Here is a 1055850-nt window from a genome sequence, read left to right as displayed (position 1 = left end):
GGGGGGGGGGGACAACACACAGTAGGTGATAGTGGCGGGGGGGGGGGGACAACACACAGTAGGTGATAGTGGCGGGGGGGGGGGGACAACACACAATAGGTGATAGTGGCTGGGGGGGAGGGGGAACAACACACAGTAGGTGATAGTGGCGGGGGGGAACAACACACAGTAGGTGATAGTGGCGGGGGGGGGGGGGACAACACACAGTAGGTGATAGTGGCGGGGGGGGGGGGGGAACAACACACAGTAGGTGATAGTGGCGGGGGGGGGGGAACAACACACAGTAGGTGATAGTGGCGGGGGGGGGGCAACACACAGTAGGTGATAGTGGCGGGGGGGGGAACAACACACAGTAGGTGATAGTGGCGGGGGGGGGGGGAACAACACACAGTAGGTGATAGTGGCGGGGGGGGGGGGGAACAACACACAGTAGGTGATAGTGGCGGGGGGGGGGGGGAACAACACACAGTAGGTGATAGTGGCGGGGGGGGGGGGGGGGACAACACACAGTAGGTGATAGTGGCGGGGGGGGGAACAACACACAGTAGGTGATAGTGGCGGGGGGGGGGGACAACACACAGTAGGTGATAGTGGCGGGGGGGGGGGACAACACACAGTAGGTGATAGTGGCGGGGGGGGGGGAACAACACACAGTAGGTGATAGTGGCGGGGGGGGGGGGGAACAACACACAGGAGGTGATAGTGGCGGGGGGGGGGGAACAACACACAGTAGGTGATAGTGGCGGGGGGGGGGGGAACAACACACAGTAGGTGATAGTGGCGGGGGGGGGGGGAACAACACACAGTAGGTGATAGTGGCGGGGGGGGGGGGGAACAACACACAGTAGGTGATAGTGGCGGGGGGGGGGGGGAACAACACACAGTAGGTGATAGTGGCGGGGGGGGGGGGGGGGGACAACACACAGTAGGTGATAGTGGCGGGGGGGGGGGAACAACACACAGTAGGTGATAGTGGCGGGGGGGGGACAACACACAGTAGGTGATAGTGGCGGGGGGGGGACAACACACAGTAGGTGATAGTGGCGGGGGGGGGGACAACACACAGTAGGTGATAGTGGCGGGGGGGGGGGAACAACACACAGTAGGTGATAGTGGCGGGGGGGGGGGGGAACAACACACAGTAGGTGATAGTGGCGGGGGGGGGGGAACAACACACAGTAGGTGATAGTGGCGGGGGGGGGGGGAACAACACACAGTAGGTGATAGTGGCGGGGGGGGGGGAACAACACACAGTAGGTGATAGTGGCGGGGGGGGGAACAACACACAGTAGGTGATAGTGGCGGGGGGGGGGGGGGAACAACACACAGTAGGTGATAGTGGCGGGGGGGGGGGAACAACACACAGTAGGTGATAGTGGCGGGGGGGGACAACACACAGTAGGTGATAGTGGCGGGGGGGGGGAAACAACACACAGTAGGTGATAGTGACGGGGGGGGGGACAACACACAGTAGGTGATAGTGGCGGGGGGGGGGGGAACAACACACAGTAGGTGATAGTGGCGGGGGGGGGGACAACACACAATAGGTGATAGTGGCGGAGGGGAACAACACACAGTAGGTGATAGTGGCGGGGGGGGGAACAACACACAGTAGGTGATAGTGGCGGGGGGGGGGGTGGGACAACACACAGTAGGTGATAGTGGCGGGGGGGGGAACAACACACAGTAGGTGATAGTGGCGGGGGGGGGGAACAACACACAGTAGGTGATAGTGGCGGGGGGGGGGACAACACACAGTAGGTGATAGTGGCGGGGGGGGGGGGACAACACACAGTAGGTGATAGTGGCGGGGGGGGGGGGGGACAACACACAGTAGGTGATAGTGGCGGGGGGGGGACAACACACAATAGGTGATAGTGGCTGGGGGGGGGAGGGGGAACAACACACAGTAGGTGATAGTGGCGGGGGGGAACAACACACAGTAGGTGATAGTGGCGGGGGGGGGGGGGGAACAACACACAGTAGGTGATAGTGGCGGGGGGAACAACACACAGTAGGTGATAGTGGCGGGGGGGGGGGGGACAACACACAGTAGGTGATAGTGGCGGGGGGGGGGGACAACACACAATAGGTGATAGTGGCTGGGGGGGGGAGGGGGAACAACACACAGTAGGTGATAGTGGCGGGGGGAACAACACACAGTAGGTGATAGTGGCGGGGGGGGGGGGGGGGACAACACACAGTAGGTGATAGTGGCGGGGGGAACAACACACAGTAGGTGATAGTGGCGGGGGGGGGGGGGACAACACACAGTAGGTGATAGTGGCGGGGGGGGACGACAACACACAGTAGGTGATAGTGGCGGGGGGGGGGGGGACAACACACAGTAGGTGATAGTGGCGGGGGGGGGGGACAACACACAGTAGGTGATAGTGGCGGGGGGGGGGGAACAACACACAGCAGGTGATAGTGGGGGGGGGGGACAACACATAGTAGGTGATAGTGGCGGGGGGGGGGAACAACACACAGTAGGTGATAGTGGCGGGGGGGGGGGGGAACAACACACAGTAGGTGATAGTGGCGGGGGGGGGGGAACAACACACAGTAGGTGATAGTGGCGGGGGGGAGGGGAACAACACACAGCAGGTGATAGTGGGGGGGGGGGAACAACACACAGTAGGTGATAGTGGCGGGGGGGGGGGGACAACACACAATAGGTGATAGTGGCGGGGGGGGGGAACAACACACAGTAGGTGATAGTGGCGGGGGGGGAACAACACACAGTAGGTGATAGTGGCGGGGGGGGGGGAACAACACACAGTAGGTGATAGTGGCGGGGGGGGGGGGAACAACACACAGTAGGTGATAGTGGCGGGGGGGGGGAACAACACACAGTAGGTGATAGTGGCGGGGGGGGGGACAACACACAATAGGTGATAGTGGCGGAGGGGAACAACACACAGTAGGTGATAGTGGCGGGGGGGGGGGGAACAACACACAGTAGGTGATAGTGGCGGGGGGGTGGGGGGACAACACACAGTAGGTGATAGTGGCGGGGGGGGGGACAACACACAGTAGGTGATAGTGGCGGGGGGGGGAACAACACACAGTAGGTGATAGTGGCGGGGGGGGGAACAACACACAGTAGGTGATAGTGGCGGGGGGGGGAACAACACACAGTAGGTGATAGTGGCGGGGGGGGGGGAACAACACACAGTAGGTGATAGTGGCGGGGGGGGGAACAACACACAGTAGGTGATAGTGGCGGGGGGGGGGGACAACACACAGTAGGTGATAGTGGCTGGGGGGGGAGGGGGAACAACACACAGTAGGTGATAGTGGCGGAGGGGGAACAACACACAGTAGGTGATAGTGGCGGGGGGGGGACAACACACAGTAGGTGATAGTGGCGGGGGGGAACAACACACAGTAGGTGATAGTGGCGGGGGGGAACAACACACAGTAGGTGATAGTGGCGGGGCGGGGGGAACAACACACAGTAGGTGATAGTGGCGGGGGGGGGAACAACACACAGTAGGTGATAGTGGCGGGGGGGGGGACAACACACAGTAGGTGATAGTGGCGGGGGGGGGGAACAACACACAGTAGGTGATAGTGGCGGGGGGGGGGGGGACAACACACAGTAGGTGATAGTGGCGGGGGGGGAACAACACACAGTAGGTGATAGTGGCGGGGGGGGGGAACAACACACAGTAGGTGATAGTGGCGGGGGGGGGGGACAACACACAATAGGTGATAGTGGCTGGGGGGGGAGGGGGAACAACACACAGTAGGTGATAGTGGCGGGGGGGGGGGGGACAACACACAGTAGGTGATAGTGGCGGGGGGGGGGGGGACGACAACACACAATAGGTGATAGTGGCGGAGGGGAACAACACACAGTAGGTGATAGTGGCGGGGGGGGGGGGGAACAACACACAGTAGGTGATAGTGGCGGGGGGGGGGACAACACACAGTAGGTGATAGTGGCGGGGGGGGGAACAACACACAGTAGGTGATAGTGGCGGGGGGGGGGGGACAACACACAGTAGGTGATAGTGGCGGGGGGGGGGGACAACACACAGTAGGTGATAGTGGCGGGGGGGGACAACACACAGTAGGTGATAGTGGCGGGGGGGAACAACACACAGTAGGTGATAGTGGCGGGGGGGGGGGGGACGACAACACACAGTAGGTGATAGTGGCGGGGGGGGGGGAACAACACACAGTAGGTGATAGTGGCGGGGGGGGGGGCAACACACAATAGGTGATAGTGGCGGGGGGGGGAACAACACACAGTAGGTGATAGTGGCGGGGGGGGGGAACAACACACAGTAGGTGATAGTGGCGGGGGGGGGGGGGAACAACACACAGTAGGTGATAGTGGCGGGGGGGGGGGGGGGAACAACACACAGTAGGTGATAGTGGCGGGGGGGGGGAACAACACACAGTAGGTGATAGTGGCGGGGGGGGGGACAACACACAGTAGGTGATAGTGGCGGGGGGGGGGGACAACACACAGTAGGTGATAGTGGCGGGGGGGGGATGACAACACACAGTAGGTGATAGTGGCGGGGGGGGGGGGGAACAACACACAGTAGGTGATAGTGGCGGGGGGGGGGGAACAACACACAGTAGGTGATAGTGGCGGGGGGGGGACAACACACAGTAGGTGATAGTGGCGGGGGGGGGGAACAACACACAGTAGGTGATAGTGGCGGGGGGGGGGAACAACACACAGTAGGTGATAGTGGCGGGGGGGGGGGAACAACACACAGTAGGTGATAGTGGCGGGGGGGGGGGGAACAACACACAGTAGGTGATAGTGGCGGGGGGGGGACAACACACAGTAGGTGATAGTGGCGGGGGGGGGACAACACACAATAGGTGATAGTGGTGGAGGGGAACAACACACAGTAGGTGATAGTGGCGGGGGGGGGGGGGGACAACACACAGTAGGTGATAGTGGCGGGGGGGGATGACAACACACAATAGGTGATAGTGGCTGGGGGGGGGAGGGGGAACAACACACAGTAGGTGATAGTGGCGGGGGGAACAACACACAGTAGGTGATAGTGGCGGGGGGGGGGACAACACACAGTAGGTAATAGTGGCGGGGGGGGGGAACAACACACAGTAGGTGATAGTGGCGGGGGGGGGGGGGGGGAACAACACACAGTAGGTGATAGTGGGGGGGGGGGGGAACAACACACAGTAGGTGATAGTGGCGGGGGGGGACAACACACAATAGGTGATAGTGGCGGGGGGGGAACAACACACAGTAGGTGATAGTGGCGGGGGGGGAACAACACACAGTAGGTGATAGTGGCGGGGGGGGGGGGGGGACAACACACAGTAGGTGATAGTGGCGGGGGGGGGGGAACAACACACAGTAGGTGATAGTGGCGGGGGGGGGGAACAACACACAGTAGGTGATAGTGGCGGGGGGGGACAACACACAATAGGTGATAGTGGCGGAGGGGAACAACACACAGTAGGTGATAGTGGCGGGGGGGGGGAACAACACACAGTAGGTGATAGTGGCGGGGGGGGGGGGACAACACACAGTAGGTGATAGTGGCGGGGGGGGGGGGACAACACACAGTAGGTGATAGTGGCGGGGGGGGGGGGAACAACACACAGTAGGTGATAGTGGCGGGGGGGGTGAACAACACACAGTAGGTGATAGTGGCGGGGGGGGGGGGGGGACAACACACAGTAGGTGATAGTGGCGGGGGGGGGGGGACAACACACAATAGGTGATAGTGGCTGGGGGGGGGGAGGGGGAACAACACACAGTAGGTGATAGTGGCGGGGGGGGGACAACACACAGTAGGTGATAGTGGCGGGGGGGGGAACAACACACAGTAGGTGATAGTGGCGGGGGGGGGGAACAACACACAGTAGGTGATAGTGGCAGGGGGGGGGGAACAACACACAGTAGGTGATAGTGGCGGGGGGGGGGGACAACACACAGTAGGTGATAGTGGCGGGGGGGGGAACAACACACAGTAGGTGATAGTGGCGGGGGGGGGAACAACACACAGTAGGTGATAGTGGCGGGGGGGGGGACAACACACAATAGGTGATAGTGGCGGGGGGGGGGGGAACAACACACAGTAGGTGATAGTGGCGGGGGGGGGGGGACAACACACAGTAGGTGATAGTGGCGGGGGGGGGACAATACACAGTAGGTGATAGTGGCGGGGGGGGGGACAACACACAATAGGTGATAGTGGCTGGGGGGGGGGGAACAACACACAGTAGGTGATAGTGGCGGGGGACAACACACAGTAGGTGATAGTGGCGGGGGGGGGGGGGGAACAACAACACACAGTAGGTGATAGTGGCGGGGGGGGGAACAACACACAGTAGGTGATAGTGGCGGGGGGGGAACAACACACAGTAGGTGATAGTGGCGGGGGGGGGGACAACACACAGTAGGTGATAGTGGCGGGGGGGGGGACAACACACAGTAGGTGATAGTGGCGGGGGGGGGAACAACACACAGTAGGTGATAGTGGCGGGGGGGGGGGGGGACGACAACACACAGTAGGTGATAGTGGCGGGGGGGGGGGGACGACAACACACAGTAGGTGATAGTGGCGGGGGGGGAACAACACACAGTAGGTGATAGTGGCGGGGGGGGGGGGACAACACACAGTAGGTGATAGTGGCGGGGGGGGGAACAACACACAGTAGGTGATAGTGGCGGGGGGGGGAACAACACACAGTAGGTGATAGTGGCGGGGGGGGGGGGACGACAACACACAGTAGGTGATAGTGGCGGGGGGGGGGGGGACGACAACACACAGTAGGTGATAGTGGCGGGGGGGGGGGAACAACACAAAGTAGGTGATAGTGGCGGGGGGGGGGAACAACACAAAGTAGGTGATAGTGGCGGGGGGGGGGGGGGGACAACACACAGTAGGTGATAGTGGCGGGGGGGGGGGGGACAACACACAGTAGGTGATAGTGGCGGGGGGGGACAATACACAGTAGGTGATAGTGGCGGGGGGGGGGACAACACACAATAGGTGATAGTGGCTGGGGAGGGGGGGAACAACACACAGTAGGTGATAGTGGCGGGGGACAACACACAGTAGGTGATAGTGGCGGGGGGGGGGGGAACAACAACACACAGTAGGTGATAGTGGCGGGGGGGGGGAACAACACACAGTAGGTGATAGTGGCGGGGGGGGAACAACACACAGTAGGTGATAGTGGCGGGGGGGGGGACAACACACAGTAGGTGATAGTGGCGGGGGGGGGGACAACACACAGTAGGTGATAGTGGCGGGGGGGGGAACAACACACAGTAGGTGATAGTGGCGGGGGGGGGGGGACGACAACACACAGTAGGTGATAGTGGCGGGGGGGGGGGACGACAACACACAGTAGGTGATAGTGGCGGGGGGGGAACAACACACAGTAGGTGATAGTGGCGGGGGGGGGGGGGGGACAACACACAGTAGGTGATAGTGGCGGGGGGGGGGACAACACACAGTAGGTGATAGTGGCGGGGGGGGGAACAACACACAGTAGGTGATAGTGGCGGGGGGGGGGGGACGACAACACACAGTAGGTGATAGTGGCGGGGGGGGGGGGACGACAACACACAGTAGGTGATAGTGGCGGGGGGGGGGGGGGAACAACACAAAGTAGGTGATAGTGGCGGGGGGGGGGAACAACACAAAGTAGGTGATAGTGGCGGGGGGGGGGGGGGGGGGGGGGACAACACACAGTAGGTGATAGTGGCGGGGGGAACAACACATAGTAGGTGATAGTGGCGGGGACGACGACACATAGTAGGTAATAATGGGGGGGGGGGGGGGGGACACACATAGTAGGTAATAGTAATAGTGGGGAGGGCACATAGTAGGTAATAGTGGGGGGGGGACATATAGTAAGTAATAATGGGGGGAATACATAGTAGGTAATAGTGGGGGGAGGGCACGGACACATAGTAGGTAATAGTGGAGAGGGGGACAAGAACAAACAGTAGGTAATAGTAGCGGGGCAGTACTCCATAAAACACAACCACACTGTCCCCTCTCCTTCCCCACACACACACAATCCTGACTGGGTTGGGTGGGCGGGGACTGTGGACCGGAAGCTGAGCGGTGGCCGCAGCGGAAGTGTGCTCAGGTGCTGGAGCCGGTCTTCTCATATTGTACGGAGCACGCCGGGAAACATGTCTAATCCGAGCCCGAGCAACAGGCCGTCCAACCCCGGCAATCCGCGGGTGTTCTTTGATATAGATATTGGAGGGGAGCCAGGTGAGAATGAATGGGCGCCATCTTCATCACTCCGACAAGTCAGTGAATAGGATCTCCCTGATATATGTTGGGAATCTGTAGATGTACTGTGGGGGACACAGGCCCAGCATCGGCCTCTATGCGAGGGACTGGTTGGGACTTGTAGTCCTTGTGCCGGTATCACAGGGTGAAGCCTATAGTCTGCACGCTGCCATGTGTGTTTCCTGCCCTCCATTGTGCTGTGTCTGTTCTGATCTTCAGTGTAGGGACATGCTGCATTGTGTGATAGGTGAGATCCTCAGTGTAGGGACATGCTGCATTGTATGATGGGTGAGATCCTCAGTGTAGGGACATGCTGCATTGTGTGATGGGTGAGATCCTCAGTGTAGGGACATGCTGCATTGTGTGATGGGTGAGATCCTCAGTGTAGGGACATGCTGCATTGTGTGATGGGTGAGATCCTCAGTGTAGGGACATGCTGCATTGTGTGATGGGTGAGATCCTCAGTGTAGGGACATGCTGCATTGTGTGATGGGTGAGATCCTCAGTGTAGGGACATGCTGCATTGTGTGATGGGTGAGATCCTCAGTGTAGGGACATGCTGCATTGTGTGATGAGTGAGATCCTCAGTGTAGGGACATGCTGCATTTTATGATGAGTGGGATCCTCAGTGTAGGGACATGCTGCATTGTGTGATGAGTGGGATCCTCAGTGTAGGGACATGCTGCATTGTGTGATGAGTGGGATCCTCAGTGTAGGGACATGCTGCATTGTGTGATGAGTGGGATCCTCAGTGTAGGGACATGCTGCATTGTGTGATGAGTGGGATCCTCAGTGTAGGGACATGCTGCATTGTATGATGAGTGGGATCCTCAGTGTAGGGACATGCTGCATTGTGTGATGAGTGGGATCCTCAGTGTAGGGACATGCTGCATTGTATGATGAGTGGGATCCTCAGTGTAGGGACATGCTGCATTGTATGATGAGTGGGATCCTCAGTGTAGGGACATGCTGCATTGTATGATGAGTGGGATCCTCAGTGTAGGGACATGCTGCATTGTATGATGAGTGGGATCCTCAGTGTAGGGACATGCTGCATTGTATGATGAGTGGGATCCTCAATGTAGGGACATGCTGCATTGTATGATGAGTGGGATCCTCAGTGTAGGGACATGCTGCATTGTGTGATGAGTGGGATCCTCAGTGTAGGGACATGCTGCATTGTGTGATGAGTGGGATCCTCAGTGTAGGGACATGCTGCATTGTATGATGAGTGGGATCCTCAGTGTAGGGACATGCTGCATTGTATGATGAGTGGGATCCTCAGTGTAGGGACATGCTGCATTGTATGATGAGTGGGATCCTCAGTGTAGGGACATGCTGCATTGTATGATGAGTGGGGGGCTTTGTGGAAATAAAAAGCACGTGGGCTACACTAGTCTGTTATCATTAGATTGCAAGCTCCTGAATCAGAAGAGTGTTATCTCGTATATATTATTATTATTATTATACAGGATTTATATAGCGCCAACAGTTTACGCAGCCCTTTACAATATAAAAGGGAGACAATACAGTTATAATACAATAAAATACAAGAGGATTAAGAGGGCCCTGCTCAGAAGAGCTTACAATCTAATAGGGTGGGGCAGGTTGTACAAAAGGTTGTAACTGTGGGGAATGAGCTGTTGTAAGTGGTAGGAGATCAGTTAGAGACGTGATAGGCTTTCCTGAAGAGATGAGTTTTCAGGGATCGCCTGAAGGTAGCAAGAGTAGGGGATAGCCGGATAGATGGAGGTAGCGAGTTCCAGAGGATGGGAGAGGATCTGGAGAAATCCTGGAGACGAGCATGAGAGGAGGAGATGAGAGCTTGAAAGCAGGAGGTCTTGAGAAGAGCGGAGAGGACGATTTGGGTGATATTTGGAGACAAGATTAGTGATGTAGCTCGGGGCAGAGTTGTAAATGGCTTTGTATGTTGTGGTTAGTATTTTGAATTTAATTTACTGGGTGATTGGGAGCCAGTGTAGGGATTGGAGGAGAGGGTTGGCAGACACTGAGCGGTTGGTAAGGTGTATAAGTCTGGCAGCAGCAATTATGATAGACTGAAGAGAGGATAGCCTATGGAGAGGCAGGCCAATGAGAAGGGAGTTGCAATAGTCAAGGCGAGAGATAACAAGGAAGTGAATGAGGAGCTTGGTGGTTTCATATGTTAAAAAGGGGCGAATTTTAGAGATGTTATGGAGGTGAATTCTACAAACTTTATATACATAGGTCATCTCATGTTATTTCTGTATGTGACTCCATAAGGGAGATTCTCCCTCGCTTCCTATCCCTCTGCTGGCCATACAAGAAATGGAAGGCGGTCCTTTCCAGGACAAGAAGGCACAGACAGCAGTGATAAGTGACCCAATTCTCCTGGTAATGTCATGGTTTGTCTCCATTGGACAGAACTTTAGTCCTGAAACAAGTAACACAGATGGCAGTATAAAGGAAAAGAGACTCTGACCTGGGTGGGATCAGCAACCACTCAGTTATTGCAGCTATGACAGGGCTCAAAATTTCAAGTCCAGAGCTACTAGCCAGGCCTCAAGAGTTACTCGCCACCAATTGCCCCACCGAACTCCAACACTGCCCCACCCCTATTTCTGCCCCATAAACATGCCCTCATAAATTATCTCATGAAATGACACTTAAATGTTTTATGCAGAATTAAGTTATAAATATTAAAAACTTCACCCGTGCCAACCAATGCTGCCTCGCCTGTGCCCACCATTGCAGCCTGGATTTGCAGGGGAGGAGAGGAACAGGAGAGCCGCCCGGATGATCAGAGTTCGGGGAACACAGCAATAAGAGCTTTAAATTCAATTGCTATATGTTCCCGCTGCTCGCCGTCACATATAGCCCCACCCCCTGGCCAGAGAACTTTGATAGATCACCCGTCCTGGGATTAGACGGGTGATCTGTCTATCAAAGCTCCCGGCCAGGGGGCGGGGCTGTATGTGACAGCAAATGCAGGGAATATACAGCAATTGAAATGAAAGCTGTTGTCGCTGTGTTCCCCCACGCTCTGATCATCCGGGTGGCTCTCCACTCTCTATCCCTCAGCGATCACTAGGAAAAGGACTCCCATTCAATCCGCCTCCCAGAGGTGCTCCCCCCCGCTCCCAGGCACAGGCAGCGCTTCCTCGCCAGCCCTCAAATTCCACTCGCAAAATGCGATGGGTACCTCACTTTCAATGCTCACGTTTCAGCCACCTTGCTCTGATTGGTGGAGCAGTGGAGCTGCAGTTGGTTGGCAAGTGTTTACCTGGCATGGTGTACTGCTGCTGCAACTAATGGGGGGACAGTGAGGGCTGAATGAAGGCAACATATGGGTGCTGCTACGACTTGGGATGAGAAGTGGTGAGGTCCTTGTTGGGTGTCATCCACACTTTATCGGTGTTACTAGTACTGACCCCCGAAACCACCCCACGCATTGCTGTGACGGATTGAACTCAGCCAGGCCAGGGTTGGATTAGGGCTAATATGTTCTGACCACAATACAAACAGCCGGTTTGTGGTTTTTAGGTACTGTGAAACATATCAAGTTCTCTCTTCCTCCATGCAATGCTTCAGCACTGACTGATGACAGGGCAATGTCACATAAAGTTTTGGGGAGTGTGAATATCTCAGTAAATGTTTGCTTGTTCAGCGAGCTGAAATCTTAGCTGTCTTGGTGGAGAAGAATAACTTCCCAGCAACATGAAGCCTTTCTTCATTTCTGTGCAGCTCTGTTCAGCTACCAGGAAAGAAAGCTGTGTTAGTGCCTAACTGGCTGAGCCTATGCTTACTTTTTTTCTACTGCTATAGCAGCACTGGATCAGTTTCCAGGCATGGAGGATTAAGTTGAATAATCACCTATACCAAATTTGTCAATTACAAGGCCCGCTGGCCGAATCCGGCCCTTGCAGCCAGAATGTGGTGGAACACCATTCCGGCTCTCACCCTCTGCTCCCACTCCCTGCTGTCACTTGTAAATACTGAAGCCTTTGCTCTCAGTGGCTCCCAGGACTCACAAATCCTTGCAAGTGCTTATGGCGTGGCTCAGCAGGGACAGATCTTCAGAATCTGAGAGAGAACATTCTCCTGGCGAGGCAGAGGCACCTACACAGGGAGGTACTATAGTTGGGCTGGATAGGGGAGAGAGATGTGAGGAAGCACACCAAAACCCTGCACTCTGTACACAGTGCACACCCCTGCACTCTGTAGGTAACATCCCTAAACCCCACACTCTATACATAGCGCATACCTGAACTGTGCATTGGGCACCACATGAACTGCACTCTGTACATAGCGTGCCCCTGAACTCTGTGCTCGTCACACTCCTGCACGCCATATGTAGCGCACCCCCAGATACAACCGACCACAGTGAAATTTGATTTTGACAGCCCTGACCCAAACCCTGTAGGTCTAGGTTTTTTGCTTCACTCCCAGGATCAGTTTTTGGGAAGTGGGGGGATAGGCGAGATGAGGGGTGGATGAATGGCAGGATCTCCCCTTTGTCCATTCACAGAACACCTTGAGAGGAAACGGGAGAGTGAATAATGGGATCCTTAAAGTGGATGTAAACCTCATTCATGAAATCTGACCTGGACACATATATCAGTAGTGTTACCTTATCTCTCTTTTGCTTATGGTAACAAAGGGGAAAAAGTGAGTTGCACATCTAAATTGTGGCATTATTGCCAGAAACCCATAATAGGCATCAGAAATGTGGATGCTAAAAAACAAACAATTTTTCTAACAGTTAATAAAATAATTAATAGTGATGGCTTCGATAGCCAGTTGTATTTTTTTGAAGACATATTTCTTAGTAAGAGTAGTATATGGCAAAGGGAGTTTATGGTCTCCTCCTAAAAGTAAGAAAAGTAGAAAAAAATGGGGAAATCAGCAATAAAGGGACTAGTGAAATTTTGAGAACTAATTGTTTAATATTTTTAAATAGAATGTTGAGGTTGACGAGTCTGTTGTTTTCCTGACTGTGCGTTATGGCTCATTATAATTCTTAGATGACCATCATAATTTATAGATAATGTTTTTTTTTCTTTTTTTGTTTGTTTTTTTTTTAGTTGGTCGCATTGTGCTGGAATTGTTTGCAGATGTTGTCCCTAAAACAGCTGAGAACTTCCGCGCTCTGTGCACTGGGGAGAAAGGTATAGGGAAGACAACAGGAAAGCCTCTGCATTTCAAAGGATGTCCTTTCCATAGGGGTAAGTGTTTATAAAGGAAGCATTTATTAATTGAAATATGCTTTATCAATATATGCTTACTGTATCTCAAAAACAGCGTGTTTATGTTTTTCTTTAAACTTTTTTGTTTTTTTTTTAGTTATTAAGAAATTCATGATCCAGGGGGGAGATTTCTCTAATCAAGATGGAACTGGTGGTGAAAGTATATACGGAGAGAAGTTTGAGGATGAAAACTTTCATTATAAGGTAGCTACAGTATTACAAAAACAGTTTTTCTATTAATATACGCTTAAGTCGCCTTGTCTTGTAGGTAGACCTACATTGTACACGACTCTAGTTCTAGTTGTTGTTGTGGGCAGCAACACATTTATCCATTTACCAAACTTCTCATACATAAAGCTGTTATTATTTTAATGAACATTCAGATGATGTTGCACCCATTTGGATATATGCAACATAGTCACAGCAACTTTGAAAAGGTTACTGTGCTATTTTGGTGCGACTTGAGTGCCAGAGAATGTAAAGTTGCATCAAAGTCACAATGGAAACTGCAACTTTGGCATTACACAAGTGTAAACAGAGCCTAAGGGCTCTTTCACACGGGGAGTCCGTATGTCCGTTTTTCATCCTTCCGTTTTCGGATGAAAAACGGACATACATGTATCCCTATGGAGCGTCGGATGTCAGCGGTGACCTGTCCGCTGACATCCGACCCGCTCCGATCCGAAAAGTGTAACGGAGGAAAACCCTACTTTTCCATCCGTTATCGGATCGGGTGACGACGGACTCTACGGTCCGTCATCATCCGATCCCCCATAGGGGAGAGCGGCGCTCTGACAGGTCCGTCGCTGCACAGTGTGCAGTGATGGACCTGTCATCTTCCTGCTCAGTGGGGATTGGCGGAGCGATCCCCGCTGAGGAAGCGGGTGTTCACGGGGCGGATCATCACTGATCACTGAAAAATAAAATGCATTTATTTTTATTTCCCAAAAGTGAACTTAAACTTTAAAGGCATTACAATCAGCATTCCAGCCAGTCAGCTGTTACTTTCTTCAGGGAGATGTAATCAATGACAGATCCCATATTCTGTCAATACACATGTCATTTAAGTCTGTGGATACTTTGAGACAAGAGCAGGGGCCTCTTGTGAGTTGCGCTGCAGATATATGGATTACTAATTTAATTCCTAGTGGTGTTTAAAAAAAAAAAAAAATGCAAGGTAAATGGAAGTCAGGGATGTTTGGCAAGGTGATTATTTTTCTAATTGTATGTTGTGTTTATTTCTCTCTTCAGCATGACAGGGAAGGCTTGCTCAGTCTGGCTAATGCAGGACCAAACACCAATGGCTCTCAGTTCTTCATCATAACTGTGCCAACACCTCATTTAGATGGGAAACATGTTGTATTTGGCCAAGTACTTAAAGGGTATGGCATTGTAAAAATGCTGGAAAATGTTGAACTTCAGGGCGAACTGCCTAAGAAGGTAAGTTGCCAACCGTAAGCATTTCTAAAATAAACCTTGCAGTTTTAGTGAAAGTTTATACGAACGTACAGTAAAACCATCAGATAAAAGTGAGAATGGAAATTGTAACCTTTTTTAACCCCTTCACTACCCGGCCATAGTCAAATGACGTCCACAGATGGGATCTCCCATTCTGGGTGGACATCATATGACGGCCTGGGCTTCCCGGCCGTCTAGGGGCGCGTGCCCGCCGCGTTACTCGGGACCCGGTGTGTGTGCCCGTCCGCCGGGCACCCGCGATTGCCCGTTAACCGGGCCGGACCGTGGATCTGTGTGTGTAAACACACAGATCCACGTCCTGCCAGTTGAGAGGAGACCGATCTGTGTTCCCAGTACAGAGGAACACTGATCGGTCTCCTCCCCTTGTACGTCCCCGCCCCCTACATTTATAATCACTCCCCTAGGAAACATTTAACCCCTCGTCTCCCCCTAGTGGTTATCCCCTTCCCCGCCTGTCACATTTATACAGTAATCAATGCAATTTTATAGCATTGATTGCTGTATAAATGTGAATGGTCCCAAAAAAGTGTCAAAAGTGTTCGATGTGTCCGCCATAATGTCGCAGTCACGAAAAAAATCGCGATCGCCGCTATTACTAGTAAAAAAAAAAAAAAAAAAAATGCCATAAATCTATCCCGTATTTTGTAGACGCTATAACTTTTGCGCAAACCAATCAATATACGCTTATTGCGATTTTTTTTTTTTTTTTTTTACAAAAAATATGTAGAAGAATACGTATCAGCCGAAACTGAGAAAAAAATTAGTTAAAAAAAAATTGGGATATTTATTATAGCAAAAAATATTGTGTTTTTTTTTCAAAATTGTCGCTCTTTTTTTGTTTATAGCGCAAAAAATAAAAAACGCAGAGGTGATCAAATACCATCAAAAGAAAGCTCTATTTGTGGGGAAAAAAGGAAGTCAGTTTTGTTTGGGTACAACGTCGCACGACCGTGCAATTGTCGTTTAAAGTGCGACATTGCTGAAAACTAAAAAGTGGTCAGGGAAGGAAGTGGGTGAAAATGCCCTGTATTGAACCAGTTAAATGAACATTTATTCAGGTCCGCACCAGGACGTGTAACCAGTCTGATGGTAGGGTGGTCAGTGCTGAAGACCTGCTGTGATTGTCAGTCCCACAGAATCCTTCTGCAGGGACTTCATGGCCAGTGGCTTGGCATTGGAGCCTCTACATCAGTGGTTCTTAGCTCCTGTCCTCAGGACCCACTAACAGGTCAGGTTTGCAAGATAACTGAAATGCATCACAGGTGATATCATTTGCTGCTCAGTGATTGCAGTATTCTAGTCTGCATCTCCCCCAAGGTAATACATAAAATCTGGCATGTTAATGGGTCCCGAGGACAGCAGTTGAGAACCACTGCTCTATGTAAAGATTATAAGCGTTAACCTTTACATTTATTCTGTCATTACTAAAGTCTACTTTTTTTTTTAGTGGTGATCCAGTATAACTGTAGTTGCTACATTATGCTATCTATAATTGGCAGGTTTTGATATAGAAGAAATTGTGGCTTTTACCTAATCCTAGTCTGTTTTTGTTTTGTTTTTTTTTTTGTCCAGCCGTGTGTAATAGCAGAGTGTGGAGAGTTCAGAGATGGAGATGAAGTGGTTGTGGCTCCTCCAGATGGCTCTGGTGACATTCATCCTGACTTCCCGGAGGACTCTGATGTCGAACTAAATGATGTATGTAATTTATACAATTAACTAAATCTCTTATAAAAAGTATTTGTCTGGAAAAGACCCATATATGTAGATGGGAAAGCACTACATATTATGTACATGTGGCTTACAGTTTGCTTAGAATTAGAGCTGCACAATTCTGGCCAAAATGAGATTCCCTTTATTTTTTATTTATTAATTTTTTTTTTGCTTGGCTCAAAGTTAACGATTCTCGCAGCATAAAATCTTTCACGTTATACAAAAAAAATTGGGGTAACTTTACTGTTTTTTTTTTTTTTAATTCATTAATTTTTCCCCAAAAAATGCATTTAAAAGACTGCTGTGCAAATGCAGTGCGATATAAAATATTGCAACAACCACCATTTTATTCTCTAGGGTCTCTACTAAAAAAAAAATATAATGTTTGGGGGTCCTAAGTAATTTTCCCTAAACGTCTTTTAGAACAGCTGAGAGAGTGGTTCCTCCCACTTGTCGACAGGAAACACACCTCCACCAAACTTTAAAAGGAGGCTCCTTCCCACATGTTGCCAGTTTTTGTGTTTCCTCCGGTAGGGAACACTTAGTGGGGAGTCGGGAGCTCTCAAGGTGCTGTCCTGAGAGGCCAGGCTCCCTGCTCCACCATTTTTTTTTTTTTTTTTTTTTCCTTTCCCTGCCTCAGAGAGAAAGTTCCTCCCATTTCGACAGGGTGACAGGGTGATGCAGAATCTGTTGGATAGGCTCCTTCTCCCTCGTCAGTGCTTGGGGAGAGCTGTGATTGCTCTAAGGGTTGCCGCTTCCAGGCAACGGCGAGTGATGGCGGACATCCCTTTTTTTTTTTTTTTTTTTTTTTTTTTTTTTTTTTTTTCAGGTCGCTTTTCTGAATGCCGACGCCATCTTGGGATGGGCAGCCAGAGGACTGCATCTGCCGGAAGTGAGGTGCCAGAAGTGAGGTACCAGGAAGTGGGGTACCAGGAAGTGGGGCGGCATCCTAGGAGCGGGCGCATGGCGTAATTTCCAGGGGGAGGAGGGAGAAACGGGTCTGGTGCCTAAATTTCCAGTTCCGGTCTGACGCAGAGGCGCTAATGGAGTCCACAACCAGCGTTTAGCCACATGCATCGTGCTGCAGTACCAGGATGGATTTGGGAACCGCAGCAAGTGGGACAGGCATCAGCAAGACCCAGTTAAGGGGCAGATGGGTGCTCTGCTCTAAGTTACTTTGAGGTCTCTCTCTCTCCCTTTATCTCATCAGTGGAATTTGAGTTTGGTTTCCCCCTGGTAGTATGGCCTGTATGGGCACAGGAGACTTTGTTTTCTCACTGTGCACCTGTGGTGACCATATTGGAAGAGTTCAGGCTGACTCGCTAGGATGGTTTTGTTTTTCTGTTCCTTTTTTCCCTTGTCATGCAGGCCAAGAGCTCTGACCTGGGGGTTAAAAGAAAATGCCCTTCATGCAAAATAAAACTACCTGAAGGCTGGAAAAAGACACTGTCAAGCATACATTAACTCTTTAGTTAAGGAAGGAGGCTTCTTCCGCATGCAACAGTTTGATTGCATCAGTCAAAAAGGAACTGGATGCCACCATTCATACTTTTCGAACTTCGCTCACAAATCCATCCTTAAGTCAGTTGTCCACCTCACAATCCTCTCAGAGCTCACTGTTAGTCCTGGCACTGGAGGCTGAAGTAGGTCCTCATAACCAGGAAGGACATTCCCCCTCACATTCTAAGGAAGAGTCCGCGGAGGACGACAAGGTGGAAAATGCACTTTCTAAATATAAAGTCTTTGGAGCAAGTAGACTGCCTACTAAGGGCAATTTATGCTACCTTGGGCTTGGAGGAAGAGCGAAAATAATCGTCTTTGCATGACAGGATGTACGCAAGACTTGGTGTGCCCAAAAATCTTACTTTTTCAGTCCATGCAGTAATGACTGAGACAAATAAGAAAGAATGGGCTGAAACAGAAAGAAAGCCTTTCTTCCCAAGGGCCCATAAAAGGAGGTTCCCATTCGATGAAGATGCAGCGGCACTTTAGAATAAAGTTCCAAAACTAGATGCAGCCTTTTCTCAGATTTCAAGATCAACTGATCTGGCATTTGAGGACATGGGGATTTAAAGGACCCCATGGATAAAAAGATGGATCAACAGCTTAAGAGGGCTTGGCAATCCATCATGGGCAACCTCAAACCAGCAATGGCGACTACTGGTGTCTCTAGGAATATGGAATATTTGGGTGCATCAGCTTAAAGCTCATTATAATCGCACAAGAAATTCTCGATTCCTTTACGACTTTGTCAGCAGCTGTAGCTTATGTTTGACGCATCAGCAGAATCTATTAGGATGACAGCAAAAGCCGCAGCCCTAACTAACTCAGTTAGAAGGGCGCTGTGGTTAAAAACCTGTCCGGGAGATGCAGCATCCAAAAACAAGCTATGTGGGGTCCCATTCTTAGGGGACTTGTTGTTCGGCCCTGATTTGGATTCAGTTCTTGAGTGAACTGCAGATAAAAAGAAGTCCTTTCCTGTCAAGAAGAAAGAAAGCCGGTCAAATGTTTTTTAAGGACTCGGGAACAAAGTAACAAACCTCCAAGCGAAAAAGAAAAATCAGGGCAGAGGGGAAAGACAAAGGAAATGTCCTTTTCCATCCTCCTGCGTTAGCCAGCAAACGCAATGACAGCCTGTTACAAGTGGGAAGAAGGCTTCAAAATCTTCTCCCCTATTGGGCAAGCATGACAGAAAACCAGTATATTCTGAGCATGCTCTCCCAAGGTTACAAAATAGAATTTTCGGATCACCCCCCAGAAAGGTACTTTGTAAAAAGCCTACCAAGAGATGCAATAAAGGGCCTGGCTATGAAGAACCTGTTAAAGGATCTGAGGCAATAAGGGTTTGTGACTCGGGTACCACTGGAGGAACGTTATCAGGGATTCTATTCCCATATATTTCTGATTTAACGGAAAAAAAAAAAAACTGAAGTTTTCGATTAATCCTCAACTTAAAACCACTAAACGGATCAGTCCTATACAAGAGGTTTCGTATGGACACTATCTTCATGGTCAGAAAAACCTATTGACCAAGGAGTGCTTCATGGCATCGATCGACCTAAGAGATGCCTATCTGCACATCCCTATAGCCCCTCACTCTCAGAGATTCCTAAGGATGGCGATAAACATGGAACGAGGTGCTACATATGCAAGTCAAGGCCCTTCCCTTCGGCCTTTCTTCTGCCCCGCAAATTTTTACAAAGGTGATGGCAGAAGCCCTTGAACCTCTCCGCCTTCAAGGGGTCGCAGCAATACCGTACCTGGACTACCTGCTATTCTTTGCCCCTTCGAGGGAGAAATTGTTAGAAGACCTGCGCAAGGCCCGCAGTCATTTAACCTTGGGTTGGATTGTGAATGTTCAGAAGTGAAACTTCAATCCGGCTCAACAAGTACAATTTCTGGGGTACCAAATAAGCTTAGTGGAGCAAAGAATTTTTCTTCCAGAAGAGAAAAAAATTGAAGTCCAAAATATCATAGCTATGCTACAGACAAATCAGGAAATGTCAGTCAGAAGGGTTATGTCGGCCCTAGGAACTTTAACCTCCACTATGCCATCCATTCAGTGGGCAAGGCTACATTTCAGACCTATTCAGAGTTTCCTCCTAAAGGCATGGAACCACAGGACATCTTTGGACGCAAAGGTAAAGATTCCCACCAGAGTCAAACGATTGCTTTGGTGGTGGAGAAATCAGGCAATTCTGTCAAAAGGCCTACTATGGTCATTCCCTATAGAAAAAGTGGTGAAGATGGATGCCTGCGTGTGCAGATGGGGGGCCCACTTGGATCAGAACTTAGCACAGGGAGAATGGTCCCGGTCCGAGGCAAAAAGGTCCTCAAATTGGAGGGAACTAAGAGCAGTCTCCTTAGCATTGCATGCCTTCTCTCCAATCCTCCAAGGTTTCCATGTCCAGATTCTATCAGACGAGGCCACTTCCATACCCTACCTGAACAAGCAGGGAGGCACAAGAGGCAAAACTCTTCAGTTGCTGGCATCCTAGAGTGGGCGGAAAATCATTTTGCTGTCCTTATCTGCAGTCCCCCTCAAAGGCACACTAAACGTAGTGGCAGATTTTCTGAGCAGGAGACTGATTCAGGAGGCAGAATGGAGCTTGAATCCAGAAATTTTTGCAATGGTCACCAGAGCCTGGGGCCATCCACAAGTGGACCTGTTTACGTCAGAAGAAAATGCAGAGCTCCCGCTTTTCTTTTCACCGAAACACTTCTCAGGGGATAGCTGCCTTAGCACATTCTTGGAACTTTCACCTGATTTACGCATTTCCCCCGTTCCAGCTAATTCTGTTAGTATTGAGGAAAATACAAACTGAAAAGGTGTCTGTAAACCTGATTACTCCATTCTGGCCAAAAAGAGCTTTGTTTACTACCCTTATGCAGATGGCAGTCAAACCATTTTGGCAGCTACCTCTCTGACAAGATTTACTTCTGCAGGGTCCAATACATCACCCGAATGTGGCCAGTCTAAGCTTCACCACCTGGTATCTGAGGAGACATTGTTAAGGGACAAAGGTCTGTCCGGACCCTTAGTAACCACTTTACTTTCCAGTAGAAAGACAGTAACTAGAAGCATTTATGCTAAATATTGGAAGGTCTACAACTTCTTGTGTCGTTCGAGAAATAGAACTGTAGAAAATTTGGTGTCGGTATTGGAATTCCGACAAAATGGCACAGACAAAGGCCTTGCAGTCAGCACACTTAAGATGCAAGTGGCCGCATTAGGAGTTTTTTTTGGAGAGACCAGTCTTTTCTGAGCCCTTGGTGACAAGATTTTTTTAAGCAACTTACTAGATCTAGACCAGCTCCAACTAAGCATTTTCCCAAATGGGATTTATCAGTGGTCCTACAACCCTCACAAAGGAACCTTTTTTGAAACGTTACATGCAATATCTCTAAGGAATGTAACCATTAAGACTTAATTTCTAGTTGCAATCACATCGGCAAGGAGAATTGGTGAACTGCACGCCCTATCGGTTGAAGAACCTTTATTACCCATCTACCCAGATAGGATTATACTTAAAACAGATCCGGGGTTTTTACCAAAAGTAGCGTCAGTTCACAACAGGTCATAGGAGATCATCCTACCAACCTTTTGCTCAAACCCTTTTGGCTTAAATCCGCTGTTCTGGCAGCCTACTCTCAGTCGGGGCCATCTCCCCTGTCGGGAATTCGAGCACATTCTACCAGGGCTCAGGCCACTACATGGGCAGAAAAATCTGATGCCACCCCAGATCAAATTTATAAGGCGGCTATGTGGTCAAGTTACTTAATGTTTGTCCGTCATTACAGACTGGATCTTCTTTCAGCAAATGATCAGGCTTTTGGCAGAAAGGTCCTGCAGGCTGTGGTCCCTCCCTAGTTGGTAAGTCTCGTTTATCCTCTCAGGTGCTGTCCTGAAAGACGTTTAGGGAAAATTCAAGTTAGACTTACCGGTAACTTGTTTTCTAGGAGTCTTTCAGGATAGCAACAACCCGCTCTTATTGTTTTATTTTATGCTGTGACTAACCATATTCTGATTATGTGTTCCAGCTTGGGCCGGAGGTTCTTTCCTACTACTACTACTACTACTACAGCCTCCTTTTAAAATTTGGTGGAGGTGTGTTTCCTGTCGACAAGTGGGAGGAGCCACTCTCTTAGGTGCTGTCCTGAGATGAGACTCATGGAAAACAAGTTACCTGTAAGTCTAACTTGAATTTTCTAGCAAAAAAAAATGATTTTAACTTGCATCCAACAAATATCAGAAAAAGGTTTAGTGTTTAAGTGGTTTAACTTTCCTCATTTTACACATCAAAGTGTATTGCTTTGATCTGAAGGTCAAATGTTACAATGTTTATACTTCCACTGTTAAAGAATGTTGTGAAATTTGGCAGACTGCCTGGTTTCGTTTTTTTTTTTTTTTTTTTTTTTTTTTTTTCCCATTTCCTTTCTTTTGATGGCTGTCAGCTTCAGCAGAGCAGAGAGAATTCTCTGCATAGAAAGCATAGGGAAAATACTTTAAGATCACAAGGGGGAAAAAAAAATTGTGATAACGATTAATTATGCAGCTCTACTTAGAAAATGTATTCTACTTTCTCTGCTTAACAGGTTGAAAAAATTGTCAGTATTGCAGAGGATGTGAAGAACATTGGGAATAATTTATTCAAGTCTCAGAACTGGGAGATGGCAGTAAAGAAATATAATAAAGCTCTAAGGTATGTTGTGATATGCAAAAAAAAGTGCTCTTACTGCTTACCAGGATATTTAATGCATCCTTCTAATTTGTAATGACTATCTTGGGTGTAATTGGCAGATTTTTGTAATCATTATTTTACTCCCCATAGTGTTCAAGCATCCAGTTCTGAGTCTAAATAGAACTGCCATCCTGGCAGTTGCCCCATATCTCAAGCACTAGAATAGCTTGTGTTTAAACACTTATGTTTCTGCAGTAAGCTAGTGCAGCCTGTTTGGGTAAGTACTATATATACATATAGTTCCCTGCATCTTGGATCTAGCATTGTGGAGGTTCTTTCACTGGCTTGAAATCAGAACTCTGGTGTTGGTGTTTTGGTTGGTGGGGCTGGGTATCAAATTCTACATAGCACCCAGCATAAGTATTAATTCCCTTGCCATTTTCCATATATTGAGTGTTTGACCACAATAAGAAAAAATAAGTATTTTAAAAACTTTTAGTTTTAAAGGATAAGTTTATTTTTTTATTAAATGCATTTATTTGCAGTTTAAAAAAAATGTGCATTTTACTATTTTATTATTTATTTATTTATTTATTTATTTTTTTAAATTTCAAGCCTGGAAAGCACTGCACCAGCATTCAGATATCTGATGCCATGCAGGTCTCCTGCAGACTGTCAGTGTGAGCTGCCTGCCCCATACATCATACGGCCAGGTAGAATCCACAGCACTGTGGTAGTTCATTGAGAACTACAAGCTGACAGCCACAAAGCCTGTCAGTGCTTGTAGTTTATTGATTCATAGGGATCTGTGAATCAATGACGCGCCCATTTGGGGGGACCCCCACACTGCCACGCTCTTTGAATTGTGACAGCGAGTACGGGGAGAAGATCCCCAGCTTGCTGCCACAAAGAGGGGGGTGGGGACAGAGGGGTCTGATGCTGAATGTGTTACATATTACACCCTAAATATGGGTGTAATATGTTCAGAAAGGTGAACTTATCCTTTTTAAGGCTGGGTTCACACTGATGTGGCCGCGGGTCTCATGCGTTGTACAGCGATTCAAGTGCGAATCTGGTCCAAATTTTTGCCTAAATTCGCACCTGAAACTGAACCAGAGACGCAAAGGACCCTTTTCCAATGCGGACCACGGCTGCCCCGGAGCTGTGTGAACTGGCTCTATTAAGTGCCAGTCACAGTCTCCTGTCATGCGTATTGGATGGGGGGAAACCCGCATCCAATTCTCATAAATGTGAACCCGGCCTAAGTTGTAAGTCAATTTAAAAAAGAAAAACCTAGGTGCATGTGTCCATTATATAGGTCTTCTCAGTACAGTGTTCAGTCGGGACCTAGGGGCTCCCTGGGCACATAAACACTCTGAACGTGAATGAAAGCACTTACTAGCACCACAGATATCCTCCGGTTTACTTTAGACACTTTTTATGGCATAATTGCAAACTGTCATTTTTAATGTCCAATTTCCATTTTAATATTTTCTAGATATGTAGAGAGCTGTAAAGATGTCACCGGAGATGACAACATTTCAAAGTTAAATCCTATTGCTGTAAGCTGTAATCTGAATATTGGAGCTTGTAAGCTGAAAATGTCTGACTTCAGAGCTGCAGTCGAGAGCTGCAATGAGGTATTTTAATTATAACAGCATTACACAAACTATCCTGGGAAAGCCTTGTTTACTGAACTGTTTGAATTCAAACTCTTTGATACGGTTCAATTAGTCTTTTCTAAACTATGGGACTGCCAATCATTTATTACAAAGGTGACAAATGTATTATTTTGCAAAAAATCCCCCTAGGATTGGGACTTTAACAGACCACCAGACCCATTCAAGTAAAAAATATTGTTTTATTGATCTACTTAAAAAAGACGTGAAAGCGTCTATATTATACAGTATATTAAAAAATCAGAAAATCAAATCAATACATCAATAGATGTGCTAGCACCCACAGAGCCACTCACCCCCTTGTGAGATCTCCATATTAGAAGGTTTTGGCACTGAGCCAACCATGATGGGACTGTTCCAGGATATTGTTCCTTCCGGCATGCAGCCGATGCATAACAGGTTTCCTTGAATGGTTTTTCCTCTAGCTGGCTCGTCTATTACCCGATCTGACATTATTCTTTCAACATATACACTATCCTTATTTTGTTGGTCTGGCACAAATGAACATATAACTTTTGATCTGAGGGGCCATGAGTGCTACATGAACATAAGGTAATTCCTAGAGAATCTATACATGTATACATTATTTTCAACTCTCAAAATCCCTGATGAAGGTACCAGAGCTACCGGAAACGCGTCGGGTATCGGGGTACATCACCCCCATGAGAGCACACTAACGATTGTAGTCCTGTAGTTTTTTTTCTCTGTTCTTGACTATGCCTCCATGCTGTATGGAATGATTTTTGTTTGATTTTCTTTTTCTGTTTTTTTAATATACTGTATAATAGACACTTTCACGTCTTTTTTTAAGTAGATCATTAAAACAATATTTTTTACTTGAATGGGTCTGGTGGTCTGTTAAAGTCCCAATCCTAGGGGGATTTTTTGTTCAACTATTTATTATATAGGGATGGGACCACCACACTCCATATTTGTCATGATGGAAGCCCCTCTCCTTGCAATGTATTATTTAGAAGCTGACCAGCTTCTATTGAGTCAATATGTGCATTTAAAAGAGCATGGAAAATGTTCCACCAATCTAAAACCATAGTCCCTTATTTTAAGTGCAGTGGCTCCCTGGATTTCTCACACCATGCTTTATTACATAGGTACAGTCACTTTTTTTGGGGAAAAAACACAAAAAAAATTAGCCTATAATACCCAGACACTATTAGTGAGATGCTAAATTATCCTATAACAAACATCCTACATCCCTGTAATCTGTGGTCATCCCACTACGGACTCCACAGCAGCTGTAATGAAGATCAGCACGTTACTTCTCCATTGTCCTGTACTATCAATTATTGTCTGCATGGAAAGAACCTGCAGTTACTGTTTTAGAGAAAAATACCTTTTGCATGTTACATTTTGTGTTTTTTTTTTTTTTTTTTCCCCTCAAGGCTCTTGAAATAGATCCCTCTAACACAAAGGCACTTTACAGACGAGCCCAAGGTTGGCAGGGATTGAAAGACTATGAACAAGCACTGGTAAGTACTTTGTTATCTGTAGGTTTACAGTGCATTTCCTGTGAAAGGTGTGATGACTGATTCCTGTTCTGTTGTAGGAGGATCTTAAAAAGGCACATGAGTTGACCCCAGAGGATAAAGGTATATTTAGTTTTCCTTTTACTTTGTCAGTGTGTGTGTAGAACTAACACTAAATGGAGAACCTTATGTAATTGTTAGCCAAACCAATTGAGGTTGGTTTAGTTTGGGTGTTGATTTTGCCTGATCTAGGTAATTGCATACACAATTTTCAGTGGCAACATTGTCTATATGCTGAGCTACTAGGAAGTCATGTCCTGTGTGATTTATTGTATTTAAAACTGTACATAACTGGTGCATTTTCCACTGTTACACCCTTTAAAAAAAATTTCAGTGGGCCATAGCCGAATGACGGCCACAGCGCGGACCTCAATTTCCGGGAGACCGTCATAGGGCGTCCTCCCCTGTGCACGCACCCTGCAGGGCGCGCAGTGCGTGTGCTGTGATCACCGAGTCACAGAGACTCAGATGAACACAGATCCGAGTAAGGGGCCGATCCCGGCCCCTTGCCTTGTGATCAGCTGTCAGCGAATGACAGCTGATCACATGATGTAAACAAAAGCTCGGTAATCTATTTTTTTTTTTTCCTCACGCTGACAGCGTGAAAAGAAAAAAAAAAGCCGATCACCAGCTTGTGTTAAAGGGACATCGGTCCTGAAGAGGAAGGGAGGCACATATGCCTCATCTGTGCCTGTCAGTGCCACCTATCAGTGCCACCTAGCAGTGCTTCCATCAGTGTAAGCAATCGGTGCCCATTATTGCCGCCTCATCAGCGTACATCAGTGAAGGAAAAAAATTATCTGTTTGCAAAATTTTATAACAAAATATAAAAAAAAAAACTTTAAAAAAAAAAAAAAAAAAAAAGTCGGTCTTTTTCAGTTTTTTTTTTAACAAAAAATAAAAACCGCAGAGGTGATCAAATACCACCAAAAGAAAGCTCTATTTGTGGGGAAAAAAATGATAAAAATTTCATTTGAGTACAGTGTTGTATGACCGCTTAATTGTCATTCAAAGTGCGACAGCGCTAAAAGCTGAAAATTGGTCTGGACAGGAGGGGGGTTTAAGTGCCCAGTAAGCAAGTGGTTAAAGCAGAACTCCAGGCCTAGGGGGAGGATAGGAGGGGCAGAAAGGCACTAGCAGGGGCTGAACTACAAAGACAACTGTAACTGTAGTCAGTGGTTTTTAAAGGGAACCAGTCACGGTATAAACCAGCGTTAGGAGGTATACCAGACTTTGGGCCTTTTTAGCCCATTAGCATGAAGTCCAGGTGTTTTGGCAGTTGACATCTGCTTGCTGCACAGGTTTTGGGGCACCTGACAAGCTGGAGTAGAATGGAGTAGACACACCTAGGGTATGTTGACTACTGCAGCTAGTTTAAGTACCATTTCCTAGGGCTGGCTGTAAAGGGAATTGCTACATCAACCTTTCACTTTAAACCGTTCCTTTGGGCCAATGATCTGTTTTCTTTGCTAAATGATGTAGCTATTTATCTAGTCAATCATTCACAGGAAAATACAAGGCTTCCTCTGATTGGAGATGTAGGTGGATGATGTCATGATCTCTGCCAATCAGAGGAAACCTTGTATTCACTCCATACGTACAGTTTATACAGCGCTAACAGCGGGTGCATGAATTTGTAGGGATACTTGTTTGTTTGGGTCACCTTCTCCCAAGTTAACTATTTAACTGCTTGCCGCCCGTCATATAACAAAGTGACGGCGGCAAAGTGGTTTCAATATCCTGACTGGACGTCACATGACGTCTTCAGGATATTAAGCCGCTGCGCGCCCCCAGGGCGCGCTTCGCAGCGATCGTTGTTGCAGTGTGTCACACCGCAACTCCATTTAGACGGACTTCTCTTTACCACGTGATTAGCCGTGTCCAATCACGACTGATCACAATGTAAACAGGAAGACCAGTTGATTGGTTTTTCCTCACTTGCGTCTATCAGACGCGAGTAGAGGAGAGCCGATCAGCTGCTCCTCTGACAGAGGGCTGTCTGTGCTGATCGATTATCAGCGCAGCCCCACGGAGGATGCCCACACTGGACCACCAGGGATGTCACCACCAGGTATGCCACCCCGAACCACCAGGGATTCCAATCAGTGGTCACAATGGGCATGACTGGCAGGCATTATTTGGCACTGATTGGCATCCATTAATACTATACATTATAGTACATCCGTGCCGCCTATCGGTGCCCATCCGTGCCTATGTGTACCCATCAGTGCCACATATTGGCACCCATCAGTGCCGCCTTATCAGTGAAGGAGAAAACTTACTTATTTACAAAGTTTTTTAACTGAAACAAAAAAAAAGACCTACTTATTTACAAAGTTTTGTAACTGAAACAAAAAAAAAACTTTTTTTTTTTTTTCAAAATTGTAGGTCTTTTTTTTTTTTTATTTGTTTAGCAGAAAAAAAAAATCCTGGAGGTGATCAAATACTAGAGCTGCACAATTAATCGTTAAAAAATCGTGATCTCGATTCACCTCCCCTGACGATCTCTCCTGCTGAGTTTGACTATTCTTTCATATAAACAAGTGGAGAGATTATCTGCTCACTCAGCTGTCAAAAAAAAACATCCAGGCATTCTGCCAAGTTTAGAACTTGAAACATTGTATCTAACTTCCTTCTTAGATCAAAGGGATAGAACTTCTCTGTGTAAACAAATAACCTGGGCAATCTGCCAAGCTTTAAACAACGTGTAAATGCAGGAAGTTTAACCACTTAAAGTCTAAATCTTTTTCTGACACTTCTTTCTTAAGTTAAAATCAATATTTTTTGCTAAAAAAAAATTACTTGGAACCCCCAAACATTAGAGATAAAATATATATATATATATATATATATATATATTCTAATATTTTATAATATGGAATAAAATGGCAATTGCTGCAATATTTTATGTCGCACTGTATTTGCCCAGCGGTCTTTCAAATGCAATTTTTTGGGAAAAAATACACTTCAATAAATAAAAAAAAAAGAAACAGTAAAGTTAGCGCATTTTTTTTTTTTGTTTTAATGTGAAAGATGATGTTACGCCGAGAGAATCGTGGGAGAATCGTGATCTATCCTCTAAGCAAAAAAATTGTGATTCTCATTTTAGCCAGAATCGTGCAGCTCTATCAAATACCACCAAAAGAAAGCTCTATTTGTGGGAACAATATGATAAAAATTTAGTTTGGGTACAGTGTAGCATGACCGCGCAATTGTCATTCAAATTGCGACAGCGCTGAAAGCTGACAATTGGTCTGGGCAGGAAGATGTATAAGTGCCCTGTATTGAAGTGGTTAAAGTGAAAGTAAACCTGGAGCTAGGCTTTAAAGTAGAACTAAAGGCAAAACATTTTTCTCATTTTGGTTAAAGTAAGGGAGGCTAATGATCCCTGCCAGTTTATTTCTTTGCTTATTTGTCCTATTGGGGAGATTTCCCTTCACTTTAGCCAAAACAGGAAGTGAGGGGGAATCCTCCAAATTGAGGGAATCCTGGTGGTCACCAGAGCTGGTGTCTTCATCCCAAGTTTGGGATTTGCTTTCACTCTTGCTGATAACTGTAAAAAGGAGAAATAGTGAATTTCCCTAATGAGGACACAGCGAGCAAAAAAAAAAAAAAAAAAAAAATATATATATATATATATATATATATATATATATATATATATATATATATATATATATATATATATATATACACTTTGCATTTTTATACTGTAAAACCTTGTCTCCGTGCCACACAATAATAGTTTAATCCCATGTTTGTGGTAGTATGATTCTGCTTTTATGTAGGGCAAACCATTTGGAACTCTGAGCAGGTTTTGATATGTTGCCAAGTATATAATGTAATTTTGGTCTCTGACTTATTGGGAAATGTTGCTATAGATGATGGATTGCTGTCATCGTTTTCCTACTGCCACAGTATGTTCTGTCCTTTCATTTGATCTCTGTTCTTGCAGCTATCGGCAGTGAAATTCTTCGGGTCAAGCACAGAATCAAAGAACAGAAGGAAAAAGAAAGAGCTGTCTATGCAAAAATGTTTGCATAAATATGTTAATAAACCGGGCATGCAGTGTTCTGAAATCTATGGTATCTGGGTGCAAAAGAGCTGTATGAGGCTATACCCTGTGATATTAAACCAAAAACTTTTTCATAGGTTTTCAACACAGGTGTGATGTTTCACCTAAGTGTTATTGACGGTTTACATTTTTTGGCCATCTTTTAATGTTTTTCTTTTGTGACACTGCATGAACTATGCAAAAAGTGATATGTGCAGTGTACCATTTAATTTGTGATTTTGGCTTCTGTTAGTATTGCTTACTAGTCTTTATTATTTTGTGTGACAGTGAAGGAGCGAGGCTTATTGTTTTAATGTGCACCTTTTTAGAGGGCAACAGCAGTTCTGTGTTAATAGCATAATGTGATTTTTGCTCATAAACTTGAGTAAAGATTAAACCTGTTACTGTCGTTCCTAATAAAGACTGTTACTGCTGTATGGTTTTTTTTTTTTTTTTTTTACCCCTGAGTGTGCCAGATTTAACATGACCGAGTTTCAGCTTATCGATGTTTCAAAGGGATATCAAGGAAAAGGGTTTACACCTGAAATAACAGCAGTACATTTTATAGTGGTTAATATACTTATTAACCCCTTTGGTTAAATGGGGATCTGTGTAAAAACTGGTATTTGTGTTTAGCAGGGGACTGCGTACTACAACTACAGCATTTAGACTTATCCTGCATGACTTGCAGTAGGGCCTAACAATGTTTATCCATTTGTCTATCAAGGTATGTTTATTAACGTCATGGTATACAAGCGGTTAATCACCCCGGTCACACTGGTGCGATTTGACAGATCCAAATCGCATAAGTCGCACCCTATTGTCGGCGATGGAACTGTTTAAAATTGGTGTGACGCTGACTTTGCAGTGCTGCACTGACTTAAAAAAAAGTTCCTGCACTATTTTTGCAGATTTTAGGTGCGACTTGCATAGACATCTGTGCATGAAATTGCACAGATGTCAGTCAAGTCGCACTGACTTGCGGCTTTAAATTCGTGCAATTTCAAAGTTGGATTTGGTGTGACCAGGGGCTAAATCCAGCAAGCTTGGTACTGACTTTAAGAGCCTTCTGATAAATGATTGGGTGGCTCTAGGGCTGTATCTGGCGTTTAAGTGCAAGTGTCGTGGAGAAAAAAAAAAAAAAAAATCAATAGAAGGATATCGATATAGAAAGAGTGGGTGAGCTCAGCGCAGAAGATCCCCTAACCCCCCCATCCTAATTTTTTTTTTGGGTCCTAGTGACCATTTTTATAGTTTCTAAAATGGGGGGGGATCCAAAATTTTAGTGTTGTCACCAGAGCAAGAACTTAGGAGAAAAAAAAAAAATCATCGCCTGAGACAAATGTTCCAGTGCCCTATCCAAGATGAAAATTCCTCCCTCACTTTAGATAGATTGCCTTTTTATTGTGTGTGTGTGTGTGTGTGTGTGTGTATATGACAGAAAGTGATAGGAAACCGCAACAGCAGGACACAGACAGCACACAATCACCTGATTTGGGGTTTTAACCATTCTCTACTGTATCAAAGCTAGGAAATATACTTGCCACAACAATGCACTTTTCAGCACATAAATGACTCTTTATCCTGCACCCACTTTTAAAGTGGAACCATAGAGATGTGCTGTCCAGGAGCTCCTGCACCGGCCGCTGACATGTTCTTCTGGGGTTTCAATTTAAGCCATTTTTTAATTGGTCATGCTGAAAAGACATCACTTGCAGATGCTGAAATTGTACACGGAGCTGCATGTACACAGATCGATATACAGTGCATATTACAGAAGAAACGTCCTATGTCTTTCACATGGGCCTGTTAGTGCATTAGACTCCTTTCACGCTAAAAAAAAAAAGCGCCTGAAAAGCTCACAAAAACCTATTTCCATTAAAATCAATGAATGCTTTCGCAGCGGGGTGAAAAAAAAAATGCCTCTCTGCGTTGAAATTAGAGCTGTTATCGCAATCTTGACTAAAGTGTTTCCAGATTCTTTTTATGAAAATAATTCTCTCTGCTCTTCTGAAGCCACAGCCATCAAAAGGAAGGAAAAAAACCAGGCAGTCTCCCAAGAATCAAAACATTCTTTATCAGTTGAACTTAAGTATAAACGTTGTAACAATTTGTAAATAGAATAGACTTCCTGTGTAAGTGAAAAAAGTTTAACCACTTAAACACTAAATCTTTTTGACATTTGTTGGTTTCAAGTTAAAATCATTCTTTTGCTAGAAAATTACTTGGAACCCCCAAACATTATATATATTTTTTTAGTAGACACCCTAGAGAATAAAATGGTGATTGTTACAATAATTTATGTCACACTGTATTTGCGCAGTGGTCTTTCAAATGCAATTTTTGTGGAAAAAAATTACTTTAATGAACTAAAAGAAAAAAAAAAAAAACTAACCAGTAAAATTAGCCCATTTTTTTTTTTTTTTTTTTGTATAATGTGAAAGATTTTACAGTGCGAGAATTGTGATCTTTTTATTTTAAGCAAAAAAATCGTGATTCTTGTTTTGGCCAGAATCGTGCAGCTCTGATTGAAATGAATGGAAAGCTCTACAAAAGCGCTCAAATGTTTTACTGGCAGTTTAGAAGTGCCTCAGTGTGAAAGGGGCCTTAAATTCAGGCGCTTAGACAGCTTTCAAACTGAGCCGCGGGGGGCGTCGGCGTTAAAGCGGCGCTTTTTTTTTTTTTTTTTTTTTTTTAGCACCGCTTTACCGGCGCTATTCGTCCGCTAGCGGGGTGGTTTTCACCCCTCTGCTGGTGGCCGAAAAGGTGTTAAACCTGCCCGCAAAACGCTGCCGGAGCGGCATTTCGCTAGCAGATCGCAGCGCTGCCCCATTGATTTCAATAGGGAGGAGCAGTGAGTTCACCGCTCCAAAGAAGCTGCTGGCAGGACTTTTTGTGATGCCCTGCCAGCGCACCGCTCCAGTGTGAAAGCCCTCGGGTTTAGCCGCATTTTCGTTTATAAGCGTTTTTAAAGGTTCCCTATTTTTTTTTTTTTACGTTAAAAATCTCAAAAATAATGGCAAATGATGAAAAACCATTAAAATATTTAAAAAAATTGTAATTGCTTGCAATGATTCACAGACCATTTATATACCCTAATGAGCCCTTGATCCAATCCAATACACCACTAGCATTGCTGTTATCCGAAGTATAATTGGAATTTGACCCATATGTTGTTAGATTTGAACAAGCAAACTGGCAAATGACAATCTGCAACTTGTGGCAGGTGATGTGGCAAGTGGAAAATCCACAGCTTGTGGCAAGTGACAATCCGCAACGTGTGGCAGGTGACGTGACGAGTGGACAATCCGCAACGTGTGGCAGGTGACGTGACGAGTGGACAATCCGCAACTTGTGGCAAGTGGTCAATCCACTACTTGTGGCAGGTGACGTGGCAAATGACAATCCGCAACTTGTGACAGGTGACGTGGCAAATGACGATCCGCAACTTGTGACAGGTGACGTGGCAAATGACAATCCGCAACTTGTGACAGGTGACAATCCGTAACTTGTGGCAAGTGACACACTAAGTACAAGTACACTGCTGCTCACTCTGGTCTCACAAAATGGCTGAAATAGTTAAATAAACTTGTGACAGGTGACGTGGCAAGTAACAATCCACAACTTGTGGCAGGTGACGTGGCAAATGGACAATCTGCAACTTGTGGCAAGTAGACAATCCACAACTTGTGGCAGGTGATGTGACAAGTGGACAATCCACAACTTGTGGCAGGTGATCTGGCAAATGACAATCCGTAACTTGTGGCAAGTGACACACTAAATACAAGTACACTGCTACTCTCAACTGCTGCTACTCACTCTGGTCTCACAAAATGGCTGAAATAGTTAAACTTCTGACAGGTAACGTGGCAAGTGGACAATCCACAACTTGTGGCAAATGACAATCCGCAACTTCTGGCATGCGACGTGGCAAGTGACACACTAAATACAAGTACACTGCTACTCTCTCAGCTGCTGCTACTCACTCTGGTCTCACAAAATGGCTGAAATAGTTAAATAACACTGTTTTTTGAGCTTGGGGAGGGTCTTATGATATCTTAACTAAACGCTTCTAGACGCAAACGCAGTAAACCGCTGCTAAATGGGCGTTTTAAACGCTGGTTTCAAGGTGTCAAAAAAAAAAAAAACGTTCAGAGGACTTAGCCTCAGCGTCCTATGTACGTGGAGCCTTAAAATCATAATTTTTTGCAAGAAAATTACTTAGAACCCCCAAACACAAACATATATATATATATATATATATATCACCATTTTATTCCCTAGGGTCTTTGCTTAATAAATATATATATATATATATTTATTAAGCAAAGACCCTAGGGAATAAAATGGTGATTGTTGCAATTTTATGTCCCACTGTATTTGCGCAGCAATTTTTTTTGTAAAAAAAATAAACTTTAATGAGGTAAAAAAACAAAACAAAAACTAAACAGTAAACTAACCTCTGTTCTGTGCTATACCATGCAGATGAAAGGAATTTTGACTTACCTGTAAATTCCAGATTTGTACAGTACAGATCACAGGCCACCCTCCAGTCTGTCTCTGTTTTACCCTGTTTTGCTTACTAAAAACAAAAAGTCTAAAGGTCTCACAGAGTGGGATAGGGGTTGTGACGGGAGTCACTGTTGGGTGCAGGGTGACCAAGAAAAGAATGAACCCTGAAATTATGATTGGATTACTTAAAATGGGACAGTAATATTTATCCACAATACTGTATCTCCCAGGATATATGTAAAGACTATTCTTGGTTTGTTTGATTCCGAACTTAACATGTTATGCCGCGTACACACGAGCGGACATTACGGCGGACTTTGCCCGGCGGACTGGATTTCGTCGGACAATTCGATGTGTGTGGGCTCCAGCGGACTTTGTTTTCTCAAAAGTTGGACGGACTTAGATTTGAAACTTGTTTAAAATTTATCCGTTGAAATCGAGTCCGGTCGAAAAGTCCGCCGTCTGTATGCTAGTTCGACGGACAAAAAGCCATGCTAGGGCAGCTATTGGCTACTGGCTATGAACTTCCTTGTTTTAGTCCGGTCGTACGTCATCACGTACGAATTCGACGGACTTTGGTGGATTGTGTGTAGGCAAGTCCGTTCATTCAGAAAGTCCGTCGGAAAGTACATCGAAAAGTCCGCCGGGCAAAGTCCGCCGTAATGTCCGCTCGTGTGTACGCGGCATTAGTTGAGAGAGCTGATCACATTGGCCTCTAGAACTGGGTAGGAGCCGGACAGTCTACTCATATTATAGTTTGTTGCCTACTAGGTTGAGGGGGGGGGGGGGGGGGGATATCACTGTTTGTATTGTTAATTATAATTAGCTCCGGTGTTTATACTAATATGTGAGGCTCCGGGACAACAAATCTGACCTGTAGTGAAATCCTGATTAATCATACAATGCCCAGGAGGGCACAGAGTCATATCGGCTTCTTGAAGGGGTTCATTAGTTCATGTTAATTCTGTTTCTGGTCACAGGTGTATTGTTAGAGTCAATATAAAATATGTTGGTGCGCTTATGAAACTATCCCCATCTGTTGGAGTGGTGCTTATATATAAAATCCTAAACCATAAAAATACCCGGATATCATAATCAGTAAAGTAAATAAGTGCAAATAAATATATCAATCAATAAAGTGAATAAATGCAAAAAAATATGCATCAAAAAACATATACCCTGATATCACAATCAGTAAAGTGAATAGGTGCAAGTAAATATATCAATCAATAAAGTGAATAAATGCAAATAGATGCATCAAAAAACATATAAAGGAACGCACAATCCCTAGATATATGTAGGTGAAAAAAAAAGCAATAAATAGTGTGTTTGTGTTAATCCAGCTGAGGTCTAAACGTCCCATCAACTGTCTGATGAACTTGCTTGTATTTCAATTCTCACAGATCACAGTTGCATGATGAATTACATTTGCAAGGTGATGTTTCACATAAAGATAACGAAAAAAACGATCATTGCGCAGTGTTTTAAATGCTACAAGACTGGGCAAACAATGTAATCCACTCACACATTTGCAGTAGCTGAATCGCTTTTGTTATAATGGTCAGACAGATTCACCGCTCATACAGCTATCGCTGTGTTTGCTGAACACTATGTGAAGACGTCACTGACTCCTTCTCCCCACGCATATCATCACGTCACGTGACTTTCTCAAGGGTAGTCATGTGACCAGCCAAGCTTCCTTTTTAAGCTATGGACGGCATATTAGTTGCCATAGTGATATCGGTAAATAAGCAAGTCATCATTCCATTAAGTCTCCATTACAGCAATACTTATTTTTAGTAATAGATTACACAATATAACTTTTAATAATACAACTTTTAAAAGACACAAGTTAAAATCAAATTTGGAATTAAGAAACATTATTCACTAAAAAGATCTATTGAACACAGACTTCAGGCTCCCCCCCATGGTCAAACTTGGTACCTATATCCAAAGTAAATAATAGATGACAATAATCCATAGTGCTATGACCTCCAGTGGTGAGTATTAAGTATAACATCACTAGTGAGAAGCATGCGTAGATAAGTATAATTCAACCACAAATGAATTTAAAATGATTAAAATACACACATCACAGCCTCCATATTATGGTTATATAATCTTTATAATATAGGAGCCTTAATACCATTCCCTCCTGTAATGAGCCATGGGAAAAAACACTTAAAATAAATATATTTAAAAACCAAAAGAGATAACATTTAAAAACTAAAAATCTGAAATAAAACAATTCAAGTCAAAATCAATATTTAAGCCCCTCGGCGATAAAGTGCACATTTCAAATATCCATCTGAATTCAATTTTACTTAACTCTCTGATCTTATTACTACCCCTCCAGTGGGGTTTGCACTTATCAATAGCCCAGAATGTGAGCAGGATCTTTATTATGATGTAGTGCAAAATGGCGGGATACACTGTATTTGGGGTAGCCACTTCTAATATTTTGTATATGTTCCCGTATGCGTTTCCATAAGGGACGTTTAGCTCGTCCTATATACTGCAGTAAACATGTACACTGCAACACATACACCACCCCTTCCATCCTGCAAGAAATGAAATCCTTGATTACATACTCTTTGTTGGTACTTGTGGAAATAAAATTTGTGCATTTTTGGCCATTATGGTTTGTATTCCATTACAGGAGGGAATGGTATTAAAGGTCCTATATTATAAAGATTATATAACCATTTACATGGAGGCTGTGATGTGTGTATTTTAATAATTTAAAATTCATTTGTGGTTGAATTATACTTATCAACGCATGCTTCTCGCTAGTGATGTTATACTTAATACTCACTACTGGAGGGCATAGCACTATGGATTATTGTCATCTATTATTTACTTTGGATATAAATACCAAGTTTGACCATGGGGGGGGGGGGGGGGGGGGGCTGAAGTCTGTGTTCAATAGATCTTTTTAGTGAATAATGTTTCTTTTAGTGAATAAGGTCTCTTAATTCCAAATTTCATTTTAACTTGTGTCTTTTAAAAGTTGTATTATTAAAAGTTATATTGTGTAATTTATTACTAAAAATAAGTATTGCTGTAATGCAGACTTAATGGAATGATGACTTGCTTACTTGCCGATATCACTATGGCAACTAATATGCTATCCATAGCTTAAATAGGAAGCTTGGCCGGTCACATGACTACCCTTGAGAAAGTCACGTGACATGTGATGATACGCGTGGGGAGAAGGAGTCAGTGACGTCTTCGCATAGTGTTCGGCAAACACAGCGATAGCTGTATGAGCGGTGAATCTGTCTGACCATTATAACAAAAGTGATTCAGCTACTGCAAATATGTGAGTGGATTACATTGTTTGCCCAGTCTTGTAGCATTTAAAACACTGCGCAATGATGGTTTTTCTTTTATCTTTATGTGAATCATCACCTTGCAAATGTAATTCATCATGCAACTGTGATCTGTGAGAATTGAAATACAAGCAAGTTCATCAAAGGCAATTGATTAGACATTTAGACCTCAGCTGGATTAACACAGACAGACACTATTGCTTTTTTTTTTCCATCTACATATATCTAGGGATGTATGTTCCCTTATATGTTTTTTGATGCATCTATTTGCATTTATTCACTTTATTGATTGATATATTTATTTGCACCTATTCACTTTACTGATTGTGATATCAGGGTATATATTTTTTGATGCATTTTTTTACTTTATTGATTGATTGTTTATTTGCACTTATTCACACTTCTGATTATGATATCAGGGTATTTTTATGGTTTAGGATTTTATATATAAGCACCACTGCAACAGATGGGGATAGTTTGATAAGCGCACCAACATATTTTATATTAATTTATAGCAACAGGTGTCACAGCACTAATTGGTTGGTTGCAGCTTTCTTTTTGGTGTTTTGTTATTTTATAGAGCATCCACATCAGCCCTGTAGTTTTCTTTTTTTCAAGTATTGTAAGAGTAATATGAGCAGGAGGGGGGCCTCCTCTTTAACTGTATATAAAGAGTCATTCCTGTTTAACCCTCAACACAGAGCCTCGTCTTGGGGGGAAAATTATTCATATGGGTTTCTTGTTCGGCTCATTGAAGTGTCTGGTAGCTGCCTGTGTGTTCAGGAACGGAATGTCCTAAACAGCTTTAACCCCTTTCATACTCGGGGTGTCGTTACAGCAGGTATGCTCAGGGGGGCACGTCCAAAAGATTTGCCAGTGTCTAAGCACCGGACTATATAGCAGATGCAGAATTACAGGTAAAGGTAATTATGTATAGTCTGTTATACCATTGAAAGCTTTTCAATATATTTATCTGTTTAACAAGTGTAAAACTTGTTTGCTGCCATCTCCATGGACTAAAAAATCCCCACTCCTTGTTATGGAGAAGAAAGGGAGGTATTATGTAGTCATAACACAATTCCTTTCGCAGTGTGACAAAGTAAAGGGGGTGAAGCAAAGCAGCCACTACATCTAGGAACCAGTTAGTAGAAATACTACCAATTTTTGGTGTTAGGTTTAGATATTCTTTAAGTATACATGCACAGTTTGTGTTGAAACCTTGTGTAACATGTTAAAGTCTATAAGCAGCAACTTTTATGTAACTCAAATGTAGATGGTGCTGCACAGTCCATATGTGAATACTGCACTACAAATCAATATACACATCAAACATAAATCAATATAGCATAAATGTCAAGTGTACCAATGTAGACAAGTGCTGGTCGTGGCTAAGAAATAATGTCCCAGTGCAAAAAAAAAAAAAAATATAAATACATAATTCACTTGTGTGATCTGTTCTTCTTTAACTGTGGGGGTAAAAAAAAAAAAGTGCTTCCACCAATCACCCTGGTGCTCACAGACCACTCACATATAACAAGAGCCTAGAAGTAAAGTTCCAGCAATATGGTCTGGTTAGCCTTCAGTGGGAGGGTCCTCCCTTTGATCTCCCTGTTAGATGCTTGGCTAGAGGGTCTTAGCTCCTAAGATGTTGCTGGCCTCATACATAAATATGGTAAGGTAAAACAAACATAATACCTCCTATAGTGTAGAATGTTTAAAAAGCGTTAACTTATTAAAAGTTAAAATCTAATTAAAAGCGCATACATCACACCACGTGACTTCCTCTTGGAAACGGATTGGTTGTCAACGTAATGTATTTATTTGCTGAGTACATGAAGTATGAAACAGCTTACCTATATAATCCTTTTCTTGGAGTACATCACGGGACACAGAGCACCATAATAATGACTATGTGGGTTATACGCTTACCTTTAGGTGATTGGACACTGGAAACCAATAGTAAGACAGTTCCTCCCATATAACCCCTCCTATACCGGAAGTACCTCAGTTTTGTAGCAAGCAATGATGATCCCAGAAAGAGGGGAGGGACCTCTGTGTCCCGTGATGTACTCCAAGAAAAGGATTTTACAGGTAAGCAGTTTTAAAAATCCGTTTTTCTTTATAGTACATCACGGGACACAGAGCACCATAATAATGACTATGTGGGATGTCCTAAAGCAATGCACCTGAGGGGGGGGGGGGGGGGGGGGGGCACATTATCCCTAAGCCCAACGGGCCTGAGACTATAAATCTGCCTGCAACATGCTGTGGACAAAAACAGCCTCTTTTTGAGATCTCACATCCACCTGGTAAAACCTGGTGAACGTATGAACTGAAGACCAAGCGGCCGCTTTGCAAACCTGAGCCATAGACACCTGTTGGCATACTGCCCATGATGCACTAAACCCTCTAGTGGAGTGTGCTTTTAAATCCCGGGGTGGAACCCTGCGCTTTAATCCATACGCCTGGATAATAGTCTGACGAATCCACCTGGATATAGTTGAACTTGTTGCCGGCTGTCCTTTTTTAGGACCCTCAGGCAAGACAAAAAAAACCAGTCAGTCTTCCGAAAGGGAGCTTTCGGGAAACTTTTATCGCCCTCACCACATCCAGTGAGTGAAGCGACCTTTCCTCCCTAGTCTTAGGGTTTGGAAAAAAGGAAGGTAAAATCATATCCTGATTCAAATGAAATTTGGAAACCACCTTCGGTAGAAAATCCGGACGAGGGCGCATGACCACTCTGTCCTGATGAAAAATCATAAAAGGTTCTTTGCAAGAAAGGGCGGCCAATTCTGACACCCTTCTAGCCAATGTTATAGCCACCAAAAAAACTAATTTTCTGGTCAATAGGACAAAAGGAATATGCCTAATAGGTTCGAAGGGTTGACTCTGTAAGGCTGACAGTACCAAATTTAAGTCCCAGGGACATAAAGGTGGTTTAAGCGGCGGCCTCAGGTGTGCTACTCCCTTGACAAAGGTTTGCACCAAAGAATGGGATGCAATTGGTCTTTGTAAAAATAAAAACAATAAGGCCGAAATCTGTCCTTTAATTGTCCCTAAAGCGAGCTGTAAGTCTACTCCTGCTTGAAGAAAGGCGAGAACTCTTCCAATCGTATACCTACAAGGGTTCCATTTTCTTTCCTCACACCAAGAAATGTATGACTTTCAGACTCTATAATAGGTAGCTCTGGAAACTGACTTTCTAGCGTTTATCAAAGTAGACAAGACTGAACCCATAATACCACGGTCTTTCAAAAGTCTGGTCTCAATAGCCAGGTCATCAAATTCAGCAACCGTAAAGAAGGATGGAATATGGGCCCTTGGGACAACAGGTCTTGACCACAAGGAAGGACCAATGGGTCCCCTATTGCCAACTTCACAATCTCCGAGTAACAGGATCTCCGGGGCCACGCTGGAGCCACTAAGATCACCGGCTTTCGTCCCTCCTGTATTCTGCGTAGTAAGTGCGGCAGAATTTGATCGGAGGGAAGGCATATATTAGAGAATACTGATCCCAAGGAACTACTAATGCGTCTATCCCGACAGCCAGCAGATCCTTGGTCCTGGATACAAACCTGTCCAGCTTGGCATTGAATCTGGATGCCAGCAGATCCACATCTGGGGTCCCCCAGTATTGGCAGATCTGTAGAAAAACCTCGGGATGCAGGGACCATTCCCCTGGTAAACGGCACGTTTTTCTGCCCAAGTCAATATATGATCTACTTCTCTTTGGGCTGCCCAACTCCTGGTACCTCCCTCGTGGTTGATATATGCCACTACCGTGGAGTCGTCGGACTGGACAGGAAGACCCCGCAATCTGGATGTCCAGAATCGCAGAGCCAGACGAGCTGCCCGAATCTCCAATAGATTGATGGGCAGGGTCCTTTCTGTCTGTGACCATATTCCCTGAACAGACGCTTCTTCTAGGACTGCTCCCCAACCGAGAAGACTGGTGTCCGTGGTTACGACCTTTCAGGCTACCAGTGGGAAAGATTTGTTGCTGGTTCTTAACCACCAAGAGAGGTTCCATAGAACCTGTGGAGATAGAACCATAGGCTGATCCAGGGTTTGAGCTGACTTGTCCCAGGCCTTTAGAATACTGTTCTGGAACACTCTGGAGTGGAACTGTGCATATGGCACTGCGCTGAAGGATGACACCATTTTGCCTAGTAACCTCATGCACAGCCGAATAGAAGGTGTTAGTTCTTTTTTCACCTTCTGTACAAGTTCCACTATGGAGGCAACCTGTAAGGGAGAAAGAAACACCTTTTCTTGGGCGGTGTCCAAGACCAGACCCAGATACACCAAGGCTTAGGTCAGACAAAGAGCTGACTTGTCCATATTTAGCATCCAACCTAAGCGTTTTTAAAACCCATACTGTTCTTGACACATTTTGAACCCGTATGGGGCGAGAGCATTCCCTTAGAAGAAGAAGATCGTCCAGATATTCTACTATGGAGACTTTCTGAGACCTTAGGGAAGCCAACACCGGGGCCAGAATCTTTGTGAAAACCCTGGGGACCGTGGCCAGACCGAAAGGTAGTGCCACAAATTGGAAATGGCTGCCCTCTACAGTGAAGAGTAAGAACCTTTAATGTGGACCGGAGATCGGCACGTGAAGGTACGCGTCCTTGATATCTATGGACGCTAAATAGTCTCCCTTTCTCAGGGATTTTATTATTGAACGAACCGACTCCATTGCGGAAGGATCGGACGTCTACAAAGAAGTTGAGAGCCTTGAGGTCTAAAATGGGCCTTACTTCCCCATCTGGTTTCGGTACGGTAAATAGGTTTGAATAAAACCCCTTGAATCTTTCCTCGTGCGGATCCTTTACAATTACCCCCTGCATCAGCAGATGGTGTAAAGCTAGGAATAGGCATCTTCTTTTCTCTGGATCCGACGTAACCCTTGAGTACAGAAACCGATTTGGGGGGGATCTCCCGGAACTCTATTCTGTAACCGTATCTTACAGTGGAAATGACCCATCTGTCTTGAACCAGTTCTTCCCAGGCCTCCCCAAACAGCCAAAGCCTGCCCCCCACCCGTGAGAGCGGGGGCGCCCCTTCACAAGGTAGACTTGGAGTTGGGCGTCTTTTGGGTCCAGGGTTTCTTCTGACCCTGGGGCCTTTTAAACCCAAACGGCTAAGGCCGTCGATACCGCTTAGGGGAAGAAGCACCAGGTCCTGGAGCATTAGGAATTTTATAAGAGGGTTACTTCCCTTTCTTTTTATTAGGGAGCAGGGCACTCTTTCCTCCAGAGATCTTTTGGATATACTTATCCAGATCCTCACCAAACAAGCGCTCTCCATGGAATGGAAAAGCTGCGAGTAGCCTTTTACACGGCGTCTCAGCAGACCAGTTCTTTAGCCACAAGACTCTGCGCATATGAATCGACAGTAACGCAAAACGAGACATCTGTTGGATTGAGTCTTTCAATGCGTCTATTGCAAAACATAAGGCATGAGGAATCTCCGATAACTCCTCAGCAGATTCCTCCTGGCAAGGTATGTTCTTTACCAACCTTTTAAAGCGATCCTTTAGGGATTGGCAAATCCCAATAGCTGCAACTGCTGGCTGAACTGCTGCACCAGCCACCAAAAAGGAGGCCTTTAATAAGGACTCTAGCTTTTTATCAGCCGGATCCTTGAATACCTGGCCATTATCCACTGGACAGGTTAAACTTTTGTTTACAGAAGATATGGCAGCGTCCACCAACGGTGTGCTCCATTTCTTCCTGAACTTCTCCTCCATAGGATATAAGATAGAAAACCTTTTTGGAGGTAAGTATATCCTGTCAGGGTGCTCCCAGTCCGTGTAAACCACCTCCTCCAGTAACGGATACAAAGGGAACGCTTGGGAAATTTGCTGAGGTCGCAAAGATCCTAAAGTAGAACAGGAGAGTGCAGACTCCTGAACCAGGGGTAACTTAAACCCAATTCGTACTATCTCAATTAGAGATTGGATAAACAATTTTTGGGAATGGGAGGCTGAAATTGGCTCTTCAGAGCCAGAGTCCTCAGCCGAGGATCCTTCAGCCTCTCCTTCCTCTCGGTCCTTCATGACCACCTCTTCCAAATCCTCTGCCCATTCTGGTTCCAGATCACCTGGACCCATCTGGCTATAAGAGTCCTGGTGCTCTAGTGACTCCCCACGTGGCCCAGGCTCAGGGGAGGGAGATCTATTACGCTTCCTCCCCCCCTGTGTTACAGAGGCAATCATGCCAGCTATTTTGCCCTCAAGGCCCGCTAAGGCAGATGCCAAATCCTCCTTTGTAACATAAGCCGAGGCAGGTATATTGGTAGTGGCCACTATGCCTGACAAATGCAAAGGCTCAGCCAGGCCAGATGCCGCAGGTCTTTCAGGAGAAACTGAGGCTGCATCAGCATGGGGTTGGTCTCCTGTTTTTAAAGGAGGTACTCTTAGCCCTGTGCTTGCCTTGTTCCCTATACCTCATTTTCTGGAAGACATTGCTTACACATGAGGAAGAAAAGGAGTACTCTCCACAAACTATAACCAGCCTTTAACCTGTCACCACTGTGTCCAAGACCACCAGACTCACATGCCCAACTATCGCTCTGTGTTGTCCACGCGCACGCCAGGAGCTCCATGCCTATAAAGCATTAGCTTGAGAGTGATCGCGCGCATCAGTGACCGGCGGCACGCCCACCGTACGGCACATGCCCGTCCTGACGCACGCGGCGCATCTGCGACGCGCACAGCAGCGACGCTCACACTCTGGCGGCGGGCACGCGCGCATGCGCACGCCAGTATTTAAAAAATGCGCGCCAAACCGGCCATCTGTGATCCCAGACACAGGCTCAAGGTTACCAGCAGTTTCAAAGGGAAATAAATATATATATCTATCTAAGGACCTTCAGGGACCGGGTCCCCCATATATTGGGGTCCACACCCCTGGACCTGTAAAGCACCCTTTCTGGTTTACCTTGGGCAAGATTGACCAGGAATGCCAACTTAACAAGAGTCCAGCGCCTATATAGGACACATTACAAGCAATACCTTGTTCTTGAGCCGAGGTTCGGGTACCATCCACTTTAGCTTTGTTAAGCCATCCGAATGGATCCGATTATAACGTCCTCAGTGGGACTTTTTTGAAGAAATTTGAAGAGCTTCAACAGCCATGACCATCACCTTCAAGACACTGGCGAAAAAACTGAGGTACTTCCGGTATAGGAGGGGTTATATGGGAGGAACCGTCTTACTATTGGTTGCCAGTGTCCAATCACCTAAAGGTAAGCGTATAACCCACATAGTCATTATTATGGTGCTCTGTGTCAAGTGATGTACGATAAAGAAATGCCATTTTTGTTGAAGCCACTATTTAGTTTATATTGTGGCCATTTTGTATGCGATTCGTTCACTAAAACAAGATACTAGAGAACCAGGATGACGTTAACGTGGCCATATTATTGTAGATTCCATCTTGTCGGCCATTTCCGGTGTGTGGGTTACTTAATATATTCTTCTTAATGTTCATTTTTTCACATAATTTTGGATACTAATTTAGGTGTCAAATTTGTTTAAGTGTTTTTGTTACTCACTGTAAAATCCCTTGTTCATTGACAGACACAGCTCGGCTGAATCTTAACCATAGGGCTTTATAGCACCACCTACAGTAGGACACTAGGCAAAAAAGAACACAGCACAACCTATGGGCAGTCCTCTCTGGAATAAAACCCCCTCTCTGCTTTAGGCAATCTAGTTTATAACAAAAGTAGTGTCAGAAGTATAAACTCCAATAGATGAGTGGTACTGTGTCCGGCGAGTAAAGGGGTTGTAAAGGTTCGTGTCTTTTGACCTAAGGTGAAAAAACACCTGCCAGTGACCAAACCCCCGTTTTACTTACCTGAACTCTCGAACTTGTTCATTGGGGACACACCTTCTCTCTGCTAGGGGGTTCTCGGCTGTTGATTGGATAGATTGATAGCAGCACAGCCATTGGCTCCCGCTGCTGTCAATCAAATCCAATGACGCGGCCGCAAGGTAACCATCTATGGACGCCGAATGCTGGACTCGGGAGCGCGCCCGCAAGGTAACCCCGCCCCCGCGAAAGCGCTTCTCCCAGGGGGTTATCTGATGTGGGGAGGAGCCGAGAGAGCCGCCGAGGGACCCCAGAAGACCAGGACTGGGGCCACTCTGTGCAAAAGCAAAACAAGCTGCACAGTGGAGGTAAGTATGACAGGTTTGTTATTTAAAAAAAAAAAAAAAAAAAAAAAAAGTACCTTTAGGCCCCTTTCACACTTATACGACTTCAAAGTCGCCCGATTTTACCGCAATTTCGTGGCCGCTATTTTACCACGATTTTGCCGCAATTTGGGAGCAGTGCTACTTTGTACGACTTTGCCACAACTTTGGCATTAACCATTCTCAGCTTGTGCTTACAAAGTAGTGCTGAAATTGTGTCTATATTATTCAGGTACGATTTGCATGCTACTTGAGGGTTTAACATTGAGGTCTATGGAGTACAAATGTATGGAAGTTGGACCAAAGTAGTGCTGAAATCTTGTCTATTTTATTCAGGTATGATTTGTATGCTACTTGAGGGTTTAACATTGAGGTCTATGGAATACAAATCGTATGGAAGTTGGACCAAAGTAGTGCAGGGACTACTTTGAAGTCGGCACGACTTAAAGTCGTGCCAATATGAATGGTAGTCATTGAAAATCATGGAGAATGACTTGTCATACGATTTTGCAGTATAAAATCGTGGGACAAGTCGTATAAGTGTGAAAGGGGCCTTAGTGTCACTTTAACGCAGAGAAAAAAAAGTCAGCCCAAAGGGGAATGGCACATATTGGTAATGTGCCTCCCCAACTGCAAATTGTAGGAACCGCTGATGTCTCTCACAGATAGGAACACACAGGCATGCATGCTTAATGTCTATAGTAGGTTAAGAAAAAAAAAAAAAACAACTCAGACAGGCCACCAATGAATGGATGAATCCAGCTTGAACCTCTGAACCTGCACAAAGCATAATGGCTACCATTTACCATAAACCGTTTTGTTACTGTATACCAGGCTGAAATATTCTTCTCGCAAAAATTTACAATAGTACAGGTAAACTCACAAAACTACATACCGGGCTGAAATATGCTTGCAAAAATTTGCCATAGTACAGGTAGACTCACAAAAAACAAAAATGATGATTTTTAAAAATTGTTTTTTTTTCCTGGAACATAAAAAAAGCTTTACATATAAAGCTCTTGTGTTTCAGTTTACATTCACAAAAAGGTATTGTCTATGGTACATGTGCGTCTTGCAAAATCCTTCGATCCGACCTGTTAAATTTGTGGAATTAAGGCAGCTCTATGGAGCAGTAAACCATTTTAAAAACACAGAAAAATCAAATGCCCATTCAAGCAAGTTAGTGCAATCTCAGGAGCACGTAAGCAGAATAGTCCTGCTTTGGTGTCACATTTTGTCAGAACTTTTTTAACAATTAACCGCTTTCCCCTGTGGTCTCAGATGGTAGAATCAGTCACAGAATATGACAAAATACTGCTCATCTAAAGTGAATTACATTCCATTGTAAGCGGGTCCACCGCCTCCTTCTGGTACGACCCAATTAATATTCTGACTTGGATCTTTAATGTCACATGTCTTGCAGTGGACACAGTTCTGAGCATTGATCTGCAACCGTGAACCTTCACCTGATTCAAGCGGGACGAATTCATAAACACCTGTAAAAAGAAATAAAGATTATCTGCTAAGCTGTACATTTTGATAGTAACTCCTGAACTTCAATAGAAATCCCACACCTTCATAGTACTGTAAACTGCACATTATGATTCAAAAATGACTTAAAATACATTAAAGGATATCTCTGTCATCTATATATCTATATATATACACACACACACACACACACACACACACACACACACACACACACACACAAAGAAATAATAAATGTGCATCTTGCAATAGCCACAAAGGCTGTGAGCACTTTGTACTTCTCACATTCACAGAACTGTGAATGAATGATTAATGCTGGGTGGGCGGAGCCCCGCATGGCCATGTTTTTTTTAAATTGTGACAGTGAGCGTGGGGAGAAGATCCCTTGCTTGCTGTCACAACGGGGGATCATGGCTGCTGCAACTGTAACATATTACACCCTGAATATGGGTGTAACATGTTATGAAAGGTGAAATTATCCTTTAACCTTTTGGGTTATACTGCCAGTTACAGGAGTACTGGACACTACAAATAAAATAAAAACTGCGGCCAACCCAGTATACCCCTTCCTATTATATTTTATTGTGTCCAAGCAGAATGGATGTCTTTTCTTTAGCTAGGCTGGGAAGAGTCAAACCTAATTGTCCGTTAGCCTTTGCAGGCATTTGGACAATTTCAATTTTTGATGCTTCTCCTTGGTTTCTCACTTTCCACCATTCTGTGTCACTGCAAGGATCACAGATCTCCATGTAGCCCTCTCGGTAATCTGGGTGTCATTGTCCCAGTCCCTGTGGTAGAATAGCTTCAGAGTAAATGCTTAAAGGAGAAGTCCAGCCTGAGATTTTTAGGCTGGGCTTCTGCTAAGGGTCACAGGAGTGCAATTCATTTTGCACTCCTGTGACCCGTTTTCAGCAGAGAGCAGTCTGAAGTCTGCTCTCCGCTGACATCACTGAAATCAGTCAAGGCAGCTCGTCACCCCGACTTCAGAAGTCTGGATCCACCAGCTGCCTTGACTGATGGCAGTCTCAGCGAGCTCCTGAGAGGGGCGCTCCCCGCCCCTCCACAGCTCAGCGCTCCAGCAGCTCTCCTCTCAGGGAGGAGTGTGAACCGAGCCATCGGTGGTGTTTGGTGGCTCGGTTCTCTGTGCAGAGATGCCGGGGGACAGCTGCAGCATCGGTCTGATGCTGCATCCACCTAGGCAAGTATGAATCTAAAAAACAAAAAACCCCATACTTCTCTTTTAAGGATCCCGCTCAGGCTGTCAAGGTCCGACGAGTTGGATGCTGCTAGTTAGTGAGGGTACAGGCTGAGGAAAGGTCTGTTCAGACCCAAAGCTACTGCAAAAATAGGAAGAGATAGCCCGGCCATCGCACACCTCTCCCAGCCCGAGTGGTTAGCAGGAAAAAGCAGCCTCAGCTCGATTCATCCAACTCCAACATGTTTCACCCTGCCCTTGGGGCTTAATCATGGAGATGCATCATTAAGCCCCGAGCGAAACATGCTGGTGTTGTGGTCTGGATCAATTGAGCTGAGGCTGCGTTTACCTGCTAACCACTCAGGCCACGTAAGGCGTGCATTGGCCAGAATAGATTCAGGGGTTTTACTCCAACCTGTTTATGGTTCCTAACCCAAAAAAGCTCAGATATTCTGCATATAATCCACTAGGTCACCAGGAAGAATTCCTGGCATCTGTGGACATCAAGGACGTGTACATACATGTCTCCATTTTCCAAGCGCACCAGGATTACCTATGCTTTACTGCGAGTTCTTTAAACTTTGAGTTCATGGCCCTGATATAATACTTTGAAGGATGGACAGTACATTTTTTTTGTCTGAATGCATATCTACTGTGGTGGTTAAAATGCCAGTTCTCTGGCAGAGACCCCCACGGTGTGTGCATGTATGCTCAGCATCTTGCAAACTGCCTTCTGGGATGTGTGATATACCACGCATCTTTAAACCTGGCAGAGATCCACTGCAGGTCAGAGCATGTGCCAGATTCAAATTAAAGATGGTGGCACTAAAGAGGGGCAAATGGAAAGTGTTTGCTTAAGCAAGGCAATGCTGGACATTTAAAAGAATTTTTATGACAAGGACAAGTGTTAAGGATTTTTTTTTTCTGATGAGGCTTAGGCTGAGTTTAGTTGCTCTTTAAACACAAGCTTTCTTTTTTACAAGCTCCTTACCTGCAGGACAGAATCTCTGCTCTGGGCCATCATATAAAGCTAAATTCTTATTCACAGGTACACTGTCATCTCGTAGTGTCAGGTGTGCTGGTTGATTGTGCTCATGATTAGTACCGCTCAGCGCCACAGATGACAGCAGGTCAAAACTTATTTTCCCGTCAGGTTTAGGGTACTCAATAGGTGTGCAATCCTTAGCTGGCTTTAGCTGATTAGAATCCAGACCTGGTGAGAAAGGTCTCAGAATAATAAACATGTGCAAGGCAATTATTACTGTAGAACTTCGTTTTTAAGGTTTTTTTGTTTTAGGTCAAACTGGGAGCAGTCATATTGCTGCCCGGGTCCCAGTTGAGGGAAGTAAGAATATCTTAACAATTGAGACATAAAAAAAAAAAAAGTAAAAGATCTTTCTGGAGCAATAAAGAAAACCTGTGAAAGAAATGTAGGGGCTCTCATTGCGAACCTCCCCTTAAGACTACTTAGTTACCTGGCTGTCTCTGGAGTCAGTTATTTCTTAATCATTGACTTAATCATCAGACTGAAGTCAAACCATCAGACTGAAGTCAAACCTTCTGATCTTCATACTTGTTCCCGGTTAGTGCTGAAGATATAAGATCAAAATGACAGCCAAGCAACTAGTATTTTCAGAAGAGAACAGCAACAGCAGCCTCCTAATGCCCCGTACACACGATCGGACATTCCGACAACAAAATCCATGGATTTTTTCCGACGGATGTTGGCTCAAACTTGTCTTGCATACACACGGTCACACAAATCTTGTCGGAAATTCCGAACGTCAAGAACGCGGTGACGTACAACACGTACGACGAGCCAAGAAAAATGAAGTTCAATAGCCAGTGCGGCTCTTCTGCTTCATTCCCAGCATGCGTGGAACTTTGTGCGTCGGAATTGTGTACACACGATCAGAATTTACGACAACGGATTTTTGTTGTCGGAAAATTTGAGATCCAGATCTCAAATTTTGTTTGACGGAAAATCCGATGGAAAATGTCCGATGGAGTCTACACATGCTCGGAATTTCCGACAACAAGCTCCCATCGAACATTTTCTGTCGGAAAAATGACCGTGTGTACGGAGCATTAGTCTCTCAAAACAGTTTTGTTAAGATATCTGAAGTGAGGTCTCTGCAGTCAGTAGATAAATGTAGACATTATGAGCAAAATATGGAGGCTGTTATCACAGAATTCTCCTTCTGAAGTTGCTACCTTGGCTGTGCTGCTAATCCTCCACCTTCAATATCTAAAATCACTGATCCAGAACAACAATGCACATTAAGACAGTGGACCTTTCTCTGATTTTTCTGATCTGCATACTTGTTGTGCATCAGCATTTCAGAAAGTATAAAAAGCTAAGTGGATCAACAAAACAGTAACTAGCATTTTCAAAAAGAGCTCAGCAGCCCAGCCATTTTATTCATGACAGGTAAAACTTAAAAAGAAAAAAAAAAAAAAAAAAAAAAAATCTGAATAATTTCACACAAATTACCTTTATGTTTAAGTGTCCAAGGCTCTTTCCCTCTAAATATCCAGTAGAAAATGCCAGTGTAGACCATGCCTCCATACAATCCAAAAACGGTGTGGCAGGAAGGTCTAATATTTCTCACAGAGTAGAGCTCCTTCCAGATCCATGACTTCCTTAGGTTCTCCTCATACTCTGGAACACTGAGCCCTATATCACAATAGAAGCAAACACATAGCTGTTTCCAGAGTTTGTAGCACAGCCCCACAAATGCATTTTATTAGTTAAGTTATAGACTTAAAAATTATTAAAGACCCTCTATAGCTGTCATATGGGGAAGTCTATTCATACTTTTCTGCAAAAGAAAAAGAAAAACACAAAAAACAAAACCCAGGAACACAGTATACATTTACGCTCATCCTAAGAGCCCTTTCACACTGAAGCGCTTCAAAAACGCCTTACCGCTAATACCGCGTTTTTGGGGCGCTAGCGGTAAAATTACTGAAATGCTGCGGGCGTTTTAACAATGTTTTTCAAGCGTTATTGAAGCATGGGTGTCAAAGAACAACCCCACCTCCCTACATGTAGATGCTCTCTTTTCTGCTTGCATGTTTACCTCTTTGTGAGATCATGTGACTTTTCTACAGCTCATTTCAAAGGAGAAGGGCGTTTTTGACGTGCTTTTTTCAACGCCCAAAAGCTGCTCCAAAGATGCTGCTTGCAGGACTTTTCTCAACGCCCCGCCTCAGTGTGAAAGGGTCCATTGAGATGCATGGGGAGTGTTTTATGAGTGTTTTAATAGCGCTATTACGCCACAAAAACGCCTCGGTGTGAAAGGGGTCTAAAGCTGCACTGGTGACAGAGTGAGTTTTATAGAAGACAAATGTTAAACTGCATTACTTTGCTAAAATGAGCCTCAATGAACAAAAGAACAGTTTTCTGGATTGGGAGCTATATACAGTCAGTTAAGCCTGTTAAACCTATATAGCAAATGATCTCAGCCTTCAGCATGTGAATGAACGGCAAATTATCTCCTGCAGGTCCTGAATCCCTTTTTTCTGTCTGCCTTATCTCTTCATTCTGTTCAGCCTATAACGAACCATGGACATTCCTTTGGAGCAAGCCCAGGTTTTAAAACATTTTTAACAATGAAACAAATGCAAAGGATACCCAAGGTTTCTTTATTTTTTTTTTTTTGGTGAAACAAGCACTTTATTGAAAGTTTACAAAGAGTACAATACAAAGAGCAATAAAATTAAATGATGGCCAAGGTTTTTACTGAAGGAATGATGTTAGTCCATATAGTTAACAGTTCACAGCACTACACAGCTTTTGTATTAAAAAGAATATTGGGCAACACAACAGCTAAGTGGTTAGCACCTCCGCCTAACAGCAATAGGGTCGTCAGTTCCATGTTGCAAGTTCTTCCTGTGCCTACGTGGGTTTCCTCTCACACTCCAAAGACGTGATGGCAGGTTAATTGGGCCCTGTCTAAATTGGCCCTAGTATGTGTATGTACGAATGTGAGTTAGGGGCTGATGTGAATGTACAAAATATATATATATATATATATATATATATATATATATATATATATATATATATATATATATATATATATATATATATATATATATATATATATATATAAAATTGCTGCATAAATTGTCCGTGTTATAAAATTACTTGTAATAAGTGAAGTCCTGCTGTGCTTGGTACAAATCAAAAGGGTTTTAACAAACAGCAAAGACAGCAAAATGCAACAAATACTAAAAGATAAGTAGTTGAAAGAGTGCTTTTAATATACCTACTTAAAGCTGATCTCCAGCTTTAGTTTCAGTTTAGTTTGTTTGGGCCAAGTTGGCCCAAACAATTTTCCTCACCAACATGTGCAGCTGCTGGGTGTGCTGTATAAACTGTATGTAGATGAATACAAAGCCTCTTCTGAATGGCTGAGACAGAAAGACGGGCTGCTTATGTCACAATCTCTGACTCAGCCAATGAGAAGAAGCTTTGTAGTGCTTGGTAGAATACAAAGCTGCCAATGAATGGCCGAACGCTGCCCAGATCGACGCCATTTTGTTTTGGGTGTGAGACGGGAAGGTCTTGTCTCACATTTGGAGCACAGTACTGTATATAGCCTCAGCTACCATTTACACAGCACATACCCAACGGCCGCACATGTTGGTGAGGGAAATAGCTGGCACAAACAAACTATTACTATAGCTGAAGATCAGCTTTAACATTCTGCTACACGTTGGTGATGATTAGGTAAAGACCAATACTAAATAAACTGGAAAATCATGTAACAAACAGTTAAAAAGTATAGAGTTTTCAAACCTTGAGTACTCGACTGGAGGTTTGCATCTGTCAAATGTTTAAAGATGGATTCTGCAGCCAGCATACCACTCTTCATTGCTGTATGAGTACCTTTAATCTTTGGTACATTCATGAACCCAGGACTGCAACCAACCAACACACCACCAGGGAATGTCAGCTTTGGCAAAGACTAGAAATAAGAAGCAGATATATGCCTGAAAATCAGAGTTTATTTCTCTCATCAGCTTTGGATGTCTTAAGTGGAAACTACAGTTTATTTTGAGCAAAGTGCGGTTTTCGATTATTATTGTACCATTATGGTAAAAGTACTTCTGAACCTTTACATCTACTAGCTGTTCCATAAGTTAAATACTACAGTCAATAAAGAGATTCTGTTAATGTTCCCTCTAGTGGTCATTTAAATGTCTGGAAAGAATTTATTGCAGTATATATTATTATTTCCCATATCTGATAATACTTTAATGGACATTTATTGAGAGGTGCACTTTTAATGGTAAAAGGAAATAATTCAAGACTGCGATTCTACCACCCTCTGCAAAAAAGTTTTTCACAACATTGCTTAGGCAGAGAAAGAGAAACATTGTAACACTTAGTTCTTTTAGCTCAAAGGAATGAACTTCTGTCTGCAAATGAGGTCTGTTTAACCACTTAAAGTGGAAGTCCATGCTAGAACTAAAATCCCTGCATCTATAGACACCCACGATCTAACACTAACTTATCTAGCCCTGTAAAGAAAAAAAAAAAAAAAAAAAAAAAAAAGAGTATACATACCTTTTCTGAACCTGATCCGACCTGATTCCACGATCAGCTGTCAGCCGCAGCTTCACTGTGCAGGCGGGTGCAGAGGACAAGTCTGGCAATGGAAGCCCAAAAGTAACTCTATGGGTGATGTCACTTCCCGTTCATTTCACAGCCGTCGTCGGCCGTATCCTCTGCAGAGCTTCCGCCACTAGAGATCGGGTCGCATCTGCTTCAGAAAAGGTATGTATACTCGTTTTTTCTTTACAGGGCTATATAGGTTAGTGTTAGATCGTGGGTGTCTATAGATGTAGGGACTTTAGTTTTAGCATGGACTTCCACTTTAAAGACTAAACCTTTTTCTGACACTTGTTGCGTACAAGTTAAAATCAGTATATTTTGGCTAGAAAATTACTTAGAACCCTCAAAACATTAAATATTTTTTAAGCAGAGACCCTAGAGAATAAAATGGCGTTGTTGCAATATTTTACATCACACTGTATTTGCGCAGTGGTCTTTCAAACACTTTTTTGGAAAAAAAAAATTAATGAATTGATAAAAAATTAAACAGAAAAATTAGCCCAATTTTTGTGAAAGATGATGTTACGCCACAAAAATCGTAAGCTTTATTCTAAGCAAAAAAACCCCAAAAAACAGTGGATTCTCATTTCGGACAGAATCGTGCAGCTCTAACATTTAATGACAACTACACAATGAGTGCACATACCCTTTAATGACTGCTGAGATAAATCAAAGTAAGCATTTTTTGCTCTTTATTGTTTTTGGAGAGATGGACCATAATTTCTCTTCAAGAGTAAAACATTTTTGCACATTGGCAGCATACAATTATTCATAAAGTATAACTTGCAGATTTATGGGATCAGGAAGATGGGGAGATTTTTTTCAGCGAAACTAAATCGGGAATATAGGCCTGAGCTGCCTGCCCTCCAACATACAAGGAAGAAAGAAAAAGGCTGCAGGGAGCCGGTTATAACCTTTCGGCCCCACATCCTATCTCTATCCAAAATTTGCTGCCCTGACCTCCGCAACATCTCCAAAATACGCCCTTTCCTGACCAATATCAACACAACACTTCTAATCCAATCCCTAGTCATGTCTCGCCTTGATTACTGCAACTCCCTCCTCATTGGCTTACCTCTAAATAGGCTATCCCCCTTCAGTCCATCATGAATGCTGCTGCCAGGCTCATCCACCTTACAAACCGCTCAGCGTCTGCTATACCCCTCTGCCAATCCCTCTATTGGTTCCCACTCAACCAACAAATTACATTCAAAATACTAACAATAACATACAAAGCCACTCACAACCTGGCCCCCAGCTACATCACTAACCTAGTCTCAAAATACCAACCTAATTGTTCTCTTCGTTCCTCCCAAGACCTCCTGCTCTCTAAAACCTCGTACACACGATTGGATTTTCCACAGACAAAACCTTGGACTTTTTTCCGAAGGCGTGTGCCTGAATTTTGTCTTGCATACAAACGGCAAGGAATTGTCGGCCAACAAACACGAACGTACTATGTGGTTTTTCAGCTCTTTTACACCACCCTTTGGGCTCCTTCTGCTAATTTCATGTTAGTAGAAGTTTGGCGAGTGTCGATTCACGCTTTTCAGTTTGCACTTTTCATTTAGTTTCTGAATGGCAGTTCGTCAACCAGACATGTTGCAGAATCGGAGGAGATAACATGTTATCTATTATTGGCCTTGGAGTTATTGCTTTGGCCCAAGTCTAGTAACAGGAGGAGGATTTCTTGGACCAAAAATTGGTTGCTTTATTAATCGTCACCAATTATGTCATATGCCTTTGCTGCGGGAGCTCCAGGAGAATAATCCGGATTATTTTCGGAATGATCTCCAGATGAAGGACCCCTGCTTTCACCAACTCGACATTGCTGACCCATTATATTAAGAAGCAGGTTTTTATTTTATGGTTGAATAATAATGATTTGATTTGTTATATTTTTGGATGCATAGAATGCACTTTTTGGTTAAGTTCTATTGGCAGATAGCATGTCTAATTTTGTTTTCTTTTTTTAATGCATAATAAAAAAAAATTGTGGAGAAAAATACTTGGCTATGTGTTTTACTTCAAATGACAGTTTGGGAGTAGGCAGTTAGAGTTAAAAAAAAATACAATGTAAAATTAACAAGAGACACCAACAGAGTTGTAGGTTTCATCTTAAACTACGGGATAATGGTGTTGTGGTAACTTGCCCAAAAGGAAAAAAAAAAAAAAAAAAAAAAAAAAAAAAAAAAAAGAAAGAAGAAGAAGAGCGCATAATATTCTTGATATCACTAGAAAAAAAAAAAAATGTGCCAGAACTCCATCAGTATCACCAGCTTCATTATTATCCCATTAAAGAAGAGAATGTGCGCTGCATTTCGAGATTTCATAATTGCCACATCACGTAATTCTCTATTATGAACGCTAGTTTACAAGACCGACCGCTTCTGGCTCGTCCTTGCTTCCGAGCATGCGTGTTTGTACTTTGGACTTTTGTCCGACGGACTTGTGTACACACACTCGGAAAATTTGTCCGCGGAAAATTTTAAAGCCTGCCATCCTGTATTTCTCTGTGGAAAAATCAGACAATTATCCGATGGAGCGTACAAACGGTCGGATTTTCCGCCAACAGCCTGTCACACATTTTCCGTTGGAAAATCTGACCGTGCGTATGCGGCTTAACTCCCTTGTCCACTCATCCCATGCTTACCTTCAGGACTTCGCCAGAGCCTCTCCCATCCTCTGGAATGCTTTACCCCAATCTGTCGGACTTTCTCCTACTTTGTCCACTTTCAGACGATACCTGAAAACTCATCTCTTCAGAGAAGCCAATCTGGCCCTCACCTAACAACTGTAGATTTATTTTCTCCATCAGCACATCCCCCACAGTTATTACCTCTTGTATCTCTTGACCTTCCCTCTTAGATTGTAAGTTCTAAAGGAGCAGGGCCCTCCGATTCCTACTGTATTAAAGCGTATTGTATTTGTACTGTCTACCCTCAAGTTATAAAACACTGCGTAAACTGTTGGCGCTATATAAATCCTGTATAATAATATTAATAATAATAATAATAGTTAGGCCTCACGCACACAGGGTGTACGTTTTAGCCCCTGTAGAACTGTTAGCAGGAGAAAAGCTGCTTAAAAAAACCAAAAACAAACACACGTATTGCACATGCATTTAGGAATATCAAGTGTTTGAGTGTTAATGCATTCCAGAGGCCAGAATATATTATTATTATGGTCAATGGAATACATGAATGCTTAAACACTAGACGTGTCTACCGTTTAGGCACATTCAATGATTTTTTTCTGCTCTTCAGTTCCTCCCTGAATGCACCTTTGGGTTTTTTCAAACCTGTAAATGCTCCTCTCCTAATACACCTGTAAACACCTACGTGTGCATGGAAGAAAAAACACCAGCAAAAGAGGCGTTTAAGCCCAGTGTGCATGAAGCCTAAAAAAGTAGCATTAAACTATGCATTTACTGCAGGACACAAGACCTTTTTTGTTCCACTATCTTTAAGGCACATCATGTCCTGCTACAATAAAATCCACAACCCCTCAATGACAATCAAAACCAGTTACTTATAGTGTTCCTGCACCCTCTGCATTTGCTAATGGAACCCACCTGAAAGCTACACAAATACCAACGTTTATAAAAGTTTTTTTTGCTGCCCTCCCCCCATAAATGGTTTCTCCACACAGGAAAGAGTGAAGTTACCTGGAATCCACCTTCATTAAGAGCTCGTGCTCCATAAGCAATTCTCGTTCCACTTTCCAGAGTAGGGGCCACGCTGGGGTGATGTTTCCATCTTTGAAATTCTCTGAAGGGGTTCAAATATGGATTCTGATAATCTAGACCAACCTGAAAAATAGTATTACGGAGGACTCCAATTTTAGCAAAACTACAATGCAAGCATTAGCAGTTGTAACAGACTCCCATTTAATCCAGTCCTGGCTGACTTTTCTTGATTAGAAAACTGGCTATGAAGAATTGTATTTTCTTTTTGACAGTTCATCTGTCTTCTGGTTTGCCTCCACTTACACTTTAAGCAAACATTATATTATCCTGAGTGAAATGATAAACCAAGGATATGGTGTACGATTCATTTTTGTATATCTCTTTCGATACAAAAGTCACTGCAGCTCTTTTGAACGGGATTCTAAGCAAGACTGCAATTCAGATATGCCTGATCTGTTTAAAAAATGATTGTGCATGGAAAAGGTAAAGCACTGCTTTCATTTATCCAACACAAAAATCTTAGTTCCAAGAATCTTGTTTAATTTTCATATCATTGCAAAGGTAGGGCTAGAAACATTGACAGTGCTGCAATTGTCAATTCACTTTTCATTCAATAGCTCCTTAAAGTGGAATTCCAGGGTATTGCTTAAAGCGGGAGTCCGGCGACCAATCTTTTTTTTTTTTTTTTTTTAGGTCATTGAGACACTTTGCTAATCCCAAAATAAATAAATATGAATGTGAAGCCCACAAGCATTGATTTCCTGGATGCGGTGAATGCTGTTCATTCACAGCTTGTTCACACGCATGCTCATTGTTTCCGCACTGAATCTTGGGAAGCCTGACACTAAGCTCCCAGGAGACAGTGCGGCGCCGGGGAAAGGCAATAAACACGCCTACTCCCATGGGAGGAGAGACAGGAAGTGCCACAATAAAAGTACAATATAAAGGTAATTACAGCGATAAAAAAAAATTTCCATGCGGCATTTCAACATCTATGCAATTAACTGAAGGGGTAAGATTAAAGTAAAAAATTTGAGTGGAACCCCACTTTAACTACTGTATGCTTAAACCTGCTCCCACCACCCTTCTAATTCCTATGCCAACTCCCCTGTGAAAAGGAAGATGCTTATAAAAACTTACCTATTCTGAGGATGCTCTGGTCTGGCCACTTGATATCAGTAGCCAGTTTCAGGGGAGGAGAGATCACTGACAATGGCTAAAATGCCTGGGTGGTGATGTCACCCATAGGCTTGCTATAGGGCAGTGTTCATCAACCCTGTCCTCAGGGCCCACTAACAGGCCAGTTTTGCAAGATAACTGAAATACATTACAGGTGATATCATTTGCTGCTCAGTGATTGCAGTATTCTAGTCTGCATCTCCCCAAGGTAATAAACAAAACCTGGCCTGTTAGTGGGCCCTGAGGACAGGGTTGATGACCACTGCTATAGGGAATTCCTTGCCGGCTGTCTCTCCTATCCCCTGAAGCTGCCAATTGCATAACCAAACTGGAGTGCTCTGAGAATAGAGAAGTATAAACATCTTCCTTTCATAAGGTAGCTGGAATAAGATTTAGAAGTGAATAGGAGCAGGTTTAAAGCAAAGTTAGGCAATAGCCTGGAATTCTACTTTAATAAAGAGAGGACTATACCAGTGTATCCTACCTGCTGCAAATACCACTAGACAGTTTTAATTGCTAACACTTCAGAATGTGTGTGAGTTTGAGGCTGGATAGGGAGGTCCGTGAGATTTGTAGGTTCAGGTATAATGTTATAGTGTATAGATCCTGCAAACCAATTTAAAATACAATGTTTTTAGACAAAATAATACAAGCCTGGAATTTATAGGAAAATAAGCATGCCTACCACAAACCCAAGTGCAACAAGTGGTTCCCCCTCGTTCAGGTGATAAAGGAATGACCCGCCATAGGTGTGTCTGTCCAAAGGCCAGCCCACTGTGTGTTCAACAAGACCAGGTTGCCATTTCTTCTCATCAATAATCCACAGCTGAACACCACAAGAAAAAGCACTTAGATTAGCACTGGATATTTCTTTTAAGAATTATTGAACAGCTACAATACATCTGCACCTCACTTACCATCAATGTGTATTGTAAAGTTAAAAAGACCCCAAGAACACCATCCCTACAGTCAAGCACCAAGGTGGAAACATTATGCTTTGGGGCGTTTTTTCTGCTTAAGGTACAGGTCGACTTTGCCACATGACATCCCTTGTCACCGTACCCTGCATGGTTGTACTGTCTCTAAATTATCTAAAGTCTTGGGGTCCAGTCGGATTGGTTCTTTCAGACTTATGATCTACTCTATCCTGGGAGCACAAGATTGGCTAAAGCTTTAAAAGTCACCCTTGTTGATCAATTACTAGCTCTCTGACTACTGAATAAAAGTTAATTTCTAATTAGATGCTGCTCACATTCTCTGGATCCAGGGAAAGGCAGGTCATTTAAAAGCAAGAATCCATGACCCACGAGACATACAGTTACCAACCCACCAACTGAGAAGGGAGACTCACTGGACAGTGACCGATACCAAAACTCAAAACTTGCAGGAACTGTTTTTTTCTTAATATGAAAAAATACATCTTTTGTTTTGTATGGTTTAAAAAGCAATTACCTCTGGTAGGTTTTTATTGCATTTTAGTGGTCCATCAATTGCAATCTTTTTCCTCTCACTTCCCATCTTCCACTGCCACAGACAGTTAAGAAAATCTACCCAGAGAGGCAGACTGTAATAAAAACCTTACAGTTTCTTAAACCTCGCCTATTCCAAAACGAGAGAAAAGGTTTTGGCTGACAATCCAACAAGAATTGATCAGAGTAAAGAGATATTACTAAATACAATTATGGCACTAAAGACTTTAATCTGCCCAGCTGGTCAATATGTTTATGCTGAATCATTCAAATTCAGCGAGGAAGGGATAAAATCAGGTTTTTATTCTTCTGTCTCTGATAACATTTTACGAAGTAAGTAAGTGAGAGGAAACGTACATAATGAGGACAGAAAAAGCAACTATTTTCTAACCCTTCCCCCAACTCTCTCCAAAACCAACAAGAAATAAAAAATAGTTACATTTCCCTCTAGGACTTTTAGGCAGCGAAGGGCTTCCTGGCACAGCCCGGGGGAGTTGGTTTATTTTCCACCTCCCTGTCTTTGCCCTTTGGAGATAGCTTTGGGCTTGGTTTTCCCATTCCTGGTCTCCAAGGGGCAATCTCTCGTGACGGCGGCATCCCATGGTTGTCTCCAGGCAATGACGACATCACATATGCATGCATTGCTGCTTTGCATGGTGAGGTTGGGTGTACGCGTTACGTCATTATGCCACGCAATTGCAACAGACGGCGGCAAGAGCCAGTGGACCTGGCTCCTTCTTGAACACCGAGGAGGCCATGCGGGAGGTCCATCGGCCACCTTGTGTCATGCTGCGGCGGGAATGGATAATTCCATACAGGTGGTACATGTTTCATCATTCAATTGGGAACTGGGTGGAGTTATAATCTATTTATAGCCATTTATACAATAGGTTTTACTTGGGCTTTGGCTGGTTCGTGACACTCATCATATTAAAAAGGTAACAGCACACCCTTTTGTAAGCATATGGGACTTTTTACATGGCCCATATGGCATGTATATAAGTGGGGACATGTAGCATTAGATTTTTGATTAGCTTATACATAGATTTTTATTTTTACTTTAGCCGGTTTATGCATGATCTAGAGGGGCATATGTCCCACACTATAACTTGGATTAAAACAAAAAATCATTCTTTCTTCCTTGGGCAGGAGATTCCCTTGGACCCCATATGTCCTAAATTTTCCAAGGCGATTAGTCCTTTTTGGCAATTATACAAACCTTTGACTTGCTATATTATATATATATTTATTAAAGTATTCTCTAAGTATCTTTTTAACATATAACTTCAATTCTTATAGGTATTTTGCTACTTAAAGCGGGGGTCCACCCACACCGCAAAAAAAAAAAAAAAATTATTAAAAGCCACCAGCTACAAATACTGCAGCTGCTGACTTTTAATACATGGCCACTTACCTGTCCCAGGGTCCAGCGATGTCGGCAGGCGACGCCGAGAACCCGCTCGGTTCTCTGCAGCTGCCGCCGCCATCCTAGGTGAGGGAATCAGGAAGTGAAGCGTTGCGGCTGCACTTCCCGGTTCCCTACTGCGCATGCGCGAGTCGCGCTGCGCGTCCCAAGTGGTCCCCGCTCTCTCCTGGGAGCTGTGTGTTTCCCAGGAGACAGCGCGGTGGGGACGGGAAGAGGCGTAGACTCCCATGGGAGTCTATGCCGGAAGTGGGTGCAAATACCTGTCTTAGACAGGTATCTGCACCCCCCTCCCCCCTGAAAGGTGGCAAATGTGACACCGGAGGGGGGGGGGGGGTTCCGAAAAGCGGAAGTTCCATTTTTGTGTGGAACTCCGCTTTAAAACCATTAGTCCCAAGACACTGCCTTAAAAAAAGTCCTTTGTAAGGAACCTGTTTCATGTAGCAACTTCAGTTTACACTTCATGCCCCCCACATGGTTAGTATCCTAGTAATATAGTAACTACCAGCACAAGTGACTTTCCGTATTATGGTTTGGAATTTCTTGTAAAGTGCTGCAGGTGTTTGGCCATGTCCTTCCTATGACGCAGTTACCCATTTGATCTCCCGTAAGCTTTAAATGGTTCGTCCCTCCCAGATTATGGTCGGAGCAACTGAGGAAAAAATACCTACATTTGAATTGCTCTGGTTTATACCTACTATCCCCTGTGTTGCAAGGGATGTACAAAAATATATACTCGGTGAAGCCAGGGATTAGATCTTAAGTGTTATGTGTTTGGCAATGTACTGTGTGATGTTCTAACATTGTATTTTTGATCTAGATATCCCTGATCCCCCTGATGACAATTGTGATTTCTGTAATTGAAACACATTGGGATTTCTTTCTGGCAGGAGTATTATGTAGAAATTATTTGTATAGTGTGCCTGCCGCTATTAAAGGTTATCATTGCATTAATATGGGGACAAAATACACCAAAGCTCATATTTATAAGGGCCGTTTTGATTTTAACTCAACAAATCTGTTTTTATTTTTTACATCATTGTACTGGTTACAGGAGCGGCTGGTCCATTAGGGGTGTAGGGGCGCCGCCCCCTTGCAGGGTGCCAGACTTATACGTTTGTATGGGTGGGCCCAGGCACACCCCACCCACTTGTGACAATAGCAAATTGATATTCGCTATTGACTTCCGGCTTCTCCTCCTGACCAATCGGGACAGGAGGCGGATCGGGTTGGCCAGGAAGATAACCTGAGGAATCTGTGGAGGGGCAGAGCGCCGGTGACCGCCACCGATTGTCCATGTCCTCTCCATGGCTCTGGGGATGATTCTGGATTATCCTGATGCGTATCCATGCACACTCAGTCTCCGATTCTATCCCCCTCTCTCCCAATAGGATCGCACATGCCCATGACTGCAGCGAGGGGCGATCGGTTACCAGGCTAAAGAACTATGGAGAGGATGGAGCGCACACCGGAGAGATGGTCTCAGTGTGATCCGGGCAGGAGGGATTGGTGATAGGACAATTAGAGGCTGCAGTGCCAGTGTCCCCGGAATGTGACAGTCTCCTCTGCTGCATTATTCTCATCATCTGGTAAGTCCCCCCTCACCCCCTCCAATCACCCCTCTGCGGATCTGGTCCGCCTTCCATCGTCGGGAATGACAAAGTGGTGTTCCGGGAATGCAATGTCCCCGATATACGGCCAGCCCGGGAAGTTTAATATTCAGCACTCGTGTGATGGATGGCAGACATGTCCTGAGGTCGGTGGAGCGGTAAAGTTTAGGGGATCACTGCGGCCAGACATGGGGTGCCCGGTGCTGCATGACAGCCCTGCTGAAAGGACCTGGAGGGGTTTGCGCTCCCCAAAAAATTTTTTCACCAGCCGCCACCAATTGGTTGATTTATTCTCGGTTATTCTCGGTTGCCTAAAATTCCTATGGGGAAAGGTAACTATTTTTGTGTGGCCAAAGAGGATGAACAGCATTTTTCTATGTGATATTTTTCTCTTAGTAAACTAACAAGAAATAACATTTTGGCTTTGCAACTTTGTGTTGCTTGAAATACCAACTTCTCTACCAAGTACCAGAGAGACTTATTAACAGATTGGCTCAGCTCCTAGTTTTCTACTCTTCTGAAGATGTTATAGTTCAACTGGAATGACAGAGCTATGTAAAATATAGTAATTTCCCAACAAATGGCAATGCAGAGCATAGAAGAACAAGTCCTTACCTCCTTCAAACCAATAGCATATGTCTGTGGTTCACAATTCTCTCGGAGATTGAAATTCTTGTACAACTGTTTGGCTAGGTGCCCATGACAGCCTTCTCCAAAGATGGTGACTTTAGCATGGAGTTCCAGACCACGTTCAAAGTTTGACTACAGGAATCAAAAGAGTAAATATGTTAAGCCATTTGCCCTATAAAACAATATCTTATAGCTAACAAAGAATAAAAAAAAAAAAAAAAAAAACAAAAAAAAAACACACCATACAAACTAGTTTATTAACAAGGACTTCCAACTACGGCAGAATTACGTTTGACCAATTTTTCTTTCCTTTTCTACAGACAATTCTGGATAAAGGCACTTCCTCTAACATTAGGCTTTAATAATATAGCTATAGACGTGTAGATAAAAAGAGTAACCTTTAATCTGTAGTGTTTGGCTTCTTTTTTACCTTTGGTGAGCCATCCTTATTTATGCCTACATCATTTGTTGCAATGCCTTTAACACTGCCATCCTCATGGAAAAGCACCTAAAAGTAAGGAGAATGGACTTTAACAGAGAAAAACAATACACAGCCATATGCAGCCTTTCTGCTCTGATACTTTGAGCACTTATCATATGATCTTGTAAAATCAGTATGATTTTTGTAATTGGATCATTAAAAAGAATACATTCTGTACAACAAAGTACAAACCTAACAGAGAAGCCAAATGGCTGTCAAGCAACATAAAAGGGTCACTTGCCTCTGCGGCAGCATAGCCAGGATAAATTTCAACCCCCAAAGCCTCTGCTTGCTCTCCAAGCCAACTGACGAACTTTCCAAGTCTTACAATGTAATTCCCATGATTATTCATTGGAAGTCCTAGGTTTAAAAAAAAAAATAAGAAGAAAGACAAATCCATGAACACCATGATCATAAGACTTCTTGTTAACAGGAACAAAAATTACCTCATGCAGCATAAGGTTATTTATCTGAGCTTCCCCTGTAAAAGGAATGTCCTTGAAAAGTAAACAGAAATTGGACATGGAGGTTACCCTGTTACAGGCAAGGACAAATCCTATTCACTGTTGTAACTTTGAAGGACATTTCCACCTGCAACATTCTCTACTTAGTTTCTACTATTTACAACAGGAAACTATTAACAGAAAATTAACCTACTGTGCTATACACCCTGAATTATTGGGCATAAAATGGTGACATGGTATACTGGTCACTTCATATTCCAGATGGCTTCAAATAAAACACACCATGTTCCTATTCATAGTCTATACACATTTAAATATTGGGACTTTAAGAACTGCAGTGATTGACTCTTTACCCCGATCTGTGATCAGCAGAGACCTTCAAATGCCACATTGCCAAGGCGCCATACTAAAATGCCACATTTTGCCCACTTTTCGGTGAAATGCCATATTTCGCCGATTTTCGGGAAAATGCCACATTTTGTGCCATATTTTGCCTTATTTGGGCCAAGAAAAAATAAAAAATATTCTAATATTCTTCAAGTGGGACAGTAATATTTGTCAGCAATGTCTTCATATAGAAATATGAAGATTTAATACCACCTTACACAGTGTATTCCATGTGCTTGTCTGTGAGAGAGACACAGACTGTCATTGGCAGACTTCCCTATTGTTTGTGTATTGGGAGGGAATGTGGATTGTGCCTGTCTCATTGTTAAATGTTAAAGCGGGGTTCCACCCAAATTTTGAACAATATCTGTATGCCGTTTAAAAAAATTTAAATCGCCGTAATTACCTTTTATTTTTCTATTCTTCTTTGCACTTCCTGGTTCTCCTCCCGTGGGAGTAGGCGTGTTTCTAGCCTCTCCCAGACTCCTGGGAGCTAGTCTCAGGCTTCCCAGGATGCCACTGAGCATGTGCGGGAACTAGCGGTGAATGCTGGGAGCACAGCATTCACCACATCCAGGAAATAAATGCTTGTGGGCTTCAAATGCCCACAATGAAGATGGAAACTGTCTGCAGTGAATAATATAAGTTATTCTTTCCGACGAAATCTGACACAGGTGGACATATTACACACAATATGTGAGTATGTAATGCTGAGAAGAAAAGTTTGCGAATGAACTCAAAAAAAAAACAAAACAAAAAAAAAAAAAAAAACAAAAACGATAGATAGGTGGACCCCCGCTTTAATGACCTCACATTGTTCTGTCTGCCTTAAGATAAACTTATTATGGGATGTATATGTGTATGTGGATTGGCTGCTAAGGGGGAGGGGGGATTGTCCCACAGTTTATATCTTTGCGTACACTGTATGTAAAAATCCATTAGTAGGGGGGAGGACCGTAGGGAAATGCATATATACAGTATATCAGCTCCCTTTCCCACATCCTTCATACCAAGTTGAAGTGTATTACTGAAGTCATCGCTCGTGTTTTACATTTTCGTGTTTTCCTAATTCAATATGCCTAAACTTGTGTTAGTTCAAACGTAACCCTTTTCAAGAAGTGGATTAATGGTGGCAGCAATTTTACCATGGAAGGTGGGAAGATATTCTGCAAGTTGTGCACGAAATCGGTAAGTTTTTATTCAGTTTTCTTTGAGAACTCTTGAAATACACGCAAGGAAATACGCGCCTGGAACATCAGCCGACATAGAGAGGACTTTTTCAAAATTAAAGTACATCCTCAGCGACCGTCGCCTCAATTTTTCTATGGAGAGCATAGTCGCTCACGTAAAATTATACTATAATTAAAACTAAAATTGTTGTAAATACCTGTAAATAATAATAAAGTAGTTAATATGATTTAAGGTGCACCATTTAATATCCCTTTTACGATGGGAAGGGGGGTGAAAAAGTTGAAAAATAAATGCCACATTTGGCCAAAATAAATGCCATATTGCCACATTTTTTTAGTACCACATTTTGTAAAAATAAATGCCACATTTTGAAGGTCTTTGGTGATCAGCTACGTCTGAAGGACGCAGCAATCACAGATCACTGCCAATGCATGCCCGCAGGGGGTCCGCAGGAAGCGTGAGCATGGGAGGACATCATATGATGTCCTCCCGGAAAAGTACGACCGTGCTGTAGCCATCATTCGACTATAGTGCAGTCGTGAAGTGGTTAAAGTAACAGATGCCTGTGGTGAATGGTAAAAACTGCATTATTAAAACATTTCCGTGAACTTTGCCCACTGACACATCTAGAGAACTTTGACATGTGGCAGTTTGTTATGTACATATGAAAAACCTTACATCTCTGCCTGTGTTGCACTATGCTTAAATCATTGTCTACGTCTACTCGCTCAAAAAAAAAAAAAAAAAAAAAAAAAAAAAAAAAAAAAAAAAAGCAGTTATCCCTGCCTGGGCATAACACCTCTCAGCAAACTAAGCCCCCTTTTTTTTTTAGTTAGTGTTCTTAAAGCGGCGTTCCACCCACATTTTATTTTTTATCCGCTGTTATATTGCATGTTTTTTTGTTTTTTTATTTAAATAACCTTTGTCTTCTCTTTGCTGCGTGCTTCCATCTCGATTCTGGGCATGTGAAGCCAACTAGTGCTCTTTTCCAGGATAAGGTGCTGCCGGCTACCCAGCATGCACCTCCCGATCTCGCGCATTACACACAGGGCGCAGCACAGGGATTGCCTTGGGTTGCCATTACAACGGGCGTCGTCGGAAGTGCCCGCCCTGTTTTGGCAACAAACCTAATCAATCTCCACCAAAACACAAAAGCCTCAGCCTAGCACAGAGATGCCCACTGACTCCTTGGAATCATAACACATGTCCCAGGAGCCAGTGCGCCGCAGGTGGTGACGTAAATCGCCAGAAAACCATTTAGGAATGCCGAAGCTGTTTTTTCTTATTCAATATTTTTATTGTAAGGAATATAAAATATATGTAACAGTAATAGCGCAATTAGCACTGGTAGTAACACAAAAACATATAGAATCTCAAATAATCTCACAACTGTAAGAATGAGTATAAACAAAAAAAACAGTACTACAATGCAGTGGAACAATTGGTTTTAGATGCGAGTATAGAGAACGCAGAGGTTAAGGTCCTCCGAATACACATGTTCAAAAGTCCACGTGATTAGAACTATAACGCCATCAGGTGATACAATGTCGTTAGGCATCAGTAGACAAAAGGTGAATACCTCTAATGTTTAGAAAATAAATAATAAAAAAGGTAAGCAGGGTGTGTAACAGGAAGAAAGAAGGGAGAAAGAAGAGAGAGGAAGAGAAGTAGGGTCAGCCACTCAAGCCAGGCGATGGACATGATCAACAAACTTGGACAGGCCTTGAACGTCAGGGCTAGAGGAGGGAAGAGTCAAACTCAGGTGGAAGATGGTGGTCCAACCATGGCTGCCAGACTTTACGGTGCTTAGGGATCTTATCTAGTATGGTGGCCTTGATTTTGCTGTGAATCATGGCTTAGGTTATTCTACTTTTGGTCTCAATTACACAGAGTACCGAGGTCTTCCAGGCCCTTGCTATGGTTTGTTTAGAGGCAGTTATACGTTGCTGTAACAGTTTTGTCTGTGCTTTTATAATGTCATGTGTACAGTGGCTCAAAAGAGCGATAATAGGATCGGGTTCTAAAGTTTGTTGAAGTAATATTGAGGCTATCCTGAATATTTCAGCCCAAAACAGCCTCACATCGGGCAAGTCCACCAAATATGGACATGTTCGCCCAGCTCTTTACATCCAGGAAAGCACTCGGATAACCAGGTAGTAATTTTGAGATTCTTGCCGGGACCCTCAGAGTAAAATCTTCTAATTAGTCTCCACTGCTAGCATATTTTGCTAAGAGGACTTGGTTGCTGTCCAGACTCCATCCCAGTCTCCCTGCTCCAACTGTACCCCAAGATCGGAGGCCCATTTTGAGGCGTAAGAGGGTAGTGGGGGGAGTTAGGATGAATTACAAATACCTTCAAAGAGAGACAAACTGGAAAGGGATGAAGCAGGCACGGTTGTACGTAGCAAAGAGATTGGATATCTGAAGGTATCACAAGCATTCCCTTGGGGGATAAACTAATTTGCTCTTGGAGAACAGGAAAAGATTTTAGGCCCGAGTCAGTGGACAAGTCAAGTAGAAGAGTTAAATTCAAAGAATGCCATAACCTAAACAAAGCTGGGTTAGAGTAGGCAGGATACAAGGCTGGGTGGCAATAAAACGAAACAAAACGGGCAATGGGGAGAGATCAACTTAAAGGGGAGCTTCAGCTTATCCCACCGGGAGAGAGAATGTTGCACGACAGGATTGGTTAAAGGCCCTAGGTCTTTATGACATATTCAGAGGATATTGAAAACCGACACCGGACTTAAGTCTACAGCCTCCAGTCCAACCCATATAGGCACTTCCTCAGTAGCATGATATAGTGTCAATTGGGCCAGTTAGGCCTCTTGGTAATATTTAAGGAAATTAGGTACACCCAAGCCTCCCTGAAATCTACCTCTTTGGAGAATAGACCTGGGGACCCTTGGCATGGTGGAGCCCCAGATATACTCATGAACACGACGTTGGAGGGAGAGCTCGGAAAAAGTATGAGGGAATCGATATGGAGAGTACTCTAAAGAGGTATAAGATTTTGGGGAGTAAGGTCATTTTGACTGCCGTGATACGTCCAAGCCATGAGACACATAGGGGATGCCAGGTACCCATCAAGGATGTGAAATGGGAAAACATAGGGAGGTAATTTGTGCGGTATAGATGGGCAAGGGGGCTTGTCAGCTTAATGCCTAAGTAGGGTAAATAGGGAGTGGCCCATTGGAAAGGGAAGTGGGCCTGGATATGAGATACCTCCTCATTCGGCAGCGACACATTAAGCGCCTCCGATTTATGGCGGTTAACTTCCAGACCTGACAGATGGGCAAACCTGTCTAATAATTTGAACAGGTTCTGCAAGGTTAAAATGTGGGGAGGTAATAAACAGCAGGGCATCATCCGCAAATAGACATAATTTGTTGTGGGAGGAGGCTACCTCACAACCCCTGGTATCAGGATTGGCACAGATTAACAATGCCAACGGCTAAATGGCGAGGGCAAATAATAAAGGGGAGAGGGGGCAACCCTGTCTAGTCCCCCGAGCTATCGGGAACCTTTCAGAGCAGAATCCGGAATATTTGATATACGCTTGAGGGCGAGTGTATAAGGAAGTTATCCAATGTAGAAAATTTGGGCCAAATCCCCATTTCTGCAAAATGAACTGCATATGTGTCCAAGAAACTGTATCAAATGCCTTCCTAATATCGAGTGATAGCAGATGCATGGGGAGCCGGTGAGAGCGGGCCAGATGTTGCATAAGAATGACTCTACAGACATTGTCGCGATGGTATGAATCCCACTTGATCTTTGTGGACCAAGTTCCCAATGAGGAGATCTGGCCAATATCTTAGCTAAAATTTTGATATCTATATTAAGCAAGGGAATAGGCCAGTAGTTCGACCAGGCAGTGGTATCCATATTGGGTTTTGGTATCATTGAGATATTAGCTGTCAATGTGTCGCTGCCGAAAGCATGTTGACGCAGTAATGCATTAAAGACATTTGCCAGTAGTGGGGCAAGGCTACCCTAAACTGTGTGATGAGACATATGAAGGGTCTTTTCAGCTGACTCAGCTAATAGTAAGTCTAGCTCAATTTTGGATTTATCCAGAAGTTTATTCTGGTTGGAGGGTTGGGATTGGAAACAAAGAAAGAGGTCACGATACTCAGACTCCAGCTGCTGCAATCAAGATTTTTTTATCATGATTAATCTAAGAGGAGACCCGAATACAAGTTCCTCCAAGGACAGGTTTATTCTCCCACAAAAGAACCGGCGATACATCGGGTATGGCATTGTGCAGGAGATAGTCCTTTAAGGGAAGTTGAATGTCAAAGCAGTATGACTTATTAGTCAATTGGGCTTCATTCATACACCAGGTCCTGTCTCTAGATTGCAGGTTTAAAACACGATATAGAAGTAATTACTGCACAATGGTCAGACCAAGGAATCGGTTGGATACGAGATCCAAGCAGAATGGGGGAAAATGCCACCGGAAGAAGAATATGGTCGATTCTCTAAAAGGATTTGTGCGGGTAAGAGTAAAAGGTGCAATTACGTTTCAGTGGATTGCATTCCCTCCAAGGGTTGAGGAGGCAAGCCTGTTGTAATAATTTACGTATAGATAGAGAGAGGGGGGGGGGGGGGGGATGCGCTTCGGGTGCATAAGGGGATTTGTCTAAATGTGGTTGCAGGACTTGGTTAGAGTCACCGCAGAGAATCAGAGTCCCCTAGCGGTGAGTCTGGACTACTTGGAGCAAATGGGAAAAGAAGGGATTAGGGTTGTCATTAGGCGCATAATAGGAGACCAATGTTACTTCAATGTCTTGAAGTGGACCAACTATAATTATATATGATTTCGGCATGAGGAGTGAAAGGTAATAAAATGATAGAAAGCCAACAATACCCCCCAGTGTTCCATGTTTGCAGAGGCCAAGAATACCTGTGGGTAATGTGAACTAAAATAGCGGGGAGCTGATCGTGCAGCAAAATGGGTTTCCTGGAGGGCTACAATTCCTATCTTTAGAGAGGTAAAGGACTGGATGGCCTTGACCCGCTTATGGGGGGGGGGGGGGGGGGGGGGGCGGAATTGAGACCCTTGATGTTTAACGTTAGAAAGTTTAAAAGGTGCCATGGAGAGATCAGGGTGGAATAAGCAAACTTTAGGCCCGGACATCTGGCTCGGGGGAAAAAAAAAAAAGAAGATAAAATAAGGAAGAAAAGTAAAAAGTAATAGTGAAATAATGCTTAAGGAAGCATAAAAATTGTGTGTAAGGCAACATTCCAAGCAGCAACAAATATAAACAGGGCGTTATTGTACGACCAGTGAGGTGTTCCAACTCTCAGGGCAGACCAGCTGACTAGAGTGTAGGAACACACAGAAGAGGAAGCGCAATGACTACTCCCCCGTAGCATCTGGGATGAGCAAGCTAGTGCAAATAACAATCTAAAACAGTTGAATGATAACATACCAAACATAACGGAACAGCTGGTATCAGATTATACCCCTTTTCTGGTATTTATGCTTTTTTTCAGTAAGATGCACGGTAGGGAAGGTGGGAAGGAAAGAAAGGGGAAGAGGAGGGGAGGGAAGAGGAAGGGGGAAGAGGAAAGGAGGGAAGAGGAAGAGGAAAGGAGGGAAGAGGAAGAGGAAAGGAGGGAAGAGGAAGAGGAAAGGAGGGAAGAGGAAGAGGAAAGGAGGGAAGAGGAAGAGGAAAGGAGGGAAGAGGAGGAAGGGGAAGAGGAGGAAGGGGAAGAGGAGGAAGGGGAAGAGGAGGAAGGGGAAGAGGAGGAAGGGGAAGAGGAGGAAGGGGAAGAGGAGGAAGGGGAAGAGGAGGAAGGGGAAGAGGAGGGGAGGGGAGGGGGGGAGAGGAGGGGAGGGGGGGAGAGGAGGGGAGGGGAGAGGAAGAGGAAGGGGAAGAGGAAGGGGAAGAGGAAGGGGAAGAGGAAGGGGAAGAGGAAGGGACGGGGGGGGGGGGGGGCAAAGCTGTTTAGCTGTTATTTTTTAGGCATGTATGAAGCTGATGGTGTAAAGATGAAAATATGGGGGGTGGGAACTCCCCCTTTAAGTGATGAATGTGCCTCCCTGCGTCTCTCTGAAGATCTTTCATGGGTTTCGGTTCCCATAAATTCTGGCCTGTTCCTAACACCCTAGATGGCAGAGGTGGGCTCTATTTGGTTCGGTCTCTACAGCCAGCAGGCCAAGAGGTACTGTACCCAAACCCTGTTTGCAAGAGTGGGGATAGCCTGTAATGCTGTGGGTCCACACTGGATCCTGCAGACAGCAATCTCCTGGACACAGCGTACCAGTTGAACTTGCTGACAGGGTGCTCTACAGGTCCAGGAGAATGATCCCCCAATGGTCTTGCGCAGGTTGAGAGCAGTTGGAGAGGAAGGAAGGGAGGGTGATAGAGGTGGGCTCCGGAATCTCTCAATCATGTAGGAAGGACCCCTACACAGTTCACCCTGCAATGGCCTCCCTGCCCTTATCTGAGATTTCCATTGTCTCAGGGGCACAATCCTTCACTTCCTTTGTGTCATGGAAGGAATTTTCTGTAGCCGTTTCTGATCTCTGAGATCAGCCATCAGGAATCTCACGGATTTGGAATGCCAGGAGTGCAAACGTGGGCAGTCTTCTTTTCCTCCTCCCCTTTTGAAAAAATGATGTGGTGTCAGGGTAAAATCCTCAGAATGAGGAAGAGGAGCAAGCTATCAAGGATCAGGAATCCTCTGTGGACGAGTCCTCCCCATGGAGAATCTCAAGGTGCAGGGCTGTCTCAGACACAGAAGACTATGGTGAGCTTCTTGGCAGATGTGGTGTGCACTAACCTGAAGTTATCAAATCCTCTTCTAAAAGTACTGGTTTTGGGTCCTAACGACTGCCAAAAAAAATCCCAAGTCCTTTCTAGTACACTCACTTACAGAAAGTGATACATGCTGATTCGATTCATCCAGAGAAGGTGTTTTTACAACCTAAGTGTTTAGCTCACCTGTACCCCACGGAAGAAGAATTATATCTACAAAAATATGAAGGTCCTCCTGCTGTTAACTCAGCCACTTCCTACTTGAATAGGACCCTGATGGTCCAAGTGGATGAGGTCTCAGTCTTTCAAGAGCCACAGATATGGTTGGTTAGAGGCCCTCTTCTCCCTAGTGAGAATGACTCTGCAGTCTGCAGTGGGAGCTTGGTCTGCTTGCTCCATTCCACAAATTAAGACCCAGAGGATCCTGCCATAGGGCAGCTCCTGGAGGATTTTCAGAGAATCTTGGGTTTCTCAGTAGATGCCTTGAAAGATTCCACATGGCAGCTTTAAAGGATGGGTACCATATCTGTTAACACAAGAAGGCTCCTACGGCTCAAGTATTGGTTGGCAGAACTTCTCTGCAAGAAGCAAATCAAGGTGCTGTCCTTTGAGGGCAAATGCTTGTTTGGACAATCCTTGAATGAATTAATTCAGAAAACAACTGTGGGTTTAAGCATGCGCCTACCCGTAATGAAGGAAAAAAATGTGACTGGTCAGAAATCAGAGATGCCTTTGGAAGCCAAGAAGGAGTTCCCTTCGTAAGCAACCAGCCTTAGGCTCCAAGCAAAAGCCTACATCCCAGGTCACTAAGAAGCACAGGACCCTCCTGGTCCTTCAGTTCTGGAGGCAAATCTTCCTTACGGTGAAGGGGCACCTCCACTCACGTGGGTGGGGGATGTCTATTGGTCTATGCGGTCAACTGGGCCTACAGTGTATGAGTGTCCCTTGTGCTACACTGATTAACAGGTGGATGAGTGGAAGTAATAATACGTGAAAAGGGTCTACAGTGTTGTATTTTCCCTCCACTATGGTCAAAGGTTTCTTCAGGTTTACTTTGCGCATCATCTGTATTATCTAACACTTTATACAGTATGTGAACTTTGAAGTGTGTTTTACATATTAATACACTTGTTGGATTTATTATAATTTTGCCTTATTTTTAACACAGTGTCATTTTGTTAGTAATACTCACAGCTTTTTCACCATTATTCTTATATCACTTGATTACTGAACGCTTTTGCTGTGAATAGGAGTTTAGTGGGGGTAAAGCTGCGCTACATATTTTGTTACTGGCACACATTGAAATGAAGAGTTATTGCTACCAAGTGATAGTTTTCTCCATGGAGTGATTGTGATAATTGCACAGATTGGTCCGAGAGTTTAAAATGGCAAATATCAAACTAGACCAAAACCCCAAATTGGGCATGAATTCCTAATAAAAGAATCTTCAAATTCTGCTCTCCTGATTCACAGCACATTTTACCTGGGAGAATTGGAACTGGTATTCTGTGCTTCTCTGTTAGGATTCCAAACTTGTCTCCGGTCACCTTAGTTTGCAGAGGAGCCTAAGAAAGAAGACTTGGTTTTTAGAGTGCGCCCATGTAAGAAGGTGAGAGCACAGACATTTTTATCATTCAACATAAAACGATTAATAGACAGTTATATCAAAAAGTAACCAAACATTGTTTATTACTTTACAGAGATTATAAACGTAATTAAATACAAAGTCTAGCAAAAATTGGTTTAATGGATAGCTTTCTCAATAATGAAAATTATAATAAAATATACTGATCTGAGTATATACCCCTCGCTCCTTCCAGTCAGGGAAAAGCTCATCCAGGGCTCGGGCCTCTAGGCAGGCCCCCGAGAGTATATGGGCACCAATCTGGGCTGCCTTTTCTACCAAACAGACACGGAGCTCTTTATCGTTTTCAGCTGCAAGCTGCTTTAATCGTATGGCTGCAGACAAACCAGCTGGGCCACCTCCAACTATTACCACATCTGCTTCCTCTGCAAACCGTTCCATATTGATCCCTGCACAATGAAGAAAAAAAATGAGGGGGTCAGTTAGAAAGAAAAATCTTCAGTAATCAATTAAAGAACATACTGAACCTTATTTGTAGAAGTTTCTTCAGTAAGAAGTCTTCTTCCTGTCAACTACTCAGGCTATACAGAGCATTCTTTCACTGTAATATGAATGAGAGAATCTGTTTGGTTGCTGTGGGCAGCAAGAACAGGTTTTCATTGGAAATTTTGATGAATAAGGCCAATTAAAGCCAATCCATGGCCATTTTCTGGCTCACCTGAAAGACAGGCACAAAGTAAAAAGAGGAAGAAAACTAGCAGATATGTTAGGGACTTGGCTTGTTATGAGGGATTGCTGCCTACTGCAACTCTGTTGCAAACATCTGTAGGGCTTATTTTAATGCTACTGTACTTTACTTGATAGACTAAACTATCAGACAGCAACTTAGACAGTGCCATAGAGTGCCACTTAGTGCCATACCCACTGGATTAATTGTAATCCCATAGTCATGAGCAGGCAACACACCAGGTGTGGGTTACCTCAAGCACCATGGGCAACTCTGGAATTACACGTGGCCAAAGCTATTGGATAGATGTTTTCTGAGGAAACCTTCAGTTTTTGCCTCTTAATTCAGCTTACTATATACATTAAGGAAGAGGAGCCTTCAACAATTCACACCAATAACAGCTTAAGACATAGTACCTTCCCATCTGTTGTCCTCCTCACGTGAGCAGATAGTGTAGTGTGTAGTGATCCTTGGTACTGTGGATGAGGACCGTCTCTTCATGCATAGTGAGGGCAGAAATGTCTGTAGTGGCTTTAACTGATGTAAGTACTGGTGTGCTGCAGATAAAAAAAAAAGATAAAATAAAGACCTGCAGTTATTCAACAAATATAACAAAATTGGTAAACTGCCTATTCTAAATAAGAAATGCCACTCAGAGATATGCATACACACACCCACATATATCTTTTTCCATGATTTCCTCTGTGTGGCTGGGTTCAGTGAGGATATTGGTTTTCCCATCAAATTTTTGGGGCCGATTTACTAAAGGCAAATAGACTGTGCACTTTGCAAGTGCAGTTGTCCCAGAGCTTAGGAAATGAAGGGAAGCTCTGCTGGCTTTCATCATCCAATAAATTTGCAAGCAAAAATGCTATATTTTTTTTCCCCCTTGCATGCGATCGGTTATTCTGTGCAAAGAGAATTTTCACCTCAACTACTAAGCTCTGGAGCAAATACACGTGCAAAGTGCACAGTCTATTTGCACTTAGTAAATTAACCCCTTTGTTTATTAAAGCAAACCTTTAATTGAAAGGAGCTAAAAAAAAAAAAAAAAAAAAAAAAAAAAAAACTTGGGAGGCTGAGAACGCTGGATGCCCTGCTATCATGCTATGTTTCTTCAATACAAATATACACAGAGACTTCTGACTTTACCCTGTCTTTCTCAATCTGCATAACTGTTCTGGGCCAATGATATGATCACCCATATTTTTCTGAAGACACTTTAGGTGTGACATGGCAAATAATTTTATTGTGCCAGTTCTGACATATTTTTATATTACATACTGTAAACAACTGCTTTTTCCAACAATTTTCAAAAATACGCTAACTGGTCTGACATTGGAAACATGATTACACCAGTGACAAATAGGGTAACCTTGGTTAAACACCATTTAAATAATAATAATAATAATCTCTTTTCTATGAGGTCTGCACACATCCGCTGTAGTCTGTGCTTGATCAGTTTACTCTAAGAGCACATCTTACGCTGTGACCATACAGATGGTTCTGAGAATTAAAACAAACGTGTGTTTTGCCCATGCAAGTTTGCCTTAATGCGCACTTCCCCAGGCTCCACTAGCACCATTTAGCCGCCAGGAGTGAAGACAATGCCTTGTACTTCTGTATGGAGAAGCAGATAACGCATTCCCTTTATTCCCCTCCTTCCATGTGACAGCATTAATGCTTGGCGATTGCCTGCTCAGGCTTCCAGTGATATTACATGGAAGTGAAAAGAGTCCTTAGCCCTGTATAGGCTCCAACTAGAAAGGCCTGGAAACGTAACCAGCACCCCCTTGTCTCGCTGCCAGTTGTCAAAAACAGCAGTGAAAGGATGCAGGTTATGTGCTAATCTTGGGGCTGGCACTGAGTGAACCTGTTATTTTGCCCTACATTACATATGCCAAACACAAGGCCCTCCAGGCCTTGTCATGTGGCCCCCCCACCCAGTTTTGCAGCTGGATCATGGCAGAACTCCATTCTGGCACCTTCGGCTCTCACCCTCCGCCCCAACTTCCTGCCATCATTTGTAAACACACAAGCCTTCTGTGTTTACAAGGGACAGCTATGCTTGCAACGGCTTTCGGATGTAACAGATCCCTCACAATGGGGTAAGTTGGGGACAGCTCTCCAGAATCTGAGAGTGAGAATTATCTCCCTACAAGGCAGCACCAACCTACACGAGGTGGTATAACAGAGCCAACTACACGGGTAGTAGAGAGAACCGCCTACATAGGTATGAGAGAGTACTAACGCAAAAAAGCTCTGTATGTAATGCACCCCTAAACCCTGCATTCTGTACATAGCACACCTCCACACTCTGCACTCTATGCATAGCGCACCCCTAAACCTTGCACTCTATGCACACAGCATACCTGAACTCTGCATCCTGTACGTAATGTACAGCAGAATAAAATAGTAGATGCATAGTCTAACATATAGAACTGGTCCTTTGAGGGGCAAACATACTGAGTTGCCCCTGCCCTACATGTTCACTTTGGCCAAAGAAAAGCATTTTTGGAAAGTGTTACAATAGACTTACACAATACACCTATCCTTTAGCTTTCGGATCTGGAGTTCATTTACTAAAAAAACTGGAGCGTACACAGCTGGCCAATCAGCTTCTAACTTCAGCTAGTTCAATTAATCTTTGACAAAAACATTAAATTAAAAAATAATGGTGGCCGATTTGTTTGTATGCACAGCTACACCAGATTTTGCACTCTCCAATTTTAGTAAATCAACTCCATTGCCTTTAAAAAAAAAAAATCAGATAGTTTAAGCACTGCCAACAGCAACCAATCAGCAGTCAAACCAGCAGCACATCAAAAAAAATGTAGTTGCAGGTGTTGATGTGATTTCTGGTTCTAATGGCTATTGTCACAGAAATGGTGGCTGCAGGACAGCATCCAACATGTTTCACGCACTTTACCAATGTTGCCTGTAGACTGTGCCCAACAAATGTAGAACAGTGTACTAATCTGTTTCAGCAGGCACCCAAAGCACCTGTCAAGTTTCCCATTATAGCATCAGTGTGAAATTATTCTAATTGAGGTAACAGTAGTTTTGGAAACCATTATAACATGTTGTTTGCCACAACCCAATTACTCCTTTCACATTATTGCATTGATTTAATCAGTACTTCTACACTATACCTCAAATAATTATTTAATGGAGACCAGCAGAAGGCAAAAGGTTTTACTGGGCATCTTTTATGTATCACGTTGACAGTAATGAGCAATAACACTGTTAAAACAGCTATCATAATTCTCTTTAAAAGATCACAGGAAAAGCAACTTCCTAAAGAGGAAGGTATAATGCATTTTGATTGATTGTTTTTCTTTTTTTTTGGTTTCTAAATTTAAACAGCATAAGCAGCCTTTTGTTTTTTTTAACCGGTTCTAACAGAAGCTGTCTACGTGCAAGTCTGCGGGAACATGGCTTCTCCATTCTGGCTTAAAGGAGAAGTATGGCTATCTGTTTTTTCCCTCCCTTATACTTAAGGTGGATTCAGCATCACTCGATGCTGCATCTGTCCCCCAGCGTCGCTGCACTGAGAACCAAGCCATTGAACACCACCAATGGCTCGGTTCTCACAGCTCCCCAAGCAGAGAGCTGCTGACTGTCAATCAGCAGCTCTCCTTCTTTGCTCCTCCATGCTCACTGGAGCGCTGAGCTGTGGAGGGGCGGGGAGTGGCCGTCTAGGCACCTGCTGGATTCAGACTTCCAGAGTCGGGATGAAGCAGTGCCTGAACTGATCTGTGTGACGTCAGCAGATTTCAGACCACTCTCCGCTGAAAACGGGTCACAGGAGTGCAAAACAAAAATTGCACTCCTGTGACCCATAGGAGAAGCACAGCCAAATGAGCTCAGGCTGGACTTCTCCTTTAAAGCCATAAGGGAAAGCACCACTTGTTTGCACCCCCCCCCCCCCCATTGCCACATTTGACCCTTTTTTAAGGGGGTGTACCTGGTTTTGACAGGTACGTCCTTCCACTTCCAGGTATGATCGCCGTGGTGATCTACGAGTATGTCTGGCCCCTCCGCCTTCCCCCCCCCACTGCCTTCTGGGACACACAGGTCCCAGAAGACAGCGGGACATTCCCAAAAGCGCAGCGGGACTCGCGCGTGTGCAGTAGGGAACCGGCTGTAAGCCCTGAAGGCTTCACTGCCACTATCCCTTAGTGAAGATGCCGGCACTTGCACCCAAAGCCGAGTGAAAAATCGGCTCTGGTGCCAACACAGCTGGATCCCTGGACAGGCAAGTGTCCTTTTATTAAAAGTCAGCAGCTACGGTATTTGTAGCCACTGACTTCGTTTTTTGGGGGGGACTGGAGTGCCGTAGAAAAGGCCAACATGTACAATAGCACATACCCTCTTCTGGCTCTGAAACAGACAGGAGTGCTTCTCAGCCCATCATAAGCCTGCAGCTTCTCTTACTGCCCTATTGGTGCCACCTTTTTCAGGCATTCAGCTTCATGCATGAAAACATGTGCCAGCTGACCACGTTTTGGGGCACTATTGAGGTTAGTGATACATCAGGCATCATTAACCTACAAAACACTTAAAGTGTATGTAAATCCTTTTAATTTTGCTCTCTTTTGGTGTTTTAAATATATTAACAGAAAGCATTTTGTTATACCTGATAAGTATTATTATCGGTTGATGCCTGTTATTCACGCCAGAAATCTAGATACTCGATGACTTCCTGTGTTCTCTGCTTCTGCTGCATGAATTGCTCCCAGTTCTCACTGTGGACACCTTCCCCAATGTTATAAAGAAGTAGAAAGGGGGGAGATGTTCTTTAAACCCAACATACTTCCTGTCCTTGAGTAACAACACTGCTTATCCATGGACACAGTACATTAACCACTTGCTTACTTGGCACTTAAAGAGGAAGTAAACCCCCCTATCGTTTTCAGCCAAGGAAGCTGCCATCTTGGCCTCTGTTTAATCTAAAACTGCCATGATGCTGAACATGTGATCAGTTATGACACCAGCCATTGGATGGTTTGACAGTCTGGTTGAGAGCACAACCAATTGGGAGGCTTACATTCCCGGCACATGCCGGAAATGGAACTTATTTGAAACGGTTAAATGGTGGGTTTAATTCCCCTTTGAACCCCGCTCCTGCCCATACCAATGTTCAGCTTTTAGAGCTGTCACTCTTTGAACGAAAATTGCGCGGTCACACAACAATGTACCCAAATTAAATTTTTATCTTTTTTTTTCCCCACAGATAGAGCTTTCTTTTGGTGGTAATTGATCACCTCTGGGTTTTTTATTTTTTGTTAAAAAAAAATTTCAAAAGACCAAATTAAAAAAAAAAAAAATACCGTTTTATATTTTGTTATTAATTTTTGCAAACAGGTAATTTTTCTCCTTCATTGATGTACGCTGATGAGGCGGCACTGATGGGCACCGATAAGGCGGCACTGATAGCTGGCACTGATAGCTGGCAGTGATGGGCACTGATAGGCAGCACTGCTAGGTGGCACTGACTGGCACCACTTGTGGGCATTGATAGGTGGCACCGATTGCTGGCACTGTTGTGCACTGGTGGACACTGATTCGTGGCACTGTTATGCACTGTGGGCACTGGCAGGCGGCACTGGTGGGCACAGATGAGATGGCTGTGCATCTTCCTCTTCAGGACCGCTGTCCCTTGCACAGAAGCTGGTGATCGGCTTTTTTTCTCCTCATGCTGTCAGCGTGAGGAAAAAAAAAAAAGTTTACCGATCTTCTGTTTATATCACGTGATCAGCTATCATTGGCTGACAGTTGATCACATGGTAAGGGGCCGTGAAGGGGTTAAGTGAGCATTGTCCCACTAGGCCAGGAAGTGCATTTCAGGCAGGACCACTATGTGGAAATAAATGGAAAAAACTCTGAAAAAAGAAAATGAATGCAGCCACCACATCTAAGCTCTTGTGGAGTTCACACAGCTGCATCATTCATTGAGTTCTGCGAATGAGTGAACTACAAAATAGTTACCATTGTGGCAGACAGCTTGTAGTTTTCAATGAACTGTGAGGGAGCTGGCGAGCGCTCTTGTAGCTCATCCATTCTTCCTGGACTTCAGTATAGGAGGTATAGGCAGACAGCTGTACTGACAGTCTGCAGGAACCTGACACTGTACCCATGATCTGTTGATCATCAATGCAATGCTCTGCAGGCTACTAAGAAAAAAAAAAATAATAAATGCACTTTTTTTACCTGCAAAAAATAAATTGTACATTTATTATTATTATTTTTTTTTTTAAAGTGAACTATTCACTGTTATGTCCTGTACACACGGTCGGACATTGATCGGACATTCCGACAACAACAACGACAACATGGTCACACAAAGTTGTCGGAAAATCCAATCATTCTGAACGTGGTGACGTAAAACACGTATGTCGGGACTATAAACGGGGCAGTAGCCAATAGCTTTCGTCTCTTAATTTATTCTGAGCATGCGTAGCAGTTTGTCTGTCGGATTTGTGTACACACGATCGGAATTTCCGACAACAAGGTCCTATCACACATTTTCCGTCGGAAAATCCGACCGTGTGTACGGAGCATTACAGTTTTGTGTGAAAACCAGAAGTTTGGGGAAGTAGCATCGAGAAAGCAGGAACCAGCAGCACTGAAAGTTTTAGGCCTCATGCACACTGGATGTTTTTAAAGCTGCTGTTTTTGGCTTCAGATGTTTTTTTCTACAGTAAATAAACTCACCACCATGTTATCCTATGTGACCATGCATACATAGGCTGTTATCAACAGTTTTTTGGCTGGGGTGCTTTTTGGCTATAACCCCCCCCCCCCCACCCCCCCACAAAAAAACTAGTGGGCGCTAAAAAGAGATTTTCAGCTGTAAAAACGCTAACGTCAAAAAACGCTGATAAACGCTCAAAAAACGCAGCTCACCAGCATTTAATGTTTTTGATCCATTGAAAAAGAACGCTATTGCAAAAATGTTGAACAACTCACTGCAAAGCTACTGGCATTTTTATAACGTCATTTTAACGTCCAGTGGTGTGCATGAGGCCTTAAAACTGCTAGGGTAAGAGTAAGAGTAACAAATAGTTTACTGGGGAAGGTTTATTTTTTGTACTCAAAGTGTTTAGAAAAAAAAAAAAAACTTTTATTTCATATTTTTTTTGCTGTGCCTGGATTTGGGTTTTAAAGTAATATTAGCCTCCATTCACATTGATGAAATTTGAGAGTTCCAAATCGCATGACAAGTCGCACCCCATTGTCGGTAATGGAACCACTCAAATTGCCACGACTCATGTCCCAAGTGACTTTGAAAAAAAAATCCTGCACTACTTTTTGCCAATTTCATTGCGACTTGCATAGACTTCTGTTGTATGAAGTTGCAAGCTGCAACAAATAAGTTAGTGCAAATTGCACTGTAGTGCAGCTTAAAAATATCACACAAGTAGTGTGCTTTCAAAGCCGCACCGGTGTGCATGGGAACTTAAACCCAAAAGCAAACATTAAATTGCAGCTTAAAGTGGATGTAAACCCTTACAATCCACTTTTTGCTACAGGTAAGCCTATAATAAGGCTTACCTGTAGCTACACTGGATATCTCCTAAACCTGCACGGTTTAGGAGATATCCCCTGTATCTGCATGTGCTGATGTCATCGGCACATGCGCAATGAAGCAATGGTATGTACGTGCCGTTTGCTTCAGCGAGTGTGCCGTTACTGTTATGCTATGCATACTAGCTCATTATGCCTTTGTCTTGCAGGTTTTTTTTTTTTTTTTTTTTTCTTCGATGTGAGTTTACAACCACTTTAACAATTCTTAGATGTAATGGCTGTATTAGTCTTCTTTTTTGGGGGCTTTTTTACTTTATTTCACCTGGTGATCTGGCTAATAATTCACTTCCTGTTTTAGGGTGTCTACATTCAGGATGAAGTAATAAAGCAGACACCTTTGGCCAGCAGCATTGTTAGTCTGGCGTGGACTGGTAGATTTAGATGGACTTGACTAAAAATTTAGGCTGAACTCCAGCTAACACTTTTCAAGCAGTTACATAAACTGTTCAGGCTTTCTCTCTTGTATTGATCACCTGGTGATCTGTCCAGTAAGTCTGTTCTTTTTTTACAGAACAAGCTCTCCTGCAGATATAGGAATTAGAGGGTTGAGACAAGCCATTAAACACTGGCAGGGTGCTTACAATAAACCGCTTTTATTCATTTAAAAACGTTGTCCCAAAATGAGAAAATTGGAAAAAATCCAAATACATCTCAAAACACATCCTCATTATGTTGAGTCTGAAGAAAAACTCAAATGTCATTTGGAACAATTTAATAAAAACATTTTAATTAAAAAAAAGATAAAAAATTACAAAGGGATAGAAAAGCTTTTGAAGAGGGAAAAGCTTACAAATGGAACTAAATCAAACCCATGCTAGATCTTTGTTAAAACATGATAGAAATGTACGCACTAATAACTAGGATTTGTCTGTGCATTCACATACTTTTTCTCCTCCACGGTTTTCTTCCCAACAAAGAGGCCGGAGATGACAAAAACGTCACCGGCAGGTTAATGAACCACATGGAGGGTTCCCCTCCAAGGACAGGTAATGGTAGCCATTCTCGGTCTACCACCAATATATTATAATATATATATATATATGTGTATGTGACAATATATCAGACGTACCCACTTCAATTAGTAGTTCCAGGTCTTCCTTGCATGCACCCACTACCTCAATAGTCACACGCTCACAATCTGTACCTCCAGGTACTTTTTTAGATCAAATGAGAAGCCACTCACAGGCTCATCAAAAGAAATCTCAAACACATCCGTCAAAAACTCACAAAACCAACAAACAAAAACTACGTTAAATGTGGTCAATTTATCCTCACGTCCTCTCACCACACAAGAGATAGATATGTCCATGCACGTGGCCTCACTTTCTGCCCAGACTTTCAGCTGGACAGGTTTGGCGCCATCAAGGACATCCACCTCTTTATCCGCAAAATTTTACTAAAAAGTATGTATGCGAAGAAACCAAGTTTCAACCCTGAACAATCGAGTCAGGACAATCAAGAACTGGCCAACTTGATTGCCCTATTGGAAGAGAATGAGTCTGAGGATCTCATTGATTCAGTTGACTTATGCCCTGTACACACGGTCGGACTTTGTTCGGACATTCCGACAACAAAATCCTAGGATTTTTTCCGACGGATGTTGGCTCAAACTTGTCTTGCATACACACGGTCACACAAAGTTGTCGGAAAATTCGATCGTTCTGAACGCGGTGACGTAAAACACGTACGTCGGGACTATAAATGGGGCAGTGGCCAATAGCTTTCATCTCTTTATTTATTCTGAGCATGCGTGGCACTTTGTCCGTCGGATTTGTGTACACACGATCGGAATTTCCGACAACGAATTTTGTTGTCGGAAAATTTTATAGCCTGCTCTCAAACTTTGTGTGTCGGAAAATCCGATGGAAAATGTGTGATGGAGCCTACACATGGTCGGAATTTCCGACAACAAGGTCCTATCACACATTTTCCGTCGGAAAATCCGACCGTGTGTACGGGGCATTAGAGTCGCTCCTTTCAGCGGCAGATGATGTTTCCCCCACGCAAACACTAGCACATGTCCCTGACTTATCATTGAAAAATGAAAAAGAAATCAACTGTGTACCCATCACCAAGCTCAAATCACACTGCTTCTGTCTTTTTAAAACTTGTGAAAGGTGATATTGAGAAGATGAAATATTTCCTTAAACCAAACAGCAATTTTGACCGTGATGAACGAGCCGCACTCGATGCGCTGGCCCGTGACCACGACATTGTGATCAAACCATCCGATAAGGGTGGCAATGTCGTGGTCATGGACAATGCCCAGCACATCGAGATGTGTATGAATATACTTTGTAACTCTGAGTGGTACCAACCAATTGAACGTTCTTCACTTGATAAATTTACCGGGGATTTTTACAACTTTGTGGATACAGCATTCCACCAAACATGTGTGGGATTTTATCAGAACGGATTATTCCAGAGAAGCCATGTTTTATGCGTTGCCAAAATTACACAATCAAAAAAGAAAACCACTCAGCAGACCTATCATCTCTGGCTGCGGCAATCTCACTGAAAACCTCAGCCGAGTGGCATTCAACAAGAGGTTTTAGATGGTTATCATCCTATATACATGACACCATAGAATTTTTTTACAAACCCTTCGGGATTTACATATTTCTGATGCCGACCTATTAGTCACTATAGACGTCGAGTCCCTTTACTGCAGTATAACTCATACAAAGGGCCTTGCGACGGTACGTCATGTACTCTCTCACAATTTAGTGAATGCAAGCCCGAAAATACAGAATTTTGAATTCTCTAAAATTCATATTATATCACAATGCCTTTTGCTTTGATGGTTCCCACTACCTCCAGGTACAGGGCGTTGGGATGGTGACATGCTGTGCCCCATTGTACGCCAATCTGTACCTGGGGGAGTGGGAACATTCACTGCTTACCAATGATTTGTTGCTCATCTATATGTGCCATGTACTTACATGGCGACGATATATAGATGATGTGTTTGTCATATGGGATGGCTCAGTTGAGCTCCTATATGAGTTTCTAGCTGCTATCAACCTCAACAAATTTAATCTTAGCTTTACCATGTCACATAGCACAACAGAGATCACGTTTCTGGATGTGCTTGTGAAAAAAACAACCGGATGGTAGCCTCTCAAGCCAGCTGTACCTCAAGCCCACAGCAGGGAACTCGCTACTACACGCGACTAGTTTCCATCCTAAACCCCTGCTAGCATCTATACCCTACACTCAGTACCTTAGAGTACGTAGAAACTGTTCAGATGACATCACCTTCAAAGATGAAGCTGACAAACTAAGAGAAAGACTCCTCCAAAGAGGGTACTCTAGCCTTAAAAAGGCATACAGAAAAACAATAAAAGTGGTCACGTCAGGGTTTACTTCCTCTAACTTTAGATCATTCCTTCCTGGATTCTCCTCTGGGGTTTGTGAACTGAACCTCTGAGATTTTTGGCTCTAAAATACACTCTTTGAATGCACCCTTTGGAGGTCCCTTCCCCTTTTTTTCTTTTCTCTCCTCTGTCCATTTAATTAGCCCTTCTTTTCTTCATTTGGGTATCGATGTACTATTACAATCGTAATGACCATGAGAAACCAATTCCAGGAACGTTATGAGATTTTCCTCCTTTCCTGGTTACAATAACATATTGCCCCTACTGCACTTTCAAATTTTCAATTTCTACTACAATAATATTTTTTTCTTTATATGGACTATGACAATGTTGTTCAGTAATTTAATATTGGTTATCTCTGGTTCCCATTGTTTTATACTTAATGTTATGTTTCATGTAATTACACTGCATATTATGCTTCATGTAATGATATTGCCCATTCTTTGCGGTCTCTTGCATAGTTTTTTTTTGTCCCCATGTAAACTTGCTGGCTGACATTTCACCTTTATCCACTAGATGGCCCCCAGTCCTGTGCCCTTGCCGCGCCGCTCTTGTGCAGACACCCGGCGGGTAAGCTCCACTTGCGCAGTGGGGGCTTATGACAGACTAGCCTCTGTCTCTGCCCTGGTTTGCTGCGCCAGGAGGAGCATGTCTACGCTCTCGCCGCCGTCTCCGTGACGATCGGCGAGTGTTTGCCCGCTGGTGATGTCATCATGCCCTCCCTGGGCGTGGCTACACCGTGCACCCCCCCCCGTCAGAGAGACACCCTGACTCTCGCTATCGGCTGGAATTACGTGCAGCTGTACTGGTGGAGTTGACTGCCTTTGTTCTATTGGCTGACATCTAAATGAATCAGGTACTTTAATGCTCACACGCGGACGGCCTGTGTCAGTTCACTGGCCGCCACCGGGATGTCAGCAACACACTTAGACGCTCAACTCAAGGTAAACACTGTTTCTGATAAGCCATATACAGACATGGCTGTATGCCTTAATGTCTTGTGCAATTCCCCTCTCTTTACAATGAGAGAATTTTGAACTTACAATACCCTCCTAGTATAATCTTTCCCTACAGTGGCATTAGTTTGATCGCTGTTGGGAAAACAAGGTGTGTCTTGTGAATGCGCTTCTGTGGATCGGTATACAGGCACATGGACAACCTTCTGCCATGTGTGGACCCATGCAGCCAGCACGTGTTTTCTTGTCTGTTTTATTTACTCCCAATGAGTCTAAACATGTAAGTACTATATATCTTGTTACTTTGTACAATGGCATAATAGGCTCTAGACTATGTTTTGATGTCTTTGCTATGTCATTATGATTATATGTTTCAGACAAAAGAATATTTTTACCCAACTGTGTAAACTCCCCTGAAGAAGGAATGCGATTTTCCGAAACATGTCGGGATGTACACAACAGCTACCAATCCTAAACCGAACCCAATTTTAAATTGAGGCGGTCAATTAGGATCCTTAGCTCTGGGTGATACCAATTGTATGTCTAAATATTTCATACCAACTCATTGATATACTCTCTAAAAGTGAACTGTATTTGGTTTTTAAATATCCATTTTTGTATACTAATAAAGTTGGCATTTCTGTGCCTTTTATATATATATTTACTCTCCATTACTCTTTTCCTGCCCTATAAAGCCCAAAGGGTCGTCCCCTTCATGCACTTTGCTGCAACTTATTCCCTAACATTATTCAGGATGTTGGCAGGCTTGCACACCATCTAATTCTCATATCTTCATTTGTCCCAAAAGGAATAACTTAACCACTTAAGGACCAAGCCTCTTTCTGAGATTTGTTCTTTACAAGTTAAAAACCCCCAAGCATTATAAAATGTTTTTTTTTCTAACACCCTAGAGAATAAAATGGCGGTCGTTGCAGTACTTTCTGTCACACCATATTTGCGCAGCGGTCTTACAAGCGCACTTTTCTTTTTGGAATGAATGCACTTTTTTTTTTTTTTTAATTCAAAAGAGACAATAGTAAAGTTAGCCCAATTTTTTTTTATACTGTGAAAGATGTTACGCCAAGTAAATTGATACCCAACATGTCACGCTTCAAAATTGTGCCTGCGTGTGGAATGGTGACAAACTTTTACCCTTAAAAACCTCCATAGGCGAAATTTTAAAAATTCTACAGGTTGCATGTTTGGGAGTTACAGAGGAGGTCTAGGGCTAGAATTATTGCTCTCGCTCTACCGATCCCGGCGATACCTCACGTGTGGTTTGAACACCGTTTTCATATGCGGGCGCTACTCACATATGCGTTCACTTCTGCACGCGAGCTCAGAGGGACAGGGTGCATTTACATTTTTTTCCCCCCTTATTTATTTTACCTTTTATTTTTTTATATTTTACGCTGTTCTTTAAAAAAAAAAAATTGCACAGAGCAGGTAAGTATAACATGTTTGTTATTTAAAAAAAAAAAAAAAAAAAGCTTTAATATCACTTTAAGTAAAAATATTTTAAATTGTAAAAACATTTGTTACACCCAAGCACATGAAATCCCCCCCCCCCCCCCCCCCCACACACATATATACACATACAAACCTAAACACATGTCGGGGTGCCTATGCATAGATTTGTCGATTGTGATACAAGTTACATATCGCCGGACACGCCAGAATGAGATTAATATTTCTAGCACCAGACCTCCTCCGTAACACTAAACTGATGACCTATAGAGAGCTTTTAACGTATCGCCTATAGAAAATCCAGGGTACTGAAATTTGTCCCCATCTCTCAGACGGGTGCAAATTTAAGGCTAGACATGTTGGGTATCCATTTACTCGGTGCAACCTCAGCTTTTATATTATACCAAAAAAAATTGGGTAATTTATTGCGTTTCTGTTCCCTCTAAAATTAAATTTAGTATGTTTTTTTTTTTTTTACAGAAATTCTGCATTTCCTAGACCTTTGTGGTAATATTGTGTGACATAAAAAATTGGAACTACCACTATTTAATTCTCTAGGGCGGGGGTCAGCAACCAGTAGATCGTGGACAGGTGACTGGTAGATCGTTGTCTGGGCTTGCTGACCTGCCATTCCAGAGCATCAGATTGCAATGCAGAGGGACTACTTGTAAAGTTGGAGCTGTAGTAGAGAGCAAGAGCCGCATAATCCAATGCCTCCTGTCCTATGTGGAGGGATAGAAACTGCACTCCACCTCGGGCTAGTGGTCTTCATTGGTGCCAGCAGCATAAAAGAAGAGATTTTCAGGTCAGTGTGAAGCAATACACTGGGCATAATAGTAGTATAGCGCTGCTTTCACACTGATGTGCTGCGGTTTACCCACACCGCGGGTGCAGTGTACCTGCAGGTTTTCTGTGCTTAGCCATAGGCTTCTATTTTATCTTGCGGATTTGGTGCACTGTCTGAAAGCACACCAAAACTTCAACCAAAACTGCGACTCAATTGCAGGGTTTTACCACCACCCCCAACTTTACTTGTGAATGAGCCCTAAGGCCCCATACACACTATTAGATTTTCTGCAGATTTTTGTCTTCAGATTTACCAAAACCATATAATATGAGGTTAAACCTTAAGAGTTTCAATTTGTATGCAATCAGGCAGGCCCTTGTACTACATGGTTTTGGTAAATCTGAAGACAAAAATCTGCAGAAAATCTAATAGTGTTTATGGGGTCTGTGGATGCTGCTGCCGACTGCAACCAAGGGCTCATTCACAAGTCAAGCAGGCACTGTTGCTCCTCTGAAAATCGATCCGAGTGCATTTGACAGGTGGTGAAGAGGCGATATCTTGCCTCCCCACCACCTGATTTAAACCCATGATTGCCGTGCAATGCACGCGATTGTGACAGGCTAGTACGGTGATTAGAGGTTTAAATCAGGTGTGAGGAAGCGACATTGTGCCCGGTAAACTTTGACTTCTCCCATGTTCTTCAGGTAGATCTCCACCTCTTTAAGGTTGCCTACCCCTGTTCTACAGTGTCTGCTTTCAGAAAATATATGTTTTGGGGGTTTTATGTAATCTTCAGGCCCAAAATGTTTTTTTTTAAACGCGTCCAAAAAACACAAAAACGTCTCTGGCAGCGAAAGAGTTAACTACTTCAATACCAAGCCAATTTTCAGCTTTCACCGCTGTTGCAATTTGAATGTACCCAATGTACACTGTACCCAAACAATTTTTTTATAATTTTGTTTCCACAAATAGAGCTTTCTTTTGGTGGTATTTGATCACCTCTGCAATTTTTATTTTTTGTGCTACAAATAAAAAAAAAAAAAAGACTGAAAATTTTGAAAAAAATTACGTTTTTCTTCGTTTCTGTTAAAAAAAAAAAAAAAAAAAAATTGTAAATAAGTAAGTTTTCTCCTTCAATGATGGGCACTGATATGGCTGCACGGACAGGCACTGATAAAACAAAAATTCATCGAAAAAGCATTTCCACCTAAACTTATTGATGAAGCTTTCGAATTCTACCTGTTGGAGCATCCTACATCATCTAGAGACACCGACCAGCCCACAGAACCTGTAAGGTTTGTGACCCAGTTCCATACCCAACGTAAAGCAATGGAACGCATTTTGAATAAACATTGGACTATTTTACTCCAAGACCCACAGTTGAAATCCATTATCACATCAAAACCCAAATTCACGTTCAGGAAAACAACAGATATTAAAAATCTGGTAGCACCCAGCAAATACAAATCCCAACAGGGACCAAAAATTGCATTTCCATGTCTCATCCCCCTTGTTGGGATGTATCAGTGTAGCAAAAAACTATGCTTGACGTGCACACACGTCAATCACGGTCAAAAAGAATTTACCAACAAAGGCAAAACATACCAGATTGTGGAACAGTTAAAAAGTTACTAGAGTTTGTAGTCCATTGTTTGATCTGCCCGTGTGGTTTGCACTATGTGGGCAGAACCATACGTACCTTGAGAAAGAGGTTTGGGGAGCACCGCCATCTCGTAGAGGCAGGAGACGACACGCATAGTGTTCCCCTTCACTTTCTCCAAAAACATGACCATTCCTCGTCGGGCCTCAGGGTCTGGCATATAGAGTCCGTTTCCACTGGCAGAGTGTTTTAAACGCCTCTGTCAGAGGGAGATGTATTGGATTTACACCTTTGACTCCCTCGATCCCGGAGGCTTGAACGAGGAAATAGAGGTTAACAGTCTAATTTGACTGCTTGTCTCTATATGTGTTTTTTATCACCTCGTTTTTTTCTCTTCCAGTTGACATTTTTACATTATCACACGTATCCATTTTTCATAAGATCCCCATGGTCTACCTCTTTATTGTCACAAGCAAGCTAGGTCATCTGCAGTTAACACTTGTGCAACACAGTTTTCCTAGCAACTTCGTAATTTTCCACTTTCATTATATAACCCCCCCCCCCCCCCTTCTCCCACCACCCCTCTTTTTTTATCAGATTCCCACCTGCATAGTGCTAAAGCACAAGGCTGCGAGCTTCCAGTAAATGTATTCATCTATTTATATGCCAAAAAAAAATTTTATATGCAAAAAGTTTGTTTCTCGCCTTTTTTCTCATTATTACATTAGCACGATATTGTCCTTTCCTCCCTCCCTCTTCCCCTTTTTTAAAAAAAAATTCCTAATTCAAATTTACATTAATTTATATCTGTTACCCCATCCATTAGTGATACATGAAGGTATAGAGATTTACATTTTTACTATAACCAGCATAATGGGCATGTTCTCCTTTTTCCTCTTAGCCCTGTATATTGGTCCATATATGACCCCCCATGCACATATTGCAATGATCACAAGTGCTTCCAGAGTGCTTTCTAGTTGGTTTCCTATTTGCTTTTATTACACATTTTTTACAATTATTTTGTTTTTAATGATTTTTAAATCTCAGTACTTGATGTATGCGAATTAGTCATTGTTTTTAAATGGTTTTAAATGTTAATGGTATGCCACGAGTGACCGCTTTGTTATCCAATGAGCTGAGCATCATTTTGACCTATTAGCGCTGCCCATCAGCTGTATAAGCCTAGTCCTATCACAGCCTACGTTAGGCCTGAAGAAGGAGCAAAGCTCTGCAAACGCGTCGCCTACTGGCTCTAGTTTCCAGAAGTGACCTCATCCCCCTGGTTGTCGGCGTGTGTTCCAACAACAGGAAGTGTCAGCAACCATCGAAGCAGCTTGCTTTTCGGACACAGCCATCATCCAGCACACGGATTCCATTCACCTCTAGGATATCCGGCGGTTCGTGTCCGTATGCCTGTTACCAGTGTACCTTTGTGAGTACTGTGTTTTCAGCTTTTATTAAAGGATTATGTGATTTACTGCACTTAAACTGGCGCCTTTGTTCTATCTCCAGGGCACTGATAGGTGGGCAGTGATGGGCATCATTGCTGGTCATCACTTGTCTGATCTGCTGCATAATGTCAGTCAGTGCGCATTTGTGGGCACTGATTGGCATATTTTTGTATATGTGGATGGCCATGGGGTACGTACCTGGCCATCCACATGTTGGAGGCTTCCCTGGTGGTCCAGTGTGGGCATCAGAGGGGGGGCTGCGCTGATAATCAGCGCAGAACCCCCATCAGGAGAGCCGCCGATCGGCTCTCCTCTACTCACGTCTGTCAGACGCGAGTGAGAAAAAGCCGATCATAGGCTCTTCCTGTTTACATCGTGATCAGCCGTGATTGGACACAGCTGATCACGTGGTAAAGAGCCTCCGCTGGATCGGTGTGTCAGACTGCCACACCATCGATCGCCACGAAGCGTGCCCCCCACGGGCGCTCTGCGGCTGTTATCCTGCTGGACGTCATATGACGCCCAGTCAGAATAACTGAACCACTGCCCGGCCATCATTTTGCTATAGGCCAGGCGGGAAGTGGTTAAAGGATAAGTTTGAATTCGGGAACAAGTTACATGCTCAACTAATTTTTACGGTGGAACATGTGACATGTTCCCACTCCTGCAGCGATTCGGGGATCCAAACCCTCTAAGTACAGCACTACTTAGAGGAGAAGTTCCCCGTACCAGCTGTCACTTTTTGACAAGAGGGCGGCTGTGCTGGGCTCCGCCCATACGGGCACGTCTCTCATTCACAGAGTTTTGTGAGCTGTCAGCTTGTGGTTCTCAATTTGCTACCATGGCGTTGCTGTGAGCTCTGCTAGTTCATTGATTCTTCCTGTCAGTGTGAAACTGCCTGCCCGTAAGATGTACAAGGTACAAGCAGACAGCTTACACTGAGAGTCCTGCAGGAGTCCTGCATTGCACCAGTGATCTGCTGATCACTGGTACAATGCTTTCCAGGCTCCTGTAGTAAAACATAATAAATGCACTTTTTTTTTTTTTTTTTTTTAAATACAAAAGTTATATTATTATTTTTTTTAAGCCCATATTATTTTTCTTAAAAGGTGAACTTATCCTTTAAACAGGGTGAGGATGACCCAATTTTAGATTGTTATGAAAGACACACCAGTCTGTTGTGTAATCTTTAGTTCACCTGACGAGGAGTGCCAGCCAAGATCAGATCCAGGTAAACAAGCCAGCATGGGCGGGTGGAAAATTCTGACAGTATGTGAATCTAAAGGTGGATGTTTAAACAGGACGCACCTTCCAGGGGAAGGCATTACAGCAGAAGTAGGGAGCTGAGAGTCCTTCCACATGGATGTTGTGTAAGGATGACCTTTCCCCTACATTGGGATGTGACCAGCAGGGGCAGTATCAGGGCTGCTGTACCCACTAACAACATGCAAGGACACACATTCTACAAGAGAGAAATCATACACACATATGACAGGGGGGCACACATATATATATATATATAGGGGAGTAATAACTGGAGCCGGGGGGGCACAAATATAGGAGAGTAATAGCTCGAGCCTGGGGTGTACTTGTAGGACGGAGGAGAAAAACAAAACACAGACACAGCCTAATAAGCCAGGCTCTGCCTCCAATGCTTCATGCGCTACAGACTGAGAATGGATATAGCCAGGGCACCTCTACCTGCAGTGTACACCCACCCTGCTACCACAAAGTCACAGAGCCGAGAAAGCTGGACCAGCAGTACACCCCTAACCCCAGAGAGTCACGTGACCAGCTTTCCTCTTACCTTGTGCTGTATATCTGCAGACATGTAACAACATGGTGACAGATATTCTTGTCACGCACCGCTATGTGAACACATAAACTCCCAACTGACCCTCCAGCTTCGTACTCTGACAGTGGCACCCAGTTCAGTCCACCCCCACCGCGCATGTGCCGCAACAGTGCTAATGCTACTGGGAGATGTAGTGCAGAGCAGGGCACCGGAGATGACCGCCTTGCCTAGGAAAACTACAACCATAGAGAAGAAGCGGAAGCCGCTTGGTGGCTGTCTTTGTGTTACAGCGCTACCTTGTGCTTGGAGAACACAACTGTCTGCGTCCTTCCTTGCCCTGACTGTGGTGCGGTAAATAAAGTTTGTGTAAGAGAAAAAAAAAAAGGGCGGCGTGTATGAAAACGTTCTCCGATTTGCTGATATAAGCTGGCTCTGTAATTGGCTGTGTAGAAGCCGGGAGAATCCGAGTCTGTGTATAGGAGGAGATGGCGCTTTCTGTGAGAGGTGACCCGCAGGAGGTGTTGGAAGAGGTGGAGCTGCAGATTGATGATGTGAGTATAGTCTGTGTGGCGGACGAGTCAAGTCTACTAACCACTTAGGACATTCACAATCTCTTTAGACCTGGGGACGCTTTGCTGCGGTGTAGGTGGTATTAATACCATTACTTCCTGTACCCCTCACCACGCATGGATCGGAGCAATCTTTACATTTCCACTATGGGATTGTTTATTCACTCCATACATTTCTCCAAGAAATTAATAACCTGCACTCTCACGCCTCAGATCAGCCCCAATTCACCTGCACATCTGCCCCACCACTGTAACCCCCCTCCCGCACATCTGCCCCACCACTGTAACCCCCCCCTCCTGCACATCTGCCCCACCACTGTAACCCCCCCTGCACATCTGCCCCACCACTGTAACCCCCCCCCTGCACATCTGCCCCACCACTGTAACCCCCCCCCCCTGCACATCTGCCCCACCACTGTAACCCCCCCCCCCGTACATCTGCCCCACCACTGTAACCCCCCCCCCCCCCGTACATCTGCCCCACCACTGTAACCCCCCCTGCACATCTGCCCCACCACTGTAACCCCCCCCCCTCCCGCACATCTGCCCCACCACTGTAACCCCCCCCTCGCACATCTGCCCCACCACTGTAACCCCCCCCCCCTGCACATCTGCCCCGCCACTGTAACCCCCCGGCACATCTGCCCCGCCACTGTAACCCCCCCTGCACATCTGCCCCACCACTGTAACCCCCCCCTGCACATCTGCCCCACCACTGTAACCCCCCCTGCACATCTGCCCCACCACTGTAACCCCCCCCCTGCACATCTGCCCCACCACTGTAACCCCCCCCTGCACATCTGCCCCACCACTGTAACCCCCCCCTGCACATCTGCCCCACCACTGTAACCCCCCCTTGCACATCTGCCCCACCACTGTAACCCCCCCTTGCACATCTGCCCCACCACTGTAACCCCCCCCTGCACATCTGCCCCACCACTGTAACCCCCCCCCTGCACATCTGCCCCACCACTGTAACCCCCCCCCTGCACATCTGCCCCACCACTGTAACCCCCCCTGCACATCTGCCCCACCACTGTAACCCCCCCCTGCACATCTGCCCCACCACTGTAACCCCCCCTGCACATCTGCCCCACCACTGTAACCCCCCCCCTGCACATCTGCCCCACCACTGTAACCCCCCCCCTGCACATCTGCCCCACCACTGTAACCCCCCCCCTGCACATCTGCCCCACCACTGTAACCCCCCCCTGCTCATCTGCCCCACCACTGTAACCCCCCCCTGCACATCTGCCCCACCACTGTAACCCCCCCCTGCACATCTGCCCCACCACTGTAACCCCCCCCTGCACATCTGCCCCACCACTGTAACCCCCCCCTGCACATCTGCCCCACCACTGTAACCCCCCCCCTGCACATTTGCCCCACCACTGTAACCCCCCCCCCTGCACATTTGCCCCACCACTGTAACCCCCCCTGCACATCTGCCCCACCACTGTAACCCCCCCCCTGCACATTTGCCCCACCACTGTAACCCCCCCCCGCACATCTGGCCCCCCTTCCCCGCGCGCATCTGGCCCGCCGCTGGGCCCCCTTCCCCGCGCGCATCTGGCCCGCCGCTGGACCCCCTTCCCCGCGCGCCTGACAGAAGCTGGTCAAGCATGCTGGAAAACCAGTAGCCGACTGACTCTCGATCAGCGCTGTCAGAACACAACAGCTCGGTGGGGAAGATGGCTGTACTAACTTCGGATAGTTAGTACAGTGTTTCCGACTGGAGCTGTCCAGGGTTTTTTTTTTTTTTTTTTTTTTCGTTCAACCCAAAAAAAAAACTCTTCACCTGGTGGGAGGCCGGGGGCAGATGGCAGAAGCTGTCCCCGCCCGGAGAAGACTGTGATTATCGCTTGTGTGACTATAGCAGCCGCTTGCAATAATTGCAAGATAAAATGGCAATCGATCAACTTGGTATGTTCAGCCTACCCATTAATGGTTTGAATCTTGCAGAACTGGCAAAGATTGAAATTGTGTAAGGCTGGCCTTAATCTGTTTTTCAAAAGAACAAGCTCTCTTGCAAATGTAGTATCTCTGTTACAGGGATGAGACAAACCATTTACCAATGACTGCATGCAATGATCTGCTTATATTTTATGTAAAACCTTAATCCCAAGAGGGGAGAACACGGTTTGCTGTAACTGCTTATAAAGTGTGAGCTGGAGTTTGGCTTCAATGTGTTAGTATCATTCCCACGAGGTGGATCCGCTGCCTCGGAGTCCGCCTCTGTCAGCCAGCTCAGTGGGAGATATCTCCGCTGAGCCGGCGGATGACAGGTCCCTCTCCGCTCACTGAGAGGAGAGGGGCTTGTCCAGCGCTGCTGCCTGTGGAGGGATCGGATGAAAACAGACAACATGTCCGTTTTTCATCAGACCTCACCCGATCCGATAGCGACGGATGCGAATGTAGGGGGACATCAGTCTGCTTTTAGCGGATCGGACCGGGTCGGATGTCAGCGGACACGTCCCCGCTGACATCCGTCACTCTATAGACTAGTATGGAGCGCCCATTCAGGTCCGCTGTCAAAACTGACAGGCGGATCTGAATGGTCTGACCGTGTGAAAGGGGCCTAAGGCTGGCCATACATTATACAATTCTCTCTTGTTCTCTTGTTTCCTTTAGACTTACCAAATGATACAATTATGAGGTCAAACCTAAACTCTTTCAATATGTATGCAATCAGGCAGGCCCTTGCACTACTTAGTTGAAGGTAACTCTAAAGGAAATTGAATAAGAAAATTGTATAATGTATGGCCAACTTTACGCTGCCCATTCCTCCAGATTAACCACTTGCTGCAAAATCACATACCTGTATGTCAATTTGGTTCAAGTGGTTGTACCGGGGTGATGCCTACAGTTGCAGGCCTCACCCCGGTACCGTTCTTTTAGAGCTGACAGTCTGTCATCAAAAGAAAGCCATCGATGTTATCCCAAGCAGCGGAAGGTGGATGTCAACGCTCCTGTGCCACCGGGAGGCCCGAGCAACCAGCCGTCACATTCGCAGGCTGGCCGGAGACCTGAACAAATCCGGAATCCGGTCTCGGATCTAGAAACCCAGAAAGTGACCTCACTTCCGGCTTACTGGAGCCTTAAAGTGGATGTAAACCCCCATTTTTTTTTTTTTTTTTTTTTTTTTTTTTTTATATCATACTGTAGCGTATACAATTTCCTATCATTTGGGCCAAGTCTTGCCACAAAGAGCTAATCCAGCTCTGAGCCATCCTCTTATTGTTCAGTGAGAAAAATCTTGACAAACTGAGAAAAACTTTGTCAAATCCTCCCCCTTGCTGTGAGTGACAGGTGATTTACATCTCATGCACTAGTCTAAGACATGCATTATTTTTTAATTCCCTCCCCCACTCCTTTCTTCAGCAGCTCTGCAAGGATTGGCTGTTCCACACCTCACCATGATTTGGCATGCTGAAGTCATGTGGTTACTTTCCTGTCTTTTCACTGGATGTTAGAGATCATAGCAGAAGTTCAGTGTTAGAACTACACAGGAGAAAATGCATATTGACAAGGGGAGTGTAGAGGTGAGCGGGGAGTCTACTGACATCACAACTCCACCCACTGAGCTCCAGACAACAGACCCGCCCACAGAATCTGCAGTTTTTCGGGTCTAATAACAGACAGAGGGGAGACATTTTGACAGGTAAAGATACATGCAGGAGGTATGTATATCCTTATAGATAACCCCTATGGCAGTAGTTTAGAAAGGATGACATTGGGTTTACATCCACTTGCTGACTGCCTGCCGCAGATGTACTGCGGCAGGTCGGCTCTATTGCGCGAAACAACGTACCTGTATGTAATTTTGTGCAATAGACACTGGGGGCATGCTGCTGGAGGCACTCGCTGATTGGACAGAGGGGAGCCAATTATCGGTTCTAGCGCACCCGAAGTCCATTGGCCACCCGTGATCATTCCCCAGAGAGGCAGATCACAGTTCTGCCTATGTAAACAAGGCAGATCGCTGCTCTGACAGGGAAGAAGATAGAGCTCTTGTGCTCCTGCTAAGCAGGAACACCAATCTGTCTTCATCCAGTCAGACAGTGTTTCTCAACTCCAGTCCTCAAGGCGCCCCAACAGATTAAGTTTTCAGGATTTTCCTCAGATGAAAAGGCTGTGGTAATTACTAAGGCAGTGAAACTGATCAAATCACCTGTGCAAAATAATGGAAACCCTGAAAACATGACCTGTTGGGGCGCCTTGAGGACTGGAGTTGAGAAACACTGAGTCAGACCATCCAACACACAGAAAGCACCTCCTAGGGACACACTTAACCCTTTGATTGCCTCTGATGTTAACCCCTTCCCTGCCAGTGTCATTAGTACGGTAATTATTATTATACAGGATTTATATAGCCCCAACAGTTTACGCAGTGCTTTACAATATAAAAGGGAGACAATACAGTTATAATACAATAACATACAAGAGGATTAAGAGGGCCCTGCTCAAAAGAGCTTACAATCTAATAGGGTGGACAGTAATGCCCTGTACACACGATAGGGTTTTCCGACAACAAAATCTATGGTTTTTTTTTTTCCGACGGATGTTGGCTCAAACTTGTCTTGCATGCACACGGTCACACAAATCTTGTCGGAAATTCCGAACGTCAAGAATGCGGTGACGTACAACACATAAGACGAGCCCAGAAAAATGAAATTCAATAGGCAGTGCGGCTCTTCTGCTTGATTCTGAGCATGCGTGGAACTTTGTGCGTCGGAATTGTGTACACCTGATCAGAATTTAGGAGAACGGATTTTGTTGTCGGAAAATTTGAGATCCAGAACTCAAATTTTGTGTGTCGGAAATTCCGATGGAAAATGTCTGATGTTGCCTAAACACGGTCGGAATTTAAGACTAAAAGCTCCCATTGAATATTTTCGTCGGAAAATCCTATCGTATGTACGGGGCATAACAGTACATATTTTTAGCACTGATCACTGTAATAATGTCATTGGTTCACAAAAAAAGTGTTAGATGTCCGCCGCGATGCCGCAGCCCCGCCATTACTAGTAAAAAAAAAAAATGCCATAAAAATATTCCATAGTTTGTAGAAGCTATAACTTTTGCGCAAACCAATCATTATACACTTATTGGGATTTTTTTTTTTTTTTTTTACCAAAAATATGAAGCAAAATACATATTGGCCTAAATTGATTAAGAATATATAATTTTTTTTTTTTTTTTTTTAATTTGATGTGTTTTTATAGTCCTAAAGTAAAAATATTATTTATTTTTCAAAATTTGACGCTTTTTTTGTTTTATAGTTCAAAAAATAAAAACCGCAGAGGTGATCAAATACCACCAAAAGAAAGCTCTGTTTGTGGGGGGGAAAAGGACACAATTTTTATTTGGGTACAGTGTCGCACAACCGCACAATTGCCAGTTAAAATAACGCAGTGTAGTATCACAAAAAAAGGCCTGGTCATTAAGGGGGTAAAACCTTCCAGGGCTGAAGAGGGTAAAGGTGCCTGATTCAAAAAAATGTCAGTATTCAAAACAGCCAAACTTGGCCTTTTTGCAAAGCATTCAAAAGTAGGGATTTGGGGTCTTATAGACCCCTGATCCCTCCAAAAAAATCTGACATGTGACTATTACTGTCACAAGGGATGTTTACATTCCTTGTGACTGTAATAAAAATGCTAAAAAAAATTTTTTTTTTTTTTTTTTTTAAAGGGGCAGTGTAAAAAAAAAAAAAATATCCCTCCGTGCTCGTGTGCAGAAGCAAACGCGTATTTAAGTCACGCCCGCAAATGTAAACGGTGTTCAAACCACAAATGTGAATTATCGCCACGTTCGTTAGAGCAAGAGCAATAATTCTAGTACTAGACCTCCTCTGTAACTCTAAACTGGTAATTAGAGGTCGACCGATATGGGTTTTTCTCTGGCCGATGCCGATATTTAGAAATCTCGGTGGCCGATGGCTGATATGTGATGCCGATTTTTTTTTTTTTTTTTTTTTTTTTTTTTTTTTTTTTTTTTCCTTCATCTCATAAAATTTAACAGTTAGACCCCTTTCACACTGGGGCGTTTTTCAGGTGCTTTTGGGCTAAAAATAGTGCCTGTAAAGTGCCTGAAAAACGGCTCCCCTGCAGTCTCAGTGTGAGATCCCGAGTGCTTTCACACTGAGGCGATGCTCTGGCAGGATGTTAAAAAAAAAAAAAAAAGTCCTGCAAGCAGCATCTTTGGAGCGGTGTATACCACTCCTCCACCACTCCTGCCCATTGAAATGAATGCGCACCGCTGCCAAAGGGCCTGCAAAGCGTTTCGGCAGCTGCGCTTCAGGGGCGCATTTAACCCCTTCCTCGGCTGCTAGCTGGGTTATAAGCTCCCCGCTAGCAGCCGAATAGCGCCGCTAAAACTAGCAGCGTTTTACCGTCAACGCATGCCCGCTGCAGTGTGAAAGCAACCTAAAGTGATACAGAAAATTTTTTACATTTAAACATTTATTAAACAAAACAAACCTCCAATCAGTTCACTTGTATGTAGAATTTAGATAAAAAAAAAAATATAAAAAAAACTATATCTTAAAAATAAATACACAAAAACAGGTAATCAAAACTTTTGGATGAAAAAAAATGGGCTAACTTTACTGCTTAGTTTTTTTTTTTTTAAATTTTTATTAGTGTATTTTTTTTTATTTTTTTTTTTAAATTGCGTTTGAAAGACCGCTGCGCAAATACCGTGTGACATAAAATATTGCAACAACCGCTATTTTATTCCCTAGGGTCTCTGCTAAAAATATATATATATATATATATATATATATATATATATATATATATATATATATATATATATATATATATATATATATATATATATATATATAATTTTTAGCATTTATATATATATATGTTTGGGGGTTCTAAGTGATTTTCTAGCAGAAAATACAGGATTTTTACTTGTAAGCAACAAGTGTCAGAAAAGATTTAGTCTTTAAATGGTTAAACTGAGAGCTTCTACACACAGAGTTCAGCTCATTCAGAAGTGTAAAAATTGTATCAATTCAGGTTCTTTTTATCAGATTTGGCAGACTGCCCAGAGAGGCGAGAGAATTGCTTCACAGAAGAATACAGGCAACTTGTATTGACTTCAGAAGTCATTTGCAAGTCGTGCCGAGTTATATCAGCAGCACAATCGGCCGATGCCGATTAAGAAAAAAACACCAAATATCAGCCGATATATCGGTCGACCTCTACTGGTAGTCATTAAAAATGTTTAAAGCGTCACCTATGGAGATTTTTAAGTACTGTAGTTTGTCGCCATTCTACGATTGTGCGCAATTTTAACGAATAACATGTTTTTCTCCTTTGCTCTTTGCTCTTCTCCAGTGAGTGTACAGCTTGTGTAACAGTGCTGCCCCCTCAAAATAACTCAACACACAGCCAGTAATGTTGAAACCACTGGAAACAAAAGTGAGTACACCCCTAAGTGAAAATGTCCAAACTGGGCCCAAAGTGTCTATATTTTGTGTGGCCACCATAATTTTCCAGCACTGCCTTAACCCTCTTTGGCATGGAGCTCACCAGAGCTTCACAGGTTGCCACTGGAGTCCTCTTCCACTCCTCCATGATGACATCACGGAGCTGGTGGATGTTAGAGACTTTGCGCTCCTCCACCTTCCGTTTGAGGATGCCCCACAGATGCTCAATAGGAATTAGGTCTGGAGACATTCTTGGCCAGTCCATCACCTTTACCCTTAGCTTCTTTAGCAAGGCACTGGTCGTCTTGGAGGTGTGTTTGGGGTCGTTATCTTGTTGGAATACTGCCCTTCGACCCAGTCTCCGAAGGGAGGGGATCATGCTCTGCTTCAGTATGTCACAGTACATGTTGGCATTCATGGTTCCCTCAATGAACTGTAGCTCCCCAGTGCCGGCAGCACTCATGCAGCCCCAGACCATGACACTCATCACCATGCTTGACTGTAGGCAAGACACACTTGTTGTTGTACTTCTCACCTGGTTGCCATGACACACACTTGACACCATCTGAACCAAATAAGTTTATCTCAGTCTCATCAGACCACAGAACATGGTTCCTGTAATCCATGTCCTTAGTCTCAGCAAACTGTTTGCGGGCTTTCTTGTGCATCATCTTTAGAAGAGGCTTCCTTCTGGGATGACAGCCATGCAGACAAATTTGATGCAGTGTGCGGCGTATGGTCTGAGCACTGACAGACTGACCCTCCACCTCTTCAACCTCTGCAGGAATGCTGACAGCACTCATACATCTATTTCCCAAAGACAACCTCTGGATATGACGCTGAGCATGTGCACTCAACTTCTTTGGTCGACCATGGAGAGGCCTGTTCTGAGTGGAACCTATCCTGTTAAACCGCTGTATGGTCTTGGCCATCGTGCTGCAGCTTAGTTTCAGGGTCTTGGCAATCTTCTTATAGCCTAGGTCATCTTTATGTAGAGCAACAATTCTTTTTTTCAGATCCTCAGAGTTCTTTGCCATGAGGTGCCATGTTGAACTTCCTTTAAAAACGTGAATAAATACAATAGCTCATATGTTTCTAAAATAGTCTATCAAACTCAAAGCATGTAATAACATTTATATCTCGAATGTTAACTCAAACGAGAATATATAAAAGAACAACATTCAATGCAGTGACATGAGATCAAATGTCCCAAATCAGTAGTTCTGACAAATACCAACAGTGACATATGAAATCGATTGCAACCACTGCACAGACTCAAAGTCTTCCTATGAATAGTTCATTGCAGAGGACATCAGTAAAGAGAAAAGGGATTCTATATCTGGTTTTTCACTTTTTAACCATTTTTTTGGGATCAGACCCTTTGCGGCATTCAGGAGTTTTGGGACCATTGATCTCATATATTGTTTTTTTGAAATTTTATGGTCATGGAACAAGCAGGTCCATATGTTTTGTTCCATTCTCTCACCAGTTATCTCCCCTATATTTACTATTTCTTGCCAGTAGTCCTTTATTATTGGACACTCCCACTTTTTATTGATCTCTATTTGAGTTAGAGTACGATATGTTTCTTTTTCTGATTGCTTTTTATGGTCCAGTTCAAGTATTTCCTTTATAATTCTCATCATATTTTTTCTTCTTTCCATCTTCTTTCCTGCACCAATATATTAATTTTACCCCTGATAACAGCCTTATGTGCCTCCCAAATAGTTGCTTTTGATATTTCTGGGGTATCGTTCGCCTGGAAATATTTTTTTGATCTCTTCTGTTTATAATTTTTTCCGTATCCCTATCTTCAATTAAATCTTCCTTTTGTTCTCCATGTACCTTTCTCGAAGGATTCTCCTTGCAATTTAATTTTCAACGTTACTGGACTATGATCTGAAGCTGTTATTATTCCTATTTTTGTTTCTGTTATTTCTTCAAAGCTTCTATGTTCGACCATGATATAGTCCAGCCTGGAATATGTTCCATATGCAGTTGAGTAGAAGGTATAATCGTTTGTACTTGGGTGTTGTATTTGCCATGGGTCGACTAATTGGTATTCATATAGTTTTTCTTTTAATTTCCTTAGTTGTCTTACTTCTGTCTATTGCAATGGAGGTACTATTTAATCTGTGGTCCATGGGAAAATTGAAGTCTCCAGCCAGTATTAACTTGCCTTGTTTAAATTCCATTAAATCTTTTAATATTTCCATCAAATATTTTTTTAGGGTTTGTATTGGGGCAGTAAACGTTAGCAAGTGTGTATTTTATACCCTGTATGGAACCTATAAGAAAGAGGAAGCGTCCTTCTGGGTCCACTTTTCTTCTATTATAAAACAAAGGTTTTTCCCCATTCCAATAGCCACTCCTTTAGCCCTTCTTATTGGTGAATTTCCGTAGAACCATGTTGGAATATTTATTGAGTAAATTTTGATATTTAAGTTTTGGGTAATATGTGTCTCATGTAGAAATATTATTTCAACCTTGCTTCTATCCAGTTCTCAAAGCATTATGCTTCTCTTCCCTGGGGAGTTCAATCCTCGGACATATGACAAAATTTTTATACTGTTCCTTTTTTCCATTCCTTTTTAATCCCTGGGTGTCTTCCCAGGATCCCCCCAACCGGTCCGAGCAGAGGACCTGGAGGGGAGACCCTCGAGTCGACACACAAGGGAGCCTTAACTTTGTTCCAGGGTACTTGGGCACTGTATCGAGTTATGCAAACCAAACTCCACTCCCCACCCCCACCCTGTTGTTGGTAATTTGACCTCATGGTCTCTAGAGCAGAGAGCACTTTTGTTTTTTGTGGGGCTCAACCCTGCCCCCTCTAATCTCCTATAGCCGAGGTGGAAATCTATAAGACTCACTGGGCCTTTCTCACCTATACTAAGGGTGGCCCCCCCCCTGTAGGTCCCGGCCTCTCCTCCCCGCCTCTTTTCCCTTTTCCCTTTCTCTTTTCGTCCCCCCCCCCCCCCCTTTAAACAATAATACATCTTATCGTTGTAGATCTTTAGCACTATTTTTCAGAGCCCTTTTTACATTTAGCCTCTATTTATGACGCTACAGTACCTGACTGCGAGATTGTGTTTCCAGCGCTGGTTCTCGGCGACAGGGTACTGTGCATGTCGTGCTGGCTCGCTGATCGGGAAAGGAAAACTTTTTTTTTTTCCCCTAATCGTCCTTCATGACAGCCACCTCAGAGCTTGGCTCCTCCCCTCTGTTGGAAACACCTGCACCAGCTTGTATAAATATCCTCCTCCCCTGCTGGCTCCTCAGTTATTTGTGTTTCCTCCAGAGAGGAGACACCACAGGAACCAGCCAGGAGAGCCAGAGGAGGCTCAGGCAACATGTCCTGAAAGAGGAGTGGAGACTCCTAGGACAGACCAGAAGAATTTGGTGTACAGACCGCAGCGGTTTCACACTAACCTGGTGAGGAAAAACGTTTGTGCTTCTTATTTGCCACCCCCGCATCCCTGAGCGCAGGTTGAGGTCGGAGGGGCTGCCTTTTCATCACTGAGCGCAGTGAAGCGGAGCGCAGCTCCTGCAGTCTCATGCCCCCAGCAGCGTGTGAGAAACAACATGCTGGGTACTGGGACTGTGTGGCGGGTGACGTCATATCCGGCCAGAAGGGGCGTGCACTTCGCGGATTCTGGTTACGGCCGCGAATACTGAAAAGGAGCCAGGCATAGGCTGGAGAGGAGCCGTACATGCTGTAGAGACAGCAGAGGTGACACGAAGGTGGCGGATGCAGAGGACTTAGACCGCACTGCTCCAGCAGAGACCAGCTCCAGCCATGTTAAGGTAAGGGGACCCTAGGGTGGAGCTCCCCTGGCCTGAACCCCCCCCCCTATCATTATTGTGGGACAGTTCGGGGAGGGGGGGGAATAGGTTAAAGACCCTCATGTGTCAGAGGGTGGATTCATAGAGCCCCTGGTGAGGCAAGCCCGGATGAAAGTGTTGCACTCCTGCAATTGTGCGGGGGAAGGGTACTGTGTATTAATGGTTATGGGGTTTTGTCTTGTCTTTTCAGAAAACAGAAAAAACCCTCATGCTTCAAAAAAGAGGTGCCCTTCCTGTAAAGATACCTTTAGTGATACCTGGGGGAAAAAGCATTATGCAAAGAGTGTATTAGTAAACTAGTACAAGAACATTCTTCAGAGCAGGGTGAGCTAGCAGCATCTGTTAAAGAATTGTCTAATACTTTAGAATCCTTCAAAACCTTTTTTGAAGGGTTCCAAATGCCACAGCTTCAGACTGCTCCTCCGACAGCAACGTTACTAAAAACACAGGCAATACCCTCCACGAGTGCAGGCTCTTCAGTAGCCCCTAGAGAGGAGGTGGAAGAGGAGCCTGACAGTGCAACATCTGGCTCCCAAGAGTCTGAGGGGGAAGCTCTGGATGGGGATTCCAGGAAGCCATCCCAATACAAGCTCTCATTAGATGAGGTAGATCATCTTTTAGGGGCCATTTATACTACACTAGGTATATCAACGGAGAAGAAAACATTATCACTGCATGATCAAATGTATGAGGGCCTAGGGGAACAGGAAAAGAGGAATTTTCCTGTTCATGAGGTCCTTATAGAGGCTATTAAAAAAGAGTGGCAGGAACCTGAAAGAAAGCCTTTTTTTTTTTTTTTTTTTTTTCTTTCTCTAAAGCCTTAAAGAGACGGTTTCCCTTCTCAGAGGATCCAGCATCAGTATGGAACAAAACTAGATGCGGCCTTCTCGCAGGTGTCAAGGCACACGGACTTGGCCTTTGAGGACATGGGGGTTTTATCTGAGCCAATGGATAAAAGGATGGACTCGCTGTTAAAGTCATGGGACTCAACCGTGGGTAGCCTGAAGCCAGCTATGGCGGTTACAGTGGTAGCTAGGAACGTAGAGTTCTGGTTAAACCAATTACAGGCTCATATTGAAGAAGGTACTGCGAAGGAGCAGATCCTAGCTTCATTTCCCACACTGCTGCGAGGCCTTGCGTATATCGCAGACGCATCCGCAGAACTGGTTCGAATGGCAGCCAGGTCCTCCGCACTAGCCAATTCCACCAGGAGGGCATTATGGCTTAAGACATGGCAGGGTGACTGCGCGTCCAAAGCCAAGCTCTGCGGGATTCCATTTACAGGGGATCTGCTTTTCGGACCAGGGTTAGAGAAGGTGCTGGACCAAACGGCAGATAAGGTGTTTCCATTGAAACGTAAGGCAAATTGGAAACAGCCACAACAAAATAAGAGGCAAAGAGGGAATACAAGATCTCGCTTTACAGCTCCCAAGATGGAAACCTTGGGTTCAGAGAGGGAAAGGCAAAGGGGGGGCGATTTTTTTTTTTTTTTTTTTTTTTTTTTTTTTTTTTTTTTTTTTTTCTTCGTCCTCCTGAGCAAACCCAACAGAAATGTCAGAATAGTCGCAGTGGGAGGAAGACTGGGGGCCTTCCTCCCGCAATGGGAAGAGATATCTTCCAACAAATTTATTCTGAGAACAATAAAGGAAGGATATTGTTTGGAGTTCTCAAGAGCACCCCCAAACAGGTTATACATCACCAAACTCCCAAAGAGCAAGGAGAAGGCCAGAGGATTAATGAGATCCTTAGAGGTACTCCAGGAACAAAAGGTGATCATCAAAGTACCAAAGGGAGAGAGAGGGCAAGGTTTCTACTCCCACATATTCGGAGTGCAGAAAACTTCAGGGAAGGTCAGACCTATCCTCAACCTCAAGCCTCTAAATTTATCTATAACCTACAAAAGGTTCAGAATGGAGTCCATATATTCAGTAAGGGCACTACTGCCCCCAAACTGTTATATGGTCTCCCTAGACCTAAAGGACGCGTACCTCCACATCCCGATACAGCAGGAGTGTCAAAAATTTCTGAGATTTGCAATAGAGACGGAAATAGGAACCAGGCACCTTCAATTTCAGGCTCTACCCTTCGGCCTCTCATCGCCCAGAATTTTTACCAAGATTCTGGCCGAAGCTCTGGCACCACTACAGGTCAAAGGCATATCTATCATTGCTTATTTGGACGACCTTCTCCTGTTTGCAGAGTCGCCCCAGAAGTTACTAGAAAACCTCAGCTACACACAGATGTTCTTAAGTCTAGGTTGGTTGGTAAATTTGGGAAAAATCCAATTTACAACCCAGTCAGCAAATAATATACTTGGGGTATGTCATAGATTCAGCGCAACAAAGACTGTTTCTACCCAAAGAGAAAATAGGGAAGATTCAGAAGGAAGTAAGCTTATTACAAGCCAATATACTGTGTGCCATAAGACAGATAATGTCGACACTGGGACTGTTAACATCTGCAATTCCAGTGGTCAGGCCTGCATTTCCGGCCACTGCAGATGTTCCTGTTAAAAATGTGGGATCACAAGCAGGAGTCCTTAGACACCAAGGTTCTATTATCAGCAAGGGTGAAAGGAACCTTATGGTGGTGGAGGAGAATAGAGAACATGAACAAGGGACGGCTGTGGAACCTTCCCATTTCCCGAATCCTAACCACAGACACAAGCGGCGTAGAGTGGGGAGCACATTTAAGCTCTCAGATAACACAAGGGACCTGGGAAAAAGAAGAGAGGAGGAGATCATCCAACTGGAAGGAATTGAGAGCAGTATGGTATGCACTTCAAACCTTGCAGACAGATTTGAAATGTCAGCATTTACAGGTCAGGTCCGACAATGTGTCAGTGATCGCCTTTAGCAGAGGAAATCTTGAAGTGGGGAGAAGGAAACCTACTCTCGTTGTCAGCAATCCATTTGAAGGGGGATTTAAATAGAGTGGCAGATTTCCTCAGCAGGAAAAGAGTGAGAGAAGGCGATTGGGCGCTAAAGAAGGAGGTATTTGAGCAGATTGCTCAAAAGTGGGGAACACTTCAGGTGGACTTGTTTGCCTCAAAGGAAAACAGGAAAGTCAGAGCGTTCTTCTCCCTGGAATAAGAGGACGGAGCGCTTGGGGTAGATGCGCTGGCACAAACGTGGGCATTCAACAAATGCTATGCCTTTCCCCCACCAATACTACTGCCAGCAGTAATAAGGAAATTGCGTAAGGAGAATACAACACGAATTCTCATAGCGCCCTATTGGCCCAGGAGACCGTGGTTCTCTATGCTCAGAGAACTCGCGGTAGAACCCCCCCCCCCCCCCCCTGGTTTTTACAGATCCAGGAAGATCTACTCTCCCAGGGACCAGTACACTGCCCGCAAGTGGAAAGATGGAACTTGGCCGCATGGTGTCTGAGGAGCAGTTGCTAGAAGCAAAAGGGTTCTCAGACCGTCTAATAGACACAATGCTGAAAAGCACAAAGATTGAGACACGGAACATCTACCAAAAAGTATGGAGGTGTTTTAACAGATGGTGTATAGACAAAAATTCAATACACAAGGCTCAGTGGCAGTCCTGGAGTTTCTACAGGATGGGATAGACAAGGGACTAAGTCTTAGCACGCTTAAAAGTCAAGTGTCAGCACTTTGTTTACCTGGAGAAGAGATTAGCAGCTGATCAGTGGGTAATCGGACTCTTTAGATCACTGAGCAGACAAAGACCGATACAGGGTACGGTCTTTCCAAAGTGGGATCTGTCATTAGTGCTGCAAACTGACAGCACACCCCTTTGAACCATTGGATAATTGCAACCTGAAGATGCTGACGTTTAAAGCAGTTTTCTTGGTGGCAATTACTATAGCTAAGAGGGTCTGTGAGATAGAGGCCCTATCAATCAGGCCCCCTTTTTATCAGATTTTTCGCATAATTTTTAGGATGGATCCGGTATTTCTCCCTAAAGTGGAAATTCCACAGAGTTTTGCCCAAATCCTTCTAAGGAACAAGAAGTAAGGTTCCATAGTCTAGACGTAAGGAGATGTGTCTTGCATTACTTAGAAGCAACAAAAGATATTAGGAAGACGGATTCCTTATTTATTTTAATTTCTGGAGTAAGGAAAGGGCACAAGGCCACAAAACGCACCATAGCCAGATGGCTAAAAGAAGCCATTGAACAGGCTTATAGGTTAGGAGGTATGCAGGTCACACTCCACCAGGGCAATGGCTGCGTCCCAAGCAGAGAGAGCTGGAGCAACACCGGAACAGATTTGTAAAGCGGCAACTTGGTCCAGCTTTGCCACCTTTGTGAGACACTATAGAGTAGATCTTTGGGCGGCTAAAGATCAGACCTTTGGACGCAAGGTCTTACAAGCCGTGGTCCCGCCCTAGGGGTAAGTGCTCATTTATTCTCTCAGGTGGCTGTCCTGAAAGACGATTAGGGGAAAAACGAAGTTACTTACTGGTAACGTTCTTTCCCGGAGTCTTTCAGGACAGCCGGGTACCCACCCAATTGTGTATCAAGATAGGAAGTGTGATATAATGAATTGTGTTTATCATATGTTCTTGTGTCTCCCCAGCAGACTGGAGGTGCTCTTTAAAGAACTGAGGAGCCAGCAGGGGAGGAGGAAATTTTATACAAGCTGGCGCAGGTGTTTCCAACAGAGGGGAGGAGCCAAGCTCTCAGGTGGCTGTCCTGAAAGACTCCGGGAAAGAACGTTACCAGTAAGTAACCTAGTTTTTTTTCCTTTCGTGATGAGTGACAGGCAGTGCTGACAGCTGTCTGGTATGAATCATGAGGGGGAACGCCGCGCCAAATTTTAAATGAAAAAAACGGCGCGAGTTCCCCCCCCCCAGGGGCATACCAGGCCCTTAGGTCTGGTATGGATTGTAAGGGGAACCCCTTACGGCGAAAAATCGGCGTGGGTGGTCCCCCTAAAATCCATACCAGACCCTTATCCGAGCACACAGCCCGGCCGGTCCGGAAAGGGGGTGGGGACGAGCGAGTGGCCCCCCTCCTGAACCGTACCAGGCCGCATGCCCTCAACATGGGGGGGGTGCCCTGCACCCCCCCCCCCTCCCCCAGAGCAACTTGTCCCCATGTTGATGAGGACAAGGGCCTCTTCCCGACAACCAACAGGGTTCTTGGGGTCTGCGGGCGGGGGCTTATCGGAATTTAGGAGCCCCCTTTTAACAAGGGGGGGGGCCCCCAGATCCCGGCCCCCCCACCCTATGTGAATGAGTATGGGGTACATCGTACCCCTACCCATTCACCTAGGAAAAAAGTGTCAATAAAAAAACACCAAACACAGGTTTTAAAAGTATTTTATTAGGCAGCTCCGGGGGTCTTCTTCGGACCTCTTCTCCCGGGCCCCTCCGCTATCTTCTTCCAGCTCTTTTGGTAGCGGGGGCCTGGTCTGCTGCCGCTGTCTTGTCTCTTCTTTTCTCTTTCTGGAATGCTGTGTGCGAGCTGCGCAGCCATTTATATAGGCGGTGACCTCGCCCCCTTGTGATGTCAGAGTCCCTGCGCATGCTGGAACTGTGATGTCACAAGGGGGCGGGGTCACCGCCTATATAAATGGTTGCGCAACTTGCACACAGCATTCCAGCAGGAGAGAGCGTCGTGTCAACATCGGAAGAAGAGAACAGGGGACAAGACAGCGGCAGCAGACCGGGCCCCCACTAGCAAAAGAGCTGGAAGAAGATAGCGGAGGGGCCCGGGAGAAGTGGCCGAACATCGGGAGGCGAGGTCGGAAGAAGACCCCCGGAGCTGCCTAATAAATTACTTTTAAAACCTGTGTACTGAGTTTGTTTTATTTATTGACACTTTTTTTTTTTTTTCCCTAGGTGAATGGTTAGGGGTACGATGTACCCCATACTCATTCCCATAGGGTGGGGGTCCCCTTGTTAAAGGGGGCTCCCGGATTCCGATAAGCCCGCAGACCCCGACAACCAATGGCCAGGGTTGTCGGGAAGAGGCCCTTGTCCTCATCAACATGGGGACAAGGTGCTTTGGGGTGGGGGGGCCGCAGGGCGCCCCCCTCCCCCAAAGCACCCACCCCCCCCCCCCCCATGTTGAGGGCATGTGGCCTGGTACGGTTCGGGGGCAGGGGGGTGCGCTTGCTCGTCTCCACCCCCTTTCCTGACCGTCCGGGCTGCGTGCTCGGATAAGGGTCTGGTATGGATTTTGGGGGGGACCCCCACGCCGATTTTTCGGTGTAGGGGGTTTCCCTTACAATCCATATCAGACCTAAGGGCCTGGTATGCCCCTGGAGGGGAACCCACGCCGTTTTTTTCATTTAAAATCTGGCGCGGCGTTCCCCGCTCATGTTTCATACCAGACAGCTGTCAGCACTGCCTGTCACTCATTGCCAAAGGAAAAAAAATTTTTTTCCTTTCCCGATCAGCGAGCCAGCGTGACATGCACAGTACCCTGTCGCCGAGAACCAGCGCGATCCCAATCTCGCAATCTCCCAAACACAATCTCGCGATCAGGTACTGTAGCGTCATAATTTAAAGAGGGGGGGGGGGGATGGGTGGTGTTCCCCCTCATGATTCATACCAGACAGCTGTCAGCACTGCCTGTCGCTCATCGCGAAAGGAAAAAAGTTTTCCTTTCCCGATCAGTGAACCATCTCGGCGCTGGCTCCCGCGACGGGGCTCGCAGGTGTCAAATCTCCCCGATAAAAGCAGTAAGATTGACACAATATCGCGGTCACCTACTGTATTTCATATACTCTGTTCAGTTGCCATTGTGTTTCGTCTTGTGTCGTTAGTTGTTCTTTTCTGTTGCTTACAGTTCTATAATTTTCTGGTAGTGGAATTTCTAATTTATTACAAAAGTCCGGGATCACTTCTTCCATTTTTTCCTTGCGATCAGGCATGCAGGAGAGCCCAAATTGTATTGGATTTTCAATAAAGGTCTTAATGTCCTTCTTAGTGTTTCTTGGGATAAATCTTGAAAAATTTGTATCCTAGCCACTTCTGGACCGCAGCACGCCAATGTACGTCCAAACTTTGAAGGGGTATATCGTTATGGCAGCAGCTAGCTGCCATAACCCCGGTATCCCTGTCTTCGTGCGGCGGTCCTCTTTCTGATAAAAGTGGTCCCTGAGGCGGATTCGCCGCTAGATCAGTTTTATCGGTAGCGGGAGAGGGGCCCCCCCTCCCGCCGCGATCCGGTGCCCTCTGCCACTTACCGGAGCCGTCGGTAGAGGCGGTGGCGATCGCGTCTGTCTCCCTCCTGTGCCTGGACACGAGTGAGGCTAAGATGGCGCCCACTCGTCTCCATGACACTGCTGGGCGGAAGCAACGTCAAAACGTCACTTCCACCCACGCCTCTTAAAGGCATATTTTTTTTCAATGTCATTTTTTTAAATAGTAGCGCCCGCATATTAAAACGGTGGTCAAACCACACATATGAGGTATCGCCGCGACCAGTAGAGCGAGAGCAATAATTCTAGCCCTAGACCTCCTCTAACGCAAAACATGCAACCTGTAGAATTTTTTTAAACTTCGCCTATGGAGATTTTTGAGGGTAAAAGTTTGACGCCATTCCACGAGCGGGCCCAATTTTGAAGCATGAAATGTTAGGTATCAATTTACTTGGCGTAACATTATATTTCACAATATAAAACTTTACTGTTGTCTTATTATCTTTTTTTTTTTTTTTTTTTTTTTTTTTTATTCAAAAAAAGTGCGCTTATAAGACCGCTGCGCAAATACGGTGCAAAAAAAAGTATTGCAACGACCGCCATTTTATTCTCTAGGGTGTTAGAACCCCCAAACATTATATATGTTTTTTTTCTAAGTAATTTTCTAGCAAAAAAACCTGTTTTAAACATGTAAACACCTAAAATCCAAAACGAGGCTGGTCCTTAAAGCGGGGGTTCACCCACACCGCCAAAAAAAAAAAATATTAAAAGCCAGCAGCTACAAATACTGCAGCTGCTGACTTTTAATACATTGCCACTTACCTGTCCCGGGGTCCAGCGATGTCGGCAGGGGACGCCGAGAACCCGCTCGGTTCTCGGCAGCTGCCGCCGCCATCCTAGGTGAGGGAATCAGGAAGTGAAGCGTTGCGGCTTCACTTCCCGGTTCCCTACTGCGCATGCGCGAGTCGCGCTGCGCGTCCCTAGTGGTCCCCGCTCTCTGCTGGGAGCTGTGTGTTCCCAGCAGACAGCGCGGTCGGGACAGGAAGAAGCATAGACTCCCATGGGAGTCTATGCCGGAAGTGGGTGCAAATACCTGTCTTAGACAGGTATCTGTACCCCCCTCCCCCCTGAAAGGTGCCAAATGTGACACTGGAGGGGGGGAGGGTTCCGAAAAGCGGAAGTTCCATTTTTGTGTGGAACTCCACTTTAAGTCGCTAGCTTCTGCATATTCAATCGGTGGTTTTCTCTTCAGGTTCATCCAGATTAGATTTTTTTTTTTTTTTTTTCCCAATTTTTGAATCGAACGATTATATCTCTTGGTTTCTCCACTGAGAGCCCTTGGGGTCTTCTTATTCTGTGTACTCCTTTTTTCTATTTTTATTATGTTGGATTCTTCTTTTCCTAAGATAGGGTTAAAAGTCTTATTCATTATTTCTATTAAGTTTTCTGCTTGTGTAGATTCAGGGAGGCCACGGATTCTCAGATTTTTTCCTTCGTTCTCTGTTTTCTTGATCCTCTATTTTATAGGTTTGTTCCTGTTGTTCCTTTTTTTAATGTTTATTTTGCCCCTCAACTCTTTTATCATTTTTAAGTGGGAGTCTACTTTAGTCTCCACTTCCTCCACTCTTGAGAGGATATGTCCCAGATCCTTATGTGTTGTTACCATCTACCTTCAAGGTAGATGGTAACCTTTTCTAGTGCCGCAAACATTTTTTCCATATCAGAGTTTGTTGGGTAATTAAGGTACATGTTGATCTTCCTCCCTTCCTCCTCCTTCACCCTCCACTTCTAGTTCTTGTTCCATTCTGAAAGTAGGCTGGTTTCAACTGCTGTCTTATTCTGACCCTTTTTTTTTTTTTCTCTTTTTTCTCCTTCTCCTTTGCGTCTATCTGTCGGTCCTTTATACCCGGTTCTCTTTCTCCCTCCCCATTTCCTTTTGATAAATATCTGTTCATGGGGCCAGGGCTAGGGCCTAAGCTAGCCCGGGGTGATTTAGCTACCGCACCAGCACTTTTTGTCCTTTTACCCCTCATCACAAAAAGAGAAACCCCAACCACCTCTTAAAGTATGTCTTAGAATTATATCCCCAGGGTCTGGATAGACTTCTCCTTTTACACGCAACTTCCATAGACCACCAATTGGGGGGGAAAAAAAAGAGAACCAACTCTCTCCAGTTGATCGTCTCTAAGTCCTTCCAAACCTAAGTAGACCGATCGATTATCATTTATTTTTTAACAGACAGTCTCTGATCATTTTTTTCATTGGGTTACTCTGTTGCTGCTTTTTTTCTTTTTTTTTTTTTTTAATAGTTCCGCTCTTCCGCTCTTCCTCTCTTCCTCTCTTCCTCTCTTCCTCTCTTCCTCTCTTCCTCTCTTCCTCTCTTCCTCTCTTCCTCTCTTCCTCTCTTCCTCTCTTCCTCTCTTCCTCTCTTCCTCTCTTCCTCTCTTCCTCTCCCCTACTATAGGCGCTTTTAACTCATTTATTATTTATTTAATTCTTTACTCTTGCTCCCATCCCCTTCCTTTTCACCATTTATTTTTCTCCCTAATAGCTGAAGGAAGGATGGCTAGGAACTCGGAGCGCTGTCCTCCTCCTTGCCGGTGGGAAGAGAGATCCTCGTCTTCATCGCTCACATCCGAGAGGTGGGGGATGTCCGTAATGAGGGGTACAAGGAAGCCAGGACGGTGGGGCGGCAGGGCTGCTAGCTATCATTCATCCCAGAGGCAGGGGGAGAGACCATGAGCTCCTCACAGCATGCAGCACGGCGCCATTACCAGACTCCTCCCTCTCTCTTTGTTGGTTTACTGCACAGAGGATGTTGCTTAAATGTAACTATCGATAGGTGCCCATATACATGGGTATGAGGAGCCCAATAAGCCTAAGTGGTAGTGTATAAAGCAACCCTTGATGGGAAGCCAATAACCTCAATGACTGCTGATAAAACAGTTTGTGTCCAGTTCAATATTAAGCCCATTGGGGCTGAGTGTATTGGCCAAAAATATCCAGTGATTCCCGCTTGGATATCTCTCTAACCATATCGGCTCCTCTCCAGTTGTGGTATAATTTGTCGATACACCAAAACTTAAGGTTTTGGGGTAACTTTGGGTTTCTATCGTGTGTTTTTCCCTGAAATGCAGTGATACACTGTGTTCTTTGTAACATCAAGATGTTGTATATATGTTCAGACACTCTTTTGCCTAAAGTTCTTTTTGTGCGGCCAATATACATAAGGCCGCACTGACATTCTAGGGCATACACTACATGCGTTGACATGCATGAAATGAATTCTTTGATCTGGAATTCCTTACCGTTAGCTGTTGATGTAAAACTAGTCAGACCCCTTAGATGTGTAGTGACTTGCTGACAAGACTTACATTTTCCTTGTCAAAAGAAGTTTATTGAGTATACAATGTTATAAAGATACATAAAGTAAGTTTACAAGGATCTATAAAGTAAGCTCATTGTTTTACAGGAGGGTTTATATAGGTAAATATCATGAAATTTCAAATATTAAACATTGGGTTCACGTAAACCTAAATTAAAGATATATATCATTTCCTTAGTTACTTTTGTAGGTATTTAAATGATTTATACCTACTATACATATTGTTTACAAGTAGAGTGTATATAGGTCAAATAAATTCTGATAATGAGCTTTAATCGTAAGGTGGAGAAAAGGAAAGAGAAAGAAGAAAAAGGGTTGAAAGGTAGAGGTATGGTCCACAAGGTTGTCCCGCTCGTCAGTTTATTATTCTTTTTAGTTCTCTTTGAAGCCTTAGCAAGGTTGTCCCGCTCGTCAGTTTATTATTCTTTTTAGTTCTCTTTGAAGCCTTAGAATGGGTGTCTCTGTAAGTAGACTTACATTTTCTACAAGCATAAAACCCTACTTGGTCCCAGAACATTCTAGTTTTGTTTGGAGGGTAAAGTACTTTTTGATCACCTGGTCACCAAAAGAAGTGGTCTTTCTATGTATGATTTGCTGGCAGGTGTTTACTCAGCACTTGGTCCATGCACAATATATTCCAATGTTTTCTAATAATGGTTTCTATTTCACGATATTGTTCATGGAACCCGCTTATAAAACCCCATTCATGTTTGGAATTTTGTTGTTTTGTTTTAGGGACTAAACAGGCCTCTTGTGTGTTAGAGCCCACCTCTGCTATCAATTTTTCCAGAGGTTGAGCCCTATATCCTTTTTCCATAAAACGTTTTTTGATTAGTTCAGCCTGGGTCACATAATCACTTTCAAACGTGCAGTTACGGCATATGCGAGTGAATTGCCCTTTAGGTATGTTGCGTAACCACTGTGGGTGATGCCCACTCTGTGCCGGAATATAACTGTTGCAATTTGTACTCTTAAAGAACGCTTTAGTGTGCAACTGGTCTTCTCCTTTCATTACAGTGACGTTCAAATAATGTATCTCTTCCTGACTCCAGCTAAATTCTAGTTTAATATTATTGGTGTTACTGTTTAGCCATTGAGAGTATTCCACTAGAGAGGCCTCGATGCCCTGCCATATCATAAACAGGTCATCTATGTATCATTGGTAGAAAACTAGTTCTTCTCTCCTGTTTTGGTAGACCGACTTGTCCTCCCATTCACTCATAACCAAGTTTGCCAGGCTTGGCGCAAAATTTGCGCCCATTGCCACGCCAGTTTTCTGGCTATAAAAGTTGCCGGCATACCAGAAATAGTTGTGTTAAACAGTAGTCTATAAAATCATCCCCAAAAATTTCTTTTGAATGCAGGGTATATCATCCCTTTTACTGAAGGCCCAATTGAGCGCCAAGAGGGCATCTTCAGGCTGAATTATAGTGTATAAAGATGCCACATCAGCCGTCGCTAGAAATATTTGTGCGTCTTTCTGGAAAGATACATTTTTTATCTTCTATATAAAGCTGGTGGTGTCTTTCAAATATGCTTTTGTAGTGGTTACACTGGATTGCAGAAAGTGGTCAAGGTATTCACCTACTCGTAATGAGAGTAGAGTTTATGCCATTGACTATAGGTCTAGCTGGTGGCTTCTCAGCGTCCTTGTGAATTTTAGGAAGAGTATAAATTGTAGGTATTCTATTAAAACTCGGGCATAAATCCAATTTTTCTTTCTTTGTGATGATACGCATATAATATCCATAGTTGACTATATTGAACAAGTCCGTCCTGTATTTGTTGGTAGGATCCTTATCCAGTTGGAAGTATGTATCTACATCCTCAAGCATATTCAAGAGTTGAGTGGTAATAAATCTTGTCCATGACAACTACTCCTCCTCCTCCTCCCTTATCTGCCGGACGGATAATTGCATCCTTCCTATTTTCCAGAGCTTTGATACCTTCCATTATGTATTTCGGATTTAAAGGTTTATTCGGTGTGAGTTGATCCAAATCTTTTAGGACTAAATGTTTGAACACCTCTACCTGGTGATTAGCAGGTTGTGGAGGGTTAAAAAGTGATCTGTTTTTTAGACCACTATTCCTACTGTATCTACAGTCTTATTGTTCCTTATGTTGTGATTATTAGACAGAAAATATTTCTTTATATTAAGTTTATGGATATACTTGTGTATGTCGATATAAATATTACATTTATTCATCGGTTTTGTCGTACATTTCAGCCCAGCATTCAAGATGTTAATTTCCTTCTGCGTTAATGTAACTTTAGATAGCTTGTATATTCCACTTAGTCGTGTTCCCTTCTCCTTTTGACACGTCAAGCTTGACCACTCGACCTACCAGCTAGAGACAGACAGCGTCATCCCGGGACTCATCGCGGTGGGTGGGCCGTTCGGAGCTCCGACCAGCGGTGAGCTGAATCTGTGTTATGCTGTTTTTTATCCTTTACCGTGTAGGCACATTTGTATGAGGGGGGCTTCTGTAATAAATGTTTTCACACTATGGAGAGCCTCCCCTTCTATATTCTATTTTCTACATGATATTACCATGACATTGAATTACCCAGACTGAGGTATTCTGGCGGTGGAGGGGCTGTTCTAAGGGAGAAAGGATATGACAGGCTTGTCTATCTCTTACCTCTGGTAATCTTGCATCCAAAGGGGGCTGGTCACGTGGTGATGTGGTGAAGGTGTAGTGACCCTTGGATAAGTGCACTCCAGAAGGAATAGAATCCCTTTTCTCTTTACTGATGATGTCCTCTGCAATGAACTATTCATAGGAAGACTTTGAGTCTGTGCAGTGGTTGCAATCGATTTCATATGCCACTGTTGGTATTTGTCAGAACTACTGATTTGGGACATTTGATCTCATGTCACTGCACTGAATGTTCTTTTATATATTGTCGTTTGAGTTAACATTCGAGATATAAATGTGATTACATGCTTTGAGTTTGATAGACTATTTTAGCAATATATGAGCTATTGTATTTATTCACTCTCTAATTCTATCAAGCACTGTTAATACTATCTTCTTTTAAGAGAGTTTGCTTTGTTTTTTTATTTTTGTTTGACCTTATAACAGCAGCTAGAATTATTTAAAAGGTAGATTCATTTCTTCTTTCTTTTTTCCATTTTTGAGCGCTAGGAGCAGTGTTGTTTATCAACCCTGGTATTTGTTTCCATGTTTAACTTCCAGTGACCAGTCTGAGAGAGATCACCAAATTTAACACACCTGCTCCCCATTCACACCTGAGACCTTGCAACACTAACAAGTCACATGACACCGGGGAAGGAAAAATGGCTAATTGGGCACAATTTGGACATTTTTACTTGGGGGTGTATTCACTTTTGTTGCCAGTGGTTTAGACATTAATGGCTGTGTGTTGCGTTATTTTGAAGGGACAGAAAATTTACACTGTTATACAAGCTTTACACTCACTACTTTACATTGTAGCAAAGTGTAATTTCTTCAGTGTTGTCACATGAAAAGATATAATAAAATATTTACAAAAATGTGAGGGGTGTACTCGCTTTTGTAAGATACTGTATGTGTAATTAATAAAAAAAAAAAAAAAAAGTGGTTAAGAATGCTGCTTTCCAATGGTAGCCATGTGCTCCTTTATCCAGATTGGTGTCACCAGGAGGTGTTACTAGCCAGATTACTAGGTGATAAAGGGGGGTGTTAAAATGGAAAATTAATGCAGCCACCACATCTAATAACTGATCTGCAGCAATATGTTACATTTTTGGGTTTAAAGACGTTGAAAAGTATTGTGGTACCGGGTAACCCTTCTGTGGTACAGCTGCCCCCCTTTTTACTTACCTGAACCTGATCTTTCCAGCAGCGAGAACAAGTCCAGCCGCTGTCTTGGGTCCTCATTGGATAGATTGACTGCAGCGATGGCTCCCGCTGCTATCAATCAAATCCAGTGACACGAGGGGCGAGACCGAGTCCTGCTGTCTGTGTCCATGGATGTGGCAGCAGGACTCGGGGGCACACCCGCACGAGTGCCCCCATGGAATGTGGCTCTCCGTGGGTGCTTTCAAGCAGGAGCCAGGAGCGCTACTGGGGGACCTCAGAAGGAGAGGATCCATTGCACAGAGGAGGTAAGTATAACATGACCAGGCCATTTTTTTGCAATGCGGCTCTGCGTTACTTTAACTGACAATTGCAACGTTGTACCAAAACAAAATTGTTGTCTCTCCAACCCCCCCAATACAGCTTCCTTTTGGTGGTATTTGATCACCTGCGTGTGTTGTGTTTTTTTTTTTGTTTTGTTTTTTTTTGCGCTATAAACAAACAAAAAAAAAAACAATTCTGGAAAAAAAAACCTTTTTTATTCATTCTGCTCTAAAACATGTGAAATAAAAATGTTAATTTAATTCCTTCATCAGTTTAGGCCAATTTGTCTAATTTGTCTCTGCTACATATATTTGGTAAAAAAAAAATCCCAGTTAGTGTATATTGATTGGATTGTGCAAAAGTTATCCCATGCACAAACTATGGGATAAATTTAGGGACCTTACTTTTTACTGGTAATGGTGGCCATCAGTGATTTAAAAAAAAAAAAAAAAAAAAATTTTATGCGGGACTCAAATTGAACACTAAGTGACATATCAATACAGTGATCGGTGCTAAAAAAAAGTGTACTGTCACAGTATCAAAAAAACAGGAAAGGGGTTAACAGGGGCAATCGGAGGGTTAAATATGTTCCCTGGGAGGTGTTTTCTAACTGTAGGGGGAGTGCTGACACTAGACAGAGATCTGTATTCCTGATTACTAGGAATCGCAGATCTTTCCTTGTCTGTGACCGAGCGATGTTCTGTCATTCCTGAGAACAATCGTGGATGGCCTGTGACCATCACGCCCGAGATCAAGCAGCTGGGACACCGTACAGGTACGTTGTTTCACGCAGCCGGGCTGCCCTGCCGCAGTATATATATGCAGTGAGCGGTCTGGAACTGGTTAAAGTGTATTTAACCCCTTCCCGCCGACCGTACGCAGATATGCGTACTCGGCTTTCCGGGGTTATACCGGGATGATGCCCGCAGCTGCAGGCATCATCCCGGTATCGTTGTTTACAGCGGGCGATCGGCTACCCGAGTATAACAACCGATGCGGCTAAAAGCCGCTCGGTTGTTATAACGGAGGAGCGGGAGGGGACATCCCCCCCCCCCCCCCTCCCGCCGCTGTTACCGGGCCTCCCGTGCGATCGGGAGGCCCGGTGTCCATTCGGCTGCCTTCGGCGGCTGGGGGCGGACTGGAACGAAGCTGCGAGCGGCTTCGTTCCAGCCTTCTCGTTGTAAACGCGGAAGCGACGTCATGACGTCACTTCCCGTTTACTCGGCTGCCAATGGCGCCGAATTTAAAAAAGTACACAGTATTCAGAATCGCCGTTTTCGGCGATCTGGATACTTTGAAGTGTAAAGGAGGGATGGGGGGTCTTTTAGACCCCCCATCCCTCCATGAAGAGTACCTGTCACCACCTATTACTGTCACAAGGGATGTTTACATTGCTTGTGACAGCAATAAAAGTAAAAAAAAAAAAATTTTTTTTAAACACAATTTATAAAGTACAAAAATAAATAAAATAAATTTAAAAAAAAAAATTTTTAAAGTGCCCCTATCCCCACGAGCTCGCGCAGTGAAAAAAACGCATACGGAAGTCGCGCACGCATATGTAAACGGTGTTCAAACCACACATGTGAGGTATCGCCGCGATCGTCAGAGCGAGAGCAATAATTCTAGCCCTAGACCTCCTCTGTAGCTCAAACCTGGTAACCGTAAAAAATTTTTAAAGCGTCGCCTATGGAAATTCATAGGTACTGTAGTTCGTCGCCATTCCACGAGTGCGTGCAATTATAAAGGGTGACATGTTTGGTATCTATTTACTCGGCGTAACATCATCTTTCACATTATACAAAAAAAATTGGTAACTTTACTGTTTGGATTTTTTAAAATTCATGAAAGTGTAACTTTTCCAAAAATTTGCGTTTAAAACACCGCTGCACAAATACCGTGTGATAAAAAATATTGCAACAATCGCCATTTTATTCTCTAGATTCTCTGCTAAAAAAATATATATAATGTTTGGGGGTTCTAAGTAATTTTCTAGCAAAAAATACGGATTTTAACTTGTAAACACCAAATTTCAAAAATAGGCTTAGTCATGAAAGGGTTAAACCAAGAAACACAAATATATAATATACAGCAGCTTCTTTACCAAGCCTTTAGATGTGGCTGCATCTACTGTAATTCCTTCAGTGTGGTTTGTTGTGTTTTTTTTTTTTTTTTTGTTTTTTGGTGTGTGTGTGTGTGTGTGTGTGTGTGTGTGTGTGTGTGTGTGTGTGTGTGTGTGTGTGTGTGTGTGTGTATATATTTTTTTTTTTTTTTTTACCTGGTGATCTGGCCAGTAACGCACTTTCCCCAGTCATCTTCCAGGACGACTTACAGAGAGAGGCTCCTCCTACCTAGCACTGTAAATGCATGATCCACATTATAAAAGACAGACCACAGGCAGTAGCCCCTTAGTATATGTTTCCACTGGCCAGACAGGAACTCTGAAGAAATTTATTTTTATCTGGCCTTTGTGCTAGGCGGCAGGGGCCTCCCAGCTACAGCATCCCAGAACAGGGGCAGCGAACCTGGGGAGGTGTGTAGCTTGGGCTTTCTTGGGCTGCCCTGGAAGGGAGCCTGGAAATTCTTTTACTCCAAGGGACCCCCTCTCCCCATAGGAGTCTGGTCGGCAGATGCCTGTTGGGTCAGGTACACTGGCAGTGTGGGATTTTGACTCGGTGAGTCTTCTGGGGGACAGTGCAGACTTATGGTGTCTTGGTGCTTGCAGAGCGGCCATTTCATGCTGCAGGAAGGGGCTCGGCAGCCATGTATTGGTAGCAAACACAGACCTGGTGGTCGGAGCTGCAAGCTCCATGCACTGTTCCAGGGGAGACGCCCGATCCACAGTGCCGGCCCAGGATCTTTACTGCTCGGCTACAGAGAAGATGGTGGAAGCCATTTTGTCCGTTACCTGTGCTGGTAAGTCACCAGGGAGGAGACTGTATGCAGGGAAGCAGGTCTGGGACACCTGCAGACTCTGATCCTAAGGTAAGAAAGAGGCAAATGGGGGGGGGGGGGGTCCTCATTTCTTACTCCCTGGTTGAGGGAGCACCAGGGGTTTTGGTTTGCTTAGAAGTACAGGAGAGGATGTCCTCTTTGGGTATTGGTTGCTGTGGGTGTTTGCACGCCTCCTACAACCACAGGGTCAATGTGCTTTGTATTCCTGTCCGGCAGAAGCCCTAACACTGGCCATCTGCAGAGCTGGTGCTGGCAAACTCAGAGATCAGAAGAAGTTGCAACCTGTTAACTCCTTCCTACATTTAGGTCAAGCTTGTGCATATGCAGGGCTCCTGGGGTCTGCTTACTCTATGCTTACCATCAATTAAGCTCTTTGTTTTCAGCAAGGGGAGGTGACAGCCTAGTAGGGTCTGCTGTGATCTAATCAGGGCTTTCTGTACTTGGATTTGGGCAATAACCCACTCCTAGGCTGTACTAGAAACATTAGATGTGGATCCTGCAACATTCCATTGGCAGGCTCCTGGGCGTAACCTCCATGCAAGGTTTGCATGGACAAACCTGGGTTTAGGCTGGGTTCACACTGGTACGACAAACGCTCTGACATTGGGAGCTCATGTCGCATGACTTTGGTCCGACTTTGATCCTACTTCAGCCCATTGATTATCACTGAAGTCGGATCGCCGTCTTAACTGGCTAAGCGACTTGTGCTCCGAGGGTCTTGAAGGTTCCCTTTCCAAGAGCATTCCAGACCCATATTTGAGCGCACACACAGCCCGGCAGGTCAGGGAAGGGGGTGGGGACGAGCGAGCTACCCCCACCCCCAACCACCTTGTCCCCATGTTGATGAGGACAAGGGCCTCTTCCCGACAACCCTGGCCATTGGTTGTCTGGGTCTGCGGGCAGGGAGCTTATCGGAATCTGGAAGCCCCCTTTTAACAAGGGGGGGCCAGATCCCAGCCCCCCACCCTATGTGAATGAGTATGGGGTACATTGTACCCATTCACCAAAAAATACATTTTAAAAAAAAAAAAAGTCAAAAATAAAACTCATTACACTTTTTTTTTTTTTTTTTTTTTTTTTTTTTTTTTTTTTTTAGTAATTTATTAAGGCAGCTCCCTCATCTCTTCCGATCTCTTCTCCCCTCTCCGGCTCTTCTGCCTCCTCCGGGTCTTCTCCGCTGATGTCTTCTAGCCCTCTCCGGTTCTTCTCCCTCTGTCCGCTGTCTTCTGCCGGGTCTTCTCGCTCTTTTGCCGGGTATTCTCTGCTGTGTTCTCCCTCTGTTCTTCTTCCGATGTTGACGCAATGCTCTCTCCCGCTCTAATGCTGGGTGCGTGGTGTGCCACTACTTGGCATGGGGCAGGGTCATCGGAGGCCCGCCCCTTATGACATCACTGCCCCAACGAGGCGCTCTGTGGCTGAAGTCATTGGGAGGGGACATTGTCTCCAAAATTAGGTTTTGCAGGATCCCATTCACAGGAGCGCTACTGTTCGGGCCAGACTTGGAAACGGTTCTGGAACGGACCACAACCAAGAACAAAGGGTCGTCCCCCCCCCCCCCCCCCCCCCCCCCCCAAGCTAGAAAGAAGCAGGGGACGGTGCCCTTTCGTCCAGGAGATTTAACAAGGCTGGAGCAAAATAGTGGGGACAGCAAAGCAAAAAAGGCAAGGGAGACTTTATCCTCAAGCTTTCCACTAAAAAGAACAAAAAACAATGACGGTCTTCAGGTGGGGGGGCAGGTTGGTAGCCTTTGCTCAGCAGTGGAGGAAAGCTACGAAAAACAAATTTGTCCTCTGCACTATAGCAGAAGGTTACGCGATAGTTTTCCTCCTGCCCCCCCAGGAGAAAGAGATACACATATTTGCAAGGAAAAAGCAAAGCAATTGGGCAAACTGAGGGTCATACTGAACCTCAAGTCACTTAATAAAAAGATAATACAAGAGATTCAGGATGGAATCCGTTTATTCGGTCAGGAATATCCTACCAGCGGGGGTATTCATGGCCACGATAGACCTGCAAGATGCATATCTGCACGTACCCATAAAGAAAAGTAATCAAAGATGCTTAAGATGTGCGATTCAGGGACCGGTAGCCACCCTGCATCTGCAGTACACATCTTTGCCCTTCAGCATCTCTTCTGCGCCCAGGATTTTGTAGAAAATTATGGCAGAAGCCCTAAAGGGCTTGGGACAGCAAGGCATAGCCGTGGTGCCATAGCTAGATGATCTGCTGTTCTTCACAGATACAGGAAAGAACTTAGGAAATGCTTGCGCAGAGGTTGGTTTCTATCTACAAAACCTGGGGTGTATAGTGAATACAGAAAATCACAGCTGACCCCAAGCTAGAGTGGTATACAGTGGGGACGGAAAGTATTCAGACCCCCTTAAATTTTTCACTCTTTGTTATATTGCAGCCATTTGCTAAAATCATTTTTAAGTTATTTTTTTTTTCCTCATTAATGTACACACAGCACCCCATGTTGACAGAAAAACACAGAATTGTTGACATTTTTGCAGATTTATTAAAAAAGAAAAACTGAAATATGACAGGGTCCTAAGTATTCAGACCCTTTGCTGTGATACTCATATATTTAACTCAGGTGCTGTCCATTTCTTCTGATCATCATTGAGATGGTTCTACACCTTCATTTGAGTCCAGCTGTGTTTGATTATACCAATTGAACTTGATTAGGAAAGCTACACACCTGTCTATATAAGACCTTACAGCTCACAGTGCATGTCAGAACAAATGAGAATCATGAGGTCAAAGGAACTGCCTGAAGAGCTCAGAGACAGAATTGTGGCAAGGCACAGATCTGGTCAAGGTTACCAAAAAAAAAATTCTGCTGCACTTAAGGTTCCTAAGAGCACAGTGGCCTCCATAGTCCTTAAATGGAAAACGGTTGGGACGACCAGAACCCTTCCTAGAGCTGGCCATCCGGCCAAACTGAGTTATCAGGGGAGAAGAGCCTTGGTGAGAGAGGTAGAGAAGAACCCAAAGATCACTGTGGCTGAGCTCCAGAGATGCAGTCGGGAGATGGGAGAAAGTTGTAGACTGTCAACCATCACTGCAGCCCTCCACCAGGGGCTTTATGGCAGAGTGGCCCGACAGAAGCCTCTCCTCAGTGCAAGACACATGAAAGCCTGCATGGAGTTTGCTAAAAAAAACACCTGAAGAACTCCAAGATGGTGAGAAATAAGATTCTCTGGATCTGATGAGACCAAGATACAACTTTTTGGCCTTAATTCTAAGCAGTATGTGTGGAGCAAACCAGGCACTGCTCATCTCCTGTCCAATACAGTCCCAACAGTGAAGCATGGTGGTGGCAGCTTCATGCTGTGGGGGTGTTTTTCAGCTGCAGGGACAGGACGACTGGTTGCAATCGAGGGAAAGATGAATGCGGCCAAGTACAGGGATAGCCTGGGCGAAAACCTTCTTCTCCAGAATGCTCAGGACCTCAGACTAGGCCGAAGATTTACCTTCCAACAAGACAATGACCCTAAGCACATAGCTAAAATGGAGTGGCTTCACAACAACTCTGTGACTGTTCTTGAATGGCCCAGCCAGAGCCCTGACTTAAACCCAATTGAGCATCTCTGAAGAGACCTAAAAATGGCTGTACACCAATGTTTACCATCCAACCTGACAGAACTGGAGAGGATCTGCAAGGAGGAATGGCAGAGGATCCCCAAATCCAGGTGTGAAAAACTTGTATCTTTTCCCAAAAAGACTCATGGCTGTGTTAGATCAAAAGGGTGCTTCTACTAAATACCGAGCAAAGGGTCTGAATACTTTGGACCATGTGATATTTCAGTTTTTCTTTTTTAATAAATCTGCAAAAATGTCAACAATTCTGTGTTTTTCTGTCAATATGGGGTGCTGTGTGTACATTAATGAGGAAAAAAATGAACTTAAATGATTTTAGCAAATGGCTGCAATATAACAAAGACTGAAAAATTTAAGGGGGTCTGAATACTTTCCGTCCCCACTGTATTTGGGTTAGGTGCTAGATACCAGAGTGACAAATTTTCCTTACTGAAGAAAAGAACCAGAAAATCAGAGGCTATAACAACATCTCTGGTGAGGGCCGAGTTCATGATTCGAGCAGGGAAAGGCAGTGCTAGGACTAATGACGTCCTTGATCCCAGTCATCACCTGGGCACAGCTGCACATGAGGCCTCTACAGAATCACATTCTGACCCAGTGGTATGGTGACCCATCTGTTTGACCAAGCGAGGGACAGGAATTAATGTATCTAATCTTTTCAGTGGTGGGCTCAAGCCAACCTGGTGTGGATCACCACAGACGCCAGTACCCTAGGATGGGGGGCTCACATGGGGGGGATCTCTGTACAGAGGGGAAACGGGACTCCAGATTGTCTTGTGCCTCCTCGAACATGGGGGAATTTAAAGCTGCAGAGAAAGCACGAAGAACATTCCAACCAGCTATCCAGGGCAAAGATGTGACAACGCCACAACTGAGGCATACCTGAACAAGCAAGGAGGGACAAAATCCCCTTGTTTAATGAGCCTGACAGAAGCAGCTCTGTCGTGGGCCGAAACAAACAGCTCAATCTCGGACATCCACCTGAAGGACAGACAACACGCTGGCAGATTTTCTAAGTCAAAAAACTATAAAACAGACGGAGTGGTCTCTAAACCAAGAAACCGTCTCGTCGCTCACACAAAACTGGGGAGTGCCTGAGGTAGATCATTTTGCCTCAAAGAAACGCAACATTTCCAAAGTTATCCTCTGGATCCCATAGATGGCAACATCTGAGTGAATGTGTTCAATCGGAGCTGGGCACACCAGCTGTGTTATGCATTTCCTCCAACCACTCTAATACCAAAGGTAATCCAAAAAAATCAGGGAAGAAAGGGCAGCGGTGATACTCATCGCATCCCAATGGCCCCAAAGAGTGTGGTTCAGTCACTTGAAGAATCTGTGTCCAGCCCCTCCTAACCCTGCCAAACCTACCGGACCTCCTATCACAGGGGCCAGTCAACCACCTGAATCACAAAGTCATGAAGCTTTCGGCTTGGTTACTGAAAGGGTGAGGCTGCAAAATAAAGGACTGTTGTACAGGGCGATCGACACCATTTTAGCCAGCAGAAAACCCATGACTAGAGCCATCTATGAACGTGAGAAAGAAGTTCATCTCCTGGTATGGGAACAAAGGGGATCCCAACAAACTATCCCGGCAATTTTGGATTTCCTACAGGAAGGGGCGGACAAGAACATCTCTCAGAACACTCTGGTCAAGTGGCCGCACTTTACTCCTTTCTAGACATTGGATTAGCAGAAGTTCCGCTCATAAAGAGATTCCTGCTCCTGTTTAAAAAAAAAAAAAAAAAAAGCCAGACCCCCAAAAGTCAGCAGAACCCTGACATGGGACCTCTCCACGGTGCTCAGAGGATTCCTCTCTCCGCCATTGGAACCACTAGAGAAGTGCTGAGATAATTCTCTTGCACTATAAACTGTACTCAGTGGCCCTAATATTGACCAGGAGAGTAAGTGAAATTCAAACTTTATCCATGTTGGAACCCTACTGCCTGATCCAGACAGATAATAGTCCTCTCTCCAGACCCAGCTTTTCTACCAAAAGTCTCTTCAACCTTCCACAGGACGCAGAATGTGTGGTTATCCCATCTCTTCCAAAGTCAATGAACAGCAAGAAAAGAGACACATACAACAAGCTAGATGTAAGAAAAATACTCATAGCTTATCTTGAGAGAATTAAGGACTGGCGAAGGACTACCTCATTATTCGTCCTCAATGCAGGAGTTGATAAGGGAAAGCAGGCCTCGAAAAACTCGATAGGCAGCCTGTATGGCAACATGCGACATGGTTGAGCTTCAGTACCTTCGTGAGGCACTACCGCATCGACCAGTGCCATGCCTTATCTCCACCCTAGTAAGTATTGCTTGATACATCCTCCCAGTTGCTGCCTTGGAAGATGATTGGCGAAAACAGAGTTAGGTACCTGGTAACCTTTGGGGAAAAAAAAGTCTTCCAGGGCAGTACTAGTTCCCAAAATGATTGATAATACCAAGTATTAAGGGGAAACATGGGCTTACGGAGTTCCTTTTTGGTGCTTTACTAATCCCAAGGCACACAGGTAAGACTAACAAATTTATAATGGACTATTGCGTTTCCTTTTGCAGGAAGGAGGAGCCTATCTCTCGGTTGCTGCCCTGACTTCTTAGAGTTACCATTTACCTAACTCTGTGTGGGGTCCCTCCCTCCACCTCCCCAGTTTAAAAACCTTTTGGCCATACTCCCCCAGTGGTTCACAAGAGTGCACTTAGTTCTACACTCCTGTGACCCAGATTCAGCCAACAGTGGGCTAAAGTCTGCTGTCAGCTGACGTGACAGTCGGTCCAGGCTTTGCAGGGATCTTGACCATGCTGGAATCCACCCAGGTGCCTAAACTGCAGCTGGCTCAGCCTCTGTGCCGCTGAGCCCTGGAGACAGCCACTTCTGCCCAATCCACAGCCCAGCACTCTAGGAGGGGGAGAGCAGAGAGCCATGACTGACAGTCACCAGCTCTCTGCTCATTGAAGACCGAGAACTGAGTCATCAGAATTAGATCAATGCTGCAGCCGTGTGTGTGTGTGTGTGTGTGTTTTTTGTTTTTTTTGTTTTTTATTCCTGTACTTCTTTTAGTGCAAGATTTGCTTTAACACCTGTGCGTTTTTATAGGACGTAAATGGAATAATACATTACAGTTTATCATTGCTATGATTGTTTTATAGGCTGCCTTTTCCTTGACCAAACTGCTTGAAGCAACATCAGCCTTATCCTCTCAGGTGGAAGAGCTTGCAGCTAAATGCACAGAAAATGCCCGTTTCCTGAAGGCCTGGCGAATCCTTTTGAAAGAGGGTTATCAATCTTTGCAGCCTAACACTGCAGTTGTGGCAGAACTTCCAGTATCTGGGCCGTGACCTATTTTATCTCCTGACCGGATACCAGGCATTTTAAATGCTAGCATGCATGGATGTTGGAGATACCTTTTGGGCATGCGCTTGCACATTGTGCTTCATTGTTCTTCCACAAACTGCCCTTGAGTATACTAGTCCTAAAGGTGGAATTTTACGTGTAATGACACAATTTTGGGACTTTTTTCGCATCCCTATCGATGCGTGTTGTTTCAGAATCATGCCTTTTTATCTGTGTAAAATATATTGCATTGTTTAGTAATAACTCCAGTTTTGGATAAAATATGGAAAAGTGTGCCAGGGCTAGAAACTCCCTGGAGCTATGTAAACAAAATATGCCTTACAAATTGCAGATGGAACATTATGTAGTTCTGTCTATGTGAATTTTTTGCTAAATTGTTTTCTAATAAATATATAATTTTTTTTTTTTTTTAAGTTAACTAGTAAGCCTCCCTCCAATAAAAAAAATGACCAGGATGGCACAGACAAAACTTAAACACTTTATAATAAAACTGTCACTGCAAAAATTATAAACTTGTCCTACCTTAAAAGTTAGCTTCAGCAACACCCCGAACCCCCCTTGCCTTTTGGAGGCAGCAAACATCAAAATACCTTGAGAGTCAAGCTGCTCTAGGTTACGCCCACATGCTGGGCTTCTATGATTGAAAGAATTTAAATCCAATGCATGAAGACCATTGGCCAAGGACAATCAGGAGGAAGGATCTAGATTCTAAAACATGCTGGATGTCCTCCAACCAGAGTATGAGGCAGGTTCTATCTCACTTGCTGCCGCTTCTATTCCACTCTGGGAGAAGCTCACAGTGTGCAGTGAAATCGGAGTAAGACATTTCTGTACAGGAGAGGACGCTTTACAACTTTGAGAGACCTGGCAGAAAACTGGAGTTCTGTTGTAACAATGATTTTGTACAAATATCAAACTCTATTACTCATAATTTTAATTACTGTTATGTCATTTTTGTTAACTTTTCAAAATTGCTTTGGGATGGTTGCTGCTATGCAAATGAGGTGAACTAAACTGACCTTGCGCCCAACACGTTATCCCTTTTTCCAATTAGTTCTTTGCTTGCCCCATTTAATATTATTGGGAGTTGGTGGCTGCTCTCAGCCTTTTCTATTAAAGGGGTTGTAAAGGTTTGTGTGTTTTGTTATTAAAAAAAAAAAAAAAAAAAAATGTCATACCTCCTCTGTGCAAGGGCTTTGCACAGAGGGGCCCTGGTCCTCCTCTTCTGGGGTCCCCCAGCACCGCTCCTTCTTCTCGAGTGCCCTCACGGAGACTCGCATTCCCTGGGGGCACTGGTGCGGGCGTGCGCCCGAGTCCTGCTGCTGCATCCAATGACAGACAGCAGGGCTAGGTATGGTTTATGAATTCCATTGGGCTTCAACAAGGCCTAGAGCATTATTGCATTGTACAAACAATTTAGTGCCGACGTAAACATTTATAGCATTCACAAATCTTTTACTGCTCCTAATGCTTTAGAGGATTAGTGCATTTGAAGTGCTCATCTTCAGTGGTTTAGCCATAGTCTCTACTTCCCTATACCTGCATCTGTGAAATATTAGCTATGTGGGTTCCCCAGCATGCTGGATTTTCTCCAGTGCTACCCATGCAGGGAAATAAATCTACATTGAAAGGTTGTGAACGGCATGTCTTTAAAGGGATGGAGTACATAGTGTGGATGTGAAAGGTAGTTTAGTGCACAATTTTGAAGCGTTTAAGAGAGGCTTTTGTCACCTGCTAGGCCACAAAGTGAAGATTTCACAGGAGTGAAGTTACAGATTTGTGCTATGACAACAACTGCTGGGAGAAGCACTTATGCCGCGTACACACGACCGGACTTTACGGCATACTTGGCCCTGCGGACTTTCCGAATGAACGGACTTGCCTACACACGATCAACCAAAGTCCGACGGATTCGTACGTGATGATGTACGACCAGACTAAAACAAGGAAGTTTATAGCCAGTAGTCAATAGCTTCCCTAGCGTTGGTTTTTGTCCGTCGGACTAGCATACAGACGAGCGGACTTTTCGACCGGACTCGAGTCCGTCAAAAAGATTTGAAACCTGTTTCATTTCTAGGTCCGTCGAACTTTTGGGGGAAAAAAGTCTGCTGGAGCCCACACACGATCGAATTGTCCGACGGACTCCGGTCCGCGGGATCAAGTATGCCGTAAAGTCTGGTCGTGTGTACGCGACATTGGAAGTGCACTTACCCTTTAGTCTGAATTCACATCTTTACACAATGTTAACATGCTAAAACCTGTGTTTTTATGCCATGTTAATGTGATGTACGTGTGCATTGTCCTTCATTCTGAATAACCCCTCAGCATAAATAAAGTATAAAATATGCAAAAATGCACAGATATAAATGCGTTCTGAGTTTTTTAAAATCATGTAGGTGTGTTGAAAGCCCATTTAAAATGAGTGGTTTGTCTTTGTGTATGCAAAGGTGTAAATGAGTCCATGATCTTCTGTAGAGCTAAATAGAGTGAATCTCAGGGGTTCAGTCATGTCCACCAAAATAAAATATCAATTAAGTAGTCTACAGAACACGCCTGTAATGTAAAGGACGTTTTCAGATATATTTTGCTTGGAAATGAGGAACAGCCTAAAACACTATGTCCTTTACTGTTCTGTGCCTCCTAAAATAATGCACCACCTCATGCTCTCTCCAAAAATGAATCTGTTCCATGTGATCCCTTACATTTTTAGAGGATGCAGAACCCTAGTTACCACGTGTAAGCACCCGAGCTAGTAGTACTGTATATGCAGCAAATGTAACTTTCAGTCCTTTAACCTTTTTAACTAGCCTCCCAAGTAGCCCAACATTTCCTTTTGGACATAAAGAGACTTTTTTTTTTTTTTAACTGCTTGGCAACACTTCACCTAATGGATGGTGTGACAAAAGTCATGCCCCATTCAAACTTTCTCAGCATACTTTCCTACCCACTGAATATAAGCATTTATCCACAATGTGGTATTACAACCTTGACTTTTTTGGACTTGTGTGTTTGCATTCTGCTCAAAAAAAAAATGGCATAATTTTATACATGGTTTTTAGTGATAAACCAACGAGGAAGCCCCCAAAAATGATGATCAAATGGGCCCCTTATGTATTTCCAAAAGCAAAATGTAGTAATGTTTCAGTTTACCATTTTATATGGTGGCAGCTTTTCTTTTTACTCCTTTTTTATGTGTTTGCTGCATTATTATTATTTTTTCCCAGGCTTATTTTTTTTCTCCTAATTTTTACATGTCAATCTAGTAATTTAAAGTAAATGTAAATTCGATTCATGAAATTTGAGCTGGGCACATATATGTGCAGTGTTTTCTTCACTCTTCAAAGCACTATGTCCAGTGGCTTTCTCCTGCTCTGTTATCAGCATAACTCCTGACAAATTCTCAGATGCATGAGATAAAAGCAGGCTGCATTTTGTTTCCGGGAGGGAGCTATAAATTAGCAGGCAGCTTGCTGTGTCGCAGAACCCCTCTGAGAGTCTTTGCCTACGAGGAGAGGGGGTGTGTGCCTTTCCTCCAATCAGCTGTCTTGGCTGTATGCCCAGACTTCACACTCCTTAACATGAAGAGAAAATCTCCTAACTCGATCTGAACTTTCTAAACCATATATAAAGTTGAAGACAGCAGATATACATGTAAAACTTATGTAGGGAGATTTGTTTCATTCCTGTCTATCATCTGAGGATGTTCACTTCACTAGGTATATGTGAGGGTTTACATCCATTTTAACACACTTCTTGTCCCTGTGTGGCTACACATATTGCTCAACTATAGCTAGAGGGGAAGCCATGGTTGCCACCCAGGTTAGAATTCAAACCAATTTTCAATGGGGCCTGAAAGGAATGGTAGTTTACAAAAGAAAGATGAGGGTGTTTGTGCTTTCTGTTTTAGCCTAGGTTCACACTGACAGCAGGATTGAAATTGCGCGAGTTCAGCTGAACTCACATGCTTTTATAACCGCATGTCAGTCAGATTTCGGGGGCAATTTCAGAGACATCTGTGCGGGTTCCTGCACAAATATCTATTGAAATCGCACCCAAAGTCGCCAAAAGTAGTACAGAAACTACTTTTGGGAATCGGGGCGGCGCCGCAAAGATTTGGACGGTGCCAGTGCCGGCAGTAGCCGCCGATTTGGCATGTCAAATCGCATCAATGTGAATCTAGGCTTTAAGTGATTGTAAAGGTGTGTTGTTTGTTAATTAAAAAAAAAAAAAAAAAAAGTCATACTTGCCTGCTCTGTGCAAGGGTTTTGCACAGAGCAGCTCTGATCCTCCTCTTCTCTGGTGCCCTGGCAGTGCTCCTGACTCCTCCTCCTCTTCATTGGGTACCCCCACGGAGAGCCGCTTTCCATGGGGGCGCTCGTGCGGGTGCGCTCCCGAGTCCTGCTGCTGCATCCATTGACACAGACAGCAGGACTTGGCCCTGCCCCCCGAGTCACTGGATTTGATTGACAGTAGCAGGAACCAATGGCTCCTGCTGCTTTCAATCTATCCAATGAGGACGGAGACAGTGGCTGGAGTCGCTGGGCTCGTGCACATTGCTGGAACAGATGGGGTCAGGTAATGCATTAAGGTGAAAAAACTGGAGACTTTGCAACCCCTTATGAGCTGTTGAAGTGACAAGGACATTGCATTTCTGGCAAAATGAGCAGCTATTTCCAGAAATTTTTTTAAATCTTAAACTTATCACAGACTGGTAATCCGTAATCTATTTCATTTTTGTTCTTAAGTTTACTAATCCCCCTATGTAGGCAGTCCTATCTCCCTCTCAGTGTATAGAATCATATCTAGAATCTACTAAATAAATAATACCATAATATTAACCCTTACCACATGCATTAGAAGAGAACTGGCTATTAACACCAATCTTTGTTTAACACATAAGTGGTCTCTCCTTTTTGGTGAAAAGCTAACAAACCTCTCACTGCAATACTTTGTAAAGTCACCCCAAGAGATGCGGCTATCCATTATTGGGAAAGTACTAACATTCTGGGCACAGGCTGGTCCAACCAACCATTGAAATTAAGAATACCCAGTCTATCAAGTAGTTATTAAGACCGCAAACCCCTTTAATGTTCTTGGAATGCATTTTAGCAATTCAGATGAATTAGAGAAACCTTCCTGGCAACCTCAGTTTGACTACCATTATCATATGCGTTTGGGAACCTCAGCCTTTTGACTTTTAATATGCTCATAAGGAACATCTGTGATGCTTCCATAGCTAATACAGCTTGAACCACTGGTTACATTGTCTCCATCTTAACCATAACTGATGTCTAAATGAAAACCTGTTCATGTGTTGCTTATTTTGTTCAATAAAAGTATTTTCCAGTTTTTCTCATTTTTATTAACTACATTATGCATATAAATGGATTCATATTTGCTTATATTCTTTCTTAAAAAAAAAATTGGAACGTATTGCTGAACATCAGTGCTGCTTGCCCCATGTTGGTATATCTAGTAGTACATGTAAGCCTGCCATCATTAAGTGGTTAATAAAGCAATACACAAACATGATGTGCAAAGTACAGTAACCTTTATCAATGCTATATTTTCCTTTTCATTAGTACAAAGATAAGTTCTGTGTTTGTTTCAGCATGTTGCACATTGCTGTTTGCTTTTATTAAATCAGAACTCCAGCTTTAGGAGACAGCTTTCACTGCAATACCAACCATGTTCTGTCCTCTACCAGATGGACCTTCTCTGCTGGGCTGAATGATGGCCAACATCATTCAGCCTATTTCCTCTTAGCCTTAGCCTAAGTTGTCACTGATGCACCCCCAAGGTCTGTTATGTTGGCCTGATCTCACAGTACTGCAGCACGAAATGTTACTCGCATATTATGCGAACACAATTTAGTGCAAAAGTAAGGGACCTCCCACTGCTGCCACCAGCGAAGGACCCATTGTGTCATCAGAATGACCAGTGGACCGTTGGGAAAAAGGTGTATGTACTTTTATAATGTGTGTCTTGGGTAGAAAAACCTCACGTGCATTGCAATGCTCCTCCACTTGGAAAGCTTTCAAAATCCTACAATAATATTGGCAAATCAAACTTTTTTTTTTTATTAAGATGAAGATATATTCAGATAGGTGGTAGTTCTTTACCGCAGGGAACTCCTGTGTCTTATGTAAATGTATTTTATACAGTGTTTTGGGCCATATATGTTTTAATTTTTTTATGTGCAGCCTATACAGTGCCTTGAAAAAGTAAGTATTTTGGCATGTTACAACCCAAAACAAAACATAAATGTATTTTATGTGATAGTCCAACACAAAGTGGACATAATTGTGAAGTGGGAGGGAAATGATAAATGGTTTTCCAAATTTTTTACAAATATCTGAAAAGTGTGGCGTGCATTTGTATTTAGCCCCTTTTACTCTGATACCCCTAACTAAAATCTAGTGGAACCAATTGCCTTCAGAAGAAGTTCTGTTCTGTGAAGCCCTCAGAGGTTTGTTAGCGAACCTTAGTGAACAAACAGCGTCATGAAGGCCAAGGAACACACCAGACAGGTCAGGGATAAAGTTGTGGAGAAGTTTAAAGCAGGGTTAGGTTATAAAAAAAAATATCCCAAGCTTTGAACATCTCACAGAGCACAGTTCAATCCATCGGAAAATGGAAATAATATGACACATCTGCAGACCTACCAAGACATGGCCATCCACCTAAACTGACAGGCCGGGCAAGGAGAGCATTAATCAGAGAAGCAGCCAAGAGGCCCATAGTAACTCTGGAGGAGCTGCAGAGATCCACCGCTCAGGTGGGAAAATCTGTCCACAGGACAACTATTAGTCGTGCACTCCACAAATCTGAAAGATAAAAAAAATTCTGCGCTAACAATCAAAATGTACGAAAGCAGCGACTATAGTGTTATACAGCACAATCAGATAAAATGGAAAAAAGTTGCGCTAATAATGTGATAAAAGCAGCAAAAATGAATGCCTCAGATGAATCTTCTTGAAAATAGAACACAAAACAAAGTGATATTAAATATAACCCTCTCCATAAGCCACAGCAGGATGGTATATTACCGTAAAAAACACAAGATGCTCCACATAGCATAAAACCCTTAACGTTTATTGAATAAAAGAAAGCCAAATGTGCACTTACAGATCAGTAGATATAAATCAGCAATAGGAAAAGCCGGCCGGCTCCAGAACAGCCCGTAACTTCCGGGACAAGATGTATAGCGGTGTCGTCAGGACGTAGCTCCTCCTCCCGTGACCACGTCCTGTAGAGACGAAACGACGTAGGGAGGAGGAGCTACGTCCTGACGACACCGCTATACATCTTGTCCCGGAAGTTACGGGCTGTTCTGGAGCCGGCTGGATTTTCCTATTGCTGATTTATATCTACTGATCTGTAAGTGCACATTTGGCTTTCTTTTATTCAATAAACGTTAAGGGTTTTATGCTATGTGGAGCATCTTGTGTTTTTTACGGTAATATACCATCCTGCTGTGGCTTATGGAGAGGGTACCTTCGGACGCAATATCATCCAGTGCCTGCCTCTAAGATCCCGGGCTGGGGTTACAGCCGTCTACGCAGTGAGGTCCCCTGTAACAAGGGACCAACATCCTCTGGTAAGCGGCAGTAATTTTTGAAGGTGGAGGTTTCATCTATGCACCCCTTTCACTTCAACAAGATTTCTTTCACCTGTCATTTGGAGATATTTTTTACTGGTTTTGCATAATTTTTTAATATATGGACTGATTTTTTTGGGGAATATTATGTTTATATTTCACAATTTTTTTTCGTGCACTGATTGTATGGACATTCCTTTGCGCTCACAAATTTGATCTATTGTTATATTTAATATCACTTTGTTTGTTTTGTGTTCTATTTTCAATAAGATTCATCTGAGGCATTCATTTTTGCTGCTTTTATCACATTATTAGCGCAACTTTTTTTCCATTTTACTCCACAAATCTGGCCTTTTATGGAAGAGTGGCAAGAAGAAAGTCATTGTTGAAAGAAAGCCATAAGAAGTCCCGTTTTGCAGTTTGCGAGAAGCCATATGGGGGACACAGCAAACATGTGGAAGAAGGTGATTTTCCAGTCGCAAATCTGATGGACTTTAGATTTGGAACTTGCTTCAAATCTTTACGTCGTAACTCCGCCGGACCCAGAAATCCGCTGGTCTGTATGCTAGTCCGATGGACAAAAACCCACGCTAGGGCAGCTACTGGCTATCAACTTCCTTATTTTAGTCCGGTGTACGTCATCACATACGAATCGGTCGGACTTTTGTGTGATCGTCCGTAGGCAAGTTAGTTCGTTAGAAAGTCCGTCGAAAGTTTGTCGGACGGGCTGTTGGACTTTTGTAGCCGAAAAGTCCGACAGTGTGTACGCCCCATAACACGCCCCCTTACCCTGAACACACCATCCCACCATGAAACATGGTGGTGATATCATCATGTTGTGGGGATGCTTTTCTTTAGCAGAGACGGAGAAGCTGGTCAGAGTTGATGGGAAGATGGATGGAGCCAAATACAGGACAATCTTAGAAGAAAACCTGTTAGAGTCTGCAAAAGATTTGAAACTGGGGTGGAGGTGCACCTTTCAGCAGAACAACGACCCTAAACATACAGCCAGAGCTGCAATGGAATGTTTTAGATCACAACCTATTCATGTGCTAGAATGGCCCAGTCAAAGTCCAATTGAGAATCTGTGGCAAGACTTGAAAATTGCTGTTCACAGATGCTCTCCATCCAATCTGACAGAGCTTGAGATATTTTTGCAAAGAAGAATGGGCAAAAATTTCACTCTAGATGTGCAAAGCTGGTAGAGACATGCCCAAAAAGACTTGCTGTAAATGCAGCAAAAGATAGTTCTACAAAGTATTGACTCAGGGGGGCTGAATACAAATGCACGCCACACTTTTTACATATTGATTTGTAAAAAAGTTTGAAAACCATTTATCATTTTCCTTCCACTTCACAATTTTATGTGCCACTTTGCGTTGGTCTATCACATAAAATACATTTACATTTTTGGTTGTAACGTAACAAAATGGGGAAAATTTCAAGGGGTATAAATACTATTTCAAGGAACTGTATTTACAAAAGAAATAGTGTTTTTACAAAAAAAAGTTGTTACCTAGACGTACACCCTTAACCAAGCTCTACTATTTAGTGTTTTTTTCTTGCCAGTGTGATGAAAATCAAATTTTTATTAGCAAAAAGGATAAATATTTTATGGTGACAAAAACCACATACTCTAGTTTGAAGGAACCTTTGTGGGATCTGTATTACCTTTGTTCCTCAGTTCTCCCCAGTTGGGTTGTTGAGTGCCTCATCTGTTGAAATAAAGAGTACCTCCTACCTTTTGTTGCAGCAGTGAACTTTGTGTTGAAACCAGAGAGAATAAACTCCTCAAGAGAAAACCTATAATGGCTTTGAAACAAGTTTATTTTTTTTAATAAGTTATTTTTTGTAAATTATTTTTTCAGTATGACATTGACTTTGGTTTACAAATACTTAATTTAGAGACTTCCTAAAGATGGAGGATACAGAGGCGGCTCATGCACAAGGCAAAATAGGCAGGAGGCTTGGGTCTAGTTAATGTCTAGGGGTCTGAGCTTCAAGCTTTATTTTCCTACAGTAAACTAATGCCCCGTACACACGAGCGGAATTTCCGTCGGAAGAATCTTGGATGGTTTTTCCGACGGAATTCCGCTCAAGCTTGGCTTGCATACACAGTCACACAAGTTCTCTGAACTTTCGACCGTCAAGAACGCGGTGACGTACAACACTACGACGAGCCGAGAAAATTAAGTTCAATGCTTCCGAGCATGCATCGAATTGTTTCCGCGCATGCGGAATTGCATACAGACGAACGGAATTTCCATCAAGAACTTTTTCCATCGGAAAAAGAGAGAACCAGCTCTCCAATCTTTTCCTGGCGGAAATTCATACAGAAAAAGTTAGAAGGAGCATACACACGGTTGGAATATCCGACTAAAAGCTCCCATCACACTTTTGACGGAAATTCCGACCATGTGTATGCAGCATAAGAGGAATGCACAAGAGTTCTGGCTACATTACCACATTGAAAAAAGAATATATATAAAATATAGTATAAAAAAATTGAGAGTTATGATGTAAAATATACAATATTATATAATATACTGTATATAATAAAATATTGTAACCTATAATCCCATGGTCATTATGCCTTAGTGGCAATGACCTTTATGCCTGGTCATACCTCTTTATCCAGCTTTGCATTCTTTAAAATTTAAAAATAAAATAATCTCAAAGCAGACCAAGATATTTTCAATCTGCTGCTCCTCCTTATTGCTGCCTAAAATGAGGCCTTTCAAATACTTAGCTACCACATAGTGTGGTCCCTTCCTCATTGATATTTCTGCTTTAAACTGTGGCCAAGAGTGGATTTTGTATGAGGTACAGAAACTGGTTGGCTGCTGCAAGAGACAGGTAAGTATTTTTAGAGGTATCATACTTTTTTTTTTTTTTTTTTTGCAGAGTCAAGCAGTAGACCTAAAGTTGATGTTTTACTGCTTTAATGGGTGTAATTAGTGTCACATAAACTCCTAGCATGTACTTCTAGTCAGTTGGCTGTATTTTAAAGAAATGGGCTGAGGGGGGAGCTCCTACACCTCCCTTTACGGCTATGCTCTCACGTGCGGGTGCTGTGTAAGGTTCTCCTAGACAGAATATGTGTACATAGGATCAGCAGGGAATGCTGATGATGAGCCACAAAGACTCTTCTGATGATGCAGGTGATGAACTTTTCTTAGAAACAAATATATAAAGCTGCCACATTGATTAGAAGCAGGCACCCTCAGGTTTCTGCACATACCTTTCAATGTCTTTTCAAGTGATTTGGGACCCCGAAAACCTTGGGCTCTGTAATATGCAAATACTGACTGATGCTAGCCTATCCCTTCCCATGCCTGATTACTGGACACCGAGATCACCCATCACATTTATGGACTATCAGTAGATTGATTAGGCCAGCTCTTAATGCTACTTCCCAAAGTATATCAGGCTGCCTCAGGTTTTGGAGGTCCCAGGGTGCTTGAGAATACATTGAAAAATATGCACAGAAGCATGATTTATGTAGCAGCTTCAGAAATGTTCGTTTTTGTAAAAATTTTACATGAGACATGGATCATTTAGTGTTCGCATGGACCATTTCTTGTATAGGCTAATCCAATACCAATTTACAAGCTATCACTCAGGTAGTTTGACCCATGGTGAATGTTGACAGTTCAAGGACCTGACCTGAACTTCCTTTAGGCTAATCCAATACTCATATGCAAGCTATCACTCAGCTAGTTCTACCCATGGTGGGTGTTAACAGTTTAGAGACCTAAACCACCGCTACTATATTATTTATATATATATATATATATATATATATATATATATATATATATATATATATATATATATATATACCGTATTTATCGGCGTATAACACACACTTTTTTCCCCTTAAAATCAGGGGAAAGTCGTGGGTGCGTGTTATACGCCGATCCCCGCTATCGCTATGTGAATTTCGGCGATCGCCGCCGACATTCACATAGCGAGTAGTTTGAAATATGGCGCCGCGGAGTTCGGAAGGACTCGGCGGTGCTGTACGAGCGCCGCCGAAATCACAGAGCCGAGATACACATAGTCGAGTGTATTCGGCTCTTTCCGGCGCCGCTCACAGTCACGCCCAGTCCCGCCATTGGACCTGTGTTATGTCCATCATAGGGCGGGACTGGCGGGACTGTGAGCGGCGCCGGAAAGAGCCGAGAACCCTCGGCTATGTGTATCTCGGCGGCGTTCGTTCACTTCCGCCGGCCCCGAGTCCCTCCGAACTCCGCGGCGCCATATTTAAAAGTACTAGTATGTGTATGGCGGCGGCGGGGACAAGGCTGCAGGGACACTGTGGACAAGGCTGCTCTGGGGACAAGGCTGCTCTGGGGACAAGGCTGCTCTGGGGACAAGGCTGCACTGGGGACAAGGCTGCTCTGTGGACAAGGCTGCTCTGGGGACAAGGCTGCACTGACAAGGCTGCACTGGGGCAAAGCTGCACTGACAAGGCTGCACTGACACTGAAAAGGCTGCAATGACACTAACAAGGCTGCAGATGAACACTGATGAGGCTGCATTGATGGGCATTTTAATGTAAGTTTCTTTTCCTTAAACTTCCCTCCTAAAAGTTTTTTTCCTTAAAATTCTCTCCTAAACTTGGGGTGCGTGTTATACGCCGGCGCGTGTTATACGCCGATAAATACGGTATATATATATATATATATATAATATGTATTCAATGCTACATTCACATGAAACCTGTGTTTACAATACCATTATCCATTTTCATTTGTTTTAAATGAACATAGTGTAGGGACCCTGTCCTAAGTAGTGGTCTGTCTAGTTAAAATGTAGTTTGCTAGTCAGTAACCTAACCTGTCAGCCCAATCTCTAATTAATAGTTCTGTTTTCCTCAGGTCTGCCCTAAGCTTGGCATTGTTTGCTTCAGTCAGCTTTTGAAGAATAATAAAAATGGAAAATGAAGTGCCACACCACTGCTAAACGGTTCAGATACAATCTTATTCCAAAAAAGTTAATGCGACAATCCAAAATGCATCCGTCGTGTTTCTAGAGTTCAAAAATGCCCCCTTTATCAGGGCTTTATATTTATTTATTTAGCTCCTGTAAAGTGCCTGCAAAACGGCTCCCCTGCAGTCTCAGTGTGAAAGCCCGAGTGCTTTTACAGAGGCGATGTGCTGGCAGGAAGGTAAAAAAAAGTCCTGCAAGCGGCATCTTTGGAGCGGTGTGCTAACTTTACTGCTTAGTTTTTTTTTTGTTTTGTTTTGTTTTTTTTAATGCATTAGTGTATTTTTAAAAAAACAATTGCGTTTGAAAGACCGCTGCGTAAATACCGTGTGACATAAAATATTGCAACAACCGGTATTTTATTCCCTAGGGTCTGCTAAAAAATTATATATATATATATATATATATATATATATATATATGTTTGGGGGTTCTAAGTGATTTTCTAGCAGAAAATACAGGATTTTTACCTGTAAGCAACAAGTGTCAGAAAAGATTTAGTCTTTAAATGGTTAAACTGAGAACTCTTCCACACAGAGTTCAGCTCATTGATAAAAGAACCAAGAAGAGATACAATGTTTCTTCTTATCAGATTTGGCAGGCTGCCCAAAGGAGGAGAGAAGTCTCTTCAGAGAAAACTTCAGGCAATTTGCATTGACTTCTATTACAGAAGTCATTTGCAAGTCACGGTGAAGTTATAATTGTCCTTTTTTATCAGCACAATTGGCCGATGCCAATTAAGTAAAAAATGCCAAATATCGGCCGGCCTCTAGAAAGGACTAGTATATTGGACATGTAATGTTATTTCTTCCAGTGTAATTATAACCACAAGTCTGGTCAGCAGCTTATTTTGCAGACTGTTGAGTAGTGTCCCTGGCATATAAGCAAGAATATACAATAGTGCTAGGTTATGAATATTTATGTCTCAGCCAACCACTAGGAGGTTTATTGCCATTGGTGCATGCTGGGGAGGGCTTTCAATATTTGGAGAGAACTTGAAAAATTCTCTTTGCCTCCCAGGCCTAAATCACTGCTCTTTTACCTTCCAGGTTACCTGGGAAGAAAGTGTACTGTGCTAAAGAGAAGACCAAAGCTTTGGGTATGAAACTTTCTACTGTTGTGCTGTAGAAGAGGTATAGGAATGTATTTTTGTTCTGGAGCACCAGCGGTAAGGACTTTGCTGCTGATGTGCTCCCCAGGGCCTTGGGCCTTACCGGAAGTTCAGGTGGCTCACCCAAGGGCTAATTGTGCTACACAGAGGTTATTTCAAAATCTTTTTCTATTTAGACTGCAAGTAGAGGTGGGCGTCTGCATTTTTTAATTATTTTTGGGTATCCTGTGCCCCAAATTGTTCTCCCAGAGTTTATTCAGTTCAAAAAACATTGTGTAACGTGTTCACTAGTTGAGGACACAGGATATGCTACACACGCCCCAAAAAACATCAGTTGCAAGACAATTTAACAAAGAACCTTTAGTCTATAGGGCAGTGATGGCAAACCTCGGCACCCCAGATGTTTTGAAACTACATTTCCCATGATGCTGATGAACTCTACAGTGTAGTGGAGCATCATGGGAAATGTAGTTCCAAAACATCTGGGGTTCATCAGGGTTCGCCATCACTGCTATAGGGAGTGTACAGATTTGAGAGGTGAAGTGGTTAAAGCGACTGTCGCCCAATTATTTTTACCCCACTACAAACCAATATAAATAAAAGGGAGGTCTGGTGTCATCAGTGACGCACCTCCATCCCTAATAGTACAATAAAAACAGGCATCGCCCTTTTGGACTTTATATGAGGTGTGCACAATTGGCCGATGAAATTGACAAATATAAAAACATTTATTGCAGAAATTATAATACATGAAAGAGTAACATAAACAAAGGCAAAGCTGATACAATTTTACAAATGGTTAACCCCTTCAGCCCCGGAAGGATTTGCCCCCTTAATGACATGCGACGTTGTATCCAAACAAAATTGACGTCCTTTTTTTTCCCCCACAAATAGAGCTTTCTTTTGGAGGTATTTGCTCATCTCTGCGGTTTTTATTTTTTGCGCTATAAACAAAACAAGAACGACAATTTTGAAAAAAAAATTTTTTTTTTCTATAGTAAATATCCCCCCAAAAAATGTAAAAAAACCTAATTTCTTCATGAGTTTGCCAATATGTATTTTTCTACGTATTTTTGGTTAAAAAAAAAAAAATCGCAATAAGCGTTTATTGATTGGTTTGCGCAAAAGTTATAGCGTCTACAAAATAGGAAATAGATTTATGGCATTTTTTTGTCATTTGTATTTTTTTTGAAAATTTTTTATGTTTTTGTAATGGCAGCGATCTGAGATTTTTAGAGGGACTGCAACATTGCGGCGGACAGATCGGACACTTGACACTTTTTTGGGACCACTGACATTTATACAACGATCAGTGCTATAAAAATGCACTGATTACTGTATAAATGTCACTGGCAGGGAAGAGGTTAAGTGTGTTCCCTAGGTGTGTTTCTAACTGTGAGGGGATGGCACTGACTAGAGAAGGAGCCAGATCACTGTTCCTACTTAGGAGGCACACACGATCTCTCTCCCCATCTGTCAGAACATGGAATTATGTGTTTACACAAAAATCCCAGTTCTGGCTCTCGTGCCCGCGATCGGGTGGCCACACGCATCGCATGCATGCGTGTGCCTGCTAGGGCTCTTAAAGGAGCTGCCGTACATATACGGCGTTTCGTGCAGGAGAGCCAACTTGCTGCCATATATGTATGGGAGCCAGTTGGGAAGGGGTTAAAGATTGCATTAAATATGAAATGCATGAGTATATATATAACATCTAATACATCTGACGCATTTCACGAGATGTGACTCGCTCTTCAGGGGTGGATGCATGTAGGATATATCTGAAAATGAATGACTGAAAAGGTAATGTAACAATGAATAATGGACAAATGGTAAGGGGGACCTTGCAGAGAAGGAAAAGACCCCATACTCCCCAATCGGCAAGCCCTAAGTGCCTGTGGCCATGTTCACCAAGGATGGCAGCAATATATGTTTGGGAAGGGAGCTGAGGGAGCAGAACCAACCAAATATCCCAACATGGGAAGGTGGACATGGCATGGGTAGAAATGAGTGACCTTGGAGGTCCTGGGATTTTTCATTTCACTCTTTAACTTCATTCTGCTGTTGCAAGCTACTGAGTAACACAGGTATACATATCTTTCACCCTTCACACCGAGCATGCCATTGTGCCTGGCTATGTTTTTTTTTTTTTTTTTTTCACTTTTTCCTTTTAGGGATTGCCTTTTTGACATCCTTTTTCATCCCTTACTATCCGTCTTACCATCGCAACAGGTTGGTTTATACATACATTCATGCATTCCTTTATACACTTGATGATCATTTTGCTAATTTAGCAACGCTTGATTATATACATATTATATTAAAGTTGACACCTGAATGGATTATCCAGGGGCGGAGCCCGCTGCAGCCCTTGTGGGGTTATAAATGGAGAGCACACATGGCTGGGATTTGATTTTTCATTTCACTTCACATGGGATAGCTCACTCTGCTGCTGCAGCCTACTGATCCTGCACAGGTACACAAATCATTCATCCTTCACATCGAGCACTCGTCTCCTCCTATTTGTGATCTTATCTTATGAAAAAGCTAGTTGTCTCTGAATTTCCTCCATGATATGTTTACTTGAATTAAAAAAAATCTCCAGGAGCATTTTAGTACTCTATTGGGTTGATTAAAGCTGGAGAGTGCAAAACCTGGTGCACCTTCTGCACAGAAACCAATCAGTTTCCAGTTTTGTTTTTTCATTAAAGCCTAATTGAAAAAATTGAAATTTAGTAGCTGATGGGCTATCATGCATAGCTGCACTATATTTCGTACTCTCTAGTTTTAGTAACGAAACCCCTATATCTACTTGCTGTTATCTATTTTTTCCATTTGTCCTGATGTTATTTGCATTTATAACATTCGTCATAGCTTATAAATATTAATTTGCCTATGGCCATGCAAGGGCTTCTTTCATACTAAGACAGACAGGCCTTACACCTCCTGAAAAATACAACATGGTATACTAACACTTTTCAAGATTCACATGACACCCTGACTGAACTAATAACACTCTAAGACTTTTTTTTCAACATAATTTTCAAGGGGACATGCAAGGCGACAAAACTATAAAATAGGCTTAGAGCAGATCGTTATTTTCATTGACAGTAAAATCCCTGGGGCTCAACAATGGAAACCAGAGTTGCCTGAAGCCAATAAAATATATAGGATCTGTGTCTCATTTGCTGATATATTACAGGAAATTCTTAGAAAATAAACCAGTCTTCTTTTCACATATAAACTATAAAATTTACTGAATTTAGACCATTTCAAATAATATGGCTTACTTTTAAATTTAGTGATCAAAATAAATAAAAGTAAATAACTATCAGTAGCATTAAGAAGTAGCCATTATGTGACCTATTGCTGTCATGTTTTTAAATAAATAACTGAAGAAAGAATATATAACTTAGGATACATTTCTGGATAATTTTCCCCAGGATTCCAATACTCACAACTTTAATTTTTTTTTTTATAGCATATATACTGAGATGTGAGGAAAAACTGAATTTTCCTCAAAGCTGAGTCTTGCATGAGCTAGATTCATTCCATTTCCCAGCTGACGATGCTTGACTTTTGCAATTAGCTCTAGAGGGGAGAGTTTTTGTGTTACTTGTGTGATTGACTGTTGGCTGGCTGAATCATATTTTGGCTCTATTTATTTATTTTTCAACTCCAGTTGTGAGATATTTGCACAAAAATTCACAGTTCTACTTCTACACAACGGCATTAGTTTTTACAAACCCAAATGATCATATCACACCTACCCTATGGTTTCTCTCTTCATGGAGTTTGCATGTTCTCCCTGTGTTTGCTTGGGTTTCTTCTGGGTACTTTGGTTTCCTCTCACACTCCACAGACATGCTGGTAGGTAATTACATAGTTATATAGCTAGTCTGGTTGAAAAAAGACACAAGTGTAGTTCAACCAATAATTGGCCCCAGTACATGTAAATATGCACGTGAGGTAGGCAGCTTTAGATTGTAAGCTCCTAGGTGCCAGGGACTGATATGAATGTTCAATATATAAAGTGCTGCGTAAATTGATGGTGCTATATAAAAAAATTATAATAATATACAAAGTAATCAAATATTTTGGACATCCAAAAGGGGGGGGGGAGCACTTAAAAAAAAAAAACAATAATATTGTGTATACAATTGCTACACAAGCTATATTGTACCTGAATATTATTAAAAATTACCTTTCCTTTTTAAACTGCAGGGCTGTAATTTGATCTATAAAATTTGACAACTTGGAAGTCTTCTGTTCACAGTTGGTGTACGGGACACCCCCAGAAATGTAATTTCCTGTTTGTGTGATTGGCTCACTGACTTTTTTTAAGAAGTCTGCACAAACATACAAGTCAGATTTTAGGCTCCAGTGAGTCTTTCAATGTTTAAAGTTTTTGCAATCGCGTTTTTCCGTGTTCGAGTTTTTTTAGCTTTTTTTTTTTTTTCATTAACATTTTTGATCCATTGAAAAATGCTGGTGAGCCACGTTTTTGGGTGTTTATCAGCGTTTGGCATTTTTTGTGGTCAGAAAAATGACTCCTGAATGCGATTTTATGGCGTTCAGAAAACAGCCCATAGTTTCCACTGCTGATAAAAGTTCAAAAAATGTCCATGTGTGCATGGTTACATAGGATAACATAGAGTGGAGTTTATGGGCTGTTAAAACAAAAAAAAAATGCCCAAACTCCAAAAAACAGCCGTTTATGAGCTCCAGTGTGCATGGAGCCTTAGGCATAACCTGCAACAAAAACATTTTGGTGAGATACTCCCAAAGGATTCATCACTGCTAAAGGGATGCAGACTCAGCATTTTCCTCATTAGAACACTGCAAGTGCACCAGCTGATTAATGATTAAAAAGTCACTCCCAGTTAGATTCACTCTACAGACAACAAACTTCTTTTTCTTCATTGCAGAAACAGCTAGGGCTTTGCCAAAAAAAAAAAGTCTGTGAAATCCCTACAAAATTTGCGCAGATCATTAAAATAGCTTAGTCATCAGCAGTCTGGTGCTGCAATAGCAGTCTTAAATTAATTATGGCTTGCAATCCTGATGGCAGTTTGTTTATCTGGGTAAAGAGAGTGTTCCTGCACTGATAGGTCACAAACATTACTGGAAACCCCCTTGAAAAACACATTTACCTGGATTGACTACAGTGTAAAAGTTGTTGCTTCAAAATGTATATTAATAAAGCGGTCCCTACCAAATGTCACTTTGTTTCAAGTCTGTGTAACTGGCAAACATATGTACCATGCTATCATTTCTTAGTTTTTTCAAGATTTCATTCGATAAATGTGCATGACCTAGATAATCTGCTCATGGAATTCGGAGACATGATACAGAGAATTGTCATGCTGTCATGGAACATGTAAGCCCTTGTATGCAGGTATTATGGTAATAAAAAGTGATTTATGTTATATCGGAAGGCTTGATGCTATACATTCATTCCTGTGATTCAACTTGATAGGGCTTTAACCATGGAGCAATAGTAACCGTTTTCATACATAAAATGTCTTGACATTTCTCTCTGCAATATGTTTTCTCTCAGTATAGTTCTGACAGCTGCCTGCCCCATCCAATGGATAGGGATCTTTATCAGATTGTTGTTCTGATCAGCTACCTCCCCTGACCTGAACAATTGGTCTGCTTTGCCTTTGGATGTACAAATAATCAAGTTTTTGCTGCTATGCGTAACTCAGTCTTGAAGCATGTGTAGCGACTGACACCTCAGAGTCCGTGTATAATCCTGGTCTCATTGCCTCCGGGGAAAGGTCTTGCAGTGGCAACATTTCTACCCAGAAAAATGACGGCGTGTAAGCCTTTTGTCTGCTTTTGCTGCCAACCGAATGTTGTTGTTTGTAGTTGTTCCAGATCTGACAGATCATTTCTTTAAATGGCCTGGTTGTTATAGTATACAGAATAGGGTTGAGAGCGCTGTTAATTGGCAGTATGAAGATCACCACCCAAGAACTAATGGAACCTGAAACACACAACATATGAAATATTAGAGCAAAAAATCAGTCTGTAACCCAAAACATTTTTAAACATCAGTTCTTGAATCAGAGCACAGTCGAGGTTTTAAAGAGCTGGAATCCCAACACTGCCCCTGGCAGTTTCTTAGATGTACCAACATAAGCCAGCACTAAAAGTAAATAATGGCAAAACATTTACTACAATTCTCAGAATCCTTAGGGTTCTCACCAGATGTGGTGAGCCTTCTCCTGTGTGGGTCAAAATATAGCTTAAAGTGTAAGTTCAACTTTTACAGAAAATCTGTAAGGTGAACTTACACTGGACCCCATCCTCACCAGTCCTACTGTACCTAAAGCCGCGATCACTCGCTAGGAGACATCGGGTCGCCTCTTAACTTGTCCGGGGATTTGGATTCCCAGCGTCTTTCTCTCTTCTCCCCTGCTAACCAGACAGGCTAGGTGGGTTCTGATTATAATGCCTCCTATACGCACCTTTATGAGGTACAGGTACGTTTAGGAGATTAAACCACGGGGAATTTCAAATCCCTGGACTGGTGAAGCGGCGACCCAATGTTTCCTACCAGGTGATCGCTGGCTTCAGGTACAGCGGGACCGGGGGGTTGTTGTTAATGGGGAGGGGGTCCAGTGTCCTGTAAGAAGTTCACCTTACAGATTTTCTGTAATGGTGAACTTACCCTTTAATCAAAGCAGCGGTAAATTCTGGACAAAAAAAAAGGTTACCCCTACAAGGCAATGTCATGATGTGCTAGTATGCATCACATACTAGCACATTATGAGAGACTTTTCTTAGAACAAAGCCCTCCAGTGGCACGCTGTCACTGCTGACAGGGCTTCCATCTTCAGCTGTCTTCCTTCTGGGTTTGCGAGCACCGGCAATCTGATTAGCCGAGACACGATGATGTCACTCTCACACATGCGCACAGAGTAACTATTTGCGGCACAGATGTTACTGGCTGCTGCTCTGTGGAATATCTCCTAAATGGTACACGTTTAAGAGATATTTTATCTACATGTAAGTTTTATTATAAGCTTACATGTAGGTAAAACTGGCTAAGATTACTTTACTACCACTTTACACGTCTAATCACATCAGTTTGTTAATACTGTATTTTGAAGAATTAACAGATTCATCATCATTTTCAAACGATATTTTCAGTTGAATTACAAATCTACCATTAGCAGTTGACGCTTTCGTGCAGTAACATGGAGAGGTCCTGTCATGAACCTTGGAATACTGAAGTATTTCTCCTTTGATTCTATTACACAGTGGTGGGTCTTCCCCCCTGTCTTAAGGCTAACCCCCTCCAGACGGCTCCATGGTCTGGAAGGAAGGCATTGTTCTGTGTTTGACCGTTTGTTTATGTACTTTAAGTACCCCCTGGGGCTTCTCTGTGTCATTACACATATCAGTCCTCCTATTCAAGCTATCGGACCAATCCCTGCTGACCCTGTTTCAAGTCCTCATTTGCATGGCCAAGAGGACCTAATTTTGGACTAGAGGGTACTTTACAACTGACCAATAGGAAAGTGGTTGTTGGGGGCGGGGTGTTCAAACTGCTGGGTATAAAAGTGTGTTGTGTGCATCCAATAAAAGTGAGATTCCTGTTTGAACTTCCATACAGCCTGCCTGGTGTTTGTTCTGAGCTATCACAACTGGATTCGAATGGCACATAGCTGTAGTTCGAATCCTGGAGCATCAGATGACCGAACCATCAGACGTTGCAATCTGATTCAATAGCCGCAGAGGAGTGTCGTGAGAGTGGAATCGAGCGAGCAGGGGCTCGTTACAGGTCCTATCTAACATAAACCCCTCTAACACTACAATCAAATCCATGTGCTACTGCTATTTAGGTTACTCAGTTATCTAAAGATGTTTTTTGTCTGGATATTGTATGTTCATTTTTGTCAGCTTTGAAGAGCTGCAGAACTAGATTCCACCAATAAAGTGCAGAGGTATGAACCAGTGCCTCTGTATTTTTTACACATGCATTTTTGTAGTGTGGGTTTTTAAAAAATCCTGCTGCTGCAGTCCTGCAGTCAAAAGAAAGACAAAAAACATGTAAAACAGGTAAAAATGCACATACAGTACAGGGGATTTACCATAACTTTACTTTTATCAACATTAAACCTCATTTGCCACATGTTTGCCCAATTAAACAGTGCATTGAGGATGGCTTGTAAGTTGGAGACATCATGTAAGGACGTTATTCCACTGCATAGCTTGGTGTCATCTGCAACCATTGAAATGGTACTTTCAATCCTAGACCCTATATCATTTATAAAGGTATTAAAAAGTAAGGGTCCCAACACTGAACCTTGGGGTAAACCACTGATAACCTTATAGACCATTCAGAGTATGAATCATTAACCACTACTCTCTGAATACTGTCTTTTAGACAGTTTTTATCCATTTACAAACTGCTCTTTCCAAGCCTGCAGACTTTACCTTGCACATTAGCTGTTTTTGGGAACAAACTGTGTCAAACGCTTTAGCAAAATCTAAAGCCCCGTACACACGATCAAATTTTCCGACGGGAAATGTTTGACAGGCTGTTGGCAGAAAATCCGACCGTGTGTATGCTCCATCGGAAATTTGTTGTCAGACTTTCTGCCAACAAATGTTGGCTGCATGTCTTCAAATTTTCCGCTAACAAATGTGTGTTGTCGGATTTTCCGATTGTGTGTACACAAGTCCGCTACACAAAATTCCAAAGTACAAACACGCATGCTTGGAAGCAGAAGTCTTGTAAACTAGCGTTCGTAATGGAGAATTAACATTCGTGACGTGGCAAATTATGAAATCTATAATGCAGCGCACAATTCTCTTCTTCTTTAATGGGATAATGTGTTCCATTTATTAAAATTTGTTTGTTTTTTTTTTTTTTTTATATTAATCAGACATAACATTACACAATAGTGGTTGCTCATAGATTACTGTCAGGTTTTGGCTTGAGTAGATTTCTCAAATGCTGCTGCATACAATGGGTACGTAGATACCATTGTTGTATTCAACTGACAGTTTCAACAGTCCGTTGTTTACACAGCTACAGTAAACGGGTATGTTTTCTGTTGTTTGGTAACTATGGTAAACAGCCTGACACATAAAAAGGGGATTCATGCATAAGCTAAAAACACATCATCATGCTTTAAGATCAGAAGCCACTCATGATACAAGAAAGGTGCCTGGTCTCAAGGAGAATTGTTGATCACGAACATACAGTAACAGAAGTTAAGTAACGTTTAGCGTATTTGTACTGTTATAGACCATAGGCTGTTCATTTGCTAGGCATTTTGTTTGTTATAGATAATTGTCAGTCTTGTATTGTATTCCTAAGATTGTAATAGTTTTGTATGTACAGCATCTATGTATAGTAAAAGCACATTTACACACTGCAGAAGTCTCAGCTTCCTTGCTTATACCACAAAGTAACCTTGCTAGATAGACTGAAGAAAAACAGATAATAATGAAGCTGCTTTGCTGGTGATACTGATGGAGTTATTGCAAACACGTTTTCAAAGGCTTTGATATCAAGAATAATATTATTATTATGTTTTTTTTTTTTTTTTTTTGCAAGTTACCACAACACCATTATCCCCTAGTTTATAAGATGAAAGATACAACTATTTTGGTGTCCCTTGTCAATTTTACATTGTATTTTTTAAAATGTAACTGCCTACTCCTAAACTGTCATTTAAAGTAAAACACATAGCCAAGTATTATTCCCCACAGTTTTTTTTATTGTGCATTAAAAAAAAAAATAGACATGCTATCTGCCAATAGAACTTAACCAAAAAGTGCATTCTATGCATCCAAAAATATAGAAAATATACCAAATCAAATCATTATTCAATCAAACTTTTGTGTGACCGTGTGTATGCAAGACAAGTTTGAGCCAACACCCTTCGGAAAAAAATTCCACGGTTTTGTTGGTGGAAAGTCCGATCGTGTGTACGAGGCATAAGTATACTACGTTCCACAGTCACCCCTCTATCCATGGTTTTACTTACCTCTTCACAAAAAGAAATCAGCGTCTGTCTTTCATGAATCCATGCTGTCTGTTGCTCAAAATATTTTTTTCCAGCAAGAACTCATCTATGTGGTCTTTTATTAAACTCTCCAGTATCTTCCCGACTATATAAGTTAAACTAAAAGGTCTATAGTTACTTGGTAAAGACTTTGATTCCTTTTTAAATATAGGCACCACATTGGCCTTGCGTTAATCGAATGGCCTCTCCCACACTCAGTGATGCTGTGATTGCAGCTTTCCGCGTGTCTGCTGGGGTCTGATTTTGAATCTATAGATACCTCTACAACTCACAATAAAACGGATAGACCAATACCCAGTGAGTATTAACTTTTATCAATTTATCAGAGCCTAAAATTTTGTTTTGTCCAAAATGGAACACCAGTTATTTATTCTTTGCTCCCTTTTACTGTGTTGCCCATTGTAATCCTTATTTGTCTCATGTTGCACCAATAACGGAAAATTGTATACTCACCTTTCCATAATTTTCCTTTCCTGACGCATCTTCATGGCAGCACACACTGGGTTGTGACTCCGCCCCCACAACCTGACAGGATTGGTTTAGCTATAAAAGTTGAAGAGAGATGACCCCCACCATTCTCAGTATATATCATCTTAAGACAGGGTGGGAATCTGTGTGCTGCCATGAAGATGCGTCAGGAAAGGAAAATTACGGAAAGGTGAGTATACAATTTTCCGTTTTCCTGACGCCTTCATGGCAGCACACACTGGGAAATAACTCGCCAGTCGGGAGGGTGCAATTAAAGTTTTATTATACTAAAGAGCTGTGGAATTGGCTGTAATAATAGATCTGCCAAAGTCTGCTGTAGTTAGATGCGCAGAATCAATCTTATAGTGAGAAGTAAATGTATGTCTTGATGACCAGGTAGCTGCCTTACAGATTGTCTCCGGTGAAACTCTGCAGTATGCTGCCCATGAGGTTGCCACTGCCCTGGTTGAGTGTGCCCTTATGCCTTCTGGGATGGCTAGTTGCTGAGACGAATATGCCTTCTTAATGGTGTTGACCAGCCAGGATGCGATTGTTCGGGAAGTTGCTGGATGACCTTTCCTAGGACCGTGAGGGATTATGAGAAGAGTATCTGATTTTCTGAAAGAGGCTGTGGCTTCCAGATAGCTGGTAATGATAGTTTTAACATCCAATGCATGAGGTTCACCCTGGTCGTTGGTAAAGGATGGAAGGTTGATATCTTGGTTATAATGAAAAGAAGATGATACCTTGGGAGTGAAACGTTCCGAGGGTCTTAGTACCACTCTATCGGGATAGAAGACTAGGTAAGGTTCTGTTATTAATAGCGCTTTGAGCTCTGAAACTCTTCTAGCGGATGTAACGGCGATAAGGAAGGTTACTTTCAAAGTCAGGTTCCAAAGTGAGATTGATTCAATTGGCCAAAAAGGAGGTTTGGATAATGCATCGAGTACTGTGGAGAGATTCCAAGCTGGAAATGTGGGTTTCTTTGGAGGTCTGATTTTTAAGCAAGCCCTCATGAACTGAATCACTAGCGGATGTAGTGCCCATCTCATGCCTGTTTTAGCCGAAAGAGCCGAAATCTGGACTTTGAGAGTACTTGAGCTTAAGCCTTTGGAAATACCCAACTGCAGGAATTCCAGAACCTGTGGTGTCTCTGGTGATACTGGGTTCCATTTTCTTTGTTGGGCCAGAGAACAAAACCTATTCCATACTTGTGAGTATGTCTTGTTGGTGGTGTTTTTCCTTGCCTGTAGAAGAGTAGAAATGACCTCCTGCGAGCATCCCTGTTCTAACAGCCGAGTCCTTTCAATTTCCATGCTGTCAAGTGTAACTTCTCTGGAGCTGGGTGTAGAAATTGACCCTGGGACAGAAGGTCCGATGTTACTGGGAGAGGAAGCGGTTGTTGTAGGCTGAGCTGTAGTAAGGTTGTGAACCATGGTCTCCTCGGCCAAAAAGGAATTATGGCTATTACTGTTGCTGATGATTTCCGAAGCCTGGATAGGAACCTTGCAATTAAGGGTACTGGAGGAAAAATGTAACCCAACTTGAACTTCCACGGATGGGTCAAACAATCCATCCCCTCGGCTGATGGGAAGGCTGCTCTCGCCAGGAATTTTCGACATTTGGTGTTTGCAGGTGTGGCTGCTAGGTCGATCTCTGGTGTTCCCCAGGTTCTTGAAAGAAGGGAAAAGGCCTGTTGGCTCAATGACCACTCGTTGTTTGAGAGCAGTTCCCTGCTCAAATAGTCGGCCAGCATGTTCTGAGCTGCTGGGACATATACCGCTTTCAGGTCTATTGGGTGTACTTGAGCCCACTCCATGATAGGGCGTACCTCCTGCATCAAAGAGCGACTCCTCGTCCCTCCTTGCCTCTGGATATACGTTACAGCGACTTTGTTGTCCATTCGAATTACGACATTCTTCTCTACCAGATATGGAGTGAAGGCCAGGAGTGCCTGAAAAGCTGCTCTGAGCTCTAGAATATTGGATACCATCCCATGGGCCTGGAACTTCCATTGCCCCTGAGATGCTAGATTCTGGTAATGGGCTCCCCATCCTAGCTGGCTGGCATCTGAGGTGACCACCTCTGGTTGTGGAGAAACTAGCGGTTTGTATTTCTTGAGATTTTTGGGACGTGTCCACCACCACATCGATTGCTTCACATACCTGTGTATGTAGATTCGTTGAAGCATTGATACTCCATCCCACTGCCTCAGAAATGAATTCTGGAAGATTCTTGTGTGCCATTGAGACCACTGGATCATGGGCAGGGTTGCAGACATGGAGCCCAGGATACTCATACATACTCTGGCTGGCAAGTGTGTAACCGAGATTAGTCTCTGAATTTTCTGAATCAGAGGCATGATTTTCTCCTGAGGAAGCTGTACTCTGTTTAGGATGGTGTCTAGTTCCGCACCTAAAAAAATCATCTTCTGAGTGGGTTGAAGCTTGCTCTTCTGCCAGTTCACCAGCCAGCCAAATTTCTGCAGAGTTAATAGTAGGATTTCTCGGTGTTGTATCAAGATCTGGCGACTTTCTGCTAGAAGAAGTATATCGTCCAGATAATGATGTACTCTTAGACCTTTTTCTCTGAGGTATGCGATGAGAGGCAGGAGAACTTTGGTGAAGGTCCTGGGAGCTGATGAGATGCTGAAGGGTAGGCATTGGAACTGGAAGTGATGTTGTTTGATTGAAAAGCGGAGAAACCTTTGAAAAGCAGGGTGTATTGGGATGTGAAGATAGGCGTCTGATAAGTCTACGGACAGCATCCAATCTCCTAGATTCACAGCTAATAGTATGGACTGTAGGCTTTCCATCTTGAAGGTTTCTAACTTGATATTTTTGTTTAGTCTCTTTAGGTCCAGTACTGGCCGAAAATCCCCCGTTTTTCTTTTTTACCAAAAACAGAGGGGAGTAAAAACCTCTTCCTTTTTGACATGGTGGAACCTCCAAAATTGCCTCCTTTTGTTTTAGTTCCATTATGTATTTCAGAAGGATTCTTTTTTTGACTGGAGAAGCTGGAAGTTTGGTTGGCAGAAAGTGGTTCCTGGGTATCTTGTTCAGGAATCTCCACCTGTGACCGTACCTGATCGTAGAAATGGTCCAATGGTCCCTGATGTTTTCTGACCATATTTGTATGAATTTCTTTAGTCTGGCGCCCACCCTTGGAGGATGGACGGGCGTACCTTCAAAAGGACTTCTGTTGCTCGGTAGAAGGGGTGGTCTTGGTTTTTCGCATCCTCAGAAAAGAAGACTGTGTGTTCTTCCAGTTTCTCTTAAACTCTCTGCCTGGTCTGTAGGTTTTTGCTTCTCTGTACCTTTCGGGAAGGTTACCTTTATAAGCAGGACCTCTTGGTCTCTTGGGTCTCCTGTCGGAGGGAATGAGCCCCGATTTTCCCCCTGTCACCTTAGAAATTGCTGTATCTAATTTGGAGCCGAAGAGATTGGAACCATCATAGGGAATTCTACACCAATTTGTTTTTGATGCTGCGTCGGCTACCCATGGTTTTAGCCACAAAGCTCGTCTTGCCATCACCGAGGCTAACATTGCCCGGGCCGAGCACCTAATAATGTCCACGGAGGCTTCTGCGATAAAATCGCCTGCTAACTTAAGTTCCTGTAGGGATGAAATTACTTTCTCCAAGTCTATCTCTCCCTGAAGAGATTTTTCAATATTGACAGCCCAGCCTGTAATGGCTCTACCAACTGCTGCCGTGGTGACTGCTGGTCTGCAAGAGCCTCCCGCTGTGGAGTAGGCTTTTTTGAGTTCCAGGTCGATTTTCCGATCCAGGACGTCGCGGAAGGAGACAGCATCTTCAATGGGTAGGGTGACATGTCTTGCCAGACGCATTAAAGAGGCATCCACCACCGGGGCATTAATTAAGGAGGTGACGTTAGGTTCTCTTAAAGGGTACATCTTTGCAAGTCTATTGTTTAAGTTAGGTCTCTTGTCGGATCTTTCCCATTCATCTTTAATTAAATCATTCAGCTCCTCGATGAAGGGGAAGGTTTCTGGATCCCTCTTCAGGTTCGGAAAATACTTCCGCGTTTTTTGAGGTATTTCCTCGGATTCTTCCCAACCTATGGCCTCTTTGACAGACCTTGCAAAGGGTTCGACCAAGGTGAAATCAAAACCTGTTGGTACTTCCGGATCTTCGTTATCTGAAGGAGACTCTTCTGCCCCTGCCTCGGTCGCTGAGCGAGGAGGAGCCATGGAAGTACTCGGGTCTGACCTGGTCGGCAGGGGTGCAGTTGACTCCATTATAGATTCTCTGACGGATTCCCGAATCAGGTCCGTTACTTCCCTGACGTCTGATTCTCTATCCTTCGTAGCTTCATTGAAGCACGAGCGACATACCAATTTATCTGGCAAAGCAGTAGCGCCACATACCCAACAGCAATTGGCTGCGGGACGAGTGTGCTGGGTTTGCTTGCGATGTGACGAAGGTGATCTTCTATGATGAGATCGGCTACGTCGAGAGCGACTGTGGCGTGAGTGGCCATGCCGAGAATGGCTGCGGCGTGAGTGCTTGTGACGAGATGATGAGCGTGATCGGCTTCTGCGGGATCTTCTGCTTGAGGTATGGCTTGATCTCTCCTTGCGTCTTGATTCAGACCTGGAAGGACTGATAGAAGAAGTCTTGTCAGCAGCTGTGCGCTCTTTTTTTCTCTCTCTTCAATACTTACCATACGGACAGCCTCTTACCTTACTGGACGTGGGTGGTCTGCTTGGGCAGTGGTCTCCATGAGCAGAGAGGAGGAAGGTAGGCAGGAATAAGGAGGTCTGGAAGAGGTTAAAAGAGGAGGACAAATATATGTGTATATATATATATATATATATATATATATATATATATATATATATATATATACATATGCCTAGATAATACTAATAATATATGTATATTTATTTATTTATTTTATATATATATATATATATATATATATATATATATATATATATATATATATATATATATATATATATATATATATATATATATATAATTTTTTTTTTTTTTTTTTTTTTTTTTTTTTTTTTTCCTCTTAAAATCTTTTTTTTTTTTTTAAAACCCTTGTAACGAAGGATCAGGAAGGAAAAAAAGAACTTACCAGTTTCCAGAGAATTTTTGTTCCAGGATGCAAGAAAAAGGCAGGCAAAAACGAGCAGAATACCAAACTGCTGTTTTTTAAAAGCCAGAACCCTTTTTTAAATAGACCGCCGCCGTCGCGCCAAAAATGACGCTTCGCATGCGCAGAAGCGTCGCGACGGCTCCGGCGCCATGTTGGGAGTTGGCAAAATAGTAAACTGTCCCCATCTGACTCCTCCGCGCATGCGCAATGCGGAACGAGACGCGCCCCCGGCCATCCTGAGCGCTGTGGGACTACAGAGCCCAGAGTAATGAAAAATAAGAACTTCCAGCAAAGATAAGTAAAAAATAACTTACAGGGGAGATGAAGGTTTAAGAAGTGGAGACCACTGCAAACTGAAGCTTCTTTAAAGCTTACTCTGTGCCAGATAATCCATGTTGCCGCCCCTGAGACCACCAGAGTGGGGGTTCCCTCCATAGAAGCTCCTTTAGAGACTGTACAGGAGGGACTTCCAAACAGGAGAGGCTTGAACCTGCTGGGGTGATGCGGTAAGAGGCTCTGCGATGTCCAACCATCTTGTCAGGTGAGGATAAAAAGAGAATGGTGGGGGTCATCTCTCTTCAACTTTTATAGCTAAACCAATCCTGTCAGGTTGTGGGGGCGGAGTCACAACCCAGTGTGTGCTGCCATGAAGGCGTCAGGAAAATAAAGTGGTTCTAAAAAAATATTTTTTTACCTTTTTAATGCATTCCCTGCATTAAAGTGAAAAAAAAACCCACCCCACTACCTCTTTTACCTTTCCATTGCTAAACACTTACCTGGCTCCGTTCCTGTTCTCACTGTTCAAGTGCTGTCTTGGCCACAGCACTTCCCTGACTTCCTAGTCTCATAGGAGACACTGGGATCAGTAGGTAAGGGATTGCTCTGTGCAATATCGTTACACAGAGCAGGTAAGTATAATATCTTATATAAAAGTCCACATGCGGCGCTAAAAAATGAAATAAGGCCAAAAGGGAGAGTTCATACACCCGTCACCAGCTTTAACGTGTATAAGACGTTAGAATAACAATAAGGAATTTCATAGCCAGTAGCCAATAGCTGCCCTAGCGTGGCTTTTTGTCCGTCGAACTAGCAAACAGACGAGCGGACTTTTCAACCGGACTCGAGTCCGTCGGATAGATTTGAAACATGTTTCAAATCTAAGTCTGTCCAACTTTTGAGAAAACAAAGTCCGCTGGAGCCCACACACGATCGAATTGTCTGACGAAATCCCGTCCGCCGGGCAAAGTCTGCCGTAAAGTCCGCTCGTGTGTATGCGGCATTGCAGTCGATTTTCAGCCTGTGTCTACCTAGCTTAATCATGCTTTTAATGGGTACAATAGAGTGTCGAAAGTTCCTTTTTTTTTTTTTTTTTTTTCTTTTAATATGTTGGAAATTCGATTTTACTAAAATTTTTCTAGAGGAAAGCAACTGCACATGAGTTTAAAATGTGGTGGGTTTGATGGTATGTCAAAAATGATATTGATGCTTTTCAAAGGCCACTCTAAAGTGAAAATATTGTTAGAAATTTCTTTGAGATGGATTCAGAGATACTATTCACACTATGAAAAGATAAGGCACCCAATGGAGTGGAAAATATCTGTAGTGGTAAACACTCTTGTCTTATAGCATTGGACTCATCATGAGTTGAGTTACTCTGTGAACAAAATTTGGAAGACTTCTGTGCACAGCATTCCTGTGCAAGCTCTGGTCTCCTATACATTGTATACCAGTCATTGGTTGCATTCCTTAATACTAAAATGTCCCCACTAACAACTGAAGATATCTTAAAGTGATGCTAAACCTAAAAATGTTTTTGACCCTAATGCATTGCTTGCACTAAGGTAAACATTTTTGGTTTCCCTGTACCCCCCTGTGTGAAGGGGAAGAGAGTGGAGAAGAGATCAGTGCTGTGCACGGCTCCTCTCTTATCACACAGCATTCGAGCAGCAGCAGGAGTCATTGGCTCTCGCTGCTGTCAACCAAATGCAGCGAAGAGGCAGTGGAGGGCCAGCCTAAGTCCTGCTGTGTAAGTTTATGGAGTGTTTATGGAGTACGGCTGCATAGACACACAAGTCGGGAGCAAACACACACCATGTGTCCCTATAGCAAATGGCTTGCTATGAGGACACACAAAGAAGAGGAGGAGCGAGCCAAGATCGCGGCCGGGGCACCCGAGAAGAGGAGGATCAGAGCCACTCTGTTCAATACTACTGCACAGAGCAGGTGAGTACAACATGTTTGGTATTTTAATAAAAAAAAAAAAAAAAAAAAAATCAGACTTTAGTAACACTTTAACCACTTAAAGGGGTTGTAAAGACAAAGGTTTTTTTATCTTAATGCATTCTATGCATTAAGATAAAAAGTCTTCTGTGTGCAGCAGCCCCCCTTGCCCCCCCAATACTTACCTGAGGTCCCTCTCTGTCCAGCGATGTCCACGAGTGTCTTAGCTATCTGAGATTCTCCCTCCTGATTGGTTGATACTGCTGTCAGTCAAAGTCAGCTAGCTATCAGGGGGGAGAGTTGGCCGGGTTGGGGCTCTGTGTCTGAATGGACACAGGGAGCTGTGACTCGGCTTGGGTGCCCCCAGAGCAAGCTGCTTGCTCTGGGGGCTATCATCAGGAGGGAGGGGCCAGGATCACAGAAGAGGCACCCGAGAAGAGGAGCATCTGGGTTGCTCTGTGGAAATCCACTCCACTGCACAGAGCAGGTGATTATAACATGTCTGTTATCTTTATAGGAAAAAAAAACGAGGCTTTACAATCACTTTAAGGACCGGAAGGATTTGCCCCTTTATTGACTAGGCCATTTTTTGCTATACGGCACTGTGTCGCTTTAACTGACAGTTGCTTGGTTGTGCGACATTGTACCCAAATAAAATTGATGTCCTTTTTTCCCACAAATAGAGTGTTCTTTTGGTGGTATTTGATCACCTCTGCGTTTTTTATTGTTTGTGCTATAAACAAAGAGCGACAAATCAATTTAGGCCAATATGTATTCTTCTACATATTTTTGGTAAAAAAAAAAAAAAAAAAAAAAAAAATCACAATAAGGTTTATTGATTGGTTTGCACAAAAATTATAGCGTCTACAAAATAGGGGATATATTTATGGCATTTTTATTTATTTTTTATCAGTATTGGCGGCTATCTGTGATTTTTAGTGGGACTATGACATTGCGGCAGACAGATCGAACACTTTTGACACTTTTTTGGGACCACTGACATTTATACAGTGATCAGAGCTAAAAATAGTGATTACTGAATAAATGTCACAGGAAGGGAAGGAGATAACACTAGGAGGGATAAAGGGGTTAAATGTGGTACCTTGGGAGTGTTTCTAACTGTGGGGGGATGAGACTGCCTGGAGGAGGAGACCGATCACTGCTCCTAATCAGTAGGAACAGGAGATTTGTCTCTCCTCCCCTGACAGAACTGAGATCTGTCTATTTACAGTGACAGATGTCTGTTCTGCCTCTGTCTGGAGTGATCGCGGGTGGCCGGCAGGCATCATGCCTGTCGGCCATGCGCATCGGCTCTGGCGCCCCCTAGAGCTCTTAAAGCGGGCGACGTACGTCATCTGGAGATGTCAGAGTGACAAAATGCGTATGGCGGAGTCCGCATACGTCCTTGCATCACTTCCGGCTACAGGCGCTAGTGTCAGCAATATATGCTTGTATTATTACAATTGAATGTGAGTACCTTTCCACATGTTTATGTAAATAAATAGTTTGATACAGTATCGCGCTATTGGGTTTCCTCTCTCTTTTATGACGTTTGGTATATGAAGGGAGTTCTTCTTAATCACCAAGGACGGGATAAACCCTAAATTGCTACACAAAGGCATATACTGTGGATGTCTCAGACCCCAGGAGGGGCAGAAATCTCTGGTGAGTGCAGCCACAATAGGAGCACGAATAAGGCACGCATGGTGTGATCACCTATTGGAAAGTGAACTAGATCAATCGTTGGTTTCTTCACTGGCACAAGAGCACTTTAATCACTAAACTACATTATACAGTATAATTTTGGACTATTATTATTTACTGGATATTATTGGCATTTGAAATATTAAATGTTGGGAGATCTATTTAGTCTTTATATGCTTATTTTTACACAGCATCTTATATGTAGTTTTCGGAGTATTGATTTTTTGGATTATATTGGTCTATGGGATAGAGTCACGGTGAATTTTGCATATTTTTATCACATATGTTTTATACCAATGTTCACATATCTCGACATATATTTATTTAATTTTCTATATATTTTTACATACCACTTTATTTATAGTGTGAAAGTGAAAACAACTGCGCTGTCGGGGGGGCTATGCTAAAAGGACACTGCTGCAACACCTAAGTACTGATCCAAGGCAGGACAAATGGGACAAAAGTGGGGGAAGATGGTAGTTGCGCTGTGATGAAGGGGGGTGGGGGGGAAGCTACAAAGATGACTAAAGTGGCAAAGTGAACTAAAAAAGCAGAAACGGGCCAATGCATGAATAAATCCTACATGCTAAAAGAACATGGTGGGGATGCAGTGCAGTGCAACATAGCTGATCAACATGACATGTTGCGGGCAGACAAAGCCTAATATATAAAGGTAATCGTGAAACAGTGACTGCTTGAATATAGCAAAACAAAAATGCATATACTAACACAAAAAGGGTGAATAATGACACAATGCAAAAAAAAAAAATAATATAATGCAAGAAAAATATATGTGGGCTAGTGCCTCATTAGCAAAAACGTGCCAGATCCTGGTGAACTACAAGTGACAAATCCCTAGGACAAACATGAATATTAGTTCTATCATCCAGTCCAAAAAGCAAAATCTCATCACGTGTTTTTGTTGATCAGCTACGTTGCACTGCACTGCATCCCCACCATGTTCTTTTAGCATGTAGGATTTATTCATGCATTGGCCCGTTTCTGCTTTTTTAGTTCACTTTGCCACTTTAGTCATCTTTGTAGCTCCCCCCCCCCCCCCCCCCCCTTCATCAAAGCGCAACTACCATCTTCCCCCACTTTATTTATAGACCACTGGTTTGCATTATACATACTCCAGAGTATCATTGATTTATTGCATAAGCAGTGCCACATCGGTTTGGTTTATTTATTTAATATCACATATACCCATTTTGTATTAAAATTGTTTTTCACTACCACGTTCACAGTTTATATGGAGACCATACTATTTGCAAACAGTAGGTTATACATACTTAAATGAGCACTATTATACACATATAATTGGGGTTTAAATAGAAGCACCTGTCACCAGGTGCACATCAAAACAGAACAGCACCACATCTACTTTGTTTTCTTTTTCTCTCATTGATTTACTCCACCTAATGGTAGTAATTGGTAGAGGCAGCAGTTCCATCAACTAGCATTTTTCCAATCCAACCCTTGAGCTGGTACTTATTCCTTTGCGCGGAATCACTCATTTTTCTGTACAGTTACGGTGATTTGCCCAGGGTATCCAACCTGCTGAAGTTTAACTGCGGCGGCTGGTCCTTAAGTGGTTAAGGGAGAAAAATGCTTTGGGGTAGGGACTGATGTGAACAGTTCCACATATCCTGTACTACTGGTGGTTTAGGCACTGGTAAGCAGTCATGTTGGAATAGGAAGGGACCATCCCAAAACTGGTCCCACATAGTTGGGAGCATGATGTCCAAAATCTCTTGGTATGCTGAAGTCTTAAGAGTTCCCTTCACTGGAACTAAGGGGCCAAGCCCAACCCCTGAAAAACAACCCTGCACCATAATCCCCCTCCACCAAACTATTTGGATCAGTGCACTAAGCAAGGTCCATAAAGACATGGGTGAGTTTGGGGTGGACCTCAACCCACTAGAACACCTTTGGGATGAATTAGAGCGGAGACTGCGAGCCAGGCCTTTTTGTCAAACATCAGTGCCTGACTTCACAAATGCGCTTTTGGAAGAATGGTCAAACATTCCCATAGACACAATCCTAAACCTTGTGGACAGCCTTCTTAGAAGAGTTGAAGCTGTTATAGCTGCAAAGGGTGGGCCAACTCAATATTAAACCCTACAGACTAAGACTGGGATGCTATTAAAGTACATGTGTGTAAAGGCAGGTGTCCCAATACTTTTGACAATATAGTGTATCACTGACCAGACTATAGTCTCTCATCCATTGGCTCCAGCATCTAGCAGACCAGATAGGCACTCATGTCACTTGGTGCCCTTTCACTACCTGTTTGCTCTATCGGGGAACCTGGGCAGGAGGTATAAGAAGCAGTCCTCGCCTCATCTGGCTCCTCCACCAGGTGCAAGACAAATGTAGTGTAAAAAATGGCCTCAACTACAACTCATGGTTATAAATAATGACTAATGTAAAATGGCTAATCTATTCTTTTAGAAAATATTCCAGATTTGCATGTTTGCCTTTTATGACTATTAAGCCAATTAGGTGTCATGTGTAATATATTTATTTGTTTTGGAAAGCACTTCAAACACGTTATAATATAATTCAAGTTTCATCAAAGACAGACTTCTAGTTATTTTTCATCTGTAAACTGACGAGGAACATCTGTTACAGAAAACTGTACCAAAGAGAGATCTACATTAGAAAACAAAAATGATTCACTTAAAAGCATTGCAAAGCTGTCATAACACTTCAGAATCTATCAAAATGGTGATTTACCATAAAGGAAAATAATAGCTAGACATGCAAATCCCCCCCCCCCCCCCAAAAAAAATGGGTTTATAAAATCAGAAGCACACTGGTAGTCACATTCAAATATTCCATCACAGACTAGGGTAGCAGAGGTTGTGCTGTAACCCATCCCCTTCCCCATCCCATGTTTGCCCCTACCATGACTGCCAGCTACTATGCTCTAAACTCTGGACAAATGGGACAAGGAGGATACTATGATACTGATTTGAACTAGTCCTCACTTTGACTCACATGACCCACACAACCCAGCCACTCCATCCCCAGCATCAATTCTGAAATCAGACAAATGAGACAATTTGTGGACTTCCCAATACAGCATATGTGAACATTTTTTAAATTGTAATTTTCTCAAAATGTTAAAATAAAAATGTATTTAAATAAAAAAATCTTAATCATACAGTACAAGACACAGGCTGGATACAGTATTTATAGACCCTGGATTATCGACCACTACCTTCAAGTGGTTAGAAACTCACAAAGCTTTTGGACATACACCTTTGGGCGTTCACCTATAACCTTACCCTACTCCATGAGACCTCAGCTGTCAACCCTTCAATAACCCTCTTCACTGTCTTCTGCTACAACAATAGATCAGTAAAACCTTAGGAACTGTACCCTGACCCCAGCCTGAATAGTTGCTCGGGCACTCCATCCTGTTTAGGAGCTCATTCCAGCACTGTGCAACGTGTGTAGTTAGCCACAGGGTGCTATAGAGTTTCAGCCCATGGTAAATTCCTTTGTTTCCCAAACCCTAAAGACCCCACTGGGGTATGCTCAACATGAAGGTCAAAGCCTGGACCCATACAAGAACCAGCGAAATTAAAAGGTAAGACAGTTTGTCTTTTTATCCAACCATTACTGTAGCCCTATAGAAGGTATGAGTTTTTCAATATACCTATTAGTGTCTCCTGAATAGCATTTGTTAAAGGCAATGTAAACCTTCCTACCTGTACCTTATGTTTTTCACCTGCATAAGATGTACATTGATCATGTAGTTTCATGGTGCCATTTGTCGCACTGTGCACACAGCCTATAATGGAGTAAATCTTCACAAAGTCTATATTTGTCTTCAAACATGAGGCAAGTGGCACAGGTTTACTGCATGAAGTCTGTCTGTAGTCTGAGAATTGACACTTCCTACACAGAAACTACATATCCCGCAATCCCTGGGCCTCTCAGTCTAGCACTGGTACAGATGCAGTGAGTATATCTGACACAGCCACAAAGAGGCAGAGCATTCACAGGTGCGATCACCATGTTGGAATAGATGTATTTTAATCACATTAGCACTCCCATATTTGTGACATAGGGTAATTGAACAGCCATGACACTTCAAAGTTCAGTAATAACATGTGAACCCATCATTACAAGATAGGACAAACTAATGACACAGGAAATATAACTACTTAATACCTAGGTAAACAACAAAAACAGTTGAAAGTGTACAATGTCTATAAGAGGTTAAATTACCAGGAAACTGGGAATTTGTGTTTGTTTTTATTCACTTGTTAAAAGTTCCATCATTCAAAGTTTAGTCTCAGGTGGATGACCAGATGTTACATCACACAACAAGTTACACTATTACCACCAACTTCTGCTCAAAGCCCTAAGGTACTCCAGCACTTCCTCCCACCCTACAGGTGAGGATTTTGCTACAGGATGGTCGACACCTGTGTTGGTGCGTATCCCCCCCCCAATCACCCCATTTCTGCAACTTATTCTGTGTGGTATGTATAGTGGTATACATATATTTTGTTTACTGTTTTATATATATAAAATTGTATTCACTGTGTAACAGGAGTGGTGTAATTTAATAATATTATACAGGGGTTAGCGCAGTCAACCTTCTTTGTTCCATTACTCTGTGAGTACCCCATCAGGAAGCACCCTCACTGATAACAATGGCAGAAATCGGGGGCAAAGGAATCACACTCAAGCCGCTTAGAGTGTCGATACTTCCCTTACACTAGAGCAGGACCCTATTTTAACATTGGTGTCTGCATCCATTTCTAGCTCTATCTCAGGTACGCAGCAAGCAGCCTGCTTGACTATGGCAGATTTCTCAGCAACGACTGTATGTCAGAATTGCCTAAACTACTAATTGCCTTAATTCATCCACCTCTGTCCAGAGCTCGAAAGCTCTGGACAGCTTTTTCTCCACTTTCTCTAGCTGTGAAACTACCTCCCTTTAGAAGAGGTAAACATAGGAAACATTGAAGAAGACCCTGAGTTGGTGTAAGAAGAGGCCGCATAAGATTTCTCACTCTCAGCTTCTCATACACCTGATTCTATTGGTTCACGCAATATGCTTTCTAATTCAGATATGCTCTTAACTGCGGTGTCTTGGTATAATCGCACTTGAATTCTGCTCAGTTTCGAGAGGCCCCTATGGGTATTAAGAGACCTGAAAGTCCAAAACGACATTTCCCATGGCCAATTTATGATGATTGGGTTTCTCCTGAAATGATTTTCAACCCTTTGAGAATCATTGCTAAGTTATATCTAGTGGAAAGAGAGTTTACTAAAAAAGTGCACTGTTTCAGAGTAGTAGACTGGCTGTGTCAGTCTTAAACAAACATCTTACTGTGAAAAAAATCAAGTTATGAGAAAATATACTGGTGTGCGGGGACTGCCATCATCCTAAATAATATTAGAAAAACTGTCTGCAGCAAAGTGCATATAGGGGACGCCCCTTTGGATTTTAAAGGCAGAGAAGAAGTGGAAAAAGTAGATAGTGATAAAAGGCAAAAGCAATGTCAACTTTATTGATGTACAAAAATGGATAAAAATGTCTAAAAGACAAGACAAACATGTGCAATAAGTAATCAATATCTTTACAAATAGTTGAATATAAGACATACAGAGCATTAATAGGTAATATCACCCAGTGCCAACGACCCCAGGGAACCAACCCAATCAAATTGGGTATAGTGGGGGTGGGTGGCTAGTAAATATATCCCGACATGTTTCGCAGAAGACCATAGTCAAATTTGTATAATCCTTCTTCAGGGGAATTATTTTACATACAGACAGGTGAAAAATCTTTCTTGTCTCTAGAACATAAATGTAGAGATGAATAAATAACATAGCAAAGAAAGACCATGTGAATGGTCTATTTTCTGGCCATTATTATATAGAGTAACCAAAGTCATAGTACTTACATAGTCAAGCTCATGTCATAAATAAAAAACAGATAGGGGGGATCACATGCTGGCTGTGAAAGTCCACAGATGACAGAGAGGGTACCCGTGATAGCGCGCAAAGCCGCAGGGGCACCTTCACAAGGGACGCCCAATCCTCCCTGTAGCAAACAATGTCAGCATTGGGGGGAAAGATTGCACATGGAGAGGGGCAGAAAGGTAGATTTAAAAACTGTAACGTGTATGGTAACTGGCCGTGTAAGGTACCAGGTCCATATAGAGCATGGTTCTTACCTAGGTTTTGGATCAAAAACAACTGTTGCTGACAGTCCGGTGTCTGCCAAGGAATTGGTACAAGACATCCGGATGTGAGCATTGGGGTTGCCTATATATAGAGGCAATAAGCCAATTCAGTAGAGGTGATCAAATTTAATTCAGCTGTGTTTAAACACAGCTGAAAGAGGCTAAAACGAAGGTGTGTGAAAAACAGCCAATCAAAGGCAAACAGAGAGACCATCCGTGCCGCCGCGTCAACAGGCACGGCGCACAGAGATGTATCTCAAGGGGCGTACCTCAGGCGCAAGGGCGCATGGCGCAGCCACGCCCACAGGTGGCGTGATGGCGTCACGCGTCAGCGCGCCAACGGCGGGAAGGCCTCACCTATCGTCATGGAGACGACAGTGAGAGCGTATGAACGCTCCAGCCCGTGCAGCCAATAAGAGACAGGGAGGAAAACCCTCACCGACCCAGGCCGCAACAGGAAGAGCCTGCCCGCCAGGTGTCGGCGCACAAGCGACGCCGCGGGAACACAGAGGCACTCAGCCCTGCCATCTAGTGGATAGATGGAAAAAGACAGCCAGCATGTTTGACAAAAGAAAGCACAATAATACATCATAAAAAATAAATATGAAAAACAACAATGGGGAGGACAAGGGAGGGGAGAAAGGAAATGGCAATAATAATAAAGACCAACAGTGTGTACCAGAATATGTTATTGCATACAGAGCCGTCTTTAATTTTGATTGGGCCCTGGGCAAACATTTTCTTGGGGCCCCCCCTCCATTCTGAGAGATACAAAAAATAGCAGGTAGACTCAAAATCAGTTTACTGCAGCAGAACACGCAGCGATTGCAATTGTTTGCCCGAGGTTACAGCCTATCCTTACTGCTCACTGGCTGGTTTCTAGAGGTTACAACACATAATTTCTGCTTGTCGATTGGTTGCTAGAGGTTGATGTACATTATTAGCGCTCACTATTCGGTTGCTAGGGGTTACAGCACATCATTACCACTTACTGATTGATTGCTAGAGATTAAAGCAGATCACTACTGTTTGCTGATTGGTTGCTAGAGGTTCATGCACATCATTACCTCTCACTGAGCAGTGGAGCAATGCCAAATAATTGAGCAAGTAAAGGGGCACATTAATACACATACTACAGGAGAGGTTCAGAGACTGCGGACATACTGCAGGAGATTACCAGAGATTGCGGACATACTACAGAAGACAATCAGAGACTGCGAACATAATGCAGGAGACAATCAGAGACTGCGGACATACTGCAGGAGACAATCAGAGACTGCGGACATACTGCAGGAGACAATCAGAGACTGCGGACATACTGCAGGAGATTAAGAGAGACTGCGGACATACTGCAGGAGACAATCAGAGACTGCGGACATACTGCAGGAGACAATCAGAGACTGCGGACATACTGCAGGAGATTAAGAGAGACTGCAGACATACTGCAGAAGACAATCAGAGACTGCGGACATACTGCAGGAGACAATCAGAGACTGCGGACATACTGCAGGAGACAATCAGAGACTGCGGACATACTGCAGGAGACAATCAGAGACTGCGGACATACTGCAGGAAACACTCAGAGACTGCGGACATACTGCAGGAGACTACCAGAGACTGAGGACCTACTGCAGGAGACAATCAGAGACTGCAAACATAATGCAGGAGACAATCAGAGACTGCGGACATACTGCAGGAGACAATCAGAGACTGCGGACATACTGCAGGAGATTAAGAGAGACTGCGGACATACTGCAGGAGACAATCAGAGACTGTGGACATACTGCAGGAGACAATCAGAGACTGCGGACATCCTGCAGGAGATTAAGAGAGACTGCGGACATACTGCAGGAGACAATCAGAGACTGCGGACATACTGCAGGAGATTAAGAGAGACTGCGGACATACAGCAGGAGACAATCAGAGACTGTGGACATACTGCAGGAGACAATCAGAGACTGCGTACATACTGCAGGAGACAATCAGAGACTGCGTACATACTGCAGGAGATTAAGAGAGACTGCAGACATACTGCAGAAGACAATCAGAGACTGCGGACATACTGCAGGAGACAATCAGAGACTGCGGACATACTGCAGGAGACAATCGGAGACTGCGGACATACTGCAGGAGACAATCAGAGACTGCGGACATACTGCAGGAAACACTCAGAGACTGCAGACATTATACAGGTGATGGTCAGAGAACTTTCAGCAATGCATAGTTTCACAATTGAATAACAGCTCAGGGTTTAAGCAGCCAGGCATTTTATGGGAGTAAGGACATACCTGGCCAGCCAAACTCAATACATACATTCAGGACTGTGGGCGGGGCTTCCACTCTCTGCTCTCACTAAAGCAGCTGGGAGCTCCACTGATGCTTTGTTGGGGGGCCCGCGCTACCCGTGAATTGGGGCCCCGATGACAGCTTTGCAGAGCACACAGAGGACATGGGAGGATGTATTCCACGCTAGTCAGCTGAGAGGGGCAGGGCCGGGAGCTCCACTGATGCTCTGATACCGCCCACGTGCAGCCTGTGTACTCGGATTAGAGCACCTGTAGTGAGAGCCAGTGATTGGAGTGGGAGTGTCATTGGAGCTCCCGGCCCCACCCCCGGACCTCTGTATTCACCAGCCAGTATAGAGGGGGCGGGGATGGAAGCTCCACTGACACTCCCACTCCGATCACTGGCTCTCGCTACAGAAGCTCTTTTCCGAGTACACGAGCTGCACGTGGGCGGGGTCAGAGCGTCAGTGGAGCTCCCGGCCCCGCCCCCTCTCAGCTGACTAGCGAGGAATACATCCTCCCGTGTCCTCTGTGCGCTCTGCAAAGCTGTCATCGGGGCCCCAATTCACGGCTAGCACGGGCCCCCCAACAAAGATTGGTCCCAGGGCAAGTGCCCCATTTGCCCTGCGCTAAAGACAGCCCTGATTGCATATAGTTGGAGTGGTTTAAGAATATGGCAAAAATGATAAAGGTAAGAAAAGAATCTGAGTTAGTAAAAGAATAAAAGGAAAAGTTGGTCAAATTATTTACATATTAAGTTCACAAACCCCAGAGGAGAAGCCTGGGAGGAAGGGTCTGAAATTAAAAGCCTTTCACTGCCAGCATGTGATCCCCCCCCTATCTGTTTTTTATTTATGACATGAGCTTGACTATGACTTTGGTTACTCTATATAATAATGGCCAGAAAATAGACCATTCACATGGTCTTTCTTTGCTATGTTATTTTTTCATCTCTACATTTATGTTCTAGAGACAAGAAAGATTTTTCACCCATCTGTATGTAAAATAATTACCCTGAAGAAGGATTATACAAATTTGACTACGGTCTTCTGCGAAACATGTCGGGATATATTTACTAGCCACCCACCCCCACTATACCCAATTTGATTGGGTTGGTTCCCTGGGGTCGTTGGCACTGGGTGATATTACCTATTAATGCTCTGTATGTCTTATATTCAACTATTTGTAAAGATATTGATTACTTATTGCACATGTTTGTCTTGTCTTTTAGACATTTTTATCCATTTTTGTACATCAATAAAGTTGACATTGCTTTTGCCTTTTATCACTATCTACTTTTTCCACTTCTTCTCTGCCTTTAAAATCCAAAGGGGCGTCCCCTATATGCACTTTGCTGCAGACAGTTTTTCAAACATCTTACTGTGCCTATAGATGTTCATTCAAGGATTCTGCACACAGAACATTTGAGGTGCTTATAAATCCTCTTTCCTCTTGCAGGTCCAGCCCTGCAACCACCTATTGCTGCAATGTCTGTTTGCCAAACCACATTTAGTTGGACTAGGGCAATGAACACTCAAGATGATCGTGTCTTTCAGGACCAAACTCTGGTGGAACGCATGCAAACAGTATCACTTAGTAATCGGATCCTGTACAGGAGGGGCAATCGGTGCAGCGTGGCTAATTACAAGAACTGAACTCCTGCATGGCTCTCCCTGCAGCAGCTGAGAGCCGGCTGGAGAGAGAGGAGGAGAAGCTGGCTTTCAGCTGTGTCAGGGAGAGTCATACATGGATTAGTTCCTGTAACTACCCTTCGCCTCAGTGATCACCCCCTCCTGTACAGGATCCAATTTCCCAAACTCCTTAGATGAACTGATGGAGTCCAGGCCCCGTACAGGAGGCCTAGCTGTACCTCCTTATTTGTGACCCTGCTTGGGGATGTTCCAGGGTCTATGAATATTCATCTTGTGTCCTGTACTGCTCAATATAGATACAAGTAATATTGACTTACCTGTAAATTCTGTATCTTGGAGTACTGTACAAGAAACAGGCCACCCTCTTCACTGTTGCTGTGTTATGCCCCGTACACACGGTCGGACTTTGTTCGGACATTCCGACAACAAAATCCTAGGATTTTTTCCGACGGATGTTGGCTCAAACTTGTTTTGCCTACACACGGTCGCACAAAGTTGTCGGAATTTCCGATCGCCAAGAACGCGGTGACGTACACCATGTACGACAAGACTAGAAAAGGGCGGTTCAGAACCAAGCGCAGCACCCTTTGGGCTCCTTTTGCTAATCTCGTGTTAGTAAAAGTTTGGTGAGAGACGATTCGCGCTTTTTCAGACGCGTGGCTTTCAGATCGTTTTCTGCCGTTCAGTTTGTGCTTGTGGGTTTGTATCTGCTCTTCAGTGCGTGCAGTCAGTTCGTATCAGAGTTTTCTGTGCGATCTTGCCCGCTCGTTGCTGTTTTTCAGGTCGCTCTTCACAGGCCTTGCTGTTCTTCAGTGCGTTCTGTTACTTCGTTCTGAGCAGCCGACCGTTTTCTAGCCATGTTTCGTATGCGTACTCCTCGTAGAGTTCGTGCTGTGCGAGGTCTTGGTGTTGGGGTCCTGACCTTGACACAAGTCCAGTCCATGAACAGGGTGGGGAGGAGTTCATGGACCAAGAATTGGTTGCTTCAGCGTGACCAGTTCTCTCATATGCCTTTGCTCCGTGAGATCTGTGAGAATAATCCTGATGATTTCAGGAACTTTCTCAGGATGACGGACCCCGTATTTCACCGTTTGTTGGCTTCGTTGACCCCTTATATCAGCAGTCAGGATACCTGCATGAGGCAAGCCATCACTCCGGAGCAGAGGTTGGTCGCTACCTTGCGGTATTTGGCCACGGGGAGAAGTCTGCAGGACCTCAAGTTCTCGACAGGCATCTCCCCCCAGGCTCTTCTTTGTGGACATTTACTGCTTGTGTTTGTTTTAGCTGACCCTGACAGAAATGTGTGGAGTGCAGAAAATGTCGTGATTGTGTAACCTTATACAAAGCACTGTTGGCTGTTATTTACTAAATGCAAAGACACTTTTCACTACAAGTGCACTTGCAACTGCACTGAAACTGCACTTGTAGTGCAAAGTGGATTTGCCCTTAGGAAATTACCCCCATTTTCTCATAAAACAACAATTACATCACCCCAAAAGTGTTGTAGCGTTGAGACAATAATCCACACATTCTTGATGAGCAATCTTTTTAATACCTGCACAATCACATGTGCATTTATCAAAGGTTTTTCTGACAAACCAACATGTTTGTTGTATAACAATTTTTGTGGTGTCATTATCCAAAATCAAAATGTGCATTTTATAGAAAACAGGCCTGTGTAAAACCCACAAGAAAGACACAAATCTTGATCTTACAAAGTTCACATTTGGTAGAACTTGAAGGCAATATCAGACATGAGTATTTAGGAACTGTGTTTGATATTGCGTTCAGATGGGGGGAAATCACCCCTGGAAAAGCCAAATTTGGAAGATGCACACAAATTTCACAATGTCAACATGTGCTATCTGCCATCACGGGGGATCAAGGGACGTGTTTTGGGGGAGAAAGCCCTTCCTCACAGCTACTTTATAATTGAGGAAGGGGTTGCACCCCCAAAACGCGTCCATTGATCTCCCGTGATGGCAGATAGCACATGTTGACACATTGTGTGCATCCTCCAAATTTGGCTTTGGAAGAAATCACAAAAACATTTCGCACATTGTAGCAGACAAAAGAAGAAAGTGATTTGGAGGGGTTTTAAACTCGCCCCAAAACATCAATGATGTTTTTATATTTTGGAATAACATCATTGATATTTTGCTTGATGTTTTCCAATTGTAAATTACACCCCATGATCTCCCCGATCACGATCTGGGCACTTTCTGATGTGAAAGGATCTTCATCCACAACCTCACGATCACCTAAAAAGAGAGGAAACCCAAAATAAATTAGGTCTAAAAAAAATGCCGCTATCCATCTCTTATCTGAGCCTGTGGTCGCAGACACTCACCTGTTGTGGTGACTAGTTCCACCACGTCTTCTTCCTCCTGCTCATCTTGTGTTGGGTGGATTTCCCCTTCTTCCAGAGGGGGGGGGGGGCTCTGGTCTCCTCGGATGAGGGGTGTCCTCCGAGTCTTTTCTCCCCTATGTAAAACAAAAATGGTATAATTAGCACACAGATATTTGATGGCAGAACTAGAAATAGGAAACATTGCTTGGAAGTGGGGTACAATTGTCTATTTTAGCAGAGTTCCAAGATGTAGCTTTTTTAGTGTCCTTTGTCAGCCTGCAATACTTTACCTGTTTTGTACAAGCTTCACAGATGGAGACCCCCCTATAGGATACACTGGAGCACCTGTGTGGCCCCCTAATAAAAATGGTGTTCTTGTGTCCCACACTAGTGCTCCAGTGTCCAGATGTGAAAACAGCTGCTCAGTGTCCTCTCCATACACAGAATCTAGTTTGCATTTCATTCTATTAATAAAGCCATCTACACAACCAAATTCTTTGAAGACAAGTATAGGGCCTCAAAATGGTGGCCAAATGCATATGGCCTAAACAATGGTATTTTATAGTCCGAAATAAAAATGTGTGATCCGAACGAATAATGTGCCCATGAACATGAAAGTTGCCATTTTAAACTGTACAACAGTTCCTAAAAGCACATGGAGCAGCACGAACGTAATAAACACAAAAAGAATAGGAACACAGCACAACTACTTACTTTTTTGCAGCACTCTCCGGATCTTTCTGTACTGCTCATGTTCTCGTAATTTCAGGTCCGACCACCGCTTCCTGAGCTGATCTTTCGATCGTCGTACCCCGAATTTCCGGTGCAGACTTCTGACCACTTTCGCCATGATCTTGGCCTTTCGGACATTGGGGTTGGAGTAAGGCCCATACTTTCCATCATAGTCGGCCTTCTTCAGGATGTCCACCATCTCCAACATCTCCCCAAAGGACATATTTGAGTCCTTTAATCTCCTTCTGGATCGGGACGTTTCAGGCTCCGGCCTTTCCTCCCCCTCCTCCTCCTGGTTGCTGTACTTAGCACGATCCTGCTGTGTCTCCACCATGTGCTCTTCCTCCACTGCACCAAATGAAAAGGGGCGGGGAATAGAATAGAAAAAATTTCAGGGGCGGGCGGAGTTATACGCATGCGCAGTGTGTATAAATCGTAACGCGCGCATCTTACGTACGATCTGTGAGCGGAGGAAGGAGCATCGGGGATGCCGATCGTGATAACGAAGGTAGGAGCTAAACTTGGGCCTATACTGCTTCGAAATGGAAGCCTATATTGTAACAAGATTAGGGGAGTTTGGCCTGACATTAGGGTTTGTCTTGTGTTGTGTCTTGCAGAGAAAATGGATGGGTTCAACGACCACAATTTCCTGCCCCTGTTTATTGACAAGTACAGGGAGCTGCCCTGTCTGTGGCAAGTGAGACACCCCCACTATAACCACAAACAAAAGAGGCAGGCAGCGCTGGAGAAACTGCTGGAGTTGGTGAAGCCGGTGGTCCCCACAGCAACCATCCCTTATTTAAAAGCTAAAATTGGTGGCCTGAGGAGCACTTATCTTAGGGAGCGCAAGAAGGTCACAGATTCCCAGAGATCCGGAGCTGCAGCAGATGAGGTTTATGTCCCCAGGCTGTGGTACTACGAGAGACTGCGATTTCTGTCAGACCACACTGAAGTCAGGGAATCCCTCTCCACTCTTCCTTCCACGCTTCCTTCCATACCAGCTGAGGCTTCCGATGTCCAACCTGGGCCTTCCTGCCAGGAAGAAGTGGAGGAGCCCAGCTGGAGTCAGGTATAGCATTCTTCTACAGATTTCTGGGCAATAAATAAATGATGTTTACTAGATGTTATTATTGATCATTAATTGCTGATTAAAAAAAGTTTTTTACATATCAATAGACAGTAGTGGGCACCCAAAATTGGGACAAGAATGCAAAATGCTGGGCTCAGAAGGATAGTCTGTTATATTTGTTAACATTCAATTTGCAACAGTCAGGAGGTGAAAATTGTGTGTGATTGATGTAAAAAAAACTAAAACTATGTCCCTTTTTCATACACAGGAAGACCTCAGCCAGGAGGAGGCTGTGGAATGTGGCAGTCAGGAGGAGGCGGGGATTATTAGTGTCAGCCAGGAGGAGGCGGGGATTAGTGGCAGCCAGGAGGAGGCGGGGCTAAGTGTCAGCCAAGAGAAGCCTGGGACCAGTCGCAGACTGAGTCTCAGGTTCCTCCCCTCCGCCTTCCATACAAAAGGGCCAGGAAGGCCACTCCCAGTCCTGTGCAGGATTCAGCATACAGGCTGATCCAGGAGGCTTCTGCGTCCCTCAGAGCCTTCCCCAGTCCTGAAGAGGCCTTTGCCTGCATGGCTGCCACCAAATTGCAGGGCATGCAGGAGGGCCAACGCAAGATCTTTGAGGACCTGATTTATAAAGTCCTACGTAAGGGGGAGAGTGGGGAACTGACACACAAGACGGATGTCATTGAGATGGACGATCCTCCTCCTCCTCCTCCTCCTGCTGCCACAACTCCACCACCACAGCCAAAGGCTGGAAGGAGGCGTGGAAGGAAGACCAAAGAGTGATGACCCTGGGTTCAGTCTGGTCTGACAAAAGCTGCAGTCTCTTGTATGACCACAGCCTGGGAACACAGATGTCATCTGCTGCTTTCCGGATCTCTGTGACTTCTGGACCAGACTGCCCTCCCTTAGATATGGACTCCTCAGGCCACCAATTTTGCTTTTAAACAATTGATGTCTGCCCTGGGGGTCCAAGGCTTCACCCACTTCTGCAGTTTCTCCAGCGTTGCCTCCCTCTTTGTTTATAGTTGTGACCCCTTAATAAAATTTTTAAGGTAAATTCTACTCTCCTGTGTGTGTTTTCATCCAAAAAGAACCGTTTGTTGGTGACGATTCAGGTACATTTCTAAAGTACAATGTTAAATTAACAAGGGACAACAACACGAAACAATCTCCTACAGATTAAATAGAACAACATATCAATGGTGTTGTGGGAACTTGTCACAAAAGACACACAAACATTTTCGGGAGTACAAATCAAAATCACCAAAAAAAAAAATTAAAAAAGAGAAACACAAAAAAAGATTCTACATTAAAGTAAAAAAAAAAAAAAAATTATGTTGTCAGATGTGAGAAATCAAAATATATTGAGGGAATCCCGATAAATAGTAACGAAAGAAGTTTGTGAGAAGTGTGTGTGAATATGAGCATCAAAACTACTTAATTCTTGTCACATTATAAAGAAGAAGAGAGTGCGCTGTATTAAACCATTTTGAACATTGCAGCGTGACGAAAGTGCTGTATCCATTGCAAACGCTAAGTTTACCAGAACGAGCTGTCCCGTGTCGGAATTTCTTCTGAGCATGCGTGGCACTTTGTGAGTCAGAACAGGCCACACACGGTTGGAATTGACGCGATCGGATTTTGTTGTCGGAAAATTTTATCTCCTGCTGTCCAACTTTGTATGTCGGAAAATCCGATGGAAAATGTCCGATGGCGCCCACACACGGTCGGAATTTCCGACAACACGCTCCGATCGGACATTGTCCATCGGAAAATCCGACCGTGTGTACGGGGCATTAGTCTGCACTGCTTGCTAAAAAACTGAGGTCTCACAGAGCAGAGCAGGGTTATAAGGGTACACCAAAGTGAGTGTGTTCAAAAGCTGAAGGTACTAGGCTATAACCCAGGGTATTTGAATATCCAGGTTGTGTACTGTACTGTACTCCAAGATAAGGAACATATAGGTAAATCAAAATGTCATTTACACTGTATTTAAAACACTGTGAAAAATTACTACTTTGGTCTCAGACAATATTTCCTAATAATATCACTGAAAATGGCTAGCTTATTTCAACAAGATAAGATGTGAATTTTGCATGAATAGAAGTCAGTGTTTTCCAGTTTTTCCTCAGTTAATGTTAGGCCCTTCCATATTTACTGTATCTACCCATTGGTTGCAAATGTTTTTACTGCTAGATAGTCCCATACTACAAGAAGTGTAATAACTTTCCTGTGGAGTTGTTCTGTGATTTGGTTTCAGTGGGATGAACGACAGTGCCCAGAGGGGGACAAGGCATTCGATCCACCAGAAACTGTCAGATACCAGCAAGGCCTGTAGCTTTTTTGCTTACTAGAAAGGAGAGTGTTAAATGATCTCTTTCCAGGTTGCTACTGGTTTAGTTACTTTAAAAAGTAAAGGTAATTTGCACTGTAAATGTAACAAAGGCCTTCTTTCATTCATTAATAGCTGTACAGACCTTAAATGGTTCTCTGTTGCTCTGCCTGGCTTGGCGATGCCAGCCAATGTTTCGATCAGAAATTGAGCAGGGCACCTCTGCATTTAGTGCACATGTACAATTGCTAGCTAATAGATATTACCATAAGGGGTGTCTACCTGTATTAGTGTACGTAGATGGTCCTTTAATTCGTTTCTAAGGAACAGATGCCACTAGAACAAAATCATCTGGCCCTATTTCTGAAACATTGGCAGGAGCTGCGGAGGGAAGGCATGGCAAAATGGTGAAATGGCTGCTTCAGAAATGTGTATGGCTATTAAATTTTAATGGTAGGAGAGGCCTTTTTTGTATTAAAAAAAATTGTACGAAAAAAAATATTAGCTGTATTTTCATGCAGATTTTATAACAATGTCAATAAGCGGTTACAGCAAAGGGTGATATCAGTATAGATATACTATGCTTTGTTTATGTTCAAACAGGGCTGTATTTAAAATAATGTCATTCATTTGTGGGACAGTACCTAAGACAGAAAGATTAACCTCTTCAGCCCTGGAAGGTTTACCCCCTTCATTAACAGGCCATTTTTTGCATTACGGCACTGTGTTACTTTAACTGACCATTGCACGGCCATGTGACACTGTACCCAAATAAAATTGATGCCCCCCCCCCCCCCCCAAATAACGCTTTTTTTTTTCTGCTATAAACAAAAAAAGACTGACAATTTTGAAAAAAAACCCCAATATTTTTTTTACTTTATTCTATAAAACATACCCAATAAAAAAAATGTAAAAAATCTAATGCATTCATCAATTTAGGCCAATATGTATTCTGCTACATATTTTTGGTTAAAAAAAATCCCAATAAGTGTATATTGATTGCTTTGTTCAAAAGTTATAGCATCTACAAACTATGGGATATATTTATAGAATTTTATTTTTTAATTGTTTTTACTATTGTCTATCAATGGCTTTTAGCGGGACTGCAACAAATCTGACACTAAGTGACACTTTTTGGGGACCAGTGAAACCAATACAGTGATCAGCACTAAAAAAATGCACTGTCACTGTACTAATGACACTGGTAGGGAAGGGGTTAACATCAGGGGCGAACAAAGGGTTACATGTGCTCCTAGGGAGTGCTTTCTAACTGTGTGGGGGATGCTTTGACTGGGGGAAGACAGAGTTCTGTGTTTGTGTTCTGTGTGCCTCTCCTGAAAAGGATCGCGAGGTGCTGGTGAATATAGGGTCTGCGTGGACCCACTGATTGGCTCCCAGTGTGTCCAATCAAAGTGGGAATGGGTCGGCGGCAGTGCACGCGTGCCCCAGACCCAGTGCATAAAATCACTAACAGGTACCTGTTTTAGTGCAGGAGAGCCGCCCTGCCCCAGTAAATCTCCGTGGAGCAGTCCAGAAGGGGTTAAAGGGGGCTGCAACAAGTCTAAAAAATTAGCAAACTGCAATAACTTTTGATATTTGATTTGCATATTTTGGCCACCTCTGGACATGTGTGGCTAAATTCAGCAAGAGAACTGCAGGGGTAAGGGGTAGCATTGGATGTTGAATAAATGGATTATAACGTGCTTGGGGGGCGGGCTGCAGTGCATGGGGGATTAGTGGAAAATATACCTAAAGGTGAATATACACTTTAATAGCATTTATTGAACATTTTTAATTTGAGTTTTCTTTTAAAGTAGAACTTTAGGCAAAACATTTTTTGGGATTTTGTATAGAGCAAGGGACAGTTTTAACCCCTGTCATCTTTTTTTCGCCATCTGTGTCCCATTGCAAAGGTTTCCCTTCACTTCTTGTCCCATAGCCAAACAGGAAGTGAGAGGAAATCACTGCAAATTAAGGGAATTCCCTGGGGACCCCTTGGAAGATTTCCCCTCTTACTTTTCTAGGGACAACCCAAAATTTGGGATTTTCTTTTAGTTTCACTTTCAATGAGAATGGTAAACAGGACAAATAGAGAGGTTGATTATCCTTATTGGGGGCACAGACCACAATAAAAGCTGACAGGTGTTCCAATCCCTCTCCACTCTATCCAAAACCCCCCCAAAAAGTTTTGCTTTTTAGGTATAGTTTAAGTAACCATTAAATTGATGGGTTTATTTCTGATTTAAAGTTAAATAAAACTAAAAACTTTTAAGCCAACTTGTTTGTGGTGTGGTCTCCCAATCTAATAGCATGGATATTTAGGCTGTCCCTCAAATAGTGGCATTCAGTGTCAAAGGGGGTTTGAGGATTATTCAATGCAGGACATGTTTCACAGGGACTACATTTGGTAAAATATGTCAATAATAATTTTCTATCTGGCTGTTCTCTTCTAACCCCTTCATTTCCAAGATGCCATTAACCAGATTGGTCTGAGAATAAGGGTTATTTTGATCTCCAGCTTAGTTAAATCTAGCGTTTGACCTCTGCCAGTATATGTGGCAAAAATTTTCCAATAATTGTGTTATGATATTTTCCACTATTTTCTAATTCAGATTTTTTTGGTATTGTGAAAAAAATGGTGTAGTGTACCCTCCGACTTCTTTCATCTCCAACAATTGGGATTGATGGGTCATAAGAAAGTAGGTTAGCTAAAGTTCTAAACCATTAGTAATTTTGTAATTTATTTTACTGTCTGAAGACTTAAAGGTATTGTCATAAATTGTTCCCGAAAAAGCTATTGCTAGGTCCTCCATGATAAGGCCCCTTCAGACAAAATGCAATGGGGACAGGTGGATGACAGAAGACATGTCATGCCTTGGATGGGTATTGTAAAAAACTGTTTTTCCTGATGCCAACATGGCAGCATTGATATGATAAAGCTTGACCCTATATCCACCCACAGGACCTGTTTAAATCTATAGCAACCTCCTCCATTCTCCTTTTTGTCCTCAAGATCTACGCCTGTAAGACCGCTTTGTTGTAATAAGTCCCTACCTGTCGACTGTGTCGGTGCCCGTCTGGGTTCAGCCTCTCCCTGGTGCAGTCCCACATCTTAGGTTGCTAAATGCACCAACAAGGTGGGGAACCCCTTCTGGTGGTCTTTTGGGGCTGAAGAGTTTTTTAACTAGAGACATGTGGTGTACCTGAGTTAATGTTTGGTTGCTGGAGTCCATGCTGCATGTGTTTCTCTGCACACCTGAGCTGGTGTTTGGATGCTGCAGTTAATGATGCATGTGTTTCTCTGCACACCTGCTGGTGTGGTGGGGAGGGAGGGGATTCAGTCACATGTCTATGATCCGTTTGCTTTCTCTGAGTCTCCTTTTTTCTTTATGTGCAGTGCTGCCATCCTTGCTCCAATAGGAACTAATCTGCCACATAGCCAAGACCTTCATGTGCTCAGGTAGGGACCGTCAGTCTGGTAAGTAAGAAGAGGAAAAAGAGTGCCTTTCCATGGGTGTGGCCTTCGTCTTCTGGTGCAACCTAACCTGCTCATGCTCTTGTTACAAGGTCAAGCTAAAAGCTGCCATGTCATGACAAGTCCGGTGTTGACAGCGAATCATCCAGCCTCACAGGTCTCCCCCAGGAGGCACAAAAAGTTACCAGTGAGTGTCAGCATTCCTCCTCCCCTGAGCGATAACAGCAACAAAAAGGGTAAGAAGTGCTGAGCATGCGGAGCTATTACCAGACTAACATGTCTGTGGATATTCTTGCCAAGACCTCTCTAAGGACAAAAGATGCTGTAAGTCAGCAAGTCATGGCCGTTCATGAGCAAGTAGTGAGTCTCTAGCTGAGTTCTCCAGAACTTATGCCAGCGAACTCCGGGGGCAACGTCAAGGATGCAGCCCTGCAGATGAGTTCAGGGCATCACAATTAGCGTTCCTAACCATTGAGACCCCAAGCCCACCACAGCCAACTTTGTTCCCGGCTCCAAGGGCACCTTTATTCAAGCCATTAACCCCTGCCTTACACCTGGCTACACCAGAGGTAGAAGAGGGTCGGTCATCCTCCTTGAAGAGGCTAAGCAGGTTTTAAGTGTCTCTTGGGTCCAGTCATTCAACAATGTTCTGTAGAGGAATGAGACCCTTAACTGTTCAGAAGACAATAAACAATGAAAGCCACATCATCCCTAATGATATCAAAGTCAAACAGCCATGAAATCAGAATGCATACAGTGGACATGAATCTGTAAAATGGTGAAATGTGGCAGAGAACACTGGAAAAGTGGAACACTTCAACTTTTTGGAGGCTATGGAAAGTGTTCATGTTTTACCTTGACAAGAAGGTATGGAGCAACAGTGATGTGTGTGTGTGTGTGGGGGGCTTTTCTGCCTGTGTTTCTTACTGGTGCCACTCATATTTAGTAGAAAAGATGAAAGTGTGTCTATGGTCAAAATCTAAAATCATATATTAAAGGGATTATAAACTCTATATTTAAAAAAAAACACATAGCAAACAGGTTTATATTCACATGCTCTGTGCAGTAGAATTGTACAGAACAGCCCTGAACCTCCTCTTCTGGGGTCCCCCACCGGCATTCCTGGCTGCTCCTCTTCTCGGCGTGCCACCAAAGGAAACATGCGGGCTCACTCCTGAGCCTCCCTGCCTGTGTGTATAGACATAAAACGGGGAAGGGGATAAGGGAAAGGACATGGACCTTTTGGCCAGTGTGTCAACCGGCCAGGCCAATGGTAGGAGTTCCAACTCATCCAAAGTGAGTATGGAGTTCACCAATGAGGACCAATATGGGATTCAGAATGGGCAGAGGGTGAGGAAAGATATCCTCAAAAAAGGGGGTCCATACCCTCAAGAAGAGAGGTGGAACACACAGCGGAGTACTCCTAAGATAAGCTTTATTGAAAATTTGTAACAATTCACAAAGATGGCAAAAAAGTTTAAAACGACAATGTTGTCCTTCTAAAAATACACTCCTGGGATACCAGCCATGCCACTTCCATCCATACAAGACACTAAACAGGTAAATATGACACATGAAAAGGGGGTCTAGAGTGGTCCTGGGAAACCTACGGGGCACTTGCAGCTACATGCTATGTGCCGACCTTTAGGACATCCAAGCCCGCTATATACCCTGTGTCTCCAGTAATGGTAAAATCTATACCGAGCCTGCAGTAATGTACATCTCATACTGACAGTGTAAAAACTTAACGGATGACACCTACAAATGGGTCTGAATGGCTCCTGGGGAACCCACAGGGCACTTGCAACTGAATGCTAGGACATCCAGGCCCACTTATGCCCTGTGTCATCACTATTAAGTACAAAGGAGGGAGTTCACGGAGGACCAGCATACAAATACAGCAGTGGACGTTATATCCAAGTTCTGAGTTCCTGTGGCATTCACCAATTCAAAGCCGCTTCTGTCTGCATGAACCCAACAAAGGGCAGCAACAAAGGGGCACAAAACCGAAATGGAGGGGATTCAATGTCAAGAGGTACGGCATAGGGATGAATGATGCAAATGGTAATGGGGCAATTCAAGTGTGGTCACTGGATATCAGAGTGCAACTCCAGGTTATTCACATAGATTTGTGACACAATAAGTGATCACATCACTGCTAGCGTCACCCCAGTCTGCGGGGAGGCCCTCACTAAGATGCTCAGGGCACCGACAATATTCCTCTTCAGCAAGGAGGTAGGACTCACATGGAGTTGTCCACCATCTTCCGTGGTGGGGGGAAGCCTTCCTCCTGCATCCACTTGTCACTGTTTCCTGCTGATGTTGGTGCTGCCAGTCACTTGGGTTCCCCTGTTGCAAGCTTAGTGTACATCCATCTCCGGCCAGCTGGCCGCTCACTTCCGGTTTTACTTCCGGTTTCCGGAATCTTCAGTTCCTGTTTGTCGTGATTGGATATGGGCAATCAGATGGTAGATCACCTGGGCATGGTTGGATAAACGGGAGTGCATTTAGCGCTACACCAACACGTTTTACCCACCCAGCATGTGGGTTTCATCAGGGTGGGGTGACACCAAATTCCCTGCCTCTTATAAAGGCTTAGAAATCCCCCCACCCCAGGGGATATCCTGTGACATCACTTCCTGTCCATTTTGCTTACGGTCTTAACCCTCACTGGGGTTCTGGCTGATGTCTTGGCTCGATAATGGTGCATACTGCCATTTTGTGGCCAATTTTAAGATCACTTTGGCACAATGAATTGCACATCAAATATCTATCATTGTACAAACATACAGCTTGAATATTTACATCTGGCTTGGTAATAGTATATACTGGCATCTTGTGGCCAAATTTGAGATCACTTTGGCACAGTGAGTTACACATCACATATCTACAATTGAACACACAGCTTGAATATATAAATCTGGCACAGGTTGTGTATACAGAGCAGCTACATTTGCTTGATCACTGAGCAGGAACACTTTTGAGGGGAGCATGGACTACTATAAAGAGAAGATGATAAATAGTGGAGAGGGGTAAATCCATACATATGATGACCTAACAATGATATGGTGTGTCACATCTAGCATTGTTCCCACCTTATCCATACTATCTAGGTTTTCCTAGCCCCCTGTAAATTTAATTCAGTGTTTAACCCCTTCAGAGCAAGACATCCTAAATGAAAAATCCACTCCTCTTTTTGGAGTAATACAGTGTTGTAGTCCCCTTTTCTGCTCGATAATTTCGACGCATAGAAGCCTTTAACCTTTAATCTAACTGGGCACCTCTGATGATATTTTGCAAAATGTTTGGCCAATGGGCTCTCATCATCTGGGGTTCAGATACTCAATAGATGTTCTCCTATCCGTACCTTTAATGGGCGTTTTGTTTTACCCACATAAAGCATATAGCAGGGGCATTCTATCATGTACAAGACCCAAGATGTATTGCAGTTAATAAAGTGTCTGATCTGATAGATGTTTTGGTGGCTCACATCAGAGAAAGTATCGGTAATGTCTATAAATTTTACATATGTGGCACCCTTCCACATGGATACATTCCCTTTATAACTGGCTCTTTTTGCAACCAGAGGGGGTCTAGAGCCCACTATGGCCGCCATTTGAGGAGATTGTGTCAAAATGTTCCAGTGTTTTTCCAAAATGGCTCGGACCTCCTTCCACTGTATACCGAAAGGGGTGATAATCCTTACCAGATCTGACGAGGTCTGTGTAGGGGTTTGTATATCCTTTAATGTCAGAAGTTCTTTGCGTTTTTTCTGCAATGCTTTGTTTTTTGAATTTTTAAGACATTGGTGCAGATATTTTCTCTCTCTAAAAACATCTGTAGAGATGGATGGCTTCAGTTTGATAGTCTGACTCTAAAGTGCAGTTCCGACAGATCCTTAAAAACTGTCCAGTTGGTATCCCCTTGATTAGAGATCTAGGATGATGGCTGGTTGCTGCCAATAGCGTGTTGGCTGCTGTGATCTTTCAATATGTTTTTGATACTAGTCATCCATCTTCCACTCTAATCTGGAGGTCCAAGAAGGAAATGTAGTGTTGATCATGACTGAACGTTGAATATTCCTATTGTTTCGATTTAATTCATCCATGAACAGTTCTAGACTGTTGTCAGATCCCTGCCATACTACCAGTACATCGTCGATGTACCTTAACCACAACATAGCGTGGCCACTGTACATCTAAGAACAGTACACCACCTCTTCCTCCCAGTGCCCCAGATGGAGGCAGGCATACGCAGGTGCCCATGGATGTGCCCTTGATTTGTCTATAGTGAGTTCCCAAAAATTGGAAGCAGTTGTTGGAGAGTGCAAACAATAACTGATCTAGTAAAAATTAATTCTGACTTCCCATATGAGGGAAACTTTTGTCAAGGAAGTATGACATTGCAGCCAGGCCCCACTTGTGGGGTATAGAAGTATATAGTGACTCAATATCTATCCCCACTAGGAGGGTCCCAGGAGGTACCTCAATCCCCTGAATTTTGGCCAACATGTTTCTTGTATCCTGAACGTAAGAGGTCAATTCCACAACCATTACTTTCAGGAGTGCATCAATGTGCTTTACAATGTTCTTCAGGGGCCCTTTTATTGCGGAAATAATGGGCCTTCCTGGTGGGTTGTCCAAGGATTTATGCACTTTGGGTAGAATGTAGATGATAGGAGTGTTATAATCCGCTACTTTGAGATATTCATACTCTTTCTTGGTCAGAAGGCTGGATTCAAAGGCAAAAGGTAGTTTAAATATGCAGGGAATCGGTTGGTAATCAGTTTTTCATATGTGAGGCGATCTCTGTAAGGTGAAGTTAGATACATTGATGATGGTATTTTGATATTCATTGAGTTGAGGTTTCTTCAATGGGTCGTTGTCTATCTCCAGTAAGTCCCTGTCTACTTCCTCTTCTGGCTGCGTGTGTTTGTCCTGGCCACTTCTTCTCTTTTCGGTCCTCTCTTGTGTGTTTCTCTTTCCCCTCCTCCTCTTCTTCTTCCGCCTGGGTTTTTTAGGATTCTCTTTGATTGAGCAGTCACCATTGAAGGTGACTGTGCTTCTTCTAAAAAAAGAACTGTCATGTCAGGATCCTCTTCACTTTCCAGACAATCAAAGTTTCCTCTGGGGCCAGAACGTGATTGGTTCTGTCCTCTTCTTGAGCCAATTCTGCCTCTAGTTTTGGTCAGATCAAATATTTCATCTTTGGCCCAATCTTCCAGGTCTCTTTAAAATTTCGCCTGCTTTGTCTGTCTGAGGTTTCTTTGGACTTTAGTTACCTCTTTTTTAAGAATTTCATTGTGTCTTTCAACTTCAGCTTTCTCCTTATATGGTTCCAGCTACTGTAGACTCTCATCTATTTGTATTTGCAACTCAGAGGATTGCAGTTTTTCCTCCTCCACAATAAACTTCATAAAGGCTAGACCATGACTGATATATTCTCGTTTCCATTTAGATAAAAACCTTTTGTTATGGGGATGCTCTGCAGGGATCACCCTTTCGCATAGACCACAAGGAATTACGCCTTTATCAATATAGGACTCTAGGGATAGTATGTCCCATTTTCTATTCAACTGCTTTATAGTTAATTTCTTGTGTTGCTTAAACAGCTCCCTTATTGAGTCCTCATCTGTGGGTGTACTGTCACCGGGTCTCGCCGTAAAGGTTTGCCTAATCTCCTCCTCTAGATCCTCTCCAATGACAAAAGCCATAGATGCTTAACCTTACCAAAATGTACAATAGAAGACATCTTGGACCTTCAGATTAGAGTGGAAGATGGACGACTTGTATCAAAAACATATTGAAAGATCACAGCAGCCAACACGCTGTTGGAGGCAACCAGCCATCATCCTAGATCTCTAATAAAGGGCATACCAACTGGACAGTTTAAGAACCCGTCGGAATTGCACTTTAGAGTCAGACTATCAAACTGAAGCCACTCAACTCTACAGATGTTTTAGAAATATAAAATATTTGCACCAATGTCTGAAAAATTCAAAAAACAAAGCATTGCAGAAAAAAGCAAAGAACTTCTGACATTAAAGGATATGAAAACCCATACACAGACCTCGTCAGATCTGGTAAGGATTATCACCCCTTTCGGTATACAGTGGAAGGAGGTCTGAGCCATTTTGGAAAAACACTGGCACATTTTGACACAATCTCCTCAAATGGCGGCCATAGTGGGCTCTAGACCCTCTCTGGTTGCGAAAAGAGCCAGGGATTTATCTGATGAACTGGTGAACTCAGAATTTATCAAAACACCTATATGTACCTGGCTCACTGATCTGCCAACCCTAAAGTGAATGTATCCATGTGGAAGATGCCACATATGTAAATTTGTAGGCATGACGGATACTTTCTCTGATGTGAGCCACCAAAACATCTATTGGATCAGACACTTTATTAATTGCAATACATCTCAGGTCCTGTACATGAATATTATTATTTTGTTACAGTTTACGCAGCGCTTTACAAAGTATGGGTAGACAGTACGGTTATAATACAATTCGATACAGGAGGGATCAGAGGGCCCTGATCGTTAGAGGTTACAATCTAGAAGGGAGGGTCAAGTGGAACAAAATGTTATAGCTGTGGGGGATGATCAGATGTAGAAAATGAAAATACAGTTGTCAGGTGTGGGTAGGATAGGCTTCTCTGAAGAGGAAGGTTTTCAGGGATCGTTTAAAAGCTAATAGAGTAGGAGATAATCGGACAGATTGGGGTAAGGCGTTCCATAGTATTGGTGAGGCTCTGGAAAAATCCTGGAGACGAGCATGGGAGGAGGTGATGAGGGAGCTAGAGAGCAGGAGGTCTTATGAAGAACGAAGAATGATTAGGTTGGTAGTTTGAGACTAGGTCAGTGATGTAGCTGGGGGCAGAGTTGTGGATGGCTTTGTAAGTAGTTGTTAGTATTTTGAATTTCATTTGTTGGGTGAGCGGAAGCCAGTGGAAGGATTGACAGAAAGGAGTAACAGACACAGAGCAGTTGGTAAGGTGGATGAGTCTAGCAGCAGCATTCATGATAGATTGAAGGGGGGATAGACTATGTAGAGGTAAGCCAATGAGGAGGGAGTTGCAGTAGTTGAGGCAAGAGATGACCAGGGAGTGAATTAAGAGCTTTGTTGTATCATTAGTTAGAAAGGGGTGTATTTTGGAGATGCTGAGGTTGAGTCCAGGACTACACCTAGGACCTTGGCATGTGGGGATGGGCTTATGGTTGTGCAATAGATTTTGACAGAGAGATCAGGGGAAGAGGCACGTGGGGGAAGAAAAATGATAAGTTTGGTTTTGGATAGATTAAGTTTGAGGAAGTGGTGTGACATGCAGACTGATATATCTGTAAATTAGTGATACCTGAGGAGACTGAAGGAGTGAGCTGAGGGGTAGAGCAATAGATTTGGGTGGCGTCAGCTTAGAGGTGGTATCAGCTAATCTCCTAGAATAGAATGCCCCTGCCCTATGCTGTATGTGGTTAAAACAAAACGCCTGTTAAAATGTACAGATAGGAGAACATCTATCAAGTATCTGAACCCCAGATGATGAGAGCCCATTGGCCAAACATTTAGCAAAATATCATCAGTGGTGCCCAGATGGATTAAAGGTTAAAGGCTTCTATGCACTGAAATTATCGAGCAGAAGAGGGGACTACAACACTGTATTACTCCAAAAAGAGAAGGAGTGGATTTTTCGTTTAGGATGTCTTGCTCCGAAGGGGTTAAACATGGAATAAAATTTACAGGTTTTCCTACCCCCCCCCAGATAGTATGGATAGGGTGGGAACAATGCTAGATGTGACACACCATATCATGGTTAGGTCATCATATACCTATGGGTAACAAACAATGATGTATTTACCCCTCTCCACTATTTATAATCTTCTTCTTCTCTTTTCTTCACTCCATACTCTCCTCAAAAGTGTTCCTCTCCAGTGATCAAGCAAATGTAGCTGCTCTGTATACACAATCTGTGCCTGATGTATATATTCAAGCTGTGTATGTTTTTAATTGTAGATATTTGATGTGTAACTCACTGTGCCAATGTGATCTCAAATTTGGCCACAAGATGCCAGTATACACTATTACCAAGCCAGATGTACATATTCAAGCTGTATGTTTGTTCAATGGTAGATAGTTGATGTGCAATTCATTGTGCCAAAAATTGGCCACAAGATGGCAGTATGCACCATTATCAATCCAGGACACCAGCCAGAACCCCAGTAAGGGTTAAAACTGTAAGCAAAATGGGCAGGAAGTGATGTCACAGGATATCCCATGAGGGGGGTCATTTCTAAGCCTTTTTAAGAGGCAGGGAATTTGGTGTCACCCCACCCTGATGAAACCCATGTGCTAGGTGGGTGAAACGCATTGTTGTAGCACCCCACACACTCCCGTTTATTCAACCATGTACAGGCGATCTACCATCTGATTGCCCATATCCAATTACGACAAACTGGAAGTGAAAATCCTGGAAACCAGAAATAAAACTGGAAATGAGCGGCCGGCTGGCCAGAGATGGATGTACACTAAGCTTGCAACAGGGGAACCCAAGTGACTGGCAGCACCAACATCAGCGGGCAACAGCGAAATGTGGATGCAGGAGGAAGGCTTCCCCCCCCCCACCATGGAAGATGGTGGACAACTACATGTGAATCCCACCTCCTGCCTTAAGAGGCATATCGTCGGGGCTTTGTGGATGTGGATCTTAGTGAGGGACTCCCTGCAGACTGGGGTGACACTAGCAGTGATGTGATCACCAATTGTGTCACCAATTTATGTGAATAGCCTGGAGTTGCACTTTGATACCCAGTGACCACACTTGAATTGCCCCATCACCATTGCATCATTCATCCCTATGCCGTACCTCTTGAAATGGAATCCCCTCTATTTCGGTTTTGAGCCCTCATGTTTCTGCCCTTTGTTGGGTTTGTGCAGACAGCAATGGCTTTGAATTGGTGAATACCACAGGAACTCAGAACTTGAATATAACATCCACTGCTGTATTTGTATGCTGGTCCCCCACGGATTCTTCCTTTACACTTAATACTGATGACACAGGGCATAAGTGGGCCTGGATGTCCTCAAGGTAGGCACCCAGCATTCAGTTGCAAGTGCACCGTTGGTTTCCCAGGAGCCCTTCAGACCCATTTGTAGGAGTCATCTGCTAAAGTTTTTACACTGTCAGGATAAGATGTACATGATTGCAGGTTTGGTTGATTTTACCAATACTTGGGACACATGGTATACAGTGGGCCTGGATGTCCTAAAGGTAGGCACATAGCATGTAGCTGCAAGTGCCACGTAGGTTTCTCAGGGCCCCTCTAGACCCCCTTTTGCACATGTCATCTTTACTAACCTGTTTAGTGTCTTGTATGGATGGAAGTGGCATGGCTGGTATCCCGGGAGTGTGTTTTTAGAAGAACAACGTTGTCATTTTAAACTTTTTTTCCATCTTATGTGAATGTTTACAAATTGTTAATTTGTGTGCAAATTTTCAATAAAGCTTATCTTAGGAGTACTCCGCTGTGTGTTCCCACCTCTCTTCTTGAGGGTACGGACCCCCTTTTTTGAGGATCTTTCCTCACCCTCTGCCCACTCTCTGTGTGTATAGACACAGACAACGCAGATCTGCCTCACCCCCCACTCCCTCTCACAGGATTTGACTGACAAAAGCAGAAGCCAATGGCCTCCGCTGCTCTTAGCCAAGCCTATGAGAGGGGGAAGAGGGAAGAGAGCAGCTACAAACAGATACCGCACTGGATCGAGTGAGGGCTCAGGTAAAGGGGGATAAGGGAGCGGCTACCTAAACATTTTTTACCATATTGCAAGGAATGCATTAAAGTAAAAAATGTTTAGACTTTAGAGCCACTGTAAATTTAAAATAATTTTTCAGTTATTTATAACCTACTCCTAATAATCTGAACAAAACCAAAGTTTGAAAATGTATTTTTGTGAAGATCCCACACATTTACTTCCTTGAATTCTGTGACTATGTCCTGTGAGTAGGCACTGCTGTGTCACCCATTTCACAGAGCCTGCCCTCTGAATTACAGGAGGTGTTGAGAGGAGGAGTTTCAAGAAGTGGAGTCAGTACAGGAGGCAGCAAGGAACCATGTAATATGTGGACCTTAGAAATTAAAAGTCAGGGGCGTGATCTGGACATGGCCATGTGAAGACAAATCTTGTGGGAGCTCCTGGCCTCCCCCTGCCAATTCCAGCATAACTAGCCTATCTCACACCGGCATGCTCTCAGCAAAATGACACAAGACAAGATCGTCAACCCGAGTGACCTGTTCCAACACTCCTAAGGGGGAAATCCAGCGCTTCTTCCCGAGGTTGCAGAAAGTTTCCCCGGGTGCCAAAATGGTGGCTCCACATGGCCCTTCTCAGAGGACCCAGGACATGCAGTCTCAACCTTCCTCTCCTAGTCCCTCCACAGCCTCTGACTTCTTACCGGGCACGCCGGCAGCCTTCCGCCCAGACGTGACTGATTCCCTACAACACTCGGGGGCGAATCGCCTAGACATGGACATCCACACATTACTACAGGCCCTCCCCACTAAAACCGAAAATTCAAGCCCTTATCCTCCGCCTGGAGGAGGCACAATCGCCAAGACATTCAAGCGGTAAGAACAGACATGCAATCGCTCTCAGATACGGTGGACTCGGGAGAAGCCTCACTGTCTGCTCTGGAACTCCGGGTGGCTGCCCTAGAACATTCACATTAATCACAGATGGACACAGCCGTGGCCTTACAACTACATCTGGAGGACCTGGAAGACCAGAGGCGCTGAAAAAACTTGTGGCTCCAGGACCTCTCGGAGGCTACGGGCACAGAGGAACTGGTGGAGACAATCACTGCCATCTTCCACAAGCTACTGGACTTCCAACATCTCTGGAGCTGGACAGGCCCCAGATCACCTGGTCCTAGCAGGCCACATGACATTATCTGACGGATACAATGCTACACTCAAAAGGAAACCATCCTCCGCAGGGCATGGAAACATGGAGCAGTGGTGCAATGGCACCACTGCCAAGATCTTACTGGATCTCTCCAGAGCGACTCTACAATGCAGGGACCTTCTGTGACCTATTCTGGACCTTGCAAGGCAACAGGAATGCACATACAGATGGGGTTATCCGTTAGCACCTTCTGTAAAGCTACAACATCCTTCACTTTGCATACCCAGGCAGATCTACCGGCCTTGTTTTCCTTTCTGAAAACCGATCCCATCCAAGTTCCCAACTGGCTCCTCATCATCCCGGGTCCGACGGGCCGCTTGGGCCTGTTCACAAATGAGGACCCCCTGCAGGCTCACTTGCAGAGATCCAGGAGGAGATCCTGAGCCCCATCCATTGAAGGGTCATTTGAGTCATGACTAGAATGATCCATACTGGTACCACTTACTCTCACCCACGCTATATACTTTTTGAAATGTTCACTGCTGGTGCATTACACATATACTACTGTAGTGTTTTCGCCCTGTAACCTCCTCTTAATCATCCTCGGTGTGACAGCTTTACTGCTTTTTTTTGGATGCTATAGACTCCTTCAATAGGGCGATTCTGGATTAACCCAGATACCTATCCAGTCCACTTGAAGAGACGCTGAAGGGCTTGGTTCCCTAATGTTTTTTCCCTGCTTCATAAGCCATATAGTTGTTATGACTACTGCAGGGGTACCAGATCTAAGTTGGGATATTATGGCTCCCATGGGTACAACACCCCTCTGCTATATGAAGGGCTATGTGCCTTATTGTGCCTTTACCGAGTGTATATTTATGGGTTCATGCTGTAGGTGCCTGAAGGAGTCGGCATCAGCAAGAGTTTAGACTGCATACCCCTTGTCCCTAGAGAGAGGGTTCATTATTCCCTACGGGCACTGGGATAGGCCCTGACTGATCTGGGCAAGCCTTGGACATGTCATACTATGGCCAGCTCCCTGGCCTGTCTGGTTGTATGGTGGGAGGAGAATACTACAGGTTATGGAGAATGCCCTCTATATTTATACGTGAGTTGTTCTTTCCTTACAGGAGTGCTCCCGCCCCTCCTGGTATAGACCCATGCCACTCCCCAGGATTGATGATGGCTCTGTACTCTTCCGACTGGCTGGGACGATCTCCAGGGGAGCGATTTCCCAATATCTAGCTCACTACACTGTACTCCAATAGATATGTTGAACTAGAGTGTTATGAGTTGAGCTCTTGATTAATCCATTACCTAACATAGCCCTGAAGTATATACGGCCAGACCCTCCTCCTAGGTTAGGAGAGTCAGTGAGAACTAACTGATACCAGCCACAAAATGGCCATTAGTCTGCATTTAGAACCGGGGAACTTCCCCCCCCTCCCTCTGCTAGAACGGGTCCGACCCTTTCTGCCCTGAAGAGTCTCATGTGCTTCAAGATTTAAAGTCACATCATCCTTATGGTGGATCCATACATTGATCGGGTTACGACCCGGTAACCCCTAGCGGGACATGGCCACAAGTTTCTGTTAATTTTCTCTTGTGTTGGTTTACAAATTGTTTAGTGTTATTGCATGCACTGTACTTTACTCATTGGATAGTATGGTCGGGATGGGTAGGGTTGGTCAGGAGTTCTCTTCCTGGCTTTCTCTAATCACTCTCACAAATAGGCCCATGCTCAATTCCCAGTCTTGCACTGGTGAGTGTATTAGCAATATTTTGCTGCCGTTCTTACAAATAGAGGTTGTACCTTATAACAGCTACCTCTCTCTGTTCTTTAACTGTCTACTTTCTAGTACTTTTCTGCCTTATCCCATCTTTATGCTCTCCTGTCTTGTCCCTATCCCCCTTCCTTCCCCACCCTTGCCTACCCCCCCCCCATACCCTATCCCCCCTGAACATGGATGTCGTCAGGGTACTCTCGCTAAATGCTAAAGTACCTAATGTCCCTGAGAAAAGACGGATGTTATTACAGGATTTGCAATGACTTAAAGCGGATATTGATTTTATTCAGGAAACCCACTTCAGAGATGACAAACTACCTATACTCAAGTACAGGTTCTTCCCTATGACATACCATTCTACCAACTAGCTAAGTCGCGGGGAGTCCCTATTCTTCTATCAGGAAAAGTGCCCTGGACTTGTCTGAACACCATTACAGATCCAAATGGATGTTTCCTGTACCTAAAGGGCGTGATTGGCAGCGTCAGGTAGACATTGGCAAATTTCTATGTCCCAAACAGTCAACAGGACCTCTTGATTCCCTCTGAGGATACATCTTCAGGGTCTTCTTCACTTTCTCCTGGCTTCCACAAACATATTGTACAATCCTTTGATAGGGCCCAATTGTTGGATGTTTATGGTGTCTTCTGCACTCAGGCAAAAAGGATTACACATTTTACTCTTTGCCCCATAAACTATACTCACATATAGACTACTTTTTAATTACACAATCAATTGCATGTGGTACGGGACTCCTCTATAGGCTCCATTACGTGGTCAGACCATGCCCCTGTGATCTTGTCCTATGCACTCACAGATGCCCTCATGTCAAAGAATAGGACATGGAGGCTGAATGAGAGCCTCTTACAGGATAAGGAGGTGCTGACAGATGTCACTAAAGAACTTGATTTCCACTTCCAAACTAATGACAATTCAAACTGCGATCCTGGAACCATCTGGGAAGCCCATAAAGCAGTCATACGTGGAGTGCTTATTAAACATGGTCCTCGGATCAAAAAGCAACGTATGATACAATTGACCTCTCTCTTACGGGACTTACAGGCCCTAGAATCCCGTCGCAAACACGGCCCATCACTACCTTTAGAGAAAAAACTACACTTCAAAGCTAAGGCGGCACTACAAATCTGTCGGAAAATGTCATACGAATTGGCAAATAAATGTGGTAGACTACTGGCCAGGTCCCTCCGAGAACAGAAATTAGCAACCTACACACCGCACGTAACATCTCCTGCTGGACAAAAAGTAACTCTGCCCAAACACATTGCACAAGAATTTAAGGTATTCTGTGACTCCCTCTACAGCCTACAAACAGCGCCCCCCTCCAAAGAACGCATAGCGGAGTACTTAGCTTCCTCCCAAATGCCTTAACTACCTACTACTGTGGCTGAGACACTGGAAGACCCTATCACATTAGATGAACTTCAAAGGTCCATAGGGACAACTAAACTGGGGAAAGTGCCGAGACCAGATGGCCTCACAATACAGTACTATAAAACCCTACTACCCTCTCTTTGTCATTTTATGGTCAAAATGTTTAACGCACTGGGGTCAGGAATGTCTCTCTCTAAGGAAACCCTACAAGCCCATATATCAGTGATCCCTACAGAGGGCAAAGATCCCACACGTCTTGTGGGAGTTATAGACCAATATCCTTACTCATCAACCTCAAATTGTTTACCAAAATTTTAGTGACCAGACTCCAGCAGCATCTACCACATTTAGTTCATGTGGACCAGGTAGGCTTTGTACCATCTTAACAAGCCAGAGACAATACAGTCAAAGTCCTCAATCTGCTATATGTAGCCAATACCACCCACACTCAGTGTATATTTCTGGGAACTGACGCCGAAAAGGCCTTTGCCAGGTAAACTGCCAATTTTATGTTTTTGGTTTTAAGATATGCAGGGTTAGGACACACCATGCTTAATTGGATCTCAACAATCTATTCTTTTTTTTTTTTAACAAACAGGTGTGCTTTATTGTATCACAAGGAAGAAGGTTACATAATACCTCTTGACATAATTCAGAGCATTACATGACAGATAAGCATGAGCAATCGCATAGCAGTGTCATACATGTGCAGGAGGTGAAACATCAGTACATGTCAACGTTCTAGACAAAATGATCACAGAGAAAAGTACCTCATGTATCCGGGGATTACCCCTCCCTCCCCCCCACATAATACATGAATCCACCGTGGCCCTCTAAGATGAGAGCCAAGGTGTCCACACTTTCTCAAATTTCCATGGACAACCTCGATTGATATATGTGATTCTGTACATAGGTATAACTGCTTCAATCTGTGCCTCCCAGGCCGATACGGTCGGGGGTGAGGGGTCTGTCCACTTCATCAGTATCTCCCTCTTGGCATAATAAAGTAGAAGGGAGATAAGCAATTTTAAATGATAGGCTCTTTGTTCATTGTCATGAATCCCGAGAAGGGCCAACTCCGGAGTGATTGGTATGGATATTTGCAACCTGGAATTTATCTCTGCAAATATTGCACACCAATATGTTGCTATCAATGGGCATTCCCAAAACATGTGGAAAAAAGTTCCAATATGACACTTACATTTGTTACACATAGGGTCTCTGTCAGGGAATATGCGATGGAGCCTCTGTGGGGTGTAATAAGTCCTATGTATAAATTTGACCTGGATTAACTTATCCCTGGATGCAATCACCAATTTAGGGCCATTATCTAGACATTCCTCCCAATCCTCTCTGTCTAATGATGGAATGTCGGTGTGCCAACTGTCCCATAATTTTGCTATTTTAGGAGAGTCCCTACCCAGGAGTACAGCATACAAGGTGGAAAGGGGCCTAGAGACATCTCCAGACGCCAATAGCTCCTCAATGGGATCTGCTTGAAGCAAAGGTGTCTGAGGAAACTGAGCCCGTGCCGCATGTCTTAGTTGAAAACATCTAAACCTCATCCCTCTGGGCAGCTGGAATTTATTCATAATTTCGGTGATAGAGAGCAAATCCCCTCTGGGCATAATTTGTTCTATAGTTGTAATGCCGAACCTGGCCCAAAGCTGTGGGTCAGGCACAGTCCGGAAGTGTTTAAGAGCTGGATTTCCCCATAGCGGGTTCGCTGGCGATAACTGACCCGGAGAGAGGAATCTACGTCTTGCGGCCACCCACACCCTCCACGTCGCCCGAGTGGGCCCAGGAACTCGCGTATACGCACCCGGTCCTCGATAGGGAAAGTTACGTAGATCAGTAAGGGAGCCCAAATAGTTTGCCTCAAGGCAGACTGCCGCATTCATTTTAGAGCCCTGAAACCACCAGTAAACCGACACCAACATAGCCGCCCAGTAGTATACCTGAAAATTGGGGAGGGCTAATCCTCCAAAACAGGTAGGTAGCCACAAGGTGGAGCGCGCCAATCTGGGGTTCCCACCCCTCCAAATAAAAGTACCCACCAGACCACCAACCTCCCTAAAAAATGAAGCAGGGACCCACACCGGGGAATTTCTAAAAACATAATTGAATTTAGGAAGCATCATCATCTTAATGAGGCCGATGCGTCCCAATAGATTTAAGGGCAAGTCAGCCCAGGCCAAACACTTCGCACGCAACATACTCACGATGGGGCTCAAATTTTTAATTATAAAGTCTGATGGGTTTTTCGTGATCACTATCCCCAAATATTTAAACTCCGTCACCCACTGTAGTGGGGAGGATGATGGCCCAGAGGCAGCTGCGTCGTCCAGAGGGAACAGTACTGATTTGGTCCAGTTAATCTTTATACCAGATAACCCCCCAAAGTTGTCAAAGATTTTCAATGCCGCAAGGAGAGACGGGCCCGCATCATTCAGGTATAGAAGCGCGTCGTCCGCGTACAGGGACAGCCGCTCTTCCAGCAGACCCACCCGCAAGCCCAGGACATCCGGAGCACTCCTGACTGAGATTGCCAGTGGCTCCAACGCCAGAGCGAACAGGCTGGGGGAGAGCGGGCAGCCCTGCCTCGTGCCGCGGAATAAATCAAAGGGCTCCGAGACCCAACTATTTGTACGGACCCTAGCTCTGGGAGCCTGATACAACAATCGAATGCCATGTATAAACTTAGGGCCAAACCCAAATCTCTGTAATACCAGCCACAAATAGTTCCACTCCACAGAATCAAACGCCTTTTCGGCGTCGAGAGAGGCTACAACTCTGGTCCCTACGTTGTCATGTGGAATGGTAAGATTGAGGAAGAGACGCCTCAGATTGATATCGGTTCCCTTGCCAGGCATAAATCCGGTCTGATCTATACCGATCAGGTCTTCTATGACGTGAGATAAGCGGATAGCCAGAACTTTCGCAAAGATCTTGGCGTCTACATTAAGTAGCGATATTGGCCTGTACGAGGCACAGTCTAGCGGATCCTTACCCGGCTTGGGAATCAACACAATTACTGCCTCGTTCATGGACTCTGGTAAAGATTCTAGGGCCATAAAATTAGATAATAGCGAGGTTAATTTAGGAGCTAGAATTTAGCTGAAGTTGGAATAAACTTCAGATGGTAGGCCATCTGCCCCAGGAGCCTTCCCCCCCTTGAGATGTCCCATAGCGACCTGAATCTCCTCTAGCGAGATATCCTTCTCCAATTCTTCCCTGGCTTCCGCTGTTAAGTTAGGGATGGACAATGAATCTAGAAACCTGACCAGGTCTGAGTCAGACGCCTCAGACCTGGAGGAGTAAACCTCTCGGAAATATTCCCGAAAACGAGTGTTAATATCCTGAGGGGATGTGAGTAACTGGCCGGAACTGTCCCTGATTGAACCAATAGGGGTAGCTGGGATATTACCCTTAGCCAACCATGCAAGGAGTTTCCCATTTTTCCCCCCATGCTCAAACACTCTTTGGGCCGAAAAGAGTAGCGCTTTGTTCGTTTGTGCCATCCTAGCTGTGGAGAGTCTGCATAGAGCCCGTTTCCACTCCCTATATCGGTCGTCTCCTGGGTTAGCGACAAAGTCAGCCTCCAGAATAGCCGCCCGTCTCTCAAGTTCCTCCAATTCATGAGCGGAGTCACGTTTAAGGCGAGCAATACTGGTCATAAACTCCCCTCTAGCCCAAGCCTTAAAGGTGTCCCACAGCACGATCGGTGGGGCAGAATCTACATTATCCGTCCAAAAATTGCAAATGGCTGCTGTTAGGGGTTCCTGCAGTCGCTCGTCATCAGCCCAGAACTTGGACAGCCTCCAAAGCCGGGGGCCCGGGGGGGCAGTCAAAGTCAACGTCAGGCAGAGGGGCGTGTGGTCAGAGATTCCCCTGGGAAGCACAGAAATGTCTTTAACGAATTGTAAGGCAGGGCATGAGGCATATATCAGATCGATTCTAGATAGAGTTTTATGAGAAGCAGAGTGGCAAGTAAATACCTTTGAGGTCGGGTATATGTGTCTCCAGACATCAGTGAGGGCATAAAGATCAGCCCACTGTCTGAGGTCCGGAGTATCACGAGCCGACCGGTGCAACCTATCTTGTTCCACCGAGGGGGCCATGTTAAAATCTCCCAGTAAATAAACAAAAGTTGTATCATATTGTACCACAGTTTGCATGATTTCATGAAGAACATTACCGTTAGCTGGAGGGGGAATATACAATCCGACTAATACCACAGTTTTGTCATATATGTTAGCATATAAAATTACGTATCTACCCTCCTTGTCTGTCTTGACTTCCAGAAGCCTAAACGGCACTGTCTTGTGTACTAAGATGCTGACCCCACGGACATACGTGGAAAATGTGGAGTGGTAATGTAGGCCGACCCAAGTCTTATTAAGACAAATGGTTTTGGTACCCTGCAGATGTGTCTCCTGGAGGATACAGATCTGCGGTTGGTGTTTTTGTAGGAACTTAAACACTAGGGATCTTTTCACTGCAGTGTTAAGGCCTCGCACGTTCCATGAGATTACCTTAAGTTCAGCCATTAGGTGGTAGAATTGATAGGGGTACACGGATCACCCAGCCCGAGGGATCAGCATCCGCACACTCAATTACATAAATTGTCATGCACACTCCAATATCTAGAAACCTTCCCCGTGTCGATACTCCAAAGCACATAGAAAAAAAAACAGAGAAAAACCCCCAAAGAGAAAATCTAAAGCACCTGAAACAACAAAATAGTGTTAACAAAAACAAACCTAGCATTAGACCCCACCCCCCACCCCGCATCCCCCACCCCAACCTAGGAATGCCTTGTTCCCCAAGCATCAACAAAGAAAAATAAGACCCCAAGTTCAGGGAGCGTGAACCAGTGGGTGTAGACCCTTAGTGGAGAGGATTGTCCACGTAAGGTGACGAGAGACTCCGCCGCCATTAAGAGTAAGGAGAAAATTAGCGTTCCAACCAACAAAGGTTATTTCGAACCTTCTCATTTCGGACCATTGTGGGTAAGTAGATGTGAGGATTAAATTAGCAGTACATGCAGAACATACATAATATATAAAAAATAAAAATAGAATATGTTCTCTGTTCAGGATAAATGAGGAAGACCATTCTGTAGCCCATGAAGACAGGGTATGTCAAACTCCAGGCAGTCTATCTGGCAAGGTGCTGTCTCCTGCGGTTAGCAGCTAATTGTCTCCCAGAGTGGAATTCCAGCCTTGGCATTCAAAATAAAGGGTGCATATCTCTTGCAGGTGAAAAAAGAGGAAGAAGTGAACCTGTAAAACGTATAATGGACACTAGAGTCCGCCAGTGACCCTCCTTCAGAGATTAAGGTTATCACTGAAATCTGAGCCTCCAAAAAAAGCCAAACAGGATATTGCTGCAGTAGATCAGTATAGCACAGTAAATCTTCATCTCTAAAAAAAAAAAAAAAAAAAAAAAAAAAAACAAAAAAACCCCCCAACATCTCAGGAACATCTTGTAAAGAACAGAAAAGGTTATCCCACAGTAGACTCAAACAGTGGCAAGCTTGAGAGTAGGTATCACCTGGCATAGCCAGGGGCACAACACTTATATTGTACACCGACAGGGAATACAAAAGGCACAACGGGTGCAAGGTTAAATCCCCTGTTGATATTTAAACAATCAGCGGCCAATAGTCAGAGCGGAAGTGCAGAGAAGCATTTTGCAGCGTTTAACTATTAGGGGGCAATGATTCCAGCCATGTGTTAGCATCCCTGGGGGAAGTAAAAAATCTGGTGGTTTCCCCGTCTTGAACCCTCAATCGTGCTGGGAACAGAACACTGTATCGAATGCCCTTAAGACGCATGGCAGCCTTCACTTGGTCAAAGGAGCGTCTGAGCCTTTGAGTTTCAACAGAGTAGTCAGGGAAGATAAGTAGCTTGTTATTTTGATGACGTATTTCTCCCTGCACTCTAGCAGCCCGTAGCACCTCATCCCTGTCACGAAAGTTCAGAAACTTTAGGATAAATGTGCGTGGTGGTGCTCCAGGAGGGCCCGGCTTGGGAGGGATCCGGTGAGCCCGCTCCACCGCATAGAAAGGTGAAAATTGAGCCCCTGGCAGGAGGGAACGCAGCAGGCCTTCAATAAACTCCGTCGGACATTTCCCCTCAGCTCCTTCCGCCAGACCTACAATACGGAGGTTGTTCCTCCTGTTACGATTTTCCGCATCTTCGGATTTATATTCCAGTGCTCTAATTTTGGTTTGCAGGGCCCTTAAATCTGTTCCATGAGACTCTACAGTGTCCTCCACTTGCCCCAGGCGCTGTTCCGCAGCAGAAAGTCTGCCCCTAATTTTATCCATGTCTAGCCTTATTAGACCAACATCTAATTGCACAGCATCTACCTTGGAGGTAAGGGTAGTAAGGGAGGCTTGGCAGTTTCCTATAGCCGCCAGGACATCCGCCAGGCCCGGCTGCGTGGAAGGGGACTGCTCCGGCTGTTCCGTCTGGGACGCCATGTCACCACTGGTGCGCCTCCCGGACCCCACGCGGCCCACACAGGCCGCCCCTGTCTCCACCAGATCGGGGGGAAATCTCAGCTGCTTACCCCTTCCTCCGGCTGGCCGTGATGATCGGCGGTGCATGTGAAGAATCCGTCAGCTTGGAGACCTGCTGCTGATGCCGCTCAAGGAATCCCCCACAAGTGAGTGCCAGGGGTGGATGTGGTCCCAGGTGTAGCAAAATGGCCGCTGCCCCAGAGACCAGGACGGGGCCTCAGACCCTCCAACCAGCAGCTACAGGGTGCAAAAATGCTGTGGCAGTGCCCACAGGTAGTCCGGTGGCCAGGGCAGGTAACCAGGGGCCCCCAGAGAGCAAGCTGTGGCAGGGAAATGAATACAAGCTGCCGCCGGGTGTAGCAAGATGGCCGCCGCTCCAGGCAGCAGGCCGGGGCCTCAGTCTCTCCAGCAAGCTGCCACAGGGCTTAAAGTTACTATGGCAGTGTCTACAGGTGGTCCGGTGGCCAGGGCAGTCAAACAGGGGTCTCTGGGGAGCAGGATGTGGCCAGAAACTGTGTCAGGGCCGCCGCCGGGTGCAGCAAGATGGCCGCCGCTCCACGGACTAGGCCGAAGCCGCGGCCTGTCCTACAAGCAGTCCCCGGGCGGGGAAATCCAGCGATCGCGGCCGCGGATGGCACTCCAAAAGGCCAGATTACCTTGATGGCCAGTCAGGAAGCAGGATAGGCTTGCTGATCACCGCAATTAGGTGAGGATCGCCCGGATTTTGGGAGGATTGTGTTCTGGAAGCGGAGCTCCTTCTAAACGCGTCCTACCCCATCACTCTCCAGGCCACGCCCCCCATCACCAACAATCTATTCTAACTCCACTGTTTAGGTCAGAGCTAATGGTGTTTTATCTGAACCCTTCCTGATTACCAACAGGACAAGATAGGGTTGCTCCCTATCACCCCTCCTCTTTGCCCTGTTGTTAGAGCCTTTCTTATGCGAAGTACATCTATACCCAGATATCACAAGTATTGACATTGGAGGCACTCAACAGAAAGCATCGGCATATGCAGACGACATGCTGTTTTCTCTTACAAATCCTTTAATCTCGCTACCAAACCTCCTTCACGAATTTGAGATTTATGGTGCACTATCAAATTTGAAAATTATTTTTAACAAGTCCAAAGCAGAGGGGGTGGGAATACCATAACCCCTCCTCTTACATCTTCAAGCGAGCTTTAAACTTAAATGGACGAACTCTGCGCTGAAGTATCTAGGAAGAATCATCCCCCCTAAATTCTCAGTTATTCAACCTGAATTTTCCCCCACTTCTGAAAAAAGTCAGAGCTCTCCTAAAGACATGGCATGCTGGACTGCATTTGTGGTTTGGCCCCTGCAATATACTTAAAATCATTATCTTCCCAATTTCCTATACTGTTCTAAGCCCTATCACTTTTTATCCCCTCTAGTTACTTCAAACAGACGCAATCATCATTTACTGACTTCATATGGGCCTGCAAACATCCACACCTACATAGAGGACAACTTTCACTACCCAAACAACATGGGGGCTGGCAGTGCCAGACATACGTAAATACTACCAAGCAATACACTTGGGTAGACTCATTGACTGGTGTCAACATCAACACACCAAGCTGTGGTTCCAGTTGGAACAAGCTCAAAGTGACATACCTCCTCGCAGAGCACCCTGGTGCTACCAATCGCTGTCAAGAAATATGAAACGCCACCCCCTTATTGGCCCCACTACAAGACTTTGCTTGCATCTTTTCACACAAGCCTCTCTCTCCTCCCCAAACTCGCCACTTTTCCCAATATTGGGAAACCCACTCTTTACACCGGGCTATCAAGATGCCACCTTCCAAATACTGATCTGGCCGCTTCCAGGCCTCTCACTTCTTGAGCGCAGGGAACTGGCCATCAATACCTGTCCTTACAAACCCCTCAGGTACATTTCAGCTAGACTTCTGGAGAGCTCTTCAACTTTGTAATTTCTTAAAGTCCATACCACCCCCCAGAAATTTTTGTCAACCCCTCACTACTCTTGAAGAGTACTGTTCGTACAATGGCATTCTGCCACATGTACTCTCTACCACTTATAAACTGTTGATTACACCCCCAGAAAACCACCAACCACCTTGCCTAACTAGATGGGAGCAAGACCTGAACTGTAAGTTTAAGTCTGAACCAACAACAACACATCATTTGGTTTACATACAAATCCTCCATCTGCAAAAAAATACAAGAAACTAATTTTAAAATTCTGACGAGGTGTTATCGTACACCAGGGGTGTCCAAACTTTTTTCAAAGAGGGCCAGATTTAATAAAGTGAACATGCGTGAGGGCCGACCATTTTGCCTGACATTCTTTGAACCATTAAAATTAAATACAAATTAACTATTTTATGTAAAGTTTATTGCAAACGGCATACTTTTCATTTCGACACATAGATGACAAATCTAAACAGGTGTTAAATCACTCTGCCTTTCATATCTGAAGGCCAAATGAAAAAAAAATTCAGGAAGCTGAAATATATGTCAGGAACATTGTAAAGTACATTACATATTATTGGTGATAAAGGTTGTCTGTCAACTTTTACTGTAAGTTCACAAAATATTAACAGAAAGTATACCTGTTGTGCCCAGATATATTAACAACTGATTTAGACCAACTGACATTAACTGAGATTTTACAATGTATTCATCTCAATTGAAAAAAAAAAACTTGCCTGCACACTGCTGTGTGTGGTGAAGAGTCTAAAGCTCCGTAGACACGATCGATTGTTGGCCAAAAAAAACGTGGACTTTTGTCCGAAGGGAGTTGGCCCAAACTTGTCTTGCATACAAACGGCAAGGAATGAAAGGCAGGAGAAGCTCATTAGCGACCCCTGCCTATGGGAACAGGGACTGAAACAAATAGGCAGTTATTGTAATGTATATTATTGATCATTTAACTGTTATAAATAAACTTTATTAAAAAATTCTGGAAGTTTCTAAGAAGGATCAGGTGACTAGAAGTACCAATAAGAAGAAAAAAGTATTTTAACGGTCGTCAGACCAACGGCAGCACTTCAAGAAGAAGGATCTCCTTGGTCTGTCTCCTCACCTTAGGCATGGAAAATCTACTGCGTCAGATGATGGAGCGGGCCTCTGCTCCTGACGGTGATTCCTGGCTGCGTTTCTGCCTCTCCTCCGCAGCTCCTCCGGTTCCATCTGCCTCTTTTCCTTCTCCTCCCCCCCCCTCTCTATTTCCCACAGCCACCTCCGGTCATGGCTTCTCTTCCAGGTCCCTCCGGTGTTCCGTTTCCGTTCAGGGCTCTTCCTCCGGGTTGTCATCCAGCTGTTTCATGGGCCCCCACAGTGATTGACAGCGCAACTCCGCCTGTGATGACGCCGATGTAGCCTCCTTTCTCTTCGGCTGCTGGCTCGGTACCTTCGATGGGACATGGCTTATGCGCAGTAGATACTGGCATAGAGCAGTCGGCGAATCTGACGTCGGTCCGCCGGATCGAATCCCAGGGAACTCCAGCAAAAAAGAAATGTAAAAACAAAGGTAATGGTAAGCGGTCTCTGCGGGACAATGATTTACTATTGCCTGTTGCCTCAGAAAATGTTAAAATTAATTTTAATGCTGGTGATGGTACTGCTTTGTCTTCCTCTTCTTTCCTTCCTGATTTACCAATTGACAATATGAGTGATGTTTTGCCTTCTCCTATGATGCGTCCTCTATTGATTTCTGATGCTATTAGTGCTTGTTCTTTTCCTACAGCTAACCCCTCTGGTTCAATGCATTCTACGCAGGCTGTTTCTGATGCTAATTTGGGGTCTGCAAGACCTGTGATTTCTACACAATCTATGCCACAGATGACACCTAGTGGTGAGTCTAATCAAATGCATAATTTGATGTTATGTATGTCTTCTTTTGCTTCATTTGCTGATAATTTTAAGAAATGTTTTTCTGATGGTTTAAATGTTGGGGTTTTACCTGCTGTGGATGTGCGACCGCCTGCGCATGTTCTGTCGGTCAATGGTGCTGATGTTCTGCCTTTATTGAATCCATCTTCACATTCAGTTCCTGAATGTTGCTTTAAAGAAGCCATGACATGCGAAATTTCTCCGCTTGGCTTCCATTTATCGCCGTCTGTCAAAAACAAAATTTGGAAAGGCGACTATATTGAGATACTCTCTCTTTTGCCATCATTTAAGGAAAATCGTATGGATGTTAGGGATTCCGACAAGAATGACTATGACAAGAGAAAATCTGCTCCGCGCAATTTTAATAACTGGCTACAGGCCTTTTGTATTTTCTCTAGTGTTATGGGTGAGCGGCGCCCGGAGCTCTGCAGCGGCCTTTTTAGGCATCTTGAGATTATCCTTGAGGCATACAATTTTCCTGGTTTGGCTTGGTTTTTTTACGACGAGTCGTTTCGTCAAAAACTTGCTATTCATAAAAATATGGCTTGGGGGACTAAAGATGTGGGTTTGTGGTTGAACCTTCTTATACCACGTAAACCCATATTGCCGGTGTCTTCTTCCCAACCTTTACAATTTAAGAAAGGTTTTTGTTTCAGTTTTAATGAGGGGCAGTGTAAATGGCCGAATTCGTGCCGTTATACACATGAGTGTGCTTCTTGTTCGGGTAATCATCCTGCCTCTCGTTTTAAAAAAATGCATTCCAACGTGGTTGCTCCTTCTAGGGATAGTTTTCGTACTGGGAGTAACACCGGTGAAATTGCCCGCCATGTTGCCGTTCCTTCTCATTTGGCCAAACCGCAGGATGGTGAAATTCTCGTTGAGGGTTTTTCATTTGGTTTTCGATTGCCTCAATTTTCTGGCCCTGGTTGTCTTTGTTGTGATAACCTTGTCTCTGTTCATCGTTTCCCTACCATTGTCTCTGGTAAAATTGCTAAGGAAATATCTGAAGGTAGGGTTGCAGGCCCATTTTTATTTCCTCTGTTTGCTGATTTTCGTGTTTCTCCTTTAGGTTTGGTTCCTAAGAAGGAACCCAATAGTTTCCGCCTCATCCATCATTTATCTTTCCCTGCCGGTTTTTCTCTTAATGACGAAATCGAACCAGAATTAAGTACTGTTACGTATACCTCTTTTGATGAGGCGATTTTCAGGATTCGCCGCTTGGGTATGTCTGCTGTTATGGCTAAGGCTGATATTAAATCTGCCTTCCGCCTGTTGCCCATACACCCTTCGGCTTTTAACTCGTTGGGTTTTCATCACAATGGTTTTTATTATTATGATAAATGCCTTCCCATGGGCTGTTCCTTATCCTGTACTTATTTTGAGATGTTTTCGACATTTTTGGAATGGGTGGTTACTTTCTTGACGGGTTCATCTAATGTATTACATTATCTTGATGATTTTTTATTTTTCGGTCCGGCGGATACTTCTGAATGCTTATATGTGTTCACTGAATTTCGTTTAACCTGCCGACGTTTTGGAGTCCCATTGGCCCTCAAAGTCAGTTTGGCCAACGACTTGTATTGAATTCCTGGGTGTTACCATTGACACTGAAGTGATGGAATGTCGTTCAGGCCAAGTTAGATCGTTTGAGGTTTATGATTTCTTTTGTACTTTCCAAACCTAAGGTTACCGTTCGCACATTGCAATCTTTGTTGGGCTTACTAGCCTTTGCTACGCGTATAATTCCTATGGGCCGTGTTTTTTCTAAACGATTGTATAGAGCTATTGCTGGTTGTAGATCTCCGAATCATTTTGTGCAGATCAATTCTTCTTTAGTATCTGATTTGTTGGTTTGGAATGATTTCTTTTCCTCGTACAATGGCCGTTCTTTTTGGCAAACGCCTTTCCAGGATAATTCAGTTGTTTCATTATTCACTGATGCAGCTGGGAGTGCGGGTTATGGTGCCTTTTATCAGGGTCATTGGTCGGCTGCGCGTTGGCCTGATTGTTGGCTTTCGTTGGGATATACGAAAAATGTTGTACTCCCTGAATTGTTCCCGATTCTAGTTTCCTTGGATCTTTGGGGTGCTCACCTTCGCAATTCCCGTTTGTTGTTTCATTCTGACAACAAAGAGGTTGCCTATGCGATCAATTGCTTGTCTTCTAAGTCTTTGCCTGTGTTAGCTGTTTTGCGTTGCATTGTTCTTAAATGTTTAGAACTTAATCTTTGGATTAAAGTTAAATACACCCCAGGGTACACTAATGTGATTGCTGATTCTCTTTCACGTTTTCAGATAGATCGGTTTCGTGCTCTGGCCCCAGAAGCGGATCTCCTTGGTCTACCTTGCCCGGAACGCCTATGGTCCGTGGTCTACGATCTGTGAATTCTGCATTGATGAACTCTCTTGCTCCTTCCATGTGGGCGAATTACAACGCTGCGTGGTCTTTATGGAATGTCTTTTTGACTTCTTTGGGTGTTCCTTCTAGTTGTATCTCTGAGACTTTAGTTTTACGTTTTTTAGACTATTTGATGCGATGCACTTATTCGTATTCGCATATTGTTAAAATCTTGGCGGGGATTTCTTTCTTTTTTAAAAGCCGTGGTTTTCCGCCTTGTTCTTTCTTTTTCTTAGTTAAGCAGGTCCTGAAGGGTTACCGTAAACGCAGTTTCCGTAGTGATACTAGTGTTCCGGTCACTTTCTCTCTTTTGCGACATTTGATGGCTGCTTCTGCCTTTGTTTGTTATTCTACTGATGAGGATTTACTTTTTAAGGTCTCTTTTAGTTTGTTATTTTTTGGGGCTTTCCGCATTTCAGAATTGCTACCTAAGTCTTCATCCTCTTTAGGGGGTTTGTGGTTTTCTGATGTTTCCATGGGCCCTGATTTTATTCAAATATTTCTGCGATTCAGCGAAACTGATCAGTTGGGGAGGGGTCGGTGGATTGTTATTCCGCGATCCTTCGGTTCACCGGTTTGCGCCTTCTTCTGGTTGTCTACATATTTGCCATCTCGGCCCCTTGGTTCACCGCAATTGTTGCTTCACGACTCTGGTTCTCCACTTACTCAGCGCCAGTTTTCGGCTGTCCTTAAAAAATGTCTGCTTTATCTTGATTTGCCCCATTTATGTGTTACCAGTCATTCATTTCGTATTGGCGCAGTGACTGAGGCGGCCAAGTTGGGTTTCTCTGAGTCCGATATTAAAAAATTTGGGTGGTTGGAAATCCGACTGTTATAGTTCTTATATTAGACCTAATTTATGTTTTTTCTGATTTAAGGTTCTTCACACACTGTATGGCTTATTGGACATTCATTCATTTACTGGGCACATGTTCGAGCTTCCAACAGAGTCTATGGACTTAATTTAAATTTGGAGGGTGCAACTATTGATTGGCATGGTTACCGTGGAATGTCTTGGTTTGCTCTACGTTCTTTATTAACGGAATTGCTTTCTTCTTTCTCTAGTCCTGATGTAGTTATTATTTATTTGGGGGGTAATGATTTAGGGATTCATAAAACTTTAGATTTGGTTTCCCAAATTAAACTTGATTTTCTTCCTTTACGCTCTGTCCTCCCCTCCTCGGTTCTGATTTTTTCTGAGTCTATAGTCTGCTTGTATTTATTTATTATCATTATATTTGTACATCAGTTTTCAGCCTCTGATCCCATTGTCAGCCAACAAATACGAAAACAGTGATGTACTACGTTGTTTTTGGGCTCCTTCTGCTAATTTCGTGTTAGTAGAAGTTTGGTGAGTTGTTGATTCGCGCTTTTCATTCCGCACTCTTCAGTTCCTTTCTGAACGGCCGTTCGTCAACCAGACATGTTGCGGAATAGGAGTTGATAACGTGTTATTTATTATTGGCCTTGGAGTTGCTTTGACATTATTTTTTTTGGTTGAATAATAATTTGATTTGGTATATTTTCTATATTTTTGGATGCATAGAATACACTTTTTGGTTAAGTTCTATTGGCAGATAGCATGTCTAATTTTATTTGTTTTCTTTTTTTAATGCACTAATAAAATATTGTGTAGAATAATACTTGGCTATGTGTTTTACTTCAAATGACAGTTTGGGAGTAGGCAGTTACATTTAAAAAATACAATGTAAAATTGACAAGGGAAACCAACATAGTTGTATCTTTGATCTTAAAAACTAGGGGATAATGGTGTTGTGGTAACTTGCCCAAATAAAAAAAAAAGCATAACAATATTATTCTTGATATCACTAGAAAAAAAAAGCCTTTGAAAATGTGTTTGCAATAACTCCATCAGTATCACCAGCAAAGCAGCTTCATTATTATCCCATGAAAGAAGAAGACAATTGTGCGCTCCATTTTGAGATTCCATAATTTGCCACGTCATGAACGCTACTTTACAAGACCGACTGCTTCCGGCTCGTCCTTGCTTCCGAGCATGCGTGTTTGTACTTTGGACTTTTGTCCGACAGACTTGTGTACACACGCTCGGAAAATCCGACAACACACATTTGTTGGTGGAAAATTTTAAAACCTGCGATCCAACATTTGTCCGCGGAAAATCCGACAACAATTGTCCGATGGAGCATACAAACGGTCGGATTTTACACCAACAGCCTGTCATCACACATTTCCCGTCGGAAAATCCGATCATGTGTACGACGCTTAAGGATGAGCTTGGGCATGTTATTTGGATATATAAATCTTTTGTGGCCCCAACAAATCCCCACGCGCCGCTCAGGACTAAGGATGAGCTTGGGCGTGTTCACAACTCCACGTGCCCAAGCCCGTCGGAAGCTGACAGCGTGCAGCGCCAATCACAGGCACTGAGACATTTCCCGATCTCTGCAGCTGCGGACCAGGAAATGTCTCAGTGCCTGATTAGCGGTGCATGCTGTCAGCTTCCCGACGGGCTCGGGCACGTGGAGTTGTGAACACACCCGAGCTCATCCTTAGTCCTGAGCGGTGCTCAGGGATTTGTTGGGGGCCACAAAAGATATTTATATTACCAGTGGGGCCATATTAAAACGGAGTACGGGCCGCAATTGGCCCGCGGGCCGGACATGCCTGTCGTACACTGTCACGGTTGCATCGGTTCTTTCACTCAACTTCAGACTGCTGCTGGAGATGGCAGGAGGAACGAGGAACACTCTTGCAGATCTTCTGGTCGTGCCCCAAACTCAAACAATTTTTGAAGGGGGTCTGTCAAACTGTACAAAAATTCACATTAAAAAAAACGTCCAATCCGAGATGACCCAGCTTTCTTCCTTCTCCATGCCTCCACTATTCCAGAACCTAGTATGTGATCCTGCACTTCTGGGTCTGGGGTGCATGCCGCCAGATTAGAGACAGAGGGAGCTGATTGGCAGGTACGGCAGAACTGATATCCACCAGCACCGCCGATGCTTCAGTACACAGGCAGAACAGCGGTCTGCCTATGTAAACAAGGCAGATTGCTGTTCTGTCAGAACAGAAGGCATGGATCCTGTATCTCTGCTAACCAGGGGCACCGATCCATACCTTCTCCTAGTACAAGCATCTCCCCACAGTAGTAAAGCACTGGGGAGGAACACATTTAACCCTTTGATAGCACCTGATGTTTAACCCCTTCCCAGCCAGTGTCATTAGTACAGTGACAGTGCATATTTTTAGCAGTGATCACTGTATTAGTGCCACTGGTCCCCAAAAAATATCAAAAGTGTCAGTGTCCTGACTGTCCCTTGCAATATCGCATTGCAACTATAGGTCGCTGATAGCCACCACTAACAGTAAAGAAAAATATAATATCCCATAGTTTGTAGATGCTATAACTTTTACGCAAACCAATCATTATACACTTATTGGGATTTTATTTACTAAAAATATGTAGCAGAATACATATTGGCCTAAATTGATGAAGAAATTTGATTTTTTTCAATTCTTGTATTGGATATATTTTATAGCGGAAAGTAAAAAATATTGATTTTTTTTTTTTTTCAAAATTGTCAGTCGTTTTTTCTCTATAGCACAAACAAATAAAAACTGCAGAGGTGATCAAATACCACCAAAAGATAGCTCTATTTGTGGGGAAAAAAGGGCATACATTTTGTTTCAGTACAGAGTCGTACGACCGCGCAACTGTCAGTTAAAAAATAATGCAGTGCTGCATTGATAAAAATGGTCTGGTCATGAAGGGGGTAAATCTTCCAGAGGTCAAGTGGTTAAGATGTAAAACTTACCTGGTATTTCAACCTGAAGCAGAGATAAAAGTTTAAGTATAAAAATAGGTATCCAGCAGAGGGCATCTGTGAAAACGATAAAAAAGAAGCGCTTGGCCAATGTCATTTCTTTCTTGATGTGGTTGTGGATTTCAGTTGCCATTATTGCAGTTTGATGGATACTATAAAACATACTACTGTATGAAAACACAATGATGATGAAAGCTGCCAAATTCACACCTGTTGGAAAAATATAAAACACAGTACAAAATTAGCAATTGCTATTTATGATTTTTACTAAATTATCTTTGATTATAATCAGTACAAAAAAGTACCAGAATGAATACATGTGAAAATGTTATACATACTGTTAAATGATGCTATATATAAATGTAAGATGATTTACACTCCTGGGACCTATTTAATTGCAGACATGAAACGGTGCTTGCCAGCACCTGTCCATGACTGTAAAATGTGATCTACATAATCTGGCAGCACTAGCTGTTCTCTATAAAAGTAATTTGCATTCACTGATTGCTGCCTGTGGGAAACAAAAGCGTATCAAAAGCCAGTTACCAAAATCAATATATGTTACCTTGCCTTAACAATGAGTATATTTTTTCAGTGCTTTTTCTGAAAAGACTTTTTAACCATTTTTATTGAGATTTAGCAAAAAGCATATACACTTTTTGTACATTTCATAATACAGTCATACAGTGCTGAAAGAAGTACAGAGGTATACACTAACAGAGGTACAAACGAATATACAAACAAATATTGCACCTTATATAGGCAGATGCTGGAAACTGCAAAAGGCAAAGATTAAAACCATACAAAGCAAATGTTATCCATTAATGATATGCTCTATTGAACTGCCTGACAGTTTTCCTTTATACAACTAAAATACCATTAACCCGATAATCCCTCTGAAGAATTATTGCCTTTTAACGTAAGCAGTTCTTCTAATGCCGCGTACACACCAGCGGACTTTTTGACCGGACTGGTCTGGCGGACAATACGACCATGTGTGGGCTTCATCTGAGCTGCAGTAGACTTTTTGAATCTTTACATCAGAACTCCGCCGCACCCAGTTCCTATCGAAAAGTCCGCTCGTCTGTATGCTAGTCCGACGGACGAAAACCGATGCTAGGGCAACTATTGGCTACTGGCTATCAACTTCCATATTTTAGTCCGGTCATACGTCATCACGTACGAATCCGTTGGACTTTGTTGTGATCGTGTGTAGGCAAGTCCGTTCATTCGGAAAGTCCGTTGGAAGTCCGTCGAAAGTCAGTCGAATAGTCTGTCGGACCAGTCCGGTCGAAAAGTCCGCTCATGTGTACATGGCATTAAAGAGGCAGGGCAACAGAGAGGTGAGAGTAGGGCAAAGAGTAGGGGAGAGAGAGCAGAGTGACAAGAAAGGGAAGAAGGGTAGGGTATACACTAGGCACCAGTATTAAAAGTGGGATTTAATCCATGATGACCAGGGTTCCCATAATTTGGATAGCTTGATAAGGGCACATCTATCTGTTGCTAAGATCTTTTCATAAGCAAAAGTGGTCTTGGACCTGCTTTATTACACTTAACACTGATGGTGGTTAGGGTGATTTCAAGATTTTTGTGATGTTCCGTCTAGCAGCTGAGAGGATATGTGTTACTACTTTGTGGTATTGTCAGGGTAGAGTGTCTATATTAGTGGTGGCTGGTGCTCAGAATTTTTGGGGGGGTGCAAACAAACTGAAAAATCAAACTGTTAGTAATGCAGGTCTGTAAATAGCCATTTATGAGGTGATTATGTATCATTACTGTTAGATATGATACATCTCCACACTTATTGCAGAGCTTTGGCTGGCCCGGATAAAAGATGGTCAGCCTGTCCCTCCCCAGGAAAGCTGAGGATGGCAGATGCTGGACAACATTGTCAATTACTTTTAATTTTAGCTGCACAGACCCCCCGTCCATATTCCCCGATCGTCCAAAATCTTTTTTAGGGGGCTCAGGACCTCTCCATACCTCCTCACCAAAAAGTTAAATCCCCTTGCGGTATGGACTCATTATGGACAAGAAATGTCACCATTTTAATGAGGGTTTGGCGTGAAACAAGCTTTGGGATGAGCCCTTTCCAGTCCGGCAGGCCCCTACACACGTGTTCATACTTCTCCCAAAATATGTCCAAAGACTCTGGACGGATAAAGGACAAATCATACTCATAGGAACCTGCCGGACCGATCAGGGTGAAGATATCTGTGGGTGTAAACCCCATCTGCAGGATTTTATCCACCACTGCCCTCCTATGTGGGGGGATTCCACTGCCCTCCCATTTTAATTGAACAACATTCCTCCTTTTAAACAGGGAGGAAGATAAAACATTTTCATGCTCCTTCCCTACTTGCTGTCCCTTCCCAGATCCTGTGGCCGCAACACCTGCATAAGTTTTTCTTACACCAGCAGCATTTGCAGTCTTGTCCTTAGAAACATTCTAACCTGCTGGCAGAGAGTCTGAATCAGTTGTGATAACAGTCTTCTGATTAGTAGAGGCAGGACTCTTCCCCTCCCCCTGCTCTGAACACACAGCAACAAACCTGGGATCAATCACAGTCTTAATTACTGCAGACTCCTGGAGAGTTGTAGCACTACTGCACCCAGCATCTCCTCCACCATTCACAGGAACAGCCGCTGTGCCTGGTCCAGGCAAAGTCTCTGTATTGTCAATGGAGCTCCTCACTGCAGACTCTTCCCCCAGAAGCTGACAGTTACTCTTACCAGTTTCATCTGAAGCTTTGTTTTCAGCAGGTAATTCAGACTGCACTTCATGCTGTACATTGTCTAGGGCTGACTGCCCGTAGTACTACAACACTCAGCAAGCCCATTGTCACTAATGAAGTCCACATCACCATCCTGCACACACACTGTACCTACTTGCTGTGTTGTTATGGCTGACGGTGGGATCAGACTTCCTCCCAGCTGCTGCAGACTTCATGTTGGATCTTGCTCTCGCTACAGGTCTCTCTTTCACAGGGTGAGGTACGATGTCCATCTTCTCATCATCATCTGGGGATTCCAGCTTACAGATGAACTCCAGCATGCCAGTACCTCACTTAACCTCCTGCTCAGATGTTCCATATTGCTGTTGCAGAGGGAGGGAGACAGAGGCCTCCACCATTGAGGACTCAGCAGATGTCTGAGGTGTTGAAGAGCTGGGCTCATCCTCCGGGCCCACTTTCTCACTCTCTGCTGGCTCTGTCGGTACCTGCAGCTCCTCGCTGAGTGGGTCACTTTCCATGCAGGAAGCGGCTCCTCTTCTCATGCGATTACATTGCTCCTCATTTCTATATTTTTCTTTAAATATGCCACTATAGGCCTCAGAGCCGGTCTCTTCTTGCTGTATAGTTTGGCACAAACCTGTTTTTTCTTCTTAATTTCAGCCATCAAAATCAACAATTTCTCCTCTTCCTTCTCAATCCACTTCAGCTTTCCAACAATCCTCTGTCTAAAGGCAGACAGGGACTCATCACTCCTTGGGCCAGGCCCAGTACCTTCCACAGGCTGAGGCCTAGTCACAGGCCTATCCAGGGGGCCCCCGCCAGGGTCCTCCCAGGATCCAGCACTCCTCCTGGGGCAGAGAAGCAACTCCAGCCCCTGCTCTCTGGAAGCAAAGGAACCAGCAACCTCACACCTCGCTGTCAAGGAGCGGAATGGCAGTTTCCCACCATCCCAGTGCTGAGTTCCCGTGTCTGTATATCTGCTGTGCCCATTATGAGGGGTTCCCACCATCCCTGTGCTGATTTCCCGTGTCTATACACCTGCTGTGCCCATTATGAGGGGTTCTCACCATCCCTGTGCTGAGTTCCTGGGTCTGTACACCTGCTGTGCCCATTATGAGGGGTCCCCACCATCCCTGTGCTGAGTTCCCGGGTCTGTACACCTGCTGGCTGCTGTGCCCATTATTAGAGGTTCCCATTATCCCTGTGCTGAATTCTTCTTTACAAGTGTGGTCTCAGATCTGGGCATTCCTCTCCTAAGGATCCAATCGCTGACTGTCTGACTGACACCCTTTCCATCCCACAATACTTTTTATCTCTCCAAACTGTTCAGCAGCTCATTACATTCTCTGCACTCATTTAAGGTGGCCATAGAATAAATGATTTCTTGGTAATTTCATTCCTACTATGGCCACCTTAAATGAGTGCAGAGAATGTACTAAGCTGCTGACCAGTTTGGAAGCGACAAAAAGTAATGTGGGATGGAAAGGGTGTAAGGCAGAAAATCAGTGATTGGAATGGTCAGATCTGACACTGGAGGCTGCAGGATGTGAGCAGTAAAAATACATGTGAGGGGAGAGCAAAACAAACAGAAGAAAGTGAAGGAGGGGGAGGATCGTGTGACTGGGAAGGTGTACAGACACAGAGAGGGGAAGTAAAACTGGAGGTGAAAGGTGCTGCTGTAGAGTCAGGACATAGTGAAAATAGCATAGCAGGTGGCCCTCCTGCCGCTCCCCCCTCCTCCAGTTCTGGCCCTGCAGCATGTACTGTACCTGGAGATTTCTGTGTGATCCCTCTGTGTCACAGGGAGATGGGTGGACTGCTGCCTTTGCCTCTGCCTGCTGCATGGACCTATCGCTCCCAGTCTGCCTTGAGCCTGCCACCATTCTTCTGCTGCTGATTCCCTCACTATAATACTGTACACATGCAAGGAGCGATACAGAGAAACCATAAGTGACATCGCGGCTCCAAGGAAAAGCTCCAAGGAAAAGCGCTGCCCATTTCCTACAGTGGTGCCAATCAACAAAAAGACATCAAGAAGAATGACACTATTGGGAGTGTAGAGGCACAAATGAAGCGTCTTACCTGCAATCATGTGATTGCATTGGCGTCACGCTTCCCATAGTGCACTGTGTCCGGCGCCAGAAACCGGACCCTTTTTTTTTTTGGGACTAGCTGTGGGGGTGTGGCGCCCGTGCGCCCCCTATGGACGGGCCACCACTGGTCTATATGGAGGTTTAGGAGTGCCAGGAGATGGCATAAGTGATAAATGCATAATCTGTATAATTAAGGAGTACACCTCTGACCAGTGACCAATATGAGGTTAGGAGTGGACAATTCCATAGAATATGGAGAAGTGAGTCATTAGCTCCACAACTTCTCCAACAATCGGGAGGAGAATGTTTGTCGAAGGTGGCTAAGTGAAGTTGGATATCTACACTGGGTTATGCTCTGAGTTAGTTCCCAGAGTGATGTGCAACTAGTAGCTTTGTAAATGGAACGGAGAGCTGTTTTTCCATTGGCATTGGGAAAATGACTGTGAATGTTGGAAGATCATCTTTTTTCTTGGAGTAAGTTGTAGAAGGTGAAGATGCCTTTGGTGGGGTTGGACTCGGGTGAGAGCTGTGTAAGAGCTTGGAGGGGGATAGGATTTAGGAGGTGTGGATTATGTTGAAGGCAGTGGACTATTTGCCTGTAGAAAACAAATACTCCTGCGCACAAGTGAGCCAACCAGGTGGGCTAGAGTTCGTAGTGGATAATGCCTCAGGCCTTGCTGCCCTCAAGGATAGGGTTATCCTAGCAGTCAAAGGAGAAATAGAAAAAATCGGTTGCACCAACCTTGTGCATTATCCTTGGATATATTTTATTAAAAAGTAAATAAAAAATTGATAGGTATATTGATGACATTCTCATTATTTGGGATGGGACAGATCAGGATCTAAACAACTTTTTGGAATATTGTAAGGACAATACCTTTGGTATTGACTTTACTCACGTTATTGATAAAGACTGTTTAGTCTTCTTGGATCTGCAGTTTAAGGGAAACCCTGATGGTGATATTTTCTCTAAAACTAATTTCAAACCAAGTGGAGGCAACTCTTACCTGCACGCCAGAAGTAATCATCACCCTAGATGGATTAAAAATGTCCCGTATGGACAATTTTGCCATCTAAAGCGTACATGTACAAGGAAAGGAAGATTACTTACAATAAAGTGAGCTTCTTAGGAAGAAGTTCAAGGAAAAGGGATGCGATGTTACCCTTACAGAGACTGCCTTCAAAAAGTACCTGGCCTTATATGATAACCCATTTGATTTTAATCAAGAACCGGTTTCCATTATTAATCCCGATGTTCATCAAGCTTGGTTCTCGACCCAATATACCAATAAGGCTTTTGAGATTCAAAGTATAATTAAGAAGAAATGGAGTATCCCTAAACATGATCCTGTGTTAAGGAGCAGACTCACAGATTAGACTCAATATTGTGTTTAGAAAGCCTCGGGATTTGAGGAGCTTGGTAGCCCCGAGTAGGGTGAAAAAAAATCTTCTAATAAATCTATATAAGTATAAGTCGAGATTTTCAGCCCTTTTTTTTGGGCTGAAAGTGCCCCCCTCGACTTATACTCGAGTCACCGCCGTCTGCCTACATGATCACCGTGTCATGCAGGCAGATGGCGGCCAGCGTTTGCTATTACTATTTGGCGGCCAATTACTGTTCAAAAGCCGCGCCTCCTCCTCGTCTGTGATAGGCAGAAAACTCCATTTCCCAGCAGTCAGTGCACAGCCTATCGTGGACATTTTCTCATCCTTGTCCGTGGTATGAGGATGAGAGAATGTCCGTGATAGGCTGACCGCTGGGAAATTGAGTTTTCTGCCTATCACGGATGAGGATTTTAAAGGCTTATATGCAAGTTATTGTCATAAAAAGTGTTTGGGGACCCAGGTCCTGCCCCAGGGGACATGGATCAATGCAAAAAAAAGTTTTAAAAACGGCCGTTTTTTCAGGAGCAGTGATTTTAATAATGCTTAAAGTCAAACAATAAAAGTGTAATATCCCTTTAAATTTCGTAGCTGGGGGGTGTCTATAGTATGCCTGTAAAGGGGCGCATGTTTCCCATGTTTAGAACAGTCTGACAGCAAAATGACATTTCAAAGAAAAAAAGTCATTTAAAACTACTCGTGGCTATTGCATTGCTGGTCCGACAATACACATAAAAGTTCATTCATAAAAACGGCATGGGAATTCCCCACAGGGGAACCCCGAACCAAAATTAAAAAAAAAAAATGACGTGGGGGTCCCCCTAAATTCCATAGCAGACCCTTTAGGTCTGGTATGGATATTAAGGGGAACCCCGGCCACAATTAAAAAAAAAAAATGACATGGGGGTCCCCATAAATTCCATACCAGACCCTTCAGGTCTGGTATGGATATTAAGGGGAACCCCACACCAAAATTAAAAAAAAACCGGCGTGGGGTCCCCCCAAAAATCCATACCAGACCCTTATCCGTGCAGGCCGCAGACCCCCCCTCCTGAACCGTACCAGGCCACATGCCCTCAACATTGGGAGGGTGCTTTAGGGTAGCCCCCCAAAACACCTTGTCCCCACGTTGATGAGGACAAGGGCCTCATCCCCACAACCCTGGCCAGTGGTTGTGGGGGTCTACGGGCGGGGTGCTTATCGGAATCTGGAAGCCCCCTTTAACAAGGGGACCCCCAGATCCCGCCCCCCCCCGTGTGAAATGGTAATGGGGATTACACTTTTATTGTTTGACTTTAAGCATTATTAAAATCACTGCTCCTGAAAAAACGGCCGTTTTTAAAACTTTTTTTTGCATTGATCCATGTCCCCTGGGGCAGGACCCGGGTCCCCAAACACTTTTTATGACAATAACTTGCATATAAGCCGTTAAAATTAGCACTTTTGATTTCTCCCATAGACTTTTAAAGGGTGTTCCGCGGCATCCGAATTTGCCGCGAACACCCCAAATTGCTCGCTGTTCGGCTCGAAGCTCATCCCTAGTCATGGCCCATAATTCACTGCGGCATCGCAGTGCATTGCTGGCTGATGATTGGCCAAGCATGCTCTATGACCCGCATGCTTGGCCAATCACAGCGGCGTCTGTATAGAGAGCCGTAATTGGCCAAAGCCAGGGTGGCTTTGGCCAATTATGGCTCAGGGGGTTTAGTACACGCCCCACACTATATAAGGCCGCCTGCGTGGCGGCCTTGTGTAGTGTATTGCGGCAGCGGCGGAGAGATAGACAGAGAGACAGTGTCATTTGATTTAAGTTAGATAGAGTAGGCAGGCGAGTCAGTTAGCTGCACTTACAGTGTATTGTGTGTATATATATATATATATATATATATATATATATATATATATATATATATATATAAAAAAAAAATATATATATATATATATATATATATATATATATATATATATGCATCCTAGGTGTTTTGTGTGTGTGTGTGTTTATTTATATATATATTATACTGTATTCAGTTTAGCTAGATCCGCTCCTGTTATTCTCTTCCCACTGACAGGCAGACAGGTGTTTTTACAGTATTTACAGCTACCTAAAGAAAATTGCTGGTGTTCTTCTGATCCTATTAGTACCACAGGAAGGCAGCTACAGTATTTACAGTTAGTGTAGTGCGTCCTCTGCACAGTGTGCACCTAAAGCTACCTGAAGAAAATTGGTGGTGTTCTTCTGCTCCTATTAGTACCGCAGGCAGCTGCAGTATTTACAGTTAGTTTAGTGCGTCCTCTGCACAGTGTGCACCTAAAGCTACCTGAAGAAAATTGGTGGTGTTCTTCTGATCTTATTAGTACCGCAGGCAGCTGCAGTATTTACAGTTAGTGTAGTGCGTCCTCTGCACACTGTGCACCTAAAGCTACCTGAGGAAAATTGGTGGTGTTCTTCTGATCCTATTAGTACCACAGGCAGGCAGCTGCAGTATTTGCAGTTAGTGTACTGCGTGCTCTGCACAGTGTGCACCTAAAGCTACCTGAAGACAATTGCTGTTGTTCTGATCCTATTAATACCACAGGCAGGCAGCTACAGTATTTACAGTTAGTGTACTGTGTCCTCTACACAGTGTGCACCTAAAGCTACCTGAAGAAAATTGGTGGTGTTCTTCTGATCCTATTAGTACCACAGACAGGCAGCTGCAGTATTTACAGTTGGTGTACTGTGTCCTCTGCACAGTGTGCACCTAAAGCTACCTGAAGACAATTGCTGGTATTCTCATAATAATACTACAGGCAGGCAGTTGATTCTGCTAGCTGCAGTATCAGTATATATATATATATATATATATATATATATATCCCAGCTTTGTGCAGCTACATCTCACTGCAGGCCATTAGTATGTCTGGAAGGCCAATAAAGAGAGGCAGGCTCTGTGTCTAGAGGCAACAGTGCTGGTCGGGGAGACAGTGCATCCTCATCAGCACATGGCCGTGGGACACGCTTGGCCTTTTTTTCGAGTGGATGACCAAGCCGTCCTCATCCTCCTCATCCTCTCTCACCCAGGCTCAGGGTACTTTGTCTGGCAAAGCAGCTGCCAACGCGGCCTCTCTCCTCGGCTCAGTGGCATCAGTCACTCCTTCCCTAGCCCCACCATTTCCTCCTGAGGAATCCCCCGAACTGTTTGACCACAGTGTTGGGTACATGCTCCAGGAGGATGCCCAGCGTTTTGAAGGCTCCGATGATGGTACCCAGCTAGAGAAAGGCAGTAACGTGAGCCCAGAGAGAGGGAGTGCCCAAGAAGGACAATCTGGCAGTCATGTTCCCCCAGCTGCAGCATACTGCCAGCTTTGCTCCAGTGATGAGGAGGGAGGGGATGATGAGGTCACTGACTCCACGTGGGTGCCTGATAGGAGAGAGGAGGAGGTGGCACATCTCCAAGGAGGCAGGATGCCCTCCAGGGGCCAGCTTAAGGGCAGCACACCGACTGCATCACACCGCAGAGCTCCGCATGTGCAGTGCTTTTTTTACTCAAAAAGTTCTTTGGTGTGGGCCTTTTTTGAGCCGAGTGCATCAGATCCCACCGCTACTATTTGCAACATATGTTTCAAGCGTATCTCGTGTGGCCAAAACATCACCCGCTTGGGCACCACATGCTTGACCAGACATATGTCGACCTGCCATGCAGTTCGTTGGCAAGCGTACCTAAAAGACCCACACCAAAGAACAAAGCGGACCTCTCCTTGCTCCTCATCAGCTGGGATCTCCAACCCCACTATACCTTCAGCCCTCTCTGAAACCTGCACTGAGTGGAATGAAGGTGTAGAATTAGGTGTGTCACAGCCAAGTACTTGTGGGCAATCTGCTATCGGTACACAGACGTCAGATTGTACAAGGCAAATTTCCCTGCCCCAGCTGCTGCACCGCCAAAAGAAGTTCGCTCCCAGCCATCCACATGCCCAGCGCTTGAATGCTAGCGTGGCTAAATTGCTAGCACTTCAACTGCTGCCTTTTCAGTTGGTAGACTCTGCCCCCCTTCCGTGAGTTTGTGGAATGTGCGGTTCCTTGGTGGCAAGTTCCCAAACGCCACTTTTTTTCACGGAAGGCAATTCCGGCTCTCTACCGGTATGTGGAAGGCAATGTCTTGGCCTCGCTGGACAGGGCGGTCAGCGGTAAGGTGCATATTACTGCTAACTCGTGGTCCAGCAGGCATGGACAGGGACGTTACCTATCTTTCACCGTGCACTGGTTGACTCTTCTGGCAGCTGGGAAGGATGCAGGACAGGGTGCAGTAGTGTTGGAGGTTGTTCCACCACCACGCCTCCAAAATTCTACTAGTGGTGATTCTGCCACACCTCTCTCCTCCACCCCCTCCTCTTCTTCTTCCTCCATGGCCTCTTCCTGTGCTGATTTGTCCTCGGAACCAGCGGTGTTCCGTAGGCGTTCAAGGGGCTATGCAAGCATGCAGGCAAAAAGATGCCATGCTTTGCTTGAGCTGGTGTGCTTGGGGGACAGGAGCCACACTGGGGCAGAGATTCTGTCAGCTCTGCAGGGGCAGGTTCAGAGGTGGTTGACGCCATGCCAGCTTAAGCTGGTGGTATGGTGGTTTGCGACAATGGCACCAACCTCCTCTCTGCCCTCCGACAGGGACAACTGACCCATGTGTCCTGTTTGGCTCATGTCCTTAACTTGGTGGTGCAGCGGTTCTTGGGCAGGTACCCGGGCTTACAGGATGTCCTGAGGCAGGCCAGGAAAGTCTGTGTCCATTTCCGCAGGTCATATAATGCCAGTGCTCGGCTGGCTGACCTCCAAAAGGAATTTAACCTGCCCAAGAACCGCCTAATCTGTGACATACCCACCAGGTGGAACTTAACGTTGGCCATGCTGCAGCGGATGCACACGCAGCAGAGGGCCATCAATGAGTACCTATGCGACTATGGCACCAGGGCAGGGTCAGAGGACCTTGTTTTTTTTTCCCACGCCAGTGGGCTATGATCAGGGATGCATCCACTGTCCTGTCACCATTTGAGGTGGCCACGAGTATGGTTAGCAGTGACAGTGCATACATCAGTGACACTGTCCCTCTTGTCCACCTGTTGGAGCACACGCTGTGTGGAATAATGGACAGGGCACTTGAGGCAGAACAGAGGGAGTAAGAGGAGGACTTCCTTACTTCTCACGGCCCCCTTTATCCAGCCAGTGTTCCTGCGTGCCCGCTGATCACACAGGAGGAGGAGGAGGATTGTATCAACATGGAGGTGGAGCCTGGCACTCAGCAACAGTCTTCAAGGGATCATTTACAGTCCGAAGAAACCTATGGACTTGTACGTGGCTGCATGGCCTCCCTGATCCTGAAAAGCCTGCGGAAGGATCCTCGTATTCATGGTATCAAGGGGAGGGATGATTACTGGCTGGCAACCCTCCTTGATCCATGTTACAAGGGTAAGGTTGCGGACCTTATCTTGCCGTCGCAGGGGGAGCAGAGGATGAAATATCTTTCGGGAGGCCTTGCAGAAAGGTTTGTGCAACGCGTTTCCCGAGCCTGGGAGGTTACAATTTCCTGGTCCTCCTGGACAACGTGTTGCTGAGGCTTCGGTCAGTCACAGAAGGAGCGCTGGAGAAGGTGGCCGCCTGACCGATGCGTTCAGACAATTTTTTAGTCCACAGCCCCAAGGTCTGATCAGTTCCAGCAACCATCGCCAGCGTCTGATTCACATGTTACAGGATTACCTAGGGGCAAGATCAGACTTGGACACCTTTCCCAACGAAAATCCTCTGGGTTACTGGGTCTTGAGGATGGATCACTGGCCAGAGCTTGCACAGTATGCAATTGAGGTACTGGGCACCGCCACCAGTGGCCAAGGCCCAATTTTTCTGCCCCTGTTTAACAGGGCATGTAATTAAAATTCTTGATATAATATTTCACAGCAGGGCCCATTCCAGCACCCACCAAGAGTAACTGTGAGGACTTACAGTGTTGTGGCAACACCACCACCACCACCACCAAAGGCCTAATTTTTCTACCACTGTTCAACAATGGCATGTAATTAGAATTCTTGATCTTGTGGCAACACCAACACCTAAGGCCCCCATTTCTGCAGAGTATATAGGTCAGGCCCCTACTTTCAAACATCCAACTTACAAATGACTCCTACTTGCAAATGGAAGGAGACAACAGGAAGTGAGATGAAATCTACCCCTAGGAAGGGAAATTCTCTTCTGTAAGAGTTAATATGTGAAAACCTTGTCTCCTCTTCACTGATGCTTTATCACCAATCCTTGTTTCACTAAAAACCCCAAATTTTCAAAAAACATTTGTCATTGGGACAGAAAGTTAGGTGAAATCCTCTGAAGAGGTGCACAGACAGCAAAACAAATGTTACAGGGGTTATAACCCTTCCTTATGTTTTCCAAAAAGCTTAAAAATAGATTTTTTTTGGCTGGAGCTACACTTTAAAAATGTACCAGTTCAAAATTACAAACGGATTCTACTTAACAACAAACCTACAGTCTCTGTCTTGTTTGCACCGCCTGTATACTGCTGTTCAGAGTATATAGGGCCTGGGGGCCTCACGCCTTTCCTTTTTTTAATTTGGGTGCGAGGTTCCCCTTATTATCCATACAAGACCCAAATGGCCTGGTAATGGACTGGTGGGGGGGTACCCATGCCGTTTGTCTCACTGATTTTCATCCATATTGCCGGAACCCGACATTACATTAAAGCCGCAAGCAGTTTTAAATGACTTTTATTCCTTTTAAAAATGTCATTTTGTGCAGGGACTGTTCTAAGCACGGGAAGCACGCGCCACTTTACAGGCAAACTATAGACACCCCCTAGGTACGATATTTAAAGGAATATTTCCCTTTTTTATCACTTTAACCATCATTAAAATCACTGCTCCCGAAAAAATGGACGTTTTTAAAACTTTTTTTTTGCATTGATACATTTCCCTGGGACAGGACCCGGGTCCCCAAACCCTTTTTACGACAATAACTTGCATATTAGCCTTTAAAATTAGCACTTTTGATTTCGAACGTTCGAGTCCCATAGACTTTAATGGGGTTCTAAAGTTTGCGAGAACTTTCAGTCCATTCACAGGTTCTGGTGCGAACCGAACTGGGGGGTGTTCGGTTTATCCCTAATCTCTACACATAGAAGAAGATGTAGCCCTTTACAGCCAACAATCATCTGCCTGGAAGGAGAAAGGAGTCTGCACAGGAATTTGCTGTGGGGCTGCTGTGGCTTGTAGAGCCACAAGAGACTGGAGTACTGCCAAGTATGGACTTCCACCAGTTAATTGACTTTCTCCTTTCAAATGTATGCCTGGGCAGCCACTAAACAATGGCTAGTCAGGGTTAGGATGCTCTGGACTTTGTTTGCACTTTCTTATTTTACTCTGCAAGACTTTCAGTAAAGCTTATTAGTTGTGTTGAGCCTAGTCTGAAGTTATTAAAGGGTGCATGAGTGTCATATGGCAGATATGCTCAACTATTCTGGACCTGTAATAGCACTAGAAGTATATAAAATACACTACACTACTGTGTTAAGTGAATGTACTAAATAAGTAAGTAAGAGCAAGGCTATTACTAAGGGTAACTAAGACCACACGAAGACACAAGGCAACCAGCTGAGGCGTGGTATCTGGATAAGTTGAGGTATCTTTTGTTAGTGAGGGTGTCCCTGCTTGGGCTTCCTCCCAAATGGTCGGTCTCCCATAGCAACCTGGAGCAGACCAGCATCAGAGAGGCCCTTAGCCTAACTGATGGTATGGAAGAGTTACCTTAGGACACACATGAGACCTGCGGTATGTGTCCGGCGGGGTTTTATTCCGTCACTGGGAGTGAGATAATGGAGGTATGCTGGCTAGTGGAGCGGCTTTGTTCTGCCTGCCACTTCGAATGCAACATATATAACACACTGAAAGTAGAGCATTGGGACAACTTCTTATACTTATACTACTTGCAGTGTCAGCTCATCTCTAAGCCAGGAGACTGCTGTAATGTTAGACTGTTCACATGACCGCAGTTCCCGCCTGGTCCTGGGCATTTTGTGTTCACCTGCGGGCAAAGGTACCCCTAGTGCACGGGTGCAGTAGGCCCCGCCCACACTGCCTGGTGTAGCCCAAGAACCTGGTGGGCTTACAGCCACGAGGAACATCCACCGCCACAGTGCCCACATACTTACAGCATGGCATAGTGCAATGAGGCGTAAACTGGCCCTTAGAGCACAGAAGCATAGAACAGTAAGTTTCCAGACCAGTAACCAAGAAAAAAACATTTTTCATCGGAGGGTTTAGTAAAACTATAAAGACCAATAACCTTACAACAATAAATAATACATTCTGTGCAAGTTACCAGTGGTGCCGTGATTTTACGTAAATTTAGGCACTTTTCACATTTGTGCAGTTAAAGGCATGTTAATCTATTCTAAAGTATAATTTTCAAAATGAGTTCTTTGCCATGATGACCAATGCAGTTCTAGTAACTAAAATGGAACATATCTCTGCCACATGCATCTAACTGACAAAAATGCAGAGGTATTAACAGAACCTCGTTCTGGCATGGTACTGCTTAGTACTGCAATCATAAAGGGCAACAATTAAAAACCTAGGGCAACAAATTTTGCTCCAGCTTTCATAAATCAGGCCAATACAATGACTAATTCATGCACATAAAAGGACTAATCTTAAAATACAAATGTTCAAAACAATTTTAAAAAAATATCAAGCAATATTAACAATGTTGTGGTTTATGAAATATTGTAGGCATCACCCAGGGCCGGCCCTACCATGAGACCCGGTGGGACCATGGGTCCCAGGCGGCACTTTAAGAGGGGCGGCAACAGGGGCGCACTGCCTGAGGACATAAGGTTCCCTCCATATAGCGTGCAGCGTCATCCTTGCACTGCATCACCGCTGTCACTAGCCACAGTGGTTACTTCAAGGGTCTCACCAGTGGCCCCTGCTTCCCTGCCCAACCTGGTTGCTAGCCATGGCCCGCCTTGCGTCTAGCAACCAGTGACGTAAGGAAAGAAGGAGAGAGAGGCCCACCATTCATTGTGGAGGATGATTTAACTTCCTCCTCTTCCGCTAGCTCTACCCACCTCCTCCCTCTATGTTCCCCTCAGCAAATGTAAGGAGCGGCGAGCGGTCTGAGGATCAGAAACTGTGCTGCCTGCCTCCTCCCCCCTTGAGGGGCCACTATCAGAAGAGGACTCTGTTGTTTCCTGCCCATTCCCCCTTCTATTAGCGGGCAGCAAAACAGCATGAGATCGGAGCGGCTGTGTGTGTGTAGAGGGAGAAGCTGCGGGCCAGGGAAAAAAAAGGAGAAAAGAGGATTATGGGATATGTAGTCCCAATAACTGGCTGGCCCATTGCAATTCTAGGGGGGAAACTGCAGCCCCCAGCATGCCCAGCTGAAGGGGAGGGAGAGATAGCCAGGCTATGAGTGACAGGCTGCATCTTGTGACAGGCATTGACAAGTGACGCGCTGAATTTGGTGACAGGCATTGGTGACAAGTGACAGGCTGCATCTGGTGACAGGCATTGGTGACAAGTGACAGGCTGCACCTGGTGACAGGCATTGGTGACAAGTGACACGCTGCATCTGGTGACGGGCATTGGTGACAAGTGTCACGCTACACCTGGTGACAAGCATTGGTGACCAGTGACACGCTGTATCTGATGACAGTCTTTGGTGACAAGTGACACGCTGCATCTGGTGACAGGCATTGGTGACAAGTGACATGCTGCATCTGGTGACAGGTTTTGGTGACAAGTGACACGCTGCATCTTGTGACAGGCATTGGTGACAAGTGACACGCTGCATCTTGTGACAGGCATTGGTGACAAGTGTCACTCTGCATCTGGTGACAGGCATTGGTGACAAGTGACACGCTGCATCTGGTGACAGACAATGGTGACAAGTGTCATGCTGCATCTGGTGACAGGCATTGGTGACAAGTGACAGGCGGCATTTGGTGACAGGCATTGGTGACAAGTGACATGCTCTATCTTGTGGCAGGCTATGGGTGGCATGTCTCTTTACAGGAGGGGGCATGTCTCTTTGCAGGAGGGGGCATGTCTCTTTGCAGGAGGGCGCATGTCTCTTTGCAGGAGGGCGCATGTCTCTTTGCAGGAGGGCGCATGTCTCTTTGCAGGAGGGGGCATGTCTCTTTGCTTTATGGAAGTGTCTCTTTGCTGAATATATGGGATGTCTCTTTGCTTTATGGAAATGTCTCTTGCTGAATATATAGGGCTGTCGCTTTGCTTTATGGAAATGTCTCATTGCTGGATGGGCATAGGATTTTTTGTTCACAGCTGCAACTGGTGGCAGACTATAGGTGGCAAGTGACACGGCTGTGGGTGGCAAATAACAAGCTGCATCTGGTGGCAGGAAATGGTGGCAATTACCAAGCTGCATCTGGTACCAGGCAATGGTGGCAAGTGACAAGCTCGGGGCTCCCATTGATTCTGCATTATGGGGAGTTGAACTATTTCAGTATATTACAATGTAATAATAGAAAGAATTTGATTTGATCATCCTGACACCATATCAATCATAATGTTAGGATGATTTAAGTGCTAACACCAGCCATTCACCTGACAAATCACCCGCTGCCGAATTCCCTGTCAACCCCGAGACTACATCCCCCCCTCATCTTTTTTTGGGAAGGAAGGGGGGGTATCCCTGAATGCCAGACCTTCTCAAATTTCCGAGGACAACCTCTGCTTATATAGGTAAGTTTATACATTGGCAGAATAGCATTAATTGAGTTTTCCCATGACCTTATTGTAGGTGGTAAGGGGGATGTCCATCTAAGGAGGATCTCCTTTTTGGCATAAAAGAGTAGCAATGAAAGCAAAAGTTTAGTATACCGAGGCCTTTGGTCATCATCCTGTATACCCAGTAGGGCCAGTTCCGCCGCCAGGGGCAGCTCCAGCTGGAGCCGTACATTAATAAACTCGAAAATATCAGCCCAATAATGGTTGAGTCTAGGACATAGCCAAAACTTGTGCATATAATCACTATCTGGAGACTGACATCCTGGACAGTTCGGGGATCTCATCGGGTAAATTCTGTGCAGTCTCTGAGGCGTGAAGTAAATCCTATGCAGGAATTTGGTTTGTATTAATTTGTCCCTATAGGATAATACCAGTTGGGAGCAATTTTCGAAACATTCCTCCCAAGTCTCTCTATCTAGAGATGGGATATCAACCCTCCACTTGTCCCATAGTACATCCATTTTTTTGGAATCTGTACTAAGTAACGTCAAGTATAACGTCGATAAGGGCTTAGACAAGGATTCTTGCGCCAATAACCCCTCGACCACATCAGTCTCAAGGTCAGGTGGTGTCGGGAACTGAGCACGGAACGCGTGACGCAGCTGATGGTAGCGAAACAGCATTCCTGCCGGAAGGCCACACCTCTCTACCAGGTCTTGAAAGGAAACTATGACCCCGGAGGAAACAACATCCTTCAGAGTTTTAATTCCATACCGGGCCCATACTTGTGGATCAGGAATAGTCCTGAAATGCGGGAGAGTAGGATTTCCCCATAACGGACAATAAGGGGACCACCTTTTTGGAGATAAAAACCGTCTTCTAGCCACCCCCCCATACGCGCAGAGTGTCTTGAGTGGGACCGGAGAGGGTAGGACTGGAGGAGGCCCCACAATATACCAAATTACCGAGCTCTTTAAGGGAACCCACCATAGCAGCCTCCAAACAAACCGCTGCATTGGTCCTAGACTGCTCAAACCACCACCTAACCGTGACTAGCACAGCTGCCCAATAATACACCAGCAGGTTAGGTAAGGCCAAACCCCCACATCTGACAGGGAGCTGAAGAGTTGATTTGGCTATATGAGGGGAGGATCCTCGCCATAGGAAGGATCCAATACAGCCGTCTATCTCTTTGAAAAACGCCTGGGGTAGCCATGTGGGGCAATTCCGAAAGATATAATTTAATTTGGGTAGATAAATCATTTTCAATATATTTATACGCCCTAGCAGATTAAGGGGAAGATTGGCCCACCTAGAGCAGTTGTCTTTAAGACGTGCGACTATAGGCTGTAGGTTAAGGCATTGAAAGGACCTAAAATCTCACGATAACTTTATTCCCAGGTATGTGAATTCCTCCGCCCACTTCAGCGCAGGTTGGGTCACTAGATCCCTGGCCTTAGCATCTAGAGGAAAAAGTACCGATTTAGACCAATTAATACGGACTCCTGAAAAACGTCCGAATTCATCAAAAATTTCCAAAGCCGCCTGCAGCGAAGTATCCGCATCCTGTAAATAGAGTAGTGCGTCATCGGCATATAGGGATATCTTCTCCTCCAGAGGGCCAACCCGCTATCCCACAATGCGGCTAGATTCACGAACCAGTGTCGCCAAGGGCTCTAAGGCCAAGGCAAACAGAGTGGGGGACAGCGGGCACCCCTGCCTGGTCCCCCCCTGGAGGAGAAAACCATCGGAAAGGGAATCATTTACCCTAATCCTTGCTCTGGGGGCCCTATATAACAAACCTAGCCTGTGAAGAAACTTAGGACCCACCCCAAATCTCTTCAGCACTTCCCATAAATATTCCCACTCCACGGAGTCAAAAGCCTTCTCCGCGTCCAGAGAGGCTATGACTCGTGTTCCGTCGTTATCATGGGTGGCTGCCAGGTTTAGGAACAGACGGCGTATGTTGATATCGGTGCCCTTCCCCGGCATGAACCCGGTTTGATCTACATGTACGAGGTCCTCTATCACCTTCCCAAGTCTCCTGGCCAAAATTTTTGCCAGTAGTTTGGCATCTACGTTGATGAGGGAAATAGGTCGATAAGAGGCACATTCTTCAGGGTCCTTACTGGGTTTGGGCACCAACACCACCACTGCTTCAGAGAAAGATTCAGGGAGAGCATTCAAAGTAAAAGATTGCTGTAGTAACAAAGTAAATCTAGGTGCGAGGAGTTCTTGGTATATAGCATAAAATTCAATGGGTATCCCATCTGGTCCCAGGGCCTTTCCCTGCTGCATAGAACCCAGGGACTCCTGAACCTCTTCTAAAGAAATATCCTTCTCCATTTCTGCACATTTTTCGGGCTCTAAAGAGGGGAGGGTGACCTGGTTGAGATATTCCATCAACTGGGAATGATCAAAATCAGCTCTAGAGGAATAAAGAGTTTTGTAGAAGTCAAGAAATCTTGCACTAATATCCGCCGGTGCCGTCATAAGACTGCCATCCAGGTCTTTCAATCTACCAATGCGAGTAGCAGTGTGTTGTCCCCTGGCAAGCCAGGCCAACAGCCTACCGTTCTTGTCTCCAAACTCAAATACCCTTTGGGCGCTATCTAGCATCGACTTCTTAGTGAGCTCGATCCTACAAAGAGATAACTCCCTGAGGACATCCTGCCAGAGCACATAATGGGCCTGGTCAGGAAATCGGACATATTCCGCCTCCTTCAGCCTAGCCTGGTCCTCTAATAGCCTGAGAGACTGCGCAGATCCCCTCTTTTTCGCAGATATGCGGGTCATATATTCACCCCTAAGCCAGGCCTTGAACGCATCCCACTGTACAGTAGAGTCTGCATTATTAATCCAAAAACCGCATAATGTCTCCGGTATCTCCTCCTGGATCTCCGGCTCCATAACCCAGTACTTGGATAACCTCCACATCCTCTCACCCACCATTGGAGAAAGTTGGATGGTCACAGACACCGGAGCATGATTTGAAATTCCACGGGAGAGAATCTCCACCGAGACCAACCTCCTCATAAGGCTGGGGGAGGCATATGCTAAGTCAATACGAGACATGGTTCGGTGTGTGGTGGAGAGGCAAGTGAACTCTTTATCAGTGGGATGGAAATGGCGCCAAGCATCTGTCATATGAAAGGCGGACGCCCAGTGGGAAAGGTCCTGTTGCTGGGGACCAACCGCCTGCATCCTATCCAGCTCCCTATTTGGGGTCATATTAAAATCACCTAGAAATAGGACATTTTAACAGGAATCTCCTCAATCAGAGAATGTAGGAGAATATACCTACCCCCTGGGTCTAGACGAACATCCAACAGTTGAAAATGCAGGGAATTATGGACTAGCACACTGACCCCCCTGGCATAATTGGAGTATGTCGCATGGTAATGAGTACCAACCCATGCCCGCTTTAAACTAAGAGTGCGAGATGCGTCTCCTGCAGGATACACACCTGTGGGCGGAGCTTACGCAAGTAATTGAGCACCAAAGAGCGCTTCACAGCAGAATTTAAGCCTCGTACATTCCACGACACCACTAGACATCCAGCCATGACAACAAATCTTCAACAGGGGGGGGGGAGACCCCACATTCGGTTACACCGGGGACACGCACCCCGTCAAAATGCAAAATCACACTACATATATTACTCATAAATGTGTAAAGAAATACATGCCTTATTAGACCAACTCGAACCTGAAAATAAAAAAGGGTTAGTATAAATAACCAACCATAACCACCAATGAACAACCCCACCCCGCACCCCCCAAAACATTGAGGAGCACTTAAGTCCCATGAACCCCAGAAAAACTGGTAACTTAAGTTGAGGTCGTGTAGCCAGAACGGGACCTCACAACACCATCATTGAGTATGGGAACTAGGTGTTTGTGGATCAGTTCGTATCCCAGAGCCGGTGGAGTGATAAGTAGGAAAGGATAAAATGTTCTGTTCATCATCTGACTAAGCAGGGGCACCTTCTTCGTTGTTCGTTACAAAAATGAAAAAGAAAAGAAAACAAACATGAAAAATAAAATGATCCCCCAGGACAACCTGAAAAGAGCATTTAGGGAAAAGTTGCAAGAGGGGCAAGTATCCTCTAGGAACAGTTAAGGCCAGAGCTGCTGAGGCAGCCAAACCTCTTCTCTGGCAGGAGTCCCTAATCATGGCAATAATCCATAGGAATCCATGGAGGAAGATAGGAGAAAGGATTGGAGTGTAGCCTCAGTACACAAGGAGGGATATGCTTGTTCATCTATTCCCAGATATGCAAAGTAAGCAATTCCAAACAGCGCGCCCATAGTAGCAGAATGCGAAAGTTAAACTTACGGGGGGAGAGTCTCCAGCCAGGCGGACGCATCTTTAGGGTTAGTGAAAAATCGAACCGTTTCACCGTTTACCACTCGCAGTTTAGCAGGGAATAGGATGCTGTACTTTATTCCTCTTCTTCGCAGGGCAGCTTTAACAGAATCAAAAGAGCGGCGTTGGCATTGCGTTTCCATGGTATAGTCCGGGAACAGCAGGAGCTTGAAATTTTTGTAGGGCAGCTCACCAGCAACACGCGAAGCAACTCATCCCTGTCTCGAAAGTTTAATAAATGGAGGATGAAAGTGCGAGGGGGAGATCCCTCGGGCCCCGGCCGGGGCGGCACTCGATGGGCCCTCTCCACCACAAAGTATGGGGAAAGCTGGGCAGCTGGGAGCATGGAGCGCAATAACTCCTCCGCAAACTGGGCTGGGGCTCGGCCCTCTACCCCCTCCGGAAGACCCACGATCCTGAGGTTGTTCCTCCTGCTCCGGTTCCCGGCGTCCTCCGCACGGTATTCCAGGGCCCGCACCTTCGTCTGAAGGGCGCGGATGGAGGCATCATGGTCAGAGATTGTGACCTCTGCCTCTCCTATCCTCCGCTCAGCCTCCGATACCCTAGAGCGGATTTTATCCAGATCTTGTCTAACTATGCACACGTTCAGCTGGACCTCTTCTATCTTGGAGGCAAAGGTGGATTGACAAGAAGTTACTGCAGACTGGCAGGAGGTGATGGCCGCCATGAACTCCATCAGTCCCGGAGGGGTCAGAGCAGGATCCTGCTCGTGGTCCGTCTGCGACACCATATTACTATGGCGCGCTGGAGATCCCGCAGAGCGGGGGGTTGATCCGTCCTCTTCTGGGATATTTGGGGGGAACTTTAGCTTCTTACCCCTCTTTTTGTAGCCAGGAGTCCTGGAAGACATCCAGCAAGCTCAGGATTCCTTTAGTCGGTGCAGCGGAACAGTGCAGATTACTTTATAGGATTACACTCCAGGAGAGCTCAGCACACACGTCTGTTCAGTCCGCCATCTTGGCCACGTAAATTACCATGAGTTAAAGCAAAGGCGAGCCTGCTGATCTCACAGGTTTGCAAATCTCACAGAACACCACTGCTTTTATAATTCAACATGTAAACAGTCAGATGGATTTCTAAATACTGTTTCACCATATAAGCTCCATTTACTGTTAAAAATAAGTGTGAAATGCAAGACTCCGGTGGGTGTAACAAGATGTCCTCTTGCTGCCTTCTCACTGTATCACTACTGTGGAGGAGTGCAGGGTGTAGCAAGATGGCAGCGACGGAATGTCACTTCCGTTACAAATTCTGACTGGTCGCCTAATCTGACGAATCGCCGGAAAGCTGCACATGTTTTATGCCCATATCCCTACGTTTGGGAGCCTTTCATTACAGTGACCCAACTGGTCTATTGGAGGAATTGCCCTGCATTTGTAAGAAGCAGAATTTAATATAAGTTATATGCCTGATGGTTACATGGTGGCCGAGTCATTCTGGTGAGTACATATTGATTTGTTGCACTTTGGGTTGAGCACTTTTATGAAGATTGGAGTACCTTTACACATTTAATATTTTATAGGAACACTGTGATTGGACAATTATTTCTGGATACATATTTTTTTCTTTTTTCGTTCTTTTTTTTCTTTTTCTCTTTTATGGACTCACCTCACTAACATGGATTTTTGTATTTGATTTGATTTATTGTATTGATCTACAGTCAGGTCCAAAAATTCTGGGACATCAACACAATTCTAATCTTTTTGGCTCTATACACCACCATAATGGATTTGTAATGAAACAAACAAGATGTGCTTTACTTGCAGACTTTCAGCTTTAATTTGAGGGTATTTACATCCAAATCAGGTGAACGGTGTAGGAATTACAACAGTTTGTATATGTGCCTCCCACTTTTTAAGAGACCAAAATTAATGGGATAGATTAACAATCATCCATCAAACTTTCACTTTTTAATACTTGGTTGCAAATCCATTGCAGTCAATTACAGCCTGAAGTCTGGAAAGCATAGACATCACCAGACGCTGGGTTTCATCTCTGGTGAACTGTTGTGAAGGGTGTTTTCTTCACCAGGGAAAGAATTCTTCGGTCATCCAACACAGTTGTTTTCTGTGGTCTTCCGGTTCTTTTGGTGTTGCTGAGCTCCCCAGCACGTTCTTTCTTTTTAAGGATGTTCCAAACAGTTGATTTGCCCAAACCTAATATTTTTGCTATCTCTCTGATGGGTTTATTTTGTTTTTTCAGCCTATTGATGGCTTGATTCACTGATAGTGACAGCTCTTTGGATCTCATATTGAGAGTTGACAGCAAAAGATTCCAAATGCAAATAGCATGCTTGAAATTAACTCTGGACCTTTTGTCTGCTCCTTATGGGATAATGAGGGAATAACACACACTTGGCCATAGAACAGCTGAGCAGCCAATTGTCCCATTACTTTTGGTCCATTAAAAAGTGGGAGGCACATATACAAACTGTTGTACTTCCTACACCGTTCACCTGATTTGGATGTAAATACCCTCAAATTAAAGCTGAAAGTCTGCAGTTAAAGCACATCTTGTTTGTTTCACTTCAAATCCATTGTGGTGGTGTATAGAGCCAAAAAGATTAGAATTGTGTTGATGTCCCAATATTTATGGACCTGACTGTATGTGCACTTATTTTTCACTCAATGTTGTTGCAATTTGGAGGTAGTGCCCTTTTTTACTCTCTAGTCAGTGGTAAATGGTTTGCCTCAACACTCCTAACTGATACCTTTGCCAGACAACTTGTTCTGTTGAAAAACAACAGACTTACTGGCCAGATCACCGGGTGATAATAAATAAACGCCTACAGTACAACTCATATCAAAAAGCAAAACACTATGCTCAACTAAACACATAGTTTGAAGGGGTCTAAAGTGATATTAAAGTCTTGTTTTTTATTTTTAAACAAAAAGAAAAAAGTGTTATACTTACCTGCTCTTTGCAAAGGTTTTGAATAGAGCAGCCCAGATCCTCATCTTCTCGGGTCCCTCGACGGTGCTCCTGGCCCCTCCCTCCTGCGGAGTGCCCCCACAGGAAGCAGCTTGCTATGGGGGCAACCGAGACACTGCACTGTGTGTCCATTCAGTCACAGAGCCACAGCTTGGCCCCCCTCCTCTCTCACCTCATCGGCTCACTGACTTTGACAGCAGCGAGAACCAATGGCACCCACTGCTGTTTCTCAGGCAATCAGGTAAGTATTAGGGGGTGCTGGGGGGGGGAGCTGCTGCACACTGAAGGTTTTTTATCTTCATGCATTAAGATAACAAACCTTCTGCCTTTAGAACCACTTTATTTAGGAAATGTAAACAATAAATAAATATCAGCAGTCACTGTTTAAAATATACAGGATAATACACTATACACTGATCAGCCATAACCTTATCACCAACTACCTAATATTGAGTAGGTGCCCATTTTGCCACCATAACAGTACCTTTTCCACCAAAACAGTCTTGACCCGTCGTGGCATGGATGACATGCTGTGGTATCAGGCACCAAGCCATCAGTAATAAATACTTTAAAGCCGCGTGCACACGAGCGGAATGTCCAACAGAAAAAGTCAGACGGAAGCTTTTCATCATCTATTCCGTGTGCATGCCTCATCGGACTTTTTTTGCTAAAATTCTGACAAACCTAGAAACATGTTCTAAATATTTCCGACGGAACCAATTCCTATCAGGAAAACCGCTCGTCTGTATGCTGTTCCGATGGACCAAAAACGACGCATGCTCTGAAGAAAGTATGAGACGGAAGCTATTGGCTACTGGCTATTGAACTTCCTTTTTCTAGTCCCATCGTACGTGCTGTACGTCACCTCGTTCTGGACAGTCGGACTTTGGTCAGACTTTGGTTAGACCGCGTGTAGGCAAGACTGCTTGAATGGAATTCCATCGGAGTTCCGTCGGAGAAACCTTCAGAGTTTATTCCGACGGTAAAACCGTCGTGTGTATGCAGCATAAGTCCTGTAAGTTGCGAGGTGGGGCCTACACGGATTGTACTTTTTTCCAGCACATCCCACAGATGCTTGAACCATTTTTGTAGAGTGGCAGGGCACATTATCCTGCTGAAAGAGGCCACTGCCATCAGGGAATACCGTTTCCATGAAGGGGTGTACATGATCAGCAACAATGTTAAAGTAGGTGGTACGTGTTAACATCCACATGAATGGAAGGACCCAAGTTTTTCCAGCAGAACACTTCCCAAAGCATCACATTGCCTCCGCTGGCTTGCCTTCTTCCCATACTGCACCCTGCCATCTCTTCCCCGGGTAAGCGACGCAGGCGCATCCACATGATGTAAAAGAAAATATAATTCATCAAACCAGACCACCTTCTTCCGATGCTCTGTGGTCCAGTTCTGATGCTCATGTGTCCATTGTAGGTGCTTTTGGCTGTGAACATGATCAGCATGGGCACATTGACCGGTCTGTGGCTACAGAGCCTCATATAAAACAAACTTCAATTCTCATGTTTTTCTGCTTTCAAGATATCAAATTGTAAGGACAACATGTTTATTGCTGCCAAGTATATCTCACCAACTTTCAGATGCCATTGTAATGAGATTAATTAATGGTTATTCACTTTACCTGTCAATGGTTATAAAGTTATTGCTGATCAGTGTATATTTGACAAATTGTATCTTGAGAGAGCTGCTGTAACTATAATGCATGTTGGTTCCAATGGGATCTTTTGTTAGCTAGCCTGCATTTCCCTGATAAACAAGCAGCTAATTCTCTTTTCTAACCATGATCTATGTATAATATAAACTTATTTTGGTTATCTTGCTCCCCATATACACCCAGTTAAGACCTGGCAGTCAACAGGGAACACGTCTTGCACACACTTAAGATAACCTTTAAGGATTCCAATCAATAAACTCCCTTTCAATTTTCCCCAAAAAATATGATTTTACCATTTTACCTTGGCTAAAGAAGTGAGACAACTGAGCTTTTAAGCTGCCAACATGTCCTATGATGACACACAGATCTGACCCCCTTATCGTTCTGGCACGGGCAGAAAGCTCTAGCTACAAATGTACAAACAGGATGGCAAAAGATGTAGCACAAAGTTCTTTCCAGCACCCATACAACTGGTATTTCAAAGTAAATGTGTATTGAAATTCAGATTACAATGCGAATGATCTTGTAAGGTTGCATAGCAACTATTTATGAAGCTGAAGAAGATGTAACGATTGTGCATGCAATGTGTTACTAATATGTTTCTTATTTCTACAGATCAACTACCTGTGTGCACGAAATAGCGGTATATGTGGTATATTGTTTGTTTGCCAGGATGCCTGTGCTATTTTCTGCTCTAATTATAATACTTTTCATAGCTATCCTCCTCCACTTGTTCCTACGTCTTCCCCCATGTATTGTTCATTCCTCCAACCTCCTAGGAGCCAGGTGACAATTATAACTGATTGAGCCTGTGGTGACCCAGTCCAACAAAAGTAGATATTCTCAGTGAAAAAGCTATAAGCATGATTTAACTATAGCCATTTATCACAGGAATGTCATTCAAGATTTCTTTCTCATTGATGAGGTTGCCTTTTACTGTACTAATGCAATATACTCTATACATAAGCTGTATGATATAAAATATAAATATATAATAAAATATATAAATAAATACAAAAATAATTGGATTAATAAATATACACTGCTCAAAAAAATTAAAGGAACACTTTGAAAACACATCAGATCTCAATAGTGAAAAATATCATGCTGGATATCTATACTGATATGGGGTAATGTGTTAGGAACGAAAGAATGCCACTACGTTTGATGGAAATAAAAATGGTCAACCTACAGATGCCTGAATTCAAAGACACCCCAAAAGTCAAAGTGAAAAAATGATGCAGCAGGCTAGTCCATTTAGCTGAAATTACATTATAGCAACTCAAACTGGTATTCAGTAGTTTGTATGACCCCCACATGCTTATATGCATGCCTGACAATGTCAGGGGATGCTCCTACTGAGGACACCAGACAATGGATGGTGTCCTGGAGCATTTCCTCCAAGATCTGGGCCAGGGCATCACTGAGCTCCTGAACAGACTGAGGTGCAATCGGATGGACCAACACATAATGTCCCAGAGGTGTTCTATTGGATTCAGATGAGCGTGGGGTTCATTGAATGATATTAATTTCTTCATCCTCCAGGAACTGGCTGCATACTCTCACCACATGAGGCTGGGTATTGTCATTTACCAGGAGGAACCCAGGACCCACTACACCAACGTGGGGTCTGACAATGGGTCCAAGGATTTCATGCCGATACCTAATGGCAGTCAGGGTGCCATTGTCTAGCCCAGTGTTTCTCAACCTTTTTACCTTGGAGGAACCCTTGGCAAAAGTCTAAGATCTTGGGGGAAAAAAAATTCAGATCTACAGCTCACAGAACATTGAATCTGATCAGTAAGCTGTGGATATAACCACAATTATTTTAGAAATAGCTTTAAATAATAGAATAAATATTAGGACTCACCTGACACCGACATTACAGTGTGAACAGGGCACATAGAAATCAATAGTTTCTTTATGTCCTTGCAGAGACCTATGTTAGAACAAGCCCAAAATATTCTAAGCGAGTCAAATTTGCGCATATTTTTCAGTTTTTTTGCACTTATGCTGTGAACGAGGCCTTACTGAACTTGAACAAAACTCCCAAATATTATGATTCATAAATAGGACAGCAGACTATGGGAACAGTTGGGCCTTGTTCACAACATACATGTGTAGTGCCCTGGGGTTTAGTCAGGGAGCTCCTCACCAAATTCCTTGTCAGGAGTAGCTACTGTAGATAGTTGTTGGATATCCATTGATTTCTCCCTAAGTTTGGCCTTGTTGTACTTTTCACTAGGTAGCCGAGCACTTGGTGGCATTAGATATGAGAAGAACATTTCAGGGTCAAGTTATGGGTATATGGGATATCTCAGCCAATAGGCAGGGGTTTTCTTGAATCCCTTAGCCTTCTGGGAGAACCTATATATTCAGGTGGAGGCAGGTGATCTATGTTCTATGCCACCCGGACTGCCATCTGGGTGGATGTGTGTCATCTGCCCTGGGCTGCTAGGCCGGAGATTGGGCCTATCCTGGGGGCATCTGGCTGCCAGGCTGTGTGAGGGCCTATTCAGAAGTAAGAGGGCAGCACAGGGTTGGGATTGCGGCTTGCAGCTAAACCAAAAGTGACGGTTCTGCCGGCCGGAGAACCTGTCGTGGTCGGAGGTAGAAGGGAAGATGTCGCCACTAAGGGACCAACCACCTTTACCAGGAACCACAGTAAGTAACTGAAGCAAATACCGGAGTAACATTCTCACCGAACAGGCACGATGGTGAATCAGGAAACTTAAGGCGGTGATTAAATCAGGGACCCAATCAGCGGAGGTGACGCTTGCAGAGCAGTCTTGTGTGTCAAGTCAGGGACCAAGCCGGTCAGCAGGGGTGAAGCTTGAAAGGTATCTGGAGTGCCAAGCTAGGGACCCAGCAGGCAAGCGTGGGTGAAGCTTGAGGGAGGTACCATCGCAAAAGCCTTGAGGAGCTCATGGGATTCAGAGTCAGTGAATCAGAGAGTCCAGTGAGGGACTAGGAGCTCAAGGGGCTGCAAACCTGATAGGAGCACAGCCGCACAGGAAAAGTCCCCAGCAAGGTGCCACTTCTGTACACGCAGGTTTTCTGTCTCTACTTATTGAAGGATGTCAGCTGTCTGTGGCCTCAAAGGTTCGCATTAGACTGGAAGAGGTTAACCACTTGACGACCGCCTCACGCCGATGTACGTCGGCAAGGTGGCACGGACAGGCAAAATCATGTACATATACGTGATTTGCCTTCCGCGGGTGGGGGATCCGATCGGACCCCCCCCCGGTGCCCGAGGCGGTCGTCTTTTGTCCCCCGGTGATCGGAGGTGAGGGGGAGGCCATCCGTTCGTGGCCCCCCCCTCGCGATCGCCGCCGGCCAATGGGAACATTCCTTTGCTGCTGTATGCTAAACAGCAGCAAAGGAAATGATGTCATCTCTCCTCGGCTCGGTAATTTCCGTTCCGGCCCGAGGAGAGAAGACAGGTATGTGAGTGCACAAACACTACACACACAGTAGAACATGCCAGGCACACAAAACACCCCGATCCCCCCCCCCCCCCGATCGCCCCCCGATCCCCCCCCAATCACCCCCCCCCCCCCCCGTCACAAACTGACACCAGCAGTTTTTTTTTTTTTCTGATTACTGCATTGGTGTCAGTTTGTGACAGTTACAGTGTTGGGACAGTGAGTAATAGCCCCCTGTAGGTCTAGGATACCCCCCTAACCCCCCCTAATAAAGTTTTAACCCCTTGATCACCCCCTGTCACCAGTGTCGCTAAGCGATCATTTTTCTGTATTAGTGTCGCTGGTGACGATAGTTAGGGACCTAAATATTTAGGTTCGCCGTCAGCGTTTTATAGCGTCAGGGACCCCCATATACTACCGAATAAATGTTTTAACCCCTTGATGGCCCCCTAGTTAACCCTTTCACCACTGATCACCGTATAACTGTTACGGGTGACGCTGGTTAGTTTGTTTATTTTTTATAGTGTCAGGGCACCCGCCGTTTATTACCGAATAAAGGTTTAGCCCCCTGATCGCCCGGCGGTGATATGCGTCGCCCCAGGCAGCGTCAGATTAGCGCCAGTACCGCTAACACCCACGCACGCAGCATACGCCTCCCTTAGTGGTATAGTATCTGTACGGATCAATATCTGATCCGATCAGATCTATACTAGCGTCCCCAGCAGTTTAGGGTTCCCAAAAACGCAGTGTTAGCGGGATCAGCCCAGATACCTGCTAGCACCTGCATTTTGCCCCTCCGCCCAGTCCACCCAAGTGCAGTATCGATCGATCACTGTCACTTACAAAACACTAAACACATAACTGCAGCGTTCGCAGGCCTCAGGCCTGATTCTGATTCTTGTCTTTCTTCATTTTCAAAAACAAATGAGAGCTGCAAAATACTCACCATGCCTCTCAGGAAATAGCTTGGGGTGTCTACTTTCCAAAATGGGGTCATTTGGGGGGGTTTTGTGCCACCTGGGCATTCCATGGCCTCCGAAACTGTGATAGGCAGTGAAGAGTGAAATCAAAAATTTTCACCCTTAGAAATCCTGAAGGCGGTGATTGGATTTCGGGGCCCTGTACGCGGCTAGGCTCCCAAAAAGTCCCACACATGTGGTATCCCCATACTCAGGAGAAGCAGCTAAATGTATTTTGGGGTGCAATTCCACATATGCCCATGGCCTGTGTGAGCAATATATCATTTAGTGACAACTTTGTGCAAAAAAAAAAAAAAAAAAAAAGTGTCACTTTCCCGCAACTTGTGTCAAAATATAAAATATTCCATGGACTCAATATGCCTCTCAGCAAATAGCTTGGGGTGTCTACTTTCCAAAATGGGGTCATTTGGGGGGGTTTTGTGCCACCTGGGCATTCCATGGCCTCCGAAACTGTGATAGGCAGTGAAGAGTGAAATCAAAAATTTTCACCCTTAGAAATCCTGAAGGCGGTAATTGGATTTCGGGGCCCCGTACGCGGCTAGGCTCCCAAAAAGTCCCACACATGTGGTATCCCCGTACTCAGGAGAAGCAGCTGAATGTATTTTGGGGTGCAATTCCACATATGCCCATGGCCTGTGTGAGCAATATATCATTTAGTGACAACTTTGTGCAAAAAAAAAAAAAAAAGTGTCACTTTCCCGCAACTTGTGTCAAAATATAAAATATTCCATGGACTCAATATGCCTCTCAGCAAATAGCTTGGGGTGTCTACTTTCCAAAATGGGGTCATTTGGGGGGGTTTTGTGCCACCTGGGCATTCCATGGCCTACGAAACTGTGATAGGCAGTGAAGAGTGAAATCAAAAATTTACACCCTTAGAAATCCTGAAGGCAGTGATTGGTTTTCGGGGCCCCGTACGCGGCTAAGCTCCCAAAAAGTCCCACACATGTGGTATCCCCATACTCAGGAGAAGCAGCTAAATGTATTTTGGGGTGCAATTCCACATATGCCCATGGCCTGTGTGAGCAATATATCATTTAGTGACAACTTTGTGCAAAAAAAAAAAAAAAAAAAAAAAGTGTCACTTTCCCGCAACTTGTGTCAAAATATAAAATATTCCATGGACTCAATATGCCTCTCAGCAAATAGCTTGGGGTGTCTACTTTCCAAAATGGGGTCATTTGGGGGGGTTTTGTGCCACCTGGGCATTCCATGGCCTACGAAACTGTGATAGGCAGTGAAGAGTGAAATCAAAAATTTACACCCTTAGAAATCCTGAAGGCAGTGATTGGTTTTCGGGGCCCCGTACGCGGCTAAGCTCCCAAAAAGTCCCACACATGTAGTATCCCTATACTCAGGAGAAGCAGCTGAATGTATTTTGGGGTGCAATTCCACATAGGCCCATGGCCTGTGTGAGCAATATATCTTTATCTATATATTTTTTTTTTTGTCATTATTCAATCACTTGGGACAAAAAAAATAAATATTCAATGGGTTCAACATGCCTCTCAGCAATTTCCTTGGGGTGTCTACTTTCCAAAATGGGGTCATTTGGGGGGGTTTTGTACTGCCCTGCCATTTTAGCACCTCAAGAAATGACATAGGCAGTCATAAACTAAAAGCTGTGTAAATTACAGAAAATGTACCCTAGTTTGTAGACGCTATAACTTATGCGCAAACCAATAAATATACGCTTATTGACATTTTTTTTACCAAAGACATGTGGCCGAATACATTTTGGCCTACATGTATGACTAAAATTTAGTTTATTGGATTTTTTTTATAACAAGAAGTAGAAAATATCATTTTTTTTCAAAATTTTCGGTCTTTTTCCGTTTATAGCGCAAAAAATAAAAACTGCAGAGGTGATCAAATACCATCAAAAGAAAGCTCTATTTGTGGGAAGAAAAGGACGCAAATTTCGTTTGGGTACAGCATTGCATGACCGCGCAATTAGCAGTTAAAGCGACGCAGTGCCAAATTGGAAAAAGACCTCTGGTCCTTAGGCAGCATAATGGTCCGGGGCTCAAGTGGTTAAACATTCTGCTACACATGCATAGGAATTGATGGAAAATTGTGCAGATTTGACCTGCATAGAATACTTTGGTCTTGTTCACATCATGCACAGAGACATGCATTTTCCTAACGTAGGAACTTCCTTACTGCAAGGACAAAGAAAACAACTGATTTCTATGTACCCTGTTCACACCACAATGTTGGTGTCATTTGAGTATTTTTCTCTGCAGAAAAATGCATACATGTTGCATATTTCTGTGCAGAAAAAATACACACAGGATATCAATGTTGTTTTCAATGTGCACTGACAGCGAGTACTGTCAATGCACATTAATACCTGGTGCCTCCTCTATAGTTCCAGCTCCTCTGAACCTGTGAGGGGGGTGCCAGGAGGAGTGCTGACAGTGGGAGCACATGGCTGAATGTTGCAGGAGGTGAGATCCTGTATATGGTAGCAACTGAATGCATAGTTGCCAATAGTCCCGAATTTCCCGGGACATTCACGAATTTTGGAGCCTCGTCCCGATTTTATTGTTTCCCGCTATTTGTCCCGAATTTTGCCGCTTGTCCCGAGCATCGGAAAAAAAATTTGGGCAATAAAGCATTAATTATTATATCGCCGCAGCCTCGTATCCTCCCCTACTCCAGAGCGTCCCCCCTTGCCTCATTTTGTCCTCCTTGTCTTCTATTGGACAAGGGGGACACATGCTCTTTCTGCCTGCCTTGATTTGCCAAGTATGGCAAGCGGGGGCGTGGCTACTTCGCAGTCGGAGCACATGGATGGATGGGGGAGGAGGTACGCGCCGCTGTGTCACGCTGACTGCAGCTGCTATGTCAGTGCCAGGACGCCAGGACTCTCACTCGGAGGAGGTTCGCCTCCTCCTGTTTTCACAGCACCTCAGGCTCAGCCTGGGAGGGACCCCGAGGAGGAGAACGTGAAAGGTCGGGGGGGAGCCCGAGGCTGGGACCACCAGGGAACAGTCGGCGCCACGTGGGGGGAGCTAGTGTGTCACTCGGTAAGTCGAAGTGCTCCAAGCTTTTGTTTGAGGGGGAAAAAAAAGATTCTCCCTCCCCTCCGCTGCAATGTCTGATGTAAGGGGGGACTCCGCTGCAATGCCTGATGTAAGGGGGGACTCCACTGCAATGTCTGATGTAAGGGGGGACTCCGCTGCAATGTCTGATGTAAGGGGGGACTCCGCTGCAATGCCTGATGTAAGGGGGGACTCCGCTGCAATGCCTGATGTAAGGGGGGACTCCGCTGCAATGCCTGATGTAAGGGGGGACTCCGCTGCAATGCCTGATGTAAGGGGGGACTCCGCTGCAATGCCTGATGTAAGGGGGACTCCGCTGCAATGCCTGATGTAAGGGGGGACTCCGCTGCAATGCCTGATGTAAGGGGGGACTCCGCTGCAATGCCTGATGTAAGGGGGGACTCCGCTGCAATGTCTGGTGTAAGGGGGGACTCCGCTGCAATGTCTGATGTAAGGGGGGACTCCGCTGCAATGCCTGATGTAAGGGGGGACTCCGCTGCAATGCCTGATGTAAGGGGGGACTCCGCTGCAATGCCTGATGTAAGGGGGACTCCGCTGCAATGCCTGATGTAAGGGGGACTCCGCTGCAATGTCTGATGTAAGGGGGGACTCTGCTGCAATGTCTGATGCCTGATGTAAGGGGGGACTCCGCTGCAATGCCTAATGTAAGGGGGGACTCTGCTGCAATGCCTGATGTAAGGGGGGACTCCGCTGCAATGCCTGATGTAAGGGGGGACTCCGCTGCAATATCTGATGTAAGGGGGGACTCCGCTGCAATGCCTGATGTAAGGGGGGACTCCGTTGCAATGTCTGATGTAAGGGGGACTCCGCTGCAATATCTGATGTAAGGGGGGACTCTGCTGCAATGCCTGATGTAAGGGGGGACTCCGCTGCAATGCCTGATGTAAGGGAGGACTCCGCTGCAATGCCTGATGTAAGGGGGACTCCGCTGCAATGTCTGATGTAAGGGGGACTCCGCTGCAATGTCTGATGTAAGGGGGACTCCGCTGCAATGTCTGATGTAAGGGGGACTCCGCTGCAATGTCTGATGTAAGGGGGGACTCTGCTGCAATGTCTGATGCCTGATGTAAGGGGGGACTCCGCTGCAATGCCTGATGTAAGGGGGGACTCCTCTGCAATGCCTGATGTAAGGGGGGGACTCTGCTGCAATGCCTGATGTAAGGGGGACTCCGCTGCAATATCTGATGTAAGGGGGGACTCCGCTGCAATGCCTGATGTAACGGGGACTCCGCTGCAATGCCTGATGTAAGGGGGGACTCCGCTGCAATGCCTGATGTAAGGGGGACTCCGCTGCAATGTCTGATGTAAGGGGGACTCCGCTGCAATGTCTGATGTAAGGGGGGACTCCGCTGCAATGTCTGATGTAAGGGGGGACTCCGCTGCAATGTCTGATGTAAGGGGGGACTCTGCTGCAATGTCTGATGCCTGATGTAAGGGGGACTCCGCTGCAATGCCTGATGTAAGGGGGACTCCGCTGCAATGCCTGATGTAAGGGGGGACTCCGCTGCAATGCCTGATGTAAGGGGGGACTCCGCTGCAATGCCTGATGTAAGGGGGGACTCCGCTGCAATGCGTGACGTAAGGGGGACTCCGCTGCAATGTCTGATGTAAGGGGGACTCCGCTGCAATGTCTGATGTAAGGGGGACTCCTCTGCAATGTCTGATGTAAGGGGGACTCCGCTGCAATGTCTGATGTAAGGGGGGACTCTGCTGCAATGTCTGATGCCTGATGTAAGGGGGGACTCCGCTGCAATGCCTGATGTAAGGGGGGACTCCGCTGCAATGCCTGATGTAAGGGGGGACTCCGCTGCAATGCCTGATGTAAGGGGGGACTCCGCTGCAATGCCTGATGTAAGGGGGGACTCCGCTGCAATGCCTGATGTAAGGGGGACTCCGCTGCAATATCTGATGTAAGGGGGGACTCCGCTGCAATGCCTGATGTAAGGGGGGACTCCGTTGCAATGTCTGATGTAAGGGGGACTCCGCTGCAATATCTGATGTAAGGGGGGGACTCCGCTGCAATGCCTGATGTAAGGGGGGACTCCGCTGCAATGCCTGATGTAAGGGGGGACTCCGCTGCAATGCCTGATGTAAGGGGGACTCCGCTGCAATGTCTGATGTAAGGGGGACTCCGCTGCAATGTCTGATGTAAGGGGGACTCCGCTGCAATGTCTGATGTAAGGGGGACTCCGCTGCAATGTCTGATGTAAGGGGGACTCCGCTGCAATGTCTGATGTAAGGGGGACTCCGCTGCAATGTCTGATGTAAGGGGGGACTCTGCTCCAATGTCTGATGCCTGATGTAAGGGGGGACTCCGCTGCAATGCCTGATGTAAGGGGGGACTCTGCTGCAATGCCTGATGTAAGGGGGACTCCGCTGCAATATCTGATGTAAGGGGGGACTCCGCTGCAATGCCTGATGTAAGGGGGGACTCCGCTGCAATGCCTGATGTAAGGGGGGACTCCGCTGCAATGCCTGATGTAAGGGGGGACTCCGCTGCAATGTCTGATGTAAGGGGGGACTCCGCTGCAATGTCTGATGTAAGGGGGACTCCGCTGCAATGTCTGATGTAAGGGGGACTCCGCTGCAATGTCTGATGTAAGGGGGGACTCTGCTGCAATGTCTGATGCCTGATGTAAGGGGGACTCCGCTGCAATGCCTGATGTAAGGGGGACTCCGCTGCAATGCCTGATGTAAGGGGGGACTCCGCTGCAATGCCTGATGTAAGGGGGACTCCGCTGCAATGCCTGATGTAAGGGGGGACTCCGCTGCAATGCGTGATGTAAGGGGGACTCCGCTGCAATGTCTGATGTAAGGGGGACTCCTCTGCAATGTCTGATGTAAGGGGGACTCCGCTGCAATGTCTGATGTAAGGGGGGACTCTGCTGCAATGTCTGATGCCTGATGTAAGGGGGGACTCCGCTGCAATGCCTGATGTAAGGGGGGACTCCGCTGCAATGCCTGATGTAAGGGGGGACTCCGCTGCAATGTCTGATGTAAGGGGGACTCTGCTGCAATGTCTGATGTAAGGGGGGACTCTGCTGCAATGTCTGATGCCTGATGTAAGGGGGGACTCCGCTGCAATGCCTGATGTAAGGGGGGACTCCGCTGCAATGCCGGATGTAAGGGGGACTCCGCTGCAATGTCTGATGTAAGGGGGACTCCGCTGCAATGTCTGATGTAAGGGGGACTCCGCTGCAATGTCTGATGTAAGGGGGGACTCCGCTGGGGACACCTGATGGCATCTGGTGGCAGGCGATGTGGCTAGTGACACGCTCAGGGTTCCCACTGATTCTGCATTATGGTGAGTTAAATAATTTCATTTTATATTACAATGTAATAATAGAAATAATGCACTTCAATCATCCTGACACCATAACAACCTTGGTGCCGGGATGATTGAAGCGCCAACACCAGGTGTTTGGAGTATCTTTATCTGCTGATTTGTTAAACTTTCTAGAATACATATATTTCTACTGTTGTGTAGGATCTGGGCCTGCTGTCACTCCATCCCTCTTTCTTTCTCTCTTTTTCTTTCTCTCTTTCTTTTTCTTTCTCTCCCTCTTTCTTTCTTTCTCCCTCCATCCCTCATTCATCTCATACCACACCCCTTCCGAGCCATGCCCTTTTAAGACACGCCCACTATTCCACTCAAGCCACAACCATTTTTTGCCATTTTTCTATTACAGTATGCCCCGCCTACAAATGAATGCCACGCCCCCTAATTATAGCAGGCTCTGCCTACATGCAAAAAAGTGTCCCGAATTTTTCTTTTGCAATGTTGGCAACTATGTGAATGCAGACTGCAGAGGGGGGGAGCAGAGCGGATCGGCCTGTGGCTGAATGACACTGAATGTAGCAGAAGATGAGATCGTAATAGCATTATGTACTGTTATGGTATAACATAAAGCTATTTTAATCTTGCCTCCTGTTACATTCAGCCTGATCCAGCTGTTTGCCTCCACTCTCTGCTCCCCCCTCTGCAGTCTGCAGTCAGTGCTGTTATACACAGGATGTCACCTCCTGTTCTCTGCTCCCCCCCTGCAGTCTGCATTCACCCCTTCTGTACACAGGATTTCACCTCCTGATCCAGCCATGTGCTTCTTTTCTCTGCTATCCACAGTGTGCATCACTGCTACCATTCAGACAGGATCTCACCGATCTGGTGCTTCCTGCCTCCAGTCTTCATTCTCTGCTCCCACAGCTCCCTGCCTCCATGGTCTCTATTCTGGACTCCCTCAGCTCCATGCCTCCACTCTGGGCTCCCTCAGCTCCCACGGCTCCCCGTCTCTATGCCTCCATTCACGGCTCCCCACCTCCATGCTCTGAATTCAGATCTCCCGCTCTCTGCATAGCTCCCGACTCCGCCCTCTGAGTTTTCTGAGCCCGAACGACAGAGAGGGCATTGAGTATCAATGCGAGCTGACAGTGAATATACTATCCGCCATAATGTTGAATCATGGCAGAACCCCGGTTGAGAAACACTGGTCTAGCCTGTCGAGGTCTGTGAGTCCCTCCATTGATATGCCTCTCCAGACCATCACTGACCCACCGCCAAAGCGGTCATTGTCATGTATCAGGTATGACCAGAACTGCGTGGACTACAACAGAGGAAACCCAAACGTATATAAGTGAAAATATAGTATTTATTGAGATAAGTGAATGATAAAAACAACCACCTCCAATATAATACAGTGTGCAACCAACCAACCACAGAGACCCACAAATAATAATAATAATAATAATAATAATAATAATAATAAACAGACAGATATATACATATAATGGGGAATACCGGAATCATAAACATAGCCAGGCCCATCAATGGGGGATCAGCAGATGGGGACAGGGAACGAACAGGACAAGGAGAGGATAGATGGATCAGGCTGTAAGGCAATGGTAAGGGTAAAAGGATCACAGGAGGGACGGGTACAGGTACAAGGCTTAGGGTTCAGGTACAGAGATCTGGTTCAGAGACAGGATCAGAATCAGGTTCAAGTTTAGGTTCAGAGCTCTCAGGTTCAGGTCAGGGCGCAAGGAAGATACCAAGGCAAAATGTGTGTATACTTGCCGGGTAATTATACACATCTCCTGCGATCAGGCTCAAATGGTGCCTGATTGCAGGAGATAATGTCTGCTCCACACTGCCAGGAACCACCCACTGGTGGGCGCCAGTACTGCAGCCCAAAGATCAAATAATACCACCAGCAGGAGAGAGCTCCCCTGACAGTTCCAGACTGTCAGGAAACACCCACTGGTGGACATCAGTACTGCATGCCAAATGCCTGACAGAGCCATTAGCGGGTGGAACCTTTCCTGACAGTACCCCCCTCAAAGGAGCAGTCTTGATGTGCCCATGCCTGCTGTCCAGCACATAAAGCTGGACAGCAGGCATTTGCACATCAAGCCGGTCAGCAGGCACTGGCACATCAGGCTGGGCAGCAGACAGGGGCACACCTGGTAGTGTAGCAGGCTCCGGGTCATCTGGCAGGGTAGCAAGCACTGTATCAGCAGGCTGAGTAACGGGCACCTGCCCCACAAGCTGGGTAGCGAGCACCAGCCCAGTAGGGTGGGTAATGAGCCCCGGTTCAGCAAGTTGGGTGATGGGCACTGGCTCAGCAAGTCTGATGACGGGTACTAGCTTAACAAGCCAGGTGACGAGCACCGGTTCAGCAGACTGCATAGCAGGCACCGGCTCCACAGGCTGAGCAATGGGCACTGGCTCCACAGGCTGAGCAACGGGCACTGGAACTTCAGACCGGGAAATGGGCTCCGGAACTTCAGGCCAGGACACTGGCACCGGAACTTCAGGCTGGAACACTGGCACTGTAACTTCAGGCTGGGACACTGGCACCGGAACTTCAGGCTGGGACACTGGCACGGGACATTAGGCTGGGACACTGGCACCGGGACTTCAGGCCAGGACACTGGCACCGGAGCTTCAGGCCGGGACACTGGCACCGGAACTTCAGGCTGGGACACTGGCACCGGAACTTCAGGCTGGGACACTGGCACCGGAACTTCAGGCTGGGACACAGGCACCGGAACTTCAGGCTGGGACACAGGCACCGGAACTTCAGGCTGGGACACAGGCACCGCAACTCCAGGCTGGACAGCAGGCAGAAAGTTGTCAGGGTTAAGTTCAATATCTTCAGAGGCCAACTTGGCTCTATTGGTAGTCATGGAGGTAGATTGGAGCGGGTCGGTGCGGAAGCAGGCTGGAGCAGGTTGGCTGGTATGGAGGCAGGTTGGGTTACTGGCAGGAACAAATGAGTTGGAAAGAACTTCCGTTTCTTTTTTGGCTTAGCTACTGAAGTCCTGTAGGTAACTGCAGGACTGTAGATAAGGGGTGAAGCAGACTGGAGAGGAGGGTTGGAATATGGCAGGTAAAGAGGAAACAGTAGCTAAGGGAAGGTTTTGTGGGGTTGTAGGCAGCAGAGAGGAGGCAGGTGGATTAAAGGCAGGATAGATGCAGGGAGTAGAAACTGGGTATTGGTATTTGGTGAGCAGAGTATACTGGGCTGTGACTGAGGTTGCCATGAGTGATGGGGAAAAAGACATTTGGGCAGGCAGGTATCTGATGGCAGAGGTGGTTTGTTGTGGGTTGGCTGGGGCTGATTGCAACATATCAGACCATGCTAAGAGTAGTGGTTGCACAAACTGCAGTTTACATTCTGCCTGTCTGACAAGAGACTCAACGCACTCTGTTATCACCTGTTGTGAACAGGCTGAGTAGTGTTCAAAAAAGTACATGGGATCATCTTCCAAAAGCCATACCAGAGATACAACCTGATTAATGATGAAATGGGGAGAAAAATCATCATGGCCCTTTGGAATACAGGACAGGGCCAGCTCTGTACATATTTTAATCAAAGGCTGCACATCCCCAAACAGCATACAACCCTGATCAACCAGGGAGTGAGCCAGACTAGATATTCACCACTCTCTGACGCCAGCAGAGCATAGTAAACTATCACATCAGAATTCATCTCACAACAGTAAACAGAACCAAGATGGTTCCTCTGTGCAGTAACTTCTGGTCAGGGATGGCCTTGGTATACTGTCATGTATAAGGTATGACCAGAACTGTGTGGACCGCAATCAGAGTAAACCCAAACTTATATAAGTGAAAATATAGTGATTTATTGAGATAAGTGAATTATATAAACACAACCACCTCCAATATAATACAGTGTGCAACCAACTAACCACAGAGACCCACAAATAATAATAATAAACAGACAGATATATACATGTAATGGGGAATACCGGAATCATAAATGTAGCCAGGCCAGGGTCATCAATGGGAGATCAGTAGATGGGGACAGGGAACGAACGGACAAGGAAAGGATGGATGGATAAGGCTGTGAGGCAAAGGTAAGGGTAACAGGATCACAGAAGGGACTAGTACAGGTACAAGGCTCAGGGTTCAGATACAGGGATCAGGGTCAGGGTCAGGGCACAAGGAAGATATCAAGGCAAAGTGTGTGTGTACTTGCCGGGTATTTATACACATCTCCTGCAATTAGGCTCAGTTGATGCCCGATCGCAGGAGATGATGTCGGGTCCACACTGCCCGGAACCACCTGCTGGTGGTAGGCACCAGTACTGCGGCCCAAAGATCAAATAATACCACCAGCAGGAGAGAGCTCCCCTGACAGTTGCAGGAGACACCCGCTGGTGGACATCAGTACTGCACGCCAAATGCCTGACAGAGCCATTAGGGGGTGGAACCTTTCCCGACAGTCATGCTGAATGATGTTACAGGCAGCAAAATGTTCTCCACTGCTTCTCGAGACCCTTTCATGTCTGTCGCATGTGCTCAGGGTGAACCTGCTCTCATCTGTGAAAAGCACAGGGCACCAGTGGCAGACCTGTCAATTCTGGTGTTCAATGGCAAATATCAATCGAGCTTCACAGTGTCAGGCAGTGAGCACAGGGCTCACTAGAGGATGTCAGGCCCTCAGGCCACCCTCATGAAGTCTGTTTCTGATCCTGGAGGAGTTGGACTGCCTGTGTACCCTCTATAGGGCCCAGGTATCTCCTCATGCTACCAGTAGTGACACTGACCCTAGCCAAATGCAAAACTAGTTAAAAAAAGTCAGTGGCCTCCACCTGTAAAACCATTGCTGTTTTGTCTCATTGTTGCCCATCTATTGCACCTGTTGTTAATTCCAATTACACCAAAGCAGCTGAAACTGATTAACAACCCCCTCTGCTACTTAACTGACCAGATCAGTATTCCAGGACTTTATTTGACTTGATGCTATACTCTGATTAAAAAGTGTAACATGCAGCTGCCCCCACAGCCCCCCCTAATACTTACCTAAGCCTTATCCAGCGATGTGTGATCCAGCTCTCCTGGGTCTCTTCCTCCTGACTGGCTGAGATGCAGCAGCAGGATCCCGGTGCTGCCAATCACAGCCAGTGCAAGGAGCGGGGCAGAGCCATGCTTTCTCTGACTTATGGACACAGGGAACTGGCTGGAAGCCAGCAAATGGCTTGCTATGGGGGCACTTGGCAAATCAGAGGGGCCCAGAGAGCCAGCAGGGTATCTGAGATGAGGAGCATCGGGTTTGCTGTGTGCAAAACCATTGCACAGAACAGGTAAGTATGACATGTTTGTTTCTTTTTTTAAACTATTTTACAATCACTTTAAGTTGGCCTACACTAAGGCCTAACCTCAACCCTAATGCACACCTTAGGGATTGAATGTGTTCAACTTCTGGTGATGAACAGCAGCTCCTACTGCACTATACTACATCCATTCTACAGGGCCGATTGCATCTTTCAGTACTCTGAAACCCTTTTTCCTAACCCCTGAGCTTTATCCTATTTTGTGGAAATGGTCAAACTAAGACTAATATCATCCAAATTGCCTAGAAAATGTCAGGAAATTTGCCGGTATAGGAGGACAAAATGGCACCAAGGCCTTGACCAATCATGATCCAGACCAACAAAACCTCATACATGCAGAGGTATGTGGGGATTTCCATCTAAGGCTCCAGGGTCCAAACATGGTCAAAGCCACCCTAAACGTAAACAAAATGTAGGAAAATATCCAGGCAAACAACCGTCAGGGTGATTCTGAGCCGATGTTCGCACAAATTGTTTATGCAATACATTGATGTCAGACCTATTTGACTAAACAAATGGACAGTGTTAGAATGGACCTCTTAACACTCAAACCATTCCACCAGAGTGTTCAAGGCACTGAACAAAGATTTAGTAAAGTTAAAGTGTATATATGGTCAAAATGTAAAATAATATATTCATTTAGACATTGTATTTCAATTATTTCTAGCCTTCTATTATGTGAAGATCAGACACATTTACTTCCTTGAATTCTATGACAAAAATGTACTATGCCCTGTGAGTAAGAATATATAAAACACAAAGCGCTGTGATGCTAAATAGCTGATAATTACACAGAAAACCAAGTGAGGCTACTATCAAAAAAGAGTGTTTTCAGAGTCACTTAAAAAGAATAAATAATGATATTTGAAGCGCTTCACAATGTGCATAAAAATGAATATATATGAATAATTATAAATACTCAAATAAACCCAGCGGTGAGTAAAAATTCCTAAAAAATTCAGCAATCAAAATAGTGTAAAATTATAAAAAATTAGTGACACCAAATGTGTAAAAAAATCCTCATAAAAATAAATATATAGGGATGTATTCAGAAAAAAACAATCATTGTGCAATAGTTAGGATACCAAGGTACACAGGCAAACTTCAATCCACTCACGTGTGCCTTATAATGATAAGGCATATGCAGGTTTTACTATAGCAGTCAGCCGCCTTAGACAGGAGCAGATTCACTGCAGTACACTGAGTGATACTGCTGATCTGCACAGAACGTCCTTGGCTCCTCCCACGCATTACATCACAGTCACGTGACTTTTTCAAGGTCACGTGACTGTGATGTAACGCGTGGGAGGAGCCAAGGACGCTCTGTGCAGATCAGCAGTATCACTCAGTGTACTGCAGTGAATCTGCTCCTGTCTAAGGCGGCTGACTGCTATAGTAAAACCTGCATATGCCTTATCATTATAAGGCACACGTGAGTGGATTGAAGTTTGCCTGTGTACCTTGGTATCCTAACTATTGCACAATGATTGTTTTTTTCTCTTATCTGCCTGTCAAATGAGATCTGTTTTATGATTCTCACATTGGTTGTGAACAGAAGCAAAAGAAACATTGTTTTACTCACCGCTGGGTTTATTTGAGTATTTATATTTATTCATATATATTCATTTTTATGCACATTGTGAAGCGCTTCAAATATCATTATTTATGCCCTGTGAGTAGGCACTGCTGTGTCACACATTGCACAGAGCTTGCCTTCTAAACTACAGAGGTGCTAAGAGGAGGAGCTTCAGGAGGTGGAGTCAGTACAAAAATCACTCCTTTCAAGCAGCAAAGTGCCATGGGATATGTAGTCTTTAGAAATTGGGAGTAAGCAACAGAGGTGAAGCTGCAAAGCAGGCAGGAAATCCAGGAAATTGGGAAGAGATAGCCAGCAGACAGACAGAACTCACAACATGAAAAGAGATTTTCAAGTAAGCTCATATTGGATTATCATTTATAGCTATTGTTTGTATTGTTATTATAATGCTAGATCTCAGGTAAAGATCCTCCTCCCCCTCCTTGGCTCCAGGGTTATCATCTACACAGACAGGAGGAGGAGCTGGGGAGGGGGGACATGATTGCACTGCAAGAGCCATGCAGATGATCTGAGCTCTGTCTGTGTATGGTTAATAGATGGATACAGTGGAGGGGGACACAGTAACTGGGAAAGGGGGGGGGGGGGGCAGATAACAAGGATGCACACATGGTGGAGTGATGGGAGAGGTGGGTGATAAAATGCCTCCTCGTTGCCTGCTGTAAATCTTTGGTCGCTGTAGTGCACAAGGTTGCAGGGCACTTGCAGAGCAACCCTATTCACTTCAATGGGTCACGCTTGGCAGGCGCTACACCTGTTAATTATAAGTTAAAGTATAACTAAAGGCAAAACTTTTTTTTTTTTTAGGTTTGGATAGAGTGGAGAGGGGCTAGAATGCTTGTCAGTTTTTATTGCTGTCTATGTCCCCATTAAGGAGATTCATTCTCTTTATTTGTCCTGTTTGCCATTATTATTGAAAGTTAAAGTAAAAGAAAAATTTTGGATTGTCCCTAGAAAAGTAACAGAGGGGAAATCTTCCAATGAAGACACTAGTTCTGATGAACTGGGGGTCTCGGAGGAAATCCCTTATTTGCAGGGATTTCCTCTCACTTCCTGTTTAGCTATGAGACAGGAAGTGAAGGGAAATCTCTGCAATGGGACACAGATGGTGAAACAAAATCTAACAGGGGTTATAACCCTTCCTTACTCTATCCAAAATGAAAAAAAGTTTGCCTATAGTTCTACTTTGAGCTGGCCATACATGGTCATTTGAATGAGGATATGGAAAATCCTAAAAGTTAATTTCTACGAACATTCTTACATACCATCATTGAGTCAATTAGTTTTGTTTTAAAGCCGTTAAATTTTGTCCAGATTTGCTATTTGAATTATATTGAAACAGTTTTCATAACAATATGCATGAAATGATTTTTACAAATGTAAATCACATACACAGTAAGAATTTCATTGGTCAGCTTTAATTATTCCTGGATTATTCTGCCTAGTCAAATATTTTCAAAAACATATAATAAACAAAAAAAAGTTGCGCTAATCAATATATGAACCAGAAAGATATGAATTGACAAAAATTTGAAACAGTTTAAATCAATATTTGTGATCTTACACAATAATAAACCACATTGTAATCAAAATGTCCATATAACATTCATATAAAATGGGATCAGTTCTAAAAGATGTGCAGAAAATGAATCTACGTGGTCCATGGAAGAATCCCAAAAAGAGGTATTTCAAAGAAGTTCCACCACCAAAGATCAAAAAGGTCCTCCTGTGACATCCAACACCTTAGTAATGGGGACGCTTACCAGATAAGATGGACCATCCATTTCTAGAATGGTCAAACACGCTTACAGATAAACCTCTGCAGGGTAAGGTAAGTGATGAGGCCTTCTATGGACCACTGTATCATGCTGATGTTAGGGGAATACATCAAATGGTATAAAACTCCCGTAGGGATGTCCCAATCGGTCTTGGCCAAATGGGTTGGTATATAGAAAAAGAGCTCCATTAGTGTTATATTGTATAAACTAGCCAAAAAATGACTTACAATAAATAAAAACAACACGAGCCTTGATAAAATATTTGCTTGCCGGAGAACGGAAACAAATACACCCGCACTTCCGTGGTCATGCAGGACGTGATAGTTTCAGAGCGTATCAGGCGGAGCTATGCTCTGACGCTATCACGTCCTGCATGACCCCAGAAGTGCAGGTGTATTTGTTTCTGTTTGCTGGCAAGCAAATATTTTATCAAGGCTCATGTTTTAATTATTGTAAGTATTTTTTTGGCTCTTTAAATTTAAACTAGTTGATACAATATTACACTACACTACCACTTGGCCAAGACTGATCGGGACATCCCTACGGGAGTCTGATACCATTGGACGTATTCCCCTAACATTAGCATGTTAAAGTGATCCATAGAAGGCCTCATCACTTAACTTACCCTGCAGGGGTTTATCTGTAAGTGTGTTTGACCACTCTAGAAATAGATGGTCCATCTTATCTGGTAAGCATCCCCATTAATAAGGTGTTGGATGTCACAGGAGGACCTTTTTGATCTTTGGTGGTGGAACTCCTTTGAAATACCTGTCTTATTTGGATTCTTCTATATATTACATGGATTAATTTTCTGCACATCTTTTAGAACTGATCACATTTTATATAGATGTTATAGAATGTGTTTTTTTATTGTGTATGATCACAGATATTGATTTACACTGTTTAAATTTTTTGTTAGTCATATATCTTGCATTAGGAATGCTGCAGGAAAGTTGAGAGAGTATAATGATGGAGTTCTGAGAGAAGACCCAACATATTCCATTGCAACCCATCAATACTGATATGTGATTTTTTGGTTTTGAGTCAGACCTTTAAAGGTAAATATGAGCTATTCATATATCAAGCATAAGCTATACTTACTACTATTTCATGGTAGACATTTAATTGGGTTATAGGTACTACTCACCAAGAAATATAATGACAGAATATATCTGTGCTGCAGTACTCTCTGGTTGCTCCGAATGTAGTGGGAAACAGACCCCATTTGTGCCATAGTAATTGTGGAAAATATGTTCATTGCTGAGAGGTATGAATGCAATAATGAATCCAACAATCCAAATTAGTATCAGAGTTATGATAGTACGACATTTTCCAGGCTTCAGACATCTGAACGGATACACTATACAGATGTATTTCTCCAAAGTCAAATAGGTAAGAAGTAAGACTGACACCTCTGTAGACAGAATGGCTAATGAGCCAACCAATCGGCATTGAGTACTGTCCATCCAGGCCTGAGCATTCTTGTTGTATTCACCTCTGTATTTCAGGTCAAAATATCCAATGACAAATAAATATATTCCCATTAGGCAATCAGCACCTGATAGACATAAAGGAGGTTTGGTTTAAAATGGCAGTTGCAATAGATAGATAGATATAGTGCATCCAGAAAGTATTCACAGCACTTCACTTTTTTCACATTTTGTTATGTTACAGCCTTATTCCAAAAAGGATTGAATTCATTATTTTTCTCAAAATTCTACAAACAATACCCCATAATGACAGCGTGAAAGAAGTTTGTTTGAAATCTTTGCAAATTTATTAAAAATAAAAAACGAAAAAAAAAATGTACATAAGTATTCACAGCCTTTGCCATGACTCTCAAAATTGAGCTCAGGTGCATCCTGTTTCCACTAATCATCCTTGAGATGTTTCTTGATTGCAGTCCACCTGTGGTAAATTCAGTTGATTGGACATGATTTGGAAAGGCACACACCTGTCTATATAAGGTTCCACAGTTAACAGTGCATGTCAGAGCACAAACCAAGCCTTGACGTCCAAGGAATGGTCGGTAAACCTCCGAGACTGGATTGTATCGAGGCACAGATCTAGGGAAGGGTACAGAATTTTTTTTGCAACATTAAAGGTCCCAATGAGCATCGTGGCCTTCATCATCTGTAGGTGGAAGAAGTTTGGAACCACCAGGACTCTTTCTAGAGCGGGCCATCCGGCCAAACTGAGTGATCGGGGGAGAAGGGCCTTAGTCAGGGAGGTGACCAAGAACCCGATGGTCACTTTTTCCAGAAGAACAACCATCTCTGCAGCACTCCATCAATCAGGCCTGTATGGTAGAGTGGCCAGACGGAAGCCACTCCTCAGTAAAAGGCATGTGACAGCCCACCTGGAGTTTGCCAAAAAAAAACTTTAACCTCCCACCACTCAGCCCATTGACAAGAGCACCTGAAAGCCACACAAAAGGTGTGTAATTCTGGTCCTCTTTACTCACCTCAGTCTTCCCCTGCTATACCTCATGACCTCTCAGCAGCTTCCACTGACAGGGATGATGATATCGTGCAGGGTGTCCCAGGTCCTTGCAGCACATCTGCTGGTAGCACACCACCAGCTGTAGACTATAGCCAGCAAATTTCTCTGACCTATCTGCTGCAGCGAAAAAAAAATACAGTCACTGACATCCACATACCCAGAACCTAAATGCAAGCTTGTCAAAGCTGCTGGCTCTACAACTTCTACCTTTTTGTCTGGTGGATTCTGCCCCCTACCGTGAATTTGCAGAATGTGCTGTACCACAATGGCAGGTTCCCAGTTGCTATTTCTTTTCACATAAGGCTATTCCAGCTCTGTACCATCACATGGAAGGCAATGTTGTGGCATCGTTGGGCAAGGCAGTCAGCTGCAAAGTCCACATTACTGCTGACATGTGGTCCAGCAAGCATGGTCAGGGACGATATATTTAATTTACAGCACACTGGGCAACTCTGCTTACAACTCGGAAGGATTCAGGACAGGGCTCAGTGTGCAGCTTGTTGTGCCCCCATGTCTCCATACAGATCCTCCTCTTCCATGCCCTCCTCTGCTGAATTATCCTATGAACCACAAGTACCCCCTAAGCGTTCAAGGGGCTATTCAATGAGTCAGGCTAAAAGGTGCCATGCAGTGCTTCAGTTGGTGTGTCTAGGGGACAGGAACCACACCAGAGCAGAGATTCTTTCAGCTCTGCAGGGACAGGCCCAGAGGTAGTTCATGCCACGCCAGCTGGAGCCAGGAATGGTGGTGTGCGATAATGGCCCAAACCTCCTGTCCGCCCTTAGACAGGGAAAGTTGCCTGGCACATGTCCTCAATTTGGTGGTACAGCCTTTCCTAAATATGTACCCAGGGTTGGAAGATCTGCTAAAGCAGGCCAGAAGAGTCTGTAGCTATTTTAGGCGGTCATACACAGCCAGTGCTCAGTTTGCTGAAATTCAGTGGGAATTCCACTTGTGACATACCCACCAGGTGGAACTTGACTTTGGCAATGCTGCAGCAGCTGCACATGCAGCAGAGGGCTGTCAACGAGTACTTGTGTAAGTATGGCACAACGAGAGGCACAGGCTAGCTCTGCTTTTTTTTCCCCACGCCAATGGCTGCTCATAAAGGATGCATGTACTGTAATGTCACCATTTGAGGAAGCCACAAGGATGATGAGCCATGACAATGCATGCATCCCTGTTGTGTTCCTGCTGGAGCAGACTCTGGCATTATGGACAGGGCACTGGAGGCTGAGCAGCGGGAGGAAGAGGATGACTTCCTCTCCTCTGAAGGCCCACTTTATGCAGACACCATTGTTCCTACATAACAGAACACACAAGAGGAGAGGGAGGAGGAGAAGGATTCTGTCAGTTTTGGAGGCATTGAAACAGAGGAAGACATACGTCAAACATTAAGAGATGGTTTTCCCTCCCCATAAACCTTTGAAGTAGTACGTGGCTGGGAGGAGGCAGCTCCAGATACTGTAATCCTCAGTGACACCGGGGAGTCTGCTTCTCATAGCTCTGCAAATTGGTGGTGCATGGGCTCCCTCGTGCTTCAAAGCCTTTGAAAGGACTCATGAATGCGTGGCGTAAAGGAGAAGGATCACTATTGGTTGGCAACCCTCCTTTACCACTGTTACAAGGGGAAAGGATCAGAACTTATCCCCCCCCACAGAGAGTGCAGAAGATGAAATCTTTTGAACACCTTAAAGAGGAGTTTATCTAATGCTAATTGCTTCCATCAAGAATACCTCTATAGGGTTTCGGTGTGAAGGCGCCACTGACACCCAAAGACTAATTTTTCTGCTCCTGTTACTTTATTAAAAGTCTGTGGAAGACACACCAGAATCTATCCAAAAAATCTCTAATCTTATTCCCAGTGCACTACATTGTGGTCTCATCATACAGACTGGCTCGCAAACCGTTGCTTACAAAATAAAGAAAGCTTGCAGGGAAAATGTCATTTTTTTTTGGCTTTATAAATACAATTATTGCTGCAGCAATTTTTATGTTTTCACTTTAAGCATCAATAAATCACTGCTCATTTAAAAATGATTTTTTTTTCCAAACTTTTTTTCATTGATACATGTCCCCCAGGGCAGTACCCGGGCCCCCATAAACCATTGTATGCCCAAGTACTTGCATGTAAGCCTTCAAAATGGGCACTTTTGTCAGTTCAGGTCCTATAGACTTCAATGGGGTTCGAAAGTTCTGGTGCGAACTGAACAGGGGGTCATCTGGCCCATTACTAACCATGAGAAACAAAATTCTCTGGTCTGATGAAACAAAGATTGAACTCTTTGGCCTGAATGGCAGGCGCCATGTCTGGAGGAAACCAGGCACCACTCATCACCTGGCCAATATCATTCCTACAGTGAAGCATGGTGGTGGCAGCATCCTGCTCTGGGGATGTTTTTCAGTAGCAGGAACTGGGAGAGTAGTCAGGATCCAGGGAAAGATGAATGTAGCAATGTACAGAGACATTGATGAAAACTTGCTCCAGAGCGCTCTGGACCTCAGACTGGGGCGAAGGTTCATCTTCCAACAGGACAACGACCCTAAGCACACAGCCAAGATAACAGGAGTGGCTACGAGACAACTCCGTGAATGTCTCTGAGTGGCCCAGCCAGAGCCCAGACTTGAACCTGATTGACACTACCCATCCAACCGACACTACCCATCCAACCTGAAGGAGCTTGAGAGGTCCTGCAAAGAAGAATGGGAGAAACTGCCCAAAGATAGGTGTGCCAAACTTGTAGCATCATACTCAAAAATACTTGAGGCTGTAATTGGTGCCAAAGGTGCTTCAACAGAGTATTGCGCAAAGGCTGTGGCTACTTATGTACATGGGATGTTTTTCCTTTTTTATTTTTCATAAGTTTGCAAAGATTTTTAACCGGTTCAATACAGGGCATTTTCACCCCCTTCCTTCCCAGGCCAATTTTTAGTTTTCAGCGCTGTCGCACTTTAAACGACAATTGTGCGGTCGTGCGATGTTGTACCCAAAAAAAATTGACGTCCCTTTTTCCCCACAAATAGAGCTTTCTTTTGGTGGTATTTGATCACCTCCTGCGGTTTTTATTTTTTGCGCTATAAACATAAGAAGAGCGACAATTTTGAAAAAAACACAATATTTTTTACTTTTTGCTATAATAAATATCCCAATTTTTTTTTAAAAAAACAAAATTTTTCCTCAGTTTTGGCCGATATGTATTCTTCTACATATTTTTGGTAAAAAAAATCGCAATAAGCGTATATTGATTGGTTTGCGCAAAAGTTATAGCGTCTACAAAATACGGGATAGATTTATGGCATTTTTAAAAAAAAAAATTTATTTATTTTTTTTAGCGGCGATCGCAATTTTTTTTCGTGACTGCGACATTATGGCAGACACATCGGACACTTCTGACACATTTTTTGGGACCATTCACATTTCTACAGCGATCAATGCTATAAAATTGCATTGATTACTGTGTAAATGTGACAGGCAGTGAAGGGGTTAACCACTAGGGGGCCACAAGTGGTTAAATGTTTCCTAAGGGAGTGTTTCTAACTGTAGGGGGCGGGGATGTACAAGGGGAGGAGAACGATCAATGTTCTGCTGTACTAGGAACACAGATCGCTCTCCTCACAACTGACAGGACGTGGATCTTTGTGTTTACACACACAGATCCACGGTCCGGCCCGGTTAATGGGCAATCGCGGCTGCCGGGCACACGCACCGGGTCCCGAGCAACGCGGCGCCCCCTAGATGGCCGGGAATCCCAGGCCGTCATATGACGTCCACCCAGGATGGGAGATCCCATCTGTGGACGTCATATGTCTATGGCTGGGTAGGGAAGTGGTTAAACAAACTTCTTTCGTGCTGTCATTATGGGGTATTGTTTGTAGAATTTTGAGGAAAATAATGAATTAAATCTATTTTGGAATAAGGCTGTAACATAACAAAATATGGAAAAAGTGAAGCGCTGTGAATACTTTCTGGTTGCACGATAGATAGATAGATAGATAGATAGATAGATAGATAGATAGATAGATAGATAGATAGATAGATAGATAGATAGATAGATAGATAGATAGATAGATAGATAGATAGATAGATAGATCTTGAGTTACATATATTTGACAAGTAGAATATTTGTGATTTCATTATTTATATATTGTGATTTACAAATTGGTTTAGATTTGGATTTTGTCTAACATTCCAGGAAAAGATTGTAACTGAACAGATCAAAGATGTGTTTTTCCTAAAGTAATGTAATATTTCTAGACACAAATTCCTGTTATCTTCCATTTCCCTGCAAGTAATTTCAATAAAATACATGGCTCTCAGCCTCCTGGACCCTTATTCTTACAAGATTAACAAGAAATAAAAAATAGATTGCACATACTACATGAGATAAGGAATGTGTTTTGCACTGCTGATCATACTAATTTCCATTTTCCTTTCTAAAAGCAACAAGAATCTTATTGGTTGCAATGGCCAGCCCTGACATACTTTATTCACATATTTCTGTATCTGCATAATTATTTCCACCTCCTTTATTGAACAGATATTGTTTACTGCAGGGCATGTATTTATGAGGGGAGTTATAAGTATTTTTAGTTTATTATAATCATATCTATGAAGATAAATCCTTTGTATGAACCAATATTTTATTTATAGAAAAAAATATTTTGTAGAACTACTGACTGAAATTGTGTAAAACCAACTCCAGTGTACAAAACAAATTATAAAGAGAAAGAACAAACTACATCACTTAGATTGTATTCCCACACACATTCGTGCACATATTAATATGCACACACAACAATACACGCTATATAAATGTTGAGCTGTTTTACCATTTATTCAAAATGGCAGCTCAATGTATATACAGTATACAGTATAAATAAACACCGTGATTCAGCACTTCGGGGTATGAATGCTCTGTGCAGTGGCCGAAAGTAGTGCAAGTATGTTTTTTTGTGTTAAGCCATGATTAGGGCTGCCTTAAAGCACGGGTAGGCAACCTTTCAGAGGTTGAGATCTACCTGGTAAACATGGAGGAAATGCTCTTTAAGAAAAACAAACTATCAAGTCCCCAATAAAAACACATCACATCCTATGCCCCCCCTCACCAGCAGTAGTGTCCTCTGCTCCCCTTCACATCATCCCCCCACAGTAGTGTCCTCTGCCCCTCCCCCCTCCTCATACAGTAGTGTCTTCTCTCTCTGCATACCAGTGTCCTGCCCCCCGTGCACATAACCTCCCCATTGTAGTATCCTCTGCTCCTCCCCCCATAGCAGTGTTTTCTGCCCTTTCACATCGCCCCCCCCCACCTCCACTGTAGTATCCTGTGCCCCCCCTAACAGCGTCCTCTATCCCCCTTGACATCACTCCCACTGTATTGTCCTCTGCCCCCCATAACACTGTAGTGTCCTGTGCCCCCCAAAGCAGTGTCCTGTGCCCCCTTCACCCCCCCCACTGTAGTGTCCAGTGCCTCCCCCTAAGCAGTGTCCGCTGCCCCTCTTCACATCACCCCCCTAGTAGTGTCCTCTGCCTGCCCCCCCATAGCAGTGTCCCGTTCCCCCAAAGCAGTGTCCTCTGTCCCCCTTCACGTCACCCCCCAACTGTAGTGTCCTCTACTCCTCTGTCCCCTTCACATCACATCCCCCCCCACTGTAGTGTCCTGTGCCTCCCCCATAGCAGTGTCCTGTGCCCTCTGCCCCTCCCCCCATAGCAGTGTCCTGTGCGTCACACGTGCACACACACAGTGTAGGTAGCACTTTCAAGCAAAAAGCGAGAGTTATAACAGCACTGGAGGAGGGTGGGAGCTACCAAAGTTAACTTCTCACATGAACAAGCTGGTGATTGGTTGCTAGGACTGCCCAGCTTCCTAGTAAACTGCTGATTAATGTGAACAGCTAACTCCGGCAGCTCCCACCCTCCAGTACTGTGATATGTTCCGCTCAACGCTCTGCAGTGAAGGCAGGGGCTGAGGAGGGAAAGGCCGGCAATGCAAGGTTGTGTTCCAGATCTACCCGCAATCGACAGATAGATCACGCTTGCCAGCTTGCCAACCCCCGCCTTAAAGTAACGCATACCAACATGCATGCATGGGCCCTGAGTTTAGTCAGTAAGGCAAAGACTAACGATTAGTGATAATGTTGTTGGCTGCATGTTCATGCATTTTACACATTGCTTTTTATACCATAGTGATCAGTAAATAAGCCTGTTTGTATAGTTTTAATGGTTGTGACTAAAGCTCCATAATAAGTATTATTTTATTACTTACAACAAAGGGAAATAATGCACATTGCATGTAGCTTGTTCTCAGACCTAATATATGGTCGTGTACAGATCACAAAGATGTTCCCAAAGCAGGTTGCCAGTGAAACCACCCACACAAACACTCGCTGGATGATACTTGCAAGCAGATTTTCCAAGGATGAAATACCATCTGTATTTGGCTTGCAGTTGCGCACATGGGGTGCAAATCCACAGTACTGGAACTTCTTAAAGTATCTGTGTGTAATAGAAAGGTCAAGTTATAAAAAGCAGGTACAATATACTAATCAAAACTTTTTAGCTATTTGTCCTACTCATCAGAGGAAAGTACCATCATACCTATTTCAGGAATAAAGTGTTGTGTTGGGGTGGGGGGAGTATTACAATTGTAATAATAGTTGACACATCTACAGCAGTAAATTGGGTCATACAGGTGAAAACAAATGAAGATACTAAGGCCCCGTGTACACGGACACAGTGGGTGTCTCCCGTAGTGTCATGCAGCTGCAGTCTTAACTGTTCGGCGGCCGTCCACTGTAACAAAGCCCTGCCTCCTCATCCATGATAGACGGAACACTGATTCAATTTCCCACCATTGTATCAGTGTTCAGTTGACCGTCTATCATGGATGAGGAGGCGGGGCTTTGCTACAGTTGATGGCCACTGAACAGTTAAGACTGCAGCTGCATGACACAGCAAGAGACACCTGCTGTGTGTAATCAAGGTACTGGCGAGGCTGCAGATGGGCACAGTGAGGCTGCATTGTTGGCACAGTGAGGCTGCAGATGGGCACAGTGAGGCTGCATTGTTGGCACAGTGAGGTTGCAGATGGGCACTGATGACAATACAGATGGGCATTGATGAGGATACAGATGGGCACAGTGAGGCTGCATTGTTGGCACAGTAAGGCTGCATTGTTGACACTAATGAGGCTGCAGATGGGCACAGTGAGGCTGCATTGATGGCTCAGTGAGGCTGCATTGATGGGCACTGATGAGGCTGCATTGTTGGCACAGTGAGGCTGCAGATGGGCACAGTGAGGCTGCAGTGTTGGCACTGATGAGGCTGCAAATGGACACAGGCTGCATTGTTGGCACTGATGAGGCTACAGATGGGCACAGTGAGGCTGCAGATAGGCACAGTGAGGCTGCAGATGGTCGTTGATAAGGATACAGATGGGCACAGTGAGGCTGCATTGTTGGCACAGTGAGGCTGCATTGTTGACACTAATGAGGCTGCAGATGGGCACAATGAGGCTACATTGATGGCTCAGTGAGGTTGCATTGATGGACACAGAGAGGCTGCATTAATGGGCACTGACGAGGCTGCAGATGGGCACAGTGAGGCTGCAGATGGGCACAGTGAGGCTGCATTGTTGGCACTGTTGAAGCTGCAGATGGGCTCAGTGAGGTTGAATTGATGGCTCAGTGAGGCTGCATTTATGGGCACAGTAAGGCTGCATTGATGGGCACTGATAAGGCTGCAGATGGGCACAGGGGGGTGCAGATGGGCACAGTGAGGGTGTATTGTTGGTGAGTGTGACACAACATTATCTTTTAAAGTATTATTTTATTATAGTATTTTATTATGAATGGGGGGGGGCTGAAATGAGTTTTTGCAGGTTGGGATGTCTGAAGTATTACCCCCTAAATGCCTGCCAGCTTCTGCTCTGAGTTTTTTAGAGGGACGGAAAAACTTCATAGACAGGCAGGGGTACTTGTATCTCAGTTTTATCTGTTTGAGGGTTTAAATATATGTTTTATATCCAGACAACCCTTACATGTGTTGTGTAATTTATAGCAGTTGCTTTATAGAAGTATGTCATCTTAGAAAAGATTGCATACATGTGAGTAAGATTTTTGAGTGGCATGAACATTCTTCTTTGAATATTTGGTATCTCGATTCCCTCAAGACTCCTGCAGGCAACAAAGAAAAATCTGTTAGTAACCTTAGTTTTTGTCAACCTATACATATACAGTTGGCTAAGATGCCATGTACTTTGCTTCTAAATTGATCACTGGTGTCCCTTCTTTCTAACATCTATTGTTTCTGTTAATAAAAATGCACGTAGAAGCCATCACTGTGCATTTGAAGTCTGGAGATACTAATCTACTGCAGGTTGAGAAAACTAGATATTATTGTTATTATACAGGATTTTTATAGCACCAACTGTGTGTGCTTAACAATATAAAGGGAGACAGTACAGTCAGTGACGTCACTAGGGTTGGTGTCACTGGTTGCTGGAATAGGATCGGGGGGGTGGATGGAGCCAGGATGGGATCAGGGGGATGGATGGAGCTGGAATGGGATGGGGTGGTGGATGGAGCTGGGATGGGATGGGGGTGATGGATGGAGCCAGGATGGGATCAGGGGGATGGAGCCGGGATGGGATTAGGGGGAAGGATGGAGCCCGGACGGGATTGGGGGAATGGATGGAGCTGGGATGGGATTGGGGGGATGGATGGAGCTGAGATGGGATGGGGGGAGGTGGATGGAGCAGGGATGGGATCAGGGGGGATGAATGGAGCTGGGATGGGATGGGGGGTGGATGGAGCAGGGAGGGGATGGGGAGGATGGATGAAGCAGGGATGGGATAGGGTGGTGGATGGAGCTGGGATGGAGCAGAGATGGGATCGGGGGATGGACGAAGCTGGGATGGGGGGACGGAGCAGGAATGGGATGGGGGGATGGATGGAGCAGGGATGGAGGATGTGGATGGAGATGGGATGGGGGATGGATGGAGCAGGGATGGAATCGGGGGATGGATAGAGCAGGGATGGGATGGGGGGAGGTGGATGGAGCAGGGATGGGATGGATAGAGAAGGGATGGGGTGGGGGGGTGGATGGAGCTGGGATGGGTGGGTAGATGGAGCTGGGATCGGATCTTTGATTGTTTGGGGGGTGGGGATTAGAGGATAAGTGCTAGGGGGTGCTTTGGGAGGGGAGAGGAATTGTACTGGGGGGGGTTAAACTTCAAATCTGCCCCCTTCCTTATAGTTCAAGACATTTCTAACCCAAAACAAAGCACCCCCTAGTACTTACCCTCAACCCCTCTCCCCTCCCTAAAATGACTCTCCTGGCAGCATAGATGTCCTCCTCCTCTGCAATACCTCGGCCCCTGACAGGTGCTGTAGCGTGCTCTCCCTCCTCGAGGAAGTCGAGGAGGAGGTGGCTATAGTTTGGGTCTGCAGTGAGTGCAGCTGGCAGGGAGAGAGATAATTGCGGTGTGTGGGACAGTCAGTGTCAGACTCCAGGCACCTCTGTCTTTGCCTCACTCCCTCCTCCGCCACTCTTCCCATACATCGCATGCAGCTGAGGAGATCTGGAAGGGAAGGAGGGAGCCGTGGCATTGGTGCCAGTGTCAGCCTGGTGTCACCCTCTGGCGGGTGTCACCTGGGTGCAGACCGCACCCCCCGCCCCCCCTTAGCGACGCCACTGAGTACAATTACAATACAATTCAAAACAAGAAGGTTAGGAGCACCCCGCTTGCGAGAGCTTATATCAGTCTATGCACTTACATCTAAGTTATTTAACTTCTGCACAGTTATCAGTCCTAGTTCGATTTTTCCATAGTGTCATTTCTCTAGGATGGGGTTGCCCTGAATTACTTCCAATAGGTGATGTTTTAAAGATGAATTCCAGGTATGAATATTTTCACATATTTACTTTGGTTAAGCTTGGGCCAATGTAACTATGCATTTACCATACCAGGTTGATGCCAAAGGAAGCTTGAGCTGTAGAAGGCACTGCTACTATAAGGATTTCCACTAGCTTTTGGATCCCATGTCGATCGGACCCAGATGCCAGTGGAGGTCTCTGCAGTAGTGGTGCCTACTACACTGATTTCCACCTTCCACAAGGTTCCCACAGGTATGGTATATGCATAGTTATATTGGTCCAAGCTGCAATTGTACCTATCTAAAAATATATAGAAAAATTGGTAATGCTGGAGCCCTTAAAACATATAAACACATTAACACAATGGGGCACCATCCCTACTCAAATCAACCAAAAATATCCCACCCACAACTCTACCAGAATGGTGGGAGAAGAGAGAGGAAGACAATGGAACTTTAAGTGTGCCACTAAAGAGAGTGCAAACAACATATGTAAAACACATTTTTTTAAATTTACAAATATTAAAAACAGATAGCATAATAAGTGCCATATAAATATTTCCACAGATATATTTATTAATGGGCGTAAAAATGGATCAATGCGTTTCTCAAACAAGTCACTTCCCCAGGATCAGCGCCATTTGATACTATATTCAGAAGTGTGCTGCATTTGGTGAGATAAGCAGATATGGCAGTATGTCTGTGGCTATGGCTTATACTTTATGGAGTAACCAGCAAAGTGAATGGTTTACGCTCATGTGGTGCCTTTCTCTTGGTAAGTTCAGGTATAAGCTTATGGTTAAGAGATACCTCTTGGGTGATTGTTTTTTGTAGATTTGGCTGTTTACATTTTTGTTTTATCAGGTATTCTATATGGGGACTGTGAGGTAATTATTTAGTGATCAATGTAGGAAGGAGGGAGATACATTACAAGAATTTATATAAGGGGTAGGTGTTCTCTGTTGCCTCAATGGCTATGGTGTCAGTTCTTAGTTATAATGACTTTGGCTATGTTTATTTATTACTCTTTATTTTTTAGTATCCCATATGGTTATACCTGTTTTACTCTGTCATTGGTTGGACCTTTGCCAAGCAGATATTTTGCCACTAGCGAATAAGAGATTTATCTACCTATTAATTTTTTGACCATCTCGTTCCCCCACAGAGGGACCAGAGTGGGGAGGGGGCACAGACAGGAAAAGGAGAAGGGTATAAGTGATGTGGGGCCACAGCCAATGTTGCCTCTCTCTACACTATTATCTCTCATCAACATCGGGCTGCAGCAGTTGACTGTTTCCTCGAGAAGGATGAAGTTGCTACCTATCCAGAGAGATTTTATTTTCCAGTTACTTAATTTTGCCATGTCTCACAATTATTTTTGGTTTAGTGGCTCCTACTATCTTCAGAATAGAGGAGTCACGATGGATGCCAAATTTGCACCCAGCATTGTGCATCTGTTCATGTCCAAATGGGAGGGGGACGTCATCTATGCTAACCGAAGACCTGAACTGGTTGTTTGGAGGAGATATATAGATGACGTCCTCCTCCTCTGGAATGGCAGAATGCAGTCCTTGGAAGGTTTCATTGAAAATATCATTGATAATCAGCTGGGGATAGTCTTACAACATGAGGCTAGAGCTCATAAGATACATTTTTTAGACCTGAATATTGAGGTGAAGGATGGGTCTATTACCACCACATACTTTAAAGAGACGGACCTTAACAGTTTCATAGGCCAAGGGAGTTGCCATCATCCTCCCTGGAATAAGTCTGTCCCTAGAAGCCAATTTATTAGGCTAAGACGAAAATATTCTTTACGTGATGCTTACCTAAAACAAGCCATGGTGTTAAGATCTAGGGTTGTGGATAGAGGGTAAAATGCTGACGAGTTGGACCAGTTAATCACACAGGTAGGACAGATGGATAGAGCCAATATGTTGGGTAATGGCACTACTAAGAGTGCTAGTGGTAAGGCCTTTAATTATTCTTTCATTACGTAGACTCCTGAGTTCTTGCATACCTGATTTACCTCAGGTTATCTATCAAGGTGTACCACCATTGGGGTTGCAAGTTGGTCCCAATGTGGTAGATGTCCCTAAAAGAACATCTTTCTTCCAAGATCTGAAGGGTTATTTTCCATGCTGCAAATGTGCGGTATGTCGATTGAATAAATTAGGAGAGAGACGGGTGTGCAAGTTTCAATTGCAGGTCACGGCCAGGTCCTACGACATTTTTGCAGATTCATTAAAAAAGAAAAACTGAAATATCACTTGGTCCTAAGTATTCAGACCCTTTGCTCAATATTTAGTAGAAGCACCCTTTTGATCTAATACAGCCATGAGTCTTTTTGGGAAGGATGCAACAAGTTTTTCACACCTGGATTTGGGGATACTCTGCCATTTCTCCTTGCAAATCCTCTCCAGTTCTGTCAGATTGGATGGTAAACGTTGGTGGACAGCCATTTTTAGGTCTCTCCAGAGATGCTCAATTGGGTTTAAGTCAGGGCTCTGGCTGGGCCATTCAATAACAGTCACGGAGTTGTTGTGAAGCCATTCCTTCGTTATTTTAGCTGTGTGCTTAGGGTCATTGTCTTGTCTTGTCATTGTCTTGTTGCATCTTGTTGAAAGGTAAACCTTCGGCCCAGTCTGAGGTCCTGAGCACTCTGGAGAAGGTTTTCATCCAGGATATCCCTGTACTTGGCCGCATTCATCTTTCCCTTGATTGCAACCAGTCGTCCTGTCCCCGCAGCTGAAAAACAGCCTGCTGCCACCGCCATGCTTCACTGTTGGGACTGTATTGGACAAGTGATGAGCAGTGCCTGGTTTTCTCCACACGTATCGCTTAGAATTAAGGCCAAAAAGTTCTATCTTGGTCTCATCAGACCAGAGAATCTTATTTCTCACCATCTTGGAGTCCTTCAGTTGTTTTCTAGCAACCTCCATGTGGGCTTTCATGTGTCTTGCACTGAGGAGAGGCTTCCGCCGGGCCACTCTGCCATAAAGCCCTGACTGGTGGAGGGCTGCAGTGACTGCAGTGTTGACTTTCTATAACTTTCTCCCATCTCCCGACTGCATCTCTGGAGCTCAGCCACAGTAATCTTTGGGCTCTTCTTTATCTCTCTCACCAAGGCTCTTCTCCCCCGATAGGTCAGTTTGGCCGGACGGCCAGCTGTAGGAAGGGTTCTGGTCATCCCAAATGTCTTCCATTTAAGGATTATGGAGGCCACTGTGGTCTTAGGAACCTTAAGTGCAGCAGAATTTTTTTGTAACGTTGGCCAGATCTGTGCCTTGCCACAATTCTGTCTCTGAGCTCTTCAGGCAGTTCTTTTGACCTCATGATTTTCATTTGCTCTGACATGCACTGTGAGCTGTAAGGTCTTATATAGACAGATGTGTGGCTTTCCTAATCAAGTCCAATCAATATAATCAAACACAGCTGGACTCAAATGAAGGTGTAGAACCATCTCAAGGATGATCAGAAGAAATGGACAGCACCTGAGTTAAATATATGAGTGTCACAGCAAAGGGTCTGAATACTTAGGACCATGTGATATTTCAGTTCTTCTTTTTTTAATAAATCTGCAAAAAATGTCAACAATTCTGTGTTTTTCTGTCAATATGGGGTGCTCGGTGTCCATTAATGAGGAAAAAAAAGGAACTTAAATGACTGGCTGCAATATAACAAAGAGTGAAAAATTTAAGGGGGTCTGAATACTTTCCGCCCCCACTGTATATATATATATATAATAATATACTGTATAGTTAAACCAAGGTGGGAAACTTATTAGCCAATGTACTTTTCACAGGATTACATCCAATGTGGAGTTCCTCAGTTTTCCACCAAACACATAACAAGAAGTTGAGGATGCCATCCAGATCTTTGCAATATTCTCTTTACTTCAAATCTTCATATACATTACATTACAGGTAATCTGAGATATGCGACTGCACAGTTTCGAACATAACCATGTTCTTCATGACACATGCAGCTTGATGAAGGACATGTTTATGTTCGAAACTGTGCAGTCGCTTATCTCAGATTACCTGTAATATATACGAAGATTTGATGTAAAGAGAATATTGCAAAGATCTGGATTGCATCCTCAACTTCTTGTTATATATATATATATATATATATATATATATATATATATATATATATATATATATGGTTATGGGGGGTACTGTGAAATAAATACTATCACATTTGTATATTCATGACCATATAACAAGGAATGGAATGGTGACAATAAATAATAATACACAGAGTGTCTTTTTAAAAATCCTTAAATCTTCAGTGAAAATTCTATATATAAATCATAGTAGAATCAAATGATCGTGCAGAAAATCTTCCACCGCTTCATATAAGATACTCAAGTTAAAAGACCTGCTCACCAAATGTCTATGACATCTTTAATTAGGAAAAATGTCTGAAAATGTTAGATAAACACTACTGGGGCCCCAGGCCGCTCTATAGAAATCATGGGGCTCCGTACAGCCTACCTGATGGGGCCCCCTTCAGCCCCACCCCTGGTCCCTCCTTCAACCCCACCCCTGGCTCCGCCCCTATGCAGAGGCTAGGGTATACAGACAAGCTAGGGTATATTCATAAAGGCTAAATTGTGAGCGTGGCTAATTTAAAAATATGCACCACACAGAGCTGAAAAACAGATGTGGTTTAAATTACGCTTAATTATTGGGCATGGCTTAAAGGGGTGTGGTTAATTAGAGTCTAAGATGACTGTGTGTAGGATGCAGATGACACTGTGCTGCGTTTAAAACTGCACTGTCCAATTTCTCACAGTCAAACAGTGCTACATGAAAAAGGAGATGCTATTTATGTCAGCTAAACCCACTTTTAAAAAAAAAAAAACTTTTTTCTAAACTTTTATTGAGAAGTAATATTATGTCTAAGGGCCGGTTCACACCATGCTTGCATCTGAATTGTGAAGGAATGTGTTGTGAATTCTTGTACAATTCAACCTGCATGCAAAACCCACTGCTTTTGCAATTTGCAGCAGGTGTCAATAAAAAGTTAATGACACCTCAAACGCAGGTCGCAAACGTAGTGTGTTTGCCCTGCACTTGCCATGTGATCTGGTTGCAGTGCATGTTAAAAAGTAGTGCATACACTACTTTTGGTGCAATGCAATTTTAGCCCATTCAAAATGAATGAGCTTGAAATTGCACTGCACAGACCCGCATGTGAATTGCATAGGAACGCACAGTGCGTTCCTATGTGATACAGCTCCAGGCATGGTGTGAACCAGTGATCTAAAAATTTAGACAGAAGTAATAAAAAGTGGGGTTTGCTGACATTGATGGTATCTCCTTTTTCATGTAGCACTGCTGTGAGAAATTGGGCAGTGCAGTTTAAAATCCAATTTCTCACAGTCAGGACAGCTTTACTACATGATAAAACAGACATTAGACTTTACATTGCAGTTAATGTGACTGGGCTAACCTGCAGTCCCCTGAGAATCCAGATCCACTGCCACTGTCCATATTGTAAATGCAGCTCATGTGTGCCACACCCCCCCCATAGAAGCAGATCATCCTCGAAGCCAGCCACACCCCCTCCCGTCCACTCAAACTACAGGATCTCACAGTCAGGTTCCGCCTCTGAGATGTTTAGCCCGAGTAAGTACTCACTGAGAGTGGCTGAACAGCTGCTGAGAGAGGAGGGGGGAGGAGCGGAGGAGGGGGGGAGTTGGAGAAAGACTTTTTTTTCTGCACTCTCTTCAGATTGCCTGGGCCCCCACCCTGGTGGCCCGGTCCAGTACAGCAGCCTTGCTGGGACCAAAAGATTAATCAGAACCCTCCTAGGCTATGCTCTCCTCTCCACCACGGTTGCCCAGAGGGATAAAGGACAAGAGGGGAACTAATAGCGCGATACTGTTTTTATAGAATAGATAACATTTCTAGACACCCATCTTAATCGGGCAGTATCCCAGAATGAAACCAAATAGTTATATTGGCTGGATACCCTGAATATAGATTTAGATCTTAAAGTTTTTTAACTAATGATTAATTATGGTCTTCACTCCTTTTGGAAATAGTTAACTAGTATTAACATCATTAATCCTTCATTAATACATGTGGAAAATCAAGTAGGAATTTATATTGGCAAATATCTAAAAATTAAATGTTAAATTTTAGATATACACATACATTGTCATCAGTTTGCTAAAACATAGATTTTCTGTGATATATTTTAATGTTTTTTTATGAATTGGTATAATGGTCCACAATAACAACCTATTGTTTTTAATAATAGTGTATTTATTTATGCATTACATATGTTTTATCTCTGCGTCTGTATGAGGCATGTAGCAACACGAAACTTATGTAGATGCACCTTCCACTCAAGTCATATCCCTAATCCAGCTTCCGGTTCATCTTTCAGCAGTGGTGGAACGCATGCTGATCTTCAGTGCGGACTGAGCGGTGTATGGTTCTCCACTAGCCCACATGCGAGTTATCCTTAGTGCCCGGATATAGGCACTGGAAAACGTAAGCAGATTTTTTGTATGGTTTATCAGATTTTAAATAAAAACAGTATCACGCTATTGGTCCCCCTTTGTCTTTTATCCATATGGGCAACCGTGGTGGAGAGGAGAGCACAGCCTAGGAGGTTACTGATTCATCTTTTGGCCCCAGGAGTGTTTATCTAGCGTTTTAAGACCTTCTTTTTAATTAAAGAGGTCATGGACATCTGGTGAGCAGGTCTTTTTACTTGAGCACATGGGGTGTGATTTGAATTTTATATGACACGGTGGAGGATTTTCTGCATGATCATTTGATTCTAGTTCGATTTTATATAGAATTTTCACTGAAGATTTATGAACTTTTAAAAGACACTTTGTGTATTATTATTTATTGTCACCATTCCATTCAATGTTATGTGGTCATATATATACATATTTGATAGTATTTATTTCACAGTGCCCCCATCACTATTTTTTATATGGCACAGTAGGAAATCTTACGTAATTTGGGGAGCAGCTATATAGTAATTTCACTTTTTATTGGTGCGAGGTTGCCCAATTTACATATTACCTGTGCAAAATTATAAACACAGCACTTTTGTGTTTGCTCCTATTTATTATGAGCTGACCTTAAAGATCTATGACTTTTTCTATGTACACAAAAGGCCTATTTCTCTCAAATATTGTTCACAAATCTGTCTAAATCTGTTTTAATGAGCACTTTGCCTTGGCCGAGATAATCCATCCACATTACAGGTGTGGCATATCAAGATACTGATTAGACAGCATGGTTATTGCACAGGTTTGCCTTATGTTGGCCACAATAAAAGGCCACTCTAAAATGTGCAGTATTATCACATAGCACAATGCCACAGATGTCACAAGTTTTGAGGGAGCGTGCATTAGGCATGCTGACTGCAAGAATGTCCACCAGAGCTTTTGCCCTTGAATTGAATGTTAATTTCTCTACCATAAGCCATCTCCAAAGGTGTTTCAGAGAATTTGGCAATACATCCAACCAGCCTCACAACCGCAGACCACGTGTAACCACACCAGCCCAGGACCTCCACATCCAGCATCTTCACCTCCAAGATCGTTAGAGACCAGCCACCCGGACAGCTGCTGCAACAATTGGTTTGCATAACCAAAGAATCTCTGCACAAACTGTCAGAAACCGTCTCAGGGAAGTTCATCTGCATGCTCGTCGTCCTCATCAGGGTCTCAACCTGACTGCAGTTCGTCATCATAACTGACTTGAGTGGGCAAATGCTCACATTCGATGGCGTCTGGCACTTTGGAGAGGTGTTCTCTTCACAGGTGAATCCCGGTTTTCACTGTACAGGGCAGATGGCAGACAGTGTGAGCAGTGAGCAGTTTGTGAGCAGTTTGCTGATGTTAACTTTGTGGATCGAGTGGCCCATGGTGGCGGTGGGGTTGTGGTATGGGCAGGCATATGCTATGGACAATGAACACAGGTGCATTTTATTGATGGCATTTTGAAGGCACAGAGATACCGTGACAAGATCTTAAGGCCCAATTATTCTTTCACGACCATCACGTCATTTTGCAGCATGATAAAACTGAAGAGAGGGGAAGAGTTCTTGGAGTTTTCAGCCATCACCAAGAGAAAGTGATGAATTCCTCCGTGGTGTGAGGGTCAGAAGAAATAACCACTCTTACCAGAAGACCTCCTATGTGGACCTCCTATTATAGTGAGGTCATATGCGCCAGCAGATATAGCCCTCTGCAGGGTCTAAGATGGATCCTGGACCAAGATGTGTAAATGAGAAATGGACGTCCTCATCAATCGCTGGCCACCATCCACCCACTTTCTTCCAAGGTTATCAGTATATACTGTATATATCAAGTAATTCTAGAACAATTCTCAGGGTTCCAGCACCTCTTATCCACTTTCCTAAGACAGCAATATTAGGCTGGTGACATGGATTTAGTCTGTTGTAGTTAAAAAATGCAGCTAGATCATATACCCTGTCCCAAGCCTGTGATAGAGAAGAAGCAGCAGTAGCATGATGAAAAAAATCATCCATCTGCTCAGTCTACTCTCTCCTTAGTATGTACTTTGTCTGCACATGTGCATGCAGCACACCTAATTGGCTCCTACTTATGCCCCCGTCCCTATCTTAATGCTTCAGTAGTCAAATCAAAAGGATGATACCAAGTCAAATTTAAGTGCTTACATGATCTGTATTTAAAAATAGATGTATTTTTTTTTTAATGAACACAATACTGTATTGCCATGCCTCCTCTCTATGCCTAGAGTTTAGCTTTAAACACACACACACTCACTTGCAGTTGAATGCTTTACGTGAATCTTTTTTGTACTTCAGGTCACCCCCACTACTACATGGCCTTGCAGGCCTAATGTAGGGGATGGTACAGTGGAAGAACAAATAGCAGAAAGGATGCATTGTATTTAAATCCAGGACTGTACTGAAGTAAGATCAGGTCAGTTTTATAAAGCACTATTTGGGCAAAAGTATAATAAAGTTTTAAACACTTCACCCTAAATTATACTTACAGGGACTTCAATGCAAGAACATAATCAAACTGGTCTGCCTGTATCTTCTGTAAGGGGTTATAGGAAATATTCCTGTACATATTAAACAAAAAATAATACAAAAATAACAACAATAAAAACAGTCAGTGATATTATTATTCAGTAATAACTGTGACAAAATACTATTATAATATACTGTAAATTTTCTTTCATAAAGTGATATTCCAAAAAGAATCATATAATATAAACATGCAATTAATCTACTTTGTTATTATTTTTGAATAACTGTTGGGTAACTATGTTATGTATACTTAAAGAAAAAGAGACAGATTAAGGGATACTGGAGCCCTAGGCAAGGTAGCAGGCTTTGCCTCCTCCATCCCTTGGATTGATATTGATTAGATTGCAACAGGCACAAAGAAGATGCCCCATTTGTATTGTCTGTACTAGCACAGCCCACCCTGTTTTGACACCAACTTTCTACGTTATCAGTGCATCTTCCTTTTAGGTACACAGCCTGCCCTTGACTTATTACACTACCCTCCGGTTTACCACATGAGCATGATGGTTGCAGCTGGGCCCCTTGACCTCCCCTGGGACCTAGGCTACTACAGAGCTAAAAAAGAATAAATGGACATCTATTTTAAAATTTATTTTAATGTATAAATATAATATTTCTCTTTAATGATTATTTTACCAAAGTTTAAGATTATATCAAAAAACAATGGCAACAGGGAATCTGGAGAATAAGTTGAGGATGGGGAGACTTGTTTTGCCACCTATCTTCATCTTTCAATCCAGTTGTGCTGTAAGCATGTCTATGATACAAAGTCAAAGTTTGATTGGAGTCAATGGCTGTCTCAAATTCCTGCTCAGCTATAGCTATCTGAAGTGATGAGCTCATGTTCCATTCCTCTGTTTATTTATACTTCATCCAGGTATGGTAACTTCACAATGCCTACAGTTCAGTTCTGCTCAGCACATAAGGGTATCATCTCTATGAATGAAATGGAGGACGGGTTAGCGCAGTGAAAAGCAAAAGCTGTGACTTACTCCAGCCTATATGGTATGGAGTCTGAGAGTGCATTGTCATCAAGTACACTCTATGGCCAAAAGTTTGCGAACCATCACACCTATATGAGCTCGCTGGACATCCTTTTGCAAAACCATGGGCATTGAGGCCCCTTTTGTGGCTATAGCAGTCTGAACTCTTCAGGGAATGTTTTCCACAACATTTTGAAAGGTGGTTTTAAATGCTGCTACACTATGGGGTTGTCTCTTGTCTCTTCCTTTCATGCTCTTTCCTTTTTCCTGGTCTGATTAAGGGATACAGCAGAAATTGAGATATTAACCCTATAAGCACTCTTGACCGGTAAGGAATACCAAGTGCAGGTATCCCGCGAAACAGGCATGACCAGAAATGTATGGACTTACACAGTGAACACAAGGCACAAAGATGGTATAAAATATTTAAATTTTTTAAAGGCTATGCCCTCAAACCAACAATATACACACACATCCAATACACCAAGAATACCAAAACTCTGTGAACCAATACCAGTGAATGGGTGAGACTGAGAACGATAAGCAAACTACCAAAACTAACTAAGCTAAGTAATTATATACAGATGGCATTGTAAGACTAAACAGGTGTCGTCAGTATCAGAGCCAGGGCCATGCACAGAAGATAAAGCTGAAGGAGCAGGGAACAAGTCAGGACAGGGAGAGGGTACACAAATGCAGGTTCAAGCAAAGGATCAGGAACATGAGCAGCATAACAGGTCACAAGGCACATGGATCAGCGATACACAAGCAGAACACCAAGGCAAGATGGAGTAACAGAAAATTAAATACCCTCCCAACAGCCAGTATCAGGTGAAGATTAATTGCTAGGAACTGCTGGTTGTGGAGAGACAACCGCTGGTGGACACCGAAGCTAAAACCTACAGGTCTGGGAGCCACAGTGCCACCAGCAGGTGATTCAATCCCTGACATAACCATTTTGCAAGAATGGTCATATTCTATATTATCACTTACTGGGAGGCATGGATTGGAGTTGGTCATGCATTTTCAACAGCATTAATGTGTGTGGACTCTTATATGGACACTTTTGGTGGCACAATTTATGCTATTAGAACTTGATTGCTCACAAATTGATCAATGTATGTGTAACTCACACATACTAATGAGTTTTCAGTGAAAAGTTATTTTAAAGGTCATTTATATGAGTTTATTAATTATTCTAGCATATGGTTTATGTTTAAATTGTTAGATATATTGGGTTTCTAGGTTTTGATATTACTTTTATTTTATTTAAATACAGCTCTGCATCTGTTTTGTATTTTTCTTTTCTGTATGTTTGGTGCTGGCAGCTTTGTTTTAAATTGATTTCACCTTAGCGTAGTGATTTTTTTTGTTTTGTTATTTTGTCTTTGGGAATATGTTCCATTCAACCAAAAGACCATTAATGAGGTCTGGTACTGAAGTTAGATGAGAATGCCTGGCTCGTAATTGGTATTCCAAATCATCCAAAAGATGTTTGAACAGGTGGAGGTCAGGGCTCTCTATAGGTCACTCCAGTTCCTTTACACCAGCTCATGAAGCCCTGGGTTTATGGATATAGATTTGTGTATAGAGTCATGCTGGAACAGAAAAGGACATTGGCACAAGGTTGAATGTGCACAGTTTTTTTAAATTGCTGTAGCATTAGCAGCACCATTTACTGGAAAGGCCTGAATTTTTTTAATAAAACAAATTTTCGCCCATACTGCGTAGGTGTGAAGTTTAGTTGTTCTCAAACGTTTTGCCGTATAATGTGCAAGCATTAGTTAATACAGAAAGAGAATTGCAGGAAAAAATAAGCATAGTAAGAACTGATGTGCAATTTACAGCATCTGCTGTACATATACATTTTGTGAAAGTTGTTCTTTAATATCATAGCATTAACATCAATCCAATAAGGAAACTTAGTATCCTGTAATTATATCAACAATAAGATCCAGCCAAGTTGCTATAAGAATTTTCATTTTAGCTTTTACATAGCGGTTACTATGCAGTAAGTATAAATACATATTTTGTTGTATCATGTTAAAAATACAACTGCTGGTTACTTGAGAGAAAATGATCACATAAAGACTTACAATTGTGACAAGTCTTTCAAGTCCTTCAATAAAGATGGATCAAATGCTTCAATTCTGTTATGAGCCAAATCGCTGTAAAAGAAAATGCTCTCTCATTATAAACTTAAACCACTGCGCCCCATGTATATATAGTATCAGAAGATCGCATTGCTGGTAAGACCAGACAATGAGAATCTTCCCTTTGTTAATTTATTAGAAAAATATCAGCTAGAAAGGGATTGGTTGGTGTGGCAACACAGACACTGTATAAAAACTCTTTATTTTAAAAATGAAGACCATTTGAACAAGACTTGTTGTTTCTAATGGTAACTAGTATAGAGACATAACGGAAACCACTTTATAGCTGTACTTTCAAATAACATTTCTGTATTGTTACTTAGATCTGTGGTTATTTTAACACACCTAATGTAACCACAAAGACTCTGGGCTGGACAGGATATCAGCAATTTTATCAAAAACCTTGTAATGTCAGAAAGCATCTTTGGGATAGTAATTCCTATGAGTTGTCCTGCATTATTAAAACACGTGCGAACAGTCAAAGGAAAACGCAAGGCACACAAAAAGTGTCTTTAATTATATTCTATAATAGCCAGAAAGTATATAAATTCACTTTGTGTACGAAAAGTTTTTTTTTTTTAAACTCAAATATTACCTTGTAAAAGTATTCATGTTGTCATCACCCTGCTGTAGTTAGTCTGTACTGAAAGCTGAGCTGTGGTGGGACTCGGCAGACTCTCCCCCTACAGGCTCTCTGAAGAAAACAATAGTGGGGTGGATACAAGACCAGTCACCCTGCACAATCAGGAGTGATTGGCCTATGTTACAGGAAACTCCTGCACAGAGGCAAAGTGCAAGAGTTGTGTCATATTGGATTACTGCACAGATATTGAATAAATGTACAAAGGGGACTAAGATTCAAGTGAGAATATATATGAACCCTAATTTAGGCAGTATTTGTAGGTGCAGTCTACTTTCTCCAGTGCAGGTGGCATGATTCTGCAGCGGCACTACAGTTGGAGCGGAAGTCAAAAGAAACATGGTTCCTCTATGGTTTCCTGGGTCACTGGGGAAGAGATCCAATTGGATGCTGCCACTCCACGTGACTCTAGCAGCCATCTTGGGTCAGGCAAAGCCTATTTAAAGCCCTGGCTCCCAGGCTTGGTGCACATTTTTGCGAGTGGGTGGAGTAAAAACAGAATTAGCAGCAGGGAAAGGTTCCTGATGAGGAAGGAAAGCGTAGGACTTGCAACTTCTCTGGACATCTTCCCATTTGGGCATGAGATGGCTGGCTATGCTCTGCCCCTCCTAACAGGTGCTCTCAGTTTGGCTGAAACCTGTTCTCTCTACATGCTGCTGGACCTGTTAGTGTTGCCAGTTAGATTGACTTTCCACTGGCTTTATTGTAAACTGTCTATGCATTATTTTAATACAAGTTCTTTCATCGCACTTGGACTGTGTGTGTTATTGCCGCACCACACTGCAACCCACCTACATGTTTAGCCCAGATCTGACCTTTAAGGAATGTGCCACATTTGATTGTGTATGCAGGAAGGGGTTAAAGGCAATATTCATGGGGATAGTTATATATTAAAGACATCCTCTCACTAACCTAAGAGAGGCTTTAACAGGTAAAAAGCATGCACAAAACACATTAAATGCATGGCATCTCAAAACATTAGTTGAAACTGATGACACACATTTTGATGGCCATGAATCAAACTATAGCGAGAGCTTGCTGACTTATTTTGTTGAATGAAGTTAAAATCTGACTTCACCAGACATTTACTAATGAGAAACTTACAGCAAATATCTTGAATGCATTTGCTAAGTTCAAGAAAACCTGGGATTCATGGGTCCCACACTACCTAATGGCAGACCTTGATGGCCACCTAATTGATCTGTGTGACCTTTGACTAAAAAAACTGTAAAAAAATATTTAGGATTCTTTTTCTTAGAACAAGAAATATGGGATTTTTGTAGGGAGAATTAACGTCTGTTCACAGTAGGTACTAATACAACAAGTATTAAAAAATTGGATTTTTATTAAATGGAAAAAAGGAAAACAACAACAGAATATACATGAAAAATTGTTAATACAATAGACATCAAATGAGTTTTTATTTCTGTTTTATTTCATTTTGCTTTGTTTGGAAAGAGACTCACTCTTCCTGACACGGACTAACCATGCTTGATCATAGAGCTGCTGGCTCTGGTCTGGTGCATATGAAATCTATGTATTTCTTTGCAACTGTGTTACTCCCATACAGCCTTAACCCCTACACTTACCAGCTAACACTCCAACATTTAATCAACCCCTCTTTCCAGTCCTCTGTTAGAGGTTATGCCATGTCGGGATTATGTGATTAAGGATATATTTGTACAACCACTAAAGGCAGTATATTTTATTTGCAGTATTTGGAATATATTGCTAACTACACGGTCAATAGACTTATGTCTTGTTATATAATTACACGTTCAAAGACTTATGTCTTGGTATGTAAGATCATGCACCTATCTTACCCGTTTGCATTATATAGTTGCCAAGCGATATTAACCGAATGTCGTGTTTATTATTCGTTTGAACAAACTATATATATAGCATTGCTTTAGTTTTAATAAACAACTTGGTATCGATATATTTTTGATTTTATTTTATTAGATTCTTGTCTTGCAACTGTGCGGTCCAGTTCCTCTATTGGCAATATCCGGTGGGATCTGGCACCCCCGGAGTATTTGCACCAGCTGGCAGAACAGACAATGCCTGGCAACGGGGGAGTATGCTTTTAACCTCAGACCTAGACCAGTAGGTGAGACTACCAGTCAAAATGTTTAGACGAATTGCTATATGCTCTTTATGACACCTGTATGTATATGACCACCATACATTTCTAACCATGGTATACCTATTTATTGTTCTTGTAGTTTAAATGAACTAATGATGCCGATCTATGCCCTGATGAAGCAACTTGTCGTTTGCGAAACATGTTGGCTGACAGGCATGAATATAATTTGAACATATTACTGGATGGTCTCATTTGATGTCTATTGTATTAACAATTTTTCATGTATATTCTGTTGTTGTTTTCCTTTTTTCCATTTAATAAAAATCCAATTTTTTAATACTTGTTGTATCAGTACCTACTGTGAACAGACGTTAATTCTCCCTACAAAAATCCCATATTTCTTGTTCTAAGAAAAAGAATCCTATGTGTTTATATTTAGGGATTGGGAGACTCGTCTCTATCCCTGTGTATGTCCACTACCTTTTACTATTTGGTTTTCATGTAAAAAAATATTGTAAAATATAATAAGAAGAAAATAAAATTTAAAAAAAATTATGTGATATATTGACGTAATGCATAGGGAGGAGGAGCCAGTGATGTCACGCCGCAACCGGAAGTGAGCGGAGCGCCATTTTCTTGGATGTACAAAGGCTGCATCCATTGGAATGTATACAGGAAAATTCATTTTTTATACATTGTGAATGCATCCTTATGTTTAAAAAAAATAAAATAAAGCTAAAATAACAGTAAGCACTGTGAATTATTCTATTTTGGGTCCTATTCGGGAGAAAAAGCTAAGAATAACCAGTATGGAAATAGATTAACATTGAAGAATCCTATGCAGAGGTCCATATCAACCTGGAAGGATACATACAAAAGAGCATAATAACCCTATGTAAAAGGGTAAAAGCATGTTTGACCGATATACAGTATATTAGGTCCATCTGTATTATACTGGTGAAGGAATAAGTGCTCTACAACTACAAGCAAGCCCATATTACCCACTGGTGGAGAAAATTTTATATATTCACAATTTTGTTTATTTTCTATTATTTTTTGCTGCTAGAATATAGCATACTAATAAAAATGGACACAGGGCAATGATATATATTTATCTAGAATTTTTTGAATGGACTGTTTATAATTTTAATTATATTATTTTGATGTGATACACATTTATATGAATTGCACATTATGTATTTATGGCACAGAAAGCACTTTACTGAGCATTTGAAAATTGTTGGCATTCTACACAAATTGTACTTTATTGATTTTACACCTTCTGGATTATTGTAAATAGTTTACTGCGCAGGCACAGTTTTTTATTATTATGTTGTAACATAGGTGAGGTGTAAATCCTATTTTTTTTTGCCAGCAGCAGTATCTTATGGTTATATACTTTCACTGGGCACATACTTGTTAGTGCTGGAGTATTTTATATAATTATTTTTGCTTAATGCTATGGAATATTTTAGTAGTCATGGTGCCAAAAAAAATCATAAAATGCTCAAACAAACACTGCTATGTAAAATGTAAAGTTGACACATACTGTACTTACAGCTCATCCAGCCTGGAGAGATATGAAAAGGTGTTGTCACTTATTGTGCCGATTCTGTTCTTCCGTAGAACTCTGCAAAACAAATGGTATGTTCTATGCCTGCACAACAGAGATTTTGTTTTTTAAATGGTGATACTTTCCCTGGATTAAAGCGTGAAGTCCAGACAACATTTTTTGTTGTTGTAGAGTATAGGAAGCTTAGTAGCTGTTAAGTTTCCATATCTTCCTGTGTCTCTGTCAGAAAGTTTTCTCATCCAGTTTCAGTGAGTTTATAATTGATTCCCACACTATCCAAAACTAACAAAGAATTTTAGATGTACTCGTAAAAACATTACATTATGAAGTAAATTTGGATGCTGACAAATAAACTTGTCATATTACTTTCTTTTTATCTAATTAATATTTAGTTCTATATCACAAAGCCTTCCCTTTTATTTGGAAAGCCCTAACTCTGACTCAAGGGGTGTGTCAGACCTTTGCAGAGACACCACTGCTTTATACACAGTCTTCACTTCTTTGCATACTGATAGTGGACATTTTTTTACTCAGGATGTCGCTGCCTTCTAAAGACCTTTCGTTTTGATGTTACTGGAGTGCATTTAGTTAATTAGAACTGTCAGTTCATTCAAGCTTTTCAGTAGAGCTATGACCGCTCATAAAAAAAAAAAATATGCTGAAGCACTTAATTAGAAGTATATCTGCACTTACAGTTTGTTCTTAGTTAACCTGCAAAATCCCAAAAATATCCATTGAGGCTGACAGTGATGTCCACCTCATGCAACTTCCTGTGATGGTGTGGCAACAATGCTGCAGTGCTGCTCAATTCAGAGCAGAGTTGCCACTCTCAAGTAGGTTGTGCCTGTTTGCACTACAGTGCAATGAGATGTTGGAGATGGCATGAGTCAGTGTTGTCACTACTGATTCACAAGCTTGTAGCTTGTGAATTAGCACGCGACCACACCTACTCCTACCCACTACTTTTTGGTTTGGCAGCACTGCCTCAGTTGCTGAATCTGGGAGGAAATGTGTAATGTCCTGTACACACGATCTGAATTTTCATCGGAAAAACCTTGGATGGTTTTTACGACGGAATTCCACTCAAGCTTGACTTGCATACACATGGTTCTCTGAACTTTTGTCCGTCAAGAATGCGGTGATGTACACCGCATATGGTGGCACTAGAAAAGGGAAGCTCCATACGAAGCAATGATTCTGAGCATGCATGGTTTTTTGTGCGTAGGAATTGCATACAGACGAATGGAATTTCCGGGGGGAACTTTTTCCGACGGAAAAACAGAAAACCTGCTCTCAATCTTTTGCTGGCCGAAATTCCGCCAGCAAAAGTCAGAAAGAGCATACACAGGGTCAGAATTTCCGACCAAAAGCTCACATCGGACTTTTGCTGGCGGAATTTCCGATTGTGTGTATGGGGCAAAAGACACAAGGAAGAATCTTTATATGTACATTTTGGACCTTTATGGACCTTTAGTAATGTGCTAAATTACTTATCGGTGAACCCCCACTCAGCATAGCTGCACAAGATTCAAAGGCGGGGGAGAAGAACTCCATATGCTGTCAGGAGGGCCAGTTTGGGGTGGGGGGTGGTCTGCTGGCAACCATGTTACACCCTAAATATAGGTGTAACATGGTCTAAAAGGTAGAGTTATGGCCAGTGGGCACATCTAAATCAAGACCTTGTGCTACCTCAATTAGCAGTGTCTAACTTAGAAAATCGCAAGGGCCACCTTTGTATGCAGCCTTCCTTTCTGTAGCTTTCCTCCACAAGCTCTCTGGTACCCCTGAAGCTTTTTTTCACCAAAGCTCTTGCCCCCTGTATAAGCTACATGGCCTTCCTTCAGACCTCCCCCTTTAACTTCTTGTGTACCTGTAAGCTGGGGAAGGGGAAGCAATGTCAACCACTTCATACAGATTGTATCAGAACAATCCAATGTGATAAGAGCCCTCTGCATCTGCAGCATGACCAATGTGTTACTTAAAAACATGGAAGAAATATAAAATTTACCACTGCTAACCTCTTCTTCTAAAAAATGCTAGATTCTTGGCTGTCATGTTGATACTCTTTGCGCCACTACTTTGTGTCCCTAATGAAGTATACCTATAGGGCTTCTGATATTCCTGATGTGCATACCTGTTTCATGTCAGTGACTAAAAAGGTACCGAAGTAAGAGGGTCAGCCTGACAGTCGACAGGCATCTTTCTCAGGTGGTAAGCCCTTGTATTTCTTCGGTGACAGGTGTACTGTAGTAAATTGTAATGTGTTTGACCATCTTAAGAAAAACTGACATTATTTTCTTCCTGGATTTAAGAAAACATGTAATAATATTTAAGGGTCCATTCACACAACATGAGGTAAGGCTCAAAACTTGCATTGCCATGCATTTTGAATGGCCCCTCAATGGGCTAAGGCAACACATTGCGATTATGTAAATGAAACATATACTATTGATATCCAGGCTTTTCCAGATGCTTTCTGCTCTTGGTTTCTCATTTTCAGTTTTATGGAGTACTTCTCATGAGGCAAGATTTTAATAACATTTACATAATGCTGATGTGTTAATCTTATCTAGCAAAGCTTTGCATTAAGCTTTGCACTTTTATGCATACAGTGGATATTTGCCTTCATTTAAGACAAAATAAGCCTTAGTGTTCATTTAATTTTGCTCTTTGCAGGAAAAATATTTCTTGAGATTTAAAACATAGTTGATGAAATAATCCGTATAATAGGATAGAATGGTAAATAGATTTACTTTAGCTCCCAATGCCATGTATCGTAATGAATACATTTATTCCCTAAATATGAAGCATAAGGAAAATGCTAATTTATGTTAATCCTTTATACAGTGTCAGAATACTTCACTTAAGTTCTTTACAAATCCAATGCTAAAAATCTGCTCAGTGGTCATGATGTAAAATAATACTTTTTCCAAAACAGTATTTGTTGATCATATACTGTACTTGGAAGAAAGGCTAAACCTTGCAATTTTTTTTGTAGCAAAGTTAGTTTTATGCATATTGTTTTGGTTGAGGAGCAACTCTACCCAAACCATATTTTTGCATTTTAGATATTGGGTATTGATAGATAGTATTGGGCAGAATTTAATCACCCTTTGATGCTCCACTGTTGACCAAGACCTCAGTTGGTGTTCTACCTTTTGCCAAAATCAGCTTATCAGATAAGGAACCATGCCTGGCCTGTATGGTTCCTGTGGAAAATCCACTAGTGGACACTGCTCTCTGCCCCTGCATGTGGATTCCTCATAGGCATAAGGAAACAACATTGACAACAGTAGGCACGGATAGGCAAGTCATATCAGGGTGGGAAAAGATCTTTTTGCTGGACAGCAGTAAAATCCAGATAGGGATAGACTCTTGCATAGCTTCGCCCAACATTGAAAAATATGCTTTGGTGGAGTTATACCTTACATGTAATTACATTTTATATTCCTTATTTCTTATGTATAAGACTATTGGTTAAAAAATATCAACAAGCATTCCTTGAGTTAGGTATTGAGGTAGAAGACAGGCTACCAAACGAGGTTAGTCTATCAATCGGTTAAAATGATTGAGCACTGTCTAGTGCCAAGTCTAATATTTCTTTTTGATTTTTGAATAGTTTTATAAATACAGTCTCTATTCTGAACTACCTATATGCAACATGACAACTCAGAATATATTGTGAGTACTAAATGAGGTGTTAGCTAAGGTAATACATACAAAACAGCACTCATACTAAACTACATATTGTATGTACAATATGACAAGTAAAAATATAACTAATATGACTAATGGAAGGAGAGGTGGGTCTCTTTTGATGTATTTGTATATATATGTGTTCATTTTTAATTTCTATGTGTGCTGTGAACAAGGCCGAAACGCGTCTGCCACTGTCTGTCTACTCACTGGGATGGCATTTATAAAGAAGTTTGAGGTTCATGGAGTTGCCAGCTGTTTTTTCTGTTGACTAATTTGTCTTTTGGTGGATGGGAGGACTCCACAGCCTAGGCATCCGGAATACAGCTTCCAGCTATATACTATGGCTCCACTTCTTTGAGCGATGCATTGATTCTGTTTGTGTTAATGACAAGTAAAAATATATTATAGGGATTTATTAGGTATTATTTAAGAGAATACTTACAAAACAGTTAAAGTAATACAGGAGTTGAAAGTCGTGTTTCTTAAGCCTGGGATATTGTTTCCTTCAAAGTCCCTGGAAAAAAATAATACTTTATAGAAATAAAAACATAACTGTCTTTATTCTTTGTTATTTAAACAAAACCTTTAGTGAAGTAAAGTTTTTTTTTTTTTCGATATAAATGACTATATGATCACCTTAAAGCAGTATTAAAACCAAAACCAGAAATGTAATATATAGCATCTTACCAATCATTAGAAGTGGTGGCTGGGTTAGTTTTCTCTTTTCAGACTTTTTTCTCCTGTTTTCACTTGGTGACCTGGCAAGTAACACACCTGTATTAGAGTGCCCCCAAACTGAATGAAGGAGCACAGCAGGCACTATTAAACAGCAGCATTGTTAATCTGGAGGGAGGGGGTGTTATGTACACTAGCAGATTTAGATACACTAGCTGAAGTGGAACTCCAGCCAACACTTTACAAGCAGTTGCAGAAAATAGTTTTGTTCCTTTTGGGATAAAAGTTGTACCTAAATAAATAAACACTGACAATTGTAAGCACCCCAGTCAGTGTTAAATGGTTTATCTCATCCATTAACTGCTACATTTGCAGGAGAGCTTGTTATTTTGAAAAACAACAGACTTACTAGCAGGATCACCAGGTGAAAAAAAAATCCTGAAAAAGAAAACGAACGCAGCCATCACTTCTAACAATTGGTAAGCTGCAATATAATACATATTTACTTTTGGGTTTAATACCATTTTAATGTATATAATCTTATGAATATGTTTTACTCTTCTAAAACATTTTTTTCTGTATATACTGTAGTTTGTAAATATACTGTATATCTATATATACTGTATATTTGTGTCTGAAGTTAGCTGAGTTTCTTACTACATATGATGAGTGTACTTTCCGCTTCGTAGTGCTGCATAATGATTGTACAATACTGTTTTCTCTCTCGGTGCAAGTCTATCAGTCTATAGAGATGAGCCAACAGATTTACATTAGACAGAAATGTTGATTCAAAGTGGCTCACTGCAAACATTAGTTTAGGTAAACCAGCCAATATACACTATGCTTAGACTACTTCACTCAATCAGATAGCAAAGTACTCCAAAAGATAACATATCACTACACTTTCCTAAACAGGGTGGTACAGCAGCTCTCTGAGCAGGGAAACCAGGCTCTAAGGGAAGCCACCTTTTAACATTGTATAATAAAGTATAAAACTTCCATATTGGGGTAATGATGTAACAGTAGGTGGGTATTCTTACCCGATACCCATAGAAATTTAAAGATGGGATTCCTGTTGGAGCCTGCCGGTTGATCTATGGTACCTAGTGGAAAGAAGCCCAAAATTCAATGGGCGATTTTTCTTGGTGAACTGTTAAGTGGCCACTCATCTCCATCATGTTGCCCAGAGCGGTAAAAACAATACAGTCTGTTAACCAGTAACCAGTGGCATACCACACACTGCAGGTGGTGTCAGGCCGGCACCCCCCCCTGCGAGTGAAGCGGTAATGCAGTGACCCCCTTTCTCAACAGTCCTTCAGCAAAGATGAAAATTACAGCCTTTAGATGGAGAATTTAAAAGCTGCCAATGAAATACCATAAATAAATGCTAAACAGCAATTCAAATTGTAAATGTCACATAAAAAATTACTTTCAAATAATATTCATGCAAAATATACTATATTGCTCTTTAATAGAAAAATATTACATGTGTTATGAAATACAGAGATCAAAGACAAACAGTAATCAAGCAATTTAGGAATTCTGTCTGGTTTTATTCTTGTCTGTGACCCCACTAGGGGGATTTCTCCTCCTTGATAAAAAAAAATGAAGGTAATGGGCAATGTTCGGCTTGGAAGATTTAGTCAGCAGCAAAATGTTTGCCCTGCAATCTGTGTAAATGTCAAAATTAGGGATGAATACCCCCCCCGGTTCGGTTCGCACCAGAACATGCGAACAGACAAAAAATTTGTGCGAACACCATTAAAGTCTATGAGATGAACATGAAAAATCAAAAGTGCTAATTTTAAAGGCTTATATGCAAGTTATTGCCATTAAAAGGAGCAGTGATTTTAATAATACTTAAAGTCAAACAATAAAAATTAAATATTTCTTTAAATATCGTGCATGGGAGTCCCCTTAGTCTGCCTGTAAAGTAGCGCATCTTTCTAATGTTTATTACAGTACCGCAACAAAATGACATTTCTAAAGGAAAAAATGTAATTTAAAATTGCTTGTGGCTGTATTGTCGGCTCCTGGCAATATAGAAAAGAAACCATTGAAAAAAATGGTGTGCGGTCCCCTCCCCCCCAGTCCATACCAGGCCTTTCAGGTCTGTTATGGATATTAAGGGGAACTCCATGCCAAAATGTAAAAAAAGAATGGCGTGGGGGTCCCCCCAAAATCCATACCAGACCCTTATCCGAGCAAGCAGCCATGGCAGGCCAGGAAGGGGGGCACAAGAGAGCAGCCCCCCTCCTGAACCATACCATGCTCTCAACATGGAGAGGGTAATTTGGGGTCCCCCAAAGCACCTTTTCCCCATGTTGATGGGGACAAGGGCTTCATCCTCACAACCCTTGCCCGGGGGTTGTGGGGGTCTGCGGGTGGGGGACTTATCGGAATCTGGAAGCCCCCTTTAACAAGGGAGCCCCCAGATCCCACCCCTATGTGAATGGGTGGGGGTACATTGTACCCCCACCCATTCACCAAAAAAAGTGCTTGTCCCCCCCTTTCCTGGCCTGCCATGGCATGGCTGCTTGCTCGGCTACGGGTCTGGTATGGATTTTGGGGGAGGACCCCCACGCTATTTTTAAAAAAAATTTTGGCATGGGGTTCCCCTTAAAATCCATACCAGACCTGAAGGGCCTGGTATGGATTCGGGGGGGCCCACACCATTTTTTAAAAAAATTTTGGCGCGGGGTACCACTTAACCACTTCAATACACTACGTTATGTATACTAGACTGCCTGCACTGACTGAATATAGAGTCTACACTGAATATCTAGTCTACACTAAATGCAGAGTATATATATCTATATCTAGATATATATATATTAATTAAATACACTGCCACTAACTAACCTGCCTGCCTAATCTATCTCAATCTATCTCTGTCCACAGTCACACACCATACACGGCCACTATGTGAGCAGCCTTATATAGTATGGGGCGTGGACTTAGTCCCCCTGAGCCATGATTGGCCAAAGGCACCTTGCTGCGAACACCCCATAATATTCGCTGTTTGGTGAATGGGCGAACACCTGAGGTTCGAGTCGAGTGTAAAGAAACAAAAATGATCAATCAATATCCCTCAACAACATAAAAAGTGCAAAACATAGTCCAACGTACTGTATATGAGATGATAATATTGTAGTCTTCAGTGTAACAATCTATAAACAAACTCCCAAATTGTCCTCACCGTGCACATTGTGCCTACTTGACTCCAAAGCTGCTCATCTTTAAGCATAGACCTCTTAGGTTGCAAGAGATCAATTACACACCTATTTATGAAAGGAATAAACTTCACCACTCCTCCACAGCCACAGAATTACTGGCATGGAATGGTTAAAATCTCCAATTCATCCTATTATCCAGTATCACTCAGAGAAAGAACAAATATCATTGTGCTCATTGTAAACCTCAAACTACACGACACATGCACACAAAACACTCACTTATAATTTCGAAGCAGTGACCCAAAAATAACTGTGCTGACACTAAAACTTCTTGCCAAGAAACTTCCATAGTGCTGTCTGCTATAGTTTATTCACTGCCCTAAGAAAACGTCACATGTGACAAAACATGTCGGGTGGTGCTACGCGCTTATGCCATCACGCCCCATGTGATCCCGGAAGGACAGGTAATCGTTTGTTTGCCACCAAAAGGATTTTATATGTGCGCATTTGGCCCCCTTTTTCTATAATAAACACTATATAAATGGTATCACACTATTGGAGACTGTTCTCCTTATGGAATTCCTCTGGATGATCTGGGGATATCGCTGTGACTGGAGGCTAAAGAGAAAGATTATCTGGCTTTGCCCTGTTACCCAGCAGAGGTTAATCTGCTTGCTCAGTTGGCCATCCTAGGGATAGGTGGCCCCTTTTATCTGGTAAGGGTCCCTGATTACCACATTGGTGTGTCACAGAACATTCATTATCTGTCACTCAGTGGAAGAATACAATTTAATCATTTTGGACCATCTGTTATTTTTGATGCACACTGCACTTTATTTGTTTAATGTGTGTAGCACCTATATACCTATTCCACTTACGATAAGTTTGGTAGACTTACACAATTAGTGGATTTATTTTTGCACTTTGCACTGTAATCAAGTGTATTTCATCACCTATTTGATTTGCGCGATTGTTATTTTTATATGTATTTTTGCCTTGTTTATATCACATGGTAATCGCAACAGTCTCTACTTTAGATAACTACTGTCCTCATTTAGCGCGGTATATTCCCTTTGTTTTTTATTTTATTCAATTGCCCAAAAGATTTAAAACACATACAATACAAAGTCTGGGTTAGAGATATTAATATATAAAATGCTTATATAAAATGATATTATTTAATAAATTATTATATAAAATGCTGTGTGTAACCTGTCTTGCTCTACTAAGCACTTGGCATTAGGCTCCTCCCATAACATGATAACATCACTGGGGTGACTCCATCTGACATGTTGTGTCCAATAGCAGGACTTCTCTAGAGGGTTCCACTTTGAGGAACATGTGGGAAGTTGCTTGGCAAGAAGTCTTGGTGTCTGCACAATAATTTTTGGGTTACTACTTCCACATTATATGTGACTGTTTTTTGTGTAGCATGGTTTGAAGTTTACAGTGAGCATTATGTTTGGTATTTATCTGTTCTCTATACTGTGTGGAAATAAGTACAGCGCTGCGCCAAACAATATTAAAAAGGAAAATTAAAAAATATATACAACTAGCAGCTAACACACTTCTAGACAAAGGCAAAGGTAATAAAACAAAGAAATATAGTGTAGCGCTTGTGTATATACAAACTATGACATTTATAAACGATGAATAAATGTGTCCTTAATGGAAACATTTTTTAAACAACACTAAGTGAAACAAATAAGCAATTTTGACAGTGACTACAGTGAATAAATAATATAAATCTATGGTTTAACCATAAGTAGTGGGTCTAAAGGACCGTACATGTGTGACAAATCAAAGAATAAAGTCCATAACAATTTAATACTAATATTGGTAGTGATTAATGAAAAGACCACCACCAAAAAGTCTATAAGGGTTAAGTGCTAGAAAAAAACTGATGATATAAAATGAGAAAAAATTGAAAAAACAAATCCTGGGGTTTCTTCAAGAGCGAATTTGTTCACTTCTGGCAAATGGGTAAATAGATCACAGAGTGGAAGATCTAAAAAGGTGGCAGGACCATCACCAAAGTTTCAGAGGAGGCTTACCGGAATCAAATGACCTGGAAAGACCTACGTCTTCCAGGTCAAAGAAAGCTTGTAGACCACCCGGTCTGGCGAGATGAAACGTCAGGTTATCCTCAGCTTCCAAACTGGGGGTAGGGGTCTCGCTACTGCTTCAAACGTCCTCAGGACAATCCAACAGGCCCAATAGGTGTTACAAATATCATGCGAGAAAGAAAGGCTCACATGGCATAATAACGTTTAAAACATCTGTCTCCATGTGCTCATCTCTAGAGGTCTAGATTGTCCTGAGGACGTTTGAAGCAGGACACATTTATTCATCGTTTATAAATGTCATAGTTTGTATATACACAAGCGCTACACTATATTTCTCTGTTCTCTATACTGAAAAACAGGATGAATAGGTGATTTTATCCCTTCCATGCCAGTAATTCTACGTATGTGGATGTGTAGTGAAACGTATTACTTTCATAAACAAGCGTGTAATTGACCTCTTGCAACCTAAGAGGCCTATGCTTGTAGTGGAGCAGATTTGGAGTCAAGAGGTCATAGTGTGTATGGTAAAGACAATTTTGGAGGATGTTTATTAATTATTGCATTGAAGATTACATTATTATGAAAATAGGTAAGTATATACATCTTTCTTACACAGGTTAGTCAGGGATCCCCTGATGAAGTCATGTGATTGATGACGATAAACATGGGGTGAAGCCAGATGACAGTGCTGGAGTGGTGCCCTGCACTAGGGTAAATGCTGTTGGTTGTTTCTCTGTAGTGGTGGCATTGTGCACCAGCAAATGTGAGTGTATTTTGGTTGCTTTTAATAAATATTTAAAATAATAGAATTACTGAGCTGTTTTTTCCTCACCACCAGTTCCACTGAAGACGGAAGCCCTGTCCCCCTTAAAGGGGTATACACTTTGATGTCTGCATAAAAGATCCCAAGTTGGAGAGGGAGAGAAGAAAGGAGATTCAATTAGCCCTTTAGGGGGGTGAAGTGCATTGTGGCCTATACATCTCATAGGTTCATAATAGAAGGTGAGAGGCTGGACACACTGAGGTGGAGTTGTGAATGTGAATTTATCATTTGCGGTTGATCACTAGAGAGGTTTTGAGATACTTCACTGTGAATCAATAGTTAGAGACTTTTTATGTATATACTGTACAGTATATGTACATATTGTGGTATATTAGGTGTTGTGATTTATATTAATTGATGCACATACTGAGTTTTAGTTTTGCACTATATAAGTAGTTTAATTAGGAACTTAAAGCGGAGTTCCACACAAAAATGGAACTTCCGCTTTTCGGAATCCTCCCCCCCTCCGCTGTCACATTTGGCACCTTTCAGGGGGGAGGGGTGTGCAGATACCTGTCTAAGACAGGTATTTGCACCCACTTCCGGCATAGACTCCCATGGGAGTCTATGCCTCTTCCCGTCCCGACCGCGCTGTCTGCTGGGAACACACAGCTCCCAGGAGAGAGCGGGGACCACTAGAGACGCGCAGCGTGACTCGCGCATGCGCAGTAGGGAACCGGGAAGTGAAGCCGCAATGCTTCACTTCCTGATTCCCTCACCTAGGATGGCGGCGGCAGCTGCCGAGAACCGAGCGGGTTCTCGGCATCCCCTGCCGACATCGCTGGACCCTGGGACAGGTAAGTGGCCATGTATTAAAAGTCAGCAGCTGCAGTATTTGTAGCTGCTGGCTTTTAATATATTTTTTTTTTTGGCGGTGTGGGTGAACCCCCGCTTTAAGAGCAGCATGGCACTTTTTTATATTTATACAAGTATGTCTTGAATGTGGGAACACATTAAGTGATCGCACGCAGCTCATAAGCGATATCAACACAGTAGCGCAGCACAGGAATATTTTTTCTATTCTTCACATATTAGCCAGCAAAGGTCTTAGGAGGGGGGTGGAGCTTTTTGGGGACTAGTTAGGTTTATCCTGAAATTTTACTTTAATGAATACAACTTTATTATTATATACAGTATATATAATCTTTCAAATGTGAAACACAATCTGCTTTAACATTTTATTGATCTGCTCAGTGTATATTGCTGGTTTGCTCCAGAAACATACTTTGTACTTACAGCCAGTTTAGTTTAGGCATATATTGACAAAGCGGTTTGTCAGGCAGTCGGCCCAGGAAATTGTTCATCATTACTCTGTAAGAACAATAACACAATACATAATCCAAATTAGGACTTACTTTAGCATTATTACCATATATTTTTGCTTTAAAACATTTAGCTACACATATAAATATCAGAGTCTAGATCCAGTCTAAAAATGCATTCAGAAAAAATAACATGAAAAAGCACCAAAAAAACAAAAAGTACAAACAGCAGAACAAATATTAAAACAAAGGGGTTTGATCTCTTCTCGAAAAACAATTTCTAGTCCTTTATTCCTTTATCCAAAAGTAAAAAAAGTTTTAGGCCAAGTTCTGCTTAGCAAATATTTATATAACTATGCTGAAGTATTACAACTGTTTTTGTTTCTATTCACCTTTACAACTGTAATATATGAGCTGGTATGACCATTTTTTATCAAAGGCAACTTCAAAACGATCCCAATAGCAAAGAAAATAAGCTTTCTAGATCAGTGTACTTATGTATAGATTCTAAATTCACAAAGGAACCAGATGCATAAAAGAGTCATTGTGATTGTAGCTTCCCCTGTGATGTAGATTAAAGTAGGTGCTCTATTAGATCATTGCATAAAACTTCAAAGTATAAAAATTGGGTGCTTTTCTGTTCCTAATGAAGAACTTTTTGCTTTAATTAAAAAAAAAAAACTATATATTGTTTAAAAAGAGGAGCTTTTGACATGACTGAAAAATGACAACTCATTAAAAGTGGTGGGTGAATTTGTCCAGGTTCGATTTGCGGAAGGTACGGCAAATACTGTTTATAATTTAGTGTACCTAAACTTAGCAGCAAATCCTGTTGAGGTCTGAAAGGTGATTCCTGTTATTGAATTTAACTAAACCCAAAACCAAAATTGTAATTTGTTGCAACTTACCAATCCTTGACAATAAATGTTGTGGCTACTTTGCTTTTCTGTTTTTAGGCCTTTTCCCCCCTATTTTCACATGCTCATTCAGACAGTAACATGTTTCCTGCCTAATGCCACATACACACGAGCGGAATTTCTGACAGAAAGAGTCTGAGCTTTTCATCGTATATTCTGAACGTGTGTATGCCCCATCAGACTTTTTCCGTTGAAAATACAGACGGACTTAGATAGAGAACATGTTCTATATTTTTCCGACGGAACAAATTACTATCGGAAAAACCGCTCTTCTGTATGCTGTTCCGACGCACCAAAAACGACGCATGCTCTGAAGCAAGTACGAGACAGAAGCTATTGGCTACTGGCTATTGAACTTCTGTTTTCTAGTCCCGTCGTACGTGTCATACGTCACCGTGTTCTGGACGGTCGGAATTTGGTGTGACCGTGTGTATGCATGACAGGTTGAGTGGAATTCCGTCGGAACTCTGTCATAAAAACCTTCAGAGTTTATTCCGACGGCAAAACCGGTCGTGTGTACAGGGCATTAGGGTGTCTCCACTCTGGTTGGAGGAGCACCTGAGACATGGCAGCACTGTCTGGAGATGGTTGTGTTTGATGAACTAGTAGATCTTAATTGACTTTACATAAGTGACCAACAAATTAAAGTATAACTAAAGGCAAAACTTTGTATTTTTTTTAGCTTTGGATAGTGTGGAGAGGGATTAGAACACTTTTCAGTTTTATTTGCTGTCCCCGTTAAGGAGATTCACCCTCTCTATGGGTCCTGTTTACCATTATCATTGAAAGTGAAAGTAAAAAAAATTGCCCAAATTTTGGGTTGTCCCCAGAAAAGTATTAGATTGGAAATCTTCCAATGGGTACACTAGTTCTGGTGACCTGGGGGTCAACAAGGAATTCCCTTGATTTACAGGGATTTCCTCTTACTTCCTGTTGGCTATGGGACAGGAAGTGAAGGGAAATCTCTGCAATGGGAAACAGATGGCGAAAAAAAATCTGATAGGAGTTATAATCCTCCCTTGCTCTATCCAAAGTGAAAAAAAAACATTGCCTATAGTTGTACTTTAAAGCCTAATTCCAATTTAAGAAGTTAAAAAACTTTTTTTTTTTTCCTTTTGGGATAAAGTTTTTAACTACATAAATAAAAGGTGACAATTATATGTACCCCTCTCAGGGGTAAATGGTTTGTGTCAAACTTCAAACCACCATGAGCTATGATTGCTCTTACCAGAAATCCAAAGATATAAGCGGATGGCAAAAAACCCTTGCCAGGGCCTCTGAGGTATTGGACCAATCAGCACCGTCCGTGGTCAGATCAAAATCCCCTCAATGAATGCAGGAGAGAAGCAAACACAAGAAAAAAACTGCGGTATTGTGGCTGAAGTCTTCCTAGTGCAGGATGATGAGACTGTTTAAGTAGAATGAGCTTTGAATTTTTCCAGAGGGGACCTATTCCAGCAATTGCAAGCAAAACAAATTGCTTGTCTAATCCACCTGGCAGTAGAGGATTTCGGAGTTTTATATCTCTTCTATTCACCCAGCTCCAGTAACCCCTACAGGGGTATCTTGCATAGCATATAGGCTTGATGCACATAGCATATAGTGCATCAAGCCTATATGCTATGCAAGATACCCCTGTAGGGGTTACTGGAGCTGGGTGAATAGAAGAGATATAAAACTCCGAAATCCTCTACTGCCAGGTGGATTAGACAAGCAATTTGTTTTGCTTGCAATTGCTGGAATAGGTCCCCTCTGGAAAAATTCAAAGCTCATTCTACTTAAACAGTCTCATCATCCTGCACTAGGAAGACTCCAGCCACAATACCGCAGTTTTTTTCTTGTGTTTGCTTCTCTCCTGCATTCATTGAGGGGATTTTGATCTGACCACGGACGGTGCTGATTGGTCCAATACCTCAGAGGCCCTGGCAAGGGTTTTTTGCCATCCGCTTATATCTTTGGATTTCTGGTAAGAGCAATCATAGCTCATTTGGAACAGCATCCACACTTATACTGAATACTTACTACTTTGGGAATTTGGACTTTTATTTACTGGACTTGTTTTTTTTTTTATATTTTTGTTGGTGTTAGGTCACACTATTAACTTACCCAACACTTATAACCTTTGTTTTAGCGCAGTTTATTTATTTTTATTTGTTTGGTTGGTGTTGTCGCACTGTTTACTGCTGCTTATTCTTTTGTATTTCTAGCGCGGAATTTTTTCTGTTTCAAACCACCATGTTTGCTAGACAGCTTGGTCTGTTAAAGGAAGTTGAAAAATAAACAGACCTACTGGCCGGATCACCAGGTGAAAAGAAAGAAGAAAAAAGCATAAAATATATTGTAATGCTTTGGGGTTTAGACACACTTTAATTTAAATTGGTTCTAAAGGCTCAAGGTTTTCTATTATTCTAAGCATAAAGGTAAAAATCCTTCTGTGTGCAGCACAGCACTGTGTCCCCCCAGCCCCCCCCTAATACTTACCTGAGCCCGATCTCAATCCAGCGATGTGTAGGAGAGCCTAGGCTCTGCAGGGACTCTCCCTCCTCATTGACTGTGACAGCAGCGGGAACCATTGGTTCCAACTTCTGTCAATCACTGCTAGTAAGCCAATAAGGAGAAAGAGGGTCACGGCCCTGTGTGTAAATGGACACGCAGAGCTGCAGCTTGGGAACAAGCTTGCTTGGGTGTCCCCATTGCAAGCCGTTTGCTCTGGGGGCACTTGACATGAGGGAGGGGCCGAGAGTGCTGGCGAGGGACCTGAGAAGAGGAGGATCAGGGCTGCTCTGTGCAAAACCACTGCGCAGAGCAGGTAAGTATGAGATGTTTGTTATTGTAAAGAAAGAAAAAAAAAGCCTTTACCATCACTTTATTGGTAATTTTTAGACCAAATAGACAAACTACTTTTAAATAAAAAGGTATGGGAAGCTGGGCACTGCCATGAGGGACATGTACCAATGCAAAAAATTTTTTTTTTTTTTTTTTTAAAAAAACAAAGTGGGGGGAGAGTCTTCATGTGGCTTAGAGGGCAAAAAAATACACACTTTCCTTAAATAATATGCCTGGAGCATGCCTTTAAGCTGCACATGGTGTTATGGTCCAATTTTCACAGCAGCAAATATTTGGCTACAGAATTTTTTTTACAGTTACCTTCACTTAAAGAGGAAGTAAACTCTCCCACTCTGATGCTGCTTTTCATTTAGTCAATTATAATAGGTAATTATCAAACTATAACCACTGTAATCCAGCCCAAATCGCATATTACTTACTCCCAGTAGAGTGTATTTCAACCCTTACATTGAGCACTTCCTGTACTGTTAACCAAGCCTCCTTCTCAATCCAAAGTTTCTATGGCAACCCTGCTTCACTGCTCATAGCTGATTTGTTTTATTTCATAGTATTTACTTGTGCCGATTATCTAGTGTTTGCCTGTGTCAGTCTTATCAGCTTTAGCTGATAAGGCTGCAGTAATGCTGTCCGATGCCCAAGTTTAAACTCCATGTGATGTCATATGGTCACATGGGGTGTAGTAGGAACCTCTGAATGATTATGCAGTCTCGTGCGATTTCAGTGTTGTGCCGTAGGAAGATCTGATAATAGACAGACAAGTACACAGAGTGTGCCGTAAATCAGGGGAGATCTGGGCATGCTCAGTGAAGTAATTCTAAAGAACAAAAAGGATTACAACAATACTAAGCAAGTAAGGAGATATCTACAAGCAGTGTTTATTAGGGTTTTTTATGCTGATTTACATGGGACAAAGTTGTCGGGGAGAGTTTACAACCACTATAAATACAGCAGCAACGCTTCAAACAGATTAATTTCAGTTTGAAAAAAACTTGTTTTTTTTAAGTTAGATTTAGCAGCAATACATACTGTTTCATTAGGCACACTTTGACCAATAGATAGAAATTGGTCAGCAGTTTGGTGAGGCTATCCCTGTTCTTGCTGATGCAAAGCTCTCCTGCTGGCCAATTTCTATGAAAATTTCATTAAGATTAAAGAGATTGTAGATGATACAGCAGTGTAAAACTGACCACCAGTGGGACATTTTTAATGAGGGAGAATGGTCTGAAATGTACAAAAGAAAATGAGTATCCATGTTTTACTACAATAATTAAGACACAGCAGAGTGAAACTAGCCAGCAGCAGGACAATTTTAAAAAGCAAGGCTAGGTTCAAAAGTTACTAGAGAGAAAGAGCACAGGCTGAGCTTTACTACAAGAGTTCAAGAGTTAAGATACTGCACAGGATACCCGTGTGTAAAGTTGACAAGCAGCAGGACAATTTTAATCAATGATAATAGGTCTAACCAAAGTATGCCTAACTTTTGTTTTATTTAAGGGGCTCTGGGGGATGTGGTGAATGATATCATGTGAGGTGGTTTATGAGCATACTATTCTCTGCTTAATTTTTTTTTTCTTCCAAACATTACAGTGGTGTGTGGTTGAAGGCAGCTTCAGGAACCAATGCTTAGTAACATATAAATACTGTGTTTTGAGCACCCTAAACGAAAAATGCCATATCTACATAAAAATGTAAAAAAAAAAACCCAAACAAATTAAAAACCCAGAATAATGTAGCACTCACTCCGGCAGAAGCTGCATTTCGTAGTGGTGACTAACTGCACTTGGAAACACCAACACACCAATGACAACAACTAGTTTTTTAGTTGATTTATGTGCACTTTAAAATAATGCAGAGAGGGTCAGAAGTACACATTATAATGGTACTGCCTCAAGCAATATAAAAAAGATGTCTAATGTATCAAAACATTTTAAAACAAAACATGAAGTTAATATGACCTAATTTTCCTTCTGTGCAGTGCAGAAAATTAAACAAGCGACACGTGGAGGGGATACACATAGAAGACTTCTAGAACAGGAAGTGAGATAGATCCTTTCCCTGGGGCCAACAATTCTAGTCTTCACTAACTACCTAGTAAATTTGACTTTTGTTAAAACATGTTGTATGATGTCCTTTGTCTCTCCTGTCTTATACAGTAGTTTACCATGATGCCATATGGACCCTTACATATGGGCTACATGCACCAGCATACTGATTCTTTTTTCTTCTATGATTTATCATTATTGATTTTTTTTTACCCCTATGTGTAGGATGATATTGTATGGTATTCCACTGTGCTTTTATATCTTTTGAAACATGTCATGTGATGTATATCTTTTGTCTCAATTCTTTTCCTGCATTTTGGCACTTTGATATTAACCTCTTAATTGCTCAGTTAATTGCTTCAATTTAGCATGCAAATTGATTTTGGGGTGGAGCTTATATGAGTATAAATGTGTTGCCATTTTTATATTTAACATGCTACAACTAAGTGCCGGTTCACACAGGGGCGACTTGTCAGACAAGTCGCCTCCCGTTCTGTACTACGGAACCGTTCTAATAGGAGCGACGCAAGTCGCTCCGACTTAGAAAAAGGTTCCTGTAGCATTTCTGGGATGACTTCAGGCGACTTGCATTGACTTCTATACAGAAGTCATTTTGCAAGTCGCCGCTGAAGTCATGTGTAGGTCGCCTCGGTGAGGCGACCTGCAAGTCGTGCCGTCCCTGTGTGAACCGGGACTAAGGCTGTTGCCGAAACGCATCAGCTGTTTTGCTTGTCACTTTTGTAACCAACCATTAAAATCACTAGTTGGACTACAGAGTTGCCGGCTCAATCCTTTTACTTGTTACAGGCCACAAAAACAGGAAAATGTCCCAGGTCTGCTGATGTCAACAACTACTGTAACTGGTGATTCTAAGTTTTTAATTGCAGCCTTCCAACATTAATAGCACCTATTGGTGGTCCTAGATTTTTCTTTAGCAGCCTCCCAATATTAAATCCTTTGAGTAACTCTATTGATGGCTCTAGATTCTGCTGTAGCTGCCCCCAAATAGGAATTGGTCCTAGCAGAGTAGTCACAGGTACCTTAAAGAGCTGAGTATTGTGCTCTATATGCCATGTCCATCCCGCATCTGCTTTCCTCAAGCTCTCCTGGACCTATTTCTGCATAGCAGATTCCTCTGAAGATGCTCCAACAGGTAGAAATCTTCCTGATTCTCCAGGCCCTCATAATTGGATTCTTTGGGCCTTAGCTCAAACCTCCAGCTGGTACCAGGCCCCAAAAATTTAACTCCTCACACTGGAATGCTCTCCAGGCAAAATCCTAGGAGAGAATGACCATTCTAGAAGGTTGCACAAAATGTTTTCCTTTACCCTCAGTTCACAGCATTGTACACAAACCTTAACTTCTAGCATATTTCTAACAAATGAAGCGCAACAAATGTACTTTATATGACATTTGCACCAGTACCCAAGACTAAGATGCCAGGGTTTAAAATCCTTCACCACCTCTCCGTTCCAAGCTTAGATAAATACAATTTGCACATCTGCATATACAGTGGCCAGGTTAGTGTAAGGTGCAAAAATAACAGCCACTGTCCACTTACACTAGAGTTCCCTTCATTTGGCCTGTAAAACACTGCATGGAATGGATGATGTGACATGGTTAAACCACTATGATTTAGTCATAACGATCATGGTAAAATAGGGGGCGGTTGGCTCAACAGCACATTTTTGGCGCCCCCAAACCACTAGTCTAAAAAAAGCCTTTGGTGGTGCTTTGTAAAGTGGTCTGTACCTTAGGACTAGCAGTTGGGGGGGGGGCATTAAAACCCCTCAACTGAGCTGCAGTTTTACCACCTCCCAACCACTCCTCCTTTAGCTGCACAGGCTGTGGCCAGGGATGTACACATGCTGCGGCCACAATTCTTTGATTTGTGCAGGAGGAATTACAGATCCTTACATATTATTGGGGTCTTGCTAGTAAATTTCTTTATCTACAAAATAAATTAAAAAATAAAAAGGTGCACCCGGACTTTGATCCCTTCTATGTTGTTCAGGTAGATCTCCACCTCTCAAAGGTTGCCTACCCCTGATCTAAAGTGTTGGGGCCCATTTCAGATCAGCTCTATATGGATGAATGGATGTGCATTTGCAGTATCATAGGGGCCAACGACTCCAAAAGGGATCTGGAATTCAGCTAAAATCAAATTTAGTTTGCAGCGATTAAAACAACACAATCATTGGTTCTATGGTCTAGGGATAAATATGTTTTTGATGGAGAAGATACGGGGGCTATTAGCCAGTGCTAAGGTGTATGGTACCCCAACACTTCATATTCCTGATATGTGTCTGCTGTACCATGTAATTCTATGAAAAAGTATTCTGTTCTTCTTGTATTGCTTCCTTTGTGTGAAACGCCTGATGATCCTGCCAGTCTCCCTTCCCCTCCCTCTCTGAGGAGGAGGAAAAGAGAGAGATACACACGCGAGACAGATCTGTCTCGCGTGTGTAATGTTTAGAATTGTGCTTACATGCCACCTTGCACAGCTCTTCACTGGGAAGATCAGTGAACTGCTGTTTCTCTGCCACCTGCTAACGCACTGACTACAGTCTCCACCCCCACCTCTTTAAGCCCCTTATGCAGCTGAGAACAGAGGTCATGTGATCACTTCTAAAAAAAAAAAAAAGAAAAAAAGTATTTATCATCTGTTTATATATACAAAAAACATTTTGCCTTGAACTAGGCCAGTTTCACACTGCCGAGCAGCGGTTTGGCTGCAGTGCAGGTGTACCCAAGTTTTTAACCCACAGTTTCCTGTAAACTTTCTATTTGATTGCATGTTTCTGGTGCATTTCTGAAAATGCACCAAAAATGCAGCATGCAGGACTTTTGGAACGCTTTCAGAAAATGCACCAAAACCACAAGGTCTCATAAAAAGTCTATGGGAAACCGTGGGATAACCGCAGAAAAACTGCAGTCATAGGCGTGCGCAGTGGGTGTGCCAGGTGTGCCTAGGCACACCCTACCCACCCCAATTCATTAGCATTATCGCTCTGTGTGCCTGAAGGGAGATTGGAAATATCTCCCTCTGACTAGTTCTGCCATTAATGAAGTGCTACCGTACTTATCTTTCACTGTACCGGGTCTGCCATAAGAGTGTGTGTGTATCTGTATGCATGTGTATATATATATATATATATATATATATATATATATATATATATATATACACACACATACACACACACACACACACACACACACACACACACACACACACACACGTGTGTTTGAGTTTTGGGGTGCACACCCTAATGCACACCTATGACTGCAGTTACACCTAAGCTGCAGCCAAATTGCAATGCAGCAGTGTAAACCAGCCTTACTGTCTTTCATTTACATACATCTTAAAGTAAGAATAACCTATTAGTATTTTTAGCTTAAAACATTGAGCACAATAAATGAAACACTCCTCTGTAAAAGTTGTTAAAACTCTTACTGCAGCACTTGCAGTTTACAACTTTCAAAGCTGCTGGCTCTTGCTTTCTAAGTGATGCTTCCCTGAACTTCTGGTCTTCACATGAACGAGTTAGTAATTGACAGTACATTCTCAAGCCAGTCTGTTAGCTTGATGTGGGGGTAAGGAGGAACTGGGGAGTGCCTTGCCATCCTAGGTTATGGGATTGTGTGTTTCTACTGATGTACATATTGTAATGAGATACAAACCTAGTCCCTGCATGCAAGGTGACTCCATAGCACTAAGAGAAAGGAACTACCCTGAAACAGGAAGCCTGGGGCAGTGATCATGGCTCCAACTTAAACAGGAACATAGGCAAGGATTAAAAGATAAAAAAAAAAGCTGCATACTCAGCAAGTGATTAACCACCTCAATACTGGGGACTTTCATTCAGTGTGACAGTTGCTAAAAGCTGAAAGGCCAATTTACAGCTTTTTGCATTGTCACACTTTGAATGACAAGTGCGTGGTCATGCAACACTTTACCCAAATTAAATTTTTGCCATTTTTTTGAGACAGATAGAACTTTATTTGGTGGTATTTAATCAAAACTGGGATTTTTATTTTTTTTGCTAAGTAAACAAAAAAAAGGACCAACAATTTTCAAAACCCCTCTGTTTTTGTTGTTTCCGTTATACAAATAATAAGCTGTAATAAAATTTTAATAAGTAATTTTTCTTCTTCACTGATGTGTGCTGGTGAGGCTATACTGATGGACACTTATGAGGCTACTGATGGGCACTAATGAGGCTGCACTGATGTGCATGAATGAGGCTGCACCGATGTGCACTGAAGAGGCAGCACCAGGGCTGGCCCAAGACATTGTGCTGCCTGGGCCCAAGAATGAAATGCTGCCCCCCCCCAAAAAAAAATCCTACGCCCATCCAGCAAAGAGACATTTCCATAAAGCAAAGAGACAGCCCCATATATTCAGCAAGAGACATTTCCATAAAGCAAAGAGACATGCCCCCTCCTGCAAAGAGACATGCTCCCTCCTGCAAAGAGGCATGCCCATCCTGCAAAGAGACATGCCCCCTCCTGCAAAGAGACATGCCCCCTCCTGCAAGGAAACATGCCCCTCCTGCAAGGAAACATGCCCCCTCCTGCAAAGAGACATGCCCCCTCCTGCAAGGAAACATGCTCCCTCCTGCAAAGAGACATGCCCCCCCTGCAAAGAGACATGAGCCCTCCTACAAAGAGACATGCCCCCTCCTGCAAAGAGACATGAGCCCTCCTGCAAAGAGACATGCCCCTCCTGCAAAGAGACATGTCCAAAAACATCAGCTCACAGGTATATGAATTGTGTAGCACCACGAAAGCTACGCTCTGATCCCAGCTCAGTGATGCAACATTCTGCAACAGCAGCGCTGCAGTGGCGGCTAGGGTGACCACATTTACAAACTGCCATTCAGGGATACCCCCCTTCCTTCCCAAAGAAAGATGGGGGGGGGGGGAATGCAGTCTCGGGGTTGACAGGGAGTTTGTCAGTGGGTGATTTGTCAGGTGAATGGCTGGTGTTAGTACTTAAATCATCCTAACATTATGATTCATATAGTGTCAGGATGATCAAATCAAATTATTTATATTATTACATTGTAATATGTAATGAAATAGTTCAACTCCCCATAATGCAGAATCAGTGGGAGCCCCGAGCTTGTCACTTGCCACCATTGCCTGGCACCAGATGCAGCTTGTCACTTGCCACCATTGCCTGGCACCAGATGCAGCTTGTTACTTGCCACCCACAGTTATGTCATTTGCCAACTATAGCCTGCCACCAGTTGCAGCTGTGCCACTTGCCACAAAAAATCCTACGCCCATTCAGCAAAGAGACATTTCCATAAAGCAAAGAGACAGCCCCATATATTCAGCAAAGAGACATTTCCATAAAGCAAAGAGACATGCCCCTCCTACAAAGAGACATACCCCCTCCTGCAAAGAGACATGCCCCCTCCTACAAAGAGACATGTCCACTCCTGAACAGAGACATGCCCCCTCCTACAAAGAGACATGTCCTCTCCTGCACAGAGACATGCCCCCTCCTACACAGAGACATGCCCCCTCCTACAAAGAGACATGCCCTCTCCTGCACAGAGACATGCCCCCTCCTACACAGAGACATGCCCCCTCCTACAAAGAGACATGCCCTCTCCTGCACAGAGACATGCCCCCTCCTACAAAGAGACATGCCCCCTCCTGCACAGAGACATGCCCCCTCCTACAAAGAGACATGCTCCCTCCTACAAAGAGACATGCCCTCTCCTGCACAGAGACATGCCCCCTCCTACAAAGAGACATGCCCTCTCCTGCACAGAGACATGCCCCCTCCTACAAAGAGACATGTCCTCTCCTGCACAGAGACATGCCCCCTCCTACAAAGAGACATGCCCCCTCCTACAAAGAGACATGCCCTCTCCTGCACAGAGACATGCCCCCTCCTACAAAGAGACATGCCCCCTCCTGCACAGAGACATGCCCCCTCCTACAAAGAGACATGCCCCCTCCTACAAAGAGACATGCCCTCTCCTGCACAGAGACATGCCCCCTCCTACAAAGAGACATGCCCTCTCCTGCACAGAGACATGCCCCCTCCTACAAAGAGACATGCCCCCTCCTGCACAGAGATATGCCCCCTCCTACAAAGAGACATGCCCACTCCTGCACAGAGACATGCCCACTCCTACAAAGAGACATGCCCCCTCCTGCACAGAGACATGCCCCCTTCTACAAAGAGACATGTTCCCTCCTACAAAGAGACATGTCCCCTCCTACAAAGAGACATGCTACCCATAGCCTGCCACAAGATGCAGCGTGTCACTTGTCACCAGGTGCAGTGTGTCACTTGTCACCATTGCCTGTCACCAGATGCAGCTTGTCACTTGTCACCAATGCCTGTCACCAGATGCAGCCTGTCACTTGTCACCAATGCCTGTCACCAGATACAGCCTGTCACTTGTCACCAATGCTGCAGCCTGTCACTTGTCACCAATGCCTGTCACCAGATGCAGCCTGTCACTTGTCACCATTGCCTGTCACCAGATACAGCCTGTCACTTGTCACCATTGTCTGTCACCAGATGCAGGCTGTCACTTGTCACCATTGCCTGTCACCAGATACAGCCTGTCACTTGTCACCATTGCCTGTCACCAGATACAGCCTGTCACTTGTCACCAATGCCTGTCACCAGATGCAGCCTGTCACTTGTCACCATTGCCTGTCACCATATACAGCCTGTCACTTGTCACCAGATACAGCCTGTCACTTGTCACCAATGCCTGTCACCAGATGCAGCCTGTTACTTGCCACCCATAGCCTGCCACAAGATGCAGTGTGTCACTTGTCACCATTGTCTGTCACCAGATGCAGGCTGTCACTTGTCACCATTGCCTGTCACCAGATACAGCCTGTCACTTGTCACCATTGCCTGTCACCAGATACAGCCTGTCACTTGTCACCAATGCCTGTCACCAGATGCAGCCTGTCACTTGTCACCATTGCCTGTCACCATATACAGCCTGTCACTTGTCACCAGATACAGCCTGTCACTTGTCACCAATGCCTGTCACCAGATGCAGCCTGTTACTTGCCACCCATAGCCTGCCACAAGATGCAGTGTGTCACTTCTCACCATTGCTTGTCACCAGATGCAGTGTGTCACTTGTCACCATTGCCTGTCACCAGATGCAGCGTGTCACTTGTCACCAATGCCTGTCACCAGATACAGCCTGTCACTTGTCACCATTGTCTGTCACCAGATGCAGCCTGTCACTTGTCACCATTGCCTGTCACCAGATGCAGCCTGTCACTTGTCACCATTGTCTGTCACCAGATACAGCCTGTCACTTGTCACCAATTCCTGTCACCAGATGCAGCCTGTTACTTGCCACCCATAGCCTGCCACAAGATGCAGTGTGTCACTTCTCACCATTGCTTGTCACCAGATGCAGTGTGTCACTTGTCACCATTGCCTGTCAGCAGATGCAGCGTGTCACTTGTCACCAATGCCTGTCACCAGATGCAGTGTGACACTTGTCACCATTGCCTGTCAAAAGATGCAGCGTGTCACTTGTCACCATTGCCTGTCACCAGAGGCAGCCTCTCACTTGTCACCAATGCCTGTCATCAGATGCAGTGTGTCACTTGTCACCAATGCCTGTCACCAGATTCTTTTTTTGCATTCCACTTGGGAGCTCAGCTTGCCTGTAATCCAATGTTTAGAATTGTGCTTACATGCCACCTTGCACAGCTCTTCACTGGGAAGATCAGTGAACTGCTGTTTCTCTGCCACCTGCTAACGCACTGACTGCAGTCTCCACCCCCCACCTCTTTAACCACTAAGCCGCTGCCCACTGTCATATGACGGCGGGACGAGGCATCTCTTGTTCTGGGCGGACGTCATATGACATGATCGCCCTCCCAAAGCTCTATGTGTGGGGAAAAAATGATAAAAATTTCATTAGGGTGCAGTGCAACATGACCGCGCAATTGTCATTCAAAGTGCGACAGCGCTGAAAACTGAAAAATGGCTTGGGCAGGAAGGGGGTGGAAGTGCCCTGTATTGAGGTGGTTAAGCCCCTTATGCAGCTGAGAACAGAGGTCATGTGATCACTTATAAAAAAAAAAAAAAAAAAAGAAAAAAGGTATTTATCATTTGTTTATATATACAAAAAACATTTTGCCTTGAACTAGGCGGTTTGGCTGCAGTGCAGGTTTACCCAAGTTTTTAACCCACAGTTTCCTGTAAACTTTCTATTTGACTGCATGTTTCTGGTGCATTTCTGAAAATGCACCAAAAATGCAGCATGCAGGACTTTTGGAACGCTTTCAGAAAATGCACCAAAATAACAAGGTCTCATAAAAAAGTCTATGGGAAACCGTGGGATAACCGCAGAAAAACTGCAGTCATAGGCGTGCGCAGGGGGTGTGCCAGGTGTGCCTAGGCACACCCTACCCACCCCAATACATTAGCATTATCGCTCTGTGTGCCTGAAGGGAGATTGGAAATATCTTCCTCTGACTAGTTCTGCCATTAATGAAGTGCTACCGTACTTATCTTTCACTGTACCGGCTCTGCCATAAGAGTGTGTGTGTATCTGTATGCATGCATATAAATATAAATAGGGACACAGCAATCACAGACACTTCCCGATGTACACGAGAAGCGTGTTCTCAGGACGCCCTTCCAGAACTGGAGACCTGTGCTGTAGCCATATATCGGCTATAGCGCGGTGGGCAAGTGGTTAAATCAGCTGCTAATGTAAAAACCCAGGGTTTAATATCACTTTAATAAAGTAGTATTTCAGAGTGAAGAAGTTCTTCACAACCACCAGTATGACTCAAACCAACTTTGGCAGTTTGATTCTGACTCAAATAAGCATTCGGCTTCCCTGAACACTCACACCCTATGCCAGTGATGGCGATCCTTTTTGAGCCCGATTGCCCAAACTGCAACACAAAACCAATGCATTAATTTCAAAGTGCCAACATACACAGAACTTGATGAGCATGTGCTGCCGGGTGAACATGGAAAACATCAGAAATCATTGTGTATTCACTATGTAGTCACAGGGCTGGACTGGGACAAAAATTTGGCCCTGGACTTCATCCAGACCGGCCCACTTTAATTGTGCAAACAAGCACAAAAACACTATATAAACTATACGCAATTGTGCAAAAAAACATAAGTAGCATAACATAAGGAGTCCTCACTAACCTCTTTTATTATTTCACTTATTCTCCTCTGTATTTTTCTCATCTTTCTCACATCACTGTGTGAGGTTGAGGGCGAACCGTGCAGCCATTACTTTGACAGGCTGTCACTGAAACCGGCCCACTGAGCCATCGGCCCACCGGGGAAACTCCCTGTTGTCCTGATGGCCAGTACATGCCTGTGTAGTCATAGTGTTTTGTACAAAAGGATCTAAAACTAGAACACATTTTTGACAAAGTTACATTTTTTGGAAGCTGTCCTAGCATTGCAATCAAATTCCAGTATCACTATTCTACTAACTATACATTAACCACTTAAGGACCAGCCTCGTTTTGGATTTTAGGCGTTTACATGTTTAAACAGGTTTTTTTGCTAGAAAATTACTTAGAACCCCCACACATTATACATTGTTTTTTTTCTAACACCCTAGAGAATAAAATGGCAGTCATTGCAATACTTTTTTTCACACCGTATTTGAGCAGCGGTCTTACAAGCGCGCCTTTTTTTTTTAAAAATTCACTTTTTTTAATAAAAAAATAAGACAACGGTAAAGTTAGCCCAATTTTTTAATATTGTGAAAGATACTGTTATGCCAACTAAATTGATACCCAACATGTCACGCTTCAAAATTGCGCCTGCTCGTGAAATGGCGTCAAACTTTTACCCTCAAAAATCTCCATAGGCGACGTTTAAAAAATTCTACAGGTTGCATGTATTGTGTTACAGAGGAGGTCTAGGGCTAGAATTATTGCTCTCACTCTAACACATACGGCGATACCTCACATGTGTGGTTTGCCACCATTTTCATATGCGGGCGCTACTCACGTATGCGTTCGCTTCTGCACGCGAGCTCGTTGGGACAGGGGGTTTTTTAATTTTTTTTTTCCATTTTTATTATTTATTTTACATTATTTTATTTATTTTTACACTGTTTAAAAAAAATTGTGTCACTTTTATTCCTTTTACAAGGAATGTAAACATCCTTTGTAATAGAAAAAAGCATGACAGGACCTCTTAAAGCTGAGCTCTGGGGTCAAAAAGACCTCAGATCTCATATTTACACTAAAATGCAATAAAAAAAAAAAAAAATTAAAAAAAATTACATTGAAAAAAATGTGCCTTTAAGACGTATGGGCGGAAGTGACGTTTTGACGTCGCTTCTGCCCAGCATTGTCATGGAGACGAGTGGGCACCATCTTATCCTCACTCGTCTCCAGGCACAGCACAGAGAAGGACTTGATTGCCTCTGCCACTACCGACGGCTCCGGTAAGTGGCGGAGGGCACCGGATCGCGGCAGTAGGGGGGGCCCCTCTCCCGAAACAGATAAAAGTGATCTTGCGGCGAATCTGCCGCAGAGACCATTTTTATCTGAAAGCCGACCGCCGCACAAAAATGGGGATACCGGGGTTATGGCAGCTAGCTGCTGCCATAACAATGATATCCGCCGCCAAAGTTTGGACGTACATCGGCGTGCAGCGGTCGGCAAGTGGTTAATATTCAATACACTCAAGTTGCATGACAGGTGCACTTTAAATTACTAGTCGTTCAGTAGAAGCACCGGCTGGATGATAAAGAAATCCTGTTACAGGGGGTGACATGCAACCAGCAACGCTCCAGCTGCAGCAGAACTTCCAGTCCCCCCCATGCCCTGCTGGGGCACATTATGCACTCTTTGGTTGCCAAGGTATTTTAAGATCTGTAGTTCTACTCCAGCTGAAGACATACTGGTTGCCCTGCATTGCTGTAACAGAAGACTACTTGGAAAATCTCTCATTCCTGACTATGTTCACAGTCCTATATGTCCAGGAAACATCCTTCTGAACGTGAACACTCAAGGACAACTGTAGCAATGCTTTACCAATGCGCTTCACTCACAATGCCTGTGCAGTTCATTGCACCTCGAGTGCAAACTCCCAACAGCAGCAGCTCTACACCTCCCTGTATAATGCCAGTGATTTTGGACTGTCTGTCATGTGACTCTGGTGTCATGAAATACAGGGGGATGGCTGGGACAAAAACTATATGTATTTACATCTCACTGTACTGCAGTGGTCCCTGCTAAATCTAGCAGGCATTCCCAGCCAGATAAACCTGAATAACCAACACAAAGCATGAGACGTCTGCAGCTTTCATTTATTCCCTCTTCATATCCTACGGAACATGCTTCTCTGACAGCTTTGATAGGAGTAACACAGACAGCATATACACAACATTATTCTGACCTTACCCTTCCATATTTTGTGGGAATGTTGGGAACAAGAAGAAAAAAAAAAAAGGTCCCCAAGGAATAGATTCTATTTGAAGAGGCACAGAAACAGTGTACACAGCTAAACACATTTATTCCCTACACAGCATGTACACTTACTTTAACAACGATTGCCATAGCACTCCAATAATACACCCATCAGCCGACTCAGTTCCCAGGAACGAGAACGGCCTGTGATAGGGCATCTTCAGTAGGCACCATCACGGCCCCCCATTGGTTCAATCCCCACCACGTGTTCCGCCTGCCATCCAACCCAGAGCAACGCTTCATCTCGCCCACGCCCATCCTAGACATGGCCCCCCATTGGCTCAATCCCCACCACATGTTCCGCCTGCCATCCAACCCAGAGCAACCCTTCATCTCGTCCACGCCCATGCTAGACACATCACCCCTGGCCCCAGAGACTTGTGGGAAATGTAGTTCTATGGGGAGGGGAGCTGTGCACAAGATACACCTCCGTACAGGATTTTCTCACGTGCCCACAGAGAGGGCTCGGCGTGCTGGCTGTGGCACGCGTGCCATAGGTTCGCCATCACTGCCCTATGCCAACCATTTAGCAGCTCAAAGAGTGTTTCATTATGAGGCCTCTTGTCCTTTCCTCGTACAATATGTTTATTAATAATCAAGCAGAAACAAGTGCAGCACAGTGCACATATAACATTGAAAGGCCTTAAAACAGATAATGACAAAAGGAATACAAGGCAAAACAGTCAAAAGGTTGTGTGTGGATTGAATATGAACTCCTTTTGTCCTTTCCATACCTTGCACAACAGCATAGGCTACACATGCAGGCTTTATTTCCACCATAGGTTAAGTTGTTTAAATTGTTTATTGTGTTTTGTTTTACTTTGATAAAACTTACAGAAGTATAAGCGAATTCAGTCCTTGAAACACTTGAGGGGAGATCCGGTTTATTTTGTTGTTCTCAATGACTCTGTTGAGAATGAGATAAATGTTTAATAGAGACAAATTCACAAAATAAATGTAGCATCACCAAGAATATGCATTATTAAAGCCATCCATTCTTCAAGTGTGTTCTTTCAGTTACATTTCAGAACAAGCACAAATCTTATCAGGGACATATTACGATTGTATCAGGAGATGTGTGGTGTGAAAGGTGTTTACTATGCATTACTATCATTGTGTGAAATGTTGGGCAGTTTTAAGATGTATAGTATAGGAAGTCAAATTGAATACATAGGTTAGGGTGTGCAGTTAAGGCTTAACTATGATAGATGTAAGTGAATAATTAAAAAATAATTCTATTCAGTTGGCTTGTTTGGGATCTTCTTTGGAGGGTTAAAATCTACAGATGCAACTAATTAATGCACTAATCCATTTTTTTTTACTTTTCATTATTAATAAAACAGTTCATCCCATCCTACCATTTTGGTCCACCAGGCATACCAGCAGTTGGTCTTAACAAAATGACTGGGTAAGGAGCTAGAGGCCTTTTTATTATGCTGAGACTTACCTGTATGCCCATCAACACTGGGCTGACAACATAGAGCCTCAAAACTATATGGTTACACCACCTTCAAAATCCCAGGCAGATATACACCATATTACCAAAAGTATTGGAACGCCTGCCTTTACACGCACTTGAACTTTAATGGCATCTTAGTCTTAGTCCGTAGGGTTCAAAATTGAGTTGGCCCACCCTTTGCAGCTATAACAGCTTCAACTCTTTAGGGAAGGCCATCCACAAGGTTTAGGAATGTGTCTATGGGAATGCTTGACAAGACAAGTTTGTGAAGTCTCCGCTCTAACTCATCCCAATTCTATCGGGTGAGGTCAGAACTCTGTGCAACCTAGTCAAATTCCTCTACCCCAAACTTACTCATCCATGTCTTTAGAGACCTTGCTTTGTGCAAAGTCATGTTGGAACAGGAAGTGGCCATCCCCAAACTGTTCCCACAAAGTTAGGAGCATGAAATTGTCCAAAATGTCTTGGTATGCTGACATCTTAAGAGTTGCCTTCACTGAAACTAAGGGCCCAAGCCCAACCCATGGAAAGCAACCCCACACCACAATCCCCCCTCCCTCAAATGATTTGGACCAGTGCACATACCAAGGTCCATAAAGACATGGATGAGCAAGTCTGGGGTGGAGAAACTTGACTGGCCTGCACAGAGTTCTGACCTTAGCCCGATAGAAATCCTTTGGGATAAATTAGAGTGGAGACTGTGAGCCAGGCCTTCTCGTCCACATCAGTGCCTGACCTCACAAATGCACTTCTAGAAGAAAGGTCAAACATTCCCATAGACAAACTCCTAAACCTTGTGGACAGCCTTCCCAGAAGAGTTGAAGCTGTTATAGCTACAAAGGGTGGGCAAACTCAATATTGAACTCTACAGACTAAGACTGGGATGCCATTAAAGTTCATGTAAAGGCAGGCGTCACAATACTTTTGGCAATATAGTATGGTCTAACCGGTTCCGGAGCATCCGCCGCTGTTATACTGCGGCAGGTTGGCCCGGCTGCGCGAAGCGTCATAGCTATATGTCGTGAGAGCGGCTGCCTGGGGGGTGGGACGGCGATCGGATTTGCTTCAGAACCAATCAATGCCCAGGCCAATGGTATCTGGCCTGGACCTGGTGATCAGTCCTGGCTAATGAAATCCTTCCCCTGCATCTGTAAGTGTAAACACAGCAGGGGAAGTGATGTCAACTCTCCTCGTGGAACTCTTTTCTGTTCCAGAGAGAGGAGAGGAGACATCTCACAGTAAGTGCACCAACACTACACTGACACCAGTTCACGTAGGTACACTTTTCACCCCCTGATCGTCCCCCAGTTAACCCCTTCACCCCCTGTCACTGTGTCACCCAGTGCAGTGTTCATATTTTTTTTTTTTAGCACTGTACTGGTGTCATTCATTAGTGACAAAAATGAGTATTCGGGTACTTAGTGGTAGGCCCAGATAGGTCTAGGGACCCCCCAACCCCCCTAATAAAGGTTTAACCCCTTGATCACCCCCTGTCACCAGTGATCACTGTATTAATGTCACGGGTGACGCTGGTTAGCTAGTTTCTTTTTATAGCGTCAGGGCACATATTACCTAAAAAAAGGTATAACCCCCGATCGCGACAGGTGAGATCAGGTTTTAGTGTCAGGGTCTGCATGGCCCCAGGCAGCGTCAGATTAGTGCCAGTAGCACTAACACCCACGCACGCACCATACACCTCCCTTAGTAGTATAGTGTCTGAGCGGATCGATATCTGATCTGATCAGATCTATACCAACATCCCCAGCAGTTTAGGGTTTCCACAAATGCAGTGTTAGCGGGATCAGCCCAGATACCTGCTAGCACCCGCGTTTAGCTCCTCTGCCCAGTCCAGCCCAGCCCACCCAAGTGCAGTATCAATCGATCACTGTAACTTACAAAAACACTAAACACATAACTGCAGCGTTCGCAGAGTCAGGCCTAATCCCTGCGACCGCTAAAAGTTTTTGTTTGTAGCATTTGAAGCAGTCGTTGAGAGTCAGGAGCTCTTTTTCCTGTGAGTCTCACTACTGCACCAGTAAATTTGGAGACCAAAATGACAAATTAAAGGTACAGTAGTGAAGTGGCCTACATGTTTCTGAGCATGACAGATAGTGAAGAGGAAGTCACCCATCTGTCAGATTCAGGCTCAGAATATGAACCGTAGACAGCAGCGGCACCCTAACAGATAGCTCTGACGATGGAGTAGTGGTCCCTGCCAAGGTCAGGTGTACCCGACCCCGTTCTTCTGCTGTCATTGAGGTGCAAGAACTGCAGGGCTCTCCTATGGAGCAGAGAGCCAGTACTAGTGCCACTCATCCTTCTGGTGAACTGGCAAGCACCAGTGGCCTAGTACATCCTGGTCGTACATCCAGCACTGCAGTAACACTTGGTGACGTGGTGAGTCCCATAAGTGCAGTTCAAGCTGGTGAGGTGGCTAGCACGAGTAGTGTCCCGCAGCCATCAAGAAGAAGACAAACACAGGCCCGTAGCACCCATGGTGCCCTTTCTGCTGCTTTTGCCAATCCTAATTGGGAGACCACTACTTCTGCAGCACCCGTACTTCCCCCATTCACTGGCCAACCCAGAATTCAGGTGGAAACTGAATTGATGATTTTATGTCACTTGATTTCCATTTGCTGTTTCTCACGGAAGATCTCTATAGATCTATTGTGGACCAAAGCAAGTTGTATGCTGGTCAATTCATCGCCGCTAATCCCCAGTTGACCCTTGCCAGAGATTGGAGACCTATTACGGTCTCCGAATTTAAGACCTTCCTGAGCCTATCCCTCTTCATGGGCATAACTAAAAAAAGTGAGTTGCGGTCATATTGGTCCACTGACCCAATTCACCATATACCCGTGTTCTCTGCCTCCATGACCAGGACACGATACGAGCAGATTTTGTGGTCCATGCACTTCAATGATAATGAACTCTGTCGTCCTCAGGATGACCCTGGATTTGATCGACTCTACAAAATTTGGCCCCTCGTAAACCACTTCAACCAACAGTTTGCAGCCTTGTTTACTCCCAATCAAGTTGTCTGCATTGATGAGTCCCTGATTACGTTTTCTGGCCGCTTGTCTATCAAACAGTATCTTCCCAGCAAGTGTGCCAGATATGGGGTCACGATGTATAAGCTCTGTGACAGAGCAACAGGCTATACATATAGTTTTATGGTTTACGTGGGAAAAGATAGTCACATAGAGCTGGAGAACTGCCCAGACTACATAGGGAGCACTGGTAAGATTGTGTGGGACTTGCCACCCTTATGCGGAAAGGGGTACCACTTGTACGTGGACAATTATTACATGAGCGTGCCACTATTTAGTCACCTTTTTGATTATGGAATTGGTGCATGTGGCACTGTGCAATCTAATCGCCGGGGCTTGTAGAGTCCCAACTTAGATGGGGGGAGAGAGCCTGCTTGAAGTGTAATAATTTGTTAGCAGTGAAGTGGAGGGATTCACGGAATGTTTTCGTTCTGTCCTCCCTTCATGCAAATATGACAGTCCAAATTCCTACAGCAGCTGGTGTTGTGGAGAAACCCCTCTATGTCCACGAATACAACCTTAACATGGGAGGGGAGGGGTGGACTTCAACCACCAGTTGTTGGTGCCGTACCTAATGGCCCATAAGGCCAAACACTGGTACAAAAAAAGTGTCTGTATACTTATTTCAATTGGCTCTGCTGAACGCTTTTGTGCTATACAAAGCTTCAGGACGAACTGGATCCTTTCTAAAATTCCAGGAAGAGATGGTCACAGCCCTTCTGTTTCCAGACGGTGCTATGGCCCACCTTCCCAATGCAAATGCAGTGAGCCAGCTGCATGAGAGGCATTTTCCGTATGTCCTCCCTGGTAACCCTACCTAAGAACACCCCAAAGAAGATGTCGTGTCTGCAGAAAACACAGATTTAGACGTGATACCCGCTTTTATTGACCCTCCTGTCCTGCCAAACCTGGTCTTTGCATCGGTGACTGTTTCAAACACTACCACACACTAGTGCAGTATTAGTGTAGGGTACAGCACTACACAGTCCTAGGGCACACTAACACAGGGTGTTGAAAGATAAGATGGCCATCACATTTTGAGAAACCCTAATCTGCCACATTCAGTTTACAGTTTTTATAAAAGTGAAAAAAGTGAAAAAAAACAAAAGAACACACACAAAAGCACAAAAAAATATAAAATAAAAAAGCCAAAAATAGTTGTGGTTTTATTTTTCTTGTCTCTCTCTCTATTGTTCCCTCTCTTATGTTCGCTCTCTACTATCCGCTCTATTGTTCGCTCACTATTGTTCTATATCTATTGTTCTTTCTCCGTTTTATTTTTACTGTTTTATTGTATTTGCTTTGCAGGTATGGTATGTCTTACTGTTATATTGTAATGTTACTTTGTTTTATTGTTAACCATCATTTGCTTAGCAGGTATGCCATTCAGCTGCAGCACTGGTTTATTTATTCTGACACGATACGTAAAGCAGTGACACCAGCGCTGTCGGAGGTGATTTCACCACCACAGTTAAAAAAAAGAGCATATATGCTGAAGCATGGGAGCAGGGGTGGAGGAGTGATTTGCTCCTAACATTAGGGGTGGGTTGCCCCCATGCTTTGGCATATATTTTTTAGGCACAGATTGCGTTAAAATTTTTTTTATTTTTACTATGTTTTATTTTATTTGCTTTGCAGGTATGGTATGTCTTACTGTTATACTGTAATGTTACTTGTTGTTGTTTTATTGTTAACCATCATTTGCTTAACAGGTACGCCATTCAGCTGCAGCACTGATTTATCCATCTTGACAGCAACCCCACGATACATAAATCAGCGACTCCAACGCTTGTAGGAGGTGATTTCACCACCACAGTTAAAAAAAAAATGGGGCATGTATGCCCATCATTAGAAGTGGGTGGATGAAGGGTGGTATTCTAATGGTGGGCATACCCACCAATCAATCTTTTTTTTTCGTTCAGCCCACAGGCTGCATGAAAAAAAGAACATTACAACGTATGCCCAACAAGGACCAGCAACTTACTGGTATGTTGCTGGACTTTGAGTGGTTATACCAGAATGATGCCTGCAGGTTTAGGTATCATCTTGGTATCATTCAGCCAGCAGTCAGCTTTCATGTAAAAGCAATCATAGTGGCTAATTAGCCTCTAGACTGCTTTTACAAGCAGTTGGAGGAAACGTCCCCCCCCACCATCTTCCATGGTTTTCTCGGGCTCTCCTATCCCAACAGGCATCCCAAGAATGCAGCTGTGGTTCCGCCAGCTGACCATAGAGCTGATCAAAGACCAGAATGGCTCAAATCATCTCTATGGCCTAAAAAAATGGAAGCTACGAGCATTTCGTGACTTAGGTTTTGCCGGATGTAAACAGCGCCATTGGGAAATTGGCAAAGCATTTTATCACACCGATCTTGATGTGGTCAGATGCTTTGAGGGCAGAGGAGAGATCTTGGGTCTAATAGACCCCAATTTTTTTCAAAAAAGACTACCAGTCACTAACTATTGCTATCATATATTTACATTCCCTGAGATAACAATAAAAATGATTAAAGAAAAAAAATGAAAGGAACAGTTTAAAAATAAAATAAAAAAGCAAAATAAATAGTAAAAATAAAAAAAAAAGCACCCCTGTTCCCCCATGCTTACGCGCAAAGACAAATACAAGCGACGGTCTGGTGTCATATGTAAACAGCAATTGCACCATGCATGTGAGGTATCACCGCGAAGGTTAGATCAAGGGCAGTAATTTTAGCAGTAGACCTCCTTTGTAAATCTAAAGTGGTAACCTGTAAAGGCTTTTAAAGGCTTTTAAAGGCTTTTAAAAATGTATGTAGCTTGTCACCGCTGCACGTTTGTGCACAATTTTAAAGCATGTCGGGTTTGGTATCCATGTACTCGGCATAAGATCAGATTGAGAGCAGTAATTTTAGCAATAGACCTCCTCTGTAAATCTAAAGTGGTAACCTGTAAAGGCTTTTAAAGGCTTTTAAAAATGTATGTAGTTTGTCTTCGCTGCATGTTTGTCATTTAAAGCATGTCATGTTTGGTATCCATGTACTCGGCATAAGATCATTTTTTTATTTCATCAAACATTTGGGCAATATAGTGTGTTTTAGTGCGTTAAAATTTAAAAAAGTGTGTTTTTTCAAAAAAATGCACTTGAAAAATTGCTGCGCAAATACTGTGTGAAAAAAAATTGCAACAACCCACCATTTTAATCTGTAGGGCCTTTGCTTTAAAAAAATATATAATGTTTGGGGGTTTAAAGTCATTTTCTTGCAAAAAAAATAAATTTTCATGTAAACAAAAAGTGTCAGAAAGGGCTTTGTCTTCAAGTGGTTAGAAAAGTGTGTGATGTGTAAAATAAGCTTCTAAATGTTGTGCATAAAATGCCAGGACAGTTAAACCCCCCCTCCCCCAAATGACCCCTTTTTGGAAAGTAGACACCCCAAGCTATTTGCTGATAGGCATGTTGAGTCCATGGAATATTTTATATTTTGCCACAAGTTACGGGAAAATGACATTTTTTTTTTTTTTGCACAAAGTCGTCACTAAATTATATATTGCTCAAACATGCCATGGGCATATGTGAAATTACACCCCAAAATACATTCTGCTGCTTGTCCTGAGTACGGGGATACCACATGTGTGAGACTTTTTGGGAGCCTAGCCGTGTACAGGACCCCGAAAAGCACCGCCTTCAGGCTTTCTGAGGGTCACTTCCTCACTACCTATCACAGTTTCGGAGGCCACAAAATGTCAAGATAGCACAAAACCCCCCAAATAACCCCATTTTGGAAAGAAGACATTTAAAGCTATTTGCTGAGAGGCATGTTGAGTCCATGGAATATTTTATATTTTGCCACAAGTTTTGGGAAAATTATTATTTTTTTTTTTACAGAAAGTTGTCACTAAATGATATATTGCTCAAACGTGCCATGGGCATATGTGAAATTACACCCCAAAATACATTCTGTTGCTTCTCCTGAGTATGGAGATACCATATGTGTGAGACTTTTTGGGAGCCTAATTGCGTACAGGACCCCGAAAGCCAATCACCGCCTTCAGGCTTTCTAAGGGTGTAAATTTTTGATTTCACTTCTCACTGCCCATCACAGTTTCAGAGGCCATAAAATGCCCAGATAGCACACCCCCCCAAATTATCCCATTTTGGAAAGTAGACACCCCAAGCTATTTGCTGAAAGGCATGTTGAGTATTTTGCAGATCTCGCTTTTTGTCAAAAAATTTTGAAAATTGAAAAAAGAAAAAAAATACATTTTTCTTTTCTTTCTTCATTTTAAAAAACAAATGAGATCTGCAAAATACTCACCATGCCTCTTAGCAAATACCTTGGGGTGTCTACTTTCCAAAATGGGGTCATGTGGGGGGGGGTGTGCTATCTGGACATTTCAGGGCCTCTGTAACTGTGATAGGTAGTGAGGAATAAAACCACCATTGTATTTCCTTAGAAAGCTTGAAGGTGGTGATCGATTTTCGGGGTCCTGTACACAGCTAGACTCCCAAAAAGTCTCACACATGTGGTATTCCCATACTCAGGAGTGTAGTAGAATATATTTTGGGGTGTAATTCCACATACAACTATGGCATGTTTGAGCAATATATCATTTAGTGACAACTTTCTGCAAAAAAAAATAATTTAATTTTCCCGCAACTTGTGACAAAATATAAAATATAAAATATTCCATGGACTCAACATGCCTCTTGGGTCATTTGGGGGGGGGGGCGGTGCCTTTCTGGGCATTTTATGGCCTTCGAAACTGTGATAGGTAGTGAGGAGTGAAATAAAAAATGTACGCCCTTAGGCTTGGTACAGATTGAAGCCCCCCTGCATTTGGTGTGGTTCCGGCTCCCCAGATGCCTCTCCTATCTACCGGCCTGGAGTTCTTGTACAATGATTTGTATATGTTTGTCAAGTTATAATAGTATTTAGCGATGTGTGTCTTCCTGGGGGGGGTGTTTTGCTGCATTTTGCCCCCCCTTTTTTCCCCCCCTCTTCCCTCCCTCCTCTCTTCCCTCCCTACCCCCCCTTTTGCTCGCGTGGCAGTGGGGTCATTTTTCTGCATACATGCCCCGCCTGGGGGCCCAAAGGTTGTCCCAGACGGGGCCTAATTCTTTTAGCAATACTGGTTTAAAAATGGAGCTATGGCTCGCTCTCACTGGGCTGTGACCCTCGGGGAGCGAGCGGTCTCACTAAACGATGGACTTAGTGATAGTGTTACATTGTTTGTGATTGTTTTACCTTTGTTACCACTCCTGGTACTCTTGGAGGTTAATTTTATTCTATATTTCCTTTTGGAGCTATTTCTTTAAAGAGAAGTTTAACATAGTAATGCGGGTTGTTGGGGGGGTCCCGCGCCCTGGGGGCCCAACCTCTGAAGTGCCTTACCTCTTCCCCCACTAGGCCTTAGCTGCCCAATTAGGCAGTAGCCCTCCGTTTGGAGATTTCGTTTTCTCCTATCTTTTCCTACTCATCTCCCACCTGTCTATCCTTCTCCTTCCCAGCCCTCTTTTGTGTCCCTATCCACCTCTTCTCCTCAGCTAACTTAGTCTGTCACCCCCCCCACTTCCCACGCTACCTACCGTTCTGGGTTCTGGCGAGGTCTGATGACCCCACCCCGCCCCACCCAAAATGTCATTGAAATTTGTGTCCTGGAACGTGAAGGGCTTAAATGTCCCAGAAAAATGGTCCAGTTGTCTCGCCGAATTCTGGAAGCAAAGACCTAAGGTAGTATTTTTACAAGAGACTCATTTCCAAGATCCCAAAACTCTACAATAAACATTTCCCAATAGCGTATCACAGTTTTTTCGCCCTCTACAAAATCAAAGGGCACGTATATATCTCCTGGCCAAAACTGTACCCTGGCAGCTGATAGACCTCAACACTGATCGAGAGGGTAGATACCTTTTTGTTAAAGGTACGCTTTAGTCGCAAACATTCACCCTGGCTAACCTGTACCTGCCAAATGTAGATCAGCTTCTGGTACTTAAAACATGCCTAACCGCCCTGGCTTCTTTCGCGGAGGTAACCCTGGTGTTAGGGGTTCAACCTCAACCTTACCATCGAGACCTCAACCTTACCATCGATCCTCGCAAAGATTCGTCGACGGGCTCCTCGGCCTTGTCCCTGAGAAACCGGATCAGGGAACTGTTGCACTCTCACCGATTAGTTGACATTTGGCGTATCCTCCATCCGCAGGAGAGAGACTACACCTTTTTCTCAGCGGTACATGGCTCGTATTCTAGGGTAGATCTTTTCTTAGTCTCCCACGCCACGATACCACTTGTCTCTAGTGCTCACATTGGACACATTGCGCTTTCGGACCACGCTCCGATCTCCATAACTTTAGCCTCACAACACTCGACACCTAGATCAGCTACATGGCGACTAAACGAATCCCTTATTCAAGACCCTGAGGTTAAAGCGGACATCTTATGAGAATTGGGACTTCTCTTTGAGAGCAACAAGGATTCTGTCCCTAATTCTCTCTCTATTTGGTCTGTGCATAAGTGCTACATTAAAGGAATATTCATTAAACATGGTCACAGACTCAAGGTGGCCAGAGCGAAAATGTTGTCCGAGTTGTTTGCAAAACTCCATGACTGCGAAAAATGCCATAAAACTCACCAAGACAGGGCCCTGGAAGCAGAAGTAACTAGCCTTTGAGAGCAAATCAGGGAGCACTCTCTATTCCAATCTAAGAACAGTCTATTGAAGGCGCGCAGAACCTTTTATGAATACGGGGACAAGTGCAGCAGAACATTGGCGAACAGCATACGAACCCAACGCAACTTATCCTACATCCCCGCCTTATCCACCTCCACAGGAACCAGAACTCATGACTCTGCGGAAATGGCGGAACCCTTCTGCGCTTTCTATGAAACTCTCTATAATCTGCATTAGTGCCCTTCGGGACAGTTTGGAGGCAATAGAGATCTATCCCGCGGCGGCAAACCTGGCTTCTCTCAATGATGAGGAGGTGGACTTGCTTTCGCAGCCTATAACCGCAGATGAACTTACGAGTGCTCTAGCTGGGTCTCCGAGGGGGAAAGCGCCCGGGCCTGATGGCTTTACAACTTCCTATTATAAAACATTCCAAGCCCAGTTAGCAACCCATTTTATTACTGCCTTTAGCGCAATACTAGATAATTATGCCATGCCTCCGGACCTTTTGCAAGCCAGCATCTCTGTTATCCCTAAGCCTGAGAAGGATCCACTACTTACTTAATTGTGACCTCAAGTTGTTCACAAAAATTTTGGCCGAGTGATTAGGTTCTGTCCTCCAGCGCATAATCCCCCTGGACCAAGTCGGTTTTATCCGCAACAGAGAGGCACGGGACAACACAATAAGGACAAATGATGTGGTGGCAAGGGCCAAATGCCTTAATACCCAGTTCATAATGTTGTCCACAGACACCGAAAAGGCGTTTGACACAGTGAATTGTACTTTCCTCCTGGCCACCCTGTGACGCCTTGGAATGCCGACCTCCATTCTGTCCTGGATATCTGCCATCTACTCTTCCCCTACCGCGTCGGTCAGGGTAAACAGGCTGGCTTCCAACCCCTTCAATATAAGTAACAGTACGAGACAGGGGTGCCCACTTTCCCTGCTCCTCTTTATACTTTCCCTAGAACCCCTATTGCAACACATTAAGCTTAACCCTGATATCAGAGGACTTGAAACAAGCACATACCACCATAAAATTGCTGCTTATGCGGACGATCTGCTGTTCTTCATCTCAAAACCGCATACCTCTCTCCTGGTCCTCTTATCGGCAATACGCCAATATGGTGATCTATCGGATTTTAAAATTAGCCTGTAAAAGTCAGAAGGGTTTAACGTCTCCCTTACTCCTAGCTCCCAGGCTCGCCTTAGTGGCAACTTTCCCTTCCGGTGGACTCCTCAGGCTATCCAATATCTAGGCACTAAAATTCCTTCTAATCTACATCTCATCTACCAACTCAACTTTCATCCCCTCCTGAGCATCTTCTCCTCAGATTTAGACAGATGGAGGAACTTGGCGGTTTCCTGGTTTGGTAGATGCAATGTCTTAAAGATGAATATCATGCCGAGGCTGCTTTACCTCTTACAAGCTCTACCAGTTAGGATCCCGCAGATCTTCTTTTGTAAATTACGTACGATCTTCATTAGCTATGTATGGCAGGGCAAGCCTTCGCGGTTCAGGAGATCCCTACTACAACGACCAAAACTCAGAGGAGGGGTTGGCCTCCTTGACCCAGCCTTGTATTATACGGCAGTCCACATGAATAGAGTGGTGGACTGGTGCAGACATTTACCCCATAAGTTATGGGTCTGCCTGGAACAGGAAATGGTGCCGTTTCCCCTCTTGGGCCTACCTTGGAGTGGGACTCGATTTTCCAGATTCTCCTCTTCCCATCCACTAATTGAGCCCACCTTGCAGGAGCATCACAGATACTTTAGGATAGCGGAGACGTCCAGTTTTCCCTCCATGTTAACGCCTATAATTGGGGACCCGGACTTTATCTCTGATAGATCTTTCCGGCTCCACCGGGACCAGAGCTTAGTTAGAGCCTCCTCTCTTCTTGGACCTTCTGAATGGAGCGACCCCTCAGGCAAATATCCTAGCTTTAATTCTTCCATTTTGGGCAGGTGGAAGATTTTGCAACTCTCACACTTCCTCAGATCCCTCCCGGAAATCGGTGGTTTCCGCAGACAGCCTACGTCCTTTGAAGATTTGTGCCGGGGTGATGAACCGGTACGGAAATCCCTTTCTTTTTCTTATAACATCTTACTTACCCATACATCTCAACATGACCCCCGTACCTGAGGAAGTGGGAGAGAGATCTTAACACTACGTTCACTGAGGATCAAAAGAATCGAATACTCCTTTTTGCACATAAGTCCTCCATGTGTTGCAAATACCAATAAATCACGTATAAAATCCTGATGCACTGGTGCAGGACTCCCTCTGTTTTAGCGTCCATATTCCCAGGACACAGTCCCCTGTGTTGGAGATGTGGTACACAGACTGGCACATTACTTCACATCTTCTGGGAATGTCCAGTTCTGACCCTTTTCTGGAGACAAGTACTGGAGATCATTTACAAGCTTACTGATGTTGTTCTCCAGGATAACCCGGCAGCAGTACTCCTAAACCTGACTCCCATGTTATGTAAGCGTTATCGCAAATCCCTATTGAAACACCTCCTGAATGCAGCCAGGGTGTGTGTCCCCAGCGTGTGGAAGCAGCAATCCCCACCGACAGTGTCACAGTGGTTTGTTAGGGTTGACGATATTCAGCAGATGGAACATCTTACAGCTGCCCTAGGGGAAAGGTACGAGGAACACAATGCCCGCTGGACACATTGGGACCTGTCCTGATTCTCAGGAGTCCTACATTTGAGTATCTTGTCTTAGGATAATTTGGAGTCTTGGGTCGTCGACCTTGCCAGAGCTTCATATCCACCCCCATCCTCTTACTTCCCCACCACTGCTCCTCCTTTATTCCTTTCCTTTCTTTTCCCCTTTGACACCATTGGTGTCACCCACTCTTTTTTCCTATAAATGAGAAAATTCCCCCGGTTTGCAGTGACCTTTTGGTACCACTCCTGCTAAACCAGGATTGAGAGCCATAACCTATATGAAGCATAATGTTTAGGTTCAGTCTAATAAAGTATAATGGCAGGGTACCTGACCAATAGGGAGGAGTTCGCTCTGCTCTCCAGGTGGTCCTCTTTCTCCCTATTGGTCTTACTGAATAGCTTACACATGTCCATTAAAACTATGCTTTTTGCCAGCTAGGAGGTTTCCTCTACTGTACTATAACTGTTGTGGAGTCTTTAGACAACAATCTCCTGTTTTACTATAACGTTGTAATGGAACCTTGATTGCTACCCCATTAATGTACATGGACTTGTTTGACGAGCTATTATTATTGCCTATTACTGGATATAGTTGTTTGACATATTTGATTCCTTGCTTTTCTGTATAATCTGCATTCCTTAAATAAAGATTAAAAAAAAAATGTACGCCCTTAGAAATCCTGAAGGCGGTGCTTGGTTTTCGGGGTCCTGTACGCGGCTGGGCTCCCAAAAAGTCTCACACATGTGGTATCCCCATACTCAGGAGAAGCAGCAGAATGGATTTTTGGGTGTAATTCCACATATAACCATGGCATGTGTGAGCAATATATCATTTAGTGACAACTTTATGTATTTTTTTTTGTCATTTTTCAATCACTTGTGACAAAAAAATAAAATATTCAATGGGCTCAACAAGCCTTCCAGCAATTTCCTTGGGATATCTACTTTCAAAAATGGGGTCATTTGGCGGGGGGGGGGGGTTGTACTGCCCTGCCATTTAGCACCTCAAGAAAGGCTAAAGGCAGTCATAAACGAACAGCTGCGTAAATTCCAGAAAATGTACCATAGTTTGTAGATGCTATAACTTTTGCGCAAACCAATAAATATACGCTTTTTGACATTTTTTCTACCAAAGAGATGTGGCTGAATACATTTTTTTTTTTGCCACTTCAGCGAACCCTTTGAGAGACTTAATTCACCTTTACAGTGTCATCCATGTCCCTTCTCGTTTTCACATCATTGTAGCTTTTGTTCATGTTGTATACAAAAATTACTATAAAAATTCATACTAGAGATCTTTGCCTCCTTACACATCCTTCTCTTCAAATACCTATACCCCCCCTCCCCCCCCCACTCCCCACCCACCCCTACATCTGTGCACAGTAAATATATTTCTTTCCCAGCTTCGAATCTAAGTTCTCAATCCTTCAGCATAGCTCAAAGTTTTTTTAAATTCTTTCCAACACTCCAACTTATTTTTTACCTCCTCTGTACTACCCTCTCTCCCGTAACTCCTTTGTTCCATGTAACAAATTCCTTCTACTGCATTGATTCACTCCCAAATTAAAGGGCTATCTACTGTCTGCCACTTCTTAGGGATGAGTTTTTTGCCACATTTAGCAAGTCTGGCACTAAAGTTTCTTTGTATGTTTTTACCTCCCCCTCTATTCCGTGATGTAATACTATCCAGGGGTCTGCCTTTACTTCTATTTTAGTAATTTCTTTAATGAACCTTAGGATCTTTCCCCAATATCCTTTAATTTTAGGGCAATCCCACCATAGGTGGGCCATTGTACCAACCCCCTTGCAACCCCTCCAACATTCTGATGTTTTATCCCTTTGGTATTTACAGGCTTTATCTGGGGTTACGTACCAACCAGTCAAACTTTTATAATTCATTTTGGCTACATTGGTATCCACCGACGAACTATGGCCTAGCTCTAAAATTTTCCTTATTGTGTTACTATCTTTCTGTGATCCTAATTCTCTTTCCCATTTTGCGATAAATGGAGGCACCTCCCTCCTCTCCACTGCCAACAATACTTTGTAAGTTTTTGAAATTATGCCCTTGGTGCTGTCTACCAGACACAGCCTTTCCAGCTCTGACAGATCATCTCCAGACCTTATTGGCTGTGGCAGGCTACTAACAAAATGTCCCAACTGGAGGTATCTCCATTTATCCATCACCCAAGCTTCCTTGTTTTGCTTTAACTTGTGAAGTGAAACCATCTTCCCCTTTTTTATTATATCTCTTAGTTGTGCCCTATCATCCTTAATCCAATTACCCCCGATACTCATTTTTCCTAATAAAATAATCATTTTCTTTAAGTGCGATTAAGGGAGAATTATATGTCTTATTTATGTGTTTGTGTATCGTGTCCCAAACTCTAAGGACCACCAGTGTCAATATGTGGGTGTTTTCATCTAAGATTCTGTAGTGTGGGGGGTTCCAAATTATACTACCTAAATGTGCCTTACTCAAATTTTTTTCAATGTTAACCCATCTTTTCTCCTTATTTTCTCTAGCCCACTCGATCGCCCTCGACACCAATATCGCCTTATAGTATTTAATATAGTGTTTAATATGTCAAAAGAAACTCTAGCCCTCCTGTTCTTCCATACAGTATTCATTATGATCGATTTCAATTTTCTAAGATAGAACTGCGGGAGTGCCAATGGTAGCATCTGGAGCTTGTAGGTAATTTTTGGTAATAGAACCATCTTAATAGAATTAATACGGCCTATCCAAGATAATGGTTTACTTATTATTCTTTTACTCTCAGCTTTTATTTCATCTAATAATGGGATATAATTTATTTTGTAGATCTTCTCCAATGAATTTGCTAGTTTTATTCCCAAATAATTTATTTCTTTCTTCCAACCAAATTGAAATTCCTTTTTTAGCTTTCCTTCCTCATTTTTACTTAAATTAATACTTAGAATTTCAGACTTTGCAAAATTAATTTTAAAGTTTGATACTTCCCCATACTGTCTGAGGACTCTCAGTAAGTTGGGCATTGTGATCCTAGGGTTGGTTATAAAGAATATCACGTCATCCGCAAATGCTGCGAGCTTGTGTTCCTCATCTCCTACTTTAAAACCACTGATGTCCGGGTCCCTCCGAATCACTGAGAGCAAAGGCTCCAGGGATAATACAAAGAGCAAGGGGGACAAGGGACATCCCTGTCTTGTCCCATTTTTCATTTCAAATGAGGCAGAGGAAGATCCGTTGATTTTTATCGAAGTCGTAGGGTGGCTATATAAGACCCTGATCCAACTGATCATTCTCGGCCCCACTCCCATAGTATTAAGAGTTTGTATCATGAACCCCCAGTCTACCCTGTCAAATGCTTTTTCTGCGTCTATCGACAGGAGTAGACCCGGGGGCCCCCTGTCCTTTATATTCTGCAGTAGGAGTAGGGTTCTCACCCCGTTGTCCCTTCCTTCTCTTTTTGGGGCGAATCTCACTTGATCGCCCCACACCCCTCCCGGAGACGCATCATTTTTTAATTTTCCATTTGTCTCCCCTTTCCTTCCCTTTCCCTTCTTCCTCCCTCTCCTCTCATTCTCATTCCCACTCATCTTAAATTTAAGCTCTCAATATTATTCTTCCATCCAGCCTGGCAAATTTGGCTCTTGTAGGCCCAATCTGTCACAAAAATCTCTCAGTTCTTTGGGGAACCGCAGTCTGGCTGATCTTCCCTCTTTATATCCCACTAAGCAGGCAGGGAACCCCCAACTGTATTTAATGTTTTGAGCTCTCATCTGTTTCAGTAGAGGTTTCAAAAGTATTCTTCTTGCTAGTGTTTCTGGTGCAAGGTCAGTATATATTTGAATCTCCGATCCTTCATACTGCAGAGGGGGTTTGCCTCTCATTTTAGACAGGATTGCGGCTTTCTCTTGATAGAAACTAAATCTCATTATTATATCTTGAGGCCTAGGGGGCTCTGAGTTGTACAGTCTTCCTACCCGGTGTATCCTTTCTATCTTGGGCAGTTCTTCTAGCCCTTCCCCAAGGAGAGGGCCAAATATTATGGATAAAATGCTCCTCAGATCTTCTCCTTTATTTTCTGGAACTGAGCAAATTCTGATATTTTGTCTTCTTTTTCGATTTTCTTGATCCTCTATCCTGTAGAGAATTTTCTTCTGATTCTGTAGGGATGTTTTTAGTTGCTCTTTGAGAATCCACAACTCCTGAGCTTGTTCGTCTGTTTTTTTTCTCCGTTGTTTCCACTCTTTCCAGTAGACTTCCCAAGTCTGCTCTCAACAGGCCTATTTCAGATTTTATTGAATTCTCCATCCTCTGGTCCATCTTATCCCCAGTTTTCTTTTCTGTTCCTCCTTTTCTCTCCATCCTTGGCCCTCCTTGTGCCTCTTGCTCTACATTTCTGGGACTAGCTCCTTGGGACATAAATTGTTTAATCGTACTGCCTGCAACTTTATCCTTCGGGGTTTTGGGGGCTCCCCCTTTTCCTGACTTGGCTGCTGTCTTATTAATTGTTCCCCTCTTTCTTGCCCCTCCTGTTTGCTTCCCCAATCTTTATTCTATATAATCTTGCTCGCTCCTCTTCGGGGGCGAGCGACAGGGAAGCAGGAAAAAAAAACAAACTTTCCACTGAAAGGGCAGATTTCTTACACCCGTTAGGGTGGTAATTGGTGTGGTTGACCAAATTTGGGTTTTATGCTATGAACTCGCTATGAACTCGCTACTGCACGTGGTCAATCCTTCTTCACCACCCAGGCCACTTCATAGACCTTCTATCATTGGTACGTACTGCATTCCTTTGTATATTTTTCGCAGCGCGGTGGAAAAATACAGTTTAATTTGTTTAAGCTTTTTTCCTCTGTCCTTCTCCTTCCCTCCTTCCCCTTTTTTTACAGGAAGCTAGCTATATTTTGGACTATATAACTCAGTCCTTTTTTCCTTCACCTAAATATACTTCAAATGGCGTAACCTGCAGATGTTTATTTCAATGTCTCCTTACTATCAGCGGTATGCACCCGTATACACAGCTTGATCAAAAAATGTATCTTGTGTCACCATCCATTCATTCAGTTCCTGTCAGTCAGTCAGAGGGAAGGGATTTCATGCTTAATGTCGTCCTTTTTTTCACCCATTCATAGCCCACAGCGGCTTCATACGAGGCGAGTCTCAGGTTTTATAGTGCAAACAATCGAACAAAACTTGAAATGAGATAGATTCATAAACCTCCCCTTGGCGGGGGTACCTCCATTTTCTGCCCGTTTACTCTTGCATAGCTGCTTATCCCCAATGTAGTACAATTCATTAAACCCAGCTCCTTTGTGTTCCTTCTTACCTCTGAGACAGACCAGTCTACATTACCATCTCCGGAACTCCAGGGGTGCAGGTGCTGGTTACCGCTGGATGGTGCTCCGGGGATACGCCAGCAAAGAGATCGGGGGGCCGTGCGACCCGCCGCCTGCGTTCATCGCGAGCCACTTCGCTCGCCTGCCTCTTTAGCCGCTCTCCCCTTCGAGTCGGCTCAGCTGCGGTGAGCGGGGACTCTCCTCCTTCCCGCAGCGATGTAGCGGGCCAGATCACGGCGAACCGCTCCGTTCCAGGGATGCCACGGTAGGCTTCAAGGGAGCCTCCGATCACTCCGGCGGACACACTCTCGTCCCTCCCTCCATGATGCGCATTACGTCATCATGCCCCCTAGCTCCGGCTGAATACATTTTGACCTAAATGTATGACTAAAATTAAGTTTATTGGATTTTACTTATAACAAAAAGTAGAAAATATAATTTCTTTTCAAAATATTAATTTTTTTTCCCTTTATATCACAAAAAATAAAAATCGCAGAGACAATCAAATACCATCAAAAGAAAGCTCTATTTGTGGGAAAAAAAGGGACGCAAATTTTGTTTGGGTACAACATTGCATGAATGCGCAATTACCAGTTAAAATAGCGCAGTGCCAAATTGTAAAAAGTGCTCTGGTCATTGAGCAGCCTAATCTTACAGGGCTGAAGTAGTTAATCCATCCAACCTACTTCAACTAATATAACATTTTCAAAATAATAGCTTTTATAATGATCTGTTAAATATCTCAAGTCTATGCAAGTACTAGGGATTTGGAAAATGAGTTGCTTTCTCTGTTTAATACTGTCATACTCGTACGTTAGATTGAAAGTAACTAAATCAGTCCAATAACTGAAGAAAGTCTGCCAATTTTGCATTATCATTCCTATCTGGATTTTTAATTGTAAATATGATAAATAAGCAAAACAAATAAAAAGTCATCTGGCAAGAGGATTCCAATTTCGCCAAGCAAATGTAAATGCTCAATCAATTCAGAAGTTTAAGTTTATTTGCATGCATACTGGGAATACAAGACTCATTTTTCAATGCAAAGTAATCTTTCCAAAACAAATAAAGCCTGAGAAAATGACTTGACATTATCAAGTTTATAAAACATTTTGTATGCCATTTTAACCCAAGGGGAACTTCGTTACAATTAGATTTTTTAAACTGACTTATTACTGAGAAACTATAATACACTACTGAGCAGCACTACAATCATACAACAATATAGCTAAAACAGATGATAATGAGTCTGAAAACATTGACCCTCCATTTAGTGGAATATGTGGATTAGCTCAGCGTAATGGTGGCAGTAATGTCAGTCTACTAAAAAAGCAGCATCTCTGAATGATGGTGAATGGCACTATCATATTGATCTGGTATACTGTATATATTACAGGATACATTTATTTTATATTTCTTTGAATTATCTTTTTTTTTTAATTCAATATTTTTATTGAAAAATTTGCATGTTACAGAAAATAAAACAGTAAACCAAGCAGTAATACAGTCTTGGGGTATATTGTTAACATTGGTATGCAATAAGACTGCAAGAGGTGTACAGAAGTCAGAACAATAAAAGATTCATTAATAGATGAACCACAGCATAACAATGCATAAAACAGGCATTTAGAATGTTGAAAACTGTAGAAAGTTCTAGAACCGTGATAAGACATGTGAACTAGCAAAGGGAAATGTAGTGGAATCCTGCGATATACGTCTTCCGGATACCGGGTATACTGCCACATCTCCCACTTACCCCTATCGGGAACTGACTGTATGTGGGGAGGGCATCCTCTATCTGATATTATTTTGCCAACATGCTGGTATCTCGGTTATGTGACGTGTGGTATGTGGAATATCAGGGTATATGCTTGAGTCCTATTATTATTGCAGGTTCTTGGTGCAGTGGTAGTCCACTAAGCCTAGTCTGTAATACAAGTAGATGGATGGGGGGGGGAGTGATGAGAAGAGGGGGTGAGGGGAGAAAGGGAAGGACGGGTTACCGTAAATGGATGTCTGTTATATAAGATGTTTAATGATGTGAGGCCCCAGGTCAAGCTATGAGGAATCTGTTATGATGGTACGGTAGTCTGTTGATTCTTTGAAATGAAGCCAACAAGCCCATGTTTTATGGAATTTTGCTGGGGTGTCTCGAGCTTGATGGATTAAATCTTCCATCTCAGCTATTTTCCCGATTCTGCGGAGCCAGTCGGTTATACTAGGGGGGGAAGTAGTCCTCCAGTGAGTGGGTACACAGAGTTTTGCTACATTGATGAGGTGTAGAGTGAGTGATTTTGAGTAGGCCATTTGGGGAATGGAAGTATGATGGAGAAGATATTGGGCTGGCGTGAAATCCGGAGTGTACATTGTGATTTGTGAGGTAAGATGATGTACCTCCTTCCAATAGGGTTGGATTAGGGGGCAATCCCACCAGATGTGCAATAGAGAACCATGAGCGGTGTAACATCTCCAACATAAAGGAGGGATGCTAGGGTGAAATTTGTGTATCCTGTCAGGGGTCCTATACCACCTGGAAAATATTTTGTAACCGTTTTCTTGTGCGGAGACATTCAACGACCCTTTATGTATGTGGGTAAAAATTTTAGCCCGGTCTTCTTGTGTGAGGTCTGTGGTCAGTTCTCTATTCCATTTTTGGCAGGATACATCATCTTTGGTGGATATTTCGACGAATAGTATGGCGTACATATCAGAGACTATATGTCTTCGGGGTTCGGACCCGTTGCATATGACTTCGAAAGGTGTGTGATCTCTGCACCATTGAGACAGTAAGGTAGAGCTGAGTAGAAAGTGACGTATCTGAAGGTAGTTGAAATAGGGGATGTGTGTGTCAGTTAGCCTAGTTGTGAGGGCTTGGTAAGGTACAATTTTCCCTTTGCTGAACAAAGCTTCTGCTCTAATGGATTTTGTCGTGGGTCTACCAGTAGTGTCAAGGGGAGTGACTCCCGGGGAAAGTCCGGATTCCGGTCAAGCGGTGTCATTGGGCCCGGCGATGAGGCAATTTTCAGTTTGACATATAGTGCGAAAAGTCTGAATTGTTGGACCAGTCAGGGGGTGGGATTTGCTTTCCCTTGGTGTTTCATGGGGGCTTATCCATGGGAGGTGTTGGATAGGAAAGGAGGAAAACACCTCCTCTATGCCTATCCAGGCTTTAGCCTCTTTGTGTAGGTGCCAGTCTACAATTCTGGTTAGGTGGCATGACCAGTAGTATTTTTGTATATCGGGGAGCCCTATTCCTCCCCTCGATTTAGGTGCCACCAGTTTCTCCCAACTTACCCGAGGATGTTTGTCAGCCCAAATAAATTTTAGGCAGAACTGTTTGTAAGAGGCGAAGAAAGAGGGTGGTAGTTTGATGGGGATCGTTTGTAGTAAATAGAGAAGTCTGGGAAGGATGTTCATTTTCAATATTTCCGCCCTCCCAAACCATGAGAATGTGCCTCTGTTCCAGTCCTGAAGGTCATTTTGTATTGTTTTCAGGATGGGGGTGAAGTTTCTGGGGTATAGATCCTCTAGTTTAGCTGGTAACTGAATCCCCAGATACGTGATTGCATGTGTGTCCCATCCAAAAGGAAAATTGGCTTGGCATATTGTCACAGTAGAGTTGGGTAGGGAGATATTTAGGGCCCTGGATTTGGCGAAATTTATTTGAAGGTTGGATATAGATTTAAAGAGGGAAAAATCTTTTTATAGGTTAGGAATTGTGGTAATGGGGTCTGTAAGGAATAGAAGGACGTCGTCGGCATGTGCAGCCAGCTTGTATTGTGTGTTGTTGATTTCAACTCCTTTAATGTCCATATTGGTCCTAAGCCTGCGGAGTATAGGTTCCATCGTGAGTATGAATATAATTGGGGACAACGGGCAACCCTGACGGGTTCCATTAGACACAGAGAAGGCATCCGACAGGTGGCCATTGACTCTGATTCTCGCGGTTGGTTAAAGAGCGAGGATATATTGGAGCATGCGATCTCGAAACCCCAGTTTGCGTAAGACTTCCGTCATATAGTCCCAGGCCACTCTGTTGAATGCGTTCTCCACATCAAGGGATAGAAAAAACCCAGGGGTGTTGGAGGAGGATAGCCAATGATGTATGTTTATTGCCTTTAGGGTGTTGTCCCTGGCCTCGCGAATGGGGATAAATCCCACTTGGTCCAAAGAGACCAAGGATGGGTGTAAAGGGAGTATGCGATTCGCTATGACTTTTGCGTAGAGCTTCACGTCGACATTTATGAGCGATAAAGGTCTGTAATTGAAGACCAAGGTTGCGTCTTTGCCCGGTTTCGGTATCATTACTACGTGAGCCTCCAGGAGATCCTTACAGCTTTCGGTTTGTGTAGGTAATGAGTTGAAAGTTCTCAGGAACCGCGGTATGAGTATATCTGTGAAGGTTTTGTAGTAGCTGACAGTTAGGCCGTCAGGACTGGGGCTTTTGCCCGGTTTTTCATTTGTTTAAGGGCTTCAATGGTCTCTTCCCAAGTGAGTGGGTTATCTAATTCAGCAGCCTCATCAGCGGAGATGGGTTGGGGGCCAAATTGTGTCAAAAAATCATCTATTGTCTGTTTTCTGTCTCGGGTTGGGTCAGTCGTTGGGTGGGTAGGTAGGTTGTATAGTTTAGAGTAAAATTGTTCGAATTGATGTGCTATACCCTTTGATGTCTCTATTTTGTTCCCTGAGGTGTCCAAAATAGAGTGGATGGTCATATTTGCTTTTTTATCTTGGAGGGCTTTGGCAAGCATTTTGCCGGATTTGTTGCCAAACTCATAGAAAATGCGCTGTGATAGGGCGTATTTGCGTCTAGTCGATTTCCCCAGTTCTTCGAGGAGATCTCTCCTGGCATTTAGCATCTCTTGAAAGGTTTGTTCAGCTAAAGGTTGTTTGTGTTTCTTTTCTAGAGAATGAATACTTGCTGAAAGTTCCGTGATACGTGCTTGTCTGGCTTTCCGCTGCAATGGAAATAAGTTCACCCCTGATGACACATTTGTGCATAGCTCTGAGGAAGAGGGGACATTCCCCTCGAAACGCGTTAGCGGATTGCAGCGTCTGTGTGTTCCTCCACGACCCCTGGAAGGTTCTGCTCATTCCAAATCGCAGACTGTATACCGGTGCGATTTTATGTTGTGCCTCCTCCACCAATCGCCTGTGAGTTATTTCCTTTATTATTTTTTATCAAATAAATGTTTTAAAAGTTAATGCACTAGGCTGGTGCGCTTTTGTCTTCTTTTTATTTCGGTCTATAGAGGCAGTCAGGAGGGAGTCTAAGTCAGTTTGGGTCAAGAAGAAGTAGTCTGTCCTCGTGTACTTGTGATGAGGGGGAGAGTAGAAGGTGAAGTCCTTGGTGTTGGGATGTAGTGTGCGCCAGGTGTCGTGGACGGTTAAGTTGGTGAGCTGAGTTTTGATTGCACGAAGTGCTCTGTAAGTTATGGTGGAGGATCCTGACGAGAAATCCAGGGAGGGTGTGAGGGCCAAGTTAAAGTCACCCCCACAACCAGCAGGCCCCTCTGGAACGCGGTGCGATTTTGTAGGGTTTTACGAAAGAAAGGGACCTGTTGCCTGTTGGGGGCATAAAGGTTGGCTAAGGTTATAGGTTTATTGTATAACTTGCCTTTCAAAAAAATGTAACGGGCGTCAGAGTCTATTTCTGTGTCCTGAATTTGAATGGGACAACTTTTTGAGATTAGGATGGATACTCCTTTGGATTTGGAGACATTATTAGTGGCGTGATATACCATGGGATAGAAGGGGCTGTGTAATTTGGGGATACTGTCCGTTCTGAAGTGCGTTTCCTGAAGAAAGACCACATCAGCCTTGGCTTTTCTTAGGAGGAGAAGCAGCTGTGATCTCTTTTCGGGAGTGTTGAGTCCCTTAACATTCAAAGAGTATAGCTTGACCTAGGGGGGAGGGGGATGTTCGGAGCCTGTGGGCGGCATCATATACTAGAATGTACACACTTTATGTGTGTGATCAGTACTGATGTTGTAGTGGGGGTTGTGGGGGGGGGGTAGATGGGGGTGGGTACTGAAGGAGGGGAGGTAGGGGCAGGGGAGACCTACTCCTAAACCGTAAACCGATAGGGTAAGGGAACTGTCCCTTTTCCTAAAACAGAGGTTTCGGTGAGGTACAGAGAGAGGGTAGAGAGAATCTCTCCTAGAGAGGCAAACTCTAATCCAAGCTGCTGTTCGGGGGTTGAGAAAGAGAACACGGGAGAGATGTGTATAGTTAACATCTTAGTCCACTGTTGTTACTGCCTTCGGCGGGTGAACTTACGTGTGTGGGTAACTTGCTGCAGGAATGCCTTATTAGTGTCACCTGCATTTTTGATATGTGGGTTAAGTGCTTGTGTTGGGTGGCCGTGTGGTCCACCCTTATGTAGGTGGAGGTGACTCAACTCAGGGGGAGTGTATCTGTAGTGTCCTCCGTTTGTCTGAGCGGAGTTACACAACAGAATGAGGTTTGTAAAGGTGGGGGTATCTATTCTGTCTAACTAGACAGCAAGGTAAATACCACCGATGAATCATAGCAAATTGTGTGATTACTAGTAAGAGCGGCGCTATATCCCTAAGGCAGACCATGGCCATGCTTCAACTTAAAGGAGTATAAAAAAAAAAAAAAAAAAGAAAGGGAAAAAAAAGGTTTCCCATACATATTCGCAAAGGTGTTTACACGGATGACTGGTACATTCCCGAATGATGATTAGTGATAAACCTACTGTCATTGAGTGTGTTGCTGGGTTCTGTTGTGCCTAAGAGGTTATTGGCAGTGCTATACTCCACTCGGGCAGACAAGGGTTTCCCCCTATTCACAGCATAAGTCATTTGATACCGGGTAGTTACTATAATGCAATCTACATAATCATAAAAAAAAAATAAATAAATAAAAAAAACAAATCCCCCCCCCTATCAGATGATTTTTAACATGGCATTTACATGGGCTCACCTGAACCTCCAATATCTACAAGAATGTCCCTGGGTCTATGTCCCTGTTTGGGGAGTGGAGTGTTGAAGGGGGCCAAGTAGGGATTAGCATATAAGCAAGGGTATTGAATTTGATATCTGGGGGAGTCCTTTAGATGAGAACAAATTTAGGGAATGGAATATCTGGGTTGAATGATAGTATAGAGGTTCCAGCGAGCCCACCAACGCAATCCCATAAATCCCAATCCTCCCGCATAAAAAAAAAGGCAAGCAAGCAATACAACCTGTGACAGTCAAGTTTGCAAAACCATGTACAGTGATACAGAATGATGTAAATACCGTTAGACGCCTTGTGACTTAAGATGTGTGGACCTGTAGACAAACAAAGAGGAATGAACCTGTAAAAAAAAAAAAAGAAAAGGGGGGGGGGGAGGATCCCCCTCCAGTGATGTCCAGTCAATAGAGCAATTGTGTCTCTCAGATGCTAAGTTAATATGATAGCACTGTTGTGGGTTTCTCTGGTGGTGGAGGATATTGAGAGGGGCGGAAAGTCTCCTGGTAGATGTGACGGCAATTCCTTGGAGTTACCGTTAGGGAAGCAAACCTGGCCAGTGTCTGAGGCCCTTCACAGAGGGCGTGGTGTGCTGTCAAATATGGGAGAGCACTTTATGCAAAAACAACCGGTAAAACACATCTGTTATAGCTGGGGAGTACCAAAAAAAAAAATTTACAGAACTTAGCCATGGTCTGGGCGCCACTCTATTAAGATCGCTGGGGATTGGCCTTGGTTCGGTCCAAGATCACGTCTGGCCCTCTGTGGGCATGGGGATGTAGTCAGGCTGGTACCAATCTGGGAGCTTCTGGAAGATGGTTGAGATCTGTTACCTGATGCCGATCTGTGCCTGCGGTATCTGGTTTCTTGGGCTTCCATGGGTTCTTCCCTGCGGTACTCTCTTCTGGGTTTCTGGCAGCGAAACTCTGCGTACCAATTTGGTACCTCCACCTCAGGGATGTCCAGGGTGGCACAAAAGAACTGCAGTTCCTCGGGGACTCATAATAGGACTGTGCGACCATGATGAATGTATGCCTGTGGCTCTTAACGTGTCGAGCATTGGTCTCAGATCTCTCCTATGTTGAAGAATGATGCCAGAGAGATCTTGGTAAATGTGGATGTCAGAGCCCCCATGTGATAGGTGGATCCTGTTTCTTGCCTTGGGGAGTATGTCTTCCTTCAACTTGTAGTCCAACAAAGCAACACACCACATCTCTGGGGGGGTCTGTATCTCTCCCTTTGGGTCTGAGTGCACGATAAATGCGCTCCATTTCCACCTTGGTGTGTGCTGGTCTGTCTAGTAAGTTGTTAAACAGGCCTGTAATAGTGGTAGTTAGTTGCTCAGGTTCAACTGACTCTGGCAGACCTCTGATGTGGAAGTTATGGCGTCTGCTTCTGTTATCCAAATCTTCTACGTGACGCTGGAGGTCTCTCAGTTGTAACGTGTGCGTATCCACCTTTTGTGTCACCCGGTGGAGGACCGTGTCATGCAGGGCTGAAGACTTCTCTACTTCCTGTACCCTGTCAGCGATGGCGCGGATGTCCAGTTGCAAGTCAGCTATGGCCGCTGACAGAGTGTCTTTTATGTCTTCAGCCACCGCTCTGAGATCACACAAGCTGGGATGCTGCTGGAGGTGTGCTGTGTGATCTCCCTGCTCTGAGGTGGGGAGGCTAGATGGTGCTCCGAGCTGTGACTGAACCGAGACCTGTGACGGGCCCTGGCGGGAAGCCGCCATGTTACTTCTCTGGGTCCGGAATAGTTCGGGGATGTGCTGGCTCAGGCCGCTCTGCTGTCTGCGCGGCGAGCGTGATCAGGAGGAGGAGGAGTTCCGCGATGCTGTCCCCATTTTTGTGTGGCTGGCAGTGCGGTGAGAGCTTAGCCTGGAGCTGAGAGGCAGTGTAGCGGCGGGAGCTTGTCTCTCAGGCGTCCATCTTCCCACGAGGTCAAGCCACGCCCCTGAATTATCTTATATACACAAATAGAGTAGAGCTTACGTATGTTTAATAAAAAATTGAATGTGTGGAGTAGAAAAGGAGTTTGAACTCCTATCAGACTTTTTCTTGTTCAATGTCTTTATTAAAGTTTCAGTAGAGACATTACAGAAGAGAAACAGTGTTAGCCATACATTAGATCATTGTAAACAGGTTCGCAGGAACGTGTATGATTGGCAAAACCATTGTAGAAAACATCTGGGATCAATGTTGTCTATCCCGAGAGTAAAGCAGAAGGTGGGGTCATCGTCCAGCGCCCCCAGACACCCCAGTTGGGGACACGCTGTGTGCCCTACCTGAGATGTCGGAAGTTTTGTTAGGATGACTAAGTGCATAGAAATGTGTGTAGTAAAGTGAAGACAAACAAATGTCCAAGAACTCCTGTCAGACTTTTAACTGCCATCTGGAGCTCAGGAAGAACTCCTAAAAAAAAGAAGTGAAAAAATAATTTCCAGCAGCAGCACAGACAGAAATAAAAATTTTGGATGGACATTCCCTTTAACCACTTCAGTCCCGGAAGAATGACCAGGCCATTGGTTGTGATACGTCACTGTGTCACTTTAACTGACAATTGCGCGGTCGTGCGGCGCTGTACCCAAACAAAATTGATTTTTCCCACAAATAGAGCTTTCTTTTGGTGGTATTTGATCACCGCTGCGTTTTTTATTTTTTGCGCTATAAACAAAAAAAGACTGACAATTTTGAAAAAAAACTATATTTTTTACTTTTTGCTATAATAAATATGAAAAAAAAAAGAACGAATTTCTTCATCAGTTTAGGCCAATATGTATTCTACTACATATGTTTGGTAAAAAAATCGCAATAACCGTATATTGATTGTTTGAGCAAAAGTTATAGCATCTACAAAATAGGGGCTAGATTTATGGCATTTTTATAATTACTATTTTTTTTACTAGTAATTAGCGGTGATCGGACACTTTTGACACTTTTTTGGGACCAGTGACATTTATACAGCGATCAGTGCTATAAAAATGCACTGATTACTGTATAAATGACACTGGCAGGGAAGGGGTTAACACTAGGGGGCGAGCAAGGGGTTAAGTGTGTCCTAGCGTGCTCCATATTTCTTAAACAAACCGCCGTATCGGTACGGAGATTCGCGCAATAGAGCCCCCCTGCCGCCGTATATTGGCGGCGGCTGGTCAGCAAGTGGTTAAGCTACCCATAATTTTTAATGATTGTCTCCTGAACCTGATGATTATAGGATGAGATGACTATCCTGATGTCTAACTATGATAAACTGCAGGATACAAATTCTGCCATTTTTTATGCTTGTTGTGACAAGCTAAGCACACAACTTTTGATTATATTCTAGCATAAGGCCTTGCAAAATGTGTTTCTACACAGGCTTTTAAACACAAATATGCAAGCATCGAATAGGCGATCTACAGTATAGGTGTCATATGATTTTTTTTTTTTTCACAATCAAAATTTATTGAACGTTTATAACAGATGACAATATGACATCATATCAATTATCAAATACAGGTATACAGTATATCAGGGGCGTAACTACCACCATAGCGACCCATGCGGGCGCTATGGGGCCCGCAGCCGAGTGGGGCCCGGTGAGGATAAGAGCACCGCCGGCACAGTCTCCCAGCCAGGGGAAGAGAGAGGAAAGGAAGAGTCGAGCTGTCCGTATCAGCAGAGAGCTGAATTGCCCGATGTAAGAGCTTTCATTAGAACTTCCAGTGTTCCCGGGGCTCACGTCACATAGCTCCACCTTTTGGCCCGGCGCCTTTGATAGACAGAACGCTGATCCAATGCGGGACATGTGACGTCATCAAAGGCGTCGGGCCAAGAGGTGGGGCTATGTTATGATGAGCCCCGGGAAGACGGGAAATTCAAATGAAAGCTATTACAGTGGGCAATCCCGCTCTCTGCTGATCCGGGTGGCTTGCCTCTTCCTCTGCATAGGTGGGGCTGTATGGGGCACAGGCATACCAGGCTGTATTGGGCACAGGTCACGCTGTATGGGGCACAGGTCACGCTGTATGGGGCACAGGCAGACCAGGCTGTATGGGGCACAGGTCACGCTGTATGGGGCACAGGTCACGCTGAATTGGGCACAGGTCACGCTGCATTGGGCACAGGTCATGCTGCATTGGGTACAGGTCACGCTGTATGTGGCACAGGTCACGCTGCATTGACACTAGGGCAGCTGTGGGGGGGGGCTGTTTGCAGGGGGGCCCCATACAACATTTTGCTATGGGGCCCTGCTTTTTCTAGTTACGCCCCTGCAGTATATGTCAGTTTACATGGATAAACATTTAACTTTAAACTTTAATGAAAGTCTGAATTTTCTAGATACAGCAGCTATAAAGTTGTATCTTTGTTAAACCCAATTTTTTTTTGGCTCAGCACAAAAAAATATGCTTTTTAAATAGTTCTTCACAGAAGTGCTAGAACTTCTAATGGCTTGTAAAAACTATATTTCTGGACTTTATTCATTTCTTCTTGTATAATATCAACAAAATAATTTGTGCTTCAAAGTGTTGCCTTGACTTTATTGCCTATATTCATCATGCAATGCCTAAAGCCCAACTCCAGGATGGAAAAAACATTGCAGTGGGGCAATCAAGGGGTTTACAATCTAAGGTTCCTATCTCACATGTATACTGTACATACATACACAGGGCCAGTTAACCTATCAGAATATCTTTGAAGTACGGAAGGAAACAGGAAACCCACACAAGCACAGGGATAATAAGGAAACTCTATACAATAGTGTCCTGGCCAGTATTCAAACTGAGGACCCCAGTGCTGCAAGGTAAAAATTGTAACTGCTAAGTCACTGCTGAGTTTATTAGCCATACAATGCAATACAGTGGCAGTGGCTGTAAACCCAACATGACATTTTAAAAGATATATACTGTATGATTGTTAAAACCTCTTCTTATCCACCTAAATCATCATATAAAATACAGCTGAACTTTTCTTCTTTGTCCCCTTTTCATGCATAAAGGCAAGTCTCACTCTTTCAAACTTTCACGAAGGAAAAGATCTTTTAGTTTGTCTAGGCCTATAAAACAGAGAACAACCAGATTTATCTTTACAGGAAGATGGAAATGACCATCTTTCTTCTGTTTGGTTCTGAACCTCATGGAACTTTATCATTTCTTTATGACTTGCGATTCCAGTAATTACTCATTTCAAAATTTAAACCTTACCAATTTTCCAATTATCAATATAAACCTTACTAATTGTCTTCTTGTTTTGGAAATTGCAACTGTCATTTATTCAGATGCATTTCTTCAACCTCATTAATCTTCTAGAACTCTGCTTGGACCTTTCTAACCTATGATAAATCCTATTTCGAATGGTTAGTCTCCATATCAGATACTGATCTCTTCATATATATGGGGGGACTTCTTTTTCATCGGCTTATATCTTGATGGTTGTTATTCTTTCTTTCGCCATTTTGCCTAACAGTAGTGTTATTTAATAGTTATGTTATAATATGTAACTTAATAAGAGTAATATTTATTACATATGATCCATTTACTGCTCAAAAGTATTACATTTATAAGATATTTACAGGAGACATATTTTAAGCCATAATAGTGCAGAGTGGCAAAAAATGCTCCCAAAGTAGACTTTTTTTCTAGTCAATAAAAATGACTCCACATTTGATGATGCAGGCATTTTGTCAAATAAGCATTATCCTTAGTACGTTATATTTACTTGTGTATATATATATATACTATTTTCCTCTCCTTATTCAATATTTGCATTATTTTTTTTGCCCCACATTCTCAAACCCTTTGTAATCTTTTCTTATCCACAATTCTCACTTTCCACCTTTTTTTTCTTGGGGTATTATGCTTTATTTTCTATCAATTCTGTTGTGTATCATATACATCATATTATTGCATTATGTTTTTTCCTAACATTCTCCAACTCTTTTCTTATCCACAATTCTCATTTTCCTCCTTTTATTTCTTGGGGTATTGTGTTTTATTTTCTACCAAATCTTACTTTTCTAATGTGACACCACTACAGAAGTTTACAAAATCTTTATCTATAATATACAAGGTCTTAATTCCCCCAATAAAAGAACTTTGGAATTCAGATATTATAGCTTCATGCAAAGTTAACATCTATTACTTCACAATCACATTTCTCCCAAAGCCCCAGAAGGTTTACCGTCTTTCATGACCAGGCCATTTTTTGTGATACGACACTCCTTTACTTTAACTGACAATTGCGCGGCCGTGCAACGCTGTACACAAATAATATTGATGCCTGTTTTTTCCCTCAAATAGAGCTTTCTTCTGGTGGTATTTGGTCACCTCTGCGGTTTAAATTTTTTGCGCTATTAACAAAATGAAGACCTAAAATTTTGAAAAAAAACCTATATTTTTTACTTTATCCTATAAAACATATCCAAAAAAAAAAAATTGAAAAAAAAAACAAATTTCTTAGTTTAGGCCAATATGTATTCTGCTACATATTTGTGGTAAAAAATCCCAATAAGCGTAGATTGATTGGTTTGCCCAAAAGTTATAGTGTCTACAAACTAGGGGATATTTTTATAGAATTCTTATTTATTTATTTATTTTTACTAGTAATTGCAGTGATCAGAGTTTTTTTGCAGGACTGCAACATTTTGGCGGACAAATCGGACACCTAACTGGCACTTTTGACACTTTTTGGGGACCAGTGAAACTAATACAGTGATTAGTGCTAAATAATATGCACTGTAACTGTACTAATGACACTGGTAGGGAAGGGGTTAACATTAGGGGTGATCAAAGGGTTACGCGTGCTCCTATGGAGTGCTTTCTAACTGTAGGTGGAATGTTGTGACTGGAGGAAAACAGAGCTTGTGTTTCTGCTTAGCAGAAACATAAGATCTCCATCTTTCTCATTCACAGAACGGCGATCTGCCTTGTTTACATAGGCAGATCACCATTCTGCCTCTCCTGTGAACAATCGGCGGGTCCGAGCGGCCATCGTGGCCCCCTACCCTTGTGCACAGAACAGACCCAATCCTCCTATTCTGGGGTCACCTGCCTGCACTCTTGGCTCATCCTCTTCCCTGAGTGTCCCCATAGCAAGGGGGCACTTGTGCAGACTGAATCACGAGCCACGCTGTGTGGGTCAGCCCTGCCCCCACTCCCTCCTCACAGGATTATATTGACAGCAGCAGGAGACAATGGCTCCTGCTGAGTCTCCTGTGAGAAGAGGGGAGATAAGTACAGAGTAGTGCTGTAGCAGACAGTCACAGTGCTGGATTGAGATTGGGCTCAGGTAAGTATTTTTTTGGGGGGGGGGGGGCTGGGGATAGCTGACTTGGAAAGGTTTTTTTACCTTAATACGGAGAATGTATTAAGGTAAAAAAACCTTTTACCTTTACAACCACTTTAACGGTCACAAAAACATGCTAAGTGCCCTTAGACCTAAAATATAAGAGATCACAACATCTTTGAACCTTTATTTGACAGCTATTGCAATAAATCTTTGTGAAGGAACAGACCTAAGATTTATGCCCAGAGAGGTAGAATTGGTAAACTTCTGGCTCAAAAACTCAATCCTAGATCTATTATTACAGAATTTCCGAAAATAAAGCGGTATTAAACCCAAAACCAAAAATGCAATATTTTGCAGCCTACCAGTCATTAGATGTGGCTGCATTAGTTTTCTTATTTTCAGAACTTTCGCCTCTTTCTTGCCCTGCTTTCACCTGGTGATCTGACCAGTAACACAGTAACACACCTCCTGTATTAGAGTGCCCTCACTCATCAGCCAAACATCAGCTCACGCTTTATAATCAGTTACAACAAACATTTTTTTCCTCTTTGGATAAAGGTTAAACATAAATAAATAAAAGCTGATCATTGTAAGCGCCTCTGTGTTAAATGCTTTTTTTTTTATCCCTGGCACTAGTACAGGCTCACTCCTGAGCATCACTGTCTGCATCCATTGACATCATCACTGACTTTGATTGACAGCAGCGGGAGCAAATTACTCTCACTGCCTCAGCAAAGCCAGTGAGACCAGGAGGTGAGGGGAGAGAAGAGCTGCAGATGGGCATGGCACTGGATCGATTGAGGGCTCAGGCAAGTAAAAAGGAGGGGGGTACCGATGCTTAAACATTTTTTTACCTGAATGCAAGGCATGGGTTAAGGAAAAAAGTTTAGGCTTTATAACCACTTTAAGTCTTTCTAATGAAACTTTAACTCAAAATACACCACCCATTACTGGAGAAATTCAGGCATTTTACCCATGACTTTACTCAAAACTAGAAAATATTCCCACTAAATTATTAAAATCATATCTTCTTCTCATAAATCCATGCTTGATAGCCTATTTACAGCTGAAAAAAATCTAATTAGCTATTAACAAGTTAAAACTTTCCAACTCAGAACCCAATGAATTCTCTGGCATGTAATATAAAAATTTGTAGATGTACTAGCTCCATTCATGATGATTTAAATAGCATTAGAAATAGACATTCCATTCATCCAACAGAAAATGTGGCTTTTATACATTCTCCCAAAGAAAAAAAGGATTTATCAAATCCCTTAAGTTTCCATCATATTTCAATAATTAACAGCGATATTATATAAGCTAATAGAATTAATACTTTTATATGACAATATATTCATCCAAGGTAAGGTCGGATTTGTTCCTAACTACCAAGCATTCAACCAAACCAGGGTTGTACTCAACCTGTTTAATCAAACTGGGACAATGAAACCAATAGACGAGACATGCTTTTATCACAAGTAGTCCTACAAAAAGTGTTGGATTCTAAATCATGTGACTACTTTTTTTTTTACTTTAGAATAATATGGACTTGGTTTTATTACAATTTTAAACATCCTTTTAAATTATCCTGAGGCCACTGAACCGTTGGCTACAGCCAACCATGAAAATTCTAACATAACATTTTTTTCCCAGGAGGTTGACAGCGATTGATGCTTCTCACTTCCCCTTCTGATCTCTATCTCACATTTATTGAAATGATTATAAAAATATCTACTATTTCAAGGTTCAAGCTACATGATTCTAAATCAAAAATCATGAACCCAAACTACAGATTGCAAAAACATTAATATCCACTTTTCCAATTAAAAAAATGTTATCCTTTTCTCTTTCCTATTTGGGTATATACTTGACACATCCTTTAATACAGTTTATCACCTAAACTACCCTCCTTTGTTCAAATTTTTTTAGGGGAACTAGATAGGTGGTCATTATCACTCCCTCCATGGTTTGGACACCTTTATTCTATAATAAAATAATATTCTGCCTACAATATATTTTTTACTTGTCCAGTAAACATAGTTAAAAACATCTAGAATCCTTTCAATCCAAACTATTTATATTGGAATGGGGAAAAAATCAAATCCAGAAATCATAAACATACTCTATATATTACTAAATCTCAATATTCTTTCACTCAGCCCAACTTAGTCAACTATTAAAACTTAATATTAAAAAATATGCTGCCTTAATGGGCTCAAATTGAATCCCAAACTTGGTCACTGCTCCCCAGATACTTAAACTCATCAACCCAACAGAGTGGAATATTCATTTTAGGTCAAGGTTGCGACTGTCCAAGCAGAAGATTAGAGATTTGTCTCAGTTGACCCTAATCCCAGAGAAACCAAATTTATTTTGATGAATTTGTACCAAATTCATCAAAAAGATGCAGCGGAGCTTGCAGGGAGAATAATGGATTCTCAAGGATCAAAAGAGCATCATCTGTGTATAGGGCTAATTTGTCCTCAAACAGACCAACTCCGATATCCCAAACTCCGTTCTCAGTTTGAATTTGGGCCACAAAGGGCTCTAAAGCAAGAGCAAATAACCAAAGGGAGAGGGGACAGCCCTGTTTTGTGCCCCATTGAAGGGGAAAAGGGGAAGGATGAATTGGGGTCCAAAGCCATACTTAATGGGGGCAGTCTCAGTGGCGTCACTAAGGGGGGGTGAGGGGTGCGGTCCGCACCCTGGTGACATCCACTAGAGGGGGACAACAGGCTGACACTGGCACAGACGCCGCGGCTCCCTCCTTCCCTTCCAGATCTCCTCAGCTGCATGCGATGTGCGGGAAGAGTGGGGGAGGAGGGTGTGAGGCAGAGACAGAGGTGCCTTGAGTCTGACACTGACTGTCCCACACACTGCAATCATCTCTCTCCCCGCCAGCTGCACTCACTGCAGACCAAACTATAGCCACCTCCTCCTCGGCTGAGGAGCCAAGGAGGAGGAAGAACACGCTATAGCACCTGCCTGGGGCTGAGGTATTGCAGAGGAGGGGGACATCTATGCTGCCAGGAGAGACATTTTAGGGAGGGGAGGGGGGTTGAGGGTAAGTACTAGGGGGTACTTTGTTTTGGGTTAGAAATGACTTGTGCTATAAGGGGGGGGCAGATTCGAAGTTTAACCCCCCCAGCACAATTCCTCTCTGCTACCAAAGCACTCCCTAGCACATATCCTCTAACCCCCACCCCCCAAACAATCAAAGATCCCATCTCAGCTCCATCCATCTTCCCATCCAATGCCAGCTCCATCCACCCCCCCAACCCATCCCTGCTCCATCCATCCCCCAACCCATCCCTGCTCCATCCATCCCCCCGATCCCATCCCTGCTCCATCCATCTCTCCCATCCCATCCCAGCTCCATCCACCCCCCTGATCCTATCCCTGCTCCATCCACCTCCCCCATCCCACCCCTGCTCCATCCATCCCCCTGATCCCATACCTGCTCCATCCACCCCCCATCCCATCCCAGCTCCATCCATCCCTCCCGCAATCTTATCACTGCTCCATCCATCACCCCCATCCCATCCCGTCTCCATCCACCACCTCCATTCCATCCCAGCTCCATCCATCCTCCTGATCCCATCCTGGCTCCATCCTTCCCCCGATCCTATTCCAGTTCCATCCACCCTCCCAATCACATCCCGGCTCCCTCCACCACCCCAACCCAGCTCCATCCATTCCCCTGATTCCATCCCTCCTCTATCCATTCCCCGGGGGGGGGGGTGACACCATGTTTTACTGCACCAGGTGACACCAACCCTAGTGACACCACTGCAGTCAAGAGGTAGTTCCATTCTATGGAATCAAATGCTTTTTTTAGCATCCAAAGAAACCACCACTCAGCACTGAGGACTTGAAAGTTGAAGGCATGTTTGGGGGATGGGTAATACTTTGAGCACGGGACAATTTGCATTCCTGTGTGATATCCCGTGTCATCCTGTGTCATATGTGATACACACTCCTGAGTCCTGTACCCTGTGCAATATGCACTCCTTACCCTGTGCTCCTGAGTCTGCTTCCTGTGTGTTGCACACTCCTTAGTACAACATGTATTCCTGAACTCTGTGTTCTGTGTAATATGCTTTTTTGAACACTGCAAAATATGCACTACTGAGCCCTGCACTTTGCGCAATACACAATCCCTTAGCTCTGCACCCTGTGCAACATGCACTCCTAAACCTCGTGCCCTGTTTGATGTGCCCACCTGAGCACTGCACAATATGGACTACTGAGCCCAGTGCCATGTGTGATACGCACTCCTGAGCCCTGTGTGATATGTACTTTTGAGCCCACGCCCTGTGCGTTACTCACTTGAGCTCTGCGTCCTGCGTGATATGCACTCTTAAGTCTGAACCCCATGCAATGTGCACTCCTGAGCCCTGCACTCTGTGCATTGCATCCTATGCAATAAGCAGGTCTGAGTTCTGACCACCCCAGCATTATGCACATCGCCACCCAGGGAATGGGGGTAGGGGTTGTGTATGAGTACCTGCACCTATTCTCTGAGAAAAACAGACCTGGACTATAGGATTTTAACACATGTAACAAATTTTGTTTTCTTTTGTGTCTTCACTTGAAATTGAATACATATCATTGACACAGAAAAAAAGACAAATATGTTTCACATCTTCCTATTTTAACAACTGATGTGTTCATACAAGAGTAAATTATCTTCTTTTTAGCCCTGTAAATGGTTAAGATGCATTGTGTGACAATGCACTAAGATCTGTATAGGTTATGTTGTTCTTGTTCCACCTATTCATTGGGGATGTGTCTGTTTTTACTTCCCAGATGACTGTGAGAAAGGATTACTATGTGATAGCACAGTATGTTGCTTTCCCTGGATATTGAGTGTAAAGTGACCATTATGAACAAGATAAAAGATAACAGATAACAGATTAGGCCACTGTGAAATGAATTAAAGATAAAACAGATGAACAAAAGTTATTGGATAGAGAATAAACTGGACAATGTTCATTGAAAATGTTTTTGTACAATAACTACATAGTGTGTGCAGTTAATGCATGAATGTTTTGGCTTCACCCAAGGAATAAAGAAATGAATCTTGAGCAGTAAATAACTAGACTTATTTTTACATTATCATAAAATGATTTCTAACCCCACATACACAAAGTTATTTTGATGAAAATTCCTTAGGTATGGTTCCTGCATTCATTTTTCTTTTTTTAGGCTAAAAACATTTTCAGCAAGTACAGAAAATGCTTGTTAATCTTGGCAGAAAGTTTAACCCCAAGTAATATAGATATAGAGTTTATGTTTAAAGTTTAAAGTCCTCCATAGACATAATGGAGTGACAGGAAGATTTTGCAGGACCACCAGGTGGAAATAATGGTTAAAGAAGATACATTCAGCCACCAATATATTACAATTTTTGTTTTTGGGTTTAGATAAACCTGAAGGCTTCCTATTTACATTTGCAGACAATCTTGCTTTGTATAAAATCCATGACCTCTCAATGGCACATGGAATTATTTATGGAGATACTGAACAAATAGATAGCAGAATTGGTTGACAGGGTAACTACAGTATATCTGCTAATGCATGCAAACATTGTAGAACTTCTACATCCAATCTAGAAATTCAATGCAGTCAGTAAATGGAGGAATCTCAGTTCCTTTCCGCTCCATGGCCTGTTGCTATACTAGCGTGGTTGATAGCTCCCCATTGCTGTTTGACCATACTGATAGCAAGGAGATGAAGAACTACTTAGTTCTCTCTATCTATCCATTTTTTAATTTCAGCCCTCCATTTGCTGTCACTTTTTTTCTGGTCGTAGCCACTACTATGACAAAGAAAGCACATAATGCAGCTTGAAAATGTTGATAAAATGATAGTCTTGTACAGTTATACATCTAGGAATTTGATTTACCCAGGTTGCTTCTACAGACTCCAGGGACATTTTTGGTAGGCTTTATTGGATGCTGGCACTTTAGCAGGCCAGACTTTCGCCACCTTGAGATTACAGTAAAGGTGTTAAGAGCAGTTAGAATAAAAGTGGTAAATGTGAGGAACCCTGAATGGGGAGAGAGTGGACAATTGTGGACATTTATTTTCATGAGTGGACAGTATGAGTTAGTAAAGCTAAGATAGGGTAAATGAGATATGTGAAGTTTGAAGAAAAAACTATATTATTTGTGCTTGTTGTCTATGTCTAGGTTTCCTGTTACAAAAAAATAACAGCTAGTTATTATAGTCTTAAATTACTGCTGTCAAAGAGTTAAGAATAGACCTCTACAGAAAAAAGGAGACTTTAGTATAAAGATGTTCATTGTTCAGCTATCTAAAACTGATGCAGGTCAATCTTAAGGACAACAGCAGGAAGGCATACAAGATACCCATTACAACATTGGAAGTACAAACTGTGCATTGAAATAAAACTTACAACCATTCCAGCCTGTGGAGATCTCGAAACACTCCAGGTTTAAGGGTGCTTATTGCATTATGGCTCAAATAGCTGAAAAGAAGCAAACAACAAATGTCATATGGGAAATTTCCTTATATGAAATGTATGGGTAATCTTATCATATAAATAAAATAGCTTTCAAATGTAATTTTTGTGTTACAAACTTATCAAAACTGACTTTAACAAACAAAGAACTATAAACATACGATTAGTTTAAATGACTAAATAGAAGAGTATACACATACACAGTGGAAATGTCTGTTCAGTGGTGTTCCACTTTAAGAAAGCTTCCCAGAACTGCCTAATGTAAAAAGAATAGTTATCTGCTGACACCTCCAAGTCCACTGCTCTCTACTACCCTGGTGGACTTGCCAGCCTTAGTAACACACTAACATGCTGCACAAGGCACAAGGGGAGAAAAGACAATAAATCTAGACAAAAATAATACACATAAATGACATAAATAAAGAATAACAGAATGTCTTTTATAAGTAACACAATGCATGGGTGACTGTGCAGAAATCCAGTTCTGGGTGCAAAGGTATTGACTGCTTGACTGACCCAGCAATGCATCAAATTAAATTACACATCTCCCATCCTAAAATAGTATTTCACATACATGTGCAATTGCTACCAAATGTTTAGTTTGCGTCTCAAAAAACATTTTTGAGACAGAATGCAAACAAGACATTTGTGAGATGAAATGTACAAAGAAAGGTTTTATATTTTGGTACCTATATCATGTTCACTGTAATCATTTGGCATAGGTCTATGTGGTATCTGAAGACATCTTCTTGAAGGTTCCAGCCTCAAACTTGGAGTGATCCTGTCACCATGGGGGGTCACATTTAGCTTAGGAAAACTTGTAAACAAGAGCATCTGTACTTACCTTTCTGGCAGCTTCTATCTTAAATCTTCGTTGCTATGCTGCTCCTGACATCTGCAGGTATTCAACACTTTTGGGTGTTTTGACTCCTTGCTCCCTCTGCAACTCACTGTAAATTCACCTACCAGTATTTTTGTCCTATAGTTATGTACAAACTACAGCGGGTAAAATAAGAATTAAACATGCCACCATTTTTTCTAGGTAAATATATCTCTAAAAGTGCTATTGACATAAAATTTTCACCACATGTCAGTAACAACCCATGCAATTCATACATACAAAAACACCAAACAAATAAGTTCAGAAATTAAGTTATGTGTAATAAAATGGAATGACACAGGGAAAAAGTATTGAACACACAAAGAAAGAGAGGTGCAAAAAGGCATCGAAAAGCCAAGACACCAGCTGAAAGCTATCAGTAATTAGAAAGCAATCCTGCCCCTTGTCAGTGCAAATTCGTATCAGCTGGTTAAGTCTCAACTGATGGACTTATGCAAGAACATCATTTCACCATAAACCAGGTGCTCGACCAGGTGCTCCTCGCAAGATTTCTGACAGAGGAGTGAAAAGAATTATCAGCAGAGTTGTCCAAGAGCCAAGGACCACTTGTGGAAAGCTGCAGAAAGACCTGGAATTAGCAAGTACAATTGTTTCAAAGAAAACAAAAAGTAATGGACTCACCCGCCATGGCCTGTACACGCGCTCACCACGCAAGACTCCATTCCTTTAGAAAAAGCATGTTGAAGCTTCTTTAAAGCTTGCTGCACAACATTTAGACAAGCCTGTGGAATACTGGGAAAATATAGTCTGGTCAGATGAGACCAAAATTTAACTCTTTGGATGCCATAATACACACCATGTTTGGAGGTCAAATGGCATTGCACATGACCCCAAAAACGCCATACCAACAGTGAAGTTTGGAGGTGGGAACATCATAGTGTGGGGCTGTTTTTAAGCATACAGTACTGGCAAACTTCATGTCATTGAAGGAAGGATGAATGGAAAAATGTACCACGACATTCTTAATAAAAATCTGCTGCTGTCTACCAGGATGATGAAGATGAAACGAGGGTGGACATTTCAGCAAGACAATGATCCCAAACATAAAGCCAAGGAAATTCTCAATTGGTTTCAAAGAAAGAAAATAAAGCTGCTAGAATGTTTCAGCCAATCACCAATGACTTGAATCCAATAGAAAATCTATGGAAAAAACTAAAGATCGGAGTTCATAGAAGAGGCCTATGGAGCCTTCAAGATTTGAAGACTGTTTATGTGGAAGAATGGGCCAAAATCACACCCGAGCAATGCATGCAACTAGTTTCTCTATACAGGAGGCATCTTGAAGCTGTCATTACCAACAAAGGATTTTGTACTAAGTATTAAATATATTTCAGTTGGCGTGTTCAATACTTTTCCCTGTGTCATTCCATTTTATTACACATAACTTCATTTCTGAACGTATTTGTTTTTGTTTCTTTGTATGTATGGATTGCATGGGTTGTTACTGACATGTGGTGAACATTTCATGTCAATAGCACCTTTAGAAATATATTTACCTAGAAAAATGGTGACGTTTTCAATACTTATTTTACCAGCTGTATATACGGGAGATACAACATGCGGGAGGTCCTAAAGTTTATCCTCTAGGTATGTACAAACCACAGCATGCAGTATAAGGACAAGGTAGTGTCAAATACAGAGTCTAAACACGTGACATATAGCTAAAAAACATGATCAATCCGCACAATCTGTGTGCATAAGAAATAATAAAATAGTATGATAATAAAGAAAATAAATATACAGTATCTCACAAAAGTAAATATACCCCTCACATTTTTATAAATATTTTATTATATCTTTTTATGTGTCAACACGACCGGACCGAACCCCCCTCACGACCGAGAGCGGCAGCGGGTGACCCGGGAACCTACAGCGGCGGCAGAGTGAGACATCGTGGTGCAAGAGCAGGTGTACTGAGGACAGTAATCACCCCATAGACATGGACAGAGGAGGTGGGAGGACATCCAGCGGGACCAGGAGGAGGAAGGCTGACAGGGAGAGGCGGCGGGTAAGTGAAGTGCAGACCAGAGGGAGAGTGTGTGAGACTGATTAGAGAAGCAGCGACACTGAAGGTTACTGAGTGACTAACTGCTAATGTCAGATTACAAGGGGAGACACAGAGACACAAACACCAAAACCTGACTGACAGTGTTTGTGAGTACCTGAGTATTGTGTGTATTGTGAGTACCTGAGTATTGTGAGTACCTGAGTATTGTGTGTGCATGTGGACTGTGAATACACAAGTGCTGTGAGTGCACGTGGACTGTGAGTGCACGTGAACTATGGGTGCACGAGTGCTGTAAGTACACGTGGATTGTGAGTGCATAAGTGCTGTGACTGCATGTGGACTGTGAGTGCACTAGTGCTGTGAGTGCACATGGACTGTAAGTGCACGAGTGCTGTGAGTGCACGTAGGCTGTGAGTGCACGTGGGCTGTGAGTACCTGTGTATTGCATTGTTGACTACCTGTGTATTGTATTGTTGAGTACCTGTGTATTGTCGAGTATTAGTGTCAGGAAACTAGTTGTTAGTTAATTTGGACAGGGTATAATCCTCAATCCCCATCAAAGTAGTAGGTATGATGCCCGGCGGGTGTGGAGATGCGACTCGGTGTACATCTTGCGGCATGTATGCGTTCCTTGATCATCTGATCAAGGGCGAATACTGCTGTGCAACATGTAAGCACATTGTTTCCCTGGAAGCCCAGGTTCTGAATCTAGGGAAGCAACTGTCAACACTAAGAAGTCCCTTCATACTGAAGGAGAATTTGGGTCGTACCAGGCAGGTCCAGGCAGGGGCCAGCACAGAGGCGGGTGGAGATAAAGAGGGGCAGGCACCAAAGCAGATTAGATGGGTGACATTCAGGAAGGATAGAGGGAAAACAGTCAGGGAGGCCGGTCCTGAACTGGAACATCCCAATAAGTATGCCCCATTGAGTGACATTGGGGAAACCAGTCAGTGACCAGCATTGCTGGAGCTAAGTGACTCCCCTAACTGTCAGGGGAATAACTCCTCACGTGAGGGTGGGAGTAAAGCCAAAGGAAAGGAAAGACAAATTCTGCTGGTAGGGATCTCAATTCTTATAAGGACAGAGAGGGCAATCTGTCACAAAGACCTGAGGCGCCGAACTGTATGTTGTCTACTGGGCGCTCAGGTTCAGCACATCACGGATCTGGTGGACAGATTATTGGAAGGGGCTGGGGAAGACCCGGCTGTCATGGTGCACGTTGGCACCAATGACAAAGTCAGAGGAAGATGTAGTGTCCTATAAGGACAGAGAGGGCAATCTGTCACAAAGACCTGAGGCGCCGAACTGTATGTTGTCTACTGGGCGCTCAGGTTCAGCACATCACGGATCTGGTGGACAGATTATTGGAAGGGGCTGGGGAAGACCCGGCTGTCATGGTGCACGTTGGCACCAATGACAAAGTCAGAGGAAGATGTAGTGTCCTAAAAAATGATTTTAGGGACTTAAGAGCTAAATTAAGGAAAAGGACCTCCAAGGTAGTATTCTTAGAAATACTACTGGTACCTCGAGTCACACCAGAAAGGCAGAGGGAGATTAGGGAAGTAAACAAGTGGCTCAGGAGCTGGTGTAGTAAGGAGGGGTTTGGGTTCCTGGGGAACCAGCTCTATAGAAGGGTCTGCACCTAAATGAGGAGGGTGCAGATCTGCTGAGAGTGAACATGGCCGAAAAGTTAGAGGGGTTTTTAAACTAGGCGACGGGGGGGGGGAGGGTCCAGAGGTATAGATAGTCAGTGCGGAACATATTCCAGAGGGTAGTATTGGGGGCATTAGTGGTAAGTTGACTAAAGCACCTAAACCCGAGGTAAGTATAGTAACAAGTCCTATTTGCAACCTCAGAACACCCAATAAGTGTTCACCAATGCCATGAGTTTGGGGGACAGGATGGGAGAACTAGAGCTACTGTTGTACGAAGAGGTTTTTGATTTTGTAGGAATTTCAGAGACTTGGTTCAACAGCTATCATGATTGGCTGGCAACCATTCAAGGGCATTCCCTATATCGAAGGAATTGAGAGGGTAAAAAAGGGGGAGGGGTATGCCTGTATATAAAAAATGATGTACAAGTGAATGTGAGAGATGACATCACTAAGGGAGCAAGAGGTAGGTGGAATTCTTATGGGTAGAGCTGCAAAGGGATGAAACTAAGGGGAAAGTAATACTGAGAGTATGCTATAGGCCCCCTAACCAGAGGGAGGAGGCAGAGGCGGACCTCCTATCACAATTTGGATTAGCGGCAAGGATGGGAAATGTCGTTGTCATGGTTATGCAATAGAGTTTGTCTGTCAGCTTACCTATCACCATGTGTTCATCTCTAGAGACCAGCCGACTCTCATCTGACTGCTTTTAACTTGCCAACAAATTTTAACTGACTGCTTTTGCTTGCCAACAAATTCAAGAGTTTTGCTGACCGTCACAGGCGTAAGCCGCCTTCTCTTCAGCCACGAGACAAAGTCTGGCTCTCCACCAGGAACATCAGACTCTGGGTTCCTTCTCTCAAATTTGCCCCAAGATTCATTGGTCCCTACACCATAACTTCTAATCTGAATCCTGTTTGTTTCAAGCTCCAGATTCCCAAAAGCCTCAAAATATCTAACTCCTTCCATGTTGCCCTTCTGAAGCCTTTAGTCCTCAATAAGTTCTCTCGTCCTCTCTCTACCACAGCGCCGGTCTCTGAGTATAATCAGGATTACGAGGTTAGCCAAATTTTGGATTCCCGACTCTGTAGAGGCATTCTCCAGTACCTCTTGCATTGGAAAGGGTTTGGTCCTGAGGAGAGGTTGTGGATCACGACTTCTGAGGTCTTTGCACCTCGTCTGTTGAGGAAGTTTCATTTGAAGTTCCCATCTAAACCTGGTCCCAGGCGGGGAAGGGGGAGGCCTCGTAAGAGGGGGGTACTGTCTTGGTTATGCAATAGAGTTTGTCTGTCAGCTTACCTATCACCATGTGTTCATCTCTAGAGACCAGCCGACTCTCACCTGACTCCTTTTATTATCTCTTCTCTAGCATGGCTCCACCCCAGCTCCTATCAGTGAACTCTATATTAACCTGTGCACTGCAGGCCAGCCAGTTTCCTGCTTGCCGTGTGCTCTACGTTTGTTTCTGTTACTGACCTTGGCGTGTTCTCAACTATTCCTGTCTGCTCGTGACCCTGACCTTTGGCGTGTCCCAGACTATCCCTGTTTGCCTGTGACCCTGAACCTTTGGCATGTACTCTGTTGTCCTTGTCTGCTTGTGGCTCCGACCTTGGTTTATTCCCTTACTATCCCTATCCTCCTGTTGCTTACTGTGGATGTGAGCTGGGGGACCCTGGGGGTCACGACCTGGAGCCAGTTGCAGCCCAGTCCATCCTCACCACTAGAGGCTCTGGTGAACACCTGCTGGCTCTTAGACTCCGCGCCCTAGGGAATCTTACGCTCTAACCCCGGTGGGATCCGTGTTGGTGTTCCAGCAGCCCTGCCTTCCTTACCACCCTGACTCCCATGCGCAGCAGTCAGCCGTAGGGTCCACTACCTTGCGGTGCATTCCTGATCCCAACGGTGTGCATCTGTCACCTAGCCTCAGGTGACCTGACAGTCATTATAATGGGGGACTTTAATTATCCAGAAATAGACTGGGTGGAAGGAACCGTGTATTCATCTAAGGTGCGCCAGTTCCAAAATGTCTCTCAGGACAATTTCATGGGTCAGATGGTAAATGCACCAACTAGAAACAAAGCGTTACTAGACCTACTGATTACCAACAATACAGACCTGATCACAGATGTGGAAATACGGGGCAATTTAAGAGGCAGCAATCACAGGTAAATTAGTTTCAGTATAAATCACACTAATAAGAAACATAAGGGGAATACAAAGACACTGAATTTCAAAAGAGTCAACTTCCCTTAACTACGAGCCTTGCTAGAAGATACAAATTGGGATAAAATCTTAGGAACAAAGAACACAGAGGAGAAATGGGTATGCTTTAAGAGCATATTAATTAAGGGTTAGCCAGTGCATCACAATAGGAAATAAATTTAATAGAACTAATAAAAAAAATACAAGGCTGAGGGATCATCATCAGCATTTTAACTTTACAAAGAACGCAACAAGGAATGTAAGGGTGCAATCAGGGCGGCTAAGATATAACACGAAAGGCACATAGTGGAGGAGAGTAAGAAGAATCCCAAGAAATTCATTAAGTACATAAATAGTAAGAAAGTGACTTCAGATCATATTGGTCCCATAAAGAATGATGAAGGGAATCTGGTTACCAAGGATAGAGAGCTGACGAAGGTATTGAATTTATTCTTCTTCTCGGTCTTCAGGAGGGAATAGGGCGGGCTTCAGTAACCAAAACTGCAATGTTTATCCTCATGACACGTCACAGGAAGCACCCTCATGGCTAACAGAGGACAGAAGTAGAAATAGACTTGAAAAACTTAACATTAATAAGTTACCGGGACCAGATGGCTTGCACCCGAGAGTCCTTAAGGAACTCAGTCAAATAATTGCCAGACCATTGTTCCTAATTTTTACGAACAGTCTACTGGCTGGAATGGTACGAGCTGATTGGAGAAAAGCCAATGTAGCACCAATATTTAAAAAAGGGCCAAGATACATCCCTGGGAATTACAGACCAGTTAGCCTAACATCAATTGTATGCAAGCGCTTGGAGGGGATGATAAGGTACTATATACAAGATTTTAGTAATGACAACGGTATCATTAGCAGTAATCAGCATGGATTCATGAAGAATCGTTCTTGCCAAACCAATCTATTAACCTTCTATAAGGAGGTGAGCTGCCATCCAGATAAAGGAAGGCCCATAGATGTGTGTGTATGGTGTATCTGGATTTTGCAAAAGCATTTGATACAGTTCCCCATAAAGTTTACTGTACAAAGTAAGGTCAGTTGGCATTGACCATAGGGTGAGTACATGGATTAAAAACTGGCTAAAGGGTCAAGTTCAGAGGGTAGTAAAAAAAGGGGGAGTACTGGGAATGGGCATGGGTGGAAAGTGGGGTCCCCCAGGGTTCTGTCCTGGGACCAATCCTATTTAATTAATTTATAAAATGCAAGCAAAGCAAACTGAATATTGGCATGCATTAAAAAGGGGATTAACTCCAGAGATAAAACAAAATTCTCCCACTCTATAAGACTCTGGTCAGGCCGCACCTGGAGTATGCTGTCCAGTTCTGGACACCAGTCCTCAGGAAGGATGTGCTGGAACTGGAGAGAGTCCAGAGAAGGGCAACAAAAAAAAAGGGTTTGGGGGACATTTGTTGTGAGGAAAGGTTACGAGCACTGAACTTGTTCTCTCTGGAGAAGAGAGGCTTGAGAGGGGAAATGATTTCAATGTACAAATACCGCACTGGTGACCCCACAATAGGGATAAAACTTTTCAGCGTAAGGGAATTTAATAAGACACGCAGCCATTCACTAAAATTAGAAGAAAAGTGGTTTAACATTAAACTGCATAGAGGGTTCTTTACTGTAAGAGCGGTAAGCATGTGCTATTCCCTTCCACAGGCTGTGGTTTCAGCTGGGAACATCAATAATTAAAAAAAACTATTAGATAAGCACCTGAATGACCACAGCATACAGGGATATATAATGTAATACTGACATAAAATCACACACATAGATTGGACTTGATGGACTTTTGTCTTTTTTTAAACTTGCCTACTATGTAACTATGTAACACTGAAGAAATGACACTTTGCTACAATGTAAAGTAGTGAGTGTACAGCTTGCTTAACAGTGTAAATTTGCTGTCCCCTCAAAATAACTCAACACACAGCCATTAATGTCTAAACCACTGGCAACAAAAAAGAGTACACCCCTAAGTGAAAATGTCCAAATTGGGCCAATTAGCCATTTTCCCTCCCCGGTGTCATGTGACTCATTAGTGTTACAAGGTCTCAGGTGTGAATCGGGAGCAGGTGTGTTAAATTTGGTGTTATCGCTCTCACTCTCTCATGCTGGTCACTGGAAGTTCAACATGGCACCTCATGGCAAAGAGCTCTCTGAGGATCTGAAAAAAAGAATTGTTGCTCTACATAAAGATGGTCCAGGCTATAAGAAGATTGCCAAGACCCTGAAACTGAGCTGCAGCACGGTGGCCAAGACCATACAGTGGTTTAACAGGACAGGTTCTATCAAAACAGGCCTCGCCATGGTCGACCAAAGAAGTTGATTGCATGTGCTCAGTGTCATATCCAGAGGTTGTCTTTGGGAAATAGACGTATGAGTGCTGCCAGCATTGCTGCAGAGGTTGAAGGAGTGGGGGGTCAGCCTGTCAGTGCTCAGACCATACGCCGCACACTGCATCAAATTGGTCTGCATGGCTGTTGTCCCAGAAGGAAGCCTCTTCTAAAGATGATGCTGAAGAAGGCCTGCAAACAGTGTGCTAAAGACAGGCAGATTAAGGACATGGATTATTGGAACCATGTTCTGTGGTCTGATGAGACCAAGATAAACTTATATGGATCAGATGGTGTCAAGCGTGTGTGGAAGTACAAAGACAAGTGTGTCTTGCCTACAGTCAAGCATGGTGGTGGGAGTGTCATGGTCTGGGGCTGCATGAGTGCTGCCGGCACTAGGGAGCTATAGTTCATTGAGGGAACCATGAATGCCAACATGAACTGTGACATACTGAAGCAGAGGATGATCCCCTCCCTTCAGAGACTGGGCCGCAGGGCACTATTCCAACATGATAACGACCCCAAACACACCTCCAAAACGACCACTGCCTTGCTAAAGAAGCTGAGGATAAAGGGGATGGACTGGCCAAGCATGTCTCTATACCTAAACCCTATTGAGCATCTATGGGGCATCCTCAAATGGAAGGTGGAAGAGCGCAAGGTCTCTAACATCCACCAGCTCTGTGATGTTGACATGGAGGAGTGGAAGAGGACTCCAGTGGCAACCTGTGAAGCTCTGGTGAACTCCATGCCCAAAAGGGTTAAGGCAGTGCTGAAAAATAATGGTGGCCACACAAAATATTGACACTTTGGGCCCAATTTGGACATTATCACTTAGGGGTGAACTCACTTTGGTTGCCAGTGGTTTACACATTAACCACTTGCTGCCCACACGCCGTCGATATACGTTGGCTGTTTGAAGAGGAATATCATTGCTATGGCAGCAGCTAGTTGCCATAACCCCAGTATCCTCTTTTTCAGCGGAAGGTCGGCTTTCAGATAAAAGTGGTCTCTGCGGCGGATTCGCCGCAAGATCACTTTTATCGGTTGCGGGAGAGGGCCCCCCTCCCGCCCCGCTACGGTGCCCTCCGCCACTTACCGGAGCCATCGGTAGCGGCAAAGTCGATTGGATCCTACTCAATCTGTGGTATGGAGCTAACTTAGGGGAAGACGGCCCCCACTCGGCTCCATATCATTGCAGGGCGGAAGCGACGTCAAAACGTCACTTCCGCCCATAGCTCTTAAAGGGACATTCTTTTTTTTTTCAAACAACATTTTTTTAATTGCATTTTAGTGTAAATATGAGATCTGAGGTCTTTTTTTCAAAAGTTTTCAATTTTCAGGATGTCTCAACAAATTAGAGGCCCCAGCCTATGCATGCCTCCATTTGGGAATGTGGGAGGAGGCCGATGTTTATAACACACCAATGTACCTTGGCCAAGTGCATAGCTGGCTAAGGTACATTGATGACGTCCTGCTCCTGTGGAAGAGAGACCTTGATTCCTTACATTGGTTTGTCAAAGGTCTAAATAAAAATGAATCTCCTTTCTAGATCTTTTGATCTATAAGGAAAATCAAACGCTTGTTACGTGTACATTTTGTAAGGAAACAGCTGACAATACTCTGCTTTCCGCAGACAGTCATCACCTTAAATGGCTCAAAAATGATATCCCCACAGGACAGTTTCTTAGTATTAAACAAAATATTAATGGAAACCAGACAGATATATATAAAAGGATACAAAATGTTTTTATTGTAGACAAATACTAAAACCAATAACAGGACATGGTAAGTCGTTGAGTTTTATAGATATATAATAATAATAATAATGGAGACATTCTATAAAACCCAATGACTTACCATGTCCTGTTATTGGTTTTAGTATTTGTCTATAATAAAAACATTTTGTATCCTTTTATATATATCTGTCTGGTTTCCATTATTATTTGTAAAGCACCGTTATAGTCCCTTCCCAAACCTTTTCCTTTTTTGAGTATACATTTACTGACTTTTTAAGGATTGCATAACTGGATTAAATGGTGTTGCATGTATTTCTGCTTGAAGTGTTTTGTGCTTTTCAGTGGCCAGTAGCAGTCATTAATGGGGCTATTGTAGATCTGCCTATCAGTGCCGTAAAAACGTAAATGTATTTAACCCTCATCACCATTAACCAGTTAGTCACCGAAATGTGTCACTGAAACATTCACACGTCATGTTTTTATAACATGACATCATAAATGATCTTCTTTCTGCGTGTGTAACAAAGAATACTGGAACAGGAAGCTGATGTTCATTTAATCGATCAATGAATGGATGGATGAATCAATAAACCAATCATCTAATCAGGTTTTATTTTTTTATTCTCTGGTAAGTACCATTCTAACTGGAAATGATAAAGTGATTGGTTGATGTATGAATTTGTTCACTCGGCTCTATTTATCATAAACCATTAGCAGCGGTTATGGGTAAATATTGGCAGGTAAATATCCATATAAACCTAAATGGTACTTACAGCTTTGTTAGGTTGTGGAGTCCTCTGAATGCATTCACAGATACAGTTCTAATTGTATTATGTTGCAGATATCTAGAAAGTTACAAAACACAAGACAAAGCATGTTAGCACAAGCAGGATGTATTATGTTGACATATCAGTGAACACTAGATGGAGCTGAAGAATACAAGAAATTAATGCAATGCATTTTTGGCTAGTAATAGCAGTTTAAAATATCATTCTAATTCTATGCAATGTCATATGGGGATGTTCTGTTTACTATTTTAGAATGAAGTGTTCTACAGCCACTCAGCGATGTAAACATCCTGTATCAGTTCTCTGGAGAACGCGTCATTTGGGTGCCAATGAAATCCTCTAGTCCTTGAAACAGCATGGCATGCTAATACATTCTAGATTCATTACCTAATGTCTCAGCTGGTAGAGAAATCCAAGCAAAGCAGACCAAATGGCATTACTTTTAGGCCTCATGCACACAGGACGTTTTTACAGCTGTTGTTTTTGGCTTCAGATGTTTTTTCTGCAATCAATAAACTCTCCAGCATGTTATCCTATGTGTCCATGCACACACAGTTTTTGTCAGGGGCATTTTCTAGCTGGACACCCCCCCCCCCCCAGAACTAATGGGTTTTGAGAGCAGTTTTTCAACTATAAAAACGCTCTAACTCTAGAAGCATTGATTACTTAAAAGTCTTTCAGCAAACCAATAGATAAGGTTTATCTCCACCTGTTAAATTGGAACCATAGGCATAATAACTCATATGAAGTAGTGTGTCACTAGCCATAAAGTTGTTTATGATTTTTCCATCCCGCCAGTAGATCTGTTATTTTTCTACTGTCCAAGGGGGAGAATGCTGTTCAACAGTGAAATAACACTGCAGCATTGTCACTCTGGGGATAAGATAGTCTAAGGTGGACTTGTAGCTTTAAATGGGTTTTAAAGCAGAACTTCACCCACTTTTCATCCTCCCCCCTCCTTTGCCATATTTGGAATGTATTTTTTTGGGGGGGGGGGGGGGCAGGTACCTTGTTTTGAGAGGTACCCATTTCTACTTCCACTCCGACCTCCTAAGTGATTGGAGCAGAATTTTGGCCCACCCCCTCCCTACCCACAACCTTCTGGGACACCTCACAGGTCCCAGGAGGCTGCAGGTCCATTCACAGAGCATGGTGCGACTTGTGAATGCGCAGTGGGGAGCTGGCTTCCCACAGTTAAAGTGATACTAAAGTTTAGTGGGGAGCTGGCTTCCCACAGTTAAAGTGATACTAAAGTTTAGATTTTTGTTTTAAAATAACAAACATGTTATACTTACCTGCACTGTGCAGTGCTTTTTCACAGAGAAGCCCAGATCCTCCTCTTCTTGGGTCCCTCTTCGGCACTCCTGGCTCCTCCATCCTATTGAGTGCCCCCATAGCAAGCAGCTTGCTATGGGGGCACCCGAGCCAAGTCCATTTAGACACAGAGCCGCGGCCCGGCCCCTCCCGCCCCGCCCTCTCTCTCTCCTCATTGACTCACTGACTTTGATTGATAGCAGTGGGAGGCAATGGAGCTTCGCTGATGTCTCAGCCAATGAGGAGGGACAGCTGACATCAACTGGAACATCGCTGGATCGAGATGGGCTCAGGTAAGTAGGGGTGATAAGGGTCTCTGCTGCACACAGAAGGTTTTTTATCTTAATGCAAAGAATGCATTAAGTTAAAAAATCCTTCTACCTTCAGAAATACTTTAACATGTCTTTGGAGTGTGGGAGGAAACCAAAGTACCTGGAGTAAACCCATGCAAGCACAGGGAGAGCATACAAACAGAGTTTGTTGAAGTGTATTTAGAGACAAAACGTATTTTTATTAGTATCGCATAGAGTATAGAAGGGTTACACACTCCTTAATTTTTTCCTGCCTGTGTCCCATTATGGAGAAATCCCTTCATTTCATGTCCAAGAGACAAAACAGTAAGTAAGAGGAAATCTTTCCAACAAATTATTCCATAATACAGACCAGAAACTAAAACTTGGCTAGAGATGTGTGCAGTGGGAAAGACTAAAATTAGTTTATTTGGCATGCTTTCATTTTTTACCATTGATTCTGATTTGTAAAGTTTTTATCACTTCAATGATATTATAAGCAATAATGTGCATGTGATTCCTCTTTTGGTTTTGGGTGTTTAAGTGGGTGTTTTTTGCATTCCTTTTTTAAAGGTTTTCAGTACAATACAAGGTAAGAAAATAACAGAAAAAAAGTATAGAGCCATGAGCCATAAGTTGATAAGTAATTACTTAACAAAATATGGCCATGTCACATATAGAACTAGCATAGGCACAATGATACAAGTCTTGAAGTCCTGATAAAAGGAGAAGTGCAATTGAGGAATCAGAATTGGGGGAAAAATGCAACAGAAAAATGAAAGCATATACAAAACTATATAATGAAATCTCATCCTCGTGGGATACAATGAATTAATAAACAGGTCTTGGAATTGTATGTGTCTGAGTCTCATTCATACATGTGTATGGCAAAACCTAGCCACATGTTTATGCCAGGGAAGAGGTACAAATCATATGTCCATGGGACTCAATGCTCTATTATTAAGAAACAGACAGAAGAAGACACCAGATTATTAAATCTGGAGAGTGCAATATTGGGTGCACCTCTGCATAGAAACCAATTAGCTTTCATTTTTTATTTTTGTCAAAGCCTAATTGAACAAGCTGAAGTTAGAAGCTGATTGGCTACCATGCGCAGCTGCACCAGATTTTAGACTCCCTAGTTTAGTAAATCAACCCCTAAGAGTGGATACAGTCAAAAAAAGAAAACTTGTGAAAGCAAAGAAAAGACAGCACACCCGGTGGGAGGGCAACACAGCATACCAGTCCAGGGGTAAGAAGGGGTAGATGGGCTTAAGGGCCCACCAGAATTTGTCTGAACTTATCAGAGAATGCAAATTCATTCGGATAAAACTAATTTTTTGGCATTGTTCCTCTTTGCCTAGTAACATAATTGTTAGTTCCTCCGTATGTTGAATATCTGCAATGTGGCAGAACCATTGCTTAATTGAGGAAAATGTTGCAAATTCCCAATGTGCAGGTATACACAAATGGGAAGCATTAAGTAAATGGCGTATTACAGATTTCTTGTAGGCCTCCAGAAGGATGTCATTGTGATGTAGAAGGAGGTAAGAAGGTGAATCTGGAACTATCCGCTCAGTAAATATTGTAATTATATTGCGCACCCTTGTAATAACTGGACATGACCAGAAAATATGGAGGAGATCACCTGGTGAATCACCACATCTCCAATGTGTGGCCGGGATGGACAGGTCTCATACTATCTTGTGATGAGTTTGTACCCAAGTTTGTGGTATTTACTTATTGCTAATAGATGATTTGTAGGATAGTAAGAGTATTTCGGAATGCTCTGCAGATGTCAGCATGAGTTGGAGGTCATTCTCCCATTGTTCCAAAAAGGAGAGGATAGTTTGAATGTTTTGCTGTAGGAAAAACTGATATGCCCAACCTAAAGTATAATGTTGATGTCCAGAGTTACGGCATTCCAAGTCAAAAAGCATGACCTTTCTCATGAATAAACATGTCCCAGAGAAGGATTTGAAAAAATGGGACATTTGTAAAGTTTGTAAGGGACCCAACATAAAGAATAATGGATTGTGGGGCATGTGAGAGGGCAAAAGCCATTTACCACTTTAATCGTAGTGAATGGCACTATATCTCAGCTCACAATGGAGTGCCGAAGCTGAGGGGCTGTCCCGAGATAATCCTTTATGACCAGAACAGCGGATTAGTGAAAGTGGAACCACAAAATACCCAATACTGTTTTTGACTGCCTGTAATAGGGGTCAAAAAGTTCCGGTGAGTGGGCTGTGTACTTGCATGCTGGTGAAGAGGAGACACTAATGAGCACTGTTGGTGTTGAAACATTGCGGTGTTGTTGAATTCACTTGAATTTCTTTTTAAAAAGACATTTCATCATTAATATTTTGTTATAATATTTTGTGAGTGTTGGCAGGCCATGGCTTTAGCTTTCCCTGCAGCTGTATGCTGGTTCCCATACTCCCAAACTTGTGTCTACGTGTGTTGCTTCCATAGAAGGCAATGGTGCTCATACTCCTATCATAAAACTTAGGATTTTGAGGTCTATTGTGCTGCTGCAGGGAAAACGGGAGCAGTGGTATGTAAACAGTGCAATAAATGAAAATGAATCCAAGCAATACACACAGCTGGCTACAATATGTGATCCAATTCTCATACAGTTTTGAATTTGAAACTACTCATGAAACCTGTTGAGTTTTTTGTTAGTGTGCAGCTAAACTTTGCTTACAAATTAACTCAATGTAATAGTATATACTGCTTATTGAATGATGAGGTAAAGAGCTACTGGGAAAAGATGAATTCTGTTCAGCACTGTTTACATTTAAGCCTGCCTAAATATCATCCGACTCCTGCTGCCATGGGGGGGGGCACTGTTCGCACCAAACATGGGTACTGGCAGAGGAAACTGCTCCATTATTGCTGTTTAGCGTTGATGGAGGAAATTATTATATTTACTTTGTTCAAAAGAGGAAGTTTTATACACACATGTGTATCCTTAGACAATGCCAGAGCAATATATAAAAAAAGGAAACCAACCCTTTGGAACTGATATACTAAAGGTGAGTAGGAGTTGTGAGGGGGCAGGTGGTGTGTCAAACTGTTGGAGATAGACCACTGCACAGTGGGCAGCAGTCCTTAGCTTAAATTTCCTACGGAGAATCTGACTTTTAGCCTAGTACCAGAGCACAATTAAATTAATAATAAATGTAAGACATTAAAAAGTAATGTTTTTCTGCATCCTCTGTCTATCTTCTTATTTGCTTTATACTATCTTTAAAGAAGTAAGTAATACAAGAACTTAGCCCTACGTGCCATCTCCCACCCCCTGAGACTGCATAACAATGTCGGACCTGTTCTTATAGGTATCCACATTCCTAATAACTACAGGGCTCTGTAATTTGATACAAATATTTGCTTTCAGAAGTTGGGAAACAGTGGGGTTGATTTACTAAAGAGTAGGGAATCCACATTTATCAAAGTGAATATTCACAGAGCTGTGTTCACTTAAATCATCCAATTAGGTGCTAGCAACATTTTTTGGGACTTGCGTACTCAAAGTGAGCACAACTTCATCATATTCAGTAAACAGCTTTTCCTCCTTTTAATAAATCAATCCCAATGTTTGGTTCAGCCAGCTGACAGAGCAGCATCTGCCTCAGGTGACCTAGAGAAGAATCTTTTTCTCGCTCTCTCTGCAGCAGTTAAGAGGCCACACCTGATGAGGCAGAAGTAGCTGGGCAAATGATCTGTAGCCAGGTGAGAGGCCTTCACTGTCAGAACCAGCATAAAGGGCAGCCAGGCAGGAGCCAAATTCCACGCAGTCTCTCTCAGGAAGGCCTCTGATTGCTAGCAGAGTACTCCAGTTCCAGTGGGGGGGGGGGGGGGGGGGGGGTGGCATTAGTCCTTGAGCCTTGGATCCTTCCAGCTTGTCACCATTGTTACCAGAGCTGCTCTGGACTTCACTGAGAGGGATGCTGTTTCTAAGGATAAGAACAAGGAGCTGTCGGTTTTCTGAACTGTTTATTGAAGGTTTACCGAAGTAGTGATGCTCAACTAGACTCCCTGTTGTTATAGAGACTATGCTATATATCTGTGATACCTTGATTGAACCTCAGACATTGCTGTGAAGATACACTTTCTGTACAGCTTTTATAAGTTTGTGCAGTTTTCATTATTTTACAGTGTATGCGTGATTGTTGCCATCCCAAATTGCTCTTTGTCTGATAATTTGGTCAGTTCCGTCCGGACGTTGCGCTACGGCGACATCCCCCATTGGTGTTTGCGGGCTCGCACACTGAGAGAAGGATTATGACCGGTGGGTCAAGGCTACTAGAAGGAAAGCATTCCAGGTGCACACCTATGGACTTGATATGATACCTTGGTGACAAGTCTCTGCACATCACAGCTTCATCTATCCCTTAACACAGCGCACTTTTGAACAATATTTCTTTGATGATATGAGGATTCAGTGGGAGCTGAGCATAGTGGAAGACACGCACCACCTCCGAAGTATCTGACAGAACCCACCCGATACTGGGAGGGATAATGTACTTCGGTTGCTTTTACCTTCTGTTCATTTCTAGAAAGATTAGCTGCTGTGCTCACTGCTGTTTGAACATCTCTCCACTAGGATGCATATACAGTGTTTCACATGTACTAATGGACAGTGTCACTTCCCAAATGATCGGTTGTTCCAACCTGCTCAGTGCTGCAAACTAATAACATACGGGACTATTTTCCCTGCTGTGTCCATATAGGATATTTGGTGCCTCATTCCTTTCCTTCCTCGCCCCCCCTTCCCATTGCTGGCTCGAGCCCCCTGGGGGATTGATGTCAACCTATCTGCCACACTCAGCAATTGCTGCATACTCCTTGCGTCAGGATGCCGTTGTTTGTCATTTTGTTATATGTTGTCTTGTCATCTCAGTCTGTGGTTGGCTTGACTGACTCAATGAGACCAGTCGGCAATTTGCACCAAGGGTAGTTCAGTGTATACTTTTTTATCTACATGTTTTATTTTTGTACCGAATAAAATACATTTTGATATTAGATTCACATTGTGTATTGCTCTTCAATAAGCCCCATCTTTTTCTCGGTCCCCCTCTGTCATACATTGTTTTTGTAGTTTATTCAGGGGTTGAAGTGCAATCACTGTCTTTCCGGTACATACTATATACATGGTAATCAAGCCTTTTTTTCTACATTTATTTAATCTGACCAACTGCTTATTATGTCAAAAGACTACATAGGAATAATAATTAAAAATTTAATATTAAGGTTCCTGAAAAGCCCAGTCATTACTGTTTCTTTTTAAGTGCTCCCACTCTGTGTATACAGTTTTTATTCCGATTTTTTAAGTTGACTTTTCACAGTATCAGCTCTAAAAAAATGTTGTCATCTTAATGATGAATTTCATGTATGGATATTTTTACATAGTTACCTTGGTCCAGCTTGGACCAAGGTAGTTGTGCATATAATATACTTGGCCAGTCCCTCTGGAAGCTGGAAAATATTGACGTGGCACTGCTCCTCCAATGATCGCTGCTCCGGGTGCCATCCAGAGATCGCTTTACATTCTCTCATTGAATGCAAAGCGTTCTTGGATCAGATGAGGTGGAGAGACAGGGTGTTCACTGAAAATTTGCAAATCAATGTCTGAATGGCACCCATGCTGCGTGAGCAACCTCCTGTGTTGAGTAGGCGGCAAGGCATGGGACCCAGGAGCAAGTGGAGATCACTATGGTAATAATGCCTACTACATTGATTTCCCGCTTCCACAAGGATCAGCCAGGTTTGGTTTATGCAAAGTTACATTGATCCAACCTTCTAAGAAGTGTGCATGTAAATTACAAACTAGGCTTTACCATTTTTAATTACTTTACATCTGTACTACTATGGTATGCTGCAATATTGCATTGTATGTGTTGGAAGTTGTTTTTTTTTAAATTTTGTAATAATTAAAAGAGATTTAGGCTTTTGAATTAATGAAAAACTTCAAAAATTAGATATTTCGGTAAAACAAAATTGTCATTTGTTACATTATTTTCTTTTCTTTCACTGACACGCCTCTGAAGTTTCTTGACTTTGTATCGCTGGGTATAATGTTTAGCAAAGGCTATTAAAAAACATTTGAGTCATTCGTTTACAAGAACCATCACTAATCATGAAAAATGCTGTTAACAGACATTAATAAGCATGACAGAATTTCCAGACATTATGCACGCAGCAAAAAGCGAAAACCTTGAATAGTATCAGTATAGGGATGTGATGACACTGCCATGAAAAATAAGATGAGCAATAAAACTCAATTTATATTCAAATAGTTGGAGTCATAGATACATGCCAAGGTGTAATAAATGAGGTAAAATGCAAACTTACAAGTTACGCAACTCTGGGAACTGAGAGAAAGCATCAGGACCAAGCTTTTTCAACAAATTATGCTGCAATGACCTGAAAATGATAGATAGGAAGTGTATAAAGAACATTTAAAATCATTTTTATATTCATGGCACAATTATCTCAGTAACAGATAGGACTTGGGAATGATAGTAGTTGTTTATTATGCTCCCTGGCATCCAGTTACATTGCTAGGTAGAACCTTGAAATATTTTCAAGGATCTAATAAACACAGTACTAAAGCCTGACTTCAAACAAACCTTTCTTTTGGTTTTGTGTTAAGTAAGGGATGGATAGATTTACTGTCAGATGTCGCTGTTAAGGAAATTTTCCCCCACTTTAGAAACCAGCTTCCAGGTTTTATTATCAAAGCTTAATTGAACAAGCTGAAGTTAGAAGCTGATTGGCTACAACGCACAGCCGCACCAGATTCTGTGTACTCCAGTTTTAGTAAATATTCCCCAAAAAGACCAATTAGGGAATGGTTGTCACTAGGAAAAAAAAACACGGATAGCAATAAAAACTGGATGGGAGTTCTAACGTTACTCATTGTTCTGAAAAATTTCTTGAAGTCTCTGCCAATTGTAAAGACTTCCTATCGATTAAGCCCCGTACATACAGGCAGACATTTTGGCAGACATTCGGGAGACATTTGCCGGTTCAAAAAAAAATAGCTGACATTATGCCTGGTCTGCTTGGTCTGTCCGAGAGAAGCCGGCCATTCGGCCAGCTTCTGTCGGACGTGCATGCTAGAGAACCAGCGGCCGACATCTCCTGATCAGCGCTCTCAGCCAATGGCAGAGAGCACTGATCAGAGTGTTCTGGTGGGGGGACTGTCCCCCTGTCAGAACACAACAGCTCAGTGGGGGAGATCTCTAACCTTGAATGGTTGGTACAGCAGCTCTGACCGGAGCTGTCAGTTTTTTTTCGTGCAACCCGCTGGATTGCATAAAAAAAAAAAAAACTGTAGTGTGTACCTGGCTTTACTGTCCCTGTGCCAAATTATCACCAGGTCAGAGAATGAAAGCAATTGATAAAAATAGGGACACAGACAGTAATAAAACATGACACAGGTCCTTACCCTTCTCCTTGCTATCCTTAGATTGTAAAGTAAACTCTAACGAGCTGGGCTCTCTGATTCCTACTGTATTAAACTGCATTGTAATTGTACTGTCTGCTGTTATGTTGTAAAGTGCTGCATAAACTGTTGGCGCTATATAAATCCTGTTTAATTATAATAATAATATCCTAAACTAAAAATAAGGGGTTATTGATGGACAGTGGTACTTTGCCCTAAACTCATCTAACCCACACTCACCCTTCCTGAACCTATGGTAACCCCCCACCTCAATGTCTTACCCCTTTAGCAGAGTTGTGTCTTGAGCAATATTTTCATCCCCTTGGGCAGAAACCCTATTCAGCACTGGCAGCTGTAGTGCCCAGTATGGCTCAATACAGGTGAAGTCTTGGAGCATATTTCTGCCCAGGCTGATAAACACATTGCACATGGCTCTTCTACATGTGAAAATAAGAGCTTGGGGCAGGCAATGTTGGCAAAGGTTACTTTAGGGTAGGCAATGGGTTGTAAACTACACTTGTCCTACAAAGAAAGGTGGAAATGTTTCTCACTACAATAAATTCAGGTCCCCATTAAGTTGTTTGAGCACATGCTGAGCTCAGATGCATATTTTTAATCAGGGTTGTTCAACCTATGGGTCCATGGCTGAGAAACAACCTTCAGTGACTTTTTTCCAGCTCCCTTTCCTGTTAAAGTTGGTAGATGTTTCAGGGAGTGGAGCTCATAAAACACCAGATTGGGCTGCTTTAGACTTGCAGTTGGGGGGGTGTTAAAAACACAACGCTTATTGGAAAAAAGCTGCAAAGGCAGCGGATGGGGGTGTTCAAATGCCGCACTTGCGTTGCTCCTGTGGCAAAAACCCTGCACCTGTTTTGTTTGCTGAACTATTTGTGGAATACAGCTGAGTTTAAGCAAGGAACCATAAAAACTGCACTATTTATTACCAAGCAATCATCTATCCCTGAGCTGGCCATACACTAGTACATTTTTGAAGGAATGTTTATGAACATTCGTATGAATATCCATATGAAAATTTTTAGCACCTTTGATGATTTGGCGAATGTCATTTCAGAGTACTTCAAAATGCTTTTTGCTTTGCACCTTCAATTTTGAAACTTTATCAAATGAAAACTAGATACACTGTTAGGGATTTTCCATCCTACTCCTTCACATTTTCTCATCACAGTGTTAAAAAATTAACATCGATTTGACTGCACAAATGAGTTGAAAATGAAACGAACATTCTTAACCTCCCTGGCGGTATGATTATCTCAGATTTTTTATGCTAAAAGCAGGTACAATTATTTTGCATGGAAATTTGGCATTTTATATTGTGGGCCTGTAATTCTTAGGAATAACTCACGTAAATCTGTCCAAACAAGAGTCTAGTAGACATCTGGGGTATGATAAAGTTTGAAAAACAAAATCATAAATTATAATATAATAAATAACTATAAATAATTATAACAAATAATAATCTAATAATAATAAAAATTATTTAATAATGTAATCAAATCAAAAACACTGAAATTTGCTCACTTGCAGAATTGTCGCTGTCATTACCTTCAGTGTTTGATGACGGATCTCCCCACAAATCACTATCGCTCAATTCTGCAAGTGATTCTAATCTCTATTCTCGTTGTTTTCTAGCTGGTCTAAAACCACTTTTGATGTAAAGGGACAGTTTTGGTTGCTATGGACAATCTCCAGTTTTCAGGCAGAAAGAACAGTTTTTATAATATAAAACTGCATGCAGGGCACTGGAGAAGCCACTAGGGACAAAAGGGAGGTGAAAAAATGTCATACAGTAATGTAATCTGTAAGATTACAGTGTACTGAATGTATAGTGTGTGTTTCACTTTTTGAATTTGGCGCCGTTCCCTGTCCCCGTGCGTCGCAACACTCGCAGGGAACGGAGCCCGGCTCCATGATAAATCGAGCGGAGGACGAGCCGCTCACACTACGAGGAGACATTGCAGGATCCAGGGGACAAGGTAAGTAAGCTCTTCCTGGATCCTGCGATGCGATCCCGAGTCTGGCTCGGGGTTACCGCTTTTGGTTCTGAAATTCCACCCCGAGCCAGAGTCGGGAATACCGCCAGGGAGGTTAAATTGAAAAATGATGAACAAAACGCTAATAGTGTATGGCAGCTGAACTCTAATGGGGCTGCTGTGAGTTACTGCACTTTACAATTTACACATTATCATTGATCATATCATCCTCGATGTATGTATAGCTATTTTTTTTAGTATACAATAGAGTAGAGTAGAGAAAGATTAGAACCCTTGTTATGTTGTTATTGCTGTCTGTGTCCCCACTAGGAAAAGTCCAAACGTTTTTTAATATACACGGAGCAAAAATATAAACGCAACACTTTTGTGTTTGCAACTATTTATCATGAGCTGAACGCAAAGATCTACAACTTTTTCTATGTGCACAAAAGGCCTATTTCTCTCAAATATTGTTCACAAATCTGTCTAAATCAGTGTTAGTGAGCACTTCTCCTTTGCTGAGATAATCCATCCACCTCACAGATGTGGCATATCAAGATGCTGATTAGACAACATGATTATTGCACAAGTGTGCCTTAGGTTGGCCACAATAAAAGGCCACTCTAAAATATGCAGTTTTACTGTATTGGGGGGGGGAGGGGAGGTCGATGAGGACGATGAGCATGCAGATGAGCTTCCCTGAGACAGTTTCTGACAGTTTGTGCCGAAATTCTTTGGTTATGCAAACCGATTGTTGTAGCAGCTGTCCGGGTGGCTGGTCTCGAACGGTCTTGGAGGTGAAGATGCTGGATGTGGAGGTCCTGGGCTGGTGTGGTTACATGTGGTCTGCGGTTGTGAGGCCGGTTGCATGTACTGCCAAATTCTCTGAAATGCCTTTGGAGAGAAATTAACATTCAATTCAAGGGCAACAATTCTGGTGGACGTTCCTGCAGTCAGCATGCCAATTGCATGCTCCCTCAAAACTTGCGACATCTGTGGCATTGTGCTGTGTGATAAAACATTTTAGAGTGGCCTTTTATTGTGGCCAGCCTAAAGCAGGCCATACATGGTCGAATTTCGAACTAATTTTCTTTTCAAAATCAGAAAGTTCTTTTTTTGTGATCCGATGATGCCACCATTGTTTTTCGAAAATATCGGCCGACCAAGCCTTCAATTTCACCTCATGTTGCTATTGAAAAGAATTTTCGTGGCCGGGAATCTTCTTTTCTCTCCGTAAATTTTCTTTTCTTATTACATTTCTCGCACAATTCTCCGATCATTGATTAGAAAATCGTTAGTTTTTCTAAAAATTTCCAACATGTCCGATTCTTCAAATTTGATTGCCACACGAAAATCTGTCATTGCTGCAGCCCACTAATGGTGCGAAATTCGTACGAAAATTCTTAGATACGATTTTCTAAAGAAAATTCTTTGGAAATTCGAACCGTGTATGGCACCTGTGCAGTAATCATGCTGTCTAATCAGCATCTTGATATGCCACACCTGTGAGGTGGATGAATTATCTCAGCAAAGTGCTCACTAACACAGATTTAGACAGATTTTTGAACAATATTTAAGAGAAATAGGCCTTTTGTGTACATAGAAAAAGTCGTAGATCTTTGCGTTCAGCTCATGATAAATAGGGGCAAACACAAAAGTGTTGGGTTTATAATTTTGCTCAGTGTAGATACCTGTTCTGATGACAACTGTTCAAAAAGGAAATCCCCATCATTTTTTAGATATTTCCTTTCACTTCCTGTTGCACCTCCAGCATGGGAAATTAAGGGAAATTTCTCAAACAGGGCACAGACAGCGAAAAATCAACTGACAAGGTATTCAATCCACTCCTGTTCTATACAGAACTAAAAAAAAAAAAGTTTTGACAATACATATATGTTAGTATTTTGAATGTCTCCTTACAAACACACAAGGAAGGATTGGAACTTGGTAAACTGAAGGAGATATTCCTTTTTTACATAAACAGTCTGTCCTGCTTTACTCACATCATGGTCACATTGGAGGAGACAGAAGGGACAGTGCGTAATTTGGCTCCATCACAGTCAAGTTCTAATCCTCGGCACAAACACTGAGCTGGCACCTCACCAAGCACTGGATAAAAGAAGATAGGAACATGTGAGAAGGCCAGAGCTGCAATAAAAGGCCACCTAGTATAGTGTTCTGTCATCTACAACTTCACTACTCTTACTCCGTTTTAATTGATATGCATGCCAAGATTCTATTTTTGTGTTGAATATGTGTGTTGATTAAACCCCTTTGCTAAAGGATATAGAGAAATCAAGTGACGGGGTGTATTCAATGAATAACATTTCTAGAGATGAAACAGAGATAACAATAGCACCGACATTCCCTTTTTTCTCAACTGCTGCTTTTTGCTGTTTGTGTATATACTGAGGGTGGGTTCTCTATGTTTTTTTTCACAGTACACCTACCATCACTTTAACACTTTACATGTCCTTCGCCTTCACTTTAACACTGAACCTACCTGCTGAAAATGAAAAGTTAATTTACTTTAAGACTTAACCCTTAACCTCCCTGGCGGTATGATTATTTCGGATTTTAGGTGCTGAAAGCGGTACAATTATTTTGCATGGAAATTTGGCGTTTTATATTGTAGGTCTGTAAATCTTAACAATAACACACTTAAATCTGTCCAAACCAGAGTCTAGTAGATATCCCGGGTATGATAAAGTTTGAAACACAAAAACATAAATTATAATATAATAAATAAAAATAAATAATTAAAAAAAAAAAAAAAAAATAGTAATAAAATAAATTTCCCCACAATTCACTATCGCTCAATTCTGCAAGTGTTCTAATTTACTATCGCTGTTTTCTAGCTGGTCTAAAGCCACTTTTGACGTAAAGGGACACTTTTTGGTTGCTATGGACAATCTCCAGTTTCCAGGCAGAAAGAACAGTGTATATCATGTAAAACTGCATGCAGGGCATGGGCCAAAGCACTGGGGACAAAAGGGATGTGAAATCATTTCATACAGTACTGTAATCTGTAAGATTACAGTACTGTATGTGTTATGATTTTTACTTTTTTTTTAATTTGCCGCCAGGCTCCGCCCCCGTGCGTTGCGCCGCTCGCAGGGAACGGAGCCTGGCACGGAGAGGCTTCGGAGGAGGACGGAGCCCTCGGACACTGCGGGTGACATCGCAGGATCCCGGGGACAAGGTAAGTAAAGCCGCCCCAGGATCCTGCAATGCGATCCCGAGTGTGGCTCGGGGTTACCGCTAATGGTACTGAATTTTAACCCCGAGCCACATTCAGGAATACCGCCAGGGAGGCTACAGTATATCTAAACACAAGAACAAAAGTAATTTATTGTTTTTTGTTTTTGGCTTTTTTTCTTTATTTTACCTGGTGATCCTGATAGCGGCACACGTCCTGTCCTAGGGTGACAATGCTCACTCGCAGGATTATATTTATGAAGAAGCATGGTCACTCTAAGACAGGATGTTTGTTAATACTACAGAACACTTCCCCCTTTCCTCATCTCTATATCACTGAAGATAGGTGAATGTGGTTCGCAGACAGAACTGGGAAGAACTGATAAAATGTTTTGAGACAACATTTCAGGTTGCAATCAATTTCTGGCAGGGTTAACTGTTTTCTTTTTGCCCTTATTGAACAAATATAAAAACATCCTGTCAATGTATGTTAAAAAAATCTAAAGGAAGCAAATAAGAAGTTTTTTGTTACGGTTTACATACATTTTACCTAAATAAAATGCTCAAAGGGATTGTAGAGTCAGAAGGTTTTTTATCAGTAAAGTCAGAAGGTTATTTAATGCATTCTATGCATTAAGATAAAAAGCCTTCTGTGTGCAGCATCCTCCTCAGCCCCCTAATACTTACCTGAGCCCATCTTTATCCAGCGATGTTGCAGGAGTGTCTTGGCTGCCTGAGACTCTCCCTCCTCATTAGCTGAAACAGCAGTGCGGCGCCATTGGCTCCTGCTGCTGTCAATCACATTCAGTGAGCCAATGAGGAGAGAGAGGGGCGGGCCAGGCCGCAGCAGGAGGGAGGGGCCAAGAAAGCCAAAGAGAGACCTGGGAAGAAGAGGATCTGGGCTGTTCTGTGCAACTCCTCTGCACAGGGCAGGTAAGTATGTTTGTTATTTTTAACCCAAAAAAAAACAAGACTTTACAATCACTTTAACTACTTCCCGCCCGGCCTATAGCAGATGCATCCAGTTTGCATTTGAGATCAGTTTGAGATGCTTGAGAGAGCCTTTCGATCTGCTTCTAAACCTCATCAAACCTTTGAGTGTCACTATTACTGGTAAGATGCTAAAAAAGTTATCATAGAGATGAATGAGACCACTCTCAAAGTATATCTTAGCTTCTAGAGATAGCCACATGCATCTCTATGGTAGAAGCTAGTACATGTATGGAGAACAGGGTAAAGATATGTAGTGGGGACTAAAACAAAGCTTTTTTCTCCTTGAAAAAAATAGCAAATCATGTGCAAAAAAAATAAAAAAAACAGTATTTTCACTTTAACGTGATTGAATGAGTGCTTCACCTCATTCACTAAGTTAAAGGAGATTTCTTTATTTGCCTTTAGTAAACCAACCCCATTACATAAATGTGACAAGGAACACAAGTGGCAGTAGACAGGGCAAATTTGCCTAAAGCCAGGTACACATGTTTTTTTTTCGATCAACCCCACGGTTTGCACAAAAAAAAAACTGACAGCTCTGGTCAGAGCCGCTGTACTAATCATGCAAGGTTAGTTCAGCAATCCCCCCCCCCCCATTGAGCTGTTGTGTTCTGACAGGGACACCCCCCCCCACCAGAACACTCTGATCAGCGCTTTCTGCCATTGGCTGAGAGCACCAATTGGGAGTCGGTCAGATGCTGTTTTTCCAGCAAGCACGTCCGTCAGATGCTGGCTTCTGTCGGACAGACCGATATACACACGGGCAGAATGTTGGTTGTTTTTTTTTTAACTGGTAAATGTCTCCCGACATTCTACCCGTGTGTAAGGGGCTTAAGGAAGATCCCATAAATTACAGATAACTCCCAACATATCTTGCCTCATCTCCTGGGCACTTCATCTGCAATCTTTAATCCATGGTGATATCATCTGATACAACTGGTATGTCTGGTTGCTATCTTTTGCCACCTTGTATGAAACCATATGTCTTTTATATTAAAGATGCCCTCTATTTATGACCTTTATTGCATAATTACATTGGCATATCTCATACCTAAGTGATTGCCATGGAAGCTGACAATCGCTGTAGTAGTAAGCGCTACTACAGTGATGGAAGGTCCTGTGCCCGAGCAGTTTCACTTCTGCATAGTAACCACAGGGGGTCACCCTCTCTAGGCAATGCCACCATTCACAAAATTGCATAGTAACCTCAAGGGCACAGCCAACATTCAAAGAGCACCTTTCATTTTTCTCAATTAAGTCAAAGTATTCTCTGATTGGACAAGGTGGAAATCATGACATCTTCTCCCTGACTCTCCAACATGTCCAATCATAGAACTCTTTGCATTCATTTAGAAAAAAACATGTTCAAAGTGTTCACTGAACTTCAATTGTGATCTGGAAGCCAGCAGTAATCACTCTTCCACAGGGATACCACAGGTATAGAAAATGCATAAATACATTGTTCAAGCTGGGCCAATATACCCATGCTAATCAAACCATATCTGGACTTCAGCTTTAAAGAAAAAAAGGAGAAATAAAGAAAACTATCTGCATCTGCTGATTATTAGCAGCAGACAGTAAAACGTCCAGAAATCTCTGGTGGCTAAAAATCAACCTAATCCAGGTTAGATCTAAACTTTGTGGGTCGATTCACTCATCTCTCATTCTGAGTGGTTTATGCTGAAAAATGTTCAGATATCTTATCTTTAATTATTTGATATGTTCAGCCAAAGAATTATTAAGAATCTCTGACTCGTTTCTGCTAAATGCAGTACATTTTCTCCTTTACAATAATAATTGGGGCTATTTGTGAAAGATTATTTCCCCAAGCTGCCTCTGTAACTATACAGTACATCACAACTTGATAGTATACTAGCTCTGTATATCAACCTGTTAACAAGCGTTAATCACAGAGTGTGTCCTATGCTAGAACTCTTTCCTTATTAACATCACTGCTTGATGAACATTATTGTGCTGTGTTACAAATATCCTGAAGGATTGGATACCATTTGTAAATTCCATACTTCTTCCTGTCGGAAAAATGATGATCGGTTTAAGTGCTATCAAGGCTTTTCTTCTTCAGTAAAGGGTACAGATCTGCAACAAATAATACCCATGGAGCTTTGCTCTGTGTGCTATTTCAGAAGTACTGTACTTAATTGCATTTCTGTCATTATTAATGGACGTTTATAGGGAACATTCTGTTCATGGTGTTTTTCAATAATGTTTCACGTTGAGTCAGTTCAAGAACTGCAACATTTCCACCTTTAGACTTTTCAGAGATGTTGAATGGCGTAATTAATAAAGAATATCTTGTGTTTGATATGAATATATAGTATGAACTTATTTTAAATCTAAACCAAAATCACCCACAAAGATTAATTGACACTCTAGTAAACAGCAGAAATATCACTTAAAGTGTTACTAAACCCAGGACCCTGCATTCACTTTATCTGGTCTCCCACAGTATACAGAGCATTGAAATGCAATTATTTTAGTAAATATAAACTGCTAAATGCCTTTTCTCATCAGCAGTATATAGCAGTCTTGTGACTTATATCAGTTCCTGGTAAAGCTTGTAGAAGGAGTTTTCATACTGCACTGAGCTGTCCTATTAGGATACAGGACCCCTGGCTCTCTGTATGGACAGTGCTGATTGTCCTGTACTGATCACATTCACTCTCCCAAGAAAAAAAACAAAACTTTGTAGCAATATACGCCAAATTGATACAGAAACGGAAGAGGTGTGTGTGTGTGTGTGTGTGGGGGGGGGGGGTGGTACTTGTGCGCTACTCAAATTGTTGAATAAATATAATTAAAAGTGTAATAAATATGTATATAGCTGATGGACTCCTATAGTGTCACCAGCACCAGTAAAATTTTAACAACAATCAAGTGAAGCAGCGCTATATGTTTACACTCATAAAACTCGAATATTAAGGTGCGATCTCCATATGATCAACGAAAAAAATAAAAAAGTAAAATAAATTCAATTAAAGTGCAAATGCAGTAATACATTCAATCAAAGTGTAAATGCAATGCTATATAATGTGAAGTTAAAAAAACAGTAGTAGTCTAATCGATTCAGTGCAGAAAAAATTGTATGAATACACAAAAATAGTCTCTTCAGCTGTGCAAAATAGTGCAAAATAGTGCAAAGGGGAAGGGAGGAAAAAAGTGTCCAAGTATAGAGGAAAAATGAACGTGATGAAAACTTACAGCACAGACTGCGTGACTAGACCCATCGGGGTCTCTATTGGAGGTGAGAGGCTACAGCACACTGGGTGTGGATTTTGAAAGTGGTCTGCAAGTTTTCATCACATTTATTTTTCCTCTGCACTTGGACCCTTTTATCTTCCCTCCTCTTCCCTTTCGCACTATTTTGAATGGACGAAAATTTAGTCACTTCCGGTTTCAGTTTGTTGTTTACAAGTCGTTACCACCTTGTAAAGCAAATCAAACCAATCTTACTTCACAAGCTGAAGTCTTACAAGCCCCAGAACTCTCCATAAAGAGGACCTGTCATGGCCCATCACAAAGGATGTTGTTCATCCCTTGCAATAGTAATAAGGTTTAATTAGAAAAAAAAAGTGTAAAAAAAAAAAAAAAAAACCTTTACCCCCTGCATACTCCATGCATTACCCCCAACAGTAATAGATGTCAGATCTTAAAGGGACTGCTCACCTTTCTGAGCACTTTGTGGCAGTTGCTGCAGATCAGTTAGTCCCCACTGTTGCCCAGGCTCTTCATGCTGTTCATGGTGTCCCTCTCCCCAGCTGATGCTCGGGTTGTTTGCCGGTTGTCTGGGGGAGAGCAGCCTGCAAGCTAGGAACTGTGAGCCACCCTGAGAGCACAGACCGGCCACAGGAGAGAAAGGTCAGGTGACAGGCACTCCAGGGTGGGGCTGACTCACACAACAACACCCCTGGGAGGGGTGGAGTGGTTGGTGTGACTGTTGGAGAAGTTTAATATACCTCGACTGGGTCCAAGGTATATTTAACTTCTCACCGGTCATACCCACCACCCTACCCACTACTACTATAAATTTCCCGCTGGCTCCTCTCCAATGCAAAACTCATATTGCGTTTAGCTGCTTTTTTCTGTGAGTTTTCTAGATATTTCCTGTTTCATCATTTCCTTTTTACAAAAAATACATGAAAATCCTTTTTAGCGGACACAAACACAACACAGCTTACAACATTCCTGCTAAATCTAAAAGATAAAACTGTATTGCGTTAATAAATAAGCTCTTATGAGAATGAGGTCTTGTGGTTCATTCACATGTGTGCTATGGCCTGAACAGTGTGAACCAGATTTTTTTTTATTTGGCTGGAGCAGTGTGCAGGGAGCCAATGTTCTGTGTACTATGGGGACGCAGCAACTGTATGAACACAGCCACAGGTTCTAATTTGGCAGGTTTGTGGATGCATGTGTAATTTCCCAAACACAGACAGTGTGCACTACACCTGCTCACCTGTCAAATGCAGGTGTTCATACAGCCACTGCGTCCCCATAAAGTAACAGGTGGCCCCAGCCACACAAACAAACCACTCATCCACACTGTATGCACAAGAGAACCAATGTGAATGAGCTCCTAAATTTTTTAAATTATTTTTAAATTTTTTACTATTTTTTTTTAGTTTTTTTGGATTATATGTTGCAATTTTTTATTTTTTTACAATGATTTTGGCTGGTGTCAGTAGGGCAGTCGAGGTTGTCAGTAGAACCATGCATATGGTGTCATTCGTTTTTATTTGTATTATTTTATTTATTATTTTTATTTTTTTTTACAAATTTACATTTTTTTGTTTTACAATTTAATTTTTTTCTATCACAATGAATGGTGTCAGTCGATGGTGTCATTAGAGCAGTGGATGATGTCAGTAATATTTTTTTTAATTATGATTTTTAAATTTTTTTTTTTTACAATTTAATTTTTTATTATTGTTTACAATACAACATTTGTGTAATTTTTTTTTTCATTTTTTACGCAATACTGAGCACTTGCACCCCCTCCTGAACAGAGCAGGGTGTGGGGCAGACAGGAGGGCATGGGGGCACAGAGCATCGCATGGGGCAGACATCAAGGCATGGGGCACAGAGCAGGGCATGGGGCAGACAGCAGGGCATGGGGCACACATCAGTGCATGGGGTCAAAGAGCAGGGCATGGGGTCAAAGAACAAGGCATGGGGGCAGACAGCAGGACGTGGGGGCAGACAGCAGGACAGGGCATGGGCAGATATTAGGGCATGGGGCAGATATCAGGGCATGGGCACAGAGCAGGGTATGGGCAGACTATAGAGCATGGGGCAGACATTAGGGCATTGGGCACAGAGCAGGATGCTGGGCACATAGAGGGACACAGGACAGCATACAAGCTGCTACACTTTCATTCCTAGATGCAGAGTAGCGTGGGAGCGGCTGTAAACAGACCTCTCGTGATGCGCTCCTCCCCACCGGCCCCTCCTCTCTTCTCGTCCATCCGAGGTGATGACAAATACAAGCACCTGGGGTGTACAGGAAGGAAGGAGGGGCCGGCGGGGAGGAGCGCATCACGAGAGGTCTGTTTACACTGCAGTCTCTTAGCAGGCAGCAGGGATTCGGGACCCAATCTACTCATCAGCTAGCTGTGATTGATGGGTAGATCGAAGTGGAAGCTGTCATGGGGCCCCCTACTGGCGAACGGACCCTTGGGCAGTGCCCAAAATGCCCGATGGTCAGTCCACCCCTGGATACAACTGTCAGTTTTTTCTTCTGTGACCCACTGGAGAGATTTTCTTTTAACTTCCAGTCGTGGAAACTCAGCAGGAAGTGTGTGGATATCTTTCCAAAGACAATTGTCACAAGAACAGGTATCCCCACTGGAAGATTTGGCTTCACCTACTGTTCTGGTGACAACTTTAAAATTTTGGATTTACCATCTGTAAAATGTGCTCTGTTTGGGGTACCTTGAATCCAATTAAGGAGCACTAGGATCTGAAAACAAGGGCTGGATTTATTAACAAATAGGGATATACATACATTATAATTGGTCAAATGCTAATGGTCTCATGCATGCTGAACGGAACGTCCCACACTCCGCTTGAGTGCTTCCATCATATACCACTTCCTCCAGTCTGAATATCGATATTAGATATTATAGCCGCATATTACAACAAGGCAGGAATCGTTTGGCCGCAAAGCTGGAACTGTTTATTTGAACAAGAATACAGGCTTTTATACACTTGAGAAGGAGGTTCACCCCTTCTGATTATATTACCCTAACAATACAAACTGTAACCAGAAACATAAATTAACATAAGCTAATTAACTAGTGATTTAACCTAGGTGACTCAGAGGTCTCAGAGGTCTGACCTTTCAGGGCAGACTTGAACTTGCCGTCTTCTAGCTCAGAAGACACAATACACATTATCATAAGTATAAACACAGAACACCTTCACACAATAGCAGAAGCCCCCAGTAGAAGACTATCCGTCTCCTACATTGTACAGGGGCCAACGTGGTTAGCTCTTTCAATTAACATGTATAGTTCAGAATCAAATAAACCAGGAATAGTCTTTGTATATTTCCTGGGAAAGACACAGGGTTACTTAGACATAAGAGGGCATGGGGAGCTGAAACAAAGGTTTCACTTAACAAACCATGGCCCATAGTCAGTAGGCAAGAGGCTAGCATTCAGTCCCCTCCAAAAGCCTCTGTCCCGGGTGAGTCTATCACATCTCCCATCAAAAGTTGTCTGACAAGGTCCCAGACCTCCACGTGGTCTGGACATGTGTTAGTCGGGCAAAATGAACTTACATAGTCAGTCCACATGATCTCCATTCTTGGCTGCAAGGAATAGTTGTCATAAGTAGATGTTGGGCAGAGGTCTTTGACTCTCTGTCCGGCTGCCAGCGCTTCAGCTGGGTTTTCTTTACCATTCCATGGCTCGGCCTGTTGCTGGGCAGAGGTACCAACTGCCCCAGTTCCTTGAAGCTGAGCTGATCTCCAGCCCCCATTCCTGATTGGCTAGAAACTCCAAATCTTCCAGTGCCAGGGAACTTCTGAGACATTCAGCATCCGTTCTCTGTATTCCAAGATTTCTTCCAAATGCCACTCCAAATCAGTTCCCAAAGTCAGGGTCCTCGGACAGCCTCTCTAATAACAGCCCCAGGCCACCGTAGCCAAAGCCTTCTGTTGGGGTGTTGTCTGCTGTCCATGGGCACACTTGGGCTACATACCAACGGAGGGCTCTATAGCTCTCGTCCAACCGCATGTCCATCTGGACCAGCTTGGTTAACTCAGCTTTCCATTCCTCGTGTGGTTGTCTCCCCAAAAACACCATTCACACTTCATACTGCGACCAGTACCTTTCCTGGAAGGGGGAGAGAATTTTTTCTGGTGACGCTGCTCACAGGCTAGCGCTTCCTTCCAGAATCCTCAACGGATAGAATCATACCATCCCAGCAGGACCTGCTCTGACACTGGTCCCCTGTGCTGAATCTGCATCTCTTGCAACCTCCTTCTGAATTCCTATTCCATGGTGGCTGGTATCTGTAACTCTCCTGCTATCCAGACCTTGGATCCAGGTGGAGGTTTGGATGTCCTAGACTGCAGGAAGCATCCCACTGCTTGCAACCCACACTCCGCTTGAGTGTTTCCGTCATATACCACTTCCTCCAGTCTGAATACCAATATTAGATATTATAGCCGCATAATACAAATAAGAACTAGCCAGGACTCGTTTGGCTGCAAAGCTGAAACTGTTTATTTGAACAAGAATACAGGCTTTTTTACACTTGAGAAAGAGGTTCAGCCCTTCTGATCATATTATCCTAGCAATACAAACCGTAACCAGAAAAAATAAATTAACATAAGCTAATTAACTAGTCATTTAACCAGCCTAGGTGACTCAGAGGTCTGACCTTTCAGGGCAGACTTGCCATCTTCTAGCTCAGAAGACACAATACACATTATCATAAGTATAAACACAGAACACCTTCACACAATAGCAGAAGCCCCCAGTAGCAGACTATCCATCTCCTACATTGTACAGATGCCAATGTGATTAGCTCTTTCAATTAACATGTATAGTTCAGAATCAAATAAACCAGGAATAGTCTTTGTATATTCCCTGGGAGATATTGTGGATAAATATTACTGTTCCATTTTCTTGGTCACCCTGTGTCCTTAATAGGCACAGGGTTACTTAGACATAAGAGGGCATGGGGAGCTGAAACAAAGATTTCCCTTAACAAACCAAGACTCATAGTCAGTAAGCAAGAGGCTAGCAGTCCCCTCCAAAAGCATCTGTCCCGGGTGAGTCTATCACACATTCATCTAGCCCTCTTTATTGATGGCTGACTGTAATCTTTATCTGCCTCAAAAAAACTTCCTTTGCTATTTTCTTCTGGAGCAGACATATTTTAGTTCATGTTAAAACTGCATTGATATACATTTTTATCAGGTAGAACTAGAGCTGCACAATTAATCATTAAGAATCAAGATTGAGAGTCTTTCCCCCTCACGATCCTAACAAAGCATTTTCCCGATTCTTTGCAGCTTAAGCCGACAGCTGTCAAAAAAAAAAAAACAAAAAAAAAACAGGCAGTCTGCCAAGTTTCACAACATTCCTCAGCTGTTGAGCTAACTATAAACTATGTAACGTTTTGCTCTTTAGATCAGAGGAATGAACTTCAGTCTGTAAGTGATGGAAGTGTAACCACTTAAAGCAAGGGTCTCAAAGTGGCGGCCCTCCAGCTGTTGCAAAACTACAAGTCCCATAAGGCATTGCAAGGCTGACAGTTACAATCATGACTCCCACAGGCAGAGGCATGATGGGACTTGTAGTTTCGCAACAGCTGGAAGGCCGCCTGTTTTAGACCCCTGACTTAAAGAAACCTTTTTCTGACGCTTGTTGGTTTCAAGTTAAAATCATTATTTTTTGCTAGAAAATGATTTAGAACCCCCAAACATTATATATATATATATATATATATATATATATATATATATATATATATATATATATATATATATATATATTCACTTGTAGAGGAGAACCGCACTCTGCTTACAATTTAGTGCCAGCAATCAGGTCTTCCCACCGACCTTATATATCTTTGCATTAATTACAATACAACTTACCAGAAAAATGGAGAAATTAATGCAAAGAGCCATCACTATGGAACTCCACGAGGTAACGTTAGCCGAATACTATAAGTTACAAATGATACCTAGAGGGCTGAGGGTTCGTCTGATTCCAACCCTCTTTTCACAGAACATGGATTTTAAAACCAAATTTGCCCAGATCCTCAATAAATGTTCCTTTGATATCATGACATTAACTGTGCAATTTTTACAACAAGAGAGGGCTCTCATACAGCAGGAGATTGCTGAACTTGAAAGGCAGTTACAACAATGTTCTAATCAAGAGGAACTACAGTAATTCAAGAAAACTAATAATGACAAATTAGAAAGATTTCGTACCAATATTCAACTCCGTAAGCGTACAAAACATGAACGAGATCGTGAAGATTATAAAAATGACAGTGTTTACAATTGGACTGATCCTACATATTACCATTCAAAAGGCTATAGAAAAATACAACGTAAACATCTTGCTAGCTCAAACTCCTCTATGACATCTACTGGATCATCCACCAGTGTATCAACTACTCCCTTTTTACCAGGGAACCTGACCGAATCCTGACCAGGAGGGGTAGTCGGCGAACAAAGAAAAGACACAGCAGGGGGTGTAACCACCAGACGCCAGAACCGCCAGAGACATTAGATGAAAACCTGGTACATAACATTTCTTCTATTGTTTTGTCTAAAACTGAACTAAGTGTTTTGAATAAGGGTTTGGGCTTTTGCCCTAAAGAGAAAATGAATGATTTTGTACTTAAACAGGATTTATATAGATTTTTTAGACAATTAAGATTCAAAGCGCATTTTTCTGGTGTGTCCACTGCCACAACTAAAGAATTATCAATATTATCAATTAAAAACATGGGTTTAAAACCAAAAAGCACTAAAGTACCACTTACTTCATGTGCTGCTGTAGAGGTATATATAGAGAAAGTGGAAAATGACATAAAGAAATTTTTGTGTGATAGAGATAAGAGAGACCACATACCTCACAATCTAAATAGAGATGAGATTGCAGCGTTAAACTCCTTGTCAGTCTGGCGTGATATCACTATCAAGCCGGCTGACAAGGGGGGAGCTATTGTGGTAATGGACACATCCATGTATGAAAATGAAGTTATGAAACATCTTAGTGATACTCTTACTTATAAAAGACTTGATTGCTGTCCTGTCTTTAAAGTACAAAAAAGAATAAAAACAACCCTAATTAAGGCAGTTAAACAAAAAATCATTGATGATGAAACTATGGAGTTTTTGATATGTGAACATCCGGTTACACCGGTACTGTATATGTTACCAAAAATCCACAAAGACCCCAAAAATCCCCCGGGACATCCCATTGTATCAGGGATGGAATCTGTGACAACACATCTAGCACAATATCTGGATAAATGTCTGACACCATTGTTACTAAACACTAAATCATTCATAAGAGATACTACTGACTTTTTGTCAAAAATTCAAGATATAAACTTGTCATCAGATTCCATCCTAATATCATGGGACGTCTCTAGTTTATTTAATATTATTCCACATGATTTAGGAATAGAGGCATGTCAGCGATTGTTAATCCAATCAGGCATCTACAAAACTGAACAAATTTCATTTCTGCTTGACCTTTTGAAAATTACTCTTGAGGAGAACTATTTTCTTTTCAGGGATACCCATTTCTTGCAACTGAACGGAGCAGCGATGGGTTCAAATGTTGCACCCCCATATGCGAACGCATTTATGAACATGATCGAGACATCCTTTATTTATGTTAATGATTTATTTTTAAAACATTGCCAATGTTGGTACAGATTTGTGGACGATATTTTCGCTATATGGAATGGTAACATGGAAAGCCTATACTTATTTGATAAATACATTAACCATTTAGTACCTGGATTAAAGTTCAACATTGAAATTGGTAAAAATGAGATCTCCTTTCTTGATACTTTACTTAAATTGAAGAATGGGCAGATTACTACTGACTTATATGTGAAACCCACGGACCGTAACCAATTGCTACATTTTAATAGCTTTCATCCCCCAAACGTCTTTTCATCCATCCCAAAGAGTCAGATGATGAGGGTGCAGCGGATCGTGAGTGACCCGCTGTGCCGTGATCAGAGACTCAATGAAATAAAAAACAAACTTACTACTAGAGGATACCCACAAGCTCTAGTTAATATTGATTACTCTAATACAGATTATAGTAGATCACCCCGAAGAGAAAACAAGAGAATCCCCTTTATTATGCAATATCATCCCTTCTCTAACAAAATCAATCAAATTGTCAAAAGACATTGGAACCTTTTAAGATCCAGTTACCACATGGTACAAGAATTCTGGAACCCACCCATGTCCTCCTATAGAAAAGGTAGAACGATACGAAATCGATTGATTAAATCTGATCAACCTGTGGCTGCAGCAGCCAAACCAACCTTTCTGGGACCAAAAAACCTGGGATCATATCCCTGCTTGTCCTGCATACAATGTAACTCTGTGATTAAAGGTAAACACTTTACACATCCACATAGGGGTTTTAATATCCCCATACGGGGTTACTATACATGCCAATCTTCATATGTAATTTATGCCATAAAGTGCCCGTGCGGTTTAGTTTATGTAGGGGAAACTACACAAAAAATTAAAGACAGGATAGCGAGACACAAATACTCAATACGTGATAAACTAACCCAATTACCGTTGGCGAGACACTTTTTGGAATTTGGTCACAACGTATCACAATTGAAATATATGGTCCTAGAAGGTATTGAGAAAAATAGGAGAGGGGGCAACCGTGAATTGATTCTAAGGAAAAGAGAAGTATACTGGATATATTTTTTAAATACTATTGTTCCATATGGCTTAAATGTTGATTTGGATCTTTATTTATTTGTCTAATTGTTGGAATAAGCATTTAAAAGTAGCCAGATAAAGTAACTTTATGATGGGGATATCTTTTTGTTTTTGTTTTTACTCATGAATGTATCATTTCCTTGCATCTTTATAGGTATTTTGAATATATTAAAATTCGAGTGAGGAGATTGAGAGATTTGACACCTGCTGCTTATCCTTGCTTTAATGGCATGTTATAGATAAACATATGCATATATAGATGCTAAATGGTATGCGATTTGAATTAATTAGCCATATTGATTCCATGTGTGAAGTACTTCACTAAACCTGTATTTAAATGAATGATTGAAATGAAACCTTCAGATGTGCTTCAACGGATCTCAGGAAGGGCGTAAGCATACTAGCCTGAAACTTAATCCATTCATATCTGAAACTGTGCAGGCAATTGTTGCCTTTGATATTGCTTGGAATGATTATGCTTGCTTTGTAAAACTCTCCTGAAGATATTGTGAAATAAAGCAAAGAAGTTTTTAAGTGCAGCAACCTCTTGGACTTTTCTTCTATATATATATATGAAAAAAAATGAACTTAAATGATTTTAGCAAATGGCTGCAATATAACAAAGAGTGAAAAATTAAGGGGGTCTGAACACTTTCTGTCCCTACTATATATATATATATATATATATATATATATATATATATATATATATATATATATATATATATATATATATATATATATATATATATATATAATATATATATATATATATATATATATATATATATATGTATATATATATATATATATATATATATATGTATATATATATATATATATATATATATATACATATATATATATATATATATATATATATATATATATATATATATATATATATATATATATATATATATATATATATATAGTAGGGACGGAAAGTGTTCAGACCCCCTTAAATTTTTCACTCTTTGTTATATTGCAGCCATTTGCTAAAATCATTTAAGTTCATTTTTTTCCTCATTAATGTACACACAGCACCCCATATTGACAGAAAATCACAGAATTCTTGACATTTTTGCAGATTTATTAAAAAAGAAAAACTGAAATATCACATGGTTCTAAGTATTCAGACCCTTTGCCCAGGATTGTTCCTGAATTCATATTTGTGTCCCGTGTCCCGGGCACCTTCATTCCGGGACAATACAGTGTCCCGGAATGAAATAAGGACACACGGCCACACTAATAAACAGCTCGGACAGGGGGCGGATCTGTTTGGCTCGGGCCAGGGCCAGGTCGTTTTAGCTTGGGCAGGTCCACTCTGTTCCGGCAGGGAGCATGTCTGCTCCGCTCAGCCTCAGACAAGCTACACAACACAAGCCGCCTCCCACAGTCATCTCTATGGAGGGCTCCGTGTGCATTGCTGCACGCTGGGAAGTGTAGTTTCCAGCACAGCAGATTCTCTTCTCACTCATTGCAGACAGGAGGCGCGGAGAGGACGCTCGCCTCGTCCCAGGACATCGACGAGGAAGAAGAGTCTGGCAGGAAGAGCACAGGCTTCAGGGAATAGCCTACTAGGATTACCTAGTGGTCCAGTGTGGTGCTATTCCTGGTGGTATCCTACTGGTCCTGGGTGGGCATCCAAGGGGGGGCTGCGCTGGTAAACAATCAGCGCAGACCCCCCCTGTCAAGAGAGCAGCCGATCGGCTCTCCTCTACTCGCGCCTGTCAGATGCGAGAGAGGTAAAGCCGATCAATGGCTTTTCCTGTTTACATCATGATCAGCCGTGATTGGACACGGCTGATCACGTGGTAAAGAGCCTCCGTCAGAGGCTCTTTACTGAGATCGGTGTAGCGGGGGGGCAGACTGACACACCACACCACGATCACTGCGATGCACTCCCCCACGGGCGTGCGAGAGTGCTCGTTCTGGAGGCCCATCATATGACGCCCATCCAGAACGAGAGCCGCGCCGCCCAGCCGCCATTTGACGGCCAGGGGGCGGGAAGTGGTTAATGACCAACTTTCAGGTCATGGCAGTGTGAACCGCCTCTCTTCTCTTTGATACTCTGTAGCTCCTGAAGTGCAGGTTAATTTGTTTTTACACTACACTTTATACTGTATTTTGTATTGCTGTAATCATTTTTATATGAATAAATGGTTGTGGAATGAATCATCTGAGTTTCCATTATTTCTTTAGGGAAATTTGCTTTGACATACGAGTGCTTTGGATTACAAGCACATTCCTGGAACAAACTCATAACTCCAAGTTTTATTTGTAATGAAAACTGAACAAATGAGTAAATACTGTATTTGATTACTTCTGGAGGGATTTGTGCTGCTCTGAGTCAAATTTCCTGTCATCTGATTAGAGGGGTTTTACTAAACCCAAAACCAAAATTGGAATTTATTGCAGCTCACCAACCTTTAGATGTTGTGCGACAGTATTGTTTTATTTGTTATCTTTGGCTTTTTCCCCCGCTATTTTCACCTGGTAAACTGGCCAGTAACACGCCTCGCACATTACAGTTCCCCCACTGTGAATGAACGTACACAGGGGCACCTTTCTACAGCAGCATTGTTAATCTGGGTGGAAGTGAGTGTTAGATGTACTAGCAGATTTAGATACAATAACAATTTAAAACCAAACTCCAGATCACATTGCAGTTACACAAGCAGTTTTAGCAACAGTTTTTTTTTCTTTTGGGATAAAGATTTAACATGAATAAATAAAAGCTGAGCATTGTACGTACCCCTGTAAGTGGTAAATGGTTTGTCTCAACATTCTTAACTGATACATTTTCAGGAGAGCTTATTTAGCTGGGTTAGCTAGGTAAATAGACGTGGCCTTTCTATCACGCCTGGCACTCTTTGCCCTGCTGTGAGTGCATGATGAACTAAAAGGTGTTTATGTATACTCTGTAATATACTATTTCACATTTAGAACACATTTCTGAAGAATAAATAGTTCACTGTCATGTAAAATCATCATATACAATGCATCAGACAAGCTAAAGGATGATGGGATATGTAGGTCAATTCCTGGATTATTGGACTGATCTCATGCCTGAAGGATTAATCTATAAAGACTTCTTATCACATAGAACATTTCTGAAATAAAACATGTGACATGGATTTAATTGACCACAGCAGCCATAGCAGTTAAATAAAAAAAAATAAAAAAATCTAAAGTAAATACGCAATTTACCATTAAAAGAACCAAGAACTTTGGTCCTAAACTGTTAAAAATTATATTGTACAAGTAGTACCCAACCTTTATATTAAGCTTTATCTCACTGGCGCAAGGATTCATTAAAACCAAAATTCCCTGGAATCCGGGCCCCAAGTGCACCACTTCAGCCACCAACACCAGAGGGTTCTATACCCGCTGATTGCCCTCCCCCTTTATCAAAACCCCCCTGCTGAATAAGTTTTGGCAAACTTCTTGCTGGTAGCAACAATGGCAACAAGTGTCAGATGAACCCTCAAAATGGCCTTTCACCATTCTTGGGCAGCAGTATACCAGAACAACTTGAACACTGAAACCACAGGAAACTCAAAGAACTGTTATGCCCTGTACACACGACCGGTTTTGCTGTCTGAATAAACTCCAAAGGTTTCTCCGACGGAACTCCGACGGAATTCCATTCAAGCGCTCTTGCCTACAAACGGTCAAACCAAAGTCCGACCAAAGTCCGACCGTCAAGAACGTGGTGAAGTACAACACGTACGATTGGACTAGAAAGATGAAGTTCAATAGCGAGTAGCCAATAGCTTCCGCCTCATACTTGCTTCAGAGCATGCCTTATTTTTGGTCCGTTGGAACAACATACAGACGAGTGGTTTTCCTGATAGGAATTGGTTCCGTCAGAAATATTTAGAACATATTCTATTTCTAGGTTCGTCATCATTTTCTAAAAAAAAGTCTGATGAGGCATACACAGGATGATCGGAATATACGATGAAAAGATTCCGTCTGACTTTTTCTGTCAGACATTCCGCTCATGTGTACGCGGCATAACACTCCTGAAACAGCATGTAAAGAGAAGAGCAGACAGGGGTGCCTCTACGTGCAGGCTAGTGGTCTGCACTTAGAGGCAGACAGAGGTGCCTCTAAGTGCAACTCACATTTATGTAGATGAGAAAGGCATATAGGGGGTTATTTACGAAAGGCAAAGTCACTTTGCACTACAAGTGCACTTGGAAGTGTAGTCGCTGTAGATCTGAGGGGGACATAAAAGGAAAATAAAAAAACAGCATTTTTGCTTGCACATGATTGGATGATAAATTCAGCAGAGCTTCCACTCATTTCAGATCTACCGCGACTGAACTTCCAAGTGCACTTGTAGTGCAAAGTGTATTTGCATTTCGTAAATAACCCCCAAGTGTAGTCCAATTGTCCTGTGGAACCGCCAAATGTGCTCTGTGCCACTGATGTAGCTGCTCTGCTGGGTCCGGAAGCTGGCTGTTGGATGAGGGGATCCAAAAATGAGGGGTGGAATGCTCCTGGAGCGCGGCATCAGGTGCGGTGGCATCCCTAGGCAAGCGGTGATGCATTTCTGAGGCATGCGCACTGGCGATGACCGATCAGTGTGTGCTCCTTTGTCAAGTGTTCCACCCCTCCTTCCTGGATCCCCTCATCCAACAGCCGGCTTCTGGATCCAGCAGAGCAGCTACATCGGCAGCACAGAGCACGTTTGGCCAATGGGCAATTGGATTACACTATATTCCTTTCTCATCTACATAAATGTGAGTTGCTCTCCTACAGTGTTGTGTGAAATAAAGTCAAGTTATCAGTATGCACTTAGAGGTGCCTCTGTCTGCTCTTCTCTTTACATGCTATCTGCAGACTGCTTCTACCTCCCCCCTGAGGCTTGCCCTGAGTTATGGACCCTTCAATATTTAAAGCCTTTTACAGCAAGTCTTAAACTGTTTTACATATAATCTCTTATGTGAGATCCTGCTTCCTCCTACTATTTCTCATGCAGGTTTCTAGAGTGAATTGTAAACAAGTATTGCACCAGTTCTCTTTGTTTGTTGGTCCTGCAACAGCAGCCTACTTGAATAACAGGACACTGGAACAGCAGGCAATAACAGTTTTTTTTTTTTGCCAAACGCGTAAGCTGCTGTAACTTTTAGCACACTGTACCTTTTAGCAATAAAATACTTTTATTGGGAGGACGAGTAGCCGGATCTTCATCTTATCCTCTCAATAACAGCAGTCACATGGACTTAGGTTCTCAGGAGCAACAGCAGAAGACGGTAACAGCAACCACATGGCCTTAGTAGCAGGTGAATATCTCCCTGCAGCAGACAGTCTCTGGCAGCACAAGCAGCCAAATGAAGCTCGCTTTTCTCGTGTGCAGAGCACAGCCATGCATTGCAGCATGTGGCTTCGGGCACCCTTCACCAGACTCCCAGCCATTAGTCCTGGAACCTTGCATGCACAGGCCATAGAAATCTCCTAGTCAGGTTAAGAGCTTACTTCCCTGGCTCTCTTGTACTGTACCCAGTTCTTTTGCCTCTGGGTACACATTACGCCAATTTCCTAAGCTCCCGAATAAACCTGCTCTCCCTAAAAGGTGTTTTTTTTACCATACTTTTTGCCTTCACTAACTGTCGACCATACAATGTCATTTGAGTTGAAAAAGTTATGGTCGGTAGGTAGCAGCGCTCTGGCAACTTTAGCAAGGTACCCATTAATAATTTTTCACCTTCCTTTTTCCTTTGATATGTACAGGTAATTTGGGGTTAAAAGGGCACCAATATTCATTTAGCTGTTAATGATAATTAATAATAAAGTTTACCCTGTGCTTTTTAAATCTTTTTTTTTCTAAATCTTTATTTCTCACATCTATGAAAATGAACGGATTTCACCACACAACTCCAACAGGGTGTTTGGTTAACTAGGACACTTTCAACTGATTGATTTTCTTGAGATGAATGAGAACCAGTATTATGTTCAAATCCAATTATCTGCACACATAAAGAATGTATGTGAGACATCAACAAGGTACACAGAAAAGTGATATCATCAATGAACAATACCAGTTTTCTCACCAGAGTTCTGCTCCAACAATACAAAGAACAGAGAAAATCCTCACTGATCTTTTCTTTTCAGAAAAGTGTTGCTGCCTTATTAGTCAACACAGTTTTTTTTTCCCTCAGTTTGGTAGCAAAAGATTTCCTTGTATGCCTTGAATTCCTTGTACGGTGAATCTATCAGGCATTCAAATTTATACTATTTGTGTTAAATTTTGAAGTTTCTGTGTGTTCGAGTACAAAAATGGAATTTTGACTAGCCTGACTTCTGTTAGCATAGAATTTGAATATGTTGATAAGAAAATATTAGTGATCTTGGAATTAATGTTGATTTACAAAGAATTAAAATTCTATATACAAAACATGAGGGTTAATGAACCGACTGGTGACTGATCATTAGAACAAACATGCACATAAACATGCATTCTCACACCAGCTGAGTGTAAGGCTGGGTTCACACCTAATATGGATGCGGCTCACAGCAGGGGCCCTCCGTTTCAGGGACAAATCAGGCCCAAATTTTTTGCCTGAATTCAGACCTGAAATGGAGCCAAAGACGCATAGGACTCCTGTGCAATGCACGCTGCGGCCGCCCCGGAGATGTGTGAACCGGCTCCATTAAGAGCCGGTTACAATCTCCTGTCATGCCAATTGGAAAATTGTGGGGAAACCCGCATCCAATTCGCATAAGTGTGAACCCAGCCTCAAGGTTTATAATATATGGACAGATTTTTACAGAATTTTATTTTGCCTCTTTTCTTGGATTATTATAGTGTTACTCATTTACTCATCAATCCCCTCACCCCCTCATATTCTGCTTATAGGTATTCAATAATTGTAACAACATTCAATTCACATTGATGTAGCGCCCTCTTCTAGTTAGGCTGTTAGGCTATATTTAGTCTTTGGCTTAACTATATTCAATGGAGCCATAATTGATTGGTTTTATCTGGTCAGGGTTTCCCAAGCTTGGTGTTTCATTTCTCCCCCCTGCTTCTTGAAAGGGCTTCAAGAATATAGAGTAGGGAGAGTCAAATGATCAACATAAATATTTATCATGCTCCAGCCAATTCTTGGATGGAGGTGTGCAGAAGGAGGCTAGGAAGGTGATAAATGTTTAGGAGTCATTCAGAGTTTTTTTTTCCTCTCCAGAGAGGGTTCCAGTGCTCCTGGGGCTGCTGGCACTGGGAAAAGGCTAATGAGACAGGAATTGCAGTCTGGGCCTCAGCAGGAGCTGAGTTGAGAAACTGCAGGAGATTGCTAATGGATTTTTCTGGAGGGCATTGTCCTGAAGTGTTGGTCTGGAGAAGGATCTTTTACCTCCCTCACTGAAGATCTCCTTTTGGATGCTGGGTGGCAGAAAGGTCCTAGGACATTGTGAGTAAGGCCTGATTTGGGACTGTACTGTGTGCCTGCTCCTGTAAGGATGTTATGCTAAGAAGCTTGTCTTCCCATTGATTGCTATAATTTTTTTTGGAGTATCCTGTGACCCTAAACCCCTCTCCTGTTCAAGTTCTTCATCAATAAATAGTAAAAGACTCCCCCTAGACAGAGCCATTATTGCCAGCGTGCGTGAGACTGTGCTTGTGACTGGTAGCCTTTGTACTAGCAGGAGGGACCTGGGCTTCTTCTCAGTGACCCCTCCGGGGGTGAGAGCTATATTTAAATGGCTGATCTCTGAAGAAATAGTATTACTATAACCTACAGGATACAGTATGCTTCACATTCAATATGAAAATAACATACACATTTAAGCCAGGAAGTATTCTGTTTTATATGTACTCAGAAATACAATTCTTATGAGCAAATAATGTACAAACTACAGGTACTACATCTCTTATATTGATCTTCAAAGAGAAGTTTGAAATCTCTTTTCACAATGTTCATTCCTCATCATTTTCTAGGCATTTTTTCAAATATGGAAAGAATGTAAAATGTTGGAATAGAAGACTAAACTAAGCATGGATAAAAAAACAAAAAACAAGCAAACACTGGGACCAAAGTAACAATATACTGGCGTGGAGAATTTTGAATAGCTTATTTAACGCTATGTAATACTTGACTGTTGTTAAGGCATCATTCTAGGGTCAGCCAGGATTACATTTGCCTTTTTCTAACTGGAAAAGAATAAGATAAATTCAACAACACTGTGTCCAGTAATAATTCCTAAGAGCAGTAACACATAACAACAAATCAGAATTCACTTTGCTAAAATCAAACCAGTACTAAATTCTTTCTTATAGGTTTCTCTGGGTAACTGAATTTAACCACTTAAGGACAGAGCCTATTTTTCAGACTCAGTGTTTACAAGTTAAAATCATTTTTTTTGCTAGAAAATTACTTAAAACCCCCAAACATTTTAATATATATATATATACAGTGTATTGAAAATTACTATTGAAATTACTAGTGTATTGAAAAACAGTAAATTGATACCCAACGTGTCACGCTTCAAAATTGTGCCCTCTCGTGGAACTTTTACCCTTAAAAATCTCCATAGGCGACGTTTAAACATTTCTACAGGTTACAAGTTTTGAGTTTCAGAGGGGATCTAGGGCTAGAATTAATGCTCTTGCTCTAACGATCGCGGCATTACCTCACATGTGTGGTTTGAACTCACGTATGCATTTGCTTCTCCGCGCAAGCTCGTCGGGAGGGGGCGCTTTAATTTTTTTTATTATTAATTTTACTTTTTTTTTTTATTTTGACACGGTCCTTTAAAAAAAAATTTTTTGGCTCACTTTTATTCCTATTACAAGGGATGTAAACATCCCTTGTAATAGAAAAAAGCATGACAGGACCTCTTAAATATGAGATCTGGGGTCAAAAAGATCTCCTGTGTGTTCGGTGACATAGGAATGATGGTGTCTGGATAAAGTGGGCCTTGAGAGAAAAGGAAGTCCTCCTCTTCCTCCTGCTGCTCTGCCTTCAGTGCCCTGTCCATAATGCCACGCAGAGTCTGCTCCAGCAGGAACACAACAGGGATTGTGTCACTGATGCATGCACTGTCACTGCTCACCATCCTTGTGGCCTCCTCAGATGGTGACAATACAGTGACAATACATCCTTAATGATCAGCCATTGGCATGGGGAAAAAAAAGCAGAGGCAGCTTGAGCTTGTCGTCGTGCCGTACATGTATAGCCGCTGCAGCATTCCCAAACTTGAGTTCCAAATCAGGCGGTTTACAGGCAGGTGGAATTCCCGCTAAATTTCAGTCAACCGAGCACTGGCTGTGCATGATTGCCTGAAATGGATACAGACTCTGCTGGCCTGCTTTAGTACATCTTGCAACCCTGGGTATGTACTTAGGAAACGCTGCACCACCAAATTAAGGACATGTGCCAGGCATTGTGCATGTGTCAACTTTCCCTGTCTAAGGGCGGACAGGAGGTTTGAGCCATTATCGGACACCACTGTTTTTGGCTCCAGCTGGCGTGGTATGAACCACCTCTGGGCCTGTCCCTGCAGAGCTGCGAGAATCTCTGCTACTGTGTGGTTCCTGTCCCCTAAACACACAAGCTGAAGCACTGCATGGCACCTTTTAGCCTGACTCTGGGAATAGTCCTTTGAATGCTTAGGGGGTACCTGATGTTCATAGGACAATTCTGCAGAGGAGGGCATGGAGGTGGTGGAGGAGGAGGGGGTAGAGCTCACAGGTCTGGCATCTTCACCACCAGCTGTATGGAGACATGGGGGCACAACAAGCTGCAGCACCAAGACCTGTCCTGCATCCTCTTGAGTTGCAAGCAGCGTTACCCAGTGTGCTGTGAACTAAATATATCATCCCTGCCCATGCTTGCTGGACCATGTGTCAGCAGTAAGGTAGATTTTATGGCTGACTGCCTTGCCCCAGGATGCCAGAACATTCCCTTCCACGTGATGGTAGAGAGATTGAATGGCCTTATGTGAAAAGTAGTAGCGACTGGGATCCTGCCATTGTGGTACAGCACATTGTTTGAATTCATGGAAGGGGGCAGAATCCACCAGGCTGAAAGGCAGAAGTTGGAGAGCCAACAGCTTTGACAAGCTTGCATTCAGACGCTGGGCATGTGGGTGGCAGGGACTGTATATTTTTTTCCGCTGCAGCAGATAGGGCAGAGAAATGTGCCGGGTACAGTCTACAGATGATGGTGTGCTGCTGGCAGATGAGCTGCTAGGACCTGGGACACCCTGTTCTATAACATCATCCCTGTCAGTGGAGGCTGTTGAAAGGTAATGACAGCAGGGACAGACTGAAGTGGGTAAGGAGGAGGAGGGACAGATTTGTGCCCCTTTTGTGTGGCTTTTAGGTGCTCTTGCCAACATGCTGAGTGGTTGGATGTTAAATGCCTTGTAAAGCATGTGGTACCCAAATGGTTGGTGCTTTTGCCACGTTTGATGTGCCTGAGACACAGTTTGCAGATAGCCACAGTTCGATCTGCTGCAAATGTGCTGAAAAAGGCCCAGACATCTGAGCTTTGGGGAGTGGGCCTGGGAGATAACAGCTGCAGAATGTGATGGAATAGGGTGGCTGCTCTCTACTCTTTCTTGATGTCGGCCTCCTTGGGGTTGTGCCACCTCACCTTCAGTTTCCTCCTCTGCTCTATTTGGCACCAAAGTCGCATCAGTGGCTTCATCATCATCATCATCTCCATCTCCTCCATCTTCATCATTACCACTGGAGACAACTTGTCAATACGCTGCGGCTTGGGGAACATGAATGCTAATTTGTCTACCAGTGTTCCTCCCTCTCTCTAGGCTCATGTTCCTGTCATCATCAACCTCAGACCCAACATCTGAATCCAATAATGGCTGGCATCATCAAGGAGCAAGTGGCTGACGCTGTTGTCAGATAACTTAGCTGACTCTTCAATGGCTTATGTTGGGGCTATGGCAGGAATAGATGTGGACAAGGAGGCAGGTTTATCCACTCTGGCAACTGCAGGGGACTGCACACTTGTCTCTGCTTGTGTGACAGAGGATGAGGAGGATGAGGAAGATTTAGTAACCAGTCCACCACCTCCTCTCCATGCTGTGGCTGGATAGCATTGGCAAACTCACTAAACAGAGAAAATGATGCCCTGCCTGAGGATTGACCACCATGTTCACCTTTGCCTGTGGACACATTGGTTGCTGGCCCCCTTACAGTGTCAAGGGAACATCTGCCTCTCCTCGTTGTCCTCTCAGACATTATTGGGAGGGAGGGGGTGGTGCTTATAAGCAAATGTAAAGAAGTTAAAATCTGTACGTAGATGCACTTTAATCAATGTAAATAGGTGTTTGGTGCACTTTAATTTGAGTACTCACACTACCAGTGTTAATTTTGGCAGCAAATTTTGCTTTAGTTTTAGTCTTAGGACTAAAATGGCATTTTAGTTTTAGTCCCATTTTAGTCTTCTGAAAGTGTTTTAGTTTTAGTCTTAGTCTTTGACTAAAATGTCATTTTAGTTTTATTCCCATTTTAGTCATCGTATTTTAGTTGACTAAAACCTCCAGTACATTTTAGTCTAATATAATCATTTTAGTCAACTAAAATTGAGTGTGCCCAGTGCAAAGCCCCCCACCCTCTGCATAATACACAGCCCCCTACAGCACACAGACTCCCACAGTACACAGCCCCCACCCTATGCACAATACAAAGCCCCCCACAGTACACAAAACAAAGGCCCCACCCTCTGCACAATACAAAGCCCCCCACAGTACACAGCACAGCCCCACCCATTGCACAATACAAAGCCCCCAGTAAATTCATGAGGGTAAACGTCCCACCTTGCCATTAACGTCCCGTTTTCATTCCTTAACGAGAATGGATTTTATTTTCGTCATAGTTTTCATCAGTTGCCGAAAATGTGCTGTACTTTTAGTTTCATTTTCATCACTGTAAAAAAGCCTCTGCTGAAAATTATGACGAAAACGTTTTCGTTGACAAAATTAACACTGCACACTACACAGACACACTCCATGGATACACTATAATATACTGCAATATAATGCGCCAAACGTACAGTGATGCACAGAACTATATGGCGTTAAACTGGCAGTAATGCACACAAAACGACATGGCGTTAATCTGGCAGTAAGGCACACAGAAGTAAATGGCGTTAAACTGGCAGTAATGCACAAAACTATATGGCGTTAAACTGGCAGTAACGCACACAGAACTATATGGCGTTAAACTGGCAGTAACGCACACAAAATGATATGACGTTAAACTGGCAGTAACGCACATAGAACTATATGGCGTTAAACTAGTAGTAACGCATGCAAAACTATATGGCGTTAAACTGGCAGTAATGCACACAGAAGTAAATGGCGTTAAACTGACAGTAACGCACAAAACTATATGGCATTAAACTGGCAGTAACGCACACAGAACTATATGGCATTAAACTGGCAGTAATGCATGCAGAACCATATGGCGTTAAACTGGCAATAACGCACACAGAACTATATGGCGTTAAACTGGTAGTAACACACACAGAACTATATGGCGTTAAACTGGCAGTAACGCACACAAAACTCTGTCGTTAAATTGGCAGTAACGCACACTAAACGATATATCGTTAAACTGGCAGTAACGCACACAGAACTATATGGCGTTAAACTGTCAGTAACGCATGCAAAACTATATGGTGTTAAACTGGCAGTAACGCACACAAAACGATATGTCGTTAAACTGGCAGTAACCGACACAGAAGTAAATGGAGTTAAACTGCAGTGATGCAATCAAATAGATGGTGTTCAACCATCACTACACTGACGCTATCTGAACTGTCCCTACTCTAGCTATACACTAATGTAAAGATTACTGACACAGTCTGACTACAGTACAGTGAAACTATCTGAGCTGTCCCTACTCTAGCTGCACACTATGCAAAGCTGAATGATGGTCCTCACTACACTCACACTATCCCTAGACTGACACTAAACTAATATTCTACACTGACAATTGAAGCAAAATAGCACAGTATAGCACACTAACTAACTAATAGCATTGAACAGAGCCCTGTTCTATCTCTCTCCACACCAAAATCACACAAAAAATGGCTGCCATTGAAAGAATACTTTTATATTGTGGGGCGGAAATGAGCCATGATTGGATAAAGTCATGATGACAGTGTGCCCTGATTGGCTGAAGCTTTCACTGTTTCAGCCAATCAGGGCTTGCAATGCACTGTTTAGCGCCGCAATGCATTGTGGTCAGTTTGGGGGGCCAAACAAATGGTCAAATGACCCGTTTGTTCGGCTGTTCGCCAAATGACTGAACAACGAAAGTTCGGCTCGAACTTATGCTCATTCGCCCATCCCTAGTTATAAGATAATTATTTTTTTATTTATCTATTTACTGTGAAATTACTGGTTTGAGTTATAACTTCAAACTTCAGTAATTTGCCTGTTAAGCCACCAGCTTGAGTACAGTTTTTGAAAATATAGTAAATTACCTTAAAAACAATATATAATAATTATTTGTATATTACGTATGGTAATTAACTCCTTGCCACCCAGGCCAATTCTGACCTTTCTCTCCTACATGTAATAATCATCATTTTTTTGCTAGAAAATTACTCAGCACCCCAAACATTATATATATTGTTTTAGCAGACACCCTAGGGAATAAAATGGTGGTTGTTGCAACTTTTTATGTTACACGGTATTTGCACAGCAATTTTTCAAACGTGTTTTTTTTGGGAAAAAACTTTCATGAATGTAAAAAAACCCCCACTAAAGATTTTTTTGTATAATGTGAAAGATTATGTTACACCAAGTAAATAGAAACCTAACATGTCACATCTTAAAATTGCGCACACTCGTGGAATGGCGCCAAACTTCAGTACTTAAAAATCTCCATAGGCAACGCTTTAAATTTTTTTACATATTACATGTTTAGCGTTACAGAGGAGGTCTAGTGCTAGAATTATTGCTCTCGCTCTAACGATCGCGGTGTATATAACCTGTGTGTATCTGGCTCTGATACTAGCCAGTGCCTCACCAGCCACTGACCTCACCACACGTCCCTGTTAGTAAGCCACAATATATTACATTTTTGCTGTTGGCTTTGATACCGCTTTAAATATAAAAAAGTGAGTCTTGCAGCTCAGAGTTTAGTAGGCAGTAAAGTGAATTCACGGAAGCAGGTAATAAAGCTAAGTCTGATATGTCAAATTCACACATGAAAATGTGGCTTTTTAAAATTCTTAATGATAAAGCTATTTTGTTTATTTGAGGCTCTTTGAGCAGGATTGCAGAATCTTGTCAGCAGCAAAGGTTGTAAAGTTACAAGGCCAGTGGGTGTAACATAAAATTCTTTACTAATAGATTCAGAACAGTTCTGTGGGTGTATAATGTATGGCTTTTTTTTATTAGGTACATTTAGCTTGTCACATAATGTACTTTAATAAGCCTACTATTTCCCAGAAAACTAAGAGTGAATTAAAGGATGAAAATAAAGTATGCTTTAACCCTTAGCTGCCAGAATATTTTTTTCCCCATTTTCTACACACAGTTACTTAAAACTCCCAAAATATTTGATATTTTCTGAAATCAGAAGCCTTGTAGAATCATTTGGTGGAAGTTCCAATTTTAAATGTCACACAATGTTAGCGCAACTGTTTATCAAATCCATGTTTTCCGTAAAAAGTACACTGAAATTAATTGTAGTACACACAAACCAATTTTTTGTAAAATAGAAAAGAAGAGGTTGTGTGAAGTAATTAAATATCAGACATGTCAAGCCTCAAAGCTGAACACGCCTGTGAAACAGCAACAAACTACAATGTCCATAGGCCACACTTTAAAAGCCTTTGAAGCTCATTAGTTCCAGCATAAACCTATCTAGCCTTAAACAGGTCCCCTTCCCCCTCCTAACACCTATGTTGACTAACTTGTGAAAAAAAGATGCATCTATTTTCAGCTCTTGTCGGGTTGCATAATCCCGTGTCAACCAGCATTGGCTGCTGGTGAAAGGAGAGAGTGCTCAACAATGACTGGTAAAGCTTGGAACAGTTACGTAATGCATATGCATCTTTTTTGCACAGGTTACCCTGTATAGGTGTTAGGAGGGGGAAAAGGAAATTTTTAAGACTAGATAGGTTTGTTCTAGAATTCTATTTTACCAGTGAGTGATGGCCCTAAAATGATTGCTCTTACTCTGGTGTGCACAGTGATACCTACTGGGTTCAGTAGACCAGAGTATTGGGACAGAAGTGAGATGATTAAAAGAGAGGCCCTTTGTAACGAGCCCCTTGCTCGCTTGGTTCCACTCTCCCGACACTCCTCTGCAGCTATAGAACCAGACCGCAACGTCTGATGGTTCGGTCATCCAATGCTCCGGGATTAGAACTACAGCTATGTGCCGTTCTAACCCAGTTGTGATAGCTCAGAACAAACACTAGGCAGGCTGTATGTAAGTTCAACCAGGAATCTCTCTTATTGCAATATACAGGCTCTTTTATACACTAAAAGTGGAGGTGCATACCTCCGACTCATATCACTCTAACAATACACCTGTAACCTAATTAACCTAATTAACATGAGCTAATTAACTAATCCCTTTAGACAGCCTAGATGACTCAGACATGACCTATAGGCCAGACTGGCCGTCTTGTAGTTCAGAAAATCCAATCAACATTATTACAATAGCAGAGTTAATTAAACACAAACAACAATGGGGATCTAATGACTCTTAGATCCCATACTAGAGACTTATTTACAATACACATTTTAGCAGACAACAGATAGGTAGCTGGAATTGATGACATTAGCATTTAACAGTAGGAGTCCCAACAGTATGAATCAGTCACTATTCCAATATGGAAAATCCAGGGTCCCCAGAGTCTGTGTGTCCTGGGGGACCAGGACCCGAATCCACAGTAATACCACCTCAAGGGTCCCCAGGCATACAGCTCACAAAGAGCACCATTCCCCCAAATGCCAGGGCCCACGATTGACCGGCAAGAGGCTAGCATACAGTCCCCTCCAAAAGTCTCTCTCCTGGCTAGGTCTGTCACATTTCTCCCATTTCGGCAGGAGACTAACACAGGAGGAGATCCCAGACGGGTTGACTCTGAAGTTAGTCCATAGTTCCAGTCCTCTAATGCCTGTACCCACACAGTACCCCAAACAAATTGTTCCAAAAAAAGCATTACTCACCCAGCCAACCTCTGCCTCTCTCAGAGAACATATCTGCCGCTGGGGAGAGGCCTGGACTGGCCCTTCTCCCTGGAGTCCTTTCTGCCGCTGGAGAGAGGACAGGGTGTCTGGGCTCACTCCGTCATGCTGTTGGGGATCTGGGCCGACTGCCCAGCATCCCTGGGGCATATAGGTGGAGACTGAAGTCCCATACACCTTCACAGGAAATCCATCCTCTGTAAGTTGAGGGCAGAGGCCAGCAGTACTCGGCCCTGTTGCCAGCCCTTCTGCTGGAAACCCCACACCATCTGCTCTGGCTAACTGTTGGGGAGGGACGACGAACACCTCCTCTCCCTTCTCCCCCTGCATCCTGATCTGCTGCTGGGAAGTGACCACCTCCTTCTCACCCTGAGCCTCCGGAACTGACGCAGGTGTAGGGCAGAGATCTTGGACCCTCTGTCCGGTTGCCAGTGCTTCAGCTGAGGAAGTTCCTTGTAACTTCACAGATACTTCTGTTGGTGCTGGGCAGAGTACAGTGAAGTTTGGCCCTAATAACATATCTTCTTCTGCTGGAGGCTCACCAGGTTGTTCTTCCTCAGCAGAAAAGTCTATCAAATCCCCTGTCTCTGCAACTGGTGTCTGGGGATAAAGGTTCACCATCTCCTCTCCGTGGAACCCAGAAGATGCTATCAGTGCTGGGCAGAGGTTAGCAGAGCTCTGCCCTGTTGTCAGCACTTCAGGTTTGGGGACGGCAATCTTCAGATTTTCCACTGCCGATTCTCTGTCATTCTGCTGGACAGGCACATTCCTCCATCCAAGATCATCCAATGCAGAAACAGGTTCATCAAGGTCAGTCAGCACTTGCTGCATCCGCCATAAGACCTCCGCCTCCATAGCTGCGGGTGCAGGTTGGCAAAGCACACCATTACTCTGCCACATTGTCAACTCTTCAGCCAGGATTTCAGAGTTGTCAACTGGTATTTCCTGATAGTCCCAGGCAAAGGGAGCACCACCCTGCTGCTGAGCAGAGTCTAACAGCTGTTTGTAGGCGATCTCCAGCTCCCATTCCTGAACGGCCAGAAACTCCAAATCTTCCTGTGCCCAGTGCACTTCTGGGACATTCAGTCTCTGCTCTCTGTGCTCCATTATTTCCTCCAAACGCCACTCCCGATCACTCCCAAAGTCAGGGTCCCTGGACAGCCTCCAGCATAACAATCCCAGGCCATCGTAGTCAAAGCCTTCCGTGGGGCTGTCATCCGCTGTCCACGGGCACACTTGGGCTACATACCACTGGAGGGCTCTGTAGCTCTCGTGCAACTGCATTTCTGCCTGGATCAGCCTGCTTAACTCAGCTGTCCACTCCTGGTTCGGCTGTTCCCCCAAAAACAGCATTCGCACTTCATACTGCGACCAGTACCTCACATGGAGAACTTTTCCTTGGTGTCGCTGCTCACGGGCTAGCGCTTCCTTCCAGAGTTCACAGCAGATAGAATCAAACCATCCTAGCAGGACCTGCTCTGATACTGGTCCTCTGTGCTGTATCTGCTTCTCTCGCAACCTCCTTCTGAATTCCTCATCCATGGTGGCTGGTATCTCTCCTCTCCTGCTATCTGGACCTTGGATCCAGGTGATGGTTTGGATGTGTTCACGGCAAGGAAGCAGGATCCCACCATTCCCTCCACGGCTCTCAAGTAAGTATTTCAGTGTGGCTCTCCTGCAGGCTGGTTTGGAGTGTCCCAGTAACTGGAGAGCAAATCCCACGGCTGCCAACCAATGTAACGAGCCCCTTGCTCGGTCAGTTCCACTCTCCCAACACTCCTCTGCAGCTATAGAACCAGACCACAACGTCTGATGGTTCGGTCATCCAATGCTCCGGGATTAGAACTACAGCTATGTGCCATTCTAACCCAGTTGTGATAGCTCAGAACAAACACCAGGCAGGCTGTATGTAAGTTCAACCAGGAATCTCTCTTATTGCAATATACAGGCTCTTTTATACACTAAAAGTGGAGGTGCATACCTCCGACTCATATTACTGTAACAATACACCTGTAACCTAATTAACCCAATTAACATGAGCTAATTAACTAATCCCTTTAGACAGCCTAGATGACTCAGACATGACCTTTAGGCCAGACTGGCCGTCTTGCAGTTCAGAAAATCCAATCAACATTATTACAATAGCAGAGTTAATTAAACACAAACAACCATGGGGATCTAATGACTCTTAGATCCCATACTAGAGACTTATTTACAATACACATTTTAGCAGACAACAGACAGGTAGCTGGAATTGATGACATTAGCATTTAACAGTAGGAGTCCCAATGGTATGAATCAGTCACTATTGCAATATGGCAAATCCAGGGTCCCCAGAGTCTGTGTGTCCTGGGGGACCAGGACCCAAATCCACAGTAATACCACCTCAAGGGTCCCCAGGCATACAGCTCACAAAGAGCACCCTTCCCCCAAATGCCAGGGCCCACGATCGATCGGCAAGAGGCTAGCATACAGTTCCCTCCAAAAGTCTCTCTCCCGGCTAGGTCTGTCACACCCTTGATTTATTCAAACTCCAGTAAGCAAACTGAATGTGACAGTTGACACAGAATGTTTAAGAGCCATAGGCACTGAATAGTGGAGTCACTCTCAAGTGGGACAAAATGCATCACAAGAATGGCTGAATGAAAGTACAAATATCTGACTGATTTTTTTTTCAAATACAGTTATTTAAATAGTGTATTCAGTTGTCTGGCTGGAGTTCCGCTTTAAGAGTATTCTGAAAACGTTAGCTTTCTTTTAGGTCTGTTTGTTTCTTCTATGTACTGTATATGTAATATGTATTTATCATACATATTACATATACAGTACATAGAAGGAACAAACAGACCTAAAAGAAAGCTAATGCTTTCAGAATACTGTTAAAGCAGAACTCCAGCCAGATAACTGAATACACAATGATACAAAAAAATGAAAGTTGTGCATGAATCCAAGCAATACTGTATATCTTTGTCTTAGAAGTTCCAACCTAGAAAGAACACTTTATGCTAAATTATTTGATTGTATTACTAAGTTCAAGAACTTTCAGGAGTTTTAAAGTCTTTAGTAAAATCAAACACTGACTACTTACTGCAATCGGCCTCTTTCATCTCTGAGTCATAGCTGTTCATGCCGAACATCTCATAGTGTTTCTCAAAATGTTTATCAAGTTGCTGAGACCACCCATTGTTGTCTCCTGAAAGTGATGAAGAAAATTGACGTTACAATCTTTGTCTGACAAATCTAGGCAACAAAGGAACAAATAATAAAATAAGATCTAACCAAATTATGGGGTATATATTAATACATTTATGTGGATTAGGACAAATCTCCAGTTAGATTGTTCATACTTCATACATATATTCCTACTGACTAGTGAGGCTATCCATCACATTTAGCATAGAGTGGAGGAGAAGGCCAAACATCAGCCCAGATGTTATGGTTGGTATATGCAGAAAAGAGCATATGAGTTTTGGGGCTATTAAATTGCTCAGAGCAAATATGCAAGCATGCCACCAGTATCAGGAGTTTGCCTGCCCTATGAACCTGGGGTCACTTTAATAGGTATGATAAGCCCACCAGTTGTAAGAACATTCTTTTTTTAAGATTTAAACATCTAATTTCAGTCTATAAATCACTCTAATATTTTATTTTCTACTACCTTTTTTAACTAATAAAAAGAAAAACCCTGAAAATAAAACAATAAAACACAAATAGTCAACATATAATACAATACCAATACATACAATATATAATACATACCAAATGGCTTTTGGCAGAAACTTATAGACATATGATCAAATCATATTTTGGTATGTGATGGAACCAATGAAAGTTTTATTTCTTTTCACCTACTATACATATATTCTTGAATGCCTTTGTTTAACAAGTTTACCAAGAAATTGTAGCATAATTTACTATGATTGGTATAAATATATGATGTTGTCATCAGTTTCTGTAGTAACTGAATGGTTATTTTTTTTCAGGTGAGAAATTTTTTTTTCTTTTTATTACATTCTATGCTTGGAAAGTAACTCTTCCTTTTTTTCCCCCAAAAAAACCTACATTACCACCTCTCAGTTTTTTGGAAAATCCTGGCCAGTATAGATTAACCCTGTATAAATTGACTTATTTGGCATATGACTGTCATTCTACCATTATGCATACATGGGGTAGTCCAATTGGTTTGTCATTTAGCATTCAGGATCTTTATAATATATCTATATCTAATATATAGGTTTATTTTGTTTGTGTTTATAAATGCAGCTGTAGTTGTCCTTCCTTGTTTTTATTTTTATTTTTTTTATTTTGATTAATTTAAAAAAAATTGAAGAATTAAGAAGAAGGCAAAAGAAACATACACATTTCAAGATGCCTCTGTCGTATAAGTTTAATTTATATTTGTGAAGGTCAGATAAACTTTTGTTATTTTCGTCTTGAGGACATACAGAATACCTTCCAATCAATAGAAGTTTTCCATTAGTCCTACACTTGAGATGCAAAAATATTAAATCTATCTGCATTTGGAACATTTTGACCTATTTAAGGGTGTAAAAATGGTTCACATTTGAAGCTACATATTATTGTGGTTTTTAAGAAAAAAAATCTTTTTTACTGTATGGATATTAGATCACTGATATTGATGGAGAAACAATTTTAATCTATTATGTTGTATGATTTGTTTCATTTTTTTGTTCCATAAAGATTTTATTGAGTAAAGCGAATAGAAAGTTACAGAATCATCTGACTGGGATAAGTACATACAGAAACATCCTTTGGGTATGTATGATTTGTGATTTAAAAAAAATATTTATATTTAAAACATATTTTATTTTGTCTGATATGTTTATTTTGTGATGTGGTGTTGTTCTTCATTTTCTATGTGACCCCATGTTTTTTTTACATCCTATATTGTGGTGTGTCAGTACCTTTTTAAAACCAACTTGTAACTTATCCTTATAAGTCTGCTTTAAATTTGCAGTGCCCAGAGTAGACACAAATTTCCAGACTTTTTATGGCTTCCAATGTTTCCCTTTGCCAGATCTCTCCACCTCCGTCTGCTCACTCTGCCTTCGCTATAGCCACTTAATTACAATACTAGCTACTAGCATGATAACGTTGCATGACAATGTCCACAGAAAAGGAAGAGCCTCTACCAACAAAGACTTAAAGCTAAACAGTTTTGGTTGGCCAATGCATTTTTATTATGATGTAAATGAAAGTTTGAGTAACTTACTGAGTAGCATGGGCAATGTTTCTGTAAGCCTTATTATGAATAATAAGTAAAGCTGGTAATGGATGAATATTTTTAGTAAAGAAAAAAAATTGTATTTACTGGAGAAATTCCATTTCATCAACATTCCTTGTGAGCTACACGCATCATATTATTGTATTAACATATACTGACTTTTCTTTTAGTAAAGGTTAGTGTATGGAATGATAAAACTCCTGTTTTTTTTTGTTTTTTTTTTTTGCTGTCTGTGTCTCATCATGGGGATTTCCCTTTACATCCTGTACCAGAAAGCAACAGGAAGTGCAAGGGGATCTCTCAGAAGTAAGGAAACATCTCTTTTTAAACTGTTGTCACCAAATAGAGGTCCCCTTGGAACATTTACCTAGGATATGAACCAGATTGTACTAAATTGCTTGATGCAGAAATCTATAAACTTTTGATCATTTTAGTCTCCGGTGACATTAAAGTAGTACCAACCATGGTGCCTGCATACTTTCCTATTCTCGTTTGGCTGCCCATCCTTATCCATGGCCATCAACATGTTTTATCATATACAATCTCCACTGCAATGCTGGATATCGTCTGTTAGTTCTGCTCAGAGCTTTCACTAATTACAGTGGTGCACAGCCATTGTGTACATATAGAGCTGTTCAAAATCAGCCTCATCCTTACATCACATGTTTTTTTTACAGTCTGTCAATAATTTCCTGCCAAATCATTCTCACAGTCCTACCACAAATGTTTAGTGCACTGATAAAAATGATTCTGTTGGCTTGTAATTTTAACATAAAAAATGTATAAATTTCAACAAATAAATAATTGTTAATTAGGTTACTTTGATATTTTAAGGTACCTTACTTAACTTTCATTAGTTCCTAAAACACATTTTTTTACATTTACAAAAATAATGTATAATATTGAGTAATCTAGACAAAACCTTTAAGGTATGTGCATTTTCATATTCTAACTGAGTTACATTTACTTAAAAAAATTATCTTTTCATTTGACTGAAATTGTGGGAAGCATACATTTGCCAAACGTGCAACCACACAAGTTTTGATGCTGTATATTTTAAAGAGTTTGACGTCTATTGGAACTTTGAAAAACCTGCACAAGGCAGTTCCCATACGTTTGAGGCCTATCAGGACAAAAGAGCGCCACCAGTGACAATAATTTTTCCAAGTCGCTACAAAGTCATGCAATGTCATTGAAATGTAAGAATAAACATTGAACAAATTATCGTTCACATGCTTTAAATGTTGCTTAACATAGCATCCAAAATGTTTATTTTATTTGTAGATTAATACAGTATATTTATAATAAATAGACATACATCCATTGTATACACCTACTGAGACAATTCATTTGTGCACGTGCTACATTTGCGCTTACTGCATGTGGCAGAACGCAACCAAGATGCAGGGTGAGGGACCGCCAGCTGTTAAGTGCCAGAAAAATGAATGTTTCAGCCGATTCAGTTTTTCAGATATAGGAATTCAAATTCAGATTATGTAACATCAAGACCCACCCACTTTGCCCCCAATGTTATTAAAATTTAATAACAAAGATTTTTTTGCACTGCATCTATGCTGATATGCTGATATGCGCTGCAAAAATGACCATATGTGCTGGTTTGGTTACAGAGATATTGGGCATTATAGTTGATGAAAACTTTGCACCACGTTATTACATTTTAAAAACAATTATAAAATGTGTTTGTGCTGATTTGTACCACAAAAACAAACTTTCTGTTTGTTCAGTTTATGAGATATTGGACATTCAACGTTCGATTACGTAACCTAAAGCCCCGTCCACTCTGCACTTTATGCATGTTATTGCATTTCAAAAACAAATATACCATAAGTTTGTACTGCATTTGTGCAGCAAAAACAAGCATGTTGGTATTGTGTATTTTTTAGCATAGCATTCTCATTTTGTATCAGAAAAAATGATTATGGGACTCATTTATGCTTTTAACCTGAGCTAATCTAAAAACCTAAAATATATCTGAAGTTTTTTAGAAGATCTTTTTAGAGCTAGATTTGGGGAATCTAACTTCTAAAGTTCACACTTTAAAGTGCAAATTACTTTCCTAAAAGGCTTAAAAAAAGTTAATACATTCTGTGTTCTATGTAGCAAGAAATGCCAGCAACACGATTGCTTCTTCTTAAATCTTTAGTGAGCACTAACAGCAGTGCGACATCTAAAGTGCTAACATGTTTCGGCCAGAGCCTTCCTCATAGCATACAGGTTTACAATAAAATTAAGTTTATATAGAAAAGATATCCATTCCTTCAAAAAAGGTACTACAAATGCTTTCCCCCTCTTTATTTCACTCCACTCCCCCGTCCATCTCATGGTTAAGGACAGTGGGCTCTTATCCCTGTGGTTCTTTTTTCTTTTTCAACAGGTATAACAAGTTCTTTTTCAACAGGTAGAACATATCCAGTTACAAGTTTTATAAATTGTAACTCTAAGATGAATGTTTACCTAGTTGATTGTAGTACTTGTAAAGTACAGTATGTGGATTGCACTATTTGCAATCTACGTATTAGAATATGAGGACACTACAATGACACTCTTAATACCAATGCAAAAAATATTTCAAATGTGTCTAAACACTTTATAACAGTTCATGGTGGTAATCTGGAGTCTTTTTCTTTTTGCGGTCTGGAACAGGTGAGAAGATCTGTTGGGGGCGGGGATACACACCATACTCTAATGGTGTGGGGGATGCACAGATTGAATACTTGATTTCCTACTGGAATGAACAGTACAATGGATGTGAATTCCAATACCATTTGATTCCACAATGGATTAATTTTTCCCTATCGTTTTCTGTCTGTGTTTCCATTTTCCCTCCCCTCTTTCTCTGGTTTTGCCAACCTCACATGATTTTAATTGTCAATTGATTTTAAATTGAATTGTACCGCCCCCATTTTTTGGAGGAATGGATATCTTTTCTATATAAACGTGATTTTGTTGTAAATTTGTATGCTATATGGAAGGCTCCAGCTGAAACATGTTAGCACTTTAGATGTCGATTGCTCTTAGTGCTCAATAAAGATTTAAGAAGCAATCGTGTTGCTACTTTGATGTTTATGGGACACAACAAGTTTGAGCACTGTTATTCAGTTCATTATACTTCAAGTTTTTGTTTTTGTCTACAGTATTCTGTGTTCTATGTTCTTTACAGATCTACCGTATGTTATACAGTATCTCACAAAAGTGAGTACACCCCTCACATTTTTGTAAATATGTATTATATCGTTTCATGTGACAACACTAAGTATGAGCCGAACACCCCCCGGTTCGGTTCGCACCAGTACATGCAAACAGTAGACATGTGCATTCGTTTTCGTCCAAATGCATTTTCGTCCGAATTTCAGATATTTTCGTTATCGTTTTACCAAACGATAACGAAAGTGCAGAGTCCGAAAAACGAAAGATCCGACATAAACAAATGCTTTATTTTCGTTTTCGTTGCTACAACAGTTCGATATAGATAGGAGATTCAACATGATGATGACAATAACAATCTGTGTCCATCAAATTGAATGTGCCTAACCTTAGCTCTATTAGTCCAAGGGGGGAGGCCGGGATCTGGGGGTCCCCTTGTTAAAGGGGGCTTCCAGATTCCGATAAGCCCCCCACCCACAACCACCGGGCAAGGGTTGTGGGGATGACGCCCTTGTCCCCATCAACATGGGAATAAGGTGCTTTGGGGGGCTACTCAAAAGCACCCTCCCCATGTTGAGGGCAAGTGGCCTGGTACGGTTCTGGAGGGGGCGCGCTCTCTCTTCCCCCCCTCTTTTCCTGTGGCCTGCCAGGTTGCGTGCTCGGATAAGGGTCTGGTATGGATTTTGGGGGGACCCCTATGCCATTTTTTTTTTTAAATTTGGCGCAGGGTTCCCCTTAATATCCATACCAGACCTGAGGGGGGCCCCACACAATTTTTTTTTTAATTTTTGGTTCGGGGTTTCCCTTAATATTCATACCAGACCCAAAGGGCCCGGATATTGGCCGGGGGGGGGACCCATGCCGTTTTTCAATGAGTTTTATCTATATTGCCGAGACCCGACAATTTATTACAGCCGCAATCAGTTTTAAACTACTTTTTTCCTTTAGAAATGTAATTTTGCTGTGGTACTGTTCTAAACATGGGAAAACTGCGCCACTTTATAGGCATACTAAGGAATCCCCCCAGGCATGATATTTAACGCAATATTTCATTTTTATTGTTTTACTTTAAGCATTATTAAAATCACTGCTCCTGAAAAAACTGCCATTTTTAAACTTTTTTTGCATTGATACATGTCCCCTGGGGCAGGACCCAGGTCCACAAACACTTTTTATGGCAATAAATTGCATATAAGCCTTTAGAATGAGCACTTTTGGTTTTTCATGTTAATGTCCCATAGACTTTAACAGCGTTCCACAGTTTTCAAATTTGCCGCGAACACCGCACAATGTTCGCTGTCCGGCGAACAGGCGAATACCCAATGTTCAAATTGAATTTAGGTTCGTCTCGAACATCGGGCTCATCACTACAAGTTAGTGGGGTGCGTCCTGCTCACAGTGTTCAGCTAAACCTACAAGTTAGTGGGGTGAATCCTGCTCACAGTGTTCAGCCAAACCTACAAGTTAGTGCGGTGCGTCCTGCTCACAGTGTTCAGCTAAACCTACAAGTTAGTGTGGTGCGTCCACCTCACAGTGTTCAGCTAAACCTACAAGTTAGTGGGGTGCGTCCTGCTCAGAGTGTTCAGCTAAACCTACAAGTTAGTGCAGTGCGTCCTGCTCACAGTGTTCAGCTAGATCCATTCCTGTTATCTTCTTACTGACAGGCAGGCTTGTCTTGTTACAGTATATACAGCTACCTGAAGAAAATTGCTGGTGTTCTTTTGATCCTATTAGTACCACAGTCAGGCAGCTAGACTATTTACAGTTAGTGCAGTGCGTCCTGCTCACAGTGTTCAGCTAGATCCGTTCCTGTTATCTTCTTACTGACAGGCAGGCTTGTCTTGTTACAGTATATACAGCTACCTGAAGAAAATTGCTGGTGTTCTTTTGATCCTATTAGTACCACAGTCAGGCAGCTAGACTATTTACAGTTAGTGCAGTGCGTCCTGCTCACAGTGTTCAGCTAGATCCGTTCCTGTTATCTTCTTACTGACAGGCAGGCTTGTCTTGTTACAGTATATACAGCAACCTGAAGAAAATTGCTGGTGTTCTTTTGATCCTATTAGTACCACAGTCAGGCAGCTAGACTATTTACAGTTAGTGCAGTGCGTCCTGCTCACAGTGTTCAGCTAAACCTACAAGTTAGTGGGGTGCGTCCTGCTCACAGTGTTCAGCTAGATCCGTTCCTGTTATCTTCTTACTGACAGGCAGGCTTGTCTTGTTACAGTATATACAGCTACCTGAAGAAAATTACTGGTGGTTTTTTTGATCCTATTAGTACCACAGTCAGGCAGCTAGACTATTTACAGTTAGTGCAGTGCGTCCTGCTCACAGTGTTCAGCTAAACCTACAAGTTAGTGGGGTGCGTCCACCTCACAGTGTTCAGCTAAACCTACAAGTTAGTGTGGTGCGTCCTGCTCACAGTGTTCAGCTAGATCCGTTCCTGTTATCTTCTTACTGACAGGCAGGCTTGTCTTGTTACAGTATATACAGCTACCTGAAGAAAATTACTGGTGTTTTTTTGATCCTATTAGTACCACAGTCAGGCAGCTAGACTATTTACAGTTAGTGCAGTGCGTCCTGCTCACAGTGTTCAGCTAAACCTACAAGTTAGTGGGGTGCGTCCACCTCACAGTGTTCAGCTAAACCTACAAGTTAGTGGGGTGCGTCCTGCTCAGAGTGTTCAGCTAGATCCGTTCCTGTTATCTTCTTACTGACAGGCAGGCTTGTCTTGTTACAGTATATACAGCTACCTGAAGAAAATTACTGGTGTTTTTTTGATCCTATTAGTACCACAGTCAGGCAGCTAGACTATTTACAGTTAGTGCAGTGCGTTCTGCTCACAGTGTTCAGCTAAACCTACAAGTTAGTGGGGTGCGTCCACCTCACAGTGTTCAGCTAAACCTACAAGTTAGTGGGGTGCGTCCTGCTCAGAGTGTTCAGCTAAACCTACAAGTTAGTGGGGTGCGTCCTGCTCACAGTGTTCAGCTAGATCCGTTCCTGTTATCTTCTTACTGACAGGCAGGCTTGTCTTGTTACAATATATACAGCTACCTGAAGAAAATTACTGGTGTTTTTTTGATCCTATTAGTACCACAGTCAGGCAGCTAGACTATTTACAGTTAGTGCAGTGCGTCCTGCTCACCGTGTTCAGCTAAACCTACAAGTTAGTGGGGTGCGTCCTGCTCACAGTGTTCAGCTAAACCTACAAGTTAGTGTGGTGCGTCCACCTTACAGTGTTCAGCTAAACCTACAAGTTAGTGGGGTGCGTCCTGCTCACAGTGTTCAGCTAAACCTACAAGTTATTGGGGTGCGTCCTGTTCACAGTGTTCAGCTAAACCTGCAAGTTAGTGGGGTGCGTCCTGTTCACAGTGTTCAGCTAAACCTACAAGTTGGTGGGGTGCGTCCACCTCACAGTGTTCAGCTAAAGCTACCTGTAGAAGGTTGGTGGTGTTCTCATACTACAGGCAGGCAGTTGATTTTGCTAGCTGCAGTATCAGTACATATATATATATATATATATATATATATATATATCCCAGCTTAGTGCAGCTACAGGCCATTAGTATGTCTGGAAGACCAAGAAGGAGAGGTAGACAGTCACAAGCCAATAAGAGAGGGCAAGCAGGCTCTGTGTCTAGTGCTGGTCGTGGAGACGGTGCATCCTAATCAGCACGTGGCCGTGGGACACGCTTGGCCTTTTTTTCGGCAGCTGGCCGTGTTGAGCCGCAACATGCGGAAGACTTGGTCGAGTGGATGACCAAGCCGTCCTCATCCTCCTCATCCTCTCTCACCCATGCCCAGGGTACTTTGTCTGGCAAAGCAGCGGCCTCTTCCCTTGGCTCAATGTCATCAGTGACTCCTTCCCTCGCCCCACCATGTCCTCCTGAGGAGTCTGTTTGACCACAGTGTTGGGTACATGCTCCAGGAGGATGCCCAGCGTTTGGAAGGCTCTGATGATGATACTGAGCTCGATGAAGGCAGTAACATGAGCACGGGCAGAGGGGGTGCCCAAGAAGGACAGCAATCTGGCAGTCATGCTCCCGCTGCTGCAGCATACTGCCAGGTTTGCTCCAGTGATGAGGAGGGAGGGGATGATGAGGTCACTGACTCAACGTGGGTGCCTGATAGGAGAGAGGAGGAGGAGGAGGAGGTGGCACATCATAAGGGCAGCACATTGACTGCATCACACCCCAAAGCTCCACATGTGCAGGGCGCTGCAGTCTCTGCGCGTTATTCAAAAAGTTCTTTAGTGTGGGCCTTTTTTGAGACGAGTGCATCAGATCGCACCGCTGCTATTTGCAACATATGTCTCAAGCGTATCTTGCGTGGCCAAAACATCTCCCGCTTGGGTACCACATGCTTGACCAGACATATATTGACCTGCCATGCAGTTCGTTGGCAAGCGTATCTAAAAGACCCACACCAAAGAACAAAGAGGACCTCTCCTTGCTCCTCATCAGCTGAGATTTCCAACCCCACTATACCTTCAGTCCTCTCTGAGACCTGCACTGAGAGGAATGAAGGTGTAGAATTAGGTGTGTCACAGCCAAGTACTTGTGGGCAATCTGCTTTTGGTACACCGACGTCAGATTGTACCAGGCAAATTTCCCTGCCCCAGCTGCTGCACTGCCGAAAGAAGTTTGCTCCCAGCCATCCACATGCCCAGCGGTTGAATGCTAGCTTGGCAAAATTGCTAGCACTTCAACTGCTGCCTTTTCAGTTGGTAGACTCTGCCCCCTTCCGTGAGTTTGTGGAATATGCGGTTCCTCAGTGGCAGGTACCCAAACGCCACTTTTTCTCACGGAAGGCGATTCCGGCTCTCTACCGGCATGTGGAAGGCAATGTCCATGCCTCGCTGGACAGGGCGGTCAGCGGTAAGGTGCATATTACCGCTGACTCATGGTCCAGCAGGCATGGACAGGGACGTTACCTAAGTTTCACGGCGCATTGGGTGACTCTGCTGGCAGCTGGGAAGGATGCAGGACAAGGTGTAGTAGTGTTGGAGGTTGTTCCACCACCACGCCTCCAAAATGCTAATGATTGTGACACACCTCTCTCCTCCACCCCCTCCTCTTCTTCTTCCTCCATGGCCTCTTCCTGTGCTTTGTCCTCGGAACCAGCGGTGCTCCGTAGCCGTTCAAGGGGCTACGCAAGTACGCAGGCCAAAAGATGCCATGCGGTGCTTGAGCTGGTGTGCTTGGGGGACTGGAGCCACACTGGGGCAGAGGTTCTGTCAGCTCTGCAGGGGCAGGTTCAGAGGTGGTTGACGCCACGCCAACTTAAGGCAGGAATGGTGGTTTGCGACAATGGCACCAACCTCCTCTCTGCCCTCCGACAGGGACAAATGACCCATGTGCCCTGTTTGGCTCACGTCCTTAACTTGGTGGTGCAGCGGTTCTTGGGCAGGTACCCGGGCTTACAGGATGTCCTGAGGCAGGCCAGGAAAGTCTGTGTGCATTTCCGCCGGTCATATAATGCCAGTGCTCGGCTGACGGACCTCCAAAAGGAGTTTAACCTGCCCAAGAACCGCCTAATCTGTGACATGCCCACCAGGTGGAACTCAACGTTGGCCATGCTGCAGCGGCTGCACACGCAGCAGAGGGCCATCAATGAGTACCTGTGCGACTATGGCACCAGGACAGGGTCAGGGGAGCTTGTTTTTTTTTCCCCACGCCAGTGGGCCATGATCAGGGATGCATGCACTGTCCTGTCACCATTTGAGGAGGCCACGAGGATGGTGAGCAGTGACAGTGCATGCATCAGTGACACTGTCCCCCTTGTCCACCTGTTGGAGCACACGCTGCATGGAATAATGGACAGGGCACTTGAGGCAGAACAGAGGCAGGAAGAGGAGGACTTCCTTAGCTCTCAAGGCCCCCTTTATCCAGACAGTGTTCCTGCGTGCCCGCCAATCACACAGGAAGAGGACGAGGAGGAGGAGGAGGAGGAGGAGGAGGAAGATTGTGTCAGTATGGAGGTGGAGCCTGGCACTCAGCATCAGCAGCAGTCTTTAAGGGATCAGTCCCAAGAAACACATGGACTTGTACGTGGCTGGGAGGAGGTGGCTGCGGACCATGTCGTCCTTAGTGACCCAGAGGACTCCGGACCGAATGCCTCAGCAAACCTACGCTGCATGGCCTCCCTGATCCTGCAAAGCCTGCGTAAGGATCCTCGTATTCGTGGTATCAAGGAGAAGGACCAATACTGGCTGGCAACCCTCCTTGATCCACGTTACAAGGGTAAGGTTGCGGACCTTATCTTGCCATCGCAGAGGGAGCAGAGGATGAAACATCTTCGGGAGGCCTTGCAGAAAGGCCTGTGCAACGCGTTCCCAGAGACTGGGAGGTTACAAACTCCTGTTTCTGGATAACGTGTTGCTGAGGCTTCGGTCAGTCAAAGAAGGAGCGGTGGAGAAGGTGGCCGTCTGACCGATGCGTTCAGACAATTTTTTGGTCCGCAGCCCCAAGGTATGATCGGTTCCAGCAACCATCGCCAGCGTCTGTTTTACATGGTGCAGGAATACCTAGGGGCAAGATCAGACTTGGACACCTTTCCCACCGAAAATCCTCTGGGTTACTGGGTCTTGAGGATGGATCACTGGCCAGAGCTTGCACAGTATGCAATTGAGCTACTGGCCTGTCCTGCATCCAGCGTTCTTTCGGAATGCACATTCAGTGCTGCTGGAGGCGTGGTAACCGATCACAGGGTGCGTCTGTCCACCAACTCGGTCGATCGACTGACCTTCATAAAAATGAATCAGTCTTGGATCACCACCAGCTACCAAGCACCTGATGCTGATGTAACCGAATAATTTTTTTTGAAATCTCAGATCCCTTCAAAGACTGCCTATGCTGATGCTGAGTGACTATCCCTGAGTAATTATCCTCTTCCTCCTCAATCATCACGCTAATAGCTTGTAAGAACATTTTTGGTTCTGGGCGCCACCACCAGTGCCTAAGGCACAATTTTTCAGCCCCTGTTTAACAGGGGCGTGTAATTACAATTTTTGATGCAATACTTTGCAGCAGGGCTCGTTCCTGCGTTCCAACTAGAGTGTCTGTGAGGGGTTGCAGTGTTGCGGCACCAGCACCAGTGCCTAAGGCCCAATTTTTCTGCCCCTGTTTAACAGGGGCGTGTAATTACAATTTTTGATGCAATACTTTGCAGCAGGGCTCGTTCCTGCGTTCCAACTAAAGTGTCTGTGAGGGGTTGCAGTGTTGTGGCACCAGCACCACCACCACAGGCCCAATTTTTCTGCCCCTGTTCAACAGGGGCATGTAATTACAATTCTTGATCTAATATTTCACAGCAGGGCCCATTTCTGCACCCACCAAGAGCGAGTGAGGACTTACAGTGTTGTGGCACCAGCACCACCACCACCAAAGGCCCAGTTTTTCTGCCCCTGTTCAGCAGGGGCATGTAATTACAATTCTTGATCTAATATTTCACAGCAGGGCCCTGTGAGGGCTTACGTTGTTGTGGCCACAACAACACCTAAGGCCCAAATTTCTGCTGAGTATATAGGGCAGGCCCCTACTTTCAAACATCTAACTTACAAACGACTCCTACTTGCAAACGGAAGGAGACAACAGGAAGTGAGATGAAATCTACCCCTAGGAAGGGAAGTTCTCTCCTGTAAGAGTTACTATGGGAAAAACATTTCTCCTTTCCACTGATGCTTTCCAATCCTTGTTCCACAAAAAACCCCAAATTCTCAAAAAACATTTGTCATTGGGACAAAAAGTGAGGTGAAATCTTCTAAAGAGGAGGAAAGACAGCAAAACAAATGTCACAGGGGTGATAACCCTTCCCTATGTTTTCCAAAAAGCTTAAAAAAGATATTTTGGCTGGAGCTAAACACGTTAAAAATGTACCCATTCAAAATGACAAACAGATTCTACTTAACAACAAACCTACAGTCCCTGTCTTGTTTGCACCGCCTGTATACTGCTGTTCAGAGTATATAGGGCCTGGTGGCCCCACACCTTTCCTTAATTTAATTTGGGTGCGGGGTTCCCCTTAATATCCATACAAGACCCAAAGGGCCTGGTAATGGACTGGGGGGTACCGTTTGTCTCACTGATTTTCATCCATATTGCCAGGACCCGACATTACATTAAACCCGCAAGCAGTTTTAAATGAGATTTTTTCCTTTAAAAATGACATTTGGTGCAGGGACTGTTCTAAACACGGGAAACACGCGCCACTTTACAGGCATACTATAGACACCCCCCAGGTACGATATTTAAAGGAATATTTCACTTTTTTTTTTTTTTACTTTAAGCATCATTAAAATCACTGCTCCCAAAAAAACGGCCGTTTTTAAAATTTTTTTTGCATTGATACATGTCCCCTGGGGTAGGACCCGGGTCCCCAAACCCTTTTTAGGACAATACCATGCAAATTAGCAGTTAAAATGAGCACTTTTGATTTCGAACGTTCGAGTCCCATAGACGTCAATGGGGTTCTAACGTTTGTGCGAACTTTCGGTCCGTTCGCAGGTTCTGGTGCGAACCGAACCGGGGGGTGTTCGGCTCATCCCTACTTAGGAGTGTAAAAACAAATGTTTCATGAGACTATTCCTTTAAAAAAAAAATATTATTGTATTATTATTATATAAAAACCTTCAAACATATATCAAATACATTTGGAAAATAAGTTTTACCAACTTAAAAAAATTTGAGTAAGTTACAAGAAAAAATAAGTTGATGGTTCCAGACAAGTAACAGGGCAGCACAGTGGTGTGGTGGTTAGCACCTTCGTCTAGCAGCAAAAGGGTTGCTGGCTTGAATACTGACCACGAAACTACCTGCATGGAGTCTGCATGTTCTCCCTGTGCCTGTGTTTGTTTCATCTGGGTACTCTGGCTTCCTCCTACACTCCAAAGACATGCTTTGCAGAGTAATTGGCTCCTGTCTAAATTGGTCCCATTATGTATGAATGTCAGTTAGGGATCATAGATTGTTTAGGGCAGGGACTGATGTGAATGTACAATGTATATGTAAAATGCTGCTGTAATTAACGGTGTTGTATGGAGTTGGGCTTTAACTTATTTCAAGCTACGTTTTACAGTCCTTTTGACTTATATGGGGAGAAATCTGCAGTTGTAATGTGAACAAAGGCACATTGACACAGGCCCTTAAGCTGGGGCCGAAACTTCCCATGTGTATCTAGCATTACAGTGTTTGACATAAACAGTCCATATCTAGCATGTGCCATTGGTATTGTAATTACTCTTGAGTGATGCCATAATATGCATTGGCCTCCTCACAAGAAAAAGGGCTTATAGAAAACCTCATATTCTTTCCGATTTATCTATAGCACGCTATGAATGGTGGTAAATAAGGGAATGTGAGTGAGTTTTTTTGTAATACTGCAGGAGCAACTGTAAAACTGCAATATACTGTATATAAGTAGTTTCAAAATTGCATTACATGTACTGAAAAAAAGAGTATTAAGGAACATTTGCTAAAACAGAACACTGTTTTCGAACAAAATGTCATGAAGACCCACAAAGTTGTACAGTATACAGTATTTCATTGAAAGCATATGACATTATCAGGAAATTAACCCTGCTATAATCCAGACAGACAGACTATGATGGCGTAGTCTTCATATTGTCACTTATCTTAGGAAGAACATGGTGTTCTGTAGATAAACACCCTAAACCAACACAGAGCCTGCCTTAGGGCTTCTCAACTGATAACAGCTTCTTATATCATCCTTTATTTGTTGACAGTCCATTGAGACCAGGGGCCAAACAGCCAAATAAAACTTTAGAGTTCAACTAAATATAAATCAATAGATAATCTTCCACAATAGTTTTTTTTTTTTTTTTAAGAATGCCATTTATTCAGTCATGGGTACAACAAACATTCTAATACATTATACTGTAATTAGTAGTTCTGCCACTAGATGGTAGTGTTATGTTTAAAGCTGTATTAAACCTAAAAACAAAAATGTATTAAACTGCAGCTTTCCAGCTCTTATGCCCCATACACACGGTCGGATTTTCCGACAACAAATGTTGGATGTGATCTTGTTGACCGTGTGTATGCACGAACATTTGTTGTTGGTCTTTCCGCCAACAAATGTTGGCTAGCAGACTCTCAAATTTTCCGCTAACAAAACTTTGTTGTCGGAATTTCTAATCGTGTGTACACAAGTCCAACGCACAAAAGTTCACGCATGCTCGGAATCAAGCAGAAGGAGCCGCACTGGCTATTGAACTTCCCTTTTCTCGATTCGTAGTACGTCTTGTACGTCACCACGTTCCCACGTTCTTAATTGTTGGCCAACATTTGTGTGACCGTGTGTATGCAAGACAAGTTGGAGCCAACATCCTTCGAACAAAAATCCATGGTTTGTTGGCGGAAAGTCCGATCATGTGTACGGGGCATTAGACCCCCTTCACACTGAGGCAGGCGTTTTACCGCTAGAAAAGCCTCTGAAAAGCGCCTGAAAACTGCCTTCCATGCATTGCAATGTGTGCTTTCACACTAGGGGGGTGCGCTTGCGGGATGTTAGGAAAAAGTCCTGTAAGCAGCACCTTTGGGGCGGCTCCCAAAATGCCCCTGTCCATTGAAATGAAAGCGCAACAAAATGGGTCGTTTTTGCTTTTTTTAAGATCATGTTGTCACGTGACCTTAAAAAATATGCCCCGCTTGCACCCAAAAAAGTGCTGCAAAAGCGCCACTAAAATGCCGCTAGAGCACTGCAAAAATGGCCGGCGCTTTAGCGCTGTTTTAGCGACGCATTAGTGTGAAAGGAGTCTCAGATACAGTGGCTACATTCATTTACTTTTTTAGGCTTTTTTTCTTACTTTTACCTGGTTATCCAGCCAGTCTGTTATTTTTCATCCTACTTTAAGAGACCAAGCTGTACAGACAAAGCAGCAGTTAGAGGGTTGAGACAAACTGGTCTACGTGTTACGTGGGATTCCCTGACCATACATATATATCAAGTGTGTTATATACAGAGTTTCTTACTCAATATCATAAATCAGATAATGGATAATGGAGAAATTGTATAATACTCTCTACCAAAATCCCAACATCTAAATTGTAGGTTTGAAATCCTAACGAAAAATATTTATTTATCTGTTGTTTTGGGGAAAAAATGCCACAAATGCACAAAATGACACAACGTCAATCTGTTTAAGCTGAGGGCTATGTTTAAACCTTAATATCATTGGAGATACAAGGGTCTAATGAATAAATGCTTTTATTGCTACTGAATATTCACATAAAGGGCAAAGCCTAATACGGCTTTCTATCTAATCAGCCAATAGAAGTGATGTGAATTTAATGGAAAAAACTTTTTGATACTTATATTTCTCCACTCATGGTTTGGGTACAAAAAGATTTCTTAGCAAGCCGTCTATAAACCAGTTTAGAACAAGACAACTCTCATCGTATTATCGCTTTGATTACTGCCCCTTGCTTTCATGAAGACACATGCCTATTATGGCTATCTATCTAGCTCCAGAAATGACTTGAATGTAGAGCAACTCCCCATACACTTGCATCTTTCTGCTTCTGGATCAGCTCAAAGAGGACTCCCCAATTAAACTTCGAGGATTCAGTATTAATTAAGACAATTCAACATCATCTCTAGCTCCTTTGCAATTTTACCGCCCCAATCACCCCCCCCCCCCCCCCGCTCCCATCACTAAATCCTGGCTATTCCAGCAAACTTAAAATATAGTATATCCCCGGGGATTCACTTCTGCTCGGCACTCCCGTTGTGTATATATTAGGATTTAATCCACAAATTATTGTATCCTTATAGACTACAAAGAGGCAATTTTCACATTGGGACTGCTGAACAGTGAAGTGAACTGCTTCAGGCGCCTGCAATATTTGTTATCTGTTAATTGTTTTATGTAAGTATTGTCCGTCTAAATGTCAGTTATCTGCAACATTGTTAATGTGTCAGTGTAAGTTCTACCTAAGGTATTATTTCCTTAGAATTATAATATATTGTTAGAGGATAGTTATTTATCTACTCTAATGAAAAGTAACATTACTGTGTTTTAATAATACAGGTGAATATCACCATAATAAAATTTGATACCAACTTTTTTATACAACTGTGTAGAGAGCCCTTTCTGACCAAAAGTAGCTGTCTGTTTTACCCCTGGAGTGCCTACTATATAGACCACCCCAGGGATAAATCTTCTTTATATATGCATGTGCAATTGGCTATGGCCAGAACCTCTTACTTTGAGGAGAGGCAGCGAACACTTTGTATTTTTGACTAAATAGAGAGTGAATGATTTTATGGTCACTCCAGCAGCTTTGCAGTCTTTAACATATCCACCTCTCCTCTGGCAAAGTTTGGGCCACTCCATCACTGCGAACCTCACTGCCTTTGCGGTTCCCTTGCAGGCTGCGATTTCTGAAATGCTGTAGGGACCTTTTCCCTGCGTTTTAGGAAGCACGTCAGCCCATTCAAATGAATGACCTGCTGTGCCTGCGCAAACCACCGCCCACAGAGCCACACAGGATCATTATCTTAATGTGTTGACTTTGTGAATTGAGCCTCTAGGGCAGCCCTCAAAAATTCCACTCGCCTGCTCGCATTTTGCTAGTGGATTTTGAGGGCTGGTGAGTATGGGCTGCCTGGGAGCGGGGGGGGGGGGGGGGGGGGGGGGCGAGCACCGCCGGCAGCCTGGGTTGTATGGGAGCGATCATAGGGGAATAGAGAGGAGAGGAGAGCCTCCGCTGCCTGGTTGATCAGAGCGCGGTGAACATAACAGCTTTCATTTCAATAGCTGTGTGTTCCCCGCTGCGCACCGTCAAATACGGCCTCCCACTTGCCCAGGCACCTTGATAGACAGATCACCCATCCCAGGATTGGACGGGTGATCTGTCTTTCAAAGTGCCCGGACCCGGAGAGGGGCTGTATATGACGGCGCACGGCGGGGAACACACAGCTATTGAAATGAAAGCTGTTATGTTCCCTGCACTCTGATCAACCAGGCGGCAGCTCTCCTCTCCTCTCTCTTCCTCTACACAGGTAAGCTGCAATGGGGACACATGGCTGCAATGGGGACACATGGCTGCCTTGGGGACACATGGCTGCCTTGGGGACACATGGCTGCCTTGGGGACACATGGCTGCATTGGGGACACATAGCTGCAATGGGGACACATGGCTGCATTGGGAACACAGGCTGCATTGGGGACACATAGCTGCAATGGAGACACAGGCTGCATTGGGGACACATAGCTGCAATGGGGACACTGCATTGGTGGACACGGGTAGGCTGCATTGGTGGACATGGGCAGGCTGCATTTTTGGGCACGGATAAAGTTGTTGGTAATATTTATTTTTATAACTTAATTCTGCATAAAACATTTAAGTGTAATTTCATGAGCTAATTTATGAGGGCATGTTTAGGGGTGAGATTAGGGGCGGGGCATGGTAGGGGTTGGGCTGGGCAACTGGTGGTGAGTAACACTTGAGGCCTGGCTAGTAGCTCAGGACTTGAAATTTTGAGCCCTGCTCTAGGGTAAGCAGAGAATGATTTATCTCAAATAAGTAATATTATTCTTGCTCTATCCCATTTATGTGATCAAACTACTGTTTTCTAGAAACAGCTCCCACCCCCATCAATCACTTAAAGTGTTACTAAACCCAGATAACTATATCTGGTCTCCCACAGTACACAGAACATGGAAATGCAATTATTTTAGTAAATATAAACTGCCTCGTAACTTCTATCAGTATCTGTTTAAAGCTTGTAGGAAGAGTTTTCATTCTCCTCTGGCTGTCCTATGAGGCTGCAGGACCCCCGACCCGCTGTCTGGACAGTGCATATAGGCCCTGTGCTGATCACATGCACCCTCCCAAGAAAAGAAACAGCCTTTTTTTCCAACAGCCTTGTTACACAATGTAGAGGATTAAGCCCTTAGGTTCCACAGTGAGTATAACAAGCATGCTTTACTGCATATACAGACTGATTTTACTGTTGTGGGTTTAGTAACACTAACACAGAAAAAATCTTTTTATATACACTATATTATAAATAGTGCTCCTCAAGTGCTGCCTTTGAAAAAGTCCACAGGGAAGCAATGCGTCAGGTGGGAGGAGTTTGTGATGTCATTGCACTGGTCCCCCTGCTGGGATCAAGTCTTGGGTCTGGTAACTGATGTTGACTGTAGTTCCCTGTTTACATGCATGAATATTTGGCTTTATGTGAGTGGATTTGCGAAAATATTATGTCTAGTTTAATAAATAGTCCATAAGGCACTATGGAGTCTCCCTGCATTTCCTTACGAGCTTATGGGACCTGGAGTGTTCTTCTGAAGTTCTTCTGTGACTGGGGAGCTTACTGGACGAGATTGTGATATAATGCTGTTTATAACCTCTTTTGTAAGATCAAGGTCCATCTAAGGAAGTGAGGGCACACATTGTTGTTCACCTGGGTAGAATCTACTGGCACATTGGAGAATTGCTGATTCAAGGCACTGACCGTTTTGGAGGCTTTATTGCACCTTTTTGCAAGTGTAATTTGTACACTGGACTTACGGGTTTATTTACTAAAAAGACTGTGCACTGTGCAAAGTGCAGTTGCACTCTTTAAGTGCAGTTGTTCCAGAGCTTAGTAAATGATCAGGATGCAGAAGCAAAAATGCAGTTGTTTTATTTTTCTTGCATGTGACTGGGTACTCTTTGCAAAGTGACGTTTTACCTCATTTACGAAGCTCTGGAGCAACTGCACTTACAGAGTGCACAATCTTTTTGCCTTTAGTAAATCTACCGCTGTGTGTGTGTATATATATATATATATATATATATATATATATATATATATACACAGTATATGTTGTTTATGCTTTTGAGTACAATAGCACAGCAATGGGATAGTGTTTATTGTTAATATTGTTTAATATTGCACTGTATATGTGTGAATAATAATTTTGATAATATATGCGGGATAATTCACCTTGATTTGCATGTAGAAATTTGTGCTACACTAAAATATATAGAAAAGATTATGATTTATGTTTTTTTTTCTTTATTCTTAGCTAGATGACCCCTCTAACTCATACTTCAAGTTATTAAATAGAAAAGCCCAGTGGAAAAATTAGAATTCCAGCTATACATTGATGTACAGTTCTAGTAAACAGCTTTTCTAAAATAAGCTAGTCTTTTGTACTGTAAGACAAAATATATTAATGACCCAAATATCATTCTTGCTTAGTTCCACCAATGTGGATTTAGCACCCCTAGTCCAGCATACCAACCTGGCAGGTAGAAGAGTTGTTGAGCGTCTCATCTGTACTGTAGCCACTTTCTCAGCTTTGCAGCTCTTAAGCACAGTGAAGCTCTCAATCTTGTGAGATGAGTCTTTGAGATGTGATGTCATCAAAGTCTCATTTGCAAGACTAAGAGCTGCATTGTAGATAGCTGAAATGATGATTGTCACAACTCCTGGCGTGTCTTGAGCCTCGAAGCCACTGTCACCATCACCATCCATACTAGTGAGAAGTATGTGCACATGCTTGGAAGGAACATGGAAGATGAAAGGTTGGGTAAAGTCCCTCCAAAATTAAAAAAGAAGGCATGCATAGTGAGTTACAAGCTGTATGTATAAGTGCGTTTTCAAACATAATATTCAGAGACATGTAAGAGCAAGCTTTAGTTTCAATGCAACAAAACACTCTTCACAATGTTCAAAAGAATCCTTGGTTGTAAAATAGCATAATTGTGCCTAACTTTTTCTTCTATGCTTGAAAATATTTGAAGAGAATTTATTCACTTAAGTTTAACTTAAAGGGTAACTCCACTTTCGTGGGGAAAAAAATAGCAAATAAAGAAAAAATAGTTTAGCGCATATAATTGTGACACTAATCATATTGTAATTGAATGTTATTAAAAATTACCTTTCCCTTTCAATCTGCAGCCAATGTAATTTTCTGAGAATGCATTGCAATATGGCTACCTGCAGCTGTTCTCTACACAGAGCATGTACTGACCACTACCCAGAAACATAATTTCCTGCTTGTGTGATTGGCTCACCAATTTTCCCAGAAGTCTGCCTAAGATACAAGTCAGATTTCAGGCATCCCCTGCAACAAAAATGGTATTTTTTGAGAGATACTTTCAATAGGAACATGTCTAAAGGAATGCAGGCCCAGCAGATTTCCTCATTAGTGCCCTTCAGCTCCACACCTGACAGTTAATTATGAAACCACTCCCATTAGACTCACTCAGAACAGAGGCAGAGACAAACACACATGGATTTCCTCAGAAAAACAAAAAGGTAGGAATCTGCAACAAAGTTTGTTATAATCCTTGCACTGTACATAGATCACCCAGAGGGGAAAGTTTTTTTCGCAACAAAAGTGGAGTTACGCTTTAAGTGCTACCATAAAATATCCTCAAATATAAGCATGTTAGCCCTGTCTACAACATGTGACAACCTGTGTTCTTTTTCCACACCCAGTTAAAACATTCTAGGTAGAAAAACCTGGATGCTAGCTCCATTTTGATTGGTGAGGCCTTGGTTAGGTCTTCCATAGTGGCTCCATGGTTACCTTCCAGTTCTGCTGGCTTCAGAGGAGCTAGCTGAGGCAGGTGAGTCTGCACAAGAGACAGGCAAAAGTAGCACGTGGGAGTAGGGTCAGCAACTTGGCGAAGGCCATGGGCCGCCATGTCGGATTCTCTAAAATCCTCCCCATCAGGCACGGGAAAGCTGAAACATCGCCAATGTGTTTCAACGTGGTTTTTAAGCCTCTCTTTTCCATCATTTATGAACTGTGATTTTGAATAGTTTTGGCTACTGGGACAGCAGTTTAACCGCATGCCGACCAGCCGCTGCAGTTATACTGCGGCAACATGGCTTGGCTGCGCGAATTGCCGTCATGGTACGTCGGTACCATAGACGTCCCCTGCTCGCCCATGGAGCCAATGCGAGTGCCCGGCGGTCGCGATCACTGCCAGGCTCCCGCGATCGCTCGGGGCACATGGAGAACCGGGATCTGTGTGTGTGTAAACACAGACAATCTGTTATCTTTCCTGCACAGTCCCATCCCCCTTCAGTTAGAACACACAATAGGACACACTTAACCCCTGCACTGCCCTCTAGTGGTTAACCCCTTCACTGCCAGTGACATTTTTACAGTAATCAATGCAATTTTATAGCACTGATCGCTGTATTAATGCGAATGGTCCCAAAAATGTGTCAAAATTGTTCAACGTGTCCTCCATAATGTCACAGTCCCGATAAAAAATGCAGACTGCCATTACTAGTAAAAAAAAAAAAGAATAATAAAAAAGCCATAAAACTATACCCTATATTGTAGATGCTATAACTTTTGCGCAAACCAATCTATATACTCTTATTGCGATTTTTTTTTACCAAAAATATGTAGAAGAATACATGTCGGCCTAAACTGAGGAAAAAAATCATTTTTTTTATATATTTTTGGTGGATATTTATTATAGGAAAAAGTAAAAAAAATTGCTTTTTTTTTTCAAAATTGTCGCTCTTTTTTTGTTTATAGCGCAAAATAAAAAACGCAGAGGTGATCAAATGCCACCAAAAGAAAGCTCTATTTGTGGGAAAAAAAGGACCTCAATTTTGTTTGGGAGCCACATCGCAATTGTCAGTTAAAGCGACGCAGTGCCGAATCGCAAAAAGTGCTATGGTCTTTGGGCAGCCAAATGGTCTGGGGCTGAAGTGGTTAACCACTTCCCGACTGGCGCATGCCGATGTATGTCGGCAGAATGGTACGGCTGGGCAAATGGGCGTACCTGTAAGTACCATTTGAATTCCCCGCCGTGCCATTGCGCGTGCGCTAGCCGGGAGCTCCGTGAATCGGGTCGCGGGTCCCACGGACTCGATCGCCGCGGGGATACTCGCGGTCACCTCATGGAGAGGACGAACGGGGAGATGCTGATGTAAACAAGCATCTCCCCGTTCTGCCCAGTGACGGTGTCACTGATCTCTGCTCCCTGTCATCGGGAGCAGAGATCAGTGACGTGTCACAGCTAGCCCATCCCCCCTACAGTTAGAAATTACTCCCTAGTACTGACTTAACCCCTCCCCGCCCCCTAGTGGTTAACCCCTTCACTGCCAGTGTCATTTACACAGGAATCAGTGCATTTTTATAGCACTGATCGCTGTATAAATGACAATGGTCCCAAAAATGTGTCAAAAATGTCCGATGTGTCCGCCATAATGTCGCAGTCACAATAAAAATCGCTGATAGCCGCCATTACTAGTAAAAAAAAAAAATTATTTATAAAAATGCCATAAAACTATCCCCTATTTTGTAAACACTATATTGGCGCTATTTTTTGTTTATAGCGCAAAAAATAAAAACCGCAGAGGTGATCAAATACCACCAAAAGAAAGCTCTATTTGTGGGAAAAAAAGGACGTCAATTTTGTTTGGGAGCCACATCGCACGACCGTGCAATTGTCAGTTAAAGCGGCGCAGTGCCGAATCGCAAAAAGTGCTCTGGTCAGGAAGGGGGTAAAATCTTCCGGGGCTGAAGTGGTTAAGAAGCACGGCTCAGTTACAGCTTGTCACCAAAATGTCCAGGCCACACCCTTGGACCTGATTTACCAAAATATGTGTTGAATGAGTGTTGCCTAAGTCTCTGAAATGTATGGTGTTGAAAAATAAAGATATGCTAGTCCTCATTTCACATCATAGTTCTCAGTGCCTCAGGAACCTCTTATCAGACTCAAACACTGTACCTAAATCAAAGACATTCAGAAAGCTGATATTTCAGAGACTTCAAGGTGCTTGGTGGTTATGTCAGGAGAATTATCATGCAGGTCATGAAGGTGTGACCAACTAACCAGATATTATCTTAGTTTAGTTTATGTTTTTCCATAAAACCATTCTTGCATATAACCACACATAACCCGGTTTACAGCTGGGATGCATTTACTTGGAAGAACTTAATCTTGCTTTTACATGCACAGCAAAGTTACATATAGATGGGTACACAATCACAGTATTGTATTAACTCACGAATGCAGAACATCAAATCAGTAAACCTGGCAGCAGAACATAGACATTGATGAACATGTCTGTTAAAATTTCACTGCAGTAAAATTTGCAAAACAAAAGACCCTTCACAGTGTTATAAAAATAGCACTGTGCACCTTGTAAAGCTTTCATGAATGTAATTATATTCTTAAACTAAACATAGATCTGAATATTTCAAGAAGTAGGGCACCTCAGTTTGATTTTCTATATTGTAAATTGAGCTGAAGTGATCTTGCACTCACTTCAAACATTCAGTTATTTACAGGAGCATTTGAAAACAAAATATAGCTTTTACTATATGCGATTGGATGTTTGATTACCCACTTTTCACCTTAGTAAATCAGACCAGATCATGTCACTGCATTTAACACTTCAGAAAATCAGGATCCTATACCTAACTAGAAGTGTGAACTAAACACAGGAAGTTGTATAATATTTATGTGCAATTATATATCTATTTATTATATTCAGAGCTTCAAAATACAATTTGTAAAACTATTTTCTTATTTTTAATGAGGTAATATGAAATATTGCATATGAATAGTTTATATTTCTGATTTCAAGCCAGCAGGTAGAACCCCTCCTATTCACCAAACTGTCAGGCTGATCTTAACGGTTTTGCTGAAAACAGCCCTTGTTTATAGAGCTCAAGAGCTCAAACATAAATTACACATGCAGCTGAATGGGTCAGAGGGCTAACTGACCCTTTCTCTGTACAGAATTATAATTAGATGGCGAGCCACCGATGTTATTGGTAAACTCTGTTTTTTTTAATAACTTCAGGAACTGGCACGTTACAACTTTCCTACACAGTCCATTTTTCAGTTTTCCGTGCTGTTATGATTTTTTTTTATTTCATAAGAATTTTATTAGGAAATATGAGTAGCACATACAAAGTACAGCAGCATACAGGTACTAAGTTCAAAAATGTAAACCAAATCGACACCTTATTTAGTTATGATGATTTCATTAACAATGACTCAGTAATGATCCCTGTACCCAAATTAATTTATATAATTGTATCAGACAGATAGAGTTTTCTTTTGGTCGTATTTAATAACCACGGAGTTGTTTATTATATAGAGAAAAAGACCAAACGTGAAAAAAAAAATTGGAAAGTAGATACCCCATGATGATCTCACAATTATTTGGTAGTGAAAAACGTACTGAGGTAGATAAAAACATAAAAAGCGGAGTTAGCCTGTAAAAATCACCCACTGAAGCAAATCTTACGTTATTAATTAAAAGGCTGAAATTGCATTATACTCAAAATCCAAATTGCATTATACACTAAACCCAAAATACTTTAACCTCCTCCAAAACAATCCCACAATTACTGGTGGTCAGTGTCATTTTAACACCCCCCCCTCCTCCCCCCCTCCTCCCCAGGTATTCAGTGGAATTTGAAAACCTTCCATCCAAAACAATTCCACAACATTGGTGATAAGTGGTGAAAAAATGTAGCGCATAACAAATATACATATATATGGTGATATTAATGTGAAAAATCCGTATAAAAGTCAATCAACCAAATCAATATTGAGCAAAAATGGTTGCCTGTATCAAAAATGAATGTGATAAGTGAATGTCCAACTGTGTGTATACAGAAAAAAACAGCCACCGAATGGTGTAAATCCCAGAGTAGTGGAAATGGATATGCAGATCCGTCTGTGGAAACAACGTCATAGAGGGAAAAACATCAGCAACCGAATAGCAGGTGTATGCTCTTACCAGATCTGGTGGACTCTATTGTCAGCGACATAGAGTCATCAAGGCAGTGTGCCACACATGGCAGGTATGTAGCTGTCCAGGTGATTAAGACATCTAAGATGGATTCCAGGGAAACTCCAAGGACCTTCCAAATCCACCGCCACTTCAGGAACTCCGGAATGGAATCTTGGAGGGTGGGTATACCCAGGTAGAACACACACAGAGATACCGAGACTGGAGCATAAGTGTGTGCGCGCCCCCGCCCTATGTACAGGGTTCACAGAGCGCGCAGCCGGCTTCTCAGACTTGTTAGTATCACTGCTTCCTACTTCGGTATTCCCCCTCCTACTCCGGTATTCCTCCTACTCACACTGCTATCCCATCCACTCTACCGCAACACGCTACCTCTGCTCATTACCCAGGGAAGGACACTGTGTGTAGCGCGTTGCGGTAGAGTGGATGGGATTTCAGAGCATTTTACCCCTTATGAGTGGCGTGAGCCATGAAATGTGCGTCGAGTACACTTTGATGCCAAGGCAAGTTTGGCTCACTAAGAGCAATTGCTTATGTTTATTATTAACCACTTAACCCCCGGACCATTTGGCTGGCCAAAGACCAGAGCACTTTTTGCGATTCAGCACTGCGTCACTTTAACTGACAATTGCGCAGTTGTGCGATGTGGCTCCCAAACAAAATTGACATCCTTTTTCCTCCACAAATAGGGCTTTCTTTTGGTTGTATTTGATCACCTCTGCGTTTTTTTTTTTTTTTTTTGCGCTATAAACAAAAAAAGAGCGCAAATTTTTAAAAAAAAGCAAAATTTTAAAGTTTTGCTATAATAAATATCCCCAAAAAATATATAAAAAGACATTTCCTCAGTTTAGGCCAATACATATTCTTCTAGATATTTTTGTTAAAAAAAAATCGCAATAAGCGTTTATTGACTAGTTTGCGTAAAAGTTATAGGGTCTACAAAATAGGGGATAGTTTTATGGCATTTTTATTAATAATTTTTTTTTTTACTAGTACTGGCGGCGCTCAGCAATTTTTATCATGACTGCGACATTATGGCGGACAGATCGGACACTTTTGCAACTATTTTGGGACCATTCACATTTATACATCGATCAGTGCGATTAAAAATGCATTGATTACTGTGTAAATGTGACTGGCAGTGAAGGGGTTAACCAGAAGGGGGCACTGCAGGGGTTAAGTGTGTCCTAGGGATGTGTTCTAACTGTGGGGGGGGCTATGTGTGACACGACACTGATCACCGCTCCCGATTACAGGGAGCTGTGATCAGTGTCAGTGTCACTAGGCTTGTTTACATCAGCATTTCCCCGTTCTTCCTCTCCGTGAGACAATGGCGGGTATCCCCGAGGACATCAGGTCCGCGGGACCTGCGACCACACTCACAGAGCTCATGGCAGGGTCGCGCGCACTGCCGGCTGCACGCACGCGTCCACACGGCTGCAAATTTAAAGGGACGTACCTGTATTCCCATTTGCCTATCCGTGCCATTCTGCCGATGTATATGTACATGCGGCGGTTGGCAAGTGATTAATGGATGAATGATCTATGAAATTGTACTGCTAATCATGTTGTATTTTACTTTGTATAATAATTGTATGTGTATACAAGTGAACTGTTATTTACAGTATATCATGTCTTTTACCAAAGATTACTGAAACTTTTTAACTTGATTTGGAATTAATAAACAATTTAATGATCAATATAAACATTGATATATAGATATTTATTCAGTGACACGCCTCATACAAAGTACTATTCTTTCCTCTACCTTTTTTGTTTAAACAACTATGAAGGTTAGAAATATCTTTAAATTAATTGTGTTTAATTGTTATACTTTAATTATTTTTAGGCATGCTGTGTGAATGGGAACACATAAAAACCTTTAGTGGCGGTTTCTTGATTTTGACTGCAAAAGTACTGCATATCTTAATTTCTTAGAGTGTTTTTTTTATGTTCCACTAAAGAAAGATTATATTTTCTAAGCAATTTCAAGGGGAGTAGGGCTGGCAAAACCGTCTGATAGAGCACCACCTCAGTAGCAAGAGCAGAGGGTAGAGGGCAAAAGGGAATAAATGGATCTGCTCCATGACCAGATAAAGGTCAAAATACCATCTATTAGGAACCAGGGCAGGAGGGGATGGGGATAGGGAGAGAAAGGGAGGGTTGGGGAGGGAGAGGGAATAAGGGAGGGAATGAGGGGGGGAGGGAAGGGAAAAGGGATATATCTGAGAGCCCCTACTAGGTTTGTCTTCCCTGACTTTCAAGGGATTGGGCCCCCCACTCTCCCCCCGGCCTCTGATCCTCTGTATCAAGCGCAGGTCGGGGGGGGTGGGAAAGGGAAGGAGAGGGGGGGGGGGCGAGGAGAAAGATGGAATTAAGATGGCATCTTTAAAATACCTAACCTATAATGTTAAAGGGTTAAATACGCCAGAAAAAAGGCACAAGGTGCTAAATGAAATCTGAAGGTACTCGGCAAACATTATTTTCTTACAAGAGACACATACAGGAAAAAATACAAATGTAAAATTATACTCAAAATTCTTTCCAACATTGTACTATGGAGACTCTCCTACAAGAAGAGCGAAAGGAGTAGCAATAGGCATGGCAAAAGAAGTAAGATTTATATTGGAAGATAGGAATGTAGACCCAGAAGGGCAGTACCTATTTTTGAAAGGAAAACTACAGGGGATGGAGTGTATACTGACCAATGTCTACTGCCCTAACAAAAGCCCAGGGGGTTATTTGAAAGAGATCTTGAATAAACTAATGGACTTTAAAAAGGGCAGTTTGGTTTTGGCAGGAGACCTTAACTTTTGTCTGGACCCCCGAATAGATAGTACATCGAATGCACAGGGACTAGAAATCACCAACTAAGAATGATAAAGAAAAAAATACATCAGTGCTAGTTGGTAGATGTTTGGAGGGTCCAAAACCCAAGGGTAAGAGACTATTCATTCCACTCCTCAATGCATAATACGTACTCAAGGCTGGATTATATTTTGGTGGATCATAGACTTTTGGAGGCTGTAGTGGATTCATCCATTGAAATAACAACACTCTCAGACAATGCCCCAGTAATTGTGCAGGTAGCCTCCCTGGCGGTTTTCCCGAGTGTGGCTCGGGGTTAAAATTCAGTACCATTAGCGGTAACCCTGAGCCACACTCGGGATCGCATTGCAGGATCCTGGGGCGGCGTTACTTACCTTGTCCCCGGGATCCTGCGATGTCCCCCGCAGTGTCCGAGGGCTCCGTCCTCCTCCGAAGCCTCTCCGTGCCAGGCTCCGTTCTCTGCGAGCGGCGCGACGCACGGGGGCGGAGCCTGGCGGCAAATTCAAAAAAATGTCAAAATCATAACACATACAGTACTGTAATCTTACAGATTACAGTACTGTATGAAATGATTTCACATCCCTTTTGTCCCCAGTGCTCTGGCCCATGCCCTGCATGCAGTTTTACATGATATACACTGTTCTTTCTGCCTGGAAACTGGAGATTGTCCATAGCAACCAAAAAGTGTCCCTTTACGTCAAAAGTGGCTTTAGACCAGCTAGAAAACAGCGATAGTAAATTAGAACACTTGCAGAATTGAGCGATAGTGAATTGTGGGGAAATTTATTTTATTACTATTTTTTTTATTTTTTTTTAATTATTTATTTTTATTTATTATATTATAATTTATGTTTTTGTGTTTCAAACTTTATCATACGTGGGATATCTACTAGACTCTGGTTTGGACAGATTTAAGTGTGTTATTGTTAAGATTTACAGACCTACAATATAAAACGCCAAATTTCCATGCAAAATAATTGTACCGCTTTCAGCACCTAAAATCCGAAATAATCATACCGCCAGGGAGGTTAAGACCCACAGGAACCCAACACAGGACAAATAAATGGAGATTGAATAAAGATCTGAAACAAGATACAGAAGTGGAAACAAAATTTAAAAAAGAAATAGAACAAAATGTTCTGTTAAATGGGTTCCTGGGGGTCTCAAAGGCCACAATTTGGGAAGTGCATAAAGCATATATTAGGGATATATTGATTTCTATAGGAGCCAGGAAAAAGAAAGAAAGATCAAAAGACATGGAAAGGACAATAACAGAAATACATGAATTAGAACACAAGCATAAAAAAGGGGTAGATGTGGAAATACACCAAAAAATTAACAATTAAAAGAGATCATTTAAAAGACTTGTTAGAACAGGAAACAAGAAAAGCTTTTAATAAAGCGGTGAAAGACAGATATGAATGGGGTAATAAACCAGGAAAACATCTTGAAAAAATCATAAAATATAAAAAATCTTTAAACTATATAGAAAAGATGAAAAACAATAGCGGAGAAACGCCATATGAAACAACAGAAATTGCAAAAGTTTCAAAGTTATTATAGCGCCCTGTATTCTGTAAGGGAGAAGGAGATGCAAAAAACAGGTAAAAAAGGAGACAAAAAATCCAGGAATACAGAGAGGAAGCAAAATTACCGAAAATATCAATAGAAAAACTGCAGGGGCCCAGGAAGACCCAATAACAGAGGAGGAGATTAGAATAGCAATAAACAGTACAGCAGTAGGGAAGAGCCCAGGACCTGATGGATTGACAATAAGATATTATAAAAAATTCAGGGAACAACTTACTCCAAAATTATGCGAATATTTAAATGGCCTGGCGGAGGGGGAGGTAATGAGGAGAGAGTCACTATGGGCATATGTTACGGTAATACCCAAAGGGGCAAAAGATGTTACACTATGTTCCAACTATTGACCAATAGCGCTGTTAAATGCCGACACAGACTATACTCTTTGCAAAAGTATTAGCAACAAGATTAAAAAAGTTAATGCCGGAGTGGATTCCTTCAGACCAAATGGGGTTTATATCGGGAAGAAAGCTAAAATAGTTGGACAGCAACACTGTTAATGTTACAAAAGGAGAGAAGTGGGAAATCCCCAGTACTACTCCTGTCAATAGATGCGGAAAAGGCATTTGAAAGGGTAGACTGGGGATTTATGATGGAAACAATAGAAAACTTGGGAATAGGACCAAAAATGATTCAATGGATCAAAAATCTATATAACCATCCTACAGCATCGTTAAAGTTAACAGGAGTATGTCATCACCTTTTGAGATGTTTAATGGAACAAGACAAGGATGCCCGTTACTTCACTGACCATCACCTCTAGCTGGAATGCCTCCAAAAGTTGACCCCACTACGACTTGTTTTATTTGTATTTGTTTATATTTGCGCTACGCTATATTTTGCTTTGTTTAATATATTGAGAGTCACATGTGGATACACTCTAAGTGGTGTGGGCAGCAATCACGTCAAGCCTATTAGTAGGCTAATTATATTATAAAATATGGAGAACTTTCAAATTTTAAGATTGATCCACTAAAGTCAGAAATCTTGAATATAGGTCCAAGTAAGAAGGAAGCATTGTCATTACAACATGAATTCCCATTCACATGGAAGGGGAAAGAATTAAATTATCTTGGAATAAAATTGACAACATCCATCGGGAAATTGTACCAAGCTAATTATATTCCTCTGCTCAATGAAATTAAAACAGAAATCAAGAAACTATCAATGTGCCCTCTGTTGAGGATGGGAAGGATAAACATGCTAAAAATGGTAATACTCCCAAAAATAGTATATTCATTTCAAATGATACCAATAACACTTCCCCAGGTCTTTTTTAGTAAAACAATGTTTTTGAGATATATTTGGCACGGTAAGAAGTCAAGAGTACAATACGTGATCTTAAGTAGGGATAAAATGCACGGGGGATTAGAAGCACCAGATATAAAATGCAGTATGAATGGCACGGATGATAGAATGGACAAAAACAAATAAATGCAAAAAGATGGGTGGATATGGAAAGCACACTGAGTAAAACACAGTTAGATAAAAATATATGGATATCACGAAAGTATAGAACACTGGATGAAGGTACATATGATTTGACAAGAAATGTATTTAAAGTATGGGATATAATTTACAAGCAGGAAAAATGGGAATATAATTCACCACTAATTGCACTCTCTGGGACAAATTTTTATCGGGTAAAGGGACACTTTTTGGAAGTTGGACAGGAAATGCACAATTAAAAGATGTAGTAGATAAAAGGAAAATAAAAAGGTACCAGGAATTAAAACTTAAGAGCAACCTATTAAAGATCAATGAATGGAGGTATTTACAGTTCAAGCATTTTGTGGCAACACTACCACAGCTAATTAGAACAGAAGAGAACTTAAACCCAATGGAACGTCTATGTAATACACAGACAACATTGAAACATGGAATATCTCGTATATATAAAATACTTATGCCCCGTACACACGATCAGACATTATTCGGACATTCCGACAACAAAATCCATGGATTTTTCAGACTAGTGGTTTTCAGATCGTTTTCTGCTGTTCAGTTTGTGCTTGTGGGTTTGTATCTGGTCTTCAGTGCGTGCAGCGAGTTACCCTTGACTCTGTCATTGTGTTCTTGTTCATTCGTTACTGCTTTTTAGGTCGCTCTTCATAGGCCTTGCTGTTCTTCAGTGCATTCTGTTACTTCATTCTGAGCAGCCCACCATTTTCTAGCCATGTTGCGTATACGTACTCCTCGTAGAGTTCGTGCTGTGCGGGGGCTTGGTGTTGGGGTCCTTGCCTTGACACAAGCACAGTCCATGAACAGGGTGGGGAGGAGTTCATGGACCAAGAATTGGTTGCTCCAGCATGACCAGTTCTGTCATATGCCTTTGCTCTGTGAGATCCATGAGAATAATCCTGATGATTTCAGGAACTTTATCCGGATGACGGACCCCGTATTTCACCGTTTGTTGGCTTTGCTGACCCCTTATATTAGCAGGCAGGATACCTGCATGAGGCAAGCCATCACTCCGGAGCAGAGGCTAGTCGCCACCCTGCGGTACTTGGCGACGGGGAGAAGTCTGCAGGACCTTAAGTTCTCGGCATCTCATCATTATCCCAGAGACCTGTTCTGCCATCATCCAGGTCCTGCAGAAGGAGTATATTAAGGTAAGATTTTTATCCTTTAATATAAAATTTTATTGTATTTAATGTTTGATAATATATTGTATTTCTTTCCTCATTCCCTAATTACCATGATTGTAATATGCTGTCAATGTCCCCTTTGTCCTCATGCATGCTAGATTTTTATGTAATTTTTTTTTTTGTCCTTCATACATATTTGCCTTCACTTACCTCCCCAGCATGCTCTCCTGGGCCTATATTCACCTTGCGCAGTCACTTAACAATGTATTTTGTCAGCTCCATAGTAGTGCTTTACCCTAAACACCCCCTAAAATGTGTAAATTGTGATTTGTGCTTTAAATTCAAGCAAAGTGCCAGAGGCTTTTTTTTGTGTCCCAAAATCATTTGGAACCCTCCCTACCCCCAACTGCTAACTCAGCTGATACCAATCCTCTATCTACTGACTTTGCCAAACCCATACACACTATACCCACCTCTTTTGTGGTCATATTTATGGATGAATTCCCCAAAGCATGTAGTGCATGAGCCTGCCTGAATACTTTCAAATGGTACTGTTTAAAGTTCTGGTATCCTATTATTATCTTGATAGGTAAATGGCCCATGGGGGGGGATCTGATAGGTGGACCTCATACCTTTGTCTTTAAATACTCCCTAAAATAAATGTTATACTGATGTTGGCCAAGAATGTTTGTGTCTAATCTGCTTTCCATGTTTATGTGCAAAATGATTCATTTATTTTTATTGTTTGACTCCACAGTTTCCTTCCAACCCACAGGAATGGCAGACTGTGGCCTCCCAGTTTGCCCAGCGGTGGGACTTTCCTAACTGCGGAGGGGCAATTGATGGGAAACACGTCCACATTGTCCCACCACACAACTTGGGGTCATACTATTACAACTATAAGGGGTTCAATAGTATTGTGATGTTGGCGGTGGTGTTGACTACTTATGAGTTCCTGTATGTGGACGTGGGGAAGAATGGCCGGATGTCGGATGGTGGAGTCATCGCCCAGACGGAGTTCTACAGGCGTCTCCAGAACTTGCCTCCTCCAGAAGACAATGTGGAAGGACTCCCATTCATCTTCGTTGCGGATGAAGCGTTTGCGCTGGAGAACCATCTTATGTGGCAATTCCCTATGAGGACCCTCACCCCGGACCAGAGGGTTTTTAATTACCGGCTGGCCAGAGCCAGAAGAGTGGTGGAGAACACGTTTGGAATCATGGCCAGCCGGTTCCGCCTATTTCTTACACCCATACACATTGCGGAGTATAAACTCAATCATATCATCCTGGCGTGCTGTGTTCTCCACAACTTTTTAAGGAGAAATTCTTGGAACTATGCTGCCTCAGTTGGGCCTGAATCCGGAATTCATGTAAATGAACCAACCCTGACTGCACTTGAAGCTGGCCATCCTAGCTTGCCCCCCCTGAGTGCCCGCGAGGTCCGTCTAAGATACCTTGAATACTTTGCAGGTAGGGGGGCCATCGATATGCCAGACAATGTCTGAGACATTTTTAAAATAAAAATAAAAAATGTAACTACTAAATTATTTGCTGACATTTACTGCTTGTCTTTCTTTTAGCTGACCCTGACTGAAATGTGGGTAGTCCTGAAAATGGCGTGATTGTGTAACATTCGAAAGCACTGTTGGGTGTTATTTACTAAAGGCAAAGACACTTTGCACTACAAGTGCACTTGAGACTGCACCGAAACTGCACTTGTAGTGCAAAGTGGATTTGCCCTTAGGAAATAACCCCCATTGTCACAGAAAACCACAATTTAACCACAAAAAAAGTTTTCGAGCATTGAAACAATAATCCACAAATTCTTGATTATCAATCTTTTTAATACCAGCACAATCACATGTGCATTTATGAAAGGTTTTTAAAACAAACCAACATGTTTGTTGTATAACAATTTTTTGGTCACAAAGTTCAACTTTGTTATAAATTGAAGGCAATATCAGACATGAGCATTTATAAACTGTGTTTGATATTGCGTTCAGATGGGGTGAAGTCACCCCTGGAAAAGCCAAATTTTGAAGATGCGCACAAATTGTCGAATGTCAACATGTGCTAGCTGCTATCACGGGGGATCAAGGGACGTGTTTTGTGGGTGCAACCCCTACCTCTCAGCTACTTTATTATTGAGGAAGGGGTTGCACCCCCAAAATGCATACATTGATCTCCCGTGATGGCAGATAGCACATGTTGACACACTGTGTGCATCTTCAAAATTTGGCTTTTTGAGAATATGTAAAAAAATATGAGAAATTTTTAGATTCCAAAAAGCACAAAAAAGGGAAGAGATTTGGAGTTGTTTTAAACTCTCCCTAAAACATCAATGATGTTCTTCATTTTGTTTTGAGCATCATTGATGTTTTTCTGGATGTTTTCCAAGTCCCTATTACACCCCATGATCTCCCCGATCAGGATCTGGGCACTTTCACTGGTGAAATGACCTGGATCCACAACATCACGATCACCTAAAAATATAGAAACAAAAACACACCATGTATTATAAATATGCCGGCATCCATCTCTTACCTAAGCCTGTGGTCACAGACACTCACCTGTTGCGGTGACTATTTGTCCTTTGTCAAGCTTGAATACTTACCTGTTTTGTACAAGCTTCACAGATGGAGACACCCCTATAGTATACACTGGAGCACCTGTGTGGACCCCCTAATAAAAAGGGTGTTCTTGTGTTCCGTACTAGTGCTCCAGTGTCCAGATGTGTAAACAGCTGCTGAGTGTCCTCTCCTTACACAGAATCTAGTTTGCATTTCATTCTAGTTACAAACCCATCTACACAACAAAATTATTTTAAGAGAAGTAGGCTAGCAAAAATGTATTCAAATGCATATGCCCAAAACAATGGTGTTTTCTAGGCCAAACAAACAATGCTTCATACGAATGAACAATGTGCCCATGAACATGAAAGTTGCCATTTTGAACTGTACAACAGTTAAGGAAAGCACATGGAGCAGCACGAACGTAATAAAAATAAAGAATAGGAACACAGCACAACTACTTACTTTTTTGCAGCACTCTTCTGATCCTTCTGTACTGCTCATGCTTCCTTAATTTGAGGTCCGACCACCGCTTCCTGAGTTGATCCTTGGATCGTCGTACCCCAAAATTCCGTTGCAGACTTTTGACAACTTTCGCTATGATCTTGGCCTTTCTGACATTGGGGTTGGGGTAAGGTCCATGCTTCCCATCATAGTCGTCCCTCTTCAGGATGTTGACCATCTCCAACATCTCCCCAAAGGACATATTTGAGGCCTTAAATTGTCTCTTCCGGGATCGGGACGTTTCTGGCTCCGGGCTTTCTTCCTCCTCGTTGGTGTAATTAGCACGCACCTGCTGTATCTCCGCCATGTGCTCTTCCCCACTGCGCCGAACGAGAAGGGGCGGGGAATAGACTAGAAAGAACATCAGGGGCGGGCAGAGTTTCACGCATGCGCAGTGTATATAAAGCGTAACACGCGTGCGTAGTACGTACGATCTGTGTGCGGAGGAAGGAGTATCGGAGGCGCCGATCGTGATAACGAAGGTAAGATTTAAACTTGGGCCTATACTGCTTCTAGATTGAGGCCTATATTGTGACAAGATTAGGAGAGTTTCGCCTGACATTAGGGTTTGTCTTGTGTCTTGCAGATAAAATGGATGGCTTCAATGACCACAACACAATTTCCTCCCCCTGTTCATAGACAAATACAGGGAGCTGCCCTGTCTGTGGCAGGTGAAACACCCCCAATACAATAATAAACAAAAGAGGCAGGCAGCGCTGGAGAAACTGCTGGAGTTGGTGAAGCCGGTGGTCCCCACGGCAACCATCCCCTATTTAAAAGCCAAAATTGGTGGCCTGAGGAGCACTTATCTTGGGGAGCGCAAGAAGGTCCAGGATTCCCAGAGATCCGGAGCTGCAGCAGATGACGTTTATGTCCCCAGGCTATGGTACTATGAAAGACTGCGATTTCTGTCAGACCAGACTGAAGTCAGGGAATCCCTGTCCACTCTTCCTTCCACCCTATCTTACACCCCAGCTGAGGCTTCCAACTTCCAACCTGGGACTTCCAGCCAGGAAGAAGTGGAGGAGCCCAGCTGGAGCCAGGTATAGCATTGTTCTACAGATTTCTGGTCAATAAATAAATGATGTTTACTAGATGTTAATATTGATCACTAATTGCTGATTTCATAAAGTGTTTTACATATCAATAGACAGTAGTGGGCACAAAAAATTGGGACAAGAATGAAAAATGCTGGGCTCAGAATTATAGTCTGTTATATTTGTTAACATTCAATTTGCAACAGTCATGAGGTGATAATTGTGCGTGATTGATGAATGAAAAACTAAAACGATGTCCTTTTTTCATACACAGGAAGACCTCAGCCAGGAGGAGGCTGTGGAATGTGGCACACAGGAGGAGGCTGTGGAATGTGGCAGCCAGGAGAAGGCGGGGGTTAGTGGCAGCCAGGAGAAGGCGGGGGTAAGTGGCAGCCAGGAGAAGGCCGAGCCCAGTAGGAGCCTGACAGAATCGCAGGTTCCTCCCCTCCGCTTTCCAATCAAAAGACCCAGGAAGATGGGTAATGTGCATAATTCAGCACTCAGGCTGATTCAGGAGGCTTCTGCGTCCCTCAGAGCCTTCCCCACTCCTGAAGAGGCCTTTGCCTCCATGGCTGCCACAAAACTGCAGGGCATGCAGGAGGGTCAACGCCTCATGTGTGAGGACCTTCTTTACAAAACACTAACTAAGGGGGTGAGGGGTGAAATCACACACAAAACCCACCTGTGTGAGTTGGACCATCCTCCTCCTCCTGCCACAACTCCACCACCACAGACACAGCGTGGAAGGAAGCGTGGAAGGAAGACCAGAGAGTGATGACCTGGGTTCATGTCTGGTCTGACAAAAGATGCAGGCTCTTGTATGACCACAGCCTGGGAACATACATGTCATCTGCTGCTGTTCGTGATCTCTTGGTATTCTGGACCAGACTGCACTCCCTTATATATGGACTCCTCAGGCCACCTAGTTTGCCTGGAAATAATTGATGTCTGCCCTGGGGGCCAAAGGCATCGCCAGTTTCTGTTGTTTCTCCAGCGTTGCCTCCCTTAATAAAGGAATTTTTGTTTCAATTATACTCTCCTATGTGTGTTTTCCTTCAAAAAGGACAGTTTGTTTGTGAGGAGTAGGGATGAGCTTTGAGTTCGAGTCGAACTCATGTTCGACTCGAACATCGGCTGTTCACCGAACAGCGAACAATTTGGGGTGTTCGCGGCAAATTCGAAAGCTGCGGAACACCCTTTAAAAGTCTATGGGAGAAATCAAAAGTGCTAATTTTAAAGGCTTATATGCATGGTATGGTCATAAAAAGTGTTTGGGGACCTGGGTCCTGCCCCAGAGGACATGGATCAACGCAAAAAAAAGTTTTAAAAACGGCTGTTTTTTCAGGAGCAGTGATTTTAGTAATGCTTAAAGTGAAACAATAAAAGTGTAATATTCCTTTAAATTTCGTACCTGGTGGGTGTCTATGGTATGCCTGTAAAGGGACGCATGTTTCCCGTGTTTAGAACAGTCTGACAGCAAAATGACATTTCAAAGGAAAAGAGGAATTTCAAAACTACTCGCGGCTATTAATGAATTGCCGGTCCGACAATACACATAAAAGTTCATTGATAAAAACGGCATAGGAATTCCCCACAGGGGAACCCCGAACCAAAATTAAAAAAAAAAAAAACGTGGAGGGTCCCCCTAAATTCCATACCAGGCCCTTCAGGTCTGGTATGGATATTAAGGGGAACCCCGGCTAAAATTAAAAAAAAAAAATGGCGTGGGGTCCCCCTCAAAATCTATACCAGACCCTTCAGGTCTGGTATGGATTTTAAGGGAAAGCCTGCACCAAAATTTAAAAAAAAATGGTGTGGGGTCCCCCCAAAAATCCATACCAGACCCTTATCCGAGCACGCAACCTGGCAGGCCGCAGGAAAAGAGAGCGCCCCCCCTCCTGAACTGTACCAGGCACATGCCCTCAACATTGGGAGGGTGCTTTGGGGTAGCCCCCCAAAACACTATGTCCCCATGTTGATGGGGACAAGGGCCTCATCCCCACAACCCTTGCTCGGTGGTTGTGGGGGTCTGCGGGCGGGGGGCTTATTGGAATCCGGAAGCCCCCTTTAACCTTTAACCACTTGCTTACCGGGCACTTAAACCCCCCTCCTATCCAGACCAATTTTCAGCTTTGGGCGCTGACGCACTTTGAATGACAATTGCGCGGTCATACAACACTGTACCCAAATGAAATTTTTATCATTTTTTCACCACAAATAGAGCTTTCTTTTGGTGGTATTTGATCACCTCTGCGGTTTTTACTTTTTATTAAAAAAATGTAAAAAACTGAATTTTTTTTTAAAAAAAAGTTTATTTTTTTATATTTTGTTTTAAAAAATTTTAAACGGGTAATTTTTTTCCTTCATTGATGTACGCTGATGAGGCGGCAGTGATGGGCACTGATAGGCGGCAGTGATGGGCACTGATGGGTGGCAGTGATGGGCACTGATGGGTGGCAGTGATGGGCAGCACTGGCAGGTGGCACTGATTGGCACTACAGGTGGGCATTGATAGGTGGTACTTGTGGGCACTGATAGGTGGTACTTGTGGGCACTGTTAGGTGGCACTGTGGGCACTGTTAGGTGGCACTGTGGGCACTGTTAGGTGGCACTGTGGGCACTATTAGGTGGCACTGTGGGCACTATTAGGTGGCACTTTTATTGGGCACTGATGAGGCAGATGTGCCTCTTCCACTTGGGGACCGATGTCCCTCACATCCGATCCGGTGATCGGCTTTTTTTTCTACTCGCGCTGTCAGCGTGAGTAAAAAAAAAAACCGATTACCGATCTTTTGTTTACATCATGTGATCAGCTGTCATTGGCTGACAGCTGATCACATGGTAAGGGGCCGGGACCAGCCCCTTACATAGATCGGTGATCAGCCGAGTCTCAGTGACTCGGTGATCACAACGCGCCCGGCGCGCGCCCTGCAGGGCGCGCGCAGGGAGCGTGCACAGGGGAGGACGTCATATGACGTCCTCCCGGGAATGTAGGTCCGCGCTGTAGCCGTCATTCGGCTATAGCGCGGATGCCAAGCGGTTAACCCCCAGATCCCGGCCCTCCCCCCTGTGTGAAATGGTAAGGGGGTACAAAAGTACCCCTACCATTTCACAAAAAAACTGTCAAAAATGTTAAAAATGACAAGAGACAGTTTTTGACAATTCCTTTATTTAAATGCTTCTTCTTTCTTCTATCTTCTATCTTCTTTCCTCTATCTTCTATCTTCTATCTTCCTTCGGTTTCTTCCTCCATCTTCTTCTTCTTCTGGTTCTTCTGGTTCTTCCTCCGGTGTTCTCGTCCGGCATCTTCCTCCGCGGCATCTTCTTCCCTTCTTCTCCTCGGGCCGTTCCGCATACGGCCGTTTTTAAAACTTTTTTTGCATTGATCCATGTCTCCTGGGGCAGGACCCCGGGTCCCCAAACACTTTTTATAACAATAACTTGCATATAAGCCTTTAAAATTAGCACTTTTGATTATTCATGTTCATGTCCCATAGACTTTAACGGTGTTCGCATGTTCGAACAAATTTTTTGCCTGTTCGCAAGTTCTGGTGCGAACCGAACCGGGGGGTGTTCGGCTCATCCCTAGTGAGGAGGCAGGTACATTTCTAAAATACAATGTGAAATTAACAAGAGACACCAACACCAAACAATCACCTTGAAATTAAATAATACAAGATAATAATGGTGTTGTGGTAACTTGACACACAAAACACACCCAAAAATATTCTGGAGTTTAAAAAAAAAAAAAAGATCAGGCTTGAAAAAAATACTAACTAAAAAAAAAAAATTTTGAATCAAATGTGACAAATACAAATATTATATTGTTAAAATCACGATAAATAATAAAGAAAGAAGTTTGTGAGAAGTCTGTGTGAATATCAGCAGCAAAACTGCTTCATTCTTCTAGCATTATGAAGAAGAAGAGAGTGCGCTGCATTAAACTATTTAAAACATTGCAGCCTGACGAAAGTGCTATATCCATTCCGAATGCTAATTTTACCAGACCGAGCTGTTCCATCTCGGAATTTATTCTGAGCATGCGTGGCACTTTGTGCGTTGGAATTGGCCACACATGGTCGGAATTGACACGATCAGATTTTGTTGTCGGAAAATTTTATAGCCTGCTCTCAAACTTTGTGTGTCGGAAAATTCGATGGAAAAAGTCCGATGGAGCCCACACACGGTCGGAACTTCCGACAACACGCTCCGATCGCACATTTTCCGTCGGAAAGTCCGACCGTGTGTACGGGGCATTACAGACTTTGAGGGACTGGAAAGACCTCCATTTATTGAAAAATGGGAAGGAGAGTTGGGCTCACGATTAGATGAGCAACAGACGGTAAAAGTGATGCGAGCAATACACGACAACGCGACTGATATGAAACCAATTAAAATTAATTATAAGTGGTTGACGAGATGGAATATAACACCAAAAATATCAACAAGATAAATCCCCACTATGCTGGAGAGGATGTAAACAGATAGGCAAGATGACCCATATATGGTGGGAATGTACAAAAATAAAGGAATACTGGCAATAGATCCAACAGTATATAGGGTAAATTACAGGGAACGTGTTATCATATGACCCATGGACATGTTTATTTCACAAAACAAGTAGTTCAAAAAAACAACATAAAATAACCTTAATCCCATTTTTGCTGAATGCAGACAAAGGAGCAATACCAAAAAAATTGTTAGACCCGGGAAAACCCACAATAAAGGAATGGTTTGAAACAACAGACTATATACAGTAGCTCACAAAAGTGAGTACACCCCTCACATTTTTTTGTAAATATTTTATTATATCTTTTCATGTGAAAACACTGAAGAAATTACACTTTGCTACAATGTAAAGTAGTGAGTGTACAGCTTGTATAACAGTGTAAATTTGCTGTCCCCTCAAAATAACTTAACACACAGCCATTAATGTTTAATCTGCTGGCAACAAACGTGAGTACACCACTAAGTAAAAATGTCCAAATTGGGCCCAATATTTTGCGTGGTCGCCATTATTTTCCAGCACTGCCTTTACCTTCTTGGGCATGGAGTTTCGGCAGCACTCATATAGTCCCAGACCATGACACCTCCACCATGCTTGACTGTAGGCAAGACACACTTTGTACTCCTCACCTGGTTGTTGCCACACACGCTTGACACCATCTGAACCAAATAAGTTTGTCTTGGTCTCATCAGACCACAGGACATGGTTCCAGTAATCCATGTCCTTAGTCTGCATGTGTTCAGCCAACTGTTTGCGGGCTACCTTATGCATCATCTTTAGAAATTTACACTGTTATACAATCTGTACACTCACTACTTTACATTGTAGCAAAGTGTCATTTCTTCAGTGTTGTCACATGAAAAGATATAATAAAATATTTACAAAAATGTGAGGGATGTACTCACTTTTGTGATATACTGTATTTAGAATGGAATATTTTAGCAGTAGGGAGGAGGGATGGGTAGAAATATTTAACAGCATATGGGAAAAATGGAGAGCTTTTAAGAGAACCAGGAAATATACAGAAAAACTAATCTTAGTGGAATAGATGGAGGGATAGAGAGAAAGGAGGAGATGAGAAAAGGGAGACCGGCAGGTTCTCTTTTCAGTGGGTGATTGTATTGTTTTAAAAAAGGTTGTTGAATCCTATGAGTATATGTGATGACAACTGCTTTTGTATATAATATAAAATCAAATAAAGTATATATATATAAAAATATATATATATATATATTTTTTTTCTAAGCAATTTCAACATGAGTTTCAGAATGAAGGATGTTTCTCCTTCTGCAAGATAACCAGGGGCATTGATTAGATTATGCTATGAAAACATTAAAGCATGTGATGTTATTTTACACATTAACATAATTATAGAAGGACAAAGAGTGGCTTCTAGAACGCACATTGCATCTCAAAAGAATTGTCTGTTCTTTCTGCTTTGCATCAGTGCTTCTATCTACCGCATGAATTCCACCATGACATAAACTCAGAAAGCCATTAGATGTTCTTTATTGTTTTAAATCCATTTACTTATCCTGCAGCTTTTTCTAATCTTAAAAACAGCATTATTTAGGAAAAATCACTGTGTAATTTGCTAACCACATCATGATCTACATACTCTTCTCTTTGCTTCTTCTTTGGTAGAGGAAATATCCTCATCAGTGCCTAGTGGAGTAATGCCTGTGGATAATTATCATAAGTAGCTGTTAAGGGCAAAACACAACTTTTGTGGCCATATTAATAAATGAATCTCCAAACACAACGCAAATCTTTGTAATATATCTTCACATATGATATTAAACCATAACTTACATAAGCTTTTATAGCTTCAAAGCTTAAAGTGGTTCCAAAAGTGAAAGGCCTTTTTGACTTTATGCATTCTAAGCATTAAGGTAAAAATACCTTGTCTGTGCAGCCCCCATTATACTTACCTGAGCCTGATCTTGATCCAGTGCTGTGCGTGAGAGAAGCAGCTCTCTTGGCTCTCTCTGTCTTCATGGACAGAGTGATAGCAGCAGGAACCATTGCTGCTGTCAATCACAGCCAGTGAGGTGAGATTGGGAATGGGCCGAGCCGCACTGCGTGTGTCAATGGACACACACAGTGTGGCTCAGGAGTGAGCATGCACGAGTACCCCCCAATAACAAGTGGCTTGCTATGGGGGCACTTGGCAGGGAGGAGAAGCCACAGGGGACCCCAAAAGAAGAGGATCATTGCTGCTCTGTGCAAAACCATTCCACAGAGCAGGTAAGTTTAATATGTTTGTTATTTACAAAAAAAAAGTATCCTTTATAATCACTTTAGGTCCTTTTACACTGGCGGGACTCTGCCACCGGATCTACCCACTCAGCAGGGGATCTCTCCGCTGATCCCCACTGAGCAGGCGGATGACAGGTCCATGTTCCCCCCCCCGCTGATGCAGAGCGGACACGGGCTTTCGGATTGAAACAGACTGCCTGTCTATTTCCTTCTGACTGTTATCTGATCTGATTCGCTGGATGGATCTCCATCTGTCTATTTTTAGTGGATAGGATCGGATGTCGGCGGGTGTCAGCAGACACATGTCCGCTGATAACCACTACTCCATAGAGAACAGTGAATGGTCCAATCGGGTCCACCTGAAAAACTGACCCGATTGGTCCGTCAGTATGTAAGGGGCCTTAAACTTGTAACATGCTGGACTTAAGAAAAGCCATATATGTTAAAGTGTATCTAGCATTACATTTTTTTGGCATCTTAAGTGCAAGAATACCAAATAATATTTTACCAGTATTCATTGTTTTTCACAGAGGCCACAGTACTCATCCTTATAATTTCTTCATTTACGTTTGTCTCTAAAAGGTATTAACTATGACCACTGGGAGTAAGAGACAGAAGAAATGCTTTTTACTGCCTGCAGCAAACTGATTAGTTCAGTAGCCCTGAAAAAAGTCACGTAACTGGCAATAAATGACTGCTTTTTAATGATAAAGATATATATATATATATTTGGAAAATGATATTGATGCTGTATTATGTGATGTGTCAGGAATTTATTTATTGAAAACATTTTGAAAAGTGCAGTTTAACTAAGATCTCTAGTGTATACAGTGCCTATAATGGCTGCAAACATAACCCCTTTGTAATTTAAGAAGAAAACTGCAGAAATCTTGATCTTGTTCTCAGGTGCCTATAATATTTCAGTAGGTACTTATTTTTTGAGGAAAGCAGTATCCACAGCAATTAAACCAGACTCTGATGCTGCGTACACATGAGCGGACTTTCCGGCAGAAAAGGTCCGACAGAACAAATCCGTCGGACATTCCAATCGTGTGTGGGCTTAATCGGACCTTTTCTGTCGAAAAATCTGACAGACTTAAGAAATAGAACATGTTTCAAATCTTTCCGACGGACTCGATTCCTATCGAAAAAAACTTTGTCTGTATGCGGACCGAAAACGACGCAAGGGCAGCTATTGGCTACTAACTATTGAACTTCCTTTTCTAGTCCGGTCGTACGTCATCACGTTCAAAATGATCAGACTTTGGTGGGATTGTGTGTAAGCAAGTCCGTTTCGTCGGGACTCCGTCGGAACTCCGTTGAAAAGTCCTTCAAAGTTCAGTGCGACGAGAAGTCCGCTCGTGTGTACGCGGCATGAGAATTTTAGCACTACCATTTTAAGCCTTCTTTTAATGTGCAAGTTCCTTTTTTTCAATAGCCAGTTGTAAAAAAAAAAGACGTGGAATTTTGAACATGAGTTCAGTCAGGCTACAGGTTAGTAGATAGTGGTCTGGGTTCTTCTACAGCCCTCAGAAAAATAAAGCAATAAGTTATATCTAGTTCATTGCATATCACAATATTTTCATAACTACATTTTATGATTACTTGGGCAGAACTGCTACTGGGATAGACTGACTGCACAGGCCAGTGAGCTCTAATAATTGAAAGTTTCAGAGTACTTGTCTACACATGGTCGCCTCTGCTGAATTCAAAAGCTGTTACTGCTGCTGCACGTAGACACCAGCTTCCATGTGTCTACAATCAGCATTAATCACTAGACAAAATGTGTTTCAATCTGCTGTAGAAAACACCGGATGGTATAATGTTTCTTTGCACATGCAAGGGGACTTGAAGCAATGAAGACCTATGTTATGTGCTAGAATTCATGACTGCCAAGTCAAATCCAATTTGAATTTTCTTTTCTTGATAAAAGGCTTTATTTCATAAAATGTTAAAAAAAAAAAAAAAAAAAAAAATATATATATATATATATATATATATATATATATATATATATATATATATATATATATATAAAATATATGAATAAAAAAGATATGCCCACTTCCCCTATCACAGCGCTATGGTGTTTAAACTTCCACAACAAAGCAAACTTTTTTTTGTGCCAGTTTTTTTATATGAACACGTATAGCACCTTATTCTTTATTTTATAATTTCACACAGTTTAGTGATTTGTTTACTTTAAAGGGGGCAGTTGTTTGTTTATATGTTCTCATCCCCACAAGGCGCCATTTTTTTGGTACACATTTTTCCAAAATACAATGTATTTGTCAGCATCCGCTTAATATAAAACATTTAAAATATTCACAAGATAAAATAAGTCCAAAAGTACTTAACCAGTACCAGGTATTTATCAAAGCAGCGTTCCTGTCATTAATTAATATGACTGGCTAACGTATGTTAATCAACATATGTGAACAAAAAACAAACACATTGGAATGACAGGTGGTGATAAGAAGAGTACAAAGAAGACACAGGTGGTGTTCCTAGTATTGATTGATATATGTGCACCTTTTACCAGAATCTTCCAAGCTGTGCATCACACTCCTCTCTGGGGTTTAAACTTACCAGATAATAGTAGTTTTCAAGCCTCAAAACTCCTTAGTCCCTGTCATCCGCAATATGAACTGGATCAGAGCTGCATACAATCTCCACAGATTTTCCGTAATATGAGAAGAAAAACTACACATAATACAGTTCCGTTTTATCTATTATTGCAATCCTCCAATCATTAAAAAATTTACACTATAACACTATCTGCATCCAAGCTGGTCAAATGTCTTAGTGTCAGCATTATCGCCAGTCTTACCGAGGAGCCGGAGGTGGTTAAAGGTGGTCTCAGTAAGCTAGCCAGCCTACATACGTTCCCTCCGGTTATCTCTCTCAGGCTGTGGAAGCAAAACGTCACTTCTGGTCACTGTAAGATTACGCTCTGATGCATTTCGTCATTATGACTTAGTCTGAGCGCATGGGCTTATGGCGCGTCAACCCGGAATTTATCTGAAATTTTCTGAGTGAATATAACTCTCTAAATGCCAAACCGCTCTAATTAATAATAGCTCTCACATTAGCGCTGACTCGAGTAATACTCACAGGCTACCAATCTCTTTATCACAGGTACCTTTTATTAAATGTTGTATTTACTTATCTGTATCTCACCATAATACAGATAATAATGAAATCTCTCATTTTCTTAACAAGATCTCAATATACATCATTATTAGTCATTAATAATCAACAATAAAAACAATAAAATATTGCCAAAAATTACAATTTTTAACCACTTATGGACCAAGCTTCTTTTTTAAATGTATTGTTTACAAGTTAAAAACAGTTTTTTTGATAGAAAATTACTTAGAACCCCCAAACATTATACATTTTTTTTCTAACACCCTAGAGAATAAAATGGCGGTCATTGCAATACTTTCTGTCACACCGTATTTGCATAGCGGTCTTACAAGCACACTTTTTTTGGAAAAAATAAAATTTTTTTGGGCTCGGCGGGACGGGGCACATTTAAAAATGTTTTTTTCTTTCTGTAAACATCCCTTGTAATAGAAAAAAAGCATGACAGGACCTTTTAAATATGAGATCTGGGGTCAAAAAGACCTCACATCTCATATTTATACTTAAATACAATTAAAAAAAATAATAATTTTGTCATTTAAAAAATAATGGTCCTTTAAAAGCTAAGGGCGGAAGTGACGTTTTGACGTCGCTTCTGCCCTGCAGTGTCTTGGAGATGGGTGGAGGCCATCTTCCCCTCACTGGTCTCCATGCACAGCCAGTGAGAGGACCCGACTGCCGACGGCCCGGGAAGCGGCAGAGGGCACCAGAGCCCCTCTCCCGCCGCCGATAAAAGTGATCTTGCGGCGAATCCACCACAGAGACCACTTTTATCTTGTAGCGGACCACCGGCCGAATACGAGAATACCGGGGTTATGGCAGCTAGCTGCTGCCATAACAACAATATCCGTCCTCAAAGTAAGGTCGTATATCGGCGTCCGACGGTCCGGAAGTGGTTAAAAACCTCTCTTCCATGAAATTATATCTAAAACTAAAAAAGGGGAACTTAATATCAAGCTCTATGTTTAACCCTTTCGGGGCAAGGGTATCTATCAAAAATATCCAGTGAGTTTCTCATTTAGAGAGTTCTCTCACCAGATTTGAACCTCCCCATGTTGGTTTTATATGGTCTATTCCCCAGAATTTTAGACCTACAGGGTCTTGGTTGTGATGCAGTTTAAAGTGAAGTGACACGTTATGATCTTTAAAACCCAGTTTAATATTATGAACATGTTCTGCTTTTCTTATCCTCAACAACCTTTTGGTTCTACCTATATACATCAACCCACATGGGCACTCCAGAGCATAGACCACATGTGAGGTGTTGCACGTAATAAATTCTTTGATAGAGACTTCCTTGTTGTTAGAGGTTGATGTAAACTTGTCCACACCTCTCATGGGTCTAGACACTTCATTACATGACTTGCATTTTCTAAACGCGAAGAAGCCATCTCTGTCCCAAAGTGATGGAACTCTAGTTGGGGAGTCTAGCACTTTTTAAACTACTAAGTCTCCAAACTTTGGGGCTTTCCTGTAGATAAACTTAGGCATGGGTGGAAGCTCTGTTTTAAGAGTCTTATCCAGACATAGAACATGCCAGTGGGTTTAAAAAATAGTCCCCACTTCTCTATACTGCAAATGAAAGGCTGATATAAAGCCCCATCCATGGCTTTTATTGCTTGTCTCTGGTATTTTATCCCTTAGACATTCTTCCCGGGGAATAGATCTTATCTCCTCCACAACTGTATCTAAATGTTGAGCGTTGTAGCCCTTTGCTAAAAAACAACTTTTTAGCACTAAAGATTTAGCATCATAGGTCTCAATGGTGGAGCAATTTCTTTTTACCTGCATCATTTGGCCTTTAGGGACGTTCCTCAGCCAGAGAGGGTGATGACCACTATGTGTGGGTAAAAAACTATAACGATCCATCTGTTCCTTTCTCCACTGGCTAGTCAATTTTATGTTATTCTCATTGTTTACATGCTGTAAAATGCTTTTAAAGAAGGTTCTGATCCTGCCCATATGAGGAGCAGATTGTCTATGTAACGCCTATAGAAAAGCAGCTCCCCCTCTTTTCATGAAAAACATATTTGTCCTCCCACTCTGCCATAAAAAGATTAGCTATACTGGGCATAAATTTAGCGCCCATAGCTACTCCTCTCTCTTGGGTGAAATAGTTGTTATTAAACCAAAAATAATTGTGGGAAAGACAAAAGTCTAAAGCATTTCACAGAGACTTTCTATGTATACAGTAAGTCCTCTTTTGCTCAAGGCCCAATTAAGGGCCAATAGAGCAACCTCATGTTGAATTACTGTGTATAAAGATGTCACATCTGATGTTACTAAAAAAAAAAACTCATCTTTCCCGGTTAGCTCTACTGTAGCAGATTTTTAGTATCTCTAAGGTAGGCTTTCGCGACTACACTTTTCTGTAAAAATTGGTTCAAATACTGGCCCATCCTTGATGTCATGGATCCTATCCCATTAACATATTTATATATATATATAAATATATATATATATATATATATATATATATATATATATATATATATATAGTTATTTACAGGAACCTCAGCAATCACTCAGCTTTCATATTATTAAATTGTTAAAAATTGGAAAGTGTTACAGGATACATTGCTTTTTCACTGCAATACCAAATATATTTTATTCATATTACGTGAAGTGTATTTACAATGAATGTCTTAAATGCAAAGAAAAAAAATTATACATCAGTTTAGAACAATATGTATTCTACATATTTTTGGTAAAAAAAATCGCAATAAGTGTATATTGATTGGTTTAAATCAATCAAAAGTTATAGCGTCTACAAAAGAGGGAATAGATTTATACACGCAGAACCAGGCCCCATCTGCCACAACCCTGGCAAACAGACAACACCAGAAGTCTCAAGAGATGCATCCATGCTCTTGAGCGAGCATGGAGTAAATCTAAATCCCTGCAAGACTTTACCCTCTACAAATCTGCCCTTCTCAAATACAACTTCTGCATCCACACTGCTAAACAAACTTACAACACTTTCATCAAAACCCTCTCATCCAAACCTCGTCAACTATTTTCTACCCTTAATTCCTTACTTCACCCCCCACTGCTCCCACCCACCAACTTGCTTACCGCTCAACAGATTGCAAAATCAACACAATTCGCGAGGAGATATAAAGCATTCAACTTCCTCCCCTACCCAACACATCAGGTCCAAAACCACACCCAATACTCTCCTCCTTCTGCCCAGTTACCACCGATGAAGTTGATAAACTCCTCTTCATGGCCCACCTCACCACCTGTCCCCTGGACCCTGCCCCCTCACAATTACTGTGCCCACCTTCCCGCTCTATCCTAAACTCCCTAACCCACATCTTCAATCTCTCCCTCTCCTCAGGCACCTTTCCTTACCCACTCAAACATGCACTGGTTACACCCATACTTAAAAAACCCTCACTAGACCCCACCTGTTTGAATAACTTAAGACCCATCTCCCTGCTCCCATTTGCCTCCAAGCTCATCGAACGCCTTGTCCATGACCGAATGAGTCGCTACCTCACGGACAACAACCTTCTTGACCCCCTACAGTCCAGCTTCCGTCCACAACATTCCACTGAAACTGCACTACTAAAACTCACCAATGACCTACTAACTGCTAAAACCAATGCCCATTACTACATACTCATACTCTAATGCCGCGTACACACGGTCAGAATTTTTGGCTACAAAAGTCCGACGGCCCGTCCGACAGACTTTCGACGGACTTTTGGCGGACTTTCAACGGACTTTCTAATGACCAGACTTGCCTACACACGATCACACCAAAGTCCGACGGATTCGTACGTGATGACGTACACCGGACTAAAATAAGGAAGTTGATAGCCACAAGCCAATAGCTGCCCTAGCGCCGGTTTTTGTCCATCGAAATAGCATACAGACAAGCGGATTTCTGGGTCCGGCGGAGTTACGAAATAAAGATTTGAAGCATGTTCCAAATCTAAAGTCCGTCAGATTTGTGACTGAAAAAGTCCGCTGAAGGTCCGGGGAAGCCCACACACGATCAGATTGTTCGCCGGATTTGGACCGTCGGCGTCCGTCAGACCAGTCCGGTCGAAAAGTCCGACTGTGTGTACGCGGCATTAGACCTCTCTGCTGCCTTCGACATAGCTGACCACCTGCTCCTCTTCAGCAAACTACACTGCCTTGGCCTCCGTGATTCTGCTTTATCCTGGTTCTCCTCCTCCTACCTATCTCAGCGCACTTTCAGTGTCATAACTCCATCTCCTCTGCTCCTCTTCCTCTTTCTGTTGGGGTACCGCAAGGCTCTGTCCTATTCTCGCTCTATACCTCTTCTCTGGGCCAGTTGATAACCTCCAATGGCTTCCAATACCACCTCTACACCGACGACACCCAGATCTATCTCTCCACTCCTCAACTCACCCCTTCAATCTCCTCACAGATCTCAAACTTACTGAATGATATATCGGTATGGATGTCACACCACTTTCTCAAACTCAATCTTTCTAAAACTGAGCTTGTTATATTTCCTCCTTCCCGGTTCCCCCCCATGACTTTACCATTAAGATCAACAGCACAACCATTGGTCCCTTCACACATGCCAGGGTGCTGGGTGTAATCCTTGACTCTGACCTCTCCTTCAGCCCCCACATCCAATCACTGGCTAAATCCTGCCGCCCTAACTTCCGCAACATCTCCAGAATTCTACCCTTTACTGACTAATGACACCACAAAGCAACTTATTCACTCCTTGATAATTTCCCGCCTTGACTACTGCAAATCTCTCCTTAATGTCCTACCTTTACGCAGGCTATCCCTCCTTCAGTCTATTATGAATGCTGCTGCTAGACTAATACACCTCACTAACCGATCCGTGACTGCTGCTCCTCTCTGCAAATCCCTTCACTAGCTTCCCCTACCCCACCGTATAAAACGCAAAATGCTAACCACAACATACAAGGCCATCCACAACATCGCCCCCAGCGATGCTCCCTATCGCTCTTAAAGCGGCTGGCATACACCTACGGCCATTTGCGTAGCCGTGCCAACCTGCTGCATTATAATGACGTTGGCTGGTCATCAAGCGGTTAAAATAACAGTATGAAATGTAGTGGTGTGCAGTAATGTATAGAAAGCAATCAAAAATCAGCTTTCTTTAGGCAATCTATTCTAAGCTGCAAAAAAGGGAATACATTTTGGAAGTAAACTGCTTACTGCACATCACTGCTACACTATGGGGTTGATTTACTAAAGGCAAATCCACTGTACACTACAAGTGCACTGCAAATGCACTTGGAAGTGCAGTTGCTGTAGATATGAGGGGAAGATCTGAAATGAGGGGAAGCTCTGCTGATATCTTTTTTTTTTTTTTCATCCAATCATGTACAAGCAAAAATGCTGTTTTTTTATTTTCCTTTCATGACCCCCTCAGATCTACAGCGACTGCACTTCCAAGTGTAGTGTAAAGTGGATTTGCCTTTAGTAGATAAACCCCATTATTGTCAAAAGTATTGGGACGCCTCCCTTTACGCACATTACAAACTTTAACCTCCCTAGCGGTATTCCCAAGTGTAGCTTGGGGTGAATTTTCTTTACCAAATGCGGTAACCCCGCGCCACACTCGGGATTGCATCACAGGATCAATGTACAGCTTACTTACTTTGTCCCCAGGATCCTGCGATGTCTCCCCGCTGTGTGTGCAAGCAGTGTCTTCGCTCAATCTATCACAGTGCCGGGCTCCGTTCCCTGCGAGCGTCTTGACACATGGGGACGGAGCCCGGCGCCAAATTCAAAAATTGAAAAACACATTACACATACAGTACACTGTAATCCTACAGATTACATTACTGTATCAAATCATTTCACATCCCTTTTCTCCCTAGTACTTTGTCTAGTGCCATGCATGCAGTTTTATAATATATATACTGTTCTTTCTGTCTGGAAACTGGAGATTGTCCATAGCAACCAAAAGTGTCCCTTTACGTCAAAAGTGGTTTTCGACCAGCTAGAAAACAGCAATAATAAATTAGAGTCACTTGCAAAATTGAGCGATAGTGATTTGTGGGGATATTAGTCATCAAACACTGAAAGTGACGACAGCGACAATTCAGCAACTGAGCAAGTATCAGTGTTTTTGAATTACATTATTGAATACATTTTATTATTATTCTATTATTATTTGTTATAATTTATAGTTATTTATTATATTATAATTTATAATTTTGTGTTTCAAACTTTATCATACCCAGGATGCCTACTAGACTCTTGTTTGGACAGATTCAAGTGAGTTATTCCTAAGAATTACTGGTCTACAATATAAAACGCCAAATTTCCATGCAAAACAATGTACCGCTTTCAGCATAAAAAATCTGACATAATCATACCGCCAGGGAGGTCAATGGCATCCCAGTCTTAGTCTGTAGGGTTCAATATTAAATTGGTCCACCCTTTGCACCTATAACAGCTTCAACTCTTCTGGGAAGGCAGTCCGCAAGGTTTATGCGTGTGTCCATGTGAATGTTCGTCCATTCTACCAGAAGTGCATTTGGAAGGTCAGGCACTGATGTTGGACGAGAAGGCCTGGCTCGCAGTCTCCGCTCCAATTCATCCCAAAGGTGTTTTATCGAGTTGAGGTCAGGACTCTGTGCAGGCCAATCAAGTTCCTCCACCCCAAACTCGCTCATCCATGTCTTTATGGACCTTCTTTGTGCTCTGGTGTGCAGTCATGTTGGAACAGGAAGGGGCCATCCCCAAACTGTTCCCACAATGTTGGGAGCATGAAATTGTCCAAAATGTATTGGTATGCTGATGTCTTAAAGTGATTGTAAAGTCTGTTTTTTTTTTTCTATAAAAATAACAAACATGTTATACTTACCTGCCCTGTGTAGTGGTATTGCACAGGGCAGCCCAGATCCTCCTCTTCTCGGGTCCCTCTTTGGCTCTTCTGTCCGCTTCCCTCCTGTCGAGTGCCCCCACAGCAAGCAGCTTGCTATGGAGGCACCTGATCCGAGCTGCAGCTCTGTGTGTCTATTCAGACATGGAGCCCCGGTTCCGCCCCTCTCTCCTGATTGGATAACTGACTTTGATTAACAGCAGTGGGAGCCAATGGTACTAATGCTGTGTCTCAGCCAATCAGAAGGGAGAGTCCCGAAAGGCCGAGGCACTCGTGGACATCACTGGAGAAAAATGGGCTCAGGTAAGTATTAGGGGGGTGCTGGGGTGACTGCTGCACACAGAAGGCTTTTTTATCTTAAAGCATAGAATGCATTATAATAAAAAACCTTCTGCCTTTACAACCACTTTAAGAGTTCCCTTCACTGGAACTAAGGGGCCAAGCCCAACCCCTGAAAAACAGCCCCACACCATAATTCTCCCTCCACCAAATTATTTGGACCAGTGCACAAAACAAAACCCCTAAAGACATGCATGATTGAGTTTGGGGTGGAGGAACTTGACTGGCCTGCAACTTGCCTGACCTCACAAATGCTCTTCTGGAAGAATGGTCAAACATTCCCATAGACACACTCCTAAACCTTGTGGACAGCCTTCCCAGAAGAGTTGAAGCTGTTATAGCTGCAAAGGGTGAGCCAACTCAATAATGAATTCTATGGACTAATTTTGATTGTTTAGTTGATTTGCCATTCAAGTTCTATTTCCTAGTATATATTTTTGCCTAACAGAGTTTTAAAAACATATCTAAATTAATGTCACAAATAAATAATTTAGTAAAAACTAAGCAATAAAATGAATGTTCCACTTTGGGTCTGAGGAATCTTCTGATTCTTCTTAACTAATCATGTCCAGAAACAGAAATAAAATACCAGGAATGAAAGCTGTTGAAGTCTAACACCATATTTCATAGCAAATCAACAATGGAAAACAGATGTATTTAGGGATACATGTGGTAGAATATTCTGAAATAAGATTGCATCTCCAACACAGCTACAAAGAGAAACTTCCCAATTTAATTATGTCTAGCCCTTTAGTTGAGTGATAAATCAAGATACATTTTAGGGTAGGGTAAAATGATTCTTCGCTTACGAAAACCAGCTAAACAATCTACCAGAATAAAATTATGGGAATTGCAATTGCTGACTCATTATTGCAGGCAAAAACATGACTGTTTTCCTTTACCTTGCTTAGTCACTGACAGGAAACAGGCATGTGCATATAAAATTCAACTCCAGCAAAAACATTATTTGTTTGGGATAGAGGAGGAAAGGCAGTCACAGAAGAAAATGGTGGAAAATATCCTAAATGGGACAGAGACAAAGACAAAAACACTTTTTACTTGGATCGGAGACAGAAATATAAAACTTGACAGAAATGTTCACTTTTCTCTTCTCTGTACAAAAATAAAAAACTGGCTGGTGTTGGGCTTTATATGTCCCAATATCAGGTGTCTACATGCATGTTCCAGGTCAGTGGTTTATCAAGTAAATAAAAATGATAGCTGTGTAAGCATGCCATTTAAAACACAAGTCAGCAAGTAGACAGATATCTATTCGGATAGGTTCCACTTAAAATGGAACTCGAGGTACGACATACAGTACATATATTGTATGTGAACTGTTTTGCATCCAAAGAACTGGTATTTCCTTTCAGCCAGTCTTTTGATTCCCACACCATGCCATGATACCATGATATTCTGATACAAATGTATATCTTCAGGTGTCACTACTGGACAATGAATCAAATTCACTATCTCCTTGTCAAAATATTTTAATATAAGTTTAAAAGTTAGACAAATAAACAAAATAAAAATTATACAGTCAAAGTGATGATACCCACTCACATATTTCCAAAATAGCACACATATAGTTGGATACAATAAGATGTTAATATGGTGAAGCGTTTCACTAATAATAGCTGGTAATTCAGAAATAACTTAGAGAATTTGATACTTTAGGTTAACATAATTTGAAATATGATCTTAATATTCCATAAAAGTATAAATAACTTGTATATAAACTTTTACAATGTAACGTGAGTATGAGTATAGAGAAAGAGAAGAAGAAGAAGAAGAGAGAGAAGAAGGGACTAGAAAGAAGTGAAGGAGTAAGGAAATAAAGAAATCCGCGAGATCAGGTCGAGGGCCACCACTTTCTCTGAAATAAAGGCATTCAAGCATATGATCTCCTACCCAACTACTATGGCAATAGCACTTGTTTATCAAACGCTTGGGACAAGAAATTATCCATCCAAGGATGCCATATTTTTTCAAACTTGGACATCATGTTTGTTTCAAGGGCAATCATTTTAGCATGGGTCATTGTATTGTTCATTCTATTCACTGCTTCATTAATCACCAAATCTGGAGACCTCCACGCTTGCGCTAATGTTTGTTTGGCAGCTGTAAAAAGCTGAACCAGCAAGTTAAATTGCAAGTATGTTAGAAATTCTGGTTTCAGTTTGAGAAGTGCCATTGCTGGATCAAGAGGGATTATTATTTTAAATAATTATTTGGACGCAATATGCAATATTTCCTTCCAAAAGGCTTGTGCTTTAGGGCATATACACCAAATATGAAAATATGTGCCCAAATCTGAACAACCACGATAACATTGTGCGGAAAAATTTGGAGTATATTTAGCTAGCCTGGTTGGTACTAGGTACCACCTAGTTAAAACTTTGTAGTTTGCCTCTATTGCCAAAACATTGGGAGAGGCTGATTTCGTTATCGCCCAGATTTGGTTCCAATCCGTAATTTCTATTGGTCTTTCTAGGTCTCTCTCCCATTTCTGTACATATGAAGGCTTTTCTGAGTTGGGTTGGGCGAGTATCTGTGAATCAAATTCACTATCTCAACCCAATGAACATATAAGTGATGTGGAAAGCTGAAAAGATGAACCAGGAAACTGTAAATGTCCTGGCCATGCAACATGGAAGATGTGTATGTATGTATGTATGTAGGTAAAGTATACACTTTAACAATAAATACATAAATTATACTGTTACTTACTCAGTAAGTCATTTTACACTAGCACTTTCAATTCCAAACATCCAGGTAAATGGCTTACACTAAGTCCCCTACTTACGAACGAGTTCCGTTCCAGGAGCTCATTTGTAAGTTCAACTTGTTCGTAAGTCCAGCAAAGAACAGAAAAGTTCTGGTGGTGGTGGTGGGGGGGATCGTTGCACCAACATTGCTTGTGTTAGTATAGCGATCTGTCAGCTTTTTTTTGTTCAGCCCACTGGGTTGAACAAAAAAACAAAACCGAGTGTATGTACTGGGCTTTACAGGATTGGACGTGCAAACACATGTTCGCATCTGTGAAAGTTCGTAAGTTGAATGTTTGTATGTAGGGCCTAACTGTATATTTTAATTTCTTTTGATTATTCAAATTATATCAAATTATACTCAGAAACATTTATTCAATGTTTTTAACGTATTGCCATTGATTATTAGCATGTTGCAGTACTGCTCAACACTGAGTCTATCTTTCACTTTTTTATCCCATATCTAAAATCCACCATGAGTAAAAGGAAAGGGCCCCAAGATTGGCAGGACTGAGTAATACTTCTGCATTGGAGAATGGCTGGTTAGGAACTGAGACGGGGAGATAAGTTGCATGGCATATACGATTTTCTGCATTTACATTGTTAGCTGATGTTGCTTGTGCCAGTAGTTGAGAGCATTCCACCATTGCCAAATTTGACAATAACTTTGTGTTGATTTACAAGCAGCATTGTTCCTTTATGTCAGCTTAGTGTGTTCTAGACCATTTTTCCCCCCTGGTAGTTGTGGGGGAAGAAACTGAGTTACCTTGCAAATTGTTGTCACATGTCAAACTATATATACCTCACTGTTTAACCCACCCTTTCTTTTCAGAGCTTGTGATGTTATTTGATGTCACTAAATTTGAATTTGGCCTCACTGGCAAAAGTTGAGCCAAGACTCAAGTCCCTCATGCGGTTTATCATATATTTCAAAAAGGATTCCTCAAGGGCCCACACCTATGCCATACTTTGATGGTGGGATACGATTCCTCGTTACTTCCAGTCTCTGAAGGTCTCGCTGTTGGATGGCATGGATGCTGATTCAATAATCCCAGTGTGCTCATCTGATTCACAAACAGGCAAAAGTTTTGAGACAGAAACCGGTCTGCGATCTGCCTCTACACCAGGTATGTCCATATTCAGACTGTTCTTTGAAATGTAAAGCCCCATACACACTATCAGATTTTCTGCTGATTTTTTCCTTCAGATTCATCAAAACCATATAATATGAGGTCAATTTGTATGCAATCAGGCAGGCCCTTGCACTACATGGTTTTGGTAAATCCGAAGACAAAAATCAGCAGAAAATCTGATAGTGTGTATGGGGCTTTAGGGAAGTTGGTGAGATATTGCTTGAAAATTTCTGCAAATTATGGGAAATGATCAGAAACTGCACTGGTTCTCAGGAAAGATCGGTCCCTGCTGGAGAGGCGGATTTCGAGACCTGGATAGACCAAGCTTCTCAAACCCTAGAAGAGTGAGAAATTTCAGAGGTTCAGAAGAGGCAAATGACAGACAGTGGATGAGTATTCTGTTTTATACCTGAACCACCCTTTTAAGTTCTTGTTGAAGGCTCTAGAGACAATCCCCCAAAAAGTTAGAAATGGGTAAACGAGAAAGTTGATTCCATAAACAATTGTTTATTGCACTTTCAAAAATAAACTCAGCTCCCTAATCAAAAATAACTCTCACTCTCTGAAGGTTAAAATAATGACAACTTTGTCATGCAATCCCCCAATATGTGCACAGACACTCCCACCTATTCCAAGTTACTGAGAAAAGTTAGGGAAGTTGAGGCAAAGAACCAAAATGTTGACACTACTGCTACAGGACCTTCTCAAAAAAAGGGACAAATTCTCTCATGGCTTGCTCAAGTGGGAGAGATGTTTACTGAAGAAGAAGAAAGCGAATTTGAGTTTAGAAGGAACACTGAACCATCAGGGGAGATTGAGCATCAGGTGCAAGCCTGTCCAGAGATGCAAAATTCACTAGCCCAAATAGTACAGGTATATTTAGAAGGATGTGGTTGCCTTTGTCTCAAAAGAGAAGGCTTCAGGAGAAGTTGAAGAAGATAACACCAAGCCAACTTGCTGAGAAGAGATGCTATGGCTGCAGAGAAGCCAGACATTTCAAGGTTCAATGTCCAAAAAAAAAGATCAGTTCCGATAGCAGGGGTGTTGCTAGGTGGGAAAAAGAACAGGGGCTTCAGCCCAAAGGTAAATTTGATAACCCCTCCCACATTTTAAAGTAAGTCCAGCCCAAGCTCCACCCAATGCCCCACCATAAAATGTTGATTTTGAGTCTGGGCTGAGGGCTCACTTGAGCTTGCTGTGGAGTATGTGCTGCTGTGGCCTGTTGCTGTGCTGTCCCGTGGGTGGCGGACCGCAGCACAGCAGTGCAGGGGGGCTTTAAAACAGACCGGGGAGCCGGAACCGGAACTGGATGGAGGCCACACTAAAGCCAGTGTAATCAACCCCCCAATAAATTACCATATTTATTGGCATCTAATATGCACAGGCATATAACGTGCACCCTAATTTTAGGAGGGACGTTTCAGGGGAAAAAACGTAAATTTTAAATAAAGAACTTTGAAGCAAAATAAGGGTAGCTCAGAACTTTTTTAAATTAAAATTTATACCACTTATATGGTAAATAACATAACATTAATGCATATTAAACAGCCCCCCTTTACACTCCACAGCCCCCTTCATATTCCACAACCCCCCTATACATTACACAGACCCCTTTACATTCCACAGCCCCCCTGCACATTACACAGACCCCTTTACATTACACAGACCCCTTTACATTACACAGGCCCCTGCACATTTCACATACCCCCTGCACGTTATGCAGCCCCCCTGCATATTACACAGTCCCCTTTACATTACGTAGCCCCCCATTACATTACACAGCCCCCCTATACATTGCACAACCCCATGCACAGTACACAGCCCGTTTCATTATACAGCCCCATTTACATTGCACAGCCCCCCCCCTGCACAGTACACAGTCCCTTTCATTATACAGCCCCATTTACATTGCACAGCCCCCCTTCACTCCCAGGAGACACCCAGTCTCCTGGGACAGCCCTGCCAGCGTACTCTAAAGTAAAAAAAAATTATTGCCAGCCCCTTTTCATAGATCCTTCCTACATTGTGTCAGTGTCATTGTAAGCCAATGCCTCTAAATACCTTATTAGCTCCATTCTTTCATGGCTGGTCTCCTCTGATGTTTCATGGCCGGTCACGTGACCGCTCTCCTCCTCCAATCTAAAGCTACACTCGAAGGTGGAGGAGTGAGAGGAGGAGAGTGGCTGGAAAGAACCAAGCTAATAATGTATTGACAGGCATTGTTTTTCAATGACAGTGACACAATGTAGGAAGGAACTATAAAAAGGATCTGGTAGTGATTTTTTTCTTAACTTTAGAGTACGCTGGCAGGGCTGTCCCAGAGCAGGGAGAGGCGGGGCAGCCAGCCTGACACACCCCAATGTGTGACACCTGGGGCGGACCACCCAATCCCCGCCCCCCATTGGTAAAAAAAAGAATATCGGCGTATAACACGCACGCATTGTTTGCACTCTATTTTCAGGAAAAAAACGTGTGTTATACGCCGATAAATACGGTATTCATTTGGTTTCTGCCATTCTCGTTGGGAACTGCCTGGTGAGTGAGCAGTAATGTGTGCAAACTGCATACTATAGCCCCGAGTTCCCAGCCAATCCTTTCTATTACAGAAGTCACGCTGTACAGGGCGGGTTCAGAGTCGTGCAACTTTGAAGCCGCCCCAGTGTGAACCGGCACTAAAGTTACAAAACATTTCAGGGTTACATGGTTGCAAGCCGTGCTGAAGTCACGCTGTACAGGGTGGCTTCAGAGTCGCGGGACTTTGAAGCCGCCGCAGTGTGAACCGGCACTAAAGTTACAAAACATTTCAGGGTTATATGGTTGCATACAACAACAAACATAGAAAAGTAAAACAACAGTTACCACACTTGAAATGTGAACAGCAGGGAGAGAAACATGGAAGGTAAATATACCAAGAATGTAGAAATACTTTCCAGGTAACCGCTTTTGGAGATAGCCGTCTGTCATAGATGACTCCTCACAGTATGTTGTTGGCATATCTGCATCAAAAAGCATGATTCTGTCACTTTCGCATAAAGTGTGGTTTATTGTCTCTGCAACACCATTTTGCTCTGATGTAAAACCATGGTATAGTAATCTGGAACATCATTCCATGCTTCCTCATAATAGCAAGTGTTTTTCCACTTGTATACTCTCTGCAATTATCTGTGCGGAATATTTAATGCATTTGTCAAATCTGTTGCTCACGTGTGCACATTATTGTTTAATTTTATCTGGAACTTTTTCTTTGCTGTGTAACAGGTAGCGTAATCATCAATGAATGTGAGAAAATACATTTTCTTTCCTGGAATCTGAACTTTCATAGGAACACACAGATCTGCGTGAATTAAGTTGAGGGGCTGTTGGGCTTTGCTATTGCTACTTTAGGAAAATACAGTGCCTTGCAAAAGTATTCACCCCCTTGGCTTTTTACCTATTTTGTTATATTACAGCCTTTATTTCAATGTTTTTTTAATCTGAATTATATGTGATGGATCAGAGCACAATAGTCTAAGTTGATGAAGTAAAATTTGAAAAATATATACATAAAACTATTTTTAAGAAATAAAAAAATGATAATTGGCATGTGTGTATGTATTCACCCCTTTGTTACGAAGCCCATAAAAAGCTCTGGTGCAACAAATTACCTTCAGAAGTCATATAATTAGTGAAATAATGTCCACCTGTGTGAATCTAAGTGTCACATGATCTGTCATTACATGTACACACCTTTTTGAAAGGCCCCAGAGGCTGCAACACCTAAGCAAGAGGCACCACTAACCAAACACTGCCATGAAGACCAAGGAACTCTCCAAACAAGTAGGGGACAATGTTGTTGACAAGTAGAAGTCAGGGTTAGGTTATAAAAAAATATCCAAATCTTTGATGATCCCTAGGAGCACCATCAAATCTATCATAACCAAATGGAAAGAACATGGCACAACAGCAAACCTGCCAAGAGACGGCCGTACACCAGAACTCATGGACCAGGCAAGGAGGGCATTAATCAGAGAGGCAGCACAGAGACCTAAGGTAACCCTGAAGGAGCTTCAGAGTTCCACAGCAGAGACTGGAGTATCTGTACACAGGACGAAAATAAGCCGTACGCTCCATACAGTTGGGCTTTATGGCGGAGTGGCCAGAAGAAAGCCAAAACTTTTAGCAAAAAACAAAATGGCACATTTTGAGTTTGCGAAAAGGTATGTGGGAGACTCCCAAAATGTATGGAGGAAGGTGCTATGGTCTGATGAGACTAAAATTGAACCTTTTGTCCATCAAAGAAAACGCTATGTCTGGTGCAAACCCAACACATCACATCACCCAAAGAACACCATCCCCACCGTGGTGGTGGCAGCATCATGCTGTGGGGATGTTTTTCAGTAGTCGGGACTGGGAAACTGGTCAGAGTTGAGGGAAAGATGGATGGTGCTAAATATAGGGATATTCTTGAGCAAAACCTGTACCACTCTGTGTGTTTTGTGAGGCTAGGATGGAGGTTCACCTTCCAGCAGGACAATGACCCCAAACACACTGCTAAAGCAACACTTGAGTGGTTTAAGGGGAAACATGTAAATGTATTGGAATGGCCTAATCAAAGCCCAGACCTCAATCCAATAGAAAATCTGTGGTCAGACTTAAAGATTGCTGTTCACAAGCACAAACCATCCAACTTGAAGGAGCTGGGGCAGTTTTGCAAGCAGGAATGGGCAAAAATCCCTGTGGTAAGATGTGGCAAGCTCATAGAGACTTATCCAAAGTGACGTGGAGCTGTGATAGCTGGAAAAGGTGGCTCTACAAAGTATTGACTTTAGGGGGGTGAATAGTTATGCACATTTACTTTTTCTGTTATTTTGTCCTATTTGTTGTTTGCTTCACAATAATAAAACTAAAAAAAAAAACATCTTCAAAGTTGTGGGCATGTTCTGTAAATTAAATGATGCAAGTCCTCAAACAATCCATGTTAATTCCAGGTTGTGAGGCAACAAAACACGAAAAATACCAAGGGGGTAAATACTTTTGCAAGGCACTGTAGTTATTCCTTTATGTAAATGGTACACTTTGACTACTGCAACTCCCTTCACACTAGCGTACCTTTACACAAGCTATCTAGTCAAACATGATTGCTTCTGCTAGACTCATCCACCTTACCAACTGATATGTGGCATCCCCCCTCTCTGCCAATGCCTCCGCTGGCTTCAACTGGCCCGACATATAAAATTCGAAATATTAACTACAACACACAAAGCCATCCACAACATCATCAACTTCATCTTGACATATTGCTTACATTTTCCACTCTGCTCCTCCCAAGACCTTTTGCTCTAGCTCCCTCGTCACTTCCTTCCATGTCTGCCTTCAGGACTTTTCCAGAACCTTTCTGATCCTCTGGAACTCCCTACCGCAATCTGTCTGTTTATCTCCTACCCTGTCCACCTTTAAGTGATCCCTGAAAACTCATCTAGTCATGGAAGCCACCCCTAACATCTGTACTTTAACTATGCCAATCAGCTCATCTATTGCAACTATTTCCTTTTGTACCACTTCCCCCTCCCTTTTAGATGGTAAGCACTACAAACAGGGCCCACCTAATCCTTCTGTATTAAACTGTCTTTTAACTGTAATGTCTCTTTTTGCATTGCAAAGCCCTGAACAAACTGTTGGCGCTGTGAAAATCCTGGATTATATTAATAATTGTTTTGATTGCATGGGTCAATTTGTATGCCACTGGCATGCTGATCTTTGGCTAGTCCCTTTATAATTTCAGGATTCCTGTACCCAAGACGATAATACAAGTGTCAATACAATTCAAATGTTTTTTCTCTTTGGCAGTTAAAACCACTTAGCTAGTATGTGGCTTTCTTTTCTTTAACACTTTTAACCTTTTGTTGTTTTATTTGTCTCTTTTGCTGATTTTTTTTTATTGCTTTCCATATTCAGAAGTTTTCCTGTCTTTTTGCACACCTATAGCTTGTAGGTGTTCCACCATTTTTAAAGTACATCGCATATAGTCCTAGATGTGTCGGGTATTGCTAATATTTGCTCTGTCAAGTTCTTTCCGTAATTGCTTCCACATTTCTTCTGCATATTCACACTTGCATATGTGCACAATTTGATTATTATCCATAGTATGCTTAGAGGGCTTTGGGCTTTGAGCTTTTGATTCTCCCTGTCCTTTAATCTTTAGGTGGGTTTGGTCTGGGCTCTTGTATACACTTCTATGCACCCAGATTAGCAACCAAAAACTTTGATGAAACACTGTCAGTAGCCATCATTTATGTTTTCTGATCTTTTTCATAAACTGTTTTGCTGTAACTCTGAGCTGTATCTGTATATGCATAAGTATTTAGTTATTTGGCAGTAGCTGGGCAGATAAGACTCTTGCAAGCCAAGATGTTGCTGCACACATGGTTGAGTCCTTCTTGCTTTATTGGAAAACAACAGGAACATTACCACCTAGTGGCAAAATTATTAATCACAATATAATATATGAGAACGGTTGTTGTATATCTATGGAACAGCATGTTAACATTAGTGAGTTTCAAAGGTAGAGATGGAGATCATCAGTGGCAATTTACTTTTTTTTTCATTACAGATTTCCTTTAATGTCTTCACTTGCTTAACAACAGTTTTACACGTACATACCTAGCTGTCTTCTATTGAGGGTTGGTCCATGTCAGCACACATGCCCTGTTTTAGTGGGCTCTCCTGTCCACTTACTTCTGCTTGCACTATTACCTCTTTTGCAGGCTTTTTTGCATACTTTTTCCTGCCTACTTCTGTTGCTCTCACTACCCTTTAAAACTGCCTCCTATTGCATAGTTGCCAAGAATCCCAAATTGCTGGGGACTGGCCCAAGAATCCGACTCATGTCCTGCTCTTTGATTGTCCCGTGCAGAATCCTAAAAATTGACCTCTGGCAGGATTAATTCAGCAATGTCATCCCTGCCCTACCTCCTCCCCACCTCCAGGAAGTCAGGTGCTGCATGTCCAAGCACGGATCGGTCACTGCTGAAAGGGGGCATGGCCAGCCGAGGGTGATCACGCCAGCCCACCCTTGAGCTGCTCAAACTGTCAGCAGCTACTGTGAGGACCCGACCTGGGATGCAGAGATGGACACTGAGAGCCCAACCAGGGAAGGAAAGGGACCCAGAGTGAGCGGGGTGACCAGAGGCCCGAGTCTTAGTTAAAGCAGAGGACTTTGAAGGCCAGAGGTAAGCTAGCCACCCAGATGGAGCAGAGAGGCCAGCAGAGTGAGCGAATGAACCAACTGACCCAGCCAGGCAGAGCCATCTGTCGCCAAGCCCAAGTCAGATAATTTAAATGCCTGCTCCAGCTCTGGGGAGGGGCTTTGTTGCTGGGGGTCTGTAGTCTTTTATTTTTAATTTTTTTGTGGTGGGGGAGCGGCAGTGGGTGATATCGGGACTAATGGCTGATGGGGGCCTTATTTTTTCTTTTTTTTTGGGGGGGGGGGGTTGTTTGTATCCTATGAGGACTAATGGCTGTGCTGGTGTTTTTTTTTTTGGTGGGCTGCCCTACATACTACTATGTATCTCTGAAAGCTGCCCCACCTACTACTGACCTCTGTACACTGCTCCACATATGCTACTGACCTCTGTACGCTTCCCTACATACTACTGACTTCTGTACACTTCCCTACATACTACTGACCTCTGTACACTGCTCTACATACATACATAACAAATCAGGTGCCAATATAGGGGATATAGACTTCAAGATCTTTCATAAAGAGTCCATAACTGATAACAGATATCCCTTGGAAGGGGAACACAAAACAACAGCATCAGAAAAACCTCTATGGAAGAGCTTAGGACTTTAATACACTGCTAATAAACTGTAAGGCTGGTATCATGAAGCAGTAGAGTCCACTGGAGTATTGTAATAAGCGTCAGAAAGTTTATTCAACCATGTAAAAATTGCATGTGCACAGGTCTGTAGTGCTATCTGCAATAAAATTACACTGTAGTAAATAAGCAACCACCCCAGTCATAACTAGTATAAGAGTTATAGGCTACTTTCCGGCAATTGAAGAGGGTAAAATGGGTCCTCAACTATGATATGTGATATGGGCCCTCGGCTGTGATATGTGATGTGTGCGTCAACCACTGGGCACATACTTCGGGTAAGAGAAGGCACCATGTCACCTTAAGAAAACATGAGAAAGCACATGCGTGTGAAATGCATTGTCATAGCAATACCCTGGGTGATCATGGTGTGTTCCAAATGTGGTCCATCTGCTACGGCTGCTCTTTCATCTGATCGGCATTCGGCGTGGCCCTCTGATGTCATCACGGCACCCGAAGGCTGTGTAGCGGCCCCGTGTGTAGGAATCTGATTCTTATGGCGGATCCTTCCAAGTTGCTCCGTGGGTTGGAAGTAGGGATGAGCTTCGAGTTCGAGCCGAACCCATGTTCGACTCGAACATCGCCTGTTCGACCGTTCGTCAAATTGCGAACGATATGGGCCGTTCGCGCCAAATTTGAGTGGCGCGTCATGGCCCATAATTCACTGCAGCACAGCAGTGCATTGCTGGCTGATGATTTTGCCAAGCATGCACTATGACATGCATGCTTGGCCAATCACAGCGCCTTGTGTACAGAGAGCCGTAATTGGCCAAAGCCAGGGTGGCTTTGTCCAATTATGGCTCAGGGGGTTTAGTACACACCCCACACTATATAAGGCTGCCTGCGTTGCGGCCTTGTGTAGTGTGTTGCGGCGAAGGAGAGAGATAGACAGAGAGACAGTGTCATTTGATGTAAGTTAGATAGAGTAGGCAGGTCGAGTCGTTTAGCTGCACTTACAGTGTATTGTATATATATATATATATATATATATATGCATCCCAGGTGTTGTTCCTGTTATTCTCTTCCTAATATACTGACAGGCAGGGCAAGTGTTTTTACAATATTTACAGTTAGTGTACTGTGTACACTGCACAGTTGCACCTACAGTATAGCTACCTGAAGACAAGTGCTTGTGTTCTTCTTCTGATCCTATTAATAGCACAGGCAGGCTCTTGAAGTATTTACAGTTAGTGTACTGTGTACACTGCACAGTTGCACCTACAGTATAGCTACCTGAAGACAAGTGCTTGTGTGCTTCTGCTGATCCTATTAATAGCACAGGCAGGCTCTTGAAGTATTTACAGTTAGTGTACTGTGTACCCTGCACAGTTGCACCTATAGCTACCTGAAGACAAGTGCGTGTGTGCTTCTTCTGATCCTATTAATAGCACAGGCAGGCTCTTGAAGTATTTACAGTTAGTGTACTGTGTACCCTGCACAGTTGCACCTACAGTATAGCTACCTGAAGACAAGTGCTTGTGTTCTTCTTCTGATCCTATTAATAGCACAGGCAGGCTGTTGAAGTATTTACAGTTAGTGTACTGTGTACCCTGCACAGTTGCACCTACAGTATAGCTACCTGAAGACAAGTGCTTGTGTGCTTCTGCTGATCCTATTAATAGCACAAGCAGGCTCTTGAAGTATTTACAGTTAGTGTACTGTGTACCCTGCACAGTTGCACCTACAGTATAGCTACCTGAAGACAAGTGCTTGTATTCTTCTTTTGATTCTATTAATAGCACAGGCAGACTCTTGAAGTATTTACAGTTACTGTACTGTGTACCCTGCACAGTTGCACCTATCGCTACCTGAAGACAAGTGCTTGTGTGTTTCTTCTGACCCTATTAATAGCACAGGCAGGCTCTTGAAGTATTTACAGTTAGTGTACTGTGTACCCTGCACAGTTGCACCTACAGTATAGCTACCTGAAGACAAGTGCTTGTGTTCTTCGTCTGATCCTATTAATAGCACAGGCAGGCTCTTGAAGTATTTACAGTTAGTGTACTGTGTACCCTGCACAGTTGCACCTATAGCTACCTGAAGACAAGTGCGTGTGTGCTTCTTCTGATCCTATTAATAGCACAGGCAGGCTCTTGAAGTATTTACAGTTAGTGTACTGTGTACCCTGCACAGTTGCACCTACAGTATAGCTACCTGAAGACAAGTGCTTGTGTTCTTCTTCTGATCCTATTAATAGCACAGGCAGGCTCTTGAAGTATTTACAGTTACTGTACTGTGTACTATGCACAGTTGCACCTATAGCTACCTGAAGACAAGTGCTTGTGTGCTTCTTCTGATCCTATTAATAGCACAGGCAGGCTCTTGAAGTATTTACAGTTAGTGTACTGTGTATCCTGCACAGTTGCACCTACAGAATAGCTACCTGAAGACAAGTGATTGTGTTCTTCTTCTGATCCTATTAATAGCACAGGCAGGGTCTTGAAGTATTTACAGTCAGTGTACTGTGTACCCTGCACAGTTGCACCTACAGTATAGCTACCTGAAGACAAGTGCTTGTGTGCTTCTTCTGATCCTATTAATAGCACAGGCAGGCTCTTGAAGTATTTACAGTTACTGTACTGTGTACTATGCACAGTTGCACCTATAGCTACCTGAAGACAAGTGCTTGTGTGCTTCTTCTGATCCTATTAATAGCACAGGCAGGCTCTTGAAGTATTTACAGTTAGTGTACTGTGTATCCTGCACAGTTGCATCTACAGTATAGCTACCTGAAGACAAGTGATTGTGTTCGTCTTCTGATCCTATTAATAGCACAGGCAGGGTCTTGAAGTATTTACAGTCAGTGTACTGTGTACCCTGCACAGTTGCACCTACAGTATAGCTACCTGAAGACAAGTGCTTGTGTGCTTCTTCTGATCCTATTAATAGCATAGGCAGGCTCTTGAAGTATTTACAGTTAGTGTACTGTGTACCCTGCACATTTGCACCTATAGCTACCTGAAGACAAGTGCTTGTGTGCTTCTTCTGATCCTATTAATAGCACAGGCAGGCTCTTGAAGTATTTACAGTTAGTGTACTGTGTACCCTGCACAGTTGCACCTATACAGTAGCTACCTGAAGAAAAGTGCTGGTGTGCTTCTTCTGATCCTATTAATACCACAGGCAGGCATTCTGCTAGCTGCTGTATAATCAGTATATACATACATCCCAGTTTTGTGCAGCTACATCTCACTGCAGTGCAGGCCATTAGTATGTCTGGAAGGCCAACAAGGAGAGGCAGACAGTCACAAGCCAATAAAAGAGGGCAAGCAGGCTCTTTGTCTAGAGGCAACAGTGCTGGTCGTGGACACGGTGCATCCTCATCAGCATGTGGCTGTGGGACATGCTTGTCCTTTTTTTTGGCAGCTGGCCGTGTTGAGCCGCAACATGCGGAAGACTTGGTAGAGTGGATGACCAAGCCGTCCTCATCCACCTCATCCTCTCTCACCCAGGCTCAGGGTACGTTGTCTGGCAAAGCAGCTGCCAACGCGGCCTCTTCCCTCGGCTCAATGGCATCAGTCACTCCTTCCCTAGCCCCACTATGTCCTCCTGAGGAGTCCCCCGAACTGTTTGACCACAGTGTTGGGTACATGCTCCAGGAGGATGCCCAGCGTTTTGAAGGCTCCGATGATGGTACTCAGCTAGAGGAAGGCAGTAACATGAGCCCAGACAGAGGGGGTGCCCAAGAAGGACAGCAATCTGGCAGTCATGTTCCCCCAGCTGCAGCATACTGCCACCATACTGCCACTCCAGTGATGAAGAGTGAGGGGATGATGAGGTCACTGACTCAACATGGGTGCCTGATAGGAGAGATGAGGAGGAGGAGAGGGAGGCACATCACCAACGAGGCAGGATGCCCTCCAGGGGCCAGCTTAAGGGCAGCACACCGACTGCATCACACCGTAGAGTTCCGCATGTGCAAGGCGCTGCTGTCTCTGCGTGTTATTCAAAAAGTTCTTTGGTGTGGGCCCTTTTTTGAGACGAGTGCATCAGATCCCACCGCTGCTATTTGCAACATATGTCTTAAGCAAATCTCGCATGGCCAAAACATCACCCGCTTGGGCACCACATGCTTGACCAGACATATGTTGACCTGCCATGCAGTTCGTTGGCAAGCGTACCTAAAAGACCCACACCAAAGAACAAAGAGGACCTCTCCTTGCTCCTCATCAGCTGGGATCTCCAACCCCACTATACCTTCAGTCCTCTCTGAGACCTGCACTGAGAGGAATGAAGGTGTAGAATTAGGTGTGTCACAGCCAAGTACTTGGGGGCAATCTGCTATCGGTACGCCGATGTCAGATTGTACCAGGTAAATTTCCCTGCCCCAGCTGCTGCACCGCCGAAAGAAGTTCGCTCACAGCCATCCACATGCCCAGCGGTTGAATGCTAGCTTGGCTAAATTGCTAGCACTTCAACTGCTGCTTTTTCAGTTGGTAGACTCTGCCCCCTTCCGTGAGTTTGTGGAATGTGCGGTTCCTCAGTGGCAGGTTCCCAAACACCACTTTTTCTCACGGAAGGCAATTCCGGCTCTCTACCGGCATGTGGAAGGCAATGTCTTGGCCTCGCTGGACAGGGCAGTCAGCGGTAAGGTGCATATTACCGCTGACTCATGGTCCAGCAGGCATGGACAGGGACGTTACCTATCTTTCACAGTGCATTGGGTGACTCTTCTGGCAGCTGGGAAGGATGCAGGACAAGGTGCAGTAGTGTTGGAGGTTGTTCTGCCACCACACCTCCAAATGCTATTACTGGTTATTCTGACACACCTCTCTCCTCCACCCCCTCCTCTTCTTCTTCCTCCATGGCCTCTTCTTGTGCTTTGTCCTCAGAACTAGCAGTGCTCCGTAGGCGTTCAAGGATCTACGCAAGCATGCAGGCCAAAAGATGCCATGCGGTGCTTGAGCTGGTGTGCTTGGGGGGACAGGAGCCACACTGGGGCAGAGATTCTGTCAGCTCTGTGGGGGCAGGCTCAGAGATGGTTGACGCCACACCAGCTTCAGCCAGGAATGGTGGTTTGCGATAATGGCACCAACTTCCTCTCTGCCCTCTGATAGTGACAACTGACCCATGTGCCCTCTTTGGCTCACGTCCTTAACTTGGTGGTGCAGCGGTTCTTGGGCAGGTACCTGGGCTTACAGGATGTCCTGAGGCAGGCCAGGAAAGTCTGTGTGCATTTCCGCCATTCATATAATGCCAGTGCTCGGATGGCTGACCTCCAAAAGGAATTTAACCTGCCCAAGAACCGCCTAATCTGTGACATGCCCACCAGGTGGAACTCAACGTTGGCCATGTTGCAGCAGCTGCACACGCAGCAGAGGGCCATCAATGAGTACGACTATGGCACCAGGACAGGGTCAGGGGAGCTTGCACTGTCCTGTCACCATTTGAGGAGGCCACGAGGATGGTGAGCAGTGACAGTGCATGCATCAGTGGCACTGTCCCCCTTGTCCACCTGTTGAAACACACGCTGCGTGGAATAATGGACAGGGCACTTGAGGCAGAACAGAGGCAGGAAGAGGAGGACTTCCTTACCTCTCAAGGCCCCCTTTATCCAGACAGTGTTCCTGCATGCCCGCCGATCACAAAGGAAGAGGAGGAGGAGGAGGATTGTGTCAGCATGGAGGTGGAGCCTGGCACTCAGCATCAGTCTTCAAGGGATCATTTACAGTCCCAAGAAACCCATGGGCTTGTACGTGGCTGGGAGGAGGTGGCTGCGGTCATGTCGTCAATCATGTCATGTCGACCCAGAGGACTCCAGACAGAATGCCTCAGCAAACCTACGCTGCATGGCCTCCCTGACCCTGCAAAGCCTGCGGAAGGATCCTTGTATTCGTGGTATCAAGGAGAGGGATCATTACTGGCTGGCAACCCTCCTTGATCCACGTTACAAGGGTAAGGTTGCGGACCTTTTCTTGCCGTTGCAGAGGGAGCAGAGGATGAAACATCTTCGGGAGGCCTTGCAGAAAGGTCTGTGCAACGCGTTCCCAGAGACTGGGAGGTTACAAACTCCTGTTCCTGGAGAACGTGTTGCCGAGGCTTCGGTCAGTTAAAGAAGGAGCGGTGGAGAAGGTGGCCTTCTGACCAATGCGTTCAGACAATTTTTTAGTCTGCAGCCCCAAGGTATGATTGGTTCCAGCAATCATCGCCAGCATCTGTTTTAAATGGTGCAGGAATACCTAGGGGCAAAATCTGACTTGGACACCTTTTCCACCAAAAATCTTCTGGGTTACTGGGTCTTGAGGATGGATCACTGGCCAGAGCTTGCACAGTATGCAATTGAGCTACTGACCTGTCCTGCATCCAGCGTTCTTTCGGAACACACATTCAGTGCTGCTGGAGGCTTTGTAACTGATCACAGGGTGCGCCTGTCCACCGACTTGGTCGATCGACTGACCTTCATAAAAATGAATCAGTCTTGGATCACCACCAGCTACCAAGCACTTGATGCTGATGTAACCGAATAATTTTTTTTGAAATGTCAGATCCAAGATGCAAGACTGCCTATGCTGATGCTGAGTGACTATCCTGTTATGCTGAGTGACTATCCTCTTCCTCTTCAATGATCATGCTGATAGCTTGTAAGAATATTTTTGGTTCTGAGCGCCGCCACCAGTGCCTAAGGCCCAATTTTTCAGCCCCTGTTTAACAGGGGCGTGTAATTACAATTTTTGATGCAATACTTTTCAGCAGGACTCATTCCTGCGCTCCAACTAGAGTATCTGTGAGGGGCTGCAGTGTTGTGGCACCAGCACCAGTGCCTAAGGCCCAATTTTTTTTAGCCCCTGTTTAACAGGGATGCTTAATTACAATTTTTGATGCAATACTTTGCAGCAGGGCTCGTTCCTGCGCTCCAACTAGAGTATCTGTGAGGGGTTGCAGTGTTGTGACACCAGCACCAGTGCCTAAGGCCCAATTTTTCAACCCCTGTTTAACAGGGGCATGTAATTACGATTTTTGATGCACTATTTTGCAGGAGGGCTCATTCCTGCACTCCAACTAGAGTATCTGTGAGGGGTTGCAGTGTTGTGGCACCAGTGCCTAAGGATCAAATTTTTCTGCCCCTGTTCACCAGGGACATGTAATTACAATTCTTGATCTATTATTTCACAGCAGGGCCCGTTTCTGCGCCCACCAAGAGTAACTGTGAGGACTTACAGTGTTGTGGCACCAGCACCACCACCACCAAAGGCCCAATTTTTCTGCCCCTGTTCAACAGGTGCATGTAATTACAATTCTTGATCTAATATTTCACAGCAGGGCCCGTTCCAGCGCCCACCAAGAGTAACTGTGAGGACTTACAGTGTTGTGGCAACACCATCACCACCACCACCAAAGGCCCAATTTTTCTGCCCCTGTTCAACAGGTGCATGTAATTACAATTCCTGATCTAATATTTCACAGCAGGGCCCATTTCTGCGCCCACCAAGAGTAACTGTGAGAACTTACAGTGTTGTGGCACCAGCACCACCACCACCAAAGGCCCAATTTTTCTGACCCTGTTCAACAGGGCCATGCAATTACAATTCTTGATCTAATATTTCACAGCAGGGCCCGTTGCTGCGCCCACCAAGAGTAACTGTGAGGGCTTACAGTGTTGTGGCAATACCAACACCTAAGGCCCCAATTTCTGCAGAGTATATAGTGCAGGCCCCTACTTTCAAACATCTAACTTACAAACGACTCCTACTTGCAAACGGAAGGAGACAACAGGAAGTGAGATGAAATCTACCCCTAGAAAGGGAAATTCTATCCTGTAAGAGTTAATATGGGAAAAACGTGTCTCCTCTCCACTGATACTTTATCAACAATCCTTGTTTCACTAAAAACCCCAAATTGTCAAAAAATATTTGTCATTGGGACAGAAAGTGAGGTGAAATCTTCTGAATAGGTGCACATACAGCAAAACAAATGTCATAGGGGTGATAACCCTTCCCTATATTTTCCAAAAAGCTTAAAATAGATTTTTTGGCTGCAGCTACGCTTTAAAAATGTACCATTTCAAAATTACAAACAAATTCTACTTAACAACAAACCTACAGTCTTTGTCTTATTTGCACCGCCTGTATACTGCTGTTCAGAGTATATAGGGCCTGGGGGCCCCACGCCTTTCCTTTTTTAAATTTGGGTGTGGGGTTCCCCTTAATATCCATGCAGGACCCAAAGGGCCTGGTAATGGACTGGGGGGTACCCATGCCGTTTGTCTCACTGATTTTCATCCATTTTGCCGGAACCCGACATTACATTAAAGCCGCAAGCAGTTTTAAATGACTTTTATTCCTTTAAAAATGTCATTTTGTGCAGGGACTGTTCTAAGCATGGGAAACATGCGCCACTTTACAGGCATACTATAGACACCCCCCAGGTACCGTATTTAAAGGAATATTTCACTTTTTTTTTCACTTTAAGCATCATTAAAATCACTGCTCCTGAAAAAACGGCCATTTTTAGAACTTTTTTTTGCATTGATACATGTCCCCTGGGGCAGGACCCGGGTCCCCAAACCCTTTTTAGGACAATAACTTGCATATTAGCCTTTAAAATTAGCACTTTTGATTTTGAACGTTTGAGTCCCATAGACTTTAATGGGGTTCTAAAGTTCGCTCAAACTTTCGGTCCGTTTGCAGTTTCTGATGCGAACCGAACCGGGGGTGTTCGGCTCATCCCTAGTCTCCGGTGACATTAAAGTACATATAAAATGGTTCAGATAGGTAGCTGCTGTAACTAAAGGGTATTGCTGTGATGCTCATAGAGTTTGTCTGTAAATCATAAATAATACATGTGAGTGTTTTTAGATTTGTTCTGATAACATTACAATATGTACTTTGTGTCTTGGCGTATAGTACACTCAAATACTTGTTCATGTCTCAGTGCTTTTATCTTGAACAGATTGTCACTGCTGTGGAGTAAGCGGTGCACCTATGCTCTCTGCTGTTACATCATTACAAACTTGAAAAAGGCTAATTCACAGCAGCTGCAGTTCAATTATTGTACTTGAATTAAACTGTGGAACTTAGTAAATGCAGCCTTTAACATTTTTAAAAATGGAAAATAGCTTCCTCTTAGAAACAGAAATGAGCAAATTGATTTTTATAAACCAGGGTTCAACCTGGATCATGTCTTCTTAATTGATGTTGATATTCATAAACTTCGGTGGCCTGTTTCAAAAAAAGTTACTGTTATTTCTGCTCTTGATGTCTTTAAAGTGGAACTTCAGTCATTTTTTTCAACTTTCCATCTATGAAATCGTCTGCTCTTGTTGTTTTAACTTTGGATAGACATTTTTTTTTTCCTGCCAGTAAATACCTTATACAGCCCACTTCTTGTTTTTTGTCTGGCTTATGACATCATGCACAGCTCTCTCTCTCATTCTCGTGATCTCATGAGAGGAAGGGAGGGGGGATGAATCATAAGAGGGCCAATAAAAGCTGCAGGGCTGCAGAGCTAGACGTGTGCCTCTGTGTGTCTGTGTATATCCAGGAAGTGAGCAAGCAGCAGCTTCAGCTGCCCACAGTTAAAATGGCTGCAACCAGACTTAGTGGAGGGAGATTTCTGCAGCATATTTGGCAAGTACAAAATCACAGTATACTGTATATAAAATAATATGCAAAGTGGTTGAAGGGAAGCTTCAGAATGGCAAAGATGTTTTTATTACAAATTATGCGAGCCGACTGCGGTTCCTCTTTAAGGCAGGCTTATCCATTCCTGGATATCCTGCTAGTCCTCCCTTGCTTGCCTTCCTATAAAAAAAAGCCAGTCAAAAAAAATCACAACAGCCTTGTTATTAGGATTGCAGGACAGCAATAATCCCTGTCTTCTCCATACACTGGTGCTGGACAATTTGTTTCAGAGCTGCCTGTGCTGTCATCACAAAAAATCAGAGCGAATTGATAGCTTGAAAAACATGGCTCTGGCACAGTAGCAAAGATTACTGTAGTTGCTTATATATCTTAATTAATTCCTTCTTTTTAAGATTGTTACACAGATGTCCCCAGGGCGTAAATGTGTATGATACCTAAATAAGAAGCTTTAACTGAAATATAGAGTAACTAAAATATAACCCAGAATGTCAGGGACAAAGCAAAAGAAACTGAAAAATGTGTTGCCAAACTCAAATCAATAAACTTCGCACCCACGCTATAGCCGAAAGACGGCTGCAGCGCGGACGCTAACTGCTGGGAGGCCGTCCCTGGACATCCTGCTGTTTACTTCCGCGATGCACGCTCCCACGGGCGCGCATTGGGGAAGTTCTGTGCTGGCCGTGTCCCTTGGACACAGCCAGTCACAGATCGCCGTAAACGGCCAATCACAGCAGCCGTTTACAGTGCGATCGGCGGTGCCAATGAGAGATGATCTCATATGTAAACATCATGAGATCATCTCATCGCCGGCTCTCCCTCCTCACACAGAGACAGCGTGTGAGGAGGGAGAGCGAACCGCTGCAGCCTGAGTGTCAGGAAAAAACAAAAAAAAAACGGAAAAAAAAGTGAACACAGTACCTGTCATTGCCATCTGTCCCCACTGTCATCTGTCCCCACTGCCATCTGTCCCCACTGCTATCTGTCCCCACTGCCATCTGTCACCACTGTCATCTGTCCCCACTGCCATCTGTCCCCACTGCTATCTGTCCCCACTGCCATCTGTCACCACTGTCATCTGTCACCACTGTCATCTTTCATCAGTGCCAACTGTCATCAGTGCCATCTGTCATCAGTGCCACATATTAGTGCCATCTGTCATCAGTGCCACATATTAGTGTCATCTGTCATCAGTGCCACATATTAGTGCCATCTGTCATCAGTGCCATCTGTCATCAGTGCCACATATTAGTGCCATCTGTCATCAGTGCCACCTGTCAGTGTCACGTGTCATCAGTGCCACGTATCAGTGGCATCTGTCATCAGTGTCACATGTCATCAGTGCCACGTATCAATGCCATCTGTCATCAGTGTCACGTGTCATCAGTGCCACGTATTAGTGCCATCTGTCATCAGTGCCACGTATTAGTGCCATCTGTCATCAGTGCCACATATAAGTACCATCTGTCATCAGTGTCATGTGTCATCAGTGCCATGTATTAGTGCCATCTGTCAGTGCCACGTATTCGTGCCATCTGTCATCAGTGCCACGTATTAGTGCCATCTATATATACAAACAGTGCAGCGCTGGAAGACTACCACAACAGTAGACAAATAAAGTTTGTAATCACAAAAACATTAGTGCTATTAACCGTGCTCATAAATATTCCACTAATTATCAAATAGGGATCAGTGGGTATTAAATGCAAATTCCAATGTCATAAGGACGTGCTTAATTATAATATAGTGTCCATGAAAAACATATGTGATTATTCCGCTGGGTAAATCCGTGACATCCACCATTGACAGAAACCGTCACCACAGAGAAAGATGGAGGCTTACCAGACAGCCCTTGTAAGACAGCATATAATATCCTCCCCTTATGGCTGTTGTTCTCCCTGTAGATGGTTCCTGTTTGTGAGCGCTGTGTTGGTGGTTTCCAAATCGAGCCTCAGCAAAGCGAGGAGGGGAGAGGGGGAATCCCCTCTCAGCGATGGTTAAAATCCAAAAAAGAAGGGGAAGAAGAAACTCCAATAGTGTAAAAAGTTTAACTTCTTTTTATTAGTTAAATCGCCAACAAGCATCCATATATAAAAGTTCCTTGCAAGGAGTTTAAAAACAGCTCCAATGAATCAGAAAGTCCGCGCATGCGCAGTCCGTGCGTGCGTGTCTACCCTACGGCCGTTTCGTCAGAAATGACATCATCAGGGGCACGTATCAATGCCATCTGTCATCAGTGTCACGTGTCATCAGTGCCACGTATTAGTGCCATCTGTCATCAGTGCCACGTATTAGTGCCATCTGTCATCAGTGCCACATATAAGTACCATCTGTCATCAGTGTCATGTGTCATCAGTGCCATGTATTAGTGCCATCTGTCAGTGCCACGTATTCGTGCCATCTGTCATCAGTGCCACGTATTAGTGCCATCTGTCATCAGTGCCACGTATTAGTGCCATCTGTCATCAGTGCCACATCAGTGTCATCAGTGCCACGTATCAGTGCCATCTGTCATCAGTGCCACATCAGTGTCATCAGTGCCACGTATCAGTGCCATCTGTCATCAGTGCCACGTCAGTGTCACATGTCATTGTCCTGGTGCTCCAGTGCCTTCAAAAGTGTAATAGGTAGTCAACAAGTTAGATGTGTAATTTATGCTCCTAGAACACGTGATGGGACTCCCTGCATGTTGGGTCTCTCTATGTGGCAAGGCTGTGAAAAAGTCCCACACATGTGATATCGTAATACTCACGAGGATTAGCAGAATGTATTTTGGGGTGTTATTTGTGGTATATACATTCCATGTGAGAGAAATAACCTATTATAATGACAATTTTGTGGGGAAAAAAATTAAAAATAAAAAAATCTTCATTTTGCAAAGAATTGTGGGAAAAAATGACAACATCAAAAACCTCACCATGCATCTTACTGAATACCTTGGAATGTATACTTTAAAACAGGGGTCATTTGGGGGGGTTTTGTACTTCCCTGGCTTGTTAGGGTCGCAAGAAATGAGATAGGCTGTCAGTACATCAGGTGTGATCAATTTCATGATTTGCACCACAGGTTGTAGACTCTCTAACTTTCACACGGACCAAATAATATCCACTAATTTGGGTTATTTTTACCAAAGATATGTAGCAGTATAAATTGTGGCCAAAATGTATGAAGAAAAATTAATAATTTGCAAAATTTTATCACAGAAACTAAGAAAAATGCGTTTTTTTCAAAATTTTCGGTCTTTTTTCATTTATAGCGCAAACAATAAAAAACCCAGAGGTGATCAAATACCACCAAAAGAAAGCTCTATTTGTATGAAAAAAAGGACAACAAATTCATTTGGGTACAGTATTACATGACTGAGTAATTTACATTCAAATTGTGAGAGCGCTGAAAGCTGAAAATTGGTCTGGGCAGGAGGGGGGTTTAAGTGCCCAGTAGGCAAGTGGTTAAATGGAAACCACAGTTAAAAAAAAAGTTATGGAGGGAAAGAATTGTAAACAAAAGGCACAAACAGGTGTGGCGTTCACAGGATAGCAGCCCCTTTAAACCACTTGATAGTGCTTACTCCCCTGGCTGCACACTCATCTCCTCGCATGTGCAAAATGACATATTCTCTTGTATTGACCCTAAAGCCCTCTTTTCTTTCTTTACAATGTTGAAGAGTTGCTGGGATTACTCTTTGAGAGTGACAGAATTTGTTTATTAGAAAGAGTATTAAAAGGCTAATAATCGTATCGCAGTAAGTTTTTTTATAAAAAGCATTTTTTATTACCTGGCACCGCACTCAAAAGATGTTCTTCTGCACAACACTGCAAACTACCCCATCTATCGCAGATTATCCCCTTTGAACAACTCATCTAATGCACTGATGAAGTATTCTCAACTGAACTACTATGTAAGAGCTTTGCTTCCATTGGACCCACTCTTCAGACTGTACACAGGATTTGAAATGCTAATCCTTCAAACAAACAGACCTGAACACTCAATCTCTATAATATGCCAATTGTTACTGCAGGAAACTCACCCACAAAACCCACCATTCCTTTCTAAATGGGAGGAGGAATTTAACACCTCCCCTGAGGAACTGGACTGGGACAAAATTTTACCCACAGAACCTTTCTCTAGGGCAAAAGAACATAACTATAAGATCCTCTCATGGTGGTATCGTTGTCCTGTGGTCCTAAATATGTAGCACCCCCTAGCTCTGTTGCTATAGTACTAGGATTTTTATTTGTTAGAGTAGGTAAATTGTTCAGGCTTGGCCAAGACTGTGTTTTTCTAGGTCAGGGTTTAAGTGACTCAGAGAGAGCTGGATGACTCACAGGCAGCATCTCTGTGACCTCCCCCTACTGTACTTCTAGAAACTGGTAGAAGATTCTAGAAGAATGGGAGTGGAGGTGAGGAGGAGCTGCCTAGAGTGTTTGGAGGGCCCTAACCAATCCCCAACAGATTGGTTGGCAGGGGACAGACCCCCTCAAATACTCAGGGTCAGCCCAGCTGAGACAGTGGAGTTTGGGTGGAAGCTGGAGATGGAGTGTTAGGCTGTTGGTGGTCCTGGAGGGTAGCCCCCTAGTCTGGGGGGGTGACCTTGGGCCTGGGCTCGGGTGCAGAAGGGACCCACTTTACAACACACAGAATAATCCATACCAGAGACATGGGAGTAAGTGGCAGACATCAGGAGAACACTGCCGGGCAAATCTCCAGGGAGAAAGCCAGCCAGGAGGGCTGGTGAGTGATGCAGTCAGAGAGGACTGAGAGGCATGCCTGAGAGGACTAGGTGGAAGCAGTCTGGGATGGATGTAGAGTCAGTATGGGAGGACTATGGAATCTTAGCCAGGAGGACTAGAGAATGAAGCAGCTGCGGTCAGGTGGGCTGGCAGTGCCTGAAGAGGTGGAGCTGGGATCAGTAGCCACAAGAGGAGGGCAGCTGGTAGCCCTGTTAAATTAAGACTTCTTTCAAATTGATACAATCTATCTGTTGGCTTCGCAGGGCACATTTTGACTTTCTTCCGGCCAGAGGAAGTCAGAAAATTGTCTTTCGAGCGGCAAGACATATTGTGTTTTTGAATTTAAGGCGCGGTTAACCACACCCTTTTTAACATAGCCGATTGTGGCTACCCTAGGGTTATTTGTCAAATATTAAGGAAAATAGTTTCGTTTTTGCATTTGATGTCTTTGGTAATGTGTATGAAATATTAATCACCAGAAATTATGGTTTTGTAAATTATACTTGTATATTAATAAAATGTATTTACTTATTAATTTATTTGGGAGATATTTATACATTGGTAAGAATTCCCCATAGATTAACAAACTCAGGAAATTATAATGGTATATTACAGATTGTCTGAACAAAGTTCACATTTTTTTATTAACTGCCAAAAGTGGCTGGAGGCACTGCGATTCATTATACGTAGATTCAGACATTACCCTTTTATTTATCATGTACCGTTCGGCAAAACACTTATTTTATTTATTTAAAATCCCCCATACTTATTATTAAAATTACATTCCACACTCACAACATATATCATTATCCCAATAATATGTCTCAATTATCAATATCTGATGTATTACTATATTCAAGATGACAGTATTAATGTTGATTATCCATTTGCTTGTACCATAAGATATATTTTAATGTATCTGATCTTGAGATGGAAATACATGCACAGATAATTGTGATTATGGAACCACAGCCAAACCTTTCTAAAGTCAATTTATATTTTTGACTTTGTTGCTTGATGTATGTACTTACAGTATCTCACAAAAGTGAGTACACCATCACATTTTTGTAAATATTTTATTATATCTTATCATGTGACAACACTGAAGAAATGACACTTTGCTACAAAGTAGTGAGTGTACACTTTGTATAACAGTGTAAATTTCCTGTCCCCTCAAAATAACTCAACACATAGCAATTAATATTTAAACCGCTGGCAACAAAAGTGAATATACCTCTAAGTGAAAATGTCCAAATTGGGCCCAAAGTGTCAATATTTTGTGTGGCCAACATTATTTTGCAGCACTGCCTTAACCCTCTTGGGCATGGAGTTCACCAGAGCTTCACAGGTTGCCACTGGAGTCCCCTTCCACTCCTCCATGACGACATCACGGAGCTGGTGGATATTAGAGACATTGCGCTCCTCCACCTTCCATTTGAGGTTGCCCCACAGATGCTCAATAGGTTTAGGTCTGGAGACATGCTTGGCCAGTCTATCACCTTTACCCTCAGCTTCTTTAGCAGGGCAATGGTCATCTTGGAGGTGTGTTTGGGGTCATTATCATGTTGGAATCCTGCCCTGCGCCCCAGTCTCCAAAGGGAGGGGATCATGCTTTGCTTCAGTATGTCACAGTGCATGTTGGCATTCCCGGTTCCATCAATGAACTTTAGCTCCCCAGTGCTGGCAGCACTCATGCAGCCCCAGATCATGACTGTCAGTGAACCCATACAGCAGGCGCTCGTCTCTGTGCAGCAGCTGCCAATCTCCATTCCTCTAACGCCAATGCGCATGCGCTGAGTCTTAGACAGAGACGAGTGAGGTTCGAAGCAGGCTTGCGCAATGGCGCATCCACACGAGCAAGTGTACGTTAGCGCACACACACGCATCCATGAATCCTGGCGCACGGCACCCTATTTAAACAGAAAGTCTGCCTAGTCTCAGTGCTGGATTGTCTTCAGCTTGTCCCTGTACTTCTGTTTACTGCTTTGCCTGATTAATCTTGTTCCTGAAAACTTGGCTTTCTCTGACCATTCTCTTGGATCTTCCCTGCCTGCTTATCTGCCTCTGCTTACAGTACTGACCTTGGCTTGGACTTATGACTACGGCTCTGCCTTCTGATTGTATACCTCGCTGCCAGTCTGTTGCCAACTTCTGCCTGTTCCTGACTCTGCAGTTGATCCTGATCTGGCTCCAGCTGAACAAGTCTGGTGATCAGTTTCCACTTCTTCTCGACAGAGGTTCCTGTGTCTCCAAGCCTCAGCCTTCTGCCTGCAGGCATCTGCACCCTTCCGTCACCCTAGCAGTCCCTGCCTCCACCACCAGGGGTGCTAGGACCGGAACCGTGCAAGAGGCCACCCTCATCATCTCAGGCTCCGCTGTAAGGTACATGACAATGACACTCCCACCACCATGCTTGACTGTAGGCAAGGCACACTTGTTTTTGTACTCCTCACACACGCTTGACACCATCTGAACCAAATAAGTTTATCTTGGTCTCATCAGACCACAGGACATGGTTCCAGGAATCCATGCCCTTAGTCTGCTTGTCTTCAGCAAACTGTTTGCAGGCTTTATTGTGCATCATCTTTAGAAGAGGCTTACTTTTGGGACGACAGACAATTTGATGCAGTGTGCAGCATATGGTCTGAGCACTGACAGGCTGACCCCCCACCCCTTTAACCTCTGCAGCAATGCTGGCAGCACTCATATGTCTATTTCCCAAAGACAACCTCTGGATATGACACTGAGCTTGTGATCTTAACTTCTTTGGTGGACCATGGCGAGGCCTGTTCTGAGTGGAACCTGTCCTGTTAAACCGCTGTATGGTCTTGGCCACCGTGCTGCAGCTCACTTTCAGGGTCTTGGCAATCTTCTCCTAGGCCATCTTTATGTAGAGCAACAATTCTTTTTTTCAGATCCTCAGAGAGTTGTTGCCATGAGGTGCCATGTTGAACTTCCAGTGACCAGTATGAGAGAGTGAGAATGATAACAGCAAATTTAACACACCTGCTCCCCATTCACACCTGAGACCTTGTAACACTAATGACTCACATGCCCCCGGGGAGGGAAAATGGCTAATTATACAAGCTGCACACTTACTACTTTACATTGTAGCAAAATGTCATGTCTTCAGTGTTGTCACATGAAAAGATATAATAAAATATTTACAAAAATGTGAGAGGTGTACTCACTTTTGTGAGATACTGTATATAGTAGATAAAGTATCTTAACCTTTAATTTATTAAATATCTACAGTATTTTTTATATATCTATATCTATATATATATATATATATATATATATATATATATATATATATATATATATATATATATATATATATATATATATAGTATATACACTACAGTAATGTAAAATAAGAATTCTTTCAAAAATGTATATTTTAATTGTTTATTTTCATGTACAAAAAGCAGTGAGTGAACAGAAGAAAAAATCTAAATCAAATCAATATTTGGTGTAACTACCCTTTGGCTTGAAACCAGGTGGTAATGATCATCAATTTCATATGCAGGTTGAAACATAGTCATGAACTGAAACACAAAGAGCTGTGTAAGAGGCTTAAAACTGGGTAAGGAACAGCCAAACTCGTCTTTTAAGTGGAGGTCATGTCGAATGTCATACACAGTGGCAAGACATGTTTACTTCCCTTCAACATTGGAAGATTTTCATCAGTGTCATCAGCAGAAAACTGTCAGAAACCATGGGGCCCAGGTACACTCATTTTTTGTCCAGAGAAGTCTGGCTCCGATGTGGGAACAAGGCTAAGTGATTCAACTATGCATGAAACCATAGGAGCTGGGGTTCTGAAAATGACAGCAGGTACTCTGGACTGATATTTAAAATATTGGCTGTAGCAGGGGGCAGTTTGCTTACTGAAGGGCTGGATCCATACTATATTACGTTTCCACAGGCAACAGTGAAACACGTGGAGGTTTCTTGCAAGCTTGGGGCTGCATTTTTGCAAATGGAATTGGACATTTTGTCAGGATCAATGGTGTCCTCAATGCAGAGAAATACAGGCAGACGTTTATCCATCATGCCATACCATCAGGGAGACATGTGAATGGCCTCAAATTTATTCTGCAGCAGGACAATGACTCCAAACATACATTGAGAAATATATTCAGCATAAAGAATAACAAGGAGTCTGGAAAGTGATGGTTTGGTCCCCACAGAGCCCTAATCTCAACATCATCCAGTCTGTCTGAAGAGACAGAAGGATTTAAAGTCAGCCTACATTCACAGAATATCTGTGGTTAGCTCTCCAAGATGTTTTGAACAACCTACAAAAACTGTGTGCAAGTGTACTTAGAAGAATTGATTCTGTTTTGAAGGCAAAAAAAGGACACCCTAAATATTTGATTTGAATTTCTCCTCTGTTCATTTGCTTTCCATTTGGTTAATTGATCAAAATAAACAATTAACACTTCTATTTCTGAAAGCATTCTTAATTTACAGCATTTTTTTCATACCTGCCTAAAACTTTTGCACAGTAGTGTATATTAAAAAGTATGTGGGTCCCCTTAGAATTAACTGTTTTTCACTAATTTGCCATAAAATGTAATCTAATCCTCATCAAGTCACAACAATAGACAAACACAGTGGGGTTGATTTACTAAAACTTGGAAGTACAGAATCTGGTGCAGCTGTGCATGGTGGCCAATCAGCTTCTAATGTCAGCTTGTTCAATTAAAGCGGTTGACACTTTGCTTCAATGTAAAGTAGTGAGTGTACAGCTTGTACAACAGTGTAAATTTGCTATCCCCTCAAAATAACTCAACACACAGCCATTAATGTCTAAACCACTGGTAACAAAAGTGAGTACACCTCTAAGTAAAAATGTCCAAATTGGGCCCAATTAGCCATTTTCCCTCCCCGGTGTCACTTGACTTGTTAATGTTACAAGGTCTCAAGTGTGAATGGGGAGCAGGTGTGTTAAATTGTGGTGTTATCGCTCTCCCTCCCTCATACTTGTCACTGGAAGTTCAACATGACACCTCATGACAAAGAACTCTCTGAGGATCTGAAAAAAATGAATTGCTGCTCTACATAAAGATGGCCTAGGCTATAAGAAGATTGCCAAGACCCTTAAATTGAGCTGCAGCATGGAGGCAAAGACCATACAGTGGTTAAACAGGACAGGTTCCACTCAGAACAGGCCTCGTCATGGTTGACCAAAATAATTTGAGTGCACGTGATCAGCGTCATATTCAGAGGTTGTCTTTGGGAAACAGATGTATGAGTGCTGCCAGCATTGCTGCAGAGGTTGAAGGGGTGGGGGGTCAGCTTGTCAGTGCTCAGACCATACGCCACACAATGCATCAAATTTGTCTGCATGACTGTCATCCAAGAAGGAAGCCTCATCTAAAGATGATGCACAAGAAAGCTGAAGAGAAGCAGACTAAGGACATGGATTACTGGAACCATGTCCTGTGGTCTGATGAGACCAAGATAAACTTATTTGGTTCAGATGGTGTCAAGTGTGTGTGGCAGCAACCAGTGAGGAGTACAAAGACAGGTGTGTCTTACCCACAGTCAAGCATGGTGGTGGGAGTGTCATGGTCTGGGGCTGCATGAGTGCTGCTGGCACTGGGAAGCTACAGTTCATTGAGGGAACCATGAATGCCAACATGTACTGTGACATACTGAAACAGAGCATGATCCCCTCTCTTCGGAGACAGGGCTGCAGGGCAGTATTGCAACATGATAACGACCCCAAAAACACCTCCAAGACGACCACTGCTTTGCTAAAAAAGCTGAGGGTAAAGGTGATGGAATGGCCAAGCATGTCTCCAGACCTAAACCCTATTGAGCATCTGTGGGGCATCCTCAAATGGAAGGTGGAAGAGGACTCCAGTGACAACCTGTGAAGCTCTGGTGAACTCCATGCCCAAGAGGGTTAAGGCAGTGCTGGAAAATAATGGTGACCACACAAAATATTGACACTTTGGGCCCAATTTGAACATTTTCACTTAAAGGTGTACTCTTATTTGTTGCCAGCGGTTTAAACATTAATGGCTGTGTGTTGAGGTATTTTGAGGGGACAGAAAATTTGCACTGTTATACAAGCTGTACACTCACTACTTTACATTGTAGCAAAGTGTCATTTCTTCAGTGTTGTCATATATACAAAATATACTGTATATATATATATATATCTATATATATAGATATATATGTAAACATATATTTTTTCCTTTTTTTTTTTTTGCAGAATATTGCTTGTATTATAATAAATGCAGGAATGAAACAATAATCTAGGCATACTACATTATTCAATTATCAATATCTAATATATTACTATATGCGAGATGACAGTATTAATGTATATTATTCATTTGCTTGTACACATTTTGGACAAATATGTCTGTGCCTTTTACCTTTAAAATTATTGCTTATATTATACAAGACATGTACCAATACAGGTATAAAACAATGTTTTATGTAAACACAATTAATACAACACTTTAATACAAAGAAAAACAGATTTGGACCAGTTGGTCTGAACCCTTTACAGCTCAATGATTCATTCCTCTAGAAAAGTGGTAAAATGAAGAGCAATTGTCACATACATATATATTGTACCTGCATGTGTTAAAACTTGGCAGGCAACTCACATAAACAGAATGTTCTACAGGAAGGGTTAAGATTGCAACTTGAAAGACAGCATCTCACTAAAAAAGTACAAGTCCAACAAAATCCATACATGTATGCATTTTTGGGGCAAGAGGACACCCCTTCCACTATTTTATTGAAATATTGATGGCAATCAAGGGTGAACTCTGATAGGAGAAGAGTGAATGAGTCTGTGATTTTATAATGCCAATGCACACCCTTCCCAGCTGATTATTATGTTAGGTCCTCTCAATGTTCCTGAGAGCACATGGGAACCAGTGCATAAAGTGTTCCCAACAGGTAGCTGCAGTACATGAAGTGTGCTACAGCAGAGGTCATTTGTTCTTAACAGATATGCAACAAAGCATTCATTTTCTTGTACAGTCATTTTTTTAAAAGAAGAAAATACAAACCATTTTGTTGACTTCTAGTAGTAATTTGTTTTGCTTGAAATTTAGTCACCCCCACCTTCTCAGAAATAAAATGTTTGAGTAAATATCTTTGTAATGCAACTTATTTGTCTTTTCCCTTTTTTCATGACCTAATCCTGTTTTTCCTAAAATTAAAATAGAAGAAAAGCTGGTGTGGGATGAGAAGAGAGGCTACAAACCATTGTGGATTGATGTCAGTAAAATATAATATTACCTGCCACTTGAAAGCTGTTAATGTCACCATGTTTTATAAAATGCAGCTATTTCTAGGAAAGTAAACAGTAAATGGCTCTTTGGGCTGCAGAAATGACACATTCTTTCATGAATGATATCAAGGCCCCTTTCACACATGCGGAACCATTTGTTTCATCAGTTCAGTCCCTAACCATTTAAGTCCCAGAGCCATTTTTTTCATACAAAAACTGACTATTTGCCCATTTACATACGTTTTTTTAATGAAAATGGGGTTTGATCTGTTCCAAAAAGACTGATCCATTTAAATGCATTTTTCCATAGAGATGCGTTGATGTCCGTTTTTTATCCATCAACGGATGGATGAAAAACGAACAAAGGTCAGCATGTGTGAAAGGGGCCTAAGGGTTTTCTCTAGCTACTAAATTCACACTTGAAAAAAAAGAAAATTTTCTATTTTTTGTCTTTGTTTTGTAATTGTTTAGATTTTATGATTTAGATTTTTTGCTCGTGGTGTCAAGTAAGAAGTACTCAATAAAGAGTGCAGACCAAAAAAACAACAAAGTGAAATGCACAGCATAAGAATATGGCAGTTGAAAAAAGAGAATAACAGATGATGACAAATAACTCCTGTATTATCCTTCTGCAGTGTGGACAGGATTACTCTGAATATTCATAAATGCAGAAGTGCAGCAGCCATCTTTAAGGAGACCACCTTGCAATGCTCATCTATAGAGTGTCTCGGAAGCAGGGGGCAGCCACCTGGACTGGGTCTGATTTGATCCTGGAGATGATTGGCTGATGCAACAAAGCAGGGAGAAGTAGTTCTGCAGGCTGCTGAGGAAAAGACAAGAGGACTGTCCTGTAGCAAGCAGGTGTGTGAGGAAAAGATTGAACTGCTGCTGACTAAACAGAACCCTGCCAAAGCTGACTTGAATTGGAAGAGATAACTCAGGACCTTGCCAGAGAGACCAGATTGCTCAAAGAACAATTGGGGCTGACAGTTTCACATCCATGTTCTCAGTAGAAAGAGCTCAGAAGGTCCTCTCTGGACCACTGCCAAGTGCCTCTACAAGACCATTTCTCATGAAAATGCTACATTTCAGGGACAGAGAATTTGCAGTATAAAAAAATCAAAAATCAAGGGCTTCAAATTAACCCTATTTCCAGGTATTGCCTTAGAAAGATAGCTGTGTCAATGGGCAAAATACTCTGATATTTAAAGCGATTCTTCACCCTAGGAACAAACAAAAAAAAAAAAATAATAATGACAGAAGCTACAAATACTGTAGCTGCAGACTTTAAAAAAGCACACTTAGCTGTCCAATGATCCAGCACTGTCCTTACCTGGTCTTTGGTTCCTGACATTGGCATGTTAACTGTGAGCATCCGGCTGTGACTCCTTGCAGCTTCACAGCCAGCTGCCCGCTGCCCATGCGTGAGCCACGCTGCACTTTGTGGATGATTCCATAGCCTTCTGGTACCTATGATGTATCTCAGAAGGTGGGGGCGGGGGGGCAGGGGGAGGAGATCTTTAGATGGATCTGCCACGGCAATCTGACTGGAAATGGGAGCAGGCACCTGTCAAAGCCAGGTACCCACTCCCCCCCCCCCGAAAAAAATAAACTGTCCAAAGTTAGTAGAGGAGGGGGGGGGCAGGAAACTGGAAGTTCCACTTTAAGAATGCCATTGCAAGTACAACATGCCCTACATGATGATATATACCTAGCAACGTTGAAGATCATAGCCCAAAGGGGCATCTGCTTCTTTGATGCCCCATCTGAAGCCACAGAATAGTATGACAAAAATGAGAACCACCTTGGGAATGAAGCTGCCAACTAAACACTCTTAATGTCAGTGCATATATTTATTGAGTACACAATCTTTGACCAACTTGAGGGGTCCTCTTACCCAACTGCACTGTACCTGACATTCATTTCACTTCCCACTTTCACTATTGCCATCTATTGTACGCCACACTATGGACTTGCATCAAACACCCATCTACACAAACTCAATAATGGCTGATTGCAGGACACTAATCTCTTGGAGGAGAATGGGGGAGCCAAAACACAGCACTTACCAACACACCTTGAGGTATTTCAAAGAATTTATTAGGCAAAGCATAGTCTAAAAAGAGAGAGGATTAGCAAGTGTACTTATGCAAACAGCATATAAGACAACAACATTACTAAGAGATATGATTAAACACCTGCAGTATTCAGACTAACAGTAATTAAAAGAACTGCATTTACCTAGCAACAGTATATACAGTCCTAACTTTTTTTAACAGTCCCAGTTTTATCCCACTGACAAGTGATTGATGAAAGAAAAAAACATTGGATAGCAAAGTTGGGGCACTCTAAGAAAGCATAACAGTTCCCAGCAGACAAAAGGTTAACTTGTGCAGTGTTAGTCTTTCGCCATTGTCAATATTTCCATTGCATATGTTCCTGGAATAGGCTCAAAAAGTAGTAGGTGTTGCAACAACAGCCAGCTAGAGACTGGAACCATGTGTAGAACAGTGTGAATATTTGTCAGCATACCACAGATCTTAAATAAAGTCCAAATGTTTTTTTATTCAGAGATCACAGCAAAGAAGTGCAACATTTGGGAGCCTGCAGGACCCCTTTGTCAGGCAAATGATAAATGCATACAATCTCAAAATGTTATTTAAACATCTGCCAATCAGAGACGAGGAAGAAGGAACCACCCCTCAACCTCTAATGTGGTATGACATCATAGGACCCGCCAAAAATGCTCAAGTAAACAAAATAACATATTTAGATAATACACTTATTGCCATATTCATAGAGGCTTGTCAAAATCAAAATATACTATATTTTACTACTACAATCACTTTGTTCAGGGCATGGCAGTGATGCATGAATCAAGATTATAAGGGTATTACTCTGATCCCATCTACCAGATAAACCTAATCAGAGGAACACAGCTAGCGGGGTCCAATCAGCAGGCTACAGGACCTGGTAGTTGGCCGCGCAGGATCGCTGAACACGTAAGTGTCCTTTTATTAAAGGTCAGCAGCTACAGTATTTGTAGCTGCTGACTTATATTTTTTTTTTCAGTAACTAAAGATCCTCTTTAAAGAATGATTGGTTGTATTATTTATTGTAGGCATTATATTATTATTGTCAGTGATGAATGTATTTGGTTGTTTTACCTCTCCTGCTTTCATTTGCATAAATTTGCATGTCTGAACAATCCAAACGTGTATGTTTATGTTACAGAGTGTATAGCAAGCATTACACCAAAAAAAACCTGTTTGTTTGAAGTTCAAATGTAGGCAAAAAAATACATAAAATACGTTGTGATCTGTCAGTAGCATTAAGACATCTTTTTTATTAACTTTTGATCCTGTCAGTAGATCTGCTATTTTTTCACTTTCTGTTATACGGTGACATTGCTGCTCATTCTACAGTGACATTGCACAGTAGTGTTTTCACACTTTGGACAGGGTAGCCTTGGGTGTGATTTTAAATAGACTTTAAAGGGTAACTCCACTTTTCAAAAAAAAAGTATAGCAAATACAAAAAAACTAATATAGCACAAACTATTACTACTCAAGCCATGTTGTAATTTATAGTTATTCAAAATTACCTTTCCTTTTTAATCTGCAGCTGCTGTATTTATCTGTTTTTTGGTAAAAAGCTGAATGGGTTACTCTTTTAGGGCCAGTTCACCTCAGAACACGGTGTGGGAATGGTGCGTTCTATGCACATTTTCCACATCATATTTTAACGAGCTGCCCTTATACTCTGCATGCAGGTGCCAATTTAATGTTAACAGCAACCCAAGTGCAGATCACAAACACAGTGCGTTTGCTGGCACCAATTCACATGATACAACATTACCATGTGGTTTGGTGCAGTGCATTTTTAAAAGTCTACAAATGACATACAAACAAACAAGAGGAGCGCGCACACTAAGTAGCAGTAGAATTAAAGGCTTTCATGCTAAAATTGTTTGTATGTCATTTGCAGATTTCCCAAATCATGTAAGGAGCAGTACCAAAGGCAGCAAGAGGTGTTTTATTACTCTTGATGATTCCAATGCTTGGTGTGGTATTGGGGAAATTACTTATAGGTGCTTTTTTTAATGAGTTGTGCCAGATCAAAAGGTATTTAAGGGCATGGCAGCCCACTTTTATTAAATAAAATGGAAAGTTCACACAGAGATCAGTTGTTCACGCAGGGGTTTTTCCACTTTAATATGAACAGTCAAACAAGTTCTTGCTGGGAAAAAATATTCTAAGCAACAGACAGCATGGATTCATGAAAGACAGAAGTTGCCAAACAAATCTGATTTCTTTTTATGAGGAGGTAAGTAAAACTTTGGGCAGAGGGGAAGCTGTGGACGTGGTATACTTGGATTTTGCAAAAGCGTTTGACACAGTTCCCCACACTTGACTAATGTGTAAGGTAAAGTCTACATGCTTAGAAATATAAGTTGGCAAATGGATAGAAAACTGGCTAAAAGATGGAATTTAGAGAGTAGTGGTTAATAATTCTTACTCTGAATGGTCTAAAGTTATCAGTGGTGTACCCCAAGGTTCAGTGTTGGGACCCTTACTTTTTAATATCTTTATAAATGATATTGGGTCTGGGATTAAAAGTACCATTTCTATCTTTGCAGATGACACCAAGCTATGCAGTGGAATAACACCCTTACAGGATGTCTCCAATTTGCAAGCCAACCTCAATGCACTGTCTAATTGGGCAACTAAGTGGCAAATGAGGTTTAATGTTGATAAATGTAAAGTTATGCACATGGCGGCTAAGAATATGCATGCATCATACATACTAGGGGGGTCCATAGTGGAGAAGGAGCTGGGGGTTTTGGTAGATCATAAGCTTAATAATAGCATGCAATCCCAAGCTTCAGTTTTCAAAGTGAGCAAAGTCCTTTCTTGTATTAAGATTGGTATGGGCTCCAGAAAGTGAGATATCATTTTGCCCCTGTACAAATCATTAGTAAGACCTCATCTGGAATTTGCAGTTCAGTTGGGGTACTAGAGAAAGTGCAGAGAAGTGCAACCAAACTGATAGGAGACATGGAAGAGCTCAGCTATGAGGAAAGATTAGAGGAACTGAATGTATTCTCACTTGAGAAAAGGAGACTAAGGGGGGGGGGGGGGAGTGGGGGGTATGATCAACATGTACAAATACATAAGTCGTCCATCTAGTGAATTTGGTGTTGAGTTATTCACTTTAAGGTCATTACAGAGGATAAGGGGGCACTCTTTACGTCTAGAGGAAAAAATATTTAATCTCCAAATACGGAAAGGTTTTTTCACAGTAAGAGCTACAAAAATGTGGAATAGACTCCCTCCAGAGGTGGTTAGGTGGTTCTGGCCAGCTCAGTAGATTGTTTTAAGAAAGGTCTGGATTCTTTCCTAAATGTACACAATATAAATAGGTAAAGTTGATCGAGGAAAAATCCGATTGCCTCTTGAGGGATCAGGAAGGAATTTCTACCCCTGCTGTAGCAAATTGGAGCATGCTGTGCTGGGGTTTTTTTGCCTTCCTCTGGATCAACTGTGGGGAAAGGATTGTGTTGATAGGATTGTATTTTTATTTATTTTTTGGTTGAACTAGATGGACTTGTGTCTTTTTTCAACCTTACTAACTATGTAAAACTATGCAAAACTATGTAAACAAAAATATAGAGCCACCTGGCTCCCTTGTTGGTACCACAGCTGCTCTTCTTACCAGTCCCTCTGGCTCTACTGGTTCCCTTGGCTCTCTTATCCTTTAGTCATAGCACCCTGCTGCACAGCCCAATCCTGGCATCTGGATAGGGGTTCTCCTGACACCACGATAGGAGCCCATCTGACTCCTTGAATGAGACCTCCTGTATCTTGGCTGCTGGCTGGGGCATCTCTGTCCCCTGGTTGAGACCCTCTGTCTCCAGACTCCTGCCTGTGGCATCTCTGACCCCTGGGTGAGCCCTCATGTCTCTTGACTCCTTGCTGGGGCACCTCTTACTCCTGGGTGAGACCTCCTGTCTCCTGGCTGATGGCTGGGGCACCTCCGACCCCTGGGTGAGACTTTCTGTCTCCCACACTGGGAGCTCTGAGCTGTCTTCAGGCTTGAGTATATAACAACCCAGCACACCTGATAACATCCAGGCACAGGATTGAAGGTTCTGATCCAGAACTACAGAACTCAAGAAAACCAAAAACAGCTTTCTCTGTTTAGAAGCGATAGTCCGTAACCTCTCATTAACCCTTAATGCAAATTCTGTGTCATATTCTCTTCCATTTTCACAGTGACAGGGTCTTGCTCTGTCACACTGTATTACGGATTTGTGGTTTAATCAACTTATGGACATGTACTGTCTTTTCTGAAGATTTCTGTTCACATTCCACAAGTTCCTTCATTTACATTTTTATACTCACAAGTATTTTGAGTGCAATATAAAACATTTTGGTTTTATTTTAAAAGTAGTGCAAGCTCTACTGTTTGCGTGGTCCAGTGCATTTTGCAGCCCATTCAAATTAATGAGTTGTCAAAACTCACTATATGGGAAAGTACAGGAATCGCATGGGAACGCATGCATTCCTCTGCAATCTCAGTGTCAACCAGACTTACTGCCACCATAGCTGTGTTACAGGAAAGCAGTAAAAGACACAAACAAACCCTATTGCAGCAGCAGTCACTTTAACTACAAGCGATTTGGGTGACTGTTCAGTGGACGAATGATCTGGCAGATGATCAGGCATCTCCACCTCCCTTTCTCCCAGGTCCACAGGCTCACCAGGCTCCTTCCAGTACCTGGGCTCCCCTGTAGTCAGTCACAATGACTGGGTAGGGGGAAGAAATTGGGGAACATCTGTAAGATAATCAAGCAGATAAGGGACTCTCTGTCCCTGTTCCTATCGGACAAGTAGCAAAGGAGATATCAAGGATCTATTGTAAGCACCTCTAGCAGTGTTATAAGTTCTGTCACAATCCTTGTAACTGTCATTTTGATAGATAGCTTGGCTTATTAAAGAAAGTGGAAAATGAACGTATCTCTGTCAGCATCAATAGGTAATCAAACATTTTTACAGAGAGACTCAGAAAAACAAAAACTGCTGTTAATGTTATTGACAGACTGTGTCAAGCACATATATTTAAAATGTTATTGATAGTTCCACTTTAAATGTCCAGTGCAGGTGAATGTTCATGATGGCTATATTTTAAAGCAGCCTTTCTCAGATAGGGTTCCAGAGGTTGCCATGAGTTCCTTGAGCAATTAGCCATTTCTCCCTCACAGATAAGCTTCCAATGACACCAATGATCTTTTCAGGTATTTGTAAGAGATACATTCTCCCCACTGACCACCAATGTAAGGTGAATTCTTCCCACTGACAACCAGTGTACTAGGGCCCTAAGTATACCACATTCCTTGTTCTTTTAGTTTTTCCTATATCTAGCTATATCTATTGTTCATGCAAATGACTTTGAGCTGTAGGTGTAATATTTATTAGCAGGGATTTCCTGAGACCTAAAAGTTATTTCAAGGGTTCATTCACATTAAAAATGTTGAAAAGGACTGGTTTAAATGATCTGTCCATACAAAACTGTAATTTCATGTCTTGGAGACTCTATTGAGATCTTTGTGTTCCTTGTTTCAATCCCTCTGCCACTTTCACTCCTGCTACACTGTTCTACAAGATATGAGGTAAAGAAAATTGTAAGTTAGAGAAAAATCCCCTCATAGTGGCTGTGGCAAGTGGGCAGACTTGGGATCCAAGAATAGGAGGTCCGGGCCTCTCTGTGCAATGCCATTGAAGAAGTAGGGGTGGGGCCAAGCCCTGTTGTCTGTGTAGCGCGACTTAAGAGCGAGCCTGCACAAATGCCTCCATAGGAAGAGACTTCCCATGGGGGCAATCACCAGAGAGGAATTGGGTCCCCAGCCAGAAGTGCTGGCTGGGGACCCAAAAATAGGAGGTTAGGGGCCACTCTGTGCAATTCCATTCAACAGAGCTGGTAAGTATAAACCTGTTTTTTTTGCATTTATAACCACTTTAAGGTAACCAGGGATAATAAAAGTTCATTGCCCAATCTGGGCAGATTGATGTTTAGGCAGGGTGGCTATTAAATTTATCTGCCAAGTGATAGTTGCCTTGGTCAATTGATAAGAGGTCCATTGATTTAATTGATTCTGTAATTGCTGCACTTTTCTCTTCTGTCACTAGATGGCCGGGTATCTGGTGGCATTAGTTAACACAAGGGCATTGCAAATACAGATTAGGAATAAATGGGGTGTCTCAGCCAATGGGCAGGGATTTTCTTGGGTCCCTTGGCCTGCTAGGAGAGCCTGTTTATTTGGGTGGAGTCAGGTGATTGGGATTCTGTGCCACCTGGACGGCTGTCTGGGTGGACGTGTGTTATAATGCCCTGGGCTGCTAGGCCATAAACCTTGGGCCTATCCCAGGGACACCTGGCTGCTAGGCTGTCTGAGGGCCTATCCATAAACAAGAGAGTAGTGTAGGGTTTGGGACTGCGGCTTGCAGTCCAACCAGAAGTAACGGTTCCGCCGGCCGGGGGACCAGCCATGGCCGGAGGTAGAGGGGAAGCTGTTGCCACTAAAGGACCATCCACCTCGCCACCGGAGACCACTGTGAGTAAGCTGAGGCCAGTACCAGAGCAGACTTCTCGCCAGCTGGGGACGGGGAAGAAGTGGGAAAACTTCAGCAAGTGCCAAGTCAGGGACCCAGCGGGACAGCAGAGGTGATGCTTGTGGAGTGCCAAGCCAGGGACCTAACATGTCAGCAGGGGTGAAGCTTGAGGAGCATCTGTGAGTGCCAAACCAAGGACCCAGCGGTAAAGCGGGGGTGACACTTGAGGAAGATACTGAGTGCTAGGTACGAAGAGCTCAAGGGATCCATTGGCAGTGGATCAGTAAGTATAGGGAAAGACTGAGGGCTCAGTGGAAGTGAAGTTCTACAATAGGAGAATGTAGAAGAAGTGAAATAGTTCATTGCAACCTTTGTTAGAAACTGTTACAAGATTGTTGCCATAGGAGACAGTGTTCCCACTCATGCAGATGTGGTGTCCAGCTGGATACCTTTCCCCGCATGGCTGTCTGTCTATAGAAGTCTCAGAGTCTGCCAATTAACATAGCATCTACTTAACGGTGTCCTGGCCCCAACTCTCTCTCCCACAGTTCTGTTTAAGAGACAATAAATCTCTTTGCATTCAAGAAATGTCTGGCGCCCATCAATCTACCTTGCATTACACCCACCATGCCGTGTAACCCACTCTGGGTGTAACCCCGGGAGCTTGCTACACATCATTGCTTTCAACTTGAACCAGTCTTTAGACCCTCCAACACGACCTCCAGTAGGCACAAAAACTGTGCTTCTGATAATCAATCTGACTTTCTTATTCTTTTTATCTGAGAAAATTCACAAGATGCTGGGGAAAAGATTTGCTGTCAGGTGCGTGTAACAAGATGGGTAGATAGAAGATCAGAAGCAGAGTGTTCTATGTCTACTGGAGTAGGTCTTGTTGGGGCACATGTCAATATGTAGAAGTCTGATAGATTAGATATATTTATTTGGCCAATAGTATTACTCCACTAAAATTTTAAATTGGTTCAACCCAAAGGGTGCATGTAGAGGACCCGACCTGCTGGTAAATTGTGCATACATTTTTTTTCTTGGATATAATGGGGAAGAGTTAACATTTTTAGTTTTTATTCTGTCTGTGACTCTACTGGGGAGATTCTCCCTCATCAGGATCAGGACAAGAAATGAAGGAGCAGTTCTCACTGCACCAGGAAGGCATTTACAGAAATAAAAATATTGTCAGAAGTTCTGACCCCTCTCTACTTTACTCTAATGTGTTTTGCTGTATCCCCACTGGAGAGCCCAGAAAAGAAGGGAAGGTTGTCAGACCCTACGCTTGTGCAGTGGGTCCTGGGTTCCTCCTACAATAGAGCACAGAAAGAAATTATAACCTGCCATAAGCTTTAACCCTTCCTCACTCTATTGAAAGCAAAAATAGAGTTTCTTGTAGCTTTGAGCTTAAGGCAGGGTTCACACTAGTGCGAATTAGATGCAGCTTTCCCCACATCCAATTCGCATGTCAGGAGATTGTGACTGGCTCTCTATGGAGCCGTTCACACATCTTCGGAGCGGCTCTGGTGCAAATTGCACAAGAGTCCTGGTCTTCTGGTCCATTTCAGGTCCAAATTCAGACAAAAATCGGACTGAAATCGGACCTGGAAGGGTGAACAGGGACGCACCAGAAACCCTGCTGTGAGCCGCTCTGTGCAGCAGTGTGAACCCAGCCTTAAAGCAGTACTAAAGCCTCTGTTATTTTATCAGAAATACACAGGGCCATCTTTAATATTGATTGGACCCTGGGCAAACATTTTCTTGGCCCCCTCCATGCAATTTCGCTCTCCACATGACCCCCCTCCTCCATCATTACAGGAGGACCCCTCCCCAATACTACCCTCATTAAAGAGGACCTCCTCCCCCATCATTACACAGAATCCCCTCTCCCATACTAGCCTCATTATTACACAGAACCCCCTCCCTCCATCATTACACAGGACCCCATCCCCTATACTACCCCCATCATTACATGGGCCCCCCCTCCTCCATCATTACATAGGACCCCTCACACATACTACCCCCATCATTACACAGGGCCCCTTTCCCCATACTACCCCCATCATTACACAGGACCCCCTCACCAATACTACCCCCATTATTACACAAGACCCCCTCCCATATATCACCCCTATTATTACACAGCACCTCTCCCCTATACTACACCCATCATTACACAAGACCCCCACATATTACCCCTATTATTACAAAGTACCCCTCTCCCATACTACCCCCTCATTATACAGGACCCCCTTCCCCATACTACCCCTATCATTACACAGGACCCCCTCCCTCCACAGACCCTTCCATTGTCCCCCCACAGTCCCACCTTGATTGTGTCCAGAGGATGTCAAGCAAACACCAGGCACACCTAGCTGAACCCTCTGGTGAAGACTTTTTTTAGCGCAACGATGGTCTGTGGCTTGTCAGACACCGTGAGGGAGAGGGATCGTTGTGAGTGTGCCCAGGACTGATAGGTACTTTCCCCTGACAAAGTTTACCTTACCAAGCTGGCCGATCACTGCACACGCTACAGGCCGCCCTAAACTCCTAAGTGATAGCCAAATCCACTTACTAACTATTAGAGGGCAGTGTGGGGTCAAGGGGGAGTTGCTTTGTGCCCCAGAACAAGGATTTGGCCCAGGGCAGCTGTCCCTTTTGCCCCTGTGTCAAAGGCTCTGAAAATACATTACTCTTGACCAGTTTATCACAATAAATGACTATTTCCAAAAATGTCCCGAAACACTCACATTTGACTCTCTTTACAGCCACAGCCCTGTGCTTCCTCTGAACTCAGAATCACCCTGATCGTATCCCCTCCTCAAGACTACATGTCCCATCATTGCTAAGCTATCGTGCATGCATACACCATCTGGTCCTCTTAGGCTACCTGTGCATGCAGACACAGGTGCACATGGGTTGTAGCTCTGAGGAAAGGGACATGACCCCCGAAATGCGTCAGCCATCCAACCATTTGGTCCTAGGACGAGGCTTGCTGTGCCTCAGCTGGTGTTTATCAGCTTTACTTGATGTTTTATACTGGCATGTGAGTATCCATTTGTGTTTGTGGGTTTCTGCGCCCTCCTGTGTGTTTTTTACACATGGGTTGTAGTCCCCTCCCATTAGCATATACAAAAGAAGGGCTATGATGGGGCTTCATAGAATCCTGCAAGGCAATGTAGTCACCCAAAAACCAAAAAGCTTGGGGAGTGATCTTGGGACAGGCTGCATTATGAAAGTCTTTCAAAAAATAAAAAGCAACAGACATGGAAAGTGTTGAGGTCAGCTTCTGTGTTAACATTTTTGAGTTTAATTACACTTTACTTTTTGAGCCTGCTATATGAGCCCAGGATAAAATTCCCTGTTCTGGGGGAGCATGTGGCTGAGACTGTGTTGCTCCAGGAACTTCCTAAAATAGCGAAAACAAGTAAGAGACTCTTTTAAATGGGACTGAATAAACCCCATGGAAATACATGAAATAGCTCTGAGTGACATTTTTGCTGAAGTGAATGCTTGATCTCTGGATCAAGGTGTTTTGCCATTTTATGCATGAGAAGCTTTCAATATGCACGTGCATATCTGAGGGGTGAAGGTCAGTTTGTGTCTGTAGTATGATGATGAGAGTCTTAGATGTCCCTGCTCAGAGAACCCACTGAGTGGTGCTAGATATTGGGCATACCGGCTGAGTGTGTGACCCTTAAAGACCCCAGTGTTTTGAGAGTGATCTAAGCTCTGTTTGCGATGTTACCCCTCCTATTTCCTTTACATATAACCCTCTGGGATTGATGTTGAAGGTCTTCCACTGTCAACAAGGTCATACAGCTGGGACACATATCTTTCCACTAACATTAGTTCTGTTTTGTTAGTACAGCAGCAAAGAAAACAACTTGTGACTTACCACAGTTATCTTCATCTGCTTGGTTTCCACACTCATCAACTCCATTACAGTGCATGAACTGAGGAAGACACTTTGTGATATTGCCACAGGGGAAGTATCCAAGAGGGCAGGAGACTTCGGAATGCACACATTCTGCTAATGCAACTAGTAAAAAAGAAAAAGGTAGTGGGTTATTTTTACTTGTATAAGTGAATAAGATAACTGACACTGCAGTTACAGTAACAGCTTCATCACCATACTGCAAAAACCTTTCTGATGTACAGCTACTCACATACTTACTATGTAGTTTGCATAACATTTTATTCAAATGATCATCAATGAGTTAATTGCATCCATATAATAACCACTGCAAGGATTCTCAGGCTATGTTTAGATTCTGTTTTTTACATTGACCAAGCAAATCAGTATTGTTGGTAAACTGAAACTCATGCTTATTTTATGGGATTCATGTATTTTAGATATAATTCAAACTTTGCTGAGAAAGTTGGGAAAATATTTTATTGGTATGGTTCAAACAACACAAAGGGACTAGCTTAAAGAGACTAAAGTGGAGGTAAAGAAACTATTGATGACTGTAGCAATTAAAATATATCACATGATCTTGCACTATATACACAAGGGCTATTTTTTTCTGACTGCTAATGTCTGCATCTTGGAAAATTAGTAAAAACCCTTGCTCTGATATGAATTTATTAAATACATAAGACAATTACCCTAAAATTGTCAACAATAATTTATCTCATCCACCCATGTGCTGTGTCCAAGAAAAAAATGTCACAACGGTGCTACAAGTCGGTGCTTGCAGCCAGTGATTTGTGGCTGGAGCTGGCCTGTTTACAATTTTATGCGATAGATGTCAGTGTCGGATGAGAGACTTTTTATTGTAAGTGGATGGCGTATATGTGTTTTACAATAATAAACAGTTTTTCACTATGACAGTTCGTCCTTTTACTTACTTCCGATGAAAGTTGCTGGCTCTGTGAATGAAAAATCGTGTTGGCCGTGCTTATATTACCTCCCGAAGATTAATAGAGGGATTCTTCCTATATGCAAATTTTGCTTGTATACACCAGCAAATGTTTTTGGTGAGTATTTAGCACATACTGTGGAGGTGAACACTGGTTGGTGGTGAATTTGAGAGAGGCAACGTTGGATATATTATTTTAATCACTGCACAAAGCACTTTTTGAAGAATTTGTGATGAATTGCCCAAGAAGTCTGGATGTCCAATATTTTTCTGACATAGGACACAAGTGTATTTGACCATACATAGTATGTAAGGTCCTGCACTTCAGGTGAGGGCACATCTGATGGTGGTGGTCACATATATAAGAAGATTCCTATTAAAGCACAACTATCGGTGGTGAATTAATTTCACAAGAAAGAACATTAGTGTTCTTTAAAATAAGGACACTGATTTCATTATACAAAGTTTGATTTCAAGAGACTTTATTTTTTTGTTTTTCGAAATAAGTGTATTGCATTTGTTTTATGAGAAGTGTTGCATTGTCATGCGCATTTGAACTATAAGAGAGTTAAGTGTTGTACCTTTTGTGTATGTATCCAATCAGATAACTGCCTCCCTGTGACCAAAGCAATCATAAAGGAACCAAGTTCCTGACAACTTCCTCCCCCACCCGCATTGCCGCTGCAATCGAGTGCCACCTGCAGTTGAGATACAGACTGCACTTGCCAACACTGTGATTAGTCACTGTGCAGCCCGCCCATGTGTTTTCTTTATCTTTTGAATGGAGAGAAAGATACAATATATCTTTATTTCCTTACAGGAAAGAAAGGTGTAAACCAACAAAAGTGTGTAAAGAAAATAATAAAACAAATAGCTAGATCAAGCTTGATCGGGTAGTGTTAGGGTCAAGACAGGGAAATACAGGGCAATCTTAGAAGAAAACCTGTTAGAGTCTGCAAAATACTTGAGACTAGAGTGGAGGTTCACCTTCCAGCAGGACAACAACCCTAAACATACAGCCAGAGCTATAATGGAATGGTTTAGATCAAAGCATATCTATGTGTTAGAATGGCCCAATCAAAGTCCAGACCTAAATCCGATTGAGAATCTGTGGCAAATGTGACTTGAAAATTCCTGTTCACAGATGCTCTCCATCCAATCTGACAGAGCTTGCGCTATTTTGCAAAGAAGAATGGGCAAAAATTCCACTCTTTAGATGTGCAAAGCTGGTAGAGACAATGATGTTCCACTTTGTGTTAGTCTGACACATAAAATCCCAATAAAATATATGTACGGTTTTGGTTGTATTATGACAAAATGTGGAAAATTTCAAGGGGTATGAATACTTTATCAAGGCACTGTAGCTAGGGCATGACCTATTGTATGTGCCTAGGAAGTGTGAAGGGCACACCTAATCATCCAGCAAATCCTATTTATAGGGTCAACCTGCTGATCCCAGTCACTGCTACAGCTTCTCTTGCTGTTCTTTCTGTGCTCTTCTTGAGTGTGAATAAGAGTTTGTGTTGACAACCTTTTAGGAGGCCACCCAACTCCTGTTTACATAAAGATATTCTCAGTGCTGCTAGAGTGTCTCTCAACCTCAACCATTGCTCATAGGGCTCAGTGAAACCCTAGATGCAGTGATTTCATTGTGCACACTTGTACCTGGGTAGTCTTTGAGGGATGAGTAGAGTGATTTAGGCAGAATTCATTTCTATGCAAAATAACACATTTTTACTTTATTAAAAATTTTTTTTTTGCATTTTTCCCTTTTTTGTGTATTAGATCAAAATTTGTGTAGTCCCATCACTTTTTTTATTTTACTTTTTCACTGTCTAATTTTAGCTTTTGTGAAAATATCACTTCAGCGATTTGCATAAAGCGAACATCAACAGCAAACTAGTTTACAAAACACCAGACTGCAGGTGACCTAATTTCCAAATCATCTCTCCTTCCTCTCTGAAACATGCACTTTTTACCTCTCCTTTTCACAATTTCAGCCTCTCTCCTCAAACTCTCTTTTCTTCAACCCTCTTCTCCACCCCACAATCTGTACATATCACCCTCAATTCTTCCCTCTCCTTATTACTGCACTCATCATCATATCTAATTCCAATTCCACATGCTAATAAAACCCCCGAGATGTTGACACATATCCCCTCATATAAATCATATTCTCATATTACTTTCCTTACTATTCTGCTTCTCCTAACCTCTGGAGATATATCCCCAAACCCGGGACCTCCCTTATTTAACTGTATCCAACACACCCATCACCATCACCCCACATCCTCTGGCAGTAGCTGTAATCTATGTAATTTACTCTCCATTCCTCTTCTTCCCAAAACCAGCCTCCCCTTCTCCTGTGCCCTCTGGAATGCTCGTGCCATCTGCAACAACAAACTCACCGCTGTTTATGACCTCTTCGTCACTAATGCCTTTAATCTACTTGCTGTCACCGAACCCTGGCTTCATGAATCCGACACTCCTTCTCCTACTCCCCTTTCCCATGGGGGCCTGCTCTGGACTCACTCCCCTAGACCTAATGAGCGCAAGGGAGGTGGAGTGGGAACCCTTCTATCCCCACAGAGCACCTTCCAGGTTCTTCACTCTCCCCCTCTCTGTCCCTCTCCTCTTTTGAAGCTCACTGTATACGTCTATTCTCTCCAACTTCCATAAGAATTTCTGTGATTTACCGCCCCCTAGACCATTATCTACTTTCCTTGATGACTTTTCTGCCTGGCTACCCTACTTTCTCTTCTGAAATTCCCACAATCCTTCTCGGTGACTTCAACATTCCTGTTAATACAAACACTCCTGCTACTTCTAAACTTCTTAGTCTAACCTCCTTATTTGACCTGAAGCAATGGGTACAGGCTTTTACTCACTCTGATGGCAACACCCTTGACCTTGTATTCTCCTACCTATGCACTCCATGCAACCTCTCTAACAATCCTTTTCCTCTCTCTGATCCCCACCTTATTAATTTCTCTGTCTTCCACCACTTTTCCCTCCAATCGCCTAACCATCACCCATGGAAACCTTCACCACTTCAACCCTCTTCTCTATTCTTCTACTGACAAGCTCTATGACAAAATCTCACCCCTGTCCTGTCCCAACCTAGCCACTTCTGTCTACAACAAATTCCTGTCTTCAAACCAGGACGAGCTCGCCCCCCTTGGTGGCTACCCACCGAATCAGGCCTCGACCCCTACAACCCTGGCAAACACATGCCAACAGAAGTCTCAAAAAACGTAGTCGTGCTCTTGAGCGTATGTGGCTTAGTCTCTCAAAGACTTCAACGAATACAAATCTGCACTCCATAAATACAATTCTTGCTTCCACACTGCCAAGCAGACCTATTTTATCACTCTCATTAACACCTTCTCATCCAGTCCCCGTCAACTCTTCTCTATCTTTAACTCTCTACTATGCCCTCCACTGCCTCCACCCACTAACTCACTCACTGCCCAGGAGATTGCTAATCACTTTAAAAATAAGATTGATTCAATTCGTGATGAAATCTCCACTGTACAGGTATCTCACCCACTAAAACCCCATGTCAACAGGTACAATTAACACTTCCCTTATTCAAACCTGCTACTATAGGCGAAGTTGCTAAACTAATTTTCAACGCCCACCTACCCACCTGTCCCCTGGACCTTATTGCCTCTCAAATACTACAGCCACCCTCTGACTCTATCCTACACTCTCTAACCCACATCTTTAATCTCTGCCTCTCTTCTGGCATCTATTCTGTACTCTTACTTCTGGACCTTTCGGTTGCCTTTGATATGGCTAATCACCCCCTCCTCCTCAATAAACTTTACTCCCTCGGTCTCTGTGCTCTTCACTGTCTCTCATCCTACCTATTCCACCGCACCTTCAGTGTCACTTACAATTCTACTTCCTCCTCTCCTCTTCCTTTCTCCGTCAGGGTCCCCCAAGGTTCTGTTCTCGGACCGCTCCTATTTTCAATCCACACCTCCTCCCTGGGTCAGCTGATAGCCTCCTATAGCTTCCAATATTATTTCTATGCTGATGACACCCGAATCTATCTCTCCACCCCTTAGCTCACTCTGTCAGTCTCTTCACGCATCACTGACTTATTAACGGACATATCTGTATGGATGTCACACCACTTCCTCAAACTCAACTTGTCTAAAAGTGAGCTCATAATATTTCCTCCCCCACGTGCCTCTTCCCCTGACTTCTCTGTCAAGAGCAATGGCACAACCATCCACCCATCCCCACATGCCAGGATGCTAGGTGTTATCCTGGATTCTAAACTCTCCTTTTGGCCCCACATCCAATCCCTTTCCAAAGCTTGCCGCCTCAACCTCCGCAACATCTCCAAACTATGCCCTTCCTAACCCTCCCTCCTAGATTGTAAGCTCCAATGAGCAGGGCCCTCTGATTCCTCCTGTATTGAATTGTATTGTAACTGTACAGTCTGCCCTAACGTTGTAAAGCACTGTGCAAGCTGTTGGCATTATATAAATCCTGTATAATAATAATAAATAAACTGAAAAAAATTAGGCTAATGATGGATCATTTTGTCACAAGATCAGATCCAGGGTAGTTGGAAAAGCTTCTGTAAACTTTTGGAGCCATTTAGAGGTCATTATATCCTTAAGGTGTAACTAAATGCAAAACTTTTTTTTTTAGTTTTGAGTGGAGAGGGATTAGAACCCCTGCCAGTTTTCACTGTTGTCTGTGCCCCTTTTAGGGAGAATCACCCTCTCTATTTTTTCATTTGTTTACAGTTATCACCAAAAGTGAAAATAAAAGAAAATCACAAATTTTAGGTTGACATCAGAGCACTAATAGAGGGGAAATCTTCCAAAGGAGACACTAGTTCTGGTGAATTTAGTAGAAAAATCTTGCGAGCCACAGAAGGGTTAATGCCTTTAAAATAAATTCCTAGTGAAAGTCAGCTGCAAACACTAATCACGTTTCATACCCGTGTAAGTAGTGCTAAAAAATAAATAAATGTGTTTGCGCTAAAATACATGAAGGCTGATGAAGGCATGTGATCCCTGTGCCGAACACGCGTAGGGGAGGGGCCAGGACGGAGCTGTCAGCAAGGAGAAAGAGTTGAACGAGTATACCGCACCACACGCTATACCAAGTGATCTGCTTTTCATGCTAAAACCTGAATAGGATGGTGCACTCACGCACCCACACCATGTGAGTACCTCTAAGAGGGGAGTGTTTATTTATAGAATAAAATCCTTTGCAATGTTGCAATGTTGCGCTATGGAGTCTCTTTTCTTTTGCATATGATTTGTGACGCTATCTGAGAAAATTGGAGACCCACACCGATATTTTCCATAGAGCCCAGGAGTGGCTCATAAGCCTGTTTTGACATAGTTTAATTACTGTGTCACACGCTTCAAGGTGAGCGCATATGCTTTTGGGGGTCACTGGAGAGCACTAAGGCATGCTATTTTGTTGTGCACCTTTTGGATGAGCAGGATGGATGGATATCACTGATTTTGGACACCTCTTTTTGTGCACTTTATATTTAATTCTTGATGAACTTTATGGACTTTTTTTCACTTTATTTAAGGAGTGATTGTATTTTCATTCCTGGGTTAACACTTGGATTTTGAAATATTTATGCACTTTGCGCTTTTTGTATTTATTTTTTGAGCACTAGTTCTGGTGACTCTGGTGACACACCAGGATTGCCTCATTTTGGAGGCATTTCCTCTCACTTCCTGTTTTGGCTATGAGACAGTAAGTGAAGGGAAATCTCTCCAATGGGACACAGGTGGCAAAAATAAATAAATAAAAATTACCCTATCCAAAATGAAAAAAGTTTTATTTTTTATGTCTTAGCATTCACACAGCATGCCCATTTTTTTAAATACTTCTTATCTTTTAGATGTTTCTCATGTCAAGGTGTCATGGCTGACTGCAAGGTTTTCTGAACAATTTTAGAGTGAGTCTGTCCCAGGTCTGTCCTTATTAACATACAATGCAATAAGCGCAGCCTCTAATGTCGGCCATAGATGGAGCAACTTTCTTTCCTGTTCTCCGAGGAGGGGGGCGCCTTGAGCCATCCCTGCCGGGAGAACACAGTGATTACTGCTAGCCACTAGCAGTAATCACATGTAAAATCCGACAGGCCGGTTGTACCCAAGTTGATTGATTGAATAACTTGGGTACATTTAGCCTGCCCATACATGGTTCAAATCGTAGCTGTCTGTGGCCGGCTGGCCTAAACCTCTAACTCTTTGTTAGCACAGACAGTGTTCAAATCTACTTTCAATTGATAGTGAAGATCTGCCTGCATAGTATGGACAGAGTAATTTATAGCAGACATAGATACCCAGCTCCCTCATAAACAAAAGAACATTTTTCTTTGCTGAATAGTCCAGAATAGAGCATTTAAAAAAGTAGGCTGAATTATTATTAATTTTTTTAAGTTATGCTTTGTGAATGGGGACACATAACAAATATAAAGTAAGTGTTATCCCAATTTGGCTGCAAAAGTGTAAGTACACTTTAAGTTTGATATAAACTGAAGCAGTGCTTCATATTGTACACTATGCAGAGAGACTTATTATTAAAGAGGAAGTAAACTTGTTTTTTATTAAAATGGGTGACAGGCAGGGTATTTATAACAGAAAAGACAGTATTGGTCTCTTCTGCCATAAATGCATCCTTCTGCCTGTCAGCTGTCATGTTCAATGAGCTGCAAATGCACAGTTTAGCGAACATTTAAGGCTCTGATCGGTCCCCAATCCGTGCCACGGTGATGTGACTCCCATGCACATGCGTGGGAGTGGCGTCATCGCGGCCTGGCCTATCAAGTGGCCGAAGGCACAAGACCCTGAAGGAAGATCAGACGAAGATCGAAGCGCCGGGTCCCGCTGGATTGGTCCCAACGCTGTGCTGGGGGGACACCATATGACAGGTAAGTCTGCCATAATGTACTATTTTGCTGTGCATACTAATACATTATGGCATAACCCACCTGGGGACCTTAAAAATAAAAAAAATACAGCATACTTTACTTCCGCTTTAAAAATGTGCCTCAAAAGAATTGGTATCTTTAAAATAAAATATACCAGGACATAATTTCCTGCAAAACTTAGCTTAAATGGAAGCAAAACAGAAACGAAAACTAACCTGGTCATTTTATAACAATTTTTATTTAACATAAGGTGTATATGGACAGGGCAAATCACAAAACAATACAATTTAAAATGTTTTTCCAGCACTCTTACCAGCTAGTCAGTAGTAAGCAACATTTTGTATAGTAATGTTCTGTGAACTGCCCTGTCCGTGTGCAACTTACTTTAAAAATATAGTAATAAACTGTTCAGAGCATTTTCCATGTTTGTTTTGCTTGCTGGATTCAGTGCAGATACACGCCGGATGTTTTCAGCTCCTATTCTGCTTAGCTTCTGGTGTAGCTGGCTGCACCCTTAAGAAGGAATGGGCTATTTCCAGGCATACCTATTCTAAATGTTTTTGTCCCAAGTGCTCTCTTATGCCCCGTACACATGGTCGGACATTGATCGGACATACCGACAACAAAATCCTAGGATTTTTTCCGACGGATGTTGGCTTAAACTTGTTTTGCATACACACGGTTGCACAAAGTTGTCGGAATTTCCGATCGCCAAGAACGCGGTGACGTCAAGCACGTACGACGAGACTAGAAAAGGCCAGTTCAGAACCAAGTGCGGCACCCTTTGGGCTCCTTTTGCTAATCTCTTGTTAGTAAAAGTTTGGTGAGAGACGATTCGCGCTTTTTCAGACTCGTGGTTTTCAGATCGTTTTCTGCCGTTCAGTTTGTGCTTGTGGGTTTGTATCTGCTCTTCAGTGCGTGCAAGCAAGTTCCGCGTGACTTTAATTAGTCATTGTGTTCTTGTTCGTTCGTTACTGTTTTTCAGGTCGCTCTTCACAGGCCTTGCTGTTCTTCAGTGCGTTCTGTTACTTCGTTCTGAGCAGCCGACCGTTTTCTAGCCACGTTGCGTATGCGTACTCCTCGTAGAGTTCGTGCTGTGCGGGGGCTTGGTGTTGGGGTCCTGACCTTGACACAAGTCCAGTCCATGAACAGGGTGGGGAGGAGTTCATGGACCAAGAATTGGTTGCTTCAGCGTGACCAGTTCTCTCATATGCCTTTGCTCCGTGAGATCCGTGAGAATAATCCTGATGATTTCAGGAACTTTCTCAGGATGACGGACCCCGTATTTCACCGTTTGTTGGCTTCGCTGACCCCCTATTATCAGCAGGCAGGATACCTGCATGAGGCAAGCCATCACTCCGGAGCAGAGGCTCGTCGCTACCCTGCGGTATTTGGCGACAGGGAGAAGTCTGCAGGACTTGAAGTTCTCGACAGGCATCTCCCCCCAGGCTCTGGGTATCATTATCCCAGAGACCTGTTCTGCCATCATCCAGGTCCTGCAGAAGGAGTATATTAAGGTAACATTTTTATCCTTTAATATCACATTTTATTGTATTTAATGTTTGATAATATATTGTATTTCTTTCCTCATTCCCTAATTACCATGATTGTAATATGCTGTGAGTGTCCCCTTTGTCCTCATGCATGCTGGATTTGTATGTAATTAATTTTTTAGGTCCTTCATACATATTTGCCTTCACTTACCTCCCCAGCATGCTCTACAGGCCCTATATTCACCGCATGTAGTCACTTAAAACAATGTATTTTATCAGCTTCATAGTAGTGCTTTACCCCAAACACCCCCTAAAATGTTTTTAAATGTTATTTTTGCTTTAAATTCAGGCAGAGTGGCAGAGGCTTTTTTTTGTGGTGTCCCCAAATCATTTTTAGTAACCCTCCCTCCCCCAACTGCTAAGTCAGCTGATCCCAATTCTCTATCTATCCTCAATCATCTATCTGCTGACTTTGCCAAACCCATACACACTATACCCATCTCTTTTGTGCTCTGATTTATGAATGAATTCCCCAAAGCATGTAGTGCAAGGGCCTGCCTGTATACTTTCAAATGGTACTGTTTGAATTTTTAAGATCCTATTATTATCTTGAGACAGGTAATAGCAGAATGTTCAAATGTGCTCAAATGTGTACAGTGTGTATTTATATCTTTGTATTCGGACACTTCTTACCTGTCCAGTGGGTTGCCAATAGTGTAACTAAGGAGGGGCTGTTCCAAGTAATACCCTGTATTTATGCATTCATCTCTCAATGAAGTGAAGAGGGTTACCTGTCCAAGATTTCCACACCCCCCATAATGTTAGAAATGGCCCATGATAGGGGGGGGGATATGATAGGTGTACCTTATACTTTGGTGTTGTTAAATTCCCCTTAATAAATGCTATCTGGAGGTTGCCCCAGAATGTTTGTGCCTAATCTGCTTGCCATGTTTCGGAGCAAAAATATTAATTTTTTTTTTTTCCTCAACAGTTTCCTTCCACACCACAGGAATGGCAGACTGTGGCCTCCCACTTTGCCCAGCAGTGGGACTTTCCTAACTGCGGTGGGGCAATTGATGGGAAACATGTCCATATCATCCCACCACCCAACTCGGGGTCGTACTATTTCAACTATAAGGGGTTCAATAGTATTGTGATGTTGGCGGTGGTGTCGGCTAATTACGACTTCTTGTATGTAGACGTGGGGAAGAATGGCCGGATGTCCGATGGTGGAGTCATCGCCCAGACGGAGTTCTACAGGCGTCTCCAGAATGGCAGCTTGGACTTGCCAGCTCCAGAGGACAATGTGGAAGGACTCCCATTCGTGTTCGTTGCTGATGAAGCGTTTGCGCTGGGGGACCACCTTATGCGGCCATTCCCTATGAGGACCCTCACCCCGGAACAAAGGGTTTTTAATTACTGGCTGGCCAGAGCCCGAAGAGTGGTGAAGAACACATTTGGAATCCTGGCCAGCCATTTCTGACACCTATCCATATGGCGGAGTATAAACTTAATCATATAATCATGGCGTGCTGTATTCTCCATAACTTTTTACGGAAACATTCGGCCAACTATGCTGGCTCAGTTGGGCCTGAGGCTGGAGTGATACCTGAAACAACAATGACAGCGCTTGAAAGCGGCCATCCTGGCTTGCCCTCCCTGAGTGCCCGTGATGTCCGGTTACAAAACCTGGAGTTCTTTGCGGGTAGGGGGGCCATCAATATGCCTTCAAATTTGTGAAGCCTTTTTCAAATAAAAAAGCAAAAAAATGAAATTCTTTGTGGACATTTACTGCTTGTGTTTGTTTTAGCTGACCCTGACAGAAATGTTTTGCGTCCAGAAAATGGCGTGATTGTGTAACCTTATACAAAGCACTGTTGGGTGTTATTTACTAAAGGCAAAGACACTTTTCACTACAAGTGCACTTGCAACTGCACTGAAACTGCACTTGTAGTGCAAAGAGGATTTGCCCTTAGGAAATAACCCCCATTTTCAGAGAAAACACCAATTACATCACCAACAAAGTGTTTTATTAGCGTTGACACAATAATCCACACATTCTTGATTAACAATCTCTTTAATACCTGCACAATCACATGTGCATTTCGCAAAGGTTTTTCTACCAAACACACATGTTTGTTGTTTTTCAATTTTTGGGGTAGCATTAGAAACCAGATAAAGGTCCATTTATTTAAGATAAAACAGGCATGTGTAAAACCAACAAGAAAGACACAAATCTTGAACTTACAAAGTTCACATTTGGTAGAACTTGAAGGCAATATCAGACATGAGTATTTAAGAACTGTGTTTGATATTGCGTTCAGATGGGGTGAAGTCACCCCAGGAAAATGCGAATTTGGAAGATGCACACAAATTTAACAATGTCAACATGTGCGACCTGCCATCACAGGGGATCAAGGGACGTGTTTTGGGGGAGAAACCCCTTCCTCTCAGCTACATTATTATAGAGGAAGGGGTTGCAACCCCAAAATGCGTCCATTGATCTCCCGTGATGGCAGATAGCACATGTTGGCACACTGTGTGCATCCTACAAATTAGGCTTTCCTACAAATCTTACAAACATTTTGAACATTGGTGCACACCAAAAAAACAAGGGATTGGGAGGGGTTTTAAACTCGCCCCAAAACATCAATGATGTTCTTATTTTTTTGGATAACATCATTGATGTTTTTCTTTAGGTTTTCCAATTGTAAATTACACCCCATGATCTCCCCGATCAGGATCTGGGCACTTTCTGATGTGAAAGGATCTGGATCCCCAACATCACGATCACCTAAAAAGAGATAAACCAAACAAAAACAGGTATCAAAAATATGCCGGCATCCATCTCTTACCCGAGCCTGTGGTCGCAGACACTCACCTGTTGTGGTGACTAGTTCCACCACGTCTTCCTCCTCCTGCACTTCTTGGTTTGGGGGAATTTCCCCTTCTTTCAGAGGTGTGGGGTCTCTGGTCTCCTCGGATGAGGGGTGTCATCCGAGTCTTTTCTCCCCTATGTAAAACAAAAATGCTATACTTAGCACACAGTGATTTGATGACAGAACTATAAATATGAAACATTGCTTGGAAGTGGGGTACAATTGTCTGTTTTGGCCGAGTGCAAAAATGTAGCATTTTCAGTGTCCTTGGTAAAGCTTCAATACTTTACCTGTTTGGTACAAGCTTCACAGATGGAGACCCCCCATAGGATACACTGGAGCACCTGTGTGGCCCCCTAATAAAAATGGTGTTCTGGTGTCCCACACTAGTACTCCAGTGTCCAGATGTGAAAACAGCTGCTGAGTGTCCTCTCCTTACACAGAATCTAGTTTGCATTTCATTCTAGTAACAAAGCCATCTACACAACCACATTAGTTTCTGACAAGTAGGGCGTAAAAAATGTGGCCAAATGCATATGGCCTAAACAATGGTGTTTTAGAGGCCGAAAGAAAAATGTTTGATACGAACGAATAATGGGCCCATGAACATGAAAGTTGCCATTAAAAGATGTACACTTGTAATGGGGCGTACACACGGTCGGACTTTTCGTCTACAAAAGTCCAACGGACGCCGACGGACTAAAGCTGGCTGGTAATCCGATCGTGTGTGGGCTTCTCCGGACTTTCAGCAGACTTTTTCAGCCTCAAATCCGACGGACTTTAGATTTGAAACATGCTTCAAATCTTTTTGTCGTAACTACGACGGACCCCGAAATCCGCTCGTCTGTGTGCTAGTCCGACGGACAAAAACCCACGCTAGGGCAGCTATTGGCTACTGGCTATGAACTTCCTTATTTTAGTCCGGTGTACGTCATCACGTACGAATCCGTCTGACTTTTGTGTGGTCGTGTGTAGGCAAGTCCGTTCGTTAGAAAGTCTGCTGCAAGTCCGCCGAAAGTCCGCCGGAAGTCTGTCGGACAGGCTGTCGGACTTTTGTAGACGAAAAGTCCGACCGTGTGTACGCCCCATAAGAAAAGCACATGGAGCAGCACGAACGTAAGAATCATAAAGAATAGGAACACAGGACAACTACTTACTTTTTTGCAGCACTCTCCGGATCTTTCTGTACTGCTCATGTTCTCGTAATTTGAGGTCCGACCACCGTTTCCTGAGCTGATCTTGCGATCGTCGTACCCCGAATTTCCGGTGCAGACTTTTGACCACTTTAGCAATTATCTTGGCCTTTCTGACATTGGGGTTGGGGTAAGGTCCATACTTCCCGTCATAGTCGGCCTTCTTCAGGATGTTCACCATCTCCAACATCTCCCCAAAGGACATATTTGAGGCCTTAAATCTCCTTCTGGATCGGGATGTTTCCGGCTCCAGGCTTTCCTCCTCCTCCTCCTCGTTGCTATAATTAGCACGATCCTGCTGTGTATCTACCATGTGCTCTTCCCCCACTGTGCAGAACGAAAAGGGGCGGGGAATAGACTAGAAAGAACGTCAGGGGCGGGCAGAGTTACACGCATGTGCAGTGTGTATAAAGCGTAACACGTGTGCGTATTACGTACGATCTGTGAGTGGAGGAAGGAGCATCGAAAGCTCCGATCATGATAATGAAGGTAAGATCTAAACTTGGGCCTATACTGCTTCGAAATAGAAGCCTAGATTTTAACAAGATTAGGAGAGTTTGGCCTGACCTTAGGGTTTGTCTTGTGTTGTGTCTTGCAGAGAAAATGGATGGCTTCAATGACCACAACTTTCTCCCCCTGTTCATAGACAAATACAGGGAGCTGCCCTGTCTGTGGCAGGTGAGACACCCCCATTACAACAATAAACAAAAGAGGCAGCCAGCGCTGGAGAAACTGCTGGAGTTGGTGAAGCCGGTGGTCCCCACAGCAACCATCCCCTATTCAAAAACCAAAATTGGTGGCCTGAGGAACACTTATCTTAGGGAGCGCAAGAAGGTCACAGATTCCCAGAGGTCCGGAGCTGCAGCAGATGACGTTTATGTCCCCAGGCTGTGGTACTATGAGAGACTGCGATTTCTGTCAGACCACACTGAAGTCAGGGAATCCCTCTCCACTCTTCCTTCCACTTTTCCTTCCACCCCAGCTGAGGCTTCCGATGTCCAACCTGGGCCTTCCATCCAGGAAGAAGTGGAGTAGCCCAGCTGGAGTCAGGTACAGCGTTCTTCTACAGATTTCAGGACAATAAAGAAATGATGTTTACTAGATGTTATTATTGATCACTAATTGCTGATTGAAAAAAGTGTTTTACATATCAATAGACAGTAGTGGGCAAAAATAATTGGGACAAGAATGAAAAATGCTGGGTTCAGAATGCTAGTCTGTTATATTTGTGAACATTCAATTTGCAACAGTCAGAAGGTGAAAATTGTGTGTGATTGATGAATAAAATACTAAAACTATGTCCCTTTTTCATACACAGGAAGACCTCAGCCAGGAGGAGGTTGTGGAATCTGGCAGTCAGGAGGAGGCGGGGATTAGTGGCAGCCAGGAGGAGGCGGGGCTAAGTGTCAGCCAGGAGAAGCCTGGGACCAGTCGCAGCCTGACTGAATCGCAGGTTCCTCCCCTCCGCCTTCCATATAAAAGGGCGAGGAAGGCGACTCCCATGCAGGATTCTGCGCTCAGGCTCATTCAAGAGGCTTCTGCATCCCTCCGAGCCTTACCCACTCCTGAAGAGGCCTTTGCCTGCATGGCTGCCACAAAACTGCAGGGCATGCAGGAGGGTCAACGTAAGCTGTGTGAGGACCTGCTTTATAAAGTCCTAAGTAAGGGGGTGAGTGGGGAACTAACACCCAAGACCGACGTGATTGAGTTGGACCATCCTCCTCCTCCTCCTGCTGCCACATCTCCACCACCACAGCCACAGCGTGGAAAGCAGACCAGAGAGTGATTGCCCTGGGTTCAGTCTGGTCTGCCAAAAGCTGCAGTCTCTTGTATGACCAGAGCCTGGGGACATGTATGTCATCTGCTGCTTTCCGGATCTCTGGGACTTCTGGACCAGACTGCCCTCCCTTAGATAAGGACTCCTCAGGCCACCAATTTTGCGTGAAAAGTCACCCACTTCTGCTGTTTCTCCAGCGTTGCCTCCCTCCTTGTTTAGTTGTGAGCCCTTAATAAAAGTTTTTTATTTGGGAAATTATACTCTCCTATGTGTGTTTTCATCGAAAAAGGACAGTGTGTTGGTGACGATTCAGGTACATTTCTAACATAAAATGTAAAATTAACAAGGGACAACAGCACCAAACAATCTCCTACAGATTAAATAGAACAGCATATTAATGGTGTTGTGGTAACTTGACCCAAAAAACACACACAAAAATTTTCACGAGTACAAAGAAAAATCCCAAAAACCAAAAATACGCCTTGAAAAATATACAAACCCTAAAAAAATTAATCGGCCTTAAAAACCAAAATAAATAAATAAATAAATAATTATGTCAGATGTGACAAATCAAAATATAACAAAATATATTGAGGGAATCCCTAGAAATAGTAAAGAAATTAGTTTGTGAGAAGTGTGTGTGAATATGAGCAGCAAAACTATTTAATTCTTGTCCCATTATAAAGAAGAAGAAGAAGAAGAGAGTGCGCTGTATTAAACCATTTTTAACATTGCAGCATGACGAAAGTGCTGTATCCATTGCGAACGCTCATTTTACCTGACCGAGCTGTTCCGTGTCGGAATTTCTTCTGAGAATGCGTGGCACTTTGTGCGTCGGAACAGGCCACACACGGTCGGAATTGACCCAATCGGATTTTGTTGTCGGAAAATGTTATCTCCTGCTCTCAAACTTTGTGTGTCGGAAAATCCAATGGAAAATGTCCGATGGAGCCCACACACGGTCGGAATTTCCGACAACACGCTCCGATCGGACATTTTCCATCGGAAAATCTGACCGTGTGTACGGGGCATTAGACTGGAGTTATGGATCACGCTTCAGAGGAGGAACATGTCAAATTGGTGTAGCTTTCACATTTACTGTATTTGAACACTGTCATATGTTACTCCCTGAGGAAGCCCATGCAAATGCATGAAGAACAAACTAATTTCATTCAGAGAACATTCCTTAAATTTCAAAAACTTAGAAGTGGAAGGTAACAGTGCTAACTTTGTAACAATTTAGGATTAGAATATGACTGTTCATGTACAAGTATATGGAGATGTTAAACACAAGCTGAGCACTTTACAACATATCTATATTGCTTTAATGTTAAAAAAAGAGCTTATTAAAATTCATGGGCAGTTCTCCTGACCTTGGTTAATGCTATAAAAAATGGATTTTTAAAACAGCTTACCTGTAAAATCCTTTTCTTGGAGTACATCACGAGACACAGAGCACCATAGTAATGACTATCTGGGTTTATATGCTACCTTTAGGTAATTGGACACTGGCAACCAATAGTAAGAAGGTTCCTCCCATATAACCCTCCCATACAGGAAGTACCTTAGTTTTTTAGCAAGCAATGAAGATCCCAGAAAAGGAGGGGAGGGACCTCTGTGTCCCGTGATGTACTCCAAGAAAAGGATTTTACAGGTAAGCTGTTTTAAAAATCCATTTTTCTTTATCGTACATCACGGGACACAGAGCACCATAGTAATGACTATCTGGGATGTCCTAAAGCAATGCCTTTGAGGGGAGGGAACCTACCTAAATCCCCCTTATTTTAGGCTCCAAATGATAAAGCTGCTTGCAGCACGCCAAAAACAGTCTCCCTTTGAGATCTAACATCCAGTCGGTAAAACCTGGTGAATGTATGAACCGAAGACCAAGTGGCCGCTTTGCAAACCTGAGCCATCGACACTTGTTGGCGCACTGCCCATGACGTACCAACTCCTCTGCTAGAGTGAGCCTTGAGATATGGAGGTGGGACCTTGTGTTTCAACTCATAGGCCTGGATAATGACCTGTTGAATCCACCTAGAGATTGTAGAACTAGCTGCTGCCTGTCCTTTCTTAGGACCCTCAGGCAGAACAAAAAAAGAGTCAGACTTCCGAAAAGGGGCTGACATATCCAAATAAACATTGATAGCTCTCACCACATCCAGTGAATGGAGCAATCTTTCCTCCTTAGACTTAGGGTTAGGAAAGAAGGAAGGTAAAATGATATCCTGATTCAAGTGAAAACTGGAAACCACCTTGGGTAAAAAATCCGGACGGGGCCGCATTACCACCTTGTCCTGATGGATAAACAGAAAAGGTTTCTCACAAGAAAGGGCGGCCAACTCAGAGACCGTTCTTGCTGAGGTTATAGCCACCAAAAAGACTAATTTCCTAGTCAGTAGGATCAAAGGAATACGCTTGATAGGCTCAAAGGGTTGGCTCTGTAGAGCTGAAAGCACTAAGTTCAAGTCCCATGGGCACAAGGGCGATTTAATTGGTGGCCTTAAATGTAGTACTCCCTTGATAAAGGTTCGTACTAAAGAATGAGATGCGATTGGCCTCTGGAAAAAAAACGATAAGGCCGAAATTTGTCCCTTAATGGTTCCTAAGGATAAGTTTAAGTCAATTCCTGCTTGCAGAAAGGCAAGAACCCTCCCAATTGTATACTTGCGAGGGTGCCATCTTCTCTTCTCACACCATGAGATGTATGACTTCCAGACTCTATGGTAAATTTTTCTAGACACTAGCTTTCTAGCATTTATCAAAGTAGCCAGAACAGAACCACTGATACCACGGTCTCTCAGTATTTTGGTCTCAATAGCCATGCCATCAAATTCAGCGACCATAAAGAAGGATGGTATATGGGACCTTGGGACAGCAGGTCTGGGCGGAATGGAAGACACAATGGGTCCCCTACCACCAACCTCACAATCTGTGAGTACCAAGACCTCCTTGGCCATCGTGGGGCCACCAGAATTACCGTTTTCTGCTCCACCTGTATCCTTCGTAACAGGTGCGGCAGCATCTGAATCGGAGGAAAGGAGTAAATGAGAGAATACCTATCCCAGGGAACCACCAATGCATCTGTTCCAACGGAAAGTGGATCCCTGGTTCTGGACACAAAGCTGTCCACCTTGGCATTGAACCTAGATGCCAGGAGATCCACCTCTGGCATCAGCCAACGCTGGCATATTTGAAGGAAAACTTTGGGGTGAAGGGACCATTCCCCTGGTAACAACTGCTGACGACTCAGGTAGTCTGCCTGTCAATTGTCCACCCCCAGAATATGGACTGCCGACAGAGATGGCACGTGTCTCTCTGCCCAAGTCAGAATATGATTTATTTCTTTTTGGGCTCCGGGTACCCCCTTGGTGGTTGATGTATGCCACCACTGTGGAATTGTCGGACTGGACTCTGACCGGAGACCCCCACAGCCTGGCCGTCCAGAATATGAGGGCCAAGCGAGCTGCTTGAATTTCCAACAGATTGATCGGCAAGGTTTTTTTCTACCTGGGACCATTTTCCCTGTACAGAGGCCTCTTCCAATACTGCTCCCCAGCCGAGACGACTGGCGTCTGAAGTCACCACCTCCCAAGTTACTGGTGGAAAGGACTTCCCATTTTTTAAGTTGCTGGTCTTTGACCACCAAGAGGTCTTGTTTTACCTTTGGGGATAGAGACATTGGATTATCCAAGGCTAGGACAGACTTGTCCCAAGCCTCCAGGATCGTCCTCTGGAACAACCTGGAGTGAAACTGCGCATAAGGAACTGCGCTGAAGGATGACACCATCTTCCCCAGCAGTCTCCTGCACAATCGAATTGAGGGTCTTTCTACCCTTTTGACTTTCCTGACCAGCTCTACTATTGAGCTGACCTTCAAGGGGGGTAAAAACACCCTTTCCTGGGTCGTATCCAGGATCAAGCCTAGATATGTCAAGATTTGAACTGGATGAAGAGCTGATTTGTCCATATTCAGAATCCAACCTAGGCATCTCAGAACATGAACTGTAGTTGAAACGTTCTCTAACAGGGTGGAATAGGACTGGTCCTTCAACAGAAGGTCGTCCAGATATCCTATCTTATATATCTTATATAAGATATATCATATCTTCTGGGACCTTAGAGAAGCCAATACTGGAGCCAACACTTTTGTGAAGACTCGAGGGGCATCCTTGATGTCTATGGATGCTAAAAAGTCCCCTTTTCTTAGAGATGCCATTACTGAACGAACCGATTCTATCCGGAAGGTTCGCACTTTTAGAAAGGAAGAGGGATTTGAGGTCCAGAATGGGCCTTACTTCCCCATCTGGCTTTGGCACTGTGAATAGGTTTGAATAAAACCCCCTGAACTTTTCTTTGTGCGGAAACTTGATAATCACCCCCTGCCTTTTTAGCTGTTCTAAGGCTAGGAATAGGCTCTTCTTTTTCTCTAGATCCAAAGGAACTCTTGATCTCAGAAACGATTTGGGGGAAAATATTGGAACTCTATTTTGTAGCCTTGTGTTATAGTGGAGATAACCCACTTGTCCTGCACCAACCCTGCCCAAGCATCTGCGAACCGCCGCAGTCTGCCCCCCACTTGTAATAGTGGGGGCCCCCCTTCACAAGGAGGACTTGGCATTGGCCTTATTCGGCTTCTGAGTCCAAGTTCTTTTCTGACCTTGAGGTCTTTTAAATGCAGGTGGTTGAGGCCATCGATACTTCTTGGGAGAAGATGCGCCTGGCCCAGGAGCATTCGGAATTTTAAAGGAAGGCTGCTTATTCCTTCTTTTCACAGGAAGCAAGGAGTTCTTCCCGCCTGAGATTTTTTGGATATACTTATCCAGATCTTCTCCAAACAAACGTTCCCCATGAAAGGGAAAAGCCACGAGTAGCCTCTTGCATGGTATCTCGGCTGACCAGTTCTTTAGCCACAAAACTCTGCGCATATGTATTAAGAGTAGCGCAAAGCGAGACATCTGCTGGATTGAGTCTTTTAATGCATCTACCGCAAAACATAAAGCACGAGGAAGTTCTGTTAATTCATCAGAATATTCCTCCTGAACAGGTAGGTTCCTGATCAGTCTTTTAAAACGGTCCTTCAGGGATTGACAGATCCCAATAGCCGCAACAGCTGGTTGTACTGCTGATCCGGCCACCGCAAAGGAGGCCCTTAGCAAGGATTCCAGCTTTTTATCCGCTGGATCTTTAAATCCTTGGGCATTATCCACTGGACAGGTTAAGCTTTTATTTAATGAAGAAATAGCAGCATCCACTAAAGGCGTATCCCACCTTTTTTTGAACTTTTCCTCCATCGGGTACAAAAAAGAAAACCTTTTAGGAGGTAAGTATATTCTGTCCAGATGTTCCCAATCAGCGTAAATCAACTGCTCCAAGACCAGAGAGAGCTGACGCTAAGTAATCCTTAGTAACATAAACCGAAGCAGGGATATTGGTGGTGGCCACAACGCCTAAAAACTGCAATGGCTCAGCCAGGCCAAATGCCGCAGGTCTTTCAGGGGAGACAGGTGCTGCAGTAGCCTGAGGTTGATCTCCTGTTTTTGAACTCTTTAACCCCTGAATTAGCCCTGTTTCCTACACCTCTTTTTCTGGAAGACATCGCTTACAGGTTTTTGAGGAAAAATCACTGTGTTATATGGCTGTATCAAAGCCAATACTATAGCCTCCTTACAGAGTTTGCAAATGCCCGACTCACGTGCCCAGCTTTGTGTCCCACTGCGACCGGCTCCTGGCTCACCTGAGCCAAAAAAAACAGCACTGACACACGCAGGCGCCTGACTTCCCTATATGTGCGTGCGCCATCACGTGACGTACACACGCCCGGGACTCACTGCGCATGCACACGCCCGCGGGAAACACGTGGTCGCGATGCCACCATCGCGCATGCTAGAGCGCGCACAGGAGGGAGTGGGCTACGCACGCACGCGCCATCTGCACGTGCGCGCTACTGCGTGCACGTGCCCGCGACCTGTCCGTGCGGTCCCCAGCGGGAACCTTTGTCTGAGTGCAACCGCTCTCTGAACCATCACAGTGGACACAAACAGACACTACAATCTGGCATGACAATCTGCATAACATTTCTTTGGAAATAATGTAATAAAAATGGGTCCTCCAAAGGAAGCACTCACTGATCCTCGCAGCAGGGCCTGAGATAGACCCAATCTTCCCCCATCACCGCCGGTAACGCCACTGAGGACCTTCAGGGACTGGGTCCCCTTTTGTTTAGGGTCCACACTCCTGGACCTGTAAAGCACCCTTTAGGTTTCCTTGGGCAAATAAAAGACCAGGAATACCATATCACAAGGGTCCAGCTCCATAAGGAAACATTACAGGCAAATCCCTGTTCTTGAACCAGGGCTCGGGTACCATCCACTTTAGCATGATATGCCATCCGAATGGATCCGATTATAACATCCTCACTGGGACATTATCTGAAGAAAGAGCTTTCACAGCCGTGACTATCACCTTCAAGACACTGACAAAAAACTAAGGTACTTCCTGTATGGGAGGGGTTATATGGGAGGAACCTTCTTGCTATTGGTTGCCAGTGTCCAATCACCTAAAGGTAGCATATAAACCCAGATAGTCTTTACTATGGTGCTCTGTGTCCCATGATGTATGATAAAGAAATGTGTTTTTGAATTGAACATTCAGCAACACTTTCTGCAGCACTTTCTGTCTGACATACCTCTATGACTCAGAAATTGTTGAAGTAGTATGTGGGATTGAAAATTAAATGTAGATTATCTTGACATTTTTTTCAGTGAAGATGTTAATGTCAGAATTATATAACAAGAGTATGACAAAATGCCCCAAATCTTTTAGTTTTAAAGAATACTGTGTGCTTTATATAAACTACATAACATGACGATTACATAAAGCAGTATAGATTATGTGCTGAAATTCAAAGGAATAAATAATTATTCTAGAAGTATTTGATGGATATAAATGTGCATTATTAGGAACATAAGATCAAGTGTGTCTGTACATTTTATAAATGCTCAAGGCATACGGTGGTGTGCATTTATATGTTCATTTAACATCACTCTTGTCTGCCAGGATATCTTTAAATTGACTTTGCTCATCCTGCCAAACAGGACAGCAAGTGCACCAATGCAGAGCTAGCCGAAGATATCGGACATTTCAATTGTGATAACTTTCCTGTTTCCTATTCATTTAACAGTAACTCTATGATTATAGATATGCTCACTAAGGAGGAACTCTAACTTTGAGCCTAAAGTTGATAATTCATATTATTGCCCGTTGCATCACGTGTTTACAACCTGGGTCTGTCACTTCAGGATTTTAGAGAAATAGACAGACCGTCAACAGCCAGTCTTGTTTCTCTTCATGCCTGAGCACATAGGCTACATTAGATCCATTTAAGTTGCTTTGATTGTGCTATTTGAATTTCTCACATAGCTTTGTGCTATACTGTTATAAATCACAGTTTTGTTATTTTTGACTTACTGGGTCACACATTACTGTTTGCTATATGGTAAAGAGTCTACAGTAAATATACTTCCTGGTTTAATACAGTTGAGTCTATTTACTGCTATGCTGCATTAACACTGTTTACTAGCTACAGTACAGAATCAAACATACTCAAGCAGCCCCTTTGTGGGGTGGTGCTACATAACACTACATAACATATATAACATTTAAATCATACAGGTGAATTGCATCCATAGATGAATTATAAACACCAGTGTGACAGTGTATAAATTAAATAAATATGTCTCATAAAAGTCCTCTGCCAAATATAAAAAGGAGGAATGCAAAGATAGTGGTTGTGACACCCAGGAGATATTCACACAGGAGGCCCACCAGATCAGCCAATGATCACCCTTAGGCCCCTTTCACACGGGTGGATCGTTCAGGTCCCCCTGTCAGTTTTTTAGGCGGACCTGAACGGATGCTCCATACAGGTCTATGGAGTGACGGATGTCAGCGGTGACATGTCTGCTAACATCTGACCCGCTCCGATCCGCTAAAGTGTGACAGGAAAACCCTACTATTCCATCCGTCTGCAGATCGGATCAAATGAGAACAGACTCTACGGTCCGTCTTCATCCGATCCCCCATAGAGGTGTGGGGAGAGTGTGCAGAGGCCGATCTGTCACCTGCCTGCTCAGCAAAGCGGAGCTTGTACACGGGCACGTCCATGTGAAAGGGCCCTTATTCAGGGAGATCAATGGGTGCTTAATCAGATAACTCCAATGTTAGAAACTCAAACATCAGCTCCAATGGCTCCAGGCAGCCCATTCACAGATCTCCTGTGACTCCAGAAAGGCAATCACCCACATCAGGGGTCACATAATGGGTCATCCAGCACCCGGACGAGGAATTCTTCAGGGCCAGATCCAGATTCACAGTAGACCCTCGATGGAATGATCCCTGCCCAGTCAGGGGATGAAAAGCTACAAGATCGTCCCTATAAGGACTGTTTAACCGTGCTGGGTTTGCCGATCTGTCATAAGAGAGGCAAATATTTTTGGTGAGTGACTCTCACTTGAGAGTGGGATCATCAAGCACAGATTTGAGCACTCATATAACTTTTATTGAAGAAACAGCACTGGGGACTGAACATTAATAAATGAACTTTATACAGTGCACTTTTGTTCTTATACATTTGTTTGGGGTTTGTTTGCACTTAAGTACTTTTCTTCTGGATTAATTATTTCATGATTATGTATGCTACATTATTGGTTAATAATTGTAATATAATAATTGGTTGTCAATGGGTTGTATATTTTGGTCACTGTTTATTTAGTGCTGCTTGGTAGAATTTAATCATTGAATCTACAAATATTTACATATTATTTTACAATATAGACAAACATTACAATAGAGAAAATGCATAAATCTGTAGTAAAAAAAAGTACTCACAGAATATCAGACATATTAGTTAAAATTCAGGAAAATCAGACAAGGCAAAGGGGGATATTTATAACATATTTATAAAGATATTGCTATCAGCTCTCTGCTATTATTCTCAAGGATACTCCGCAAATGCTCCTATTTAAAAAATGCATGTTTGGAGGAGATGAGTTAAAGCAGTGTATATATTGTAGGCAGAACTGCATTTTATCGGCAATGGTGTATGCTGATTGTATTTTGTGAAACATAAAGGTCTTCCCTTCTAGTCTATGCCTGGAAAGGATGTAGCTGTGAACAGGCCTTTCCTCCCAAACTCTCTCTAATGAGAATGTTAATGCAGAGGGCCAGTTCTTGCCTCCCAAGCCTTTGCACGAGGAAGGAAGCCAGAAAAAGTAGTAGAGTTTTTGCTCTAGCTGCCCATCTGGGCCTAAAATACATATGAGTTCTAAGGAATACTAACCTGGCCTTAGTCAGGGGCCCTATAGACAGAAGATAGCTGCCAGACTGGAGCATCTTCTGATTAGTGTACTGCTCAACTATTCAAAGTAGTTGTAATTTTGCTGCTATATAAATTTGATGGACAAATATATCACTGGAAGGCTGCTATTGACATATTAGAACCACCAGTCCACTGGTAATGGGATGCTACTTTTATAAGGACCATTATCAGTTTGCTGTTACATGAATGCCTGGGATATTTTGCTTTGATGTCGAGCAAGGAGGGTCGCATTGTGTCCAACCTCTATAGGAAGCCTTTGTCTGGTAATACCCTTCTTTGCACAGATTCTGGACACCCGAGTCATGTGACTCGTGGTATACCAGTAGGTCAACTCTTGCAGTTAAGCAAGCCCTGAAGTGAAGAGGGAGATTTCCAACAGGTGAAAGAGGAGATGTGCAATAGAATTTGTGCCCATGGCTATAAGTCCAATGTACTCCATAGGGCTATAGACATTGCAGAAATTATACCCAGAGAGAGATAATTACAAAAGAAAAAAACATAAGCCAAATCTAGCTAACATTCCTATTTTCTCCACTCCCTACAGCAAGGAATATAGTAAGATCAGGAGGATAATGAATGCTATGCAAAAATCTTATCTAAAGGATTTAGGACCGTGTCACGGCAAGCTCCCTCCTTAGCTAACTCCTTGTCTCCCAGTGATTTTAGCCACTGTACCCGCAGCGGCACGTTGTTGGATTTCATAGGCACATTTAAATGTGGAGCAGGTAACTGTCCACGTTGTCTCCGATTAATAAAAAAGTGACCAGTTCCGTTCTACTGGACCTTTAATATTAAAACTTTTACAAACACTAGAAACATTAGCTATTTCATAAATTGTAAAGCATTCACAATCCAATACGTGGGTCACACAGCTAGAAGGTTCCAAGATTGTTTACACGGTCATGTCTATGACATTGGGGAGGAACTCGGCACTAATGTTGCTAGACATTTTAATGGGGCTTATGGTGGTGATACCTCTCTTTTGCAGATACAGGGCATAGAAAAAATTACTACCCACAGGAGGGGTGGGGATAATTTTGGAATACCATGTAAGCGAGAGGTATTCTGGATTTTTTCCTTATAAACTAGAATCCCAGTGGGTTTAAATTTTTTTGTGGGACCCTGACCCACTTCTATGATTGATCCATCATATTTTGTTCTACGTGAAGCACTCAGTACAATTCCAGTTAATGGTTTAATATATCATATACAATATGGAAACATTAAGGGGATAGAATTGCCATGTTCATTGCTGTGTATGTTCTTAAAATAGGAACATGTGCTATATCTTCTTATGGTTTTGTTTTTTTGTTTTTTTGCTTCCGCTGTTGTTTTTATTTTTTCATTTTTTACACTTACAATTTTATTTACATTTGAGAAACAAACCTTCTGTTGACTTTGAATCAATTGGTGTGTTTTCTTAAATGGGAACAAAGATCAGAATGTGTGGGTTCAATCACCAGATTAATTACACATGCATAATCATGTGATATCTGATATATAAATGTGTATGGTGCACTCTGCATGGTTTTGACAAAGCACGATTGTCGCGTGAAATGAGTCACCTTGCCTTCCCCTGCCTTTATTCCATTGTGTTTGCTTTTATTGATCTTCTGAATAAATCGTATTGCATCGTTTCTGCAGTAGTGATAGGGCGTGCACCCCATCCTACGAGTTTTCTTATTTAGATTGCAGCCTTGCCAACTCCCCTTGAGCACCAGGACTTGTTTTCTATCTTTAAACCCTAGAAAGCCTGAAACTAGACTGTCTTTATTGGTGGGTTGGTGTTGCTGGGTAAATACAAAAGATGGAAACCAACCCAATTTATAAGTAGCTTTTTCAGTAAGGTGCACATGGAAGGGCAACCCAGTATACAGGGGAGCCTTGAAGTTGGCACTGTGGTTTCCACATATATTTGTAGATGTGTGCGTCTAAACCCTCTGTTTTTAATGTGAATTGTTAGACGAGGTTTTTGGTTTTTTTTTAGCTCAGCTGGTAAATGTACTTGGAAATCTTTGTCTGTTGGTGATGTGTGTTGCCCTTCCATGTGTGCCTTGCTGCAAAGGCTAGTTATAAATTTGTGTGGTTGCCATTAGCTTAAATAGCTTGTTTGGTAGATTTGGTGTGGGGACACATTGAATACCTTCAACTGACATTGTGCTCTTGCTGAGCGTCCAATGTGTCTCTTTGCTTTTAAGGAGGAATGTGCTCACTGCAGGCAAACCTGCCCTAATTTACCCACTGCTATATATACTCCAACTCGGAGACTCTCAAAAATATAGAGTTAGGATTGCAATAAACAGAGGATCCTTGGCATGCAGCTCCTGCATATATTTGCAGATGTGTGCAACTAAAACCTCTGTTTTTAACAGGACTTGTTAGACAGGGTCAGTTTGTTTTTTTGCAGACTAGCTGGTGTTGCTGCAGACAGCTCCAGGTCCCCATTAGGGTGACCTGTAGCTGAAGGCTAGAAGGGCCTGTAAAAATCCACCCACTCCTTTGGGGTGAGTTCTAAACATTACCCTGTTCACATTCAGAAAATTTTAAAATATTTCCCTCAAAGGCATATAATACAGTGTCCTAGGTTTACAGTATACAAAATTGCATCTAACCTGGAATTTGAGTCATTTTTTTTAAATCAATGTTTTCTGTTTCTACCCATTCATTTAAAAAATTATTCACTGGTACCCAATTTTCCCCTCTCGGAATTCCTGTTTTCTGAGTTTCAGATAGAATAGTACTGAATAGCAAAAAAACACCTCTAACCTCATCGTAGCGCTGTGTACCCTGCGTGTTGCTGCCTAGATATTGGTGTTCCAGAATTCCTATACCCTTAGTGCTTAGTGTTGATTTCCTGCATTATGAATTTCTTTACCTCAAGCTATCATCTATTATTGTGTTCCAGCATCTTGTGGCGGAAAAAATATTACAGTCAATTCTCAAGTAGTAAAATGTTCCATAGAGCGTATCCCTTCAGTTTAAACTGATAAGTGAATATATACTCAATACAGTACAACCCCCTGGTAGCTGGACGGCAACCGGAAGTGACGCTGGATATTGGACTGGATGGGTGAGACACCACTATACTAAGAGGCTGTTTGCGGTTTAAGTGGCTGTGGGTTAGCAATGCTTTACACTGAAGCCTTTGCTGCTATATACTTTGTTTTCTTACCATTTTTTTTACCTTTGTGAGAGAAAGTTCCCTTGTTCCTTCCCCTTGTAAAGTGTTAAATGCTGTTATCAGAAAGGCAATTCTAAGTGTCTGTCTGCCAGGGAGTGGTTACACATGAGCACTTGTGTGGCACTTTGGAAAATTGGTGCATAAAGCAATAAGCTGAAAGATCATTGAACACAGTGGAGTGATTTACCTTGGTAATTTCCTTATTCTTTGGAACTAAGCTGGAAAATTTAATTGCACTTGTTATTTGATCACTGAGTGATGCATGCAGTTTTGTTTAGTTATTTGTAACAAATTGAATGAATACATTTTGTGCCACATTTATCACAGTGTTACATTTGGATGTTACTTGTATTAGGTGTATATTCACTTATGAGTTTATTTGGGGTGTATAATGTGGCAGCAGTGATACAGGAAGGTTGATGAAATACACAGGGAGATTAAATATCTCTTCAGTTTGCTTTGGTACGATTAGGTGAAGCCTAGCTTGAGTATAGACAAGAAATGGTCTGAGATTGCACTGAATGTAAAACTAATTGGCCCAGGGAGTAAGGTTTTATAACCTCTTGGTTGGTTATGTTAAAACATGCCTTGATATACTGTATGTATAAATAGTAATGAGGGTTAGTAGCTGTAGCACTACATTTTAATTTATGTTTATTATAACTATTTCATTCTTATAATTACCTGTCCCTGAAGGAGATATTCAGATCTGAATGCTAGTAACTATGGAGGATGGAATCATGTTAGTTTACAGTGAAGTGGGGATAAGACAAATGTTAAAAATGCTAAACTCAGCCTTCTGTATTTAAAATCTGTAGCTTGTTTAGTAGAATTGAGAGTCTTCGTTTCCCTTAAACTTCGACAAAAACTGGCAGATTTCAGTGAAATTTCACAATTTTGACAAAATGCATTGGAGTGATAGAAAAGGCAAAGCATTTAGTCAACATTTACAGCTTTAGGAATGGCATTAAGGATGTAATGGGTTTTCAATGGCTCCTGAGAGTTATGGGACTTCCTAGTATCTATCCTGGACCTGTTCTTATTTCAAACAACAGCCTCTCATCGGCCCACAAAAAAAAAAAAAAAAACAGAAAAGAAATTGAAAAATCGAGCATAATTGTGCACAAATAGTGTTCAAATACTCAAAATAAGAATAATAATCCACAGATACAAAATGTACCTAATGAAAAAAAAAATTCCCCCACCCTCAATAAACACAGTTACTAAATAAGGAAAGAAAAAAATATATATACATATTTATTTATTACAGGTACTTATACACCACCGTGCATTTACGCAGCACTTCACCTATATATTGTACACTCACTTCAGTCTCTGCCCTCAAGGAGCTTACAATCTAAGGTCCCTAACTCACATTCATACAAACACATACAAGGGCCAATTTAGACAGGATCCAATTAACCTGCTAACACGATTTTTTCATCAATTTTGTGATCATTATCCCTGTGATGAACTTTAGTAAATTATCAAACTTTTCCTAAATGAAACTTTTTAAAAAACAAAGCATCTTTTCTAAACATATCCATAAACAGACATATGGGGGGGGGTTTACTAAAACTGGAGCATGGAAAATCTGGTGCAACTCTGCAAAGAAACTAGCATCTTCCGGGTTTTATTGTCAAAGCTTAATTGAACAACCTGAAATTAGAAGCTACCATGCACAGCTGCACCAGATTCTGAATGCTCCAGTTTTAGTAAATCTTCCCCATAGTGTCCAAAGAAAAATGTATGGTGCCCAACAAAAGTAGTGAATTTGTAAAATTCCAGTGCTATCTTTCCTAGCAAATAAATTTAAATGGGGATTATGGAACTCTTGTTCTCCCAAATAGTGAACTGTAGATCTACAAAAATACTTCCACATCTTCCAAAAGTGATACTGGATTTCCCCACCAAGTGATGCACTCACCAGATGTATGTGACACCATAAATTAATAAGTACAACCATAACAGATTTTTGTAATACTTTTAGGCAGCCTTCCTAATTCCTTTTTCACTCTACACTAATAGAGCTTTTTTCTTAAAGCCCACTTTGCTCCTCCAACTCTGCACCCACCATTCCAAAAGTAAACTTGTGTGTTCAAGCAAACAGCCAATCACATCACACCAGCACCCCAAACTTCTATGGCCACAGATCACAGCCCACACTCTGGAAACGCCAGTGTTAGGGGAGTGTGGGCTGCAATCTGCGGCCAGAGACATTTGGGGTGCTTTTCAGGATGACAGGATGACTTTTAGATCACCTTTGGAAGAGGAGGCGGTGTCTTTGTAGATCTACAGTTCAGCACAAGAGTTCCATATTTCCATATTCTCACATTTAAATGTGTTTGTTGGTGAGGATAGCACTGGAATTTAAACAAATTCACTACTTTTGTCAAAACATTTGGTTATATGGGACTTATAAGGTGCTAATCCTTTTACCCTCAGAAAAAGAGCATAGTATACCAATATAATAAAAGCATATCTTTATTATGAATTAGCAAAAGGTAAAAAAAGAATGCTATTTTTCTGAGGGTAAAAGGATTAGCACCTTAAAAGTCCCATATACTCTACCCACATTTTTTTGACAATCTTTAACTTTAGGGATGTGGTGCGAGGTTATCAAATATACACATTACTCTTGTTATAAATTCACTATTTTCAGTGGGCACTATGGGGGAGATTTACTAAAACTGGTGCACATAGAATCTGGTGCAGCTGTGCATAGTAACCAATCAGCGTCTAGGTTTTATTGTCAAAGCTCAAAGTGGTTAACTTCAGACATGAAATATGAATAAAAGCATATCCTTCTATAGTGTATACTCAATTAAGAGCACTAAGTGTCTTCTGCCTCATTCCTCTGCTATCAGCATGAATCACTTCTGACAATTTTTTCCTGACACCAAGGTGTACGTTTATTAACCAGTTCCCGACTGGCCGTCGCAGTTATACTGCGGCAGAATGGCTCCCCCGGACGAGCCACCGTAGCTGTACGTCGGCCCTTTAACGCGCTGTAGGAGTCCACCAGAGGTGCGCGCATGCACCCGCAGCATGTGCCTGGAGCTGATGCGAATGTCCGGACAGAGCAAGAACCGGGGTCTGTGTGTGTAAACACACAAATCCCCGTTCTCCCAGGGAAAAGGAGGGAGATTGTGTGCTCATACTAAATATGAATTCCGATATCTCTCCTCCCCTAGTCAGTCCCATCCCCCTCACAGTTATAACACACCTAGGGAACACAGTTAACCTTTGATCGCCCCTAGTGTTAACCCCTTCCCTGCTAGTGACATTTATACAGTAATCAGTGGATTTTTATAGCACTGATCGCTGTGTAATTGTCAATGGTCCCAAAAATGTGTCAAAAATGTCCAATTTGTCCACTGCAATATTGCAGTCCCGATAAAAATCGTAGATCACCACCATTGCTAGTAAAAATAATAATAATAATAAAAATGCCGTAAATCTATCCCCTATTTTGTAGATGCTATAACTTTTGCCCAAACCAATCAATATACGCTTATTGCGATTTTTTTTACCAAAAATATGTAGAAGAATACATATCGGCCTAAACTGAGAATTTTTTTTTTTTAATTGGGATATTTATTATAGCAAAAAGTAAAAGATATTGGGGTTGATTTACTAAAGGGAAATCCACTCTGCACTACAAGTGCACTTGTACATGCAGTCGCTGTAGATCACTGTAGATCTGAGGGGAAGCTCTGAAATTAGGGGAAGCTCTGCTGATTTTATCATCCAATCATGTGCAAGCAAAAATGCTATTTTTTATTTCCCTTGCATGTCCCCCTCAGATCTACAGAGACTGCACTTGAAAGTGCACTTTCAGTGCACTTGTAGTGCAAAGTGGATTTGCCTTTTGTAAATAACCCCTATTGTGTTTTTTTTTAAATGTGTCACTCCTCTTTTGTTTATAGCGGAAAAAAATAAAAACCACAGAGGTGATCAAATGCCACCAAAAGAAAGATCTACAGTGGGGAAAAAAAGTATTTAGTCAGCCACCAATTGTGCAAGTTCTCCCACTTAAAAAGGTGAGACAGGCCTGTAATTGTCATCATAGGTATACCTCAACTATGAGAGACAAAACGTGAAAACAAATCCAGACAATCACATTGTCTGATTTTTGAAAGAATTTATTTGCAAATTTTGGTGGAAAATAAGTATTTGGTCACCTACAAACAAGCAAGATTTCTGGCTCTCACAGACCTGTATCTTCTTCTTTAAGAGGCTCCTCTGTCCTCCACTCATTACCTGCATTAATGGCACCTGTTTGAACTTGTTATCAGTATAAAAGACACCTGTCCACAACCTCAAACAGTTACACTCCAAACTCCACTATGGTAAAGACCAAAGAGCTGTCGAAGGGCACCAGAAACAAAATTGTAGACCTAGTAGACCTGCACCAGGCTGGGAAGACTGAATCTGCAATAGGCAAGCAGCTTGGTGTAAAGAAATCAACTGTGGGAGCAATAATTAGAAAATGGAAGACATACAAGACTACTGATAATCTCCCTCGATCTGGGGCTCCACCCAAGATCTCACCCCGTGGGGTCAAAATAATCACAAGAACGGTGAGCAAAAATCCTAGAACCACATGGGGGGACCTAGTGAATGACCTGCAGAGAGCTGGGACCAACGTAACAAAGGCTACCATCAGTAACACACTACGCCACCAGGGACTCAGATCCTGCAGTGCCAGACGTGTCCCCCTGCTTAAGCCAGTACATGTCCGGGCCCGTCTGAGGTTTGCTAGAGAGCATTTGGATGATCCAGAAGAGGACTGGGAGAATGTCATATGGTCAGATGAAACCAAAGTAGAACTGTTTGGTAGAAACACAACTCGTCGTATTTGGAGGAGAGAGAATGCTAAGTTGCAACCAAAGAACGCCATACCTACTGTGAAGCATGGGAGTGGCAACATCATGCTTTGGGGCTGTTTCTCTGCAAAGGGAACAGAACGACTGATCCATGTACATAAAAGAATAAATGGGGCCATGTATCGTGAGATTTTAAGTGCAAACCTCCTCCCATCAGCAAGGGCATTGAAGATGAAACGTGGCTGGGTCTTTCAGCATGACAATAATCCCAAACACACTGCCCGGGCAATGAAGAAGTGGCTTTGTAAGAAGCATTTCAAGGTCCTGGAGTGGCCTAGCCAGTCTCCAGATCTCAACCCCATAGAAAACCTTTGGAGGGAGTTAAAAGTCCGTGTTGCCCAACGACAGCCCCAAAACATCACTGCTCTAGATGAGATCTGCATGGAGGAATGGGCCAACATACCAGCAACAGTGTGTGACAACAGACTTATGCCGTGTATACACGAGCAGACTTTTCGACCAGACTGGTGCCATGTACTGAGTCCGGCGGACAATTCCACCGTGTGTGGGCTTCATCGGACCTGCAGAGGACTTTTTCGGTCGAAATCTGATGGACTTTTGATTTGGAGCATGTTTCAAATGTTTACGTCGGAACTCCGCCGGACCCAGTTCCTATCAAAAAGTCAGCTCGTCTCTATGCTAGTCCGATGGATGAAAACCGACTCTAGGGTAGCTATTGGCTACAGGCTATCAACTTCCTTATTTTAGTCCGGTCATACGTCATCACGTACAAATCCATCGGACTTTGGTGTGATCATGTGTAGGCAAGTCCATTTATTCGGAAAGTCCGTCAGAAGTCCACCGAAATTCCGTTGGATAGACCGTCGGACCAGTCCAGTCCAAAAGTCCGCTCGTGTGTACACGGCATTACAGAAAACATATTGAAAAGTATTGAGATGAACTTTTGATATTGACAAAATACTTATTTTCCACCATAATTTGCAAATAAATTCTTTCAAAAATCAGACAATGTGATTGTCTGGATTTGTTTCCACATTTGTCTCTCATATACCTATGATGACAATTGCAGGCCTCTCTCATCTTTTTTAAGTGGGAGAACTTGCACAATTGGTGGCTGACGTCAAAAGGACGTCAAATTTGTTTGGGTACAGCCTCACATGACCACGCAATTGTCAGTTAAACGATGCAGTGCCGTATCGCAAAAAATGACCTTGTCATTGAGCAGCCAAATCTTCTGGGGCTGAAGTGGTTAAACAGAGATAATTTACCTCATTTCAGTTCTCAGGAGTTCTCAGCAAAAAATCTCCTCCTCTGGCACCCTGTTTATGAAGCAGAGAACATTTGTTCTCAGGAGAAGAGAGGAGAAGTTTTTCCTCTGAGAACAGCTGAGATCTGTGCAGAAGAAGGAGGTCTGCCTGTGATCACCTGAGATACCTGTGTGATTACAGTACACTGACTACTGGTGCTTTTTTTACACACATTTTGGCACATTCTTTAAATGTGAGGCTGCAATGATGGGCACAGAGAGGCTGCATTGATGGGCACAGTGAGGCTGCAATGATGGGCACAGTGAGAGTGCATGCATGGGCACAGTGAGGCTGCATTCATGGGCACAGTGAGGCCACATTCATGGGCACAGAGAGGCTGCATTAAGGGGCACAGTGATGCTGAATTAATGGGCACAGCAAGGCTGCATTCATGGGCACAGTGAGGCTGCATTGGTGAGAACTGTAAGAGTGCATTCATGGGCACAGTGAGGCTGCATTCATGGGCACTGTAAAGCTGCATTTGATGGGCACAGTGAGGCTGAAATCATGGGCACAGTGAGGATGCAATGATGGGCACTGTAAAGCTGCATTTGATGGGTACAGCAAGGCTGCAATGATGGGCACAGTGAGGCTGCATTCATGGGCACAGAAAGGCCGCATTCATGGGCACAGAGAGGCTGCATTAAGGGGCACAGTGATGCTGCATTGATGGGCACATTGAGGTTGCAATGATGGGCACTGTAAAGCTGCATTTGATGGGCATAGTGAGGCTGCAATGATGGGCACCGTAAAGCTGCATTTGATGGGCACAGTGATGCTGCTATGATGGGCACCATAAAGCTGTTTTGATGGGCATAGTGAGGCTGCATTGATGGGCACAGTGAGGCTGCATTGGTGAACACAGTGAGGCCGCATTCATGGGCACAGTGAGGCTGCATTCATGGGCACAGAGAGGCTGCATTAGGGGCACAATGAGGCTGCATTGATGGGCACAGTGAGGCTGCAATGATGGGCACAGAGAGGCTGCATTGATGGGCACAGGGAGGCTGCAATGGTGGGCACAGTAAGAGTGTATTGATGGGCACAATGAGGCTGCATTCATGGGCACTGTAAAGCTGCATTTGATGGGCACAGTGAGGCTGCAATGATGGGCACAGTGAGGATGCAATGATGGGCACTATAAAGCTGCATTTGATGGGCATAGTGAGGCTGCAATGATGGGCACCGTAAAGCTGCATTTGATGGGCACAGTGATGCTTCTATGATGGGCACCATAAAGCTGTATTGATGGGCACAGTGAGGCTGCATTGGTGGGCACAGTGAGGCTGCATTAGTGAACACAGTGAGGCCACATTCATGGGCAGAGTGAGGTTGCATTCATGGGCACAGAGAGGCTGCATTAAGGAGCACAATCAGGCTGCATTGATGGGCACAGTGAGGTTGCAATGATGGGCACAGAGAGGCTGCATTGATGGGAACAGGGAGGCTGCAATGGTGGGCACAATGAGAGTGAATTCATGGGCACAGTGAGGCTGCATTCATGGGCACAGTGAGGCTAAATTAATGGGCACAGCAAGGCTGCATTCATGGGCACAGTGAGGCTACATTGGTGGGAACTGTGAGAGTGCATTCATGGGCACAGTGAGGCTGCATTCATGGGCACTGTAAAGTTGCATTTGATGTGCACAGTGAGGCTGCAATGAGGGGCACAGTGAGGATGCAATGATCGGCACTGTAAAGCTGCATTTGATGGGCACAGCAAGGTTGCAATGATGGGCACAGTGAGGCTGCATTCATGGGCACAGAAAGGCCGCTTTCATGGGCACAGAGAGGCTGCATTAAGGGGCACAGTGATGCTGCATTGATGGGCACAGTGAGGCTGCAATGATGGGCACAGAGAGGCTGCATTGATGGGCACAGTGAGGCTGCAATGATGGGCACAGTGAGAGTGCATGCATGGGCAAAGTGAGGCTGCATTCATGGGCACAGTGAGGCCACATTCATGGGCACAGTGAGGCCACATTCATGGGCACAGTGATGCTGCATTGATGGGCACAGTGAGGCTGCAATGATGAGCACAGAGAGGCTGCATTGATGGGCACAGTGAGGCTGCAATGATGGGCACAGTGAGAGTGCATGCATGGGCACAGTGAGGCTGCATTCATGGGCACAGTGAGGTTGCATTCATGGGCACAGCGAGGCTGCATTGGCAGGCACAGTGAGAGTGCATTCATGGGCACAGTGAGGCTGCATTCATGGGGACCGTGAAGCTGCATTTGATGGGCACAGTGAGGCTGTAATGGTGGGCACAGTGAGGCTGCATTGATGAGCACAGTGATGCTGCATTGATGAGCACAGTGATGCTGCACTGATGGGCACAGTGATGCTGCATTGATGGGCACAGTGAGGCTGCATTTGATGGGCACTGGTGAGGCTGCATTGATCTCTTGTATTATGTCTGCAGTCTCTGACCATCTCTTGTACCATGTCTGCAGTCTCTGACCATCTCTTGTACCATGTATATGGTGTAATGACTGCGCTTAAGACAATATATAGGTATGCTGCCTCCCTAAAGAAGCTCCCCTAGGGGTACTTCAGAGATGAACGGATAGATAGAATGGGGTAATGGCGCTCCCTATAGTTGGTTGTAGTGGACGTAAGTGAGTGTAAGAGTAAAAGCTAATTACATGGTCAAAGAGGGCCAATATGCTGGCTCCACAGCGGGGGTCCCCCACCTAATTGCAGGTTTATATATGTAAGACCAAGTGTATTATTGCACGTGCAATCTCTTCACAGTGAGTAGTTAATTGTACTGGTGGTAATGATAATATGTGTAAACAACCCAAAATTATGCACTCATCGTGTGTGGAATTGTACCATAAGTAGTATCCCTATGAGTACCGAAAAGTGACTCACATATGTATACACCCATCAGTATGCCTGCAAAAATTAGTGATAAATCAACAATAAACCTCAGTGATTATAGCTCAACCAGTGATAGCGTCATAAATAATAAAGCGGTATGCCCATAAATCACCATATAGTTGAACAATCAGGTGAATAATATACAGCTACCAGGTTATAAAGTCCATAAACATAATCAGTGAATAGAGTTATTCGAAAATTGATTAGGCCGGTGGAGCGCAGGTGGAGTGCAAACACTCGTTTTTTCTTCTGCCTTGCGCTACAGGCTGTCGTTTTTTTTATATATTTGGGGTAGCATTGTGTTAGCTATACCTAACTTGGAGTACATTACCCTTTTGGTACTTTACTCCTGTGGTACTTTGTTGCTGAATTACTATAGCCAGTTGCTGCTAGACTGTAGTAGTTTTTTTACTGGAAGATTTTTTATGTTGCAATAAATTTTAATTTATTTACTACACTATGGGAGTCCACTATTCTTTCCTTTTTGAGTAACCGAGTTCCACTCCCTTATGAACGCTGAAGATCACCTCGGGAACCCCAATGACTATGCTGATAAGGAGATCGTAGAAGTCATATCTATATGCGCATTGCCCCTTAGGGGTGACTGGATCCGGTGAGTGGGGACCCTTGAGGGGGAGCACTTAGTCACCAGGATATTGAGAGCACTCAAGTCACGTTTCTGAAATTTTTTTTCACTGTGTTGAAGACTTTTATTATGGACTATTAATTATTTTGTTTTTTTATTATGGACTATTAACTAATCAATTATCAAATAACTCTATTCACTGATTATGTTTATGGACTTTATAACCTGGTAGCTGTATATTATTCACCTAATTGGTCAACTATATGGTGATTCATACCGCTTTATTATTTATGATGCTATCACTGGTTGAGCTATAATCACTGAGGTTTATTGTAAATTTATCACTAATTTTTGCACGCATGCTGATGGGTGTATACATATGTGAGTCACTTTTCGGTACTCATAGGGATACTACTAATGGTACAATTCCACACACGATGAGTGCATAATTTTGGGTTGTTTACACATATTATCATTACCACCAGTACAATTAACTACTCACTGTGAAGAGATTGCACATGCAATAATACACTTGGTCTTACATATATAAACCTGCAATTAGGTGGGGGACCCCCGCTGTGGAGCCAGCATATTGGCCCTCTTTTACCATGTAATTAGCTTTTACTCTTACACTCACTTACGCCCACTGCAACCAACTATAGGGAGCGCCATTACCCCATTCTATCTATCCATTCATCTCTTGTACCATGTCTGCAGTCTCTGACCATCACTTTTACTATGTCTACAGCCTCTGGCATCTACTGTATCATGTATGCAACCTCTGACCATCTCTTGTATCATGTATGCAACCTCTGACCATCTCTTGTATCATGTCCTCAGCCTCTGACCATCTCTTGTATCCTGTCCTCAGTCTCTAACCATCTGCAGTATCATGTCCTCGTTCTCTAACCATCTATTGTATCCTGTCCTCAGTCTCTAACCATCTGTAGTATCATGTCCTCGTTCTCTAACCATCTATTGTATCGTGTCCTCAGTCTCTAAACATCTCTTGTATCATGTCCTCAGTCTCTAAACATCTCTTGTATCATGTCCTCAATCTCTAAACATCTCTTGTATCAAGTCCTCAGTCTCTAAACATCTCTTGTATCATGAACAGATAGCTGCCATAACCCCAGTATTCTCTTAAACGGTGGGTGGTCTGCTTTCAGATAAATGTGGTCTCTGCGGCAGAGCCGCTTATCAGAGCCACCGGTAGCGGCGGAGACAATCTGATCCTATGCCTCACAGGCCTGGAGCCGAGTGAGGGAAAGATGGTCCCCACTCGGTTCCATAACATTGGATGACGGAATCGACGAAAATGAAAAAAACTTAGTTTGGGTACAGTGTTGCATGACCGCACAATTATTATTCAAAGTGTGACAGCGCTGAAAGCTAAAAATTGTCCTGGGCAGGAAGGGGGGAAATGCCTGGTATGGAAGTGGTTAAAGCATGACATGTTGGGTATCAATTTACTCAGTGTAACATTAGCTATCATAATATAGAAAAAAATTGGGCCAACTTTACTGTTGTCTTATTTTTTATTTAAAAAAGTGTATTTTTTTTTCTTAAATTGTGCTTGTAATACCCAATATCCAAGTCGGATCCCCATTAATTGAAAGTCGGACGTATGTCGCCTTCAATTTGCGGTGCAAAGTCAGATCCAAAGTAGGACGGCTGTCGTGTCGCACCAGTGTGAACCCGGCCTCAAACCTAGAAGCTGATTGGTTACTATGCACAGCTGAACAAGATTCTGTGTGCACCAGTTTTAGTAAATCTCATCCCTATATGTTTTTTCTTTGGACACTACCCCTGTCTGTTTACAGATACAATGATTTGAAGAGATACTTACATTTTGAAAAAGTTTCATTTTGCAAAAGTTTGATAATCTACATTTATCACACTGGTAATGATCACAAAATTGATGAAAAGTAAGTGTTGATTATAGCTAATTTATTTGGTAGTGTGGAATCCATTAAAACATTTTATTATCATTTTTATAAGCCTTCATAATATTATTTACATGTTCACTAATCTTTTGGTGCAATCTTTTTATTATACATCCCACATATTGAAGCCCAAAATGACACTCCAGGATGTAGGTAGGTATGATGAATAGTATTACAGGCAATGAATTATGTAGTACTTTATCTCCTCTCCATTGCTTTAGGAAACAAATTCAGATTTTTTTTCCCCATAACCCTTAATGTGTATATGGCATACACCTTTTTCAAGGGTAAACACCAAAATCATTAACCAAAGTTACTTTTTATACCACGGGGAAAACCACTACATTGCGAACCAATTTTTTTCGAACTGAAGGAGCCTTTCTGTAAATAGTTTTTTTGCGGAATCATAGGTCCAATCACCTTATCTCTTTGAATGCTAGTCACATTTCTAATGAAAAAGTTCTAAGTTTCTTTGTACTGCATACTAAAGTTAATAATAAAGAAGAGCGAAAAATCTTCGTAAATACTCTCTCTTCCCTTCAGTTTATTTTCTTTACCATCCCCTACACTATTCTGCAATTTCTCCAAATCCTTTTTATACCCTTTATCTTCAAATTTCCTAATTACATTTACATTTTTTTATGTTTTTCTATACTTGCTGGAATTATTCTTAAGCCCCATACACACGATAGGACTTTGTATAAACTTTCCTATAAAAGTTTGTATTGCATACAGACGGCAGGACTTTTCCAGCCAACTTTCACCAAATCATGTGGTTTTATCAGCTCTTTATCACCACCCTTTGGTCAACTTCTGTATTGTTGTCCGATATTGTGTCAATCTTGCCGCTTTTATCTGCGAGATTGACACCTTACGAGCCGGGTTCACATTGGTGCGGGGATCTGACTTGAATCCCCACCAATGCCAGGCACTGTGTTTGGATCTTGAGGGGAACTCCACGCCAAATTTTAAATAAAAAACAGGCATGGGTTCCCCTCCAAGGGCATACCAGGCCCTTAGGTCTGGTATGGATTTTAAGGGGAGCCCCTACGCCGAAAAAACGGCGTGGGGGTCCTCCCCAAATCCATACCAGACCCTTATCCGAGCACGCAGCCCGGCCGGTCAGGAAAGGGGGTGGGGACGAGCGAGCGCCCCCCCTCCTGAGCCATACCAGGCCGCATGCCCTCAACATGGGGGGTGGGTGCTTTGGGGGAAGGGCCTGGCCTGCGGCCCCCCCACCCCAAAGCACCTTGTCCCCATGTTGATGAGGACAAGGGCCTCTTCCCGACAACCCTGGCCGTTGGTTGTCGGGGTCTGCGGGCGGGGGGCCGGAGAGACCCCGAAGTCAGAAGAAGACCCCCGGAGCTGCCTAATAAATTACTTTAAAAACCTGTGTAGTGTGTTTTTTTATTGACACTTTTTTCCCTAGGTGAATTACCCCATACTCATTCACATAGGGTGGGGGGCCGGGATCTGGGGGCCCCCTTATTAAAGGGGGCTCCCGGATTCCGATAAGCCTCCCGCCCGCAGACCCCGACAACCAAAGGCCAGGGTTGTCGGGAAGAGGCCCTTGTCCTCATCAACATGGGGACAAGGTGCTTTGGGGGAGGGGGGGCCCGCAGGCCAGCCCCTTCCCCCAAAGCACCCACCCCCCATGTTGAGGGCATGCGGCCTGGTATGGCTCAGGAGGGGGGGCGCTCGATCGTCCCCACCCCCTTTCCTGACCGGCCGGGCTGCGTGCTCGGATAAGGGTCTGGTATGGATTTAGGGGGACCCCCATGCCATTTTTTCGGCGTAGGGGTTCCCCTTAAAATCCATACCAGACCTAAGGGCCTGGTATGCCCCCAGAGGGGAATTCCCTCTTGCGCTCGCTGCAATAGGAAAATGTGTTTTTCCTATTGCAGCCAGCGCGAGATGTACAGTACACTGTCGCCGAGAACCAGCGCGATGGGTTCGCACTGGAAACATTCTCGCGGCTGCGTACTGTAGTTTGTACAAAAGTCCGATGCTTTTGTGTACACATGATCAGACTTTGCTCCATCGGACTTTTGTTGCTGGAAACTTTGTGCGTTCGCACAGCCAACAAAAGTCCGATGGAAACAAAAAGTTTGTCCGATGGAGTATACACACGATCGGATGTTGCTCCAAAAAAGCTAATTTGCATGTTTGTTGTCAAAAAGTCTAATCGTGTGTACGGGCCTTTAGCCTAGCAAATGAAAACTAATTTAGGTACCACATCTAAAGCTGACCATACACCCATCAATTTCTTTTGTTTTGTCTGTGGGCTGAACAAAGGAAATATAACAGATTTTGCCATCCGTGCTAAACAACGCAGATGGATGACTCTTCCGCTGTGGTGTTTGTATTCTGACAGCCAGCACTGACATCTGTCAGAATACAGGACATTGGCTGCATCTGGTTGGATGCAGGTGATGTTGGTCGACAATTATCCACCTGGCTACTTTGATTTTTCAATTGAAGGATATTGAGTGGAATGGTAGCAACGGGGCCACCCATGGAGCCAGTTTTGACCAGGAACTGGTAAACTACAATATATGAAATTTACATTTTTGGTTATCCTTTAAGAGCTGTTCAGGAATGAGGATGTCTGCAACTATAGGGATAATTCTAATGAAGATTTTTGCCATTTGCCTGCCTATTTAGATATAAAATGAGGTCAATAAGCCATTCAGCACATAATCTACCTTTACTTGGTCAATTTAAATGTTTGGCTGAACTGAACATTTAGCCAATGAGTTTGTAACATTTGCATTTACTATACTCAGTGACAAAGGTGTCCTATAATATGAGCTGAGCAGTGAATCATTTTATTAGCAATTCCAGAGGCTGTCTGATTATCACAGAGATGTATCAAGCTGCATTAAATCAGAGTATATTCATGTATTTTCACTGCTTGCAATACCAATATTTCTTCAAATCTGAAAAACTCTGAGATGAAAAACCATGGGAAATTATAAAAAAAAATGGTCTCAGAGATGACTAGGTGTGATAGCTTAAAGCCGCATCATTCTGCTTGACACTCAGAAAATCAAATCTATACCTTGTATAAGCAGTTTTAATCCATCTTTTTCTGTTTTCTCCTTATTTTATATGCATTCACACAGTTGCAAGAACTGTTAGCGGAACCATTTCATGCTTTCTTCCCATAGCCATGAAAAATAACTGGATGTAAAAAGGATCCACTATTATTTGATACTGGATTAAACAGAATTGGTCATGAAGCAAACTACCTGTCTCATGAGCCTCAGATTATACTACTTCTAATGCAGGGACATTGAACATATTCAGCTTCCGTTAAACCCAAAAACTAAATCCTTAAATGTGGTGGCTGCATTCATTTTCTTTGTTAGGCTCTTTGTCCTTTATTTCACCTTGTGATCCTTCAAGTAACACATTCCTGTCTTTGGGTGTCTTCACTCCACTGGAGGAGAAGTGGAGACACCTTTGGACAACAGCATTGCCAATTTGGGGGGAGGGGAGGGTAGTGTAAAGCTGGATACACACTATACAACCTTTGTTGTCTGATTTCCTTTAGATTTACCAAAACCATGTAGTGCAAGGGCCTGCCTGATTGCATACAAATTGAAACTCTTAAGGTTTGACCTCATATTATATGGTTTTGGTAAATCTAAAGGAAAAAAAATCTAAAGAAAATTGTATAGTGTGTATCCAGCTTAAAGCTAGTTCCAGTAACAGGACTCAGAGGGCCAAGTACTAGCAGAAGTTTAGCTTGCATGTGTGTAGATCAATTGTATACTGGACACACCTTCCTTGGAAGCTACTTGTTGAATTATTGTTAATGAATCAATCTAGACTTGTAATCAGTCCTATGCCATTTTCAGTAAACACCATTCCCTTTTTTACTGAGCAACCCCCTGTGCTGCCACATTTCCATATTTCAGATGTATAACTGCAAGTCAAACCAAAACCTTGTTTTTCATAAAAAAAATGCGGTATTTATCTCATGAAACCATGTGGTAATTTATCTAATGTGATATCGAGTGGAATAAATACAGTTGAGTTTTAATTGCTAATAAAGAGGAAAAATTATTTAAACTGTAAAAAATATGTCACCTCATTGTCAGTCAGTGCTGTCCCTGCAGCATATGCATGAATACAAATAAGAAAGGTGACTAGAATACTAGTTAACCACTTAAGGACCGAGCCTCTTTCTGAGATTTAGTTAAGTGGGTTTAGTTAGTTTAAGTTAAAAACAGTTTTTTTTTGCTAGAAAATTACTTAGAACCCCCAAACATTATACATTTTTTTCTAACACCCTAGAGAATAAAATGGCAGCCCTTGCAATACTTTCTGTCACACCGTATTTGCGCAGTGGTCTTACAAGCGCACTTTTTTTGGATAAAATACTCTTTTTTGAATTAAAAAATAAGACAACAGTAAAGTTAGCCCAATTTTTTTTTTATATTGTGAAAGATGATGTTACGCTGAGTAAATTGATACCCAACATGTCACGCTTCAAAATTGCGCCCGCTCGTGGAATGGCGACAAACTTTTACCTTTAAAAATCTCCATAGGCGACGTTCTATTCTACAGGTTGCATATTTTAAGTTACAGAGGAGGTCTAGGGCTAGAATTATTGCTCTTGCTCTACCGTTTGCGGCGATACCTCACATGTGTGGTTCGAACACCATTTTCATATGCGGGCGCTACTCACGTATGGGTTCGCTTCTGCACGCGAGCTCGTCGGGATGGTGCGTTTAAAAATTTTATTTTTACTTATTTATTTTACCTTTTATTTTTACACTGTTTTTTTTTTTTTTTTTTTTTTTTTTTAAATTGTCACTTTTATTCCTATGACAAGGAATGTAAACATCCCTTGTAATAGAAGAAAGCATGACAGGACCTCTTAAATATGAGATCTGGGGTCAAAAAGACCTCAGATCTCATATTTAGACTAAAATGCAATAAAAAAAATTGTCATTTAAAAAAATTATTTTAAAAAAATGGCTCTTTAAGAGCTGTGGGAGGAAGTGACGTTTTGACATCGCTTCTGCCCAGCAATTTTATGGAGACGGGTGGGGGCCATCTTCCCCTCACTCATCTCCATACCCAGCTAGCGACAAGACGTGATTGCCTCCGCTGCTACTGATGGCTCCAGTAAGTGGTGGAGGGAACTGGATCACGGCGGGAGCCCCTCTCCCACCGCCGATAAAAGTGATCTCGCTGTGAATCCGCTGCAGAGACCACTTTTATCTTGTAGCGTCTGTGAACAGCAATTTTCAAGTCTTGCCACATATTCTCAATTGGATTTAGGTCTGGACTTTGACTGGGCCATTTTAACACATGAATATGCTTTGATCTAAATCATTCCATTGTAGCTCTGGCATTATGTTTAGGGTTGTTCTCCTGCTGGAAGGTGAACCTCCGCCCCAGTCTCAAGTCTTTTGCAGACTTTAACAAGTTTTCTTCTAATATTGCCCTGTATTCGGCTCCAACCGCTTCCTATCAACTCTGACCAGCTTCCCTGTCCCTGCTCAAGTAAAGCATCCCCACAACATGATGTTGCCACCAACATGTTTCACAGTGGGGATGGTGTGTTCAGAGTGATGTGCAGTGTTAGTTTTCTGCCACACATAGCGTTTTGCTTTTAGGACAAAAAGTTCAATTTTGGTCCCATCTGACCAAAGCACCTTCTTCCACATGTTTGCTGTATCCCCCACATGGCTTCTCGCAAACTAAAAACAGGACTTCTTATGTCTTTCCTTCAACAATGTCTTTCTTCTTGCCCCTCTTCCATAAAGGCCAGATTTGTGGAGTGCATGACCAATAGTTGTCCTGGGGACAGTTTCTCCCACCTGAGCTGTGGATCTCTGCTCTCCTCCAGAATTACCATGGGCCTCTTGGCTGCTTCTCTGATTAATGCTCTCCTTGTCCGGCCTGTCAGTTTAGATGGACGGCCATGTCTTGGTAGGTTTGCAGTTTTGCCATACTCTTTGCATTTTCGGATGATGGATTGAACAGTGCTCCATGTGATGTTCAAAGCTTGGGATATTTTTTTATAACCTGACCCAGCTTTAAACTTCTCCACAACTTTATCCCTGACCTGTCTGGTGTGTTCCTTGGCCTTCATCGTGATGTTTGTTCACTAAGGTTCTCTAACAAATCTCTGAGGGCTTCACAGAACAGTTATATGTATACTGAGATAAAATGACCACAGGTGGACTCTATTTACTGATTAGGTGACTTCTGAAAGCAATTGGTTCCACTAGATTTTAGTTAGGGGTATCAGAGTAAAGGGGGCTGAATACAAATGCATGCCACACTTTTCAGATATTTATTTGTAAAAAAATATTGAAATTAATTTATCATTTTCATTCCACTTCACAATTATGTGCCACTTTGTGCTGGTCTATTACATAAAATCCCAATAAAATACATTTATGTTTTTGGTTGTAACATGACAAAATGTGAAAATGTCAAGGGGTATGAATACTTTTTCAAGGCACAGTATGTGAGTGATTTTTGATACTATTTTCTTTTAATATCTGACATTTAGAAATATATTTTGTGTTTATTTAAAGTATAATTAAAGGAAAAACATTTTTTCGTTTCGGATTGAGTGAAGAGATATTGGAACACCTATTAGGTTTTTTAATGCTAAAAAACAAAGTCTTACAAGCTACCATGTGAAAATTCAAATGATAATTAGAGATGATTAAAGGACAGCTGCTAGCATTGATTACGTCCCATATGCTCGTACCAAATTAATTTATACCAATATAATGCTGCGCTATCCAAATGTAATCATATGGTAATCATACTAAATCCTAATTGATACTGACTGCAGTTAAATAGTAGTGGTGGTGAGATTCCATTCCTATGTAAAAAATATAGTGAACATAATAATGTAATATTATGCGATTAAAATTTGCTCTCATAAACAATTAAAAATTGCAATCCTATGCAATATTCCCAATGACAACCTGTGTAGCATACACTCCTCTATATACACGTTTCTTTCATATGCAATAGAGAAATTTGCAACCCTGTGCGATAAATGCGATAATTGCAGTAACAACCTGTAATTTACATCAATCTATATAAAATAATATAGAAATAAAGTGACCTGTGTTTAAAGTGCTCTTGTGCCAAACTAATTCATGCATTAATCTGTGTCCACAGAATCGCAACATAAAGTCCATCCATAACTACTCCATTCTTCTGGTATTCATTGCAGATGATAAAACATATGATAAAACAATAAAGTGCTCATGTCCACTCTTGTGCTCCCCTTTGGTGTATGCGCTCACCTTGGAGCGTGTAACCTTGCACCTAAGCTCAGTCAAAACATGCTTTTAATCCACCTCTGGGTTTATGGTCAGCATTCAGATCCTTGGATGGTTGCTTGCAACAATATTCATATGAAAAACAGAGGAAACTGTATAGTGTATTACCGTTTTAAAAGTTTTATTTAAAATGACAATATTCCCTATATTAGGGCACTCACATTTAATAGGTGCTATGAGCGCACCACTCTGTAACAAGCCAAACAAATATAAAGACGTTGTACTGGTGTATCCTCTCCCGCTCTGAGAACACTCCACTGTCTCACAAACTGTCCTGTCCCCTCCCCAATATGTGTCGATACCAGGAAATAACGTATCTTCCTCAGGGAGAATTCTCCCTGAGGAAGATACGTTATTTCCCGATATGGACACATGTTGGGGAGGGGACGGGACAGTTTGTGAGACAGTGGAGTCTCAAACAGGCACATGAATCTGGGGCATGCACCGTGTGTCAAGGTGCACTGAGGCTGGAGTGTCCATACATTAAAAAAGGGGGTAAAAAAGGGACAACCTCACTTAAAAGAATATACGTGGCTGATTTATACTAATATTGGGTGGGGTTAAGTCAACAGAATACACTAAAAAGAATGGGACTCTGAAAAGAAACTCACTGCAGCATAAGTATCGTTAAAGTTTTATTGTTTACAAAAAGGTTTCAATGGATCAAAAAAACAAAAATAGTCCAGTGTCCATACAGACATTTCATCCTCAGTGTAACTCCTTGTCATTGCAGCGGTCATGCACACAGTGCAAAGGCTGGGGAGTTTGAAGCTGGCTGGGTGGATTGTCTCAGCTTCCCAATCAATCTCCATCAAAGGAAAAGCGACACAGCGCCTCTAAGTGCAGTATTGGTAAACTATTTAATAAGTCAAAAGTAAAACTACTTACAAAGGGAGCATAAACACAAGCAGGATAGTAATCCTGCAGCAAAATCTGGAGGTGGTTTTTCACCTAAACATCCCTGTCTATGAAGTGCAGCTGGAAGCTCGTGCAGGTGGATTCCAACATTCGCAGACTATGAGAACAGCAGGAAACACAGGGGTGATCAGAGATGACGTCACTTTCGGGTGCAGGGTGAGAGGAGGTGGCTTCGCGTTCGGAGCATGCTTGCTCCTTCCTCAGGCCATACAAAATGCCATCTTTGTTGTGGTATAAGTGTGTTGGGGAGATACACCCACCCAATCACATGATCCACTAAGGTGGCACTCTGACTCTATGAAATACATTCAACGCTTGAAAAAAACGGGGATGGTTGGTAAGATGAATATAAAAACCAATTAATAAAACTCAATAACTAATACATACATACATAAAAAAAAGGAATTAAATAAAATATATACATATACACATATATATACATATATTTCTTTTCTTTTTTTTTTATTTATAACTTAATTTTTATTTTAATGTATGCATGTCTAATCTGCTACTGGAACATTTACTGCCTATTCTTATCAATTTTGTTAATTCTTATCAACCTTACTGTTTTTATTAGTTATTGATTTTTATTCATTGGTTTTTATACTCATCTTACCATCCATCGCCATTTTATTCAAGCGTTGAATGTATTTCATAGAGTCAGAGTGCCACCTTAGTGGATCATGTGACTGGGCGGGTTTATCTCCCCAACACACATATACCACAACAAAGGTGGTGTTTTGTATGGCCTGAGGAAGGAGCAAGCTTGCTCCAAACGCGAAGCCACCTCCTCTCACCCTGCCCCCGGAAGTGATGTCATCTCCGATCACCCCTGTGTGCCCTGCTGTTCTCATAGTCTGCAAATGCTGGAATCCACCTGCACGAGCTGTGCAGGTGGATTCCAGCATTTGCAGACTATGAGAACAGCAGGGAACACAGGGGCGATCGGAGATGAGGTCACTTCCGGGGGCAGGGTGAGAGGAGAAAAACCACCTCCGGATTTTGCTGCAGGATTACTATCATGCTTGTGCTTATGCTCCCTTTGTGAGTAGTTTTACTTTTGACTTATTAAATAGTTTACCAATACTGCACTTAGAGGCGCTGTGTTTCTTTTCCTTTGTTGCATTGCAGAGACTGCTTCTAGCTCTTCACACTGGCTGCCCTTAGTGATGGTACATGGATTCCTCTCCCTCTTCATCATAGAGACTGTTGCTATGGACTTTGTCCCTCCTATTGAGAGATTTTATTAATCACATTTATTTGATCTGTGTACACCTCCAGGGTCTCTCCTCAAACGAGTGCTGAGTTTATTTTTTGTCAATCAATATCCATCCACTGAGCATCATTGGTTGTTAGGAGGATGTCGGCTGTGAAGCCAAAAGCATTCTGAATCAGTGACAGGTTGGAACTTAGAATTGGTCTTAATTACTTCCAGTTTTATTATTTACAAACTGGAGATAATTATTTTTTGATTTGGTGCATTCATAGCTCCACTTTGTAAAACTGGTGCTGTTAAAAACAACCTGAATCTGTCACATGTGTGGGTAAATGGGTGGCAGAGATCTTTGAATCTGTCATAGGCAATTTTAAAGGACCATAGTGCTGGAAAAGTGTCATTAGGGATTTAATAAACTCCCCCAACTGTCTAAATTGACTCCGTCATAAATAAAGCATGGCAGCTGCCATTGTTTGGCCTCTTTTAAAATGTCTGGTAGTGTCTGGGTCACATACTCAGAACAAGCAAGCTATAAGTGAGTGTCAGAAAAGTGTTACAATTCTTTATTTGTTCTCTGTCAGACAAAGCATAATCCAGTCAATCAAGGAACTAATATTCTGGCAACGATGGCTGTCTCCATACCTTTCTCACTGCAAAGTCTAAAGCTAACTCCACAATCTTAACTATTTTTCTATCCTTTAAGTCAGGCATGTCCGACTCAAATAAAACCAAGAGTTGAAATGCATAAAATAACTTTGCAAGGAGCTGCACCAGATCTATGGAGAAAGTGGATACAGTGTTTATTTTGATATATTGTTCATGATACAACTGTTAAAAATGAGCCTACTAAATTAACTGCAGGATGATGTAGGTGAGCTTAAGCTTCATAAGCTGTTGAACATGAATTTTTTCCATGGATTTTTTCCGACGGACGTTGGCTCAAACTTGTTATGCATACACACGGTCGCACAAAGTTGTCGGAATTTCCGATCGCCAAGAACGCGGTCACGTACACCACGTACGACGAGACTAGAAAAGGGCAGGTCTGAACCAAGCGCGGCACCCTTTGGGCTCCTTTTGCTAATCTCGTGTTAGTAAAAGTTTGGTGAGAGACGATTTGCGCTTTTTCAGACTCATGGTTTTCAGATCATTTTCTGCTGTTCAGTTTGTGCTTGTGGATTTGTATCTGCTCTTCAGTGCATGCAGCGAGTTACGCGTGACTCTGTCATTGTATTCTTGTTCATTTGTTACTGTTTTTCAGTTCGCTCTTCACAGGCCTTGCTGTTCTTTAGTGCGTTCTGTTACTCTGTTCTGAGCAGCCGACCGTTTTCTAGCCATGTTGCGTATACGTACTCCTCATAGAGTTCGTGCTGTGCGGGGGCTTGGTGTTGGGGTCCTTACCTTGACACAAGCCCAGTCCATGAACAGGGTGGGGAGGAGTTCATGGACCAAGAATTGGTTGCTCCAGCGTGACCAGTTCTGTCACATGCCTTTGCTCCGTGAGATCCGTGAGAATAATCCTGATGATTTCAGGAACTTTGTCCGGATGACGGACCCCATAGTTCACCATTTGTTGGCTTTGCTGACCCCTTATATTAGCAGGCAGGATACCTGCATGAGGCAAGCCATCACTCCGGAGCAGAGGCTCTTTGCCACCCTGCGGTACTTGGCGACGGGGAGAAGCCCGCAGGACCTCAAGTTCTCGACAGGCATCTCCCCCCAGGCTCTGGGGATCATTATCCCAGAGACCTGTTCTGCCATCATTCAGGTACTGCAGAAGGAGTATATAAAAGGTAAGATTTATCCTTTAACATCACATTTTATTGTATATAATGTTTGTTAATATATTGTATTTCTTTCCTCATTCCCTAATGACCATGATTGTAATATGCTGTGTCATGAAGATCCTGCCAGTAACCGGCGTCCCAGGCGCACGGGAACCCGGCCACGGGTCCCATTGCGCATGCGCGCGCGTTCACGGGTGCGGTCACGCACGGGCACGCGCGCGCGCACTCCCGCTGGTGTCAGGCGGGCTATTTAAACCTGCCTGTCACACTCCATCCCCGCTGTCTGCTCTACAGCGTTCTGTGAGTGTTACCTGATCTGATCTGTGTATCCAGTTATCTGACCCGGCTTCCTGTTTGACGATCCTGCTATCTGCCTGCACCAGACCCTCTTGGCTTGCCTGACCATCCCTCTGCATTACCCCTGGTACCTCTGTTGTACGAACGTTACTGACCACCGGCTTGTTGACCCTCCACTGTGTTCATCAGCTTCCAGTCTGCTATTACCTGCTGTTGTTCCTGGTTCCAGTCCAGCGTTCCAGGCTACCTTCTGCTGTGTTCCAGTCCAGCATTCCAGGCTATTACCTGCTGTTGTTCCTGGTTCCAGTCCAGCTTCCAGTCTGCTATTACCTGCTGTTGTTCCTGGTTCCAGTCCAGCGTTCCAGGCTACCTTCTGCTGTGTTCCAGCCCAGTGTTCCAGGCTATCTTCTGCTGTGTTCCAGTCCAGCGTTCCAGGCTATCTTCTGCTGTTATTCCAGTCCAACGTTCCAGGCTATTACCTGCTGTTGTTCCTGGTTCCAGTTCAGCTTCCAGTCTGCTATTACCTGCTGTTGTTCCTGGTTCCAGTCCAGCTTCCAGTCTGCTATTACCTGCTGTTGTTCCTGGTTCCAGTCCTGCATTCCAGTCTCTGTCCTCAGTCTACACCTCAGACTACTGACTCCAGAGGGTGCCACCGCTACTGGACTTTCAGCAACTGTTGATCCTGCCAGGCACCCATACCACTCTTCACTTCTGGCCCTCTGTCTCCATTCCAGGGGAACGGGAGTGGGAGCTGTAAGGGAGGTCTTTTCCTGCACTTCAGGCTCACAACCTACCAGGTACGTGACATGCTGTGAATGTCCCCTTTGTCCTCATGCATGCTGGATTTTTATCTAATTTTTTTTGTCCTTCATACATATTTGCCTTCACTTACCTCCCCAGCATGCTCTCCTGGCCTTATATTCACCTCATGTAGTCACTTAACAATGGATTTTATCAGCTCCATAGTAGTGCTTTACCCTAAATACCCCCAAAATGTTTTAAAATGTGATTGGTGCTTAAACTTCATGCAGTGCCAGAGGCTTTTTTTGGGGGTCCCCAAATCATCTGGAACCCTCCCTCCCCCCAACTGCTGAGTCAGCTGATACCAATTCTCTATCTATCCTCAGTCATCTAGCTGCTGACTTTGCCAAACCCATACACACTATACCCACCTCTTTTGTGGTCAGATTTATGGATGAATTCCCCAAAGCATGTAGTGCAAGGGCCTGCCTGTATACTTTCAAATGGTACTGTTTCAAGTTTTTGTATCCTATTATTATCTTAATAGGTAATAGCAGAATTTCCAAATGTGCTCAAATGTGTACAGTGTGTATTTATCTCTTTGTATTATGACACTTCTTACCTGTCCAGTGGACTGTCAATAGTGTAACTAAGGAGCGGCTGGCCAAAGTAACACACATTATTTAGGCATTCATCTCTCAATGAAGTGGAGAGGGTTACCTATCCAAGAGCCCCCCCCTCTAATGTTATAAATGGCCCATGGGGGGGGATCTGATAGGTGTACCTTATACTTTGGTCTTTAAAAACTCCCTCAAATAAACGTTATCTTGATGTTGGCCAAGAATGTTTGTGTTTAATCTGCTTTCCCTGTTTATGTGCAAAATTACTAATTTTTTTTTTCTTGTTTGACTCCACAGTTTCCTTCCAACCCACAGGAATGGCAGACTGTGGCCTCCCACTTTGCCCAGTGGTGGGACTTTCCTAACTGCGGAGGGGCAATTGATGGGAAACATGTCCACATCGTCCCACCACCCAACTTGGGGTCATACTATTTCAACTATAAGGGGTTCAATAGTATTGTGATGTTGGCGGTGGTGTCGGCTACTTAAGAGTTCCTGTATGTGGACGTGGGGAAGAATGGCCGGATGTCCGATGGTGGAGTCATCGCCCAGACTGAGTTCTACAGGCGTCTCCAGAATGGCAGCTTTGACTTGCCACCTCCAGAAGACAATGTGGAAGGACTCCCATTTGTCCTCGTTGCGGATGAAGTGTTTGCGCTGGGGGACCATCTTATGCGGCCATTCCCGATGAGGACCCTCACCCCGGACCAGAGGGTTTTTAATTACCGGCTGGCCAGAGCCAGAAGAGTGGTGGAGAACACGTTTGGAATCATGGAATCATTCCGCCTATTTCTTACACCCATACACATGGCGGAGTATAAACTGAATCATATTATCCTGGCGTGCTGTGTTCTACACAACTTTTTACAGCAACATTCTGCCAACTATGCTGGCTCAGTTGGACCAGAGGCCGGAATTCCAAATGAACCAACCCTGACAGCGCTTGAAAGTGGCCGTCCTGGCTTGCCCCCCCTGAGTGCCCGTGAGGTCCGTCTAAGATACCTTGAATACTTTGCGGGTAGTGGGGCCATCAATATGCCAGACAATGTCTGAAACCTTTTTCAAATAAACAAAACATTTTAACTACTAAAATCTTTGGTGACATTTACTGCTTGTGTTTCTTTTAGCTGACCCTGACAGAAATGTGGTGAGTCCTGAAAATGGCGTGATTGTGTAACATTACAAAGCACTGTTGGGTGTTATTTACTAAAGGCAAAGACACTTTGCACTACAAGTGCACTTGAAACTGCACTTGTAGTGCAAAGTGGCTTTTCCCTTAGGAAATAACCCCCATTGTCACAGAAAACACCAATTCGAGCACAACCAAAGTTTTGGAGCGTTGAAGCAATAATCCACACATTCTTGATTATCAATCTTTTTAATACCAGCACAATCACAAGTGCATTTGTGAAAGGTTTTTAAAACAAACTAACAAGTTTGTTGTATAACAATTTTTGGAGTCACATTGGAAAAAGTAGAAATGTCCATTTAAGATAAAACAGGCATGTTTAAAACCAACAAGAAAGACACAAATCTTGAACTTACAAAGTTCACATTTGGTAGAACTTGAAGGCAATATCAGACATGAGTATTTACATACTGTGTTTGATATTGCGTTCAGATGGGGTGAAGTCACCCCAGGAAAAGCCAAATTTTGAAGATGCACACAAATTGCCGAATGTCAACATGTGCTAGCTGCCATCACGGGGGATCAAGGGACGTGTTTTGGGGGAGCAACCCCTTCCTCACAGCTACTTTATTATTGAGGATGGGTTTGCACCCACAAAACGCCTAGATTGATCTCCCGTGATGGCAGATAGCACATGTTGACACACTGTGTGCATCTTCAAAATTTGGCTTTTCACAAATATGTCAAAAAATGTTAGAAATTTTAAGATCACAAAAAGCACAAAAAAAAAGGGATTTTGAGGGGTTTTAAACTCTCCCTAAAACATCAACAATGTTCTTCATTTTTTTTTTTGAACATCATTGATGTTTTTCTGGATGTTTTCCAAGTCCCTATTACACCCCATGACCTCCCCGATCAGGATCTGTGCACTTTCAGAGGTGAAATGTCCTGCATCCACAACATCACGATCATCTAAAAAGATATAAACAAAAACACACCATGTATTATAAATATGCCGGCATCCATCTCTTACCTGAGCCTGTGGTCGCAGACACTCACCTGTTGTGGTGACTATTTCCACCACGTCTCCTTCCTCCTCCTCCTCCTCCTGTTGTCTTTGTGGGATTTCCCCTTCTTCCAGAGGTGGGGGGTCTGTGGTCTCCTCGGATGAGGGGTGTCCTCCGAGTATTTTATCGCCTATGTTTAAAAAAATAGGTGTACTTAGCATACAGATATTTCATGGCAGAAATAGAAATATGAAACATTGCTTGGAAGTTGGGTACAATTGTCTCTTTTGACAGAGTTCGAAGATGAAGAAATATTTTTGTCCTTTGTCAAGCTTGAATACTTACCTGTTTTGTACAAGCTTCACAGATGGAAACACCCCTATAGTATACACTGGAGCACCTGTGTGGGCCCCCTAATAAAAAGGGCGTTCTTGTGTCCCACACTAGTGCTCCAGCATCCAGATGTGAAAACTGCTGCTGAGTGTCCTCTCCTTACACAGAATCTAGTTTGCATTACATTCTAGTTACAAACCCATCTACACAACCAAATTGTTTTAAGACAAGTAGGCCATAAAAAATGTATTCAAATGCATATGGCCAAAACAATGGTGTTTTCTATACCGAACGAACAATGTTTCATACGAACGAATAATTTGCCCATGAACATGAAAGTTGCCATTTTAAACTGGACAACAGTTAAGAAAAGCACATGGAGCAGCACGAATGTAATAAACATAAAGAATAGGAACACAGGACAACTACTTACTTTTTTGCAGCACTCTCCAGATCCTTCTGTACTGCTCGTGCTCCCTTAATTTCAGGTCCGACCACCACTTCCTGAGCTGATCTTTCGATCGTCGTACCCCGAAATTCTGGTGCAGACTTTTGACCACTTTCGCCATGATCTTGGCCTTTCGGACATTGGGGTTGGGGTAAGGTCCATACTTCCCGTCATAGTCTGCCTTCTTCAGTATGTCGACCATCTCCACCATCTCCCCAAAGGACATATTTGATGCCTTAAATTGTCTCCTTCTGGATCGGGACGTTTCAGGCTCTGGGCTTTCCTCCTCCTCCTCCTCCTCCTCGTTGCTGTAATTAACAGACACCTGCTCTGTCTCCGCCATGTGCTCTTCCCCCACTGCGCCGAACGAGAGGGGGCGGGGAATAGACTAGAAAGAACGTCAGGGGCGGGCGGAGTTTCATGCATGCGCAGTGTTTATAAAGTGTAACACGCGTGCGTAGTACGTACGATCTGTGAGCGGAGGAAGGAGTATCGGAGGCGCCGATCGTGATAACTAAGGTAAGATCTAAACTTGGGCCTATACTGCTTCTAAATTGAGGCCTATATTGTAACAAGATTAGGAGAGTTTTGCCTGACATTAGGGTTTGTCTTTTGTTGTGTCTTGCAGAGAAAATGGATGGCTTCAATGACCACAACTTCCTCCCCCTGTTCATAGACAAATACAGGGAGCTGCCCTGTCTGTGGCAGGTCAAACACCCCCAATACAATAATAAACAAAAGAGGCAGACAGGGCTGGAGAAACTGCTGGAGTTGGTGAAGCCGGTGGTCCCCACGGCAACCATCCCCTAGTTAAAAGCCAAAATTGGTGACCTGAGGAACACTTATCTAAGGAAGCGCAAGAAGGTCACGGATTCCCAGAGATCAGGAGCTGCAGCAGATGACATTTATGTCCCCAGGCTGTGGTACTATGAGAGACTGCGATTTCTGTCAGACCAGACTGGAGTCAGGGAATCCCTCTCAACCCTTCCTTCCACTCTTCCTTCCACCCCAGCTGAGGCTTCCGAAGTCCAACCTGGGACTTCCAGCCAGGAAGAAGTGGAGGAGCCCAGCTGGAGCCAGGTATAGAATTCTTCTACAGATTTCTGGTCAATAAATAAATGATGTTAACTAGATTGTTATTATTGATCACTAATTGCTGATTTAATAAAGTGTTTGACATATCAATAGACAGTAGTGGGCAAAAATAATTGGGACAAGAATGAAAAATGCTGGGTTTAGAATGATCATCAGTTATATTTGTTAACATTCAATTTGCAACAGTCATGAGGTGAAAATTGTGTGTGATTGATGACTAAAAAACTAAAACTAAAATGCCCCTTTTTCATACACAGGAAGACCTCAGCCAGGATGAGGCTGTGGAATGTGGCACACAGGAGGAGGATGTGGAATGTGGCACACAGGAGAGGCGGGGGTTAGTGGCAGCCAGGAGGGGGCGGGGCTAAATGGCAGCCAGGAGAAGCCTGGGCCCAGTAGGAGCCTGACAGAATCGCAGGTTCCTCCCCTCTGCCTTCCAACCAAAAGACCCAGGAAGGGGAGTCACGTGCAGGATTCAGCACTCAGGCTGATTCAGGAGGCTTCTGCATCCCACAGAGCCACCCCCACTCCTGAAGAGGCCTTTGCCTGCATGGCTACCACCAAACTGCAGGGCATGCAGGAGGGCCAACGGCTCCTGTGTGAGGACCTTCTTTATAAAGTCTTAACTAAGGGGGTGAGGGGCGAAATCACACCCAATACCCACCTGAGTGAGTTGGACCATTCTCCTCCTCCCCCTCCTCTTCTTGCCACAACTCCACCACCACAGCCACTGCGTGGAAGGAAGCGTGGAAGGAAGACCAGAGAGTGATGACCTGGGTTCAGTCTGGTCTGGCCAAAGATGCAGTCTCTTGTATGACCACAGCCTGGGGACATAGATGTCATCTGCTGCTTTCATGATCTCTGGGACTTCTGGACCAGACTGCACTCCCTTATATATGGACTCCTCAGGCCAACAATTTTGCAGTAAAATAATTGATGTGTGCCCTGGGGGCCAAAGGCTTCACCAATTTCTGCTGTTTCTCCAGCGTTGCCTCCCTCTTTGTTTGGTTGTGAGCCCTTAATAAAGGTTTTTTTGTTTCAATTATACTCGCCTATGTGTGTTTTCCTTCAAAAAGGACAGTTTGTTTGTGAGGAGGCAGGTACATTTCAAAAATACAATGTGAAATTAACAAGGGACACCAACACCAAACAATATCCTTTAGATTAAATAATACAAGATAATAATGGTGTTGTGGTAACTTGACACACAAAACACACCCAAAAATATTCATGATGTTAAATAAATAAATAAAAAAAAAACACATCAGGCTTGAAAAAAATAAAAAGCACAAAAAAAAATGATATAGATTTTTGGTCAGATGTGACAAATCATAATATATTGAGGGAATCACGATAAATAATAAAGAAATAAGTTTGTGAGAACTCTGTGTGAATATCAGCAGCAAAACTACTTAGTTCTTCCTGCATTTTAAAGAAGAAGAGCGTGCGCTGTATTAAACAATTTTAAACATTGCAGCCTGACGAAAGTGCTCTATCAATTCCGAACGCTAATTTTACCAGACCGAGCTGTTCCGTCGGAATTTCTTCTGAGCATGTGTGGCACTTTGTGCGTTGGAATTGTCCACACACGGTCGGAATTGACGCGATCGGATTTTGTTGTTGGAAAATTTTATAGCCTGCTCTCAAACTTTGTGTGTCAGAAAATCTGATGGAAAAAGTCCGATGGAGCCCACACAAGGTCGGAATTTCCGACAACACTCTCCGATCACACATTTTCCATCCGACCGTGTGTACGGGGCATTATTCAATTATAATGTAAAGGCCCAAGGGCTGCAAAACACTAGCATGAGGGCTACATGCAACCCAAAACACCTTTGATTTAATTGATCTTTATTGGAACTTGACAGCTTGGTAGATAAATGTAAGTATTAGTCCCCCTGCATGGGAACTCTTCAAACAACAGATTTGCTTGTTTGTTTTGCATGAATATTTTAGTTAAGAGATTTAAGTAATACGAAATAAAAATTTCCAGCATGAATGGTATACATCAAATGTAACACCAAGGTTAGACATAAAAGTAATTGAACAAAAAATGTACAGAAAAGATTAGAGAAAAACAGAAAAATGTTAACAGATAATTACTTTAAGCTATTAGTTAAAGGGGTTGTAAAGGTAAAAATTTTTTCACCTTAATGCATTCTATGCATTAAGGTGAAAAAACTTTTGACAGTACCACCGCCCCCAGGCCCCCCGTTTTACTTACCTGACGCCTCGAATCTTCGCTGCTCGTCCTCGTCATCTTCATTGCAGCTCAGCCTGGTCGCTGATTGGCTGCAGTGGATGGATTGAAAGCAGCGCAGCCATTGGCTCGCGCTGCTGTCAATCACATCCGATGACGCGGCGCACCGGGGGGGGCGGGGCCAAGTGATACAGCGAGCGGCTATAGCCGCCGGCTGTATCACGGGAGCGCGCCCGCAAGCACTCACCACCATGTGAGGGAGCTCGCATTAAGGTGGTAAATGCTTGCGGGGAGGAGCTGAAACAGCCGCCGAGGGACCCCAGAAGAGCAGGTTCGGGGCCACTCTGTGCAGAACGAGCTGCACAGTGAAGGTAAGTATAACATGTTTGTTATTTTAAAAAAAAAAAAAAATTACCTTTACAACCCCTTTAAGCTATAAGTATTAATCTGTATGCAAATAATGCAAAAAGCTACATCTAACTATGTAGGTTAATGCCTATAGCACTGTCTGTTCAGATGGCAAGTTAAGAAAAGTATCAAAACTAACTTTTTAAAAATCTACCCATAGCAGTTTTTTTTTAAAACTTCTTTCAGTTGAATGGCCATGCCTTTGCATCCCATCCCCCCGAATTCCCCCCGTAGTCACAGTATGTGTCTGCTCTCTTTCAGAGTCTACAGCATGACACAAACATATTTGTTTATATTAAATATGGGCAACTTGGTCCGGATTCTATGAATTTTTTTCCTCTTCGTCTTGGAAGAAGCCCACTTTCCTCCTACTCATGTCGCATACATCATTACCCACTCTCTGCCTCCACTGCGGTCTATTGTAACAGAATCCACTCAATAACATGAAATGCACCATTGTGTGAAAATGAACCGAGCAAAGAATAATGGGAAAGTAGCTTTCTAATTTCACAGACATGCCTTCTGGTATGAACCATGAAGCCCCAGGTATCAACGCCCATCACGCCCTTTGGACTCAGTGCTGGAGGCAAGTTTAGAATGCATTTTTGAGAAAAATATGAATATAAGGAACATTTTAAATGTGATATACAGTATCTCACAAAAGTGAGTAGACCCCTCATGTTTTTGTAAATATTTTATTATATCTTTTCATGTGACAACACTGAAGAAATTAAAGTTTGCTACAATGTAAAGTAATGAGTGTAAAGTTTGTATGACAGTGTAAATTTGCTGTCCCCTCAAAATAACTTAACACACAGCCATTAATAACCCGCTGGCAACAAAAGTGAGTACGCCCCTAAGTGAATATGTCCAAATTGGGCCCAAAGTGTCAATATTTTGTGGGGCTACCATTATTTTCCAGCACTGCCTTAACCCCCTTGGGCATGAAGTTAACCAGAGCTTCACAGGTTGCCACTGGAGTCCTCTTCCACTCCTCCATGATGACATCACGGGGCTGGTGGATGTTAGAGACCTTGCACTCCTCCACCTTCCGTTTGAGGATACCCCACAGATGCTCAATCGCGTTTAGGTCTGGAGACATGCTTGGCCAGTTAATCACCTTTACCCTCAGCTTCTTTAGCAAGGCAGTGATAATCTTGGAGGTGTGTTTGGGGTTGTTATCATATTGAAATACTGTCCTGCGACCCAGTCTCCAAAGGGAAGGGATCATGCTGTGCTTCAGTATGTCACAGTGCATGTTGGCATTCATGGTTCCCTCAATGAACTGTAGCTTCCCAGTGCCGGCAGCACTCATGCAGCCCCAGACCATGACACACCCACCACCATGCTTGACTGTAGGCAAGACACACTTGTCTTTGTACTCCTCATCTGGTTCCTGCCACACACGCTTGACACCATCTGAACCAAATAAGTTTATTTTGGTCTCATCAGACCACAGGACATGGTTCCAGTAATTCATGTCCTTAGTCTGCTTGTCTTCAGCAAACTGTTTGCGGGCTTTCTTGTGCATCATCTTTAGAAGATGCTTTCTTCTGGGACCACAGCCGCGCAGGCCAATTTGAGGAAGTGTGGGGTCTGTGCACTGACAGGCTGACCCCCCACCCTTTCAACCTCTGCAGCAATGCTGGCAGCACTCATACGTCTATTTCCCAAAGACAACCTCTGGATATGATGCTGAGCACGTGCACTCAACTTCTTTGGTCGACCATGGTGAGGCCTGCTCTAAGCGGAACCTGTCCTGTTAATCCACTGTATGGTCTTGGCCATCGTGCTGAAGCTCAGTTTCAGGGTCTTGGCAATCTTCTTATAGCCTAGGCCATCTTTATGTAGAGCAACAATTCTTTTTTCAGACCCTCAGAGAGTTCTTTGACATGAGGTGCCATGAGAGTGAGAGCGATAACACCAAATTTAACACACCTGCTCCCCATTCACACATGAGACCTTGTAACACTAGGGAGGGAAAATGGCTAATTGGGCCCAATTTGGACATTTTCACTTAGGGGTGTACTCACTTTTGTTGCCAGCGGTTTAGACATTAATGGCTGTGTGTTGAGTTATTTTGAGGGGACAGCAAATTTACACTATTAGGCTGCTTTCACACTGAGGCGTCGGCGGTAAATTTTACCGTTGTTTTTTTGCGGAGGTTTTCAGCCGCTAGCAGGGCGCTTTTAACCCCCGCTAGTGGGTGAAAAGGGGCAGCAGCGCTTTGCGGGCAGTTTGGCGGCGCCGCCCATTCATTTCAATGGGCGGGAGTAGTGGAGGAGCGGTGGAGGAGCGGTGTATACGCTCCAAAGATGCTGCTTGCAGAAATTTTATTAACATCCTGCCAGCGCATCACCTCAGTGTGAAAGCCCTCGGGCTTTCACACTGAGACTGCAGGGGAGCCGTTTTTCAGGCGCTTTACAAGCGCAATATTTAGCCCAAAAGCGCCTGAAAAATGCCTCAGTGTGAAAAGGGTCTTATTCAAGCTGTACACTCACTGCTTTACATTGTAGCAAAGTGTAATTTCTTTAGTGTTGTCACATGAAAATATATAATAAAATATGAACAAAAATGTAAAGGGTGTACTCATTTTTGTGAGATACTGTATATTGTTATGGTGCTAACCTGAGCTGTTGCATATATTAGCTTCATTATAGAAGGATAGATCTAAGGCTTTGTGCACAATAAGTAATTTATGCAGTCTGGTATCTTCCCTCACAGCTTCATAAAGTAGGTTGTATTATTTAAAAAAATATATATTCAGAATAGTAAACACAATAAAATACCTCTTTCTAGATAATTAGTCAATAAATAGCCACCTCCTAGTGGGTGGTATCTTAAACAGTTCATACGTAGGCTAACTGTCTGACCGATTCGGTTGTTAACTAACTAGAGCAGTGGTTCTCAACCTTCTAGTGCCGTGACCCCTTGATAAAATTTCCCAAGTTGTGGGGACCCCTAACAGTAAAATTATTTTTGTAGAGTGGGTTGTCAGCACCCAAGGCAAACACGTAATTTGCGCCCCTAACCCATGGACATTTAGTGCTCCCTGAGTCCCTTCCACTCGTACAGTATTAAAACCCTTTATGGTACATTTTGGGATGTACCACTCTTTCTTTGTTCTCCTTTCTTTCCCTTGTATTCCTCTCTATCCTAATTTATTGTTTGTTTGTTTTTTTCCCCAGCCATCTTTCTTGTTCTTTCTCTTATACTTTCTCTCCCTTTTTTCTTTGTTCCTCCCCCTCTTTTCCGCTCCCTTCCATGTATTCTATATTTTTATTCCTTCTCTTACTCCTTGGTGGGGGGTGGGGGGAATGGGATGAGTGGCAGTGCTGGCGGGGAGTTCTGATCAGCCAACTTAGGTGCTCTTGATCAAGGTCATCTGCTGATCTGAGAACTGTAGTGGGAACTTTTAATGGCAACTATAATCACAGGTAGTGTTACTCACTGTGTCTCCAGCTTCACTGTGTCTCTGACTTTGTGGTTTCTCGTAGCAGTGACACCTATGCCGAAATCAGGAGAGTCTCCTCCAGCCCCTCCCACTTGGCATTCCTCACCAGACCTCTAGTCTCTGCCCCCCAGTCATGCTGTGAACTGAATGGGCGGCTGCGAAGAGGCTGAGTGGGCGGCTGTGGGCTCTAGGAAAACAACCCAGCTGGGTGTCCACAGGCTCCAGGGACAGCCCTGCTGGGCAGCCACAAAAAGGCTGGGAGAGCAGTGCAGGCTTCAGGAACAACCCAGGATTCGGTGACCCCTGGCAAATCATCAATTGACCCCTGAGGGGGTCCCGACCCCCAGGTTGAGAACCACTGAACTAGAGGTATATCAGAGTCTAGGTTTAGTCTTATGCACATATGATTAAACCTCTACTAGTGGTTCAAATCCACAGGCAGCCAGTAAAACTTTAATGTCTTTCTACAGAATAGTTACATAGTTATTTAGGATGAAAATACCCACCAAAGTGTATCTCTCCTAAATATTAGAATATTTAGTTAGATGAAGCAAAAACAAGCACTCCCCCCCCCCCACTAAACAATCAGATCCATTTAGTATATTTTTAGAGAACCTGATTAGACATTTTTGCATCTCAAATGGCTGAGTAGAGTTTTCTATTTTTCACACGCATATTTTCTGAATCATAGTCTGTTGATTTTGTATGTACACATACAGCATAATATGAAATATTCTTGCTAAATATAAAAACTGTATAAATCTCTCTCTCTCTCTCTCTCTCTCTCTCTCTCTCTCTCTCTCTCTCTCTCGCTCTCTCTCTCTCTATAAAACAACAGACGCACATATTTTTGTGAAACTGATGCACCAAAATGATTTTTAAAGTGACATTAAACCCAAAACTTAAATATATATCTTAAGATGTAAGACTATTACATGTGTTTGCTGTTTATTTGATTTAAAAAGTCATGTTGTGGTTGTAATTGTGGGGTGATCCTGACTGTTTCCTATTTTGCACATGATCCACATTCTTTTCTCCTCAGCAAGCCGCCCTACATGACACTCCTGCAAATCATGTGGGACGGCTCAAGGATCCTGATCAATTCATTGCTCTGTTCTTTATCATTGCTTTCATCTAACTGTTTCCCATAATATGATTTACATTTAGATCTGTTTTAATCAATCACATGACCGCCAGAGCTCCACCCATATGTTCACATAGACAGCAATAATAAGCAGCAGAGCAATGAGGAAATGCTTCGCTGTTAATCACGACCCGTGAGCTGTCCGGCTGGACATGTATGAGAAGACTGCAAAGATATTTTTGTTCCATAATTGCCCATGTCCATCATTGAACGCAAGAATTGCTTTAGAGTATTTTAATTTACATATTACTATTTTACATTTAGATTGGGCTTTTTTCTCAATCAGTCATGTTACCACTAGAGCTTCACCCACACATTGCAGATAGACATACTGAAGAAATAGAGAAGGATCATGTGACTGACTCTACAACTAGAGAGAAAGAAATTTCCAAGCCTACTAATTCACCAATATATTAACCTTTATTTTATGGTACCATATATTACATGTAAACTAAAGCATATGCACACGGGTTTAATGACACTTTAATGCTCTAACGTTTGCAGGGATATCTGGTATTTGTAATGCAATGGGGTTGTTAGTCATGTACAGTATGTGTACCTCAATAGTACACTATATTACCAAAAGTATTGGGACACCTGCCTTTACACGCACATGGACTTTAATGGCATCCCTATCTTAGTCTGTAGAATTCAATATTGAGTTGGCTCACCCTTTGCAGCTATAACAGCTTCAACTGTTCTGGGAAGGCTGTCCACAAGGTTTAGTAGTGTGTCTATGGGAATGTTTGAGCGTTCTTCCAGAAGCTCATTTGTGAGGTCAAGCACAAGAAGGCCTGGCTCGCAGTCTCCGCTCAAATTCATCCCAAAGGTGTTTTATCAGGTTGAGGTCAGGACTCTGTGCAGGTCAGTCAAGTTCCTCCACCCCAGACTCGCTCATCCATCTATTTATGGACCTTGCTTTGTGCACTGGTGCGCAGTCATGTTGGAACAGGAAGGGGCCATCCCCAAACCGTTCCCACAAAGTTGGGAGCATGAAATTGTTCAAAATGTCTTTGTATGCTGACTCCTAACCCTATGAACTAAGATTGGGATGACATTACAGTTCATGTGCGTGTAAAGGCAGGTGTCGCAATACTTTTGGTAATATAGTGTATATATGAATGTATGTATATACAAACCAATTGTAGCCACCCAGTTCAATTAATAATGCAGCAAGGAAAGATGCACATGGGCAAGGAAATTCACACAATACAAAATTCCCTAGTACACCTTCCAGCTAGTCAGCACAAAAATATGTTGCTGGGCTTTTGGTGTGTTGCTGTCATTTTAAGGAAGAAGGGGCTACCTCCAAGGCATTCCTGCTCACAATATATACTCTGCTTTATACTTCCCTTGTTGGGAGTCCAAATTTTTTTTTAATTTGAGACATAACTTGCAAAACTGCCATGATTTAACAGTGTGGCTTTGCTTGTATTCACAAATGTATTTTATTACATTTAACTTGTTATTATTTTTGCATCTTCAAGCAGACTGGCAAGCCACATGTGTGAAAGTATACACATGCCCTCTACTGCAGCTGGGAACATGTTATATATATTTTTTTGCCATTACTTATTACATAGAGTATGTTATTGACAGAAGAAGGTACAGCCATGATATACTGTACAAGAAAAAGGGGTAAAAAACACCCGTGTTGCAGCGCTTTGCAGGTGCTTTGGAAGCACTGACCATTCATTTCAATGGGCAGGGCGTTTTGGGAGTGCTGTATATAGCGCTCCCAAACTGACCCCAAAGATGCTGCTTGCAGGACTTTTCCTAACGTCCCGTAAGGGCACCACCCCAGTGTGAGAAAGACACACTGAAATAAATTGAAGGTGGTTTTCAGGTGCTATTTAGAGGCTATTTCTAGCACTAAAATGCCTGAAAACCGCCTCAGTGTAAAAGGGGTCTAAGCCATAGCAAGATTAAATATTTGGCATGTTGAAGAGTTGGCATAGATATGCTCTTCAGGCTTTTACTCAGGTTTCCCTTATGATAATCCATGACCTGTTAGCCCTCCAATCTCAAACATACTGTGTATTGTACATGTACAGAAAAGCAAGCAGCTATAGCATTTTTAAATATATCATGCATAAAGGATGTAAAATAACATTGACTAAACTTGGTTATATAGGGCAGAAAATGCATTTGCACATTACCATATGACTTCATATTTTCTTACTCACTTTTCTAATGTAGTTTACATTTTGAATAAACATTTATAGACTAAAATAAACAAAGATATGATGGCCATGGATATTAAGTTTTTAACATTTTTTTATTGCATTAAATTATGAAGAGTTCTGCATTTTTACTTTTAGTAGTTCATTAAGAGGACTACCTGTTTCTTCTATCTCTAAGCCAATTTTCTCTAGTTATAGAATACTAATTGCTTTTATTGCAGATGGATAGAGGTTCCTAAACTATATATACAGATTCATTTCATTGTAATGTATTTGCCAAATGCAATTGCTAGAATTGATTACTGCGTAACCAGAGACTTAGCTCCTTGTGTCCCTACCACAGTTGTATTATCGTCTGTGGCTATATATGGCTGTAATATGCCTAATTGATAAATTATGTGCTATTGCCAAATTCACTTATGTATCAAAAAATATATTGAATCAGTCAAAAAATTTAAATAGAGCCCAAGGTCATAAAATAGACTGTTTAAAGAATTATTTTCTAAGCCACTTAAATGACTCAACTCAGAAAAGTTAAATGATAAAAGATTAATCCTGCCTATGAGAAAAAACTGTGATGTTATTATGGTGATTTGTGATTATGTCCGCATTACTTTCCAGATGAAGCCTACGAAAGCGGCAGAACTTCCCAGGGTTCAATTACAAAATGTTAGCCAGAGACCCTTAATATGTGCTCATTACTAATATCTATCATAAAATAAAGTGCAAAAATATTTCAAATAATATAATAATGCCTATTTTTGCTAAAATAATAAAAAATAAAATAAAATAAAAGCACACACTCTAATGTTTTCAATGACCCAATGAAAGGGAATTAGGATCATAGATGATCCCCATGAGCTGTAGGTCAGGTTAGTCTCTAAGCATGTTTATATGCCCATTTTGGCACCTGTAAGAAGAACAATACCTTGTAGCTTCGTATCTCTACTCTTCATTTGGGACTAATTTAATTTACTTACAGAGATGTGCTTATCATTTACAGAGTCTTCCATGGGCTAAAATTTAATGCCTTTTTAATTTAAAAGGAGCTTTGTTGTAACAAATTCTTTTGATATGCATGAGCAATTACAATGAAAATATGTTTATTGGGAACTGAAAGAAGAAAATAACCAACTTTGTTGTACAATGAAAAATTAATTTTATTGCACTGATCATCTGGTAATAAAGAGAACAGTGCTCACATGACAGCAGTACTGTGAGATCCAAGTGTAAATGAGGCATTGAATGTATAGAATACAACACATACCCTACTGGGAAGGGGGAGCTGGGCTTGTTAGGGCTATTTTTTGCTAGTGCCTCTGAACAGGTTAACAGCTCTATCAGCAAGAGGAGGGAGCTGCTGAGCAGAAGAGTTCGATAGACTGAGTGAGGCAGCACTACACTGTGGGAACTGTAGTCCAAAAGAGAGAGAGAATTTACTGTAATCAAGAGGTTTTGAACGACATTTCCCACAAGGCAATTGCATGGAGGAGTTTTATCGTTCTTTAATGTAGCATGTGTCCCAATGCTGGGACCCTGAATGTGACCTGAAAGCTTAATACTGGAGTCCTTGGTCCATGCAGATACCCTGACACCAGAGTGCTCTTTCATAACTGGACCTTCTTCATATCTGTTGTTAGAGACTGCTCCACTTTTTATCTGACACTCAGGTCTACCCAGGGCTACCTTCGTCCCTGTGGCGACGTCCTTTTGAGTGACAAAACACGTAGGGAGGAGCGGCGTTCTGACATTAACGCAAGTTACGCTAGTCCCGGAAGCTACAAGCTTATTGAGAGCTGACTGGCTCGATCTTTTAATGCTGTTTATATTCTACTTGAATGTAAGTGTCCATTCATATTTTATAGTCTAATTAAATGTTAAGGGTTTTACACTATGCAAGTCTTCTGTCGTTTTATGGGGATCCATTAATCTTGCCCTACTTGCGTGAGGATCATCACTGCTGAGGCTAAGGAGTTCAGTGTACGGCACAGAGATTCCAGGCTGGGTTATAAGCCATTCTCTCTCTGTGGTCCCCTGTAACAAGGGACCATAGTGATCTAGTAAGCGGCAGTGTGTGCTCAGGTGGAGGCACTTTTCTATTTCTTCACCTTTTTCTGGGGTGTCTGGAATTCTTGTCACTGTGGATGAGTCAAGAATTATTTTGCATGGACTTCTTTTTGGCATATTTGCATGGACTTCTTTTTGGCATATTTTTTTAATTTGTTTTTTGTAGTCACCACCATCATATATGGACTTATTTTTTGCTATTTATTCTCCTGTTGGAGCTTAGCACTTATCATTGTCACTATTCAGTTGAAGATTGTCATCAAAAAAAGGGGAAGAAAGGGGAGAAAAGCAGAAATGTACTTTTTATAGTATGGATTTATACACCACATCGGGTATTAGGATGTTTTATCACTGTTTGGAATTTTGTATACTGAGTAATGTGATGTATTGTGTATAACCATGAATAAAAATTATAATTAAAAAAATAAATAAATAAAAAAAAAAAAAGAAGATTGTCATCATATGTTCACTCATTGTTTATTTTTATTTTCATCTTTATCTTTTAGTTTTATTGTAACCTCACTGGGTTATTACCCATTGGGGTTTTGTTGGCATATTTACTTCTACACATTGCGTTATCATTATCATATGGGTTTTTTAATTTATTATTTTTATCATTGTGAGTGCATATGTTTTTCACAGCTGCTGCCTCACGGGTCAATTTATTTAGCGCAGCTTCCCCCTTTTTTATATTTCTGTTTGGTGTCGTATAACATCTTGAGTTGCAGCTTATTATTTAGGTGATAGCGCAATTTTTCTGTTTTTACCATGATAAATAGGGGCAAACACAAAAGTGTTGCGTTTGAAGTATATATATATATATATATATATATATATATATATATATATATAATTTATTTTAACAGCAGTGGAAGATACTGTTTTTTTATTCAATCCTTTTTTATTATTATTTTAAGAAGAACGAAAATAAAAAGAAGGGGGGACATTGTGCAGAGTAGCGAACAACCCTCACATGTTCTATAATCACAATTGGCTTAGATCTTTTCTAAAGTCACACATACATACTTGGCCACCTACAGAAGTGAACTGGGATAGTATATTATGCACTATAACATAAGTATAAAGCAACAAGAACAATATTAACACTGAGAGGTGGCCATCCATTCGGTCACCCATGGAATCATAATATGGAACAATAAAACCCGAGCTTTTGCGGTCAAGACCACCTTAACACTTAATCACTGGAAATAGGCCCACCAGATAGGGTAGGGAAGCCCTGTCCAGTGAACATTGCTTGCAAAACATTACTCATTACCAAGCATCATAACAGAAGAAGGGACTCTGAACCCCCAAATATAAATGTAGGTAACTTAAATAAGAAAGGGAAACGAAAGCTGCTTAGAGCAAGGTTGGCAGGAGTTAAGGAAACACTAAAAGAAGTAAGAAGAGAAGAAGGGAAGAGGAAGGGAGGCAGAGCCGTCCGGGGATCCTACATCTGCTTATTCATACGATCAGCTTAATTCGTCCAGGAACTCCAAGTAAGCAAGCCGAGGGGGACCATATTAAGTCAAAAATAGATTGTTTTTCTCATAGGACACTCACAATCTTTTCGATCAACATGATTCATGTGAGTTTTCGTTTTACTATTGCAATGTCTATAACAGGGCTTTTCCACACTGTCGCTATAGCCATTTTGGCCCCTAGAAACATAAAATAAATTAAAGTCTGGGTATGTTGTGGAATGTTGTCAACAGGCTTGTTTAGTAGGGCGATACTTACATCTTTAGTGATGTTGACCATTGTAACTGAGAAAATAAATGAATGAACCCTCATCCAAAAAGGACAGACCTTGGGGCACGTTCACCACACATGTAATGGTGTGCCGATCTGGCCACAACCCCTAAAACAGGTAGCCGAGGTGCCTGGATACATTTTTGACAGGCGTTTCGGCACTAAATCCCATCTTGCGTGGACATTATAACTGTAACCTGCTTCAATCAAGGGAGCATTAAGAATACCTTTATGAATAAATGTACTCCATTTACGCCAGTCCTCCATCTCAGGGGTTATGGACAGATCCCATTCCCATGCCACCTGGTAAGACAATCTAGCCGCGTAGTTGATAAACAGTTTGTATAGCATGGAGACACCCCCTCACAGAGCAGCATCCTGCATACATCTGTTTTTGAACTCAGTTCGGACTGCTAAATTAGAACTCTCCTTCTGCAAAGATTTAACAAAGTGATAGAATTGTTGTAAATGGAAGCTCTCCGTTGGGGGCATCTCCAGACTTCCCGTGAAATATGAGGGGGGCATATGCCCCTGTGGTCAAGATAGTCGCCTATATGGTACAATTCCTTATTTAACCACCAGCCAAACCTACCAGGTTGCATACCTGGTGGGAACAGGGGGTTGCCAAAAAGAGGAGCTACCAGAGTATGTGCAGCGCACAGATGCCATCTCCTACAACACGTGTCCCACATTTGTAATGAGTGGAAGAGCGAAGGGCACAGTATGGCTTTACGATGTTTCGGGGGAATCCACAGAACAAGATCTATTGTGAGTGGAGAGCAAACCTGGGCTTCATTGAAACACAATCTGGTCGATAGTGTTGGCTATGGAGTTGGCACAATTGAGCGAGCTGCTCAGCCACATAATATTTACTAAAATCAAGCACACCTAGTCCACCTGAATCCTTAGGAACAAACATTGTGGCCCGAGCTATTCTGGGACCTTTGGTTCCCCAAATATAGTTGGGGATTTTGGTTTGAACTGTTGCGTGGCATTAACTGGGACCTGGACAGGCAAAGTGTGAAAAGAAATATAGTAACCTAGGCAGGACTGTCATTTTCACTGAGGCAATTCTACCCATCCATGACAAATTCACATCAGACCATGCCTGTACATCCTCTAAAATCTTAGAGAACAAAGTCGAGTAATTAGCCTTATAAAGAAAAGAGATGGTGGGGGTCAGTCAGATTCCTAAATAGGAAAGGGATGTCTGCTGCCACTGAAAAGGGTATTGGGTCTGGATACTCTGTAAAATCGGGGATTGCAGGTTGACATTCAGCCCCTCCAATTTATCGTGGTTGACCAAAAGTCCCAAAATGTTTCCAAAACGGTTCAGAAGCGACATTAGGTTTGAAAGATTAGTATGGGGGGAGGTGATAAAGGAAGATGCTGATTTGTTTTTAAAGTTTTTTTGTTGTTTTAAAAACCTTCTGAGGAAGGCTAATCCTTCACTCCCCTATGTAGGCAGGAATTGCAATATTTACAGTGGTCCTGTGAGTCATGGGAGCACCGGTAGAAACAGTATCTCCCTGCTCACCATGGTCTGTGAGATATCTTCACATTCATGGCCCTTAAACTCAACCAACTAAACCAATCTCTATCACTTCGGCAATATGACGAAGATTAGGATGTGTCTGCTGTCATTAGCAAATGTGTCACTATAGCCACTTTATTTTTATTGGATAGAAACTGATTCCCCAACTAATCTTAACTGAAGACAGCTTCCATTTGAGTCAGATATCTGCAGTCACCGTAACCACATCAACCCATATGTGTGTATGTATTCCAACGAATTAAGCTGTATCATATTTGCAATCAACATTAAAGTTACAATATTTTATACCAAGACATTTTCTTGGAGGTAACTCACAACGCAAAGGGCAAAAAAAAAACTGAAACACATTTCCTAACAGGTGCATGATAAAGACAAACTGTTGAACTACTCTATGTAATCTTTTGACAGGGCCCTGACATTGGTTTCAATCTTTGAAGAGCCCTGGGTTTAACTGTATGAAAGATTCATTTGAAACAATATTTTGCTGCCCTGACACCAGTATACACCTTCAAACAGATTATTTTATTATAGAAAATATTATATTTCACAACTTTGTGAAAAACAATGTCATTCATTCAGCTATAACAAATACTAAATTGTGAATGTTATTTTGTTTTTCATGTAAAACCAGTCAAGTTCAGTACCTAAAACATAGAATATGTTAGCTTTCAGACACACTGGTTTCCTATATTCATTTACACGCTATACAGCACAGAATAACTTTGTTCAGAAAAGCAACAATAGCAGGAGCTTTTATACAGCATTATCACATGCTCTAAAAAAACACATTGATGTAAATGCCTTCATAAACCTGCAAAAGAGTCATCATGGGTAGTTAAGAGTTCATAATAAAACTAGCCATAGATGGCTCAAAATTTATCTGAGCCAGTTTTACAGTCCACTGTAGTTTGCATGGCCCTAAATACTGGATAAAAGAATACATAATATAAGAGACTATTTTAAAGCTAATGCTCTCCTGCTGCTCTGGTACCCTTCCATACAATGTCTGAATATAAAACCACAATAACATGTGGAGCAGTTGAGCTAAAGAGTACTGTTTTTTGACATTTATGTAAACATAGTGTACCTAAATGGCTAACAGTTGTTCGGAAACTTTAATGGAGACAAACATCAAGTTTTAGCAGCAATAACATTGCTAGTGGTTAATCTGCAGTCATAGCAATTGATTACTGCGCATTATAAATAGAATAAATGGGTCCCTATGGAGTGAGGTCCACAAGTAGCTAATTGATAATCTTTGCAAAATACACCAAAATATGTGGGTAAATATTCGTTACCACGAGCTTCTACATGCTGCTTGGTTACTCTGGTTCATAGGGACAGATTTATTCTAAATGTTTAGCAAATGATACTACTAGAGATTAATTATTACTGGTTGTGGTAATGTGATCACACTACTAAAAATCTCCCATGTTTTTCCAGCCAAAAGATATAGCAAGAGCTAATTTTCTACGAATTGGATATAGGCTGAACAAGAAGTAAAGAGCAGACCTGGCATATCATTCAACCATAGCCACATTTTCTTCAAGTACTAGATTACATTTCAGCCCAAAAGTAGAATTCCTGTCAAAAACGTACTATTCTTAAAACTGCCCCCTCCGCCTTCCGAACACCCATTATGACTAACCGGTTTAAGAAAGATATGTATACTTGCCTATATTCAGGCTGCTCTGTTCTGGTCACATGATCTGGCTCCCCTGTGTCAGCCAACAGCGGCTGCAGGGGAGAGATGAGAACACCAACAATGGATAGGCCATAGTACACTAAGCATATAGGTGAAATCAGGACTCCCAGGCATTACCAGTCACTGTTGAGTGCTCTATCCTCTCCCCTGTAGCCGGCACTAACACAGAGGGGATCATGTGACCAGACCAGATAGGCCTAAAAATAGGTAAGTATACAGATCTTTCCTACACAGGTGACATTTTTAAGAGTAGTTAGGTTTTGACCTTAATTCTACTTTAAACTTAATTGCTAGGGATTCATTTTAAGTGTTGGATGAAAGGTTAGATATTAGAAGGAGGATATTTTTCAGGTTGGCAGAAAGATTACAGTGTTAAGGGTTAGATAGAGCTTAGGATGGGGTTAAATAGTTAAGGATATGCCGATGCTGGGCAATTTGGTAGATATAGGGGGCCTCAAGTGTAGCCCTGGCATCACCAGAAGGCAACAAAATAGCATCTGTAATTACTTGTGAAGTGGCTTTTTAAAATAAATAAAAACGAAATGCAAATACATTAGGAAACAGAGATGCTCTTATTGTATCTGTTTTACATAAGACTTTATTTTATAAGCTAGCATTATATCATGGCTATCTGTAACAGTTGCTCTCTTTTGGACAATACACTCAGGCAGTAAAACAGTCAAATTGAAATAAATCATCCTAAATTAAAAATGCTAGGACTTGTGACAACCATATTTCCTGCCCAGTGTTTTTAATGTTTAAACAAGCACAACCTAGCTCTGCAGACATTTTTACTGGTAAGTCTGCTTCTTTTCTGATTTTTTTTTATTTCTGTATGTTATTATTGAAAAGATATGCTCACATACTCAATTTATGCAGAGCCATTGATATAGTTTATGCTGCAAAATGATGGAGAACCAGACCAGGAAGAACTTGCCAGAGACATAGAATATGTCCTCATTAGGTGAATGATATAATTTACAAAAAAAAAATAAAAAATTCTGTAAACTCATTTAGAGTGTAAAGTTAGTGAGTGAATAAAACTTTTTCAAAGTGAACTTGGAGCTCTGGAATTGCAGTGATGTATTTTGAGGGATCAAACTTCTCTTCACAGACATCTGAGGTTTTGTTATGGATATCTTTAAGGTACAGCAGATGTGTGATATCGTTAGACATCAGGTGATTATTCATAAAGTTCAGCAAAGCCATGAATTATTTAGAATGTATTTTGCATTTTCCTTGTAGGAATACATAGAACTTGTTCAGGCGACAGGTAACGTAAGAGAAAATTCCTTAATCTACCAGGTACTGTTCATCCTCACAGACTGCGTAGTTTAATAGAGTCCTAAGTTACCTAGAAACATGCAATTAGACAACATTTCTCTAAGGGCAAAACATGATCCTTAGTTTTAGAATCATTATTAAAATGTTCTTTAAACTGTTATGCCGCGTACACATGGTCGGAATTTCCGACAACAAATGTTCGATGGGAGCTTGTTGTCGGAAATTCCGACCATGTGTAGGCTCCATCGGACATTTTACGTCGGAATTTCCGACAAACAAAATTTGAGATCTGGATCTCAAATTTTCCGACAACAAAATCCGTTGTCAGAAATTCCGATCGTGTGTACACAAATCCGACGCACAAAATTCCACGCATGCTCGGAATCAAGCAGAAGAGCTGCACTGGCTATTGAACAATTTTCTTGGCTCGTCGTACGTCACCGCATTCTTGACGTTCGGAATTTCCAACAACATTTGTGTGACCATGTGTATGCAAGACAAGTTTGAGCCAACATCTGTCGGAAAAAAAACATGGATTTTGTTGTCGGAATGTGCGATCGTGTGTACGCGGCATTAGTGTGTAGTGGACATCCTCAAATAAAATGAACACTATAAACCACATTTTCTATAATAGCTTTTGTTTGATCTGACCAGCAAGCATCCTTGTAAACAATGAAATGAATGCAAAAAAACCCGGGAGCTTCAGCTTTGAGTAGCACCTTAATTCCATGATTTGCTCCAGTTATAGAAAGACAAATGTATGGTAGAATAATCGAAGACTGCTTTAAAAAAAGTTTACCCTACCTCCATATCAATATCTGGTGCATTTTAAGGATCTGCGATATCAGTTACTTATATAAAGAACATCTCACAATATCTTTTGAAGTTTTAAAAAAGGAATTTTAATATTCCAGTTCCTGATATTCACTAAGCACACTTGCTTAGTGGTTAGCACTTGCAGCATTAGGGTTGCCGGTTTGATTGAGTTTACATGTTCACCTTGTGTTTGAGTGGGCTTCTGCTTGGTACTCTGGTTTTCCTCCCATACTCCAAAAACATATTAGTAGGTTAATTGTCTCCTGTCCAAATTGGCCCTAGTATGTGTATCCAGGCATGTGAGATAGGGTCCTTAGATTGTAAGGTCCTTGAAGGTAGGGACTGATGTGAATGTACAATATGTAAATTGCTGCATAAATTGTCAGTGCTATATAACCCTATAATAAATAAATAAATAAATAGTTTCTGATCTGCGACCTACTGAACAAAACCCCCTGCAACAGTCTGTACACCATAAATTCTAACATATACATGTAGCACACCTCCGTAGGGACTGCTAATGAACTTGGATCCCCCAATCCTGCACAGCCAGGCTCATCAAATTTTCACAAGCACCCAGAGTGAGAGAACAGTCCGTTTTTGTTATTTATTGAGTGTTAATAACTTGGATAGGGATGGGAGGGAATGGGATGTTCACTTGACTTCAGCAAAACTTTCAGCAAAACTTCAGGGACATCTTACTATATACAGTTTATATACAGTCTACTTCACTTTCCTCCTGCACGGCACTTGCTTGCTTCAGCTGATTTATCTAACAGGCTCCCAGTCAGATTAGCAATGGCCCTTTACAGGCAGGAATTTGTAGCCCCTTTTTGTGTAAGACAGTGTGGTGAAACCACTTGTAACTCTTCCTCTGTAGCCACTGATCCCAGCACCACCTCTTCAGGCACTGCCAACCCACCTGGCTGTAGCTGCCCCTTTCACTGGCCCTCCGGGCTAACTCTCCACACCAGTCCACCTGACTGACTCTTCACCAGCCCACCCAGCTGACTCTCAGGAGATCTCTCAGGGAGGGATGAAGAATTAAGCAAACCACTGTCTTGAGGGAGACTGGCTCCATGTGGCAGTCTCCCTCCTTGTTAGTCCCCAACAGTGTAAACTACTCATTCTGCCCTCTCTCTTACTCCTGTGCCTCCAGGAAAGTCTTTTCCTGTGTGTTTTAACAGGATCTTTCCAGCAACCAAAGCCCGAACCAAAGAAGGAAACCCCCCAGACTAGAACACTGTATCTCCATCTTCCACTGGCATGGATCATGTGTATTAAGGAAGTGGTCTCAGCCCCCTGCCAGCCTACCATATTAAAGGCAGCTCCTCCTAACCTCCACCCACTGATTCTAGAAGATTATCCAACCTTCTAGACCAAGGTGAGGCACCAAAGGACTGCCAGGATGAGTCACCCAGCCTTGAACTTTAGTAAACCCTGACCAAGATTTAATAGCTCAGGCTTAGCCCTAAGCTAAACTACAATTTACCTACTCTAACTTCTAGCACACACTGGAGCATGCTACATACAAATATTTGGTTGACAACACCCAAAATTGCAAGAATATCTCTTTGCTATATGACAAAAAGCTCCACTGATTCAGCCATTTTTTGTGTAAAATGTGTTGGAGCGGGAAGAGGACAGGCAACATCATATGCTGCGAACCTTCCTTTTGCTGGATTAAAGCCTGTTTTAACATGAATGATATCATCAGTGTGTGGCCTGTTTTTTTCATTGTGACCGTGCGAGGCCCTGCCAATGTGAAAATGTAGGAGAAGATGACATGCAATTCTAATTAAGGTTAACTCTAAGTTCCAGACTGTGATTTCTGAGCAAAGAAAGCTGTGTTTTTGGTTTTCTCCTGAATCTGCAGTCCAACATTGGAGCCTGAGCTTGAAGGTTCCAAAGTGTATTGGGTGGGATGAAACCTTCAATCTTATGTCTGGATTTACCAGGTGTCTGCAGCCTGTGTGAGTACACAGGTGTGCAGGGTCATTATATACTCAAGCCCGAGGATAGCTCAGGGCTCTAAGTTTTGCGACAGCTCCCAGTTTGGAGACAACAGGTCTCACTCAGGGATTGGAAGTGCCCGAACCAGCAGCCAACAGACAGGAGGTATCATCCCAGGAGTGAGCTCCCATTGGGGTGTCAGGAGAACCCCTACCAGAGGCCAGAAGTGGGCCAGGGAGCTGCAACTAAAGGCTAAGTGAGCCAAGTGAACCAGAAGAGCTGGAAAATACAGTCAGAGGGACTGGTATGAAGATCAGCAGTGCTGCTGACAAGGGAGCCAGGTAGCTCACCATTTTCAGCTGACTTTTCATGTTGATGTGGAAGAACCCCTGGGTGGGCAACTGATGTTTATGTGAACTTTCTGTTCTGTTTAATAAAAGTGGGCTGCTACGCCATAAAATACAGTTTGGACTGGCACAACTCATTGGAAAAGCACCAACCACATGAGTATAATCACCCCAACACCACATCATTCTGAAAGCAGGTTAGCAGACCAAGGATAGGTATGCCAACAGGTATGCAAACTGATTGCATTCCTTGGACAGTCTTGCCATGTACCTTGTTTCTGATTAATCTTGAACTCTTTGATCCTCCCATGAACTTCTTTATTTAAGCCATGTCTCGGCTCTTCCTGTTTTCCAGATTATTGTGCTCTTTTTTCCAGTTAATATCCTGCTCCTTTTCACTCCTGCTGCTGTCCGTATCTTCACTAGCACTCACTTGCAACCCATCTCCACCATCAGGAGCTCTGGAGAACTCCACTTAGTGCTTAGACCCTGCACCTTGGGTGAGCCCATGTCATCCACTATGGTGACCTACTAGTATCCTACTGATTGGTGGGAGCCTCTCTACTGCTATAGCTACAGGTCTCTGAGCCTGACCTTGGCAAAATCAGAAGCAGTATGATTTGTACTAAATATGCACCTGAAGCATATGGAGCAGGATTTTTCTTCTACGTAAATTTGCTATTATTCATTTGGCTGGTTTTGCATTGGAATTAAAATAAAAGCACCCTACTTTTTTTCAGCAACCAAGATGGCCTTTTTCTAGAATGTTGCTTGGAGGCATTCTCTATATCAGCTCTTTCTAAAAGCCCTGAAGCAATGTATCAAAGCAAAAGCCTAAATCAGCACAAGGTTGGCACACCAGATGCAGCAAGAAAGTTCATTGTAAAAAATCAGATGGCTGCTATTGTTTTACATTTTTATAAGAATCATTCATAGATAAAATCACAGAAAAGATTAAAAAGAAAAAAAAGGGGATTCATATGTACAAGATAAATACCTGCAGTACATATCAGAAAAATGACAAAATTACTGTAAAAATAACTGTAAAATTACCAGTGATAACCAGTGATTAAAGTGATTGTAAACAATCACCTTATAAAACAACTCATTCAGTTTAAAATAGAAATGAAATGCAAAATATTTTTGTACAGATATAAAAAAACATTATAAATACCCTTTTTTTACTTTTTTTAAAAAGTGATCCCTCTGTTCTCTGTTTGCATAGGAGCTGGAGGGAGTAGGAGAAGCAGCAGCACACTGAGCTTCCCAGTGAATGGCTGTGCAGTGGAGGCGTGTCAGGACTGATCAAGTCTGATCATTGGAGGAGAGAGTAACAAGTTCCCAGCATAGCTAGAGAACTGACTACAGTGTGCTATCCTGCTTAGTGTGGTCAGTTTTTATTAGAAATGCAGAGGGACTGACAGGAAAACCAGGGATTTTACATAAAGGGAGTGATACAAAGAGAACAGAAGACTTTCTCGTACAAGTACATGGTGCAGCAGCCACATATCAGGAATATGAAATGTTGGGGTAACGAACGCTTTAATTACCATGGTGTAATAAATGCACGCACGTATATTGGGGCTGAAAGCAAAGTACAAAGTATTGCATATAGAGAGTGACACTGGAAAAATACTGCATGGGAAATTTTTTATAATGCACCAAAGTTTATATGGACATACAGAAAAGGGCAACAATAAAAATTTTGGAGCAGTTGATTAACATGACTGGATTGCAATAAGGGTCTAGGCTTCACAGTACAGTCTCACTTTTAACAGAGTAAAAGCACAACTAATCTAAAGTGCAATGCATTCAAGAACATTTCAACAAGTGTTGACAAATGAAAATGTATGATGTTTTGGTTTATAATAAAACTATACTTCATGTAATATTTTCAGTAAGCTGTCAAATAAGCCTTCTCCACAGCTCTCACTACAATTACACCTTTTATGTGGGCAAAATGGGACTGACTGCCTAACCAACATTTCCTACTTTGGTTTTCACATAGAAAACTATCACACATCTTAATTCTTTACATGATATCACAGCCTGTGTAGCCGAAAGGTCGCCCAAGAAGTAAAAAAAAGAACAGAGCTGTTTGGATTAAGACATGCATTTAGCACTGTGGGCCACATGCAGCCCCAAGAGTGTGTGTTGGGTACCAATTTCTAAGTGTTGGAGTTAGGTTAGAGATCAGGGATATGCTTGTATGCTTTTATTTTCACTTAGTTTTGAATCAACCAGTCAATTTTCTAAATTGATTATTATTCAGAATCAATCATTCTAGAGCTGGAAGGTTTAGAGTACAGAGGGGGAAGTATTTTGCAAAACATATTGAGTACTCTTGATGATACTTTTTTGCAAGTGCACTAATACAACTACAATCAACTATCTCAACTTAAATATATTGTAAATAAAATCTTTTTTTAAATATACCCCATACATTTGGTAATTTACAGCTATTCCCACCCTTGTCAGTTAACCTTAGTATTAGTATAGTTATTAAACACAACTTTTTTTTTTATTAGATTAATCCTCCTAAAACTGAAGTGACACCTTTGGTTGGGCCTCACTGACAAAAAATAATTTCCTTTTTTATGGAATTGTTGGCTCTGCCCCTTTCCCCATCGCTGAGTCTTATTATTATATTACACCAGCTTCAATCTATGTAATGTAAAATTAATATTATTTACAGTGTAAACAAAGTAAAGCCCTTATCTTCATTTATCCTGAATGTATGTTTAAACTGAACACGTTTTACCAGTCTGAAAAAGTACTAATAATTTTACTGATAAAAATGACTGTGTACGTTATTATTATGCAAGTTAATTACTGATTTTCTAGCATTTTTTATCTTTTGAGAAAGGAAGTAGCATGAATAGTTTTGCTTCCACAGGTATTGATATATCCATTTAATAAATGGAGCAGATAAGATTGAAAAAACAGCATGGATACATCAATTTATCAATTAAATTGTAAATTTACCATGCATAGGCTAGATAGTTGCTTAGTTACTTGTTTAATTTCCAAATTCCCACTGTGCATACAGATAATTTATGCTTTTAAGGACTGACCTAACATTTTTCTTGTTCCCAGGTGAATAGTTACACCTAAACTCTGGGATTACTTCCCTTTATTAGCATTAAATGCGAAAGAAAATGCATTTAATTTAAATGGCAACAATTCATAGTTGTGTAGGGTAATTATCTTTTCTATTCAGTTGTGAATCTATGCTGTCATGGAACACATTGACCCCAATACATCATGTAAAGTGCATATATATATATATATATATATATATATATATATATATATATATATATATATGCAAACATTTTACTATAGTTTTATTATGTTAGTGCATAAACCACGCTCAGCACTTATTAGCACTTCTTAGTATTCTCTATCTCCTTCACCCCCCATTGCTTTAATATGAACTATTTTGTATTTACAAGTGATTATGTACTATGCTAAAGTAGCAGCAACCTTGCTATCTACCAAACAGATTGTATGACTGAATAGTAGAAGAATTTATGTCACTATTTATATTTTATAAAGTTACTTCATAAAATAAAAATGGCAATACTATCTGAAAAACATTGTAAATGTGTACATTTTAATTACCAGTTCTTATTTTAAAATTAAACAAAGACCCTAAAATGTAACACAACCTATTAAAAATTGTATTATTTTCTGTAAAAAAATATATACTCATATTTATAGTGTTCTGATATTTCTGGCTAATATTATTTTCATTATTATACAGGATTTATATAGCGCCTACAGTTTGCGCAGTGCTTTACAACATGAGGATAGACAATACAGTTACAATACAATTCATTATCGGAGGAACTGGAAGGCCCTGCTCATTAGAGCTTACAGTCGAGCAGGAAGGTTAAGTACGGTAATACAAAAGGGAATAAATGTGGGGGATGGGATGATGGGGAAAATAAAAGTACAGTTGTTGGTGGAGGCAGAGTAGGCTTCTCTAAAGAGAAGGATTTTGAGGGATTCCCTAAAAGTGGATAGAGTAGTATATACAGTTGAAGAGATTGGGGTAGGGCATTCCAGAGGATGGGAGAAGCTCGGGAGCAGTCCTGGAGGACAGCATAGGAGAAGGTGACAAGGAAACTAAAGAGCAGGAGGTCTTGGGAGAAACGAAGAGAACAAATTGGTTGGTATTTTTAAACAGGTTAGTGATGTAGCTGGCGGCAAAGTTGGGGATGGCTTTGTAAGTTGTTTTTAGTATTTTAACGGCCTCGTGCCTGCGCTATAGCCGAAAAACGGCTACAGCGCGGGCCATAATTGCTGGGAGGGCATCAAAAGAAGTCCTCCCCTTTGCATGCTCCCCACGCGTCTATCGGGGAAAATTTGTGCTGGCCGTGTCCCATGGACACAGCCAATCACAGATCATGGTAAATGGCCAATCACAGTGTCCTTTTACCACGTGATTGGCGTGTCCAATGAGAGATGATCTTAAAATGTAAACATATGAGATCATCTCTCATTGACGGCTCTCCCTTCTCTCACAGAGACGGCATGTGAGGAAGGAGAGCGATCTGTGCTGCAGCGTGAGTGATTTATTTTATAGCTTATAGCTTATACAGTGCCACAGTGCCCAAACAGTGTCAAAATCAGGTGTATAGAAAATCCGCCCCCTCCTATACCCAAAAACGCTGCGCTGATGGAAAATAAGGCCTAAATCTAAGCTGCTGCTCGAAGTGTATCAACCAAAATTGTAAAAATTTGATTCACCAAAATCTAGCCCCAAGTGAACTCAAATAGCAGCGCTTAATGAACTCCTATATATATAAACACCAGTGTCAATAAGTCCACAAATATGTAAAAAAAAGTCCAAAAGTATTGATCCGTGACGTGATACAGTGTAGATCTCCACTTTAAATACTCTTCCACCACACCTCTGTAACTGTGAATCCACTCCCCTTAGGTTAATAAACTCACCAGCTCCTTTCGCCCACACTCTCGTGTTGGGCCACAAAGCTTTATCCCACACAGAAAGGGGAAATAAATGGCCTCCAATAGTTCCCCTTTACATATCCAGAGTGTAATGATAAAGAGCTCTCTCCACATGTAAAAAAGAAAATGATCCAATAGTGCAATAACGTAATGATTTTTATTAAAATAACACACTCCTCCACCATTAAACTCACATCTTTAAAATTCACTTCAAGCTCAAAACAGCACAGCACAACAAGCTGTCACAGCATAAACTCCAAACAGTAAACCAGTGTATGGTGGTTGCGGCGGACCCAGGTACTGCGCTCTCTAATACCCGTCTCACCCGATCCCTGGTGTAGCTAGGACCCACTTCCGCACTTCCTCGTATGGCGCTCCCTGTCACAGCGTCCTGGAAGTTCCTGTGCTGATCAGGATCTCCATCTAGGTGGACATGGTGAGGTCCCTCTTTAGCAAGGAGGTGGTGCTGCTCATTTGCCAGGTAAGTGTAGGATATGTACTTGTGCACAAGTACAGCTTGTTGTGCTGTGCTGTTTTGAGCTTGAAGTGAATTTTAAAGATGTGAGTTTAATGGTGGAGGAGTGTGTTATTTTAATAAATATCATTACGTTATTGCACTATTGGATCATTTTCTTTTTTTCATGTGGAGAGAGCTCTTTATCATTATACTCTGGATATGTAAAAAAAATGTGAGAGCGCTGAAAGCTGGAAATTGGTCTGGGCAGGAGGGGGGGTTAAGTGCCCAGTAGGCAAGTGGTTAAACTAACCCATTGGCAAGCTTTGGATAGGGATTGGATGTGGGGCTAAAAGGAGTTTAGAGTTCAGGATTACCCTTGTCATGTGCAGACAGGTTGATAGTTGAGCCATCGACCTTGACAAAGAATTCAGGTGAAAGGCATGTGGGGGAGGAAATATAATGAGTTTGGTTTTGGACAGATTAAGTTTGAGGAAGTGGTGTGACATCCAGGGTGAAATGTCGCTTAGTAAATTAGTGATGCATGAGGAGACTGGAGGAGTGAGCTGAGGGGTAGAAAGATAGATTTGGGTGTCATCAGCTTAGAAATGGTATTGAAAGCCATTGGAGGCTATCAGTTGACCCAAGGAGGAGGTGTAAATTGAGGATAGAAGAGGTTTAAGAACAGAACCTTTAGGGACCCTGATGGAAAAAGGAAGCAGAAAGGAGGCCGTAGAATTGTAAGTTACACTGAAGGTGTGGTGGGATAGGTAGGATGTGAACCAAGGAAGAGTACAGTCAAGGAGACCAAAGAATTGGAATTTTTTGTTAGGAGGAGTGGGGTGTCAACTAATATGAGGAAATATGAGGAGCTAATATGGGGAAATCCCATTTGTTTGGAATTCAAGATTTTGTTGACTGCAGATACTGATTGAGAAAAGTTTTCCCAGCATGTTGTTTCGACAGAAGTTGATCAAATGATCAACTTCTGTCGAGCGGGGATGGCCACACACTGAACGAAATTTGACTGTTCCTTGCTAAACCGGCTGAATTTCCATCAATGTATGGCCAGCTTTAAGCATTCACACTATGAGTTCCACACAATACTGTATTTTTAGTGCTGCTTATTTTTCAAATGCTAGAGTTTCTTTATCTATGTTCACACAAATTCTTGTTTCTTAATGACCAAAATAGAGCTCAGATCGCCTTTGACTGCCATGACAAGTATCTCTGGGGTTGATTTACTAATGGCAAATGGAATGTCCACTTTGCAAGAGAATTTTCCCTTAATTTAGCGAATGACATGGAACTTCACTGTATTGGTAATTTAAGACTCCATCTTACTTGCAATGTTTAAATGTGCCCGAGTCCTGCTTCTCCCTTCTCAAGGTTTTAGTTTCACAGCTGTTAGGCATAGCTGTTGACATATCAAATGTGACATTATTTCTATTTGCTAGTTTTTAGTAACATCTCACACCACCCCTTTCTTATCTTATATATAAAATAGAATATAATAATACATTTGTCAGAGCAGATACTTAAAACACAGTGATTGTGTTCTATAAATCTGTTCCTGCAATTGCAGAGCCGACTTTTATTTTCAGTGTCTCAAGCAGAAATGTCCATAATAAGGAATATGATGAAAACTTTGCAAAAAATACTGAATCATTTGCAAGGATAGTAAATAAAACAGTATTTTTTAAGAGCTTAATCTGATTTACTAAACTAAGGGAAAACTTGACTTTAAAATAACTTTAAGAAGATCTATCATTATATTTTTCTAACATTTCTGCCCCCTATGGGACAAAGTACACGTAGTACTTTGCCCAATGTTCCTAAGTGTTTTCTAACCCTATTTATGAGGTCTGACCTGACCTCCTCCCCTCCTGCTGTGGCTGATCTGATAACAACTATGTTGGAGATGGCTGATTCAAAAGTGCAGCTCAGTTGTGAGCACTTTCCACCTTTGCAGGGACATGCAAAGAGGAGGAGAGGTGGCGCCTGGAGTTCCTGGGGTCTTTGCCCACTTCCTCCTTCCTCTGGTGATATCACCTCCTCTCCAGTGCAGCCTGTAGGTGCCAGTCAGTACTTTGATCTCTGGAGGTGCTGCACACCTTGCGTATGTACCCGGTTGAAGGAGGTGAAGGTGCACACTTACAGGCTAAAGAGCAGAGGAAAGCTAAACACTGAACCTGCCCAACACTCCCATTCCAATGTGGTAGCTATTTTCTAGAAGTCCAACTTATAAATTCATTCTTTAAAAAGAAATATGCATAGATAAAAATCGCAGCATTAACAGCGCTAGCAAAATATCCTAGGCCATTCACTGTAATATGATAGCATTCAGTGGGCTAAAAACATCAAACACAAATAAATGAGTAACATAAAAGTCCATGCAAAAGTCCTTAAATAAGTGTATGGTGCCGTGTCCCATCAGAAATTTAAAGCATTCTTATCCTGAATACTGTCACTGATCCTCCACCTGAACACCCCCTTGGGGATGCACTCACCGCAATAAAGAGTTAACTAAGCCTGGTATCTCCACAGGGATATAAGGTCAAGCTGGACGCTCTCTCAAGGTAACCAAAAATCTTTCCTGGGACGGCTCAGCTCAGCGGGTGAAACTTAGAAAAACACAAGGGAATGCTCTGCATAGCATAATATTGTCATTTATTAGAAACACAAAACCCCCGCATACAAAATGTGCTTACAGGATGAATCAATAAATACAGCGTGTCAGATTTAGCCTGTACAATACAGTGTAGCGTCTTCTCACCGCCTGCTGCAACTCAATAGAATCACTGGCCGCGATGAGACCTGGGATGACTCACTCTGTGATTGACAACGGTCGCCCTCCGAAGAAGATGTGATGGCGAAAGGCGTTAGTGCGTGACCACACAGCTTTCCCTGGAAAGGCTGAGATCACTTTTTTTTTTAATTGATCTCAAAAACCACACATGTGGTTTGTGTGTTTTTTTAATGTCAATTAATAAATTAAGATTTTGGATTTATTTTAGGTTTATGTTAAAGAAGTTGTAAACTTCCATTTTTGAGTTGTACCTAAAGGTAAGCCTATAATAAGGCTTACCTATAGGTACAGTAAATATCTCCTAAACGTGCGCCGTTTAGGAGATATTTACTTTGTACAGCGCTGATGATGTCATCAATGCATGCATTGTGAAGAAACGGCCCTCCGTGCTGTTTCTTCACTAGCGAGTGCAGTGACTGGCGGCGAGTGACGTCATGTGACTCTGGCCAGCCACAGAGCCGAAGTCCGCGGCCCTTGAAAGGGGTGAACATGGATGCGGCCTCCAGCGGGGACAGCGTGGGCTTTGTTTGCAGGTAAGTGTCACATAATGCGCTAGTATGCGAGGAAGTAAAACCCATCAGGCTCTTTTTCTTCTAGCATTTGAACACTAGTTTCTGTCAGCCATAAGGGTACATTCAATGTACTGTTTTTAGCATTACTGTCCTGTTTATTACAACACTCTATTTCATTCATATAAACTATGGAAAAGAATGTATTTAATACAGTTGCCTTCTCCCTGTCGCTTGTGACCGACTTTCCCTGATCATCTTTTATAGGACCAAAATGTTATGACCTGCCTTCCTACTATATATATATATATATATATATATATATATATATATATATATATAATCTATTATATATTTATTTTAGTAAGATATTGCAGAGGGATCACTTTTTTGTACATAGATGTCTGACTGCAGAATATAAAGCATAGTGTTAACCACAAAGTGTCATATGTCTGAAGGAATTTCGCTGACTTACAGAGTGCACAGAATTTTACATACTCTCTGGGTCTTTTTTCTCATGTTTACTTGTGGCAGTAGTATCTCTCCTCATTGCAGGCTCTCTAAGTAGTTTCCTATTAGTTTTGGATAGAGTGGGGAATGATTACAACATTTTTAGATTTTATTTCTGTTTGACTTCCTGCTAGGGAGTTTTTCTCACTTCATGTTCTGGGGACCATCTCTGGAATAGGAAGAAAAGGGTAATTTACCTCACAGGTACACAGCAATAAGAACCTAACACAACACAAAGTTATAATCATCCCCATATGCCACATACATTTAGAGGAATGAAATGGAAATAGTGATATGCTGACTTTTGTACGAATAAAAACAGTGGGGTTGATTCACTAAAACTGGAGAGTGCAAAATCTGGTGCAGCTGTGCATGGTGGCCAATTAGCTTCTAGCTTCAGCTTGTTCAATTAAGCTTTGACAAAAAAAACCTTAAAAATGATTGGTTTCTGTGCACAGCTACACTAGATTTTGCACTCACCACCTCAGTGATACATACTGCAAACTTTAGTAAGTTATGGACAAACTAATAAAACTTTGCTGCGCCTTCATCTAACCCCGCTCACATCTAAAAGTTGCTTTGCTGGTCAAAAGCTGTTCCTTGAATCAGTATATCACCAAAGACTTTTAGGCTTTATGCACAAATCTTGTAAAATACCATACCATCAATGGCTCAGGATAACATGTGGCTGCATAGCATAGTCTCTATACTCTAAAACAACAGAGAGTCTAGGTTCAGTAAAACAGTTCAGGGCACTAACTGAACACAGTTCAGAACACAAACAAAACAAACTTGCGCTTATCTTTATAAACAGCGTCCCTCTCCGTGAAGTACAGCTTAGTTCTGATAACACAGATGAACAACTGGAAAACCCAGGCTTAAGGACATAGGACCAACCCTCTAGAACTAGAGTACTCTAATAGCAATTGGGAAGGGAATACCACACAATAGTTGGGTCATTCTGTATATAAAAATAGAAAAAGAAAAAATTGCGTTATTAGTGAACAGTATGCTAAGCTACGACTAAAAGCGTTATACGACACTTAAACCAAAATAAAAAATAGGAAGTTGTGCTAGAAATAGTAAATTATGAGAGAATGTGATGGGTGCTCTCAAAATAGTGTGACGACAAACCACAGTCAGTAGGTCTAAAAATAGACAGATCCAATCAGTGCAAAGAACAAAATATATATATGACTAGGCTGAATAGTGATATTAAAAAACCCGCGTGATACAATAAGTATACTGTAATATAAAGGTAGACATTATAAAGTAATGAACAGGTGAAATAAATACCATATGAAAATAATAATGAAAAGAAATAAAAAATATAAAAATCAAGTGATATATTGCATACCAAAACACATGACTAGGTGAAAAGAGTCTATATGTGATAGTGAAAAGACCATATCATGATAATAATTAGTCCATTAGAAATGGATGATTCTTGAGTGGTGATGCACTGCAGAATTTCCCAGAGAAAGTGACAAGTGAGAAGATGCCTCCACCATATATAAACACTGCCGCTTACCAGAATCCGGTGGTCCCTTGATTATAGGGGACCACACAAGGCGGATGACTGTAACCCCAGCCCGGGATCTCTCTGGCATAAACTGGTCACCTCAGCCTCAAAGAAAACGGTCCGCAAATGGATAGGTTCAGGTAAGTGGTATGTTCCCCATAAAACAACAAGAGGGCTTCATATAGCATAAAATCCTTAAATTTATTATATGTTAAAAAAGACAAATGAACACTTACAAAAAGGTAGACAATTTAGGCATAAAAACAATCCGGCCGGCTTCCATACAGCCCGTAGCTTCCGGGGCTGGACGTGTAGCGGTGACGTTAGTATGTCGTTCCTCTTCCCTACGTCATTTCGTCACTAGCGGACGTGGTCACGGGATACGGGCGGCGTCCTGACACACCGCTTAAATAGCATATACACAACCAAGCCTCGGTTTAAGTCCCGAGGGAAGAACCACTAGGCACCATCCTGTTCAAGGGAAAACCTAGGGACAAACACATCTAAAAGCCCATAAGTAAAGGCAAAACCAAAATAACCAAATGCTAACTAGCTGATAAAAAAAAAGCCTACAGAGAGCATCAAGATTTACTAGTTAACATAAAAAGAACAGCAATAAATGAATAAGATGCTTCCAAAAAATAAAAATAAAATAAAAAATAAATAAAAATAAAAAAAGGGGAATAATAAAAATATATAAATAGATTCCAGCGCGATATGCAAAAGCAAATCACAGATCAAAACCCATTACTGGGCTATCTAGGTGGCCAAGAGATACAACGATCAGGTCTTAATACCCACAAGGGGGACCTAGTAAAGAATAAATATATTAAAAAACTAAGCCTAACAAAAAAGTAGGCAGGAAACCAGACTAAACAAAAAAAATCACTTACTGTCAAATGGTAACTAAAAAGGTATGACAAAAAAAGTGTAAATAAGGTCACCGTTCTCCCTTGACAAAAAGGTGCCCCGCAGTTCCCCATAACCCACCTAAACCCTAAGAAAAAGGGGACAAAAAATGGGAATACCCTTGTAGCGCATCAGGTGTCATACTAGGAATTGTCATACAGTAAAAAAAAAGAAAATATTAACAATTTAATAAATTAAAATTGAATAGATTGAAAAATTGGCAAAAAAGGATAAGTTAAATATAATGAAGCATGAAAGTCCCTTAACGTTTAATCAAAAAATTACTAAAAAAAATGCAGAGACCAAAGAAAAAAATGTCACTAGTCACTAGTTTTCAATGAAAGATTTGACGTCGACATCGATGTTAAGGCCAAAAGGAGTATAGCTTTTCATTTTGTAGACCCAAGACATCTCTAACCTAGAGATGTTTCTAACTAGACAGCTATCCCTCCAATGGGGTTTAAATTTGTCGATACCAAGAAATAATGTATTGGATGGATCCCTGTTATGTGCTGTAAGATAGTGCTTCGATGCAGAGTGTTTGGTGAAGCCCCTACGTATGTTATTTATATGTTCGTTAAGGCGCACCTGCAAAGGTCGCTTAGTCCGGCCCACATACTGTAGGCCACAAGGACACTGGAGCATATATACCACTTCAGCTGAAGAACATTCTGTATATGATTAGGCCTCATTCACTGTGGCTCATACAGTGTGAACGAGTACCTTGTTTATGTGACTGCAGTCACCAGCTGCCTATGTTTCTCTATGGGCATGCAGTAGAAGTGTGGTTGAAAGACTATCTCTCGGGGGGGCAGGAGGCGGAGCCTAGCGGAGCAGACATGCATTGTTAGAGCTCCACACCGCTGAGGAGAGAAGAGAAGGACAAAGCGGAGCCTGCAGACTCAAAAGGTATCCATTTGAACCTTTTTGCCCCTGGGAACAAACTGTGAAAGTTTGGGCAGGAAATATGGTACTGGGAGGAAACCGTGGCAGAAATAAAAATCACCTCACAAAGAGCTCAAAGGCACTCACTGCAGCTGAAGCAGCTCCAGTCACCTCACAAGATACAGCATCAGGGCGCTCTCACAGACAGAAAATGTCACAGCAAGACTCTCCATTTGAGTCAGATACAGAACAAATCCTCTCACAAACTTCTCCACAAGCCTCCTCAGTATCCCCAGTAATATTATTACAATTTGAAAAGATGCTTCATAAGGCTTTAAAACAAACCTCAGACCAAATAACAAAAAGCCTAACCAAAGAAATAAGAGAGCTGGGAAACCGCACCGCAGCCTTAGAAATAAAAATGGATGAAATTGAAATTACAACCCAAGAAAATATAACAGAAGTGGAACAATTAAAAAAAGAGAATTTAATACTTCAAACTAAGCTCGAAGATTACGAAAATAGAGCCAGACGTTCAAACTTGCGCATAAGGGGAATACCTGAAACTGTGACAGACCTGCAATCTACTATTACTGCTCTATTACAAGAACTAAAGCCAGATATCCCTATTGAACGTTTAGAACTGGACAGAGTACACAGAGCCCTCACAGCCAAAAAGAAAGATGGACCCCCACGTGATATAATCACAAAATTTCATTATTACAGAACGAAAGAACAAATACTAATTGCTGCAAGAGAAAAAAAGGAACTTAATTTTCATGGACACAATTATCAAATTTTTGCTGACCTATCCCAACTTACTATTACTAAAAGACGATCCATGAAACCCCAACTAATGGAACTGCAACGCCACAACATTATGTATCAATGGGGCTTCCCCTTTTCAGTCAGATTTAACTACCAAGGTACAATTTACAGAAGCAGATCAGCAGATGAACTACAACAAACCCTTTTAAAATTAAATCTGACAGAACCCACAAGCAGCAACACTTCCACACGCAGAAAAATGGCATCATCTTCACCTTCAGGCAGCACCCAGAAAATTTCAGAACAAAATGGGAATCATCATTCTCACAAAAGAGGCCGTTATGCCACATCATCCATGGACCAAGAAGATTCAATGGACTGACATCCTAATTCCTGATATCTCTTCATTTATTATACTAAGAGATGGTTCTCTATAAAAAACCTGTATTTATAACTGAATGTAACTGCATTCTGATAGTCACACACTATGTGGGATCATGTTACATTCCAGTTATATTTCTTATTACTTCTGATTCATATAGCCTTAGAACATATAAGTGAAATAAGGAAATTCTTGTTCAGTTATATATTATCAGGTAATAATAATAGATTTATTACTTTTTAGGACAAATATGTTCAATAATCCAGAAGTAATGGAAGCTTTTTCTTTCTTTTCTTAAAACAAATATATTATTACCTAACTAGTTCCTAGAATTATGTTTTTGTTTATTCTAATCTGAAGCAATACAACCTCAATTTTATGAGTTAACATATCTAAACAGTTACATATGAATAAAATATGTAATTGTTTACTCTAAAAGGGTTAAAATCCCAAAATAATTCAAACTATCTTCATCAATACCAAAGTTATTAACAGTACCTTTCTAACTGAATTATTTAGCCTAGGGCAAGACTAACCATATACAACCACCCTGGAATAAATAATTTCAACAAAAACTATATTCTGCACTCCAATTAATGAAACATCATTTTGATGTCTTTTGACATAGCACTTCTCTCCTGTAAGCGGAAGATCCGTGTACCCCCATTAGCCCTCCTCATTCTCCCAACCATATTATGTGGGAGTGTGACGAAGGCACTTATTCCCCTGAGAGAGATATTTATTCTCTTTCACGGGTAAATTGTGATTACTTGCAAAAAATAATTTATACAATGTATCATCTAATCTCATATGTTTTTTGTTTACTCTTTACTCCAGAATTCACTGGTTTCTTTTCTATCTATTCATCTCTTCAGTCCACACAGGTTGATCTGCGCAGTCAGCTCTGCATAACAAAAAGTAAGTCAAAACTATTTGATCTATTGCTATGGCACCACTGAATATACTTTCCCTGAATGTTCAGGGAATAAATGTCCCTCAAAAAAGGACCAAAGCCTTCCGTACTTTCCATAACAAGAAGGCTCACATAGTATGCCTCCAAGAAACACACTTCACCAAAGATTCTACTCCAAAATATATTTCTCCTTTTTATCAACAAATTTACACGGCTTCTGCCTGTACCAAGCAAAGGGGAACTCTAATTGCATTTCACCGATCCACACCATTCACCTTATCATCAGAAATTAAAGACCCAGAAGGTAGATACCTGATACTCATGGGTTATATAATGGATACAGCAATCACGGTGATTTCCTACTACGCTCCTAACAAACAACCTACACCATTCCTCTCACATATATTACAAGTGATTAATACACACAAAATAGGAACAGTGATAATGTGTGGGGATTCGAACCAGGTCCTCCTCCCATTTCTAGATAAATCACCTTTTACGCCATCCAAAATAACCTCTAGATTACCTTTTTCTCAACTTCTTTCCAAATACAATCTGGTAGATTCATGGAGAGAAAGTAACCCAATGAAAAAGAAATTCACTTATTTCTCGCACCCTCATCAAACCTTCACCAGAATAGATCATATTTTTCTAACAATAGGAATGATACCAGAAATTATTGCATCAGATATAATTCCGATTCCGTGGTCTGACCATAATGCAGTATACACTACTATAGCCTCAGCTATACCAAAAGCGCATGACCCAACGTGGTACTTACCAGACATAATGCTCAAACACCCACTACATCAGATGGCCATTGAACAAGCTTTAAAGGAATACATATCAATTAATAATACAACAGACATCTCCCCAATAACACTGTGGGAAGCTCATAAGCCTGTCTTGCGTGGTACAATACAAAGACAAATGGCACTATTTAAACGGGAACGCAAAAATCTAGCAAAAAAACTAGAACTCAATTTTAATGCAGCCTACATATCATTTCAAGATAATCCATCTCAGAGTACAAAATCTCATCTGGAAAAATCTAGATTGGAATACGATCTATTTCTCACTGAGTCAGTTGATAAATCCCTCAAACGCTCCAAACACAATTTCTACATGAATACAAACAAACCAGGTACATATTTGGCTCCCTTTCTGATGATACTTCCTGTGTGAATTATCGGCCTATCTCTCTGTTAAACCTCAATATTAAATTATTAGCAAAAATAATAGCAAAACGCCTCAATAGCATTATAGGAAAGTTAATACATAGAGATCAAGTAGGCTTCATGCCAAATAGACAGGCAGGCGATAATATACGCAGGGCAGTGTTATTGGCACATATTGCTAAAAAACGGAAAATCCCTTTATGTTTTCTATCTCTCGATATTAAGAGGGCATTTGACACAGTATCCTGGCAATATATGCAATATTCATTACAAAAATGGGGTTTTGGACCCCACTTTTTAACATGGATCAAAGCATTATATAATAAACCCAAAGCCTATATAAAATATGCTGGATACAAATCTGAAGCCTTTAATATCGAAAGAGGTACCCGACAGGGTTGCCCATTATCTCCCTTATTATTTGCCCTTATACTCGAACCCATGGCCCAATACATCAGAACAAACCAAACTATAACTGGTATTGAAGTAGGAGGTATTACACACAAATTATGTATATTTGCAGACGATATATTACTTTTTCTATCATCACCACAGGTCTCTGGTCCTAACTTAATACCAGCTCTTGATGGATTTGCAGCCCTATCCGGCCTTATGATTAATCCTAAGAAATGCCTAGTGCTTAATATTTCACTCACAAACATGGAATTGATCCCGGCTAGGGCTACACTCCCATTCACATGGGCAGAAAAATCAATCCCATATCTTGGAATTCATTTAACAGCATCTCATTCTGACTTATTCTCAACCAATTATCCTCCTGTATTAAGACAGATCACAAATCTAATAAAACAATGGTCGCAACTTCCTTTATCCTGGATGGGGAAGATTAATGCAATCAAAATGACTATTCTACCCAAATTGCTTTATCTATTCAGAGTCCTCCCTATTCCAATTCCTTCCTATTTTTTGAGAATAGTACAAAAAAGAGCAACTTCGTTTATATGGGGCTCTTCTAAACCACGTATACCTATACACACACTACATCTTCCCAAAAATAAAGGAGGCCTGGGATACCCTAATTTTACTAACTACTACAGAGCAGCACATTTGGCCAGTCTGTCCAAATACCATGCAAAACAGGAAATCCCATTATGGGTATTTATAGAGGCTTCAGAAAATGACCCTCTATTAATATCAAATTTATTATGGCTTGATCCTAAAGACCGCTTTAAAATTCATAATCCCATAACTAAACACTTCTTATCTCTCTGGGATAAACTAAAAACCAAATATCAGTTACAATCTCCACACAATCCTCTCCTTTCTTTTATCAGAAATCCGGCCTTTTATCCGGCATGGATCTACCCAAATTCTTTTAAAGCTTGGACAACATCAGGCATTCAGACACTAAATGACTTCGTAGCATCTAAATCATTCCTTTCATTCCCATCGCTTAGAGAAAAATATGATCTACCAAACTCTGAGATATTTAGATATCTCCAAATCAAAAATTTCTATACACCATTCCTAAAGGGGGATACACCATTATCCCAATTATCCATTTTTGAATCAATCTGTACAAAAGATCCATTTGCTAAAGGTACAATTTCATCACTTTATAATCAATTATATGGAGTAGCAAATCTTAATAGACCCTCTTACGTTCAGAGGTGGGAGGAGGACCTGGGACGAACTTTAGAAGACACGGACTGGTCTAACATATGGCTCACATCTAAGTCATCTTCACCCAACATCTTAGCACTGGAGACAAATTATAAAGTCCTAACTCGCTGGTACCTTGTACCCGCTAGAGTGGCAAAATATTCACCTAATACCTCAGCTCTTTGTTTTCGAGGATGCCCAGAAATAGGCACATATTTACACATATGGTGGACGTGCCCAGTAATCCAAACCTTCTGGAAGGAAGTCTTCGTGATTGCATCTAAAATATTTAAAAAAATAATACAACCAGATCCATATTTAACTTTACTTAATCTAAAACCGGAATGGTTAACACTCTCTCAATTCAAACTAATGATCCAACTAATAACGGCTGCAAAACAAACAGTGGCCAAGGCATAGAAATCTCCCACATTGGTACTAGCAGAAACAATTCACAGAATGAATAATACAATGTCCCATGCTAAGATGGTAGCCATCGATCAAAATCAAATTCCAAAATTTGAAAAACTTTGGCATCCTTGGATAAAACAACAGTTCCTGTCAAACTTCAATGACTCTGTCCTGTTGCCATGGTAACAGATTAAATGACTTACAGAGACACCCATTCTAAGGCTTCAAAAAGAACTAAAAAGAATAATAAACTGACGAGCGGGACAACCTTGTTGACCATACCTCTACCTTTCAACCCTTTTTCTTCTTTCTCTTTCCTTTTCTCCACCTTACGATTAAAGCTCATTATCAGAATTTATTTGACCTATATACACTCTACTTGTAAACAATATGTATAGTAGGTATAAATCATTTAAATACCTACAAAAGCAACTAAGGAAATTATATATATCTTTAATTTAGGTTTACTTGAACCCAATGTTTAATATTTGAAATTTCATGATATTTACCTATATAAATCCTACTGTAAAACAATGAGCTTACTTTATAGATCCTTGTAAACTTACTTTATGTATCTTTATAACATTGTATACTCAATAAACTTCTTTTGACAAGGAAAGACTATCTCTCTTCTCCCATTTTCAAAGTGGTGACACGCAAAGTCAGATTGCAAGATATCAAATTTACTGCAAAAAATCTTGCACATTCAACAATCCCATGCCTGCACCCAGTCACAGAATGATACAATCTTTTTTTTCATTTTATTTAGATAATTTAGGGAATTTCAGTGCGCTTAACCAAGTGACTTTAGATTTCTGTAAGAACATTTTCCATCTAGCCCCTATGTGAAATTAAAGTTAAATCCACTCCACCTAACGCCTATGTCATCCAAGCTTTATAAATGGTCAGATTCAGTTACTTAATGCTGCCAAGACCTGCATCCCACTTTTCTGGAAGCAACCTATTGCTCCCCCATTATGTGTTTGGCTACACACAATTTGAGGAAATTTACAGAATGGAAGATATCCATGACTCTGAAAATCATAGAGGGGAAACATTTTTCAAAACTTGTTGCTACTGGACAGGATATACCTTTTCCTCCAGTTACATTGCATGCCTTGCCACCTGAAACTTGACAGTTTATAGCCCCCACTCTTGGAGTCTTGAAAAATTGCCAGTTGGAGGTCGCCCCCTGCTACCTTTGAGGGCTTCCCACCCTCAAGGACTGTTGTATGCTATCACTGGGGATTAACCTTTGATAACATACCCCTCCACCCATCACCCCTTTTTTGTGTCTCTTTGTCGTACTCTGGAAACCCAGAATTGTAGCTTTGCATTCAGTTGAAGGCGAACCCTGACAGTGGCAGGGGGAACCTGCATTTTCTGTGGCAGGTGAACCTGGTAGGTTGATACGATCTGGATCATTTCCTTGAGCTCTACAGCCGCAACCTTGTGTTACCACAGTTATTTTGTTTCATTTTTTCTTCTTGTTTCACTTGGAATAGGGGTCTCCCCTGTCGATTTGGTGTTTTGTTTTGTTAAATGAAGTTAAATGAAGATATAAAACAATTAAAGTTACATCCAATTGCTTAAAACTTCTCCTACAAAATGTAAGCTCACCCCCATTTGCACTCTGGATTGAGAGAAATAATTTTAGGGCCATCATTTATGTTAACGCTAAACTGATGACCTGTAAAGGCTTTTAGGGTGCACTCACACTGGCAGTTTTAATTGTGCCTGGGCACAGTTCACCCCCTTGGTCTGGTTCAATTGTGTGGTGTGAACTGTGGCTGGGAATGGCTAAATGTACGGTGCCTGGGACCACTTGGACGAGGTGGTCTCAAGCACGGTTGTCCTGTGGTCTGGAACAGTTTGCTTCAGTGTGAGTGCAAACTGTGTCTGAGCACAGAACTCTCCATAAATGACTAAGCACAGGAGCATAGATCATTGTGATCTGCATGGTGTAAGTGTGCCCTGGACACTTATCAGGGAGACAATCAAAGTTGGGCACTGTTCACTTCAACTGTACTCAGTGTGAGTCCACCCTAAAAACATTGCCTATGGAAGATTTTGTGTACTGAAGTTTCACATGCAATTTTAAGGCTTGACTTGTTTGGTATCTATTTACTTGGTGCAACCTTAAATTTAATATTTTAGCAAAATCGGACAATATATTACATTTGTGTGCACTAAAATTAATGTTAGTGTATTTTTTTACTGAAAATATGTGTTTGAAAAAGCACTACACTAATATCATGTCACATAAAACATTGGGCCTTTGCTTTCAAAAAATATCAAATATTTGAAGACTTTAACTAATCTTCAAGCCTAAAATGTGCATTTTAACATATTAAAAAAATGCAAAAATGGCTCTGGCAGTGAAAGGATTAAATGCATTTTGTGTACCTGGTTTTCTCACTCTCAGTATGGTCTATATCATTTCCTCTGGACTCCCCATCTATACTGCTTTGGAACTTTCAAGAGTCAGGCCACCAGCCTTAGTCAGACAGAAAAAGGATGAACAATGTCAGTCTGAAACAGCAGGTCTATAATGAGTGGAAGTAGAATTGGTTGTTGAATAGTGAGTTGTCAGAGAAGTGGAAACTATGGGCGCCTTGGCAAAAATGGTAAAATCATCAGGGTGACCACCAGTTCCTATTATAATCTACTGATGGACTTGACTATAAAATTAATTAAATGAAAAGCACAAACCATGTAAAAATGTCATAGTGAAGTCAGTGCATCCACAGCTACTGACTGAGCATTGAAGAACCTTGACATAAAACTTCATAGTTTGCTGTCTTGAGGAAGCGCAAACAGGTATGTTTTTGGGAAACCTCACTGATGCAATAACCAGGCAAATACATCCAGCCTCATGGTCCACTCATTATTCTGAACAAGCAATCAACTTGTTTACTCTGACAATGGAATGTATGTTGCTGTGGTATGTAAAGAAAAAGTATTTGTATCCAGTTAATGCCACCTCCACCAGCATCATTTGACTTCATGTTCCACCTTGTTTCCTGACATAGGCTACTGCTGTTTTTGTGTCCATGAGTAACTGAGCTGCTTGCCTCCCCTGATGTGGAGTAAATGCTCTCAAAGCACACTGTTTGGCCCATTACTTAAGGACATTAGACACCTGAGGTGTTGAAGTCCCATCATCCCTCCAAGTAAGACAGGGTGTCAGTTAAGAGAATTGTCCAACTGATGGGTATGATGGGATGGCAATATGTCAGTTTCAATCTCTTAATCCACCATCATAAACTGCATTTCTTTTAATGCAAAATCATTCTTTGATGAAGAGGCCCCAGTGTCCACTGTCAAAGGAAATTTGTAGAGATGCCACCATGCCCACTTCACCATTGATATAGTGGATATTAGCATCCCAACAATCTCGAGGCACAGGTCCAACGACAAAAGAAAAGCTGACAGAACTAAACCTCCTCCTCCACTGACAGCAGGACTTTTCTTGTCTAGTATGGAAATGCAGGTCTGTATCAAATCAAAAGCATGCACCCAAATAAGCTATGTTCTGCACTAGTTCCAGTTGACTTTTGCTATGATTGATAATCAAAATAAACTTCTCCAGTGTCTGTACCACTATGCTCCTGTGACTAAGTAGTTCATGACTCAAACAGTAAGGCACCATCAATCTAATGGTGTATTCTTACACTTTCCTGTCTGATTACTGAGATCACCACTAAAGGGCTTTAACCATAGCTGTAACTGAATACAGCATGACATGAGATGAGGCACAGATGACATCAATTGTTGCTTCGCTTATAAAATCTGATGAAATTCCTCTAGTGAAGCTACTTATATTTTCCATGTGGATTCTTGACTGGACCGCTGTTTTCATATTGTCCACCCAGACATTCACAGCCCTCACCACCACTGTCAGGGCCATAGCAGGGACACACACACCTTGTTGGAAGGCAACATGTTAGTTCATAAATACAAGAGATGTTTGAAATGTGAACTATGGATATACCAAGCCTTCGCCTTCTTGGGTGCTATCTGGAATGTAACAAGTTGCACATCAAAGCTTTGTAGCATATCGGATTATTCATTTGAGAGAAGCAAAGCTGAACAAAAGCTTGGCTCCGGACCGTCTGATGTGATAATGCTATGCAAGCAAACTTCAAAGAGGGCCATGGCGGCCAGGATAATTGGTGAAGGTGGGTTACAAAGATCAAAGGATCAAAGGCATTGAAGATTGACCCAGGATACATAGACATAATACATGGACAACGCTGCCTCTAGAGGCCAATACAGCAGGACGGACAGTAATATAATATATTGAGGAGGATTCATCAAAGGTCTAGATGGGCAGGCAATGGGGTTGGGTCTGAATGGTGTATGATTGAAGTATAAAAAGGGCTGCCGGAGATAGAGAGCTCTCTCTATTACCATCTCAAGCCTGGCTGATGATACCGTATCTATAGAACAGCTTTGCGATAAGTATTTGTGATGTTTCTTGTTGTTATATGTTTTGTAATATCTTTAATTTTTTCATGTTAGCATTTTTCCTATTTTCTTGGGAAATAAATAAGATGTTGTTACTAAGCAGTGTGCTTGTTTTCATAGCTAACCTTATATTATTGTGCTATCAACAGTAACTATCAGAGTTTTAATAGACTAGCTAACTATAGGAATAGACAAATTAATACATACAGTGGGGACGGAAAGTATTCAGACCCCCCTAAATTTTTCACTCTTTGTTATATTGCAGCCATTTGCTAAAATCATTTAAGTTCATTTTTTTTCCTCATTAATGTACACACAGCACCCCATATTGACAGAAAAACACAGAATTGTTGACATTTTTGCAGATTTATTAAAAAAGAAAAACTGAAATATCACATGATCCTAAGTATTCAGACCCTTTGCTCAGTATTTAGTAGAAGCACCCTTTTGATCTAATACAGCCATGAGTCTTTTTGGGAAAGATGCAACAAGTTTTTCACACCTGGATTTGGGGATCCTCTGCCATTCCTCCTTGCAGATCCTCTCCAGTTCTGTCAGGTTGGATGGTAAGCGTTGCTGGACAGCCATTTTTAGGACTCTCCAGAGATGCTCAATTGGGTTTGAGTCAGGGCTCTGGCTGGGTCATTCAAGAACAGTCACGAAGTTGTTGTGAAGCCACTCCTTCGTTATTTTAGCTGTGTGCTTAGGGTCATTGTCTTGTTGGAAGGTAAACCTTCGGCCCAGTCTGAGGTCCTGAGCATTCTGGAGAAGGTTGTGAAGCCACTCCTTCGTTATTTTAGCTGTGTGCTTAGGGTCATTGTCTTGTTGGAAGGTAAACCTTCGGCCCAGTCTGAGGTCCTGAGCATTCTGGAGAAGGTTTTTGTCCAGGATATCCCTGTACTTGGCCACATTCATCTTTCCCTCAATTTGTCCTGTCCCTGCAGCTGAAAAACACCTCCACAGCATGATGCTGCCACCACCATGCTTCACTGTTGGGACTGTATTGGACAGGTAATGAGCAGTGCCTGGTTTTCTCCACACATACCACTTAGAATTAAGGCCAAAAAGAATCTTATTTCTCACCATCTTGGAGTCCTTCAGGTGTTTTTTGGCAAACTCCATGCAGGCTTTCATGTGTCTTGCACTGAGGAGAGGCTTCCGTCGGGCCACTCTGCCATAAAGCCCTGACTGGTGGAGGGCTGCAGTAATGGTTGACTTTCTATAACTTTCTCCCATCTCCCGACTGCATCTCTGGAGCCCAGCCACAGTGATCTTTGGGTTCTTCTTTACCTCTCTCACCAAGGCTGTTCTCCCCCGATAGCTCAGCTCTAGGAAGGGTTCTGGTCATCCCAAACGTTTTTCATTTAAGGATTATGGAGGCCACTGTGCTCTTAGGAACCTTAAGTGCAGCAGAAATGTTTTTGTAACCTTGGCCAGATCTGTGTCTTGCCACAATTCTGTCTCTGAGCTCTTCAGGCAGTTCCTTTGACTTCATGATTCTCATTTGCTCTGACATGCACAGTGAGCTGTAAAGTCTTATATAGACAGGTGTGTGGCTTTCCTAATCAAATCCAATCAGTATAATCAAACAATGCTGGACTCAAATGAAGGTGTAGAACCATCTCAAGGATGATCAGAAGAAATAGCACCTGAGTTAAATAAATTTGTGAGTGTCACAGCAAAGGGTCTGAATACTTAGGAACATGTGATATTTCAGTTTTTCTCTTTTTAATAAATCTGCAAAAATGTCAACAATTCTGTATTTTTCTGTCAATATGGGGTGCTGTGTGTACGCTAATGAGGAAAAAAATGAACTTAAATGATTTTAGCAAATGGCTGCAATATAAAAAGAGTGAAAAATTTAAGGGGCTCTGAATACTTTCCGTCCCCACTGTACATGGAATAAATAGAGGGTATCCGTACTCACCTTCAGATAATATTTAGTTTAAAAGTTATTTAAATTTTCTGAATGTATTTCACACCTGTAATGCCAAGTGCACTTGTTAATTACTGAATATAGAGCATAATTAATTGGTGCATATTACTATAGTATACAAAGTATACAAAGCAAGAATTTTAACCCAGGATTTTAACTAAAAGTGAATCAGTTGGTGCTACCCCTGGTTTGTGTAACCATTCTGAACATGATCTGTAGACATTTTTTAGGATAGCCTCACTGGTGGGGGAGGTGGGGCTATGCCTGCTATCAACAGAACCACAGAGATTTCCTGTAAAGTGTCATGGGAGTCATGCACTATGGGAGCTTTTACCTGCCTTTTGTTTGCATCCATTTCCCTGGCTATTTCCAGCAGGCAATCTTTGTAAAGGGATTTACCTGATATAGCCTGTCTAGGGCATGATCAGTATTTGCTCACTAGAGCTTGGACCTGGGCAACAGCAACTGGCCATTGGGGTCCTAAGACTAAATCAATTCAGATCTCTCCTGAAGATAGTTTGATAGTTTTTATAATCGTCTCTATTATGAATGTTCTATAGAAGAATTCTTGGATTTGTGACTGGACCTAGAAGAACTAGCGCAGAGAAAGAAAACCCACTGACAGCACCAGCTCCTAGAAAGAAACATAACTACTGCTCTTATTTTTACAGTCCCTGATTATGGTAATCTCTAGAATGTGATCGTTCCATACTGGTAACAACAGGTGGTTGGTACTAACACCCTAGTAATACAAGAAGTAAAAGAAATCAACATGACACCCAAGCTGGTGCTGCCATGCTCCCCATTCAGAAAACTCTAAACAGGAAACCACCATTTGTTCATGGCCACCCAGTATAATAGCCATGCATTAGCAGAGCATCGGTATCTAAAGATTACCAGGAAGATACCATGCATAGACTCTCATTAGAGGCCATGCTGTGAGACATTTCAGACAATTCTTTCCATCCTGTGGCCAGTCATAACTTTACTACAGCTAGGAGATCCCTCAACTATGATCTATAGAAGAGCAAAGAAGAGGAACACTATCTCTGGGGGGGACTTTGCAATTTATTGGTATATGGTTTAATGAGATAGAGGAGGCGGAGGGTTAACCAGTTAGTGTGATGCCAGGGAGATATCAGGAAAGTCACTTGCATGCATTGCCAAGTCAACAAAGTCTTTCCTAGTATTTAAGGTATAAATATCAGACTGCACCTGCTTCCCATCATGAGCTGCATATCTTTAAGAAACCGTATTTCCTATATCAGATTCACCTTCTGCTTCTTACATTTCGACACAAGCTGCACAAGTAGAAATGTGATAACGATTTTATAATCAGACATTGTGTAAAATTGGTATATCATTAAAAGGCAACTTATACCTTGCCTCCGAGGAAGAAGAATTTCATTTTTAATGCAAAGAAATGTATTGTGTATACATTTTTTAAAAGTTTACATCAATCAGGAAGCTTGCATCATTTGGCCAAACACATGTAATAGATTCCAAAGTGAAGAAAAACTACTAAAGAGTTGAGGCAAGCTTTAAAAACTACTATTAGAATTAAAGGAAGAAAAACTTTAACTAAGCAGCTTATGCTTTTCTTTGAAATGCTAAAAACTACTATCACTCCTTTGCAGAATTTCCATTAGTACATATAGCCAGCTGTTTGATAGCTAAATGTTGTTTGCAAAACTGCCATGCACATCAGTAGAATCAGTAAAATATGATATAGTGTTTCTATAAAAAAATATTTTTTTACTGATCCTGTTTGTTATTTACAGGCAATTTTGTGATATATTATGACTTCAATCATGATAATTGCAGCTGAAAACATAATATTGGACATTATACATTTGTTCCTGGTTTGGTTAGAAACATTTAATGAATATGTTTTTTTTTGGCTTTGATACACCCCCGTGTGAACAGCTGGTCTAGTATAGTATATGAAGTAAAAAGGCAAAAACTAGAATCATAACAGACACAAAACAACTGTAAAACAAAATAAAACTAGTAGTAAAACTACAAACAGCAGATGGCAGTCAAATGTACAGGCAACCACAGAAGGCTCCTTCCATAAACATGTACTATATGTTCAAATCAGAGGGAGCACTATCAGCTTTTTTAATGGCACTGTCTTTTCTTGAAAGAAAATAGAAGCAACTGGCCAGGAAAATGTAATCTATCCACCAGATTGTTCTCTAAATAGAGAATCGTAACAGAGTGTTTGGAGTCAAGTACTCTTTAGAAATTTATGATCATTGCCCAATCTGACAAACAGAATTTGATGAGGATAAAACTGTAGGTACCCCAAGAATAAGGCTTAATAAGTGTTAACTCATTGTCACATGCAAAGATCCACGTATATGTGCTACATTTCTCAGTATCATCACTCACATCAGTTCTTGTGACATGATCATTGCCAATAGAACCACTACTATGCTTCCATTACCCTCAATGATCAGTAACAGGAGCTACTTCCACAACCCTCCCTCTCAGCATGCACCTTATGCTATCCACTTTGGGGTTCAACAATTGGTGACAGTCCTTTATGCACCTGTGTATAGTTACTAATTGCACAGATCTGATGTCTGCTAGGGATGAGTGGGTAATCTGGACTGTAACTGATAACTGTTGTGGAACGTCTTCCTTTGCTGCTGCTGTATTATCCTTCTGCAGTGTGGACAGGGTTAAACTAAATATTCATTAATGCAGAAGTGCAGCAGCCATCTTTAAGAATACCACTTTGCAAGGCTCGTCTATGGAGTGTCTCCAGTGTAGGGGACAGCCATCTTGGTTGGATCTGATGTGATCCTGGAGGTGACTGGCTGATGCAACAGAGCAAGGAGAAGTGGGTCTGTAGGCTGGTGAGGAAAGAGAAGAGGACTGTCTTGAAGCAAGCAGGTGTGTGTGGAAAAGACCAGTATGCTGCTTGACTAAAATAGAGATCTTGACATCATCCACCTGCCCTTTTACCCCAGACATTCAGAGGAAACCTTGTATTTACTGATAAAAATACAAAGCTTTCTGTGAATGGGTCACTGAGTCTGACTTGCTGATGTTCCAGGAAAGGAAGGGAAGACCTATTACCACTACAGGAACAAAGACATGTATACTGTATGCAGCTGATACTACATACAAGATACACAGGGCACACAGGAAATAGTTCATTTGGGCCATCTTTGCCCAAATGAACTATTTATTTTACTAATACATGCTGCTGCTGTCAGCCCTGTATAAACTGTATGTAGCTTCAGCTACATACAGTATTATTCAGCACTATGTTCCTGCAGCACTTTGAGGACCCCATTCCCAGAACAAAACTGAGTCAGGCTCAGCCATTCATAGGAACTTTGCCTTTATCAATGAATGCAAGGCTTCCACTGAATGGCTGAGGGAGAAATTATGACATTCATTAGCCTCTCCACCTCAGCCAGAGTAAGCTTCGTATTCATGGATAAAAATACAAGGCTTCCTGTGAATAGCTGAGAGGGGCTCAGCCCAACTGGATTTTGTTCTGGAAGTGGGACGTGAAGTCCCCATACCGCTGGTGGAACACAGAGCTGTATATTGTATGTAGCTGATGCTACATACAGTTTATATAGTGCTGACAGAGGTTGGATATTTTAGTAAAGGAAATAGTTCCTTTTGTCCAGCTTGATCCAAACAAACTATTTTTAAAGTAATAGCAATGCTGTAGTAAGGCTTTAATCTAACTCTGTAAACTCAGTTCATAAACCTTTAACATAAGGAAACTGATCTTCATTTTAGCCATGTGACTGTAATTTTCAAATCTCATTGAACGCTGATCATTTTGCCATGAGGCTTTAACTGAAGGTCACCTCTATCTCTCTACATATGTTTATCACATCATATATGCTTGATTAGAATTGCCCATGATTGGGGCATTAGTTTATGCTAAATATGGTAATTAAGATTGTTATTTAAACTAAAGATTATTTAACTTGTTTCAAAGTTTGATACATAATTTTTTTTAAAGGGCGATAAAGCAAACCAATTTTGTTAACCACCAAAGGCTTGTATTTCTGATGGCTAAATATTTTAAATAGCTATTTTAGAGTATTTGAACAAGCATTCCCACAACATGCACGGTGCAAGGGATCAAAAAGACTATGAGCAGGAAAGATTTTGGAGTAGAAAGTTAAAACTTTTATGCTACTGCTCAAAGCTCCGAAACCAAGAATTTCTGAAATCTTTGAGATGGCATTTTGGAAGGAATGAAAATGAAATGTAAAATCAAGCAAACCTCTTCCAACTGGATAGTTATTTACATAAAAAAATGAAAGAATTCCCTTGCCCAGGGCAAACCAATAACTTAAGTAAGCCATTGTTTTCTGAAAATATGTTTTTTTAAAGAGAAAGAAAAAAATGTAACAATCTTTATGTGGAAATTGAACTGATAATGAATGCATGAAAGTTTTGTTTATGGGCAATGATGATTTCCTAATGTTTCTACTAAACATTAGGAAAGTATATCAGTTTCCTCCTTATTATAAACGTATAATGTATATATTCATCCATTTTTTTAAGCTTTGGATAGAGTGAGAAAGGGTAAGAACCTTCTAACTGGATAGTCATTTACAAAGAATTGAAAGAATTGCCTTGCCCAGGGCAAACCAATAACTAAAGTAAGCCATTGTTTTCTGAAAATTTTTTTTTTAAGAGAAAGAAAAAAATGTAACAATCTTTATGTGAAAATTAAATTGAGCTGATAATGAATGCATTAAAGTTTTGTTTATGGGCAATGATAATTTCCTAATGTTTCTACTAAACATTAGGAAAGTATATCAGTTTTCCTCCATATTATAAACTGATAATGTGTATATTCATCCATTTTTTTTAAGCTTTGAATAGAGTGAGAAAGGGTAAGAACTTTTGCCAGGTTTTTACTGCTATGTTTTGCTATGTTGGGGAGTTTGCTCTTGCTTCCTGTAAGTAATGTGTTTTAAAACATGTTTCTGCTAACATACCTCCTATTGCAGTTTGTTTCGGTATCATTCATTGTGAATGACACCCCTATGCAATAAAAAGAATAGTGCAACACACCAACACAGCCATGCGTTGTACTGTATTGTGTTGGAAAAAAAGGTTTGGCTTTTGGTGTTTTTTGATGTATTAGCAATCCATTTGAACTGAATAGGAGGACTTATGGCACACATTAAGGCACATAAAGTTTTGATATTTCGCAATTCTGTATGTAGAAGTGTTGCATCCCTATACGCACAGCAGCTACATTGTACTGGTGCTGCTCAGCTAATGTTATCTAATTCAGAAACTACTGATAGTATTTCAGCCATGCTTGGCATACACCATATACACAGATGTGCAGGAAAAAAATCCATTCTAATGTTAGGAAATCCATATGTAATACATGTTTTTCCCGCAATCATAATGATAAATTAAAAAGAAAAACATTAATAGAATATAGTATTGGTTTAAAAAGTTTGCACTAATTGACTAACCCCTTCATGCTGCCTCTCGGTGGCCCCCTATGTTGGCTTTAATGCAGGGAGATGGCACAGCTTTTCTATCATATGCCATGTGATTGGCTCTCACAATGGTCACATGATCAGGAGCCCATCCTGCTGGCTCTCGATTAGAAATCATGACCTAGAGCTGTTAGAGCCAGCTCAGTCAGTGTATTGGGAGTGTGCAGTGAACGTTTGATTGATAAGTGAAATGTGTTCCTCAATCAGATTCTCAGAGACTGTCTTATTAACACTCTGCTGAAATGTTGTGCATTAGTACTGCTTAGACCTTGAAGAAGAAGGCGCACCTCTAAAGCTTATCCTGAAAAATTGGATGTTAGTGCAAATAAAAAAAGTATCATGGACGGTACTTAAAGTTGTTCTAAAGGCAGAGCAGAAGTTTTTTTTATCTTATTGCATTCTATGCATTAAGATAAAAAAACCTTCTGTGTGCAGCACAGCCCCCCTAATACTTACCTGAGCCCCATCTCTATCGAGCGATGTTGCAGGTGAGATTCGGCTGCCCGAGACTTTCTCTCCTCATTGGCTGAGTGTTGGAAGGCAACATGGTTTAATATCATATTTCTGGAGTTTCACTTCCTGGTTTATACAGACAGGTGGCCTAAGTTGGAATGTAACAAGTTTCACATCAAAGCTTTGTAGAACAAAAGCTTGGCTCCTGACCAACTGGTGTGATAAAATGAAAATCCTTGATTAGCACTCTGCAAGCAAGCTTCAAAGAGAGATGATTGATGAAGTTGAGCTACAGGAAATCAAAGGACCAACAGTCAATGAAGATGACCTGTGTCACATAGCGATGATCCATGGACAAATACTGCCCCTAGAGGTCAATACAGCAGGACAGACAGAAATTAAAAGGACTGCCTCTTGGCAATATCTCATTGGACAGGAGGCTCGTGGGGTGTGGTTACGAGGGGGTCTGAATGCATTTTAAAAGTGCACACAGAAGGGAAATTGATCCCTTTTAACTCTGGCTTCGCTGAGCCTCATGGCTATCTGTTACCATTTTGAGCCCAGCTGACGAGACAATATCTAGAGGACAGCCTTGCGATAAGTATCTTTGATGTTCTTTTGTTCTATGCTCTGTAATATTTTCCTTTAGTGTTTTCATGTTAGCATTTTCCTATTTTCTTGGAAAATAAATAAGACGTTGTTTTACTAAGCAGTGTGTTTGTTTTCATAGCTAACCTTATATCATTGTGCTTATCAACAGTGATGTTATAAGAGTTTTAATAGACTAGTTAACTATAGGAATAGACAAGTTAATACTTATATGCAATAAATATAGGGAATCCGTAAACCACCATCGGAGAATATTTCTTCTAGCATTTATTTCAATTGGCACCCCAGAAGGCATGTGGAATTTATTTCTGCACAGAATCCACAACCCCTAATGTATTTTTGTCTTGAGTCCCTATAAGTTAAGGAATCCTCAATTAGAGCTGAAAGCCTTCTCTACTGTGGACAAGATTTGTGCTGGTTTGTGAACTCTGAAACCCTGCTTGAGTGGTCCTGAAAGTTCTATGAAATATTTCATCAGTGAGCGGACGCGCTGGTATACAGTCAGGTCCATAAATACTGGGACATCAACACAATTCTACTCTTTTTGGCTCTATACACCACCACAATGGATTTGAAATGAAACAAACAAGATGTGCTTTAATTGCAGACTTTCGGCTTTAATTTGAGGGTATTTACATTCAAATCAGGAGAACGGTGTAGGAATTACAACAGTTTGTATATGTGCCTCCCACTTTTTAAGGGACCAAAAGTAATGGGACAGATTAACAATCATCCATTAAACTTTCACTTTTTAATACTTGGTTGCAAATCCTTTGCAGTCAATTACAGCCTGAAGTCTGGAACACATAGACATCACCAGACACTGGGTTTCATCCCTGGTGATGCTCTGCCAGACCTCTACTGCAACTGTCCTCAGTTCCTGCTTGTTCTTGGGGCATTTCCCCTTCAGTTTTGTCTTCAGCAAGTGAAATGCATGCTCAATCAGATTCAGGTCAGGTGATTGACTTGGCCATTGCATAACATTCTACTTCTTACCCTTAAAAAAGTCTTTGGTTGCTTTTGCAGTATGCTTTGGGTCATTGTCCATCTGCACCGTGAAGCGCCGTCCAATGAGTTCTGAAGCATTTTGCTGAATATGAGCAGATAATATTGCCCGAAACACTTCAGAATTCATCCTGCTGCTTTTGTCAGCAGTCACATCATCAATAAATACAAGAGAACCAGTTCCATTGGCAGCCATACATGCCCACACCATGACACTACCACCACCATGCTTCACTGATGAGGTGATATGCTTTGGATCATGAGCAGTTCCTTTCCTTCTCCATACTCTTCTCTTCTTATCACTCTGGTACAAGTTGATCTTGGTCTCATCTGTCCATAGGATGTTGTTCCGAAACTGTGAAGGCTTTTTTAGATGAATAATTGACAAAAGACACTCACATGAGTACAGACCAATGGGCTGCGCACCCCATAAAGATGCATAAAAATGAAAAGAGAACCCCCTATCGGGGCTTTAAGGCAGCCAATAAAAAACAAAATAAATGGTCAAAACATAATTTTATTAGTATAAAAAAGGTAATATAAAACGAGTAAATAGATTCTGACCTGTAGAGTCAGGACATGAACTGGATTACAATATTAAATAAGCGAAAATAGAATAAAACACACAGTGGACAGTGCCCGTTGTTGGGAACAATGTGCAATACAATGTATTATTAACCACAAGATCATAGATATTTGAATCCTGACGCGTTTCGACCCTATTTGGGTCTTCTTCAGAGGATGATTGTTAACTGTGGGAATATAAGCATGTATCAAACCAAATATAAAGCTCAGCAATGACAGGCTTACATATGTAACACAGCATATCTATCAAAATTGTATAGTTACCAATCACAAGGTTTCCGATAGTTCAGAGTGTTCATGACGAAAACGGGTATAGTCACTCCTGTGTCTTCTGTCTCCCCAATAACCGGTCAGCTCCTCAAGAAGCAGATGGTAGACCAACCATGCCTTGTGAGGGATCACGCATATATTACCCCCCAGACACACGTGGGGGAGGAAGAGTAGGAAGGCGAACGGCGAGAGGCATACACTGCACCCAGGATGGAGTGACGGTGATGCTAAAATTAAATTAAAGGCAGGAAGTAAATAATTTTCCTAAATAGATGATGGTTCCCTTAGTTCAGAACAATTTGTTGATATTGGAATGTGGATGCAAAGGCATGCAGGGGAGCAGAGGTATAGCAAAAATAGGAAAAGAAACGAAAGGGAGGGGAAGGGGGAAAAAAGAAAAAAGAAGTGGGGGGAAAAGGAATAGGGGGGGAGGAAGTGGGGGAGGAAAAACTGAATATGAAGGGTGAAAGCAGAGAAGTGAAAAAGAAAGGTGAGATAAGTGAGAGGGTGACATGGTGAAACAGTCAAGCACAGGATCCCCTGCGTCCCCTACAGAGGCATAAAGTAACAATGTTAGAGATGTTAGTACTAGCCATGCACCAGTGCAAGAAAACCGATGTACAAAGTGAAGGAGACCAGCCAGGGCTGGAAGAAAAGATGAAGAAAACAAAAGAGAAAAAGAAAAAAGAAAAAGAAAAAGAAAATGAAAAGGAAAAAGGGAGTGGAAGTGGTGCAGTGATGGGATAGAAGAGGGAGTGAATGAAAGTGAAGTGATAGGACGCAGTTGTGTGAGTAAGACCCTGCAGCAACAACCACCCACAGGATGTTGTGAAATAAAATAAATAAAACAATACAAAGTGAAAACAAAACCAAAAAGTGCAAGGTGTAAGTGAAATGGAGAGGTACATAAAGTGACAGCAGTGCTTGTTACCTAGTGCTATGGACCGGAAAACCTTGAATTGATTAGTTCGGTTCTGAAACATATAGTATCAGCATCAGACATCAATTGGATACAAGAGGAGGTAAAATAGTATAGTGCTCCTAATGGCGGTGGTCTACACCAGACCTGAGGAAAGGCAGTTCCAAATATTTCAAAAGTACTTACCACTCAATGCGAGCGGTGGTTGTGTGCCTGCATAAGCCAGGGTGAGGAGAGGATCAATGAGCCTCCCCCATGCCTGGACTACTTTATAAGGAATACATTGTATTGCACATTGTTCCCAACAACGGGCACTGTCCGCTGTGTATTTTATTCTATTTTCGCTTATTTAATATTGTAATCCAGTTCATGTTCTGACTCTACAGGTCAGAATCTATTTACTCGTTTTACATTACCTTTTTTATACTAATAAAATTACGTTTTGACCATTTATTTTGTTTTTTATTGGCTGCCTTAAAGCCCCGTTAGGGGGCTTTTTTAGATGTTGTTTGGCAAACTCTAACCTGGCCTTCCTGTTTTTGAGACTCACCAATGGTTTACATCTTGTGGTGAACCCTCTGTATTCACTCTGGTGAAGTCTTCTCTTGATTGTTGACTTTGACACACATACACCTACCTCCTGGAGAGTGTTTTTCATCTGGCCAACTGTTGTGAAGGGTGTTTTCTTCACCAGGGAAAGAATTCTTCGTTCATCCACCACAGTTGTTTTCCGTGGTCTTCCGGGTCTTTTGGTTTTGCTGAGCTCACCGGTGGGTTCTTTCTTTTTAAGGATGTTCCAAACAGTTGATGTGGCCACACCTAATGTTTTTGCTAGCTCTCTGATGATTTTGTTTTGTTTTTTCAGCCTAATGATGGCTTGCTTCACTGATAGTGACAGCTCTTTGGATCTCATATTGAGAGTTGACATCAACAGATTCCAAATGCAAATAGCACACTTGAAATGAACTCTGGACCTTTTATCTGCTCCTTGTAAATGGGATAATGAGGGAATAACACACCTAGCCATGAAACAGCTGAGCAGCCAATTGTCCCATTACTTTTGGTCCCTTAAAAAGTGGTAGGCACATATACAAACTGTTGTAATTCCTACACCGTTCACCTGATTTGGATGTAAATACCCTCAAATTAAAGCTGAAAGTCTGGAGTTAAAGCACATCTTGTTAGTTTAATTTCAAATCCATTGTGGTGGTGCATAGAGCCAAAAAGATTAGAATTGTGTCGACGTCCCAATATTTATGGACCTGACTGTATGTGTTAACTTTTATTGTATTGCTATTGCAAATTGTTTGAGGCCTGTGTAGCTGGCCAAGTGTGTCAGCGAGTGAGTGGCTGATCACCCTTGGTTATCTGATATAGCCTGCAGATTGACAGGATAAACCAGACATCTTTGAGGAGAAATTGGGAGAACTATAGATTTTTATTTTTTATTTTTATTTTTTATATATTAGTTTATTTTTTACTAATTTATTTTTTCCCCATGTGAGAGTAAAATAGCTCTCTGATCCAATAGAAGTTCAATGTGGCCTGCGTTCTGAGATAATAGGGCTAAAGTCAGTGGTAGTAATAGTACAGGTCTCCTGGTGTGGGACTACAAGTAAAAGTTAGCTTTAAACAGCTTTTATCTGTGTGTTTTGTCTGTGTGCATTGTCTAAGCAGCTGCTGTGTATAGACTGGTTGAGCAACCCTCAGTGTAGACTAATTAGCGCATCAATGGAAGTCATTAAAGATTTTCTTTAAAAACATTCCTGTGTTCAATTTAACACTGTGCTAGAAGAAGCTTTAACATACCAATTTAATGATCTTTAATGAAACAATGTAATATTCATAATGATGAGACAAAACATAAAAAGTCTTTTTAAAAAGCAGGAAAGCGACGATGGCCAATGTTGTATGCATGTTATTGAAATTGAAAGACATTGCTATAGCAAAAGAAGGCCAATGGCATACTGAGAGAAAGCAATTATTGGAGCAGGTACGTGTAAACGAAGAGGAAATTGTATTGCCTCTTTGAATCAAAGAGAGGCTGAGAATGAGCATATTATAATACTGCTTAGGAAGGAATTACATGAAGCTCAGTCAGCCATAGTGGAGTTATCCTCCACACATGAAAAAGCTGAAAAGTCTCAGGGCTCAGCAAAGATAGAGGCTTTGGAACAACATGTAGAAAAGCCAAATGCTAGTGTTGCTGCAAGTGATGTTGCTATGGTGGGAATCAATGTTGGAGATCTGAATGCGGAATATTTAAATAAAAGTGCGGTAACTGCGCTTGAAATTGATTCAGGAGTTGAAACAGTGGAGACTTACGAAGAGTCCATTGCTAGTGACTCCTCAGACAATGAAAGTGTAAAGTCTGTTGATTCCGATCATAGTAATGTTATGCAGCAATGTGAATCTCCATCGCCATATGATCAGAGAAGGGCTTATGCAGGGAGACCAGCTCTCAAGTGCTTTGTTTGTAAAAAGGGGGGTCACATCGCTAGGTATTGTTTGGTGGCTAATAATCAGGGCTTTTTTTTCAGCGGGATTGTGGGGGAAAGCAGTTCCGGCACCTCCAACACTGAATACATGTAATGGTAAGGGGTGCTGGGGTGTCCCACAGAGTCTGTTGATACTGACTGCTGGGGGATCTTTTGTTGCTGGGGAAATCTATTTTTGAAGGGGGGGTCTATTGTTGCTGGGGGTGGGTTCTATGTTGCTGGGGGGTCAGTTGTTGCTAGGAGGGATCTACTGTTGAGGGAGGAGTGTATTGTTGCTGGCTGCTGGAGGGTCTATTGATGCTGGCTGAGGGGAGCTTTGCTGTTGCTGCCGGGGGTCTATTGCTGTGGGGGGATATATTGTTGGAAGCGATCCATTGTTGCTTGTGAGATTTGTTGTTGATCGGGGGGGTCTATTGTTGCTAGCTGCAGGGGTTCTATTTCACTGCTTTTCTTGTCATCATTGACAAATTCCATAGCACCACAAATGTTACTTGGTTCTCTATTTTTCAAAAGGGGCAATACTGGAAGGTGGGTAGGGGGTTGGAACCAAGGAATGATGCTTGAAGGTGGATAGGGGGCAGAGACAAGGGGTGACTCTGAAAGGGGGAGTTCCTGCACCTATTCTCTGAGAAAAAAAGCTCTGCTAATAATGATATACAAAGGAAATCGCACTACCCTAAAACTACACCAAGGCATTATGAAGTTTATTCTGCAAGATGGGGTAGCAATCCAAGGCATAGATGCCATAGTAATCAAACCCGTGTCCCTTTTAAGACCCAAATTCTAAGACTACAAACCAAAAATAGTCAATTAAGACAGGAAAGGCATCACTATGTAGAACAGTTGCATAAACTCAAAATGGATGTAGCAGCATGTTCATTCAAATATAGCACTGGGGGAAACAATGTTAGCAGCCCTTAGTGAGCTGCATGGACGGTAAAAATGTTTTGCTTAATGTTTCTTTGATATGAATAAGGTTTAGATGGGAGTTTCAGAGATTTGACCTTCATGTTTGGAATATTATAGAGGGCCTTGATATATTTTTAATATTTTTAAGGATAAGCCTCTGGATTGTCATTTTTTTTTTTTATTTCTGTTATGATTATTATCCTCTTATTTTTAATTTAAAAAAAAACACACATTTTTTTAAATTGTTTTTTAACCACTTCAGCCCCGGAGGATTTTACCCCCTTCCTGACCAGAGCACTTTTTTGCAATTCGGCACTGCAACATTGCACCCAAACAAAACTGACGTCTTTTTTTTCCACAAATAGAGCTTTCTTTTGGTGGTATTTGATCATTTTTATTTTTTGAGCTATAAACAAAAAAAGTGCGACAATTTTGAAAAAAAGCAATATTTTTTACTTTTTGCTATAATAAATATTCCCAAAAATATATAAAAAAACAAATTTTTTCCTCAGTTTAGGCCGATATGTATTCTACATATTTTTGGTAAAAAAAGTCGCAATAAGCGTATATTGATTGGTTTGCGCAAAAGTTATAGCGTCAACAAAATAGGGGATAGTTTTATGGCATTTTTATTATTAATATTTTTTTTACTAGTAATGGTGGCGATCTGTGATTTTTATCATGACTGCGACATTATGGCGGACACATCGGACACTTTTGACACTATTTTGGGAACATTGTCATTTATACAGAGATCAGTGCTACAAAAATTCACTTATTACTGTGTAAATTACACTGGCAGGGAAGGGGCTAACCACTAGGGGGCGATGAAGTGTGTCCTAGGGAGTGATTCTAACTGTGGGGGGGATGGGTTTCAACTCACATGACAGCGATCACTGCTCTCGATGACAGGGAGCAGTGATCTCTGTCATGTCACAAGGCAGAATGGGGAAATGCCTTGTTCTCCCTGTTCTGTGGCTCCGTGATACGATTACCGGGAGACCAGCGGACTCGAAGGGCATGGTCACTCTGAACGCAGCGAGCGCGCGAGAGCCCCGGCAATTAGAGGGGACATACAGGTACGCCCATTTGCCCACCGCTGCCATTGTGCCAATTTATATCGGCGTGCAACAGTCGGCAAGTGGTTAAAATGTTTTTTTTTTTATTTGTTTATTCATTTATTTTATTTTTGTTTTGTTTAGGTCGAAAAATTGTTAGATTTAGTCCACCTGAAAGGGGGGTCATTGGTTATGCCCTTAATTAGCAGCTAAATACATTTTGTGTAAGACAAGGAGTTGTTAGGAAGCCATTCTAGCCGCTGGAATTATTGTAGTTTTTTTATTTTTTTTATTTTCATTCAGTTGGAAAAAGTTCCAAAAGGTTTAGGCTTTGTTCACCTGAAAGAGGAGTTAGTGCATAGGTCTTAAGGTATAGATAAATGCATTGTTTTTTTGTTAGATTTTAAATTGAAAATTTTTTAGAAGCAACATTTACGTTCATTTTTTATTTTTTGCTCTTACCATGGGTCCATTTTAGAGTGGGTTCACCCTAAAGAAATCAGGGTTGTTTTGATAATTTGTTCAGAGTTGCAGAAGCCAGGAATACTAAGTTCCTGGGTTCCAAGGAGGGAACTATAAGTAAATATAGCAAGCGAGTAGATATTGTGGATAAGGATTTAATTCTGCTCTTGTTTTTCACTTCCAGAGTCCTGGTAGAGCGAGATTGGAGAGGTTTCTGGAACAGAGATGAAAGATGTTCATCTGGTTGGCAGTTTCTCTGTGCCATACCACACCACAAATTTGTTCTGATAAACATTCAGGAGAGAAGGGACAAATGAAAAGATTCAGATTAATACTTGCAATATAAGGTTTCTTTTTCTTATGGACAATGTTGTGCTAATGCTGAATCTGAAAGACTGTGTCCATCAAGAAGATTTATGAAACAGTTTGCCTGAGTCTGTCCTTTCATTTATAAATGCAAACGTACTATGAATACAAGTGCAAAGGGTTGGAGGTTGGGGAAGGAATATAACCTATCCAATCCCTCAGAACAAGAAATGTAAAATGTGTTTTTTTGTTGGAGGGAGGAATTGAAAGAAGGAAATCATGTTTTTAATGTGGGACATGTATTGACATAACTGAATTAATATGGTGCAGGTACCCAGGCGACTGGCACTTATGCATAAGTAAGATGTCTGTTGGCCAGGTGACACATCAATGGGGTGAAAATGTTCTTGTAGGGATGGTGTCTCAATCTTAGCAGTCCTATGGAGAAGTTCTCAGTTACTGGACAAGTGGGACACCAGAACTAGATATGGGGGAGATACGCCTGGTTGATGTCTCACCTGAGAGGTTGGAACCTTGCACAGGTAATGCCAGTGACTACACACAGAAACATGCTCAGTTAGAGAAGGGGACACAAATGCTGGCTACCAGGGTACAGTATGCCTTCACCTCATGGCGCTTCAACTTCTCACAGCGGTTGATAGGAACCTATTACCCTATATGTGCTGCGTATACACTGAATCAAGTGCGGTCATTGTACCAGTGGCTTACTCCCAGAGATGTACGGTAACAAAAGGCATTCAGGATGCATAATTCTGAGAAATAACCGAAAGAGGGATGTATTCAGCACTATATTGGGAGGAATAGGAGCTGGGATGGGTGTTGTTAATGGAGTGGACATCAGTATCCCGAGATACAAACTCTCAGCCATAGCTGAGAGATTGGTGGCATCCTTAATAAGATTCAAGAAAATACCCAGGTTAAAGTGGCTCAGGATTTTTTCCACCATGTTGAGAGGTTGGTAGAGTGTGTGATGGTACAGGACAGAAATCTGTCATGGGCTTGGGCAGTGGCCTTATGAGTTGGCATCACAGCTCAGTAAGATTTTGCCAAAACACATCTCTTAAACTAATTCAAGGTGGTGGTCGAATGCCTGGATGGGCTGTAATAGTTTGGATTATGAGAGATGTTATGCTTCCTCATTGATCCCATATACAGAAGTGCAGACTCAGGCTGTGTATTCATTAGTATCAATGGGCTTACTGAATGGGGATTCTACCTTGTTGCATCTGAGCCTAAATGACCCACATGTGATCAAATAGAATGGAAGCTGGAGGAAGGTTGATATTTCCCTCTGTCGAAAACATGACCATGACGTCCTTTGTATGCCAGGTCAATGCATGGTGGTGAACGAGAAATGTTGGCAAGATATTTCACTCTGAGTTCTGGATGGAGAGATCATTACTGGGAAGGAAGCACCTGGGTATTATTTGGGACATAGATGAGTTTGTTTCTTTGTTCTAAAGGATACCGATGTAACGTTAGTCATGGAACTAGGGTGTACCTTGAACCTAACAGTAGGTAAAGGTGCATGGTATACCATGGGTATGGTCTCTGAAATCCAGGCACAGGGATGGAATTTTGTGATTTTTGTCATTTTTTCAAGTTGTTATGTGTTGTTGGACTTGATATTTATATAGCAGGGTCTTGCATTTATCTATGCAAGGTGAGGGACCAATTGACGGTAAGGTCTCTTCGTACAAGTTAGAGGCTTTGCTGCCAATTCAGAGCCCTGAAATACTGCTGACGTGCCAAAATTGCGGTAGGATAGGCCATTGTGAGCAAGCCTGGCTAATCCCGACCCATATTTACAGTAAAGAGTTATAGCAAGTTGGGAGCGGGATGCGTAATTTGATGGGTCACATATATACGCATATATTATGGTAATGGGTTGATTTATGTTATAGTATATTGTGACATATGTGTATTTTAGGTTAGTAATATGGGTAAGTAAGGCCCTCCTTGAGACTCTGTATCTGAAAGCTGGTTAATATGTTGCTCTGAGTGTGTGCTGGTGAATGGTGAGTGAATGGACACCCCTTGCCTGTATTGGACCCCGTCGTGAAGGTAACGGAAAGGAGAAGACACAGAATAGTGACATGGATGCTGTCGCTGAAGAATGATGGTGGTGAGTCACTCAGTGGCAAAGCGGCACATGTTGGGAAGCACAACACGTTAAGACCGTTATGGACTGTTCCATAGGAGCTGTTTCTGAAGCACATGTTGGGAAGCGCAACACTTTAAGACAGTTATGGACTGTTCCATAGAAACAGTTTCTGAAGACATGTTGGGAAGCGAAACACTTTAAGACGGTTATGGACTGTTCCATAGGAGCCGTGTCTGAAGAAGGGTGATATACGCCCTTTAGGCACAAAGTGGAACATGTTGGAAGGCAACATGATTTAATATCATATTTCTGGAGTTTCACTTCCTGGTTGATACAGATAAGTGGCCTAAGTTGGAATGTAACAAGTTGCACATCAAAGCTTTGTAGAACAAAAGCTTGGCTCCTGACCAACTGGTGTGATAAAATGGAAATCCTTGATTATCACTCTGCAAGCAAGCTTCAAAGAGAGATGATTGATGAAGTTGAGCTACAGGAGATCAAAGGACCAACAGTCAATGAAGATGACCCGGGTCACATAGTGATGATCCATGGACGAATACTGCCCCAGAAGCCAATACAACAGGACAAACAAAAATTAAAAGGACTTGGCAATATCTCAATATCAATATCTTGGCAATATTTCATTGGACAGGAGGCTCATGGGGTGTGCTCATGAGGGGGTGTGAATGCAGTGTAAAAGTGCACACAGAAGGGAAATCGATCCCTTTTCGTTCTTGCTTCTCTGAGCCTCGTGGCTCTCTGTTACCATTTTAAGCCCAGCTGACGAGACATTATCTAGAAGACAGCCTTGCAATAAGTCTCTTTGATGTTCTTTTGTTATATACTCTTTAATATTTTCCTTTAGTGTTTTCATGTTAGCATTTTCCTATTTTCTTGGGAAATAAATAAGACGTAGGTCTGGACAGGTAGCAGATAGCTATATAATGCACATCATCTGCCTGTGGTTTCCACTCTGGTCAAGGGCTGACTAGTGAATTTATCTTATTACGAATGGCCACAAGCACAAATGACTCCTTGCTCTTCAGCCCAATCCTCTCCTGATGTGGGTCATAAAGGAAGGAGGGATGTACCTCAACCATGAACTGAGTGAATCAACACATGTAATGCTTTTGCTGAGGGTTGGCAAATTGCATCAGCTAACTGTACAGTACCACGCAGACTCTATACTGTATCGTAACTCATTCGTGTTTAGGTAAAATACTGTGTACTGTTTACTCCTGGAGGAGCCGCTTGGTATGATGGGTTCTCTGTTCTTTGCCACAACTCTGAGAACTGCTTCAGCCCCTCTGAAACACTTGGTTAGGCAGTGGGATACTGCAAACATACTACCCACAACTGTCTTAGAATATAGGAAAAAGGCAAAAGACTATGTAGTAAACGAAATAAGTATAGTATATATAGTAAGTAAATGAAAAAAGTATATTATCAGCAAACAAATAAATGACAAATTCAAAGAACAACAAATAAATAAAGGAGTCTGTTTGAATGCAAACACTATCTGATGAGGATACTAAGCTATAATATAGCAATTATTCTAGATTGCAGTAATATTATACTAAATTAATCTGGTATAAACAGTATTGATAAAGAACAGCATAAATAGTGAGAAGCATAAATGGTAATGAAAAGTCTCACAGTAACTCTCTGCACAAATGATCAAAAAGTGTTCCAGAATGGACTCTGTGTATATACTCCTGACGGTAGTGCACAGTCTGGTTGTGCAATTATTACTATCCCTTTAAGACTGCATGCAGTGAATTGCTTTTGTGGCTGCTAGACAAATAGGCAATCTCCTCTTATGCTGAACTGGTAACAGTGGTGAGGTAGGCTCAGCTGAAACTAGTCTTCGTGCACAGTGAACCTTGTCCTGGATGCTTAGTGGTCTGCTGTCCTCAGAAACTCAGCCACTGCTAACTCACAATCAAGTCCTCTCAGGCTCAGTCTCTCAGTATCTTAATCCTCAGTGGCTTGATTCCAGCACTCTGATCACTCACCATGCAGGTCTCAGTCCACCTGCTTCTCACAAGCTCAGTCTCACTGGTGTAGGCACAGACAGGTACAGACAGCAGGTCTGTACCACTCCAGGTCCCCACACACATGACCCAGCTCCATTTCTCAAAGCCCAAGAAAACTCTTCTTCCTGCTGCAGGGTATGCTGTCCCTTGTAGTTTGCGGCCTCATCCACCTCCACAGTGCAGCACTTCCACAGAACCACATGTCCCAGTGTCCTGAGAGGATGCATTATCCTCAGGCGAGGGGAGGGGGGGGCAGAAGGGGAAGGTGGAGATTCCTCACACAGCTGATCGGACCTCAGTGCAACCAGGTACACACGCCCCACCCAATAAATTCTTGATCCTCAACAAGTCCATCAAGAACTAATGTCCATAAACTGATATAGCATAACACAACAGGTGATTAATAAACCAAGCAGTAAGTTGAACAAGCATACTTTTCTACTAAACATTTCAGCCAGGGGAATTGCCCACCAAGGTGTGTTGGGGTGGGCTAGAGTTGCTTCCCATCAAAACTGGAGTGAAAAGAACTTGTATTTCTTGAGACCTTTGAGTAGTGACAGTAGTCTCTTTTGAGCTCTCACCCAATGAGTCAGTCTTTTTGAGGGCAAATTGCTCTTTTTGCTCTTTGTTCTTTTAGCTCAAATGTCTCTTTTCCAGCAGATTTTTGATCTGGCTCTAGGGATTAAGAGAACATAGCTGCACACTGCAACATGATACTGAAAATTGCCTCTTCTATTCTAAAAATGACAAGTAGCAGCACAGTATTCCATGGATGTTAATGTGTTTCACACAATATAGTGCTTACTCATAATTAGGCACTGTTTTGTGTGAAAAGCAATTTTTTTTTTTTAGGAATAAAGAAGCAAATTCTGGTATCTTGTTGCGCTGTACAGCTAACTTCTCCTATTTACTTGGTCTATTGCAGTGGCAAGCCATGGCAGCACCTGTTGAGAGTGACCAGCGATGGAATTAACTTCCCTTTTCTCACCTAGAGCGGTGTTTCCTCTACATTGTATCCAGTGGCTCTGGGGATGTCAGGAAGTCTCTGTATTTTCCGAACACTGTGAGGTTGTAAGGTCTTCCTGATGTTCTGATTCATGATCCTGTGAAGGGAATTCAGAGGCCTCAGGCCTAAAAGTCCCCATTGGTTTCTGAGGGACTGAGGGGAATGGCATCCATCGATACAGATGGTTACAACCACCAGTCCACGCAGACATCTTCGTCCTCACTGTCATCTTCTTTCTCAGCAGCTGGTGGAAAAGACTGTGATCTGGCCATCGGTCATTGCCTCACAGAAATACGTGCATGCGCGTGAATGTGTGCGCACGTTCATACACACCTGCTCCTGGGACTGGTGCCAAACACCCTATATAAGGGCAGTATCTGCACTTAGAGTTTGCTGGATGATCTTCAACTACCAGTACTCCTTGCTACTATGTATCCTGTATTCCTTGGACCTCCTGTTACTGACCCAGCTTGTCTCTGTACCCGCCTGCTGCCTGATTCCTGGTTTCCTGGCTTGATTTCCTGGCTTTCTCTAAAGACTCTGCCTCTTCTGCTCAACTTTGCATGACCCTGGCCTGTCACCTGACTAGTCTTCTGCTTGCTCCCTCAGATTACTGTGTATGACCTTGGCAATTGTTCCTGACCACGCTCCTGCCTACTCTCTGGGTTACCTTTCCATGTATGATCTCGACTTCCATCCTGACTACTCTTCCTCTGTCCAGTCCTGCCAGTCTGACTATGCCACCACATTGGGTGCCTTCCTGCTTGTGGCCACTGCCTTGGTCCTGCTGCACTTCCCAAGGAAATAGGGGTCCTGCCATCAGTCCTGGTAGACAAACTGACAACCATCCGGTCAACTCCACTGCCAGCAACTACCAGCAGAGCTACCTAAAAGGCACCTGTGCTTCTTTGGGCCTTGCACTCCCTGTCCTCATCTTCAGGGGTGCACTCAGCCGCAAGGGAAGCACTCTCATCAAGTAGGTTTCCAACCAGATACGTGACACCAAGGCATGCAAAAAGCTTCTGCTAGAGGTAGGAGACTTTCAATGGGCTTATCTTCCTTTCGGGATGGATCTGGTATGCCAGTAATCCAGGCAACTGCTTGCAAATGATATAAGGCTGAGACCTCCACAGTTCAGCTAGCTTATACTTCCCATGGATACCAAGATTTTTCAGCAGCACCTGATCACCTGGCTATAAGTCCTGGACTCTAACTTTTAGACCAAAGATCCTTTTATTTAATTGGCCTTGAGCATCTGTTGCAGCTTGAGCCTGTTAATAAGTCATTCTTCCTCAGACAGTCCATACTGTGAATACTGTGAGTGAACATACTCTCAATGGTATCTCACAGATGTCTGATCCAGCAATGTGCCGAACGCTAAGTCAACTGGTAATCAAGCTTCCCACCCAAAAATTTGCATATATGGGGAGTACCCTGTGGCATCATTCTCTGTACTGTTGTAAGCATGCACTGCTGCTGAGATGGGCCTGCTCCAGTGTTGCTTCTTTTCTGTGGTAAGTACCAAGCATGTTGAGAAGGGTGCAGTTAAACCTTTCAGGTTGCGGATCCCCTTAAAGATGATAGAGGGTCGTTCTGGATTTCTTAACACCCAAGCGATTCAGTAGCTTCTTGATGAATCTGCTTTCAAGGCTTTGCTTGTGGCCCTTTGTGGTAGCTCTGGTAGACAACATCTTTCTTTGTAGTTTTCTACTTAAGCCCACATGCAAGGCCAGTAGAATCAGTCTCTCACTAATTTGAATGTCCTTTCAGGCCTTAAAATACCATGGTTTTCATGCAGGGCAGTCAGCACAGTTTCTCTATATTTTTCTGGTAAGAACAGTTGTATGTCCACTTTCCAGAGAGTCAGGCTGGGTTCACACCTATGCGAATTGGATGCGGGTTTCCTCACATCCAATTCGCATAGTACGAGAATGTGACCTGCTCTCCATAGAGCCTGTTCACACATCTCCGCTGCGTGTCTGGTGCAAATTGCACAGGAGTCCTGTGCATCTTTTGGTCCATTTCAGGTCCGAATTCAGCCCAAAATTTGTCTGAAATCGGACCTGAAACGGTGAATGGAGACGCACCGGACTCCTGCTATGAGTGTTCCAGTGTGAACCCAGCTGCAGACTGCGAAAAGGATATTCCATCTGGTCCCTTCTTAAATCTTTCATTGAAAATTTAGGCAGATCTTCATCTCTCACTTGTGAGATCACAGTAAAGCTTGGAGATGTCAGCAGCAGAGACTCATATAGTGTTGACTCCCTTGCCCTGGTGCTCAGCTCTTTGATATAGAGCTTGTACCCCTTCTGACATTAGTTAGGTCCTTTCTTCTGAGAGAGTTTCAGGGTCATAAGGCCTTCTTGACAGGGTATCAGCTTCTCTGTCTCTGACCCCCGGAAGATACTTCAGGCTAAAATGAAAGCCAGAAAGAGAAGCCAACCATCTATGCCCCATGGCATCCTGCTTGGCCATGGTGAGGATGTATGTGAGCCTATTAATATTGAAATTGACCACAAAGCGTGCACCATACAGGTAGTTTCTCAAATTATCCACTCCATCCCACTTCAAGGCATGGAACTCTAGTTTGTGGGAGGTATAGCTCTTCTCAGTAGGAGTGAGGCTTCTGCTCACATAGGTAACAGGCATCGACATGTAATTCATAGGGTCTGGCTGGATCAGCATAGGCCAGGACAGGGGCATTTGTTAAACTCCTCTTCAATTGACGGAAGGACTGTTTACACTGATTGGTCCATTCCTTGGTAGTGAAATCTCTCTATTCAGGTGAGATCAGAGTATTCTGCGGGTAGAATCTCTATACTGGAATTTCATCTTCTGCTGCCCCCACAAATTTGGATGAGGACACTGGGGCAGCTGGATTCAGTTGTCCTATTTGCATTTCGGCCAGCAACTTTACTGGAGAGTTAGTAATGTTGCCAACACTGATGGTAATCTTCCTATGATTTCATTGCAGAGCCCTGGTTGACACTACTTCAGGGGTCAACTCCACCCCAAGTCCTTTCCCTGAGAGTTAGCTAGTTAAAGACAACAAAGAACCATGGCTGATCTCAGCTGAACTTGATTGAAGCTCATAGACATGCCACATCTGCTGGCTGGCATATATTCTCACCTCTGTCTAGTTTCCACAACTTCCTTACTCCTTCCACTGGGATTTTCTGTTCTTGTACCATTTGCTGATACACTTGTCGTAGCATGAGGTGTACCCTCTCGGTTGGTACAACGGGAGTGAGTAGCCTCCTGATGACAGCGGGGTACTTTAAGATTCCACCATTTCATCGAGTTTTCAACTGAATAATAATAGAATCTAAAAGCTGAGCTCACTTTCAAACCTTTTATTTACTAATCTGTGGTCTATACCTTTCTTCAGCAACAGCTGATGCATTATCTTGTCAAGATGCCTCATATAGTCAGATAGCTTCTCCTCCACATTCTGGTAGGTAAGTTCAAACTGCTACATGAGGTAGGAGGCCTTCTTTGTTCTCCTGAACACATCTTGAAGGATACTTAAGTAATCATAGGTGGTACAGTACTGCTTGATGAGTTTCAGGTTATGAATAACTTCTGAGGCAGGCCCTCTTAATCACCCAGTGATTCTCTGTTGTTTCTGGGTCTCAGGAATGCCCCATTTATCCAAGGATTGCATGGCTTGCTCCTGCCACTCCTTGAAACCCCCCTCACCAACAGGCACTGGCTGGTTCCCTGAAAAGGCCCTCAGTTTCTGGTACTACGGCTCAGTGTTTGTTGGGTTATTTTTCTGGAACTTCACCACAAAATGTCCAAGAGTGCCAATGAATTTGGGCCCTATCATGGCTACAGGCACTGGCAGAGTGGTTTCTTTTGTCGGAGATGCCTGACCTGAGCTCTCTGGGTTGATGTGTGGCAGCTGAAGCAGATGAGCTTCAACATCATTAGTCAACTGTAGTCTAGACCTTTGGAAACATTCAAGAATTCCCTTCCTCCACTCTAACAGTGTAAAAGCATGAGAGGCGGCTTGATCTGTTTCATGTCCTGCATGAATACCTGTTGATCAGGAACCAGTGCCGTCATTGCTCAGATCTGCTCTTCCACTCAGGCAGCAGAATCCATGCTTATTGCTAATTGTCTCTAGCTCTTTGTCTTGGTTGCTTACTTTCAAAACACAGGCAAACCTGGACAAGCCCCCATGTTTAGTGCTTACCCCAGGAGGAGCCACTTGGTATGATGGGTTCTCTTTTTCTTTTCCATGATTCTGAGAACTGCTTTAGCCCCTCTGATGCACCTGGTTACACCTGGTGTCATCAAAAACCTGGCCCCCCCCGTAACTCAGTACTCACGATCAGGTTCTTTCAGGCTTAGTCTCTCAGCATTCTGATCCTCAGTGGCTTGAGTACTCTTATCGAGCAGCATACATGTCTCAGCCCTCTGGTCCTCACAGGCTCAGTCCTCTAGTGTAGGTCCAGACAGGTACAGGCAGCAAATCTGTACCACTCCAGATCCCTGCACACATGATCCAGCCCAGGCAGCGGGGAGGCAAGTGAGAGGAGGCATAGCCACATCTCCCAGTACTGCTGTGTACATGTCTACACCTATGCAACTTGGGCAAGTGCTAGTTAAGGGTAACGTTTTTTAGTGGCCTCTTTTTCTACCCACATTCCAGAACAGTGGATGTTCTATAATCAGAATGTCAGTTCCTCATAATTAATCAGAAGTATCTAACACAAACCTCATTTCTAAATACGACAAACTGCTACTAACATTTGAAGGGTTTTAGGAAAATTATTGTTTCTGTGGTGTCACTTGTCTCATGTTTGAGCGATGTGTGTGTATTACGAACACACACTTCTTGGATCCTCAGAACATTGCAGCTAAGTAAAACGAACATAAATATCATTGTTCTGATGAAATAAAATTTTTTTGTCAGAAATACAAATCCTGGAAGAAATTTTTCATTTACAGTGTAATGTAAAGAGGAATTGTATAACCTTGTATGCATTAAAATTGATAAAAATTAGATGGGCGTGACTTATCAATTGTCATTTCAGCCTTATCAAAGTGTGTTTCATCCTACTTAAAGCCTACTAGAAGCTATTTAACCCTACTATGAGCTGCTTTACTCTACAGTGCCTTGATGCAGAGATGGTGTTGTTGGGGCTCATTCACACTGTTGTGGAGTTCTAACACATTTGCATTGACTCACATTGCAGAAAGGCAGTCAATGCACATTTGCATGTGAAAAAATCCACCTGTGCTATTTTTGGCAACACAGTGCAATACAACTATCACATCTGCGCATTGTACTGCATTTTTCTTTACTACATAAATGCATTGGGGAAATGGCACTGTAACATAATGCACATATACAGTATCTGTGTGTTAATGTGTATTGTGGCAACTGTGAATGTAGATGGCCAGCTGGTATAACACATCACACTTATTTTGTCAGTTTGAACAAGCCCTTAGAAATCTTGGTTTAGCATTCTATTATGCCATACATGCTATGCACCTTAATATTTAATGGGTTTAAAAAGAATATTCAACAACATAAAATACAGCAAAACTAGCTTAAAGTGGTTGCATCCGCCCCAAAAAAAATGCTCCTGTCCCTTTAAGGCACGAGATATAGAACAGTTCTTTTGCCATGTCAATTGTCCCTTTCCATGTTGTAGAATGCCTTGCTGATCCTGCCTGCTCCTGTGTTCCCCTCTGTAAACTGACCATGTTTATCATGGCTGCTGATCTCTGATAGCGTGGTCAGTTTACATGCCTCCATCATCCAGCTATCTCCTCAGCATCTTTGCATCTTCCCCCTCCCTCTCCTTGTCTCTCCCATAGTCTGTGTGAGAGCTGATCTCCTCCCCACCTATTCCCTCTCCTCTACTCTCATCCCTGTGTAATTCTCATCCCTGCAGCTGCTCCAGTGCTTGTAAAGTAAAGAAATGTATTAATTATTTTGATACTCTCTGTTTTAGGTTCCTGTTCAGTACAGTGTGTGTGTTTTCCTAAAGTTATAATGCTAAATACCTTCTTTGCAGAGCCCTGCTGTGCAGACATGTGACCCCGCTCTGCTAGCTTGCATTCACCATAGGGGAATCTCAGCTCCTCCCACTGTGCTCTCTTAGATCGGGAAGGAAAGCAGAGGGAGGTCACATGACAGCACAGTATGGCTCTGCAAAGAAGGCATTTAGCATTCTAATTTTAGGAAAACCTACACTCTGTACTGAACAGGGACCTAAAGCAGAGAGAATCAAAGTACTTAATACATGTGACTTTACAACCACTTTTAGATGAACGTTGATGCATAACTACTTCTTGTGTTCAGTGGTGTTATTTTTTAGTGTAGCTGAAAATGTTCAACTTCATGGCCATTGGCCATAATCCTTTTATGTGGCCGCATAGTCAGAGATGAAGGTTTGCAAGTAAGGGTTCATCAGTGCACAGTATTCAGCTACAAAGACATATTAAATATCTAGCAATAGTGTATTAAGATGTGTTTAAAGCCATTGTGGATTGAGTGGGTAAGGGTAGACTCTCTCCCTTTTTTTCCTAGACTTAACTGGCCTGAGAAATTTCCTTGGGCAGCTCTCCATAGGAAAGGGGGCATAATTCAGCTTTTGTTTCAAGAACACTAGAGGTGTATGGAGGAAAGTATCAAGCTCACATCTGCACACAATACAACATGTTTGGTGCTTTGCTTCATATGTTTCTAGACTTTTTTGCTATCTGTGTCCCTCTTAGGGAGATTCACCTCCTCTATTGCTTAGTTTCTGATTGGCTATTCAACCAAAAACCAAGGTCTGGGCACATTATACACAACAGGGTAGGCTGCCATTGGGGCTGGCACTCAGTGGTACTGTACCTCACAACTACCTCCATGTCACTAACATTTGAAGTAATGATTTGAAGGTAGGGAGGAGGAACTATTGAGCGCAACAGTGAACACAGGAGATCGACACTCCTGAAAGTATTGGTTTCTCAGCCAATTTCAGTGAAAGAAGTCTCTTCAATACAGTAGTGTTTGGCAGCATGGAAGAGGTAAGTATTTACTCTCTTCGTTTGGTGGAAGATCTTTTTGGACAAGTTTATTTTTCTGATGGGGTTACTTGAAATGACAAAAGATTGTCATCTAGAAAAACATGAAAAACCAAACATTGGTACTAATATACAATGCTTTTCTACTATGGCATACCTCCTCAAATTAAAGTTAAGTGCTCTCATTAATACAATCCTTTTTGTGAACAATCTTTTTTTTTTTTTTTTTTTTTTTTTGCTGTCTGTCATTTCAGGCTATGAATAGACTGGATTATACTTGGGATTATATGATAGGATGTTTGCTATGTAAAGAAAGTATTTAGTATCAAATATTTAAGTCTGGCCAACACCTGCTTTTAGGATACATGTGAAAATTGCCAAAAAATATTTTAATTCATTTTTCCCTGTATACTTTTTTATTGGATTTCCCTATACATAAATGAGTTATCTGTTTTGAATGCTAGCCTAAAAGCTTTTGATTTGTCTTAACATGCCTGCATTGTTAAATAAACATCTTCAAATATCTGCTAACATTATTGATACTTTACCTCTACAACACATGGTTCAGTAAATTACATTTGTTGTTCTGAATTTCACAAAGCTGATCAAAGTGAAATAAAAATTAATTGATGTCAGAGGTCGAGCTTTCAATTCCAGGCTCCGGTAATGGTTATGGAATAAATCATAGGAACCTGCAACTGTATAAAAAATATTAGAACAAATTACCTACTGGCCAGTTATACTTGGGTTGCTCTGAGTCTAAGCCAGGGGTCTCAAACTGGCCGCCCTCCAGCTGTTGCAAAACTGCAAGTCCCATCATGCCTCTGCCTGTGGGAGTCATGCTTGTAACTGTCAGCCTTGCAATGCCTCATGGGACTTGTAGTTTTGCAACAGCTGGAGGGCCACCAGTTTGAGACCCCTGGTCTAAGCTGTATGGAGAATATTTACTAAAAAGATTAGATGGATGCACACCATAACTTGGCAAATAACACATGAAAAGAATCACATTGCTGATGTATGAATTGTTTTGAACAGTTGTGATAGGCTTCTTTGATCACAAATATGACCAGGAATCCCAAGGTGCCATAATGTGACAAAGATGATCTTACAAACAACTGACTTCTTCTTTGGTCTCTGACTGCCCATGTATGTATGCCAACAGTTCTCAAAACAATATACATAAATTGAACCTGCGCTCCATTTAAAATTTTGAAAAAATAAAAGTTCTGCCTAAAAGCAAACACCAAAAGATGCTTACTGTCAATTACTTCAAGGCAGAACCACACTAACTGACATTCCACTGTTCCTGTGCCCTTACTGACTAAAGAGAAACTCTCATTGGAGAGTGAAATGACAGTTGGAAGGGCTTTGCCACGAGGTCTCATGTAAGAATAGAGAAAAAGAATGGTATGTGCCTGCATCCATCATCAGGTCATTGTGATTTGATAGGGCACATCTCAAGGACGATTCAGATGTGTAGAAATACTCTCTTGTAATGGCTATATAGTGTATACGTAAACTACTTAGATCAGTGTTTTTCAATCTTTTTTCAGTCAAGGCATCCTTTAAAATTCTGCACAATGTCAAGGCATCCCATTCTAAAATGTAAAAAACAAAATTAATAGCAAAATAATAATAACAGCAACATCTACACATGCAGGACCCCGAACATTAGAGGTGATTTATTCTTCCAAAGCAAATATACCTTTGCACACTGGTACTGACTAATATTCCATTGTTTCTCTTCTCCCTCAGTTTCTCTCCCTCACTCAGCTAATGTGACCCCAGTGCTGACAGAGAGGGACAAAAAAGGATTCTGTGCAGGCGCCAGACATTTTTCTTATTGAGTAATGCCATCATTGATTGTTAGGACACAGATGGATAGAAGGTTGTAAAGGTACACAATGAAAACTTGTGGCTTTCTGTAACTAAAAGGCAGGCTTCACTCATCCCGCTGGCTTGTATACAATTTTGGGGAAATTTTTATGCATTTTGTCAAGGTGCCACTGAAGAAACCTGAAGGCACCCTGATTAAAAAAAGCTGGCCTAGATGATTAAACAGCTTATCTTTTTTAAAGGAAATACATACAGAGAGAATTTTGGAAACTGCCATTGTTGAACTCCCAGCGAAAATGCTAATTGTCTGGCTTACTTTCTGATGTGCAGGAAATATGTGGCTAAAAACGACAGAGAAAAGTCTGGACTCCAGATCTTCATACTTCTGGGTTAGTGACTCAGAAGGCACTGATAGCAGAAATAAGGCACCAGTATATATATATATTTATTTGCTTGGTATAGATTTTCTTTAAAAGTCCTACCAACTTCACATATTAATATCACTACTAACAGACAATGAATGTATAAAGCAACCACAAAGCAAAGCTTCTGTGTACATTACAGAAAAACTAGTTGGAGCACTTAAATACTTATTGGTCAGCTGGAGCAAGTCTCACTGACCCCTGTCTTTACTGTCATCTACATGTTTACTGCAGTCCTGTGTGAGGCAGATGCACTGATTGGTTGCTCAGGCAAAGAAAGTCAAGGAAAGCCTTACCACAGGGAAAACCAGAAAAGGGGGCAGTTGGCTGCTAACAAGGGATTTAAAAATTCAGCACAAAGCAAAGCATATCTACTAGTATAAACACTTCTATATTGTCACATGGACTTTTACTACAGTACTAGTGCAAGGAATGGAGGCCAAACTATTACTTGCAGATGGACAACTTTAAATTTCCTAGAACTTCAGGAAAACGTTAACAATACCATACCTATTTCACTTCATTTTATTTGCTCCTTCTCATCACCTATCTTAAGTGCTTTTTCTCTCTTCTATCTCCTATTCCTTGCCCCTGAAGTACTACTACAAGAAAGGGGCAGGTGGTCACACTCCACCACACCCTGATCTCAAGATGACACTTTTTTCTCTGCTTGTCATTTCACACTCTCTCTCTCTCTCTCTCTCTCTCTCTCTCTCTCTCTCTCTCTCTCTCTCTCTCTCTCTCTCTCTCTCTCCAGACACATTTAGGTATGCACCTGACCCACTTTACCAATCAGGAAGGTTGCTTTCCCAAGGGAAGGTCTTACACTGACATTATGAACTAGTCATACCAAGTAGACAGGGAGCTGCTCTGGGTAATTGTCCCCTAGCAACAAGCTGCTGTCAGGGGGGGGAATGAGATATTAGACATAGAAAATAAATTTTGATTGCTAGTATTCCCCCTTATCAGCCAAAACCAGACTTACTACTCTCAACTGCCCTCCCCTGTCCATATACTTGTAAGGTCAGCAGAGTCAACCTTAGAAGCTTACAGCTAAACTCCAATGGATGGACTGCAATAAAGGTGAATTTTTAGCTGGAGATCTTATTTACAGATCTTATTTAGAAAGTACTCTACAGACAGCTTGTCCTACAGGTGATCTGTTTGTGCCAGCTCAGTGTTGTAGACTGCTAACCTTACTTTATACTTCTTTAACAGCTTATCTGATACTACATAAGTGAAGGTGACCCACGATATTCAAGAAGCCACCATGTTAACATTGGTAGCACCTTAAAAATCTTCACAATCTGTGTAACAAGTCAGATTCACTGCTGTTACTGGAATCACTTTATGACTATTTTTTTTTTGCTACCATGTAAGTGAAAATTAATTTATATAACATAGACCAAGGCTTATTAAACAAATGCAAATACAGAGCAATCAGTCATCTTTTATTTTTTGTGAACATGAAACAAGGTATCTGACTGGTTGCTATTGGATGGGGACTACATTTTTATATCTCTGGTTTTCAGAAATTAACTCCATTGTGATACACTCTTTCCAAAAACACCATAATGAAGCTTATTTGTTAATGTAATAAAAGAAAGACTGATGTACAGCAATCCATAGCAAACTACCAAGCAGTGATTATATTTCATTGACATAAAGTAGTAAGAATAATGAAATAAGTCTTCTTTTTGGTTGCTTTGAGCTACTGGAATTTGGATGGATCTTAGCTTTAATAAATAAAGTTTAATAAGTATCTATTCCAAGACTGAATTTTAGCTTAAAGCGGACTTACACCCAAAAGTGGAACTTCCGCTTATCTGATCCTCCTCCGGTGCCACATTTGGCACCTTGCGGGGGGGGGTTACCTGTTTTTTACAGATACCCTGTCCCCACTTCCAGGGAATTACGTCAGCAGCTCGGCCCCCCCTCCTCCCTCCCCTTCTGCCGGGCCAGTAACAGAGCGTAGCACGCTTTGTGCATGCACAGTAGGGACCCAGCCATGAAGCCAAAAGGCTACACTGCTGGGTTCCCTTACCCGCAATGGTGGCGGCAGCACCCAACCAGCAAATGTAAACATTGGCTGTGGTGCAGACATCGCTGGACTCCAGGACTGGTAAGTGTCCTAATATTAAAAGTCAGCACCTTGGTGAGATGCAGACTAGAATACTGCAACCACTGATCAGCATATTATATCACCTGTGATGTATTTCAGTTATCTTACAAACCTGGCCTGTTAGTGGTTCCCGAGGACAGGAGTTGAGAATCACTGGCCTAAAAAGAAAACTAATGCAGCCATCTAAGAATTGGTATACTGCAATATAATAAATACTTGTTTTTGGGTCTACTACCACTTTAATTTATTTTCTGATCATTCTCTTTCAATAGGAATAATTGATCTATAGTCAACAACCCAACTGATCGATATGTCACATATAAGGAAGTGGAATTCAATCGATAGTTCAGATGCAATACTAGCTTATGATAATAAATTATCAATTGCATCTCTGATTCCACCATATAATCTCATAATCTGATTGAATCTAATTGAAATACAATTGTATTCATTAATAAAGTATCTCACTGCTGATGATTGGTGCAAACTGATTGATAATATTCCACTCTCACCGATAGACTCATTCTGACCGAATCCAATTGAACTGAGTCTAAATGAATCCTAAAGGAAGCTATGGCCATTCAGTTTGTGATTTCAATTGTTTTAGTCGAATTGCACATCATTTAGATAACAAAATCAAAATATGCATGACCACCATTACAGTGTGTGGACAGCTCTGTTTTTTATGTTAATCTGTATATCTATAGACAGCAAATTAATAAAAAATGTTTGTAAATCTTTGTGAACCCAGCAAAATATGTCAAGTATTCAGCATTTTTATAATATAAGCATGTTGAGCACAGCATATGCAAATGCAGGTTGTTTAATTGCTGGAATGACAGCTTGTAGTTAAATTTAAAATAGATACGCCTATTTCCCTTGACACGACTGTTAAGCCATTAGATCATAAACAATACTACCAAATGTTAATATAAATTGGCAGTTGGGAGTTGTAAATATCAATGTGGCAAATTAATTCTGCTATGACTGAATGCTTTAGTGTTACATTTATTACAGCATGCTAAAGACAAAGCAGAATATTTCCTGCAAAGTTTCCACAGTTACTATCCCTTAATATATCATGAAGCCATGGGGTTGCAAGCTTAGCTGACACTTCCATTAAAATGAACTACTGCAGTTCAGCATGCGTGGTAAAATGAATGTAAAATGTATTATTGTCTTCCTACGTTTATCTCCTTGCATCATTTTGCTTGTATTCTATTGTCATCCCCTGAAAGCTTGTTTGCTGTGTGAAAAGTATAAAATTTAGGATGGATTTACTCAAATGTATGTCATAAAAAAGCTTATGTAACCCACCACCCCCTTTCCTATGTAAAAGATAGCTTATATATTCTCATATTTGTTGAGTGGTAATGTCATTCTTGCAAAACATAAGAAACACTAAACAGATGTCTGTTTTTGCAAATCCTAGCCAATCAAATTATACTCCTATTACCTAATCTACACCAGAACAACTACAGATGGAATATGATCTATAAAGATTTTTTTTTCCCCAAAACTTTTTGCATATAAGGCATTTATTATGAAATCAATTTCATAACTTACGCTACTACAGAAAAACATAAGCTTACTTGATAAATGATAAACCATTGGAAAAGTTACCATTGTAACCTGTACTTTTAAATTGTTATGCCTGGACCTAGTTAGGCTAAAATTAGTTATTGGCTCTGCTGTACTCAGTGGAGTGGTGATCTGTTTTTTTTGCTCTGGTCAGGTTTTCCTAGGCTTAGTGGTTGTCTTACTTCTGTCTGCCTCTGGAATAAGCTTCTGGAAATAGCTGGGAGGGTCAGCTACTGAAGTTATGAATATTCATCAGCGCTCTCAGCCATTGGCTGAGAGCGCTGATCGGATGCCGATCGGGGGGCATTCCCCTTCGGTATACTGTAACCTGGTTTCTATTGAACCAGCCGATTCCGCCTGACATTCGGCCCATGTGTACTAGGCTTTAGGCTGATTTGATGATATTTGTCAACTTTGTGTCACAGTTATACTACTCGGTGCCAAGGTATGATTCAATTCAAAAGGAACCTTAAACAGGATGGTGTTGATTTACTTAACGCTGAACTCCAAGAGATTTCATTAATGCAAGTTAGTGCAGTTCAGAATGCATTAATAGATTGCTGAAAAGGGGGAACTCTGTGCTTAAGTGTAATTATATGTGGAAAAATAGCAGCCAGTACCACAGATCTTGATACAAACCAAAAATACTAAATAATATAAATACGTGAAGCACTTGAAAACAAGCAAATATTACATTCATTTAAATGTGAAAGCTAAACAAATCACCAACATATTGTAATAGTGTAAAAGTCCATACAGTAAAAAGGATCACTAAAGATAATACTGTATATGAAACAGTCTAGCACAACGGATATGTAAATAATTATCCCAGAATTACACTTGATAAATCCTTTTAAGTAATTTCTCCTCTGACCTTTAATAGCAGGAAACACTTCACCCGATCACCACTTATATATGTATATAGATCCACCTTACCAGGTGGCGAGACCACCTATGACGGATGATCTAAACACGCTTTTAATGTGGCCAATGCTGGGGTATCAAAAGATCTCTAAGGAACCTTCTATAACCATATTATATTATATTATATGAGGATATACATCCTCACAGGATAAATTAAGCATGATTAATAATATTCCATGAAACAAACATCTGGTTTGATCCTCATGCTGCCCACCAGCCCACTTCTGGGTCCCCACCTGCATGATCACCTTACCTACATTGGCCCCATGCGATGCGTTTTGTCACAACAGACGTCATCAGCGGGAGTGGCCACGAGGCAGTATTATGCACCATAGTTTTAAATAGTCACAAGGATGGAGGAGTATGTTAGTGCGCATGCTCCAAATTAAGAATAACAACATAAGGACAACAAGGCAGTGTTGCCCAGCAACAAAGACCAACTAATAATAAGGATAAGGATTTCAAGGAGAAAAATTCATGTGAACAAGCACCAATGCTTTTGCAGCACAATCGTGTGTTTTAAACTGGAAAATTAATTTTAAAAATAGAAACAAGACAGCGCCATCTTGTGTATGAAAATAAAAAATACACAATAAAATAATAATAATAATACAATACCGAGTATGGGGACCAAAAATGGAAAGAGGCAGCACAAGAAGAAATAGATTCTTTTAAGGAAAAGATTTCAATTAAACTATATATATATATCTATATATATATATTGTATTTATTGGCGTATAACACGCACTTATTCCTTGTTCACCCTGAAAATCGGATGCAAATAGCTTTTGCGTGTTATACGCTAATACTTTAATTTTAGCTGCCTTGACGGGGACAGGGAGGGTTCGGGGCGAGCGCCATCATATTACATACACTGAGAAACTCCTGTTTACTTGGGGGCCTCTGTAATAGGAAGCCCGGTCTCCTGGGCCGCCATTGGACCACTGTTCTGTCTATCATAGGAGATTCTCACTGTATATAATCTCTCGGCACTCGTCCCGCCCCCCTCCCTGTCCTCTCTAGGCTGCAGATGGTCATTGATCAGGCTGCATTGAAGGCAATGGTAAGGCTGCTGCATTGATGGCAATGGTGAGGCTGCTGCATTGATGGCAATGGTGAGGCTGCTGAATTGATGGCAATGGTGAGGCTGCTGCATTGATGGCAATGGTGAGGCTGCTGCATTAATGGCAATGGTGAGGCTGCAGAATTGATGGCACTTGTGAGGCTGCATTGATGTAGACTGATGAGGCTGCATTGATGGCACTTGTGAGGCTGTAGATGGGCACTAACCCTTATTTTTTTCCCTGAAACTTGTGAAACTTGCCTCTTAAAATGAAGGTGCATGGTATACGCTGATAAATACGATATATATATATATACACATATATATATATATAATAAAAATAAACAAAAACACCAAAAATTTGGCTATTATTAATAAAACAGTTGAGGTTATATATCCAACGTGTTTCAAGTTTTGATATTTCCCTCCTAGTGGAACTCCCTCTCCAATGAGGCAAATACCTGTGTACAGCCATAAACAAGGTACCCTCAGAACTCTTATTGTGGCATCAAGCATAATGTCTAGACAGATAATGGCCTGGGAATCCACATTTAATGTTTGCTACATGCTCGTTGAGGTGCACTTGTAATGCTCGAACAGTGTGTTCCATGTATTGCGTGCCGCACAGACACCGTATAAGGTAAACAACTTTTTTTTGTGGAGCATGTTATAAGAGATGTAATGAAAAGTATGTAATTGAAAAGAGTTAATTTTCCTATCAGAAAAGCTACTCACTTAACACGTGGCACATTTTCTAAGGGTAGAAACTCACAAGTGACCCAAAAAAAGTGGGTCTCACTGGAGGGTCCAAAACGTTACAGGTGATCTCATCACGTGAAGCAGTTAACCCTCTATAAATGACACTAAGGTCCCTTTCACAGTGGGGCGGGGGCGGCGTCGGCGGTAAAGCGCCGCTATTGTTAGCGGCGCTTTTCCGTCGGTATTCGGCCGCTAGCAGGGCGGTTTCCCCCCCCGCTAGCAGCCGAGAAAGGGTTAAAAACTACCGCAAAGCACCTCTGCAGAGGCGCTTTGCCGGTGGTATAGCCGCGCTGTACCATTGATTTCAATGGGCAGGAATGGTGAAGGAGAGGTGTATACATCGATCCTTCACCGCTCCAAAGATGCTGCTAGCAGGACTTTTTTTCCCGTCCTGCTAGCGCACTGCTCCAGTGTGAAAGCCCTCGGGGCTTTCACACTAGAGAGACAGCAGCGGCTGTTTTGGGTCAGTTTGCAGGCGCTATTATTAGCGCAATAGCGCCTGCAAACCGCCCCAGTGTGAAATGGGCCTAAGAAGGTTGGGAAGTAATGAACTTAAAATGGGGTGATTTTTAAGTGTTTAGTAATAATGTTTTTAACTGCATAATGCTGTATCGAATAATTGCTCACCAAAAAACAATTAAATATCTCCCCTCCATCCCGTTTGGGTCTAGTATCTAACATAGAATTGGAGGAGATACATAAATGGGCAAGTCTGAGTTTTATGTTTAGCAGTGGCATATGGATGAAATCTAGTTTCCCTACTGGTACCAGTATGGTATGTGGATGAAGTCTATTTTCCCTACTGGTACCAGTGCTTTTTCAATTTGATGAGTATCCATTTACCTTTGAAAATAAATTAAAGCTTTGTTCAAATCCTGTTTTCCCTCTGCACATTTTTAGGTATTTAAAATAAGAACAACTTCAGTATTTCACTAAACGAAGTGAATATTCAGAGAGCATCCTCAATCCCTTTAGTACATCAGATCCCATCTGTCTGTGTTAAGAGTTAGACCCTAAATGCTTACAGGAAACCTTTAATGCCCAGGAAGAGGAAACCACAGATGCAGGAAAATTAACAGTGTGTGAGTTTATAATAGTAAAATAAAGAAAAGCCAGTATAGACATTTGAAATACTGAAAAAATATACCCCATCACCAACATACTTTACTATAATGTCCAATGATACAGGCTACTATAAAGTTCCATCATACCCCAATTATCTTTATAGTGTACTGATTTAAGGCCTAGGTCAACAGTATCAATGGTGTTCCGTTTGCCATCAGTTTGAGATGCTCTTGAGATCATTCAAAATTCATTGACAGGTACATTTGGGCTGTAGTTGACCCCCCTCTGACCTACATTTAACCTTTAAGCAGGTTTTGTATTCATATAGACTAATACACCTCACTAATCGATCCGTGACTGCTGCCCCTCTCTGCCAATCTCTTCACTGGTTTCCCCTACCCCACCGTATAAAATTCAAAATGCTAACCATAACATACAAGGCCATCCACAACATCGCCCCCAGCTACATCACCAACCTCATCTGCAGATATCGCCCAAATCGTCCCCTCCGCTCCTCCCAGGACCTCCTGCTCTCTAGATCCCTTGTTACCTCCTCCCATGCTCGCCTTCAGGACTTCTCCAGAGCCTCTTCCATCCTCTGGAACTCCCTGCCCCAGTATGTCCCATAAGCCCCTACCCTGTCCTCCTTTAGGAGATCCCTGAAAACTCATTTATTCAGGGATGCCTATCCCACACCCACATAACAACTGTCCCCGAGCCACCCTCATCAAATCATTCTCTGCAGCTATTACCTTTTGTACCACCACCCCCTCTCTTTAGAATGTAAGCTCTATGAGCAGGGCCCTCCTGTACCTTTTGTATTGAACTGTACTGTAATTGTGTTGTCTCCCCTATACATTGTAAAGTGCTGTGTAAACTGTTGGCGCTATATAAATCACGTATAATAAATAATAATAATAATAATAATATAGACTTTCTCCAACAACCCACCTACACACGCACCCGCAAACACATCAATGCATGCACAGAAATGCGAATACAGGAGAATTATGCGGCGTACACATGAGCTGACTTTTCCACTGGACTGGTCCGACAGACCGAATCCGGCGGACAATCCGACCTTGTGTGGGCTTCATCGGACTTCCAACGGACCTTTTCAGTCGAAAATCCGCCGGACTTTAGATTTGAAACATGCTTCAAATCTTTCTGCCAGATCTCCGCCGGACCCAGTTCCTATCGGGAAGCCCGTTCGTCTGTATGCTGGTCCGATGGACCAAATACGATGCAAGGGCAGCTACAGCACCTGCCTGCGAGAATGTTTCCAGCGCGATCCTATCGCGCTGGTTCTTGGCAACAGGGTATAATCTCGCGCTCGCTGCAATAGGATAAACACATTTTCCTATTGCAGCGAGCGCGAGAAAGAGGTAACACTATAGTCTGGTATGGATTTTAAGGGGAACCCCCTACTCTGAAAAAACGGTGTAGGGCCCCCCAAAATCCATACCAGACCCTTATCCGAGCATGCAGCCCGGCCGGTCAGGAAAGGGGGTGGGGACGAGCGAGCGCCCCCCCTCCTGAACCGTACCAGGCCGCATGCCCTCAACATGGGGGGGTGGGTACTTTGGGGAAGGGGGCGCCCTGCGGCCCCCCCACCTCAAAGCACCTTGTCCCCATGTTGATGAGGACAAGGGCCTCTTCCCGACAACCCTGGGCATTGGTTGTCGGGGTCTGCGGGTGGGGGGCTTATCGGAATCCAGGAGCCCCCTTTAATAATGGGGCCCCCAGATCCCGACCCCCCGCCCTATGTGAATGAGTATGAGGTACATCTTACCTGTACCCATTCACCTGGGGAAAAAAAGTGTCAATAAAAAACACACTACACAGGTTTTTAAAGTAGTTTATTAGGCAGCTCCGGGGGACTTCTTGTGACTTCAGGGGGGTCTCTTCCGACTTCTCCGCTCTCTCCGACCTCTTCTCCCGTTGTCCGGGTCTTCTCCCATTCTCCGGTTCTTCTGCCGGGCTCCTCCGCTATCTTCTGCTCTTTTGCCACTCTTTTGCTAGTGATGGCCCTGTCTTCTCTGTCGTCTTGTTCCTTCTTCTCTTCTTCCAATGTTGACACGACGCTCTCTCCCGATGAAATGCTGTGTGAGCGGTGCGCAAAGACTTATATAGGCATGGGGCATGGTCACCGGGTGATGTCAGCCGGTGACCCCTCCCTTTATGACATCACAGTCCCGGTGCATGCTGGGACCATGCCGTCATAAGGGGCAGGGTCACCGGGTGGTGCCTATATAAGTCATTGTACACCTCGCACACAGCATTACAGCGGGAGAGAGCGTTGTGTCAACATCGGAAGAAGAGAAGAGGGAAGAAGACGATGAAGAAGACTGGGCCACCGCTAACAAAAGAGCAGCAAAGGAGCAGAAGATAGCAGAGGAGCCCGGCAGAAGAACCAGAGAGCAGGAGAAGAACCGGACCCTGGGAGAAGAGGCCGGAGAGCGGGAGAAAAACCCGGACACTGGGAGAAGAGGCCGGAGAGAGCAGAGAAGTCGGAAGAAGACCCTCTAGAGCTGCCTAATAAACTACTTTAAAAACCTGTGTAGTGTGTTTTTTATTGACACTTTTTTTCCCCAGGTGAATGGGTAGGGGTACGATGTACCCCATACTCGTTCACATAAGGTGGGGGGCCGGGATCTGGGGGGCTCCTGGATTCCGATAAGCTCTCCGCCCGCAGACCCCGACAACCAACGGCCAGGGTTGCCGGGAAGAGGCCCTTGTCCTCATCAACATGGGGACAAGGTGCTTTGGGGTGGGGGGCCGCAGGGCGCCCCCCTTCCCCAAAGCACCCACCCCCCCATGTTGAGGGCATGCGGCCTGGTACGGTTCAGGAGGGGGGCCACTCTTCCCCACCCCCTTTCTTGACCGGCCGGGTTGTGTGCTCGGATAAGGGTCTGGTATGGATTTTGGGGGGACGCCCACACCGTTTTTTTTGGCATGGGGGGTTCCCCTTAAAATCCATACCAGACCTGAGGGCCTGGTATGCTCTGCGACGGGGCTCGGAAGGTGTCAATCTCGCAGATAAAAACTGCGAGATTGACTTCCTTTTCTAGTCCCGTCATACCTTATTACGTTCAAAATGAATGGACTTTAGTCCATGTGTGGACAAGTCCGTCGAAAGTCCGTCGGGAAGACCGTCGGACCTAGTCTGCCAGAAAGTCCGGTTGTGTGTACGAGGCATTAGTGAAACACTGACATCATCAATGTTTTTGTTTTTTTTTCAAATTTTTCCAATTTAAATAACATCCACGAGATGTAAACAGTGATAAATCCTATTATATTACTCTTAGATGTTAGATAAATATATACTAATCACAGTTGCCACAACCAGAAGAAATATCATTGTGTGTAAAAATCCATCTTTTACAATGTTGCAACATGACCCTGGGGAATTGTATAGCTTAAACCTAAAGTGGCAAACTGTCAAATGACCATCTCAGCTTTTTCAGGTTTGATTAAACATATATTGCACTAGCGCTATGGGAATACTATGTGTTCTCCAATCATAACTGTACACACTGTGTATTTATCACAGATTCCTGTGTGCCTCAAACAGCAGAGCATTTGCTTGTTTATGGCAGTTATTGTTGAGCGTAATCCTCACACTGTGCTTAAGCTATCACTGTTTGATATATAGTCGATTGAAGAACACAAAGAAACACTTTATATCCTGTTAATTGAGCTAAAGGAGATACTTTATTCTTCTATATATTGCCTCTTTCCATGATTGTGTTCGGTACAAACATGTCAGTGATACAAGTAAGAAACCACAAGTTGATATGCACAGCCAAAATGTAATACAAAGTCCTTATTATAATCTGTTTAAAAACAATGCAAGCCACTTACAAAAGATATGCTCCTCCAGAGGACTATGTTTTTTGTACCTGACTTGCATTGTTTATAAACTGATTACAATAAAAGATGTAATTTAATGTTTCCACTGCGCTGATCAACTTGTGGTTTCAAACTTAGCAACATGGAGCAGTGCACTTTGGATGCATCTCCAATGAAAGATGAGCTGGTTTGGACATTTAATTTATAGTGATACAAGCAAACCCTGTGACTCATAATAACTAGATGTCAGATACATTCATAGAACATACTACAAAACAGAAAGACTACAAAAAATCCAATCAAAACACAAGAAACATAAATATCCAAATCAACTTAATACAACAAAAATTATAACTTTATTTAACGACCAAGACCAAGATAAACTTATTTGGTTCAGATGGTGTCAAGCGTGTGTGGCAGCAACCAGGTGAGGAGTACAAAGACAAGTGTGCCTTGCCTACAGTCAAGCATGGTGGTTGGAGTGTCATGTTCTGGGGCTGCATGAGTGCTGCCGGCACTGGAGAGCTACAGTTCATCGAGGGAACCACGAATGCCAACATGTACTGTGACATACTGAAGCAGAGCATGATCCCCTCCCTTCAGAGACTGGGCCACAGAGCAGTATTCCAACATGATAACAACCCCAAACTCACCTCCAAGTTGATCACTGCCTTGCTAAAGAAGCTGAGGGTAAAGGTGAGGAACTGGCCAAGCATGTCTTCAGACCTAAACCCTATTGAGCATCTGTGGGGCATCCTCAAATGGAAGGTGGAGGAGCGCAACTTCTCTAACATCCACCAGCCCTGTGATGTCATGATGGAAGTGTGGAAGAGGACTATGGTGGCAACCTGTGAAGCTCTGGTGAGCTCCATGCCCAAGAGGGTTAAGGCAGTGCTGGAAAGAAATGGTGTTCACACAAAATATTGACACTTTGGGCCCAATTTGGACATTTTTACTTAGGGGTGTACTTATTTTTGTTGCCAGCGGTCTAGACATTAATGGCTGTGTTGAGTTATTTTGAGGGGACAGCAAATTTACACTGTTATACAAGCTGTACACTCACTATGTTACATTGTAGCAAAGTGTAATTTCTTCAGTGTTGTCACATGAAAAGATATAATAAAATATTTACAAAAATGTGAGGGGTGTACTCACTTTTGTGAGAAACTGTATAAATAATTGAATGTACCATAGTTTGTCGCTGTTCCATGGGCGTGCTCAATTATAAAGCGTGACATGTTTGGTATCTATTTACGTGCCATAACATCATCTTTTATATGTTACCAAAAAATTGGGTACTATATTGTGTTTGTGTACACTAAAAATCATTAAAATTCATTAATAAAAGAAAAAAAATTCCACCTCTTGAGATCTTTCACATCCCCCTCCCCCCCTTCTCCTCCTCTTTCCAGGGATCTAACCATGCAAAATCACTCCTTCACCGGCACACTGCCCAGTAAATATTGGACCACCCATTGGACCACCATTACCAATGGTACTGGTACCATTGCTTCATACAAAGTACCTAAGGGAAACAGTTGCAGTCAATAAATTATATTGAAAAAAAAACAAAACAAATTGCATTTGAAATACTGCTGTGCAAATGACATAAAAAATGTCACTAAAAAAACGCAACACCCACCATTATATTCTCCGGAGCCTCTGCTTAAAAATATGTATAGAATGTTTTGGGGTTCTAAGTAATTTTCTAGCAAAAAAAAAATGTTGATTTTAACATATATGTAAGAAGTGCCACAATTGGCTGAGGGCTAAAGTGGTTAATAAAAGGCATAAATTTGGCTACTAAAAGTTGATTTGGATAATTTTTTTTTTAATGTTTAGATTGCTTTTCTTGGAGAAACACCCAGGGCTCTTTTTTTCTGTTGTGTGTTCTATGTTGATTTTGGAGTCAGGGTGTCATTATTTATTTATTGATTTAGTGTGGTTTTCTTTAGAGTTTGCCTCTCTGTAGATAGACTCATAATAACTAGCCAGTAATAGCTCAAATCATTGCTTTTACTAGCACAGTTCTTGATGGTTTTCTAATACCTATCACGGTTTTGAAAATCCTCTTTGTTTTTGAAAGATGTGAAATAGGATATAACATGACGTTAAAGGTTAAACACATATATTTAAATTTTTGAATAGGCATTATGAAGTTAAAAAAGGTCACTGGCTTCACTGTTTATAAGTTTATATGTAAGTTTCAGATAAGAGAAATTTATGTATCTAATAATACTGCTCCACCAACCTGTCATGACAAATACAAAACTATTGGGTTCTGGATCTTTCATTACATACGATGCAAGTAGTGAGTCTTATTGCTACAAAAGAGGAGTTGGACTTCAAGACTGAGGACACTGGGGTATCCAGCAGAGAAATCTCATTACTATAGTATGTGATATGAGAAGTCAGTACACCATTCAGTACACTTGCATAATTACCATGCCGGCATTGAGGAACAAGCTGTTTAACTGTTTCAGTAGATACATTTGGAGTGAGTACAAATAATAGGCAACTATAGGCATCAAAGCTGGAATGAGGGAATATTGCCACAAAATGGTGAAATGCACAAAATGTACAATGCAACTTCTCTTGCATAGTGAATAGCCTATTTACCTTTAGTAAATCAATCCCATTGCTACATTTGGATGACTTAAAGAGGTTCATAGGGGTTGATGCAAGTAGGTTATTCACTTTGAAAGGGAAGTTGCACTTTGCAAGAGAATTTGCTCCAGAGCTTAGTAAATGTGGTGAAGTGTCATTTTGCAAAGAATACCCAATCACTTGCAAGGAAAATAAAAAAAAAACAGTATTGCTGCTTGCATGTGACTGCATGCTGAAAGTTACAGAGCTTTACCTCATTCACAAAGCTCTGGGGAAAAGCGCAACGTACCTTGCAAAGTGAACAGTCTATTAGCCTTTAGTAAATAAATCCTAAAGTGTGTTTAACCAGTTTGTGTCTGGGGTAATTGTATAATTTTTCACACACATGTTAAAATCAGCATTTTTGCTAGACAATTACTTAGATACCCTAAATATGTATATATATTTCTGAAAGCAGAGAGAAAGAATATACTAAGGCCCCTTTCATGCGATGGGCCCGCAAAGATCCGTCTGTTTTCCAGGCGAATCTGAGGAGGCCACCCATTGACTTTTATGGGCAGGTGGATGTCAGTGGAGATGTGTCCGCTGACATCTACCTACCATCCGATCCGACAAGATCCACTGAAAACAGATGATGGCGATACGTTCGCCATCCATCCAGCGGATTGGATGGGATTGAATGAAAACAGACATGCTGTCCATTTTCATTTGATCTTCCCATAAAGAACAGCGGGGCTATTACAGGTCTGTCCTTGCACAGTGAGTAGAGACGGACCTGTCATCCGCCTGCTTAGCGGGGATCAATGGAGTGATCCCCTGTTGAGCTAGCGGAGTCTGCTGAGCGAATCCGCCCCGTGTGAAAGAGGCCTAAGACAAATTTTATTGCACACAAGCACAACATAAAACCCAACATTTTGATAAAATTCAAAAGATAGAGTTGCACAAAGTAAATAGATAGCAAACATATTAAGACTGCATGTTTCAATGAAATGGCAAAATACTATGATACCTAATATTTCTCATAGGTGAAGCTTTAAAAGTCTTTACAAGTTAACACTTTAGATTTAACCATGAATTATTGCCCAAGTATTATAAACTCTAGAATTACTGCTCTCACTTGGATGTTTGTAGTGATAACTCACAGTATGGCGCAGTCGCTGTTTACATACACATGCAGGCTAATGTGATAGCCTGGGAAGGTGACAGGTTCTGTTTATGTGGACATCAGTCTTCCAATGTATCCCCTGCCCTCTACTGTAGTTAATCAAGCATAGATCTTGCTTGATTAGTTGTCTCTGGGCTACAGTAGCCAGGAAATGACAGCTCTGAAACCAAAAGTAATACAATTCTCAATGCTTCTGGCTTCATCACTCACAGAGGTGATGAGACCAGGGAATGGATGTTCCTTGACCCCCCCGTTCTTGATTTTGGGGCAGTTTACTACAGCCCCAGGCTACCTGGAGGAAGGGGAGAGCCTGGGAACTATGGTGAGCAGCAACAGGTGGTGCTGGGTGAGGGAGCTTGTTTTAACCATTTGAAAACTAGGATATTTTCAAATGGCCTAAGGACAAAGTGGTTGAAGAGAACCCAATTTAACTTACTAAGATTACAATAATGCTGAATTGCAGAAAGCTTATGGTACTTGCAAATACCAATATTATTCTTCAGATCATTTCCTTTATTCTGCGGAGCCTTCTTCAAATTTTAGCTTTGAACATTCTGACCGAGTCAAGATTACAGCAAACCAATCATAATTTGACATCTGCAATGATATCTCCACTCTTAAATTTAATAGCAGTGCAATCCTACTTCTCGGAAGTTAGCCGACCTTTTTATGCACCTTTTTTCTCCTGATCAGAATCTGATAATTAGATTAACCTATTAACTGCTGGAGGCTATAGTTGACACTTACAGAACAAAAATTTAGTCAGGTTTACATGAAAGAAAACTACAGGTTTTGTAAATTGACCTACCCTTCTCTTCTACCTAAACTTTGAGCTTAGACAGGAGACAGGTCAGCCCAAATGGGAGCCTTGCTACCTGACACTGAGCTGATATTTCTGCTCTGGCAGGAAAATAAACTAAACAACACTATATATCTATCCCTAAGAGGTAAAAGCACACTGAAATATCAACTTCATTGGAGAAAATCAGATTGCAAATGTCAATTGTTATTTTTCTTTTTAAGCCTTTTTCTATTTTGGTGCTACGTTCCATTCCCATAAATACATTGTCACAAATGAAGAACTTAAGTGGCCGGAACTTTATTGGCAGTAGTGGCATTGTCATTTTGCTGATAAATGGCAGTGGGGGGTCTTAGTGCTAGGTATTTACAGTATCTTAACATGGACAAAAGTTGACATCCTATGTACAACCTGAGCCTAAAATCCAAGGAGGACAGATATTATTTTGTTGAAAACCAGTACTCAAATACTTCAGTGCTGCTTTTACCTTTTACAAGTAAGGTGCACTTTTCATGTGTAAATTTACATAGCAAATGACAGACCCTTAAAGTAGAACTATGGGCAAAACTTATTTTTTCATTTTGAACATAGTAAGGAAGGGTTATAACCCCTGTAATTTTTTTTCGCCATTTGTGTCCTATTGCAGAGATTTCCCTTCACTTCCTGTCCCTTAACCAAACAGGAAGTGAGAGGAAATATCTGCAAATTATGAGAATTCCTTGGGGACCCCCGAATCACCAGAACTAGTGTCCCGATTGGAAGACTTCCTCTCTATTACTTTTCTGGGGAAAACCCAAATTTGGGATTTTCTTTTACTTTCACTTTCAATAATAGTAGTAAACAGGACAAATAGAGAGGATGAATTTCCTTAACGGGGCCACAGACAACAATAAAAAATTACAGGTGTTCTAATCCCTCTCCACTCTGTCCAAAACTCCAAAAAAAAAAGTTTTGCCTTTAGTTATATTGTAAGTATGACCATATAATACAAATGTCTCAATTCATTCTTGCAAGTCTAATTACTTGCCAGGTTGTTTGATTTCTCTCTATTAACTCATTAAGAGTTTGTTTCTTTGCCAAGCTTGTTATCTAAGAATGGTTAAGAGAAGTCCAAGAATGGAGTAGGTGCTGGGGTTTCAGGAAGAAGGAAATTCATCTTGAAAAGTTTAATGTAAAGTGCGCACTGTACTGGTCAAAGTCAGTTTGCACACCTCATCACCATTGTTGTACTAAAATCTCTATGTGAGATATAAGAAACCAATATGTAGGCAAGTGGAGTCTGCTGTCTCCATTGCAAGTGGTGCTAAACCGCAGCAGCAATGCAGAGGGAGAGGAAGTCATGAGGAACATGGTTCCCCTATGGCAGTGGTTCTCAACACCTGTCCTCAGGACCCACTAACAGGACAGATTTTAAGTATCACCTTGGGGAGATGCAGACTAGAATACGGCAATCACTGAGCAGCAAAATATATCACTTGTATTTCAGTTATCTTGCAAACCTGGCCTGTTGGTGGGTCCTGAGGACAGGAGTTAAGAACCACTGCTCTATGGTTTCCTGAGTCACTGAGACAGTGATCTGATTGGATTTTGGTTGCCCATATGACTCTGGGGGCCATCTTGGGTGTGGCAGAGTCTATTTTGTAGGTAGTGTAGGGACAGGTCACCCGTCTGTCAGGGACAAACGTGTAGGGAAAGCTTAGGTCTCCACAGTCTCCTTTGACATCTTCCTGCTTGGGCACAGAACAGCCAGGCCGCATTATGCACCTCCGGACAGAGGCTGTCAGTTCGGCTGATAGCTGCTCTGCTACACGCTTTTGGCATCTGTGAGTGTTCCTGGTTGGACCTTCTCTCACTGAGTTTGCTGTAAACAGTTTTGCCTTTTTCCTAAGTACAAGTTCTACTAATTACACCTTGACTGTGTGTGTTATTGCCGCTGCACCACGCTGCACTAACCCAAAAATAATTGGTTTGGTTCTTCAGCAACTACCAATAACTGAGTTATATGTTTGGATTAACTGGTCCTTTCAATTTAAATGGGAACATCTGATAAAAATGGAGCTAAAGATCTTAAAAATCTAAAGGAAACCATTAAGATGACCTTTGATTAATATGTTGTTTAAAGTGATTGTAAAGGTAGAATAAAAAAAAAAAAAATAACAAACATATTATACTTACCTCCACTGTGCAGCTCGTTTTGCACAGAGTGGCCCCTGAACCTGCTCTTCTGGGGTCCCCCAGCGGCTCTCGCGACTCCTCCCCACATCTGATAACCCCCTCAGAGAAGCGCTTTCCCCGAGGGGGTTACCTTGCGGGTGCGCTCCCGAGTCCAGCATTTGGCGTCCATAGAGGCCGAATGCAGGACTTGGCCCCGCTCCCCGGCGCTCGTGTCATTGGATTTGATTGACAGCAGTGGGATCCAATGGCTGCACTGCTATCAATCTATCCAATCAAGAGCAGAGAACCCTGGGCAGAGAGACAGCGCGGTTCAGGTAAGTAAAACAGGGGGGTCGGGGACCGGTCACTGACAGCTGTTTTTTCACCTTCATAGAATGCATAAATGTGAAAAAAACACGTAGATTTATAGCCCCTTTAAGAACAGATTTGCTGTAATTAAACTCAACACTACAATTATCAATGTTTTCTTTTACTTATCACATTTGGAATCACTGCTAAACATGAAAAAAAAAACAAAAAAACCCCAAAGCCCCAATATGATGGTCTATAGAGCTTTATTTAAAAAAAAAAAAAAAAAAAAAAAAACAATTCTAGCTGACATGCTTGGCAAACCTTATCTTTTTTGGAAAAATGCTAATTTTAAGTTCACTTGAATATACGCATGCAGATTTTGTCTGCATGTGTAAAGCATTCTTCCATCCTGGGCCACCCACGGTCATGCTAGACAGCTGATAAAAGAACTTGTGAGTCCTTTGTTGTAATTCATTAAGAAATTGTTTTAGCTGAGAATCTTTGGCTGTCATTTTTTCTTCCAAGCTGAGTCAAAAAATCTGACACACACCAAATATAATAAATTGCCAGATATAAACCATTGAGAACAGGGTACCCAAGAATTTCCAAACCTTAATGCTATTGATAACATTAATAGGCATGCACAAAATAGAGAGTTTCCCTTTAAATTGTAATGCAAATAGAAAGATCGTGGGGCAATTTTGCCACTTTGGCTAAATGCATTAGAGTCAACAAGAAAAGTGAAATTAATTTGTGTCTTTTGGTCAGGTTGCAGTGTACTTTAAATGGCTTCTAAGGATTACAGAAGCTGCTTTCAATTTATTGTATTATTGTATGCGTATTGACAAAACGAAAAGGGTTGGCAGTGGAAAAAAATAATACACAAACAGTGATCAATTATACAGAAACCCTCCAAAAAAACGCAACTACCCCTAATATAATGCCCACCATCTATATATAGAAGAAAAGTACATTTTTTTAAAAAAAATTTATTTTCACCGTGCTTAGTGAGAGAAATTTCTCATTTCTATTTTGCTAAATTCACTCTACTCATCGCTAAACATGATGATTTGCAAATGATTAAAAACTGGATATGATCACAGTGTTCTCTTTTATATGGTATGAATGTTTTCTTTCTATTTTTTTTTTTTTTTATTGCTGCATCTTGCTCAGACCAGTTTCTTGTAAAGAAAATAAAGGGTTACTTCAGTCTCAGCAATATACGAAACGCAAACTATTTCCAGCTTAACGCTCCCTCTTGCCATAACATGATCATTGATCTGATATAGTAAAGTGTACTCTTGATATAGTGGGAAATTGCTGCTCATAAAAGAGAAACAGCTGGTTCCCAATTCTTCACATGGCAAATAAAAAAAAGATAAAGTGTTGTAATGAAAAAATACTACCATCATAAAGCATAATATCATATGTCGACTGAAGCAGCACAAGAGCTGGTCACTCAGATTGGTAATACTATTTGAATAATGTCATTAAGTGGGAAAACCAAGTGGAAACATATATTTTGCCTCTAAATAAAAAAAAAAAACGAAGACAAAAAAAAACAAGAATAAGAATAAGATGAAAATTCTGCGTTATAAGTATTGAGACATTACTGCTGATCAAAGAAGTGGCACAGACGCATGTATTACTAACACATCTCCCTCTCTACTGACAATGCCTTTTAAAATAAGATTATTCTCAGTGACAGGTGTATGAATGAATGGGTTTACGTTTAAAGACGGAGGATCTCCAGTGCTGCAAGTCTTGTTTGGTTCAAAATAAATAGCTGTTTTCAGTTACCTTGACCTAATAATCTTCCTTTAGTGCCTAACTAATCAAGCACACATTAAGACCAGTGCTGTAGACAGATCAAATGCATGTATTAAGTGACAGGTTATACAAAGTTAAAGTGTGTTTACTTACAGTGGATTTCAATAATCCAGGAGAGATAAATGAAGAATCCAGGTAGCATATCTGTAAGACAGTAGTTACTAAGCAGGAGGAAGGCAGCTTGCCTTGAACTGAAGGCAGATCATTCAGTGAATGTGTGTTGGAGTATTTCTGTCTGCAGAGCTCACACATCAAGTCTCTTCCCTCCCTCTCCCCAGCTTCTTCTCTTTCTGACTGCCCAGCTACCCTTTTGCAATCTTTTCTTTTGCCCTTAATCTGTTCTGTGACCCTTCTGAGATACACATGCACAGTAAAGTGAGGGAATCAAGGGGTGGAGATAAGAAGGAAAGCCGGTAGCCAAAAGGATTTTTTTTTTTTAATGTATGTACTGTACTGTGAAAGTTACAGAATGAGTACAGACTGTCACTCCTGTTAGCAGGATCATGCTTTGCTTCTTAAATATGTGAAGACGAAACTCAATAGTTTAAAGTAGTACTAAAGTCTTGTACAACAGTATTAATTAAATTTGCATAGCAAGGTAATTCATTCTATTCTACTTTAAGTGGATCTAAAGCCAGAAGGTTTTTTTTTTTATCTTAATGCATTCTATGTTTTAAGCTATAAAAAACCTTCTGTGTGCAGCAGCCCCCCTTTAGCCCCCCTAATACTTACCTGAGCCCCATCTCGATCCAGTAATATTGCATGAGTGCCTTGGCTGCCCGGGAATTTCCCCCCTGATTGGCTGAGACACAGCAGTGGGCACCATTTGCTCCCACTGCTGTCAATCAAAGTCAATGAGACAATTATTTGAGAGAGGGGGCAGGGTCGAGCCAAGGCCCCATGTCTGAATGGACACACAGAGCAGCGGCTTGGCTCGGGTGCCCCCATAGCAAGCTGCCTGCAGTGGGGCAACTCAGCAGGAGGGAGGGGCCAGGAGTGCCAGCGAGGGACCTGAAAAGAGGAGGGTCTGGGCTGCTTTGTGCAAAACCACTGCACAGAGCGGGTAAGTATTACATGTTTGTTATTTTTAACTTATAAAAAACAAAACAAAAATTTAGTATCACTTTAAGATTTACAAACTTATTTTTCTAGATCATCTGCATCCTCCACTTTCCTGTATACTTCGTCCTTGAACCTCCTGTTGGGGAGCACACATTTGTAAAATTGGTACCATTTATCAGGTTGTATTCTTTAGGACTAATGTCCCAGCATACATTGCACCAGTGCGCTTGTGTGCTACAGCTCAGAAATGTATTGTCGATGTAAGGATGATGCCTGCCACCATGCTTCCAATAGTTGTCCTTGAGGGCAGCCAGGTAAAGGTGGCACCATGTGACCCCGCAAGGGGAAGGAGCAACCATAGAAACCCAGGGGACCAGTATAATGAGGATTAAAGGATAACTAGAATACAAGAATATGTTGTGATTCTCTGCATCTGCATTAGATATTTAAAAATAGGCTTTAATATCACTTTAACTCTGGATACCATAATGCTAATGCAAACTTCTGTTGGAGAGGATCCCCTCCAGATTCCCTTATACTTACCTGAGCCCAATCTCGATCCAGCAATGTGTACAGGAGCAGCTGCTCTCCTGACTCTGTCTCTTCTCACTGAGCAGACTGAAAGCAGTGAGAGCCATTGACTCATGCACCTGTCGACCAAATCCAAAAGACCAAAGGGAGCTGCCGAGCCCTGCTGTCTGTGTCAATAGAGGCAGACAGTGAGGCTCTGGAGTGAGGCACCACAAGAACCCATATAGAAATCTGCTTTCTATGAGGACACTCGATGGGGGGAGAAGCCAGGAGTGCTATCAAGGGACTCGAGAAGAGGGGGTTCAGGGCTGCTCTATTCAAAATCATTGCACGAAGTAGGCAAATATGACATGTTTATTATTTTAATTTAAAAAGGAGGCTTTAATAATACTTTAAAGTGAAACTTGTAACAAAAATCAAGCTACCACCAATTAGTTAGAGACCCTACCCTCACCCTCAACACACTTCACTTTCCCTTGCACATAAAATCCTGTTTTTTTGTCCCTTGCATGGCATTACGTTTTTTAGATGAACACAGCTTTACCTTACTTACTAACATTTTTGCAATGTAAATATACACTGCGCAAAGTGAACATTCAGTTTGCTAGGTGAATAGCTTCTAGTACTAAAGTGGAACTCCAGCTTAATAACCACCTCTTGTCCTCCTCCACCCCCTACCTTTACTTGAAGCCCAACACTCTATACTGACCTGTTTGTTACCTTCTAATCTTCAGGCCAGTTCACTTACTTCAAGGTTTTTTTCCTCTTCCCAAGGAAGTGGGTCCCTTTGTGGAGTATGATGAGCCTGGCTGCATAATGATGCATCTCCAGTTGGTGTGCCCATGGTTCATAGGGGAGTGGGTTGGGTGGTCCTGGTCATCATTTACCCAGGAGAATGAGTGCTATTGATCATCTGGCTATAAGTCTGTGGGGATAGTGCCAGAGAAAATTACAACAAAAACTCCTTTTTTTTCTTTAAATTGTGCACAGAAGCATATTAAAAATTCCAGTTCCGAAGTAACCACATTATATCAAGTAGTGATAATGAGGATTCACTACTGGATGGTAGCAGCCAGATCAGATGCCAGTGATGAATACACAAAGTATCATAAATTCATTTAGATTGGGACACAGTTTGCCACAAGCAACTTGTACTGCGTAAGCTGCAGCAACACTTTAACAATCAAATGAAAGATTAGATATACTGTACATTTAAGTAGTTTTCATAAGTGCAACCTTATTCCAGTTTTATTAGAATTGCTAGATTAACTCGCTGAACTCAAATGCTAAAAGATTACCAATTCATTCATTACGTATTCATTAAACTTTATACTTACTAATTGTATTTTATATATAGTTAGTAAGAACACTTGAATTTGTCTTTATGCTAGCTGTCTGTAATCCACTGCACAGTAAACTGGGAGAGGGAGGTCTACCCAGAGGCGTAACCAGAACCCTTAGGGCCCCCAGTGCAAGAAACCATGAAGAGCCCCATGACCCCAGCAGGGACACTTTCCTCCAAGCCTGGGGCCCTCAATCTCCATCTCTGCAGCCTCAGCTGCACAGAATGAATGGACAGGATCCCATTCATTCACAAACTGAAGCAAAGTAAACACAGTTACTATGTTTCAGTTATGAATGGACACAGTGAGTGCGGTACTAATCACTCACTGTGTCCATTCAGAAAAGGAAGGGCCGGGGGGCACTGTGAAAGGAGGGGAGATGTGTAACAAAAAGGAGGCAGTATGACGGGGCAGTGTGATGGGGAAGCAGTATGATGGGGGGTTATTGTGACAGGAGGGGAGCAGTGCGACAAGGGGGCAGTATGACGGTGGAGTGTGACAGGAGGGGGGCACTATGACAGGGGTGTATTGTGACAGGAGGGGGGCAGTGTGACAGGTGGGGGGACAGTGTGATAAGAGGGGGCAGTGTGACAGGTGGGAGGCAGTATGACAGGTGGGGGCAGTGTGACAGGTGGGCAGTGTGATAAGAGGGGCATTGTTACATTAGGACACACAGTATGCTTAGGTGCCGGGCTGACCTTACAGGAGAAGCCTAGAGGCAAGAAGCAGGAGCTGGAGTTGGGGGGTGGAGCTAGGGGCGGAGCCGGTGGTCCTGGCAACTGACAACTACAGAAACACCTAGCACCAGGCTGGATAGGAGGGGCGGTGGGGGCAGCATATAGTGGAACCGATGCCCTGCATTTTGCTCCTGAAGCCGCTGAATGCCTGCTTCTCCACCTCTCACTCCCACAGGAATTCAGCGGCCGCAGGAGCAAAATACAGGGCATTGGTTCGGCTATATGCCGCTGCTCCTGCTGCCCCTCTCATCTGGATATAGACAAATGTGACAGGGTGGCCTCATGGCCCCCTGAAGCATAGGGCGAGGTCGCAATTGTGACCTCTGTGACCCTTGTACTTATACATCTGGGTGTAACATAACTAGACCCTGCTGCATCACATAGATCTCTCAATCTAACACTGGGAAGTTGCTGACAGGAGTTAAGAGAAGTGCTCCATCAGCATTCAGTAAGCAGACTGGATGTAGTATAAGCAAGCAAGTTGTATTGCCTCACTGCAATAGAGAAAAGTGAGGTCAGCAACCTGGTTGTACTATCTGTTAGGGATACCCAGATTTCAAGACTAGCTGAACAGAATTACCTATCTTTTTGCAGGTAAAACAGCTCACATATATGTACATAGATCTATCTGTTTGTACACGGCCTGCTTTTTGTCCAAGTTGTAAATTATATTTTATAGTGCCAACAGTGTGCTCAGGACATTACAAATGAAAGGAGAAAGTGCAATTACAATATAAATTCAATACAAGGGGGTTAGGAGGCTCTGCTTGTGAAAGCTTACAACCTAAATGGGAGGGTTAGGTGATATAAAAAGGTAATAACTATGAGGGACGAACTGATGGAGTAGAAGTTCAATTTATTAGGTGGAGGAGGGATAGGCCTCCGTGAAGAGGTGAGTTTTCCAGGATAACCTTAGGAGATAGTTAGGCAGATTGGGGTAGGGAGTTCTGGAGGATGTGAGAAGCTCTGGAGAAATTCTAGAGATGAGCATGGGAGGAGGTGTTGAGGGAGCTAAAGAGCAGGAGGTCTTGGGAGCAGCAAAGATGACAGTTTGGTTGATATTTTGAAATAAGGTTGGTCATGTAGCTTGGGGCAGAGTTGTGCATGGCTATGTGTGTTGTTAATATTTAGAATTTTATTTTTTGGCTAGTAGATGGGATGGAGGAATTGGCAGAGAGAGGAGGGGGCAACTAATAGTGGTTGGTAAGGTGGATGAGCCTGGCAGCAGTATTCATGATGGACTGAAAGGTGGATAGCTTGTGTAGAGGTAGGCCTAAGAAGAGAGAATTGCAATAGTCGAGGTGAGAGATAATCAGAGAGTGAATTAGTAACTTTGTAGTGTCATATGAATAGGAAGGGGTATGTTGTGGAGATGTTATAAAGGTGAAGGTGGGGAGATTTGGACAGTAATTGGATATGGGACTGAATAGGCAGGTCAGAGTCCAGGAATACACTTAGCATCATGGCATGAGGGGAAGGGGTGACAGTTGTGCTATTGATGTTTAGCATAAAAACAAAACATATACCTTATGTGCAAACATAGAATCGCCCTGTAATGCAGCACTTTATGGCCTGTGTAATTTGTTGCTGAGATTTTATTTGGAAGTTTTGGTTTTAAAGCTAGACTATGTGACAGAAACAGAATATTGCTTTAATGTGCTTTTTTATTACTGTTACGTGCTGCTTCTATATAGGCAGCATCCTAAGTTTTATAGATGAAATTTAATATCTGTAAATTATGTGTCATCCAAAAGTCTGGACACTTTATGTGACAAGGTTATTGCATGTGTCATTTTGTTTCCTTTGAGAAACATGTATATTGAAAGATTAAATAACAGATATTATTTTTTTTAAAGCAATAAACAGTATAGGTATTTAAGTTAAAGAGGAGTTCCAGCCTCCTTCGGAAAAAAATAAAAGTCAGCAGCTACAAAAGCTGCTGACTTTTAATATCAGGACATTTAACTGTCCAGGGATCCTGCAGTGTCTTCACCCCAGCCAAATTTTCCATCTGCTCTCGGGTGCTGCTGTCGCCGCCATTGCCTGTAAGGGAAACTGGCAGTGAAACCTTGAGGCTTCACAGCCGGTTCCCTACTGCGCTGCTCTTTGTGAATGGCCTGGCAGCGGGGGAAGAAGGAGGGGGGCCAAACTTCCAGGTGATACCAAACGAAGCACTGGAGGGGGGGAGGAGGCAGATAAGCAGAGCTTCAACTTTTGGGTGGAGCTCCGCTTTAACCACTTCAACCCCAGAAGAATTTATCCCCTTAAACTGGTTGTAAACCCTGTTACATCACTTTTACCTACAGGTAAGCCTATAACAAGGCTTACCTGTAGGTACCCTGAATATCTCCTAAACTTGCACAGTTTGGGAGATATTCAGTATATGCGCTGCTGCCAACGTCATCGGCGCATGCGCACTGAAGAAACGGGCCGCTGGTGCCGTTACTTCAATAGCCGTGCTGTGACCAGTGGCTCCCATGAAGTCATCGCAGCTCAAGCCGATCAGAGCGCCGGAGCCTTGAACCCTGAAGTAACTCCGGTGGAAGATGTTGGAGTGCCGACGCCGATTCAGGGCATCATTTAAGTATTTCATAATGAGCTAGTATGGGGTGCCTACTAGCTCATTATGCCTTTGTCTTGCAGGGTTTGTTTTTTTGTTTCTTTTCCAAGGTTTACAACCTCTGTCATGACCAGTCTATTTTTTGAGATACGGTACTGTATTACTTTAACTGACAATTGCGCGAGCGTGCGACGCTGTACCCAAATAAAATTGATGTCCTTTTTTACCCACAAATAGAGCTTTCTTTTTTTTAAACAAATAATATTTTTTACTTTTTGTTATAGTACATATCCAATAAAAAAAAATGTAAAAAAAACAAATGTATTCATCAGTTTAGGACAATATGTATTCTTCTATATATTTTTGGTAAAGAAAATCACAATAGGCATATATTGGTTGGTTTGCACAAAAGTTATAGAGTCTACAAAATAAGGGATACATTTATGGCGTATTTATTATTATTATTTTTTTTTACTAGTAATGGCGGGGATCACCGACATTGCGGCAGACAGATCGGACACTTTTGACACTTTTTTGGGACCAGTGACATTATTACAATGATCAGAGCTAAAAATATGCACTGATCATTGTATTATATGACACTGGCAGGGGAGGGGTTAACACTATGGGGCGATCAAGGGGTTAAGTGGGCCCTAGGGAGGTGCTTTCTAACTGTGGGGGGGGGAGTGCAGAGAGATCGCTGTTCCTGATCACTAGGAATATCTCTCTGTACTTTCCTGTCAGAACAGGGATCTGCTTTGTTTACATAGGCAGATCCCCGTTCTGCCTCTCCGAGGAGAGATTGCGGGTGGCCGACAGACATCGCGCTCCCATCAGCTCCCCCGCCGTGCAGCGTCTCAAGCACGAAAGAACGTATGGGTACGTCCTTTTGCACAATAGGGCTGCCCTGGTGCAGTATATATGAGGTGGGTGGTCCTTAAGTGGTTAAGCATACCTCCCAACTTTTGAACTTGAGAATAAGGGACATCTCAGTGAGATAGTGACCATCAGCGCGTTATGCGCGCCATGACAAAAAAGTGGGTGTGGCCAAACTTGATAGTTGGAGGGGCTTAAGGCCCATGGTTAAACAAAACCTTGGCTTCCTCATACCTATAAAATATGCTTTGATTGCTGTGCCACAAGCTAGAGTCTCAGGGATACATGTAAACCTCAACATAATCGTTTAGAAAATTACTTCCAATACATCTGGTTTTGTATACACTGAAATAGACAGAGAGCTAAAATAGAGAATTATGAAGGACCTGAGGAACCCCGGGATGGAGTCAAAGAATAAGTACTGTAGTAGCAAATGATGGCCTAACAATGGGAGTGGCTTAAAGAAGGATGATTAAACAGAAGCTGAGCCCAGTTGCTGTATACAGTGCAGCATTGCTTGAACAAATGAACATGAAGGAAATCATATTTTAAATATGCAATATAACACTTAGGGCTTGTTCACACTAGTGGTTGCAGGGGCGGTAAAACTGCAGCTTAACCACAGGGTATTACTAGCTCCCCAAGTGCTCCCTCTTTAGCTGCAGAGGCAGCAGCCGGGGGTGTACTAATGCTGCAGCTGCAATCCTTTGCTTCATTGCAGCATCAGGAGTTATATACCCTGATGCATTTGCGAGCACTACTGCCCACTGACCGCGACCCATTCAAGTGAATGGGGACACTTTGCAAAGTGCTGTTTCTTCAAATCGTACCACACCATACCGCATAATAGTGCAGTACCATGTGGTTTGGTGGCCCCAAACATGCTGTTATTAACAATTATTGGCAGCTGAAGGCGTCTCACAAGGGCAGCATAGTTGCATGCAGTGTGGGAAATGCACACGGAATGCTCCTTTCCTGCAATGTGTTCCAGTGTGAATCAACCCTTAGGGAGAGAGATTTGAGAGAGGGAAGAATCACTATGGTAGATAGAAGAAGAGAAGGAGGGATCACTATGGTACATGGAAGGCAGCAAGGATCACTATGGTACATGGAAGGCAGGAAAAAAGGCTCACTATGGTACATGGAAGGCAGGAAGAATGGATCACTATGCTACATGGAAGGCAGGAAGAATAGATCACTATGATGCATGGAAGGCAGGAAGAATGGATCATTATGGTACATGGAAGGCAGGAAGGATCACTATGGTATATGGAAGAAAGGAAGAAGGGATCATTATGGTATATGGAAGAAAGAAAGGAGGGATCACTATGGTACATGGAAGGCAGCAAGGATCACTATGGTACATGGAAGAAAGGAAGGAAGGATCACTATGGTACATGGAAGGGAGGAATGATCACTATGGTACATGGAAGAAAGGAAGGAAGGATCACTATGGTACATGGAAGGCAGGAAGGATCACTATTGCACATGGAGGGCAGGAACACTATGGCATATGGAAGGCAGGAAGGATGGAACACTATGGCAATCCCTGCACGTTTTCCACACTGTGTTTGCTATCTGCTGCGGGTGTCTATACAAAGTTAACAACACCCCAAATGGATCACAAAGGCAGTGCAGTTTGCCTTCGTCAGATTGCACTGGATTGCATGGTACAGAACGAGCATGCAATCCGATTGTGGTGCTGCTCCAAAAATGGTGCATGCACTTCTATGGTGGGATGCGGTACCATTTGAGCCCGTTCAAAATCAATGGGCTTAAATCGCACCTCACTGAATCGGATGTGAATTGCACAGGAATGTGGTATGGTTCCTCTGCAATTCACATGTGGGTTATAGTGTGAATCAGGGCCTAATACATTAGCAAACAATAGATTCCTCAGGAACTATAGGTTATCTAATATAATTCAGACGAAGGCAGAGAAAGAGAGAGAAAGAAAATGAGAAAGAGAGAGATAGATAAGGGATACAGAGAGAGGGATCTCTATCTATCTATCTATCTATCTATCTATCTATCTATCTATCTATCTATCTATCTATCTATCTATCTATCTATCTATCTATCTATCTATCTATCTATCTATCTATCTATCTATCTATCTATCTATCTATCTATCTATCTATCTATCTATCTATCTATCTATCTATCTATCTATCTATCTATCTATCTATCTATCTATCTATCTATCTATCTATCTATCTATCTCTCTCTCTATCTATCTATCTATCTATCTATCTATCTATCTATCTATCTATCTATCTATCTATCTATCTATCTATCTATCTATCTATCTATCTATCTATCTATCTATCTATTCTTTTATTATTTTATATGGAAAGAACATTAAAACAATACAGACAAATCACACAAACAAAATCACACCAAACCAAACCAAACCCCCCCCCCCCAAAACCCCCCACAGACCACCCCCCTTCAACAAACCCCCCCTATCGAGGTACCAATCACCGCCACCCAGTATCTTTGGAGTTTCAAACATCGCCACAAAAGGCTGGCTCCGAATTCCAATTGTACAGAGAAACCGCGGAGTTCTATAGACTCTATGAAGGATAAAAATATGCGTCAGTCTGTGTGACGGAGAAAGAGACATCCTGGATGGGGACCGGAGAATATCGTCCCAGATCTCCTCAGAGATGGGACCAATATCTTTCTCCCAGCCAGCCCAAGAGCGGATGGGGAAATTCAATAGGAACCCTTCTGACAGTACCCTAAACATAACCGAGGTAAGACCCTTTATTGACCCTGCCTGTACTATTTTGTCTACAACAGGGATAGAGGAGAAAAATATCTTAGCAGAATAGAACTGGGCATGTAAAGCATGTCTTAGTTGAAGGAATTGGTAGAACCAATTGGTTTCTACAGAGAAATCTCCCCTCAAATCCCCAAAGGATTTAGGTATACCACTCTCATATAGCTGAGCTAGAGTTGTTGTTCCTAATTTTCCCCATCTCTGAAAGCCTCTGAGAGCTGAAATTTAGGAAGTCTATCATTTTCCCATATAGGAGTGTATCTGGTAGGATTTGAGACACCCAGCATTTTTTTAACTATATCCCATACAGATTAACATACAAGTAGGCATATCAGTAAGCGAGACACCCCCTCTTGCACCATCGAGGACATAGGGTGGAAACCGGCCCTTGAATACAAAAGAGAATAATTGTAGGGCAGGAAGGGGTGTCTGTTCAGACTCCCATCAAGCTGTAGTTGGGAAGAGAAAAAATGCCTAAACCGGAAAACCTTCCAAACTCCTTAATGTATTCCATTGCTACCTGCAGGGATGAACAGACGTTGGACATGAAAAAAAGAAGATTGTATGTATATAGTGATATCTTTTCCTCCATGTCTCCCCTAATCAGACCAGTAACATCGGGAGAGGCCAGTATAAGACATGCCAAAGGCTCTATGGCCAGGGCAAAAAGCAGGGGGGACAGCGGACACCCCTGCCTAGTGCCCCGGAAGAGTCTAAAACTAGGAGATTGAAAGCCATTCACCCTAACCAATGCCCCCGGAGCGGTATATAACAACCAGACCAACTTGCAAAAACCTGAGCTAAGCCCAAATTTTTCAAGAATGGCCCACATATATGGTCATTCGACACAGTCAAAGGCCTTGATTGCATCTAACACTAAAAGGGTCACGATTTGAATGGCCCGGGGCCCGAACCTGCATATTTAAATATGTGCGTCTAATATTAAGTGCGGTTGATTTATTGGACATGAATCCTACCTGATCTGGATGAATAATATTATTAATAACCTTATTTAATCTAATTGCAAGTATCTTAGCAAGAATTTTAACGTCTGTAGACAATATAAGATTCAGGGTGTAGCAAATTTTTATCCTTTTTGGGTATGACTACTATTACGGATTGTCCTATAGTGTCTGGGAGCCGACCCAGATGAAAAATCTCATTTAATGTGCTAAGGAGAGCAGGAAGCATCTCTTTATTATATTTTTTATAGATCTTGGAGACCATCAATCCCTGGAGCCTTGGCATTAGGAAAGCTAGCCACCACATTTTCCACTTCCATTAAGATAAGTGGAGCATTGAGAATTTCTCTCTCTTCTATTGAGATAACCGGGAGATTAATACTGGCCAAGTAACTAAATAGCTCTGCAAAGGGTGAAATCTGCCCTGGAAGTATATAAATCTTGATAGTAGGACTTAAAAATAGATATAATTGAGCTGGTCTGATTGCAAACCTCCCCCTTTGCATTCATTAGAGCTGAAACGTGTGTGGGGTTGGCTTGAGACCTTACTATCTGAGCCAATAATCTACCGTTTGCTTCTCCCTCTGCCCAGCTAAGTCTCTTGTGAAAGAAGAGTTTATTTCTGGCCCTAGATTCCAATAGTTCATTCAGCCTCTTTTGAGATGAAAGCCATTCCTGTTGGATATCCGGAGAGGGATTCTGAATATATAGGGCTTCTGCCGCGGAGGTGTCAGCCTTCGCCAGCACGAGCTGGGAAGCACTTTTAATAATACTTATATTCTGGATTAACAATCCCTGAAGATATGCCTGTAAAGAGTCCCACACAACTCGTATGGGAGCAGAGCCTAAGTTGAGGGACCAAAAATCCAGGATACGAGTAGGAATGACATCCTCTTTGGGGAATAATTGTAACCAAAAGGGATTCAGCCACCAAGACATATTAGACGCTTGACGCCCTGATGTTAGAGTGACTAACAGAGGGGAATGGTCTGAGATACCTCGAGATTCGATATTCACATCTACTATATATGGTATAAAATCAGCCGAACACAAAGCCAAATCTATTCTTGAAAGTGTTATGTGTTTTAGAGTAGCATGTATAGGCACTTTCTTCAGGATGTAGCTTCCTCCACATATCATACAGTCCCAATTCCTGACATAATCGTCCAAAGGGGGAGAGACGCCCATTGGTCATTGACCTTGGGGCTGGGCATCTACCCCATCCCGTATCAACAACACTACTGAAATCTCTGAGTATCAATAATGGTATCTGGGGTGAGACACCTGCAGAAATAGCTCAAAATCATCCAGCTTGCATTGTAAAAAAATATATGTTCCATCATCATCTACTATAGTCCTACTGCAGGAGAATACCACACCAGCATAGACCAGAACTGTAACCCTCCTTGAATGGGAGGTATAAAGCAAGTGGTATGCCTCTCTAACCGATCGGCACTTCAAAAACTTGGTCGTGCTGGATGTGGCATGTGTCTCCTGCAGACAGACGAGGGCAGGATGAAAAGAAGCAATATAATCAAATATAGATTGTCTTTTTAGAACATTATTCATACCCCTAACATTCCAAGAAAGTATTCTAATTGATTGATTTACCATGAGTACAATGGCATAGTAACACTGTTAGTCAACCAACCTGTACTGTATATACGAAAATATAATATATGAATGCAAAGCATAATAATAAAATACTCCAAGATAAAAAAAAAAACAGTTCCTCACGGGAAAAAAAAAAAAAAACCTTCAGTGGCTATTGCTGATTAGGCCTCCGACAGCCTGGCTCATTAATGAAAGGGAAAAAAAAAAAAAGTATCAATGCTCAGTCAGTTCATATTATATAAATATATAAATTTACTACAGGTGTGGGCCTATCACCCCAAAGACTAAGTTTTAGCCTGACCATTAAGCCAGTCCTGTGCTTCCTGGGGTGTTTGAAATATTTGTACATTGCCTTCGCAGTTCACTTGCAAACGGGCAGGATATAGCATGGAATATTTAAGCCCTTGGATTAAGAGACGTTTCTTCACTTCTTGAAAATTTGCCCTCCGTTTCTGAACCTCTGGTGAAAAATCAGGAAAAAACATGATTTTTGATCCATTATATTTAATATAATTTAGGGACTGTGTCTTCTGCATAATATTTTCCTTATCTCTATAATTTAGAAGACGTATTAAAAAAGGTCGAGGTGTTTTTCCCATTTTCTGGAAGCAGGTAGGGACCCGGTGGGCACGTTCTATTACGTGTAGGTAATGAAGAGAAATGTTCCTTGCCGAAGATTTCAATAAGCCATCGTTCAGCAAAGCTAACTGGGTCATTACCCTTGGCATTCTCTGGTGTACCCAGTACTCGGACATTATTAGGGCATAAACAATTCTCCATGTCTTCAATTTTGGAGATAGTAGTATTTAACCTGCGGGTAGCTGCCTTCATCTCAGTTACCATGGGAGGAAAAGTATCCTCTATGCCACTAACCCTGCTTTCTAGGATCTTAGTGCATTCTTGTACTTTTTGGAGGTCCCCACATATAAAAACAACTTCTTCCCGTATGGACTGAACCTGGCCTTTGAGCACAGAGAGAGAGGAAGAACAGTGTTGTATCACAGAATAAACATCCCTTAGTGTGGGTTCAAACGCCTTTTTGGCTGTACTCTCCCCTTCAATTGATTTCTGACTGGAATCGGTTTGAGCAGTTTGAGCAGTTAAAGAATTGGTATTCATACTCACATTTAGCATAGAAGAGGATGAACTCAAGGGGGGCCATTCATTGTCACCACAGGGATACAGTGTCAGCTGGGCATCCATCTTAGTGGTTTGCGAGGAGGGCACTTCTGTGCAGGAGACCACCCTACAGTCCCCTAGTTGTCCATGGTGGTCTGGCGTTGGGTTAGTGCCATCTTGGCATTTCCCGTTGCGGTTTCTGCTTTTGTAGTAGCTCTGGATTGAGAAGAAGGAAGAGTGGGCACTACTCCAGCATTCACTGGTCCTCCAGGATTTGACATAGCTTTGGTAGAAGTAGTAATAGTTGCACCTTTACCCTCTTTCATTTTAGACATAGTAGGCAAAGGGAAAAAAAAACAGAAGATGTCACACCAGCAGTTAGTAGCTCTCCCAAAGATTTGGGGGGTTTAGACAGTCTCTACGTCTCTGCTTCTCTGCGACTCTGGTTTGTAAACTCAGTATCAACTCAGTATCAAAAAATGCCCGACTCTCCCACACAACACCCGATCAGCGACCACAACCGTCCCACCTGTGGAGGCGGGGGAGGGCAGAGGGTGAAAAAAGGTAGCAGGAATTGGAGAGTCTATCAGCCACCTAGCCAGCTAGCTAGCCAGTCCAGCGGGGTATTTATCTCGATATTTATCTCAGGATGGCAGCAGAAATCACAGACCTCTCAGCTGCAGGACAGATTAAAAAGGAGGAACCATCCGGCATATTGATCCACGGATCCTCTGAAGACCCCCCAGAGGACGGTAAGACAGAGAGCCAGCAGCCCACAACCCGCAGCCCTAGCACAGCACAGGAGGCCAGCGCAGCACGAACACAGTCAGGACAGACAGTTCAGGTAGGCAGTGAGATGCGGTGGAGGTGCGGTGGAGGTGGAGATACAGAAATCACTCTGTCATGGCTCTATCACAGCTCCCCGGCTCTCCCCCGCCAGTCCAGTCAGCGCAGTCAGCAAAGTAGCAGAGGAAACGGCTTGCTATCCTGTGCTCACTAAGGTACTGAACACACTGGATCATCAAGACAGCCAAGCAACTAGCTTCTTCAGAAGAAAAAATGAGTCATAAAAGCCTTTACATGCACCCAGTACAGAATTATATTACTCTTGTTTGGTAATACAAAAGTAGCTATTTTTCACGTAAACCTCTTTTCAGTATGTAAGTATATTTCTCAGTATCATCTGTGTTTATGTTCTCCTCTTCTAACAATAAAGTAGATTGCTTATATACTGTATGTATGTGTGAATACTTATACTTACTTGTATTTTCCTACGAACACAAGTAGTTGCTAATACAGTGCCTTGGAAAAGTATTCACCCCCCTTGGCTTTTTACCTATTTTGTTACATTACATTTAGTTCAATGTTTTTTTTAATTTGAATATGTGATGGATCAGAATACAATAAGTTAATGAAGTAAAATTAGAAAAATATATACATAAAACTATTTTTCAGAAATAAAAAACAGATAATTGGCATGTGCCTATGTATTCACCCCCTTTGTTATGAAGCACATAAAAAGCTCTGGTGCAACCAATTACCTTCAAAAGTCACATAATTAGTGAAATAATGCCCACCTGTGTGCAATCTAAGTGTCACATGATCTGTCATTACATATACACACCTTTTTGAAAGGCCCCAGAGGCTGCAACACCTAAGCAAGAGGCACCACTTACCAAACACTGCCATGAAGACCAAGGAACTCTCCAAACAAGTAAGGGACAATGTTGTTGAGAAGTACAAGTCAGGGTTAGGTTATAAAAAATATATCCATATCTTTGATGATCCCTAGGAGCACCTTCAAATCTATCATAACCAAATGGAAAGAACATGGCACAACAGCAAACCTGCCAAGAGACGGCCACACAACAAAACTTACAGACCGGGTAAGGAGGGCATTAATCAAAGAGGCAGCACAGAGACCTAAGGTAACCCTGGAGGAGCTGCAGAGTTCCATAGCAGAGACTGGAGTATCTGTACATAGGACGACAATAAGCCGTATGCTCCATAGAATTGGGCTTTATGGCAGAGTGGCCAGAAGAAAGCCATTACTTTCAGAAAAAAACAAAATGGCACGTTTTGAGTTTGCGAAAAGGCATCTGGGAGACTCCCAAAATGTATGGAGGAAGGTGCTCTGGTCTGATTTAACTTTAAATTTAACTTTTTGGCCATCAAAGAAAACACTATGTCTGGCGCAAACCCAACACATCACATCACCCAAAGAACACCATCCCCACCGAGAAACATGGTGGTGGCAGCATCATGCTGTGGGGATGTTTTTCAGCAGTCGGGACTGGGAAACTGGTCAGAGTTGAGGGAAAGATGGATGGTGCTAAATACAGGGATATTCTTGAGCAAAACCTTTACCACTCTGTGTGTGATTTGAGGCTAGGATGGAGGTTCACCTTCCAGCGAAACAATGACCCCAAACACACTCTAAAGCAACACTTGAGTGGTTTAAGGGATAACATGCAATTGTGTTTGAATGGCCTAGTCAAAGCCCAGATCTCAATCCAATAGAAAATCTGTGGTCAAACTTAAAGATTGCTGTTCACAAGTGCAAACCATCCAACTTAAAGGAGCTGGAGCAGTTTTGGAAGGAGGAATGGGCAAAAATCCCAGCGGTAAGATGTGGCAAGCTCATAGAGACTTATCCAAAGTGACTTGGAGCTGTGATAGCCCCAAAGTATTGACTTTAGTGGGGTGAAAAGTTAGGCACATTGACTTTTTCTGTTATTTTGTCCTATTTGTTGTTTGCTTCACAATAATAAAAAAAAATCTTCAACGTTGTGGGCATGTTCTGTAAATTAAATGATGTAAATCCTCAAACAATCCATGTTAATTCCAGGTTGTGAGGCAACAAAACATGAAAAATGCCAAGGGGGTGAATACTTTTGCAAGGCACTGTATATGCCTGTGAAATTATTCCTTTGATACTGAATAGAGATCAAGAAAGGTCATCCACTTCCAATTATATTTACAGAGATCATGATTCAGAAGGACCAAGGCATCTCTTTTTTTTTTCTGTGCTAATATGATATCTTCTCTGAGAAACACTTTATTGTGTAAGTCAGTCAACACCCTGTGTGAATAGACCAGGAATTTCAGAAACATTGACTAAGAAGACTAATTTTAGAACACCGGCCTGAGGTTTCTTTAGCATTGTTGGTAAGCGTACATCCCAGAAAGTCTTGTAAAAAGAAAGTCATCTATCATGTGTCTAATTCTCTCTAGTTGGCCAATTTTCTAGTCTCACCTCTGCCTGCTCCACAATTATCACACATAGGCACTTGGAGATTTTAAAAAGAATTCAGTTATTAAGATTTTCTGCTGTTCTTTACACTTTCTGATCATATATATTATAAACGTTTACCAAACTACAGGAAATTTGCCCTGGAAAAACAGTCTTCTCTTGACACCCAGCACCGTCCTGTCTAAGGCACTTGTCAGTCTGCTCTCGGTCTATTTGTTTCTTCAAATTGCACAGCTTGTTCCTGGCAAATCCATGCCCTATCAAGTTTATATTTAATTTTCTAAAATTAGACTTTGCTAAACATACTGTTGGCAATATCTGTACCCCCGAACATGTCATTGGAGGAATCGCCTTTGGCTGTGACATCATCTCGCACAGCCACATGTTTCTGTGGTGTGGTGTTTACATTTTAATTGTGTCTTGTCGATTTAACTATTAAAGTCTCTTGCAAGTACATTTGTTTTAATAAAGTAGCTTAGCTAATTCTTGTAATGTACTATTGTGTGCTTTTTTGTTTTAACCGCTTCCCGCCCGCCGATGTACAATGGCAGAATGGCACATGTGTGAAAAAGGACATACCCGTATGTCCCTCCATAATCCCGGGCTAGCGGGCGTGTGCCCTCCATGTGCAGTGGGAGAGTACCTACGGATCCTGCGGACTCGATGTCCGCTGATGGCCAGCGATCGCAAAAAGAAGATGTAAACAAGGCATTTCCCTGTTCTGCCCAGTGACGTGACAGAGATCTACTGCTCCCTGTCATCGGGAGCAGTGATCTCTGTCATGTCCCAGGTAGCCCATCCTCCCTACAGTTAGAACACGCTGAGGGAATCCATTTAACCCCTTGATCGCTCCCTAGTATTTAACCCCTTCCCTGCCAGTGACATTTACACAGTAATCAGTGGCTATTTTTAGCTCTGATCGCTGTATAAATGTCAATAGTCCCAAAATAGTGTCAAAAGTGTCCGATCTGTCCACTGCAATATCACAGTCCCAATAATTACTAATATCACCGCCCTTACTAATAACAAAAAATTAATAATAAAAATGCCATAAATCTATCACCTATTTTGTAGACGCTATAACTTTTGCGCAAACCAATCAATATACACTCATTGCAATTTTTTTTAACCAAAATTAAGTAGAAGAATACATCGGCCTAAACTGAGAAAGAAATTTGTTTTTTTTATATACTGTATGTTATATATATTTATTATAGCAAAAAGTAAAAAATATTGCTTTTTTTTCAAAATTGTCAGTCTATTTTTGTTTATAGCGCAAAAAATAAAAAATACAGAGGTGATCAAAACCCACCAAAAGAAAGCTCTATTTGAGGGGAAAAAAATATTTTTTTTGGGTACAACGTCGCACGACCACGCAATTGTCAGGTAAAGTGATGCGGTGCCGAATCGCAAAAATGCTCTGGTCATTAAGCGGGTAAAATCTTCCAGGGCTGAATTGGTTAAATATACACAGGGTTGCTGGTACCGGATCTGGCAGACCGGCGAGAAGCCACCATGGAGAATACATGGCTATACCTTTGATGCTGTTTCCTGGTGAAGTGGCTGTAAATATTCAGCTGATGATAATCACAGATTGCCTCATATTCTAAGAGGTCTATCATTTCAGTAAGCAGATGGTGCGTGCTTTGCAGTTGATAGCTTGCAGTTGATCTGCACATTTTTGTTGGATCTTCCTTATGAAATTTGCATTATATAAACAATATTTATTGCGCAAGCACTTTAAAATGTATAGGCATTCATTATTTAATTATAGCCGCTGGGGAAGCTGTTCCCACCAGGAGAACACAGTAATTACTGCTAGCAGCTATAAAGCCGCTAGCAATAATTGCATGTAAAATTGGACAGGCTGATTGTACCCAAGTTGATTGATTGATCAACTTGGGTACAGCCACCCTGTCCATACATGGATAAAATGTCAGCTTAATTCTGTTGTTGGCATGACACACACTAACTGAGTTAATAGTGTGACATGACACTTGTTCCCCTTACTTATGAGCACCAAGTAGCTCTCTGGGTATCAGAGGCAGAGCAGGGAAGACAATTAAGGAAGGAATGCTTTAAAGCCCAACCTAGGGCAGCTCTGGGTAGTGTTCTGGACCCTGAGAGGTCATCCCAGGGGACAGTCAATATAAATTGTTCATGTCACACAGACAGTAACACGAACACCTGGAAGAAATATCCCAGCAGTAAACAGGGAGGAGAAGGACCTGGTGCTGGATAGTCACTGAAAAGGGTATTTATAAAGTATCAGTGATAGGTTTGCGGGGGGGGGGGAGGTCATTTTATTCTGGAATTGTGGTGGTGCTCCCCTTCATGACCAGGCCATTTTTTGCGATATGGCACTGTGTTATTTTAACCGACAATTGTGGGGTTGTGCAACGTTGTACCCAAATAAAATTGATGTCCTTTTTTTTCCACAAATAGAGCTTTTTTTAGATGGTATTTGATCACCTTTGCGGTTTTTAGTTTTTGCGCTAAAAACAAAAAAGACAATTTTGAAAAATATATATATATTTTATACTTTATGCTATAAAAACATACCTAATAAAAAAAATGTAACCTAATGTAATGTAAACTAATTTCTTCATCATTTCGGCCAATTTGTATTCTGCTTTTTAGTAAAAAAAATCCCGATAAGCGTGTATTGATTGGTTTGAGCAAAAATTATACCGTCTACAAACCATGGGATATATTTATTGAATTTTCATTTATTTATTATTTTTTACTAGTATTGGCGGCGATCAGCAATTTTTAGCGGGACTAACACTGTTTAGGAATCAGTTATGCCGCGTACACACGAGCGGACTTTATGGCAGACTTTGTCTGGCAGACTTTTCGACGAACTTTCCGACAGACTTTCCGAATGAACGGACTTGCCTACACATGATCAACCAAAGTCCGACGGATTCGTACGTGATGACGTACGACCAGACTAAACCAAGGAAGTTCATAGCCAGTAGCCAATAGCTGCCCTAGCGTCGGTTTTTGTCCGTCGGACTGGCATACAGACGAGAGGACTTTTCGACCGGACTCGAGTCCGTCGGACAGATTTGAAACATGTTTCAAATCTAAGTCCGTCAAACTTTTGAGAAAAAAAGTCCGCTGGAGCCCACACATGATCGAATTGCCTGACGGACCAAGTATGCCGTAAAGTCCGATCGTGTGTGCGCAGCATTACACTAATACAGTGAACAGTGCTAAAAAAATGCATTGTCACTGTACTAATGACACTGTCAGGGAAGTGGTTAACATCAGGACCAATCAACGGGTTAAATTTGTTTCTATGGAGTGCTTTCTAACTGTGTGGGGGGATGCACTGAGATCTGTGTTCTTGCCTAGCAGGAACACAAGATCTCCATTTTCCCCTCTCATGGAATGGCAGTCTGCCTTGTTTAAATAGGCAGACTGCCATTCTGCCTCTCCAGAGAATGATCAGCTGATTGGCTGCTGTTGTGTCCATTCACAGCGGAAGCGGTTCGCCGACAGCACGCCCCAGACCCAGTGCGCAAAATCACATACAGGTAAATGATTTCATGGAGGAGAGCCACCCTGCCACAGTATATCTGCGTGGGGATTTCCATAAGAGGTAAAAGTGGTTGTAAAGCCTAAACATTTTAAACCTTAATGCATTCCTTGCATTAAGATAAAAAATGTTTAGGTGGCAGCATCCCCACCCCTTTCACCTACCTGAGCCCTCATTCAATCCAGCACTGTGCACGTCTGCAGCTCTTCTCTCCCCTCACATCCAGGTCCTGCTGGCTTTGCTGGGGCACCGAGAGCCATTGGCTACCAGGGCTGTCAATCAAAGCCAGTGTCGAGGGAGTTGAGAGCGGGGCTGCTGCATCCATTGACACAGGCAGCAGGGCTTGGGTGTGAGCAAGCACGAGTGCCCCAATGGAAAGCGGCTTGCTATGGGGGCACTGGACAGGGGAAAGGGGGCCAGGAGCACCGGCAGGGGGATCCGAAAAGAGGACGTTTACGGCCGCTCTGTGCAATTCTATTGCACAGAGCAGGTAAGTATAGATATGTTTGTTGTTTTTTTATTTTACCTTTACAATCACTTTTTAACATGGAACTACAGGCAATCACATCCAATATATATACATTTACTGCTTTACACGCTAAAGGATTTGTAAGTTTCAACGGCCATTTTCGTGATACACAGACCCCTGGTCTGGATTAATAATTGCTCCTTCCTAGTTTATCACTACATTTTCAGGTCAGCCTTATGCTCCCTCAGTCAGCTCCTTCCTCAATAGAAAGGGGTGATGGTGTTAAAGCAGGAGGTCAGGCTGGAGGTGAAGAGGTGACATAGGAAACCACAAACCAGACCCAGGAATCTGAATGAGTGAACCAGGAAATACATATGTCACCATTGTTGTTCGGCATGCGTGAGCTGCTTAAATCTCAAGATTTTCAGGACAAGATTACAAATCCTTTGCCAGCTGAAGCGTAAAACATACAGTATGTATATATGCTTAAACTGTGTTCTTCCCTGTCTCTAGACTAAAGAAAACCTACATAATCATAACTTAAACCAGGGCTGCACTATTAAATCCTGGGCCACCTGCCATTTAAACCGTATGCTTCTTCTCATATTGATGTTCTTTTTCTTGTACAGACTTAGCTGTTAATTTGACTTAGTATATTATATTTTAAGGTGCAATTAGCCCAAGCTATGAACATACAAATTTACATATTCTGAATGCTTAAGTTTAGGTAAAAAAAGCACAAGGGACATTACTTACCATCAATGTAATGTGTCCCTTGTGCCGTTGTCTCTTGGTTTAGTTGAAATCTTCCTCTCCAATGCCTCCCACCACCCCTTTTGTCATTAGCTTGTAGAGCAACAATGGTTTATTGAGCTGATGGAACTGGCATTCATCAAGAGTGCTCGGCTATGCCTGCCCTTTCTGCCCAGCACCTTCATTCATAGAAGCCATTACTACACCTTGTATAAATGAAACACGATCTATGAATGGAGCCGGCGGACCTTTCAATCATCTGTCCTACCCCCCAGCCCCAATCCTCCATTCACAGTACCTGTTTCTTTCTTAGAAGTTGTAGTAAGGCTTCTAAAAAATGAAGGAGCTGGGCAGAAATGGGAGGCTGTCACACCGTGTCAGGGATTCAGTCCTGGGACCTGGGGTTCTTTGGACGGTTTCCTATTGCCTGAGCCACCAGGGAACTTCCTTTTAGGTAGAATCCTTGTTATGTTCTGCTTCTTGAGTTTGGATACTGGCTCCACCCTGTGACCAGCTGTAGGCAGTCACATGATCTAGTGACCCTATAAATTTTCACTTCCCCCTTCCTGTCTTTGCTCTAGTATAGGTCCTGTTTCTTACCATATTATATATCTGTTTGTTCCCGACTACGCTTCTTGGACTATTCCTTTGGACTTCGCTGATCACTGTTGCCAACTTTGCCTGTTCCCAACTTTGCCTCTTGGACTACACCTTTGGACTTTGCGGATATCTGTTGCCGACTCTGCCTGTTCCTGACCTTGCCTCTTGGACTACTCCTTTGGATTACTCTGATCGGAGTTCACTGACTTCACCCTCTACCAACTGTGAGCTGTTTGTTTGGTATTCCTTGATTTAGTCTGTTTGCACTTCCCATTGTGGTCCCGTATTTCTGGCTGCAGGATCTCAACCGCCCTTCCACCTGATACTGGGATAACAAGACTACAGGCAGGAAACTGGAGGGACAGTTAGAGTCTCCTGACAGACCTGACAGAGACATAGTTGGGCACTCTTGATGAGATGAGCATTCTGTGTTCTATTTTAAAGAGTCAAAACCATTTTTCATAGTTTTCTTCACCTCTATTTGGCAGTTCCTTTTTTTTTTTTAAAAAGGTGATTCCATTTGTAGTATGTAGCAAAGGTGGATTTCTAAAGTGGGGGATTGTATTATTAGCAGAAATTCAGCAGAATCATTTGCATGATATATTTACTAGCATCTGTTGTAAATGATCACTTGCTATGGGGAAATGACTTGGAAAATTCAGAATTAAGAATTTTACATAAACCATAAATACAACTACAATATCAATTTACATTTTTCATCTTAACAGTAGAAGAAAAGGTTAAAATGGATAATTACAAAGCATATCGCAGAATTAAATAATGGTCTTATAGTCACTACATTGCCATGTGTACTCACGGTATGTATTATTTGATATAATTTATAGACTTCTTTCAGATATGCTTGCATTTATCTACCTATTCACTCATCTGTTTCCATGCTGTTTATTGGATAATTAGTCACACTAATTAGCTATTAATTTAGTATCTTTGTAATTACAAACATTTTAGAGTTATTCACTGCCAAGATTTCCAGAGTTTTATGAATAGCTGCAAAAAAAGCTGAACGCTCTGGCAAAACCAGATGCATTGATTCTATATGGATTAAAATAGTGGCAATATTTTATATTTGACAGAAGCAAGAGATGGATGTGGATCTTAGTCACCAATTTGTATGTGGCAGATGGCCTTCTGTGTTATTACCCTAGGTAAGTGGTTATAAAGTCACTGAGCGCAATTACTGGTATCTCCCCTGTTATAGCAAGGTATATAATACAATGTCTGTGACCTCCCTCTGCTTTCCTTCTCCAATCTAAGGACTACGGGGGGGCTGAAACATCAGCCAGGAGGTCACGTGACCGCACAGCGGAGCTGTGAAATAAGGTGTTTAGCTGTATAATTTTTAAAAAACACAGACATTTTATTGTATACCTTGCTATAACAGAGGGGATATCAGTAATTGTCCTCAGTGACTTTACAGCCACAGCAGAATAGCAGCAGGAGGGGAGGGACGGGGAGGACATGGCTCACATACACAGGCTACTGGGCAGGCAGGGAGGGAGGGGGAGAGGGAGAGACAGTGGGATGACTGAGGAAGGGGAACTGACCACGGTATCGTGGATCAGCAGCCATAATAACCGTGGTCAGCACACCTAGGGGGACACAGGAACAGGCAGGATCAGCCAGGCATTTTACCGCATAGAAAGGGACAAATCACACTGTAAAAGCACTATGCTGTTTATCGTGCTTTAAAGGAACAACCACTTTAATTTATTAGAAATATGCAGCCCTTTTTTAAAAGAAGCATTTATTAAACAGCTTCTTGTGGTGTGCTATCATATCCTAAAGTGCCTCTGTCACTTTAAAGCAACATAAAAACTCTTTAGCATAAGGTGTCCACACATACCTGCAGCAAATGTAATTATTTCCTGCACAACTTAAATAGTGGGATGTTCTGAACTAGCAAAGCTTCAGCATTTCCTTGCTGTGACTGAGTTTGCCTGCCCCTTCCATGCATTCCTGTGAGTGGCATAGACCATCATAGCAATCGTCTAGTAGGAAGGGGGGAAGGCAGGAGTGAACAGACAAGCTCCGACACTACCTTGAGGTATACACGATCGCACATTCCGACAACAAAATTCATGTTTTTTTTCCGACGGATGTTGGCTCAAACTTGTCTTGCATACGCACGGTCACACAAATGTTGTCAGAAATTCCGAACGTCAAGAGCGCGGTGACGTACAACACGTACGATGAGCCGAGAAAAATTAAGTTCAATAGCCAGTGCGGCTCTTCTGCTTGATTCCGAGCATGTGTCGAATTTTGTGCGTCGGAATTGTGTACACACGATCAGAATTTCCGACAACGGATTTTGTTGTGTCTATAGTATGCCTGTAAAGTGGCGCATTTTTCCCGTGTTTAGAACAGTCCCTGCACAAAATGACATTTCTAAAGGAAAAAAGGTCATTTAAAACTACTAGCGGCTATAATTACTTGTCGGGTCTCGGCAATACAAAAAAGTCATTGAAAAAAACGGCATGGGATTCCCCCCAGTCCATTACCAGGCCCTTTGGGTCTGGCATGAATATTAAGGGGAACCCCAAACCAAGATTTTAAAAAAAATTGCGTGGGGGTCCCCCCAAATTCCATACCAGGCCCTTCTGGTCTGGTATGGATATTAAGGGGATCCCTGTGCCAAATTTTTTTTTAAAAATGGCATAGGGGTCCCCCTCAAAATCCATACCAGACCCTTATCTGAGCACGCAACCTGGCAGGCCACGGGAAAAGAGAGGGGCGAGAGAGTGCCCCCCCTCCTGAACCGTACTAGGCCACATGCCCTCAAAATGGGGAGGATGCTTTGGGGGTAGCTTCTCTCGCCCCACTGACGGACCGAAAAAAAAATAAAAAAGATCCGCCTCCATGGGAGGCACCTGCCTTATGACACTTCAGTGTGATGACAGTTCTTTTATAACTGAGGGCGGGGCCACACGGTGACGTACCCAGGTAAACCCCACCCCCCTCTTACGCACGGGGACTTCCCACTGGCTTCCCCGTGGCGTCAGAGGGGGCGGGGCCCCTGATGGAAGCAGATTTTTTTTTCAGTCCTTCAGCGGAGCGAGAGAAGAAAATGAATGGACTTCGTGGGACATTTTTATTTTTTAATTTTTTAATAAAGGACTTGTCCCAAGATGTGTCTTGTGGTTTTTTAACATTTTGCCACTTTTTTTGTGAAATGGTAAGGGTACACTGTACGCTTACCATTTCAAACAGGGGGGAAGGATTTGGGGGTCCCCTTGTTAAAGGGGGCTTCCAGATTCCAATAAGCCCCCACCCACAGACCCCCACAACCACCAGGCAAGGGTTGTGGGGACGAGGCCCTTGTCCCCATCAACATGGGGACAAGGTGCTTTGGGGGGCTACCCCAAAGCACCCTCCCCATGTTGAGGGCATGTGGCCTGGTACGGTTCAGGAGGGGGGGTGCTCTCTCGTCCCCCCTCTTTTCCTGCGACCTGCCAGGTTGCGTGCTCGGATAAGGGTCTGGTATGGATTTTTTTTAAAAATTTGGCGTGGGGTTCCCCTTAAAACCCATACCAGACCTGAAGGGCCTGGTAATGAACTGGGGGGGTCCCATGCCGTATTTTTGAAAGACTTTTATCTGTATTGCCGAACCCGACAATTCATTATAGCCTCGAGTAGTTTTAAATGATTTTTTTTCCTTTAGAAATGTCATTTTGTGCAGGGACTGTTCTAAAGACGGGAAAAATGTGCCACTTTACAGGCATACTACTATTACTACTACTACTACTACTACTACTACTACTACTACTACTACAGTCATACTACTATAGACACCCCCAGGTATGAAATTTAAAGGAATATTTCACTTTTATTGTTTCACTTTAAGCATTATTAAAATCACTGCTCCCAAAAAAAGTCAGTTTTTAAAACTTTTTTTGCATTGATACATGACCCCTGGGGCAGTACCCAGGTCCCCAAACACTTTTTATGACAATATCATGCATATAAGCCTTTAAAATGATCACTTTTAATTTCTCCCATAGACTTTTAAAGGGTGTTCCGCTATTCGGCGAACAGGCGAACATCCCTATCCGCTAGCATCAACATTCTTTTAAAGTAGGTCTGATCAGTAAAATTGTTTGTGTGATGACTCAGATCCTTCAAATCACAACCATCTCCTCCTATATAGCGATCCCATTCTTAGGGCCAGTTCACATCAGAGTCCAATGCGAGTAATGCACGTTTTCAGCACCACACTCAAAATACACAAGTGCCTTTGCCAGAACCAGATCAGATGGTACCATGTGATTTGGTGTGGTGTGTTTTGTGCAGCTCCCACCCTCCATTCAGAACTGCCCTGCCTCCTGCTATCCACTCTGCTTTGAGAATGGCAGCAGCGGAGGGTGAGGGGAAGAACACACTCCTAAATGACGGGACCGTGGCAGCCTGGATGGAAGATTTAATTCAAATCTGGGTGGAAGCATTTAATGATGCCTGTTTTAAAGTGTCAGAGTTACTTTATACACCTCGTATTGTGTGGCCATTGCTGTTAAAGTAGCAGAGAGCTCATTTAATATCATACTTAGATGGAGACCCCCTTAACTCCACCTCTGACAACCTGCTGGACATGCCTAGGAATGATAAGTTCCTATGCTTCCTTCCCTCAGCAGATCAGGTAGGCCACACTTGATGAGACAGAAGTATCTGGAGAAGTGATTTGCATCTAGGTAAGAAGTCCTCTATTGTCAGAATCAGCATGTAGGCAAACGAACCATAGCCTAGCAGAACACAGATTCTTTGGAAGACCCAGATACTGTGGGGATCCCCTCCCATATTGCTACCAGAGTACTGCAATTCCAGTGGGGTAGCTCCTTGGATCCCTCCAGCTGTTCACTTGTGATACCAGAGCTGCCCTGGACCTCAATGAGAGCGATGCTGTTCGTGAGGATAAAAACAAGTAGCTGTCTGTTTTCTGAACTGTTTTACAGAAGTATCAATTTTAAGCTAGACTCTCTGTTGCTATACAGACTATGTTATGCAGCCACATGCTTCCCTAACTGAGCCACAGAGACGTTGTTGTGAAGAGTCCATGTCTGTGCAGCTTTCATGATCTGTTTTGTAGTATTCTGCAGTGTACACATACTGTACTTTTGTCATTCTGACCGTTTTGCATCACTGATTCTAACTTTGCACTTGTTTAGTAAACTGCAAGTTATACTTTCTTGCTGATTGTTCAGCTAGTTATACATCCTGTTACTCTAGTGCAATCTAAACAAGTATACATCAGTTTCCAAACAGTACCTTAAAACTAAAATACATTTTTACTTGAAATAATATATCCCATGTGTAAAAACAAAAGATTTTCAAAGTCTTATGCCGCGTACACACGGTCGGATTTTCCGACGGGAAATGTTCAATGGGAGCTTGTTGTCGGAAATTTCGACCGTGTGTAGGCTCCATCGGACATTTTCCGTCGGAATTTATGACAAACAAAATTTGAGGTCTGGATCTCAAATTTTCTGACAACAAAATCCGTTGTCGGAAATTCTGTTCGTGTGTATACAATTCCGATGCACAAAGTTCCACACATGCTCGGAATCAAGCAGAAGAGCCACACTGGCTATTGAACTTCATTTTTCTCGGCTCGTCGTAGGTGTTGTAAGTCACCGCACTCTTGACGTTTGGAATTTCCGACAACATTTGTATTACCATGTGTATGTAAGACAAGTTTGAGCCAACACCAGCCAAAACATGGATTTTGTTGTCGGAATGCGCGATCGTGTGTACGCGGCATTTCAGTTATTTTAACTTAAAAAGCAGCCTCAGCTTGAGTAGGAAAGCCTGCCCCCTGTCAGCATGCCATGGAATAGGACCCTTGCTCCCAGTGTAAAAGTACTGTTCTCTCTGTAGAGGTCCCACACACTCCCTGCTGAGTCAGATTTCTAGCTCTACCATTAGCAAATCCTATGTACCCTGCTTATCGAAGAGCTGTCTACATCAGGTCTCTGTAAAGAGACCACTGTGTTAATGCAGAAAGCAAGGGTTATTCTCTGCAGCATGCTGGCAGAGGATAGGCGTTTCTACTAATTTAAACTAAAGGTACAGTTGAGTTTTAAGATTTTTTTTTTATATATATATAAATGTATTAGTACTTGGTTTGATATTTTTTTTTATTATAACTCAAGTTAGCCTTAAAGCTCTTTACTGTTGTGATGGATTTATTTAACTACTTGCCGACTGTATACTGTGTATGTATGGCGGCAAGGCACGTACCTGTATGTGATTCTGCACTTCCAACAGGAGCCATTTAGCAGGTTCACCGGGACCTGCCGATTGTTGGGGCACAGGCAGAACGGCGGTATGCCTATATAAACAAGGCAGGTCGTTGTTCTGTGAGAAAGGAAGGCTGTGATCCTGTGTTCCTTCAAAGCAGAAACATGGATCTTTGCCTTCCTATACTACACAGTTAGTAAGCACTCCCTAGGCACACATTTACACCTTTGATCGCCCCTGCTGTTAACCCCTTCTCTGCCAGTGTCATTAGTACAGTGACAGTTTTTAGCACTGATCACTGTATTAGTGTCACTGGTCCTCAAAAAGTGTCACTTGGTGTCCAATTTGTCCGCTGCAATGTCGCAATCCCACTATAAGTTGCTGATCACCGCCATTACTAGTAATAAATAAATAAATAAATAAAAATGTCATAAATCCCATAGTTTGTAAACGCTATAACTTTGCGTAAACCAATCAATATACGCTTATTGGTATCTTTTTAACAAAAACATGTAGCAGAATACTTATTGGTCTTAATTTTTTCCATTATTTTATTGGATTTGTTTTATAGCAGAACGTAAGAAGAGTGTTACAATTTGCTTTTGAGTAACTGACTGGACCCTGCGAAAAAGCTTGATGTGGGGTTTGTAGCCCTCAAGGTTCGATTATAAGTAATTCCAACACTATGGCTGCTGCCTTTAAAAAACAATCACAAATAAATGTATTTTTTATAGAACTTATAAAACATCTTTATTTGACTGCCCAAGAAAGTGCATCACGAACACTGTGAATCCCAGGGTCACTAAATGATAGCCTGTGTCATATAAATGTATTGACCGCTTTATTTTCATGTTACATTTTCATTATAATCTTGAGCTTACTTCCTTTGTTTTCTGTCCTGCAGATTGTGACATTTAGGTGATTGATTACACACACATAAACGCACACACAAGCCTCCATGGAAAGGATGGGAAGGGTAATTTTAAGAGTATCCATAGAATAACACATGGTTGCAATAGATCAATTTATGGTCCAGTAAAAGTTCAGTACACATTTCCATTTACATAATCTATTTGAATACCATTAGAAAGTATAGCAGAATGAATCACAATAAAGTCTAAAACATGTTAAGAACAGAAGAGGTCTTATGTCAAAAGTGTCTGAAAGCTGTCAGTGTAGGTCAAAAAATGAAAAAGAAGAATCTCATTGGTTGTAAGTTATATGCCATTATAAACCAAACAATGTCAAACGATGATTTCAAATACTGTTATCATTTTTGTAATGGATCAAAAAAAAGAGCATAAAGAGTCACTAATACGCTAATGGCTTTACATAAGTATCTATAAGCTTATTAAACAAACTGAATGCTTTGTTTAGAAATGACTTAAGGAAATCCCTGGGGAGATAAAGGAACACATCATGTTAAGGTACACTATGCAAGGGTAAGTATTTACACGTTGGAGACATTTAAATGCTTTACAAGAAACTCTACAGTTTTAAACCTTGGAAGCAGAAAAAAAAAATCATGCTTGCATATTTAACGGCTTCCCATCCGGCTATAGTACATAAATGACCGTATGAAAAGAGCACTGATGCGGGTGGACATACCCACACTCCCCCCAGCGCATCTACCGCTTGTGCGCATAGCAGCGTGATCTGTGCCAGCTGTGTCCACTGAGATTAAAAGCAATCACATTGTATAAAAAAAAACAGCAGAGTAGTAGTTTACACTGTACTGCTAGGGTGACAAAATGTAAGAGAAATTTGAAAATAAAAAATTTAAAAACATTTATAAAAATGTAACAACATTATTTTTCAATTTTTGTATATACTTGTGCTCATTCGTTTACATACCCTGGCAGAATTTATGATTTCTTGGCCATTTTTCAGAGACTATGAATGATAACGCAAACTTTTCTTTCACTCATGGTTAGTGTTTGACTGAAGCCATTTATTATCAATCAACTGTGTTTACTCTTTTTAAATCATAATGACAACAGAAACTACCCAAATGACCCTGATCAAAAGTTTACATACCCTGGTGATTTTGGCCTGATAACATGTACACAAGTTGACACAAAGGGGTTTGAATGGCTATCAAAGGTAACCATCCTCACCTGTGATCTGTTTGCTTGTAATTAGTGTGTGTGTATAAAAGGTCAGTGAGTTTCTGGACTCCTGACAGTCCCTTGCATCTTTCATCCAGTGCTGCACTGATGTTTCTGGATTCTGGAGTCATGGTGAAAGCAAAAGAATTGTCAAAGGTAGTTGAACTGTATAAAACTGGAGAGGGATATAACAGATATCCAAGGAATTGAGAATGCCAATTAGCAGTGTTCAAACTCTAATCAAGAAGTGGAAAATAAGGGGTTTTGTTGAAACCAAACTCACGGTCAAGTAGACCAACTAAAATTTCAGCCACATCTGCCAGGATAATTGTTCGGGATGCAAAGAAAAACCCACAAATAACTTCAGGTGAAATACAGGACTCTCTGAAAACATGTGGTATGGCTGTTTCAAGATGCACAATAAGGAGGCACTTAAAGAAAGATGGGCTGCATGGTCGAGTCGCCATAAGAAAGCCATTACTACGCAAATGCCACAAAGTATCCTGCTTAGAATACGCCAAACAGCACTGAGACAAGCCTCAAACATTCTGGCACAATCATTTGGAGTGATGAGACCAAAATTGAGCTTTTTGGCCACAACCATAAACGCTACATTTGGAGAGGAGTCAACAAGGCCTATGCTATGATGAAAAGTACACCATTCCTAATGTGAAACACGGAGGTGGATCGCTGATGTTTTGGGGATGTGTGAGCTACAAAGGCACAGGAAATTTAGTCAAAATTGATGGCAAGATGAATGCAGTATGTTATCAAAAAATACTGGAGGAACATTTGCATTCACCAGCCAGGAAGCTTGTGATCCAAAACACAAGGCCAAATTAATGAATTGCCAGTCCGACAATACACATAAAAGTTCATTGATAAAAACGGCATGGGAATTCCCCACAGGGAAACCCCAAACCAAAATTAAAAAAAAAAATTACGTGGGGGTCCCCCTAAATTCCATACCAGGCCCTTCAGGTCTGATATGGATATTAAGGGGAACCCCGGCCAAAATGAAAAAAAATAATGGTGTGGGGTCCCCCTCAAAATCTATAGGTCTGGTATGGATTTTAAGGGGAACCCCGTGCCAAATTTTTTTTTAAAAAATGGCGTGGGCCCCCCCCCAAAAATCCATACCAGACCCTTATCTGAGCACGCAACCTGGCAGGCCACCGGAAAAGAGGGGGGGCGAGAGAGCGCCCCCCCTCCTGAACCATACCAGGCCACATGCCCTCAACATTGGGAGGGTGCTTTGGGGTAGCCCCCCAAAGCACCTTGTCCCCATGTTGATGGGGACAAGGGCCTCATACCCACAACCCTTGCCCGGTGGTTGTGGGGGTCTGCGGGTGGGGGGCTTATCGGAATCTGGAAGCCCCCTTTAACAAGGGGACCCCCAGATCCTGGCCCTCCCCCCTGTGTGAAATGGTAAGGGGGTACAAAAGTAGTCAAAAATGTCAAAAATGACAAGAGACAGTTTTTGACAATTCCTTTATTTAAATGCTTCTTCTTTCTTCTATCTTCTATTTTCTTTCTTCTATCTTCTATCTTCCTTCGGTTTCTTCCTCCATCTTCTTCTTCTGGTTCTTCTGGTTCTTCCTCCGGTGTTCTCGTCTGACATCTTCCACCAGTTAGAATGTCCCTCATTTCCACCACACCAGCCATATTAGGAACTCTTTTGTTGTTCCTTTTTTCAGCCTCCTGTACTTCCTGGCCAGTGAACATGGCATTCCTGGAGGCACCCGTGTACCAGTAGGCTAAGCTTGCTTGGCCTATAAGAACTGGGACTGCTATAGGTGACACTACACTAAGCTATATTCCCAGACCACTTGTATAGAGGTGACTATTACAGTACATTGGTTTTGACACAATTGGTTAGTTTGTGTGGTACACAAGATACAATGACTGATACATAATCAGTCCAGACACTGAAAGTCTCACATATGTGGTATCATCATACTCAGGAGGAGTAGTAAAATGTGTTTTGAGGTGTAATTCTAAGTTGTGTGTGAGAAATATCTTACTAAATTACCAACTTTGTGTAAAAAAAATATATTTTCATTTTCTTTTTGCATATTTCAAAATCTTTTGAAAAAAAAAAAAAATGAAGACTTCAAAAAACTCACCATGACTGAGACTCTTAAAAAATACATTGGGGTGTTTACTCTCTAATATGTGATCCTTTTATTGGTGTTTCCACTGTTCTGGTTCCAGGACCTCCAAAAATGTTACCTAGAGATGGGAAGACCTAGAAGAAAACCATAAATATTGGGAAAAAAACATTTTTTTTTCCTGGCCTTTTTTTGTTTTTGTATTTCCGGACAAATAGGGAAAAGAGAAAAATGAAATGTGGAATATGTTCTTTTACGATGATAAGTTATATATCTACGACATGGTATTCACACTATGACATGAAGAAGACCTTACTGAAAGATTTCTGAGACATTATGTAAAGACAAGCAAACCCTGGAATGCAGTTCATTTACCACTGTACTTTTCAATGCAGTTCTCAAACATAAGAAATATACATTTCTGCCACTAGGGCGCTGCAGTTTAATTTGCTTGTGAGCTCCACCTTGTACCTCCTACAGTTGGGCGACTGTTGGGATACAGTAGATGGTTTCTGTCCTCTCAGGCCTTAATTGACAGGTAAGAGGGTCAATTTGTCTGACAAATTTAGTTTATCTTTATAACTAGGGATGAGATCGATGTTCGACTCAACAATATGCGGTGTTCCCGGCAAATTCGGAAGCCGCCGGAACACCGTTAAAGTCTATGTGACACTAACATGAAAAATCAAAAGTGCTCATTTTAAATGCTTATATGCAAGTTATTGTCATAAAAAGTGTTTGGGGACCTAGGTCCTGCCCCAGGGGACATGTATCAATGCAAGTTTTTTTTTTTTTTAAACGGATGTTTTTTCGGGAGCAGTGATTTTTTTAATGCTTAAAGTGAAACAATAAAAATGAAATATTCCTTTAAATATTGTGCCTGGGGATGTCTATAGTATGCCTGTAAAGTGGTGCATTTTTCCCGTGTTTAGAACAGCACCACAGCAAAATGACATTTCTAAAGGAAAAATTGGCACTTAAAACTAATTACGGCTGTAATGAATTGTCGGGTCTCAGCAATATAGATAAAACTCATTGAAAAAAAGAGCATGGGTTTCCCCCCCAGTCCATTACCAGGCCCTTTACATAGTTACATAGTTACATAGTAGGTGAGGTTGAAAAAAGACACAAGTTCATCAAGTCCAACCTATGTGTGAATATGTGTCAGTATTACATTTAATATCCCTGTATGTTGTGGTCATTCAGGTGCTTATCTAATAGTTTCTTGAAGCTATTGATGCTCCCCGCTGAGACCACCGCCTGTGGTAGGGAGTTCCGCATCCTTGCCGCTCTTACAGTAAAGAACCCACTACGTAGTTTAAGGTTAAACCTCTTTTCTTCTAATTTTAATGAGTGGCCATGAGTCTTGTTAAACTCTCTTCTGCAAAAAAGTTTTATTTCTATTGTAGGGTCACCAGTACGGTATTTGTATATTGAAATCATATCCCCTCTCAAGCGTCTCTTCTCCAGAGAGAATAAGTTCAGTGCTCGCAACCTTTCCTCATAACTAAGATCCTCCAGACCCTTTATTAGCTTTGTTGCCTTTCTTTGTACTGGCTCCATTTCCAGTACATCCTTCCTGAGGACTGGTGCCCAGAACTGGATAGCATACTCTAGGTGCGGCCGGACCAGAGTCTTGTAGAGTGAGAGAATTATCGTTTTATCTCTGGAGATGATCCCCTTTTTAATGCATGCCAATATTCTGTTTGCTTTGTTAGCAGCAGCTTGGCATTGCATGCCATTGCTGAGCCTATCATCTACTAGGACCCCCAGGTCCTTTTCCATCCTAGATTCCCCCAGAGGTTCTCCCCCTGTCTATAGATTGCATTCATATTTTTGCCACCCAAATGCATTATTTTACATTTTTCTACATTGAACCTCATTTGCCATGTAGTTGCCCACCGCATTAATTTGTTCAGATCTTTTTGCAAGGCTTCCACATCCTGCGGAGAAGTTATTGCCCTGCTTAGCTTAGTATTGTCTGCAAATACAGAGATTTAGGTCTGGTATGAATATTAAGGGGAACCCCAAACCAAAATGTAAAAAAAAATTGCGTGGGGGGGAGTCTCCCTAAAATCCATACCAGGCCCTTCAGGTCTGATATGGAAATTAAGGAGAATCGTGCACCAAATTTTTTTTAAAAAAATGGCGTAGGGGTCCCCCCAAAATCCATACCAGATCCTTATCCAAGCACGCAACCTGGCAGGCCGCAGGAAACCGTACCAGGCCACACGCCCTCAACATGGGGAGGGTGCTTTGGGGTCTGACCCCAGAGCACCTTGTCCCCATGTTGATTGTTTTTATGACAATAACTTGCATATAAGCCTTTAAAATGAGCACTTTTGATTTCGTTAATTCGTGTCCCATAGACTTTAATGGTGTTCGTGTGTTCTTCTGAATTTTTTGCCTGTTCGGTATGTTCTGGTGCGAACCCAACCAAGGGGTGTTTGGCTCATCCCTATTTATAACCTTTAAATTACTCATGTTAATGTTCTCCGCCATAACAGCATAATGTTTCCCTATAGTCTAGTAGTCAGTAAACAGTTTTTTTCTTTTCCTTTTCTCAGTAAAATGAGATGAGACCAACCGCTAGAGTTTGGAATTATTTCTGCAGTGCAATTTCTGCTGAGAGCAAAGCTGCAATTTGCAAATATCATGAGAAGAAATATTATTTTCCAAATGCCACAAAGATGACAAAACACATCCTTGCATGCCAGGGGTGGCCACCTGGGTGACACCCGCCAGAGGGGTGACACCTGTGGCTAGCGGCACCGCTAACAACACCTGATGATTTGCGCATCTCACTGTGTCCCTCAGTGGAGCGGACTGAAGACGCCTCCTCCTCTGTTTACATCCACACAGGGTGGGGAGGAGCCCGAGGGACACACACCGCTGTGTGTGTATTTGTCCGTCCATGCTGTTCTAAGGTCTGTATACTCTATTATAAGTAGATGGGCATGTGCAGGGGGGACGCTATGGGAGGGGAGAGGGGTGTCTATACTGAGGGGGGGTGTTTATACTGATGGGGGGGTCTGCACTAAGGGGGTGTCTATACTGATGGGGGTATATATATATATATATAAATATATGTGTATGTATACCAAAAGATGCACATACACACACACACACACACACACACACACACACAGTGCAGCGCTACTACAGTGATAATTCAATGCTATACTTAGTGCTATGCATACATGCAATAAAATTCAAATTCAGAAATTCATAATAAATGTCCCATAAATCAATATCAATCTTGATAGTAGTGCTCTAGTGTTATTATCATATCACCATGCTTCTCAACAATTCTTATTGCTTGTGCAAACCACCACCAGCTATTTAATCTGCTCACCTCAAGGATGAGTCAGGAAGACTCAAATAAACTCTTTATTTTCACTCCTCAAACGTCTTTTCTTTATCTCAGGACTCAGCTGTTCAATTTCTCCCTTTCATGATCTCCACTCTACCCAATGTATCCCTCACAGATAGGGGGTTGATCTCCGAGATTATTAAGCTGTTCTTCCACTTCAAGGGACTCATGTGTCATGTAATCAAAAACACAGCGACATAGTGGTCTCTGCTATAAAACTTTTATCTAAAACCCAGCTAAAAGAGGACACTTACTAGATATAAAAACAAAAATCGCTTGTTACATGTATTAGGAGCGTCCGCTCGCTCACCACTGTGGCTGCGCAATGTCAAAGACTTGGATCCTCTCCTCTGCACATGTATCCACCTCTGAATGGTCTTCCTCAGCAGAAGATCTATTGAGAAGCACGGTGATATGATAATAACACTGGAGCACTACTATCAAGATTGATATTGATTTATGGGACATTTCTTATGAATTTTTTATGAATTTGAATTTTATTGCATGTATACATAGCACTAAGTATAGCATTGAATTATCACTGTAGTAGTGCTGCACTGTGTGTGTGTGTGTATGTGCGTCTTTTGGTACACATACATATTAGATAGATTTTTAAAGTGTATAGAGGCTGCAACTTTGCACTTGATTAATTTAGGGTGGCGCTGATTGTTTCACACATTTGTATACTAATGGGGGGGGCTGCACTAAGGGGTCTGCACTGAGGGGGGAGGTCTATACTGAAAGGGGGGGTCTGTACTGAGGGGGAGGTCTATATTGATGGAGGGGGGTCTGTACTTAGAGTGGGGGGGTCTATACTGAGGAAGGGGGGGTCTATTCTTAGTGAGGGGGATCTATACTGAGGGGGAGGTCTATACTGAGATACTGAGGAAGGGGATCTATACTGAGGGAGGGGGGTCTGTAGTTAGTGGAGGGGGGTCTGATTTGAGGGGGGATTTGTAATAAAAAATTAAAATTTCAAAAGCAAGTTTAGTTTATATACTGAATAAGCGGTACTTATATTTCAAGCATAATACTTTTATAAACTCTGCATTTCATTTTGCCAGTCTAACAAAATGACTTTCATTTTGTAAAGCTGCTCCACACTGAATTTTTTTTTTTACATTCTTCCAAAGTTCAATTTTCCGGGGAAAAAAAAAACAGGAGAAAAGCTTTTTTTTTTACCCATGGCTTCAAAACTTCTGAACATTTTACATCTCTACATAGACAAAAGTTTTTTGGGGAGCAAGGACCCCAAGGAGTTGGGGTCCTTGCTCCCAAAAAAACTTTTGTCTTAGATTAATTCGGATGATGGTAACTTCATTTAACCCACCTGGTTATGTGAGGCCAGCAAACTTTTCCACATCTCTACATAGGTAGAGAGGACATTAGATGTGTAATATTTAACCCTAGAAAACCTGAAGGTGCTCATTGGATCTCTGGCCTCTCTGTATGCCTAGGCTGTGAAAAAGTGTCATGTATGTGGTATCTGCCACTCAGGAGGAATAGCAGATTGTATTTTTTAGGGGTTTATTTCTAAGCATGCCTATTTTGTGTGTTAGTATTATCCGATTAATTGATAAAAATTTATATTTTGCACTTAACCTAAACAAATTTTATTTTGCTGCTACTTTGAATCCAAATACTCAATTCAACAATATCTCTATCTCTATCTCTGTATCTAAGTGAAAAATTAAGAAACATAGTCTAAAAGGGGTATAGTCCACATTATTAATCAAATTGTCCATGAGGGTTCTTGTGTAGAGTCATAAATATTCATGCTGTTCTGTGCTGTATTCTCTTACAACAAAGGGAAAATTAAAGCCTCTTACCAGAAAGGTAGGGATCAAACACGCTTAGTTGTGAATGAAACTAACTGCGATATTCAACTCCTTCAGCTCCAACGAGAGACCCTCCTTCTATTGTAATGGTAACTTCACCAGAAATATGGGAATACTTTTATATGATTCCAGCTTCACCTATAATCCTACTGGGTGTTCTCCAGCACATGAAGATATTAAGAAGGGAAAAACTTCATGGTGCAGTATGAAAACAAGCGTTTATTCTCATTGCACTTTACAGGGATAAACAAAGATTCCAAACAAAACACAGCCACGGAGCTTGTCCTGCAGGCTGGTTTGTGGTGACGTTACAGATTGCAGCTCCAACCCATATTTCTGGTGAAGTTACCATTACAATAGAATGAGGGTCTCTTGTTGGAGCTGAAGGAGTGGTATATCACAGTTGGTTTCATTGACAACTAAGAGTGTTTGATCCCTATAACCTGGGATCCACCGTTTCTGGTAAGAGGCTTTTATTTTCCCATTGTTGTAAGAGAATAGACTGCAGAACAGCACAAATATTCACAAAGCTATGCAAGAAACACTTATGGACAATTTATTTGATTACTAATGTGGACTATAATCTTATAGACTATTTCTTCAATTTTCACATTTTCCATTTTTAGCATTGTGCACTTTTTGGTATGTGTGTGCGTATATGTATATATGTGTATATGTGTGTGTATGTATGTGTGTGTGTGTGTATATATATATATATATATATATATATATATATATACATTTTCTAAAGACTCACTTTCAGGCCTTTCAGAAAATACCTTGGATTGTTTGCTTTTCAAAATGGGGTCATTTTGTGGGCATTTGCAGTGTCCTTGTGCTGCAGGGCCTCAAAAACTGTGATGGGTAGTCAGGAAATTAGTGAGATGATGAGTAGATGAGTAATTTATGCCCCTGGAATACCTGAAGGTGTTTTTGGGCCCATCCTATGCATCTAGGTCTGTGTTTCTCAACTTCAGTCCTCAAGGCGCCCCAACAGGTCATATTTTCAGGAATTCCCTCAGATGAAACGGCTGTGAGAATTATTAAGGCAATGAAACTGATCAAATCACCTGTGCAAAATAATGGAAAGCATGAAAACATGACCTGTTGGGGCGTCTTGAGGACTGGATTTGAGAAACTCTGATCTAGGTCGTAAAGTCTTACACATCCCCATACTCAGGAGGCCTAGCATGTGTTTTGGGGTATAATTGTAAGTATGCCCATGCTGCGTGGGACAAATAACTTGTTAAAACGACAATGCAACTTTGTTTAAAAAAACATAACATTTTATTTAATCTCTCCACTTTCCATGAACAAATTAAAAAGTTTTCTTCACTTTTTTTTTTTAGGTTTAACATACGGTCACTAGTGCAGTACAGTGTCATCATATAACTGGTGTGGTGGTGATCAGGGACACTGACTGGTGACAGTATGTTAAAACAAAACAAAAAAACACTTTTTTAATTTTTTTTCATACAGTGACAAGGGCAATACAGTGTTACCAAAAAAAATCCCAAGCTTTGAACATCTCGTGGAGCACTGTTTAATCCATCATCTGAAAATGGAAAAAGTATGGCACAACTGTAAACCAACCAGGACATGGCTGTCCACCTAAACCGACAGGCTGGGCAAGGAGAGCATTAATCAGAGAAGCAGCCAAGAGGCCCATGGTAACTCTGGAGGAGCTGCAGCGATCCACAGCTCAAGTGGGAGAATCTGTCCACAGGACAACTATTAGTTGTGCACTCCACAAATCTGGCCTTAATGGAAGAGTAGCAAGAAGGAAGCCATTGTTGAAAAAAAGCCATAAGAAGTCCTGTTTGCAGTTTGTGAGAAGCCATGTGGGGGACACAGCAAACATGTGGAAGAAGGTGCTCTGGTCAGATGAGACCAAAATTGAACTTTTTGGCTTAAAAGCAAAACCTTATGTGTGGTGGAAAACTAACATTGCACATCACCCTGAATACACCTTCCCCACCGTGAAACATGGTGAGGGCAGCATCATGTTGTGAGGATGCTTTTCTTCAGCAGGGACAGGAGAACTGGTCAGAGTTGATGGGAAGATGGATGGAGCCAAATACAGGGCAATCTTAGAAGAAAACCTGTTAGCGTCTGCAAAAGACTTGAGACGGGGCAGAGGTTCACCTTCCAGCAGGACAAAGACCCTGAACATACAGCCAGAACTACAATGGAATGGTTTAGATCAAAGCATATTCATGTGTTAGACTGGCCCAGTCAAAATCCAGACCCAAATCCAATTGAGAGTCTGTGGCAAGACGTGAACATTGCTGTTCACAGGCTCGCCATATTATTTCTGACAGAGCTTGAGCTATTTTGCAAAGACCAATGGGCAAAAATGTCATTCTCTAGATGTGCAAAGCTGGTAGATAACCCCAAACAGACCTGCAGCTGTAATTGCAGCAAAAGGTGGTTCTGCAAAGTATTGCCTCTGGGGGGCTGAATACAAATGCATGCCACACTTTTCACATATTTATTTGTAAATAATTTTAAAAACCATTTATCATTTTCCTTCTACTTCACAATTATGTGCAAATTTGTGTTGGTCTATCACATAAAATCCATTTACGTTTTTGGTTGTAGCATGAGAAAATGTGGAAAATTTCAAGGGGCATGAATACTTTTTCAAGGCACTGTATATGCAACCATTTATTTTCTGAATGAAAACTATTAATTCAGTGTTTACTATTGTGATTAGCTGTGATTTGTATCACATGGTATAGATGAGCTGTGATTGGTCCTGTCTGTACCATGTGATCACTGTTTCCAATCACAGAGCTCATCACAATAGTACACATGAATGGCATGTAACAGAGTCATTCATTGTGTACAATTGTCATGTGATCTGCTTGGCCACAGAAATCACCTGGTATCGGCAGTGGGCCAGTACAATGATTTGTCATCAGCCGTGTCCGATGGTGACAGATCGCACCTGAGCATGTTCATCATATTACATACTATGGGAAGGGGTTAAATGCCACCAAAAGAAAGCTCTATCTGTCTCAAAAAATTATAGGAAGAAGGATAGCATTGTAATTTCATTAATTTCATTAAACAGTCATACATGTGTGTGTTTTTTTTTTTGTTTTTGTTTTTTCATATACTTCTTTTTTTTCAAAGTTGAGGCTGGTACATTGACATGCAGAGTGTTCCTCTGATGTTCTCGTGGCGAGGGGTGTGTTAGAATTTCTATAAAGAAAAATATAGATTTTCATAATTCCCTGTTTTGAACTATGAAAGTTATTAAACCAAATAAGTCCCAAGAGACAAGCCTAGCTGTGATTTCACTGTTTTGGCAATGAGGAAAACCAACAAGCTGTAGAGAAAATAACCCTAGTCACTAAATTTCTATGTTCACAAGTGAAGGAGAGTCAATCCTGCTTAACCGAAACATAGTGGCTGCCATTGTCTCAACGCTGGGAAATCAAACAAGAGAGTAAGACCTCCACTCAGAAATAAACTGTTTGTTACAATCTCACTAGCTTAAAGTATTTATATAATAAAAGTCAGTTTATTGACTCATGAACTCATGGACTATATTGCAAGTCATAAGGTTAAGCCCTTATGACACTGTAATACATGTATGCCTGATCACAATCCAATGGGTTATAAATTCTTTTACCGACCAAAATCACTATCAAGTATCGTGAGCATACGAGTAGATGATTTTAAATTGTAACAGAATGTTGCATGGTATCTATGTTGATTGGATATAAAAAGATTTTATCCATACAAAATCTCCCATTACCAGAAAAGAGCTTCTCAATATAAATATGGTTGTTAAAAACTTAAGCGTATTATAGGGCCTCTATAATCAATTAGTAGATTAAGTATACAAATTATTTTTTTTATCTTCTTTTCTCTGTATACAGAGCTCTTTGCTCAGTATGTGTACAACTATTATTTTAATCGTTATACATGAAAATCTATCTTTTAATATCTCAAATTTCCCATTTAATTGCTGCCACCACCGACTCTCTAAGGTGTTCCACATGTTTCAGAGAAACTGAAATAATTGTAGCTGTGTATGAATTTATTATTACAGGGTTAATCAGCAGAAAATCTGTAAACCTCAGGATGGTCATTTCTTATACGAGGATGCCATCTGGTGAGTTAATACATAAGCAAACACAGGTTTGATAATTAAACAAATCCACCAATAGGAATAATGTTACACCTTTTGGGCCATCCTCTGTGCGTATTTAATGAGTGTATTATTAACTGGATAAAACAGGAGGGAAGTAGACAGGATAAACACTGGACACTTGAGGACATATCAGCAGACCATCCAAAGAGGATGTACACACACATCATCCGAATGAAATTCATCATCTGGCAGACATCATCTGAGGAACTTATCAACACACATATTTCATCTAGAGATCACCTCATCACATCATAGGGCACACAGCTCTAGCATAGTTGGATGTCATTTTGGGAAGGCAAACTACAACCGGTAATCGGCAGCCATCTTAGGAATTTTAAAGCAAATAGCCATTTTAAAAAGGCAACTATATTTTCCACATTTTTTTTTTTTTTTTTTCTTGTGTGTGTGCAAGTATTTTATGCTAGTTGATATATTACCCCACCCAATATCCTACCACCTGAAAATTTGGTAATTTTAACCACTTCAGCTCCGGAAGGTTTTACACCCCTTCCTGTCCAGGCCATTTTTTGCAATACGGCACTGCGTTGCTTTAACTGACAATTGTGCGGTACCCAAATAAAATTTATGTCCTTTTTTCGACATAAATAGAGCTTTCTTTTGGTGGTATTTGAGCACCTCTGCGGTTATTTTTTGTGCTATAAACAAAAAAAGACAGACAATTTTGAAAAAAAAATATATATTTTTTACTTTCTACTATAAAACATACCCAGTAAAAAAAAAAAAAAAAAATCAAATTTCTTCATTAATCTAGACCAATATGTATTCTGGTACATATTTTTGGTTAAAAAAATCCCAATAACCGTATATTGATTGAGTTGCGTAAGTTATACAAGCTATGGGTTATTTTGGACTTCTTATTCTTTTTTTAAATCGTTTTTACTAGTAATGTCGGTGATTTTTTGCGACATTGCGGCTGACAAATCTGACACTAAGTGATACTTCTTGGGGACCAGTGACACCAATACAGCGATCAGCGCTAAAAAAAATTCATTGACACTGTAAAATGACACTGGCAGGGAAGGGGTTAACACCATAACACCAGGGGCGATCAAGGGGCTAAGTGTGTTCCCTATGAGTGCTTTCTAACTGGGGGGGGTGGGGAGGAGTGGATGCACTAGATGAAAAGAGAGATCCATATTTCCTAGCAAAAATACAAGATCTCTCTTTTACTCCCTGACAGAACAGGGGTCTGCCTTGGTGGGTCCAATCACAGCGGCGGGTCAATCACAGTGGAAGCGGCGCTGCAGCAGCGTGCGTGCGTCCCAGATCGTGTGCACAAAATCATATGCAGGTACACGATTTTGCGCAGCCGGGCCATCCTGCCGCAGTATATATACGGTGGGTGGTCTGGAAGCGGTTAATTGCCTGTACTGGCGTAGCTTTAGACAGATTTCATCCCAGGATCTGACTACATTGGTTTCATGGGTCAAGTTAGTCAAATGCTAGAATTGGGGAAATTAAACATTCAGTTTGATCCAACAAATAAACCAAGGCTTTAGCAATTCATTGTAGTGTCTGTGTTCACCTATTAATCAAACTGTTTGTGGTATTTGTATGTGACTTATTGTTATAGATATAAATATTAATTATTTTTTGATAATCTACATTCTATACTTACATCGATCTTTTTGTGTTCTTTTTAAAATAATTCTGCTTGTCAAAATTAACTCAAATTTATTAATTAAGTCAGTTAAATTATTATTTATTTTATTTTTTTATTAGAGGCACTGTTGTTCATCGATCGATTTTAAAATGATCAATTTAGCTGTCAAAATTATTCATTCAGGCATTCCCTGACAGGTGACCCTGGATGATGATGTAGAGAGCAGTGCCATGGCGATGCCCCCACAGGGTTCATGATGCCCTGCACTTACAGTATATCCTCAGTCTTCTGTGTCAAGTGACACTTAACATCATTCAATCCACAAGACTTAGGACATCTGGTGGCAAAAAAAGAACTGCAGGGGACAGCTCCAGATTGAATGTGAGCCTTGCAGGGTGAGCTACTTTTTATTTTTAAAACATGATGCTGCTCTATCTTAAATGTGAAAGTTTTCCTGGAGTTGGTCTCAAATTCAAATATTAGGATCTAAGGAAATCAGATATGGAGATACCCCTATGCAGTTCCAGTGCTTATTTCCTTTGATTGCTGATCCCAATGCAATCAGTGTTTTAGAAGGATACCAAATGAAATTGGAATATACAGTATCTCACAAAAGTGAGTACACCCCTCACATTTTTGTAAATCTTTTATTATATCTTTTCATGTGACAACACTGAAGAAATGACACTTTGCTACAATGTAAAGTAGTGAGTGTACAGCTTGCAAAACAGTGTAAATTTGCTGTCCCCTCAAAATAACTCAACACACAGCCATTAATGTCTAAACCGCTGGCAACAAAAGTGAGTACACCCCTAAGTGAAAATGACCAAATTGGGCTCAAAGTGCCAATATTTTGTGCGGCCACCATTATTTTCCAGCACTGCCTTAACCCTCTTGGGCATGGAGTTCACCAGAGCTTCACAGGTTGCCACTGGAGTCCTCTTCCACTCCTCCATGATGACATCACGGAGCTGGTGGATGTTAGAGACCTTGCGCTTCTCCACCTTCTGTTTGAGGATGCCCCACAGATGCTCAATAGGGTTTAGGTCTGGAGACATTCTTGGCCAGTCCATCACCTTTACCCTCAGCTTCTTTAGCAAGGCAGTGGTCATCTTGGAGGTGGGTTTGGGGTCGTTATCATGTTGAAATACTGCCCTGTGGTCCAGTCTCCGAAGGGAGGGGATTATGTTCTGCTTTAGTATGTCACAGTACATGTTGGCATTCATGGTTTCCTCAATGAACTGTAGCTTCCTAGTGTTGGCAGCACTCATGCAGCCCCAGACCATGACATTCCCACCAACAGGACATGGTTCCAGTTATTCATGTCCTTAGTCTGCTTGTCTTCATCAAACTGTTTGCAGGCTTTTTTGTGCATCATCTTTAGAAGAGGCTTCCTTCTGGAATGACAGCCCCATGCAGACCAATTTGATGCAGTGTGCGGCGTATGGTCTGAGTATTGACAGGCTGACCCCCCACCACTTCAAACTCTGCAGCAATGCTGGCAGCACTCATACGTCTATTTTCCGATATGACGCTGAGGTAGGTACTCAACTTCTTTGGTCGAGCATGGCGAGGCCTGTTCTGAGTGGAACCTGTCCTTTTAAACCGCTGTATCGTCTTGATCACCATGCTACAGCTCAGTTTCAGGGTCTTGGTAATCTTCTAGGCCATCTTTATGTAGAGCAACAATTCTTTTTTTTAGATCCTTAGTGAGTTTTTTGCCATGAGGTGTCATGTTGAACTTCCAGTGACCAGTATGAGAGAGTGAGAGCTATAACACCAAATTTAACACACCTACTCCCCATTCACATCTGAGACTTTGTAACACTAATGAGTCACATGACACCAAGGAAGGAAAATCGCTAATTGGGCCCAATTTGGACATTTGTTGCCAGCGGTTTAGACATTAATGGCTGTGTGTTGAGTTATTTTGAGGCAACAGCAAATTTACACTGTTATACAAGCTGTACACTCACTAGTTTACATTGTAGCAAAGTGTCATTTCTTCAGTGTTGTCACATGAAAAGATATAATAAAATATTTACAAAATGTGAGGGGTGTACTCACTTTTGTGAGATACTGTATATTATTTATACAGAATGTAGAAACATGACCAAGCAGTTGACTTTCACAAGTGAGGTTTAAGAAGGTAGGAATTTACACAAAAGGAAAGGTTGGCTCATCACATACATCACTCAAAATGTTATCCCTTATTCTGTGTAGTGTAAATAATAGAAAAATATATAGTTTAATAAAATGTGTTAATTCACTCCAGAGCAGTATTGATTCCATATGGCTCTGAAAATAAGTTGTGTTTTTTTGTTCTGCAAGAACAGGATTAGCAGGATTAGCAGTTGGTAGTGAATGTTTGAACTTGATAGACTGGTGTGTACACTAAGCCTCTTACAGACAAAACATACAAAATAATTGTTTAATGCACACAGTATCATCTAAGTACTTCACTGCACATTACTGTAATGTACACCCAATTTACGTATGAGACTGTTAAAGCTTTACTATGTGACTGTGGACCCTTATTTTCCTCTGTGAAGAATGTACTGTAGGTTCCTGCAGTACATGTTGGGTGTCAGCACCGATATTCACATTGGTGGACCAAAAAGCAACCATAAGCCATGATATGTGAAGCAGCGCTGATACCAGGTATGTCCTGCAGTATACTCCATTTAGCAAAGAGATGAACATTACCGGCACTAATAGCTGTCTAATTTACTTTCAGAGAAAAAAAATATTGTACCAGATATAATTTATTTGCACTTAAACCCAGATTTTATAGTGATTTTGCAAGTGCTCTCTTGCTTCCTTGGCTGCTGCCAATAGAAGTGGTTAAATGTTTGAGGTCAGTGCTTCCCTGCTGCCTTAGGAAGGGCATTTACCTAGGAAATCTGAGAAAACCTAGACTGATGCACCAGTGGTGAATTCTTCACTGCTGAAGAGTGTCCTGGAGACCTGGGTAGAAGTTACTGCCAGGAAGATGTTTCAGGGAATTTTGGTGGCTCATCCAGAGGTTTGTGATTTTTGGTCTGTAAATATGGCCGTTTTCTAGTATCCGTGCCCTAATCTCTCTTTTTTGTTTTGTGACTAGCACCTAATTTTTCTACACCCCAAAGAGTCCAAAATTTCTAGGTTAAAGGTCATTTTTTTTAAAAGTATTGTTTAGGCACAATTACATTTATAGACTTTCTGAAATCATTACTTTCTCACTTTAAGTCCATGGTAAAGCAAAACTAAGAAAAACATACCTTTAAATATAAATAAACTGCTGTTTCTGAGCATGTGGAGAATGTGACTTCCATGACACATGGCAGGAAAATATGTCTAAGCCCTGTGTAAAGCTAAAAGTAGTGACTTCCTCGCTTTATTCACAGCAGCCAAAATCCTGTTAACTTTGAAAAGGGGTTTAAAGCCTTACTTCCCATTTTATGTCACTCGGGTTTATGTATATGTAACAGTGGATTTCTTTTTTTTTTCATTTATTTGACATTGACATACAAGTTTTTCTAACTAGGCATTTACAATATATTTTCTACTGTTACATACCCTTATATACAGATTTTACAGTATTATTCTGGCTACCTAATGCTACTCTAAAATTACATTATGTTTAAAAGGTTTCTTACATTTCTACAATGTGTTATTTCTTATACTTCAGAGTAATTATCTGAAATCCATGTTTTCTACAAAAAAGCTTAACCCCAAACATCCCACCCTAACACGTTGCCAACACAATGAAATATAGCCAGGGATCACAACTGTGTATGTTGCTTAACAAAAAACACAAAATTACAGAAATTACTGTGCACCAGGTGTTACAACTGCAAGCTGCAATTAAATGCATTTTTGCTGTGTCAAATTACTTTAATCTTTTTTGGTTAATATTTTCTTTTATGTGGAAAATAAGTTTAGCGCTAAAAGTTGATCTCAAAGTGAACTGAAAACAATATGAAACTGTGTGTGTGTATGTGTATATATATATATATATATATATATATATATATATATATATGTGCAAAAAGTGCACACAAATGGTCTGAGAGTGAACAGAAAACAATACAAACAGTGTATAGATACACATAAGTATACAATAAAATATACAAATGTAATAAACCTTTAAAGGGAAGATAATATACTGAGTGTCATATCAACAAATTTGCAAATTAAAATTATGTGAATAATGTCCAAAGAAGGGAAACAAATCCTTAATGAATAAAATTATAAATATCCAAAATGTGGTTCAGAGTAGTTGACACTTAAACTGCGTAACAGTGTGATATAGAAAAACGTGCCCAAACTTGCTGATAAGTGATCCACCACCAGAGAGTCAAAAGGCTTACCAGAAAGATTAAACCCAAATAGGTGTACACCTAATGGGTCAATCAGTCTTGTAGGGCTACACGCCCAAGGGGAATTGTCACAATTGACACGACCTCCATATGTTTTTTTAAAAGTTCTAAAGGATGCAATTGTTATCCTTACTTTCCAACTTAGTAATTCACTGATCAAACCAAGTGTGCATCTCCAGACGATACAGGCTGCATACTTATGCAATAGTAGTGAGACACGAAGTAGTGAAGCAATGCCAAGGTTGACAGCCTAAGATTTGAATTTTTAAAAATAACTTTGCAAGGGCAACTCATGTTTATCCTGACAAATGCCATTTAATAAAGTATGTATACACCGAGTAAGGACATTAAACAGACATTAGAACAAACTGTAGCTAGAAAGAATACAAATACATTGTTGTACATAGCTTTGTGTGTTTATTTGCAATGTCCCAAGCCATTCACTTCTTCCTATTTAAAATGAATGAAAGCATAGTTTCAAGAGCAGGAATGAATCATAAATGTGAATGCAACACCAGCATACAGTATTTACTAATTGACATGCTTTATACATAAATAAGATAAATTAATAACGTTTTTTTCAGGATGCATTGAAAAACATATATTAACTGGTACTTAAAGTCCAACAGTAATATGTATAATAATGTACAATTTACAGTGTACGTGCACTGAAGAAAAGAGCTTCTAATGGCTCCGTTGTTTCTTTAGATACAAACTGGCTATTTTGATGAATTGGGTTGGACAGTGGTCACATGACTATAAACAAATGTATTGCATTCAAAATTACATTTATAATGTATGGCACCTTACTGTAAAATGTGCTTCAAATCAGGCCCTGTCTCAATTATTTTTGGGACAGCATATCTCGCTACATGGAATGGCTAATGTACTGGTGCAGGCTTCTAGGGGTCACTACTAACCCAGGACTGTATTGAAATGAATAGGGGGTCACCAATGATCTCCTGTCTCTTTTAACAATGTAATTTCCTGTATGTACATGGTAAATTTAATGCCATTGCATAATCAAGTAGAAATAGTAAAAATTTAACAGCTGCATTGGATGTTTTAGAGCAGTGATGGCGAACCTTGGCACCCCAGATGTTTTGGAACTATATTTCCCATGATGCTCAACTAAACTGCAGAGTGCATGAACATCATGGGAAATGTAGTTCCAAAACATCTGGGGTGCCAAAGTTCGCCATCACTGTTTTAGAGCAAAGCAATGGTGGAATTTCCTCCATTGCAGTCCACGTGGTTGTTTAAAGGCCCAGCAGTACAAAATGTTCTCTTTATTTGGTCATATTGATAAATCTCCCCTTCCTGAATGCTGTTTCATTAGCTGAAGGTATTAAAAGTGGTTTGACGCCAGGCTTGTATATTGTGCACCAGTTTTCAGGTTGTTTGATAAGTTCACTACCAGGCATAATAGTTCCTACAGCCAGGTAAGTGTAGCTAAACCACACTGATACTAATGCATTATTACTGAACTGAAGGCTAGAGCTTACCAGAGATGATCAGTGTAATGAGGCCCTTCTCCACTGCCAAATGTTATGGGACACTTCTTCGCTAAGCACCATTTACAAAGACAAACACCAAAATGGGAATTGACATTGAATGTAACTGTTGGATTTATGCTGACCATTAATGTAAAGGGGGCTTTTACTAAAGTTTACTTTTCCATTAACTGATCAATGTGATGGGGATTTTATTACAGGGTTCTGTCCTTTCCACCAACCACCAATGTACATAAGGAAATAAATAAGGTTGTCAACTGACCATCAATGTAACAGAGGCATTTGCACTGACTAGCACAGTGGGAACAAGGGAATTGACACTGGACACTCATGTAATAGGGCATTTACAAAGACCACCAAAGTAAAGGTTGCTTTTAATAGGGGGAACTTTCCACTGACTTTCATTGTAAAGGGGCTTTTATCATGGAGTCCTGTTTTTATACTGACCACCAATCAAAAAGGGTCTGTCCACTGACAGCCTGTAAATCGTAGATATACAGTAAATATTAGTGCAGTAGAGGTTGTTGACCATCAGTGGTAAAGAGCCCTATAATTAGGGATGATAATTCCAAGTACTAGGGTTCCTAGCAGGAAGCCATTGTTCTTGCAAATATTACTGAAAAAACATTGATACAAAGACATGTGTAATATACAGATAACAGAAAAATTTGCTCAGCAGAAATCCTTTCCCAGCTTTGTCTTTCCCACAATTTCCCCTGTTTATTTGCCAGGATGTCCCCAAATGCCAGTGCCATCTTAGCCTTCTCTGGATTCCAGTTACCAAAACCCCATCAGAACCACCACTTTATCCAAATCAATCATCTACATATACTGTACATTGGTGATTGTTCAATATCACTTAGTATCACCACTCAAAAATACCAATCTATGCGTAAAAAATTATATAAAAATGAAAATAAATAGAGTCCAGTTATAATATACTTGTGCTGGTGTGCTAATAAAAGTGTGGGTCCCTGGATGGGCTTTCCACTACAATTGTGCTGTTGCTGTGCTTTAATTTCTCATTAGTGATTATTGTGACTTCCAGTGCCAAAACCACCACCGCATAAATTGGCCACTCACCAGATACTAATACATGCAGGCCCTCGGTTCATTAGGGGATAACCAATCCGCCTTGGTATTTGGCTTTGTGCTGTCCCCAGTGCAGTGTAGCAAGTATATCCGTCCTCATGGAAAACAAACAGCGTTCATAGTGCAGTATGCTTAAACCGTTTATTTAAAATCATGAAAAAAGGGCTATAAAACTCACATGTTACCAGTGCCCATGGGCCGGCACCAAGCTTATCCAGCGGTTTGAATGAATGGAAGGGGTCTCCGTCTATCTCGTTCATCTGCGTGCGGAGTAAGCCTCGTCCCCGATCATCTTACGATTTGCGGCTCAAGCCTCGCTTTCGCCCGACAGGAGATGACGTAGTGGCATCGCGTGTGAATTCCCAGCAGCCTCTACACGTTTCGCAATGATAATTGTATCATCAGGAAGCTGCATGGTGATTGGGTGTCACTATCTTTATGTCCTGGTCCCATTACTGTGGGCCAATCGCATGTTTCTCCATCCCGGAAGTTTCTCACCGCCATTTTAACTATTCCTTTGTGCCCACACCCGGATCCTGTGTTGTTACATATTTTTACCTAATCTTACTTTCCCACTTTATATGTCATATTGGGCTGTTATCTGAGCCTTGTGCCGTACATTTACCGTTTGCCCCTTCTCCTCACCGAGGTCACCCATGTAAATGGCTGGAAAAGCTTTAACAATCTTATAACATTAACTGCTATATTACATACAAATCCATTAGGAAATCCATTAAAAAATCCAATAAAAAAACCCTGAAACTTTATTAAACCCCCACAAGTATCAAAAAATATCAAAAACTATTACCTTAAAATAATTATCTAAAATAATTAAAATAATTAGATGTTTTAATATATAATATATATATATATATATATATATATATATATATATATATATATATATATATATATGCATGTGTCTAAACAAATAAATCACACACACATATACATATATAGAGGGATCTTCATAACACAAAATATTATTTTATTGTGTAAATACAGAAAAGAAATATATGATAAATACCATATATATATATATACATACAAATTTCACTCTCCTTTTCCTTTCCCTTCCTAATTACTTCTCTTCACATGAAAATACCAAAGAAAAATCCAAAATGATTTCAAATAACTAAAAAAATTAAGATTAAAAATATATAAAAATATATGAAAAAATGAAAAAAATGAAAAAAAAAAAAAAAAAAAAAAAAAAATAATATAATAATAAAAATGAAAAATGTGTGTTTAAAAATCCTCTATTGAGAGTAAGAGAAAACGATTACCGCTCCAGGAGCACTACTCAAACGAAGATTTAATCAATCTTGGTTCGGAGGTCATAGGTGCTGGCTAATTCTTGATAGCGATGAACATGAACAAATTCTGCCGCACTCATATAAAGCCTTGTTTATTGGAAGATGCACATCAAATTCAAAAGATCATAGCAGACAAAAAAGAGCTGACGTTTTGCACTAGCGTTAGTGCTTTATATGAGTGCGGCTGTCCAGAATTCGTTCATGTTCATCGCTAAAAATCCTCTATGTAGCAGTTCACATCCAGCTCCACATTCAACCCCATAGGTTTCATTGTGTTTAATTTAAATATCCAGTAAGTTTCATTTTTGGATACTTCCCTACGCATATTCATATTTCTCCAGTTAGATTCTATTTTATCTATCGCATAAAATTTCAGATGTCTGGGGTCTCTCCTGTATATATCCCTAAAGTGTTTCGACACACTATAGTATTTATACCCTTTTTTGATATTCCTGACATGTTCACCAATTCTCACAGAGAGTGCCCTTGTGGTTCTACCCACGTACTGCAGCCCACAACTACATTCCAACACATATGTCACGTGGGTACTGCAGCACGTGATTAACTTGTCTACCTTATATTTTTGTTTAGTTGAATTGGATTGGAACCCTGTTATTTTTCTTTCTGCCTTACTAGTCAGTTTGCAGGGCTTGCACTTGCCACATCTAGTGAAACCTTTCTGATCCAAAAAAGTAGAGATTTTCTTCGGGGGGTCGAGTACATTCTTCACGATCTGGTCCCTGATTCCTTTTGCTCTTCTATAAATTAATTTGGGTTTTGGTGGCAAAATTTTACTTAGCTGTGGATCACTGCTAATTATGGGCCACTTTTTCTTAATAATACCCTCCAGTTCCTTATATTGTTTATTAAATCCTGTTATGAACAGTACTCCATCTTTATAGTTGCGTTCCCTATTTTTATTTTGTAGTATGATTTCCCTATCCATATTTCCAACTTTTTCTCCAGTAGTTAGTAGTTCCTGCCTGTTAAAACCCTTATCCACAAATCTATCGATCAAAATGTCTGTTTGTGTAAAAAAATTCTCCATCAGGTCGCAATTGCGCCTAATTTGGATGAATTGGCCCTTGGGGATGGCCTTCTTCCACTGGGGGTGGTGAAGCTTCTCATTGGTATGTAACCATTTCAATCGGTGTCCTTAAAGTGCGTTCTAGTGCTTAGTTTGTTACCATTTTTAAAGATTCCTAAATCCAGAAAATGTATGATGTTCCGGTCAACATTTGCAGTGAACTTAACTCCATATTTGTTTGCACCTATATGGTTAACAAATTCTTTCAGCTCCTCCTGACTGCCTTTCCAGACGATCAGTATGTCATCTATGAATCTTTTGTATATCAGCAAGTGTGGCCAGCATCTTCCAAAAATCTCTTCCTCCTCCCGTTTATTAAGGAAGATGTTGGCCACACTCGGTGCATATTTGTTGCCCATCCCTACCCCCTTGGTTTGTCTATAGTGACTATGGTTATGCCAAAAAAAGTTGTTGCTCATGGCCATTCTGAGTCCTTCCAATATAAATCTCCTTTGTTTTAACCTTAGTTCAGATAGGATTTTCATTGCCCATGCCACTGCTGCTAAGGCATCCGATTGCTTGATGTTAGTGTACAATGACTCCACATCCAATGTCACTAATAACGCGGAGTCATCAACATCAATCTGTCTCAGGATGTCGATCACATCTTTGCTATCCTTAATGAAGGCCTTCCCCTTCCTCGCCATTGGTTGGAGAAATACATCAAGGTACTCACCTAGCCTGGAGTGCACTGATCCAATCCCACTAATTATGGTTCTCCCTGGTGGTTTTGTTTTGCTCTTGTGAATTTTGGGTACTTGGTATATTACCTTGACTTTTGGTGCTTCAGGAAACAAGTATCTACCCTCCTTTTTGTTTATTATTCTGTCTGCAATCCCCTTATTTAGAAATTCCTTCAGTTTAGATGTAAGTTCTTTATTTGGGTTTTTCTTCAATGACGGGTATGTGGTAGTGTCTGCAACCAATCTTTCTAGATCTAAATTATATTCCTTTTTTGTCAAAAATACCAGCCCTCCCCCTTGTCGGCAGGTCTTATCACTATGTTTTTTCGTTTTTCTAATTTTTTTATACCCTGCCATATTCTATCTTTGAAAACTATGACAACACTACAGCAGTAAATTTAGAACAAAGTTTTAAACATCTTAAAAATGCAATAGACAAGCAAGTAAGAGTCTGGTGGGATATTAATACACTAGAAAGGTACAGAGATGCCAAAATAACACCCAGAAGGCTAAGATGGGACCTAGGCCCTAACGAAGGAATAGTAGATGAGGATTTATCAAGGGCATGGTTCACTTTTTTCAATGATTGTGAAACGAAATTACTTGACACTATCATTGAAAGAAGAAGAATAAAATTAACAAAAATAGAGGCCAACATCAGTAGTATAAGGGAGAACATGCTACCCCATCTGGAAACCATTGATTATAAAACAAAGGGCAACCAAGTTACAAGACTTTTTAACTAAATAATTACATACAAAGAGACGGGGTTCCCCTAAACGGACTTTAAAGGCACTCTTTTTTAAAAAAGAATTTGTGTAGGTAGTGAAAGGTATAAACAATGTATTAAAGGTAACAAAGTTTATTCGAAGACAAAATATATTAAAACATTGTGTACATTAAATTCAACGAAACATTTGCATCATACACAGATTCATTCCATTTAGGGGAACCCCCTCTCTTTGTATGTATCAGTTTGTTGGATGTGGCACTATTTTTTATCCTAGGAGGGCTGATCAACCCTTATTTTGTTTTAACTAAATAATAAACAAAAAGGAGGGTAGATACTTGTTACCCGAAGCACCAAAAGTCCCGGTAATATACCAAGTACCCAAAATTCACAAAAGCAAAACTACCAGGGAGACCCATAATTAGTGGGATTGGATCAGTGCACTCCAGGCTAGGTGAGTACCTGGATGTATTTCTCCAACCAATGGCGGGGAAGGGGAAGGCCTTCATTAAGGATAGCAGAGATGTGATCGACATCCTGAGACAGATTGATGTTGATGACTCCGCGTTATTAGTGACATTGGACGTGGAGTCATTGTAAACTACCATCAAGCAATCGGATGCCTTAGCAGCAGTGGCATGGGCAATGAAAAACCTGAACTAAGGTTAAAACAAAGGAGATTTATATTGGAAGGACTCAGAATGGCCATGAGCAACAACTTTTTTTGGCATAACCATAGTTACTATAGACAAACCAAGGAGGTAGGGATGGGCAACAAATATGCACCAAGTGTGGCCAACATCTTCCTTAATAAACGGGAGGAGGAAGAGATTTTTGGAAGATGCTGGCCACACTTGCTGATATACAAAAGATTCATAGATGACATACTGATCGTCTGGAAAGGCAGTCAGGAGGAGCTGAAAGAATTTGTTAACCATATAGGTGCAAACACTTGGATAAAGTGGTGGTTTTGATATCACATTATTGGAGGTAGCGCAGTCAACACCAGCTATATACACATCTCACACATTTTTTCACTTGTTGGAGAAATTGTTTTTTTGACCGCAGCAACCAGGGCCTTTAATTTAATCTAAAATTTAAATTTTATTTAATTTTTATTTTTGCTTATTGAGTTTTTTCATTAAAGCACATATATAATTGCGCCGGTGGCACACACATTACAAAACCCCATCAGGCCCAACAATGATGCATGTAGTGTATTTGCACATACACAAGTATTGCAAATAAAGGAGCCTGGCCTTTATACACACAAAAGATAAAGTATCAAATTATTAAGCCCAAATGCTGGAGAAATGACAAACTATGTCACCTTTTCATTCAGAACAGCAAGATACAGCATTTGCAGAATGCCAAATGAATAAGCTTTGAAGACATGTACATGGAGAAGGATCATAAAATAATCACAGGAAATCTGCAGTTGAGAAAAGAGGAAAGGCTTAATAATTACCTATCGAGACACCACTGCTCAATTTATTACAAAACCAATTGAAAGCTGAAATTGAATCTGATTATATTTACCTTCCTTGACCCCCTTTCCAATCAATATGCTTATACGAAGAAAAATGTTTAACTAAAATCTTCATCACCCATCTAATTGTTTACTCAGTGATGTCATCACCGATCCCTGTGTTTCTCCATGCAATGTAGGCAGATCATGGATGGTGGGAGGGGCCAGCACAGTGTTGTACATAGCCCAAAAAAACACAGCACTCTGCCCCTGTTCTCCTTTTAGGATCCTTCTGCCCTGATGCGAAAAGTGGGCTGGTTCTTGGCAGAGGTTATGCAAATATCAAATTATCTTGATGGGTGGGTGTCAATCTGAAAGAATGGGTGATCCTAGGCAGCCTGCATTTGCATTATGACTTCTCTCCAATTTCAGTCCAGGAGTGGGTCCTGTACCACTGTTCAAGACTGACAGTAATGCCGTGTACACAAGAGCGGACTTCCGGTGGCGTTCCGACACAACGGACTTGCCTACACACGATCTCACCAAAGTCCGACTGATTCGAACGTGATGACATACGACCGGACTAGAATAAGGAAGTTCATAGCCAGTAGCCAATAGCTGCCCTTGCATCGTTGTTTGTCCGTCGGACTAGAATACAGACGAACGGATTTTAAACTAGAGTTCAATTTCAGACCAGCATTAGACTAGAGTTCAATTTTAGGCCTGTCGTTCTGTTGCAAGTTTAATCTAGAATGGAGAAGCTGTTATTTTGAACAATATGAATGAGTTTTGCTTGTTTGTAGCTCTGTACTCCTCAAGTATCCCAAAAAAAATCATAATTTTTATTGTACATTCTCATCATTGTGATGGTCATACACCAAAATATAAAAGCAGCCTACCAAAAAAATGCACTGATTTTTAACTACAAATTTCCAAAATATGTAATATCCAGCATTAGTGTGTTGCTGTCTGAGAGATATTTGATGCTATAATGCTGGCCATAGATGGGCAAATGTCTCCCTGAGAATGACGAACAAGGAGACATCTGCTTGTCCTTAAACATTCCAGTCGGCCTTGGTGAGCAGCCTATATCAAGCCTCAGTAAGCCAATACCAGTGCTACCAAAAGTCCTAAGCAGTTATTATCAGCCCCAAGGGTAGCTCTAAGCTTCATCCAAACACTGTATAGCAGTTGTGAATCAGGGGTAGGATTGACATGTTTCTGACCACCCTTTGTTTTACAATGTACGTTTTGAATAAATACACTAAACTTTCATTTTAATGTACCTAGTAGAGCCCCAGGTAGAACTATTCAGTGAGCATACATGTACAGTAAATAGCTATAGCAACCTCAAATGCTCCAGTAAATCTGAAGCAACTGTTGTATCCTGCAATATGTTAAGCATCTAGTTACCCAGAATGCATAGATGCACTCAGGTTGTAAATCAGATGTCAATGTAGCCATCATGCTTCATGGTTTTGGTACATATTACAGACAGGTAAAATGAGTAAATGCATGCAATATACGGTGATTGACAATCTATTTACTATTCAGAGAAGTAAGCTGCCTTTGATCCCCGAACATTGCAACCTGCTCCCAACCACTGGAGGATGTGATTGCTACAGGTGGGGTCAAGAGGGTGGACAGGAGGGGCTGCAATCCCAGGCACTGTGGTTGGGGGAAGCAGCCACACACCCCACACTCTAGATCAGTGGCTAGCAATCAGCAGGATGTGGCTTCATGCCTGCTGACAGATACTGCTGTCACACTCTGTGCCAACATGCCTATTTTCCCCCCATCCATTCACAACTGACAAGAAAAACATACTTTGCATGTGCAACTACCTTCTACCTCTAGTGCACACACCATACCAACAGGCAGCCGGAATGTGGTGTCAGAGAATGGGCATAGGGCAGTACACCCATTATATGCCATGCATTAGCAGTGGGAAGTGGGAGCAGATTTGCATCCTTGTCTAGGGAGCTGGACAAAGCTATCCTGATACTGGTTATAGGGCCCTTGAAATTGACAGTGTCTATAACATTTATAAACATAAAATGGTGTTTCAGACAAACACAGAGAACCAAGATATTGTACTTGCAATTCAAAATGAGGTCATTATCATTTTTAAAGTGGAACTTTAGTCTGAGACGTAAGTCCTGATAGAGCACTTCAGGTATAGCTAAGACATTAAAAATAAATGCCTATACTATTTAAAACCCAGTAGGGCACTGGTTCACCCTGCGTTACACATGCTCAGATGTTTTTTTTTTCCTGGCACTGTGCTAAAAATCAGAGTCACTAGGGGCAGATCAGTTGACAGCTTTAAGAACTACTGCTGCTGAAGGGGAGAAGAGAGCAACAGGGATAACACAAACTGTGTGGAGGGAACAAGATTAAAGAGGGAGAAAAGGAGAGGTGACAGAACAAAGTCTGCTTCCAGGGAGACACAAAAGAGTTAAGCTTACACGGCTAGTGTCTTATCTCCCTGATATTCTCTACCTTTCTCTCTCATCAGCAGATCTGTGAACTGCAGCACTGTAAAGCTTCTGTCAGCCTTCCTCTCTAATTAAGCCAAGACATATCAAGGCTGGAAATGTACATATCTTCACTGAATAAATTGACATACTGTAGTTTTTGAGACTAAATGGAGGGCCAGAGTTTCCAATAAGGAAGCGACTGCTCTGGGCTTTTACAAAATGGTGTCTTTCAGCAAGAAGAAACAGGAGCAGTGCTCCTTAAAAACCTAGTCTCAAAATACCAACCAAATCATTCTTTGTTTATCCCAAGACCTCCTGCTCTCTAGCTCCCTTGTCACCTCATCCCACGCTTGCCTCCAGGACTTCTCCAGAGCCTCTCCCTTCCTATAAACTCCCTACCCCAATCTGTCCGACTATCTTCTACTCTGACCACTTTCAGACAATCCCTGAATGCTCATATCTTCAGAGAAGCCCATCTGGTCCCCATCTAACAACTGCACATTTATTTTCTCCACCAGCCTGTTCTCCACAGTTAATACCTATTCTATCTCTTGAACCCTCCCTCTTAGATTGTAAGCTCTAATGAGCATGGCCCTCTGATTCCTCTTGTATTAAATTGTATTGTAATTGTACTGTCTGCCCTTATATTGTAAAGTGCTGCGCAAACTGCCGGGGCTATATAATTCCTGTATAATAATAATAATAAAACGGGATGCAATTTACAGCACACACTCATTTTGGTAGCCTTATTATTAAAGTGGAATGTATGTTCTTTTGTTAGCCACTTGGCTACAGGGCACGTTCACCCCCTTCCTGCCCAGGCCAATTTTCAGCTTCCATCCCTGTCACTTGTTGAATGACAATTGCGCGGTCATGCTACACTGTAACCATGTGAAATCTGAGCTTTAAAATAGAGCTTTCTTTTGGTGGTATTTAATCACTGCTGGGTTTTTTATTTTTTACAACAAAAAAAAAAAAGACGGAATATTTTGAAAAAAAAAACCCTTTTTCTTAGTTTCTTTCAGTAAATTTTGTAAATAAGTAATTTTTCTCCTTCACTATTGTGCGCTGATGAGGTGGCACTGATGGTCACTGATTAGGTGGCACTGATGAGGAGGCACTAATATGCCACACTTATGGGCACTGACAGGTGGCACTGATAGGCGGCACTGATGGGTGGCATTGATAGGTGGCACTGATGGGCATTGATGGGCAGCAATGACGGGAACGGCCGTTCGGGTGTGCGCTGTCATGACGTCCACACAGAACAAGAGCCTCACTGTCCCTCTGTCATTGGATGGTGGGCGGGCGGCAAGCGGTTAAAGAACATTAATTGTTATCAAACTATTCTGGGTTCTGCTTTAAGTACTTTAGTTAGCATTTAGATGTTTTTATTGCCTTATTTTATTGATTCAGTTTTATCCACCAATAAGGAAGTGACTGCTCTGGACTGAAAGAAACGGGAACAATGCTGGAGGCAATTTACAGCAATTTACAGCACGCACTCATTTTTGATAATTATTAAGGTGATTGTTTACAATCACCTTGTAAAGGTGCAGCGGGGGCATTTCAGGACAAATCTGATTATTGCAGGAGAGTATCCCGAGTTCCCAGCATAGCTAGAGAACTGACCACTGTGTGCTTTCCTGCTTAGTGTGGTCAGTCTTTAATAGGGGACTAGCAGGATCACCAGGGATTTTACATAAAGGAAGCAATACAAAGAGAACAGGACACTTTCTCATACAGGTACATGGGACAGCAGGTACATATCTGAAATATATGAAGTGTTGGGGTAACAAAGGTTTGTTCTTTTGTTAAAGAACATTAATTGTTAATAAACTGTTCTGGGTTCTGCTTTCTGCTTTAAGTACTTAAGTTGATGAGCGTTTAGATATTTTTTTTAGGCTTATTTTATTGATTCAATATTATTATCCACCTAACAGAAATATGGTTTATGTTTAGAAACTGGATATGTATTGCTTAATAAAAAAGAAATATACATAGTTTTTATATTTAATTTTTGTTCTGTCTACAGCAGTATGTAATCACTAGTTACTGTTAGGTAGTGAAAAAGTCATAAACAGAATTCTAAATATTCAAAACATTTCTTGATGTATACATTACTATTCACATTGTATACCTCCTGTTGTCCACTTAATTGACTAAATGTGTAATTTATTACACATTTAAAACAGGAGAAGGTTTGGCTGATGTACCTGTTTAAACTGTCTGAAATTATTCTGGAAAAATTATCCTGTAACCTAAACCCCAATATATCTTGTTTAACTCAAGTTAAATATTTTATATACATATATTTATCAACATTAAACAGATACATACAAAAACATTTCAGTATTTAATGAATATGTTCACACAAAGATAACCAATAGCAAGCCTTTTCTACTGCCGTTGTATTATTATACTAAACCGTTCCTAACGTTAAAGCTCAACTCCGGAAAAAATAAAAACTTTTACTTAAAATGGTTCTGTGCCTGAACTGCAAGGGTAAACCGCTCGTTTAAGTGTAGGGTATAGTAAAAGCAGTTTTACTTTATTATCCGCTGCCCCATGAGGCGGTGATACCCCATCCTCTATCGGTGTACTGTTACTCTGTTGCTATGGACCCTGCATCAGTCCTGATGATGTCAGGGCTTTAGACCGCTGAAGCATGGGGCAGAAAATGCTGCGGGGACTAGTCCAGCAGTGCAGAGGAATGGAGAATGAGTAGTGGATCGGGTAAGTAAATCTAAATATTCACACCCTCTAAACCAGTGATGGCAAACCTTGGCACTCTGCAGTATAGTTGAGCATCATGGGAAATACAGTTCCAAAACATCTGGGGTGCCAAGATTCGCCATAACTGCCCTGGACCTAAATGAACAGTTAACCCTTGCACTGTGGGTGCAGCTCCACTGCAAGGGTTCATTTTCTAGATTTTTGCAGTTTTTAAGGAAAAGGCAAGACTTAAAATAAAAATAGACACTTCCCTAGGAGCTTCCAATATTCATCATGCTTAGTATGCAAAAAAGGACTTTCAGCTCCCAATTCAGAGCTCCAACACAGTACTGGCAGAAATATGCTTTCCTCTGTACAACTTAGCTATCTTCATATCCTTAACCACTTAAGGACAGAGCCTCGTTTTGAGACTTGGTGTTTATAAGTTAAAATCTGTTGTTTTTGCTAGAAAACCACTTAGAACCCCAAACATTATATATTATTTTCTAACACCCTAGAGAATAAAATGGCAGTCGTTGCAATACTTTCTGTCACACCGTATTTGTGCGGCGGTCTTACTAGCGCACTTTTTTTGGAAAAAATGCACTTTTTTTAATAAGACAACAGTAAAGTTAGTCCAATTTGTTTTATATTGTGAAAGATAATGTTGCACCGAGTAAATTGATACACAACATGTCGCGCTTCAAAATTGCGCCCGCTCTTGGGATGGCGACAAACTTTTACCCTTAAAAATCTCCATAGGCGATGTTTAAAAATTCTACAGGTTGCATGTTTTGAGTTTGAGGCGGTCTAGGGCTAGAATTATTGCTCTTGCTGTAACGAATGCAGTGATACCTCATATGCGTGGTTTGAACACCGTTTTCATATGCGGGCGCTACTCACGTATGTGTTCGCTTTTGCACGCGAGCTCAGTGGGACAGGGTGCGTTTAAAAAATGTTTTTTCTTAATTATTTTTTAAAAATGTCACTTTTATTCCTATTACAAGGAATGTAAACATCCCTTGTAATAGAAAGAAAGCATGACAGGACCTCTTAAATTTGAGATCTGAGGTCAAATAGACCTCAGATCTCAAATTTACACTAAAATACAATTAAAAAAAAAAATGTCATTTGAGAAAATAAAAATAAATAAAAAGTCTCTTTAAGACCTATGGGCAGAAGTGACGTTTTGACATCGCTTCCGCTCTGCATTGGTATGGAGCTGAGCGGGGGGCCATCTTTCCCTCAGTCAGCTCCATACCACAGACCGAGAAGAATCCGATCGCCTCCGCCGCTACCGACGGCTCCGGTAAGTGGCGGAGGGCACCGGAGCGCGGCGGGAGGGGGGCCTCTCCCGCCACAGATAAAAGTGATCTTGCAGCGAATCTGCCACAGCGACCACTTTTATCTGATAGCTGACCGCCCGCTGAAGAAAAGGATACCAGGATTGTAGCAGCAGCTAACTGCTGATGTATAGCAACGCAGGCGGTCGGCAAGTGGTTAAAAAGGGTGAGGCCTGGTTCACACCTATGCATTTTTTATAGTGCATTTTCAGTTTTGCAGAAACACACTACAGTCCATTTAACATGGTTTCCTATGGATGCAGTTCACATCTGTGTATTTAATGAAAAGGGCCAGGGACTTTCTTCTGGTTTTTGGTTCCATAGAATATAATGGATCAAAACGTGTATTGAAAAACGCATACTGCACCTAGATTATGCAAACTGCAACCTGCATAGGTGTGATTCAGGCCTCATTGTAGCTTCAGATAAGTATACTTATCTGGCATGCCTAGCCCTAATCTTCATTACTGGCCAGGCCAGTGCCCTATACTCACTCATAGATCTGTCTAGACTGGAAACACTGCTGCAATTCTTTCATTGACTTAGAGCAAGTCTGGAGATCAGGAGTTCTGACTTCACTCTAAATTTGTTGGCTGCATACTTGCTCCAGGTGAAGAAACCTTAACCTCTTGCCGCCCTCGCTATAGTCAAAAGATGGCTACAGGACTTAAATTGCTGGGAGGGCGTCCATGGGCATCCTCCCATTCTCGTGCTTCCTGTGTACCCCAGGGTCCACGCTCTGTGATCGTCGAGTCAGTGAGACTCCGCTGATCATAGATCAGGTAAAGAGTCAATCACAGCAGGTCCTTTACCATTTGATCAGCTGTCAGCCAATAACAGCTGATCACGGAAATAAACAGATGCCAGTTATTTTTTTTCAGCGTGAAGAAAAAAAAAGCCACAGCTTCAATTAGAGGGACATCCCCTTAGCGTCTGAATGTGCTGCAAATCAGTGCCACCTATCAGTGCCCACCAGTGCAACATATCGGTGCCAACCAATGCCACCTATCAGTGCCCATCAGTGCAGCCTCATCAGCGCACATCAGTCAAGGAAAAAAAATACCTGTTTGCAACATTTTATAACAAAATATGATTGTTGTTTGTATAGCAAAAAATAAACCCCCCAGTGGTGATTAAATACTACCAAAAGAAAGCTCTATTTGTGTGAAAAATATCAAAAAAATGTCATATGGTTACAGTGTAGCATGACCGCGCAATTGTCTTTCAAAGTGCAACAGCGCTGAAAGCTGAAAATTGGCCTGAGCGGGAAGGGGGCATAAGTGCCCAGTAAAAAAGTGGTTAAGCAATGAAATCAGAGATCCCTAGGCACCCAGCATTTTCAAGTGCCAATCAAACTGTGGGTTACATTTTTGCTGTGATACAAAGCATTGAGCTTGCAGCATATGTACATCCCCTTCTCTGTCTTTGCAGCTTAAGGGGGAGCGGTCGGGAGGGGGGGGGGGGGGTTCTTCAGTTCATTGGCAGCTCAGCATGCTTTTCTCTAAAGAGAAAATACTTTTTTTTTCTGTATAGCTCTCCTGACAAACAAGGGAAAACAAAGTGGACATTTTGTTGACTTTGCTGTACTTGTTAATCTGGTTGTCCTATTGCAGAGCCGTGGCTACTGGCAGAATGCTGGAAGAATATTCAGCTTCTGACACTTGTAGGTGTTGGATGTCTGGGCCACTCTGTGCAAAACGAGCTGCACAGTGGAGGTAAGTATGATATGTTTGTTACTTAAAAAAGAAAAAAAAACAAACCCTTACAATCACTTTAAGGATTGGAAATAATTAAAAACTTTTAAAGTGTATCACTTCTACATTATAAAGCAAAGATGATTCATACAATTTTAAACAAAATAGAAGCTGCTGTTGCAGTAAGCTTGTTGTAATCCTCTGATTGCCATAAAGCAAGGCTAAATCCTTGGCAGTTAAAGGGTTAAATCATAACACTTGCTAAGTTAACTAAATCTCAAATACTGGAGCCTCTAGAAAACTTCAACCTACTTAACTATCAATCAAAATTGCTCTCACCATCCGCAGCCATTCATGGTCAGCTAGTAATGATGCAAAATACCACTGGACTGTGAAAAGTTTCATATAATAGAAGAAACACATTCAAATAAGTCTTCTAAAGCACTTCATGAAACAACATACAGTATTCAATCAAAAGTGGATGTTTAAAGTGGAACTGTACTGCATCTGAGCACCACAAGACAAAAACACAATTTAATTCATTTTCAATATTCAAAGCAAACTCCCCTCCCCATCCATGGCTCCATGCATTATTTTGCTGAAAAATCACTTTAATAAAACACCCCCTAGCATTTCTGGCCGTGGCCATCTTGAGTAAGTGCAGATGATTCATGTAGCATTTACTTCCTGGAGTCCATCGCCCATTTGCTTAGGCATGCAGGCCAAGAAGGTGTTCTTAGCTGAGAAAACCCCCCTCCCCTCCTGGGATGTATGACATCATTTGCCTAGGCCTGCAAACCAGAAAAGAGCTGAAGAAATGTAAAAAGGGGTTTAAAATAAGTGAACAAGATGTACTTTCCTATATATTTACTAATGCGAGCAGCATAAAGCTTCAAATTTGTCAATGTTTGTTGAGGAGGGTGAAAGTCCACTTTAAGAAACAAAGGGGGTGATTTACTAAGAAGGCACTGTACCAGTTCATACATTAAGTGGTGCGCCAGAAAAGTCATTAATTGAACATGTGATCCAGCGCACATTGAAGCGCAAATAACGATAATAAATATCTGCATATGTAAACTGCAAGTGGCGCTAGGGTAACTGCGATTTTCTCATTGATAATAGCGCACGCCCAATACAGTTGGTTAATTTAATCTCATTGGATATATCTTGTTAGGCAATTAGTAGATGTTCTCAGTTAATTAACCCTTTTGATGCTAATCTCATTCCTATCACTTCTAATATATCTTGAAAAGGGTTTTTTCTTTTTTTACTCAAATCTTTTAATACATTAAAAAGAACAGAGAAGTGTTTCTAAACCCAATAAATAATATTTTCAGATCTTGATCTTTAAAGGTGTCATACACTGCAATCAGTTAGATCTTAAATAAATTAGATTTAGTGCAAGAGCCTGTTTTATTTCCTATATTTTGAATTAATCGTTCAAGTGCATCTTCCTATTACCTATTTTGCCTAAATATCGAGTTGTACAGAGATTGGCCAATCAGATTGCATAGTGCATGACCATCTTAAGTGCCAGATTTGGAATGTAGATGTGCTATGACCCACTTGTATTTTCCTAACAATATTTCTTGGGCATTATACAAGGCACATGAAAAAACACCTTTTTTCAAAGACATGCTAGAGTGATCAGGAATCTTCAAACTATGGCTCTCCAGCTGTTGCGGAACCACACATCCCATGAGGCATTGTAAAACTCTGACATTCACAGACATGACTAGGCATGATGGGAATTGTAGTTCCTGAATAACGGAGTGCCGTAGTTTGAACACCCCTGTGCAAAACCATTATTATGCCTCCAGAATTGGGAGTGTGGCATCTACCCAACTTCTCAGGTGCCGTCCATTTCTTCTGATCATCCTTGTGATGGTTCTACACCTTCATTTGAGTCCAGCTGTGTTTGATTATACTGATTGGACTTGATTAGGAAAGCCACTCACCTGTCTATATAAGACCTTACAGCTCACAGTGCATGTCAGAGCAAATGAGAAACTTCTCTCTGCTGGTGGACACAAAAACCTCTATAGATAAGATAGATATAGATAGATTAGATAGATAGACACTGAAGCAGGAAGCAATATACATTGGCCTGTTAGTGAATCTGTACACAGAAAGTAAGTGTGTGTTTTTAGGCCAAATCATTTAAACATACACATATGACCCACACAAACACCACCCCATGTAAAAATAAATAAAAAATTATCCTAATTTGCAAATAAGGATCATCTCTTCCTCAGAGAACAGTGAGCGGGGCATTATGATCTGACCATTATGCAGAGGATTTAACAGGAGTTAAAAGGACTGCACCCACAAACAGACAGTCTCTTAAGGATTTAAACATTTATTAGTCACAACATATTGAGGAAAATTTTGCAAAATAATGCAGCACAGACAATTAAATCAAAGTGAAACTAACAACCTACAAACACAGATTGACAACATCAAAAATATTTCAGTGAAAAATACCCCCCCCCCAAAAAAAAAAGAAGCAAAAGTAAAAAATACTTGCTCTAAAACACATCTGTTTTGCAAAGACATAACAAATAAAATACAAAGAGAAAATACATGTGTTACAAACTCTATAAGGACACCCAAATGTACTCTCTTCACACGCAGACACTAATGAGGCCATTGTAAACACATGCACAGTCCATGAAACACACAAAATGCAGGTTCACCTAATGTAGAGACAGAACTTCAAAGTGGGTACACCTGTTAAGGATGTCCTTAAATTACTAACCCAAAAAACACACTCTCTTAGCATGCCCAGAAAAAAAGTGCTGTTCACACACAAAAAACACATAAAAAAAAACCTCAAAGTCCCTGAGCATGCCCAGAACAACCCAAATGCAGCTAGCACAAAATAAGCCACCCCCTGTCCAAAATTAAGCCCATCATCCAGCATACTTCAAAATTACAGATGGGACAAACGCCCCCCGGTCCATAAACGCAAACAAAGAGCCTAACATGGGCAAAAGTTATACAACAAATACCATTGCAGTCTATGGGAACTGACTTGTTAACTTTGCTAGTCCCCACTTGGCTGGCTTATGTTCTAGTTATTGGCCTTAAAATGGATATGGGGGCCCAGGTCCCACCCTGAGGGACGTACAGTGGGGACGGTAAGTATTCAGACCCCCTTAATTTTTTCACTCTTTGTTATATTGCAGCCATTTGCTAAAATCATTTAAGTTCATTTTTTTTCCTCATTAATGTACACACAGCACCCCATATTGACAGAAAAACACAGAATTGTTGACATTTTTGCAGATTTATTAAAAAAGAAAAACTGAAATATCACATGGTCCTAAGTATTCAGACCCTTTGCTCAGTATTTAGTAAAAGCACCCTTTTGATCTAATACAGCCATGAGTCTTTTTGGGAAAGATGCAACAAGTTTTTCACACCTGGATTTGGGGATCCTCTGCCATTTCTTCTTGCAGATCCTCTCCAATTCTGTCAGGTTGGATGGTAAACGTTGGTGGACAGCCATTTTTAGGTCTTTCCAGAGATGGTCAATTGGGTTTAACTCAGGGCTCTGGCTGGGCCATTCAAGAACAGTCACGGAGTTGTTGTGAAGCTACTCCTTAGTTATTTTAGCTGTGTGCTTAGGGTCATTGTCTTGTTGGAAGGTAAACCTTTGGCCCAGTCTGAGGTCCTGAACACTCTGGAGAAGGTTTTCGTCCAGGATATCCCTGTACTTGGCCGCATTCATCTTTCCCTCGATTGCAACCAGTCGTCCTGTCCCTGCAGCTAAAAAACACCCCCACAGCATGATGCTGCCACCACAATGCTTCACTGTTGGGACTGTATTGGACAGGTAATGAGCAGTGCCTGGTTTTCACACACATACCGCTTAGAATTAAGGCCAAAAAGTTCTATCTTGGTCTCATCAGACCAAAGAATCTTATTTCTCACCATCTTGGAGTCCTTCAGGTGTTTTTTTAGCAAACTCCATGCGGGCTTTCGTGTGTCTTGCACTGAGGAGAGGCTTCCGTCGGGCCACTCTGCCATAAAGCCTCGACTGGTGGAGGGCTGCAGTGATGGTTGACTGTCTATAACTTTCTCCCATCTCCCGACTGCATCTCTGGAGCTCAGCCACAGTGATCGTTGGGTTCTTCTTTACATCTCTCACCAAGGCTCTTATCTCCCCCGATAGCTCAGTTTTGCCGGACGGCCAGCTCTAGGAAGGGTTCAGGTCGTCCCAAATGTCTTCCATTTAAGGATTATGGAGGCCACTGTGCTCTTAGGAACCTTAAGTGCAGCAGAAATATTTTTGTAACCTTGGCCAGATCTGTGCCTTGCCACAATTCTGTCTCTGAGCTCTTCAGGCAGTTCTTTTGCCCTCATGATTCTCATTTGCTCTGACATGCACTGTGAGCTGTAAGGTCTTATATAGACAGGTGAGTGGCTTTCCTAATCAAGTCCAATCATTATAATCAAACACAGCTGGACTCAAATGAAGGTGTAGAACCATCTCAAGGATGATCAGAAGAAATGGACAGCACCTGAGTTAAATATATGAGTGTCACAGCAAAGGGTCTGAATACTTAGGACCATTTGATATTTCAGTTTTTCTTTTTTAATAAATCTGCAAAAATGTCAACAATTCTGTGTTTTTCTGTCAATATGGAGTGCTGTGTGTACATTAATGAGGGAAAAAAATGAACTTAAATGATTTTAGCAAATGGCTGCAATATAACAAAGAGTGAAAAATTTAAGGGGGTCTGAATACTTTCCTTCCCCACTGTATATCAATGTCACCAATTTGGACAACCCCAAAAACTAAACAAGGAGAAGTGCCTTTAAAAATGTAAAATTGCTTAAAAGCTAGTAACTTGGGGAGGGGGCTTACTCTGTCTGTAAAGTGGTGCACCTGTAGCATGTATGCAAAATGCTGCTTCAAAGATGTACGGCTTTAGAGAAAACTTACAAATCTACAAGATTTTAACCCAAAACAGAAAACAGCCTGCCCCAAAATATATACAAGGCTATTTGGGCCTGTTAAGGCTTAAAATGAGAACCCCCGCGTGAAAAATACCACCCCAAACAAAAAAAATATTGTGCCCCTCCCACACACTAACAAACCCCTAGCCAAACACACAGCAAGCCAGCCCATGAGAGGGGGGTGGATGCTTGGGGGCAGGAGGGGCTCGGGCACCCCAAAAGTCAACCACCTTGTTCCCATATTCAGGGGACAAGGGCCTCTTCCACGCAACCCTAGGCTGGGGCTGTGGGGGGCTGCAGACAGGGGGCTTTACGGAATGTGGAAAGCCCCTTTAAACTAGTGGGGACAAGGTGCTTTGTGGTTGGTATTGGGCTGAGCCCAACATGCCCCAAAGGCAGCCAGCTATGTTGAGTGCATGTGGCCTTGTATAGTTCAGGAGGGAGTTGGGCGATCACTCTTCTTGCCCTTTCCTAGCTGGCCCTGTTGTATTCTCTGAAAAAGGATGTGGTTTGGATTGGTGATGGCAGCTCACAGCCTTTTGAGAATGGAGTGGAGTGTAGAGTTCCCCTTTAAAACCAAAAGTTAGCCCATGGAAATGCAAGTAATTAGAGGGGGAGAGCATTGGAGAATGGAGTGTGGAGTTCACCTTTAAAAGCAAAAGCTAGCCCAATGAAATGATATGCATTAGTGGGGGAAGGTTAAATGCCCTTTTAAGAGGAGCTAGAAGAGCGAGAGTCTTTTTACATAATTTTAACAAGGTGCCTGTCACATGTTGGCAACGTAACATGCTAACATGACCTGTGTGCAAATCTCCTTAAAAAAAAAATACATAAAGGTGAACCAGCGTAAAAAAAAAAATTGTCAAGTTTAGAGGTGCGCCCGTTCAACCCGTGCAATTGCATGTATGTTGCTTAACGTTTGCTAAGATTTTGGCCACGCAGTGAACAAACGCATGTGAATGAGCGCAAAAGCGGCATGCGCACTGATTACATTGATCTCAAGCAGTTCTAAACGTACTTTCAGGCACAGCAGACTTTCTCATTCTAGTTTGGGCATATTTGCTATTTGGGCAGTTAATACTAAACTTCCTCACATCACCCCATAATATTGGCACCTCCATCTTCTGTCAATATTGATTTGGAGATGCCATGCGCCATGTCCAATGTGCTGCACAGATTGCATTCTCCCGTGCTCCGAGATCGATATAGTAAACGGGGGAATCGTGCTCTGTTAAGAGCGAACCATTTCGTAAATATGGAAATGTGCGTTGCACCTCGCCGTGCGCCTCTACTGCTGGTGCATGGCTTTCGTAAATCACCCCCAATGGGTAGCTAAATTGAATAAATGAGTACATATACAGCATTACAGTACTACAGATACATTCAAAAGGCTTTGGAGATCTGGGATACCTTTCATTAAATGTCATTATGAAACAAAATCTGCATAACAAACACAATTAATTCAAAGAGCAATGTAGTGCATAGTGCAATAGCCCGTAACTACCAACCAGGAATTACATCTTAAAGCTGAACTCTAGGTAGATGCAAAAGACACAAATTAACACAGTTCTTTAATCCTTAATACATAATTACTTTTTATTGCAAGATGCATAAAAACCTACATTTGACCTGGATCAGAAAGGGCTGGGAAATCGAAAAAGACTGAATTTCCATCACAAGATGAGGGACGATCCTCTAATGGGAATAAAGGTTCAAGATGAGAATTCCAATCATGTTAGTGAAAGTTCCTTTCATTTCCTTTTGCATCTCCAGGACAGGAAGTAAAGGGAAATCAGAAAAAAGTAAATTGATAGGATTTTTAACTCCTCCATCCTCTATCCAAAACAAAAAAGTATATTGTTATATATTAAAATGTATTTAAATGAAATATTTAATTCAAGTTTAGGGACTTAAATTGCTTTAAAATTAGTATTTCAACTAGGCACTAGGGATGAGGTTAAGGTTCAGTCTGAACACACGTTCCCAGTAGGCGACAGTTTTGTGTCAGCTTGGAGTATCCTTGCAGCGCCACCCTACTGGTTGGACGTGTGACATCGTCACCAGATTAATTGCTTCTTATGCCGCGTACACACGATCAGACTTTATGGCATACTTGGTCTGGTGTACCAGATTTCGTCGGACAATTCGATCGTGTTTGGGCTCCAGCGGACTTTGTTTTATCAAAAGTTTGATGGACTTAGATTTGAAACATGTTTCAAATCTATCCGACGGACTCGAGTCTGGTCGAAAAGTCCTCTCGCCTGTATGCTAGTCCGACGGACAAAGACCGACGCTAGGGCAGCTATTGGCTACTGGCTATGAACTTCCTTGTTTTAGTCTGGTCATACGTCATCACGTACGAATCCGTCGGACTTTGGTTGATCGTGTGTAGGCAAGTCCGTTCATTCGGAAAGTCCGTCGTAAAGTCCGTCGAAAAGTCCGCCGGGCAAAGTATGCCGTAAAGTCCGGTCGTGTGTACGCGGCATTACGCTAGAAATTTCAGCCTTGTTGTAAGTCTAACTTTTAAAAAGATATTTTAATTAAAAAAAATGTGGTTTTACACTTCTTTCCTTATCTATTTATGATTTCCAAACCATTGGAGTTCCATTTAAAACAAATTTAGAGTTGTTTGAATCCAGACACCTGAAAAATCCAGGCCGATAATTAATGCAATACAAGCAGGCTGTAGGTCCATGGGAATGATCCAATGCTGTGGTCTTTGAATCACCTGAGTCTAAGCTTTTTCTGTAGCACATGGATATGAGAAAACATCTATATCAGTGGTTATATTCACACAATGAATTTGATCTCTGTCAAAGGGATCCGTCACATTCGGTAAGAGGCATATGGATCTTCTTATCTCAAAACAGAAGACTTTTCTTAATTGGAATGTATTAGACACCTTGCAACATTCAATGATATATATCAACACAGGAGATTGTCTGAACAGATTCTATTTGATACATTGTATCACATTCATGGGCATAAACTTTGTTTTTGTATCTATAGTCACACAAATACTAATTTAATTTTTGAAAGTTTTATTGGATATCTTTCTCATAAGCACCTTAATACTATTGTTATGTATGCATTGGTCACTTTATTTCAAATCACTGGTCCACTTTTTACTCAGTATTATTGTTGTATATGCACCAAGTCATGTTATAACATTTACAGTACCTTTGTATTATATAAAGTCACTTTGCACAGGAATAGCGCACCATTTGAATTATCTTATATTATCTTATCTTATAGTATCACACATTCAGACAGAACTAAATGCTGAATAAAAAGGAGAGAATTTATGAACCAGACACCTTGCTTAATTGAATATATATATAGACAGATGGGGATGATACCCAAAAGACATCTGCCTTTGAATGCAGCTACTTGCAAACACCCAGCTCAGGGGATCATGGGTGGGTGTGTTCCTCTGAATTAAAGAGCATATCAGAAACAAAGGGGTGGAAGGAAAAACGAATTCTTCAGTGAGGAACCAGCAAGCTAGCAAAAATATAAATTTATTATAGAAAAATGATACCACATATACACCAGACAGTGTAAAAAAAAATTGACTGTGAGTAAACCAAGTACCACCACTAACAATAAAATAGACAACGTTGTCTAAAAACAAAGAACAACATACAGATGGCCACCACTACACATACAATCACATCTGGTTGGCTAGCTGGACTTGCATCGTCTCATGTATAGTGTCTCTAAATTGAGATAGGAAGCCAAGGGGTGATGGTATGCAGCTGTAGATAATGGGATGCCGCTATGCCTACTGCCGAGGGCAGACTTAGGTGTGACTATAAATATAGACCATGAGGGTTGCTGATGATAGCACTTGCAGTTAGATAGTCAACCTCAGCTGATAGCATGCATGGGCAGCTCTGAAGAAATCCTTGACGGATGAAACGCGTCAGCATGATGCCATCACGTTCGACGTAGTACCCATACAGACCCACCCATCAGCCCTGGGGATCTGATTCGCTACTCTGCTGAAGCTGCTCAAGCCCTGTCGAAAGCATGTCGAAAGCCCCACCGCACGGAACCAGGAAGTAACCGTGGCGTTATACCGCATCCAGGCGGCACGTTACCACGGTTACAACCAGATGTGATTGTATGTGTAGTGGTGGCCATCTGTATGTTGTTCTTTGTTTTTAGACAACGTTGTCTATTTTATTGTTAGTGGTGGTACTTGGTTTACTCACAGTCAATTTTTTTTGACACTGTCTGGTGTATATGTGGTATCATTTTTCTATAATAAATTTATATTTTTGCTAGCTTGCTGGTTCCTCACTGAAGAATTCGTTTTTCCTTCCACCCCTTTGTTTCAGAACTAAATGCTGGACTGTTAGCCCATGATCAAATGTCATACTACTATTAATGACAGGTATCTATCTGTCACTAGTTGGTGGTAGGAGCTGGTACCTGTCATGTCCTTAGCAACCAGTGACGTCCCCTGGCTCCATTCATTTACTGGCCAGGCATCCCTGGCCATGTAAACAAAGGGACAAGAATAGCATTACATCACTGACCAAATCCTCTTCAAGGCCATATTTGGGCAATGACATTACCCAGGAGACCCTGCCCCAGGGGCCACAGAGGTTATTCAGGGTTTTCAGGACCAAATCACTGGACAGGATTTTTTTTCTTTTGAGAGGCATCTGGCGTCAATAATTGTGTTGTGACATAGATCTGCAATGCTAGACAATGAGCTTGTGATGGATTGCTGATGAATTATTATTTTTTTTATTATGTAGGTTTTTACTTGTGTAATGAAACCAGTGGCAGCTGGTGCTCAATAGCGGGGGTGGAAAACAAACCTGCCCCCCCCCGCTCGCACAACCGCTACCCCCGTGCGCGGGAGACGGATGGGAAGGCGGCGGTTGGCTGTGATCGGAGGTGGTGCGGGCTCCTGGAAGCTGCCCCTGGCTCCCTCACTCGCACTAGTACCCCCCCTTGCCCAGATGAGTCAGACAGGAAGGGGGCCATTCATGTCCTTACCTTGGAAGGTGGTGCTGGATCTGGGGAGACATTCTGGGAGCTGCCCCTCCACCTGCTGCAGCTCCATGAGGGAAGAGCCTGGCTGTTGCTTCTCCTCCCGGCTGAACAAGAAGTGGGTCCTGACCCCCGATTGACCAGAGGTCCTAGGACTCCTTGGCCAATCGAGTCTCAGGACCCGCTTCCTGATTGGCCGGGAGGAGAAGCAGGAGGACTTTAGCGAATATTAATTTGCTAATGTCAATTAGAGCCTCAGGTTCTAATCATGTGCTTCAAAAAAGAAAAAACCCCATTGAAATCCATGCTTCTAACACCCTGTGTGTAGATTATTGGCCGGGCGCATCGATTAGAGGGTTGCGCCCCTAATGAAGTGGCCACCACTGATTGAAACTCTAATAAAACAATACAAAACATATGTAGACGATATTCAGTCTACTATATTCATGCCATAAAGCTGATTTAGTCATTGAAGATACAGAGACAGAATAGTCCCCTTCCCCCATCTACTATGATTTATAGTGTTTTGTATTTTTTTTATTATTATTTAATAAAGGATTTATCAAAAACATGTAACTGTTTTTATTTACTGTTAACTTTTTTGTGTGAATGAGTAGGGGTATGTACTCACTCATTCACATTCTGGATACAACCTTATTGTTAAAAGGGACTTTCAAATACTGCACACTCCTATAACCACGAGGCTAGGGTTGTGGGAAGGAAGCTTTTGTCTTTATCACCATAGGGCAAGGTGTTTTGTAGGAAGAGTCCCCTGTGGCAAAGAGCCCCACCCATACTGAGCACTGGTGGCCTGGTATCGTTTAAGAGAAGGGGTCATAAGTTCATCCCCCACCTTTTCTGGCCTGTCAGGCTGACTGCATAGATAAGGATTTGGTATAATTTTTTTGTAGGGGGACCCCACACTTCTTTTTTTCTGGGACTACCCCTCAAATTCATACCAGATCCGGATAAGGGTCTGGCATACCATTTTCCTAGATAAGGTTCTGATAGAGATGTTAATGGGGGAGCACCACACTCAAAAGCATGAGGTAGAGTTTGCCCTACATACCAGACCCTTATTCTTGAAGGTCAGCTATCGATGTTATGGGGGAACCCACACAAAAAAAAACAGTCATCCCCCTTGACATCCATACCAGACCCTTATCAAAGATAAGGGTCTGTTATGTGTTTTTAGGGGGAACCCCGCCTCATTTTTGTGTGTGGTGGCCCCGTTAACATCTATATCAGAGCCTTATTTAGGATCTGGTATAGATGAGGGGAATTCATGGCTATTTATTTACAAACAAAAGTAGACAGAAGTAAAGTGGCTGAAGCTGTAATTTGCCAGCAATTTAAATGCTATGTTTTTTCTTTGTAAATGTCAGTTTTGCTGTAATAGGTTATATACATCATACAGATGCCCCACTTCAAATGCATGTTCAGGGCATCTCCCAGGCATGTAATTTAAACAAATTTAGAATTTATAATGTTAACCTTAAAGCATTATTAAAATCTACTTTTCCACCAAATGGAATTTAGAAAAAATACTTTGTAGTGTCCAGCTCCTCAATACCATTTATTTGACAATCCCTTGCCTATTAGCCTATTATTTTTCAAATTCATCTCCCATTTACTGCATTGGGGTTCAGATTCGGCACCTGAACTTTGATCATGTTCTGCAAACTCCCCCTCGCGCTGAACCCAGGTACATTTACTTATCTCTACTATCCACAAAGGTTCTGTTACTGGTCTTTGTTGCTCTGGGGACATAGAAGGAGAATAAAAACCTTAAAGAAGGTACTTTTTTGCATAGGTGCTATCATCATATGGATTCATCAGGCAAGGACTAACATCATTGCAACATTAAAGCATGGAAAAAATGTATGGGGTATGCATGGATACTTTCTTCAAATTTGATAACTTTGATTTGGTGATACTATTTTTAGCATACAATGTAGTAAGTACTTTGCTGGGCGTATTTAACAACATGCTACAATGTGTCATAATGACCCATAAAAATATCTGCAGAACAGATGGCACATCAGATTTTACAACACATTGCAGGTGCCATGCGTCATTTTTTCAGTGTGAATTGCAATCCATATATCTAAATCGTTTCACTCCACAGTCGATGAATATGCAAATTACTCTACCACTTGCCTTTCAAGTGAAAAAGTTCAACATGAAGCTTCTTTTCCATTATTTTATTCTTCATCCTTTTACATTTCTTTTTCTTTAGAGACTGTACATAAAGCAGTAGCCTGAGAAAACATACACTTCATTCAGTCACATTATTCATATATTATTGCCCCCTAAGAAGTCACAAGGTCATTTTTAGTGCACTGCCATTATACATTTTAGTTTAAGGGAGACAAATGATGACAATATTACTAAGGATGACAAAAAAAAAAAAAATGGCATGCTTCATACTCCAGGCACACAGTTAAATATACAGATGCTGTACTCAAAGAACTGTCATTAGGATTTGTATTGCTGCCCTGTGAGTATATAGATTCACACAGTCTTGTCTAGTAGGGGAGATGACCTGATCTTTCTCTACTGCACTTACTTTCATTTATAGGTCCCCTGCCCACTCCACTCTGTGATTGGACAGTTTAAATGAAACTAAACCCGTTTTTTAAATGTATTGCATCCATTGAAACACACAGCCCCCAGCAAGTCATGGCCCTGCTTGTTCTTTCAGCTTTTGACAGATAGCCACAGGAGCCAATCGCTCACTTTATCCCTACATCCAGGAAGATTTGGGGAACAGCATGAATTGCTGAAGAGCCGGCTGTGGTAACAAAGACAGCAGAAATGGGTTTGGGGAGGGGGTATTGTAGTCGTACTAGGGCATTTTTTTACCTTAATGCTTCAAATGCATTAGGGTAATAAATGCTCATCCTTTAGAACTACTTTAAGAGAAGAGCAGCACATTGATGAACACATTGCTCTGTCATTCTGCTCTCTCCTCTTCATAAGGTGCCAAAATGCTGCACTTATCCCAAACCAATGTGCAATAATCACAGAAATATTAATCTTTGGCACATTTCTGTTGTTGCAGGCTCTGCAGCATTGCGGGTCACAGAATATAGAGGTGTCGTAAATTAGATGGTTGGCAAGCAGCAGATGTTGGCTTGCATTTCTGTCAGGTGAGTAATGACCGGGTATGACCACCTAAAGTGCCCACAAACACTCCTAGTCTGATGAGGGGCCTGCTAGAAGCAAGGATATTTTGTGATGAATGGCTTCATGACTAACAGTGGCAGCCTGTCCGTTAGGGGCACACGGGCTTTGCCCCCTCTATCCATGTGTCTGGCCCCCTGATCTACATTCAGGGGGCTGGAAGCATGGATTTCAATGGGGGGGTGTTTTTTTTTTAAGCACGTGATTAGAGCCAGAGGCTCTAATAGGCTTCAAAAAAGGTGGGCTCGGGGCGCAGAGCACTTTGCTTCGAGCCCACCTAGTTGTGAGAATAGTGAATGAATATTTGCTATTTTCACACTAATCCTCCTCCCAGCCAATCAGGAAGTGGGTCCTGAAACCTGTGACCCAAGTGGCTGAAAGGACATGTGATCCTATTGGATGCCTAGGAGGAGGAGGGAGGAGACTCACAGTGAAAGCTGCCCTAATGCACAGGAGGAGGAGACGCGATGGAAGCCACTACCCATAGGAGCCTTGCCCGACCTAGATGGGGTAAGTACAGGGTTGGATTACCGACCGTCAACCCGAGGGGGACAACTTGGTGTGGGTGACCCGACCAATAGGCCGCGGGGGGTGTGGTGAGGGGGGCTGCTGGCCGACCAGGGGGGTGGTTGTTTGCCGCCCCCCCCAATTAAGAAAAAACACCAGCCGCCACTGGTCACTAGGTTGAGGACATATGCCAGGCAAGGAAGCTGTATGATTTTTCCCTGGTTAAGGGGATCCAGTAGGTTCTGTTGCCACACACAATCTTGCCTGGCTAAAGACAGCTTGCCTTTCAGCCTACCTACCTCTCCTACCTACCTACCTCTTAGCCTGGGCCTGCAGAACTGCTTGCAGCTCTGGCCCAGTGTGGCTTCTGTTCTTCAGGCATATGACCTGTAACACATTGCATATGCTCTAAGGTGCTTTGGAGGGACTGCTGGATCTTAGGAGTCATAGAACATCATCCATCCTCTTTGCAGTAAGCTGGAGCTTACTGCAAAGCTTCTCCAGCTACTGGAATATCAATGCCTTTTGCTGTACTCTTCCTGATATCTAGTGACTGATGTGTAATGAACCATCCTCTCCCTCCATGGTGTTTCACTATATTCCTTATCCTCAAAATCTAAAAAGGGAAATGCTTTCCATTGATCCAGAAATTGCTCCTACAGGAAATCAGCGATTGTGTGATCAAATAATTTCTCATAGCAACTTTGTGGAGCTATGGAGGCATTAGCAGAAGTAGAGGAGGAGGAAGAATACCTATTAGCAGCACCTGCAGACAACTGGCTGTTGCTTATCCAGCATAACAATGGTCCACAACTTGTATGTGTTTTTATTTTCCCATAATGCTGAATTTTAATTTTTCTCCTTATTATTAATTATGGCTATTAATCAAAACTTAGAAACAAAATCCCACACAGTATTTTTCACAAAATGTTTGTTGACGTGATTAAACTGTGATAGCTTTTAACTATTTGTCTTAATTTATTTAGCAATTTGTCTAAGCATATTTTGTTAAATGTTCATGCTTTGGAGTGTACTACTAACTGTAACGGTTCTTGGCATATAAACAATTTGTAGTCATTTTGAGCTTATGTGTTATTCATATTGTATTTATATAAGATATTTACAGTAGTACCCTGTATTAAGTTTGGGCTCCTGACAAAGAATGTGTTCATGGTGTCATACAGTATGTAATAGTAAACATTATATAACTGATCTTAGGCTGGCTCATGAATATCAGAAAACTCATTTTTATGATAGTGTAAACTAAAAACACGATGCAATGATCACCACTAAAACAGCCAAGTCTTCAATGTACTGAAGTACCTTCTACCATAAAAATTGGTATCAGTTGCATAATCTTTTACTTCAACACCATAAAATGAACCATCAATATAAATTACAGATGATATTACTAATGCTTAAAGCTGAACTCCGGACATAAAAACTCTCATTTAAATATATTTGTTAATAGTCACAAAGGATATCAGTTCACTTTATGTGCACCAAATGCCTTTGTAAATCCAGATATTACTTTGTAAAGGTAGCAGTGACATTATCACTATGCTGTATATAGTCTGTGCAGATCATAGCTGTGGGAGGGACCCAACAAGCCTCACCCACTACAGGCTGCCTGCACAGAACTATAGGAGGGGCAGAGGCAAGACAAGTCACTCTGTACAAGTAGAGAGAGCAGCAGTGATTGGTCTTTACTACAGCAAGCTCCTGCACAGAGGCAATATTTTACACTGGATTACTGCATAGATCTGACTAAAATTCAAGTAAGAATACACATTACTCTTGTATTTAGAGAATATTTGCTTATCCGGGAGTTCAGATTCAAAGTATACACTATTGCACAATAGCGTTACAACTTGATGGAACTTGTAATATTATATGACAATTTTCATAATTTTTATGCATTTAAATGTTAAACATTGCAAACATTGTTCAGAAAGTTAAATAAAAAGTATTAAGCTATACAGTGAGGTCAATTTAGGAAAACTGGAAACTGCAAAATTTGGTGCAGCAGTGCATAGTAGCCAGTCAGCTTCTAACTTCAGATTGGCCAATTAAAGCAGAGCACCACCTGATCAGGGAAAGTCCACTTTAAGGCCTCCTCTCCCTCCTTCTAAAAATGCCACTTTTTTTGTTGGGGGGGAGCGGGTACCTCAGTTTGATAGGTACTCGCTCCCACTTCCACTCAGATCCCCTAGGCCAGTGATGGCGAACCTTGGCACCCCAGGTGTTTTGGAACTACAGTTCCCATGATGCTCAACTACACTGCAGAGTGCATGAGCATCATGGGAAATGTAGTTCCAAAACATCTGGGGTGCCAAGGTTCTCCTCTACCACACCTTTCCCACAGATATTTGGGAGACATCACAGGTCCCAGAAGACTATGGTACCATTTAAAATGCGCAAAGCAGCTTACACATAGGCAGTGGGTGCTCAGCTGTAAAGTCACAAATTGTCACAGCCGGGTGCCCACAGTTAAGATGCTGCCTCCAGAGACACAAGACCAAGGGAAGGTACGGCTTGGGTGAGCACGTTGCTGGATCCTGGGACAGGTGAGTATGTGTTTATTAAAAGTCAGCAGCTACAGTTTTTGTAGCTGCTGACTTTTAATAAACACAAAAATCACTGAAGCTCCCCTTTAAGCTTTGACCAGAATTTGCCTCTCTAGTTTTTGTAAATCAACCCCGGTGTATTAAAAATTAGTTTTCATTTTCAGAGAATTTCTGTGTAAATGTGAACCATTACCCCAGTTTATTCCTATTATGGGGCTTATTCATTAAAACTGACAAAAATAATAGCAACCAATCTGTTTTCGCTATTCATTTCATCGGATAATTGGATAAGCATTCAAATTCAGCCTTGTGTTTGTTTTCTTTTTTCCATTTTTCATGAACCAGCCTCTGTGGTTGGGGGGACATTTTTGTAGGCCTTGTTTTGGTGCTCCAACCTGTCTTTAGTTAAGAACTGCCAGATGTGGCCAACTTCTTTTATAAATGATAAATATTCCTGTAGGCTTTCTATATACTGTTGTGTTTTTAAAAATATAAACATATTACTACAAGAGCATATTCTTTTCAGACAAAACTATTATAAATAGTCAAAAATGAAATTTTAGGTAATTTCCATGAATAGTATATTTTGACATGTGATTTTACTGTTTATTTTCCATGCTTTGAATGCAAAACCAATGACTTTTTTTTTCTTTATGGGAAAAAGCAATTCTCACAAAGATTGGACGTAGCTATATCCTCTATCAGATCTTCCCAAGAAGTCCAGTGGGAAGATCTCTGCTTACCTTTGCCTGGTATTGACATGTGTTAAGAACAGCTTTTCAATGTTTCTATGACCGCTTGTTGTCAGTGCCCTTAAGTTTCTCTATACTGTATATTTTTGGCAATTTTTGGTGTAGGATGAAACTCTGTCTAACTGAGCATAGACCAGAGGATATTACACATCACTACAAAGTGCTGTGTTAATGTTTTTGGCTCAAGGTGTCACTTTGTGTCACCTTGAGCCTTTCCAAGTCACCAACTCTTGATTAACCACTTCCTGCCGACATGGCGGCCTTATGTAAACAGTTTTCTGTGCTGAGAGAGCACTCCCTGCATGCTCCCAGCACAGTCACTGGCAGGGAACTAAAAACTCCTGATGGGAGATGGGAGGGGCAAATAAATTTGCTCTGCCCACCTATGGGACAGTGGCAGACTAAGTTAAGTTGGCAGTTAGTGAGATAACAGTTTTTAAAATTAATGGTAATGTTATTGGCTTAAAGCATGTCACACGTTAAGGTGGCACAAGCTAGCCCTTCTAAAAAGGAATTTAAAGTGCATAAGAGCCATAGTCGGTGGTGGATCTACAATGAAGGAGCATGTTGCTTACCATGAAGACCCTTCTGCGTCAATTGATGGAAAGAGCCGACGCTCCTGGCAGGGATGAGTGGATGAAGCGATGCTTGTCCTTGTCAGCTCCAGAGCTGCCGGATGTTTCTCATCACCCCCTGTCATCTTTCTTTCCTACTCCATTTGCGGTTACTGGTTCTTCTTTTACCCATAATTCTCACCAGCTTTCCTCCTTCCTCTTCCAGTTCAGCCTTTGCTTTTTCTCCTCCCTCTGACCTCATCTCCTCTGACGTCTCCTCATTTGTGAACCAAATGGATCTGATCTCTATTACAGGCGCCTGCGCAGATCTCTCTATGGAAAGACATCAGCAACTTCACCGGATGGAATCCAGACCTCCTAAGGACGTATCTGTGAATGATGCTTTTACTTCTTCTTATAACAAGAATCCGACTTCTCAGCCGGGTGCATGCGAAGTTCTGCCGGCTCTGTCATCTAGGGGAAGGATACAGAAATTTTGCCGGATCAAATCCCTGTCCCCTCCTCGCAAGCCTGGTGGTAAGCAACTATCATCTGATGTTAAAAAAAACTGATTTTCACGCAACAAACAGCGTGATAAAAATACTGCAAGCAAGACAATCCCTTCTGACTTTGCTGCTGTTGTTCATCCCTCTCCATTAACTCTTTCACCTTCAGAATGTTTTCAGGCTTTTTCACTTCCCCAGGTTCAATTGTCATCTGTAGCTCCTTCTGTCAGCGCTGCTGGTCCTCCCGATGACGCCACTATCATTGCTCCTGAATTGCAAAGTGCTACCTCTGTTCCTGCTATGAGTATTCCATCTGTTCAGTCTGGTGAGTTGCAAAATTATCAACTTTTATGTGACTTAGCTCATAACTTGGGTTCTTTGGTTGAAAAATATGGGCAAGGTAAATTGTCTGTGCCTACTAATGAATCTGGTATAGAACAGGTTTGGATGGATGCCAACTCTGATACTCGACTTGATTCCTCAGTTTCTTCTATTTCTGTGCCACCGTTGGTGCCAGTATCTTTCCTGGCTCTTTCTAATACTGTACCAGAGAGTAGTTTTAGAGAGATATTACCTTGTGAACTATCGCCACTAGGTTTTCATTTACCTCCTGCAATCAAAGATAGAATTAAGAATGGGGAATATGTTGATATAATGTCTTTAACTCCTTCATCCAAGGATAATAGATTTGATAAAAAAGATGTAGACAAATTTGCGGATGATAAAACAAAGTTTATTCCATGCAATTTTTCAAATTCATGCTTTCTGCATCTATGCCAGTGTTTTAGGTGAAAGGCATCCTGAGCTGTGCAGCAGTCTTTTTCAACATGTTGACATCATCTTAGAGGCTTATAAAAACTTTAATGAACTTGCATGGTTCTTTTACGATGAATCATTTCGACAGAAGCTTTCTGTTCATAAATCTTTGAAGTGTGGGGGGGGGGGAGTTAAAGACGTCAGCCTGTGGCTGAATTTGTTATTGCCACAAAAACAATACACAAAAACAGCTCCTCTGGCTACTTCCGGATTCCATCATGGTGTGTGTTTCAGTTTTAATGAGGGGCAATGCAAATGGCTGCATTCGTGTAAATACAAGAATGAATGTGCTTTTTGTGCAGGGACTCACAATATTTTAAAAAAGTATCTTTTGCGGCTGCACCTTCCCCCCCGAGATCTTTTTCTCAAAAGCTGACATGCCGGTGAATCTCATAAACATGCTTCCGTGGCTTCAAATATGGCCAAATCAACGGATGGCGGTCCTATTGTTTGAAGGTTTCCATGATGGTTTCCCGTTGCTCACTTATCAAGGTATGGGTTGTTTTATGTTTCAATCATTTTTATTAAAGTTTTTCAATACAAAGATCAAAGGTTTCAACTTGTCATTGTTCAGGATACAACACGTTTAGGGAGTCATACATTGAGTAATATAACATACTTGAAGGTTTCACTTCTTATAGCTTACTTAGACCACCTTCATCTTCTGACGCTTGCTATAACCTTTTTACTTCAATAAGTGTGGTATATATGCCTTTCTAACTAATGAATTTTAAACTGAGCACAGTACCACAGTATCTATGACCTACAGTATATTACCAATCCTAGACCCTTATGTATAATCTACCTGCTGGGGAAGAACCAGCTCCCTCACCTACTATCGGGGGAGCCTGGCTCTGCCGGTTATGTGGGCATCTCCCTCAGTAGCCCAACTTGGTAATGGTCTATCGAGGATGGATTAGAGAAACCTCATCATAAGTGAAACAAATTGAAACTCAATAATTATAACTTATTGAAAGAGGGGGGAAGAAGGATAGAACCAGGTAGTGAAAATGAGCAGAGGAAAGGGCAGAGAAGGAAAAGTTAAGGAGGGGAGAACTGCGGCTCCGTGCCCAGAAACCCGTTTTATGTAAATGGGTCTAGTTTGTGAGAGTCCTGGGATCATCTGTCAGATATCTGGTCCATGGATCCCAGACATTATGAAAGAACTTCAACTTATCTTGTGCTATAGCTGTTAACCTTTCATTCAATATAAGCCACAACATTTTGTGTTTAAGCTGGTCAAATGGCAATTTCTAGCTATAGTTATTTTAGCTGAAACCTCCTCGGAATCTGGAGGCTTCCGCTATCCCGCCACCCAGGAGTGCTTGCTTTGCTGACTTTATCAGGTTCATCTGGGTGAGAGTATATATAAAGTTATAAACTCTGATCCAAAATCTCCTGACCTTGGGGCATGTCCACCATATGTAATAGGTGGATCCCACTTGGCCACATCCCCTAAAGCACATAGGGGTGGCTCCGGGTACAAAGGTGGCCAAACTAACCGGTACCATATACCATCTCAATAAGACCTTATAGTTAGCCTCAATTATAGAGGTATTGCTGAGCGATCGAGATGTTGTTTCTGATATCGTATGCCATTCCTCAAGGTCAAGGGTTTCCTGAAAATCTTGTTCCCATTGGATCATGTAACTCAACTTCCTCGAGACATATATCAATATTGTATATATAGCCAATATGTGGACTCTGATTTTATCATATTGTCTATATAAATTCTCCATGGGAGTCAATGTCGTTCATTCACCCTTACGAGCTACCGTTTGTACATAATGATGCAGTTGAGTATATCTATAGCTTTCAGCTGGTGGCATTTGATATTTGTCTCTCAGAGATCGTTCGGATAGCATTCCTTTGTGATCGCAAAGATCGGCTATTCGTATTAAGCCCTTATTGGTCCACCATTTGAATATATGAGGGGTGAGGCCCGGGGTGAACTCTCTATTTTTCAGTAGGGGTGCTGGTGGGTTATGAGGTGACTTGAATTTTTGAGAGTCTATCCCATATTTCTAGTGAGAATGAAAGGGTTGTTTTATTTGTACAAATTTACCTTTGGTTCGGCGTCATGTTGTTGCAGAAAAAATCTTCAAAGAAGTCCAGGAAGGTAGGGTGAATAGTTACTTTATGGGCCACCCAGTTGATTGTGGGAGACATATCCGATGACTTATTGGTTCTAAAATACCCTTGTATTTCTTTCTCTATTTCAGTATAGAGTATAGGGTCATTCAGTAAGCTAGTGTTAAGTCGCCACGGTGAGGGGCTAGATTTAGTCCAGAGACCCATTGCTGAAAGTTTGATTGGGGAATGGTCCGACCAGGGAGTGGACAGTATTTTGACCGATGTTAAATATGGGAGCAAGGGGGTACGTACTAAGGGATGATCTATCCTCGAGTCAGGACCACAGGCTAAGTAAAACTGGATATTTGACATTTAGGTATCGGGGGGGGGGGGTCGAAGTTTTAGAAATGTGGGTTTCCTGTAGAAGGAGGACTTCAGCTTTTTGTTTGTGATAAAATTGAAAGGCCTTGGTTCTTCTAATTGGGGAATTGAAACCGTGTACATTATGGGTAATTACAGAGTAGTTAGTGGAATATGTCTTAGCCATCGTGGTAGGGCAGAGCACTCTTACCTTGTGTCCCCGCAGGAGTAGATGAGACTGTTAGGGCAGATGATGTCTGCTTCCCTGTCTTCCAGGACCAGTTAGCTTGAGTGGGCGGGGAGCCAGAGTTCGGAGGGAAAAGAGGGGAGGGGGGGGGGAGAAAAGAGAGTAAAAAACAGATGTTTATGCAGAGAAAAGAACTCAGGCCTTAGGTCTAAGCATTTACACTTAAATAACCTGTGTAAGTTAGCAACATTGTGGGGGACTACCCCTGCCGGATGTATTGTCCGGATCTGAGTGGGCAAGGGTACCATCCTCCTCAGAGGATAAGTAGTCTTGTAACTGGGTGGCATGTATTGCCTCCCCGACCCACTAATCTGAAACTTTAAAGCAGATCAACCGGGGTTAAATTCAAACGCTTATTGTCAAATAGTCTTTAAACTCAAAGTATGCGGTCCGCATCAGTCCCTCCCCTTCAAAGGCTGCGCTCCAGTGTCCCCGGGCCAGGGGGAATTAATTTATCCCTCATACTGAGGGGATTACTGCAGAACCGCATTGTCTTAAAATAGACTATTTGCTATGTTCTATACGATAACAAATTGTTAGCAATCAAAGAATTGTTCAGGTAATTAGGAAACTGCACTGTACTTGTGCGACCAGGGCGACCGTGTTAATCCATAGTCATTTATGGTTTTGAATCGGTCCATCATAGTGGGACAGTAGTGATCCCCGTATGGGGAAAGTGGTGACATCCATGTTCAAGTCACCCAAGGAGAACCCCCGGCCTGCGAGTGCTTCCGGTCTTGCCACAGTGGGGAGAGGGGACGATGTGTTTGACGAGAGGGGGAGGAGGCCGGTGAGTCTCGTGTGAGGAGTCCCAAGTCCAGCAGCAGGTTTTCACCATCTTGAAACATTGAAAAGGAGTGGGATCTTCCTTTTTATGTAAAAGACAATTTGAAGGGAAATGCCTATTGATACTTGATCTGTTTGTTCACAAGCAGTTGTAGTAAGGGCCTCAGGTTTCTACGTTTTTGCACCGTGGAGGGGGCTAAATCAGTAAAAAGTTGAATTGATGCTCCAAATAATGACAGGTCTTGTCAGTTGCAGGCTGCAAACATCATCTTCTCCTTTATGCAATAATAGTGCGGCTTGACTATGATATTGCTCGGCAGGCCATCCGTCCTTGGGGCTGTTAGGGCCCGATGTATGCGGTCAATCTCCATTTGGTGTGGTTCAATATCGGGAATCAGTTCTTTCATCAGTTCTCTCATGGCGCCTTCCAGATCAGTGTGTGTTTCAGGGAGGCTGCGTATGCGGATGTTATATCTGCGAGAACGGTTTTCCAAATCTTCAATTTTAGCATATGCCTCCTCCAGTCTGTCTTGAAGGTCAGTGATCATACTGGAATTCTGATTGACCTTTTTAACAGTGCTGTCCACCTTAGTCTCTATTAGCTCAAATCTCTCTCCTATGCTGTGAATGTCTTTCTTAAGATCTGTGGTGATCATAGTACAGGCTTTGGAGAGTTCTTGCTGTAACATGGTGGAGAAGCGTGCAAGTAATACTGCATCTCCTAAATATTGTGCCTGCTGAGGTGCAGCGATATCAGGGCTGGACTGACTGAAAATTGCCTCTGTCATTTCAGCCATATTTCTATTAATGGAGGATACAGGGGAATCCACTGGCTCCTGCATGTCTCTATATGCCTCTGGGGATGGGGGCTGAGAGAAAGACTCACCCTGTTGGTCTGCTTCCATATCCCCTGATGATTGTGAGGAGAACGGATCCCTCATATGGTCAGACTGGCTCTGCTTATCCTCCCTCTGCAGGGTTTTGTCTGCCTTGGAAGCTGTGCTGCCTCATGTGTCCGGTCGACCCGGCGCCATCCTGGAATGTGGCCTGTGTCCGGGGGGGACCTGCTCCTCCATTCGATTTGGGCTGCTTATACTGTCCCCTTTTAGGCTGGCCTTGTGTCCTTCTGTTCATCACCGCCCCGGGGTGATTACTGTGCTGTCCCTGGTTCGTTAACCCTGCTGTCTGCGCTATATATCGTTCTATTGGGTCAGAGCGTGCGGAGCCCGTTCAGAGCACATCTGTCTCCGGGATCCTGCTCTTGCGCACTGTTTGGGTTGTTTTATTTGTACAAATTTACCTTTGGTTCGGTGTCATGTTGTTGCAGAAAAAATCTTCAAAGAAGTTCAGGAAGGTAGGGTGGCAGGCCCATTTGTTTCACCCCCTTTGCCAATTTTAGAATTTCTCCATTGGGTATTATTCCTAAAAAGGAGCCAAATTACTTTAGGACAATACACCACCTTTCTTATGCTGTCAGTTCACCTGACATGATGACATTGACCCTGAAATCAGCAGTGTCTCATATTCCTCTTTCGATGATGCCTTGGTTAAGATCCGAAAATTAGGCCATAAAGCATTGCTAGCTAAGGCCAATATTCAGTCCGCTTTCAGGCTTTTGCCAATTCATTCGAAGTCATTTATGGTAATTCGTTGGGGTTTTACGTTAATGATCATTATTATTTTGACAAATGCCAATTTATGGGCTGTTCCTTATCGTGTCGTTATTTTGAGATGTTTTCTTCGTTTTTAGAATGGGTTGTATATTGTCAATCAAGATCGTCCAATCTGTTACATTTTCTTTTTATGGGTCCTGCTGATTCTGATGAATGTCTCTATCTTTTTATGGAGTTTCAAATTATTTGTGGTACGTTTGGTGTCCCTCTTGCCAAACAAAAGTCTGTCCTTCCTACTACTTGCTTAGATTTTTTAGAAGTCACAATCGACATCGAATGAATGCAGTTTCGCTTGCCACCTGAGAAAATATCTAGACTTCTTCACCTAGTTGATTATGTTATCTCTAAACCTAAAGTGGTTTTACAAACTTTACATCCCTCTTGGGTTTATTGGCCTTTGCTTCGAGAGTCATCCCAGTGGGAAGGGTATTTTCTAAAAGATTATATACAGTAGGTCAATTTCTGGGATTAAGTCTCCATTTCATTTTGTGTGGATTATTACTGCTTTGCAAGAAGATTTACTAGTTTGGAAGAAATTTTTGTCTTCCTTTAATGGTTGTTCATTTTGGCAAGACCCTTTTTGTACTTCGGAAGAACTTGACCTACTAACGGATGCTGCTGGATTCGTTGGTTATAACATTTATTGTCATGGACATTGGTCTGTAGGAGAGTGGCCCCGTTCGTAACGTGACAATGGTTTGACTACTAGCATAATCCTTTTGGAAATATTCCCGTTCTGATTTCCCTTGAACTTTGGGGTTCTTGTTTTGCAAATCGTAGAATTCTGTTGCATTCAGATAACATGCTTTACCAGTCTTGGTGGTTCTTAGACAATTGTTTTTTAAATGCTTAAAATTAAATATTTGGTGGAAAGCTAAGTATGTACCTGGCATTGATAACTCCGTGGCTGATTCTCTGTTTCATTTGCAGTTGGATCGTTTTCCAGCTTTGGTTCCGGACCCGGACGAATACAGGGTACTGTGCCCATCACATCTTTGGGACCTGGTTTAATACAAGTTGGTTTTGCCATCAGTAATTCTTTAGCCCCATCCATTCTTTAGCCCCATCCACTTCTTCAATTTGTCCATTTTTATTGATTCAACAATATATGATTGTCCGGCCGGCCTTTGATGGCCGTTTATTGATTTTGTTGCCCTGGCTTGCCACTCGCTCAATATCAGTTTTGCTCTGTTTTAAAGAAATGTCTGCATCATTTAGGTTTAAGTCACCTTCCTATTTCATCTCACTCTTTTTGTATAGGGGCTGCTACTACTGCAGCTGGATTGGGTTTGTCTGAAACTGTTGTTAAAAATATTGGTAGATGGAGATCAGATTGCTATTACTCATACTTACGCCCTAACTAGTCTGTTTAATTGCAGGTATCCATTGTAACAGCTGGATCATCAGACACTCCTATGTATTTTGGGCATACCGTAGGGCTAGGGTTAGGGTATATGGTGCTAATTTAGGATTTCTGTTTGATAAATTTCACTTATGGTGGTATGCGTTTTGTGGTATGAGACTAAATGATATATGTCCGACTTTATCTTCACTATGGTCCTCATGGCCCCCTCCTCAGATTGTCATTTTTCATATTTCTGTAAATGATATAGGCAAAAGACATACTTTGGACATCATTTCCCATCATTTCCCAATTAAAACTTGATTTTCTTCATTTACATTCACTTTTGCCTAATTTTCTGAAGTGGTTCCCCATTTGAATCGGCTACTGCTCCCTGAGCTTCGGCATTGTGACAAAATTCATAAAAAAATCAATGGCTAGTTTCTGGTACAATAATTTGTATTGTAATAATAATAATAAGCATGACATCTTGACAAACATTCACCCACGCAGGGGTACAGCACAGTGAGCATTACAGGAAGGTGTGGGCTGAGGAAGTCCGATCAAAGAACTTTTTTAAGTATTAACTGTCCACTGGGTGACCTAGTGGAATAAACCAAAGGTCCATATAGATCACCAGGGCCTAAGGGCTATCTAACAGGGGCCCAGGTTACAGGTACCTGGGCTGGAATCCAACTCTGCTAACTGGCATAGCCAGCCAAACTTCTTTTGTTAATTTCTGTGAGGAGCATATATATATATATATATATATATATATATATATATATATATATATATATATATATATATATATTGGAGTATTTATACAGACTTCAGGACCATCATTTCTGGGATATAAATATTCATGCTGTTATTTGCATTGCTTCACACCTATGTACCAGAGAGTTTTCGAGTTCTCTGGAAGGTGGGGGAAACAGTCAAAACTAGTATCAGCAACACTGAGCAGACCTAACTAATCACATGGAAAAAGAATAAAAGAAACTGCGCTAAGAAAACTAAATAATGGCTAAAAAACTAAATTCCCACCATTCAATCGAGAGCTGCAATTCCCATGTATAACATTAATACGGAAACAGAAATTGGGAAAAAATTAGAGTTGCGCTACCCATATAAGTCTGAATATATAGAATCAAGTATAATATATATGAACCACCTATTACTAAAATAATGTGAGAAAATCCTGTGTATATTATGCCAATGAGTGAAAAATTGTAATGACAATCAAAAATTTATAAAAAAATTGATATTAACCTCCCTGGCGGTATGATTATTTCAGATTTTAGGTGCTGAAAGCGGTACAATTATTTTGCACAGAAATTTGGCGTTTTATATTATAGGCCTGTAATTCTTAGGAATATTTCACTTAAATCTGTCCAAACCAGAGTCTAGTAGACATCCCGGGTATGATAAAGTTTGAAAAATGAAATCAAAAATTATAATAAATAACTATAAATAATTATACCAAATAATATTATAATAATAATAAAAATTATTCAATAATGTAATCAAATCAAAAACACTGAAATTTGCTCAGTTGCAGAATTGTCGCTTTTGTTACTTTTAGTGTTTGGTGACGGATTTCCCCACAAATCACTATCACTCAATTCTGCAAGTGATTCTAATTTATTATCGCTGTTTTCCAGCTGGTCTAAAGCCACTTTTGATGTAAAGGGACAGTTTTCGCTGCTATGGACAATCTCCAGTTTCCAGGCAGAAAGAACAGTTTTTATAATATAAAACTGCATGCAGGACACTGGACAGACCACTAGGGACAAAGGGGATGTGTAATTATTTGATACAGTATACTGTATCTATACTGTGTGTTTCACTTTTTGAATTTGCCGCCAAACTCCATCCCCGTGCGTCGCAACGCTCGCAGGGAACGGAGCTCGGCACTGTGAATCGAGCGAGAAACGGCAGCTCGCCGATCACAGCGGGGAGACATCACAGGATCCAAGGGACAAGGTAAGTATCCTCTACATGGATCCTGCGATGCGATCCTGAGTCTGGCTCGGGGATACCGCTTTGGGTATTGAAAATCCACCCCGAGCCACACTCGGGAATACCGCCAGGGGGGTTAAACTAATTGTTGTGATCCAAAAAATTGTGTCCACAATTTATGAATCAAATAAAAAATACACATAAACGTTCGTTAAAATATGGAAAAAAAAACCACATATAATCTATAAAGTGTGCAAAATAAACTGTTTCCAAATCAAAAAAAAAAAAAATTAAGAACAATGTGAATAAACACCAGTTCACTGTGAAATAAACGTCCATATAAGTGTGAAAAAGACGTCTTCAAATGTTGAATCCACCACCAAACCAGTGGGAATTAACTCTTACCGAATCACCGTGATCCCCCATGACAGAGGATCAAGGAATGCAAAAAGTGAATCACAACTTGGCTCCAAAAGACAGCAGGCACAATCAGGGGTTCTTGGAAACCACCTCACAGCCAATGAGACCATCATACAAATATATGTGGTACATAAAGAGAATAGAAGCGCTCCATATGATGTTAAACCTTACAAATATTTATCGATTAAAAGAAAGTATCACACTTACAATGTTGCAGTTAAAACAGAGCCTGAAGTCTGATGTGCTGGCCGGTACACAAACAGACAACCCATGACGTCAGTGCGTTGCTCCGTCCTACGCGTTTCATAATAACTTGCGTTATCCAGGGGCACCAGTGGCGCGCTGCGTCACCTCTATTTATACAGGAAATAACACACCAAGCCTCGTTCCGAGCCGCCACATACCAACGGACATGCGCGGTAGCATGAAATGATGTCCATAGGACACCCCACTGCGGACAACAGGAAACAACTCAAACAAAAACCTGGTCATTGAAAAATTTTTCCACTACCGAGCCAAACTGGCTCGGACATAGGACGAACTTAAAATTAGAATAAAAATAAAATCAAAAAGGTATGGGATAATAACGTGTCACACACACATACACCGGAAAAGAGTCCAATGGCATATGATGGTGACAGGCTCAGCACTAAAGCAGGGAGACACCCAGTGGACAGTATATAAATTGTCTAACCCACACCAATAGACCAAAATCAAATGGTCACTTAATATGAAACTAAACAAAAGAAACAAAGAATAAATTGATAAAAATATTTAAAAATTGTTGTAAAAAAATTATAAAGAATTAATTCAATGCCAAAAACAAATATATACAGCTAGATTACCAACAGGTTAAAAAAAACCTGAATATATCTACTGTAAATGAATAATCCATGGAATGTGAGGGCTCAGATCAAAGGCCAGTAGTACAGATCACAAACAATACGTATACAGTCATGCAATATATAACAGACAGTATATACAAATGATATGTTTGAACAACCAGAGATATCCACCCATCTTAAACAAACGGCTATACACAACCATGGTTGTGTAAAAGATAATTGTATAAAAAATAACAAATAATAGCACTAAAACCGCAGAAAAAATTTAACTGCAGATGTTGAAAAGGAAATGCATACTAGGTGTTGTTAATAAATGCATTAACATCGGTATCTACATTTAAGCTGAAAGGTACATAAGTGTTAAGATGGTATACCCAAGCCATTTCTTGTTTACTAATTTCCCTAACCAATGAACTACCTCTCCAATGGGGCTTGTATTTATCTATCCCCATATAGAGTGTATTGGAGGGGTCTCTATGGTGTACCTCATCATAATGTCTGGAGATTGAGTGGTTCTTAAAGCCCTTTCTAATGTTGCTAATATGTTCATTCAATCCCGCAAGGCCATTGAATGAGGTAGACCACACCCTCAGACGAACAAGTGATGAAAGGTTCTACTTCAAAAGCCCGAGAGGTGCTGGTGGACACAAAACTGCAGATCTTTCTATCCTTACATCTATTCAGGGAGCAAACTTGACATTTCCTACACGGATAGTAACCTGTAAAGTGTTGAAAGAAACACCTGAACACTTTTGGAGGACCCTGAACACTGGGAGCAATTCTGTTACCAATTGAGGATGCCCCCTTAAATACTGTCCGTGGTTTGGCTGGTAATATATTCTTTAAAACCTGATCACCGCCTAAAAGATGCCAGTGCTTCTGGATCAGTTTCTTAATACTGCGATGTTGTACAGAAAACGTTGGGACAAACGGCAGGGATGTTTTGTCATCCATCACCTGGCTTGGTTTGTCTGCCAAAAGTGACGATCTGTCCACATCCCTTACCGTTTTCACAACCTGGGTCAATACTTGTGAAAAACAAAAAGAAAGAGAGGAGCGCCTCTAAAAAGTAAAAGTGCTTTATTCATTGTAGTAAAAGAAAATGTAGCCAATTACAAATCAGTAAGGAACGAAGCTCCCCACAAGTGAATAACAGATAATATGGCTGTGAATCCAAACACAAGCTCAAAGAGTGTCAATGGTCCATGGCTGCAATGATAGCGGAGAACCAGGACGGGAACAACCGATCATGCAGGGGAAGGGAGAGACGGCTCGTGGAGCCAGTGTGTGACGTCAGCTTGGTGAGGGGAACACCAAGTGTGCCGGCTTCACTCCTGAGAAGAGCTGCCCTTTGCTGACGGTGTGATATTTATTTCCTCTACTAGCAAATTATTCATCACCAGCATTTATTGGACTTATATTCATGGACTTAATTCTTCCTTACACAAACCTAGATTTTTGTATAGTCTAAATTGTCTGTTTGTTGTCTTTTTATCAGCAATTCTGAGCGCCAGTTTTATGTGTTTTTTTTTGTGGGTCAATACTTGTGGGTCATAGCTCTTTAAATAAATCTGGAGGAAAGGACAGCTGCCTGGTTATCAAAAACCTCAACCTCAGTGCAGTTGTGCCTCAAACGCGTGAACTGGCCATAAGGGACAGTGGATTCAACACGGTTTCCTGTTCATAGAGTTTTGAAGATGTCTTTTTCACAATTATATGAGAGTTTATTTCACAGTGCACTGGTGTTTATTCACATTGTTCTTAATTTTTTTTTTTTTTTGATTTGGGATTAGTTTATTTTGCACACTTTATAGATTATATGTGGGGTTTTTTTTTTCATATTCACAAACATTTATGTGTATTTTTTATTTGATTCATAATTTGTGGACACAATTTTTTGGATCACAACAATTAGTTCAATATCGATTTTTTAATTAATTTTCGATTGTCATTACAATTTTTCACTCATTGGGATAATATACACAGGATTTTCTCACATTATTTGAGTAATAGGTGGTTCATATATATTATCCTTGATTCTATATATTCAGAATTATATGGGTAGCGCGACTCTAATTTTTTCCTAACTAATCACATGCAGCAAGTTAAATTTGCCTAGCAAAACACACCCAGCTTCACTGAACACAGTGAGCCAGTACTAAATCTAACCAATCCTAGCACCTTTCTAGGAGGGTGCTATAAATATGTAATTTTTAAGAAAACTGGTGCTTTATCCAGCATGGTACTAAAAATAGGCCCATATACTGTATACACTTTTTCACAGTTAATAATCATTTAGGGTGAACCTGAACCCAGACTATACACATATTTACATATGTTGAAGAAGCATTTAAAGCACTTAGAAACAAGCCCTTGTTCACTTCGGTAGCTTTATGCATTTTCGATAAATGAATCTTCCAAATTCACAAAAGAGGCACTGAAATTACAACTCTTTTTCTCTTTTTACCATACATGGAGAATAGAATCTTGGTAGTCTGCTTTCTATTGTAAACACATAGAAGATGTCAGCTGCTAGAAACCCTCTGAAGCCCAAATTTAGAGTCTTTTATTGCAATTATTGAAATATATTTGAAAATATATTACTTATGTGCAGTTGTAGAGGTCAGTAAATGGCTTGTTTAAAAGCTCTTTTACTGCTTTTTAAGAATTTATTAAAAAAATTCACATCAATTGTCTGTGTACGGTTGAGTTGCAGCCAAAAATGTTTATTCTTTTACTGTTTTTGAGTGGAGAAGTCTGCTCACTGTCATGTCACTAGGACAGGAATGTAGGGAAAAATCTCTCCAACAGGAACATGGACAGCAATAACAACACATTTTTTTAGCAGAGAGGTAGAATGAAAGCCCCTATCAAGTTTGCTTGCTGTCTGAGTCACCCCTGGTGAGATTTATTCTCATGTCTCACAAAAATAGGTAGTGTAAAGAAAACTCTTCAGTGATAGCAGACTGCAATAAAGGTAATGTTTAAACCCTTCCCCATGCTATAAACTAACTTGTGTTTCATGGCTACTCATATTATATATACATAAAACTGACAAACTGCTTATTGTTACCCCATATCATTCTTCAGTAACATTCAGTACATTATTGGGACTGAAAATAGTCTTTATGTCAAAAAACACATGTGTTGATTTACTATAACTGGAACGTGCAAAATCTGGTGCAGCTGTGCATGGTACCCAATCAGCTTGTAACTTCAGCTTGTTCAATTAAGCTTTGACAAAAAACCTGGAAGCTGATTTTTTTTTTTGCAGAGCTGCACCAAATTCTGCACTCTCCAGTTTTAGTAAATCAACCCCATAATATTTGCTCTAAGGATATCAGAGGGGTTACCAGTTTCCAATATATCTCACAGCTAATATAGCCCCTATAAGCAATCTCCATGCTGCACTTGATCTTCCCTTATGTACCTATAGGTCCTGGATGCCATTCTACACCTTTTTCTTCTCTTTCTCGGCTCCCTCCACACCAGCGTCCATGGTTACTTAAGCCAATTATATCCTTCAGGCTTAAACTCTGTGACTCAATTAAATTGTCTAGTGGCCTCTCTTCCTCTAACTAATGCTTTCCACTGATTATTATTTATTCCAGGATTTGGAAGGACCTATATGATTTCAATGGTAGTCTGAGCATTTTTTTTTAGGACAAATACTCTTTTTACTCAATCAAGAATGATGTCCTTTCAGCAGTTAACCACTTCAGCCCCGGAAGGATTTACCCCCTTCCTGACCAGAGCACTTTTTCCAATTTGGCACTGCGTCGCTTTAACTGCTAATTGCGCGGTCATGCAATGCTGTACCCAAACGAAATTTGGGTCCTTTTCTTCCCACAAATAGAGCTTTCTTTTGATGGTATTTGATCACCTCTGCCATTTTTATTTTTTGCGCTATACACGGAAAAAGACCGAAAATTTTGAAAAAAAATGATATTTTCTACTTTTTGTTCTAAAAAAAATCCAATAAACTCAATTTTAGTCATACATTTAGGCCAAAATGTATTTGGCCACATGTCTTTGGTAAAAAAAATGTCAATAAGTGTATATTTATTGGTTTGCGCAAAAGTTATAGCGCCTACAAACTAGGGTACATTTTCTGGAATTTACACAGCCTTTAATTTATGACTGCCGTTTCTTGAGGTGCTAAAATGGCAGGGCAGTACAAAACCCCCCAAATGACCCCATTTTGGAAAGTAAACACTCCAAGGAAATTGCTGAGAGGCATGTTGAGCCCATTGAATATTCATTTTTTTTGTCCCAAGTGATTGAATAATGACAAAAAAAAAAAAAAATTACAAAAAGTTGTCACTAAATGATATATTGCTCACACAGGCCATGGGCATATGTGGAATTGCACCCCAAAATACATTTAGCTGCTTCTCCTGAGTATGGGGATACCACATGTGTGGGACTTTTTGGGAGCCTAGCCGCATACGGGGCCCCGAAAACCAATCAATGCCTTCAGGATTTCTAAGGGCGTACATTTTTGATTTTACTCCTCACTACCTATCACAGTTTTGAAGGCCATAAAATGCCCAGATGGTACAAATCCCCCCCAAATGACCCCATTTTGGAAAGTAGACACCCCAAGCTATTTGCTGAGAGGCATGTTGAGTCCATGGAATATTTTATATTTTGACACAAGTTGCGGGAAAGTGACAATTTATTTATTTATTTATTTTTTTTTTTTTGCACAAAGTTGTCACTAAATGATATATTGCTCACACAGGTCATGGGCATATGTGGAATTGCACCCCAAAATACATTCAGCTGCTTCTCCTGAGTATGGGGATACCACATGTGTGGGACTTTTTAGGAGCCTAGCCGCGTACGGGCCCCCGAAAACCAATCACCGCCTTCAGGATTTCTAAGGGTGTACATTTTTGATTTCACTCTTCACTGACTATCACAGTTTCGGAGGTCATGGAATGCCCAGGTGGCACAAACCCCCCCAAATGACCCCATTTTGGAAAGTAGACACCCCAAGCTATTTGCTGAGAGGCATGGTGAGTATTTTGCAGCTCTCATTTGTTTTTGAAAATGAAGAAAGACAAAAAAAAAAATTTTTTTTTTCTTTTTTTAATTTTCAAAACTTTGTGACAAAAAGTGAGGTCTGCAAAATACTCACTATACCACTCAGCAAATAGCTTTGGGTGTCTACTTTCCAAAATGGGGTCATTTGGGGGGGTTTTGTGCCACCTGGGCATTCCATGGCCTCCGAGACTGTGATAGGCAGTGAAGAGTGAAATCAAAAATTTACGCCCTTAGAAAGCCTGAAGGCGGTGCTTGGTTTTCGGGGTCCCATACGCGGCTAGGCTCCCAAAAAGTCTCACACATGTGGTATCCCCGTACTCAGGAGAAGCAGCAGAATGTATTTTGGGGTGTAATTTCACATATTCCCTTGGCATGTTTGAGCAATATATCATTTAGTGACAACTTTGTGCAAAAAAAAAAAAAAAAAATTTGTCTCTTTCCCGCAACTTGTGTCACAATATAAAATATTCCATGGACTCGACATGCCTCTCAGCAAATAGCTTGGGGTGTCTACTTTCCAAAATGGGGTCATTTGGGGGGGTTTGAACTGTTCTGGCATTTTATGCACAACATTTAGAAGCTTATGTCACACATCACCCACTCTTCTAACCACTTGAAGACAAAGCCCTTTCTGACACTTTTTGATTACATGAAAAAATTATTTTTTTTTGCAAGAAAATTACTTTGAACCCCCACACATTATATATTTTTTTAAAGCAAATGCCCTACAGATTAAAATGGTGGGTGTTTCATTTTTTTTTTTCACACAGTATTTGCGCAGCGATTTTTCAAACGCATTTTTTGGGAAAAAAACACACTTTTTTACATTTTAATGCACTAAAACACACTATATTGCCCAAATGTTTGATGAAATAAAAAAGATGATCTTAGGCCGAGTACATGGATACCAAACATGACATGCTTTACAATTGCGCACAAACGTGCAGTGGCAACAAAATAAATACATTTTTAAAAGCCTTTAAAAGCCTTTACAGGTTACCACTTTAGATTTACAGAGGAGGTCTACTGCTAAAATTACTGCCCTCGATCTGACCGTCACGGTGATACCTCACATGCATGGTGCAATTGCTGTTTACATTTGACGCCTTAGCGCGAGAGCAGGGGGGACAGGGTTTTTTTTTTTTAATCATTTTTATTGTTATCTCAGGGAATGTAAATATCCCCTATGATAGCAATAGGTAGTGACAGGTACTCTTTTTTGAAAAAATTGGGGTCTATTAGACCCTAGATTTCTCCTCTGCCCTCAAAGCATCTGACCACACCAAGATCGGTGTGATAAAATGTTTCCCCAATTTCCCAATGGCGCTATTTACATCCGGCGAAATCTAAGTCATAAAATGCTCGTAGCTTCCGGTTTCTTAGGCCATAGAGATGTTTGGAGCCACTCTGGTCTCTGATCAGCTCTATGGTCAGCTGGCTGAATCACCGGCTGCATTCTCAGGTTCCCTGTTGAGACAGGAGAGCCAGAGAAAAACACGGAAGACGGTGGGGGGGGGCATTCTCTCCCACTGCTTGTAAAAGCAGTCTAGAGGCTAATTAGCCGCTAGGATTGCTTTTACATGAAAGCCGACCGCTGGCTGAAAAGAATGATACCAAGATGATACCTAAACCTGCAAGCATCATTCTGGTATAACCACTCAAAGTCGTGAATGGTGTACCTGAAGACAAAAAAATGGTTAACAATAAAGCACAGTAAACGGTAAAGTATAAAAAATTGCATACCTGAAAAGCAAACATGATAAAACATGATAACAATAAAACATTGCAGAATAGAATACAGTAAAAAAGAGCAGAACAATAGAGAGAATAGAGAGAGAGAGAATAGAGAGAGAACAATAAAACGACAACTATTATTTTTTATTTTATATTTTTGTTTGTGTTTTTTTTTTTTTTTTTACACTTTTTTTGTAACTGTAACTTTTATAACTGTAACCGGTTCCAGGTTCGGGTCTCTCAAAATGCGATGGCATCTTGGGAGACCCTGTGAAAGTGTGTCTTAGTCTGTGCAATGCTGTACCCTACGCTAATACTCAACTAGTGAATGGTAGCGTTCAAAACATTCACCAATGCAAAGACCAGGATTGACAGGAGGGACAATAATAGCGGGTGTCACGCCTATATCCGCGTTTGCTGCAGACACAACATCTTTTTTGGGGGGGTTCGTTGGGTAGGGGTACTCGGGAGGACATAAAAATGCCTCTCATGCAGCCGACTGCATTTGGTTGGGGATGTGAATGGGGGAAGTACGGGCGCTGCAGAAGTGGTGGGTTCCCAATTAGGATTGGCGAATGCAGCAGGAAGGGCATTATGGGCACGACGGGCCTGTGTTTGTCTTTTTGGTGGCAGCGGGACACTACTTGTGCTTGCCACCTCACCAGCTTGAACTGCACTTATGGGACTCGCCACGTCACCAAGTGTTACTGCAGTGCTGGTTTGACTACGACCGGGGTGTATTAGGCCGCTGGTGCTTGCCAGTTCACCAAAACGCTACCAAAAAAACTGTTAGCGATCGCAGGGATCAGGCCTGACTCTGCGAACGCTGCAGTTATGCGTTTAGTGTTTTGTAAGTGACAGTGATCGATCGATACTGCACTTGGGTGGGCTGGGCTGGGCCGGGCGGAGGGGCAAAACGCAGGTGCTAGCAGGTATCTGGGCTGATCCCACTAACACTGCGTTTTTGGGAACCCTAAACTGCTGGGGACGCCAGTATAGATCTGATCGGATCAGATATTGATCAGTTCAGATACTATACCACTAAGGGAGGTGTACGGTGCGTGCGTGGGTGTTAGCGCGACCGGCGCTAACCTGACGCTGCCTGGGGCTGGTGCTTGCCAGTTCACCAAAACGCTACCAAAAAAACTGTTAGCGATCGCAGGGATCAGGCCTGACTCTGCGAACGCTGCAGTTATGCGTTTAGTGTTTTGTAAGTGACAGTGATCGATCGATACTGCATTTGGGTGGGCTGGGCTGGGCCGGGCGAAGGGGCAAAACGCTGGTGCTAGCAGGTATCTGGGCTGATCCCGCTAACACTGCGTTTTTGGGAACCCTAAACTGCTGGGGACGCTAGTATAGATCTGAACGGATCAGATATTGATCCAATCAGATACTATACCACTAAGGGAGGATACAGTGCGTGCGTGGGTGTTAGCGCAACCGGCGCTAACCTGACGCCTGGGGCTGGTGCTTACCAGTTCACCAAAACGCTACCAAAAAAACTGTTAGCGATCGCAGGGATCAGGCCTGACTCTGCGAACGCTGCAGTTATGCGTTTAGTGTTTTGAAAGTGACAGTGATCGATTGATACTGCACTTGGGTGGGCTGGGCTGGGCCGGGCGGAGGGGCAAAAGGCAGGTGCTAGCAGGTATCTGGGCTGATCCCGCTAACACTGCGTTTTTGGGAACCCTAAACTGCTGGGGAAGCTAGTATAGATCTGAACGGATCAGATATTGATGCGATCAGATACTATACCACTAAGGGAGGCGTATGCTGCGTCCGTGGGTGTTAGCGGTACTGGCGCTAATCTGACGCTGCCTGGGGCGACGCATATCACCGCCGGGCGATCAGGGGGCTAAACCTTTATTCGGTAATAAACAGCGGGTGCCCTGACACTATAAAAAATAAACGAACTAACCAGCGTCACCCGTAACGGTTATACGGTGATCAGTGGTGAAAGGGTTAACTAGGGGGCAATCAAGGGGTTAAAACATTTATTAGATAGTATATGGGGGTCCATGTCGCTATAAAACGCTGACGGCGAACCTAAATATTTACGTCCCTAACTATCGTCACCAGCGACACTAATACAGCGATCAGAAAAATGATCGCTTAGTGACACTGGTGACGGGGGGTGATCAAGGGGTTAAAACTTTATTAGGGGGGGTTAGGGGGTATCCTAGACCTAAAGGGGGCCTAACACTCACTGCCCTAACACTGTAACTGTCACAAACTGACACCAATACAGTAATCAGAAAAAAAAAAAAACCTGCTTGCTGTCAGTTTGTGACGGGGGGGGTGATTGGGGGGGGATCGGGGGGCGATCGGGGGGGGGGATCGGGGTGTTTTGTGTGCCTGGCATGTTCTACTGTGTGTGTGTGTTTGGTGCACTCACATACCTGTCTTCTCTCCTCGGGCCGGAACGGAAATTACCGAGCCGAGGAGAGATGACATCATTTCCTCTGCCTCTGTGTACAATACAGAGGCAGGGAAATGATCCCATTGGCTGGGAGCGATCGCGAGGGGGGGGCCACGAATGGATGGCCTCCCCCTCACCACCGATCGCCGGGGGAGATTTGCCGACCGCCGCAGGCACCGGGGGGGGTCCGATCGGACCCCCCACCCGTGGGCAGGCAAGGACGTACCTGTAAGTCCTTTTGCCTGCCCGTACCGCTCTGTCGACGTACATCGTCGTGCGGCGGTCGGCAAGTGGTTAAAGTGGATGTAAACCCTCACATATACCCAGTTAAGTGAACAGCCTTAGATGATACACAGGGATAAAACAAATCTCCCTACAAAAGTTTTACATGTATATCTGCTGTCTTCAACTTTATATATTCTTTAGAAAGTTCAGATTGCATTCAGCACCGCAGTGAAGCCTGGGCATACAGCCAAGATAGCTGATTGGAGGAAAAGGCACACACCCCCTCTCCTCATAGGTAGAGACTTTCAGATCTGTTCATTGAATAGTTCAGCACTCTGCTAATCTATAGCATCCTCCCCAACACAAAACTCAGGCTGCTTTTATCTCAGTTGACGGAGAACTTGTCAGAAGTTACCAGGCTGATAACAGAAGAACAGAGCAGGAGACAGCTACAGGAAATAGTGCTTTGAAGAGATGTAAGAAAACACTGCAGATATATGTGCTCAGCTCAAATTTCATGAATTGGGTTTACATCCACTTTAAGTACAGACCATGACATTCCGTTACATGAACAGTTCCAGTATATACAACATAGACATTATATACATTCAATCCTACACAACAATTCCCCTCCATTTCTGGTAACTAAATTTGAAAGTAAATGCTGCTCCTTTTCTCCTGAGTTTAATTTCTTTGGCCTGTGCTTCCATAGTTTTTACCAAACCGGCACTCCAATGGGAGGCAGAATGGAATTTACCGCTAGATCTGTGGGATTGGCAGGTAATATGGCAAGCAGTAACTAATAAATATATAATATAATTGGAAAATGCTTAAAGGCTCTATGTGGGTTGAACTACACTACAGCACGGTTAGCCCAATTTCTCCATAGCTACCCTTCCACTTGCTTATGAGGTTCTCACCTGGCGACACAATGACCAATATTTGTGGACGTATCCAGTGGTGAACAGACTTTGGATACAGGTCTACAATTTAATTTGCTCCCTGGTACATTTCATAACAATGCTTATAATGCATTATTTAACAAAATCAGTTTTAGATGCATTTAGCTCGGAGCAAAGCAAGTGCACCATGAGCCAATTTCAAGTACAAGTTCTAGACAGTTTTGGCACATTCTTCACCAATTTTAGAATGCATGAAAGCCACTTTTACAAAATCTTTCAGCACCAATTTTAATGAGTTCCAGGGATTATGATTAACAAAAAACTTTACAGCTATATAGCAGATACCCAGCCTAAATTCCTTCAAGTCTGCCAACACTGGATATCCTATACTCAGCCATCGGGATTTAATATTTCAATTTTTATCTATATAGATATGTTGTATACTTGGCCACCTGGGATACCCTACTATAACCCACCTTCCTACCCCCCTCTTCACTTCATTCTCCTCTTACGCTCCTTTTCCCTATTATTATTATTAATATTAATAAACCAACAGGTTGTGCAATGCTTTACAATCTGTAGGGAGACAGTACAGTTGCAATGCAATAAAATACAAGAGGGTTAAGAGGGCTCTGCTCATAAGAGCTTACAATGTAACTGGTTGGGGCAAGTGGTACAAAAGGTAATAGCTGTGGGGGATGAGCTAATGGAAGAATTAAAAGTTCAGGTGGTCAGAGAAGTTGATAGCTGTATAGACTGAGGTACAGAGTTCTGGGGGATGGGAGAGGCTCTGGACAAGTCCTAGAGATGAACATGGGAGGAGGAGACAAGACAGCTAGAGAGCCACAAGGTCTTGGGAGTAGTGGAAAGGACAGCTTGGGTGATATTTGGAGACAAGAATGGTGATGTAGCTCGGGGCAGAGTTGTGAATGGTTTTGTAGACTTGGAATCATCTATGGAGCACTGGCCTCTCAGCATACACACAAACCACGTCCAGTCGAATGGTGCCAGTTATGGACTTCACCCATAAGGACTTTACCTATGCAAGCACGATGGGGCAGCTGCTGTTGGAATTAGTTAGGGGAAGGATGTTTTGCCGTGTTATGTATGCCATGCTGAACTTCCAGGAAAAGTTGTTTAACTGCATAAAGCCTGGTTTTACTCAAGGAGTGCATTTGAGGTCCTGGTTTAAGAAGTCTGAGTCTACAACAGCACACTAGGGTTTTTTTGTAACTTTCAACAACAAAGGGTTAAACTGGTGACAAGTCCTCCAGTAACAGGGGGGTTATGTGTTATGGCTCACTCCCTAGCAGTCTGTCTCCATCGGTCACTGGAAGTGCCCCCCATGCTCTCCTAGCTCCTTCCCTTGTCCCCTTGTCCCCACAGCTCCGCAGGGTTCCCCCCTCCCCTCTTCTGCTGGCTGCTGCAGGGCACCTGTCAGGATGAAGCCTTTTCTGAATGAAGAGTCAGTGATCCATACCGATCACTGACTCCGTCCATTTGTAACTGGAACATAGTAAACTGTACTTACTATGCTTCAGTTTGTGAATGAAGGGAATGCTCTGTACAAAGTTATTCCTGTTCATTTATTGCGTGCAGCTGAGGCTGTAGAGATGGAGATTGAAGGCTGTGTTCTCAATTTCCTTTCCCTGTCTCAAAGCAGAAACATCAGAGGTCTGTTTAGACCCCGATATCTCACTAAAGCCCCCCAATGGGGCTCCTAAAAAATTGTAAAAATATTTTTTAAAAAATATTGTAAAAAAAATAAATAAATGGTAGAAAAGAAAAAAACAGACGCCAGTGGCAGAACTACCAGGGTCACAAACGTCGCACTTGTGAACAGGCCTTGGTGTTCCGCCACCGGTTTCGGAGTGAAGGGCCCCAGCCGGGGGTCAAGAGGGCCCTTCATGGATTCTTGCACCGGGGTCCTAAAGGTTCTAGTTATGCCACTGGGTACCAGTAATGAAATTCCAGCACTTGACCAATAATAGTCTATTAGGTGGAGTTTTACAGATGCCAGTCATTGTCTCCTTGAGATAAGTTCAGCATTATGGGTAATCACTCTTTATAGATTAGTACTACTTTTCAAGCTAAAGGTTTGGCAAAATTAATTATGTTCTCTTTGTGTTAAAAAGTGTAACATTACTGAAAATATGAAATTTTAGACCAAAATTGAATTAGGCTAGTAGAATCAGCAGGACGAGTAGATGAAGCTTGGTTAATTAGTTATATAATTTTATCTGCTTCCCAAAACTGACAGACTAATAAAACAGTCGTGAAATGTTAAAGTTTAAAAAAGACGCACACACACAAATGTAGTATTCTATCACATTATTGCCATCACTCAAAGATAAGTATCAAAAAATAGGCATGGGCCTTAATTTGAGCTTCTGAAAAAAGAAGTTGAAAGTGGAACACCACCTTTTTTCATCATATAAAAAGTAAACATTTGATAGGAAGAAAAACAAATTGATTATTTGCCACAGTTAGTCAGCCCAGCTTCACTTTATTTACTAAGTTAAGTGAATTCCCTCTTTGCAAAGTAAATTTTCATTTAGCTTAAATCACCAAGCTGCAGAATCAGAACATATTCTACATCTTTTAATAAATCAACCCAAAAATATTCCCTTATACTTCCACACTTCAAGCTGATCACATTTAACTCTGTTCCCTAAATGCTAAAGCTTAGTCCAGCTCTGAAATTAAGACTTAAAGTATATGTAAACAAATACATTGTAAAGCAACCCATTCCATTTAAAATAGAAATGAAAGGTAAAACATTTGTGTGTGTATATACAAGTGCATCTCATAAAATTAGAATATAATCAAAAATCGTATTTATTTCAGTAATTCAATTCAAAAAGTGAAATTCATATACCGTATATACTCGAGTATAAGGCGATCCGAGTATAAGTTGAGGCCCCTAATTTACCACAAAAAACTGGGAAAAATGTATTGACCCGAGTCTAAGACGTGGGTGAAAAATGCAGAGGGTCAACAATGCCCATCTGCAGCTGCATGCCTCCCTGTGTCCTGTGCAGCCTACCCGTATCCTGTGCATGTGTCCTGTGTCCTGTACCTGTGCATGTGTCCTGTACATGTGTATGTGTCCTGTGCATGTGTCCTGTACATGTGTATGTGTCCTGTGCATGTGTCCTGTACATGTGTATGTGTCCTGTGCATGTGTCCTGTACATGTGTATGTGTCCCTGTGTCCTGTACATGTGTCCTGTACATGTGTATGTATCCCTGTGTCCTGTACATGTGTCCTGTACATGTGTATGTGTCCCTGTGTCCTGTACATGTGTATGTGTCCCTGTGTCCTGTGTCCTGTACATGTGTCCTGTGTTCCTGTGTCCTGTGTCCTGTACATGTGTCCTGTGTCCTGTACATGTGTCCTGTGTGCATGTGTCCTGTGTGCATGTGTCCTGTGTCCCTGTGCAGCCTACCTGTGTCCTGTGCAACCTCCCTGTGGCGATCTCCATCCTCCGATCAGCGTGTGATAATACACTTCGGCGGCAATTCCACTGTTCAAAAGCCGCGCCTCCTCCTCGTCTGTGATAGGCAGAACACTCAGCAGTCAGTGGTCAGCCTATCACGGACATTCTCTCATTCTCATACCACGAACGAGGATGAGAAAATGTCCGTGATAGGCTGTACACTAACAGCTGTTCAGCCTATCACAGACAAGCAGGAGGCGCGGCTTTTGAAAGCTGGAATAGCCTCTGAAGGGATTAACACATGCCGGCCGCCGTCTGCCTGTATGACACGCTGATCATGCAGACAGACGGCGGTAACTCGAGTATAAGTCGAGGGGGGCACTTTCAGCCCAAAAAAAAGGCCGAAAAATTTGACTTATACTCAAGTATATATGGTATTTTATTTAGATGTGTTATACACAGAGTGATCTATTTCAAGCATTTCTTTCTTTTAATTTTGATGATTATGGCTTACGGCTAGTGAAAACCCAAAATTCAATATCTCAGAAAACTAGAATATTACATAAGACCAATAAAAAAAAAAAAGGATTTTTAATACAGAAATGTTGGCTCACTGAAAGGTATGTCCATGTACAGTATAATATGCACTCAATACTTGGTCAGGGCTCCTTTTGCACGAATTACTACATCAATGCAGCATGGCATGGAGGCGATCAGCCTGTGTCACTGCTGAGGTGTTGTGGAAACCCAGGTTGCTTTGATACGGCTAACCAGCAGATGATATGGCTAACCAAACCATCACTGACTGTGCAAACTTCACACTGGACCTCATGCAACTTTTATTCTGTGCCTCTCCACTCTTCCTCCAGACTCAGGGACCTTGATTTCCAAACGAAATGCAACATTTTTCACAGTCTGTGATGATTTAGGGAGCCATGTCATCTGCTGGTGTTGGTCCACTTCATGCTTCCCTCTGCTGACCAGCTTTATGGAGATGCTGATTTAATTTTCCAGCAGGACTTGGCACTTGCCCGCACTGCCAAAAGTACTAATACCTGGTTTAATGATCATGGTGTCACTGTGCTTGATAGGCCAGCAAAATTTCCAAACCTAAACCCCATAGAATCTGTGGGGTATTGTTAAGAGAAAGCTAAGAGACACCAGACCCAACAATGCAGACGAGCTGAAGGCCATCAAAGCAACCTGGGTTTCCATACCACAACAGTAGTGTCACAGGCTGATCGCCTTCATGCCACGCCACATTGATGCGGTAATTCATGCAAAAGGAGCCCCGACCAAGTACTGAGTGCATACTATAGTGTACATGGACATACTTTTCAGTAAGCCAACACTTCTGTATTAAATGATTTCTTTTTATTGGTCTTATGTAATGTTCTAATTTTCTGAGATACAGAATTTGGGGTTTTCACTAGCTGTAAGCCATAATCATCAAAATTAAAAGAAAGAAATTCTTGAAATATATCACTCTGTGTGTAACGCATCTATATAAAATATATGATTTTCACTTTTTGAATTGAATTACTGAAATAAAGTACCTTTGATATTCTAATTTTATGAGATGCACCTGTATATACAGTATATATCCAAAACTGGTTTAGAGGCACTCACAGGTTTTACAGAGGAGGAATATCAAAAACGGGAGTATTTTTATTGTCAACGTTTCAATGAAACTCAGTCCATCTTTCTCAAGATGAGCGGACTAAGTTTCATCAAAACATTGACAATAAAATCACTGCTGTTTTCCTCCTCTGCAAGACCAGTGAGTGCTCCTAAACCAGTGTAGCACTAACTCTCGGTGGAGCTGCTGGTTTAAGCGGGCTTGTTACCTTCACTATCGACACCCCTGTTTCACTGGCACTGGGTCTAGGGTTCCGTTGAGTTTACCTCTGGACGATAAAAGCACCAACACTTGAGTACGTTTTCAATGCTTTATTGAACCAAGTAACGAAGGAAGTAGCAGGAAAGAGGCAGGAGGGAAGCTGCAGGGAAGCTCAAATACCTTTCTTTAGGATTCTTGAGAATGTCCTTTAAAGTTGAATATTATAATCGGATGCAATCCCCTTGTGGGACACAATCTTTGCTCGCCTGGATAGGCCTCTCTCACTTGCCTAGCAGCCAGTACGTAGCACGAACAAAAGTCTCTGCCACAGACTTGCTTGAAATAAACCCGTACGATCCTCTGCCACAGGAGGTATTATTAACCATGTATTGTTTTTTTGCGGTGAAATGTCAGACACAGTACTTGGACCTGTAAGCCAACCCGGCAGTACTATGCTGTAGAACTACTTTAGGATACGTCCTCCAACCGAGTCACCAGGCCCCTCTCCAGACCAGTACTCTGCATGATCCTTCCATGACGGGTCCTCCCCTGGGATCTTCTCGGTTGTCCATCTTCTTCACTCTGGATAGACAGCTCAGGACCATTCCTCGGCTGCTGTGGTAGGTCCCAGACATGCTTCTGGGCCCACCCACACGCCGCAGCGGTGCGGGCCTCCTGAACGGAGGACCACGAGGTAGCACTCTAACGCATACCTGTCAGCCAGGAGGGCCAGCAGATGGCTGAAAAACAAACCCCAAAACATGGCGTCTGTCCCATAAATACCCTCTCCCAGAATGCAACTCGGAGGACCACCTCCACCGAGTTGTCTCCGGGACAGAGGAGCACCCATATGCTTCGACACGTTGCCCTTCCAACACCAGCCAATGGTAACAGCGACACCCACAGGCTCAGTGTGGAACCACACGCAACGTCAGCCAAGCTGGAACAGAGGCAAATCTAACTCTCCTAACGAACAATTCACTAAATTTACCTATCAGATGGTAGATCATAAATCTACCAGCGCTACACCAGTTTTGGATTTATATGGATTTCTTTGTTGGTGAGCACCTAGACATTTACTTCAAATATAGAGTATCGTGGCTACTCTTTGAACTATTATGTACATACTGTATATACACGCAAAAAATTATAAATACCTTTTTTTTTTTTTTTTTTTTTTCTTAATATAAGTCATCACATAATCTCTTTTCTCAGCTGAACAAGGGGCCATAGAGAGGGTGGATAAACAGCAGTATACTGATCTTCCAAGTGAATGTCAGCCTGATCATTGGAGGACAGGCAGGCTGTTTTCCCAACACAGCTAGAAAACTGACCACACTGAGATAGATGTGCTTTAGTGTGGTCAGTGTGAAATAGGAAAGCAGGGGAACTGGCAGGAACACCAGGTGTATCACACAAAGGAAGAAATACAAAAAGAACAAGGTATTTTTAAACACAAGTACATGGTACAACAGGCACATATCAGGAATATGAAATGTTGGGATAAAATATTCTTTAACTTTATTGAACCCATAATTATAATCAAAACATTATTTTTAGCACCTAATTCTTCAATAAACCTTAATTCTTAACCTAACCGTCAAAATTAATCCTTAACAACTAACTCCAGCTCTAAAATGTAACCCACTAAAACCTAACCCTGTTGCCAAAAGAAATGACCCATCTTTGATATTGACATCTAAACCAACCAATCCCAGAAGCAAAAACAAACAGTACCAAAATACGTGATTAGCTGTATCTAATACTATGATGGGCATACAGGGCTTCCAAGATTTATTAGCAAGAAGGAGACAGAGTCCTCCCTAAATAAAAAAGGTAAAGTGATACTATAAAACCGAGAAGGCTATAGAAATGGGTACTTATATTATTGATTACAAATAAATAAAGTGTACTCCAGCGCTACCACTAATGATGTGTAAATGTGTATAAATTACCAAAACAAAATGAATAGCTGCTGCAAGCACCTAATAGTGTTCCCACAACTATATAATGCATAAATTAAAAAAAATATGCTGCACTGCTACTATACAGTATATACAATGATAACACAATGCACAAACAAAACAATGCTATAAAAAATCTAGTGATGTGCATAAACATTAAACCAGATATTTCAACTCAATATGTTTTACTTAGTGATGTTGCACAACATAAATTATAATTATAGATATTTAATACTCCTTAATGAATAGTTTATAATAATATAAATAAAAGTCTCTTGTCTTTTTTCTTCCTGTCACCTCTGTGCGAATATTGCTTCTGTGCCGCGTACAAATATCGTATCACCACTGTGCTCACAGAACTCTCACCTTCAATTTACTTGTATCAAAGCATATACAGTTGCAATAAAAAGTATGTGAACCCTTTTGGAATGATATGGATTTCTGCACAAATTGGTCATAAAATGTGATCTGATCTTCATCTAAGTCACAACAATAGACAATCACAGTCTGCTTAAACTAATAACACACAAAAAATTAAATGTTACCATGTTTTTATTGAACACACCATGTAAACATTCACAGTGCAGGTGAAAAAAGTATGTGAACCCCTAGACTAATGAGATCTTCAAGAGCTAATTGGAGTGAGGTGTCAGTCAACTGGAGTCCAATCAATGAGATGAGATTGGAGGTGTTGATTACAGTTGCCCTGCCCTATAAAAAACACACACCAGTTCTGGGTTTGCTCTTCACAAGAAGCATTGCCTGATGTGAATGATGCCTCTCACAAAAGAGCTCTCAGAAGACCTACGATTAAGAATTGTTGACTTGCATAAAGCTGGAAAGGGTTATAAAAGTATCTCCAAAAGCCCTGCTGTTCATCAGTTCACGGTAAGACAAATTGTCTATAAATGGAGAAAGTTCAGCACTGCTGTTACTCTCCCTAGGAGTGGGCATCCTGTAAAGATGACTGCAAGAGCGCAGCGTAGACTGCTCAATGAGGTGAAGAAGAATCCTAGAGTGTCAGCTAAAGACTTACAAAAGTCTCTGGCATATGCTAACATCCCTGTTAGCGATTCTACGATACGTAAAACACTAGACAAGAATGGATTTCATGGGAGGATACCAGAGAGGAAGCCACTGCTGTCCAAAAAAACATTGCTGCACATTTACAGTTTGCACAAGAGCACCTGGATGTTCCACAGCAGTACTGGCAAAATATTCTGTGGACAGATGAAACCAAAGTTTAGCTGTTTGGAAGAAATACACAACACTATGTGTGGAGAAAAAGAGGCACAGCACACCAACATCAAAACCTCATCTCAAGTATGGTGGTTTGGGGCTGCTTTGCTGCCTCAGGGCCTGGACGGATTGCTATCATCGAAGGAAAAATGAATTCCCAAGTTTATCAAGACATTTTGCAGGAGAACTTAAGGCCATCTGTCCACCAACTGAAGCTCAACAGAAGATGGGTGTTGCAACAGGACAACGACCCAAAGCATAGAAGTAAATCAACAACAGAATGGCTTAAACAGAAGAAAATACACCTTCTGGAATGGCTCAGTCAGAGTCCTGACCTCATCACGATTGAGATGCTGTGGCATGTCCTCAAGAAAGCGATTCACACCAGACTTCCCAAGAATATTGCTGAACTTAAACAGTTCTGTAAAGAGGAATGGTCAATAATTACTGACCGTTGTGCACGTCTGATCTGCAACTACAGGAAACGTTTGGTTGAAGTTATTGCTGCCAAAGGAGGTTCAACCAGTTATTAAATCCAAGGGTGCACATACTTTTTCCACCTGCACTGTGAATGTTTACATGGTGTGTTCAATAAAAACATGGTAACATTTAATTCTTTGTGTGTTATTAGTTTAAGCAGACTGTGATTGTCTATTGTGACAATTTGTGCAGCAATCCATATCATTCCAAAAGGGTTCACATACTTTTTATTGCAACTGTACAAGTTATCCTCCAAGTATGTTGATCCTCCTGTTTCCTCTGTTCACTAGGGACCCTCTAAGTATTTCTCCCAGTAGTCTGATCTGTATGGGGGGTGGGATTCTTTAACGCACTAAAACTACACCGACATGCATGCTTCTGCATGTGTCTCGCCCATAGTTCAGAAAAGTACAGAGACTTCCCAAAGTGTAGTATTATTGTGCAAATGATTTATTAAAATTAAAACCACACTTACATTTTAAAAACTTGTAAATTGTAAGGAACATACACGAGTATAAAACTTTACTTCCGCATACATCACATCCGGCTTCCTCATCCCCCTCCCCTCATGTTCTACACCATACGTCCCAATCACGTGACTTCTTCAGGGCTCGGAAGATGTCACATGATGGTGACATAATGTGTAGGCCCTGAGGTAGACGAGGAAGCCAGAAATTACTTTCATACTTCTCTTATTTACAACAATTTCTCTAATGGTCCTTTAAGCAGCATTAAAAACCTGATAGAAGTTCTAACTTTTCTCCACTGTTCCTACATATAAATTGCAATGCTACCCCCCCCAGGAGCCGCTTTGTAATTTGGGTTCTCTGTTCTGTGCCTCGACTCCAAGAACAGCCTCAATCCCTCTTACCACCTGGTTGAATGAAAGTTACTGTAAACACTTATAAGTACATAAGTAGAGGTACCTTTTAACTTGGCTGTGAATTAGTAATACGAAAAAGACATAAGACCATTTAGTGGTAAATGGATTCAATGTATTGTTCGGATTAGAGTAAATGATGGTATGAGCATAGATGAGCATACAGTAGGTAGATAAAGACACAGTCTTGTAATCAGTATGCTAAAATAACTTAGATTAAAGTTCTGTGCTACTAGATTGGAATTAAAAGAGATTTCTCAAAAAATAAACATTTATAATTACATGTTGTTGCAGCTGTCTGTACACCAAGAACTGAGTCATAAAAGACCATTGATTGATTAGTTCTCAGTCTTCAGTGAGCATAGAGCCAGTGACTGTCAGTCTCTGTTCTGCCTCTCCAGCGCTTACTAGAGTGCCAGGCTGTGGTGTGGGTGGGAATGGCTGGCTCAGGCTCTCGCTCTCAGTTGAGAGGCTGTGCCAGCTGCTGGTCAGGTATCTGGGTAGATCCCAACATTATTGTCAGAAAGAGCTGTAACTGGTTACAGTGCACTCTAATAGAATGGCTAGCATATGATGCCATGTCCCCTGAGAGGTACATCCTAAACTAAGCAATTGGCAAAGGTCTCCGTGTAGCAACTGTAATGGGGCAGCCTTCAGTCCTAACTCTCCAGCTGACTAGCATTGGAGCCCAGTTGTACCATTGGTGACCACGTGACTAGTCCCAGTCAAGCCTGCCGACAGCAGTAAGGAAATTAGATGTCTGTATGGTCAATTCCTAAATGGTTCAGTCTCTCTAGCATCAGATAGTAAAACCCCACAGCAGCAGCTCACCAGTCCCAGTGAAATTGCAGCTCGCCATCCGGTCACACACAGTGATTAGTCCACTCTCTGCTCTGCACCCAGGTGTCTGTTTGTCGGCACCCCTGAACTCAGAACTCTTGTTCTCGCTCAGGCCACTGATATGCAACAGTGATGGTGCACACTGGACAGGGATGTGCACTCTCTGATCTCCCTCAGGGCAACAGGAAGCTATTCAATCTGCAGCCTGAGAAATACAGCTCTTTTCTCCACCATTGCTGTCTCACTCTGGTAAGGGTAGTCTAATGGTTCATAAGATTCCATAGCCTGGCTCCCTTCCTGAACGCCAATTCCCATATTCTATTGTGGCCAGCATAGAGGTCTCTTGAATTATTTAGGCTTGTCAGCTCCCCCTACTGCCTGGCCCGGAGGCAGGAAATGTTGCTAGGTCCAGCATGGACAGTTAATGAGAGCATAGACAGCAGCTGCAGCACAGTGGGGGAGATTTACTGAAACTGGTACACTCAGAACCTGGTACAGCTATGCATGGTAGACAATCAGCTTCTAACTTCAGCTTGTTCAGTTAAGTTTTGGCGATAAAACCTGAAAGCTGATTGGTTTCTATGCAGAGCTGCACCAGATTTTGCACTCTCTAGCTTTAGTGGGTCTAGTGCTGTGTCTTGGTCTAGGCCTAAGGCGGCACTTCGCAGGGGGGGTGCGCAAAAAGCCGCCCCCACACTAAAAATAAAAAACCAGACCCATCCTCCCAACAAGTCCCGGCTCCCGTGGTCGCCTCCTGCACAGATATAGGGCAGATATATTGTAGATATATTGCAGATATATTGCGCGGGAGTCGGCTTTCTGTAGTACGACACTTGCTAATATTATTAGCAGTATATGGGGCGTACTTGGCCAGGGGGAGGGAGCGACTGCGGCCCCCAAAAAACGGCCGGTGACTGGCCAGACCGGGTGCATGTAATTTATGTGGCAGAGGAGGAGCCTAATTCTCTGCCTACCCTCCTCCGTGTGACATCCTTACAATGCATCTTCTCCCTGGCCTGGGTGGAGTCTTTATGTGACTATAGGAGGAGGAGAGAGAGAGGAGGATGATGGGAACCCCCTCAGGTGGTGGCCAGGAAAGCAAGTACAATTAATTACGATTTTTCATATACTATAGTCATCATGTCCATATAAAGTGTTCAACATGGATTAAATGCATATTTTCAGATCATATTGCAATAAAGTGCTCCATGCGTGCTACAAACTCATTGAACAGTCCACATTCAGTAAAAGTTCATGTACTGCAAACTTTGTAGTACATGAACTTTCACTGAATGTGGACTGTTTAATAAGTTTGCATTGATTCCAGCATGCATGGAGCACTTTGCAGTACATGAACTGAATGTGGACTGTTTAATGAGTTTGCATTGACTTCAGCATGTGCAAAGTGCTCTATGCTGAAATCAATGCAAACCCATTAAACAGTCCACATTCAGTGAAAATGCATGTACTGCAAAGTGCTCCATGCTATAATCAAAACATAATTTATATAATATACTAGTGAGCTGTAATATTTTGAAACTGACGCGACTGCACTGATTGCTACTGATGAGTCGATACTCTTAAGCTGCACTAATAAGGCGACACTGATAGACTGCACTGATAAACACTGGTAGGCTGCATTGATGAGCAATGATATGCTGCACTGATGAGCACTAATAGGTGACACTGATGAGCACTGGTAGGCTGCACTGATGAGCAATGGTAGGCTGCACTGATGATCACTGATAGGCTGCACTGATAAGCACCCAAGCCACCCCCATCAAATCATTCCCTGCATCTATTACCTTTTGTACCATCACCCCTTCCCATTAGAATGTAAGCTCTACGAGCAAGGCCCTCCTGTCCCTTCTGTATTGAACTGTACTGTAATTGTGCTGTCCCCCTCTACATTGTAAACGCTGTGTAAACTGTTGGCGCTATATAAATCATGTCTATTAATAATAATTATGAGCACTGGTGGGCTGCACTGATAGGCTGCACTGATGAGCACTGATAGGCAGCACTGATAAAGGCAGCACTGATGAGGCTGCACTAATGGGACTGTACTGATGGGCACTGATAGGCTGCACTGATGAGGTTGCACTAATGGGACTGTATTGATGGGCGCTGATAGGCTGTACTGAAGGGCACTGATGAGGCTGCACTGTTGGGCACAGATGAGGCGGCACTCTTAAGCTGCACTGATAAGGCAGCACTGATAGGCTGCACTGGTGGTCCCTAAAGAGGCCGCACTGATGGGCACTGATAGGCTGCATTGATGCCCATGATGAGGCTGCACTGATGGGCACTGATAAGGATGCACTGATGAGGCGGCACTCCTAAGCTGCACTGATAGGGCTGCACTGATGGGCACTGATAAGCACTGATAGGCTGCACTGATAAGACTGCACTGTTTGGGCACAGATGAGGCGGCACTCTTAAGCTGCACCGATAGGGCTGTACTAATAAGTCAGCACTGATATGCTGCACTGATGGGCCCTGATAGGCTGCACTGGTGGTCCCTGATGAGGCTGCACTGATGGCCACTGATAAGGCTGCACTGATGGGCATTGATGAGGCTGCACGGATGGGCACTGATGAGGCTGCACTGATAGGCAGCACTGATGAGGCTGCACTGATGGGCACTGATATGCTTTATGTTGATATTGTTAAAGTTGTTGTTAATATTTATTTTTGGAACTTAATTCTGCATAAAACATTTAACAGTGTCATTTCATGAATTACTTTACAAGGGCGTGTTTAGGGGTGGGCCAAGTGGTGGAGGGTAACTCTTAAGGCCTGGCTAGTGGCCCAGGTCTTGAAATTTTGAGCCCTACATTGTATCACATCAGTCCCTGCTCTCAAGGAGCTTACACTCTAAGGTCCCTAACTCACATTCATACATACACATACTAGGGACAATTTAGACAGGAGCCAACTAACCTACCAGCATGTCTTTGGGGTGTGGAAGGAAACCGGAGTACCCAGAGGAAACCCACACAGGCACAGGGAGAACATGCAAACTCCAGGCAAATAATGCCGTGGTTGGGATTCGAACCAGCGAACCATTTGCTGCTAGGCGAAAGTGCTAACCAGTCACTACACCACTGTGTAGGGAAGAGGTTAACATCAGGGGCGATCAAAGGGTTAAATGTGTACCTAAAATTTGCTTGCTCACTGTGTGGGAGGTGCTTGTACTACAGGAAGGCAGAGATCTGTGTTCCTGCTTTGCAGAAATACACTACTTTCCCTACTAACAGAATGGCGATCTGCCTTGTTTACATAGGCAGACCATGGTTCTGCTTCTCTCCCGAACGATTGGCGGGTCCCGGCGGACATCAAGTCTACCGGACCCGCTGACTGGTTCCCGCTGTGTTCAGTCACAGCTGGAGCGGGTCGCTGGCAGGGTGCATGCAAAATTTTTTTTTTTTATTGGGGGGGGCACATGGTGGGGCACAGCATAATTTTGGGGGGTCAGGGCCCCCTCTGCCCCCCCCCCTAGGGATGCCATTGGATGTATCTTGCCTGGCAAAAAGGAGTGATCCTGTCACCATTATTGGCTTGCTGTGTAGTTGATGGGCCTTAACAGCCATGAGTGGTGGGAGAAAAAGCATAAGTGGAGCAGAGTACAGAAAAAATACAAAAATTAAACATGACAAACAAATCAAGGCGATTGAACAGACAGGAAAAATGTAAAAAAAAGTATCTATTTTTCAAAAACCTGTGGCTCCTTCTAGTACTGAGCAGGGTGAGGAGGTGGAGGAAGATGAAACTGATGATATAGTAGCTACATACAGTTATGACACTTCAGAAGCTACTAGCAGTATTATCAGTGAAACTGAGGCTTCCTGGAATGACATGAGCGTTCAGCTGAACACAAATCCTGCATGCTCTCTTTAAAATCAAGAACATTATAGTATATTGGGGAGAATTGACGAGAGATTTACAAAACAGCTTTCTGATGAAATCCAATATTGGAGAAATGTGTTAAAAAGAGTTGTTGCTGCTTTGAAGGCACTTGGCACTGGAGGAGTTGCATTCAGAGGGAAAGATGACCATTTTGGTTCCACACACCACAGAAACCACATGATGATGTTTGAATCTCTTTCAGAATTTGACCCATTTATAGCTGAACATATTGCTGTTATGGTAATGCAGGAAAAGGAGTTACATCTTATCTCTCATTTGCTACATGTGAGCAGTTTATTCAGCTTATGGCTGATAATGTTACAAAGCAGATAGTTCAGGAGGCAAAGGCTGCAAAGTATTATTCTATTAGTGTTGATTTAACACCTGATGCTCCCACACGGATTAGCTGGCCTTCATCTTAAGGTATGTTAAGGAAGAAGGTTTACCAATTGAGCGCATTCTACGCTTCATTCCAAATCCTGGATATAAATCGGTACAACTGGTCCTTGCCACTCTTAAGTCATATGGCCTTGATATTGCCAACTGTCGTGGTCAGTCATATGACAATGCAAGCAATATGTCCGGTCATTAAAGAGCAGTGGTCATCAACCCTGTCCTCAGGGCCCACTAACAGGCCATGTTTGCAAGATAACTGAAATACATCACAGGTGATATCATTTGCTGCTCAGTGATTGCAGTATTCTAGTCTGCATCTCCCCAAAGTAAAACATAAAACCTGGACTGTTAGTGGGCCCTGAGGACAGGGTTGATGACCACTGTTATAGAGGATTGCAACCCAGAATTCTGAAAAAAAACCCACGGGCTGTGTACATTCCATGCTCTGAACATTCTTTAAATTTAGTAGGAAAGCATGCTGCTGAAAGTTGCAATGAAGCCTGTGCATTCTTTTGTCTCCTACAGTACTTTTATACCTTTTTTACTTCTTCTACTCACAGATGGGAGATTTTACAAGAACACTTATCATCTGTGCGCAACACTCTAGGTTTAAAGAGACTATGTGACACACGTTGGTATACCTCCCAATTTTTGAATTTCAGAATGAAGGACACTGGAGGAGTGAAAAGACCTGCGGCCCGCGGCGGAGGAGCTTAAGGAATGTGGTTACAAAAAACCTGTGCTTCCTTGTACCTATACAATATGTTTTGATTGCTTTGTCTGAGCCTAACTTAAAGAACTTCATTAAAATAGTTAGGGACTTCATAGCAGAAGTATGGACATAATACAGATGATGGTCAGAGACTGCAGACATGATACAAGAGACTGTCAGAGGCTGCAGACATGATTCAAGAGACTGTCAGAGACTGCAGACATAATACAAGAGATGGTCAAAGACTGCAGACATGATATAAGAGACTGTCAGGGACTGCAGACATGATATAAGAGACTGTCAGGGACTGCAGACATGATACATGAGATGGTCAGAAACTGCACACATGATACAGGAGATGGTCAGAGACTTCACACATCATACAGGAGGCTCTTGGAGACTCCGGGCATAATACAAGAGACTGTCAGAAACTGCAGAGATGATACAAGATATGGTCAGAGACTGCAGACATGATACAAGAGACTGTCAGAGACTGCAAGCATGATACAAGAGACAGTCAGAAACTGCAGACATGATACAAGAGATGGTCAGAAACTGCACTCATGATACAGAAGATGGTCAGAAACTGCACACATGATACAGGAGACTGTCAGAGACTGCAGAGATGATACAAGAGATGGTCAGAGACTGCAGAGATGATACAGGAGACTGTCAGACTGCAGACAGGATACACGAGATGGTCAGAGACTGCAGACCTGATCCAATAGATGGTCAGAGACTGCAGATATGATACAGGAGACGGTCAGACTGCAGACATGATACAAGAGATGGTCAGAGACTGCACACATGATACAGGAGACTGTCAGAGACTACAGAGATGACACAGGACACTGCAGTCTCTGACCATCTCTTGTATCATCTCTGCAGTCTCTGACAGAAATAAGACAAGAGATGGTCAGAGACTGCAGACATGATACAAGAGATGGTCAGAGACTGCAGGCATGATACAAGAGACTGTCAGAGACTGCCCACATGTTACAATAGACTGTCAGAGACTGCAGACATGATACAAGAGAGTGTCAGAGACTGCAGCCATGATACAAGAGAGTGTCAGAGACTGCAGACATGATACAAGAGATGGTCAGAGACCGTACACATGATACAGGAGATGGTCAGAGACTGCACACATGATACAGGAGATGGTCAGAGACTGCACACATGATACAGGAGATGGTCAGAGACTGCACACATGATACAAGAGATGGTCAGAGACTATAGACATGATACAGGAGATGGTCAGAGACTGTAGACATGATACAGGAGATGTGTGATTAGAAATTCGTATCTCCACAGAGTGGTACTATGGATACGACACTTTGGTATAATTTGCCATGTCCCGATAATTGAATTATTGAAAAAATGATTTAACATTTTTGGATGATGGACTTTTTAGGCGTAACACAAAGGTATATTAAAAAAGTATTTATTACAAAAATAAGATCAAGACAGTTACATAAAATTTCATTGAACATTCACAAAATATGCCTACATACGTATTACAATCAAAAATTTCGAGGACCAAACTGATCACTCTAAAATCACTCTAAAATTACTAAAATCTAAAATCACTCTAAAATATTTAGAAATTTTGGCGAGGTAGTGTGTCATAAAAAACAGCTCAGCTCTACATGCTGCGCGTAAACAAAACGCTTCTTCAGGAGCTTGTGGTGAATTCTATGAACAAGAAAAGTTAGTTAGATTCATCACATTTTGTATGTTTATTCAACATTAACATAAAGTATACTATTACCCCAGTGAACTCTGCAGAGCCGCACAACCCTCAACCAATCAGGGACCCCCCTAGGGAAAAACCTGAGTTGAACATGGCACATGGAGATTATGGGAATGGACATAACGTATAAAGAGTTAGTTAATTACATGGGCAATATACAGGGAGCCTGTCAATATGAACATAATTGCAAGCAGGTTCTTACCTACATTAATCACAAGTGAGAAAAAACAGGAGTGAGCAGAGAGTGGTATCCTCAATGCTGATGGAGATTCAGAGAAACTCAGGACAACAACTCTTCAGGGATCTTCTAAAATTAATCTATATATATATGGATATTAATAATAATATTAACATTCAATATCATATACTTGGAAAAAGCTGTCATAGAAAAGAAAGAGAATTTTAATTTTCTCAAGGTAGACTTATGCCAATTACCAAAAGAGTAGTTTGTGATGTTTAACACAGACGATATCCAGGACATCTAGTAATATACTGGCTCAGTTAGTTTAGGGGAAAACACCAGTTACATAAAAGCCCAGTGAACCAGAAATAGGTAGTCCCTAAGGGATATTTGTTAAAGAAAAAAAGTTTGGTAAAAGAAAAAGGGAGAAAAAGTTTTTTTTTCGTTTTAAAAGCAGTACACACAGTCAGAGGATATACCTCTGGCTGTTAGGCATAGAATTAAGCTCACAATATTAGCTGAGGCTTGTTACCTTGTAGATTAATATTCCATGGTAGTCTCCACTCCAATGATAGCACCGCATATGGGGGAAACAACAAACAGATGTGGGAGACGCCAGCCCGAGGCATCTCTTTATACGTCCATTCCAGTAGTGATGTCAGTCCGGCGCTGCAGGAAAGTCTTTCTACAAGACTGCTGGTGAGACTTGTAGTTCCACGGAGGTGAATCTACTTCTTCACAGGCATCATACAGCTGGACTTTGGGGCCTTGTCTTTCTCCCCTGTGCTGTAAGGTCAGTACTGTATTGCATTCACATTTAAGGAGGAAACTACAAGTGGTGATATTTCTTCAGTTAAGCCGTCATCAGCATATCTTTTGCTCTACAGTCATTTCTTTTCCTTTGTCTTTGTGGATTACAAATGCTGCAGTTTAAACATCAGGCTAGCTGAAGATATCCGGAACCTAAAGAACATTCACCATCCTTTTCTTTTACTAAGCTCTGCTCTATATGCAGGGTTGATTACGGTTTTGCAACCTAGGGGAAGCCATTTTATTGGGACATTCTAAAAAGTTGCACTGTGTTACTGTGTGCATATGTTGTGCTTGTTTATGCTGGTCTGTGTGCTGAGGCCTCAGGGGACAGATATCCAATACATGCGTTGAGAGTGTTGGATGTTCACCTCCCTGTGTACCTGTTCACATATACCTTTTCAGGTAACGAAGGTACACAGTCCGTATATTGGAATTTAGTGATATTTCCTGTCAGTTATAACTGACAGGCATCCAATTGTTCAATCCATAAGGTTTCTTTTTTCAAAATCATTTTATCTATTACCTCCTCCGTGCATCCTTGGGGATTACTGCTAGTGCAATAAATGAGACGCAAGTCACATCAAATCTTTGATGGAGGTCTAGGTGTCTGCTGACCAGAGTCAGCATTTTGCCATTTTTTGAATAATAAACATGATCTTTGATGCGTTGCCAGAAACGGCGGGCCGTCTTCCCGACATAGAAGACTCCACATACACAGGACATTAAGTACACAACCCCTGTGTATTGCAGTCCACTCCAAATTTAGGGCAGAAACATTCCCCGTTGGGGAGACTGAAATCTCAAAGTAGGTTTGGTCTCAGGAGTGGAGTCTTTGTTATAATAAAGCAGGGTATTTCTTGATTGTTTCAAAGCCTTTCAAAGCCTTATTATAGGCTTTGCGCAGGAAAGACTTACCATAGCCCCTAACTAACAGGCGTTCACGGAGTTGTTTGGCCTCTGATATAAAGTCTGCTGTATGGGTACAGTTCCGGCGCAATCTTATATATTGCGCATATGGAATACTGTGGATTAAAGCTGCAGGGTGTTTACTAGCTGCATGAAGCAGGGTGTTTCCTACAGTTTCTTTCTGATAAAGGCTAGTAGCCAGACAATTATCCTCATCTTTGAAAATCGATAAGTCTAGAATAGGGATGAGCCGAACACCCCCCGGTTCGGTTCGCACCAGAACCTGCGAACGGACCGAAAGTTCGCACGAACGTTAGAACCCCATTGACGTCTATGGGACTCGAACGTTCGAAATCAAAAGTGCTCATTTTAAAAAAATAATTTGCATGGTATTGTCCTAAAAAGGGTTTGGGGACCCGGGTCCTACCCCAGGGGACATGTATCAATGCAAAAAAACTTTTAAAAACGGTCGTTTTTTCGGGAGCAGTGATTTTAATGATGCTTAAAGTAAAAAAAAAAAAAGTGAAATATTCCTTTAAATATCGTACCTGAGGGGTGTCTATAGTATGCCTGTAAAGTGACGTGTGTTTCCCGTGTTTAGAACAGTCCCTGCACCAAATGTCATTTTTAAAGGAAAAAATCTCATTTAAAACTGCTTGCGGGTTTAATGTAAAGTCGGGTCCTGGCAATATGGATGAAAATCAGTGAGACAAACGGCATGGGTACCCCCCAGTCCATTACCAGGCCCTTTGGGTCTTGTATGGATATTAAGGGGAACCCCACACCCAAATTAAAATAAGGAAAGGTGTGGGGCCACCAGGCCCTATATACTCTGAACAGCAGTATACAGGCGGTGCAAACAAGACAGGGACTGTAGGTTTGTTGTTAAGTAGAATCTCTTTGTAATTTTGAACGGGTACATTTTTAACGTGTTTAGCTCCAGCCAAAAAAATCTTTTTTAAGCTTTTTGGAAAACATAGGGAAGGGTTATCACCCCTGTGACATTTGTTTTGCTGTCTTTCCTCCTCTTCAGAAGATTTCACCTCACTTTTTGTCCCAATGGATTGGAAAGCATCAGTGGAAAGGAGAAATGTTTTTCCCATATTAACTCTTACAGGAGAGAATTTCCCTTCCTAGGGGTAGATTTCATCTCACTTCCTGTTGTCTCCTTCCGTTTGCAAGTAGGAGTCGTTTGTAAGTTAGTTGTTTGAAAGTAGGGTCCTGCCCTATATACTCAGCAGAAATTTGGGCCTTAGGTGTTGCTGTGGCCACAACACTGTAAGCCCTCACAGGGCCCTGCTGTGAAATATTAGATCAAGAATTGTAATTACATGCCCCTGTTGAACAGGAGCTGAAAAATTAGGCCTTAGGCACTGGTGCTGGTGCCACAACACTGCAACCCCTCACAGACACTCTAGTTGGAACGCAGGAACGAGCTCTGCTGCAAAGTATTGCATCAAAAATTGTAATTACACGCCCCTGTTAAACAAGGGCTGAAAAATGGGCCTTAGGCACTGGTGCTGGTGCCACAACACTGCAACCCCTCACAGACACTCTAGTTGGAACGCAGGAACGAGCTCTGCTGCAAAGTATTGTATCAAAAATTGTAATTACACGCCCCTGTTAAACAGGGGAAGAAAAAATGGGCCTTAGGCACTGGTGCTGGTGCCACAACACTGCAACCCCTCACAGACACTCTAGTTGGAACGAAGGAACGAGCCCTGCTGCAAAGTATTGCATCAAAAATTGTAATTACACGCCCCTGTTAAACAGGGGCAGAAAAAATGGGCCTTAGGCACTGATGCTGGTGCCACAACACTGCAACCCCTCACAGACACTCTAGTTGGAACGCAGGAACGAGCCCTGCTGCAAAGTATTGCATCAAAAATTGTAATTACACGCCCCTGTTAAACAGGGGCAGAAAAAATGGGCCTTAGGCACTGGTGCTGGTGCCACAACACTGCAACCCCTCACAGACACTCTAGTTGGAATGCAGGAACGAGCCCTGCTGCAAAGTATTACATCAAAAATTGTAATTACACGCCCCTGTTAAACAGGGGCTGAAAAATTGTGCCTTAGGCACTGGTGGTGGCGCCCAGAACCAAAAATGTTCTTACAAGCTATCAGCGTGATGATTGAGGAGGAAGAGGATAATTACTCAGGGATAGTCACTCAGCATCAGCATAGGCAGTCTTTGAAGGGATCTGAGATTTCAAAAAAAATTATTCGGTTACATCAGCATCAGGTGCTTGGTAGCTGGTGGTGATCCAAGACTGATTCATTTTTATGAAGGTCAGTCGATCGACCGAGTCAGTGGACAGACGCACCCTGTGATCGGTTACCACGCCTCCAGCAGCACTGAATGTGCGTTCCGAAAGAACGCTGGATGCAGGACAGGCCAGTAGCTCAATTGCATACTGTGCAAGCTCTGGCCAGTGATCCATCCTCAAGACCCAGTAACCCAGAGGATTTTCGGTGGGAAAGGTGTCCAAGTCTGATCTTGCCCCTAGGTATTCCTGCACCATGTAAAACAGACGCTCGCGATGGTTGCTGGAACCGATCAAACCTTGGGGCTGCGGACCAAAAAATTGTCTGAACGCATCGGTCAGACGGCCACCTTCTCCACCGCTCCTTCTTTGACTGACCGAAGCCTCAGCAACACGTTGTCCAGAAACAGGAGTTTGTAACCTCCCAGTCTCTTGAAACGCGTTGCACAGACCTTTCTGCAAGGCCTCCCGAAGATGTTTCATCCTCTGCTCCCTCTGCGATGGCAAGATAAGGTCCGCAACCTTACCCTTGTAACGTGGATCAAGGAGGGTTGCCAGCCAGTATTGGTCCTTCTCCTTGATACCACGAATATGAGGATCCTTACGCAGGCTTTGCAGGATCAGGGAGGCCATGCAGCGTAGGTTTGCTGAGGCATTCGGTCCGGAGTCCTCTGGGTCACTAAGGACAACATGGTCCGCAGCCACCTCCTCCCAGCCACGTACAAGTCCATGTGTTTCTTGGGACTGATCCCTTAAAGACTGCTGCTGATGCTGAGTGCCAGGCTCTACCTCCATACTGACACAATCTTCCTCCTCCTCCTCCTCCTCCTCCTCCTCCTCGTCCTCTTCCTGTGTGATTGGCGGGCACGCAGGAACACTGTCTGGATAAAGGGGGCCTTGAGAGCTAAGGAAGTCCTCCTCTTCCTGCCTCTGTTCTGCCTCAAGTGCCCTGTCCATTATTCCACGCAGCGTGTGCTCCAACAGGTGGACAAGGGGGACAGTGTCACTGATGCATGCACTGTCACTGCTCACCATCCTCGTGGCCTCCTCAAATGGTGACAGGACAGTGCATGCATCCCTGATCATGGCCCACTGGCGTGGGGAAAAAAAACCAAGCTCCCCTGACCCTGTCCTGGTGCCATAGTCGCACAGGTACTCATTGATGGCCCTCTGCTGTGTGTGCAGCCGCTGCAGCATGGCCAACGTTGAGTTCCACCTGGTGGGCATGTCACAGATTAGGCGGTTCTTGGGCAGGTTAAACTCCTTTTGGAGGTCCGTCAGCCGAGCACTGGCATTATATGACCGGCGGAAATGCACACAGACTTTCCTGGCCTGCCTCAGGACATCCTGTAAGCCCGGGTACCTGCCCAAGAACCGCTGCACCACCAAGTTAAGGACGTGAGCCAAACAGGGCACATGGGTCATTTGTCCCTGTCGGAGGGCAGAGAGAAGGTTGGTGCCATTGTCGCAAACCACCATTCCTGCCTTAAGTTGGCGTGGCGTCAACCACCTCTGAACCTGCCCCTGCAGAGCTGACAGAACCTCTGCCCCAGTGTGGCTCCTGTCCCCCAAGCACACCAGCTCAAGCACCGCATGGCATCTTTTGGCCTGCGTACTTGCGTAGCCCCTTGAACGACTACGGAGCACCGCTGGTTCCGAGGAAGAGGCCATGGAGGAAGAAGAAGAGGAGGGGGTGGAGGAGAGAGGTGTGTCACAATCATTAGCATTTTGGAGGCGTGGTGGCGGAACAACCTCCAACACTACTGCACCTTGTCCTGCATCCTTCCCAGCTGCCAGCAGAGTCACCCAATGCGCCGTGAAACTTAGGTAACGTCCCTGTCCATGCCTGCTGGACCATGAGTCAGCGGTAATATGCACCTTACCGCTGACCGCCCTGTCCAGCAAGGCATGGACATTGCCTTCCACATGCTGGTAGAGAGCCGGAATCGCCTTCCGTGAGAAAAAGTGGCGTTTGGGTACCTGCCACTGAGGAACCGCACATTCCACAAACTCACGGAAGGGGGCAGAGTCTACCAACTGAAAAGGCAGCAGTTGAAGTGCTAGCAATTTTGCCAAGCTAGCATTCAACCGCTGGGCATGTGGATGGCTGGGAGCAAACTTCTTTCGGCGGTGCAGCAGCTGGGGCAGGGAAATTTGCCTGGTACAATCTGACGTCGGTGTACCAAAATCAGATTGCCCACAAGTACTTGGCTGTGACACACCTAATTCTACACCTTCATTCCTCTCAGTGCAGGTCTCAGAGAGGACTGAAGGTCTAGTGGGGTTGGAAATCTCAGCTGATGAGGAGCAAGGAGAGGTCCTCTTTGTTCTTTGGTGTGGGTCTTTTAGATACGCTTGCCAACGAACTGCATGGCAGGTCAACATATGTCTGGTCAAGCATGTGGTACCCAAGCGGGAGATGTTTTGGCCACGCGAGATACGCTTGAGACATATGTTGCAAATAGCAGCGGTGCGATCTGATGCACTCGTCTCAAAAAAGGCCCACACCAAAGAACTTTTTGAATAACGTGCAGAGACTGCAGCGCCCTGCACATGTGGAGCTTTGGGGTGTGATGCAGTCAATGTGCTGCCCTTAGGCTGGCCCCTGGAGGGCATCCTGCCTCGTTGGTGATGTGCCGCCTCCTCCTCCTCCTCCTCTCTCCTATCAGGCACCCACGTTGAGTCAGTGACCTCATCATCCCCTCCCACCTCATCACTGGAGCAAACCTGGCAGTATGCTGCAGCAGGGGGAGCATGACTGCCAGATTGCTGTCCTTCTTGGGCACCCCCTCTGTCCGTGCTCATGTTACTGCCTTCATCGAGCTCAGTATCATCATCAGAGCCTTCCAAACGCTGAGCATCCTCCTGGAGCATGTACCCAACACTGTGGTCAAACAGTTCGAGGGACTCCTCAGGAGGACATGGTGGGGCCAGGGAAGGAGTCACTGATGACATTGAGCCGAGGGAAGAGGCCGCTGCTTTGCCAGACAAAGTACCCTGGGCATGGGTGAGAGAGGATGAGGAGGATGAGGACGGCCTGGTCATCCACTCGACCAAGTCTTCCGCATGTTGCGGCTCAACATGGCCAGCTGCCGAAAAAAAGGCCAAGCGTGTCCCATGGCCACGTGCTGATGAGGATGCACCGTCTCCACGACCAGCACTAGACACAGAGCCTGCTTGCCCTCTCTTATTGGCTTGTGACTGTCTGCCTCTCCTTCTTGGCCTTCCAGACATACTAATGGCCTGTAGCTGCACTAAGCTGGGATATATATATATATATATATATATATATATATATATATATATATATATATGTACTGATACTGCAGCTAGCAAAATCAACTGCCTGCCTGTAGTATGAGAACACCACCAACCTTCTACAGGTAGCTTTAGCTGAACACTGTGAGGTGGACGCACCCCACTAACTTGTAGGTTTAGCTGAACACTGTGAGCAGGACGCACTGCACTAACTGTAAATAGTCTAGCTGCCTGACTGTGGTACTAATAGGATCAAAAGAACACCAGCAATTTTCTTCAGGTAGCTGTATTTACTGTAACAAGACAAGCCTGCCTGTCAGTAAGAAGATAACAGAAACGGATCTAGCTGAACACTGTGAGCAGGACGCACCCCACTAGCTTGTAGGTTTAGCTGAACACTGTGAGGTGGACGCACCCCACTAACTTGTAGGTTTAGCTGAACACTGTGAGCAGGACGCACCCCACTAACTTGTAGGTTTAGCAGAACACTGTGAGCAGGACGCACCCCACTAGCTTGTAGGTTTAGCTGAACACTGTGAGGTGGACGCACCCCACTAACTTGTAGGTTTAGCTGAACACTGTGAGCAGGACGCACCCCACTAACTTGTAGGTTTAGCAGAACACTGTGAGCAGGACGCACTGCACTAACTGTAAATAGTCTAGCTGCCTGACTGTGGTACTAATAGGATCAAAAGAACACCAGCAATTTTCTTCAGGTAGCTGTATTTACTGTAACAAGACAAGCCTGCCTGTCAGTAAGAAGATAACAGAAACGGATCTAGCTGAACACTGTGAGCAGGACGCACCCCACTAGCTTGTAGGTTTAGCTGAACACTGTGAGGTGGACGCACCCCACTAACTTGTAGGTTTAGCTGAACACTGTGAGCAGGACGCACCCCACTAACTTGTAGGTTTAGCAGAACACTGTGAGCAGGACACACTGCACTAACTGTAAATAGTCTAGCTGCCTGACTGTGGTACTAATAGGATCAAAAGAACACCAGCAATTTTCTTCAGGTAGCTGTATTTACTGTAACAAGACAAGCCTGCCTGTCAGTAAGAAGATAACAGAAACGGATCTAGCTGAACACTGTGAGCAGGACGCACCCCACTAGCTTGTAGGTTTAGCTGAACACTGTGAGGTGGACGCACCCCACTAACTTGTAGGTTTAGCTGAACACTGTGAGCAGGACGCACCCCACTAACTTGTAGGTTTAGCAGAACACTGTGAGCAGGACGCTCTGCACTAAATGTAAATAGTCTAGCTGCCTGACTGTGGTACTAATAGGATCAAAAGAACACCAGTAATTTTCTTCAGGTAGCTGTATTTACTGTAACAAGACAAGCCTGCCTGTCAGTAAGAAGATAACAGAAACGGATCTAGCTGAACACTGTGAGCAGGACGCACCCCACTAGCTTGTAGGTTTAGCTGAACACTGTGAGGTGGACGCACTGCACTAAATGTAAATAGTCTAGCTGCCTGACTGTGGTACTAATAGGATCAAAAGAACACCAGTAATTTTCTTCAGGTAGCTGTATTTACTGTAACAAGACAAGCCTGCCTGTCAGTAAGAAGATAACAGAAACGGATCTAGCTGAACACTGTGAGCAGGACGCACCCCACTAGCTTGTAGGTTTAGCTGAACACTGTGAGGTGGACGCACTGCACTAAATGTAAATAGTCTAGCTGCCTGACTGTGGTACTAATAGGATCAAAAGAACACCAGTAATTTTCTTCAAAATACTGTAACAAGACAAGCCTGCCTGTCAGTAAGAAGATAACAGGAACGGATCTAGCTGAACACTGTGAGCAGGACGCACTGCACTAAATGTAAATAGTCTAGAAGATAACAGGAACTGATCTAGCTAAACTGAATACAGTGTATATATATATATATATATATATATGCAACACCTGGGATGCATATATATAGACAATACACTTTAAGTGCAGCTATCTGACTGACTGTCCTGCCTAATCTAGCTAACTCAAATCAAATGTCACTGTCTGTTTCTCTCTCTCTCTCTCAATGAACGCCGGAACACACACTACACAGGGCCGCTGTGCAGGCGGCCTTATATAGTGTGGGGCGTGTACTAAATCCCCTGAGCCATAATTGGCCAAAGCCTCCTTGGCTTTGGCCAATTACGGCTCTCTGTTAAGGCGGCGCTGTGATTGGCCAAGCATGCGGGTCATAGTGCATGCTTGGCCAATCATCAGCCAGCAATGCACTGCGATGCCGCAGTGAATTATGGGCCCTGACGCGCCACACGAATTTGGCGCGAACGGCCCATAAAGTTCGGAATTCGGCGAACGACCGAACAGCCAATGTTCGAGTCGAACATGGGTTCGACTCGAACACGAAGCTCATCCCTAGTCTAGAAATGTAGCTCTAGATGCAAACAGATTTAAAGTGAATCTTAAACTGAATGAATTATGATTGAGCGCCTCAACAAAGACCATAAGCATGGTATGCGTGCCTGTCCAGATCAAGAAAACATCATCTATGTAACGCATCCAGCACACTACTCGATCGAAATACATAGACAATTCTTCATCAGAAATAATGTGCCGTTCCCACCCCCCAGGTACAGGTTGGCGTATGCCGGTGCACAACATGTGCCCATGGCAACACTCTGTACCTGGAGGTAGTGGAAATCTTTGAATCCAAACCAATTATGAGTCAGAACAAATTGTAAGAGGGTCAAGATAAATTCATTGTATTTCCATTGGGTATGCGATTCTTCATAAAGGAAGGTGCGAACCATCCCAACGCTCTTCTCGTGAGGGATGCTCGAGTATAAAGACTCTACATCCAGAGTCACGAACAGGGTGTCAGGAGGGACCACCATTCCTTCGACCTTTTTGAGAAGATCAAGTGTATCCCTAGTGTAGGATGATAGGCTCATAACATGAGGCATCAATACTGAATCGATTAGTCTGCTAGCATTTTCGGTGAGTGAGCCGATTCCCGATATGATTGGTCTGCCTGGGGGTGACACCGAATTTTTATGCACCTTAGGCAGTGAATAAAACGTTGCCTCTCTAGGATGTTTGTTATTGATGTAACCTGATCGATACGGCCCTTTTGGTAGCCATTGTTGATGATGGCTTAGTAGTCCAGTTTGAATGCTGGAATACGCGAGGGGGGAATTTTTTTGGTACCAGCCCTTGTTGGACAGTATGTTGAAACACATGTTCTCATAATTCTGTTTGGTCATTACAACCACATTTCCCCCCTTTATCTGATGCCTTGATAATTAGATCAGGATGTTTACTCAGTTTGGAAATAGCCTGTATCTGGGCTGATATAAGGTTACTATGGTGCGGGGTGACCTGCATACACTTGATGTCACTTACTACAACCACCAGGAATGCCCAGATTTAAGGATTTGTGGACAAGTCAGGAAATCTTTGAGATTTGGGTTTGAATTTGTTAAAATTGGTAGAGGTAGTGCCTACTTGAGATAACATTGTAGGTGGAGATGACTTCTGTGGTATCTCTTGTGTGTCCAAAGTGCTTTTTTTCGTAAACATCTGTATGGGAGTGGATGAGACGATGGTAAAGAATTAGACAAAGATGAAGAAGTAGGTATTGAAGCATTGGAAGGTGGCAATAAATTGGGTAAGGATATTGGCACTGATGTATTCGATAGGGTGGTATTCAATGAGGATACCATAGGGGGATTCATCATCTAACTAGGTAATGTAGCAGATATTTGGGGGTCTTATGATTCTGGGGTTGTACATTTAGGCAGCCTGATATGCCAAAGACCCCATATAATTAGTTTGTGAACTAGCCCCACCACCAACATTGGATGAATTTCCTATTGTTTGGGTGTGATTTCTAGAGCTACTATCACCACTAGAGGGATGTTTTTTGAAATAGGGCGTGTGATACCCACCACCAAGGCCCTGCTTACCTGATCCTGGGTTACTATTGTTGGATATAGATGCTCCTCGTCTATTAGATGACTGTAAGGGAACAATGGAAACAGATGAGTCAGATTCAGTGTCATCTTCGGTAAACCCAAAATCATTACACATATATTTAGCCCTTGAAGTGTTCTTTGGGCCTCGTCCTTGATGGGGGTTCTACCCTCTATATGCAAAACCCTCCATAAAGGCCACTCTATCTTTCGACATTTTGCTTTGCATTTTGAAAATAATATCTTCGGTAATTTTGGTGATATAATCCTTAACCTCTTTCCATTAGCATATTAGGTATGCTCTTTAATCAAATCATTAGTAGATTGTAACATCAGTATGTCCTGGTCAAGATTATTTAATTCTGATTGATATTGGATAATACATAGTTTCATTAACTCCATACTGCATTGTGTCAGAACCTTTTCCCAAGATTTTTTAAAATCCTGGGTATGGCTCTGAAAGGAGGGATACAGGTGGACTTGCAGCCCAATTGGGCTGATATTTTCCTGTACATATTGTTGTAAAAGATCAACATGCCAATGTAGATTTGACTTCTTTTTTGTGCAATCTTTTCATTTTACTCATATATTGATTAATATTGATTTCAGGTCCTGTATCTGCATTAACATTAATTTGTATTTCATTCATATAACCCAACCAGGCTGTGCCCACAAAGTCCATAATCACCGATCAATAAAAACCCCAGACATGATACAAGAGATGGTCAGAGACTGCACACATGATAAAGGTGACCGTCAGAGACTGCAGAGATGATACAGGACACTGTCAGACTCCAGACATCATACAAGAGATGGTCAGAGACTGCAGACATGATACAGGAGACTGTCAGAGACTGCAGACATGATACAGGAGACTGTCAGAGACTGCAGACATGATACAAGAGATGGTAAGAGACTGCAGACATGATACAAGAAATGGTCAGAGACTGCAGACATGATACAAGAGATAGTCAGAGACTGCAGACATGATACAAGAGATGGTCAGAGACTGCACACATGATGCAGGAGACTGTCAGAGACTGCAGAGATGATACAGGCGATGGTCAGAGACTGCACACATGATACAGTAGACTATCAGAGACTGCAGACATTATACAAGAGACTGCCAAAGACCTCAGATATAATACAAGAGATGGTCAGAGACTGCAGACACGATACAGGAGACTGTCAGACTACAGACATGATACAAGAGATGGTCAGAAACTGCAGACGTGATACAAGAGTAGGTCAGAGACTGCAGACATGATACAGGATATGGTCAGAGACTGCAGACATGATACAAGAGACTGTGAGAGACTGCAGACATGATACAAAAGACTGTCAGAGACTGCAGACATGATAGTCAGAGAATTCACACATTAAACAGGAGATGGTCAAAGACTGCAGACATGATGCAGGAGATGGTCAGAGACTGTAGACATGATACAGGATATGGTCAGAGACTGCAGACATGATACAAGAGACTGTGAGAGACTGCAGACATGATACAAAAGACTGTCAGAGACTGCAGACATGATACAAGCAACTGTCAGAGACTGCAGACACAATACAGGGGTTGTTGGAGACTAGGGGTATGCTTCAGCCATCAATCATAGACTGGAGACATAGTACATGAGATATTACAGATAAGTGTCTGCAGGGGATCAATGGGTACACAAAAAGTGACAATGGGCTACATGTGGCCCCAGGCACTAAGCACTGCATTGTACGTTTGGAGGGAAGTGCACATTAATTTTCCAAAACCCCAAGAGCTAGCTCTCTTCTCCAGCTCTGGCAACATTGCCAGGATGTTAGCTATGAGAAATAAAATACAATTTATTGCTGGAGATCGGGGACATGCAAGAGCCAGTCTTCACACAGCAACAATTCTACCACCTGGCAAACTTGAAGAACATAACCTGAAATCCAACCCCTCAACTCTCTCCCAAAACATAAAATGCTGTTAAAGTCCAGCTGAAGCTGAAAATGATCCCATGCAGTAATGTGCCGACAGTGCAAGGGTTACCTACATTTTAACTTCACCGATCTTCTATCCTGACAGTGGATGCAGTTCAGGCAGGTTGGTGAGCCTCCTCCCCCCTCCTCCTCTGTGTACAGGAAAACATCACAGCAGGAGGAGGAGGGGCAGGTTCAGTGCATTCTGCACTGTGTGTGTCAGAGGGATGAGATTCTGGCTGCCATGTAAGTGTAGCTCGCGGGGCGTTCCTGGCGAATCAGGTACGGTTGAGAAATATGCGGTGGTCAGCCATCTGGAGACGCCACTTATGAGTTGTTTGTGGGGTACTATCCTAGAAAGATTTGGTGCAGTCAGCAAAAAAAGCCAAAGCATTGCCATTGATGTTGGAATTGTGGTGGAGCTATATGAGTCACTGATCCAGTTTGTTTGAGACACCAGAGAAATGTCCCTGACTTACGAAGGTACTGTAATAGAAAATTAAAGTGTCAAGAAAGAGATTAAGAGGAAAGGTATGTAAGCGAGGAAAAGCTCAGCAACTTCCAGCAAGACGCAAGAAGAGGAAGCTCAAGAAATGTTCCGGATCAACACCTTTTATGTAATTTGTGACAACTTGGTTGCTGAACTTAAGAGAAGAAAAACTGCATACGACTCTTTCTTTGGAATGTTTAAATTCATTATGGACCTCACAAAAATTGAGCCATCAGCAATATCACAGCATGCTACAGAGCTTTGTACTTCCTACAGCAAAGATTTGGAACAGGAGTGTTTTTTTGACGAGTGCCTCCACTCATTTATATCTCCTAAGTTCTTCTGCAGAACATACCTCTGTTCTAGCTATGAGAAAAAAATCTTCCCTCAGAAAAATTGGGACTTTTTAGGCTCAAGGAATGTGCAAAGGTCAGAAATAATAGTATTAAATAATAATAAATATAGTATTAAATATATTGTATTAGTATCAAAAAAGTTTTTAAAAGAAATTAACAGTATAAAACATACATACAAAAAACATGAAAAATGTGGTCTGTGACCACAAGTAAAAAAAAAAAACACTATAGTGTGCGGGGTAACGCCATGCCCACCAACACGCAAGCCCCATACAACCCAGTGGGCGTGGTCATCACCATCACAGTGGCGACGGGGAGCCAGATGGAAGTGTCCAAAGGATCACGGATAATGGAGGGCATCTCTCAACCCAGACGTGAACGGCGTAAATAAGGCCAATGTGATGCATAAGGAAGTGACACCTTGAGGAAATTCCTCCCGTGTCCATATGCAACTCTGCATCCCACCAGCCCACGTGTGCCAAAGCACACACCACAGTAGATCCATATCCAAAAATGGCTGGGGAGGCCTTTCGGTCTTTTTCCTTTGCTTCAAATACTCGCCACTTTTCATTGACTGACTTCCACTGTTTTTATCCCATTGCTGGTTGTGTGTTGACAATTTTCAGTAAGGCATTTTAAGTACCCTTATCATGGTCCCACCCAGACCTTGTCATACATATGTGAATGATGAATTCTCGAATGTATGTTTTGTTTTATAGACCACATGTACTACGATTGTTAAAACCTTTCCTGAAGAAGGAGCTTTAAGGACTCTGACACGCGTTGGCGATTGGTTTACATACAACATTTGTACTCACATTTAGTGTTTTTTTGCCTTGTGATCACAGAACACATTTTTCATGTTTTTTGTATGTATGCTTTATACTGTTAATTTCTTTTAAAAACGTTTTTTGATACTAATAAATAGAATATATTTAATACTACTATTTCTGACCTTTGCACATTCCTTGAGCCTAAAAAGTCCCAATTTTTCAGAGGGGAGATTTTTTTCTCTAACCATGCTAGGGATGTGACCTCTTTAACCACTTCCCGCCCGGCCCATGGCAGATGACGGCCGGGCGGTGGTTGAGTTATTCTGACTGGGCGTCATATGACGTCCAGCAGGATAACATGCTGCCACGTGCCCGCAGGGGCACGCATAGCAGGGGTCGGTGGATCAGTGTGTCAGCCTGACCCACCGCTACACCGATCTTGGTAAAGAGCCTCCGGTGGAGACTCTTTACCACGTGATCAGCCGTGTCCAATCACGGCTGATCACGATGTCAATAGGAAGAGCCGTTGATTGGCTTTTCCTCACTCGCATCTGACAGACGCGAGTAGAGGAGAGCCGATCGGCGGCTCTCCTGATGGGGGGTCTGCGCGGATTGTTTATCCGCGCAGCCCCCCTCAGATCACCACACTGGACCACCAGGGATCGCCACTAGGACCACCAGGGAAGGGGGCGACATGTGGATGGCCAGGTATGTACCCCATGGCCATCCACATGTGCCCAATGTGCCCAGTCAGTGCCCAATCTGCGCCAATTAGTGCCCACAAATGGGCACTGATTGGCACCATTATATAGCACTGATGCCCAGCAATGCCACCCTTAGGGGCATCAGTGCCGTCAATCAGTGTCATCAGTGCCACCCATCAGTGTCCATCAGTGCCACCTATCAGTGCCCATCTGTGCCCATCAGTGCCCACCTATCAGTGCCCATCCGTGCCACGTATCAGTGCCACCAATAAGTACCCATCAGTGCCACTCATAAGTACCCATCAATGCCACCTACAAATGCCCATCAGTGCCGCCTATGAGTGCCCATCGGTGCCACCTATGAGTGCCCTTCAGTGCCGCCTATCAGTGCCCATCATCAGTGCCACCTCATTGGTGCCACCTCATCGGTGCCCATCAGTGCTGCCGTATCAGTGAACGTCAGTGCAGCCATATCAGTGCCCGTCATTGAAGAAGAAAACGTACTTATTTCCAAAAAATTTTAACAGAAACAAAAACTTTTTTTTTTAAATTTTCGGTCTTTTTTTATTTGTTGCGCAAAAAATAAGAAACGCAGAGGTGATCAAATACCATCAAAAGAAAGCTCTATTTGTGGGAACAAAATGATAAAAAACTGTTTGGTTACAGTGTTGTATGACCGCACAATTGTCATTCAAATTGCGACAGCACTGAAAGCTGAAAATTGGCCTGGGCGGGAAGGTGTCTGAGTGCCTGGTATTGAAGTGGTTGAGCAGATACACACAACCTGGTCTATTTTATCTGTTCTAGCTATGTCCCGAGTGATAAGGGAGAGAGGATTGCAAAGTATTTATCCAAATGTGGACATTGCTCTCAGAATGATTTTATGCACAGCAGCAACTACTTGGACAGCAGCAACTAACTGTACAGCACCAACTAACTGCGCAGCTGAGCATTCTTTCTCAACTTTGAAACATGTACAGAACTCACAAAATCTTTGGTCTACAATGAGCTTATCGACAGCTTTCCACACAGAGAGTTCGGCTAAACCCACTTTAGTTTGATTTTGGCATCCTCTCTGATTCAACAATTTGCACTTATTTCAGCTTAAAATAGGTATATTAGTTTAATTAACCACTTACCGACTGCCGCACGACGATGTACGTCCAAACTTTGGCGGCGGATATCGTTGTTATGGCAGCAGCTAGCTGCCATAACCCCGGTATCCCCGTTTTTGTGCGGCGGCCGGATTTCAGATAAAAGTGGTCCCTGCGGCGGATTCGCCGTGAGATCACTTTTATCGGTGGTGGGAGAGGGCCCCCCCTCCCACTGCAATCTGGTTCCCTCCGCCGCTTACCGGAGCCGTTGGTAGCGGCAGAGGCGATCGCATCCGTCTCCGTCCTGTGTCTGGAGACGAGTGAGGCTAAGATGGCGCCCACTCGTCTCCGTGACACTGCTGGGCGGAAGCGACGTCAAAACGTCACTTCCGTCCACGCCTCTTAAAGGCACATTTTTTCAAATGTCATTTTTTTAAATGACTTTTTTTTTTTTTTTAAATTGCATTTTAGTGTAAATATGAGATCTGAGGTCTTTTTGACCCCAGATCTCATATTTAAGAGGTCCTGTCATGCTTTTTTCTAATACAAGGGATGTTTACATTCCTTGCAATAGGAATAAAAGTGACACCATTTTTTTTTTTTAAACAGTGTAAAAATAAATAAAATATTGTAAAATAAATAATAAAAATAAAAAAAAATTTTTAAAACCCTCCGTCCCGACGAGCTTGCACGCAGAAGTGAATGCATACGCGAGTAGCGCCGCATATGAAAACGGTGGTCAAACCACACGTGTGAGGTATTGCAGCAACCGGTAGAGCGAGAGCAATAATTCTAGCCCTAGACCTCCTCTGTACCGCAAAATATGCAACCTGTAGAATTTTTTAAACGTCGACTATGGAGATTTTTTAGGGTAAAAGTTTGACGCCATTCCACAATTTTCAAGCGTGACATGTTGGGTATCAATTTACTTGGCGTAACATTATATTTCACAATATAAAAAAAAATTGGGCTAACTTTACTGTTGTCTTATTTTTTTATTAAAAAAAGTGATTTTTTTCCAAAAAAAGTGCGCTTTTAAGACCACTGCGCAAATACGGTGCAAAAAAAAAGTATTGCAATACCGCTATTTTATTCTCTAGGGTGTTAGAAGAAAAACAATATATAATGTTTGGGGGTTCTAAAGTAATTTTCTAGCAAAAAAACTTTTTAAACATGTAAACACCTAAAATCCAAAACAGGGCTGGTCCTTAAGTGGTTAAAGTTACCTAAGGTAATAAAAACATCATCATGTCAGTTTCATGATGGATTGATTGATGTAAGTGTGGAGTGAATGGTGCATGATTGTGTGTGCTAATGCACAGAGAGGAAGAGGTGGAGCTCTAAGAGGAAAAGGTGGAGCCTAAATAGTTAGGGGGTGTGGTTTACAGATAATAGGGTGTGTCTTAAACAGGAAGGGTTGTGACCTTGACAGGAAGGGGTGGATCATATTTAAATTAAGGGATACATGAGTTTAGTCAGGCCTAGAGCAGCACAAAGCCTAAATACACTACTGAGTGTGTCTCTCACTCTCATTCTTAGCCAAGCACCTGGCTACACAAGAAAAGCATTTAGGCCTTTTAGGTGGCAAACTGGCAAATTATAACAAAAAATCAGCACAGTTAAATAGACTTATCACGCTGGAAAATGAAGAAGGCAAAAAACAATTCTTAATAAATATCTTTTCTTAGTGGCATTCAGAGACGTGGGTTTCACATATGTCTCTGTCATCCTGATAACATTGTCAGACCATTTAAAGGTGAATATGTTTTTAATACAGCAACTTTCTATGGTCTACAGAAATAAAATACTACGAACAGCTAATCCCTTCTAAATCTGAAAATGTCCCATAGGTCGATACTGCTGCATTGAAATTCCACAAGCACTTCAAGTGTGGCTGTTTGTTCCCACTTTTGGTGTAATCATTCAGCACGCTAGCCAGTACACATTGTTCCCACCAAACATTACATAGCAGTCTGTGCTAATTCACCTTCATGCAAGCAATGTGTGTTTTGTCATATAATACAGAACAGTGTAATATTTACACTGCAATAAAAAAACACATTTTGTAAAGGGTTTAATAAAAGTAAGTAAATGCAGTATGATGGAAGTAAATTAAGAAAACATAAATAAAAAATGTAAATCCCTATTTTCATTTACCAGTTTCCACATTCAAAAATGTAGCAACTATATGCATCTTACCCATTTCCTGCTAATTATGTTTTTAATTTTAAAAATCCACCTAGGTAAGTCTTGGTGAGCAAAACTTCTCACATCATCATTTGCTCCACATAGCTTCAGAGTTAATATTATTATATTATTTACTATACAGCTAGACAGAGAATCCATTATAGTAATAGAACATAGGATTCTAGGAAATTCCCATATTCTAGCTCACACTCTGATTAGGTAATCCATTGATTCACAGGAAACATTATGATAATGTGCCTAACTGCTAAAGGAATAAAGATACCATAGTAAAACAATAGGAAGGGTTGTTCTGCTATGTGACCAGTTTAGATACCATTAGTTCAAATGAAAAAAATAATCTGATCAAGGGGTCTTTATAATGCACATACCATATGTTTATTGTTCTATGAGTCTTTGTTTTTTCTTTTTATCTTTACTATCTTTTATCTTTACTATCTTCACATGACACTATGGGGTTGATTTACTAAAGACAAATAGACTGCACACTTTGCAAAGTACAGTTTCACTCTGCAGGAGCAGTTGCTCAAGAACTTAGTAAATGAGGGGAAGCTCTGCTGACTCCCACCATCCAATCATGTGCAAGCAGAATTTTTTTTTTTTTTTTATTATTTTTTTGCCTTGCATGTGATTGGGTATTCTTTGTAAAGTGAAACCTTACCTCAGTTATTAAGCTCTGGAGCAATTGAACTTTGCAAAGTACACAGTGTATTTGACTTTAGTAAATCAACCACTTAGGGTCATTTCAAACACTTTCAATTTAATAATGTTGTGGCTTTCTCTACAGCATCCTCCAGTCTCACCCTTGGCTCACTGGAAGTGTATTGAATGATATTGGGTGACAAAACCGCAACATGGCTTTGCCATTCAGGTGAGAGAGTCTACTCACCTTCTTGTATGGTGTTGTTCCCTAGTTGGACCAGCGAGATTGTGTCCCATTACTGCTCCTTCATTAGAATTTTGGCCAGGCAGGGAGTGATTTCTATTAGGTAAAGAGGCAAATTCACATCAGTCACCAACGGAAGAATTCAAAGTGTGAAATAAGCCTTACTTCAATCACTCATGACCAGGCCATTTTTTATCCCCCTCATGACCAGACCATTTTTTGCTATTCAGCACTGTGCTACTTTAACTGGCAATTGTGTCATCTAGCAACACAGTATGCAATTGAAATTTATATCATTATTTTCTGGACCCCTTGGATACAATATGCTCATCTATCATTGTCCATGGAGAGCTATAACTCATTATAGTAGTCCAGAATTGGGGTGCTGGCTTTGGGCATCCCCAACGGTCACTCCCATTCCCCTTATCCTACCTCTCTCTCCCATCCTCCTACTGTGGACATCTTTCCTTTCTCTTTACTCCTTTCTTATTTCCTTGTTGCAGATTTTGTTGTTGATTCAGACGTGATGTCTTTACCTGCTTATTGTTTTGCAGCCTGTAAAGATATTACCTGGCTCATCGATACCCACTCTAACTTACAGGCTACAAGTTTTTTTTATTATTAAGCAATATATATTGTTGGATGTTTTTACATTCTCGGCAGCTGCACTCTAGCTGTCTACTATCTTCTTGACAATTTCAGAAAGTTCTCATATGCCATGTTTGGTACCATTACATTTTTTCAATAAAAAGCTATTGAAAGTGAAATTTATATCATTATTTTCAAACAGAGCTTTCTTTTGATGGTGTTTGATAGCAACTTTTCATTGTTTTGCTATATAAAGCAAAAATCCCAATATTTTCTACTTTCTGTTATAAAACATATCCAAACAAAATCAAATTTTTTCATAAATTTGGGCCAAAGTGTATTGTGCTACATGTCTTTGTTAATATATAGTTAGAAAGTTATAGAGTCTGAAAACTATGGTATATACATTTGAAAATTTACCAATTCTGATTTCTCATTCTCATTTCTTGAGGTCCTTAAAATAAAAAGGACAGTAGAAATACCAAATGACCCCTTTTTGGAAAGTAGACAGTCTGATGTATTTAATAAGAGCCATGATGAGATTTTTGAAGTTGCAATTTTTTGGTCACAATTTTTTGCAAAATGAAGAAAATAAATAATTGTTTTTCACATTATCACATACTGTCATCAGTACACTAAGACCCCTTTCACACTGGGACGGTTTGCAGGCGCTAATAATAGCGCCTGCAAACCGACCCGAAACAGCCGCTGCTGTCTCTCCAGTGTGAAAGCCCCGAGGGCTTTCACACTGGAGCGGTGCGCTAGCAGGACGGGAAAAAAAGTCCTGCTAGCAGCATCTTTGGAGCGGTGAAGGAGCTCCTGCCCATTGAAATCAATAGGACAGCGTGGCTATACCACCGGCAAAGCGCCTCTGCAGAGGTGCTTTCCGGTGGTTTTGAACCCTTTCTCGGCTGCTAGCGGGGGTTAAAACCCCCGCTAGCGGCCGAATACCGACGGTAAAGCGCCGCTTACAATAGCGCCGACGCCGCCCCAGTGTGAAAGGGCCCTAAAGCGTCAACATATGACTGGTGTGGCAGTGATTAGGGATACTGACTAGGGATACATTTTTATTATATTTCTTAAATATTTTTTCAATTTAGTTTCTTTTTTTTACATTTTTTACTACTTTTCGTTTAACTACTCTCATCAGAGTAGTTCAGGGATTTTTTTTTTTACATTCATAATGTTGCGATTACGGCTACTTTTACACTGGGGCGGGGGGGCATTAGTGGTAACGCTGCGCTAGTTTAGCGCTTTACCGCTGTTATAATGGTGCTTTTCGGCTGCTAGTGGGGTGCTTTTAACCTCCTGCTAGCGGCCAAATAAAGGGTTAAAAGTGCCCGCAAAGCGCCGCTGCCGAAACACTTTGCAGGTACTTCGGCAGTGGTCCCCTTTGATTGCAATGGCAGGGGCGGTGGAGGAGCAGTGTATACACTACTCCTCCACCGCCCGAAAGATGCTGCTTGCAGGACTTTTTCTAATGTCCTGTAAGCGCACCGCCCCAGTGTAAAAGCACTCGGGCTCTCACACTGAGGCTGCAGGGGAGGCGTTTTTCAGGCAGTTTACAGGCGCTATTTTTAGCCCAAAAGCGCCTGAATAATGCCCTAGTGTGAAAGGGGTCTACTAGTGATTTTGTGATTGGCTACAGCTACAGGGCACAAGGTGCTCTAATTGGCCAAGAAATCATGTGATAGCTGTGGGCCAATCACATCATCACTCTATAGGAAACACAGCTATTATGAATGAAATTCATACATAACAGATTTGTTGACATTGTGATCATGTAAAAGCGGCCGGGTAATGGGATCCACAATCTGCTGTGCATGCTGCGCACCCCTAACTCAGGGCAGGCTGGATGACGTACATGTACGTCATTCAGTCAGCCCATGCCACCCGCCCACATAAAAGTACTGTGGGCGTTCTTAAAGTGGTTAATAAACACTGGGGGATTGTAACATGCCTAACAAGCAATAGTTCTTTTACTTCTTTTTATCTTATTAACCTCCTTGGCAGTATTCCCGAATGTGGCTGGGGGTGAAATTTCAGTACCATTAGCAGTAACTCCGAGCCACTGTATCATTGGATCCTGGAAGAGGTGACTTATCTTGTCCCCACGATCCTGCGATGTACTCCCGCTGTGTCCGGCGGCTGGATCTTCCGAGCGATGCTCTGTGTGTTCCGGCTTCCCTTCCCTGCGAGAATCGCGACACAGGGGAGTGGGACCAGTGGCAGATTTAAAATGTATAAATCACAACACATACAATAAATTGTAATCTTATTGGATTACATTGCTGTATCAAATCATTTGACCTCAGTTTGCCCCCAGTGCTTTGTCCAGTGCCCTTGCCTGCATTTTTACTGTTTTTTCTGCCTGGAAACTGGAGAACGACCATGGCATCCAAAAAGTGTGCCTCTACATCAAAAGCAGTTCATGAACTGCTGGAAATTAGCAACAGAGATACAGAATCACTTGCAGAACTGAGCGATAGCGATTCATGGGGAAATTTGTCATCGGACACAAAGTAATTTCAGCGACGATCCTGCGGCTGAGCTCAGTGATGTTCAGACTTGGTGCTCTATTGACTGTGGTACAGATCACACAGCGCCCCCAAGATTCCCATTTACTGGAGTACCTGGTATGAAAGTGGATGTTGAAGATAACAACCCCTTGGCATACCTACAACTATTTTTGACCAATGAGGTTATTGAAAAAATAGTTACGGAGACAAACCGGTACCAAGAGCAACAAGCTGCTATGCATCGGAAGTTTTCAAGAAGAAGAAAGTGGGAACCAGTGACCAAAGAGGACATTTGGAAATTTCTGGGCCTAATATTTCTTCAGGGAGTGGTGGGGAAACCCCTGCAGAAGTGGTATTGGACAACCAATAAATTACTTGCCACTCCATTCTTTGGCACGGTCATGTCAGAGTACAAATTTTCCCTGATAACAAAGTATTTGCACTTTGAAAACAATGAAGAATTTGATGAAACTACTCACCCAGCACCAAAACTCAAGAAAATTTGGGAAGTGTATCAAATGATTCTGAAGAATTTCCAACGGAGCTTTGTGCCAGATAGAGACATCAGCATAGATGAAAGTCTAATGGCCTACAAGGGAAGGCTCAGCTGTATACAATACATGGCATCAAAGAGAGCACGATTTGGCGTAAAATCCTTCATGCTATGCGAATCGACAACTGGTTACATTTGGAATTCTGTCCTATACATTGGGAAAGGAACCAAATTTAACCCAAAATACAGTAATTATGGAATGGCAACATCTTCCGTTCCTTCACTGATTGAGCCATTGCTAAATCAGGGCTACTGTGTAACTACAGACAACTTTTACACATCTCCTGAACTTTATGAGTTCCTTCTGAAGAACAAAACATATGCCTATGGAACCGTTAGGGCTAACCGGCGTGACATGCCGCCAATCTTTGGCAATAAGAAGCTCAAGACTGGAGAAATCGTTGGCTGGCAGTAAGGCAAAATGATGGCACTGCGATGGCGTGACAAAAAAGATGTGTGCCTAATGAGTACAATCCATAATACTTCCGCTGTCATAGTACGCACAAAAGGTGGGAAAGACATCATGAAGCCACAAGTAGTGATAGACTACAACAACACCATGGGAGGTGTTGACAGAGCCGACCAAGCAATGACATTCTATCCAGCAATGAGAAAACAACAAAAAAAGTACAAGAAGATCTTCAGGCATCTTCTTGAGCAATGCTTGTGAATAGAGCTGGACGTCGTGCTGCTGACGTTGTCAAGCCGGAACACCTGACTGGTTGTCACTTCATGGACTACATCCCACCAACTGAGAAAAAGTCAGCACCTACAAGGATGTGCGTGGTTTGTTGTTCAAAGCGTGTGGAAAGAAAATCTGAAAGGAAACCAGGTTCCATTGTCCTGATTGTGACGTCGGACTTTGTGCAGTCCCATGTTTCAAAATGTATCATATCCGGGATGTTTACTGAAGCAATATGACTGGTAATATTGCACCCTTGTTTGGACAAATTTCAGTGTTTTTGATTTGATTATATTATTGACTAAAATGTATTGAATAACATGTATTATTATTATATTATTATTTACAGTTATTCATTATATTATAATTTATGATTTTGTGTTTCAAATTTTATCATACCCGGGATGTCTACTAGACTCTTGTTTGGACTGATTTAAGTGAGTTATTCCTAAGAATTACAGGCCTACAATATAAAATGCCAAATTTCCATGCAAGACAATTGTACCACTTTCAGCATCAAAAATCTTACATAATCATACTGTAAGGGTTAAATCTGCTTAGACCTGGACAATCAGTGGAATTCTTTCAGAGCTCCGGAAGCATCCAATGCACAAGACAAGAGAGTCGTTCAATGAATGCTTAGTTTTAATGGTAAGGATCTATCTTTAAACAAATTATGGACAAAGAATATTGCACAACTTAAAGAGAAAGGAGGGAGGGAGAGAGGACAGAGTTCATCACATGACACATAATTCCTATAGAAACATATAGCATCTCAGACATAGTCTAAACTAGTATTTTAGCTGACGGTTGATATTATCTAAAAACATAATTTAAACTATTTAATGCTGACGTTCTGACTTTGTCTGAAGACATCATTTCAAAACCAGTTCTTACCAGACCTTATCTATCCTGTGGTCATCGTGACAAACAAGACCCTAAAATAAAGATATTACTCTGTCAGCTATTTTAAAGATTTCGTCATGTTAACTCTTTCCCCTCCTTCACATACCGCCAGGGCGGTTAAATAAAATGCATACCATATTTTATCCAATTACAATATTCCTTTTTTTAACAGATCAAGATGGGGCAATTTATAAGAAAGTATGGGAGAAACTTGGCTAGCTAGGTTGCTATGAAAATCCAATTCATTGTTAAATTAAAAAAGTAACCAATGTCAGTCACATACTAATACAAGAACAAAACACAGCTCTGAAAGATGAAAATTAAATGAATCCAAGTTTAACAATGTTATACATAACAGCTCTGTGCAATGATATTGCACACAACGGTCCCTTATCTCTTTTTCGGTGGTCCCCTGCCAGCACTGTCTGCTTCTCTTCTCTTTCAAGTGCTCACAACTTGCTATAGGGGAACCAGTTCAGGCTTGTTCCCAAATCGGACTGTCTGTGTTCATAGACACAAACAGTGCAGCTCGGCTACACCCCCACTCCCTCCTTATAGGATTTGACTGACAGCCTATGTCTCCCACTGTTCTCAGTGTAGCCTGTGAGAGCAGGAAGAGGGAACAGAAGAGCTGCAGCCAGGCAGATGGACTGGATTGATAGATCAATAGTTTTTAGAGGTGGAGGGGCTAGGACAGTTAGGGGATGTTTTTACCTTAATGTAGGGAATGCATAAAAAAATTGTTTAGGTTTGGAACCACTCTAAGTCATTTAAACAGTGAAAGAACACTACTGCACGTTGGCATAATGTAGTATACGAATATATGAGTTTTGTGAGCAGCAAGTGCTGTGGGATGGAAAACATTAAAAATCTGAGCCTAGGTCTACTTTAAATGCTGGAAATATGTTTGATGGAAATCCCACATCTCCCATACAATAAGTTTATGCAAAATAGTAAATAATGTGTATTGAATGATTCTATGATTCTTTTAACAATTATGTTTCTAATCTGGAATAATATGGCATTTACCGTGCCATTTGGAGTTCACTGCAATTAAAACAGTTTGAGCAATTTCATCATAGTCATTAATCAATGTACAAGTCAATGAATGCCTTTCTCAAGAATAAGGTTTCATATAATTGCAGCATGGTAATACTGAGTCCTACTTAAAAATACTTTCAACTAATTTTTTTTTTATTTGTTTGTTTTTGTTATTTTAAAGTTGGGTTGAAAACTCTCAAGTCCGTTAGGGAATTATCTATTTCTCCCAATTCTGGCAACAGACATAAAAACATCAGCTTTGTCATATTAAAGTGGGAAGAGGAAAGGGTCATTTGTCAGCTTTAAACGCATGCCTCCTCATCTGGAGAACCCTATTGATCTAATTTCTGGACCTTGTCTCATAAAACAAAAGGGACAAGACATCCTCCCATTGGGGGTCATGCAATAAAACCTAACAGGAATTTTAAACTTTTCCCATTCTATTCTAAAATAACAAAATGTTACAGGTGTAGCTGGATTTTAGGCCCACTTCAAACCTGTGTTGTTCCACAATGTGCATTAAAAAATACATTTAACAAGCATTATTAATATAAATGTGTATTGCGTTAGGGCAGCCCACTCATTTAAATAGGCTGCCATCGCACCACAATGTCCTAAAAAACACACCTGCAATACTTTTCCAATGCAGTGCACCACAACCAGTGGCGGAACTACCGCCATAGCGACCCATGCGGTCACTATGGGGCCCGCGGTTGCTATGGGGCCCTCAGCCGGGGCCCGCTGCCAAGTATACCCTCCCCCCGCCATGCTGCATATTAGAAAGATCACAGACAGTCACAGACAGTTAATGGGGGGTAAATGTCCTGCACAGCTGCACTGGTCATAGTAACTGCTGTATTAATGTCCTGCAGGCTGCACTAGTCACGGTCACTGATGAATGATTCTACTGGTCACAGTTACTGATGAATGAATTTACTAGTCACGGTCACTGATGAATGAATTTACTAGTCACGGTTACTGATGAATGAATTTACTAGTCACGGTCACTGATGAATGAATTTACTAGTCACGGTCACTGATGAATGATTTTACTAGTCACGGTCACTGATGAATGATTTTACTGGTCACGGTCACTGATGAATGAATTTACTAGTCACGGTCACTGATGAATGAATTTACTAGTCACGGTCACTGATGAATGATTTTACTGGTCACGGTCACTGATGAATGCATTTACTAGTCACGGTCACTGATGAATGAATCTATTAGTCACGGTCACTGATGAATGAATTTACTAGTCACGGTCCCTGATGAATTAATTTACTAGTCACGGTCACTGATCAATGATTTTACTGGTCACGGTCACTGATGAATGAATTTACTAGTCATGGTCACTGATGAATGATTTTACTGGTCACGGTCACTGATGTCACAGTCACTGATGAATGATTTTACTGGTCACGGTCACTGATGAAAGAATTTACTGGTCACTGATGAATTAATGTACTGCCACTGCTGATCATGGTCACTGATGGTGATGATTATGAACTGTGACTGTCTGTGATTTTTCTAACATGCAGCATGGCGGGGAGAGGGGGGTAAATGCCCTGCACAGGTCATAGTAACTGCTGTATTAATGTTCTGCCACTGGTCACGGTCACTGATTAATGAATTTACTAGTCACGGTCACTGATGAATGATTTTACTAGTCACTGATGAATGATTATATAATAAAAATTCCACGCTAGAACTACATATAAAATAAGCAGCAGTAAACAGTGCGACAACACTAATTAGAAAAATAAACCACGCTAAGTAAAAGTTAATATACAGTTGGTAAGGTGAGGGTTTTTTCCACCACCTGCAGATAATAAAAAGACAAAACTCAATATTTAAACACAAAAAAAAGTCCAGATATTTCTTGACATGAAATCAATCTTCAAAATAGCAGGATGTTCAACTTAATATAAGTAACGATCCAAAAAATGAGCTATGATTGCCCTTACCAGAACATCAGTAACAATGAGCGGATGGCATTAAACCCAGCCAGGGCCTTTGGGATGAAAAACCAATCTGCACCGTCCGTTTTCAAAATGTAGTCCCCTCAATGGATACAGGAGAAAAAACAACACAAAAACTGGCCATAGTGTAGTATATCAGATGTTTAGCATGGACATGCAGACGTACCAACACCCTGGTGAGCACACAAAAACAAACAGCAAAAAGAAAAAAGGAGAGGGGGGGGAGTGAAAACCCACCACCGTGGCTGTAGATCGCGCTTACCGACTCACGGTGGTAACCAGGTTCTATGTCAAACTAGGAACTGATCGATGGTTGACAGGGAACACTTGATTCATCCACATTAGCCAGGAATCCATACCATCAGTATATAACCCAGAATATAAATAATAAACTCTCCATGGTGAAATACGTTTAAAACCAGATTTAATGAATAAAGTAATGCACTTACAGAATAAAAGAACTTGTATCGCATAGAGTACAAATCGCCGGCCGGCATAAAAACATGGGAGCGGAGCTCGTCCTACTTCCTGGTCACGTGGTAGCGTCGCTGCGTGCATACCCAGACGCGTTTCGTCATCAAATGGACGTTCTCAATGGGGACGAGCAGCGCAGTGAGCCACCACCATTATATAGGCACCCAAGCCTCGTTCTGAGGTGCAAGCATGAGGACACCATCTTAGATGTGGTCAAAATGCCCTAACTTCCACTGGGATGTGTGCATAATTGAAAATTGCATAGCTCCAGCGGAACAACTAACCCACCATGATGGATATGGGCAGTTGCCCAAATTTCAACGGGACGTACAAACAGCGCGCCTCTACATTAAAACGCACAGAAAGCACGTACCCGGAAAAATGTACAGCAATTCAGCAATAAACGAAAAAACTTTTTTTCTTAAAGGTGACTAAAATAAAGAATGGTAATAAAAGGTAAATCATATATAAATGACTGGATTATAAAAGGCATGACCAAATACAATCGTATGTACCAAAATATAACCCAAATAAATAATGGATAAACCTCATAAGAGGATAAAAATAATCCCATCAAAAGTGTATTCCAACTACATAGTGTGTACATACAAATGTGAAAAGAAAAAATAGATATATAAATAGGGTAAAAAACCCAAAATATATTATACATATATATATATATTATATATATAGAAAAAAGTGATGAAGCAAAAAGGAATATTTTATGATATAGAATATGATGTGTTATGTGTCAAAATAGTTACTGTAAATATCCACATTAAATAAATGAACGTACCAAACAGTCCAAAAAGTGGTCCGTCTATGAGAACATGCATTTAGAGTACAGACCCTACATTTCCTACATTGGTAGAAACCAGTTAATTGATCAAAAAAGGTTGGTCTTGTAATTGGAGGATTCAGAATTGAGAAATGCATCCTTATTCAACCCTCCAGGCACACTGGTACCAGCGTTACGTGTTTTCAGAGATGGTATTCTTAGGGATTTAGAACAACTGGAGGTTAAGAAGGCCAGACTAAACAAAACCCTACAGGAGGGTTTGGATTCTCTGTGTAACAACAGAGAATTAGTTATCAGACCAGCTGATAAGGGGGGGATTGTCGTTTTGGATCGACAAGATTATATGAAAGAAATGCATAGGATCCTAGATGACAACTCCACTTATACACTTCTCCCCTCTGACCCCAAAGCTAAATATCTGAAAACACTCAGACTATTAGTAAAGAGGGGTAGGCAGATGGGGATTCTTACGGAGAAGGAGGGCCTATACCTAATACCCACGGCCCCACGCACCCCTACCATCTATTACTTACCGAAATTACATAAGAGCCTTGTCTGCCCCCCCGGGACATCCTATTGTCAGTGGCATTGATTCATTGACATCCCGGGTGGGCAGATATATTGATTTTTTCCTGCAACCCTTAGTACAGAAGTTGCCCTCATATGTCAAGGATTCCAAACACATTATTCAATTGCTTGCTGGGGTTCAGTACTGTACAGGGATGTGGCTAGTTACTGCTGACGTGACATCCCTGTACACTAACATTTCACATGCATTGGGTTTTCAGGCTGTGGAGCATTTTTTGATTAGGGATTCTGGCCTTGTTCAGGCCCAAATATCATTTTTGATGGATTTATTAAGGTACGCCGCCTCCCACAATTATTTTTGGTTTAGCAATAATTTTTATAGACAAGATGTGGGGGTGGCTATGGGGGCTAAATATGCCCCCAGCCTCGCAAACCTCTTTATGGGGAAATGGGAGGAGGATGTCATCTATGCCCAGGACATTCCCCAGCTGGTCCTGTGGGCTAGATACATAGATGACATCCTCCTCCTATGGGATGGTGAGTTCCCGGCCTTGCAAAATTTTTTGTCTACCCTTAATACCAACTGTATTGGGATTAAACTGAATTATGAAACAAGTCAGACTACTATTAATTTTTTGGATCTTAAAATCTCTGTGGATGGTGACAAGTTGGTCACGTCCACATTTTTCAAGGAAACTGATAGAAACTCGTTCATACCAGTTGACAGTTGTCATCACCGCCCATGGCTGGAGTCGATCCCAAAGAGTCAGTACCTTCGGATTAAAAGGAACTGCTCCAGCCATGTGGAATTTATTGCACAGGCGAAGATCCTTACTGAGAGGTTTTTACAAAAGGAGTATTCGAAGGATTCCCTTGATAGAACCCTTGAGAGTGTACAACTCGTCGACAGAAATGATTTGCTAGCTGAGAGAGGCCCTAATGTTAGGGATAATTTTGATTTGGGTGTCCCTTTTGTCACGTCTTTTTCTTTACAACATAACAGTATTAAAAATGTAGTATATAGGCACTGGCATGTAATTAAAAGTGATACGATTCTTAACAACATCTTGCCAGATAGGCCTCGAGTAGTCTTCAGGGGAGCATCCTCTGTACGGAATCAGTTGGCCCCCAATATTCTGAATCCTCCAATTACAAGACCAACCTTTTTTGACCAATTAACCGGTTTCTACCAATGTAAGAAATGTAGGGTCTGTACTCTAAATGCATGTTCTCATAGACGGACCACTACTTTTACCTCCACTAGTACACAAGAAACACACAATATCAAACCGTTCATTACTTGCACCACCGAGAGAGTCGTTTATTTGTTGCAGTGCCCATGTGGCCTACAATATGTGGGCAGGACAAAGCGACCTCTCCAGGTGCGACTTAATGAACACATCACAAATATTTTAACAGGTTTTAGGAATCATTCAGTGTCTAAACACTATTTATTGGTACATGATAGAAATCCCTCCAAAACTATCTTTATGGGGATAGATAGGTTCAGACCCCATTGGAGGGGTAGTGCATTAATTAGGGGCATATCCCAACTAGAGATGAGCTGGATCCATAGGTTGAGGACCTATGCCCCCTATGGGTTGAACATTGATATGGATGTTAATGCTTTTATAGACAACTCTTAAATTTTACTGTTTGATTATTCCTTTTTATTGTCTGATTGTACTTTTATATGAGATGTGTACTTGCTCTGAAATGCTTGCTAGAGGACACTATGCCTACATATTTCATATAATGATGGACTTTTATACTTTTAGATAAGTAATGAACATAATATTAATTTAATTTTGTATCTCTACACAATTTTTGGTCTGTTTGGTACGTTCATTTATTTAAGGTGGATATTTACAGTAACTATTTTGACACATAACACATCATATTCTATATCATAAAATATTCCTTTTTGCTTCATCACTTTTTTCTATATATATAATATATATATATATGTATAATATATTTTGGGTTTTTTACCCTATTTATATATCTATTTTTTCTTTTCACATTTGTATGTACACACTATGTAGTTGGAATACACTTTTGATGGGATTATTTTTATCCTCTTATGAGGTTTATCCATTATTTATTTGGGTTATATTTTGGTACATACGATTGTATTCGGTCATGCCTTTTATAATCCAGTAATTTATATATGATTTCCCTTTTATTACCATTCTTTATTTTAGTCACCTTTAAGAAAAAAAGTTTTTTCGTTTATTGCTGAATTGCTGTACATTTTTCCGGGTACGTGCTTTCTGTGCGTTTTAATGTAGAGGCGCGCTGTTTGTACGTCCCGTTGAAATTTGGGCAACTGCCCATTTCCATCATGGTGGGTTAGTTGTTCCGCTGGAGCTATGCAATTTTCAATTATGCACACATCCCAGTGGAAGTTAGGGCATTTTGACCACATCTAAGATGGTGTCCCCATGCTTGCACCTCAGAACGAAGCTTGGGTGCCTATATAATGGTGGTGGCTCACTGCGCTGCTCGTCCCCATTGAGAACGTCCATTTGATGACGAAACGCGTCTGGGTACGCAAGCAGCGACGCTACCACGTGACCAGGAAGTAGGACGAGCTCCGCTCCCATGTTTTTATGCCGGCCGGCGATTTGTACTCTATGCGATACAAGTTCTTTTATTCTGTAAGTGCATTACTTTATTCATTAAATCTGGTTTTAAACGTATTTCACCATGGAGAGTTTATTATTTATATTCTGGGTTATATACTGATGGTATGGATTCCTGGCTAATGTGGATGAATGAAGTGTTCCCTGTCAACCATTGATCAGTTCCTAGTTTGACATAGAGTCTGGTTACCACCGTGAGTCGGTAAGCGCGATCTACAGCCACGGTGGTGGGTTTTCACTTCCCCCCTCTCCTTTTTTCTTTTTGCTGTTTGTTCTTGTGTGCTCACCAGGGTGTTGGTACGTCTGCATGTCCATGCTAAACAACTGATGAATGATTTTACTGGTCACGGTCACTAATGAATTAGAAGTACTGTGCCACATGAGTGTGATAATCTGTTGTTCAATGGAATACAACATTTTGCTATGGGGCCCTGTGATTTCTTGTTACGCCCCTGACCATAACACTCATATTATTGAAGGTGCATTGGTTTAGTGTGTTGGGGTGCAACTTCCATTCAAAGTTAAAGGAACTGCAACACACTGCTATATGTGTGCTGCAATGCATATACAGTATAACAGTGGTCATCAACCCTGTCCTCAGGGCCCACCAACAGGTCAGGTTTGCAAGATAACTGAAATACAGTGATATGATTTGCTGCTCAGTGATTGCAGTATTTTAGTCTGCATCTCCCCACGGTAATATAAAAAAAACCTGGCCTGTTAGTGGGCCCCGAGGACAGGGTTGATGGCCACTGCAATATAAGACGAGTCACTCCTTAAACCTTAGGGGTATAAATTTCAGCTTATGTTAATGAGCTCTGTAAACAATTAGCCTTTTTTTACAACAGTTTGATAAACATAAATAGAAAATATGTGAAAATGAGCCCAGTGCACCATCTGCTGTCTGAACTAAAATAGGATAAATGTTTTTACATTTTGTAAAATTTTTGCCCAAACCAAACAATGGAAATATGTAAAAACTACTATGAGTTTTCTTTAAAATGCAGCTAAACCATACTATTCTTTACAGCCGAGGAAGCTGCCATCTTAGCCTCTTAAAGGAGAAGTACAGCCAAAGCCCGATGTCAGTTGATGTCACAGAGCCAGTCCAGGCACAGGCAAGATTGCGACAATGAAGTCAGGATCCACCTACATGCCTGGACCGGCACCCGGCACAGGGAGCCTGAGCTGGCTGTTCCCTCCCCCTTCACAGCACAGTGCACCAGTGAGCGAGATGGGACAGTGCAGAGAGAGGCCGGCTCAGCCTCTCAGCAGTTCGCTGAGAGGCTGAGCCGGGTGCCAGTCCAGGCATGTGGGTGGATCCCAACTTCATTGTTGTGATCTTGCCTGAGCCTGGACTGGCTCTGTGCCATCAGCCGACAGCGGGCTTTCATCACTCAGTGCTCAGTGTAAGAGGTTGCAGGCTTGATAACTTGGTGCTCAGTGTTGGAGCTTGCGAGGAACAGATCCATTATCAGACTGATCCACTGCATCCACCCAGGTAAGTATGAATCTGCAAAAAAAAATTAAAATTACCATCCATCTATTTTAATAACTGCCATGGTGCTGAATATGTGATCAGTTATGACACCAGCTATTTGATGGCTCGACAGTTCAGATAAGAGTACATGCTGGTTTGAAAATCAGTTAATGGGTTCTGCTTTAAGTCTGAGTGCAGCCAGTAAACTCCAGTGTTTGAAAGAATATAAGGGGGAGATTTACTAAAACTGCAGTGTGCTTATCTCCACATGTAAATGTATAAGATTACCATGTGGATGGCCATATCTAGCACAGTGTGAATTCTCCCTGCAGCCTGTCTTATACAATAATTCTGGTGTATGGTACACTCTATGCAAAATAAAAAGCTGTGTTACTCTGTGGGATTGAGAAAGTGAAATAATCTGACTATTCTGCAATACCTCACCTCAAAGCTCATCAGAGAGGGGACCCAGATCCTTCTCCTATCTGTGCTTACATGAAAGAGGAAACTTAAGAAGAAATTTTGACAACAAATGTGTGTATGCCAATGAGACGAGCCCCTTTGTAGTCTCAGCCTGGGCAAGTATATCAAGCAAAGGCGTTGAGGCAAAGGAGGTAAATGGAATAAAGCCCTGTGCACAAAATGCATGACATAATTGTAAATAATAATAGGACCAATGCTGTTCTAAGTTAAACTGTGAAAGCAAATGTTGAAAACATTTTAAGGTTTCATCGAAATAAAGCTGAGACAGAGCTGTGATTCCTGCTTTCCCCCACCTCAAAAACCTTCCAGCCGAGAAAATTCCGCCAATGTAGCATTGGACCAAAGAGGAGTATATCTAGTGTATCCAGCAATTTACTGGTGATGCCCAAAGCTTAGGCCTTACCCTTGAACCTATTTTATATATACTGGGATATGTTGATTCCAATACATTGGACTCAAAGTTAATTGTTGCAGTTTTAAGATTTCTTTTTATTGCACAAAATTGGATTGCTTCATGATGGGTACCCTCTACTCCTCCATCAGTAGATGAGTGGAAATCCAAAGTGAATACGGTAAATATATTTTGTTTGAGAAACATATGTACCTCTCTCGCAAATGCTCTACATAAATTTGCTGCAATATGGTCTAGTTGGATAGATGCAATAGGCCAGTCTATTACTTTATGTTGAGAAAGTTGCTCTCATTATTACTTGTGGGATATTTATTCGTTTGCCAAGTATGTTAGAGGGGTACAGGTGCTACATTAATGGATTTATTTAATGGTAACTTGTGAGCTTAGTTCTGTACTTTTTTTTTCTTTCTTTATTTTGTTTCAATATTTCTATGTTATTTCTATGTTATTCTGTACTTGTAAAAAAAACTCTAAATAAAGTTTGATTAAAAAAACTGCAGTGCGCAAAATCTGGTGCCGCTCTGCATAGAAATCAATCAGCTTCCAGGTTTTATTATCAAAGCTTAATGTACAAGCTGAAGTTAAAAAATTGGCTACCACGCACAGCTGCACAAGATTCTGAGTGCTGCAGTTTTAGTAAATCTCCCCCAAGTGTTCATTTTAGTTTTTCAATTCATACTGCCATTGCAGAATAATCATTAAACTTTCCTGTGTCAGCTTAAGAGGTCCCTAGGGCTGGAAAATGTTGACAAGGCTTTGTGCTTGGACAATAAAGATAACTATTTAAAACTTTAATGGACTGGTAAACTGCAATATATTCAATTGTGTCTTGGGTGTCAATATCCTTTTTTTTTATAGTGCTCTCTTTCGTATAATTCTATTCATATTAATAAATTCGGAATTTCTTAAAATTTTCTTACTTCCACTGTTTTTCTTAAAGGAAAAAAATCTGTATGTCAGACATAACTTTTTACTCCCTAATTAAAACAGTCATGACTTGCATCTTCCATTTATTACGTGCTATTATTAATATTCCTGCCAGTACTTTTTGTAAGATGGTCCTGATCAATGTTTTCACGTGATTCTCCTTTTCTTATCTATGTAATAACTTCCTTTGCACAAGTGCAGCCGGAGAAAATGTCCACTTTTGCACGGAAAAATGTATGGGCTTGTAAAAAAATAAACAAAAAGATAATGTGCAAAAATTCAAAACAAACAATAAACTACTTGATGTATACTTAATGTACAAAGTAGAGTAAAAGATATCGAACCAATCAAATTTCAGTGTTCATTGGTTGCTAGGTGTTATGGCACTTTGCACATTGCTCTTTGCCCTATTGAAATAAGCATGGCTGTCTGCAAAAAGCCTACATGCCACAAAGAACTACTAAGTAGGGCTCCATGTTTGCTGTTTGGTACTTTTTGTACTAACCACAATCAAAGCATCATGTATCATTGCTGTATTTAATATTCTAACGTGTTTCAGGCTCGATTCACACCTATGCATGTTGCTTTTGAGCGTTTTTGGAGGGTTTTTTTTCACGCTTGCCATGTTTTTGAGCAGCGTTTTTGCGGCGTTTTTGCGGCGTTTTTGCTGCGATTTGCGCTTTGCGTTTTTTTTTTTTTTTTTTAGTTTTTTTTACAGTCTAAAAAAAAAATTTAAAAAAAAATTTTAAAAAACGGCAAAAACGCATCAAAAACGCTGCAAAAACGGTGCATTTTGCGTTTTTGATGCTTGTCCATTGAATTCTATTACATGCAAAACGCTGCATTTTGCATGAAAAAAAGTCCCTGACCCTTTCCAAAAATGCAGAGAAACAAAAAGGCATTGATGTGAACATGTTCCATAGGAACCCATGTTAAAAAATTCCCGTGCATTTCTGCAAAATGCAAAATGCATCAAAAAACGCGCTAGTGTGAATGGAGCCTTAGGGAGAGATTGATATTTTTCCCTACGGCTGGATTCACACCTATGCATTTTTAGTGCTTTTTGCATTTTGCAGATATGCACTACAGAATGTGTTCGATAGGAAACCATGTTAAATGGACTGTAGTGCAAATCTGAAAAATGCAAAAAGCACTAAAAATGCATAGGTGTGAATCCAGCCTGAGGCCTGATTCACACCTATGTAAGGCTCCATTCACACTAGCGCGTTTTTTGATGCATTTTGCATTTTGCAGAAATGCACGGGAATTTTTTAACATGGGATCCTATGGAACATGTTCACATCAATGCCTTTTTGTTTCTCTGCGTTTTTGGAAAGGGTCGGGGACTTTTTTTCATGCAAAAAGCAGCGTTTTGCATGTAATGGATTTCAATGGACAAGCATCAAAAACGCAAGTGCACCGTTTTTGCAGCGTTTTTGCAGCGTTTTTGCAGCGTTTTTGGTGCGTTTTTGCCATTTTTTATTTTTTTTTTTTAATTTTTTTTAAAGACTGTAAAAAAAAATGAAAAAAAAAAAAAACGCAAAACGCAAATCGTGGCAAAAACGCGGCAAAAACGCAGCAAAAACGCTACAAAAACGCTGCTCAAAAACGTGGCAAGCATGAAAAAAAAACCTCCAAAAACGCTCAAAAGCAACATGCATAGGTGTGAATCGAGCCTAAGTGCATATTGCAGGTGCATTTTGTGTTTTTCAATACACGCTTTTGATCCATTGAAGTCTATGGAACCAAAAACCAGAAAGAATTTCCTGGGCCTTTCCATAAAATGCACAGATGTGAACTACATTCATATGAAACCATGTTAAATGGACTGTAGTGTGTTTCTGCAAAACTGAAAATGCACAAAAAAAAATGCATAGGTGTGAACCAAACCTTAATGTTTTCTTTTATACAACCCCAAATGCTGGGTCTAATTAGCATTGGATACATTGGGGCTGGTTTACTAAAACTTTTTGTCAAAGCTTTATTGAACAAGCTAAAGTTAGAGGCTGATTGGCTACCATGCACAGCTGCACCAGGTTTTGTACGCCCCAGGTTTAGTAAATCAACCCCACTGCTGCAATATTTCTGCAACATTGAAAAAATATGCTATGTCGAATTTAGATGTCAAATTGTGGATGTAGATTTTATTTATGAACAGACTTGTTTAATGTAAAGTTTGTCATATGTGCAGAAAATGGAAAGGTATATTTCAGCACTGAAAGTAATATATGCCATCTTGTAGTTAGCAGCCAAAAGCAATTACAAATTGAAAGGAGGTTTGGCACTTGATACTTTGGTGCCTTGCTTGACTAAATTAAAATGATAAGAACTGGAATATAGGTCTGACACTATTTCTTTATATTTAAAGATAAAGATTCCTGGAGGGAATCATGCAGCTTATGCTGGCTATTAGACATTGTATATAATTATTAGATGAGATTAAGTTGCCCATTCTGCAAAATGCATAACTATTAAAAACACATTTCTAGCCTAGGTTGATTCCATGCATTACCAATCTTCTGATTTCATGCTCCTGACACAGGGTATCTTGCACCATAATTATATGTTCATTCTTTTTGATTGAGATGGTTACTATGAATCTTTAGGGATGTAAGTTGTTATTTTACTATTTTCAACAGTTTTACTGCTAAAGACAAAGGCAAGGGAACAATTTTATACATGTTGCTTTTGTATTACTAATATGAAAGACTACTTTGCATGTTTTTAGCGAAGTACAGCTGTATTCGGAGTGGCTCAACCTATTGGTCCCCAGCACCTGGGTAAATATGCAGTATTAAATAGACATGTGCACACTGAAATATTTCGTTTCAGAATTTCGTTTTCGTCCGAAAAATAAATGTATTTAGTTACTCCCGAAATTCATTTTTATTTATTTTGTTTTTCGTTAAAAATTGTATTTGTCCGAAAATCCAGATTAAGGTTGAATCTGTCATTGAAGGCTTATGGTGTCTGTCGAATGTTCAAAGAAGATTAGAGGGAGCAGCAAAACTGTACAATGCTGTATAGTTTACCTGCTCCGTCGAATCTTCTTAGAACTTTCAACAGACACCATAAGCCAAAGTAGGTGTGTACTTAGTTCTAGCTATTTTACTGTTCCTCCTCTTTGGTTACAATCAGCCAATAACATTCATCATCATCATTATTTTTAGTTATCTTTTCTCCCCTACGTCGAATCTTTTCTCCCCTACGTCGAATCTTTTCTCTCTATGTCGAATCTTTTCTCTCTATGTAGAATAATCTTGGACTAATAGAGCTAAGGTTAGGCACATTCGACCACAGATTGTTCGTCACAGATTGTTATTGTCATCATCATGTCGAATCTCCTGTCTATAACGAACTGTTGTAGCAACGAAAATAAAGCATTTGTTTATGTCGGATCTTTTGTTTTTCGGATTCTGCACTTTCGTTATCGTTTGTTAAAACGATAACGAAAATACCTGAAATTCGGATGAAAATGCATTCGGACGTAAACAAATGCACATGTCTAGTATTAAATCATTTCCCGAAAAAACATTTCAGCTCAGGTATTTGATAAAGATTTCAACATATATCAAAAATTTATTTTAAAGCAGCTCACCAGGAAATGTAAACAATAATGAAAACCTAAATGCTTCCACTGGTTACAGCTGAATCTCCCATCAAGACTTGGAGGTTGGTATTATCTGTAGGACTGCTGGATTTTTTTGGGTCCCCCTATTCCTGCACAGCCAGGCAACACGCATTTTCCAACTCTCACACAAAGGCAGTAAATCAGCCCATTGGCTTGTTTTTTGTTTTATTGTGGGAAAACAACTTGGGTGGGGAATAGGAATTATGAGGTGTCCAATTTGACTTAAAAAAACAACTCAAGGACAACCTCCTTCACTCTGTAGAGGAGCTCTGTGTCCCTAGTGAAAATGGGCAAAGTCCCAAACTTGCAGGAGCTCTATGTCCCTTCTCACTCTTTAAAAAATGCCAGCTCACCTGGCTGCCTTGTAAAGTGTCCCAAGACAAGGCATGAGGTTTAGCTGTGGCACTGTCCCTTGAAAGCTTTCTGGATATTGCATCTAGAAACCTTCTCCCTTTTAGGCCCTGAGGGTATAGAGGTACTCACACTATCCCTGGAATCCTGCTGCTTTTTGAAAAGACTGCTGCTCAGGCCTCCTGCTGTCCAGGTCCTCCCATGGCAGCAGGGTGTCTTCTAGTGAAGGCTGAAGGGTAGTGGGGATCCCTCTTTCCAGCTTCTCTCCTTCCTCAGCACCAGCCTGGAAGCAGATGCCCCGAGGTCCCCTCCCATGCTCCACCACAGCACTCCATCTTCCACTGCACAACACCCCTCTACTGGAAAGGCTCCACAAAATTTATGGGCTGACCAAACCACTTTGCCAGGCCTCCTGCCTGGGGATTGGCCAAATTCCCATAAATATGCAGATCATAGCCTCATTTCCTCCACACACTGGCTTCTAGAAACTTCTAGCAGCTTCTAGAACTGGGGGGGGGGTACCAAAGGCCTGACCTCTAGAGCCTTCCAGTCTGACCTACAGTAACCTCAACCAAATACTAAACTCACACAGCTACTTTGGGTCAGAATACATTTTCCTCAGACTGTAGTGAGAGTGCTACACATCTATATCAAAGGCCAAAACCATTTTGTTTTCATTTTAGAATAGGGAATGGCTTAAACTAATTCTGTGAGATTTTACCAAATTGTTTTGCACAATAGATTTTAATTTTCAAAAAGTGAAGGGTAATACCATGTAGACTATTGTTATTGGAGCAAAAGTCTTCATTGGAAGATTTGGATATCCCATCACTTTCTGCCGCAGTGGCAATGGTCAACAAAAAAAGGAGGATGACATTTCCCACTGGTGACAAAGACAGCGCTAAAAATCTGACTTGAGTTTCAACACTTCCACAATCTATCCAAAAGTGTTAAGCATTTCAGTTTTAAATTAAATTTCACTGCCACCTGTCACTGTTTTGGGGAAAAATACATTTGTCTAGCACTACAAACAATAACATGTCTGCCCTGGAACTAACAGTCGGGGTTATTTACTGAAACTGCATGGTACAAAATCTGTCGCAACTCTGCACAGAAACATATACCTATTTTTACATATTTATTATTGCTCTAAAATAATATATTAAAGGGCTTATGGATTGGTGTATTCCATTGGTGCTCAACCTGTAGCCCACCAGCTGTTGCGGAACTACAAGTCCCATCATGCTTCTGCCTTTCGGAGTCATGCTTGTAACTGTCAGCTTTGCAATGCCTCATGGGACTTCTAGTTTTGCAACAGCTGGAGGGCCACAGGTTGAGCACCCATAGTGTATTCGATCATTGTATAATACAATATACCTCTAAAAATACTTAGAAAAAAAACTATTAAAAAAGGTGAGAAACAAGAAAAACGACTGAACTGCAAAAATCACAGATTTTTTGTACATCACGAATGATAAAAGAGTCTATTTGAGAGCAAAATTTGAAGAAATCAATCAGCTAGCAGGTTTTATTGCCAAAGCTTAATTGGACAAGAGTATGTTAGAAGCTGATTGGAAAGCATGCACAGCTGCACCAGATTCGGAGTGCACCAAGTCAGTCAGTCAGGGACAACCCTCAGGTTATTATTTTTTTTTTTTTTTTTAATGGGAACCTTTTCTTGGCCATTAACTGCCATTCTTCCATGTCCCCTTTAAAGCCATAGTGCACTAGTACATAAAAGATGCATGCAGATATTTTTAGCTATAGGCAATAATGAAAACCAGGGACAAACAATTTCCAGAGATAGTTGGAAAATAAGCGAATTATGCTATCATGGTAGGCTTGGATTTGGGAATAAAAACAATCCTGGGAGGTTTAGCAGTAATATTTATGTATGTAGGCAATGGGGATAAGTGAGTGAGTCACTGCTATACCCAAGGAGTGATGCCGCAACTCCATTATGTTAGGAATAATGTGTCCTCTGCCATTGTTTCAGGGCAATATTTTTTGGGGACCTTGTGTATAATGAGACAAAGAGCTTTTAAGAATTTTGAGTGACCATTTTGGTGAGGTAAAATTCTACATATAGCATTACATGCATCACAGAGGTTCCCATTTGGGGAGGAGTGATTAGACAGGGACAGGAACCCATTTTGTCAGGGCCATTTAGGTCTCACCCCTCAGCTGGGAGAAGGTTGGAGCCATAGGGACCTAGAAAGTGCTAAAGCTGGATATTTTTATGAATCTGCTGACTCTAATTAAATGAGCCATCCAATTATTTGGGGCACTAGTATAAAAAGGACTGTTCCTTTCTACAGTTCAAAGAACATGTGCATCTGTCTGTAAGAACTGCATTCTTGTTCCATAACTATGTTTGCTGTTAATTTTGCCTTGCCGTTTGAGATGGTTCTGAATAGGACTAGAATAGAAAGGAACACTAGTATTGCCATCTTCTCTGTAATCTGTGCACTGCAACATTTTTATAATATAAAGCAAAGTTTGTTGCTTTTAAACAGACTGGGCAGCACAAAAGAGATAACTCCAGACTACAAATGATTTCAGCCAAACCTGCAGCTTAGATAAATAACATAGTTATTGGATTACTAATTCTGGTCTACATCATGCACTTGCTGTCAGGTTACATGAAACTAATAACTCCTGGATGGTGATGGACCCCTAGGCAGTGTGTGCATAAAGAGATAACAGTTGTAGAATGTACTGGTCATGGGTGAGTGCCCTAGGGGAAGATTAACTGTTAAAGACTCTTGTCCAGACTAGGTTTTATTTTGGCTTAATTTAGGCAAACAGCTAAAAGCAATAACCCAGAAAAAATAGCCAGAATTAATGTTCACTAACTGAATTTCAATAAAATCTAACTAGTTTTTCTAGGTTCTTGTCATTGACAATATGCAAATGGACAGTAAACTATCGCATTTTGCATCTTGTGATTGACAAATAAATACAGTTATGCAAAAAAAGTTACACTAAACTTTTTAGCACTGTACAATAATTTATACACCATTGTATACATTAAGAAGTGCATGTAACTGTCTCAAAGAATTCTCAATGACTGCTTCCAAAACATTTTACCAATCCCCCTGGTCCTTAGATATCAGTGACCAGGTCCATGTTCAAAGATAATTTGCTGAAAGGCAATATTTCAAATATCTTCCCCAAAACCTCAGGTATAGGCGTTGGCATTGTAAGTAAGGGAAACCAGCAGTGAAGCCTTCAGGCTTCACAGCTAGTTTCCTACTGTGCATGCATGAATCACGCTGCACTTTCTGAATAGTCCCGCCGTCTTCTAGGACCTGTGTGTGTCCCAGAAGGCAGCAGGGGAAGGAGGAAGGGCTGGAAATGCTCATGGATCGCCGCGGCGATCTTACCCCGAAGTGGGAGCGGGTACCTGTTAAAATCAGATAACCGCTCCCCCCCAAAAAGTGCCAAATGTGGCAGTGGAGGGGGAGGGTGTGAACAAACAGAGCTTCCCTTTTTTGGGTGGATCTCTGCTTTAAAGCGGGGTTCCACCCAAATTTTGAACAATATCTGTATGTATTCTCTTCCTTGCCTAGATGCTGACATGCCGTTTAAAAAAATGTAATTCGCCGTAATTACCTTTTATTTTTCTATTCTTCTTTGCACTTCCTGGTTCTCCTCCCGTGGGAGTAGGCGTGTTTCTAGCCTCTCCCAGACTCCACACAGTCTCCTGGGAGCTAGTCTCAGGCTTCCCAGGATGCCACTGAGCATGTGCGGGAACGAGCGGTGAATGCTGGGAGCACAGCATTCACCGCATCCAGGAAATAAATGCTTGTGGGCTTCAAATGCCCACAATGAAGATGGAAACTGCCTGCAGTGAATAATATAAGTTATTCTTTCCGACGAAATCTGACACAGGCGGACATATTACACATAATATGTGAGTATGTAATGCTGAGAAGAAAAGTTTGTGAATGAACTCAAAAAAAAAAAAAAAACGATAGATAGGTGGACCCCCGCTTTAAGTAAATGTTCATTTAACTAAGACCCCAAATAAATCCTTTATCAGTCTTAGGAGGTGTAATTTACATGTTTTCAGAGATCTCCCTTTTGTGTTGTCTAGGTGGCCTTTCACTTACTATGGCTATTCAAAAGGTCAAATGCAGGCTGCTTTCATCAATTGGCATGAGACAATAAGATATGCTATCCTAAGTATCATTCTGTCTTTTCCAAAGCTCAGTTACAGTATGAAGGATCTTACAAAGCAATCCAAAGCCACCAAAATTAGTTAATCAACAAAAATATTTTATTATATCTTTTCATGTGAGAACACTGAAGAAATGACACTTTGCTAAAATGTAAAGTAGTGAGTGTACAGCTTGTATAACAGTACAAATTTTCTGTCCCCTCAAAACAACTCAACACAAAGCCATTAATGTCTAAACCGCTGGCAGCAAAAATGAGTGCACCCCTAAGTCAAAATGTCCAAATTGGGCTGAAAGTGTCAATATTTTGTGCGGTCACCATTATTTTCCAGCACTGCCTAAACCCTCTTGGGCATGGAGTTCACCAGAGCTTCACAGGTTGCCACTGGACTCCTCTTCCACTCCTCCATGATGACATCATGGAGCTGGTGGATGTTAGAGACCTTGTGCTCCTCCAGCTTTCGTTTGAGGATACCCTACAAATGCTCAATAGGGTTTAGGTCTGGAGACATGCTTGGCCAGTTCAACACCTTTACCCTCAACTTCTTTAGCAAGGCAGTGGTCATCTTGGAGGTATGTTTGGGGTCGTTATCATGTTGGAATAATGCCCTGCGGCCCAGTCTCCAGAGGAAGGGGATCATGCTCTGCTTCAGCATCTCACAGTACATGTTGGAACTCATGGTTTCCTCAATGAACTGTAGCTCCCCAGTGCTGGCAGCACTCATGCAGCCCCAGACCATGATACTCCCACCACCTGTCCTGTTAAACCGCTGTATGAAATTGGCCACCATGCTGCAGCTCAGTTTCAGGGTCTTGGCAATCCTCTTCTAGCCTAGGCCATCTTTATGTAGAGCAAAAATTCTTTTTTTCAGATCCTCAGAGAGTTCTATGCCATGAGGTGCCATGTTGAACTTCCAGTGACCAGTATGAGATAGCGAGAATGATAAAACCAAATTTAACACACCTGCTCCCCATTCACACCTGAGACCTTGTAACACAAATGAGTAACATGACACCGGGGAGGGAAAATGGCTAATTGGGCCCAATTTGGACATTTTCACTTAGGGGTGTACTCACTTTTGTTGCCAGCAGTTTAGACATGAATGGCTGTGTTATTTTGAGAGGACAGCAAATTTACACTGTTAACATATGTTATACAAGCTGTACACTTACTACTTTACATTGTAGCAAAGTGTCAAAAATGTGAGGGGTATACTCACTTTTGTGAGATACTGTGTATAGGTATATATATATATATATATATATACACATGATGCGGCTCTTCCGGGTAGGGGGCACACATGCAAACTGCCCGCGCCTCACTCCTACTATGATTATACACAGCGGGAGCCAATCAGCGGGCACCGCAGACTCAATGTCCACCGGCACCTGCCGATCATTCATTACACAGGCAGAACAGCAGTCAACAAGGTAGATTGCTATTCTGTCAGTAGGGAAGGCATGGATCCCATAGTACACAGAAACACTAGCTAGGCACACAGATAACCCTTTGATCGCCCCTGATGTTAACCCCTTCCTTGTCCGTGTCATTAGTACAGTAACAGTGCATATTTCTTTGCTCTGATCACGTATTTATGTCACTGGTCCTCAAAAAGTGTCAAGAGTGTCAGTAAGTGTCAGAATGTCCACTGCAAAATTGCAGTCCAGCTGTTTGCTGCCATTACTAGTAGAAAAATAAAAAAAATAAAAATATCCCATAGTTTGTGGACGCTATAACTTTTGCGCAAACCAATCAATATACGCATATTTTACCAAAAATATGTAACAGAATACATAACAGAATATATATTGACCTAAATTGATTAAGAAATGTGATTTGTTTTCAATTTTTTTATTGGATATGTTTTATAGCAGAAAGTAAAAAATATTGTTTTTTTTTTTCAAAATTGTCGGTCTTTTTTGTTTATAGCGCAAAAAAATAAAAAACACAAAGATGATAAAATACCACCAAAAACAGTTTTATTTGTGGGAAAAAATGACATAAATTTTATTTATAGTGCAATTGTCAATTAACCCCCCTGGCGGTATGATTATGTCTGATTTTTGAATGTCAAAGCGGTACATTGTTTTGTATAGAAATTTGTTGTTTTATATTGTAGGCATGTAATTCTTAAGAATAACTCACTTAAATCTATCCAAACAAGAGTCTAGTAGACATCCCAGGTATGAAAGTTTGAAACACGAAATCATAAATTATAATATAATAAATAACTATAAATAATTATAAAAAATAACAATATAATAATAATACATTTTATTCAATAATGCAATCAAATCAAAAACACTGAAATTTGTCCAAACAAGAGTACAATATTACTAGTCACTGTAATACTAGACACTGCATATTGGTTTAGTAAACATCCCGGGTATGAAAAATTTTGAAACATCGGACTGCACAAAGTCCAACGTCACAATCAGGACAATGGAAAGCATCCCTCTATGTCAAAAGTGGTTATAGACTAGCTAGAGAACAGCGATAGTGAGTTAGAATCACTTGCAGAATTGAGCGATAGTGATTCATGGGGAAATTCGTCATCAGACACTGAAAGTAATGACAGCAACGATTCTGCGACTGAGCTGAGTGCTGTGTGATCCGTACCACAGTCAATAGAGCACCAAGTTCGCACATCACTGAGCTCAGTCACAGAATCGTCGCTGTCATTACTTTCACAAATCACTATCGCTCAATTCTGCAAGTGATTCTAATTCCCTATCACTGTTTTCTAGCTGGTCTAAAACCACTTTTGACGCAGAGGGACGCTTTTTGGATGACATGGACAATCTAAAGTTTCCAGGCAGAAAGAATGGTAAAAGTGCAGGCAGGGCCCTAGACAAAGCACTAGGGACAAAACTGAGGTGAAATGATTTGACACAGTAATGTGATCTACAAATTACAATGTATTGTGTGTGTGTGTGTTATGTTTTTTGAATTTTTTTGAATTTGCTGCTGGGCTTCACCCCGATGAGTTGTGATGCTCGCAGGGAACGGAGATCGGAACACTGATACATCAGGCGGAGGATCCGGCCAGAGGATACAGTGGGAGGACATCTCAGGATCCTGGGCACAAGGTAAGTACCCGTACCTGGATACTGTGGTGAAATCCTGAGTGTGGCTCGGGGGTTACCGCTTTTGGTACTGAAAATTAACGGCGAGCCACACTTGGGATTACCGCTAGGAAGGTTAAAGTAACGCAGTGCCGTATCGCAAAAAAATGGCCAGGTCTTGCGGGGGGGTAAATCTTCTGTAGGTCAAGTGGTTAAGGCTCCATTCACACTTGTGCGATTTTTCATGCAACTTTGGACATCAAAGTCAGTCAAGTTGTTCCTCATGTTTTCCAAAGATAACCATTCATATATGTGCGACTTAAAGTTGCAGCATCTTCAAAGTAGTTCATGCACTACTTTGGTCTGACTTTCATGCAACTTCAGGGCCACAGACTTCAATGTTGACCCTCAACAGTTGCAACAAAGTTGCACTCCAAAGTCGGCGCAACTTTGGAGTTGTACAAGTGTGAATGGAGCCTTAAAGCTTGAGAAAAATTTGTTTGGATTGGTGGTTTGACTAGAGCAAAATGCATTTCCCTACGTTTAAAGGTAAAAAAAAAGGAGGGCAGTGAAAAAACAGTGTGGAATATGCTACAGATATGAAAAAGGGGAAAACCTCTATATTCCATTCCAAACTAAAATGTATTACCTATTACCCCTTTAATAATTAGAATAGCTCAACAATGGAAAAATCACCAAAAAAAAGCATATATACTGTATGTCAAATTTTCACATGCAGACCATCAGAAAAATTCAATAACAAAATGTACAATTTTATATAAATATTGAGCTATTCTAAGTGCTGGGGGGAGCTTGGTACCTATAAATTATAATACAGCTTTGAACATGCTAAAAAATGCAATGATACTGGGCTCAGTAATATCATGAAAGTCGCGAGAATGGTCCATCGTCAAAAGGCATGACAAGAGCAGGTCTGTGTTAAAAGAAAATAGTTCTCAAGTGCAGAGCAAATATATGTAACAAATTTGGCCAGTGTACTGTTATGTAACAAATTAAACTTTTGCCTTATCATTTAGAAAATGGATCTTTTCAAAAGTGATCCTAAAGTGAAAATTAAAAATTTCACAAAATTACACTTTTTCTAAATTCTGTCAACACTAACCCTTGGTTCAGACCTGTGGTTGTGTTGACAGATGTACCATAGCTTATGTAAAGGGAACTGTAGGACACCAGATTCACTGCACAGCCCAGTCTGAATAATTAACATTGGCTCCCACACTACCAGATACTTCAGGCAGGACCATGCCCCCCACCCATCTCATTAGATTTGTCCTGAAGTTACTGTGGTTAAATGACTGCTCATGGAGATTACAAAAGGGTATTTGCAAATATCAATATAGTAAAAAAAAAAACACAATTTTTTTTTGTTTGTGACAGGATTGGGACAGGGCTGGTGCTAGACAAGACCATCTACTTGCACCCTATCCCACCCCAGTCAGCAAAGTTATATCTGTGTTGAAAAATAGAAGGTGAAAAAACCTCAACACAAACCTCAAACACAAGGCTTACCAGTCCAACTGCCCCATCCTGGGAAAGAAACAAAGGGTAGTACCACCAGTGACTCCACAAGAGCCCAAATGACCTGCCAAGCAGCCCTTTATACTCCCCATGGGAGAGAACGCACCACCCACACTGGTCTCCCATCTGGTGCATGGTGCTCGCCTGGTCCAAGACCCACAGTTCAACGGTGCATGCAAAAGATGGGCAATTGCGCAATCGCTGCAGAACAAATGACCGTCGCGGCCATTTTGAAAGAGGGCAGGGCGGTGGCAGCATACTGAGCTGAAGGCGCCAGAGCCAACAGGGAAAGTGGGAAAAATTGTACGCATGACCCCAAAGACCCAGGCATCCAACAAAAAAAACATACAACGATAGGGACTACTGTAGGTCAAGGTCAAACAGTCCAAATCAGCGGCTGTGGCTGCACCCCAGGTGGCAGTGCGCCCTAGGTGGTTGCCTAGTTCATCTAGTGGTAGCAGTGGCCCTGGAGTGAGATAGTTAATTAAGAATCATATTATGAACCTTGTTGCAAATATATGTGGAAACCATAAGTCCTAAATTATTATATGAGAATGGCACGCATATAGAAATAACTAAGACATTGAATATGAATAGGTTCGAACACCCCTCCCAAACGGTACTGTGACCTCTAACAGGCACAGAATCAATCCAGCTGAGCATCTTTAAGAATAGGATATCTGGAGGTGAAACTGACAAGCGATTGGCCAGTAAATTTTAGGGATGTTTGTGACTAGGCTGGGGCCTTTGCTTTATAATATGACACCTTTCAAGGGACACTTTGGTGTGCTTTTTTGTGTATTAGGGAAATTATATCCACCTTTATTGTAATGTAATGCCATATACAGGTATGACAAAATTAATGTGTAAAGCCGCGTACACACAAGCGGAATGTCCGACAGAAAAAGTCCGATGGAAGCTTTTCATCGTCTATTCCGATCGTGTGTATGCCTCATCGGACTTTAACTCCTAAATATTTCCGACGGAACTAATTCCTATCGGGAAAACCGCTCATCTGTATGCTGTTCCAACAGACCAAAAACGACGCATGCTCTGAAGCAAGTACGAAACAGAAGCTATTGGCTACTGGCTATTGAACTTCCTTTTTCTAGTCCCGTCGTACGTGTTGTACATCACCTCGTTCTGGACGGTTGGACTTTGGTCAGACTTTGGGTTGATCGTGTGTAGGCAAGACTGCTTGAATGGAATTCCGTCGGAATTCCGTCGGAGAAACCTTCGGAGTTTATTCTGACGGCAAAACCGGTCATGTGTACAGGGCATAAGAAGAGTAATTTCTACCACATAGTGATTTGTGCATTTTTACTACATTATTGTGTCATATGGATTTAGGAAATGGTTGTAATCAAGAAGCAGAAGGAAAAAAAAATGGTTGATTATTTTGCATGTATTTTTATTTTTGTATGTTTTTAATAATAAATGCTATGTACTACTGTAGTTCTTTCAGGAAAACTCATAGTATTTATTTCAGTAACAACTATATGTTATCGAATATTATTTAGAATACCGGTATGTGCTCCCACAAGCCTAATTGAATAATTTCATGCAATTATACTGCACTACAAATTTTAGTTTTTTTTACGTGTTTGTGTCCTGACTTAAGTGGTTTATATTTTCACTGCAGTCAACAAAAGTAAGAAATCATGAAATAATTAAACAGATTATAGAAGAGTTTAGCAAAATTTACTGCCAATACTTTTTGCAAGTACAGAACATTAATGATTAACTAAATAGAAATAATTTTAAAAATGTCATTTCAAATATTGACAGTTTAAGGTAAGTTTTTTTTTTTTACTTTACAAATCAAATTGAATAACAGGAATAAATGTAGGCATCAGCAACAGTGAAATTATGGCACAGAACACAAATTTAGGTGAAATTAATGTATGGATCTTCTTCTATGTTAGAGATGGATTCTGGAAGACCACATATGGGAAAGTTAGATCTACATAATCAATTTTTCAAATCATCCAGTATAGCTCAAGCTGTATTCAGTTGCTTTTGTAGATCCTGGTTCTAAAAAGTATCTCATTTAGATCAGAGTTTAAAATCTTTTTTCAAACCATAATCTATGTATTTACTGGATTTTTCTAATTCTTGCTCCAGCATGCTGGAGAATCTTATTAGTTTTATGGGGTCTCCTGTGTATATCATTCGGCCATGCTGAGACATGGGAGAGCTGTTTTCAGTGTTTTTATAGGGACAGTTTTGGCTATCCAGCATGTCCTCCATGGCTCTATTAATCAGCGATGCTGTGGTCCTTGCTTTGTGCACTGGTGCACAGTCATGTTGGAACTGGAAGGGGCCATCCCCAAACTGTTCACACAAAGTTGGGAGCATGAAATTGTCCAAAATGTCTTGGTATGCTGATGCCTTAAGAGTTCCCTTCATTGGAACCAAGGGGCCAAGCCCAACCCCCGAAAAACATCCCCACACCATAATCCCCCCTCCACCAAATGATTTGGACCAGTGCACAAAGCAAGATCAATAAAGACATGGATGAGCGAGTTTGGGGTGGAGGAACTTGACTGGCCTGCACAGAGACCTGACCTCAATCTGATAGAACACCTTTGGGATGAATTAGCCTGACCTCACAAATGCGCTTCTGGAAGAATGATCAAACATTCCCATAGACACATTCCTAAACCTTGTGGACAGCCTTCCCAGAAGAGTTGAAGCTGTTATAGCTGCAAAGGGTGGGCCAACTCAATAATGAACCTTACAGGCTAAGACGGGGATGCCATTAAAGTTCATGTGCGTGTAAAGGCAGGTGTCCCAATACTTTTGACAATATAGTGTATATTATACCATTATGAGGGAAACAATACCATATGAGGGAGAGGTTTTGGGTTTGCTGTCACAGTTTTTAGTGAACCATCCAGGGATTTCAATCATTTTTAAGATCCTGTTATGGAAGGGCATACTGATGTAGGTGATCCCACTCTGCTATTGGAGATTACTTTTACCACTTACTTATAGGATGCAACATCCTAATGTGTGCCAGTATTCCTACTGTTCTCGTATTCACCTTTCCCTTTCCACAAAAGCTACATTTTGTGGTCAGGTCCTACTGCCAAGATCTGAACTCACTGACCTCACTTTTTTAGGCTGGGTTCCTGCATCCAATTCGCATGACAGGAGACTGTCATGCTGCGGAGCGGATTGCACAGGAGTCCTGTGCGTCTTTGGCTCAGTTTCAGATCCGAATTAAGGCTAAATTACGGGCCAGATTCATCCCTGAAATGGACAACAAGGATGCGCCGGACCCCTGCTGTGAGCTGCACCTGAATTCAGCATGAACCCAGCCTGAATGAAATTAAAGTAATACAACTTGTCTAAGGACTGCCACAGTCTGTGACTAGTTAGTGAAAAAGCAGCAACACATCAGTGAGATCAGTCATATGCTCTCTGCTCCAGGGAGCCAGCTTCCTGTGCACTGGGCAGTGCCCCTTCTCCCAATCTACATCATACCGTGCAGTGAATTATATGCAAACAAACTAATGCTCCAAAAAAATGTATGGATGCTTTTAGTAAATACATAATTAGGTTGAATGGGTAAATATTCAACCTTATCCCGTCCCCGTACACATACATCCACAGATACATGTAGATAAGTACCTGCACTAAACATAAAACTTTGCAAGCACACACCACCAGGATAGCTGGCAAACCAGTATACAACCAGTTGTATACATTTAGAGCAGAATAGCTTACTGTGTTTTATAAATGACACTAACCGTGTAGAATTAGCTGATTTGCATAGGGTTAACTTATCTAATTCTCAACTTTCATTCTAAGCAAGAGCTTACCGCCAAAGTTTCTGAAAAAGGAAGGAATCTCCACAGGCACATCTAACAGTTATATTTCAGAAGACTTAACCTTTATATTTGGATAATATTAGGCAGAGATTAAACAGAATGTTCAAAAAACAAATTTAATAATGCAAATTAGTAACATGACTTTTCATTATTTTGGTTGTGTAATTGGTTCACTGCTTTGAGTAATTCTGTACAGAGGTAACATTTCAGGCACCCCTGACTAGAAGGATAAAGGTGCTAAATGATTACAACAGTGCAAGGGATGGAGTTTGTTTATGTTATTACAACATTTACAGTAATTGTGTGATTGGAGCAACCAATCTTTTCGACATATGGCCGCTTTTCTTTAGAAAAACAGAAGCTATTAAAATCTGAGAGGAAGTGTTAAAATTCTTGCAATATGTAGAAGTAACATGAAGAGGGTTGTTGTTTTCTGCCTAAGCTAGAATTTAATTTTACTTACATGTGAATGCCTAGCCTCACTGAACTCACTGGCCCCCCTCACTAGACACAGAAGCAAGCCCAGACCCCTTTAACCTTGGCAAACAGATGGTACTAGAAGTCTGAAAAAACATAGTCATGCTCTTGAGCGCCTGTGGCGTAAGACTAATGCCCCGTACACACGGTCGGATTTTCCGACAGAAAATGTGTGATAGGACCTTGTTGTCGGAAATTCCGACCGTGTGTAGGCTCCATCACACATTTTCCATCTGATTTTCCGACACACAAAGTTTGAGAGCAGGATATAAAATTTTCCGACAACAAAATCCGTTGTCGGAAATTCCGATCGTGTGTACACAAGTCCGACGGACAAAATGCCACGCATGCTCAGAATAAATAAAGAGATGAAAGCTATTGGCCACTGCCCCGTTTATAGTCCCGATGTACGTGTTTTACGTCACCGTGTTTAGAACAATCGGATTTTCCGACAACTTTGTGTGACCGTGTGTATGCAAGACAAGTTTGAGCCAACATCCGTTGGAAAAAATCCTAGGATTTTGTTGTCGGAATGTCCGAACAAAGTCCGACCGTGTGTACGGGGCATTAGTCTCAGAGAGATTGCAACCAATATAAATCTGTCCTCCAAAAATACAATTCTAGCCTCCTCTCTGCCAAGCAGACCTATTTTACCACTCTCATTAGCAACTTATTATCCCATCCCCGTCAACTCTTCTCCACCTTCAACTCTCTACTTCGTCCTCCACCCACCAACTCACTCACTGCCCAGGAGATTGCCAATCACTTCAAACAGAAGATTGATACAATTCGCGCGAAGATCTCTACTGTTTCGACACCCTCCACGCTTTACACTTCATGCCCACAGGCACAATCATTATTTCCCTCTTTCAACCCCACCAATACAGACGAAGTTGCTAAACTACTTGCTAATGTCCGCCTTACCACCTGCTCTCTGGATCCTGTTCCCTCACAAATGCTACGTTCACCCTCTGGCCCTATGCTACACTCTCTAACCCACATCTTCAATCTCTCCCTCTCTTCTGGCATCTTCCCCAACTCTCTAAAACATGCACTTGTCAGACCCATATTTAAAAAGCCCTCACTGGACCCATCCAATCTTAACAACCTAGGCCCCATCTCCTTGCTCCCATTCTTATCCAAACTCCTCGAACGCCTGGTCTACAACCGACTGAGCGTCCACCTCGCTGATAATAACCTTCTTGATCCCCTTCAGTCTGGATTTCGTCCTCAACACACCACAGAAACTGCTCTCCTAAAACTAACAAACGATCTACTAGCGGCCAAAACCAATTGACACTATTCTGTACTCCTACTCCTGGACCTCTCTGCTGCCTTTGATACGGTTGACCACCCCCTCCTCAAAAAACTATACGCCTTTGGTCTTCGTGACTGTACACTTCGCTGGTTCTCTTCCTACTTATCCAACCACTCCTTTAGCATTTCTTATAACTCTACTTCCTCCTCTCCTCTTCCTTTCTCTGTTGGGGTCCCCCAAGGTTCTGTTCTTGGACCTCTCCTATTTTCAATTTACACCGCCTCCCTGGGTCAACTGATAGCCTCCCATGGCTTCCAATACCACCTCTACGCTGACAACACCCAAATCTATTTCTCTACTCCTCAACCCACTCCCTCTATCTCCTCACGTATCACTAATTTACTATCAGATATATCAGTCTGGATGTCACACCACTTACTCAAACTCAATCTATCCAAAACTGAACTCATAATTTTTCCTCCCCCATATGCCCCTTCCCCTGATCTCTCTGTCAAAATCGATGGCACAACCATAAGCCCATCCCCACATGCCAAGGTTCTAGGTGTAGTCCTAGACTCTGAACTCTCCTTCAAGCAACACATCCAATCACTGTCCAAATCCTGCTACCTCAACCTCCGCAACATCTCCAAAATATGCCCCTTTCTAACCAATGACACAACAAAGCTCTTAATTCACTTGCTTGTCATCTCTCGCCTCGACTACTGCAACTCCCTTCTCATTGGCTTGCCTCTACATAGTCTATCACCTCTTCGATCTATCATGAATGCCACTGCCAGACTTATCCACCTTACCAATCGCTCTGTGTCTGCCACTCCTCTCTGTCAATCCCTCCACTGACTTCTGCTCGGCCAAAGAATTAAATTCAAAATTCTAACAATTACGTACAAACCCATCCACAATTTCGCCCCCAGCTACATCACTAGCTTAGTCTCTAAATACCAACCTACTCGCTCTCTTCGTTCCTCTCAGGACCTCCTGCTTTCTAGCTCCCTCGTCACCTCCTCCCATGCTCGCCTCCAGGACTTTTCCAAAGCCTCTCCAATCCTATGGAATGCCCTACCCCAATCTGTCCGCTTATCTCCTACTTTATTAGCTTTTAGACGATCCCTGAAAACCCTTCTCTTCAGAGAAGCCTATCCTACCCACACCTAACAACTGTATTTTCATTTTTTCCATCAGCTCATCATATTACCTTTTGTTTCCACTTGACCCTCCCTTCTAGATTGTAAGCTCTAACGAGCAGGGCCCTCTGATCCCTCCTGTATGGATTTGTATTGTAAGATTACTGTCTGCCCTCATGTTGTAAAGCGCTGCGCAAACTGTTGGCACTATATAAATCCTGTATAATAATAATAATAATATCCTGAGCAAAGTGTGTAGAAGCTTGTGAATTGCATTAATGTTTCATTTGTTACCATCTTAGAACTACTATAAACTCAAGCCATGGGGGTATTTACAAAAGGCAAATCCACTTTGCACTTGGAAGTGCAGTAGCTGTAGATCTGAGGGGTACAAGAAAAATAAAAAAACTGCATTTTAGCTTGTACATGATTGGATGATAAATTCAGCAGAGCTTCCCCTCATTTCAGATCTTCCCCTCAGATCTAAAGCCACTGCACTTCCAAGTGCACTTTTAGTGCACTTTTAAATGCACTTGCAGTGCACTTGTAGTGCAGAGTAGATTTGCCTTTAGTAAATTAACCCCATTATTTCACACCATACTTGCTTTGTTGCACTACAAATACAGTTCAATGGAATGACCTATAATAAAATACACAAAAAACTTTCTGAATGAGAAAGAGGGACATATGTACACTATATTGCCAAAAGTATTGGAACGCCTGCCTTTACACGCACATGAACTTTAATGGCATCCCATTCTTAGTCCGTAGGGTTCAATATTGAGTTGGCCCACCCTTTGCAGCTATAACAGATTCAACTCTTCTGGGAAGGCTGTCCACAAGGTTTAGGAGTGTGTCTATGGGAATGTTTGACCATTCTTGCAGAAGTGCATTTGTGAGGTCAGGCATTGTTGTTGAACAAGAAGGCCTGGCTAGTAGTCTCCACTCTAATTTATCCCAAAGGTGTTCTATCGGATTGAGGTCAGGACTCTGTGTAGGCCAGTCAAGTTCCTCCACCCCAAACTCACTCATCCATGTCTTTATGGACCTTGCTTTGTGCACTGGTCCAAATAATTTGATGGGAGGGGAGATTATGGTGTGGGGATGTTTTTCAGGGGTTGGGCTTGGCCCCTTAGTTCCAATGGAGTTAAACTCTTAAGGTGTCAGCATACCAAGACATTTTGGACAATTTCATTCTCCCAACTTTGTGTGAACAGTTTGGGGATGGCCCCTTCCAGTTTCAACATGACTGCGCACCAATGCACAAAGCAAGGTCCATAAAGACATGGATGAGTAAAATTGGGGTGGAGGAACTTGTGTGACCTGCACAGAGTCGTGACCTCTACCTGACCACCGAGCCAGGCCTTCTCATCCAACATCAGTGCCTGACCTCACAAATGCACTTCTGGAAGAATGGTCAAACATTCCCATAGACACACTCCTAAACCTTGTGGACAGTCTTCTCAGAAGAGTTGAAGCTGTTATAGCTGCAAAGGGTGGGCCAACTCAATATTGAACCCTAGGGACTAAGACTAGGGTGGCATTAACCACTTCAGCCCCGTAAGGATTTACCCCCTTCCTGACCAGAGCACTTTTTACAATTTGGCACTGCGTCGCTTTAACTGCTAATTGCGCGGTCATGCAATGCTGTAACCAAACGAAATTTGCATCCTTTTCTTCCCACAAATAGAGCTTTCTTTTGATGGTATTTGATCACCTCTGTGGTTTTTATTTTTTGCACTTTAAAGGAAAAATACCAAAAATTTTGAAAAAAAGATATTTTCTACTTTTTGTTATTAAAAAAATCCAATAAACTCAATTTTAGTCATACATTTAGGCCAAAATGTATTCAGTCAGATGTCTTTGGTAAAAAAAATGTCAATAAGCGTATATTTATTGGTTTGTGCAAAAGTTATAGCGTCTACAAACTAGGGTACATTTTCTGGAATTTACACAGCTTTTAGTTTATGACTGCCTATGTCATTTCTTGAGGTGCTAAAATGGCAGGGCAGTACAACCCCCCCCCAATGACCCCATTTTGGAAAGTAGACACCCCAAGGTAATTGCTGAGAGGCATGTTGAGCCTGTTGAATATTATTTCTTTTTGTCCCAAGTGATTGAATAGTGACAAAAAAAAAAAAATGTACAAAAAGTTGTCACTAAATGATATATTGCTCACACAGGCCATGGGCATATGTGGAATTGCACCCCAAAATACATTTAGCTGCTTCTCCTGAGTATGGGGATACCACATGCGTGGGACTTTTTGGGAGCCTAGCCACCTACGGGGCCCCGAAAACCAAGCACCGCCTTCAGGATTCCTAGGGGGGTAAATTTTTGATTTCACTCCTCACTACCTATCACAGTTTTGAAGGCCATAAAATGCCAAGATGGCACAAACCCCCCCCCCAAATGAACCCATTTAGGAAAGTAGACACCCCAAGCTATTTGCTGAGAGGCATGTTGAGTCCATGGAATATTTTATATTTTTACACAAGTTGCGGGAAAATTACAAACTTTTTTTTTTTTTTGAACAAAGTTGTCACTAAATGATATATTGCTCAAACATGCCATGGGCATATGTGGAATTACACCCCCAAATACATTCTGCTGCTTCTCCTGAGTATGGGGATACCACATGTGTGGGACTTTTTGGGAGCCTACCCGCGTACGGGGCCCCGAAACCAAGCACCGCCTTCAGGATTTCTAAGGGCGTAAATTTTTTATTTCACTCCTCACTACCTATCACAGGTTTGAAGGCCATAAAATGCCCAGATGGCACAACCCCCCCCCCAATGACCGCATTTTGGAAAGCAGACACCCAAAGCTATTTGCTGAGAGGCATGTTGAGTCCATGGATTATTTTATATTTTGACACAAGTTGCGGGAAAGTGACACATTTTTATTTTTTTTTTGCACAAAGTTGTCACTAAATGATATATTGCTCAAACATGCCATGGGCATATGTGGAATTAAACCCCAAAATACATTCTGCTGCTTCTCCTGAGTACAGGGATACCACATGTGTGGGACTTTTTGGGAGCCTAGCTGCATACGGGGCCCCGAAAACCAATCACCGCCTTCAGGATTTCTAAGGGCGTAAATTTTTGATTCACTCCTCACTACCTATCACAGTTTCAAAGGCCATAAAATGCCAAGATAGCACAAACCCCCTCAAATGACCCCATTTTGGAAAGTGGACACCCCAAGCTATTTGCTGAGAGGCATGGTGAGTATTTTGCAGCTCTCATTTGTTTTTGAAAATGAAGAAAGGCAAGAAAAAAAAAATGTTTTTTTTCTTTTTTCAATCTTCAAAACTTTGTGACAAAAAGTGAGGTCTGCAAAATACTCACTATACCTCTCAGTAAATAGCTTGGGGTGTCTACTTTCCAAAATAGGGTAATTTGGGGGGGGGGTTTGTGCCACCTGGGCATTCCATGGCCTCCGAAACTGTGATAGGCAGTGAAGAGTGAAATCAAAAATTTACGCCCTTAGAAAGCCTGAAGGCGGTGCTTGGTTTTCGGGGTCCCGTACGCAGCTAGGCTCCCAAAAAGCCTCACACATGTGGTATCCCCGTACTCAGGAGAAGCAACAGAATGTATTTTGGGGTGTAATTTCACATATTCCCATGGCATGTTTGAGCAATATATCATTTAGTGACAACTTTGTGCAAAAAAAAAAAAAAAAAATTGTCTTTTTCCCGCAACTTGTGTCACAATATAAAATATTCCATGGACTCCACATGCCTCTCAGCAAATAGCTTGGGGTGTCTACTTTCCAAAATGGGGTAATTTGGGGGGGGGGGTTTGAACTGTCCTGGCATTTTATGCACAACATTTAGAAGCTTATGTCACACATCACCCACTCTTCTAACCACTTGAAGACAAAGCTCTTTCTAACACTTTTTGTTTACATGAAAATTTTTTTTTTTTACAAGAAAATGATAAAAAAAAAAAAGATGATCTTAGGCCGAGTACATGGATACCAAACATGACATGCTTTAAAATTGCACACAAATGTGCAGTGGCGACAAACTAAAAACATTTTTAAAAGCCTTTAAAAGCCTTTACAGGTTACCATTTTAGATTTACAGAGGAGGTCTACTGCTAAAATTACTGCCCTCGATCTGACCTTTGCGGTGATACCTCACATGCATGGTGCAATTGCTGTTTACATTTGACGCCAGACCGACGCTTGCGTTTGCCTTTGCGCGAGAGCAGGGGAGGACAGGGGTGCTTTTTTTTTTTTCTTTATTATTTTTTTGCTTTTTTATCTTATTTTTAAACTGTTCCTTTCATTTTTTTTTTTTAATCATTTATATTGTTATCTCAGGGAATGTAAATATCCCCTATGATAGCAATAGGTAGTGACAGGTACTCTTTTTTGAAAAAATTGGGTTCTATTAGACCCTAGATCTCTCCTCTGCCCTCAAAGCATCTGACCACACCAAGATCGGTGTGATAAAATGATTTCCCAATGGCGCTGTTTACATCCGGCGAAATCTAAGTCATGAAATGCTCGTAGCTTCCGGTTTCTTAGGCCATAGAGATGTTTAGAGCCATTCTGGTCTCTGATCAGCTCTATGGTCAGCTGGCTGAATCCCCGGCTGCATTCTTAGGTTCCCTGTTGGGACAGGTAAGCCAGAGAAAAACATGGAAGACGGTGGGGGGGCATTCCCTCCCACTGCTTGTAAAAGCAGTCTAGAGGCTGAAAAGAATGATACCAAGATGATACCTAAACCTGCAGGCATCATTCTGGTATAACCACTCAAAGTCCAGCAACATACCAGTACGTTGCTGGTCCTTGTTGGACATATATTGTAAACTTTTATTTCATGCACCCTGTGGGCTGAACGAAAAAAAGATATTGATCGGTGGGTATGCCCACCATTAGAATACCTCCCTTCATCCACCCACTTCTAATGATGGGCATACATGCACCGTTTATATATGCCGAAGCATGGGGGCATCCTCCTGCAAAAGGTAGGAGCAAATCGCTCCTCCACCCACTGCTGCCCCCACGCTTCGGCATATATGCTGAAATATGTAACTGTGGTGGTGAAATCACCTCCGACAGCGCTGGAGTCACGGCTTTCTGTATTGTGGGAAGAAATGCTGTTGCTGTCAAGATAAATAAATCCGCGCTGCAACTGAATGGCGTACCTGCTAAGCAAATGATGGTTAACAATAAAACAAAGTAACATTACAGTATAACAGTAAGACTTACCATACCTGCAAAGCAAATACAAAAAATACATAGTAAAAAATAAAACATTTAATGCAACCTGTGCCTAAAATATATGTATGCCGAAGCATGGGGGCATCCTCCCGCAAAAGGTAAGAGCAAATCGCTCCTCCACCCACTATTGCCCCCACACTTCGGAATATATGCTGAAGTATGTAACTGCGGTGGTGAAATCACCTCCGACAGCGCTGGAGTCACGGCTTTATGTATCGTGGGAGCAAACGCTGTTGCTGTCAAGATAAATAAATCCGCTCTGCAGCTGAATGGCATACCTGAAAACAAAAAAATGGTTAACAATAAAACACAGTAAACAGTAAAGTATAAAAAAATTGCATACCTATAAAGCAAACATGATAAAAACATAATAACAATAAAACATTGCAGAATAGAATACAGTAAAAAGGAGCAGAACAATAGAGAGAGCATAGAGAGAGAACAATAAAAACGACAACTATTTTCGTTTTTTTATTTTATATTTTTTTTGTGTTTTTTTTTTTTACTTTTTTTTTTCACTTTTTTTGTAACTTTAACTTTTGTAACTGGTACCAGGTTTGGGTCTCTCAAAATGCGATGGCATCTTGGGAGACCCTGTGAAAGTGTGTCCTAGTCTGTGCAGTGCTGTACCCTACGCTAATACTCAACTAGTGTATGGTAGCGTTCAAACATTCACCAATGCAAAGACCAGGATTGTCAGGACAGGAGGGACAATAATACCGGGTGTCACGCCTATATCTGCGCTTGCTGCAGACACGACATCTTTTTTGGGGGGCTCGTTGGGTAGGGGTACTCCGGAGGACATAAAGAAAATGCCTCTCATGCAGCCGGCTTACTGCATTTGGTTGGGAAAGGTGAGGTGGAGCACCGTCTGAAAACAGAAGGGCTCTGACGATCTCTTCCTGGAATTTAAGGAAGGATCCAGTCCGTCCTGAAGCTCTGTATAGCACATAAGTGTTCAGCAAAGCCAATTGAAATAAATAAACAGATACTTTTTTGTACCAGCGTCTGGCCTTACGGGCAACTAGGTACGGTGCCAAGAACTGGTCGTTGAGGTCCACCCCTCCCATGTTAAGGTTATATTGGTGGACACAGAGGGGTTTCTCCACAACACCAGTCGCCGTAGTAATTTGGACCGTCGTGTCTGCATGAAGGGAGGTAAGAACGAAAACATTCTTATTATCCCTCCACTTCATAGCGAGCAAATTATTACACTGCAAGCAGGCTCTCTCCCCCAGCCTAAGACGGGAATCTACAAGCCGCTGGGGAAAGCCCCGGTGATTAGGTCGCACGGTGCCACATGCTCCAATCTGATGATCAAAAAGGTGACTAAAAAGTGGCACGCTCGTGTAATAATTGTCCACGTACAAGTGGTACCCCTTTCCGAATAAGGGTGACACCAAGTCTCACACAATCTTGCCAGCGCTTCTTATGTAGTCAGGGCAGTTTGTCGGCTCTACGTGACTATCTTTGCCCTCGTAACCATAAAACTACATGTATAGCCTGTGGCCCTGTCACAGAGCTTATACATCTGGACCCCGTATCTGGCACGCTTGCTGGGAAGGTACTGTTTGAATGACAAGCAGCCAGAAAATTTAATCAGGGACTCATCAACGCAGACAACTTGATGGGGAGTAAACAAGTCTGCAAAACGTTGGTTAAAGTGGTTTACGAGGGGCCGAATTTTGCAGAGCCGATCTATTCAGGGTCTCCACGAGGACGACAGAGTTAATTGTTGTTGAAGTGCATGAACCACAAAATCTGCTCGTATCGTGCCCTGGCCATGGAAGCAGAGAACACGGGCATATGGTGAATTGGGTCAGTGGACAAATATGACCGCAACTCACTCTTTTTGGTTATGCCCATGAGGAGGGAAAGGCTCAGAAAGATCTTAAATTCGGAAACCGTAATTGGTTTCCAATCTCTGGCAAGGGAGGACCGGGGAATAGTGGAGATGTGTTGACCAGCGTACAAATTGCTTTGGTCCACAATAAATCTATAGAAATCTTCGGTGAGAAACAGTGAATAAAAATCCAGTGACGTAAAATCAACTGTTTCCACCTGAATGCCGGGTTGGCCAGTGAATGGGGGAAGTACAGGTGCTGCAGAAGTGGTGGGTTCCCAATTCGGATTTGCGAATGCAGCAGGAAGGGCACTATGGGCACAACGGGCCTGTGTTTGTCTTCTTGGTGGCAGCGGGACACTACTTGTGCTTGCCACCTCGCCAGCTTGAACTGCACTTATGGGACTCGCCACGTCACCAAGTGTTACTGCAGTGCTGGATGTACGACCAGGGTGTACTAGGCCGCTGGTGCTTGCCAGCTCACCAGAAGGAATAGCGGCGCTAGTACTTCTCTGCTCCATACGAGGGACCTGCGGTTCTTGCACATCAAGGACAGAAGAAGAAGTCTGGTACGCCTGACCTTGGCAGGGACCACAACTCCGTCATCAGAGCTATCTGTCATGGAGCCGCTGTCGTCTACAGGATCGTATTCTGAGCCTGAATCTGACAGATGAGTGACTTCCTCTTCACTATCTGTCATGCTCAGAAACGTGTAGGCCTCTTCACTAGTGTACCTTCGATTTGCCATTTTGGCTTCTAAATTTAGTGGTACACTAGTGAGACTCACAGGCAAAAAAGCTCCTGACTGTTAGCGACTGTATCAAAACGCTACTAACAAAAACTGTTAGCGATCGCAGGGATCTGGCCTGACTCTGCAAACACTGCAGTTATGTGTGTTTAGTGTTTTGTAAGTGACATTAATCGATCGATACTGCACTTGGGTGGGCTGGGCAGGGCTGGGCCGAGGGGCAAAACGCAGGTGCTAGCAGGTATCTGGGCTGATCCCACTAACACTGCGTTTTTGGGAACCCTAAACTGCTGGGGACGCTAGTATAGATCTGATCGGATCAGATATTGATCCGTTCAGATACTATACCACTAAGGGAGGTGTATGGTGCGTGCGTGGGTGTTAGCGGTACTGGCGCTAACCTGACGCTGCCTGGGGCGATGCAGACCTTATCTGACCCTAAAACTTAACTTATATCACCGCCGGGCGATCAGGGGGTTAAACCTTTATAAGCTAATAAATGGCGGGTGCCCTGACACTATAAAAATCAAACTAACTAACCAGCGTCACCCATAACAGTTATACGGTGATCACTGGTGAAAGGGTTAACTAGGGGGCAATCAGGGGGTTAAAACCTTTATTAGGTAGTATATATGGGGGTCCCTGTCGCTATAAAACGCTGACTGCGAACCTATAAACTTATCTCCCTAACTAGCGTCACCTGTGTCACTAATACAGCGATCAGAAAAATGATCGCTTAGTGACACTGGCGACGGGGGGTGATCAAGGGGTTAAAACTTTATTAGGGGGGGTTAGGGGGGTACCCTAGACCTAAAGGGGGCTAACTCTAACTGCCCTACCACTTATAACTGTCACAAGCTGACACCAATGCAAAAAAAAAAAAAACTGGTGTCACTGTGACAGGGGGTACAGGGGGGTGATCGGGGGGTGATCGGGGGGGTGAAAAGTGTGCCTAGTGTGTTCTACTGTAAGTGTAGTGTTGGTGCAACTCACAATGATGTCTTCTCTCCTCGGCGCCGGAACGAAAAGACCGGCTCGAGGAGAGATGACATCACTTCCTCTGCCGCTGTTTACATTACAGCAGCAGAGGAAGATTGTCATTCATGGGGACCCTGTATCGCTCCCCTAACGAAGCCGACCGCCCAGGGCACGGGGGGGGGCGCGATGCGGCCCCCGCCTGCAGGAGGCAGATCACGTATCAGGTACGTGATTTTGCCTGCCCGTGCCATTCTGCCGCAGTATATCTGCATTAGGCGGTTGGCAAGTGGTTAAAGTTCATGTGCGTGTAAAGACAGGTGTCCCAATACGTTTGGCAATATAGTGTATGCATGTATTTCGTATGTAGTATGTACAGAACATATACTACAGACTTCTGCATTGCTATCAACTATGTGGTCCACAAAGAATGAACACATAAAAAAGATTTGGTTAAAGGATATGTGAAGCCAAAACAACCTGGGTAAGGGTTAGATCAGTGGTAGCAAACATGCTTGATATAGGGGGCATCAAGTGTGGCCCCTGACATCACCAAATAACATCATATAATAACCAGTGATTGTAATCATACAAATAGTTTTCAGAGACTGCAGACATGAAACAGGAGATGGTCAAAGACTGCTATTATAAAATCTTGCAAAGAATACTATTAGTAATTACTATTCAATGTCTTCTTGGCATTTTAACAGAATGTAATGTAATAGTATCTACTCAAAAAACATGAATCATTTATTTTATTTGGTACACAAAATAATCTGACCTGGAATGTCCGGTGTTGACCAAAATGGAGCAGACTGTAACAAAATATGTGACTATGCCACAAATCTGTCATTCTACATGTCATATTGGTTCCACAAATATACTTTTATTCCATGGCCAAGAGATGGAGACAGAGATATAATTGCTATAGCTCCATGTTCATATGCAGATAATTGCGTTTAAAATTTTGGGTAACCTACTACCCATGTAAAATGAGGTGTGGAGCCATTCATTAGACATGTTCAGTCATTTAAGACCCGATAGGCTGATAATGAGGCTGTGTGGGCTGTACCAAACTTTTAAAGACATAGCTATCCAATTAGATAGTAAATGAATTGGTTGCAGGATGCATTTGTATAAGGTCATATGAGTTCTTGCAGATTTTGAATATTTATTTGAATATTGCCATTAATGTGGATCAAAAAATCTGTATCAGACTAATAATGTTTGCACCCGCAGCCAAGTTGTGTTAGGTGACCTGTTCTGCATGTACTGTATATATATATTATTTGGTATATATATTTGGTTCAAATCCCTCCCACGCCCCAAAGATATGCTGTTAGGTTTATTAGCTCCTGTCTAACATTGGCTCTAGTATGATATTCTACTGTGCATGCCCAAAATGGATGTCTTGCCTTTTATCTCCAGGGAGAAAAGTGCTAAATATATATAAATTAATTATTGGTACAAACCGCGTAATGCTTTGTCAGGTATTGAGTCAAGTCCGTTGGTAACTGTCCAATACCTACTGTTTTGACAGAAATAGACTAAGATCAGGACATCTCTATAAACACTTTAGATCTAATGAAGATCCTTCATTGCTGGGTCATTATGGTGACTGTGTAAAATATATGTCTAGCTTAAAACTGCTGTCAAGAAACACCTTACGTCAGTGGTCATCAACCCTGTCCTCAGGGACCACTAACAGGCCAGGTTTTATGTATTACCTTGGGAAATGTAGACTAGAATACTGCAATGGAAAAAGAAAAAAATAACCACTTCAGCCCCAAAAGAATTTACCCCCTTCCTGACCAGAGCGTTTTTTGCGATTTGGCACTGCTTCGCTTTAACTAACAATTGCGCAGTCATGCGACGTGGCTCCAAAACAAAATTGACGTCCTTTTTTTCCCACAAATAGAGCTTTCTTTTGGTGGTATTTGATCACCTCTGTGGTTTTTATTTTTTGCGCTATAAACAAAAAAATAGCGTCAATTTTGAAAAAAACGCATTATTTTTTACTTTTTGCTATAATAAATATCCCAAAAAAATAAAAAAAAAAACATTTTTTTCCTCAGTTTGGGCCGATACGTATTCTTCTACATATTTTTGGTAAAAAAAAAATCGCAATAAGCGTTTATTGATTGGTTTGCGCAAAAGTTATAGCGTTTACAAAATAGGGGATAGTTTTATGGCATTTTTATTATTAATTTTTTTTTACTAGTAATGGCGGCGATCAGCAATTTTTATCATGACTGTGACATTATGGCGGACACATCAGACATTTTTGACACATTTTTGGGACCATTGTCATTTATACAGCAATCAGTGCTATACAAATGCACTGATTCCTGTGTAAATGACACTGGCAGTGGTTAACTACTAGGGGGCTAGGGAGGGGTTAAGTATGTTCTAGGCAGTGTCACTAACTGTGGGGGGGCGTGGCTACATGTAGCACGTCACTGATCTCTGCTCCTGATCACAGGGAGCAGAGATCAGTGACACTGTTACTAGGCAGAACGGGGAGATGCTTGTTTACATTAACATCTCCCCATTCGTCCTCTCCGTGAGGTGATCGTGGGTATATCCGCGACGATCGAGTCCGCGAGACCCACGACCTGACTCATGGAGCTCCAGGCCGGCACGCCGGGGCGGCGCGCGTGCAATGGCACGGCGGCAAATTCAAAGGGACGTATGGGTATACCTATTTGCCCAGCCGTGCCATTCTGCCGACATACATCGGCGTGCACCGGTCGGGAACCGGTTAATGGACAATGTTGCTAAGCTGCGACTAGAAGCTTTATACGACACTAAACAAAATTACAAAACAGGAATTTGCGCTACTTCCTGTTTTGTGATTTAGAATACTGCAATCACTGAGCAGCAAATGATATCACCTGTGATGTATTTCAGTTATCTTGCAAACCTGGCCTGTTAGTGGGCCCTGAGGACAGGGTTGATGACCACTGCCTTACATGAAAAGAGCAGTTATAGACAGATAACTCTAATCAGTTTCAGTAAATGAGTGCAAACAGCAAATGTGATAAGCAAACCTTGACATTAATTACACTAAGATAACTGAAAAAGTGAAAAAGAAAAGAAAAAAAGATTGTCCTGGAAATTTTAATGATAGTGCAAACTGAAAAAGTATCACAGACAGTACACTAATACAGTTACAATCATCTCAAGCTGGTAAAAAAAATAATCAATAAACACTAGTGTAGTGGCATGCCCTATTGTCCAGATTCTGGTGCAGGTCCCTTTAACTCAACTCCCCACAATCCTCTGAGCTCCTGGACACGCCCAGAGGATATAAAAGTCAGCTCCACCCAGCTTCCTGTGCTCAGAGAGATCCTGCCTGATGGGACAGCAGTGACTGGGCAAGTGAGCTGTTCCCAGGTGCTGGGTCCTCCCCTGTTAAGTCTGGTGTGCGGGCCACCAGCAGTGAGCACAAGAGCACGCAGTATCTTTCCAAGCCCCAGTCACTGGAGAGGACTCTGTTACAGTCCATTGGTGGAAGCTGTCCATGAAGTGAGTTGGCCCTATCTTCAGTCACCAGAACCCCCTGACCACAGCAAGTAGAAAGCAGTGCCAGCGTGAAGTTTGTGTCAGCAGGAGGTCCACTCAGCTCACTGTCTGTGGAATGAACGATTACTATTTTGGGACCCGTGAGATTCTTAAGTTTTCATTTCTATCTGTAGATTGAACTCAGAACACGCTGCTGCCACCTTGTGGACATTAGTTGAACGGCAGTGTAATAGTTATATCCTTTTCCTTTACGGTTCATATTAATGTTCTGTACTGTATACCCAGTTTCTCACGATTTCCGGTACAATTTATGTTGAAGTTCACTGTTAAGTAAAGTAGAGATTGCACATCACCACTGGTCTGATTATTTGGCTGTGAACGTTACACTACACTTGGCATCACGAACAGGATACAGCCATGTCAGACAGTGATGAGGAGAACAGCACAGGGGCTGAGCCAGTCCGCAGTGGCATTGAGGGAGTTAAACAGTCTGCCATAGCTTCTCTACTGCTGGCAGTATTGCTACCACAACAGCTGCCTAAGTACACAGGACCAGATCAGGACTTAGATGATTGGATTAGGAGGTTGTGGGGCTTGATCCGGTCATATGGGGTCCCGCCTGCACAGCAGGCAGACCTGGCCATTAATGCCCTTGAAGGGGAAGCAAGGAAGTTGATCCTACACCTTCCAGCAGAGGACCAGGACTCCCTAGACAAGATAATCAGCTGCTTGGAGGCAGTGTACACCCAGACGGTTTCATTAGGGGATCTTAGAGCTCGCTTTAGCAGTAGAAGGCAGGGAGTGGGAGAATCCATTCCGCAGTATGCCCTGGAACTGCAGGATATAGCAGCCGAGATCTGCCACAAGGAGAGGAGGCGAACAGGACGTGCTGGTTGGAGTGATACAGATGGGTGGCTGAAGGATCAGTTTGTGGATGGGCTTCTGTCTGACAAAGTCAGGGAAAAGTTACAAGAGAAGGACAGAAGTAACCCAAACTTAAAATTCCACGAAATTCTGGAAGCAGCTATCCTATATTCAGAACCCAGACATGCCAGTACGGACGTCCTCATGGCCAGCACAGGTGATAAACCATGTAAACCGCCACAAACTGGACTGTCCTGATCGAATACCGAGGGAGCCATTAAACTCAGAGCACCCCACTGCTAGGAGTCAAGCAGTAGGGCGGCCCAGCAAAATGACCCCCGTCACACACGGAGGGCGTGGTGGTCAATTGCCCTGTGGTACACGGGTACTTTGATGGCCAAGAGGTCGAATGTCTTTTCGACACTGGGTCCCAAGTCACCATTCTACCAGAACCCTTGTTCCAGCGATACTCCCCAAAGAAGAAAATGAGTCAGGATACCCCCTGGATCTCACTGACAGCTGCCAACGAACTTCCTATAGAAGTGGTTGGGATTACCTGGATGAAAGTAGAACTGTGGGGACAGGACCTTGGCCAAAAAGGTGTTGTGGTTACATGAGCATCCAGAAAAGGTCGACCGCAGGTGATATTGGGCATGAATATCATCCAGGGGCTGTTAAAACGGTGTCCTACACACCTGGGACCACCTAAAGAAGTTAGAAAGCTGCTCCTTACCTTGGCAGCACTAAAGGGCTCTGACGCAAGTATCACAAACATTAATGAAAAGGCTGGTGTTGTGAGGGTTCCTTTTGGGACAGAGATTGTAATACCTCCCTGCAAAGAACTTGTACTTCCCATGAATGTTGGATCATGCCATAGACTGCAGGGCGTCCCAGTGCTAGTGGAACCCTTACCCTCAGATATGGCCTCGTTTGTTGCTACTCTCACAGTAGTTTGTCAAAGTACCATGCTAGTTAGGATGCAGAACAGTAAGACGATCCCACTTTACTTGCCCCCAGGGACACCAGTGGCAGAACTGGCCCTGATTTCAGGTGTGATTTCTCCCAAAGTGGACCACATAGAGCTTGAGAAATTTCACGGACGACGTTATGTAGCTAAAGTGAATGTTGCCAAATGTTCAGCAGGAGCAGACCCAGCATGGGTAGGAGAACAGATACTTCCACTTCTACAGCTGTCCACTGAGGAACTTACACCCACCCAGATAGAAGCAGTAAGGCAACTGGTGAATAAATGGTCAGAGGCGTTTTCCCAGAGGGATTTTGACCTGGGCTGTAGCAATGGAATTGAACATGAGATCTCAACAGGAGGAAATCCACCCATCCGGCATCGCTACAGATGCATACCCCCTCACCTTTATCAGGAAGTCAAGCAGATGTTGGAACAGATGAAGACAGCAAGAGCCCATGGGCTGCTCCTGTTGTATTAGTGCGGAAAAAGGATGGCACCCTCCGCTTCTGTGTAGATTATAGACGGTTGAATGCTGTCACTACATGAGACGCCTATCCCCTGCCACGGATTGAAGAGTCCCTAACAGCTCTAGGGAAAGCCAAGTTCTTTTCCACGCTTGATCTCGCCAGTGGGTATTGGCAGATCCCTGTGGCCAAAGCCGATCGACCAAAAACTGCTTTCATTACCCCTATGGGACTATGGCAGTTCAAGAGAATGCCTTTCGGACTGAACAATGCACCTGCTACCTTCCAGAGGACAATGGAGCATTGTCTTGGGGATATGAACCTGGATAGCATCTTGATTTATCTTGATGATATCGTGGTGTTCTCTGCCACCTTCGAGGAACACCTCGCCCACCTCGATGCTGTTCTAGCCCGGCTACATCAGTATGGGCTGAAGCTTAAGCCAAAAAAAATGCCACCTGTTCAAAAGTGAGATTGAATATTTGGGACATGTCATTTCAAAACAGGGTGTGCTCCCCAACCCAGAGAAAATCAAGGTAATACAAGAATGGAAGGCACCATCAACCGTGACTGAGGTTAGAGCCTTCCTAGGGTTAGCGGGGCACTATCGACGCTTCATCAAGCACTACGCCCATCATGCTGCTCCAGTCCAGAAGTTACTACATGGAGTAGACCAGAAAGGAGGACACAAGAGGGTAGAATGGGGACTGGAACAGCAAGAGGCTTTTGACTTCCTAAAGCAACGGTTGGTGTCAGCCCCTGTATTGGCCTTTGCTGATTTCTCCCTTCCCTTTCGGTTACAAACTGATGCCAGTAACCAGGGCCTGGGGCCCGTGCTCTCACAAATGCAAGATGGTAAGGAACGGGTTATTGTTTATGCCAGCCGCAGCCTTCATCCAACTGAGAGAAACCCTGCAAACTACAGCTCCTTCAAGTTGGAACTGTTAGCACTGGTGTGGGCCGTCACAGAAGGTTTCACTGAGTATCTCACAGGGTCTAAGTTCGAAGTCTGGACTGACAATAATCCCTTAGTACATCTCCAGACATCCAAACTTGGCGCTCTGGAACAAAGATGGGCAGCACGTCTGGCAAAGTTTGACTTTTCCCTGCATTACCACCCAGGAAAGGGGAACCACGTGGCTGATGCCCTATCACGGTACCCTTCAGCCCAACCACAGCGAGATGCGGATGAAGAGGCCGAAGATGAAGAAATCCCACCCTTAATGGGGGCTAGACCTAAGAGTAGACCACGGGTGGACCTCATCCAGGTATTGGAAGATTGTAACTAGGCAGAAACGCAGAAGGATGACCCTGTGATTGCCCCAGTCATAGAGGCAATGCAGTTATGGTACTGGCCTAGTAGAAGTGAAAGATCACAACTGCTACCAGAAACACAAAAACTGCTGAACGAATGGTCACACCTCCTCTTGAGAAATGGCCAATTGTATCGCAGAATAATGTTCCCCCATGACTCTTCGGTAACCTGGCAGGTCACACTGTCCCGGGCCAGAGCTCGACTAGTGGAAGAAAGGATCCATGTGGAAGGAGGACATTGGGGTGTCCACAAAACATTCACCTGGTTCAAAAGGCAAGCCATGTGTGTGGGGCTGTTCCAGTTGATTGATCAGATATGTCGGCAATGTGCGGTATGCTCCGTGACCAAGGGAGCTGAGGTCCAGGTGCCTCCCATGACTTGGAACACGTCTGCCCCATTGGAAGTATTGACAGTTGACTTCCTCACCCTCGACATGTCGGAAGATGGACATCGCCATGTCCTTGTCATGGTGGACCACTTTACCAAGTTTGCAGTAGCTGTACCAACTCGTGACCAGACTGCAAAGACTGCAGCTCAAGCAGTGTGGAAGCACTTCTGTCTCCCTTATGGTTGCCTTCAGAAGGTACATTCAGATCAAGGGCCCTGCTTTGAAAGTGAGTTCTTCCAGGAGTGGTGTCGCTCCTTAGGTGTCAAGAAGACGCATACGACCCCATATCACACACAGGGTAACGGAGCCTGCGAGAGGTTTAATCGTACCCTGATACAACTGTTGAGAGGGCTGACCCATGAGAAACGAACCAGATGGACCCATTACTTGGCTGAAGTGGTTGGGAAGTATAATCATACTGTGCACTCAGCGACAGCTCAGTCTCGTTACCACGTGATGTTTGCCTGTACTCTTGGGGGACCCACAGATCTATGGGGTGTTGTTCCCACTGAAGATCTGGAGTATACTCCAGCAACCTGGATTCGAGAGTGGTGGCGAGGCCTGTCAGAAGTCCAACAGTCTGTAAAGGAGAGAACTTGGGTGGAACAAGAAGAGTCAGGAACGGAGGTCTATGACCTGAAGCCAAGAGACAGGGTCTTGATCAGGCGCAAAGGTGCACATCAGCAGGGCAAGCTACAAACTCCATGGGAGGAAGTGCCCGTAGTTGTGCTACAGCAACCAATTCCAGGAGTGCCAGTCTATGACGTCCAGAAGGAAAATACACAAGATAGGCCGAGGAGGCTACACTGCCGGCTCCTCAAACCTATTCGAAATTACATAGGAGGTGCCTGAAAGCTTATCTAGAGAGCCGGAGGAACAGGTTTCCGAGCCACCCGTAGCAGTCCCAGCAGAGAATCAGTGGTGACTACTCCCTGTCCCTTCACTGCTGCCTCCAAATCTCCAAGGAGAGATTACAGATACAGACAATGCCAGGCAGCCCAATGATTGCCCAGCTTAGATTCCTACTCCTGCTGTGGAGCCCTCTGACCCACTGTCCACTGAGATGCCTGAAAGTGAAGATGTACCTTTGCCTGCTCCTGAAGAGGAGCCTGAACCTCAACACTTGAGATGCTCTTAGAGACACAACTTTGGGAAACCACCTGAACGTTTTGCACAGGAGGACTTTGTCTGGTCAGTAAACTTGCCTGGAATCGCAAGTTCAAGCAGGGTGGAGTGCAGTGGCATGCCCTTTTGTCCAGATTCTGGTGCAGGTCCCTTTAACTCAATTCCCCACAATCCTCTGAGCTCCTGGACACGCCCAGGGGATATAAAAGTCAGCTCCAACCAGCTTCCTGTGCTCAGAGAGATCCTGCCTGATGGGACAGCAGTGACTGGGCAAGTGAGCTGTTCCCAGGTGCTGGGTCCTCCCCTGTTAAGTCTGGTGTGCGGGCCACCAGCAGTGAGCACAAGAGCACGCAGTATCTTTCCAAGCCCCAGTCACTGGAGAGGACTCTGTTACAGTCCATTGGTGGAAGCTGTCCATGAAGTGAGTTGGCCCTATCTCCAGCCACCAGAACCCCCTGACCACAGCAAGTAGAAAGCAGTGCCAGCGTGAAGTTTGTGTCAGCAGGAGGTCCACTCAGCTCACAGTCTGTGGAATGAACGATTACTATTTTGGGACCCGTGAGATTCTTAAGTTTTCATTTCTATCTGTAGATTGGACTCAGAACACGCTGCTGCCACCTTGTGGACATTAGTTGAACGGCAGTGTAATAGTTATATCCTCTTCCTTTACGGTTCATATTAATGTTCTGTACTGTATACCCAGTTTCTCACGATTTCCGGTACAATTTATGTTGAAGTTCACTGTTAAGTAAAGTAGAGATTGCACATCACCACTGGTCTGATTATTTGGCTGTGACCGTTACGCTACACTAGCACCACTTGAGTGGTATAATTACAGTTAGTGAAAGAGAAAGAGAGAGTGGTACAGAGGGGAGAATTACTTTTCATTTATGGAGTTCATGCCTGGTATTGTCTTTGAACTCAGTTACCTGAACTTCTAGATTCACACTAGTTCAATCTTTCCACCTTCCATAACACAGACACTGGGGACTGAATGAGCAATCATTCATCCAGCTCTTTTTTGAAACAATCTACTGAGCTGACCAGAACTAGTTTGTGAATAATTCTACACCAGGCTCACTATGGACCACCTATATATTTATGCATGGTAATCATTTGCCTCCCTTTTCTTCTCCTCTCAAGAAAAATTCAGTTAAGCTAATATTTCCTCATACCTAAGCTCCTCCCTTTTTTCTTTTCTTCTCTTCCCTTTTTCTTTGTGTTGTGCCATTGGAAAGTTTGCTCTGCCCTGCGAGGCGGGTAACTATTTTGTGTTTGTATTTTTGTGTGTAGAATGGAAAAAAAATCTTTATAAATACAATCTGAATTAAAAAAAAGCCCCCCCCATGCCTCTTATAAGCGTGGTTGCCCTTCTCTGCACTTTCTCCAGTTTTTGCCCAAAACTGAACTCCATATTTCAGATGAGGTGTTACTACTGATTAGCACAGAGGCAAATTATGTGTCTCTCTCTCTGGAGACTATACCTCTTTTAATGCAAGAATGTGTTTTGCTAGCTTTAGAAATTGCAGCTTGGCAGTGCATGCTATTATTAAGCCTATTATCTATCAGAACACCCAGACCTTTCTCCACCATTGATTCCCCCAGCTATTCTCTTTCTAGAATGTATGGTGCAAGCATGTTTTTAGCTCCTAAGGGCATAACTTTTCATTTATCAACATTAAACCTAATTTTCCACATACTGCAGTTGCCCAATTAAATAGTGCATTGAGTTAGGCTTGTAAGTTGGAGACATCCTGTGAGGACTTTATTCCACTAAATAGCTTGGTGTCATCTATAAGCACTGAAACTGTACTTTTAATCCCAAACTCTATATAACAATAGCCATTTTACTAAACCCAGGACCCTGCATTCACTATATCTGTTCTCCCACAGTACACAGAACATGGAAATGCAATTATTTTAGTAAATATAAGCTGCCAAATACCTTTTATTGTTGGCAGTATATAGCAGCCTTGTGACTTCTGTCAGTGTCTGGTTAAAGCTTGTAGGAGGTGTTTTCATACTGCACTGGCTATCATATCAGGATGCAGGATCCCTAAACCCTCTGTCTGGACAGTGCTGTTTTTTGGCCCTGTGCTGATCACATGCACTCTCCCAAGAAAAAAATAACACTCTCTAGCAATACACACCAAACTGAGCATGTGCAGCCTGACTCCACTAAATCTGTCTTATCCCGACATGTTTTGGAATCACTTGAAGACGAGGAGGATCTGTGCATACACGATCAAACAGCCTTTTTTACACAATGCAGAAGATTAATCCCTAAGGTTCCACAGTGAGTATAACAAGCATGCTTTACTGCATATACAGAATGATTTTACTGTTGTGGGTTTAGTAACATGTTAAGCCAGTTTTCTATCCATTTACAAACTGAATTTTCTAAACCTGTAGATCTGGCAAGATCCAAGTATATTTTATCCACATCCACTCCTTTGTCTTAATGCCCTGTACACACGGTCGGATTTTACGACGGAAAAAGTGCGATCGCATTGTGTTGTCGGAAATTCCGATCGTGTGTGGGCTCCATCGGACTTTTTCCGTCGGAATTTCCGACACACAAAGTTTGAGAGCAGGCTATAAAATTTTCCGACAACAAAATCCGATCGGTTAAATTCCGATCGGGTGTACACAAATCCGACGCACAAAGTGCCACGCATGCTCAGAATAAATTAAGAGATGAAAGCTATTGGCTACTGCCCGTTTATAGTCCCGACGTACGTGTTTTACGTCACTGCGTTCAGACCAATCGGATTTTCCGACAACTTTGTATGACCGTGTGAATGCAAGACAAGTTTGAGCCAACATCCGTCGGAAAAAATCCATGGATTTTGATGTCGGAATGTCCGATCAATGTCCGATTGTGTGTACAGGGCATAAGTCTTTAAATCCTTCTTACTTCTTCTTTAAGTAAATCCTCCACCCCATTATTAACTTCTTTCTTGAGGTCATCGTGGTTGAGGTCATCATTTTGTGAATTTATAACCCTAAAGTGGATTTATTGTAAATCCAATTACTAAAATGTAATGTAAGCTTAAGCATCTTATAATTTGAAAGTTGTTTCCATTGTTTTTAAATCTGTAGCTTTCATTAAGAGAATACCTGGTGATCCTGCTGTCTCACATACACCCTTCATGGAGACTCAATGCATACATGCCAACAACATTGTTTAGATATGGTATATTGCTGATCCAGACCAGCTGTGCAGCTGATGCTGGAGTGAGTGTATGTAGGCAGGAAGCAAACTAAATGTAATCTAGTTAGAATTTCCATTTACCTCCTTGGGCCAGTGTAAGAAAAAATCTTTTTTTTAAATCATATTTTATTTTAGATTTTTTTTTTTTTTTTATAAACACATAAACATACACACAAAAGACAGAGAAAGCATATCACAACAAATCTTATCAAACCTACATGAAAAAAAACTCCACTATTAACACACAGCATACATGAAGCATTGCAGATGGAGTCTATTTTGAGAGCAGACCTATGTCTAAGCAGGTCTATCCCTAGCTCTGAGCCAAACTCATATGGTCTAGCCATGGTGACCAGATTGAGTCAAACCTCTTAGACTCTATTCAAACCTAGGCGCTGGCGGAATTCCAAATGCCTAGGTGTTTATGGAACCTGAGATAAATTTCTAAAAAAAAATATGTCTCTCATAGGAAATGCACTTTTTAGATCAAATATCCAATCAGATATAATCAGAGGATGCGGGGAAATCCACTTAAGGGCAATTTGTCTCACAAACAGCCACAAACAGTGCACGTATGACCATAGTCCACTTTGGTGGCTTGAACAATGAATGATTAACATGGCCCAATAAACATGTAAGAGGATCTAAAAAAAAAATCCTTATTGTGTAACCTATCATTTGTCCGATGCTGTTTTTGTTTTTAAAAGATGCATTTTATTGGAAACGTCAAAGAAAGACACACATCGTAAATAGACTGTCAGTATAGGCAATATAGTGTAAGATTACATACAGCTGCTTAAGGGAAATGGAACACTGAAGTAATTATATACATGAGATAAACAACAAAACATGTAGACATAATGATTATATAGTAATAATGAAAGCCCCTCTCAAAAATCCGGCCTCTCCAAGAAAAGTTCCTTTTTCTTATACATAAAGAAAAAAGGAAGTTTCAACTCTAATGCGAATAATAATTAAACTTTCCCTTAGTGTGCAAGTGCAATTAGTAAGATTCGCCTTTAGCACCTGTCAGGCAAGGCTTGCCCATAGTGTAGATGGTGTTTCCAGGTGCATACGTGTAGCATGCATAGACTGGCAACTGGCCGGGCAGATGTGCCCAGGCATGCTCCTGTCACCAATACTGGCGCCAAACAAGCTATTTAAACAAGGCTATAGCACTGGCTCATTGCTGTTTGGTCTACAGAATTCCCTGTGCTTTGTTGCCTGATTCCTGTACCTGACTTCTGATCTTGACTTTGCTTGGTCCTGACCATGCTTGTCTGTTACCTGCCCTACCTCGGCTTGTCCCTGGATCCTGCTTCTGCCTCCTGTGCTTGACTGATCTGCTTCTCCTTTGCTGGCCCTGGCCTGTGACCTGATTACTCTTCTCCCTGCCGCTTATGCCTGATCTGACTGTCTGTTGCCAACATAACTTGTTGTCATGGACTGGTGCGACCAGAACTGTGTGGACTGCAACAGAGTGAACCAAACATGTGTAAAGTGAAAATAATATAATTTATTATAAGGAAGTAAATAAACAAAAGTAAACGCACCTCCAATATGACAAACAGTGATTAACCAGCAACCAACCCCAGTGACATACAATAAATAACTGCCTAAACCAAAAGTATATATAGGAGTAAGATGTAATCATAATCATAACAAGCCAGGGTCATACACGGGAGATCAAGCAGATAGGGCTGGGAACAAGACAGGACAGGGAGAGGGTAACAGGAGACAGGGGGGAACAGGCGGAAGGGATCAGACTGCAGGGCAGGGGTTCAGGAATGGATACAGGGTCAAAGGATCACAGGATCAGGATCGGAGGTTAGCGAACAAAGGTCAGGGCTCAAGGAACAATACCAAGGCAGTGTGTGAAAGCATCTGCCAGGTATATATACACCTGCAATCAGTCTCATGTGATGCCTGATTGCAGGAGATGATGTCGGCTCCAGAGTGCCGGGAGACACCCGCTGGTGGACACCAGAACTGTGGCCCATAGGAGAGACAGTGCCACCAGCAGGTGAAACCTTTCCTGACAGTACCCCCCCCCTCGAAGGAGCGACCTCCGGACACTCCAACTAGTCGTAGCTGCAAAAAGTCCATGACATCAAACCGCTCCTTGGTTAAAGGATCATCAGAGGTGGGCTGGAAAGCAGGCATATCAAGCTGGGCAGCGGGTAGAGGCACATGAAACTGGGCAGCGGGTAGAGGCACATGAAGCTGGGCAGTGGGTAGAGGCACATCAAGCTAGGCAGTGGGTAGAGACACATCAAGCTGGGCAGCAGGTAGAGGCACATCAAGCTGGGCAGCGGGTAAAGGCACATCAAGCTGGGCAGCGGGTAGAGGTACATCAAGCTGGGCAGCAGGCAGATGCACTTCAAGCTGGGCAGCGGGCAGAGGCACATCAAGCTGGGCAGAGGCACTGGAACATCAGGCTGAACAGCGAGCACTGGATCATCAAGCCGGACATTGGGCATTGGTTCATCAGACTGGACAGCAGGCACTGGAACATCAGGCTGGGCAGAGGGCACTGGAACATCAGACCAGATAACAGGCACTGAAGCATCAGGCCAGACAGCGGGCACTGGAACATCAGGCTGGACAGCGGGCACTGGGACATCAGGCCAGGCATCAGGAACTGGATCATCGAGCTGGACATCGGGTCATCAGACTGAACAGCAGATACTGGAACATCAGGCCAGACAAAGGGCACTGGAACATCAAGCCGGGCATCAGGAACTGGATCATGAACATCGGGCTTTGGATCATCAGACTGGACAGCAGACACTGGAACATCAGGCAGGGCAGCTGGCACAGGAGTGACAGGCTGAACAGCGGGCACTGGATCAACAGGCTGAACAGCGGCAATGGCGCTCTGGGCATCAGGAACCGATTTAGCAAGCACCGTGCCAGCAGGCTGGGTAATGGGCACTGGCTCAGTAGGCTGGGTAATGGGCACCAGCTCAGCAGGCTGGGTGACGGGAACCAGCCTGACAGGCTGGGTAAACGGGCACTGGCCCAACAGACTGGGTAATGGGCACTGGCTCAGCAAACTGGCTAATGGTCGTCAGCTCAGCAGGCTGGGAAACAGGCACCAGCACATCAGGCGGGGTAATGGGCACCGGCCCAGCAGGCTGGGTGATGGGCACCGGCCCAACAGAATGGGTAACGGGCACCGATCCGACAGACTAGCTAATGGGCACCGGCTCAGCAGGCTGGGTAATGGGTGTCAGCTCAGCAGGCTGGGAAACGGGCGCCGGAACATCAGGCTGGACCGTGGGAACCGGAACATCAGGCTGGACCGTGGGCACCAGAACATCAGGCTGGACCGTGGGCACCGGAACATCAGGCTGGACTGTGGACACCAGAACATCAGGCTGGACTGTGGACACCAGAACATCAGGCTGGAACATGAACACTGGAACATTAAGGCTGGAACGCAGGCAGTGGGTTGGCAGGGTTAGGTGGGTCATCAGGTTCAGGACAATCAGAGGCTATCCTAACCCCCTTTGCAATCATGGAGGCAGGCTGGAGCAGATTGGCTGGTGTGGAAGCAGTCTGGAGCAGATCAGCTGGTGTGGAAGCAGGCTGGAGCAGATCGACTGGTGTGGAAGCAGGCTGGAGCAGATCGTCTGGTGTGGAAGCAGGCTGGAGCAGATCGTCTGGTGTGGAAGCAGGCTGGAACAGATTGGCTGGTGTGGAAGCATGCTGGAGCAGATCGGCTGGTGTGGAAGCAGGCTGGAGCAGATCAGCTGGTGTGGAGGCAGGCTGGAGCAGATCAGCTGGTGTGGAGGCAGGCTGGAGCAGATTGGCTGGTGTGGAGGCAGGCCGGAGAAGATCGGCTGGTATGGAGGAAAGCTGGAGCAGATCGACTGGTGTGTAAACAGGATTGGATAATGGCAGGATTATATGGGTTGGGAAAAACTTTTGTTTCTTTTTGGGTATAGCCACTGAAGTTTTGTAAGTGACTGCGGAGCTTTAAGTAGGGGGAGCAGCTGATGGAAAAGAAGAGCTTGAGTATGGTAAAAATGAGGAAGCAGTTACTAAGGGGTATCTTTGTGGAATTGTTGAAGGCAGCAGAGAGGAGGCAGATGGGTTAAAGGCAGGATAGGTGCAGCAAGTGGAAACAGGATACTGATGTTTAGTTGCTAGCAGGGTACAATGTGCTGCGACTGTGGTTGCGTGGGTGATGGAGGATGGAGGAAGAGACCACTGAGCAGGCAGTTCTCTGGCAGCAGGAATGGGCTGTTGCAGGGCTGAGGGCTGAGGCTGAGTGTAATAGATCTGACCATGCCCGTAGTAAAGGTTGAACAAAATTTGTCTTACATATTGCCTGTCTAACCAGAGACTGCACTGTGTTAATACACTCTACCAACACCTGCTGAAAACATGAGGAATAGTGCTCAAAGAAATAAACTCTAATAACCACACCAGATATTCAACCTGATTCAAACTGAAGGGGGAAGGGGGGAAATCATCACTGCCTTTTGGAGTACTGGACAAGGCTAGCTCTGTACACACCTGAATCAAGGGCTGAACATCTCCAAACAACATACTGCCCTGATCAACTAGGGAATGAGCCAGTCGGATAAATTCTAGAAGCTGGTCACTGGTCCACTCTTTCAACATCTGGCGGCAGTATTCACCCTCCTCTGTCCCCATTAAAGAATAATTGACAACTTCCTCTGGATGCATCTTAGCAAAAACAACAGAACCAAGATGGTTCCTCTGTGCAGCCACTTCTGGTCAGGGATGGCCTTGGTATTATGTCATGGAGTGGTGCGACCAGAACTGTGTGGACTGCAACAGAGTGAACCAAACATGTGTAAAGTGAAAATAATATAATTTATTATAAGGAAAGTTATTAAACAAAAGTAAACGCACCTCCAATATGACAAACAGTGATTAACCAGCAACCAACCCCAGAAACACAATAAATAACTGCCTAAACCAAAAGTATGGACAGGAGTAGGATGTAATCGTAATCGGAAACAAGCCAGGGTCATACATGGGAGGTCAAGCAGATAGGGCTGGGAACAAGACAGGACGGGGAGAGGGTAACAGGAGACAGAGGGAACAGGCGGAAGGGATCAGACTGCAGGGCAGGGGTTCAGGAACGGATACAGGGTCACAGGATAACAGGATCACAGGATAACAGGATCACAGGATACAGGATCAGGATACAGGATCACAGGTTAGCGAACACAGGTCAGGGCTCAAGGAACAATACCAAGGCAGTGTGTGAAAGCATCTGCCGGGTATATATACACCTCCTGCAATCAGTCTCATGTGATGCCTGATTGCAGGAGATGATGTCGGCTCCAGACTAATGGTGGACATCGGAACTGCGGCCCATAGGAGAGACAGCACCACCAGCAGGTGAAACGTTTCCTGACACTTGTCTAGCCCTGCATCTACTTCACTCAGCCTGCTACAGTTGCTCAATCCAGTATGCTCTCATCTGGCTTCTGCTTCCTGCCAAGCATCTGCAGCCCATCATCAGCCAGCTCTTCACCTGCCGGCCTGCTACCAGCCTGCCTTGCCTGTTGCATCAGTCTGCTGTCAGCTGTTTCTGTCTCCTGGTTTCCTACCGGTAAAGTGTCGGCTACTATCAGCACAGACTACTGAACTCATTACAGGCCCTCATACCTCACCATGCTCTCGCAGCCACTGTTTCGTTACCAGTGGCCCCTTAGCTGAAGATGTAAGAGAGGCCTTCTTCTTCACATCAGGCTCAACAACCAGGTACATGACAGCACCACTATTTCCCATTTACCATGGTGGTAATAAAAAGACATTCAAATCATTTCAAACCTACCTTGGCTACTTGCTTAGTTTGTGTGTAATTAGTTTTATTAAAGGAGAAGTATAGCCAAAGCTATTTTGGCTGTACTTCTCCTATGGATCACAGGAGTGCAGTGTGATATTGGACGGTGACCCACTGTTAGCTGATGTCACAGAGCCGGTCCCAGCTCTGACCATATGCTTAACATCCACTCAGATGCCTGGACCGAAAGCTGACCCAGCCTCTCAGTGAGAAATGAGAGCCTGAGCCAGCTGCTCCAGCCCCCTTCACATCCCAGCGCTCCAGTGACTGACAGTCACCAGCTCCCCGCAGGCTGAAGACCAAGAGCTGAGTGATAAGAGGGGTTTGATCACTCAGTTCTCTGCGTTAGAGGTACAAAGGGATAGCCGCAACTGGGATTGGTGCTGCAGCCATCTAGGTGAGTATTGTTGTTAATTGTTGATTACATTGATTGAATTTTAAAATAAATCACAACAAATTATACTACAAAAATTAATGCAATTATTTATTGGAACATTTTAATATTAAATGTATGAAAGCTGTAATAATTATAGATAATTTTTAATTTCTGTTGATGTGAATAGCAGACTTTGGTTCATGTGCTTTGGTGTATTTTTGATACAGCCATACTAACCTGGCAATTCTAGGGTCCTAAATTTGACTACCACCATGAATGCTACCTACATAGATTTAGGTTTCTGTTTCTTTTATCTGGGAACTCTAGTTTCCTTCCACAATCCAAACTAGATTGGTATATTCACTGGCTATAAAATATGTGTTTTCCTTTTAATATAACAGCAGGGACATTAAAAAGAATGCTGTTGAAACTCAATAAACAATTAAAATTACAATAACAAGAAAAGGAAGATAATATGTTTTTATTGCCCTGAAGCATAAGGTTCCAATGTCTCCTGAATCTGGTGTCAGGCCCAGAACGAAGCCATAGACATTCTGAATGCACTGTAGCAAAAATAGAAGAAGGGGAAATGGGAAATGGAGTGGGGTGGGAAAGGGTGGTAGGGATTGTGAAAAGAGAGGATGTGAAAATTATAGTAATGGGGTTGTTGGGGGGGGGGGGGGGGGGTTGAATTCTCTTCTCCAGGCTGATAGTTGCAAGGTTATGCATGTTAAGAGGGCCGTACTTAAAGGACAATTCATCAGGGTCTGGCGGAATTATTCTGCATTACAGTGGTTTGAGAATGAAGTAAAGGAGATGGAGAGGAGATCCTTGTAGTATGGCGATGATCAGTCAGTCATAAGAAAAGCATATATGCCACAGGGATACCTCCTGAGAAACCCTTTTCAAAAATATTGAAGAACGAGGAAAGAGAAAGTGTGAAAAGTATAAAAAGAGGGATTCATGGTCCACTATTTCCTCTGCATCTGAAGAGATTATGTAATACTACATAAAATAATGCTGCACTTGTGCAAAGTGCTCAAAACATATGAAAAAGCTGCAACATAAAAATTGTGAGATAAACACGACAATATAGTGAAAAAAACAGGGGCAGATATATTGCGCTAAAGAGCTAAATAGCTCAATGTTCCTAATAAAATAACATATATAGTCTCTAAAGTCCAGAAACACAATGGCTTATAAATAGCCAAGGATTTGTGAAACAAATGAAGTACGTGAGATAGATCCAGTAGACATTCCTCCACCATGTGGCATGCCACCAACACAGAGGTTAAGATGTACACTTACCATAAAGCATAGACCCTCTGATTATGGAAGGTCACAAGAGCCTTGATGTATCCACCATTAAGGTTACTCAGGGGAGACAGCAGCCGATATATAGCAGCCGGCTCAAAGCTACTGTTTCTCTGGTCTCTGGTCACCCGGATGTCCCATCAATATTTAAATAAAAGAAAGGAACTCCGATAGTGTAAAAACCTCTTCGAAGATTCATTAGGCTTACTGCACTTACATCCTCTAAAGTAATGCAGGCATATGTGTAAAGCAGCAAATGATGATACATTCAAAACAAGCACGATGAAAGGTCTGTCTATCTCCGCCCGACCGGTTTCATCACAAGTGGACATGGGGCATGAGAAAACACTTCCTGTCATCGCTAGATATAGTCAATCCATACAGCCAAACCTCACTTTCACTGAGGCACATCTGTGATTCAACACAGATTTCCAAGCCTCAATATGAACATAATGGCAACCACACGCCTCACTCGCAATTCCGGGACATGAGGTGTGTAAGCCTACAGCACCTGGTATTCCCAGGCGTTCTTCCATCCAGGTACTAACCAGGCCCAACCCTGCTTAGCCTCCGAGATCAGACGAGATCAAGCACGTTCAGGGTGACGTGGCCGTAGGCTTAAGAAGAGAATTATGTGCATCGTAGATATTTGCCAATATTACATTGAGAGGGAGGTGTTGTTCTTGGGGGTTCAGTTTGTAGCCAGAAGAGCACCCACTATTGGAAATATATTATTCCCTCTTTTATTTCTCTCAAAAACGGACAGAGATACACGCTTGAGCACAGAAAGCATGTACAAATGTGGTAATTTTCAATGCTTAAGCTGCACACTTTTAGGAAATATATCAACAGTCAGGTCTTATGCCAAAATATTATCAGTTCAAATAAAGCAATTGTTAAATTGTCAGATTAGGTATGCGGTGTGTCATCTCCTGTAGGGCTTGTAAACATTACATGGGAAGATGTGATGTTTATGTGATTGCATTGGAGATCATCTCTCTAATATTAAGACAAATAAAATTACAAATATAGCAGACATTTTCTAGATTACCATAATAGTGCACAGCCTCATGTAGCGTTCAGATAACAGAAAGTGTGGATAACCTTGTTAAAGGAGGGATTGTATTGTTCACTTGAGCAAGATAGAGATTTATTGAATCTTCAAGGTGAACAGCAGAATCCCAGAGGGATAAATTTCCAGTGGGATGTGACACATTTCTATGAGTGATACTCTTCCCTTTTTCTTTCTCCTGTTTTAACCCTTTCCCTCCCTCCTCACATTTCTAATTTTATTTCTTAGCTTCTGGACTTCCGGATGATAACACCATCATGCTTGTTTTTGAAATAAAGTTTCTTGATATGGTAATGCAATCAGTGTGCAGCTGACAATTTTTCTTCTACAATAAAAAAAAGACAATTAGGTGCATATAATATATAATTCTTCTGCAACATTGGGAATAAGCTCTTGATTTGGTGCAAACACAGGTTCTGACTGAACCAAGAACTAATTCCTAATGCTGAGGAAGAAGGAGCATAGAGGGAGCAGACAATAGGAGTGGAGAAGCAGATGGTAGTGGCAGCTAACCTCCAAGTGAGCTCAAGTCATAAGGAGGCTTCGTGCAGCACTATAAATCTCCCCAAGAAGCTCTTGCAGAGCGAAACATGTTGAGTAAAAGTGGCTGTAACAGTGTATAAATTTATAAACACAATACTGAATGCGAAATCTTTTTTTAAAATTATATTTAATAGAAATTCTTTGTAATTAAAAAACACATTGTTTTTTTTTCTATTGGCACCTTAAAAGTCCCATTTCCTGTATCTTCAAAACTCAGTAAAATATCTGTTGACTTTTTTTGCTGAAACAAGAGACTCTAGTATTGATGTTTAGAATAAAAGCTGCCTGGTGTCTCTCCTAATCATTTTTTTTAAATTACTGTGTATGGAGTCAGTAAAATATTTAGCTGTTTAATGTTTCTGTGAAACAAATTCACTCTAATGTAGATTTTTCTTTAAAGTGGTAAATGTGTTCCTGTGCCCCCTGTGTGTGCTGACCACAGTAATCAATGCTGATTCATGACACCATGGTCAGTTTATCCATTATCCCGCTTTCTGCTGTGAGTCTCTCTCTCTCCCCTCCCACTCTACCTGTCAGCTCAGTGTGAGACCCGATCTCCTCCCCGCCCCTCCCGCCGCTATTCCTGTCCTGTATAATAATATATTAAAATCCCTGGCATCTCCTCTTATTTAGGAACATCAAAGGCACTGTGTATCAATATATTTAAAATTATATTCCTAAATATTCCTAAAATTCCTAAATGCTCTTACTGCTGCAAATCCAGCTAGAATTGCATTACTGAAAACTGTCTCCTATGTCTCTTAACTTTGGTATGCTCTTACTGCTGCAACTCCAGCTAGAATCGCATTACTGAAAACTGTCTCCTATGTCTCTTAGCTTTGGTATGCTCTTACTGCTGCAACTCCAGCTAGAATCGCATTACTGAAAACTGTCTCCTATGTCTCTTAACTTTGGTATGCTCTTACTGCTGCAACTCCACCTAAAAACTGAAACACTGCTATCTGCTTTTCTTATGTGTCTCTAATAATGCTGGTATGTTATTTTTACTTAACTGTCTGTAGACCTGTCCACATTACAATGCTTTATCCTTGTCTTACCCAAAATTATGGCCCGTTCAACTTTAGTGCCCTCTTGCTAGTCTGTTTCTGAATTAGGAATTTTGCCCTGTTAACCAGCCAAGCTTTATTACCTCCTGAGTGATAATTGAAATCCACCCACACCCCACCTCTATCAGTATAAATATAAGCTTCTCTTGGGGGAAGCATTTGCAGGGGGCCCACATTTGCAACTTGGCTCTTTCTCAAAGTGGCGATTTCTATAAGTGGAAGCACTTCTGGCTCTGCACTTCAGCGAATACACAAAGCGAAGGGACACAAGATAAACACTTTGAAAAACACCACACAGACATCAGGTGACCTTGTTTACTCCTTTAGCTCTTTCTCCTTGTAACATGCATTCTCTACCACTCCTTTTGACCAACTCTGTCCTCTATCCTAAAACTATCTCTCCTTCACCCCTATTCTCCCCCCCACAGCATATATATATCACCCTCACTTCTGTCCTCTCCTTATTACTGCACCCACCAACTCCTGCTAATTCTAAATCCACACACACTAAAAATCTCCAAGACCCTGGGGCATGTCCCTTCATATAAATCCCACTCCCATATTACCTCCCTCACCCTCTTGCTTCTCGCTTCTCCTAACCTCTGGAGATATATCCCCAAACCGTGGGCCTCCATCATTTAACTGTACCCCATGCACCCATCACCCTGCACCCTCTGGCAGCAGCCGCAATCAACACAATTTAGTTCCCATTTCTATTCTTCCCAAGACCAGACTCCCTTTCTCTTGTGCCCTTTGGAACTCCCGCTCTGTCTACAACAAACTCACCTCTCTCCATGACCTATTTATCGCCAACTCATTTAACCTACTCGCCATTACCGAAACTTGGCTCCACGAATCCGACACTGCGTCTTCTGCTGCCCTATCCCATGGTGGTCTTCTCTGGACTCACTCCCCCAGATCCAGTGGACATAAGGGAGGAGGTGTCAGAATCCTTCTAACCCCACATAGCACCTTTCAGGTACTTCAGCCACCTCCCTCTCTGTCACTGTCCTCTTTCGAAGCACATGTATTCGTCTTTTCACTCCAATTTCTCTAAGGATAGCCATGATCTACAGGCCCCCTGGACCAGTATCAACCTTTCTTGATGACTTCTCTGCCTGGCTACCCTACTTTCTTTCTTCTGAAATCCCCACGATCATTCTCGGGGACTTCAACATCCCTATTAATACTAACACTCCTGCCACTTCCAAACTTCTCAGCCTAACATCCTCCTTTGACCTGAAACAGTGGATACATGCGCCTACTCACTCAGAAGGCAATATCCTTGACCTCGTTTTCTCTCACCTTTGCACTCCATGCAACCTCTCTAACTATCCATTGCCTCTCTCTGATCACCACCTTATTAGTTTCACTCTCTCCCTTTCCATCACTTCCTCTCCCTCCAACCGGCTTAACGTTACCCGCAGAAACCTACGTCATCTCAACCCTTCTCTTCTCTACTCTGCTATGAACAACCTCTACGACAAAATCTCAACCCTATCCTGCACCAACCTAGCCACTTCTGTCTACAACGCTTCACTTCTAGCCTCACTGGACTCACTGGCCCACCTCACTACAAACAGCATTAAGCCCCGACCCCTTCAACCTTGGCAAACAGATGATACTAGAAGTCTGAAAAAACGTAGTCGTGCTCTTGAGCCCTCCAAAAATACAATTCCAGCCTCCTCTCTGCCAAGCAGACCTATTTTACCACTCTCATTAGCAACTTATCATCCCATCCCCGTCAACTCTTTTCCACCTTCAACTCTCTACTTCGTCCTCCACCCGCCAACTCACTCACTGCCCAGGAGATTGCCAATCACTTCAAACAGAAGATTGATACAATTCGCGCGGAGATCTTTACTGTTCCGATACCCTCCATGCTTTACACTTCATACCCATAGGCACAATCATTACTTCCCTCTTTCAACCCCACCACTACAGACGAAGTTGCTAAACTACTTGCTAATGTCCACCTTGCCACCTGCCCTCTGGATCCTGTTCGATCACAAATGCTATGTTCACCCTCTGGCCCTATGCTACACTCTCTAACCCACATCTTCAATCTCTCCCTCTCTTCTGGCATCTTTCCCAACTCTCTAAAACATGCACTTGTCAGACCCATATTTGAAAAGCCCTCACTGGACCCATCCAATCTTAACAACCTATGCCCCATCTCCTTGCTCCCCTTCTTATCCAAACTCCTCAAACGCGTCCACCTCGCTGATAATAACCTTCTTGATCACCTTCAGTCTGGATTTCCACAGAAACTGCTCTCCTAAATCTAACAAACGATCTACTAATGGCCAAAACCAATGGACACTATTCTGTACTCCTACTCCTGTACCCCTCTGCTGCCTTTGATATGGTTTACCACCCCCTCCTCCTCAAAAAACTACACGCCTTTAGTCTCCGTGACTGTACACTTCGCTGGTTCTCTTCCTAATTATTCAACTGCACCTTTAGCGTTTCTTACAACTCTACTTCCTCCTCTCCTCTTCCTTTCTCTGTTGAGGTCCCCCAGGGTTCTGTTCTTGGACCTCTCCTATTTTCAATCTACACCGCCTCCTTGGGTCAACTAATAGCCTCCCATGGCTTCCAATACCACCTCTACGCTGAGGAAACCCAAATCTATTTCTCTACCCCTCAGCTCAGTCCCTCTGTCTCCTCACGTATCACTAATTACCTATCAGATATATCAGTCTGGATGTCACACCACTTCCTCAAACTCAATCTATCCAAAACCAAACTTATAATTTTTCCTCCCCCATATGCCCCTTCCCCTGATCTCTCTGTGAAAATCGATGGCACAACTATAAGCCCATCCCCACATGCCAAGGTTCTAGGTGTAGTCCTAGACTCTGAACTCTCCTTCAAGCAACACATCCAATCACTGTCCAAATACTGCCGCCTCAACCTCCGCAACATCTCCAAAATACGCCCTTTCTAACCAGTGACACAACAAAGCTCTTAATTCATTCTCTGGCCTCGACTACTGCAACTCCCTTCTCTTCGGCTTACCTCTACATAGTCTATCACCTCTTCAATCCATCATGAATGCCACTGCCAGGCTCATCCACCTTACCAATCGTTCTGTGTCTGCCACTCCTCTCTGTCAATCCCTCCACTGGCTTCTGCTCGGCCAAAGAATTAAATTCAAAATTCTAACAACTACGTACAAAGCCATCCACAATTTCGCCCCCATCTACATCACTAGCTTAGTCTCTAAATACCAACCTACTCGTTCTCTTTGTTCCTCTCAAGACCTCCTGCTTTCTAGCTCCCTCGTCACCTCCTCCCATGCTCGCCTCCAGGACTTTTCCAAAGCCTCTCCAATCCTATGGAATGCCCTACCCCAATCTGTCCGCTTATCTCCTACTCTATTAGCTTTTAGACGATCCCTGAAAACCCTTCTCTTTAGAGAAGCCTACCCTACCCACAACTAACAACTGTATTTTCATTTTTTCCATCAGCTCATCCCCCACAGTTATTACCTTTTGTTTCCACTTGACCCTCCCTTCTAGATTGTAAGCTTTAACGAGCAGGGCCCTCTGATCCCTCCTGTATTGATTTGTATTGTAAGTGTACTGTCTGCCCTCATGTTGTAAAGTGCTGCGCAAACTGTTGGCGCTATATAAATCCTGTATAATAATAATATAATAATAAATACCTTTTTGCACAGCTCCGTTGTGCGGTCACATGGTCTCCCTCTGCTGGCCAGCTGACATTAGAGGGGAATCTCAGCCCCTCCTGCTGCTCTACTTAGATCGGGGAAGGAAAGCGAAGGGTGATCACGTGACCACAGTGGAGGTGTCAAAAAAGGTATTTAGAAATATAATCTATAAAAATATGACACACAGTGCTTTAGAAATGCCTGAAACTGAGAGGATGCCAGCTATTTCAACTAGAGACCTTTTTAATAAAAGCAGGCTGTTGTCTCTCCTGACAAAAAAATGCAGCCTACCAAACATGTTTAAATACTGTGAACTTACTGAAATCTTTTTTTTTTTAAATACTGTATATTCAGTACATATGGATATGAATTTTTGGACTGTAAAAGTGCAAAACTGTATGCAGGCTATTATGCAATTACATCTATGCAGTATGCCATATTCCTTTAATTTTAATCTGAAAATTATAAAAAAAAATGTTTTGTCCTCTGAAACAAAATGGGGATGGGGATGAGAAGTAGTCAATGTGCAATACAATAAATTGTAGAAATACTATATATGCTGTGTGTAGAATATTACTTTCTTATACATTTTTTGATCCTCCAATGCTAAATAAGGAATGTGATTTAGGCAATGAGGTCTACACAAAATTGTATAAATAATGTATATGGTGTATGTAGCATATTGCTTCTATTTTAATCTAAAAAATATAAACTTTACATTATGTTGGTCCTACACAACTAAATGTGGATATGGTTTAACCAATAAAGTCTACAAGCAAGTCTGCATATGCTGTTTGTACCATATTACTTCCATTTTAATCTCACAAATATAAACTTTACATTATTTTGGCCCTACACTACTAAATGTGGATGTGGTTTAGCCTATAAAAAATTTTAGAACACTGCTTGTGCTTTGTGTTGCATATTTCTTCCTTTGTAATTGAAAAAATATACATTTTAATTTGTGTTTTGTCCTCCAAAGCTAAATGATGGATGTAGTTTAGACAATGTGGTCTAAAGAGATATTGTAGAAATACGACGTATGAGGTGTGTAGCGTATTACTTCTATATTAATTGAAAAAATATACTATTGTTTTTGTCCCTAAAGTGGTTTAGCCAACGAGGCTTACAAGAAATTGTAGAAATAACACATATGCTGTTCATAGCAGGTTACTTCTATATGTTAATCTAAAAAAATAAATATAAAAATAATGTGGATGTGGTGTAGCCAATGAGGCCCACAAGAAATTGTAGAATTAATGCCCATGCAGTCAGTGTACACAATATTCCTTCTTTTTTTAATTCAAAAATACCCTTTATTGTGTATATGTGGCCTAAACAGCTGCACAAGTCCATTTTAAAATGCAGCCTACCATAACTGCTGCAATGCCCTCAATGTAGGCTGTATGGCATTTCTTTCTTTTTCCTGTACATTTAAATGTGGATCTGGGGGATGAAAAGCTACATGCTGTGAAATTTTCAAAATGTAGCCTACTCTGCTAATAAATCATGCCTTGTTACAGCCTAATAAAAGTGCTTACATGATTTGCAACATGTCAATGCTATATTTCTAGTTGTTGTCTCTGACATTGTGCACTCTATTTTTATTTCATAAAATAACCTTGTCTCTCACTTTTGAATTGCAGCCTAGCAAAATGGATTACATGATGTGCAATGTGCAAGTCTGTGCAATATTTTGGCTGTTGTCTCGCAGACATAATATGCTGTAATTTTTACTACAAATCTTGCATTGTCTTTCCCTCTTGCATTGTAAGCAAAAGTGCTTACTTAATGTGCAACAAGTGCAGTATTTCTGGCTGTTGTCTTAAACATAATACACTCATTTTAATTTCCCAATAAAATCTACCTTGTCACTCCCGCTTGCATTGCAGCCAAGAGCTTCTTACATAATGTAATGTGCAGTGAGTATATGTAGGAAGGCTAGTATGGTGGCCTGAATTTATGGGAGGAGCCTGGGGGGTATTTAAAGAGCCCGCTCGCCTGTGGTCTTTGTCGGTTTCCTGTGCGCGGTACGTTACGTCACTAGGCCAACTCGTTGGCATTCATGAGTTGCGCGTTTGAAATTTCAGCGGCTTTTGGTTCCCGTTCGCAGTTTCTGAGAGGCTTCCGTTCCCGTTCGTAGTTTTTTTGTACAAACGTGTCTGGCTCGGCTGACGCAGGTAGGATTTTGTTGACATTTCATCATTTTTATGTATCACCATTTGCTAGATACTGGGTGTCGCTCAAACCCCGATACGGAACTTACGAGTCATTTGTTAAGAAACCCTGGACGTAGCCGTAGCACTCAGCCACCGATTCGTGCCTCTATCATTTCTAAAACATTTTTTCATTCATTTTACGCACCTCACTCTGATTCGAATCCAGTTACGTCTGCTTCGCACCTGTTGTCCAGCGGTGTCTCACTTGTTCTTGTCTCATGTTTCATACCATGCTCCACAGTCCGGTTCGTTATCAGTCGCAGTTACGGCACACAGATTTGTGCCTCTGTCATGGCTTATCATTTCAATCATTTCACTCATTTCACTCATTTCACCATCATGTACCGCGCTCCGATTTGAATCTAGTCGCATCAGTGATGCACCGATTCGTCCCAGTGTGCCCCAGTTGTTATTTGACCTCATTTCAGTACATGCTCCAGAGTCCGGTCATTGTCAGTCGCAGTTTGCGGCTCACCGATTCGTGCCTCTGTCATGGGAAATCATTTTTCGCTGTCACGTATCATGTTCCCATTCGAATCCAGTCGCATCCATGATGCACGGATTTGTTCCGGCGTTCCCCAGGGATTTTCGGCCACATTTCAGTACATGCTCCACAGTCCGGTTCGTTATCAGCACACAGATTCGTGCCTCTGTCATGGCTTATCATTTCAATCATTTCACTCATTTCACCATCATGTACCGCGCTCCGATTCGAATCTAGTTGCATCAGTGATGCACCGATTCGTCCCGGTGTGCCCCAGTTGTTATTTGACCTCATTTCAGTACATGCTCCAGAGTCCGGTCGTTGTCAGTCGCAGTTTGCAGCTCACCGATTCGTGCCTCTGTCATGAGAAATCATTTCACTGTCACGTATCATGTTCCCATTTGAATCCAGTCGCATCCGTGATGCACCGATTCGTTCCGGTGTTCCCCAGGGATTTTCAGCCACATTTCAGTACATACTCTAAGTAGTGCAGCGCTAAAATAATAAACAACTAAAATAATCAATAAACGAAAAGTCCACAAGCTTCATATGTAAGAACACACATGTAGATGGAAAACCAAAGATGTCAGCGGTGATAAAGGGTGCTTCATGCAACAGTCAGACGTGCTCCTTAATCCGTGCTTAAACCATTTGTTAGCCAAACTGCTCACCTTGCATCATAGACGCCTGAGCTAACAGGAAGGTCATAAGGGCATTCACCACCTTCGGTGGTTATGGTAAACTTGTAGATGGAAGCCGGGCACCCTTTAGACTCCGCAGATAAACTTGTCTCTCTCCCGTATCAACATAAAATATAAAGAAAAAATCTAGTGCTCTCTGTATAGCTTAAAACAGGTATCATTTATTAAAAAGACAGGTACTCACAGCAATAGCACTTACTCCAAGTGCTAAGATAAAGAGACATATGGTGACTGGTAACAGCAAAGCAGGTAAGGTGGCTGCAGTGACATCCAGGGGAACACCCGCACGCGTATCGTCCGAAGGACTTCCTCAGCGGAGATGGAATCCCATGGTGCCACTGTGTCTTTTATAAAAACCCCCTTATTGCAATCATCTGTGTAATTAGAAAAACGAGCGGTGAGCATCCAATCAGGACGCACCACTCAGAAGTAGGAAGTGTACACCTGGTACCGTTACCATAGTAATCCCTAAAGCACGTCGTGCGATGAGGGACATAAACATTAAACCGAATATGGGATTGGAGAAAAGCGAGCGGTCTGCTTCCAATCAGAGCGCACCGCTAAGGCTTAGACAGCATTTGATAGGCTGTGGCTCCAAGATGGCCACTAAACAAATGACGGTGCGACGGCGGGTCACATGGCCGTCCGCGTCAGAGGGCCCATCCCATCTCGGACGGAAGTAAACTCCATCCGGAGGATGTGTAGTCTTTGCCATGGTGATCCGGCGTCGCAATCACACGGCGGCCGGTCACATGACAATCTGCGTCATCACATACCACCCACCTGAGACGGAGGAAACGTACAGCCTCAAGAGTGTATGGTTGTCACAGCAACCAAAGGAGGCTGAACACCCACCACGTCACTAGTGTTAATCAATGCCATTCCTAATATATTTAAAACATAACCAGGCGTAAAGGTAACCAACCTACATAGTAGAGGGGTCCCCTGAGAACTAGCCTGGCTAAAACCCCTATAACTCGGAAGTGAAGTCCAGTATCTATAAAGTCTAAGGTCATTCATGGTCACCCCAAATCCATATGAAACCTCAGAGTTAGACAAAACGGAAAAAACTAAAATATAATAAAGGAATAAAATTGATTTAATTATTTATTAGAAGAATTAGTCACCATAGCAAAAACAAAAATAACTAAACAGATGTCGATCACAGACATCCTTCATTAAAAAATTATTAAAATATGTTGGTCACTGCAGCCACCTTTTACAATCACCCAAAAAAATACACAATCACCAATTAAATCAAATGGCACAAAAAAAAAAAAAAAAACACTACCGGTCGGAAATAAAACAGTTCAAATCAAACTCAACATTAAGCCCCGTAGGTACTCCCACATGTGTTTCATATACCCAAAAAGACTCTCGGCGGCTCAATTGTCTTATAAAATTGCCGCCCCTCCAATGGGGTGTTACTTTTTCTATTCCCCAGAACTTTAATTTAGCAGGACTACGTTTATGAAAGAGTTTGAAATGTTTGGAAACATTGTGGGAATCTAGGCCTTTCTTAATATTGGTGATATGTTCACCAATACGAATATGCAGGGACCTGGATGTTCTCCCTACATATTGTAGGCCACATTCGCATTCCATAATGTACACCACTCCTGTTGTCAAACACGTAATGAAATCCCTAATTTGGTAAACCTTATTCATAGCTGTAGCTATAAACTCTTTACGTTTTTTAATATTGCTCTTAGTTTGTTTACATGGTGGGCAACGCCCACAGGCATAAAAGCCTGTCAAGATATTCGAAATCCTGTTCTCAAATGAGAGTGGTGGATCAATTACCCCCGGGGCCAATTTGTCTCTTAAGGACGGTGCCCTCTTGTAAACAAACTGGGGGTGTTCTGGGAGTACAGGGCCCAGAATTTTGTCCTGTTTGAGAATGGGACAATATTTACGGACTATTTTTTCAAATTTTTTATATTGAACATTGTAGTCCAAGATAATTCTAATATTACCTGTACCATCTTTTTTGACCCTAGGGCCATTGGATACCAATGACTTTCTCTCTAAAGCTCGAACGGTCTCAATGTGCTTATCAATATCGGCTTTGTTATAACCCTTTTGAACAAAACGGGCAGATAAAACCTCAGACTGCTCAAGGTAGTGATGCTCATGCGTACAGTTACGCCTAATGCGTACAAATTGCCCCTTGGGAATGTTACACAGCCATTGAAGATGGTGACAACTCCCAAGGGGGATGTACGCATTTCGGTCCGTGGGCTTAAAATGATTTTTTAACTCCAACTGATTGTCCTTCAAATAAATATCTAGATCTAAGAAGGTAACATGATCTTTATCTATATTCCAGGAGAGAACAATATTTCTATTGTTCTCATCAAGTTTCCGCATAAAGGCATCCAAGTTAGATCTGTTTCCGTCCCAAACCATAATGATGTCATCAATATAACGTTGATAACATATAAGCTCAGGGGGTGTGTCCTTATAGATAACCTCTTCCTCCCAGTGTGCCATGAACAGATTGGCAACACTGGGGGCAAAGCGGGCACCCATCGCCACACCCCTGGTTTGGAGAAAAAAACGTCTACTAAACCAAAAATAATTTTTGGATAAACAAAACTTTAAACAATCTAAGATATAATTTTTATGTCTTCTGGTAAGATCCGATGTTCCAAAAGGCCCATCGAACTGATGCTAACGCATCTTCATGGCTAATAATTGTATAGAGGGAACTAACGTCCGCCGTTATTAACAGGCAAGAAGGGGAAAAAGAGAGGGCTTCTAGAGTTTGAATAATAGATTTAGTATCCTTAATGAAGGAACGAGTTCCCATAACCAAGGGTTGCAAAAAAAAGTCAATGTATTGACCCAGTCTCGAAGAGACTGAGTCTATACCATTGACTATAGGACGGCCAGGTGGATTGGTACTGTTTTTGTGTATTTTAGGTAAACAATAAATAATAGGGGTACGGCAGAACAATGGATCTAGATACGAAGCTTCTTTGGTATTGAGGACTCCAATATGTTTGCCTCTTTCCACAAGAAAATGTAACTCCTCTTTATATTCAAACATCGGGTCTTTACTGAGTAAGACATAAGTACTATAATCATTGAGCATGTTCTCCATTTCGTTGTTATAATATGTTTTACTCAGAACAACCAAGCCACCCCCCTTATCTGCTGGGCGTATAACGAGATCCCTCCGTTCTAGGAGAGACTCGATGACCTTTTTAATAAATATTGGGTCTTGTACCTTCCGGATCTTAAGTGTATCGAGATCTCTAGTCACCATGTTTTTGAAAACTTCTAAAAACTTAGTGTCACGATTATGGGGATTAAAGACCGATTTGTTACGAAGAGACGAATGGGTACCCAATGATTTAGAATTATTTGGTAAAGTACGTGTTAAAGGGTTAGAGAGATGGTACTTCTTAATATTCAAACTTCTGATGAATTTTTGTAAACCTATATAGGTCTGGAATTTGTTTAGGTTGCGAATGGGGGCATATTTGAGGCCCCTATCTAAAACCTTAATTTCATCCTCACTTAAGAGGGAGCCACTCAGGTTATAGATACCGGCCCCTAATGTGGTTTGACTCTTTTGAGTTCGCCTGCCTCCTCTCCTTCCTCTAAGAGTTTTCTTTTTCTTAGACCGTTCTCCAGATTGGCAGATGGCGGGGCAACGTTCCTCCCTCCCCCTGGGTTGGGTGGGATGGACGGGGCTCCCCTCCCCGACCCCCTCTGAGTCCTGTGAAAATCCCCTCTTCTAGGTCCTGAACTCTGTAATGGTGCAAACCTATTCTGGGTATGTACCGGATGCCCATAAGACTGAAATTCTCTCCCTCCAAAATGAGGAGTAGAGGAGTTAGTAAATTGATGATTATTAAAACGATTATCATTAGGTCCCCAATTTCGGTCATTACCATGATGGTGAGAATCCTGATGATAATAAGCATCATCGTTTATACGAGGGGAATTCCAAGGGTACTGCCTGAAAGGGGACTCATATACATCACGCCTTGTGCCCCTACCCTTTTTATTCTTACCTCTCTTGTTATATACAGTTTTAAATTGATTACTAAGTGAGGGGGTTTGGGTACTGGTATAATCACACTGATCATAGTGGACAATCCCCTCATCTTGATGGTTATAGAGAGGAGTTTGAGAACAGGATTTCGAATATTTTGACAGGCTTTTATGCCTGTGGGCGTTGCCCACCATGTAAACAAACTAAGGGCAATATTAAAAAACGTAAAGAGTTTATAGCTACAGCTACGAATAAGGTTTACCAAATTAGGGATTTCATTACGTGTTCGACAACAGGAGTGGTGTACATTATGGAATGCGAATGTGGCCTACAATATGTAGGGAGAACATCCAGGTCCCTGCATATTCGTATTGGTGAACATATCACCAATATTAAGAAAGGCCTAGATTCCCACAATGTTTCCAAACATTTCAAACTCTTTCATAAACGTAGTCCTGCTAAATTAAAGTTCTGGGGAATAGAAAAAGTAACACCCCATTGGAGGGGCGGCAATTTTATAAGACAATTGAGCCGCCGAGAGTCTTTTTGGGTATATGAAACACATGTGGGAGTACCTACGGGGCTTAATGTTGAGTTTGATTTGAACTGTTTTATTTCCGACCGGTAGTGTTTTTTTTTTTTTTTTTTTTTGTGCCATTTGATTTAATTGGTGATTGTGTATTTTTTTGGGTGATTGTAAAAGGTGGCTGCAGTGACCAACATATTTTAATAATTTTTTTAATGAAGGATGTCTGTGATCGACATCTGCTTTGTTATTTTTGTTTTTGCTATGGTGACTAATTCTTCTAATAAATAATTAAATAAATTTTATTCCTTTATTATATTTTAGTTTTTTCCGTTTTGTCTAACTCTGAGGTTTCATATGGATTTGGGGTGACCATGAATGACCTTAGACTTTGTAGATACTGGACTTCACTTCCGAGTTATAGGGGTTTTAGCCAGGCTAGTTCTCAGGGGAAAATAGTAAAAACCTTCGCGCCAGTGGTGTCGATAGCAGATAATATATATGAATTACATATACTGGTGATACATCTAGTAAGAAAACATTCCCAACAATAAAGAAAATTTGTGGAAATATATAAACAATCAGTGTAAGCTGCTCCCCAATTTTTGAATAATCAAAAAAATAGATAATCAAAAAAAGGAATGTAAGGAAGATAGGGGGCGCTAGATACCATATTATTCAAGTGCTCTAAATAAATAAATCTCCTGCATTACCTAAAAAAATGGAAATGTAAGAAAGCTAGGGGGCGCTAGATACCATACTATTCAAGTGCTTTAAATAAATAAATATCCTGCATTACCAAAAAAATGAAAAACATAATAGTGACAAATCATAATTAGATTACACATTGAAGTGCCCACAATAGTGAAAAAAATATATATAGTGATTGATTGTCCACATAAAAAAGTGATTTGAAGTGGTTGAAATGATATCTTTCAATAATCTCCCAATCTTGTTGCTGTAAACAAAAAGTTTTCCATCACCAAAGGAAAATAAGAAAAGGAAAACACCTCGAAGTAGTAGATATCTGCTTACCAGATACCAATGACTCCTTTAGTTAAAAAGAGAGTCACTAGCGCTTGTGCAGGGTTGTGCCTGCTCACATGGATGGCCGGACTGTGGTTGGTATTATAGGCATGGATCGTTCCCGTCAAGCTCATTCAAGATAGGATAAGGATACATAGGAAACAAAAACAGTCTCCATAGCGTAAAACCATTTATTAAAGAAGTAAACAAATTAAAAAGCCAAATGGCCGCTTACATTGGTGGGTGCCTACCCGGCACTGGGGCTGCTTGCATGTCAGGGTGACTTCGCAGTCAGAAAAAGCCTTTCATGTCTCCTCCACGCTGGCGTGCGTTCCAGCTTACACAGGGGGGCAGCCAAAGGATCCGGATGTTGTTGGGTGATAGGACATGTGACCACGTACCGCTCCGACGTACGTTTCTTAGTGAACGTCTTCAGGGAAGCGTACGTTGGTCACTGGAGTGGTGGTTTTTATTAGGAACAGGAAGGGGGCGGGTAATTGGCAAATGGGCCACAGGAACTGTGCTCATAGCAATAAAGTTGGAAAGTTCAACTATGGTCTGGAGCATTAGCTCCATCTTGTGGATATTTACTATATTGTTCAAAAAAAAAATCCTTAATTGAAAACGAATGTGACTTTTTATTAGGAACAGGAAGTGGACGGGTAGTTGGAAAATAGACCACAGGAACTGTGCTCATAGCAATAAAGTTGGAAAGTTCAACTATGGTCTGGAGCTTAGCTCCATCTTGTGGATATTTACTATATTGTTCACAAAAAAACTCCTTAATTGAAAACGAAAGAACCATACAGAATCCCTTCCAACTCACAACAAAACTATATAGAAAGAGTAGAAAGAGAGGAAGAAGAGGCAGAGGGAGAAAGAAAAAGGAAGAGAAACAACTAAAAGCAGGATTATTCAATTTAACCACCATAGAATTTTCGGAGGCAGAATTGGAAGTCTTGGCACAGGGACTAAAATTTGCGCCAAATAAGAACATAGATAAGTTCAATCTGTTCGTAGATATTGAGAAATATATAAGGAAACTAAATATCAGGAAACATTTTGCAGGGCAAACCAGCAACACTAAGATTCAGGAAATAACAGACCCTTTTGTACACAGTAATTTGAAAAATAATTCGGTGTTCAATCCCCAAAAGGGTTCCCACCACCACATAGAAGTATTCAAGAGTATGGTCCAAGATGAAGTACGACAGATTGAAATATCACAACATAGAAACAACCAGAGAATATGGGAGGGAATAAAAAAACTGGAAGAGAACAAACAGATAGTTTACTTCTTTAATAAATGGTTTTACGCTATGGAGACTGTTTTTGTTTCCTATGTATCCTTATCCTATCTTGAATGAGCTTGACGGGAACGATCCATGCCTATAATACCAACCACAGTCCGGCCATCCATGTGAGCAGGCACAACCCTGCACAAGCGCTAGTGACTCTCTTTTTAACTAAAGGAGTCATTGGTATCTGGTAAGCAGATATCTACTACTTCGAGGTGTTTTCCTTTTCTTATTTTCCTTTGGTGATGGAAAACTTTTTGTTTACAGCAACAAGATTGGGAGATTATTGAAAGATATCATTTCAACCACTTCAAATCACTTTTTTATGTGGACAATCAATCACTATATATATTTTTTTCACTATTGTGGGCACTTCAATGTGTAATCTAATTATGATTTGTCACTATTATGTTTTTCATTTTTTTGGTAATGCAGTATATTTATTTATTTAAAGCACTTGAATAGTATGGTATCTAGCGCCCCCTAGCTTTCTTACATTTCCATTTTTTTAGGTAATGCAGGAGATTTATTTATTTAGTTCTCAGGGGACCCCTCTACTATGTAGGTTGGTTATCTTTACGCCTGGTTATGTTTTAAATATATTAGGAATGGCATTGATTAACACTAGTGACGTGGTGGGTGTTCAGCCTCCTTTGGTTGCTGTGACAACCATACACTCTTGAGGCTGTACGTTTCCTCCGTCTCAGGTGGGCGGTATGTGATGACGCAGATTGTCATGTGACCGGCCGCCGTGTGATTGCGACGCCGGATCACCATGGCAAAGACTACACATCCTCCGGATGGAGTTTACTTCCGTCCGAGATGGGATGGGCCCTCTGACGCGGACGGCCATGTGACCCGCCGTCACACCGTCATTTGTTTAGTGGCCATCTTGGAGCCACAGCCTATCAAATGCTGTCTAAGCCTGAGCGGTGCGCTCTGATTGGAAGCAGACCGCTCGCTTTTCTCCAATCCCATATTCGGTTTAATGTTTATGTCCCTCATCGCACGACGTGCTTTAGGGATTACTATGGTAACGGTACCAGGTGTACACTTCCTACTTCTGAGTGGTGCGTCCTGATTGGATGCTCACCGCTCGTTTTTCTAATTACACAGATGATTGCAATAAGGGGGTTTTTATAAAAGACACAGTGGCACCATGGGATTCCATCTCCGCTGAGGAAGTCCTTCGGACGATACGCGTGCGGGTGTTCCCCTGGATGTCACTGCAGCCACCTTACCTGCTTTGCTGTTACCAGTCACCATATGTCTCTTTATCTTAGCACTTGGAGTAAGTGCTATTGCTGTGAGTACCTGTCTTTTTAATAAATGATACCTGTTTTAAGCTATACGGAGAGCACTAGATTTTTTCTTTATATTTTATGTTGATACGGGAGAGAGACAAGTTTATCTGCGGAGTCTAAAGGGTGCCCGGCTTCCATCTACAAGTTTACCATAACCACCGAAGGTGGTGAATGCCCTTATGACCTTCCTGTTAGCTCAGGGGTCTATGATGCAAGGTGAGCAGTTTGGCTAACAAATGGTTTAAGCACGGATTAAGGAGCACGTCTGACTGTTGCATGAAGCACCCTTTATCACCGCTGACATCTTTGGTTTTCCATCTACATGTGTGTTCTTACATATGAAGCTTGTGGACTTTTCGTTTATTGATTATTTTAGTTGTTTATTATTTTAGCGCTGCACTACTTAGAGTATTTAGTTCAAAAGGGTTTATATGTTTGCCTTTAGTGTTCAGCTGCTGTCAGTAGGTATTGGGTTTTGCGCTGACTGTCTGTTTCTGATTGAGTACATTTCAGTACATGCTCCAGAGTCCGGTTCGTTGTCAGTCGCAGTCACGACATGACCGATTCGTGCCTCTGTTATGGCACGTGCCTCTACCATTGACTAATCATTTCATTCATTTCATCATTTCACTCATTTCATTGTCATGTACCACACCCCGATTCAAATCCAGTAGCATCCGAGATGCACCGATTCGTCCCGGCGTGCCCCAGTTGTCTTGGCCTCATTTCATTCTGTGCTCCACAGTCCGACTCGTCGTTTGTCGCAGTCAAAAAAAAAAAAAAAAAATAATAATAATAATAATAATAATTTAAAAATAAATAAATAATAAAAAAAATAAATATAAATAAATAAATAAATAATAAAGATGTTTCGGCCTCATCCAGCACCTGCACCAGAGCTTGGTTCGCTGGCAGTTGCAGTCGCGGCATGATTGATTCGTGCCTCTGTCAGGGCAAACATTTAATTTATTTCACTGTTACATACCGCACTCCGATTCAAATCCAGGGGCATCCGTGATGCACCGATTTGTTCCAGTATGCACTAGTGTTTTTCCTTTTTGCCTCATTTCAGTACATGCTCCAGAGTCCGCTTCGCTGTTAGTCGCAGCTGCGGCACGACCGATTTGTGCCTCTGCCATGGCGAAACATTTTCATTCATTTCACTCTAAGGCAAACATTTCATTCATTTCGTTGTCACATGCCGCGCCCTGATTCGAGTCCAGGGCATCCGTCAGGCATCGAATCATCCCGGCAAGCCCCAGTTGGCTTGGCCTCATTGGCGCAGTCATGGCACACCGATTTGTACCTCTATCATGGCATAAACATTTCACTCATTTTATTTAATTTCATGCACCTGCCGCTTAAACACGTTACAAGTCACTTTTCAAGTCAGGTAGTCAAACCCTTCACCGGTTGTCATCTGTCATTTTCCTCCAGGTCAGTCAAGTTAAAAAAAAAAAAAAAAAAGCCACACCCCGTCTTCCTACGAAGTTCAGTCATGGTCTCGATTCATTCGTTAAAACCTTCGCCTCACTACTATCCCCCCTCATAGTCGCATCTGATTCATGTTGGTTTCATTTCATACACTTTACAAACCGATTTGTAACGGGATTCATTGTATACAACATACGAATGATTTGTATCTGTTTAATTTTATACACGCTACAGTTCGATTCAAATCTAGTCACATCGGTGGCACAGCGATTCATATCGGATCCATATGCATACTCTCCACAATCCGATTTTATATTGGATTAATTTTCATACACTCTACAATCGGTTCGTATCAGATTAATTTCATACAACCGATTCGTATCGGATTAATTTCATACACTTTACAACCGATTCATATCGGATTAAATTTCATACACATTCAAGCACAAATTTTTGTAATCATTGCAAGCACGCATCGAATCACAACTTCTTGCAATCGTTGCAAGCACGCATCCAAGCACAACTTCCCGCAATCGTTGCAAGTATGCATCCAAGCACAACTTCCCGCAATCGTTGCAAGTACGCATCCAAGCATAAACTTCTTGCATTCGTTGCAAGCACACATCGAAACATAACTTCTTGCAATCGTTGCAAGCACACATCCAAGCACAACTTCTTGCAATCGTTGCAAGTACGCATCCAAACATAACTCTTGCAATCGTTGCAAGCACACCCAAGCATAATTTCTTGCAATCATTGCAAACATGCATCCAATCATAAACTTCTTGCAAACATTACAGGCATGCATTCAAGCATAACTTCTTGAAATCGTTGCAAGTAAGCATCCAATTACAACTTCTTGCAATCATTGCAAGCACACATCCAAGCATAACTCTTGCAGTCTTTGCAAGCACATACAGTAATACGAACATCTCACAGTCACCACAAACACATCTCCAGCGACATAAACTCCCTTGCAATCGTTGCAAGCACACATTTAAGCACAACTCTTACAATCATTACAAGACACACATCTTAGCATAACTTCTTGCAAGCATGCATCCAAGTATAACTTCTTGCAATCGTTGCAAGCACGTATCCAGTCACAACTTCTTGCAATTGTTGCAAGCACACATATAAGCATAACTTCTTGCAGTCGTTGCAAACACGCATCCAAGCATAACTCCTTGCAGTCCGTGCAAGCACATGCAGTAATACGGACTTCTCACAGTCACTGCAAATACATCTCCATTGACACAAACTCCCTTGCAATAGTTGCAAGCACGTATTTAAACACAACTCTTGCAATCATTACAGGGCTCACATCTTAGCATGACTTCTTGCAATCATTACAAACACATTCCCAGTGGCACACAATCAGTCACACATCATTCTTCAGTGGCACTCAATCGGCCAGTTGTCCCCAGTGACATCTTCATACAAGCCACTCACCATTTTCTATATCATTTCTCGCTTAGGTCAGTTGAGTTCAGGTTCCATCCCGCACCAGGTATCGTATTGCCACACGCAGCTGGCTCCTTCTCATAACGCTACCAGGCTATACCTAGCCAGCATCCAGCATTTCCTGTCCTTACAGGACCCCAGAGAGCCGTCTGTGTTTACGGCCCATACAGTAAGATCCCTTCTATGTGGGATCCAGAAGCATCAACCCATAGCTAATGGCAAACACTTGCCCATCACAACTGCCATCTTTAAGGACATGTCAAAAATCCTCACACGTTCCCCAGTCTAGTCATCCAAGCCATCTACCTGGCCCTCTGCGGTTTTTTACGGCCTAACAAATTCACTTTTAGTGGCACTGGCAGCCAGGTACTATGTAGACACCACTTGACTCGCTGATAAAACCATTACGTCCTTCAGCTTGTCGTCTCTAAAACTCAACAATCCGGAACCGAGGTCTACAATAACCTCTTTCGAACTAACAACTCCAAGCAGGCCCCTTGACAAGCTGACCCGCATCAGGCCAGTTCCCCAAGACTTCACCCATACACGGGTGTGTACTAATAAGCAGCTTCAGTCGTTCTTGGGAATGCTCAATTTTGCATACGGGTCATTCCCCAGGGTCGATCTTCTGTGTCATGCTTCCTGGTCTTCCTCTCCCAGACACAGGACCCCTTTCAGATTCTTAATTTAGACGCTGCGGCAGTAGCGGACCTATCAATGTTGGAAGGTTCCGTTCTACATGGATCGGTATATCAATGTTTATACCATCTATGTCCCCTTATCACGCCAGGTAGTGACAGATGCCACAGCCTCCACAGGCTTCGCTGCAATTTTTGGCCACCATTGGTTTACAAGAACATGGCTTCCAGAGACACTCCTAAACCCCGGGTTTACCCGGACTTCCTCCCTCTTTCAAGCTATTCCCGGTCATGGCAGCCGCTCAACTCTAGGGTCATAGCTGGACAGGACAGGCAGTGGCTTTCGCCACCAACAACCGGTCCGAGGCCTATCTTGTTGATGAAGCCAGGTCCACATCGCTCTGTTATGTCCTTCCTGCGCAGGCTGGGGCAATTATCTTGGCAACACCAGTTTAATGTCCACGTTCATTCCAGGCTGCCATCTTCTGGGACATATCTACTATCTTTACTAGTTCGCCATTTGGCCTTCTCCCCAGTTTGCTCATACATGCAGCCATTTACTTAGCCTACTACGGGTTCTGGCAGCCCAGCGAGTTCACCCGCAGCAATCCCGCAGGCCAAGTTCTGTGTAGTTGGCTCGCTACCAACACCATTTCATCCTCCACCTTGCAGTGTCTAAAACCCAGCAAATAAGCTCCAGGATAGACATCCATCTCTATAAAATAAACAACGTCCAGTGTCGAGTAACCATACTCAACCGCCTACTGTCACTCCTACCGGAACACTCAAACTCTAGTTCCCTATTACCTTTTCGGGCAAACCCTTGAGTGCCTGCCAGTTCATCAAACACCTGGGGGTTCTTCTACGCAGCCTACACCTCGACCCCAGTCAGTACTCTGGTCACTCTTTAGTATTGGGGCAGCCTTGGCAGCATTTCGGCATGGGTCCCAGACCACGTCATTAAGAGACTTAGCAGGTGAAACTCTGCCTACCTCACCTGGTACATCCCCACTCCTCAGGTGGAAATGGCACAAGCATTCACCAAACTTGCTCAATAAATAAAGCTAAAACTAATAAAACTACACCCCTACCTGAATGTTTTTGCCCCCTTATTTTGGTATACCGACCATCAGACCAGGACACACTTTAGGTCCATTTCATGTTGTAAGTCTTATGGTAAGTCTAATTGTTCATATCCGTATCGGCCATAGGGCTTCGACCATAAGTAGGAAGGCCAGTATGGTGGCCTGAATTTATGGAAGGAGCCCGGGGGGTATTTAACCAGCCCGCTCGCCTGTGGTCTTTGTCGGTTTCCTGTGCGCGGTACCCACCCTCCCATCCTCTTTTCAGGGCATTTCTCAAATTAATTTTTCTTCACAAAATATTAATTTCTAATCTAGGGTATGCCCCCTTATTTTGGTATACTGACTTACCGTCTTATGGTAAGTCTAATTGTTCATATCCGTATCGGCCATAGGGCTTCGACCATAAATACATAAATTGCAGTTCCATCAAACAATCCATACAAGACCTTTTTCTGAGCATGCAGTCTGGGAGGCCAAGAAATGGAGGGGTTAGCATGCACCCCCCCCCTTGAACCATACCAGGCCATATGCCTTTAACATGCAGAGGTTACCTTTCCAAAAAGATCCCCTTGGCAAGCACCTTGTCTCCTTGTTGATGAGGACAAGGGCCTCTTCCCCACAACTCTGTCCCAATGGTTGAGTAGGTCTGTATGCTGGGGGGCTTATCACAAGCCCCCCTTTAAAAATAATGGGGCCACGGGGTGCATGCACGAGGCTCGACATGGCGGACACAATCCACTAGAGCTCCGCACTCACCGCTGCACTATCGGGACTCGATCAATCCTCTGAACTGCCCTGCAGCCCCGCTTTTAAGGGATTGACTCACAATACATCCCTGCCTCACCCGGGATGGTACTGACGGGCCACCGCGGTAAAAACAAGCCGAAACCGATTAAGCGAAGGCCCCGGTGAAACAATACGCAGCATCGCCAGCTAGATCGGGACAAGCAGACAGTGAGGAGGAAGATGAAATCGAACTTAACCTCAGCGGGTCTCCAACACTGCCACAATCAGGTATGTCCCAGAAAGAGTTTCTTAAGCATAAGGAGTCAATGCTACAGAGGGCCCTTAAAACAACCTCTGATCAGAGCACCAATAGGCTGTCACGAGAGATAAGAGAACTAGGCCAACACACAGCGGACTTAGAAACCAGAGTGGATGATATGGAGTGTTTTGGATCAGAGCAAAAGTCCGATATTATTATATGTACCCCTGATCAGATTGAGTATAAAGCATGCATGCTTCAAGTAAACTCCCACTGAGACTGCTTAGTTCAGAGTCAAATTACTTTCTGTTTTAATTTCCTCTTTTCCAGACTTTTATACAATTTTGTTAAAGTGTAAGATACGTCAATAAGACTAGCGCATGCAAACCACAAAGCAACCACAAATATAAAAATACATATAGTGACAGAATATTGGCTTTAGCTGGGTGCCCATTTGAGGAAGGATCTTTTGTTCTTGCAGCGGCGTTCTTATGAAATGTTGGTGTTAACTTTGAGTGTATTCTTAGAAGAGGTGCGATCCTTCTGTTAACTGTCCTGTTAACTCTTCAGTTCCACAACAGCAAGGGAGGGATAAGCTAAGCTTTGCAAATATCTGAATACATTTTAAGGTTGATATATGTTAGATATATAAAGCATGTACTCATATATACATTGGAATAGACGTTTCATGATTCCCTTAATCACATCCATTACAGTCCCCCCTTGAAAATATTTATTTCAATTATTTCAATCTGTTCCTCATACTAAAAGTCCTACTCCCTGATCCATTCTCTTCTGCAACTCTTTTGGGCTGTATATAGAGAAGAGCAGTGACTAATTAATTCACTACCCCCCTCAAAACAGCTTAGAAAGGGGCAGTCAGGTGCTGTCTGTCCCTGTAATCCTATGATGTTGCATCTCGGGAGAAAGTGACTGTAACGGAGCGTAACACATAATCATCATCAAGTCTCACATAATCTTCATCATCATCATCTGGTATTTCCTAGTTCACAAACATGGAAGTAGATTTATCAACAGCTTTTTCTACACACTTCTTAAAGCAGGGAAGAACACAGCAGACCATGACAGCTAGGGTCACTAGAATTATCAGAATGGCTATTCCAATCTGTGTTAAAATTCCCTGCCATCCCCCTTGATCCAGGTAAAGTACTGATCCCACTGGTTGGAGAGCCCTGAATTCTTCTTTAATCCTTTGGACTTGATTTGATTGTAGCCGTATTAGTGCAATTGTGACAGAGAAAATTGAGTACTGTCCGTGATACTTTTTTTATTTGCACTAACATACAATTTTTCAGGACAAGCTTTCGGGGTATGTCCCCTTCTTCAAGGTCCAAGCAGTACTGATTCACAAATTTTTAAGCAGAATGTTAAAGAAGAAAAAAAAAAAAAAAAAAAAAAGAGAAAAGAGAAAGAGACAACCACCCAACCTCAGACACAAACTAATCAGCAGGAAACTTCACTCTGATTATGAAGTCACAAACAATGGTAGCAAACCCTGCAATAAAAAACGCTGCAAACTATGCAACCAGATAAATCTATCCAAAAGTGTTACACACACTAATGGGACCTTCAATATCATGGGATCTTACAGCTGTACCTCAAGTAATGTTGTGTACCTCATCCAATGCAAAAGGTGCAGCAAAGGATCTTATGTTGGTGAAACAGGACAGAAGTTGCAAGCGAGGATGAATTTGCACAGACATACCATCAAAGAACATAAAGAAGACAGTTTATGCACACCTGTGGGACATCATTTCTCACAATCGGACCACACTATAGAAGACCTCAATGTCTTAGTTCTTAAAGGGAATTTCAGAACTATCCAGGAAAGGAAAACGTTTGAACTAAGAATGATACTTCTTTTTGACACGAAGAATAATGGCCTGAATTTAGATATTGGTTTCCTTACACATTATGCTAAAGTTTTACGACCGCTCTGTGACTAGCATCCCCCTTGCATTCCCCCCTTGCTCTCCCTCTGTCTCTATCTCACTAACTCTGCTGCTATCTTTATTACCATTGATTTGTATGTGTTTGGTTTTCTCTTTTTTTTTTTTTTTTTTTTTTTTTTCTTCTTTAACATTCTGCTTAAAAATTTGTGAATCAGTACTGCTTGGACCTTGAAGAAGGGGACATACCCCGAAAGCTTGTCCTGAAAAATTGTATGTTAGTGCAAATAAAAAAAGTATCACAGACAGTACTCAATTTTCTTAATCCTTTGGACAAATCCTCAAGTTTCTGGATGGCTAAAGTCACTTTACCATTTGGGCCTGTGTTATCTGGGATATAAGTACAGCATGTATTCATTTCAGGTAACATCTTACACACACCCGCCTTTTCAGCTAGAACCATATCTAAGGTCATATGTGAAGCGGCTTCTAGTTGTTCGGCTAAACCTCGGAGTGCATCTCTGGTGTAATTAACAAACCTTTGTTGGTTGTAGTAGATGTAATTTATCCAGTCTACATTCTTGTTTACAGTGATGATGGGGATCAGGGACTCAAACCCTGCTGCTACTTGGTCTCTTACTTTGAACTCATCTGGGACCCCTCTAGGGACCCATATGGCATCTATGTATACATGAGGGTCAAAGCTTCCTGCTGGGGCACTCCTACACCTCCTGTTAGGCCTGGCTGCGTTGTTTGTATTTGGCTTTGGGCTCTTTGGGAGAATATGTAGAGGCATTATGGCCTTGGCCAGTGCACATTCTCCTGTCCACTGTAACGCATCCACTCAAGCCACAAGTTGACATCTGAGAACCCGGTTTCTGCAACTATAGTATCATCAAAGGTAGGGTCTGCTATGGCTACTATGTCCTTTAATGTCTGTATATGGGGCCTCAGGGGGTTTGAGCTAGATGTGGATTGGGGAACTCCCCACTCTGGGTTATTGAACATATCTTTCAGTTGGAAAGGCTTTCTAAAACTGGGATATCCACTTCCCCAATATAGGCCCAGAACATAGGTCCCGCTGTCTCCTAGGCTAGGATTCTCAATGGTCAACCTGAACTCTTTGGTGTAATACTGATCTGTGTGCTTGTTGATTGTCATTCTATCTAAGAGTGACTTTCCATTTTTGTCCTTTCTATTTTTGGGCGTTTTCAGGTTTGTACCCCCAGTTTGTACCCCCAGTATTCAAACCCACTGCTGCCCATGAATCACAGTTGTTACCCCAATAGGAATCAGTAACACATACATACACAGTCATGGGTCTTACTGCTTCATCCTAGGTCCGGATCTTGTACATAGTACCTGGAATTATCTGTTCATAAGAGGATATAAAAGTGACAACATGTGTATTGGATGAGTTATACCAGAATTGGGTTATACCATCTTTTTGTTTGATGGCTACCTCTTGTGCCTGAGCAATGATTATAATGAAAAGGATATACAGAATCATTTGGTCCCCTCTGCCTCTTCCTCAGGTACAGGGACTTCTTGCAGTGTGAGGCGTGTATCCACATGTTTTTCCCAGCCACCTTCACTGATGTAGCAGTTGTTAGGAAAACCTTGAAAGGACCATCATATCTGGGTTCAAGAGTGTGCTTTCTCACAAACTTCCTTACCAGGACCCAATCGCCGGGAACCAGCTTGTGCGTTCCTGTATCTAACTCAGGATCTGGAATGGAGGAAAACACTTCTGAATGGATATGGGTTAATGCTCGAGATAAAGCAGTCACATAATCAGTCAATACATCAGATTGGAGATGCAATTGCTGTGGGAAGTAACAACCCAGGCTGGGGGCTGAACCAAACAATATCTCATAGGGTGACAGACCATGGTTTCCCCTTGGAGTGTACCTAACACTGAATAAGGCAATGGGTAGGCTGTCTGGCCAACTCATTCCCGTTTCCTGAGACATTTTTAGCATTCTAGATTTTATTGTGCCATTCAATCTCTCAACCTTCCCACTGCTCTGAGGATGGTATGGGGTATGGAAAGCTAGTGTGACCCCCAAAGCTGCCCATATTTCCTTGGTCAATGAGGCCGTGAAAGCCGGCCCCTGATTGCTCTCTATGACCTCTGGGACACCTTATCTGCACAGATGAGAGGCACTGTGGGCCCACTGTACCACTGCAGGAAACATAGATCATGGCAGACACAGTCTCTTGTTTAATTCTATGATTCCTCCAACTTCTGTGGCTCCTTTTTTGATCCACGCTTCTTTTTCTTCTTTGTCAGCTGCCTCATGTTGCTCCTTGAGGTGAGTCCTGTTCACAGGAAGGTTTTGTAGAATCATGGTGGTTTGCACCGTCTCTTCAGGGGTGTCTATTGGGTCATCCAGGATAGGTGCATTCGCTCTGCTGACCACTTCTCGCATCCCGTGCTTCTTGGGAAACCAGCTTGCCGTGCTCCTTTACCTTATGTATAGCACGGCTTGTGCTGGGAGGAGTAGGGCATCCATTAAGTCCTTGATAGCTGCACTGTGTTTTACTAGTGTTCCTGCTGCTGTCAGGAACCCTCTGGTTTTCCAGATTATCCCAAAATCGCAGGCCACACCAAGGGCATATCTCGAGTCTGTATAAATGTTGGCTCTTTTTCCTTCTGCCAATTTGCATGCCATGGTTAGGGCCTGGAGTTCTGCTTCCTGGGCAGACATGGAGGAAGGTAATGCTGAAGCTTGAAGAACTGTATCTTCGGTGGTGACTGTGTATCCTGTGTGGTACCATCCAGTGCTGTCTGCATATCTGGAACCATCCACAAAATTTGTCAAGTCAGGATTCTCAAGGGCTGTTTCACTGACTGTCGGTAGGTGTGATGTCTCCATCTTCATCACTTCGAAGCAGTCATGAGCGGTGAGGTGAGGATCATTCTCCAAAGAGGTTCTCCCTTCAAGAAGAGTGATGGGTTAAGGGTATCACATCGGAAGATGGTGATGTTATCGGGGAGAAGCAAGGCACACTGGAGTCTGAGGTGCCTCTGCGAGGACAGGTGTTTGGGCTGTACTTGGTTTAGTATGGCAGTTATATCATTAGGGGCAAGGAGGGTCAAAGGATGGCCCAATACGAAGTCAGCAGTCTTGTCCAAAAGGGCTTGGGCTGCAAAGACGGCTCTGAGGCAGGAGGGTCCCCCCCTGGCCACTTAGTTCAGTTGACAGGAGTAATACCCAATAAGTCTGAGTCTGTTGCCATAGGCCTGAGCCAGATCTCCTGTGGCATGTCTTTGTCTCTCTGAGACAAACAGTTTGAAAGTCTTTTCATAGTCTGGGAGGCCCAAAGCAGGGGCTGTTGAGAGGATCTCCTTCAGAGTTTCAAAATTGTCCACAGCTTCTGGAGAAAGCAGGAAAGGGTCAGATTTCAGGACATCATAGAGAGGTTGCATCAAGAGCGAGGCCTCTGGGATCCAAGAACGGCAGTAGGAGATTAATCCTAGAAAGGCGTGAAGGGGCTTTTGACCTTGAGGCAAAGGGATGGCCTTGATTGCAGCAACTCTTTCCTCAGTGAGATGTTGGGTGCTTTGGGAGATACAGTGGCCTAGAAAAATCACCTTCTCTCTGCACCACTGGACCTTTTGCTTTGAGGCCTTGCATCCCTGCTCAGCCAGGTAGTGGAGGAGGCTTTCAGAGAAGATTGAGGCATCACCAAGGATATCTGCACAAAGCAGGAGGTCATCTACATACTGAAGGAGTACAATGTCTGGGTGTAACTTCATCCAGGTGTCCAGAATGAGGGCCATTGCCCTGGCGAATTGGGAGGGGGAGTTCTGGGCACCTTGTGGCATAACAGTCCAGGTGTAGCGGGCAGGTGACACAGGCTTGCCTGAATCCTAGCGGAGAAGGTCCATGTGATCCGGAGAGGGGTGGGGTGTCATGTTTCTGATACTGAGCGCTTTCATGTGGACCATGGCTGGGGCTTGGTTGACTGTGGGTCAATTTCTGAGGGCTTCGGCATTTCCTCCTGAAGTGGCCGGGTCTTCCGCAGTTGTAGCAGACACGTAGAGTTGGTGCTGGTGGGCGCAGATACGGTGTGTCAGAGTCCATCATGAGAGGAGCTACCTTCTTGCTGCTCTGTGCGGATTCTAGGTCTTTTGCCACTAATAACAACGTCCCATTACTCTATACTCTGGGCCTTTTTCTTGTACACGTATTGGCTTCAAGCATTTTCCAAGTGATTACCGACTCCCGGTATGGGAACCAGAGTGGAGATGAATAAGAGAATAATTGATTTCTTTTTTTTTTCTCTCAGCGTTTTGTAGCTTCAGGCTTCAAGCTACAAAACGCTCAGATGTGAATGAGGCCTAAATCACCAAACACTTGTGTGATTTTAGTACATAGAATTACACAAGAAAAGCACTTCCTCTTTCGTTACTAATCACGATTCATCTGGCATAACGCCCAGAATACATAGCTACCTCTTTATTTATAATATTCGTAACTTGTATCTGGTTAAAAATCAACATTTTAAAATCCCCAATTATTATTAATACAGCTTAAACACAATTAAAACCATTTGCACAAATATAGCACATTTGCTACATTTGCTGTTATTAGAAAAGAAACACCTTTTAACTTCAATAATGCAAGGATAGGCAACTACAACTAAAACAGTCCTTAAAGTCAGACTCTGACCGAAATAATCAAGACACCCTATACATAAATTAAAATGCTACATTGATTGTAATATGTTCTATCACCGGAAACATGTGGGTGGGTTTCGGTGTGGGCGGTGGCATAGGGTGTGTTGCCACAGGGGGAGATGTCACTTGGAACAGAGGGGTGGTAGACGAAGGGCAGTGTCTACATCTTGGGGACCAGCCATTATAGGGCGGTGGCTGACTACTTCCTCTTTTCTGTTTTTTATACACATATACAATACGACCATCTTGATTGGTTTCTTGCTTGGTCCACCCCTCCTCATGTATAGCTTTTGCAACTTTAAACCAAGAGTCTGCTGCTCGTAGCAGCCCATAATCTGACAACAGACCTTTTTTAAGGTTTCAAAACAGTATGCTATTCATCTACCTGTAACCTTCCACCCAAATGCATATCAACCCCACACACTTTTGCCAATTTCTTTCCCTTTTTGACAGCACCTTCTCCTTCCCGCTCTAATACCAAGTCACAAGCCAAACTGCCCTCTTTGGGCCTCACTAACTTTTGCCCCATCGTTTCGTTAGCTATTGAAGAGTTAATGTGTCCGGGCTCAGGGTTTGTATGGCGGTTTTATAAAGCTGTCTTGGACTCAAGGGGTCTGACAATTCCTCAGACGCCACCTGTCCTCTTTTCGGACCACCCTCCAATATATAATGCTACCTTGCTACGTTCTGTCTTGATGACTGGGATGATATTTATGTGTCTGCTCAGGATTTCAAACGGGCCACAAGGCTGTCCTGGACTCAGGGAGTCCGACAATCCTTCTATCCGTCACCTGGTACTGGTTCAGACCATATCACAGTCTCAAGTTAACGAGGACAAGACAGATAGAGAGTGAGAGATAGAGAGAGAGAGTGAGAGTGAGAGAGAGAGAGAGAGAGAGAGGAATGTCTACAGTGTTCAGCTGCCAAGCAAGCATCCTTGCATGCGCCTTCCCAAAATGTACACCAGTCACAGCCCTGTCCACCCCCAAGGTAGCCACAGGTAGAGGAGCCGAGTAATATGTGACCACTTATTACTCTCAACAAGACATTTAACAAACAGATAAGGAATACAGTAATTATTATTCAATAATGCACCACTTAAACTTACATTTACAAGTCCCAGCTCAAAGCTCATATTTCTCACTCTGTCTTTTTCTACCTCTTCAAACTGTTCTGGTTGATGAGGTTGTAACGGACACCTTTCGGCTGCGTGTCCCCTCCTTCTAACTTCACTTTCTATAGCCTGTGGTGACTTGCCAACCTCAAGTTTAACTGGGTAATACACATTTAACCTGAATACCAACACATGTGTGGTCTCTGCTAACAGGGGTTTATAACCAAGACAATCCCTTTTATATCCTGGCTCTACCACTTTAACCAACCCCCAACCCTCTTCATGTATGGCAAACAACAGTCCACAAACACACTTAGGACATGACATTACCAACAAGATGTGACCAACAACCAATGACAAGCAACAAGATGTATGACAACCGTAGAGAAATACAGGATTGTTCAGACCTCACGGGATCCCCACGCCACCGCTGGGCGTATTCCTGACGCCCCCTCCTGGTTTTCCCGTGCTTTATCGCACAATTATTTATTCCCCAGGAGGAGTTTAAACCACGTCAACTAATTTCATCCGTGACTATATAAGCAATCCCTCATTCCCAACAGCTGCCACAAAACACAAGATCGATCAACAAAACAGAACAGAACACAACAGGCAGCAGATCTAATTAGGACAGGTTCAAAGGCTATGGGCAAGATATATACCTGTCTCTTTGCTGACCATAGAGAGCCAATATATACAGAGGTTAGCCAATCACGGGTACGGGATAAACAGTAGACTAGATATGAGATATCAAAAGTGTCTTACTGTTTTCAGAGTCTCCATCAGTCTCCATCCTGTGCCCGTGTTGGCCTTGTCCCAGCCTCTTCTCGATCGGCTCCCTCCGGTACAGAGCCCACAGCTCCACGTTGGGTGCCAGATGTTTTAGATCAGAACAAAAGTCTGATTATTATTATTAGGGGTAGATTATTATATCTACCCCTGATCAGATTGAGTATAAAGCATGCATGCTTACAGTAAACTCACACTGAGGCTGCTTAGTACAAAGTCAAATTACTTTCTGTTTTAATTTCCTCTTTTCCAGATTTTTATACAATTTTGTTAAAGTGTAAGATACGTCAATAAGAAGCGCGTGCAAACCACAAAGCAACCACAAATATAAAAATACATATAGTGAAAGAATATTGGCTTTAGCTGGGTGCCCATTTGAGGAAGTAGCTTTTGTTCTTGCAGCGGCGTTCTTCTTCTGACATGTTGGTGTTAACTTTGAGTGTATTCTTAGAAGAGGTGCAATTCTTCTGTTAACTGTCCTGTTAATTCTTCAGTTCCACAGCAGCAAGGGAGGGATAAGCTAAGCTTTGCAAGTATCTGAATACGTTTTAAGGTTGATATATGTTAGATATATAAAGCATGTACTCATAAATATTTTGGAATAGACGTTTCATGATTCCCTTAATCACATCCATTACAGGAGCTCACCTTACAAGAACAGGCCCAGGAGCAAGCAGAGCTCCGTGATGAAAATGCCACACGTCTTTCCCGCCTGGAAGACGCAGAGAACCGCTCCCGCAGATCCAATCTGCGGCTCCGTGGGATCCCTGAAACAATCGATGATCTACAATCGTTTACCACCGCCCTGTTTCAGGAACTCTCACCCTCCATACCCATCGAATGCTTAGAATTATCCACAGAGCACTCACCCGTCGTCAAACAGACGGCTCACCATGATATATAATTGTTAAGCTGCATTTTTTCCGCACAAAAGAGCAGCTGCTTACTGCTGCCCACAATAAAGACACTCTCCTGTTCCAGAGTCATGCCTATCAACTCTTCTCCGACTTGGCTCCCCTTACAATAGCCAAACACCGTGCTATGAAGTCGCAACTCCAAATCTTGCTACAACAAGAGCTTAAGTATACACTCCTGCACATCACCTGAATCACTACAACGCCTCCTGGAATCCCTCCACCTGACAACCCCAGCTCAGCAATTTGAGACTATGTTACCAGCCCACTCAACTTCCCATCCATACACCACCACACCGAAACGTAACCAGCCGGGCCCATCTTCTATTTTGAAGGGAACCCCATCCTGAATGCCTGGCGACAGCTTCAATGATTCGAAGACATACATACCCTACTGTGCATGCAAAATCAATCTCCCCTATTTTTTGCTGAAAGTAGGCTCTTGGTTGTTCGTGTGGAACTCTAGTCCCACGCACCAGCTGAAGGCTTTTCTTCAACCAAGACCTAGGGGACTGTATCCTGGTATGTACTTTCTAAACCCTGAAAGATAGCCTACACAGATCCCTCAACCCTTATTGGGTTGCACAGGTTCAGATCCTTTTTACCTACTGTTACTTTTCATGTACAGTTAGATAACACTCCGTTTCTCCCATAGAACAGTTTAACAGTTTGAAGTTCACCATACTTTTGTAGTGCTCACCCCTAAGTTTAAGCAGTACTGTTTTGTTACAAAAAATCTAAATGTTGACTGTTGGTTATACTAATGAAGGTCCTATGTACTCTACTACCCTCCACCTACCCTCCCCCCTCCCCTTCTTCCCTCTTACCTTCCCTCCACCTTATCCTCCCTTCCCTTATATTCTTCTCTTGTTCCTTCCATACTCCCCCTCCCCTCGCCCCCTACATACCCCCCACCCAGAGTTACATCTACTGGACACCTGCTGAAACAGTTCTTATCTGATATGTTAATATGACTGTTTATGTAAGCTAATGATTACTAAAAAGTACCTGAGTTTAATGCTATATTAATGTTTGAATATTCCCATTTGCAGTGGGGAGCTGTCACTTCTTCCCCCCTTAGCGGTGTGTCCACTCTTCAGCTAGCCGGCTAGTTGAGGAATCTGTGCACTACTTGGTCGGGCAATAGGGTCCAACCCTTTAGGTACTTGTTACCCAACTGTGATAAAAAAATTTGTGTGTACTCCGAGCCTATTATAAAAAACACTAAAACAACAAGTGAAGCTACTCCTCTTAATGGGTATTGGTAATACTCAAGAATGTGATTATAAAAAGTGAAGAGGGCACTGTAAATATACGTGATGATATAAATGTGCTTGAACCAATAAAAATAACATTCAATAATATGCTAGAAATGCAATAAACTAAATATAGTTAGAATACATTCATGCGATACAGACATGTGCTGATATAGACAAGTGGCTGGACATAATTATCTGGCTAACATCCGGCAGGTGGTATCGCATGGCCTAGTATCAGCTCTTATGTGAGTACTTTCAGTTATGGCCGTTTGCTTGTTCATCATCATCTTTAATCCCTCTACCCCTCCAGTCTGTGGTTATATCAGACTATAATGGTGATTTTTTTTTATCCCCTTTTTAGTATATGGATGCACTTGCTCCTGATGAGTGGATAGAAGTCCACGTCGTCAAGCTTATTTTGATGCAGCCATCTCATATTCATGATTCTAGATGGTTTTTATTGACCTACCACCCTGATATAATGTCATGCCTACTCCATTTGGGGGACTGTGATGTAAAATATTTACTTTCTGTGTCATGTTGATGACTATCCTCAATATGTATGTTGCTACTTTGTATTTTATATGCCAATGTGCTATTATGCATTCATATGGGTTGATTCATGCCCTATCTTTGGTCTAATAAAGAATAAAATTTTTTACATATGTATATGGTTTTGTCTGGCTCTACCCCACGCACCTCATCTAAAGTCCCATCCCCCCCCCCCTCTTTTTTGCAAAAGTAACCAGGGATGGAGGCGCAATATTCCCCGTTTTGTCTCATTTAAAGTCCCAAATATTCCCTTTTTTCTTTAAAAAAGTGGCCAATGAAGCCAAAGAAATGTCTTTTGTATAGATAGTCCAAAACAAAATTCATTTAGTGATCCAAAAAAATCTTTTGTGCAGATACTCCTCCAGAGAAATAGTTAGTATTCCTTCACCACATACTATATAAACACCCCACGTGCTCTGAGTAAATGATCTGCTTACCAGAAGGATTTCCCTCCTTTAAATAAAAAGTGAGTCAAAAGAAGCTTTGGCAGGATAATGCCTACTACATTGAAGTAACCTGGAGATGTATGGAACTCTTCCTCCGCAGAGATTATACATGGGATATGTAAGAAAAATAGTGGAAACCCATAGCTTAATCCTATTTATTAAAATATAATAAAAAATACAAGAGCCGAGTGGCCGCTTACATGTATAAGTGCCTTGACCCGGCACTGGGGCTGCTGGCTTGTCTGTGCTGGATGGTACCTCACTTCCAACCTCCGTGGCTGACGTGCGTTCCACCAACCCAACTGGAACAACCAGAGGGACCTGAAATGCGTAGAGTAACGTGACCAAGTACCGCCTCAATGTAGCAAGCATTATCCTGCCAAAGCTTCTTTTGACTCACTTTTTTTTTTACTCACGGTTACATAAACGGGTGGCCCCGCCCCCCTCTGATGCCCCAGGAAAGCCATGGGGAAGTCCCCGTGCGTCAGAGGGGGGCGGGGTCACCCGGGAACGTCACCGCGTGGCCCCGCCCTCAGTTATAAAAGAACTGTCACCTGCAAGGATGCGTCATATGGCAGGTGCCTACCATGGAGGCGGGTCGGTCACAGCTTTTTTTTTTTCTTTTTCGGTCCATCGGCGGAGCGAGAGAAGAAGATGAATGGACTTCGTGGGACATTTTTATTTTTTAATAAAGGACTTGTCCCAAGCTGTGTCTTGTCTTTTGTACCATTTTGACACTTTTTTTGTGAAATGGTATGGGTACATCTGTACCCCGTTACCATTTCACACGGGGGGGGGGAGACTGGGTTCTGGGGATCCCCTAGTTAAAGGGGGCTTCTAGATTCCGATAAGACCTCTGCCCGCAGACCCCCATAACCACCGGGCAAGGGTTGTGGGGATGAGGCCCTTGTCCCCATCAACATGGGGACAAGGTGCTTTGGGGGGCTACCCCAAAGCACCCTCCCCATGTAGAGGGCATGTGGCCTGGTACGGTTCAGGAGGGGGCGCTCTCTTGTCCCCCCTCTTTTCCTGCGGCCTGCCAGGTTGCATGCTCAGATAAGGGTCTGGTATGGATTTTTGGGGGACCCCAAGGCAATTTATTTTTTTATTTTGGCGCGGGGTTCCCCATAAAACCCATACCAGACCGGAAGGGTCTGGGATGGATTTTGAGGGGGACCTCTACGCCATTTAAAAACAAAATGGTGCAGGGTTCCGCTTAATATCCATACCAGACCTGAAGGGCCTGGTATGGAATATGGGGGGAACCCCACACAATTTTGTTTCTTAAATTTTGGTTCGGGGTTCCCCTTAATATTCATACCAGACCCAAAGGGCCTGGTAATGGACTGGGGAAATCCCATGCTGTTTTTTTTCAATTACTTTTATCTGTATTGCCGGGACTGACAATTCATTATAGCTGCAAATACTTTTAAATTACTTTTTTTCCGTCAGAAATGTCATTTTGTGCAGGGACTGTTCTAAACACGGGAAAAATGCACCAGTTTACAGGCATACTATAGACACCCCCAGGTACAAAATTTAACCACTTGGCATCCGCGCTATAGCCGAATGACGGCCACAGCGCGGACCTGAATTTCCGGGAGGTCGTCATATGACGGCCTCCCCTTTGCAGGCTCACCACGCGTGCCCTGTGATCACTGAGTCACTGAGACTTGGGTGATCACAGATCCGAGTAAGGGGCCAATCGCGGCCCCTTACTACGTGATCAGCTGTCAGCCAATGACAGCTGATCACGTGATGTAAATAAAAGTTCGGTAATCGTTTCTTTTTCTCCTCACGCTGTCAGCGATCACCGGCTTAGGGACATCAGTCCTGAAGAGGAAGAGGCGATTCTGCCTCATCTGTGCCCACCGGTACCCCCTGCCAGTGCCACCTGCCAATACCCACAGTGCCCACCATTGCCACCTATCAATGCCCATGAGTGTCACCTATCAATGCCCACCAGTGGTGCCAATCAGTGCCACCTAGAAGTGCTGCCTATCAGTGTAACCAACCAGTGCCAATCAGTGCCCATTATTGCTACCCATCAGTTCCCATCACTGCACCTATTGGTGTCTATCAGTGCCGACTCATCAGCGTACATCAGTGAAGGAGAAAAATTACCTGTTTGCAAAATTTTATAACAAAATATAAAAAAATATAAATAAAAAAAAAAAAAAATGTGGTCTTTTTAATTTTTTTTAACAAAAAATAAAAACCACAGAGGTGATCAAATACCTCCAGCTCTATTTGTGGGAAAAAGATTATAAAAATTTCATTTGGGTACAGTGTTATATGACCGCGCAATTGTCATTCAAAGTGCATCAGCGCTGAAAGCTGAAAATTGCTCTGGACAGGAGGGGGTTTAAGTACCCAGTAAGCAAGGAATATTTTACTTTTATTGTTTCACTTTAAGCATTATTAAAATCACTGCTCCCGAAAAAAACGGCCATTTTTAAAACTTTTTATTGTATTGATACATGTCCCCTGGGGCAGGACCCGGGTCCCCAAACACTTTTTATGACAATAACTTGCATATAAGCCTTTAAAATTAGCACTTTTGATTATTCATGTTCATGTCCCATAGACTTTAATGGTGTTCGTGTCTTCTGACAAATTTTTTGCCTGTTCAGTATGTTCTGGTGTGAACCGAACCGGGGAGTGTTCTGCCCAACCCTAGTCCCAAGCTGGACTGAGCCACATATGCAACCTTGTCACTAGCAACTCCCTGAAACCATTCCCTGCCCTACAAGCACAAACGCAACTCCCCTCTAAGGAGTGTTTTCAATATCCCCATTTTGTTCAGACAATCATAGGCTTAAGCTCACCGTTAGACAGCTTATCTGTGTATGAGGGTATATGCAATTCAGCCCCACATGCCCCGGGCATCATATCACATCTTTATAGTCATCTCACATCCCCCCCTACTAAACTCCCATCATACGCTACACCGTGGTCCAAAGACCTAGCAATAGAACCAATGCAGAGGACTGAGCAAATATGTGGGCTAACACAAAGATTTTCTCTCACAATGTCATCGCACTCGAAGCAAACTATAAAGTCCTCATGCAATGGTATCTAGTCCCGGCTAGGATATATAAATTCTTGTCGAGCTACACCCCCCAGAATGCTTCTGAGTTTCTGGCGAGAGAGGCATGCACACTCATATATGGTGGGCGTTCCCAATCGTACAATGCTTTTGGCCAACAATATTTCATATGGCTTCTACTTTGCTTCGAATTCCCCTAGATCTTGACCTGTCCTTTGCATTATTGAACCATGTCACACTGGACTGTACTAGGGCTCAGCTCCGTCTCCTCCTCCAACTCACCACAGTGGCCAAGCAAAAGATAGCTAGAGTCTGGAAATCCCTGGAATTAAACATAACTGAAGTAAAAAATAGAATCACCCAAGCCATGATACATAGCAAAATTGAGGCTACAATTTTTGATAGAATTCCCCAACACCTCAAAATCTGGTGTCCCTGGATAGAACACTTCTTATCTCCAGATTTTGACAATCATCTCTTAGAACCTTAGCCCCCCCGACCTCTTGGGCTTACAGTGCAAGGTGACAGAGGCCCATGCGAATCCCTTGACCATCTCCTCCCCAACTACTCTTGCTTCCCTTCTTTCTCGTCTTTTCTTTACTTGATTCCTCCCCCTCTATCCTACTCACCCCCTTGCTCAACGCTCACCACTGGTAACGTAACTTACTGGTATAACTTTCTTCAATGTTACCTTGCTCACAACTCACAGAGTGATACTCCTACTCTATTCTCTCTACAACAATAGGTCTTTGCCTTCTAAGTTTTAGTACTCTTTGGACTCCTTTAGCACATATACGCTTATGGAACTCTATATTACTCTGTATCCTCACATTCCATATGTTTTCTTTCTGTATTGCTTCAACATGATACTTTTTGTAAGTTATATTCTTCAATGTCTTACTGAGAATACTGTTTATTGATTGTTACCAATAAAATATTTGAACAGAAAAATAATGGGGCCACCAGATGCTGGCCCCACCCCACAAAGTTCACCTACTTATCCACAAAAAAGTAAACACTTCTTGACAAGTCCTTTATTAAATAATACAATTTACAAGTAAATCCATTGCAAATCATGTCAGTCAGTGATGCAGATACTCATACAATAAATCACAATGAACAATGCCTGCTGACCCACTGAAAGAAAAAAAACTGCCAGCCCAGTGACACAGCCAATCCTGTCACTCACTTGCCATGAATGACAGCTCTCTATCTCCTCAGCAATCATATCCATATTTGGATATGATGTCACTCAGGATACACCACTCCCTTGTTTTCTGCTGCAGATACTGGAGGCAGTTATCGCTTAAATAAATGACGAGATCAAATGTGACATCCAGTTGGTGTGTTTTTTTTTACTTTGCCCTCACAGTCTACCCTTGCAAGAAACCCTCCCCATGTTGAGGGGATGTATTCCCTGGCCCATGATCATGTAACTTCAGATGAATGCATTGAGCAGAGCATGAAATCTTATGTCACCACGCAAGAGGGCTGAGCTGCATGTCTCTCTGTACATACCATATTGCTGTTTATTTTTGTGAGTATTATTCTATTAATAAAATTGGATTATTTTTATGGTATGTGGGGATTGATTGTCTTCTCTTTAATATGGTATGCTATAAATCATTGCTGTGGAGTCCAAGAGTAGTGAAGGAGTTTGCTGGTGGAGCTTATTGCATTCCATTTTAACCCATTGTTTTGGGGTTTTATCCCATAACCCATTGTTAGGGTTTTTATCCCCTGGTAAATTGGCTTATAATCTGTGTTGGTGAAGTGGAATATCACCTGGCTGCCTTTATATACAGTGGTTTTGGAATAATGTTTAATGAGAGGCCATCTCTTAAATATGCTCATCCTACTGTGAATTCAATAAGAATTGTTTTGTATTTAATGGGTGCATTTTTTTTACCATTCTGCTACTATTTGGAACATATGGGTGCTTTTCTCCATTTTCACCACTAGATGTTGCTATTTAAGAAATAGTTTTAATATGCAGTATTTCATAATTATGATCTATGGGATTGTTTATATATACTTTTTTGATATTGTTAGATTGTGAGGACTTGCCCAACTCCATACCCTGGTTTGTATGGTTGTTTTTTTATTATATTATTTATGTTTTTTTTATATACCCTCCTCTCCATAGACTATGCGACAGATCAAGGGAAAATGGTGCTGTACTTCCTGTCTAGTTGGTCTCCAATATGGTGCCTATATTGAAGACAGCAGATAGTTTTGTTACTAGATTTATTGTTGAGATGAAATAATGGTCTCAGAGAAAATGGTGCCCGCCATTGTTTGGTCTCCAACATGGTGTCTATAACATTATATAATTAATGAGCATTATGCATGCCTTTTCCTTCTAAAGCAGCCACGTAGGCATTGAGAAATGTGTCAAGGGATAGAGCATAATGACGCCATTGCGCTATCCAGGGAGCCTGACTATCTGGCTGGTGTATGGAGGTGGGAGTCTGAGGCGTTTTTAAACAACCAAACTTCCCTTTGATATATTGTGATTTAGTAGTCGGTATTCCTTGCAAAAGTAACTTACATTTTAACAGCCTAATTACAGAGTCAATGAAGCAAGAATATTAATTTTTGATAAGTTTAACTGAAATATTTAGCTGAATAATTTAGCTGAAATAATTAGTTCCACTTGAACGTTTACACTTGAATTACTTTACATTAAAAAGATAATTTAATGTCTAAAATCCTTCTTTTGCTGGAGGGTTTACTTAACAGAACAATTTCCAAATCGTATTATTTTTGGAGTTTATTACAGGTGAAGCGATGGCCTGTCATTTGAAGTGGTACTTGTATGGTATGGAACTAGTTTACCACAGTCACTTAATGATAATCTTCATTTCTTGAGGATGGCAATTTAGGTGTTTGTTGGCATTATATATAGTACCTCATAAAAGTGAGTACACCCCTCACATTTTTGTAAATATTTTATTCTATCTTTTTATGTGACAACACTGTAGAAATGACACTTTGCTACAATGTAAAGTAGTGTGTGTGTACAGCTGGTATAACAGTGTAAACCTGCTGTCCCCTTAAAATAACTCAACACACAGCCATTAATGTCTAAACCGCTGGCAACAAAAGTGAGTACACCCCTAAGTGAAAATGTCCAAATTGGGCCCAAAGTGTCAATATTTTGTGAGGCCACCATTATTTTCCAGCACTGCCTTAATCTTGAGCATGGAGTTCACCAGAACTTCATAGGTTGCCACTGGAGTCCTCTTCCACTCCTCCATGATGACATCACAGATATGGTGGATGTTAGAGACCTTGCGCTCCTCCACCTTCAGTTTGAGGATGCCCCACAGATGCTCAATAGGGTTTAGGTCTGGAGACATGCTTGACCAGTCCATCACTTTACCCTCAGCTTCTTTAGCAAGGCAGTGGTCGTCTTGGAGGTGTATTTGGGGTCGTTATCATGTTGGAATACTGCCCTGTGGCAGTATTACAAAGGGTGGGAATCATGCTCTGCTTCAGCATGTCACAGTACATGTTGGCATTCATGGTTCCTTCAATGAACTTTAGCTCCCTAGTGCCGACAGCACTCATGCAGTCCCAGACCATGACACTCCCACCACCATGCTTGACACACTTGTCTTTGTACTCCTCACCTGGTTGCCGCCGCACACATGCTTGACACCATCTGAACCAAATAAGTTTATCTTGGTCTCATCTGACCACAGGACATGGTTCCAGTAATCCATGTCCTTAGTCTGCTTGTCTTCAGCAAACTGTTTGCGGGCTGTCTTGTGCATCACCTTTAGAAGAGGCTTACTTCTGGGACAACAGCCAAGCAGACCAATTTGATGCAGTGTGAGGCGTTCGGTCTGAGCACTGACAGGATGACCCCCCCTCCCTTCAACCTTTGCAGCATTGCTGGCAACACTCATACGTCTATTTCCCAAAAACAACCTCTGGATATGACGCTGAGCACGTGCACTCAACTTCTTTGGTCGACCATGGCAAGGACTGTTCTGAGTGGAACCTGTCCTGTTAAACCACTGTATGGTCTTGGCCACCGTGCTGCAGCTCAGTTTCAGGGTCGTGTCAATCTTCTTATAGCTTAGGCCATCTTTATGTAGAGCAACAATTCTTTTGTTTCAGATCCTCAGAGAGTTCTTTGCCATGAGGTGCCATGCTGAACTTCCAGTGACCAGTATAAGAGAATGAGAGCGATAACACCAAATTTAACACACCTGCTCCCCATTCACACCTGAGACCTTGTAACACTAAAGAGTCACATGACACCGGGGAGGGAAAATGGTTAATTGGGCCCGATTTGGACATTTTCACTTAGGGGTGTACTCACTTTTGTTGCCAGTGGTTTAGACATTAATTGCTGTGTGTTGAGTTATTTTGCGGGGACAGCAAATTGACACTGTTATACAAGCTGTACACTCACTACTTTACATTGTAGCAAAGTGTAATTTCTTCAGTGTTGTCACATGAACAGATAAAATAAAATATTTACAAAAATGTGAGGGGTGTACTCACTTTGTGAGATACTGTATTTCTAGGAATTTTTGAGGAAGTATTAGTATATGTAGGATTAATGACACAGCAATATGATTTTTTTTTATTAGTTTAAGTTTGCTTACTGGCTCAGGAACCTCCATCTTTGGAGACCCCTGCACCCTTTAAAAATGTTGAGTCAGACACAAATAGGGAAAATGCAGTCCCAAACGTGAAGTGAAAAGAAGTTCTGTGATAGGATCCGCACCATCTGTCACCATTAAATGTATGATCCTGTGACAGCCACCTGCACCATAGGCAAAATGATTGCTTACCAGATTTCACAGACCTTCTATCACATCATATAAAAGATTGTACTTTCGACAAGGAGAGCATAAAATCGCATTAGAATCAAAATAAAGCCAGTCAGCAATTCCGGTGAAGTCAGCACGTCGTTCCACCCTGCGCGTTTTGTCATAAGATGACATCGTCCAGCATACAGGCTGGCCCTGGCTGGGTTTAGAGCCAAAAGTGTCACTGACCTTCCATGATAGAAGGTCCGTATAATCTGGTAAGCGACCATTTTGCCTATGGTGGAGGTGACTGTCACAAGATCATACATTTAACAGTGACAGATGAAGCTAATTCTATCACAGAACTTTTTTTGCTTCATTTTTGGGACTGCATTTTCCCTATTTGTGTCTGACTCAACACTTCTTAGCACAACTCTGTGTATAAAATCTTCTGCTTTAGGACTGTGCTATACCTCACAGTAGAGTTTGTGGCTGTTTTTGATGGTATATACTATTTAGCACATTAGCACAGTTTTATATGTTTTTTGTTTCCTTTAAAAATGTGTATACATACTTTTTACCAGGTGTTTTTGGACTGGTCTAGTGACATCACAGGTTCTTATTGCCCTCTTCTTCCTCTGGAGGGAAAGGTGGAGTCAAAATGCTACAGCTGCTCTCCTTAGCATTCGTCTATGAATCTGGATGCCATTTAACCTGCAAGAGGAGCTGGGCACAATCACTGGTTAAATGCATCTGGGGGAGACATCAGATGACTAAAGCAGACTGATTTTTTTCTATTTTCATTTTTAGCTGTTGTGGGTTTCATTTTTATGTAATTTGCCCAAGCTGGAATCGGCTTTAATTTGTGTGTTAGAGATGAATTCACATTATTTGGTAAGCTAATCAAATAAAATTTTTCACTTACCCTTAGCCTTGTCAGCCTGCAACAGTGTTGTTATTGGCAGGATCTCCAGGTAAGAAACTTTGTAATATAATCAGAAATAATTATTTGCTATAGAAAACTATATATAGTGAGCTATGATGTCAAACATTCTGAGAAATAGATTTTTGGTTTGCATACACTTTAAGTACATCAGCCCCTATATATATATACATTACAAGTATTTCATATCCTAGATTGCAACAAAAAAGGACTTAATTTAAGTGGTTCTAAACATAATAAATTCTCTGCATTAAGTTTTAAAACTGTTCTCTGCATTAAGGTAAAAAACCTTCCACTACACGTTCCCCCCTCCCCAACACTTACCTGAGTCCACTATCAATCTACCCCATTGCCTGGCTGCAGGTTTTCTCTACCCATCATTGGCATCGGTATTGGTATGGCCATCAGGTTGTCCTAAAGAGTAGTGATCCGGCCCAAGTAGGAAGCAGAGCAGATCAAAATAAGTGTATTGAACAGTAGTGACTTATGAATAGCCAAAGTAGAGCAGCTTAGACAATACAGTAAGATAAAGTCTTTTACTGCCGTGGGCCTGTAATAGTCTCCTGCTATCCTATGCCCCATGGATGTGGCCTAGGGTTGCCACCATTTCTTCAAGTCAAACCTGAACACTTTAGCGATGCACAGCAATTTTTTTTGTAGTATACACTATAGCATTGTATAAGATCTGAAATCTTCGGGTGCCCCAAGGAGAGTAGTAATGGCCCTACCACCCCTCTTATCCAGGTGTGACAGGGAGGCCACATAGGCCCCCTGGAGCGTAGGGAGCCACAGTCCGGTCTGAATAATGTGTTTGTGTTTCAGGCAGACTAAAACCCGGACAGATGATTCAAGACCTGGACTGTCCAGGTTAATCCCGAACAGGTGGCAACTCTAACGTGGCCTGTGCAGACCCAACCAAGATCCAGTCATCCTTGTGTGTCTATGTGTCCTCTTCAAGGTATCAGAGTGTGTAATTAATTTACAATCTGCCTCTGTGCTCTGTTGTGTTATTTTAGGTGTTTTACTGTGAGCTGAGACCTGGGAGCAACATACTGCATATGTTTAGTTTGTAGTGTCAGTTCTTGGGAGGAAGCGTAAACACCCAGTTGAAATGTTAACCCTGTCCAAACACAGGCCCAATTAGAGAATCTGCTTTTCAAAACTCTATACCTGCATTAATGACACTAGCAACCATCTTGACTTATGGCTTCAGGCACTTCATTCATAGATAGGGTAGCTATAAATTGTAGTTAGAGGAAGATATATATAGGGAACTTTTAAAAACTCTTTATGGCTGCACTGGCTGTACTGAAGGTACATGCAATTTTCTATTAGCCATTAGGAAATATGTTGCTTTCATATATAAAGGGCAAGAGAGAGAGAGAGATAAAAAAAAGAAAAAAAAAGAGAGATAAAGAGAGATGTATAGATAGTCTTGAGTTCAAAAAACGCTGCTGTAGGCAAATAGTAATGCACAATTATTTTATTAACTGGGGATAAAAATGTTAAAATTTTCAGCATCAGTAGTCTTTGACTATGTGAAAGCTGCAAAAGAGAAAAAAAGAGTATGCCTTCTATATTATTTAGACAGAGATTATAAAATGATATTAATAGGCATCTCATTTAGATCACAGTTGGCCATTTCATAATAAAATCTTTAGAGATGAGACTTGTAGAAGTAAAGAAAAAAAATCACTTGTCTACAACTTCATAATGTTAACAGTGTTGTTTGCTATTTCCTTATTATTACTACTGTACATTTTCATTTTTGAACATTTTGCCAAGAAAGCAGTCTGCACCAGCTTGAAACCACAAAAAAAAAAAAAAAAAAAAAAAAAACATAGCTCAAGGCAACCTACCACCATTTCAGAGTTGCATATTTTGGTTTTGGTTATATTTGTAGTTAAAATTGCTAATAAACAGAATGCCTGGTAATCTATATTGTGACAATGTCTGACAAGTGCTCGTGTTATTTTTGTACTATGTTTTTCTTTGTTTTATGCTTTGTGCAGTTTATTCTGGGAATGTGAACTGTTCATGCAACTTTGTATCCCAAAGAGTAGGGCCAGTTTTATATACAAAACGGGGTCCTGGGTAAAATTAAAGTGAGGCTCTGTATGGTAAAATTCAGTATTATGTGGCACAGGTGGCTCATTGAGGTGTAAAGCAAATATAAAAAGTGAGGTCTATACTGTACATGGTCAGTTGTGTGAGAGGAAACAGGGGGTTTTGTAAGAGTTATGGTTAAGGCTAGGTGCACATTGGGGCAGCTGTGTCTCGATCTGTTTTTCATTGAGATTTTGCAGTACTATATTGGTGCGCTATTGATATTTTTTTCATGCCACTGCATTTTTTTGTAGGTGAAGAGACTGCTCAATTGACAGATACCAGTTGTTAAGAAGCCAGTACCTGCCAACATCCGACTCCGCCACCTTATGACCCAATATTAACATGTCCATACATGGTCAGTGACATCGCCTGGTGACTCCACCCCTTTGTTTACTTAAGGGGAGGGGAGAACCAATAACATATGTTGCGAGGCAAGCAACAACATCCGTTGGGTGTCGGCAGGCAGGTTTTTTTCTGTGTTATTGGCCATTGTTCATGATTTTCATTGACCTGCATTGCTACAGTAGATGACATGATTGATAGGTGATGTACAATGAGGCACATTTTTGGGGTTTTTTTTTATATGGTACCCCCCTCAAAATCCATACCAGAAATGAAGAGCCCCCACACCATTTTTTAATACATTTTTAATGACAGGGTGCCTTCATTTACATTCTGCAGTCATCCAAGAATCCCCTGCTGACAGCAGTGGTGAATCATTGGTACTTAGGATGCTGGTGGATGACAGCTCCTAACAGCCAGTACAAAACGCAGGCAAAAATGCATGTACAAATATTTTTGGTGCGCTTCTTCTGAGGGCTATTGGGCTAAAATTGTGCTGCAACTGCGCCAAAGTAGCATAGGACCCTTTTCCAAAAACATGTCATGCTGTGCTGCATTGATGGGAATGGGTACCATAGAGAATAACATGATTTCCATTGTCATGCAATTCTGTTGCATCAGACATTGCACTAGTGTGAACCAGGCCTAAATAGTGATAAACCTTTTAGCCTTGTCAGCAGTATAGCAACTCACTTAAAATAGCCATGACACAGATACATTAGCCAGAGACAGTACAGTGTGAATGATAGGATGCTGATCTATGGAGCAGGCCTCAGAAAGGTAGGTAAACAGGGCAGTGTATAGGCGCTTCAACTTTCTCACATAAAAGCTCTGCCCGGTGCACAGACCTTGAGGCTGTTGACACCTCCAACATACCAGAGTAAGGAAAGGGATGGTCGACACTCAGGATGACATCCAAAATAGTATTTCTTTATTAAGTGAACATGTACAAAGCTGTAAAATAGCCTACGCGTTTCGGACATTAGTCCTTAGTCAGGGCTAGCCTTACTCATAAAGGTAGGTGGGTGGTTTGTGCTGTTGGTTCCTACCAGGGTGAAAGAAATCAAAGTGTCCCCTTATTTAAAGTGGTGTTAAAGATTTGTTATTTTTTTGTTTTTTAATAACAAACATGTTATATTTATCTGCTATGTGCAGTGGTTTTGCACAGAGCAGCTCCAATCCTCTTCTTTTTAGGTCACCTTATGGCGCTCCTGGCTCCTCCCACTCAAGCAGTGCCCCCAGAGAAAGCCGCTTGCCATGGGGGCACTGCTGCTTGCTCGCTCTATCAGACACATAGAGCTGCAGCTCAGCCCAGCCCCCTCACTCACTCCTCATTGGCTTACTGCCTGTGATTGACAGCAGTGAGAGCCAATGAAGAGGGAGAGTCCTGAAACAGCTGAGGCTATCGTGATCATCTCTGGATCGGAGGGAGCTCCGGTAAGGATTGGGGGGGCCTGGGGTGGGGGGCGCTGCACACACCTTTAACCCCTTATTAACTCTTTGTTAATTTGAATCAGCCCTAATAAACCACTTCTTCTCTCTTCAACTATTTTTTTTCTGCTAAACAATTTTATTTTATCATTTCTATATATATTTATTTTTTATGTCTTTGGGGACTCCATCCTGTGATATATGAATTATATCTTCCATCTTTGACAGCAATTCTCAAAAGCCATTCTTTCATAGAGGGAGTATATTTGGAGCGCCAGTGAACTAGTACGCACAGGCTGGCGCCATTAATCATTTGCATTACCAAAAATGTATGCTTTTGACCTACAGTAACACTAGTTGTTTTAAAGCTCACACTGATCTACAGGATCTGCATCTTGTGACAACATTGGACCATGCAAGATGCACAATTAGAAGATGTGCTTTTGAATTTACATTAATGTGTTAAAGGTTAAATGACAATGTAGTGACTGGCTTCAGAACTACTATAAGTATAACAGTTTCATTTAAGAGTTAGGTTAAGATTTAGGGTCCAATGTGTCCATCTTTTAATTTTTTTTATTGCATTGCAGCAAAGGTTAAAATTCCATTTGTTAGCAGCATGCTGGAGATCTGGACTATTGATAACACAAACAGCAACCGTCTGGGTACAATAGATATGTCACTATTTGATATATTAGATATGTCACTACTAATATATGTGCCATTTAAGCAATCAAAAAATTATAAATAATATAATGAAAGTATAATAATAGTTTTTCAGGAGCTTTTAGGAAATAGTGCTGTCATATACAGTACACTGACACGTTTTAAAGCACAGCAGTATGCTTTAAAAATGTGCCCTCTGCTTTTCATGCTTCAGTACTCTGAAGTAAGTGAAGCTCCATTAATTTTAATACAATCTTCAAATGTAAAGTACCTTACTGGTACCTAGTCTGGTTATTCCTGTTATCCCTGCAGGCTTCATGTATATTAAAAGACATATACCTATATCATCAAGAGTGAAAATAAAACAAAACTGAATGCGCCAGATAGTGCAGATAAAACTTCCATATCATTAAATCTAAACGTAGCGCCCTATAGAGCTATTGCCTTGTTCATTTAGTTTTAGGCCTCCCTGTAACCAAGGAAAGCACTGTTTAATTAGTTAGCTCTGCTCTGGGCCTTATAGGTATGGGCTCAATTACTTACCCCTGTCTCCCAGGGGACCCTGGGACATAGTGGGTGGGAAAATATGACCCCAGCCTGCATATTAATATCTCCCTAGCCAATCCCTGGTCAATATGGCAGGTGACCAGCAGGGGGCTGAGGTGGGTATAAATGGGCTAGAGTCCAGAGTAGAAGTCTCTTATTCATGGGGGAGCAAGATGAAGCCTGAGGGCTGTGACATCCCTGAGAAATACCCCCCAAAAAAACAAAACAAAAAAAAACCTGCACAGCCTGTTCACTGACTCAAGTGATTGGGAAATGTTGTGTGCCTGGTTACTGTTTGCTTGTCAGGGAATGGAACCCGGGATCAAATCACCAGACCAATTCCATCTGTGGGCTACATAAATAAATTGCACTTAAAAAGAACTGACTTGATCACAACATACAACCAGTTAGATCAACTCACATCAGATCTCAAAAAGGAACAGGATGTGATGGAAACGTTCTGCAAAGGATACTAAATACGCCAGGGTTAAAACGCCAATAGTCATCATGAATGATGTACCCTGCATCAAAACTGAACTGGCAACCTGGAAAAAAGTACCTCTCATTTACATATTTAAGAGAACTGCCCCTTTATCAGAGTGGCAGACAAGAAGCACCAAGAACACTTACATGCAAACAGACCAGCCCCCATTCAGGCTATAGCATTCTGGTTGTGTATTGGGTGTGTAGTGTGAGTGTTCATTTAAGTGTGAGTGTGAGTGTTCATTTGAGTTGCTTGGTGAAACATGTCAAGCTGAAGTTACTGCACATACACTATGGCCGCATGGATGTTCTGTGATGGTTTTATGAAATTATAGTTTTTAATATTTGTAAAGAACAAATTACAATACCATTTGATATTTTTATAAGTATTTTGTAATGTCAATGATGGCACCTTAAAAATCCATTCTTTGTATATACATTTTCTGAAACTGGTGGGATGTGGTGCCTTGATCCTCGGACACCCGGCTAACAACCATATTGCTTATATATATATATATATAGTGACAGGAAGCCAGGAAAATCTATGGGTTGTGTCCAAGATGGGAAGTAGATTTGTCCCAGGTTTATGCTGTACACTGATTGCTTTTGGGTTTCTTTTGGGTAGTGAGCCTATTTGGGGCTCAATGAGGGTTAATGAGCTCAGGTGTAACAGATGAAGCACTCTGGGGGCTCTAAAACTCCCAGGTTGCTTCAACAAGAGGCTCCACCCCAGAACCAGATTCTTGGCTCTGTCAATTAAAAGATACATTCGGAGGACTGAGACGAATGAGTGGGAGTGTTTGAGGGTGCATCGCTTGTGCCCTGGACACTCCCTAAACACTGGCAAATTGGCTTCCCAGCTTGCAATCAACAGCTGTGTGTCCAGCGCCCGGACACTCTTAAAGTGACTTTTTTTTTTGCCCTATGGACGGGCCGCCACTGCTGCATAGGACTGGGGAGCAGCTTCTTCCGAGGGGTAAGATTAAAGTAGATGTAAACCCAATGTCATCCTTTCTAAACTACTGCCATAGGGGTTATCTATAAGGATATACTTGCCTCCTGCCTGTATCTTTACCTGTCAAATGTCTCCCCTCTGTCTGTTATTAGACCCGAAAAACTGCATATTCTGTGGGTGGGTCTGTTGTCTGGAGCTCGGTGGGTGGAGTCATGATGTCAGACTCCCCGCCCACCTCTACACTCCCCTTGTCAATATGCATTTTCTCCTGTTTATTTCTAACACTGAACTTCTGCTATGATCTCTAACATCCAGTAAAAAGACAGGAAAGTAACCACATGACTTCAGCATGCCAAATCATGCTGAGGTGTGGAACAGCCAATCCTTGCAGAGCTGCTGAAGAAAGGAGTGGGGGAGGGAATTAAAAAATAATGCATGTGTCTTAGGTGGTCACTCACAGCAAGGGGGAGTATTTGACAAAGTTTTTCTCAGTTTGTCAAGATTTTTCTCACTGAACAATAAAAGAGGATTGCTCAGAGATGGATTAACTCTGTGTGGCAAAACTGGGCTCAAATGATAGGAAATCTTATACTCTACAGTATGATATATAAAAAAAAATTGGGTTTACATCCACTTTAAGTCTGTATGACTAAAAGACTCTGTTTTTCTGTGTGTCAGACAGGTTTTTGGGCAGCGGTAGGCTGCTCCAGACCAAGTAGGTTCTGGTGTTTTACAGTTAGACGTCCAAAATAGCAAGGGTTTATTTTCTGTTTTGTTTTATTTTTGCTGTTTTTGATACCTGCACTTGTAACCACAGTTTTGTTTTCACAAAGATCCTGCTGTCTGTCCGTGCCTACTTCATTGTGCTGTGACCCATCCAGAGGGTTCTGCACACCCTGCTACTGAGCTAATCCCTTACTATATCATATATATATATACTGTATATATATATATATATATATATATATATATATATATATATATATTTACACAAAACCATGCTCTTCAGATGTTGTGACTTTTTTAGCATTTGCAAAAAAAGCTTCTTGCATGTTACCTTTAGATTTCCTGTAATTATGCGCATTTCATTTTTATACATGATTAAATATCTGAACTTAAAGAAATATTTTTCATTGGAAGTGCCTGTGACATTTTCTCAGTAATTGAATATGATGTACACAAAACCAAGATGGATTTTTACATCTTACAATTTTTCCAAATCTCTACTCAAGCTCTGTATTTGGGCTGATGCTTCTAAAAATGGATAGTGATAAAATTGTTCAGGTTGTTTAGAAAAAGTGTGATAACGGAGCGCTTGAATACTATTCCTGATATAGCAGATTAGCAGCGTTATGCTGCTTTGCCTGAGGGGAGCATTCAAATACATCTATGTCGCCAAATTCTGTCCACTTAATCAAAAAGTATGTTCTTTTTAGAAAAAAAAGTCTCAGCACAAGCTTTTACTGCATTGTATGGATATTTTAAGGTCAAATATATATATTTAAAAAAAGTATCAAATGAAAAACATTTTCTATTTAAAAAAAAAAAGCCTTCTTTTGTATATACACAGTTTAGAAGAACATACATAACACATTGTTATGAGTGTGGTATGGAATCTTAATAATACATATGGGGAATTTTAATTATTAAGATCTCAGTGTTTTGCTCAGTGCCTCCAACCTTATGGTAAAATTGTGAACTTTGTTCAGACAATTAGTAACATACCACAATAATTTCCTGAGTTCGTTAATCTATGGGGAATTCTTACCAATGTACAAATATCTCCCAATAAAATTAATAAGTAAATATTTTTTTATTAATTTACATGTATAATTACACAATTTCATACAGAACCGGGATTTCTGGTGATTAATATTTCATACACCCTACCAAAGACATCAACGCAGCAATAAAACTATTTTCCTTAATATTTGACATATAACCCAAGGGTAGACCAAATGACTATGTTAAAAAAATATTTGTGGTAATCGCGCCTTAAGGTAAAAAAACACAATATCCCTTGTCGCTCGGGAAAACAATCCCCTGAATTTCTCCGGCCGGGAAGGAATACAAAGTATGTCTCGCGGAGTCAACAGATAGCTATTATCCATTTGAAGGAAGTATTCATTTAACATAGCTACCAGATGGAATGGGGTGATAAATAATTTCCCTGGGACCACAGTAGCCAATTTTTTTGTAATACAGGTTGATCTTGATTTCACCCACAAGCTGCTTCAACACACAAGGCCAATAACGTGGGACAATTATGAAATACTAAACTACCCTTGACACAGTATTGGATAAGATAAAATGTAAAACAGTAAAATACGATTCCTATAAGTTTCCCTTCACACAGTATTGGATAAGATACAATGTATACAGTAAGATACAATTCCTATGCTTTTGGAAAGAGAAAATATTATCAATAATTGTATGGTCAGTATCTCACCACTGTTTAAAGGAAATGTGTATTCAATTTGTCTTAGCAGCAATGTCCGAGATGAGGAGTGGTCGCTTATTACCAGATTTTTGTACATCCAGAGGATATATATCAGCGTGTGGGTCTGTGGTCCCTCTCTATGGCACCTCACATACTTTACACCATCTGGGACAATAAGCTCATAAAATTATAATAAGCTCAGCCCAGAAGGTATTGCTTATTTTCCATTGGTTGGAAAAATCTAATGATTTACTTGGTGAGTTCAGGTAATATCACCTTCAACCACTAAGCATGCCTGAGGGCAGAAAAACATGTTCTGAACTATCTGTTAAATAATATGTTCTCTTTTCATAACGTGTATCTGTTTGTATATTAGTGCTGGAATATATATATTTAAGTATTCTGGTAACCTGTCCAATATAAAATACGCTCAGCGTAATTTTGATGAATCAATATCACAAAAAAATGGTTATATATATGGATAAATGTATAATTCTGGTATATCCTGTGAATACTTGTTTATCTAGGAAAACACATGCTAGAGGTTTATTTTTATACAGTTATAGTCATGATTCATGTGTCTTTCATAACACTGATTGGCATTTTAAAACAATTCTTATTTCTAATTTGTTCTTACATCTAATGCCCTGTACACACGATCAGATTTTCCGACAGAAAAAGTGCGATTGGATTGTGTTGTCGGAAATTCCGATCGCGTGTGGGCTCCATCGGACTTTTTCCGTCGGAATTTCCGACACACAAAGTTTGAGAGCAGGATATAAAATTTTCCGACAACTTTGTGCGACCGTGTGTATGCAAGACAAGTTTGAGCCAACATCCGTCGGAAAAAATCCATGGATTTTGTTGTCGGAATGTCCGATCAATGTCCAATTGTGTGTACAGGGCATAAGTCTTATGTTTTTACCCTACAACAGAGTTATCATTGGATCAGTAGACACTAAAATCATAATTGTATTTATGACCTGGAATATAATATATAATTTGAGTGACTTATAATCAAATTTAGGAATTTTAAAATAATGCTGAATGCACAACTTTCAAATGTCTTCCTAAAAGTGTTTTGAAATGAACTGTAGACAGACTCATTGAATATTTAGATTGAGCTTAACTGTATACACAATTCCTAGAGTCTAAACAATGGGTTCTGTTAGATAAGGGTGATTTCTCTGTGAGAGCAGTCCAGTTACATATCTGTGTGACTTTTTATGGCACTGTTGGGACTATCTTTTTATCTACCCAACAATGACAGGTAATTATGTTTGATTTCTGCTTCGCAATAAGTTGATTGTCTGAAGAACCAGCTTCTGTCTATTCTTGTTTTAAGTGGTTTCAAGAGGAGAACAAAAAAAGGTAAATATCATTTGGTTTCATGAAAAGGGTGCTATTGTTCAGGTGACTTTGTTTCAACACAAGGCTTGTGTATTGACCTTTATTTGGAGAGGGTGATTCACTTAACCGTTTCTGGTGTGGGGGGGGGCGCTCGTCTGGTATAACGACTCTTTAGCTGAGCGTTTCATGAATTATGAAGATTTTTATATATCCCAGCCATGACAACATACTGTATAACCAGCTTTCACCCCCACCTCCACATGGGCAACCCAGACTTAGAAAGCATCTCAACAGGTTGATATGTCAAAGGTCGACTTGCCATGGCTGTCAATAAAGCTCAGGCCATGCATGCATTTAGGACTAGAAAGATTTTAAAGAGACTGTATAAAGCTAACCAGGGCAGCAGAAATCTCCCTGGAGCAACATTTTAGGTAAATGTTTCAGGTAAGTACGCCAGCATTATCTAAATCCAATAACAGGAAATGTAATATATCTGCATACCTGTCCTTAGATGTGGTCGCTGCATTAGGTTTTCAGGCTTCTATTTTTTTTTCATTTAGTGATCCTGTTTGTAACACACTACACAACATGTTCTCAGACGAAAATGTATTTTCACTCTACTGTATCTATGGAGGGGCAGTGTTGTCACACAATGACAGGAGGTATATTAGGACTGGAGAACTTATCCCTATTTCCTCATCTCTATAAGATAGGAGGATAATAGTGCTTGAGATAACACAGTGTTTGAATACCCAGGACAGCACTGGATTTACTGATAAACTAAATGGTACAATTAACAGACCAAAAAGAAACAAATAAGAGAATTCTTTGGGTTTGCATACCCTTTATATTCACTACCTGTTGTGTCTATGCAACACGAAATTAAGAAAAACCTACCCATAGGAATATACCTATTTTTTTATTCCTGAGTCTAAAATTTAAAAAAAACTTATGGTTTTAGATTTTGGCTACAGTGTACCTTTATAAAATGCCAAATGATGTGGTTCTGTTTGAATTGATTGTTATGAATACATTTTTTCCAGGCTTTATCAACTGTTACACAGGTAATTAACCTCTTCAGATCCGCGCTATTGCCAAATGACGGCAACAGCGCGGATCTACATTGCCGGGACAACGTCTATTGACGTCGTCCCGTGCACGAGCGGCCTGCGCGCCCCCTCTCTATGAGACTCGCCTGATCACAGATCCCTTACCACATGAACAGCTGTCAGCCAATGACAGCTGATCATGTGATGTAAACAGAGCTGGTAATCGGCTATTTTTCCTCCTCGCGCTGACAGCGTGAGGAGGAAAAAAACCCCGATCACAGCGATCATCTGCCCCCACAGCAATAGGCAGCAGTGCAGCCTACCAGTGCCCACAAGCGTCACCCATCAGTGCCCACAGTGCCATCCATCAGTGCCATCCATCAGTGCCCACAGTGCCACCCATCAGTGCCCACAGTGCCTCCCATCAGTGCCACCCATCAGCACCCACAGTGCCACCAATCAGTGCCACCCATCAGCGCCCACAGTGCCACCCATCAGTGCCCACATCAGTGCAATAGTGCTGCACATCAGTGCCACCTATCAGTTCCCATCAGTGCCGTCCATCACTGCCCATCAGTGCCACCCATCAGTGCCTCCCATCAGTGCCGCCCATCAGTGCCCCCCATCAGTGGTACCTATCAGTGCCCATCAGTGCCACCTATCTGTGCCACTCATACGCGCCCATCAGTGGCCATCAGTACCACCTTATCTGTGCCCATCAGTACCGCCTTATCTGTCCCCATCAGTGCTGCCTTAACTGTGCCTATCAGTGCCACCTTAACTGTGCCTATCAGTGCTGCCTTAACTGTGCCTATCCATGCCCATCAGTGCAGCCTATCAGTGCCCACCAGTGCCGCCTCATCAGCGCATATCAATGAAGGAGAAAAATTACCTGTTTGCAAAATTTTATAACAAACTATGAAACATGATTTTTTTTTTTTATTTTAATTTTCCATCTTTTTTTTGCTTGTTTAGCAAAAAATAAAAATCCCAGCTGTGATTAAATACCACCAAAAAAAGCTCTATTTGTGAGAAAAAAATGATAAAAGTTTCATTTGGGTACAGTGTTGTATGACCGCGCAATTGTCATTCAAAGTGCGACAGTGCTGAAAGCTGAAAATTGGTCTGGGCAGGAGGGGGGTTTAAGTGCCCAGTAAGCAAGTGGTTAAAGTGGTTGTAAAGGCTAAAGGTTTATATTTTTTTAATTTTTTTAACCTTAATCCATTCTCTGAATTAAGGTTAAAAAACTTCAGTATGCAGCTCCCCCCAGCACCCTGCATACTTACCTGAGCCCGATCTTGATCCAGCTTTGTGCATGAGAGTTGAGGCTCTCTCGGTTCTCTCCCTCCATATTGGCCATTGGTCCCACTACTGCCAATCACAGCCAGTGAGGAGCAGTCTCTGTGTGTCTATGGGCACACAGAGCCAGCTCAGGAGCGAGCATGCACGAGTGCCTCCATAGCAAGTGGCATGCTGTAAGGGCACTGAGCAGGTGGAGGAGTCAGGGGCACGGCCGGGGACCTGAATAGAAGAGGACCATGACTGCTCTGTGCAAAAACATTGCACAGAGCAGGTAAGTATAACATGTTTGTTTTTTGTTTTTGTTTTTTTTTATTTTTAACGTTTTTCAGAAAAGCTCAAAACATGTTTTCTCCGGCAGTAACTACAGTTATTGAATTGCTAAAATCACAAGCCAAATAACTCAGAATACAATTGGGTAAACTTTATTCATTCTTTTTTTAAATATGCTTCACAACCAAAGCAAAATAATGTTTTACATATTTAAAGTGCATATATTTTACAGAGCAGGGGTATTTTGTACTATATGGTAATGTTCATTCAACCAGTATTTAACATTTTAACTCTGAACAAATTTGTAATGGTAACATCTAAACAAGTCTTCAGCATCTCTAAAGATGGGAAATATTCCATTATTTTATAGCAAGGTATTTTCAGTTTAGGTATGAATGCTTTTCAATTGCTAGTTTGCAATTGTTCACTAGTTTATTGTAGTGCTTGAAGCTTAAATGTAGGGTAGCACAGATATATTTTGTAACAAGGAATGATGTATATCTGTAAAAAAGACAAGCAAAATGATGCAATCCTAAATTCTTGTTGTGATAAATGTTTGTTATTAGTATGAATTATTTAATATATACTTGTCTACAATAGAGTGGCTAGTGAATCACACTACAAACGTGCCTGGCTGAATTTACCACCAACACATGATAATGTTGATATGCATATGTGTATATTTTTCTTCTATATTGATCAATGCTGCTGCATGCAAAATACCATAATAGTTTTTTGGTTCAGATTGAAAACTTCAGAGTATATGGAAGGCATAAAAAACTATATTGTACTGACCTAGTATAGAACTGGTACTTTATTGAGAATACTCAAGCTGGCTTGCACTGATAAAAAGGATGGGAAACAGACAAGCAATCCAAGCAATTATAGAGAAACCAATATAAAGGCACTGCAATTGGCTTTGCTGGCTTGCCAAGTGTCAGGGATAGGTGAGACAAACAAGCCCAACTGGTGATAATGGGGCAGTTATGTCAACTCTTCTTGCTCAGATTTGGATATGTCTCTTTTTCACTATTGTTCGTTTATCACAGCATCACTTATTCTTAGTAAAGTAGAAGGACTATGCCAGATTGGCGTGTCCAATATCGTTTTACACTTCTCTTAGTTTTTCTGCTTTTTCAAAAGCATTCCTTTTAAAAAGATCTATCACAGATAACACATGGATTATTGATTGTTGGTTGCTAAGCCAACTGTTCTCCATTACCTAAAGCATAGGGTTTCTGCCCATATGTTGTTATTAGCACCTTTATGTTTAATTCTCATGGCATACTGCATTGGCATACAGCACATTCTGTTGTCTTCCATCATTTGTTTTTTTACTAAGAATAAATTGTACAGTGTAATAAAAAGATTTTTTTCAGTGGATCATAATTAACAATACAATTGAAGACACATAGATTAAATCAGTAGCACTCCCTTAATTGTGGTATCTTCTTATTTAAATTTCATGGAACTGCATGCGTTACTGGAATGAAAAATATAAATATTTTATTTATTACAGGTATTTATATAGTTACAGACAACTTACACAGTGCTTTACATTTTGTACATTCACGCCAGTCCATGTCCACTAGGAGCTTACAATCCAGGTTCCCTGCCTCACAAGCATACATACACATACTAGGGTTAATTTTTAGACAGGAGCCAAATAAACCATCAGAATGCCTTTGGACTGTAAGGGGAAACTGGAGTAACCTAAATGGAAACTCAGGCAAGCACAGGGAGAACATGCAAACTCCATGCAGACAATGTCCTGGTTGGGATTCAAACCAAGCTGTGTTGCCCATGAAGGTTTTAGTCACTGAACCTATGCAGTGAATATTTAGACAGACTGGCAAGTTAAAATCATTCAAATAAAAATATATGAAAATTCAATTTACATTCAAAAATTGGCTTTAAAGGCAGTATCCCAAGTAGGGACTAAACATCAAAGGTAAATTAGCACTATTTGTTTTTCTGAAATCCAGTGACAGCTAACTATGGCCATAATTTAAATTTTTACATAAAACATCCCACAAAATACTGTACCTTTGCTGATTTGTGAAAAAAATGCAAGAAACAAACTGCAAAGTGCACTATTCATTTCACTCAGAATCAGAATGTATGGCCTCATGCTCACTGGGCTGATGCCTTTCATTCCAGGTATTCATCCCTGGACACATTCTGCCTGGAATGCTAATACCACTAGCTTTCAGCCCTTCATAGAGTTTTACAGGTAGGTAACAGTGGGGCTAGATGATGCGACTGTGCCGTGCACCCATGTGAAACTCTGGAATCTGATTCTAAATGCCCAGTGTGCATGAGGTATTTTGTTGCACTAGTCCTCACTTCTGTAAGATGCAAGTCTTATTGATCATAATGAGTGACTACACATTGTGCCTGCTGTTTGCACTACTTATGTAAGAATCAAAAATTTAATTTACAGTGCATTCATTCCTAACTAAAGGATTTTGCAGATTTAGAAATAGTTTAATACTAAATTATCAAAATATCCCATAATGTCATAGAAGGCAATAAAGCTAATACTTCATGCCATGGTGATTATCTTAAAAAAAGTGGGAACTTTGTAAAAGGTTTTAGAAAAGTTTTATAGATATACAGTTGTGCTCATAAGGTTACATACCCTAGCAGAATTTATGATTTCTCATAATTTTTTCAGAGAATATGAGCGAAAGCACAAAAACATTTCTTTCACTCGTGGTTAGTGTTTGGCTGAAGCCATTTATTATCAATCAACTGTGTTTACTCTTTTTAAATCATAATGACAACAGAAACTACGCAAATGACCTTGATCAAATGTTTAAATACCCCAGTTCTTAATACCGTGTATTGCCCACTTTAACATCAATGACAGCTTGAAGTCTTTTGTAGTATTTGTGGATGAGGCTCTTTATCTTCTCATTTGGTAAAGCTGCCCATTCCTCTTGGCAAAAAGCCTCCAGTTCCTGTAAATTCTTGGGCTGTCTTGCATGAACTGCACGAGATCTCCCCAGAGTGGCTCAATGATATTGAGGTCAGGAGACTGAGATGGTCACTCCAGAACCTTCACTTTATTCTGCTGTAGCCAATGACAGGTCGACTTAGCCTTGTGTTTTGAATCATTCCATGTGCAGCTTCCTGGCTGATGAATGCAAATGTTCCTCCAGTATTTTTTGATAACATACTGCATTCATCTTGCCAACAATTTTGTCCAAATTTCCTGTGCCTTTGTAGCTCACACATCTCCAAGATATCAGCGTTCCACCTCCGTGTTTAACAGTAGGAATGGTGTACCTTTCATCATAGGCCTTGTTGACTCTTCTCCAAATGTAGCATTTATGGCTGTGGCCAAAAAGCTCAATTTTGGGGGTGTGGCCTAGCACTGGAGGAAGATGGCAGCTTAGACAGTGAGCTCTGCCACCCAGGGCTTCTGTTTTGCCATTCGTTTGCAGGACAGACTTGCTTACACTGAGTGAAGATGACCGGGATAAGCACGTCAGCCTCCTGATCCCAGCAGGACCCTTCCACACAGCTAAGCCGGAATATACCGGTGATGTTCCCCACTCAGCACATCGAAACACAGGCCACATCTCACGCCTCGGACCGGAGTGCCGCGAGCTATGCTGCCACCGCCGATTCTCCAGGTGCCTTAGCTGCAGGTATGCTTGCCTCACACTCCTCTCCCCTCTTGTGTCTGGCGGGCCTACAGCAAGTTGCCATGGACATTAAAAATACTTTGTCCATGGCAATTTCGGATCTTAACACTGACATTAGAACAGTAGCCTCCCATTTGGAGCACGTGGCGTTGATGGCCATGACACATAGGGCAGCCATCCAGCAAGTCCAAAGAGTCACTAGTGTGAATGCCCAACATCTGATAGATATGCACTGACACATGGAGGACCTGGATAATAGGGGTCGCAGGCGCAATCTGCGGGTGAGGGGAATTCCGGAGACAGTGGAGGGGCCTCCTGATGCCCCTGTGGAAATGGAGCGGTGCCACAGAGCACTCCGACTGAGAGGTAGGGACACTGATGCACCCAGAGATGCTGTTTGCTGCCTGGTCAGTTTTACCCAGAAGGAAGACATACTGCGACTGGCACGCACTCATGACCATCTGGAGCACGAGGGTGCACGCATTCAGCTGTTCCAGGATCTCTCGGCCATCACTCTCCAGCACAGGAGAGACCTGCATCCGCTCCTACAAGTGCTCCGGGACAGACGCATTGCTTACAGGTGGAAATTCCCCTTTTGTTTGCAAGCTACCACTGTAAATTGCATCGCGCTGCTGAGAACACCAGCAGACTTGCAGCCTTTCTGTGATACCCTGGGCATTCCCGTATAGTGGTATAGTGCATTCCTGCAACCAGATCCCTGGATCCCTACACAGCCTGATGCCACTCCTCGATCACAAGCAGGCAAATGCGGCATAGACCCTCTGTCAACTCTCCGCCTAGAATCCGTGGAGACATGGAGACAGAGGACAGCCCACGAGCCTCCCATCATCTGTTCGCCGTATTGTCTAACCCTATTATGCTATTAGTGACCTTTAGCTCATGGTTGGCGGTGTCTTCAGGATTGCCAGGCCGTGAAGGCTGCACCTATAGCCTTCCCTACCATGCATTGGAGCTCGCTTTCTTTTGTTTTTTTTGTTTTTGCGCATTTGGGACCTCAGTTTACTCTGCCAAGCCTGGGGGAGGTCATGCTCATAGGGACCTGGCATTTCCTTGGCATACGGTGTGATGGCTTGTGTACTCATTGCAGGGCTCTATGCCAACAAAGAGCAGAGGTGTGCGTCACTTTTTTAAGGAATTCAAGCTTGGGGTGTCCTGTATACTGCATCAGTTGCAAAGGAGACTGCATTAAATGGAGCCACAGTTGAATTTTTGGGAGCTGCTTGTTCTCCCCAACGTGCCACTCTGAGACACCCAGATGACCCGGGATATCGGATGTGTGAATACACAAACAGAAGTCCCGCCCTGGTACCTGTGCTGCTCTCTAGTATAAAAAAATTACAGAACAATTTAGCGAGCAGTGACACATGCTGAGTTCCCTGCGGCTACTACAGTAGGGGTACCCTTGATTTGGGTATGTTTACAAGTTCAAGGTTTGTTTTCTTCTTTTTTTTCCCTGCTTTTTTTTTGCTTGCTCTCCCATTTGGCGGTTCTCAGGGGAACTTTATTGAGCCTGTGACACTCGAGTGTGCTATTGCCATACAATAGAGTGCACCCTGACATTCCAGTTCCATCTGGTGCATTCGTGGTGGGATCTGCTCTTAGGTGCCGCTCCAGTCACACCCCCCTAGGATTCCCATGTCTTGGACGCTGGGCCCTTGACCTGGTCTGGTTGTGGGAAGCCCAGAGGGTATGCGTCTTAGTCTCAAACACCTACCTCTTTTTGGGTGTGGTGGACGTGGCCCATTCCCCTCTGCTGGGGGACATATATGGTACAGTACACTGCGTGGGGGCTCCTACACTTGATGTTACGTGTTCTCATGTTTAACTCATGTAATGTATGTTTCTTGAATCCATTTGAATGGAGTGGTGTGTCTGTCTACCTGGGGTTGAGGTGACCATGATCAGGCAGCGCTGGGTGGGGGCCTCTGTTCTCTGGACCCCCGCCAGCTGGGGGGGTCACAGGGCAGTGGCCCTCTCAGCCGGCGTGGTGCACTACACAGTGCTGTCCTGATAGATGCTCCCTTTACACAGATTTAAGCCTTTGGCTTGCGGCGGGGGGGGTTTCAAGTGGGGCCCGCCCTTCACTCTGTGGGGTGGGTCCCATCTGTTGCTCCTCAGTGCTTCTGGCTAGGGTCTGTCCCTTATTATGTGAACTTAAATTAATTCAGGGGTCTCTGGGTGGTGGGGTGTATACTTGTACCCTGGTGTTAAACTTCCTCCCTACCTCAAGGAGGCAGGCTCCCCTTTGAAACGACCCGGATTGGTTTTGCCTTATCCTACTACCCCACAGGTTTCCCAATTAGGTAGGTCAGCAGGCCTGAACCCATCTCTGGTATATTACACGCATGGCCCGTGTGGGTTCTGTATCTCCTACGAGCGATGTTGTTTATTCCATATTTGAAAGTACCTTCAGTGCACACATAGGCTAGGTGTATTTCCTAACTCTTTACTCCTTTGCTCTTACTACTTACCCTTCCCACCCTTCCCTTTCCCTCTCTCACAGACCCTCTCCATCCACTGCTTGCAGGTGCCATCCGCATGTCATAACAGGATCCAAGCATGTCTGACACAGTGCATTCCTCAGCTCCTTTATCCCTTAAGGTATACTTCTTAAATGCTAAGGGCCTAAATGTTCCAGAAAAGCATAGCAGTGTTTTGGCTGAAGCACACCGACGCAGAGCCCAAACTGTCTTCTTACAAGAGACCCACTTTAAACAAGGCTTTATTCCCTGTTTATTTAATGGGCGCTTTCCTGAGGTTTATCACGCGCCCTGTGCTGACTCTAAAACCATTTTGATGGCTAAGTCATTTATGTTTCACCTCATTTCCCAAATGCTGGACCCAAATGCTGAAGGCAGATTTCTCTTTTTGAAAGGAACCTGGAAAGATAGACCAGTGACCCTAGCCAATATATGTTGTCCCAACTCCAAACGGGTACCCTTTATAAAAGACATTCTTTTGAAACTTACGTCCTTCCAATCGGGTCTGTAATTCTGGGGGGGATTTTAATATGGCTCTAGATCCACTGTTGGACACCTCCACTGGTACCTCCTCATTCCCATTTTCTGCCTTGCGTCAAGTGAAACTTCAACTAGCCTCTCTCACAGTACATGATACCTGGCACACTTTTAATCCTCAAGAAAAAGATTATACTTTTTTTTCAGCCCCGCATAATTGCTACTCGAGACTGGATTATCTCTTTATACACCAGGCAGACCTATCCTACCTTTACAATGCCACCATTGAAAACATGGTGCTTTCTGACCATCACCCGGTTACATTAACCTTATTATTCCCTCAGAGGGAGAGGTATACTAAGCTGTGGAGATTAGATGCTTCACTCCTGGCTGACCCTGGGGACACTGAAACCATTAGGCAGACGCTCAGTGATTACTTCAGGCATAATGACACACTAGATGTGTCTCCCATGACTCAATGGGAGGCACATAAGTGTGTGATACAGAATCACCTGCTTGCCATAGCAGCTAGGAAAAAGAAGGAACACCAAGCTTTATTGTTAAGCCTTTTGGACAAGATAACTAAACTGGAAGCCCAGCATAAATGCTCCCAGGCTACTCAAGTAGCAAATGAGTTAGCAGATACACGATCACCTTTGTTGGAGGAACTCTTTATAAGGGCAAGGAGACATCATGTACTATCGCAAAAACTGTTCTATGAACATGGCAACAAGCCTGGGAAGCTCTTAGCCAGGTTTTTGCTAAAAAGGAACCCTCACATCCACAAAACATCATATGATTGATGGGTCTGGGACGACCCACTCCAAAAATGGAGGACATTGCCCAACAGTTTCTCAACTTTACAGCAAACTATATAACCTTAATGCGCATGAATCTACTCCTACAGACAGAGGGGCTCGCTCGGACTTGATACAAAACTTTCTTAGCAGACATAGCCCCAGCGCTTTATCTACAAGTGACTGGACTGCTTTGGAAGCACCGCTATCCTCAGAGGAATGGGAGGAAGCCCTAAAGGCCACAAAGCCATGCAAGAGCCCAGGATAGCTTTTCAACACAATATTACAAGTGCTTCGCTGACCTCCTAGCCCCACATTTCATTAAAGCATTTAACACATTATCTACTACCCCATGCCAGTCTGGAACCTTGTTAGAGGCATATATCTTGGTGATCCCCAAAGAAAACAAAGATCCCACCAATGTAGCAAATTATCGGCTGATTTCGCTCCTGGATGTTGACAAAAAGCTCTTTTCTAAAATTCTGGTGACTCATTTGGCCTACCATGTACCCGCTTGGGTGGGCTTAGATCAAGTAGGTTTTGTCCCTGGAAGAGAAGCCACCATTAAAGCCCTGAATCTACATCACTGGCTTACCTTTACCTGTCGGGAAGGATTTTTTCTGGCAATGGATGCAGAGAAGGCTTTCGATCGAGTGGCCTGGGACTATACGGATGCGGTTTTGGAGGCTCTGGGATTGGAGAGCTGTATGTGTACCTTCATTGCATCCCTGTATGTGAACCCAAGAGCGAGAGTCAAAGTCAGTGGTCACTTGTCGGACGCCTTCCCCATCCATAAGGGAACTAGACAGGGCTGTCCTTTTTCGCCCCTTCTCTATATCCTTACATTGGAACCTCGTCTACGTTGCATCCGGGCCAACCCGAACATAAAATGTATTGAAGTCCACAAAAAAGAGTATAAGATAGCCGCTTTTGCGGATGATATCTTGCTTTTCCTTTCCTCAACACTGACGTCCCTACCCAACCGTATGCCAGTTCTAGAACAATTCAAACGTATTTTGAACTTAAAATCAACTACGTAATATCTTTTGCACTAAATATCAATTTGACGTCCAACCTAGTACGCCAATGCCAAACGAATTTTCCCTTTCAGTGGAAAGCAGATGCCATCACATACGTGGGCATCGACTTCTGTTAATCTAGAAGAGTTATATGTTAGAAACTTTTCAGCGGAACTGAAAGCTATCCAACAGGATCTTTGCAGGTGGGATGTACTCACAATTTCTTGGTTTGGAAGGGCCTCTATCTTAAAGATGACGGTCCTCCCCTGCATATTGTACAAACTACAGACTGTCCCGATTCGTCTTCTGCACTCTTTCTTTGGAGCTTACAAAAAGATGTGTAGGGCCTTCCTGTGGGGGACCAAATTGGCACACATCAAGTGGGCGAAGCTGGTATTACCGAAATCTAAGGGTGGAATTGGACTTCCTGATCTACAGTGCTATTACTGGGCAGTCCATATGACTACAGTTGTAGATTGGAGGATTCATTCACGTTATAAGGGATGGGTGAACCTTGAGCGATTGATTGCAGGGTCTGAGCTTCGCTTGATTCCTTGGTTCTCTAAGGAGCAGGTACCATCTTCCCTTCATACACATCATTTTTTTTGGGCGACTCTTCACGCCTTTGACAGGGTCTGTAAAGCCCATGCACTTTCAGCTATGGCATGTTCGATTACCCCTAATAGGGGCAATCCAGATTTCCCTCCAGGAATGGCTGCAACCTATCTCTCAAAGGAATGGTCATACGTGGAGATGCTAGCAAAACATTTCTTTTGCATGGATATAAACTGAAAACTCGATGGTATAAAACACCAGAACTACTTTACAAAATCTGAAACTTTGTGCCAGAAGGTTTGAGGCTTGTTTCTGTGCTGTTTGGTGTATTGTAAGTGGGATACTTTGTGGCATTTGCAGCCCATCTTTCTTCAAGTGCCTCCTTATTGTGCATCTTGAAACAGCCACCCCACAAGTTTTCAGAGAGTCCTGTATTTCACCTGAAGTTATTTGTGGGTTTTTCTTTGCATCCCGAACAATTTTCCTGGCAGTTGTGGCTGAAATTTTAGTTGGTCTACCTGACGGTGGTTCGGTAATTTTCCACTTCTTGATTAGAGTTTGAACACCGCTGATTGGTATTCTCAATTCCTTGGATATCTTTTTATATCCATTTCCTGTTTTATACAGTTCAACTACCTTTTCCCGCAGATCCTTTGACAATTCTTTTGCTTTCCCCATGACTCAGAATCCAGAAACATCAGTGCAGCACTGGATGAAAGATGCAAGGGTCAATCAGGAGTCCAGAAACTCATTGACCTTTTATACACATACACTAATTACAAGCAAACAGATCAGAGGTAAGGATGGTTACCTTTAATAGCCATTCAAACCCCTTTGTGTCAACTTATGTCAACTAATCACCAGGGTATGTAAACTTTTGATCAGGGTCAAGAGTAAACACAGTTGATTGATAATAAATGGCTTCAGCCAAACACTAACCATGAGTGAAAGAAATGTTTTTGTGCTTTCATTCATATTCTCTAAAAAAACGCCAAGAAATCATAAATTCTGTGAGGGTATTTAAACTTATGAACACAACTGTATACTAGCATCGAGATAAGGTTGTCCACAATAAATGTTAAGCTTACATTAGAAGAAGGTGTAGCCTTTCGAAAGATTGTTTCAATATTTACACAATCAGTCATGCTCTTTTTAACATGTATGTTCGTGCCAAAAACAACTGCCACATCCATCTTTTCCTTGAAGAGGAACAATGTTCCCATTGACTGATTGAACTTATTTGCTATTGGCTCAAAATTCCAACCCAGATAATTAAATATCTAGATAGGGGAAGGTTCTGGCAGTGATCTAACCCTGATGAAGTTCCAGTCTTCCTGAGGCAATATCACAAAACATGTGACCTGTTCAGTGTAGCCCCATCCCTAGCCCAGACCATGGTCTAGGCAAAAAGAAGAAAAGTCATGTGACCCCCTAATAAAAGAAAAGCTAAAAAGGGTATTTATAACTACATTTTTAAAGCATTTTCCATGTGAATTAAAGGCTACTGGTATGCCCCATCATTTAGATGTGGCAGTACTATTAGGGTTTAGAATCAGGGTAATTTGGGTAGTTTCTGTTGTCATGATTTAAAAATAAGTAAACACAGTCGATTGATAATAAATGGTTTCAGCCAAACACTAACAATGAGTGAGAGAAATGTTTTTGTGCTTTCATTCATATTCTCTGAAAAATGGCCAAGAAATCATAAATTCTGCCAGGGTATGTAAACTTATGAGCACAACTGTATACTGGCATCAAGATAAGGTTGTCTACAATAGATGTCAAGCTTACATTAGAAGAAGGTGTAGACTTTCGAAGATTCTCCCAACATTTACATAATCGTGATCTAACCCTGATGAAGTTCCAGTCTTCCTGAGGCAACATCACAAAACATGTGACCTGTTCAGTGTAGCCCCAACCCTAGCCCAGACCATGGTCTAGGCAAAAAGAAAAAAGTCATGTGACTCCTTAATAAAAAAAAGCTAAAAAGGGTATTTATAACTACATTTTTAAAGCATTTTCCATGTGAATCAAAGGCTACTGGTATGCCCTATCATTTAGATGTGGCAGTACTATTAGGGTTTAGAATCACTGTTAGGAAGCAGCATGTGCCTGCACCTGCTGTGTCCGTAACAACCAGTGATGTAACCTTGCCCCATTTACTTGCTGGCCAGGAATCCCCAACCATGTAAATAAAGTAACAGTGGCCAAATAGCCATACAGTATTTGGTCAGTGACATCACTGAGTATACCACCCCACACTTTGTGTACTTTTAGTGGCAGGGACTGGAGTTGTGGAGTTGTTATTTGCAGCAAATGGAGTGACAGAATTCGATGTGTCCATCGCTCAGCAGATTTTTTCTTTTGGCGAGTCGGCTGGTGTCCTTCATTAGGACATGGACCTGCATCGCTGGACAACGTGTTTGACAATTGTTTTACATTGTGAGACCTTTTTGTTTTTTATTTTTTTAATAAAGAACTTGTCAAAAAGCGTGTCTTATTACACTTACATTTGGCTACCATTGACTGCAGTGGAGTTCAGATTTGGCACCTTCAGTAACTTTCTCAGAACCTTGGTACGTTTGGCTCAGCGCTAATCTTGACTGCATGACCAGTATACAGAAAAAAAAATGAGAGGTTATTACCTTTTTAGAGGTTCTTCACACCGGTTAGAGCAGCACTTCAGACTTTTTGGACAATCATGATCACTAGTGCATGGAATTTTTGATTTTGTTTCATAGACACCTGGGCATTTTCCTGGCTTCTCTAAATAAAAAATAAAATAAAAAAAAGACTGGTTATATTATATATTATCACTGTGCAAAACCCACAGTAATCTTAGAGCCCTTTCAGACACGCGGATCCGTATCCAGTGATCTGCTTGCTCAGCAGGGATTGATCTGTTGATCCCCGCTGAGCCAGCGGATGACAAGTCCGTCTCTGCACACTGTGCAGGGATGGACCTGTCAGATCTCCGCTCTCCTCTATGGGGGGGGGGTCAGATGATTACGCACCGCCTGTTCATTTTCATCCGATCCGCCAGAAGGATGGAAAATAGGGTTTCCATCCGTCTGGATTTTGTGGAGCAGATCGGGGCGGATCGGATGTCAGTGGACATGTCACCTCTGACATCTGTTGCTATGGAGCGACCGTTCAGATCCGCTGGAAAAACTGACAGGCAGATCTGAACGGTCCGCACGTGTGAAAGGACCCCTAAGTAGCTGCAAGCTAAAGTGGCCATAAAATGTAGCAAAATATACTCCTTTGTTTTTCCATATTCATTTTGTAATCATTATGCATTAATATAATAATTAGTTGAGGAACTTAATGCATCTACAGGTTGTTTTCAACAATATTAAATTATTGTAGTTATTAATGAATGTATAATTGTGGCTAGAGATTAGAATAGTGCACCTTCGTATTTACAATTAGACACACTTCACAGATTTATAATCAACATTTTGTATGCATAAACGTAAAGCAATTATTATTTACTGTACAAGGATCACCTCCTGTCTGATTTACTCTGTAAATATGAACCCATTATGCAGGTGAAACTAGCATATTCATTGTTTGAATGTTTAAAGGATAAAACACATTTTATTTATGTTAAGTGAGCAGAGAAGTAAGTCAAAACTCATAAGGTTTCTCAGTACAAGTATTAAAGAAAGGATAGTACAAAATATATGCCCTAGGTTGTGCAAAATCTGAATGCAAAACTCAACTAACGCAAATCAGATGTGCATTACTAGTAAGTTAAAGAAGGGTCACATAATAATTTAACATTCAGTGGCTGTGAGGCTATATGGGCTATGAAAGACACCTTTACATAAAAAGGTCTAAGCTTTTGATGAAATAGTTTTAATACCAGTTTCCAGTATAGTTCTTAAACGCAGAAATATTTGCTACTAAAATATTTAAAAATATATTTTGAATATTAAAATGGACTCCCAACTGTCCCTGATTTTGAGGGAAAGTCTCTGATTTCGAGGGACTGTCCCTGATTTGAAACAACGTCCCTCTGTCTCTCTCTCCTTCTCATTTAGCCCTCATTTTAGTCTGATCTATATAGTTGTATATAAAATGCACTACTAATAGGTGTCCCTCATTCCCATCTCAGAATTCCCTGCTCAACAGATGTCAATCATTTGATTGACTTCTGTCAAAGGGACATGCTGGAAAACTTTTGTCGATCAGCGGCCGCAGCTGCTGATCAGTGTATTTTAACAGCAGCAGGTCCTGCTGTCAGAATACTATATCTTGGCAAAGGGAGTTCCTCCATTCACTTTGTTTGTGTAGAAGGAGGAATCTGTTTGTTTTGTTCAGCCAGCTACGTGTCTAGGGCCAGCTTTCGTCTCAGCCAGCAGTGCATGAAATAAGTTGACAACACAGATGCATATTTGTATAACAGTTACAACTCCATAACAAGATGGAACTCCATCTTATCCTATGCACGTTATATGAAGCGTGATTAGCGCATGCAGCTGGAGGTAGCACAAGCAAGGCATAAGATCATTGTGGCTCACAGAATTTTTCCAATTTGAAGATGGAACTCCAGCCCTCGCTTTGAGCTCTTCCCATACCTGACCACCCAGCCGGCAGGTAATAGCCCTACAAGCGAAGGTGACCACAGCGGGACGGGCTTATGAAGCCCCTACACCCACTGACGTTTCCTGGATTTAATTTCTCCTGTGAAATCCCTGTATTTATCACCTTCATTCGTGAGTGACATTTAGAGCCCTTTCACACTGACAGCGCAGGGGCGTCAGCAGTAAAGCACCACTAGTTTTAGCAGCGCTTTACCGTCATTTCAGAGGCGCTTTTCGGCCACCAGTGGGGCACTTTTAACCCCCGCTAGCAGCCAAATAAAGGGTTAAAAGTGCCGCTGCCGAGACGCTTTTCAGGCTCTGTCCATTGATTTCAATGGGCAGAGGAGCTTTAGGAGCGGTGTATACGTCGCTCCTAAAGCGCCTCAGAGAAGCTGCTTGCAGGACTTTTTTTGACATCCTGCCAGCCGAGCGCCCCAGTGTGAAAGCACTTGAGCTTTCACACTGGGATTGCAGATGAGGCATTTTTCAGGCACTTTACAGGCGCTATTTTTAGGGAATATTAACATAGGGTTAAGTATTCATTAAGCGCTGCTAATGTTATATCTTAGATTTAACATATGTGTGACAAATAAGGCATAAATTGTTTTCTTTTGGTGGAATTGTATGCAAAAGCCCACTTAAATTTATATATAAAAAATACACAATATTTACCCGTTTAGCCTGTGATAATCTTATGTTATTATAGATTTAATATATTCAATAACACAAAATAATCTAGATATTATAATATAGATATTATAGTTGGGATTTTATTCTGAATTTTTCCCATTTTATCATGGCACCAAAATTATGTTTCTGGAAAAAAGTGTTATTTACTAATTAAATTAAAGTGGTTTTCTGCATTTTTTTTTTTTAAATGTGGTATTTGGTTCCTTAATTCTTGTGCTAAAAAAAAAAAAACAAACAAAATTATTGAAAACACAAAATAAATTCATATGAACAATGTGCAAAGCTAAGGGGAAGTGGGAAATTAGAGCAAGAGATAACAGGGGGTTAATAGCAGATTGAACAAGAAGAGTTTTTATTGAAAAGTACTTATTGTGAAAAACGTTATTATTTTATAAGGTTTGCTTCAAAGTCTCCAATGAAAAAATTGGGCTGCTACAATGTATCAATGTTTGTTTCAATTTTAAAAGCACTAAGTAGAAATGTTTCTGAGGATCAATGCTAAAAGAACTGGTGATGGCAGTTCTTGTACATAGGGCAGAAAATCAGCTGTCAAACTGATTGATGTGGGCTCTATATGGAAAGGCTCTAGTATGTTCAAGGTACAATATGTCCTAAACCTTTAACATACACTCTGTGTATTTCCTTGCAGAATAACTGCACACAGACCATGTTTAACAGGAAGGTAATAGGCAGCTCCGGGACAAGGGGTAGGCAGGAGGGGCTCTTGACCTGGGCTCTGTGGTATCATGTGAGGTGGGGGGGGGTGCCACAAGGAGATTGTGGGAAGGGCATTTGTGTTGGATGGGGGAATTGGGGGGCGGCAGGAGGTATGTATGGCTCTAGGAGGGGACATTTCTGGGGAGGGGATATGCTAAGAGTGGTGATTTAGGGGGATTTGTCTTGAGAGGGAATGGCGGGAAGAAGATTTGTGCTAGGATGGGAGATTAAGGGGGACTTTGTGCTGGGAGGGGAATATTAGAAGTGGGGAGAGAAGATGTGTGCTAGGAGGGGAAATTATAGTGGTAGATGTTTTGTGCTAGAAGGGGTGTTTTTTTTGGGGGGAGGGGCATTTGAGCTGGGGGGATTTGGGAAATGGGGGGGCAAAGATTTGTGCTGAGAGGGGGGATTTTAGTAGGGGGGCAGATTTGTACTGGGAGAAGGGGGAATTTATGCTTAGGGGGTAAACATGTAGATTAATGCTCAGAGTTTTTATGGGGGGATTTTTGTTGACACATAATGAAAGCTCAAACATCTTGATAGGGGGCACAGTTTGGCCTGGGCTCAAGATAACCTTGTCTCAGCACTGGTAATAGGTGTGTACTGTCTGAAGCCTGCCCTGTGTAATTTACTCTCTTTTTCAATTCCTCTAATAACAACCACAGTGAAATACCCAAGGCAGGTTTGAATTGGGCTAAAAGGCTAAGTTCACCTTTTTTTCCCCTAAACTTCAGCTCCCCTATGTACCAATATACCATTAATGTACTTCTTCTGCAGAAATAAAAAAAGCTTTTAATTTATCCTACACAGCCCTTACCTCGGTGTCCAGCTGGCTGTATATATAAAAAAAAAAAACAACTTCTCCATTACTTCTTCAGTACTTCCTGGACAGACCTTGGGAGTTCACCAGCAGACCTGATTAGCACATACCCTGCATCTGCCTTCCCACCCCCCCAGAGCACTACCACCCACCTCCTCAGGTGCATGTTTTTTTCTATTTCAATCAGTGAACTAAATCAGTGAAATAAATAGGCAGTGATTTTTCATTTGGCAGAGTGTGCAGGAGCCAACGATCAGATAACAGCCTATGGGGATAGCTGTAGTATTGAAAACAGAAGAAGTATGTCCTGGATTCTGTAAATCTCATCATACACTATGCAGTCTGATTGTATAATCTTCTTTAGATCTACCATCAACAATGTAGTGAATGAGCCTGCCTAACTGGATACAGAGTGATTGGATAGATGGTGTGCCCTCCTATTATATAGTTTTGGTAAATATAAAGTAGATCATACAGACATTGTTCAATCAGATTGTATAGTGTATGGCCACCATTATACACCTAAAAGTAACTAGTTGGGCTTTCAGGGCCATTAATTGTTATTGGCACCCGAAAAACACAGAGGGAAACACATTTGCCAAATGAAAAAAAAACGAGTGGCAAACTCAGCAAAATGCACAGTAAAAAAAAAGTGCAACTCACCAAAATGTCCCATGAACTACGCTGCCGCATGTAGGGCAGCCCATTACAATCAATGGGCTGCCCTACGCATATCACGGAAACAACTAGCTAAAATCATGCGCTCCCACTACTTTAGGTATGAATGGGGCCTGAAAGTGAAATTGGTGTGTTTACATAAGAACAATGAGCTCCATTCATATCTGTGTGTTTTTGAATGCATTGCAAGCAGCACAAAAAATGCATGCTTTGCTGTGCGTTTCAGAAACGCGCTAGAAACACACCAAAAAGCACAGTAAAAAATTCACCACACTCCACTCTAAAAAAAAAAAAAGGTCCGGAGCTTCTTTGGGGTGAATGTTGAGTGTAGGGCAGCCCATTTAAGTGAATATGAGAATCATGTTCCCGCTATGTGAAGATGTGAATGGGGTCTGACAGCTGAATGTCTCCATCCACTCCCTCCTATGTACTTGTATAAAGATAACCATACACTATACAATTTGATTGTACAATCTCTGTACCATTTACTTTAGATTTACCAGAACTATGGAATAGGAGGACCCACATGAACAATCCATTCAACGTATCGAATCAGGCAGGCCCTTGCACTACATAATTGATGGGAGATCTAAAGGAGCTTGTACAGTCACTTTAAGAGTAGGAAAGTGAAATTAGGAAGTAAAAATTAAACAAGAAGTGGTGGTATAGCAATGAGAGAGGTGTGGTCCAGACAGGTAATACACTCCCAAGCACACCCTTTTCTATGATGCAACAATACAGTGAATAATGAGAGATTAAGTACAGGAAGTGATGCAATCAAAAATATTTTTTTACAACTCAGTGTTGCCTTATGAGTTTATGTAAAATCTCTATTAATAGCTGTAAAATATAGTAATTATGAATGTATTTCATTTAGCTTGTATCTATGTAGGGCATGACATATTATCTTCACAGAAGTCTCTGTTAGACCAGACAATTCGGTGCCTAGGCTTGTGTATCAAAACAATGGGACCCAAACCTCATTGTTCCACACATATTCACTTCAAAGGATCCCATATGTTTGGATATGCAATGAAGGGAGGCCAACCCGCAATCAATCTTAACTTCCCGGGAAAAGGGCAAGTTAATCTCCTGCTCAGAATAGTCACAAGGATTTGCATTAAAGAGGGCTGACTTATGCAAAGTATAGGGATTGGAGATGTAGCCATTCTTTAACCAGGAATAGGGATGCCCACCAATCAGAGCCACGCCATGCCAACCAATGAGGCATCAGCCTGTAATGATATACACAGACTAGATGAGAGGGAAACACACACTCTATGGCAGAGCAGTCACGTGAATGGAACCTCTATGGGAATAGTAAATATGGGAAATCTCCCTTGTACGTGCATCTAAATATGTTGGTCTTATGTATTTTCTGTCCTACTGTTTGTAGATTAATGTTTTAAGGAATATACTCTGTATTCCTTCATGTAATCCATGATTTTTACCCTTTTCCTGTACAATTAGTTAGCTTGATGTGTATTAGCCTAGGCCTACTTTAGTATATACCAATACATTTTTGTTATTGTGTTAAAGCTTTCACTCATGGTCAAAGAACTCTCATTTAACCCAAATCATATCGGAGAGATATTAAATCTCAAATATAGTATATGGGTAACATCAGACAGAAACATGAAATTTCAAACCCTCTGTAGACAAGGTAACTGAGAGATAAGAAAAATGGAATATCTTGGGCAGAAATTATATCATGATATCATAATCATTTACAAAAGGATTCCATTTTTTATAAAAAGGTGAAATTCTGTCTGAAAAAGTGAACTTAGCCTTGAAGACTGTAAGAAGCATTTGGTAATACTTGGACCAGGTTTTCGGTGCGTGAAAGCAAGGAGGGTGTTCTGGCATCACACCAGTAGGTATAATATAGGATCCTCAAATTGGCGATAAGAAAGGAGTGGGTGGACTTATGCAGTACAGCATGCATAGCTAAAAAAAAAACGAATTACATTCCAAAACGTCACTCTTTTTTTTTTTTTCTTAAATGTATATAACTTAATAGAACTTTTGTGAAAGAAAAACTGAATTACCCAATTTTAATACTTCCTCTATGCTTCTCAGCTTTTAATGTTACCTCTGGATTTTTAAACCACATAATAAGACAAATAGACTAAAGACATTGAGGTCTATTATTCCAGCAAGCATATATACTGTACTATAGAGGTTTCAATAAAATAACTTCTCTAGGTATGTAGTGGGCCCTCCAAGAGATTATTAGCCATTTAATCATGTTTTCAAATAATCACTCTTTTTGGATTGACTATTTCAAACAAGGGCCTCATGACTATTGTAACTACAACACAGGTTTTAGGCAATTCAAAGAGCTTCAAACGCTGTAACTCTGCTGTTACAATTTAACAGACTTCAGTGTGCATTCATTTAGTAGTTATTATTATGAAATCTAATTTGTGGTTGGCTGCTATGGGTTACAGCATTTCTTTGAACTTCATGTTTAAATTGTATATAAAATTATTTAAAATTACATAGATACATAGTTACATAGTAGGCGAGGTTGAAAAAATACACAAGTCCATCCTATATTTGTGATTATATGTCAGTATTACCTTGTATATCCCTGTTTGTTGCGGTCGTTCAAGTGCTTATCTAATAGTTTTTTGAAACTATCGATGCTCCTCGCTGAGACCACCATCTGTGGAAGGGAATTCCACATCCTTGCCGCTCTTACAGTAAAGTATAATTAACATTATATAAAAGTAAAAATTATATTAAATTAATGTAAAAAATCAAGAAAAAAGCCACTTCATGAAGAGTCAAAAATACAAAATCATACTAACCTCTTGATGCAGGCAGGCAGTCTTTTGATGAGCCTCGATCACAGCACTTAGCAGGTTTCCTGCAATCAAAATCACTAAAACATTTTGGTTTTTCTTCTTTATCTCCTTTATCTGCCAGATCATTGAATGGACAGAATCCTGTTCGTACTAAAAGAAAGTATATTAAAATTTTAATATTTCACAGAATATATCCAAAAAATTTTCTTGTACAGAATTAATTGTCTTGGTTGCCTTCACAGTAAAATTATGTGTTTGGTATTTTTTTATGTAGCTATTAGGTAAGGTCTTGTTCTAGAAGTTGAGGACAATTATGGAATTAAAGCTTTGTACAGACGGTCCAGAAATCATCCGAAATTGGTAGGTTTACAGCTCACTTTCGGCCGGTGCGAATAGCTGTCTGTTCTACATGCCTTTCCAGCATGCCTATATTGATTGGTTTGCGCAAAAGTTATAGCATCTACAAAATAGGGGATATATTTGTCATTTTTATTATTATAATTTTTTTACTAGTTATGGCGGCAATCTGCAATTTTTAGTGGGACTGCGACATTGCAGCGGACAGATCGGACACTTTTGACACTTTTTTGGGACCACTGACATTTATACAGCGATCAGAGCTAAAAAAATAGCCACTGATTTCTGTATAAATGTCACTTGCAGGGATGGGGTTAAACACGAGGGGGCGATCAAGGGGCTAAGTGTTCCTAATGGAGGTGTTTCTAACTGTGGGGGCAGTGTACTGACAGGGAGTAGAGAGAGATTGCTGTTCCTGATCACTAGGAACAGCAGATCTCTCTACTTCCCTGACAGAAAGGGGATCTCTCTGGAAGGATCCAGGGTCGCCGGAAGAGATCACGGCCGCTAGCCACACACATTGGCTCCGGCATCGCGCACGTGCCCCCTAGAGCTCTTAAAGCGACCGATGTACAGCTAAGGCGATTTATGCAGCCGTGCCAACCTGCCACAGTATAACGACGGCAGCTGGTCAGCAAGCGGTTAAACAAAAAAAAAATGCCTTTTAATATCCCCTTAAAAAAAAAAAAAAAGAGGGCTGCCATGCCCTAAAATACAGTTTTGGACTGGTGCAACTCATTGCAAATGCAACTACTGCTTGTGTTTAATCTCCTCAATGCCACACCATACACAAGTAGAATAATAGCCTTTTTGAATTGTCACTTTTATACAGTACCTATATACACTATACAGTACTAATATATATATTACTGCTTGATTTAAAGTATGGCCACAAGCTCATGTAATGTCTCGTTAGTACCAAGCTTACAATTTTTCATTTGAGATAAAACTGGTACATGTACTGACCTACTAATCTACTCGCTATTTATTATATGTGAAAGACAATAAAATCAACCCTCCTTTCAGTTCATTATTATGCCTTTACATCATGTTGGCTCATGTAGAGGTACAAGAATTTCTTGTTACTATTAATTAGCACAGTGAACCTTCTAGTATTACTTGTCACACGCAGAAACAAAACATTACTCTTAAATGAGACACACATAATTGCTAACGCTGGGAGAAACAGTAAGTGACTGGGACTGTACCTCCATAGACACATTGGTGTCCACATCCTGTATCACAACATCTCAATTTCCCTGGGCAATCACTGTCACTGGAACAATTATTATCACAGGGAGTTGTAAAATCTCTTATTACAGCTGGCTTTGGACATAAGCCTTGTTTACCTGCAGATAAAAATAAAGAGAGAAAACAAACTCAAATTCTGAAAATTGTTAAAATTGTTATAAATCAGCACTCGGTGTAGAGGCAAGACAGGAATAATAACTTTGTACAGTTTATTATTTTATGAAGCTGTGTTTTTGCTTGATACAATTTGTAGTAATATTGTGTTGTCTCCTGAGTTTAATGGTTTGTAGAAAACATTTAAAATGAATCTTGTCACACGTGAGACTAGACTACAGTGTTGTAAAAAAAGTCAGAAATCTTTAAAAAATCCATGCTGCTTTGTTTCTAAGTAATTAGCGGAAACAGAAAAGAAGTCTTATGCCGCAAACACATGAGCGGACTTTTCCACCGGACTGGTCGGACAGACTTTCGACGGACTTCCGACAGACTTTTGAATGAATAACTTGCCTACACAAGATCACACCAAAGTCCGACGGATTCGTACGTGATGACATACGACCGGACTAAAATAAGGAAGTTGATAGCCGGTAGCAAATAGTTGCCCTAGCGTGGGTTTTCGTCTGTCGGACTAGCATACAGACGAATGGATTTTTCGACCGGACTCAAGTCCGTCGGAAAGCTTTGATACATGTTTCAAATCTAAAGTCCGTCAGATTTTTGACCGAAAAAGTCCGCTGCAGGTCCGATGGAGCCCACACACGGTCGGATTGTTCGCCGGATTCGGTCCGTCGGACCAGTCTGGTGGAAAAGTCCGCCCGTGTGTATGCGGCATAAGAAACAGTTCAGTCGTATATAACAAAACATTGAGTACTGCAAAGTTCAGTGACACGGGCTGTATTTGGGCTAACAGCATAACGGGGTCCTGAAAAATGTACTTTTAGTCCAAATACAAAAGTTGCTGTTATTGAAAGTAGTAGTACTTGGCTTTTATGGTCTTGGCAACCTGTTTTCTTTCATTTCCAGTCCACAGCCAAAAGCTACATGTATTTAAAGACACTGGCACACCCTATGCCAGGAACTAAAGGTGATTACTTAAAGTGACTGTAAACAATCACTTTGTAAAACAACCCATTCAGCTTAAAATAGAAATTAAATGCAAAACATTTTTTTATAGATATAAAAAACATTATAAATACCCCTTTTCCCTTTTTTTATAAGCTATCACATTCCATCTGTTCTCAGCTGCGTGGAGCATTTTACCCAGCCATTGCCTCCCCTTCCTGGTTTCAGGCCTGGTGCTCTGCTCGTCTTTTCTACCATTGTATTGGCGTTTCTACCATTTGACTACTAACTCTACCTTCAAAACCTTTTTCACCCTGCAGGAAATGCATGGCCTGTCTAACTTGGAACTATTCTGTTACTTACAAATAAGACACTTCTTCTCCCCCTTTTTTGTCCTGTCTACCCTCTACCATCACCTCACTTTCTTCAAAAGTGCCTGTAAGAAGGACCCCCATGCCCCAGGCCTCATCTCACAACTCTATCACTAATTGCTGAACAAGCCAGATTCCCGTCCACCCTTCTATACATCTCACTGGGAGCGAGACCTGGAGATCTTCTCAGAACACATAGCATGGCGGCCACCAAGTCTTCAGTTCAGAACATAGCAGCACTAGAAACTAATTACAAAATCCTTACTTATTGGTATCTGGTCCCCCCTAGGCTTGCTAAATATGTACCAAATGATTCTCCCAAATGCTTTCAAGGCTGCAATGAAATAGGTACCCACCTCCACATATGGTGCACCTGTCCCATAGTACAACACTTCTAGGCTGATGTGTACCGGATTAACTCCACGTTAATGGCGCCTGAGCTGCCCCCAGATCCTCTCTCAGCTGTACTGAACACATGACCTCTTAACTTAACACTGGTTGGACACAAACTATTTCTCCAAGTGACCACAGCTGCCAAACAAACTATTGCAAAAGCCTGGAAGACTAGCACTCTTAACATAGTGGAAACAAAAAAACAAAGTCACTAAGGCTATAATCCATGCTAATCTGGGGGCAGCTATATGAGACAGAGTCGAGCATTATACCAAATTATGACAACCCTGGGTGCACCATTTTCTTCTCCCTCAATTTGATGATACCCTGATGCTGCTGTGACCTATGCTGGAGCTATTTCCTTGAACCCAATCTGGCCCTTCTACAGGTACAGCCATGGGTAGACACTCTGGTCTCCCAACACGCCCTTCTCTCCTTTACTTTTCTGTTATTCTTCTCTGTTTACATTGCTTTATCAGTTGAGAGTGAGCAATTGTCCAGTCCCTAAATCTCTAGGCAAACTACTGATTTCAAAATGATGTGCACCCCCCCCCCCCCCCCGGCACTCACCGAAAGGCATAAATTACATTTCCCTTATACTAACAATTTGAACAAGAAAGTGGTATTAAACCCAAAAGGAAACATTTATTATATTGCATCTTAAACAAATTTTAGATGTGGTGGCTGCATTTGTTTTCTTTTTTAGGTTTTCTTTGCTTTTCATCTGGTGATCCCAATGGTAAGTCTGTTGTTTTTCAGCAGAACAAGCTCTCATGCAAATGTTTCAGTTAGAGAGTTCACACAAAACCACTTACCACTGACAAGGGTACTTCCAATGATCAGCTTTTATTTATTTCTGCAAAAACCCTTATCCCAAAAGAAAAAATGGTGCTGTAACTGCTTGTGTAACTGCAGTGTGACCTGAAGTTTAGCTTCAATTTGTTTGTGTATTTAAATCTGCTAGAACAGATAACATGCCCCTCCCCTAGACTGATAATGCTGCTGTCCAACAGTGCCCCTGTGTTGCTTTCTAATACGGGAGGTGTGTTACTGGCCAGATCACTAGGTGAAAACAGAGGGGAAAAACATAAAACGAATGCAGCCACCACATATACGTAGCTATAGGATTTGTAAACTGCAATATATTATTTTTTTTGTTTTGGGATTAATACCGCTTTAACTGTAGAAATTGCATTGTGTGCATGATTATTTAAACACAGAAAATAGCTGTTAAAACATGAAATTCTTTATTTGTTCTTTGTTACTTTTCGACTTACTGTATAAAGATGGATATTTCTCTTACAGTAATTGTATGTATGAATTTTTTCCTGTGTATAAAAGAACCAACGCACTAATGCAATCCTTTTAAAGTAATAATAATTCTGAAAAAAAAAGACTTCCAGTGTCACAAAGGCCCCAGCTGATAACTCTCTCTACATTACTTTCTCCAAGCTCCTGTTTACAAAACCTATTCTTATAAATGGGGTGATGCATAACCTCTCTGCTAATGCATATTGCTGGATGTACAAATCAAACATACAGTATATATGTAAAATGATCTTTGTGGTTATGCTTCTGCCATCTGTTTTGAAATTCTAAACTATGAACTTTTTCTGAAAAGCAACAAAATTACAGGTCAAGGGTTCCTACCAACAGCAGATGTTTCCATTCTCTTATCACAACATTGTTTTATCACTGACGTTTTAATATGGTAACTTTATTTTAAATCAGTTTACAGAGCAATTTTTTTTTAAATTTTTTTTATTGATGGATTTAGAAATAACATTAGGCTGATTCATATATCTATGTCATAAAAGCAACAACAATGCTAATATTGCAGAGCTACTGTAGAAATAGAAGCTTTTTTTGCACATAATGTCTATATTTATTTAGAATGTGTCTAAGATTAATTTATTATTGTTTTAATTTGTAAAACAAATTTTGACTTATCACTGATGTGCATATAAATAGAGGCAACATTTATGCAGATGACAAATTAAAAAAACCTTACAGAAATAAATGTTAAATCTCATAACTTATCCCGGTTTCATAATATAAAAAGTCGTTTGTCATTTTACTTACTCATTTTGCTTTTTGTAGTCATACATTTCACATCCACCCAAAGAAGCAACACAGCAAACATGAAAAGACAATGATATGGTCTCATTTTGTTTTCCAGCACTGGACTTTCTGTAAGAACTGCTTTCCAGTAAGATGCAACAATGTCAGCTTTCAGGAAGGGATAGACACACCTTATATATTATTGAGACACATCCCATATTTCTAGATTTACAACATATACTTCAGCATATAAATGTTATCCCTCCCATTATAAATAAGGCTGGGAATAATTGCACACGTTTGCAGTCATAATACATATGCTAGAGTAAAATACTATATGAATGTAGTATAATGTAAATGCTAGAGTTAAAAAGATATTTTAATTTTCCGTTTTTTGCTCAAATACTATTGGATGCCATGCCACACTCTGCAGTATACGTCTCAAATCGTTCTGTTAAAAAGATATTTATTTTGGACTATCTATGCCATTCCCAAGGCAGCGTACTGTCATGTATTGCCCTTTCTCTGCAAAATAAATCTGCAAAATGTTAAAATGGAACTACCAGACTCCATCAATTCTTCATACTTTCCTTCCTTCTACTTCAGATCGATGTTGCAGGTGCCATGAGCACAGGGGAGACCTTTTACATATATTTTTTTTGGCTTGTCGGAAACGTACACAATTCTGGAGAGAAATACCAAGGACCACTCATTTTTTTTTCTCCTACATAAGTCAGAAATACTAATTACAACTTGTGAAAATTCGATCCTACGGCATTTGATCAGTGCTGCTAAATCTGGTATCTTCTTGAAGTGGAGGGACCCACATCCACCCACACTATCACTATGGTTTTCCAAAGTTGAAAATATTAATAAAATGGAAAACCTAGTCCTCTCCTTACACAACCTACATGAAAATTACAATAAAACATGGCTCCTGCTGAATGCTTTTAAAAATTCAGAGGAGGGAAAAACATTACTCGTAACTAGCAGTTGATTTATGACATTTTGGTTGCCCACTAATTTCTTGTCCTTTACCACCTATTCCCTATCCTATATCCCCCTTTTTCCCTTTTGTTTTCTTTATTTACACATTTTAGGAATAAATGCAAAGGAAGTGAATTTGTTTTTTCCTTTCTATTTCATCTAACTTATTACTGATTTTATACATTATTTTTATTTATTAATTTATTATTTGTGACATTTGAACTATATTGTTCATTATTTAGATATGTATCCCATATACTGATATGGTGTACACTGCAGTCATATATGTATTTCATTGTCAAACCTGAATTCTTTACTTAATTAAAAAGAATATACAAATTTAAAAAAATAAATAAATAAAGTGGAACTAAAATCTCTAAATCAGCATTAACAATGTTTATCTTTAAGCTGCTAGCTTTAGTAAATAGATAGAAAAGTATATTATACTTACTTTTCTTTTTTTTTTTTTTTTTTTACAATTCTTCAGTTGCTTCCTGGTTTCTGGCCTAGGCCAAAATGATTATTATTATGATTATTATTATTATTATTATTATACAGGATTTATATCAAGCCAACAGTTTGTACAGCGCTTTATAATGTAGAGGGGGAATAGCACAATTACAAAACAGTTCAATAAGTAGGAAGAGGAGGGCCCCTCTCATGCAGCTTACAGTCTAATAGGAGGGGGAGGTGGTACAAAAGTTAATAGCTGTGGGGATGATCTGATGGAGGTGACTCGGGTACAGTTCTTAGGTGGAGGTGGGGTAGGCTTCCTTGAATAAGTGAGTTTTCAGGGATCGCCTAAAGGTGGACATAGTGTAGAAGCTTACCGGAAATATTGGGGTAGGGAGTTCCAGAAGATGAGAAGCTCTGGAGAAGTCCTAGAGGAGGTAACAAGGGAGCTAGAGAGCAGGAAGTCTTAGAAGGAGCGGAGTCTAGCAGCAGCATTCATAATAGACTGGCTGTTATTAGCATTAGCTAGAAGTTACTGTAAGGGGTTCACTCCAAGTGTAGAACTTCAAGGACACCGTCACTCGCTGTTTCTTCTTTTAAGGCAGTGGTTCTCAACTCCTGTCCTCAGGGCCCACTAACAGGCCAGGTTTGCAAGATAACTGAAATACATCACAGGTGATATCATTTGCTGCTCAGTGATTGCAGTATTCTAGTCTGCATCTCTCCAAGGTAATACTTAAAATCTGGCCTGTTAGTGGGTCCTGAAGACAGGAGTTGAGAACCACTGTTTTAAGTACTTTGTTTGCCCATTTTTATTAAAAGAAAGTTCAGCAAACATAAACATAGGTTTCCCTCGCAGGGGTTTTCAGCATTCCTTCTCCTTCAACATAAACGACACCAGGGGCGGATCCAGGGGGGGGCAACAGGGCAATTGTCCCCTCCGAGAAATGCGGGTGACTGTGAGAGCAGGGTGTGAGAGAGAGCCCGCCGGCGGTCGGCTCGGTAAGTGAGAGAGCCGCCGGGGGGCTCTGTGAGTGAGTGAGAGAGCCGAGTGAAAGAGCCGCCGGGCGGCTCCGTGAGTGAAAGAGGAGCTGGGCGGCTCCGTGACTGAGAGAGCCGCTGGGCGGCTCCGTGAGTGAGAGAGCCGCTGGGCGGCTCCGTGAGTGAGGGAGCCACTGGGCGGCTCCATAGGTGAGAGAGAGAGAGCCGCCGCTGACATGTGCCGCTCAATGTGTTTGTCGGCGGGCTGCTGCCTGCTGGCCAATCAGGGAGCCGGCGGGCGGGGGAGCAGAGAGATGACATCATCTCTCACCGCCCGGCGCCCGCCCTGCATCCCTGCAGTTCAACTCCCCCCCTTCATGCAGGCAGCTGCGGCAGCAGAGAGATTACATCATCTCTCTGCTGCCTGTCTCTGGGACACAAGAGACCACGTTAGCAGGTGGCAAGTGACAGGCGACGTGGCAAGTGATAATCCGCAACATGTGGCAGGCGACGTGGCAAGTGACAATCTTCATCTGGTGACAGGCAACGTGGCAAGTGACAATCTGCATCTGGTGACAGGTGACGTGGCAAGTGACAATCCGCAACGTGGCAGGCGACGTGGCAAGTGACATGGCAAGTGACAATCCGCAACGTGGCAGGCGACGTGGCAAGTGACAATCTGCATCTGGTGACAGGCGACGTGGCAAGTGACAATCCGCAACATGTGGCAGGCGACGTGGCAAGTGACAATCTGCATCTGGTGACAGGTGACGTGGCAAGTGACACACTTGGGGCTCCCACTGATTCTGCATTATGGTGAGTTAAACTATTTAATTTTTTATAACAATGTAATTATAGTAATAATGCGCTTCAATCATCCTGACACCATAACAACCATGGTGCCGTGATAATTGAAGCGCCAACACCAGCCATTTCCCCGATAGATGTACCCCAAAAAAATATATTTTCTGGCAGTGCCCCTCCCGAGACTAGACTCTGGATCCGCCCCTGAACGACACTCAGCCCTTTTGTCTCTCACTTGCAGTACTGCTGGCTCTGGCCTTACACTCCAGGCCCTTGTCGGTCTCCTACAGACTGTTCACCAACCAACTTGGTGCACACCGCTAGAAGCCTCTTACTACACTGGCTCCCACGTGGAGCCCTCCTGACCCCTGGGCCAGACTTCTTGTCTGCTGGGGTGGAGCTCAGAACCATGGTCAGGTTACTACTAAAAGCCCAGCACACACCTGACCAATCAGTATGCTGGCTGTTCTGAATACCTGGACCCAGGATTGGAGATTTTATCCCACCCAGATCACTTTGAAATCTCCAGGCTCCAGGTACCAAAATGAACTTTAAGAAACACTGAGGAAACTGAAAGGCCAGTTTTCTCTTTATGTTACAAGCTCCCTGGAGCCCCTCAACCAGTCTGGATGAGAATTCGGGGTCACAACCTCCTTCTAGACCCTGGCAAGGCAATGCTCTGCTACACTACATAATGTTATCCTATGTGTCCATGCACACATGCTATTAGCATTTTTTGAGCTTCAGCCTCTAGAAGCAGAAAAACATTTTTTTGTAGAGTTTCTTGGAGCGTTTTTTCAGCAGAAAAAAAAAATACTGAATGATCCTAACTGCTTCTAAATGCTCCTAACTGATTCTAAATGCTACTAAAATGCTACTAACAGTTTTTTTTTGCTTTTTTTTTTCTTCATGTACTGCAAAAACGCTAATAAAATGCTAATGTTCCTAAATGCTTCTAAAAGCTACTAAAATGCTTCTAGAAGCTGGCACAAAAATGTTATTATCAGCATTTTTTATCCAGCATTTTTTCTAGCTTTTTTCTAGCTTATGAAAAAGCTGGTGTGCATGGAGCCTAAAGGTAGGACAGTGAGGAAAGAGCTGCAGTAGTCAAAGCGGGATGTCATACATCCCATCCCAGGAGTCTTCACAGGCATTTATTTCTTTCATCTGGAGAAGGGGCTTTCTCACACTCTCATACATGCATGCCTGAGATAAGAGCAGATGGATTCCAGGAAGTAAATGCTACATAAATCATCTACCCTTACATAAGATGGCCACGGCTAGAAATGCTAGGGAAATATTTTTCAAAGTGATTTCTCAACAATAAAAAAAATGGAGTCATGGATGAATAGGGGAGTTTGCTTTGAATATTAAAAATTAATTAAATAGCATTTTAAGTTTGTGGTGCTCAGATCAGTTTAGTTCCACTTTAAGTAAAGGAGAGCCAACTGTTGTTAGTGTGCTAAAATTAAAACAATAAATAATGTGTTCTAACCTGCTGGCAGTTAAAGTGAAAGTTCACCTTTACAGAAAATCTGTAATGTAAACTTACACTGGACCCCATCCCCCCCGAGCCCGCTGACCTGGAGACCCGTGATCACCTGCTGTGACACATCAGGTTGCCACTTTACAGGTCAGGGGATTTGAAATCCCCTCGGCTTTCTCTCCTCTTCTCCAGTGCCGACAGGATGGGCTAGGCAGGTCCTGATTGGTCGGCACCATCCATGTGACGGTGCCGACCAATTAGATTGCCTTCTATACATACTTTTATGAGGTATGTTTAGGAGATTAAGCCGCTTGGATTTCAAATCCCCTGATCGGTAAAGCGGCGACCCAATGTGTCACAGCGGGTGATCACAGGACTCCAGGTCAGCGGGACTGGGAGGGATGGGGAGGGGGTCCAGTGTAAGTTCACCTTACAGATTTTCTGTAAAGGTGAACTTTCCCTTTAAAGAATAAGTTCACCTTTGGAACATGTTACATGTTCTACCTGTTTTTAGTGGGGAATATGTAACATTTCAGCATCTGCTGCCCCATCCCCGATCCCTGGGACAGTGGGCAGGGGATCTTCTCTCCGCACCCGCTGTCACAATTTAAAAACAGCTCCACCCACATTGCTGTGTCATTCCTTCAGAGCTTCCTGTGAACAAATGCCTCCAAGTTCTGTCAGCAGCTGAAGGCTTGTAGTTATAAATGAACTATGAAGGTGCTGGTGAGCACTCTGGTAGTTCATTGATCTTCCTGCTCTCAAGTAACTGCTTGTCCATAAGAGGCATGGGCAGACAGCTATGCTGAGAAACTGCAGGAGCCTGAGATTGCACCCATGATCTGCTGATTGGGGGTGTAATGCTTTGCAGGCACCTTAGAATAAATAACAAACGTACATTTTTTTATGTACAAAAAAATGTGCATTTATAATTATTTTTTCAAAAGGTGAACTAATGCCATTGACACACGAGCGGACTTTTCAGCATCAAAGGTACAACAGTCTTTCCGAAAGGACTTTTAACGGAGTTACAACGGACTTTCGAACGACTGGACTTGCCCACACATGAACAAACTAAAGTCCGTTGGTTTGAACGTGATGACGTATGAAGGGACTAAAATAAGGAAGTTCATAGCCAGTAGCCAATAGCTGCCCTAGCGTCGGTTTTTGTCCGTCGGACTAGCATACAGACAAACGGATTTTTCAACCAGACTCAAGTCCGTCTGAAAGATTTGAAACATGTTCCAAATCTAAAGTCCGTCTAATTTTCGACAGAAAAAGTCCGCTGAAGGTCCGATGAAGCCCAAACATGGTCGGATTGTCCGACAGATTCGTTCTGTCGGACCAGTCCGGTCGAAAAGTCCGGTCATGTGTACATGGCTTTAGCCTTTAAAACAAAACTAAGTTATGAGCAACCTACAAGACAAAGTTTTTCTGTAATTATACCAAGAAGTTGAAAATGTATATTCAAAATAAGGTCTAATGGACATGGGCAGAAAAAATGCTTCTTTTAAAGGCATTTTTCATTTTTTTAATGCCTCTGAATTCAGGTCTATGTTAGCCAACGTGTGCATGTGCCTTGCGGCGTTTAGATTTTTATTTTAGAGCAGTGTTCAGGGGAATAAAAAAATGCCCCAAACCTGCGTTCAGAGAGAAGCTTACTGGCATAATTTATGCACATAAATGCATTCTACTGGCTAGAATAAATGAATAGTCTAGCTGGCAGAATGAGTTTACGTGCATACGCTTCTAAACACCATGCACCTGTAGATACAGATAATTGCCTCTAATTTTGCACCAAAATGAGCATTTTTAACCACCTGCCGCCTGCCCACCGTCAAATGACAGCTGGGCGGTGCAGCTTTCATTTTGGGTGGACGTCATATGACGGCCTCCCAGAACGGGCGCACAGAACATCAATTGTGGCCGTCCCATGTTGCTAGGACATGGCACGACCCCAATATGTGTCCAATCACAGCCAGTCACATGTAAACACGGAGATGCCGGAGATGTGAGGAGAGGAGAGCTGATCAGTGGCATTGTCTCACAGGGGATAGCTAGGTATGTAATCAGGGCACTGATCAACAGCAATCAATGCCAGCCAGTGCCCACAATTGGCACCAATCAGTGCCCACAAGTGCCAGCAATCAGTGACCATTTTAATAAAACTGAATCTGACAGGGCCTAATGTCACATTTAATAATGAGCGCTTAGGGGAAATGAATATTATAAGCAGAGAAAATGTCAACAGCCAAAAATTAAGGCAACAGCAGCCGCCTAAAATAGTGCCTCTAAAACTAGAAACAACACTGCTAAATCATAAATAAGCTTTTTAGGCTTTTTATTTATGATTTAATCAGTGACCATTGGTGATGCCAGTCAGTGTTGCCCATCACTGCTGCCCATCACTGCTGCCCATCAATGCCACCCATCAATGTCCATCCGTGCCACCTATCTATGCCCATCAGTGCTGCCTATCTATGCTCACCAGTGCTGCATATCTGTGCCCAGTGCCCAGCAGTGCCACCCATCAGTGTTCATCAGTGCCACATATCAGTGCCACCTATCAGTGCCCATAAGTGCAGCATTTTTTGTGCCTCCTCATCAGTGCTCATAAGTGCCGACTCATCAGTGCCACCTCATCAGTGTAGCCTATCAGTGCCCATGAGTGCAGGAGAAAAATTACTTATTTACAAAATTTACTGACAGAAACTAAGAAAAACCTTTTTTTTCTAAATGTTTATTTATTTATTTTTTTAGGAAAAAATAAAAAAATCCAGGAGTGATTAAATACTATCAAAAGAAAGCTCTATTTGTGTGAAGAAAATGATAACAATTTCACATGGTTACAGTGTAGCATGACCGCGCAATTGTCATTCGAAGTGTGACAGTGCTGAAAGCTGAAAAATGGCCTGGGCAGGAAGGTAAGTGCCCTGTATTGAGGTGGTTAATTTGAATGTTTCTTCCCTAATATGCACCTGTGCATGAGGCTTAAGGTTTAAAGTGAAACGTCAGATACAAATGGTAATGTGTTTGTTCAGTTCTATACATAAAGCAATGCAAAGAAGCATCCACTTCAAAGAGCTCCTAAGTTTCTGGGTTAAAATAGGTGTGGTTTTGTGACCGGAAAAGCCTATGTATCCAGTATGATAAGCAGCAGTGGTAAGGGGAAGGCAGCTGTGGGTGGGGCGGCCCCCCTTCATGTTGTAGCCCCAGTACACGGGATATATCAGTCTTTCTTACAATAGTAATGTGAATGTTCAGTTAATGATCCAGTTTGAAACTAAACAAGCTACAACAATAATGTGGCAGGAGAAAGAAATTCGAAGTGTTAAAGAAAGATGTGACAAAGGTCAGATAAATACCTTTGTCACAATAAAGCACATGCAAAAAAAAAAAATATTCAGTTTTTTTAAAATCATCTTTCCATAGGGATAGGAAAAAGAATTGCTTTGATGTTAGATGAATTTGTTAAATTAAAATGAATTCAAGAACATGCTACCAGACATAATACAGGACATCAAAAATACTAGGAGACCTGAAATCCTTAACAAGCAACCTTTCTTAGCAAGTACTTCAAAGGCAAATAACAAAAGCTTTACTGCTCCTGTCAGACTTATAAGATAAATAGTTGCAACAATGAGATGTGCTAAGAAATAAGTATTTTTCATATAAGCATATTACCAGTATTTAGAAGAATAGTTTAACTCCTAAAAAGTCACTTTGTAATCTATCTTGAAAAGTATTTTAAAGGAATGATTTTCACAAAAAGTTCACAAGTTCGTTGACCATACATAGTAATAAAATAAGGAAAAAGTTTTATACATGAGTGTTGTCGAGCCAAGTTGTGAAAGCTTCACATTTTGAAGTTTATCTGACAATAATTTGGCCTTGGAATATAAAGGGATCTAATGCAAAATATGAAACTGAGCCTGCAAAAGTTCCCAATTTTATAACCTACGGTATACACAAACACATTTAGTAATATGATAAATTGTAAAAATTAGGAAAATAAAAATGTAGGCAATGCCTTTTTTGTGGTTAAATAAGAGGATTTTTGCCTCATTGTACAATCATTTTCTTGGAGTTTATTAGGGGACAAAGAAGGATATTCAGAGAAGAAGGGCTATGCAGCTACTTTCAGGAGATTTTACACTGGCAACCAGAATTTGGGGACAGTCCAACATAATCTGTTCCACCCCCATCAGGCCTCAGTTTTGTAGCATGCAATAAGAGGAGTGGATTATAAGAATAGAGCAGGCAGGGCCCACAGGCTGCAATTTGGAGAACTCTGGTCTAGAATACATTTTCTTCAGCGCTTTGTACATAGTTACATAGTTTGTAAGGTTGAATAAAGACACCAGTCCATCCTGAGTGAGTGTGGGTGCATGTCTACAATTATCCCTATTTATTTAAGGTACCCATATACCGCTGTCAATTTATACAGCACTCCACACATACATCGCACACTCACATCGGTCCCTACCCTCAGGGAGCCCACAATATAAGGTCCCCAACTCACATTCATATACTAGGGCCAATTTTGGACAGAAGCCAATTAACCTACCAGCATGTCTTTGGAGTGTGAGAGGAAACCAGAGTACCCGGAGGAAACCCACGCAGGCACAGGGAGAACATGCAAACTCCAGGCAGGTAGTGACAAGTTGGGATTTGAACCAGCGACCCTTCTTACTGCTAGGCGAGAGTGCTACCCACTACACCGCTGTGCCGCCTCATTTTTAAGAACCAATGATGGGGTTAGAGGTCTCCCACAAAACACATTGGATTTTTATTGAATGTGACTTTTAGTTTTAAAAAACTAATATATTTCAGTGCGAGACACAGTTCATCTGGTGCTCTCCTCCATCCTCCACGTACCTCTAGTTGACCTAGGATATGAGCTGTCCCCAGTCCTTGTCCTCTGGGAATACACAGTGACTAAGTGGTTAGCACGTCCGCCTGGAAGCACTAGGGTTGTTGGTTCGAATCCCAACCATGGCACTTCCTGCCTGGAGTTTGCATGTTCTCCCTGTGCCTGCGTGGGTTTCCTCCAGGTACTCTGGTTTCCTCCCACACTCCAAAGACATGCTGGTGGATTAATTGTCTCCTTTCTAATTTGGCCTTAGTATGTGTATGTATGAATGTGATTTAGGGGACCTTAGATTGTAAGCTCCTTGAGGGCAGGGACTGATGTGAATGTACAATATATGTGTAAAGAGCTGTGTAAATTGATGGTGCTATATATGTACCTGTAATAAAATGAAAAAATAGAGTGCTAGGATCTCAATCTCCTAATGAACTCTAAGAAAAGGATTTTACGGCAAGTCAAATATACTGCTTTCTTAATTGTTTTTGAGAAGGCAACAAGTTCGTTAGGAGACCAATGAGGTCCAAGAACCACATCTGCCTGGGCCAGTTTGGTGCTGTGAGAACCACTAGAACACCCTCTGCCTTGATCCTAAGAAGGAGGGAAGGGAAAAATTGCAGAGAAGGAAAGGCAAAGTGGAAGTTCACCTGACCCCACTGAGTCACCAGGGCATCCACTTCAAAGGCCAAAGGATTCCTGGACCTAGATCCAACCTTGCGTAGCTTATAGTTGAATCTAGTCAAGAGATCCACATCCAGCATTCCCGCCTACAAAAGAATTTTCAAAACACCTCCAGGTGAAGATACTATTCTCTTAAATCAAGGCTGGAACATGAAGTTCTGCCCAAGCCATATAACAATGAAATTCAGACAGCTGCACACCTAGGATCTTGTGTAAAAATTACTAAAGCGCTGATGTGAATGATTGTATCAAATCGTGAACCAAAAATTATATTAAGATGAACAAATGATAGTGACTGCTATTATTGTGTTATGCGCTGATATCACAAAAAGGTAAATATATAAAAAGTTAATAAAGCGCTACCATCAACCTTGATATAGCACAGTGATCCAATAAATAATGTGATCCAATAAAGGATGTTTTTCAAGGAAAAAGTCACGTGCCAGTGATGTAACGTGTAGGAGAAGCCAGTAACCCCAGTGCTGTGTGAGCAAGAAAAAAGCTAAGCGAGGAGATTGTCTGAACTGACCTTCTTAAATGCGTCCTTGTCGTTTTTAGTTTATTTATTTGCGCAATGAGGTATGTTCTTTCTTTTATTCAAGTGATATTGATCTATGAAGGATTGAAAGCAATGAAGGTATGAAAGCAATCCACCACATGTGAACAACATCAGAGACTACACACCTGATTATTTGGGTATCGTTGTCCTTTTGTGTTTTATCTTACAAATGAGTGGTATTTTACTTTTTTCACAGCATCTCCAGAAATCTACAAGCATTTTGGAAGAACACTAATCTAGTGTGGTTTACTGGACACTTATTTATGATTAGTCTATTTATTCTTTATAGGATCACATCCTTTATTGGATCACATTATTTATTGGATCACTGTGCTATATTAAGGTTGATGGTAGCGCTTTATTAACTTTTTATATATACACCTAGGATCTTCTCAACGTATCTTTATAATAAACTGTATCTGTATGCAAGCAACTGTATGCATTTCAAACTTAGCTTAGTGCTTCCTTATAACCTGATCTGGCCAAATGACCATTGCACCTGTTATCCAAACACGGGCAGACCACTCAGGCGAGATAATAAATCAGATATTACATTCTCCCTAATAAGCTTTGTTAACCTTATAAATGTATATTTATGATTTATTAACCATACAATATGAGGTTGGTTAAATAAGAGTTCTTATGACCAGAAGCGAAAGCTATAATATAATAACATTTATTAAAGTAGCGTTAAAAGTCTACCTAATACACAGACCATATCTATAGTCTTAAACAAGGGAGAAAATATTAAGTTAAAGTACAAGAATACATAGTATATTCATCACAATACAAAGGGTAAACAAACAAACATATGACAAGCAGGTATACCTTTAAGTGCTGGGAGATGCTCTGATAATTACCTATATTAATGTTCCTGGGCCCAGGTCAGTCTTCATCTCCCTAACCACTCTCTTTGGGATTACTTCTTATAAGCCCATCTCTCATTGAATTGAATAGGGCCACTCTGATTGGGTATTCTGTTAGCCCTCTATTCCCCCCAGGCGTATCTCCTAATTTGGGCAACTTTCTCTTGTTGGGGTAACTTAGCTATGCATGGCATTAGCCAGGGCAAAACCTCCTTTCCTGAACAGATGAAAGAAATATTCTCATCCTATCAAACACCCCTTTGAACTGGACAAATGGTTGATTAGCACGGAGGAATACAAAGGCCTTTATCGAGCTAATGAATTTGACCCTGTAACAAATACACACTTCAGAGGGTATCTCTTCCTGGCCCTTTGAATATTAAGCTAGGTAAACAGCATATTGACTACACAGTACATCCTTCTCGCATACTACAAGTAGCTGTTAAATGCATTAGCTCTTCTCAGGCAAATCATGTTGCATATTTACATCTAGCTAAATTAACCCTCTACTGAGAAACAATATCACATACTATTATTTCTTATCCAAAACTATATATATATCTATATACAACTATTCCCAGTTGCTACTGGAGATTCCACATAAACTCATAAGGCAACAGCTTCCAAAATCTGTTTATAAAACTTCCAAAAATTGCTCATAACATAAAAGATACAAAAAAGAAACAAAAACAATATTTAAATCAAATGATCAATTTTTAAAAGCATGTTATAAAATAAGAAAGCCTGTGGACAACCATAAAATGTATTAATTTAATCAAGGAAAAGATTAAATCAAAGACGTATTACCATAAAAAATGTATTACTTTCCTCTTTGTCTGTAAAGTAAAGATACAAAATACTTCTTGCTTGCGCAACAGCCTGAAGGAATCTCCTCCTCTCTAAGGCCCCTTTCACACTGGGGCGGGAGGGGGCGTCGGCGGTAAAACAGCGATATTTTTAGCGCTGTTTTACCGCGGTATTCAGCCGCTAGTGGTGCGGTTTTAACCCCCCGCTGGCGGCTGAAAAAGGGTTATAACCCCTCATATAGAGCGGCTATAGCCGCGGTATTACCGCGGTATAGCCGCGCTGTCCCATTGATTTCAATGGGCAGGAGCGGTGAAGGAGCGGTGAATACACCGCTCCTTCACCGCTCCAAAGATGCGGATGACAGGAGATTTTTTCTTCTCCTGCCAGCGCACCGCTTCAGTGTAAAAGCCCTCAGGCTTTCACACTGAACAAACAGCGGAGGCTGTTTAGGGGCGGTTTGCAGGCACTATTTTTAGCGCAATAACACCTGCAAACTGCCCCAGTGTGAAAGGGCCTTAGGGACCCTAACTTTTTCCACTCTCTGTATTTGCAATGCTGAGAGATCACCCCCATGCACATTATTAAGTTGTCTGACATTAGTGGAATGCTTTTTCTCAATATTATAGATGTGATCATGGAGGCAATCCCGCAGCCTTTAGTGGTTATTCCTACATACTGGATGAAAAGATGGGGCCTGCTGAGAAACTGTTCTAATACCTTCAGAAAGGATTAGGGCATAAACCTCATCCTCATGAAGTACAGGTAAATATTATTCTATAATCCTTTTCACTTTCTTATATTCCATGCTGTAAGCTGCAATATGTGGTCACAAGTGGTATTGCAAGCCCTTTCCAGTAATAGCTGACCCCCGTGTGCTGATCTATCTATATTAACAGCTCTACTTAATAACGGCTCAGAATATTCTCACTGGTGGAACTGATCACACATAAATGTAGCCTCATTTTTTAAGTCCCCCTCATCGTAACAAATCCTGCAAGTCTGAGAAACTGGCCCACCAGTAGCCCACCACTGGTGTGACCAGGATGCCCAGAGTCAGCCCACAGGACAGTGTTGCAAGAGAGGATCTTTCTATAGACAGCAGTGATGATCCGTCCTCCAGGCCAGAGGGTGACATCAAGAAAAGAAACAGGCTCATAATTGATCTGTCCAGTACATTTAACATTTAAATGATTCCCATTCAAATAATCCAAAAGACTTTCAAGGGTGCCCAGACCACCAGAACAAATGAACAACAGGTCATCTATATAATAGCAATAAAACATAGCTCCAAAGATGCATATCCTCTCCCACTAACACATATAAAGATTGGCAAGAGAAGGCAAAAAATTTGTGCTCATAGCTGCTCCACATCTTTGGAGGTAAAAAATCACCATCAAATGAAAAAAATTGTGCATTACAGGTACTCTAGACACTCTAATATATACAGTATATATACTCCATGTGTGTTGGAGTGTAATCACTGTGGTGGTCCAGATAATATTACACTGCTTCCAAACCCAAGGAATGGGGAATTGATAAATATCACCCTTCTCCCAAACCAGCTCCTGACATATATTGATATCCCTTAACCACTTACAGACCGGAAGATTTGGCTGCTTATAGACCAGGCCATTTTTTGCCATACGGCGCTGCATCGCTTTAACTGACAATTGTGTGGTCGTGCGACGCTGTACCCAAACAAAATTGACATCCATTTTTTTCCCACAAATAGAGCTTTCTTTTGGTGGTATTTGATCACCTCTGTGGTTTTTATTTTTTGCGCTTTAAAAAAAAAGAGCGACAATTTTGAAAAAAAAATATTTTTTTTTTACTTTTTGCTATAATAAATATCCTCAAAAATGTTTTAAAAAACAAATTTCTTCCTCAGTTTAGACCAATATATATTCTTAAATACAATAAGTGTATATTGATTGTTTTGCGCAAAAGTTATAGCGTCTACAAACTGTGGGAAAGATTTATGGCATTTTTATGGCCTTTTTATTATTTTTTTTTGTTCTAGTAATGGCCGTGATCTGCGGTTTTTATCATGACTGCGACATTGTGGCGGACAGATCGGACACTTTAACACATTTTTGGGACCATTGACATTTATACAGCGATCAGTGCTATAAAAATGCACTGATTACAGTGTAAATGTCACTGGCAGGGAAGGGGTTAACACTAGGGGGCGATCAAGGGGTTAAATGTGTGTTTTCTGGGTGTGTTCTAACTGTGGGAGGATAGAACTGACTAGAGGAAGAGACATATTGTTTTTCCTAATTAGTCGGAACAAACGATATGTCTCTTCTCTCCTGACAGAAAAGGGATTTGTGTGCTTACTGTTCCTGCTCTCGAGCACGTGCCCGCCGGCCACGCGCATTGGGTTCCCCACCCCCTTGCCTGCTACTTCCCCACCCCCTTGCCTGCTACTGCCCTTAAAGGTACAGACGTACCCGTAAGGCGATTCACGGGAACTAACCACTTTGCGACGTATATCCGCGTTGGCAAGTGGTTAAAGAGGTTGTAAACCTCTCTGTGGAAGTTGTGCCTATAGGTAAGCCTAGAATAATGCAATAGGTACTGTAAATATCTCCTAAACGTGCACCATTTAGGAGATATTTACTGTGTTTTGTGCCGATGATCTCATTGGCACATGCGATGTGAAGAAACGGCCCCCGTGCAGTTTCTTCACGGGCGAGTGCCGTGACTGGCAGCTCCCGCGTGCATGCATGGGAGTGACATCACATGGCTCTGGCAAGTCACAGAGTCGGAGTCCGCGGCCCCAGTAGGAAGAGGGGTGAACATGGATGTGGTCTGCAGCGGGGACAGGCTTCTTTTACAGGTAAGTGTCACATAATGTGCTAGTATGCGATGCATACTAGCACATTATGCTTTCACTTTGCAGGGGTAAAGAAAGGAAGTAAAACCCCTCAGGGTTTACTTTCTCTTTAAGTATCTGGGAAAATCTTTCAGTAAATGTTGAAGCTGGTAATCAACCCATAAACCAATACACTCATTCAATGAGCCTATCCCAGCTACTATAGGTCTACCCACAAAGGGATCTAACCCCTTGTGGGTTTTGGGGAATTTATGACAGGAGTAACTGGTGCTTGTGGAATCAAGGCCTCTCCTTCCTGTTTTGACAAAGCACTCAGATTTACCCCTTTACGGACGGAGTGGTCAAATTACCTCTAAATCTTACTGTAGGGTTCCCCTTTAATTTGAGGTAAGTATGCTCAGCAGACAATTGTCTGACGACTTCATCCCTATATGTTCGGGAATCTTGGATTACCACCAGAGCATCCTTATCAGAGATTTTAATAACTATGTAAGGGTCTTCACTAAGAGTCTTCAAAGCCTGGCACTCACTTTCCTTAAGGTTATCAGTAATTGAAAACCCCCCTTTCACTGTACTATGTGCTAATCTATAGTCAGATCTATTTCTACCAGTTTTTAGAATTAATCTAAGACTCTGCCCTGGGAATTCACTGGGTAGAAGTCAGACCTCAGCTTGAAGGAAGCCTTCACGGTACAGTACACTGTGCGCCCTCCCCCAAGCCAACATCAGACTCTCTTATCAGTTCCTCCAAGTCACATATAGTGCAATGGTCCTAAAAACCCAAATTCTGTTCTACTTCCATAACGTGTGAGTCTCCAACACTGCCAAATATTGGATCGTAAATGCTTATGGAGCGTCAAATTCCTTGCAAATGTATTTTATCTAATATAGTCTTAAATAAAATAAAATGTCTCACTGGGAAAAAATTTAAGCCCTTGGAAAGTAAGGAAATGTCCGCATCTGATAATTCCCTTTTTGACAGATTAGGTACATTGCTTGTCACTTGTGATGATGTCCCCCTAGTCTGTAATGATTTACTCCCCCTACTCCTTCTCCCTCCACATTTGGTTTTCTTGAATATCTTTTCCTGTTTTCTTTCTCTTGTGTGTCACCGCTAGCTCCCTGTTTAAATCTGACTCCGGTACAATACAAATATTCTCCTTAATATTTATTATGGACTTCAAAGATCAGCCTGATGCAGATGGAGCCATAGTATAATCCAGAGTCTCATTTTCTGCATTTGAGCATATTACACGTTTAGTGAGATTACCAGATTGGGAAGGTTTTCTGCGATTATGAAAGCTTATGAGGATTTTTCCAAATATAGATGCTGTTTGACTCATAACTATATCTATCAGGTAATAGATTCCCTTTTTTATTGGCTATAATCTCCTTTTCCATTTGATCAAGTTACTCATTCAGCTTCACATCTAAATTGCCAAATAGTGGTGTATCTAAGAAAGGAAGAACTTCTTTCTGAATACCTGCAATCTAATTTTCCTAATTCCTAAGCCATGTACAATATAGGCTATAAAAGAACAAATGTACAGGAAACATTTTTGCCAGCTGAGAACTCTTGAGGAAGCCCAGACTGATAATCTTTGAAGCAGAGGAGACCGAAAGCTAAAGTTCCAAAACAAATGTGTACTGCATTCACAAAAACCAAGATAGTATCCTTAAGTTTTTGAGTAAGCTCTGTAGACTGAGACTTCCCTGGCACCCAGTCATCTGCAATGGAATATGGTATTTCCTTTTTAATTCCTGCTGACTATACAGAAGCAGCAGCAGCTGTAGGAAAATCAGAGCTGGACTGTGGAGAAGATGGTGTAGAAGAAATCATGTGAACCCTGTGTTCTAAGTTGGCTATTATGAATGAAAATGTTTCCATAAACTGCACCATGGTGGTAGAGGACAGTAGAGGAGGAGGGTGCACTAGATGTAGCAGAAGGCTCTGAAGACAGAGTGGACTCTAGCAGGGGGAAAGGCTGTCAATATTAGGTCCCTAAGGGAAGAACTGCTTCTGCACTGTTAGAGAATGTAAGTCAGTGAGGCTGACGGGGGGGGATCCCTTTGTGCTATGATCCACAAACCTAAGTGAGTGAGAGAAGAAGACTCTCTGCTAAGGTACTTGCAAAAATTGTGGAGTTGAAGGGTAATACCATCTGTGTCCAGATCACATACATACATACAGGGTGCGTACGACAAAATAGTAAAGTGTTGCAACACCAGAATGTTGCAGTACTCAAATAAGTAGACAGAAAACACACCAGCCAGTTCTTAATATATAGGGACAAGTACCACATAAAACCTCCTTTGGTGAGTAAGGAGCAGCCATCATGGAGCGTGCTATTAACAGAGCCCAGTGTCTGTACCTCACATTACAGGCTGGTTTCCAAGTCTTCCTCCCAGCGGGGTACAGGTATGCTGAGTACTAGTCAATCCAGAAAGCTGCAATAGTGAGCACTTTTAAGCTCTGCAGCTATTGAAGAATATTGCTTAAAGAAAAAATATATCTTGAAAAATAGAAAAAGTGATGGGGTTGCTTCTTTTGGAAGAGAGGACACTAGCAAAAAAATTAGATATAATGGGAGTGGGAGGGGTTGCATTGGGCTGTTCCAACAGCTCTGATTGTTTACTAGTGTCCAATCTCCTAAAGGTAGCTGAATAACCCTCTTTCTGAGTCCCCGAATGAATGAATAAGAATATACAGTATATAGTGGGGAACAAGCTTTCAAGAACAAATAAAATAAGAGTTTTCAGAAGCTTACAACTCGGAAAATATTCAGTTACCTACATGAAATTTATCACCTACATGTTTACTTTCTACTTTTCTACTAGAAAGTGTTTTTGAAAGCATATTGATATTGAAATACTTTTTACTTTTACAATTTTGTTCATTTGTCAGCCTAAAAAACAAAAACAAAAAAAAACATATTCACTAAATAACAGCCTTATATGTTCTAAAAATAAAAATTATACATAGCTTTATAATCAAGTTAACTAAGTCTTTTGAAAAATGAATACTCTCAATTTGTATTTTTCTTTTCTATACACTGACATTTCAGAGGGTTTGGCTGGTTTTTATGCAAATTATGCATTTCAAGTTTACATACCCTGACAGAGTGTACGATTTCTTGGCCATTTTTCCGAGAAAATTAATTATGACACAAAAACTTTTTTCACTCATGGTTAGTGTTTGGCAGAAGCCATTTATTATCAATCAACTGTGTTTACTCTTTTTAAAGTGGTTGTTAAGCCACTCAAACCTGTACACACCATCAGCACTGCCTCCTATTGTAGTATCTCCCTCTGTGTGATTTATAAAAATAAATGCTGCATACCTCATTTCACTGCCGAGATTGCAATCACATGACTGGCCAGCTTTCTCCTTTCTTCCTCTGAGAAATGCAGCGGGCAGGGCTGAGATTCCTCTGCTGATGTCAGTCTGGAGGGGAGGAGGAGACGAGGAGAAAGCTGGCTGGTCATGTGATCGCAATCTCAGCTCTTAAATGAGGTATTTACAGAATTTAGATTTATAAATCATTCACAGAGGGGCACACTGCAATGGGAGGCAGTGTGGATGGTGTATACAGGTTAGTTATGAGAGTAGCGGGGGGGGGGTTCACACACAGACAGAGAGGGGAGGGGGGACAAGGACACAGGAGCAGAGAGGAGAGAAGATAGCAGGCTGCTGATGACAGAGGCAGGTAAACTGACCACGGTGCTTGGTTTCAGCAGCCATAACACACTGTGGTCAGTTTACAGAGGGGTGGGGAAAAACTGGTGGGATCAGCCAGGTTTTTTAGGTGTTATAGGGGGCCACATGACACAGGACAAGCATTGTGTCATATACCATGCTTTAAAGGAGCAGGATCCATTTTTTTTTTTAGGTTAACAAATGCTTTAAATCATAATGACAGCAGAAACTACTCAAATTACCCTGATCAAAAGTTTACATACCCTGGTGATTTTGGCCTGATAACATGCACACAAGTTGACACAAAGGGGTTTGAATGGCTATTAAAGGTAATCATCCTTACCTGTGATCTGTTTGCTTGTAATTAGTGTATGTGTATAAAAGGTCAATGAGTTTCTGGACTCCTGATTGACTCTTGCATCTTTTATCCAGTGCTGCACTGATGTTTCTGGATTCTGAGTCATGGGGAAAGCAACAAATTGTCAAAGGATCTGCAGGAAAATGTAAGTTGAACTGTATAAAACAGGAAAGGGAAAAAAAAAGATATCCAAGGAATTGAGAATGCCAATCAGCAGTGTTCAAACTCTAATCAAGAAGTGGAAAATGAGTAGTTCTGTTGAAACCAAACCACGGTCAGTTAGACCCACTAAAATTTCAGCCACAACTGCCAGGAAAATTGTTCGGGATGCAAAGAAAAACCCACAAATAACTTCAGGTGAAATGCAGGACTCTCTGAAAACATGTGGTGTGGCTGTTTCAAGATGCACAATAAGGAAGCACTTCAAGAAAGATGGGCTGCGTGGTCGAGTCGCCAGAAGAAAGCCATTACTAGGCAAATGCCACAAAGTATCCCGCTTATAATAACGCCAAACAGCACAGAGACAAGCCTCAAACCTTTTGGCACAAAGTCATTTGGAGTGATGAGACCAAAATTGAGCTTTTTGGCCACAACCATAAATGCTACATTTGGAGAGGAGTCAACAAGGCCTATGATGAAAGGTACGGAGGTGAATCGCTGATGTTTTGGGGATGTGTGAGCTACAAAGGAACAGGAAATTTGGTCAAAATTGATGGCAAGATGAATGCAGTGTGTTATCAAAAATACTGGAGGAACATTTGCATTCATCAACCAGAAAGCTGCGCATGGGATATACTTGGACATTCCAACATGACAATGATCCAAAACACAAGGCCAAGTCAACCCGTCATTGGCTACAGCAGAATAAAGTGAAGGTTCAGGAGTGGCCATCTCAGTCTCCTGACCTCAATATCATTGTGCCACTCTGGGGAGATCTCAAACTTGCAGTTCATGCAAGACAGCCCAAGAATTTACAGGAGGCTTTTTGCTAAGAGGAATGGGCAGGTTTAACATCTGAGAAGATAAAGAGCCTCATCCACAAATACCACAAAAGACTTCAAGCTGTCATTGATGTTAACCACTTCCCGACCGGCACACGCCGATGTACGTCGGCAGAATGGCACGGCTGGGCAAATGGGCGTACAGGTACGTCCCTTTGAATTTCCCGCCGTGCCATTGCGTGCACGCGTGCCGGCCGGGAGCTCCGTGAGTTGGGTCGTGGGTCCCGTGGACTCAATCGCCGTGGGGATACCCGCAATCGCCTCACGGAGAGGACGAACGGGGAGATTCTGATGTAAACAGCATCTCCCCGTTCTGCCTAGTGACAGTGTCACTGATCTCTGCTCCCTGTCATTGGGAGCAGAGATCAGTAATGTGTCACAGCTAGCCCATCCCCCCCACAGTTAGAACACATCCCTAGTACTGACTTAACCTCTCCCCGCCCCCCAGTGGTTAACCCCTTCACTGCCAGTGTCATTTACACAGGAATAAATGCATTTTTATAGCACGGATTGCTGTATAAATGACAGTGGTCCCAAAAATATGTCAAAAATGTCCGACGTGTCCGCCATAATGTCGCAGTCACAATAAAAATCGCTGATCGCCGCCATTACTAGTAAAAAAAAAAAAAATGAATAAACATGCCATAAAACTATCCCCTATTTTGTAAACGCTATAACTTTTGCGCAAACCAATCAATAAACGCTTATTGCGATTTTTTTTACCAAAAATATATAGAAGCATATGGATCAGCCTAAACTGAGGAAAAAAATTTTTTTTATATATTTTTGGTGGATATTTATTATAGCAAAATGTAAAAAATAATGCGTTTGTTTCAAAATTGTCGCTCTTATTTTGTTTATAGTGCAAAAAATAAAAATCGCAGAGGTGATCAAATACCACCAAAAGAAAGCTCTATTTGTGGGAAAAAAAGGACGTCAATTTTGTTTGGGAGCCACGTCGCACGATCACGCAATTGTCAGTTAAAGCGACGCAGTGCCGAATCGCAAAAAGTGCTCTGGTCAGGAAGGGGGTAAAATCTTCCGGGGCTGAAGCGGTTAAAGGGGGCAATACACGGTATTAAGTACTGGGATATGTAAACCTTTGATCAGGGTCATTTGGGTAGTTTCTGCTGTCATTATGATTTAAAAAGAGTAAACACAGTTGATTGATAATAAATGGCTTCAGCCAAACACTAACCATGAGTGAAAGAAAAGTTCTTGTGTTATCATTCATTTTCTCTGAAAAATGGCCAAGAAATCATAAATTCTGCCAGGGTATGTAAACTTATGTTATTTAATTTTAAAAAATGGGCATGGTGAAGGGTGGTGGCAGGCTTGCCTGGTCTGGATGGCATTGTACAGTTTGTTAAGACTTGTAACTGGCGAATCGATAAACATATTTATAATTCATGATTTTACATACCCTATTATTTGTAAGTTTTTTCATGCAAATTACTGCTGTGGAGGAAAAACGATATTAAATTGTGAACCTTTTTATTATCAAAACAGTGTTGTCACTCTGTAACAGGTAGGGCTAAATAACCGGGCACTCCAGTTTTCTCCAACACTCCAAAGACATGCTGGTAGGTTAATTGACTCCTGACTAAATTGGCCCTAGTATTTGTATGTATGAATGTGAGTAAGGGACCTTAGATTGTAAGCTCCTTGAGGGCAGGGACTGATGTGAATGTACAATATATATGTAAAGTGCTGCATAAATTGTGGAGCTATATAAATACCTGTAATAAAGAATTGCATAACGACCGTCATGGCAGGATTACCAGGTATTTGTTTAATGTAAATTTAAAACAAAAGAAAATTGTTTTGGAAATTACATTATCATTGAGATAATAGAGATTAAATTTACATAGACTTTAATTATTGAACATAATTAATTTATATTGATTATGGCCAATAGGACATGCTTACCAGTGTCATCTTGTTCAGTGTGTTAATGTAATCATTGATTGCCTATGGTTTCTCATTCAGTTTCACATCTAAATTGCCAAATAGTGGTGTATCATTGAAAGGAAAAATCTCTTTCTGAAAATCTGCAATCTTGCTTTGTAATTTTTCTAATTCCTGGGATTTAGAACTGATGATCTGCCCAAGCCAGAATCAGCTTGGCTTCCCTTGGAGCCTTAAATCTTCTGGTTTCTCTTTGAAGGTTGATTTAAGCTACAGCCACATCATTGTCCAACTAAATCCAGCTTGGGTAACCCTGCAGCTGAGAAATCCAATGTCGAAGGGACAACAGAGCTTCCACTGGGGACCAAGTTCCTTGCACTGAACGTTTGTCCAGCACCCCAGTCTGTCAGGCTGGCATCAGTCATGAGCAGCTTCTAGACCAAGGGAAGGAAGGACCACTACTCTAGAGCCACCAGTTCAGAGCCGAGCTGATCTTCAGTGAGTGGTGAATGCAATGGTCCAGAGAATGTTTTTTGTCCCACACAGACAGAATGTTGACCTGTAGCGGTCTGAAGTAGAATTGGGAAAATGAGACTGCCTCAAAGGAGGCTACTTTCTGGCCCAAGACCATTGTGCATAAGCAGAAGGCAGGTTGACTCCTGGACTAAAGAGTCCAAACATGTAAGCTTAGGATCTGTAATTTTGTCTGTGGAAAAAAACCTTGGATGAGGCCCAAATACTTCAATTCATCACTCCAAGCAAGTCAGTTCCAGTGATGATTTTTGGAGGTTTCGGGTCTACTTGGAACCTCTGTAGTGTCTGAACAGTCTGTTGGACATTGCCCGCTAGGACATAAATTGGCTGTTTTTTTTTTGTTGATAATGAACAATAGGACATGCCCACTAAAGTAATCTTGTTCCGTGTGTTAATGTGATAATTGATTGCCTATAATTTCACGCAAATATTTTAAATATAGTGATTTTTCAGTTCACTTGCCAGAAAATAATGGTGGTGCTATCATGACATGGTCCTATATCCCTATATGGCTAATGTGTTCATTCATCTACTTACCCCCTTGTGTGTATTCTCTGACACAGATATCATCTATGACACTGGTTGTATTGTTTTGCTCCCTAAAAAACATAAATAATTGATGAACATGTGACTCTCAAAGCAACTGTAAAGTATAGGACTGAATGTTTTAGCACTGCCTATCAGCATTTTACTGTCTTTACTTTAAATCTACAGTCATTTACTCCATATTAACACTGACCTAATTTTAAGAAAGTATATGGTTCTTGATGTAAATAATTTTTAGCAAAAATAACTTATGTTGAATAAAATGTAAAGGGCTACAATGAAAACTCCTTGTTAATTGTGTCCAAATGAATCGGGGTATTAACAATGAGTCATTCTAGATTGTAAGCTCTAACGAGCAGGGCCCAGATTCCACCTGTATTGAATTGTATTGTAAGGGTACTGTCTGCCCTCATGTTGTAAAGCGCTGCGAAAACTGTTGGCACTATATAAATCCTGTATAATAATAATAATAATACAATACATTTTCAAGAACCAGAATAATCCAACATAAGTCAATGAAAAACATGTGTTTAATGAGTAGATGGTGGTAACTTTGCCACTTATTCCTCCTGCTATAGCTGAGTATGGCTTATCCTGCTTTAATCCCTGTAATATAAAAGAGCTATCCAAGTAAATAAATTACACAAAACACACAAACCACTACTGGGGGATGACTTACTGGATATTATGGAACTGATGTCAGAGATGCCATCTTGTTAATATTACCATGCCAGCCCTTGGTTTCTGCTGCCTAAGGCTGGCCATACATTATACAATTTTATTGTACAATTTTCCTTTGGATCAATCAAAACCATATAATTTGAGGTCAAACCTAAACACTTTTGATTTCTATGCAATCAGGCAAGCCCTTGTACTACATGGTTGAAGGTAAATCCAAAAGAAATGGAATAGGAAAATTGTATAATGTATTGTCATCTTAACTCCAGAATCTATTAACTAGCATTTAATTGGAAAGCAGTTCTCATAATGGGTCAGTGCAACTGATTGTTGGAACACGTGCAAAAAACAGACTAGAAGGTATGTTTTATATGTGTGATAAATTTTAGGGGTGGGCTTTCTACCCTACATCAATGCCTTTAAAAGGTCTCTTACTTGTACTATACAGTACATACCTATCTACTAACTAGGCTTCTGCAGCTAGTGCAGGATGAGTAGGTTCTAGCTGGGTACTTTCCTTCCACTATAACCCTTTCATTACACCCTGTACTTTCTCCACTAATTCACTACTCAAACTAAAAAGAATTCTTCTTAACTCACTTTTCTCTACTTTAAAATGAAGGGCAGGACATTTCTTATGGTGCTGGGAATTATACAGTATGGTTGTGTCTTCTGACAGAAGGCAGGACCAAACATATGTTAGACAGTTCTCTGTTGCACCAAAAGAGCCAAATTAACACAGCAGCTCAACTGTTGACATTATTGCTTACTGGCAACTATTATGTGCTAGTAACTTGCAAAATTTGCATTACAGCCTAAAAACAGGAATGTGATGTAAGCAATGACCTTACTTTAAAACAAATACTATTTAGTGTGTACAGGGAGCCCCAGATCCTGGGCACATGTTGTGGAGAACCTGAGTATTATGTACGAATGCTGTCACTACCTTACCCCCAGTGTTTGCTGCACAGTCTGTATCTATCAATCTGTTAGACAGTTTGAAGATTATAATAAGATATAACATAATTGCTGCATTAAGGTAAGCATTTTAGGATTATCTCAGATAATATGTATATTAGATTTTTAATAACATCTATGAAAAGGATGAAAATTGAGGAGTTCAGTGACCATATAAATAAACAAGGCTGCAGCATTTATGAAAGCTGTAGCATTGCATAATTATTATTATACAGGATTTATATAGCACCAACAGTTTTCGCAGTGCTTTACAACGTTAGGGCAAACAGCACAGTTACAAAATTATTATTATTCCCCAACACCAAGAATCGTGCTAGGTTATCAGCGCTCAACCACTCATGAGAAATGTGAATGGTGGAGTTAAAAAACAATCCATAAAATAAACAAAGACAATACAGACCAAAATTGGGGGGGGGGCTTTATGAGCGGGTAGCCTTATAGCTAAACAAAAGGAACTGACAACCTAGGGGTGCTGCTGTCAAAAAGGAGGTGGGACTCAAAGAGAGAGGGGAAGGGAGAGTAATTAAACCTTCTTGATACTGACTACACCGGAGTGGTCACGCGGTCTCCCACCCTTCACCCTCTCTTTGTAGTACAGTTACAATACAGGAGGGATCAGAGAACCCTGCTCATTAGAGTTTACCATTTAAAAAATGGAGGGTTAGGGGGGCGTGGCTTGGACATGGCCGAGTGAGGAAGCAGACCTCCACAGCTCCTCACATACAGCAGCAAAAATAGCCTGATCCGGCGGATTTCTAGACCCTACACAGACCCCACTGGTATGTCCCAGCACCAGAGAGCCTCCTCCAGAAACAGGGGACCCGCACAGTAAGGTACCGGTTCCATAGGAGCTTATTTCGGCGGCAGAGGGCAGCCACGTGGAGGGGCACATAAAATGGCGGCCGGGAAGGGCCGAGGGACGGACGCTGCACCGGGACTCAGTACACAGCCACAGCCTGCTAGGTCCTCCATCCAGTCTCCACAACTGGTAAGAGACACCGCTCCTCCTGAATCCCTGGGTTCTTCACCCTCATTAGACCGGGGATCGGATGCCTCTGAGCTCATGGGGACAGGGACAGCAGCACATATGGTCTCTCCCTACCAGAGAAGACCTGGAACACTTTGCCACCAGGGTTGAAAAAGCCTTTAAACAGGACATAGAACAACTACAAGCAGACACTACCCAAATAGGCAACAGGCTAGAAACCCTGGAACAGACCGTAGAGGAAGCCCTGTCAGCCATCACCCAGCTCAGGGACAAGTGTGCAGCACAAGACCAGCGAATAGAGACTTTAATCTCACAACTTGATGATTATGAGAACCATAGTCCCAGGTCTACATACGCATAAGGGGGTTGCCAGAGGCAACCGGAGCCAAGGATATTGTTCCTACACTGCAAGGCATATTCAAGGAAATTTTAGGCCTCTCCCCAAATGAAGCTCTGGAGATTGACAGGGCATACAGGGCCCTCCGACCCCCCCTCTTAAGATGCAGAAAATCCATGAGATATAATCTGCAAGCTGCACAGATACACAGTCAAAGACCAAATAATGCAGCTTATGCTTACTATTAGGGGAAACCGCGCTAGGGAACCTAAATGGGAAAAAAAAATTGTAGCTGCACCAATAAAACACCAATATCCGTGCAAAATACTCTAATAATACAAAAAGGTGCGCTTACAATTTGTATACGCAAGTAATATCAATAAATAAAAAATGTGTATGAATAAATTAAATTTGTGTGAAACAAAATATAAAAGGAAAATAGCAACATAAATATATATGCACTATTGTGCCTGAAACACATGTGAAAAAAACTCAGATAAAAAATAGTCACAACGGTTTTACATCAATCAAAACAAGATGTGACAATAGTGGAAATACTAGAATAATATAAAAGTAGTGAACAACAAAAAGTAGTGACTTTCTCAAGTCACGTGTGCAGTGACGATACATGTCAGAGAAGAGTTAGGTGTCATCACTTCTGGCCGCGGCCGAGACCGGAAGTACTGGGATCTGTGCTGTTCATTTTATGCTGTACATGCTTTTTCCGTTTATATCGCAAAGGGTAAGAATCGCAGGGGCGGTTGAATACCATCAAAAGAAAGCTCTATTTGTGGGAAAATAAGGACATAAATTTCGTTTGGGTACAACATTGCATGACCACGCAATTACCAGTTAAAACAGCGCAGTGCCAAATTGTAAAAAGTCCACTGGTTATTGAGCTGCCAAATGGTCCAGGGCTGAAGTGGTTAAAGTATCAAATACTTCAACCGCACGGAGTACGTCTTGATGGAAAGTGGATGTGTTTTCCTATCTTCGTGAACTTTTTTCTGCTGCTATATATGGACTATGTTCACTACTTTTATATTATTGTAGTATTTCCACTATTGTCACATCTTGTTTTGATTGATGTAAAACCGTTGTGACTATTTTTTATCTGAGTTTTTTTCACATGTTTCAGGCACAATAGTGCATATATATTTATGTTGCCATTTTCCTTTTATATTTTGTTTCACACAAATTTAATTTATTCATACACATTTTTTATTTATTGATATCACTTGCATATACAAATTGTAAGCGCACCTTTTTGTATTATTAATGCAGCTTATGCGCAAACGTCCTTTGCTTTGATGGAGCCCGCCTGTTTTTCTACCAGGACTTGTCCCGACGCACCCTGATGCAGCGCAGAGCATTGCAAGCCCTACTGGAGTCCCTTAGCACGGCTGGCATCACCTATAGATGGGGGTTCCCTTTTAGTCTTCATGCAGGAAGAGATGGAAAATCTGCCAGTCTGCGCACCAAAGACAACCTCCCACGTTTTTTGTCACAACTAAATTTGGAGCCCGTGGATTTCCCTGATTGGAGAGTGTCCACGGATATTCAAACAGCACCGGCACCCCAACCCTGGCAGCAGACCCGCAACATCCGGAACCCACAGAACCGCAAACGCTCCTCTTCTGCAGATAATTAGAAAATAATAAAGAATTACTGCGCTTCCCTACACCTCCAAGCTGCAGTTCTAATTCTCAGGTAAAGAATTAAATAGATACAATATATAAAAGAACCGCGCTAAATACAGACCATTATTGAATAATTCAAAAATATAAAGTGATCAAAATAGAAAATTATGAACTCAAATATCAACACAATGTGAAAAATCAAAAGAATGTGCTATGAACCACATAAAAAATAAAAAATAAAAGCAATTGAAAAAATAAAAATAAAAAAATCAAAAAACAAAGTCCGTGATAAAAAGGTGACTTCTGTTATCAACAGTCCTTATTGCAATATATTCCACCCGTAGTGACTGAAGACTTTAGTGAATAAAGACATCTTGTGAGAAAAATCCACCACCTATGAAGATATATGATTACCAGAGGTAAGCTGTAATGAAGCTTATGCCGGAAATCCACTCAATGGGGACACCACCATCTGTCTCAGCATGGAGGAAGGATCACCCGGGACTCATCGATAATAATTAGCTCAGCAATGGAAACCCAGGGAGATAAAAAATACATCCACCATAGTGTGAATCCGTTTGACCAATTTATTGTATAAGTAAAGTAGCGCACTTACCAAAAGAACAAATAAAACAACATGTATAAAATCAGAGCGTCAGAACGAGGTATGGTTTTACAAGTGTATTTAAGGAGCGATGAGTCAGTGCGTCGCCCGTTCCTATGACAACGTCCAATAGGACGAAACGTACGTCGGAAGGCAGAATGGGTGTATGCAGGCCGGCCGGCTGATTTTATACATGTTGTTTTATTTGTTCTTTTGGTAAGTGCGCTACTTTACTTATACAATAAATTGGTCAAACGGATTCACACTATGGTGGATGTATTTTTTATCTCCCTGGGTTTCCATTGCTGAGCTAATTATTATCGATGAGTCCCGGGTGATCCTTCCTCCATGCTGAGACAGATGGTGGTGTCCCCATTGAGTGGATTTCCGGCATAAGCTTCATTACAGCTTACCTCTGGTGATCATATATCTTCATAGGTGGTGGATTTTTCTCACAAGATGTCTTTATTCACTAAAGTCTTCAGTCACTACGGGTGGAATATATTGCAATAAGGACTGTTGATAACAGAAGTCACCTTTTTATCACGGACTTTGTTTTTTGATTTTTTTATTTTTATTTTTTCAATTGCTTTTATTTTTTATTTTTTATGTGGTTCATAGCACATTCTTTTGATTTTTCACATTGTGTTGATATTTGAGTTCATAATTTTCTATTTTGATCACTTTATATTTTTGAATTATTCAATAATGGTCTGTATTTAGCGCGGTTCTTTTATATATTGTATCTATTTAATTCTTTACCTGAGAATTAGAACTGCAGCTTGGAGGTGTAGGGAAGCGCAGTAATTCTTTATTATTTTCTAATTATCTGCACATTTGGTTTATTACTGCTGCCACCCATTATTGAACACTATTTTTTGTAGTGTGCTCTTCAGTGGGAGAGTAACTACTTCCATGGATGTGTTTGAATATAGAGCCACTAGGGTGGTTGACACGGAGGGTGTGTTCGAAATATATAAAGAGGATGAGGGTGACCTTATGCCGCGTACACACGGTCGGACTTTCTATCCTACTTGGTCCGGCACACTTTCCGACGGACTTTGTCCGCCAGGTGCGCCGGACTTTAAAACGGACGGACTTGCCCACACACGACCGGACTTTCCGGCGGGCTAAGTCCGCCCGTCTTTCCGACGGACTTTCGCCAGAGTTCCGGCGGACTTTCAGAATGAACGGACTTGCCCACACACGGACAAGTCCGTTCATTTTGAACGTGACTCAGGTGCGACGGGACTAGCAAAGGATGTCAATCTTGCCGCTTTTATCGGCGAGATTGACACCTTGCGAGCCCCGTCGCGGGTCATACCAGGCCCTTAGGTCTGGTATGGATTATAAAGGGAACCCCCTACGCCGAAAAAACAGCGTGGGGTCCCCCCTAAAATCCATACCAGACCCCCGATCCGAGCACGCAGCCTGGCCGGTCAGGAAAGGGGGTGGGGACGAGCGAGCGCCCCCCCCCTCCTGAACCGTACCAGGCCGCATGCCCTCAACATGGGGGGTGGGTGCTTTGGGGGAGGGGGGCGCCCTGCGGGGCCCCCCCACCCCAAAGCACCTTGTCCCCATGTTGATGAGGACAAGGGCCTCTTCCCGACAACCCTGGCCGTTGGTTGTCGGGGTCTGCGGGCGGGGGGCTTATCGGAATCCGGGAGCCCCTTTTAATAAGGGGGCCCCCAGATCCCGGCCCCCCACCCTATGTGAATGAGTATGGGGTACATGGTACCCCTACCCATTCACCTAGGGAAAAAGTGTAAGTAATAAAACACACTACACAGGTTTTTAAAATATTTTATTAAACAGCTCCGGGGGGGGATCTTCCTCCGGCTTCGGGGGTCTTCTTCCGGCTTCGGGGGTCCCTCCACTTCATCTTCTCCCGGCGTCCGGTTGGTTCTTCTCCGCTCTCTTCTCCCGGTGTTCCTGTTCTTCGGCCGGCTCCTCTGCTGTCTTCAGGTAGCTCTCTTGCCAGCAGAGGTCCGGACTTCTGGGCTTCTGGGCTTCTGGGCTTCTCTTCCCCAGATGTTGACATGACGCTCTCTCCTGGTGGACTGCTCTCCGAGGGCTGCGTTGTGACTTATATAGGCGGAGACCCCGCCCCCTTTTGATGTCACAGTCCCTGGGCATGCTGGGACTGTGACGTTTTAGGGGGCGTGGTCACTGGGTGATGTTGACCACGCCCCCTAAAACGTCACAGTCCCAGCATGCCCAGGGACTGTGACATCAAAAGGGGGCGGGGTCTCCGCCTATATAAGTCACAACGCAGCCCTCGGAGAGCAGTCCAGCCGGAGAGAGCATCGTGTCAACATCTGGGGAAGAGAAGCCCAGAAGCCCAGAAGCCCAGAAGCCCAGAAGCCCAGAAGTCCGGACCTCTGCTGGCAAGAGAGCTACCTGAAGACAGCAGAGGAGCCAGCCGAAGAACAGGAACACCGGGAGAAGAGAGCGGAGAAGAACCAACCGGACGCCGGGAGAAGATGAAGCGGAGGGACCCCCGAAGCCGGAAGAAGACCCCCGAAGCCGGAGGAAGATCCCCCCCCGGAGCTGTTTAATAAAATATTTTAAAAACCTGTGTAGTGTGTTTTATTACTTACACTTTTTCCCTAGGTGAATGGGTAGGGGTACCATGTACCCCATACTCATTCACATAGGGTGGGGGGCCGGGATCTGGGGGCCCCCTTATTAAAAGGGGCTCCCGGATTCCGATAAGCCCCCCGCCCGCAGACCCCGACAACCAACGGCCAGGGTTGTCGGGAAGAGGCCCTTGTCCTCATCAACATGGGGACAAGGTGCTTTGGGGTGGGGGGGCCCCGCAGGGCGCCCCCCTCCCCCAAAGCACCCACCCCCCATGTTGAGGGCATGCGGCCTGGTACGGTTCAGGAGGGGGGGGTGCTCGCTCGTCCCCACCCCCTTTCCTGACCGGCCAGGCTGCGTGCTCGGATCGGGGGTCTGGTATGGATTTTAGGGGGGACCCCACGCCGTTTTTTCGGCGTAGCGGGGTTCCCTTTATAATCCATACCAGACCTAAGGGCCTGGCATGCACCGCGCTCACCGCAATAGGAAGATTTGTTTTTCCTATTGCAGAGAGCGCGAGATGCAATACCCTGCCCTCGCGTCGTATCTGGTCCGTCGGACCAGCCTACACACGAGCGGGCTTTCCGTCGGACCAGCACACACACGAGCGGACTTTCCGCCCGAAACTGAGTCCTACGGAAAGATTTAAAACTTGTTTCAAATCTAGGTCCGGCGGGCTTTTGGGAAGAAGTCCGCCGGAAAAGTCCGCCGCCGCCCACACACGGGCGGATTGTCCGGCACACTCTGGTCCGCCGGACCAAGTATGCCGGAAAGTCCGACCGTGTGTACGCGGCATTAGTGGTTTGTTTTTGAGGCTTAAAAACCTCACAATCTCCGAGATACATACTCAATGGGACATAGCCTACCTAGAGACTTATGTGAAGGGAGGTATGGTTCCAAGAAGTCTCAGGTGGGAGGTTAGCCCACAGAAGGGCGATGTCCAACTTGAAGATTGGTTCAGCTATTTCAATAAAGCGGGGATCGATTTCTTGAAATTTCTTATTGATCGTAAGAGAGCTAAACTCACCAGATTGGATGAAGAGATTAAGGGTATTAAGAATAAAATGAGTCCTCTCAGGGAGAGTAATGAATATAAGGAAAGATCTCTCTCTCTCCTTACTCTTTTAGAGAAGGAGGAGAGGGACCAGAGAGTTAAGAAGAGAAAGAAATATAATAGAGATTTGTTGGACTACCAAGGGGCAGTGGTATTTGAATGGCAGAAGAAGCTGTTGGCAGAACAGGCCTCCACTAATCCTGTCAATATGGAGACAGTCCCGGCGCACATAGGGGGATTACCTCCCTCTGTGCCATATGCCGCCCCTCCCCCACCACAACCTAGTAATGCTAGACATTACCCTGGTGGCCATATTGGCCCCCAGGGGAGATTCAGACAGGGTTTCCAACAATCCCCCGCTAGACGGGGTGGTGGAGGGAAAAGGGCTACATCTAATTATCCGCATGCCCTCCCACGACGGTCTCGTGGGATGAGTGTTCCCTATCAGGGGGGACGTGGCAGAGGGGGTGGTCAGGCTAATGGTGGTCCTTGGTTGGCCCCACAGTTCGGGGACAGACCACATGACCAATATAACGCCTATGTGGATTACCCACCTTCCCCTCGGGCCTTGGATTTTGGGTCATATCCTGATCGCAATTATGAGCCTAATCAAGGCTTTAGACAGGATCACTACGAACGACAGGGGCGGGGTTCCCAGATCCCTAGATCTTTAAACAATGGAAGAGGTTATCCCGATTACAATATCAGTACCTCTAATTGTTTTTATCCCCTGAGTGACCTGGAAGGACCTGCTCCGCCTCCCAGTATAAGGGAGGACCAGGATGGAGGTGTCCTGCAGCCCATTTCCATGGCGAGGGGATCCAGTGACGATGGGGGCATTCCGGGCCCCTCCAGTACGGGTTATCAACGGTGGGGTTTTCACAGGCCAGGTCAGGGTATCAAAAGGTCGGTAGACCAAAGAGAGGATCTAGAGGGGGGCGGCGACTGCGAACAAAAAAAGAAAAAATCGTAACCTCTGATGGGATATTTAATTTAAGTTCTGTCACGTTGAGCGATTCTGAAAAAACCTTACTCAACAAGGGCCTTAAGTTTGCACCTCCTCGCTGTCTGGATAAATTCCAGACTTATATAGACATACATAAATTTGTACGTAAGGTTAATATTAAAAGGTATATGGCCTCCAACCCCATTTCAAATACTGTGTCCCACTCCACTGAATACCGCCATTCGGGATTAGCAAATGCGTCTTTATTCAATCCCCCGGGTACTATGGCTCCCTCCTTAAGGGTATTTAGGGACCTTCTCCTCAGGGATTTGGAGCAATTACCCCTGAAAAAAATATATTTTAATAAGGAGTTGAAATCTGGTTTGAATTCCCTATGCGAAAATAAAAATTTAGTAATTAGACCCGCTGATAAAGGGGGGGGTATTATTGTGTTAGACAAGATTGACTATCTTGCGGAGATGTCGAAGATATTGGGTGATCGCGACACATATACCCCCCTCAGGTCAGATCCTAAGGCGCAATATAAAAGGGAACTTGAAGCAATTGTCCAATATGGCTTTGACCAGGGTATCTTGAATGGCAAGGAGAGATCATATTTGGTACCTAAGGCTCCACGTACCCCGGTTATTTATTATTTGCCAAAAATCCACAAGCATTCTACCTGCCCCCCGGGACGCCCTATTGTTAGTGGCATTGATTCTATCTCATCCCGGGTGGGCAGGTATATTGATTTCTTTCTACAACCATTGGTTTCTAAAATGCCATCATATTTGAGAGATTCCCGTCATGTGATCAACCTACTCTCTAATGTTACCCCTAAATCAGGGTGTTGGTTAGTGACGGCCGATGTCGCCTCATTATATACGGTGATACCACATAATCTGGGGCTATTTGCGGTAGAATATTATTTAAGGCGCGACTCTGCATTATTTGATGAACAGATCTGTTTCATCATGCAATTACTTCAATTTGTAGCCACCCGGAACTACTTTTGGTTTGGGGGTCAGTTCTACAGACAGGATAGAGGGGTCGCCATGGGGGCTAAATACGCCCCAAGTCTGGCTAACCTCTTCATGGCCCTATGGGAGGAGGATGTCATCTATGCCCACCAGAGATCACAGGTGGTCTTGTGGGCTAGGTATATAGATGACGTCCTCCTCCTATGGGATGGTGATCGCCAAGATCTGGACACCTTTATGAGTATGTTAAATGACAACAATCGTGGCATAAGATTCGCTTACGAGGCAAGGCAGACTGAGATTAATTTTTTGGATCTTAGGATAAGTATCAAAGATGGGCAACTTTCCACAGCAACTTATTTTAAGAATACTGACCGTAATTCTTACATACCCACAGACAGTTGCCATCATGAAGCCTGGCTAAGGTCAGTGCCGAAAAGTCAACTCATACGCTTGAAACGTAACTGTTCAGATCATGAGGAATTTTTGGCTCAGGCCAATGTCCTAATTGGACGTTTCCTCGAGAAAGGCTACCCTGAGGTGTCTCTTAGAACCACATTGGATGAGGTTGCTACCATTGATAGGCGCACTCTACTTAGTGATAAGGTTCCCAATATGGATAGGGCACCATCTGTACCGTTTATAACCACCTATTCCCTGCAGCATAGAAATGTGGCGAGGCTGGTTAAAAAATATTGGCATGTCCTTCAAAACGACCATGTATTGGGTTCCATTCTCCCGGCTAAACCACAAATGGTTTATAAAGGTGCCCCTTCCCTTAGAGGGAGAGGGGCCCCCAATATCCTGGATCCTCCCCCAATCAAGAGGGGTTTTTTTGAGTATATGACTGGTTTTTACCAATGTAAGAAATGCAGAATATGTTCCCTGAGTGGATGTATACATAGGAGAACACATAAGTTTATCTCTACCAGTACTTCGGCCGAATTTGAAATTAAATCTTTTATCACATGTTCTACTGAGCGTGTGGTTTATCTATTGCAATGCCCTTGTGGATTGCAATATGTAGGGAGGACAAAGCGCCCTCTCTCCGTAAGGCTCAACGAGCATGTAACTAACATCTTGGCAGGTTTTCCTAAACATCCAGTCTCCAGACATTATCTCGAAACACATAATCGAGACCCTAGGAAGACTATCTTCCTGGGGATTGATAGATACACCATACCCTGGAGAGGGGGTTCCCTATTAAGGGGGATCTCTAGGCTTGAGATGGCCTGGATATACAAGCTCAGGTGTTACACCCCGTTTGGGCTCAACGTTGAGGTAGACCTCAACGCCTTTCTTGATAATTCATGAATTTACATTTTTTACAACACAATTTTAGGGCTGTGGGGGTTATATACATGTGATAATGAACTCATTGACTGTGAGGGTTTATGATTATTGATTAATTATGATTTCTATTTCGGATTTTACTGCCCAATGTAAACCCGCTTTGACCCTTTGGTGGCCTTACTTTAATGTCAATTAGTTATTGCCCATCGGCCACTGCTGGTTTTGTCCCCCTTTTTGGCCATGTGTTTTTGTTGGCTCTAACAGTTAGGACCATTGTCTTGGGGTGTTGCACGGCCCTATGGCGGGGGCACATATGTTTCAAACTTTGTATTGTCTATGGTCTTTGTAATGAGTGCCATATATTTTACTGATATTACCGGTTAGAACACCTACATAGGTCCAATAAGTATCTGATATGCCCCATCCCTGGCAAGGGTTTCCTTTTTATGAATATTCCAATTTCCTATAAAGGGCGGCTGAGTAGTTATATAGGAGCCTGGGTCTTTGTAATGAGTGCCAAATATTTTATTGATATTACCGGTTAGGACACCCACATAGGTCCATCAAGTATCTGGTATGCCCTATCCTTGGTAAAGGTTTCTTTTTTTGAATATTTTAATTTCCTCTAAAGGGTGGCCGAGTAGATGTATAGGAGCCTAGATACTCTTTTAGGCACGGGTATAATTTTATAATTATTTAGTTTTTATGTTTTTTATGTTTTTGCGTTTTAGGTTTCTATATATAAGAAACTTGTTTTTTTCAATGCAATAGCGGAGGAATGATATGATCTGTATTCTCTACAGATTGCTACATGACCCTGTGATTGTCATAGTAAAAAAACCCATTTTTTTAAACGTAATATGTATGTTTTTTAGAATATGGTTAATTGAATGATCTCCACTAGATGGCGTTTTTCTAACCTTTTATAGATAGATCCTGATAGGACGACTCTAAGTTAGTTATCCTTGCTAGATGTCTATTTCCCTAATGGGATTATACTGCGAGGCTCAGCTAGTGTGTCTATGGGTCTATGTTTTTTTTGCCTTTTTGATGATCGAGAGATTTCCCTTTCAAATGCCTGGGCAAGGGTTCATCCTGTGTCCAGCAGTTTCCTGTTAACATTAGATAGGCTGATGAGCCTCATTTCCTGGTATCATAGGGAGGCTTGGTTTGTCCTAAGCACTTCCTGCTTCCTCAACAGGATGTGGCCACCAGAGCGTCAGAACGAGGTATGGTTTTACAAGTGTATTTAAGGAGCGATGAGTCAGTGCGTCGCCCGTTCCTATGACAACGTTCAATAGGACGAAACGTACGTCGGAAGGCAGACGCGCTGACGTCATCGTTTCTACTCCACAGCGAACGGGTGTATGCAGGCCGGCCGGCTGATTTTATACATGTTGTTTTATTTGTTCTTTTGGTAAGTGCGCTACTTTACTTATACAATAAATTGGTCAAACGGATTCACACTATGGTGGATGTATTTTTTATCTCCCTGGGTTTCCATTGCTGAGCTAATTATTATCGATGAGTCCTGGGTGATCCTTCCTCCATGCTGAGACAGATGGTGGTGTCCCCATTGAGTGGATTTCCGGCATAAGCTTCATTACAGCTTACCTCTGGTAATCATATATCTTCATAGGTGGTGGATTTTTCTCACAAGATGTCTTTATTCACTAAAGTCTTCAGTCACTATGGGTGGAATATATTGCAATAAGGACTGTTGATAACAGAAGTCACCTTTTTATCACGGACTTTGTTTTTTTATTTTTTTTTTTTTATTTTTTCAATTGCTTTTATTTTTTATTTTTTATGTGGTTCATAGCACATTCTTTTGATTTTTCACATTGTGTTGATATTTGAGTTCATAATTTTCTATTTTGATCACTTTATATTTTTGAATTATTCAATAATGGTCTGTATTTAGCGCGGTTCTTTTATATATTGCTCCTCTTCTGCAACTGCGAGACAGGAACCCCTCGCAGGGAACTGAAAGGCCCGCACGCATACCCTTTTTTCTCAGGTGCACCTCTGTGATAACCTCTGCGCTGGAACACTGACTAAATTCCTTTTTTCTCTATTATTTTGCCCTTTTTTATTTTATTTTTTTTCCCATTTAGTCACTCTCTCCATTGCCACACTCACAGAGGGGCAAATAACCATTGAGGTTACAACAGGACAATCTTGTTGCAGTATACTATTGGACACACAGGTTTTTGTTGTTTTTTCCTTTTTTCCAAGGACTGGCCAAGCATTGATTCACCGGACAACTACCGCTTTTGCCTTTGTGGGGAGCGAGAACTTCCTGGCTTCCTATGTCCGATCATGACTCCCACTTAGTTTTACCCGTATTGGGTGTTAGCCCAGATATAGGCGTTTTGCCACACTCACGTGCCTTCCCTATTTTAGGGGTGATATATGAGTCGGGCAAACAACTTAGGGTAAATCCACTTGAGGCCTATGAGGCACTAGTGGAATTGCACTGTAAGATGTTTTGTTTATTCTATTGCCCGTACACACGGTCGGACATTGATCGGACATTCCGACAACAAAATCCTAGGATTTTTTCCGACGGATGTTGGCTCAAACTTGTCTTGCATACACACGGTCACACAAAGTTGTCGGAAAATCCGATCATTCTGAACGCGGTGACGTAAAACACGTATGTCGGGACTATAAACGGGGCAGTAGCCAATAGCTTTCATCTCTTTATTTATTCTGAGCGGATTTTGTTGTCGGAAAATTTTATAGCCTGCTCTGAAACTTTGTGTGTCGGAAAATCCGATGGAAAATGTGTGATGGAGCCTACACACGGTCGGAATTTCCGACAAGGTCCTATCACACATTTTCCGTCGGAAAATCCGACCGTGTGTATGGGGCATAAGTCTTACTAACTCTCTTTTCTTCTTTCTTATCCCCCCTCTCTCTGTCTCTCTGTTTCCTGTATTACTTCTTTTCCCCAGAAAGCGGAGCTCTCACCGGACTCCTTGGAACCGGGATGGTCGCCTGGACAACCCACTCTAACGCATCATGGCTACAATTAAGGTAGTGTCATATAATGTGCGTGGCATGTGCTCTCCCAACAAAAGAAATAGGCTGTGGTTAGAAGTGAAAAGACTTGGAGCTCAGGTGCTCTTCTTACAAGAGACCCATTTCACTGACTCCTCCCTACCTAAATCACCCACCCACATATTTTCGCAATGGTATCTGAGCAATTCCCCAAAACCAAAATCCAAAGGGGTGGCTATAGCCATAAATAAAAATTGTTTATTTCAACCCTTAGATCACAGAATAGATCCACAGGGACGCTATGTGTTCTTGAAGGGCATCATAATGGGACAAACATACACATTTTCCACACTATATGCTCCTAATGCACAACAGCTCACGTTCATAGACCAAACCCTCTCTGGGTTGGCAGATTTCAGGGAGGGCAGACTAATTTTGGGAGGGGACTTCAACATTAGCCCAGACCCGGAGATAGATACCTCTGCGAACAGATCCACTCATTCCCACTCCTTTTTAAGACACTTCCGGAAGACTCTCCAGGGCCACACATTGATGGACTGCTGGAGAGCTATGCATACCTCTGAAAGAGATTATAGCTACTATTCAAGTGTCCACAAAGTGGACACTAGAATTGACTTGCTACTGGTAGACCAGGGAACTCTGGACTTCTTACTAGGGATGACAATAGAGCAGATCACGATTTCCAACCACGCACCAGTGACACTTACATTCTCACTAACTAAAGTCTTAGCTAAAACAAGGACCTGGAGACTAAATGAGAACTTGTTAGATGACTTAGGAGTGGCGGCAGGGGTACAGGAGACTCTCACCCATTATTTCACAGAAAATGCTAATGGGGAGGTTAGTGATGGCATTTTATGGGAGGGTCACAAGGCAGTGGTCCGTGGCACTTTTATTGCCTTAGGAACTAAACTTAAAAAGGAGAGGCAGGCGGACTTCCAGAGAGTACTACAGGCATTACAACAAGCTGAGATTAGTCATAAACGAACGTCAGACCCTGTTGAGGCCCGACGCTTAAGCGAGCTAAAACAGCTTTTCTCAAAACTGTTAGACCGCCAAATAAACCGTAAACTACACTACATGGCTCACATTTACTACTAACACGGCAACAAGTGTGGAAGGCTATTGGCTCGGGCTCTCCGTAAAAAGAGGCTCTTGGCACATGTTCATAAATTGCATTCCCCTACGGGAGCGCCGATACACCACACCTCAAAAATAGCATCTATGTTCCGCGACTACTATGCGGCCCTGTATGACCTGGACTCCGCCTCTTCTCCGGCAGATATAGCCCTTAGAAAATCTAAGATAGCAAACTATCTCTCTATGGTAAGGCTCCCTACAGTATCTGTAGAACAAGCAATGGATCTAGAACACCCAATCACTACACATGAATTATGGTCCACGATAAAGTCTCTGCCCACAGGCAAAAGCCCTGGGCCTGATGGCCTCACCAGGGCATATTACCTCAAATTCTTCGACACACTACAGGGTCCTCTTTGCACCCTCCTTAACTCTTTAGCAATTCAAGGAAGCCTCCCAAAGGAGACTTCTCTGGCGCACATCACAGTACTCCCAAAAAGAGGGGAAGGATCCCTCGCAGCCACAGAGTTACCGTCCAATCTCCCTGCTGAACACGGACCTAAATATTTTTTCTAAGATACTTGCCAATTGTCTTAAACACCTGTTGCCCAAATTGGTACATGCGGACCAGACGGGCTTTATAGTGGGAAGGGAGGTCAGTGATAATTCTAATAGGGCTCTCCAGCTTGTCCACTGGGCACGTACACACGATCGGATGCCTCCATACTTGATTTTTTCCACGGACGCTGAGAAGGCATTCGATCGCGTGGACTGGGTCTTTCTGCACACTGTGCTCCAGAGTACTGGCTTGGACCCGCATATTCTACAGTGGATTTCAACCCTATACGCGTCCCCCCTTCTGTTTGCGCTGGTCCTCGAACCACTACTGCAGAGGGTCAGAGATAATCCAGATATCAGGGGAGTACAAGCGGGCTCTCATGAACACAAACCCTCTGCCTATGCGGATGACATATTATTCCATGTTGTGGACCCCTTAATCTCGTTGCCGAACCTGATGAAAGAACTAACGGAGTATGGAGAGGTTTCTAACTTCAGGATAAACTACTCAAAGTTGGAGATCTTGCCGATTACTGTCCCCCCCCCTAACTAATTCCCTAAAGGGATCTTTCCCTTTCAAGTGGTCCACACCCTCTATGACATATCTAGGCATTAAGCTTACAGATAAACTAGAATCCCTGTATTCATGTAATTATATTCCCTTGTTCAAACAGATTTCCCAAGATTTATCAGCATGGGACAAGGCCCATTTTCCATCGGATTTTCCGACACACAAAGTTGGAGAGCAGGAGATAAAATTTTCCGACAACAAAATCCGTTGTCAGAAATTCCTATCGTGTGTACACAAATCCGACGGACAAAGTGCCACGCATGCTCAGAATAAATAAAGAGATGAAAGCTATTGGCCACTGCCCCGTTTATAGTCCCGACGTACGTGTTTTACGTCACCGCGTATAGAACGATTGGATTTTCCGACAACTTTGTGTGACTGTGTGTATGCAAGACAAGTTTGAGCCAACATCCGTTGGAAAAAATCCTAGGATTTTGTTGTCGGAATGTCCGAACAAAGTCCGACCGTGTGTACGGGGCATTAAATGTAGCTGTGGACATGGGGTGTTAAGTGGGGGGGGGGGGGTATCTCTAGAGTGGAGTTTCGTCACAAATTGAATTAATCGTATTTTTGAAGAGATTGGCGATCTCCTGTTCAGTGACTTAGAGATTGGATGAGAAGGTGTTAATGAGAGTGATCAAAAAGGTCTGTTTGGCAGTGTGGAGGCAAGAATTGTATTTTTGGAAGGCACATTTATATTGGTTGAAGTCTTTGTGAGCCCTAGTACCACAGATGCTCAAGAGAGTGGCTATGTTTTTTAAGACTTCTGATGTCATCTGTTTTCCAGAGTTGTAGGGGTCGAGGCCTGATTCTGTGTGTAGTGAAGGGGGCGAGCTTGTCAAGGGTAGAGGACAGAGATCTATTGTAGACAGAGGTGGCTAGATTGAGGCAGGACAGGGGAGAGATTTTGTCATAGAGGTGGTCGGTGAAGTGGCGAAGATTTCTATGGGTGATTGTTAGGCGGTTGGAGGGAAAGGTGGTGGAAGACAGGGAGAGAGCAAAACTAATAATTAGTTCATGATCAGAGAGAGGAAAGTAGAGTGAGTAGAGGCATGTATCCATTGCTTCAGGTCAAATGAGGAGGTTAGACTAAGAAGTTTAGAAGTAGCAGGGGTGTTAGGAGTGTTGAAAGTATCATAGTCAGGCAGAGAAGTCATCAAAGAAAGTTGATACTGGTCCAGGGGGCTGGTAGATCACAGCAATCCTTAAGGAAGATGAAGAAAATAGACATATACAGTGAGCTTCAAATGATGAGAGGGACAGAGAGGGAGGAGAGTGAAGAACCCGGAAGGTGCTCTGGAGAATTCCCACTTCACCTCCCTTGCGTCCACTAAGTCTAGGGGAGTGAGTGCAGAGAAGGCCACCATGGGAGAGGGAAGCAGGAGAAGCAGTCTCGGATTCATAAAGCCAGGTTTCGGCGACAATCAAGTAGATTAAAGGAGTTAGTGACAAAGGTCATGAACAGAGGTGAGTTTGTTGCAGACAGAGCGGGAATTTCAGAGGGTACAGGAGAAGGGAAGGCTGGTTTTAAAAAGAAGAGGAATGGAAACTAAATTGTTTGGATTGTGGCTGGGTGGGTGGTGGTGCATTGGGTACAGTTAAAAAAAAGGAAACCCAGGGTTTGAGGATATATCTTCAGAGATTAGAAGAAGTAGAAGGGGGAGGGAGGTATTATGAGAGTGCAATTTATATGAGGGGACATGCCTCAGCATACTGGGGGTTTTATTATCATGTGGGAATAGAATTAGGAGGAGGTGATGAGTGCAGTAATAAGGAGAGGGCAGTAGTGAGGGAGATATATAGAGATTGGGGGGTGAAGAAGAGGGGTGAAGGAAAAAGAGTTTAAAGAGAGAGGATACAACTGTGAAAAAGAGAGGTAAAGGGTGCATATTACAAAGAGGAAGGAGAGCTGAATGGGGAAATTAGGTCACATGCAGTCTGATGAATTGTAAAGTAGCCTGCTGTAGATGTTCGCTTTGTGCAATCGATGAAGTGCAAGAGCGGAAGTGCCACTTAATTAAAGAATGCCACTTTATTGGAAGAACCCTAACATGTGTCCCCCATAAAAGTGCCCTTGTTTTATACTGTGGTGGGTGTGGATGGAATTTACCTGTTGATCAATCAGGAGTTAATATCAGGCACACATCTATCACAGAAAACTTGTCACACCACAATCAATCTACAAGAGGACCAAGGGGGCAGGGTTGTGAAGATTAAGATCAGGCCATAATTTAGGTAAGATTTAACAACAAAATAAACATCAAAATAATGTGAACAGAGTCATAGATGGATATGGAACATCAGTAATATAGATGCAGGTTTACCATAAAGACATCGAGATCAGTCAAGCTGTATTCAGTTTAGAGTGCATGTGGAACAGCAGTAATATAGATGCAGGTTTACCATAAAGACATTGAGAGCAGTCAGTCTATATTTAGTTTAAGGTGTATGTGTGTAAGCTGTCATATAGGTTCATGTTTAGCTGTGAAGTGAGAGAAGCGAAGTTCAGATGAGCAAGAACGGAAGTGCCACTTAATTAAAGAACACCACTTTATTCGAAGAACCTAAACATGCGTCCCCCTGGCATGTGTCTCAGTGAACTTAAAAATTCCTATAAATTACAGTGCATGGTAATGTATCCCTTATTCAACTTCCCAACATACTACCTTCATTTCAAATGTTTTATGATAATTTCTTGGCTCTATTGCATTCTCAGTCATAAATGTTGCTAAATGCAAAATGTATGCACTATAGTTTATATAATTATGTTTAGTGACCTTAATTTTAAGGAGTATATATAGTGGTTTTACACACATTTTCCTTCAAAATTACTTTACTTCAATATAAATTTGAAAAAAAAAAAAGTGGAGCGTTTGTCTCCTGCTTTCCACTGTATCCTCACCAGCTTTTGGTGAACAAAGCTCAATGGCTCAAGCTAACATTTGGAGAACATTAGTTAAGCATTCTCTAATAGAGTTTGTGTGAAAAAAAATCCTTGAAAAAAAAAAAAAAGTATGTCTACGCCCCCCTTCCCAGTTCCCATCCAGCACACACACTGGTTTGCAATGCATTGGAGAAATATTAAACAATCTATTCACAGCCAAGTGTTTAGTGAGCAATTATAATTGCAACTATTTGTATGTGTCACTTGTCATCCATCTGACTAAATAACAAGTGTAAGCCGTCTGAGTTATCACAAAATGTAAATCAGCAGAACTATTCTATGTGATTACTAAGCAGTTTTACACCAAAAAAATACAAAAAGATTTGACAATACAGAACAAATAAATATGTGGGCATTCATTAGGAAGTATGCATATTTGGTTGAAAATGTTTTTCTTTTTTATATTACTATTGTAAAATGTAGAGTACCTTGTAAAGAGTACCTTGAATTTTCATTATATGTACACAATGACAATAAAGTATTATCATATCCTATAAAGTGGGGGTCAGCAACACGTCAATCACGGTCCACCTGTCGACCGCAGGCAGGTGACAGGTAGACCACGAACAGGTTTCTGCGCCGCCGACCCCCGCCTTCTATGTGTGTCAATCCTGGTCTCCCCATGCTCACCACCAGCCTCCTCCATGGCTCCGCTGCGCCATCCATGTCCTGGTCTCGCTCTCCACCTCCCACCTCCATCCTCCTCTGCCGCTGTGATCAGTGAACAGCGGAGACCGGAAGGAAGCACAGGCCAGGCTGGAGGGTGGGAGGAGGAGCTGACCAAATTAATTTTTTTATGTTAAACAGCTGGTTATTGGTTGCTAGAACACAGTGGTCCTAAGCAACCAATCACCAGCTTGCTAATATGAAAAGTCACTCTGCCGGCTCCTGCCCTCTGTCCAGAACTGTGCTGCCTCCTGGTCTCCGCTGTGGAAACAGGTTGGACACTGTGATATGGGAGGAGAGGGGAGGGAAGGGGGGGGCAGTGTTATTGCTATATAGGAAAGGGTGAGGGGCAGAAAACACCACTGTGTGGGGAGGAGGTGATGTGAAGGGGCAGTGGACACTTTTATGAGCAGGGTCACCCCCATAGCAGTGTCCTCTACCACCCTTCACATCACCCCCACCTCCCCCCCTTAATCCCTGCATTCTGGGTGCAACGCACCCTAAACCCTGCATTCTGAGCGAAAAGCACGCCTAATCCCTTGCATTCTAAGTGCAATGCACTCCTGATCCCCTACATTCTAAGCACAACACACTCCTGATCCCAGCATTCTAAGCGCAATGCACTCCTGATCCCTGCATTCTGAGCATAATGCACCCCTAATCCCTGCATTCTGAGTGCAACACACTCCTGAACCCTGCATTCTTAGCGCAACGCACTCCTGATCCCTGCATTCTAAGCGCAATGCACTCCCGAACCCTGCATTCTGAGTGTAACAGTTACATAGTTACATAGTAGGTGAGGTTAAAAAAAAGTCCATCAAGTCCAAACTATGTGTGATTATGTGTCAGTATTACATTGTATATCCCTGTATGTTGCGGTCATTCAGGTGCATATCTAATAGTTTCTTGAAGCTATCGATGCTCCCCGCTGAGACCACCGCCTGTGGAAGGGAATTCCACATCCTTGCCGCTCTTACAGTAAAGAACCCTCTGCCTAGTTTAAGGTTAAACCTCTTTTCTTCTAATTTTAATGAGTGGCCACGAGTCTTGTTAAACTCTCTTCTACGAAAAAGTTTTATTTCTATTGTGGGGTCACCAGTACGGTATTTGTATATTGAAATCATATCCCCTCTCAAGCGTCTCTTCTCCAGAGAGAATAAGTTCAGTGCTTGCAACCTTTCCTCATAACTAAGATCCTCCAGACCCTTTATTAGCTTTGTTGCCCTTCTTTGTACACACTCTATTTCCAGTACATCCTTCCTGAGGACTGGTGCCCAGAACTGGACCAGAGTCTTGTAGAGTGGGAGAATTATCGTTTTATCTCTGGAGTTGATCCCCTTTTTAATGCATGCCAATATTCTGTTTGCTTTGTTAGCAGCAGCTTAGCATTGCATGCCATTGCTGAGCCTATCATCTACTAGGACCCCAAGGTCCTTTTCCATCCTAGATTCCCCCAGAGGTTCTCCCACCAGTGATCTTTTTGCAAGGTTTCCACATCCTGCGGAGAAGTTATTGCCCTGCTTAGCTTAGTATCGTCTGCAAATACAGAGATTGAACTGTTTATCCCATCCTCCAGGTCATTTATGAACAAAATAAATAGGATTGGTCCCAGCACAGAACCCTGGGGAACCCCACTACCCACCCCTGACCATTCCGAGTACTCCCCATTTATCACCACCCTCTGAACTCGCCCTTGTAGCCATTTTCAATCCATGTACTCAGCCTATGGTCCATGCCAACGGACCTTATTTTGTACAGTAAATGTTTATGGGGAACTGTGTCAAATGCTTTTGCAAAATCCAACTACATTACGTCTACGGGCCTTCCTTTATCTAGATGGTAACTCACCTCCTCATAGAAGGTTAGTAGATTGGTTTGGCAAGAACAATTCTTCATGAATCCATGCTGATTACTGCTAATGATACCCTTCTCATTACTAAAATCTTGTATATAGTCCCTTATCATCCCCTCCAAGAGTTTACATACTATTGATGTTAGGCTAACTGGTCTGTAATTCCCAGGGATGTATTTTGGGCCCTTTTTAAATATTGGTGCTACATTAGCTTTTCTCCAATCAGCTGGTACCATTCCAGTCAGTAGACTGTCTGTAAAAATTAGGAACAACGGTCTGGCAATCACTTGACTGAGTTCCCTAAGTACCCTCGGATGCAAGCCATCTGGTCCCAGTGATTTATTAATGTTAAGTTTCTCAAATCTAATTTTAATTCTGTCTTCTGTTAACCATGGAGGTGCTTCCTGTGCTGTGTCACGAGGATAAACACTGCAGTTTTGGTTACTGAAGCCCCTCCGATTCACTTGTGAAGACTGAGGAGAAAAATAACTTCAATACCTTCGCCATCTCCCCATCTTTTGTAACCAGATGTCCTTCCTCATTCATTATGGGGCCAATATGGTCTGTCCTCCCTTCTTTACTGGTTACATACTTAAAGAATCTCTTGGGATTTTTTCTGCTCTCCTCCACTATGTGTCTTTCATGTTCAATCTTAGTCCTAATCGCACCCTTACATTTCTTGTTGCATTCTTTATAAAGTCTGAATGCTGATGATGATCCCTCAACCTTGTATTTTTTGAAGGCCTTCTCCTTTGCTTTTATATGTATTTTTACATTGGAGTTAAGCCATCCAGGACTTTTGTTCGCTCTTTTAAATTTATTACCCAATGGGATACATTCGCTAATGCCCTTATTTAAAATGCTCTTAAAGCAAACCCATCTCTCCTCCGTGTTCTTTGTTCCTAATATTTTATCCCAATTTATGCCTTTTAGCAAGGTTTGTAGTTTAGGGAAGTTGGCTCTTTTTAAATTCAGTGTCTTTGTATTCCCTTTATGTTTCCTATTTGTGTGATTTATACTGAAACTAATTGGCCTGTGATCGCTGTTACCTAAATTGCCCCGTATTTCCACATCCGTGATCAGGTCTGTATTGTTGGTAATCAGTAGATCCAGTAATGCTTTATTTCTAGTTGGTGCGTCTACCATCTGACCCATAAAATTGTCCTGCAAGACATTAAGGAACTGGTGAGCCTTAAATGAATGCGCGGTTCCCTCCGCCCAGTCTATGTCTGGATAGAAATCCCCCATTATGATAACACTTCCCATCCTTGCTGCTAATCCAAATTGTGATAGGAGATCTGTCTCCACTTCCTCCCTCAGGTTAGCGGGCCTATAGCATACTCCCAGTATTATTTTACCCTTAGCTTCATCCCTTTGGAGCTCTACCCATAAGGATTCCACCTCCTCCCTAGCTCCCTCAGTGATGTCATCTCTCACATTCACTTGTACATTATTCTTGATATATAGGCATACCCCTCCCCCTTTTTTAACCTCTCTATCCTTGCAGTAAAGGGTATACCCTTGAATGTTTGCCAGCCAATCACGAGAGCTGTTGAACCAGGTCTCTGAACGCACTCCTGAACCCTGCATTCTGAGAGTAATGCACTTCTGAACCCTGCATTCTGACCACAATGCACTCCTGAACCCTGCATTCTGACCACAACGCACTCCTGAGCCCTGCATTCTGAGCGCAGCCCACTCCTGATCCTTTCATTCTGAGCATAAAGCATTGGTGAAACCTGCATTCTCTGCATAACGCACTCCTAACCCCTGCACTTTCATGTAATACTTATTTTTGTTCTGAGTAAAAATATTTTATCAAAAATTTTCCTTGGGGGGGGGGGTGCACTGTGCCCAGTGATCTTTGACTTCATCAGTGTTGTTCAAGTATATCTCCATCCTGCTATAGAGTGACTGACTAGTGTACAGTGTATTTAAAAACAAACAACCAGTTGCCTTTGTTGCTCCTCTAGGTCTATACCAACAGACTGTAATGTAATTCAACAATCAAAATTTACATTTCAGTATCTCACGCTAAAGCCTGGAGCACACGTACCGAAAATTGGTCAGGTCAGCATGAACTGGCCGAGTTTCGGTATGCTTGTACCGCTGTCTAATTAACAGAAGCCAGTCTAACGTTCAGCTTCCGTCGAAGGGTCTTGCTGGAAAACCAGCATTTGTTCAGTGTATTCTGGTGAATACAAAATAATAAATAAAAAACACATAGTTTTCTAAAAAAAGCAATTTTTTGATGCCTGTAACACCAGTCAGCTTCTCCCCCTCTTTATTCGCACATACTCCACTGAGAACATAAAGTGGAAAATCCGACTGGTTGCTCTGAGCACAAATAATTGTTCAAGCAAATACTTTCAAGAATAAGGTCCAGTGTCCTTGCAAAAGTGACTGAGAGACTAAATAGTTCCTATATGCTGATGGAAAATAATCATACAGCTGAAGGTCTTGAGGTTACCAGCTTTACAACCATCACCTAAAATGACTCTAGCTTCTCTTTAAGATGACGCTCTAGAAATAACTACCCTGAGAATCTGCATTTAGACATTGGAATGGTGTGTTCTAATAGCAAGATCAGTATGTTCTATCACATCTTTGGATTTTTGGATTTCACCCAGATCATGTCTGTGAACCAGCCCTTTGACCTGAGTTTCATTTTTTATTTATGAATCTACTTCAGTTACGTGGTAGTTGTATACTCTGTACAGCTACTACAGTGTACTTTATAAATATTGATGCAAACTATAATTTATTTCTGTTTTTATTTTCTTTAAGTCGATGTTTCTTTCACAAGCTGTGTCTAAATGTATCATAAAAATGATAATGAAGCCAATTAAGCATGCATCTATCTGGATTTCACCAATAAAACTCATAAATGGAGAAGTGTGCATCATTTATATTCCACCAACATAATTCATAAAAATAACAACATTTTACTTGGGTACTAGACTACTTCAAGGGAATTGTAATGCCTCAGTTCACCTATAAATGATATTTCATTATTATTTATTAGCTATGGATGATAATTGGGAATTCCAAACCTAAGACATCTTTGCTGGAGCTCTTTGATCTGCGCCTACAACATGAATTTGCACTCTTTATGCTGCATTTTTGCTGTGAAATTTATTTGGGAAATAATGTGCAGGGATCTTGACACCAGGATTCCTGAACCATATACAAACTGATTGATGATTTAACTAAATTTAGAATATATATGACTTAGAACTCAAATAACCACTAGCATTTTATACACGATAATGGAACACAACTTGGTGCTGTAAACTTCAGTGGGATACAGCATAGAGTAGTGAGTAAACAGACGATTATTATGAAAGAACAAAGCAAAGTATATAACTTTGGACTCAAAATTTCAGTTTAGAGCCTGTGTTGAGGGACTTTTGTTCAATTCAAGTAAGTTTTTGAATTAGTTATACAAGCTAATGGGAATGCAAAACCTGCTTATTTGGAATGATCTTAGAAGCTTCTTCAACTACTTCAGCTCTGGAATGTTTTACCCCCCTCATGACCAGGCCATTTTTTGCTATTTAGCACTGCGTTACGTGGCAATTGTGCATTTCCAACATATCCTAAACATAACGTATCCAACACAAAACATATATAAAAAAAAAAAAATCTAATTTCTTCATAAATTTTGCCCAAATTGTATCTGCTATATATGTCTTTGGTAAGAAAAATCCCAATAAGTGTATATTGATTGGCTTGCGCTAGAGATGGACCCGATGTTCGAGTCAAACGTAAGTTCAACTCAAACATCGGGTGTTCGTTTGCTTGCTGAACAAACGAACAAATGAGGCGCTTGCTGGATGTTCGACAGTCGCCAAGTACCCCATAATGCACTGAGATCTTGCAGTGCATTGATTGCTGCTGATTGGCCAAAGAATGCACCTGACTTGTATGCTTTGGCCAATCACAGTGCAATGTACTGTGAGAGCCATGATTGGCCAAAGGCAGGGTGTCTTTGGCCAATCATGGCTCAGGGGCTAATTCCATGCCCCACACTATATAAGGTTGCTTACACGACGGCCGTGTGTAGTGTGTTTAGTGGAGAAGAGATTAGGAAGGTAGTTAGTGGATTGTACATTCAGTCAGTTTAGTGCATATAACACAGTGTAGTGCAGTGTATATAACACAGTGTAGTGCAGTGTGTATAATACAGTGTAGCATATATAACACAGTGTTGTCCACGATCTCATTTTTTTTTCATTAATCATTTTTTTTTTTTTGCAGTATCAGGTTCTGTTGCTGCATTATTCGTACTCACCCTGCTAAGAATATTTAGGGCATAATTGCTGTCCCCCCTTTTGCGTTGCAGGTGTTCCTCTTTCTGCCTCAGCAGTGGTTCTGTTTTTTTTTTGTTTTTTTTTTTTTGTGGGCTTTTTGAATTTTTTTTCCCAGCAGCAAAAGAAAAAAAAATCTCTATAATTGCTGTTCCTTCTTCTGAGTCACAGGTGGTCTTCCTTCTGTGTCACAACTGTTTGTCTTTTTGGCCTTTCTTAAAGTGAATGTAAACCGGAATCATGAAATTTGAGTTGGGCACATATATCTTCAGTGTTTTCCTTTTCTCTCTTCAAAGCACTAAGTCCCGTGGCTTTCTCCTGCTGCGTTCTTCTGTTATTAGCATGATAACTTCTGACAAGTTTTCTGTCAATTGAGCTAAAACCAGACTGAATTTTGTGTCGGGGGGTTGCTATAAATAGATTAGCAGAGAGCTAAACTATTCACAGAACCGCTCTGAGCGTCTCTGCCTATATGGAGTGTGGGTGTGTGCCTTTCCTCCAATCAGCTGTCTTGGCTGTGTGCCCAGACGTCACCTCCAGTGCTGAACAGGAAAAGAAAATTTCTAACATGATCTGAACTTTCTAAAAAATATAAAAAGCTAAAGACAGCAGATATACATGTAAAACTTATGCAGGGAGATTTGTTTAATCTCTGTGTATCATCTGAGGCTGTTCACGTCACGTGGTATATGCGAGGGTATACATCCCCTTAATTTTTTTTACATTTATTTATTTATTTTTTTTTTTTTTCAGCAGCAGTAAAAAAAAAAAAAATTCCACAATTGCTGCACCCTTATTTTCTTTATTAAAAAAAAAAAAAAAAAAACTTTATCAAAACGGATAATAGAGCACCCAAGCACCATATTCCCATTCCACACTCTATATAATAAAAAGTTACAACCCCCCCCCCCCAAAAAAAAAAATCCCCATCATGTCCGAAAGGCCATTTAGGAGGCAGACACTCACAGGCCACTAAAAAGGGCAAGTAGCCTCTGTGTCTACAGTGAAAAGTGGTGGTCGCAGACATGGTGCATCCTCTGCAGGCGGGGCACGCTTGTCCTTTTTTCTGCTCTTGGCTGTGTTAATGAGTCACAACATGCAGAAGAGTTGGTGGAGTGGATAACTAAGCTGTCCTCATCCTCCTCATACTCTGTCAGCTACGCTCATACTAGTTTGCCTTCCACCGCAGCTGCCAAAGCGGCCTATGTCACCGGCTCCTTGTCCACAGCTACTCCTTCCGTAGCCCCACCATTATGCACAGAGGAGTCACCTGAATGATTCGATCACAGTGTCGGTTACATGCTGCTGGAGGATGTGCAGCAATTTGAATGCTTCGATGGTGGTTGAGGAAGGGAGTAACTTCAGCCTAGAGAGAGGGGGTGCCAATGACGGACAAGAAACTAGCAGTCATGTCCCCCCCAGCTGCAGCATACTGCCAAATTTGCTCCAGTGATGAGGATGTCACTGACTGTACTTGGGTGCCTGAGAGAACAACTCCATCGAGGCAGGATGTCCTCCAGGGGCCGGCTTAAGGGCAGCCATCCTATTGCATCACACCACAGAGCTTCACAGGTGCAGGGCACTGCTGACTCCCCGCTGACTTTCAAAAGTTCATTGGTGTGGGCTTTTTTCAACACATGTGCAGCAGACCGCAGCATTGCAATCTCTGTCTGAAGCGGATCAAGCATGGCCAGAACACCGGTCGCTTGGGCACCACATGCTTGACAAGACATATGACAACCTGCCATGCAGTCCATTGGCAACAGTGCCTGAAAGACCCACATCATTAAAAAATGCAGACGTCTGTTTGCTCCCTGTCACGGGCAAGGCCAGAGCGGAGGCTGTTGGAGAGGACTGTGTGCAAGCCTGTTGCCCACCGATTATGGGCCCTAGCATTTGGGGCAATGGTGCTCTCTGTGAGCTGTATGCCTGGGGACCCTGGGGTTGGTGTTACTTTGGATTCAGCTCCATGTCCCCCCAAAACACACAGACTCTGGAACCCGTTGTATGCCATATTAGAATGATAAGACCGAGTTATACTGTTGGGACACATCCTGTGAGGAGATGCTAATGTCATCATCTCCACTCACCTGTCTGATGTCAGCTATAATGGGTTTAATGTAAATAAGTTTAGTCTAGGTTCTAAAGGTATTCAACTCATTGTTGTTTGTTCTAATTAATCCTGTGTTGATGTTTATGGTAATGTGTGTTAATTGAATGAGCTGATCACATTGTCCTCTATACAATGTAGGAGACGGGACGACTCCTATTGGAGCTCATGTTAATTAGGTTAATTAGATTGTTGTTTGTATTGTTAATTGTATTAATGTGTGAAGCTCGGTGCCTACAAGTCTGTCATCTGGTCTGGGTACATTTTGTAGTAAATTAGCTCATGTTAATTAGGTTAGCTTTCAGTTATCCCTGCTGTATAAAGGTCTGTGAAATCTCAAAATAAAAGGCAGTTCTGATGTACTCCAAGACTGGTGTTGTCTAGTTCTTGGGGTTCCTATAGCCAGATCCATTGGACTCGTGTTCCAGAACTTAGGAAGCGGTATATGACGGAAGCACTCAAGCGGAGTGTGGGGCGTTCCGTGACATTGGTGGCAAGCAGCGGGAAAGCTTCTTGAAGTCTGAAGTCTGGGACATCCAAACCTCCAACTGGATCCAAGATCAGCATAGCAGACTTCAGTCACCCCAGCGGAGATATGGACCTGGCATCAGAATTCCCGGGGCTGCTGCGGATCATCCTTTCAACGTACACCAGGACTGTGTCTGAGGATGAATACCTGGAGCTCAGGCAGCTGATTCGGGTGGAGCTCTGGATTGCAGCCCTCCGTCTCGCTGGTATAAAACAGGGCAAGTGCTTTCCAACCCAAGAGCAACGGGCCAGTGACCAACGGGCATTGCGGATGGCATTCCTGGGAGAGCAGCCCCAGGAGCAATGGGTGACTGAGTTGGACAGGTTGGTCCAGCAGGAGATAGAGCTGGACAATCGATATCGGGCTCTGCAATGGCACGCAGAGGAGGGATATTTAGGGGAGACAACAGAATGCTCTCCGGAGGGATATGACTTTGGCGGCCCTGGATTGCTGTGGGAGAACCTTACAGATCTTTTTATGTTTGGCGATGAAGGGGAACCTGACCTTGAGGACATGAGAGACTATAGAGAGTCTATGCTCGGTCTTGCAGGGGTCTCAGAGCTCAAACCTGATCTGGACCATTTGCTAAGGAAGGAACAGCATCTGGAAAGGGCATACAGGAAACTGCTAGAACAAGTTCAGCAGCATGCCAGAGAATCGGCAGTGGAAAATCCGGAGATTGCCGTCCCCAAACCTGAAGTGCTGACAACAGGGCAGAGCTCTGCTAACCTCTGTCCAGAAATGATAACATCTTCTGGGTTCCATGGACAGGAGATGGTGAACCCCTATTCCCCGACATCAGTTGCAGAGACATGGGATTTGATAGACTTTTCTGCTGAGGAAGAACTACCTGATGAGCCTCCAGCAGAAGAGCTGCTATCAGGGCCAAAGTTCACTGTGTTCTGCCCAGCACCAACAGTGGCTTCGGCCTTCCTGAGAGAAGAGGTACTCAGCCTTTCTCCCACAACACTGACGGGGACATGTGATTTTCTGCCAGCAGCATCTATGGAGTTAAAACAAACTTCTCCAGCTGAAGATCTGGTAACTGAACAGAGGGTCCAAGACCTCTGTCCCACACTTTTACCAATTCCAGAGACTGGGGATTTAATAGACGTTTCTGTAGAGGAGGAACCACCTGGCAAGCCCCCAGCAGAAGTGCTGGCAACCGGACAGAGGGTCCAAGACCTCTGCCCCACACCTGCAGCAATTGTGGAGGTCCAAGGAGAGAATGCAGTCATCACCTCACAACCGCAGCTTGATCTGGTGTCGGTTGATGGGGCTTCAGTCCCCACCTGTATACCCCAGGGATGCTGGGCAGTCGGCCCAGATCCCCAACAGCAGGATGGAGTGAGCCCAGTCCCCCTGTCTTCTCTCCAGCGGCAGAAAGGATTCCAGGGAGAAGAGCCAGTCCGGGCCTCTCCCCAGCGGCAGATATGTTCTCTGAGAGAGGCAGAGGATGGCTGGGTGAGTAATGCACTGTTTGGGATGATTTGTTTGGGGTACTGTGTGGGTACAGGCAGTAGAGGACTGGAGCTGTGGACTAACTTTGGAGTCAACCCGTCTGGGGTCTCCTCCTGTGTTAGTCTCCTGCCGAAAGGGGAGAAATGTCACGGGCAAGGCCAGAGCGGAGGCTGTTGGAGAGGACTGTGTGCAAGCCTGTTGCCCACCGATTATGGGCCCTAGCATTTGGGGCAATGGTGCTCTCTGTGAGCTGTATGCCTGGGGACCCTGGGGTTGGTGTTACTTTGGATTCAGCTCCATGTCCCCCCAAAACACACAGACTCTGGAACCCGTTGTATGCCATATTAGAATGATAAGACTGAGTTATACTGTTGGGACACATCCTGTGAGGAGATGCTAATGTCATCATCTCCACTCACCTGTCTGATGTCAGCTATAATGGGTTTAATGTAAATAAGTTTAGTCTAGGTTCTAAAGGTATTCAACTCATTGTTGTTTGTTCTAATTAATCCTGTGTTGATGTTTATGGTAATGTGTGTTAATTGAATGAGCTGATCACATTGTCCTCTATACAATGTAGGAGACGGGACGACTCCTATTGGAGCTCATGTTAATTAGGTTAATTAGATTGTTGTTTGTATTGTTAATTGTATTAATGTGTGAAGCTCGGTGCCTACAAGTCTGTCATCTGGTCTGGGTACATTTTGTAGTAAATTAGCTCATGTTAATTAGGTTAGCTTTCAGTTATCCCTGCTGTATAAAGGTCTGTGAAATCTCAAAATAAAAGGCAGTTCTGATGTACTCCAAGACTGGTGTTGTCTAGTTCTTGGGGTTCCTATAGCCAGATCCATTGGACTCGTGTTCCAGAACTTAGGAAGCGGTATATGACGGAAGCACTCAAGCGGAGTGTGGGGCGTTCCGTGACACTCCCCATCTGGGTTCTCTACCCCTACTATACCTCAAGTCTTCTCAAAAACCTCCACTGTAAAGTAATGGGTGCAACAGGTACTTGCACCCAATCTGCTAGCAGTACACCACCTGTTGCTTTCACCAGGCAAATTTTGCTACCCCAGATGCTGAACCGTAAAAAAAAAATACTGTCCCAGCTATCCACATGCTCAGAGTCTAAATGCTAGCTTGGCCAAATTGCTAGCACTACAACTGCTGCCTATTAATCTGGTAGACTCTGCCCCCTTTTATGAATTTGCAGAATGTGCTGTGGCAGGTTCCAAAAATAAATTAAATTAATTTTCACATAAGGCCATTCCAGCCCTGTACCATCAGGTGGAAGGCAATGTTTTGGCCTCCTTAGACAGGGAGGTCAGCAGCAAGGTTCACATTACTGGCCAGGGACCTTATATTTCTTTCATGGCGCACTGGGTAACTCTCCTGGCAGCTGGGAAGGATGTAGGACAGGGCTCCGTTCTGGATTTTGTTCAGCCACTACGCCTCCAAAAAGCTGGTGATTCTGCCACATCTGTCTGCTTCACCCCCTCCTTTTCTTCTTCGTCTATGGCCTCTTCTGCTGAATTGTCCTTTGAACCAGCAGTGCTCCCTGAGCATTCAAGGGGCTACGCAAGCAGTCAGGCTAAAAGATTTCATGGGGTGCTTCAGTTGGTCTGTCTAGGGGACAGGAGCCACACCAGGGCAGAGATTCTGTGAGCTGTGCAGGGGCAAGCTCAGAAGTGGTTCATTTTGTTTATTGGAAAATCTTACAAACAACAACTTATATACAATAAAACCATAATAAATAAATAAAACATATTTACAAAATAATTGAATATGACTATACAAAACAAGAACATAATAAACGGTGCAAACCAAATTGCGCACAACATAATCCCTACGAGAGAGCCAGACTAAGGAACATCACCATCACCATGCATGTAGCCTTTTATCAAAAATATATTTGATCTGAAAATCTAGGGGAGTGAAACAAGAATACAAAGAAAAGCCGCACACCCCAAGATCAACAGGCAGCAGCTACAGAGTCCTGATATTCCTCCACGCCCTTATCCAGGCCTCCTGCTGCCACCTGTCTTTCTCAAGACCCTGAATCTTCCCAACCTCACCCAGAATGTCCTCCTTCACCACTTCGACAGGGAGGATTTTACACCGTAAGGATACCTGACAGCGTGCACTCAACGTGAAATAACGGACTACTAGACTAACTAAAAAAAGAGGTGGTTGATGCCATGGCAGCTTGAGCCAGAAATGGTTGTATGTGACAATGACACAATCTTCTCTCCGCCCTCCGATAGGGACACTTGACACATGTTCCATGCTTGGCACATGTCCTGAATTTGGTGGTGCAGCATTTCTTGAACAGGTACCCAGGCTCACAAGATCTTCTGAGGCAGGCCAGAAAAGTCTGTGGCCATTTCCGGCGGTCCTACAATGCCAGTGCTCGACTGGCTGACATTCAATGGAAATTAAACCTGCCCACCAACCTCCTCATTTGCGACATGCCCACAAGGTGGAACTCAGCATTTGCAATGCTGCAGAGGCTGCACACACAGCAGAGGGCCATCAATGAGTACCTGTGTGAGTATGGCACTAGAACAGGCTAAGGGGAGCTTGGCTTCTTTTTGCCATGCCAGTGGCTACTGATAAAGGATGTATGTACTGTCTTGTCACCATTTGAGGAGGAAAATGCATCAGTGACAGTGTCCCTCTAGTCTTCCTGCTCGAGCACACGCTTCGTGGAATCATGGACAGGGCACTTATGGAAGAACAGCGGGAAGAAGAGGAGAACTTACTTTCCTCTCAAGGCCCCCTTTATGCAGATACTATTCCTGCAGGGCCGCCAAACACACAGGAGGAAGAGGAGGAGGAGGACTGTGTCAGCATGGATGTAGAGGATAACATACAGCAGTCTTCAAGGGATGTTTTTCAGTCCCCAGAAACCCCAGGAGTTGTACGTGGCTGGGAGGAGGTAGTTTCTGACAATGTCATCCTTAGTGACCCAGGGGACTCAAAATCTCATGCCTCCTCAAACTTACGCTGCATGGGCATGAAAGGAAGAGTTTGGGACTTTAAATGAGGCTCATCTGAAATGTACCTCCATCCCTATTTGTGATACAAAAAAAGGGGGGAGTTTGGGACTTTAAACATGGTATGTTTAAAAGTAATATGCAGAAAAGTAAATACATTGTAAAACCAATCTTTATTGGGTAATCTAATCAACAGATGAAAACAGTATTGCAACATGATTGAAACAATTCATAAAATAAACTAACAACTGAGTAGCCATATAGGTTCATTTCATTAATTGCATATCTGTAGGTGGGGATTTGTATATATCCTACTGGTGGAATATATGATGGTGTTTGTGAGGCTACATGATTGCTAATTTCTGGCCATAGTATACACATCATTTGTTTTATTCATGGTGGACATAACTTTAATAGAAAAACAAACAATTGGATACATGATTAAAATAAAAAAGATTGCATCCTATTGTGCTCTACACGTTTCGTGAAAATCACTTCCTCAGGTGCCATGTATTTTATAAACATTGGAGAAAAATCCACTTCCAATGGTTTCAGCGCTGAAACTTTCCCAGAATTTCAAATTCCTAACTGCCATGCAAAGTCTCTGCCAGCGGTCCACCTGGGAATAGGCCTACTGAGCACTTGCCAAAGTACAGCCCAGGACTTGTCGGCTCAGGGGGAAAGAATGTAGACTCAAACATGGTAGGAACTGCCATGGACACGATCAGATCGCTCCTAGTGACGGCAAACACAGACAGACTTGTAGCTCTGATCATCGCACACTGATCGACCTGACACTCGCTGCTGCTGCCACATCTCAGCCAGTCTAGCACCTCTGGTGGCCGAACTGGGTCATCATGTCGCTGCCTGCACGCTGCCCTCTGGGCAATGTAGTTCTCTAGGTGGAGGAGCACGTGTGCTTGGTGTGGCAACTTTTCTGTTGCCACACCAACAGTTTCACATTACGCTGCATGGGCTCCCTAATTCTGTAAAGCCTGCGAAAGGACCCAAGGATCCGTGGTATCAAGGAGAATGATCATTACTGGATGGCAGTCCTTCTTGATCTACGTTACAAAGGTAAAGTTGCAGAGCTCATCCTGCCTTCGCAGAGGGAGCAGAAGATGAAGCATCTTCACGGCGCCTTGAAGAAAAATTTGTGTAACACCTTCCCAGACACTGGGAGATTCCCATTTCCTGGACAACGTGTTTCTGAGGCTTTGTTCGGTCAGAGAAAGAGCAGTAAAGAAGGTGGCCGGCTAACCAATGCCTTTAAACAATTCTTTAGTCCTCAGCGCCCAAGGCTGTTAGGTTTAAGCAACCATCAACAGTATCTGCATCATATGGTGCAGGATTATCTAGGGGCAAGAGCAGACTTGTAGACCTTTCCAAATGAGTATCCACTGGGTTACTGGGTCTTGAGGATGGAACACTGGCCAGAACTTGTTTAATATGCAATAGAGCTACTGGCCTGTCTTGCATCCAGTGTGCTTTCCGAATGGACATTCAGTGCTGCTGGAGGTTTTGTGATTGATAAAAGAGTGCGCTTATCCACAGACTCCATTGACAGGCTGACATTTATCAAAATGAATCAGTCCTGGATCAACTGCAGCTATCAAGCCCCTGATACTGATGTAACTGATTGAATTTGTTAGGGATCTGGGATCCCTTGAAGACTGCCCATGCTGCTTATCCTATTCCTGAATCTTCGTTATGCTAGCTTCCAACAATATGTTTGGTTTAGGGCACCACCAACACCTAAGGCCCAATTTTTCTGCATCTGTTTGACAGGTGCATGTAATTTCAATTTGTTTTCAAATTTTTACCAGCAGGGCCCATTCCTGTGCCCAACAAGAGTAACTGTGAGGGGTTACAGTGTTCAGGCACCACTGATACCCAAGGCCCAATTTTTCTGCACCTGTTTGACAGATGCATGTAATTTTATTGTTTTTGCTCATTTTTAACAGCAGGGCCCATTCCTGCACCCAACAAGAGTATCTATAAGGGGTTATAGTGTTCAGGCACCATTAGGGATGGGCGAACGGTTTGGGCCGAGCATAAGTTTGGCCTGAACATCGCCCATTCAGGTACTTGCCAAGCACTCAAACTTTCTGGGCACTTAGTGGGATGTTCACCCACTGAGCACACAGTCAATAGGTTGGTAAGGCTTCCCTGCTGAGAGCTAAATAAAGAAAAAAATTGTAAAAAAAGAATGTAAATTAAAAAAAGTTGGGAAAAAACGGCGTGGGGGGACCCTTTGGGTCTGGTATGGATTTTAACCGCTTCCCTACCGGCGCATTGTAAAATGACACCAGCAGGAACACTCCCTCCCTCCTGCAGCCCATCCAAGTACCTATTTCCAGCCCATTAGGCTACCCAAGTACCTATCTGCAGCCCATCAGAGTATCCGAGTACCTATCTGCAGCCCATGCCTCATAGAATATAGGTTGGGGTGTTTTCTTTCCAAAATGGGATCATTTTGTGGGTAATTCCACTGTCCTGGTGCTCCAGGAGGAGTAACAGAATGTATTTTAGGGTGTAATTGGAAGTATGCATATGCTGTGTGTGAGAAAAAAAAAACTTGTTTTTATGGCAATTTTGTGTAAAGAAAAAATTCTTAATTTTCCCAAGAATTGTGGGAAAAATTACAACTTCAAAAAACTCAACATGTCTCTTACTAAATACCTTGGACTGTCTACTTTCCAAAAAGGGGTCATTTGGTGAGTATTTGTACTGTCCTGACATTTCAGGGCCTCAAGAAATGAGTCGTCAGTATATCAGGAGTGATACATTTTTGCTTGTAGACTCTATAACTTTCACACAGACTAAATAATATTCACCAATTTGTTTTATTTTTACCAAAGATATGTAGCAGTATAAATTTTGGCCCAAATTTATAAACAAAAATTCATTATTTGCAAAATTTTATAATAGAAACTAAAAAAAAGGGTTTTTGTTTATTTCAAAATGTTTGCTTTTTTTTACCAATGGTGTTTAAATACCACCAAAAGAAAGCTCTATTTGTGTGAAAAAAATGATAAAAATTTTGTTTGGGTACAGTGTTGCATGACTGAGTATTTGTCATTCAAAGTGTTATGCCCCGTACTCACGGTCGGACTTTGTTCGGACATTCCGACAACAAAATCCTAGGATTTTTTCAGACGGATGTTGGCTCAAACTTGTCTTGCATACACACGGTCACACAAAGTTGTCGGAAAATCCGATCATTCTGAACGCAGTGACGTAAAACACGTACGTCGGGACTATAAACGGGGCAGTGGCCAATAGCTTTCATCTCTTTATTTATTCTGAGCATGCGTGGCACTTTGTCCGTCGGATTTGTGTACACACGATCGGAATTTCCAACAACGGATTTTGTTGTCGGAAAATTTTATAGTTTGCTCTCAAACTTTGTGTGTTGGAAAATCCGATGGAAAACGTGTGATGGAGCCTACACACGGTCGGAATTTCAGACAACAAGGTCCTATCACACATTTTCCGTCAGAAAATCCGACCGTGTGTATGGGGCATAAGAGCACTGAAAGCTGAAAATTGGGCTGGGCAGGAAGGGGGTGAAAGTGCCTTGTATTGAAGTGGTTAAGGGGAACCCTATGACAGAATTAAGAAAAAAAATGTTATGGTGCCCCCCAAAATCCATACCAGGCCCTTTGGCTCTGGTATAGATTTTAAGGAGAATTCCACGCCAAAATTAAAAAAAGAACAGCGTGGAGTACCACCCCAAATCCATACCAGGCCCTTTTGGGTCTGGTATAGATTTTAAGGGGAATTGGCGTGGAGGTCCCCCCAAAATCTATACCAGACCCGTATCCAAGCATGCAGCCTGGCAGGCCAGGAAAGGGGGGAACAGGCGAGTGAACCATATCAGGCCACCTGCCCTCAACATGGGGAGGATGCTTTGGGGTGCCCCTCAAAGCATCATGTCCCCAAGTTGATGAGGTCAAGGGCCTCTTCCCAACAACCCTGGGCTGTGGTTGTCGGGGTCTGGGGGCAGGGAGCTTATTGGAATCTGGAAGTCCCCTTTAACAAGATCCCGCCCCCCAAGTGAATGGGTATCGGGTACATCGTACCCCTACCCATTCACCAAAAAAGTGTCAACAAGTAATAACCACAGGAAACTGTTTTTGATTTTGTCAAAAACTGAGAAAGTGTCCCTCGATGTAATCCATCGTCAATCACATCGCCCGCAAAAACAGGACATCATGGGACGTCAGAATGGGGCGGTGCCACTCGGTGGCCCCGTCCCTTGCCTATATAAGAACTGTCAAAGCAGAGAGGAGGCAGATGGCCGGAGGCCTCTTAGGAGATGATAGCAGGGTTTTTTTCTACTTTTGCGGGTGGCGTGGTTGACAATGGATTACATCGGGGACACTACTTATTTTTATTTTTTAATAAAGGATTTGTCAAAAACAGTTTCCTGTGTTTCTTACTTTTCGACACTTTTTTGGTGAATGGGTAGGGGTACGATGTACCTGATACCCATTCACATAGGGGGGTCGGGATTTGGGGGCCCCCTTGTTAAAGGGGGCTTCCAGATTATGATAAACCCCCCCCACCCACAGACCCCGACAACCACAGCCCGGGGTTGCAGGGAAGAGGCACTTGTACCCATCAACATAGGGGCAAGATTTTGGGGGGGACCCTATGCCATTTTGACGTGGGGTTTTCCTTAAAATTCAAACCCAAAGGGCCTGGTATGGACTGGGAGGGGGCCCTATGCCATTTAATGACTTTTGATTTTTCATGTTCGTGTCCCATAGACTTTCATAGGGTTCACATGTTCAGTAGAAATTTTTCCCCGTTCGAGATGTTCTGGTGCGAACCGGACCGGGGGGGTGTTCGGCCCATCCCTAGTTTGCGTGAACGTTATAACATCTATAAACTATGGTATATAATATCCAATGGTTGTCATCGCACACAAATCAGGGATAAAAAAAAAAATGGTCTGTAGTGCATAGAAAACAAAAAAGAGAGCAGCACTCACGAGTCTTGAAAGATGAATGAACAATGTTTTTTTAATTTGATGTTTCGACAAGGCACAAGCTTGTCTTCCTCAGGATGTCAACTATGGTATATATATATTGGAATTTTTTTTATACTACTAATGGCAGTGATTAGCGACTTATAATCTAACTGCAATAGTGCGGCGGGCAATCTGACACTAACTGACGCTGGGGGGGGGGGGACTGACTATCTGACACTGACATCATCAGTGACACTAATACAGTGATCAGTGTTAATACTATAAACTGTCATTGTACTAATGACACTGGCTGGGAAGGGGTGAACATTTAGGGCGATCAAGGGGCTAAATGTGTGCCTAACAATGTGTAATATGTGCTGATTTTTTACTAAGGATCTCTTTGTTTCTTATCTCTTCTTTGCAGGCATGGGAAATGATTGTTCCCTCTGCACATAGCCCTGTGTTGATTGTCAACACAGGGCTCTGGGCCTGTGATTGGACACAGCTGATCATCAGGTCCCAGCCTTGAATCATTGGTCGAGATCTGCTGACAGACTCCCACTGTGTACAATCACATCGGGTGTCGGCTGGGGTTGCATGCATGCTTCCTAAACTCGGAAGCAGTCAGCAACGTATGGGTATGTCACTTTGCCTGCACGGGTCACCCACAAATGGTTAAATTGATTTCAAACTGATGCCATTGACACAAGCCCAAAGCCTGTGGGCACAGACCCTTAAAATTACTTTTTGAACCTGCGATAAAGAAGTATGGAGGTTATCATTGCTGACCTATCCTTCTTGAAATACTCAATTAAAAAAAATAAGCACCAATATAGCATTGCAATATAATAAATAAATATATCTCATATAAATATATGTTCTATCTGCATAAACAGCTGGCCTTCATTTTATAATTACAATTACATTATAGTTACATATTTCAATCACACACATAGGTTGGACTTGATGGACTTGTGCCTTTTTTCAACCTCATCTACTATGTAACTATGTAACTATATTGAGGGCAAAGGATTTCTGGCTGAAACTTTTTTTGCTATAGCAACAAAATAAATAATATGCACCAACTTATCTTGACAAGTATATTTACAAGTGATTTACAAGGTTTCTGTACCACTTTGTATGACACTCTTAAATCTTCATTAGAATATATAAAAAGTTATCGTAAAAAAAAAAAAAAGAAAGAAATTCTCACTGTATACTATGGTTACAACTCCCTTCCCTTACACTTGACCTTCCAGGTTCAGTCTTCCAAAACCAATATTTCCATAACAAGTAGTCAGTGGTGCATTGAATTGACTTTTCTAGGACTCCAACTGTAAAATCTCCAAGATTAAATTCTAGACCCCCAATCCAACCTATGGAGCCCTGATTCTTTTGGGCCCTGATTCTATGGGTGGCGGGACTGTTCCTGCCCTATTCCCTCTAATGCAAAATAAACATCTCTAATATTGAGCACCTCCACATAATCATTGCAGCAGATTGACAAACCCAGGTTCACCCCTTACCATCCTAATAAAAACACAATATTAATTTTAGATGGATAACTCTAAAACACCTGTTTTTGAAAAATGGGATTTTCACTAACTTTGTTTTTAGTATTGTGCAAAAGTAGTTACTGTAAACCTGGAAGAGGAATAGAAAAAACAAAAACATTAATTCTAATTTCCTAACCTGCCCTGGAGAAATAACATTTTATGCTTGCATACTTTCCTTTGCCACTTTTAGTTTCAATAGTTTTTTATTAAGATATAAAAACAGTACATAGTTGTGCGAACAAACGAACATTCTTACGAACATACGAACATTCTATAGCATCACAGATACGTTTGCACATTATACAGCAACAATTAGTTGTCTTACAATGTAACTTATATAAAATATTCGTACCATATGGATGCTGGTAGATAGACTGGAAGTCCCGGCACTCCCAAACTTTGTCGTGCCAGGTGTAACATAACCGTTGTAGTGTAAAAAAAAGAAGAAAACAGCAAAGAAAAGGAAACAACAGGAAAGAAAAGAGAATAACAGAAAAAAAGCAGCAATATATACTTTGCGTATGTATAATATGCAAACATTCAGAACATTAAGAACCTTTATCTTTATAGTGAATTGAATACCATGAGAGCCACTCAGACCATTTGGTTTGCGATTTCTGATAGTGTCCTTGAGCTGCAGCAAACATAAGTTCATATGAGGCATGTGTGTTAGTTAGTTCAACTATCTCTTGAACTGAGGGAGGTTTGATATCCTTCCAATGTCTCAATATTGCCAATCTGGTGCTAAGTAGTATGTGGATGACTATGATCCTTGTTGTGACTGGAATACTCTCTGTGCCTAATGAGTGGACTGCCACAGCTGCTTCAGGGATGACTGTAAGACCTGTTATCCCTGAGATTAGTTCAAATACTTTTTGCCATAATGGGCGAACAATTGGACAGTTCCACAGTATGTGGGACAATGTACCTGTGGTTCCACAGTGTCTCCAACATAAATTAGCAAATTTGGATATTCGGTAAGGGGTTAAGTACCAGTTTAGTGTTATTTTGTAAGTTGTCTCCCATAAGTTAACACATTTAGTAGCGGTAAATGTGTTGCGTAAGGCTTTTTTGCCATTTTTCTTCAGTGAAAGTTGTGCCCAGATCAAGTTCCCACTCTATGATGTTGTTGGTTTTAGTAAAGACGTGTTTATTATTTAGCACATTATAAAATAAAGATATTCCTTTTATGTTGGTGTTCGTATTTGTGAGATAGAGGTATACTCGCCAAGGCACTTTAATAGATGTGCTCGGGAGTTTTTGGAGTAGATGAGAAATCTGGAGGTAACTGTAATGATCTTTTTCGTGCAGACCATATTCTTTTTTTAAGGCCTCAAACGTTTTGGGTGTTGTGCCTAGCATGAGATCTTCAATTGTAAGTATGCCTCATGTCCAATGTGTTATGTGTAGATTTGGTATGGCTAATGTGAGACTAGTTAAAGTAATTGGGATGTTTTTGGTTGTTTGATTCAAAAATTCTAACGATGTGAACATCTTCCAAGCCAGTAGTGTGGCTTCCATTGTGGGTTACAAGTGTGTCTGGGTATGTAGATGAATATTGTTTAACAATAGAAGATCTGCTAGTTTTGATCCAGGTGTTTGTGCCTCTTCCTTTGCCACTTTTATAAATTAAGCTTTCCTGACTGCAAAATGCTTGCATTGTTTCCACCTCTTTTTAAGGTTTTAAAGTTTTCTGATAACTGCAGTTAAAAATAATTCTACCAATATATTGCAAGCTTATGAAAATGCAATGCCTAAGTTAGTTGCTCAATATGACTTTTAAGGGTCATCTAATTTAATCTTCATAGGGAAATGACTTTGTATGAGATAAGGCTGGTATGAATTAGTCTTCCAGTGTGATGATTCTGTTATCTGCTTCAAAGAGTGCTCCTGCAAATTCTGGAAGTTTTATCTAAGCAGATTGACATCCACCTTTATTTCATCTATTTTATTGGTCGGTGAGAATTTGCATTCCTGTATAGCAGCTAACTTACTTAGAAAGTGTATTTTTTAGCACCATCTTGCTTGGAAAGGTTGTCAAGACACCCTTGCTATTTTTCTGCAGGAGTTTTTCTAAACTTAGCTCCCCTGACAATGTCTGGTGTACACTCACCGGCCACTTTGTTAGGTACACCTGTTCAATTGCTTGGTAACATAAATTGCTAATCAGCCAATCACATGGCAGTAACTCAGTGCATTTAGACATAGTGAAGTAGATTTGCAGAGGTCTTGATTTTAGCTACAACATTCGGATGGTAGGGTCAGAATTTGGTATAAACAACATGAAAGCATGGATCTATCCTGCCTTGTATCAACGGTTCAGGCTGGTGGTGGTGGTGTAATGGTGTGGGGGTTATTTTCTTGGCACACTTTGGGCCTCTTAATACCAATTGAGCATAATTTAAACGCCATGGTCTACCTGAGTATTGTTGCTGACCATGTCCATCCCTTTAGGACTACAGCGTAGCTATCTTCTAATGGCTAATTCCAGCAGGATAATGCACCATGTCACAAAGCTCAAATCATCTCAAATTGGTTTCTTGAACATGACAATGAGGTCACTGTACTCCAATGGCCTCCACAGTCACCAGATCTTAATCCAATAGAGCACCTTTGTGATGTGGTGGAACGCAAGATTCTCATCATGGATGTGCAGCCGACAAATCTGCAGCAACTGCGTGATACTATCATGTCAATATGGACCAAAATCTCTGAGGGTTGTTTCCAACACCTTGTTGAATCTATGCCATAAATAATTAAGGCAGTTCTGAAGTCAAAAGGGGGTACTAGCAAGGTGTACCTAATAAAGTGACTGGTGAGTGTATAGCGCAACGCAAAGGGCAGGGCCTGGCCTGTGATGTCATCATGCCTGCCGACTGCTGAGCTGTGCAGTATGCTCATGTCTGATGTATTCTTTGCTGTTTATGAGTACCCTTAATGCACAATAACTGTTACAGACTTTTAAACAGTATCACTCTATGTGATTTGCCTCTCCCTGATATTCTCTTTCTTGTAACCTGGGGTTATTTGTGATCCAATTGTGGAGTGATGAGCCGGGAGATGCTGCTGCTGCTGCTGCAATGAGGTCTACCAATTTAAGTGTTCTCGATCTCTTATAATTTAGAGATCTAAAACATTCAGTAAGATGCCTGGACACTTTGGTGGTGCGCGACACTGAAGGAAGCACTGGATAGCACAATTTTTTGTTGCAGCCTTTTATGGACTTATTCTTAAAGGGGAAGACACCTCTTTTCACTGTATCTCCCAAAAAGGCGGTAGTTTTGCAATTTTTATTTGGAAGCACTGTTGTATTAATATTTTTTTAACAGATTGTGCACCTATTCTTTATATGTTTTGGTAGTTGGCTGTTCACAGGACAGACACTGAGGAACTGTAAGGTCCCCCCTTACAGGGGATTTTATGCACCTCTATTCTGGAAATGTTATGATACTGTTCTGTTTTGTTGGTTACAATTTGCAGGGGTTCTTGCCAATCTTTCTTTAGGCAACTTCTGCTTGTTTTGGAAATATACTGGTCTGCAAGAGACTCAAAAAATCACTTCTAAGTCAGTTTGTGAAAGTGCAGTTGAAATAGAAACACCAACATTTTTTGGACATTTTTTTAAAGGTGCTAGGAATTATAACTTCAGTGATCCAATCATGCGAAAAGCATCTTATCATGACTGGGTATTTGTTTTGAACAAGATTTGCTGTTTCTAAAAAAGGATAACTGAAATTAACATTTTTCAGTTAAAATTCTCTCTCCTCTAGTAAACTGACCTCATCATCTATTTACTGAAACTTCTTTTCTCAAATTTTTTTGTCAACTGTGTCTCAGCAGTGCCATTGAAAAGGACCTTTTTGTGAAGCAAGGGGATGTGAGTTAGTATGGTGACTGTGTAACTTAAAACAACTGGTGACAGTTTAAGTGCACTGAAGGAAGAGAAGTAGGATCTGATGTCCCTGAACTTATTTAGATTATGGTGTAAGCGAAGTGTCAAACAAAGTACAGTACTGGTGATTTGCTCAAGACTATCTGCTCGAGAAACAAATAAAAAGCAGAGGTTGGTGTAAGTAGAGCAGTGGATAGTGTCAGGCAGTAGGCAAGTGGAGGTGTCAGTAGAGGAAAGTAGAGTGTCCAGCAGTCACTTCCTTCTATGCACTTCCTGTTTTTGCTGCTTGAAGTTGGCTGACATCAGTCTATCTCTGTTGATCCAGGAGGTAGAAAACTGTCCAGAATTATATGATCCTAGCACCCTAAGCTACTGTGCATGCATAAAGAAGTGTGAAGCATGGATTGAAATATGTGAACTGGTCTGTGGTGCCTGGATGCCTTTTTCCTCTTTCTCTGCTCAGCCAATTGCTTATACATCAGTATCGTCTTCAGGAGGCCAGACAAGCCTAGTAAAGGAATTCATCCTGCTGCCTTCCCTGCTAATGAAGTATGCACAGGAAACATTCACCATGACAAGCCACACCTCAAATTGTTTATTTCCTGCAATGTCACTTCCCGTTTTTAAAAAAATATGCGTTTGTGGAGCGGTTTTAGCACGCCTTAACGTACATTAAACATGTCAAAACCATGCATAGGGCGTTTGGGGAGGGTTTTTAACTTGTCATTAGGGATGGGCCGAACGGACCCCTGTTCGGTTCGCATCAGAATTTTCGAACACAGCAAAAGTTCGGACCCGAATAACGAACCACATTAAAGTCAATGGGACCCGAACGTCAAAAATCAAAAGTGCCCATTTTGAAGGCTTATATGCAAGTAACTGGGCATACAATGGTTATAAGGGGTCCGGGTCCTGTCCTGGGGGACATGTATCAATAAAAAAAAAAGTTTGTGAAAAAACATCTTTTTTTAAATGAGTATAAGTGACTTTAAGTATAAGTGAATAAGTGACTTTTTGATTTTTAAAGTGAAGGCCTAAAAATGAAAAATTCCTTCCAATATAGTGCCTGGGGGGTCCCCTTAGTCTACCTGTAAAGTGGCAGATCTGTACCATGTCTAGAATCTGCTGCAGCAATAATTGCTTTTATAAAGCCAAAAAAAAAATGAAAAATGAAATTTTCCCTGCAAGCTGCCTTTATTTTGCTCAGCAACAGCCGAGGAGCCAGTGTGTATGACGAGGCCACAATGTAGTGCACTGGGAACAAGATTAGAGTTTTTTTGGATATATATAGAGGTAATCTTGACAAAAGCAAGAATTGGCCTTGCTGTAAAAAATTGTTGATGAAATGATGATATGCACCTGTCAAACAGGTGCAGAAAAATTACTCCTTGGGTGTCAGGGACACCTTCCCACCGTAACCCTATAGAGGTACTCTTGATGAAGGCAAAAAAATTGCAATGATATGCACCTTTCAAACAGGTGCTAAAAAAATTGTTTTTTGGGTGTTAATTGTGCCCATGAAACCTATAAAGTGAGTACACCCCTAAGTGAAAATGTACAAATTGGGCCCAATTAGCCACCCCCCCATGTCATGTGACTCGTTAGTGTTACAAGGTCTCAGGTGTGAATGGGGAGCAGGTGTGTTAAATTTGGTGTTATCACTCTCACTCTCTTATACTGGTCACTGGAAGTTCAACATGGCACCTCATGGCAAAGAACTCTGAGAATCTGAAAAAAGAATTGTTGCTCTACATAAAGATGGCCTAGGCTATAAGAAGATTACCAAGACCCTGAAACTGAGCTGCAGCATGGTGGCCAAGACCATACAGCGGTTTAACAGGACAGGTTCTACTCAGAACAGGCTCACCATGGTCGACCAAGGAAGTTGAGTGCACGTGCTCAGCGTCATATCCAGAGGTTGTCTTTGGGAAATAGAGGTATGAGTGCTGCCAGCATTGCTGCAGAGGTCGAAGGGGTGGAGGGTCAGCCTGTCAGTGCTCAGACCATACACCGCACACTGCATCAAATTGGTTTGCATTGCTGTCGTCCCAGAAGGAAGCCTCTTCTAAAGATGACGCACAAGAAAGCCCGCAAACAGTTTGCTGAAGACAAGCAGACTTAGGACATGGATTAATAGAACCATGTCATGTGGTCTGACAAGACCAAGATAAACTTATTTGGTTCAGATGGTGTCAAGCGTGTGTCCTGGCAACCAGGTGAGGAGTACAAAGACAAGTGTGTCTTGCCTACAGTCAAGCATAGTGGTGGGAGTGTCATGGTCTGGGGGTGCATGAGTGCTGCCGGCACTGGGGCTACAGTTCATTGAGGGAACAATGAATGCCTACATGTACTGTGACATACTGAAGCAGAGCATGATCCCCTCTCTTCAGAGACTCAGCCACAGGGCAGTATTCCAACATGATAATGACCCCAAACACACGTCCAAGACGACCACTGCCTTGCTAAAGAAGCTGAGGGTAAAGGTGATGGACCAGCCAAGCATGTCTCCAGACCTAAACCCTATTCAGCATCTGTGGGGCATCCTCAAACACAAGGTGAAGGAGAGCAAGGTCTCTAACATCCACCAGCTCAGTAATGTCGTCATTGAGAAGTGGAAGAGGACTCCAGTGGCAACCTGTGAAGCTCTGGTGAAGCTCTGGTGAAACATTTTCACTTAGGGGTGTACTCACTTTTGTTGCCAGAGGTTTAGACTTTAATGGCTGTGTGTTGAAGGGACAGCAAATTTACACTGTTATACAAGATGTACACTCACTTCTTTACATTGTAGCAAAGTGTAATTTCTTCAGTGTTGTCACATGAGATATAATAAAATGTGAGGGGTGTACTCACTTTTGTGAGATACTGTATGTGCCCAGCTCAAATTTCATGAATCGGGTTTACATCAACTTTAAAGGTTATTAATGTCTGTATTGTTATTTGGTAGACTTCCCCTCACTTGTTCAGGTGACAGGTGTCGAAAGGAACACGAAGGGAGGGGATAGCCACACAGGGGAACACAGGCAGCAATAAAAAAAAACACATTTTCTAGTAGAGTGAATACGTTTTGAACTTTTCTCATCATTTTATTACCGTTTGTTCCCCACTTGGCGGTCTTACATGCTTCCTATCCAGATGACTTGTAAAAAAACTCCACAGCAGAATTACAGACAGCATTTAAAACATGACAAATGTTCCAACCCTTTCCTGTTCGATTCAAAACAAAAAATGTATGTTTTGGCTGGAGTTGGGTTTTAATTTATTATGTATCAATATGGGTACTAAAGTGCTTGGTAATTTAAAACTGCTGAGACATGCACTTGCATGCTTTTGTTCTGGACTGCAGCTGTTGACAGTTGGGTTCTCTGCAACATTCCTCATGTTAGAGGAAGAGCATAGTGAATCAAATTGCAACGATGGAACACAGATGCATGAACTCATTTATGGCTATTCAGATGAGTAGGCAGGAAAAAATACATGGATAGAAATACAGATTACTACCAGCATGGAAATTAGATTTAAAGGAGTCCACCTACAAAAAAATATTAAAAGCCAGCAGCTACAAAAACTTCAGCTGCTGACTTTTAATAAACGGACACTTACCTGTCCTGGAGTCCAGCGATGTTGGCAGCCGAAGCCGATCAATTGCTCGGGTCGCGGCTGCTGCGCTGCGGCTTCACTTTCTGGTTCCCTACTGCGCATGCGCGCGTGTCGCGCTGCTCATCTTAACTGGTTCCCACTATCTCCTGGGACCTGTGTGTTTCCCAGGAGACAGCGGGGGGGGGGTTGGTGCGGGAGGGGGCCTGACTCCCGCGGAAGTCTATTCCCGGAAGTGGGTGCAGATACCTGTATTAGACAGGTATCTGCACCCCTCTCCCCCCTGAAAGGTGCCAAATGTGACACCGGAGGGGGGGGGGGGGGTTCAGAAAAGCGGTTCCATTTTTGTGTGAACCTCCGCTTTAAGCAGCATATGTAGTGGGGAAAATAATTTTTTTAACCCCTGCAGATTTTGTAAGTTTGCCCATTTACAAAGAAATGAAAGGTCTATATTTTTTTTTATCATAGGTGTATTTTAGATGATAGAGACAGAATATCAACCAAAAATCCAGAAAAAAACACGATACAAATGTTATAAATTGAGTTGCAATTCAGTGAGTAAAATAAGTATTTGATCCCCAAGCAAAAACATGACCTAGTATTTGGTGGAAAAACTTATTGACAAGCTTAGAGCAAAGACTTTTCTTGTATGTGGTTACCAGGTTTGCACACATAACTTTTCTATAAAATTAAGGTCTGAAGACTGGCTAGGCCACTCCATGACCTTAACCACTTCCCGCCCGGCCTATAGCAAATTGACGGCCAGGAAGTGGTTTCGTTATCCTGACTGGACGTCTTTCAGAATAAAATGCCAGTGCCCGCCCACGGGGGCACACAGAGTGGCGATCGCTGGTGCAGCGTGTCAGTCTGACACACCACATCTCCGATCGTGGGAAGGACCCTCTGACGGAGGCTCCTTACCATGTGATCAGCTGTGACCAATCACAGCATGAACCAGGAAGTGCCTGTAAACGGCTTTCCTCGGTTTGCGCTGACAGGGAGAGCTGATCGACGGCTCTCCCTGTCAGGGGGTGGGGGTCTGTGCTAATAATCAGCACATTGATTATCAGCACAGCCCCATCAGATGTGCCACCAACAATCAGTGCCCATCAGCTGCCAGTCAGTGCCTCATCAGAAACGCCTGTCAGTGCCCATAAAAGTGCCAATTAGTGCCCATCAGTAACACCTGTCAGTACCTAATCATCAGTGCTGCCCATCAGTGCCATCTATTATTGTCCATCAGTGCCACCTGTCAGTGCCACCCATCAGTGCCTCCTCATCAGTACCACCTTATCAGTGCCAAATCATCAATGCCTATCAGTGCCGCCTCATCAGTGCCCACCAGTGAAGGAGAAAATAAAATTTTATAACAGAAACAAAGAAAAACTTTTTTTTTCAAAATTTTCAGTCTTTTTAAGTTTGTTTAACAAAAAATAAAAACCCCAGTGTGAGCAAACAATAAGGCAAGGATTGGCAGTGTGTGCATAAACATTTGGTCCGTCCGATCCAATATGTCAACAGAAGAAAACCTAGCGCACAAGGCACTGTATGACCCCTCAGGAATTTAAATGACAGACCAAATGTGAGATAAAAAATTATTTATTGTACACAATATGTAATTCCAATATCAAAAAAGATTAACATTTAAAAAGATTGACATAAATAGACATGAAACTTAGCTGCCCTGTACAGAGATTATGGGCTAGCAGGGATCCATGCTGTAAATGACGCCTGACATGTTTCGGGTGATGACGTCCTTCCTCAGAGGATAATGCCTCGTTTACACGATCGGACATTCCGACAACAAAATCCATGTTTTTTTCCTATGGATGTTGGCTCAAACTTGTCTTGCATACACACGGTCACACAAAGTTGGTCGGTAATTCTGAACGTCAAGAATGCGGTGATGTACAACATGTACGACGAGCCGAGATCAAAAGTTCAATAGCCAGTGCGGCTCTTCTGCTTGATTCCGAGCATGCGTGGCACTTTGTGCGTCGGAATTGTGTACACACGATCGGAATTTACAACAACGGATTTTGTTGTTGGAAAATTTGAGAACCAGATCTCAAATCTTGTGCGACGGAAATTCTGTTGGAAACTGTCCGATGGAGCCTACACACGGTCGGAATTTCCGACAAAAAGGCTCCCATCGAACATTTTCTGTCGGAAAGTCCGACCGTGTGTACGGGCATTAGTGTCACTTAGAACAATCATATTGTGTTGTTTGTTTTTCTACAATGTGAATATAATAGAAATTAGTACAACAAGGTAATAATATCAATAAAATAGATTACTCATTAGAGTTACACTTTCAACATTGGTCAGCATGCTAAAGCGTAGTTCATAACAATAGGACAATGGGTTATCGTACTTACACAGGCAGGTTGGCCGACACTAGACACATGGGAAGGTGAAATTTAATCTGTACTCCTCCTGGGCCCACAGGCAGCCAAGGATGGCTCCAAAATGGTAAACAGGGGCAAAGAGGCCAGCCACAGCAACACAGCATAGGGGATATGAGAATGGAGCCCACTACAAGAACACCCAGCAAGTGGAGGTGAGAATCAACCACCGCTGACCGGCCACTCTTAGGTATATGCAGCCGTTTGGCTGATATATGGGTTTATAAATTTAAAACAGAAAACAAACGCCAAGGTAATATAGGTGCAATCCTTAGCACTAGGTAATATCTAGAAATATAAAAAGAATTGGCTAGTGTAACCAAAGGGTAAATAGACCAATGTCCAATGTAAAGACAGACCAGTCTATAGTCCTAATAGTATGAAATAAATACTGATAACATACCTTGGAGCTGTTGGTATGAGAGTCAATCCCGCAGCGTGGCACAATCCGAATTACTGAAGGAGTGGGTTATATAGAAACAGGTGAGTACAGCTGATAGTGATTGCTAATAAGCAACCAGAGTCAGCTGGAGCCGGAATCAATACACGCTGTGCTTTGGAATAGGCTCGGCTGTGTGTTGTGGTGCTCTCAGACGAAGCAGCGCTGGCCCGCCCAAGGGGCGGAGTGGTGTCCCGCATCGTGACGTCACCGGTGCGCGTGTGTCCTATACGTCCGCGCCTCAGAGTGAGATGCAAACAGGAAGAGACCTTGCCCACATGGTTAGATGAGAGCAAGGAGGTTCCCAGGCATGGTCGAACTAACGACCGCCTCCCAGGGGCCTTCCGTGTGCCGGGCAGTGAGCAACACCCCACCACCAAGCAGAGCCCGCCAATGGCAGCGGCCTCCAAGTGACCCAGTATGGGAAGCCAATGAAAGGCCGCACTGGGACCCGGAAGGGACAGTGACACCCAGTGGTCAGTGACGGAACGCCCACAAGTGAGCACAACCAGAGTCCCATGGTAGAACCTGGAATTTGAACAGTCTGAAAAACAAAACAGAAAAGTGATAACAGTGAAACTGTTATGGAAATGATTAAGAGCTCCAATCGAGCCCAAGGTTATCTGCTGCTGTCTCTAATTTGAAAAGTGTTGATATGCATGCATATAAAAGTAAACACTCTGAGACACGCTCAGCATCGTTACTGTTACACTTCTAATTTATTCAAGGCGGTGTTAATGTTTTATACACACAAATACGTCATTGCTATGTTAGTCTAATAGGTACATCTCATTGGTTAAGAAGATAAAGAAGATGGAGAATTTTCATTACGAGGTTTGGCTGTCTTTGGTCTTATCTTCAGTTCCGCGTTCTTCTGATGTGTGGGATGTAGGGGGTACCCGCCATCTTGAGAAAATATAGGAACAGAGCAAACCTGTATACTTATATAATGAGTAAGGAGAAAAATATGTATGCACATAAGAAAATAGACATTTTCAGATTACTATTATTATTATCTACATCACATTCCTTCACAATCCCCCCTAAAATGACTATTTTCTCTTTTCTGTCCCTAATACTAAAGGTCCCACTTTGGTCTGGCCCTTCTCCTCAGCAACTCTTTTAGGCTGTATATAGAATTGGGCAGCAACTGTTCACTTCCCTCCACTTCCCTCCTCGATACAGCTGGAGAGGTGCAGCCAGGCGCTATCTATCCCTATAACCCTATAGGATTGTGAGATTATGGACAGGGAGTGACTGTAGGGGAGTGAAGGGTTTGTCATCTTCCATCATAAGGAGGTCCTCTTCTTCTTGGTGGAGAAATGTAGGTGTGCTATTGTCTACAGCCTTGCTCATTAACTTTTTACGAAAGGTAGAATACAGCATACAATCAGGGTTAAAAGAACCAGGATTATTAATACCCTTACCTGTATCTGGGCGAGCACCTTCTGCCACCCACTCATCCAGCTAAAATATTGGTCCCATGGGTCTGTGATACCTGAGTTCGTCTTCAACTCTAGTGACAGATCCTCTAATTTCTTTATAGCTAAAGTAACCTTACCATTTGGGCCAATATTATCAGGAATGTATGTACAACAGGTTCCCGTTTTTTCCTATGATTTTACAGACACCCCCCTTCTCGGCTAACACCATGTCTAAGGCCATCCGGTTCTGGAATGTCATGTAGGAAGTGGGGGCTAACTGGTCAGCAATTCCCTGGAGGGCATCTTTAGTGTAATTTACACATCTCTGTTGGTTATAATATGTGTAGTGTCAGGTCACCTAGAGGCTGGGTGACAGATGCACACCGTTGGGATCAGGAATGCACCGCAAGGTAGTGGTCCCTATGGCTGACTGCTGCGGATTGTACCCTGGGAGGTTCAGGAATCAGGTCTACTGGATCACTGACACAGATCCCACTGGGAGCTAGAGCATAGATTCCCCAGGGCGCGGAGTCTAAGAGCCAGCAGGTGTTCACCAGAGCCTCTAGTGGTGAGGATGGACTGCGCTGCAGTCTGGCTCCAGGTCGCGGCCCCCGGGGTCTCACAGCTCACGCTCACACTACAGGAGAAGAGGAAGGAGGCAGCAGACTGGAACAACAAGGAAAGTAAGGTACAAGCCAAGGTCGGTAACCGGAATCAGATGTAGGAAACACAGCAAGTACACACAGAGGCTAACACACAGTGGTTGATCAGCACTGCTGGCTTGCAGTGCACAGGTTAATATAGGGTTCCCTGATAGGGCCTGGGGTGGGGCCATGCTTAGAGGAGAGGTTACAAAAGCAGTCAGGTGAGGGTCAGCTGGTCTCTAGAGATGAACACATGGAGACAGGTATGCTGATCGACAAACGCTATTGCATAACCATGACATGTAGTTAATCCAATCTACATTCTTGCTGACAGTTGTTATGGGGATCAAAGACTCAAAACCAGCTTTTACCAGATCCCTGGCTTTAAACTCATCAGGGACCCCCCTTGTAACCCCTATGACATGTATGTATACATGAGGATCAAAGCTTCTAGAGAGAGCTGTTCGCTTCCTCCTCTGACTGTGTGCTGGGTCAGTGTATGTATCAGGGGTATCTTTGGTTAGGATATGGGGCTTTCTATTTTCATCTTTTTTGTCTAATGCACTCTGTGGTCGCCCAGTCTGGCCCTGTGTTCCAACCCACTGGCCCCCACAGAAACCACAACTCTGTCCCCAGTAACTGTCTGTGTGGCATACATATATGTCCTTACCGTCAGGGATATCACTGTACCAATGGCATCACCATGAAGGGTCAAACGGACAAGGTACTATGTCACAGTAATCTAAGGTAAAGGTGGTCACATGTGTACCTGAAGAGTTACACCAAAATGTAATTATATTATCATTTTTGTGATGGCCACCTCCTGGGCCCCTCCCCCCTAGATCAAACAGAAAAAGGATATGCAGCACCCGAAAACACGCTCTCCTGCAGTGATAAGCGTGCATTCAGGTGTTCTTCCTGGCCAACTTGACTGAGGTGGCTGTGGTCACCAAAACTTGGAATGGACCATCATAACTTGGCTCAAGGATCTCCAGACAGTAGTTGGTGTGTTCCTGTATCTAATTCAGGATCTGGAATGGAAGAAAACACCTGGACATGCATTCAGGTTAATTCTCGTGATAATGTGGTTAAATAATTAGTCAACACATCAGACTGTAACTGTAACTGTTGTAGAAAGTAACAACCAAGTCTGGGAGCTGAACCAAACAAAATTTCATAAGGGGATAGGTCATGTTTCCCCTGGGGGTGTGTCTGACACTGAACAGGGCAATGGGCCAACTCATGTCAGTCTCTTGGGCCATCTTTAACATCCTGTTTTTAGTGTCCCATTCATCCTTTCTACCTTCCCGCTACTTTGAGGGGTGGTATGGGATGTGTAGTGCCAACTGAACCCCCAGTGTTGCCCATTTCTCTTTTGTAAGGGTTGTTGTTAGGGCTGGTCCCTGATCTCTCAATATCACCTCTGGGACCCCAAATCTACATACTATCTCACTCAGTAGTTTCTTAGCTGTGGTCCTGGCAGTCGTGACCACTTCCACTAGGGCGTTTTCAAATCTGTCACTTCTTGGCACTTGAGAATGATCAATTTGCATCCTCTGGAATGGGGTATAGGGCTTTTGCCAGGTGCTTCTTCTGTGCTTCTTCTGTGCTTCTTCTGTGCATCCTGGGTTACATTTGGTGCAGATAATGCATGATCTTCAGAAGCTGTCGGTCAGTGGAGTAACTCTTGGTGCAACACTTGTTGATAAGAGAGTTCATAAAAGTCTTTGTCAAGTGGGCAGCTCCATGTGCCCATTGCACCACGGCTGGGTACATACTCCTGGGTAGACAAGGCTTCTTGTTGCACTTGAATAGTCCATTTCTGAGAGTTGTTCCTCTCCGTTTCCAGCTTTCCTTCTTATCCGCACTTGTTGTTTCCTGTAGTTCTTTTAGATAAACTCTGTCCACTGGGAAAGTCTGTAAGGTAAGCATGGGGTGGTCTTCTTCTACCACCCTGCTGTCCACTTCCCGTGGACCACCAGCTGTCTGTTTGGCAGCTGAATTGGCTAGATGATTGCCTTAAGCTTCCTTTGAGTTCATTTTGTCGTGTGCTTTACTCAGAATAGTCACTTGGGTTGGGAGAAGCAAGGCATCAATCAAATTTTCACAAGTGTTCCTGCAGCCATCAGGAATCCTCTGTCCTAGATAACACCATTATCATGGGCAATGTTGAAAGCATATCTTGAGTCCATATGAATGTTGGCTCTTTTTCCCTCTGCCCATTTACGTGCTGTAGTAAGTGCTTACAGCTCTGCCTCCTGTGCAGACATCACCGGTGGTAAGACTTCAGCTTGTAGAACAGTGTTTTCAGTGGTGACCGCGTGTCCTGTGTGGTCATGGGGTGACAAGTCAAGACTCTACTCCTCCTCCTCCTTTCCCCCCTCGAGAAGTGGAAGAAGGGTGGTAGGGTTCAGTGTTTGACAACTTAATAGAGTAATGCTGTCCAGTAGGAGGGAACACAGGAGTCTCAAGTGTCTGGTAGTGGACAAGTGTTTCGGCTGGATCTTGGTTGAATATGGCAACAACATCATGGGGAGCAAGCAGAACGAGGCAGTGTCCGAGGACCAAGTTCAAAGTTTTGTCAAGCAAGGCTTGTATAGCAAATCCAGCTCGCAGACACAATAGGCCTCCTCTTGCTACCACATCCAGTCGACAGGAATAATATCCTACAGGGCGTAGGCTGATGCCGTGTGATTGGGTGAGTACACCTGCAGCATGTCCCAGACGTTCGGATACAAAGAGCTTGAGCGTTTTGTCGTAGGCTGGGAGCCCTAGCACCGGGGGTGGCGCACTTAAAGGCTTCAAACTTTAGATATTTCTTCAGGAGACATCTGGAAGGGTCTGATTGCAGAGCATCAGTAGGAAGGCTTCTGGAATCCATGCTCTGCACTCGGAAATTAGTCCAAGGAAGGCATGAAGGGATTTCTGACCTTGTGGCAGTGGGATGTCAGAGATTACTTGCACCCTGTCTTCAGTGGGGTGTCGTGTCCCATGGGACAAACAGTGTCCAAGGAAAATGACAGGTGTTGAGCACCACTGCAATTTGGGCTTTGAGGTTCTGCAGCCCTGGTTGGCAAGATAGCACAACAGGCTTTCTGAGGTGACTTCAACAGGGGGTAAGTCAGCTGCACAAAAGGAGAAGGTCATCAACACGTTGGAAGAGAATCACTTCCGGGTGTTCCTCTTGTCATGTGTCAAGGATGATAGCCATAGCTTTTGCAAACTGGCTTGGAAAGTTCTGTGCCCCTTGTGGCACAACTGTTTAGGTATGTTGCCGTTTCTTTCCGTGGATGAATGCGAAAAGGTACCAGCAGGAGGGGTGAGGGTGGACACTGAAGAAAGCGTTTGTAAGGTCCACCTCTGTGAGGTATTTTGCAGTCAAAGGCATCCACAGCAGGTACCTGGTTCTCCTTTAGGGGTTCTCTTCTTGGGGTTATTGTGGTTTCCGGGGCAATGAAGCGCCCTCTTTTAGCTTGACTGAAACTAGTGGCACCTTTAAGAGACCGTTGTCTTCCGGTCCTGTGGACCATAGGCACGCAGGGATTCTGTCAAGTACTTCCTGCAGTATTGAACTTGAAGTTTTTTGCTTCATTAAGTGTCATCAGGAGAGGCAGAGAACACAAGGCAGATGAGTCTTCTAAAGATAGGGGAGTATGTAACTTCATCCCCCCTTCAGGCGTGTCCTGATTGAAGCCTGTAGTCTGGACAACACATCAGCTCCTAGTAGATTCAAGGGACATGTAGAGGACACCACAAATCTGGCAAGCAAATCAGGAAGTGGACTGGAGCGGTGCACCCCATCCATTCCTACGCAGGAAACATCAATAGTGGAAAGGAAAGAACTATTAGGCAGGTTCACCGCCCTCAACACACTTTTGGCTGCACCCCTGTCAATGAGGAAAGTGGTAGGTTTTTCGTCTGGGACATCTTGGGGCTCTGCATTCTTTTCTGAAGTGACCCCGTTTCCCACAGTTGTAACAGGTGATCCTTTCCCTGGTATTGAGCAGTGGTGGTGGACTAGTGTAGGCGGGATCTTCGTCATGGGTTACCATGAGGGGCGTTGTTTTTTTACCTTTTTGATTTTCTATACCTCTGGTCACCAACAATAAATCAGACATTTTCATTGAATGGTATTCAGGGCGGGCCACCATCAGGCCTTTTCTGATATCCTCTCTGAGCCCTAAAACAAAAGCAGTTGATAACATGTGTGTGTGTGCCTTTATGAGTCTAGCATGATACTTCTTCACAGACTCCCCTTTATCTTGGGTAATATCTTGGATTGTGGTCTTCTGATCCGTCAACTTCTCCTTTGCCCAGTCGTGGAGTTGTGCACAGAACTCCACGCCTGAGGTGTAGGAAGTGGCACTTGTCAGGCTGGCATCATTGAAGGCCGTCTGCATGACTGGCCAAAAGACATATCCTGCTTTGATTTGGCATAGGCTGATCAAGTCTCTCCAGGCAGCTGAGTAAGTTTCTTGTATCTGCACTATCCTGTGGTAGAAGGGAATTGGCTGCTTCTCTGGGTCAGGCAGACTTGTCACTAAGGCCGCTGCTTGTGATAGAGTAAAAGCGACATACATCACTGGTGCCCCTTCTGGTAACCGAGACTGTTGTTGGGGCAGGGGCTGGCAAGGGGCACTGTTCTTTACGGTTGCCAGCATGTGTTTGAGATCCTCTGGGAACTGAGAGTCTGGAGCCGGATTGGGGGTTAAATCAGTGGGTGGCCTTGCTGCCTGCTGTCGGGCTTCCCACTCAGATGCTTCTTCATCATTAACATATCCGGCCTGGGAATGTGATGCTCCCGTATTGGGGAAGACAGGTGTGTGGTATGAACCATCTTGGTGTAAAACAGGGAGGGCTGGGTACAGGCTGTTTAAGCTTACTGGGTGTACCAAGATGGCCGCCGGCAGGAAGTGCACTGGACTGGGTAGAAAGTGAAGGCATGGGTGCACTAAGATGGCCGCCGGGCTGAGCTGTCACAGTGGGTTGTGCTTGGGTGGTGAGAAAGGAGTGGTTGTTAGACGGAGGGCAGTGCTGTCCCTCCCCTCCTTTGTTTCAAGTTCCAACATATCATCAGCTCTGTGATACACATACATAATACAATCGCCATCTTTCTTAACTTCCTTTATCCAATTTTCTTTATCACACAGGATTTTTCTCCCTGTTTTCTTCAGCAACATAACTTTCGCCACTTCTTTCAACTTTGTTAACTATTTCAACATCTTCTTTGCAATATCACTTTCTTTTCTCTCGTACAACCAAGGGGTTAATATTTTTCTCAGCGTTCTTATCAGCAAATTCCTTCGGTGGGGGCTCATAAGACTAATGTACGGTTAATCTCAGAACAAGAACAAACACATCAGGGGTAGTGAGGAGCTACAGCCCGCCACCCAACAGATCCCCCGGGCAGCCCCCCCTCCGACCTTAACCAGTCCCCACTCCCTCTCATGTATAGCGAACAGTAAACCACAAATACACTCACGACAGGACATTACACCTGCCACTCTTCGAACTGCAAAATTTCAGCAGGCTAAGATAACCACAAGGGCAGACCACCCTGCAAAAATAAACCCGTTTATAGACGTTTTTTTTTTTTTTTTTTTTTCCCCGCTCTACACCAAGAGGCCGACAACTCGTCTTGGGGTGAGACTTCTGTAACACTTTCAGACTGCAAAGCCAGCAGCTGAGATAACCCTCAAAGGTTCATCGAACCCAGAGTACACCCGTCTATAAACGTTTGCCACAAGGGAAACAATCTCATTCCAGAGGCCGACAGCTCATCTGGAGATGAGACCACACATTCACGCATGTAGCACCCTTAGACTGCTGAGTTTCGCAGCCCAAAGAATGGCAGACAGTGAACAAATACAGTCAGCAGAAACCCATTGGCAGGTTCGTTAAAACAACCTCAGGCGAGGAAATACCTGCCTCTAAGACAGTCTCAGCATACCGACAGAATCCAGCCGTCAACCGAAAGATAAGAGAGTCGTACAGTGGTAAGAATATAAATCAAACTTACCGTACTGTTAGGGCTGCGCAAAGACCCCACTCTCATCAATCAATTAACGCCCAAATGCTTATCGCGGTATAACTTCGACTGTAGCCTGAGGTCCCGGGTTTCGGCACCATCTGTTATGGAAATGATTAAGAGCTCCAATCGAGCCCAAGGTTATCTGCTGCTGTCTCTAATTTGAAAAGTGTTGATATGCATGCATATAAAAGTAAACACTCTGAGACACGCTCAGCATCGTTACTGTTACACTTCTAATTTATTCAAGGCGGTGTTAATGTTTTATACACACAAATACGTCATTGCTATGTTAGTCTAATAGGTACATCTCATTGGTTAAGAAGATAAAGAAGATGGAGAATTTTCATAACGAGGTTTGGCTGTCTTTGGTCTTATCTTCAGTTCCGCGTTCTTCTGATGTGTGGGATGTAGGGGGTACCCGCCATCTTGAGAAAATATAGGAACAGAGCAAACCTGTATACTTATATAATGAGTAAGGAGAAAAATATGTATGCACATAAGAAAATAGACATTTTCAGATTACTATTATTATTATCTACATCACATTCCTTCACAAAACTAAAATAAAATAAGCAAAAGTATCAAATCAGTTGTGCACAATAGTAGCAGCATAAATCAATCCATAGTTATGATATTATCGATCGAGTAACCCAGTAGTAACCAAATGTACTAGGGTATATATACCAAGAAGAGTATCATACACCTACATAAGGAAAACAACTGCGACAGAGTAAGGAATAGAAAAAATAGAAAAAATTCTCGATGTCTATACAAGAATCAGAGACGTCAAAACATTTTGCCTCTATAAATCCAATTCACATATTGCCAATTGAAAGCCCTCCAAGTACGGTTTGAAATTGAACACTTCATTGAGGCCTGGAGGTATAGTTGCATTCAGCAGAATATCCACCTTAATTCACTTTGTAAAAGTTGCTTGTTCAAGTCTCCTCCCCTTGGGTTATTTGGAATATGATCAAATGCCAAGAATCGCACCTTTGGAGTGTGATCATGATGCACTCACTATTTTATTGATATTATTACCTTGTTGTACTAATTTCTATTATATTCACATTGTAGAAAAACAAACACAATATGATTGTTCTAAGTGACACTAATCCTCTGAGGAAAGACGTCATCGTCTGAAACATGTCAGGCGTCATTTACAGCATGGATCCCTGCTAGCCCATAATCTCTGTACAGGGCAGCTAAGTTTCATGCCTATTTGTGTCAATATTTTTAAATGTTAATCTTTTTTGATATTGGAATTACATATTGTGTACAATAAATATTTTTTTAGCTCACATTTGGTCTGTCATTTAAAATCCAGAGGGGTCATAATGTGCCTTGTGCACTAGGTTTTCTTCTGTTGACATATTGGATTGGACGGACCAAATGTTTATGCACACACTGCCAATCCTTGCCTTATTGATTTATTAATTTGGGTTTACCACCCACATCCCCTCATATAGGGGTTGGCAGTTTTGTGCACTATATTTTAAATACTATTTTTTCTATAGATTAGTCAGTAAATGTTTATTCGCTTACCATTGTGTATTTCATGCTATAAACTTACAGTTTTGTGGATAATATTGTATATAGTTTTACTGCAGGCATCACCTTTTCATCCATAGTAGTGCTCACTCCCTAATTCCAGATTTTATCTTGCCACTAGCATGGCAGTGAAAGAGTGCATGCAAAACACTATGCTAACAAGTGCAAGCAGGGAAAAGCAGCTACATACAGTCTGACGAAAACAGTGAATATATAGAATGAAAAATGTAGCGCATAATAAATATGTGTATGATCAAAGCCAAAAAATTCCTGATTTGTACTTCAATCTAAAAAATAATGGTGAAACATTAGCCAAATGGCATGTGATAAACATAAAGTCAAGGGGTAAATGTTTATATGCGGGATATGCGACATATGTCCCACTGCACAAAGGGTGGATGTGCTCTAGAAGATGATGGTATTCAAATGGTTGTCAGAAGTTTGGCTTCACAAAGAAAAGACACATCAGCCAGATGAAGCAATCATGGAAAAGATGGTGTGTAAAAAAACTCTTACCAGATCCCGTGGATTCCCATGTCAGCGACAGGGAATCGCATGAGCAGTGTGCCACCAAGGGCGTGAAAGGGGACATCCTGTCACTCAAATCCTCTATGCTGGACTCTGCATGGATCTCTGGGGGCCGCCAGGTAGGTCCTCACAGTAGGCAACCAGGATATGGATCAGAAAGGCAGAGACATCCCTTGTGGAGCTGTAGTGAGCACTTGACCTCATTTGGATGGTATGTGGAAAGAAAAAATATGCCTCCACATGGTGTAGATAAAAAAGGGGGTGTTTTTATTTCTAAAAAACCTTTAACAATAAAAGTGTGATCACAATAAATTTAAAAAAGTAGGCAACATGGAGGATGGTCGATAAGCCTCGCTATTCTGGCATATTAAGTCCTTTGAGGACTATCAAAAAAAACAACATTAACCCCTTTGGACTCTGGGTAGAGATCTTCCCATCATTTGAGAAGATCGAGCCAGAGTTTAAGATGGCTTGGGAGAAAGTCCTCAAATGATGTTCTGTTGAATTAACGAGTTTGTTGATTCAGAAATATTGCAAGAGAATGGTAGAACTGGATACAAAAATTGATGCTCTAAATATCCAATTAACAAAATTTAAAACACACACCCTCCATGACCAACTAGATTTGAGAAGTACAATAAAGATATTCTTGTTAAAAAAGATAAAAAATTATTTTGTGACAAAAAGGCCTTTCAGGAAGAACGAACATATATATGTAGTGATAATTACAGAGTACCCAATCCGAGCAATATATACGCTAGTGCTCCCCATCGTAGCAACAATAGAATTAAGACACCTCAAACACCTAAACTTGCTACCATGTCGCAACCTGCACCAACGGTCACTAATGCACGTAGACGGCAGAAACGCAACGTCTAATGACTACATTTCTGATACAGATGATTCCTCACCTTCTCATACTAGAGAATATTCTAGTAAATCTAAGTCCTCACACGCTCACACCAAAACATCTCTTTAATCCAACACTTCCACATCTACTTCACTTCCTGGCTTATCTCGCCAAAGCAATTTTTTAGATCGCATGCGTGCACAAACCAAGAAACATCAAGAGAACTTACATAACCAACCACGCAAACTCAAAAAGACTCACCCATCCACCAATCACTAAATATGATCAACTTGTCTGATCATGATCTTTCAGTTGCTGAAATAAGTTTTGGAAAAGGGCCTCACTTTTTGCCCAGTAGCACAGGTAGATAAATTCTAGGTGATCAAAGATGTGCACCTTTTTGTGCGCAATCTCTTACTTAAATCTCTATATACCAAAAGACAAGCAGGTGAAAGTACTATTCATACCACCATGGAAGTAGAGGCAATCGAGAGCCTCATATCACTACTGGAAGATGATAATCCTCAAGAACTTATAGATTCTCTCAATTTAGATACTATGTTGGCGGAGGTTGATGATGCCATTCCGGTAGCTTTTCCACATAAATCAAATCCAGTTTACCTCAAAAAGAAATCCAGTCTCTACCCAACCCCGAGCTCAAATCCTAATGCTGCCTCATTTTTAAAGTTGGTCTCAAGAGACATACGTAATTTGAAGGTCTCTCCTCACCAACATGACAACCTTACCCACAATGCACAACTAACACTACAATCATTGAGTGATAACTCAGTGATCACAATCAAACCGGCTGACAAAGGTGGGAACATTGTTATTGACAAAAATACTTGGGAATATATTAGAACAAGCTTCCCTAGGGAAGCAACATTTTATGCACTCCCAAAAATACACAAGAATACCCATCAGCCACCTGGGAGACCAATTGTCTCAGGTAGAGGCAGTCTTACAGACAACCTCAGCAAATTTGTCGACAGGCTTTTACAACCCCTCTTTGAAGCTCTTCCATCGCACATTAAGGACACTATTCATTTAGTTCAGATCTTGGAGGGCTTCCATGTCGATGGCGACACTCTCCTGGTCACCATCGACGTGGAGGCCCTATACTATTCAATTCTCCACGATCTGGGACTTTCAGTTATACAGCATGTCTTACTCCGCTCAAATAGGTACCCTTACCCATCGGTCCAATTAACCGTAGCATCCCTTGAGTTTATACTCAAACATAACTACTTTTCTTTCAATGGTTCCCACTACTTCCAGGTACAGGGCATTGCCATGGGCACATGCTGTGCCCCGGCATATGCCAATCTGTACCTGGGGAAGTGGGAAAGGTTACTGTCTGATCCGATGGCGCGGCCTATGTCTTTGCTTGGCACACCAAGGCCTGGTATCGCTACATAGATGACATCATCATGCTGTGGGATGGCCCTAGTGCAACCCTGTCTGAATTTTTGGAATACATGAATTTAGGCAATGCATTCAGTCTTAAATTCACCATGACCTACGATGCATGCAGAATCCCTTTTTTAGATTTGACAATTATTAAACATCAAGATGGCTCTCTTCAAAGCGAGCTTTATAGAAAACCCACAGCGGGCAATACCATCTTGGAAGCCTCTAGCTTCCACCCTAAACCCTTACTGACATCTATCCATTCGGACAATATATCTGAGGTAGACGCAATTGCTCTAGCGATGATTTGTTTGAGAAGGAAGCCGACTTACTTAGAATATGACTACGAGCTTGTGGTTACGCTAATGGTATTCTCAAAAAAGCATAAGAAAAAGCCAAAAGTAAAGTCCGTAGGAACCTTCTTTTCTACAAAAAAGTAAAGATTCTGTACCTACACGGGTTATTACCAAATACTGTTAGCAACAGAGACAGATAAAGGTTATTCTACAAAAAATATTGCCATTTACTCAGCATGGACACTATGTTAGCACCATTTGTTTCTACCCAACCACTAATCATCTACCGTAGAGCTTCTTCTCTACGTGACAAATTAGTCCGTAGTGAATACAGAACCAACCAAAAAGGTAGTATTAAACTTTCAGGGACATTTAGATGCGGTAATTGTAACTAATGCCAATATCTGTATACAGGAAAAAGTATAGATTTACCGAATGGGGGAAAATTGAAACCTAGACACTTTGTCAATTGCCGCACCGCAGGGGTTGTTTACTTACTGCAGTGTGAATGCAATTGTTACTATGTGGGTAAAACCAAATTCGAATTATGGCAAAGAATTTATAGACACATTGTGAGTAGTAAAAAGAAGGACCCTGGTCTTCCCCTTGGCAAACATAACCATATAGTGCACCATGATCGCACTCCAAAGGTGCGATTCTTGGCACTTGATCATATTCCAAATAACCCAAGGGGAGGAGACTTGAACAAGCAACTTTTACAAAGCGAAGTAAGGTGGATATTCCGCCTGAATGCAACTATACCTCCACCCCTCAATGAAGCGTTCAATTTCAAACCGTACTTGGAGGGCTTTTAATTGGGAATACGTGAATTTAGGATTTATAGAGGCAAAAGGTTTTGATGTCTCTGATTCTTGTATAGACATCGAGAATTTTTTCTATTTTTTCTATTCCTTACTCTGTCGCAGTCATTTTCCATATGTATATGTATGATACTCTTATTGGCTTATATACCCTAGTGCAAATGGTTACTACTGGGTTACTCGATCAATATCATAACTATAGATTGATTTATGCTGCTACTATTGTGCACTACTGATTTGATGCTTTTCCTTATTTTAGTTTTACTGTTATCACTTTTCTGTTTTGTTTTTCAGACTGTTCAAATTCCACGTTCTACTATGGGACTCTGGTTGTGCTCATTTACAGGCGTTCAGTCACTGACCACTGGGTGTCACTGTCCCTTCCGGGTCCCTGTGCGGCCTTTCATTGGCTTCCCATACTGGGTCACTTGGAAGCTGCTGCCATTGGCGGGTGGTGGGGGCGTTGCTCACTGCCCGGCACGCGGGAGGCCCCCAGGAGGCAGTTGCTAGTTCGACCGTGCCTGGGGACCTCCTTGCTCGCATCTAACCATGTGGACAAGGTCTCTTCCTGTTTGCGTCTCTCTCTGAGGTGCGGGCATATGGGATGCACGCGCCGGTGATGTCACGAAGCGGAACGCCGCTATGCCCCTTGGGGGGGCTGGCGCCGCTTCATCTGAGAGCACCAGAACACACAGCCATGCCTATTCCATAGTGCGGCATGTTGATTCCGACCCCAACTGACTCTGCTTGCTTATTAGCAATCACCGTCAGCTGCACTTACCTGTTTCTATATAACCCACTCCTTTAGCTTGGACGGTCATTCGGATTGTGCCACGCTGTGGGATTGACTCTCATACAAACAGCTCTATGTTATCAGCATTTATTTCATACTATTAGGACTATAGATCGGTCTGTCTTTACATTGGACATCGATTGATCTATTTACCCTTTGGTTACACTAGCCAATTCCTTTTATATTTCTAGATATTACCTAGTGCTAAGCATTGCACCTATAATAGCTTGGCGTTTGTTTTCTGTCTTAAATTTATAGACCCATACATCAGCCAAACGGCTGCATATACCTAAGAGTGACCGGTCAGCGGTGGTTGGTTCTCACCTCCACCTGCTGCGTGTTCTTGCAGTGGGCTCCATTCTCATATCCCCTATGCTGTGTTGCTGTGGCTGGCCTCTTTGTCCCCGTTTATCATCTTGGAGACATCCTTGGCTGCCTGTGGGCCCAAGAGGAGTACAGACAAAATTCCACCTCCTCACGTGTCTAGTGCCGACCTGCCTGTGTAAGTACGATAACCCATTGTCCTATCATTATGAACTACACTTTAGCATGCTGGCTAATGTTGAAAGCGTAACTCTAATGAGTAATCTATTTTATTGATATTATTACCTTGTTGTACTAATTTCTATTATATTCACATTGTAGAAAAACGAACAACACAATACAATTGTTCTAAGTGACACTAATGCTCTGAGGAAGGACGTCATCATCCGAAATATGTCAGGTGTCATTTACAGCATGGATCCCTGCTAACCCATAATCTCTGTACAGGGTAGTCTCATGCCTATTTATGTCAATATTTTTAAATGTTAATATTTTTTGATATTGGAATTACATATTGTGTACAATAAATATTTTTTTATCTCACATTTGGTCTGTCATTTAAAATCCTAAGGGGTCATACCGTGCTTTGTGCACTAAGTTTTCCAGTGATGATCAAATACCACCAAAAGAAAGCTCTATTTGTGGGAAGAAAATGATAAAAATTTAATTTGGGTACAGTGTCGTATGACCGCGCAATTGTCTTTCAAAGTGTGACAGTGCTGAAAGCTGAACATTGTCCTGGGTAGGAAGGGAGGGAAATGCCTGGGGTTGAAGTGGTTAATGTGCTTCGTCTTGAGCCACTCCTTTGCTGCCTTGGTGGTATGTTTTGGGTCATTGTCATGCTGCAAGACACATCTATGACCCATCTTCCGGGTTCTGGCCGAGGGAAGAAGGTTCTCATCCAAGATTTTACAATACATGACCCCGTTCATTGGCTCCCCAATGCAGCAAAGTCAGCCTGTACCTTTAGCAGAGAAACAGCCCCAGAGCATAAGGTTTCCACCTCTGTGCTTGACTTTAGGGATGGTGCTCTTAGGGTCATGGTCAGCCTTTTTCTTCCTCCAAACACAGCAAGTCAAGTTAATGCCAAAGAGCTCAATTTTGGTCTCATCTGACCACAGCATTTTCTCCCAATCCTTCTCTGAATCATTTAGATGTTCATTTGCAAACTTCAAATGAGCTTGTACATGTGCCTTCTTGAGTGGGAACTTGCAGATGCTGCAGGATTTCAATCCATCGCAGCGTATTGTGTTACCAATGGTTTGTTTGGTGACTGTGGTCCTAACTGCCTTGAGATCATTCACAAGCTCCTCCCCTGTAGTTCTGGACTGATCCCTCACTTTTCTCATGATCATCCTTACCCCATTAGGCAAAATCTTGCATGGAGCTCCAGACCAAGGGCATTTGATTTTTTGTTGTATTTCTTCCATTTGTGAATCAATCACTCCAATAGTTGTCTCCTTCTGACAAAGCTTCTTGCTGATGGTCTTGTAGCCCATTCCAGTCATGTGCAGGGCTACTATCTTGTCCCTGAGGTCCTTTGACAGCTGTTTGGCCTTGCTCATGATGGTGAGGTTTGAATGGAAAAAGGAGATTCTGTGGAAAAGTGTCTTTTTTACACGAGTTGTCATTAAGAGCACCTTCTTAAATTGACAGAACTAATCTGTTTACCTGTAGCCAGTCTGTAGGAGCCAGAATTATTGTTGGTTGTTAGGGGATCAAATACTTATTTTACTTACTGAACTGCAACTCAATTTATAACATTTGTATCATGTGTTTTTTCTGGATTTTCGGTTGATATTCTGCCTCTATCATTTAAAATACAAACATAAACAAGGAAAAGGGGCGCCTCTGAGTATATATCAATAAACATTTATTTCAACAAACAATATCCACTCACATGGAAGACTGTAGTGTTACGTTCCGGTGCGTCTCTGAGCAGAGGAAAAACTGGAGGACCACAAGTCTCAGCAAGTCCGTGCAGTGCTGATCCCACATCGGATCCTGGCGAGGATGGATAGTGGTAGCTGGACACAGCAGGGGCTCCCTCAGGTCTCCAGATGGCACTTCCGGGTTGGGATGGGTTAAAATAACACAGACCCACTGTCTGCGGGTTCCAAGGATGGGGTTAAGAGGATGCCAAGGCCGATCGCCGGGCGTGCTGCAGAGTATGGTGAGGCTCGTCTGGCTCCGTGGATGGAATAGTAGCGGCCGTATAGGGAGCCAAAACGAGGCCTGGAGGGCAAGCACAGCGCGGCGCCGGGCTGTGACGTCACAGCTATGCGACGCATTTCTGAGTCTGCGCGCTATTTGTGGCAAGAATAGTGGCACTCCTTTCTCAAGCATCTCAGATGCTTGAGAAAGGAGTGCCGCTATTCTTGCCACCAATAGCGCGCAGACTCAGAAACGCGTCGCATAGCTGTGACGTCACAGCCCGGCGCCGCGCTGTGCTTGCCCTCCAGGCCTCGTTTTGGCTCCCTATACGGCCGCTACTATTCCATCCACGGAGCCAGACGAGCCTCACCATACTCTGCAGCACGCCCGGCGATCGGCCTTGGCGTCCTCTTAACCCCATCCTTGGAACCCGCAGACAGTGGGTCTGTGTTATTTTAACCCATCCCAACCCGGAAGTGCCATCTGGAGACCTGAGGGAGCCCCTGCTGTGTCCAGCTACCACTATCCATCCTCGCCAGGATCCAATGTGGGATCAGCACTGCACGGACTTGCTGAGACTTGTGGTCCTCCAGTTTTTCCTCTGCTCAGAGACGCACCGGAACGTAACACTACAGTCTTCCATGTGAGTGGATATTGTTTGTTGAAATAAATGTTTATTGATATATACTCAGAGGCGCCCCTTTTCCTTGTTTATCTTTTAGCCTATTGGACCTCGCTTCTGGTCTTTTTTTGGTGGCAGCCCTGACTGACTTCCTCTTGTATATATATTTATATATACCCATCCTGCCATTGGACTATTTAGGAACAGTTATTTGAGGTATACCTGCATTGCGCCTTTTTTACTTGTCCATCATTTAAAATACACCTATGATAAAAAATTATAGACCCTTAATTTCTTTGTAAGTGGGCAAACTTACAAAATCTGCAGTGGGTCAAATAATTATTTTTGCCAATGTAGAAGACATCCCTATGAAATGCAATGTTTACTTTGTTACTGGAATTTACCTTTAAAAGTTTATTCCTTCTTTTCTTTGGCTCTTTTTGTCCAGCGTTTGAAATTAGGCATAAAGCTTAATAAACGAAGAGACACACAGCAAGCACAGACATAACATCTTTTCTCAGAGGAAACGTTATAGAAAGACTCACTCAAAAGTTTCTCAGAAATGTTTCATTCTCATGGGAAGCCACAAACTATTACATGGACTTACAAGCCTCTTCTGAGAAGACTTTGAATAATGTTTAATCCGTCTTTCTGTGTATCTATACATTTTATCTGAAACAGATGAATGATGTATACATTTATTAAATGCAAACATAGAGAATGATTTTTTCCATAATGATCTGCAAGAGTATTTGAAGGAAATGGAAAGCAAGCATGTTATAAAAATATACAACACGATAAATATATCTATATGTTTATGCGATCTCTGTTGAAATACTTTTTAAAATACCGCTGGCCTTAAACAGAAGTAATTAGCTATGTGAACATTTCTTTCTCTTCTTCCTTGCATTTACACTGCTCTCTGTCTTGCCTTTGCATAAACTTTGCGTACATAACAAGATAACTGCATATGTCAAAGACTATACACACAGCTCATGTCAAAACTTCGTCCTGGCAAATGCTTTTAAATTTACCCATGCATAGGGGTGTAACCCCCTCCATATATTACATAGGTTAAATGCTTGTTAGGTAAGAGAGGGAAACAATTAAGTATAAATCAATGCCTTAAAGGGGTAGTAAACCACGGCAGAGTTAAAAAAAAAAAAAGAAAAAAAAAAAACACCTGTAAGGCAGTTGCATAATGTGTTGTATTGTGTATCGCATAGTAACACTTTATGAAATACATTCAAACTAAGCCCTCCAGCGGCATGCTATCAACGCTGAGAAGGCTGACATCTTCCCCTGGTCTTTCTTCTAGTGTTCTGTCAAAAGAGTCAACTCATCAAAATCTCCCATTACGTCACTTCCATTGACTCTCCAGCAGCAGTAATTGCTGATTTAGATGGCTTGGCTGTGTTTACAGAACACCGGCAGCATATACACTACGGCACATGATATAATGAGTGAACATTGTTAGTCTGCCCGCTAGTAACCAACAACTTTTCTACTCCTTAGCTGGTGTTCAGTCAAAACAGCCAACTCATCATGTACCATAGTGTATACACTGCCAGTGTTCTGTGAATACAGCCAAGATGTCAAAATCTGCAATTACTGCTGCTGGAGAGTCACTGGAAGTGATGTAATTGGAGATTTTGACAAGTTGGCTCTTTTGACAGAACACCGGGTTTGCGGACTCCGGGAGTGTGAGGGGCCGGAGCAGTAATGATGTCACTCTCGCACATGTGCACGGGAGCCCTCGGTTCAGAAGTTCAGGGCACATGCACCAGTGACGTACCTAGCTGCATTCATGGTGAATATCTTCTAAACTGTGCACGTTTAGGAGATATTCATTTTACCTACAGGTAAGCCTTATTCAAGACGGGGACTTGGGGGGGTGGGGGGGGTGCATTTGTAAAATGTTACATTCTGAAAATGGGTGTACCATGTAACAGAAGGTGAACTTATCCTTTAAATATATGAGTTTACACCTAAGGCAGCATTTTTATTACATGGTCATGCGCATTGCAGTATTATCCTTTATATGTTTTTTGTAGATTCTAGTAACATCTTAGCGGCTCATAAAGGACCATTCCTGTCTACTCTTGTCCGACTGGACTGTTTGTGCCCCTGCCCTCTCACAGCTCCTAGTTTTTAACTTTTTTGGTTTTAACTTCTTTTTGAATCTGACTTGGAAGATTATAATTTTTGTAAATAGTCAAGAGACAGATGTGGTCCACTTTATGTGGACATATGTATGATGATTTTTCACAATTTGTCATTTTTCATCCTATAGCCACCGTGGCAGTAGCTTCTAATCCTGGTGAAGTGAATTCAAGTTCACAAAAGGCATTAGGATTCATGATGCAATTCACCCATCTATTTTGCACATTTATAAAACTCAACCTTGAGTAAGTTGGAAGAGGGGAGGGGGGCACCACGTAAAAAAAAAGGAGTGCTTACACGTTACACAACCTGCAAAACTTTTTTAAATCAATAAGTATTGACTGACAAAGTGTCTGCATTGTTTTCTAATAAAAAAGAACTATTTCTAGACACGGGTCTTGGAAGCTTTCTGATAGATGGCAGATTCTCCTGTGCAGAGTCTGGTATGCAGATGAAAAGTGTGTGTTCAGTATGTATGAGTTATAAGTATTTATGAGTTCTAAGTAGTGACAACTGCTTCACACTGTGCCAGGATTAGGAAATACCTTTCAGGTTTTTTTTTTTGGTCTAATGTGTCTCATTGGGGAAATGTCCCTCCAGGTTGGTAAACACAACAGTGAGAGTAATCCTCTCTTGGACAGTTATCACACAGGTACATGTGTCCCTACGGGAAGATTTCCCTTAATTCCTGTTCTGCTGACAATTCAAAACGTTTGGATTTTCACTTTCAGTTCTGAGGGGACAATGGTTACCATGACAAATAAAAGTATGAGGTGAACCTTCCCAGAGGGGCTCAGACAGAAATCCAACTCCCCCACACTCCAAAACTAAAAATAAATGCTTTGGCATTAGGTCAGAGGCATCTGTTTGATTAATCTACACTGGATAATATTCCTGGCATGGTAGCAATGCTAGGATTTCTTATGAGATATCTTATTAGAAATTCATTTCACAAACAGTCAGTTGCTAAAGGGAAATATTGACTAAGCACTCTTTCCTAAATCTGGCACGGTGTGAAGCAGTTGTCACTACTTAGAACTCATAAATACTTATAACTCATACATACTGAACACACACTTTTCATCTGCATACCAGACTCTGCACAGGAGAATCTGCCATCTATCAGAAAGCTTCCAAGACCCGTGTCCAGAAATAGTTCTTCTTTATATGAAAATAATGCAGAAGTCAACGTTTTGACTGACACTTCATCAGTCAATACTTATTAAAAAGGTCTTGCAGGTTGTGTAACATGTAAGCACGCAATTTTTTTAAAAATTTTGGTTCTGGGTTCCCCTTAATATTCATACCAGACCCAAAGGGCCTGGTATGGATTTTTGGGGGGACCCCCATGCCGTTTTTTTCAATGACTTTTATCTGTATTGCTGAGACCCGACAATTCGTTATAGCCACAAGTAGTTTTAAATGCCTTTTTTCCTTTAAAAATATCATTTTGTGCAGGGACTGTTCTAAACATGGGAAAACTGCGCAACTTTACAGGCATACTATATACACCCCCCCCCCCCCCCCCCGGACAAAATTTAAAGGAATATTTAACTTTTATTGTTTCACTTTAAGCATTATTAAAACCACTGCTCCCGAAAAAACGTCCGTTTTAAAGACTTTTTTTGCATTAATACATGTCCCCTGGGGCAGGATCCAGGTCCCCAAACACTTTTTATGAAAATAACTTGCATATTAACCCTTAAAATTAGCACTTTTGATTTTTCATGTTCGTGTCCCATAGACTTTAACAGTGTTCGCATGTTGGAACAAATTGTTTCTGCTGCGAACCGAACCGGGAGGTGTTCGGCTCATCCCTACTCGTCAGTTGTAGCAGAGTACCTCTGGCCCATGCTGGAACACATAATCAGAATATGGTTAGACACAGCAAATATATAAACAAGAAAAGGGCGGGTCATTGCTGTCCTGAAAGACTCCTGGAAAACACATTACCGGTAAGTCTAACTTGAATTTTCCCTAAACGTCTTTCAGGACAGCACCTTAGAGGATAATCAAGACTTACCAACTAGAGAGGGACAACAGCCTGTAGGACCTTTCTGCCAAATGCCCAATAATCGGCTGACAGAAGATCCAGTCTGTAATGACGGACAAACTTTAGATAACTTGACCACGTAGCCGCCTTACAGATTCGATCTGGGGTGGCACCAGCTTTTTCTGCCTATGTAGTGGCCAGAGCACTAGTAGAGTGTGCTCGAATTCCCAGTGGGGGAGACAAACCCATCTGGGAATAAGCTTCTGAAATAGCTGATTTTAGCCATCTAGCAATTGACCCCTTTGATGCTTGGCGGCCCTTTCTGTTGCCAGAAAAAAGAACAAAGAGTCTGAAGACCTAAAGTCCCTTGTTACTTCCAAGTAATGTAATAAAATTCTTCTTACATCTAAGTTATGGAATAAATTCTCCTTTTTTCCAGAAGGAGTTGAACAAAAAAGTTGGCAGGATGATTTCCTGCGACCTATTATGAACTGACGCTACTTTTCGCAAAAACCTTGGATCTGTTTTAAGTACAATCCTGTGAGTAAATTAACAAAAAAGGTTCCTTTACTGATAGAGCTTGTAGTTCACTGATTCTTTTTGCGTAACTGCAACTAAGAATACCTCTTTAAGAGTTAAATACCTTAACGAAATTGTCTAACGGTTCAAAAGGATGTTTTGTGAAGACTTGAAAAACTACCAACAGGTTCCATTTAGGAAAATGTTTAGTAGGAGCTGGTCTGGACCTAGCAAGTGCCTTAAAGAATCTTATAACCAAAGGAACTGGTCTTTCTAGTTATGCTCCCAGGACAGCAACTTGCACTTTAAGAGTGCTAATCGCAAGACCTTTGTCCGCACCATTTTGTAGAAATCGACACAATGTCTTCTAAGGTTCGGTTTGACGAATGACACCAAAAGTTGTAGCCTCTCCAAACTTTAGTGTAAATATCTCTAGTTGCTTTCTTTGTACTGGTGAGTAAAGTGGATACTAGAGGCTCTGACAATCCTTTGTTCCTTAAAGTGGGAGTCCGGCAAACAATTTTTTTTTTTAGGTCATTGAGACACTTTGCTAATCCCAAAATAATACTCACTGTTTGGGTGTAATATTTCCGCCTCTGTCTGTTTTCATACTGAAGAATAACTTTAAAAATGTGATGCTGGCTGTTTCCATCTTGCTTGTGGGCATGTGAAGCCCACAAGCATGGATTTCCTGGATGCGGTGAATGCTGTTCATTCACAATTTGTTCACAAGCATGATCATTGTTCCCGCACTGAATCTTGGGAAGCCAGACACTAAGCTCCCAGGAGACAGTGCGGCGCCGGGGAAAGGCAATAAACACGCCTACTCCCATGGAAGGAGAGACAGGAAGTGCCACAATAAAGTACAATATAAAGGTAATTACAGCGATAATTTTTTTTTTCATGCGGCATTTGAACATCTATGCAATTAACTGAAGGGGGTAGGATTAAGTTAAAAATTTGAGTGGAACCCCGCTTTAACAACTGTTATTCAGATACCAGGCGGTGAGGCTTAATCTTGCTATATCCTGGTGGTATACTGAGCCTTGAAGTAGTAAGTCCTGTCTGAGAGGAAGCTGCCAGAATGGTTTGATTGTCATTTGTAGAATGGAGGAAAACCAGGCTCTTTTCAGCCAGAACTGAGTGATCAGAATTATTGACACTTTTTCCTTTTGTATTTTCCTCAATACCAGTGAAATTAGCTGGGGGGGGGATAGCCCAGATGAAAGTTCCAGGGATGTGCTAAGGCATCTATCCCTAGTGAGCCGCTGTCTGGGTGCATAGAAAAGAACTGAGGGAGCTGAGCGTTTTCTTTTGATGCAAACGAATCCACTTGTGGACGCCCCCACATCCTGGTGTTCAATGAAAATATTTCCGGATTTAAGCTCCATTCTGCGTCCTGAATTTTTCGTCTGCTCCTTCGTTTAGCGTGCCTTTGAGATGCACTGCTGACAGGGAAAGTAAATGCTTCTCTGCCCACTCCAGGATTTCTGATGACAGCAATAGAAGAACCTTGCTCCTTGTGCCCCCGTTTGTTCAGGTATGCCACAGTAGTGGCGTTGTCTGAAAGAATCTGCATATGGGACCCCTGGAGGTTTGGAGAGAAGGCAGCCAATGCTAGGACGACTGCTTTTAACTCCCTCCAGTTTGAGGACCTGCCTGCTTCGATCGGGACCAAATTCCCTGTGCTATATTTTGATCCCCACACCCAACTGCTGGCGTCTGTTGTGACTCTTTTTTTCTGGTCGGAAAAGACCATAGTAAGTCCTTTGACAAAACTGACTGACTTCTCCACCATCAAAGGGTCCTCTTGACCCTGGTGGGGAGTTTTACTTTTATGTCCAAGGTTTCTGGGCTGTGATCCCAAACCTTTAAAGCGGAGGTCTACCGACCATTCTTTTTTTTTTTTTCAACCAGACACTTACATAAATCACAATGTAACACTCACTTTTTAGGTGAACTATCTCCCTCGATGTCCGGTTTCCAATTAAAAACGAAGTTTTAAAAATTAGAGAATGGCTAGTTCCATCTTGCTTGTGGGCATGTGAAGCCCACAAGCATTAACTTCCTGGATGCAGTGAATGCTGAGCTACCAGCATTCACCGCTTGTTCCCGCGGCATGCTCAGTGTTAACAGCGCGGATCGCCGTAAACTTACAGGTTGCCATCACAACGAACAGCGTAGTTGGAAGTTCCCGCCCCGTTGTGAAGGCAACAATAGGGCAACAAGCGATCCACACTGAATCCTGGGAACGCTGACACTTAGCTCCCAGGAGACAGAGCGCCGCCGGGGATGAAGAAGATACACGCCTACTCCTGCAGGGGTCAGACACAGAAAGTGCCACAATAAAGACTGTTAGAAAGGGGCCTGAAATGGAGCCTCGCCCATTGAATGGCCGGCATTGTTGAAGTTAAGGTTCCCAGGGCTGACAATCTTTCTGATTGATGTCTCCTGGTTTGTTTGTAGCCTGGCTACTACACTCATGACCGTTTTTCTTTTCTTCTGGAAGAAAAAAAAAAACCTTTGTTCTACGGAATCTATTTGATAACCTAGAAACTGAACTTTCTGAGCTGGATTGAAATTTGAATTCTGAAGGTTCCCAATCCAGCCTAAGGCTTCCAAATAATTGCAGGCATTGGCCAGGTCTACCTGCAATTTTTCTCTGGAAGGGGCAAAGAAGAGGAGATCATCCAGATAAGGGATTACCGCAATTCCTTGCAGACAGAGAGTAGCAAGAGCTTCCACCATTATTTTTGTAAATATTCGTGGGGCGGATGAAAGACCAAAAGGGAGGGCCTTGAATTGTAGATGCAGCACCTCCTTCCCCATATTTATTGCCAGCCTGAGGTACTTTTGAAACTGAGAGGCTATAGGCACATGCAGGTACGCATCTCTTAAGTAGATTAATGCCATGAAGCATCCCTTGTCTAAGATTTCTGACCGAAAAAATGGAGTCCATGCGGAATCTCCTGTATCTGACCTGTTTAAAAGTTTTAAGTTGAGAATGAGACGAAAGCTTCCCAACGGTTTCTTTATCAGGAAAATATGGAGATAGAAACCCTGATAACATTCCTCTGGAGATACAGGACTCACAACTCCCTGCTGCATGAGATCCCCTAACAGGTTCTTCATGGCTAGGGCCTTTGTTGTGTCCCATGGCAGGTTTGTTACAAAGTATCTTTCTGGAGGAAGGTCCGAAAGCTCTATTTTGGATCCCTGGGCCAGCATGTCTAGAATAAATGGGTTTTCTGTCATGCTTGCCCAGTGAGGAAGGAAATTCTGAAGCCTTCCTCCCACTAGCAATGACGAGTCATTGCGATTTATTGGTTGGCGCAGGAGGATGGAAAAGGACATTCCCTCTGCCTTTTCCCCTTTGTGCTGACCAATTCCTTCTCTTCTCTTGGGGCCTATTGCTCTGTTCCTGAGTTTTTTTAGGTTGAAAATGCCGCTTGACTGGCTGCTTTTTTTTTTTTTTTTTTTAACAGGAAAAGATTTATTTTTACCAGCTGTCCTATCTAAAACAATCTAGATCAGGACCAAATAAAAGATCTCCCATAAATGGGATTCCACACAACTTACTTTTAGAAGCTGCGTCTCCTGGCCAAGTCTTCAGCCATAGGGCTCTCCTGGCTGAATTAGTTAAGGCTACGGATCTAGTTGACATCCTTATTGATTTTGCAGATGCATCAGAAATGTAAGCCACAGCTGCTGTTAGGGTTGAAAAAGAACCCAGAATCTCCTGCTTGGGCGAATCTGCTATAATGTGGGCTTTTGGCTGATTTAGCCAGAACTCCATGTTTCTAGTAACGCAGGTAGTAGCCATAGCTGGTAAGAGGTTGCCCATGATGGATTGCAAAGCCTTTTTAAGCTGCTGATCCATCCTTTTGTCCATGGAACCTTTAATATTCCCATGTCTTCGAATGCCAAGCCGGTCGATCTGGAAACTTGGGAAAATGCCGTATCCAATTTAGCGCCTCTGGGTCTTCAATGAACGGGAAGCGTCTTTTATGCGCTATTGGGGAAAAAGTTTTTTTTCTCTGGATCCGCCCATTCTTTTTTGATGGCTTCAGAGATTACTGAATGCATGGGGAGTAAAAGTGTGACTTTTTGTTTCACTAAGCCCTGCGTACATTCGGTCATGCAGTGATAATTCTTTTTCTTCACTTAAACCCAATGTTGCATAGACTGCTTTCAACAGACTGTCTATTTGTTCTAAGGACAGTTTGTATGTTGAAGGTGCATCTTCTGCCCCCTCCTCCTCCTCATCTTCCCTGGAGTGAGAGGGGGAATGCAACCAGGACCGCTCCTCCCCTCTCCCCCTGCACAATTTCCGAAGGAAATGATACTGCGCCTGTTCCCCAGTGCCGCCCCTTGCAGAGTCTCTACTCTGCCACCAAAAAGATGGCAGCGGCCTGTAACGCCAGCATGCTGGGGAATCCCGCAAATGGCTGCTGCTGCCTAGGAGTGGCCCCAGAAACAATCAAGCTCTCTCTGACCTGAAGAGGAAGGAAGGAGCCCACTTTCCAGCTATCCTTGATGTGGCATGGGAGGGGTGGACCCTCTGGAGGCAAAAAGGTATGGTGGGGTAGGCAGTCTGGCCTCTAAGGACAGCACCTAAGAGACCCTGACTCCTACTAGGTGTTCCCATGCCGGAGGAAACACAAAAACTGATGAACTGTGGGGAGAAGCCACCTTTTAAAATTTGGTGGAGTTGGAGTTTCCGGTTTCCTAGTGGGTGGAGCCACTCTCTCAGGTGCTGTCCTGAAAGACGTTTAGGCACAATAATGCAATGTAACAAATATAAAGCAGATGTTATACAGATTTGGCTGCAAAAGTGGAAATGCACTTTAAAGGGTACATGCACATAAGCTGGCAGCAAGATCCTGCAAAATCAATCATTGCAACTGTGGCCGACAATGAATTTTCACTAGTTACTAGTTTTAAAACATAAACATATGTACAGTATCTCACAAAAGTGAGTACACCCCTCACATTTTTGTAAATATTTTATTCTATCTTTTCTTTTTTTTTTTTTTTATAAAGAAGTTTTATTGAAGAGCTGTACAATACACTTCATAGAGCGGAATTGCTGGAGGGACACAGCCCACCTCTGTGACAATACTCATAAAATGAACAATAACTCAATATAATAATAATAATAATTCATGAATAAGCAAAGGTTAACAATAAACCTTTGCTTATTCATGAAAACAGAGAGAAGAGCCCTCAGACATTATAAGGAGACACCTGGTACTGAAAGTAGGCTCGACACCCCCAACGGGAACAAACTGTGTCGAGCACCGTCGAACAGCTGTAGTTAACCATAAGGTGTGTAATTAACCTGTTAAGGCCCATCGCGCCTTCCGGGAGAGTAAAGGTCCCAGACTGCGTGAGGGGGCCTTCCCAAGCCCTCCATGGCCAAAAGCCAATGGAACCAGGGGTGCCAAAAGTGTATCCTGAGGGATCCGGCTAGGGTTATTCTATCTTTTCATGTGACAACACTGAAGAAATGACACTTTGCTACAATGTAAAGTAGTGAGTATACAGCTTGTGTAACAGTGTAAATTTGCTGTCCCCTCAAAAGAACTCAACACACAGCCATTAATGTCTAAACCTCTGGCAACAAAAGTGAGTACACCCCTGTAAAATTTCCAAATTGGGCCCAATTAGCCATTTCGTTAGTGTTACAAGGTCTCAGGTGTGAGTGGGGAGCAGGTGTGTTAAATTTGGTGTTATTGCTCTCATGCTCTCATATTGGTGACTGGAAGTTCAACATGGCACCTCGTGGCAAAGAACTCTCTTAAGGATCTGAAAAAAAGAATTGTTGCTCTACATAAAGATGGCCTAGGCTGTAAGAAGATTGCC

General features: G+C 42.5%; 3 protein-coding genes and 1 pseudogene across 3 annotated transcripts; 1 reads left to right on the top strand and 3 right to left on the bottom strand.

Moving 5' to 3' along the window:
* Nucleotides 1–8056: 8056 nt before the first annotated feature.
* On the top strand, nt 8057–30571 carry PPID (peptidylprolyl isomerase D). Its single transcript, XM_073605845.1, has 10 exons — nt 8057–8240; nt 13325–13465; nt 13584–13690; nt 14738–14926; nt 16538–16660; nt 22772–22878; nt 24356–24497; nt 25937–26023; nt 26101–26143; nt 30036–30571. The coding sequence occupies exons 1-10, from the start codon at nt 8156–8158 to the stop codon at nt 30122–30124; spliced, it is 1113 nt and encodes a 370-aa protein (XP_073461946.1). The 5' UTR covers nt 8057–8155; the 3' UTR covers nt 30125–30571.
* Nucleotides 30572–47140: 16569 nt separating this feature from the next.
* Nucleotides 47141–95313, bottom strand: ETFDH (electron transfer flavoprotein dehydrogenase). Its single transcript, XM_073605833.1, has 13 exons — nt 95133–95313; nt 76514–76654; nt 75590–75819; nt 75269–75350; nt 65215–65333; nt 64923–65000; nt 64478–64624; nt 60046–60186; nt 58161–58304; nt 53675–53843; nt 51362–51544; nt 49859–50080; nt 47141–47677 (listed from the first exon to the last, which is right to left on the bottom strand). The coding sequence occupies exons 1-13, from the start codon at nt 95164–95166 to the stop codon at nt 47514–47516; spliced, it is 1854 nt and encodes a 617-aa protein (XP_073461934.1). The 5' UTR covers nt 95167–95313; the 3' UTR covers nt 47141–47513.
* Nucleotides 95314–145964: 50651 nt separating this feature from the next.
* On the bottom strand, nt 145965–668441 carry RXFP1 (relaxin family peptide receptor 1). Its single transcript, XM_073605821.1, has 18 exons — nt 667825–668441; nt 517052–517195; nt 416894–416998; nt 383447–383552; nt 378357–378428; nt 370381–370452; nt 358692–358763; nt 319697–319768; nt 301552–301626; nt 294018–294089; nt 289862–289933; nt 285521–285592; nt 282402–282473; nt 271603–271674; nt 269766–269995; nt 262148–262558; nt 215591–215809; nt 145965–151212 (listed from the first exon to the last, which is right to left on the bottom strand). Exons 1-18 carry the CDS (start codon nt 667871–667873, stop codon nt 150917–150919), a joined length of 2283 nt encoding a protein of 760 aa, XP_073461922.1. The 5' UTR covers nt 667874–668441; the 3' UTR covers nt 145965–150916.
* Nucleotides 668442–872243: 203802 nt separating this feature from the next.
* LOC141125139 (5S ribosomal RNA) lies at nt 872244–872362 on the bottom strand (annotated as a pseudogene).
* Nucleotides 872363–1055850: the final 183488 nt, after the last annotated feature.

This window comes from Aquarana catesbeiana, linkage group LG01 (assembly GCF_042186555.1).
Source record: "Aquarana catesbeiana isolate 2022-GZ linkage group LG01, ASM4218655v1, whole genome shotgun sequence".
In the NCBI taxonomy this organism is placed as follows: domain Eukaryota; kingdom Metazoa; phylum Chordata; class Amphibia; order Anura; family Ranidae; genus Aquarana; species Aquarana catesbeiana.
Note: the sequence above shows the minus strand (reverse complement) of the source record. Positions and strands in the feature narration are given on the sequence as shown.

Excerpts from the sequence above, each read along its gene's own strand:
- RXFP1 (XM_073605821.1), bottom strand. The coding sequence starts at position 667,873 with ATGCTACCTGGATTCTTCATTTATCTCTCCTGGATTATTGAAATCCAC. Across the intron at positions 269,996-271,602 it reads CTCAAAAATCTTACTCACAT|ATACTTTAAGAAGTTCCAGT; the intron begins GTATGCAATCTT and ends TATTACACACAG. Across the intron at positions 262,559-269,765 it reads GTGCATTATTTCCCTTTGTT|GTGCTGATTGCCTAATGGGA; the intron begins GTAAGTAATAAA and ends TATGTCTATCAG.
- PPID (XM_073605845.1), top strand. The coding sequence starts at position 8,156 with ATGTCTAATCCGAGCCCGAGCAACAGGCCGTCCAACCCCGGCAATCCG. Across the intron at positions 13,691-14,737 it reads ATGAAAACTTTCATTATAAG|CATGACAGGGAAGGCTTGCT; the intron begins GTAGCTACAGTA and ends TTCTCTCTTCAG. Across the intron at positions 26,144-30,035 it reads GTTGACCCCAGAGGATAAAG|CTATCGGCAGTGAAATTCTT; the intron begins GTATATTTAGTT and ends CTGTTCTTGCAG.
- ETFDH (XM_073605833.1), bottom strand. The coding sequence starts at position 95,166 with ATGTTGTTACATGTCTGCAGATATACAGCACAAG. Across the intron at positions 64,625-64,922 it reads ATAAGGATGGCTCACCAAAG|TCAAACTTTGAACGTGGTCT; the intron begins GTAAAAAAGAAG and ends TGATTCCTGTAG. Across the intron at positions 47,678-49,858 it reads GCAGAGATTCTGTCCTGCAG|GTGTTTATGAATTCGTCCCG; the intron begins GTAAGGAGCTTG and ends TTCTTTTTACAG.